Raw genomic sequence first — 1,019,041 nt, forward strand, 5'->3', positions numbered from 1 at the left:
TGATAAACGCTGTGGACTGTACGCGACGTGTGCTTGCGTCGGATAGATGTGCACACCCCACCAAAACGTGGCAAGGAGTCGGGTAGCATCGGGTAGCGTCGCATGGCGTAGCATCGGGTAAGTGTGTTCCTGGCTTTAGGCGTATGAGTGTCTCCTCATATCCCATTTGCAGATCCATTGGTGAACATCCATGGTGAAACATAAGAGGATCAAACCAATGTACCTGGTTTATAAACTTGTCATAGTTATCAAATTCATAGTTATAAGAATATTTATCTATATATTTATTTACTTCTCATCTACACGTTTTGTATGCATTTATTTAATTCTATATATAGACTACATCCCTCTGCATGTGGTTTTTTGAACATAAATTTTTTCCATAAATTATTATGGAATTTCTCTTACCTCTTTGTATATAAAAATGATTAGTTGTAAATAGTATGAAGCCGTAGTGAAACGTCACTTTCCCTTCATTCTAAAATTTATTGTCTATATTTTATTGCACTTTAATAAATAAAAATTTCTTCTATTCTATTCTGCTTACTAATAGTCGTAAAAACGTACAATTTGTACAGAATCCAGAGGAATTATGAATTTTTAAGTGGAACAACAGACACCGTACACAAAATATTTTACCCTTTGCAAATCCAGCTAAAAAATTAATATTTTTTGTTTGTAATGAAAATTTGTATTTAATGGTTTCACAGGGTGCTTAAAATGTATTCGAATTTTTTTTTCAAAAATAATTTTTTGGCCTACTTTACTGGAAATGGTGAAGGTGGGGTTGAGATAGGAAGTTAGTGTCCGAGCGGATCGAAGTCACGATAGCTCAAGTGGTAGAGCAGAGGCGTATTGAGCCGAAGGTCGTGCGTTCGAATCCCGCTCGTGATACTGACTTTTTTATCTCAACTAAAACCTTAATTAATTGAAAGATATTAATTGGTCAAGCGGACCACGAAAACTAGTGAATTTACTGGAAGTGTATTTCGCTATTTGCAACTTTTTTATATCCTAACAAATTTAATACAATCTTGCATATTACTACTTTATTCGAAGTAAAAATGAAAATATACTGATATGTATTCAACTTGAAACGCACGCATAAAAAAACATATTTTTGAGAAATTATTGACAAGAACGCTCGTACTAATTTTATTGTTAATTTTTTTTTTTAATTTTTGAACCCCCTTCATTTTGGTTAAAGAACAATGCCTTTCCTGAAATGATTTTTTGTGGTTAATTTTGTATTCATTTTATGTGATCCATGGATTTCTGTCGGCTCCTTGTATAAAATATGAATGGCTGCTTTACGTCCAAAGACTGATGAGTTCACGAGCTAAAAGCGTATACATGTGAGGGTTTCCGACTCTTTTAAAAGCCGTCGTTTTAAAATTCACTTCGGCCCCATGTGGGCGTCATCGATTCTTTCCTGCCCCCGTATTTTAGAGGGCAGAGAATAATATGGGTTTAATCCTTTTTGACCCCTATTAACGGTGGGATAGAGTGTGAGTGCCTTCTCTTCCATCAAGTCTCGTCCTAGTGTGAAAAAAAATTACGGAAAGTATTAGGTGCTTCTGATTGGAATGGGAAGTGAAGAAAGGGGAAGCCGGCGAACCCGGCTGTAAAGTCTGCTTTACGGCTCGGATTACCCCATTTATATATGCAGACAGGAGAACATAGGTTACACTGAACTATAAACAACAGGCCGCGGAGGTGACACACTCTGAATTCATTGCCTCTCAACGGGAGAAAAAATGCACAATAAATTTTCACCCAAAACGAAATAGATTGCTGAGGTGTACCAACGCGTAATAATGCTTTAAATTATGAAAACAGGGGCTTGAAATTAAACTTCCAATGGCATGAAACCCATCTTTTTTGTATGGGGTATAAATGAAATTACTGAACTTGTTTGGAGAAACTGTTCGTAATGTAAGAAGAAACGTTGGTCTGAATAATTTTCTAAATATCTGCTGGAGAACAATTAGGCCTATGTCCTTTTTTATGCATCCCATTCATGATACTGAAGCATATGAAACTATTATTATACTTAATACACATAAGCGTCCTGTACAAGATGTAGATGTAGATGTAATAGTCGGGGTGTAATATACTGCGCCCTTCAAGAGCTATTGTATCCCCTGTTCTCTGCCTAAAGCACACTTGCGAATCCTATTTCATCAAGGAACTTGATTAATGCCCGGTTTCAATGGTTGAATCTTTTCTATGGTCACATTGCACATCCCAAAGCACTTCCTCCTGCGGGCAAGTGTAGCACCGCAGTTTGTTAGTAGATGTGTATCCTCTGCCTCTTTGCAGAATCTGCATGTGTCGTCTTGCATTATTCCAATCCATTTAGCTTGCAGTGTCCTGTTAAGAATCCTATTAGGATTCGCAGTTTATTCCTGCTTCCTTTGACACATTCTGTAATTGATTTTCTTCCAAAATTTGTTAGTTGATTCTTGAATTGACTGTGTCCAATGAGTGAATTTTAGTGTTCCGTCATTTTCTTTTTGTCCTTCTGTCTGTGTTATTTGTTGATAGTGTGGGTTCCTATGCCATAGAAGGGTTCGGGGCGTACTGTACAAACTAAAGTGCATCCTTCCAAATGCCCTACCTAATCCTTTGTTCATACCTAATCAAACGATTCTTTAGAGTCTGCCAAGGACCAGCCTACTCCAACTAGTGTCCTCTGGGAGCGAGAATACCTCAGGGTAGTGTACTTGGACCGATCCTTTACCTCCTCTACACCGCAGATACTATAACTTTACTATAACTTGACCCTCCACCAACCTTGCATCCCACAATTGTTTTGGTGGAGCTTGATACAAATAGCCGAATGGAACATACACTTAATTAAAGCAAAATCACCCATGTATCATTCACTCTTCAAAGCAAAACACATCATTATTCCTCAATAATGCTCCCATCCCAAAAACAAACTGGATCCGCTATCTTGGTTTCTCTTCAAAACAAACCTGGAACCAACACGGACAACCAAACAGTAATTAAACAAACGCTCTGGCTGTAAAGACTGCAAAGACTACTGTCACTCAAATCTATCGTTTCAACACAAAACCAACTGAAAATCTACAAAACAATACTAAAACCAATCTAGACGTAAGGACCAGTCCTTCCAGTCCAAAGTCCTCCGAGCCCTAGTCAATGCTCTTTACTAAGTCTGCAACATCACCCTTCTCAATCGCCTCAAAATCCCTCTCATGCAAAAAGTAATACTCAAAACATTTTCCACCTTCCAAAATAAACTTCTTCTTTCACCCCATCAAGTTGCCCAATCCTTATCCAATAGAAACCACCTTTATAATCTTACCAGACGACTGAATAGATGGCCTCACAACCTACTAAACAAGGATTAGTCGTCGCTTATAGTTGGGAGAACAACAATGGTTGTTAACTCCCCTCACGACATGTGACCTACGTCATTTGTAAATCCAGCTCATTACATAATGTAAATAAGGTGTGACGGATTGTAATAAATATATTTTCTTAAAATTAATAGCATCCAAAGAAAAAAGATTACTGAGAATGCACTTGTGAGTTGTGTCACTAGCACATCCAAATATAAATGCTGACAGGAAGGTAGCAGGCCTATTTTTGAATATAGCCAAGGCATTTGATTTGCTAGATCACCAAAAATATTCCAATCTAAGGTATCAAGTGGATCACCAACAACTGAAGATTGTACAATCCTATTTGAAAAAAATGAAGTCAGCAAATAATAAAAATGATTAAACATAGAGTGCCTGAGGGGTCCGTACTGGGTCATATCCTTTATTTACTATACAGGGTGAATTGCTACTCGTGCTACAAACTTCTCCAGTAGATTCTTCACCCTAAAATGAACAAAAAAGTTCATATTGTCCATGGTCCGATTCTCAACCATTTCAGAGTAATTTCGCTTTTTATCGATTTTGAAAGATATCACGTCCTGGCGTCGGAAAATCGTGATATCTTTTAATCTAAACATTTCTCTTAAAATCTATAAGCACCGTTGAAATCCCCGTTAATTTTTAGAGAGAATCAAAATCATAATTCCATTGAAATTTTTTAATTTAATTTAATGCCCATTTAGTATGTAATGCTTAAGAAGTTTACAAACAGCTAGAAGGTCAAGGAAGAACGACCCAAACGTTTTGCCACCTTCATCTTCTTATTGAAAAATTAACGGGGATTTCAACGGTGCTTATAGATTTTAAGAGAAATGTTTAGATTAAAAGATATCACGATTTTCCGACGCCAGGACGTGATATCTTTCAAAATCGATAAAAAGCGAAATTACTCTGAAATGGTTGAGAATCGGACCATGGTCAATATGAACTTTTTTGTTCATTTTAGGGTCAAGAATCTACTGGTGAAGTTTGTAGCACGAGTAGCAAGTCACTCTCAAACATTAGCAATCCTTGAACCACCATTTTTTCTCTTTTTGTCATCAACATCTTGGTCTCACAACCACTAAATAAGAAAATGACGAGTGCGTTGGAAGCGTTATTAAATCAGGTAGTTTTCCTCAAATTTGCTGCCTTCTGAGACTAAAATTAGAAACTCTGGATTACTTTATACACTTTCCGATTTACACAATTTTCCACTCTTTTTGTAGTTCTGGCTGAAATAAAACACAAAAAATTAGCCCAAACATTTTGCCACCGTCATCTTCTTATTGAAAAATTAACGGGAATTTCAACGGTGCTATTAGATTTTCAGAGAAATGTTTAGATTAAAAGATATCACGATTTTCCGACGCCAGGACGTGATATCTTTCAAAATCGATAAAAAGCGAAATTACTCTGAAATGGTTGAGAATCGGACCATGGACAATATGAACTTTTTTGTTCATTTTAGGGTGAAGAATCTACTGGAGAAGTTTGTAGCACGAGTAGCAATTCACCCTGTATATCAATGGCTTGAGTAGCTTTTTGCAGATGACTTGTCACTTCCGGTGGTATGTGTATAGATGTGGAAGGATGGCGTTGGTAAAGCCTTTGATACGGTTGACCATGGAATGTTTTTAGATAAGCTTGAACTGTTTGGGTTGGGTTGCACCAAAAACACCCTGGAAAATGAATTTGCTTCAAATGCAAAGCAACTGCTCAATGAAGACATAACCTGGAGTACAAAGAAGACCCAGGAAAAGGAATTACCGCTATATACTGTCAATTGCCTTCTTCTGTTAAGAAGTATATCCATATAGTCAGTTGAACTTGAACTGAGGAACTAGTTAATGCACAACAAGCCAAAAGGCTATAGTTCTTGGGAATCCCAAACCCTAGGTTTCTGGTAATTTTCTCACCATCATCATTCAACATCTAAGAGGATTTCCTGGGGAATAGGTTCATCCAGGATCACTTGACATCACTGTGCCATCTTTGACATGTTTCTGGCATTTATTCAAGTACCTTGGCTGGATTTGATTCTACTGTTTGTTGTGGAACCTCATCAATATCTGATTTCTAGGTTATGCAATTAAGAAGAAAAAACTGCCAATATTGCCCATCCAATCAATGACTTACAGCTCAAGAGAAGAATCCATTCTATTGAATTTGAACTAAGGGAAAACAGGCTGCAGTATTTATGGAATTCCAAAACCTGAAAAGTTTTCTCAATGGAAACAGTCTTGTGTTAAAATCATTAGGACTGATCACTTAGTGTGGAATAATGTCCAGAGCCTTGTGATTCTTACTTTAGGAATTGAAAACGATTTATATCACTTTAAAGTTTATTCATTTTGTTATTATTACATTAATATTGGGAAAAAATGTGGGTTTACATACAATATTAAATTTACTGACAAATCGGTTCATTTTACATATAAACAATCATACATTATGAAGCATGCAAAGTGCTTAAAAATGTCAATACATAAGGATTGCAATATAAAATGTAAAATATAATTTATAAATTACGTTCATATAACTTAGGAATTAGACGGTTTTTCTTAATTCGTAAGTGAACAATCCAATTAATGTTCAACATTACAATGTCCTATTGCATTTTTTTTAATTACATTATCATACATTTTTAACCCTTACACAATTTCGTAACAGTAAACCCATTGAAAGAAAATCAGTTTAAATAAATTTAAATTGTTTAAGTTACAAAATGTCGAAGGTACTGTAAATTTTGAAATTTCACATTCAAAATGATTGCACAGTGTTAGTGATAAAATTTTAATAGGTTGCGATCAATTCTTCTTGGATACTGTTCGATCTTTCCAATGCCCCTTTGCCCGTTAATAGTGATGTAAGTGATTCAACTGAACTTACCTCCTCCTTTCTTGCTTGATGGTACTTCTCACTGTATTCCTGTAAAGTAAAAAAGATTTTAAAACAACTTTGTTGCTTTTATGACTTTTATATTATAGTTGGACTGGAGTGACTGAATTCTTTGGAGGTTGGAAAATTTGGTTAAACACTGCAGTTCAATTTCACCGAGATTGGTTGTAGGATAATAGTGATGTGTAAATGAAGCATTTGTTTTATACTGAAATATGCAATCTGTTGTCAAGCAGCTGTGTTTAAGTAGTCCCAAATAGTCAGTGACATTGGCAAGGAGAGGTGCAGTAGATTAGAGGAGAGGTGAAGGCTATTTGTTGAAACTTGATTTAGTTTAATTTGATCCTCTATTTTCTTAAACGTTTCTTCCAAACAGGGTAGATGGTCCTGGAGGTTTCTAGAAACCACTGGGCCTGGTTTGCTGAAAGCATAGCCATATCATTGTAAGAGGTTAGGTCGTTGGGATGATGATCGAGGGTTGTATAAAAGCGCCTGTATCAATTTCTTGTTTTTACAAAGATAAATGGGATTTGAAGGTCTGTGTGGATAGGTTGGATATGAAGTAGGGAGCTTGGAAAATGGTTTGAAGGATTTGGACTGAGCGACTGGATTATTTGGGGTTGGAATGCTTAGTTTAACTACATAGTTCTGTATAGATTGGTTTTATGTTATGATGTGTAAATGAGGCGTTTGTTTTATAGTGAAAGTTTAGATCTCTTGTCAAGTAGGCTTTTATGTAATTTACTGTTGACGAAATTGGAGAAGAACAGAGTTGTGGTAGACTGGAGGAGAGGTAAAGGCTATTTGTTTAAACTTGGTTTTGTTAAGATCGATCCTTCATTTTCTTGCAAACAATACAAATGGTCCTGGAGATTTCTGAAGGCCATTGGGTCTATATTGTCATTGGATGATGATTCAAGGTGTTATGGGAATGTCTATATTGACTTTTTTGCAGTTTCCAGGACAAATAGTATTTGATGGTATGGATAGTAAAGTTGGATTCAATGTAGGGAGCTTGGGCAATGGTTCAAAGGACTTTGGACTGGGAAGACTGAATTTTTTGGAGGTTGGAACACTTGGTTTAACCATTTAATAGTGTTTGTATTAGATTAGAGGAGAGGTAAAAGTTATTTGTAGGGACTTGGTTTTGTTGAATCTGACTCTCCATTTCTTGAACCTTTCTGCCAACAGAAGAAATAATCTTGGAGGTTTCTGAAGTCACTACGAGGTCTGGGTTTGCTGAAAGGATTGCAGTATTGTCAGTGTCAGGAGTATTGTATCGGATTGATAGGAATGTCTGCAGGTATACTGTATAGAGAAAGGGACTTATAAGATGCTGCTTTAAGGAACACTCACTTCAGCATAGAAGGATGTTCTGATTAGTACTTGATTTTAGGATGAGGTATAAGGAAATGGGAGGATGCCCTCAAGTTTTCAGCCAGGGTGTCACAGTAGTAATGCTTCCTCATATCAAAGAAGCACCTGAGACCATTCTTTCTGCTCACGAGAGGATGCAATGATATCTACCAACCTACGGCATTGTTGAATGGTAGAGTGATATTGCCTGAAGCTGAATTGATGACATTGAAAGTTTTTGAGTTTTTCAAGAATTTTGCCAAGTAGTGGCCTCAATCGAGGCAATTCCATTTGATTGGAAAGTAGGTACTTCTAAGAAGTTGTAAATGGTGGTAATGAATATTATAGTTGTTGGATGATTTCAAGAATTTCAAAACTGGGGGATTGTTTTGGAGGTGACTAATGATTAGAGGACTGAATTTGACTGCAGATGGAGTGTTGTGTTCAGTATTAAAAACAGCACAATAAAGAAGCATAAATAATAAATTCTAAAAACAAAAACATCAACTAACCTTTATTCTATTTCCCAAGAAAACAGCCCTTTCCCTTCTCTTGATCATGTACTCTGATGGAAGAAGCCACCTATGTTCCTGACATTCTTCAGCACTAGGACGCTTACTAAAAATGTACAATAAAAAAATGTTATATAGTCTTAAAAAATGTTGGTCTTATAAAAAATAAAGTCATTCACAAATTAAGAGTAACATTTGTTCCATTTATCTATATTAAACTTAGTAATTTGATCATCTATCCTCACTGGTTTGGACCAAACCAGCGTAGATAGGCAAGGCAAAATGATTGGTACCGATCAAATTACAAGTCCATCACCCCTCATATCACGACAGGTAATCTCACATTTAAACCCAGTGTTATCTGCTTTTTGGTAATGTTTCAAAGTTTTCCACTTTTTATAATTTGCAAGAATTTGGGTTTTCTATCCCCAATATAAGCTTTTTATATGAATATACTTTTGGCCTGGATGCACATTTATTATTATTATTATTTTATTTATTTGCATGACGATTTTCACATCAGCTATTTCGCATTACCAGTAAGTTTTTTATATTTTGTTTACACGTAATTTTTTTCACTCATGTCAATTAATCGAGTCAACAAATAGCAAGAAGCCTCCCGCAAATGATGATACGAGTACCCAAAATATTAGTTTCTATCATCCTTTTCCAAATAAGGTCCTTATTAATTTATGCCCTTGAGGTTCGTAAAGCACACATTCAAATATGTGGCCACTTACAACCCGTGTGCTCTCATAGGTGTGATATTTCATCACTCTTTGACCCTTCGATATGGGTCTTGGCTATAGCTGCTCTCAAGGTTACATTTTCTGCTGCCTGTACTTCTACAACTTCTCGATTTTGTATAGGCAAGAGGTGACCTACAGTGGCTTTATTTTGCATATTGATCAGCTTTCAGTGTGTGTGGGTTAAGTTAGGTTAGGTAAGGTGTCATAATTATAGAGTAAAAATTACATTAAGACTTACTTTGGAGCCCTTTTGAAAACCAACATCAAGAAGCGGGTTGCCTCCTGTGTCAATTCTTTGTAAAGGTATTCATAGCGGAATCTAACAAAGTTTATGTTTTGCTTTGTCTCGGCTGCATTTTCTCCTTGGAAAGGTGACACACCAGATAGCATTACATATGCAAGAACTCCGACTGACCATATGTCAGACTGTGGATATGCCGGTTCTTGACATAAAACTTCAGGTGCTGAAAATATTCATTGTTAAAACAATGTTCAATTATAACACATATTTGACATGTAACAAATAGACTACCGGTATAATCAAGATTTCCATGGAATTGGACAACATTTCCTAATTTGGTGACACGTTGTGCACAGCCGAAATCAACTAATTTAACTTCTAATGTTCTCGTAGATGCCATAACAATATTATCAGGTTGTAAATCCAAATGACCTACACACCTCCAATGTAGATATTGCAAGGCATCAAGTACCTAAAACATCAAATTGAATATCAGTAGATTTGTTACAATATAACTTATGCTGAAATTGGTATCACCTGAGATATTATGGTAGCGACCATTTGCTCAGTGTATTCGTGTCTACTTGAAAGGTACGTTAAAACATCAGCGCCCTGAAGTTTCTCTAGAATAAATACTGAATAGGATTCATCAACTGGCCTGTAACAAAATGCAAAATAGTTATGCAGTAATTTATACACATATTTTTTGTCATAAGACAAATAGGTTAGGTAGGAGTTTTATTAAGTAGAATTAGTGAGTTCTTATGTTAGGGAGGGTTAGAATTAGGGATAGGTTAGTGAAAAGTTAGGATATATATATTGAAGTGCAAAGCGCGAGTTTTATTTACAAAGATTTCAGTTTTTGAGTCCAGTTATAGTAATAATTTATTTAAAGTTCAAAGGACCAAACCTTAAAATTTTGGGTTCACGTTTAAATATTTTGTTTTTATTAAATACAAATTTAACAGATTTTGCTACCGATTTTGATGAAAACAAACAAAAGTCACACACACCCAGCACTGAAGAAGGCGAGAAGCCGAAACATTGAGGAATTTTCAGAATCTAACTACAATAATTTTCTATATCTACCCATGTTTATATATATATATTTTTTTTATTTTTTTTTATTTTTATTTATTTTTTTAAATGAAAATGTTCCGCAACAACTTCTCAACCAGAATGAATCAGCAAACTGCTGTGTAGAAAGATTATTCTCACCAATCATTAATAATCATTAATATTTATTGAATAAAGCAAACTAAAGGATGTATATAATTAAAAAAAAAAAAAAAAAAAAAAAAAACCGCTGTCAATATAAAGAGTACTTACGCATACGCTTCGAAAAGTGTAGCTATTCTCTCATGGCACAATGATCTGAGAACTTCAAATTCTCGTTCGACGTTTGGCTTTGAAGTAGGACTGCAATCTACCAATTTGGCGATTCTGGTCTTTTCAGTAGTTTTATCGATCGCTTTTACCACAACAGAAAACCTTCCACTGAAATAATTAATGACATTTTTAAAGTTATTAACTGTTGAAGTTGACTCAATAATTATATCGTTGTGTATAAGCTGGTGATTTGTGAATTATATATGCCATTTTTTAAGTTCAAAAATCTAATAATTATTTTATATATCTATTTTCTAGTCTACAACTATAAAAAGATGATAGTAACAAATGGATATTACTATGGTAGCTTTACGACAAAAAAAAATTACCTTGAAATTTCAGACACAAATGTATATTTCTGTGTCGGCAACTGTTTTGTCCATTGGATTGGAGAAGTCTCAACAGAATAATCGAGTTCATGCTTGGCTGGCTTTAGTTCTTCATTGATTTCTGATGCTTGCTGGCTTTTCATGGCCTTTGTTAACTTGATCGGTTCACAACCTAGGGGCAGGAATGAAATTAGGCTAAACGCCTGACTTGATCTTACAAAATACTAACCTTCTTCTAATGTCCTCATGACTTCAGATGGAATACCAAATTCACTCCAGCCGATTGAGTTTTGTGAGGCTAATCTGAATAAATAACCAGTTGCAGGTTGTAAGCCGTCAACAAGGAAGAATTCATGTTCGATTGTACAACTGACATCCTTCCAAGTGGATCCATCTGAATATTATTAAATTAAATTAAATACACTGTCAAATAAGTATTTCAACATTTATGATATGATTTGGTATATTACCAACAAGTTGTCTCTGGAGAGAATAACTAAGGATAGGAGAATTTCCATCATGTTTTGGCTGTTTCCATTTGAGTAAAATTTGACTATCAGAGACATCAGCCATCTGAGGAGAGTCTGGCGCGTCCGGAATAGTTGCATGCACAAGCCTATATAATTTCACCATATTTAAATCACATTACACTATTGTAAGTAAATTGTTTTCACCTCGTACGGCACACTGTTTGACCCATACTGTTTCTAGCTACTACTTTGTAAATTCCAGCGTCTACAGAGCTAGCTGGGAGTAACTCTAAAACAGACCGTCCTTTGTCATCCTCAGTAATCTTGATTCTATTTGAGTTTCCAAACATCATATCATTCCTAAACAAATGTCAAAAATAATCAAATTAGACTCGCATTAAAAAAATATAAAAAATAATTTAAAACGACTTACTTGAACCACTGAATTGTAGGTTTTGGGTCTCCAACAGCATAACAAGATAACTGAACTGGTTTACCTTCTTCGATTGGTGTTATTTTTGGTTTTTCCCTCATAAATGGAGCCTTTTTTTTAGAGAAAAAAAATAAGAACCTTAATGAGCTTCATTACTGGTAAAATATACCTGTCCACCCCTTGTAGCTTCAATGATTGCTTCGGCTTCAACATGTGTGTCTAAACGACTTCCCAATTCGTGTTTCAACCTCCTGACAGTATATGTATCACCATAACCATATTGGCTGATCCTGTTCTTTCTTTCATCATCGATTTCTTCATCCATTACGTCAGTAAAACGCCTTCTCTCTCGTATGACAGGCAGCTGTAAAAATATAATAGATCAAGGGTATAATAAAATATTATATATTTAACATGAAGTTGTAGTTATGGTTTTGATTCAACACTCCTTTATTTTTCTTAAATACTTCCATCAAGTTTTATTTATTTTTTTTTTAAATAGCTTTCAGACTACTTTGTCCTTCGTGGGCAAACTTAACCTGACTCCCACAGTCTCCCACAAAAGACAAAGATTATCACTATGACGAAGCATTGAAATATTGTGGATATTATACCCTCCAGTCCAAGTGGTTGTCTTCGGGGAAGGAAGATACTCCAGAACCACGATGGGCAGCAACTTTCATATACTCTCTAATACGGACTGGGAAGTCAACATCTCTCAATTGAAGCAGATACGTGTCTGGCCCATTTTGATAACTAGACAAAGATCAAAATTAATTTTGTTAGAGTTGGTCATGATGCAGAAGTGACACTACACACATAGATTTTTCCATCATATCAATCCTTTTAAGTTCAAATTAACTATTTTTAATTTCAATTTTTTTTTATTTCCCTGCTGCAGGTCTAGGAATATGACAACTGTATGCTGTTTTGTCTTGAACCCTCGATGTTTCTGTTCCATCTTTATCCTTTGTGTATTTTGAATGTGGTCTTGTTTAAATCCATACTGAATTGTAGGAATCCATTTAGGAATGGCAGAAGTTTTGTCTTCAGTTCTGGGTAATGAACAAGCAGAAAAACTGGCTTGAAAACAAATCGGAGGATCTGCAAGACTACTTATATGTCCCAAACTGCTTGTGATTGCATCAAGTCCCTATCAGACATTGGAGACAACTGTAAACCTCACCCTTTTTTAGATATCAGGACACACAGGGCAGAGGGGCAATGAGGAAGTCAATAAATTGACCAAGGAAAGTTATGTAAGGACACATATTGGCCATGAGCCATTTTGCGGTATGCCAAATTGCCAAAAACACAGATTGATTGATGGATTCTCAGTACTATTCCAGAGCAAAAGCATGTGAGAAAGTTTACAAAAGGACTATAGAAGAAACTATTGACCGGATGTGTTAGGGCTACAATAAATGGATTGCTGACAAGGCACTGGAAACTCCAGAGGCACATGCAGACTTGGAGCAGTAGAAACAAGCATGGGCAGATTTTGCCAAGGCCCTAACCATCCCTAACCAAAAAGAATAAACAGTGTTGGTGCGAAGGCCTATGCAGGCTAAGATTCCTTCTTGTAAAAGATGAAAAGCCAAGACCTGAAGTTACATACGAGAGTCCTTGGCAAAGCTTTGTGATCTGATAAAAAGCTTTAGACTTCACAAAGAGTTCTAGATAATCCTGGAGTTAAAAAAAGCAAATTAGACCAATACTGGTAATACAAAGGTCATCTCTTCGTATTATTAAACAGGATGTGTTGGACTACTGACAGTTCATTGCCAACTCCCAATGCATATGTACAGACTCGGAATAGCAGAACTATCCTGGGCAGATATTGCCAGGAAGAAGAAACAGCGAAACATGTCTTCTATTGGTACAAAGGCCTATGCAGGCTGAGATTCCTATCTTGGAAAAGCCCAGGCCTTAAGAACACACACGAGTGTCCTTAACCAAGCTTTTTGCTTTAAGCTGAAAGAAGAGCTCTAGAACAATAATGGTCATTGGTGCACAATGCCATAAAGAGGCCAACTCTTCATAGTAATAAACCAGATGTGTCAGGACTAGAATGATGGTTGGACTGCTGACTTGGCACTGCAAACTCTAGAGGTACATACAGACACAGAGCAGCAGCAACAAGCCTGTGCAGATAATGCCAGGAAGAAAAAGTCCTTGACAAAGTTTTGTGATCTGATAAAAAGTTTTAAGCTTACCAAAGCACTCTAGATAATAATGGATATTGCTTAATAGACTTTTAACATTTAACCTTGGTCACATCAGACCTGAAACATGCAAAAGGAGGAATTTAAGATTTCCACTGTATTGACATCAAGTCTCTAACCCATGAACCATTTTTCCTTGAAGTCAATATGTGTTTTCCCATCAGGTTTTTTCAAACTATACAGTTCCCCTCCAGACTCACAGATTATACTCTGATGTACGATAACAGCTCAAGATTTCTTGCATTTGTATTTTTGCACTCATAAAAGTTTCTAGCACATTATATATAAATAAAAAAGAACATGTATACGAAGAAATATGTAAAAAATACTTACTGACTTTCTGAAGATATAACACCTAGATCATAATTCATGGGCTGCTGTGATGAAAGTTTCTCAGCCCAAGTAGATTTGTTATCCGTGTCTTTTATTTCTCTTTCAGGTGACGGCATAGGAGTTGCTATATAATGTGGAGGATAAACCATCTTTGAAGGATGGGTGAAAGCACTTACCAAAGGTCTTCTGCGATACCATGTACGGCAAGATGCATTGCTGTACCAATCTCTGAAGAAAAAAAAAAGTTCAAATGAAATTCAAGAAACAATCTGTTTGGGACAGCTTACTTCCAAAGGTTGAAATAATTATGGAGCTTTTCTGTCGGTATGTTATGGAGATTTGGTGGTAAACGGTCGGCATAGTTGAGCCATGGATGCCTCAATGCTGCTTTAACGTCCAACCTTTCACTGGTATTTACAATTAAAAGCTTACTGATAAAATCTCTAGCTTCTTTTGAAAGATATGTCCAGTATTCTTCATCAAATTGCCAATAACCTTCACGCACCTTTTAACCACGGGATTATTTTATGAAGTGTTACTATTAATTCTTCACATTTCATATCTTACCTTGGTTAGTGTTTCTTTGTCATTGGTGCCTCTAAATAGTGACACTCCTGTCAGGAGCAAATACGTAATGACGCCCACACTCCACATATCAGATGAAAAGTCAACACCCTCTCCTCTGATTGTCTCCGGAGAAACAAACTCAGGCATTCCTAAATTCAATTCCAACTTTTAGAAAAAATCATCGAGTACTTTATTTCTATTATGGAAAGCCTTTATACCAAATTCCAAGGGCTGGAGTTGACCTGGGTGGATTCTTCTAGCAAGTCCGAAATCGCAGAGTTTCAAATCGTCACCTCCTGGGTGAGATACGAGAAGATCTCCAGGCTGTAAAGTTTATTATCAGATTGATACTGTACGATAAGTGTAATTAACAACTTATGAAACAATACTTACAGTAAGACCGAGATGAGCAAGATTTTGTTCGTGCATGTAGTCCAAAGCGACCAATAACTGCCTGATATAACTTGCAATTTCAGATTCTGTTGTATATGGTTGGCGAGTCATTACATCCAAAAGTTCACCTCCACTAGCTCTGATATTTTGGTTAGGAAAAGTTGTCATTCATTGCCGGAATGGCTTTTTTCTGTCTAAACCTTTTTTTAATTTCAAACTAACGCTTCTGAACTTTAAATTAACCATTTTAACATCAAATTAACTTTTTAATTTAAAATTTACCTTTTTAAACTTCAAATTAACAATTTTTAATTTCAAATTAACCTTTTTTAACTTAAATTAACTCTTTTTAATTTCAAATTAACCTAACGAGAAAAATATTACACTGTGTATCTGATAAATAAACAATCCTCGCAATTTAAGCTTGAGTTTTTACCATCAAGTTCTACTAATAGTGAACTGTATTGTAAATGCACAGATGTAGGAGTGCCTCATGGAAGTATAGTTTTTTATCAAATTAACTATTTTTAAACTCAAATTAACCTAGTTTTAATTTCTAATTAACCCTGTTTATCTGCTATCTGATGCTATGATTCTACTTCACCAACAGATACTTTCAGATCAGCACAGAGGTGCACCAATACCTATCAAAAGTATAGCTTTTTTCATCAAATAAATATTTTTTAATTTTAAGTTCACCATTATGGTTAAGGCGTTGACACTGGCAATCCATCACTATAAGGTAAATGACTTATGCAACGTAGGGCTTGACATTAAGCCTACTCACGTCAAATGAAAACTCAAAAGACGTTTAGGACTACTTAAAAAACTGCTGGATAGACCAAGTGGCTAACACCATTCTGAATTTTGGACATATGGTTGAGATTTTTCAATAAAACAATACCATTGTTCATAGCAAACAACATATGGCTGATGATACACCCTTGCCTTACTCCATAACTAATGGGGAAAAAGATATACTATCCTTTCCTTGAACCAAAGAAAAGTATTTGAACAAATTAAATGAAATTTATAAAGACAATAATAAACAAAAAAGCTACTCTGGTGAAGTAAAATTTTCTGTGAAAGGTCATTAGATTTATTTGCAAATAGTTGAGTGATTTAAAAAAGATACAACTCCATCATTAATGTCACAGTATCCAGAGTTTCAAAGGCATCATGTATTTTAATGATCTTACGACTGTTTAACATATTCATCATTTCTAATTCATTGTGCATCAGTGTTTTCAGTTCTTTCCGACCATGCATGATCTTAGCAGCATAGTTCCTTCCTGAAAGTGTGTTCAAATTCAGATGAGTCAGTAAAAAAATCTGTTGATTGATTATACCTGTTGATCGTTCAACAGCATGGTAAGTAATTCCTTGGGTTCCTCTTCCAAGTTCGTCACCCAAATCATAATAGTCGCTAATTGGTTTAGTCTTACATTTGACATTATGACCACGGCCATAATGCTGGAATGGATACTCATCTTTTTCTTCAACATGGATCATGACAGAACAGCTAACAGCTCCAGCAACATTGCTTGCAGTGATGCTGTACAGACCGGTGTCTTTCATAATAGCATCGTTTATAGTCAAACTGCAATGGTCAGGATCCATTCTATTTATCTAGAAATAGGAAAAAATTAAAATTTAAAAGCCTTTTGCACAGTATTATAAAACTGACCTTTATCCTTGAAGAGGGTGCAAGTGGCTGCCAATCCTTGAACCACTTAATGTCGGGTTGTGGAACACCGACGACTCTCGCTTCGAGTCGACCTGTATTACGGACTACAAGGATCATCTCTTCAGGACGTTTGATAAATTCAGGATATTCGGCTATTTCAAGGTGAACCTTTTGCCTCGCTTCGCCATGTTCATTTGTAGCCACAGCTTCATATGATCCAACATCTCTGTCCAACATTCTATAAATCGAATTGCAATTTTTTTTTATTTATATCTTAACAGTATATTAGTACAGTCAGTCTTAAACGACAAAATTAAAAGACAGGTATTTTATTTTTAAAAAACCAGTACGATCAAAGGAGCTAAAGTAGAATTAATTATATTGTATACATAATTTTTTCCATCAACTTATCCCTGCATAACTTCAAATTATCCTTTTTTAATTCCAAATAAACACTTTTTAATTTTACATTAACCCTTTTAACTTCAACTTAACCCTTTTTAATTTCAAATTAGTCTTTTAAATTTCAAGTTAACTTTTCTTAAAGTTCAAATTAACCTTTCTGACTTAAAATTAACCCCTTTTAAATTAAAATTAACATTTCAAAGTAATCTTAATTTGCAATTAGCCTTTTAACTTCAAATTAACCTCTTTTAATTTCAAATAATGTTTAATTTATAATTAATCTCTATTTAACTTCAATTTACCCTTTTTAATTTCAATGTACCATTTTAACTTCAAATTAACCTTTTAAAATTCAAGTTTTCTTAAAGTTCCAATTAATCTTTCTCACTTAAAATTAACCCCTTTTAAATTAAAATGAACATTTCAAAATAATCTTAATTTTTAATTACCCTTTTAACTTCAAATTAATGTCTTTTAATTTCAAATAATGTTTAATTTATAATTAACCTCTTTTTAACTCCAATTTACCCTTTTTAATTTCAATGTACCATTTTAACTTCAAATTAACCTTTTTTAATTTCAAATATACCCTTTTTAATTTCAAACTAACTTTGTTTAAAATCAAATTACCCCTTTTTAATTTCAAATTAACCTTTTCTATACAACTTTACCATAAACTTAAGAGATGGTAGAAATATAAGCATGTTAACTAAATTCGTGTTTTATGATTTTTTTATTTTTTTTATTAAAATAATTAAGCTCGTAGAAGACCAGATGAACATTAATTAAAATTAAAATTAAAAGTGGTATACATTTAAATATAAAAATAAATTATTCTTTTATTAATTCACAATTTTTCAAATATCAAAAAATTGGGCTATCAAATAATTATACTAAATTTAAAAAAAAATCATAAATATAAAGGAATTTTACTTCACCTGCTAATATTTCATACCACTGCTCATTTTTTTTATTACTTTAAAGAAACGATGAATTTTAAGTAAAATAAGTTAATTAGAAGTTAAAAATGGTTATTTGAAATTAAAAAGGGTCAATTAGACATTAAAATGGGTTAATTTAAAATTAAAATTGATTAATTTGAAGTTAAAAAGAGTTAATTGGAAATAAAAACAGGGTTATTATAGATAACAACGGGTTAAATTGACGTTTAAAATGATTAGTTTGATAGAAAACAACCAAATGGTTCAACAGTCTTATGCAACCAGTCTTCTATTTTTTATTCATATTTTTAGACATGTAATTTTCGTGTCACCATGTAAGAGGTAATGTCAAGTAAATAGTGAAAAATTATTAATTATTAATGTTGCACAAATATTAGAGAAAAATGGGATACACCTACAAAACAAATGTATATTTTGGTTTATTCAGTACATCTTGAAAGTTAATTGTTCTAATTTATGTGCTTACTTATTTATGAAAAGCGTAGCTTGTCCATTCCTGGTGTAACTGCAATCGTATCTTCCTCCCATTTCAATTAATTTATCGTTAAAATAATAAGTCATTTTTGGTTTGGGATAGCCGTATACGAACCAAAACAAATTGGAGTTGTGATTTTTGACTCCATACTGTGTATAATGCTCTTGACGCAAAAACCTTGTGAAAAATTTTTTTTACGCACATTATTTATAGGTTTAATTAATAATATAAAAGAGCATACTTAGGTGCTTGTGCATAACCGTCATGTGGTGGTCTTTCAATGTCGAAATCTTTCGGGAAGTAAGGGGAAGAATCTGGGCGGAAATCAACCCCAGGCGCCAAGTATGGAATGAATTTCGGTGGTTCAGGTTCAAGTTTTGTCCTGATAATTTGAAAAAAAAAAAATAATAATACAGAATTCACAGTTGTACGACCATTGATTTACCTGTAGGTGATTTCATAAGGTGATGGATCACTTATGCCAAATTTATTTTCAACCCGAACACGGAATTTGTAATCCCTGAATGGTTCAAGGTTTCTAATCTCACAGGCACAACTCCTAATTCCTAAAAATTAATGCGCAGCTAATTATTTTTATACTACTTTATAAGTTTTTACTTACCGGATCTTGCTGTGAACCAGTCACCATTCGGCACCTCGCACATTTCAACTTGATAAGTTACAGGTTCACGAGGACCATATGGTATTGAAGGCTTCCACGAGAGAGTCAGCCTCCTGTCTGACATTCGGCTGATAATGGGACGATCTGCCAATGGCATCGGGGCTCCAGAATGTTTAAATTTGTCAAAATCTTTGTATTGTTCACCCACAGGTCTTCTGTCACCAAGACCCATGTCTAAAAATGAATAATCCAAAACAGAATTTTATTTAAAGCTATTTTATTTTAAACAAATCAAAATTAAAATAGTAGAACTTACTATCAAAACTGAAGGATGCCTCACATTCATCTTCACCGTGATCATTGTATATTCGCACCTTGTATTTTCCAGCATCAACGTCAGGATCGACATGGGCGATGCAGAGTCTCAAAAGTCCAGTTTTTTCCCTTTCAATTGTAATTCTTTCGCTCGGGTAAAGTTTTTCGTTGTTACGGAACCACTCGACTTCCGGTTCAGGGAATCTAGTCACAATTAAAATTTGAACAATTTGAATATTATCTCAAGGCTGATTTGGGTATCAAGAAAGAGACAACATGGGAAACCTTTCAGCTTTAACCCATCCATGGGAATCAAGAAATAAAGTGAACCGAAGAAGTTACCAAGGAATTCTTGATCAAAAGTTAATGTAGAATACACATCTGAAGAGAACCTAGAGACCTGCTAAAACTCAATGCCAAAGACTTTGTGGCAGAAATTGGGAGATAAATCCTAAGATGACCTTATAGTCCTTAACATACTTGCAGAGTCACAATGAAATATATTCCCAGGTTGCCCCCCATATCTATAAAGCGTGTCCCAATAACAGAGATGGTTCAGTCTACATGTTAAATGGGACTAATAAAAAGTCTATGTCAAAGTCTGATTTTCAGTTGTATTGGAAATATTTCAATTTTTGTGTTAGTTCAAGTTTTCATGACTTTTTCCCATAAAAACCCTTGTTTCTCATAAAATATTTATCTTACTCTAAGTACGATTACATTAATAGTAAGAGCATTAAAAATGCTATAAGAATGATGTGTTCATTTTATTCTAGCCATAAGGCAACAAAGTACACAATCAGTTAGAAGTTTTACTATTTTCCCAAGTTCTTGTCAAAGTAGAAGTAAGATTTTCTTGGCCCAATAATTCCTGACAGAAATGGTTCTAACAGGAAAGTGGCCCTGCATAATAAACTTGAAAAAACAAACAAAAAACGTAATTTCTAAAAGTTCAGTTATCACCAATGTAAATGTAACATTTAATTGCTAAGATTTAGCTTAGTAGCTAGTTTAATCTTAGGTTGCTCTTGTTATAATAAAACAAACACATTTATCTTGTAGGATTTTTGTGCTTTTAACATTGGTTTAATCAAATTTACAGTTCGATTAATTGTGAGATTAATTAAATCTCGAATACAATTGAGAATTAGACTATGGAAAATCAAGGCTTTTTAGTCCCATTCGACATGTATAATAATTTACTGAAGTATTGACGTCTGGTCAAGAGACACCTTGTAGGCTAAAAGGTGTCCATTGAGGAATTGAGAATTCATCGGCTGGTTTATAATGCCACTTAATTTTGAACGAGTGAAAAATACAATACATTTATTCAGAGTGCTCACAATAAATACTGTAAGAAAATAATTTTAAATTAGTGATTAATTTGTATGTCAAATATTATTTGTGTTTAAAATAGGAGGTAGGGGGCAACGGCTCCATGGCTGCAACGGTTTAGGCGTTGACATAGCAATCTCAGTAAGGTAAAGGTCCCTGGTTCGAACCTGACATAATTACAAATGGGCTTTTTTTTTTCAAAAACACCGGCACACCGAGGGTTTATATAACCCTGGGATTAAATACTCTCATAAAAAAATAATAATAATAATAAAATAAAGGGTAAATCAAAATCTATTATGCATTTAACTCTATTTTAGTTTTACATTTTTTTTTTCAATTTCTCAAAACAGTCTAGTTCCCTCCCTTTGTTGAAACTGTTCTATTTAAATTGTCATTTGTTTCATTTAGATGGTCCTTATATTCAGAAAATTTGTTTGATTTAGACAACTGTTCTTTAACTCATGTTTTAATTTCTCCACTGCTTTGTCCTATATAATTAATATGTCACAATTAATTAAGCTTTTTAGTTGAGATAAAAATGTCAAGTCACGAGCGGGATTCGAACCCACGATCTTCGGCTAGATACGCCGCTGCTCTACCACTTGAGCTATCGTGACCTCAATCCACTTGGACACTAACTTCCCATCTCAACTGCACCTTTTGAATTTTCCTTCCTTTTTGCCATTTTTCAAATGTCGTGTAATCGGATTGGATTCTCGACGACAAATTAAATGGCCACGGAGAGCTTTAGTGAAGTATACTTCATTTTAAATCATTAAATTCACTAATTTCGTGGTCCGCTTGACCAATTAATATATTACAATTAATTAAGGTTTTTAGTTGAGATAAAAAAGTCAATGGCACGAGCGGGATTCGAACCCACGATCTTCGGCTAGATACGCCGCTGCTCTACCACTTGAGCTATCGTGACCTCGATCCACTCGGACACTAACTTCCCATCTCAACCCCATCTCAATGGTTTTTAGTCGTGCCATTGACTTTTTTATCTCGACTAAAAACCTTAATTAATTGTAACATATTAATTGGTCAAGTGGACCAAGAAATTAATGAATTTAATTAATATTTCAGTCACTACAATTAAGTTTGTAAACCCTGTTTTTTGTCAAGTTATCAACCTCTTATTTAGGGTTTGAGAAGATGTTTCTAAGTGAACACACACTTCTAAAAACTACTACAAAACCTTCATTTTTAAAAAATTTTACCTACTTTTCTGATATGGCAAGCAATGAAAATTTAATAATTCATTTTGTGGTTGGGTGGCTGAGTTTGATTGTTGCTTCTTTTAAACCTAATTTTTTATTCTTTTTACTAGCAAACTATCAATAAATATTGTTTTTAGCTAAGGGATTAATTGTTAGTATGTTTTTTAATAATTAACAGGTGTTAACGGTTTCAACAGATGGTCTATGAGCCAAATGAATCCAGCAGCTTTTTGGTTCCATTGGTGAGAAGAATCTGCTGGTATCATAGTGTCTGTGGTTGTGGGTTTTCTAAGAAGGTTCGTTTCAATTGGGTCATTTATTATTAAGAGGTAAATCAAAATCTATTATATTATTTATGCATTTAACTCCATTTTAATTTTACATTTTTTATTTCAAATTTCTCAAAACAGTCTAGTTCCCTAGACATCTTTATTTATTTCCATTGTAACATTCATACTACAGTGTAAAGAATTAATTAGTTGGAGGAATTTTTTTAGATCGTCTAGTGTTCCTGACCATATACATAAAATATCATCTACATAGCCTTTCCAAAAAAATTAATTTATCGTTTGATTTGAAAATAATTTTTTTAAAGTTATCCATCAATATTTCAGCAAAAAGGTGGACAATGATAATAATGGATAATAATAATCATTGCTTGCCATACATTGGGGAACTATAAAAAAATAGGTAAAATTCTTAACCTAGCAGGTTTTAGAGGTGCATCTTCACTTAGAAACATCCTCTCAGAACATAAAGACAAAGTTGATATGGGGTTTATCAGCTTTAATTGTAATGATTGCAATACTAAATTTATAGAAATATAAAATAGGTTGAAAGCTTGGCAACAACAGAATTTGCTTTCTTCTTCAAAACCATACCTTGGTCCAAAGTGTTCTTGAGTGAAAAAGTGGTCAATATTTCTAATACTGAAAACCGTATTTATTTAGGATAATATTTAGTTGTGTTACATTTTTCGCACGTTCAAAATTGAGCGACATAAAAAACCTCCTCATTGGAATGTTGTGTTGGCAGTGGATCAGTGGGTTCAAGCTTACAATTCATGTAACTCCTTCAACCTGATGAAGAGCATTTAATGCTTGAAATCCAGATCATTGTAATTAACAAATCTGTGAGTACAACCATCATTTATAAAATGTGAACATTGAAAAGTTGTAGAATTTGAAAACCCATTGAGAATTATTATTTAGGTTAGAATAGATTTAGAGCAATAGTTTAAAGAATCCACAAGGAAGGGTACTGCCTTCCATCAGGACAAACATCAGACCACATGTGGGTTTGAGGACAGAACAGAAATTAAATCAACAAATGGTAATATTTTACCTCCATATTCTCCTGTCATAACTTGTGATTATTTATTTTGTTGGGGGAGGGGTCAATAAAAACTTTTTGAAAGGAAAAACTTTGAACATTTCGAAAATATACAAATGGTGGTTTGAAATTTCTTGAATGAGGATAAGAACTTTTATTCTTAAGGTATTGAGATTATCCTTGAAAGATAGCAAAAGGTTATTGGAAAACAATGTGGAATATTTAAATAATGTAAATTTTTTAGAAAGAAAATTATATTCATCACCTTCGCCTCGTAAATAAAAACTTACCCTGATATACAAGCGGTAAATCTACCAGTCATACCATGGATAAGTTCTTGATCTCCAATTTTCTTCAAAAAACATGGTGCCTCTCCTTTTTCCTTTGTCAATCTGAAAATTTCATATATTTAAATTCAATTAAACTTATCACGTTACACAAAATTATTACATCTTCTCTACAGCTCTGAACTGTGCTTTGCATTCGTCTTTTCCATCTCTGTTACTTGCAATGCATGTGTAACAGCCATCGTCATTAGGACTGCAATCCTTGATGTATAAAATACAGCTATCTCCTTCTCTTTTCATACGATAACGGTTTCCGTCGACAATAGGTTTACCATTGCAGAACCAACTAATGTCTGGTTTCGGATTACCGGTTACTCGACATACAAGTTTTCCATCCAAACCAATAACCTAAGTCGAGTTTATAAAATAATTAGGAATTTAAATATGACACGTGTTCACTTACCTGATCAAGATCGTGAAGTTTTTGGACAAAAACTGGTGCATGATATACTTTCTTGACTGTTATTTTGGCAGAGGTTTCTGCTTTGCCGAGTGGATTTTCAATCTGGCATTTGTAATTGGACATATCTTCCATATCGCATGGTTCAATGTGTAAACCGACCTGCACAGACAATGAAAATCATTAATAAAATATTCTACCTAAACAAAATGTAAATGGATAAAATAAACCTTATGTCCGTCATTAGTAAATGATATCCTATGATCTGGTTTCAACTCCTTGTCTTCTTTGAACCAACGGACTTCTGGAATGGGATTACCCAAGAAAGGAGCTGTTAGAGTGACTGATGAGCCTTCCTCTGTCCAAGCGTCTCGCATGTTATAAGCGAAACATGGAGGTTCTTCAGGTTGATCACCTCTTGCATGATCTGAATATAAAACAATATAGATTTATTTTAAACAAAATAATTCCTATCTATTTTGGTTATACCTGCTACTTCCAGTTTAGCTTCAGAAGTCACTGCGCCCGATGGGTTTTTAGCCGTTACGGAATAAAGGCCGGCATCTGAGGGAGAGGCTTTGTCAATCAGAAGGCTGTATTGGCCATCCGGAAGCTTCTCAACTTTGACATGTACTCCATCGATATCTATGGGGGTATTGTTTTTACTCCTACACATGAAACAAAACGGAAGAATTTTGTTCTTAAGAAAAATACATTTATGCTTCTACTATGGACTAAAATTCACGCCTTTTTCAGTTTCCAGTTTTATAGGCATAACATTTTAAATTCTGGGAGTCTTCAGGGTACAGTTCTGAAAACCATGGGTCCAAATCTCATCCATAAGATCTATCTTTTTATCTCAAAATTTCTAGAGAGTTTTCAGAGTATAGTTCTGAAAACCATGAGTTCAAATCCCATCCATAAGATTGGTCTTTTTACCTTAAATTTGTAAAGAGTCTTTGGGGTACAGTTTTAAAGAACATGGGTTTAAATCCCATCCATGAGATTGATCTTTTTATTTCAAAATTTTGTGCAATATGTTCAGGGTACAGTTTTGAAGGTCATTTTTCTATCCCATCCATTACTACATTGAGATTTTTCCCCAAATTTCGTGAATATAAAAAAAACCTAAATTTAATCCAGAATTCTCTGGTTGATAATAATCTTAAATTGGAAATGCGTGAATACATATTTGTTTTGTTTACCCTTTCCGTATAAAATTTCAAAATATTGTTTTACTGGAATAATAATAAATAGTTACCAAATCAATTCTGGCGGTGGATTTCCTCCGACTTTAATAGAAAATTTCACCGGGAATCCTTCGACAACGGTGGTCGGAATTAGGTGGCCCTGGAATTCAGGCCTGTGCTCTCTAAGCAACACGTCAACCTTATGGGAAAAACAAGAACTAGTTAATTAAAAATTAATTTAAATTGTAATTTTAATACTCGACAAAATCAACCTCTGCCTGGCAGGAAGCATCTCCCAGCTTGTTGGAAATTTGGACGGAATAAGTTCCAGCATTTTCGCTGGCTGATTTTTCCACTGAAAGTCCTATCATTCCTCCAGGAGAGTTTATGAAATTAACCGCCCGAGATGGCCTTATTGGCAACCCATCTTTGAACCTAAATAAATACAAACAGTTACTGAATAATAAATGAATTATTTTTATGTTTAATACCATTTGATTTCGGGAAGAGGGAATCCAGAAACTTGTGCTTCGAGGAACATAGGTTCATCTTCACCTACTGAAACATTTTCCAGTTTTTTAAGAAAAACTGGTGCTCGTGGGTTTGCTAAAAATAGAAAATTATGATATGAAAAGTAATTTTTTTTTAAATCAAGTACTTACGATTAACTGCTACAGCACATATGCTAGCGTCTTCTCCTAAATTGTTCTGGACAATAATTTTATAAGCACCACAATCTCCAGGGGTTGCTGCTTCAATCCTCAATTTGACGGATCCATCAGGATTATGAGTGACTTGTATATGATCTGAAGGCTTGAGCTCTTCACCGTCCTTGAACCTAAATAGATGGTTATTATTTTCCTTTAATCATCTTGAAAGAAAAGAAATGTTATTTAGAAAATATTACCATTTGATTTTTGCTGAAGGGCTAGCTTCGATTTTGCACCTCAATTCTAACGGTTCTCCTTCTTCCACTTCGAGAGCTCTCCCAAGAGACTTGGAAAATGTTGGGGCTAGTTGGGCTAATTTGACGTTACATAAAGTGTCAGCATGACCAGCAACATTATGTGCACGTACTTTGTACTGTAAAAAAATTGAAATGTGTTATTTTAAAAGTCTTTCCTATCATTTCGGTCAGACATGTTTCTTCAGATTTGGGTCTGCTGAAAATGGCCATACCGGCAAGAATAGTAAGACCAAAATGATTAATAAAGGCCAAATTAGGTTTATCTCCCCATCACACATTGAGATATCGCACTGTATTTCACCGTTAGTAAATTTGATAAAAGAAAGTAGATTCTTTTTTATTAAGGGGAAATCTTGAGTCCTTTGGCACTTTAGGCATCTAAGATTATTGGGAAGGGTTCAGGCTGAAACTGAACTAGGGAGTAGGGATGAAGGCTTGGTGTTTAATGCATCTATGTGAGTTTAGCTATGAGTAAGAAGCATGAGGATTGGTTTGAAGGATTTTAGCCTGGAGTGACTTGATTCTTTGAAGGTTAGAATTTGGTTGAAGCCCTCAGTCTAGTTCTGACCAGATTAGTTATATAGTTTGTTGTGTAAATGAGATGTTTGTTTTGTAGTGAATGATTTGATATGTTGTCAAGCAGTCTTTTGACTGCTAGTAACCGCTATTAAGTCCCAAATAGTGGACATCATAGGCTGGGAGATGGATAGAGTAATAGTTGATGGGAGATGTGATACGGGCAATGGTTCGATGGACTTTGGACTTGTGTGACTGGATTCTTTGGCGGTTGGAATGCTTGGTTTAACTGTTTAACATAGTTTTTATTATAATAGAGGAGAGGTGAAGGTTATTTGTAGAGACTTGGTTTCGGAAATCTTCCATTTCTTGAATTTTTCTTCCAACAGAAGAAATAGTCTTGGAGTTTCTGAAGGCCACTACTAGGTCTGGGTTTGCTAGAAGGATGGCAGTTTTGCCTGTGGAACAAATATTGTATTGGGATTGATGTAATTATCTGCTGTGTATGCTGACTAAAGAAAGGGACTTAGGATGTTTTCTTGCAGAACATCTGCTTCTGCATGTATGTAGAGTACTTTACCAGGATTGATAGAAACTTTTGCAGTTGTCACCACTGAATAGAGAAAGTAACTTAAGATGCTACCTTGGGAACACGCGCTTTGGCATAGAAGAATGTTCCGATTACTTGTTTTTACGATAAGGTAATAAAGAAATGAGGTATTGAGTTTTCAGCAAGGATATCACAGTAGATCGAATCTTGCCTCATGTTTAAGAAAGTGCCCGAGTAGCATTCCTTCTCCTCAGGGAAGGATGCAATGTTGTCTACCCATATGGTACTGTTGAATGATAAGTCACCTAACTTGAAATGTCCTCAGGCTTTGAATATCACCGTTTTCACCCATACAGATTTTGCCAGAAAATATCAAAACAGCCAACTGTTAGATCAGATTATGCAGAAAATAGAAACTTACCCGTCCAGCATTTTCTTCTTTGAAATGTGGGATTGTAAGTTGGCTGGAAACATTTCCTTCACATTTTGTCTCTAACGACAACTCTTCGCTATCTTTTAAATCTTCTCCATCCTTTGACCTAAAAATAAAATTTAAATTTATCAACACGGAGAATTTTTTTTTTTGTTCCTGTCTGACTTTACCATTGAATTTCAGGGTTTGGTACACCTTGTGCGCGAACTTTCAGATCTAGCTGAGCGTATTCACGGACTTGAATATCTTCCAATCCTTTCGTAAATTCTGGTTCTTGCACTATGAAACACACACAAGTGAAAGTTGAATTAATGAAAATTAACATCAATAATTTTTCTATTACATACTGTGTATTTTCAATCTGGCATCAGCAGAGCATTCACCGACTTTGTTGACGGCTGATATTGTATACGTTCCACCATCCTCGAGCAATAAATGTTTGATGTTTAATTTGTAAACTTCATTCGTGTCATCAGTCTCGATAGAATAATGATCATCATTTTCTAACTTTTTACCATCTTTACGCCTTAAATTATTAACATAAATTAACAACTAAAGCTTGTTGTTCATGTGAATTCGTGTTTTATTACCAAACAACTGCAGCTCTAGGATTTGAGTTAAGATAAGCTGTAAATTGGGCATCTTCATACGGTATTCCCGCTATATCTTTGAATGATTTGACTTCAGGTTTGAGAATCACATCAAGGTGGGCCTGATGAAATTAAACTAATTAGAATAATAGTTTTTCCATCAAATTAAACCTTTGTGACTTCAAACTAACTTTTTTAATTTCAAATTAACCCTTTTAAACTGCAAATTAACCTTTTTTAATTTCAAATTAACCCTTTTTAACTGCAAATTAACCTTTTTTAATTTCAAATTAACCATTTTTAACTGCAAATTAACCTTTTTTAAATTTCAAATTAACCCTTTCTTTGAAGCAATAGAAAAACTTAAAAACCATATGAAAATTAATTACAATTAAAAGTAATGTAAAGGTAAATATTAAAACAAATGCTTATTCTATTATTAATATTAAGGTTTTTTTTAAATATAAATATTAGTCTCTTTTCTAAAATACCATATGAACAATAATTACAATCAAAACTAAAAATTTTACAAAATTGAATATTAAAATAAAGACACTCTCGACACGACACGCAAGAATGGCACAATTACACAGAAGACAAACACTTTGAGCCCTGAAGATGATCTCAATAAAGATTAAAACGTTGGCACGATAAAGAAAATGTTTTTCTAAAACCTACGTCACACCAGACCGCATCTCACGATTTCTAAATAAATATTAAAATAAAGATTTATTTTATATATAAAGTTTAATTTTTATATAAAAGAAGAATTGTTTATTTTCTTCAAGTTCTTAACAAAAACTCATATATACAGGGTAAATTTAACTTCTATGCCTTTTTTAAAATACTTTTTATTAACCATACTATTTAACCATGAGCATGTAATTTACTAGGTATGAATTAAACTATTAAATGATAGTATAAATTTGGTTCTTGGTTGAAAAAATTGAAGTTGATTGAAAACTTTTGTGACTCATAAGACTTGAGAAAAATTAAAAACATATGTGTCTGAGTTTTTCCTAAAAGAATCTCAATACTATATAAATAAATAATAATAAAATAAATAATAATAATAAAATACACACATATATTTTCTAAAAACTATAAAAAAGGCAATATCGATTTTAATATTATATTTGATCATTTTTAATTTTAATTGCAATTAATGTTTATGGTATTTTGTATAAGAGCATAATGTTTATATTTAAAAAAATATTGAACCAATAAAAAATAGAAGAATTTTTTTTAAAATATTTTTTATTCATTTAACTTTTAATTTGAGTTGCAATTTTCATATCATTTTAAATTTTTACTGCTTTAAAGAAAAGGGTTAGTTTAAAATTTTCAGAAACCCTTAATTTCAAGTTAAAAAAGGTTAATTTACAATAAAAAAGTTAATTTGAAGTTAAAAAAGATTAATTTGAAATTAAAAAGTTGAAGTTGAACTAAAAAAAAGGCTAATTTTCAGTGAAAAAGGGTTATTCAAATTTAGAAAGATGATTTAAACATGAGGTTATTTTGAAATTAAAAGAGGTCAATTTCAAGTTAAAAAGGCTTAAACTGTAGGGAATAAAAAGCTCTAATCTGTTAACACTTACGGATGTCTCGGCCCTTCCGCTATTGTTTTCAGCAGTAAATGACACCTGGCCAGTATTTTCATGCTTGCATGATGGATTAGTGAGTGTGTACGTACATTCTTTAAGATTGTGATGGGTTGGTTTAGTGTCACTGCTGGCGACGAAATCACTAGGTACGTCTTTTTCATTGAATTGCCTGGAAAATAGGATATTTAAATCTTCACCTTAAGACTATCAATTATAGTCTTACCATTTGATTTCAGGAATCGGATCTGCAGTTAGAACAACTTTCAGTTCAACCTTATCACCTTTGTTAACATTTGTATTGACCAGAGGAGTCGTTATTTGCGGCAGTCTAAAGTCATTTGCAGCTGGAAAATTAGAATTGTAAAAATAACATTCATAGTGTTTTTGTGTGTGATGCTTCTTACGTATTATCTTAAGCTTGGCCATGTCTGAAGCCTCTCCGAGGACATTTGACACAACGACTTTATACTCAGCCGAATCATCGAGCTGACAATTAATTATCTCCAGAGAATACACTCCGTTATCATCAAGAATTTTATACCGATCTGACTTTCCAAGCTCCTTTCCATCTTTGTACCTAAAAAATAATATAAATTAATTTTCCCCTTGGAATTAAAGAGGCTCCGCCCCCTTGTCCTCGATACACAATTAGTATTTGGACTTTAGCTCTCCTGCAAGAAAGGAATTGTTTTACTATTTGATTCTGCTCAGTTGACCCTCTATAACATTCCCTACATTTAGCTTTCTTAGCGGGCAGTTTTTATTTTTTTATTTTTTATACATACAGAACATCTAAATTTTCAAAATTTCAGAAGTTTAGGATGAAGCACGATGATTTATTCCACAAGAAGGAACCGAGTGTTTTAAAATATCATTTTTAATTTTATAAAATATAATTTATTAAAATATAAAATCTCCATTGAGTTTAATTACACTCCAAAGGAGAGTACACTCCAAATGGACACTTCATCAAAAACATGGTTACCTGTTGGCATCATGTCTGTTAATAGAAAGGTTTTTGTAAAATTTCGAGCTCAAATTACAATTGATTGGATTGAAATCATTCAAGTTTTGGATGGCACTGTAGGTCTCTTTTTGATAGTTTGACCTTGAGACAAAAGCCCATAGTGCCAAATACTTTTGGCAGTTTGTAAAAAAGCAACCTTGGGACTTATTGGACTTATTTATCTTGAAAATAGGCTGATCAAAATGACTGGTAATGAACAAATTCACATTCCTCACCCTGGTGACCCCCAATATCAATCATTCCACCTTATAAAAAAATTATTCCCATTACTTAAAGCCATAAAATAAATAACTACATTTATAATAAAAAAGTAAAGCTTTAGTAATAAATGATAAAATATTTAAAAAAATCCATGCAGTTACCATTTTGCAGTTGGATGTGGTCTACCATCAACTTCAACATTAAATTTGTGTTCCCAGCATTCAAAGACTTCCATATCTTTCATCTCTGACTTGACTACCTTCGGTGAAGCTGTAAAAATATTTAAAAAAATTATACACAATCCTTCTTATTTTTAGACTTAATCAACAAAGTTAAAAAAGGTGAAATTTATTTTTTAAGCAAGTCATTAAGAGAAACGACAAAATTGATCTGAAATGTAAACAGAATTGAAAAAAAGACCAACATTTTAAAGTGGCATGTTTTGTGTATACACAAAATAATCAATTTTTAATTTGTATGTTTAAAAAATATGTAATTTTTTGATATGTTAACCATTTATATATTTTTTAAATAATAGTAAAAAAGTTGCTGTTTATTTTATAATTTTATTAATTGAATTGGAGGTTTTTGAACATATACTGATGTAATTAACACTGAAGAGGACTCATGTCATGGGTCAAAAACGTTCCGTTAATACATAAAATTTCATGGTGCAGTATATATTCAACTACCAAAAATTCCACAAATAAAATGTTAACCATTTACTTACTACCTTTACTAGTACTAAAGAAAAAAAATTAATTAGCCTTAAATGTTTATTTACTACAATAAATTACAAAAAAATACAACATGCGATTAAAGTGAAAGCAAGCAAAGACAATAAACTTTAGAGAAGTTTGAAAAATATCAGCTTGAGTTTTATATTTGATGATTCCTGTCCATGCACATTAGGAAACTTTAGTACAGTTAAATAATTTTTCTATTTTAGCATTTGATTATTTATTAAACATGAAATAAAGTAATCTAAGAATGAAAATATACTACAACTCTAATTTCACCCATCTACACTCATCTTTTAACTTACTTCTTCATCGTTCATTAATTAAGTTATGAAACCATGAACTTTAAGTGTAAAATTCTATTATTCTAAATAAAATATAAGCACTACTAGTGTATTAATATAATTCCTAATTTGGCCAAAAGATCGGCTAAGTAGTTTTGTATCAATGACATCATATCAAAAAAAAAAAAAATTAATAATATTTGTATAACTGAAATTATAAATTATTGCAATAAAACTTATGAGCGCAGTATTAATTTATCATCTAGGACTTGATGATTTCCAAAGAAATATTATAAATCTATTTACAAGATGTATTTCATCATCTAGTCACTAATTTTCTAAGAAATTTAGGACTTTCATTGTTTTCAATCATGCAGTAAAATTTTAGGCACAGAAAATTCAACAAATAATAGCGTCTATTGGGTGACCTTACACCCATATCTTCACACAAACACATGGTACAGTAGGTACTATAAAGCACACAAAAAAAGTGCTTCTATCGCATGAAAATAATTCTCAACTTACCTAATCACATGTGAAAATATACTCTCTCTGATCCATACTACTTACAGTATAATTATTGATTAAATATACTAAATATATTAAATTAAACATAACAGAAAGTGAGTAGGAATTCCAATACATTTGTGCTTAAGGACGTCAGTATGTTTTAAATCCCCTATTCCAATTTTCACATGAAAATAGAGGTGCTTTTTAAAGATCTTTTTTATATGTCTTTTGTGTTAAATGTACCCCTAGATTTTGTACAGGTGTGATTGAGGAATATCAAGTACAACTTAGTCCTACTTTAGTAAATAGTACATATAAAAAATATATTTAAGGATGTGCATAATGTAAATGTTTAGGTTAAATGTAACAAGCATCGGAGGCTGAAATGATCTACTAGGTATTTCTCGTGTTTTCAATTAGGAATACGTTCCCATTTGATGTCTTATTAGGTTTTTATAATGTTGAAATTCAGAGTTTATATAAGTTTAAATAAGTTTAATTGTTGTTGCTAGACTTGTCAAAAGGAAAACTTTAAGGGGATGCAATTTCTTAGAGATCCTCCACACTCATGCTTATAAATCATACTTTTATTTAGGTAATAGAAATAGTAAAAATATTATTAACTCATAACTTTGCAAGGGCAACATTTTTTTTTTTTTTGGTCCTAAATGCCTTAACTCTCAATTTGGTAAATACCAACTCTGACATTTTCCCTTTCTTTCTCTATCCATTTGTCTATCTATCTCTCTAAAACCCACACACTGTCTTTCTCTCTTCCTGCTCTCCAACTCACACACACTCTCTCTCTCACCCACTCTATCTTGTTCTCTAACTCACTCACTCTTTTCAGCTCTGTCAGATCTTTCTCTCTCTTCCCCCCTCACTCTTACATTCTCTCTTTCCAGCTCCATCACTCACTCTGGAATTCCTTCTATTCTCTTCACACCTTGCCACCTCCATTCACTCAATCATTTCTCACTCTGGCATCCTCCCTCTCGCCCCCTCTCCCTTTGTGTTTCTTTCTTTCTCTCTTTCCAGCTCCGTCACTCACTCTGGCATTCCTTCTTTTTTCTTCACACCTTGCCACTCCCCACTCACTTAATCATTTCTCACTCTGGCATCCTCCCTCTCGCCCCCTCGCCCTCTTGCACACTCGCTCTGTCTCACTCTGTCTCACTCTCTCTCTCTCTCTCTCTCTCTTTCTCCCTCTCTCTCTCTCTTTTCCCTTTCCTCTCTCCTCTCTCTCTTTTTCCCTTTCTCGCTCTCTCTCTCTCTCTCTCTCTTTTTCCTTCTCTCTCTCTCTCTCTCTCCTCTCTCTCTCTCTCTCTTTTTCCTTCTCTCTCTCTTTCTTTCATTTTTTGTTTTATTGATACATAAATGTTCCACAAATTTATAAACGTACAACAAAAAGAAGAAATGTATAAAAAATTATNCTCTCTCTCTCTCTCTCTCTCTCTCATTCTTTTATTTTCATTGAGCCTTCTTCTTACAGTCCTGGAGATTATTTTTGACTCGTCTTACAAGATTTCTTATCTCATTTCCTGTAATGCTGCAGTTTCATAGGGCCTGATGATGCTGGAATCTATCATCTGTAGACCACGACCGACCCTGTCCTGGCTTTCTGGTGTGAAGCCCTGTTTCTCTGAAGCGCCGAAGAACCCTTCCTACAGTAGAATGATTTACACTCAGCCTCCTGGTGACTTCGCGCTGTCTGTATACTTCCTCTAATAATGTTACAACCCTGACACTGTCATATTTCCTCAAATGCCTGACTGGCACCATTGCAAAAGGTTTAAGAGTAAGAATAATGTCAATGAAATCAAGGAAAAAAGATTAACTGAAAGAGATCTTTAGGCATAGCAGAATGGAAGGGCATAATTCTTTGTAACATATAAACCTAATGGATGTAATTTTAAACTAAATAAATTGAGTGGTTTGTTAAATTTGTTCACAGTGTATTATTAAAGCTAGTTGCTTTTAACATATTTATTTCAGAATCATAAATTTTTTAAAAATATTGTAGGCCCTGAAAGTTATAGTCCTTACAGAAAATGAAATTGCAATAATTATAAAAATAAGAATTGTTTCTTTCATATTGCCTCAATTTTTAACAAAATCTCATTTGCACATCTATATCGAAATTAGAATAGAATTTTATGACTGCTTTGTGCGTTAGTGTGATATCAGCCTCAAGGAAAAGATGTAAAAAACCCCGCAGTCAAGTGTTAATGTATGTAAATTCATTCATATGAAGCAACTGTTCATTTAGGCATAGCAATTTGTTTATAACATTAAAAAAAAGCGTTTCATTTCATTGAAAATGTAATGTTATGATGTTATGATAACAATCGGTAGGTATATAAATTTTATATGAAGAAGTGTTTTAGTTAAATGCTTACCATCAGGTTTTTGTACATTATCTTTTTCATTTGTTTTGGATGTCTTATTTTTATTATCTGATTTTGAATCTTCTTTTAAGGAACTGTCGATATTTGTTTGATCGCTAGGTGATTTATTTGTGTCAGCAAGACTCGGGTTGTGATTTTCAGGTTGTTCCATTGTTTCAATTAGCTTGCCTGTATTTGAACTGCATTCATCTTCGAGTGCATTGATACCGTTGGTCGGAATTGGTTCTAACTCTTCACCCTTTGACCCTGAAAGTTGGCCAATATCTGTTGATTGTGCTTCATCTTTTATAAATTCATATTCAACATCTGTGTCTGATTCGGAATTTTGTTTAATTTTACCATCATGTGGTACTCTTTCTGCTATATCAAAAGACTGTTCTAATTCAGATTCAGTGTCTGATATGGGTTCTTCTTTGACGTGAGACTCGCTGAAACCGTTCTTCAGTTCAGAATCACCTGATTTCAAATCATTGATTTCATTTTGTGATTTGTTGTCAGAAAGAGACTCGAGATTTGTGCTTTCTGTTAATGATTTTGAAGGTCCTTCGACACTACAGCTATTAACATGATCTTCGATATTGTTTTGTGTAGTAGGTACATTAAGTTTACTATTACTTTTTTCTATAATGTTTGATGTGTCATTATTATCGGTGTTTTTGGGTAAAACATTTTCAAGCTTTTCCTGGCTTTCAGTTGTTTCTGTATTGAGATCTTGACATTCTAAGATGACAGGATTTTCATTTGTGCTGTCTACATCTTTCGGAATAGAAGCACAACGGCTGTGACTGGAATTTTCCTCGTCATCATCAACAGACACAATAGATATTCCACGGTTCCTTCCAACCTTTAGAGATTTATCTTCACTGTCAGAAAATTCTTCGACCAAACAGGCACTCGATTCTTGTAGGTGACATTCGCTCGACACTTCGACACATCGAAATCCGTGCTTTGTTACTGTACGAAAGCTACCGTCTTCCTCGTTCATAATAAATTCTAAAAAAATGTTTCATGTGTAATAAAAATTAGATATTGGTGTCGGTTTTATATTAATGCCATAGGGTTTCTGTTTGTAATAAAGTGGATGGAAAAGATTAAATACAAATATTTTAATTTTTAAAAGAACATTGATTGAATATAAAAGAAAATGTTTATATAGAATATTGAGTAGCATAAAGATAAACTTAAATGTCTCAAATTGCCAGTTATACTGATAAATTAACATGGAACAAAAATGTATAAAAGAAAATGCTTTGGCTTTAAAAACCAAAGATTAAATAATCAAGTGGGAAATTAAAATATATATCCAAATTAAATTTGCTGTTAAAAAAAAAATTCAATGACTATAAAGATTAAGCAAAAATCCAACTGTACTGATATACCAAAGGAATTATCTTGTGTCTTTGTATTTTAAATAAATAAAATAAAATAATTAAAATTTTTTTTCATGATGGACTAATTAATAAATGATGTCTTCTTTCTAATAAAAGATCTTCATGGCAAAATAATTTGTAAGTTGTTAGTCTAATATATAAGTAGGGCTATATTACCCTTTTACCATGATTATTATTACTATAATGAATCGGCTACAAAATTCTACTTGAATAAATTTATGCCTGGCGGTTATCAATGAATAATATATACATTTTATGCTCTTCCCTATAATGGGAAATAAATACCTTGATAATCGACGAAGGCCTCCCGCTTTTCATAGATATTTTTCAGGTTATCAGATGGCAACTGTACTCCATTTACTTGCATTGTAATCTCTTGGATTTCATCCGGCTCTTTGACGGTTTCCTTAAATCCAGCCTTTGACGACATGTCCCCTGTTGAAATTTCTAAAGGCACACAGCAAACACTCATGCCTGTCTCTTATAAACAGGATTTGCATACGATAATAAACAAACACATGCTCAAAACTTTACCATTTTAACAAATACAATATAGCATTTGTTTGTAATTATGTACTGTGTGATTTAACAGTAGTTGGTGCATGTATTTACATAACACAAGTATTTTTTTATGTATTTGTTTGTTTTATTGTTCCCTCAAACAAAGAAAAATATGTTAAAAAATAAATAAAAGTGTATATCGAATGCAAAATGTCCATATATAGCTTTTGCTCATCAAATTAACCTTTTTAGTTTTTAAATTAACCTCTTTTAATTTCAAAATAACCTTTTTTAACTTCATATGAACCTTTTTAATTTCAAATTAATCTTTTCTTTGAAGTTTAAAAAACTTAGAGATGGTATGAAATATAAAATGCTAGCCTCTCATTTGTACCTCAGGCTCAGGCTGTCAACTACAGAATATACACAAAACACATATTATACATCACCAGCCAATATAAACATAGAAGTCTGGTCACTTCACTCCCACAGAGTACTCCATATTCCTCGGCACGTGTTTAAACCCACTCCATTCTCACTAATAATTTTACTCCCCAAACGAAATATTCACCCCAGAGTACTCGATATTCCTCAGGGCAAAGACAATTTAAACAACCCCTTACTTTCATGCTGATAAATTACATTCATTCCAATAAATCAACATAAATACAACACAGATACACCACAAACACTCACAAACATCCTTAGAGCCATGAGGTACCAGAACAGCGATTTGGCCCACTGCCATTCCCCAAGACTACGCACAGATCCGATGATATGTCAAAATATTGCCTATATATGTAAAGTCTTCTACAATTGAAAATCTGGTGCTCAACCATTAATCTTTGCTTAACGATCACCTACTTAGTCACCTTCCGGCCAGAAGGTGCCTGTGGATTATTATTATATGTACCTATGTGTAGGTCCAACATTTTTTTTTTAGCAGAGCCTTTTCCCTTTTCTAGCCATTATCCAATGATCAGGGACCTACGTCTTTCTTAACCCGCCCCATTAGTTCTATTTTTATGAGCCCAGCGGTTTTTCTATCTCCTTTTACTGTATTTTTACATTTAATTTTATATAATTTTAAATTTCAAATCAAAAGAAGAATCTTTTTTTTAGTGATATTGTCACTGCGTTATTAAAAAGAATGATTTTATTTTATATATTTTTAAAATTTAATATGCAATTTATTTTCATGTGGTATTTTAGATAAGAACAAATTTTATATTTTTAATTGAATTGAACCTGAATTAAAAGAAGAATCCTTTAGTTTTTATTTAATCTTATATCATTGTAATTTTAATTGCAAATAATTTTCAGATGGCATTTTAGATAAGAACCAATTTTATATATTTTTTTTTCTTAAATGTAATTACTTTTTTCTATTGGTGGGTCTTCTAAGAGCCCAATTATGTTATATTAAAAAAAAATCAAATAAACAAGAATTTTACTTAAAATGCTTACATTTCATTCTATCATCTAAGTTTTCGAAATTCTTTAAAGAAAAAATTAATTTGAAATTAAAAAGGGGTAACTTGTAGTTAAAAAAGGTTTATTTGAAATTTAAAAAGGTTAGTTTGAAATGAAAAAGGATCAATTTGATGGGGAAAAAGCTATAAATGCGATTCTGGCTTGTCGCTTTTCACCTGAGGAAAACACTTACTTTGAACAATCACAGTATTTTTTGTGACAGCAGAACCCATTTCATTGATAGCGCGGACCTCATATTCTCCACTATCTTCAGCCTTGACTAAATTAACTGTAAGCTCGTATGTTTCAACTCTATGGCTGTCTCTTGATATTTTTATATGGGCGTCTTCCGTCAATTCTTGACCGTCTTTGTACCTAAAAAATTTAAGCAGTGTTAAAACCTTTTCATTTCTTGTGTTTATTTAGTGGGATTTATGAAACAATGTATTTCTATAGGTTTAAGCCTGATAAGGCTATACAAAGATGTCCATTTACAAAAATACATTACATAAATTAAAAATGAAAATTGGACTAAAGCAGCAATTAAAAATCTTAAGTGTTAAAATGTAAGGAAAAGAGAATATCAAAGAGAAGAAAGGAAACTAGGAACTGGCAGGACAGAATTGATGGAGGGTGGAGATCCATCATCAGGATATCTGGGAGATATGGGGCTTCCAGGACAAGCGATTATTAATTGTAAATGGTTAATTAGGTAGTAAGATATAGAGGAGAGAACTGGATCAAAACACATATCCTGGAATTTTACTATGCAGGTCGCCCCGTGAACAATGTCAATAGTTCAGGAGGCTATCCTAAATGTCAAATGGAACGTAAAAGTTTTTTTGCCAGAGAATCCAATCCGATTACACGACATTTGAAAAATGGCAAAAAGGAGGGAAAACTCATAAGGTGGGGTTGAGATAGGAAGTTGATGTCCGAGTGGATCGAGGTCACGATAGCTCAAGTGGTAGAGCAGCGGCGTATCTAGCCGAAGATCGTGGGTTCGAATCCCGCTCGTGCCATTAGCTTTTTTTCATCTCAACTAAAAACCTTAATTAATTGTAATGTATTAATTGGTCAAGCGGACCACGAAATTAGTGAATTTAAGAATTGAAAGTTATATTTACATTGGTGATAATTGACATTTGAGAAATTAAGTACATACACGTGTTTGCAGCTCATTAGTAGGGGCAACTTTTCTGTAAGAGCTGTCAGTAGTTACAGAACTACTGCTAAAATCATCCTTAAATTTTAGACAAGCACATTAAAAATAAAAAAAAACTCAAAATGTTTTCAATTGATATTGATAAAATCCTATTTACAGAAGGATTAACATTAATGGGTTAATTTGAAAAAAACAAAAATCAATTTAGTTAATTGAATAATAGAATGATGTTGCTAGTGCAAACCCACAAGTCATGCGGGTTGAGTATATATAGTCTATTCAATAAAATAATTCATTTACATTTTTTATTAATTAATAATTAATTTATTATTTAAATTACTTGTTAAAAAAAATAAAGTGTACATTACCATTTAACTGTTGGCTCTGGGGTTGCGTCTATTTCCACTTTGAGTGTAAGAGTATCACCCTCATTTACTGTCATGTCGCTTAATGGCTTTTTAAACTGTGGTTTGCCTGGAAAAAAAAAATCATTTGGATGAATTTGAAATGCGAATAATGAATTTATTACTTACACAGCACAGTAAGCTCAGCTGTTGAATCATTACATCCATATTGATTTTCAATTTTACATTTATACGATCCGTATGATTCTCTCTTAACATTTTTAAGTACAAGAGTGTAACTATCGTTGTCTTCTTTGAAACTATAATCTGAACTGTTTGATTTGATTTCTACATCATCGTGAAACCTAAAAAAAAATAAAAAATCATGAGAGTGATTAATCGATATAATTTCCCATAGTTAATTTAGATAATACCATTTGATATGTCCTTTTGGGTATGAAGCGACTTCCACAGTAAAACCAACATTCGTGTCTCCTTCTTGTGCCATCAAATGTCCCATTCCTTTGATAAAAACGGGAGCTGTTTTTACAAAAAGTTGTCCATGATCGGTGGCTGTACCGTGAACATTTGTCAACCGACAGCTGTACTCTCCAGCATCGTTTTTATTAATCGCATTGATTGTTAATGTGTATGTATCATTGTCACTGCTTGTTTTACATCTTGAATCCAAAACAACTGGTTTATTTTTGTAAAACCTACAAAGAAATAGTTATCAAGTTTTTATAAAACTGATCCGTTATGACTGTTATAACTACTATGTAAATCGGTAAGCTCAGTAATGTCACAATAAAAATTTGAGTTACCAAATACATAAGTTAGTCTGTCAGGCATGTTTAGGCTTCCCATCATCTTCTTGACCATTGCTAGACCCCCAACATCAATCATTACACCTCTCATGACCTTATATGATTCTTAACTTCACATAAATCACACGGACCAAGATTGAAGATGATGAGATTCTGAAACGCGTCTGACAGACCAACCCAGCAGGTACAAGGAGACCGAAATGATTGCTGATGACTAAACCACAGATTCAGCACCCATCAGACACAAAGTTCAATTCCACCTTTCAAGACCTCATAAAAGACACTTAATTTAACATAAATCACACAGACACAAAACTAATGTTAGTAAAATGCCGAAATGCATCTGACAGCCCAACCCAATGAGAATAGGCAAAACAAAATGTTCGGTAAGAATCTAATTACAGATCCATCCTCAAGATCAATCATTCCACCTTTCACAGCCTTATAAAAGACTCTTGATCTTACAAAAAAACACAGACCCAAAACTAAAGATGGCAAAAAGCCAAAAAGTGTCTGACAGATGAACCCAGCAGGGAGACCAAAATTATTGCTAATGACAAAACTACAGATTCAGCAGCTGTAAGACTCAAAGTTTAATCATTCCATCTTTCAAGATCTTATAAAAGATACTTGACTTCACATATATCACACAGACCCACACTGAAGATGGCGAGATGCAGAAACGCATCTGACAGACCAACCTAGCCTGATTACAACGAATAAAATGACCTAATTACAGATCCATCACCCCGCTGACTTCCCCCCACTAAAAAAACAAATAAATAAAAACACCTAAAAATGGGTAATAAATAATGATTAATATATGCTTCCAACTCCAGCATAAACTAAACTATTATTATCTTTCATCATCATCATAATAATTAAATTGTTCAATTTCAAAATTCCTCAAAATAATTTTTTTTTTAAAATATCATACCATTCAACGGACGGCATCGGTTTTCCATGAACTTTGACCAGGAATGTTAAACTATCTCCTTCTTCAGTTTCCGCATTTTTAATCAAAGTCCTTGTGAATATAGGAGCTCCTTCTACATCAACTTTACAGAACTCTGAGCACTGGCTTACTTCATTCTTGCAAATGACGGAGTATGAGCCGACATCATATAGATTGCATTTTTCAATGAGAAGTGTGTATGATGAACCTTCCTCAATCAGTTTCACATGGTCAGATTCCGACACTTCTTTTCCATCTTTGTACCTTATAAAAAAAATTTTTTTTGTTATTAAAATCATGATAAATGAAATTCTTAAATATAAGACAAACTTACCATGCAACTGTAGGCTTAGGATTACCACCAATGTTGACATTTAATCTAATCTCTTGACTGGACATGGCATGAACATCGGTCAACTTTTTCGTAAAAAAAGGCGCAGCTGGAATGTTTTAACATCAGACAAAAATTTTTTTAAAGTGTTTGAGCAAAGTTAGACATATTACAATCAGATAGAATGTTGCTCTACATTCAATTCAATATTTTAGAAAACATTGGAAATGATAGAATTTTAATGTAACAATACCATAAAATACTTGGTAATTTATAAAATTTGTTAGGCATCTATCGATGCCAAATGATGACAGATCAAATCAGCATGAACAGATAGGCAAAAATGATCGAAAATTGCCCAACTTTTCAAAAGCATAAAAAACAAGCAAAATCAATCAAGTTCTCTGATGGAAAAAACTTGGAATTCTTTTATAGTATACAATACAGCTCAAATATGGTAAATGAATATGCATGAAATGGCATAATTTAAAAAGTAGTGAAAGGTATACATTCATTAAAAAATAGGACAGCCTACGGCTATTTTGTCCTGAAGTTAAAATTTTCAAGCAAACAGTGCGATGACAAAAACGGAAAAAAAATCTATAGACCGATATCACTGCCTGTATTTTCAAAAGTTAATAAGAAAACATCAATATGCTATTTTGAAAAGAACAAATAAGCAAAGCACCAAGCCATACTAACTTTTGTCATGTACACCTTGGACTGTTTCAAAGATAACACTTGGTATATAGCTTTTTTGATTGAAAGGAAATGATCAATGTTGTACAGTTTTACAACTTTTCTTATCTTATTTGTCTAACAGGATACAATCAGTTAAATAACACCAAATTTTTTCTGGTTTTGTAAATAATAATGGGAGTTCTGCAAACATCTATATTGGATCCTTTCACAAATTAATTTAACTTTCGCATATACATTTTTGGATTTTTAAGTCTCGTTTTAAGTCCATTTTGCAATACTTTTTCAAAATAGTATCAATTAAAATTCCATGGGATATGCTGGGATTTAAACCCAGAATCATCACGAGTGTATCAAATAAAAGTAGGACAACTTAACCACTTGGCCACTGCAGCCTTCAAAGTAAAGTAATTTCGATAATTCAGGGTTTAACATCCAACTACCCTTTGGGTTAGTTTGGCACTCCTTAATATGACTCTTTTGGATATGTCATTGACACTTCCCAAAAATGCTAGCATTGTCGGCTTACACATCCAATGTAAAAGTAGTGACAATCACAACAAGAAAATATATCATAATTGCAAGTTGCTATCACTGCAAGACTTTCTTGGATGGCTAGATTTGGCTAGAAAGTGTTAAACCTAAATAAAAATAATAAACTTGTTTTACCTTTGACATTGAGTTTAACAGTATCCTCAGATTTTCCAGACAGATTGCTTGCGACGACGGTGTATTCACCCATATCTTCAAGAGTAATGTTCTTAATAACTAGAGAACTTGTTTCATCATCCTCATAAAGAACTTTATACTTTTCGCTAATTTTGATTTCCTCTCCCTCTTTGAACCTATAGAGAATATTTCATAATTTCACAATATTGGTATGACATTAATCGAAATTACCATTTAATTTCTGGTTTTGGATATCCTGTCACTTTGGTTTCTAGCATTGCAGACGAGCCAATATTTGTCTCGTATGTTGTAGTAGAAGATTTAATCTTAGCGGCTTCTGGCTCACGAGTCAACAAGTTAACATTGCCTAAAATCATTGATCAGTTTTCATCCAAACATTTCGGATTATATTCGATTTAATTAAGTTACCTTGTACTGTTAACTCAGCACTGCAAGATATTTTCCCTGTAGATGTCGACGCAACACAAGTATACAAACCGGCATCTTCTGGCTTTACATGAGTGAACACAAGAGCCAAAGAATCTTCTTCATCCTATTAAGAAGAAAGATAACAAATTTTAAATAATTTCTGTTGGTAATCAAAATAGTTTCTTAGTTATTCAGAAATCGTGAGATGTGGTCTGGTGTGATGTAGGTTTCAGAAAAACATTTTCTTTATCGTGACAACTTTTCGATCATTATTGAGATCATCTTCAGGGCCTGGGATTTACAAACATTGTTTACATTTAACAAATATGTGTAACAATGCAAAATATACATATATATATATATATTTTTAAATATTCAATCAAAGTATTTCTACTCACTCAAAATGTTTGTCTTCTGCGTAATTGTGCCATTCTTGCGTGTCGTGTTGAGAGTGCCAGTGAGATATTGCTGTTTTATGTTTATATACGTTGGATTTTGGGGAAGGAAGTCGGTATAGAAAAGACATTTTTGTATAAGGCGTCGGCTTCTTTGAGGTGAAAAGAGCCGCTGAAGGGAAACAATGTGTTGGTAATGGTTCAGCCAGATTATCCTTTCAGGATTATATAGAAAGGGATAAATAGGAAAAAGGAAAGCTAAATTGTTGGACAATTAGACTATGTGAAAAATATTTGATGTGTGGAATGTAATGTAATGATATATGTGTGTTATCTTTATTGAATTTGATTAATGATGTTGGCGTAGCTGCGACTGAATTTACATGTATCTGTTCTGTAATTGATGCTGTGTTTATCTCTGTTGATATAAACCATTTCTAAGAAATTAAGTTTATGTTTGTTTTGTTCTGTATGTAATATTTTTGGATTTTTGAAGTTGAAATTGTGTTGGAGTTCAAAATGGTGGATAGTGAGTGCTGTAGGATTTTGCTTGGGTTTTTTGCAATCATAGATATGTTGCTTTACTATAGTTTCTTAGCTGTAGCCACATCAAAAACAAAATATTAATACTAGGACAAATGTGAGAGGAATCGAGAGATCATGGGGGGTTTTCTTAGTATCGAGAAGGCTTTTGAAATGTAAAGTAAGCAACCGATACAAATATATTTAACAATTTGGAGATAATGTTCAGCATTAGCATCAAATACAGATATAGCACAAGACAATCAAAATTTTCTGAATAATATGCACTTAAGTGGAAACAGATTTCTCTTCTCTTGTGAATGGAATAGAACAAAGAATAAACCCTCAAAGAGGTAGAACGGTCTTAAGATTTCATTAAACAAATGCTTCATTTTAGGGCACTCCTGGCTTAAAATTTGATTTATTGCTTAGTATCTTCATTTAGGGGAGGAAAGTTGTCATGATAGATTTAAAATCCAATTCAGTGTAGGTTTATACCCAGACTTAGCTGGGAGTGGCTTAGGGTTGAGGACCTTGATGGGTGAGACGTCAGAGGAAGTGGATCCCTGGTTCTTCCTGACGAGGCAATGTAGGTGTTCTCAGATTGTGAGACCTCGCATTGTGAGTCATGGATGAATCAGCTGTTTAAATGATGAACTCTTCAGGAAGACTTGACAGTTGAATTCAAAATCTGGACACAGGTAACTCATGCTCTGACAGATGGATCTGGCCTCGGGTTGTGAACCTTGGATGTTGAGACCTCAGAGGGCGTGGATTCTTGGTCCTAGCTGACTAGGCAATTATTCATGGATGACATTGATCTTTGGTCCTAGTTGATGAGGTTGTAGCTGTGATAGTGTGAATCTTACGTTCAAGATGATGAGGCTTTTATGCGACCTGGAATGGTGCTGATCTGTGGTACTAGGGGAAGAAGTTGTATATTCAACCTGGGATGGTTTGGATTTCCATGGTTGGATGTCCAAACTGACAAGGCTGTTATATGACCTGGGATCGCATGAATATTTTGTTCTAGCTGACAAGACATATACATTCCACCTGGTGTTTTTTCCATGGGTTCTGAGTATTTGGTTCCAGGACCAAATACTCCTACCCCTGTACCTTCTTGTGTTCTAGATCCATCTGTGTACCAAAAATGGTGCTATTCTTAAAGGAGGTGTTTTCCTCTTGTTCCCTTTATTTTTTGGTACTAAAGTTTATTTGGAAGTTTTGATTAAATTCAAACATCCTGTTCATGTCGTCTCCTGGAGCCATGTGTATCAGATGGTCATTCATTGTATTGTTGCTATCTCTCCATTTTAGTTTTATTCCTGTTGGAGGTTTCTCTTTAGTAATACTAAATATTGTTTTCTGTGCTTTCCTCATTATCAATCCCAGCATCTTTTCCATACAAACTGTGGGACATGTTCTCATCGCTCCCGTTATACAGATGCATGCAAGTCATCCTTGGTCCTAGTTCACGAGGTTCAGCACAAAAACTGGCCAGCCCTTGCCTCATTAGCCTAGGATGAATTGGCTGTTAATGAATTAAGAACTCCTCGGGAAGAGTTATCTTCATACTCAGGTGATTGATCTCATTTTATTGAACTCTTCATCTTGCTTCCTTACTCAGGTTCTCACTGTAATTCTAACTAATGATTCCCGGTTTAAGGCCGTCTTATACCCTGGCTTGAATGTACCACTTTACACATATGAAGATGCAGCCTTGTTTTTTGTATATTTGGAAAGGAAATGGCAGGGCAGCCATGTATTGAATCAGAATAACTTAATTGACTGATTTATAAGAAAAAATCTATTATTCTTATGTTTGTAATTACCTGAAATAATACTTTGAATCTTTCCTCGGCATCGAAAGGTTTTCCATCTTTAATCCATGAAAATTCTGGCTGAATGTTCTTGTCATCGAGACTTTCAAAGATGTTCTTATCATCTACAAACAATACATTGTAATTATTTATTAAGCAAATCATTTAGTGGCTTAGATAATCTGAAATTTTAAATCAAATATGTTATACAGTAATGTCAAAATTTAGGGAAATACAACATTCAATTAGATCATAATGAATCATTTTGGCCAGCTTTTCATGGCTGTACTTCACAAAAGTTTATTTGGTTAAACAATTCGATGCTTGTTATACCAATTCTGTTTGGTCTTTTGTCTCAGTGTAGCCAAACAGATTGAAAAAAAAAAACATAAATATAAAAAAAATGTTAACATATACTTTTATATATTTATAACTACTACTACCCTGATATTAGTACAATTATTTTCATCAAAATAGAAAGTGTAGGAAAATTCATAAACAAGCATTTTTTTCTTTAATTTTCTTCTTTTGACATTCAATTAATAAAGAAGAGAAAAAATATATTAAAAATAAAACCAACAAAAAAACATCCATCCTCACATTGTTGATTTGTTGATGCTGCTTGTGACTCAAATCTGTTTCGATTTTTATTGTCTTCTATAGGTTTTTTATAAGAATATATGAATTGTATTAGACAGTAAACAAGAAAAGATGTACGGTAAAATTTAAATAAATAAAGGAGTGATAAATGTTTTAAGCTTACCTACAACACACAACAATCCTTCACAGGTCGCTTCGCCAAATCTATTGGTGGCGACGCATTTATACATTCCAGCATCAGATGTGTGAACTTCTGGGATTACCAATTCGTAATATCCAGTAGCTGCTTGTTCAGTTTTCACACACATTCTTTCATTTTTGTATGTGATCAACTTGTCATCTTTGAAACTACAAGGATAAAACATATATTTAAAAAAAGAAATATTTATTTTTAGTTTAATTCACTTACAATTCAACAGTTGGCATGGGATCACCTTTCACTTTGATCAAGAATCTTAAATAGGTGTTTTGAAGTAGTTCAGTGTCTTTAAGTCTCACTAAGAAATGGGGACCATTCTTGGCCTTTCTTTCTTCATTAGTCACTAAATAAAAAATAAAGTAATTTTGAATTAAAGTAATAATGAACAAAATGTAGATGAAATTGCAATTGAGATGTGTTTAAGTTACAAAAAATCACCTTCAATCTAATTAACTGGCAAAGTAAGCAGAAATTTTATTGAGAAATTAATGAAAATTCAGTTTACTACATGGGACTGAGCAGTAAAATAAAGAAAACCACCAGTTTTCGGCAGTTATGAAGTGTGTGGTTTCTGTTTTGTTTACTAAGAATGTCTGTCTAGAAATGGAAATATGTCCTTCATAATGCACCTGAATTTTGATAAATTTTCTCATTGTAAAAGCTTCGAACAAGCACGCAGTCAACAGACACCCTCAGTCACCCTCAGTACAAACACCACGCTGTCATGCGCTAGCTGACTGGACATAAAATTATGGTGTACGAATGTGTGGTGATTAGTGACCATTAATCGATAATTATTCATAAATCTTGAGATGCGGTCTGGTGTGATAGGTTTCAGAAAAACATTTTCTTTATCGTGCCAACGTTCTGATCCTTATTGAGATCATCTTCAGGGCTCAATAAAGATCTAAACGTTGGCACAATAAAGAAAATGTTTTTCTGAAACCTATCACACCAGACCACATCACACGATTTATGAATAATTATGGTGTACAAGCCCTTCAAAGAGTTAATCCCAAGCTCTTCCCAATTTTCCAGACTCCTGGTGTATTCTTCATAGAAAGTCGATGGTAACTTGTTAATAGGCTTATATTTCAAGAGGTTGCTGTTGAGTTCTTTTACATAGTTATCGACTTCAACTCTTATCCAGGAAAAAGGTAAACAGCAAAAATATGTCAGAGATGGATGCTGGGGTTAAGAAGTAAGTGAAGTGTTGTGGATATTAGAGTTATGTCCCTTTAACCTGAATTTATCTATCCCTTATCTAGGAAAGGAAAACAGCAATGAGGGTTGAGTCAAACTTGTTCTTTATGTTCTCTGCTAGGGAAAGGTAGATACTGAAGTTAGTGAGTCGATTATTATGTATCTATCACTATTTTAACATTTCGGCCCCTATGCACACAATTTCTGCTGTTTATTCCATTGCTCAGTCTGGTTAGAGGAATCTCTATCTGGGGAATGTTCCTGGGGTTATTGGGGAAAAAGCCCTTCCATTCACACTAATAAATTATATCACATACAAGACTTCAATTACACCATCCCACAGAATTCAGTGATCCTGGGGTTATTAGGTCTTTCCATTTACTCTAATAAATTACATTCATACACCAAATTCAGACTGTCCCAGACTACTCGATTTTGCTCGGGGCAATTAGGAAAGACTCCCCTGAATTCATGCTAATAAATTACATTCACACATCAGGCTCATTATTACTGCCCTAGAGTACTCAATATTTCTGAGGTTATCGGGAAAGGATCCCCTCCAATTACTCTGATAATTGCAAATTGACCACTTTTCCTTCAAAACAAAGCCCATGTTTTCTCACGTTCTCTCATATCTATATAGATATCCGGGTCATGCCATAAATTCATGTCAATGTTAATTGCAGACAAACTACCTGGATGGAGACCTCTCTTCCTTCATCACAAAAAAAACCCCTCATTCTTCCCATTAACATCAAATTAATCAGGTGTTGTATCTGCAGATAGATACCCACAAATAAAACAATTTTTTAGCCTCTGAACTCTTTTAATTTTTTTATGGTTGTTCATCTAAGGCAGAAACCTACTCAGGTTCAGCATACAAATAATATGATAATATATATTATATAATACAAGTAATGGCAGATATGCTTCTAAACCCTCTTTGCCAGCCCCCAGTGTACTTTAGCTTCTCATTTATATAACTCATGTAAGTTCCAACAAAATTTTCAATCCTAGATAACACCAAGAAATTTAGGCCTGATCCAACCTCCATCGGTTAAATGCTCCTGAGTTTGATCTAGCTCACCTTGATCAATGCGTTATTTTTAACTTGAATGTTAAACTTTGTTCTGTTTATTATAGACTTCCTCCACCTACCATCAGTGTTCAGTTCCAACTCAAGTCTGTCCTAGCTCCAATGAATCATCCACAAATGCGATCAGAGTGTTTGCGTGTGTAGACTGGTAGATTATTTATATTGATTATTGATAAAAATGGACTAAACAGTTAGGTTGCTTTTAAACTTACATTTGTGAACGACCAAATTAGCTGTGCATGTTGAAACTTGTCCTGATTTGGTTGTGGCGTGTGCTGTGTAGACACCAGCATCTGATTCAATCACATTTAAAATTTCCAAACGGTGAACATTTCCAACAGACATCTGCGTAACTCTGTCTGCCAAGCGGTCTGACAAAGGTCTATTGTCTTTCAACCAGACAATTGATTTTGCATCAATTTCACATTCGAATGCAGCACTGCCACCAGCTGTAATTTAAGAAAATAAGTGATCTGTATAGGTCTAGGAATAATAATAAATTGTAAAAAAAAGGTTCATTTAGGTATGAAATTTAATCAAAAGAAGCAAAGTAAAATTGAAAGTTATAAGAAAAAAGTTTGATAAATTCTATTAAAAAGCTTAATCTACTATGTATTAATACACTGAAATTGGCAGCTTAGAGTTATTGCAACATAAAATGTCTAATGCCATGCACCTAGAGAGAACAGAAAACTTGAAGTTTTTAAAATTTTTGTACCACCAACCACCAAGGTTCACTTGCAATTCGATAAAATTTTGATGGCGTAAACATTTTATTTTCAGCTTATCTGACAAATATACATATGTAAAATATACTTGGTGTATCATTTGAAAATAAAGAAATAAGCTCACGTTCAACATTAAGTCCTTCGATGGTATGAATGAAGAGAGATTGGTTAGTAATACAGCGACTTGTCATGTCTTCTTCCATTTCTTCTCGTATTACTACAGATGATGATATTACTTCTTCATGTCTGACACTTTCGGTTATACTTCCCGACCTTAATTCTGTGAAAATTAAACCTATCCTAGACTTCTCTTATAGCTGAGTGAGACAAACAGATAGAATTTAGCAGTTGGTTTTTATAATAAAAAAAAGGACAAACAAAAGATCTTTAAACCTTAAAATAGCTAAAACATGCTAAATTATTTAAATATACTTACTACATAACATTAATATGCTCTATTTTAAATTAATAACAAAAAATAAGTCCCATGTAACCAAAAAATGTAAACATTTGTTACATTTAAGTCACATGCAGGCAAACATCAAATTGACAGGAAAAAAATTTTATGCAGCCAAGAAATAACTAGGGCTATTCATTTACTTACTTCAGACTCATTTAACGTCAATAGTGTTTTTGTAAAGTAATCTTTGAACATAATTATTTAATTTAGAAATTCGATACAAATAAAATTTCAAATTTTTGGTTACAAAAGTACAAGTTTTTGAAGTGAGAAAAGAGAAAATGAATTATCAAACTAAGTCATATGATATTGCATGAATTGAATGTACATGCTTTTAGATAAGAACTAATTAAAAATTGAAAGTAGCGTGCACTAATGGTTATATCTATTTAAGAAAATTAACCTTTAAAAAATAATTAGGATAAATAAACAATTCATATCTTACAACATTGAAATGTATACAACAAAATATTGCATTGTTCACCACATTATGAGTCAGAATACATAAAATGTATATTAACCTTAGTGAATGTGTTCATGTGCTGCTGAAGAAACAGTGTCATTAAAAGTTACATAATAGAAAAAATTTAAGTTTATCTATATCTTTTTTTTTAGCATCCATACTTAAAATTGTCACATACATACTTGAATATGTTGGGTAAATATTTCTCAAATTTTGTATGATTTTGTTTAAAAATGTATGGCATGTTGGATCTGTAATAGTCTGTTACAATCGTTACCTTCAACACGTTTGGTCAAAGAAGTTCGCCTGCTTGCCAAACTCGTTGATTTATCCATGTCTTCGTCTGAAAGTTGTCCGGGCACAGTATCTAATTCGATTCCTTTCAATGGTACAATATTTTTGTTATCGTCCTCTTTGAGTCGTAAATCATCCGCAGCGTGTTCAGCTAATGTTACTAAACAAATTTTTTTAATGAATAAATGTAACAAAACATCTAACAGTTACATAATTAATTACATTCAATATAAATTGGTTGACACTCCTTTCAAAATGAGGGTACTGGATGCATATAAAGCATCACAGATTATATATTTTGTACCACAAAACCACAATAAAATGCCTACTTTTCCTAATATATTAATTAACATGGATATGTATTTGAGCTGGATAAGAAATTTCCATGAAGAAGGTGGAGTGAGTATTAGCATTAAGGTTAGATTACACTAAGAATGGTTATAGTTAAGGTAAAGATTAGGTCTAGATTAGAGACAGAGTTAGGGTTAAGAGTGGTCTGGTAAAGTAGGGTTGAGGTTAGAGTCGGGCTAAGTTAGGCTAAAAGATGAACGTGGTTAGGTATGGTTAGGGTTATGGATGAATTAACTAATTAAAGGTTAGTGAGAGAGAGTTGGTTTAGGATTTGGTTAAGGTTAAGATTACGATTAAGAATAGAGTTGGGTTAGGAAATGTTAGGGTTAGAGTCATGTTAAGTAAGTTTAGGTAGAGTAAGATTTAGGATTCTGGTTTGGTTGGTAGGGTTAGGATTAGGGACGGGTCAAGTTAGGTTATGTGAAAGTAGGGCTAGGATTAGGTTTAGGTTAAGCAGAATTAGGATAGGTGGAGTTGAGGTGAGAGTCAGGCCAAGGTAGGGTTGGAAAAGTTAGAATTATGGATGGGCCAATTTAGGTTAGTGGTCGTTAGAGTAAGGATTACTATTACGGTTAGGAATATCGTTAGTTTAGGAAATTTTAGGATTATGGGTTGGTGAGGTTTTGGTTAGGTAGGGTTAGGGTCAGAGTGAGGTTAGGGAGAATGAGGGTCAGCATTAGGATAATGGTTAGGTAAAGGAGGGATAGGTTGTGGGGGGACGGGTCAGATTTAGGGTAAGAATCAGGTTTAGGTTATGCAGGGTTAAATGGCATTTACACTGCTAAAGATGCGATGCTGAATGCAAACCAGATTCTAAAGCGATGCGATTCTATGGGACACTCAACATGACCCATAATGTCAAGAATCCATCTGTAAAATTTTCAACTGCTACAAGAAAAGAGCATTTGCTGAACGGAACAAAAACTCATCTCAGTAAGGCTCACCTGAACTGAGAGCTAAATTGGTCACAGTTTATTAAGTTCTTGGTAGTAAATGTATAGCGTTATATCTAAGAAAATAATTTTCTTTTTGATATAACTTTATATTTATTTTAACATAATCAAAATATAGATAGAATTTGAGAATTTTGAGACTGGATCATCAAATATTGTTTCAATGCCCATTATTAAGAGAAAAGATCACACAAGCTCGCCCAGATCACCAGAAACCGCGATACCTCATCTCTGCCAGTTAAGTGGGCTTTTAGGGTTGGATTAGGATTAGGTTTAGGGTTAGGTTACATATCCATGATTCAATATTTTCCCGTGAAACTTGAGTTTTGGAATATAAAACAAATTCGAACAATTTGTTGAGTTGATAATAAACTTACGTGCGTTTCGTGCGTAATGTTGTATTTCCGCAAGCCAAGGTTCTTTGGCGTTGTCTCCGTGGCTTGTTAGGGTGTAGGGTCCAACGTCGAATGACTGAGAATCGTTTTGATCTTTGACTTCAACCTCAGGTAGCTGATTACAACAATTATAGCAGTAACAATATGGCTTTCATGTTGTTTAACATTAAAAAATTGTAATTACCCTTATTATCTCCTTAAGAACAAACACATATCTACCGTCACCAATTTTCCTTACTTTGCAAACTAGAATCCTAGCTTTGAAGAGGAATAGATATCGTTCATGTGTTTTTCCGTCTTTTCCTTTCAACTTGAACCAGTTCTGAAAGAGAGTGTAAAAAGTGTCTCAAATCATATCTGATACATTTCTGACAAGATGAGATAGAGCCAGTTATTTAATGTTTTATCATTTTTAGGTAAATAATAATTTTATTGAGCTCACATGTCTTAAAAGGCGTCCAAGTTTGTGAATATCCCCGTGGTATCCTTCTATATTATTTATGTATTTCAAATCGTTTGATCGATGAGGGATACCGAGCATCAACTCCAAAGCCTTGCTTAGGTCGGTTGTGTCCTCGTTTAATTTCTCAGAATACCTGACAAGTTCCTATATGAAAAAAAGAAGAAATATTTTATTACAGGTTAGGCATTGAAGTAAAAATCTATGAGTAATGTATGTAGAAAAAATGATAAACTGGCTATAAATAATTATCAGTCAATTTAAAAGAAAATTAAGTCCGAGAGAGAGGGCTGCTCCTTATGTTGATGGTTGGTCAGACTTTTCGCTTCCTTCTAAACCTTCATGTCTTTGAGCCTGTCTCCCATGTGTATGAGTACTTTTCCAGCTGCAGCTTTAACACACTCTCTGGTGTTCCTCCTAGTTCAGGTCCCATGGATGAGAAGGCTGCTCGTTGTTTGACTAGTTTGTTAGCCTGTTTGTTTTCTTCTATACTTTCATGTTTTGGAATCCATCTCAAAGTTTTTGTCTTTTTCTTTCTCAAGTCATATTTCCAGCTCCAACTTTAACATACTCCCGATGTACTTAGTTTTAGTTCCAGTGGGCTGCCCCCTGGCTAGTTGGTCAGGTTGGCTAGTTGGTTTTCTTCTATACCTCATGTCCTGAAACGCCTATTGTTGTGTTTCCCGAGAGTGCCTAATGTATCTAAGCATTCCTTGGAGCTAAAAGCATATGTATTTATAGTTGCCTGACTGTCCAAAAGTATGTAGATCTTTGCCCTCTCATGTAGCTGCCCCTTCTTTGGCTAGTTGGTGGTGCCTGTTCATTTCCTTCTAAATCTTCATGCCCCAGAACCCACCTCATACGTGTTTGAGTTTGTATTTCTCAACCAAATCTTTTTCCAGCTACAAATTCCGTAGACTCTTCGACATATCTAGTTCAGGTTCCGCGGGTGAAAAGGCTGCCTCTCCTTCACTCTCTCTTCCTCTCCCTTACCCTCTCCCTCTCCCTCTCCCTCTCCCTCACCCTCACCCTCACCCTCTCCCTCACCCTCACCCTTTCCCTTCTCCTTTACTCTCTCTCTTCCTCCCCCTCCCCCTCCCCTCACCCTCCCCTCACCATTTCCCTCTCCTTCACTCTCTTTCTCACTCACTCTCTCTCTATCTTTTTAAATTTATTTTTTGAAGGTCTTGAAAGTATTAGCTGAAAGCTGGCCAGTACCTATTCTGACCTAGATATGACCCAATCATCATCTATGTTAACCAGATTTTACCGAGTCGTAAGTAAGAATTATAGTTGTATTTTAACTATTGCTTCAGATGGTAGTTTTTTGAAGGCTTGATATTTTAGCCTCATACCGGTTCTTTTTAACTTTTACTTTTGTGGTTTGAAGTTTTCTACAGTCGTAAAATTGTTGAACATTGTTTACCAAAGTTTAGAATTATCTAAGAAAAAATTCCGGCCACTTTTAGGGCTAAATCTCAACTGGAATATTTAAAATTGGCACATCCATCACTATGAACCTCTTTGAGAGGGGCCGTGTGCCAAAGAAAACTTGTGTTTATTATTATATCTCAGGCACGAAAATAGGCGAATAAACGGTAAAGCAGAAAACAAGACTGTTCGGTTTTGCTTTAACTGGGCTTCTAGTTGATTTCAATATTTAATTAAACCTGTCCATAAAATTTTAAGTAACAGTAACGAACTGTCTGTGGTATATTGTACGAAATATCCAGTAATGTTCATTTTTACCAATGTTTTTTACGAGCAGAATAAAAAAGTATTATATTCTTAATATGGTGGAACTATTAGCGTCGGTTTCAGCATAATTAATTAGATAATAATCCGACTAGTATAAAAAAGTTTGACATCCATGCAAGTTTTATCAAAATAATCGTGGAATCACATTGGGAAGGCTGGGCGTTGGCTCTTGAAACTCTTGACCCACTGGGTTCAAAGCCAAAATATAATCGACGCTGTTTTATCTCTTAAAGATGTGACTTGTCAAATCTTTAATCGACTTTATATAAAACCAAATTTAGCATATGGATTAGGTATTTTAAATTCATGAGATTTAGGATAACTCGATTGGCCTTTCTACATCGACGGATATGGTGAGGAAGGGAATTCGATAGGTTGGAGGCACGGATGAAAAAGAAACTGCTGAAGTAGTTGTATGCTCTGAGGTCTTAAGGGTGGTAGCGCGTTTGACGGAGGTGTACTGAGGATCTGAAAATGAGGAGAATCCTGAAATTGGTAGATATCTAATAGAGGCAGAAGCCAAACGAGACTTGTAGTAGGAAGGGTGTACAGATCACAAGGGTATCCTTCGGTAGCCGAAGATAAACTAAAATAATTCATTAGACCTTTAATCACATTATCGCAAGACAAATTAAAGAAGGGGAGAACAAGAAAGGTACCTTGGAAATTGGATTGACTGAACTGAAGGAGCTTGAAAAAGCAACGACTGGAAATTTAAGTCTCTTGAGGTCAAGATCTGATCGAACTGTGGCCTAAAAAAACTCCTCACTCGAACGGGCAACGAACTTTGTTATAACCAATCTACAAGATGAAGGACCCAAACTGGAACGTGTGTGGTGGTAATGATTGTATAAATCAAGTCTACTAAATTCTGGAAGATCTTGAGAAGCATGGAAGCTAATCGAGAGGACAGCTTTATTGGGACGGAGACTATTTGTATTCCAGCATTAGGCCATTAGTATGGCCAATGGTAGACAGAACCGAAAACTTCTCAGTATCCTATGGAGTCACCCAGGGCTGCCCATTGAGTCCACTTCAATTTGCTCTCTTTATGGGCGAGTGGATGAGGTGGAAGGTAAAATTAGAGCTGAGCGACTGTGGTAGATAATCCTCGGCAACTATAGAAAAACCTCGACACACTACCAACTAATAATTTGGAAATAAACGCTACACTCTATGACTTGTAAAGAGGATCTGAGTGGTGAGATTGGGGTATAACCACTTCAGAAAAAAAGTTAGATATTTAAGCTGATCTTCAAGCTCAGTGAGTCCCACCTAATCCGATTGCAGTCAAAATAGGATAGAACAAAAAAATAAACTAAGGAGAAAGTAACACGATGGAGGGTGAAAAGGACCAGTTTGATACATGAGAAATGGGGATTTAAGGACAATTACACAAGTGGGGCAGAAGGAAATCGAATGATTGTTAATTGTAAATTGGATGATACAAGGTAATGGAGGAACTGGATCCACTGTAGCCTGGGATGTTCATACAATTAAATTAAGCCCGTTTTGCCCAGAGTTTCATTTAGTTCAAATATTCCTGTATTGTAAGTTAGTAAAAGTAAATTTGGAAACCATCTGTACAAAAATGATGGGAATTTTTTTAAGCACTAAGAGAAGTCAATAATGTAACACCTTCAGGCTTGAACGTCTCTAGGAGTGATGGATTCTTCAGGAGGCTTATTTGGGACAGTGTGGGCAAGAGTGGGTAAAACCGAAAATTTATCAGTATCCTGTGAAGTCCCACAGCTTCACATTGAGCCCACTTCTCTTTGCTGCTTCTGTTTATAAACGACCTAGTGGTTGAGCTGGTTTGATGAAATTCAAGTCGGACGATTGTGATTGATCGTCCTCAGGTTCTACAGAAAAGCATTCAGCTTACAAAACTAGGCGAATTTCTCAAAATCAAAAATAATTATCAATGAAACAGAAGTTCCGCAGCCGGGGAACTGTGATTTAGAAATTCGGTTACCCATTGATATAGTTTCGCGATCATACTTGGGTACTTGGGTATAGAACTTAACAGCCAGACCCTTCGTCCAAACATCTGAGGATGAAGAACACAACAACGAATTTTGCCATGAATTAAGTAACAAGGTAACAAAGATATTGGACAAAATCTAAATAGGATAATTGTTTACGTGGTTTCGTGGTTAACTTCCACAGTGGAAACAAATGTTAAAAAAAGCCTCATCTATTCAATAAAGCTAGACAGAATCATGCGATATTGTTAATATTAAAAAAAAAAAATCTAATTTCTGCGTGATGTGTTTTAGGTCGTTGACACAAGTATTGTCAAATATTTTATTTATAAAACGGGGCTTTTGACCCGTTTCTCGCTGGCATCGGCCTCCCCACATGGCCACACCAGCCGTCCCTTAAGCAATTTAATTTCATCATCGAAGAGGAAGAATTGACTATCAAATGACGCACAATTAGGCCAATTTGTTTTGCAAAAATCCAGGTTTTTCTTTGATGATAGTCATCAAATAAATACTGAACGTTATATTTTACGTCTTTACTTTTTTATATAATATATAATACTTATTAATGTTTATGATCCGCAAAGGAATTTAACCCGTATGAAAATTATACTTATGAAAACACCTGTGGTTTAATAATTTGCTTCTGTTTTCCAAGAATTTTTGGAATTAGTGGAAAATTGCGATGTGTTGAATGTTATTTGTGCTCTTTAGTTTATTTTCCTCCCGGCTTGTTACTCACAGTGGTAACAACAACATTGCCAGACCACAAATCAGTTATTTAAAAATAGAGTTTAATTAAAAGAGGCGACAGTGGCGAGACCGTTCGTCCGAAGGAATCCACGGATTCGCGTAATATGCACAAACAAGTGAGATTTTCATCGTTTTTTGACAGATTTGTTTAAACTTTACTTACGTGTCGTTTTTTTGGAATTGTTTTAAGCCAAGACAGAGAGATTGATAAGAAAGAAAAACTGTTTTTAAAGGCTTGAAGACGTTTTAGTGTTTCAACATTTTTGAAGAAAAATTCAGTTTTTGACTTAAGAAGAAGCGTCATATTTTCATCGTTTTTTGACAGATTTGTTTGAACTTTACTTACGTGTCTTTTTTTTTGTTAATTGTTTTAAGCCAAGACGAGAGATCGTTAAAAAAAAAAAAAACTGTTTTTAAAGGCTTGAGGCCATTTTAGTGTTTAAACATTTTGAAAATTAGGTGATCACGGTTACATTAATTTAATTTCAGGATAATGAATGAAAAAATAAAAATAAATAAATAAACAAAAACAATAATGAAAAAACAACAACACAATGCAAATTAAGCTATTAAATATTAATTATACAAACTAAAGAAAAATTCAGTTTTTGACTTAAGAAGAAGCGTCATATTTTCATCGTTTTTTGACAGATTTGTTTGAACTTTACTTACGTGTCTTTTTTTTTTTTTTTGTTAATTGTTTTAAGCCAAGACGAGAGATCGGTAAAAAAGAAAAACTGTTTTTAAAGGCTTGAAGCCATTTTAGTGTTTAAACATTTTGAAAATTAGATGATCACGGTTACATTAATTTAATTTCCGGATAATGAATGAAAAAATGAAAAAATAAATAAATAAGCAAAAACAATAATGAAAAAAACAACAATAACAAAATGTAAATTAAGCTATTAAATATTATTCATAGAAACTAAAGAAAAATTCAGTTTTTGATTTAAGAAGGATTGTCATATTTTCATCGTTTTACGACAGATTTATTTAAACTTTACTTATGTGTTTTTTTTTTTGGAATTGTTTTAAGCCAAGACATTTAGATAGATAAGATAAGACTGGCATACTTATGCCATATAGGTTTAAACGTTTTTTTAAGAACTTAAAAAAGTACATATATGTATTACATTGTATACAAGTAGAGCTTATGCTTAAAAAATCACGAATACTCTGGCTCACAGTTTCGTCCTAATGAAAAAGCAAATTCATTTGTTACTGTCAAGCTTTCGACCTTTTAAGGTCATCATCAGTGCAAAACAATGTTAAATACGTCTACAAATTGACATAATTAAGTTTTCACAGACGATTTCAAATTTCTTTTTCAAAAGATAAACACAGGGAGACATACTCTTTATTTATCGTTACTTTAAAGAACAATTAATATTTTTCATAATAAGAAATGTATGATTTTAAATAATTTATTATATGAAAACTACACCTTTTGTGCATAGAATGAACCTGGTCTCAAGAGATTACCATCTTTAGAAGTGGGTCAAATAATTTTCTGAAGGTTCCAAGTATTTTGTTCTATCTTGCCTTGATGTATTTGCAACTAAATAGAACTTTGTTGTTTGGAGTCTTTCGACTTTTTTGTATGTTCTGTATTAAAAAAAAGCTTCCTAATTAATCCTAGTCTTGCCCTGCTGAAAGAGGAGTCGGTGGGTAATGGTTTAATTAGGTTATCTGGCTAGTAAAGGGAAAATTCGATCGAAAAAACCTTAACCTGAAAAATTGTGTATTTTTATTCTTTTCTCCAAAACCCTTCATTATACTGAAATGATTCCTTTTTCCTTTTATAGAACAACAGCAAAAAATTGAAGAGAACTATTATTATGAAGAACACTCAGGAGCGGAGAAATAAATTCTTTGGTATAAAAACTTATGTAAAAGTCTGTCACAAAAATTTAGATTGTGGCCAAAATTTGACGATCCACTATTTTTCAATACCTCAAGCTACGAAATCATACTAAACTTAGGAAAATCCAACAAAAAAAGAACGGTTGTAATATAACCAAATAGATTTCGAGAAGATGGTATTAAAAAAATGCAACCTTTTGGGCTAACTTTGGAAAAATAAATGGCATAGAATAATTTGTGAAATAAGATAAACAACAAAATATGACACTAAAGCAAAAACTTCAGGCACTCCTAAAATGAAATGTCTATAAAAATTAAAATTCATTGAGTAGAAATTGTGTTAAAAAAAAGAAAATAAGAAAAACCAGCGGTACTTCCGAAGAACTGTTGCTTCCCCCAAAAATGCTACTTACTACGGGCTTAAATATCCAAAGCCGAATCTAATTAAAGCCGGAATAAATAGATCTGACTATAAACATTTTCACCAGACTAGAAATAAGACTGGCTAAGCAAATTAACTTGATCCGAAAATTCCTTCTCTTAAAAAGGTCTAATTTTTTTTCATTTCGGTACACTTTTCTGCCAAACCCTTTATCAAATCGTAAGACTATTTTTCATTTTGTACAGCAATGATATAAAAAAAAAGGTTTAGACATTGACACGGCGCTCATCACTGTAAGGTAAAGGTTCCGGGTTCGAATCCAGCGGCCCTGCATTCGAACCCGACATACTTACAAGTGGTATTTTTTTTTCGAAAACACCGGCACTCCGAGGGTTTATATGACCTCTGCTGTTGTAAACCATAGTAAAAAAAAGAAAAGAATAATAATAATAATATGCAAACAATCGTAGCGAGAAATTATTATGAAAAACACTCAGGAGCAGAGAAATAAATTCTTTGGTATAAATAATTACGTAAAATTTGTCACAATTTCATGTGTCGCCAAAATTTAACGATTCCCTATTTTTAAAAACCTCAAGCTACCAACCATAAAAATAAGAAATATCATACAATAAAAAATCGGTTGTAATAGACTAAATAGATTTCGAGAAAACTTTATCGAAGAAATGCCAATTTTTTGGGCTCACTTTGAACAACTAAATGGCCTAGAGTGGATTGCAGTAAAATTTAAAAATTTGATGCCTAAACAAAAAGGACAGAATATTTTAAAAAAGAAGTCCTTAATAAAATTAAAACCAACTGAGTAGAAATAGAGTAAAATATTGAATAGAAAACAACACCTGCGGTTCGTCCAAAAAACTGTCATTACCCTATGAAGTACTGACTAGAGAAATTAACCATTTTAAATGTCCACTACTTTGTTTAAATTTCCTGATCCGATTAACATGAATCTAATTAACGCTAGATTAATGATAGAAGAACTGGTAAAAAAACATCTGAACAAATCTATAAGTCAACTGGTTGGAAATGAAGTCAAATTTTTATGCTTGTCCAAATCCAAAATACTTTATCATATTGAAACGATTCTTTCTTCGTTTTATAGTCCAATAATAGCCAAACGATCATTGCCAACAATACTTAAAAAACACGAAAAAGTCAAGAATTAAATAAATTAAATTAAATTGAATTAAAATCTGTAAAATTTTGTCACAATTTTAGGCTGCGGGCAAAAATTTACGAATTGCAAGTTCTAAAAACCTTTAATTTGATAATTAGTATTAAAACTAATAAAAAATAAATAAGATTGGTTGTAATGGATCGAATAGATTTTGTGAAAATGGTACAGAAAAATAGTACACTTCTGTCCCAACCACCATAGCGTAAAATCAATTTACTTAATGATTTAATTACCATACTCTGAGAAACCTTTGTTTATTTTTATTACATATACTTCCTTCAATAATATTCACTCTATTAGGCGACGATTTTTGATATTTTGCGGGAACCCAACAAAAACTGCCATATTGAACTGGGGAAAATGTTGACAATAAAGCATGTTGATCAAGCGAGCGTCTTGACAAATTGTCGACAGCTGGATTGAACCGACTGTCCAATAAATCAGTCTATAATTATAGATATTGGCAATACGCTTAGCCAGCTTTATTTCCAGTCTGTTGACTTATAGATTTGTTCAAAAGATATATCTCTTTAGTCGGACTTTCTATCAGTTAAATGGCCGTTAATTAGATTCGATTAAACGTTCTGGATTATTTAATCTGGTTGATTTCTGAGGAGCTTAAAAGGGGTAGCGACAGTTTTGTCCGGCGAAGAGGTTTTGTTTCCAATTTATTTCTTTTTAAACGCCATTTCAACTAGATGTATTTGAACTTTGATAAGAGTTTCTTTTTTCAGTAAGTTGGCACGTCCTGGTCATGCGACAAATTTTTAAATTATACCTTATTTTAGAATAATGTCTATATTAGTTTAGGCTATGTTTGTACCATTTTCTTAAAATCTATTTGTTCTTTTGAGACCGATCTTTTTATGTTTTATTTTCCCTAGTATAATACCATGTCGTAGCTAGAGGGTTTTAAAATAGCGAATCGTTAAATTTTGGCAACAACCTAAAATTGTGACAAACTTTTACAACTTTTTTTTAAAATAAAAAATAATTAATTTTTTCTCTCTTGTAAATTTTTACACTAGTTGTTTGAACATTAAAAATTTACCTATTTAAATAATCATACAAGCTCAAATCAAGAGAGGACATAAAAGTTTGCTTATGGGCATAAAAATTAGGAATTCGTAATTTTTGGCAACAATCTAAAATTGTGAAAAACTTTTACAACTTTTTTTTAAAATAAAAAATAATTAATTTCTTCTCTCTTGTAAATTTTTACACTAGTTGTTTACTGAACATTAAAAATTTATCTATTTAAATAATCATACAAGCTCAAATCAAGAGAGAGCATAAAAGTTTGCATAAGGGCATAAAAATTAGTAATCCGTAATTTTTGGCAACAACCTAAAATTGTGAAAAACTTTTACAACTTTTTTTTAAAATAGAAAATAATTAATTTCTTCTCTCTTGTAAATTTTTTACACTAATTGTTTACTAAACATTAAAAATTTACCTATTTAAATAATGATACAAACTCAAATCAAGAGAAGGCAAAAAAAGTTTCGCTATTTTACTGTACCATTTTTTCAAAATCTAAATGATCTATTACAGTCAATCTTTTTGTCTTGTTTTCCTTCAAGTAAGACTATACTTAGGAAAGGGGTTTATAAAAATTATGAATACATAATTTATGGCAAAAGCCTAAAATTGTAATAAAATTTTACACATTTTTCTTTATACAAAATAATTTATTTCTCCTCTCTTTCGTGGTTTTTTAAAAAAATTGCTGGCTACAGTTTTTAGCCTATTATTTCCCTATAGAATAAAAAAAGAATCGTTTCAATGTGATGAAGGGTTTAGGAAAATAATGTAAGGAAATAAAAATATTTTCTAATAGAGCTCGAACGTGCATATCCAGTTTTTTCCAAATCTTTTGACTAAGCTGTTATTGTGTAAATGTCTTTTATCGACCTTCTATCAATTAATCTAACGTTAATTATATTCAATTAAAGGTTCTGGAGATTTAAGCTTGTGGATTTTTTGCTTAAAGTGCTTAACGGGGATGCTTAACTGTTTTTTCGGAAGAACAGCTGGTTTTGTTTCCTATTTATTGTTTTAACCCCGTTTCTCCCCTATTGATTTTAATTTTGATAATCAATTATTTTTCAGAACAGTATGTATGTTCGATTTAAATATCAAAGTTGAAAACTTTATAAATCTATGTCATTTTTGTCCAAAGCGAGGGGAAAGTTGCCACTTTTCACGTTCGTTTCCTCAAAATCTATTTGGCCTATTGAAACCCATTTTTTGATTAGTACACTAGGATGTTGTTAGGTTTTTAAATAATCGATCGTTAATTTTTGTCAACAACCGAAAATTTTGAAAAACTGAACGCCTTTTTTCTAATAAAAAAGAAGTTGTGAAAAGAAGTGTGCTGGAAATCGAAAAAATGCAAATTCTCTTGATCAGGGATTTTCTGATCGTGCTCTAATTTGCATAACCAGCATTATTTTTAATCTTTTGACTTACAGACTTGTTCATAAAATATATCTTTATGCAAACTTTCTATTATTTAGCTGACGTTTATTAAATCAATTAAACATTCTCGATTATTTATGTTAGCTGATTTCTGTATTTATTAAGCATTAGGCACAAATGCTGGGCCAATTTTCGGTACATTGCCTCACAATCTGTTTGTCATATTGAAACCGATCTTTTTTTGATTTATTTTCCTTACACTACTAGGATTTTGTGCCCAAGGGTTTTTAAAAATCGCGAATCGTTAAATTTTGACAACAGCCTAAAATTATACAAACTTTTATATTTTTGTTTAAATTCCAAATAATTTATTTCTACGCTCCTGTCTGATTGTTTTTCAATAATTTCTCGTTAACAGTGCGTGCCTATCATCGCTCTGCAGAGAAAGAAAAATCGTTTCATTTTAATGAAGGGATTTGGAGAAAAGCGCACCCAAAGGTGAAATAATACAATTTTTCTTAAGAAGGGATGATCGAGCTCGAATTTGCATTTCCAACTTTACTTCAAAAATTTTTGTTCAAAAAATGCATGACTTTAGTCTGATATTCTATTGGTTAATCTGACTTTAATTAATCAAATTAAATGCTCTAGATATTTAAGCTAGTTGATTTCTGAAGTACTTAACGCGGTAGCCAACAAATGTTTACCAATTTTTGCTACCATTACCTCAAGATTTATTCGTCCCATTGCAACAGATCTTTTTTTGTTTTATTTTCTTTAGGATACTTCGATGTCGTGGCTTTGGGTTTTTAAAAATAGCGAATCGTTAAATTTTGGCAACAACCTAAAATTGTGACAACCTTTTAAATCTTTTTTTTAATACCAAAGAATTTATTTCTACACTCCTGGCTGATTTTTTTATACTAATTTCTAGTTAAGGTTGTGTGGCTGTTATTGCTGTACAGAATGAAAAAAAAATGATTTCAATTTAAAGAAAGGTTCTGGAGAAACGTGAACCGAAATGTGAAAGAATACAACTTTTCAGGGGACACGATTTTCTATCGGTTAAACGGACGGGAAAATTCAAATAAACTTTCTGGATATTTAAGCCGGTTGATTTCTTAAGTTCACAAAGTCAAAAAAAAAGTTTAAGTACTTGACGAGGGGGGGCGACAGTTTTTCGAACAATAAACAGGTTTTGTTTCCTATTCACTTTTTTTTAAACTCAATTGAGTTTAATTTGATGAAAAGCGATTTTCCCATCCGACCTGAACCAATTTCGGCCAATTTACGACCTAAAAACTTTTATTAACTTGTATTGTAGTAGTAAGTGGACAGGCATTTTTTTTAAACTTGAGCATGATTGTTTTTGACTCAAAATTTGTATAAAGACGAAAATGGTTACTTTAAAGTCGACGAAGTCATGTTTTGGTTTTACAATTAAAAATCTGGCTGAACGATTGGGACCTAAGCCTCGTAATCTCGCAAATTGCCGGGTGGTACAGGCGAAGGTGGGTCCGGTACACTCCTCCAAAATTTTATTCCAATTAATTAATTCTTTTTTTTACGTTGTCATTGAATTTTTATAATACACATGCTTGTAAATATTGAATATTTTTAATGATTGTTGGATAATTTTTGACATTTTTTCCTGTATGTTCTATGTTATAATTCAACATAATTTTGATAGTATTTAAATGAACAGCTGGGTGGTGCTACAATTTAAAATTTCATCTAGGTTGAGTCGGTTTGGAAAAATCTCCTGGTCCCACTTAAGATTCAGCTAATAAAAAAATATTAGTAAGTTGATTTTTTTTTTTACGAGAGTTTGCAACAGCAGAGGTCATATAAACACTCAGGGTGCCGGTGTTATTGATAAAAAGCCCATTTGTTGCTGCCCATTGCTGGATTCGAACCTGGGACCTTTACCTTACAGGGATGAGGTTGGTGGCTAGACGATATATTACACTGCGTCAGTTAAATTATCCATTAAATTGTCCTCCTCCATCTAAATCGTTAATTATACATTCATATGCTAAATTAACGTCACATTAACTGATAGAAGATCAGATTAAAGACATACATTTTGTGGACAACAATTTTCGAAATAAAGCTGGATATGGAAATTCGTGCTCGATCATCCCTCATTAAGAAACATTGCATTTTTTTCCGATTGGTACACTTTTCTCCCAAACCCTTCATTAAATTGAAACGATTTTTCTTTCAATTTTAAAGCAATAATAGGCATGCCAACAAAACCAGAAATTATTATAAACACAGTCAGGAACGGAGAAATATTTAACGATTCGCTATTTAAAAAAAAACCCTAGCCACGAAATCCTAGTATCTTAAGGAAAATAAAACAAAAACAGATCGGTTCCAATTGAACAAATAAATATTGAAGAAATGGTACCGAAAATTGGCCCAACATTTGTACCTAAGCAGGTAATTAGTTCAAAAATAGATTAACTTAAATTCCTAGAACATTTAATGGATCTAATTAATGTCAGGTAAATAATAGAACGTCTGTATAAAGATATATCCTCTAACACGTCTGTATGTGAATAGATTAAAAATACATTCATTAGAGTTCGTTGTCCGATTGACCGAATAACGTTTTTCAATTAATTAATCCTTATGTAAGGTATTGGTTGAGATAAAAAAGTCAGTGTCACGAACGGGATTCGAACCCACGACCTTCGGCTTGTTAAAAAGGAGGAAAAATTCGAAAGGTGGGGTTGAGATGGGAAGTTGTTGTCCGAGTGGATCGAAGACACGATAGCTCAAGTGGTAGAGCAGCGGCGTATTTAGCCGAAGATCGTGGGTTCAAATCCCGCTCGTGACACTGACTTTTTTATCTCAACCAAGACCTTGCATAAGGATTAAAAATAAAGCTTGTTAGCAAATTCGAGCTCGATCAGAGAATCCCTTCTCAATAACAGTTGCATTTTTTCTATTTTCAGCACTTTTCTTTTCAAAGTTCTTTATCATATTCAAACAATATTATACATTCAAACTGTACATCAATAATAGACAAGCAACCGTAACTAGAAAATATAATAACAAATACAAAAAAGTGGAGAAATAAATTATTTGCTATTACAAAAAAGGTGTAAAATTGTATCAAACCTTTAGGTTGTTGCCAAGATTTAACGATTCACTATTTTTAATAATCCAGAACCAAGACATCGTAGAATATAAGCAAAAAGTTTGGTTATAATAGGCCAAATCGATTTTGAGAAAACGGTACCGAAATGTGGCAATTTTCCCCTCTGTTTGAACAAAAAAAAAGACCTAGAATAATTGCTGAAATGGATTAAAATTTTAAATTTTCGTGCTTAACCAGAAAATACAGACTCTCCTGAAAAATAATTGGTTATCAAAATTAAAATCAATAGGGGAGAAATGGGGTTAAAAAAATAAATAGGAAACAAAACCAGCTGTTCTTCCGAAAAAAACAGTTAAACATCCCCGTTAAGCACTTCAGTAATCCACAAGCTTAAATGTCCAGAACCTTTATTTGAATCTAATTAAAGTCCGATTAATTGATATAAGGTCCGACTTATCTGAACAATAATCTATAAGTTTAAAGGTTCCTGGATATACATATTTTGACTCGATCAGAAAATAACTTTTTTTCCTCAAATTTTTCTCCAAAACTTTTCATCATATTAATTTTAAGGGTGACAATCGTAGCCAGTAGCAGAGGGATGAAAAATAAATAATTTCTTATAAAGAAAAACGTGAAAAATGTTGATACAATTTTAGGCTGTTGCCAAAAATTAATGATAATTTTTATAAGCCCCCTACGTAAGAATTAGTATTATATCAACGAACATGGAAAAAAAAAAGATTGATTATAATAGAGCGAAACGATATTGAGAACATCGTACAGAAAAATAGCAATCTTTTACGACCTGTCTTGATGATGAGCTTGTATAATTATTGAAGTATAGTAAAATTGTAATGTTTAATGGTGAAAAACTGTGCTATCCCCTTTAAAATATGATCAGATCAATCCTGACCAGTGGATTTGATTAATTATCGTTAAATTATTAGTATCATCCCTGATCGTTTTTTTAATAGGTAGTTATAATATTGAATGTGAATAATATTAAAGTTGGACAATAAAAATTTTATTTTGCCCCTTCTCCAGTATTGTACAAATGAAGAATGTAATTTAAAAAATATATGAAAAGACAAACCAAACGCCTGATATTTCCAGTCGGTTAAATTCCATGTTGAACAAAATTTCAATTCTCAGCCCTTATTTCAATTGCCAAAAGAAAATATCAAAATAGTGAAGTAATGAAATGCGGGCTTGAAGTTAAAATTGAACTTAGGATATGTGGCTATATGTATTATCACAATTTCCTTTTTACATATCAGCATATATAAGAAAAATGTGAAGAGAGATTGTAATTTTTTTTACAATCCTGCCAATTATTCGGTGGTTTGGGCGGAAAACGGCGGCTGCTATTACAAGTCCCATGACTTCCCTATGACGTCTCCGATTATTAAGTTCTATATTAAACCTATTTAATTGAGTTTTTATGAATAGTTATGTTTGTTAAATGAATAGTAGACAGTAGGAGATTGCTATTTCTGAAACCACCTACTCTCTTCTGCATACATCCCTGAAAAACGACCGGCTCTCCTAATGGGCGATGAGCCAAGTAAGTGGATACTTTATAACGTCAAATAAGCTCAAAATTAATCCATATCGATTATCGATTACCTTCTTATAACGAAATTTATATTAGAATTTTCTATTTAATGAATATGTTTTATAAATAAAAATAAAGAAATATAAATAAAAATAAAGTGTGGAATTTTAATTGGCAATGATTTATGGTCATTGGAGATTTTATTTAATTAGAAAATAACTAAATCTTTGATCAAGTTATAACAATAAAATTTTAAAGCCCAGAGCAAAACATGAAAAATGTCAAAATAAACCGAAGGAATTTTCAATAAAAAAAATAAATTGATCCGAAAGTGGGCCAACAAATCGAACAAAACCTCGATTTAAGCATAATTAAGTTTATAAAAGACTTCAAGGAGCTTACCTTAAGGAGCAACTGGTAGTCGTTAATCCGCTGGATCGGAAGCTTTAGATGTTCGCTGAGGTTCTTGTCATCGTGAAGTCTCGCGGCTAAGTCCTGGGAACAGAAAACACGGGAGTTTATTTTCGGCCAACGTTTGCCCCTACCACAAGGCGGGCGCCTTTAATTGTATCACATTAAGTATGAAATTAGCGTTGTTTTTTCTCGTTAATGTTTTGTCAATAATGACTGTTTGAATTCGTCTTTCGTCCCTGATTCCTCCGAAATGGCATCGTTTTTGGTTATCTTTACGAGCCGTAAAAGACGAGGTGAGATTTTCTTTATTTTACCAAAAAAATCTATATTCTATTTGATTTAAAATGAGAAAAAAGAAAATCATCTTTGTTTCTTAGTTTAAATAAACTGCTACCGTGCTACGTCGATCGTTCACAAATATCCTATATATTATTATGTTTTTGAAAAAAAAAACCATTTGTAAGTATGTCGGGTTCGAATGCAGGGCCGCTGGATTCGAACCCGGGACCTTTACCTTACAGTGATGAGCGCCGTGTCAACGCCTAAACCGTTGCGGCCACCGACGCCCCCATTATAACTTTTCCTAAGTGATGAAGTTGATATTCGTTTTTCACACCTCTAAAAACCCTATAATACAAATTTTTCAAAAAAGATCAAAAACTAATTTTTAACCTCAGGTTTTTTGCCTTCCATAATATGCCTCAGATTTTTTTTCAAAAATCAAAAATGGTTATAACATCGAAACAATTCGACCGATCCAATTGAAAACTTCACAGGCGCTTACAAGACTCTAAGATACAAATAGTAGCATAAATTTTATTTACGTGCTTCAATTAGAACCGGAGATAAAAATAAAACGTTTGTCCACTTCAACTTTATTTTTACCACTTATAGTGATCCTAAACCTTTTTAACATAGTCTAAAACTAAACACATTCAACTTTACGACGGTTGTAATAATATTGAATTTGGATAAAATCCAGAAGTATTGTGAATTTTTTAAATGGAACTCCGGGAAAAGAATAGGAAAAAAGCCCCAGTGGAATCCAGCCAAAAATGTATTTTTTTTAATACTAAAATTCGTGTTTAAAGGCATTAAAGGGTTCTTAAAAACTAATCCGAGTCTTTTAGAACAAAAATATTTTTATAGCTCACAGTGATGTAATTTTCTTTAGGCTTTCTAATTTTTTATATATGTAATAGCGGCTGATTCGCGATATGAGACCAAGCGACGAAGCAAAGTAGGTCAATAAATTTTACTTATAAGAAAATGTGTTGTTATTCGTTTTTCATACTCTAAAAACCCTGTGAATACAAATTTTAAAAAAGTCAAAAAATAATTTTTACCTCAAATTTTTTGCCAAAACCACAAAAATGCTGTTAACTTCAAAACGAATTCACCGATCCACGGAAACTTAACAGGCGTTTAAAACCCCTGTTACTGCTTTAAAACAAGTAAAGTACAAGTTTTATCTCCTTGATTCGATGAGAACCAGATATAAAAATCACTTTTGAGGGGTGTTTGTTGTATAATGACAAAAAAAGTCTAAACCTTTTTAACATAGCCTAAAACTAGACAGATGCAGCTTGCTGACAGTTGTAATAACAATGAATTTGGATAAAAGGCGGAAGAAATGCTGTAAATTTTAAGTGGAACACCGGGAAAAGAATAGAAAAAGGAGACCAAAGCGAACCCAGTCAATAAGAGAATCAGATTTTTTTTCTAAAATATTTGTTTGTGTCTAATTTACAAAACCACAATATCCTCTGCCTTAGAAAACAAGCCTAAAGCCGGGAACACACCCGATGCAACGCTATGCGACGCACCCGATGCTACCCGACGCAAATCCAAAGTCCAATTTTCCATAAGGTTGCATTACCCCCGTGTACATCTACCCGATGTTATACAACTCTACCCTACTCTAGGCTCTGCGATCCCTAGTGTCCAGATTTTCGTCGGGTAGCATCGAGTACAGTCGAAGACAAAAGAACCGGACACTCATTTTTTTATTCAAACTACATGTATTATTGTCGTTATATAAATTTCAACAAACTTATTTTAATAGAAACCAAATTAACCAAGATCAAAATTTCATTAGTTTTTATTTAAAAAAAAAAAATGGTTCGGTAGAAAATTGATCAAAACAGCGGAATACCAATTTTTGATATAATGTATTTAACTAACAATTTATCACACGGTTTTGCCCATAAAATTTAACTATCAATTTATTTCATGATTTTGCTCATAAAATTACACCATTTTCGTTGAGTAGCATCAGAACAGGACAATCATATTTTTTGTAGTTTATTTCAAACTGTGTATACGTAATTTTGTCGTTATATTAATTGCAACATTCTTATTTTTATATCAATAAACGAGATCAAAAATTCATTAGTTTTTATAAAAATTATTTAATTATGATGGTTAGGCATAAAATTTATCAAAACAACGGAATAACTTCATTTAAAAAAATTAAATTTAACTAACAATTTATTACATGGTTTTGCTCAAAATAATTCATTAAGAACAAAAGAGGTATTGCGATTGTGATAACGATTATTGTGATACACGCTGTGTGACTGTATGTGGCGTGTGCTTGACGTCGTATAGTTGTGCACATCTTACCACCCGTGGCAAGGCGTCGGGAAGCATCGGTTAGCGTAACATAGTGTTGCATCGGATAAGTGAGTTCCCGGCTTTACTGCTTGACGTTATTGCTAGATGCCACACTGGCACTTGACAGAATCTGACATCCGATCTCATTTTCAAATTAAAAAGTATCTTTCCCCATTCCTACTTCCTGGTTCTGAAGTCCCTTACCACGGATCGCTGGTTTGATGTGAACATGGGCACTGAATTTTCTTACATAGGGACCATCGGCGTTCGGCAAGGATGTATCCTAGGAAAACCCTCTGTAGCGCAACCTCCGCGGCCGACACATCCTAACCTTACACTCTGACTGTCACCTGCTCACTAGGGCGCATAAACAATAGGGTAACGATTTAATCGAAGCCACTACATTGGTTTCAACTTGAACACCACGGAGCCAAGACAAGGAGTCGAGCTAAGATATGGCCAACTCAGACGCCTACTTGTACCTACCTTAAGTGTACGTAACAAACTAACAATATGTACTAATCAGAGCGATTTAGACTTAAGGACCCGTGGAGTTCAAGCAAACCTTCCAACGTGCAAAGGTCCTTTGAATTAAAAGTACACGCTAGCACAAACCCTCAACGCCCCACCTTAAAAATTCTCCCCGCCGCGTAAGATGACCATGTGACCTCCTAACATAACCCTGATTCAATCAACCGACTTACGTGCATTTATTTTAATTATGATATTTATTTAAATGACCATCTGGGTTATACTGCAAAGTGGAAGCACGTTAGGATATAAAATCGAAGGCAGTCGGTGTCAAGCAAATTTTCATATGACTATTCAATGGATTTCCAGAAAGACAAGACCAAAATAAAAAAAAGAATCATATAGATTTTAGATTTAAAATAATCTGGGTAAAGACCAATATATACCTCAGAGAAAAAAGTGCGACCTGGCAGTTTCGTTAAAACTGTCCACTATAATTGGCATTTTGACAAATAATGAATGCATTACATATTTATACTGTGTGTCACTCTAAGAAACACTTACACTCATATGCACTTCATTGATACAAATCCTTTGGCCTTTGCCTCTTGAGGAGAATGTCCGACTGTACGCTGGCGAAGAACGTTGGACTGAAGGACATTGTGGATGTTTTACTTTGCTAAGTACTGCTAACGTTGTTTCTAAATTTAAAATGTATATCATGTTATGATTTTTTACTCTGTATAAAATCAACAATGAAATTGAAGAAAAAATAAGAAACGATAAAAAGTTCAGCGCCTTGAAAAGTGAACCAGTCACGCACAGGGACCAAGCGTGTTGCCTACGTACTGGCCCCTTACCGCTCATTCTTGGGCGAAACAAAATTTGTAATTTGGAAGTTTCCGGTCATTTTGGCCTATAGGCGACGACCCACTAAGATTATAAATATTTAATGCTGAGGAATCACACTTTGCAAAAAAAAAAAAACGTTTGAACCAATAAAGCCTCAATCAATGACAAGTAAATATACTATTTTAATTTTATAAAATAGTAGAAATTAATTCATTCAACTGGTAACGAAAAGACAGCATATTCGGTATCATTGACTTACTTATAATAAACTATATTTAAATTAGAATTAAAGGGGCGTCGGTGGCTGCAACGGTTTAGGCGTTGTCACGGCGCTCATCACTGTAAGGTAAAGGTCCCGGGTTCGAATCCAGCGGCCCTGCATTCGAACCCGACATACTTACAAATGGTTTTTTTTTTCAAAAACATCGNTAAACTACCTCATTCTTGACCGCTCGTCACGACTTGAACAAATTATGAAACAACAGGTCACTAATAAGGGGGCGTCGGTGGCCGCAACGGCTTAGGCGTTGACACGGCGCTCATCACTGTAAGGTAAAGGTCCCGGGTTCGAATCCAGCGGCCCTGCATTCGAACCCGACATACTTACAAATGGTTTTTTTTTTCAAAAACACCGGCACCCCGAGGGTTGATATAACCTCTGCTGTTGCGAACCATCGTAAAAGAAAGGCTTAAGTTGGATTAAGGGTTAGTCTAGTTCGCTTCGGTATTTTATTGATTTGAATATGTAATCATTGGAAACAGAATTCCCCGTTTTATCCATCCAACATATATACTAAAAATTTGCTGTGCCTAAATTTCTGGATAGCGGAGGGAGGATAGCATTCATTCCTCCTTCAACCTCTCCTAATATTTTTCTTTCTCTCTCTCTCTCTCTCGTCCTATTTGTTCATATATTCATCTTTCTATCTACCTCTCCATCAGTTTATCTATCTTATCGGTACATTTTTTTAAATAATTAATAACGTGTGTGTGGTGTTTAGTGACCGTTAGTTAATGATTATTTGGAGATCGTGACGTACATTTTAGAAAAACATTTTCTTTATCGTACCACGTTTCGAACTTTATTGAGATCATCTTCAGGGCTCAAAGTGTTTGTTTTCTGTGTAGATGTGTCATTAATGTGTGCCGTGGCACGATAAAGAAAATGTTTTTCTAAAACCTACGACACACCAGACCACATCTCACGATCTCCAAATAATCATATTTAATAATATTATCTTAGATATTCGGCCAACAAATACTAGGTTACAACAACTACTAGCACGACGGAGCAGCAGAACAGGACTCCTAGAGTAGAACTCAAAAAGGAAATTTTCAGAAAATCCACGTCGACTAATCCTCTCTTGGTATGTAACGACTTCAAATCACAATTAGGTAGTACACCTAATGTAAATTTTTAATTTTATTTTATAGTAGGTATTGTAAGATATTAGGAGTTATTCCAAATAAATGAATCCGATTATGATTGTATTTCAGTTTGTTACATATTTACGATTTTGTAAATATGTACCCATTTATGGAAAAATACATAAAAGTTCCCACAAACACACATAATAGTTTTATTTTCATTAAAACATGGTTATCGTGATATTTAAAGAAAAAACTGTTTGGTCTGTAAAGAATTATATTTTGAGGCTAGCACTATATTTTTATTATATTTTATTGTATATTAAAAAGTTTAGGAAAGAGAAATTATTCAAGATGATGAACAAGCCTAAGCAATGATGACTTCTAATTCTAATAAAATACCTATCTGACAACCCCCCCCCCCAAACAACAAAGATCCTGCGTATGCCATTGAGGTTGGTGATTTTAAATTATTGAATTAGATCACCAGACTTTTAATTAAATACTCTCTCAACAATAACAATACGATAACAAATAATTGACTAGATTGTCGACAAATGGTAAGCAGGGAAAATACTTCGAATAAGGTGAATTGTTTGCGTTTCCGAGAGATATGATGGTAGAGATCCTTCCTCGTCAGTTGCCAAACACAACTGTTATCTGTACATTCAACTAAATATTTATCTCTTTATTTATCTGTCTGTCTATCTATCTATCTATCTATCATACTATTGATATTTCCATCCAATATCTATCTATCACTTATCTATAAATTTATCTATCTATCTATAAATTCAATTGTATATTATCCGATCATTTATGTATCTATTTATTCTCTCTCTCACTCTCTTTCTGTCTCTATGTACCAGTCTGTTTACTATCTCTCTATATATCTATTTATTAATATATCTATCTATCAATAAATTCATGTATATATTGTCCATTCATTTATACATCTATTTATCCATCTAACAATCTATCATTCTTTTAATATTTCCATCCATTCAACCATCTATCTATCTAATCTTCTATTTATCTATCCTTTTATTTATTTCTCTTTCTTTAACTCTTTCTCCTTCTCTCTCTTTCTCTCTCTCTCCCATTCTCACTCTCTCTCTCTCTCTCACTCTCTCTCTCTCTCACTCTCTCACTCTCTCTCTCTCTCTCTCTATTTATCAATCAATCGATCTATCTATCTATTAAACAATCTATCATTCTATTTAATTCATATATTTCACATAATATGGGTTATAAATTAAAAGGTCGTCGANTCTCTCTCTGTCTAACTATCTATCGTTCTCTATCTATTTATCAATCAATCGATCTATCTATCTATTAAACAATCTATCATTCTATTTAATTCATATATTTCACATAATATGGGTTATAAATTAAAAGGTCGTCGAACTATATATTTAATCATATTCATTAATATATTAATACATTTATATTTACATCTATTTATATGTCTAACTCTATATACATTTACCTGTCTATTTAACTATCTATCTGACTATGAATAAATCTTCATATCTATTCATTCATCTGTCTATACAGGGTGTCCCAGTTCGTTCTGACGAAACTCAGGGTATCAATTCTACTCTTCGTTTGGAGCAAAAAATGCTCAGGAGAAAATTTTCGGAAAGTTCTCTATTTTCAAGATATTCATCAATTTAGGTTTTTTCAAATTTTCACTACCTTACCACATAAAAACGCTTACAACTTCCAAAATGTTGAGACTACAACAAATCCAATTACACCATTTGAAAGAACGCTAAATTTGCTGTAATATACTTCTATTTGCAAAAATCTGAATGACAAAATGTTAGCCAATATCAGTTGGAACATGTCAAAATTACAAAATTTAAAATTTTGGTTATGATTGCACGTTCTACTGAGGTTACAAAAAAATACCTACAACTTGTCAAATTTCACAAAAACTTCTTCATCTAATATGCTTTACGTTGATTTTTCAAGTTATTGAAAGTTATAGAAAGTTATTGAAAAACCTGGATATATCAACGTAAAGCATATTAGATGAAGAAGTTTTTGTGAAATTTGACAAGTTGTAGGTATTTTTTTTTTGTAACCTCAGTAGAACGTGCAATCATAACCAAAATTTTAAATTTTGTAATTTTGACATGTTCCAACTGATATTGGCTAACATTTTGTCATTCAGATTTTTGCAAATAGAAGTATATTACAGCAAATTTAGCGTTCTTTCAAATGGTGTAATTGGATTTGTTGTAGACTCAACATTTTGGAAGTTTTAAGCGTTTTTATGTGGTAAGGTAGTGAAAAGTTGAAAAAACTTAAATGGACGAATATCTTCAAAATAGAGAACTTTCCGAAACTTTTCTCCTGAGCATTTTTTGCTCCAAACGAAGAGTAGAATCGATTCCCTGAGTTTCGTCAGAAGGAACTGGGACACCCTGTATATATGTCTAAATACCTACTTCTATATGCATCCATCTATCTATTCATCTATATAACTATCTATTAATTCATTTATGTAGTATATCTATACATTAATCTATATTTCTATCTGTCCATTGTCTATCCATCTTTCCACCGAACTATATACACATTTTTTTATACATCTATATTCATAGTACATACATTCATCTACTTATTTATCTATCTTTATCTGCCCCATCGACCTGGGCAAATAGCATAGGCCGTAGAGTTTTCTGGATATCAGCGTACATAACAAATCTTCGGAATTCCATTATTTCGTAAAACGAATAATTTCGATTAAGTAGTTTAGAAAGAATTCGCTCACCTCAAACCAAGTTCTGATGTCTTCGTTATCTTGGAGGAAATCTTGAAATAATGGCTCATCGTGGCAATAGGCGGCGTGTTTGTCAAAATCCCGCTCCTGTAAAATGAAACAGTTCAAATTTTAAAATAATCCTCAATTAATAATCAATAGTTGAATAAGTATACAATGTAAATCTGCGCTGGGAAATAACGGAAAGTTACCCCTTTTCAACTTACCATTCGTAAAAACGTCCTTCCAAGCGCCTTTGGCTCCTGTTTTGCGTAATATTTTATGCCTTCCAATAACACCCTAAAAACAAAGAAACATTTTTAAACCAACTACTGTTATAATAAATAGATAAAATTTCGGTTAAAATGAAATGAAGGTCAAAAAGGAAGCAAAAATTCCATTTGTGCCATAAAATGTGTTCAGTTAAATGGAATAGTGATGGATTTATCAATAGTACACGAAAGGGAAAAAATTCGACCAATTATTTTTTTTTCATTTTTTCGATAAAAGAAAAGTCTGCCCTTAATTTGTCTCATTGTTTTTACCAACAAAATAGCTATGTTTTAAATTGGAAATATCGATTAGAGGTAAACACACTTAATCCTTAATCCAAAACAAGGATAAAGGATTTTTCAATGTTTACTTTTACGCAATTTAAAATGTATATTCAGTCTCATTTGAATTCTGAAGCAATAAACTATTTAGTTTTCATCATTGTTTTCTTAATTTCGATGAACTTAAAAATGCCACTTAGTACTGAGGATGTTGTGCGTGGTGTGGCACTTATTGATGAGAACGTTCCATTAGGTATGCGGCTATTGCTATCGGAGTTCCCTACGAAACACAACTAGACGCCGTTAGACGTTTTCGAGAAATTGGGTCCTACTATAGAAGGCCGGGTTCTGGACGCCCTTGGGTAACAGACCCATAGAATGATCGTTTTTTGACTTGGAGAATTTTGGGAAACCGGCAACTTACTGTTGTTCAAGCGATTCATCAGCTCCAAGAAGTTCGAGGTATCCAAATGTCTGAACGCACTGCTGGAAGAAGATTAAATCAGTATGGACTGATGTCTTTTCGACTCGTAACAGGACCAGAAGTGAACAGAGTTACACGGCTAGCATTTGCTCGAGAACATAGCCATTGGTCTTTGGACGATTGGTCTGCTGTACTTTTTACTGATGAGTGTAGATTTGCTCTACGATCTCCAGATGGGAGTGAAATAGTGTCAATCTTCTCCAGAACGCGAAATGAAAGGTACGAAGCTTGTAATTTTTCCCAGAGTCAATCTTTCCAAAGTAGTTCAGTGATGATGTGGGTAGTAATTTCAATGGAGGCTCGAACAGAGTTGGTTGTTGTTCGTGGACGGTTTTGGGCATTCACTCGCTATGTGGATGAAATTTTGGGGCATTATGCGTTGCCTATCCTCGATAACATCAGCGACAATACTATTCTAATTCGCGATAATGCCCGTCCACATAGTACAAACGTACCTTCAACATCATAACATCAAGTTCTTAGCTTGGCCAGTCCGTTCTCCAGACTTGAACCCGATCGAACATTTATGGGATAACCTCAAAAGGCTTCCATCACTTCCTGATACGCTCCACGATCTTGAAAACACTCTTCGTGAAGGATGGCTAACCTCCAGCAAAGAGACATTTCCAGACTCGTAGAAAGTATGCCGAGGCGTCTTCGAGATGTAATTAAAGGCAAGAGGAGGAAATACGCGATGTTGAAATGATATTTAAAAATCTAAAACAAAATTAAAGCAAATTTTTTCTGACCGTCTTTTTTTCATTTCTCATTTTCCTTAAGCCAGAAACACACTTACCCGATGCTACGCCATGCGACGCTACCCGACGCAAATCCAAACTCCGATTTTCCATAAGGTTGCATTACCCCCGTGCACATCTACGCTATGCTATGCCACGCTAACCTACCCGACGCTCTGCGATCCCCACTGTCCAGATTTTCGTCGGGTCGCATCGAGTACAGTCGAAGACAAAAGAACCGGACACTCATAATTTTATTCAAACTACATGTATTATTGTCGTTATATTAATTACAACATACTTATTTTAATATAAACCAAATTAAACGAGATCAAAAATTCATGAGTTTTTATAAAAATTATTTAATTAAGATGGTTAGGCAGAAAATTTATCAAAACACCGGAATAACTTTATTTAAAAAAATTAAATTTAACTAACAATTTATTTCATAGTTTTGCTCGTAAAATTACACCATTTTGGTCGGATATCATCAGAACAGGACACTCATATTTTTTGTAGTTTATTTCAAACTAAGTACATGTAATTTTGTCGTTATATTAATTACATGTTATTTTAATGTAAACCAAATTAAATAAGATCAATAATGCATAAGTTTTTATAAACAAGATGATTAGGAGTAACTTTATTTAAAGCAATTAAGTTTAACAAACAATTTATTAGATGGTTGTGCTCATAAAATTTAACTAACTATTTATTACAAGGTTTTGCTCAAAATAGTGCATTAAGAACAAAAGATGCGTTGTGATTGTGATAGTGATTATTGAGATAAACGCTGTGGACTGTACGCGGCGTGTTCTTGCGTCGGATAGATGTGCACACCCCACCAAAACGTGACAAGGCGTCGGGTAGCATCGGGTAGCGTCGCATGGCGTAGCATTGGGTAAGTGTGTTCCTGGCTTTAGGAATTTTCATTTTTTTTTTAACTTTTTTAGACAAAGGCTCAATTATTAAACGTTAAAAAATGTGAAACTTTAATTAATATATAAAAATATATACAAATCAAGTTATATTACAAGTGGGTGGATTTTTTTTGTCTCTCAGTATATACACTTATGTATACTTAAAGAAATGTTCATCAGTCAGCATAATCGAGTGGAAGAAATTCTTCATAGTCGTGACAATAAAATAAAATAAATATAAAATAGGTGATGTAGTTTTAACAGAGAATTTGTCAGTGCATAGACTATATACTAATAAATAATTACATAAATAGGCTTTCGTAGGTGTCATTTTGGTCTGAGAGTCGTAGTGATGGTAGGCTGTCTCATTAATAATTTACAAATAGAACGGGTAATCGGAAAAAGAAAGAGGGCCCCGTGAAAAATACTCCCTTTCGAGAAATGTCGTCCACCTCTGAATAAATTAGCCAAACATTGAACATTGTCCAAACTCAGTTCAACGGTCGTTTAATTATCGAACGTTAATTAAATTAAAGTTTCCGGCGGTTTTTATTTTCGGAAGGTGGTATTCAATTTCACACTTGTTTGTTCGCCGGAAGGGGAAATTTATGGATTGTTGTTCCAGGGCAGACAATTCCCTCAAAATCTGTAATTTCTCGGCCTAAAAACGATATAGTCTTACTCATTTAAATGTTGAAATATTACTTCATTAAATTGAGAATCTAATTTAAAAAATGTTTTGTTTACTGTGATCTTAATTGAACAAAGAACAATTTTCTTTTTCTTTGGAAGGGTCAACGCTTTACAACGATATCTCCATCTGAAAATAGACTCGCTCCAGCCTTCTGGTGAGCAATATCGATTGCTATTTATTGCTTTTCATGTTCTATTGAATTATTTTGATATACCAAAATAAAATGAAAACCACTGGAAAAAGGTTTTACTTCCAATTACAAATACATTGCTGTGCGTGTTTAAATGCACAATACATGGGAAATCTACAAAAATAACAATATTTACTATCTTTGCACCTGCGTATTTTCGTATTTTAAATGTGCTTTTAATCTGTAAAAATAATCTTCAATTTGAAAAGAGAAGAACATATGCTTATTTAAAGGTAGCCGATTAACTGTTTTTTTTTCGGATTTATTTTTTTAAAACACCACATCTACGCTAATTTTAATTTAGGAACGTGTTCACTTTTCAAGAGAAGCATCAAATTTATTTCTGGTTAAACATCAAATTCTAAAATTCTAACGAATTTCAGCACTTTTTAAAAATTGTAAAATTGTTCAAACACGGGTCAAAAAGTTGCTAATTTCCGGTACGTTTTTCTTAAAATCTATTTGATCAATTACAACCAATCTTTTTATTCCATTTTCTTTAATGTATTACGAATTTGTTTATAGCGTTTTTACAAAATTGATTGATTCGTTATTTTTTGGCGACAGCCTAAGTTGGAGACAGAATCTTACGCACTTTTTTGTTTAAAAATAAACCATTTTCTTCGTTTTAAAAACAATGCTCCCTCCTTGTTTGCCAGTTTTTTTTTCTTTTTTACGAGGGTTCGCAACAGCAGAGGTCATATAAACCCTCAAGGTGCCGGTGTTTTTGAAAAAAAAAGAAGCCCATTTGTAAGTATGTCGAGTTCGAATGTAGGGCCGCTGGATTCGAACCCGGGGAATTTTTTTTAATGGCTTTATGCTCTGTGCATATTAGCCAAAAACAATGTTATTATGCGTATTCGTTTTGGGGGGGAAGGGTAGCGTGAAAAAAAAGGCCAGAGGCGACGGTGGGAAATGAACCCACGACCGCGGGGTCTATGAACCGATTTTCCGATCTAGCTAGAATTTTTCCCTTTTCCGACCAGTTTTCGCCGTAAAAACCTTCCACGCCGAATCCTTTCGCAGTAGGGATAGACGAAGCTTAGTTGGGAAGGTATTTATTTTATGACACGAAATACATAAAAGACGAGAAAGAACAGCAAAGATGACAACTTCAAGGCATAGTTCATAGTTCATCAAGGCAAGTTACACCGTAACATTTAATTCACAACTTTCAAAACTTTCTTTCACGCACTTCTAAAGCTCAGATTTTTTTGGGAGAAGCTTAATTCTCTCTAAAACCCATTTTAATTTTTGGTTGATCATCAAACTTCATAAGTTTAGTATATTTGGACAAGTTGTTCAAGGAGAGGTCAAAAAGTTGCCATATTTCATTCTCAAAATTTATTTGATCTATAACTACCATATTTTTTATCCTTAGTCGTAATGGATTCGTAGCTAAGGATTTTTCCATAATAGAGATTCATTTTTTTTTTAGCAACAACCTAAAATTCTGACAAAATCTTACACCCTTTTTTTATACAAAAACATTCATATCTTCCTTCTTCCTTCTGGGTGTTTTATAATAACATTTGTCAAATAATGCTCTCTACAGTCGTTTGCCTGTTTTTTTAAATTTTTGTTTTTACGAGGTTCGCAACAGCAGAGGTCATATAAGCCCTCAGGGCGCCGGTGTTTTTGCAAAAAAAGCCCATTTGCAAGTATGTCGAGTCTGAATGCAGTGCCGCTGGATTCGAACCCGAGACCTTTACCTTACAGTGATGAGCGCTAACGCCCCTTGTTACTGTTTTACAAAAAGCAAGGGGAATTATTTCAATATTATGAACCGTTTTGGATAAAAGGGTACCGAAATGTGAAATACAACCTTCCTGGAAAAGCAATTTTCCGATCTAGCTGGAATTAAAGAAAACTGATTACATAAAAATGTAACAAGCCGATTCTTCTTCTATTAGAAAGTAGTTTTTGACACATAATAAACATAAAATACGAAAATCTTCAAACAGCGTAAGTGCGGGGTGGTGAGTTGCTAGTTCATCGAGGTACACCGGATCTCGAGGTTGATTCCCAACTTTTTACAATATAAAATATAAACTGTAAAGTAAGTGAAAATTAGGAGAATGTACTAAGATACTTTATTTTTTAGGGAAAGTCGATTTGGGTGGTCTGAAATATTGTTTGTTTTGACATTGCAGACATTAAAAACCTTTTGTTTCTGAAAAAAGGACGAAAAGGATGTTTTTCGCGAATTTAAACAAACGCAGAGAGACCGTACAATGATTAGGTTTAAATGATTTAATTCAATTATTATTTTTATTCAACGCCGTTGTAACCAGATCCAAAAATCGTCAGGCCCTCGGACATAATTAATTAGGTTTATGCAGAGTGTGATTTCTTTGAGAACTTAGTTATCTCAGTCTAAATCTGGACCCGGGCGATAATCTCCAAACGTAAAACACAACTTTCAAAATACACGAACGACTTTTGGCACATAATCAAGATTGATAGGAGAAAAGAAAAGATAATTTAATCATTCTCGAAATAGAAGTGTGGTAGGGTATTAATTAGTGATTAAACCGAATCAAACACGCTGAATTATTAAAATGTGGAATATTTTTGTGCAATGGAAGAACAATCGCGTCTGATAGAAAAACGCGAACAGAGAAAATAGTCAATTTCTGTATTATCATCATGACTTTGAAACTTTTATTAATAGTTTACAGTGTTAAATGTTGTGTTACGACCTTTTCATGCAAAGAATAAATTAAGCTCTCGTGAAATTCAGTACTTTAGAAGTGTTTCAAATATTTTTTGAAATTCGGGAATCACGTATTCCGGCATGACTATCCGTTAAACTATTTGAAGATTCTCGTATTTTATGTTTATTATGTGTCAAACACAGCTTTCTTCTAGAAGAGGGATCATTGTCATTCGATTTTTATTAAATTTAATAATCTGAGCTAGATCGGAAAATTGCTTTCCCAGGAAGGTTGCATAACTACAAACTCACTATCCGTTAAACTATTTGAAGATTCTTGTATTTTATGTTTATTATGTGCCAAAAAAAAACTTTCTTCTAGAAGAGGGATCATTTTCATTTGATTTTTTTTTATTTAATAATTTGAGCTATATCGGAAAATTGCTTTTCCAAGAAGGTTGAATCACGCCTTGGTGATCTAGCAACTTCAACTCCCTTACGCTGTTCGAAGATGCTCGTATTTTATGTACATTTTCTGTCAAAAAATATCACCCCAACTGAACTCCATAGATCACTATGGCAAGAAGAATCGACATGCTACGTTTTCATGTGATTTTTTCATATTTTAAAAATTAGATGTAGATCGGAAAATTGTTTTCCCAGGAAGGTTGCATCTTCACCTTTCACTACTCTTTTATCCAAAACTATGCATCATATGAAAACGATTTTTTTTTGTGTAAAATAATAACAGACAAACAACTTTACAGCATTATTTTGAAAAATGTTATTAAAAACATCCAGGAACCGAGATATAAATATTTTTTATTGAAAACGGGTGTAACATTTTGGCACAATTTTCGGTTGTTGCCGAAAATAATTTAATCTCTATTTTACAAATTCGTACAATAATAAGGATAATAAAATATAAAAATTTGGTTGAAATAGATTTTGCTAAAATAGTATTGAAATACTATTTTGCCTTGATGTAGCAACTCGTCCTCCGTTACTCTGTTTCAAGATGCTTGTATTTCATGTATATTTTCTGTCGAAAAATATCTTCCCAACTAATCTTCATAGATGCTTAACGCAAGAAAAATCGATGTGTTATATTTTCATGTGACTTTTAACTGCCATCTTTTACGCTGTTCTCTCTCCTCTTTTATGTGTATTTTGTGTCACAAAATATATCTTCTCTACTAAACTTCGTCTATCCCTACTGCGAGAGGATTCGGATTTTATCGAAAACTTGCCGGAAAAAGAAAACTTCAAGCTAGGTCTTAAAATAGCTTTTCTTGGAAAGTTGTACGCTAACCTTTCCGTAAACTTTTCGCCAAAACTATCAAATTGAAACAGTTGTTTTATCGCTTTGTAAAGCAATAACAGGCAAATTGCCATAGAGGGCATTAATTTTTAAAACCCTGGAAATAAATATTTTTTAGAAAAAAGTTGAACAATTTGACTCAACTTTAGGGTTTCGCCAAAAAATAATGAATAATATGATTTTTAAAACACCTTGGACAATTCGTAGTGTACATAGAGGCCAAATGTTTGTTGAAAAAGGTTTTCCAAAAAATGGCAAATTTTTTACCTTTCTTTGAACGACTATAATGATCTTGAAAAAGTGCTTAAAACCTATAGAATTTTATGCTTAAACAGAAAGTACGGCCTCTTCTGAAAAGGAAATTTGTATCCGTTAAAATAGGGTAGAAATGGACATAGAAAAAGAAAAACAAAGCGAAATAGACATCACTCATTACAATGTTACACTGATAATCTAAATTAAATCTAAACCTAACCTAACTCCTATGTTACCTAACCTGCCCATTAATTTAACTGAGCTATCCAAAACCGCCCCAGAATTATTCCCTAAACTCAAAACGTCCCTATCTCTTTCCTAAACTTTACCTAACCTCATCTAACAACCATCATAACGATATTGAACCTAACCTAACCTAACCTTACCTGAAGTAATCCCTCCTAACTTAAGTTTCCACATCATAAAACATTTTATTCAGCACAAAAGCATCCACGTTAAATTATTTGAAATGTAAAACATTCCGTTGATATGTCACTTTTCATCAATAGTTTATCAGTCATATCAATAGAAACTACAAAAGATATATGGATTAACTAATTACATAACAAACCACCAATAATCGTTAATAATATTGTACTCACCGCAGTCTGTGATAAAACGAAAGAAAGTTTAGTGATAGAGATCATAAAAAAATAAAAATTTAAAAATACATCGAGCTAACCCTAACTATTCGTAAAATGTTTACAATTTATTTAACATTCTTCCGGTTATCCAAAACCTGCGACTAAACATAAAAATACATAATTGCAAAAAATATTACATACGTGTTGTGGAAAATGGCGATTTCCCTGAAATTGCCGAAGAGTGACTCCTTCTTGTCGCTGACGAATCTCGGCACCGTGGGCCCGTCCAAGGGTCGGATGTATCTGTCCACTACCTGCATCAGGTCCCTGCAAAATTCTTCTTCTGTCTCGACCAGCTCCGATATAACGGCCCTAATGGTAGAAAACTTGATCAAATTGTGGTAATCTGCCTGTACAGGAAGTTAAGAAAACCAATTCAAGCACTAACTCTTTTCTAAATGCGATATCTTGCATTGATTCGGACATAGGCGAGACTTCATGCGGTGTCAGGAGAACCATCGGCACCAGCCCTTGCTTCTCCGGATCTTCCAATGATTGGATGCTCCATCTTGAAAAAAAAGTCAAGTCAAAAGAAAATTATTCGAGAAGAGTCTATGTGCATTCGTTCTCAGACTGAAGAAGTAAAAGCACAAAGTTTCTCTCTTACAGCACTTTGGTATGTAAGGAGGACTTGTGTGATTTGCTATGCGTCTGGGGGATTCGAATAACAGTACCCGGTATCGGTCGTAGCAGGATCGCTGTAGTCTCGTCGTTGTCTAATGTCATGTTGAACTGCAGGGTTTCCCTAAACCTGTGTATGACCTCCTCGATGGTCTGGAGGCAACGAAACGGTGGCAAAGGGTTTCGTTAATAGGCCAGAATATGTTGGCCGGCTATTCTTGACAATGCATAATGTTTCTTCTGCCAGTACCCTTATCCGGTTTGATTTTTCATGCGATAGGGTCCGGTGGATAGATTAAACGGATTCCTCGTTTTATTTTACATATCCTATAGTAATTCTGTGAATTTTTCGCATGGGTTCTCTATGAATTTCTTGCGGTGTCTCAAAGGTGATAATCTACCAGAATGGACTAGTCACTCCCCTCTCGTCGACCTATTGTCACAGACCCCCGCTAAGGATACCATGCAACGCATTTTGACTTCACCTTACATGAGGTAAAAGTTGGACTGAATGTTAGATTGTATTTTTTTTCTCTTTAAACGAGTCTGTTTTAACTATGAACCCTCGGGGCGCCGGTGTTTTTGGAAAAAAAAAACATTTGTAAGTACGTCAAGTTCGAATGCAACGTCGGTGAATTCGAACCCAGGACCATTACCTTACATGATGCGCGCCGTGTCAACGCCTCCGTTTCAGTCTACGACGCCCCTTTCCTGTCTATGTTTTATAATTTTCCACTAAAAAAACCCCTGGTAATTCACTAAGGTAAAGCTATGTGTATTTGTCCTGTGTTCTCCTCGGCTCCACGGTTTTTGAACAGTGTAACAGACAGAATTGGTCTAAGGGTTCCTTTGGTTTACTTGTTAATGTTGTATTTGGGAGTTGTTACATCAGCTGGCATACCTAATATGGCTACCATACTCCTCATCAGCTTTACCTGTTTATTAACTTGCCCTTGCTTTGTTGGTGACTTTCCTTGTAGCAGCTTAAGAGCTGTTGCTTTGACATCAAAGCTGACTGACCTTGAATAACTGTGAAACCCAAAAACCCAGGAATGCTCACTAACTACCGCCAAGGATTCCATGGAAATACAGACATATTATATGTTCACTTCAAATGAGGTAAAAGTTTGAGCAGACTACCTACCAGATTATCTGAGAGTGGACTGCAAGCTTTATTATTCTCGACTAAAAACCCATAGCGTATCTGCCTACGTTTAATTCAGTCTATGGTCTGTGCTCTTCTCGGTTTTTGTGCAGTAGTTGTACCAGGCAGATTTGATTTTAAGGTTCTTTTTAAAAGGTCTTCCTTTTCGATGAACATCGAATTTGAGAATTGGAACATCAGCGGGCTCCTATAACCCCACTCCTCCCACAGTTTTGGCTGTTTATTATCATGGCCTAGACTTGAAGGTTGTTCATGTAAGAGCAATGAGCTCTAGTTTTTCTTTGTCGTAAAGGTTGAATAATCCTTGCAAGGTTCCAGTTGGCATTGTCCTCGTGGTTTGGTATATTTTATCAGTTTAAGCGTAGGAAAAATGTCAAGAATATAATCAGTACATTATCATAGATTAATGACGTCAGAAAATTGTTTATTTATGTACCAGAATTTTACATAATTTCTCCGAGGAAAAAGGTGAAAATTGTATCCACTGTTTCTGTGTTAAAGAGCGGCCTGGTCGTGACGTTACAAGACCGATTCGTTCCGCCTACGTCAGGAATAGGCCGTATTTTTCAACTTGTCGGAATCAGAAGAGATATGTTATTTCTAAATCTGTTATTTTTTCTTTGAACAAATATTATAATTTCCATTGCATCATTCGGCTTGTTTTCTCAATGAAATTTTTTTTTTCGGATGGGAAACATTGAATTAACAAAATTTAACGCGAAAATATGATCATTTACGTAACCGATCCACGACAGTTTCGAACTTATTATCCATAATTGAAATAGAAATACGATTGCCGAATCGTTTCCTAATCTGCATGAAAGAGGATAAAAAGTGTTTTATTTTTAACCTAATCCTTGCTCAACCAAAAATAGCTTTCTAATAGCAGTTTGTCCACCCCAAACTTTCTCATCACGAAAAAGTCTATATTTTATACATTGAACAATCGGAGACGTGAACATATTTTTTCTTACAAACAATATACATTTTTATTCATCAACGACCTGTGAGACAAGAAGCAACATCACGACAAAACATCAGTAACTAATTTGTGATATATATACTTTTTTTTAAAATTACTACCTCTCAATATAATAGTAATCTTATTTTAAGAGCCACTTAGGGGATCAAAATTCTCCTACTCAAATGCAGTTTTGTTGAAAGTCATCAATATAATCATCTTGTAAAATAATGTAAAAATATAATTTATAATAAAAATTACATTATATTGCAATATGCGATTTGTCTTATTAACCTAAGCCGGCCAAGATCTAGCGTATGACTAAAACGCTTAAAAGGAAAAAGGTATTTATACTACGATGAGAATTGCTGATTAAGAACGAGGGGGGAACAACCTGGCTTCGCTGACTCGCTGTTCCTTTGGTCAGACTTTGCCATTGCGCAAAGGCAGTTTCGTGTTATTCGAAATGTACAATTTTACATTTTTCTCGTGAGTGTTTTATTTACTTGTACGTTGATCTCTATTTGATTTGAAATTGAAAAGAAGAGACTGGAGTTAACGCAGCTAACGCCTAGGTCGTTACGCCTAAGGCAGACTGTTTTTTCCAGTCGGAAATTATAGCAATGAGCGCTGGACGAGAGAAATAAAAAGAATTGGAGTTCACTCTAAGAAGACAAAACCCTATGGCAGTCAGGAAGCGCTCAAAGTTTTAATCTCATGTAACTTGAAGACAAAATTTGTCTGGAGTTGAATGGAAACCTTGAAAATGTGAAGGATTTTTAAGTAGTTCGAATTCAGGGGATTTGTTTGATATGTTGATCAGATTTGTTTAGTGGATACATTAGGTGTGAAAGATATTGGTGGAGTGTCTGCGTGTACACTGCGTTGTCTTCCTGTGCATCTGTGCACAGGCTGATTGATTTGAAATGATCTGTTGGTTTACCTAGAGAGCTTCGAGTACAGCTCCGAGTGCCATACTGCATTGAAGGATTGCTTCACATCAAGGTATACACCGGAACAAAATTTATATTGCTCAATGGCCGTAGCAATTGTGTCTACAACGCGATGGCACGCTGGTAATCAAGAATAACGCGGGGAACACGCCTACCCGATGCAACGCTTTTGTTCCACGATTAAAAGGTCCACGCCAATTAAAGTAATTTGGAACAAACTAAGGGTGATAAAAAATGTTCACACTCCTCAGCCGATGCCCCATATGTATGGTCAATGTATAGAGGATGTTTATATTGGCTCTATGTCCCCAAGGTCCATCGAACAATGAAAAAGAGATCTCCGGTAAAGAACAAACTTGTTGCGAAATGCTACATCCCTTCTCTATGGCAGAACTAAATGTTAAAAAAATTCAAATAATACATGTCCAGGGATGGATGAAATACATTATAAGATGTTAAGCAACCTGCCTCAATTCGCACAAATAATACTGTTAGAGATGTATAACAAAATATGGCGGTCATCAGAGGTCCCCGAATCGTGGAAAGAATCCCTAATAATTTTAATTAAAAAAATAGGTAAACCAGAATATTCTCCGAATTCATATCGGCCAATAGCATTGATGTCTTGCGTTGGAAAAACATTTGAACGAATGATTAAGTTAAGGTTGGAACGAAACAACGTACTTCCACAAACGCAATTCGGTTTTCGCAGAAACAGATCGGCTGTGGATGCTCAACTGATGCTGACATACAGATAGCTCTAACTCATAACAAAACGGTTCTTGCGCTGTTTTTAGATGTATGTGGAGCATATGACAACATAAACTTTCACACGCTACATCTCAAACTTAAAAAAATTAGGCCTCCCCACTGCGTTCATTGTAAATATCATGAACTTAATAACCAACAGAAAAATTTACTTTAAAATAAATAAAGGTGATAAACTTATAGGACCAAGAACCTCCTTTAAAGGACTTCCTCAGGGAGGAATTCTTAGTCCTATTCTATATGCCCTGTACGTATCAGACTTAACTACAATAATTCCCGACGGAATTAAGGCAGTACAATACGCTGATGATATGTGTATATATGTGGTAAGTGATTTCACGATCCAATGTATGAACAAACTGGTTAATTTTATCCCTGCTTTTAAGGACTGGTTGAGTAATAATGGATTAGATATATCTGAAACAAAATCATTTCTATGTCCCTTCAATAGAAGAAGAAAAGTATAGTTACCAAGCAGGGCAAAACTAGGTTCATATACACTCCCAGTGAAACTCCAGGTAAAGTTTTTAGGTTTAACGCTAGACCGCAAAATGTCTTGGACTACACATATTAAGAATACCCTAACAAAATGCGAAAAATTGTACAATGTAATTTGCAGTTTCACTGGCGCAAGATGGGGAGCTGAGCCATCGATGGGGTTACTATTTTACAAATCCTCGATTAGATCGATTTTGGATTTCGGGTCGATTTTTTACGGATAAGCGTCAGATACGGACTTTTAAAAAATTCACACCTTTAGTAATGTATTAGACGGATTCGGGGTGCGCTACCAAGCACACCTAAGGTAGTCCTTTCCGCGGAAGCGGGTGAATTAGAATACAAAAATTAGCTATAAATAAATTACTAAATTTGCAACATACTGAGAGTGCTCTTTTACCAAAAATTTCAGCATTGACGGAATTGGTTCAGACCGAGAGTTATTGGAGGAAAAATAAATCCCCTTTTGCCCGAAAAAGTGCCTTTTTGTCTGCTATTTCCGATATTTTTTCAATGTGTAAACATCTGCTCCACCCGATGTACCAACTTGACTATCAAAAAGCTACTAGTCCTCTAAGTACACTTTATTTACAAGATTATGCTGAATATCCCCCGCATATTGCAAATTTACTATTTATAGAGGAAGTGAATCAACGACTTCCCCAACAACCACTTGATTTTTACGGATGGTTCGATAATAAGTGGCAATGTCGGATGTGCCATTTACGACCCTACTAAGCAATTCTGTAAATAATCATTAAGTAACGGTCACTAAACACCACACAATTGTAATAATTTTGAACTTAAAATACCTCTCCGGATAGTAGTCTTCTAACAAAATAAGCCCATAATCGCAACTCGTAGATGGGTCATTCCAATCAGGCGCACTCCTGGGAGTCACCACTACTTTAGCAGTGCTTCCGTCTTCTAAACACACGCCAATGACTGAAGAGCACGCCGAGTCACATCCACTGATGGAACAAGCAGCCAGGGTCCACCCAACAATCATTGATCATTATTTTTGATGACAATGATGAACAATACTTAGCCTCAATATCGGCTTTTACAACCAAAACAGTAAATAAAAGAAGAATGAAAAAATGATCGAAAACAACCAAACTACAGTTTCATCACCCAATTACAAATTTTAAACTCTTAAAAACTTAACTTACTAATCCGCGATATTATTTAACAGAAAAAGAGTTTTAATTAAGTAGTGACCTAAGCAAGGTTTGTGAAGGGTGGAAGTCGGGTCTTGCCCTCCTCATGACATATAACGTATTTATTTTGATCAGAGTGGCAAGGTCTGTGTGACTCACACCCACCCCCACTCGATATTTTTAAGTTTCCTTTTCGCACGGGTCGAAAATTAAAATATCCCGCACGTTGTCTTGAAGGCGGTACTTTTCTCCGTGTCACGAAGATATTACTTAAGCAGGTTCATCCGTATTTGTGAACAGATGCAGGTTTTGTTGGGAAAATATTAGGATTTAAACGTACAAAAGCCTATGATTTGTAATCATTTTAACCCATCTTTTATCAACGTTTAACGTAAATTTATGACATTTTTTAATTATTTTAAATCATAACCACTCTGTCTGTTCAAGGAATGAACAATGTCTCCTACACTAGGATCTGGTTTATGGTTATCACTTTTGGAATCATTCCAGAAACGATAAACTATAAATATCACTAAATATTGAAGAACTACGCGAGACAATGTTGCGACCTTTTTAAAGCCACAATATTTTTTCTAAATTTATATAAGGGCCCATAGAAAGTGGAAAGTTCATTGCGTGAAAGCCCAATGCCAGCATAACGTCTTAGCAGCTCCATATATTTTTTTTTACAACAAAATTATTTTGCCATAAAACATCACACTGATAATGTGGAGAATTATTTCAAAAAACAACATTTGAACATTATTCCAAAGAAAAAGGTAAAATCCAATAGTACAGATTTTCTACTTTCAATCATAATAGACTATTTTTATAGGAAGAAAAGGTTAGACATTTTTTTTCTTAAGATTCACTCCCAGCAAATAACCAATATCTTATAATAAGTACGTTCTATTATGCTTCGACGTTCCTTGGATAAAAATACTGTCCTATATTTGCCATCAAGGGCGTATCGGCGCCATAAGAACAAACTGGCAGATGATGCAAAATAAATATGACCCTATAGGCGATAGTTATAATTGGATTCTCACAACAAATATAAATTTCCTTTCAAAAATAAATAGCAATTTTTACCCTTTACTAAATATTTATTATAAATGATCGATTTACAATTGTACACTCTAGTTTTATCAAAAATTGCTCAAAAAAAAACAAAAAAAACATTCAACCTTTTTTATCATCAGATCTACTTTTTAGTGGTTCTGTGTTTAGGGAATTCTAAAGAGGTCTGAGTGGTGAGATTTCGGTATAACCACTTCAGAAAAAATGTTAGACGTTTAAGTTGATCTTCAAGCTCAGTGAGTCCCACCTAATCCGACTGCAGTCGAAGTAGGATAGAACAAGAAAGAAAACTAACGGGAAAGTGACACGATGGAGGATGGAAAGGACCAGCTTGATATATGACAAATGGGGATTCAAGGACAAGTACACAAGTTTCTTGACGGTGGGGCAAAAGGAAATCGAATGATTGTTAATTGTAAATTGGGTGATACAAGGTAATGGAGGAACTGGATCCACTGCAGCCTAGGATGTTCATACAATTAAATCAAGCCTGTTTTGTCCTTATTTAGTTCAGTCTTCCGGGATTTTTACAATTGCGACTTGCAAGTTAGGAAAGGTAAATTTGGAGTGATCTGCATCTGTGGAGTCACACAAGGTTGTCCACAGGGTCCACCTCTCTTTGTACTGTTTTTATCTGACCTAGTGGATGAGCTGGTACGTTGAATTAAAGTCGAGCGATTGTAGCTGATGATCCTTGGCAACTATAGAAACGCATTGACACCTTTCAAAAGTAGGTGAATCCCACGGAATAAAAAAATAATGATCTGGAACTGGAACCAAACAGCATAGCCTCCAGCTTTCGTTTTCAAATTAAGCCCGCTTTTTGCGGAGGCTTATTGAATTCAAATCTTCCTGGATTTCTACAATTACAACTTGCAAGTTACGAAAGGTGAATTTGGAAGTGATCTGCGTAAAAGTGATGGAAGGATTTTTTTATAGTTAGGAAAGTCAATGTAACAGCGACGCGTGTAGAACTTACTTTTTTGGATAAGCTGGTTATCCAGCTGGAAACCAACGGCACAATTGATCCAGAAGAAGCGATTCGTTGCAGCAACTATTTTGGTTGAACAACTCGAAGCGTTCGTTGATTTACGCGATGTTACTAAGATTGAAGTTAAAGACGAGAAGCCAGAGTTCGATCCTATTTTGCTGCGTGCAGTTGACGATCTGGAATTGACTGTTCGTTCTGCTAACTGTTTAAAACCAGAAGCTAGCCCTGAAGGATCCAGAAGTACGGATTAGGGAGAGTGTGGATTTTTTTGGGACGGAGAATATTCGTATTCCTATTTTAGGTCATTAGTATGGACATGGGTATGCAGAACCCAAAAACTCTCCCAATACTTTGCAGTCCACATAGCCCACATCTCTTTGCCTTCGTTATAGCCTAGTGGATGAGCTGGAAAGTGGCATTAGATTTCAGCTGTTAAGTCTAATGACCTTCAAGAACTACAGAAAAATATTGACAACCTCGATAACTAGGTGAATCTCACAAAATAAAAAAATAATGATTTGCAAAAAATAAGTTAATCGCTTAATTTTCTACATGCTAAAATTCAAACTACCTTCTAACTAGATGGTTTCTTTTCTATATTCCAGGTACTATTGTGAATCTGTTAGTATTAAAATTGACGCGTGTATGTTAATTGTTGTATTTAGTATGTAATGTAGATGTGAGCCTGGTACCTTGATTGTGAGGATCCTTTCATGTAGTTGCGTTTCGGTTTAACCGACATCTTGTGTTTGGCCGCGCTTGTGTCCAACAACTGCTCCACGTCCATTCCGAAATCTAAATCGAGATCGAAGTCAAATCGGACTCGTCTGAAAATGCCAATATGGGACAATGTAAATACAATTCTCACGAATCGGCTCCTCATGCGGAAGCTATGCGGTTTTAATTCGCCACCCAACATAAACCAACAATCATACTCTACCTTGAAGCAATTGTAAGCCTTTCCAAACAAAATCAGCCTCTTTTTAATTTAAAAACGTTTAATATTAGATCTTATCCTGCACACACAACGCATTATTGTTGTTGTTGTAGTATTATTAACGCCCAACTAACTATGGATTAGTAGCATTTTTCTTTTCTGAACAACAGAAAAAACATTGCCACATTAAACCCAGATAATGTCTCATATCTACTAAGCAAACAATATCTATATACATTTTTACAATTAACAAAATAAGGGAACAAAGATTAAGGGAAGATCATGAGGTAATCTTTGTTCAAATTAGATTAAAGTATAAGGATAATGAGGGTAGGAATGTTATAAACATGTCCTCACCAGGAACGCACCAAATGCTATTTGTTCTCTAGAACTAAAGAAATGATGTGAATAACTCCGAAATGATGCTAGTAGACAGATGGAAGCCGATTTAGTGAGAAGGAATTTTATATGAATCTAGAACGGGTATTAAACGTTTTAAAAGGAGACTTTCAAACATTTTGGACTTCAAAGTTAAAAAGCTGATGTGTCTGTAGTTGATGTGTTTGGAAGGTTTGTGACCTTGAAGCGGGGAACACACGCCCGATGCTACCCGACGCAAATCCAAAGTCCATTTTTCCACAAGGTTGTATTACACTATTACCTCAGTGCACATCTGCCCGATGCTATGTAACGCTACCCTACTCTACGCTCTGTGATCCCCCCGTCCAGATTTTCGTCGGGTAGCATCGAGTACAATCGAAGACAAAAGAACCGGACACTCATATTTTTATTCAAACTATATCTATTATTATCGTTATATTAATTACAACACAATTATTTTAATATAAGCCAAATTAAGCGAGATCAAAAATTCACTAATTTTTATATGTGGTGATTAGTGACCGTTAATCGATATTTATTTAGAAATCGTGAGATGCGGTCTGGTGTGATGTAGGTTTCAGAAAAACATTTTCTTTGTCGTGCCAACATTTCGATCTTTATTGAGATCATCTTCAGGTAGATCCTGGGATTTACAAACATTGTTTACATATTACAATTACATTTTGGATGTGGAAAAGTGAATTTATACAATGCAAAATATATTTTATATATTCAACTAAAAAACTAATTTTTATTAAAAAAATAAAATAAAATAAAATAATTTTAATGGTTAGGTAGAAAATCGATCAAAACACCGGAATGCCATTTGTTGATATAGTGAATTTAACTAACAATTTATTTCATGGTTTTGCTCATAAAATTACACCATTTTCGTTGAGTAGCGTCAGAACAGGACAATCATATTTTTTGTAGTTTATTTCAAACTGTGTATATGTAATTTTGTTGTTATATTAATTACAAAATTATTATTTTAATATAAACCAAATTAAACGAGATAAAAAATTCATGAGTTTTTATAAAAATTATTTAATTACGATTGTTAGGCAGAAAATTTATCAAAACACCGGAATAACTTTATTTAAAAAAATTAAATTTAACAAATATTTTATTACATGGTTGTGCTCATAAAATTTAACTGACAATTTATTACATGGTTTTGCTCAAAATAATGCATTAAGAACAAAAGAGGCGTTGCGATTGTGATAATGATTATTGTGATACACGATGTGTGACTGTACGTGGCGTGCGCTTGACGTCGCATAGATGTGCACACCCTACCAAAACGTGACAAGGCGTCGGGTAGCGTCGCATAGCGTTTCATCGGGTAAGTGTGTTCCGACATTAGGAATAGAAATGACGACGGAATACTACCATAAAAGAGGAAAGTGAGTGTTCCTATGATGGCCATTATTTATGAAAAAATTTATTAGTCCATCTTTTTCAGATTCCTATTCCGATTAATTATTTTATTTTTATGATTAGAATTTTTTAGTAAGAAACAAATAAAAATTTTTCGTTCGGTACGATAGTGTGGAATAAGAGGGTATTGCAAGAAATAGTTTGCATAAGTTCTGACTTCGTACTTCACCACATATAAAAATTAGTGAATTTTTGATCTCGCTTAATTTGGCTTATATTAAAATAATTGACTTTGGTACAAATACTGCCCTGAGCATGTCCACTCTATCCACACTGAACAAATACTGCCATGGGCAATGGCACTGTACGCTCCCACATTTTTGACATTTGCTGCAGAAACAAACTTTAAGCCTTAAAGGAGACAGAAATAACTGAGCATAGCAAGGCAAAATTTATCGTATGTACAAAGCCATTCTTGAACATTGTCCATACCGATAGAATGAGTCTCTAATTAATTAAATAAATGGAAATCTTCCAAGAAGCTTGGACACATTGAACGAAAGTTTAAATGAAAAAGGAAGAAATCCTTAAGACTGATAACCCCGAGATGAGTTAACTTACGTTTGCGACCTAAGAAATTATAATATTTACGTTTGGAAAATTGTATGAATTTAGATATCCAGTGTCTAATGGCAGTTCAATCTATTCAAATGGCATTAATATTTTGAAATCAGATCCTCTTGGAAGAAGATGGCACTTACATAATAAAATCCCTAAAAATCTTGACATTGAACTTGACTATTTTTTATTGGGGCTTTCACATTATTTAATTCAAAAACTTTAAAAAAATATAAGGCAGCAAATTACCTATTTTGGATGAAGGACAGAAACCTGCCCGACAAGATATCACCAATGCCAAATCTTTTATTGCCTTTGTCTCTTTGAGCTGTGAAGCAGTTTTTCTTTTGGCCATAATAATAGTCACTTTAGACTTCGTTACATTTTAATCTCTTGACACACAAAGAGAAAACGTCGACCCTGCCCATCTGCTGTTTTTACGCGAATAATAAAAGTCGTACACCTCATAAAATGTTTTCGCCGAGATTCATTTGACGGAAGTGTGGAAATCTGGGTAACATCTCGAAATAATAATTCAGCCCATCTCTTGGCACAGGAGGATGACGGAAAAGATTTATTTATTGGCATCGACATTTTCCCTCCGTTAAAAAGTTAAATTGTACTTTCTATTAAAAGGCGGGCTATTTACGAGCTTAAGGACATTAACGAGGTGTTATAAGTCGACATTTAGCCAATGAAAAAGTGCACGGTTTTTATTTTTAAAAATAAATTTCTGTATTCGCATGTACCAGACTTATAATAAACGGGTATAGCGATTTTCCAACCCTCATCACTGAAAAAAAAAGGAAAGCTCATAATTCGGGCAAATCGGCTGTCCTCGGCAATTTCATATGATTATTTTTTCTACCTTGAATACATGCCAATCGACTAAACGAGATAATAATATGAAAATATATACAAGCAACTTCACTCCTGACAATGCCGCATGATTCACATATGTATTAAGAAAGTGCTTTCTCATTGAAATCATCAAAGTAGGAATCCAGAATAAAGTCACTTCAAGATATCATTTGTCCCCAATGGATATGGAGGTTTTCCGAATCTGAAGGAACCCAAGAAATTAAAAATATTCATATAACAAAAGGAATCCTTCCTGATTTTGTTCAAAAAGAACAATTGATTTCTCATTCTTCCTCTTTTTTTTTCTTTTTTTTTTCAGTCAATTATACAGGGTGATTCACTAATCTTATGACAAAGTACGTCAGGTGCTTCTACACCTTAAATGCAATAAAAGAGTTCGTATGAATTATGCCCGATTCTCAACCCTTTCGCAGGTATACTTCAACATTATATGTTTAAATTCACTAATTTCGTGGTCCGCTTGACCAATTAAATCATTACAATTAATTAAGGTTTTTAGTTGAGATGAAAAAATGTTAATGGCACGAGCGGGATTCGAACCCACGATCTTCGGCTAGATATGCCGCTGCTCTACCACTTGAGCTATCGTGACCTCGATCCACTCGGACACTAACTTTCCATCTCAACCCCACCTTATGAGTTTTCCCTCCTTTTTGCCATTTTTCAAATGTCGTGTAATCGGTTTGGATTCTCGACGACAATTGAAATGGCCACGGAGAGCTTTAGTGAAGTGTACTTCATTTTAATTCTTTAAATTCACAGATTTCGTGGTCCGCTTGACCAATTAAATCATTACAATTAATTAAGGTTTTTAGTTGAGATGAAAAAAATGTGAAAATGATGTCCGAGTGGATCGATCTCAAGTGGTAGAGCAGCGGCGTATCTAGCCGAAGATCGTAATCTCTGATTTTCTGTTTTGGTTGTTGGAACTTCACTATGTTTGTCTCTTTTTGTGTGTTTTATTTGATTTTTCTTTCATTTTGTAATTTTTTTAAATTAAATTCACTAGTTGTCGTGGCCCACTTGACTAATTAATATCTTTCAATTAATTAAGGTTTTTAGTTGAGTTAAAAAATCATTGTCACGAGCGGGATTCGAACCCACGACCATCGGCTAGGTACGCCGCTGCTCTACCACTTGAGCTATCGTGACTTCGATCCTCTCGGACACTAACTTCCCATCTCAACCCCACCTTTTGAATGTTTTTATTAAGTTACAGTTGGGAAATAAATTCGCCCAGGACAAAAAGTAAAATCATTAGAATAACTCCACTCTAATTTTTTTTTAAACACCGCCGCGTCACCCATTTAACATAAAATTTGTGAGATTTGGTTCGATATAATTAATGAAAAGGGTATACAAAACTTATTTCAGGAAAAAATTATTATCAAATTTGTCCAGTTCTACCGTGAATTTTAACGAGGTTGCAATTTTTTATATTTTTATTTAGCAGTTTTTGAAACATGTAGTGTTTTTTTTACCAAAAGTTAAATTGAAAGTTTTAGAAGCGGCCTTCTTGGAGGAAATTTAACGCTCTTTCCAATGCTTTTTATGGATTTCCTCAAAAATGCAAAAATGCATCATCAGTTCAAGAGCAATGAGTAGATTTAGGATGAAAACTGAAGATAGTTGAGAAAAAACAACATAAAATTTTGGATGGCTGCGAAAGGGTTATGATCGGACCATGGTTACACAATCTTTTTTGTTGCATTTGAGGAGTAGAAGCTCCTGACGAACTTTGTCGTACGAGTAGTTAAACACACTGTATATGCTCACATCTTCACATACACGTTCATGTACAGAAGCTTATGACTTCTAGCAGTAAGCCGCTTAACTTTGGTGTTTTGACAGTCGGAGTTCTCCTTCAGACCTAGGGTCCGTCCCGCCTCCGAAGTTAGGGTCCCAGGACTGTCTATTAGGTCTATTCCGTTCGACATCCTGAGATGGACGCGATTATCTTTTAAGATTAGAGCACACCTTAATTTGAACCGGTCTACGTTTATAGTCTACCCTACCTCAGTACTTGGGTCAGCTGAGAGGATCCATCAAAATTTGTCTTTTAGATGGCACAACGTGCTGAGGTCGTTGAGGTAGAAGCGATCCTCTTTAATTTCCCCTATTTATACTAGCTTATAAATACTTTCAATTACACCAACCATGTAACAAAAAAAAAGAAAATAATTCTCCATAGAATAAAATACCATTATTTTCTCCGAAAAATCGGAACAGGAGACACAAGGATCCACAGCTTACGAAAAATTCCTACTCGCTCTCTATATGGAGCCAAAGAATGGCACCCTTCAATTAAGTAGGAAATATCGGCCACTCTACCCGGTCAATTATTAGACAGGTTAGAATGATCCTTTTTTATGATTCAGATCTACCTGTTCTTGATATGTAGGAGCTTCTCTCTTATTTATTTTTAATCGTACTTTTAAGGCATGTCTGTCGGTTGAGACGTCACTCACCAGACCTATCCGGGGAACCAACAAAGTATCTCTCCAACAATAATGTGATATTTTCCAATGATTTTATTTCTTTGCAAAGCATAAAAACAAAGCTTATAATGTTAATAAAAAATATCATGGGGTTATCTTGTTTCCTATCTGAGTAGATCGTTCATTTTAATTTTAAATTAAGAAAAAGTGCCTACAAAAAAGGAGGGTTAAAATTTAATATGAGTCAGGTTTTAAAAATACGAACAACAGTAAAACAAAATCTTTTTTTTTGTCATTTAAATTTGTAGTAGATACTTACTTCGATGGGTCTTGGCTTCTGGTGTTCATCAAAACCACTTTTTCACCTCTGTGCACGCTCACCGCATCGGGTTCGTCTGCTTTGAAATCTTGCGACACGGTGAACACCTCAGCTCCACCCTGTCAACAAAAATTGACAATTAATGAACGTGGAGTTTTATTAAAAACTTAATCTCCGATGCTACCAAGCTTAAAACATGAGACCTTTTCAATTGCCAAACCAGTTGGCACTGTCTTCCTTGTTATAAATTTTCCGAAAGGAGGTCCATATTTCTTCTAGAATTTACTTTATAATAAACAAACACACACAAACAAATTTTGTAATTAATGACTTTTTAAAGAAAACCATGAAAATGGACTAAGCAACAAAATATGCAATGATAACTGGGATATTGCACAAGGAGACGATGTTACTAAAGCAACAAATTGGTCGATTCAGGTACAGGCTCTTTACTCAGCTGAGTTGAATCAGTAACTGAGAATCTTTAACATCCGGACATAGACACCCAATGCTTTCTATCTTCTGTACTAGTTGACGTTCCAGCTAAGGTCGACAGACCTCATTTAGGAGAGCCGCTTGGAGTCACTGCTTCCGTTGTTCAGATAATAGTTTTAAGATGGGACTGATGCGACCTGGGAGTCCGAAGTTCGGTACCAAAGGCATCTCATCATAGGTTATCTATTGACTCCAAAGCCGATGGTACGACTTGTCCTGGCCCATAAGGAAGATACTTTAGAGGAGTTGAGGTTCCCGTTATTCTAGCTAATAATTCACATAAACCATACAAGCACGAATCTCACATCGGGTGACATTTCTATTCGCTCTCTATACGGAGCCAAGGAAAGATAATCTTCAATTAAGTGGGACATATCGATCAATTTTTCTCAGCATACTGGAAAAATAATTGTTCCGGCCCAAAATTAAGTATCCGTGTCAATCTCACATGACCCATTCTTAAACGAATGAAAATGATCCTACATGTACGATTCAGATCCTCCGAGGAGCACCTATTGACGAAGTTCATGATACATGAGAGCTTATTCGACGATTCGGCACTAGGTTCTCCTTATTCTTGCTAATAAATACTTTCAATTACACAAACCATATAACAGTCACAAAAAACCGTATAGAGCAGAATAACTTTACTAGTCAAGTAAAATTCTTACCACTCGCTCTCTATATGGACCCATGGACGACATATACCCTCCAATCAAGTGGAAAACATTAACCAACTCTCTTTACATACTGAACACACACTGGCTTTGGCTCGAAAGTAAGTGTCTGATTGTCAACCTCACATGGCCCATTCCTAATACGTTGAAGATGTTCCCGCTTCTACGATTCACCCTGACATAAGAGGTGACTCTTAGTTTTGGTCTAAAGCTGGTGTTTGTGTCCGGCATGTAGAGAAAGGTCGCTGGATGTATTCGACTTAATTGAAGGTCATCATTTCTTGGCTTCTTATAGAGAGCGAGTAGGAATGCCACACTATATGAGAATTGTTTTTGAGCAGTGAGTATTTGGGTCACCTGTTCGGGTTTTCGTCGGAAATAAGGGTCTTCGACTCTATACGAAATCATTTTTGTGAGTCTGTTATATGATTGCACTAATTGAATGTATTGATTAGCTAGAATAAGGGGAAGCTAGATATGGGGATAATATTGAACAACCTAGAGGCAAATTTGTCATTAATCACAAAGATGTAAAGGTGTTGTCATGATGCCTACGTTGAAACGTTCCAGCTTAGTTAATGGGATGTTAGAAGGGTTGTAGTCCCACTGGTCCTTTTGACAATCCCTCCCTGGATAGTACATCAGCCTCTTCGTTACCCTTCTGCCCTATGTGCCTTAGGACCAAGGCAAGATTTTATTTTCTATTCCTACTTCACCCAGGGCGAAGTACTATACAATACGTGCTCTGATCAGCTAGTCCGTTAGAATTTATCTTTTTGTTAATAATATATTCCCAGGGACCGAAGTGGACGTTCTTTAGTATAAACAATTAATTAAGGTTTTTAGTTGAGATAAAAAAGTCAATGGCACGAGCGGGATTGGAACCCACGATCTTCGGCTTGATACGCCGCTGCTCTACCACCTGAGCTATCGTGACCTCGATTCACTCGGACACCAACTTCCTATCTCAACCCCACCTTTTGAATTTTCCCTCCTTTTTGCCATTTTTCAAAATCCTTTTTGTCGTCGAGAATCCAAACCGATTACGCGACATTTGAAAAATGGCAAAAAGGAGGGAAAACTGAAAAGGTTGGGTTGAGATAGGAAGTTGGTGTCCGAGTGGATCGAGGTCACGATAGCTCCGGTGGTAGAGCAGCGGCGTATCAAGCCGAAGATCGTGGGTTCGAATCCCGCTCGTGCCATTGACTTTTTTATCTCAACTAAAAACCTTAATTAATTGTAGTATATTAATTGGTCAAGCGGACCACGAAATTAGTGAACTTTATTATAAACTTAACCTCATTCGGTTCCAATTTTTTTCCCAATTGGAAAATTTCCCTTCAGTAATGAGTCCGAAGTAATGTCAACGTCCAGACAATCCAGTTTGGTAAAATGTGTCTAGAAAAAGTGCCAAAACAGCGTTAGTTTTATCAGTGCACCTGTTACCAGCTCAAGGGTGACGTTGAGTAAGACCTCATTTTTATGTCTTTCAAGCAAAAACAAAGTAGGTCGAAAAATACCTTGTTTTGAAGTATTGAACCAAATCAAGGTGGATTAATGGAGAGGATACATTTTCGGGCATGTGTATTTCCTGCCAATATGTTTCACGGCCGATTAAATGCTTCTTTGGACTGACTCCTGGTTATTAACGTATCCAAGGTTCGGGGTTTGTCAAAGGACGACTGACAATCTTTAGGTGTGCACATTTTGATTCTTTCCATTTCTATTTTCGAAACCCGGCGAATCTCTTCGCAATGTCTCCCTGAAATATTAAATTTTTCTGCTGTTTCAAGGGCAGGAAATACGTATATAAACAGGTTAAGGTCAAAATTAGAAAATAAACGTAACTTTCTTTATGCAAAGCGTCTTTTCTACCCAATTCGACATTTTACTAATATGTAAAAGTATACAAGATAAGAAATAAAATGAGGTGCAGTTCACGTCCAAATGTTAAATGTACTTATCTTTTCATATGTTGTAAGTTGTTATATATATTTTGTTTCTGTGTTGAATAATTAAATTACGCTTCCAACTAATTAACTTGTCAGAAAACTTACAGCACGTCATATCTTGGCACTATTAAGTGGCCAGTTTCTAGAGACTAAAAATTACTCAGAAAATATGAAAAATTCGAGGACCTGAGGCCAAAAGATTTATGTTAACTCGGCTTGTACGTCAAAAGACAAGTCATCTCCTGAGCGCGTAATACGAGGAGGCTAAAAATGGACCGTGTATGACAATGGACGCCGATCGGGTCAGTGGTTAGATGTCGATCAGACGTCTGGTCGACTGCCAAATAAGAAGCAAATTAGTGGTGACTGAATGGTTGTCTGTGGTCGAGTTCGTCCATTTTTCTTTGCCGATGTGAGAGGGAAAATTAACACAACGAGGAACAGCCAATAAACCAAATCAAACATTATTTGAATCCCGTCGCATGGTGTCCGTACTCCTTCTAAACCGCGCAAAATCCTCTGTTTTTACCCATCATGAAGGGAACATCTTTTGTGGCGGGAGTCCAGATTAAATTTAAACTTTCAAACTTTCCGCTTCGTCAAAATCTTTTGGCTTAATACGAGCCACAACAAATAAATCCACATCTTGAATGACGAAGAATAATTTTTGAAATGTTTTCCAAATGCAAAAATTCAGTAAATAAAGTCCCAAATTATATTTAAAAATTATATTACCAAAAAAAGGGAAAAAGTAACAAACAGTCAACGCCGATTCTCTTGGTACACGGACGGCTCAAAAACCAAACAGGCCTGCCATGATAAGTTAAGGTCACGTAAAGCATGGGATTGCCTGAGTTCCTTGGGAGAAGAAGGAACAAAGAACAGCTTCTTAACTGGACTCCTGGTTTCTTCGCTTTGGTGCTTTTTCTAGACACATTTTCCTAAGCTGAATCGTCTCGACATTGCCATTAATGAGTTGTCATGGGGAATTTGTCCAAATCACACATCAAAGAACATCCCTCAGTTCCTAAGGAATATATTGTTGACAAAAAGATCTATTCTAATGTACAAGCTGCACTCAAAGCACTGGCCTTAGATGTAAGAACACATATAGTATGGTACTGCATCCTGGGCGAAGTAGGAATAAAAAATAAAATCTTGCCTTGGCCCAAGGCACATAGGACAGAAGAGTAACGAAGAGGCTGATTGTCTATCCACGTAGGTCAGTACCCTTCTAATTTCCACTAAGCCGGAATGACTCAATGGAGATATGATGAAAATGTTTTTTGCTGATTCATGACAAGCTTGTCTCTAGGTTTTTTAACATTATTTCCACGTTTAGCTTCCCGTTATTCTAGCTAATAAACGCTTCCAATTAGCCAAACCATATAATAGGAACAGAAAAATCTCTGGTTCTCAGAACAGGAGACTCAGATACTCGCTGCTCAAATTCTCTTACAAGATGGCATTCCTACACGCTCTTTATATGGAACCTAGGAATGACGCCCTTCAATAGGGGAACACATCAACCTTTTTCTACATGCCGAACATACACGCGGGGTTTGGTCCAAAGGTAATAGGCAACCTCTTAGTTCAGCGTAAATCGTAGATGATATGGAGGTCTTTACCTTATTAAGAATGGGCCATGTGAAGACCCCTACTTTTGCTGCAAAGCCAGCGTGAATCCGGCATGTAGGGAAATGTCCCCACTTGATTGGAGGGTGTATGTCGTTCATGGCTGAATGTAGAGAGCGAGTAGGAATGCCACCTGATATGAGAATTTTATTTGACTACCTAGTCTTTAGGTCATCTGTTCTGATTTTTGAAGAAAATAAAGGTATTCTATTTCTATACGGTATCAGTTTTTGTGACTGTTATATGGTTTGAGCAAATGAAAGTATTTATTAGCAAGAATAGAAGAACCTAGTGCCGAATCGTCGAATAAGCTCTCATTTATAATAAACTTCGCCAATAGGTGCCTCTCGGAAGAAGTGCATTGTAGATAAGGGATCATTTCACCCAATTAAGATTAGACTTCATTTTGGGCAAAATAATTATATGTGAGAAAAATTCCTCGATATGTCCCACCAGTGTTGAAGTAGTCCCTGAGCATGGAAGAGACTATTTAAGTCCCACGTTCCGTCTTGTCTAGATGCGGAGAAGTCAGGACCTGACTATGGTATGACCCTCTGTCGCTAAAAATGCCATAAAAATTTGAGGACTATGCTGAAAAGGCGTTTTTAAAGGGAGATGACAGCGTCGGTGGGCTGGATGGACATAGAAGCACGCATTTTCAGTCGAATGACCGATCTGAATTGTAGAATATATAATATTTACATATACATAGAATACATAATATCATCCCCACTCTATTATACGAGGTTGACATACGAACACTTACTTTTCAGTCAAAACAAATACATCTGTTCTACAAGTAAAAGAAGATAAAAATATCTGTCCAGAGTATCCAGTAAGGACCTTTCAACGACAGCTATATGCAATTTTTTTAAAAATTATTATAGGACATTTGACTAGATTTACGAAGGAACATCGTTAAATTGTTGTAAATCCCTTTCATTGGGATTGGTTTTTTTTTAAAATATGAATAACTTCTAGCTAATGGAAACTATGGTGGATTTGGTGATTGAGAACACAATAAAAAATTAATAAAAAAGACAATATACTAAAAACAAATACGTTTATTAAAACGACGAAAACATAATCATATTAATCACAATCAGTTCTCACTGAAAAAAATGGTACATTTTTCCTTCTATTGTACATCAACAAAACTATACTATATTATGTACATATACGTATATACATAACAAAACCAGCGATTCTGTCGAACATATACAATTTGAACCCTTTAGTAAATTATTTATAGAGGGATTTGAAGAGAAATGCACTGTTTGCCAAACGTACAGTTGGTCCCATAAATCTAAATTAGTCAGTAATAACTAGAAAGCACACAGCCTTTATCAAACAATATGAACCTAGGAACGTTCATTTATAAATCAATATTAGGTAACAGCGGAGTAAAAAAAAATCTACAACCTGATACAACACTGATTAACTTGTTTTTTTTAAAGTCTAAGATTGATAAGCCTGAACTTTTTTTAAATAGTTCGATTATTAAAAAAATATCACAATATGTTTAAGTAAGTACAAATTCAATCAAACTGAAAGGCTAATTAGTGAGTACATCTTTTAATTCACACTTGTATAGAGAAAACCAATGAGTGGCTATTTTGGGAAGTCTCAAAGCACTGAAAACATGTTTCGGTTGAAAATAATGCAGCCCTTTTTCATCCAGGACGACGTAAGGAACAGAGCCCGTCAGTACGGAATGTGACGCTTCCCTCGGTATAATAGCTTGTATCCCGTTTTTGATGATGACGAGTATGCTGAAAACGCGTTTTGTTTTGTAAAGGAATTCTTCCATGGCTAGAGAGTTCTGGGAGAAGAAAAGTGAAGTGGGTATGGTTTTAGAAGTGACCCCTTCTTCCGGAATGACGAGAAGGGCAGCGCTCTCCTTGACGAGCTGTCGGAGTGCTGGGTCGGTTCTGGCACGGTACGGATCTGTATGTAGGTTTTTCAATGCCGCTAGCAATTCCGGCCTTCTTTCGGCCAGTTTCCTCATAACTGTCAATCGCCTGAGTATTTCCAGAGTGACCCTATCACCGGCTAATATATTGGTGCATTTCGGGTTTGACAAAATGCCAAGGAGCGTGACGGCCGTGTCGTGCATGTCGAGAGCCTTAGCGAGCCCAACTGCTTCCAGGATCAACGTTTTCAGATCGAGGTTTTCCGTGTTTTTCAAAAGATCGACTATGCTCTGTTCCGAGGATTCGCGGACGGTCGCGACGATAGCGCGATGGAGAGTTTCGACGACTTCTTTCTCGCCTTCCAATTTCCCGACCGTGTCCGAAAACCGTTGAACGATTGAATCTAGGATTTCCGGTTGGACTTCGGAAAAGTATTGGAGGGCGACGCTAACGTTGTCATCTTCCTCGTTCATCACAATGGCAAATTTGTCCAACAAATCGTCCGTTTTTACATGACAGTTCAAAACTTCCTTCATCACATTGACTTTGTTCAACTTTCTCAACGGCGATTCTGACGATGTGATGTATGAGTGTAGTTTATCAACACCGTTCAACATATTTGAGTTAAATTCTTTTTCAATTATATTCGATATGAGCTTATAAGCTTCTTCGTTGTTTTTGCAATGAACTACTCTCTCCAAGATTCCATTGAGGACTTTGATTTCTTCAGATGTTCCTATTATTTCTCCAAGCTTGCCGATTTGTACGACTGCTGCGATTATCTCGCTCAGTTTAACCGTTGTGACAGGGTCTAATTTGAATTTTTGGGCGAGAGAACACGCCGTGCTCATAGCTGGAGCGCTTTTAACGTTGACCTGGGGTATATCGACATTGACTTGTCTTCCTATAGCCATACCGGCTTCTGAAAGTTGCCTTAGCATTCTAGAATCGATGGTCATTTCTCGAGCGTCGACGGCGTTTGCCCCGGTAAGCATAGGCTGTAACAATTTCAATTCCTCTGGCGATATTTCAAATCCTTGTACTGTAAACTCGCTGTTTCCGTTTTCTCCTGAAAGATCCTGCGCGACGAAGCGCAGTCCTTCAGACGTCTCGACCACTTGGCCGGGGATGAACGTCACATGATCACCTGTTTCGATAACTCGTCCAGGGACGAATCTCGGACCTTCGATCGTTTCTACGACTTGCCCGGGAACAAATTTCGAACCGCCCTCGTCTGTGAAAATAACCTGGCCTGGGATAAATGTAGGCCCGGCTTTCGTTTCCACAATTTGACCGGGAACGAATTTCGGCCCTTCTTCCGTTTCAACTGCCTGCCCAGGGACAAATTTGGCACCTTCTGACGTGTGGATTATCTGCCCTGGGACGAACTTGGGACCTTCGGCCGTTTCTATTACCTGCCCGGGGATGAATTGCTCCCCGCGATCTGTCATGACGACTTGCCCCGGGATGAAACTGTCTTCTATCATCAACCCTGGAACGAATTTCATTTCTTCCCCTCTTATCAATTTTCCAGGAACAACTTTGCCAGCTGGTAAAGAAGTTGCAGGTCCAGGAAAAAACTCCACTCCGTGAGACGACTGGACCATGTGCCCATACACCCCTTCCGAATAAAGCCCTTTCGGTAATATGTTTGTAATAGCTGGTGATATAGGTTGAAAAGAAATTTCGGAATCGATGTAGGCCAATTCGTTCGTTTCCTTCGCTGGTGAGAATATCGTTTCTCCATCCAACGTTTGACTAGTGCCTGGAACGAATCTGTTTCCAGTAGGACCGCTTACGACTCGTCCCTGGACGAACTTATGACCCTCTGGAGTCGATATCGACATCCCGTTTATAAACTTCAAGCCGTTGTCGTTTACCGTGACGCCCGGCACAAATTCCTCTCTGTTGTTTTCATTCACGTACTGGCCTGGAATAAATGTCAACTCTTTGCTCTCAGGATCCGTTACGTATCGGCCGGGGACGAATTTGCTGCAAGAATCCACAGTCATTGTGACACCGTGTACGAACTGCCAGCCGTCCTCTGACCACATACTCTGACCAGGAATCAACGTCGTACCGTTCACGGATTCGATTGTCTGACCTGCAATAAACTGAGGCCCAGATTCAGTAGTCACTGTCTGACCCGGAATGAAACGGTCGTCTAGAATTTGTCCCGGTATAAATTTTATTCCGTCTTCGGTCAAAACAGTCTGTCCAGGTTGGAATTTGACGCCTTCGCTCGTTTGAATATGCTGTCCGGCGACGAACTTCTCTCCCGATGAAGTGAGAGTAATTTGACCTGCGATAAATTCGTTTTTCCCATCGACAGGGATCACCAATCCTGGGAGTAATTTAGGACCGTTTTCTGTGATAGTGACTATACCCGGGACGAACATTTCCCCAGATGGACTCTGCATCGTCTGTCCTGGGATGAATTGCGACCCTTTAGACGTCTCGACTGTCTGACCTACGATGAACTTAAAAGAGTTTTCTCGTTTCACTTCAATTCCCTGTGTTCCGTTTTTCTCTACAACTGTTCCTTGATCTATCAGTTCTACGAGTTCCCTCACGTCCTGAAGTTGAGGGAGGTCATCATGTGAAATTTCACAGATTGTCGTTTTTTCAAGTTTATCTGCAGACATATTCATAACGTTTTGGACAAGCGTCGAATCAACCTCTAGTTTCAACGGCTTGAAAGGTGCTACGATTTGGGCCGTTTGCAGATTAGTATATTCGTCGGAAATGTAAGGTTGCTGGATTATACCGGGCGTTGATACACTCAAGTCAACACAAGTCGGTTTAAGAGATATAGGTGCTGGCGTGGAAATCGTTTGGCCTTCGATTCCATTCGCTTCAAAATTTTTCCACTCCCATTTATCAAAAGACGGTTTTTCTACGTTATCAATGTGCGTAGGTTCTACGTTCTTCCAACTCCTCACCCCTTTGGCGGCTTTCTTGCGAGGTCTTTCTGCTTCTATCGCTTCCTGTTCGGATGCGATTTCCTTGTCTTCGAAAATTTTTCTTATGGAGTCTGTACAAGTAGGTTTTTTCTTTTTGACGACTGTCGTTATCCCTTGCCCCTCGAAAAGATCTCCGATTTCTTGAAGATCCAATGCTCGCACTTCTACGGAAATATCACCACCTTTTTTCATTTTCAAAAGTACAGTGTCGGCGTCTTTGGCGAGCATGACGTCTCGCACGTCGCCGTCACGAACGGCTTTCTCAAGCTTTGCGGAAAACACTAAACCGTATTTCCTCTCTTTCACGGCATAAACATACCGACCGTCACTTATTTCCTCTTTCTCTTCTAAAAGCTGGATCAGAGTAGGCGCGTCTTTCAGGCAGGGGAAGACATACCGGTAGCCAGCGATGAGAACGTGAGGTTTTTCCGAATGTTTCTTTTTGTTTCGAGCTTTGCTCACAAGCACTGGTATATAATGATGGCTTGGAAGGCCGTAAGCTTTTCCTGTGATGCGGCAGAAGCGTTTCGCATCCGCGGGTGAAATCGGTGGCAATAACGGAAAATAGTTGGGCTTAGGAAGACCCCTGCTTTTACCAGTTATACGACAAAACGTCGTCATTCTTCACTGTTACTATGTCACGATCGTCTCTTTGTTTTTACACTACTTATCCTGGATTCTCAGTCTATTTTTTCAATTTTCTTCGAAACGGTCGCCAGGTTTTTGTCACATATCCTCGTCTCCGAAGAGAAATATACGCCAAACAGACTTCTTCAACCGGCCACTGAACGTACTGAAAACCGATTTATCCCGAGAAACTACTTGTTCGAAGAGCGGTAGTACACTGTTCTGTTTTAGTTTTCAAGTTGGCATGAAGACAAGGCTTTCGCGCAGGCCCACTCAACCTTCTACAATGTTCCAAAGCATAGCCCCATATCATTCTAAATTTATACTGCCACGTCGTAAAAATTAATTGAATATATATATTTATCGATTGACAAAAAGTAGATTTGCAAAGTTTAAATCGTCCAGACGCGCCGAGCAGGAAAGGACGTCACCTTCTCATCCTCGATCAATCAATGTCCCAAATCGATAATTATTAATAATTTATTATTAGAACATCTTGGCTCGGACAGATTAATTATAATTACATCCATTTATCGACAATCGAAGCTCGGATTCATCTATAATTAATTAACATCAAATGTAGTAATATAAATATTGGAACGCACTATACTCATTGCCCTTGTAACTGTATTTCGACGCAAATCAAACGAACAAGCTTGATTTTGACAAAAATAACCCCATTTATTAACAAGACGTTTACATCAACAACGATTTCAAATCATTTTGGTCTGTTTAATGTCTCGGTTGGTCTGTCAGACGCGTTTCGGCTGCTCCCCATCTTCAGCATTGTATAAAAGAATCTAGGCTCCACAAAAATCACACAATACTTCAGATGAAAAGAGATAAACCAATACATGTAACATAATGCAACGCCATCCTCATATTTTGAAATAACATAGGTTAGACAAATTAAGTATGAGGTATCTACAAAGCAGTCGTTCTTCGTCTACCAACAATGGGACTGTACTTTTTCGTGTATCCAGCTTTAGAAATTTTATCCAATTTGCGTTTAAGATTTAGGGAGAGAATTGTGTGCTGAGGATCATTTATTATGTTACTGTAGAGAAACTCTCGTCGGAAGCAGTTCCGCAGTAGTGGTGACCTTTGGTGGTCATCACACTACACAACAAAAGCCTTATTAACCACCCGTTCCAACCATCAAAGAGTCTAAGCACTCCATTCCATAAACATTCAAACCATAACAAGCTTCTTATTTCGTATCCAACTTATCTATCTACGCATAACTTCAGATCCCATCTATCCTTGACACCTCAAGAAGTCAAGCTCAGTGGGCCAAGTCGGTGTGGAGTGAGCGATGAGTGTGAGTATTTGAGCGGACCCTCGTTGTCGCTTATGTTGGCTGCTTGCTCTATTAATGATGAGAACTAATCTTTGGATCTGATAAAGTCGGTTTAAATAGAGAGGTCATTGGCTGATTAAAGGAAATAGAATATAACATCAAAAATACGTTTCTAAAGTTGAAGAATTTCTAAACAATAACGATCATAAAAAAATAAAAATATATCCCACCTTAAACCAATATGCAGTTAAAAAACTAATACCAATGAACCCGAAACCCCCATTGCTAAACGGTACGGACAAAATTCAAAAGGAAAACCTATAAGACCAGTTGTGTACTTTTAATATTTCCATGCCAAAAACTCGTGATTACCATTGATAAAACAATTACAACTCACATCAATTTCAAACCTATATTCGGTATTAACAATTCTTTAGAATTGATAAACCAATTAAAGAAAATAAATATACCTTACGACTGGGTTTTGGTGTCATTTGATTTTACCAATTTATTCACAAATATCCCTGTTAAAGGATGTACAAAACTTATAAAACAAAAACTTACGTGGAATTCTATTAACGAATTAAAAAAAAGAAGATATAATACACCTCTTAAATGTATGCCTACTATCTAATTGATGTAAATTCAATAATAAATTTTATGAAACGAAAGGGGTCCCCAGTATCCCCACATTGTGCCGAAATATCATGGATAATTTTGAAACAATTCTTTTCAAATCAAACAAAAAGTTAATTATATCTGTATTGTTCTTTTTTTGGACACCAAAGTACACGATATTTTATGCAAATGGTCCGGAACAATAGAGGATCTAAAAGAATTCCTCCAACTAATTAATTCTTTACACCGTAATATAAATTTTACATTGGAAATTAATAAGAGGTTGTTTAAACTTTTTAAACTTAAAACTGTCCATATTAAGCAACCGAATAGAAATAGGCGTTTGTGGAAAAGCCACAATCACAGACACCAAGATACCAGCAGATTCTTGTCACTCATGGGCCCAAAACGCTGTAGTTTCATTTGGTGTTAGCATGTGTTAAAACTCCCTTTAACAACTGCTAACCATAAAAAAGAATAACCAGCTATTAAAACCTTAGCGAAAACCAACGGATATCATAAAATATTTATTGATGGGTTGCTTGTTAAAAGGATAAAAAAATTAACTTTAAAAGAAGCAACAATAGGACTCAGCCGCTCTACACAAAATGAATCATTAGCTTTTCGATCGTTTGCCATTCATTGGTGAACCATCAGAAAAAGTAGGAAAAATTATTCAACAAGAAGATTTTGAAGTAGCTTTTAAAGGTGAATGTTCACTTAGAATGTCTTCTCGAAACCTAAAGCGGCCCATAGACGATCAATATTATCGCACAATATTTTGGGGTTGAGCAATTTAATTGATCGTGTGTAGACGATATTGAAAGTTTGTGCAATACATTGCATGATTGACGAAAAGTTGAAAATATATTGTACAACCTGGAAAATATTGCACCGTCTGTTGGCATTATTGCGCAATATCAATCAGTTTGTGAAGTATGAATAAGTGGTACAGTTCGCACGTTTGTGGTTGCACAAAATATTGCATAAACTTCAATATCGCCTTCAAACAAAATTTTGTACAATATTATTGAACGTTAAGTGGCAACCGTCAAATTATTGTGCAATCTATATTGTACAATAATATTGACCGTCTATGGGCCGCTTAGACAACTTGGCAAAAAGCAGGGTTTACCAACTTAATTGTAATGATTGTGATATTAAGCGGCCCATAGACGATCAATATTATTGCACAATATTTTGGGTTGTGTAATTTAATTGATCGTGTGTAGACGATATTGAAAGTTTGTGCAATACATTGCATGATGGACGAAAAGTTGAAAATATATTGTACAACCGGAAAATATTGCACTGTCTGTTGGCATTATTGCGCAATATCGGTCAGTTTGTGTAGTATCAACAAGTGGAAAATATTGCACAAACTTCAATATCACCTTCAAACTGTTCAAGTTCATTGCACAAACAAAATTTTGTACAATATATTGAACGTTAAGGGGCAAGCGTCAAATTATTGTGCAATCTATATTGTACAATAATATTGACCGTCTATCGGCAGCTTTAAATATACAGAGACAAAGGGGTAGAGAAATTAAAACGAGAGTTAAAGAACACTTACCTAAATCAAACAAATTTTCGGAATTTAAGGACCATCTAAATGAAACGAAACACAATTTAAATTTAAATATAACAGTGTTAGACAGTTTCAAACTCCTTTTGTTGAACTAGATTGGGTTGAGAAATAGGAAATTAAAAAATTTAAAATAGAACATGGAGATAAATGCATTAATAATATAATAGATTTTGATTTACCTCCTATTTTAAATATGTACCTAAGTAATATTACTGTACAAATTAATTAATACCTAAATATTTTTAGTATTTAATTTTATCATTATACTTATTACTAATCTATTATTAATGTATTATTTTTTATTTTAATTTGTATTAATTAATAAAAACCTACAAATTAATCACTAATTTATAAATTTTTTTACAGTATTTATTAATTTAATATTTAGTTGTGTTATAACTCCCACGTTCAAAATTGAGCGGCATTAAAAACCAGCTTCTCACCGAGAGACGTGGTTGTAACTGAGAGTAAGAACTATCTTTTTATAAAGATTTTATTTTTTTGGATTCGCAACAGCAGAGGTCATATAAACCCTCAGGGTGCCGGTGTTTTCGAAAAAAAGCCCATTTGTAAGTATGTCGGGGCCGAAATTATATTTTTTTGTTTTAATCATACATACTAGATTGGTTGTAGACCTTGTGGTTAACCCTGGTGAAATAGAGAGGTTATTCATAAGCTGATATTTGAAAGGCAGTTTCGAAGTAATGGTGAATCTGGTGGAAACTTTCGTAAGGCCTAATAATGGAGGCTGTCCAAACCGAAGAGTGCCGTATTCCTCCCAGCACGTAAAAAAGTTCGCAGTCGCATAATCATATTGGGGTCACTATTTTAATGTGATGGTGTTGTTTTGACTCTCGTGCCGTGCGAGCCATGTTTTGTGCAGTACCGTGAGTGTTGATGAGCCTGATGAAGAACTCAATGCGAATATTGCAGTCCAGCAAACTGGGCGAGGTGTACGAGCAGTTGGGAGGACCCTGTGGCTTTTGGGTTGTATTGGTTGTTTGTTAGCATTGAGAACTCGTTGAGCCCCTGATTCATTGGCTGAAGGTTGCACGGTGGGGGCATTGTCAAATCAAGAGTCACGCCTAATGGAAATTATAGTAAGCCACATGTACATACTAGAACCTGGCCGTCTTTATTGTAGGGCCAATGCTTTCTCTGAACGTCATCCAGAATACCAAGTGGATTATATAACTTCCGTGTCAGCTCAATTTCTTGTATCATCCGGCCTGACTTGCTTCATGAAAGCCTCTTTCCTATTTCTGGTGAAGGCTTTTATGAGCATACTTAACCTTAGCTTCTATTTAGATGTAGAAGGGTTCATTGGATGTTGTTTGGAAGGCAGAAGTATGATCGAAGCAGTTTTTCTAAGCCAGTGACAGTCACCACAGAGTAACCTTTTACATATTAGTTCATTTTTCCTTAGAACAATTAATTAAGGTTTTTAGTTGAGATAAAAAAGTCAATGGGACGAGCGGGATTCGAGCCCACGATCTTCGGCTAGATACGCCGCTGCTCTACCACTTGAGCTATCGTGACCTCGATCCACTCGGACACCAACTTCCCATCTCAACCNGTGGGGTTGAGATGGGAAGTTAGTGTCCGAGGTCACGATAGCTCAAGTGGTAGAGCAGCGGCGTATCTAGCCGAAGATCGTGGGTTCGAATCCCGCTCGTCCCATTGACTTTTTTATCTCAACTAAAAACCTTTCTTCTTTAAGGGTTCTTAACACATTTTCTGATGGATCGTTTTTGGCAAATGCTAAGGTGTTTCGGGCAGCTAGTTCATTTCGGCCTGAACGCAAGGTATTTTCATCTAAACATTCACACCCACAGTCATTCTAAATATATATTCTTTCCCAAATGTAATACTACATTCGGTGAAGCACGGAGACGAATTACTCAAAATCTCCCCACATACACAAACTTTCCAACTAATCTAAATGACAGACGAAATTTTCAAATCATACATTCTAGCTAATAAATACTATCAATTACACGAAACATTTACCAGACTACGAAAGAATTATTCCCTCTATTGAAGACCCTTGTTTCTTTTAAAAAAATCAGAACATCGCACACTGAAACATGCTGTTTTGATGGTTCTCGTTGACTGGCATGCCTACTCGCTCTCTATATGGAGCCAAGGCATGAAACCCTGAAATCATGTAGGATGCAATCAAACTTTCATTGCATGCCATTCATAGGCGCGCTCTGGCTTATAAGTACCTGTCTATTCTGATTCGAGAAAGAACGATTCTCTTCTTATCTTAGGATGATCTACCCCTGATTTGGGGAATATTAAATATGAATTTATTGAGATATGTAGTGTAAAATGAAATTGATTTATTTTCAAACCCTTGAGCAATGCAAGATTGCGCGCAAAGAATTGTGGAACTAAAATTACAAAATGACCCAATCCAATCGCCCAATCGTAAAATTTAAAAAAAAACCGTTCCTAGTGTTATTTTACAAACTATCATCGGTATATGATATAAAAAATTTAAGAAAGTTTGTAAAATGCGTGTGAAGCGAAGGGCAGAAGACTATTAACTTAAATACGAGCTTGAGTTAAAGAAAAGACGCAATCCATCTGCCCAGATGACGCAGGGGGTTCACAGCGATTATGGAAACATCCTAGACTGTCTGTTGAATGAACCTAAAGTTCATTTTAGGAACGGGAAACAACCGCACGCATGCTCTAGTTTCACTTCATCCGCCAAGAAAACTAGGAAATAACTAACAAAATATCTTATTTCACTTTCGCCTTTTACAAAGTTATTTTCACTAGGGTTTAGTTTTTCAATTAAACCTGTTTGTATTTTATCAAGGCAGATTTTAGAGCTAAAGTATTAGGCAGAAAATAGTATTGATACATTTTCTAAATAAAAAATAAAAACTACAGAAATGGAGGAATACTTTCAAAATTTGATCGTCCTTGGATTCCAAACTAATGTATTCTGTCCAAATTCCTCGATTTCCTCTCATTTTTCATTACATGAACATTAAAGTATGTGTATAGGGGCTTCGGTGGCCGCAATGGTTTAGGCGTTGACACGGCGATCATAGGGATAAGTGGTGAGGTAAAAAAGTCCCGTGTTCGAATCAAGCGGCTCTGCATTGGAACCAGACATTCTTACAAATGGACTTTTTTCAAAAACACCGGGGCACATGGGTTGATATGGCCTCTACTGTTGCAAACCCTCGTTAAAAAAAGAAAAAGCAATCCGATTATTGAGAAATCGTTAAAATTTATATTTATTAGATACAGATAACCTGTACATTTGTTATAGGTGTGTTGGTTCATTTATTAATCTGTCAATAAATCAACCACAAAAATAAAATTTAAGATTAATTTAATCCATACAGTTTTATACAGAAAATCCTCCTATTCTTCCACTGTAGCCTAAAAGAATGAGAAAAGAGTGTGAATTTGAAATTGAACTGAAATTGACCCTTATTTATTTACCATGTAAGGAGGGTACCAGTTCAGGTACCAATTCTGACTACTGCTTTGAAGTTACATAAGATATGTTAATAATGTTTCTGCTGTTTTATGGCATAGTTGGCTTGTTTATGTCTCAATTTATCTTTTTTTTAAAGTAGTAATTGATTTTTTAAATTCTTGCATGCTGAGGAAAAGGTCCATTCTTGTTTTCCTGGTAGAGATGTTGAGGAAATTCTTTGATTGCTTTACACCTGGTGAATTAACCCAATAGTCTGGTCCAAATATTGTGAGGGCTGCATCTCCTTTTGATAGGTTAGCAGCCTATTGCCTTCTACCCATATCGGTCCTCATTTTGTTTTCCCATGAGTTGGAGATATGTTAAGCATTTTATCAGTTTGTTTCTTCCAAATGAGCGATTGATCTAGTAATGTAAATTTTTTTTCACCTTGTTCCTCACTGAAGATAATGCTATGCTGAAATGCGTTGTGAGTAGTTCAACAAACCCGTGAGTGAATACGGACCCAATATGTGATCCAATGCAGTTTAGCATAAGTTCACCGACTCGCAGACCAACACCCAGCATCAACTCAAAAATAATTGTTTATCTTTCAATTAATTAAGGTTTTTATTTGAGATAAAAAAAGTCAGTGTCACGAGCGGGATTCGAACCCATGACCTTCGGCTAGATACGCCGCTGCTCTACCACTTGAGCTATTGTGGCCTCGATCCACTCAGACACTAACATTCCATCTCAACCCCACCTTTTGAATTTGCCCTCCTTTTTGCCATTTTTCAAATGTCGTGTAATCTATTTGATTCTCAGCGACAAATGAAATGGCCACAGAGAGCTTTTGGCGTTGAGATGGAAAGTTAGTGTCAGAGTGGATCAAGCTCACAATAGCTCAAGTGGTAGAGAAGCGGCATATCTAGCCGAATATCGTGGGTTCAAATCCCGCTAGTGACACTGACTTTTTTATCTCAACTAAAAACCTTAATTAATAGAAAGATATTAATTGGTCATGCAGATCACGAAACCTAGTGAATATAATTGTCTATGTTAATGCTTGCTGGTTCTAAAAGTGATGAGTGAACTGGTGAATTTGAACTCTTGCGGAATAGACTATACATTTTCATGCATCTTGAGCAACTTGTAAGTCCTGGAAGTATCTATCTATCTATAGATTTCAACCTTGTTCTTTTCCTCTCATATTCTTAGTTGCCTAATTTATTTTTAATTTATTCAGTAATCAAAAATGTTTCAGATTAGCAATACCCTTCAAATATGAAAATTTGTGCAACATTCTTCAAACATTATGCAGAATAAAAAAAAAAAAAAAAAAAAAAAAACTAAAGGCTAAAATGAAAGTTTTTCAGGTAATTGGCAAGCTTTTAAACAGTTACTTGCAACACGTTCTTGATCCCTCAATCGGTTTTGGTCAGAGTGAATATTTGTATTATTTTTTATTGCCCAATAATTATAAAACAGTTTAAAAATAATGTACTTTTATTGATTGTACTCTTCCAGATTAGACTAAACATATTTAAGTTTTTATTTCAGTTAAACTTAATTAATTTTCATAAAATATTGTATTTTCAAACTTTAATCAGTTTTGTTTCACCTCATAGAAAATATTTGACTGAGTTCTGTCTGCCGATTAATTTTCAGGATAGAGGACTTGAAGGCTACTCCACCCCCAGACCCTTGCTCAAAAACACTTTAATCACACAAATTTTGGGTAATACAGTTAATCAAAATATTTATGTTTGTTAAATTAATAATTAATTATAATATTATAAAAATTAATAACAAATTAGTGAAGGTCAGGTGTGCATGTGATAGTAGTGCAAAATAATTTAAACAAACAACATGACAGATTTTGCCTTAACAAACCACTTATAAAATAATAATAATAATAATAATAATAATAATTGAAACACTGGAAAAAAAATTGGCGATAATTCAAGTAAAGCTATTAGACATATAAATTTATAGTAATGTAATTTCCTTCGATCAAAACACCAAACAAATGACTTAAAATGTATAATTTTTTTCATCATTATGTCAACATTAGGTAGCTGTATATGTAGTTTATTGTTTGACTTTTAATTAGCTTGCATTATTGGTTAATACATTTTGTTTATTATTTAAAAATTGGGCTTGTGATGAGATTGGGAATCATTTTTAAGTTAGAGCTTCAAAGAATGATGAAAATGAAAAATGAAAAATGCCCGATGAGCCTAAAACTTACAAAATGAACAAATACGACATGAACTAATTTGATAGATAAGCAACAGCATGCCTACCAGAGGGGCAAAATGCACCTGGTGAAAAACAGTCGAATAAATTCTTAAACATCAACCAGGAAAGTAAAAATGTACCTCTCTATCAGTACCACGAATTAAAAATAAATAAATAATAGACCTTGCTCGTTTGATAACCACTTTCAAAAAATGGTAAAATTGTCACAGAATCAGAAACATTATTAATATAATTTATATGGCTCAAAAACATTAGGCTGTAAATGGTACAGCCTTCTTTTCATAGAAATAAATAAGAATCCGCAATAACTCTTTTAGGTCACAGTGGATGAAGGGAAGACTATAGCAACTAGTGATCCTGGTTAAAAAAAAAAAAAAAAAAAAAACATGGATTTTCTTTTCCAACCAACCAAAATGACAAATACCTTTTTTCAGTATAAAACCATGTAAATTAAGTTTACCTTAATTTTTTCTTTTATTTATTGATCAATTAATTATTAAGAATAGAAAATCACAAAAACACACCAAACAAATGCACTTTTTTTCTTTATCTGACAAATAACAACTTTTGCATTTTTGCAATAATCGGACTACAATTTTTAAAGTACATACACATATAATGTATGCGTATTATATCTAAATATATTAAAAATGGTGAGGACATCTTAGTTTGGAGTCTTATGGCGATCAAATTTTTAATTATTTCTTCAGTTTTTCTTCTGTTCTTTTTAACATTTTGACACTATACCAATACTATTTTCTGTTTAATACTTAACTCTAAAATCTGCCTTAACAAAATACAAAGTGGATTAATTTAAAACACCAACATATACATACTCAAACTTATTGAACTGTCATGCGGAAAAATTTATATATTTTAACCGTTAAATATATGTAATGATTTTATTTTTCTTCCCTATAAATTTTGTCTGTATTTTATAACATTTCGATTGTATTTATATTGAGTTACTGATACTCACTCGTTTTGTCATCGTGATGGTGTGGCTTGAGCTTTCGTGGCCGCTGCGTGTTTCTAAATAGCTTTCTGAAACATTCACAAAACTATTTGAATAGATATTTAATAAGAGATTATTTATCAATTATTTTATAAAAAATTAAAATCTTTATAAATTTTGCAACCTTAAGTGGTTTTGTCATTTTTCAGTTTTTAAATGTTAGATTAAATTTTCATTATGTAAACTATTTTGAACGATACTGAACATTTCTGTCTGCCTCTCATCACTTTGTTTAGACATCAGATGTATTTTGTCTTTTTTCATCTTCAGATTTTCATCTGGCTTTCATCTGTTAAATCAGGTCCATTTTTATAAGGGCGTAAAAGGTAAAATGATTGATCTTGCGGTCAGAGGGGCGATGAACTGGTAATTTGGTCATTACTGATCATTTTGGTCTGCCGTTGCTGTGTTTGATGCGTTTTGGCATTTCAGAATCTTCAGTGTTGACCAGAATACTACTGACCCAAGTCTGGTTTTTATTTCAGGACAGGAAGGCCAAAAATATCAGTAACAACAAATTTATAGGTTCATCACCCCACAGGCCAAATAGAGAAATCACACAATTTTCCAGTATTAAGGTCAGATCCAACTTGGTTAGATACTTTGAGATGTAAGGTCAACCTAGGATACAACAGGTTTTAAAGGGTGCAGTAATACACACCCTGACTAATAAAATAAGGTCAACCTAGTAGTTTGGTCATCCATGATGATCTTGGCCTGTCTGCCTTTTTCACCAGTTCTGTCCCCAAGACGGATCTTAGCATTTCACCAGATCAAGCTACAGTTTGATCATTTTGCTATGAATCATTACATTAACTGGGGAAGCCATAAAGCAAATGTCATACTATTTATAAAAAGGTGTTTGCAAATTTTTGTAAAATAATATGTTGCTGAATCCGAGCAGATATTCACGTTTTTTCAGATAAATAAAATATCCCCAGTTATTCAAAACTGCATTATATATTACACATTTTACCCTAAATAAAATAAACAATGTTTTTTCATGTAAATTTTTCTTTACTAATGCTAAAACGTGTGTTTTAACCATGTTTTGTGAATTTTCTTCTTGCGGTCTTAGGGGCAGTTTCTTGTCCTAGTCAGCCTTTTCTCACTGCTTTAGTCAAAGCTTCGTTTCTGCATTTTCACCATCATCAGTAGTTTGTTTGTTATATTACACCGAAGATGGCAAAATGGAGAAAACAAGGATGGGTGGCTAGGATTACGGAAATGTCTAAACTATTCTAAGTTGGAAAAGAACACAACAGTAAAAGCCTGGAATATATCTGTTATATGTATTTCCAACTAATTTATTGTTATATAAGTTGTAGTATGTACAATATAGTTTGTAAGAGAAGTGTTAAAATTATAAGCTGGACCAAATATATGTTAAGTCACAGCATGGAATTCTACTGGAAAACTTATTACTTCTTTTTTATATTATTGAGAATAGAAAAGACAGTTTGCTAAATTGAGAATGGCGATGAAATTTTTAAATTGAAATATTGATTAAAAAAACTTTTAGCAGGCCAGGTTGGTCACAGGAAATTATTTTCATTATCAAACGAACCTGAGCATCAATAAATGATCTGTAACATTAACCTATTAATTTTATATCTGTTGATATTATTCTCCGATAATCTTGTAGGTTAGAGGGATGATGAAACATTTCATTAGGATATATTAGACTTTCATTTCAAAATGAAACTCTAGCTTGATCTTTTGAAATACTGAAGTGTGTCTGTTAATAAGTACAGCAGGCATGCCAAGATGAACTTATATATTAAAACATCTCACAATTTAGGTGTTCTATCTTCGATTGTTTAGTGAAATGATTTAATTATGCAGAAATAGTTTATTAGGAGATATATGGTGACGAACTAGCAATTTGGTCGTTACCAATCATTAAGCCTAAGACTGGTGAAAGATGGTGAAATGCCGAAAAGTGTCTGACAGGCCGACACATCGAGGATAGGCAGACTAGAACGATCATTAACAACCAAATTATAAGTTCATTGACCAACAAACCCCAAGATCAATCAATAAGAGATCAAGATTTCACAACTCAATAAAAGATACAGACTTTACATATATCACCCAGACCAAAAGGTGAAGATGGCGAGAACCTGAAAAGCGTGAGACAGACCCACACAGCGAGGCTGGGCAGATCAAAATAATTTATTTAATGAAAATTGAACTTAACAAATATATAGCTGTGAAATCAGTCTATTGGCAAGAACATTAAATAAATAGAAAATTAATACCACTATATAAGTATACAAACGTTAATAGGGTATAAACGTCAATATTAAAAAGTAAAAAAATATACTAATGATATTGTTAAGTACTTATATGTTAAATGGTGATAAACAATAAGATTGTATTAATGAATCAGCACCTCGGGACCAATAGTGGACTTGTATTCTCCATGATAGCAGTTCGGGGTTTGAATCTTTGTATAGTCCATGGTCTTTTTATTAAGAAAAAGATGGGAAAAAAAATTGTAAAGTGGTTTGACTTCTCATCCATAACACCCAATGAGTAGTTGGACATTAAGCCCTTCTTTAACATAGGAATTACTTTAATTATGGGATCACAGTGGCTGAATAGTTAGGGCGTCAGACTTGGTTGTGCCAGGCAAGCAGTTCTGGGTTCAAATTTTGAAATTTTGGCCCATGGCCAGGAGAATAATGTTAAAAAGATGGCAAAGTGGTTTGACCGAGGTCATAGTCAGTATTCCACTGAGTTTTACCTAGTTAATCTGTACTGTGTTTGCCAGTTTTGCTGCAAGTTCTTTAATCATAAGTTTTCTGTGTCTGCCACCTCTGGAGTTCATCCATGCCTTTTTTGTGGACTCATTCTGACTCATGAAGGAGTCTATGTTTGATTGTATCATCCTAATGTTGGCATTGCAGTTTAGTTGCTTATTCATTCTTTTGTGCCCTGTCACCCGAGGTATAGTCTTGTAAAAGTGACGTTTAATTTTAGTAGATATTCAGTCAGAGATATACTGGAATAGAAACGGTGAACACATGATAACACTGAGCAGTTGTTAAAAGTTAAGCAGCAAAATTTAATTTACATGTTACAAAAAGTTATGGATGGAACAACCACCGATTACACACAAATGAAATATTGCTCAAATTTTGAATGCAAGTAATCCAGGATCTTTTTGCTTTATGGATTACGAGACTTCTCCCCTGACTGAAAATGGTAAACACTGCATCTGACAGGCCAAACCAGCGAGAATATGGAGACCAAAATGATCAGTAATGGCCATATTGCTTTCTGTAAGGAAGCTAGTTTTTCTTTATATACAACATCCAAAATATCTGACGAAATGTTTCCGTTGCTAATATTTGAGAAAATGATCCAATATTCTTGCTTTTGAATTGGCTGGGGTGACATTCCTGCATATTTGGTAATCAAAAGATCATAAATTCATCAGGCTCTATGTCCTTGAAAATATCCCAAAATAATTTCTTGGATTAATTTGTTCCTTTTATAATACTTTTCATTAATTCATTGGTGGAAAATATTTTGAAGTAATTATTGCAGAACATATTTCTGAGTTATTTCTGGAACATGATGGGTTCTTTTAAATTAAACCTTGACTTATTGTAGTGAGTCATAAGAATCTATTATCCCAGCGCTGTCAGGAGACCTGGGTTAGACATTAATCTTGCCCATTCTGCCAAGTTCTGCGCTCTGGCACATTGGGCAACTCAGCCATTTCAGCCGCCAACACATGCAATTTTTTTTAAAATATTATACAGCCATAATAGTATAACTAGGTAACAAATGTACTTTTTAACAACAAAGACTATATCTTCACTGACATATCACACACAATTTTTTAAGACACCGGGGTTCCTGGGAGACAATAGAGCTCTCCATTCCACCAGATGGACATCTATCCCTTCCTTCTGAATACCCTTGTAGAAGAATTTTCTGGCTAACATATATTTGCAACAGTGAAAAATTATTTGTTAAGATCCTCCTTTACTCCGCACATCTCACAACTGGGGTGTTGTTTAAACATGCTATAATTTAAAAATACTTCACTCATACTCATTCTCTAAACATGGAACGTAAAAGACATTATATAATACTAATATAAAATGATTTTTTGAGAAAAGTAGGTCAGACATTTTCAGCCAGTCAGTATACAAAGGCATTAAGTCTTAGAACGTATAGATGAATCGGATAAAAATCTTTGAGCTACAACGCACATAAATAATTCAATAACATATAGTTTAAGGAATATTTGAAATAATTGGATTTGTTGGATTATAAGAATAAGGCTTTAAAGAGTTCATTAAGTAGCTGAAATAATGCAGTTAATCTCAAGGGTGCATCCTAAGTATAGTATTTTTGAGAATTTCTTAACACTCAAACAAACTCGCCCTGAGGGTACAACAATCATCTCTGCTAACCTCGATCCTTTCCTAGCAGTTCGTCTGAGCCCAATTTTATACCTTAGAATAATGGTACCATAAATGAAGAATAAAGATAAATGAAAACAAATCCCAATGTCCTTTACCCTCAAAGGCAAATACTCCTTTCAGTTAACTGGATCAAATTCCACTTCCTGTGGCATATTGCGCCAAATACTTGGGACTGTAAATAGACAGGTGTACATGGAGGCCACATACGCTTCTTAAAATACCTGAATTGAACTGCCGATACAAGTCAACTAAAACACTGCTAGACGTTCAAGACCACTATTACAAAAAAAAATAATTAATTGAATAAATAAAATAAATTTAAAAAAATTAAAAATGGCACAATTAATTATTCCATCTCTATTATAAAATTACAATCAAAAGTAAAAATTAATAAAATTAAAAATAAAAGATTGTACTTCTAATTGGAGATTTAAAAAAAAATAAAATGTTTCCTTCATAGACTAATTATTTTTTTATTTAAATATCGAATTAATAAAAAATTATTTGTTTTTAGAGATTTAATTTTATATAAATTTTAATTTTAATTGTAATTAATTTTCAATACAAACCAATTGTATATATTTTTGTTAAATTTTAAAAATTAAAAATTAAGTGANTTTTTTTTTTTTTTTTTTTTTTTTTTGTTTTTTTTTTTACCCGACGAGCTGACCACCCTCTATAATAAGCTGATAAGCTGTAGGCTAATTAATAAGTAATAATATTTAAAAAAAAACATCAATATGAACCAAACATTTTCAAAAAAGCTTTGTATAACAATTGTGGCCAGTAAGTAAAAACTGCTCACTAGGAGCTAAGTTAACATAAAAAAGTAAGTTCATACAACGTTCGAACCCGGGACCTTTACCGTACAGTGATGAGCGCCGTGTCACTGCCTAAACCGTTGCGGCAGGGGGCGTCGGTGGCCGCAAGGTTTAGTCGTTGACACGGCGCTCATCACTGTACGGTAAAGGTCCCGGGTTCGAATCCAGCGGCCCTGCATTAGAACCCGACATACTTACAAATGGGCTTTTTTTCAAAAACACCGGTACCCTGAGGGTTTATATAACCTCTGCTGTTACGAACCTTCGTAAAAAAAAATTTAAAAAAACCGTTGCGGCCACCGACACTCCCCCCTCAGGCCCAGTCAAACTTCAAAATTTCAAACACGACCCTATACAGTCAGGACACATCATTTTAAAGGATTTTTTACGCTGCAAACAATAGTGCAATCGGATTTTAAAATGACCAAAAATGACAAAGTTATAGCAAAAAGTTTAAAAAAGGAAAACTTATTTGTTTTCCTATTTATTAATTACATTTCATGTTCTAACTGCCCGCCTTGCATAAAGATGGAAAGATTTGCTCTTTTTAACCGCATTTCACCGGTGCTCAGAGCAATAGAGTCAGGGGAGATGGATTGACAAGCATTTTCTGTCCTTTGCCACTGTTCATCCATCAAGCTACAGGATCATTTTTTGTCGTTGTTGCAGAGGAACACCATCAGTGTTGGTAAAATCTCATTCAAAACGTCGAGGAACAGAGGAAGTTAAGGCAAAAAGAATCCGGCAGCGTAATTTCGACGAGGAGCTGATTATTTTACTGCAGGTTCGCGAAAATCCGAATTCCACTCTCCGAAATGTGTGGTGATTAGTGCCCGTCAGTCGATGATTATTCGGAAATCGTGAGATGCGGTCTGATGTGATGTTCGGAAAAACATTTTCTTTATCTTGCCAACGTTTCGATCTTTATTGAGATCAGGGCCTGGGATTTACCAACATTGTTTAAATTTGACAAATACATGTAGGATGTGGAAAAAGTGAATTTATACAATGCAAAAAAATATATTTTTTTTAAATTATATTCAATCAAAGTATTTCTACTCACTCAAAGTATTTGTTTTCTGCGTCAGTGTGCCATTCTTGCGTGTCGTGTTGAGAGTGCCAGTGAGATATTGCTGTTTTATGTTTATATACGTTGGATTTTGAAGGGGTGGGGTTCACTTTTTTCCACATCCTACATGTATTTGTTAAATTTAAACAATGTTTGTAAATCCCATGCCCTGAAGATGATCTCAATAAAGATCGAAACGTTGGCACGATAAAGAAAATGTTTTTCCGAACATCACATCAGACCGCATCTCACGATCTCCGAATAATCACTCACCGAAATGTTGGAAGGGTTTTAGATTTTTCAAAAAATAAAATTAGAGATATACTCCGGACTTACAATTTTAAACCGTATCGTTCTCATCTTGTTCAGGGTCTTCTTGCCTCTGATTATGATAGGCGTCTAACGTTCTTTGCACAAATGTAAATTTGGGCTGAAGAAAACGTTGATGATGGATTCAATTTCACCTCTAATGGCATACTACCGTTTGGATTTTGGAACGTGGGCAGAGGAAAATCCGCTAATTTAGAACTCTTGTCATCATCAGGTGGTTCATAGTATCAACGTTTGGTGTGAACTTCTCGGAAATAAATCAATTGGGCCTTATTTGTACGAAAATAATTTAAATAGTGGTCAATTCCTCAATTTTTTAAGGGAGGTTTTACCAACACTATTAGATGATGTTCCTCTGAAACAAAGAAAGATTCACCAGCTTTATGGATGCCCAGCACACAATTCTTTGCAGGTGAGACGTTATTTGAATTGTCACTTCCGGGATAGGTGGATATGACTTCATGGCCCCATCTGTTGGCCTCCTCGGTCACCCGATTTAACACCACTTGTCTATTTTCTGTGGGGCCATTTAAAAAACAATGTCTACGTCAATCATAACACACCAACCTCAGTTGAAGAACTGCGACAAAGGATAGAAAATGCTTGTCAATCCATCTCCCCTGACTCTATCGCTCTGAGCACCGATGAAGAGAGGTTAAAAAGAGTAAATCTTTGCATCTTTACGGAAGGCAAGAGGTTCGAACATGAACTGTGATTAATAAATAGCAAACCAAATAACTCATAAGGTGGGGTTGACATAGGAAGTTGATGTCCGAGTGGATCGAGGTCACGATAGCTCAAGTGGTAGAGCAGCGGCGTATCTAGCCGAAGATCGTGGGTTCGAATCCCGCTCGTGCCATTAACTTTTTTCATCTCAACTAAAAACCTTAATTAATTGTAATGTATTAATTGGTCAAGCGGACCATGAAATTATTGAATTTAAACCAAATAACTGTTTCTTTTTTAAACTTTTTGCCATAACTGTAATTTTTGACCAATTTAAAATCCGATTGCATATTGTTTGCAGCGTAAAAAATCCTTTAAAATGATGTGTCAGGATGTATAGGGTCATATTTGAAATTTTGATGTTAAACTGGGCCTAAAGTACCCTGTATAATTTTTCCCCCAAAAAAGGTAAAAAATTGAAACTCGACTAAAAAGTATGAAACATGTACTTTTTTTTGACGGCTTCATTGGTTTAAAAGAAATTCAGCCGGGCCAACTAAAAAAGGACACCCTGTATATACACATTTGTATAAATTTGAAATATTTTAATTTACGTTCTGGCCAATCCAAAAATCAATATCTGGTCTAACGCAGTCGTCTCAGTACCAAAGGGTATTTAGTACCTTATTTATTTAGTATTGTTAAACATAAAAATCAAGTTTTCAGTTTGTTATTTGTTGTTCTTTTCTTCTTCTTATGTATTTATTTTTAATAATATTTTTATTAAAATAAGTCTCATTTCGCAAATGTGAAATATTTCTACAACGAATCAGCCCAAACATCCGTTTTATTTTTATCAACGGAGTTATAAACATAGTTAAAACCTGAAGTTCAGATTTGGCTCTTGGACAAACCATGACCTCTGGCAGAGTGAACACGGCTACACACGAAACAACATCGCATTCCAAGCAATATACAAAATAAGACAGTCGTGTATTTTTTTTCTGCGTTGTTTTTTCTTTTTTAAACAAGTGATATTTGTTGAAATTGGTTGTTTCATTCAGTCTGTATTTTTAACGCTTTTATTAGCATTTTTATGCTGGCTTGCACAAAAAGGAGTAAAATGGATGAATGAACGCAAATACGATTTAATAAAACAATAATCCCGTTAGAAATTAAAGCCTAATTTAAGAGTTGGAAACAGTTAAATTATTATACCCATTCAGATAAGTTCATAACGTACATGAAAAATATAAGAGGATCTAAGATGGACCCCCGAGGAACAACAAAATTAATAATACCCACTTCAGATCTTTTGAAGTCGAAATTGACAACTTGTGAGCGATTAAAAGGATCTGATATAAAACAAAATTTACTGGTGATGGATTAAATTCCAGGCCAAGCTTGGTTATCATGTGACTACTGTTGATTAATCCAAATTCATTTGAAGAAAAAAAAAATCAAGCAATACTAACAGTAATAATAATAATACAACCATTTATGAAAATGTTCACCGTTAAAATTCTTAAAGCAGAGACCCCACTAGAGACAAACTGATCGACAAAAATGACGTAAAAGAACGTGGTTATTACTGACTTGCACAGAAAATAGGAGAGGTCCAAGATGGACTCCTGCGAAACTTTAGAATTAACAATTTCTACGTTAGATCATTTGAAATCGAAATTGACAACTTGTGAGCGGCTTCTCAATTAAGAAATAAATAATTTACCAATGATGGAGCTGCGATTAAATTCCAGACGAACCTTGATTAAATTAGCCGAGAGACGATAGCTGATTGATCCAAAATGCAATTAAAAAATCAACCAGTACTAAAACAGATATAGTAATATTATTTATCTATTTCAATTAACTTATCTTTTTATGTTAGGTTTTTGGTTGAAATGAAAAAGTTAGTGCCACGAGCGGGATTCGAACCCACGACCTTCGGTTAAATACGCCGCAGCTCTACCACTTGAGCTATCGTGACTTCGATCCACTCGGACACCAACTTCCCATTTCAACCCAATTTTTTTTCAAAATTAAAAAGGTTGTCGGTTGAGATGGGGAGTTGATGTCCGAGTGGATCGAAGTCACGATAGTTCAAGTGGAGCAGCGGCGCATTTAGCCGAAGGTCGTGGGTTCGAATCCCGCCCGTGGCAGTAACTTTTTCATTCCAACCAATACCTTACATAAAAAGATTAATTAATTGAAAGAAGTAATTTGGTCAATAGACCACTAAATATAATGGATTATTTATCTCACTGAATTTAATCAGTAATCAGTAAATATTGTTTTAATACGAAAGCCGAGAGGAAAAAGAACGAGAGCGGTTGTTGTCCAAATATTTGAAATTCCCATGAAGGACTCGTCATCGTCGGTCGGAAAAATATTGGGCAGAAGCCAGGTCAAACAAAACACCTATGCACTCCGAATAAGGACTTCCGAAAGATTTTTCGTCTACACGATTTCAATTAAAATTTGACAGAAGGTGAAAATAAAACAAGATCATAATGGTAAATCGTTTTGTTAAAAACCATCCATTTCCGCACCATTCCATGTCCACTCGACATTCACCGTCAAGGTATTTTTTCCCATGTAGATTTTTAAATTTTTATTACTGACGATGTTTATAAAGATGCTGTGTGTTTTGACATTGAAAACAACATATTTCAGGTGACAAAATATTCAAAGTTCATTCCAAGGCTTAAATTTTTCTTTCCTTAAGTTTTTATGGCTTATTTGACTTACTCTACCTAGTCCTCTAAGTATCTCGAAATCTGTGACATTCAATTTCCATTTTTGAACATTTCTACGCGCTCTCGAATGCGTACATTTCCGCCTGGAAGATTGTTGGCAAAGATCCCACCGCTTTAGATAAACGAACATCTGCTTCTATTCTTGTAACTCTACCTGAGGTTTATTTTATTACCAGCTCTCTGTCCATCTAGCTCAATTGTAATATTTACGATTTTGATTAACTCGATCCAAATACGATTTACTTCCCTAGTAAATTAGGCAGTTAAGTTGTAGCAGGGTATCCTTAGCTCCTTTTCATTTTTAAGAGAAGGATTTATTTCAGTTTTTCTTTATACTAGCTGTACGACATGCTCTAATCTCAACAGAGAAACAAAATTTAAATTAAAGAAACGAAAGAGAAATTTTGGTCGTTATCGCTCAGTTTCGTCTACTTATCCTTTGTTTAGTCTGTCAGACGCATTTCGCCTTCCCGCCATATTCAGTCTTATGTCTGGATGAATTATGCGAAGTTAAGTGCCATTTGTAACATCTTGAAATAAGAAAAAGTTTATATTGTGGTCAGCGAGGGTATGAATCTGAAGTTTGGCCGTTTCTGATCATTTGGCCTGCATTTCGCTTCAGGCTTGGGTCTGTGTGATTTATGTGTTGTCAAGTATCTTTTATAAGGCCTTGAAATGTAATAGGGCTATCCAAGACACCTTTTATTCTTTCGAAGTAGACCGGATCTCTCCACAGAACAGGGTCATCCAAAAGGCTTTGCCACCTTTGATCGCAGGTGCACCAAGTTGATCTGGTTGGATCTCCTGCAAACCCTTATTGAGTCGGTTATCGGCCCGTTCATTACCAAGCAGGACGCAATGTCCAAGAAACCGACTGGATTTTCCTTTACTGATGAGATCACTTATTAGTATTTTTACCTCATCAAAGAATCGGTGATCGCATTGCTGCCAGCTGGTAACAGCTAAAATATCAGCCGTCCAGTCCACCAGAAGCTCAATGTTATGAAGATGTACCTCTTTTCCTGCTGAAGAAGCCAAGGTCTTGATTAATTGATGGGTGTGGTAGAGGATCGAAATAACTAATAGTCTGAAGGAGCAAGACGTGGACCGTATGCTGGTTGTTGTATGAAAATCAAAATAAGTAATAATCTCAAAGAGAAAAGTCTGTACTATCGCAGGAAGTCGATCACATCTTTTCTTTCTGAAGGAGCCAAAGACTGGATTAAAGGGTCGATATGGCAGGATAATAATAAAAATTAATAATCTGAAGGAGCAAGATCTGGACCATACGTTGGTTGTAGCAGGAGGATCGAAATCGAAATCAATAGCTGAACTATAAGCTGGTTGTGGCAGTATCGATCGCATGGATATATTCTTCTTCTTTTCATTCTGTAGTGACAAAGTTCTGGCTTAAATGGTAGGTATCGCAAGACGGTCGAAATAAGTAATGGTCTGAATGAGAAAAGTCTGGACTATAAGATGGATTTCGCAGGGGGTCGGTCACATTAACACATAATTCTTATTTCCTTCTTTAGAAGCCTATGTCAGGATTAAATGGTGGATGTGGCCGGAGATTAGAAATAAGTAATAATCATAAGTCCTATTTGGTGGGTATGGCAGGAAATCGATTGCATGAATTATTGCAATCAATTGCATGGAAATGCATAATTTCATTTGTACTGAAGGCATGTCTTGGCGGAACTGAACTCCTCTGATGTTAACCAACTCTGGATATTTGTATAACTGTATATTTAAAGTTCAGAACATATTCATACGAAACTTTTCTAAGTTCCACTCCGATCGTAAATAAATCTTTATTTTATTTATCAAGAAATTCTCCAGCATTGCAACAAACCATTAATTCACTACTTTCGTGGTCCGCTTGACCAATTAATACATGACAATTAATTAAGGTTTTTAGTTGAGATGAAAAATAGTTAATGGCACGAGAGGGATTCGAACCCACGACCTTCGGCTAGATACGCCGCTGCTCTACCACCTGAGCTATCGTGACCTCGATCCACTCGGACATTAACTTCCCATCTCAACCCCACCTTATGAGGCAAAAGGAGGGAAAACTCATAAGGTGGGGTTGAGTTGGGGAGTTGATGTCCTAGGGGATCGAGGTCGCGATAGCTCAGGTGGTAGAGCAGCGGCGTATCTAGCCGAAGATCGTGGGTTCGAATCCCGCTCGTGCCATTGACTTTTTTATCTCAACTAAAAACCTTAATTAATTGTCATTGCAACAAAGGTTTACCTTAATTTCAAAAGTTTTGAATCCAAAACCGTACGACATTTGGACGCCCAAACGACGCCAACCGAGGATTATTGTAACCTGTGCAGTTAGGACATTTCTACCAGTGATTACAAAACAAACAAGTGTTCAAAAATACCAATGGAGACGTCAAATCGAACAACTTTTTCCCGAAGTTATCGCCTTTCGATTTCTAATGGCATCTAACAACTTGTGCCAAGTGGATAAAACACTGGCCAATTGGCACGGTGATCCAAGCCCATCAACCTGATTATAAACGGAAATATATTCTCATCTTAATTAATTTAATGATTTCTGGAATAGTAATTTATTTTAATAATAAAAGTCAAATTACATAAATTGGAATATATGGCAGCAGGTGTAGAAAAAAGATTAAGGAAAAAGCTAATTGTACAAACATAAGATGTAATAAAATATAAGAGGCTTCTTAAAATAACTATCTTTCTATCAAATTAAATGCATTAGTTAAAACAAAAATAAACTATAATGTTATGAGTTGGCGGATTTTCCTTCCGGGGTACCAACCAGGTCGGGCTCTGAACCCTCAATAGACAGTATATAGCAGTTGCCACCTGCCGATTTTTTATTATCTTTCATTGAATGAGTAAAAATGATAAACGAATTCGGTTACTTTCATTCCAGTCACCAGTGGAGACAATCAGGCAATAGCCAACGCGTAGGACAAGGAAGCTCTGCTTCCAATACCTGTGCTATATCCAGGCGGAATCCGATTGGTTGGAAGTGTAGGAAAAAGGTCAAATTCAAATCATATCAGAAGAGCACAGCGAGAAAAGGCAGACGCAAATGATCGGTAACGACCAAAAATAACAAGTGAGGGGTGACTGCTGGTAGTAAACTAAAGTTTCAACTAGGTTACGCACTGCTTCAAAAATAATTCCGCCTTCGAAGCAGAAGGAGCAAGTTCTGGTCTATATGGTGGTTGGTGGATATATTACACGAAAATATTACTCCTCTTTATCTTCTGAATGAGCCAAGGGCTGGATTAAATGGTAGGTGTAGCAGGAGGATCGAAATAAGTATTACTCTGAACGACCAAGGTCTGGACAATAAGATGGATGTATGAGGAGGTCGATTGCGTGAATATATTATTTTTTGTTTTTCTTCTGTAAGAGCCCAGGTCTAGATTAAATTGTGGGTGTGGCAGAAGGTTCGAAATAAGCATTAATCTGAAGGAGCAATGTCTGGATTATATAGTGGGTATGGCACGAGAATAGATAACACGAATATATTCTTCTTCTTTTCATTCTGAATGAGCCAGTTTCTAGATTAAATAGTGGGAGTGTCATGAAGATCGAAATAAGTAATAGTTTGATAGAGTAAGATATGGATTACCCATACTTTTATTCCTACCATGTACTAACGTCCTCTCCCGATGTTGAGTATGCCATACAGCTTCTCAAACCCACGAAAATAACTCGTTTTGATCGCATTGTTCCTCAAATTCTTAAAAAACAAATAAAAGCACTACTCTACTTACTTCTGTTTCCTGGAAACATATCATTCATATGGTACCAAAACCAATACATCCCCCATCCTCCTAGCGACCATTAGCTTATTACAATCTTAGGAAAGAACCTTAAGTGCTGCTTTTTAAATCCTAGACTACAGAATACGGTAACAGACCTTAAATTTTAATTACGCTACTGCAATACCACCACGATGCAACACTGTCATCACGTTATGAACCTGACCTCTTTTTCCCTCTACTGTTGAATGTGTTGTAAGGAAAGTTTCTGTTATAATGAATACACTCTAAATTTGGTGGAATTAGACAATAGTTTTTTGAATAATGAGCGAAACTCTCGGTAAAAGTATCGTCACTCTTTTCTTCATTCTGCACAACAGTCAGTGCAATGTTAGGACGTACTCGGTTGTGTTAAGAAGGATGGGATGTATCGGTAGCATAATTTTCACACACAACAAAGTAGTAATGTTTGTTTTTGGTTGGATTCATCTCTAAATTAAGCCAATCAATTTTAGAATTGTAAACAGGGTCAATAGGCTCGCTTGGTTGAAAAGTGATAGGTCGACGTGGAATTACCTGACCGTCTTCAAGGTTATTCTGAAACCTATATCTGTGCCTGCAGGTGTTTGTGTTAAACCTTAATTTTTTTTTTTGCTTTTCCTAAACTAAAAATTATTCGGATTATTAATAATACTTTACTTTGTACCTTCTATTAATCACAGAAGGTAGAAAATGAAGTTGGGAGGTTTCAAAGGACCCCAACTTGTGCAGGAAGCATATTTTGGCTTTTTAAAGAGGCACTGTGAGGGAGCAGTGTTGAGTCGGTTAAGCTCCTGATTACACAGGGCTAGAAATTCATTGGCTTCTGCTTGGAGTCGGAAGCATAGTTGAAGCAGTGGTGATACCTGGTGGAACTTTTAGATTTAGTCACTAAAGGGTGGAGACTGTCCAAACAGAAGGGCGATCGAAATGAATAGTGGCGAGTTCCCCCTCTGTCTCTAAAAATGTTCACCACTTTAGAGAGACCTGAGAAAGGCTGGTGTTGCTCTGGAACCAAGTTTACCACAGGCAGTCATCACAGGTCTCTCAGACTCATAGCTTCAAGGAAGACGCAAAATGTTCAGCTCAAGCACAAGTTGCCAGAAGTAGTTTCTGCAGTTAAATAGAGAGACCATACACGACAGTATAACATGTATTCACGGATTAGAGGACAACATCCATAAACTATAGTTTATACTGTTGTGGTGACTAAAGCATCCACTAGGCTTTACCATTACTCCAACAATCCTTTCTCGACTCCTTTTTAAAATAAGGGCTTAACCCGTTTAAATCATCTCGACGAGTTCTCATCACTAATGGAGGAAACAGCCAACACAAGTTCCTCTCATATTTCAACAACTCATGCTCAACGACCAAAATCAGCTTCGCTCATAGCATCTAGAGACCTTACTCGACACCCGCCGCAGGGTCTCAAAACAGTACACTGAACACGGTATACATAGCTCGCAGCCGTCACCCACCACGGGAGTCCAAAGCACAATAGCTCCCTAATAATACGAGCCCTTCTCAGGGCATTACGCGACCCAGGCCTCTAAATTAGTGTCCCCAATGGAGGGTGATTAGTAAAAGATTGTTACTATGAACATAACAAGCGATTTCCTTTTTTGCCCAACTATTCTACATCGGCAAATACTTTCTTAGTGATTTTTAATGATAACAAACTAAGGTTAAATGGTTTACATTAGTTAAAATCATATGGAATGAAGGAAAAATACCTTGTGTCTTGATGCGGACATGCTGCGATGAGGTTTGTGATGTCTTTATGAAGTGGCTACTCATTCTGGGAGCCTCGTGCAAACCACCATCTGGAAACAGGCAACGTGCTCAGGCAAACATCCATTTCGGCATATATCAAAACACTGGCAAGCTATCAAGCGCCAAATTAGTGAACCCCTCCCCCCAGAGGCTTGTTCTACTTCTGCGTATCTGACTGTTACAACTTTCTTTTGCGCCAAGACTCGTCAACTATACGAGATCCCGCTACACACCTGGAGAACGAGAGAAGTTTCCCCGACGAGATCTCAACAATTATTAATGGAGTACCGACAACTACAGCAAGGGCACTCGCAGTATTAGCCTCGACCTCGCCTTCTCTACACAGCCGACTTGGCTATTGGCCAACTGCTGCACTCGGCTACTGCTGCACCAGAGTCCAACAACTGCTTCAGAGTCAATCAACTCACTGTATACACGGCCCCCGACCTCAGCCAACTGCTCTCTCGATCACCGACCTCTACCAACGGCAAACACACGGTCCCGGCCGCATCCATCGGCTCTACCCTATCCAACAACACCAGCTCTTGTCAGGGCCACCAAAACTTCCACTAAACGGATTAAACAGGACCATAGAGTAGGGAAGTGGGTGGAAGCTGATGAAGAATTATTTTTGAAGTTAAATGACAGCCCTGACTTTTTTTCCGCGGTTGAGGATGGACATTTTTACTTCTACTGGCGTAAAGGATTTTGTTAGTGCAAAGGGATGTCAAGTTCTTCCAGTCCAGTAATAAGTCATGTTTGTCGGTGTGAAACATGTTGTGTGGTGAGCAGTTGTGATTTTCAATTTTTACACAAGTAAGGCGGAAGAGGATGGAAGGTCTTCTTCTATTTAAGAATACATAGTTGTTATAGTATCCTTTAGTCAGTTGGTTAAAACGTTTAATGTGTGACGAATATCTTGAGAACTGTCAAAATGATCTGGCCTATCTCTTTAAGGTTATCAGTATCAGTCTAATAAAATTGTCAGTTGGTTTTGTAGACTTGTGGATCATGCGGAATGTTGATACGACTGTGTGTATCTTGAATATGGGTTGTTATAGTATTTTTGTACAATAGGTTTTTAGCTAGTTGGTTAAAACGTCTCTTTTGGAATGGATACCTAGAGCGCTGTCAATATGATCTGGGCTATCACTTTAAGCGTATCAGTCGTCTAATTTTTTGTGTTCGATTTTGTAGACTTTCTTATAGTGCGGAGGGAGTTTTCTTGGTCGTCCAATTTTTTAGTGAAAGTGCAGTTTTTAGCGAAATATTTAAGTAGAAATTAATACCACAACACTGATAACGGCGAATACCAAGAATCGATTGAAGCCTCTGTCGCGAATAGACAATAACATTCGTACGAATTTGGGGGAAAATACCAAAGTTAATTACTGTTTTTGTTAATAAAATCTGTAACGTAAATAGGCCGTGGATTATAAAATAAAAAGGCCAGCTGAAAATTCGCCCAACTTCAGCGCGGGGTTGAAATTGGGTCACCAAAGGTTTCCGCGTTTATTCGACAATTTTCTCTTCCTTAAGTTGCGCCATATTATAAAATATATTACGCCTAAGATTAATTTATTTGGTTACAAGCACCTTGATAGATAATCCTATAGGGTTTTGGCCAATAAACATATTGATTACAAGACGTTTGGCCTAGGGCCATTCAGACCTAGTTGGAACTGTCGTTACTTTTTCCGTCCTTAATTAAATGGACTCCAAATAAAAATTACTTTTTAAAAAGAATTTTATTGTAAGAGCTACAACTGTTCAGACGGGGCTTACAGCAGAGAGTGATTAAAATTACAATAATAAACTTGTAGGAAGGGAAGGGGTTTTAGATTAGTTATCAGTAGACATAGTGTCAGCAGTGTCGGATTACTGTTTCCTTTCCTGTAACTCTTGATCCAAATATTTATGTGCAGTTTATTATAAAATTTTTGTTTGTAGGCATATTTATTTAAAACCGATTTCCCAATAGGATAAGGTAAAAAAACAGTAATGATGAAACATCCGTGCTACTTTACAGTCGGTTGTGCTTCAGGCCAAAAATATCGACAATTTTGTTAAATGTCCAAATTGTATATTTTAAATTGAGCCGGAGTGTTCCCGTAATAGATAATTCCGACTGGATTTATGTGAAAACTCGGTTTTTACCTTTACACAAGGATTAATGTTGAAAAAAATCAGACCTGAACCGGAAATACCTGCATATTATTTACTAATAATAAATAAATAATTAAACATTATTATATTATTATATATTTTATATTAGATTTAACATGAAATATTCTTGAATGCTCCGCATCAATGAATGGAGAAAGCTTTCTTTGTAGTGGATTAACGGATGTGGGGGAGGCCGTAAACTATGTAAGCGAGTCTTACGACTTTTCTCTCAACGGATTCGGTACAATTTGAGACAATATGGTATTTATAACATAAAAAACGGTACTAACAGAGGTGAAAACATAAATGTCGATCCATGGCATATAAATAGGTATCGAATTCCTTAGCGGGCGCTGCTATTAACAAGTCAGATATCCGGAACCAATAGCTCGCCAAATTTAGTTCGTAAAAAAAAAACTGGAAATTTTTCTGTTGCTTCTTGCCAAATACAGCCAGAAACGATGAAATTCTTAAACAACAAACACCAAACAATACAAAAAAAATATTAGAAATCAATCAGGAATAACGTTTCCCCCTAGTAAAAGAATCATAGAAAAATTCCTAAAATTTATCCATACGGATGCGAAAAACTAATATAATTTACAAAACAAACTAAAAACTGCAAACATTCATGTAAACAAACAAGAAAATTTTACAAAAATATACATAAAACAACTAATGTTAAGGAATAAAAAATATCTAAAAATCTCGGGTAGTTGATGTACCGTAAAGATTCTCATTCATGTATGTTAACTCACCAAATTATTGAAACTCCCACTAAAAGGATTGAAATCACTTGGGTTCTCGGGTCGAACTGGCTTCGATATAAAAACACGAGATTATCCCACCTAGAGCGCCAGTGTACCTAGAGGAACACTGCCAAGCGTTTCGTCCCAAACGTCTAAACTTATACTTTCTGAAAACGTGCTATTTAACTATTGACCAGGTTTTTTAAATAAACCCTTTCATTCAGCAATCCGTTACGGTCACACTTCAAACCCCTCTGACAGTTTTTCGATGTACGAGAAGAGAACAAACAGTAGTTTTAGTGTAGTTTTAGGAAATAAATATTCCCATGGGTTAAAAAAACAAGAACGCAGACACCTGTGAAAATACAAAGATAAATTGTCAGGACCCAATAGTCTTCTTTTTTTCTCATGTAGTATTTGTATATCTCCAAGCTTTCTAATATACCCAGACAGTCGTGCTAATATCAATTTAAAATAAAAAGATGTTTTGATTTTTTGGCTGAATTGAATGTTCACGGATTAGGTTAAATTAGGTAAAGTGAGCGCTTGGCAGGGTCATGTTGATTAGGTTAGGTTTGATTGAGTAGGGTTAGTGTTTGGGATGTATTAGGTACAAGTACGTACTCTTTTCGTTTTGCTCTTTGTGGGCTGGATGTACAATTTTTTGCACAACTATTTGCCTTTCATCCATTTTGAGTTACCATTGCATCATTGCTAAAAATGGTGTAAGGGGTGAGTCAAGATAATTGGGTAAGGTTAGGTTAGGTTGGGATGGGTTAGAGTTTGGGTATTGTTTGGTGAGTTAGGTTACATTTACATACTATTTTAGTATTTCTTGATCTAACATTGCTGTTTTTGGGCTACATACATTTTTGTGGCTGATCATTTTCAATTAGTTAGTTGGGGGACCGCGGTAGCCGAGTGGTTAGCATGAGAGACTCTCACGCCGCGGTCGTGGGTTCGATTCCCACCGTCGCCTCTGGCCCTTTTTTCACAATAACCCCCCCCCCAAATTTGAACACACATATATGAATTGTCACATGGCTAATATGCATAGTTCATAACGCAAAAAAAAAAAAAAAAATTCAATTAGTTAAATTACCAGGGAGTGCGTATGCATTTTGTTAAGGTGAGGGATAGGTAATGTCAGATTTGATTAGTTTAGGTTGGATTGAGTTAAGTGAGTTAGGTGATACATACTGTTTTAATATTTCTTGACTTAACATTGCTGGTTTTGTGGATTTACAATTTGGACTAGATGTACAAATTTTTTCATGGCAACTTGCGATTCATCGATGTTGTGTTTGTTACCATTGCATCATTATGCAAGGGTTGAGTAGGATAATTTATTTAAGGTTAGGATTATTTTTAAGGAAGATTATGCTTTTTTTCCTTATTGCTGATTCATCAGTTTTCTACTCAAGGGAGTGCACTTGCGCAACACCAACATACTATTTTGGTATTTCTTGATTTAACATTGCTCTTTTTTACATCACCATTTGCCCTTCATGTAGTTAGCGTTACCATTGAATCATTGTGGGAAGTGGAGCAAGAGTTGGGTCAGGAAAAGTTAAGGATAGGGTTAGATAAACCCCCTTAAACCTAACCATAGTTAGGTAGTGTTAGGTGGGGTTGGCTTAAGGATGGGCTAGATAGCTCATGTACATACATAGTGCTTTAGTATGTTTTGATTGAACATACCTATGTTTTTGGGCTGGATGCCCAATTCTTTTGTGTGACCATTTGCGTGTCATCAATTTTACGTTCCCAAGGAGTGGTGTAAAAGTTGGGTCATGAAAAGTTATATAAGGTTAAGTTGGGTTGGGTTAGGGTTATTTGTAAGGAAGGATTAGTTAAGGTTAGGAATGACCTAGTTTACATGTACATGCTGTTTTAAGATTTACTTATCTAACATTGCTAAGTTTTTGGGCTGGACACATTTTTTGGGCTGACCGTTTTTGCTTCATCGATTTCCTGTTATCACGGAGTATGCATGGGTTGAGTCTGGATAAGTAAGAATTTAGGTTGGTTTAGGTTAAGGTTAGGCTGGGTTGGGCAGGGTTAGTGTTATGTTTAAGGAAGTGTTAGGTAGGGTTAGGGTTAACGGTAATGTTAGGAACAGAATAATGTATTTTCATGTGCAAATGTGTTTGTAAGACAAGAGTGTCCATGGTGGAAGTACTCATAACCGTCTATCAGACTAGGTATTGTATATTGTATATATTAATATGTATTATAGTTGTATATGCATGATAAAGGTTATGGAGCAATATCCAGTACTCCACCACCAGGGTGAAAGTTTTGTAAATAAGAGGTAACATATTTAAGAATGAGTGATAGGGTGAATGTGTTTAGGTTAAACGTTGGGGGCTGAAATGACCTTGCTGTCAATAGTACCTCGAGCCTAACTTCAACATTGGTATGGTTAAGAACAAGGTTTGACCCCGGTTTACCAAAACACGGATGTAGGTGATTCTCCACACTTGCCACAAGACATCACAGTGGTTCTGCACATATAATCGTTGACACCATGTTAAAGTGACGAATATGGATTTCTCCACTTTTCAGGAGAGCCAAAAAACCGATTTACCCATAATCTAATGAAGCTAGAGATTCGTAAAAATGACATTACAGATTTCGGTCTACCGGTCACCGTATAGATTCAATATTTTACCACAAGGTGGGCCTCATAGAATGCAACGGTAAACGAACGAAAAAAAAAAAAGCGATTTTTCACATTCGTCACTTTAACATGGTGTCAACGATATGTACACAAGTGGATATTTGGGATGAATTGATTGATAAATTGCAAAAAAACCTGAATACCGCTAGGTGATGGTCTGAGGGTTGGTGAACTCATGCTGAACTTATTGAGTTTGTCTTCACAAATGCGTCACCTGCAAGTGAAGACGGACCCAATAAGTGACCCAGTGCCGGATCAGCATGAATTCCTGAAATGCTTAGTTAGATGTTTCTGTACGCTGCAGATTCAGGAAAGAAATACAATTGTTATATTAAATAATTGTTTATTGTTTGAACTGTTCTGTAGAGTAAACTTGTAAGTACAAAAGGTTTTTTTTAAATTATACATCCCAGTAAAATCAAAACATCATTCTGCACTGTATTATTCTTATTCCACTTTTAATGGTTTTCATCATTTTAAACATACATTCTGAGAAATAACTTTTATGACTAACAGCGATTTAATATTTACATAAACATAAACATTCTACAGTTTAAAATAAGTCGATCTCAGGATTTTTCTTTCTTTTTCTTTTTCGAAAACATACTTTACCACTCCTAGTTTGGGGAACCTATCATTGATGAACAATACCATGATCAGTTGATATAAAACCATTTCTATTTCACATTAGGCGGGATATTCTAAGTATTGCACAAAAAAATACATTCTGTACTTAAGTTAATAATAATATTGCTTTTCAAGAGTACATCAACAGTGAAATAACTATACACTGCTAAACAGTATTCAATTGATGATTAAAGCTTGTTGAAATTGCAAACTGGAGAAATAGTTTTTGGATTGATTCTGGTGACAAACTATTTTGACAATGGAAAAAGATTTTTTTTCAGAACAAAAACTTATTTTATACCTTTTATTTAAAAAAAACATGGTCATCCAACAGTTCTACACCAAAATTAAAACTGTAACAATATCCAATATATTAATTTTTTTGGGATTATTTTTCTTTTTATATTAAATAGATAATGATTATAATATTATTTACAAGATAAATATAAATATACTAACTGTAAAAATAAATTACTTCTTGATTTCTTCCTCCTAGATATATCTTTAAAAATAACAAATAAATAACTATGGGAAATTAAAACACATTGTGTTCCTAGATGCATAATTGTTTTTGACGTTACACTAATCTGACAGTCACATCATAAGCGACTAGACATTTAGAAAAAAATTAACAGTAAAACAAAAAGAAAATCTCTTGAGCACAAGGTGCTGTAAAAAATGATAAAACTACCCTGTAATAGCTTTTATAAATGTATGCATTATATTGCTAGGAAAATTAAAAATTAAAAAAAAAAAAATAGAAAGTAAAATTAAAAACGTTGAATCCACATAGGCCGCTAACTCTGGAAAAATTGAGTATAAAACGAGGAAGCAATTAAAAACTAGATTGTCATCATCCTGCACCTATGGAACAACATAATTCTTGTGTAAACACTTCATAGTATACTAAAGGGACATGGTAACTAAAAAACATTCAATTAATGAAGTTACACAAGATTACATGGCAAAGCTTTAATACAATCAGGATCATTTATAATCTTAACAGCTTCTAGAAAGCTAACAATTTACTATCAATATTACACATATCATGGTACAATAAATACAAATATTATATTATAAATTTTTCGAAGTTCAAGATGTAACTTCAGGGTTTTTTTTACACTTAAGATAATAAACCGCTTAAACCGTCATAAAAAAAATCTTGCCTTCATTCTTCTTGCTTTAATTCCATGCTTGTAAGTACAGTGCATTTAACTTCATAGGCAAGAAAAAAAGAATCCTTTTTTTTTAATTTCTCACTAATTTCACTTCCAAAAAAAAAATATTTACACCCGAATGTTCACTTTTAAGCCTACACTCACAGCACTGTACATTAAATTTTTATTAATTTTATAACATAAAATCTAATAAAACAACACCTTGTAGTTTATTAAAAAATATAGTACAAAAGTATAATGTTCTTATGAGTTCATTACTTAGATGTAAAAATTTTTGTTTTCTATTTATTAGCAAAAAAATCATCACAAATTAAAAATTCATATGCTGAGTTGGTGCTACATATGCAAAACATGTCTACCTCAGTCATAAATACAACGAACACTCCATAGTAGCGTTTAAACAAAGGTCATGAGTAGAATAGCAAAAAAGACATTGGCCTTGACACTACAATACACTCGACATTTGTCCGAGCTGTGACGAATAGCTTCACATTCTCTTTGAATCATTCATCCATTTAAACTTGTGTACATAACTATTTCTGGAAGTTTAGCGATAATTATAGGTAAAGATTTTTTTATAATATATTTATAATATATACAAGAAAACAATTTATAAAAATAAGCAAATTGATTGCAATGATAGTTGAATAGAACACAAGGTTGTTTTATCACAGTATTTACAGTCCTATGTTATGAATTCAAGTCGAGTCGTGATGGTGGGTACGTCGTTTTCTTTTATGTTTTTCGTCATTTCGAAACGTAACGTTTCCTGGATCATCTGCAAGCTGAGGATACCTCTGAACGCTGTGGATATCGACACCGTCATACCCTTCTACCCTCCCTCTTAGGAGCAGCTCTTCTCTCTCTTCCTCCGTCCACTCTCCCCGTCCTGAAAGTCCGGAAGAGACTAACGTCTTTTCGATCTCCCAAGCTCGTTCGACCGCCCTTTTATGAGCGTGTTTCAATAAGCGGTGGCGCTCCTGCTGTGGATCAGCTCCATAACGAATCGATACGACTGCATCTGAACTGTGCAATCTTAGCTCTTTTCCATCTACTGTTTCATGCGTTGAAACATTAAACATCCCACCGAGTCTTCTCAATTCTTCCAAATCGTCTTTCAGTTTTAGTGCATTATCCTAAAATTATAACAAACAGTTAAACACACATGGATAGACATATCATTCCAAACAAGAAATAATAAAGAATATCATTGCAAACAATAATCCTTCCTTTATGCTCAGGTGAATTTCTCTGTCAACTAAAGTTTCCTATTGTCACTGCTTTAACAGTGCTTCTAGCTTCCTAGCAGCAGCCAATGAACATGCAGTGGCCCTTAATGCAGGTGCTCAATCTGCTTAGATTAGACTCATTGATGAGATCCCAACTGTAAAGAAGCTACTAACAACAGCCAAAATTAACAGTGTCCTCTTAAGAGCTCAACTCATCATCCTTAGCTGACAGCCTAAGGCACACGTCCATCCATCTCAAACCTTGGTCAGTAAAGATTTAAGATAGGAAATTTTGTCTTTCCAGAAGATTTAACAGCAGTTATTAATAATCAAAACCAAAATGGTAAAACAAAAGAAAACCAAACAAAAATGGGCAACTCATTGTAAACAAGCATTGATAAGCATCACTAGAACTCTTAGGTCAGTTTGTCCTTTTTCTTTTGGAATACTTCCATAAAGAATAAGTGGTCACTAAGCTTCTCAACATATTGCCACACTACTTTATTAGTGCTAAGTTGTCAACTTTTGGTTGTTGATCAAGTTTCATGATCTGGTAAGTGATTCTTTGGTGTTTTTCCTAACCTACCAGTAAAAATTTAAACCAGGATAGACCCTCAGATAGAGTATCTTCCTCTACTTAATGAAATCTGCTCAATTTTTCTTTTACCAGTGAACTAATCCATTAGATATGCCTTTTCAAGTGGTAGTGTTTAGTCAGGAGACTTAGAAAGATCTATTTTGTTCCTCTGCTTTTTTTAGATGTCACTAGTCAGTTTTAGGCTATTGATTAAGTTCTATAGTCTAACTAGTGGTTCTTTCATGTATGAGGCAAAGATCTCCAGGCTCTATAATAGCCAGGTCCGTACAATCCAAAGTCTTCAATAGTACAGTAAATACTTTCTCCTTTGTGAAGGATCACACTGTCTTTAACATCCCAAGACTGTAAATTCCAATTTATCTTCTATCCTAGCAGCACTACTTCCACATGGACCAATGGTCTTGAACATTACAGAATAGAAAAGACCTCCAGGCTTTATAACATCCAGGACTGTACAATCCAAAGTCCTCCTTAGAACAGTAAATGCCGATACTCACCAGGGCTGGTTATCTGATGACGCCCAGGGATGACCATACTGATGGCCATATGATAACCATGATTCAAAGAAGTGAAACCATTTAACACATGGTGCTTGGTATAACTTTTATATACAATTTTCCAAATATAAAAATAAAAGTCTACCAATATTTTTACTTTTTAGCATACTAACCTTGACAAAATAAAACATATCTTGATCATGCTGGGTAAAATGAAGGTCTAGAAAATGTGAATGGTTAAAAACTGATGTTACGACATCTTGGACGACTGTGTTGACTCCTTCAACAACCGAAACTAAGGCTCTCCCATTGACTCTTGACAAAAGCACCCCTTCTCCAAAGACCGACCTTCGGTAGGCAACTCTAGGTAGAAGGTTTCTGGTCCTCGCTTCCATTTTCAATAAAGGCTGAGGTACAAATCCAAGTGACTTGAATTTATCAGAAACCTAGGGGGGGAAAAAGAATAAAAGTTAAAATGTTTATGATAAAGAATTTACAAAATTGATTTACCCTATCAATTATGCATTGAAGTCCGGACATAACACCGAAATCTGGTGCTAACTGAGGAGATGTGACCTTGGCAGTCGGTTGATAAACCATCTGCTTCACATAAGATGAACCAAGAATGTTTTCAATGTCATAACCATAAAGTTTAAGCCAACTTCCCAAGTCTAAAACATTATTTTTAACAATTTATTAATAAATGCATATATTAATTTATCTGTTATAAAAAGTGAAAAGGACCTGTCATGTAGTTGACAGTCTGTCGATTCAGTGGATTTATTGGGTCATTATTCTGGAATCTATATATAAATATATCGGTAGGCGATGTTAGCTGATTAGCCAGTCTTTCCCATTCTGGTGTGATCCACTGGCCGAACATCGGATCATACCAGCGTTTACGCAGGTACAAAAATCCTGTGTGAGGATCCGGGATGCCTCCTTGATAACCAACAAGCACTAAGAAATCAGGGTTGGTGTCTGAAATTAAATGTCCGAATGGAGACCGTCTGAATTCCTTTATGATGTTCCCGTTGGCATCGAAGAAAGAAAGCGGAGAACCATTTTGATCAGATGCAACATAAATCCTAAAATATAAGATTAAATGATTAAATACAGCAAATAAAATCCTTAATTATGTAATAGGTATTCTGGTCAACAATTCAACAGCGATACAGGTTAGCTCTGCACTCAAAACACTCTCACTACCCTATAACCCTCCATTCTATTGCGGCAAGCACAAAATTTATTTATGTATTTATTATTAAGTACATCATGATTAAAACACAAAAGTGCCTAAAAGAAAAAAAAAAAATAGATGCGAATGCGAGGGGTTTAGGTTAGCAGGAGAGAGTGAAGAGAAAGATCTAGTTGGCCAGATCACAGTAACAAAAAATTATATCCACCTTAGCTCGGTTGTTTCTATAGCGACAAGGATTCCTCGGTCATCATATAAATATTTAAAGGTCTGCCCATTGTGTGGGAAGTGTAAATGTGTTACGAGGTCAGGTCTCATCGGGTCTGAGTATAGAAGTTGATACGTGTTCCCTTGGGCATTATGAATAGCTATCAACCTTCCTCTATCATCGTAACGATACCATGCAGTAAAATGTTCATTTTCAGTCGCACTGCTCAATTGACCAAGCTCATTGTAACGGAGTTTGGTTTCACCCCTTCGAACCACAAATCCTCTGGCGTCGTATCCATTGAGTTCAACATCTCCGACCTTGATGAATTTAAGATTAATACTTTTGGCACTATTGTTAAGACTATTTTGTTACATACCTGGACAACGCGATCCCCACTGTCATATCCGAGCGTAAGCTTCCTGCCTTTATCCATTATACTAATGATATTACCATTTTCATCATATACAAATTTCCATTCACTTTCACCAATAACCTCCATCACATGCCCATCGGCGCTGTATGTAATACGTTCTGTAGTTGTGGCTCTATGAGTTTGTATTTTAATAGAACTAATTCTACTTCTCACGTCATAATCTAATTCCATTCTAAAAATCAGAATAAAAAAGGGTAATACAGATACTTATCGACTATAACACAAAAGTCAATTACCTGAATACATCTATACTTTTGATATTTACTAAAACAGTTTTTATTCTTGCATGAGAATCATATTCAGTAATTGTAAAGAACTGCTTTCCGGCGTCTTGTATGACGGATCTGTTGAAGCTGTTTCGATATATCCTTAAATCACTGATGCCTTCAAGTACGCCAAGATTCTGAGAGTATTTGACTCTCAGTTGTGACAATTCTTTACCGTCGATGTCGACATCAATACCAGATATACGGGCGTTTCCATCGTACTGATATCTATGTTAAAAAATGACATTTTAGTAATATAACTTGTATTAGCTGTTTAACCAAAGAAAGAGATTAAGTAATTATTCAGAAATCATGAGATGTGGTCTGGTGTGATGTAGGTTTCAGAAAAATATATATACATATTTTGCATTGTATAAATTCACTTTTCCACATCCTAAATGTATTTGTAAAATGTAAACAATGTTTGTAAATCCCAGGCCCTGAAGATGATCTCAATAAAGATCGAAACGTAAAGAAAATGTTTTTCTGAAACCTACATCACACCAGATCGCATTTCACGATTTCTGAATAATCATCGACTAACGGTCACTAATCACCACACACACAAAAAAAAATTCTGGTTGAAAAATTTTTAAGAAACAAATTTTGGGCTGCAGAAAACGAATATCTTTGTTTCTAACTAAAAACAAAATATTTTAATCTAAGTTTCTCGGTCTCAAATAGCGAATTGGCCGGGGGGAAATTTTTTTTCTCCGTTTGATTGTTGTTCCACTTAAAAATTCATAACTCCTCTGTTTTTTTGTCCAAATCCAACAGTGTTAGCAAGTTGGAAAGATATCTCTCTACTTTTAGACTATGTCAACAATTAAGTTTTATGTTTTTATAGGATCAGAGTCATTTTCAAATTATCATTTAGAGAAAAAATGTAATTTTTTTCATTTTTCCAAACGTTTCTCTTCTGAGGTTTTTGAAATTTGTTGTAAAAAAAAAAAAGAATATCAACTTTTTTCTTTAATTGAAATTATATTAACGTTTAAGAAATTTTTAACCTTTGGGGCGTCGATGGCCGCAACGATATAGGCGTTGACACGGCGCTCAACACTGTAAGGTAAAGGTACCGGGTTCGAATCCAGGGGCCCTGCATTCGAATCCAATATACTTACAAATGGGCTTTTTTTCAAAAGCATTGGCACCCCGAGGGTTCATATAACCTCGTAGTTGAAATACCCTCTTAAAAAAAAGGAAAAAAAAAATAAAAATTTAAATAGTTAAATTATTGTTTTAGACGTTGTGCTACGTCGGGCGGTCTCAAATTGTCATATAGTGTTTTTCATATATGTTTTTCTGAAACCTACATCACACCAGATCACATCTCACGATTTCTGAATAATTATCGATTAACAGTCACTAATCACCACACAAAAGAGATTAAGGATAAACCAACAGGTGGAGGAGCAACCTGACATAATTACAACGCAACCAGGCACCTAGGTAATATTTTAAAACAGAATATTTGAACTTACCTGTAGTGTGTATTATGAAGTCCTGATTTACTTCCAAACTTGAGTTTTTCATCTTTGAGAATTCCTATGTGGTATCTAAATTCATGTTTTAGTTCAAAACTGGGCTCTATAATGTCAATATTTTTAACAAGATTAGTGCTCTCTTGATATGTATAGTGAATAGACGATAACCCTGTGGACATATTAAAAAAAATTGACAATTTTTCTAAAAAAGTTGCTATTTAATTACAATACATACCTGCCAACACAGTGTCCAGTTTTCCAGATTGGTCATATACATATGCCACTCGACCAGACTGATGTGGATATAATTTGGCTAAAATTTGCCCATCATCATTGTACCTTAATTCAAACGGATGTCTGCTCATCGGCGAATAATATTGGTATTTGAAAAAACCCAGTGATGTCTGTAAAGAGAATGTATGTATGTGCCCTCTAGGAGTTGTTAATGATTGTAAAGCTCCTGCGTCATCGTATTGTAATAAATAATCACTTCCTCTTGGTGTTGTAACTTTAAGTGGCTGAAAAATAAATTTTAGTTAATACATTTACTTGGTAAAGGTGTGATTATATCATACCAAGCTGCTGAACATGTCCTTAAATGCGTAGAGTGTCGATGTGCCATCTGCATACCGTATTTCAGATAAACGTCCAGCACGATCGAACACATAACTTTCACTTAGTTCTCCCCATTTCCAAGTACTAAGCCTGCTAAATCTATCGTACTCAAGTTCAACCCCAGCAAATATTCCATTTCTTTAGTGAAAGAAAGCATAAATTAATTTCAAGACAGAAAATTAAAAAAACATAAACACAAACCTTGGTCCCCACTTAACAGGTCTTGCTGTTTTATCATATGTCACGTTAATTAACTCAACCCTTTCATCAAAGAAAACAGCGACTGTGCCAGTTCCACGATCGTATTCAAGAGTTAGTAAATTTTCACCGTTTACTCTTAGCTTGCGGCCTACTTGAATTACTCCTTTGCCTTAATAATAAACAAATAAAATAAATTAAATAATCTAAATCTCTATAGTATTTCTAACTCACCTGAAGTTCTAGTTTTAGCTCCTGGTGCTCTTCTCATGAAATATCGCCATTCAAATCTATTAGCAAGGTCACCTCCAATTTCTGTTTTTTGTTTGGCTGGGACTGGATAGCTTTCTCCTAGTACAGGGTCGATTTCCCCAAGCACTGAATAAGCCACTGTGTCTGTGCTGATTATATGACCCCAAGGCCATACAGTTGTTACGCTGCCATCACTAGATACAAACGTCTTTTTCTCTGCTTCTCCTTTAAAATCAAAAAATTAAAAATTTGATTATCTGTTTAAAACAATGAAGTCCTTTCCTGGCAGTGCATAGAATAAATTTTACCTAGTTTTGTTGATACAGAAGCACCTTTGATAATCATAGTTGTAGGCTGATAACTATCGTGAGAAACTTGTACCATAGCACCCTTCTGGCTTAAATCAAACGATAATTTGATAACTTTCCCTGTTGGCGTGACAGCCGTGGTGAGTCGGCCAAACTCGTCGTACGAATACACATAGGATCTTCCAGCTGAATCCAGTTTACTTCGCAATAATCCAGTTGGCCCGTGATAATCAAGTGTAACATTGTAATTATCTGGTGTACTTAGTTCATTAAGTAATCTCATTCTTGACATCCTCAGTCGGCATTTTTGACCTTTAGTGTTTTCTATTGAATTGACCTGTGAAACATCGAATATTGAATAATTTATCTAATAAAAAAAATTAATCTATTAAAAATTACATACTTGACTAGTATAATCGCGAAGTAAAAAGACTTTGTTTCCAGCGGTGTCGGTCACCGTGCTCAATTTTCCATTGCTTGTGTTAACATTGTATGTAAACATGTAGCTGGTTTCTCCAGTGAGTATATTTTTAGTGGCAATGTGCTGTCCGAATCTGTTGAAAACGTAAAGCTCTTGCGTTTCTGGAGAGTAAACTTCGTACTCTCGAGATGGATTCGCTTCTGGTATGCTTGCAATTACCGACCTTATCCTGAAAACAGATATCACATAAGTTAATATTATTTTCATTTTTGTGTGCGTTTGTGTGTGATAAATACCTGTAATTTGCTTGGTCAGCAATGTGAAGAATTCCATCAGGCGAGACGACCACTGATGAAATCGTATTGAATTTAGAAGTTGACGCTAAGAAATGGTCTTGTTCAAAACAGTCACAACCTCTATCTAAGCAATTACACTTTGATTCAGCACCAGCATAATGGCTTATCTTTCCATCAGTTCCTGAATAACATTATGAGCATAAATTTCAAAAACTTTCAAAGCTAATGGGGTTTTCCTACTTACCAACTACTCGAACTCTATTGATCCTCTGTGAATCACTTTCTGCAATGTAGAGATCACCTGATGGTGAAAATGCAATGCTTTGTGGCATTACAAGTGTAGCCTGAGTAGCGAGTTCAGAGTCCAAACCTCGTGCTTGGCAGTGTAAAGGTCTACCAGCTACGACTTTAACTCTTCCATCACCAGTTAACTTTAAAACCATATGATCATCAACAATATGCAAGGAATTGTCCAGAGGGTTGATAGCTAAATCAGTTGGCCATCTTAAATGAACCTAAAACAGAACATTTTTTTTAATATAAAGTTTGTAGCCTGTACAGCAATCCAATCACAATGTTGACAAAACGGCCACTACTGCACTCGGACACAGGATAAAAAGAACGAGTCAACGGTGAGACACAATAAGATGGATTATGGGAATAGAAGGTCTCGAGGCTTGCTTAAGGGAGAGAAAGGGTAGACATGGCTTGAGCAGTAGGGTTAAAATGGATTGACAGTATGAAAATTGGAAGCAGGATTGGAACAGTTCATTAACAATAGGAATGTTGAGGTTGTAGATAGTGAGGTTAGCACAGTGAGGAGCTTTGACAATTTTTCTGAGGATTTTGGACTCAGGACAGTTCTACTCTGCCTGTCTAGAGTGTGGTGTATAGTGTTATCTGAGTTTCGAAAGTCAAAATAGATTTCATTCATAAAAGTCTTTGTAGTGTCCCAAGTCTTCTGTTAAAGGGTAGAAAGTAATAGAGGCCACCACCGTTTAAGGCTGCGTGTCATGTTCTGGAGATGGGAAAGTGTGGAGAGGGCATGGTAGCAGGGTTAGAATGCCTTGAGAGGTTGCTATGGATGAGCATATGGTGGACCGAAACAGTTCAATAACAAAAGTGATGTTGAAGTTGTGGATAGTGAGGCTAGCATAGTAAGGAGCTTTGATGAGTTTTGTCAGAGGACATTGGATTGAAGGAAGTTCTACTCAATATGTCTAATATGGGCTTAGTAGAGGTCTTGGCATGGGAAAGTTTAGAAAGGACATGGGTAGTTGGGTTAGGATGGATTGAGAGGTTGCTATGGATGTTTGGGAGCTAGATCGGAGAAGTTTGTTGATGAAAGTAATGTTGAGGTTGTGGATAATGAGGTTAGTGTAGTATGGAGCTTTGATGAGTTTTGTCTGAGGACATTGGACTGAAGGAAGTTCTACTCAGTATGTCTAACATGGGCTTAGTAGAGGTCTTGGCACTTCTTGGTTCTTGGGATGGGAAAGTTTAGAAAGGACATGGGTAGTTGGGTTAGATGGATTGAGAGGTTGCTATGGATCTTTGGAAGCTGGATCGGACAAGTTTGTTGATGAAAGTAATGTTGAGGTTGTGGATAATGAGGTTATCAATATGGAGCTTTGATAAGTTTTGTCTGAGGACTTTGAACTGAAGAAAGCCTCATGCCATTACCTAAAGTAGGCTCAGAATAGAACTCAGTGATCCTCGATTCTTGGGCTGGGAAAGTATAGACAGGGTGGGTAGTAGGATTAGGATAGATTGATAGGGTGCTGTGGGATGTTTGAAAACTGAAAGTGGTTGCAGTCATTTCTTATATAGAGTTAAAACTTTGACAGTCACAACAGATTTCAGTCCTAAATGTCTTCATTTTGAAAAGGTCTTTTGCTAAATTGTTGTCTCTTAAGTCTTGTGTGGGGATTCCTTGTAAGTGTGCTGTCTAACTATAGCCCAAAGTAACTGACTTGAGTTGTAGTCTCTTTGTTGATGTAAGTGGAGAGCAAGATTTTTAAATATAAAAATACACTTTGTCCTCCACTTTTCGCATTAGGCTTTGATAAAATCAGGGTGTTCTTGGATGTTGCTTGGAGAGGATTCACATAGCAGATAGAATGGTGCCATTTGATGGTGTTGAAATGTAAAGTCAGCAGCATAAATGATTTTTTTTAACACTTACTTCTTCAACATTTAATGTTCCTTCACAAGGAATAGGCTTCCAGTGGCTTTTATGAATATGATTTCCTATAACAGTGGTTACTATTCCATCACGGTCAACCATCCTTATATTAGTGCCATCAGCAAAATACAATACATTGTCAGCTGACACTGCAACTCCTAAAAAAATTAATAATCTTGTTAAAGACACAACACAAATTAAAAAAAAAGTATGATGAATAGAAAGGATTTGCCTTTAGGGTAAGCAAGTTTAGCATCTCTGGCGAGGGCACCATCACCGCAGTGAGCTTCATCTCCTGGCAAACATCTTTCTCCAGAACCAACAGCTGTGTCCCAATTTCTTTCAGGGTCGGAAAAGTCATCAGTGTAACGAACTCGTAAAATCTGATGAGATTCTGGATCAGAGATGTATAAAGTACCATCCAATGGACTTAATGCGATGTGGTATCGATATGCAACTCTTGTAACACTACAATAATAATACAAATATTTAAAATAGGACCAATTAATTATATTTTACAAATTAAAAATAAAGCTTACTTTAATCTAACAACAGTTCGAACACTTCCATCGATCATTATCCTCCTGACAAGATTGAAGTCACCAACATAAATTGATCCATCAGGGGCCGATGCAAGAGCAACTGGCGCGAGCAGTCTTTGTTTGGTTCCAGCAGTTCCATCGCAGTCAGTACAGTCAAGAGGACGCTGGTGGCCATCACCCAACGTTGTTTTAACAACACGAGGTTTATGTTTCAAATAGATATTTGTTCCATCTCCTTTTTGAAGGATTCCTAGTATAATAAAATATATCATGATGTGCAAATATTAAAATCAGTTCATGATAAATATACAAATTTTATAGAAAAAACTTGAAATATTTGTGCATTTCCGATCATCCTGATCTGCCACTTGTAATACCTCTGAAGATAGGGAAATGACAAACGAAACCAATGAGAATAGGTAGGTCAGAATGATCATTGATGATAAAACTACAAATTTAAATCAAAGTATATCTTGTGTAAGTAGTAGAAAATATCCAACTATTTTAAGATTCCAAGTTGTCATTTCCAGTTCAAGATTAACTTTCCAAAGGCTGTGCCGGGATCTGAACCCTGAACAGCTAGCATGGCAAATACAGTCGGATGTAGCCACATTGGCCACCGCGGTACTAAAAGTAAAGTGTTTCCTGTCAAACAGGAGAGGTTGAGAGAGCCATTGGGTATTGCAGACAAAGTATAATACTTAGGAATACTTTCTCCATATTATTCATAATTAAAATTCCATAGGTTATGCTGGGATTCAAACCTAGAACTTCCAAGCATGGCAAATACAAGTCAGAAAACTTAACCACTGGGACACCGTGGTCCCTAAACTAAAATAAATCCTGTCATACGGTAGAATTTCTTGTCCAACTACCCTTGGGTGTTGTGGGCAAGGTGTCAAATGACTTGACAATATTTTCTCTATATTATTCATAATTAAAATTCCATGGGTTATGCTGGGATTCAAACCTAGAACTTCCAAGCATGGCAAATACAAGTCAGAAAACTTAACCTCTGGGACACCGTGGTCCCTAAACTAAAATAAATCCTGTCATACGGTAGAATTTCTTGTCCAACTACCCTTGGGTGTTGTAGGCAAGGTGTCAAACGACTTGACAATATTTTCTCTATATTATTCATAATTAAAATTCTATGGGTTATGCTGGGATTCAAACCTAGAACTTCCAAGCATGGCAAATACAAGTCAGACAACTTAACCTCTGGGACACCGTGGTCCCTAAACTAAAATAAATCCTGTCATACAGTTGAATTTCTCGTCCAACTACCCTTGGGTGTTGTGGGCAAGGTGTCAAACGACTTGACAATATTTTCTCTATATTATTCATAATTAAAATTCCACGGGCTATGCTGGGATTTGAACATATGACCACTAACATTTCAAATACGAGTCAGACTTCATAACCATAAATGATTTTTAGCTTAAATAAAAATAAAATGTGCAGTTACCTTCATGAAAATTATACCGATGGTGAATATCTAGATTCCATCCACCGACTTCAGAAATGCTCATATCGTGTCCACTGAGTTTTGTGGTTTGAACGTCCCACATTACATCTTTACAATCTGCATATTCATAGCCAACTTTCACCAGCGCTGTAGTCACTCCATAAACACGTTGCCTTCAAATTTGTATTTTTTTAAAATAAATACTTACAGAAACACGTGAATAATGCTTTAATTCTTATTATCTTCACCTATAAACGTTAAGCCTATTCCAAGCGTATGTAAATTTGATGACGGGATCAGCTTCAAAGGTCTTTTCGAATAGAATCCCCTCGATTGTTATACGTAAATGGATGAGTTTTAAACTTTGGGGTATTTTTTCAGGTGTAAGTTGCAGTTGGATGGTAGACAGGTAGCCCGAAGCTCTCGAGCTGTGATAAACAAGGTTCAACCCAGTTCCAGGGATTTGGAAGCTTTCTTGAACAACCTTCAAAATAACAATAAATATAAGTACAAAGTTTTAAAATTAGTATTTTTTCACATTTACCTGTGATTCGACTAGAATAGCACTTTTGTCAGGGCAGGAGCCTTGAAATCCATGCTTCCAAGTTGCTAAGACAACTGCCCTCATTGTGTCGTAATCATGAGCTCGACATGCATGAGGGCCAAGTTGTGTAGGCTTGTCTTCACCAGTCCACATAGTCACAGTATCAATTATAACAACCTTTAATAGCCATACATTAAAAATTAAACTTAACAGAAAAATAATAATGAAAATAAGGCCTACTTCATTCCAGGGTACATTAACAATATAGCTTTGAGGTCTGAAAGGGCTCCGGCCAAATTGTAACGTTACCGCTCCTCCTCCGTTAACTAACAAATCAAACCAACCATCTTCTCTTGTCAATGTGAACCCTTCTGATTTCGACGTGCTAACTCTCACACCCATCAGTCCCATGCCGATTGTAGTGACAACACGTCCTCTGACAACACCTGCACGGCTGTATTAAAAAAAATAAAAAACTGTTTTAAAATAATTTACAACCAATATTTATTGCCACATTGTAAGATCGAGTTGAATCAAATATTTGACTTTACAAGAAATCTTGGTTGAAGAGATAATAATTTAAAAAACATACTAAATTGATTAAAAACAAATCTTGCATTTCAAGAGAAGCAACATTTCATTGTTTTAGTTAATTATTATTTTTATGAATATTTGGCAAAAATATTGGGTCGTAAAATAAGTTTGTAGAGTTTTTTAATGATAAATTCAATTAAAATGTCCATTTAATTCTGAACATCTGTCCTCCCACAATTTCTCAGGTTTTTGAGCAATCACCTCTTTGATTTGTATCCTTCATAGCCTTGAATAAGTGAAAATCATAAGGGGTAATGCTTTTGTAGCACAACTCAGCGAAGCTTCAACAATTTCTGACTCGTGACACAAAATATGGAAGCGAGCGTTATCCAGGTGGAAATGGATCCTCATGCAATTAACCAATGTTTTCGGTCAATAGCTAACTTTAATCGTACTGATTGTGTGGATTCTGGAATTAACAGTTCGGTTGGCTGAAAAAAAGCTCAAAATAAATTGCCCTCTTCCAATCACCACAAATGCACATTTTCTTGGGATTTAATCTGGCTTTTGAACTACTCAGCAGTTTGCTCCGTTTTCTCTCTGAAAATTGTTGTAACAACTTTTCATCTTCAGTTAATTCTTTTAAAAATGGATTGTTTTAATTGTGTTTTAGGAGAGAATCTCAGATGGAAATGAGGTTCAATTAATTTTTCTCAGCATGTGAGGAATATTGATGGGACATATGTCATATACAGATATCTCAGCTAATTTTTCTTCTTCACTGGTGCCCAATGTCTTCTTTTCTTCCATTGGGACCTATAACCTAAAAGATGTTTTGCGATGTTGACCCTTCTTTACTTCCAAACTTTGAAAAGTGAATTACTTTAAGATAGTTAAGCACTTTCGAGGATTCTTCTTTGCTTATTTCTTTAGGAGTTACTATCACCTTTCTAAAAAGGCTCTATCAATTCATGTTTTGCAATCACAAAGGGCAAGTACTGATGCTTCTGCCTCTTCCATGATAGAGTTTGCATGTTTCTGTCTCAATTTTCCCATTTTTTTGAGATAATAATTAAATAAGCAACGGCCAAGTTTCCTTGCTGAGAGAGAAGTAAATTTTTGTCTTCCCGGTTGAAAAGTTAAGGAACTTTTTTAATTGTTTCATGCCAAGTGAATTCAACCAGAAGGCATCTATTCATTTCTGCTTGTAAAAAAATTGCGTGTGTGCCAAATTGTGGTTCCAGTCCAAAGAGAGTTAGGGTTGATCCTGTTTTTGCTAGTTTGTCAGCATATTTGTCTTCAATCTCCTGGTACTCACTCAAAGTTACTCGATTTCGTTTTCCCAGAAGCTGGAAAAGCACCAGGCATCTCCATACCTGGGCTTCTTGAATGAGGAAGAGTCTAAAGTCTTCAATATCCCAGTTTGGAATAATGACGGTGGGGGCCTAGAGGTATTGCTAGGTAAAAATTTGGGCCTATGACTCCTCAGATGTTTAAAACGCTTTTATGATATATTCACTAATTTCGTGGTCCGCTTGATCAATTTCCGCTTGAAAAATGGCAAAAAGGAGGGAAAATTCAAAAAGGTGCGGTTGAGATGGGAAGTTGGTGTCCGAGTGGATCGAGGTCACGATAGCTCAAGTGGTAGAGCAGCGGCGTATCAAGCCGAAGATCGTGGGTTCGAATCCCGCTCGTGCCATTGACTTTTGTATCTCAACTAAAAATCATAATTAATTGTAATGATTTAATTGGTCAAACAGACCACAAAATTAGTGAATTTAAAGAATTAATATGAAGTACACTTCACTAAAGCTCTCCGTGGCCATTTCAATTGTCGTCGAGAATCCAAACCGATTACACGACATTTGAAAAATGGCAAAAAGGAGGGAAAACTTATACGGTGGGGTTGAGATGGGGAGTTGATGTCTGAGTGGATCGAGGTCACAATAGCTCAAGTGATAGAGCAGCGGCGTATCTAGCCGAAGATCGTGGGTTCGCATCCCGCTCGTGTCATTAACTTTTTTTCATCTCAACTAAAAACCTTAATTAATTGTAATAATTTAATTGGTCAAGCAGACCACGAAATTAGTGAATTTATGATGTATGTTAAGTGTCTCTGTGATGTCTGGTGTAGATGAAATAGAACAAAAGCTTGAATTTGGTTATCATCGTGGTTAAAGGTTGAACAGAGCTCTTTGCATCTATCATAATCAAAATGTCCACTTAAGGACGGTGCTTACTCAAAAATGTCATCTCCATTTTTTCACCACCACATCAAAAATCTTGCTAGCAGTCTTTGCAGTAGATTTGTGGTAGAAAAAAAGAAAAAGACAAATACATTTATTCTCCATTTTAAATTAGCAAGACACCTTGGAAAAATACAAGATCTCCAATGAAACTGAAGACGTGTAAAATCGAATTGGACTTATTTTACAACCTAATACAAAGAAATATTAAAGCTTTTTTTATGCTGCTTGTTAGATCACGAGTAAAGATGATAAATACAAGGTTTGTTGAATCATACATAATACATGGTAAAAAATGGTCTTTTTTTAAGGTAACAACAAAAAAATACATAAAAAAGCATTCAATATATAAAGAAGCAAACTAAAAAGTCACGAAACACTAGGATCAAGGCAGGGTGGGATTTATGGAAACAAAAAACATGCCAAACTACAATTGTTCTCTCACATCAAAGATGTATGAGTTTTTACAAAAAAGAATATGTGTAATCATCTATAGTATTTTTTTTGTAGTTGTTACAGAATGATTACTTTCTTTAAATAAAATAACCCCAATTTCAACAGTAAATCAATTTTTGAAGTGTATCTACAATGTTTTAGATTTTTTTCAGCACCCAATTTCATGCGTTTTATATTTAAAAAGAATCATTTCATTATCTGCCAATAGGTCAATGATTCGCGAAGGAAAATAACAGCCAAATGTATTTTTCAATATGATATACATTCTAATTCAGTTGTATGAAAACAAAAAAACAATCGGTTATATAAAATACTAAAGAATTATGACACTGCAAATGACAAATACAAACCATTGAAATCGTGAGAATTTGTAACATGAAAAATTCGTTAGCTCAGTTACCTCTGGCTGTTATGTTTAATAATTTGGCAGATAACTGACAGACTCAAAAAGTATACTATTAATGCATTTAGTGAGCAACTTATGGCCTAGCTTTAATGTACCTTACCTTGCATTGAAGTGGTTCCAAAACACACTAGCAGCATTAAGAAGAGAATGCCATTACCATGTTAGCTAACTTCAAAATTATTAATCTGACAAGCTTACATGGTGTTAACAAACTGATTGTTATTATTGTAATAACAGCAGTTAATTTTAAAACACATAGTTCACTTATTTTTACCTTTTTTGAAGGCTAGGAGTTTGTTTTTATTCATTAAATTAATAGAAGTACTGTAATAGATTAAGAGACTTCAAGTTGCAAATAAGACAATTTAAAAACAAAAATGCCTTCAACAAAAGTAAAAATCTGTGGTAAAAACAAATATGAGTTAGAGAGGGAATGAGATATCACAAAGGGCACAATAAAGCAATAAGATAGAGAAAGAGCCACGATTAAAATGCTCAACAGATGACAGTGGACAGGAATAAATTATCTAGTCTAAAAGGTAATTTTCTAGGTAAAACAGTTATGAACATAACATTGCTTAACATATAAAAATTCCACTAAATTTTTGTGGAAGGGGAAGTCAACGCACCACATTTCCTAAGTCCCAGGATGCGATAGAAAACAAATATTCAACAAATCAGCAGAAATTCAGCCTTGAGAACATTTTTCCCTCTCGCATCCCGTAGCATTTTTGAATACGAGTTAATACGGTCAATGTTCTTCGTACATACCTCTCGTTAAAAGATTCTTGCCGAGCATAATTTTGCAAGCTCCCTTCCTCAATTAGAAATTTCATTCTTTCAAAAAATGACGCTGTTATTGCCGGAGGTTGTTTACGGAGTAAGATATCGATTGGTTTCGGTGCTGAAACACAGAGCTGACTGCTCCGACAGAGATGGTTAGAACAACATTCAGGGTCTTCACAATCCATAAGACCATCTAAATTAAAACAAAAATTAATGAGCAAAGGTTTTAGTTATTAAAAATATGTAAATGAAGAAAAAAACCTTTATCGTTGTCCTTTCCATCATTGCAGTTTTGTTCTAATAAAACGCTGCAGTCTCGTCCGTCCCATCCATCACTGCAACGACATTCCCAGAGGCTATCGCTATTTACGCGGCATTGGCCATGACCTGAACATCCATGCGGACAACCTTCTTGGGTGCAGTGCTTACCATTCCATCCAGTAACACAAAGGCAGGTGCCGTTTTTACATTGGCCATGCTCATTACACCTGAAAAGATTAATTTGAAATTAAAATAAATTTTGTTTTATATTACAGCTTACAACATAATTTTGAACCGGTACTTGGTCTATTGTATCTATTCGTGGGTTGATGTTACTCAACCCCATTTCAACTTTGTGTATCTTCAGAGAGTAACTAAAGTGACCGAATACAATTTTTTTAAAATAATTCTGCATACTGTACTTTACTTTTTGCAATAAACTGGACTTTACGTACAAGTTTTTTTTTTAAATTTAAAATCACAACAAAATAATACCTTTGATCACATTGTTTCATGTTGCAATATTCTCCTCCCCAACCAGACATACAGACACAAGCATCTCCCACACAATGCCCATGGGGTCCACAATCTAGATCGCACAGTTCTGTTGGTAAAAGAAAAAATATTTTATTAATGACGTGCCAAATAAAAAAAAAACAACTAAACTTAACTAATAATTTGATATACATTTATATAATAAAATTTGGAAATATATAAATTTTCTTTTTAGAAAACGGATTTAATTAGATTAGGTACGATGGCGTACCTATGAAATGCTTTCGCCTCTCACCTCTGGAGCAGTCCTCGCCTGACCACATAGGTTCACACGTGCAGGTTTGAGTTTCAACGTCAAATTGCCCGTGTCCTGAACAGTCCGGAAGACACTGCAAAGCCTCGTTATCTGTCTCGCTACAATCCGTGCCTTTCCATCCTTTTTTGCACAAACACACTCCTTCTGCGCAATAACCATGGCCCATGCATGTCGGATGAGGACAGTCGACTATTTGCAATGAAATAAAAATATTAATGGAAAATTAGGTTTAATAAAATATTATTGTGTGGCTTACCTTCTTCGCAAAATCGACCTTTGTACCCGCGGGCACAAACACATTTACCGTTAGTGCATTGTCCGTGTCCATTGCAATCAGGCACTTCACATTCGTCATGTCGTAAACTGCATTCTTTCCCTTTCCAGCCTGGATTGCATTGGCACTCGCCATTTATATACTCTCCTCGTTGGCTGCATAGCACAGGGCATACACCTTAAAAAAAATAAACATAAACATTGATAGAAAATCAGAAAATTTAATTACATAAAATTTAACATCAGACATACTTTCACTACAGTCTTCTCCACCGAAACCAGGATTGCATTGGCAATGGCCGACTAAACATTGACCTTTCCCACTACAACCGCCTGGACAGCTTTGCGTCATATCTTCTGAAACTGAAGCAACGAAAACAATTTCTTGGGGATCACCGTCATCATTATACAAAGAAAGAAACCAATGTCCTGGTTCCAAGTAATGCGTTACTTCTTTTTTAACAACAGACTGAAATTAAAATTTTCGATTAGCATAAAAACAGACTGTAAAATACAAAAATTAACACATACATGAGAAGCACGAGTACTCCGTGCCTTAAAACCGTTTAAAACTTCCAGTATATGGTATTGCGTATGCGTAGGTAAAGCATTCCTTCTTCCGTAAACTGCTATGCTGGCTCCTCTTGGTATATTATAATCAAACTTAACATACGCAGGCTCAGATTGGTAAAACTGCATATTCCAATAACCATAAGGAGGGATTTCATTTGTTAACTGCTTTCCTAATGTAATTTGTGCAAAAGTAGTTCCATCTGGAGGGAACGATCGAGCAGGAAATGTTTTCCCACCTTTGAAGAAATAAAATAACAAATTAGATTCACTTTAAACACAATTGTGTATTAATTGATTATATAATTAAAGAAAGTTAAGAAATAGAAAACCTACAATTTGCATGCAACTAAAAACTGCTACTTAAAAAAAAATCTACACCCAAAAAGATTTTATTGCTTAAAAGGCTAATGCAAAATTAATCTATAAAGGCAATCAAATTCTAAAATAAAAATTGATTTAAAGAAATCGTAGTTGTTTTACATATTATATATTTGAATAAGGTCCAAGAATGATTACTTCTTTTAATTTAATGTTAAAAACAAATATTTTTTCACAGTCAAATCAAGTGAACCATAACTTAACAAATGACTCTATAAAAATTATTTAGGTTTATTTATTCTTCCTACTAGTAGACTTATCTTATTAAATTTGTTTGTAAGTTTTATTTGATTTTTTCAAATAGCTCTCGATTAAATGTTAATGTTGAATTCACACCTTTACACTAAGCACTGATACGTCAAAGAGTCACATGGAGACTCCTAAGATGACCTTTTGGTCATGACCATATGCAAGTAACACATTGTGGCAATAATAGAAAAAAGAAAACAGATCAATAATAAACAAATAATAGAACTGTACTAATACTCCAGTTACTATAAAAAAAATTGAAGAACAGTGACCACCTACTAGATCATTAAAAAAAAAGGATCGAGTCAATTGAATTGAACTGAGGAACTGGGAAAAGTACAGGCTACAAAGCTGTAGTGCTCGGAGAATACCAAAACCTCCTTACTAGAATCCTCATCATCATCATCATCATTATCATCTATTAATTGAATGATATACTATTTAGACATGTAGATGTTTTAAATGAACATCTAATAACTTGGGCATTGTTATTTATTTTCTTTTTATAGAATAATGTTCAAAAAAATGTTCCCCATGCAAAGTTTAACATTTAAAATACATTATCCAATGCATAAATGAACCAGGTAACATTAGACATCATACTTAACAAAAGGAGAAAAAGCCAAATGCACAAATGATGCTAATTAAACTTAATTAAGCTTAAAAGATAATCTGCGAAGTAAAGCTATTTCAGTCATACAGTTGGGAATAACATCCAAATATCCTTTGGGTGTCACGACCAATATTTTTTTAGAAAATATTCTTGAAAAAAAAAGTACAAGGCTATTTATTTGAATCTAGAACCTCTAGCAAATACAAATCATACACCCTAACCTCTGCTGTCCCAAAAGGAAAGTAATTCTGCCACAAAAAAAAAAAAAGGGCTTAATGTCAAACTACCTTTGGCTGTCGTGGACAAGAGGTCAAATCGCTTTATTGTACTCTGTTCCTATTATTTACAATTAAAATTCCATGGGCTATGTTGCGATTCAAACCAGCGTGGGAAATACAAGTCAGACAACCTAACCACTGGGCCACTGCAGTCAAAGTAAATAAATTTCTGTCAAACAGAAGAGGTTAACGTCCCACCAGACTTTAGGTGTTTTGGACAAGGGGTAAAACTAGTTTAGAATATTTTCTCCATATTATTCACCATTAAAATTCCATGGGCTATGCTGGGATACAAATGAAGAACCACCAGTGTGGGTAATATAAGCTAGAATAAGCCAATAAAAGTAAAGAAATTCGAAAGAACTTAACATCCCATAGGAAAGCATTGGGTGTCGTGGACAAGCTGTCAAAATCACTTTACAATTACTACATTTTTTATACTATTCTTAATTGAAATTGTTATGTGCTGAATCCCTGCCCTCGTGTTCATTAGGTGCATAGAGTTGCAATTACTATGAAGACGTGTTCATTGCATGCAACATATTATGATTTTCATTATGTAAAGAGACCATATTTTTCTAATAAAATTGTAATAAATAGTAGCACTTAGAAACTATTTCATCTAACACTATAACATAGCAAAAGTGCATGGGTGTAAAAAAAAAAAATTAAATGCACCATACATTTCTAATACCTGTGTTTATTTGTAATGAATAATTATTAAAAAAAATGCATTTATAAATGATAACATGCCATTTTCTACCAATACAGAATGCCTAATTTCCATGCAGTCTAAAGACCCAAGTTAATAATTATTAGAATGCAATCCATTTTCGACCACACTACACCACAGAGGGATTAACGACTCTAACTTCGTTGGTAGATTTATTATAAAATGTCCTACAAATTGAGCGGTAAAATTCAACAAAAAATATTCTATACAAAATGATAATTTAAAAAATTATGTGATTTGTACAGTTTATTTTTAGTTTTACGACGGATTAAGCTTGCGATAAATCTGGCTCGAATATGATGAAAATAATGATATAAATATTAGATTATGTTTTGATTATTTTTTTATGTTTTAAAAAGACAATTGCATTAATAAACAAAAACAAAAGGAAAAAAAACTTCTCACCTTCAAGTAATAAAATGACTGGAGGTGGCGGTGTCACCTCTGGACATGATAATGAAGTGCTGACATCCTCATAATTTTCTGTAGTCGAAATGTAAGAATTTGTATCGTAAGTTGTCGCTGAATCATTTGCAAGTGAAGGAAAGATTGATTCGTTAGCTGTTGTACTTTCTTGATCTGTTGTCTGATCATATTCATAAGAAATGTCAACTTTTGGAAAACCGTCTTCAGTCGTACTTTCATAAATATTAATATCTGATGAGGATGTTAACACATTAGGATCATCTGTTGTGCTTGCAAAAGGTTCTGTAAAATATTCAGTGCTATCTTCTGCTAGACCTGAAATATTTTTGTCATTCATTCCACCGTTGTTATCTGGACAGGAACACTCACAAACTCCGCCAAGTGAATAGTACCCTTTAGTAGAGGGTATTTTTGTTGTTGGCGGATTGGAAGTAGTTGAGAGTTTATTATTTTTAACGTAAAGTTTGTTATTAAAATCGTAATGATTACCACCTGGTAAGGAAAGTGAAATGACATATAGGCTATTATTTTTAGTTTCTTCTTTGCTAAAATGCTGAGTTCCAATTGTTATATTAACAATAATTTTAGTATCGTGCTCTTCATGGTTTTTAGGATTAGAAAAGTTAATGAAAATATGTTTATTAGTCGTATTATGGGTAATATGAGAAGAGGATTCAGATTTTGGCAGATGCTCTTGCGCATTTTCGTTCACAAAATGATCGTATTTCAATTTGTCTGTTGTTTCACCTTTGTTATATACATTATAAACATATGATGGATGATTTGAAGTCTCAGGTTTTAAGAAGACTATGTCACTGTTAGATTGAAAATTAATTTCTTTCTGAACACTGATCCTTTGGTTGGAATTGAAATGTCTTGTTTTTCTTACTATTGCATTCGATGCATCACGTGCACTGTAATCTGACTGAAACTTGTCATTTTGGTATAACTCATCAGAGTTGGTAGGTGTGTGCTGTAACTGAGATTTAAAATGATCTTTTAGCGAGGTTTTGAAACTAATGGTTATAGGCTGTTTGTTTTTAACTTGGGCATCTTTAAAATTATTAGCACCAAGTGAAGAATAAGCATGGATGCTTTTCTTTGATAATTTCTCTGGATTAACCTTGGAATCTGGCCCAATAGCATTAAACAAAACTTTTTCAAATATGCCATTTTTCAAAATGTTTCGTTGGATTCCTTTCAACTGTTGTAATGTTAACTGTGGATCATCAGGTTTGAGATAAGTTTTCTTTTTTTCATCGAGAAAGCTTTCTTTTTTCATGCTCATCAGGTTGTTAGAAGAGACCAATCTGTTGTTTGTGAAACTATTCATATATCCTTTCCTTTTCGCCATGGTTGAGTATGTCTGTATTGTACTTTGTAAATTAATACTTTTATCATTTGTAACTTTTTTATCGGAATGAGGTAGGGGGGTGTTAGTGTGATTAATCTCTGTGCCTTTTGAGGGTGAAGCATGCCTTACTTCATGCAAAACACTGGGAGCATGCAAGGCTAAATCTCTACGTTGCCTTGCTTTGATTTTATATGGACCTTCCCTACCTCCAGCGGAAGCAGACGTTGATGGCTTAGCACGAGTTGTATTCCTTACAGTCCCTTCCGGCAAACTTTTAACAAGTGTCTCACTTAATTCCTCATCGTCCACCAAAACAGAGCAAGCTTTTGGGTTATATGACCAGTTCAAAATGTCAGACACTGCAAAATAAAAATATACGCATTAGAATTATCATAAAATTGAAGTAAATGTATAAATAGTTTTATTAATGCATAATATTTGGTAACAGTTTTTAAATTTATTTTTCTGGTGGTACCATCTCATGACAGCTCATCCTGGATTAGAACTTACTCTGAAAAAGTGAATCTTTAGTAGTTAGATTACACAACGATTTTGTACTGTGCCACACCAAAATTTTCATTGCTACCTAAAGCATTCATTCCTACCGATAATGTGTATGCCATAAAAAAACCTGCTCATCAACAAAGCTTCAGGACACCTTATTACCCTTAAAGTGGTGCACAACTTACATAGAAAACTTCTTGACATATAAGAATCAGTTTTCATACTACGATACCCAATTTACTGTCAAATTTCAGATACTTCCCAGTAATTGTCACCATATCCTGTAAAATCTAGTCACCACAGGAATTTTTCTTGGTTTGATTCTTTTTACAATATACACTGCCGACATTTTGATTTCTCTAAGCACACTTATCTTCACATTTGCTGACAACATAGCTGTCCTTTAACTCACAGTAAGCTCTTTCTTTCAAAACTACTCTATTAGAAGATTGGGACCGCAAAAGGAGAATGAAAGTGAATAAAAGAAATATAAATATATGTGCCCTACATTTTGACTTCATGACATACTGATATTGATTGCTTATATAGTACAATATCTGGGACTGAATATTCATCCAAGAACATGCACATTGCTTGGATGATTTTCTGGACTTAGCCCACACTTTTGAATGGATATGGCAGCTGGGTTTACTGTGAAAAACGTTCTCAGGGGCTACCTTATCCTGCAAAATCTGGAGTCCTCCAAGGGAGTATCCTTGGCCCAATCCTTTTTGCAATATACAGTTCTATCTTCACCTTTGCTAATAACACAGCTATCTTATTTTCTCACTTCAACAAAACAGTTGTAAGCTATTATTTTTAAAGCCACCCTATTAGAAGACTAATACAACAAAAGGAGAATCAAAGTAAACAAAAGAAATTATGTTTGATGGAGTTGATAAAAAGTTGATACTTTTCAGCTGGAAAGGAATCAGTCAACCTATCCAACTAGGAAGGTATCAGCCTGAATAAGCAACCAACAAAACAGTCTGCTGATAGTTGATACTTTTTAGTTGAAATGGAATCAGGCAACCGATCTGACTATTTAGTCAGGAAGGTATTACTTGAATAAGCAACCAACTAAACAGTCGGCTGAATAAAAGTTTGTAATGTGTGGTGGGTCTTAGTGCTCACTTTTACTTCTCCAATGAAACTATCAACACTGACCACCATTTCTTTCTGGAACTTGTAAGAACATGTTATAAGAAATTCCACCCTTTCTGCACATTCTTCTCATCCAACAACTTTCAATAACCCTACCTGGAATTATTTTGTGTTGGCAGAAGAGGCAATCGTGAATTTGCTGCGGATTGCTTCTCTTGCCAGGAGTCTCAAATTAAATTATCTTAATATTTATATTATCAAATTTACTTATTGCAACTAGGGCTGCAGGTGGATAAATTAAATATTATAAAACAAATTTTCTTTAAATACATACTGGCCATGTACGTTAACGCTGCTGTTAAAACAAGTGAAAGTATAATGCAAACGATAGCTGCACATTTCCATGAACACTTTGAGGTAAGACTTTTCTGAAATTGAAAACGTGGAGGTGGAAAGTGATGATTCGAGTTTGGCCTACGGATATTACTCCTCACTGGTAATACTGGAACTGGAGGCCCAAAACCGAGCGAGCATCTAGAAAAAAAAACCACATTAATAAACATAATTTAAATAAAAATAACATTGAGTTTTATCTACCTTTCGGTATTCTTTTGCATTTCAGCTTTTGACGGACTACTACAAGATGAATTGGACTTGTAATCTAATGTTCCTTTTGGTATATCTGCAACAATATCATTATACTATGAAAAAAAGACATTGGTAAAATACATAAAATTGTTAGAAAGAATGTAGTAGGATGGTGAAGGAAAGAGAGGAATTCTAAAACAACAAACCTGAAGGAATATATACACTGCCAGATGAGGAACGGACTACACAAGAAGGTTCAAAGTCAAGCTCATGGGGAGGATGGGATGCAGGAAGCCTTCCATTGTGCCTATTCATTGCTGGATTTCGAGGAGGCACATCAGGTACTGAATCAAACAAGCAACCTAGAATAAAAACAAAACAAATCTATATAAATTCCATCTATTTACGTGAGGTTCAAATTGAACTTGATAGTCTCTAAACATCCTTTGTTATATTGGTATGTTTGAAATTTGATTTTGGATCATTCATAGAGATCTTTTTTTTAGGGGGGGGGGTTGACTCATGTCAAAGAAAGGCATCAATCTTGGTATAGATTATCAATAATATCAAGCCTCATGTAAAAATAAGTCTTTTTAAGCCGATTCGGGCTTTCAGGTTTAACAAATTCAATGGGATAGATTCTTCATAAAAAGTTGCACTGGCTGCTAGAAGTCTGATGACTACAACTCCAGGGTCTTAACTCTACCTACTTCAAGTCAATAGCTGATTTAATAACTTGAAATATAGGAGGTAGGAGTGGGGAAAAAATTGCGAACATTAAAACTAAGAAAACAGAAAATTTGGACTTATGAAATATAAAAATAAAAAATCTCAATAACTCGTTCTGTTGGGGTTAACTCAAATGAACACTGAAAGATTGTGAAAGTACTGATGTTTTGACTCAATCCAATACCACATTTGGAAATATAGTGATGATTACTGCATGGTCTGTCACTGTTTTTCAAAATTTCACAAAAGACCTTTTCCACTTTACGGCATTCTGTCCAAGTTGGGTTTTTTAAGGAAAGTGTTTGGTAAGGATGAGTGAAAAGGTCAGGAAATTTAAAAATTGACAAACGACTCAAATTGACTAGATATGGCAAATTATGTTAAGAACAGAAGAGCATAATTAAGAACAACATAGAGTGCTTTTGCCTCCGGTAGACCATACATGGTTCTTGTACCTCCGACGTATTTGGTTCCAACATATATTTTGTTTTGATAGCTCCCATCTCTTAACTACTAGTTTTCCTTACTTCCAGTTTCTATCTCGTTATTTGCAGCCTTTTGCTTCCGCGAATAGCTCGCCAAACAATATTTGCAAATGACGCGTCAAGATCGCCGTTCAACTCATACTTCATCACGGCGGGTTCGGACAGAGCTCTTAACATAGGCCAGGCCTGGTTAAATTTCCATCTTTCCTTTGGTTCATTTTGCATTTAGTGCATTTTTCCTACAGCTCCTCTTGCCGGTCGCTTGGGACAATCAAAGCGGGGTATGGCGCAGTCACTCAACTTGGTGAGACTCTCTTTTAAACCATTGCCATTTTTCTTTTAAGCATTTCAATTAGTTTTTACGACCGACCAGCGCGCGTGTATAGTTTATTGTGGATAGTAAGTAAAGAACTTTTGAAATGAATGGACTGACAAGATTGGACGTGGGGGATTTGGTCAAGTTTTGTTTCAAACAGATTTTAGTTTTAAAAGTATTTATAGTTGATCAAGTCTTATGTTATGTTGTCTCTTAAGTCTTTTGAAGGGAGTGCACGACAGTCTAGTTATAGTCCTAAATATCTGACTTCAGTGAAAGTCGGTAATTCTTCGTTGTTGATGAACAGCGGAAGGACTTTTTTTCAATTTTTCAGACACTGTACGTTTTTAATCAGTCTTGTCCTTCACTGCACCAGTGTTTGATTGAACTCCAAGTCTTTTTGGGGTTTTGAAACGGCTTAGCATTAGAAGACAAATCATCCACGTAGGTGGATGGTGTAGGTCATAGGAAATTTACTAAAAATGTTACCCTGTGGGATATTGGTTTTATTGGTGTAATATCTGATTATTGACGCACACTTCAAAGCATCCGTTAAATTGGATTCAAGGTTTAAGTATCAAGAGGTGGGTAGGAAGCGTTTAAGTTTTTAAGCTTGGGTGACCCTTTCAAAAGCCTGGGCTTCCATGAATACTCTTTGTTTTCTAGTGTGGAGGCAATCGTGTCAAAAGTATTAAGATATATTTTTTCTCAAAACGTCAAGGACGATACAAAGATCGAAGGAATAAATATTCCATATGTTTTCTCCACTTCAGAAAAATACAACAACATAGAATCATATATATGTAAACTAACCCGCCCCCTTACATTAATCTAACCCTGACCGACGTAACCTAACCCTAACACTGCCTAATATGACTTAATATCTAACCGAAACACTACCTAACATAACCTAACCCTAACCTAATCTAACAAAAACCCTAACCCTGTCCAACGTAACCTAACCCGTCGCTAACCTAAACACTACTTAATATAACCTATCACTACCCCTATTAAACCTAACCTATTCTAACCAAAACAGTAACCCTGACAAACATAAACTAATTAGCCCCTAACCCTAACACTACTTAATATAACCTAACACTAACCCTACTAAACCTAATCAAATCTACCCAAAACCCTAACGGTGCCTAACGTAATCGAACACCTAATCTAACCTAACCTTAAGTCTATTTAACGTAACCGATCCTAAACTAACTTAAAGCCAGAAACACACTTACCCGATGCTACGCCATGCGACGCTACCCGATGCTACCCGACGCAAATCCAAATTCCGATTTTCCATAAGGTTGCATTACCCCCGTGCACATCTATCCGATGCTATGCCACGCTAACCTACCCGACGCTCTGCGATCCCCATTGTCCGGATTTTCGTCGGGTCGCATCGAGTACAGTCGAAGACACTCATATTTTTATTCAAACTACATGTATTATTGTCGTTATATTAATTACAAAATATTTATTTTAATATAAACCAAATTAACTGTGATTAAAAATTAATTACTTTTTATTTAAAAAATTAATTTTAATGGTTTGGTTGAAAATTAATCAAAACATCGGAATACGATTTTTTAATATAATGAATTTAACTAACAATTTATTGTACTTGCTTCCGCGGTACATATACTAAAATTGGAACAATTTATTACACGGTTTTGCTCATAACATTTAATTCATATTTTTTGTAGTTTATTTCAAACTAAGTACATGTAATTTTGTCGTTATGTTAATTACAACATGTTATTTTAATGTAAACCAAATTAAACGAGATCAAAAATGCATAAGTTTTTATAAACATTGTTTAATTATGATAGTTAGGAGTAACTGTATTTAAACTAATTAAGTTTAACAAACAATTTATTAGATGGTTGTGCTCATGAAATTTAACAAACAATTTATTACATGGCTGTACAAGGTTTTGCTCAAAATAGTGCATTAAGAACAAAAGATGCGTTGCGATTGTGATAGTGATTATTGTGATAAACGCTGTGGACTGTACGCGACGTGTACTTGCGTCGGATAGATGTGCACACCCCACCAAAACGTGGCAAGGCGTCGGGTAGTATCGGGTAGCGTCGCATGGCGTAGCATCGGGTGTGTTCCCGGCTTAACCCATGTCTACTACATGGTGATGCCAAATCCAAGTCGCATAAATGTCCACGTAAAAACATGTTGTACCAAGCGCAAAAATATATCTATGTTTTAAAAATGGTGCGTATTGAACGGTGTACACTATTCATATACTTAATAAATGACTCAAATGGTTTTTTTGCTGAATCGAATTGGTGATGAATTAGAAGTCGCACCCTTGCGGAACGGTATTCATTGCTGCCGGGAGAGCAAACGAGGAACGATCCGGGCCCTTCCTAATTCGACACGAGAGAGTTGCTATGTAAAATAGTCAATTGTGATTTATCCACACCCTTTCTTTCCATGCGTCTACAAATTTAAAACAATGCCTGTTTCTCGCGTGTCTTCATTCTCATTTAAATGGTTTATAACTTGCTTAATCTATTTAACGCATAAATTTATCGTTTAAAATGATGTTTAATTATCTCTGATCATGAAAGTTCACTTCTCCTCTTTTTATGTTTCTATCTGACGGGCCTTTTTTTTGTCTAGTTCAAAACTCAAAAGCGAAAAATCATCGTACGCCAAAATGGTGATTTGGTTTGTATAAAGTTCAAGACGTGACGTTTTGGGCAAGGACAAATAAGTTTGTCCTAGGAACGTCAAGCACAGTCGACAGCTGAGGAAACAGTATTAATGCTCACAATGATGGATGGCTAAATAAAAGAGGAGGCCATATAGAATTTCGTTTAGTGTAATATATCTGCATGTTATCGGAGAAGGGAAACCTATCCTGAGGACGAACCGGCGACAACCGTAATATCCAAAGAAACCATGGAAAGCCAAGATGCGGCAATCAGTTAGACATTATGTATCATTTATCAAGAGAATCCAACGGAGGGGGGGTGGATCCGCCCGGAGAACCCTCCGTGTTAAAATATATCCATCAGGGCCTATCCAGAAGGCGGTTTATCACCATCTTTCTAAAAACGCAAACGCCGTGCTTTTAAAAATATATATTTATATCCTTTCCGCTATTTTTAACATGATTTTTTAAATATAAACAAAGATTTCCCTACAGTTCTTTCGTCTTCCTCCTCGTCGGACGTTATAAACCTAAGAAAGTTGTACACGAAAGGACTAAACTACGAGTCAACATATATAGATGAAAATCTTACAACTTAATCAAAATACAAGTTGAAAATTACTTATACACCTTAGGTAAATACCTGAATATTCTCTGAAAGTTACCTCATAAAAGCTCACAAAGAAAATACGGCAAATGCGTTATGGGACATGCTCCTAAAAGAAACTGTTATTGATTTAACTTTTATCGAGCTTAGCTTAGGTGTCTAAAGGTAGTAGCAGACGCAAGTTTCCATAGGCTATTGGTTTATGGTTATAGGTTTAAGGAATCGTCCTCTGTATAACCTTACGTTCTGAGGATATAATGGTGTAATCTTCATCATTGACTAAAGCTCTGAAAGCTTTGTTAAGGTTTGATACTTGGCTTTTCCTTACACAGTAGAAGTAATCGCGTCCTGCACAGGCCTTCGCACCAACTGAGTACATTTTCTTCTGTTTCTTGTTCTTCCTGGCAATATCCGCACAAGATTTTTCTTCTTCGAGTTTGTCTCCGGGGTCGTCAATACTATTATCATTCGAGCCCTAACTCGTCCTAGGTTTAGCAGTTGCTCCAGATTCCAGAAACATCTGGTTCTGTCGTGATGGAATAAACGTTTATTTTTATACAGCTCTGGCCAGTTTTAGTAAATTTATTTGTGGTCCAGGAGAAATCGTTGGTTTGCTTTCATGGAAGAAATACAGTCTCATTCAACCCTAGCGAAGAGTGAGCCTAATCTTCTTCGGTTGCTAACTTTTGACGTAGGTTTTGGTCGAGATTACTTGTCGGCCCCTTTACGACTTTGCGCAAAGTCCCAATGTTTAGAAAAAATGTTGGAAAATATCATCTTTACCTACAGCTCTTCGTCAAGCTTAAAGCTGTTTACCAGATCCTTAAACTTTCTTAAGGGCTATCGTTTGTATCCTTTAGTCCTTGGTTATTCCTCTCTCAGGCTTGGATAGGCCATCGCACCAACAGAGGACATTATTTTATTGTTATTTCTTTTTCTTCCTGGCAATTTCTGTTCAAGCTTGTTTCTGCTACTCCCAGTATATATGCCTCCGGAGTCGCAGTCTTGCTACAAGTCCTCGGTTTACTAGTCGATCCCGAGCCCTTAAGGAAACATCCATTGTCTTGATGGGATATACCGTTGGCTTTTGTTTTTCCCATTTTGTACAGGTTTGTTTCTGCTGCGCCGAGTACATATGCCTTTGAAGTCTGCTATATCCAATCAGCAAACCTATTATTATTCTAGTTCTATCGCTTCCTAGGTTTAGTAGATACTCCTTAAAGAAACATCCTTTGTCGGGACGAGATGAACCACTGGTTCTTCTTTTTGCTAAAATATCTGCGCCAGCTATGTTTTGCTGGTCTGAGCTAGACATAGCGTCAGGAATCTGCAGTTCTATTATCATTCTAGTCCTAATATGTCGAAGGTTTTAGTTCTACCCTTAGTTTCTGCGATCGTTTAATGGACTTTTTGCATGCTTCTATCCTTTACCATTTAATCAAGGTTTTATTCTGACTCATTGATAGATTTAAGTTTGGGCAGATTGGATCCGCAAAAGTATCAGGACAGGTTTGGCAAATGTATCGGACTCCTCGTTGCCCCTTTGCCCCTTCATCCTGGTATCTTAACAAGAGTAATTTTGTTGCTGTACACAATGTCTGACGAGGCATTGCTTCGATCCTAAACGGATCTGGATTTTCCTACCGATGAGGCTGTTGCTTTTAGCTGTCCGACTAGATAATTTTGTGGATAACAACCAGCCTGTTTTATCTTCCTAATACGGTGTTCAAATGCCTGAAATACAGTGGCATATTGCCCAAGGCTTGAGAGAACTATAGCCCTTGGTTTATTTTAATAGATACCAGCGCCTGCCCCACAATCGGAGTCACTTTATCCCCGTCTACTCTATCGGGCATTTCGCTATGACTTTTCCTTACAAAATGTTACTTTCGCCATGGACTTCCACGTTGTGAGCATTATTTAATGTGTATTGCAATCTAGAGCTCTTGGATAAGCTTATGGCTATTTACAAGATCCCAAAGCTTTAAGGGCTACCGTGTCTAACCTTCGATCCTGTTTTTCCTACCAAAGAGTAGGAATCAGCCTACGTTGGTGTTCACACCAAGAAGCAGCTGAACGTGTCCTTCATCTTCTCCCCGACAATATCTGCACTAACGTCTTTCTGCCGCCGAGTCTATTCATATGCCAGTCACCAGTTTTATTATAAATCTAGTCTTATTTATTCACTAGTTTCACCATTGGTTTTCTTAAAAACTACTTAACCTAGGAAACAAAATTTAAACAATTTTTTTTTAGCAAAAGCTCTTCCTTTAATCATCAGGGGGGTTACGTTGACACCTTGGATATAGAGGAGCGACAGAGATAAATAGGGATAGAGTGAGGTAGAGAGATCTGTTCCTTGAGAGTCAAGTCTATGCTTCACCAATCTACTCCAGGTTGCATTGTAGTTGAAAATGGCCAGTGAATAGGTTTATGATTTTCTCACTTCCTATCCGCTGAAGTGCAAGTTGATCAGTTAAATAGTTATTAACTTTTCCTATTATTTTAGAATATGCATTTTAAGCCAGCTCATTTAAAAGGTGAATGGTTTACAAAGAAATGGAATCGAATAGCTAAGGGGGGGTTATATAATTAATTAATGGGGATAATAGAAGCTGGTTGGGGGCCGATTGTTGTAAAGGAATTTGATTTGAGCGGTAGCATTGTTGGAGGCAAACAATCTAATCAAGGCCATCCACAACCTGACTGTTGGAGAATTACATGTTTTAGATTGAATAGGGTCTCTTCCAATCCATAGATTTTACTATTCATCCTTTCCCGGGGTAAATATAAATTCCTTTTGTATGTTCTGTCTGTCCACAGAGCGATTTTAATTCCTTTTTGTATCCCCGTTATGTACTATTATAATTTAATTTACTACTGACGTAAGGAGTTGGAAAAGTTTTGAAAAAGCTCAAAAATACACATTTCACAAATGCTGAAGTTCAAAGTTGCCTGTGTTAGATAAGAAGTGTTGCGATCAAAAACTACCATAACTCATTCTATGGTATCCGAAAAATTTCTCAGGGTTCACCCCTCAAGTTAAGATGAATTTTGTAAAATTGCCCTTTGGTCGTTCTTGGAAACCCTGTCTCGCTTAGGCACATTTTCGTACTACTCTAGTCGTAATGAGCGAATCACTGATTGCCATAGCGATTGCGATTTTTCAGTCGTGGCGTTTGAAAATCGCAAGCGCAATGCCCTTATGTGGATTCAAGTGTTTTTCGTAAGGTCGTGAAAGGTGGAATGACTGTTATTTGTGTCAGTAGGGTGATGAATTTGTACTTTGGCCGTTAACCATCATTATGGTCTTTCTATCTGCTGGGTTGGTCTGTGAGACGCCACTCTCCAATGGGCACCTTCAAAATCTCACTTATCTAAGGTTTGGTGGTCTTAGTGTGGGTAGTTGTACGCATAAATGAACAACGAAAATGTTACTAAACCTTAAATGCAGATAACCAAGATAAACTGTGAAATCCGTTCAAATACTATACTCAGCGGACCACCTACCTCACACCGATTTTCTATCGATTCGATAGATTGGTTATGTTTTCAAGGTGTCCCCCTATGGGGTGAGAAACATAGCTGTCTTCTTTATTTTTTAAGCCCATTGATTTAGTTGCCTTGGTTTGGATTCGTACAACCCACGTGGGGTAGACGACGTAGATCTAAAACCTCCGTTTCAGAAGCGTTAACATAGTAATGATAGCTCCGGACCGCTCGCATAAGTTGGATGATGTTAGGCCATCGGTCATGGCTACTCTGGTCAAAGAAAATCGTTGTGGTGTGCCGCAATGCTCCCGTGGTGCAGTGGTGCAGCAGAGGGTAGTGCACAAGAGTGGACCATAGATGTAAAACCAAACCGCGTACTACAGTGGACTTCCTGCACTATAAATGTTGATAGATTGGTATCGTAAATTGGTATGATTTTTTTACCTTTACGGAACAAGTAACAACAGTATTTCTTCTGTTCCAAACCCATTGGTTTACTCGCAGTGGGTTGGATCCGTACCGGCCTAATCTAGGTAGTCTTTCGTTGTGGGTGGCTGGGCCATCAGTCATGGCTACTCTGGAACTGCGTCGCTGGTTCTTTACGGTTACGAGTGATAGAGCTAGTGAAGTCTGAGTGCGGCACTGCTCGGCAAAGACTGATGTAGAAGTCCTGCACGCACTAAGGTCCATTACAGTTAGCTTAGAAACATCTTCTAAAGATCCCCTCCCTCGGTGTGGCTTGGTTTCAGGCAAGTAGTTTTGACATCGTCCATGTTGGTCTTCGATACTGAACATGGCGAAATACCGAATCGCCTGATATTGTTAATTGGACTTTCATTTATTAAGTAACGATAAAAGAACACTTATTGTATCTTTATCTTGCGTTAAAAGTACTTTGAGACTGTAAACGAGGAGAACTTAAACAACTAGATAGCCGGGGTTCAAAAAGCTCAGGTTGTATTTCATTGTTTTTCTTAGAATGTCACTCTAGAAAATTCAGCGGGTTTTGGTGTTGTTTTAAAGGCTTAATTAAAATATTTCATGTTTGCCTAGGATTACCTCAGTTACCAAGTTGCTAACTATTAGTTCCTCATTCTCTCTAATTACTTCGTCAAATGGACGCCTGTTTAAAATGAAACTCGTAAAGAGAGCATGGACTAACGTCAATTGTGATTGACAATCGAAGGACGAGAAAAATGATTAAATTTTGAGACACTGCGTGTCAGTCACCAGGGTACATCGTAAAAGTAAATACAAGAGTTATTATGAGCGACAGTAAACCGAAACACTTCCAGTCGTTTGTCCGAAACAGCCGAAATTATTCCTCCAGGCGGTAATCCATCAAATAAAGTTCGTTTAAGAATGCCAAACTCACGCTTGTTAAGAATAAAATAAACGGAGATAAGAGTTAATGAGGAGTGTGTAGCCAGTTATAAAGGGCGAGTTTGGAAGCACGTAGGCAAGTTCCACTCGCAGAATTATTTAGGCTGAAAGTTTGAGGCATAAAGTTGTGCAAGTTATTGCAAGCGTTTCGCGCCATTACGCATTGCATTAATAGCAGAGTTGAGAGTGGATTGCCTCTCTTTGACTTAGTGTATTGTAAAGTTGCCACAATTAGAGAAGTCGGCTATTTGCTTAGCTGGAACCAATATTTGATTCCGTTATTAGGCAGTCTCTACTTATTCATTACCAAGTGACACCCATCCTCTACTAAAACTAGCTGGCGTTTAAAGGAATTTTCACATTCTTTACCTATCTAATTCATTTTAAAAAGAACACGATAAGAAAAATCTTTTTTTTTTTAATTTGCAGTACATTACAACTACCTTCAATTTGCTAATATGTAACAATGAGAGAGGAAATATATACAAAATTAAAACCAGAATAGAGAAAATACCCATTGGCAGTACTCCAATGCCGCTAAAATATTGTCTGTTTAATATTTTATTAATACTTATGTCATTATCACTTTCGTTGTCACTGCGGAGATCACGCGACCATAGCCAGTAGTCGGCGAGGGGGGTACGAGACAATTCGCTGGGATGCAATTTTAAAGATGAGCTGTTGGTGGTTGAGAGGGTTTTGTGAAACGATAGGAACATTTAAATCTGTATGTGTAATGTTCGATACATAAAATGGAGCATCGAGGATTTTTCGTAGGATTAGGCAGTTTGAATGCGGCGGATGTTGGACTATTTGGCTGAACCACACACTCCTGTCGGTAAGTCCATATCGGCTTAACTATGGTCTTGTAAAGCAGCTGAAAGTAAATCAGAACATTTGTCGAGAAGTCGTGCAAGAGCCGCATTCGTGTGTGAGGATTCCACGTCAAACTTGGTCAATGTGCAGTCCGAGGTACCGCACGTTTCTGCAGTTTGGAGGGGTCATTAAATAAGCTTGAGGGAAGATATTTTTACGGAGAGTGAAGGTAATAAGGGTAGATTTGTCTATGTTCAATTTTATACTTTATTTTCACAACACGACTCTAGTAGTGTGAGGTGTTGGTAAGGTTTTGAATGGAAATTACAGGATCGGAATTACTAGAGAGGTGGGGTTGAGATGGGGAGTTGATGTCCGAGTGGATCGAGGTCACGATAGCTCAGGTGGTAGAGCAGCGGCGTATCTAGCCGAAGGTCGTGGGTTCGAATCCCTCTCGTGCCATTAACTTTTTTTCATCTCAACTAAAAACCTTAATTAATAAAACCTTAATTAATTGTAATGATTTAATTGGTCAAGCGGACCACGAAATTAGTGAAATTACTAGAGAGTATTGATGAATCGTCTGCAAATGTGAACGTGGTGGTTTGATGATGTAATGGAATGTTAGCTGTGTACACCTGGTTTATTGTGGCCGAAAGAACACCAGTACAGACAGAGAAATATGCAGAAAGGCAATTGCCTTCAATGAATTGGAAAAACCGGTCGGCGAGGTAGGTATCTGCAGTAAGAGATAGTAGGTGGAGGGAAGGATGCCCATGAGCATGAACGTGTGCGCCCGGGTTGCAAACGTGAAAAAGCTTTGCTCATGTCATGAAAGAGCCCAACACCGTACTGCACCATTACAAGAAAGGAGGAAATAATGCCTACCACGTGATGGCACTGTTGGATAGTTGAGGACAGTTGGAAGAATTCTTTTCAAAAGTTTTTCTAAAATTTTACCCAAAATGGGTAGTAGACTTATTAGTCTATGTGAAGCAGTACAAAGTGTTGGTTTTTTTGGTTTAGGGAACATCGGATATACGAGTGCTTCCAAGGGAAGTTGAACGAAGAACAGAATTAAATAGGTATATAATGAATATGATGGCCTTTTTAGTGTCGTAAAATTTTTGGAGTTATAACGAAACTTGGAAATTTCTTTCCTAACCATCGCTAAGAAAACTCAAGCGTACATATTCGCCTTTACTAATACCCTTGTCAAAGAGTCTCTTAGGAGAAATACATTTTCTACGTTTTATGTTAATTAATTTTTTCAGTGAAAGATGGCCGTCCGGCTGAAGTTGAAGACGTCCATATTTGAAGATCTATCGCGAGATTGCAGAAAAGCTCGATGAATCGTCAGAGATGGGGAAAATTGCCCTTTTTAAGGATCAGTTAAAATCCGCTCAGTCAGTGAAATAAATCAGTTCTCACTTAAAATCGTGGACTCACCGCTCGCTTTCACCAAATTTATCTTACACATAATTCCGTAGTAAACTTGGGCGGATTTGTCGAATGAAGGTGTGTCAGCATATGGGCCAATCGTAAAGATTGATAATTACGGGGTTGTTATATGAAAGAAACGAAGAACTGTTAGACCTATTTTTATTTTGACCAATAATAAATGTAAAAAAAGGAGAAGGCTGAACAGTTCGTCATTTCAGTCAAATAACAATTAAGAGCAGAGAGCGACTGGAGCAAAAAGCGTTTTGAGAGAAGAGCGTTTGGGACGGGAGAGCAAGTGGAGCAGAGAGCCACTGGAGCGCAGATCGTTTGGAAAGGAGAGCGGCTAGAGCAGAGAGCATCTAGAGCGCAGAGGATAGTGCGGAGAGCAGAGCGGCTGGAGTGCAGAGGGTTTGGAGAGGAGGGTAGCTGGAGCGTATAGTTTGGAGAGGAGAGCGGCTGGAGTGCAGAGGGTTTGAATAAGAGAGCGGCTGGAGCGAAAAGCGTTTGGACAGGAGAGCGACTGGAGCGCAGAACGTTTGGAGAGGAGAGCGGCTAGAGTAAAGAGCAACTAGTGCGCAGAGGGTAGTGTGGAGAGCAGAGCGGCTGGAGTGCAGAGGGTTTGGAAAGGAGGGTGGCTGGAGCTTATAGAGTTTGAATAAGAGAGCGGCTGGAGTGAAGAAGGTTTGGATAAGAGAGCGGCTGGAGCAAAAAGCGTTTGGACAGGAGAGCACATGGAGAAAAGAGCGACTGGAGTGCAGAGAGTTTGGAGAGGAGGGTGGTTGGAGCGTACAGAGTTTGGAGAGGAGAGCTGCTGCAGCGAAAATCGTTTGGACCGGAGAGCCACTGGAGCGCAGGGTGATTGGAGAGGAGGGTGGCTGGAGCGTATAGAGTTTGGATAGGAGAGCGGCTGGAGTGAAAATCGTTTGGACCGGAGAGCGACTTGAGCGCAGAGCGTTTGAAGAGGAGAGCAGCTGAATTGATTGAACAGGTAAATGGGAAGCCTAACATCTTGAGCTCTCCATTACAAACTTCAATAGACTGGTATGACAATGGTAGAAACAGTCTCTAATGATCCAAACCCACCGTGTTTTTACGTACCACCACATCTACCGTACGGTCCCGGCCTTGCCCCTTCAGGTTGTTTGTTTCTTCCTTTGCAAAACTCTTTATAGTAAACGATTGTATGATAATGATATCAAATCACAACTGTCTCAGTTATTTGGCTAAAGGCCAAATAGTAAAATAAATTATTGATATCGCACCTGCTCCTTGCTCTTTGTATATCGAAAACTCTCAAACTTCCTTATTCCTTATTTTCTTTTAAAGGTACAATCAAACTCTTGAATGTGTGAAAGTTGGTTTCGTATTAAATCACTAGAGCCGAGTAATTCCAAGGTTTAAGGGAGGGGTGCAGAAGCTTAAAGGAAACGTGTGTTTGGAGCAAACGACCCCAATATATTTCCTATACAATGGCCAATGAGTTATAGATTGCCTTATAGTTTCGCTGAAAGCGCCTCGATTCAGCACGTGCGCATTCTCATGAGTAATACTTTCGGTGAACGTTTATTTCAACTTTTTGACCGCTTCAAATATGTTTACGTCGTGTTAACCAAAGTTCACCGCGACGTGAAACCGCTAGAAAATATAGAAAAATATACTAGGATGCAAAGCGTTCAAACTCTTGTACGAAGGTATCCAGAGGAAATATAATTTTTGTTTTTAAATAAGCATCAAAGTTTAGATCTTATCTATTAACCAGCAGACCACCAGACAATTAGGCGAATACGCGACGTCGTTTTTCGGTACATTACATACAAATTATCCATTTTCAAATTACTCTTATCCAGCCTTTCAAATTGGACGGATCTGGAGAAAATCGAAAAATCAAAAATGCAAATCAAATGGGTCAAACGAAACCCCCAGGCCCTAGCAGCATAGCATTTTTTTAATATTGTCATTTTTTAATTGCATTTTAAGCATATTTTTCTGCAACTGCAATCGTTATGCATATATTTCAACTTAAATTTTCTACGTCGCACGGTCACAAATTTTCTACCGTAAAATATTTCAATAAGTATCTCGAATTCGACCCGCCGGCGGAGTGACCCTTTTAGAGTTTTTGCAATGTAGGTTCAAATAGACTTTTTGAATCAAGGTTCAAAGGTTTTTTCGTTTTTCCTACATCAAAAAACCCCTGAATACATTTTTTTTGGAAAACCAATATTTTTTAAAATCAAAATTATCGCCTTACCTTAAAAAATCACGAAAATGAAGTTAACTTTTAAGGGGCGTCAAAACAAATCCGGCTCCCTAAATACATTAGGATCGGGTAAAAATACAACGTTTGAAAATTTTTATTAATTTCATGTTTATTTTTTCTCACTAATAACGGCGTGAAATTTAAACATTATTGACATAGTCTAAAAGAAGTAAAAATGCTATTCCTAACGGCTGAAATAATGTTTAATTTGGATAAAATCCTGAGGAATTATGAATTTTTACACCGGACTTGGGAAAGAAAAAATTGACCCCGGCTTATCCAGGTCCAAATATGTCTATATTTTGTTTATTAAAGGCCTTAAGGGGTGCCTAAAAAGAATCTGGATTGTTTTGTCTTTTTCAAACCAATTCTTTACTTATTTTATTGTTACACAATATTTTTCGGCAAGAGTAACCCTTTTTAACTTCAAATATGCCCCTTTTAACATCAAATTAACCCTTTTTAACGGCAAATTAAACCGTTGAAAAAAAAAAAAAACTAGGAGGCGGTATAAAACGATTCCACTAAAAATAAAATTACTACATTTGAAAAAATAATGAAATATAAAATAATTGGCCTCTTAGAATGCCATATGAAAGTTATATAAAATTGAATGTAACATTATTCTTCTTTAATTTGTTGACCTTTTTTAAAATAAATAATTGGGCTCTTATAAACCACAATTTCTCACATTTCCCAAATTAAAAGAAGAACATAATATTTAATTTTAATTATAATTAATTTTTATATACTTTTTTTAAGAGCGAAGATTTTATATTAAAAAAATTCTCAAATCTGAAAGAATTTTACTTTACATGCTTATATTTCAAACCTCTACTTTTTAATTATTAGAAAAGTTAAGTTCAAATTAAAAATAGTTAATTAAATTAAAAAGGGTTAATTGAAAAATTAAAAAGAGTTAATTTGAAAATAAAAAGGGTTAATTTGAAGTTAAAAATTATTTATTTGAAATTAAAAAATGTTCAATTTGAAATTAAAAAGGGTCAGTTTGAAATTAAAAAGTTAATTTGAAGTTAAAATAGGTTAAATTGAAATCAGTGTTAATTTAAAATTTAAAAAAGTAATTTGAAGTTAAAAAGCGTTAATTTGTCCGGCAGAAATTTATATTCGTTTTTAACACTCTAAAAAGCGATGATATAGTTGTTTGAACTTAATTTTTTCTGTCCAAAAATCACAAAAACAGCGAACACTTTGAAATGATCGATCCACGGGAAACTTTACAAGTAACACATAATTTTAATGTAAGCCACATAGTTTATGAGATGTGCAACTTCCTTCCTGTTATGTTTTTAATTTATAATTATTTCCTACATGTTTCTTGATTCGAATAATGAAAAGAAAATCTCCTCTTTTGCATGGTAATTTGTTTTGAACCTGTGATTTAAACATAATCCATTAAAAAGAATCAAATGGGCTCTTTTGATAAATACAGGGGCTTTGTAAGCTCAGAGGAAGGGAGATAAACAGAATAAATCAACTCCTTTTTATGTAATTATCAACAGTATCAGTCAATATCGAAATTTTTCTCAAAGACGAATAAAAACGCGGATCCAGTATTTATTCTTAAGAATCAAATCTGCCCGGAAATAATACACGTGATGTTAAATAAACAGTATAAAGATAACAGTATATGAGGGATTTTGTGGTTACTATTGGACCTCCTACTTAATAATCGAACTAACAATCACATTCAACATAATTATTAAATAAAACCTCTGTAACATCTATGAAAGAGTTGTCGAATGTAAATAATAAAATCGTCGACAAATTTCACATACAACAGCAAGGTAGTAAAGGGTTCAAATTGGGGTGGAAACTCTTAAATGAGTCACCGCTTATAACAGCTTATGGCAGTAAAGCAGGAAAGTAGACTACATAACATAAATTAAATATATACTAAAGATCGTACCGGCTCCCCTTTCTCTTATTACCTGAGAAAACAATGACAGGGGGCTTAGCTTTAATTAGTTTTCTGGCGAAATTGTCCTACACTAAAGCTGTATTCTTCCTACGATCCTCTTTTTTATTGAAATTGTTTTAAATTCATTACGTAATTTGTTTTTGGTGATACTAGGTCGAAAAATATTAAATTCTTTTATCTCATGTTTTAATTTATTTACTTATTTATAAAGCTTCTGAGCCCCTGTAGATCGGTAGACCGGGCCAAACGGAGCAATGAAAATATCATTTCATGTAATTGAAGTACTTCTTATTTTAATAGTCTTACTGCCTTCGTTGAGAATGTATTTAAAAGTTAATATATATCAGCGGATTTGTTCTTTTTACGTAGAACTAGAAAATTATTTGTTACGCTTATAAGCAGAAAACTAAGTAAGATAGATATGTAAAGAGCAAAAATCAAAAGATGCCGTCAGTAAAGTAAAGGAAAAAATTCGATTTTCGAAATAAAATTAAGATTCATTTTAAGTACGTTTTAAAGCTGTTGAAAGCGAATTTTTAAAGTTTAGTATAGTTAGTTATAAAAAATAGACATTTTTTGGTTGGATTCTCCGGTGGAATTTTTTCTTTCCGATGTTCGCTGATCCTATTTAAAAATTCCCAACTTTTTAAATTTTTTTTTTGACGAGGGTTAAATTATTTGTTATGCTTATTAGCAGAAAACTAAATAAGATAGATGTATAAAGAGCAAAAATCAAAAGATGCCGTCAGTAAAGTAAAGGAAAAAATTCGATTTTCGACATAAAATTCGGATTCATTTTAAGTACCTTTTAAAGCTGTTGAAAGCGAATTTTTAAAGTTTAGTATAGTTAGTTATAAAAAATACTTTTTTGGTTGGATTCTCCGGTGGCAATTTTTTCTCGCCGATGTCTGCTGATCCCGTTTAAATATTCACATTTTTTTACGAGGTTTGGCAACAGCAGAGGTCATATGAACCCTCAGGGTGCCGGTGTTTTTGAAAAAAAGACCATTTTTATGTCGGGTTCGAATGCAGGGCCGCTGGATTCGAACCCGGGACCTTTACCTTACAGTGATGAGCGACGTGTCAACGCCTAAACCGTTGCGGCCACCGACGCCCCCCACCAAAAGAAAAAAATCACAATTCCTGTGAATTTTATCCAAATCCAGCATTATTGAAACTGTTAAAAAGATGTGTCTTCTTTTAGTATACATAAAAAATATCTAGATTTTGCCATTTTTTTTTTTTTTTAGGGCCTAGGGGCCGGGAAAACATTAAGTAATTATTTTTGTAATGTTTGCTTGCCATCTTAGTACATAAAGTTCATCTAAGTCACTTCATAGCTTCCTCTGTGTAACGATGGATTTAAAAGTCATTACAATTTTGATGAGATATGTGTCCCAGCGTTTTTGCCTATGGGTATAGGAACCACTAAAAATATTTTATGTAAATTAATTACTCATTTTTTAAAATATACTTTTCCCGCCTGAGTTTGCAACAATAAGTAGGATTGTATCGAGTTAGACGATCTCAGTAACTCAGGAAAAAAAATCTTCTTTTTTTAGATAAAAGCTGTTGCAAATCATCATTAAAAAAAATTCCTTTAACTTTTCAATATGCGTTTATGATAAAGAAAAGATTTTGGATTTGGTTTAAGCACCATTCAGTAGTACGTAAGTACGAATTTTCCATGCACACAAAAATAAAACTTTTTTGGGATGTATTAAGTTTTGGAATATGACAATAATGATTTTTGATCAGTGTAAGTAATTTAAATATAAATTTTTTTTATTATGCTTTTCTGCTTTTGTTGTGCATCTTTTTAAGATTAGATTATATTATTTGATTTTTTAAACCTATGATGAGAAAATAGTAAGCAGGACCGATAAACGAGATTGGATACGTAAAAAGTTACAATAAATTGGGGGCGTAGGTGGCCGCAACAGTTTAGGCGTTGTCATGGCGCTCATCACTGTAAGGTAAAGGTTCCGGGTTCGAATCCAGCGGCCCTGCATTCGAACCCGACATAAAATTGTGCTTTTTTCAAAAAGACCGGCACCCTGAGGGTTTATAGATTTATATGAAAAAAACCAACAACAATAAATTGGGGTAAAAACGTTTTTTGGGAAAAATATATTTCTCCGCCCCTAGGATGTTTTTTGAAACATTTCTCGAGATAATGTTTCTCTATTATTGCTCTACAAGGTAAAGAAAATAATAATTTCATTATGATGATTTTTTTTTAGGAGAAAAGCGGTTTTTTTTCCAAGAGGAATTTCCCACCAATCGAGCTCGGAGGATTTGTCCTTTTGTAGGCAAAAAATAATTTACAACCTGATTCCTCTTGCAATAAGGAGTTAATATATTAGATTAAATGTAGAACTTTAAGCGCAGAATATGCATAAAGACGAGTGCTTTCAAACAGTGTAAGGGGTAGCAAGATATAGCAGAACACTTGATTCCCAACTTTCAAAAAATTAATCTGAACCACTTCTAAAGCTCGGCATTTCAATGGATTAGTTTCAGTCTGTACAGAAAGAGTTGTAGTTTAATATTTTACAAATGCACATTTTGGTAAGAAAAGTCTATTTAACAAGCTCGCGGGGCGGCGTAACAACCCTCGGATTGATCTTTTGGACAAATCATGCAGGGGGATATGAATTATTGATCTATTTGAAAGTTTTCGTAACTAAGATGAATTTTCCATTAGTGCGACCACGCAAAAGTAAGTGGAGCGAATCGATAAGTTTATACGAACGTTGTACCTCAACCGGCTAAACAATCTTCTTTAAAACCCGGGCGTATTTATATAATAGCTTCATTTTTATCTGAGTGAAAATTATTTACAGGAACGAGTTTTAAAAGGAAATTAGATGGGAGTAGGATACTTTAAGAAGAAATGGGAAATCTAATGCCATCAGACTGGGTCATGAAAATCTTAGTTCACGTTATCGCTCGTGACGGATAAAATGTCATTAAAATGTAAAATGTTCATTCATTGTCAGTCGACACCCGGATAAAACAAAACGCGATATACTTCACGTTTAGAAAGAGTTCGTGCAAATTATTTGTTAATGACGATGTGCCTGAGCATGAGTGGATACTGTTAACTCCAGTACATTAGCAAATAGAATGTTTTAAATTTAAAAAGTCGTCCAAATAAACTGTAAACGGTCGAGACCGTTTCAAACATGAGAGAGCGATAAAGTATAAAATTCCGATTGGAACGGAGCGAGAGCCGTGATGTCGATCGATCCGTTTTAGGGCCGGAGTCAGGTGAGAGGTTTGCGAGCTCGCGAGGCTGGCACATTTCTAGTGGTGCACCTGAGCTTTTGATTAGCTTTGGTTAAGAGGAGAGAAACGGTCGCCGCCAAGGCAGTGACGGCAGTGACTATTGATTGAAGTGTTGCACCACTTTAAGCGGTTAGTGAGCGCGTTTGTAATGGACGACACGTTCCAAACTTTCTAACCCGCTGCCTAAACATCCCTCTCTTGGCCATTACTTATTCACATTCCTTACTCTCACCCCCCTCCCTCGACGTTATGGAAAATCTAATTACAGAGCTATTTATTATAAATTAATTTATTTCGCACAATAACCTCGGCAACCGTTTCGCGCAACAATACTCATTAAAACAGACTTTGTGCTATTGTCAAAAACGTTTGTTTCCAGGGGTAAATAGATTCTGACGTCTCGTGTTTCTGATGCTGGCTTAACCGAGGAGAGTGTGATTTAAAGTTGTATTATGCAGGATTACGGCGTCAATTTGATGTCTTCACTACGACTTCTCAAATGTCCTTTAATCTCCTCTCATCGCCTCCGTTTTGTCTAGAATATACTATTTTACAGCAAGCAATTATTTGACATTAATAAATTTATTTATTACCCTTGGATGGGCTCATATGTAATAACCTCGAAATACAATACAATCACAAAAAAAAAAAAAAAAATAAAAAAAGACTCAAAATATTTTTCCTGGCTACTAGGGTCCATTTATAATGGACACCCTCCAAATCATCACAAAAATGGTGATAACTTTTAAACGACGGCAACGAACTACAGGAAACTATACAGAGGCTTAGAAACTTATAAACTACACGTAACAGCGCAAACATACCCTCCTTAAATAAATTGAAAGCGGAGATTAAAAAAGAAAATATTTGCGGAAGTTTTAACGATTTAATATTTATTTTTCTAAATTATATGGCCATCAGACCTAAAAAATTTGAGATAGCGTAAAGGAAGCAGGATTACCCTTTCCAACAGTTGTAATAATTAATTCTTTCTATGTAAGGTCTTGGTAGAGATAAAAACGTCAGTGTCACGAGCGGGATTCGAACCCACGACCCTCGGCTAAATACGACGCTGCTCTACCACTTGAGCTATCGTGACTTCGATCCTCTCGGACACCAACTCTCCACTAAAACGTAGATGAATTAATATTTAATAAGTAAAAGAAGTACCACTTCAGTAAACAGCTCCCCGTGGCCACTTCATAATTCGCTGAGAATCCAATCCTCATTTCACGACATTTGAAAATGGCAAAAAGAGGAAAAATTCGAACGGTTGTAGGTTGAGATGGGAAGTTGGTGTCCGAGTGGATCGAAGTTACGATTCAACGTTATTACCGTAAAAAGGTTAATCTTTTTTCTTTTCGAGTGTATCAATATTTAGCCGAAGGTCGTGGGTTCGAATCCCGCTCGTGACACTAACTTTTTTCATTTCAACCAAGGCTTTACGTAGAAAGAATAATTAATTGAAAGAAATAACTTGGTCAATTGACCGCTAAAACGTATATGAAGTTGTAATAATGTGGAATTTAAATAAAATCCAGAGGAGCTGTGAATTTATTAATTGGAACACCGGACATCGGGAAGAAAAACATTGCTCCTGGCTGATCAAGCACAAAAATGTCCACTTTTTCTTTCCTATAAAAATCCGTACTTAACTGCTTTAAAGGATGCTTAAAATGAGTTGGGATTTTTTTTTTCAAAGCAAAATTTATTTCGCCTACTATACTGAAAGCATCATCTTGTTTGTGGAACTTTTTATACATCTCATGTCATTTACTATTCTGCTTATTATTTTCTTATCTTACATATACTCTTATTATTTTCTTATTTTTATTTTATATTATTTATTAATTTTATTATTATTATTTATATTATTTATTATTTTTATATTATTATATTATTTTCTTACTTATTTTCTTATTACGCCAACAAAGGGAGAAAAAGAATATTTAAAAAAATAAGCATTTAAATTACTTTAAATATTTTTCCCGGCTTCTAGGGCCCATTGGCAAGAACACTTGCACCCGCAAGAAAAGTAACCAGCAAAAGAAAATTTTACAAGAGACAGAGATGAAATTTACTTTTTTAAAGTTATGTATTAAGTACTCGCCAGTACGGTCGTTGGTAATAAACCTGCCATGATTTGTCAATATTATTGTACGGGTTGCACTTAAGCGAAAACACAAACCATTAAAAATCCAGCTGTACTGCTACCGCTACCAAAAACTACCGTTTTTTGAGTTGTGACACTTTTCTTGCATATATTGGCTCTCAATAATTTAATTTAGTTTGTTTGCTCTAACGATAATGGTGGTGAATGAATGACTGTAAAGTTATTGATTTCTTTGTGATAGTATCAGACAACGTGCAAACCTTACAAACAAGCATAATTATCCATAAGGTTTCAAACATCAGTAATGTAATCAGAACCCCGTGGATTTTTTTTTTTTTTTGAGAGAGAGAGAAAGAGAGAGAGAGAGAGAGAGAGAGAGAGTGTGAGTGACGAGGCTTTCAAGTGTTTGCAATAATGTTAAATTTGTTTAAAATCTAGAGGAGTTACGAATGTTTTGCTTCTGAACTACCGAAGGTAGGGAAGCCTTGTTTGTTTCTATTCATATGGGAAGTCGAAAAAATTGTTGTCCTACAAAATCAAAATTTCCACTCGCATTTTACGTTTCAGATCGTTCCAAATAAATTTGATTCCGTGTCTGTCTGTGGTCAATTCCTGCGACCGGTAAAACCATGGGACCAATTTTGATGAAATTTCCAGAGATTGTGCCGGTTGCTATCTAGATGGCCCCCATGAATTTGATCCTAATCGGATCAACGGTATGTCCTACACATGTCCAAACATAAAATCCCGTACACTGCTACATCTCCTAAACCATTCCATGGATTTTTATGAAATTTGCAGGGCTTATGCGGTTGGTTTCCAGACGGTCCCCTATGAATTTCATCGCAATCGTATCAACGATATCGCCTGCTCATGCGCAAACGTAAAACGCGTGCACAGCAACATCTCCGCAACCATTTGTCTTCGGATTCTTACGAAATTGTCAGGGATTATGGGGGTAGTTTTCTAGATGATCCACCATGAATTTTATCCCAATCGGATTAACATATGCTCATGCGCATGCATTATGGTAAAATCACGTACACAACTATATCACTATCAGATTCTGATATAATTTTCAGGTATTGTACAGGTTACTTTCTAGATGATCCCATATGCATTTTATACCAATCAGATTAAAATTTGCCCACAATGTGAGGAAGCTGTATTGCCCACCCACTTGACAGACGTTTTTTTAACTGTAGCAGCAGACATGAAAGTGAAAACATTGTCCCCGGGAAACTAGCTGAAAAATGTCTATGTTTTGTTATAAAAATTCGTATGCAATCGTTTTAAAGAGTGCTTGAAAGGAATTCGAAATTTTTTCAGACTAAAATCTTTTCGACCTCATACATAATCGCCTCTTTTGAGTTTTGTAACTTCTCATGTCTAGTTTCAATAAATACGTCCCTACATTTTCTTATGCTACGTAAAAAAACAAATCGACTGATATGTTATAACTTTGAAATACACAACAAAGCCAGAAATGTGCATTAAAAATTGCTTAAAATATTATTTTCTTGGCTCTTAGCGGCCCATCAGCAAGTCGGATTCTTTTTTAAATCTGTTTTTCATCTTTAGCCTACTTTTGAAAGTATGTTCCTGTCTGAATAGGTGTCTTAAAACTAATTTAATAATTACGTTTAATTGAAAAAAAACTTGTAATTTCTTCTCAAACCGAGAGATATCTACTGAATATGAATTTTCCGAACAATCCTCTAGAATTTACTGTTGTCATAGCATATTTGAGGGGGGAATGATTATTAACAATAACCTAGGGAGAACAAAGCCATTAATGAGGAAGCGGGCCATTAATTGTGGCCACCATTGTTAACGCTGTTCCTAATTGTATCCGCTTGGACGTCTCCACTTGAATTGACTTTCCCAAAGCTTGGTTCTTGCCCAACGCCGCAAATGGACATAAAAAGCAGTTTTCCTTTCGCACCACGAACCCCTCGGTTTCACTTGCAAGCGGCTATATACCGAAACAAAGCCGTATTTTGCCAAGTTAGCATTTAACATAAAAAAGACGAACGGTTATAAAAGTTAACGAGAAATTTCCTCGTTAAACTGTATTGATTGGATTTTGGTAACATGTCGAGTTACGTAATGAGTATGGGAAATTCAATTGGCAGATTTTACCCCCCCCCCCCCAACGAGGTTTATTGGGATAATGAGTGGTGACCAGTCTTTGATGTGTTTAGCAGGACTATGTGTGATTCACTCACTCCGGTTGTCGAGGCCATCCATTACCAAGGCATACATATACATGAGTTTTCTATCATGAAAGAACGATTTTATTCTCCTTTTATTAATCCGACCTAAACTGGATCACAATTCAAACAGAATTTCCCCGACACCTTTATTACACCGCAAGTATTTTGAATAATTGTGAAGACGACGGAACGTTTGAATCCATATTAAGCTTAAGATTCTCCATGATCGATAAAATATTAACTGAAGATCAAACATAAATAATTTTAAAATATATCGGATCATAGAATCGTTCGTTAGTTATTTACAAGTCAGAAATTCCCATTGTTTAATTAACAAGCGGTATTCTTTGGAAAATCGATGAAATGTAATCTTTCTATGGGGCTCAGATTTTTTACTTAGCTTCAACCTTTAGTTTAACCTTAGTTACCTGCCCCTCTATGCAAGCATATTAAACCAAGGGGGGAATTGACCAACGTTCAAAGATAGATTTATTAGGTTCCGTGGTCCGATTGACCAAATAAATTATCTTCAATTAATTAATCTTTTAATTAAGGTTTTGGCTGAGATAAAAAAGTCAGTGTTACAAGCGGGATTCGAACCCACGACCCTAGGCTAAATACGCCGCTGCTCTACCACTTGAGCTATCGTGACTTCAATCCACTCGAACACTAACTTCCCATCTCAACCCCACCTTTTTAATTGTCCCTCCTTTTTGCCATTTTTCAAATTTCCTTTTTGAGATGAATTGAAGACGATATTCATCTAGTCACCCATAATATAATTAAGAATGAACAATTTGGCTTCCGCCCAGGCCTTAGCACCGTAGGTCAACTTGCTAGAATAGGTGATCACGTAACTGAAGGTTTCAACATTAAAAAAACACACGGGACTGGTCCTTCTTGATTTGGAGAAAGCCTTTGATACTGTATGGCATGATGGTATAATTTACAGAATGATTAAACACAACTTCCCAAAATACATTATCAAGATCGTACACAGTTACCTTCACTTGAGGTCTTTTCAAGTATCCCTTCATAATACGCTCTCCTCCCGTTTTACCATCAAATCAGGTGTGCCTCAGGGTTCAATTCAAGACCTACTCTTTTTTGCGTCTTTTTAAATGCTTTGCCTACGCCCAAATCATGCCAACTCGCTTTGTACGCCGACGACATCGCGCTTTACAGTTCATCCTGGAGGATTAGCGCGATCGTAAAAAAACATTAATAAGGAGCTGTAAAGAGTAAGTCGGTTCTGCACTAGATGGAAGCTGAAAATGAACTCTTCCAAAACCAGTTGTATGCTATTCACTAAGCGTAGGCCCCTGCTCTCCCACAACATATTACTCGAGGGAAAGTCGTTTGCGTGGTTAAGAAATATGAGATATCTAGGGATCACTCTTGATACCAAATTGAAATTTGGTGCTCACGCAAGAAATCTTGTAGGCAACGGGAAAGCGGCTACACGATCACTTTTCCCATTGCTCAGAAAGGAGTCTGGCATGAGCCAACTCAATAAACTACTAATTTATAAAGTATTTATTAAACCAATGTTGCTATATGCATGCCCAACATGGAATTTTACATGTAAAACAAATCTCAATAAACTGCAGGTAATTCAAAATAAATTTCTGCGGCTAGCCGCAGCCTCTCCCAGATATTATAGATTGACACCTACACGAGCGAACTAACATGAAATGGGTAGAGGAGGAAATTTACGATGCGGTCTGCAAATTCTTTAAGCGTATGACTGTCTCCTCAAATCCTATTTGCAGATCCATAGGTGCATATCCAACAAATGCAAATTGGTAACATAAGAGGATCAAACACAATGTACCTGACTTATAAACTTTACATAGTTATCAAATTTATAGTAATACGAATATTTATATACCTATTTATGTATTTAATTATTTATTTAATTTATTTATTCATTTCTCATCTACACTTTTTATATGCATTTAGTTAATTTATATATAGATTTCATCCCTCTGCTTGTGGTTTTTTGTTAAGATACATTTTTTTCCCACACACTTATGGAATTTCTCTTACCGATTTGTATAAAAAATGATTAGTGTAAATAGTAGGAAGACACAGTGAAATGTCACTTTCACTTATTGTATATATTGTTGTGCACATGTACAAATAAAAATGTATTCTATTTTATTCTATTCCATTCACGGCCTTATAACTGAGACTTGACTTCGCATAAAACAAACATATGAAAATGGTGAAAAGTCGAAACAGTAGACCAAATTACAGGTTTAGCACCCCGCTTACCAATCATTCAAACTTTCAAGGCCAATGGACCAGTCCTAACAGAAATAGCCCAGACCCACAACTGAAGCTGAGGAGAACCTGTTATACGTCTGACAGTCGAAAACCAGCAAAGATAGTCAGACCAAAATGATCGCTAATGATCAAATTAGAGATCCATTACCCTAAAGGCAACCCACAATAAGGAGAAACCTCACAACAACAAAAATAAAATAATTTTATTTATGTGTGGTGATTAGTGACCGTTAATCGATAATTATTCAGAAATCGTGAGAATTGTTAGAAAAATAATTCAACTAGTGACAAAAATTACTTAATTTTAAGGGAATATAAACCTCGTGAAATTGAGAAAAAGAGTTATAAAATTTTAATAAGCTTGGTCCCATGGAATTATTCGCAAAGTAATGTTGAAATTAAGAAAATAAAGCAATCTACCAATCGCATAATGTTTAGCTGTATTATCACAGCGACCATAAGATATTAATAAATAATATGTCTAGCAGCTAGTTTCTGAAAACATAAAAATAAAAATCTAAAGTAATATCGTTGAAGTGAATTTTTAAAAATCTCCTTGAATTTTATTTTAATTTTCAACAAAATAATTAATGTATAAAAAGGTAAGTCTAGTAGTAAAAAAAAAATAAAAAATAAAAAATAAAAAATAGAAAATAGAATCTTTGCAGATAAGTTAGGACGTCTCCAACGAAGCCAGGCTGTGTGGTTAAACAAAAAGTTATTAAAATCAACATTTGAGATGTATGAAAAGTAAGAAACAAGAAAAAAGCACGATAAGAAACTAAAGAATGGTAAGTAATTCTGAACATTTGTAAAAAATTATAAGTATATTAAGAAATTAGGTAAACAAAGGTATTTTCCCAGATTTTAATAAATTTTGAAAATCACACACATAAATCAATATTGCAAAAAAATTCCATACAAATGTACGTTAAATTTTACTCAAATCAATATTTGATATGTATAAAAAAAGAATCAAGTTTAAATGTTCTATAAGAAAGTAAGAAATGTAAAAGTTTGTGAAAATCTGTCAAAAAAATATTATTTACTATTTATTTAGAAATCGTGAGATGCGGTCTGGTGTGATGTAGGTTTCAGAAAAACATTTTCTTTATCGTGCCAACGTTTCGATCTTTATTGAGATCATTGAGGCTATTCTTAGCTTTCTAAATTATTTTACCTATAATTTTTCCTCAAATGTGTGGTGACTAGTGTGGGCACTCTCAACACGACACGCAAGAATGGCACAATTACACATAAGACAAACTCTTTGAGTCCTGAAGATGATCTCAATAAAGATCGAAACGTTGGCACGATAAAGAAAATGTTTTTCTGAAACCTACATACCAGACCGCACCTCACGATTTCTGAATAATTTTATTTATGTTATATTAACACAAAACTTCATTGTTTAGACTCTGTCTGTCTTTCTCAAAATTTGTTTCAAATTGTTTGCAAATGTGTTATCAGTAAAATCACTTTTAATCCATCAATTGTCAACAGAAGGTTGAGCGAGGGCTGATGACGTAGAACACGTTGATGCAAATATAAGACGAAGACGTGTTGTAGTTAGTGGATTGTACGGGCATTAACATACTGCTTATACTCCGTACACCAACCTTCTTGCCTACGTACACACAACTTTACATAAATTACATTAATTCACCGGGATTATGCTAACTTGTTCCTCAATTTGTGTATTTATTTCCACGGGTCGTTAGAAATTTACAAGTAATTACCATGTTGATAAGAGATATGGTGTAGGTACGATTTTGTGAGTTAAAAAGCCATTCATGCTGGTAAATCGGGACTGAATTTCGATCCGATTCACGACGAGAGTATTATGTGTACATAAAAGGTAAAATAGATTTTTAAGGCACTTATGTGTAGTTTGAAAGGGAGGGTGGCTAATGTAAAGGTCCGGCTTACGAGTAAAGTTAACGAAGCGAGTATATGAGGGCACATGCTTCTGTTCTCACGGCCCTCCCCAACTTCAAACAGTAAAACTTGATCGTGTGTTCCTCTTTCGTCTTGATGACCCTTACTGTGAACTAAAATTCTTCTTTCTACTTTATAATCGGGCAAAAGAATTACGACAGTCAGTTGAAATTCCGCACAAGGAGGAAAGTAAGAAGTGCATACGAAGAAGAAGGGTTCATTTTACATCTCCGCCCCCACCTGACTGAAATATATGTAAATCAAATCGTACTGGAAACTCAATTTTGTAGGACTCACTGTAGTGGCAATATTCGAGATTTGAGCGCTGGAAATTCAATAAAAGGCTTAGTTCTATGTCAATGCTTTCTAGAAACGTGATTTATTCCAAATGTTATTCAAAAATGTTCAAGTTTTTTTTATTTATTTTGAATCTTGAAAATTTGTTTAAACACTTAAATGCTTTATACAAGAGAGGTTTACGTTCATTTCAGTTGGACTGATCACCTGGCACTAGTTAAAATAGGTAGTAAGTAAAGTTTTCAATGTCGAACCTGTGTTCATCCAATGCATGTAGATTTTCTGGATGAGGGAACAAAAATTCCTGGACCAACGGTGTGGATCAACGAAAACAAACTATTCGACGAATCCCCGTTATTATGTAACCATAATTTACTGTGCCTCTCTACAGTCCACCTCTACAGTCCGGGCAATCTTTTTGGTTTGAACCGTGTCATCCCAATTGTAGATACTGAATGGATCCTGTAAATAGTTAAACGGTATAAAGAATAGAAACTATAGTTGATTTGCAGATTATCTTTTGTTGATATTCGAGGTTACGTTAGGTTTAAAACATACTAAGGCCAAACTGGATCGCCACGAGAAAACACTGTTTAATAATTTTCTAAATTATACAGCTATCAGCGTTACAACGATAACTTTATTTGCTGCAAATTCAATGATGAACCCCTTTACAGACACTAAAATTAGATTTTATTTTGTGAACATTGGCATTCGTTTGTGTTTGAAATGGATAGAACTAGTTGAAAGATTATCGAAAGAAAAACAACAAAATATTTTTGGTCAAACCGTAGGTCTTCAATTTATTGTTATTTAATAATTTTTCATGCTGGATTCAAGTTGATATAAACAGATTCTTAAAAAAAAGCCAAAGAAAAAGATTTTTTCTTTTAAGACCGTGGAGGGGTCACTGTTTATCTTTTAAGACGTCAATATTATTGTTCTTTCTATTTTTAAACTTCCGTTCATGTTAATTTGAATCCGACATGAAAAAAAATGTGTGAAACTAAATTAATTCATAATTAACAGTAAAACAAAAAACCTAAAGCTTGCCAAAAACAAGCTTTTCTTTTCCCTTGGAACATTTTGGGGTGCGGGTTTTTGAAAGAAAACCCATTTTTATTTATTTAGCCCTGCATTCGAACCCGGGACCTCTACCTTACAGTGATAAGCGCCGTGTCAACGCCTTACCGTTGCGGCCACCGACCGACGCCCCCTATGGAACATATTTAAACTAGGAGATCTCCACCAAACAAACCGCAATGTTCACTGAATAAAATGTATTTTTTTAAACAGTAAAAGTTTCTATTCCATTTGAAAAAAGTAACCTATAATTTATAAGACTATTAGGTTCATGTCAGCATATACAGATTCGCATTTTTTTTTACATTTTTTCTTTCTTTTTTTTGAGAAAAGCGGGGGGGAAATGTTTTTCGTTCACCCTGCACATGTATTTTTGTTCCATAAACACCATACACCCCCTTGTTAGATATTTTACCACTTTTATAGACCGATATGTGATTAGATCATTCGTTAATAGAAGAAAAGTCTCAATACTTTCTGTAATATTTTAAAAATATTTTTAGGAGATCAAACTGAATAAACATACATACAAAGTAGATTTGATTTCACAATTGATTTAGTGGAAAATTAAATCTATCTTTCTTAATTTCAAGGCTGGGTTTTCCTTATATCTATTTGGATTTTACTTTGTACACTTATTCCTTTTCAAAAGAGCCTGCAGTTTATTAGTCTATAACATTTGGGTGCCATTATCTAAAAATCCAATTTACTGAAAAACCAATATTAACTTCGTTTCTTGATTTAAAAAATGCAATAAATAAATAAATATATATATATATATATATATAAAACTATGTACATGACTCACATTATCACTACAACTTATCTCATTGTATACGATTCTATTTATTGTTTTCTTATCGTAAGAGAAAAAACAAATCGATTGGTACATAATAACCTTGAAATACATGGACAATGTAACCGTTGTCTAACATTTTTCTGACTGCTATAAAAAAAAACAAAAAAAAACAAAAAAAAAACATTGGGATCGATTCATACGTGTCTTTAGTTTTCCCTTAGAATTTGCACTTAGATAAGATGTCATTTAATTATTTTAACTAACTTTTTTGAAATGAAGTTTTTTCTTAAATTAGCTAGTTTAATTTGTTGACGACTAAAGATCCTTTAAAATGACTTTTCAGCTTAACAAAACCTCTCAGGAAAAGTAGAAAAACCTTCAGACAAATAACCTGTACAAATATTAAAGTCGGAAAAGAAGTTATATTCATTCTTGTTAACTCTTAACTGCTAATTTACTGGATTTAGACGTATTCATATATTTTGTCAACTTTTATTTCATGCTTCACGTTATTTAGAAGCAAATAAGCCGGATTTCATTTTACATTTTTGTAAATATTAGAAAGATTTTACATATAATTACACATTTTCCCTTAATTTACATATTTTGACCAATATTTAATAAAAAAGCAACAAAACTGTTGAAAATTTAAAACAATGAGCAAAAATGTAAGAACGTTTTAAGAGAACTAAAAATTTCAAGGCGTAAACAAAAAATTTCGAGAAAAAGAGAACGGGAATCTTCTATCATAGACAAGTGCACGTAAGGTGTTATAGAATCGCTTAGCATAATTTACAAAGTGAATATTCAGATGTGAATTCTTTGATATCAAACATAAAATTAGAGTATGGGTTTGAACGGATAACTATTCCAAATTTATCTCTTTTTCCACAACCTGTTCTAACTGGATAGGAGACGCCGTATACTACAGGGAAATTTTTTAAAAAATGAAGGACCTCGTTACATCCCAAGACTCGAAGGGCGCTGTAGCTCTAGAAAAGGCAAAATAAATTATTTGGTAAAAAGTTGAAAAGAAATTCCACTCACTCCAAATGAAATGGTAGCCTTCAATTTAATATCAGTTACGATCGGTACGAAAATATTTCAGTACCAGATAGACGTAATTTTACTATTGAAAATTTAAAAATGTACATTATTTCAAATAATTTTGAATATTAAAATTTTAAATTTTTAATTATTCACTTTTTCTAAACTTAATACAACTAAACTTGTAACTTAGCCATTAAAAAATGGGTTTTTATTTTATTAGGGCTACAAAGAGATATTTTCGTTTATGAAAATTAAAAATGTACGTTATTTCGTTAAATTAATTCGGAAATTACAGGTTTATTTTCAATTTTATTAAATTGTTTTATTTTTCCATTTTACACATTATTCAACTAATAGGTGTAAATTTATAAAATTCTCTTAAAAATAGCGTTTGAGTTGATTTGAGACGATTTTGGCTGTGTTTACCTAATCTGCACCGACTCCGTGATCGCGGTTACCACTGTTAATGACAGTTATACGTCGACCATCTAGTTGTGGTCTTGTTGCAGATACACCATGAAATGGAGCGTCTCGAGAAAACGGTGGTTGCTGCCTGGGTAAGTCACGGAATTCACAATCGCTCCTGGCAGTCCAAACGGAGCGACGCCGTTCCAAAAACCACGTCAATGGCAAAACTGAACTGGCGTGCCCGGCTGTGCCGAATATTCGACCGGTCCAAACTCCATCGCGCCACTCCAAATATCTTCGGGGCGACGGCGGCATGGCGCGTTCGTGAATGGGAAAACCTGGCGTAAACGGTGGAATATCGGACACCAACTTCTCATCTCAATCTATCTTTCGAATTTTCCCTCTTTTTGCCATTTTTTGGTGTCCGAGAGGATCGAAGTCACGATAGCTCAAGTGGTAGAGCAGCAGCGGATTTATCCGAACGAAGGTTATGGATTCAAATCCCGCACGTGGCATTAGCTTTTTCATTTCAACCAAAACCTTACAAAACAAGATTAATTAATTGAAAGAAGTAATTTGGTCAATAGAACACTAAATATAATGAATAAATAAGACGTTTCATCCATCCTTAAATAGTTCCTCCAATCAGAGGGTTCAAGGGAAACATCTTTCATCAAATTGATGTGGGTATTACGGCTTCTGTTCACGAACCACTTCTTACACCATTTCTTCTTCGGCTTTTAATATATAAACAAACACAGCGTAGCACAAGAGATCGTCATCCATTTTGAGAAAGTAATTCACTAGATGACGTTCGGAGTGACTAGCTGTAGGGCGTATATGCCCCCTCAAATTTCAGGCACTCCAAATGGACCTATACTGCTTGGCGCGGTTCCATTTGGAGCGATCATGAATGGCCACCTTAAGTCTGAAGGCTACCAGAAGTGTAGACGAGGCGGCTTAGGCTGGGTCGTCCCAACGTCTGGACCTAACTTCCTTAAGGACTTAATGTCCTTGAAGGAGAGGACATCACCAAATCACTCCCCGAGATGAAATGGTCCAAAATCTTGGGGTTTGTCAACATGTCCAAGTGGTTTATGCAGGACACGTGAGCCGACCAAGTCCCGGACCTTTTAGGGATGGGGTACGAGTCTACCCAGGCATTTAACCCCTCGGGTCTTGGTCGCCCACCCTGCATTTTATATATATATAAATATATCATTGGGGTACAAAAGTGAGTCCATCATCACAAGATATTTGACCGTTCGAACGCTGNATAACATAAAGGCACCCTTAACATTTTCAATTATCTCTCAGTCAATCCTCTATTGATTATCTTACAACAATATTTGGTCCCTTTTAAAGGATTAGAGTGAATAAAACACAAATAAAAACTCCCAATTATGTTTACAATTGGATTTTGTTAGTAGTCAATCTATTCTTCGCTGGATTTTCTGTAAAGCTTCTTTCTAAGGATACGGTTGTTTTTTAATTTTTTTAAGGTGTACCATTTTTAAGTTTCGAATGTTTTTGAGTGATGTTCTTAAATGATACAGATTCGTCTAGAGCCATAGCATTGTCGTAAGATGGACGGAGTCAAGCGTATATGATCAGGGTGTTAAAATTTTTGTCGTCAAATTTTGTTTTCGGATGAATCAAGTTTTTGTTTGGGTCTTCTGCCGAGAGAGGGTTTGGTGAAGAACAGGAGAGCGATATATCCCAGCAACATTTTCTCTACGGAGATGGATGTGGTGTTGTTATAGTTTGGGCAGGTATCTACGGAAGGTCATCGAGGGTTCCCTAACAGCTGCGCATTACGTTGTTCCTTTTATGCAACTAATTGGCGACAGTTTTATTTTTATGCATGACAATGCACAGCTCAACACAGCCCTATCGTTGATGACTATTTTTGACTTCTGGCCCTAATGTTTTGAGTGGCCAGCATATAGTCCCGACATTGTGACGAGTTGTCAAAAAGGGTAAAAAGTCGTCCAGTGATGTCATTGTATTTGCAGAAATTAAAAATGTCGCCGTTTGAGTAGTATGAAAATATTCACAGCAGTACGATCAAAACCTCAAAAAATAATTTTTCTTCGTTGTTTCAATAGAAAGATTTTTGGTAAAATTGTTTTCCTCATTTTAATTTTTTTTAAATTTAGCTATATACTATATTTTTTATTAAAAATATACAGTAAACAACAAAAAATAAAAATTATAACGATTGCAATTATTTATCAAAATGCGAGGGTGGCCACTTTTTTGCCCCTCACTTTATTTCACATAAATCCGATCCTTACTAATAACATATGCGGGTATATTGAATGTCGGGTATGATCAATTCACCGTACTCGTTGAAGTGGCCTGGTTGCATTTTCCATTATTTAAAAAAAAAAATATTTAAATTTTATATGGAATAAACATATAATATTAATCTTTTTTGAAAATGGAAACATTTCATTACATTTTTATAGTAAAATTAAAGATATGCTTCTCATTTTATATTATATAATCAGCGATCAATGGCGAGCAGATATTGCTTATGAAATAAATTCTAAACAAGAAGAACTCACTGGAACGAATTTATAGGTGGGTTATGAAAACTTGGACCCAGCCAGTTTCGGCGTGTGTAAACGGATAGTCACGAGGTCATTTGGTTTCACTCCAACGATATCCCGTCAATTTCACATTGTCTGGGTTGGTTTTCTTCTGATTTTCCTTCAGTCGGCCTTTGATTTGGAACGGTTCCAAAGAGGTTTGTTCACCGAAGCGGTCCCATTAACTAGTGTAAAAATTTCTATACAGACAAGTCGACTCCGGGGTGAATTGGCGTGAGGATGGTCGAGGGGCGAATGTGGCAGTGACCCTTGTTTATATTCGGATCCCCGCAACACCGAAAGGTTAACTTTTGTTTATTTTATTTGTTTGATCTGCCACGTCCCTCTGATTCACACTATTTGTGCAATTCAATGTACTCTCCCTTTTTTTCCTTTCTCGCCGCCCTCTTCCTTCCTCTCCCTTTCCCTATCTCACATTGTCAATTAGTTGGAATTGTTAGAAAAATAATTCAACTAGTGACAAAAATTACTTAATTTTAAAGGAATATAAACTTCGTGAAAGTGAGAAAACGAGTTATGAAATTTTAATAAGCTTGGTCCCATAGAATTATTCGGCAAAGTAATGTTGAAATTAAGAAAATAAAGCAATCTACCAATCGCATAACGTTTAGCTGTATTATCACAGCGCCAATAAGATATTAATAAATAATATGGCCAGCAGCTAGGTTCTGAAAACATAAAAATAAAAATCTAAAGTAATATCGTTGAAGTGGTTTTAAAAATCTCCTTGAATTTTATTTTAATTTTCAACAAAATAATTAATGTATAAAAAAGAAAGTCCAGTAGTCAAAAAAAAAATATATAAAAAAAATAAAAAATAGAAAAAACCTTTGCACATACGTTAGACGTCCTAACTTATCTGCAAAGATTTTTTCTATTTTTTATTTTTTTTACATATTTTTTTGACTACTGGACTTTCTTTTTTAAAAAAAAAAATCACTTCCAAATTTCTGACAGCAGATTTTGCTCACATCAATATTTGATTTGTATAAAAAAAGAAATAAGTTTAATAGTATGAAAAAAATATTGTGAAAATTTATCAAAAAAATTTATTGTTTATTATAGAACAAACAAAATTATGCGAATATTACTACATATTAACTAATTTTTCCCAGATTGATCGATATTCACATTTAAAAAATCACTTACAAATGTCTGACAATAGATTTGATTCAAATCTATATTTGGGATGTAAAAAAACGTTTAAATGTACGATAAGAAACTAAAAAAAAAGTAAAGAATTTTGATATTTGTCATAAAAAGCTGTTGTCTATTATAGGCCACTTAAAATTACATGTATATTATGAAAAGTATTTAATCAATAATATATTCCGAGATTAAACAATATTTTTAATTTTTAAAAAATCACTTGCAAATCTCTGACAGCAGATTTTGCTCACCTCAATATTTGAGTTGTATAAAAAAACAAAAAAAAAAACAAGTTTAGTAGTATAATAAAAAAATATTGTGAAAATTTATCAATAAATATTTATTGTTTATTATAGAACAAGAGAAATTATTCGAATATTACAAAATATTTATTTACTAGTTTTTTCCCAGATTGTTCAATATTCAAATTAAAAAAAACCATTTACAAATGCCTGACAATAGATTTTACTCAAATCAATATTTGGGCTGTAAAAAATGTTAATTAAAAAAATGTTTATTTAAATGTACAATAAGAAACTAAAAAATGTAAAGAATTTTGATATTTCTAAAAAAAAAAAAAAAACTGTTATGCATTATAGGCCACTTAAAATTACGTGTATATTATGAAAAAATATTTAATCAATAATATTTTCCCAGAATAAACAGTATTTTTAATTAAAAAAAAAAAAACTTATAAATGTCTGATAGTAGTTTTACTCAATAACTGATACTGACAATGACACGACATTTTAATAGAAAATGTAAAATCTTTTATATTCATTTGATAAAGTTTAAAATTGATGTCATCCCAACACTCACAAAAATATGCGGCAGAAACGTTTCCGAACGTTCAGAATTAAAATTAATTTACTCACATGGCATCCGATGGGTAAATCGAACTCGCTTTAATGTATCAATAAAATATGAGATGTTTTTAAGGCCTAAAATATTTTTAAAAAAATTATAATCGGAGTAAATAGTTAGTACGTTAAATGATTGTAACCGTTTGATAAATTATCATAACTTTTGAGTTAAGTAAATTATTTCTTAATTAAGTTATTTGTGAGACATTTTGTTTTGGCTTTCGTAAACTTTGCCACGGGATGACTAAATATTTTATAAAAATTGTAACTGCTTTTAAAAAAAAATATCACCGAAGATTTCCCAGAAGATGAAACTCGTTTTACAGAAAACAGTGAAGATAGATGGACTAAAAGGATCGAAAAACCAAAATACTCGTTTATCAACCCGCAACACGGTAAGATGAAATATCATAAAACAGAGAAAAGTTTTTAAAAAAATTGAAAAGCTTAGTGTATATATTAAAAAACAAGCGGTCCAATTTTTCTTCTTCCTTAACGTACCGTAAGGTCTAAGTGATTTCCGGTTTGAATTACAAACAAATTTATATGTAAATTAAAGTATAAGTTGTGTGAGATATATATAAAACCTAGGTTTTAAATCCGAATCTACATTAAATGAAGTTCGATTGATTAAAATGATAGACTACAAATTACCCATAGCCATTCCCCCCCACATCATTTTATCCTAACCATTTTTCGGATGAAAAGTGCATTCTTTATTTTTTATTATTATTGTGTTTTCTTGGCTGTTGTGCTATTGTACAACCAGCAGTTTTATTATTAAACCACAGCATCTTCAGCATAGAATAAGACAGGTCCCAGGTCGTTTCGAGATTTGAAATGTCTATATATATATATATATATATATTGAGACTGGTCTTACGTTATTTGATGATTTTCATATTTTATGCATATTCCGTGTCTTTTCAACTAAAACGCCTTCTATCAAATTCAAAAAGGATCAGTTTTTAACGTTTTTATTGCGTAAATATGCCGTAAACCTGAAAATTCGAGGTCGAACGAAAAATCGCTTCTGCTGAAAAAAAGTTTTACGTTTCGGTACTCTTTTTTTCCAAAGATTTTTATCCTATTGAAACGATGTATCAATTAATGATCACAATTTGTAAAAAACCGTTGCAACAAATTCTTAGTATATTAAGGCAAACAAAATGAAACAATATTAGACAATAGATCAAACGGATATTGAGAAAATAATGGTACAGCAAATTGTCAACTTTTCTGGCTATACTTCCAGAACAGCTATACTTCCAGAAAACAGATAAATGGTCGTCAAAAATTGCTCAAATACGGAAAAATTTTAATGTTTGATTTTTAATCTAAAAATAAAAACCCTCCTAAAAAATAAATGCTTACCCACAAGCAAAATTCAGGGAGTGGAGGTGGTATTAAAAAAATGAACAAAACAAGCTGATTTTCCGAAAAACCATCCCTTCCCACTAAATCTGAATCAGTATGATCTATTTTCTGAAAACAGTTATAACCTATACATATCGATACATAATTCTAAAATCTGTTTTTTCTCCTTGTTAGTGCACTGAAAAAAGTGTAAATGTTGTCACAAATTTAGTTTGTTGTCAAAAAATTAAGAAATCTCTATTTTTATAATGGAAGAATATAGAATTTGTAGTAACCCAAGAAAAAGTAAACAAAAATTATTTCTTTTCAGAGAAATGGAATTGGAAAAATGGGTCCGAAAAATGACGGTTTTTGGGCTTAGCTTTGTACACCTGAATGACCTTGAAAACGTGCTAAAAACTTTTGCAATTTTAAACTGATGCCTTAACACCAACGTGTAGACCCTTTTATAAAAGAAATGAGTTAATAAAAATATAAATAATCCACGGAGGAAAAGTGTAATTTAAAAACAATGAAGGAAAAAGTAGTTGATCGTCTGAAAAACAGCCGCTACCTTCCTATAATAAGCTATAATAAAAACTAGTTTTCAATTAACTTTATATCATACTGAATATCTGTTATATCAGTGATACAAGGATAATGATGCACCGATTTCCGGCAACTTCATCAGTGATCATGAAAGTGAAAACACTATGAGGGGCATTTCATTTCGGCTCCCCCAATGCTCTTATTTGACAATTACACCGTTTTGTCCCTGGCATGTATACATTTGAGGTAGATTCAATCGAACTGACCTGCTAAGCGGATCGGAGAGGATTGGGGCGGATGACTAATCCACTTTAAAGGATCGCCATCCCCAAAACGAGAAACTCCCTACCGTTTTTCTCAATGTACAACGGGCGTTACTAATCAAAATGTTTCAAATAGTTACAAAGTCAAATATGTATTTATTTATAACCGGATAATTTATAATTTAAACAAAAATCATCGAAGGTAACACTGATAAATATGCCAGAACAATCAAAGTGCGCAAATGTTATGATAGTGTTTAGTTGTGACCGCCTCTTCAGCTGATGGGCGAACGTGTCAGAATCAGTCCACCGTTCAAATCATGTTGACGTTTCAGCCTACGTTCTGACTTAATGCCCTTGTCCAGTACGACCGTCCACGATTACACACTACTCTCCTTTACCATTAATCGAAAGATCAATAAAAAAAATGGGGCCATTAACAGACAAAACCTGCTATTGTATTTATATCAAAATTGTTAAAAACGAACTGCTTACCGTTGTGTACGAGAAGGGTTGAGTCGCGGGCAAGGGCGAGTTCTGAATCTGTGAGCGTCGCGTCGCTCGCTTCTGATGTCGGCGTGTCAGAAAGTCCGGCAGGCTGCTGATAAGTGTGCTGATATATCCCGCTTCTTGACACAACTCCAGGAGAACTCGTCTCCTCTTCACAATCGGAGCTCACTCCGTATGAGGGGTAATAGCGACTTCCTTTCCCTGAAACAGACGAATCACAATTGATGAAACTATACCATTTAATAAGGCATCTATTTATAAACTGATAAGTCGTTGAGTAAGAAACTTGGAAATATCGACAGCTCCACATTTAACCTTCTACTTAAAATATAGTCAATTGATCTGAATTATGGAACAAGGAAAAGCATAAGCCACAAGCCTGCAGTGCTTAGGTATCACGAAAACTATTTCCTACCGTTCTCAACACCCAAACCTACGGAAATGTCTTACACAAAGTTCTATGTAGCAAACAATGTCAGTCGTAGGTATAGAAATTCCGTTAATGCAGGAGATAGATTGCTCGCCGTTGAGAGTATAAGGAGCAATGTCAGTATGAAGTATCACCCGGAAAAGTGAATAGGGAAATATTGAGATGATTACGGATGTGAGTGGGTATCAAGTAGAGGATAGGGCTTAAGAGACATTGTGTACGCCCAGAACAGGACGGCTGGGTATGTGAAAAGAAACTTACCCCGAATTAAGAGTCAACAAGGTAGGATGAAGCAATAGCCTAGGGTTTACACAGCATCCAAGAACATCAGACCCTATTAAATGTTTGCGCAACGTCAAGAAAGGGATCCGGGCAGTAAAGTTTAAGTTGCCAATGTGCGACCTAAGTACCGAACACTGTCAGTCGTGGAAAGGGAAATTCCGTGGGCGTACAGATGATATAGGATTGCTCGTCGTTGAAAGTGTATAGAGCACGGCAGGTATATATTAAGTAAAAATAGGACTTAGCAAACATGGAATATTACCAGGACAGGATGAATTGGTGAGTAGAAAGAATGTTATCTCGAAGTAAAGTTGGGCAAGGTGGTGTTAGTATGAGCAGTAGTGTTTCGGTTTATCCAAGGATGTCAGAACCGATTGAATTATGCAACGTTGACGAACATCCGAGCATGAGCCTTTTCAAAGCAGAGGTTACCTCGAATTGAGTCGTTTGCTCATGTAAGTCCTAATACACAGTTACCTAGTAGAGAAATTTTGAGGTATAGGGATAACTACGTGGGGTACACTTGCGCCCGGATGGATGGTTAGACTTTACCTGTAAAGCCCTGAAAAGAGCCAAAGCGCGGGACGCAAAGAAAGAAAGACCTCGTGGTTAAACTTTACCCAAAAGTAATGACTGGTAAGGCAGGACTTTAGAATGAAGCACTGCCTCGGGTTTTACACGACGCTCAACATTTCTGAACCATGGAGTCCTAAGCAAGAAGTGTTTATTTCTGAACTGCTGCTAGATCGAAAATAGTTTTGTTTGTAGCATAATGGAAAAAAGGAATTAGCAGCGGTACATCTGTCAAATAAAAACGCAGGTGTCCTAAGGTCAGCTCAACGAGGAGCGCGTAGAGCAAAAGGGCAAAAGCTGGCTTGATCCCGATGCTCCGTGCGCATAGGGACTGCGAAAGCACGGCCCATCGATCCTTTTGGCTTGAAGAGTTTTCAGCAAGAGGTGTCAGAAAAGTTACCACAGGGATAACTGGCTTGTGGCGGCCAAGCGTTCATAGCGACGTCGCTTGTTGATCCTTCGATGTCGGCTCTTCCTATCATTGCGAAGCAGAATTCGCCAAGCGTCGGATTGTTCACCCGCCAATTGGGATGCTGCTAGATCGAAAATAGTTTTGTTTGTAGCATAATGGAAAAAAGGAATTAGCAGTTTTACTTCGCGCTGTATTCCGATTGAAAAAGAAAAACAGTTTTTATTAATCGCCTGCGCTTTATCCATAAAGCTGTGGCCCTGGAGGGGACTTGCACTAAAAAGAAAAAAAAAATTAACGGGACAGCCGAGAAAACGGGCTGAAAATAAAACACCGTGCGTGGCTGTTTTGGAAGTCGTTAACCAGTAATTGTGATGAAAATTCAACGTAAACAAAGGGCGAGGGAGGAGAAAGTTGCGAGAGGGAGAAGTTGCTAAGATGTATCCTCGAGTACCGCAACTTGCCCCGTTTTGGGAAATTAATTAATTCTGTACTTTGGCTCCCTTTTGGCATCAGTCCTAGTGCTAACCGAGATATAGGTTTATTACGTAGTGAAAACCTATCCCCATGCAGTTACAGTCCCATATATCAAACTGGGGAATTTTCTCTATAAATTCCACGTGTTACCACTGAGAGGGTTTACCTTTTTTTACGCCCTACCCTTCGGGAAATTGTTCAATTGCAGATGTCCGTAAAAATACAGGGAAATCAATTGGTGTTTGGTCAGGCATCAGGCGATTAAAAATAAACAGCAGACCAAAAAAACCAACATGAGTTCAGAACGTCGAAAAGTAAAATTCCCGTTGTACGCATATTAAGGGCAAAGCATTTTAGGACCAAAAAATGAATTTTTTAAATTAAACTACAGCCTTTTTTTGCACAAAATAGAACTGGTTAAATGAGATTCTAAGCTTTAGAAGTGGTGGCAATAATTTTTTTCTCAACTAAAATACCGAATATCAACTGAAAAACGAATCAATTTTTACGGCATAAATTGATCGTAAATGTGAAAAATTCCAGCTCGATCGAATCCCTTGTCCAGAAAGTTCCAACTTTCGTGCTAAAATACCTTTAGCAAACCTAACCTAATAAAATGCTTCATCATATTGAAACGAAACGTTTATCGTTTAATATAAAAGGGAGGGCCAAACACTCTAGGAAGAAGTTACACAAACTATAACCTTCTCTGAGAGGTTTCGCAGAATTATGGAGGTTATAAGACCGTGTCCTTCTTGAGGGCATGTGGATATAGGATTTTTCTTCAGATTGCTTGTAATTGAATCTTCTGTCGGTGTGATAACTGGATTGTTGCGCCAAAAAAGATAAAAGTATGAATATGTCCTATATTTTGTTGCAGGTTACAAACATGTTCAATTTTTGATAAGTTCAAATTGTTCTTGGATGTTTGAATACTTCCAAAGTGGAGGAGATTGAGGGGTACATCGACTTGTGCGGTTTGGTTACAATACTGATTATGGAATATTTCCCTAGTGGAGGAAGAAGTTACACAAACTATAACCTTCTCTGAGAGGTTTCGCAGAATTATGGAGGTTATAAGACCGTGTCCTGCTTGAGGGTATGTGGATATAGGATTTTTCTTCAGATTGCTTGTAATTGAATCTTCTATCGGTGTGATAACTGGATTGTTGCGCCAAAAATATCAAAGTATGAATATGTCCTATATTTTGTTGCAGGTTACATCCACGTTCAATTTTTGATAAGCTCAAATTGTTCATGGATGTTTGAATATTTCCAAAGTGAAGGAGAGAAGGGGGACATCGACTTGCGCGGATTGGGCACAATACTGATTATGGAATATTTCCTTAGTGGAGGATCGAGAAAGGTATACGTATAGAATAGTTACAAAAACTATAACCTTCTGTGAGAGGTTTCGGAGTATTATGAAGGTTATAAAACCGTGTCCTGCTTGAGGGTTTGTGGATATAGGACTTTTTTTCAGACTGCTTGTAATTGAATCTTCTATCGGTGTGGTAACTCGATTGTTGCGTCAAAAAAGATCATAGTATGAATATGTCCTATATTTTGTTGCAGGTTACACACATGTTCATCATTTTCAACGGTTTTTTATTTTTCTATTTATAATGTTCTAGAAACGCAAAAGTCCGAAGGGAATCGAGTTTAATAATCAAGGAAAAACTAACCTTAAAATTAACCACATTTAACGTGATAATTAATGCAGCCATTAAACAACTGTAAAAAATGTGGCTATTATCTCCACAAGTCATTCCTTTCTTAATTAAGGTCGTAGGGTTGTGGTTGGACGGCATCTACTGATGAAGGCACGCTGCAGATCGCTGGCGTGTAATTATCCAGCCTACAACACTTTATTCTTACAAGAATTTTAAAAAGGAATAATCATTATTTAAATTATATTTCAATTTGTTATAACATGGGCCGAAGATTTTTTAATCTGATAATTGATACCGTCGTCTTAATAGCGTGCTGGTTTTTTTCCATATCGTTAGGCGAAAATCAGTTAGGAAAAGAAGTTTTTAGTACTTTCAAGTCAAACCGGCCGCAGAATCAATTGGCTAAACTTTAGACGAAGTCCTATCCGGCTCCACATCGGAGGAAGAGAATCTTTTCAAATCTGTCCGCATTTCCTATTCAAACTATTCCGCATACGAAAGTGAAATTCCGAGGGCTTTCTAAGCAATTTCTATTTACGAATTTTCCTTTCTCTATCTAATTGAATATCCGGTTTTATTCCATCGGTTCCCTTTTATAAATTACGTGTAAGTTAAGTACCAATGTAAAGTTTATTTTTGTCAAAAACTTTGTTAACTGAACAAAACCTACTAACCGACGGTTCGTTCCGTTGGTTTTTATTGAATTTCGATTGTTTCAGGCATAAGAGAAAAGTGCGATATTGGCTAAAAAATTCTGATTTTTTTATAGTAAGTCAAAAGATGAAGACAGCGTGAATGTGAAAAACACCACTAGAGGCTCCAATCTAGGGGATATCGAATTAGGGCTGTAAGAGGGGTGCCAGAATTGGAAATTGACATTCGGATCACGGACGTTTCAGGTGTTCTTGTTAACAACCAGGCAACCAAGAAAGGTAACGGTCGTGACACCAGTGCCTTTCCAACACATGAGATGAACAAACCAACATCAGCGGTCTCGCACGTTAGAAATCAAACCGACTTCCTCGTTAGATTACCATTTAAATTCGAATTTAATGCATGTAAAACGTTCCTTGGCTATTGTCGTATCATTAATACTTCTGAAATTGAAATTGAACAGAGGTAGCCATCAGTTCCAATAAAATTGCTTATTGTCGAGGCAACCTCTAACATTCAAGAACATCATGAGCATAACAAAATTGGTGCAAAACGTGGAAGAAATATTGCCACGTTGTACATCAAAAACAAGAACAGATGCTCAAGTCTATAGCAAGCGTGGAAGTTAAGACACAACTTAAGAAAAAAAAATGGACAACTACAATGACCTCTGGTATCACAACAGGGTTTTACCATCTACCATCTCACGTAAATTCCTATATCCACAAATCCACAGGCAAGACAGAATCATATAACTTTAACAATAATCCAAAGCCTTTCGATGAAGGTTAGTTTTTCTTATCCTATGTACCTGTCTCTATCCTCAACTAGGGAAATATTCCATACCACTAGCATGCTCAAACAAATCAAACCAGTCATATATCTTCATCCATCATGAATGAGTTAGTGACAAGGAATAGTCTGACTTATTAGTAATCTTTAAACATTCGTTGTAAATGAGAGCCTTGATACACTACTTAACTTCTTGTCCCCTATCAAACTTTTCGGGCTCTCAGAAAAGTCAAGTAAAAATTCCTAATCAAGGTACCATCTTATGACTTTCACAATACTCCAAAACTCTTCCAGAAGGTTATACTTTTTTTGAAACTAACCTATGAACCTCTCACTTACTTCTTCTTTGGAAAATATTCCACAATCATTAATATACCTAAACCGCAGAACAGTCCAGTCATATATCCTTGTATTGACCAATCCTTGGAAGTAATGCCCAAAATCTTCAAAAGACTCCCTTCAAAATATCTTATGCTCATTGATTTACATAAAATTATTCTTCCTCATAAATAGTTTCCATCCTAGTACTTTTTGACGAGGAAGGAAACAATTTTTAGGCGGGTCTGAGGAGAGTTAGTTCTATTCAAACTTAAGTAGGACTTGTTGCTTCAACCTCGCTTGAAAATTAGGTGCGGCAATGGGTTGTACAATATCTGAAGCTCGGTATCCCAAAAGAGAGCATTCTTGGTCCAATCTTATACTACTACACTATGTACACTGCTGTACCTTAACACCATTTTTACAACCTATACGGTCGATACAAATTTTATCTCCTAACTTAAATCCAACCCAAGCCAATTCTTATCTCCAGGCTATATTGAGCTCATCGTAGAATGGTGCAAAATGTAAGAAATTTGAACGAGGAGAAATACACGTAAATTTCGTTAGACTTTTGACCATCCGACCTGATCAATCGAATGAACGGACAACCAAAAACTATAACATACGCTTGGTCCACTCCTGCAGCATTTACAAAGAACGGAAATCATACATGACTGTAAAGAACGAACTAATACTATACCAAAACTTCGAAATCTTTGGATATACCGTGCCGTACCTAGCCAATGAATATCCAACTAATCAGGCAGTCCAGTCAAAAGCCTTCAGAATAATACTCCAAGCTCTTAACTACGTCTTTATTCTCTCTGTCCACAATGACCATCTTTAATGAATTGATCTTCAAGTCTCATTCCAATCTTTCAATCCAACCTAACCTCCTCAAGCCTCTACGACCTCCCACTATAAGATCAAACAATGGCTCTGACCTCTCCACGCCTTAATCTGCGATCAACAGATGCCAGCAGTTGTGATATAGATTACAAAATTGTAAAATATCAGTATAATCAAAGAAAAATATAAAGTATAGCACAAACAAAGTTGATCCAGGTTGATTTCCTTCATATTTGAATCCGAAAAAGAAGTAGACGTACAAAAAATCCGACGTGTTTTTTCTTACATTGCAGTATAGTTAAGCTGTTTTAATCAGCCTTTTAATCAGCCCTTCTCAGGGCTAGGCTCGACTAAAATTGGACTAACTGCCGACGACAACGGTCTTATTTATTATGGCGTTGTCGCTGTACATTTACGGAGGGGAAGATTTTATGGAAAGCGTTAGGATCCGAATTGTCGGCCATGTTGTTTCCGAGTGGAAACAATATTGCAATTTCATTGCAGACGCACATCTTTATGAGAAGATTATTAAATGTGAGTACGAATGTTTCAAGTTAATGAAAATTAACGGTAACCATGGTGGCCACGTCGAATTGGTCGCCGCCACACGAATCTTCAACATGCGGTTAAACATAATTCGGGATAGCAATATGCTGGCGAAATTGGGCCGATTTTTTCATTACTTTATACGGGGGATGGCTTTCTTGTCATTATGACGTGTTAGTTTTCAATGTTATTTCGAATGATAACAATCAAGTTCTAAGAGAATCGTCGAACAAACGCAAAAAGGAAAATTATATTATATGCAGAATGAAAAAAAAGACAAAGAAAGGCCCATTGTTGGGTGAGAGAAAAGGCAATATTACGATCGATGTCGAATATCTTCATGTAGAAGATATGGATGTTATGTACCCTTGGTGTCGTGCTGCATCGTTCGTTGAAGAAGTTTGTCGCCGTTGTTGCTATAAGGGTAAAATTGTTTTACCTGAACTCGATACCTATCCCGATAACTGAAAAGCTTTTTATATGGATCCAAAGAGATAAACATTTTAGGGAAAATATTCGCATTTATAATTCAAAGCTACAACAAGTTATTTGGAGATCGTGAGATGCGGTCTGGAGTGACGTAGGTTTAGAAAAACATTTTCTTTATCGTGCCAACGTTTCGATCTTTATTGAGATCATCTGTATAATACACAGAAAACAAATACTTTGAGTGAGTACAAATACTTTGATTAAGTCTACAATCTCTATCATTGTACAAATACATTTTTTCACATCTTACGTGTACTTGTATAATTTAAACAATGTTGATAAATCCCAGGCCCTGAAGATGATCTCAATAAATTTCGAAACGTTGGCACGACAAAGAAATTTTTTTTCTACAACCTACGTCACACCAGACCGCATCTCACGATTTCTAATTAATCATTAATTAACGCTGACTAAAACGACACGCTACTACAAGTCTTCTAAGTGTTAAAAACACTTCGAGTTTCGATCAAATATAAATATTGATAGAGGAACAATGATGTATCGAGCTCAGAAAGTCAAACGGAAAGTGTTTTGGAGGTTATTCAACTTATTATGAACCGTAATCCATATGTCTGAGCAATATAAAAATCTCTTCCTATGCGTAATGAGCTTGCAGCAATCATTGTCTCCAAAGAAGGAGACATAGAAAACAATGTTGACGTACGTGCTTATACAAAAATGAACATGATAGCAATTGCCAGTCTATTTCCCGCATTTGGATCCATTTCTTTTTCCTTTCCGACAGGACATAGCAAGATAGACTGTATCACGAAGCAATCTCCGATCACCAACAAAAATCTTAGCCCTGTTCAATATTACCGATACCGATTACCAATTCGTTCAAATGAATTAAATCAAATCCACTATTCTCCAAGATAGACCCAACATTTTATCACCAACGCGTATTGAATGTTAAAAGATTTTTTGAACGATGGTTTGCAACAGCAGAGGTCATATCAACCCTCGGGATGCCGGTATTTAAAAAAAAAAAGGCCGTTTGTAAGTATGTCAGTGACCTTTACCATACAGTGATGAACGCCGCGCAGTGTCAACGCCTACATCGTTGCCGCCACCGACGCCCCCCTCCCACGAAGTCATTTGTTCTATATTAACCAACTGAACATAAGCACAGGCTTAATGGATCATGTACAAAGTAGCAGGATCAATACATGGGCAAAGCTCTCATTCTTCCATCTTCGTTTCCAGGAAGTTCTCGAGCAATGCAACGGTTACCATGATGGGATGGCCATTTCCCTTAACATTGGTCGTCCTGGTTTGTTCAAAACCATGACATGCAATCCCAATTGGCCAGAAATAAAAAGATTCCTCGAGTCATTTCCCCCTAGCACATCTGCTTCAGACATTCCTACATTTGTTTGTCGTTTGTTTGGTCAAAAGCGTCTGGTGCTTTGAAAAAAATCGGAAATTGTTTTTAGAAAGGTCCGTGCTTACATATGTGCAATTGAGTTTCAAAATCGAGGATTGCCGCATATGCGTTTACGGCTGCGTCGAATGGAGAATTACTTTGTAGCGTCTGCTAGCTTTTTCGCGAAGGGATGAGAGGGCTATGAAAAAAAGAGCAGCGAAGCAGCCCGGGTGTTGGCGAGCGAAGCGCAGTGTAAGAAAAAATAAACCTTATTCTCTTTACAATTAATTAACGTTTTTAGTTGAAATGAAAAAAAGTTAATGGCACGAACGGGATTCGAACCCACGATCTTCGGCTAGATACGATGGAAAAATGGCAGAAAGGAGGGAAAACTCATATGGTGGGGTTGATATAGGAAGTTAATGTCCGAGTGGATCGAGGTCACGACAGCTCAAGTGGAAGAGCAGCGGCGTATCAAGCCGAAGATCGTGGGTTCGAATCCCGCTCGTGCCATTAACTTTTTTTCATCTCAACTAAAAACCTTAATTAATTGTCATGTATTAATTGGTCAAACGGACCACGAAATTAGTGAACTTATTCTCTTTGGGACAACAAGGCTTGGAAAATGCAGGCTTTTATCGAACCGAAAGCCCGGTGATTATTAGGCAGCAGTGGAATGTTTAATGAAAGGTGAATAGAGGCCTATATGGCTGTTGGGTAATGATTCCAGACCCAAGGAGGCTGTAGGGATATGCAGCTAGGAGGCCCTAGGGCACCAGGTTACCGTATTATCACTTCTAATAAACTATTTCATCAAAGCCTCCTGCTTTATCACATACCACGGACTTCGCCATCATTTAACATTCTCACCGACATAATAACGTTACGATTTCTAATTTAACACGTGTTTCCTTCCGAAAATTTGTAATTTTTTAGGAAGGCGATCGAACCATCAAGTCTTTTTTGAATAAGGGTTTATAATTTTATTTTATAAGTCTTTAGTCATCTCGACCTAGTAACTAACATCGGTCATATATACATTCATTCATGACAATCGAGGGAACAAACTAAAATAGACATGAAGGAATCTAATTGGTAAATTGGCAATTGAATTATACAAGTACCATTCTAGCTTTTAGAAAGATGAAACAACTTCCATTTACGTCACTCCATATTCTCGCTGAATTTAGCCTAAAAAGTCTCCACCAGGCAGATTTTTCTTGTAACGCTTAAATTATTTAGAATATACTCTAACGTCGGGAAATTTACATTTCTAGATTAGACGGGTAGGAAAAACGAAAGGCCGTTTTCTATAACAAAGCGGTTTACTCCGACTCGGCCCGAATAAAAGTGCAAACGTTTCACCACTCTGTAGGAAAGCCTTTCACGCTTTTTTAACAAAAAAAAAAATCCACAACCAATACAACAACGGTGTTAAAACGGAGTCGGGGCACAAGGGTTGTCTTAGCGTATCCTTTCAATGGGTAAAAATCCTTTTTTAACTGATCCTTTCTAAGCAACTTTTTTAATAAGGATCCATACATGAATACTTAATGACAAAATAGTTTAACTTTTATGAGTTTACGTTACGAGAGATTTTAAGCACAATTTCAGAAGGCGTTGTTTCGAATACCCTTCTACTCAAATATTTAATGATGTTGAATATTTTTGTTTATGCTATAAGTAAATATTTGCTCTGACTAATCCTTTATTTACTAGTGACCATTATTTTATTAGGTCTATCGCATATTCAATAATAAAAAAATCTTCGCGGTCTTTCCAGACATGATTGGTAGAAATGGCAATGAGCTCAACAATAACGTCTTGATTTGGGTAAAATTTTGCTTTAAAGAATTCAAATCATGACAGATTTTGAAAGAAAACAATACAAGTTAAAGTTAGCAAATATATAGAAAACCTAAGCGTAAGTAGCAAGCCAGGGGGAGTTCCATAACTGAAAGTTGTTAATTTGGTCGTTACTTCCTTGTCCGCTTGTTTTCGCTGTGTTGGCCTATCTCGTTTCACCTCCAGTACGTCCGTTTCAAATTAAAAAGGAAACAATTGAGACTTTAATCAAAATATGTGAGCAAGAAAATTAGAAGATTATAGGACAGACACTACATCAGACATGATATTGTAAATAATATAAATAAGTCTTTGAATAAACAAATATTCTCGAACAAAGGGAAAAAACCGATATAAAAAATTTACCAAAATCAGAAAACTTCGAACTTTCTGGGCAAAAATGTGCAAAAAATAACAATTATTTAGCTACAAGCACGGATAGTTAAAGTATGCGACTCACCACATAGAAAACCACAAAGAACTCACAAAAATTACAGTCCAGCTTGAATGAACTCCACGTCGGCCAAAAGGGATAAAAATGAACTAAAAAACTTTAAAATATCCCACATTCTGGCAAAAAGCAAACAAGGACAAAACGCTCAGTGTTGGCTTTTTCGCATTTTCTAATTTCACGACATTTAACATTAGTTAATCGTTTCTTTGGTTATGTACTGTTTATTCAGCTTTGTCCAGACGAATAGAACGTATAATATGAATAAAATATCGATAACTGTGGAAAATGGCAAAAACGGGCAAAACGCTCAATTTTGGCTTTTTTCGCATTTTCTTATACCAGGACATTTTACGTTTGTTAATCGTTTCTTCTTTTTATAAACTGTGTATTGAGTCCAGACCAACAGAACATATAATATGAATAAAATATCGGTAACTGTGGATAACGGCAAAACTGGTTGGCATCACCCACAAAGATAAACAATTGCACAAAATTGATCTTATGACTTCTCTTGACTTGCCACCAATTTAGGTGTTTAGGCTTATCCAAGCTTCGAAGTTAAGCGCCGAGGGCTGTTTCCAGCTAGGTCATTTCAGCCTATATCTGCAGTTTTTAAATCTAGAAAGACAAATTAATTACTCAAGTAGGGTGGTGTAGCACTCCACAAATATAATGAAGGATTATTAACCCTTATAGCAAGACGAACATTAGCAATTTGGTTAAAAGGTTAGCGGGAAATCCCGTAAGTTTAGTGATAGCGAGTTTAAATTGGCGCCAATTAAATCAGTGTTACCAATACACCATGCATATGCAGAAGCAGAGCAAGAACAACACTACACCCGCCCTAAACTTATGGGATTATCTAAGTTTAGCAAATTTGCTAGATTTGGTCTTGCTCTGAGGCAACGTTGGGCAAGAAGAAGGGTACCCACTGGGCCCTCTCCACAACACATTTACGCTAATAAATACATTTATCTCAATATAAACAAAGAAGACAGTACACAGGACAGAATTTCCTCCCCAAGAACCGAGCGTAGTCCCGAAAACCAATAGAGGCCAAAAAGAAATCATCAAACGTTTTGGTCTGCCTATGCTCTTTGCCTTCAGTGTTGATGATGACGATATGCCATAAAGAGTGAACATGGACAGACATGATCTGATAAAATACAAGGTTCAACCCAGACTATTAATCGTTTTGAAGGGAGTTATTGCATTTTAAGTTTGGATAGCAAGGTAAACAACAGATTAAATAACTATTTTACATCAAGCGACCCATCAAAATTATCTGGATTCCCAGGAGTAAGCATTTTTCCTCACCTTGCGTAAAACCGTGACATTGTACAATGTGATTATGTCTTCTGTCAATTGGTCATTTGTTTTAAAATAGGTTTCGATCGTCTCAAAACCAAATGTAACGGCGTCAGATAAAAGCTACTTTTGATTTTGTAGACTATGGGCAGACCTATCTAATATGTTCGTAGACGAAAACAGTTTATTTTGGTATATATCGATAAAATAGGACAGGAAGAGATCTCGTATTATACTCATATTCAATCAGATAGGTCATATCGGATGTCAAATCAGGTACTTTTATTGATATATATATATAATAATATAATATGGAAGGAACGAAATTCAAGAAATTCTTAAACGCGATATATTTTTATTCAGCTATTTTTTTAGAAATTATTCAAACTAGAAAATTTACCTCGGTGGGAATGAATTTTCAGGTTACGACAATGGAACCGTAGCTCGTACATTATTCCAATGTCGGCATGTTCAACACTACATACTTTTCCGTTTGGCGTTTCGGGAAAGTAAAATATACCCAAGTAAAAGCCCAACGACCCGATGAAAATAAATTACCGCCTTTCACCGCGATGACAAGTAATTAACAAAATTCAAAAAGCTATCCATCTGCTCGAGAAGGGATGGTGATCTAAATTTATCGCTCCCTAGATAAGAGAAGCCCCATAAAAATGAGTTAATATCGGGCCGAAGGGGTCCCTTGATAAAGCATCAATCCTTCGCTCGGGTTATTTAAAACAAGGAGGGCTTGCAAACCCACTATATAAAAATATAGAAGACCCTCCCCCCCTTTGTATCGTCATTCTTTGGAGAGTAGACTGTAATAATACTGCTTGGAATGGCCAACCTTCCGAACCAATTTTCTAAAGAAATTTCTCCCTTACCCTAACTTTTCCAACGGACGTGGTCAGGTCTCAGCCCTTATTGTCATTTTTCCGTATTACATTCTTTCCCTCGCCATTTGTCCAAACAGCTTTCACTACATTACACACGTCATTTCAGCAGTGCTGACAATAACTGACGATTTAAGAATCTCACTTACGGAATTTCTAAATTATTTTTATTTACATAAAGGCCCTTGAGAAAAGTTTCATTTGTTCAAAAGGGTGATTACATATGTTATGAGGGTCGTATACACCTTTTGTTATACTTATCAGCTGAATGTTCGGGGTTGAAACCCCTCGCTTGCTCGATCTCCCTCCTCCAGTATTATACGCAACATTAATTTTAAACTCACAGAACTATAATTTTACAATATTTCAAACAGAAATAATTCCGCGAAAACACAACATCACACATATATACAGACAGATCGATCACCGCAGTAGACATCCGCGTACTGACATTCACCTGACTGAAAAAAAAACCAGTCTTACATATTTTTGTAAATCAGAATCAGAAAGTTCGTAAAAGCTGAATAAAAACATTCTTCATTAAGCACCATCAGCATCATTTGGGGAGAAAGACCTAAGACTGAAGAAGAGAAGCCGAAACGCGTCTGACAGATCAACTCAGCGAGGGTAGCAGACCAAAATGATCATTAACTACCAAACTACAGATTCATCACCATTACCACCCAAGATCAATCTTTCTACCTTACTGGCTTCACGTAAATCAAGCGAACGTGCTGAAAATGGCGAGAAGGCGTAATGCACCCGAATGACCAGCACAGCGAGGATTTTATAAAGGGCTAAGTTTTAGAGTCTCAGCTAGACGATTGGGGATGGGATCAGTTCGTTGAAAAGGAATGTTCACCTCGTTGTGCACAGTTAGTTTGGTGACTTAGTAAGGAGCTATGACAATTTGTGTCAATTTGATTGGAACGATTGGACGTGGTGGATATTGGATGGCTTGGCGTATCAGTTACACACTGTCCAAAGGGGTCGGACTTTAGTTGACTTTGAGAAGGTCAAAAAGATTTCAACCCTAAAAGTGTTCATAGCTGACCAAGTCTTCTGTTAACGGTCAAAGGAGATTCAAGGCCATAGTCGTTTAAGACTTCTTCGTTTGGGAAAGTGTAGAGAGGTCAAAGGCAGTTGGGTTAAAATGTTTCATAAATGGTGGGAAAAATGAAGTTAGCAACTTAGTAAGGATCTTTCACGATTTGCTCGTCTTCTGATTGGAAACATTGGATCAGGCGGATATTGGGTGTCTTGGCAGAACCCCCAAAAATGCTCCAATAAGTAATATAGAGCTTTGACAGTTTTCCGAGGGACTTTTGATTGGAAGGATTGGAGTCGCGAGATATTCGATGGTCACAGTTGAACTCAGTATGTACAAACTGGTCAGACTAACGTTATGTATTCAGTTAGTTGAGTTTTGACGGTCAAAACGCCTTTCAATCATAAAAGTCTTTGTAGTAGTTGCAGATGTTCAAATCTTCTGTTAAGTGGTCTCTTAAGTCTTGTGTGAGGATTGAACGTTTGATATCCCTGTATAATCCGAAGTAATTAAATTGAGTGGACGTCGGTAGCTCTTGTTTATGTAAAGTGGATGGACTGTTTTTCAATGCAAACGTACACTATGATGATAAACGCAACGTTAGATGTGGGAGATTGATTGGATTGGATTCGGGTGTAAAAACCATTGTGGGACGCCGGTATTCGGCTAATATCTGAGTACTCGTTGCCACACCTCCCTCTGTAGCAGCTATCAGTTGAGTAGGATTTTAGGTTAATGTGACAAACAGTGAGTAGGAAATGTTTAAGCTTTTAAATTACGGTTAGTCTACAGAATTGAGAACAAGAGTATACATAGTTTATAGTGTGGGGCCAAGTGTGCTCCCTTGTGGGACGCCAGTTGATATTCATCTGATATCTTATCGTTGCCGCATATGTGAAGAAGTGATCAGGTACAATAAATATGATTCCAGGAAAGTAATGATTAGTATGACAAGTAGGCATCATTTAAGGTTATACAGATTGTCTCAACCTTTTGCATCAGTCTTTGTAAATTTCAAGGTTGAGGTCAGAGGTCGTTTGGTTAGGTGTTGGTAGGCAAAATTGAAATTATATTCCTCGTAGAGTATTCAGATGTCCTGCTAAGTCAGCAATATAGATGATAAACAAAATTGGACCAATTATGTTCCCTTGTGGGACGCCGTATTGGGATAATATCTGAGTATTCGTTGCCAAATTTCAATCCAAACCATCGGTCAGTTATTACCAAGATATATAAGGAGTGGGTTGTAAGCATTTAAGTTTAAAGAAGATGGTTGTGTACCATACCATATAAATCATGGAAAACGGCCGTTAAAAAGTTAACACATGTAGTAAAATAGCGCCCAATGATTCTGGAAAATCTGATGCTTTTTATCAGGAGATGGTAATTATGTAGCTGCTGATGAGAGATCGAACTCCATAGGTAAAGAAAACGGAACAAATCAAACATTGTGTGTCAAGGTGGAAGGGAAAATTGTCTAAAATTTGATAAAAAAAACGGCCTGTAAAGCTAACCAGACGGAAACGAGGAGATTTAATGGGTCGTTCCCTTTGATGAGAATCAATTTAAGTGGAACTCTGAAAGGTGAAGTAGAGTGTCGATAAAGTTGGAGTGAACCCTGATTGAATGTTTGCCTGACGTGACTTAAAGTCATAAATCCAAGTCGAAGCAGTGAACGTCCTGGTAACAGTTTTTATTCGAGGCCGACTGAATCTACAAGATGTAATTAGATGAATGGACATACGCCTTGTGTCCACACGCGACCCTTCTTTGCTCAATACAGCCTAATCAAACGCGCTATCTTAATGACTACTTTTCCTCCGAACAATCGTTTTAAATGCATCTGCGTTCCAATCACATTTAGTCGAACTTCATTACAACAACAAAGACTTGTAAGTTGAAATTAATTAAATTTTTTTAAATATCCCTTGATTGTGCCGTTGTCGGGAGATCGCCCGATTGTCTAAAGGAAGACGGCCGCACAATGCGAAACACGAATCAGTTACTTCTCCCTTCACTCCTCCGGAAAGGCATGTGTTTATCGAATGTCACGTTACGTTCAAAAACGATAAGAAACTTGCATGTTCGATGTACAACTTTACTTAAAGTTCGGCAGATAAGTTTAATAATTAATTAATTAAAAATTACTTTAGTGAATATTTAATGCATCACAGCTGGACGATAACGGAATATATATAATATAAACGCGGTGTTTATTTGTCGGTGCGATTGTTTTGTCACTTTGGCATCTCGTGTCGGACCGGTTGAACGCCATATGTCTAAATCTCTGCGTATTTAGGTTATGTGTATTTCTGCATGTTAGCGATAACATTGACAAGTTGAGCTACTAACGCGAGCCTGTGGCACGTTGGAAAATAGAACCGAACAGGCCAGAGGGTTGACGATCGAAAGCGTTGTCACGTGTCGCATTGTATATACATATACATATACGTATGCATATCATTCAATTACTCACCAGTTTTAAAAGCGCTAATCGAAAAGTTTGCCATGACTGACCATATACAGGGATAAAAACTGTATGGTTAATAAAAAAAGGAATATTATTAAAGACAATAAAAGGTACTACGGTGGCCGAGTGGTTAGGCCGACCAACTCGTATTTGCCACACGGCCCTGGGTTAACATCCCGGTATAGCCCATAGAATTTTAACTGTCGGATAATAATACGGGAAATGTACTGTGAAGTTGTTTCAGCTCTCGTTCATGTGTCAGTAATTACTTTACTTATGGGACTGCGTTGGCCGAGTGGTGAGGTCGTCCAACTAGTATTTTTCTCGATAGAGGTCCTAGGTTCAAAAAGCATCATAGCCGTAGAATTTTATTTGTGAAAAATATGAACTAAGTTAAGTAAAGTAGTTTGATCTCTCATTCAAGGCACACAAAGTGTAGTTGTCATCCTGTATCACTGGAATTCCTCAAGTTTTGAGACCTAGTTGACTAAGTGAAAAAAAACATCAGGTACTCACGATAAGCTGCACGGCTCATAAAATATTAAAAAATCAAAGCTTTGTGACCGGGTTAGCCGAGTGGTTAGGCTGTCCGATTCGTTTTGTCACCTTAGGGGTCCTGGGTTCCAATCCTGGCATAGCCCATGGAATTTTAATGAAGAATAACATGAAAAAAAGAATGTAAAGTGATTTGACACCACACAAAAGCTAAAGGTTAATTGGACGTTAAACATCCTGTGTGACGGATCTTATTTTACATTTACGATCGAGGTGGCCGAGTTGTTAGGTCACCCGACTCGTATTTGACACCCTAGCCGTCCTGGGTTCGAATCCCATTGTAGCACAATAAATTTTAATTGTAAATGTAATATGAAGAAAGTGCTGCAAAGTAGTCCTGAATGAACTGTTCAATAAAATAAAGATTGTACAATAATATTGAAAAAAATCAAAAGCTGGAGACCATGGTGGCAGAGAGGCTAGGTCGGATAGACTCATATTGGCCAAGGTAACGGTCTTATATTCGAATCCCAGCACATCTCTTGGAATTTAAGTCTGAATAATATGAACAAGTTATGTAAAGTGGTTTCACACCACGTCAGCGACACCCAAAGGGTTGATGTACGTCAAACCATCATGACCGGAATTTCTTTTGTTTTGAGAACGCGGTGGCCGACTAGTCAGGTTGTCAAACTCTTTTCACCTAGCTAGAGGTCCCCTGGGTTCGAATCCCTGTATAGCCTATGTAATTGTAATTGGGGACCCTACATGAACAAAGTGTTGTAAAGTAGTTTGACCACTCCTGTCCCCCAAACCAATCATACTAGTCATCACTATTCACACTATAAAATAGAAAAAGGAAAATTAAGTAAAATAATTTCCTGTTGTACAGGGTTTTATTCGTTGAATCAAATGAGTGTAGTGGTTATACAATTTATTTTGTAAAACCTGCTTTGAAATTTTATCTATTCTAGAAATATAAGAAATAGAATGCAGGGTCTACTGAAAATTATTTAATTATGACAAAATGGAAATAATATTTCAAAAAAATTAATTTATATGTTGAACAGTAAACGTAAAGAAGAAAAATTCGTTTTGTTAACAGGTACGATTTATATAATAATATAATTTTTTAAATAGATTTGATGTGAAATGGTAAACCAGGATATTTTCTTAATTTGCAAAAGCATCGGAGGGTATTAAAATAATTACCCCTTTCGACCTCTTAACCCCTGCATCCTTTTTCCCCTTTTCACTCTTATTTTCCTAACGTTCCTTAATCAATTTAAATAAAACAAAATTAAAGCCTAGTTTTATGTTAACAATAGCTAATAAATTATTGAGGAACGTTGCACATTACGGCATTATTATAGAAGTGGTTTTTTTTTGTGATTCTGACTGTGCAAATACATTGACAAGCAAAAAATTCCACCCACTTATAATATAACTTGATTTGTATATATTTTATACATTAATCAAAGTTTCAGGTTTTTTAACGTTTAATAATTGAGTCTTTGTCTAAAAAAGTAAAAAATGTAATTGCTAAGGAAAATAATAATAATAATAATAATAATAATAATAATAAAAAAAAAACAGACAGATAAAAATTGTTTTAATTAGATGTTTAATTAAAATTTCAATATCGCGTATTTCCTCCTCTTGCCTTAATTACATCTCGAAGACCCCTCGGCATTCTTTCTACCAGTAGGGAAATGTCTCTTTGCTGGAGGTTAGCCCATTCTTCACGAAGAGTCCTTTCTTGGATCTTGGAGTGTATCAAGAAGTGATGACCGTGCTGTTATTCGTCTGTTGAGGTTGTCCCTTAAATGTTCGAGCGGTTGAAGTCTGGAGAACGGGCTGGCCAGGCTAAGTTCCTGTTGTTATGCTGTTGAAGATACGTTTGTACTATGCGAGCGACATGCGGACGGGCATTATCGTGCATTAGAACAGGATTGTAGCTGATTTCATCGAGGATAGGCAACGCATGATGTCCCAAAATTTCATCTACACAACGAGTGGCCGCCCAAAACCATCCACGAGCAACAACCACCTCTGTGCGACTCTCCATTGAAATTATCGCCCATCCCATCACTGAACTACGTTGAAAAGGTCGGCACTGGGAAAAATTAAAGGCTTCGTACCTTTCATTTCGCCTCCTCCACACTCTTTCACGCACATCTGGAGATCGTAAAGCAAATCTACACTTATCACAAAAAGTACATAAGACCTATCGTTCAAAGACCAATGGCTGTGTTCTCGGGCAACATAGATCCATACCACTCCGTGAGTTCTGGTCAATTTTGGTCCTCTTACGGGTCGAAAAGCCATCATTCCATACTGATTTAATCTTCTTCGAGCAGTGCGTTCGGAAATTTGCACACCCCACACTTCATGGAAGTGATGAATGGTTTGAACAACAGTAAGGTGCCGGATTTGCAAAATTCTCAAAGTCAAAAACTGTCATCCTGTGGTTCTGCTACCCAAGGGCGTCCAGAACCGGGCCTTCTATGGTAGGACGTTTCTCGAAAACGTCTAACGGTGTCCCGCAGGGTTTCGTAGGGAACTCCGATGGAAATAGCCGCATACCTGATCCATCAACACCATAAGTGCCACACCACGCACAAAATCCTCAGCACTAAATGGCATTTTTAAGTTCAAAAATTAAGAAAACAAAGATGAAAACTAAACAACGCACTGTTTCAGAATCCAAATGAGACTAAATAAACAATTCAAATTCCGTAAAAAGTAAACATTGAAAAATCCTTTATCCTTGCATTGGATTAAGGATTAAGTTTGTTTACTTCTAATTGATATTCCGAATTTAAAACATAGCATAAACAAATATTTATTGGCAAAAACGAGACAAATTAAGGGCAGAATTTTCTTTTACCGAGAAAATGAAAAAAAAAAATTCAATTTGGTGGACTTTTTTGCATGTTAGTATATTTTTTTATTATTATTTATTACTACCTGTATTAGTAAAATATACATCTCGTAATTTGAGGTTATTTACATATTTAGATTTATACGCTGCATATCGTGTCTTGAGGGGAGTCGCCAACCATTGTTGGTCTCTCTGTTTCGTGCAAGTTTAGTCCTTGATGACGAGGTCCCGAGGCCATCTCCGCTTTAATCGGCGGAAAGGATTGTAGGGATGGGTTATGTTGGACATGGATTGGGATAGTGGGTTGGGATGAGTGGAGAGTTTGTCGTGGAACTGGGTGAATTTGAACGGGATTTGTTTATTTACAACGGGTATTTTGAGGTCATTGTGGAGGGTGGCGTTGAAGATATAATAAGGAGTTAACTATAATTCTAATGACTTTGGGTTGGAAGGATTGAATTCGTTGGATGTTGGTAGGTTTAGCAGTACCACACAGTTCTAGTCCGTATGACCAAATCGGTTTCAGTAGTGTTCTGTACAGTGTTTTTGTTTTTTGTCGACAGATTACATTTGCGTCTAAGTAGTTTATAGTAGTCCGAATCGTCGATTCACTTCCTGTCTTTTTATTTGGATGTGTTGTTTCCACGTCAGTCGTGAGTCAGGATACAGCCAAAGGCATCGTACGCAGTCAGCTTTGGAAATAGGGATGTTGTTGAGGTGTATTGTGCGAGGAATTTTGCTTCGGATGGCAAATGTAATATGTTAGTGTATTAACAATAAAAATAATACGGACGTATACTCAGGATTAACCGGACGTGCATCATTTAAAAACGAAAGATGTACGATAAGAGCCTTTATGTTGCATATCTAATTTCGATAAAGCGGTTTAACTGCGGACGAGAGATTTTATAATTAGTCGGGTTAAGAATGGCGCTGAGGGGATTTGGATCTGGCGAAACGAACAATGACATTGATAAGCCTTTGCGAATGCTCTTCCCCCTCAAGATTAATATCCTCTTCCCCTGAGTCTAATAATGAATGATTAATTCTTGTAAGCGGATTACCGGGTGGTTCGGGGGCGGTGATGGTGAACGCGGATCTGGAGGAGCGACGTGTGCCACCCGCCGCCGAGCAGAGCCCCTCAGGTGACACATTTTCGGAGGCGGCATCCGTAAATCGGGGGTGGCCGACGCTTAAAAAATCTGCCGTGTGCTAACGGTGGACTAAAGTGGTTTGAGGGAGGTATCGACCCGAGGGAAGACGGAATCCGACGAACCGGGCCGACCTCCGCCGATCAATACGCCCCTCAGCTGTGGACCGAATCAAAACTCAAAAACCACACGGAAAACGTGGAATTTTGGGGGAAAGGGACATGACTCGGAGCCCACCCTCGGACAATGTTGGACGTTTGACGTGATGGCGTTTGGGGCGTACCGTTCCAAACCACTCCTACACACCAAACACAACAACGACCACCAACCTGCTTCACTTCTACATCAGTGAAATGCGCGCCGACCATTGTTTGTATCACAGAACAAAAAAAAAAAAATCAAAAATTGCCCTCTACACAAAACACACAACATGTCCCTAAATACCTTGAAAACATGCAAAGCATTAAACTACAAGCTCCTAGTTATATCTGTTTTCCCATACTTTCTACATTTGAAAATAGTTTTTAAAAGCAAACAGTTCAGTTTTATTTTATTTTTATTAAACTAGAACCTCGTTTAAACAAAATAAATCAAGTCCCACGAGAAACCCGACTTTAAAAGTGGTTCAAATAATTTTTAATAAAATTATAATAAAGTTGTGTATCTTGCCTTAATGGACAAAACCTTTTCTTAATTCTGTGTCAAAAATCCTTTTTTTATTCTTTTCTGAGAAACGCAGCACATGTTTTTTTGTTGTTGTTTGTCTTTCCACGATTTGGATAAGTTTTGGAAGTTGGGACGTCCAGAACTTGGAAAAACAAACAAGAACTATTTGCAATATTCCACATAATCAAATACCTCAAAGAAGATATAAAAACTGCCTTTAAATGTAAGAACTGCAAAATCTCCATCTGTTTTCAAAATGCTTCCGTTTAATATAGTTAATCGTAATTTTTTAAGGCGTAAATTGGCCTGCAACAGGAAACATCCGATCTAGATCGGAAAATATAGCTTTTTCTGGGGGGAAAAACAACAACAAACGAACAGCTTTTTTACAAAAATACTTCATTAATCATACATTTACCCTATTCGTTTTTAATTTTGTTGAGTGATAGTAACCAAACAATTTTATTTAACAATTTAAAAAGAAAATACCTAGTAGCAGAGAAATATTTTTTGTTGTAAAATAAAAGGGCTGTAAAATGTCGTCAGAAATTTACACTTATGTCAAAAATTAGGGAATCAATATTCTTAAAAATTCTTAGCTACAAATTCCTACTTACGAAGAGAAATTAATCAAAAAAGGATGGGTTATAACAAACCAAATAAATCTAACAAAACGAAATATGGCACCTTTTTTTGCCTGTCTTTGTACAACAAAATGACTGAAAAATTATGTAAATAGCGTAAAATTATAGAGTTTGATACTTAGCCTGAAAAATAATGTGATATTGCTACAGAATTAGACCGGTCCTGTAAGATTCTGAATTTAAAAAAGGAGAATGAAATAGATTAAACGACATTTGAAAAATCGCAAAAAGGAGGGAAAATTCAAAAGGTTGGGTTGAGATGGGAAGTTAGTGGCCGAGTGGATGGAAGTCACGATAGCTCTAGTGGTAGAGTAGCGGCGAATTTAGCCGTCGTGGGTTCGAATCCCGCTCGTGACGGTGACTTTTTTATCTCAACTAAAAACCCTAATTAATTGAAAGATTTAAAAAAGGGTTGAAATAATTTTTTAAAAGTTCTAAATCAAGTGTTCTGGTTACTGAACTTATTCGGCATGCCTGACTCTCTCTCAAGACTCTTGTCTTTTATGTTGATTCTGTGGCAAAAACTACCTTATAAAATTATTATATCGTCTACCACCGCCCTACTGCAAGGAGAATCGGTGTGTGTAAGACATTTTTGTGAGGTAAATGGGCCAACAAAAGAAAAAATTCGGGTTCGATCAGAAAAGTTGTGCTTGAGCATCTTTCTGTACACTTATCTTCATAAATCTTGATCATATTAAAAAGATTTTTCTCTTCAATTTTTAGAAATATAACTGCAATCGTAGGTGACGTACAAAAACCGACATGGAAGCGAGTAAATTTTGTTGTATAACAAACCAGGTGTTGTTTTGTCTCAAATTTAGATAATTTTCATAAATTAACAATTCACCATTTTTACAAAAAAAATCTTATTACAAATTCGAAATAAGAAAAAAAATATCGGTTTTTGATAATCGTCACAGAGAAAATGGTACCAAAAATGGCGTGATCAACCTATCTTTGAACAAGCCTTACCAAAATTGACAAAATACGGTAACAAAGTTTATCCTTTACCATAAACTACTTTCGGCAAAGAAATGCGTATAAAAATGAAAACCCATCCAGTAGAAATGGAATGTTAAAACAAATAAACGTATGAAAAAACAGCCAATCGTCCGAAAAACGTTCGCTACCCTCTTCAAATTAAAACAGATAGGTCCTATTTTTTGCTGGATCAATTATGAAATAAAATAGATAAAATGAAACATAATACAGAAAATGTTGAGGCTATTCTTAGCTTGCTAAATTATAGGTGAAACTTTTTCCCCAAATGTGTGGTGACTAGTATGGACACGTTCAACACGACACGAAAGAATGGTACAATTACACAGAAGACAAACACTTTGAGCCCTGAAGATGATCTCAATAAAGATCGAAACGTTGGCACGACAAAGAAAAAGTTTTTCTGAAACCTACATCATACAAGACCGCATCTCACGATTTATGAATAATTATTTTTTCCCCAAATATATTACCTAACTTCTTTTATGCGTAAAACTAGATTTTATTTGGTGAACATCGCGATTTGTATGGTTGAAATTGGTCGGAAAATTAGTGGAGATATTCTTGTTTAAAAATTTTCCATGAGAATAAGACAAAACGAATTTTTCTTTTTGACAAACCTGAGATTCTTCATTTATTTATTAATTACGATTTGATTTCATACGTGTTTTTTTTCATATTGAATTACATTTAGAAAGAAAAGCCCGGCTTTAAAAGTGCTAGAAATAATTTTTAAGTATTATATTGTATTTTCGCTTGCAACTTAAGGCTTTCCATTAAGGTGTTCTTTCTCGTTTTTTATGAATTTTTTTGTCAAAAAACTACTGTCTCGGGTAAAGCACCGTCTATAACCTGCAAAAGGAAACAGCGTTTATTAACGTTTTTATTGCTTAAATTGTTTGGAAACTTTAAAAATCGATCGGAAAATCCCTTCTCCTTAAATGTTATCCATTTTCATTGTTCGGTACACTTTTCTCCGAAACCATTTATCAAGTCGAAAAATTCTTTATTAATTTTGTAGAGCAACAATAGGCAAACAATCGTAACCAGCAATTATTAAAATACACACGGATTTTTCGTCAATCGAACTGAACTAGGAAATAAGAAAAGTACAATAAACCACAAGGCTAGAGTGCGTGGGGAATACAAACCCCCCCATTCTTTCTTATCATCATCATCCATTCCTCAACTTCATAAACGACGTGACACCAGCCAATCTCCAGGTAGTCTACCACCATTAAAATGTCTAAATTTACTTTGTTAATTGATATAACAAGCTTTTATATTATTTTTGTTTTCTGAGTAAGCGAACCTCTTATGGATAATTTTGTCGTTTTTCGATCGCCTATCATCGCTGCCTAGATCGGTGTCGTTTCTCCATTTTACCTCTTGTTTTAATATAATTTCGTACTAATTATGTATCTTGGAACTAACGAAAGACTTAAAAAACAGAGGACTTCTAAAAGAAATCTCGTCAATCTTGTTAGCTAGGTTGTTAAACTTAATGTCGCTAAGATAAAAAAAAAAAAAAAAAAAAAAAAAAAAAAAAAAAAAAAAATGTTTGATTCGTTTAATCAGAACTTCTTCCCGGCAACAAAGAACTTATATGGCCGTGAGAATGAAAGAAAATTGGTTGGCACCTTCTTATAAAACCTCGAATCCTACCGGGATCGGATGAAATAAAAAGTCAACCTCTGCCGAATTAACTTAATACATAAAACCTCCGAGGTACTTAAGCGGTCAACGACTCGATTAAAATGCAATCCAATAATACGAATTTTCATAGGGAAAAAATTATCTAACTAAGAAATTGTGTGTGAACATAAATATCGAGCAGTATGCACGAATTGATAAATCCTTGAAAACTTGAAATTGAGTTAATGTACGTTCAACGTCCAATTAATCCTGGCATGAAGCGCCGGTCAAAAACCATTTCGGTTTATACTCAATTGAACAGGGTTAACTGGAAAATTATTTAAAATGGATTTATAGCTGTTTGCTGACGTTGGAAATACGAGAATATAGTAAAATGCGATTCCTCTCTGCTCGATAGATACGCAAATTGGCCGAATTACTTGAAAGCTTGAAGAATTAACTGAGGAAGGATTTTTTCGGCGATAAATTATAGGACACGTGTATGACGGTTCCTTCCAAGGCCCCTAGGAACCGAGAAAAAGAGACAAAAATAGTTTATGTAATTTAATTATTTATTTAAAAATATTGGTTTCTGTCTTTGTTCCGTATGTATTTCAAGGTTATATAGGATAATAAAATAATATATAGGTTCGTACCAATCGAGATCAAATATACTCTGATAGGCAAAACATTCCACCCAACTGATTTTTTTTCATTTTCTCGATAAAATAAAAATTCTGCCCTTAATTTGCCTTATTGTTTTTATCAATAAATATTTGTTTATGTTACGTTTAACTTGGGAATAGTAATTAAACGTAAACACAATTAATCTTTAATCCAAAACAAGGATAAAGGATTTTTCAATGTTTACTTTTTACGGAATTTGAAAATGTTTGTTCAGTCCCATTTGAGTTCTAAGCAATAAACTGTTTAGTTTTCATATCAGTTTTCTTAACTTTAATTTTTAAAGTTAAAAATGCGACTTAATACTGAGAATGTTGCGCGTGGTGTGGCACTTATGTTGTTTGATGGACGTTCCGTCAGGTATGCGGCTGTCGCCATCGGAGTTACCTACGAAACCATGCGGGACACCGTTAGACGTTTTCGAGAAATTAGGTCCTACCATAGAAGGCCCGGTTATAGACGCCCTTGGGTAGCAGAACCACAGAATGACCGTTTTTTGACTTTGAGAATTTTGCAAATCTGGCACCTTTGTTGTTCGAACCATTCCTCACATCCAGGAATAGTGGGAACCACCAAATTTCCGAACGCACTGCTCGAAGACGATTAAATCCGTATGGACTTATAGTTGTCCAGCTCGCAGTTGCCCGAGAACACAGCCATTGGTCTTTGCACGATTGATCTGCTGTACTTTTTACAGATGAGTGTAGATGCGTTCCCTATCCTCGATGAACTCAGCGACAATCCTGTTCTCATGCACGATCCCCCCGTCCAAATGTCCCGCCTTCAAAAACCTTCAACAGCGTAACATCAGGGTCTTAGCCTGCCCAGCCCGTTCTCCAGACTTGAACCCCATCGAACATTTATGCGATAACCTCAAAAGACGAATAAGTGCACATCCTTCATTTTCTGATACGCTCCACGATCTTGAAATGACTCTTCGTGAAGGCTAACCTCCAGCAAAGAAACATTTCCAGGCTGGAGGAAATACGCGATATTGAAATGTTAATTAAAAATCTAAAACGAAATTAAAATAAATTTTATATGTCCGTATTTTTTATTTTTTTTTTTTAAATTTCCATTTTACTTAGCAATTTACAACTTTTTGAAACTTTTTTTAGGCAAAGACTCAATTATTAAACGTTATTCAAATCAAGTTGGCGAAATGTTTTGCCTGTCATTGTATAAAGCGTTACAAAAACCAAACTACCCTTTCAGCAAAGTATAACAAAAAAAGTTTTTGATAAAAAAAACCAATCAGGATTGGCACAATTTAAAGCTCTTAAATAAGAAATTTTATTGCCATTTTTATAAACATTTTTAAGCTGGTTTCGTCGGCGGCAATTTTTTTCCTTGATATCCTGAGTACAATTTAAAAACTTATGATCTCTCTGAAATGTATCCAAATTCAACATTCTTACAACCATTAGAATTTTTTTAGACTGTGTCAATCATGTTTAGGTTTTGTCGGTAAAGGTGAGGTAAATAAGACTGTGTTCAATAACATAATTAAAATAATAAATATTGTAATTTATTTACAATACAAAAATTCGTGCTCAGGGATATTTTGGGTAGAGAAAATTAGGCTGAAATATTTTTTTTACCAATAAAGAAAGTCGATATTTGTTTTCTCCGACTCAAAAACCCGTGAATAATATTTATGTGTAAATCAGGATCTGTTAATTTCATCAATAATTTGCTCACCTTGATTTAGATAAAATATAAAGGAATAATGAATTTTTTAAGTTCAACATTGGATATCGGAAGAAGAAAATTGCACCTGATGAAACCAGCCCAAAAATGTCTATTTTTGTTTGCTATAAAAAGTCGTATTTAAGAGCTTTAAAGTGTGCTTAATACAAATTATGACGGATTCAGTCAAAAACAATTTTTTGCTTACTTATATTATTTTAATGATAATTATTTTGTGATCAAGCGAAAAAATATGCTGAAATAGTTTTTTTGTAGTTTTTTGCAAGAAACAAAGTCGAATTTGTTTTTCCATTTTTTCCTTTTGAGGAAATTTTATTATTACATTCCTTTTTTGCTATCTTTTAATCATATAAACCACATACAATATTGATACATCATTATGTTTAGTGGTATAATTGACCAAATTACTTCTTTCAATTGATTGTTCTTTTTGTGTAGGTTTTGGTTGAAATGAAAACGTCAGTGTCACGAGCGGGTTTCGAACCCACGATCCTCGGCTTATTATTGATACACTTGAAAAGAAAAAAGATTAACCATTCTAACGGTTGTAATAACGTTGAATTCAGATGAATTCCAGAGGGTTTAAGAATTTTTTAAATGAAAACCGGACATCGGAAAGAAAACAATTCCCCTGGAGGAACCAGCCAAAAATCTTTATTTTTTGTTTGTTACAAAAATTTGCATTGAAGTGCGTTAAAGTGTGATTAAAACGAATCCTAAATATTTTTATCAGAAATAATTTTTTTAACCTACTTTACTGAAAGCGATTTTTGATTTGTGTAGCTTTTCATGCATCTAACCTCATTTACTATTGTGCTTATTATTGTCTTATCCTACGTAAAAAACANTATATAAAATTGATGTACATGCACAACAAAGGCAGAAAACTAAATCAATATCAAATAATTTTTTTTCTTGGCTCCTAGGGCACATTTTCAAGAACATTCAGACACTTGCCTAGTATTTTTCGACTTAATATCAAGACAACAAGTTTATTGGCCCAAGACTTTTTAAAAAAGTTTATAATTAATCTTTTGGTTTGAAATAGTGATAAAATAAGACACGGTAAGAACACAGCAAGCTGCGAAAAACGAACAGAATTATAGAAATGCCTTTTGTCTACCGACAAGGAATAATCACCCTAGCCTGTTCAACGAGCTATGTCAGGGGTGGTGGCCATTAATCTTCCTTAAAATAAGCACACGTACGTCATTTGCTACAATTATTCGTACAAATGAATGGCGTCGATGGACCGAAATGAATGTCAAACTCAACCCTTCATTTCCTAGTTACTTAACGCTTCCAACGCCGTTTCCTCAATTTCACATGATCCCACATAAATACAATTTGATTAGCCAGTTGAATGTGTTATAATAGAGCAATTTTTATATTTTTAACAGATTCGAGAGAATTCACTTTTGTCAACATAAAGCTCAAATCTAATTAAAATAGGTTGAAAAGAAAGCGGTATTTATGAAAGTGAGTGTGGACTCCTCACTCTTTCATAATTTGATTCCGGACGTCTTGAAACGCAAATTGCCAAAGTTTAAAGGTAGGCAACGAGAAATGAACAATTTTTCGCGAAGAATTATGAACTAATAAATTAATTTTCCATCCTGGAAATAAAACTTTAAATAAGTTAAATCACAAAGGCTAACTTTTCAGTAGCATTGAAAAGATCGAGTAAAACCTTCCTTTACAAGAAAATAATTACACTTTTATTGCCTACGATAGTAAATATTTTAATTTCCTTTTTGGTTCTGTTATTGGGATAAAACTGCTTAATGAGCTTTTTAACTTTTAAAGAGCAGCAATCTTTTATCTAGGTCATCGATAAGACGTACTTAAATACAAGGTAAATTTAATTAGGCCAATATAACAGGAGATTCGGAGTTATCCGAGGACCGGAAATATTTCATATATCGCATTCATCCCGAGCTCCCCTTTCATACGAAATCCCTTAAACCCCCAGAAGTCGGAGCTAAAACAATTTCACGATCGATTCTCTTCACTGCTTCCAATCTTTCGGCTCTAATTGAAATATAATACTCCTAGAGTTTAATACCGATGCCAATTTTATTAAGGCATAATTGGATTTTGTTGTAAATGCTGCCAGGTGATTCGAGCACCGGGAGGCAATTGGTCGGGAAAGCAAGCGAACCGTTAAAAACTATTTTTACGGCTGTATATATTCAGGCATAATTAAACAGGCAAACTTCTATTGTCGGCAGGAAACAAAATATTTCCCAAACGGGCCAAATTTAGCCCATTCGTTTATGTAAATGTCCTGGAGCTTTAGGATTGCAAATTTATGCTCTATGCTGATCATATAAAAATATTCAAATATGTCAAGTCTATAAAAATACGTCACCTCCAATACTGGTATTATATAATATCTGTCATTATCGTTCGTTAAGCATAAGACTTGTTGCCAGATCAAAGATTTGTTAATGCCTACAGCGAGTGTAATTCAACCCTTGACTTTTCCTCTTTCAGCAGTAGGAATCTCAGCCTACATAAGCCATCGCACTTACAGAGGATATGTTCTATCGTTTCTTCTTCTTCCTGGCAATATCTGCACAAGCTTATTCCTGACACTAAGAGTACATATATCTCCGGAGTCGTCAGTACTATTCCGATTCGATTACTAACACGTCCTAGGTTTAGTAATTGCTCCAGAATCTTTAAAGAAATATGAGGCATTGACGTGATAGAATATTCATCCTTTATTTATATACAGCTCTGACCGTTTTCAGTCGACTTATTTGGGATAGAAGTAAAGTTTGGTTTCACGGAAGAAACTCAAAGTGTATCAGTCAACACTAGCAAATATTGAGCATAAACTTCTTCTGTTTTTTTTTTCTTTTTTTTACAATGAATACCAGGGACTGGAGGAGTTCCCTCCTGAGCACTGCAGCTGAGCTCCCTGGCTCCATATTTTGGGGGAGGGCTCGCAACACAAATGTGAACTTGAGCCCCCGTTGTACCGGTGTACTTCGATCGAAGACACCATTTTTGAAGGGGGTTGGGACCAAATTCAGGGTCGCTGAGATCCGATCCCGCCCCTTCCATTGATGAGTGCCGTGTCAATTTCCTTCAATTGCGGCCACCGGTCCCCTTAGGCGTCAGAAAAAGTACAGAGGTGACGGTGGGGATCGAACCCACGACCGCGGGATCTACTAGTCGAGAGTCTGACGCCTTAACCACTCGGCTACCGCGGCCCTCCCAAATCTTCTGATGTTAACTTTTGCAGTAGGTTTAAGTTGAGGTTACTTGTCAGCCCATTTAGGACCTTGCGCAACGTCCCAATGTCTAATGGAAAATCGACAAGCTTAAAGCTTTCTTCAGGCCCACCGTGTGTATCTTTTAGTCCGTGGCTGTTCTTTTCACAGGAAAAGGAATCTGAGCTTGGATAGGCCACCGCACCAACAGTTCCGCTGTTTCTTCGGCTTCCCTTCAATATCTGCACCACCTTGTTTAAGTCTCCAGTCAGCAGATTCGAACCCAGAACTTTACAGGGATGAGTACCCGTCTCAACATGTTCCGATGTTTCTTCTTCCAGAGAATTTGTGGGCAGGAGTACATATGATTTCGGAGTCTCAGTATCCAGCCAACCATCCTACCTTCACTTTTCGCATGTCATCGTCCTGAAATACATCCCATTAAACCTAGAACTTTACAGTTTTAACCCTCTGATCCATTTGGAAGTATAATGGACTTCATCAATTTGATATACCGCCGATCGATTCCCTAACTAAACTTTCCTTGACTAATTTATATCCTTGTTGATCCTCTGCTCTGTATTCTCTTGCATTGAAACAACGATGATTTTGTCGTTTTACCCAATGTCTGGCAGGGCATTGACGCAAACCCAAACTACTCTGAATTGTACTACATATGAAGTAGCTGCCTATGTACCGCCTTAAAATACTGCTTATATGATTCTCGTTTTACTTCTTGATTTATTTCCATAGACACCAGCTTACATGCTACACATGCTCGGCCTTGGAGCCATATATAAACAAACATTGTCAGCAACTGAAATCCTTTTCTCTGTTTGTTCTTTGGGTTTTTTTTAATTACAATGTATTATCAATTATAAATTTTTTCCTGAAGGTTTAATCGGTCGATTCTATGAAGGGAGGCGATTCGAGCCTGTCTTCGCTGCCAGTGAATTGTTAGGACTTAGGAAATAACATCCTCCTCCATCGTCTCTATATTAAGCCAAACTACCATTAAAAAATTATGAAGTTGTCCAAGTCTTTCAGAAGTTTCAGAAGTCGAGGAATGTGTGAAAAGGTTAAAAATATCCAACCATGGGTTTATTACCGACGTGATAATTGTCGTTTGAAAGCTAACTCGACAATATTCTTTAACGTATCGTGAAACTTTCAGACATCACAATGGTTCCCACTCATATACTAGGCAATCTACACAGGTAATCTACGTTACAGACCATTTTGTCGTAGCCAAGGGAAAAAATATCTCTGAACCCCCAGCGGGCTTTCAATTTGGAGTCAATCATCATTCCGCTGTTCAGCAAGACAAGAAGTCAAGGAAAAAAAGATATGTTGAAAAAGTTCGAAAAGAAGCTTGTGAAGAAATTTTACTATATTGAAAGTAGGGCATTCACATCAGTGAAGAAGATATTTCTTTATTTTTTTTATTATGGGTGTTTTTATTGTTCGAGATGCTAAGTTAACTACTATGCTGACAAGCATGTTTTCAAAAATACACCATTTTTTTAAACTATCACCCTATGTTATTCATTTGGGACTATTGCTGTATTGAATTTAACTGGACTTTTTGCATTTTTATTTCACGTTTGGTTGGGTCCCTAAACATCCCTCCTCTGATCTTTGTTTCAGCCAAATTGGCGGTATTTTTCCCTTCTCCAAAGATAAGAGAAAATCCTAATAAATGTATGTGTATACAGCCAAAGCTTGGTTTCACTATAAAAAAATAATTAATTGAAACGTTTATGCTAATGTGATGATTAATAAGGATTAATGGATCTCAGTCTATCTATAAAGTTGTGTGCATTATTGATTGGGAAAAAGGAAAGGTCTAGTTGAGAGATATTAAAGGCTCTGTTTAGTTAACATTTATAAAATACAACATTGTAAGACTTTTTTTTCTCCCGGATACAAATTTTATGAAAGCAGGCTGTCCTGGCTAGTAGTCTATAATGCAGATGTTACGAGACGGCCGGGGCATTTGTGACATCAGCAGATCCGACGGTTGCCGACAACCCCCCCCCCACCAACAAAGTTGTTACAGGAGAATTTCTCAACACGACATAATTTCACTAGGCAATGAAGGGCGACGACGGAAATATTTAAGAGCCAGTTTAATTTTCCAGGGTTTTTCATAATCGACGCGGGAGTTAAATAAGATTTATAAAAAATGGGTGAGATTTGCTTTACGATAAGTTTAACTTATTTTTTACTTGGGTCAAAAGTTAAAGGGTGACGCTAGCTGCTAAAGATGTTTTTGAATGATTGCTCCGTATATTTGGCGCTGAATCGTTGCAAATAAACCCTGCGTTTAAGTCATTATTTATACGGAGAGCGGGGGTTGAAAGAAGGGTATGCAGTTAGCAATTGAGGAGATACCATGCATTGTGTAGGTCTTAATCAATCTTAAATAGCTATTTAATTTGATACTAAGCCTTAAAATACTCTCCTTTTGTTCTAATCTAAGAGTTCTTTTACAGTGGCCCAGCTGAAGTCGCATGCGAAGGGGTTAACGTTCACTTTTCTAGTATAGTCTCAAGTGATTTTGTCTGATCTATTATGTTTTTTCTCAGTAAAATGTGCATTCGGACATTGAATTATCCGGATGGGAAAAATTCTCAAGACCTTTTTAATAATAATATCCTTTGATTGTAAAGATTAAACTATTACGGTTCAACCGAGGAGGACGAAGGAGCCCTAGGAATTTAAAGGTTGAACTGACTAAAAACATCGGCTGATGATAGGGTTTTCAATTGAAAATGTTAGCAAATACTGTGCCTATTAGATAGTCATACTCTCTGACAGTCCGGCATCACTCAAACTTCATGGGAGAAGTCAAAACGTTTCTGAATCATAGACTCCTTGGATTGTTTTGCATATAGGAAAGAGTTTCCAAGGCAAGTTTTAGTAGCTCAGGTTATAGTCCAATCTTGGAGCATGTAAGTAAAAATATCATTGACGATAGCTGGCATAAGCTGAAGACCTAATAGTTGCCTAAGTTCTCTAAAATTATTTCAGCACAAGAACCCAGGACATAAGACGGCAATCTGCGCGCCTGACAGAACAAAACAAGGAGGATAGGGTCGCAGTGTATCCGTTGCACAGCCAGTTAGTGCCCGGTGTATAAGCCTTTATGCAAGGCTTTGTAAACGAGGTCTAATGTGCTGCATAAGACAACACATAGCAATAACAGCAAAGACGAGGGATGCTGCCATTCCACTTAGCATATTCTGCCTCTCAGCTAGAACAAAGGAACTAAGCCATCCTAGGCAATGAACCGCGTCGTCAGCAAGGATCAAATTGATATTCCAGGTACAGCCTCCCTGGTGAAAGAACCAAGGATCCATGCCATCCTAGGTCGCATATACAGCCTCGCCAGCTAGGATCAAGGGTTCACTTTATTCCAGGTTGCATACACAGCCTCGCCAGCTAGGACCAAAGATCCACGCTATTCCAGGTCATACATACATGCTCGTCAGGTATGACCACAATACACATTCTCCGAGTCCCGACATCTAACGTTTTCAACCAGCATTGGAAGGTGTCTTCGAATTCGTCACGAAGCTTACTACCTTTAGCTTCGTCTGTCTATCTTACTCCTTACTAGCTTAAAAATCTCCTAACCCTAGCCTGGGATTCCGCAATTCAGCACACATATGTAATAAGCAGACCAACATGAGCTAAGAGAAGAGTTGGTACACTTCTGGCCCCGAACCCTAAGAAGGCATGTAGCTTGAAAAGTCCACATTTTGCCAATAAGAGGACGAGACCTCCGAACTCATACTGCGCTATTGTAAGAATTTATCATGTTTTTATAACTAAGGCTAAATCAGAAGCAGTCTTCTACACAAAACCCACTAGACATGCTATGGAAATTGATCAACTGTCTAAAATTGTAAAACTAATTCGTGAGCTTTAACAAAAGTTTTTATATCTATTATAAAAGCGATCAACCGCTTTTGGTCATTTTCCGCCTTCCGGGTGGGAAGCAAGTTGGCCGCAGCCCAGGAGCCTCCCAACAGCGGAAACCAGGGCCCCGGAAGCCGCATGTGCCCCCAGGACACCTTTCGTTTTAGACTTGAACAGATCGTTCAGAGGTGTGTGCATGGTGTGGGGTCGTCCACACACCTCCCCGCTTAATAGATATATTTAGATCGAGGTACCTTGAACTTTTCAAATGGCAGATGCAATATAAACGACGTTGTACTCAATTTGGAACAATAAAATTATCTAACATCATCATCTTTCACATGTCATAATCATTATGTAATTTAACCAAGGTTTCGCATTCAAAATGAACACTCGACCCATCAGCTTTTTGAAATAAGCTTTTCTTTGATGGCATATTCGCCTGATTATGTTACCGTGGTACAATTCCAAATGAAAAACCCTATTCTATTCTGAATTAACGATCATTTTCTTATATCCTAGCTGGTTTAAACCTGTCGGCAGTAATTTTATTGGTCGTATTGTTCTTATTGTGTTTAAAAATAACAGCATCGCGGATCATAGAGTGTGTTAAGTAGACACAGTGTTTGGAACTGTGCTTTAGTGAATAGGTTGAATGAATCGAATATGTATTGACATATTGCGTTTCGTAAATTTCCATTGTTGAAGGGTACGTGCTTGAATCAGCACCGGAAATGAATCGGTATTGTTTTTCCGTATTTGCTACGTAAATGTCGCACTTAAGGGTGCGTTGAAAACCATTAACGAGGCTTATATAGAAAAAATAGTAGAAAGAGTGCAAGGGAAAGAAAATAAGAAAAGGGAAGCGTTCTCAAAGCCCGGCAAAGTGAACCGACTCCCCTCGTATAGCTAGCAGAAGGGTGAAATATTCGGCAAAGCGAGAAAGCGGGCTTTCTCGCCGCATAGGATAAGTAAACTTTTCATCGTGAAAACGGCGACTTCCACTCGGGTGGGAATCACTCTTTAACCCTAGTTTCAATTTCCTCGACAATGAGGGTCGAAGACACGTGGCTTCGAGATAAGCCTCCCCCCCCCCCTTGATATCTGTCACAATATGTTCAAGGCTTAACTTGCCTCGGCAAAATAAAAAATACATACGAATGTTAATTTCCTGTAGGGGTGACGAGGTATTATGATGGTAAGCTAGCGTGCGACTCGGTCTAATCTCGGATCGCGAACGGGGGAAAGGTCGCAGCTCCAACCCTCACGCTCTACCCTGCTTGATTTTCGAGTCTAGCCATTTAACGGAACTTTACACATGACGGGAGACGAGAAGTAATCGAAACACCCGGCGAAAACTATTCCTTTTTTGATATTGTACAATAAATGATCAAAAGAATTAACTCGTTTCCCATGAAGATATCCAGGAGAAAATACGTTCTGTACACAGTCGTATTTATAAAATAAACAGCGTTGTAAAATTAAGAAGATTATTGTAACGCAGGAACAAGAGGGAGGAATTAATTAGAGAAGCGGAACACCTGAGAGACAGGGCGGAGCGGAAGGTAAAAAACTAATTCTTTCTGAATTCAATTTTCAAGTCGACCTAGGTTTTAGGTCTGTCCGTCCAGCTTAAATGCCTACCTTTTTATTTTAATTTGTAACCAATTAAAAAACATTTTGTTAAAATCATGCAATTTGGAAAAAAATCTTATGAATCATACAAATCTTACAATTAAAGTCTTGGAATCATGTAATCAGCACTCATGGAAAAATACACCCGCATCTTCAAGGCTAAACTCCATGCAGTTGAGTTCAATCTGAACAAAGGTTCAAAAACAAAAATATAGCTGTCATGTCAGATAGCCAAGCAACTATCAAAGCATTTAGTTCAAAATTTATTAGCTCAAAGATGGTGCTGAATTGCAAAACTAAAATTAAATGAATTACAATTAATTAAGGTTTTTAGTTGATATAAAAAAGTCTATGGCACGAGCGGGATTCGAACCCACGATCTTTGGCTTGATACGCCGCTGCTCTACCACTTGAGCTATCGTGACCTCGATCCACTCGGACACCAACTTCTCATCTCAACCGCACCTTTTGAATTTTTTTCGATGTTTGGTCCTTGCAAGGAATAGGGACTCCCATACCGCTGAAAGGTCCTCCTGAGCCCTTCTGTGGCATAAGGATTCACACTAGCAATGATTACCTTTGACAAAAGTACAAAATGAAAATGAAGGAAGATTATAAATCACTCACTGGATAGAAGAACCTTCTAGCAATTTTGGAAGGCACGAAACAACAGAACGCATCAATAAAGCAGGAAAAAACTCTTAATAAAAATGTTTAGAAATTACTTTATAATTTATTTTAATAATATTCTATTTTTTTTTCTTTCTGTTAGTACACCGAAAAAATGGAATAAATAAATGTCACCGAATAAACGTTTAAAATTTTGTCACACCCTTAGTTTTTGTCGGAAATTAAGGAATTAATATAAAAAAAACCTTTGCAACAAATTCCTTGCATACTAAGACAGACAAAACGAAAGAAGATTGGTTGCAATAGATCAAGAAGATTTCCAGAAAATGAAATCGCAAAATTTTAACTTTTTTGCCTATATTTGAAACACATAAATCTTGAAAATTTGCTCAATTTTGTTAAAAATTTTAAAGCTCGACGTTCAGTCTAACAGTAGAAACTCTCCTGAAAAATGAATGCGTACGGGAAAAACAAAATTTATCGAGTGGATGTGGATTAAAAAATAAAATATGAACAAAACCAGCTAATTGTCCGAAAAACGGTCGCTACCCTTTTAAACCTGCATCAGTATAACCATAAACACAAACACGCACGCACGCACGCACACACACACACACACACACACACACACACACACACACACACAATATATATATATATATATATATACAATAACGTAATTAGAAATGTGGTTTTTCTTTCTGCCAGTTCAACACGGTCATTGCTCCTGGAAGACTCATGCTATAGAAACCACCCAACGATTACACAGTTTGACGGAATTAAGTCACCTTGGATACTTTAATAGAGAGTATTTAATGTATCGGATTAGTTAATTGGCAAAGGAATATTGAATGGATGGACTGAGGTTGGGGATAAAAGGGAAAAACAGTCTCTACCCCTTGAAAACGAACTTACCCTCTACGAAACCCTCATTCATCCGATATGAACCAACGGCGTGAAGATTCGGAATTCAACAGAAATTCAATATTACCCCCTTGGATAGCCTCTCCAATCCAAAATTCTACAAAAAATCTATAAAGCCCTACGTCTCCTGAACAACCACACAGACCTCGATAATTCGTTTACGACTTGGTGAGACACGATAGCTACTTTCCTCACTAGCCCTACCTTGAAAACATCGGCAAGAGTACTATTGAATTACTATATTTGCTGTATAAATAACAAAGTAAATATCATAAGACAATTAAATCGTGAAATACATTTACTAAAAGAATATATTACATGAGAACAAGCAAAAGTTTTAATTGGACGAGACGGTTTACTCATTTGACGGCTAGTACTACTGCTGAACAAAGATAACAGCGTAAATAAACAATTGAGAAATGTTACATTGAGATCTACGAGGTGATATAACAAATAAACAAGACTTACTGGTAATAATGCTAAGAAGAGCGTCCTTGAGTGTGCATTAGACGAATGTTTTGAAATTACTAATGCTCATACCATAGCTTTGATAACAATTCAATTAAAAATGTAAAATAAGTACGATTTTATTATATCATAATCCATTAAATAATTGATCCGGATTATGCATAACGGAAGTGATTTGTAAGCAATTGATTTCGTAATAATAGGAAATTACATGAATCGCTGCATTGATTCACCCTCATTAAAAATCAATTAGGTTTTTACAAGTTTCGTGCAATTAGATTTTAATTGATTGAGTAGAATGTTAATCAATGGATGACAATAAACACAATTATAAAAGTTTAATTGACTGGTCATTAACTAATAAAATATAACCTTCTGTGCTTTTTTACCAGTGACGTTTCGATCAACACGACTTCTAGATCTTACAACTCATTATAACCTCGTTCTTGCGCCAATTTCTTCATTTTAAGTTAGCATGGAAGGTAGTATGGCAAAACTCCAGCTAGCTAAAATTCAAAGAACGTGTAGAATTGTTTATAATACAATATATAAAAATCGTACGGTATTGTCGGGGATATTCAAAGATTTAATCATATCGGTTCTCTAAATATGCTTTAAGAAAAATCGCAATCTTCACAAAAGAAGGTTCGTGCATTTATAAAAGAAAAAAAATAGGCGTTTTAGCAAACGTATTACAACTAGTACAATATTTCAAGTTTAATTGACTGCTTTTTAACTAACAAAAATAACCTCCCCTGTGGTTTTTTTCAAGTGCAGTCTAGATCGACATGCCTTCTAGAACTCACTAAACGTTATAACCTCCCGATTACCGCTATTTTTTTAATCTTGCATATGGTGTAGAATGGCAAAACTGTTGGATAAATTTCAGTGGACATGTAGGTATATTCAAATTGTCTGGTATTATCGACGATTTCCAAATGTACATTTCAATTGCCTGAATATACATTTTCCTAAATTAACAATATTCACAAAAGTTTCTTATCATATGATCGTAATTTCATATTAAGGGATTTAATGGTAAGCATTAGATTTGTGCATTATAAAAGAAAGGAAGGCCTTTTTAAAAAAACGTCGAAGGTAAAAAGTACCAATAAACCTGGGTGAAATGCTGATGAAAAATCATGGTCAAAAATTTTTTATTTTTTAACTAAAAACGGTTTTTTAATGAACCTGTATAAAAAGATTTAAAGGAAGATTACTGACAGGGGGTTTAATTTGATTTGAACAAATACCGAAATATGACAAGACCACAACTCACCTGGGTTGACACAAGTTGAACAAACAGATCACAATTAAATAAGATTGAGATATTATATTCATCTGTAAATGTAAAGCAATATAATTTGCAATCTAATATCCTTATTAGACATTCCCTGGTACTTCTGAAATATAGAGTTAAATAAGCCCTCATATTGGTTGTAGATTGGATAAATATTTTGCAAAGTGGGCAGAGTATAAAATCAACAACCAGTTGTAGTTTTATTTAATAGACAAACATGATTAAATTTAAAAGAAAAATTGACATTAATCCACCAGTATATGTTCAGTATTATAACCACAGTGCAAAGTTTATATTCGAAACTAAAGCTGATTGTTAATTTCATCATTCTTTTTCATACAAACAGCAAGTACTATTAATACAGCCAGTTCACACGGGGAAGTCATCAGGCTAAATTACTAAACACATTAACGGTAATAAATTAACGAAGACATTGAATTATATATTGCTGACTTAATTAAGCACTTTAGGAATGCAATTAAGTCTGAGTAAGTTGGAGGGAGACAAAAAGGGCCCTTTATCCCTAATATATATCATTTATATACATATTTTTTTTAAATATATATTTTCTTTTGGCATGGAGACGGGTTATTACTTGCACCGTAGATAATTGAAAATTAAATTAATAATTAACGCTTTTTTATGGGACCCAGTGAAATCCGCAAGTATTAACTTTCGCCAAAACCGAGCAAAACCAAACTATTTTGTTTTTATCATACTTTTGCAATAATTCTCATAAAATGATCACCGATGTAGGGTTATTCCTATCAATGTTGAGTTTTGAGGATTTAAAATTTGTCATGAAATCATCACAGCAGGTCAATCTAATCAGCATTTTTAAACCACAAACGTAAAAAGATGTATTTTGTAAGTTGTCGATCAATTAACTAGTTATGACCTGAGAATAAATCTGATGTTGGTAAGGTGGGTAAATGTGTTGTGACATGTAAAAGGCACTGGTGAAAATAACTGGAAGGGGTGTAATTTGTTATTGATAATGAATTAAGTTGGTGGCGGCGTGGTTTCTAAAATGTGTTGTTAGATCTAAAAAGCACAGATGATAAACACCTGGGTGGAATGGAATTTGCTATTGGCCAGTGAACTATACTGGAGGTGGTGAAATGCCTAAAATGTATTGTGAGATCTAGAAGGCCCTGGCGAAGGTTAATTTGTTATTGATCAGTGAATTCAACTGGAGATGGTGAATATGCTAAAATGTTTTATAACATCTACAAGGCACTAGTGAAAAACAACTAAGAGAAATATAATTTGTTATTGGACAATGGATTATACTGGAGGTGGTGAGGTCGTTAATATTAGCTGTGAAATCTAAAAACACTGGTGAAAAACAACTGGGAGGAATACGATTTGTTTGGCCTTATCCGTCCTGCCTCAATGGGCTGCGCGTCTGTCAAAAGCTGGGACAATCCAGCACCCAATGCATCCAGTTCCTAGACCCAAACCCATTCACTCTCTTATTCGTTCTTAAATACATTCTTTCGTATTTACATACCACTCACTCAATTAGGGTGATCGAGTACTCAATATTTTTCCATCTCCCGTTAAATATTTGTTATTGACCAGTGAATTTAACTGTTAGTAGAGAAGTTGGTAAAATGTGTAGTGACATCTAGTAAGCACTGGTAAAATGTATTGTGAGATACAGAAGGCACTGGTAAAAAACAACTAAGAAGGTTATAATTTGTTAGTGAGTTGAGCAATAATAAATGTAATAAGGAGTAGAAATAACACTGTATATTTTAATATAAAAAAATTATTTATTAAAAAAAATATATTTATTATTATATGAAGTCACTTGATTTTTCATCCTATGAGATGATTCAAAATTGTATGAAATATGTAATTAAGACTGTATAGTTATGATTTTCTTTTCAAACTATTATAATTGGTACGTAAGGCTATTATAATATGCGATGGGGTAAATGATACGTGTGCTAACGCCTTCGGGTAAAAAGATGCCCTCGCGTGCCGCTTTCGAAGATTATATCACACAGATTGATGTCGAGTGAATCCGATGGATAACTAACACGCAATTATTACCCGATCCCCCCGCACATTTTAAATCTGACTATGTAATTGCCGGTAGACACTCGGTTAAATTAACACAGTATTATGTGTTAACACGAAAAAAGTCCTGAAAATGAGATAGCGTTAAAAGATACTTTTAATTATGTTGAATGGTTTAATTGCTGTACGTGTACATTAATATTGTAAATGAACGTAATAATTAAAGTTTACAGTCGGGTTATAAATTACTATTGTTGAACCAGTGCCTGCTTGAACTAACAACGAATTATTTGAAAAATACGAAACCATGAAAATCGAACCTACCGCAGAAAACTATTCAACTTTTATCCAAGTTTAGATTTGGAGTCGTTTCAATTAAAGAAAATTATTATGCAGAAAATCCAGCAAGCTTTTAGTTACACAGGTGTAGCATTAAGAAAACGATTCTCTCTAAAAACAGTTAGGCAAAATTTAAATAATGAAATGGGTATTAACATTGTTTGAATTATCTTTTTGTTTGTGAATAAAAGGGAGGACCCCTTTGTCCAAAACCAGCGGGATTCAAATTGAAATAGTAGCTACCTAATTATTAGGAAAATACAATGGAGTAAAGGGGACGGCATAGAAGGGGATGAAACGTGAAAGAAAGGGCGGAGAGGGGCCGGTTTCTGCCTTCTAATAAAGGGCCCACTGAAAATCTACCCCATTTTCAGACACCAGTTTTGATTAAAAGGCTAGAAAAGCCGATCTGCGCTTCCGACCTATCGGACATTGATATTAATGGTTGTTAAAGCTTCTTATTGCTTGACGATATTGCTTAATCCAGCTCAACGGTCCATCGCAATTTCCTGGCTCCGACGATATTGCACCATAAATTAAAACCTTTTCGACCTTCCGCAAATAGCGTACTAATTCGTAACAAAAATATTTTGCCATAACTTTTTGAACGAATAAGGGGGGATATAAATTGATATTGACCATTGAATTCAACTGGGGGTGGTGAGGTTACTAAAATGTGTTGAGATCTAGAAAGCACTGGTTAAAACAAATCGTGATGATAGAATTTTTTATTGACCAATGAATTAAATTGGGGATGCTGACGAGCTAAATGTGTTGTGAGATCTAGAAGGCACTGTTGAAGCACAAAATGTAGCATATAATTTATTCTTGACCAGTGAATTATATTGCAGGTCGTGAGGTGGCCAAAATGTGTTGTGAGATCTAGAAGACGCCAGTGAAAAATAAATGGGAGAAATATAATTTGTTATTTACCATTAATTTCAGCTGTTGGTAGTGAAGGTTGCTAAAATGTGTTATGATATCTAGAAGGCATTGATAAAAAACCACAGTGTAGGATATAATTTGTTATTGATCAGTAATTTCAGATGTTGGTAGTGAGGTTGCTAAATTGTGTTGTGATATCTAGAAGGCATTGATAAAAAATCACAGTGTATGATATAATTTGGTATTGACCAATGAATTTAACTGGAGGTGGTGAGGTTGCCAAAATGTGTTGTGAGTTATGGAAGGATATGTATTGTTTCTGAAGAGCGAAGGGACAATTCGATCCAGAATTCAAGAGTAGGTCAAATAATAATTTAGCTTTTCTTGTGATCTTAATCTTGAGTTTTGCATGGGCTTTTATCTAAGGGTTCATTGAGACTTAATTGTCAATGAGAAATCACCGTGTTCATTAAAGTCATTGCAAGAGAAACATAACAGCCACTATGCTAAAACACACCCGTTCAACAATCATTCTAAGGCAACTATTAATTATCATGTGACACGAAACTAATTGGTGTAAAAGCGAGACAAACGTAGACTTTGCTATTTCCGATCAACCCCATTTTAAGTTATAATGGAGGTGCCTTGTTACACAGAAGAGGGGGTGTACATTTAATTAAAGGGCCCGATGCTCAATTAGTTTATCAGGAAAGTAGGTATGGAGTGATTTATTTATTAGCGGTATTCCGGAATACTCAGAGGATTAGATGTTGTAAATCCAATGACTGCGGTGCAGCGCCTGCAAACTCGATGCACCCCACAAGTTATATTTCATTGTCTCTGGGCCAACTCATCCACACTACGGCAATTCGACCCCTCCCTCCGACTCCTAAATCACCTAACTGAGTTATAGCCTACTTATATATTATATTACAGCCCTATTTCCATTACTGGTTCGATCACCGCCATATTTCCACTTGACCATCAGAATGTGGGCAATACATCAAACTTTTTTTCCTTTTTGAAATTACCAGAATTATGGGGGGGGATTTCATATCGGTAGCTATTATTAACTGCGCAGAAGTAGGTTAGCAATATCGACTTTTTTACTATTTTTTTAATTTTTTTCAGAGCGTTTGGGATTGCATTTCTCAGAAAACTGAGAAAACAACAAAATTGTCGTTGTTTAATACCAGAGCATATTGGACAGAGGAGCAATGAGGAGACCAAGGAAAGTTCGATCATCTATTGGTCCTGAAATATTTTGCGGCATACCAAAATGCCAAAAACGTAGATCCATCAGACGTAGGTAGAATATTGTCCATAGGCTATAAACAAAGATATAAGAATTAATAAGAATAAGTCTATGGTATAATTGGAAATTATGTGATACAGACATCCGGAAAAAAAAGAAAAAAAAACGACGCAGAAACTAACAGAACCAAAAGACCCGGGTTCAAATCTCAGCTGTCATGAATTCCCAAAGTACTTCATAACGGGCTTTTCTCAGATAATATTTACATAACCTGGCAGTTTTAAATGCGCAATAAGTAGTATAATTTTGGTGGGCGGTATGTTTCGGCCAATCCTTCTCTACGGATCAATTTGGTTATTTGTATGTCTTATGGCGCGATCAATTCCTTTTTTACCAATGACTTGTTCCTCTCAGTATTGGACATAGACGTATAATACAGAAGAAACGTTTAAAAAAAATAATTTCAATTACAGGAGTACGATCTTCCAAAAGAATGATTCATCATTATTTTTATTGACTTTGAGGGCAAGTGAGCAAAACATTTAAGGCGTTGGGACAAGCAATCTTCACTGGAAGGGTTACAGTTTCGATCTAATCACCCTGAATTCCAAAATAACTTTCAAATGACTCTTTAAAACACCTGGACTTGTGGGTTGATATGACGACAAATCTTCGTACCAAAAAGTTCGATTTTGATAGGTGGTGCGTTTAGGCCATGTGTTTATTATGGAAAATAGCTTTACTTCTATATGTTTATGACGTGTGCAATGTTTTCATAACTAAACAAAACTTGTTTCTTCAACTATGGAACACGAGATGTATCATACAGAAGAAACGTTTTTAAATAATAATTTCAAGTTAGCTACAAGAAATCTTCACGGGAAGGGTCATGGGTTCGAATCTCTCAAAATATGAGAAATTCACATGTCTTAAAAAAAGCACCAGCATCCGGGGGTTGAAATGGCCTATCACAAATCCTCAAAACAGTTCGATTTTGGTAGACGGTGTATTTTGGTCATTCAAATTCAAATGCTTGTATGTTTTATCACGTGGGCAATGTTCTTATTACTAACAACACGACTCGTTCTTTTGAGAAGTGGAGTATAACACAGAAAGTTCTTTTTAAAACAATAATTTTAAGTGCAGGTGTATAATTTTCCAGAAGAATGATTTATTAGTCACTTTTGCGCCCACATTAACCGCAAATACCTGTAAAAAGTTCAATTTCGGTGGGCGGTGCGTTTTCGCCGATTCTTTCTACTTAAAATATAATTCCTTGCATATTTTATCATCTCTTCAATGCTTTATTACTCAATAAAGCGACTCGTTCTTATGAAAATTGAAGAACTCTTCACTGGAAAGTTTCGGTTTAGATAATCAGCGGCCTTTCTAAACTACTTCCATTCCTAAAAAACTTCCAAATAGGTTTTAGAGAAAGAAAAAAGAACCCCGGGAATCGGTATGATCGTTTAGCTGCAAATCCTAGTAAAATAAGTTTAATTTTGGTGGGCGGTATGTTTTCGTTTATCTTTTACTAATTGAATTACTTGCTTATATTATGGCGTGATTAATAATTGTATTACTACACAACTACTTTGAACCGATTGTTTTACTAGCACAAATAGTTATTGTCATTGGTCATTGTCTTGCTTGAATTATCGCATCGATTACCAGGCATCTGATCATTATAAACTTAACAAAATTTCATCATCATGTAGAAAAATAACGGTCGTGAACCTGAAAGTTGGCCGTTAGTGCAATTTTGTTCTGCCTATCCTGCTGGGCTTGTCTGACAGGTTTTCATCATTTCCATATTCAGTGTTATGTCTAAGTGATTTGTGTGAAAGTGTCTTTTATAAGGTCATGAGGTCGGGGTTATCTTTGTATGTCCGTGTCTTTATTAAGTATTCGGTTCTTTTTCTTTTTAATACAAAGACAGACTAACCCAGACTGTGGAGTGTCAATGAGCCTTGGTATTAAAGGAAAAGCTACCTCAAGAATGGCCTGGTAAACAATCCTTTCTACAAACATGCTTGGTCAGTGCAGGCTTTCTTTCTATAAGCGAGATAGGTTATCACAGATTCGTGGTATTCAACTTATTTGGTTTCTGGTAAAATTGATCCGTCTACTTTCCACTCTCACATCTATGAAATGGCCCTTTGTTTAATATTGAACGAATGACAAAAAAAATAACAATTTACTCACAGTACTGTGGTGATGATGTCATTCTGACCCAGTGATTCTTCGTCAAAAAGTATTTTCTACCATATTATTCTTCTCTATTATAACCTATGTGAAATGTAACAGAGTACTGCTTAGTTACATTTCCATGATATATGTTCAATTTCAGAGGAACGAGTCGAGGTGGGGAGGGATAGAAATGGCAGTGTTCTATTCCACGGTCCCCAGTGCTCCCACTAATTGAGGATTAGCGCATATCCAGAGACTAGCAAAGATTTATTTATCGTTAGGTTAGGATCGCTGACCCTTCCCGGATTTAGTAGAATCCAAATGACTTTTACATAAAGACTTCATATAACATTTAATAGCAAGGGAAACGTTTGTAACAATTTTACTTTTACATCAATATTTGCTCAATTATTTTACCTTACAAAACGTCGTAGAGTATAATCGATTTACTCATCAAGGCGTCAAAGTAATAAAATGAATCGAAGGTCGTGAGAGAGGTCCGTCAACAGTTTGAATACGCCTGAACTGATTAAGTCAAACGCAATTCTTCTTTGTTAAGAGCCAGGTCTAATTTGTGTCTATTCTAATTAAAGAGAATTGACCATAATTAACCACCAATTTGACCAGATTAAACTCCTCAATCCGGAGTTACTTTCCTTAGATAAGTAAATGCGATACTTAACAGCACGAGAAGGGAAAGCCGATTATAATTGAGGCGATTTAAAAAATGAAGACGTTAACAGTTTATCTCATAATTATTATTAGAAAGGGTTTATCGGTTTAATGATAATTCAGATATCACAAGAAAAAATTATCATCGTAAAAGATGTAAAAATTTATGCCATTGGGTTTAGATTCTTTCCTAATTCCTCAGTAAAGGCATCGATAAAATGTATACATATCAATTAAACAAAAAAATTATTTTTACCTTTTCTATTTTTACTGTTTATTAATAAATAATATACTCTTATCGGAGAGTTCCTTAAAAAAATAAATAATCGACTGGTTCAATAAAACCTTGGTTTCTTGGGGAAATTCTCGTCATATTAAGGCCTTATTGGATGGAAAAAAAGGTTTACAGCCGCTGAAGCAGCTCGTGAAATTATTAAAATTGATGTGGAAAGGGTCTTTGACCAGCACATGGGGCGGAGTTGGTTTGAAAAATTGAACAGCGGGGGATACGTCTTTGGAAAGAAAGATGGGCTCGGGGCGATCTCGATGGATATTGATGAGGTTTCCCAAAGCAAGCTGTAGAAACAAATCCAGCCGCAAGAACTCCCGGACACTTTCCAAGGGAGCGTCGAAAGACACGCCTAGCTGCCGTCTACAAACTTCTAAAATGATCCAATATGAACTTACGACTCATCAAATCGATAAGAAAATTGGGCTCAGGCCGACTAACAATGAATAACGATGAAGTTTCACAGTAAACTGTAGGAACTAATCCAACCACAGGCTTTTAGCGAACAAGTAGTGGACTGTCATAAGTCATGACTCATCGCTTTCTCCACTTACATGTCGAAGATGACAAAGAGCTGTAAACTGGCCCTCTATGAACTTACGACTCATCAAAGCCATAAGAAATAATGTAATAACACTGGATAGGGTGGGCGTCGGTGGCCGCGAGGTTTCGTCTTTGACACGGCGCTCATCACTGTAAGGTAAAAGTCCCGGGTTCGAATCCAGCGGCCCTGCATTCGAACCCGACATACTTACAAATGGGCTTTTTTTCAAAAACACTGGCAACCTGCGGGTTTATATGACCTCTGCTGTTGCGAACCCTCGTCAAAAAAAAAAAAAATATAAANTGGGCTTTTTTTCAAAAACACCGGCACCCTGCGGGTTTATATGACCTCTGCTGTTGCGAACCCTCGTAAAAAAAAAAAAAAATAATAATAACACTGGATGAGGTTCCGCAGTACCCTGTAGAACCTAATCCAACCACAGGTTGGTAAGCCAAAAAGTGGTGTAGTGTCGTCCGTCAACCATTAGTCAACAATTTGTAGTGTGTTTTATTGTTGTGCTGCAATTTTGCAAGCGAAAAATAAAATAAAATTCGACTGTAATTATTCGTCAAGTATCAATAGGTCTTTAGGAGTTGAGTATTTTATTATTTACGACTTGTGGAAAGTTTTAAGTCCCTATCCTGATAGCTAAATCTTCATTAATTAATTATAAAAAAAACTTAGAATATATCTCAAAGAGACAGTAAATTTTAGAATAAAACCTTTAGTGATAAGAGAATGTTACCTGTCATGTGGTACTTCACCCATTCATTTTATATAATTTATTGATAATTGGCTAAAACTAAAAAGAAAAGAAGAAGAGCCAGATTTGTCTATCTGAGGTATAATAAGGACTCATTTTACTAAAAATTAAATTAAAATAATAAATAAAAAGGATCTTCAAAATGACGTTAATAAAGGCATTGGCATAAGGTGGGGAAAGTATGCCATCGGGTCCGTTGAGAAAAGAGAACCCGGTATTGACTTATTCAAATGAAATGTGTTTGTTGAGTCGTACACTTATAGTCTGACAGTTCGGTGGGTAACATTGACTAGGGTACAGGTGAATTCGGATGCCGAAGGGGAGAGGAAAGCAGTTTCTTCCCAAAGTCGACACATTTCCCCGGCACCCTTGAACCACAAAATACACCATTTAAATGCAGAGGACCGAGCCTTGCCATCCAGACAATAATCTTTGTTTCTCTTCTATTTAAATATCCTTTATATGTTAATCGCTTCCTATTGGAGTTACGGAGTAGAAACTCATATGCTCGACTTCCTTTATTAAACTTCTCTGGGTCAGAGAACTTCCAATTGTATTAACATAAGGATTTATACTTCAAACAATTTATTCTTTAAAAGAGCATTTTATACAGCAAATTGTGTGCTTTTATATAATTTTTTTTTTCTATGTCTTATTTCGTATTATTATTGTTTGCTCGGTACTAGTTGTTGCGAAGATACTTTTAATCAAGCAAGTATTTTGAGTAGAAAAATTATTATATTATAATACACAAGTTCCAACGTTTTTCATTTGATAAATAGGAAAAGACAAAATTAAAATGGTTTGTACCAAAAGGATAAATTATTTTATTAAGTTGTGACAAAAAATACTCGGAAATTAGACCGATATCAGCCGGCTCCCACATGGGAGCATACTTAGTCCTACCCTGTTTATCATTTGTTCAACTGACTTACACGTACATACTCTGCGAAAAGGATATTGCAATTTTGCCTCTATAGTAACACTGGAACTGGATTAACTCAGACATACTGTGTAAACTTAAACGATTCCTACTTTCCATAGTACTCATTACCTTCTCCTGGAATTCTAAAAAACAGACCACTGTTGAAATAATAACTGACTAATTGGCGTCCCACAAAGGAGTATTCTTGGTCCCATTACCACACACGAGGATGAAGTCGCAATTCCGTCCCTAACCTAAATCCTATCCAAGCAACATCCAACAATAACACCATGAACATATCGAAGAGTGGTGGAAAAAGTGAAGACAAGAATGAAAGAGGAAAAATGTACCCAGCATATAATAACAACAAAGAACTACCAACTTCCAATCAAGTCATTTAGGAACATACCTAGACAGCAAACTCACTACTTGAAGAATCTTCAAATAAGCCGCCTGAACGCTTCCTAATAATCGTAGCTTTAAAAAACGACGATTTCAAGACCTCCACATCCCATAATCCATCCACCCTATCCTAACTGCTGCCAGACCTCGCAACGCTTTCCAATCAAAAGAATCCTTTTCCAATTACTCCAGCTCCATCAATGCTTTCCTTTCTTAAGAATCTATATTGTCGCTTTAATAATCGATGACCTCAAGACCTCCACATCACATAATCCCTCGTAGGAATACTGCTGCAGGCCTCTCAATGCTTTCCCTTCTTAAGAATCGTAGCTTTAAAGAACGATGACCTCAAGACCTCCACATTCCATAATCCATCCTACCATAATAGCTCCAGCTTTGTCCACATTTTCCGAGAATCTTCCACGTCAGTTGAAAAAAAGATGGCGTCAAAACCTCGACCTCTCATAAACTACTCTAGTCCAATTACCCTAGTTTCATTATCACTTTCCCTAAGAATACTACACATAGCTTTAAAGAACGAAGGCCTCAAGACCCTCACATCTCATAAACTATTCTAGTCCAATTACTCCAGTTTCCTCACCGTTTTCCCTAGAACACTTCACATAGAGATGTAGGGTTTCAATCCTCGTAAAGGTCATTAGACAGGTGAAGAAAAAAAGACTAAATGCTGGATTTACCGAGCTTTCGGAAACTAAAGCCGGGAACACACTTACTCGATGCTACGCCATACGACGTTACCCGATGCTACTCGACGCCTTGCCACGTTTTGGCAGGGTTTGCACATCTATCCGACGCAAGCACACGTCGCGTACAGTCCACGGCGTGTGCCACAAATCAGTATCACAATCGCAACGCCCCTACTATTCTTATTGCATTATTTAGAGCAAAACCATGAAATAAATTGTTAGTTAAATTTTATGAGCACAACCATGTAATAAATTGCTAGTTAAATTTACTTGTTTTAAATAAAGATTCCGGTGTTTTAATAAATTTTCTGCCTAACCATCATAATTAAATAATTTTTATAAAAATTCATGAATTTTTTATTTCGTTTAATTTGGGTTATATTAAAATAATATATAATATAAAATAATATATAATATAATTCACTAATTTCAAATCTCAACTAAAAACCTTAATTAATTGTTATATATTAATTGGTCAAGCGGACCACGAAATTAGTGAATTTAATGATTAAAAATGAAGTATACTTCACTAAAAGCGTGGCCATTTCATTTGTCGTCGAGAATCCAATCCGATTACACGACATTTGAAAAACGGCAAAAAGGAGGGAAAATCCAAAAGGTGCGGTTGAGATAGGAAGTTGGTGTCCGAGTGAATCAAGGTCACGATAGCTCAAGTGGTAGAGCAGCGGCGTATCAAGCCGAAGATCGTGGGTTCGAATCCCGCTCGTGCCATTGACTTTTTTATCTCAACTAAAAACCTTAATTAATTGTTATATATAATTAATATATAAATGTAGTTGTAATTAGTATAACGTAGTTTGAATAAAAATATGAGGTTCTTTTGTCTTCGACTGGACTCGATGCTACCCGACGAAAATCTGGTCAGTGGGGATCGCAGAGCGTAGAGTAGGTTAGCTTCGCATAGCATCGGGCAGATGTGCACGGGGGTAATGCAAACTTATGGGAAATCGGAGTTTGGATTTGATAGGGTAGTATCGGGTAGCGTCGCATGACGCAGCGTCGGGTAAGTGTGTTCCCGGCTTTATCGTGCCATCATTAGGGCCTATTTTATTACAAATTGCCAAAAGCTCAGTGAACCCAGCATTTACTCTTCTTTTTTTCACCTGTCTAATGACCTCTACGAGGATTGGAACCCTACATAAAATATCTGCAGGTCGATCAACAAGCATCATAATATCACTTAGCTTTAATGAACGATAGCCTCAAGATCTCCCAATTCTTTAATCCATTACATTGAAATTCTTATTTCGCCAGTTTATCACATCTATGGTTCCCGGCCACATAGGGATAGCCGGGAACGAAGCAGCAGACAGGGCGGCCAAAGAAGCAGCCAGAGGACCTCACGACGCTTCCCAACAAATACGTCCAGCGGATCTCAAGTTATTAATTTCAAATACAATAAAATAATAATGGAAAAACCGCTGGGCTCGGCAAAATAGAAATAACCCTGCCAAACTGTGGCAGGTTAAGAAAGACGTCGGTCCCTGGTTCACGGAAAATGGGTCAAAAAGGGAAAAGGTCATACTGACAAGACTACGCATAGGTCATGCAAGGATTACACACGGGCACCTTCTAGCAGGAAAGCGACCGCAAATGTGCCCATTATGCAAAGATAGAGTAACAGTCGAGCACCTTTTCAATTGTAGAAGGCACGACGTTTATAGGCAATATTTTGGAATATCGTCGGACCTGTGCGTAGTCTTAGGGCACGGCAGCGGGCACAAATCGCTGTACCGGTACCTCAGGGCTATAGGGATTTTCAAATGTATATAGTTTATGTGTGTTTGTTCTGTGCTTGTGTTGTGTCTGAAGTTTTTGTGTTGTGTTTGTGTGGTGCTTATGTTAATACATTATGATGAATGTAATTTATTTGCGTGAAAGGAAGGGGTTATTTACCCCGCCCCGAGGAATATCGAGTACTCTGGGGGAGTGAATGTGACCAGACTTCTATGTTTGTGGCGATATATATGTTATGTATTGTATGTTGTGTATCTATTCTTAAATTGACAACCTGAGGTACTAACAAGAGGCTAGCTTTTTAAAATAACGACGTAATATATAAGTAAAAGCACAGAGTCAGTAACCAGATCGGGATGCTCAAATGGCTGCAGTTCAATACAAAATACGGAAAGAGAAGGAATACACGCGGAGTGCCGGCGATGACCTCAGCTGTTTGTCGGCCCATAAACCTTCTACTTTATATNATCACATCTATGCAGGTATTTGTACGAGAGAGGTATAATTATGTACATGGTAAAAAAAATTTATATATTTGACACACCGATGTATTTTATAATAATAGGATTAGGGTGTGTAACTATTAGTGTATTTTTTTTCTTCTAGGCCGAGTAAATTTCTAGAAAATCAGGGATGACATTTGTATATTGACACCCTTTTGCAGATGGCGTAAGATTTCACATTTTTTATGGGATTAATGTAGACTAGTAACAGAATATTGACAGTATTTTTGTTGCTAGAAAAATATTGACTCTATTTAAGATGGATATCCTGCATCCAAATTGTTTTATGACGTCGGGTCGGACAGTCCAGGTCAACCGGAGACGACGCCTACACGAGACCATGGGAACCGTTCTCTTTGAGTTATTAGCCAGGTAAAGTCGTAAAGCAAAATCCTGCATTGTGTGGCGCCTAGGCTTTTATCTTGATTTAAAATCAACGCAGGATATGGTACCACCTTGGAGACAGTCTGTCTTAGTTTACAACAAAACACCGGAAAATCGAAATAATGGATGTACCGGCCGTAAACTTGTATTTCGGAATTTTACAGTTTCGAGTACCGTCAATGGTTTAATTACATGTTTTACTTTTTAAGCATAAAAATGTGAGGTCAAAGCATGGTCACGTCGGAGTCACTCCCACTCAGTCTCTGGATTCTTTTTATTATATCCCGTATGTCAACCCGGACCCGCCCACGGACACTTGTTACCAACTGGTTTTGGAAATATGGGAAACGCAGGCCTTCTGCTACCCCTCATTTATTTTAGTTGATTGAGGAGTGTGCAAGGGGCCGAGGTCGGGCTAATGTGTGATATAGAAAGCGTGGAGGTACATATAATTGAATTTGCTTGTAATTTATTGCTTATTATATCGATAGCACTGGCGAGGAATTAAACCCGGTGCCAATTTTATCCGTACTTAGTTCGCTGCTACTCGTCAAATAATGCAATTTCCTCTCCATGTCACGCTGTCCTGTATTAAATTATCTTATGCCCCGCGGACCGCAATCCCGGAACTTTATAAACCAATTAACTCATAACAGATACAACGAAAAATTTGAACCGTTTACAAAAGCCCTTGTTATGAATTAAAACACCTTCATTTCTCTCCCCACGAAATTAAATTAACCAAACATAATTTTCTGGTAACTAAACACGGTTAATTAAATGAACATATAAACGGTTCCTTTACCCCTTCAGTATATAATGAGAAAATAAGTATCAACCCTTACTGTTGAGCCTTAATTAACATATACGCCCAACGAAAATGGTTATTTCTTTCCAATCGTCGATTTTTACATTTTCTATATTTACGAGGAAATATTTGCCAGGAAGAAAGCATCACAAAGATAAAATAGTACTATGAAAACCCTCGAAAATTCCAAAGGACGTCAAATTAATTGAAACCACCCTCAAATCAAACATATTTTCAGTATGATATATTCTATTATCAGCGATGACGCAATGTATAGTAATTAAAGTATACACAGACAACCTGGCGGCATTGAAGGCAACTACCTCATTGATAGTAAAGTCAGGAGTTTGGGATTGCATTACTGCCTGGCATTCCAGAAAACAACAAAATTACCTATGTTTAGAATAAAAGGGCATACTGAATAGACTGGCTATGAGAACGCCAAGGAATGTTAGATAGCAGAGCTAGGATGGTTTATGGGATGTGGAGGTCTTGAGTTCTTTAAAGCTGCGTGAAAGATTCTTAGGATCAAAGTACCAAGTATTAAAAACGTAGATCCATCAGATAATGGTTTAAGTATAAGACCTCAGTTCAACGAAAATTACAGAGATATGCGAAAATGTTCATTAAAGGGCCAATCTAGGAAGAAGATGCACTATTAAACCTGTCAGGACTAGAATGACATGAGGTTCCCGAGAACTCTTGTCAGTAGGACACTGCAGAATCCGGAAGTATACTCGGAAGGAAAAATAAATCTTCAGACATTGCCAAGAAGAAGGAGGCCATCGTAGAACCCAATAGGAAAAAAACTTAACCAAGGATGATAGAACTACAACGATAGTAGAATTGGACATAGCACACTCCATCGTGCAAAAACAGGCCTGTGCAATTATGCCAGGAAGAAAAAGAAACCTCGAAAAATACCCTGTCAACAGACTAAGGCCCAATAGGGTGAGCCTACTTCTGAGCAAAGAAAATCCAATGTCTAGGGAAGAGAAAAACTGCTTTTTTCACGGATCGGATCAAAACCGCTCACTCAGTAAATGAATCAGCACTTTGTTATGGCTCGAACTGAGGGTGGCTTGAGGGCAAATGGGGTGAAGTCACTTGTTAAGTTACAGAGTGGAGGTATAGCAGAATTCAAAATTGAGCAGCAATCTATGAGGGTTGGTGTCGGAAAGGTGGGGACATAACAACCAACGCTCTTTCACTCAGGAAAGTGAATTAACTGTTTTGATCAGCCCCTAGTATTAGGAGTGATAAAACATGACTGTCCTCTCGTAGAGATTTGTTATGAATAAAAGTTAAATTTATAGGAAATTGTGTAAATTAAAAAAAAGAGAATAATAAAAAGGTTCGGCTCCTTGTCGAATTTGAGAAAGAGAACATAAAAGACAGCGTTGTAATTTATCTGAATCCGGTATATTTGCGTGGAGGGTTACACCGATTCCTCTGGGCTGTATGGCGATGCGGCATAAATTATAAGGAAAACGGAAGGAGTGGGAATGAGGATCTCCCCTGGGTACATTTACGGTCGGGGGCGGATGAACGCAGTCGGAGGGGCTGGGGGAGTACGTAGCCGCAGAAAATGTAAATGTGGCCGCCGGTTGTCAACGGCACACCTTCCACGCATTACACTGCTTTATTTCATTCTTTCCCATCCTCATCCGGAAATGATTCCGCCCTGCCCGTGACAGAACGCTGACTTTCTAATCACGTTTCCGCCTGATGGTGACACAAAGTGCAAGGCGTCACTTAACCGGCTTGCAACACTTAATTCTACCCCGGGGAACTTTAAGGCGAGTTAAGATTCGGATCTCCCTGCTCCTTTCGCGTCACCCTCTTTTATTCTCGATGGGGGATAAACCTCGCCTAAAAGAATTTCGAGTAGGAGATTCGAAATCATTACCGCCAAGGGACGTAAGCTGTAGTGTGCAATTTATTTTTACTGGGTTTCCTTGATAAATTATACTTTACGTGTTCTCTCGGTTCATTTTATTTAAAAGTTCATGAGCATAGCGAGTCGTATCAACTGCTCGCAACATAACCCCATGATAATTTAGGACATCTCAACTGTGTAGTAAATTTGCTACAACTTAGTTAATCTCATGAGTTAGGAAAGGGGCAGTGTTTTCCCTTCAATGTTTCATCCCGTGTATTGGCAACACTGCGTTTTATTGCGCCAATCTAAAATCACCATCTTGGAATCTTCTATCTCCAACCACTGCATCTTTTATCGATTGTTATATTTGACTAACATAATTTTCTCATATACACTTTATAATTTAACCCTTCCTTGCCCAAAGTTGCTTTAGACCTATGACCACATTAACAATTGGGTTTAAGGTTAGGGCTGACGCAGTGTTCTTTCTGCTCTATTTCTGACCGTGTATTGGCATCTCTGATTTATTTGGCGCCAATCGAAAATCTCCATCTTGATATCTTCTATCTCTAACATGGTTTTTCACCACACCACATCTTATATCGATTGTCATATTTGCCGAATATAAAATTTATCCAATACAGTTTATAAATTGACTCTTTCTAGCTTAATGTTGGCTCAGAACTACAACGTTAGTAACTTTTTTAAAGGCTATTCAGCAGTGTTATTCCTGCTTTGTTTCTGCCCGTATATTGGCAACACTGATTTATTTGGCGCCAATATAAAATCTCTATCGCTAAACGACGGGATTTCCCGTTTAACAAAATTAGTAAAGATCGTTTTGCTCTAAGACAACATTAGGCCATAAAGGGTTAATGGCCTAGCGTTCGTTTTTCGAACTAAAATGGTCAATATTTTTAATTCTTATTTTTTATATATACTAAAAGCATTTTTCCACATACTGAAACTGGTCGTTGAGCTTCCAAGCTTTCGATGTGCTTAAAAGTATTTTTTGATAGATGATAATCAAATGTTCTGTTCTACCTAGTCTTGAGAACTTGACCATCACCTTACACACTTACAATGTTTTCTTTTAGGTATATTCGGATTGTCAAAAACCTTCCTTACAAACTAAACATTGTCTATCGACTCTTTACTGCTTGAAGAATTGCTGAGCTACGTTTTTATAGGTTCAAATTGGCTGAAAAAACGGAGATTGATTGATCAGGAACCGAATTGATTTTGAGAAAGTGGTGGCGAAAAATTCCAACTTTTCAACCTCATTGAACAACTAAATGACTTTTTATGGTGAATTATGGTAAAATTATAGACTTTGACGCTTTACCTCGCTTACAAATTCGTAGTTTATGAAGGGAATATAATAAAAAAAAGATTGGTTATAATAGATCAAATAAAATTTGAGAAAACCGAAAAGGACGCGGCAACGGTTTAGGCGTTGACACGGCGCCCCTGTCACTGTAAGGTAAAGATCCCGGGTTCGAATCCAGCAGCCCTGCATTCGAACCCGACATACTTAAAAATGTTTTTTTTTTTCAAAAACCCCGAGGGTTGATATAACCTCTGCTGTTGCGAACCCTCGTTAAAAAAAAGAAAAAAAAAGTGCCGAAAAGTACAACTTTCTGGCCTCTCTCTGAACAAATATCCCTGAAAAATGGCTGATTAAAGAGAAAGTACTGTCGAGAAAAAACAATACGTGGCAAAATTAAAAATCTATTGAGTAGAAGTTGAATAGAAAACTCCCGAAAAATAAAAAACCAACTGTCCGTCTGAAAAACGATCGCTACATTATAAGGGATGAACAGCAGTCAGGATATATATCGTAGTATACAAATCTTATTTTACGGCCTAAATTTATTCTCACAAGCATTATGACCGAAAAAATCTTTAAATAGTCTACTAGTCATTAAACTAGTTAACTTACTAGCCTGACATGTGCTTTTTTAACCAATGAACTAATCAAAAATACTGTTAAGTTCTAATTATTCTTAAGCTTGATTGATCTTACAACATCTACATGTCCGGTCCAGTTCTATTTAGTATTTCTGGCATGATTACAACTCCCGTATGGTGGCCTCTTCTCGTTCGTGTACGGACATTTTTGGGATGGGTACACGGCAGACATGGAATAATTGTCGAGATTCGAAAACCCCTTTGTTACATTTTAATATATTCTCCGTGGAGGGATTTAAATATCATGACAATCATGCCTGTCAGCATTCGTTGTATTTTCTTTTCTTTCGTTTCATTCATTTCCTGACAAGAGTTCAGAAAGATGTGATTACCAGTGTCTAAATACATATTATAATAACAAAATACATAATATATTTAGTTAAAATACAACATGTATTTCGAAAGAAACAAAGTTGATTTTCATTTTTAGCTTCACAGTTGTTTGATTGATATTTTCCGTGTTCATATAATATATCACTGATTTTTAGGAAAATGAGAAAAATGGCCATAACTTTGAAAATATTACATCAATCCTGAGGAAACTTTACAATATCATTGAACTATATAAACAAAAATGACCATGGACATGGTGAACATGGTTAACATATTATAAAAGTAGAACAATAAATAATTTTTAATTACAATTAATTAAGGCTTTTAGTTGAGATGAAAAAACGTTAATGGCACGAGCGAGATTCGAACCCACGATCTTCGGCTAGATACGCCGCTGTTCTACCACTTGAGCTATCGTGACCTCGATCCACTCGGACATCAACTTCCTATCTCAAAACCCACCTTATGAGTTTTCCCTCCTTTTTGCCATTTTTCATAAGGTGGGGTTGAGATAGGAAGTTGATGTCCGAGTGGATCGAGGTCACGATAGCTCAAGTGGTAGAGCAGCGGCGTATCTAGCCGAAGATCGTGGGTACGAATCCCGCTCGTGCCATTAAATTTTTTTCATCTCAACTAAAAACCTTAATTAATTGTAATGATTTAATTGGTCAAGCGGACCACGAAATTAGTGAATTTAAATAATTTTTAATAAATGTTATAAGGTTTATTTAGGTTAATTTAAAAGATAATTATTTAAGGTTAATTTCGATAAAATCCAGAGAAATTATGAAGTGTTAAGTGGAACAAAACAACGTCGAATAGAGAAAATGACGAAAAAATGCCAGTGTCTAAATACATATTAAAATTGATTCTCATTTTTAGTACCCCCCCCCCAAAAAAAAATAAAAAATCTATATTTTGAAAAAACGTTTTTACTGAAATTTTTCGTCTTGAAGAACATGCGATTTTTTAAGAACGTGGCAAAAATAGTTTTAACTTTCAAAATACTCTATCGACCCACTGGAAACTTTAGAAGGGTTGAGAGCACACTGACTTACACGTAATGAAAGTAATTTGATCTCCGTAAAAAATATTACCGGAGATGGAAAATAAAGGGTTGATTTAATCATAATTTTTATATATTATAATAACCTAAAATGTAAAAATTGAGAATACAGACTAAAAGGCGGAAGATTAAGCTCTACTACGTTTGTATTAAAAATGAGTTTGGATAAAATCAAAATTGAATTCTCAGTACTTTGAAAACATCATTCTGAGTAAAAATTAAATCACAATATAAAACAAAATAATGTAAAATTAATACACTGCTCTCAGTAAATTTAACTTGCGCTTGGGAGCAGGAGTTGTGAGCTCACAAATAGTTTTATGCATCATAAAAATAAAAGAAAAACACTTGCATAGAAGTGTTTGCTTTAGAAATAATAAATTTTTTTAACTCGGTGGCCGCAACGGTTAGGCACGGCGCTCATCCCTGCAAGGTGAAGGTCTCGGGTTCGAAGCCAGCGGCCCTGCATTCCAACCAGACATACTTACAAAAGGGCTTTGTTTTCAAAAGGGTTGATATAACCTCTGTTGTTGCGAACCCTCGTAAAAAATAGGACTTGGTTTATGCTTATAAATACGTGGACATGAATACATAAAAAATAATTGTTTCACTTTTAAATGAATTTAGAGTTGTTTTGTATTGTACATTCTATGTTTATTTAGTAATATTCTTATTATAGGATTTAGAGAAATAATTATCGGAGAAATTGAAGAATTTGTGGTACCTCCCAAACCTTGGATCTCATATGTAATCAAGGATTGTGCAAAATAAATAGATCTCATTAAATCCGGCTGAAGAATATTTCTTAAAATTCAAAATTCATAAAATAATTGTCAAACCTTTTTTATCAAAGCATCAATACTAAACTTAAACTTATTATCAAAAATTATTCCCTAAAATTTCCTTGTTTAGAAAAGGTTTTAATCAGGCAATTACCGTGAAATATATTATACAATAATGCAATACTTCCTTTTCATTTAGGTTTTTTGATTTGAGAGATTAAACGATTTTAGTTTTAAATGTGTTTAAAAGTAAGAAATTACTATCTGACAATTTTTAAAAAAATATTAGTTCTGATTGCGTTGGGTGCTTAAATGGCCTAGGTGTTGATAGCACACGGATCCAACCCGCGGAGGCAGGACGGATAAGAAGAGGTTTGTCTGACCCGAACTGCCAACGCCCGAGGAGGGTGATACACGAGGACTTCTGGTAATTTAACGTAAATTACAACAGCTGGAATTGCGGGTGGCTTGCGAGAAGTGATGGACTCAACTCTGCGTGTTCAGCATGTGTTTATGTACGTACAAACATGTGCGGATTTGAGTTTATACAATATAAATCGCAAATCTAAATTTTTAAATATTCACATCAAATTATTTATAAATAGACCTGATACACGGTCAGTATCATTAATTGTTTAAAAATTCAGCGGTTGATCCTTGACAAAAAAAAAGTTTAAAAGCCTTGTAAAATTGTTATATCGGTTAGAACTGTTATTGGCTTGTCAAGCACGGAGTTTGTGAAGCATCTGAATCAGAAGCTGAACGGAAATTAGCCATGATAAGTATGACGCACATAAAACCACGATGTTTATTTATAGCGTTAATTTCAAATAGAATTTTCTATTTAAAAATTTAAAATACATCTTTTATGGTGTAATTTTAACCTTAAGGATTTTAGGAAAATAATTATGTCCCTGTTGAAAAAAGCGTTGTGTAAATCATCAGCATGAGAGGAAGGGCTCATTGTCGTGAACGCTTTGATCCCAGCCGTCGAAAGAGCCGTCCATTGAAATATGAATAATTGTGATTGAAGAAATGGAAGATTAGAACGGGGAGAGGAAGCGAACAATCAGGGAGAGGAAGCGAGAGAGAGATAGCGCCCACTCGTGAGGATGTGATAGAAGTCGAATTGCCGCACGAGGTTTCCTGCCCGTCAATAAGACAAGCTGCGATAACGGACCATTTAATGACCTGGCGTTTTTCTCTTCCCTTAAATCTTGAAGAGACGTCTCTTTAAATTACACATGGAACAAAAGGCTCGTTAACCCCTAAGACCAACTATCAGTCATCTTCCAAACGCTTTCGAGACTTATTCCTATCAAGGCAAAGGCAAAATGTATCTTCCAATAAAACAAAAAAACTGTTTAAAAAACCAATATCAATTAGTTTTCAACACCTTTTAAGGCCCTTAAATACGAATTTATATTTTTTTAAAAAGATCATTTTTGAGCTCCATCAATCTGGGATAATTATCCGAGAAACATTATTATAAATCCATTATATTTCGTGGTCTAATTGACCAAATAACTTCTTTGAATTAATTAATCTTTACGTAAGGTATTGTTTGAAATGAAAAAGTCAGTGTCACGACCGGGATTCGAACCCATGACCTTCGGCTAAATACGCCGCTGCTCTACCACTTGAGCTATCGTGACTTCGATCCTCACGGATACCAACTCCCCATCTCAGCCTACAACCTTTCGAATTTTCCCTCCTTTTTGCCATTTTTCAAATGTCCTGTAATCAGGATTCGATTCTCGGCGACATTTGAAGTGGCCACGTGGAGCTGTTAGTGAAGCTATTCTTTGATTTACATATTAAATCCATTATACTTAGTGGTCTATTGTCCAAATTCCTACTTTCAATTAATTAATCTTTTTATGTACGGTTTTGGTGGAAATGAATGATTATTTTTTAAAAATACAATTCAAGTTTAAGACATCCCTTAAATACTAATTTTTACACTTTTTTTGAGTTCGAATAGCAAGGAAAAATTAATAGAAAAAATTTCTTAAGTAATTTAATTGTAATTTGTATAGTTTTCTGTTCAACTTCTCAAGGTTATTATATATGAGACTATTTGTTCTTCTACCTAGGACAAGAAAATAGCAAGAAAGTAGTAAATTATTAGATATAAAAAGTTACAAATTCAAAAGTCGCGCTAATTGAATTCGGTAAAAAAAAATGTTTTGGAAAAATATCATGCAAATTCGTTTTGAGCAGACTTTACGGGTTTTTAATTGAAAAAAAATGAGTTGAAATTTGAAAATTTTTTTGAGCTCGAATATCAAGGCAAAATAAGTAGAAAAATATATTAAGTAATTTAATTTCTTCTTTCTTTAATTCTCCCAAGAGTACTATATAGAAGACTATTTGTTTTTCTACCGAGGATAATAAAATATTAAGCAGGGTAGTATTAACTGAGATTAGACGCATAAAAAATTACAAAAACAAAAGACGCTTTAAGTAAAGTAAGTTATTTATTTATTTATTGTTTTTTTTTTTTTTTTGAAAAATACAATTCAAATTCGTTTAAGGCACCCTTAAAGCCCTTAAATGCGAATTTTTATACGAAAACAAAAGTAAACAGTTTTTACTTCGATAAGTCGAGGACAATTTTCTCACTTCGATGTCCGTAATTTCATTAAAAATTCGTTAGCTCTTCTGCATTTTATCCAAACTCAAGTTTAGTACCAATTATTTAAGGTTTTTAGTTGAGATAAAAAAGTCAATGGCACGAGCGGGATTCGAACCCACGATCTTCGGCTTGCTATGCCACTTGAGCTATCATGACTTCGATCCACTCGAACACCAACTTCCCATCTCAACCCCACCTTTTGAATTTTCCCTCCTTTTTGCCATTTTTCAAATGTCGTGTAATCGGATTGGATTCTCGACGACAAATGAAATGGCCTTGGAGAGCTTTAGTGAAGTGTACTTCATTTCAAATCATTAAATTCACGCATTTCGTGGAGAATTGGACAAGCGGACCACGAAATTAGTGAATTTAGTACCAAACGTTGTAAAGATTAATATTTTACATTTCTTTGATTACGTGTAAGTTATGTACGATAGCTATCGGTGAAAAAGAAGAGTAGCAATTTTTAGATTTTAGAAATTAATTTAATTTTCAAATCGATGTGCGCTGGCGAAATCACACAAAATCAAAGTATTTAATTTAAAGCAAATAAAGGAAAATTAAAAAAAAGTCCATCAATCGACTTTATCGCGCCTTTTATGATTCATAATTAAGTTAACGCTCAAAGGAATTATTTTAGCTGGAAAACAAATATGCAAACGGTTTGAATGGAGCCATCAGTGAAAAACAGACGCCGCCCAACGCTTCTGTGATGTTTCCCGTCTTCCCCCTAAGTACACTTCTTTTTTTTATTGCGTATTTGCCGAAATCACAAATAAAGCCGTACGGCTCTTTTAAACGTGCGGATCCAAATCGACAAACGATTTCCAGCAAATACTCGGAAATTGAAATCAACTAAACGCTCAGTGCTATTGTACACCGTTCACTTGGCTCACAATGATAAGGAATTTGATAAACTCGTCATATTTTCTAACCAAACGTTTTGTGTAAAATTCAAAGAAGGAAGTATATTTATCAGAAAATGCAGGACAATTTGGGAGAATGTACGATTCGAAAACAAACTTGAAAATCGACCTTGTTAAACGTTCACGAAACCCCTAATAAAGTGGATTAAAATGACCGGCTGAAACAATATAATCGATACTGAACAATAATTTATATCGTTCGTTCCCCTTTTTTTCGATGTGGAGTTATCGAATGAACCATTACAGCAACGGTTTGTAGCATTGGAAATATTAACAATTTAAGCAAGTCGGCGTCATTAATTTTCTGACATTGACAATACATAGTTGTCATAATTTAATGGAATATTTATTTACAAATCGTGAGATGCGGTCTGGTGTGATGTAGGTTTCAGAAAAACATTTTCTTTATCGTGCCAACGTTTCGATCTTTATTGAGATCATCTTCAGGGCTCGTAGTGTTTGTCTTCTGTGTAATTGTGCCATTCTTGCGTGTCGTGTCGAGAGTGCCCTCTCTAATCACCACACATTTAATGGAATCTTTGATGCTACTAGGTGTAAAAACACGTGTCAGATAGTTCTTTCCAATGGGACATAGGAAAAAGATTTAATGTTCGTGGTGATATATTGCTTCATTTGAGAGCTATTGTTTTGTTCTGTACCTATTTCTTTCACGGTTGTGTTGTACATCCCAAAATACGTCCTCGTGTGAGCAATTTGGCGCCACACGTTATTAGTAGGTGTGTTGTGTCTACTTCTTTTCAGAACCTGCAGGTGCCGTGCTGGTTTAACCAAGCTTCTTCAGGTATGCAGCCTGCAGTGTTCTGGTAAGAATCCTATCAGGATTCAAAGTTTATTCATGCTTCCTTTGATGCATACTGACGTTTCTTTACGCCCAAAATTTGCTTCAAGTTTCTTGGTTTTTTATGCCTAATGAGTGAATTCTACTGTTCCCTCATTTTCATTTTGTCGTTTTGTCTAAGATACGCATTGATAGTGTGAATCCCTATGCCACAGAAAGATTGGTATAGCTGTTGTTTTCCTTGCAAGGGCGTTTGCTCTCTTGTGCCCTTCACTCCCACATTTCCTGGGATTTTAGAGAGGTGACTTTATTTTGCATACCTAATCAATTCAGTTAAAATTTGCAATTTGGCACCATCTTTGAACTAATGATGTTTGAACAGTGCTTTGATAGCTACTTGGATATGTGACACGATAGATATATTGTTGTATTTAGACCCTTAGCTCAAATTGAACGCTAGAAGATACTATTTGAATTTTCCGTTTTGTTCTGAGTATGTGGTTCGAGGAAGGAACATTCCTGTAAACTACGCTGTTGCGTTCTAGTTTCATCAGTGTACCAGCAGATGGTACCGTTCTAAACGGAGGTTTTTTCCTTCTTTCCCATTATGTTTTGATACTTAGATTTATTTCTAACGTGGAGGGAGTTGAATGTTTGGTTGAAGCCCACATTTCAATGGCGTACGTAAAAACGAGCTTCATTATCGTATCGTGCATCAAACTGTTTATTGTGAAGCGTCAGCTTTGATCATTTGTCTAGTAGTGAGAGAGTTAGTTTGCTTTTTGATTCCGAGTAAGTCTCTTGACGACGCACAGCCCTAGTAGGACATAGTTAACTACAGGAAAATATATATTATTTTATCCATCTTTACTCCACGACGGAGATTATCAACATTTATTTTTATTCGCCCCTTTTTCGTGTGTCATTGATGGGTAATACTAATACAGGATGGGACCAAGGATATGGCCCTAAGACACACCATCCTTAAGAGGTTAGTAGTCGGAGACGAATGTTCCCTGGCTGACTTGAATGAAGCGGTTAAGGAAGTAGATGAAGCGCAAAAATGCTCTTGAGCTTCCACAGCAAATGCGGATGCCTATCAAGTGAACAAAACATTGCGTCTACAACACGGTAGTATTGCTGAATTTTGGAGTACTGTTTGCGGAAGCCAACCTGGTGAGATGGGATAACGTTTTGTTATTTTAGGATGGAAAGGATTCTTTTCAGAACGAGCTTATCGCGGATTTTTCCTAGGATAGGTAAGAAGCTTATTGGGCGATAGGATTGAGGGAGGAGGTTAGGTTTATAGGGCTTTGGGATCATCTTTATAATGGAAAAGAAATCGGGCACGTGTGTAATATTTTCAACCTAGTATCTCAAAAACACTCATTAAACAACACGAAATAATGTCTTATGACGCCTTGAAAACATAATATTTTTACTTTTAAGAAACTATCGAAGATTGACTGAATTTATCTAAAGGATATTTCCTGTTATAATACAACGTTTTCTTAAATAACCAAACAAGGAGAGACTTTATTACTCACGTTGACTGCGGGCTATTTGACGTCTAATACTTAAAACTGAGAAGTAAGAGAGAAATAAGAGCTCCGATTAAGAAAAATATTATGACTGTATTATAAAGAGTTAAGATGAAACGGTTACTATGTACACTTGCCGAGAGGAAATCTGAACAGCTGGTTAATACAATACACACTATGCCCTCGCAGACTCTCGTGGAGAGGAAAAAACAGATGGTCCAAAGTCTAACTTACAAAATGGGCTCCTTAAAAAGGGTTCAAACATATGGAAGGCGGAGACCTAATTGACTAGAAACAAGTTTTTTTTTTATATAATTATAAAAACCTACGAACACTTTTTGAACAATTTCGATAAAATCCCATCACCCATATCCAATTTTTTGTGTTGAATAGTTCTATTGAAATTGCTAGGCGAATTATGTCTTCTGTGGGTTTATGAGCAATAACCGCATAATTCCGTCCGTTACTTTTGTCTGTACTTGGACGCTTAGCACTGGGAAGAGGCCTCACCAGGTCATTAGAAGGTTAGTTATATCCGTCCTCGGCGAAGTTAAAATGCAAAGCGAGGTCCTCGTGCTCAGATAGGACGCATAAAATGTGCAATAAATAATCCATTGTTGTAGGCGTCGTTTATCAACAGGGTCTTCTGGAAATTCTTTTTTTTATTCAAGGGTAGACCCGTGTGAAATAAAAGGACTGTTGAGATTTGATAGGTTAACGGCGACCGTTTTTCTGGCCAAAGAATCCACTTTTCAAATATTTTTTTTATATTATAAATTACAACCTTTTTTTGTATAGAATGAAATTTGTCTTATAAGATTTCGAGCTTTAGAAGTGGATCAAATAATTTTTTGAAAGTTGCTATCTTGTGTTTCGCTGTACCGGCAACTCTCCGTATCTTAACTCTCTCTTCTTTCCTCTCGTTTTTTATTTATACTCTTCACAAACTGGCTTCTCAATTGAAACAACGACTCTACTGCAAGTGATCAATTTTATTTCGTTTTTACGGCGTAAATTGGACGAAAAGTTAAAATTTCGAGCTAGATCGGAAAAACATTATCTGAACAATTGTATTTTTTCACTTTTCGGTACACTTTTCTCCTAAACTCTTCATCATATTGAGCCGATCCTTTTTTCATTTTGGGAGCAATAATTAATTGTTTCGTCCAACAAAAATGGTGGTAAATTTTGTCGTAAATTCAATTTTTTTGCTAAACATACACCGACAAATTCTTAAATTGGATAAAAAATAATTCTTTCTAATAGATCAAATATCAGTTAAGAAAATGGTAACGAAAACTGGCCTCTGTATAGCCTGGAATGAATTGCTCAAATAAGTTAACTTATCTAATTTGACTCTTAACCAGAAAATACAATGTTTTTTGCACACAATTAATCTGGTCCAATAAGATTCTGAACTTGAGGAAAGGTTAAAACAATTTATTCAATTAATTAATCTTTATGTAAGGTATTGATTGAAATAAAAAAGCTAGTGTCACGAGCGGGATTCGAACCAACGACCTTCGGCTAAATACAACGCTGCTCTACCACTTGAGCTTTGCTCTAGCAGTGTCACGATAGCTCAAGTGGTAGAGCAGCGCCGTATTTAGCCGAAGGCCATGGTTCGAATCCCGCTTGTGACACTGACTTTTTTATCTCAACCAATTTATTCAATGTTGAAAATCAAGTGTTTTTGTGTATCTTGCCTGAATGGACCTGCAATTCTCCAACCCTTTCTGCTCTTCTTTCTCTTTTGTTATCTATATTCTTTGTCAACAACTACCTCTCTTGTTAAACCACGTCTCTTCTGTAAGAGGAAGCTGCGTGTACAGTTTTTATGGCGAAAATTGGCCGGAAACGAGAAAATTTTGAGCTATATCGGAAAAATGCTCCACTTGAACAGTTCTGATTTTTCAAAATTTGGGTATTCTTTTCTTCAAAATACTTAATCATAGTAAAACGATTCTTTTAATTTTATTTTATAGAGGAATAATAGTAAAACAGTTTAGCGAACAATTATTTAAAAAAAGACTACCAAGGAGTGAAAAAATAAAGGAAGGAGTTTTGTATTGATTTTATAGAGAGGAAACATTTTTAGTTCATCAGCGCACGGCGAAGCTGATGTATCAGTCTAAACTGACTTAGATATTTATGAAGATTAGAAATAACAAAGGACCCTGAGAGATTCCACAAGCACCTAAAAAAATCGGTACTTTTTCTCTAGTGCATTTCTAAGCCTGCCAGTTTAAATATTTTATGTCATTATATAAACGTTAAATTTCCTTAATTTACTATTTGTGTAATTATGAATTTATTACCACAGCTTTAACCCTTCAGATTTAATTACGTCTTTCTACCTGTTCAATTATTAAGATCATAACTTTTGAAGGGAATCGCTATGATTGATTCATTTTATTTTGATTGACATTTAAAATTAATTTTTTATTAAATCAGCTGTCACATATCAGCGATCTTCGGGCTGCTACTGTTTTATTGATAACCGGTAGATCGATTTAAAGGAAAAAACATTATAGCTATCCAGCATTAACAAAGGAAAAACAATTTTGTACAAAAAAAAATTTAACTTTAAGGAAATAAGAAATTTATTTTTTTGACAAATCGAAGGAATGAAAAAAAGTAGGATATTTCTGTAAACACCCCCATTTGGAATACAAACAACCATCCCAGTGAACCCCTCGGGGACTAGCTCCATGTCGTTCTTTCGATATTCATTATTTACTAACAAATGGATTGCATTATAAGTAAGATAATCTTTAGATAGAAAATAAAGACGTTTTATTTCTGTGATTTTGTCGGAGTAGTAATGGATTTGGAAATTGCCAAAGGGTGAAATTTTGAGGAGGCGTCGTGTACAAGACTCTGTTTGTTAATGAATAAAATAAAACATGAAAAGGAATGAAAAAATGAACAGTGTAAATTTGACACACCAATTTTAAATTTTTAAAGAAATCTCGAGACGCTTGGCGCTTCATGCATCATGGAAGATTGTGGGGAAGGGTTTCGGGTGTTGGACTTGATGTTGAGATGTGCGTTCAGGTTTTTATGATCATTTACTTCTTGCGGTTTGGGGGACGGAAAAAAGGGACTGAATGTTTGGATAGTGAGGTTCATACAGGATACATGGAGTGCGTGGTTCCAAGTAAGACTTTTGTCCATGTAACCTCCCAAATAGCGGTTGCTGAGAGAAGAAAATAGTTGTTTTAGATAAGAGAATGATAATACGGCGAAGGTTTCGTTGAGTCTGATCCTCCATTTCTTGAACCAAGAGAGAATGTTCTTAGAGGGAAGAAGGACGTTCCGAATTTTGCTTTAAACTGATTTTGATCAGAAAGGGTTTTCAGAATGAGATACGTTAATAGAACAATGCCTTTGGTTTTCCAGAGAAAGCACCAGACTAATATTGCTTACGTTTAAGAGAGGATATGGTGTATATTCCGTGTCAAAAGCTGCCTTCCTAAATAAAATACTCTCCTTATTTTTTTGGGGGGGCTACATTTGGTTAGAGAGGGCCATATATATACGTATATTGGAATAAAGGTGATATGGCTGTAAGTTATTTATTGAAATTGGGTTTCGTCGAATTTGGTCGATCTTTTTCTTGAATAACTCTTCCAAACAGAAATAAAATGAACTGAATGTTTCTGAATGCCACTATTGGGTCTTTTTTACCGTCGAGTTTTCAATTCCTGAAATCCTGTCTGTCTAAAAGCACTTGAATGTAAAAATCGAAATTTTTCTTCTCCAATCTCCGTGACGAAGCGGGAGTATCGCAAGGCAAGACTTTTGGTACCATTCTGTATTCAGTATACACTTCAGACATTCCTATCAATCTTTATATAGTTCTCTCATATTCGACACTGGCCGTCTTTTTCGCAAAAATATACAAAGGATATACGAAAGGAATGTTCTAGTGATATTTCTGGAACGATGCCCTTGGGTTTCCAGAGAACGTTCCACAAATATCGCTAGGGCATTCCTTCCGTTCAAAAGAGGATGCAATTATGTCTACTACCGGAATAGATGGGAATTATAGGTGTTTAAAGAGGTGTTGTTCGAGTATTTTGTCAAGTAATGGAATAAAACTGATAGGGGTGATAGGACGAAAAACGATGGATGTTTTTAAGGCTTGTTATTGGGTTTTATAACTGATAATTTCCACCAGATAGGGAAGTAATTTATTGTGAGGGTAACGGTAGTAAAGAAAATTATTGCTTTATTTCCGAAGATTTCCGAGGAAGTTTGTTAAAAGTAGTAAAGAAAAGCCCAACAGCACTTACAATTTACCAAATCAATTTATTTTATTTTCTAGAAAAAAAAGGGTGAAGGAAAAGAAAATTAGAGAAGGCCGTTTAGGAGTTTAAAGGGCGCTAATATACGGCAGAGGGTTTCCATCTCAGGGCTGCTCCACGTAAGCCTTTCGGAAGTCTTAAGTTACTCCGTTTTTACACCGGCTCTTTACATTCCGTTTTGTGGTTTTGTATAAGAGGCTAATAGCACTTTTTACGCACTCTTCTTCACAGCTCCTCACCACTTCAAAATGGTCGTATTTCAAACGAGAGACCTTCACTTAACGTATTTTATTGGGGGCATTTTGCTAGTATATGGCAGATTTTACAGGGAAAGATTATCATTTTTTAACCCTAATAATCTCACTACAAGTTAATTTGTTTCCTTTACATTGCCCTTCAGAATAACCCTTTTCTAGAATATAGTATTGTTGGAAAATTGGCAGGAATTCGAGGCTCCTGTGACAGTGTTACCTTTCCTGCAACATGAATCGTCCATGGTTGAACTTTCTTACCTGAAACAGAAAAAAAATCTTTGAAAACTCAACTCCATAAAGGTCGTTATTCTAATAAAGCCGAATCTTGGCACAAAACCGACAGGCTAAATATTCAAAAGCGTATGCTGAGTCATAAAAGATTAAAAAACTCAACTATGGGATGGTCTATGTTATATTCATGATTTAAGCATTGTACGAGAGGCGTTACAAATGTATAACATGGCAGATGCTCGGGGATGTGTATATAGGGGAGGGAATAGTTAGAATACCGTGTTAATATGAATGGAGTAGGACCCGTTGAAAGTGGTAATCTGCAGAAGGCCTCTTGGACCTTACTCCGACGTGATTTACAATCTTAGTTTGCTATATCTTACAAGCTTACAATTTACAATAAGATTTTTTTTTTAAATCTGCCTTCTCTGAAAACTTAAATAATACAGATTTCTTTCAGGTATACAGGAAAGACAGAAGATCTATATTTTATTTGATCGCAAAAGTGCGTACAGAAAAGTACAATTTTTTGATATATATCGAGTGTTATAATAACAAAGTAAAACATATGCTAGGGTTGCTTTTGCAAATAAACAAAAATAGTATAAAAATTAAAATCATTGGAAACAACGGCAGCAAGAAAATGAGACTTCTAATAAATGTGGAAATTTAGAAAGGGACTGGAATTTCATTATTTATGAATGATCGGTTCAATCCGTTGTGACAAATATTTAACCAAGTCGTGGACGCAGTGGTGTTTGATTTGAGGGTGTGACTGACTTTGAATTATTGAAATCTTAGAAGGTAATTATTATTTGGAGATCCTGAGATGCGGTCTGGTGTGACGTAGTTTAGAAAAACATTTTCTTTATCGTGCCAACGTTTCGATCTTTATTGAGATCATCTTCAGGGCTGAAACTATTTGTTTTCTGTGTAGATGAGAGACTGTCAACACGACACACGATAATGACACATCTACACACAAAACAAACACTTTGAGCCCTGAAGATGATCTCAGTAATGATTGAAACGTTGGCACGATAAAGAAAATGTTTTTCTAAACCTACACCACACCAGACCGTATCTCACGATCTCCAAATAATCATTAATTAACGGACACTAAACACCACACACTTAGAAAGTAAGTTTGTGAGAAAATAAGATTACTCATTCTCATTGTCCTTTTATTTTATTTTTTATTTAATTAATATTTGTCAAACGGTAAAATATAGGTTTTTACTATATACTAGGGACACTTTTGCAAGTAGAAGCGATTATTATATAAATTAAAACAACGGGAAAAAAGTAAATAATTTTTTTCTTATCATCACAATCAATTGATCAAGTCGTGATTGATGTATTGCTTGATTTTAAATCGTTTTTCTGATGTTTAAATTGAGAAAGAATGAAAAGGAGAAGATGAGTATGATGAACGTTTAACTTATTTTCTTCTTTTTTCTTGCAGGTTAAAAAAGTGTATGTTATACTAACAGTGCTATTTCAAATGTACAGGAATAATACAAAAGTTAACACATAAAAACAATTCTAGACTTTTTATTCAATGTCTACATTTAAAAACCATTGGGATTTACGTGACTTAAAGCAATATCAATTCGATTCGTTGTCACAAATATTTTACTAACGTAAGTCTCAGTCGGTCTAGTACATGATTGTAGATAGTTTAGATGATTTCCCAAAGTTCAAAATTGAAAAAGGCAGAAGAAGAGTCAGTGAGATGTATATTTACTCATTTTCTATATTCTTCTCTTTATCCCTTTTATTGCATAACGAATGATAAAAATACAATGTATATTTTGCACGTTATACTAGGGATCTGTTCCAAATATACAGGAATAATATAACAACGAAAAAATCATCGGCAAAAACTGAAGGGATATTACAAGTTTTGATGGCGAAAATGCGGAAAACCACTTGTGTTTTCCTATTTTTTTAAAGCAAAATCAAATAAATTTTTAGTCAAAAATACTTGGTCATTGTCAACGTATTTGATTTACCTCAACATAGATAAAAAACAGAAACAGAAAGAACGTGAAAGAGAGAGAGAGAGAGAGCGAGAGAGAGAGAGAGAGAGAGAGAGAGAGAGAGAGAGAGAGACAGTGAGACAGTGAGAGAGAGAGACAGAGAGTGAGAGAGAGAGAGAGTGAGAGAGAGTGAGAGAGAGTGAGAGAGAGTGAGAGAGAGAGTGAGAGAGAGTGAGAGAGAGAGAGACAGAGAGTGAGAGAGAGTGAGAGAGAGAGAGTGAGAGACTTTCATTCATTCTCTTTCTTTATCAATTTTGAACATTGGAATATCAGCCAGACTCTTTTCAAGTAGCATATTGACTATAACTTGGCCAAATAATTGTGATTATTATTATATTGAAATTGAATTGACCTTGCATAAAATTATGAACATACCAGTCGTTTTTTCAAAATCTACACCTTGACAGAAAGCTTTCTACAGCTCTCCTTTATTTTCCTCTGATTTTTCATTTTTATAATATTTCAGGATATTTGCAATAACACTAGTAGATATACTTTTTATTCTAACACCCAATGTACAGAAAAATTGTAAAATGAGGAGGATAAAGAGTAAGTGTCCCTCTTACCGACTCATCATACCGAAAATTTTATAAATTTGTGCATAACACAGTCATACAGTCTTAAATCAAGCACCACTTCGACTACGCCTTGGTGAAAAAGTTGTGATAAAGAATTTATCACGTTTCAAAATTTATAAAAATACCAGTCGTTTTCCAAATTTACACCTTAGCAAGGAAGTCCAAAGCTTCTTACGTTGCAGAATTAGTTGCCTGTTATCTTAACAATTTATACTATCCGTATATACTTGGAATAGTAAGCCTAGTAATATATATTTTGCATTCTACCGCCCAAAATAAATGACAAAAGAGAACAGTAAAGAGGAGGAAATGTCTACATCGTTCCCTCATGCTGTCTTTTTTCCCCCAATATTCAACATTGGGAAGTCAACTCCGAAATCAAGCACTACATCAACTACGCCTTGCCCAAATAGTTGGAAGAAGGATTTGACTAAATCTAGCCTAAAAAATAATGAAAATACCTGTCGTTTTCCAAACTTACACCTTAGCGCGGAAGTCCAAAGCTTTTTACATTGCTGAAGTTAATTTCCATGATATCAATATTTTATGTTATTCATGTATACAGAAAAAATCCTTCCTAGCGAAATATAATGTATTCTACCGCTCGATATACAGGAAACAATGAAAAACCAAAGACGATTAAGATAGAGAGTAAGTGAGTATAATCGTTCGTTTTGTCTCTTTTTTCTCAATTTTCAACACTGATAACTGAACTCCCAAATCAAGTACATCCTTGCCGACGACTAGGTCAAAAATTTTTCAGAAGGAATTAAATAATCGTACTTAAAAATTATGAAAATAAAACAATTTTTTACATATTTACACTGAGAAAGAAGTCTTTTTCCATTGTTGCACTTGTTTCTCGTGATTTCCAAATTTATTTGCGACGGTTTGGAGTCAAATCTCTTTGTCCTGATGCATTGTTTATGTTAAAATCAGGCGGTGTTATTTGGGTCAACATCGGTTTCCTTTTACAAACTTGAAGTCAAGCTTTGTAGTTAACGCAATTATAACTTCTGAATAACAAGAATGAAACGGTTAGGATTACCGTACGTATTTACCTTCTCCGGATTGTTCATTTTATGCAAAATAATATAACAATAACATTTTATTCGTTTATTAATTAACGTCAATTCCCTAAAGTAAAAAAAATACAATAATATTTGTCAAATAATACAATAAACCGTTTTCAATTATTATGTATTTGTCAGTACGCCCTCGCTAAAATGAAGAGAGAACAATAGTTTTTCTGAATATTAATCGTCAAAAAATATTAAAAATAGAATCACATTAATCTTAGTAATTGCTCAGGGAAATCGATTAGTTATTAATTAATGTCTGTATCTTGGGTGTTAACATACGGTATCCCTAGGCATGTACCGATCTATGTTAACAGCTCGTTTACATTTCCCGGACGCTACAAATTCATGCTCGAACTTATTTAATGTCGGGGTTCTGCTGGTTTTATCGTTATTAATAGAAAAACCGACGTTCAGAAACGAGCTGAGAATAGCACGATGTTTTTCATCCTTGAAATTTTTATTTTGAATTTTAATCAATCAACCTTTCCACCCAGTAGATTGAAATCTATTAATTTCAAATACAGTAAAAGGCGAAGGGAAAATAACCCTGCCAAACTGGGGCAGTTAAAGACGTTGGTCCGTAGTCCACGGAGAACGGATCGAAAAGGGGTAAGGCCATACTAACAAGACTGCGCATAGGTCATACAAGAATAACAACTCCAGGGCACCTTCTGGCCGGAAAGCGACCATGTAAGTGCCCGTTATGCAAGGATAATATTATGGTCTAACATTTTTTTTATTGTAGAAGGCTTGACGTTTATAGGCTTATTTTAACATATCGTCTGTTTCGGTACCTCCGGGCTATAGGAATTTTTTAATTTGTGTGTATTTAGGTTGTGTCTGTGTTGTTTTATATTAATTATAAGAATGAATGTCATTTACTAGCGTGAAAAAAGGGGTTGTTTAACCCGGCCTCGAGGAATGTCGAGTATTCTGGGGTGAATGTGTGGTCTGCTTTTATTTATTTATTTTTTTATTTTTACGAGGGTTTCAACAGCAGAGTTTATATCAACCCTCGGGGTGCCGGTGTTTTTGAAAAAAAGCCCATTTGTAAGTATGTAGGGTTCGAATGCAGGGCCGAACACTCATTAATCGATTAGTCTGTTGTATGTATCGATAGGCGGCGCGACCGTCAGTTCTTGTCTAGTCTTGTACATGTGCTCTCGCAATGAAGTTCCTTTGTTCTCAACAGTGTTTTAATAAAAACATTAAGTAATTATTTTTTTATATGTTTGCTTGCCTTCTTGGTACATGAATTTCATCTAAGTCGCTTCATAGTTTCTTCTGTAAAACGGTGGATTTAACAGTCATTAAGTTATATCAACCCTCGGGGTGCCGGTGTTTTTGAAAAAAAAGCCCATTTGTAAGTATGTCGGGTTCGAATGCAGGGCCGCTGGATTCGAACACGGGACCTTTACCTTAAATTGATGAGCGCCGTGTCAACGCCTAAACTGTTGCGGCCACCGACGCCTCTAAAAGTTAGTTATTAGCGAGAATGGAGTGAGAAAGGGTTTTTTAACCCCTCCCCGAGGAATATCGAATACTCTGGGGCAGTGAATGTGACCAGATTTCTTTGTTTGTGGTGAAGTACATATATGAATTGTATCTTTTGTGTCTTTACAGTAGTTGACAACCTGAGATACAAACGAAAGGCTAGCATTTTAGGAGAACCTAGTCTTATACATATTAAAGCAAGAGTCAGTAACCAGATCGACACGCTCAAATGGCATCAGTTTAAAACAAAATACGAAAGACCAGAAAAGGAAGGAAAGCATGTAGTCAGCCGGCGATGACCACAGCTGTTTGTCGGGCCATAAACCTCCTACTTTACATATACAAACAACTGAATTCCGCAAGTCTAAGATTTCAATATTTTAAAGTCTGCTGGAAAAATTTGTCGGTTTCTTTTCCTTTACTAGTAAATCCAAATTATATTTAGTTCGCAGAAGAAACCTGCCTTTGGACATTTAAAAATATATCACACAAACTTGTTAATACTTTTTGATGGTATCTACTATGGCCGGCTCGTGCAGTCGATGTTTGCTCAGCGATTATTAGGCCTCAAGACATAAAGGAGAGTGATTGTGAGCCGGCAGCCATTATTTGATCTAATCTAGGACGAGTTGATTAATTGAACGACAAGCGAAGGGAAGATTTTTTTTACACAGGATGTAACATCTGGAGTCCGCTCTTGTATTCCTTCTCTTTTCTTTTACAACTGAAGATACCCATCGTTCTTTATCCTTTTTTATTGATATACGATTATGATATGGCGCATCTGGCCCCACGGAGTTCTCAATTTGATCAAGACTTCTATCTTTCGGATAGCAGAATTTAGGAGTACCCAGTGAATGCAGTAAACAGGGAATTTCAACAAAACTTATTTATTAGCGGGCATAAGGTTGGACCTCACATCCGCTGGCTAGACCGGCTTAAAAAAGAATGGTCTATTTTAGATGTCAAATGTTATATTTTACCAGCCCGTCCCGTTCGTGTTTTCGATAAAATTGATTTCTGAGCACGATAACGAGCCCATTGAATTTTAACGATCCGAATTAAGAGCCCTTTCTCGAAGGGCTTTCCAGTCCTCATTTATATCTGGATCTGTTAATTGCTGATGAGTCATACTCTCGGCATATTGGACCTGGTAGTCTATAACTCATTAATGAATTTTTTTGGAGGGGGAAGAGTTCTTTATAAAACGTAATTCGAAGCCTAGTTTTAGGTGGAAGAGATATCCAGATATCTTGATAATTCCTACATTATTAACATGTTTTTAATTAATTTAATTACTATCTGTAAAAATGATATATATTATGATATGAGATGCAATTCGATGTTATCGTTTACATTTATTTTGTGTGAAGCACCCTGGCCTACTTGACAAAACGTACCTCACGCCAAATATCTCGCCCTGAAATCCTTCATATCGGATCAACAGCTTAAAGTGAGACGTTTCACAAGGAAATATCCTAGGTCCAGTCATCTACACCATGTACACTGCTGGCGTCGCACCGCAAACTTATCTACACACCCCAATCTTATCCTAGCCAAAGAAGCAAACCAACAACATCTGAACCTCATTACAGACTGGTGCACTCGGCGGCGGATCCACGAGCAAAAAGCCAACAAGTAACATTTATGTTCAAACGACAGACATGCCCACCAAATGTACTTAAACAAGGTAATACCACCAACGAACCAAATTCGTTGCCATGGGCTTTATTTAAATATAAGACTTACATGGAACGCAAATAAAAGATTAAACTGACAAGAACGAAAGTTATGGACCATTCAGACGCCTACTGGGACCAAAATCAAAACTAAGAATACAAATTAACCGCTTAAAAACGCTCATAACACCTATTTGGACTTACCACTGGGATGAACTATGGGGCTCACACCTGTCAACTCAACATCAAACGAATTCAATTCTTTCATCTAATGTTCTCCGCCGTGTCCCCAATGACCCCTTCGACGTCAATAATCAAGTAAATCAAATGATCCATAAGTAGCTTAAAATCCCACTTGTGAAGGATCTTACGCGAAAACGCTTCCTCAAGTTCCACCCTAAACTAAGCCTTCACTCTAACCCACTAGCTTAAACTCTTTCCTTAAAGTCCTACCTTTATAATCCTCTACGCCGTTTAAAACAGCGATGCCCTCGTGACCTCCTATCTTAACCTACTCAATTAAATTCACTAGTTTTCGTGGTCCGTTTGACCAATTAATCTTTCAATTAATTAAGGTTTTTAGTTGAGATAAAAAAGTCAGTGTCACGAGCGGGATTCGAACCCACGATCTTCGGCTAGATACGCCGCTGCTCTACCACTTGAGCTATCGTGAACTCTCCGAGGCAATTTCATTTGTCGCCGAGAATCGAATAGATTACACGACATTTGAAAAATGGCAAAAAGGAGGGAAAATTCGAAAGGTTGTAGGTTGAGATGGGAAGTTGGTGTCCGAGTGGATCGAATTCACGATAGCTCAAGTGGTAGAGCAGCGGCGTATCTTGCCAAAGATCGTGGATTCGAATCCCGTTCGTGACACTGACTTTTTTATCTCAACTAAAAACCTTAATTAGTTGAAACTACTCAATTAACTTCACCCCCCCCCCAATTACATAAAAGAGGCTGGTTTGTCTCTCTACTGCATCCTAGATAGATCCGTCATATTTGTATAATACTACACGATTTTCCCAATGTATATTTATTTTGTAACAATAAATTAAATTACGTAAAACACTACATCGTTGCTCTCTCAGCTTTCTGAATAGTTACGTACAATTTGTAAGGAGACCACGAGGCCATTCCCGGTTCAGTCGCCTTACTGGGCTGTAGGGGTTGATACTATTAGACGAGATTGGGGCTAATGGGGTTGGATGTGGAGTAATTTTTCTTGGAATATAGACATTTTGTCGGGAATTAAGATTTCTTACTCTTGGTTTATTTATGTCAATCAGTGAATTCCATCCCTTCCTCATTTTCAGTTTGTCTTTTTGTTTAACGTCTTCATTGGTAGTGAGAATTACTATGCGACCGAAGGGTTCAGGAGCTATAAGCGGTAAGTTCTTAGCAAGGGCGTCCGCTCTCTCGTTGCCCTACAGTCCCACATGTCTTTGGACCTAGGAATTTAGGTATAAAACTCGTAGAACTTTTCCTTTGGCAACCGTATTTGTTTGCAGAATAGTTTAAGGTGAATGTAGAAAAATATGTTTCCTCAGTTTGCCTAGAAGGTAAAGAATGAGTTTCGTTTTACTCTTCTATCAGTCATAAAACACCTTGCCATTTTGCATTAAAAGTTTGTAAAACCATTTAATAAGACACCGTGTTGATCCGAATCAAAATCGGCTCCTTTCAAAAATAGCAGGGGTAGGTTTTACGATCCTCGCAGTTTATGGATCCTTCTAACCACTGAATGGGTCTCCTACTTGTATTTGAGCGTTACTCTAATTCCTCCTTCCCTCATTACGAGTCCTTTAAAGCTGTTTTACGCTTTTTTACTTTAATTGTGTTTTCGGTATGACATGCTTTTTAGGGGAGCATTTAGGTCAACCTCCCGTTCCATTTCTCATCTTTGCAGAGAGATGCCAGTGTAATGCCACAAAATCCGGCCTTGTTTTTTGTATATTAATAGCCTTCGTCTTATTTGACAATTTCCTTCTAGTATAAACTCTTAGGGATCTAATTATGCTTTGCATCTCGGAAAATTCTTTGTTCAATATATAAATTTCATACTTTGATGAAAACCCGCTGAGATATAGCCATTAATATGATTTAGAGTCAAACAATGTAAGCAATGTTGTTACAAAGCAGGTTCGAAGGATAAAAATATCCAATTCAAACAGGGTAGTACAAACAGATAAATTTCAACAAGTAACAGTTTCAAAGCATACAAATATTTTTGCAAGCCCTCCTGGTATTTGCGTCGGACCTAAATTCGTCCCGACTATTTTCGGTTGAAAACGGATACTATTAACCGTCCAATTTGTGTTTCCTAAGTTAAGCTGTTTGATTTCATTTAAATTAAACCGTGGAATTTTGTCCAGAGTTGAAATTTACTAAGTATTTCTATATTAATCTGACTATGTGTTTAATATTATAGATGACAAAGTTTCTTTTCAGGCAGTAGATGTCTCCGTATTTGTGTTCAACCACTGTCGTAACACGGCTCAGGAAACGCCAAGGAAGTCGCACACGACATGCATTCAAAATTAAGTCTGATGAATATTTAAAACATTTCTATTTTTACTGTAGCCTGAGATCGTGTGATGTAGAATTGGATATTCATTTTTATTTGATCTTAATAAAAAAAATTAAGTAGCAAACTATTGATCAGTAAAAAAAGAAATAAGAACAGAGAAACACAAAGAATATTTTAAGTTTTTTATAATTCATTAGTTTTCGTGGTCCGCTTAACCAATCAATATCTTTCAATTAATTAAGGTTTTTAGTTGAGATAAAAAAGTCAATGTCACGAGCTGGATTCGAACACACTCGGCTAAATACGCCGCTACTCTACCACCTGAGCTATCGTGACTTCGATCCATTCGGACAACTTCCCATCTCAACCCCACCTTTTGAATTTTCCGTATAGGCGTATCTAGCCGTAGGTCGTGGGTTCAAATCCCGCTCGTGACATTAACTTGTTTTATCTTAAACCTTAATTAATTTTTTTATAATATTTATTTGAATCCTGTACATGAATTTTACACCATACAAGTAGTTCTAATGGTATAAAATCCCTGGGAAAACACTTTCGCAACGGCCAGTACTACACCCGAAGGACATTTGTTATGAGAAACCAGCTAATGCTGGTACTCCGTTTGTTATCGTGTTCAGGCGAGGAGGTCACTGGGCCATCGTCGTCTGAAGCGACCAGGGGTTTTCTTGGGATGGTTTGAAATGGCTTGACCAGTAGGGTTAGGATGGGTTGAAAGATTGGAGTGGAACTTGACGAAGCGTTACGATGAATAGTGAGATTGAAGAAATAGTACGTACTTTGAAGAATTCTGGATTCGTCGTTTGTTAGATGGCTTGGTGGTGCCCCACAATTCCGCTATGTTAGTCCAAACAGGCCGAAGTAATGTTTTGTATAGAGTTTGTCTCTTCATTACTCTTAATTTCTGTCTTATAAGTATTCGCAATTGTCCAAATCGTCTGTTTAGTTCTTATTGCTTAGTTTTGTGTGAGGATTCACGTCAGATAAGTATAGTACTAATTATTTTACTTGTGTAGCTGTTTTTAGTTCTTTATTGTTAACGTATATACGTAGGCAAGGCTGTTGGTTTAGCGTAAACGTAATTTGAGTGCATTTGTCCCCGTTCAGTTTCATTTTCTGTTGCACCAACGTTTTGCACCATTCTGCAATGAGCTCACGATGTACCTGGATATTGGAATTGGCTTGGGAAGGATTGGAGTTGGGAGATAAAATAGCTGTATCGTCCATATAGGCTGTAAGGATGGTATTAAACATATCGGCAGATCAGCAGTATAAATTTTATATAGGGTGGGACCAGGAATGCTCCCTTGTGGGAGCCGGCCTCGATCAGTCTGACTTCCGAAAACTAGTTGCCACAAATCTCTTCGGCAGCAGTCGGAATAGTTTTAAGATGATTTTTTTTATATCGACTCCATTAATTCAACAAACTTCAGGGTTCCTCCCTTCCGGTCATTTAACAAGTTCTTCGTTTAGGCCAAGCCTTCCAAAGGACGTTATCGCAACAAAAATCAACAAAAACCGTTCAATTAGCCATGGTGCAAGTTGCCCGTCTGGGATGTCGTTACCTGCTCCGACAAAGATCTTTTGTCAGGCCCATCCAGTCGAACGATTGCGAACATGACACATCTTGCTAATTCCGATTTGAAATGTGTCAGGCAACAGGTAAACTTGCCCTCGACTTGAATTCCATTTAGATAATTCATAGCCCCTCGGAGAATCTTCGGTGAATGATGGGGTGCAATTCAAGTCCTTTTTGGGGAATGGGACAATGTGACACGACCTCGTTCCCCAAATAAATATAATGTATTCTACAATACAAACAACAAAAGCGAGAGAAATATATAGCGAGAGGACGTTTACCGTTGTTACATTTAGAAATCATAATTGAATAACGTACAATTTAAATTTTAAAGAGCAACGAACCTGGGACAATTTCATATTCTTTGAGAATCATACTCCTCTATAACAAGCACCACCTCGTCTACGACTTAAGCAATTAATTGTGACAAGGGATTTGGCATTAAAAATTTTGAAAATCCTTAATTTACTTTTTGACTAGGAAGCTTCTAACATTACAGCAGTTGTTTCCCGTGATTTAAATTTTGTATACCTACCATCTGCACAAAATTAAAATCACGTGAAAAAGTGCAACAAAAAAAGCTTTGGGTTTACTATTCACGGTGATAAATTTAGAAAACTAGTGACATTTTCTTAATTTTTGTAAATAAGATCAATTAAATTTCTTGTCAGAATACTTGGCCAAGTTGCAGTCGATGTTGTATTTGATTGAAGGGCTTTTGAATGATTTTCCCAAGTTCAAATTTGGGAAAGAAAGGGTGAGTAAGTGAGAGGGGCTCCTTTTTCGTTCTTTTTTCTGCATATTGAACAGTAGAATATAAACAATGTATAAGACTATCAAAGATGATGTTGCAAATACAGGGCTAGTATGAAAAATGAAAAATCGCTGGAAACAATTCCAATTTCGAAAACCAATGCTATTTTCATCATTTTTGAAGCAAGATCAATTTAAATACTTGTCAAAATTATTTTTCAAATCGTAGTCAATGTATTACTTGATTTAGTGGAGTGTGACCGTTTTCTTACGTTCAAAATTGAGAATGAAAGAGATATAAAAAGAGAACCTTTCGACTTCCTAGTCAAGGCATAAATTAAAACCATATCACTCGAATTTTCGTCATTTTTTTAAAGCAACATCAATGAATGTTCTTGTCAAAAATACTGGATCGAGTCATAGTCGATGTGACACTTGGTTTTATAGTTCGGAACGTAATTTCCAATGTTCAAAATTAAGAAAGAAAGAGAACGAGTGAGAAAGACTCCCTCTCTCTCATCTTCTTTCTTTTCCATTTTCTTTATCTGTGTGTATATTGAACATTAGACTGGAGAAGATGCAGTACCAAATATACAAAAATATTATAAAATGAAAAATCAATGGAAATAACTGTAGCAATGCTAAAAGCTTTGGAAAAATTCTGGTATTTTCGTAGTTGTTTTGTTTTGTTGTTTCAGGAAAATAAAGTAAATGTCTTGTCAAAAATACTTGACCATGTTGTAGTCAATGTGAAACTTGATTTGGGAGAGAGTTAGAGAAAGATATTGAAATAGTGGTTAAGTGAGGTTGTATCTACTTAGTTACTCTTCATCTTTTCTTGGTCTTTCTGTGGACATTGAATAATAGAATACATAGTACGTATACAAGGGAGTAAAAAAGCATAAAAAATTAAAAATCCCTGGAAACAACTACAGCATGTTACAAGCTTTGGGCTTCCTACCCAAAGCGTAAATTTAAAAAACCACTGTTATTTTCATAATTTTTAAAAACAAGATTCATTTAAGTCTTTTTCAAAATTATTTTCCCAAGTTGCAGTCGACGGCATACTTGATTTAGTACAGCGAGATATCATTTTCAAAATTCAACATAGAGAAAGAAAAAATGAGAGAGAAACACACTTACTCTTACATTCTTTCTCTTTTTTTTTTCATTATCTGAATATTGAGCAACAGACCAAAATATGCTAGGGGCACTGTAGGATATACAGGAATAGTACAAAAATGATGAATGAAAGAAAATAACTGTACTAAGAAATAATAAATATAAATATATAATTATTGTAATTAGTGCCCACTACTATTAATATTATATTATATAAATAATAATAGTATTAATAGTAGTGGGCACTCTCAACACGACACGCAATAATGGCACACTTTTTTTTATGTGTTAACTTTTGTATTATTCCTGTATATTTGAAATAGCACTGTTAGTATAACATCCACTTTTTTAACCTGGAAGAAAAAAGAAGAAAGTAAGTTAAACGTTCATCCTACTCATCTTCTCCTTTTCATTCTTTCTCAATTTAAACATCAGAAAAACGATTTAACATCAAGCAATACATCAATCACGACTCGATCAATTGATTGTGATGATAAGAAAAATATTATTTGCTTTTTTCCCGTTGTTTTAATTTATATAATAATCGCTTCTACTTGCAAAAGTGTCCCTAGTATATAGTAAAAACCTGTATTTTACCGTTTGACAAATATTAATGAATTAAAAATTAAATAAAAAAGGCAATGAGAATGAGCAGTCTTATTTTCTCGCAAACTTACTTTCTAAGTGTGTGGTGTTTAGTGTCCGTTAATTAATGATTATTTGGAAATCGTGAGGTACGGTCTGGTGTGGTGTAGGTTTAGAAAAACATTTTCTTTATCGTGCCAACGTTTCAATCATTATTGAGCCCTGAAGATGATCTCAATAAAGATCGAAACGCAGGCACGACAAAGAAAATGTTTTTTTGAAACCTACATCACACCAGACCGCATTTCACGATTTCTGACTCATCATCTACTAACGGTCACTAATCACCACACAAATATTATTTGCATAAAAATGATGAATGCAAGAAAATAACTGTACTAAGAAATAATAAATATAAATATATAATTATTGTAATTAGTGCCCACTACTATTAATATTATATTATATAAATAATAATAGTATTAATAGTAGTGGGCACTCTCAACACGACACGCAATAATGGCACACTTTTTTTTATGTGTTAACTTTTGTATTATTCCTGTATATTTGAAATAGCACTGTTAGTATAACATCCACTTTTTTAACCTGGAAGAAAAAAGAAGAAAGTAAGTTANTTTTAATAGCAAGACCAAGTCAATTCCTTTCTCAATTAATCGACCATGTTGTGGATTCAGAACAAGAGAAAGAGATAGTGAATAATTAAGAGATCTTTATCTATCTATTTTTCGTATATTGAGCGGTAGAATTCTCAGTATTCTCGGTGCTACTTGATTTTAGCAGAGTGTGACTTTCTCATGCTGGATATTGTCATACATAATTAGCCCAGGCTTAGTTGTTGTTTATTCAGTCGATCAATCTAACTTTAGAGGGTAAATCTAACTCAACCGTGAAAGAGTGTGAAAGAAATAGTTTGTTTATTATTTGGTTGTTCTGAGTCATACCGGGCCCAGTTGCGTGCTGACGGCACAATGCCGTAGGTTTGCTTAGCTCAAACGCGTGTCTGAAAGAATCCAACTTAAATCACGTCGTGTGGGCGGGGGGTGCATGAACACGAAAATTTATTTCTACGGCTTTAAAGGGCATTTAACTTGAATAAGAAGTCGAGTTGACTGTTATAATTAAAACTGTGTATCACTTTGTTCAATTTTTGTTGGATAAATTCAAAGCTGAAAGAATAAAAGACGCAAAATAAAAAATTAAAGCGCGGTGTTTTATATTCAGCTAAACTGAAACGGGGTAAAAATACATCATTACATTTAAAATAAACAATGTATAAAAATGATAATCACTGTGAATTTTTTAATTTTTCAAAACTTCGACTTTTTGTCTTTAAGGATTATGTATATGTCATTGTTAATTTGAGGTCGATGAAGCTTAAACGGTGGCTTTAAATTCCCCTCTGTTCGAATGTCATTGGCCAGATTAACACATGCCGACGACAAATGATGAAACAGTAAAGACGATTAGCCTATTAGATCAAATTGACTATTCCATCGTTTCAGTTTCGAAAATAAAAACTGTATCTCCTGGAAAAAAAATAAATAAAAACCACCTCTTATACTTCTGTCGTACGATGAAATATTCAAAACCGGTCACACGAGAAGGGCAAAAATCGAACTATATTTGATTATGAATCCGGTACCAAACGGTACAACATTGGAAATCCCATCAATTTTTCATAAAGTGTCAATAAACCAACTAGTTACCGCTCGTATACGGCTGAACGTGTACAACGACTTTTTCGATTTATACCGCAGGTTGGGTTAAACGATTTATCGATCGATTTATGTTGACAAATAGGGGTGTTTTTAAATAAATACCCCTCCTGAGTTTTTTTTGTCTTATACCATTTGACAAACAACTGAATTTTTTTCTTTCTCGCATGCAATACAGAAAGCTTTCCTAGACCACCTTGGCATTATTGATATTACTTTCCATATAAATTGAAAACAAACGTAGTACAGGCAAATTTATGGTTGCTAAACAACTATCGGTTAATAATGTATACCTAGCTTTTTTCCGTCAAGTTAACTCTTTTAACATCAACATTTTAATTTTTAATTAACGCTTTTTAACTGCGGATTTACACTTTTTAATTGTAAAATAACGCTTTTTAACTTCAAATTGAAACTTTTTGAATTTACATTAACACTTTTTAACTTATGGTTACCCTTTTCAATTTCTAATTTAAGTTTTATTTAAAGCGTTAAAATGACATTGGATGTGGTATGAAAAAGAAAAAACCACGTAATGTAAGCTATGAAATTTCAATGCAATGAAAATTAAAAATTATATAAAAATAAGAATCAAAGATAATTACATAAAAGTAAAAAAGGTATTATATTTTTAGTTTGATATTTATATAAATATAAAATGGGCTGAACTATAGTATAATTGAGCTCTAAGAGGACCATATGAAAATTAATTACAAATAAAATTAAAAATTATATAATAATAACTATAAAATTTGATTTGAGACTGTTTTAAAGGTATAAGATATTATAAACCACATGAAAATTAAATAAAATTAAATAAATAAAATAAATATTAAATAAATAAAAAATAAACTATTCTTCTTTTAATTTGACACTTTTTATATCTTTATGGGTTCTAATGTAACACATCACGTGCAAATTAATTACAATTACAATTTAAATTTTCATATTAAATATAAGAACAAATGGTTTTTCTATTAATCTTTTTCTATTATTTCGAGATTAATGCGAGTTTCAAAAAAAATTATAGACCAAATATTTTATATTTTAAAAAAATGTCGAATTAATAGAAGATATTTGTATTTATATATTTTTTAAAATCATTTTATCTCAAATTAACAATCATTTAATTTTATATAAATTTTAATTTTAAGTGTACTTAATTTTCATGTCGTTTTCTAAGATCGCAATTATTTTATATTTTTACAACATATCGCAACTATTAAGAAATTTTTCTTTATACGCTTATATTTCATACCATCTAGTTTTCTTTTAATAAATGAAAAAGTGTTAATTTGAAAATAAAAATGGTTTATTTGAAGTCACAGAGGTTAATGTGAAATAAAAACAGGTTAATTTGAAAAAACTATCTATTTGAAATTAAAATGGGTTTATTTGAAAATAAACAGGTTGATTGCAAACTAAAAAGGATTAATTTGAAGTAAAAAACCTGTATTCGTTTTTAATACATAAAAAAACCGATCATGTAATTTTTAATTAAAATATCTTCTGTATTTTTTGTAGGTACTTGATTTTTTCCTCCAAAACTCACAAAAATGGTGATCACTTTGAATCGGTAAACTTTACAAATCACACACGATTTTAATGTAATTTGTTATGAGAAATATTGCAACTTACTAACTCCTAAGCTTTGAAATAATTGAAAAAAGGGGTAACTGAAAAAAGTGTTAATTTTAAATTAAAACGGTTATGTTAAAAATAATAATTAAAATTTTATATACATAACAGTTTCTTTTCCTTCACCCCTTTTCCTCGAAAGCAAGACAATTTTTATTCAGTTTTATCGTTTCCGATAATATAAAGATTTTGGTATGGCATACTTATATTTTTTGTTTTCAGCACTAGAAGTATCCACCACTTTTTCACTTACGAAGACTGGACCATACCTTGATCCAGAGTGTTCGTAACTTATAGTTTTTACTTTTTTTGGTGGGAGAGAGTTAAAACTATATTTCATGATTTAAAAAAAAAATGAATTCGGTTCCCCCTCCTTTTCAAAACAATCAAATGTCTAGGTTGGATTGAGTATGTTGTCATCTGACCCAAGGCTGGGAGGCCTTGTGGTGTTTTCTCATAAACAGGACCAACAAGGTTGATAGTGTTCGGCACATGTGCACACCACTTCATTAGTTAAATCGACCCAGCTCTCAAGATGTTGAAAAGCCGAAACGAGCCTGACTTAAACAGCCAAAGAAGCGGCAACACACGATCGAAAGCGACTAAAGGACAGGATAATCCTTTTCAATTAATTAATCTTTAAGTAAGGTATTGGTTGAGATAAAAAAATCAAGTCACGAGCGGGACACCAATACCTTACTTAAAGATTAATTAATTGAAAAGAATTTATTTGATCAATCCGACCACAAAACCTAATGGACCTACAGGAAAATAATAATTCATAACTACGCAGATGCTGAGCCCCACTTCAAATTTTAAATAAAGCAGTACGATTATATTTGTTCTTTGATTGTTTCGGATAATTTTCTGTCTACCCTAGCTATTTTGATCTGGCAGACCTATAAAAATAGACAGAACAAAACCACGTTAAATAACTATTTATGATAGGAAAAGGGCGAAACAAGCCTGCCTACTGAAAATGGTCGGAAGTGACCAAACTCAAGCATCAACACACCTGAGACTGTAAAACTAAATATTAATTAATTAAACTTTATGAAAGGCATTGGTCGAAAGGAAAAAGTCAGTGCAACGAGCGGGATTCGAACGCACGATCTTCAGCTAGATACGCCGCTGCTCTACCACTTGAGCTATCGTGAATTCGATCCACTCGGACATCAACTTCCATTTCAACCTAACTTTCGAATCCCCCCCTTTTTGCCATTTTCAGTGGATTGCAGTCACGATACCTCAAGTGGTTATTTAGCCGAAGGTCGTGGGTTCGAATCCCGTTCGTGACACTTACTTTTTATTTCCATCAATACCTTACATAAAGATTAATTAATTAGCAGAAATTATTGTGACACTTACTTTTTATTTCCATCAATACCTTACATAAAGATTAATTAATTAACAGAAATTATTTGGTCAATCACTAAATATAATGGATTTACTTAATATTAATATTTTAGCCGTAACTTAAGCTTAGATGTTATAATTAAAAACATAATCGGTTTGATTGTCTCTCGAACGATTCATAATGAAAATGTGCAAAACTGACGAGCTGATAATTTTGTACAATATGAAAATACAAACATACTAAAAAAATAAATTAACTGGCGAATAAAGGCGGAGAAAAAATTCAAAATACACGTTAAAACAAATAGAATAATTGAAAAGGCGGCGAATAAATTACGTTTAACTGTTTCTCTTCGACCAGCCGCGTCAAAATTCAAAATCCAGTTATAAAATGAAAGCAAATAAAATAAGCCGACGATCTTTTCCCCTCTCGTTTAAATCGAGAGGAGTTGGAACTGAGAACTAATGTACGCCGGTCCGTGACAAGGCCGGAAATGGACGCGTATGACTTTAACGTTTCATTTCCTATCTCCGACTGAGAAAGTCCACGCAGTGTGAAAATACAGTAATTTCATCGGCCGGGGATCTAAAGGTTAAGTAAATTCAACCGTGACACACGTCTTTACTCTTGTTTAATCTGAACTTTTAACCCGTTTTACTTTCTTCAAACAGCCAGGATTTAAAGCAAAAAAAAACTTTTTTAAATAATATTTTTGTTTTTTAAACGAACGTGGAGGCTATGCGGTTAGTGTGATTTGTATTTATCCACCCTAGCAGTTCCATGTTCGAATCCAGGCAAAGTAAATGGAATTTGAATAAATAATAATATGAAAAAGAAAATATTGTAAAGTGGTTCTGACTACTTTACTGCGACACTCAACGGGTAGTCGGAGGTTAAGCCCTCCTGTAGAAGAGAAATTACTTTAGTTTAACATCAGAAAGAACTTATTAAATTGTTAGTTCTTTCTGTAACATGCACATGCACAAGACCAATGAAAATAACTCAGAAAGAGCCGAAAAACTACTAGGAAAATAATTAAAAATTGTAGGAAGGGGCCAAAGAGTGGTTTGACGTTAAACCCTCCTGTACGACAGGAATTACTTTATTTTTACATTATTGTAAAAAATTAATAATACATTTTGAGTTCTTTCGATAATAATTGCAAGACCAATGAAACTGACTCAGAAATAGCCGAATACCGGCAGTGAAAAAATACATATAAAATTGAAGAAGGGTCTCCAAATGGAGGTTAGTATTTGAGTCGTCCTGTATGACAGAAATTTTGTTGTATTTCCTTTAGAAAGAACTTCACTAATAAATTTCGAGTTTTGCTATAATAGTTTGTTAGACCAATAAAAATGGCTCAGAATGAACCGAAAACCAGTTATGGATAAATTATATGAAGGGTCCAAACTGTGGTTAGTCCTTAAGTCGTCCTGTCAAATTCCTTTAGAAAGAACTTAATTACAAAATGTTAAATTTTTTCTATAATAACTGTAAGACCAGTGAAAGGAGGATGTAAGGGCCGAAAAATAAATAAAAATTTTGAGAAGTGTACAACGGGGTGGTTAGACTTAAAGCTCTTAAAGCATAAGAAATTTAATTTTCCTTATTTGCATGTGATTTCCTCACTTTCACTCGTCAATCGTTTGGATAAAAATGTACCTTGTAGCCTAATAATTGATCGATTATATAGTTTAACGGTTGACGTTTGGACGCTGGCTAACTGGCTCACTAATAATTCATCAATCGACAATTGCCACCGTTTTGGCACAGATCGAAGGTCGACGAATTCATTCTAACGATTGCGAATTATGCTGACGCCAGAGTTTTCGTAAGAAAAACTCAGCCCTAACGTCTATCAACGATTTGATGACGTTGCTCCGACGTCATAGTGGAAACTTGGGTTTCATAGGCCAGACAATACAGGGTGTTTTGGTTTTTGAAATTGGTACATTCAAATTTTTCAGTTAGATTGTATTTATAAATATACAGGACTTTCTTTAGTTTGAGGACTTCCCCATAGATAGCATGGCGAAGCCGTTTCATCTCCCATCCTCAATTATGAAAATCACATTGCCGCTGTTAGGTCTTTTAGATTTTACTTAGATTTTTCTTCTTATATTTTTTTTTAAACAGTTTCATTTATTACCTATTGGTAAAACAATACAAGAGAAAAACTAATTCCCATGTAGGGTGATCGTTTTAATAAAACAAATTCAAATTTTACGATCCAGAAAAATAAAATAATATATCACACTAATTAGGACGGGTTCTAATAACAGATATTATTGAGACAGTTGTTGATTGCCCTTTGAACTGGTACGAATATAAAGTGTCAAAACTCATCCGTTCAGATAAGATTGTAATGTCATGACTTTATGGGTTATGCGTGTTTTCCTTAGGAAATTAACACGTGTTTAATTTCGTCATCAAGGCGGTACGTCAGATACCGGGTACAAGTAAAAATCAAGTTTGAGACGTTAACTTCGCGTGTGATCGATCCAAGTTTTAAATGGGCTGTTAAAACTGTCCGGAATTTTAGTTTAGGCCGCGTGTCGATCTTAAATGAAAACGGACGGATTCGTTGAACTTGTTTGATGTCGTTTGATTGTATGAAGTTGGTATAATTTATAATTAAAGTCCGACCATACGGCTTAACGTCCAAACTATTTAATTATTGTTAAAATGTTCGGACACTTCCTGCAAGTTTTATTTACTTTTCTATTTCCGGTTTTTCGCGCTCACTGTGTCATTTTTAAATCACTTTGCAACTCGAATAAAATTTCATGGGTCTATTTAAAGCTGGTCATGGAAATACCTAACTCCAACTCTTGGGAAAACAAAGGTATCTCTGATCTGGTATCAGGACAGGAGGGTAGAGAAAGAAAATCCACTTGAACCAGAAGTACAAACTGAAGCAGGAAGTCTTGGAAAAGCCGAATGGAACAAATTGATATTGGACTGACTACTAAATCACGAGTGGACAAAATAAATAAAAAAGTTCATCAAAATTTTAACCAGAAATATCAAAAAAACTCAGTAGGCAAAACTTTACGAAATGTTGTTTAATTACTAAAAATCGAAAAAATGAGACAGAAACCTGCGTTATCATAGGACAGAACAGACATCGGAACATCGTAATTGCAAAGCATAAGACCGGAAAAGGTACAGCCTCTTCTAACGCCTAAATAAATAAGCAAAGAGGAACCCTGAAAATTCTCAACTAAGCGGATAGTACACTTTTCGTGGTTTGAGAATAAAGAAAGGTCAATTCCTCAACAGACATTTTTGGTATACCGCGAAGAAAGATATGTTGGGTGCCATGGATGAGATGTATTTTTTACATTGTTCTCGGTTAAAATTTCGTTGGGTATGACGAGATTCGAACCCAGGGCCGATAATGTGGCAATTACGAATTGGACTCCTAACCACTGGACCAGCTCGTCACAAAAATACAGCGGATCAAGTCATACGGGAGAAATAACGTCCCACTAACTGGTGGTGTAGATATGGGGTAAGAACAACATTACAATACCTTGCTAACGTGGCTGAATATATGTCGGACTCAGCCACCTTGTTCCAAAAGCAAAGTAATCCCTGTCATAGAGGAAGGCTTGACGTCCAATTACCCTTTAGGTGTCTCGAACATGAGGTCAAACGAGTTTGCAATACTTTCTCCATGTTATTCATAATTAAAATTGCATATGTTATGTAAAGATTTGCGGCAGGACCGCTAAGGTATCAAATACTAGTCGGACGACCAAAATCGGCCACTGGGGTCTGAGTACGAGGGGTCAAACAACATTACAATACTTTCTCCATACATTACAATTAAATTCCAGTTGTGGCTCAATACAAGTGAGACAACCTAACCACACAGCCTCCGTGGTTCCAAAACTAATGTAATTCCTGTCATAGAGGATGGCTCGACGTCCGAATACCCTTGGGTGTCTCGAACGGGAGGTCAAACGACTTTACAAATACTTTCTCCATGTTATTTACAATTAAAATTCAATGAGCTGTGCAAGGGTTTGACTATGGTATCAAATACGAGTCGGACATCCTAACCGCTCGGCCACCAAGTCCCACTCTGCTACCGCGAACCCCTTCAAGGCCATAAAGTTTTCCGTGAATTTATTATTTAATGACAAAGAAAAGAAAGACGAAACATAATTTTTGCGGGTGCTTTAAAGCTTAAGTTAATATCGTCAAATTATTCACCTTTTAAATTCTGGGTGGATTAAACCCAGGACTTTCTGATAAACCGAAGGGAAAAACTTGAATTAAACGGAAAGGGTGATTTTCCCCCCTTCTATTTCCCATGGATCGCCTACCAAAATATTTCTTGTACGCGAAATCCATATAGGATATAGTTAACGGGAGAAATATTGAATAATACATTCAAAGGCATTTTTATTCATCAGGGTTTGATATGAATTCACCCAGTTGAAGATATTTTTGTGTATAATACTCCGATATTTATTCGGCTTTAGTTTTTAACGGCTCGGATGCGAGTGGCATCCGTTTCACGAACACGGATAGCCCTCCCAGGTATAATTTTTTCCACAGACCCGTGTCAAGACCCTATGTGTGCCATATGGCGAACGGAGGATCCTTTTCGCTTACCTCCCCTTCGCCCTAATCCGGGGTTACGGTTCGCTTCAATGGACATTAAAATTGATAATAAACAGTTGTAGTTTACAACGTGTTAGATGTAATATTGACACGAATCTAGGCCGTACGTCAATAAACGCTGATAAAATATTTAATGTGGGTGGAAATTGTACTACTTAAACGATTTTAGTTAAACCAACACAATGTTTGCTTAATTTGACAAAACCGGGTTTCGTCCCTTTGTACTCTATTTGTATTATAGAAAAAATTCGAATGTTATTATTTAAGCTCTTTCTGAAGCAAAAGTAAAATAATTTCTTTCGTAGAGAAGAGCGCAAAGATTAACCACCCTTCGGACCCTTTTTTCAATTTTTACACAGCCGGTGGCTCTTACTGAGCCATTTTTTCTGATCTTACAATATTATTATAGAAATAACTTAAAATGTGTTAGTTATGTGCTTTTTAAAGCAAAAGTAAAGCAATTTCCGTCGTACAGGAGGGCTTAAAAACTAACAACCCCCCGTTGGACACTTCTCACAAATTTTATTTATTTTTCCAAAAGAGAGTTTGTGCCGTTTACTGTGCCATTTTCCCCGGTCTTACAATTATTATAGAAAGAAGTCAAAATATATTAGTAAAAGTTTTTTTCAGAAGTAAAAATAAAGTAAATCCTGTCATACCAGAGTGCTCAACGACTAACAACCCCCTGAAATACTTCCCACAATTTTTATTTATTTTTCCAAAACAGAGTTTGTGCCGTTTACTGTGTCTTTTTCCCTGGTCTTGCAATTATTATAGAAAGAAGTCAAAATATATTAGTAAAAGTTTTTTCTGAAGTAAAAATAAAGTAAATCCTTTCGCACTAGAGTGCTCAATGTCTAACCACCCCCGGGATACTTCCAACAATTTTTATTTATTTTTCGACTCTTTCTGAATTATTTTCACTGGTCTTACAATTAATTATTATAGAAAGAGCTTGTAATTTTATAGTTAGGTTCTTTCTAAAATAAAAGTACATTAAACCTTGTCATACAGATGTGCATCCCCTCGAACAACCCACGTTGGACACTTCCCAAAATTTGTATTTACTGTTCCAAAACCGTATTATGCCTCGTACTGAGCCATTTTCTTCAGTCTTACAATTTTCATAGAAATTATTCAAATTTTATTGGCTAAGCTTCTTCTAAAACAAAAATAAAGAAATACCTGTAAAGCAGGAGGACTTAACATCTAACCACCCCCGTTGGACACTTCTCAATATTTTTATTATTTTTTCCAAAACCACTGTATGCCACTTACTGACCCGTTTTCACTGGTCTTACAGTTATTATAGAAAGAACTCAAAATTTATGAGTAAAAGTTCATATCTGATGTAAAAGTAAAGTAATTCATGTCATACAGGAAGGCTTAACGTCTAACATTTTGTCGCGGACGAGGTGATATATTGTGACGGCCAATACTTTTTCGATTATTCTCGAATAAAATTTCACGAGCTGTGCCGGGATTCGAACGCAAGACCGGTATCGTGGAAAATACGAGTCTGACGCACTCCGTGTAGTTCATACAGGAAGTTATTATTTCGTTCTTAAGGAGTAAGTAAAAAGATAATTAATATATTTTTTGGTACTTTTTATGTTAATTTGTCAGTAAAAGACGACCGGTGTGGAAAAATAAATAAAAGCTGTGGGAAGGCGTTTTTTAAAAATAAATGTTATAAAGTATTAATGTACACATACAGAGTAAACTTAATATGTATATTTAAATTTAATAAATAGTTAGTTAATCAATAGCTTTAGTTTTGCAATGGAACATCTCGTAATTATGGGATTTCAAAAAAGTAAAAATTTAAAGGGTGAAAGGGGGTGGTTGGGTGCATTTTAAGCAGGAGGCTTCGGATATTCGGCCATGACAAACAATTTCCTGTTCGAAATCAATCGTTTTAAACTCGGATGAATCCGGATGACCCAGTTCGACTCGGATGAAACATTTTTCCCCAACTTTCAGCTCATATTGCCTAGGAAAAATCTTTAATTTTTTTCCCAGAGGGTTTTTCAATTATAAAAAAAATGGAAATTTGACAACCCGGATGGTTGAGAACGGCGAGTTTACGAAGGAAAATGTTAATGCGAAATCTTTTAAGAAGGTTTTTGTTTATTTTTAATTGTCGGAGCTTCAAGCCGGTCAGGTGATCAACAATGCCCCGGATTGACAAATACGCCATAGAAATGATCACGCGATGGAAAATCAATGTTTTTATTTTGTCAGCCTCCAATCGGCCTAAATTAATACATATCTGATATGTCATATTCTGGGCTGAGGCGATTCCATCTCGAGATGTGATGAATTAGAATTCGGTCACGTTCAACAAAGATTCGATCCGTACCTCTTATTGAACAAGGGAGAGGACTTATTAAGATTGCCCTTAGGCAATTCGCCATATCGGCGGTTTTTCCTTCCAAACAATTTTTATTTGAATTCTGCGACAAAAGGAATAAATAAGTATAAGTGATAAGTAGACGTTTTGGAGAAGAAAACTATAAGGAATGCAAAAATCTAAGGTCTGTCATCTATCGTTTTTGACTGGCTCGATTTTCAATTTAATCTTCGAAATCGTCCTCGTTTACTTAAGGCTTTTTACGAAAGTCTACGACTCTGTAAATTCATTTAAAGTCTGTTGGAAAAATTCCAGAACAGAAGAGATAAGAGTTGCCACTTTCTCGGCAAAGGCCAGGACAAGATTATCGAGATTATCTGCAGTTCGTAAATTGTGCCGTATGATAAGGATTTTCACCCTTCGAAGGACCGAGTACATAACCGTCTAATCAACAGAGATTTTCCTCTTATCAAGTATTAAATACAAAGTCCAACATGTTCAACAAGATACTGTGTTACATGTTGAAAGTGTTTACTTACTGGACTAAAATTCTTGTATTTCCAGCCACTAATGTGAAAAATGATCGTACAGTATGGTGGGGGATCTTTATCGGCAATTATTAAAGAAAAAAAGCAATAGAACTTACCATAATCAGTGCAATTAAATCCTAACATCCTTCGTTGAAGGGGAACCTTTTCGGCTACGTAATCATCGCAACCGGTAACGCACAAAACTGTATAAAATATATATCTTGGAAAATTTTCTTGTGATATAAAATTTGGGTATATATATTAAAAAAAAAAAAAAAAACACTGGCACACGAGTCGTGTTATCACTGATGAAGTCGTCCGAACTCGATTTTTCACCTAGGGGCTTCAACAGTGAAGACGGGCGCGGATAAAACTGGACGATAAACAGTCGGCGGTATTGGGTTGACTGGCGGGATTGCTCGTCGTGCTGAGGGTGCTTGGGGGTTGCTGAATGGGTGGGGGGTCGGAGGAGGGTGCAGAGCGGCGGCCGTCGGGGGGAGGCCGTGGTGTTGGTGGTGGCAAGTCGGGGGAAGGGCAAGGAGGTGGTGTAGGAGGGAGACGAGTCCAGATCCCCCTACTTCCCCGTCTTACCTGTTTTCTCACCACACGCGCGCACGCACACGTAAACACGAAAACATACGAAGAGAGAAAAAACGCGCGCGCGCAAAGATGCACGTTGTCCATTACAAGCTCGGCTGATTTCCCAACAGCGTTCACCCCTCGGCAAACACTACAAAAGAAGGAAATATTCCAACTAAAATTAGCTTGACAAGATTTTTTTTCTTCCCGATACCTACTCACGACTATACTACAGTCTCGCCGTCTGCCGTTTCTATTTTTTGACACTTTTCACGCTTTCTTTGTAGGCGTCGTTAATCGTAAAACTTGGCACACACACTCGGGAAGTCATGAAAATGCTCAACTGACAACTTGTACTATAAAACGTTTTACAAATTAATTCAGTTGAGCTATAGTTGTGCACAATATCGTTCACAAATATCATAATAGATTGTAAAAAATGTTTTTTACATATTACAAATATTATTATACTACTTATTTTTCACACAGTCACAGCTCTGACACTAATGCCAACGCTGCACCCGGAGGACACATGCCATGAGAAACCGATGCTGGAGGTGATCCACTGAGGATTAAGGGGCGAGGAGGTCTCGAAGTCCTTCGATTAAGGCGACATGGCGAGTTATCGGTATGAGAATGTGTATCAAGAGCTGAAACAATAGGGTTAAGATGGATCGAGAGGTTAGTGTGAAGCTCTTGGAATCGGGAACGGATCACTTCGCTGGCAAAAGAAATGTTGTGATTGTGGATGGTGAGATTAGCGTAGTAAAGCTTTGACGATTTGTCTGAGGACATTCGATTGGAAGGATTGGATGCGCGGTATGTTGGAGGTTTGGCATAACCCACGGTTCCACTCCGTATATCCAAAGCGGTCGCAAGTATTGTATAATTAACCTTTTTATGTGAGGTTTTGGTTGAAATGATCAATTTATGTTTTACTGGTCAATTGACCATGTTAGTTCTTTCAATTAATTATTCTTTTTATGTAAGGTCTTGGTTGAGATAAAAAAAAGTCTGCGTCAAGAGAGGGATTCGAACCCACGACCTTCGGCTAAATACGCCGCTACTCTACCACTTGAGCTATCGTGATTTCGATCCTCCCGGACACCAACTCCCCATCTAAACCTACAACCTTTCGAATTTTCCCTCCTTTTTGCCATTTTTCTGGGTTGTTGTATAATGTTAGTTTAGTGTTGACAATCAAGACAGATCTCAGTCCTAGAATAGTTGTCCAAGTCTTCTGTTAAGCTGTTGTCTTGCGTGGGGATTCGACGTCAATCTGCTGTTTAGGTATAATCGTATAACTTGAGTGGAAGTCGATATCTTTTTTTTTTAACTCAAGTTGTTCACGGATGTTGGAAGTAGCTTGGATAGGATTCGAGCTAGAGGACAAATTTGTGGTATCGTCCGCGTAGTTGGTGATGATGATATTGGGGTGTCCAGGTAAGTCAGCAGACAGTATAGATGATATAAAGGATGGGACCTATAACGAGACGACGGTCTCTATCGATCTGAAGAAAATATGTAGGAACCGTTTATAAGCCGTTGATAAGTTCAAGGTTGGATGTCGGATATCGCTTGATTAGGATTCGAGTTTGGAGCAAAATGCAAGATCTTCCTTGTAGAATGTTGGGAAATACATCTAAGCATGTAGTTTAAATGGTAAAAAAGATATGATCAAAGATGCTCCCTTGTACTGCTTGTACTGGTCTAATTTCAGTCGGTTGCTTCGTGGTATTGATATACGACGGTAAAAGCTGTACTGTACATTCCTCTACTTTTTGTACCAGCCTTTGATACATATAAAATGTTTTTTAACATGGGATGTTCCTTGGAAAAGATTCGGGTTAGAAGACAGGAATTCGGTTGAGCGGTATAAAGGGCACCAGGGTGGACCAAGAAATACTCCCTTGTGAGACACCGGATGTTAACATTTTTTTTTATATCGGAGTCCTTCCGCGCTTCACTTTGAAGACTCATTCAAGCGGTCAGTTGAATGAGGGTTCCAAAATTTTATAATAAGTTGTCGGTTGGAAGCGTTTAAGTTTGGGCTAAACCCTATCGAAAGCTACATCCAGAAACCCCAAGTAATATTCTTTGTTATCTACAATGAAAAAAAGAGTCACTGTTGAAAAGCTAGATCGTGGAATGATGAAGACAGAAGCCTAATTGTTGGAAAGGAAGGAATTTAAGTGAATCTAAAGGAAAGTTATTACTGTCATACAGGAGGGTATATTGTTCAACTACCCGTTTATTGACAAGGTTCAAGGGTTGAACAATCTTTACAATCTTTCAATTAATTAAGATTTTAATTGAGATTAAAAAGTCAGTGTCACGAGTGGGATTCGAACCCACGATCTTCGGCTAAATACGCCGCTGCTCTACCACTTGAGCTGTCGTGACCTCGGTGGTAGTTCGAAGCTTTCGACCTCGTGGGTTCGAATCCCGCTCGTAACACTGACTTTTTTATCTCAACTAAAAACCTTAATTAACTGAAAGATATTATGGTCAAGCGGACCACGAAAACTAGTGAATCTTTACAATACTTCGTTCAATTATTATTGAATAAAATTGCATGGGCTCGACGGAGATTCGAACCCAGGACCGTTAACTTCGCTGAACGCGATCGACGCCCTGACTATTCGGCCACCGCCAATCCCAGCGCAACTTATTCAGTTAGTTTTTCCCTTTTTAAGATCTTATTTGTAATTATGAACATTGTTTTATTTGTTAAAAAAAACGTAATATGAAAGTTTAACCTGCATTTATTTAAAATGTCACTACAAATCATGAAGTTCCTTCAAGTTGAAGCAGCTTGCTCTTGGTTGAGTTCAAATAAGACGCTTTTATATGAAGATAAAACTCGGGCCATTAATTTTAGCACCCGCATGGCCGAAGGGGGCTCCTCTACTCTAGATGGACATCTCACCTGCCGCTCCTATCGATGACCTGTTGACAAGACACTCTCAAACGGTTAGCTAAAAGGATCAAAAGAAACGTTAATGGCATCAATTTGCTTTCTTTTAGGATACAACGTCTTGAAAAGTCTAGAAAATGATATAGATTGCACAACAACGCATAATAAATTAATTAAGAAAGGCTAATCCATGTTGTTTTTTCTCCCAGCGAACGTGATTGGTTCTTAATAATTTTGAAATTGTTCGTGTTCTGTTTCTTATCACATTTGGTACTGCGGGTTATTCAACATCCAATAATTCTTTTTTTTTTTTGGTTAACCTCAACATCGTTTATATAGTACTGAATCATTTTGGTAATAAAACCAAAATACTGAAATCGCGTTTATAGAATGATTTCATGCCACATACCGCGTGCGCACGGAGATGATAAATGTGTTTATTCTATCATGTAAATAGCTGAGGGAGATAGCCAAGACCATTAATTGTATTAATTAACGGACTTGCCACGCGCATTTTCGATTTTAATTTGAATATTGTTTTTATTTACAGCCCAAAGGTATTGTTTGTTAAAAATAGGCTGATCATAAGACAGAAGTGACTATATTTTTGGTTCATCACCCAGCAGACAACAAGGACAAATGTCAAGATAATACAGTTACCCTGAAATCCAACCGAACTGATCTGTTCTACGATGTGAAGGTCGGAAATGAATTCTCAGAGACAAGAGTGATACCACAAGGGTGCATTCTTGGTTCTATACTATATACTGACCAACCAATCCATCCCAATACTATCAAACCTATGCCGATGAATTTTTCCCCTAGGTCCAATGGTGACTGTGCCCTATTTTTCCTTGGCGAACTTTATGATCTATTGTGGAATTGACCTACTGAATTGAATTTCCACACAACAGAAGTGCACTTTGCTTTTAATGTAGTTTAGCACTTTTCTATATTCGTTGCTAATTTATCTAGGTTTCCAGAGTGGATTTATCGTTTCTTGGTTAATGCTTTGCAGTCTTAGTCCTATGGTATTCATACTACTGACGCCAATGGTGATGATATATTATGAGACCGAAGACAGGCCACCACCAAAACCCAGGACACCTACAGCAATGGGTAGCGAAACGTGAGCGTAGAAGTCCTTCTGCTCATCTGGTCATCCGGTGCAGAAACGCTGCGCCTTCACCTCCATTGGGTGATGGGCCTTGGGTAGAAGATTTTATGAGCAGCATATGTCCTCCATCTACTTCAGTAACCACTAGATAGATCAAAGTAAAGAAGTGGAAGCTCGCGATCCCCTAGAAATTCCGTTTTCCCCAATTGAATTAAACCATGCACTCAAACAAACCAACAATTCGGCGCCGGGCTTAGACCAAATCCACACAATATTCTACAAAATATAGCAGGCAGCACCAAAATATCTAAACTAACTTTTTAACAATTTTAGTCAAACCAAGCTATTCCCAAAACATCGAATAAACTCTAATCATTCCAATCTAAAAAAGGGAACACCTCTTAAAGGCCTATAGCACTAATGTCCTGTGTCAAAAAAAAACGTACGAAAAGATAATCAAGAAAAGGGTTAATTGGCGGCTAGAACACAACAAGAAGCTAACCCTACCCAGTACGGCTTCCTCAAAGTGGCGGCATATGCAAATAGCCTGCGACATAACGCTGACTTTGACTGACAGAAAGTGCTGTCTAGGTTTGTTTTTGGATATAAAGGGTGTTTATGATGACATCGACATCTAGCGTATTATGTCTAAAATTGACACGTATTGCCCTACCAAACCTTATTATCTAAAATATTTTCTCGCTAATCTCAAATGGAGAGATATTTTTTGACATGAACGGTACTACCCACGGCCCCAGAATATCTCATAGAGGCTTGCTTCAAAGTGGAATTATGAGTCCTTTATTATTTGCTATATATGCAACCGATCTGGGTTTTTCGCTTCCGGGGACTGTCAAGTTGTTACAGTATGCAGATGATGATTACGTTTTTGTTAGCGCGTCCACTATTGCGGAATGCAAAACCGAACTGGACAGAGCAATGGGGACTCTGAGACAATAGGTGGTGACTGACAATGGAACCACGATTTCAGAGTCTAAATCACCCCTTTGACCGTTTATAAGGAAAAGACGTAACGAACTTCATGACACTGAGAATTTAGGCGGTAGTAACACGAGTCAAGTTCCTGGGGCTCCAACTAGATTCAAAACTTATGTGAAAATATATTGCCTATATCCTGGAGAAGGGGGAGAAATTAGCCAGTGTTTTGAAGTGCAGACCAATAGCAAATGGAGAGCGGATCCCGAAATCTGCCTACTTTTTTCCAAGTCTTTAGAGTAACCCAAGACTTTGGGTCGGTCTTTTAAGGTCAAGCTACGTTGAAACGTCTTGATACGTTCCTTTTTCAGACCAGTACCATTACTTACAACTGGTGCAAAACTTGTAGTGGTCAGCAGGGTGCAGTAATAGTTACTTCTAACTGAAAAAACTGCTTCCGTTTGGTGAGTCTGGTTCATCGCTCAAGTTAAAGGAGTGTGTCTGGTTCCCATGTATTTTGCCAGTATCATGAGTCGTTTCTGCTAGTAATAATGGGGTCATTCTCTGAGTGAATGGGTATCGCCTTGTATAGATTTTCCTTCACTATAAACTACAAATAACGATATTACATTTGGGCTAGGTCTGTTATTAAGTATTACAAATTTTAAAATATAGTTCATTTACATTATATCGTTCGGCAAAGTTGACTTTCGAACGTAATTTCGTAATTGAAATTTTAATACAGTTCACTGAACGGGCAGTTCAATTATCTTTATATTATAATACAGTTTATGTGGGATCAGCAAAACAAAATGATACCGGTTCGGTGCAATCGGAAATAATGTAATTGCACGGTCAGTTGGGTTTGTACAGGAGAGTCAGTAGGGAGGATTATTATAATTCCATTGTACAGACATTTAACGGATCGATTCATTGACGAATCAAAATGATTATTACAAACCGAACCATATCAATTATAAACTACTTGATCATATTGACAACAAAAAACCCTATTGGATATTAACTGAAATATTCACGATTGTCGAATTAAAATTAATCATTTTATTTGGTTGGATGTGTTCATTTTGTATATTAATTTTATTTGGACAAAAAAAAACACACTATCTTAGTAAGTGTGAATCTAATCAGGATGAAACGAATTGAAAGGAAGTATCTATCGGAGAAGAGACAGAAAAAAATCCCCGACTAGCCTTTAAAAAACGGAATTATCAATTTCCCGGAATCAAAGGAAACAGTATCTTTTTCGCTCGTATTATCGGATATGATTTCATCCTTTCAAATCTTCTGCACTCTCTGTGGCGGAACAACAAAAACTGTATTTTAAATAAATAAAGATGGAACTGTCCAAAATAAGAACAAATTTTGTGGATAATATATTAAGTTTTTTCTCCTTTTGACAATCAAATTTTATTGAAATAAATTTCCTTTTTCGTATAAATATTATTTATTATTATAAATATGCTCTTAAGCATAAAAGGACAGTCAGGCATGAGGTACTGAATGAGCCTATTTATAGCTACAAAATAGTTATTTAGAAATCGTGAGATGCGGTCTGGTGTGATGTAGGTTTCAGAAAAACATTTTCTTTATCGTGCCAACGTTTCGATCTTTATTGAGATCATCTTCAGGGCCTGGGATTTACAAACACTGTTTACATATTACAATTACATTTTGGATGTGGAAAATCGAATTTATACAATGCAAAATATATTTTATATTTTCAATCAAAGTATTTCTTCTCACCACACATTTTTACAAAATAGTCTGGAATGTCTAAATTTATTAATAGTTTAAGGAGAAAACAACAAGGTGATTTTACGTCCTGGTCATGAAGCTATTAGGGACATAAAGAGGCTGACTATCTCCCGATAGAGTGAGAATCACAACTGGGCACCGCGGAGAGTGTGCTAAAGCTGGAAGTGGAAAAATGTCATGAGAACGGAAAATTTAAGAACCTTGGAGGTGGGTTCCATGATATGAATAGGACATTAACAGGCTGGTAAACTAGCCAATGAAGGAACAGCCCTTTCTCCCATAAGATATGGACCTCATCCAGCAGCACTGGGTAGTGTGCGAAAGTTGGAGCTGGAAAAATGGTTTGAGAAAGAAAGCCTCAAGAACATTGGAGGGTTTCGGGACATGAAGGTACAGGAAACGAACAGGCTGACCAACTAGCGAAAGGAGAAGCAGATTTCTCATCTATGGGGCATGAAACCACAAGTGTCTCAACAGAAAGTTCTTCTCATGGAGCTGGAAAAATTGCTTGCAAAAGAAAAACTCAATAGCTCTATACGGTACCACGCTACAGAATTCCGTGGAAAAATCGGCAGGACTTTATTAAAACTATTTTTCCAATAACCGGAATAAACGATTCTCACTAGTTTTTAGTCATGCTAAGGGTTGATGTATGAAAGTAGCAGTAGGATAAATAAAGCATACTCTTCCTATCAACCGTGCAAACCAGAACCGACAATGACTGACATCGTATAAATAAAAACCTATTGTTTTAATCCATTCCCTTTGTTGCCACCAATAACTACGCCCTTGGGTATCATCCCATGAATCACCTACCGATCTTTCCACCAGTCTGACGCATTCGAAACACAAAGGAATAGAAATAAAATGATGATGTCTAATTAAGACCTTCTTGCAATAGTTACTGAAAGGGTTAAAAAATTATGAATAGTTATTTGTAATAACAAAACGGATAGGATGATGAAACGTTCTCACTTCCTTGACGGGATGCCTTATCTTTAGAACGTGATAACTGACATTGGCCAAAATATAAATAAATTCTATTTCAGAAACGTTCTCAAACAACAATCGGGTTTAACCTTTAAAACCTTTTCACACATTGATGAGATTCAATCATTGAAACCTTTCGTATAACTTATGGATATTCAGGTTTGTAAAGAACGGTAGTATTTGTTGAATCCGACTGAACCCGGTATTCATGTCCTCTGACATAGGCTTAAAGAATTAAAACTATTCTGCAATCACTGAAAGATGAATAAAAAAAAAGAGGTCAGGCTCGTAAATCAAAATATCATATAGTTGTAGATAAATGTTTGTCGCCGAGAATCAAATAGATTACACGACATTTGAAAAATAGCAAAAAGGAGGGAAAATCCAAAAGGTTTGGTTGAGATGAGAAGTAAGTGTCCAAGTGGATCGAGGTCAAGATAGCTCAAGTGGTAGAGCAACGGCGTATCTGGCCGAAGATCGTGGGTTCGAATCCCGCTCGTGCCATTGACTTTTTTATCTCAACTAAAAACCTTAATTAATTGTAAGATATTAATTGGTCAAGCGGACCACGAAACTAGTGAATTTAAGTTGTAGATAAAGTTAGTCCATGTTGAACCTGCACTGGTTGTAGCGCCATCTTCAGAGAGAAGTCTTCTATCTAACTTATACATAACAATCATTACCTTATTATAAGTTAAAGGATAACCTACAAGTCCCACAGGAGGGGAGGCAGACGTACTATTCTACTAAAAAAATTTATACGGCCAATCTAACCACCCTGAAACAATAACCTTCGTTTTTTGAAAACGTCATTGCAATCTCCTCAGAGCTAAAGCATTATTGTTCTTGGAAGTAGTACAAATTTTTGTCTGAGTATGGCCACGTCAGCTGTGTAACTTAAAGGACGCTCTAGTAGTCCCACAAGGGAGGAGATTTGCTTCTCTAACATACAAAATTTGTACGGCTAACTTATCCAACCTAAAACAATATCATTTGTTTGGTGTGAACGCCATTGCAGCTTGCCTTAAGCTAAAGCAGTATTGCTCTGATTGACTACTGTATAAAGCTCAATATGTAGGCCGATTATGGGACCCAGGTCAGCAGTGTAAGTTAAAGGAAATCCTAGTGGTCGCACAGGGGAGCAAATCACTCTGGAACAATAACCTTTACCTTTACTGACGATTCAGAAATACTGCCTTTTAATAAAAATTCTAGTCTTAGCAATCCGTGGCCTACAATTCATAACCCTTAATCCGTGTTTCCAGCTGAACTCTAAATACATAGTCTTGACATTTATTTTTATTTTCGTAGTTGGCATTTCGCCGTCTTTTTTCCGTTTTCTTTGTTGGTCAATGTATGGAAGGTTTTTATTGTACTGGTCGGTCGAACGTTTTTCTTTACAGCATAATCACACAGACCCAATGAAGATGGCGAAATGCCGAACGTGTGGTTCATATGTTCATATCCATACATATATAGTAAGGATAGGCAGACCAGCTCGGTAAGAATCAAATTAGTAAAGAAGAAAAGCATATAATATAAATTTGTTCAATTTTTTTACCACTATATATTTTTCAAAATTCTGGACCTTTCAATAACTGCCTTGTAAGGTTCTTACACCCCACCTCTTTTCCACATTCACTTGCAGTAGTGACAATCCGTACAGAGCTGATTGAGGCGAAGGGCTATTTATTTACGACGACGATGATTGGAAAAGCTAATGAGTATGTGACTAAGGGAGCGATCATGATTAGCAAATTGATAGCTTTGACAATGCCGAGCTCATCCCTCTTTTACCCCTGCGTTATCACGGCACCCCTCCGACCCACCCCATATCTTCTCTTTATTGTTTCCTAAATGCAAATAGGTAAGTCTTCTATCTCGGCTCCTTTCATACCAAACCGCCCCATATCTACCACACCGTCTCCGCTTCTCCTTCTGAATATATCTTTGTGCTCCTTTTTAAATTAAGCAGGGTGTTTGCTCCTCCCTTTATCGTTTTAATCTAATTTATTCAGCAATAGCAACCCTAACAATATTCGTATACACGTACAGGCAATCTTTGGACTCTCACGATTGTAGAGGCTATTCACTATTCTTCTACCGCCGGTTTGCCTTGAAAAATATCGATTGATAAAGACTTTTTGTACATAATGGATCAAGTGTATGAACAAAAAGACATGTGAAAAAAGGTTATTATGTGTTTACACTCAATTTGTCAATTTGCCCCTCGATATAATTTATAGTCTTCGGCTGTGCTTTTATTAAATTCGTTTTCGCTGTGATCATTGCCATTAGACTTAGAGCTTTTGTCAAGGGGGATGTGACACATGGAGTTAATGCAAAAGGCACCCTTCCTCTTTAATAATACCAAACCCTTAATTTCCACCCTTTCTTCATTTAGTGAACACGGTCTTAATTACAAATGGCTTCTTGCAAGAGTGAAAAACTAACTGAATAAACTACGCTCAATTAACATGGAATGATCAAGTCGGCCCTATTGATCTGAGACAGTGTCATTTATAAAGGGGTTTAGCGAGTATATTAATTTTACTACAAAATAATATGGGATATAAACAATTTATTCTAAATAAGATATTTAAATAATAGGTGTTTTTGCGAAATGATTAGTTTTATAATTTAATCCTTTTTTGATTTTGTTATTTGTGTTTTTCGGTGTAAACGTCTTACAGCGTTTGCTTTTTTTTATTTTTTTATTTATCACAATATTTGTTTTAATAAATTTCTAAATTAATATATTTTTTTCCAACCACAACAGTTCCCCTTACACAGATCTTTAGCCGTTATAATTATAATTATATCATAACGTTTCCGGGATGGACCGCTGGGCGGCGATCTGGTTTTACAGGGATTTTTTTTCCCTGAGAGGTTTTATAACAATTTTTGAAGAGAATTGTTGGCCGCTAGAACATTTTTAAACAATATAAATAGACTATTTTGACTAGTAATAAAATCATGAGCACAATGAAACAATTAAATAAAAAGATTGTTAAATAGATCTTACTAGCTTAAATAAACCCGTTAGACTATATACCTTTATAAATCTAAACAAACATTTCATATAAATTATTTAAATATATACATTATTACTTAGACTAGATATTTCATATAAGTAATTCAATTGTATACTCATATAAACATGAGAATAATGAAAACCAAATAAATAACTTAATTTACTAAAACATGCTAGCTTCAATAACCTTAACGGACTATATACATTTATAACTTTAAATATAACTTCTCAAATATATAATTTAACTATGTACATATATATATATATATATATAAAACCTAAAAAACAAGACAATTCATTTAAATAATTCGATTATACACATATACAGTTATTAATAAAATGACTATATTGACTAGGGAATTAACATAGTGATCATAAAAAATATGAATAACAAACTTAACTACTTAATACTACCAGTTTAAATACAGGATTAAACCATATACAATTATTTTTTAACTACCATTTTAAATAAATAATTTAACTATACATATACATTCATAATTTACACAATCAGTTCAAATAAACAGTTCACTAAGAATAATTAAATTTGTACATTGAAGTTCTTTATTTACATACATAAAATTAAAAGCCCTTGTGGGAATTTTTTATTATCGATGATTTTCATTTTGATTTTATGAACTGTGTTTAGTTTTTTTTTTTTCATAGACATACTTTATAAACTTTATAAACTCTTTATAATTGTGTTTGTTCTTTGTCAGTTCTACCAATTTACTTTCATCGTCTATTTTTGTTTTTATTTCCATTTCTGGTATTCTTCTTTTATGGTTATAAATTTCGCATTTCGTCACAATATTTTCAGCACTTTCTATTTCCCCACATTGGCATAAATTGGTGTTTTTTAACTTGTAATTATATAAATATTTATTAAATTCTCCATGCCCTGTTAAAAACTTGCTAGTAATATTATTTGGTTGAATAAAATTTAATTCATAATTTATAATTTAATCTATTATATTTAGTGGTCTGATTGACCAAATTACTTCTTTCAATTAATTAATCTTTTTATGTAAGTTTTTGGTCGAAATGGAAAAGTTAGTATCACGAGCGGGATTCGAACCCACGACCTTCGGCTAAATACGCCCCTGCTCTTCGTATTGAGCCGAAGGTCGTTGGTTCGAATCCCGCTCGTGACCCTAACTTTTTTATTTCAACCAAAACCCTACATAAAAAGTTTTATAATTTAAATTGGACAGTCAACCTCGCAATTATTTTCTTAGAATGTGCTGATTGAGAAGCAGGCTGCTGGTCGCGGTGTTCAGGTGGTTTTGAACCCATAGATGTTGTTAATAAGCATACCACTGATAGTTTCACTAATGCCTACCAAGGAGCATCTACCATATTTGGCAGTTTTTTATTTTGAAACAATAGTATTATGATAACTTTTTTGGAATAATCCAATAACATACTCACACATACACAACTTACCAACAGATATTTAATATGAAATTTAAAAAGAAATAGGACCGACGATAACAAGAAAACCCGGTGTAGAGGTATAACCATATACTTGTCGTTTCTCATTTTAATTAGCGTAATGCACATACAACTTTTCTAGTAGTTTAAATTTCTCAAGATGGTCGCCTATGGCCGTCTTCCAGTTTTACAAAACCCATTCACCTTAAAGCCGCCTATAATGCATTCCAATGGCATCAAATTAAAAACAGCTACCATTGCACCACTCAACACTCATACAGAGCGACAAATGTCTTTCCATAGGCAAAGTACCGAAGAAGATGCTGAAAACACTAGAAATTTGGTGACCGAAAATGGAGGGGAATGGAGTCCTGTTGGCTCAACATTAGTTATCCAGTGAGGCTTTACTTAGAATGCTTAACTGGCAAGAATCAAAAATCACCTTGGCAACTCTAGGTGTTATGTGTACTCATGGTGAATTAAACAAACCAAATTTTAAATGCAACATTTGAGTCTTTACGCAAAAACAAAATACGAGGGTAATATGATATATTGAAGAGTTAAGGATTAATCCAGAGCTAGAATGCCAGTTTATCATCTTTTTTTGTTAAGGAAGTTACCTTAGATCTAATTGCGTTCCGAGTTATAATTCAAGGCGGATGGATTAACTCCTTAATTGGGATTGCCGGAACGTCAGAAGAACCTGATCGACCGATCAAGAATTTTTTCCACCCTCAGTGGATCAAATGATACCGCAAAGTATTGCAGATTCGGATCTAAAGACGTCAGAGCTAGTGTAAATTTTTCTTTCAACTTAGTAAAAAAAAAGATAAAATCCTTATACGAAAAGTATTTGGTGTATTTTTCTTTAAGAAAGAGAACACAGAATTCATTGAATCTTTTTTCCAACCGTCTATAGTAATTTCATAACTACCTAATTTTTAATTTTTTTGTATAAATTATATCTTAAAGGAGGAGAAAGAGGTCCTTCGTCAATCCGCTTATATACTTTGCAATTTGATGAGTTTAATTAGGTTCAGAAACAGTATTCAACATCTTCCTCTTGAGAGAGCCACAATTATGATTTCAATAATAATCTTAATAAGTAAAGTAAGTATTTTCTTATTATTCAATCGGGCTGTTCATATCAATTTCGTAAAAAGCTTTTATTTTTAACGATTCTGAAAACGATTGGGTTTATATTCCCTTAGCCCTTTTCGTAAAGCAATTATTTCTCCCTTTTCAGCATTGCGATAAATTCAGCAATTAAACATTCTAATATCGGAGGTCGAAAATAATTTTATATAAGTCTTGGGATGGGTGAATACTTACAAAATGGGACGTAAAAGGAAGTTAATTGGTTACATTCGAGTTTTGTTTCCATTTTATTGTTACGACCTTAGGAAAGTTTAGCCGGAATAAACACAGCAACTTCAGCTGAAAGTTCAGTCCGAAAGACCTCTCTTCCTACCCAACGCCACTGGGGAGACATAGTTTTCTTTATCTCAGACAATATATACTTATCGATCTTTCATTAGATTTTTAATTTCCATGTTATACAAACAATAATTACTGTTGAGTATTTTCCTTTAATTAATTAATTAAACCTATCCACCCGTTATGGAAATATGGGCAAAGACAGTTGTCCCGTTTAATTACACGTCTGTATATTCAGCTGTACCACCGGTAAATAGTAAGGGACCATCAAATAATTTTTTTCCATTTTTTATTTTTAGGCGCAACAAATACAGCTTAATAATATGAACAGTGTGTGTGATTATCACCCAGTGTTGCCATCCTTGGGATATCAGACGTCCTGAAAGTTTGTAATAAGAGTAAAATGTCAATGTAAAATGTTTGTTAATGAATTAGGATGAAGAGAAAATTCAATTTTGGAAAGGTCTAGTGTAAAGTGGCTTTAGATAGGGAAAAGCAAAAATAAGGCGGTCACAAGGCCTTCCGCACCTCGCCTGAGTGAATCTATTGCTCTCTTCTATTTTGTATAACTCATGGCTTCAGGTTCTTAATCAACCTCCGTAATCTTGTCAGCTCTTCCTTAGGCAGGATCTTGTGGGTTTTCCTCTCCTAGGTGCCAGAATCTCGGCTCCATAGACCCTCACAAAAATATAGAATGTGTTCTGCGGTCTCCTCTTCCTCCTGGAGAACTCCTATCTATTCCTATCCTATCTGCACATTGGTTCTTCTGTCCGTACTCCTATCCGGTGCATGTGCCCTGTTGGGGGCCAACCAGAATCCTGGTTCTTTTGCGGTTACCTTTCAGTAATTCCTTTGTAAGTCTTACGGATGGCCCTTCTATGAATCTCTCCGAGTGCCTCATGCCTAGGGTGTTTGTTCCACCAAGATTTGGACTGGATTGTTGGATGTGTAGTTTTTGTAGCAAGACGCTGGCCACAGTAGGGTTCGGGGACTAGAAAATTCATATTGGCTCCTTTTGTGGCCAACAAGACCACTTTTCATTGCCTCTACGTCCCGAATGCCCAGGGACCCATGTCAGGGTCAGGTCATTGGTGTCACTAACGTCTGCCAGGGATTCAATACAATTCCATACGCTTTTTGCCTGTACTTCACATGAGGCTTAGGCCTTGGATGCTGACTGTCAATATGACTATCTTTCTATAATAAGTTCTTAGTCTTTTTATTGCGCAGTGTTCATTATGATTTCATGCTGAAAAACTGTAGCGAATTTACTTATATTTAAGGTCAGTTACTCACCCGGACGACTCCAGCTCCCGTGCCATTATCCGTTTATGAGCCGTCCAACCAGGATTAAGTTTAAAGAAATTAATACTATATATGCCGGGTAATATCAATAAGTCCATGAGGCTGTAAATAGTACTTTTGAGATAATTTCTGATCAACCTCGAACTTTTCCCGTTTCGAGAAATTTACGCCATAAAAACGTTGCACCATGATCCATCTTGTTGTAGAGAGAGTTGATATACGTTTTACCTTGAAAAGTTAATTTTGATGTACGATTAATACAAAATAGCCTTTGTAGTAGTACTAGTTGCAAGATTATCAAGGCAACGTACACCACAACATTTGATCGCAACGTTCAGAAAATTGTTTTAACCAATTACAAAGAACTTCACGGAACCGAAAAAACGATCGTTACTTAATGTTTACGTGGTCGAGTAGTACCATGATACGACATGATAAGTTCATGTCTTATCTTTGCATGCGATTGTATCGATTCATGTCGCTTATCAATGGACCGTCCCAGGTAGCTGAACGTCATTCAGTCGAGGGACTTTCTTATTCTTAGTGTGAAAGAAACTTAAGCAAAACATTTTCCTTCCTTCACTTTTCTTTTACCATTTGCCATCATAATCATCTGACAGGGTGGGCGCAATGAGGGATATTTGATCAAGAATATACCAAAAAACGAGACAAACAGCGTTTGGCGACTTGCAAATTCACATAGGCAAATCAAACGAAAATACTCGATTCTCAACATTCAATAAACTAATCCTTTTTAAAAAGATCGTTCCTACTCACAGTAAGTTGTTTTGCAACGATCCTGATTTCGAGCCTTTTAGCTCATATCAGGTTGAAGGACTTCTACAACCACGTCTCTCGACATGAATTGCCAAAGTGAACCCGCTGATACCTCCACCAACGCGACGTTCCAATTAGCCGCTGATTTTTTTAATAGCGCTCAATTTGGACGTGCGAAACGCGGAAATTATAACACAAATAAATATTGTACAAATAAATATTTACCAGTAAATACTTAATATTATTATTGTGAGTAGGAACTATCTTTTTAAAAAGGATTGAACATCATACTCTCTCCATCATTTATCATTTATAAAACTATTCATAAAACTATTCGAATCACTTTAAAAGCTCGGAATTTCATGGGATTGACATCATTCTGTGCAAGAAATATTTTACTTTATTATAAAAAATATAAGCTACTTTGTAAATAGTATAAATTATTGATTTATTATTTTTGTGCAAAGTATGGTGGAGTTGCAAAATTAGTGTCACATGCGGGATTCGTACTCAGGACCTTCGGATCAGTACCCAGGAGCCGGAGGTCGTGGGTTCGAGCCAAATTAACACATTTTTTTCAACTAACTACACTAATTTATCATATGTGAGCGTGAGCCAATGATAATTTGGAGATCGTGAAGTGCGGTCTGGTGTGACGTAGTTTTTCGAAAAACATTTTCTTTGTCGTGCGAACGTTTCGATCTTTATTGAGATCATCTTCAGGGATCGAAGAGTTTGTTTTCTGTGTAGATGTGCCATTATTGTGTGTCATGTTGAGAGTGCCAATTAAAGTAGGTCATTACATTGTTTAATAGAAACAAATAATGCCCATACAGTGCCTAAATACCGTTAAATACATTGCAAATTTTGTTCGAAGCTTGATATTAGATCTGGTATGTAAATAAGAAGAAAAAATAAATTAATTTAAAAAAGTAAATATCTTGTGTCTTTGTTTTTAGGTTAAACATTTAAGTTTTGAAATCCAACCATTCAATGATTTTGCGAGTGGACGGTAATTTGCTTAGGGAAAGGACTTGCTAATGAAGTTTACTCAATTCTATCTCATAATTGGTGTTCGAATGCCCTGTCCCTTTTTTCTTTGCCTTTTTTCTGTCTTTGTGTGTGTGTTGTGTGTATAATTGCCTCCAATCACTCAATATCGTCACCTCCATACTTGATATATCCTAAAAAGACTTCAAATGCTTTGATCCCCATAGTGAAAAGATCAAAGAGGGCTTTAATGATTTAATTAAAAAAAACTCGATTTAAGTCATCCCCGCGCAAATTGATATAAAATGTAAAGTCGAAATATTAAAGGGAGGAGAAATCAGTTAACTGTTGATTACAAGTCATTTCAATAGTTCAATAAAACATTGAACCGAAAAGAAAGTAGTAAAAAGAAACCCAGGGATTAAAACAAGAAGTAAGTTAAAACAGTATATACGCTCACTACTCGATTATATTCCACCTAATAATTTTATTGCGGTAATCTTAGGGACTTGAAAGCAGTTAACTCCTATTCGAGGTATGAAATCGTTGCTGGGCTATAACAAGGAGGCATCACCACTACATTTCGTATTCCGAACATGCAACGTCCTAATTATATAATAGAATGCCATTACCCCTCAATATGCTGTTTATTTTAGGTCACGTCCCAATGCCTAAGTAGATATTAATCTTGAATTTCAATTTCTCGTTTGGTTTACCTCGTTTTCTAGTTCGCCAAATCTAATTAGTGTCAAAAATTATCATCGATAATGCGACGTCTCAAAAGTTGGCCTGTAGACTTGGCAATCAAGTTGACAAGTTATGAAGTGATGCAAGAAAAAAACAGACGCTGGCCACCTTTCATTCTTTTTTAAAGATTTTAAAGGATTTTAAAATCGATCCACAACATATGGTTAACGAGTCGACAATGCATTTTTTCCTTCTCCAGGTAAGGCCGGCTAGGGCCCCTATCATCGCACCCTGAACCAACTGTTTCCAGATTACAGCACATTCAGATTATTGAAAAACAAAATTTTTAAATAAAAAATAATACAATTAAACAAATCTAACTAATACAATTTGGCCAATATCAGCGTGTAAAGTGAAATTTCTATATATTTGAGAATTTTTTAAAATATAAAATAATTGAAGACTTTTGGTGACAGAATTGTATGCGCTGGACATCGGCTTGGTGATGGCCACAATTCTGTATGCCCGAATTGGTCGCAGTAATGTCTTCCATATAAAACCAGTTGAGCATGGACGGTTGAAACAGATTTCGGGTTAAAACAACTTTCTAGTTGTCCATGTTTTCTCTTATGTTTTCATCTCCTGTCTTCTTTTTTCGTCAAATTAACATTTTGTAATTATTACAATTGTAAATTTATTACAACTAAATGTGAAAAATTGTATAAAATAAAATTAAAATAAAGGTTTCTTTTTTTAATTAGAGAAATGTGAAAAAGGTTTTGTATAAAATTGTGGTTTATAAGAGACAAGTATTTGGTAGTTAAAAATGTCCATCTATAGTCCTATTTATAGCCTTTTTTTGTCAAATTTACCCTTTTCTCGTTAAAATAAATTTTTTAAATTTGAAATTCCACCTTTAATTTTAAATAGGCCGTTTTTAACTTCAAATTAACTTTTTTTAAATTTCGGAATAACTATTTTTGATTAGTTCTTCTAGTTGTCCATGTTTTCTCTTATGTTTTCCTGTCTTCTTTTTTGGTCAAATTAACATTTTGTAATTTGTAATAAAAAAAATTCGCACCAAATTAACCCGTTCTAATTTAAAAATGAACTTTTTATTTCAAATCAACTCTTTTCAATTTCAAATTAACTATTTTTAATTACGAATTAATCCACTGAACGTGCATTAAAAAACTTAGGAGATCGAAAATACGACATGTAAAGTAAAATTCCTGCATATTTGAGATTATTTTTAATATTAAATAATTTGGTTCTTAGAAGACCATACGAAAACTAATTAACATTAAAATTAAAAGTTATACAAAATTTAGTATTAAAACAAACAATTCTTCTTTTAATTTGGGATATTTTAATATAAAATAAATCGGCCTTCAAAATTTATTACAACTAAATGTGAAAAATTGTATAAAATAAAATTAAAATAAAGGTTTCTTTTTTTAATTAGAGAAATGTGAAAAAGTTTGTAGAAAATAGTGGTTTATAAGAGAATTATTTGGTAGTTAAAAATGTCCAACTATAGTCCTATTTATAGCTTTTTTTGTCAAATTTACACTTTTCTCGTCAAAATAAATTTTTTAAATTTCAAATTCCAACTTTAATTTTAAATAGACCGTTTTTAACTTCAAATTAACTTTTTTTAAATTTCAGAATAACTTTTTGATTTCAAATTAACCTTTTCTTTAAATGATTATTCAGAAATCGTGTCATGCGGTCTGGTGTGATGTAGGTTTCAGAAAAACATTTTCTCTATCGTGCCAACGATTTTTATATNTTTTGCATTGTATAAATTCAATTTTTTCCACATCCTACATGTATTTGTTAAATTTAAACAATGGTTGTAAATCCCAGGCCCTGAAGAAACGTTGGCACGATAAAGAAAATGTTTTTCTGAAACCTACATCACACGAGACCGCATCTCACGATTTCTGAATAATCATCGAGTAACGGTCACTGATCACCACAAACTTTTCTTTAAAGCATTAAAAAAACCTATAAGATGGTATGAAATATTAGCGTGTAAAGTGAAATTTCTGTATATTTGAGAAATTTTTTAAAATATAAAATAATTAGACGGTTAGAAGTATGAAATAATTCACAATGAAAATTGAAAATTATATAAAATTAAATATTAATTTTTTTTAAATTTAAGAATTTTTAAAAATATGAAATAAATTCGTCTCTTAAAAGACGATAGACAAATTAATTATACTTGAAATTAAGAATTATGTAAAATATAATGTAATTTTAATTTTAATATATTTTTTAAATTATCTTATTTTAACCCTATTATATTTGTATTATTATAATTTTAATCACATTCACACATATCACAAATATGACTACAATTTTTTTCACACACTAACACTAATGCTACCGTTGCACCCGGAACCCCTGCAACTTTTAGAAGAACAACTTTTAGGTTTCATTGTATATAATGTTTGTGGTTTTTTTTAAAGAAATTAAACAAATCTAACTAATACAATGTTAACTGCTTTTGGGTTGAGTTGATCTATAATCGCAATCTTATAAAAATAATGCCAAATCTAACACTGATTGAAAGCAGTTAATAAAAATAACAATAGGAATTTAACAGAAAAAAGTTATTTTAACGGAGTATTTGTCGGAATATATATATATATATATATATATATATATTTTATGGCTGACTTACTTGCATATCCCCGGTAGTGAAAAGCAGATGGCCAACGGATTCCAGGCTGTAGAAAGAAAACTGTTTATTTAGGGTAAAGCAAACATTGTATAGAGGTCTTGGTCGTTCCTTGTCATTCCAGGCGTCGGTACAGATGGGAAATGCAGCAAATAAACACTTAGCTATTTATTCTATCGGCCTCAAAAGTTCATAGGGGGAAAATTCTGTCAAAATCCTTTAACTGTAATTAAATTTATTTATTTAATATATTATGATGTCATTAACGATAAAAAAATTCCATCCGGCTGGTAAGTTCAATAATACATTTTCCCCCAAAAATCGCCCCTTTTACCAGCAGAAGAATGACAGGTCTTTTTTTGATATATTCATCTGTAGCGTAGGATTTCCCTTGTGAAAAAAAATTAGCGGCAGCCGAAAAGGTAGGCGAAAGGGACATTGTCATGATGGAATATTACACCTCACCATTTAGCCTGCTCTGGGCGTTTTCCCTCAATCGTCCTTTTCGGTCAGTTATTTATTTTACGGTTTCCCAATTACAAATGTATACAATAAAAGTAAACCATTATTACTATACGTACATTTTGAACTATTTGCAATTACAAAATAAATTAAAATGAATTGAAACAATTTGAAATCTGTATTAGGACTATATAACTGATACTAATGATACAATGTTTAATAATTATAGTTATTCAGATATCGTGAGATGCGGTCGGGTGTGATGTAGGTTTCAGAAAAACATTTTCTTTATCTTGCCAACGTTTCGATCTTTATTGAGCCCTGAAGATGATCTCAATAAAGATCGAAACGTTGGCACGATAAAGAAAATGTTTTTCTGAAACCTACATCACACCAGACCGCATCTCACGATTTCTGAATAATTATCGATTAACGGTCACTAATCACCACACACAATATTTAATTTTTTAATGATAAACTTTGCTTAATTCTACTTAAACTGACATTAAATGTATCTACATTTTCGAACGACTTTTACCATATTTGTTGTTTATGGTATAAAACTGAATTTGGCATGATTAGTTCTATGGTAATCAATGCAGAACGTTATTTGACATCTGGATTGACAAAATGTTACATGAAAGTAAATTTGGTTAAGCAGTAATGGACAAACAGTTAACGAGTGTAATAATTTTATAGAACTATGCAATCAAAGAATTTTCTCCGGGGCGTCGGTGGCTGCATCTGTGTAGTCGTTGATACGGCGTTCATCACCGTAAGGTAAAAGTCCCGGGTTCGAATTCAGCGGCCCTGCATTCGAACCCTATATACTTACAAATGGGCTTTTTTTTCCCCAAAACACCGGCACCCTGAGGGTTGAAATAACCTGGTAGTTGAAATACCCTCGTAAAAAAAAATTCTTCAGAATGGACATCAAGTTAATTATTTAATTAAAATTATAGTAAGTCTAGAGTAATTAGAATTATATTGGAATATTAATAATATATAAATCATTTGATTTTATATTTAACTATATATAACTTCGAATAACAATAACAATTAAAATTTTAAAAGTCTTAAAAGAGCCCAATGAATTAATATTTAAATAGAAATCCCACACACATTTGAAATTGGAAAAGAGTAATTTGAAATTAAAAAAAGATTCATTTGAAGTTAAAACGGGTTAATTTGACGGAAAAAGCTCTATTCGCCGATGTCTTATTTTCATAGCTCTCCAACTACACATCCAATTGGTGAATCGTAGTATAAAGAAAGTTTTCGCCTTTAAAAACAAAAAACTTTATCCAGGCTTTTTCAAAAATTTTACTATACCCTCGAAAAACCACATATTAATAAACGACGCTTAAGACAGACACAGGCTAAACCTTTGTACTGGGACCCGTAGGCTTCCCTAAAACAGTTTACAGAAATAAAAATTTTAGTTTGACAAAGCCTTATTCAAAAAAGCCCAGATTCTGTTTATAAGGAAATATCAATATTAAAATCACAGGAAAAATCAGCTGTTCGTCCGAAAATTTGCAATCTGTGGATGGAAATGAAAATATTTGTGAATATTTCAAAATCGCCGATACATATTACGACCAAGGGTCGAAAGTTGGATTTCATAATGGCTCTATTAGAAATAATACTCAAAGAGTTGTTGTACAAACCCGATTTCGTAAAAAAAAGTCAATAATACACGTTTCTTCTGTATAAGGCTGTTCTGTAATAACTGATGTTCTATTTAGCTGGACATTAACGGCTAACAAGATACCTCTTTTCGTTTCGGGAGTTTTAAAACTCTTTATAAACCATTTCTACTGAAAAGTTGGCCCCCTTACGAGGCATACTAACAGTTTGGGCTCCTAACCGCATTTTACAAAATCTATATTGTGAGATAGAAATTGCTTCTACCCACTTAAGAAACATTCAGCACCTGGGTTCTGCAATCATGTACTTTAACCCATTTCACAAGATTGGGTAGGGTATAAATATAAGTGATGTTTAACTTAACGTGGATGGGGGTCTGTTTCAAATTAGCCCTCCATGGATCCAGAAGTAAACATAATCACATATAAATTTTTGATATTGATGATGTTTTTCGCCACACTGATACTATTTTTATCTAATTCTACGGTAAGTTGAAAAGATTGTGTTTTGTCGTTTCAGGTGGGATTTTTAGAAATATTGCCCAAGATGAAGGCGTTGGAAAAGTAAAACACTGAGCGGATAATATTTAATTAATTATTTTCTAGGAACGACGAGAAATTTGCAGGCGTTTTGAATTGATTCGAACCAGTGCTGTTGCCTAAAATGAGGGAGTACGGGTTTTTGAGGAGATCGTTACGGTCCTAGTGGAGCGTGGGCAGCTAATGGGATCCCCTAACCCTCTTGAATCTCCCAGCACTCCATTCCACCCTTCTTCCTCCTCCTACCACTTCCATCTTCTTCGCCTCATCTCTTCACTCCTTCTCTCCCGTGAGATCCAGTTTATGTAAATATTACAAATAACCCGGAGGAGATGGCAAGGGGGAGAGTTCCACTATCCAATTTTCCATCCCGACTCATTTGGTATATTGTTTCATTAAAATATCGACTCCAATTGGATAATAGTTTCAAGAAAAACAGCTAAGCAAAGTTTCTCTTAATACGAGAGACACGAGATGCCGGTTCAATTGAAAAGATTGGTTGTAAAGATAACATAAAACATCAGGACTTAAGATGGCCGTTGGGAAAGAAATCGGAGTTAGGGCGATTCAGTGCCCCATCCGGGATTATTTCGGCCTATACTTAATTTCAGAATAGTCTCAACTTCCAAAATTTACTATGTAATCAAGCCATATTATATAAACAAAATAAAGGTTTATTTTTCGTGGAATGTACAGAATGTGAATACAGAACAAACAAATTATGTTACTTGAGGTTATTAATCGGTGAATGATCAACTCGAGAGAGCCTTTATTTAAAGGTATTTTGGTGCTCATGAAGATACTAATTATCAGATAAGTTATTCCAGATCAATTAAACCGTTATTTGAAGGAGGATATCACTGAATGTATGTTGCTACAGTTCTTTCTCAAGGTTCATCAAGGTACCTTAGTGTTATTAAACCAAGTGTTTATTATGTTTCTATTTCCACCTTTCCCCTGGTCCTACTGGTATCCTTGACATGAGTGGCATTTCAACTGCCTTATTTCATAACCTATAAATGGGATATTTGCAAAAAGATCCAGAGACAAATGCTCGAGAATGTGCCAGGTACGGTTGTGAGTGAAAAACCTGACTAATCTGTAACAGCTGTAAACTGGACTTACATGAACCTAGGCCCCATAAAATCCGCTTAGAGGGTAGAAACATCAAGATGATTAGGAGGAAGGTACAAGGAATGAGAGGGGTTATTATATTTTTCCTAGTATGTTAGTCCACTGAATTGACTCGATCCATCATTTAGAAGCATAATGTCATTCACTGTTCATTGCGACAGATCTTTTTCAAGGGTCTCATTGTATCTTAGTGTTCATTATACATACGTTTATTACGTTTGACTACTCTAGATTTGGTCTTTTCTCCCGGGTTAGTTATGTACCTTTGGTTATATCATTGAGTGGTTGCTTCTCATTCGAAGATAACCTAAAACAGTTTATAAATGAAGCCCCACCCATAGCAAAATCAAATCCGGCCACAAGTACTCGGTTATATGCCAGGAACTGGTAGAAGATCAAAAGACATGACTAATCAATATTGACATGTCGAAGGTGCCAGCTCAAAATTGGTCTTTCATTAACTTGAACCCGATGAAAAATAGGTACAGGGTGTATTCGTGAAGAAGATAAGTAGGAGGATATTGATGAAGTTATATAGCAAGCTACAGAATCAAATCCAGCTGCATATACTCGGTTATTTGTCTGGAACAGGTAGAAAGTCAAAGGTCATGACTAATCGCTACTGACATGTCGAAGGTGACAGTTCTAAAATGGTCTTGCATGAACTAAACCCAAGAAAAACAGCGAACAGTTTTAATTATGAAGATGATGAGTAGGAGGATATTGATAATGTTCCATAGCAAGCAAAATCAAAAACAGCCACACGTACTTGGTTATACCAAGAACTGGTGTAAAGTAAAAAGAAATGACTAATAAGCTACCTACACCTACATATCGAAGGTGATAAAGAGCTGTAAACACGCTCCAGAGAATTAATTTTCAGGATAATATGATGACGATGATGACTAAGAAGATTGGTCTGGTATTGCTTCAAGAGTACAGCCATTTGGCTTATTGTACTTTTTATAGTTCATTAGTTCAATTCAATTGACCAAATCCCTCTGTTAAGTAGTAGTAGTGCATTGTTTTTTAATTATTTTTCATAGATCACTTTGGTACTATAAAAGCACCTTAGCTATGAGTTTATTATGTATGGTATCTCTCGAGTTGGTCTATTTCTCCTTTTTCCTGGGATATATCGGTACCCGAGGTTATGACATTGATCAGTAGCACTACACTACCAACATCTTGAAGGTATCAAAAATTATAACCTGTTTAAACTGCCCAAGCAATTCCGCTTAAATTAAATCAAAGGGTAGAATGATGATGATGATGTAGCTAAAAAGCAGAGATTTGGAATTCTCCAAACACTGCATCTTTGTGGCTGTTCGAACCATTGTTTAGTTAGTTTAACCTGGTTCCTTTGTTTAGTTCAAATGACTTGATTCTCCTTTCAAGTACATAAACTTCATTGACTTTAATTATTGATTTTAGTGATTGATTTTCGCCATTGCTGAAATTCTTTCACAAGTGTCATCATGTTACTCTATATTATGTCTCCATTGAGCTGCTACTTCTCTACGAAGGTAATATTGGCAGTTTCTTCCTCCACATCTCATAAATTACAAATGAGGTCGTCGTTGAGTACGACTATGTGTGGATGTTGTATAAGATGCCAGTGACCGGTATTACCTATCTTTTTTCGTGAAATGCAAAGTGTAGATGGATGTTAAGCTATTTTCTAGTGATGACAGGAATTACTTTACTTAATAAAAGATCCACTACTTAAGATGGCGAATCCCCGAAATTTAGTGTTGACGTCAATAATCGGTTTTATCCGGTCACACATTTCGAACTAAGCACATATCATAAAATGCCTTCTAATATTTGATAATAATATCTACAAACGGACTTGTAACATTGTCAAATTCGATTTTGATCAAACTGATATTCCCGTCTTCAAAGGTGGAGTTGAACAAAGGTATTATTGGAACTTTATTGAAACGATGGAGCGGTCGAAAGTTTCCGCGATGTGCCCCTTTTGAAATAGTAGTAAAGTCGATTGATTCGGACAGAAGGGAAGAACAAAAATGACTCGGCGTACTGACCGTTCTATTTCTATTAGCGTTGGGAAAATCACATCAATTGGGGCGGACAAGGGTCCTTTATCTGAGCGAATTTGTCTCCGAAGATGACTGTTTACCTTCTATCCCGTTATCATAATTGGCTTTAGATTCTTCAAGGTTTCTTCTGAGGAGCTGATTTATAATGTTGCCAACAATCTAAGATAAATTACGTCCATTCTAGTATCTAAAGAGAAATATGTGAAGGTATTTCAAATTGGATTACAGCATGTTAAAAAAGGGGGCAGCGTTCAAGTGGTGTGGTTTATCATTGAAGAATAAACGCAATCCACGATGATGATTTAACAACGTAGAACCTATAGCAAACTAATGCTATGTCCAGAATTGCAACCGGAGGACACATCAGTGAAACCAGCGAAAGCTGGCAGTCAAAATGAGGAATTGAGGAACGAGGAGGTTTCGTGTATCGTTATTTAAGGCGACGTGCCGGATTCTTGGGATGAGAAAGTGTGGTGGTTTGGAATAAGATCGCACTAAAAGGAGCGTTGATAATTTGCCTGAAGACTTTTGGTGACAAAATTGGATGCCCAAGCTTGTCGCAGTAATGTCTTCCATACAAAACTAGTTGACTATGGACGGTCACTGAGTAAAGTTTCTCTTATGAAGTACTCCTTCACTATTTGCACCGGTCTTTCTTTAGCTGAAGATGTTCTTTGATGCTGAACTTCGCTTGGATAGGATTCCGATTAGAAGACAAATTTGTGATATCATCCGCCTAGGAGATAACGATGGTATTGGGATGCAGGAGAAAGTTCTGCAGTATAAACGGTATAAAAGATAGGATCAGAAAGCTAGCTGACTTGCTGTCTGTTGCATTTTATTGTTCATGCACAGTGGGCAAGACTGCTTCTTCCAATTTAAACGTACACTGCATCCTCTTGTGCCAAAGTGCTGTGTCTTTGGTAAGCATATGGCCTGTTGGACACGAGTTGTATATCATTCGGTAATGATGGAATTTAAGGATTGCAATCAGTATGAACGGTAAACAGGATGGGACCGAGAGTGCTCCCTTGTAGGACGCCAGTACGGGTATCCAAGCAATCGCAGCCGCACCGGATTCTGATGCAGGTACCAGTTAAATAGGATAGGACCCAAGCATTATTCATTTTTCTCTAGAAAAGATGAAATGGTGTTAATATGATAGAAGTATATTTTGTAGAGTTGTTTACGGATTAAAAACCTATTCCTTTCTGAGAAAGGTTTCAACGTGTATTGGGCGTTATTAGGTCACGTCCAGACCATATATTTAAAAAACGAAAAGAAAAAAGTGTGATAACCTTTAAAAAGAGGACTGAAGTGAAATGATATCCACATTGTAATTAATACGTGATTTATAATTGTGTGGAATGCCTTTATAAGTCGCTAACTTTCTCAATCTATTTCAAAAGGTATAATAGCCGTAGTTGCCGGCACGCGATTTTAACTTCACCCCTAATTAAATCCAAATGTTTACCGATCATGAAACAGTTTTCATTGTTATATTTTTTTTTCTTCTTCGGTGAAGAGTTGGTTCTGTGGAAATGAGCCTCCACTGAATTGTCTAATAGGAAAAAAAAACACGCGAATTTGAAATGGTCCATTCCGCACAAATCGTCCAGGGGATGCAGGTCCTCGACATTTTCTTTCACGTGACTTACATTGCATTTGAAAACAAAGATATCTATCTATACTATAAAAATAATAGTATGCTATTATTATCTTATCAGTATGGCGAAGTAACATTTTTTTAGATTGGTTTAGCAAAATAAAATTGGCAGTACTTGTATTCACAAAAAGATACATTGAGGATGGCGAAATGTTGAAAGTATTCTGCGATACAAACCCAGCGAGAATAGGAAGACCCAAATGATCGATAACGACCAAATTACCGGTTCATCATTGAGTAATCTCATAGAGACTCTGTTAGTTTGGCCCTGGATAGAGCATACTTCTTATGGGCGGAAAATGTACATGGTTATCCGGCTAAAACTCATATTGTTCATTCCTACTGCCTATTCGATTCATACAAGAGGGCTTAAGTCCGACTACCCTTCCTTTTTTCAATCCAAACCGATTACACGACATTTGAAAAATAGCAAAAGGAGGGAAAACTCATAAGGTGGGGTTGAGATGGGGAGTTGATGTCCGAGTGGATCGAGATCACGATAGCTCAGGTGGTAGAGCAGCGGCGTATCTAGCCGAAGGTCGTGGGTTCGAATCCCTCTCGTGCCATTAACTTTTTTTCATCTCAACTAAAAACCTTAATCAATTGTCACGTATTAATTGGTCAAGCGGACCACGAAAATAGTGAATTAAGTCAGTATATATTTCTAGATCAAACAAATTTAAAATTTGTGTGTCCTGGCTAGCATGGACCCTTCTAAACTTTCGATCTCTTTCTCACTGTGTACCTAACGGAGCTGTGTCAGTTTCTCTCCTAAAAGAAATATGCGCAATAAAATAAAAAGTTCGACTAAAATTCTGTATTTTTGATGACACTCAGGATCAGCCTCTGCAATATTTCAATTTTTTTTTCTTCCTGTTTGTTCAGAGCTACTACACTGGAACGGCATTCGAAAGAGGGCACCTTTTATGCATAATATTAAGCTTAAGAGCCGCCCTCGATAGATTTTCTATATAGAGGATGTGCGTGTGTGCCCCGCAATGTAAATTTTGAGGTTCAAACGAATAGAATTATTGTTAGAAGAGGGATGCAATTGGGAAGTAAGTCAGAAAGGACGAAGAAATTTTGGCAATTAGTATGACAAATGAACATTGAACTAGAGGGGAGAAGAAGGCCGTCAATTGCTTTAATAGTATCCTAGGACTATTATGACTCAGCCAGACGCGTTCGGGATGGAAAGGGGGCATCTGGTCGACGGCTTTAAGCAAGGGTAACGAGCGAGAAAGGAGAAAGGGCAGAATTTGACGTAGATCGAAATATGCGTTCGTCTTGAGTGATATCCCCCGTTTAGAATAATGTCTCTAATTTATATCGAGGCCCGTACAAAGACTAATTTCTAACGGCGAGAACAATAGGGTGCTCGGCATTCATGAGACTCGTCCGATCTCAGGATGGTAATCCTTTCCGCCATTAAGCAATTCACAGAACAATCTATTTTTTCCTTTTTTTTCGCCCAGGATAAGAAAAAAGGGTGGTAGCAATTAACTGAGGGATGAAGTATCGAGGGGCGCCTACCACCTGACTACCGTACACCCCCTCCTCACCGTCCACCTCGCAGCAGACCCACCTTTAATAATTCACCTTACTTTGCCCCTAATTTCTAAAGGGTTATGTCACGCCATCTGGCTAGCAGTGAACATCGATTTTGATTTCCAGGATGGTACGGAGTCATCTTCCGACTTCTGCAACCGGCTGATAAAACTTACATCTGGACTAGCTCAGTCGATGGAAAGCTCTATTATTTACATAACCTATTACAGTTCATGGTCCGATTGACCAATTAACTTTTTTCAGTTAATTAATCTTTATGAAAGGTATTGGTGAAGATAAAAAGACAGCTTCACGAGCGGGATTCGAACCCACGATCTTTGGCTAAATACACCGCTGCTCTACCACTTAAGCTATCGTGACTTCGATCCACTCTGACAATAACTTCCCATCTCAACCTCAACTCTCGAATTTTCCCTCCTTTTTTGCCATTTTTCAAATTTCGTGTAATCTATTTGATTCTCGACAAATGAAATGGCCACGGAGAGCTTTCGTGAAGATATACTTCAGTTTAATTATTAAATCCATTAAGCCGGGTCCAGACGAGTGTAATGTAACACGTAACGTAACGCGTAATGCAAGGCGAATTCTTTGTGTGGACGCTACTACGAGCATTACATGTAATGCTCGCCCAACCTTTCGACCGGATCCATCGGGGTTTCGGTTTTTTGTGCGAACACAAAGGCGCTCGCAGTTCTCGTTTGGACGGCGTTCGTGGCAGTTGTGTAGTGTGGACGTTCATGATGTGGAGTGACGAACAGTCGCTTGAACTTATTGGTTTATACCATGTTCGTAGCAACTGAGTGGAACAGCCCCCTCTTCAAGATTCGCGTTACATGATTCGCGTTGAGTTCGTTTGCCGTCCACACTGTTCACTCTAAATTACACATAATCCACATTACACGTTACACCCGTCTGGACCCGCCTTAACAGTTCGTGGTCCGATTGACCAATTAACGTTTTTCAATTAATTAATCTTTATGAAAGGTATTGGTTGAGATAAAAAAGGAGGGAAAATTCGAAAAGGTTGGGTTGAGATGGGAAGTTGGTGTCCGAGAGGATGGAAGTCGATAGCTCAAGTGGTAGAGCAGCGGCATATTTAGCCGAAGATCGTGGGTTCGAATCCCGCTCGTAACGCTGACTTTTTTATCTGAACCAATACCTTTCATAAAGATTAATTAACTGAAAAATTATTTACGTAACTTATTGTTCCCTTTAATGTCAGACATTACTACCTTGATAATGATAACAAAGTGCTAACTTATTAAATCGACTATATTGTTTTCAAATGAAGAGTATTCAAAGAGAGAGTACATGCTGATACTTGTTCTAAACAAAATCTTAAAAGAGGTAACAAAATTTTTTTATAAGATCTGATAGACAAGCACCCATAAAAGTATTAGCATATAAAAAGGTCGCATCTAAAATAGTCAGTGAATCTATCCAAAATCTCCGAAACTTCGGCAAACATAACACTCTGCCATGTTATAAGATAATTTTATATAATTAACCAATTCTTCCCAACGTGCAAATTTGCTAAAGCTTAGGTAATCCCAATTTACGGTGTGTGCGGTGTTTTTCCTTCAATGTTTCATCCCGTGTATTGGCAACATTGATACTTTACGCCAATGTAAAATATCCTTCTCGAAATCTTGCATCTCATCACCCCACCACTGCAATTTGTATCAATTGTTGTATTTGCCAAACATAAAATTGACCATATCCATTTTATAATTTAACCCTTACATGCCCAAAGTTGTTTCCGAGCAATGCCAAATTTAGCAATTTTTTTCAAGGTTAGCAGGAAAGCCTGTGTGTTCAGAGTGGGCGCAGTGCTGTTCCTGCTCTGTTTCTGTATTCTGTATTGACAACACTAATTTATTTAACGTTAGTGAAACTCTTTAATACTAAACTGAAGAGGGGAGGAATTGCTAAAGTTTGTCTTTCTGTAAGACAACATTAGACCATAAAGGGTTAACAAGCTCATAACTTGGCAGGACTAGGTATCTATAAGCCTAGAAAGTATAATGGGGTACCAAAATCAAACTATTTATGTCCGGAATACAGACTACCCGTTCCAGTTGCTAAACTGTCTAATTTAATTGTATGTGGTCATTCTTGGTTCCATGGAAATGTAACACTAGGCCGAGATGTTATTCATTAGTGAAACTCTGGTGTAAATATACGCACTCGTCAGTCGTAACTCATTATCACTTAAGATGAGATCAAATGGTCACATACGTTTCAATCAGCGTTGCAGACTACCATGCAGAGGAAAACGGAGTCACCCAAGGGACCGGGATGACTAAATAGTGAGGGAAAGTGGAAGCTTATTAGTATTTGATTCCTCAGTTTTGTTTAGATGATTTACCTAAGCCCTATATATCAATTTCACTATGAATACTGTGGTGCTACCAATGCCATAACTTCGGGTACCGATATGATCGTGAAAAGGGGGGGGGGAATAGACCAACTCGAGAGATACCATACAACTGATAGGTTAAGAACTTATGCTACCTTAGTGATATGTGAAAAAGAATAAAAAGGCCAAAGACCGACTACTTCTTAAAAGAAGGATTGGGTCAATTGAATTTGATCTAAGGAACTAAAAAAAGTACAATAAGCCAAAGTAGGGCAAATTCCAATCGATTAACGATTAACGGTTAACAATTATTGATTAATGGTACACTGACTAACGTTTAATTTTTTAATCTAACGCATGGTAATAGATAAAACAGGTTAATCGTGAATCTGGATTAATAGTTAATCGAACTTCCGATTGATTAAATTAATTTTGAAATACTTAATTTTGATTAATGATTAGTTATTTAATTGTTCTCATTACTGCACTAGAGTCGTTATTAGATCCTTTTGTACTAAGCAATGATCTGAAAATAATATATTTTTGTATAATAATTTCCAGCTTTTAATTTAATTTGATACTTTCGATTTCTGACTGTAAATTTTCAGTATCGAATTTCACATGAAAACACTGTTCACTCCATTGCTTAAATTTGCTTTGATTGAATTAATAGCGGTTGAATGTTAACAAAAACAAAAGATTAATTTAATCAATCGCAGGCTTGATTAACGATCAACCTGGTTAATCCCAATCTAGATTAACGATTAAATTTTTAATACTTAATCACAATGAACGATTAACCTGGTTAATCGTTAATAGTTTGACGAGAAATTATTCATTAATCGTAATTTGAAATTTCAATCTATTTCGCCCAATTCTGCAATAGGCCAGCTGGCTTCAGCCTTTGAGAAAATAACCGTTTCATAGTACCCTCTTCATCATCACCGTTCTACCTTTTTAAGTTGATTTGCTTCAGCGGCTTCATACAGCTAGCTCTTCATCACCTTCCATGTATACTTGCAGCTGGATTTGATTCTTCAGCTCGCTGTGGAACGTCATCATTATGTTATTTTTAGGATATGCAAAAAGGAGGATGGAACTGCCACCCATTTTATGTTAGTATGCGAAGGAACCGCTCAATGACATAGCCAAGGGTACAATTATGGCCTTGGTAAAATGGATTATTAATTGCGGTGCGAGGTATAATAAACTCATAGTTAAAAATCCCTAAGTTACCAAAACGACCAGTGAAAAAGAATGACAGCCATGAACAGTCAATATACGTACTATTTTTTTTTTTTGCAACAGCAGAGGTCATATCAACGCTCAGGGTGCCGGTGTTTTTGAAAAAAAAGCCCATTTGTAAGTATGTCGGGTTCGAATGCAGGGCCGCTGGATTCGAACCCGGGACCTTTACCTAACAGTGATGAGCGCCGTGTCAAAGATTAAACCTTGCGGCCACCGAAGCCCCGTAATATTTATTAAAAGAAGGATTGTTTCAACTGAACTAAAGAACTAGGAAAATAACATTAAACCTGGCTAAACAGTCTAGAGTCCTTGTGCTATACCAAGCCACCCCTTTATACTATCCTCATCATCATTCTACCATTAAAGTTGATCCGCTTGGGCGGGTTCATGTTGGATCAGTTTTCCGCTCTTTGTAATCTTCGAAATGTAGGTGTAGAAAACGATTAGTCATGGGTTTTGACACGCTATTACTTCCTGGCAATTACCTAGTACTACAGCTGGGTTTGATCCTGCATCAATAACTTGTTTTTAGGTTATGAAAAAAGGAAGATGAAACTGCAACCCATATTATGTTCGAATATGAAACAACCAAATCGAGAAGTGCCTGTAATAATCTCATACCTAGGTAACCAAGAAGACCAATATAGAAGAATCAATAAACGGTCAATATACTTATTGCTTCTCAAAAGACAGTTGGGTCAATTGGTTCAGTCCAAAGGAATAGGAAAAGAACAATAAACCAAAAGACTGCAGTCTTAGAAGAATACGAAACAATGAAAGTATAGACAGGGGTAAACGATGAATCAGGAAAACGAATTTCTGGAAAACAGCCAATACCCTCTGATGATTAAAAGAAGGATTGAGTCAATTGAACTGAACTAAAAGACTTGGGAAAGAACAATAAAACAAAAACTGCGCTTGGGCAATACCAAACCACTGTTTCCTTGTAACCTCATCATCTTGTTTGTTTTCTCTGGCGTAGTTTTGCACGGCGTTTCGGTTACAAGTCCAAGATTGTATAAAAATAAAGAGTTAAATTCACATTGAATGTTGGATGCAATAATTCCTTGAATCAGATTCAACTGCGAAAACTTCAACGTAATTCAGGTGTAAAGAGTAGCTGACCCGTGACCCGTTAATCACCCAGAATTACTTATACTTGATTGCCACTAATGAAAATTTACTGATATTACCAACGATAAATTAAATGGGGTGTGGAGCTGAGGATGATCGGTAGGCTAGATGTGCAGTCACGACTGCTAGGTACACATCTGTCCTTACATATGACACAATGATGCCGATATTTCATCCGCACATTATTACACCCAACCCCTCTGGATTCGAGTTAAGGGGTTTTTCGTCTTTTTTATATCGAGCAATAAAGCAATAGATTACATAGGGGCGGCCGGACTCGCCAAGTGTAATGTAACAAATCAACATCGCCGTGAAATTCTGCAGGCCCCTCCCTTACATCCCTCCTTGTATTGTTGATCTAATAGATGCAAGATTTAATTTAAATTCTATACTCCTTAAAACCACAATCCTATTAGCTTATAATACAATGTTTTTACTGCCATTTCAAAAGCCTAGTAGCATTCATTTTAAGTACGCTTTTATGTTAATAATTAAAACGTAATTCATTATGAATTATGTTTAGATGTCGTACAATTAACTAACAGTTGACTTCCTTCCGATCCTCTTTAACTTAATTAATAATATATTATATTTTATCAATTTATTTTAATATGTTTTACCTAATTTTTAAGTGTAATTATAATGGAAAACAAGTTTTTAAAATTAACTTGTTTACTTGGGAGAGCTAAGTGCCTCGTGGATATAAAACGTATGACAATTGTAATTTTATAGCCGCCATAAATGACCTACCGGGAGGGGTTACTAGGAGCGGTTTAAATCAAGCTTACATTTTATGGTCTCACCCTATCTGGTTTATGTATTGTTAGCATGTTAAACGAGTATTGCAATATCCAGAGTTAGTGAGCTCCCTTACTCGGATCCCAAGATTAGTTTTTATAATTGACTTCGAGGAGGGGAGTTTTGTGATTATTTAAACGAGCCACTATATTTCCTTTTCAAACACTGTTATAATAATGGATTGTGGGGATAAAGTTTTACCATTCATCTCGTTGTGCACTGTAATCAAATTTTATGGGTTTATTAAAATGATAAAAATATATATTTAAATTAATTATTCTTTCTATGCAAGGTCTTGGCTGAGATAAAAAAGTCAGTGTCACGAGCGGGATTCGAACCCACGACCTTCGGGTAAATACGCCGCTGCTCTACCACTTGAGCTACAGTGACTTCGATCCTCTCGGACACTAACTCTCCATCTCAGCCTACAACCGTTCGAATTTTCTCTCTTTTTGCCATTTTCAAATGTCGAAAGTCACGATAGCTCAAATGGTAGAGTAGCGGCATATTTAGCCAACGGTCGTGGGTTCGAATCCCGCTCGTTAAACTCACTTTTTTATCTCAACCACGACCTTACATAGAAAGAATAATTAAATTCAAGACGTAACTTGGCCAATTAACACTAAAACGTAAATGGATTAATATTTAATAAGTAAAAGAACTATCACTTCACTAAACAGCTCTTCGTGGCCATTTCATTTGTCGCCGAGAATCCAGTCCGATTACACGACATTTGAAAATGGCAAAAAGGAGGGAATATTCAAAAGGTGCGGTTGAGATAGGAAGTTGATGTCCGAGTGGATCGAGGTCACGATAGTTCAAGTGGTAGAGCAGCGGCGTATTTAGCCGAAGGTCGTGGGTTCGAATCTCGCTCGTGACACTGACCTTTTTATCTCAACCGACACCTTTCATGGAAAGAATAATTAATTGTAAGAATTAACTTGGTCAATTGACCACTAAAACGTAAGTGGATTTATATATTTAAACTTAAATATTACTATTTATTTCCCAAAATTAAACACATATAAATAAATAAACCAAAATGAAATTTTCCCGAGGCATAGACAATAGACAAAAGAATACAAGAGAATAGACACAAATGACTTGGAAACTTTCAATACTGAATCAAAAGTAAAAATTTTCTTGACTTTTCAAAAAAGGCTTCAATTGTTTAAGCATTATTTAAGTTCAGTTTCATTAAAATCGCAACGTTTTCAACAAAGTTTATGTTTAAAAAAATCTTCCTGCCAAGAGTAAGCATTTATAGCTACATAATCGTAATAGAATAACATTTATTAATCAATTAAGTTGTTAATTAATACCTTGCTTACAGGTTATAGGTCAGACCAAACGCCAATTCTTAAAATTGGCTTTGTTTTCATATGAAATTTCTGGAAAAAAATCCAAATATACACTGCATAATATCTAGCTTGATAATATTGAAAAAATGCTATAATATGGATTTTACAACCACATAAAAATTGAAATTAAACAGTTAACTTGGAGTAAAAACAGTTAATTTGTTACGAGGGTTAATTTAACGGAAAAAATATACATGTATGTATATCGAACGGCAATCCAGTTTGGTCAAAAGCCACTGTTTATATATATTCGACCGTTCGACATATACATACATGTACATTTTTTCCGTTATATTAACCTTCTACACAATTTAACTGTTTTTACTCCAAATTAACTTTTTGATCTCAAATTAACCTTATTTACCTTGTACGAGTCCCTTACCAGACAGACATGGCACATTCTTAAACTTCTTGCTAAGGAACAATCATGATGTACTTCTGTTATTTTTTCGGGATGTTTCCTCTAAAGAAAGATTTTTATCTTCTGATAACACATAGCCTGTATATAACTTTTTCTGTGTAGTAATCTGTTTTAACTTCAAGTTAAAATATTTTAGGTTTAAAAATAACCCTTTTTAATTTGATATTACTTTTCTTAACTTCAAGGTAAAATATATTAATTTCAGATCTCTTTTTAATTTCAAAATTACCTTTTTCATATCAAAATAACACTTGATACTTTCCATATCAAATGAACAGTTTTGTACTTCAAATTGACATTTTTAATATCAAATTAAACCTTTTGAACATCACATTTACCCTTTGTTTTAAACTTTAAAAAACTTTTGATATGTTATGCAATATGTGCATGTTATCTTTCTTTATTTGTTTACGTAATTCTACTCGTTAATTATAATTTTGTTCAATAATTCAATTTGTGAAAATCGGTACTTAGTTTTTAGTTCTAAGATTTTTTATTTTTTAACTTAGTATTTAAATCCATTAGATTTCGAGGTCCGATTGACCAAATAACTTCTTTCAATCAATGAATTTTTATGTAAGGTTTGGTTGAGACAAAAAGTAGTAGTATTTAGTAGTATAAGTAGTTAGAATTTAAACATTTTTTAATTTCGAATGTTCCCTTTTTAATTTTAGATTAACCCTTACTTGAAAGTATTAAAATAACTTAGGTGATGGTATGAAATATAAGCCTGTGTAATAAAATTCTGATATATTTGAGAATTTTTGAAAAATATAAAATAGCATATTATATTAAATAACGCATGAAAATTAATCACCATTAAAATTAAAAGTTGTATAAAATTAAATATACAAACGAATGTTGCTACGAGATGTTTTAAAATAATAAATGATTACATTCTTCTATTAATATTTTTTTGGAAAAAAAATATATATATAGGCTGCTACGTGTGATCAGATGACAAAAATCTTTCTTTAGAGGACACGGCCCGAAAGAAAGAAGACAACAGTAGTTACATTATGTCTCTGAGCAAGAAGTTTCAGTATGTGCAAAATCTGTCCAAAATAAGAGACTCGTATAAGATAAATAAGTCTAATTTGAAGTCAAAGGGAGTTAATTTGAAATGTAAAAAAGGTTGTTTTGAAGTTAAAAGAAATTATATATCCAGGGGATAATATTGTAACCTCTGTTCATGCTAGTCAAAAGCTGACATTTTGAAGTCACCGTCATTTCTTTAATCGTTCCATTTATATACAGAATTTTGCCCAGTGCTGATTCCCTCGGAGCTGTCACGCTCAACAGCTCGCATTAGGATTAGCCCGGCTTTAGATTAGCCGGATGAAAATTGCACTCGTCAGCTTTCCTATGAATCACTCTCACAAGGGTTTCATTTAATCTTGTTAACTTATAACGTGTAGAATCTGTCTAATCCTAGGGAGTAAGAAAAGGGGGTTGGATTTTTTAATAGGGGTAAATCAGCGTCAGCAGTCAATGGTCGTTGCATCATAAAATGAAAATAGATAATTTCACGGGGGAAAAAAGGATCAGTTGATATTTACCCTCATGGCCGGAGGTTTTCCAGAAATGTTTTTGTGGCCTACCTCAAAGGTCAATCAGTGAGGAAAGGTGCGGTGTATCATGTTAAACCGTAAAGGTCAAAATTAAGAAAACCCAGGATCCTTTTATTAACGATTCTGTTTAAACAACCTACGACTTTTTTAATGGCGTGGTGGGTGGTATACGCTTTTATAATTGTTATCGTTTCTCTGTGATTCTGTTTATAAAAATCATAGTTAAATTTTTCAAATTTTAAAATTAACTCATTAAAAGTGTTAACAATAATTTTTATTAATTGATGATAAATGAGTTTGTGTAATTTCAGAGGAAGTCGAAAAGCGCCTCTGATAGATCGAAACAGCAAGAATAGGAAAAAATTAGTGAGGTACTTATTTATTTTTAAACTTCATGCCGGAGAACTGTTAAACGACTAACCAATGTAATAGTTATTGGTATCGTTTGACTCATGACTCGTGATGATCGTGAATCATTTATAGAACATTAATTCTCACAATTATCGGTTGATGTTTGATAATCGATCAATCATAACGGGTGTCGAGTAAGAGATTCTCGTTACATTGCGTCATTATTGGACGTTTACAACCGTTGAAGCCACACGTTTTGTAGTACGATTTGAAAGGGAGGAAATTGGGAATGAACGAACGTACGTTCGAACGATCCGAAAATGGAGATATTAAGGGTATTCACGATCTTTATGTTAACTCTGTTAAGTCCTGTTAGATCGAGAAAAATGATGACATAGACTTGTATGCATCGGATAGTTAACATTGCTAGATCTAACAGACCAGGACCAATGATAGATGTTAGGTCAAAAATGTAGTCACATTGGTATCCGTTAGGGCGTAGGTAACCAACATGGCAGCCATGAATTTAACAGCTGTTTTTTGTTTACACATATTTTTATTCTTAAATACACATTAATTAAATCAGACAAATACATTTCTTTTGTTAACTTCTCTTCTTCTTCAAATGCCATGTCCTCGTAGAACGTTGGCGGTCAGTAGCCTGAACTGGTTTCGATCCAAAGCTATTCTAAATAGATCAGCTGTGTTCACTGCGGACCATTTTTCCTTGAAGGATAACATGCAGCAGATGATATTTCTCATTGCGAATTATGTGTCCAAAATATTGTAATTTTCTTCCCTTTATGGTATTGAGGATTTCTTGCTTTTTATTCATGCGCTGTAATACGGCCACATTAGTGACTCTGGCTGTCCAAGGTATCATCAGAATTCGTATGGACGTCCACATTTTGAATGCTTTCAGCTTCCTGCATAATGTGTCTGTGAGGGTTCAAGTTTCAACCCCATAGAGAAGTATACTGAATACATAGGATCGAAGTATTCGAGTACGAAGCCTGATAGATAAGTCCAGGTTTGTCAAGACTTTCCTCATTTTCTGGAAGTAGTTTCTAGCTTGTTCCATTCTACAACGAATTTCGCATGCAGGATCCCAGTTACCCTTGGCATAGTTAATTTCTGACCTGTCCTTATACGCTCATCCATAGTAGATACATCCCATATCCTACAAAGTTGTAGGCTGTTGGACCTTAGGATACAAGTTAGGAATGTCGGCACGAATTGATGGGAGTCATTTGTTAGTACTTTAGAACTTCAACTTTCTAGACGTGACATTTTTGATAACGACAAACGAATTTCATTAGTTCAAACATATCCCATGCTTTGGAACAACAGAGCTCACGATTATGCGGATAAAGTTAAAAAAGAAAATTCGGGGCGAAATGTGGGTGAACCCACATCACTCTACTTTTACTTGTTTTCGTCTAATTAAATGCCAAAGAGCTACAGCTTCTAACTCGTCCATTATATGACAAAATCGAACATCTAGGTCTTTAAACCGCTTGGAAGAGGATCGAGAAGAGATGGAGAAGAATGAGAGGAGGAGGCGACTGAATCTAGTCGCTAAGAGAGTCGCCCGGATACCTTTTGTATCTCATACCGGTATTGCACACCTATCGCCTCCATGTAAACCGGGCCTTACAAATGGGCTTTTTTCAAAAACACCGGCACCCCGAGGGTTGATATGACCTCGGCTGTTGCGAACCCTCTTAAAAAAAAGTTTTTGTCTAACTCATGTTTATATCACTTTTGTATTCATCTGACATAAAATCTAAATCTTATTTCCATAGGCTCAAAGGTATATTAAGCTTTATAACGGTTGTAATAATGCTGAATTTTTATAAATACAGAGGAGTTATGAAATATTTAGTGGAATACCTGGCAATGGTGTGAAAAATTATTTACTGGTGAATCCAACCCAAAAATATCTAGTTTTATTGCTATGGCTATTCATTTTTTAATGGCTTCAAAAGGTACTTATCCAATTCAAATTGTTTTTCTCAAAAACATTTTTTTGTACACTTTACTGGAAGTGTGTTTAGGTTATTGTAACGTATTATGTACCTAATCTCATTTAACGAGCTTGCATAGAAAAAAAAATAAAGTCGACTGATATATAATTGTAATAATGCACAAAAATGGGGGTATTCACAATCTTTGTGTTAACCCTGTTAACTCTGTTAGGTCGTGTTAGATCGAGAAAAATGATGACGTAGACTTGTAAGAATCGGCTAGTTAATGTTGCTCGATCTAACAGGCCTGAGCCAATGTTAGACGTTAGGTCGAAAATGTAGTCACATTGCTATCCGTTAGGGCGTAGGTAACCAACATGGCAGCCATGAATTTAACAGCTGATTTTTGTTTAGACGTATTTTTATTCTTAAATACGCATTAATTAAATCAGACGAATACATTTTTTTTGTTAATTTCTGACTTGTCTTTATACTCTCTTTCATAATAGATACATCCCATATCCTATGAAGTTGTAGGCTGTTAGACCTTAGGATACAAGTTAGGTATGTCGGCACGAATTGAAGTGTCTGATTTATTAGTAGTTTTGGATTGCATAGACAAAATTTTGAATAAAAGAGTTGATTAATTTTTTATTAATTAACTTCTGGCATCTTACAATTTAACACAAAAGAAAACCAAAACAAACAACAACAAGCCTTCAAGGACTGTTATAGCTTTATTTTTATTCTATCAATCGCCACGCGCATTGCGAAAAAATTAACGTTTAATTCGATTCGATATTCGAGTTAACACGAGTTAACATCTTACAAACATCGTGAATACCCCTGATGATAGATTTTTGTCCTCCGGTGGACAGCGAGGTTTAAGAAAAAATATTGTTGGAGGCAATGGCTCAATTTTCTCAAAAAATAACTTTCCGTATTTGGAAAAATAGTGTCCGTGAATTCTTTAATTTTCGAGCCATCGGGATACTCAACATCTGTTCAGATACAAAATATATTTTTATTTCTCTCTTAAAACAATAGCTTTTAATGGTGTGTTTTTACAACCTCTATTGCTCACATTTCTAGAGACAAAATTTCGTATTTTGCCGGAAGTTAAAATTGACTACTAGTGATTTTCAATTAGAACTCAAGCCATCAGGGTATTCAGTAACTGTTCACTTACAAAATATATTTTACTTTGTCTCCCATTTATTGACGCTTTTTTCAACCTCAATGGTTCACTGGTCTCGACGCAAAATTTCGTATTTTTGCTTTAGTGAAAAATGGAGTCTAAGATTTTTTGATTCGAAACTCAAGCCATCACGTTATTCAACACCTAGCAATTACATGGCAGAACCATCCAATAAAATGGATGTTTAATGTTTAATGGAATATTGAAATACGATTTTCAATGTATTATAGTTTTTAGGATGGTTTCAAATCTCGAATTATTCCAGCAACGCAATCCTCAGCTCTACAAGTCTTTATTAAAAAACAAAATTTTGACTTATACAAAGATATCGAACTTGACTATTTTTTTTTAGCAATAGCTCAGTTTTTAGAGGCAAATTCCTCATCTTAAATCAAGAACAAAATCACATTTAAGAATTTTCCGATTCGCCCCTCAAGCCACGAGGCTATTCAACACCTGGTTGTTACATGGCAAAACCGTCCCATACACTGGAATATAGAGATACAAAATATATTTTAATTTGTACCTTAAAGCATTAAATTTTTTTTATCACACCAAAACATCGAAAGAATTGTACTGCCCGGTGAAATTGGACGATCTATGGAGACTTATAAATTAAAACGGTGTAGCCATATTGTTGATATTACTTTTTTTATACCGCATGGTTTGTGGGGGAGCTTATGAAGGATATGGTGGAAGGGAGAAGTTCATTAGAAAAAGAAACTTGAAAGCCCCCATGTCCCCACGCCATTGTCGCTGTGCTCTTCTATTGCTTTGTACGGTTAATTTCGACCATTTCTCATCGCGATTAGTAGATTCTGTTGTGCTTAAAGGGAAAGACGTCTCGCTTAGAAAATTAACTGGACTGGAATGAATGTCGAGGAAAGATTACGATGGTCCAGAAAGAAAGAAAGAAGAAAATCCTCTGGTTGTCCAGACGGTTCATGCTGTCATTATTTGTTCTGTCGGAATTTTCGATATATCTCATTTATCTAGGAACTAACCACAACTATATGCATGAAGAATAGAGAATATTGAAACTTTTCTCATATTTCAAGATTGATAGAGCAGTCTTTGCAAATATTAAGTTCATGTGTGACAGTTTTTTCCCATATCGGCTTAAATAAGCTTTTCAATAAGCTTAGAATGCGTAAGCCAGCGTATTATTATACCGTTAAGATAGAAAAAAAATGATATTACAATTCAGCGAGTTATGCAGGAAAATTTTCATTCTATGGTGCTTGTTATAATCGGAGAATCACTCAGACTTCCTTCAATATATTTTCAACACCGAAATGTTGATGTATAATATATTACACGGGTATGATTCTGGTTATACATTCAAATAGGAGTCAATTTGAATTATATCACCCCTTTTTGCTCGGATCTGTCGAGACGGCTTCATCTGACGGCTATGAAAATATTTTCTGGCTGGCACAGCATTTGACATCATTGTCGTGTTTTTTTCCGTTTCCATTGGGACACAAAACCCATAGGCTAAAAGAGAACGATTGCATCACCATGATCAATGATTTTTTTAAGACCTTGGTATCTTCCAAACAAGGCTATGCAGAAGACATTGTTATACTAGTCGGGGGAAAATCCGTCTCAACATTAAAGGAACACACACAAAGAGCACTAAACATCGTAGAGCTATGGTGTCCACTACGGCGATCTAAACCAAACATCTCAAAATCTAATTGCATTTACCAAGAAAAGAAACGTATAAATACAAGGCTTATGCTCCTATAGTGAAATGCTGCAGTTAAAAATGAGTTAAATACCTAGGGATAATCTTTGATAAGAAATTAACCAGGAAACCTCACATGCAGCACATCAAAACAAAAAGCAATATATCACTAATGACCACACGAAGAACTCTAAGCAAAGATTGGAGACTAAAACACAAAATGGCGCTATGGCTATATACGGCAGTAATAAAACCCAAATTATCCTATGCCTCATTAACCTGGTCAACCAAAACTTAGCAAAAAAAAGTACCCAAATATTAGGCAACCTACAAAGACTTGCAAACCTATGTATCACAGGGGTAACGAAAACGAAATTGCACTAGACACACTGGTAAACCTTTCTCCATTGGAAATATTTATAGGAGAAGCGAGAAAAAGCTCATTTAGGCTCCAGAAACAATTAAATTGGATTCGGACTAAACATACCGGCCAAACAACAATAATTAATAAAATCACACATTCTTAGAAATATCGAGTGACTAAGTGATCCCGGAAGGACTCTTTATAACATCCGACGAAGTCTCGACAGACAACAAAGGAGAAGAAGAATTCAGGAGGACATCAGGGTACAATGACATGGTACGCAGATGGCTCCAAACCAAATAACGACACCGGTTTAGGCGTTTTCCGAACAAGACCAAAACATGAGTAATAAAATTCATTATGGAAATACACTTCGATCTTTCAAGCTGAAAGTACCATTGCCATCAACACTTGTGCCATAGAAAATCTGAGAAAATGTCAAAAATAAAAAGCGGTTACACTGGCAAAAACTATTCATAAGATATTCCAGCCCAAGCAACTATTAAAGGATTAGCAATCTCCATAACCTGGAGAACCACAACAACCTGATGATCTCTTGGGTACCAGGATACAAGGAAATTTCGAGTAATGAAAAGACAGACGCACTGGCCAGAAAAGGATTTGAAAGACCAAATATAGGCCCTGAACCTATTCTTGGATAAACAGAGAATCCTCCATACGGAATGAATCCAAAAAGAGAAAAGGGGAAGTGATAAACTCTAGGAGCGCTATACGCAGTAGGCTTATATTAAAACAAAACTAACCAAAACTGGCAATTTCCTTCTACAGTTATATAGGGCTAAACTCACAGAAGGGATAGAACTATATACCGGTCATTGGCATCTGAGAAATAAATCTACAAAACTACCCAATTTGTAGTTTATGAAATGAAGAGGAAGAAAAAGGCGTCCATGTCATCTTCGATTGCGAATCAACTGCTCAATGGCGACATAACCTGGGATACAAAGAAAATCCAGGGAAGCCAGAAGGCTGCAGTGTTTGGCGAACAATGACCCTTCCACTTCCTAGTATCCATCAACATCATCATCATCCTCCTCCAAACAGCATCACATATACAATTTTCAACCGTTTTTAACAAAACTCTTGAAAAATTCTGCCTTAAAGGCTTATCTTAGTCTTTAAACTATATCAAAAAGTTTGCTTAAAGTGTGACTATTCAGAGATATTGAGGCGTAGAGCATTTAGAGAGTTTTCTCGATGATTTTAATACAAAATCACATATTAGTGCGCTTCTGAGTTTTTTAAAAACAAGATAAAATGACCGCGTTCATTTTTTCTAACTTGGTAAGAAGTTAAGAAGGTGGAAGGGCGATAAAGTCGACCGAGAGGGAGTGCGTGCGGGAATGAGATAGAGGAAGCCTTTTGAACTTCCTGTAATACTCTGGTCGTGCTTTCACTCTATCACTAATTCAGCACGAGACCCACTGGAATAATCTATTTTACTGAGGTCTTGTTTGTATTGGACATTGAGCTAGTGCTTTGAATCAAAACGTACATGTGTACAAGGCAAGCGATTGTTGAACTATTAATGGTTGACTCAAGGCAATTTAGTGAAAACGGTTTGGATGTTTTGGGGTCGAGGGCTGTTGAAACGGACTGATGTTTGACTGCTGGATAACCAGGAATTAAATCACTGTGAGTCGAGGTCTTGGTATAAGGAATGAAATGTTATCAACCAAATATAACGTGTATTAATGATATAAATTTCAGATATCGTCGAGTTTCACAGGTTTTCTTTTTGAGAAAAATCGATTTGAAGAAACACCCATAATTCGTGACATACTTTTACTAATAACATTTTGTACATGCCTCATGTGATTTTGCATATGTTCACTGTTTACCGTCCGTTCTATAACAGGAAAAACAAGATCGAGTTTTTGAACAAAGTGCTTCCATTTGAGGCATTTTCTCATTTGAAATCGAGTTTTTAAAAGTCCATTTTTTAACGTACCCACATTACCGATCAACCTGTATACAAATTTCTATATCTAACACCAACGGAAAATTTTTTGTGGCTTTTGTTACCTTTGAGAAAAAAAATAAAGCTAAAATTGTGGAACTTTTCCGGAGAGCTCTTCAAAATTTATAACTTTATTGCGAGACGTTTTTTTTCTTATTTGAAACGCATTTGGTTATCATAGAACAATTTATAGACTTCCACCCAACAGGGTGCTTTAGTCTTTATACACCTAATTTACCTTTCAAAAAATCCAATATGCAAAAATAATGTATGGTTTCACAGCTTTCTAAAAATTCGTTTTCAAAGAATTCGAATGAAGTTTGTCTATTTCTTCGAATTTGAAGTTCATTCTGGAGTTCCTCAGGGATCACACTTGGGGCCAGTTTTGTTTCTTCTGTTTATCAATAAATCTTCCTTCCATTCTTCATTGTGTAAGATCATTACTTATTGCAGAAGATCTAAAATTATTCTAATATTCCAGCCCTTAAGGTGGGTAGGGACCCGAAGCTGGCCACGAGTTACAGGCCGACCTTCCTGATAACCTGCCTGAGTAAACTCGTGGAGTTCATGATAAACGTCGTTTGACCTGGTGTCTTGAGAAAAAGGGATTTAGAGCCAGTGTCAGGCGGGATTCCGTAGGCAACGTTCTGCAGTCTATCATGCTTGCCTTCTCGAATAGGTTTCTGAATAGAGAGTACCCTCTGGCTGTGTTCTTTGAAAAAGCGTATGATACGACGTGAAGATATGCGATAGATCAGAAATGTTGCGATAGCAAATTTAGAAGCAAATTACGCCGGTTCCTTGAGACTTTCTTGAGGAACCGAAGATTCCGTGTAAAACTGAGGTCCGTGCTCTCCAGGAATTTTGTCCAAGAGATGGTGGAGTTTCTCAGGGTTCAATGAGAAGCGTTACACTTTTCTCCATTGTAGCAAACGGTGATGATGTACATCAACGACCTCTGGGTTTTCCTGTCCGGGAAAGAACTAGCGGAGGTCGGAGGGGTGATGGAATCAGCGATAAACGTTGTAGTTGCAAGAGCTGTGCAGCCAGAATCGCCTTTTCTGCGTCAAAAACCATCTGCGTTTTGCATGCTGAAGAAGGCCTTCCGTATCACTGCTAGAGTGGCGCTGCGGTAAGGTACGTAGAGTCGGTGAAGTTCCTCGGCCTCACGTTTGTTCAAAAGCTTAGATGGCAGCCATACATTGACGCCGTCGAGGTAAATGAAAGAAAGTAATTTCGCTTGGCGCTGTTACTGCCGTCCATGATAAGTTTTCCGTTGACTCTTTCGTTGTGCTTGGTGGAGAGATACCACGAGCTGGAGTTTCTCGGCAAAACCGTGGTTGGTGTCTGGGTACCCGGACACATAGATCTAGAGTGCAATGAAATGGCGGACGAGGCTCCTAAAGCCGAGACGTCCCAACCTGCGGACTTAACGACAGTGATCTGGCCCTCCGTCTCTAAGAATACAAATTAAAAAAAAAAAAAAAACATGATTAAAAGAAGGTGGTAGTATCAACGGGCCGAGTCGACAAAGAAACTCTTACCTATCAAGAAGACTGTCGATGAGTGGCCGTCAGAGGATTTGATTAGACGAAGGGACATCTTCACCCGACTGAGAATAAGCCATGCGAGGTAAATACTTATTTTTTGGCCAATGCACGCGTATGTGTCAGGCACGCGGAGAAAGGTTGTTCGATGTGCCGCAACCAATTGAAGGGTTGAAGTTCGGAAAAGATGGAATGATTGATTTCGAGGTGATTAATCTGTAGTGAAATCGTAACCGATCATTTTGATCTGATTATCCTGTCAGATACGTTATGGCATTTCGCCATATTTAGAGTTGGGTCTGTGTGATTTCTTATTAATCAAGTGTTTTTATAAGGTTACGTGTTATGTTTGTTTGTCAGTGCCTTTGGTGAATTAAATCTGATTTTTCATTGTTCCGGGCTTTGATACTTGAATTGTTATAATTACGTATTTCCAAGATTTCATATTTATTTTTCCTTTTTTGTAGGTTTTGGATTAGTTTCATGCTTGCCTGTTTTGGTGGAGATTTTCTAACAGTTGAGTTGCGCAGTTTAATTTTCCATCGTTAATTTTGTATTTATAATATTTGCATGTTTAAATAATTTTCATCATGTCTGTTCGATGTATTTGACTCGGCAATATCATGTTATGACATATATAATATTGTCATGTCGGATGGTTTTATATTGTGTTCTTGGCATAAGCAGACCAAAAAGGTCGAAATTACAGATTTTTCTTTCGAGACGAGTGTCATTTTAAGGGAAAGACAAAGGGTGGTTTGATATTGAGTTAAAAAAAATTGAAGAACGAATATCCTACACCTCTTTCTTTTCTCCTGCGATTAAATTAGGCCGGCGTAATTTGCTTACATTTGCACTTTTCGTAGAGGCCGAACGTTTTTCAGATTCTTTTCTGCCAAAGGACGAAATGATGAATATTGCGGGGGTGACGATGGATGGAAGAACTTGGGTTGGGGGCGGTAGGATGGGGTGGTTTGAGGTTGGCAGCCGTGGAGGGGGGGGTCGGATGAAATTTTTCTTTGAAAAATAAGGCGAGGGAATGGAAAGTTGATTGAGGCTTGCCTCCTTCGTTAACTCGAGTCTGATTAAGGCCTTGCGCAATTTGAATATAATCCTTCGCAATAATACACCGCGTCCAAACCAATATCCGTTCTTCAAAACCGGTATCAATTTTAATTCACCCCCCCCCTATCTTCCACTTATCGGTTAGTAGTTTATAATCTCCGATTATGGAAATCCTGGATTAAAACTTGAGCTTCCACACGCCCAAGGGAATAATGCATTAAACGTGGGGAAAGAGAGACTTCTCCCCTTCCAATCCCGTATAAAACGTATCGATGGGAAAAAAAACCATTGGGAGGGTGGAGGGCAGAATGAAGTAAAAGCCGCCCCAACTATTTTGAAGAATGCATTAATATCACATAGAATTAACGATATTGGAAGAATTTTGACTATTTAACGCTTGTACAAAATTGAATTTAATTCGAAAATTCAATTAAAAGTTATAAGGATGCAAACAGAAAAGGTTCAAACCTGTACACATTATATTCTATGTGTCTAATTATATTTAGACAATAGTTCAAATTTCTACCTTAACCTAACACAAAGAAATTAATTTCAAATGTGAAATCAATTTTATGCCACTATGAAGACACGCTAATCACTTAAGGCATCTCCAGGCATCAATTACCCTTTTTTCCTATTTAACGAGGGTATTTCAACTACGAGGTTATATGAACTCTCGGGGTGCCGATGTTTTTGAAAAAAAGCCCATTTCGTGGTCAGCTTTACCAAATAAAAAAGTTTGAAAAATGGCAAAAAGGAGGGTAATTCAAAAGGTGGGAAGTTAGTGTCCGAGTGGATCGAAGTCACGATAGCTCAAGTGTAGAGAAGCGGCGTATTTAGCCGAAGGTCGTGGGTTCGAATCCCGCCTATGACACTGACGTTTTTATCTCAACCAAAACCTTAATTAAATATTAATTAATTGAAAATAATTTATTATTAATCTTTATAAATCGCGTTAATCAATTAACTTTAAAAAAATAAGTAACAAAGAAATACCATTTATATTGTTCGTAAAATTACAATATGCAACATTAACACAATGCAAAAAATAAGTGGCTTAGAGAGGTAATAAAAGTACATTTCTCAGGCTAATGTAGCTCAAAAAGCATATATTTTTCGATTGATAAAAAATTGTTATTTAAAGGATCTGAAAGGTCGTAAAAACGATTTCGATTCGTTTTAGTTAAATATTTTGTTGATTACTTTTTCAGAAGTTTCATTTGATTTTCCTAACTTTATATGTATATATAAGCTCTATGGAATTTTACATGGCCTCCGTAAAAATATTAGTATTGAAGATTAAAAAGGAAAAAAAAGGAAAGTTGTTCATTTTGTCCTTATTTTTCTCACTTAGAACGATATAATACCGAACATTGTTTATGCTCACGAAAAGAAGAAAGACAAAGCTTTCCAACGGCTGTATTAATTTTGCATTTGGATTAAATCCAGAGGAATTATGCAATTTTTTAGTGAAACACCGGACATGAAAGAGTAAAAATAGCCTCGGCTAACCCAATTTATTTTTTATATTTTCTGTCCATTTTTAGTCTACTTTTTTGGATATTTCTTTTGATTCTTGTAACTTTTCATATATCTATCTCATTTAATACAATGATCAACACAAAAATAATGATAGCATGGAAAAGACTCCACTGATCTGCATGAACGCTTAAAAGGCTTCAAGTTTAAAAATATTACAACATATTAAATCCAATCCTGATCACAAAAATGAATTTAACTTTAAAACGACTGCACCGATTTACAAGAAACAGTACATAACCTTATACCCTCGTAAACTTCACGTAATAGCATAAACCGGCCTCCGTAAATACATTACGACCGGGGATTTATATCGATATTTTCAATTTATATCTTATGAAAAAGGTTTGGAGAGTTTTCTTGATTTGTCCTTATTTTTCTCGATTAGAATGACATATATGAACATTGTTTATACCGTCCAAAGGAAGAAAGAATAAAGGTTGGAACAGCTGTATTAATTTTGAATTTTGATGAAATCGAGAGGTGTTATGAATTTTTTAAGTGCAAATCAAAACATTTGAGAGAAAACAATTGACCCAGTATAATCGAACCTAAAATTATTATACTTTTCTATTTTTATTAAAATTTGTATTTAAGGGCTTTAAAAAACAATTACACGAAAATGAGTTGTTTTCGTCAAACATTTTTTTTTTGTCTACTTTTATAGATGGTTTTTTTGATTCTTGTCACTTTTGATATATCTATCTCATTTAATACAATAGTGATCACAAAAATAATGATAGCATTGAAATGACTCCACCGATCTCCATGAACGGTTAAAAGGCTTCGTTTAAAAATATGTTTTAAAAAAATGAAAATTATCATGATACGTTAATGCCTAAGAATTCAATTTCATTAATTAATTCACTAATTCAAAAATTACAAAAATGAATATAACTTTAAAACGACTCCACAGATTGACATGAAACTAAACAGAGCCTTAGACCCTCGTAAACATCACGTAATAGCATAAACCCAACACCCGTAAACATATTATGACCGGAGATATAAAATAAAATGTTTGTGATGTTCTTAGCGATTTCGTATTTATTTTTCTAACTTAGAATGACGTAATAACTAAATGTTATTGATATCGTTTAAGAGAACAAAGATTAGCTTTCTTAACAGCAATAAAAAGTTTGAATTTGGATGTTATTCAGAGAAGATAGGAATTTTTTAAGTGAAACATCGAATATGGGAGAGAAAAAAATTGCCCCCGGCTAATGTAGCCCAAAATTTATTAAAATTGTCTGAAGATTTATATTTAAGGAGTTTGAATTAAAACGAATCGAGTTGATTTGGTCTAAAAGAAATTTTTTGGCCTACTTTTCCAGGGCTTTTTAATGTGATTTTTAATCTTTTCGTATGTCTAATCACACTTAATACGAACCTAGTATTTATTTTCTTATCCTAAAAAAAACAAAAAACAAATTGATATACAATAACCTTGAAATACATGCATGAAAAAGGAAGAAAAGTACAATTAAAAAACTAAAAAATACTTAAAATGTTTTTTTCTTGGCGCCAAGCTCCATTGGGACGCTCTGACAAGTATCACATAGTTTTCGACTTATTATCATACAAAAAAAGTCTCATTAGAATCGGTCCTACACCTAACTTCCCTTGTCAGTTCGTTTAATTACAAAACAAATTTCCAGGAAGTTTAGGAAAAAGATTTGAACTTTTTTAAGTGAAACATCGAATGTGGGAGAGATAAAATTGCCCCCGACCAGTGGAGCCCAAATTTATTTAAATTGTCTGAAGATTTATATTTAAGGAGTTTGAATTAAAACGAATCTGAGTTGTTTTGGTCTAAAAATTTTTTTGGCCTACTTTTCTAGAAACTTCATTTGATTTTTAATCTTTTCGTATGTCTAATCTCATTTAATCCGAACCGAGTATATATTTTCTTATCTTATAAAAACAAATTTTCTGATATACGATAACCTTGAAATACAGGCATACAAATGTAGAAAAGTGCAATTAAAAAACTAAAAAAATACTAAAAATATTTTTTTCTTGGCGCCAAGCTCCATTGGGACGCTCTGACAAGTATCACATAGTTTTCGACTTATTATCATACAAAAAAAGTCTCATTAGAATCGGTTCTACACCTAACTTCTCTTCTCAGTTCGATTAATTACAAAACAAATTTTCAGGACGTTTAGGAAGGAGATATGAATTTTTTAAGTGAAATATCGAATGTGGGAGAGATAAAATTGCCCCCGGGTAGTGTAGCACAAATTTATTAAATTTGTTTGAAGATTTATATTTAAAGAGTTTGAATTAAAACGAATCTGAGTTGTTTTGGTCTATTTTTTCGCCTACTTTCTAGAAACTTCATTTGATTTTTTCGTATGTCTAATGTCATTTAATAATTAAAATATTTTTGCTTGGCACCAAGGGTCCATTGCGAAGTACGCTCTGACAAGTGTCACATAGTTTTCGACCTATATCATACAAAAAACGTCTTATTACCTCTCTTGTCAGTTCGTTTAATTACAAAAGAAATTTCCAAGATGTTTACAATACAGTTAAGACCAATAACTTCAATGATCAATGTAATTAAAAATTAAGAGTTCAGAGTTTACATGAAATCGTTGGCACGGCGACAATAGAAATGAAATATGAATATATTTAGGTATTTTTTTAAGGGAAATAATCTTTGGCCGTTCTCTTCATCCCTCATAGGAATAAATATTGAATAAAGAGGCGCAGGGGTGAATTCCAGCTATAACTGGAATTCCTGTGCAATATGTGGTCTTTCACACTGCATGGAATTAAAACGAAAATGAAAATTTAACTATTAAAGCTTGTTGCCGATTTATCGTAAATCGCCTGCCTTGGAAAACAATAATATGAATATTAAAACTGCGTAAATTATATTACTATTAATGAATTAATTTATAGGAAGGTTTAATAATGGCCTTTTGATATTAAAGAGCGACAAAATAAAAGAAACGTGTATGAAAAGTGAGAAAATATGTCCTGGAAATTGTTTTGATGAAAAAAAAGATCTGGATAGAATAAGATAATTGGAGAGTGTTTTATTCGAGCTGTGAAATTAGAGGGTCCGAGCCCTGGAAAAGGTGGATGTATAAAAGGTTATCCAACTATTTCGAAACTTCCAATTATCTCCGGGCAATTAAAGAATTGTGATCAATCGCACTGTTCAAAGGACGGGGTGGACGCCCTGGCTCAACTTTTACCTTCATTAAAACTTAAATAATAATGGAGTTAGAGTACAAAGAGAAATGATTAACACATTATAAATGAATAAACGGGCAAAAACCCTCGCCTCTGCGGCCGTATTAAAACTGTAGAGCAAATTACGAATTGTAGTCAAGAAATATTTTTGTTATTTCGAACTCTTTTCTGTCTCAATAATTAATATAATTATCAAATCAACTAAAACACAAATATTATGAACCCTGAAAAAGTTTTTTTAAATAATTAATTTCTAGCCTGTACAAATATTACACATTGGCGCTTCGGCCACCACTTGGACTTGGTTGGATCGACAGCATAATTTGTAATCTTTTTAAGCGCGATCAGACTTGTTCGTTGATAAAAGGAATGCATATATTAAGGTTAGTGACCTAGTACTCGATAATTTCCCTGAGGACCTTTGGTTGGAAGCTTATAAACCTCATTACGATGTGAAAGATAGCTGTGTATTAACAGTCAAAACACGAGTCCGAAAAAGTAAGTGGTTGTGCAAGTTTTCTATTGTCGTCTTTTAAATCGTGTGGGGTGTGTCCGCTGTCTTGTATAAATCTCACCATCTGACTTGAATGGAAGTCAGCGCTTAGTTATTGATGTAAAGTGGAGGGCAAGAGTGTTTTTGAATGTAATGTACACTGGGTACATTTTTCATTATTCTTCGTATTCCGCTTCTTGCACCCGTCGTGGACAAGTTCAAGGTATTCAATAAACAGGGTTTTGCTAGCGTATGATGGTGTTGTGTCAATGCAATAGTGACGTCATACCAAGAACGTTCCAATGTTGGAAGTCCTGATATATCGGCCAGACCACTAGTTGCCGCAAATCTCTTTAAAGCAGTGGTCAGTTAAAAGTTTTGGGTTCAAAGGATTCAAAGATGAGGTAATAAGGCGTGGGTAGGAATGGTTTAAGTTGCATGTCCAGCACTTTTGACACCGGTCGTTGAAAGGTCAAGCCGTTCTTGGTTGGTTGAGATTTATTAGGAATCGATAATTTCACCACATTCAGTCCTGAACTTAATTATTCAGAAATCGTGAGATGCGGTCTGGTGTGATGCAGGTTTCAGAAAAACATTTTCTTTATCGTGCCAACGTTTCGATCTTTATTGAGATCATCTTCAGGGCCTGGGATTTTCAAACATTGTTTACAATTAACAAATACATTTATGATGTGGAAAAGTGAATTTATACAATGCAATCTATATTTTTTATATTCAATCAAAGTATTTCTACTCATTCAAAGTGTTTGTCTTCTGTGTAATTGTGCCATTCTTGCGTGTCGTGTCGAGAGTGCCAGTGAGATTTTGCTGTTTTATGTTTATATACGTTGGATTTTGAAGGGGTGGGGAAGGAAGTCGAAACCTACATCACACCAGATCTCACGATTTCTGAATAATTATCGATTAACGGTCACCACACACCTGAACTTAATTTTTTGCACCACACTTCGATAAACTCAAAGTATTCTTGGATGTTGGCAATTGCTCGGATAGGATTCCAGTTAGAAGACAGAATTTTGTTGTTATCCAGATGGTCTTTGAATTATGATGTATAGGAAAATCAGTTGCATTAATGGTATTACGGATGAGACCAAGAACGCACCCCTACCACTGTAAGATGTCGGCTTGTATTGGTTTGAGGACTCGTTGCCACGCCTCACTCTGGGTTAGTGGTCAGAGAAATACGACTCAAGGCTAGATTCATTTAAGTTTATATATAATGCCTAGGTACCAGACCATATTTCCCCACTGAAAATGTAAATTTTGTCGATAAGCTCAAGCTGTTCTTGAAATAGTAGTCGGTAAAGTTTTAATTTGGATTAGGAACGTTTATACTGCTGACGTAAATGATTTAAAGGATGAAACCAAGAATGTACCCTTGTGGGACGCCGGCTCGTATCAGTTTAATAACTCGGTACTCTTTCCTGCACAACACTATAATGGAGATTGAGTTCAACGAGGTTCAAGAATCGGGTAATAAGACGTGGTTAAAAATCGTTTAGATTTTTAGATGTCGCCTACAATGTGAGAGAAATTTATAAAAGACGTTGTGTTTAATCTCTTAAAAGAACATTTTTCCTTCATCATTTCTATTAGTTTTCTGTCATTTTTTTAATATTCTATTTTCGTATTTAAAGAAAACAAGTATTTGAATTCAATCGTCTTAATCTAATTTAATTTATCAAAAGAATATTTAAAAAAATTAAAAAACTAACAATTAGGAAAATTACATTTATTATATTAAGGAGCATGTAGGGAAACAAAAAGGGTTGTCTTGGTACCAGACCATATGTTTTATAATCAACCTGTTCTCGTATATTGAAGAAGTACGAATAATATTCGGTAAGAAATGGAATGGGAAGGCCAGCGGTATAAATGGTATACAGAATGGGACCATGAAGGTATCCTTGTTGGACTCCAGGTTATATCGGTTTAATATCTGAGCGGTCGTTGCTGCACGTCATTCTGAGGCAGCGGTCATTTAAATAGGATTCCAGGAAAAAGATCATGTACCCTTGTGAGACGTCGATCTTCGTGAGCTGAGCTGGCTAAGTGGTGTTAAACTCTTCTCTTCCACTGGTCATCTTTAAAGAAAATCTATTTTATAATGTTCAGAACAATTTAAATTATCGTATAAACAACTTATTGTCGTGTAAATTTAAATAATATTAATAATTTTTGCTCTGGAGAGGAGAAATTGCAACAAAATATTGATCAAAATTCACAGCTTTTCCCCACTTTGTATCATTTTACTTAGTACTCATTAGTTCTAAAAACCGTGACATTTTGATTATATTTTCTATCAAAATGCAAGTGATCGAGACGACTAGATCATTAATAAACATAGAAGAGAAACAAATATGCAGTTCACTCCGGGTCAGAGGCTCTCAGCACCCCTGTGATTATTACATTTATAACTCACAATAAAAATTACAAATAACTGTTAACATAAATTACAAAACAAAACTCAAATATATCAGAAAATTTTGATAAGACTTAACATTATGCATTACAACGTAAATTTGACTAAACAAATGGGCAATGACGTCTAGGAAATTCCCCCCGGATGCTCCCTGGCTCTGCACCTCATTTCCTAGTCTTCCCCTTTTGTTCTTTCCCGGAGTTTGTGAACAATCAGTTTTATCTTTATTTATATACTTTGTTGAATTTTACAGCTTAGAAGGGACGAGAAAAAAGTGTATAAGCTTTCGTTTCAAGTTAATGAAGTTTGGGGAAAATAACGATGGTGATGTGCTACCTTAAGTTTTTTTTTGTAGTACATAATCTTAAGTAATTTTATCTAAAGACCTGGTTTAAAATATTTCGTCCAAAATAAACACTGGATATAGAGATTTAAAAAGACAACATTACAGTTGTTATTTGAAACTCTACAAATTTCAAATATAAGCGATCAGAAAGGTCATCTTCATTTATTTAACTTTACAAAACGTTTTTTAACTTATTCAGAGGAATGAAATAAAATAATAGGGCAAAAGTTTCATTTGCCTTACATCAGACATCAGCCTACCTCAGGTTAACCCACAGAATTCCTGTAAGCCATGAAAAGATTGTAGAGCGATCATTACATGAAAAGGCAGTTTTACTTTTCCAGAAAGGTTGAAGTGAAGCGGTGGAAGTTGTTCAAGTCTTACGTTCGATTTGACTTTAACGATAATTTTAATTGCTTTCCCATTAACATCCTTTAACTTTTCAAAATTCGTTTACGGGCCCTTTAGTTTTTGCTTTCAGAATTTCCTCCGTCCCAATATCCCTTAATTAATATTTTGCCGTGTTAATGGTATTTATATAACTCAGGAACAAAATGCCACATTTAAACATCGTGTGTGGGTTTACTACTGAGCTTTTGAAAGGATAACGAAAAAAAAGTCCTTCCAACCAACATCTACTTGCTAATTGTCATTCCTTTCGACATTTTGCCATCTTCAGCCCTTCCAAACATTTTATGTACAACTTGAACGTTGATCATCAACCATGATAGTAAAAGACTGCGGGGCAGCAAACAAAATTTGTCTGATTCAACTTCAACACTTTATGACATAAAAATCAATTTTGAGCAAACAACTTTGCCAATATCTTTTTGGCTTATTTAATAATTAGAAAAGGCCCAGGGGAAAAAACTTTGTAGATAAAACATTGAACCACGGATGTGTAATCTAAGCCGTCTCTAACCATAACCCTAACCCTACAATTATTTTACATTGCTTTTCAAGCTCCTGTATAAACTTAAGGACTGTAACTGTACGGGATAGCTAAAAAATCAAGCCTTAACAGGATTTCACGTGTCAGAGATCATGCGTACGATCATCACCTTTTTTTATTAGCATCCATAGTCGACCCAACCCTATTCCTAACACTAACCCTAGCTCTTAGCCCTATCCTGCCAATCTTTAACCGAAAGTTTTTAACCTAACCAAACTCTACACTTAACGCTTTACCTTTATTATAACCTTTACCTTAACCCTAAACCTTTATAACCTTACCTTTATTTCTTGGGTTTCTTTTCAGGAACTAGACAACCATCAAACTCATTTTTTTATATCGATTGCCTCCCCTAATCAGTCTACATAAAAAACAATGTGAATATTTTATACAAACTATTTATATCACATTATTTTTATTAAAAACTTTTAGGCAGTTCCAAAATGGTACGTGATCAATAAATAGCAAACCAAATGATGGTTGGTTTTTTTCAAACTCTTTGCCATAGCTTTGTCAGTTTTTGCTCAATTTAAAATTTGATTGATAAAAAAAACTCTTTAAAATAATGTGTCAGGGTATATGTAGTGTGGTATTTGAAATTTTGTAGTTGAGCTGGGCTTGAGGTACCCTGTATAATTTTTCCCCCAAAAAAGTGTAAACAATTGAAATTATCCTAAAAATTTATTTTTTATGATAGCGTTATTTATTAAAGAGAAATTCAGCCGAGCCATCTTAAAAGGACATCTCTAAAGGGCAAGTCATTATGCCGAACATGAGTTATTTATAAAGATTTTTTTGCAGGTGTATTCACCCCCTTCCCTTGAATTATAAAATATATAATATATAATAGATTACTTAATTAACGTTAAATTCATGTATTAGGGTGACTGTTGAGAGAGGGCCGACGGAGCAATATTGACCATCGGCCCTCACTTAATTGTATAGTTATATCCAGTATGTAGTAATATAGTATTATCGAGGAGTCCCCCACTGGAATGAAGGGCATACAGGAAAGAATGCGAGTGTTTAGCTTATAACTTGCATTCACTGTGGACTAAAATGACCCAGCCCTGGGATATAATATCTGTCCGGAACGGGCTTTCCACTAGGTCTAAAGTTAGTCAAAAACAGGATTTTTTTTTAAGATTTCTTCAAATGGGAGTAAGAAGGATTATTGCTTTTGTAGTCTTTGCTCTTTTTAATAATAATTAGGGAAATTATTGTATTTCGTATGAACTGCACGCTTGTATAGTGTAAGAGTTTAGCAACCTTTCTTCGGAAAAAAAATTCATTTCTTATTATATTACGCTACATCTTTTTGGACATAGAATGAATCAATTTCATGAAATTCCAAGCTTTGGAAGCTTTCAAATAATTATTGTTCTTATGTATCTTGCCTTGATGAACTTGTAACTTGCCATTGCTTGTACTCTTTAAAGACTATCGTCTTTTATTTATTTATTTTTTCTTCCCGACTTAAAAAGTAAAATTCATATTGCAAGAAGGTTCAATGGGTAATGTTTCAATGGAGTTGATTGGACGTAAACGGAAAATATTCAACATCCATCAGAAAATTGCTTTTTCCTGCTGAAAAGTTGTAATTCCGTAAATTTTTCTCCAAATTTCTGTATTGTTAGAATTGCAGCGTAGAATTATTTTAAAAAAATACTCAGCAGCGAAAAATTAAAATGTGTTAAGTTTTGTCACGTCTATAGGAAATGGCCAAAAATTAATCAATCCCTATTTTCAAAAAATGTAAGAATTTGTAACACGCGAAGAAAAAGTTGGTTAAAAATATTAATTTTAAAAGAACAAATAGATTTTGAGAAAGTGGTACCGCAAAACAGCAACTTTCCGACCTCTCTTTGAACAACTAAATAGCTTTGAAATAATTATTAATTATGCACGGTAGAACTGTATGCGATATGGCACCCTCTCGAGGCGTTGCGGACCGAGGAAGGATTTACCTTCTCGTATGCTGCGACTCTCTGAGCGCTGTTTGTGCCCTGCGAGACGGGTTCTCTGTGGACCCTCTCGTCGTGCTGTTGATGGAAAACATCGCCCAGTTGAAGCGCCTCGGAAAAACTGGATCCCCAGAAACGTCGGGTTGGAGGATAATGAACGTGCGGACGAGACGGCAAAGGCCGGGACGTCCCACCCTCCAGACCGGACCATCGCGACCAGGCCCACTGACGCCAAGCTAGCTGTAAAGAACATGATAAAAGAAAGATGGCAGCTGTCAGTGGGCCAGGTCATCCGAGAGGTTTTTGCTCGTCAAGAGCACGATTCGTAGATGGCCCCCCGAAAACTTGAGCCGGAAACAAGGAATCGTCCTTACGCGATTAAAAATAGGCCATAGTCGGTTGACCCACGGGCACCTGCTCTTGGGGCAAATCCCGCGAAGGTGCCCCTTATGCAGACAAAGGTTGCTCGATATGTCCCTCATACTGGAAATATGTCATGCCTTAGCTCCCTACAGGGAGCGTGGAGGCATGCCATCCTATCTGAAAATGGTACTCGAGCACTGCAGCGGGTTTCTGGGACCCTGATCCGCTTTTTAGGGGAAATTGGGGTTTTTTATTGTATATAATATGTCTTATGTGTTGTATGTCTATATGTTTTGTCTGAGTGCATGTATTTATTAGCGTGAATTGAGAGGGGTGAGGGTGAAATATAACGTCATCATCGCCCCTCGAACGTTGAAAGCGTATAAGTGTGTGTTCGGGGTCGATGGCGTAATATTTATAAAAATACTCCATCAACCCCAATCTAGATTAGTTTGAGTATAGGTCGGTGGAGGAATATCATTACTCCACCGACCAAACGGAATGAGTGTACTATATGGATGAATTTATGTGTATGAATGTATTTATTTGTATGAATGTGGTGTTTGAAAGGGTAAATAGAATATGGACTTAGTACTATCGATTACAATGGGTTTTTATATTATTCAGCTGATACCGTAAGATTCTTAGCTTTAGAAGGGTTGAAATAAGTTTTTGAAAGGTGCCAATCAAGTGTTCTGTTTACGTTGGCTTGATTGACCTACAACTCGCCATACTTACTTTGTTCCATCTGGTTTTTTTATTTATATTCTTTGTCACAAACTATCATCCCAACTAACAACGTCTATACTGTTTTGTTACATTTTAAATGGCCAAATTGGCGAAAAACGTGAAAATTTGAAGCAAGATCGAAATAACTCTTTTTCCTGATTTTTTTCACATTTCTATACACTTTTCTCCAAAACGGTTCATCATTTGAAGATTGTTTTATCTTTCGCGGAGAGATAATAGCCATACAATTACAGATAGACTAATGTAAAAAACACCCAAGAGTGAAGAAATAAACTGTTTTGTATTACAAAAAAAAGTTTTGTCTCAAGTTTAGAAAATTGTCCAAAATTAACTATTTTATATAAATAAAAATTAAATATAATGAATTATTGGTTAATTATAAATAGAACATGTAGATTTTTTGTATAAAAAGGGAAATAATGGAAAACATTGGATGTAATAATCCCATTTTTTTTACAAAATTGAACCCAAAAACCGCAAATTTTGGCCTCTCTTTTAAATAACTCATTGATTTCATGTTGAACCGGTACAGGTCATTTAATGGGTCTTTTAACACGGGTTTTTTAGTCTAAGTAATTCAAACGTGTTTCGGCATTGCGCCATCTTCAATGTGGAACTAGCTCACTGATGATGGCGCAAAGCCGACCGCGGTTCAACATGAGTTCACCGACTCGCAGGCCAAAACCCATCACCCAATCAATGACTTGCTGTATACAGTAAAATTTTAAAGTTTGATGCTTACTCGGAAAGTAGAGACTCTCGTGAAAAAGAAATGAGCATCAAAATTAAAATTCCATCGAGGGGAAGTGGAGTTTAAAAACAGAAAAAGGAAAATAAATATTGTTCGTTCGAAAAACGGTCTCTACCCGACTAAAAAGAGAAAAAAAAACTTTAGAAAGAACTAGATTCAAAATATATTTAAATAATGTTTTCTTTAAAGTAAACGTCCTAGACATTTTTTTGGTCACATCCGCCTACTGTGTAAGGCATTCCTGTTAGATTGTGTACTTTCAATTCTAAATTCGCTTAAATCTTCTTCAGAGGAATTAATGGGAGATAAGGTTCTTCGCTTCTTCTGATGAGGTAGGGTAAGCCCCGGTAGAGGACTTAGACTTCTAAAAGACGGTTCAATAGATAGTTATCAAGACAATTTGTCCCCACCCACCGTTCCGACACCCTTCCCCGCCCTTTTGGATTAACTCAGCTTTCATACCAACTTTTACTTCATTTCAAACAATTTTTCAATAAGGATGTACAAATAGATATAAATAGAAATGTTTTATTTTTGTCGAGACGAATGATTTAATTGCGATTAGGATGAAATATCAGTTTAATTTAAGAATCTTCTATTTGAATCCAGCAGTTAAAAATAATTGATTAATTTAAAAAAAATTTAAACAATATTGGCATAATTTTTTTTGAAAAAATATCTCATTTCTGTACATTTGTCTCCTCGTAATAACCTCAAAATCAATTTTGAAAAATGGGGCAAGCGAGCGATGGAAAGAGGGAAAAATCGAAAAATTATATATTTTTCTTTCAAAACCTAGCCCCGCCATGGTATTTCTATAGATAGAAAATGTCACTGGCGAACGACCTTTAGGACAATACCCATGTTAGGCACAACTAGGGCATACCCTAAAGAAAGTGGTGTAAGGAGTAGCTCGGGCCCCATCCAATAACTTCCAGTTCATCGCCCAAGGATTTCGGTCCCGTAATTTTTATTGGTTTTTAGTATCAATAAATTATACCGAGAGTTTTACCTTTTAACGTCTGATTTGGTGTAATCTAGTTTTGAGCTATTTTCAAATTAGTTTTATTTATTTTGTGTGGTGATTAGTGACCGTTAATCGATATTTATTTAGAAATCGTGAGATGCGGTCTGGTGTGATGTAGGTTCCAGAAAAACATTTTCTTTATCGTGCCAACGTTTCGATCTTTATTGAGATCATCTTCAGGGCTCAAAGTCTTTGTCTTCTGTGTAATTGTGCCATTCTTGCGTGTCGTGTCGAGAGTGCCCTTTTTTTGTGATGTTGAGTAAAATTGAAACTTGGGAATGTTTATAAATCCCAGGCCCTGAAGATGATCTCAATAAAGACAAGCTTGTCTGCCTATAGATTCTGCCAGTAATAAACATGTGAATTCATAATAAGCATCTGACAAGACTACTGAATACAAATTATAAATTTGATTGTGTTTAACAGAAATTTTTGAACTATTTTATCTCAATGTAATTTATTTGGAAAATTGTCTAAGAAATAAATTAATGACCGGGCAGGTAATTGCCATCTGGTGTCTTAAAATACACAAGCAACTAAGAATAATGAAAACTAAATGTGAGATGCTTAGCCTATAAAACAACTACTCGGCGAACCCAGATGGAAAATTGAACTTTTAAAATTACACTGCTCTTAAAACTCAACTTACATTAATTTATTACCTCGAAATAAAATTCTATCAAATAGGTACTTTCTAATATCTTAAATCTACCCTATCGGCGGTGGTCCACTGGTAGCATTCTTAGTCCCATTTTCTTTTCCGTATGCACTGCAAACTTTCAAATCGTTCCCAATAAAGTACTCATATATTCTGACGATACCCTCAAACTATCTTCATTCACTGGCCTCCAGAAACCTCCATATTTCCTGTTTAATCTGAGAAATAAATCAAATACGTTTAACAACCGACGCTGGAAAATTTTTCAAAATGAATGGTTAAAGAAAACTAAAAATATTATAATTAATTAAGGTTTTTTGTTGAGATAAAAAAAGTCAATGGCACGAGCGGGATTCGAACCCACGATCTTCGGCTTGATACGCCGCTGCTCTACCACTTGAGCTATCGTGACCTCGATCTACTCGGACACCAACTTCCCATCTCATCCGCACCTTTTGAATTTTCCCTCCTTTTTGCCATTTTTCAAATGTCGTGTAATCGGATTGGATTCTCGAAGACAAATGAAATGGCCACGGAGAGCTTTAATGAAGTATACTTCATTTTAAATCATTAAATTCACTAATTTCGTGGTCCGGTGCGGTTGAGATGGGAAGTTGGTGTCCGAGTGGATCGAGGTCACGATAGCTCAAGTGGTAGAGCAGCGGCGTATCAAGCCGAAGATCGTGGGTTCGAATCCCGCTCGTGCCATTGACTTTTTTATCTCAACTAAAAACCTTAATTAATTATAATATATTAATTGGTCAAGCGGACCACGAAATTAGGGAACTAAAAATATTGTGAGCGTTCGTGTTCCCTAGTCAGGAAGGCTACGTTCAGCAAGGTATCATCCTTAGTCTCATTCCCTTTTTATTATACAAGACAGTCATCCCAGTACATACCCAGGAAATACCGTCCTCCTTTCAGCCTTCAGATTCCTTCCAAAACCTTCGTATATCCTGTTTAGAAGAATGGTTCAAGAAATAGAGGATTATTTCCAGCATATACTTTTATGTCATTAGAGAACTAGTCTAACCAAGTTGAACCACGGCTTAAATAAAACGGCGCATATAATTGGCTGCTGGAAGCATTATCGAAGTAATGGAAGCGTCTAGTGGAAACTGTAATAAACGGACATTCTCTTCTCCTTGGATGAATAGTACAAGAAATAGAACATCAGAAACAACGATACGAAATCCCAGCGAATGACCTTAACCTTCCGCCCTATCACATTTCCCCTAATCTAAAAGGACCCTGATCTTCTGCTAGCAATTTATCAACATCGACAAAACACTTGCTATTACCTCCAACTCAACTTAAAATAATAGAATTGAATACTTTTTTCAACATTGACACATAGTACTATAATCTGGACAAAATAGAACTGTGATTCGACTAAAAAGTTCAATCTCAAAGAATCCCTTCAGCTTAACCTCTAGTCCAAAACCTTTCATTCCATACTGTTTCCTAGAATTTTTTAAGACGCCTAAATGGTATTTCCTCTTCGTAAAATACTTTCTTTCCCTAGGTGTTTTTAAATATAAATCGAAACCATCTGCGATCCTATCTGCAACACCGAAGCGGGTGTTCCGCTAGGCATCATTTTCAGTCCCACCCTCTATTCACAATACACTTGAGACACTCCTATCAATCCCGATACACTACTCAAATGTGCAGACGATTTTCATTTCAGCAAACTCAGAAACCAAGTCTTTACAAACCTCCAGTACCATTTGCCATTTTTGGAAGGATGGTTCAAGATCTGCATCAGACCAATGTCGTCATCTATTTGGGACCTTTCATTGACAAAAGATGAAGGTAGGAATTGAACATACGATATAATTACTAAAATGACTGCTTGAGAGCAGATCAAAACGTTTAGTACAAAACAGACGTCTCATGTAATACATCACTAGTTGTAAGACAATTCATTTAGACGAAATTGATCTGTGGGCATCGACCAAGCGTTCCAATCTCCAAACAATCCAATTATTCCAGTCCGTATGGGCGTTGACACTCATGTTGGCAGACGACACTGAGACCTCGAGCTGTCAGCCAAACGGCTATCGAGTGATTGGATTGAGTGGATTGAGATGACCCAGTTTCTTGTGCCATCTAATGACTGCTCTATTAATGGTGATAACTAATCTGATTGTTTATATTGTTTTAGTTTTTTTTTTTGCGAAAAAAGGAAAAGCGTCAGAATCATGACGGTAATTTAATGGAAACGCATCTTGTATTGCGATGGAAGAGCTCAAATTCAGCACAGCAGGGCTCTTTCCATGCTGTCACCTCGTTTACGGTTTCAATATGGTAATTGGGTTAGAAACAACCGATTGGAGATGGGAAAATTCGAAACAAGTAGTGACCAAACGTTCAGCCGGAATATTAATTTTAACGAGGCATTCATAGTTAGGACGACCCGAATCGTACTGAACGACGTGTCCCAATCACACGTATACGCTCAGCTCTTCTCCGTTTAAATTCTCTTGACGTCCCGTCCACATGTCTAATTCGTAAATTTCCGGTGTAATACGATTTATAAATCTGGGGAGTTCTAGTCATACATACTTCGACTTTAATGAAATAACAGGAATCGTTAAATTTGGGCAACCTTTTCTATGCTTTACGGAAACGTATGATGGCATTTAATTAAAATTACTGTAAAACAGCTGAAAAGTCAGGTGTTGCCAAATCAACCGATTTCACCCGCATTGAAAACTGTTTATGCTGGTAGGTTTGTGGACCAGCGAACGATTCTTTATGGATCGGATTTCCTGTTAGGATTCCTTACTGAAAAAAATACGATCCTTTTCAGAAAAGTATTTGCGACTGGGGCGATGACATTGCTCAAATAAAGTCATGTTGCTTATGGCATCGATGACAGATACCGGTTTGCACCCAAAAAAGCCCAACTTTTGGTGTGATTAGAAAGAACCGGTATAGTTTGTATTTTTTTTTCAAACCAGAAATATCGATTTCTACTGCCAACTGAATCGACTAGGCTGCCAGAGCTGTTGGAAAGGTTGCTGCGCAAATTTCAACAATTATCGAGCATTGTTGCAGAGATTTTGGCTACATCCACCTTATACGTGTGACACTGCACCTTCGGACCACTTATTCGTCTACATCTAAAATATTTTCAACCTAAATTCTACGCGATTGATGACGATTTCATAAAATACCTATTGGTCTTCTTGAAACAGTAAAATCAGCTATTTTTAGCGAAAAGGGAGTATGGACCTCAATACGGAAAATGGTTAATTTTGGCCTGAAGTATATGTTGATGCTGAATTGCAAAACTAAACTAAACAAATTGAACATGTAAAATAAAGTTTCTCTCTACTGGGTCCCAGGACATGTATGAAGAGAGGGTAATGAGAAAGTGAACGCCTTTGAAAGGCAGGGGGTTGCTACACCGTTGATATGTCCCCAAATGTGGCATAGGGATTCACACTATGCATATGTCTTAGATAGAAACACAAAAAGAAAAATGAGGAAACAATGGAATTCGCTCATTGGTCACACAACCAAGAACCATTTAACAAGTTTTGGAAGGAAAGAAGACCAGTATACATTAACGGAAACAGAAGAAACATCGAATCTTAACAGGATTATTCACTGAACACTGCAGACTAAAGGAATTTGTTGTAAGGTGTAATACAACACGCCACGTGAAGATTCTGCAAAAAAACAGAGGAGAGACCAAAACACCTTACTAACAAACTGTGGCTCCACATTTTTCCGCAGGAGGAAGTGTTTTAGGATGTATAACGCAACCGTAGAAGAAATTTACTACTGAAATCAGACCTACTAACCAAATTTCTTGATGAAACAGGACTTACCTGTGTGCCGTAGGTCCAGAACGGATGATACAATACCTCTCAAAGTGCTCAGTACATACTACTTCTAATATCCCTACGAAATTTTTATACAACCCTGTACAACTAAAAAAAAAAGTGTGGTGTTTAGTGACCGTTAGTAAATGATTAGTCGGAGATCGTGAGATGGGGTCAGGTGTGAAGTAGGTTTTAGAAAAAGATTTTCTTTATTTTTTATTTTTTTATTTTTTTGGCTGGGGCTTCCGACATCTAGGTCATTTCAGCCCCCAACTAAGTCTATATTCTATACCCGTTCAAACACTACATTCATACACTTAAATACGTCCATACAGTACACTCATTCCGTTTGGTCGGTGGAGTACTTGATATTCCTCCACTGAAATATACTTAAACTAAACTAGATTGGGGGTCGATAGGGTACTTTTATAAATATTCCGCCATCGACCCCGCACACACACTCATACGCTCTCATCGTTCGAGGGTGATGATGACGTTATATTTCCCCCTCACCCCTCGCCATTCATGCTAATAAATACATGCACTCAGACAAAACATATAGACACACAACACATAAGACATACTATATACAATAAAAAAAACAATTTCCTCTAAAAAGCGGAACAGGGGACTCTGAAACTCGCTACCGTGTTCGAGAACTCTTCTTAAGTCAGGCGGCATGCCTACATGCTCTCTGTATGGAGCCAAGGCATGACACGCCTCTATTATGTGGGACACATCGAGCAACCTTTCTCTGCATAAGGGGCACCTGCGCGGGCTTTGGCCCCAAAGCAGGTGCCCATGTGTCAACCGCGTATGGCCAATCCTCAGTCGGGTGAGGACGATCCCTCGACTCCTGCTCAGATTCTCTGAGGGCCATCTACCGGTCGTGCTCTTCACTCGCAAGAGCCTCTCCGACGACCCCGCCCACTGACGCTGCCATTTTTTTGACGTAGGTTTTAGAAAAACATTTTCTTTATTGTTCCAACGTTTCGATCTTTATTGAGATCATCTTCAGGGCTCAAAGTGTTTGTTTCCCTTGTAGATGTGTCGTGTTGTCACTCTCAAAACTTTGAGCCCTGAAAATGATCTCAATAAAGATTGAAACGTTGGCACGATAAAGAAAATGTTTTTCTAAAACCTACGTCACACCAGATCGCATCTCACGATCTCCGAATAATCATAAGAAAGAATGAAATTAAATCCGATTGATCTGGGATTACAGGTGTCTCATTCTGCTACAGTGACACAGCTTGTTGGGCGGAAATAAATTCAGTAACACAAATTGTAAAATTTATATTTTTAATCAGCATTAGAGGTGTAATCGTAAAAATTTACTATTGATTGATGATCTTTGTGCTCAGTTGGAAAAAAACTGGGACAAAAAGGGTCAAACTAATTAGAAGTAATTAATCCATCTGAACTTTATAGAAGGAGCCATCTTTGTTAAACCCCAGGGTGCGCTAGTAAATTGTCGAGCTGTTACAAAGGGTGTACTCACAGCTGGTGCATGAAATTAACTGTTGGGTCTAGCAACGAACATTCTTGTGGTCCGTAACGCCTATAACATAGTGCCCGCGAGAGCCAACCCTCAGATATTTAATATAAATCTACAAAGGGCCTTTCTGGACCGGATCCCCTTCCCGATATGACCTCAGGAAGAAATATATAAGGGCGTTTAAACTTTACAACCCACTCTATTTCGGGGTACAAACAAACGATTTCTTTGTCCGGCTATGGTCCTTCAATCGGCTGGCCACTATTCGGCTAACATGTGTCCTCGATTGCGTTCCCTTATCGAGGGAACAAAAACATTCTCAAAGTTCATTGAGCCTCTCACCGGTATTTATGGATTTAGGCTCTCGTTCATTGTGCCTTTTAATGTTTTTCCTTTTTGAAAGGGAGCTTTCAGAAGAAACGGAAAAATTGTTAAAGGTGAGTCCTTTTTGTTTTGCAAGGATCCTTAAAGACGCCAATTTTACAAGAAGCTCTAAAGATAAAAGATAAAATGTTAATAACTGGAAGAAGAATCTGATTTATTATTAATTGCTTGAAAATGTGGCTTAAGCTTTTACCAGCAAAAATTTCGTTTAAAAAACGAATGATGATTTCGTTTTTTTCTCTCTACTACAGCGCATTAGCGTGCTATTAAAATATAAATTATTTTCTTATTTTATGTTGCTAAAACGAGAGACATATTTCTAAAAAATAACGCTTTTTGCACTTAATAAAACATTTAAAAACTAAGAAAGATTTTGAATAAAAAAGTTTTAAAATTTATTTTAATATTCTTAAAAGAAAAATTAATATATGGCTTATTCGTCAACTATAAAAAACGAGCCTGGAATTTTAATAAAATAGTAATTGTTAAATACCTAAGTGAAAATATTTTGTTCACGCCTTTATTCCACCAAACTAATTTACTGCGGTGCAGCGGGTGGACAATGTGTTACCCAATGGAGAGGATTTTCCCTGTGAATTAAGTGAGTAATAATTAACTAATTAAAGCATACTGAAATTAGAATTGAATAATGTACAGATTAAAAACAATCTAGACCATTTAAATCTAGACAAAAATCACGCGTAAAGCAAAACCTTGCCGACTCTGTCAAGAAGAACAGCGACATGTGAGACCAAAGAAAAATAATGAGAAATGACAAGCTCAATTTGTTAATTAGTAGTAGGCTTTTGACATGGTTATAACTCCGTGGCATTGAATCAAGCTGGTCAACTCATGCATGCCTAAAATAACTTGAAGTATTACAGTAGATAACCTCAGTAAAAAGACATATCCGAGGTCTACCAAACAGTTCCATTTGTGGAGGGTCAATGCCAAACTAAAACAATTGGCTTATTAAGCAAAATCAACCGTTCTGAACAAACAATCCAGGTTGCTCAATAACAAAAGCCAAATAGGATTTTCAACTTCATTAAGTAAGACATCAAAAGAAGGGTCAATAATCCAGGAAATGTTTTCTCTTCTATCACCTGGGGCAATTTCATATGTCTACGGCAGAACCGGCTGATATAAATTCCAACAATTTCCTGTATCAGATATTACATATAAGCTTTATATAAATTATAGTGTATAAAGGAAAAGCTTTCCGACAAGAGTTTTTAATTAATTAACAAAACAATTTACTGTGAAATTGGAAAGTTACTCCAGGTGAATGTTCTTTATACAGAAAAGGATTATATGGCAATAACTACTATACATCAAACCCATTCAATAACATGTGACCTCATCGTAGCTCTTTCTCTCACCTCACCCCAAAGCTCTTCACCCCTAACGTCGTAAAACAAACAATACTTAGCATCCCGGTAAAGAAAAGTGCTCGTTACGACATCATAACTAGAAATATCCATAATGCTCCTCGAAAAAAATTTCTATATCATTGTGGTTTAGCGTTGTGCTTGGAATATTCACCTTGCCTTTGGTTTCTTTTTAGATATTTATTTTATTTTATGGATATTATGGTCGCCATGAAAATGTATCTAATTTCTATGATCGGCGATGGTCATCCACGTGATCCACTGAATCTCGGCCAGGTGGACTACCAGAAATGGATCTAACCGTTTTGTCGAATCCGAACATCAAATATTCAGCATTGCTGTCAATAGGTGAGTAAACAAGGTCTATCTGCTCTTTTTGAGTGTCCTCTACATCATTTTCATTGGTGTCCGGTTAGTAGGGGAGGTGAAAATTGATCTTGCATATCCCTGTGATTCACCAGAACTAGCACGTATCACCACGTAGAGTGCCAATTGAGGTATTAACCCTTAAATCGAGTTCGGCCAAAATGTCTACCAAGGAAACATAGCAACTAGTAGATGAGTGTTCAGGGTCTACCTGATTTTTTTCTTGATGACCTTGAAATGCTTTTCTTTGGCAGTCTGGGGGGTAGTCAGAGAGGTGAAAATAGCCCCTGGGCATCCCAGGTATCTACTGCATCTCATCCACGTCGAATACCATTGGAGGTACTAACTCTTTAATACTTAGTGTCCGACCAAGCTGTGTTCCAAAGAAGCACTGCTACAAGTAGATTGATTGATCACGATATTCTGCCAATCCCACTGCTAGAGTAGGGTTTTCAGGGTCTTTATGTTTTCTGTATGACCACAATATCCATTTCGATTTGTTAAAATCGCCCCTAGACATCCCATTGATTCACTGGCCACCCCAGGTCTAGTGCCATTGGACGTACTATCCCTTAAATTGAGTCCGACCAAGATGTGGGATCAGCATCGCTATTTGTATGTGAGTAATCGCGTTATTTATAATCCGGCTTTTCGCATGATCAGGGCCCATCTGCTCTTTTTTGGTGACCACGACATCCTCTTCTTTGTTAGCCCGGTTAGTCGAAAAATTCCAAGCATTAGAGACCTTCGCTATTCAAAACCTAGAATCTTATCTAAATCGATCGTTATCATTCCGAGTACAACTGTAAACACTGTACTGCAATCGGTCACACTGTACTGCTGCCTTATTTGACGTTTGGTAAACATCGGTCAAGTTCGGCACACTAGTCCTTAAAATCGGCAAAAATCTTTTTTTATATTTTATCACAACCTGAAATCTTAGTTTCATCCGATGGTGCATCACTGAACAATTCTCGTTATGTCATACCGGCACTTTATTTGATACATTTTCAGACTTACGTACTACTATATTTTGGGCTTTCAAACCAGATCTCTTAGCTGTATGTAAGAAATCATACTACCGTGAGACATCCCTATGTAAATTCCATTCCAAAATTATCTCTTACATCGAACCCTTACGAACCCTCCTGAACGTCCCAAGCGGCTGTGATCAGGTTATTAATTTACGTCGATATCCCAGGGATACCGACAAAATTTACTACCTGAGACATTAAATGGCCGAATATAGCACCACAGGGAGACGGCTGTTCGCACCTTCTAAACAACAGGTTGTAAAGTTTGCTCGTAAATATGTAAAAATATATTTAAATTGAATTACATTTGCAAGTATAAATAGGTAAAATACGGTAAAAATCGACTGGGATAAAGAGCACATTGAAAACAACCGGATCCACGTTACCATCGCTAAGATCAAAGCAGTTACATTAATAATACAATTGTGAAAGAATTACTTATACCAAGAATATATGTAAAATTATGAAAATTTTCCATGGTCTGCAGGCAGATGAACCAAGGCGTTATTCTTAATCAATTGTCCGATGGATCAGCGTATTATACAATTTGGTATGCTCCAAATGGATTCAGGACCGATAAGTGGCTTCATCAGACTTGCGCAATTTAAAGTTTTCCTCGTTGCACCTTTGCCATATGTGCTCCCGTACTCAATGAAGGGCAATTCTGATGTTTTCCAGAATATCAGAAAGGATCTTGATATAATAGTAAACAGCTCTTGACTACCGAAGAGGTAGATGACTTTAGTCCCATCTGGCTTCTCGAGTAGGTGGCTATTCTTCTTTTGGTTATATCCAGTTTTTTATTTTTATGTTTTTGGTGTTCAATAGGCACAGACTCGCCTGAAAGATACTGGCATATCCCTCAAGGTTTATATTAACGATTATTTAGAGGTCGTGAGATGCTGTCTGGTATGATGTAGGTTTAGAACAATTTTTTATTTAAAGTGCCAACCTTTCGCTCTTTATTGAGATCTTCGGGCCTGAGATTTATAAGCGTTGTTTAAATTATACAAATACATATAAGATATGACTATGAATTTATATAATGATGTACACAATTTAGAAATTTTAGGTTTAATCAAAATATTTGTACTAACAGAAAGTGTGTGTTTTCTGTGCAGATGTATCGCTGTTGTGTCTCGTGTTGAAAGTGTTAGTGAGGTATTAATTATTCCGGTCGTGGGTTCAAATCCCGTTGGTGGCTTAATTTTTAATCTCAACCAAAAACCTTAGGTAAAAAGAATAATTAAAATGGTCAATTATGACCACTAAGTAAATATAGATTGAGATATTATTGTTTTTTGTTTTCATCTTTCAATAAAGATCGAAACGTTGATATGATAAAGAAAATATTTTTCTAAACCTACACCACACCAGACCGCATCTCACGACCTCTAAATAATCATTACTTAACGGTCACTAAATATTACACACGTATACATTTATTTTGGTCCTTGATGTCCAAGGATTAGGACGAAATATCCATTGCGATACATACTCGGTCATAGAGCATCATATGTCTACCAGATATAGCTTACACTAACTTGGTTTCCTTTTGCCCAGTCTTCTCTTTGAGGTATTTTAATTTGGAATTATTCATCTATATATAATGTTGAGATCATAGCGCCTACAGATGTCTCTAGAAACTTGTCTGCCTGAAGTACCTCACAGAGATTTTTGGGAGTTGGTTATTGCCAATTCATTAGCCTGTGATTTTGGCCTATANTGCCTGGATAGACTCGTACCCCATCCCTAAATGGTCCGGGACTTGGTCGGGTTACGTGTCCTGCATAAACCTCTTGGACTTGTTCACAAACCCCAAGATTTTGGACCATTTTAGCTTGGGGAGTGATTTGGTGATGTCCTCTCCTTTAAAGATTTCAAATCTAGACCTAGCATACCTATCACACTCTGCGAGGTAGTGCCGTGCCGTTTCTTCTTTTATTTCACAGAAGCGGCAAAAGGGGTCCGGTAAAATACCCATTATGAAGAGGTGTACCGGGGGACAGATTCCATTCTTTAAGGAATTGTTTCATGCCCCAGCAATTATTACTCTATTTCGCCGTGCTTATGGAGTGGGGTACTACCGGTTGTGAATTTTGGCCTAAGCCGCTCCCTGGATTTTCATCCAAAAGTATGAAAAGGTGGTAGATTCATGAGAACCTCTAAGATAGCAGCAGTAAGGGTCGTTCTCATTGTTACAGCCATGTCTTTCTACTGAAAGGTAATCTAAATAAAATTCGTAATTTTTTTTTTAAATTCCGGTGTGGATAATGTCGGCTAGGATAGCATATATACTGGGAGTTAGGAGTACTGACAGAGAAATTCTGTAGATTTTCCCAAGAAGAGGGGCTAAGCAAAACCCACAAGCAGTGTCCTACATAAAAGAACAACTAGCCATGCTATTGGATTTGATATAATATTATAATGGTTGCTAGTGAGTTATAGCAAGGTAAAGAGGTCACAATAGGGTTTTTTAGGTCGCATACTAAATGCTCTGTCGCCATAAAAAAGAAGTTTGCTACGGACAGTTGATCTTCCACTTTTCAAAAGATTAACAGTATTGAAGTAGTTAGGCATCATTTCACATTAAAGACTTAACAGGACGAGGCCTCTGGGAATAGACCGTTTTATGATCAAAGTATGTGCAAAGAAACCTCTTGTTACTAACACGTAGGGGGTGAGAAGGGGTTAGGTGTGCATTTATGAACTGGACAGGGGCAAAAAGCCGTCCTACGCACCCTTGACGAAAACCGGCTCAAAGAACATTATTATTTCATAAGCTAAAATGAGTCCGGGTTGTGTGGTAGGTTGTATATTAATATTAGTCTTCAATGCATAACTAACGAGAATCCTGAAAGCTTTCTTTCCTTTTCTCGCCTTTCATATCCAGTAAAGCTGGGATTCTTTATTCACTCCCTTTTCCTTACCCATCAGCGGTATTTGCAGTAACAAGTTATATTGAACTGGAACTGGAAAAGTATTGTTGCTTCGGAGGAAGTCTAAAATTTCATCATGGAATACATTGTTACAGATCCGCAACATTTTACATACCATACAGAGTATATCTAAATTTGAAATTTATCTTCTCGGTTTCCATATTTGTACAGTTTTGTTAGGTTTATATTTATTTTACGCCAAAAGTCAAAAACCATTTTCTCTTTATTTATTACATCTTGATTTCTATGGGTGCAGTGTGTGTGTGAAGTCGAAAAATTGTGAAAATCTAGTGGCAAAATGGGAAAATAATAAAATATCTTCAGTCATCTAATGTCTAGAAAATAAAAATCTCAATTTTGTGAAAAAATTTAAACTTTTTGCACGATTTTATCCAAATATTTAAACAAACTCTTCACAGAATCAACTTTTCACTTTTAACAAATTTTAAACCTCTACCTTAGAGGGAGGGTGAATACAAAAGGCCCGATCGAGTGGGGAACTTCATCAAGGTTTACAAATGAGTCCAGAGAGGGAAAAGAGTAAGATAATGAATACGTGTATTTATTAGACCGGAAAAACGAAAGGGTTAATGTGTAATACAAAAAAATATTTGTTCAAACAAGAAAACAGCTTTTACAGTTATACGCAGGGGTTTCAACTTCATTGACATGAAAATTTTATTTTCGTGAACCGGTTAATAGAATGCTACATAGATTTTTGTTGAAACGGTCCATCCTACAACGAGTGAGACGCATCTCAGGAGAGGAATCCAACGAGAAAAGGCAGAACAGGACGTTCGGAGACCAAATTATTAATTCATCACCACGCTGACCCCAAGATCAATTATTCCACCTTTTACGAACTTATTAAATTTGTCCCCACTAAACAGAAATCACACAGATACAAGAATGAAGCTTGTGAAATGCCAAAACGAGCCTGACAGAACTTGTGAGTGAAGTTAGGCCAACCAAAAAATTAATGTTAACGTCAACATCATAGATTCATCAACCAGCTGAACCCTCGGTCATTTATTCCGCCTTTTGAGAACTTATTAAAGACACTTGACTTCACTTAAATCTCGCAGACTCGAGACTGAAGCCGAAACGCGACACACCAACAAAGCGAAGTTACGCAGGCCAAAATAATATATTTCGTCCAAATTACAAATTCATCACACTGCTGATCTCATGATGAATTATTCTACCTTTCGGTAACGTATAAAATACACTAGACTTCACATGAATCTGACAGACCTAAAACTGAAGGTACATACGCCACTGGCAGACGACGAAAATGAGGCTAAGCTGACCAAATTGATCGTTAACGTCCAAATTACATAGTCATCACCAGATGACCCTTCGATTAACCATTAGATTTTCAAAAACTTATAAAAGCCACTTTATTTTACATAAAAACACAGACCAAACACTGAAGATGGCTAAATACTGAAACCGGTCAGAATGACCAACACAGTTAGGCAGACCAAAATGATAGTTAACCTACACATTACAGATTCATTACTCAGGTGACCTAAGGTCAATCATTTCACCTTTTTCGAACTTATAAAACAGACTTTGCATAGACGCAAGACTGAAGATGCCTAGAAGCCATAACGCGACTGACAGACCGACAAACCGAGGATAGACCAAAATGATCATCATCACAAATGATCAGCACATCGTTAACGTTCAATTTACAGATCCATCAGCCGATTGAAACCTAGATCAATCATTCTACTTTCGAAACCTTAAAGACACCTGTTTTTACATAAAACACACAGTCTCCAGACTGAAGAAGTCCATTAGGTTCCCATATGTACACGTTAGCCCTTAATAGGACATGAGGATCTTTAACGTCCGTACCTAGCCTTTAGACCCTCCCAAACGTTGATTCTCAAGATGAGAGATGACGCACCTCCGCTCACGACTGGATGTGGTGTTACAGCCGCAAGTTTTGGTGTAGAAGTCGCACCCTGCCCCGAGGGGATTTGTGCCCCTGGATGGCCAAGTGGCCGAAATACAACAGCCTGGGTCGTCCCGCCGAGCTCCTAGATAGACAAGGCAACTCTATCTCTCAGAGTATTGGGGCTCCTCGAGCGTAAGAACTACCGGATCCGCTCCGGCCGCGGTTTTGTTTAAAGTGGAATGTCTAACCACCCCCTTAGAACATACCCCATAGCAACAGGTTCACACTAAGTTCTCGCCAGGAAACTCGCCACTAAGCCACTCCGAGTCCATTCCCATATAGCAGGGTTTCGACGTGGAACATTTTCTGCTACCCCGTAGTTCAGATGGTTATGCACCCTCCTCCGTCTATGCAGACAGGATCTGGTACCCTAATCCTCGTGTGCCTTTGATGCAGCACTCGCCATTCGCGGCCGACTCGGAGGCCGACACGAATCCAGCTTGTGTTTTATAGCGTTTGCCATGCTCTCATTGGCTACGCCATTATGTTGCGCAGGATACCCTCTTGAATCCAAGGGTTGGAAGAGGTCTCAAGGAAGTATGCCGAAAGACCTGGAGTGAGAAAGGGAAGTGACCGAGGACACGATCACCTTTTTAGATTGCACTCCCGTCTTGGCCACACTGTACCACCCATTGTCACCGTAGTCCCACATTTAATGGGCTATGGCCTCTTTGGGTGGATAATACCAAAACGCCGCTGACAGACCAACACAGCGGAGGACAAACCAAAACGATCGTTAATGTTGAAATTACACGTTCATCAACCTGTTGACCGTAAGACCCCAATATCAACCAATCATTCACAATCTTATAAAAATGGAATCGACTTAATATAAATAACATCCAACACTGAAGATGGCATGATAAGATGGCTTAATTTTTGGCCCGATTTATAGCAAGACGCACTTTGAGACTATACATCGAAAATTACAAGATGAATGATTAGTTTTTTTCGGCTCGACGTTTTCTAAGCCCGTGGGAAGAGGAACCAAAAATAGCATCATTTTCATGTCTTCCCTTGGGGGAAAGCATCATTGCACCCCCTTGGGCATTTCTCCTTATTTAACTCCCCTTCTTTGAGTTCACAATTTTATATCTCAACCACCTACTTTTATGGAGGCTTTACTGCCACTTAGGGGGAGGTTCATTCGTCTTTAATTCGCGGCATTCGGTTATTATTGCAATATAGGTTTTATTGTGTGTTTTATTGCCGGACACAACAGATACGAGGGCTTGAAGGGGGCATGTATTTTAACCGATATTAGACTTCTAACCTATCTGATCTCGGTTAAGGAAAAAATTGAGCCCCATCAAGCCATAGATCAAATCTACATTATTAACTCCATTGTTAAAACACAAAATTCCGCCATCTACATTCCTTTTTTCTACATTATTCTGAATTTATCTCTAAAATCTGACTATTTTCGGAGAATATGTAATGTTATTGTATGAAATAAGTCTTAAGTCACTTACTTTGAAACGTTGAGGTAGCGTTCACTGCATGAACTTCACAGCGTAAGCCAGGCTGAGCACTTCAGTTTTCAGGACTCGTTGACGGACGAAAAGGAATTACAAAATATGATCCGTCTCAGGAGGCAATTTCTCACAGTTGAAATCAAGAAATAAAATATATAAATTAACTATTTTTTTCTCCTCTGAAGGGTGAATTTTACCTTTACTTGTATGGATTAACTGTAGGTCGGCATTTCTTACACCAGACCACGATGTCTGTAAGATACTTCTGTAAAATAATTTTTGCGATCTTTCCTTCGGATAAGAACCTGTATCGTCTGCAATTTGTGCAATGGATAAAGACCTTACTTTTCCACTAAGGGAAATTTCAAGCGTATATTAAGACCAACAGTGGGCCTGAAGGAACAACAACAACTAGAACAGGAAGGACAATTCCTCGTGGAACTCCTAATTTTATTTATGTATAACTGAATGCTGATCTGTTTTGACTGAAATGCTGTAGAATCTCAATCAATGTATCTTTAACTTTGCCTATGACTTCAGGTTGTCATGCTTTGCCTAAAGTTCTTAGTACGATTGAAAAGACATCCTAGAATACTGAACCTTCTTTAAAAATATGAGGTGTTTAGTGACCGTTTGTCAATGATTATTTGGAGATCGTGAGATGCCGTCTGGTGTGACGTAAGTTTTAGAAAAACATTTTCTTTATCGTGCCAACGTTTCGATCTTTATTGAGATCATCTTCAGGGCTCAAAGTGTTTTTTTTCCGTGTAGATTCATTCTTGTGTGTCATGTTGAGAGTGCCATTTTTTTGTGATGTTGAGTATTTAGTTAGGTATTTTTTCATGTTGTATGTAGCGGTATTTACCAATGAAATTTTGTATTTTGGTGTAAAATTTGAAATTGGTCTTAGAGGGTGTGTTCAGGTTTATATGTTTTTATAGATCCGTATAGTTTCGGGGGCGTTGGAGAATTATTTTGAAGTGACTTGTAGGTGTATATGTCAATTTCTTTTTTTTAAATGTTTCCTGAAGGATTTTGTTTGTCTGTTTGATGAGATGGGTAGGGTCTGATTTGATTGTGCTGTATGTGTGTTTGTTTCGTTGACAGTTTTGTTAATTTTTTCCTTGTACTCTTTTTTGCTGATTGCTACTGTTTGTTTTGTTTTATCAGCAGAAAGAATGAGTATGTCAGGATTATTTTTGAGATTTTTTTGTTTTGGTGTATGTTTGTTGAGATAAGTTGTATTGATTTGTAGTGAGGTGTTGTAAGTGATTTTGTTATTGTGTTAATGCATTTTGATGGAATGTTTGGGACCAAGTGTTAGGAAGTTTAGGATTTCTGTAGGAATGTTGGTTTTTGTTAGGTTTAGAAACCAATTGTTTGTGTTAACAGGTGTTTGTTTGTTGATTAAGTTGTTCAGTTTTATAGTGTGTTTATTTTTAATTTGGTCAAAATAGAAATTGTGTGCATCTTTTTGATGTTTGAAAAAAAATTTAAAATGTCTGTAGGTATTATGTTGGCGGCAATGAGTTTTAATTGGTGTAACTCAACATCACAAAAAAAAAAAAATGGCACTCTCAACACGACAGACAAGAATGAATCTACACGGAAAACAAACACTTTGAGCCCTGAAGATGATCTCAATAAAGATTGAAACGTTGGCACGATACAGAAAATGTTTTTCTAAAACCTACGTCACACCAGACCGCATCTCACGATCTCTGAATAATCTTCTTTAAAAATTCGACGATTGTGTAGACAGAGTTGCTGCAATCTCGGCTTATTTTCGTACACATATTTTATACATGATTTAATTGCATTAGCCGTTATATCATTTCAGGGCATTCTTGCTAAAAATCGACTGCTAGCTATAATATTCTTTATAGGAGTGATTGTAAAATTGTGATATTTCTCGAAGGTTAATTTATTCATTAAAATAAATTTAAGTTTTTTCCTTCCATAAATTTTGTTCATGCCGAAAATGCAATTGTATATTTCTTTATCATTTATGATATAACAGAAACCTGGCAATGGTCGGTCATATGGTAACTCGATATTTCTCAATTTTCCTATCAAATATTCACCCCACTACTCCTAATACGCCATACAATACACCCTGCAATCCTACAATTACGCACGTTTCCAATCCTGGCGAATATTACTCAACGAACGCATAAAACCGAGGAACGGGGCGATAAGCCGGCCTCAGCACGGCCCCAGGTGGCCCGATGCACGGGCTTAATGAGATTAGCTCATTACACCTTGTTTAACTTCCAAACATAGATATTTGTATCAGGCTTTTTTTATGGTCGTTTAGTGTAATAAGCAATGTGGCCAGACAAAAGTCAAGCTTTTGACGCATACTATTCGATCAAATTTAATCGACAAAGGTTAAGTTTCACTGGTTCGCCAATCGATTTTTAACAAATTATCAGATTGATTTTATTTGCACCGTCACAGTCCTTAGGAATGTTGGGACTGAGTCGGTCTTCGAGAAAATTTGAGATCGTCTGTAAAAACTTAAATATGTCAATCTGTAGACATATTTAAAATTGTTTTGTCCTGATGATACCATAAAATAGATCGAAAGCTAGGCAGAAGCAACCGAATGATCCAGAGTGTACGTAAAAGTTACACTAACTGAGATTTTCTATCAGCCTTTCAATTTAAATAAATCAGCATAAAACCTGTCTTAATAAAAAAATCGGGAGTTCCCATGGGAGTATTCTTGGTCCACTGCTGTTTCAGTATCCTTATCCCATCTCTCAATCTACAAGAAGTTTCCGAATAACTACATGATGCAACTAATTTTAACACACTACTTTTTCAAAAATCTAAATCGTTCAATTCACTAGATTTAATGAACTGACGTTGGTTGCCTGTCAGACACGATTCTTTGGTTTTATATTCTCCGTTCAAAATTAGCTGCGTGGATTTCTACTTGAAAATATTGAATTCTAAATGAAAATACTAAGTACTTTATTCTGTAATCTAAAAGTTCCTGCCCTTCTTGAGCTCTGGTTCATCGTCTGTTCTCAATAAGCTAAAAGGTTCACTGACTGACACTCCCTATTGGCTTACCAGACGAAATAGATCAGCATCAAACCCCGGAGTTGCCCAGGGGAGCGTCCTTGGTACACCAGGAGACCACAAGTATGAATCTACTGAAAGTTAATCTGACCATGGGTTCATCATGGTTCATCAGTCTGCCATCCATTAGTTTGTAGAAGTAGTTTAAAAATCAGGGGAATCTGTATGAATATGAGACCCTTCTATCCTTTTTTCTGTACAGTACTCTGGTCAGTCCTAGTTCATAAAAGTTTTAGTGGTTGTGTTTTTTTAAGGCTCAATTGTACTTCCAGAAAACCTGCATTGATAGGTGCCATCATAGTCAGTTCAGTAAGGTTTAAAAACCTCTAAGCAGGGCAGCAGTACCTTTCCTTACAAGGCACTTCTTTAGCTGGGGGATCCTACAATGATTCCCTTTTGTGATATTTGCGTTTACATGCTCTTACGGTTGCCTGGTATCTGATATTTTTATTTTCATATCCTCTATTCAAATCGTATTGGAATGCCAACTGCGTGGAATTAGGCTTGAATATACTGCTCAACCTGCTCCATAGAGTTGGGAGTTGGTTTTGTGACCAAATACCTCGTGGGTCAGAATAGGATCAAGTGACTTTACAGTAGGCTTTCGATTACCTCAACTACAAAAGTTTGTGAACGGGAATCAGGCCTCTTCCGTCAGAAAGGGCAAGTAGATGGCTTGAACGAAAAAAAACATGTTATGGAAGCTAGTAAAAGCATAAAGTTGAACGTCGGTTATTCATCCTCTGTCGACATTTAATTGAGCTGTCCCTGTGTTTCGCGTAATGGCTCATACGCTTTCTATTAGAATCTTCACATCCTCACAGTTCAGGAGAGTACCAAGGACCTTGTAAACGTGAATTATCCTTAGTCCTTTCTAGTCTAGTCAGAAAGGACAAGAAGACGGTTTAAACGAAAAGATCAACTGATAATGCAGAATGATTGATTCAATCGCGTCTGAATTATTTAAATATAATTTTAAATTTGAACTGTACTCTTTGTTACGACCAGATGATCTCTGAACTTTGATCTATTTTATCTATCTACCTATTTATATTCTTTTTCTATGCGTCCTGGGGCAGTGCTGTATGAAGAAAAAATTATAAACCAGATTAAAAACAAAACATCATTTTGTTCTTACAACACTATAAAATCAATCAATCGAACCGACAATCCGTTTCAAAGGGCTGATGATAAATAGCAGGAACTCGTTTTCAGACAACGGAAAGCCTTGTGTCGTCTTCGTTCCGTTTCAATCTTGCGATTCCCTCTTGTTGATTTCGTTTGTGAAATGCGATTGAGGAAAAAAATTGCTCGCTCTGAATCAGATCTAAAGGTTGATACATTAAAGTCGGCTAGTCTTGTATTATTTCGCATGGGCAGTTACAATTATTTTCCTTTCAAGCAGAAACGCAATTGTCGGCTCTGATGAAATTAATTAAGGCTATAAACGGACTAGTGTTTAATTATAAACCAAGGAAGGGGTTTTTGCCGTGAGGAATTATTACAGAATTATTCATTTATTTCCAGTAGTGACGTGTGCTCTCTAGCATATTGAGAACGTTTTTCCGGCTCCGAAATGAACCAGCTTTGTCTCAACGAACAAGACCTCTTAGAAACCTTGTTAAGTAAAGGATCCTTAGTTACACACTGTACATGACTTTTACATATTACAAATATGTTCTTTGCTATAGCATATATGCACCAAGGCACAAAACTAAAACTGCCAACGAACCCAGCCAATAATAGCAATTTCTTGATAGTTTACTAGCTGACCAGTTCTCAGGGTCATCGCCAATGGAAGGCTATTAGGGTCTTAGGGTCTCCCCTTGGAGGTAGTAGAGAGGTCATGACCAATAGGGGATAAAATATTGAAGTGAAACAAGTTTCTTAACGTTGAGGTCACTATTTTGACGTTAGAAACGTAGTCAGGATAGTAGAGAATTCTTCAGTAAACCTTTGACCGGAATTCTGGTTAGTTGGACATTAGATGGATCAGTGGCATCCCACAACTCCACATCTTACGTCCAAATAAGTAATGTTTTGTATCGTGTTAGTTCGAAATTGTGGAAGTCTTGTGATTGATACGGGTACTGAGGGTTCTTCGATACAATGTCGAAATGTGTGGTGATTAGTGACCGTTAATCGATATTTATTTAGAAATCGTGAGATGCGGTCTGGTGTGATGTAGGTTTCAGAAAAACATTTTCTTTATCGTGCCAACGTTTCGATCTTTATTGAGATCATCTTCAGGGCCTGGGATTTACAAACATTGTTTATATATAACAATTACATTTTGTATGTGGAAAAATGAATTTATACAATGCAAAATATATTTTTTAGTTATTCAATCAAAGTATTTCTACTCACGCAAAGTGGTTTTCTTCTGTGTAATTGTCCCATTCTTGCGTGTCGTGTCGAGAGTGCCAGTGAGATTTTGCCATTTTGTGTTTATACATATACGTTGGATTTTGAAGGGGTGGGGTACAAAGTGAGATTTGAGAGAATAAAATGTTTATTCCTTCCCCACCCCTTCAAAACCAAACATATATAAACCCAAAACAGCAAATCTCACTAGCACTCTCGACACGACACGCAAGAATGGCACAATTACACAGAAGACAAACTCTGCGTGAGTAGAAATACTTTGATTGAATATATAAAAAATATATTTTGCATTGTATAAATTCACTTCTCCACATCCAAAATGTAATTGTTATATGTAAACGATGTTTGTAAATCCCAGGCTCTGAAGATGATCTCAATAAAGATCGAAACGTTGGCACGATAAAAAAAATGTTTTTCTGAAACCTACATCACACCAGACCGCATCTCACGATTTCTAAATAAAAAACAATGTCGAAATTTTACTAACCGTAGTGTACAACATGCACAACTTTGCACTTTTCCGCGGTTTTTGGCGGTTCATAAGCACCCAGCTGGGCAAAATTTTGCACAAATGTCACGATATGGGAAAGGTGAAGACGGCAATTAATAATTAATTTCAAAGGAACGTTATCAGACACTTTCGGGTTATTGTTCGGAATAAATGCGACTGGAAAATCGAAAGTTAAGGAAGGTTATGGCGATATCTTAACTCTAAAACTCTTACGAACCTGGCCGACTTCGATTTGAAACAAAAATGGTTTGAAGGATCAGAAGACTTGTGAATGGAAATTACCGAAAGGATGGAAAACCCCTCCCACAAAACGTAAAATATTCGCCCTCCGGGCTGTATGTAGGACCAAGAAATTTACAGGTTTGCCTTTCTTTCCTTTGTTGAGGAATTATCCACCAGGCCTGAGTTGTACGCTCTACTTGGTCGAGGATAATTAATTATTCATCAAAATTCAACCCGTTGATGATGATGATAAATGGAGACTATGAAATGGGGGATTTATGTTCCCCGAGCAGTGAAGCCTTCTGGCTTGTAGCACATTTCCTATTTTGATTGTTCAATGCATCGATCCTTATCTTAAAAAGTATTAGGTCATTGACCGGTGTTGCGCTACAATTTATTACCCTGGGTTTCCTTTCAATCCTACGTTGTCTCCGTTGAGCGGTAGCTTCGCATCCGACGACGATATAGGTGGCTGTTTCTTCCCCCTCATTGCATAACCTGCAAATGAGGTCGTCATTGAATATACCCATGTTACGTAAAATGTTTTGTGTATATTTCACCCACTATTGTCCGTAATTAAAAGAGACAGAACGAGAACGTAACTTCAGTCATACTGGAGGGCTTAATGTCCAACTGGACGCGGGTTGAGGACCACTTTACAAAACGTTTATCAAATAACTCAAATAAAATTCCAAGGGCTCTGCCTGAAATCAAACAGGACTAAGCATAAAGAACGTAATTAGTCTGAAGTGTAATAATTATGGAAGTGTTGCATGTTTTTGGAATTGCCTGATTTCATCAGTAATTTTCAGTGATGATCGATTATCATACATGTTATTTATTTGAACTGAAACTTCTAGTAATAGCCCTGGTGCAATAAAGGCCTGCTCTTCAGTCAATTTACATATTAATAACTCCTCCTAAGTTGAAAAAATATCCACCTAATGCTATAAAGCCCAAAAGTGAGCTGTAAATTGAAAGAGGGTGTCTGATAACGTGGGGTTGTATGATTAGAGTGAGAGGTGGAATATCCAATGCAACTGGGGGAAGGGGCCCGTCGGTTTCAAAATTTTATTCTTATCCTTGAATCCGATAGATTTAGAATTCAGGAAAGTATAGAAAATAGTTCACAGGATAAGAGTTTTATTGTTAAAAAAAACTTTCCATTATAGATTTCCACAGCTGAACTTGTCAAAATTGAATTTTACAACCACCGAAATTCCACGCAGAAAACATTAAAGTCAAAAAACAATTGACTACTCAGCAAAGTATTTCAACGATGTTCACTGCGGAGAGGGGTGGTTCCACTCCAAAACGCTAACAGGATCATCTTTATGACTTCGTCTTTGTAAAAGGAAAAATGAAACAGGACTTTTTGAAAAATTCAAAAGTCCTTGTAATGTCATCTATCTGTCTAACTACGTCAGCCCCTAGATAACAAAGCCTTTCTTCTGAAGATGGCAATTAGTGTTTCTATCACAGGAGAAAATTTGTTTTAATAGTATTTTTTATAATGGATTTTTTGATGGGATTTTATCACTACCCATGCTCGCTAATAGTGATGAACTACCGCTAAGTTGTTCAAAGATCGAGCGAATTCGGAAAACCAGCCACGGTGTCCCTCATCGACGCAGATAAAAAATGGACACCCTTAACAGAGGCTTTTTATTATTTAAATTGTCTGTCTCCTTGCGTTGAAAACCATGTATATCTAGACAACTAATATGGAAAAGTCCACTTTCTCGAGGCAGGAGAGGCTAACACGCCTTGCGTCCATCTGGTCCCTCGAGGCCCGGCGCCCTCCCCCACACCACGGACCACCGGGCTCGCATGACAAACCACAGAACTTTAGATTTCTACTCTACATTCCCTGATGAATTCATTTATCCCCCATATTCAATGCTCATCCCCCAGGAGATCAAGGATTATTAAGAGGCCTATCAATCCCATCCGACGAATATATACAAAAAAAAATTTCCTATTGCCCTCGAATTTTGGACATGTCTTCCGCTTTTTCTCAGGTTTAAAGTTTGAAGTTCCAAACAAATCCTGAGTATATAAGGACCCCGCAGTACGTTTCCTAAACGACTGCGAGTAATCCACTGAAACCAGGTAACCTAGGCACGAGGGAAAACCTTTACCCTGGGGATCTGTTGTGGATTTCCTGCCAGTCACTTAATCATTCCTTTTGAAACCCGTTTTCTATCTCGATTTGTCATTTTGTATTGGGAAATAACGCCGCTTAGTACAGCTTCCTTGGTATCGGCGCAATCGTTCCCTCAAATACTCAAATACAAATACCTTTCTCCTTCAATCCGCCGACCGATTTTCCGTCACTTACTAACTATTTGTATATCGATAGTATTTCGTATGGTCGCATCTCGAGTTTCTATTTGCGTTTTCAAAACGAGATAACACACTTTTAGGGTCAGTTAGGATCGTTACTTTTGAAATGTTGTCAAGTGAATGAATGATGTATTCCATAGCTTTAAACTGTCATAGATTCCGCGGTGAATATCGACGAAAACCGAGTAAAGTAAATTTTTCATGCACATTTCGTACTGCGTCATAGAGGGCTAAACCTACCTTTCCCTTCGATAAAGATCCATCAGAATAAAATGTTCTGATCAGAAGATCTGACATCTGTCTCAAGCAACCTGTCAGCTATCCAGACTAGGACTTTCAAGTAGCCCTGTGAGAGCTGACGGGCATACCATACCGTTCTGTTCCATATTTATTTGTATACCCCGAGTATATAGTTGAGACCATTGACAGAAATACAGTGACGATTGGCGGAGCTTTTTCATGATGCCAAAAGTTTCTGGCTTGATCCTGAATCACCAGGTGGACAATTTTGGGAAAGCTTACAATATCTGTGTGATGTAAGTTGATTTATCAGTTGTTAATGTTTTTATTCTTCCAGCGGTTCGCGGGGCGTTGGTTGCGGCATGGCTTCACATGGTTTATGGCTATAAAGCCAATACTAACTATTCTCACTCTTAGAGAAGGCTCGGCCGTCTCTGCGTATATGTCCTTGGTCTTCCGTACCACTATCGAAGTTAGGCCCAACGCATAACCTAAACACACTCACTCAAGCTCTAATTCTTAAATACATACGTTTCACTCAAGTAAGGTGTGGAATACTAGATATTTCTCTATCACGATTTATCACACATATAAATAATTTTACTCACAATACCTAATCGATTGTTCAATCTTTGGGGTACTTAATATTCCGCTATCGCCACTCTTGTACTGCACACACATTTGGGTACATAAATACATTCTCACTTAATAGTTAAAACATCTATCGTTATATAACAGCGGAAAGGCGTGCTCGAGTACAAATCTTTATCGGCTGGCGTTCCTACTCGCACCCTATATGGAGCAATCATTCTCTCCACATAAAGGGACTTTGGCCCAAAAGAAAGTGTTCGTGTGTCAACCGCGTATGGCCAATTCTGAGTCGGATGATCCTTCTACTGCGGTTTAGGTTCTTCGGGATATTCTTTATAGCTCGTTTAGCGTCAACGGGTCGGATCGGAAAAATAAGGTCTGGAATGTGAGTCGTCTTGGCTGCTTCGCATGGTTTTTACGTTCGTTATGTTCCAGCCCGACGTTTCCAAGTACCCAGGCAAGTATGACCAAGTGTATGTTTTGAACAAAAGCACCCCATAGCAGTTTATCAATGTGTGCTAAAACACTAAATTCGGGCGAAAATATGTGGTCAGCAATCAGACCTGTCTTTCTCTCTCTCTCTCACTCTCTCTCTCTCTCTCTCTCTCTCTCTCTCTCTCTCTCTCTCTCCCTCTGTGTGTGTGTGTGTGTGTGTGGTTTTGTTTTTAATTTGCTTCGGAAAGGGTCACCATATCGTGAGACGCCAAACCGTCAAAACTCACGATCTGAATTTGCGCGCGAAAAAAACAGTAGGACACTGGACCCACATCCAAGGGAGTGCTGGAGAGGGTGCTGCTGGTATCCTCTATACTACTGATGTTTCATCAACTCATTGTGTCCGTTCAGACAGTGAAGATAACACCGGAGGGAGAGAAAAAATGGATTAATATTCGTTTTGATTAATGAACACACATATGACTTTCCATACCAAATGAACGATTCATTTTAATCATCTGTTTGCATTAGGCCGATATTTTTCCTTTCCACCCTCGTTACTCGTCGGCGCGACAAATTCAGGATTTGATTAATCACAACGGTTGCAATAAAATTAAAAATTCCTTTTTTTGAATGTCAAATGGTAGAATAAACGATTAATGATTCTTGACCATGTTGTGCCATTTTTCGGAGCATGAGCGAGTGGCACGTCGGTGGCTGGAAAAATAATCCTCCAAAATTCTTGGTACCTGCATCCAGCCTGGAGGACAAACGTTACAGCTGGTGGGAGGTTGCTTAAAGTGAGCATGAACACAGCTGGAGAAACAGACGAACTCCAGAGTCGCCAGTTGCAAATTTATGATAAAAGAGCCCTCATCAAATCTGGCAAACTCACTGGTACAGTTAGAGAGGGAAAAACTCACGGGTCTACCGGCCACTAGAATCTGAGGAAACATCTACCTAACATGAGTATATTCAATGATGAACCGATGTGCAAATTATGCAATGAGGAGGAAGAAACAGTCACTCATATCATCGTCGGATGCGAATCGACCGTTCAATGGAGATGTAGCCTGGGCTTCAAAGAAAATCCGAGGAAAATTATATCAGTAATACTCAATGTATTTATCAAAATATTAGTTTAGGAACAAAGAAGATAACATTCAAAATTTCATATCTGAACAAATTTTTCACACTTAATAGAGAAAATTTAAGTGAACTTCTGTTTCCTTTGCTTGAACCGGTAATAAACATCATTCTCTCTAAGATTACATCTACATTTTTTTGCTCCCAAAACAATTTCCATGCTAATCTGGTAGCAATTTAAGCATTTTTCTTCCTTTTTTTAATTAAACTTTTACAAAGAATTATTCTACTTTTCGGCCTTTGGAAATGATTGGCGCATCGAAGTAAGAGATTTGAATGTTGGCTATTTTTAATTTCAGAGCGTAAAAAATATAATTTTTTTTTTTGGTATTTCTCTGGTAATCCTTTGCGTTTGCAGTGCAACTTTCCGTTGAATTGTTTAGTTATTTTTGGACAATAATAATTTTATGTTCTTCCACAAGTCTTCAGATCTTTCTAAGAATTTTGGTTTCATGTCGCAGTCGGGCAGGGTCTTAAGAGCTTAGAATTAAGAATTAAGATATCGTCGTAACCTTCGTCAACTTACAATTTTCTAGTCGTATCGCATTTATTCCGAACAAAAGCTCAAAGGTGCCATGGTTCCTTATGAACTGCCCGAAGCTTTTTAAGGAATTATCAATCTGCATAAGCCTTCTCATTAACAGACACACTGTCCCGCAGTTTCTCCTTTTTTTTCTGACAACATCTGCTCAGCCTTGTTTCTGATCTGAGGATATAGACATAACTCCGGAGTCGGCAGACCTATTACCATTCATAATACATCGCAGGGTAAATGCCGTTAGTTTCCTGGTCCTTTGATGAACAATATCACATGCCACTGTCCTGGAATTCCGTTTAAACCTATGACTTCTATTTAACCAATTATCTGATGGATTTATATGTTTTTGGCATTTTAATATGACCTAAAAGGGTTCATGGAGTGTCCTCATTTAACTGTCCTAGGCCAACATAAAGACCTCTCAGTTGACTCTTTGCCATGTGTGCTCTCGTACTCAAACAAGGGTAATTTTATTGTTTTCTCCAATGTCTAGAAAGGTCTTGATATAATGCTAAACAGCCCTGGACTTTACTACCGAATAGGCAAATTCCTTTAGTACCATCTGGCTGCCCGAGTAAAGGCTACACTTCTGTTGGAAGTACCAAGTTTTTTACGTTCTTGGCACAGTGTTCAACAGCCGCAGTCCCCGCCTTAAAGACAGGCAGAATGGTATGACTAGGGTTCCCAGCCTATAGGTGTCCAAGGCCGATTTATCAACTGGACCTTGGAAAATTAACCTAAAAAGATGTATGATTGTAGAAAGGGGGAATTTTTGCGAAGTAGATTTGTCCGCAAATCTAGAGTTCGCTCAGCAATCTGACGCCTTGGTTTAGGTTTTGTCTAGGACATAACCTGCGACATCACAGAATTCAAATGTCACGATTAAATAAATTTCCTATTAACCTAATTCCAACGACCTTCTATAAATCTCCAGACCCTATTTACAGAACGTCAAATCGCACAAGTATTAGAAAGTTTTTTACAAGTTATTCGGAGATCGTGAGATGCGGTCTGGAATGAAGTAGATTTTAGCAAAACATTTTCTTTAACAAGAACGTGCCAACGTTTCGATCTTTATTGAGATCATCTTCAGTGCTTGGGATTTATAAACAAACATTGTTTGAATTTTACAAATACATGTAGGATGTGGAAAAAAATGAATTTATACAATGCTAGAAAATTTTAGATTAAAAAAGTGAATTTATACAATGCTAGAAAGTTTTAGATTAAAACAAGGAAGAATGAATTTGAACAATGCTAGAAAATTTTAGATTAAAAAAATGAATTTATACAATACTAGAAATTTTTATTTTTATTTTTTTAAGGTTAAAAAAGAATAAATTTATACAATGCTAGAAAATTTTAGATAAAAAAACTGAAATTATACAATGCTAGAAAATTTTACAGTCAATTAAAGTACTTGTACTCGCTCAATACTTTGATTGAATCTAAATTTTTTTAGCATTGTATAAATTCATTCTTTTTTAATCTAAAAATAAATAAATAAAAATTCTACTATCGTATAAATTCATTTTTTCTTTTTTTAATCCAAAATTTTCTAGAATTGTATAAATTTATTCTTTCTTTTTTTAATCGAAAATTTTCTAACATTATATATATGTATGTATTTTTTAATCTAATTTTTTTAGCGTTGTATAAATTAATAATTTTTTACACATCCTACATTTATTTGTAAAATTCAAACAATGTTTGTTAATAAATACCAGGCCCTGAAGATGATCTCAATAAAGATCGAAACGTTGGTATGATAAAGAAAACGTTTTTCTAAACCTTCGTCACACAAGACCGAATCTCACGATCTCCGAATAATCATTGACCAACGGTCACTAAACACCACACACTTTATACAGGGTGTAAACTTACTGTCAACCTGATTTTTTAGCTTTTAAAGCATACATATCAATATCGGCCAAACGAAACTTTTAATTTTTTATTATTTATTATTTACACTGCATTGACTTTTGTTTTGTTACAACCTAGGAGGAACTTGCACTGTGTGATTTTTGCTGCGTCGCTTCCTCTCCCGTTGCATTTGGCTCAGTTACCACGTTGATTAAGTGTGAAAAAACCGGAAGGAATTTCACGCTTTAAATTAGAACTGTGGTGATAGGATACGGTCGGTAAGAAAAATTGTTAAATTGTTGATGAGATGTGGAGTTTAAAGATTCATGCCGGCGAGGAGTGGAAGTTACTAATAAGCCGGAGCCGGGCGCATGTGTTCCTAAATGTTTCATCGCATTCAGAGCCAGTGTCAACTGAATTATTTAACGAGTGCATATTCACTAGGCGGCACTGATTCTCGAGACAGGAAAGCCGCATAAGGAAAAAATGAAAACAAGGAAAAAATACGCGACGGAATCTGAATTTTTGAAACAGGATCTCCACAGCTCGAGAGACCCCGAGACTCCAGCGTGCTTGATTTTTTTAAACTTGCCCCTTGCTTTCTCCTTTTTTTTCTTTTGCGTTAAATTTCATCCATCAAAATATTCACACGCTTGGAATTTTTTTTAATAGAGACTATGTTATTACTCGGATTAAATCCAATTGAATTTACAGTGTAATGAAATTTCCTCAAAAATCCCTCGATCAAAACAAGTTCGGCATTATAAATGAAAATCATTGGGAGATTTCAGCCACCCAGTTCGAATTATATGCATGAGATGAAAATGTTAAAATAATCTTTAATGGTAGTCCAACCGAACTGACCACAGAAGTAAATTACATCAAATAATATTTTATACCTTTTTAAACAATTAAACGTAATTTTAGTCATTATGGCACATCAATAATATAATTAATTCCAAGTCCTTCCAAACCCAACCACAAAACCGTATAAATCATGATACCTGCTTTCTTAAATATTGGAATAGTTAACCATTAGACAGTTTTTAGAAATTCTTGGTTAAATTTGTTGTATCCTGATTACAAAAAAATGTAGGACAATAAATAATAAAATGTTCTTATAATAGAGCATCAATCGTAACTCACAAGGGAAGACTAAGGACATAAGAACACGGAATTGAATGACATATTTTAATATTAGCCTGAAAAATGCATGGTGGCTACAAACACTGAACAAGGACACACAAAACAAACTATTGTATAAAGAATACAAACAACAGCTTGTCTCAATACGACAGGGGCAATGCAAACCTGCCCCACTACAGCACTGGACCTTCCACCCTGACATATTTATGCACATGGTGGCTTTGGGAAGTGTCAACAGACTCCTGAGATACAAAGAAATAAAGTCTAAGGAGCAGCAACCACAAAATTTTGGAATGAATTAAAATAAATGGGATGGTTATAACTTGGCAAAATGAGAGAAAAACGCACAGACCCTTCCAAGAGGACGTAAGTATTAGAGACCGTTGGAAGAAAGGTGGCCAAAATGTTAAGAAGGAATCCTAATATGGTACACAGATGGACCAAAGATCGAGTAGGTGTAGGGGTAAAAGGGAATTACACCCTAACAAAGCCATTTGGACTAACCCCGGCAATTTTACAAGCTGAAGTCCATCCAATACAACTCTGTGCACAGGAGTTAGGAAATAAAAATATGAATGGTGCACAAGAATAAAGGCAATAAAGCTCCTTGTCTGGGACTGCCTCAACTGCTAATTGCTCTAAGAAAATACGACAAAATTACCTTAAAATGGGTTCACGGACATAAACAGGCAGACCAACTAGCCAAAAAAGGGGCAGCCCTCTCACCCCCACAACTACCAACTACTTAAGTTGGAACTGGAAAAATGGGTTGAGAAAGAAGTACTCAAATACTGGACAAAAGCACCAGGCATGAGGTAAGCTAAGAGATTTAAAAATCTCTCAAAAAGGAAGGCGAAGGAACTTTTCTCTCTCAGCAGGTATGATTTAAGAAAACATTATTTGTCTCTATACTACTCGTCCATGTCCTGTTAACTACCATATAAAAAAGATAGGCAAAGTTGAGACGGAAACATGCCGACTCTATTTGGAGGAAACACAGACATCGGTACACATCCTATGTGAATGTGAGGCATTAGCCCACTTCGGTAAAACAATTCTCAGGCAATAATAGGTCCGCGAAGAGGCACCAAGGAAAGTGTAGTCATCTAGGAAAAAGTGCACTTTCCAAGCTATGGCTATAATTTATAGGAGTTCCACAATAGATCTATTTAGGTCGAAATGAAGGAAGGGATTGTTATAATTCTAAATCACCACTCCACCAAAAGCTGAAAAATACTACAGCACTCTTTCAATAAATTAATTATACATATATATATATATTCTTCTAAAAATGATTTTCCCTTTAACCAACAGTGTTTCCTAAAACAATTAATTCAGAAAAATTTTGCCGAATTTTTGATGGAACTTTGGAATCAAATCAGCGAATAATGATTTAAAAGGCGTCCCTCATTTAGTCCCTAAAGCCCAAGGCAGGACTGATCGGAGGGGGTTTCAACCCTTTTGACCCCATAGCGGTGGAAAGTCCCTTAAGTGCAGCTTTGGGGGTATGGACTACCATCCTCTGCATTAGTTTCCCTCAGTAATAAACATTGAAAGAATGAAACAATCACACCCTTGTATAATAAGAATTTTTTTGCGATTTTTTATGATTATGACTTCACACTGATATTCAGTTTTTTTTTTTTCAGCAACAATCTGATGGTCTATAAGGATGTCTACCTAGCAGTGCTACCGCTGGTTTTCACATAAACAACTAAAAAATAAAATAAAATAATGTTTTGCGAATACATTACATACAGTAATCTTCATTTTCATTTGAGGATTCATCAAGCCCTTACGATTGTATGAAAAATGACAAAATGGTTCAGTAAAACGTTATACATTTCAAAGAGAAAAATGGATTTAATGCAGCTATTTTAAATCTGACCTGAAAATACTGGAATTCTCAGTGGCTTGTCAGAAGTTGAGCTATCCATCAATCAATCAGGTCTTATTTATCAGCATTTCCATACCTCTGTGCCGAACGTTGCATAAAATTTGCAGAATTTAATTAAAGATATCTCAAATACATTTAAAAAATTTAATGAAACGTTAAATTTCGAGGTCAGAAATTAATTTATTGGGGCGATTTTAAACGTCCAGAAAATTCTGGAATGCTCAGGGGCCTGTAAAACATTTGTACTATCCAGCAATGAATGAATACTTATTTAGCAGCATTTATTGTTTAAATCTTTGCTTAATGCCGCGAAAAATTAAATTTTTTAAAATTAAATTAAGCATATCTCACACAAATTTAATCAACATGTCAAATTTCAAAAAGAAAAATTATTTAATGGGCGGAGTTTAAACTTCTCCAGAATAGGTTGGAATGCCTAGTGGTCTGTAAAAATTTAAATTATCCAACATTCTACTTATTTATTGACATCTTTTTAGATCTCCGCTTAATGTTGCCTTGTAAAATTTAATAAAGGATATCTTAAATAAATTTAATTAACGCGTTACAATTCAAAGAGAAAAATTAATTAAGTGGCGTGATTTTAAATCTGTTCAGAAAATGCTGGATGCTCAGAGGCTTTCAGAATTGGAGCAATCTACAACAATTTTTTAGACCTCTTCCTAACGTTCCCTAAAATTTATAATACTTAATTAAAGATATTTCAAATATATTTAATACATTTAATGATGTCGTTAAATTGCGAAGTCAGAAATGAATTTAATGGCGTTATTTTAAACCAGTTCAGAAAATTATGGCCAGTCAAAATTTGGGTTCTCCAGCAATCAAACAGCACTTATTGACCAAATTTGTTTTTTAGATATCATCAAAACGTCGTCTAAAATTCGTAAAATTGAATTGAGTAAATTCAAACTTGTTTTTATCCAGGTGTAATAAACAGTATTCTGTACTGTTGCACTTCGGCAGCCATTCCATATTTTGTCAACATATCGAGAAGCGGTTTACTTATACACCAACTTACTTGGCAAGAGGAATGAACCGTGTGTTTGTCGGAGTTGGCAGACATAGTATGACTAGCCTATACCTCTCCGACCATTCTCCAACTAACTTTCCTCTTCGAATTACTTCACTGTAAATTATCCTCAAACTGTTTTCTTGCAGTTAGATTGCCTCTATTTAATCCGGATCTCACTTCTAGCACAAGTTGGTCCTTGACTCGACGTAGGCCTCTGCTCTGGGAAATTTAATCCACATGCCTGACTCATTGATGCAAGAGTTGGGTTTTAGTCCCTTTGTCATCTTGATAACCGCATTTTAAAACTCTCCATTAAAACGATCTCCTGCTTAACTGACATAAATAACAGACGTTTTTAATTGTCTATGTGTTAAATTTAATTAATTTCTTAAAAATAGAGACAGTACATAGTCGATTATGACATTCATGGGGTCGTAATTATCACGTTCTGTGGAGGCCCTATCCACGCTATTGTATTTATTTATTTTAAAAGTAGGACACACAAACCTGTATTTACAACTATTAACATATATCGTTGCGTTGATTTGAGGAAATAAACAATATTCATTTACCATTGCACTTAATTTATTACTATTCATCACATAGGACGTCGCGACATGAGGCCATTCCAGCTTACAGCGTCTAATAGAATTGTAGATTGTAGGGATGTCTGTGGGACAGGAGTTGGCGGGATAGAAGGATTTATCGGACTTGGTAAAATGTTTAAATTAGAGACATAATGAAGAAATCGGAGTAGATTCACTGAAGGACCAGGCGGATATTTTCTGAGACATTTGAAAACGTAACGTTATCCGCTTGGAAAAAAACTAACTCATGACGCCAATATGGCGTCACACGGATGAAACAACTTACTCATGACATCAATGTGACGTCATATGCACTGTCAAACTACTATCATGACTAAGATTTCATCAAAACGTTGTCCAAAATTCGTAAATCTTAATTGAGGATACCTCAAATAAATTCAATTAATTTTGTTATACTTGCAGCCAATAAAAATATGAAGGAATCAAAAAATTGAGCAAATTGGGTAAAAACAAATTATTTGTTTAATGTATCACAGACGACCCTACGGTGTTAAAGTGTCTTGAAGATAAAGTGTTAAATTTAAACAATCCACAGAATTGGTATAAAATATTTAAAATAGTGAGACGTAAGGTAGTAGAAAAAAATCAAATAATAAATTCAAACTTGTTTTTATCTAGGTGTAATGAATAGCATTCTGTACAATGCACTTCGGCAGCCATTCCATATTACATATATATATATATATATATATATATATATATTGGAGGTTAAGTTAGTTGTGGAGGGTAGTATTGGAGACATAAAAAGGATTTATCGGACTTGGTAAAATGTTTAAATTGGAGACATAATGAAGCAATCGGAGTAAATTCACTGAGGGACCAGGCGGATATTTTCTGAGACATTTGAAAACGATGTAACGATATCCGCTTGGTAAAACAACTAACTCATGACGCCAATGTGACGTCATATGCCTTGTCAAACTACTGTCATGAATCCAATACAGTGATATATGCCTCGTGAAACAAATGACTCATGAAATGATTATGACTTTATATGTTTGATGAAACAACTGACTCAAAACGCCATTATGGCCATAATGGTGTCATATATTTGGGTAAACAACCTATTTATGACACCAGCCTGGAAAGATTGTAAACAATGAATGTTACCCCAATATACGTTGTAGTAGTAAAATCTCCACTCACTTTGCCAAATAATTCTTTAACTTTCTCTATTACTTTCGGCATACGAGTCATTAACTGGTTCTTTTTTTCTCTAAAAAGTTAATGTTATATTTTTACTTGCGCGGATTCATACAGCTCCATTTATTAAACCAGACCGCGACATCTTAAAGAAACTTCTGTTAATTAATTTTCTTAGATGCAGAACATGGGAACTATCTTTGCATTGAGGGAAATTTATAAACTATACACAGAAGCGGACCAATGACGCTCCCTTGTGGAACTGCAGCTTTTATTCATTTTAGGACTTTCTAGGATTTCCTTTTAGTCTGATGCTGATATATTAAATAATAGCAATAAAGTATATATACGTACATACGACTTTTACATACCTACATTTATATACATTTATTACATACATATATATAATAGTGTTGTATATAATGGCAAAAATATTTACCGTCAAATTTAAATATGTACTCAGAGGCCATGGGCACTTCCAAAAGAATCTTTTAAACAGAAAAGTAGTTGAGAGGTTTAATTTAATTTGAACATAATATATAAAAACAACGGACAAATCAGTTAGCCAGGTAACCAAACGATCATCAAATCTACTGAATCCGTGCGACTTACAGTTTTTAGAAAAGGTGGTGCGTTAAAATAAGGTAAAAAGTCAACGCTTTTATTAAACTTGCGCGAAACAGTCGGACCTTATTCTTCAACTTTAGCCGGAGAAATGTACAGAAGATAAACGAGGCACGTGATAAGAGAGATAAACAACGGTCTCCGTATAAACTATATTTTATCCTAAATGCAATATCTCCTTGCGAGTCGGTTCATTTTCAAATAAAATTGTAACCTTTGCACAGCACCATTTCACATGGCCCGATTTAAAATATTTTTTAGAGAAGAATTTTTTTTATAAGTACGGATTAATTATCATGAACATTTGATAAATATTAAATTAAATAAAATCACAGTTTACTGTCAACGCGATATACAAAAAGTCAAGAACGAATCATGGCAAAAAAAAAAAAAATCAAATGCATGACTTATAAACTAAAACCTATCATGAGCTACAAAATAGAGATTAAATTTACGAACATACTCTTCAATGGTGGGTGGCAGAAAAATTAAAATTATAGCTAATTTAGCTTGGTTAATGCTGCTTATTTTTTTAATTATTAACATGTGACGATTCTTAGGCAGATCAAATTACTAACTAGAATAAATTCCTGTAGAAATGACTAGATGACAGTCATTGTATTGTATTATTTATTTCTGGGCCGAAATACATACAGTGGTCATCGCCAGCGCCCTGCGCTTTAAGCGAAATTTTTTTTCTTTCGCGCATCTTTGTCACTGACTCCCATATTTCGTCTTCTGTTTTCATATCTTGCTAACCTCTTGAAGGTACCTCAGGTTGTCGAATTGTTATTAAGAGAACATGAAAAACATTAACACATAACACATAAAGATTTTCTTTCATTCCTTTAATAATGACCTTGGATTCTCATAACACATCCTTAAATACGACAGCTTGTACTCTGATAATTGAAAATAATTTAAGTAAATCGATGTAGGTATGAAAGATATGATACCATTATCATCATATCTTTGAGAAAAGTAATAGTATGGGATACAAAGTCGAAAGTTTTACTCAGGTCGAAAAAGTTTGAATGTTTTTATAAATTAAATAAAATAGAAGAATATTTTACAAATTCCATAATCGCTTTGTATGTTTTTACCAGCACTAAAGTAGTATTAGGATTTAGTGAAAAAGGAATTTGTTTCATAGAAGTCCTATAACCACAATTTTAATTTTTTTTCAAAATTTAGCTGGAATAAGTGTTAAATATACTTACCACTACAAATATCAAAGTAGACTATAAACTAAGTAAAACCGAATCGGATTTTAATCGTAACAAAATGATTTATACTACAATTTATAACTAGAAACAAATAGTTGGACGTATGCCATTTGTTTCCTTCCATGTATTTTTGGACCTAGAATTGAAATAGTAATATTATTTTAATTATATGATATAAAACCCATTAAGCCGCGACGTACAACCGATGGAAGGAGGTCAGAAGAAAAAAAAATCCACAGAAATGTAGAAAAGAAATGGCACAGAGAAATAAAGGAAAAGGCAGTACAGGGGTTGCTCGAGCTTGTGTAATGTTTTAAGAAAGTAATCCCGTGTGATTTGTGGTTTGTCAGTATCGTCGTAATGAACTGGTTTTCTACGTTTGAGAAGGCCGAATTTATTTCTTTGTATGAAAAATGCAGCAGACGGCTGAAAGAGATTCGATGTAGAACCATATTATTGTACTTTTCCTATCAATAATTTAACTCATTGAATATTAATTGATAAAATTAATAATAGCATAACAAATTCCGTTTTGATGGAAGCCAATTTACGGCCGGGAATTCGCAGATAAAGGAATATTTTGCATTGGATAATCATTGTAACAATATCAAGGCATTGTACCTTTCTTCTCGTCAGCTCATAAAGTAAGGTTTTCTGTCAAGACGAAGGCCTCTAATATCTGGCTGCACCTCTTCTCATCTTCCTTTTATATTCCCAAGGGTTTGAAGATGGGAAAAGACGCCTTAGAAGATCCCCCGTAGGTCTCGATCCTTTCGGGGATTACGGATCCAGGCGATCCTTACAAAATAATGTTTAATATATACACGTTTTTCCAGTCAGTTTCAATTAATAATTGGTTTATTAGCGAGATAATGACATGCGGCATGATAATGAGATAGGGAGATGAATACGTCCTCATCGCCTTGAATAATCATTGGGAACCGTGTATTTCCATAACATCTCAATAACATAGTTTTGAAGGAGGAATTTACATATCCGGTACGTTCATTAATATCAACAACGACGACAATTTTCATGTCAGTTCAATTATTTTTATTCTTATGTTAAAAATAGGCCGATTAAACGTAGTTCTCTTTGACTTGCTATCTTCCCCGGAACGATTCACGGAAGGTTGTACTTAATGCGAATTAGCGAAGCGAAAAGTGATTTATGTCTTGAGTTCCCACTAGGGCCGGGATATAAGGGCTTGGGACACCAGTCCTATTAAAGACTTAAGCCACAGGCTGTGTGGTGCGCCAGCCTCCCTTGAAATTATTATGAGCTGTTTGAGGTAGATGCTGCCAGACCTGTTTCGCACACGGGGACTGAAATTACTTCCACGATCTTTCGGGAAACAAGGTAGGATGGAACGAAATTTGATTTTAAGATGGAACAGAATTGTATCGCATCTTTTAAGTCTTGCATTAGTAACGAACAACCCAAGAAAAAGAAAAAGAAAAAAGAAAGTGACTTCAAGTCTAAATAAGTTCAAAGTTGTATAAAAAATAATGCTTTAATAATAATATTATATACATATTTTTTTAAGAACGTCATGTATCATAAAACTTACATTCTCGTAAATCTATCGATAAGAGAGAATTTTTAACTGGAAGACGATCGTCTCCACCCTAAACACAATTCATCCCTTATTACAAGTGCAAAATTGGGTTTTCTATTTTAGTCTCTAAGATACTGCTAGGAAGAATATCAAACTAGACGAAAATACTAAAAACAACAAAATAAATAAGTGCATGTTGTGGAATGAATCTATCATCCAGGAATGAAAAGAATAACTTGACTAGGAAATACATGAAATATAAAAGAGTTAGTGACCGTTTATCTAATTGGAATATGGTCTGTTTTTTTATTATTCTGTTAAACATGTTTGCGGCACAGGATGAAACTATTCCCATGAATTTACGAACATCATAAGTTCTAGAAATATTTTTTGAAAATTGGTAAACAAATATTCTTGCCTTGTCCAACTCAATATAATGCGGTTTGAATTTTTTTCCAAAATAAACCAAATAACAAAAAATAAAATAAAAGTGGTATGTTCGGTTTTTTTTTGCTGTTGCGTAAATTGGCCGGGAAAGGGGAAAATCGGGAAAAGTTCGATCAGAAAATTCCTTCCCCTGAAAAATCTTTTCTTATTACAGATTTTCCTCATAAATGAAAGTTTAACGATATTTAACAAACCCAACACTAAGAATTTGTAGTAACTTAATGTAAATAAAATAAAAGAAGATTGATTGATATGGACTAAAGAGATTTTGAGAAAACGAACTGAAGTGTGGCGACTTTTGGATTGATTTTGGACAGCTAAATGACCGTGAAAATAGCAGAAATACGATGCAATTTTAAATTATGATGCCTAAGCACAAATAGAAAATGAAATTTCGATGAAACTTAATGTACATCGAGTAGAGGTGAAGTTTAAAACAAAAACCGGGAAAAAAAACTTTCTGTACTCCAATATTAATAGTCACTGTGGTGACCATTTTTCCGAACAAAACAATACTATTATTTTAAATATTTTTTAAATATTTTATATTAAACCACAGCATTTGGTGTAGAGAATGAACCTAATTCCATGAGACTCCGAGTTTTAGAAGTTGGGTCAGCTTTGATATAGCTATATATAGCTCGTATGCATGTATTGTGTTAAAAATTACCTTCCCGAATAATCCTACCCAATTTATACTGCAAAAAGAATTTGTGTGTAACGTTTTTTTACGGTATAGATTGGGCGGGAAAAGGAAAAATCCGAGCTCTATCGGAAAATCCGTTCTATTGAAAAGTACTATTTTTCCAACCCTTCATCATATTGAAAAGATTTTTTATCGTTTTATAGGGAAGTAAAAGAAAATATTGGCATAAATATTTAGTGTTTTGGTTTATGTTAAAAAACATTTCCATCTGGATTTTATAATTATAAAAATATACATTAATTATTTGGACGTTTCTACGTATCTATATTTTTAAAAATAAAAATACAGGTTACCAATGATATCCATATTTTACAAATTTTATTAAAAAGTTTACCTGATATTATATTAAATTTTTTTTTCAAATGCAATTTGTCGCCGAGAATCAAATAGATTACTCGACATTTGAAAATGGCAAAAAGAGGGAAAATTCAAAAGGTCGGGTCGAGATGGGAAGTTTGTGTCCGAGTGGATCAAAGTCAAGATAGCTCAAATGGTAGAGTAGCGGCGTACCTAGCCGAAGATCGTGGGTTCGAATCCCGCTCTTGGCACTGACTTTTTTATCTCAACTAAAAAACCGTAGTTAGTTAAAATATAATGTAGATAATAATAAATTATAAATTTAATAATTAAAAATATATGGTAAACTTGTTAATAAAATGGAAAATATGAATATCATTGTTATACTTGTGTTTTTATAAAAAAATATAGATGACGATGATAAGTGTAAATTCCCAAAACGACCAAATAAATGTAGATAAGTAATGCATTTACTTTCTTATTAAAAGAACTCATGGACATGTTTTCTAACAAAAACCAAAAAAATAAATAAGACAAATTAGTTTAAAAAATTCCATGTTTTAAATAAAAGACCTTCATAAAAAATCAATATTTAGGTGGTTAATTCCCTAAGAGCCTTTGTTGTACGCAATTTTCTCATTGTTTTTCCATTTTATTTTATATATCCGATAGAATGAAGGGAGGGACCATTAAACTTTACGCATTTCGGCTTATTTTGGCAAGTTTCCGATTTACGCTAGGATTCCCCACACCACCGAACCTGTTCCGACAGGAGGCCTGAGTGCAGAAACAATTGGATTCGGCTCAAAAGGTCGCAATTTGACACATAAAAACACCAAGGATATCTTTTCAGGCGTTTCTCCCTTTTAAAATGTAATTATTTCGACAGGAGTTACAGGCTTTACACCATTTATCATCTTGAAATTGCGTTTCACCTTAATTACTCTCGAGATTTGCGTCCGCCTCTTTTCTTTTTACGTCGAATCGGAAGAGTTAAACAATTATCCCACCTGAGTAATTTAAGGACTTTTATATCCAATGTAGAAATGGATTTTAATTTTTTTTTAATTTGTAAACCCTAAAATAGCATACTTTTACAGGACAGTGGGATATGGCTTGCATCTTCGGCGTCGTTTGGGCACAATAATCATTCCGGAATATAAAGAACGACTCGAGCAATCCTGGATCGATCCCAGCTGTCAAGCCGGGAAACCTCTCCAGACTCCCTCTGTCCCCTTTAAAACCATAACTAGTTAGTTAATCCAAAATCAACTGACTAAAACACATTTCCTAATTCATTTTAATACGACCGGGTTTCATCTATCAATGTATATATTATGATTTTTGATAACAGAATTAAAAATTAATTATATTTTTTGAGCTTTTTGTTTAAACAGTTACGTGCAATTATGTAAAATATATCCAAGATGATATCTCTTCCTTGTTTTAATCCTTTTCTTAAATTTTAATCCACTTTTTCTCAATGGATTTTAATTAACATTTCTTTTTAAGGTGAGCCAGCACTTTATGTGTAAGCAATAACCTAATTTAAAATATTATCATATTTCAGTCATTTTTTGAAGTCATTTGTTGGCTGAAATAGACGCCAAATAGTTGCCATATTTCAGTCAAATTCTTTCAAAATCTAGTGGAACTTTTTCAACTAATCTTTGTTTTATTTTGATTGGTAAAGTACAATGCTTACCAATGGGTTAATAAAAAGGTAATAAATAGGTTTTAAAAATAACGATTCTTTAATTTTTTGCAAAAACCTAAACTTACGCAAGATTCTCACGTCTTTATTTTATACAAACAAGCTTTATTTCGCCGCTCCGTGGTGATTTTTTTTTTAAATAAACTTACTACAACTATTTGCATGTTAGTGTTCGACAAAATGCAAAAAAGAACAGGATCAATATGACGAATATGTTTTGAGAATAATGAACCGAAAAGTTTAAAAAAAGACAACTTTGAAGAAGTGATTTTTTGATCTGATCGACCTGAATTTTTCACTTTGCGGGCCAACTTAAGCAAAAAACCGTTGCACACTTACACTTCTGGCGATATAAAAAGAGGAAGGAAGATAGTTTTTGCCACAAAACGAAAATTTTCTAAATTGTCTTTTTGGTTAAGAATCAAACTTTAAATTTGTACCGTATTTTTGCTATTTTTCAAGGTCATTTATTTGTTCAAAGTGAGGCCAAACTGCTGCCACATCTCGTTTCGTTTTCTCAAAATCTATTTATTCTTTAACAATCAATCTTCTTTTTATATACAATAAGATAACAAAATTTTTAGGGTTGGATTTGTTAAAAATCGCAAATCTTTAATTTTTGGGGACAACATAAATAATAATAATAATAAAATTTCAGGAGAAGGTATTTTCCGTCACATAATATTATATTATTATAAACTTTGTGGGGATTCCACGTCGGTCTGCTGTCTGTATATACCTAACCATGTTACATAAGCGGAAATTTGTAGGCTATTGTTGCTGATGACCATGGAGGGACGGTGTTTTCGAAGTATGTGGGCACTGTATTCCCCCCGATTATCTTCAATTTTTTTAACCACCAGCCCAAGGTGTTGTTGGATCTTGTATGTCGTTTCGTCACGAACCGGGTTAAAATACTGAATCAGAGTACTGATTTGCCGCACTTCACTCTGAAACATCTGTCAGTTAAATAAGATTCCGGGTTAAGGCAATGTAGAAACAATTATATTTAGAAAACCATTAAAAAAATTACATCCAGTGGAATTTGAGTTGATGACTATCAAGGTGTCATGCTAAACCCGCATTTGGTCACGTATCGCGTCCGTCTTTTCTCACAGGTTTGTTGAACTGCTCTACTGTGGAACTATTGACCTATCGAACCCGCGAGTGAAGGCAGAGCCAATAAGTGATCCAAAGCCAGTTCAGAATGAGTTCACCGACTCGCAGGCCAACACCCAGCATCATCTCTACCTTGGTGTGGCTAAATTTCATTCAAATTCCGTGTCTTTTCGTATGTTTTTGTAACAAGACGTTCCACGATTTCATGTTTTAGCGTTGTTTATTCTATATACTTTATCTAAGAAGGTCTAAAATGATTTGATTGAGAAATCACATATCTTTGATAAGGATTCTCAGTGAATCTAGAGAAAATGTCGAGAACGAGGGTTTAGTGTGAACATTTATAACGGTTTTTATAAAGGATTAGTCGATTTTTTGTGGCCCGGAGATAAATTTTACGAGGTACACTGCTCAATAAAAACGGCCCCCAAGTAGGCGTAAAAAGAACATTACTTGCCTTCAAGTCGCATAACTAATCTAAAAGCTTGGCGTGATCAACGTGATCCCTAATGATTCAATTTATAAAACGTTGAAACGGTTAATGGTAATTTACGCCCTCCTGTCTGAGAACCAAGTGGTTTGTAAACGCGTGTCTTTTCAGTTTAAAGCTAAACCCGGACAAAGTAGACCTTAATTTCCATTAGTAATGACATTATTCACACGTCGTCAATCTTTAATCGTCCTTTTTTATTTATATATATTTCTTACAATCTGTAACCTTATTTATATTGTGCAATTAACTGGAATTACAAATGACATAGATTATATGTTTTCAGGGGAGTTAACAACTAACGTTGTACTTCAAAATATACGCGATGGCTACTCCTTGTTTAGTAGGTCGCGAGGCCATCTCTTGTTTGGCCATCTGGTGTAATTTTAAGAGTGGTTTCTATTGGATAAGAATTAAGTAACACGATGGGGTGAGAGAAGAGTTTATGGTAGAAAGTGGAAAATGATTTTGCAATTAATTTTTGAACGAGAGGGATTTTGAGGTCATTGTGAATGGTGATGTTGGAGACGATTAAGGATCATTAACTAGCGTTCTGAGTGCTTAAAATTTTAAGGACATTCTGTGATGTTGGAGGGTTTATGGGTGCCCCACAATTCTACTCCCACCAGATTGGTTTTAGTATTGTCTCGTAGATTGTGAGTTTGTTTTCCTTTGAAACGTTCCAGTAGTCTGTGGAGTAGTAAGAAACGTTTGTTTAATTCCTGCAGGTTTAGCATCTGTGCGTTCCTGGTTAGTCTTGAATCTAGATGGAACCCAAGTTAGCGGACGTCTGTTGTAGGGTAGGAGTAATTTTGAGGAATATTGTATGACGAATTTTGTATCGGAGGTTGAATGATACATGTTTTTGCTTTCATTAAGCCTTATACTTTGATTCCTTATTCGGCTATTTCCCCGACATATGCCTAAAGTTCGTCCGAAGCAATTGTGGTATCGATATCAGGGATAGTATAGCTGTGTCGTCAGCAAAGGATGCAAGGATAGTGGAGAGTGAAGTTGCGATATCTACAGTGTAAAGAAAGTAAAGGATCGGCCCAAGTACGCTGCCCTGAGGTTCTCCTCCTTCCCAGAGGACAAAAGTCGGAGTAGGCCGATTCTTTGTGAATTATCAGAAAGGTTATGTATTTTTTTAATCATTTTAAAAAGAAATATTTTGATGACCAATGCTCAACTCCCTGCAGTAAAACATATCTAAGTAATAAAATCTTCAGATGAAGGGCAAAGGAAGAAAATCGCATTCAGAATAATGCATTAATTAATCTGTCTACTCCGTGTAAAGTGAATTGACTGTTGATTAATAGTCGTGACAAATTAGTGAATCTGATGAACCGAAATTGACGACCTAGGACTATTTGATCAATATGACGTTGAAGTTACAACTTTGTCTGTGTGCAAGGTTTAGAAAACAATCTTCCATAACATCTTTTATTGGTTTCTAATCGGTAAAATAATAAGTATAAAAATGCTGTAAGCACAACATTTATCTGAAAAACATGTGAAGTTGTTGGTGGTGAACCTCATGCAGTAAAATTAACATGACCGCTTTTTCAATTTTCTTTCACTACGTAGGACATCACGTGGTAATCGACGTTTCAGTCGACGAGGAAGTTGATCTGGGATGGTAGTGGGACTGAGCCGATGAACCAAGGCATTGGGATTGATGGAATTTTTAGTAACATGTTTTCGCTACTTCTGGAACAAAGACAATATTAAGGTCTCGTGTAAGGTGAATTTTGTCAAATAAAAAGGAGGAAACAAGTCAATTTAGCTAACAATTTGATTGACCGTGCGCTTAAATTGAGCGATAGGAAATTTCACGAAGAAAACATCCAGAAGCTGAAAAACAGGTATACTATCAATGGTTACCGCAGTACCTTGATTGGTTGTGAATTAAAAATCGTACTTGTAATAATACCGATTTGACAGTTGTTAAGGACATGGGTAATATACAATACTTGCCTCTAACCTAAATAAAAAAGGTACACGTAGAATTAAGAAAACACTAGGAGAAAAGGTTAAAATTGCATAATTATCTCAACCAAAACCTTATATAAAAAGAATAATTAGTTGAAAGAAGTAACGGTCAATTGACCACTAAAACATAAATGGATTAATATTTAATAAGTAAAAGAAGTATCACTTCACTAAGAGCTCCCGTGGCCACTTGATAAGTCGCTGACAATCGAATCCTGATTTCACGACGTTTGAAAATGGCAAAAAGAGGGAAAATTCAAACGGGTGTAGGTTGAGATGGAGAGTTGGTGTCCGAGAGGATCGAAGTCAAGATAGCTCAAGTGGTATAGGAGCGGCGTATTTAGCCGAAGGTCGTGGGTTCGAATCCTGCTCATGGCACTGACTTTTTATCTCAACCAAAACCTTACATAAAAGAATAATTAATTTAAAGAAGTAACTTGGCCAGTTGAACACTAAAAGATAAATGTATATATAAGTTTGAAAACAAAATGTATAGAAGTTTGTTCTATCGTCTTAAGAGTATAGAGCCAGTCCAGAATACATCAAACGTAATGTACTGCATGGAATTTACTGAATACCCGCTGTGTTCTATGGTCAAGCCAAGCAATATTTATCTGAAAAAAATTAGACAACATCAGTATGATTGCAACGATGTCAATACACCTGGTTGGTGGTACTGCCTTGTCCAAACATGCACAACGCCATAACGGTAAGTTTAATCTCGTTGATATAAAAATCATAGATATTGAACCAGTAATACTGGGGCGTAGGTTGCTAAAAGAAATGATATTCATTTACAAAGACGAAGGAGCATGTAATTTAAAGACCGATATAAATGGTTTGAGTTTGGTGTACAGTAGGCTACTTAGTTGTATTTGGGTATATATATGCATATAATGTATAGTTGTGTGTATATGTGTGCTGTAAAGAAATATTATTCTAATCATGCATGTTCGCCCCTCCGCAATTTATGTATATTTTCATATATTTTATGTATTTTCAAGTGTGTAAATATACACATATGTACGATATCATGTACAAAGTTCTATTATTTGTATACATGTATTACTATTGTTACTAGTTAATTGTTCAATGGTCTTCCTCTTCGGTAGGGAAATTATGGTGATCATATGGACATAACGAGGAAGTTATAATTTAGTGTAAAAAGGCCTGGCGAAATTAGAATTACATTGTATACATAATTAATTAAGGTTTTTAGTTGAGAAAAAAAGTCAATGGCACGAGCGGGATTCGAACCCACGATCTTCGGCTAGATACGCCGCTGCTCTAACACTTGAGCTATCGTGACCTCGATTCACTCGGACACCAACTTTCCATCTCAACCCCACCTTTTGAATTTTCCCGCCTTTTTGCCATTTTTCAAATGTCGTGTAATAGAAAATTCATATTTGTATATATGTTACATATTGCTATATTATGTTATGTCTTGTCTAACAATTTGTTGTGTCTGATATAGTGCCCTGAGGAAGGACTAATAAAGCAAGGCGTGGTTTAAAAACATGTTTTTTCTTGGACTATTACCCTGATCCTTTACACCTGTTATTTGTCATTGGTTGATTTTGCTTCATTCAAAAAAAGGAGAGTTAACAATTTTTTTTAGGGCTTTTGATTGGAAAATTTGGATGCGTTGGCAGTTGGAATGGTTGGTTGGCCCCCAAGTTCGATACGATAAGTCCACATAGGTTTGAGAATCATGGTGTATATCAATCTTTGGTGGTTAAGCGGAAGTTTGGATAATCTGTCGAGTTAGCAGTGGTGATAATGTTTGTAACGCCTGTTTAGTTCGTTTCGTTTTAGTCTTGTGTTTGCACTCCATGTATGTCGTTTGCCCAGGTGAAATCCTAAGTAACTTATCGTGAAAGTAATGTATTGGTTCTTTTTTGCATTTATTTAACCGATTTTTGGACAAAACGTCGAGTCAGTACAATTGGTTTTAATAGGTTCTGTACGCGCTGACTGCGGAAATGTATTGCTGAATCGTCAGCGAAAGAAGGCAGAATTGTTTTTGGAAGAACAGGAAAGTCAGCAGTATATATCGTGGAAAGGAGAGGTCTACGATTGCTCCATTTTGGGACGCCAGCTTGGATAGGATATCATTACCCATAACTTTGAAGTAACGGTCAAGCATGTAGGATTTTAGGATAAGGTAGTAGGATTGGGTAACATGCCCTTCAGCTTCTACAGTAGGCCCGGGTGCCAAACCTCATGGCTTGAGCAATGTCAAATAACAAACCCGGAAAACACTTTTTCCCCTCAAGGCTGGATGAATGAGATCCACTACGCGGTGGCATTGATGGATTGTAAGGTGTACGGACATAAATCATGGTGGAATGGTTTCTTGGGATTCAATGATAGGGTATACACCACCCTAACCGCCCATAACCATATTTGTAAGTGAGTTTTCAAACGTTCAAATTGTTCGAATAAAACGACAGTTTTATACTTATTACATTAACTTGTTTCAAAGAAGGTAAAGAAACAATAAACACGATAGGCGAAAGACCGCTTTAACGGTGGATAGGTGGAGCTGATTTTTATTAAACTAAGTGTCACAGATTACGCGTAAAGATTGCAGAACTGTGTAGCCATTTGCGACGGGATAAAGTTTCTCTTGGGGAGGGAAAAAGAAAAAGAAAATGGAAAAGAAACTGCTGAGGGCATGTGGCCCCCCCCGGGGGGGGGTATTCAGATATGAGACGCTTACTGGGAACTCAGGCAATGGCCGATAAATATTTGAGAGAGAAGCCCATCCCCCATACCAGAACCACTATTGATCTGGTAATTTTATATTTAATGTCTGCGGGAATCCGCCTAACGGATTAGCTGTCCAAGTCATTTGCATTTTACTCCCTTTACAACCCAAAAAAAGAAAGGATCCAACTATATAAATATAATTTTTTTTTTAAACGGCCTCATCCCCCAAAGCCGATCTTGGCCCGGATGGATATCCTTCAAAATATATTACGACAGTTGCTTTCCTAACGTCTCCAAATAAAAAGGCTATTAAGTATATTTGCAGAACTGTGCGACAGATTACTTCCCATTAAATTATTAGGCAGGATTTTAATATAAGTGATTTTTTTTCTAAATAAATTAACAGGGTTAGTCATTTTTCAAAGGAGTTTAAAAATATAGAGAAATCATAAACATTATATAATAATAATTGGAACGATGTATTATTAAGGATTTTTTATTACTACAACATGGGCTCACAGATTTTAATAAAACTTATTTTGGAAATATTACGTCAAAATTATTAGACACGGGTTCAAGCGTATGAGCCCCACGAGCCGGGCAAAAAAGATAATTTGCATGGTTAAAAAAATATTTTCTTATTTTGTTATGCATGTATTTTATATTCTTTAAATACCAATCGATTTTTTCGATAAAGTATATGAAAAAAATAAGGGAGATCATATTAAACCTAATAGGATGTAGCTTTTTATCATTCAATAAATCAACTTTAATCAATTTTAACTTCAAAATAACCGTTTTTAATATTAAATCTATCTTGTTTATAATTATAAATTATGATTATTTGGAGATCGTGAGGTGCGGTCTTGTGTGACGTAGTTTTAGAAAAACTTTTTCATTATCATGCTAACGTTTCGATCTTTTTTTAGATCATCTTCAAGGCCTGGGATTTATAAACATTGTTTAAATTTTACAAATACATGTAGGATGTAAAAAAAATGAATTTATACAATGCTAAAAGATTTTAGATTAAAAAAATGAATCTAAAATTTTCTGGCAATGTATAATTTTTTTAATCTAAAATTTTCTAGCATTGTATAAATTCATTTTTTTGGTCACATCCTACATGTATTAGTAAAGTTTAAACAATATTTATAAATCCCAGACGGTGGTGATGATCTCAATAAATATCGAAACGTTGGCATGATAAAGGAAATGTTTTTCTAAAACCTACGTCACTCCAGACCGCATCTCACGATCTCCAAATAATCATTGGCTAACGGTCACTAAACACCACACATTATAAATTCTATAAAATTAACGATAAACACCAATCATGGTTCAAGTTAATTCGAGATGTATGTAAAATATAAAACAATTGGTCTTTAAAATGATTGTTTTATGTTTTAGCAAATATCTAATTGACAGAATTGTTTTTATATTTAATTTTAACCTTTTTTTACTTGTGATTGTATTTTAGATAAGAAACACTTTTTTATTTTTATTATTTCTTGAATTAAAAGAAGAAAAGATTATATAATTTTGTATTTTTTAATTTTAATTTAATTTCATGCGATGTTTTATCTAAGAAGATCTAAGAATCCATTTTATTACTAAAAAATAGAATCCTTTATTTTAAATAATTTTAAATTTCAAATGTAATTAATCCTCACATGACCTAAATGCTCAATTAATAATCTCAAAAAATCATACGATACATTAAAAATAATTAATACCATCATAAATGGTTAATTTGAAATTAAAAAGCTTAATTCGAAGTTAACAAAGGTTAATTTGAAATTAGAATAGGTAAAGGTTAATTTGAAAAAAAAAAAAATAAATAAAAACCCATTACATTTCGTGGACCGATTGACCAAATAACTTCTTGGAATTTAATTAATTCAGCCTAAGGTCGTGGGTTCGAATCCCTCTCGTAACATTAGCTTTTTCATTTCAACCAATACATTACATAAAGGTTTATATATAAAAAGATAAAAAACAAAAAACGCTTCAAACAAAGAATGCCAAAGCAAAACGTTTTAAAAAAAACCATTCGGATACGTGTTTAGTACCCTTCAAAGCCCTTACGTACGAATTTTTATAGCAATCAGAAAATAAAATGTTTTGTGGCTCTTGTCTCCGGTTTCCAAGGTTCCGCTTAAAAATGCATTACTCCCCTTTTTTTCCGAATTCAACAGAACCGTAGGAAAGCTTAACATCTCTGTTTTTACAATTTTATCAAAAACCTTCAGACTTTATGTCGTATTAATTTTAAAAAAATAAGTCGACATCGACAAAAACTGCTTAAATATTTTATCTTCAATCTTCTTGTAATTTATTTAGTAAGAACAGTTTTATGTAATTTCGTGAAATTTATCTTCTAAACCCTTGAAAAGATTCCTGTTGGTCGTTGGTCATTTCGCCATTATGACCATTTGTTTCATATTCGAAAAAAAATCATCCAAGCATTTGGAAGTCGAGAAATGTAACCTTTTTTAATTTTGCAGTAAATTTGGATTCAACTTTGTTTAAAGTGCAGAAAACAAATATCAACTTTCTGGCTTGTTAAAATTTTTTTTTTAACCTACTTTACTTTGTCACTCGGTCACTACGTCAAAATTATATTTGGAAGCAAGCCATCCTACGGGTATATCAATTATTATACATAATTTATAACTAATCATAGCGTGAAAGAGAGAAATTAAGTTTCGTGCGGATTTTTATAGCGTTAATTTTGGAATAAATCCTTAGAGGATATGAATTTCTAACTTAAACACCAACCAGGAGAAAATCGATCTAGAAATAAGGAAAATCTCAAAAATATGTAATACCTATAAAAAACTGACATATTTGTAAATTTACATTTATTTAGTTTCTTAAATCGGCAATAAATGGGGGCTCTGTAAATTAATTAAAACCAGAGACATAAAATAAACCCCTCGGACGTTCTAGTTGATTTCATTCTCACTTAGAAAAACAAACAAACGAAATTTTCTAAAAATTTCGATAATCACAAAATACGTGATTACGTGGAAACAAATACCCCTGATCTCCATGAAACTTTGCATGGGTTTAGCTTGCTAAAAACAATAGGCAAAGGCAGAAATGGGGACTTATTGTTAGTCAATAAATTAACACTGGAAATTATCAAATAAAAAATTTGGGTAACTTTTTTTAATTCATCCTTTGAAAAGCGTAAAATCTAATGTACCATAAACCGACGGTGGCCGCAACGGTTTAGGCTTGACACGGCGCTCATCACTGTAAGGTAAAGGTCCCGGGTTCGAATCCAGCGGCTCTGCATTCGTACCCGAAATACTTACAAATGGGATTTTTTTCTAAAGCACCGGCACCCCGAGGGTTTATATGACCTCTGCTGTTGCAAACCCTCGTAAAAAAAAATAATAATACACGAAGAGGCAAAAAACTCCCCCCTCATTTTTTAATAAATATGTTTCGTTATGATTTTTATTTTTTATTAATTACTAGATATTTTTAAAGAATGATATGATATAGCTAAATAAAAAGTTAAACTGAGTAAAACAATTTATTTTTGTTGCTATGGAAACAATGAAGAAAATACTTAATACAGCACGGAGTATTCGTCCTCGTAGCACTCTTGCATTCGATGTGTCATCGATTTTATGAGGTTTTGAGCATAAGATTTTAGTCCAATCTTGCTCAGACCAATTGATGTGATTTCTTGCGAAACTTAACCGAGCTGTTCTGTGCCTTGTCAGAAGTTCTGGACCAGTGGCAGGCTTTCTCGCACGTAATCCAGCTTTTGAAAGTCTTCGCCTTAAAGTGCGTAAACTGACGTTAACATTTCTAACTTGTTGAAGTCGTTGGTTGATCTCAACAGCGGTGGAATGTCTACTACATTGGAAACAATAAAACGATCATCTGTATATGACACGATGGCGATCTGATCCATGCCTTCTTGAGTAACCTCCAGTCTTGAAAGAGATAGAAGACCCTTCGGACAGACGTTTTGGGAATGTTAAGCACACTGGCCACGTACACTTAACCTTCTTCCATCTCCAACAATTGGTATGATTCTAGAGGAATCTGTATCGCTTAAACCCTTCACTCAAGTAAATTTGAAACTTAGAAAAGCTACAACTTAAAAAATCAAACCACTGACCGTTAGAAAGAAGCCCTCAAAGAAGAGGTTGACTATTCAAAGATTCATTTACAAAATCCAATTGTAAACACAAGTGGGTGATTTTATCTTTATTTTATTTACCTCTAATCCTTTAAAACAGATTAAAAATTGTTGTGCGATAATCAATGGAGGATTGTTTAAGAGATAATTAAAAATATCAAGGAGGGCACTTTTTTGCCTCCCAGTATAGTTATTATAGGCTTAAATTCATCGTTATTTTTACCGTTAAAAAGGCTAATTTCTCATTTTTAGGCTATGTCAATAATGTTACGATTTTATGATTAACGATAAAAATAATAATAAAATTAACATAGCCACCTTGGCCCCCGGTATCTCAGTGGTTTCATGATAGACTCTCGGCTCATAGACCCCACTGTGGTAGCTTCCGATTCCCACCGTCCCCCTGGCCCTTTTTCACGTAACGCTCCCACCCCCCCAAAAAAAAAATCATCGCATATATACAGGGTGTATCAATTTCTATAGTCATTTAATCCGAAAACGATTAACTTGAGCAAAAAAGGGTCTTATACAAACCCCAAGTTAAATTTTTGTTAATTGTTGTTACAAAAAGCATATTCCTCTTGTCTTCCGTCGTGAATAACTCAGAAATGTTCGATCCTGTAAAAATTTTTCTTTCGATAAAAGTGCCATAAAATAAGCTCTAGAGTCGATTCTACAACAAAAATATGGGATTCTCATTAAAATATCAAAGTTAGTGTCATTTCCCAGCTAGGTGAGAAAGTTGTGTTAAATCTCTTACGACCACTGGATTCCTAGCCTGAATTAACTTTAGGTTTGTATAAGACCATTTTTTGCTAAATGTAATCGTTTTCGAAATAAAGGGGGCGAGCCATCTTGTTTTTACAAAAAGCATACCCCCCTCGCGATTCTTCCGTCTGGCATAACTCAGAAATGGTCGATCCTATCAAAATTTTCCTTTCAGCAAAAGTGGCATAAAATAAGGTCGAGAATCGAATTGTACAATAAAAATGTGGGATTCTCATTTAGAATAACAAAGTTAGTTCCATTTCTCAGCTAGCTGAGAAAGTTATGTTAAATCTGTTACCAACACGCGATTCCTAGCCATAATTAACTTGGGGTCTGTGTAAGACCATTTTTTCATTATTTTTTTGCTAAAGTTAAGTACGTTTTATATATATATATATATATATATATATAATCTCCAAGTTAATTTTGCATTTAAATATGCAAAGTTCATAAGGCCAAAGGCCATAAGATCTTTTAAAAAGATAGTTCCTACTCACAGTAAGTTGTTTTCAACATTTTTTTTAAGGACCTCTACAACCACTTAATTGTTAATTAGTCAAATCTAACTAATTCATACCTCATGTGTGATAAAAACAACTCATTTAATTTTAATAGACTTACTATGGCATAGATAATTTTGAAAAATAGTAAAAATCCGGTCACAATGTGTAAATATAATAAGTCGAATTGGACGAGGGATGTAAATAGTTGCTGTCTAGTCTGTCCAGTAACACGTGTCGGCCGGCCTTTTCCCCCTCGTTTCCGGTTACAGTTATAAATTTTTTCGAAGTGTGGGTGGGATCTTTTTCTCAATCAGTCTAGAAAATTTTTTTTTGACAGACGAAAAGAAAGACAATTTGGCTCGTTTTAAGCAACTTTTAAAACATTTAATAAGAGTTTTTGTTGCAATAAAAAATAACATATTTGGGCATGATTATCGAGGCCAACTTTTTTCAAACTGGTGTCCGGTGTTCCAATAAAAAAATCATAAATCTTCTATACTTAATCTAACTTCAACGCTATTACAACCGATAAACAGGCGACACCAAGAAGGTTATGATTTTATGTTGTTATGCATGAGAAAAGCATGAAATCGACAAAAACTCATCAAATGTCTTATTTTTATATCTTCGATTATAATTTCTGTACTAGAGATCTGATTTACGTGCGGTTTATTCGATTCTAATTCGTTATAATATTTCATCTAGACAGGTTGAGTTATTTTAAAGTAATGAAAATGTTAGAGATTTTTGTAAAAAAATATGAAGGAAAATGTAATTTTTTTCCAAAGATTTATATTCAAGTTTTTTTGGGGTGAGTAAAAAGAATGTACACTTTGTTTCTGATTAATTTTTTTAACCTGCTTTGCTATCTCGATTAGTCCCACATTTTGTATTTTTATATGTACGATACCCACACTATTTGTACAGGTGTCTAATACAATTTTGACGTAGTGATCTCACGCGGAAATTAAGTTACATATTTTCTTAATAATTTTCTTATTCTACCTTAAAAAAATAATTTTTTTGTGGCTTTTTGGTTGGGATGAAATAAAAAGATTAATTAATATGGTCAATTGTGACCACTAAAAAAATATGGATTAATATTAGATAATGCTGATTGATTTGTGTATATTTGTTTAGGAAGGAGGACGGGAAAGGAAAGTTCAGACCGTTGGTTCGAGCGGTCCCCGGTAAATTTCATCCGATTTTTTTCGAAAATCACAAAAATAATTATAACTCCGGAACCGCTTCACCGATCTACTGGATATTTTACATAATTGTAGAACCATACAGACTATATGATAGCTCAAGTGCCGCGACCGTACACAAATTAATACCGGAGTAGCAAAATAAAATGTTTAAGGCGTTTTAAAACGTTGAATTTGAATAAAATCAAGAGAAGTTATAAATTTTTAAATGAAACGAAAGGACGCCGGAGAAAAAGATATAGCCCCGATACAGCAGAAAAACGTCTATTTTTTCGTTTGTCGTAACAATTTTTTTTTTACGGGCTTCCGACATCTAGGTCATTTCAGACCCCAACTAAGTCTATATTCTATACCCTTTCAAACACTACATTCATACAAATAAATACATTCATACACATAAATTCATCCGTTTGGTCGGTGGAGTAATGATATTCCTCCACCGACCTATACTCAAACTAATCTAGAGTGGGGTTGATGGAGTACTTTTATAAATATTACACACACTCATACGCTTTCAACGTTCGAGGGGCGATGATGACGTTATATTTCACCCTCACCCCTCTCAATTCACGCTAATAAATACATGCACTCAGACAAAACATAGACATACAACACATAAGACATATCATATACAATAAAAAACCCCAATTTCCCCTAAAAAGCGGAACAGGGGACCCACAAACCCGCTGCAGTGCTCGAGTACCATTTTCAAATTGGATGGTATGCCCCATGCTCCCTGTAGGGAGCTAAGGCATGACATGTTTCCAGTATGAGGGACACATCGAGCAACCTTTGTCTGCATAAGGGGCACCTGCGCGGGATTTGCCCCAAGAGCAGGTGCCCGTGGGTCAACCGAGTATGGCCTATTTTTAATCGCATAAGTACGATTCCTTGTTTCCGGCTCAAGTTCTCGGGGGACCATCTATGAATCTTGCTCTTGACGCGCAAAAACATCTCGGACGACCCGGCCCATTGCCGCTGCCATCTTTCTTTTATCATGTTCTTTACTGCTACCTTGGCGTCAGTGGGCCTGGTTGCGATCGTCCGGTCTGGAGGGTGGGAAGTCCCGGCCTTTGCCGCCTCATCCGCACGTTCATTATCCTCCAACCCGACGTGGCCGGGGATCCATTTCTTTTTTTTAAACAAATCTGAACTAGGTTTTTCAAAAGCAAATTTTTTTGAATTACTGTGGTGTGAACAAGGAATGTGTTTATAAGGGTGACCGTAAACTGGGAGGTGGCCGACTGTCAAGTATTGAATACCCCGCCAACCCTTAATTATTTATATGTGTAAAAAGGGATGGAAGATGGCTAAATAGCTCTATGTCTAACCAAAAACCCTGGATTTTAGTAACTATCCCCGTAACGCCCAGTTGCTGCACGTTCCTGGAGAAGTAGAAGAATAAACAAAAACTTGATAAATAAATCAGCTGGAATGGTTCTTGTTCGTAGATAAAAAAGTGTTATAATAGCAAGTTTTAAGCTAGTTGTAGAGTAAAGTGCCTTTTTATGATAAGCCGTAACGAGAAATGATTATTTTTTAGTAGACTTGAAAATTTTGTTCCCTTAATGGACATGAGCTATTATTTCCTGATTTTCAGCATCGAATCAAGACTCCGTCATGTCTTAAGAGGGAATTTTAATCCACGTATAAATCGGTTTACATTAAAGTTTAGATTAAAAAAATTACCCATCTTCATAAGAAACATTGAAACTAGAAAGCATGCCAAGTTACCTGCGTGTACTTCGGAGAATATCTCAGGAACACATGCTCACCTGGAAAAAAATCGATAGTTTCAATCATCACATTATGAAAATGATATAAAATTAAAAAATGCCGAAGTTTAAAGCGATTTAAGTTTTAATGGTTTAACAGCCGGTCGAGTGTTGCGGGATTATGTGCGTGATGGAAAATATGAACGAGCCAAGTGCCTATCCATTACGTTATCCGACAGAAAATTACCCATGTTGATACTTTAAACTCTTTCAATCTGAATAAATGGATATATTTTTAAAAATACAGTCCTGAGACAGTCGAGGTTTACGTTAAAGCTTGTATTTTCCGTCGACACGTTGAGAAGTTGTTTTCTTTTTCTAATGAAAGACGAAAGTCACGCTCGGCGCATCCAACTTTAAATTAATTTCCAGTTTGAGAGGTCTCTAGGAAGTTACTGCAAAATTGAAATTTAAACTTGCCAGATTGCCTTACTAAAGCATATGGTTGGCTGGAGATGCATGTTATAAATCTGCGGTTACAGTGAGAAGTGGGTTAAGTCATAAATTTTGAAAATCGAGACTTTTTACGATCAAAAAATCAATTTTATAGTTACATAATCTTTTTACGTAAGGTATTGGCTTAAATGAAAAAGGTAGTGTCAGGAGCGGGATTAGAACTCACGACCTTCGGCTAACTTTTTCATTTCAACCAAAACCTTACGTAAAAAGATTAATTAATTGAAAGAAGTAATTTGGTCAATAGACCACTAAATATAATGGATTTGTAGTTAAAGCGGTATGATTTTTGAATTTTTTGGTGCCATTTTCAATGCTTTTTGATAACTATTTTAAAAACATTCAATTCACTACATACAACTAACCTAGCAAAAAATTAAACATTTTTTATAGCATAAACTCTCCTTTTAAAAGTTGCATTTATTACAGAATTTTCTTTTTATTTCTTCAAAACAAAATTTAACGCTATACTGTGTGTCAACTTACTATTGTCACCCTGGGCTAAGTCAAGAAACAAACCTAAAAATAGATTTAACAATTTTTAATAGATATTCAAAAAACGCACGTTAAATCAGTTACATTTTATACTGTTTTTGTGTTAACCATCAAATTCCTCATTGATGACGGCGTTATGTGAACGTAAACCAGAGAGAAAAGAGGACCACCTTTTAACTACATAAAAAATCAAAGTAACTACTTATGACGTTAGAAATTTTCTTTTGGGTCAAAGGGAAAATTCTTCATCCCCTCTTATATTTACAACAATTATAGGTCCAAATTAATGTTTTTTTATTTTATTTTAATTAAGCAATAATTGTTAAACAATTTAACTTAAAATGGATCTTGCCTTATCCATCAGAAATAAAAAGAAATATTAGTTGTGCAAAGGAAAACAGTGAAGAAATAAATAGTACGACCTTAACTATTTGGAGAGGAAGGAAAACAACTAATCTCAGACTAGGAGGGTTCCTATGATTGATCGACGAGGGTTGAAGACACATGGCCAATTGCTGAAGCCAAACACAAATATGATCAGAACTCCCACTCCGTATATCCAAAGCCACTAATTTTATTACCATTTGCACAAACACCTAGTTTCTCAAGTCATACAACAGAACTTTGTAAACAACATGTATCTGAGACGGTACACGAGATATCTTTCAAGATTGGCTTCCTTTATCAAAGTTAATACGGAATGCGCAGCTCATAGCAATCCATATTGTGTGACGACTCCTAAGAGCTATTGTTTCTCTGTAAAATATTATTGAAGCTTTATTTTCTTCTTTTCTTTACTGTATCATTCCTTGAATTCCAACTATAATTTTTCTTCTTTAAACTAACGAAAAAATCGATTGATCCAACTACAAATTATTAAAGGTTGTCAATTTAATCGTCTCACCTTTTGATTTTCTCGGCCTAAAAAACAAGTTTAATCAGTTTCTTTCATAACATAAGCTCTATGGTCGGGAACATTAGAGGCTCTCAAAGAAGTCCTCCAACTAATTAATTCTCTACACCGTAATATAAATTTTACATTGGAAATTGGCAAAGATGGTTGTTTGAACTTTTTAGACCTAAAACTGTCCATAATAAACAGTCTAATAGAAATAGACGTATATAGAAAACCCACAACTACAGACACTATGATACCAGCGGATTCTTCCCACCCATGGTCCCAAAAAGCTGCTGGTTTCATTTGGCTCATAGACCGGATGTTAAAACTTCCGCTAACACCTGATAACTATAAAAAAGAATTAAAAACTATTAAAACCTTAGCAAAAAACAACGGTATCAAGAAATATTTAATGATAGGTTGCTAGTTAAAAGAATAAAAAATTAACTTTAAACGAATCAACAATAGGACTCAGTCACCCCGCCACAAATGAATCATTAGGTTTCCGTTGTTTGCCATACATTGGTGAATTATTGGAAAAAGTTAGTAAAATTTTTAAACAAGAAGGTTGTAGAATAGCTTTTAGAAGAACGGGTTCACATCCTCTCGAAACTTAAAGACAAAGTAGACAACTTGACAAAAAGCGGGGTTTACCAACTCAATTATAATGATTGTGATATCAAATATTTAGGACAAAGCGGTAGAAAAATAAAAACAAGAGTAAAAGAACTTGCCTAAATCAAGAAAATTTTCGGAATTTAAGGACCATCTAAAAGAAACAAAACATAATTTCAATTCAAATCTGAATACAAGAGTGTTACATAGTTTCAACAAAGGAAAGAATTAGATTGGTTTGAGAAATTTGAAATTAAAACATGTAAAATTGAACATGGTGATAAATGCATAATAATATAACAGATTGTGATCTACCTCCCATTTTAAATATGTACACAAATAATATCAAACATCCAAATAATTAAACTAATTATTTTAATTGTTATTATTTTTATAGTAATTTAATAATATTAAGTATTTACTAGTATAATATTTATTTGGGTTATAATTTCCGCGTTTCGCATGTCCAAATTGAGCGCCATTAAAAAAATCAGCTGCTAATTGGAACGTCGCGTTGGCGGAGGTATCAGCTGGTTCACTTTGGCAATTCATGTCGAGAGACGTGGTTTAGAAGTCCTTCAACCTGATGATGAGCTAAAGGGCTCGAAATCCGGATCGTTGCAAAACAACTTACTGTGAGTAGGAACTATCTTTTTAAAAAGGATTGAACACCACACTCACTCCATGATTTATCATTTCTAAGCTCTTTTTTCTCAAACATCGCAACAATTTCTTTTAATTTCTATAACGTTAACAGGATAATAATTAATTAACATTAATATCCGATTGACCAAATAACCTCTTTCAGTTACTTACTTTTTATTTAAGGTATTGGTTGAGATAAAAAAGTCAGTGTCACGAGCGGGATTCGAACCCACGACCTTCGGCTAAGTACGCCGCTGCTCTACCACTTGAGCTATCGTGACTTCGATCCACTCGGACAACAACATCCCATGTCAACCCACCTTTCGAATTTTCCCTCCTTTTTGCCATTTTTCAAATGTCGTGTGGTTTATTCGAATCTCGGCGACAAATGGAATGGCCACGGGGAGCTTTAGTGAAGATACACTTCCTATTGCTTATTAAATCCATTATATTTCGTAGTCCTATTGACCAAATAACCTCTTTCAATTAATTAGTCTTTATGTAAGGTATTGATTGAGATAAATTATTAGATAATAATAATTATTAATAATAACCTAGGAAAAAGTTAAACAGTTTTATAATAACGTAAGCTCTACTTTTAAACGTTGCAACAATAGCAGTTTTTTACAATTTTTTTTAAATAGGAATTAATAAGATAAATATATGCAGGGTAACATTGTCACATCGGGATGTCTCAAAAACTACTGGCCCTAAAAAAAGGTTTAACAGTATTTGTATAGCACAAGCTCTACTTTCAAACATTATAACATTTATCTTTTATTTTTTCAAAACAAAAGTTAATCCAATAAATATGTACAGGGTGTTAAATTACTAGTGTCATACCTAAAAAAAATAAACAGGATTTTTAAATGATAAACCTTATTTAAAAAGGTTGTAATATTTTATTATTATTCTAATAATTGAAGTTTTTCCTTTTATTTCTTCAGAATAAAAGTTAATACGGTGGAAATGTCTGGTGTTTACTGATTGTTAGTCAATGATTATTAGGAGATCTTGAGCCCATTTCTGGTGCATTGCTTCAATTTGATAGCAATAAATTTCGGCATTGATTTTTTTCGCCAGGATTCAAGAAGCTGTAGTAAATGAGCCAAAATGAAGCCTACCAAAGAGTCACCATCTATTTTTTTGAAGAGTTGGGGGCTTTGGAAAATGTGATGCTGCTTCATTGCCGAGCCACCGTTCACTTTTCATCAAAAGTGACAATTCTATCCAGAAAAAGTCCGTTTCTTTCGGCAAAGAAGTGTTGCGCCAACTTGATAACGTTGTTTTCTTAGCGGTCGTATGGAGGAACCCAACTTTCCAGCTTTTTCACCTTTCCGATTGCCTTAAGGTGGTCAGCGACGGTCGATTTGCTAACTGAAAGATTCTCTTCAAGATCTCGAACAGTTGTTCTGGGATTTTCTTCGACCAAAGCTCGCAGAACGTCATCTAGGGAAGAAATCCTTCCACCACCTTCTTACTCTTCTAAGCTAAAGATAGAAATTTTTTTTAACGATCTCTGAACGGTGCTCTCGCTCACATTGCCATCGCCCCAGACTTCATTAATGTTTCGGGCCGCTTGGGCACCGTGCCGACAGTAAATGTAGTACTCAGTAATGACTGAATTATTCCCAAGTAACGAAATGCTACTGAGGTAAAAAAAAATGTTTGGATAAGGATTAAAATGTGTTGACATCCGTACAAAAGAATAATCCATCAAACGCAAACTGTTTATTATATAAGCCAAGCTTATGTTTATTATATTAAACGAAAACATCAAAATCTACATTATTTTCCAGACAACCCAATATTTATCATTTGATTCATCAATTGATGCCTAGTAAATTAATTGCTCATGGCTAACTAACCCCCCCCCGTAAGTGTAATTATTGTTGAAATGGTATTTTATATAACAATTCTATATTTATATTTTTTTAAATCTCGAATAAGTAAGGGAAGAATCAATTTTCTAATTTGACGGGAAATTAATTAGATTTTTGGTCGGGTTCGTAACAGCAGAAGTTTGGTTTTGAATACAGGGCGAATGAGGTTCGAAACGGCCACCCTAAACGCGATGAGTCGCCACTGTGAGTAGTCACCTTTTTTCCACTGTGACCTAGCAAATCTATACAAGGAATACACCCTTGATTATTTTCATACCTCAGAAAACTCTATACTTGTGTTATATTCGGATATTAATTTATATATGATAACAAGATCCAATAATCCGCTTATGGAAATCATGGAACTCAGCTCTATTAAATTTTCTTTTAGTTTCCTAAACATCTCTTGTTTTATATTTTTATTTGGAATCTTTGAAATATCTGTTAACTTTTTTGTTTTCATTTAAATTATAAATTTAATTTTGAACTACTGATTAAAAGGGTTATTGCTGGAAAATCGATGAAGGTAGTGGGTGTTTTCTTTTCTTTTTGCCATATCTCTGATCTTTTTTTATGTAAATATATATTATTAAACGTTTATATAAATTATATCGGATAAAATAATTATTAAAAATAGGTGATACACTAAAAACCTATATGTCCACATAATAAAATTTATGTGGGGTATTTTACGTTACAGTTAACCAAAACAAAATATTGACATTTATTTAATCAATAATTTTGATCTTAACGACGATTTTATCAATCGTTACAAGAACATATGAAAGGGCTACTGTTTTTATATCCCTTCGTCAACTTGAACGAGTGAAAATGTATGCAAATTCGCTCTGCGTGCATGGGGGTCATGTGTTTATGTGTTTAATGTTTGTAATATGTAAATAAATGTCCTTATTAAAGAAAGAGAGTACTGGGTAATTTAGCATTAGCTTATAACAACAATTATTTACATAGTTTCGTTGGCACAATAAAGATAAAAGCGTAGGATCGGCAAATACGATATACGCAATATGGAAATTGGGCAACATTAAATAGAACGATGACTTTATTACTGCAAGGGTGGGCGTGTTAATTACGGTAAAATGAAAACGTCTTAATTTTAACAATCTTTAAGAATTAGCACACATTTATCCATAAGATTTACTTAGTCTAATAAAAATTTAAAAGGCTCTTCGATCAAATTTATGAAACCCAGGAGAATTTTTTTTTTAACTCCAACCAATTTAAAAGGTGAGATAGTGAGGAATAACGAGTGAAAATCATTCATCATTATTTAAGAAGATTAGAAAGAAAATGCTCCTTCAGCCCTGTAGGATAAGATCACCTTCATCAGGACTTCAAAAATTTTGTATAAATAATGCTTATTCATATGTTTTATTAGCTGTTCAAATACTTCTCATGCCATCATTTATATAAATGGTATTAATTTTAAAGTAGGTTCATTTTCGGCGAGATAGAATATTTTCTGATTAATATTTATTAAAATTTAATCTCTTCTTGGTTCACTCCTGTTGACAATGTAATCACTATTGTTTGTTCCTTTGTTTGTACCAATTATATTATGATTGTCTTGGAAGAAAGGAAAAGGTTCAATTTTGTGTTGATTACATCACGGTCCTTTATTTGTTTTTCCTGTTGTGCAAACCCTCAAATCACGTGCTTCGAACAAACATAAATATATATGTGTGTTATAATTATAGTAAGTATATCGACTCTGAATCAGTACGCTGGGTTTGCCTTTTCTCGCTGGTTTACGTTCACGTAACGTCGTCTTCAATGAGGAACTCGGCGGTTGACATAAAAACAATGTCGAAGATTATTGATTAAAACTGTTATTCGGTGAGTTGGTTGGATATTGCCATTTTTCATAAAATAGCGATTACTATTTGAAATTTTTTTTTAAAATCTATTTATTAACTTTAACATTTATTGAACCATAGCTTATGCCGAAAAAATGGCTTTTTGAATTATCTTTCAAGGATGCGCAGTTTTTGAGAAAATCAAGGGTAACAAGAGTAAAGCCGAGAACACACTTACCCGATGCTACGCCATGCGACGCTACCCGATGCTACCCGACGCCTTGCCACGTTTTGGTGGGGTGTGCACATCTATCCGACGCAAGCACACGTCGCGTACAGTCCACAGCGTTTATCACAATAATCACTATCACAATCGCAACGCATCTTTTGTTCTTAATGCACTATTTTGAGCAAAACCTTGTAATAAATTGTTAGTTAAATTTTATGAGCACAACCATCTAATAAATTGTTCGTTAAACTTAATTGTTTTAAATAAAGTTACTCCTAACCATCATAATTAAACAATGATTATAAAAACTTAAGCATTTTTGATCTCGTTTAATCTGGTTTACATTAAAATAACATGTTGTAATTAATATAACGACAAAATTACATGTACTTAGTTTGAAATAAACTACAAAAAATATGAGTGTCCTGTTCTGATGCTCCCGACATTACAAAATGCTGTAATTTTACGAGCAAAACTATGAAATAAATTGTTAATTAGATTTTATGAGCAAAACCGTGTAATAAATTGTTCCAATTTTAGTATATTACGCCAAAAAATTGTTAGTTAAATTCATTATATCAAAAAATCGTATTCCGGTGTTTTGATTAATTTTCTACCAAACCATTAAAATTAATTTTTTAAATAAAAACGAATTAATTTTTAATCACAGTTAATTTGGTTTATATTAAAATAAGTATGTTGTAATTAATATAACGACAATAATACATGTAGTTTGAATAAAAATATGAGTGTCCGGTTCTTTTGTCGTCGACTGTACTCGATGCGACCCGACGATAATCTGGACAGTGGGGATCGCAGAGCGTCGGGTAGGTGTGCACGGGGGTAATGCAACCTTATGGAAAATCGGAGTTTGGATTTGCGTCGGGTAGCGTCGCATGGCGTAACATCGGGTGTGTTTCTGGCTTAAATTGACGCCCTGTTCGTATTAACGATTATTCGGAGATCGTGAGATGCGGTCAGGTGAGAAGTAAGTTTTACAAAAATATTTTATTTATCGTGCCAACGTTTCGATCTTTATTGAGATCATCTTCAGCGCTCAAAGTGCCTCTCAACACGACACACAAGAATCACACAATTACGCAAAAAACTCTTTGCCAAAAATTTTGGCTGATTTACTACAGCTTCTTGAATCCTGGAAAAAATCAATGACGAAATATATTGCTATCAAATTGAAGCAATGCACCAGAAATAGGCATTATTGAAGCCATGTTTGGTCAATCGGAAAAGGCCGATTCTGTACACGACAACGCTCCGCCCCATGGCTCACACGTGACAACAGAAAGCAGTTGGAACTTGGTTATGAGGTTGTGCCTCTCCCTCCCTATTCTCCAGACCTCTTTCTTACTAACTACCATTTTTTCAGACACCTTGACAACGATTTACAACAATTTATTGATTAAAAGTCATTACAAAAAGGCGTTTACGGTATGTTTTAACAATAAAGACTCAACATTTTATTCAGAGGGTATAGAGAGTGATGGAGAGATTTTAATTAATAAAAACAATGTTTAAAATCATTTATTTAATAGTTGTTATTTTATAGCCAGAAACTTGCATTGTTTTTCGTACAAACCAATAAATAAAACAGTTGTTGGTTGAAAAAGTTGGAAACGATTTCATTATCTCCCACCCCCCAAAAAAATCCGGAAATAGTTTTTTTTGCAAATAATTTGATCACATTCCAAACCGTTAAATTCAGGTCGAAAAACTTTGACATTGATGTACATTTGTGAGTATCTTGCTATTTGAAATAGTTAAGCACTAAAATCACATCTGTATCCTGTGGAGTATGATCTCAAAGCTTTTTGGCTCATGAAAAGCTGGACAGAAATTGATAGTTTACGTGTGCAGGTGTTTTTCCTAAAAAATACTCAAATAAAATAAATAAATAAACAAAACTCCATGTATATTTCACTTTATGCTACTAATTTTTTTAATCAATAAATAAAAGAAATATGTTTTATTCGTTGACATTTTACATAAATTTAAAATTTCATTGTACATAATATTCGTAGGTATTTTATATACGAATTCAAAATTTATTTAAATCTTGAATTAATAATAGGGGGATCAACTTTACATTTACTTCACTAATTTCGTGGTCCGCTTGACCAATTAATATATTACAATTAATTACAATTTTTTATCTCAACTAAAAACCTTAATTAATTGTATTACATTTAATTCTATATAACTTTTAATTTTCATTGTAATTAATTTTCAAATAGTTTTTTATTTTCTTTATTGTTTTAAAGATAGCTTAATTTGAAATTTAAAAGATGAATTAAGAGGTAAAAAAATTTAAATTGAAATTTTCGATTTGAAGTTAAAAAGGGCCATTTAGATGTTTTAAAAGGTGAATTTGAAGTAAAAAAGATTAATTAATATTAAAACGGTTTAAAATAAATTGATGTTATAAAGATTTAATATATGGGGAAAACTATACATGTTGCCTATGCGGATTTAATAGTGTTTTTTGGCATCTTTGATAGTTAGACCAAACCTTTTTCGTTCATGAGGAAATTATACAAAAAATCAGTTTATGTGCTTCGGGTATTTTCTGGGGACAGAATTTAAGATAAGGTGCAGTAAAAAAAACGAGATTACTCGATGTGGCGACTCGTCGATGTACTGGTGCCGGAAATTTAAAAAAATAATGTGAGGTAAAAAGGATGAATTTGCAGTTAAAAAACCATTAATTTGAAGGAAAAATTATGTAATTTGAGGTTAAAACGATTGAATTTGATGTTGAACAGTATTAAGTTGAAATTAAATAGGTTAATTTAAGGTTAAAAAGGGTTTTTCTGAAGTAACAAAAATTGATTTGAAATTAAAAAGGTTAAGTTGAATTTAAAAAATGTTAATTTTTCAATAAAGGGATATATATTGCGAATTTGGATGGTGGGTTTGATCTGATTACCTCCGCGATGCATGTAAGTTCAAATTTTTGCACGATAATTTTTTACCCAACATACATACTCTACATAAAATGTGACTGATCGCCAATTCGGTACTAGTAAATATAATAAATTTCAAGATACGGAAGTGGTAGATACTTGTTTCCTTCAAAATTATGACAGGGAAGTGAAAGACTGCCGTGCCAAAAAACAATTTTTATTTCGGGTTTTTGCAATTTATCTGCTTGTTAGTAAAAAGAAAGTAAATTATACAAAATTCGTTATTTTCTGCTCAACAAATACATACGTTTAAGAGAGTATTTGCTGGGGTATAACGGGCTTGCCGATAAATTAGTTGTAATGAATCTCTATAAGTCCATCCTTGGAATTCCTCTCTTCTCTCTCCATTTTTAAATGCGATTAAACATTTATAATGAAATTCTAATTTGTCTCGATAAAAATGAAACTAGAAAGACAAGGGTTTAGTGGCAAATTATAGCACTTCATTTGTCAAGCTAAGCCGGAATGTTCATTAAAACATAAGTCCCTTCAAGTTTCAAACGAAGGGATTACGCCATGGATGGATTGGTTCACTTAGAGTAGACAATGCTTGGCAATATTTTCAGGCTAATTCCTGAAAAGAGCGTTAGTCCAGTAATGTAGGATCACCTGACCCAGGCTCTACAACGCCACTGCCACCCTCCTGCGATAAAGAAGTAAGCCTGTATTTAAAACTACACGCCCGTCCGAACGATTTTCAAACCGCCCTTTATAAGATAAATCCCAGGCGTGTATCTAACTTAAACAAATAGCAATTTCACGCTTGTCGAAATAATTGCCCTGCAACTGAGGTGTTTCTACGATCTGCTTTAAAGTAGCATTTTTAATTGGAACGTCAAAGAATGATCCTAAGCTGTCTACTATATCTACTCAAACCCTTATATGTTTGTGAATTACGATTGCGTTCTAATTTCGTATAAAATCGTGAATATTTTAAACCTTATTTTTCGTATTTCCAAGGGCATCTGAGGCAGAGATCAATCTGGGTCTGAATGAATATCTTATCCACTGGTGATGCTATTCAATGGCATGATAATTTGAAGTTGATATTTGTTGGTAAATAACAAACACAGATAAATGCATTATTTATTCTTTATATACATTATATTGTTAGGGTTTGTGCATCAGAGGTTATGTCAACTCCCTGGGGGACAGTGTTTAAAAAAGGATAAGTACGTTGATTTTGAATTCAAGATTGCTGAGACCTGGTACCATTACAGTAAGGAGTCGTCATAGTGAATAGTCTACTTTTTCGACTGCGACTTACAAATCTATAGGTGGAGTTGACCCTGCTTTAGTTTAATATCGCTACTCCTCATCAAGACATAAACTATGCCTCTCACGCACAAGAGGTAATGAAAAACCATAATATGCTACTTCCTCTTCATCTCCCTCTCAAACCCTATCCACCTTTTGAAGTAAAATACATTCACAGATCCCAAGTAGAAAATCCCCTGGGCATGGTCTTATTACTTCCATACTTCGAAACCTACCACAAAAGGCCATAGTTTTCCTAACCACAATATATAATGCCATCCTACGAACTACTCATTATCTTTTCTTATCCTCGTTCCTAAACTTCACAAACCTCCCAACGACATATCCTCCTACAGACCTATCAGCCTTCTTCCTAAAATGTCCAAAATCTTTGACAGACTCCTTCTAAAGCGATTAATCTCCTTTCTAGATACTCATAAAATAATTCGCTCTCACCAATTCGGCTTTCGTCCACATCATTCCACCGCCCAGTTAGGTTTCAGAGTTGTCCAACAAGGTTCATAGACGTAGCACAAGCTTTGGATTGGGTCTGGGACCCTGGCATGTCTTATAAACTTAAACGTTTCCTTCCCCTCTTTATTACCTTATCCTAAAACCTTACCTAACAGACCGCTCCTTCAGAGTGAGTTGCGGCAACGGGAATCAAACCAATACAAAGCCGTTCCCCAAGCCAGCATTCTTGGTCTTACCCTAAAAACCTAAGATGTCTACTACATCTACTCAAACCCTTTTATGTTTGTGAATTACGATTGTGTTCTAATTTCGTATCAAGTCGTGAATTTTTTTAAACCTTATTTTTCATATTTCCAAGGGTATCTGAGGCCCAGATCGATCTGGGTCTGAATGAACCTCTTGTTCCACTGGTGATACCATTCGATAGCAAGATAATTTGAAGTTGAATTTTTTTGGTAAATAACAAACACACGGAAAACATAGCTAAATTCTTTATTTATTCTTTATATACATTATATTGTTAGGGTTTGTGCAGCAGAGGTTATGTCAACTCCCTGGTAGCCAGTGTTTACGCATAAGTACGTTGATTTTGAATTCAGGATTGCTGAGACCTGGTACCATTACAGTGAGAAATCGCCATAGTGAGTAGTCTCCTTTTCTCAACTGCGACCTAACAAATCTATACGTGGAGTTGACCCTGCTTTAGTTTAATATCGCTACTCCTCATCAAGACATAAACGAAGCCTCTCACGCACAAGAGGTAATGCAAAACCATAATATGCTACTTCTTCATCTCCCTCTCAAACCTTATCCACCTTTTGAAGTAAAGTACATTGACAAAGCCCAAGTAGAAAATCCCCTGGGTATGGTCTTATTACTTCCACCATACTTGGTCCATACTTCGAAACCTACCCCAAAAGGCCATAGCTTTCCTAATCACAATATATAATGCCATCCTACGAACTACTCATTATCTTTTCTTATCCTCGTCCCTAGGACTCACAAACCTGCTAACGACATATCCTCCTACAGACCCATCAGCCTTCTTCCTACAATGTCCAAAATTCTCGACAGACTCCTTCTAAAGCGATTAATCTCCATCCTAGATACTCATAAAATAATTCGCTCTCAGAAGAATTAGGCTTTTCGTCCACATCATTCTACCGCCCCGTTCGGTTTCAGAGTTATCCAACAAGGTTCCTAGCTTTGGATAGTGTCTGGCACCCTGGCTTGCTTTATCAACTTAAACGCTTCCTCCCCCTCCTTATTACCTGATGCTAAAACTCTATCTAACCGACCGCTGCTTCAGAGTGAGTTGCGGCAACGGGTTCTCGGAAATCAAATCAATACAAGACGTCACACAAGCGAGCATTGTTGGTCGTATCCTTTATATCATCTATAATGCTGACCTACCTGCACATCCCAATACCATTATCACAACCTATGCGGACGATACCGCGCTTCAGTCCTCTAACTCGAATCATACCCAAGCTAACTCCAACATCCAAGAACCCATTGAACATATCGAAAACTGGTGTAAAAATTGGAGAAGAAGACTGAATGAAGGAAAATGTATTCAGTCTTGCCCTCCACTGTACATCAACACCAAAGAGATACCGACTTCCACTCAAGCCAAATACTAAAAATACTATACCTAGACGCCGACTGATGTGGAATCCCCAACATAAGACTTAAAAGAAAACAACTTAACAGAATATTTGAACAACCACGAAAACTCCTAGGACCAAAATCCGTCTTGACCGTCAAGAAGCAACCTACGTTATATAAGATTCTACAGCGACCATTTTGGTAATTCGGTGTGGAACTGTGGGGTTCTGCCAAGCCACCCAATATCCAGTGCTTCAAATCCTTCCAATCAAAAGCCTCAGAATCATCAAAGCATCTTACTACGTCACTAACCTCACTATCTACGACGACCTCGACATTCGTTTCATCCACGACTGATACGTTATCGATTACAAAAGTTTCACGTCAACCTCTCGATCCTTCGTAACCCTATTTCTCGGGCCCTTTATACCTTACAATCCCGAGAACCGCCACGTCGCCTCAATCTTCGATGGCCTCGAGACCTCTTTACCCTTTAATCCCTCACAGTAAGTGCCAACATTGGCTGTTAGTGTTAGTGCTTTGATGGTGTGATAAGAACGTGCAGTGATCACATTTCACAAATCTGTAAGTTTTGGGATGGTGATTAGTAACTACTAATGAGTAGTTCCTCTTTTTTCTGTATATTTTGGGTTCATTTGGTTTTATTTTACGCTTTAAAATGCTATCAAATTTACTTAAGCGCAACAATTGACGCAGGTGTAAATAAATAAAGAAAAGAAAAAAAATTTGAAGTTAAAAAAGGTTAATATGAAATTACAAAATGGTTTATTTAATGTTAGAAAGGTTAATTTCAGGCTAAGAAAAGTGGTAATTTAGAGGTAAAAATGTTTAATTTAAAGTTATAAAATGTTATTTTGAAATTAAAAATGGTTAATTTGACGAAAAAAGGAGCAATATACAAGGAGAAGAAACCAGACGAAGTTCATACTGAAAGAAAGATTAATTATAACGTTTCACCATCGACCACCTTTGATGAATAAAAACAGAAAATCTAATTACTGCTCTAGTGAATTAAACACGATACATTTTCTTTATTATTAACAAAAAGAAAAATCTCAAAGTCTTTTGTAACTAACTGGTATTTGTCCTGACTTTAAGACATTATTTTTGCTAGGACGTTCACCATTTCCCACCTTAACTGGAAATTGCGTGTGGGACTTGCACACATTTGCACACGCTATTCTACTTCTGTTCGATACAACTAATTTAGATGCTTTCTAACATTCACTACCATTCACAACTTGTTCAAGACAAACTCGACCATTACGACTTTTGAACGCCTTTCGTACCTTGAACGATTCATTTGAAAATTGACTTTTATTTCTTTTTCTTTAGTTTCATTTTTTCGGTAAATATATTTACAAAAAATTGGTAATGCTCGCACGAGGTTTCCGAATTGAGTTTTATAGGTATAATTTTTGTAATTGTTTACAATTTATTGGGCTAGAAAATAAGTCAGCAGCGTTTTTCAGTAATCATTTTATCCCTGTCGTGTTATGAAGCAATATTTATTTCTTATTCATTGTTTACACACTCTGAAAATATTTGGCAAGTTTGTAATCATCAGCTTCTTTATACATCTTGCATTTTTACAAGATTTTGCTATTTTAAAATGAAGGAACGAAAATATTTTAACCATTTAATTGATTTTTGTTACTGCAAAGAACAAAACCGTAGCTCAGACTGCTAGGAAATGTTTTGATTTATGGTGACGAAGTTTTAGGAAAAGAACCGTCTATCAGTAGTGTTCTCCGTTCAGAAACTAAAAATTTGATTCTGCGAAGAGGAACACACTTTGTTCTTTCTTGAACAGTTTATTATGACTAAAGTCTTGCTTGTGTCACAAATAACCTACTGTAAACCACATTAGATATTGAAGAGGCCATATCTCCTAGGGATAGGGATAAAAGAGGCGGCCACAAGGCATACTGTACCTCGACCTGAATATATCTGTTGTGCTCATGTGGTATTTATAACACACTGGCCAACATCAGGCTATTAACCAGCTTCCACAGCTTTGTCAGCGGTTCCTTGGTGTAGGATCGTGCTTGTGGTTTTTCTTGCCTTAGTTGCAAGAACCTGCACCTACATAGAAAAACCTTCACAGAAACATAAAATGTGTTCTGCGGTCTTCTCCTCTTTCTGGCAGTATCTGCACAGTGTTTCTTCTGTCTGTACTCCTATCCGGTCCAAGTGCTTTCTTAAGTGGCAGTCCCATGTCAGGAGTCCAACCAGAATCCTGGTTCGGTTGCGGTTGCCTTCCAGTTATTCTTTTGTAAGTTTGGCGGATGGTCCTTCTATGAATCTCTTCGCGTGCCTCATACCTGTGGATTGTTCCACCGGGTTTTGGAATCATTAAGTATCCATTTTAAGATGTATCCTCTTTTGTGGCAGGCTGCTAAGCCGCAGTAGGGTTCTGGGCCCGGAGAAGCCATGTTGGCCAACATGTCATCCTATTCGTTGCCTCTATGCCCCGAATGGACCCATACCGTTAGTGTCACTGACTTCCGCCAGGGCTTCCATGCCCCAAACACACTTTGCCTTCCTCCCATATCTCACACAAGCATTTCAACGCATCTAAAAGCATCAGGATATGTTTATCGAAGCTTTTGTTTATTTGGGTTGATTGCATATTGACTGACAAGAATTTATTGGACTGCATCCCCATCTGCGATTCCATCCTCTGACGCAATATCAGCCCATTTTTAAAAGTACTGATAACTGAAGCTGAAATATTGGCTCTTTTACGACAATATTCATTACGGAAGAGTCTGAAGAAAACGCAGCGAATCACTGTTGACTTCAAAACACGGATTACATTCCAGGAAGGTAATATTCATTCGGTGAGATTGAAAGGAGGAGCTATTATGAGCTACCGTCCAGCATAACCTTTAATTGTAGTGTATAATTATGATGATGAGAGAATGCGATGATGCAGGGGTTTTGCATTCCCAAAGCACTGCACGCTTCCTTAGTTTCTTAGTTCAATTCCATTCTCGATCCTTCTCGACAGTGTCATTGCTGCAATTTTTTTACCCCTTGATATTTGTCAAAATCCAGTTGTCAGTATCATTGATGATGTTATCTCCACTAATCCGGTTTTACCCCGCTGAATGCGTTTGCCAGTTTTAATGAACGTTATTTAATAATGAGTTCACTGTGTCTCGCACTTCTGGAATTCGTCCATATCTTTTTTTTTTTTTTGGTGGACCCATTCTGAGATGGAAGGGTCTGTTTGACGTTATACCATGTAGGTTCTGGGCAAACGCTCTTGCAAATTCTACTTTCAGTAAAGTTTTTCTGTTTTCTGAATTCCTTTGTACTCTGGCACCAAAGATATCGTCAGGTTGTATTTTCCTTGGTTTTGCATTCATTAATTATTTTATATGTATACTCTTTGCGTGCTAATGTGTTTGGGTATCCACGGCTGTCTGAACCTATGAGGATTTCTTTTGTCATCGTAACCCATTTTATGATTTTTCTACGGCACAAGTATAGATAGTATTTTTCTATTCTGTACTGCACACAATCGGAGCGATATCAGCAAGCGTAAGAATGTTTTCTACAAGAATATCGGTCTTGGCAGTTGTGCACCAGCAATTGTTCGAGTTCTGCTGGCACATGCTACCCCAACTATGTAATATACTCGGCTGACCCTTTCAGATCTTCACTTATTTTTTTTGAAAAGCTGGATGGGAAAAACTTCACTTAGCTTAGGATTGTAGAAAACTAAAGAGTTCATCCCTCAAAAACCTGAGAAGATCTCGGAAGACCAAGTTCCCCAATTATGTATAAGGAAGATGGGAAAACATAGTGGACCAAATCATATCTTATTGATTACATTTGTGTATTATCACATGACATTATTCCTTGAATTTACCATCAAAAAAACACTACGGAATTATTTTACGACCTCGTTTGACGCATTATTTATTAATGAACTTTCAACGTTAAAAGGTTTTAATGGTTATTTCAATTTTAATTGCTCAATTATCTTACTTAAATAAAAATTATAAAAAGTATTAAAAAAATGCATTTTTCCATTGGAGCCGTCGGCAGTTGAACGAAGAAAACAATTACTTATTCATCGTAACTTAGCTGCGATTCATTGTTCCAATATTTACGGAGCGGAATACAAAACAGTTCAGACTGTTCTTTTAAGGCAGATCCATTATTAATGAGGATGTTATTTCAGTTTTAGATTAAGAAATGTACCCAGTCCCTGCTTACCTTTAAACGAAATCGGTATGCAAATGACATTTCAACGGAAAGTTATTTCAACTTCTTTCATCGAAAAACAAATGAAAATAATAAAGAATAATTGTTAAATTTTAAAAATACTAAAAGCCTCCCTCCAATTTATTTCAATAAACAATATAATAACTAAAAGTTATACTAGAGCACTCTAGGGGCACTCTCGACACGACACGCAAGAATGACACAATTATACAGAAGACAAACACTTTGAGCCCTTGATGATCTCGATAAAGATCGAAACGTTGGCATGATAAAGAAAATGTTTTTCTGAAACCTACATCACACCAGACCGCATCGTGCCAACGTTTCGACCTTTATTGAGATCATCTTCAGGGCATTGTGTTGTCTACATTTCAGCAAAAAAGTTCTCTGGTTTTTTGCTGAAATGCAGACAACACAAGGCCCTGAAGATGATCTCAATAAAGATCGAAACGTTGGCACGATAAAGAAAATGTTTTTCTGAAACCTACATCACACCAGACCGCATTTCACGATTTCTAAATAATTATCGATTAACGGTCACTAATCACCACACACGTTATACTAGAGGGTTAGTTGGTGGCCGCAACGTTCTAGGCGTTGAAAAGGCGCTCATCGCTGTAAGGTAAAGGTCCTGGGTTGGAATCCTGCTGCCCTGCATTTGAACCCGACATACTTACAAAAAAGCTTTTTTCAAACTGACGTCTACTAACATCTCGGGGGTTCATATGACCTCTGCTGGTGCGAACCCTTGTAAAAAAATAAAAATATAAATATTATAAAGCGTGTGGTGATTAGTGACCGTTTATCGACAATTATTTAGAAATCGTGAACTGGGGTCTGGTGTGATGTAGGTTTCAGAAAAACATTTTCTTTATCGTGCCAACGTTTCGATCTTTATTGAGATCATCTTCAGGGCCTTGTGTTGTCTGCATTTCAGCAAAAAAGTTGTGTGGTTTTTTGCTGAAATGTAGACAACACAATGCCCTGAAGATGATCTCAATAAAGGTCGAAACGTTGGCACGATAAAGAAAATGTTTTTCTGAAACCTACATCACACCAGACCGCATCTCACGATTTCTGAATAATTATATTATAAAACTTTTTTTTTACCAAAAGGCTACAGGTACAACTTAATAGAGATTTCTGTAGACTTCAACTATATAGTTGTAATATAATTTTACATTTTTGAAAATAAATTCGGAAAAATGGTAACATCTGAAAAAATAACAAACACAGCGTAAAAAATATCAAATTGCAATTTTACTCGGCGAGATTAGGAGGACTAGCTAAAATGTAGAAAATTTTGAGCAGGTTTTCCGTCAAGCTAAACGTTAAACTTTTTATGGACTACCAAAATATTTAATTTAAATTCTTATCTCTATAATAGTTTTTATTTGACATTAAATTCCTACTAGAGAAGCTATGTGTTTCTTATTCCACAGGACGAAAAACATATGTATGTACGGTTTTTTAGTGGTAAATGCGATGAAAATTTCAGGCTTAACAAATTTAACCAATAATATATGAACTATCTTTCATATCAACATTTCAACTTGCAAATCAAACAAACTAACGGACGGTTCATTATCCTAATGCATCGTCACAAGCATAGTGAACTCTCCTAGCAGTCTTATACAAAAACAAAAGGAAACATGGAGGAACTCCAGTGGTGTTCAGTAAACTCATGAAGCAAACTCTTTAGACAGGGAAAAACTCAAGGCAGTGATGAAGTAACATCATCAGTGATACCGACAATTGGTCTTAACAAAACGTCAATGGGTAAAAAATGACAGTCACCTAATACTTCTAAAAAGAAGGATCAAGAACGAAACTATACCAACGAACTGGTAAGCGTGCTTTGGGAATACAAAAGCCCTGCGTCATAGCATTCTCTCATCATCATAATTATTCACTACAATTAATGTTTTGGTTGGACGGAAGAAGCTCATAATAGAAACCCCTTTCAATCTCGCCAAATGAATATTACCTTCTTCGAATGAAATCCGTGTTTTGAAGTTTTAAACAGTGATTCCTGCGTTTTCCTCAGACTCTTCCGCAATTAATATTGATGTAAAAGATCTATTTATCAACCGTATTTATCGATATTTTTAAAACTGGTTTGACATTGCTTTGTATGAGATGTGGTAAGTGCCTCTTCAATATCTAGTATCGTTTATAGAAGGTTATTTGTGACACAAACTAGAATATAGTCATCATCACTGGTTGATGAAAGACGAAAGCGCTTTGCACCTTCCTAACATCAAATTTTCACCTTCTGAACCGAGCAAACCACTAACAGACTTCTTTTTCTTAAAACTTCATCATCATATACATTCAAATTTTTCCTAGCAGTTTTTCTTTTCAGTAATAAAAACGCATCAAATCACGAAAATGTCTTTCCTTCATTTTAAAATAGCAAAACAGCTCGTAAAAATGTTCTTGAAATAAACGAACGACTAAAAACGCCCTAACCCTTTTGAGAGCCTGTAAACAATAATTACTAAATAAACATTGCTTTGAAACACAAGAGGGATACAATCGAGTTATTGAAAAACGCTACGGACTTATTTTACAACTGAATAAAAACCGATTATTCAGTCCGACGATCAAATTTTAACCAGTCGATACTGATAAAGACACGTTTTTAGCGGAAGTAAATTCAGTATTTTATCGATGCGTGCGTATCCATACGATGGGCTATGCGATCGTGGATGTTGATGACGGAAGTCTAAATAATTCCAAATCACCTATCGCATCAGTTTAAAATCAGGGTCATCAAAGTGAGCAGATAGAAATGAAAAATGGACTAAAATCTTAAAAATAGATACCACAATTTGCACCAATACTGAAAAAAAAGTTAGCTACTTTTTTAAAGATTAAAATTACTTTTATCGCTTATTATAGGATTTTAAACCTGGCGTGGGTGGCCGCAACGGTTTAGGCGTTGACACGGCGCTCACCAATGTAAGGAAAAGGTCCCGGGTTCGAATCCAGCGGCACTGCATTCGAACCTGACATACAATTTTTTTTTCAAAAACACTGGAACCTCAAGGGTTGATATAACTTCTGCTGTTGCGAACCCTCGTAAAAAAAAAGAAAATACCTAAAATCAACTGATTTTTTAATGAACGTATTCTTGTTATTTAGTAAATTGAAAGAGTGCTTTTACTAGCGTTAAAATCTATTTTAAGCTGATAACAATCAACTTCTATACAGCTTTATCGATGATAATGATGAAGAGGAAGGTTATTCAGTATAAAATAGTTTCAAATGAAGAAAGTTTTCACAAATTACGCAATGATTTTAATGAAAGAAAATTTTTCGCTTATTACGTTTGAATAAAACAAAAGTTTGAACTTTACTGGTACCTCATGAGCTCAGTGGGTGGAACCTTATGGATTTCCTGTTGACATTTTTTATTTAACAAAAAAAGAACAAAGGAGATTTTTTTATGGGAATTATAACAGCACAGAAGTTGCCCTAAGAAAGTCATCGGGTCTGCTTTATTGGATCTAAGTAAAGCGTTGAAGCTTTATTTTCTCCTCTCACTTATGATGAACACGAAAATTGATTTTTATACAACACATGTCATATCACGGATGATAAAATCATAAGGGATAAAATGGCGTAACGGTAAGACACGATTTTATCCGAGATGATTCTATCTCGCTCCCCCCGAATAAGATATATAAATATATATTTTACAGCGTACGTTATCGTTTATTACAGTAGAGAAAAAGAGGAACGCTTTGATTGGGGAAATATTTACTACATCCGTTTTACTGCTGTCGTTATATTTTTGGCTGTGAGCAACCAATTTCTGTCTTGATTTTTTTTTATCGTTTTCCCTTATCCCAGCGCTAAACTGAATCACATTGGCATAAAATAACACAGGGAATGGCTACAAGGGAGGAGCCTGTTCTTATTTTCCCGGTCGTTTTATGACACCTGGCGCCATTAATCCAAGACCATTGCTGTAATTAAAGAAAAACCAAGCATCGAAGAAACGTCTGACGATCTATATAAAACAAGCGTTGTCTTTTTTTTTACCAAATTTTCTTTTCTTTCCTTGATTCATTTTCATTTCTCATTACGCCAAATTGCCCTACGAATTGAAGTAATTATCAACCAGTTTTTTAGCCTTTGTTGTGCTTATTTTTGAAGATGAATTTTTACGTACAATAAGCAAATAATTAGTAAGATTTTATTAAAAGAGATTACACACATGAAATGTTACAAAGACAAAAAGATGTTTCTGGGAAAATATGTAAGAAACTAGTTTGAAAAAAAACCAATTCAGCTTTATTTTGAACGCATTTTAAAGCTAATACATACCAAATTTTATGACAAATAAGAAAAAGAATTTATTTGGCTGGATTAGCGCGTGACAGTTTTCTTTTCTGTGGTTTTCCACTTAAAAATTCATAACGGTACTACAGTTTTTTTCCATATTCAACGCTATTACAATTAATTAAGGTTTTTAGTTGAGATAAAAAAGTCAATGGTACGAGCGGGATTCGAACCCACGATCTTTGGCTTAACGCCGCTGCTCTACCACTTGAGCTATCGTGACCTCGATCCACTCGGACATCAACTTCCTATCTTTTGCATTTTCCCTCCTTTTTGCCATTTTTCAACGATTTTTTTTCGAATCCCGCTCGTGCCATTGACTTTTTTATCATCTCAACTAAAAACCTTAATTAATTGTAATATATTAATTGGTCAAGCGGACCACGAAATTAGTGAATTTAGCTATTACAATTGTTAGAAAACGTAATATTTTTTATTTCAGGCCATGTCAGCCAGTCAATGTTAACATGTGATGTCCTTATGAATGTGCAAAATAAGGATAAAATAGAAAAAAATTTAACTCTCATACGTATTGTTTTTTTATCTTCGGTTGTAAATTGCAAAACAAACAGCAAATTTATTTCACTCCCTCTCTCTCGCTCTCTCACCCTCTATCTCACTCTCTCTCTCACTAAAAAAATCTTCTTTGATATGTGGTCATAAATCATATACAAATTTCAAAATCTACTACAGGTATTTTCCGTTAAATTAACTTTTTAACCGGAAACAATCGTTTTTAAAATCAAATTTTTAATTTCAAAGTAATCCTTCTTATTTCAAATTAACAAAGTTAATTTCCAAATGATCTTTTTTATCGCTTGTTTAAATCATTAAAATACAGGGTACGAACAACAAAAGCATTATGGACATGGAACGTCCGATCCGTCTGCCAGAGGTTTGGTTTATATTTATTTCGTTTACATTGGTTTACAAATATATATGCAGTTTAGAGAAGAAAGAGAGAAGAATAGAAAAGAAGAGAGAAAAGAAAAAAATGTACAAAAAATAAAATACAAACTACAAAAATACGAAGTGTACCTAAAAAAATACAAAATACAAAAAATAAATAACTAAACGAGCGAACTAGTATTAAATATGAAGTCTATATCCAAAATTTTGATGGCTTAATAACAATGAATGAATAAAACTTAAAAATTAAATGCTTGATCAATCGTATCTGTAGCTCGAAGCATGTTTAGCATACCGAATCAAGCACCGAAAATTTGTGCCAGTCAAGAACCGCAATAGCTCACTTCTTGGAAGAGCAAAACAACCAAGGTATAAATACAGGGTATGATAGGAAATATAAGCATTTAAAGTAAAACTCCTGCATATTTACGAATATCGTTTATGTATAAAATACTTGGGCTCTTATAAGATCATATGAAAATCAACAATTCAAATTTAAAAAAAAATTATTATAAAAAATAATTTATTATTCTTTCAAGTTTAGAATATAATAAAAAAAATAAAATACCACAAAAAATTAAAAATAAAAGTTACATAAAATGAAATGTAAAAACAAATTTTTCTTCAAATCATTATTCATTGTAGATTTTAAAAAAATATAAAATGATTATTTTATAGACTGATGATAGGCTAGATTATTTTATAGGCCCGAGAAGCTGAACAGGAAACGAGAAACCGTACTAACCCGATTGAGAATGGGGCATATGGGGTTGACACGAGGGCACCTGCTCCTGGGCCAAAGCCCGGCCAGTTCCCTGCCCCTTATGCAGAGTGAGATTGCTGTATGTATCCCACTTAAAAGGGGCTTGTCCCCCCAGCCCCCGTTGTAGTCTAACCTCGTTGGTTGTGAAGGGACGTTCTCCAGGGCATCGCGTTTAAGGGAGATACTAGCGGACCCGGCTACCCAACCGGGTAGGTGAACTCCCTGAAGAAAAGACCGTAGGGTGAATACATCGGGGAGTAGCAACCCTTCGGGGTGAATGTACTATAGACTAATAATCTTTTATTAAAAAAACTGGAATTAATAGACGAATCGTTTGTTTTATCTTTTAATCTTATACAACTTTTAAATTTAATTGTAATTAATTATTGTACGATCTTATAAAACCCAAAATTTTTAACATGTAATTTATTTTTACATTTATATTTTTTAATTATTAATTATTTTACAAACCAATTGTTTTATATTTAAAATAAATCTATAGAGAATAGAAGAATCATTTGTTTTTTAATTTGTTATCGTTTGTAAGTTTAATTGTAATTAATTTTATATGTCTTCTAAAACGTCAATTATTTAAACAAAAATTACAAATGCACTGGAATTTTACTTTGCATGCTTGTATTTTATATCTAATTATTTTCATCATTTAAAGAAAGGGTAAATTTTAAAGAAAAAAGGTAAAAGTAAAATTTGAACTTAAAAAAAGGTTAATTTGTAGGTAAACGAGTTAATTTTGCCGAAAAATCTATATAGCCATGTTATTCCTAATTGCGATTAAGCAAAGTAGGTTACAAAAGTTATCTAGGAAGGAACAAAGTTGATAATCCCGTTTTATAAGTTTAAAAACCCCTGTGTAATATTTTTTGTGAAAATCAAAAAATAATTTCCTTTGTCAAATCCATCCGTTTATTTTTAACCACTAAATTGCTATAACATTGAAACTGCACCCCCTATCTACTGCAAACATTATATGGATATAGAACATAATCTACACATAATAGCATAACTTTGGACTCCGTAAATTAATTAAAACTGGACACATCAAATAAAACGTTTGTGGTGTTTTTGCTGATTTTAATATTATTTTTCTCACTTTTTATGAAACAACAATTAAACAAAATGTCTATATTTATTTATTTAATAACTATATTTATTTAATAAATAGAATAATTTATTTATTATGTATTTAAATCCCAATTTTTTTGCCTATTCTACTCCAAGTCTTTTTCTGTATAGCGTATCGAAAATTTAAAAAAGAAAAAGAAAAATTTTGACCGAAACGTGTACTGAATGTATAAATGTACCTCTATATATAAAACGTAAATTATTTTTAAAAAAATTCTTGGCTTCTGGGGCCAATTAAAGTAATGCTCAAATACTTTTCTTATATTAATCGATCTAGCTTCACCACAAAACCATAAAAACTGAATTAAAATCGTTGAGCCGTTCGTAGCCTACCCGTTGGATATTGACACTTTACCTATTTTGTCCACCTTTTGTTCCATGAGTTGTGAAAATTAAAAAAAAACGTGAAAAATACTTCGTACATAAGAAGGAGTTAAATAAATAAGCATGGAAAAGTAGGGCTTTTTTCGGTAGATAGCGCAGGATTTACACACAATGAATTCAACTCCAGGGCCCCTTCTTGACGGGGTGATGAGTGATGACTGATTACCTGTTATGTCGAAGTTAAAAACAATCTTTAAGATGTAGGGAGAAAAAGAGAGAGAGAGAGAGAGAGAGAGAGAGAGAGAGAGAGATGTTTTGTGGTTGTCCAAAGAAAATATTTGCCTGCAGTTGACTGGATTTTTTTTACCTTATCCTATATGATATCCGGCCACAGTAACAGTTAACTTGATAGTAAATTGGTTGTTTCTATTGTAATTAAAACTGAGTGATCTAAAGAGTCAAAGATCGAGCTCTTTCACGCATTTCAAGCAACTTCTTGTTATAATAGGCTAGATACCCGGACTGGAGGAGAACGAACGTGCAGATCAGACGACGAAGGCCAGGACGATCGAACTGCCGTCATCCGGTGACTCCACCACCTAGTGATTCAAGAAGCTATTGTGAGTCAAGTGCACGAAATGAAAGGAAAGAACCGCGTATGTGACTAGTATGTTCCATTTAGTCGAAGCAACACATGACATGGCACTCGGGTTAGTCGTAGTTTGGAGATGGTGTTTTTGTGTCGGTTTATATTCTGTTTCGTGTCAGTATGTTTCCTACGTCGTCTACATGTACAACTATTGCCTAAAACGATAGGTCTGGTCCAGAGTAGTCGTGAGGTTGAATGGACTTTGTGGACTAGGTAGCATCTGATGACGAAGGTTTAAAATTATTGCTAAAATGGTGGTGTTGTTAATCTTGTCTCTTTTTACAGAGGTTGGCCGGTTTGTTCTTGTTCTACATGTCAAGTATCTTTAATGAAAAATGCTATGTCGAGTCATTTGTAGGAATACTATCTAGTCATCATAGCTGGAAGTTCTCTGTGAAGGACCTGAACCCTTATGTGGCATAGGAACCCACTCTATAACGAGTATCTCAGATAGAAGGACAAAAAGAAAATGAAGGAACAATGGAATTCACTCATTGGGCACAAACAATCCAAGAATTTCCTAACCAATTTTGGAAGAAAAGAAATTACCGAATGTGTCAAGGGAAGCAGGAACAAACTGCGAATCCTAATAAGATTCCTAACAGGACCCGGCAAATTAAATGGACACTTAAAGAAGTTTGGAATAATAATGCAGATTCTGCAAAGCGGCAGAAGAGACACCAACACATATACTACCAAACTGCGGAACTACTCTTGCCCGCAGGAGGAAGTGTTTTGGGATGTATAATGTGACCATAGAAGAGCTTCAACCACTGAATGCGAGCCTATTAATCAAATTTCTTGATGAAATAGGATTCACCGATGAGCTTTAGGCAGAGTACGAACGATACAATAGCTCTTAAAAGCGCAGTATGCTAAACCCTGAAAATTACATCTACATCTAGCTGGAAGTTCCAGCCATCATTTTTCATATGGTGGTTCCTCGTTATTCAAGTAACAATACGTGTGTCTGTTTTAAAACAACTAATCCTGATCAATACCAAAGAGCCCAAAAGCTTTCCCTCATTATGTTGTAGTAGTAGTAAAGTTGTCTTCTAGGAAAGAATCCTTGTTATTGAAAATGTCGGGTGTTGACTGGTAAAGTTATGCTGTATTGTTGGATCTTTTAAATTTATTTTTAGTGATTTATTGAGTCTTAGGTCTGTTTTTATTTCCTCTATGTGGCAAGCACTCCTTTTTTGGTGTGGGTAGGTTCCAGATTCTAATGTTATTTTTTTTTGTAGGTGCTATTGTACTTGCGTGTACTTGGTGCGTCGTGTGCCTGTCCAAGAACCTTCAGAAGTAAATTAAGACGGAGCCCGGAGAGTTAAAGACCATGTGCATTGCGTTTAGGTTAACATACAATTTGGTTGAATTTGTTCAGACCTTGGCCTGTTACCTGGGTAGTGATCTACATATGATGTGTGCTTCCATGATACGATGTTTGGTCACCGGAAGTATAACGAAAGCCTCTTTTTCAATATGAGTTGAATAGTTAATGAGATCCAGTGTAATTGAGGAATGTGCTTGTACATAAAGAAGTGATGAGTGCAATGTTGTTTCTTCTATGGTAAAGCAGTGCGTTCCTTAGGTTGTTTCTCACTATTGAAATAAAGAATAAAAATTTATTTTAATTTATCTTAGGATTCTAATCGATAAGGAACAAGCGTAAACGGGGGTAGAGACGCTCTATTGTCAGAAAGAAGCACGTTAGACCGTTTAGAGAAATCAACCTCAATTCGTTCACCATGGAGCTGTTGAGAACTGAAGAATCTTTATTCAGATTAAATTATATCAATAAATCTACTTTAATGATATGCATGCTAGCATCACCTTGGGGCGTCGGTTTAGGCGTTGACAAGGCGCTCATCACCGTAAGGTAAAGGTCCCGGGTTCGAATCCAGCGGCCCTACATTCGGACCCCATATACTTACAAATAGGCTATTTTTCAAAAACACCGGCACTCCGATGGTTCATATAACCGGGTAGTTGAAATAACCTCGTTAAAAAAAAGGAAGAAAAAACTAACCTCCATTAAATGCTAAATATACCATTTGTAGTATATTTAGCACCAGAAGGTAGTTTTTTTACAATGAAACGAATTTATTTAACCCCTCATTTCTATACGGTTCCTAATCTTTTTTCGTTTGTAAACGGATTTATCATCTCTAACATAATATAATTCGCACTAATCGCATTACAAAATTGTTTAACAAAAAACTGTTTTTGCAATACCATGATTGGGCTAGGTTGACTTGAAATTTTTTGAGACGCAGAACACAATAAAATAGAAAATTTAAATGACATTTGAAAAGGCTGTTCTATTAAAAGCACATAACATTTAACGCTCCAAGTCCTGATAAATCAGAAACATCATTAAAAATATGAGTATCATTTGACTTCTCGCCTGTAATATTCGTAAACATATTATAGCTGTCATTTATCTTTAGATTAAGGAACCCATTATGCAAGACGGCTTCCCTTTATCAGTCGCGACCGCAACCTCTTCATTATCCATGCTCTGTTCATATCCCTGTCGTTTATATTTAAGCTAATACATACTCGATAAATTTATGGGAAGTGCAAGGATGTGGCTTCCGTTCATTGCAATTTGGCCATTTCTTAAAAACTTTTCGAGAATCAATAATCCATTACTACCCGTGAATTTAAAATGTATTCACTTAAATGAATTGACCTTCGTACGTGCAAGAACTACAATATAACATGTTTTTTTTTTCAAGTAAACCGTTCACCTAAAGATTTTTATGCGTTTCATCCACAGCGATTTTAACGATATCACATAAACTATAATTAGGTCAAAACGTTACAGTGTTGCTATTTTACTGGCTTGGTTAGAGAGGCTTTTCTGTATGAAATGTTTTTGTGGAGTAATTAGTAAAGACAGTTTAAGCATTTCCAGTGGAACTGTACGACTAGCAAGTTTTAATGACTGGGCTTTGAACCACTAACCGGTCTCTTTTCATATGAGTTATATGGTAAACGATGTAAAACGTTTGCGAGTTGATTCAATTCCTTTTTCCATGGGCTATTTGAGTTGATTTTTTTTAATTTAATCCGTTTCATCGCCAGAATTGATTGGACTCTCGTGTGGGTTTGTTACATCGACACACCTCGTTAATGGAAATCATTGTACATCTCTCCTGGATTGAGGGAGAAAAATTTTTCACGGTTCAACCCCAAGTTTTCCTGTAGGAAGAAAATTGATCAGAATCTCAGCATCTGAAGCAATGCGATAATAAATAATTTGCTTTGTTTTTGACCTTTTGCCATTGGATTCCGGCCTTGGCAGATAGTATTATTTTCTTATTGTTCTTCTTTTTGCCGAAAACTATTGAAAACGTTGACGTTCTATATCATTGCATAAAGACGTTATCATTTCCCAGTTTCCTGGAGTAGTGTCGGAATGAATTAGGTAAAGTATTATTAGGATTAGGGATGGATGGTTTAGGTTAGGTTAAATAGGAGGGAGAGGTTATGTTACGTACGGTTACAATACGATGGGTTCGACTAGGGTTACAATTAGGAATAGGGTTACGTTATGTTATATCGCTTGAGACGGGTTAGGTTAATGATTAAAAACGGTTAGGTTAGACTTATGCTTACGGTTCGGATAAGGGTTAGGGTAGGTTAGGTTATAGTTAGGTAATGTTCTGTTAGGTTTGGGATAGGGACGTGTTAGGTTAAGTTAGAGTTATAATTAGTATTAGGACTAGCGGTAGGTTAGGTTAGACGATGTTATGATCGAGTAAGTTTCGAGGTCAGAGTCGGGTTAATCTTAGTTTTAGAGAAGGTTAAGATTTTATGTAACCGTCGGTAATTATTTCAGTTGCAATTACCGTTATAAGAGGTTAGGTTATGTTAGCATGGAGTTAGGTAACATTTTGTTACCAGGCTACTGTTTTGTTAACAGGTTAGCAACGTGTTTGATTAGGTTAGAGTAACGATTAGAAAGTATAACATCTGGGTTATTTTAAGGTTAGATTATGTTATATTCGATTTAGGTAAGGCTAGAGTAATGATTAGAGTTCAGTATAGATTATGTTATTAGGATTAGAGTAGATTATGTTACGTTCGAGTTAGGATAGGTTTGGGATTAAGGTAAGAAAAGAGTTAGGTTTAGTGTTGAGAAGTTTATGATTTGAGGTTACCGATTTGAAATGTTAGAATTAGAATTACCGTCAGAAGAGGTTAGGTTAGAGTTAGATTAGGATATTTTAGGTTACAATTAGTTTAATTAATTATAATTTTTATTTAAGATCTTGGGTGAGATGAAAAAGCTAGTGTCACGCGGGATTCGAACCCTCGCCCTTCGGCTCATTACGCCGCTGCTCTAACGACTTGGCGTGTCTCCAACTCAACCAAGCCCTAGATGAAGAGTATAATTAATTAAAATAATTAATACGGTCAATTATGACTACTAAATATATACACGGGTTAGAATGTTACTCAAGTAGATTATTGTAACGTTAGGTTAGTTTATGTTAAGTTCTAGTTCGGTTAGACTTCGTTTCAGAAATTAACATTAATAAAAATGGTGTTACAATATTTTTTCAAACTTTTTGATGGTTGATGGTTCTTGAACTCTTCTCGGAGTCAAACAAGCACCTAAATTCGTTGAATTTGGCCTCTAACTAATATTACAAATAATAAAATCCAAAAATACAAATTTGGTTTATTTTATGTCTTCTTTATAATTCAATGTTGTCGTATATTAAATAATTAAAACCATTAGGTCTTTGAGTGGTATATTGTAGCATATACAAAAGACCATAAACAATGTAAAGCCATACGTCATAAAATTACCAAGTTTAATTTAAATTTAAGCAAAATTAGTCAATTTGGTTGCAAATATGTACATGTGCCATAGAAATATGTATCAAAATCCTGGTTTGAATTTTTTGTCCTATAATCAATAGTTGGTCTTTTTTAGACAATTAAGTCATTAATGCCTCCACGTACTTGATTCACAATCGACTCACAGTAATTTCAGGGATAGTTTGAATTGAGTATTTTGATATTGTATGAGGATCCCAAACGGCCGCGTGAATCTAATCACACATCAGAAGACACATAAGTTATTTTTGATATCATGACAATCTGTATATATTTATCGGATAAACTGTTCCTAAGAAATTGAAATTAAAAAACTGTATGTATTGCAATGTTTAAAAGTTAAATTGCTTTTACAAACCTGCTAAAAAATTTGTTTAAACCAAAAGATGACACTAGTATTTTGACACTCTATAAATATATATTGCATTACTTTTTTTAGAATATCGAAATAAAAACTGTAATTTTTTTTTTAAACTTCTAACTTATGGTATAAAAAATGGTGTTGATAATGTGTTTGTTAGGTTTATTAGTTTTTGAGAAAATATTTATCTTGTGTTGACTGGATGGGCCTATGTATACATATAAAGCTTGGGTATATAAAGTGTATATAAGTGTAAGTGTACATATAAAGCTTTTTTATTTCTTAAAAAAATCATATGGCCAAGTAAAAGCTTTACAGGATAAACATTGTAGGGAATGAGACGAGATCCCAAAGCCGTTTAACATTCAACCCTCGGCTGTCCACAATGGGGGCAAAAGCTTTCACCGCTGTTTCACCGCCTGTGTCAATTTTATTCCCGAAAATAAAAAATGTTCCAAATCAGTTTTGAGGGGAAAAAATAGAATTGTAAATACGACGCCTCTTTTGTTATGTACAGTTGACAAAATAGGGGACGCTTCATCGAGGAGCGACCCGGTTTTTGGATCGCATTAACTCAACGACACTTCAGCCCAGTGCTCTGTCCGTGTTGATGAAGCCAAATGCATGACTGCTCACACAACACACTGCAAACAGTAGTGTCGAATAAAAGTGTACCGTATCAAACAGTTTGACGTACTGGCGACTCTATCTAACAAATGAATTTGCTAAAAATTAAAAAAATAAAATAAAACACAGATATACAAACAGAAATGAAATAAAATAAACGGACTAATAGATTTACTCTTCTTTTGGGAGAGCATAGCGTGCATTTATTTCTGTCTCCAACATCTGGTAGTTAGTGGATTCCCAAAGCAGCTGAAAAACTAAGACCACACTAAACGAAAAAGGGGAATAAATAGCCCTTGACGACTATAGATTTGTTCTTCAAAAATATATACTTTAATAGATAGATATTTAAAAATACGTTCAAATGTGTTAGGTGGTGTAATTATTTTGCAAACCGCGTTTTGTGTTTCAATAAAGCACAAGGGGGAAAATATAAATCTATTTTCGAACTTTCCATCCCTCTGAAAAAGTTCAAAGTCTGTGCCACTGGACTTTTTTAGGAGAGAATTCGGTCCTGGTGCCAAGCTGTTTCCAGTTGTACCGGTCAACCGTTTACATTTTTCCCCTGGATTTAATGCGTATACAATGACAAAAGCTAACCCTGTCCATGGAAGCGGCCCGTTGCTCGAAAATAAACCCAACTTACTTTTCATAATCGAATTATGATTGTTCATATAGTTGAAAAGGGCATCTCCCTTCCCTTCTCTCTCTCACTCACTCTCTCTCTCTCTCTCTTTCTCATACTCTTTCCTTCTCACACTTCTCTCTGACGCTCCCTCACTGACTGACTTAACTTTTGAACCAACCAAACTCTTTCTTCACTTTCTCGCTCTATTTGTCTCTGTCCCTATCATCTATCTTAAATAAACTCATTAGTACGGTAGATTTTGAATCCTGCAGCTTTACTCACGAGTATATTATATTGAGCATTATGTCGAATAGAAAGCTAGGTACACAGTGTTAACACTCCGAAATCATTGATTTTTATAATCTGTCATATCTCTCTCTTTTAACGACAGCGGTATTGCGAAGGGAAAGCAGAAGGTTTCACGTGAGGATTAGAGTCAGCTTGGAGGTTATAGTATGGACCTTTTCGCAGCTGGATCTTGAGATTTTATGAATGGACCATTCAGGTCATTGTTGATGGTGTGGTTGAAAATAAAGAGAAGAGCATTGATAATGGATCTAAGGATTCGTGATTGTAGTGTCTGAATTGTGCGGAGTTTAGAAGGTTTGATTAAACATCATAGTTTTATGCCACATTAGTTTCAATATTTCAGTATTGAATTATATTGGAGTATTTAGCTTAACGTTTAGGCAATGAGTGCTGTTGGCTTAATTCTATCCTTTTGGATTACGTATGAAAATTTAAGGTCAGTAGCTTGTTTAGAAACAGCCAAAGGTAGCAGATGGCGTTTTCTGTAAGAAGGGAGGTTTCGATTCCAATAAGTTGAAGGTTATGCACCGAAGCGTGAAGGCAATAATTTGGAGTTTTGTGGTGTCGAGTTTCAATAACTAGTTTTGGTAAATGGTGAGCCATGGCAGGGTCGGAGTGGGAGTAGTATCATCAGCTTCTGTTAGGATAATAGTGTCCGGATGGAAAGGGATAACAGTACGTAGTGAGTGCAGTAACTGACCTAGGACGCTGCCTTGTATAACGCCTGCGAACAAAGGAGGGAGAAGATCCGACCAATACTGTAAAGTTCCTGTCGATCGATACTTGAAGATGGTGAAGTATTCAGGGGTAGTTTCCAGAACAAACCAAACTGCCAGAACGATGAGCATTTGTGACTTGGAAGAAGAAGCTCGAGTATCATTCCTTCTTCACAAGGAGAGGTTTAGTTATCTTGGTCAGTCGCAGTTTTAGAGGTTGCCCAAGTGTATCAAAGTTTTGGTACGAAGGTAGAGTGAGGTTATTTGTGGTTCTGAGTTTGATTCGCCATTTTTTTACCATTATTGGAGGAATGCCGGCTGGAGGTTTCGCTAAGCTATGAAGGGAGTCGGAGTTGGAGGATGGAATGGCAATGCCGTCAGTGTTTGTTAGGATACTCGTATTTAAATAACAGCAGATTTATGGAGTACAATAATGGAATGAAGACGCTACCCTTAGGAACACCTACGTTCATATTGTACAAAAAACTTAGATTATCACTATTATTGTTGTCTGTTGGATAGGACGAACTTATGTATGGGGATGTGTGTAGAGATTCGGATGCGCTTGAACTTCTAGAAAGGGCGCGATGGTGTGGAATAGTGAAGCCTAAATCCAAATCGATGGTAAATGCATTAAAAATGCATTGAGGTGCATTAAAAGACATAAACATAAATAAAATATCAACAGAAAAATGCAAGGAAAGTGTTGTGACGTAGTCCGACCTTTGAAGAAGGAAATAATATCTGAAATAATTATATTAAAAAAACGTTGATAAGGATTCGTAGTAGCTATTGTTGATTTATCAACAGAATGACAAAAATATTTTTGTCTTGATAACAGGGGAAAAAATAGACGACAAAGCCCATCCTTTTACAAGTGCTTCGAGAGGCACCTGCTTTAACCGTAGTGCTTGAGTTCTCGCCTTGTTTACTCTGTGCTTATTTGGCAAAACAAGGGGAAGCACCCGATAAGTTAAAGGCCCCTCTATCGAACGATAACAAATTAACCCTCGGATTCCCGGGTCGTTTGGGCTGAGGTCTTCATCCCTTGAGGTTCTGCCCTTCATTGGTGGTTCCCCCTTTCCATTACTTATAAGCTATGACTTTTAATAAATTGTTTTCGTGATTGCTACTTTTACATTTTCTTGGCGTTCTCCACCTGTGTTAAGAATTAAATTAAAACTTCAGGCCCTGCAGATATGATGAGGAAATTTGACAATGCATATAAGTAAAATATTAAAAACCGAAAAATACTGAGATTTTAAAAGTTACAATAAACTGAAAAAATAAAAATACAAAAAACTTTTCAGCGAAAACACATCTTAGCCTGTTAAAGTGAGGACAGTGGGGAGGAAGTCGTTGCCGGAGATCAAAACCATTTATCGCCTCGGAGGTGGAAGTAATTCAATGGGAAAAAACGAGAAGGAGAAGAGAAAGAAAAAAAATTAAAAGATAAGAGCCCAAAGTTTTCATCAACTCTTTGATATAGTTGCGCGGAGTGACCGTGTTATTAAACTTCACCCCTTGATATCCCCGGGATATTATGCAAGACGTCCCAGCCACCTGCGAGTGGCATCTTGTACACTCGGCTACAACTCTCTCCCTCCACCCCTCCCTAGTTGGACTTAACTTGCTTAAATTGAATTGCTTTTTCGCCGAGCTAGATTGTCAATATTAAATCCCTTGACGTATTTATTTAAATATTAGATAGACAACCATCAAACATCACGCTATGGCCAGATCGGTAACGACCAAGCTGTTAATCAGGTTCCACAGTTTGGCGATTCAATTTAGGAAACTGCTTGACTTATTGCCTCCCCTAGCAACAAAAATCTACTCTTGGACAGCACCAGAGCAGCCCAGAATTATTTTTTTTTGCCAGGAAAAGTGACTGTTTCCGGCCAGGAGACATACCAGGATTGTAGTTTTTTTGTTTTTTTTTCAGTTACCGACCAATAATTCTGGGAATTTTGCATGCCTCATTCCTTGGGTGTCGATCCACTAGTATTTAAGCTCATTAAGAATATTTGAAATGTCCTATTTTAGCTAGAACTAATGGTGAGGACTCCGCAGGTCCCAGTGTTAATAGTCGCACCTTATTATATCTCCGAGATTTCTGAGCCGTCGATTTACCAGAATGAATTGGCGTTATGGATTCCTTTAGTCCAGTCATCCCTATGAGATTAGGAATAAATAGAATAATGACTTTGTATTTGTAAAATATAAACTTAGGAGTTGTTACACCAGTTGACCATATGATGTCATGACCAAACACGTCCTTCAGCTTTAGCTGTCTTGTATTTTGTTAAATGCTCTTGGAGTGAATTCCAAAATGTTTTACGTAATTGGATTTATTGCTTGAACTCTGGCTCCTGCTTCCGTTACCTATCTTTTTCTGACAAATTGATACAGAAGGGTTGGAGCAGGAGGTATTCTTACCTCGGTGCATTCTTGGGCAATATGTCTGATCAATACCCTAGATCCTGAACACCTGGGAATGCAGGTCCCATTCAACGGTTCCATCTTACAGACATGCATTGAGTTAAGTAGTTAGGTAGTTAAGACATGGAATTCAGCCTCAGTCAGAGAGAATGTCTGTCTCCTAGAGAGCATTCCACGTCGTTTTATTTCTTTAGTTTTGGTGTATAGTCAATTCAGACTTTTGATTTATTCCAAGGACTTTTGTTTCCTGCTCTTTTATGGGGTCTAATTTGGGAGATGAGCCATGCAATTGGAAAACCCATTTGCACCTACATCTAAAAGATCTGTTGATCTTTTCTACTCTTGTTAGAGCTACTTAGTCAACTGCAGGCTAGAATTCCGTTTCCATAGACTGACTACTGGCTTTCTTAAATAAGACATTTCTGTTTTTACTCACCCAGTAGCAGAATCCTGTAGAAAAAGTTTCTCAGTAGCAGAAAATGGGTTTAGGATGTCTTCATTTTGGCGCAAATCTGTGTAGTAGTTCTTCTGTCAGTACTATTATTCCCAGTACTATTATGTCCCTTCTCAGACTGCAGTGTCCAGTTAGGAGACTTAACATAATCCGAGTTTTTTTTTCTGCGCTAGTAATTCTTAAAGGTTTTCATGTTGTCTCATCCATAGGGTGTTGATCCACAATGATTTAGTCTTTAAGAATTTTTGATTAATTTCATACCAGGCTTCATTCTCGGCCAAACCGTTGACCTTCTAGTTCAAAGCGTCGAGAAATGCCGGAGTACTACAGCTCACTACCTCTATGGATTTAGGTGAGCTATAGGGGGTACCGCTGATGGATGCAATTTCCCTTTACTTCCATTTTCTTAGCATTTCCCTTGACCCCCCCCCCATGCTTTGGCAGAGCCTTCCTAGGTTATCGAACGTGCACCCCTCAGGCAACATGTGCAAAAAGTAAGGGGTTCCTAAGAACTCCCGGGCGGTCGATCAGTGAACCACGAGTGGGAGAGACTATGATTTGCAAGAGGGTACGGCCAACCGGAACCGGAGATCGAGTGCCGTCTTTTTCTCTCCGTGGGTGGCTGAAAGCTTTTTACCGGAAGCCACAAAACTCCTTTTATAATGGTACATGCATATATGTGCTCTTTTGGGGCACTTCTGGTCCTGGCGAATATTGCAACACCTCGCTTATGGGCGGTGACAAGTTCATTCATGTTAAATCTTCCTGGTGTCATCTTATGATGGCACTGGGCGTCTGAGGATCTTTCAGAGTGAAGAGTGAAAGATGTCCTTGACTATCAGTTAGTATGGTTTATTCCAAACCCTTTTTCCTTTGTTCCAGTTGCTCAATTGTTATAATTTTCGAATATGCTTTTTGAAAATACGCATCTTATTTGCCCAGTTTTAGATTTTGTTTTTCTCCTGCTTCTTTGCTCTCTTTGATTTTTGAGAAGTTTGTATTTCTATATTTCTGATGTTTATTACCAAATCAACCCTTTTTCTTGCTCTAGTTAGATCCTCAAGCATTTTCATTAGTTCACGATCCAAATTTATTCCTATGAGTCAGGCTCCTTTGCCCTCCTCGGTTTTTGAACCGAATTAGGGGTTCCTTTTGCCTAGTCTTTGCCTTTTTTCTCTTTAAATGTTTGTAGCCGTGGAAACTTAAGTGATGATCCGAAGCTGTTGCGTACTGCCAAAGGTTAATAAAACAAGGGAAATCTAAATGTTTTAATCTTGCTCAAAGAAAGAACACTTCAATGGCTTTACTCGGTAATCTTCAATTAAGCTGTAGTAAAAACCTGTGGCTTGCTTTGTCAGCAGTCTTTATCTTAAAAATACAAAGCTCTTATTGAAAATTTCTTTAAACTTTCTTAATGTTGTTGTTAATTCTTTAACTTGCAAATTTTTGGATTTGCCGTTAATATGTTTGTAAACATACCTTCTCCATTTTTTGAGTCATTCACGATTTCGGATTTATTCAAGTTTATGGAATTTCCTTTAAATCTGGACATAAAATATATATTTATTAAGCTTTGGCATCCTAATATTTTTTATTTTTCTTAGTTATTCTCAAACAGTGTCATCACATTTTATGTTTTGTGTACTCCGATCGAATCTTCCACAACGTCATTAACATATAAATTAAATAATAGTTGAAGTCGGTCGCAAACTTTGTTCCACCATCTCCCTATTGATTCCTAAGTGGATCTCAACTTGAATTGGGTCTTACTACGAGTTAGTCACTTAATTATGCAAACAATGTTTTATAACTGTCTAGATATGTTGGTTTGTTTGCCGAATCATAACAGTGCCACTCATTTTGAATTGACTTTTGAATTAGAGATGTATTAACCGTTACTATTTAAATAGTTGTCTTGAACTTAGTTTTTAATCTTTTTAACATCTTACAAAAATTAAAAGGACACATTTAACAGTGTACTTAATTACAGAGTCCCTTTACGCATCAGTCTATTTATGGATAGAGTTTTTTAACTCCAAAGTAACCTTTTTATTGGGTTGTCCGGAAAATAATGCAGGATTTTAAGTTTTCATTAAAAAAAATCTATATAAAATATTCTGTTTACGTTTACAGGATTACTCATTTGTATGAATGTCAACACTTATTAATCCTCTTCCAAATGATATTGTTTGTTTACCTCTGTAGCATTCCGCTACTTGGAAATAATTCAGTCATCCTTATAATGTCAAAGCGAGAATTTCGTACGATTTTCTTTTACGAGTTTAAACTCGGCCGAAGCGGAGCCCAAACGGCTAGAAACATTAACCAAGTCTGGGGCGAGGGTTGTGTTAATGAGTGCACTGTGCAAAGGTGGTTTAAAAAATTTCGGGAGGGAGATTTCAGCCTTGAAGATGAAGAAGGTCGTGGAAGGCCTTCCTCTCTTAATGATGATGTTCTGCGATCAGTGGTGGAAGAAAACCCCAAAACAACTGTTCGAGAACTTGCAGAGCAACTCAAAGTCAGTAAAACGACCGTCGCTGACCACCTCAAGGCGATTGGAAAAGTGAAAAAACTCGAAAATTGGGTTCCACACTCATTAAACGATCGCCAAAAAAATCAGCGCTTTGATGTTTGTGCATCACTTCTTTGTCGAAACAAAAATGACCCATTTCTGGCCAGAATTGTTACATGTGACGAAAAGTGGATTCTCTACGATAACACTAGACGTTCTGGACAGTGGCTCGACAAAGGAGAAGCTCCAAAGCCCCCAACTCATCAAAAAAAGGTAATGGTTACGGTATGGTGGGCTTCATTTGGTTTAATACACTACAGCTTCTTAAATCCTGGCGAAACCATCAATGCTGAATCATACTGTAACCAAATTAATACCATGCATCAGAAATTGGCAGTAATGAAGCCCTCTTTGGTCAATCGGAAAGGGCCCATTTTGTTGCATGACAACGCTCGACCACATGTGTCACGTGTAACGTCACAAAAATTATTGGAGCTTGGCTATGAAACTTTGCCTCACCCACCCTACTCTCCGGACCTCTCGCCTACTGACTACCATTTTTTTAGACACCTGGACCACTACTTACAACACATAATATTCAAAAATCAAACGGAACTGGAAAATGCATTTATTGACTTTATCAATTCTAAAAATTCTGAATTCTACTCAGACGGAATTAATAAGTTACCAACACGTTGGGAGAAATGTATTGAGAGTATGGGAAATTATTTTGATTAAAGAACATTGCTTTAAAGTAACTAGTTTCTTTTTTTTTGTTTAATACCAAAATCCTGCATTATTTTCCGGACAACCCAATATATTCAAATCAGCATTTCAAATTGCCCCTTTTTAACGGAATACTAACCTTTTTTTAATTTTAAATTAATTATTTTTTTATGTATAAAAAAGTTTAAGAGATGGTATGAAATACAAGCAACGGATATCTTAGCATTTTTTTAAGTAGAAAATAATTAGGCTCCTAAATGATCATACTAACCCTTTAAAATTAATTACAATTAATATTTCAAATTTGAAAATTAAGATGCGTAAAATTTGAAGGTTATTTTACAAATAAAAAGTTAACGTGTAGTTTAAAACAGTTAATTGGAAATTGAAAGGAGTTAATTTGATATTAAACAGGCTAAATTCAAATTAAAAACAGCATTAATGCAAAATTTAAATAATGTAAATTGTATTTTAAAATAGGTAATTTGAAATTGAAAAAGGTTAATTTGAAGTTAATAAGGGTTCGTTTGAAATTTCAAAAAAATGTTAATTTGAAGTTACAAAGGGTTATTTTATAATTTCCAAAGGTTAATTTGAAGTTAAAAAGGGTTCGTTTGAAATTTGAAAAAATGTTAATTTGAAGTTACAAAGGGTTATTTTATAATTTCCAAAGGTTTATTTGAACTTAAAAAGGGTTCGTTTGAAATTCCAAAAAATGTTAATTTGAAATTACAAAACGTTATTTTACAGTTTCCAAAGGTTAATTTGAAGTTAAAAAGGGTTCGTTTGTAATTAAAAGAAACGTCAATCTGAAGTTACAAAGAGTTATTTTATAATTTCCAAAGGTTAATTTGAAGTAAAAAGTTAATTTGCCGGAAAAAAGTCATATTACTTGTACAATTTCTTATAATCAATCATTACAAATATTCATCGGATATTAAAGCATATCTTTTAAGCGTATATTTAGATATATTCCAAGCTTCTGGCTCCATTTTTCAACTCGATCAGTATTATCAAGGATATCAATCCTCATATGTGCAGATATATGTACGAATTAGTACATTCTCACAATACTTTTGAACAATTCACTACAGTCATGTTGAGAATTTTGCATAATTTCGAGCCAATATATGCATATTTATTGAAATATGTCTGATTGTTTTGATAATGTTTATATAAAACCTTCTTTTTTTTTTCCTTGGCAGCCATCCCTCTTTAGATTGTGACCACAGGAAATGGCCCTACGATAACACTTATCGCATCCGCTTTGCTTGAAATTATCTCAAATATTGGGTTGTCCGGAAAATAATGCAGGATTTTGGTATTAAACAAAAAAAAAGAAACTAGTTACTTTAAAGCAATGTTCTTTAATCAAAATAATTNAGTAATCCTGTAAACGTAAACAGAATATTTTATATAGATTTTTTTTAATGAAAACTTAAAATCCTGCATTATTTTCCGGACAACCCAATACTAATGCAGTCTGAATTAACAAAACTATTTTTGTTAAATTGAATCATTTCTTTAATCTTATGTGTTGTTTTTATCTCGCTTGTTTCCCCTGAACCGTTCGTTATCAATGAAACGGTGCTTAGTGCCCACACTTTATGGAAACATTAAATTCACTAATTTCGTGGTCCGCTTGACCAATTAATATATTATAATTAATTAAGGTTTTTAGTGGAGATAAAAAAGTTGAAAAATGGCAAAAAGGAGGGAAAATTCAAAAGGTGCAGTTGAAATGGGAAGTTGGTGTCCGAGTGGATCGAGGTCACGATAGCTCAAGTGGGAGAGCAGCGGCGTACCAAGCCGAAGATCGTGGGTTCGAATCCCGCTCGTGCCATTGACTTTTTTTTATCTCAACTAAAAACCTTAATAATTATTTATGGAAAAAATTAATTTATTCTAAATACAATATTTACTTTTTTCTACATACGTTGTCCAACGCGTAGTCAATTTCATAATTTCAGAACAGCTGTTAACAAGAAACAAATACATTTAGAAAACACGTCCTAGACCTTTTAATAGTTTTAAATCAATTTTTTCATTAATAATGCTATCCAAATGCACAAAAAGATAAATATTTTGGTGAAAATTTTTGATGTGTCCTAAGATACTTGCTGGGGATAACCCTGCATGTGTCTTATAACTGGCTGATAGAGGAGCCACTGGTGACTTAAAAGCATCTTCGGTTTAGTATTTTTGATTAAGGTAGTAGGTGAAAAGGAGTAGTCTCTTTAACTTGCCGAATACCTTGGAGTACCGTTATCTCATCGGGTTATTTTCACATCTAGGAATGTCTGTGGTTCATAATTCGTGCAAGACAGGTCCAAGGTTCTTAATTATTACCTTGCATTTATCCGATACCCGGCCAAAAAGAAGGAACTATTGATGACTTGGAACTTAACTTTCGGCTTCTAGAATTCAAGGATCAGGTAGGATTTAAAAGGAGGTATTTTCTTACGCTTAGCTTCCATGTTCCATACCCGATGGTTTTCTACACATCTAGAATTATGAGTGGTGTATACTGTGTAGAGGATGGGTCCTAAGATACTTCCTTGTGGTGGCCATGCTTTAACCGGCTGTTAACGAGGAGCACTGCTAACTAGTTGAATGAGTAATTCCAAACTCAAACTGAATAAAATGTACAATTGAGTGGTTATGCTTAAGAATGAGTTTTCTAGGAGTGTGCCCGATATAAGCAATAGACTAATCGGACTGTAGGATGATGAAAATATCCTTAAATCGAGCTTTTTGACTTTTTGAGTGATTTTCTAAGTTGAATCTATGAGCGTACTTGTTTCAGTATTTATTATAAGACTTTGACGTCAATATTAATGATAGTCTTACTCGGGTCCGAGAATATAGCATAATTATATAGAGAATCATATAGCATACAAATAGCTTGTTTCCATGTTCATATTTGAAGATAATTTAATGAACGCTGTCTAATGAATTGTGAAGCTAATCAACATAAAAAAGGAGAAGAACTCCTTATTATAATATGTAAATATATTTTAAGTAAACCACAATAATTTGCCTTGTTTTCGTTGAATTTTAATACAATAAAACGGACATTTCATGTAAAACCATCAATAGTACATTTATATTAATATTGAGATCAAACATACTCTCATTAATAATTATTGAAGTGAATATCATTTTATAATTACAAGCATGCAATCACCCTTTTGTATAATAATGGAATATTTTTTTGAGACAAGAATTTTTCATATTATTATCAGTCTCATTAAAGCATGGCTAAAAAAGAAATCCTATTACGATAAACTTGAAATATATTCCCCAGTTTAATAAACTTTCCGCTTTTTAAGACAATGCTTTCTTTTCCGTTATATTTTCGTTTCCACTTTTGACTACCCACCCCTTTATTTTTTTGTGTATTCTTTATTCTGAAAGGGACATAATTTAAAAATGAAAAATGTTCTGCTGAAAGGGCATTATTTAACTTGTATTCCTTGAGAGAATGTTTTCATCGTTAAGAAGTTGCATTCACGCTTTATCATATTTATTGGGAGGGGTCTTTGGAGGCATTTAGAAGTTGTGGGACGAGGCACCTGGGACGGTGAATCATGCAAGTTGGTCGGCTTGCCCCTTCCGACCAACCACTTTGCCAACCCTTTAACTTCCCTTTTAAGGCTGCCCTCACAAAAACAACAAGTTTAAATGTAAACACACCATGAATGTTCCCCTCCCATTAACATCTTTATCGATAGTTGAAGCCATTTGATTGCAAAATATTGACTTCCGAACAAAAGAGAAAAAATAAAAAATAAACACCATCCTAATTTTAGGCGGTTGTGCTTTCTTTGAGAAAGGGGTGTAAGACCAAAGGCGGCATAAATTGAAAACCTCTTTTAACCAAATGTCTAAATACCTCACAAACTTATCTATTCTTAAAATTCTTTTCCAATCTAAAACAGTATTTTTTAAGTCTTAAAAAAAGTTGAGCGATACATCATTGTATATGGGATTCTGAATATATAGTTCGATCTTTAGCAATCATTTCGTTCTCCGTATCCTCGCTGTGTCAATCGCGTTTCGGTTTCTCCCCATCTTCAGTGTTGGATCTAGGTGATTTGTGTTAAGTGCCGTTTATGAAGTCGTGAAAGGTGGAATGATTGATCTTGGTCAGAGGAAGGAAGAATTTAAAATTTAGTCGATTCGGAACATTTTGTTTGGCCTGTCCTCACTTTGTTAGTTTGTCATTTCGCCATCTTCAGTTTTAGGTCTGTGTGACTTATGGTAAATCAAGTGCCTTTTGTAGGCTCACGAAAGGTGGAATGGTTGAACTTGGAATTAGCTGGGTGATGAATTTGTAATTTGGCCGTTTCCCATAATTTTGGTCAATCTGTGCTGTTTTTATTGGTTTCTCAGACGTTTACCCTTCCCGCCATCTGCACTCTTGGGTCTGTGTGATTTACGGTAAGTCAGGTATCATCACAGAGATGTAAAAAGTTGAATTGAGAATGATTGAGCATGTGGTCAGCTTTTTGATTAATTTAAAAATTGGTCATTACCGATCATTTCGTTCTTCCTATCCTCGCGGTCCTGGTCTGTCAGATGTGTTTCAGCATTTCGCCGTTTATGTGAGTTAAAAATCGTTTATAAAGTAGTAAAACGTACAATGTTTATTTAATGGTCATTGAAACTATGGGCCTAAAATTTAGCCGTTTCCGAATATTTTGTTCTGCTTAGTCTTGTTATGGTGGTTCCTCGGCATCTTCATCCTTCGGTCTTTGTGATTTAGTACAATTAAGTCTCTTTTATAAAGTCGTGAAAGATGGAATGTTTTTTCTTGTGGCAAGAGGGGTATTGATCTGAACTTCGATGTTTACTAATCATTTCGATCAGCCTATCATCACTTTGCTGGTCGTCATTCGCCTTCGGCTTCTCACCATCTACATTATTGGGACTAGGTTTTATAAGAAGTCAAGCTTATAGGAAGTTCGAACGACCAGAAAAGGTGTATAAAACGTGATCTCCCTAGAGTGGTGATGAATCTTTATTTTAATATTTTCCGGTCACGTTGGTCTGCCTATCGTCGATGTAAGATCGTTGCGACTTCTAGGCATCTTCAGTCTCGGGTCTGGGTAATTTATGTGAAGTCATCAAGTGACGTTTCACAAGGTCATGGAAGGTGGATTGCTTGATCTTGGGGTCAGCAGTGGGATGAACTTATAATTTAGTTTTTTCAATCGTTTTGGTCTTTCTATCTTCAATTTGTTGGTTTGTCCTAAGCGTTTTGGCATTTCGCCATCTTCAGTGCTCTGTGTGATTTATGCTAAGTTAACTGTCTTTGGAAAAGTTGTTAACGGAATGATGCGCCGAAAATTTGGTCGTTACCGATCATTTCGTTCTTCCTATCCTCGCGGTAATTTTGTTTTTTCAATCGTTTTGGTCTTTCTATCTTCAATTTGTTGGTTTTTCCTAAGCGTTTTGGCATTTCGCCATATTCAGTGTTGGGTTTGGGTAATTTTTGTGAAGTAAAGTGTTTTTTATAAGGTTGTCAAATGTATAATGATTGGTCTTTGTGTCCGCCGGTCGATGAACTAGGAATATGGTCGTTTTTGAACAATTTGGTTATCCAATCTTCGTTTTGTTGGTTTGTCCTAAGCGTTTTGGCATTTCGCCATCTTCAGTGCTCTGTGTGATTTATGCAGAGAGAACTTGTCTTTGGAAAAGTTGTTAACGGAATGATGGGCCGAAAATTTGGTCGTTACCGATTGTTATGTCTGGTTATCCTCGATGCGTTGATCTGTCAGACGCGTTTCAGATTCTCGCCATCTTTTCTCTTAAGTCTGAGTAATTTCTCTTACCTAAAACAGACAAAACACAAAGGTAAAATTATTTATTAAACAACGAACTTTTTTTTTACTTTTCCTAATTTAAAGCACGAGAGGACCACTAGGCACTAACTGAATTCGGAAAATATGTGATATGTTATACTTATGACTTATGAGTAATACTTCCTTAAAAATATTAGGCATGTGAGAATTAATAGGTCCTGAATACTCTGGATAGCAGTGTGGTCTCGATTAAAAATCCAATTCAGTTGTTACGGCCAAGTTTCGCTCTATTTAAAGGTCATCATCAGTCCTTGACTATATTGGGACTGGGTCAGTTTTCGAAAAAAAAATTGAAATCGTCGAAAACTTAATTACGTCAATTTGTAGACTTGCTTAAGAATGTTTTGCCCCGATGATGACCTTAAATAAGGCTATTGGCTATAACAACTGAATTTGCTTCTTCATCATGACCATACCGTGATCCGGAGTATTCGTGAGAAGAAACATGGTCGATACTTCTAACACTTGAAATAGAATAAATAGAAACAGGACGATATAAATTTAGGTTGTCTTATGTGAATATTAACCACCTAATTGATAATGTTGGAAACTTAATAAATTTGTACATAACCAGATGAGTTGGATATCTCGAGTGGAGGAGTGACAGGCATTGAAGATTTGCGAAAAGAAAAGAATTTTGCTGGTGATACGAATTTTATAACTCCTTTCTTTTATAGAATCGCCGTACTAAATCGTTCTAGGCTTTTACCGAGGGAACCGATTCTTTCCTAGATTTACTACGTTTTCAATGTAAATGGCGAGGGGTGCAGCGAGCTATGATAGGATTGAGAGCCGGGTAACATTTTAAAACTTTCGGTCCGAAACGCTTTAGGAGAAATCCGACCGGCTTATGGGCCGAGTTATTCACCGTACGAGCTGGCTTCCAAACTCGTGTAGGTTCTCCCCCATCAGGTTCAACGACAAGCCTCTTTTCTTTAAAAAAAAAAAAAAAAAAAAAAAAGTTTATTTTTTTCCACTTGACTAAAAATCTTCCACATTCGGCTAAGGGGGACCTACCACAAATAGATTTTCTTCAAATTATTAATGAAGATAGTCATTTTTATATTATCATTTAGATGTGCAAAGTAAATGAATAATGAAGTTCATTTCGGCCTATTTTCTTGTAAGACTGTGGCACAACCAACTATATAGTTTTCAATTGACAACAAATATATTTTATTAAAAAAACGCAAAAGCTTTAAGACTGATTTACCATCTAAACATTTAAGATGGTACGTTAATTTAAAATTAAATCGTGTATACAGATGAACTACTCGCACACCCGAATACCGGCATATCCACCTACGCAATAATAATTTTTTCCTTTAGCTCGAATCATATCCAAGCTACCTCCAATTTCCAAAAACACCTTGAACATATCAAAGACTGGTGTAAAAATGGAGGGCAAGATTCCATCATACTGAGTGCTAGCATTGGCTGGTTTCTCATGGCATCTGACCTCCGGGTGCAGCACTCGCATTAGTGTTAGTACTGTGACCTTTTGTAAAAAAACGTGATCACATTTGTAATATGTACAAATATGTGTAGGCTACAAGTAAATTAAATAAAAAAATATATAACTATAAAACGTAGTTATTCCGAAATCGTGAGATGCGGTCTGGTGTGATGTAGGTTTCAGAAAAACATTTTCTTTATCGTGCCAACGTTTCGATCTTTATTGACATCATCTTCAGGGCTCAAAGTGTTTGTCTTCTGTGTAATGTGCCATTCTTGCGTGTCGTGTTGAGAGTGTCGTATGAAACGATACAGGATAATTATATAATTAATAAATCGACTCGGATTAAATTTTTTTTTTAAAAATAGCATGAAAAGGAAGGAAAAGGAGTAGAAGATTCTACGATCTGCTTTAAAGTAGCATTTTTAATTGGAGCGTCAAAGAATGAACCTAAGATGTCTACTACATCTACTCAAACCCTTTTATGTTTGTGAATTCCGATTGTGTTCTAATTTCCTATCAAGTCGTGAATTTTTTTAAACCTTATTTTTCATATTTCCAAGGGCATCTGAGGCCCAGATCGATCTGGGTCTAAATGAACCTCTTGTTCCACTGGTGGTGCTATTCCATGGCATGATAATTTGAAGTTGAAATTTGTTGGTAAATAACAAACACTCGACAAACACAGATAAATGCATTATTTATTCTTTATATACATTATATTGTTAGGGTTTGTGCAGCAAAGGTTATGACAACTCCCTGGAGGCCAGTGTTTAAAAAAGGATAAGTACGTTGATTTTGAATTCAAGATTGCTGAGACCTGGTACCATTACAGTAAGGAGTCGTCATAGTGAATAGTCTACTTTTTTCGACTGCGACCTATAAATCTATAGATGGAATTGACCATGCTTTACTTTCATATCGGTACTCCTCATCAAGACATAAACATTGTCTCTCACGCACAAGAGGTAATGCAAAACCATGATATGCTACCTACTCTTCATCTCCCTCTCAAACCTTATCCATCTTTTGAAGTAAAGTACATTCAAAAATCCCAAGTAGAAAATCCCCTGGGCATGGTCTTATTACCTCATCCATACTTCGTAACCTACCACAAAAGGCCATAGTTTTCCTAACAAGCTGTGGATTGGGTCTGGGACCCTGGCATGTCTTATAAACTTAAACGCTTCCTTCCCCTCCTTATTACCATATCCTAAAACCTTACCCAACAGACCGCTGCTTCAGAGTGAGTTGCGGCAACGGGAATGAAACTAGTACAAAGCCGTCCCACGAGCCAGCATTCTTGGTCCTATCCTGTACATCATCTATACAGATGAACTATTCGCACACCCGAATACCGTCATATCCACCTACGCAATAACAATTTTTTCCTTTAGCTCGAATCATATCCAAGCTAGCGCCAATTTCCAAGAAAACCTTGGACATATCAAAGACTGGTGTAAAAATGGAGGGCAAGATTCCATCATACTGAGTGCTAGCATTGGCTGGTTTGTCATGGCATCTGACCTCCGGGTGCAGCACTCGCATTAATATTAGTACTGTGACCATGTGTAAAAACACGCACTGTGATCACATTTGTATGTACAAATATGTATAGGCTACAAGTAAATTAAATAAAAAATATATTTAAGTGTAAAACGTAGTTTCTAGATTGGAGAATTAAATAATTGATAAATCGACTCGGATTAAAAAAAGGTTTTTAAAATAGCATGAATAAGGAAGCGAAGGGAGTGGAAGAGGAAACGAGGGAAGGGTAGATAACTAAAGATAACGGTTGTGGTAGATAAAGAGATGTAACATTTATCACGAACTGTGCGGCCTTACGAGAGGCAACCACGACATTTCTTCCTCAGTGTCCACCCACTCAAGATAACTCTCTAATTTAAGGGAATTATTCTTGTCGACACAATTAATTATACAGTTCTTCGAACGGAAATTTGATCATGAATTTATTTGAATAAACAAATCAGGTGGGCCTGACATAAGAGTGGCCAAACACACATGGTAGTGAGAGTGAATTATATAGAATCCACCCTTCCCTTTCTCCTCCCGATTTCCACCCCCTGCGTTTAAATTATACGAGTTCATTTAAATTGGCCGGAGAAAAATTCCGTCTGAGGGTTTAAGTCTAAGGCCAATGCCAGGGGATTGGGCCAAGGGTTAGGGTCTAAGCCAAACTTAGTCCGAGAACTCAATCAACCCTCCTCTCTGATCTCAAAAAAAAAAAAAATCACGTTGATTACTACTCTTGAAAACTTCTTAAAATTAAATGATTTTATGTAATAATTACATTCTTGTAATAATAGTAAAAAAATCGCCAAGTTACCAGCATAGTTAACTCTTTCAAACAAATTTGTCTAATGACCATTTTCGGTCAACTTTTTTTCAAGATTTCGCCAATTAAACAAAAAACCGCATGCATAAAACTCTTAATTAATTATCATTCACAATCCAACTAATTCATGACAAAATCCATAGGAAGTGAGAAGTTTTCCCATGCGTTGGATGGTATCTGTCTGAAACTACCATCCTTTCTTTTTCCCATTTGCATTTGCAATTAGGGTTAAGACATGTCCACTAATCCTTTCTATTTTAAACGCTCTCATATTAATGCCCAAATTGTATCATTTCTTCCATGTAACCTACCAAACCTTAACCTCATGCTGCTTTTCGCAAGGGAGTTACTTGGGTTGTTACTTTTGCATATACAGGACAGACTACCCTCAACACCCTTACACCCTTCTATTTCCGTGTAAAGATGATCCTCAAGACTAACAAACCAGCTCGTAATAACTGGTACCTGACTATAGGTTGCCGCTCCTCACTACTTCAACCATTTATTGAACCACCGGTCGCTAACACACATTTCCGCTGGTAATGTTTTATCTTACCTTTCCTTGGGAAAGCACGAGAATCTATTCCTACTTGTTGGAAATCCACAGCCTTCATGAATCCTTACCACAAATTTGGCTTATGTTGATGCTACTCCACAATCCACCAAATCGTTCTGTGACAAGCGCTGCCCTCGAATGTTTGCAAGGCGTAAAATCTGGCTAAAACAACCTTCCTTTCTAGTATAAACATTCTCATACTAAATCGGTTCTTTTATCGAACCAACTTTTATCGGTTCTTCCATATAACCTACAGATCTTCGACCTCTCTGATACATTCTATTCTCTCTGGTCTTTCTCAGGGAAGGATCCTTGGTCCGTTACTTTTCAGCATATACGAACCAAACTTCGTCACTGACCATTTTGTTCTGCGAGCGCTGTGCTGGTCTGTCAGACGCATTTCGGCTTCTCGTCATCTTCAGTCTTAGGTCTGGGTTATTTTTATACAATGGGGCTTATTTATATAAACTCGTGAAAGGTAGAATGAGACAAGTGAAGATATTTATCGATCGAATCGTAAAGTGACATTAAATGTGGTCCCACTAATTTGGTGCCTAATTAAAAAAAATGTAAATCAATTATGTGCCTTTTGCCCGTTGCCCGTTTTAGTCTAATCGTGTTACCAATAAACCGATTACTTCTCTTATTATATTTTAATTATATCGCAAACCAGCTATCAAAGCGGACGTGTTAAAAACGAGAACAGTTTTTTGTCACGCATGGGCCCTTTTTATTAAAAAATCAATACGAATAAACTTAACTTTTCAATATGTCGCGATTTTCCTTGCTTTTTAAAGAGAAACATCGGGCATAGCAGTTCTAGTAATTTTCAATAGAAATTCCTTAGTGACATATTTTATATGTCGTGAATGTAATGTGCCCCTGGACAAAATTGTTGGAAAAATTGAAAGAGGCCATCATGCCAGCTACACAGAACGATCACTTCATGTGTGACCCCAGGTCCTCCTTTTACTTTATTTCCTCGCGAGGGTGGGATTTGATGAAGGAAAGGGACAGAGACAAATGATGATAGGGGACTTAGAGGACTCCTGCGCACACAATGTTCCAACGATATTATATTGTAACCGACGCTCCAAGGATAAAGAGAAAAAATAAATGGTTTGGGAAATACGGGCTTTGTTAATACCGCAGAACTCGAACAAATTCCTTTTTCGCCGGCTTAGAATACATCTGGAACGCGTTTCGTTTTTCTCTTGTCCTACCATTTTTTACTGATCTCTTTTACTTCCCGACCATAAGCTTTTCATCGGATCCTACGATATCCGGAAAATTACAAATATCCAAACGTGAAAACAACCTTCGATGATTCATATTTCAAGATTACGAAGAAAACAAAACACCATGCAAATTAGGAAAATGAAATATTGAAGCATTAAAGTATTCGATAATTCCAGGTTATTGTCCCTATCAATACGCTTTCTAAATTCTTGTCGTTCGATAATTTACGCATCACTTATGTGCCTCTGACACCTCATATTAATATTTTTTATAATATTATCAACTGAAATTTCGTGGGTTGTCCCGGGATCCGAACCCAGAACACCTAGCGTGTCAAATAAAAGACGGATGCCCTTACTAGTCGAACATCAATCTCAATTCAAAACGGTTTTTAATCTCATTACAGCAATAATTTTTTTAATTGTTTTGAGATTACAGGAAGCAATGAGGTAGGGTTCAATACAATATAATAATAATAATAATAATAATAATAATAATAAATTGCCTTTATTTATAATTTTTGACAATATGCAGTTCAATCTGGATATATATGTTTAAGCAGGCTTTTCCCATGGTCACAAGACCGTCAGGGGAGTACGCACATGTATATATAAATAGTATAAGCTATGAATGTTTTAACCAAGCAATAGAATGTAATATTAATTATCAACTTATCTTAACGCTAGTTTAATGATATAATTCATGCAAAAAATAAATAAAATGAATAGAAATAAAATAAATAAATTAAATAAATTTAAACAATAGTAACATATAACAGTTATCCATAATATAATACAATAAATACATAAATAATAAATATATGTCATTTTACATGCTATTAAAATTACTCTAATAAATTGTTCTTTAATATTAAGCTAAACAGGTGTGATGAAGATTTAATCATAATTAAATTCTTGTATTAACCTCTCTCTATACTTCCATGCCATTCTACAATACTCGACTAATTTGGTCCAGTCTTTTTCTCCTCGTAAGTATACAAGCAACTCTTCTTTAGTTAGAAAGCACTTTCCAAATATCAGCATTCTAAATTCAGAGAGAATTGAGCAGTGGGCAATGAAATGTGTAATGCTTTCCTCTTCGTTTTTATTGCATAAAGAACATAGCTTATTGATCTGGCCGAATTTGTACATATTTAGATTTAATAATTCACATCTTATTTTCATAAACCAGCTTATTTCAAGGTTGTTGTTTGTGCGCAGGTAAGCATTACAATTTAGGATGGTTTTAAATTGGGGGTGATATAAGGAATTACATGCTTTCTCTACGTACGAGTTTTTTATATTGGCTTCAACCTTTTTCATTATATCATTGATTGTTTGTTTTGAGTTGAGTAATGCTTGGATAGAAATACCATGTGCCTTTTCAATCTCGCTATATTCCCTAAAGCAGAGTAAATTTTTTTCCCATAATACTGTTGTTAGGTAGTGTGGGTATCTGTCAGGGGTCAACTTGAGGCACCTAATTATGTAACTGAGGTGTAGTTTTAATGTATATAGGAAAATAGGTGTAGTTTCTAATTCTAGGTGGAGCATAATAGTTAGGCGTGTATGAGGGTAGGTTTAGAATTCTTTTGAGGTAAGATCTTTGCACTTTTTCTATAATATCTTGGTCTTATATCCCCATACCTGGGCCCCATAACACAAGGTGGACCTGCATATAGTATTAAATACTATCATTTTAGATGTAATAGGGATTTTATTGTTTAGGACTATATTTCTCAATGAGTTTATTACAAATTTTGATTTTGCCTTTTTGTCTTCAAAATGTTTCCTTAGAGAAGACCTAGATGTCAGAATCACCCCCAGGTATTTGTAGGAATTCACTACCTCAATTTCAATACAATATCATCAATCAATACAATACCAACAATATGGTATTGGGATTGCCACCTATACATATACGCTAATGGTATCCGAAAGTACAGGCTCCTAGGACAAAATGAAATAAGGCCTGCCTGACCTAAGAGAAAGAAGAATAGTATCTTTAAACGGTGCTTCGGTTGGGCCACCGGCCGACACCCCCCTGGACCTTTCCGGCCGTACTCGTCCGCGACGATCTGGCGAACTTGCCCAAATCGTGTACGCTGCCATACCTCTACAAGGCTAAGTTCCTTGAACTTAGAAATAGATACGCCGGTTTTGGTCTGATTTTTACAGACGGGTCCAAGACCGGCGATGGTGTGGCGTGTGTCATGTATAGCGAGGGAGTGGCCCCCTCATTGCAGCGTATACACGGCAGAGCTGTATGCGATTTGGAACGCTCTCGTGGCGATGTGGACCGGGGAGGGCTCACCCATCCTCATATGTACCGACTCTCTGAGCGCTGTCTGGGCTATACGCAACAGGTTCTCTGTGGACCCTCTCGTCGTGCTCTTGTTAGAGAAATACGCGGAGCTTGAGACTCTCGGAAAAACGGTGGTAGTTGTCTGGATTCCCGGAGACGTCGGCCTGGAGGGCAACGAACGCGCGGACGAGGCGGCGAAAGCCTGTACGTCCCACCCTCCGGATCGAACCATCGCGACCAGGCCCCTTGACGCTAAACACGCAGTAAAAAATATGATAAAAGAAAGATGACAGCGTCAGTGGGCGGGGTCGTCGGAGAGGCTCTTGCGAGTCAAGAACGCGACCGGTAGATGGCCCTCACAGAACCTGAGCAGGAGACGAGAGATCGTACTCACCCGACTGAGGATTGGCCATACGCGGTTGACACATGGGCACCTGCTTTTGGGGCAAAGCCCGCGCAGGTGCCCCTTATGCAGACAAAGGTTGCTCGATGTGTCCCTCATACTGGAAACATGTCATGCCTTAGCTCCCTACAGGGAGCGTCGGGCATACCATCCAATTTGAAAATGGTACTCTAGCACTGCAGCGGGTTTGTGGGTCCCCTTCCGCTTTTTAGGGGAAATTGGGTTTTTTTATTGTATATAATATGTCTTATGTGTTGCATGTCTATATGTTTTGTCTGAGTGCATGCATTTATTAGCGTGAATTGAGAGGGGTGAGGGTGAAATATAACGTCATCATCGCCCCTCGAACGTTGAAAGCGTATGAGTGTGTGTTCGGGTCGATGGCCGAATATCTATAAAAGTACCCCATCGACCCCAATCTAGTTTAGTTTAAGTATATCTCGGTGGAGGAATATCAAGTACTCCACCGACCAAACGGAATGAGTGTACTGTATGGATGTATTTAAATGGATGAATGTATTTATTTGTATGAATGTAGTGTTTGAAGGGGTATAGAATCTAGACTTAGTTAGGGGCTGAAATGACCTAGATGTCGGAAGCCCCAGCCAAAAAAAAAAAATAATAATAATAATTAAATAAAAAATAAATAAAACAAAAAAAATTAATAAAAATAAAAAAAAATAAAACAGCAGGCATGTATTAGGGAAAAAACTTTTTTTTATTGGGAATTGCTAACTAAAAATAGCAAAACTGAACCAGAAACCAGCCAAATCATGCAGTAAGTAGTAACGTCGTAAAGGTAGAGCACTTCCTTGTGTATAGATGTAAAAAGGGTCAATTGCGGGTCAGTAGAAGAAGGCCAGTTGGATGTCACTTCGTGTGGCGTTACTAACGAAATCCAAATATAATTATAATCGATTATATTTAGTGGTCTATTGACCACATTTCTTCTTTCGATTAATTAATCATTTTATGTAAGGTTTTTGTTTGAAATGAAAAGTCCGCCACGAGCGAGATTTGATCACAAGAACTTCGCGGCTAAATAAGCCACTGCTCTACAACTTGGGCTATCTTGACTTTGAACCACTCGGACACCAACTCCCCATCTCTATCTACAACCTTTCGAATTTTCCCTCCTTTTTGCCATTTTGTCGAAGGCTTATAAAAGCTGAAATAATGTGTAGAGGTAGGTCGTTTCAAGTGTCGTATGACAGCAAGCTGGAGAGATCATGTAACAACCAAATTCATTTCACTAATATATATCAAACGTATAAATGTTGTTTTGTACAAATTCAATGCTGTTATCACAAAGGTGAATTGCTATCGAGCATGGAATGGGCACCATTGATACATTCAATTCAATGCCTTTGTAACTATGTCGCCGACGGTATTATGAATCGGTACCGTTAATTTACTATATTTATTCCTTGTTATAGTTTCTATGAGGTAAATCGAATGGGTTGTATAATGTAAAATGGCTACAAGCTAAAAAAAAAAAAAAAAAATCGTGAAATAATCCTCCTTTTATACAAACTAGTGTAAATGTAGTTCAGCAGTTATCCTAGTAATCACTTCGACGGGGCCGCGCGGATCTGAATTGCACCAAGTTAAAACAGCTGCAAATTAAGCTAATAACTAGAGGGTGGCCGTCGGCCGTACGGTCGAGGGGGAAATTAAGCCTTCTGTATTTTTTTACGAAGGGGAGCGCCCGACTGCAATGGTCATTTCCACCCCTCTCGGTTAGGCGTGGAGGACTAACTGCCCCAACTTTTTCTCGGTCACCCATTTATTTATATTTATTACTGCTCCGATCGGGTCGGAGGCGGGGAATAAATTTCAAAATAGGAACGTTATAAATATTTGTTTGTTCGATTAAAATAGAATATTTTTATACTTGGCTGGATATTGTGAAATTGAAACAAATCATATTATCCCTTTTATACAAATAATACCGCAAGATAATGTTATCAACAAACAATAAAAAACCCCTGTCACGTGTTATCTCGGCATATTGATATCCTATATCTGAATCAAATCCTAACTATACACTCAAAGAAAAGAAAAAAAGGACATTCATATTTGGTTGTTTATTTCAAACTATACGAATTTTAATCGTTATGTGTGGTGTTTAGAGACCGTTAGGCAATGATTATTCGGAGATCCTGAGATGCGGTCTGGTGTGACGTATGTTTTATAAAAACATTTTCTTTGTCGTGCCAACGTTTCGATCTTTATTTGAAATCATCTTCAGGCTCAAAAATGTTTGTTTTTTGTGTAGATGTATCATCCTTCTGTGTCGTGGCACTCTCATCACGACACACAATTATATATAGTATATAGTAAAAACCTGTATTTTACCATTTGACAAATATTAATTAAATTAAAAATAAAATAAAAATACAATGAGAATGAGTAAGTTTTATTTTCTCACAAACTTACCTTCTAAATATGTGGTGTTTAATGTCCGTTAATTAATGATTATTTGGAGATCGTGAGATGCGGTCTGGTGTGGTGTAGGTTTAGAAAAATATTTTCTTTATCGTGCCAACGTTTCGATCTTTATTGAGATCATCTTCAGAGCTGAAACTATTTGTTTTCTGTGTAGATGAGAGACTGTCAACACGACACACAATAATGACACATCTACACAGAAAACAAACACTTTGAGCCCTGAAGATGATCTCAATAAAGATCGAAACTTTAAATTCACTAATTTCGTGGTCCGCTTGACCAATTAATATATTACAATTAATTAAGGTTTTTAGTTGAGATAAAAAAGTCAATGGCACGAGCGGGATTCGAACCCACGATCGTCGGCTTGATAGGCCGCTGCTCTACCACTTGAGCTATCGTGACCTCGATCCACTCGGGCACCAACTTCCCATCTCAACCGCATCTTTTGAATTTTCCATCCTTTTTGCGATTCGAGGGTTCGAATCCCGCTCGTGCCATTGACTTTTTTATCTCAACTAAAAACCTTAATTAATTGTAATATATTAATTGGTCAAGTAAACCACGAAATGAGTGAATTTAATGATTTAAAATGAAGTATACTTCACTAAAGCTCTCCGTGGCCATTTCATTTGTCGTCGAGAATCCAATCCGATTACGCAACATTTGAAAAATGGCAAAAAGGAGAGAAAATTCAAAAGGTGCGGTTGAGATGGGAAGTTGGTGTCCGAGTGGATCAAGGTCACGATAGCTCAAGTGGTAGAGCAGCGGCGTATCAAGCCGAAGATCGTGGGTTCGAATCCCGCCATTGACCTTTTTATCTCAACTCAAAACCTTAAGGAAATATAAAAGATCGAAACGTTGGCACGATAAAGAAAATGTTTTTCTAAAACCTACGTCACACCAGACCGCATCTCACGATCTCCATTTAATCGTTATGTTAATTACACCATACTTATTTTAATGTAAATGAATTTAAACGGGAAAGAAAATCAAGATTTATAACAAAAATTATTTGATTATAATGGTTTGAAAGAAAATTTACCAAAACATCGGAAAATCATTTAGTGATACATTAAAATTGAACTAACAATTGATTACGTAGTTTTGCTCTTAATAACGCATATTACCACCTCTGGGCTTGGGGAGAGCCTTAAGTCACCTCGGTGCCGATTAAAATAAGCACCGGATTTCGTCTTGTGAAACAGAATCCCAGAACTAGAGAGGTTTAAAGCTGTTAAACTGTGTTGGAGCCGGCGAACCATGTCTAACCATAAATGTTCTATAGGATTCATTTCTTCTTTGTGGTAATCCACGTATCCTTCACGTAGTGTGTAAAAACTCGAGCAACATGGGGTCGAACATTCTCATGCGTTAACTTGAAGTTCTCCCCAATAAATGGAGCTAATGGGACCAGACGTTCCAGAAGAACTTCTCAATGTACGTGTGCAGTCAAAGATCCATGCTATATGATAATAAGTTCGGTACGTGCACGTTCATTCCAGATCATAACTGTTTTTGAAAAAGCTGTGACTCATGCAAGTCACCCGAAGCAAGGCGTGCTCCATGTCTTCTCCACACTCCCGGTCATCTGATTGCGACAAACCACACCGGCACTCATCAGTGAAGAGAACAGCCCCACAATGTTCAAGTGTCGAAACGAGATGCTGATTTGTGAATAGTTGCCTTTCCACATGGTGTCTCTCCAGTAGTAGCGATCCTGATGTGGGAAACCTTTAAAGACTAAGCTATTCTTACGAAGCCTTCTGCTGATTGTTTTAGATATCACCCTTAAATTATGAACCGTTTGGAGTTGGCTATCTATCAAATGACAGCAAGAGCAATAAAACTATCGTCCGTCGCACATCTCGATGGACAGTACCTTCACATCGGTCGAGATTTCCGGTGGCCCTAAACTGCTGTAGACCATTGCGGATGGTAGCGCGCGGCACACCTACGACTTGGGCTAAAGCATCGCCGGGCGAGATTTTGTCGACATAAAATCCTGCTTTTACGAAAAAACATGAATTATTAATTTTTTACTTAAATTTATTGTTTTATCAAAGAAAACAATTTAAAAAAGCAATTAACTCACTCAACAAGTTGGCTCTGAACTGATTTGCTTTATTTTTAATCTAAAGAGTGTAAAAGGATTATAAACACTCTATAAAGGTAAGCAATATTAATGTTGTGTTTATGTCTTAAGTCAACTATTAATCTTTATTCCTCTTTATTCCTAGTTATGATGAAAAATAAACAAATACATACAAGTGTCCGATTTTTTGTCGTTTAGTGTATATGTCGTGTACAGTTTCAAATAAAAGAAAACACCTGGCAGTTTAATTCAAAGGAGATTATTAAAAAATGGCAATGAATTCCTTGTTTCTAAAGAAATAAAAATTGTACGCTGGAAGCTATTAAAGTGTAGGTTTAAAACGTTGGAATAATCTGGTTATTTCCAGGAGTGGTTTTAAATCTATAGACTTACAGGGAGAAAATCTCGGCGATCTTGAGGGTGGTGACAGGGAGCGGAAAACCGATAAATACCAAGACTGAAAGGAAACCGTAGCGATGAAAGCCTACATTTAAAAAAAATGTTAAATCTTGTGTTCGTAAATATTAATACCATTATACTTCTTTCATGTTCAAATGGATTACGACATTACATGCCTGGTGTGTTCATAAATATTAAATTTATACATAAATCTATACTCTTCCAGTGAATAAGTAACTTTTTTTTATTGAAATACGATCCGGACTGAGACCAAAAGAGAATGAAAACACTCAGCTTCTTCATCGAGTTTCTGCAGTTGGAATATCCTCTCCGACATTAATATGAAACCATATTACTGATTAGCATAAGTTCATATATTTTTAGTATAGATTGTACTGGTCACAATTGGTTTGTTTAATAACTAACAATTTGTACAGTTCTCGGTATTTTTTTTTTCTGAAAAGTGCCACCTAGATCTACATGTCCTCAAGACCTGACAATTAGTTCAATTTGTTCTTTTTCGAACATCGCCTTCAAGAATATGAAACAATAATTACTAATTAACCTACAAGATTCTTATGATTTTGGTATATATTGTATATTGTACGTGGTATGTATTGTATTGTATATTGTATATATTGTACTGGTCACAATTGATTTGTTTAATAACTAACAATTTATACACTTCTCTGTCTTTTTCTTCCTGAAAGTGCCACCAAGATCTACATGTCAAGACCTGACAATTAGATCAAGTTTTTCTTTTTTCGAACATCCCCTTCAGCAAGAATATAAAACCATAATTACTGATTAACCTACAAGATTCTTATAATTTTGGTATAGATTATACTGGTCACAATTGATTTGCTTAATAAATAACCATTTATATTTTCCCTTTTTTGTTGTTGTGAAAAATGCCACCTAGACCGACATCATATCACTACATAGTTCAAGTTAGCCCTTTTCGAATTTGGCAACACTTCTATATTTTACATTTTTATCATATACATTTTAATCGATTTACATAAAAAAATTTCTATGATTGTGTGTGAATGTGTGGCAAATAAAGGGGGCTAAAGATTTTTTTTAAAGTAATTATTTTAGTTTTCCAAAAATTTGTAGGTTGGAAAAAATTGCCGATTATTGATCCTAAACATTTTTTCTCACATAAATTGTACATTACTTTCACGTTTTCTTTTGCTCTAACTATTCTAAAACACCTTGTTAATTAATATAAAAGTTGAGTATCAAAATGGGCTGATAAAATTTAGACAAAATTGCACTTTTTGCGTTTAAAAACTTGCTGAACGATAAAGACGTTAGTGTGATAAAGCTAATTCTTTGCAAGCAAAAGCCGCGATGGGTCCTCCAATGCCATGGAATTGAACCGGGTAAATTCCGTCCTTTGGCTAAAAAAATCAGTCCTAGAGGGAATATGGTAGATCGAAATATTTGGCTGCCTTAAAATGCATGCAAATTGGCCAGCAAAGACATAAGCTAGAAGGTACTTAAGACAAAGATATATTTCTTGCTGAAGGGTTCTGGAAATTCTGAATAAATAATAAATAAAACGAATTAGCATTATTTTTTTAACTAATGTTGATACTAGATACTTCCGAACCTGTGAACTGGTTACAATAACTTTTAAAAAATACTTCCAGTGCTAAATTTTTTGAAGCTTGTTTGTAAATGAGTAACCAGTCAAAGGTAAGAATGTTTTTAAAGAAAGTAGTTTTCTTTTGACGAGATGATTTTCTTATTACCTGAAACTGTTTTTTCCTCATAAACGGTGAATTATTTACACAATACCTTTTCCTATAAATATTCTAAAACATCCACGTTATGATTCTAAAATTTCATCATCAAAATAGGTAAGTAAAATTTGAGAGAGAATAAAAAAGAAACGATTATTTGGAGATCGTGTGATGCGGTCTGGTGTGATGTAGGTTTAGAAAAACATTTTCTTTGTAGTGCCAACGTTTCGATCTTTATTGAGATCATCTTCACGGCCTCGGATTTTAAAACATTGATTAGATTATACAAATATATGTAAGATATAAAAATGAAGTTACTCAATGATGTACACAATATAGAAATTTTAGGTTTAATCAAAGTATTTGTACTCACTCAAAGTGTGTGTTTTCTGTGTAGATGTTTCACGGTGAAAAATGTTGTGCACTATGAATTTTAGGTTTAATGAATCTTCACCGTGACATTAAACCTAACATTTTTATATTGTGGGAATCATTGTATAAATTTCAGGCCCTGAAGATGATCTTAATAAAGATCGAAACGTTGGCACGATAAAGAAAATACTTTTCTAAACCTACAACCCACAAGACCGCATCTCACTATCTCCAAATAATCATTAATTAACTGTCATTAAAAACACATAAAAAACAAAATTGCACTTTTTTCGGCAAACAGTGTGTCAAACCGTAACTCAAGTATTTTGGGCAATAAGTAACTATCAATTATCACGGTAGAAGTTCACTAGACGCTTTTAGGGCTAATTTTTTTCGTTTGCATGGAAAAGAGGAAAAAATATTCAACGCCATCCCCCCCACATTAGTTTCTTTGTCGGTTCCTTGATTGCCTTGAAATCAAACCGGGTAAATTCCGTTATGCCTTCTACCAATCAAACTTGAACGAAGAAATACTTGGCCAAGAGGCCGGCAAAAAACACGAAAATCAAGCCTTCAAGCCAAAATCAAGTCGGAAGATCACGAGAAATCTAAAGGCATATAGCACTGAAGGGTTCTGGAAAAATACTGAACAAATAATAAATAAAACAAATTAGTTATATTTTTTATTATCCTTAATAAATAAAAAAGGGTTCAAATAGAAAAATATTTTGTAGAGAAAAGAAAGGAAAAAATAATATGAAAACTAGTTTAAATGTATATTTAAAAAACCTATGTTTTTTGGATTTTTCTGTTAAAATGACTAATGGATGCAGAAAAGGATAAAGTTTTTTTGAAATGAATAATACAATCAAGTCCTTTTTAAAATGTTGGTCATCTCTGTCCTTCATTAGTATTTTCCCAGTTGTAAACGGCAAATTGACAGTAAGTGTATTACTGCATGACGTTTGTAATCTTCTTAGTTTGTAGGGGAAAACCACTGGGAGATTGACCTCTAATAATGAACTGCGGTAATAGACAATGCAACAAAGGTAATATTAAATATAGGGTAAGCTCCGGGGACACGGTCCTATTGTACATATAGCACGTTCATTGTGTGGGCTAGCATCGGTGTAAAAAGCATTAAACGCACGTCATTGTCAGGATATTACCGAAAGAACCGGCTGTCGTATTATTTACGAGGATTTCGACGAGTCACAAAGGAAATTATACCCCGTTTATGGCACCTTTTCCGCGCCGGTTGATTACTCTCAGGCCTGATTTATCAGCTTGGGAACGAAATCTGACTGTTCGGTGATTGGAAGGGAGCACGTATCTTGAAATAGGACTTGAGGGAGTTGGAGGATTCCACGCCCAGAATTAGCCTTGTCGAACCCCAACATATTTCAGCTCCTCTATACCACATACGCTTTTATTAAACTTTCACCTTAATCTTAGACCACCGGGCATTCTTCTTTGGATCGAATCATGGTTATGCCTCTTTTCACCATCTAATAAATATCGCACATTATTTTGGAAAATGCTTGTAGAAGAAGGAATCAAATTTTAGGCTTTGAAATACTTCTGTTTTATTTCTTTTTTAAAATCTATCGCTTTTTTTTCAGCTGAAAAAGATAAAAAAAAAATTAGACAAAGAATATCGTCTAAACAAGAACCAAGGAATGTATTGTCGAACATGAGAGAGAAGGCAAGGAGATGTCGTAAGATCTAGACGGCATGTCTATCTAGAGGGCATAGGTGATAAACCATTGAGAAGGCTATAAGTTTTAGTCGCCATTGCATTAAACGGGATTTGGTGAGGCAGCTGAAATGTATTGAGAGATCTAGACGGCACAGGTGAAAAACCATTGAAAAAGGCTACAATTGTTGTACAATAAATTAAACTGGAATTGTTTATTTTCAGATCTAGTCAGTATATTGATCTAGACGGCACTTTTCAAACAAAATCCGTGACTAATATGATTTTTAGACGATAATTTACTTTAAAAAAAAAAGACAGAACTTAATACAACAATTCATATCCTACAGAAAGGAATAACAACGCAATTTTTAAAGTAGCAAAGTGGAATCTTAGAAAGAACAAAACATACATTTCATTTACTTACCTCCAGGCCTTTCCGCATCGAATGATGTTTTCAAATAAAAACGGTATGAGTGCAAATATTTTATAAAAATTGTAGCAATTTGCTTTCATAACTTAGGAAGAAGCGATTATATAAGAGTATCAACATTGAGGTCAATTTCATATTCTTTTACTTTCTTATCTCCCTAAATTATTTTTGTATTTGAACTCGTTTTATATTTCCTAAGAATAATACAAAAAAATAAAAGCTATTTGTTTAATTTTATTCATTCAGTATTTTTCCAATCCCCTTCAATATTATATGGATGCCTTTTGATTTATCGTAATCCTCCTACTTGATTTTGGCTTTTGGGCTTGATTTTCGTGCTTTGTGGACACCTCTTGGCTCTGTATGTCCGTCTTTTTTAATTGATTCTAGTTTGCTAGAGAGCTTCAGAACTAAATTTACACACTTCAATTCCAAGGAAATCGAGGAACAGACAAAGAAAAATATTGTCGGGAAATATCTTTGAGCGTAGGCTTTGTAGGCATACAAGACGAAAAATGAAATGTAAAAGCTTCTACTGCTCGTCTACCGAGGTTCTATCTTAACAATTGAAAGTTATTTATTGTCCAAAATCATTGAGTAGAGATACTACCAAATAGTCAATTTTTTTGCTTTTTTGTATTTCTTTCCATGTATTTTGGTATTGTACATTTGCTCTAAGTTCGATTTTTTTGTAACTTAAGGACGGAATTTACCCACTTCAAGCACTCATCAATCGGGGATATTACAGTCGTTGAGTGTAGCTTTTGCGTGCAAAACGGGCTCTAAGAGCTTCTAGTAAAGTTCTAAGGTGACAATCGATAGTTACTTATTGTCTAACCAACCGAAGAGATCCCACGTTTCCATTGAAAAGGCAACGGTTAAGGCTCATCACGACAAGGTGAGAATTCAGGACTGCTGGATAGCTCAGGAACCCCGGGCCGACAAATTCACAAATAAGCTTTAAAAAAGGTTGGAAATGTATATATATATATATATACAGGTTGTCATTTCTAGATGTCCCGTCTGAATTTCTCTTGAACCAATGACACTTAAAAAAAATTACCCTTTTTTGTAGAAAAATTATACAGTGTACCTTTAGGCCCAGTTCAACTTCAAAATTTTCAATTATGAACCTATTAATCCTGGCGCATCATTTTAAAGGATTTTTACGCTGAAAACAATGGTGCAATCGTATTTTAAATTGGTCCAAAGGTGACGGGGTTTCATTAATTTGGTTTGCTATTTATAAATCTCATTTCATGTTCGAACTGCCTGCCATGCGTAAACATGTTGAAAGACTGTTCTTCAACTGAGGTTGCTTGGTTATATTTGGCGAAGATGCTGTTTTTTAAATGGCCCCTCAGAAAATAGTCAATCGGAGTTGAATCGAGTAACCGATGAGGAAGGTTTTCTTCAACCTCCCAAATCGACATTTGTGCGTTAGACGCCTGTCATAATCCGAGTCAAGCGATACGGCTTAAAATTGTCATTGCGGAGTATAATTTTATTTTTTGAAAAACAAAACCTTGTCAACATTTCGGACAGAGGAATTCAGATTTTTGCATCTGAATGAATACTGAATATAACGAAAAAGAACTATCATAAAATTTATTTATTTCATTAATATTTGCTCTCATAATGCGAGTTTCACAAACAATGATAGAATGTAAACAATAAAAGCAATTGATGTTTATTTTAGTGAAGAAGCAAATTTTTGTCATTAATAACGAAAGAAACGAAATGCGTTTTTTCAAACGTTTTGCCATAATATTGTCATTTTTGACCAATTTAAAATCCGATTGCGCCATTGTTTTCAGCGTAAAAAATCTTTTAAAAAGATGTGACAAGATTTATAGGGTCGTAATTGAAATTTTGAAGTTGAACTGTGCCCCATTACAATTTTTCTCCAAAAAAGCAAAAATTTGAAACTAGTCTAAAAACTATTAAATACTTTTTTTTTATAGCGTCATTAGTTCAAGAGATATTCAGCCGCGCAATCTAAAAGGACACCCTGTAAACATATATTCCCCACTTTTTTTAAAGCTCATTTGTGAATTTGTCGGCCCGGGGGTCCTGATTTATCCAGCAGTTCTGAATGAATACCGGCATCCCGAGGGTTCATAAGAATTCAAAAGGGAATTTAAAATGGAATTGAAATACGGTTCATCACGTGTTTCATGCCAAAAAGTGAAGTTTCGTCTAAATTTCATCGACTAATTTTTATAATTCCTTTTAGTGTCATTAAATAGTGGTTTAGACCAGTTAGTTATTCCTAAAAAATCGTTTATGAAAAAGTTCAAAAAATATCTGTCTATTTGTATCGATTGTCAGATTAAAACTGCGTACTTGAATATAAGTGTGATAACCAGAAGTATTTGGTATATATTCATTAATACCATAGTAAAGTTTTATTAAATTTGATTGATTGGTATTGGAGAAAAATTCTCGATTTAAATCACGGATGTGGTTCATTGCTAGATCTATTGTATATCTAGAATTAAAAATGGCAGGTCGATAACTACATCCCTATAGACTGGAGAAAAGCTGACAAATGTGGAGGGCGTTTTCCCATATTTCCCATATATACTTATATATATAAATATATAAGTTAAACGATGGATTTCTCTCTTCAAAACATATAGGCAATATATTTGCCAAGACATGCTCCACTTACGAAATTTCTAGTGCAAAAAAATAGTAGAAATTTGATTGTTTCGATAGGGAGGATGTTATAACTTGTCATTTTTGGACCACAAGCAAAAATAAAAATTCCCTACTTGTGAATAAGTTTAGCCTATCAATATGTCCGGTTATGTCACCGTTTGAACGAGTCTATTCAAATGTGCCACCGGTTAAAATGGCGTAATAAAAAAGAATATTCTTTTTCTCGATATAGAAAGTCATTATTCGTCGGAATGAAGTATTTGTGAAGCATTGTATATGAGCGCATATTTGATTTGAAGTGGTGGCCGTGTACGGCCAGTTTTAATAATGTCAGTCAATAGTCTCGTTGCAATATGTTGGTTAAATACGAAAACTAGTAATAAAATAGCATATCGGTTAAAATGAAATATCGATATGTCATTTTCAAACGCTCGAAGCGGCGAAAAATGACAGCAAAACTGTTCACGGAGTGTCGGTATCGACCGTAGAGATTTACGATCGTCCCTGTGCAAGTTTCCGCTGGTAAATTGTCCACTTTACACTTCCGACGATAGAAAACCGGTAGAAAAATGTCGCCATTGTTCAGGGAATTCGAGTGATACGATTTGAGGATTGCTGGTCGGGAGTAGACTCCAGAGCCCAACACTAGGTTACCAGTGATGAGATTTAAGGAGGACGGAGGAGGCGGCCCGTATTGATTCCTCACAGGGGGATGATTGAAAACGGGCGAGAGGGGGACGCAAGGTTTTCCCAGGGAATCCCAAGGAGATGGCGCGGAAAATATGCCCACAATTCGCACGCCAACCCCTGGAGAATTCCCATTATGGAAATGTCCTATTGGCCGACGGGCGGAATCCCCTTCCTTTGCTAATTGTACTCATTGTCGAACACTTCCTAACTCTACCTCATTGTACCTCAGCAGTCGAATCCCGCCCAATTTTCTCTCCACTACCTCTCTACAATCTGAATAGTACACTTTTCCTTTGGGTAGCTTTCACAGCTTTTCCAGTCCACGGTTTGATGTTATTACATCTCCTTACGGTATCTGGCCGTACAGTCTTGCTAGGAGGCTCCTGAAGCTTACAGATTGCGCCCTATCGACATTCCTAACGATTAATAAAAATATTTAATAACGAAGGAAAAATAAATATAAAAATTTTGCGTTACTATAAAACACGAGAGTAGTAGTTATCAACGAGCTGTAGATCAACGATGATTTTTTGACGATCAGGGATGTGATCCAATTGAACTAATAATAAAAGAATAGTGTCTAGTTAAAGAACAAAATTGGAGAACAATTGTTTACAAAATTAAAAACAAAGACCCAATCGTATAGAATTTAAACGTTTTGTATCGTGTGAGTTTCAAAGACTGTCATATTTTATGCTGTGATCAAACTAAACAATACCTCGGCGAACACATTAGGCAACACAATTATGATATGAAGGAAATTGATAGATATTTAGAAATCGTGAGATGCGGTCTGGTGTGATGTAGGTTTCAGAAAAAAAATTTCTTTATCGTGCCAACGTTTCGATCTTTATTGAGATCATCTTCAAGGACTGGGATTTACAAACATTGTTTACATATAACAATTACATTTTGGATGTGGAAAAGTGAATTTATACAATGCAAAATATATTTTTTTTTATATATTCAATCGAAGTATTTCTACTAACTCAAAGTGTTTGTCTTCTGTGTAATTGTGCCATTCTTGCACTTTTCTAAGTATTACACACAGAACAAAACAAACATAAACGTAATTTCTTAGAAATGGTTTATATCAACAGAGATAAACACAGCATTAATTACAGAACAAAACAAACCTAAACGTAATTTCTTAGAAATGGTTTATATCAACAGAGATAAACACAGTATCAATTACAGAACAGATACATGTAAACTCAGTCGCAGCTACGCCAATATCATTAATCAAATTCAATACAGATAACATACCGATATCATCACATTACATTCCACACATCAAATATTTTTCACATAATCTAATTTCCCAACAATTTAGCTTTCCTTTTCCTATTTATCCCTTTCTATATAATCCTGAAAGGATAATCTGGCCGAACCATTACCAACACATTTTTTCCCTTCGTCGGTTTTTTTCACCCCAAAGAAGCCGACGCCTTATACAAAAATGTCTTTTCTATACGACATCCTTCACCACCCCTTCAAAATCCAACGTATATAAACACAAAATAGCAAAATCTCACTGGCACTCTCGATACGACACGCAAGAATGGCAAATTACACATAAGACAAACACTTTGAGTGAGTAGAAATACTTTTATTGAATATATAAAAAAGATATATTTTGCATTGTATAAATTCACTTTTCCACATCCAAAATGTAATTGCTATATGTAAACAATGTTTGTAAATCCCAGGCCCTGAAGATGATCTCAATAAAGATCGAAACGTTGGCACGATAAAGAAAATGTTTTTCTGAAACCTACATCACACCAGACCGCATATCACGATTTCTAAATAAATATCGATTAACGGTCACTAATCACCACACATTGATAGACAGCTACATCCTTATCAAAACACACATTTGATTTTGACAATGTAAAAATCGTAGAAACTGACGGTTGTTAAAAGAAATGATACAAATATATTCCAAATGATTTGTACATATATTTACAGGAAAAATGATAACTGAAGTACTCGAACCGCTTTTGTTTATTTTGTTTGACAACGTATCCGTAAGCCTATTTTCTAAGACATATTGTTATATATACATATATTTTAAATCAAAATTATGATTAACGAATTGTATATTATCGTTCTGTCGTGTTATCAGGGTTTTCTAAAGACCGAATAAAGTCTCGAAAGCTTAGCAGAGATATAATAATAATCGTCAATTGAACCACGCCTCTGAATCTCAAAAACTCATCGTTTATTAAGAAAAATAACTATAGATTTGTAGTTACACACTGAAATATTTTAAGCTCTTTTAGCATATATTTTCATCAAGTGACTATTATTTTATGGATTTTTTGAAATTCGGAAAGTGTCTAAAATAATAATAAGACCGACAAAGACAATAAGGATCAACAGATTCACCTTTCAGGCTGCTAATACAATGATAAAAGCATTTGATGGTATTTTCGAGCATACTTATACTTGAACAATTATACTTTTGTTCTTTTCAATCCACCGTCGACATCGCCTGCCATTCATTGATAATATAATTAAAAATATCCCACCATGCTTGATAAAAACCATAAACTTTTATTTAAACAATCGTCGGTTTCTACACAGGCAACCAAAATTAACCAACCTAACAAACCCTCAGGTGCATCACAGGGCTTGATTCTTGGACCTACACTGTTCGCTTTCTTTGCTGACGATTTTGCTCTATTTCAGCCTAATATTTCCCCTAAGAAAAGGATCACCGATATTAATCAAACTTGTTAATGGAAGCCATTAATGCAAACTTTGTTTTGTTCAGAAGGTGTTGGAGGTTTTTTTTTTTGAGATTTATACAAATGGACCCTAGGACCCGAGAAAATAATTACATATTTTTTTGTTTAATGAGTTTTTCTGCCTTTGTTGTGAATGTATTTCAAGGTTATCATGTATCATTCTATTTGCACTTTGTACGTAGGATAACGAAATAATATGAAGGGCGTATTAATGTGACTAGATATATCAAAAGTAACCAAAATTGAAGGACACTTTCATTAAATTAGGTAAAAAATTGTTTTTGAAAAACCAAATTCACAGTTGTTTCAAGCACCTTGTAAAGACCTTAAATATAAAGTTTTGTGACAAGGGAAAAATAGACTTCAGCCGGATTGTGGCTTTTTTCCTCCCGTGTCCTGATGTTCCCTTCTTCATAACTCTTCTGGGTTTTATCCAAATTCAGCGTTATTAAAACGACTATAAAGCAAAATGTTTCGTCTTTCAAGGGGGTCTCGGGGTGGAAAGAAAGAATAAAAACATTTTTCCTTGGGAAAATAATATTTTAGTTCACTCTATTCCATCGCTCGGCACAAATTATGTATTTCAATGTCTACCGAGCAACTTAGCGAATTATGACAGTTCGTTTAGCAAACAACGATGTTAATATTTTCTTATGAACCCTCAAAAACAATGAAAATAGTTTAAAAAAAAATAAATTATAATTGAAAACACAAATTAGACATTTTTCAGCGGCATCAAACGGAGAAATGTTTTTTTCTGGTATCCTGTTGTTCCACTTAAAAATGTATAACTCATCTAGATGTTATCCAAACGCAATGTTGTGAGAACCTCTGGATAGCTGGTTTGTTATTCTTTAAGGCTAGTTTCAGAAATTTTAGATATTATTTAATTTTAAGTGAAAAAAATAATGATAAGTTGATTTAAACTCCGCAAAAGTTTGATGTTATTGCTTCGGTTCAAAATTATTTACTTATTATAATTATTATTAGACCCAAGTTATGGTTTATGGAGTTCTAAAGCCATGCAAATTTTCCAGCAGACTTCTCATGTAGGAAAAAATCTGAAGTAAACGGGAACATTATAGAAAAAAATGATATTCATGGTTTTTTTGGATACAGAAAACTACTATCAGTTTTGTTTCTCTTTACGAAAATATTTTAACCAACCAATTTTTCTACGTTGCTTTTTGTTTTCATTTTGTAGGACCGCTTTATTTTACATTAACAATCCACATTAAAATTCAAAAATGCTGAAGAAATGATTTTGATTAACTTACAATCTCTGGAATGAGTTGAAACAAGGGATAATCAGGTTAATAAATAGGTCCAGAGGGAAAAAAATAAAACATGTTCCCTGCAGGAAGGACAAATTTGTCGCCATCCCTGACGAAATTGACGTGAAAAAGGATTTTGTTTTTAAGCGACTTTGACAAAAAAACAAAACGGAATAAATTATTAGATGTGTAGGAACCTCTCTTTCCAGCGAGATTAACATGTAAGAATTAATTACGTATATAATTGAAATATAGAGAAAAGTGGAGAAAGGAGAGTCAGGTCTCCTATTTCATTTGGATTTTGCATAGCTGAGAGTATGTGAGAGCTTTATGTTCAATACTTAATACGGGAGGCAGAGGGCTCGTGCGGCCATTTAATTAGCTTTCAGGTGTCCAAGGGCTCAAAGGCAGGTAAGGGCTTTTATTAACAAAGTTAAAAGCATGGCTTTCGGATCAGGAGCTTTCCCTCAGCGTATCGTTAAAGATGTGCCATTTCGACTGTCATCCAGCGTTATTTAGTGAAACACTTTGAATATATTTGAAAAATATTTGTTTTTTTAGATATTACCTTAGGAATAAGGTAAAATAGTATTTTGCCGATCTTTACAACTTAATGAAAGCTAAATGTTCATAGGTACTCCTGTTCTCGTCCACCCCTTGAACAAGTTTACATTCGAGTACCCACCCTTCAAGGCAACCATCTCCTTTCCCCCCAATATACATTCATTATGGACTACACTACTGCACTAGGAGTGAACTAATACGAACCCCCATCCATTTCCCCTATTAGCAAATAGATGGTTACACTTAGAACTAAACCATCTAATATGTCAAAGCTATTTTACTTAATACATTTATGTATGTTGATTTCAAAATTGAGGGGGGATAAGGTGAAATAAATCTACATAATTCACTTAACTTTTAATGAGCCGTTATTTAGTCGAATTATGGGAAAATTATGAGCTTAATAAACAACATATTATGGGATGATAAAATGTCTTCATGTCACAAATTACCCCATAATTATTTTCATAGTTTTGTGAAACAAAAAGCTTTAACACTTACTCATTATTCTTTTCCACTCATACTTTTCTATACAATCACCAATATCACCGCATCTCTCACTGCTGCAGAGAACTGAAGCCGCTGGAAGGAAGGCAAAGGCCACACGGCCGATCCTGGATCCAGCTGATGACTGGAACTGGAACTGTCCTCACTGTCCTCGAACTGAACCTTCCTAGCTGTTCGGCCATTTTCGGATCGCTATGTCTGACAACTTTTGTGCCGTTAGTTTTAGGTGAGTTTGTCATATAGTCAATGCTATAACTGGCTAAAATGAAGTTACAAACTGTGTATCCAATGAGAAGGATTTGAACATGCGCGAATTGAACGTTGCTATGCTGGCTGGCTATACTTATATAGGATGGATATGATCGACAACCTTTGTGCCTTTACTTCTAGGTGATGGTGTTTTATGGTCAATCGGATAGCCGGTAGAGAGGAAGACAAAAGGCCTCACGGCCAATCCTGGAGCCAACTTAGAAAGGCTGGAAAGTGCACTTCCCCGAACTTAACTTTGCTATGCTGCCCTCCAGCTGAACGTTACTACTTTTGTACAGCTATTAATAGGATCGATGTGGCTGACAACCTTCGTGCCTTTATAATTAATACGAATTGTTACTACAAACAGAAAATAGCCATTTTTGGGTTGGACTGGCCTGTGCGGAATCATTTTCCGATGTCCTGTGTCCGATATAAAAATTGATAACTCCTCTGGATTTTATCCTGTGTCGAAAGAAGCTTGGTTAAAGAAGCTTTTAAATTATTAAAAGCCTTGGAAGGAAGCTTGGTTCTTCTTTGAGCTTATAATAAAACGTTTTAGTATATATATGCCATTGTAAGTGAGGAAAATAAGCACGAAAAGAAGAAAAAAACGTCAAATGTTTTGTTTTATATTGAAATTGTAACTGATTTACGAACGCCAGGTTTGTGCCATTAAGTGTATTTTATAAAGTTCCAAAGGAGAAATTTCAAAATGATCGCTAGTTTTGTGATTTTTGAAAAGAAAGTCCGATGCTTAGTAAAGGAAAAATTTTGAGAGAAAGCAATTATTTTTGATTGTACCAAAAATTTGTTTTCCTAGCGTTTTTGAGTGAACGAAAAAGAAATATCAACTTTGTTTCTTGTTTTAAAAATAATTTAACATATGTACTATGTCGCACGATCATTACATCAAAGTGCTATTTGGCAAATAACCCATAGTATGATTCCAATTACATTATTGTAGGTTTCGTTAATCTTTTCTTGCACTTCTTTTTGATGCCGAAGAAAACCCTCCGTGACCACTGACAGTCAAGGATGTCCTCGTATAATCGTTCGTAATTTTTGGTTCTTATCGAAAATGAATGAGTTTTTCCTACGAAATGACATTGTTTCACGATAGAGTTTTTGGGATGTAAAAACTAATTTTTGTTTTGATGCCCAAGAAAACCCTCCGTGACCAGTGACAGTCAAGGATGTCCTGGTATAATCATTCATAATTTTTGGTTCTTATCGAAAATGAATGAGTGTCATTGTTTCACGATAGAGTTGCCAGGATGTAAAAACTGATTATACTCAAATGTAACACTTCTGTTCTTAGAAGAAGACCGTAAAGTTTTCAAAGTACTGCCACTTTATTTACAGCTGTTGAGGACCGTTTAACATATCGCAATCCCGATCGGGCTCATAATAACCCTGTACACGGAATCATGTGAACACGGTATAAATTATAAATGTAAACGGTTCGCCGATGTTTATATGTCAGAAGTACATAAATAGATAGGAGGTTGCATGCAAGGGCTGGAAGGTGCTAGCGTGATCGGCTTACTGGCTATAAATTACAGCCGGATTTGATTCTATGATTTTAAATAATCAAAGAAATATAATCGTGTTTTTTTCACTTAGTTTCGACAGAAACTGTTGTCCATTAGGTGGACTAAATGACCATTTCGTGCTGATAGAGGTTCAACATTTACCAGTATGTTTTACTGTTACAGTTTTACAGTTGTTTACCGTTTTCAGTCACTTCTGGACTGATTCTGGAGGCATTCATTAGAAATAATAATTAATAATTTTGCACAGAAATTTTAAAATGAACTTTGTATGTGCAAATGCACATAAAGAGAAAACAAGAAGAACTAAAAACAAAACCAATTTAGCTCAAATCGTCGTTAATTTTCACCTTACGCCGAATTTAATTATTACCGATGAAAACAGGCTTCATTTCGCACAACTACGAGCAAATAGGAGGTGTTTTTTAATTGAAGATTTATGTATGTGCTATTTACTGTGAGAATTCACCATTAAGCGCGGCCAAAGCTCGCTACTTGTCGAGTGGGCCGACCGATTGTACAAACAAGGTCTGTTGAACATGGCGATGGAAATTTTTTTCACCGTTAAATTCAGCTTGTTACTTTCCAGTAACGCCTAACACATTATGAGCGCTAAAAAAATCTTTCCAACAAACTAATAATTATTTTAGTAGTATGGTCGAATTTGTGGTAGTATCTATATGTTTTATGCATGTTTTACCTGCGCATATTTCTTTGAATTCCTTAGCTAATTTGATACCTTCTCAAAAATGGAGTAGTCTTCCAACTGGACGAACACGTTGGTGTATCACGGATTTGGACCAAACAATTTTAATGACTCAAACGTGTGCGATATTTTGGAATGCAGTCATCATAAAAGGTTTGGTCCAAATCCGTGACCGACCAACCTGATCGTCCTCTTATTAGTTAGTGTGTCTTGGAAAATCAGCAAATAAATATTTATTTTGTACTATTTGTATTTTTTAAATTTTAAATCGTACAATAATTTTGTATTTGTTTATTTAATATTCGTAAAAATCATTTCATCCAGCTATAAATTTTCGGTAACTGATGAAAAGGCGATGTCAACTCTCCTAAACGCTGCATCCGTGCTTAAGCTTCGTAAATAACATCGTCTCAGTTTTTTTAATAATTCATATTAATTTTCCAATTTCAAACAGATCCAACATATATAGAAATACTAATTTTAAAGTAACATTTTTTATGGTACTAGTGTGTGAGCATTCTTGCCAACCTAATATAGCTTCTTTTTTTATACATGTTTCCTGATTTATACAAGCTCAGATCTGCACTTATCTGAACATATATACGCAAGTACAAAGTTGAGACTATCACCTTTCAATTTCAGCTTTTGAATTTTACGATAAATTACCGGCAAGCCTCAAAAATGAACGCTGTTGTAGGCAATCCGCGGACAGATCGCGGTGTTATCAGTTCAGCCTTCGAGGTTGGGCTACGCGGAGGGTAATTTCACCTCCGAACGCAATCAGTTCCTAAATTCAAACCCATTCACACTCTCACTAACGTATATATCGTGTTCCATTTCTACGCGCTCTCTATATGGAGCCAAGGAATTGCACCCATCAATTAGGTGGGGCACTACACGTCAGTCACATAAGCGGGCTTTGGCTCAAACGTAAGCGTCCTTTTGGCACCATTCATGGCCTATCCTTAATCCGATGAAGATGAACCTTTTTCTAAGAGTCAGATCCTCCCAGGCCACCTATCGACAGTGCTCTTGGTACGCGAGAGCTTCTCTGCCGATCCAGCCCAACCGACGCTGCCACTTTTATTTAATAATGTTTTTTATTGAATTTTGGGAATAAATTGCGGTGATTAAATCCTGACCATAGTCTGCCTATACGTTACCCTCTAGAACTATGTGTCCAGGTGCCCAGATAACAACCCTCCAGCTCGTGGTATCACTCAACAAGAGCACGACGAGAGGGTAGACGGTGGACCTTTCTTGAGTATGTATTGTTTATGTGATTATATATCAGTCATTATATATATTTTTTATTTAAGATAATAAAATAATATAATATGCAGGGCGTAATAAATTAGATTAGATATATAAAAAAAGATACGATGACAGTAAAGTAGGCCAAAAACAATTCTTTCTAAAATAAAACTTTAAAGTAAATCTTTAAAGCCCTTGATAAATGAATTTATTATCTAACAAAAATAGATATTTTTGGTTTAAATCGGACGGAAGAAAAACTTTTTTCTTCGACGTCCTGTTGTTCCACTTAAAAATTCATGACTATTCTGGGTCTAAATCCAACAACTTTAGAACCAATAAACAACTGGAATTCCCTCATCCAGATTATGCCAACAATCTTTAGATTTTATGTTGAAAAAAATTATGAAAATAAGTGGTGTTTAGTGACCGTTAGTTAACGATTATTCGGAGATCGTGAGATGCGGTCTGGTGTGACGTAGGTTTTAGAAAAACATTCTCTTTATCGTGCTAACGTTTCGATATTTATTGAGATCATCTTCAGAGCCTGGGATTTATAAACATTGTTTAAATTTTATAAATACATGTAGGACGTGACAAAAAGGAATTTATACAATGCTAGGAAACTTTAGATTTTAAAAAATGAATTTATACAATGCTAGAAAATTTTAACTTAAATAATTAAGTAATTCTTCTATGAAATTAGAATATATAAATTCCTTTTTTAAATCTAAAATTCTAGCATTGTATAAATTCATTTTTTCACATCAGGTAAAATTGAAACAATGGCTATAAATCCCAGGCCCTTAAGATGATCTCAATAAAGATTGAAACATTGGCACGATAAAGAAAACGTTTTTCTAAAACCTACGTCACACCAGATCGCATCTCACGATCTCCTAATAAGATCAAATGAAGATCAAGAAAATCACCTACTTTTCATTAAATACTTAGTAATTTTGATACATATTCCGATACATGCGCATCATCATGCAAGATTGATAGTAATGCAATAAAACTGTAGAATTTTATCAAACCTGGAGGAAAACCGGACAGGGAATCGGAATAGAAAAATTCGTTGCGGTGGAAGACAAAGAGGAGGAAAGTAATAAAAAGTATTATGAAATATTCGGCCGGGAGACGGAGGGTGGCTGGACCTGACAACGGCATCATTCTTCGTCGGCCTCTGATGGGCAGAATCATTTGAACGGAGTCGGAAAGAGACAAATGAAGGGGATGCGTTAGCGTGTCATAAGAACAATGGCTGTATCAATTAAGGGGAGGGCATTAGCCGATGAACGCTTATGACTCACAGAAAAAAAAATAAGGTCACAACTTTAACGAACTAAATCATTGAAATGCAAATAAAAAAGTTTGAAGAGAGTGAAAATGTGTTTCAGTATAGAGCAATCTGATGATGTTGGATGTGAGAATGAAATCAAAAAATGTTTTTCTACAGGCGTATGGATCCCAAGGGGTGGTTGAATCTAATAGAAAATAGATTTTAAAAAAGTGTAGAAACACAAGAATCTCATTGACATTCACGTCATGGCATGTCCAGCAATTAAGCGGTCATTCCCTCAGTCGTCACTTTTAATTCTTCAATACTCACTCGTCCCATTCCTAAACAGAATGTGAAGTACAAAATCCCTTTAAATCAGATTTCTATAAATTCAATTTAATAGGTATAAACTTTATTATGAAAATTTCTGAAACTATTGTGAAGTATGTAATAATTTTTGAACCTGGTACTTTATGAGAAATTCATTTACAATATTTATCAACTGAATATGTCTCCCTGTGGTACTAATTCTCCAGTGAGACTTTGTTTTTTTGGAAAATACCCAGTACGAATTGAAGAGTTCATTAAAACGGAGAGCTTTGCGCGTTAAGGGGCAGTACTATCTCGTGCCAGGACGTTCTCCTTGTTGGATAGACCTATGACGTTTTTGCCATTTTAGGGTTAGGATAGACCTGTCAGGAGTCCGACTAGAATCCCGTTCTGTTGCTTTTTCTTTTCAATTATTCGTTTGTAAGACTTGCGGATGGACTTTCTACCAGGTTTTGAACTCATTAAAGATCAATTTTTGGATGTATCCTTTTTTGTAACAAGGTTCTAAACCACAATAGGGCTCAGGCCTAGATCAGTTGCTCTGTTTTCGGTCAACGTGTCCACTTTCACATTTTCTCTGTTTCGACTCATGGCAGGGTCAGGTCATTGGTGCCATGGCTTCTGCCAGGGATTCCATACAATTTCCATAATCTTCTTGCCTTTATCCCGCATGAGGCTAAGCCGATAACACACGTACCCATGCAAAGGCATGCGACGCTTCCCGATGCTACCCGACGCAAATCCAAAGTCCATTTTTCCATAAGATTGTATTACCCCCATGCACATCTACACGATGCTATGCCACGCTAACGTACCCGACGCTCTGCGATCCCCACGGTCCAGATTTTCGTCGGGTAGCATCGAGTACAGTCGAAGACAAAAGAACCGGACATATTTTTATTCTTTATTATTATTTTATTATTTATATATTTTTATTCAAACTACATGTATTATTGTCGTTATATTAATTACAGCATACTTATTTTAATATAAACCAAATTAACCAAGATCAAAAATTCATTAGTTTTTATTTAAAAAAATAATAATTTTAATGGTTTAGTGATTAATTGATCGGAACACCAGAATACCATTTTTTGATGTAATGAATTTAACTAACAATTTATTAGACGGTGTCGCTCATAAAATTTAACTAACAATTTATTTCATGGTTTTGCTCATACAATTACACCATTTTCGTCGAGTAGCGTCAGAACAGGACACTCATATTTTTTGAAATTTATTTCAAACTATGTTTATGTAATTTTGTCGTTTTATTAATCACAACAATCTTATTTTAATATAAACCAAATTAAACGAGAACAAAAATGCATGAGTTCTTATAAAAATTATTTAATTATGATGGTTAGGCAGAAAATTGATACAAACACTGGAATAACTTTATTTAAAACAATTAAGTTGAACCAACAATTTATTACATGGTTGTGTTCATAAAATTTAACTAACAATTTATTACATGGTTTTGCTCAAAATAATACATTGAGAATAAAAGAGGCGTTGCGATTGTAATACTGATTTGTGATACACGCTGTGTGACTGTACGTGGCGCGCGCTTGACGTCGCATAGATATGCACACCCTACCAAAACAACCCTGGCAAGGCGTCGGGTAGCGTCGCATAGCGTTGCATCGGGTAAGTGTGTTCCCGGCTAGGCTAAAGTGCCGCTTGACTCAGAGAAAATGTAAAGTTTAAACTTCCTGGAAAGTTAGTCTTTTTATTTCTCTGGCCCAGTATTAAATATGACTTTAGGCTGAAAAACTGCAGTATATTTACCTAAGTTTATAGTCAGGTCAGTCTTCGGATTCACCCCGAAGACCCCAGCTCCATACCTCTATCAGTTCTCCAGTGAGACCTGTGATTTTGGAAATTGCGTTTTTGGAAATTGCGTTGTGCCCCGAATATAGAATTGAAGATTTGAGTAAAAACCAGAGCTTTACGAGGTAAGGCTTTTAGTGGGGGGGGGGGGGGCAGTACTACTTTCATGCCCGGACGCTTTCCTTCTAGGCACCTATGATGTTTCTGTTAGGTTATAGTCAAATAACATATAAATTATTTGGAGATCTTGAGATGCGTCTGGTGTGACGTAGGTTTTAGAAAAACGTAACATAAAACCTACGTCACACCAGACCTCATCTCACGATCTCCAAATAATCATTAACTAACGGTCACTAAACATCACACATAATATACAAACGTTAACATACCAATATAAACATTCCGTTCTAAAAATCGTCGGAGCAATTGGATAGTTGGCGGAAAAGCCATGACTGGCCGGTTTTTTGTGTTTGAGTGTATATGTTTGTTAATAAAAATAAAAGGATATTAGTTCATGCATGATGCAGTGTGTTTCACTTTCACATTTCATAATTTTTTTAGATAAGATAGTTTATATTTACGAAAATGATTTTTATAGTTTAACCTTGACTTTGTTTTGTTTCTGAGTGGGTGAGTACGTTAACTATTTACGAGACTTTATTGAAAGCGGCCGCTAAAGTGGAGAGGAACCGACTGAAGACCGGAACAGTTGCTTACCCGGCTTTACAAAATCCCCGTCTGCTTTTGTGACGGGTGTATTAACCGGCGACGATACTCAACGCGGAGACAATAATCCAGTCGTAATTAGAGAGTGAAACGCAGGGAGCTTAGATATAATAATAACCGGTCGGGGAATCCTGGAGAAATCGGCGTAGATCGATGAGCACATGGCGGGAGGCGTAAGGAGGCAACCGGCGTCTTTTTGAATTGTCGTCGCAACGAATTTAAGTGCAGGCTTGAAATGTTTTCACCGATCTACGAAAATGTTCCACACCCATTACGGCCCTTTTATTATGCTTTTAAACCTAATCTTATTAATTTACCGTCTCTCTTCTAGACACTTAAAAGTCCTCACATTTTTATTTTATTTTTTATTATGAAACTTTGAGTTATAAAGGCTGATAGAGGTTCAACTTTTCCACACAAATTGGAAAAGTTGTTAAATAAAATTATCGTTCACGTAATTAATAACTTGATGGCTAATTATTAATTAAGAGTTATCCAAACAAAAAATTCTCGCTGGTATATTAAGTTTTTCCAGAAAATAAATGCATAAAATCTTATGTTGGAATACGTTTGATCAAAATGTATTATGTTAGGATTATAAGGTGGTCAGATCGCGTGTTGCATCCTCCGAATTGAAACTATTGTGCTCCTCAACGGGGCAATATCTACCTTTAGGCTTTTTATTAGCCTCGACAGACTGGATTCCACAATTTTTTACTAGATTTAACTGTTATATGCCGTTGATTAGAAAACTTTCTGTTTTTAGGAATTTAGAGTAGCATATCTAATCTTATTTTGTTAGGCCTATTCGAGATCTCAACATAGACAAACTGCATTCATCAAAAAGGGACTATTGTCATCCTTCACATATGAATTATAGTTTCCTTTTCAGCTTTGTGCTTTTTATTAGCCTCAATAGACTTAATAGTAGCTCCTCAACTATATTTACTAGATTTAGCTTTTTTAAGCCGTTGAGTAGAATACTTTTCCTTTTTTAGGAATTCAGATTAGCACATGTAATCTTATGTCCCAACGAGGTAGGTCTGTTTGAGATGTCAACGAAGACTGTCAAGTGCATCTATCAAAAAGTGACTATTGTCTTCCTCCTTGTATGAATTTCAGTTTCCTTTTCAGCTTTGTGCTTTTTATTAGCCTCAACAGACTTGGAAGTAGCTCCTCAAATATATTTATTAGATTTAGCTTTTATAAGCCGTCGAGTAGAAAACTTACTCATCAATATGTATTCAGAGTAGTACATCTAATCTGTCCCATCGTGGTAGGTCTGTTTTAGATGTTAACGAAGCTGGTCAAACTACGACCACCAAAAAATGACCATTTTCGTCCTCAACGTATGAATTATAGCTTACTCTTCAGATTTATGCTTTTATTAGCTTTGATAAACTTAAAAGGAGCTCCTCATTTATAGATATATACTAGATTTAGCTTTTGTAAGCCCCTTGATTACAAAACCTTTACTTCAATATATATTCAGAGTAGTACATTTAATGCTATGTTCAATCGTGGTAGATCTGTTTTAGATATTAACGAAGGTGGAAAAACTGCGTCCATCAAAAAGTGACTATTGTCATCCTCCATGTATGAAGTTTCCTTTTCAGCTTTGTGCTTTTTATTCGTCTCGATAGACTTAATAGTAGTTCTTCAACTGTATTTACTAGATTTAGCTTTTATAAGCCGTTGAGTAGAATACTTTCCCTTTCTAGGAATTCACATTAGCACGTCTAATCTTATGTCCCATCGAGGTAGTTTGAGATGTCAACGAAGGCTGTCGAACTGCATCCATCTAAAAGTGACTATTATCTTCCTTCACGTTTGGATTATAGATTACTTTTCAACGCAGTTATTTTTTCTGGATTCAATTTTTCCTTCTCTGTGTGTCCTTCTCAGGCATATAGTCTAGGCATATGTACTTAGAATTCCTCTTCTTGGTTAACCGCACAAGCAGTTTTCTGCCGCTCCGAATATTTTTAACTAATCTGTGGGCCATGTCCTGTTGCCAGATTTGCAATAATCGTAAGTTTTGGTCAGCATTGATACAGTAGGGAGCAAGTTTAGCGAAGACTTCCTTAACGTTCCCTGACTTGGGATGTTGTTCCAACAGGTTCAACTTTTTAACAAGACCCTTAACTGCTTATTTTTATGGCATGTCGATAATATATATATATATATATATATATATATACATGCATACATAAGGTTTTTAATTTTTACGAGTGTATTTCAATTCCGACGTTATATGAACCCTCGGGGTGCCGTGTTTTTGAAATAAACGCCCATTTGTAAGTATATCGGGTCGTACCCTGGGCCTTTACCTTACAGTGATGAGCGTCAACGCCTAAACCGTTTCGGCTACCGACGACCCTACATGTCGATAATTTACAGAAGGTTTCTAAACCTACTGCGGAGTCCTTCTTTGCTATTTTATCAGGTGTTTGGCTATCTGTGGCCCTCTGTTCTTTGGGTGTCGGACAAGAGACAGTTTGTTTTCTATTTCTCTTTCATCCAGAGCAATAACACTGTCATATACTCGGCACTCTCGGCACGACACGCAAGAATGACACAATTACACAGAAGACAAACACTTTGAGCCCTGAAGATGATCTCAATAAAGATCGAAAGGTTGGCACGATAAAGAAAATGTTTTTCTGAAACCTACATCACACCAGACCGCATCTCACGATTTTTAAATAAATAACTGTCAAATACTTTACACGGCCCTACCTAAATCGAGCTTTACACGCATTTTGGCTGTATGAATAGCAATCTTTCTCTTTTAAAAACCATGTTAAATATTCCGAGAAAAATTTGCATTTTAACTCCTAATTTTAATACCAGTAGAGGCTTTACTGCCATGTTTGATTGGATATATATATAAATTTCGAGTTTTAACATTTGTACCACTGAAACATTGAAATTACTTACAGAGCCCGTTCTCCCTGGATGAAGATGTGTGACATAACTTCTGTGTGACTGTCGTTGCTCTCATTACCCTACTCACACTCAGGCATACTTTTCTTTCTGTACTACTTAGGAGTTTTTCGACGCGTGATTATGATTCAATTCTTGCCTCTTTCAACATAACCTTTTGCACCTTGCTAGGGCAATTGTGGCATTGTGTAAGGGATTCTTAGATGTTCTATTTCAAGTTTTTTGTCTTTTTTTTTTAAACTAAGAGAGTTCTATAGATTAACAGTTTAAACTTTAAAGTATTAATAAGCCTGTGATAGGGTTAACTGTTTTATTTCACATTTATATAGTTGAGATGTAAAAAATGATCGCGCTTGAAAATCGATGAAACTACAATATGTTTAAACTTGCTATGCGATAAAACAACCTAAAAAAATACGATTTATCATTGCGGAGATAATTGTTAGTTTCTATTAAATCAATAAATCCGATTTTGGAAATAGATTTCACTTGTAGTTTATTAATGAAGTGGCAAAGGGTATAATCATTTTAATCAATCATCCTCTCTTTATCACTTTAATCAAATGTTATGCTCAATGAATTAATCAATTTCGCCATGCAAATTTGAATACTAAGAGGCCGTTTTAACTTTTCTTTCATGACGGAAGACTCTAAATTAAAAAGCGTCCGAGACTTGCATGAAATCCGATGAGACGGCAAGAAAGGATTAGATTTATGTACGTTCACGTATTATAATATAAAGTAGGGGCCGAGTTGGGTAAGAGGATCGTGCAACTGTTTTGATTCGTATTGAGCCGTATTATAGAGTATATCTTGAAAAGTGGAAATCATCTATGGGGTGCGAATGACACTATCTCTACTGCAGTCACGATAGCCCTAGGGGTAGCTCTCCACTCAATGGACGCCTACCCGGATAAACCGCCAGGGAAATTATGGCAACCCCTCCTTTCAATTACAACCCTCGAAAACCTCCACCCCTGCACCGCTTTGTGATAAATTTAACAAGGAACTTCGGCTCATTTCTTTTGTTTTTAATTGTACGAAAAAGGAAATGTGGTAGTTACCAGAGTCTGATGCAATACATTCATATCGAGATGTTTACCATAAATAATAGGATAGTTAATATTTCTTAATCCGTAACCCTTGCAGTGCCAAATGTTCGATCAGCTGTTTTCCCTTTCCCTCTAACATGAAACCTAGATTATATCTTGCCACTGAGATTGCAAGATTCTAAAAAATCCTTCCCTTGGCCAACGAAAGCTATAATGGTCTGTAAACTGTGTTTTTATATATTTACAATTTCTCGTAAAATGCATTACATTGTAATTAGGAATTCATGTTAATATTCATATAGAGCAGCCCTAATTCTAATGTGACATGACTTGCGCATACTATACAGAAGCAGTTACAAATGTGTTACATGGACGATGTACACTAAATTTCACTTAGTAGTTAATGAATCTTAATATAATGTAATTAATATAATAAATAGAAAATATGCAATAAATGTAAATAAATAAAAAGTGAATATATTTGTGCAAATAAATATAAAATATAGAATAAATTTTTTTTGTAAATAATAACAATTCAGCATGAAATCGAACGATGGACTAATTTATGTTTGTCTAGCAGGCTCTAATAGTATTATTGTTTCCAGATTCGTTTTCTTTTCAGATGTCTGATGCTTCGTCGTGGCGGAATGGTGGGACGTCATGTAGAAGAAGGTTCGGGCCTGTGGATTTTGGCTCTAGCCTTTCCCAGGATGAATATACGTTGAGGTTAGATTCAGGAGGACTTCCAGCGCTGCATTGTTGGTCGTTCAAATTACATGCTAGTCTTGGAGGTGTCCTCCTTCTCTCAGCTGTAATGTCTGTCCATTAAGCCATCGGATCCGTGCCAATACTCGGTCTTACGTGCTATAATCTGGATACCAGATATAATTGGCATTATCAGGTTCATTGCGTCAACAGACCTAAGGAACCTTGTCCGCTAGTCCCTCCCGACACTTTAATTAGGCTTTTTAGGCGAGTAAGCTATGTAGCCGGTCCTTACATCAGCCTGTAAATTTTGGCTCTATCCTCTCCTCAGATGAAGAGTGTGATGGTGGTAGATCCGGGAGAATAGATTTCCGGTGTGGCCTAAATTCTGAAATGTTGGTGCAGACTAAACTACTAAAACGCGTTTTGAAGTTTACTTTTTGGACAGAACAAAAATAAACTTTTCCGCCGTTACACAGTGACGAACAGAAATCGTTCTAACTTTATTTTATTTGGTTCCCTTCTGGTAAAAGTTTCAGATCGGCGGATTTGGAAGTTCAAAGCAAAAATGAAGGGCATCACCTATGTTTAGGTCGCCATGAAGTGGAGTTTGTCACATACCAATGTAACCTTTGATCAAACTCAACAATCGCTTTTGAACTGTTTGCACTCTCTTGATTTGTGATTTATTAGCCAAGGCCTAAATTTCACATCCATACACCCCATATTGAAATGATAATTGCGAGGTAAATTTGGCGTTTTAAGTCCATAGGTAGTTTAAACTTCAAATTTAAGATATAGTACAACTGTCTAATTAGATACCGTAAGCGCTGTACAGTTTTCCCAACACCAGTTTTGCAACCTCATTCCAAACTACTTGAGTGTATCTTGTTGTAGTGCTTCTCATGGAAGTCTTATAGGTTGCGGATGGACACTAGAGTTACGGGAGTAATAATCCGGTTTGGACTATTTTGAGTTTAGTTAGATCTCTATTTCTCATTGCATTATTTCACTTCAACAACGAATGACTGCAGCCTCCATAACGCTATGTCTGGTTCGCCTCTTGACAGCGCATCGAAATGGGTTGCACTATGTTCTAATTTGAGTATCGGTGAATGTGGGTAATTCGCTGTATAAAAGATGCACAAAAGTGGACCCACACACTTCCTTGAGAATCTCCAGCGTGCATGTATGCGTTTTTTAGCGGACAAGTTGGAATCAGTTTTACAATTCCCTTCATGCAAAAATTTATTGACAAACAAGACGGACACCGCAACAAGCAACATTTGTATATCATTATATTGCAGCTTTTTTTTCTCACCATGTCCTGATTGAGCTTTTGTCCATGAGAAGCGCCATTAAATCCTGAGTAATAAATATTGTAGGGAATACAAATATTTAAGTAATCCAGCGTGACTTAGGAGGTTGGCGTTGATAAAGGTTTCTTGTGGTTGAATAAGGAAAAGATCCATGTTTTGGAGAGAGCCAACATGCCTCATTACTATTGACATCTGTTGATAAATTCGAACGTAGCTGCATACGATGACAGAGCAACATACACTTCCATCCATTTGGCCCGAGGAAATGGCCATGTCCTGAAAAACTGCAATGATGCAGTACAAAACAGTACAATACACCAGTCTATCAATAAATGAATGTATAGATAAACAGAATCAGGTGAAGGTTGAAAAATAGGCTGGAAGTTCGGTAGTTCCTGATCATTTCGGTCTATCCACCTTCGATGTTTTATCTGCCAAATGGTTTTGGCTCTGTGCTATCTTCTGGCTAAAAATTTGGCTAAAACCCTTCACTGAACATGACGAGAAGCGGAAGTGTCTGTTTGTCCATACAGCGCCGATGTTTAGATACGTTGAAACAATTTAAGGATAAAGAAGAAAGCAGTAAAACTGGTCTCGTCTACTAAAAAATGAATATATAAGTAGTTATAGATTAATTGAACATAGAAAAACAAGTTCTAAAATCAAGGTTAAAAGTTAGGCCTTTTGCCAGCATTTTGGTCAGCCAGTCATCAATGATTAACCTGCAAATAAAATGTTTTTCAAGCCTATTGAATATAGTCGGTTCTTTTCCGAGCATTTTGGTTTTACAAAGGACAATGTGACCAATCTATTAGAAACAACAATTCTAACCAAATTTTGTTCATATTATTATTCAGGCTCTACCACATCGGCAGTCAGAAAATAATCAATACGTCTAACAATAACGGATTAATATCGCGCCTATGGCTGCCGTGATATTCAGGGGCCGATCCCTCCTTCCATGATCGTAACATCACGTTCCAGGAAAAAGATTCCCCGGGGTATCCGTGACGAGCGACAATACCTTCACCGTAGGGAACGTACATAGGTTCAAGTAACTGAAAACGGTTTGAAGCCAAAGTCAAATGTTTTGATAAACCGACGGCGTTTCAAGTGATGTACATCTCCTGTCTATAAAATTTAAATAATCGATATGTTTTCTCGATATAATTTTGAATTAAGTCAACGCCAAAATAATTCTGGCCGATCTTTATAGTAATAAAAGCTGATAATCAAAAAGTCCACCTACCTTCAGATACTAGTTTACTCTACTATTCGTTTTTTGGGTAAAGTGTCCTATTTAGTCCTTGTTTTTCATGCTATTGTAAAATAATAGCAATATTTTTTTTTCATCGTCGACTCTTTCTTTAAGTGAAAACATAAGGGGGGCTCTTTGAAGCTGGTCCTGCTTGTAGGAATGAAAACTTGCTCAGTCCAAAATCGCAATGGACTACCAAATAGCCCACGACTTTACGAGAAAATTATTTAAATAAAATTTTCAATAATTTAACTTATGGGGGGTGGACTGTACGAATAGTGTATTTCTTTACATGAAATATTGCAATGGTATGTCGAAATGAATCTCATAATTTTCATAAAGTTTAAACAAATATGAAAGATTTTTTGTTACTTATGCAAAAAGCGTATAATTAGGTTAAAAAGGGTTAAATCAAGGATAAAATTAAGTTAAAGGGTTAACTGTAAATTTAAAAAGATAAATTTATGGGCTTTTTTACTTCAAATTATCACTTTTTAACTTAAATTAATAGCTTCTCATTACCACGATGCTTATCGAGTACTATGGAGTAGTGTGAGCGAAGCCTGGAGTGTGCATGTTTTTATTAGGGTGAATAAATGGACGTAAACCCTCTCACCAACATTGATAAAAAACAAAGTACCTTTGATAAAAAAAATTACAAACGTGAAATACGGTACAATTAAAAATACAAATACTCATAAAGACCAAAAAACTCCAATCAAATTTTACCCAAGGGTTATAAACTTAACAAACATAGTTCTAAATAAAGAAGAAAACAATTTATTAAATAAAGGCTTAAAATTTGTCCTAAAAACAGAATTAGATACAAAACAACTACTATCCCTTGCTTCATCGGTAGATTGTTGTAAAATAAATACATACAAATATAAAATATAAATCTGCTGAAGTAAAAATTAAACAAAAATTAAATCAAAAACAAAACTTTGTAACTCTATACGTCAAAAAACTAAATGTCTCACGTACAATTAGGTATATTGATAAAAAGTTAAAAAGTAACAACATCGTATTTTACAAGCCGATAAAGGAAAAAGATTGTTATCATTGAACAACAAATATGCTTTTTTAAAGTAGAAGAATTTATGAATAATAAATATTGATAAGAAATAAAAAAAAAGCTCCCACCTTAATATTAAAAACTAAAACTCAAACAACCATAAAAAATAATGAATTTTTATTCTCAAATGACTAATATCTCTATATGGGCCTAACTGAGGTTCCCCCTTCTTGCGGTAGATAGTAGGTATCGTTTCCATAAGCTATTCCTTGGCAGTTTGGTTCTCGCAGTTTAAAAGGACAGCCCTTTTTTCGACGTACCCATTCTTGAACTGAGATCCTTGGGAGATTTTGCAGCTCCAACCCTCAGCTAGGATGGCCCGCTGGAGGGCCCTGCTCTGATCGGATATTAACACTTTGACCGGGTATTCCTCCACCACCACGGCCAATTTTAGCGCTTTGAGGTTTAGCGCTGATTTGTTTATTACTCTCCCCACCAACTATGTTGGGGGCATGTTTGTTCCACATTGTTTCCCTTACTTTTTTGTAACGTGTCTTTTCACTTGCTGATGGGGTGCTACACAGGGTTAGTGTTAAGTTAAGTGCAGTTAAGCAAGGTCGGGTTATTATTACAGTTAGGTTTGGTAGTGTTAGGGTTAGGATTAAGTTTAGGCTAGGCTCGGTTTGGGAGAGGATTAAGGTTAGGTTTGGAAAGTTCATGATTAAGGTTTGGTTAGGTGTCCCACCTACACAATTACAACAAACCTACACTAAGTATTCTGTGCGATTCTGGTAAGTCGAATAGCGAGTACTCTGAAGGAGTGTAAATCAATTTATGAATGCAATTACTTAGTGTGATTGGAGGGGCTCATTGCCATTTACCGCAAGGAATATCGAGCATTCTAATAGAAATGATAAATGATGGAGTGATTGTGGTGTTCATTCCTTTTTAAAAAGATAGTTCCTACTCACAGTAAGTTGTTTTGCAATGATCCGGATTTCGAGCCCTTTAGCTCATCATCAGGTTGAAGGACTTCTACAACCACGTCTCTCGATATGAATTGCCAAAGTGAACCCGCTGATACCTCCGCCAACGCGACGTTCCAATTAGCAGCTGATATTTTAATGGCGCTCAATTTGAACGTGCGAAACGCGTAAATTATAGCACAAAGAAATATTATACTAATAAATACTTAATATTGTTAAATTACTATAAAAATAATAACAATTAAAATAATTAGTTTAATTATTTGGATGTTAAATATTATTTATGTACATATATAAAATGGGAGGTAGATCAAAATATGTTATATTATTAATGCATTTATCATCATGTTCAATTTTACATTTTTTAATTTCAATTTCTCAAACCAATCTAATTCTTTCCCTTTGTTGAAACTATGTAACATTCTTGTATTTAGATTTGAATTGAAATTATGTTTTGTTTCTTTTAGATGGTCCTTATTCAACATCTAAATAATTAAACTAATTATTTTAATTGTTGTCATTTGAGAATAAAAAGTCATTATTTTTTATGGCTGTTTGAATTTTAGTTTTTAATTTTAAGGTGGGATTTTTTTTTAAATTTCTTATCAATTGTTATTATTCAGAAATTCTTCTACTTCAAAAAAGCATATTTGTTGTCCAAAGATAACAATCTTTTTCCTTTATCGGCTTGTAAAATACGATGTTGTTACTCTTTAAGTTTTTATCAATATACCTAATTGTACGTGAGATATTTAGTTTTTTGACGTTTAGATCGAGCACTCTGTGGTCTGCAGCGAAGACTGTTGTATCAATGTTATTTATTAGATCCATTAGATTTCGTGGTCCGATTGACCAAATAACATCTATCAATTAATTAATTATTTGTACAACAATACCTTACATAAAGATTAATTAATTGAAAGATGTTATATGGTCAATCGGACCAAGAAATTTAATGGATTTAATAAGTAAAATGAAGTATATCTTCACTAAAGCTCTCCGTGGCCCTTTCATTTGTCGCCGAGAATCGAGTAGATTACACGACATTTGAAAAATGGCAAAAAGGAGGGAAAATGTTGGGTTGAGGTGGGAAGTTGGTGTCCGAGTGGAGCGAAGTCACGATAGCTCAAGTGGTAGAGCAGCGGCGTATTTAGCCGAAGGTCGTGAGTTCGAATCCCGCTCGTGACACTGACTTTTTTATCTCAACTATTACCTTACATAGAGATTAATTAATTGATGTTATTTAGTCAATCGGACCACGAAATCAAAGGAATTTATCAAAATATTCTCTTCAATACTGTCATAACTGGAACATTCGTGCCAGAAGCTTATCAAAGTCTAACATTGATCTGCTCTCTCTGACGCCATGACGTGACGAATGGCTAGAGAGGCTAGAGCATAGATGGTCGCGAGGCCAGGACGTCTCAACTCCTACGGGGCGTTGTATGAAGCGGTATATTAGAGTCGATAATTGTCGGATGAGGGAGTTTAGATGACGAGATAATTCGGACCGGAGTATGAAATATGGTGATTCGACTAGGTCAGTAATATAAGGAAGTCAGAGGTTTCAGCAGTATGGTGTGCTGAAGATTTTAAACTGAAGGGATACTGTTAAGTTTTGATGTTTTAACCGTCGCGTACAGTTCCCGACCGTAAATACACATAGAAGTTAGAAGACCATTAATTTCTACCAGTTTAAGTCTCCCATAGCGCATAGGGGCGTCGGTGGTCCCACGGTATATGAGTTGACACGGGGCTCATCACTGTAAGGTAACAGTCCGAATTAAGTAGCTCTGCATTCGAATCCAACATACTTCCAATGGGCATTTTTTTAAACCACCTGCACTCCGTGGGTTCACCGGACCACGAAATTAGTGAATGTAATGATTTAAAATGAAGTATACTTCACTAAAGCTCTCCGTGGCCATTTCATTTGTCGTCGAGAATCCAATCCGATTACACGACATTTGAACAATGGAAAAAAGGAGGGAAAATTCAAAAGGTGGGGTTGAGATGAGAAGTTGGTGTCCGAGTGGATCGAGGTCACGATAGCTCGAGTGGTTAGAGCAGCGGCGAATTTAGCCGAAGGTCGTGGGTTCGAATCCCGCTCGTGACACTGAATTTTTTATCTGAACCAATACCTTACATAAAGATTAATTAACTGAAAGTAATTTATTAGATTGAATGGAGGGGCTTAACCTCAAACATCCCAAGAATGTAGAGCACTCTGGGGTAGAGTTAATGCTTCCGAGACTATGATAAAAATCTGGCTCCTGTATTCTGTGTATTTATTTTCCATTATTGACGAGTCCCTGAGGTACAGAGAGGCAATAGGATAAAGAAAAGAAAGAGTGGGTTTCCGTTATATCGTACATCGTACGTTGGCTGGAGAAACGGAAGATGAATTTAGTAATTACGTTAAAATTCACCCTTTCATTAAAGCATTAAAATAAAATATTTTTTACTTGCTGTAGGTACGTCGCGTATCTAATATTTTTCGACCTGGTATCTCAAATAAAATTTGATTAAAATCGCTGATGCCCCTCATCCTTCATCCCTCTAAAATCTTACGTTAAATGTGGAATAATTTAATGGGACTTCTATATCAATTCTCTGCGTAATTTCACCTAGATTACTAAAATTAAATATGTTTTGTTGTTGAGCTCTTTTTGAAAGAAAATATTGCATATACTGAGATGTATTTTAAGAGCATTGGGTATAGAGCTTATGAGAAATTATGACCTCACCACTATAACCACCTAATAATATAGCTGAAGTGAACAACCCTTTCCTCCCCTCATCATCCTTTATTTTACAGTTGGTACAAATTGTGCTACCCCGCCTAGTCTAATAGCGTCCCTTACTGCCCATCCCATGCACATTAATTGTTCTAAATATTTGCACCTCGTCGGTTAGAGCCCTTTGTGATAAATAATCTCATTACTTCGGTCAATTTCCTCTGGGTTATTACCGACAGGATGGCTCTTTAAGTGAAACATTTACTCCTTGTTTCCCTCAAACCGACCGTATACGCATTCCGACATAAATCACCTTCATCAATAATTACTAACCGTTTATTATTATATCATCAATGTATAAATATAATATTATTCCATAAAAGTTAAACATATGCTATTTAACCAATGATCAACAGTGATTCGAATGGTTTTACCATTTGTAGAATACAATTATTTAATAACATAAATAACGTCAAGAACTAACAAATAAGAGCATAAATAAGAATCAAATTTTACATGTTCATTTTTGTAACATTCAGTAACATTTTTGTAACAGCATGTTTCTAGTTTTACTAGAAAATAAACGAAGTATTACTGTGAAATGTTTCCGATGTTTGTTTTGACTGGTCGATCGATTGGAACCACTAGAGAAATCGCGTGCTCCAGCCCAACTACTGGAATTTGGCGAAACAAGAAAATAGCCAGGTCATTGAGTCTCTGCTCGATACGAAAGACCTATTAAAGTATATTTGACCTTTAATTTACGAACCCGAGTAAAATATATATATATATATATACACTTTTGACGTTTCATGTTTGGAAAAGTTTTGGAGATAGATTCGTTTAGGTTTAGTTTCCTCACCCGATTGCATTTATTTATTTATTTGTAACCTACACATATCACAGAATATATGACAAATATCGAGTTTGGACCCAAAGTTAGCATGAGGCGAGAGTAGGAGTCTGGAAGCCATCCTTGGTAAGGGGAAAAGATGGGTTTCAGGGTGGGAAAGTGTAGAAAGAGTTTAGAGAGTAGGATCAGGATGAAACCGAAAGCTTCGTGTGGGGACGGGTTCAGACCAGTTCGTTGACTTACGTTGAGGACGTTGGAGATAGTGTGGTTACTGTCGCAGCAAGGAGCTTTTGATTGGAAGAATTGGATTCGATGGATACTAGACAACATTGCGGAACCCGACAGTTCCAACTTTTATGCCCTATGTGTTAGTTAAGTTGTAATGATTAAAAACTGATTTCGGCTCTTTTTGGATGATTAACCCGTAGTTTATGTTAAGTTGTCAATGAGAATTTGTTTGAGGACTATTGATTGGATGATTTGGTGCTCGAGGTCTTCGAAGTTGTCCAAGTCTTCTGTTATGTTGTTCTCTCTTTCTTCATGGCGTGGCGATTCATTGTCAGTCTGTACTCTAGTTACACTTCTATATATCTGACTTGAGTGGAAGTAAGTCGTCCTAGTTACTTCTAAATATCTGGCTTGAGTCTAAGTTATTCGTCCTTGTTGCTGATGTACAGTAAAGGCAAGGCTGTCTTTTTTTCAAAGTAAATATGCTTCCTCATTCAACATTCGCTATGTGTACTAATCTTTGATAAACTCAAGGTGTTCATAGGTGTAGAGATTGGTTGGATAGGAATCGGGTTAGAAGATCGCATAAGTGGTACAGATAGTGGATATATAGGAATGTCCGCAGTGTAAATTATATATATACAGGATGGGACCAACAATGCTCCCTTGTGGGACCGGCTTCTATCTCATAACTGAGTGTGTATTGCCGTAGCTCGCTCTGAAGCAATGGTCAGTTAGGGTACGAAGAGTGCCATACAATATAAAAAGCATGGTCCTATGCAGAAAACCATGGTAATACTCTTTGTTTCTTGGAGAAGAGGAAATGGAGGATACAAATTTGAAACCTTGCTGAATAGTGAAATGATTAGAACGAGAGCCGGATTAATGGGAAGGAATGATTTTATATGTATCTGGGAAAGACGTTGAACATTTTAAAACGAGTCTTTCGAGGATTTTGGACATTGTAGGAAGAAGCCTGATAGGAAAATTACATCGGGATACTGCCATAATAGAGGAATGTGAATGATACTTGGTTTCGATATATAGTGGAAATTAGCCTGCGGATTTTTTAGTTAGGAAATTGTGTATGTAATATTTAATTTTAGAAGGATAAATAGCTTTTAGGAGGTAGGTTATTAGTATAATATCAATTTTATATTGTTGTGCGCAAGGTGCATTAACGTCTTGATGAAGAGAAAATGTCGATTTTAATTCAGTTAGAAATATATTTCTCTTCTGATCCGGAATCCTTTATGATATTGAAAATTAATCAAAGGGGTGAAATTAGGTAGAACATAATGAAATTAGGGGGCAAATAATGAAGCATAGCATAGCAGCGGGGATTATTTGCAGGTGGCGGAAGATAGTAGGCATAAGTATTAAATGTTCCTGTTGTTACAATTTTTATGCGTAATTTTTATTTTCAAATCTGAACACAGTGAAGTTCTATGAAATTTAAAAAAAACATATATTTTTATTCGGATATGGTGAGATGCGGTCTGGTGTGACGTAGGTTTTAGAAAAACATTTTTTTTATCGTGCCAACGTTTTGATCTTTATTGAGATCACCTTCAGGGCCTGGGAGTTATAAACATTGTTTAAATTTTACAAATACATGTAGAATGTTAAAGAAATGAATATATAAAATGCTGGAAAATTTTACATTTAAAAAAATTATACAATCCTGGAAAATTTTAAAATCAGGCCGAACCATTACTCACGTTTTTCCCTTTGTCGGCTCCTTTCATCTCAAAGAAGCCGACTCCTCATATAAAAATGTCTTTCTATCCCGACTTCCTTCCCCACCCCTTCAAAATCCAACGTATATATACATAAAACAGAAATATCTCACTGGCACACTCAACACGACACATGACACATCTACATAAACACTTTGAGTGAGTACAAATACTTTGAGTGAATCTAAAATTTTCTAGGATTGTATAAATTCCTTTTTTTAATCTAAAATTTTCTAGTATTGTATAAATTCATTGTATTTATTTTTTATCTATAATTTCCAGCATTGTATAAATTCATTTTTTCACATTCTACATATATTTGTCAAATTTAAACAATGATTATAAATCCCAGACCCTGAAAGTGATCTCAATAAAGATCGAAACGTGGCACGATAAAGAAAATGTGTTCCTAAAACCTATGTCACACCAGACCGCATCTCACAATCTCCGTATAATCATTCACTAACGGTCACTAAACACCACAAATATATATTTTTGTATACCGAATGATTACTAAGAATTCTCCAGGCGGATACCGAGAGGGCTAACTTTTATTTAGAAAAATGCAAAATGATCCTCAGCCCAGATACGTATCTCTTCTCAGAGGGAGTTTGTAAGACAAATTTAACTAAAAGCTTTTTATAAAGGAGGCACCCTATTGGTCTGAGCCTTGCTAAGTGACAACAATGGGATCTTCGAATCAGATAAGATACGTACAATGCTGGATGAAGTGATAGAGCCGGCAGCCTCCTTTTTCGATCTTCTATTCAACACATACTCGCATCTTGTTGCTAGGGCGTGCCAAGAAGATAGGAGGGTGAGAAGGAAAACAGAAGAAAATTGGGTTATAAAATACGAAAGGATATAAACATTCGAAAATTGATGTTCATTTGGTTGAATTGAAAACTGCGTGAAAAACAGATGAATACAACAACTCAAAAATATTCATGCCGGTAAAACCACCAGACAAATTAAAAAGGAAAACGATCAAACTGGCAGACAGGAACAAACGGCCTACTGGATCAAAGACGACAGAGGCAACAACGAAACACCCCTTTTACCTACAAACGTACAAAAAGGGCCGGATGAAAAAAAATCGTATAAATACACATACATATTAAAATGACAAGATTGGCATTAGACAGCGATGAAAAATAGACAGAAATATGTCAAAGAAAAACCGTACTTCTTTCAAAAGAAAGTTCACACATATCGAAACAGAATTTTAAACAGAAAAATTTACCAAAAGTGAATTGAAAATAGGAATTTAATATCCCATGAAAAGAATAACAACACAACCTTAAATAAATTAGCGAAGTTGCATCTAACAAAGCAGAAGAGAAACCTTTTATTTGCACGAAAATTCCAGCAAGGTCGTTTCCATTTAAGGGTGATTTAATAATCTCAGACTTGAAATAATTTTTAAAAGTTATTAACGATAGCTTTCATGGCTTCAGAAAGAGGGAGTTCATAGAGTATCTACAATTTGGCCCTTTTGACATTATTTTTCCTTTTCATCTCTTCAAAATAATTCTTATCTCAAGTCTTTTTGTAAAAGAAGAAAAATGTGATCAAATACATTAAACCAATTTGTTTTATATAATATATAATATTTATTCTGATTTTTTAATAACACTCCTGAGCACCACAAATCTCTCCTGTAATCTTTCAATGTGTATTTTGCCTTTCGTACATATTTCGCTTACTTTTCGAATAAACATTCCTTCGTTTCTTTGTCGTCCAAAGATCATTTTTTTTAGGAAATTTCAGAACGGAATTTACCAGTCTGGTTTCCGAGGAAATTGAGGCTCGACAAAGAAAAATATTGCCGTCATTGAACGTAGTTATTGCGTGCAAAGGCGACAAAAATAAGACTTCTAAAAGCTTCTAATAAGGTTTTACTCTAATAATCAATAGTTACTTATTGTCTAAACCATCGAGGAAAACTGAAGTTTCACGTAAAACTTCATACTGAAGGTTTTACGGTGCATCATTTTATCGCGCATGAAATTGCACAATTCGCTAAATGTTATCCATCAATTTTAATAAAGAATTTTAAAAATTCACAAATTTTAAATTTTAAGAATATCGTGACGGAAGAATTGTAAAAATTGTGTACTATTTAGGAAAAACAATTTTTTCAAGCTAGAAAAAGTCAATTTTTTAATCTGATATGTAGTGTTTAGCGGCCGTTAGCTAATGATATTTGGAGATCATGAGATGCTGTCTGGTGTTACGGTTTTAGAAAAACTCAACACGATAAGTAAGTTGTGACACATTTACACAGAAAATAAACACTTTGAGCCATGAAGATGATCTCAATAAAGAATGAAACGTTGGCACGATAAAGAAAATGTTTTTCTAAAACCTACGTCACACCAGGCCGCATCTCTCGATCTCCAAATAATTTTTAATCTAATTTCCAATTGAAAATAAGATATGAGATTGATCTTGTCTGTAGTTTCCGTTTGCCGAAAAGTTATTATGCATGTTATAATTACAATTAGGAATAATATTTTTTTCAAATCTATTGGGATAGTATCTGTATCTGAAAAAAATCTGAGTAGTTTTATTCGGTTGTCCACATAGGAATTTAACGTTACATTTTCTCCTTGAGTGATGAACAAATAAGTAGTTTTTGTTTGTAAGTATTGTTTATGGGACATCCCTTTTTTTCATTAAATAATCGGAGGACATTTCAAAATCATTGTGTGGAAAAACTACCGTATTATATAAAAAATTAAATTCTAGAGGGTCTGTTTCTCTTTCTGCTAATGTAAGTAAAAATTGTTTAAATTTGGACTTATTTCTTTGAGCTATGGGCGCAAATTGTATCAAAAAGGATATTATTGTGTTCGGGTCATATAATTTGAAATTTGACAATTTTAGTAATTTTTCCTCTAATGTTGGGGATATAAAATTTTTTGAATGTTTCTTTCGCCATAATATTGGAGTAGTTATATATGAGTGTGATTCAGACATATTTGAGTCTTCTTCTGATTTATCTATTATCGATTTTTCTATGGTAAAATCCAGGCATTTATGTTCAGATTGTTTTAAAAAACTTTTTTTCAGTTCTGGCTTAGCAAAAGTAGAAGAAAATGGCAAATCTGCATTGGTTATATTTTTTCTGATGAAATTTTTAGTTCAACATATTTTCTTGCTACTTTATTGAGTTGTTTGGATTCTAGTTCAAATTTGCTAAGAGGTATTTTGAAATTTGCTAAAACAATATCTTCCGTTAAAGTTTTTGTTATGTCAAAGGTTTTTGGCAACAAGTAATTCCTCATAGAAGGCGTTATGTCCTCTGTCTCGGCTGTTTCTTTGACTGTTTGATCGAAGATTTTTTTTAAATTTGTTTAATATGTCCAATTCTATAGCAACTTCCGGAGCTGACAACCTAGAAAAAGTTTGTCTTTGATAGTGGTCAACTTGTTTTCCCTTATTGCAGAATGCATGAACGATCGTGCTCGTTGTCTACAGGTTTTGCTTTTTTTGTCATGCTTTTATCTTTATGTAATTCCTGTTGTTATTAAAATATTATATTAATTTCATATGTAATACACGTTATTTTAGAGCTTTTTATTAAAAATATTAGATATTATACAAAATACGCGAGAAAGACAGGAAAAAGAAGGAATACACGCGGAGGGCCGGCGATGACCTCAGCTGTTTGTCGGCCCATAAACCTTCCACTTTATATATATANTTAGATATTATGGAAATATTTATTATTCGATGTGGCTTCTTTTTTTTTTAATTTCAACAATTTTTAATCTGTGAAGTAATTATTTGCCACTAACGGGTTAGTGGTCTGCTACCATATTTATGACGCACAATGTCGTCAAAGACAATTAAGTCAATTAAGATAGATCTTTCCTCGTCCGAAGAATAGTGACAAAGGAATTAAAATAAAGACTTTGATTACAATTATGAAAAAAGGACTTTAATTAAAATAAAAAAATAATAATGAAAATGTATGATTTAAACAAATAGTTGTATAATAATAAGCAAAGGTTTGTAAAATAACAAAAAATAAATAAGGCGAGCGCTATTATTTAAAATTCACATTCAAGAACCAAGTCATATTGATCAATAAATTACAGAAATGAACTTACTAGCCATGACTTCATGTTCCCCCAGCGACACATATACTACATTTGGTTACACATATACTAGGGATAGTACGGGAATTTTTGTTTTTCTTCTTTTTTTTTCCAAAAGGGGAAATATTTATAATGCCAGAACATCAACAATGGATATGTTTCCTTAAATGGTTGAAGCGCCGACCACGTCGAGGATTGATAGGACCACTGGCAGCCTCTCTTAGATTTTTGCTGAGGTCGGAGGTTGTGTTTTGATCGAGAGAAATTTGCTTACTTGAGCCATCAACTTGGATTCATCGCTTTCTCAATTTCCAGTTTTGTCCACTTCGCATCACACTTTTTTTTCAACGCCAGTGTGCCGTTTTGTTGTTTTTATTAATGAATGTGTTTAGTTGTTTATTTCTCGTACAAAAAAGGATGTGCTGAAACACCGCAGAACCGCCTTTCCTTTTTTGTTAGTCTTTTTTAAAATTTTAATTAAAGTCTTTGTTTTGTAATTGTAATCAAAGTCTTTATTTTTAATTTCTTTGCCAATATTTTTCGGACGGGGAAAGATCCACAAAAGTAAGGCCTAATAGACTTAATTGTTTTTGACGACATGGTGCGTCATAAACCACTTAGGAGTTATTGTATAATTCGTTTGCTGGTGACCAATTGATTTAGCAGAAGGTCTTGAGGCAGCTAAAATATATGGTGAGATCTAGAGGGTATCTGCGAAAAACACCTGATTTGTCAACAATTCAAAAAAAAAAAAATTAAGATGCTCGGAATGCTAAATATTGTTTGCTAGTGACAAGTTCATTACACTAGAGATGGTGTGACAGCTAGGATGTGTCGTGAGATTTCAAAGGCACTTAGAATACAACTGAGAATGATACAATATATTTTATAGCTAGTTACCAGTGTTAAAGATGAAGTAGAGCGAAAGCTGGATTGTGTTTTGAGATGTACATGGCACAAATGTCAAATAATAAGAATGAAATTTGTTTTTTGGTGCTCAATGAATAAAACTGGATGTGGTATTTCTAGAATGTGTTGTGAGATTTAGAAGGCACAGGTTAAAAACCATTAAGAAGCCTACAAATTATTGGGAATAAGTGAATTAAGCTGGGGGGTGTTGTGGCAGCTACAATGCCTTATGAGATCTAGATGGCACTGGTGAGAAACACCTGAGATGGCTACAATTTGAAAATAACCAGTGAATTAAGCTGAAGTGGTTGTAGCAGCTAAAATGTATAGTGAGATCTAGATGGCACAGGTGAAAACCACTGAGAAGGCTACATTTAGTTCGTTAGTGATCAGTAAATAAAACTGCTTGTAGTAAGGAGATAGAATGTTCGTGAGATCTAGACGGACTTTTGAAAAAAAATTAAAAAAAACAAAAAAAAACAGACAAGATAAGTTGTTCTTAATGAACAGGAAATTACAAAAATCCAAAGAAAAGGCTACAATTTTTGTTTGATATCAGTGCTTTACATTGGAGATGGTGTGTAAGCCAGAATGCGTCGTGAAATCTGGAAGGTACCGATGAAAAATATACAAAACATACGGAAAAGCGATTATTCAGAAATCGTGAGATGCGGTCTGGTGTGATGTAGGTTTCAGAAAAACATTTTCTTTATCGTGCCAACGTTTCATTCTTTGCTGAGATCAACTTCAGGGCCTGAGATTTATATGTCAAATTCAATATCGATAACATACATATATCATCACATCACACAAAACGTATGATATTATATATAAAACATTTATCACATTCCACACACCAAACATTTTGACATAGTCTAATTTTTGAACAATTTAGCTTTCCTTTTCCTATTTATCCCCATCTATATAATCCTGAAATAATCTGGCCGAACCATTACCAACTTTTTTCCCATCGCAGGCTCTTTTCACCTCAAAGAAGCCCACTCCTTATACAAAAATGTCTTTCTATACAGACTTCCTACCCCACCCCATCAAAATCCAACGTATATAAACATAAAACAGCAATATCTCACTGGCACTCTCAACACGACACGGAAGAATGGCACAATTACACAGAAGACAAACACTTTGAGTGAGTAGAAATACTTTGATTGAATATAAAAAATATATTTTGCATTGTATAAATTCACTTTTCCACATCCTAAATGTATTTGTTAAATGTAAACAATGTTTGTAAATCCCAGGCCCTGAAGATGATCTCAATAAAGATCGAAACGTTGGCACGATAAAGAAAATGTTTTTCTGAAACCTACATCACACCAGACCGCATCTCACGATTTCTGAATAATTATCGATTAACGGTCACTAATCACCACACATGAAAATTAATATGGCACATAGCCTGATAGATAGGGCATTAAAATTAAGTGATATTTGTTTCCGTAAAGAAAAGAAATGGAAGGTAATAATGGATAATATCTATCCAAAGACGTTATTAATAATGGTTAATGAAGGAGTGTGACGACAAAACAATCTCCACTAGAGAAAAAAACTGCATTATCGAAACAAGCATATCAGTGATCTAACTTCGATTTTGACAAAGTTGAGGTTATGAATACGGAGCATAATACAGGTCGTAGGTAATAAAGGAAATTATGTACAACCATCAAGATAATCAATCATATTATCAAAAAACGAACCTTAATGATCTAAATGTAATTTATAGTGAGATTTTGGGGCTTGCCCCCTCTTAAAATTTGAACAATATACATTTGTAAAAAATATAAAATAAAAATAAAGTGAAAAATATTTAGTTTTTCATTTACTTATGTACTAAAAACAGGCTGTGAGAACATTAGACACAACATTTAAAGAAAAAAGAGGCGACTCCGTAATGGCAGTGTGTATAACGTACCATAAAGGAAAAACATTAATTATGTTCTAGTTATCGCTCATGTGATATTTATATATATGTATATAAGTATGTACATATATATGTGTGTATGTATGTGTGCATGTACGTATGTATGTATGTGTGTATATATATATATATATATACTTGTCCAACCTGTCAAAAGTATTTTTAGTATTTATTTATGATTAGATTTAAGTTACATATCTAAAATTAAAATAGTAGTGAATATGGCTGTTTTTTGTTATTTCACATATGTAAACGTTTCTAAATTTGGCTATGTACCTGTAAGATGTCAAGAATTTGTGATATGTCTATATGAATGTGAAATTTATTAAGATTGTTCTAGGTACACTCTGGAGAAGACGAAATATATTGTCGAACGCTCGGCGTGGGTACAAAAGCACTATTTATTTTTCTGATAACAACCCTAATCCACGTGATCAATCAAGTATCTCACTGGCACTCTCAACACGACACGCAAGAATGGCACAATTACGCAGAAAACAAACACTTTGAGTGAGTAGAAATACTATGATTGAATATAAAGAAATATTTTTTTTGCATCGTATAAATTCCCTTTTTTCCACATCCTACATGTTTTTGTTAAATGTAAACAATGTTTATAAATCCCAGGCCCTGAAGATGATCTCAACAAAGATCGAAACGTTGGCACGATAAAGAAAATGTTTTTCTGAAACCTACATCACACCAGACCGCATCTCACGATTTCTGAATAATTATCGACTAACGGTCACTAATCACCACACATATAGAAAAGCACAAGTTGCCTTCACGATGATAGATATTCACACGTGCTGGACAAAAAATTGAAATGGTTTTGATGTACTCATGGTGAATCCTTGTGCATTCTGTTTTTTTTAGGGCAACAATGCCTCTCAAATAAATGATAATCTCTCTCTCTCTTTCTCTCGCTCTCTATCACTCTCTCTCTTTCTCTCTCTCTCTCTCTCTCTCTCTCTCTCTCTCTCTCTCTTTCTTTCTATTTTAATATTTTTACGACATATATTTAAAAATAGCGGATTGCCACTATCATCATAAATTACTTTCCCTGAAATAGATCAAGTCGTAATTAAATTTTCCAATCTGTCGGTGCCAGTACCGACGGTATGTACATATATTGTAGGGCCGGTGTAATAAAGTGATATCAAAAATTGGTCCCATAATAAAGCTGAAGGGGTTATATTTTTTTGGAATAATGAAATTATCGTGGAGGGGTTTGTTGGGAGATAAGGCTGTAATTGAGAAGGGGTTCTCTTAACAATTTACCAAGTTTAATATCGAATTCCCTCAGCGGGCATAAATATGTAGCACGTGTCCAGTTTAATTCCAGCTAGCAGATAAAGGACGGTATAATCTCGCCTAATATAAAGATAAAGATTTTTTAATAACATTCTGGAGGAGGGAAGGGTTTAGCACAGCTGGGATCGTAATAACTCTCTCAGGAGGCCTCAATGGTCAACCCTATTCATACTGTGTTTTTAAGGGATTTAGACAGATCAAAGTGAGCATTTGTATAAAGTAATTGAATCTGAGAGGATCTAAGGGCCTACCTCTGCCCCAATTAACCCTCTCCATCCCCAACTAACCCAATTGGGGGACGCGATTGACTGAACAAACCGCCGTTCGAATCATAGGACCGTGTCACCGTTCGGGACAGGTAACATACTGGTCGATTTTATTTTTACCCCTGTTAAAAAAAAAGTAAGAGGTTCTTCGGCTGAACTGCATTTACTTTACCATGACACATGTTAATTAACGGACTAATTAGGCATCCGATATCTCAGGGAAAAATTTTGTAGAAAAACCGACATTTTACCGGAGCCGTGGAGTTTACATTCAAGGAAGCACTTCCAAAGTTAAACAACTCATTAAGATTGTGGTATACACGCTGAGCGCTTGTTAAACTTCGTCCTTGGGATATACCCCAAAATAACGTTTAATCATTTTACTTTCAATACATTTCATCCTCTTTCAAGCGTTACTTTCGCCATTAGGGGATATAATTTAATAACTTTCGCCTTTTACAAATATACGTTTTAGAAGCTGCCCTCAACAAACTCACCAATGCGTAGAAATGAAAACAATGCACTGCTCTTCAGGAAGATGGATCAATTCGCCTGAAAAGATAAACCGTACATAAATAAGTTCATTTGCATACAGCAAACCCTGTGACGTGATTTCAGGCTCGAATTTTACAAATCGTAAATGGATAATTTAAAAAAGAATAATTTAATGAATGTCAAATAAAGAATTATATGGATTACGTTTGGTCAAAAAAAGACTTCAACAACTATGAAAACTTTTAAGACGGAAATCTGTTTTGACTATCAAAACTCACAAGACATTACTGCCACTACTTTGGACCCCATCACCCAAGCAAACTTTCCATCCTTCTGAAGTTAAGTACTCCATGCACAAATCTCATGGACTTAACGTAATTATACCCACTATACAATCAAACCTACTTAGAAGTCTACAATATTTTTAAGTATAATATACATTACAGTCGTAAATACAACTAATTTTCCTCTCACAAAGATCAGTCTTTCTAATTGTTACGATCTTATACAATACACTTGACTAGCCATAAATTGCACAGACCTAACATTGAAGATGGCGAAATAAAAAACGGGCTTGACAAGCCAAATAGCGAAGAAATTCATATCAACCTAACGGTAAAATTATAGATTTCTTACCCAGCTGACCACAAGATCAATTATTCTACTTTTCATGAACATACAAAAGGCACTTGATTTTCCATAAACACAGATTTAACGCTGAAGATGAGAGAAGCATAAACGCGTCTGATATGTAAATCCAGCGAGGATAGGCGGTATAAAATTATCGATAACAACCAAACTACAGATTGATCACCCCGCTGAATATAACATCATTCAATACACCTTTCAATAGCGTAAAAAACACACTTGGCTTCACATAAAACACTCGAAAATAAAGATGGCGAGAAGCCGATACTTGTCTGATATACCAACAAAGCGATAGGCTGAAGAAATAATATATACAAGTAATTGTTATTCATATTTGTATGGTATTCAGTGACCATTAGGTAATGATTACTTGGAGATCGTGAATTGCGGTCTAGTGTGACGTACGTTTTAGAAAAACATTTTCTTTATCGTGCGAACGTTTCGATCTTTATTGAGATCATCTTCAGGGCTCAAAGTGTTTTTTTTTCTGTGTAGATGTGTCATTCTTGTGCTGCAACACGACACACAAGAATGACACACTCTCTGCACAGAAAACAAACACTTTGAGCCCTGAAGATGATCTCAATAAAGATCGAAACGTTGGCACGATAAAGAAAATATTTTTCTAAAACGTACGTCACACCAGTCCGCATCTCACGATCACCAAATAGTTATTCATATTTTTCTAAAAATCTAACAGAATTGGTGATGTGTTTGGTACTACTTAATAATAATTAACAATGGATCCAGCATTTGCCTTTTTAGGTCAATTTTCGTATGATTAGACTTCAGAATGGTGAATTATATGTTATAACTGGTTTTACTATTTTCATTGTAATTTCAGCGAGAATTAACATTAATTTTTCTTTGGATTTTTTTTGTTTTATGTTATTGTATTTTATTTTTCATACTTTTCTACCAAACTTCTGCAGAGTTATCGTGCAAATTCAACTTTGTATCTTTAGGAAAAATATATTTCTATGTGCTATAAACTGTATTGTTATTAATTTATTTATTCCATACCGCAAGCGAGTAACACTGAAAAGTAGTTGTAGGTTTATTTATGGGTCTACAAACAGTTATGGTCCTCCGCCCCGGAGAATTGCCTGTTTGATTTTGCAAACTCGCCCATTTCAACTTTCAACAGGGCAAAGTAAATTGAAACTCATTATACAATTGAGGTATAATTGGAGGAAATAAATATTTGAGTTAAACTTAGTCCTAGGCCACGTCGTGATTTAATGAGGGCATTATGCAGTTTGTGATTGGGACTTTTCATTCCAACCACGGTCCGAATGCAATTAATTTCCGCGCATCGACGCCCGCCGTTTGGTCATTTATTATGAGAATCATTAGTCTCGGTCAGCCTGCTAATAAAGCCTTTCGCTCTTAGATGTAAAATGTATAAAACATTCATGCTTATTATTTTTACATTATAAATATTCTGATTAAAATAAATAAAAAATAAAATAAAATACTGTTTTTCTGTTGCATTGTTTTTCTGTGTATTGGCGAACTTTCTGTTTGGTTGTTTGCCATCATCGCTGAAGAGGACACATCCAGGATAACCAGAGGAAACCACCGAAAAGAACCAATGAATGCTAGTTTCCATTGGTCCATTTACCTAAACAGGTAAAACAGAGAGTCGTGGTCATTTAGAATTAAAGTTTTGACAATGAATCTGAAAGGAGGAAATGGCCAGTAACCAACACAACCGGCCATTACCGAGTCAATTTCCATTACCGCCGTCCAGGGCAAATTGGAGTTTAGTGGAGGTACTTGTTTCCAGTCCTATTTAGGTACGTTTCAATTTAATTTGTAAATAAAATTTGCCATTTTTCATTATTATAGGTTAAATATAGTGAATATNATTTTTTTTTTTTTTACTTAGATATTTATTGATCCCTAAATTGTATATAATTTTTAAGAATCTTAAGCGGCATGTGAATTACGTTATGAAAATGTAAGCCGAAGAACATACCTTCAAAACAACATAACATACTTATTATGTATAACTAGCGTAAAAGTACCGCTCTCCGAAAATTACGACGAGTCAAAGGGAAGATTTCAGAAATATTATTTTTTTGTGCCAGAGGTTGTACAAAGTGTAGCAATTCTTACAATCTCATTTTTTCTTGTGTGAGGTTCAGCGACTAGAGGTCATTTCTTGACGGGTTAATTGTGCACCCTGAGGAAAAACGGAGTAAGTCAAAATTTGGCAAAACGAGTTGAGTGAAAATTCATCGTCTTTAGGTCTGACAGAATGTGTTACTAATAAAGTCAAGAAGGAAACTTTATTATCAAACAGAGAGGAGAAAAGAAAAGAGTTACTACAAATATTGTATTTGTACCAAAGGTCAAAACTTTAAAATCGCAATATTTAATAGTAGTGTTGTTTGCATAATCCAGTTTTGCCTCAGATTCAGAGTTAGACGTTTTGATCATTTCTACATCAACAATCATGAAATGACTTGTGGTTAGATGATGATACCGTTTTATATATACATAATATATATTAANAGTTTTCTTTACTAATATATATAAACTTTGCCAGTAGGTTCTATATTCAAAAAGGAACCAAAAAGTTCTAATTAAAGATGATCCTAATCTCCACAGTTTCGGAGTTATTTCACTTTTTCTGATTTTTTAAAATTTCACGACCTTGCGTCAAATAAACAACGATAACTCGAAAACTAAAAGCTTTAGGACAAATCCGTTAAGACCGTTGAAAAGTACGTTCCAAAAAAAGTGTAAAGTACGTTTCCAATAAGATGGAATCAATATTAAACTTGTTAAAGTTAGGGAAATATGCGTTTTAGTAGAGAGAAAAATCTTTTTTTTTTCAAAGTTGAAAAACTTACTAAGGTGATTCTAAAGTACTATTTCCACACCTAGAGACCAGAAAATTTCAGAAAACGTACTTCATTTAATATCTTTTTTAGCTTTTTAATGGTGCAATTGCTTTTTTAATTACTTTTTTCATAGGTGAAAAATTGATCAAGGACAAGAAAAAACCTGGTTGAAGGATTGGTAAGGTTACGTTTACAAGTTTAATATTGATCATATCTTATTGGAAAGTTCAGTTCTCGACGGATTTGTCCAAAACCTTTTAGTTTTGTAGTTATCATTTTTAGGACATTTTGGTTCCATGTTGAATGTAGAATCTACTGGCAAAGTTTGTAACACGAGTAGCCGAACACCATAACTATACATTTATTTATATGGTAAATGATATATAATACGTTGTATATAATATTTTGAAAATGACAGTTTTCATGATCCGTTGCTTTATTGCTGTATGCAAATAATGAAATTGATGTTTGCTCGGAGTTCGGCGGTAAAATACAACCTACAATGAACTTTCCATTTTAAAAATTGAATTGTATCGGTATCAGGTTTGCGTGAGTTATGAATAAAGAAACATTGATGAAAGTGGTAATACTTATCGGAGGATTCCTACTTCTACCCCCGACGCCAATCTATAATCGTACCTATTGCGGAAAGTAATCCAATTGTACTGTTTCACCCTCGAAAAATAGATAAAAAAGGAGAAATGTTTTTCACTGGGATCTTTAAGGAGGCGAATAAGGCGGTGGCTATTTATCATCTGTTCCGCCTATTTTGAAAACAATACAGACTCCCGAATGAGAGATACAATTTGAAGAGGGATTAAAAATGGGTCTAAGTTTTTGTACAAAACGAAAACAAAAGAACCCTTCCAACAATGGGCCACTGTTTCGACGAATTTATTTATCAATTTCTTGGGCTAATGGCTTTGGAACAAAAGAATTATTCCGTCCGTACTTTAATAATTATCACATTTTGTCTTTTATTTTAATTTTCCCCGAAGATTACAAAGGTATTACGATTAATAGCTTTTATTCTAACCGAAGAGTGAGAAACTGGTGGAATGAGGCTTATTATAAAATGTAAAGCAATTTTGATTTATAGCTGGATGTTGTTTTCGACGAGGGGGAGGCAAATACCCGGCACAACTTGGTAATTGAACAGTTGTCGTGTCGGACAGTCACAAGATAAGGCAGTTAAACATTAGTTCAGACCAGTGAAGTAGACAAGAGGTTAACATAAGTTTCGCCCCGATGAATTCGCCCTAACAAGAACATATTGCACGTTGAAACAACTAAACCGTGAAAATATACGTCTCTTCGCCTGTCTCCAATGTCCACAAATCACAACATATATTCAGTTTTTATAAAAACACACTTTACTTGTAATTGGGACTGTTTTTTTAAACAAAACTTTAAATTTATGACGAAGGTTTATAAATAAAGAAACTTCAAGACTAATATTATTTTATAAAACATAAAACGCTGCTGGATACATATCAAATCATATAATTAATTCAATTAATTATAATTTTAAAGGTTTTGGTTGAGATAAAAAAGTAAGTGTCACGAGCGGGAATCGAACCCACGACCTTCGGCTCAATACAGAGAGCAGCGGCGTATTGAGCCGAAGGTAGTTGGTTCGAATCCCGCTCGTGACAATAACTTTTTCATTTCAACAAAACTTTACATAAAAAGATTAATTAATTGAAAGAAGTAATTAGGTCAATCAGACCACTAAATATAATGGATTAAATTATAAAACTAATCATTTGGGAAAAAAACATCTATTATTTAAATATCTTCTTTAGAATAGATTTGTTGATATTTCATATTATTTTGTCGTAAAATTAATATACTCGTTAAACCTGTTTATAAAGGACATTGTCTCAGATCAATAGGGCCGACATGAGCATTCCATGTTAATTGAGCGTAGTTTATTCACTCAGTTTTTCACAACGTTACACAAGTTTAGAAGTAAGATTGCGAATCACCTGACAGGCAGAAAAATAAATCGTAGCGTACTATATAATCAAGACAATGAGAAAGTTATCGAAAAGAAAATCGTTGTGCTTTGCTCAATAGAAAGTATTTGTTGAAAGAAAGAAATGGAAATCTAAGGATGGTGGAAAAAACACTTAAATCAGGGTCTTCTAAGGCTTAAATGGGTGAAAAGTAGGGTAGACTTAAGTTTAATATTAAACAACTGGTACAGAGAACTGCAATCAGCCTTGTATAGGGTTCGGCACTCGAAACTTCCAACTTTAAAAACAAGTTTGTAAAATCCTTGATGGGTGATGGAGGGCGGAAGCCCGGAGGATCACGTTCAGTAGCTACCATTGGGGGAGCCTTCACCTTCTTTCTTCACGATTCTTTCAGTTTTATTTCAAGGGGGAAAGTTGTTCAACGCTCATATACTGTTCGGGGAAGTTGGACTTTTTTCCCTTGATTTTGGTAGAGTTATTTTACGCAGAGGTGGTCGTGTTTTTTTTATTATTTCACTACCGTAATTTACATTTTATTTGTTAATTTGTTGTTTATGGGCATGGGCGATCTCTTTTTAAAAACTGTCTCTACGACCTCACAGTATGTACAGTCAAAAGCATAATCCAAAATAAATCAGTAAATCTCAAGTTTTATACCATTTTTTACTATGTCTAACATCTGTTATCTACTGGTACGATTTGGTAGTGTTAAAAAGCAAATAATTAAGCTCAGAACTTTAATAAATTCGCTCATATTAAAAATTTCCTCAACTAGTGATGAAAAATCGCCAAATAAAACAACCTCGCGTAGACTCTGATTTCTAAAAATATTCTCAACATATTGTAAAAAAGAAAATTAAATAAACAGGTTGTTGATAGCGTCGTTCTACTTTCAAAAGTTGCAATAATGACAGGTTTTGTCAGTTAAAAAATATGTTAATAATATTAAAAATGGACAATTATATACACGGTGTCAACTAAGGAGTGTAAGCTGTGGATTTTTAAGAAACTCTTCTACTTGCCACAAAAAAATGAAAATTTAATAAACAGGTTTTTGGTAGCCTAATTGGATTTTCAATAGTTGCTATAATTACGGTCTTCATCAAATAAATATATTTTAACAAATTTACATCTATTTCAGGGTATAAACATATTTTGTTTTTTTACAAAACTAATCAACCTGGGAAAAAATTAAACCGGTTTTTTAATTAGCATAAGCTTTACTTTTAAACGTTGAAATAATTACAGCTTTTTCTTTCCATTTATCAAAAATGAGTAAATACCATAAATGTATACAGGGTGTCAATTTACTAGAGTCTTTCTAATTTTCGTAAAAAATTCCCCAACCTAATTGAATACGATTATTTGGATATCGTGAGATGCGGTCTGGTGTGAAGTTGGTTTTAGAAAACATTTTCTTTATCGTGCCATCGTTTCGATCTTTATTGAGATCATCTTCACGGCTCAAAGTGTTTGTTTCACTCAAAATTGTGTCATTCTTGTGTGACGTGTTGAGTGTGCCCTCCCAATGGGCACTTCAGGTAACCAATAAATCTATTTTAATGATATGCACGTTAAAATCATCTTGGAGCGTCGGTTTAGGCGTTGACAATGCGCTCATCACCGTGAGGTAAAGGTCCCGGTGTTTTTGAAAAAAAAAAAAGAAAAAAAAACTATTTCTATGTATGTCGGGTTCGAATGCAGGGCCGGTGGATTCTAACCCGACATACATACAAATAATTGTTGTTTTTTCAAAAACATCGGCACCCCGAGGGTTGATATTTCCTCTGCTGTCGCCAACCCTCTTAGCAACAAAAATTCAATGAGTACAAATACTTCGATTAATCCTAAATTTTCTAATTGTATGCATCATTGCATAAATTCATTTTCACACCTTACATATATTTGTATAAGTTTATAAATCCCATGTTCTAAACACATGAGAACATGGGATTCTATGAACAAATTCCACCACCCTGAAGATGATCTCAATAAAGATCGAAACGTTGGCACGGTAAAGACAATGTTTTTCTAAACCATTATGTTTAGTGGTTTGAGTGACCAAATTACTTCTTACAATTAATTATTATTTAGCGGGATCCCGCTCATGACACTAGCTTTTTCATTCAACCAAGACCTTACATACAAAGTTTTTCTAAACGATAATTCGGAGATCGTGAGATGCGGTCTTTTGTGTTGCAGGTTTAGACAAACATTGACATTCAAATAGAACAAACTGTATATCACCATAATGTTATAAATAGAATAAAAATAAATGAAACATTTATAAGCACATCTGATAAACTGAAAACAACAGATATGACAATTCCAATTAAAAATAGTAACAATCGATTTTTTGAAAAAGTGGGAAAGTTAAGTCGCTTTATTATTGTACACAAACCGATACAAAATGTAACAAGAAGATGGGTCATTGGTCATACGTTAAACTTTATTAATTACACAGAACCCTGCCGGTCTTGCAGGAAACAGCAGAGAAATTGGAACATATGTGAGTGCGAAAGCTCGAAAACAGTACAGCCACTACGGTCAATCCTCAACGACTTGCCATAACGCTTTAAAATTTTAAAATTGTCACAAAATATCTTTTATAATGATAATTAAATGTTAATGATAAACGATGTCGGTCGGTGGACCATGAGGGAATGGAAGTGTAGAGGCGTGAGCACTGACCTTTGAGACTTTGCCAAATTTCAATTGGGGGCGACAAATGTCCTGACAAGGGCGATTAGCGGTTATTCACTCCCCTGCCCTTTGATTTACGATCGTAGGAAATTGATATTAAATTAATTATAAATAAGCTAATTGTTTAAAAACTTTTTCAATCACCCGACTGTGTAACACGCCATGAAAAATAATAATAAAAAATTGAAAATTGGTTTCTATTTTGTTAAAGAAGCAACATTATCAAATAAAGATAGGATGATAAAAAGTCATGAAGTGAACCTTGGGAATTTGCCCAACTGATTCGCGTGCGGCTACCTTAAAGCTGTGGTTGGATAAATAGGAATACCAACCTCACACACTATAACTCGAAGTTTCCATCACATTATTCGAGCAAGATTATACAGTTACGAAATTAATTTTTACGGGATCGGATAGAAAAATATTGTTCAATGATTAAACCAATACAAAATATTTATTTTGCTAAATTGGTGGGTTAGCGCTAATTGATCTAAATATATTGCGAGATTGATGATGGAGCAACGGTTTTCATCAGATTTTTCCCGAGTGATCGGGCAAAAAAATGTCGAACTGTTAGTTTTTCCTTTTCAGGGCTCTACGTTATTAATTAATTAATACCTATTAACACAAAATGCTTGGCAGGCGTGCAGCATTTTTTGGATTTCGTCCCAGATCATTAAACAAACCTTTTTGACGAAATTGAGGAAGTCTTGCGTTTTTCCTTTTAGTCTAGGTTCTAGTAAAAGAAGAAGCAGGTATGATACAAAGTGTATCAACTTCTATAGACCACCCATTTAATTCGGAAACGATTAAGTTTAGAAAACAAATGGTCTTAAACAAACCCCAAGTTAATTTTGGCTAGAAATAGCTTGGTGGTATCTGATTTAACATAACTTTCTCATCTACCGTGGAAATGACACTAACTTTGTTATTTTAAATGAGAATCCCATATTTTTGGTACAATTCGATTCTACACCTTATTTTATGCCACTTTTACTGAAAACGTTAATAGGATCGACCATTTTGGAGTTATGCCCGACGAAAGACCCGTGAGGGGGTATGCTTATTGTATCAACAAGATGCCCCCCCTTTATTTCGAATACGATTAGAATTAGCAAATTAATTTAGGATATGAATCGTTTTAAAATAGGGTAGGGGGCTGGGTTTACGTTTAGCTCATACTAATTTTTGAAAAAAATCTGTGTGGTATTTATTGACGGTTATTAATGATTATTTGGAGATCTTATGATTCTTCCTTCTTAAAGGTGGGATTATAGGTCATCTAAAAAACCTCAACAAGTTTTTATCCACAACGTTTCGGATTTATTTTAATCCTTCCTCAGGTGAATTAACGCCTGTACACAGAACAAATATTTTTTACATTTTTATATCAACATGGAGAGAGATCATCTTCAGGACTCAAAGTGTTTGTTTTCTGTGTAGATGTGTCATTCTTGTGATCTCAATAAACATCGAAACGTTGGCACGACAAAGAAAATGTTTTTCTAAAACCTACTCACACCAGGCCGCACATCACGATCTCGAAATAAAACATAAAAGAGCTGTTTTTACAAAAAAAAGGGTTTATTTTTTATCATCATCGCGTTTATTTTTTGTTTAAAATGACTCAGCTATTTTTGTGTACTGTTGCAGATTTGACAATTTATTAAAATCTATGATTGTTCGTAGATCGTGAGAAATCCCAGGCCCTGAAGATGATCTCAATAAAGATCGAAACGTTGGCACGATAAAGAAAATGTTTTTCTAAAACCTACTCACACCAGACCGCACATCACGATCTCGAAATAAAAAATAAAAGTGCTGTTTTTACAAAAAAAGAGTTTATTTTTTATCATCATCGCGTTTATTTTTTGTTTAAAATGACTCAGCTATTTTTGTGTACTGTTGCAGATTTGACAATTTATTAAAATCTATGATTGTTCGTAGATCGTGAGAAATCCCAGGCCCTGAAGATGATCTCAATAAAGATCGAAACGTTGGCACGATAAAGAAAATGTTTTTCTAAAACCTACTCACACCAGACCGCATCTCACGATCTCCGAATAATTATTGACTAACGGTCTCTAAACACCTCACATTAAAATATATGTTTATGTATAATAAATGCTGAAACATGCTCCCTTCGTTTGATGAGAGAGCTCTGCTTGTTTCAGGAATTCTTCATTTGTTGGTTTTTCCATTATTTCGGGGCGGATTTCTCTGGATGCCACAACAACCCATTGTTCCAATACTTGGATAGTCAATACTGAAGATGGATAGAAATACACTCGATTCTTCAATGCCCTCCTCCAAAGAAAATAATCCAAGGGGGTCAAATGTGGCGACTTCGGAGACCACGAAATAGGACCTTGTGTGCCAATCTATCTCCCCGTATGATTCATGTTCAAGTAATTAATTGGTAAACGCGACTGTTCTAACCGGGGCAACCGTCTTGGTGGAACCTCATTCTTCCCCTGGTCTCAGCGGAATTCTCTCCTTGAGATCAGGGAGGGTATTTTCTATAAAAGAACGATACCGCTTCCCGTTGAGTGTTCCGCTAAAAAAAATTGACGCAGACCTTCCCCTCTGCCAAGCATCAACAAAAGCAACAAGGATATCTCTCTTCGCGGCGCTTCTATTCATTTTTGTTGCAAAGCAGAACATGAAATGAATACTCAGATATACATTATTGTGCGAGAGGATCCAAATGATTTCAAGAGGATTACCTTCCAGAACATAACAAAAACAAAAATTACAATAAGAGAAGTCATTAAAATTTGAAATTTATCTAGTCGTAGCAGTACATCGAAACATTGATTTTTTAAATACATATTTACAATTAGATAAGAAACACGAAAACAGAATGGAAGATAATACTATAACTCGGTCAAAACAAGTGATAACATATTTTTTGCTTGCAAAAGAGAAAACAATAGTTTATAACTCAAAAATGGCCGATCCTATCAAAATTTTCCTTTCAGTTAAAGTGGCGTAAAATAAGCTCTAAAATCGAACTGTACAATAAAAATATGTGATTCTCATTTTAAAAGAACCAACTTAGAGACATTTCCCAGCTAGATGAGAAAGTAATGTTAATTCTATTAACACAACGCGATTCATAGCCAAAATTAACTTCAAGTTTGTATAAGACCATTTTTTGCTGAAGTAAATCGTTTCCGACAACAATTAGAGGTGTTCAAAATTAAACAAGGCTTCAAAAAAATGTTATTGAATAAATTACTAATCAAATATAGTTTAAACTTACTAGCGCCACCTGTGGTTTTATAAAACCTTAAACAAGACAAACAGTTAAATCTGCTTTAATATAGCATAAGATCTATTTTAATGCGTTTAAAAAATTAAAATTTCTGTTAAAAACATTAGTACAATAAATATTTACAGAGTGTCAGCTTACTAGTGTAACCCCTAGTTTTCTCAAAAACTACATAACCAAGCAAAAAAAGTGTAAACAGGCTTTTTATTAGCATAAGCTCTACTTTCAAGCACCGCAATAATAAGTTTTTCTTACATTTTTTATGACAATATGGTGTTACCTTACAAATGTCCTCCTTTGATTTTCTCAAATACTTGTTGTACTTAACCTAACTTAAAAAAATAAAAAACGTCATTTTTCATAAAATCCAATGGACTTAATGTATTTGTGTATGAATGTAGGTACGCATTTAGCAAATTAGATTTTAATTTTATCAAAAAGAAAATAATTTAAAAAAACTGTAATTATTGCAATGTCTTAATTTGGAGCTTCTGCTAAAGAATATTGTTTCAATTTCGTTTTGGTCGAGTAGTTTTTGGCAAAAGTAGGGGGCTAAATAATTTTTTTACATCTTTACATGCTATAGATTTCATTAATGTGAAAATACACAAGAAAATGTGCCACATGAGCACGGTGGGTTCATTTTGACAAAGTGACTCGAAATCCAATCCAAGTGTACACACATGCCCACTTTCTTACACTTCTCAGTTTACCTCTACTTTGTCTTCTCTAGTTTTCTCATCCGGGCCAAATCTTGGATTGCTGTTAAATAACGTTTCGCAGAAAACATGTCTCATTTAGGTGTATGTTTTCCCCCCAGAAACTTTAATGTAAATTAAAGCGTTTTAATTTACTTTTCATATGTACAAATAAAACCTTTCTTGTCGTATTTAATTCACAAACCCGTTTCTAATTATATGTATGATGAAAAGATGTTCATCGCGTTATTTATATGAATATATTGAAATTATTTAGAACGAAAAAAAACAACATTTTGTGTAAAATAAACGTTACAGTATGACTTTAGTTTTCGGCTGTAAACTTATTTTTAAAAAAATATATATGGATTTATATGTATGTAATGAGTATAAAATAAAAAGTTTGAGACGTCTGTTTTGAGAATGGAAACGTTGTTTACATAAGCTGAAAAAAGAAAAATTCATCATCATTAGATGAATTTTAGAACAATTTTAATTTTTTTAGCTAGAACACCACACTTCCGCGAAAAAATGTCAGACTTTTTCCGATGCGTAAAAGTCTATACTTTTAATTCGTATTTATTGATTTTAAAAGATGATTAAAATGACGCCAAATTCTTATTTTCACCATGTTTTGGCTTTCTTTCCTTGAAGCTCCTTTTGGTTTATTTGTTTATATTTGTAACCTCATTTAAAAAAATCATGCGTATTATTTTCTTATCCTAGATACAAAACCAATAACAAGTAATATTTCATACCTTTGAATTACATGCACATCGAAAGAACGTATCGATAAAATCAGCGGAGATCCCACGTCTCTTCTTGACAGATAAACTGCCCGCAAAACATTCAGAGGAGTCAAACGAAGAAATTTAGTATCAGGTCTATTGCATGTGTCCTAACTTGTACTAATCCAGCTTAAAAATGTCTATTTTACCTATGACATAAAAATTCATATTTGAAGAGTTCTTAAAATTATTGCGATTTTTCAATTTTTTATATAGATTATAACATGCTTTACTGAAAGATAATTCCAATTTGTGGAACTTTTTATATACCCAACCTAATTTAATGCAATCGTGACTATTGTTTTCTTATCCCAGGTAATAATAAAAAAAAAATCGAGTGATATATGATAAAGTTGAAACACGTGCACAACATAGCCAGAAATGAATACTAAAAAAATATTTAATTGTTTTAAATATTTTTTTCCCAGGGATCTTAGTGCCTATTGGGAGAACATTTGAACACAATTCTAATATTTTTCGGCCTAGTATTATCAAAAAACGTTTCAATAAAATCGGTGACCTCACGTCCATAACCCCATTTGTCAGTTATACCGCCCACCAAATATTAAGATGAGCTAAAGGGAAAATTAGGCAACAAGCCTTTTTTATGTCCTGAGCATGTATTAATGGGTCAATTTTATGCTTTTTATAAAAATTCGCAACTGAAGGGTTAAAGAGGTTAAAAAAAATCGACTGGTAATTAAAAACTATGAATTTAAAGCACGACTTATTTAAATTTATTCTATTTTTTCTCGGCTCCTAGGGCCAATTGGCAAGACACATATGTAACAATTTTGACCCGTTACAGGGAAAAAAGAAAAAAAAAACAACTTCCATCCATTCGGACACCAACTTCCCACTCCAACCCCACCTTTTGAATTTTCCCTCACGATAGCTCAAGTGGTAGAGCAGTGGCGTATTTAGCCGAAGGTGTCGTGGGTTCGAATCCCGCTCGTTACACTGACTTTTTATCTTAACCAATACCTTACTTAAAGTTTAATTAATTGAAAAAAATATCAAATAGTATTATATTTTATTAATGTGAATTGACGGACAGGAGGTTTCTAGGAAGAATGTAGATACTAGGACCATAAGATAAATATCCGTTTCTGCTTGTTCCCCGGGCCGTCTTATTAGCCGGATCGTTTCATCTGATTATTCGCGGGTCGAAGAAAGAAAGCAATTTCTAAGCCTATTCTTACCAAACAGCTATAAAATGCAAAGTCGAGCTTTCATCGTCGAGCCCCTGATGGTTAATCAATAAGAACCCTTTCTAATCAGTCTTGAACGACAAATCCACCGGTGGATCAAGTCCCGACGGCGAAACAATTATTTATTAAAAATTAATTCCTAAAGATGGCTTAAAACACCATTGTTATATCATGATAAATAATTTTTTTTGTAATTGTTTCATATAAATAAATTACTGGTTTAATTATTATTTGTGATTTTTGATTTACACACCTGCCTTTTTCTTAAAGTTTCCTTCCACTTGGAAACAGATGAGCAAAAGATCCCATTTAAATTACTTTACGCACATCTCCCATCGTTATTAATCAACTGGAGAAGCTTTCGAGGACGGTTATTTGCCTACCTTTCAGCCGACATTCAGGCTTTTAACTCTCGAGAGCCCTAAATACAATCGGGCTCTACTCAATCATTTGCATCCAAGAATAAGCAAATATCATTCACCGGGACCGTTTCCATACCACGACCGGCTCTCGAAAGCCCACTGGTAATGATAATCACACTGAATTTTCATTTAGTTATGTTTATATAGAATTTCGCAACAACTGATTCATTTTTTTTTATAATGTGTATATTTATTTTGTAATCAATAATTTTAAGTAGTAGTAAATGTCACGCTCATTTAATTTTGTAATAGCACTATCGGTAGAATTGTTATTGAGTGGTACAGATTTTCTCGATTTACAACAATTATCGTAAAGTGTTAATATTAATTTACTCTGGTAAACTCCCAACTCGTATAGGACTCAACAACGAGCTTTAATAAATCCGACAAAAAAGGTCCAAATTTTACTCTAGAATTGTCACTTACCACTGATTAACAGGTGTTGACAGTTATCATTTTAGCAGTTATAAAAATAGTATTTTTATGTGATTTCTTGTTCACTATTGTTGGAAGGCAGACTAGACCAATAATACAAATATGGGAAAAACCTCCATATTTCTCCACTTATGTGTAAAACCATCGAAATAATTAGAATAACATTTTGTACTCATGTTTGAGACTATGAGGATTATTTTTCTCTAATAAGTATTTCTTTTTAAAAATAGTTTGAATTTGACAAAAAATTGAAATTGAATTTTTTCTAACTTCAAACTGTTTTTCTTAAAAGTGCAGCACTATTTTTTTTACATATCTTTTGTCAATAACTAACTCTTTTCTTTTCACAGGCGATGACAAATTATATCTTGACTGTTAGAAATAATTATTAGGAGATCGCGACATGTCTCAAATTGTACTACAAATACTTTGATTGAATCTAAAATTTTCTAGCATTGTATAAGTTCATTTTTTTATCTAAAATTTTCTAGCATTGTATAATTTTTTCAAACCTAAAATTTTCTAGCATTGTTTAAATTCATTTCATTTATTTATTTTTTTAAATCTAAAATTTTCTAGCATTGTATAAGTTCATTTTTTTATCTAAAATTTTCTAGCATTGTATAATTTTTTCAAACCTAAAATTTTCTAGCATTGTTTAAATTCATTTCATTTATTTATTTTTTTAAATCTAAAATTTCTAGCATTGTATAAATGCATTTTTTCACATCCTACATGTATTTGTACAACTTAGGCAATGTTTATAAATACCAGGCCCTGAAGATGATCACAGTAAAGGTCGAAACGTTAGCACGATAAAGAAAATGTTATTTTCTAAAATCTACGTCACACCAGACCGCATCTCACGATCTCCAAATAGTTGTTATTATTATATATTATATAAAGTTATTATGGTATTATAAAATAGTGTATTTTCTTAGATGCTTTAACGATAAATAACTATCGATTATCACGGTAGAATTTCATTAAAGGATTTTTGAGCTTAATTTTTTTCGCGTTTGGATGCACAAACTATATACAATTATATATCTTATAATATATATATACATATACATATATATATATATATGATATATCTTATTTTCGAGTCCTGAATTTCCATTAAATCGAACCGGGTTAATTACGTTCTGATGCTTTCAGAAATATCAGACTTAAAGCGAGTGAGAAATTCAGAAACTTATCCAAGCGTCTTCCTAAAAAGCAGAGTGGCAACAAAATTTGTAGTTAAAAGAAAAAATGTGAGCAAACGAGCTATACAAGAAATTCACCCTCTACTAAGCCTAAGTTATATTTATGTTTTGGCACATATTTACATCATTTTATCCAAGTACAAAAGACACTGATATGTTCAATGCCATTGATGATTCTCTCATGTTCAGGTTTCTCCCAGCATCAATATATCTTTTCTTCCCCCTCTGTTCTTTGGAGGTATGTTTTTTCCGTAAACCTCGCATGCCCTCGGATAAAGTATTGCTTCCTGCTCGATTTTCTGAAAGGAAAAGCTTTTAGAAAGTGGATGAAGGCTAAGTAGTGAAAGGAAAAAGAGGGGTCTGGAAATCCTGGTAGGGCTCAATCTGTGAAAACCTCTCGACCATCGAAGAAACCTAGTTGGTGAATATATGCAACACATGCGCCGGCGGCGTTGCAACAGAACTATCAATTTAACCCACTAGGATGTTTGAAAAGTTTCTATTTCATTCTACAAAATACGAATTTATAAGGATACATAAATTAAAAATTGCAAAACAATTACCTGTGTAACCGATATTCAAAAATTTTTTCCAGATCTTTCCTATACACTTTTTAATTTTAAATTATCCATTCTTAACTTCAAATTAACCTTTTTTAATTTCACATTAACCATTTTTACCTTTGAGTTTATGTTGTAATGTTAAAATTCCTGTACATTTGCGAGATGTGTTTCTTTAAAAATAAAATAATTTGACTCTTATCAGGCAATATGAAAATGAATTACACAAAAAATTAAAAATTATAGCTTTTGCTGTGAAATCTTTTTTCATTTCAAATGAAAACTTGTTTGCGTCAAATTAACTCGAAGTATTAATTTTTTTTTTGGCTGTATCAGGGATATTCAGCCAGATTCATAGTATTAATTAAATCTTTTTAAGTTCACACTAACCCTTTCTTTATAGCATTATTTTTTTTTTTAATATTTGGTAAGAAATGTAAGCACAAAATAAAATTACTTCATCTGAAAGAAAAAAATTAAATGTGAAATAATTAGTGTGTTGGAACACCGTATGAAAATAAATTACAATTGAAATGAAAAATTATATACATAATTTCTCACATTTGTCAAATTAAAGGAAGTTTTCTTTAGTTTTAGATTTTATTATATAAAACTTTTATTTAAATTTTGATTAATTGTCATATGGCTTTTAAGAGAAAAATTATTTTATAACAAATTAAATATACACATACCAAGTAATATACATACGTATGTATTTCATAGTATCTTCCAAGTTTTTATTGATGCATTAAAAAAAGAGTTTTAAGAAATTTGTAATTATCATAATAAGGGTTAATTTGAATTTAAAACGTTATGTGTGGTGAGTAGTGACCGTTAATCGATATTTATTTAGATGACTAGTTGTTTAGACAATTTGGCTTACGTTTTAAAGACGACATCAAATTTTTAGAAAAGAACATAAGTAATAGTGAAAACCTGTTTCTTGTGTGGAAAATAAGTTTTCCCGAAAATACTCTTAATTTTTTTTTCAACCGAGTAATGTAAGAAATCCGGATTTTGCTGCTTTCTACTCAATTTAAAGTCTTCTACAAACAATGTGTTTTTTGTGTGAATCTCACAGCAAACTACACTGAATTTAATTTATTTTTTCTAAAAGTTATCTCGATGTTTACTTACTAACGCCCCCCCCCCGAACTGGTTTTCTCAAAAACTAATCAGGGAGAAAATAACACGGGTACAATTCCAAAGGATCGCAGTCCGAATATAAATTATTACGAAAATTACCAGCCGGTCGGAAATCACGTGAATAAATAATATTTTATATGTACTAACATGTAGGATCGGTCTGTCCGGCATATAGAAACCGTCCTATTTGGATCCGGGGGCCAGATATTGCCGCATATCAGTAGAATACAAAACTATATTGATTCTATGTTGAACCTAAGATGCCCTCTGCCCTTTGTCAAGTTACACGCACTTTAAAAATCAGCTGATTCAATATTAAAAAAACAATGTGCATGAAAGTTTACACGTTCTCACAAATACATAAAGGAATTCTTGAAAAGCTTCTTTCCACTATGGTCAAGAAGCTTAACAAACCAATTGAAATGGTTTCCTCTTTCCTATAAAATTCATCGCAACAACCAACGCCAGGATCTACTTAAATGGCTATATACTTGATATTTTTAAATATAAATGCGACCTTATATAAAACATTTAACGTAATTAATTTACATGAAAAATATTTAAAATTATAAAAAAGCTTTCTTTTTTAAAATATAATTTTTTTGTGTTGGTTTGTAAATAAATGTGTGGTGTTTAGTGACCGTTAGTCAATGATCATTGGAGCTCAAAGTGTTTGTTTTCCGTGTCGATATTTCATTCCTGTATGTCGTGTTGAGAGTCTCACAAGAATGACACATCTACACGGAAAACAAACACTTTGAGCCCTGAAGAAGATCTCAATAAAGATCCAAACGTTGGCACGATAAAAAAATGTTTTCCTAAAACCTACGTCACACCAGATCGCATCAACGATCTCAAAATAATGATTTGTAAATAAATTTCGCACGAAAATTGATTAAAATCAAAATTAAAATTTGTATAAAATGATATATAAAAGCAAATAATTTTGCGAATTATCCTATTGTTTGTATTTAATTATATAGATTTTAATTGTCATTAATTGCCATCAGATCTTTTAAAAGCTCATGTACATAATATTTAAAAACATTTTCGAATAATCGCCTATTTTACCTTATATGCTTAAAAAAGTGTTAATTTAAAATTGAAAACGATTATTATGAAGTTAAAAGAGGGGTAATTAAAAATTAAAATGTCAATTGGAAGTTAAAAATTCTTAATTTGAAATTAAAAAAGGTTAATTACAAGTTAAAAATGGTTCATTTGAAATTTAAAAAGTTTAAATAAAGTTAAAAAAGGTTAATTGGACCGAAAAATACCGATAACAACGTATGTTTATGTCCGAGGTAAGTTGTGCCTTGTGTATTTTAGCATTTGAAAAAATGAATTAAAATAAACGTGAGGCATATTTTGCTTTCAGGGTAATAGTTTGTGAAAGAAAAAGTTGATTATACATCTTATCCGGATGAACATGTGCATTCCTCGGTAAGGGTTAAAACCATTAGTAAAGTGGATATTTTTACCGAAGTGAAATTTCGCTACTCGAATGAAAAAGCAGCATTTCATCATATCAAATGCAAGCTCGGCTTATAAAATTGATTATGTAAATATTACATGTACCATATTTTCAAATGGCACGTCAAAATCCACACAAGAGTGCAGCTTTGGGGAAAAATCAATTACACCACTGGTACGAGCCGTCAGCTCTGATTGATTTCCACGCATTTGGATCTTGTGTGAGTAGTAAACGGTAGGAAAATTGGCGATCTACAGTAAATCGCATGCTATACCTGTCATGATTTTCCACTTCGGGCAGAGCCTATTGAAGGGAGTCGTTTGAAGAGCCGTCACTGTCTTTTTTTCCACGGTTTTATTGGAAAACTTGTTTTACCAGTATGAAGGAGAATTCTTGCTTTCCTAGGGTCGATCCGGCGAACAATGATTCACGCCTCGGATTAATGTGCTCCGAACAGACATTTTGGACTCAGCGGACTTACCTGTGAACAACAATCATCAATTACAACAAAACACGAGGTCCAACTACGACGAAAGCTGATATCTACAGAGAAATACAGCCTTAACTTTCTTGTATACAACTTGTTTGTACAACTACTCGGAGAAATTTCAACGCGAGCATATGCTCGTAGCTATATTAATTGCCTAATTTTCAACAGGCATACAATTTACAATATTAGCTCGTCTAAAAGAACCCCAGTAATGGGTCAAGTTTAGTTATGCTTTATAAAGTTTGAACCATGTTGTGTGTCTTTTTGAACCCTCCTGTATCCCTTGAAGGGATAGAATTATTTTCTTTTTATTTATTTATTTTATCTTAGATTTTTAACGAGAGTTAGCAACAGCAGAAAATATATCAAATCTCGGAGTGCCGGGTTTTTTGAAAAAAAAAAAAAAAAAAAAAAAACATATGTAAGTATGTCGGATTCGAATGCAGGGCCGCTGGATTCGAACCCGGGACCTTTACCATACGTTGATGAGCGCAGTGACAACGCCTAAACCGTTGCGGCCACCGACGCCCTCAGGATAGAATTATTAAAGTTAGAATTAGTTTACAATTAAAATATACACTTGAAGTCACCTAAAAATATGAAGTTCGGGGACCACGGTGGTTAGGGCGTCCGACTGATATTAGTGGTCATGGGTTCGAATCCCGGCAAAGTCCCTGGCTTATTACTATATCATAAACTAAAATATGATTTTATAGTGGCTCACCTCCTCCACTGCGACAGCTAACGCGTTGATGAACGTTATATTATCCAGAACGTTTGGAATTACTTTCCTTCTGTGACCGCGGTGGATAAGTTTTAGGTCGTCTGGCTCGTAATTACATAGCTAGTTGTCCTTGGTTCGAATCTCAGTATATCCCCTTGCCTCTTTAGTAGATCATATTATTAAAAAAGTGTGCGGTGTTTAGTGACCGTTAGTTAATGTATGGTGATGGTGAGATGCGGTCTGGTGTGACATAGGTTTTAGAAAAAAATTTTCTTCATCGTGCCAACGTTTCGATCCTTATTGAGATCATCTTCAGGGCCTGGGAATTATATTATATAAACATTGTTTAAATTTTACACTTCCTAAATATTTATAAAATCCCAGACTCTGAAGATGATGTCAATAAAGATCGAAACGTTGGCACGGTAAAGAAAATGTTTACCTAAAACCTACGTCACACCAAACCGCATCTCACGATCTCTATATAATTATTAAATAAGGATTGTATAGTAGTTAGATCACAGAGACAGATAACGCGTTTTTGAACGTTAAATTATCCTACATGCCTGGAATTACTTTCCTATTGTGGCCGCGGTTGCCAAGTTGTAAGGTTGTCTTTCTCGAATTTTTATAGCTAGTGGTCTTTCGGTCGTATCATTAATGGTTTTACCGTATTATTTTATCAATATCTAATGTTTCCGTTTTTGACTTTAACAACATAATTGTAAAACACTGTAATTATTGGCATGTATGAAAGAAGAGGTTATTATAAAGAAAACTGCTTAATTTTGTTTGTATAGGTGAGTAGTTTTTGGAAAAACCAGGCGTCACATGAGTAAATTGATATTTGAGGATACATTTTTTGGCATACAGAAAAACAGAGGACCACTTAATATTAAATATGATATGTACGATTGGTCCTTTTTCTAAGAACATTGAAGGTACTTACAAACAAAAAGGACCCCATTCAGTGACTACCCCTATCTCTGAATAAGAAAGGCCGATCCAGCAATTCCTGCCAAAATATGTATCAGATTGTGACTGTATTTATATGAAAAGCCAAATAGCGGACGCAATATTGCGCCATATATCAGAACAGTGACAAGTTTAGAACCGAGTATTCCTGTTATCCCAGTCCGCTTGCGGGAAAAGGGGTAATTCTACACCTCCAGTATTTCAAATGATTGTGCGCGATATAGAACACCCCTTTGATCCCAAAAGATTAGCATCCGGAAGTTTTAGTGTAGAAACAAATTTTTTCTGATCCACATAAATGCCGTAAAAAGGCGCAGTATGACATACCGCTCATTCCCTACCCTATTCGCAGCCTTCCACCACCCTCGAACGAGTATGTTATCAAACATCGTAAACCTAAATAACGGACGGGCGAGATAGTTACAATTTTTTTTTTGTTTTTGCTTTTGGCCGAAGATAATTATACTGTTCTGAAATGGTACAGCAGCTTATCCAATAGTTCTTTACTTTCTGTTTAGCACCAGATTAACTGCACAAAGATTTATTTGTACGATTAGTTCAACAAATTCATTTTACAACTGAAACTCAAGCCTCATTGGAAGTTAAAACTCAAGCCTTTATTGTCGATTAGGGCATTCATAGGCCTTGAACGTAGCTTCAAAGCTTACCAACTTCCCAAAACGTAGGTTCTTCAAGCAATTTATAAAGAATAAGTAGCCTGAGATAAATATAGATTTAAGGACCATCACAGAAACAGAAGGCAGAATTCCTAAACCTGCAATGTCTTAGCAATAGAGTGATAGGAATGCACTGACTGGGCACTGCAGATTCCGCAATTTATTTTTATTTATATTTAACCGACTAAAAATTTCTAAGTGCTAAAATAAAAAATTTACAATCTACATAGTGACTTACATATTAGAAAACGCAAATACGTAGATTCTTTCTCCTCCTGATATTCTTGGCCGACCAGCCAAACATGATGTCATCTTTATTTTAAAAGATTTTCTTATGTTATGTTAAAGTCGAGTGAGATCGTGACGGTAAAGTATCATGGGGTTCGCATACAAATAAGTTATCAAACAACGGTCCATCACGTACATGCTCAAGGATGGCATTTTTCTTCTTCCCCTTTGTGCTAAAACCAAATCATAGCCCTGAACAATGAGGCATTGAACACTATTGATTGATAATTTGTTAAATTCGTCAGAAGCGAACCCAGCTCGTAAGCTCGGTCTTAGTTACGATGAAAATGCGAGTGTCATGAGCGGGATACGAACCCACGACCTTCGGTTCAATACGCCGCTGCTCTACCACTTGAGCTATCGTGACTTCGATCCAATTGGACATCAGCTCCTCTTCTCAACCTACAACCGAATTTTCCCTCCTTTTTGCCATTTTTCAAATGTGTAATCTGGATTCGATTCTCGGCGACTTATGAAGTGGCAACGGGGAGCTGTTTAGTGACGTGATACTTCGTTTTACTTATTAAATCCATTATCTTTAGTGGTCTATAGACTTATTCTTATGTACTTCTTTTTATGTAAGCTCTTGGTTGAAATGAAAAAGTTAGCGTCACGAGCGGGATTCGAACCCACGACCTTCGGTTCAATACGCCGCTGCCTTAACCACTTGAATTATCGTGACTTCGTTACACTCGGACACCAATTCCTCATCTCAACCTACAACCTTTCGAATTTTTCCTCTTTTTGATGAATTTTCAACTATCGTCTAATCAGGATTCGATTTTCAGCTACTTACACAGTGGTTACAGGAAGCTTATAGCGAAATAATTATTTCTGTAATTACTATATTAATCCATTTGGGAATTATCAGACATAATTGACCATATTAATTATGGCTGCTAATGCATATATGGACTATTGATTGTGTTGTTTAGCTTCACTCTCGGTTCAGATCGCGTACAGAAGAAAAAAATAAGTAAGGAGACAGAGGAAAACTGTGCAAAACTGTAATTTATCTGGGTCCCCGGGCACATATCACAGGAGGATAACAAACAAAGACTAGCCAGAGGGGGTTCTCTGCAGGAACCAGAGCCAGAAATTTTCTGATTAATTCCAAACTATGTCTGCGGTATAAACCGTGTAGAGGAAGGGTGCTAAGATTCTTCCTCGTGGTACCCCTGAATCTGCGCCGAGATGGGCCACTGAAGTCTAGATAGTATTTGTAAGATAGGTATGATTTTCGAATCATGTAGTAGGTAATAGGAGCCCGAATGCCATCGATCAAAGGCTTACTTCGCATCTAGTAATAGACCGGAATAGCACTCCTTTTACTCAAGAACGGTAGTGCTGAGCAGTGGAATTACGATGTCTAAACCCAAACTTGTAGTAAGGAATAAGGATACAGGAATAAAGGACGGGGAGAATGTGATAAGCAGGAGTTTTACAGTTTACAAGTAAGTAAATGCAATTAGTAATTAACTGAACTGTTGTTTTTGTATGAAAGATTTCGTCGATTTAATCGTAAATTATCTACTGTTTTAAGAGAAGTTCGGGGTATTGTTATTTAATGCAATCAGGCAAACTTTGCTTCCTCCTGGTGCTTACAGTCCGGTTAACGGGTGTACAGAGGCCGCATGGTCTAATTAAAAGGCACATTGGCTATTAAAAAGTTAAATGGTTCTGATGGCACAGTTCTGTCACATCTTTCTCTCACCTTCCTTTCCACCCCATTCCCATTCCCCCTCTTTACTGTTTCATTTTTATATTCCCCTTTTTCTCGTGATGAATCGTTTTTAATAGTCTCACACTCAGAAGATTCTGGAATGCTATAGGTTTTTTGAGTTTTCGGAATAAATTTAAACTTTTTACAATCTATAATCTCCTTCGTTGGTTGATTTTATCGCCTAGGAAGAAAATGGAATAGACGGTTATTTCATTCTGAAAATATCCGACTCATTTTTTTATTCATACACCTACCATCTTTGCAATTGGCTTCCAAAAAAATGATAGTTGTAGAAAACCCTTTTTAAAATCTCAGGTGATATCCTCGTAGACATTGATAATAAGAAGTGTACTATTATTGTTTTTTTTAATATATTTTTTTAACGAGGGTTCGCAACAGCAGAGGTTATATCAACCCTCGGGGTGCCGGTGTTTTTGAAAAAAAGCCCATTTGTAAGTATGTCGAGTTCGAATGCGGGGCCGCTGGATTCGAACCCGGGACCTTTACCTTACAGTGATGAGCGCCGTGTCAACGCCTAAACCGTTGCGGCCACCGACGCCCCACTATTATTGTTCCATTTGATTTTCATATGCATTTAGGTCCGTCAATTATGATTTGTTTATTTGGAAACTGACGCATCTTTTCGGTTTTCGTTCTACTGCTACTAATCTCAACTTCTCATACCTGTCTGACAGAAAGTGTTAAAGCTTTAAATTTAATCTCCCATTCTCTCTCAATTTCAACTGGTGTACCCAAGGCTTTATTCTTGGACCATTACTCTTTTCCATATTTCTAAATGATCTTCCATTAGTTCTTAATTTCTCCCAATTTCATCTATATGCTTATGGCACTCAGTTTTACAATGCCCTACTATGAAGCAACAACTATGAAGCTGTCTCTCTGCTCTACCGAACTCTTCATTCTCATAATCAATGGCCAAGAAATAACTTCTTTTAAATCCTCACTGACTACAGTACTTATTAATTTTCAATAAAACGCATTATCTTTTTTCATTTCAAATAAAACTAGGGTTTTCATTATTAAATCTCTAACAATTCCTTTATTATACTACTGTAGCGCATTTTTTCACTTTCCTTTGACTCTCAGTTTGCTCAAATTGCTTCTCACGCGATACCCTTATGATTTTAAACCAAGAAATCATATTAAGGGCTTCAGCAACCTTAACATTCTAAACACTTATACATTTACAGTTGTAATGTACACATTTACTAATTCACTAATTTCGTGGTCCGCTTGACCAATTAATATATTATAATTAATTAAGGTTTTCAGTTGAGATAAAAAAGTCAATGGCACGAGCGGGATTCGAACCCACGATCTTCGGCTAGATACGCCGCTGCTCTACCACTTGAGCTATCGTGACCTCAATCCACTCGGACATCAACTTCCTATCTCAACCCCACCTTTTGAGTTTTCCCTCCTTTTCACTAAAACTCTCCGTGGCCATTTCATTTGTCGCCGAGAATCCAATCCGATTATACGACATTTGAAAAAAGGCAAAAAGGAGGGAAAATTAAAAAGGTGGGGTTGAGATGGGAAGTTAGTGTCCGAATGGATCGAGGTCACGATAGCTCAAGTGGTAGAGCAGCGGCGTATCTAGCCGAAGATCGTGGGTTCGAATCCCGCTCGTGCCATTGACTTTTTTATCTCAACTAAAAACCTTAATTAATTTTAAAATTAAACCAAATACATGTCCTCAATTCTGTCAAATTTTTCCCACATTCCTTGTCCACCAATCTTATCCAAAGCCTTCACACTCCTCTAAAATTTTAGCCTTATCCTTCAGAATTGCAGGGGCAAGAATATGGAATGCTTCCCCGCGAAGTTCGTTCTGTTTCCTTACTGTTTTGTTTCATGTTCGTGGCATCTGAGATTTTAAAAATAACACGAATCATCCCCTTTTACCCATTATCCTTTTATTTTTCCATTTCCTTTCACCTTTTTTTTCTTTCTGCTTTCCTTTCGTAATATATTTTCACCATCAGATTATAAATAATTAACATTTTAAAGAATATACTATTGCCACTATTGTTTTGTATATTTTATTATATGTTTGATTTATTTATTTATTTTATTACGAGGGTTTGCATCAGCAAAGGCCATATCAACCCTCGGGATGTCTGTTTTAAAAAAAATTCCCGTATGTAAGTACGTCGGGTTCGAATGCAGGGCCGCAGTATTTGACCCCGTGACCTTTAACTTACAGTGATGAGCACCGTGTCAACAACGCCTCAACAGTTCGGCCACCGACCCCTCGATTTATGTTTTATTATTACGCTATTATTATAAATTTTTTATGTTTATAAAACTAAATTTATATCCAAATTATGTACATGTAACGGCTCTAAAAGCCCTATTTGAACCTAAAACAAATAAATAAATTAAACTAAATAAATAAATCAACTTGGATTTCCTGTTTGTTCAATCAATTGAAGTTCAAAGTGAAACATTTTTATGTTCATTCGTCTAATTGCTTGCAGGCTACAGTGCTTACTCAAGAGAGTTCAGTTTTAATTAATTATTTGTTTTCTTTTCAAACTGTTAGCTACGAGTTGCTGCTTATTAGTTATTAAATGTCCGGACGTGTTGTACAAACGGAAAAGTAAGTAAAATTGCAATAAAAAAAAACTTTATTAGGAACCGACATAGGGTCTTAAATAATGTTCTGAAACGCCTTGTTTGCCACTTGTAAGCTGATAAATGTTGCAGAGGGAGCGGCCACGATGGCCGGGAGCCGAAATCTACTATCGCTCGGAAGAAAATGAAGTTGCGAGGGTGGAAAGTTCTCCAAAGGTTATTATCTCTCTTTCTAACACAGAGGCAAGAAGACACACGGACACATAACACAAAAGAGAACCGAGGAGGAGACCCTCAGAAAATAACAACTCTCCTTCAATGCCGGCCGTCCAAACTACGAACAACTGTGGAGGGTTGGCGTTCTAATCCTTGGGGAGGTCCGCCCCTTTGACTCATTTCAGATAATTCCCAATAACTGGAAACAGTTAGCCATTGAATTTAAAAAAATTGTACAAGAAGAAACCACCTCCTTTTCTGGATTTAATAATTAGAAGTTCATGGAGTCAGGTGTGCTCAGTGTTTGGATATGAACCAAAACTTCTCGACGCTCTTTACATTTCTTCAATTTTCTCTAATTGGACAGATTTTTATTTAAATCTATTCATTTCAAAAACGTAATAATAATTTTATTTTTGTTATCACCTTAATTAGTTTCTGTTGGATAAAAAGGGAAAAATTAGACAGTTTTATTCTCAAATTATCTTTCATCGATAAGAAAAAGAAAATACGCCTAAACATTTTCGGAACAAAGACTTGGCTAAATTAAAGAAATAAATAGTAGAAGATGAGGTCACGCGGTGCTTAATGAGTTTTAAGTTTACCAACTGGTTCTAGTGATTACTTTAGCTGGCCTAAGAAGTTGGATTTCTTCTGGTTTTTAAGACTCGTTAACTTGCAGAACTAATTACGCCAAGAGATCGGCTCTTTAACAAAAACTTTTCCATTCACAGCAATTCCCATCCGTCGCCCGGTTTAACCGGCATTCTTTTGTAGTGATTTGATGAACTATATTTTGAACATTTGGAGATCGTGAAGTGCGGTCTGGTGTGACGTAGGTTTTAGACAAATATTTTCTTTATGGTGCCAACGTTTCGATCTTTATTGAGATCATCTTCAGGCTCAAAGTGTTTGTTTTCCGTGTAGATGTGTCATTCTTGTGTGTCGTGTTGAGCGTGCCCTTTTCTCATTGTTGGCGATGTCCTTCAGAATATTCTTTGCTTGGTGTACATATGTAGTTGACCGGTTGAAATCTGTTCATACAATCCCATGTTCTTCGTTCTTCTCGTGTGGAAATGTGTGGTGTTTAGTGACCGTTACCCAATGATTATTTGGAGATCGTGAGGTGCGGTCTGGTGTGACGTAGGTTTTAGAAAAACATTTTCTTTATCGTGTCAACGTTTCGATCTTTATTGAGATCATCTTCAGGCTCAAAGTATTTGTTTCCTTGTAGATATGTCATTCTTGTGTGTCGTGTTGAGAGAGCCCTCGGGATTTATAAACTTTGTTTCAATTATACAAATAGATGTAAGATGTGAAAATGAATTTATCCAGTGATGCAGAAAATTAGAAAATTAAGGCTTAATCAAAGTATTTGTATTCCTTGATTTTTTTTCCTACGAGGGTTAGCATTAAACTGTCCCGAGAACCTCGGGGTGCCAGTGTTTTTGAAAAAAAAAACACTTTGCAAGTATCCACCGGCCCTGCATTCAAACCCGGGACCTTACGGTGATAAGCGCAATGTAATCGCTAAACCGATGTCTAAGGTGATTTTAGCGTGCATATCATTAAAATAGATGTATTGATATATTACAAGTAATTACGGTTTTCAGTTGAGATAAAGTCAATGGCACGAGCGGGATTCGAACCCACGATCTTCGGCTTGATACGCCGCTGCTCTACCACTTGAGCTATCGTGACCTCGATCCACTCGGACATTAACTTCCCAAGTGGTAAGGAGGACTAATGAGAGGTGGTTTATGATGATTTGGGGAAGGATATTTAATTTAGTTAATTAAAAACTTCTGTTTGCTAAGGCATTCGAAAGAAATGTTAAATTTAGTCTAGTATCTAGAAAGATCTAGCATTTGAGAAAACATAACTAAAGCTACCATGATCTTTTCTAATTACCTTATCAATTATCGAGATAAGACCAACAATGCTCCCTTGTGGGAGGCCTGTTCCTGTTCTTCGAAAAAATGTTTAAAAAATCTGATACGTTGCTGGTTCGTGGAATGATAGAGATTAACGAATGATCGTTAATGTAAATGCTGGGACGAATAATTCAGTTAGCAAAGTAAATGGTATACAGTATTGGACCAAAAACGCTCCCTTGTATTGATTTTCTGTTACCCGAGAAAATGGTGTCAATAAATCTGCAACCTTGCTGATTCGTGACATGATGAGGACAAATGAAAGTTTTTCAGATAAAGATGATGTAGGGACGGATATTTAATTTAGAAATGTAAATAGTACACAGGATAGGACCAAGAATGCTCCCTTGTGGGATGTCGATACCGTCTCTCCGAGAAAACTGTATAGACAACTCTGAAATCTTGCCAGTGCAATTCTAAACGGAAAGCGATTTATTAAGAATTGAGAAGGAATGAATTTGGGTGAATCAAGCTTGAGAATTAAATGTTTTAAAAGGAGTCTTTCCAGGATTTTGGACATCGCAAAATTTGACGAGCCTTGAATTTTCAAAAACTCTTAAAAATCAGTACATAATTTATATTTAAATCTTCTGATAAACAAAAGTATTTAACAACATTGCTTTATATTTGTGGTCATGTTTCACGGTTTAGAAAATGATAAAGTCAAAATTAAATATTGTAATATCAAACAATAACGATAAATGTTTTTATTAAAAATTAACTGCTATTTTACATCAACTCTTTTACGGACGTATCACGATATTATAAGCCCTTTGTATTTTTTAAAACCGTTGGTTAGGCAAAAAAAAATGAACGAATTCCCACCGTAAATATGTGCAAGTTGTGCCACCCCTTTTTCGTCCCGCACCCTCTCGCATATTTCCTATTGGACTTTGACCTCTTGGGTAAACACAAACTTTCCCTATTCTTTTTTCAATTTCACAGAGTTCAGAGCATAAATCCTGGTCAGCGTTAGACTTTCGTGTGTCAAGGATTTTGTTTTGTCCGAAATGAAAACGTATCGGTTATTTATTCCTCCGATTCGGCTAAAAAAAACAAAGCAATCAATAGATTTTCGCTTGCATGGGTTTAATAAAAACAAGCAGATTTCAGTTAGCGAATTCAGTTAATTTTCTTGTCAGAATTTGTAGTCATTAATTTGGCAGAACGTTTTTGTTTTTTTAATGCCATACTGTTTACTAATAATATTTTCATTTCTACGACCATTTAAAAAATTTAAAGTTGTTTTTGAAATGGAAAATAGTTCAATTTTCTACGCGTAGACCACGCAGCACTGTGGAAAGACAAACGTCGGTATTTACAAGAGTTAAACGTCCAGAAAATTGCTTCCCCTTACAGACTCTTCCCTATCGATTCTTGCGATGGGAAATAACTAATTTTATGAAATTACAATGTCTCGTCACTTTTCACCACTGGACTGAAGTCTGAGGGATTATGGCTATACCAATTAAACTGATCCTTTCTTAAATCACTTTTTGGCAGTTTTCAATCAATGAGATCAACCATACGTCCACGAAACTATAATTTTCAAAATTGTAAGTAGGTTATTAGATATACTGTTAACCTTGGCCATAGTAAAGAGTATTTAATTTCCACTCGGCCTTATCCCTGATTTTAAAAAAATCGAAAAATGAATTTCAATGGATAAATTAAAATTGGTTTGTGCCTTTATTTTTCCTCCGTTTAGCATATATACCTTTAATCGTCTAAGAAACATAGTGGTAAACTCAATTCACTAGTTTTCGTGGTCCGCTTGACTAATTAATATCTTTCAAGTAATGAAGGTTTTTAGTTGAGATAAAAAATTCAATGTCACGAGCGGGATTCGAACCCACAACCTTCGACTAGATACGCCGCTACTCTACCACATGAGCTATCTTGACTTCGATCCTCTCAGACACTTGAAAAATGGCAAAAAGGAGGGAAAATTCAAAAGATAGGGTTGAGATGGCAAGTTAGGGTCCGAATTAACATTGTGCATAATAATGTCCCATAGTTTGTTCAGTAATTCCCATCCAATTATTACATAAATCAATAATTAAGCCGATTAGATTGAAAACCGTCTCAATCCATATTTTTACAAAACAATGTTTTTAGTTTTCATAAGTTCTCAATGAATTACAACAACGAGCAAAGCCGTTTTGTAAAAAACTCAATCCAGTAAAAACATGCGTCCAAACGCATGGCTTGAAGTCAATATCTAATGTTCACTGTTTAGCTCAAAACTGTCAAAAAAAAAATCTAGATCAGATTACTATTACTTAGGGCAGCTGTACATGTACAACCTTACAATAGTGGTACATCGCTGCAATATATGCCACAAAATGTAAAAAATGTATTCATTTATCAATGGACTGAACATCAGCGAAAAAAGTGAAATGAAATCTCATGTGCTACGTACAATTTTCTTGGCAATTTTGAAAAAAAAATATTCTCCTGAGGCTAATAATGTGAGAGCTATTGTGATGAATGTAGAGACCAAAATAAAAATTATGTGTTTACTAGTATGTTGAGGTTTTAGTTTCTCACTGTTGCACCGACTCAAATTATGGAAGTGGAAGTTGTTTTCATATGCTTTGGCCTCATTCTTGCCATCTGATCATGTGTTCGGAAGATTGGAAAAGAAGAACACAATCATTAAACCTGAGGAATACCTACAAAATCTTCCGAAGAAGGAGCAAAGAGTTTATTGGCTAGCAAAGTGAGGGATTTTAAAGCTTTAGTTACCGGAAATTATGTAATGCACTTAGAAAAGTTTCTTTTGAGAAAGAAAAATGGTAACCTGGAATTGAAAAGAGATTAATTTTCTTAACAACACAGACGACTTAAAAAAAAAAAACTCGTAATATTACTGAAATCGCCTAAACTAAGGTACCAATCGCAGTTCCTGCGGTTCCAGCAAACATTGTGGAGGTATACATCCCCAAAAAAAAGAAAACATGCAGAAGCGTGGAAGAAGCTCCTTAATGTGAATAAGGAAGTAATAATTAATAATAATGTGTGGTAATTAGTGACCGTTAGTTAACGATTATTTAGAGATCGTGAGATGCGGTCTGGTGTGACGTAGGTTTTAGAAAAACATTCTCTTTATCGTGCCAACGTTTCGATCTTTATTGAGATCATCTTCAGGGCTCAAAGTGTTTGTTTTCTGCGTAATTGTGTCATTCTTGTTTGTCGTGTTGAGAGTGCCTCACTAAAGTGTGTGTAAAATTTGATTAATAGTATTACACTTGACATGCAATTGATAACCGTTTTTTCACTTTTTTTCTGAAATAAAAGTTTTATTTCTACTTTACTTTTTTCTCATCCCTAAGAAATCATCAAATTGTCTGGTTTCATTGAAACTGTATTGCGAAGCAAAAAACTGACCACTCTTAATATTTTCAGTTACCCAATCTGTCATTGATTATCTTAAGCTTATTTGGTTCATTTTTAAGGATTAGAGGTAAGTAAAACACAGTTAAAATCTCCCACATGAATTTTCAATTAGATATTTTAAATAAGTCTTTGAAATCAATTTTTTCTTTGTAGAATTTTCTATAAAGCTTCTTTCTAATGTTCCGGTTGTTTGAGTTTTTTTGATGCTGTACCATTTTTAAGATTGAAATTTGTTTGAGTGATGGTTTTAAGGTCTACCGATTCGGCTAGAATCATAGCATTGTTAGAAGATGGAGGAAGTTCAGCGTAAATGTACAGGGTGTTTAACAACAACTTAACGACTGTCCGAAGGGCCTTCCAGCGGTACCAAGATACTTGAGGTTACTCAAGAAGGCATGGATCAGGTCGACATCGTGTCGCATTTCATATTATCGTTTTAATGTTTCCAGTGGTCTCCGTAATCGACGTTCTACCGCTGTTGATATCAAGCATCGAATTCAACAAGTTCTACAATCGAAGGTTTGAGAGATACCAAAAAGTAGGTCATTGGGGAGTTCTTAGCCAAGTTTTTTGTTTCCACTTTTTCGTTTCGCGTACATCAGCATCTTCAAACCGTATTGAGTCGATGTTGTCAGGATAAAGACCAAAAGTGAATACCATATTAGCAATTTGATGCGTGGGTCACGCCAAAGGAATTCCAGAGAACTAAGTTCCGTTGATGGACATAGACGGCCGAAAATGCTTCTAGAATGTTTAATGTTCCTTCGGCATGTTCTACCGGGGAAAAGCTGACAGTATTTACCACATAGGGTCCGAAAAATAGGTGTTTGGCGAGATCTTCTTACAGTAAAGCCAGGAACACACTTACCCGATGCTACGCCATGCGACGCTACCCGATGCTACCCGACTCCTTGCCACGTTTTGGTGGGGTGTGCACATCTATCCGACGCAAGTACACGTCGCGTACAGTCCACAGCGTTTATCAAAATAATCACGATCACAAATGCAACGCATCTTTTGTTCTTAATGCACTATTTTGAGCAAAACCTTGTAATAAATAGTTAGTTAAATTTTATGAGCACGACCATCTAATAAATTGTTTGTTAAACTTAATTGTTTTAAATAAAGTTACTCCTAACCATCTAATTAAACAATGTCTATAAAAACGTATGCATTTTTGATGTCGTTTAATTTGGTTTACATTAAAATAACATGTTGTAATTAATATAACGACAAAATTACATGTACTTAGTTTGAAATAAACTACAAAAAATATGAGTGTCCTGTTCTGATGCTACCCGTCATTAGAAAATGGTTAATTTTACGATCAAAACTATGAAATAAATTGTTAATTAAATTGTATGAGCAAAACCGTGTAATAAATTGTTCCAATTTTAGTATATGTACCGCCGAAGCGAGTACAATAAATTGTTAGTTAAATTCATTATATCAAAAAATCGTATTCCGGTGTTTTGATTAATTTTCTACCAAACCATTAAAATTAATTTTTTAAATAAAAACCAATTAATTTTTAATCATAGTTAATTTGGTTTATATTAAAATAAGTATGTTGCAATTAATATAACGACAATAATACATGTAGTTTGAATAAAAATATGAGTGTCCGGTTCTTTTATCTTTGACTGTCGTCAGAGCGTCGGTTAGCGTGGCATAGCATCGGGTAGATGTGCACGGGGGTAATGCAACCTTATGGAAAATCGGAGTTTGGATTTGCATCAGGTAGCATCGGTTAGCGTCGCATGGCGTAGCATCGGGTAAGTGTGTTTCTGGCTTTAGTCGAATAGATATTTTCCCTGTTTTCATATGATGTAATTTGGCGACATAGTCTGCATCTTCAAACTACTTATCTTCTAAGTTGCCAAACATTTGTCTGTATACAGGGAAGGGATTATGTAAAGATGTCTTCACCAAGGCAGCTTGTATGGTCCGTTAGAAAATTATTGTCTCTCGAACTATAGATTTTCTATGTTCTAAAACGTGGAAGGCCTCCGGGAGTTTACCTAATAAAAGATCATTCCGGAGTAATAAAAACTTCAAGACATTTTCAGTTTCCTTGCCTCTTACAAACTACATTGTTCAAGAGCCAATAACTTTGGCATGTTTATTATAGGATTGTTGGCTGTTAGCGTTATTCGTTCCTATAAAGTGACAATATGCCTAATTTTACTATTACAAATTCGAGGTAAGTTAAATTTATTTATCTCAGTTTGTAGTATTGTCTAAGGTAAAAATTTATTTGCTTGCGTATTCTTATAAATTTTAATGTTCCATTATGGTTATGCCGGAATTTGAACCCAGAACCACTTGCATGGCAAATACGACGCCATAACACTTGGCTATCGAGGTCACAAAAATAAAGTAAACCTTGTCATACAGGATTGCTTAACGTCCAACTATATCTTGGCTATCGTGAATGAATGGTTAAAACGTTTTACAATATTTGCTTCACATTACAATGAATTATAAAGCCATTTGCTGTGCTGGGATTCGAACCCAAAACCACCATCGTGGCAAATACAAGCCTTTCGCCTCGACTTCAGCCATCCTTCCGCTTTTGCTGATTATTTATTTTTCTCCTCTTTTAAGTTTGACAAAAGAACAGTTAGTATATTTAATAAGAGAATTTATATCGTAAAGCAAGCAGAGTGCATAAGATTGGTCTGTAGGCCGTCAGACCCAACTTTCCAACTTCTTAACTTTGTTATAAAATCAAACAAAATTATACTCTGTATTTTATCTTTATATTCAATACTTTACAACTTCTTCCCATGGGGTAACTTGGATAAAATTATATCTTATGTAAGAGGACAAAAACATGGGTAGAGAAAACTCATTGGCATTACACCAATACACCGAATTAACGTGCGGATTTCAGGATACCGATTAACCTAAAATATCTCACTGAAATTCACATACCATGTAAAAACAAGAAGAAAACGATCTAAACTCGGCGTGCATGTTTGTAATTTGGGGATGAACATATGCCGACTTTGTTTATCTTGTTTAGTTACGACGTTGTACTTGGGGAAAATCAGTTGGACTCGAGTCTAAATTGTACATAAGTTCTCTAATCCGATGCCTGTAAGCATTGAGTAAAGTATGATAGAAGTTGTGGGAGTTAAAGCGTGATTTTATACAATCCGCGATATTCCCGACGCACCACTGTTTCCCAAGGGTCCATTTCCGTGCAATTCGTTGGTTGTATAAAATGCTTTATTTCAAAGTTAAACGTGCTGTGCATGTTAGCTCACGTCTAATTATTTATTCATTATTTTGGGCAGTTATAAAAAGTGCATGGAAAAAAAATGTTCAGTGCACCAAGCTAAATAAGCTTGCTTTTATAAGCATTTATTTCAAATATAAGATCACCATATCCAACTAACTTCGTTTAAAATGGATTTAAACAAAAATTATCGACAAATGCATTGCGGGATCCATTTTGTTATTCTTTCGAAAGAAAATTCTTACGACGCCAACATGACACCAATATCCCGATGCAACATCTTACCTATGACGCTAACATTGCGCCAATAGCCACGTCAAACAACTGACCTATGACCGAACCATGGAATCAACAGCCTAGAGAAAAATCTGACTTTGCCCACAAGATGGCGGTAATAGCCCTGGTTAACTGGCTTATGAACGTGGTGTCAATAGCTTGGTGGAAAAACTGACTTCTTTTCTTCTGTTACATTCAACATGGAAGGCGATCGGTCCTAAATACCTGCGTCCCGACCCAGTTCGATTCGTTGGCACGAGCTGGCTCCACGTAGCGTCCGTCGTTAAGGCTGTCTTTACAATGCTTCACTAACATCAAATAACTTTTCGTAAATCAGAAAACGTTCTATTTCTCTGCTTAGGAATATAATATCCTTTGTACAAAATTAATAGCATTAAGGTAAAATGTATGCGTATAAATATACGTAATTGTGACAATTTTTTCATTTACCACTTAATTTCTATCATTTATACTTATATTTATACTGTAAAAATATTATATAGGCAATTAAAAATAATATAAAGAACTTGACAGATTAAAATAATGATTATTTATAGGACGTATTACAACTTATATTATAAAACAACCAAAAAAACAAATAACAAGGGGGCGTCGGTGGCCGCAACCAGGCGTTGACACGACGCTCATCACTATAAGATAAAGGTCCCGGGTTCGAATCCAGCGGCCCTGCATTTGAACCCGACATACATACAAATGGGCCTTTTTTTCAAAAACACCTTCACCCCGAGGGTTGTAATAACCTCTGCTGTTGCGAACTCTCGTAAAAAAATATTTAAAAAAACAATAATAGTACACTTCTTATCATCAATACACGTATAACATGTAAATAAAAAATAATATAAAAAAACATATGTTATAAAACAAACAATTTAATACCATCAGATTATAATTAATTTAAAAAGTTACATTAAAAAACGTATATAATGGAATAAATTCATTATGTACACATACATAACTAACTATATATTATTTAACAAAATTCTCAAAATTAGGAAAGTTAAAAAGGTTACATATTTTTTGATGAGTAAAATTATTAACTGAAGAAAATAATTATAAATAAGGGGGGCGTCGGTGGCCGCAAGGTTTCGTCTTTTACACGGCACTCATCACTGTAAGGTAAAGGCCCCGGGTTCGAATTCAGCAGCCCTGCATTCAAACCCGACATACTTACAAATGGGCTTTTTTTCAAAAACACCGGCACCCTGAGGGTTGATATGACCTCTGCTGTTGCGAACCCTCGTTAAAAAATATAAATAAATTATAAATTTTTATAGTTACTAATTGTATTTGTGGTAAACTCGAAAACAGTTTTTCAAACAGAATCCTGGCTTTCCTGGAAATTCTGGCAACATATTAGTTACTAATTTTATTTGTGGCAAACTCGAAAATAGTTTTTCAAACAGAATCCTGGCTTTCCTGGAAATTCTGGGTATATATTAGTTACTAATTGTATTTGTGCTAAACTCGAAAACAGTTTTTCAAGCAAAGTCCTGCGCTTCCTGGACATTCTGGGCATATATAGGATACATCTTTCCTTCTATTATTTTTTTTTGGATTCTACACATTTTTTCCGTTTTAGTCGGCTTCCACTTATTCTGGTAGATGGATATCGCTGATGGGAGTTTTTATTATATTTTCTGGTGGTGGGGGTAAAGGTTTTTTTATAATTTCAATTTGGTAACCATGCATATTCAACTTTTTTACATCAGGACACATATTGTACAAAAACCGTGAATTTATTAAAATTATGTGAAACAAATGGATTCCTAGTTTTTTATACCAGCTGATGTTCTTATGGCTGGGTGGAAAATAGGAAAGCATTTGATCCTGACGATGAACTCCCATCATGTACTTATTGTATTTATCTATTAATTTTGGTTTGAACTTTCTTTGATTCTTCCTCGTATCTAATTCAACAATTTCACCCTCCCATTCACTGGAGAAACATAAAATATCTCCTCTTTCTCGCCATTTGGTTACACACACACCTTTATTATTATAAAGTGAGATACTCTCCCCTTTTCTTAATTTTTCCCCAACTATTTCGCGAGGGTTGTCGTTACGATTTGCCCTCAGCGTTCCAGTGGAGTATACCTTTTTCTCAAGTAGTTCATTTGTACTACTGTTATAAAAATTGTTCATATACAATGTATGCCCTTTTCCTTCTTTCCCCTCCATTAATTTATGAACTACTTTCGAACAATGATGTACATCACCTACACCACGTCCGTCTAACCGCTATAAACTACTAGATTTTGTATCATTCCAAAACGCTCTGCTAAAGCGTACAACTTCATTCCGAACTTCTGCTGTTTTCCTTGCACGTATTGTTTCATAAAGAGTCGTCCTTTCCACAAAACCATACTCTCATCTAATGACAGTACTTTGTTTGGATAATATACTTCCTCCATTCTTGTATTATAATATTCGATCATAGGATTAACTTTTTAGTATATCGTTAGGGTTGTTGCTGTCTTCAAACTGCATAGCACGTAATATTAATAGAAATCTTTCTCTTGCCATAAATTTGCCAAATGACAACTTAAATAAATAATCTTTTCTGCAGCAATCGGCAAATCGGTTAATTCTGATTACACCCAATAAAAAATTATTCATAAAAATTTTTTACATTCTGATACTGTTATCATTTTAAATTTGTCTACATTTTCTATAACTTTTTTATTTGCCCTAGCGCGTAATTATCGGATTTTTTCACTATGTCCTCTAATAACTTTTCAGAGCACAAAAGTTGGAAGAAATCCAAAGGGGTTGATTAAACCCAAGTTTTCTATATTGGGTACATCGTGTGTAAATATGTGTGGTGATTAGTGACCGTTAATCGATATTTATTTAGAAATCGTGAGATGCGGTCTGGTGTGATGTAGGTTTCAGAAAAACATTTTCTTTATCGTGCCAACGTTTCGATCTTTATTGAGATCATCTTCAGGGCCTGGGATTTACAAACATTGTTTACATTTAACAAATACATTTAGGATGTGGAAAAGTGAATTTATACAATGCAAAATATATTTTTTATATTCAATCAAAGTATTTCTACTCACTCAAAGTGTTTGTCTTCTGTGTAATTGTGCCATTCTTGCGTGTCGTGTTGAGAGTGCCAGTGAGATTTTGCTGTTTTATGTTTATATACGTTGGATTTTGAAGGGGTGGGGAAGGAAGTCGGTATAGAAAAGACATTTTTGTATAAGGCGTCGGCTTCTTTGAGGTGAAAAGAGCCGACGAAGGGAAAAAATGTGTTGGTAATGGTTCGGCCAGATTATCCTTTCAGGATTATATAGAAAGGGATAAATAGGAAAAGGAAAGCTAAATTGTTGGAAAATTAGACTATGTGAAAAATATTTGATGTGTGGAATGTAATGTGATGATATATGTATGTTATCTGTATTGAATTTGATTAATGATATTGGCGTAGCTGCGACTGAGTTTACATGTATCTGTTCTGTAATTGATGCTGTGTTTATCTCTGTTGATATAAACCATTTCTAAGAAATTACGTTTATGTTTGTTTTGTTCTGTGTGTAATACTTTTGGATTTTTGAAGTCGAAATTGTGTTGGTGTTCAAGATGGTGGGCAGCGAGTGCTGTAGGATTTTGCTAATGGTTTTTGCAATCGTAGATATGTTGCTTTACTCTCTTGTCCAGGTATTGGTATGTAAGACCGATGTAAGTTGACGGACAATTTAAACACTTGATCACAACAATAATAATAAATACGGCCAAAGGTCAACAAAAATGTCTTTTCTATACCGACATCCTTCCCCACCCCTTCAAAATCCAACGTATATAAACACAAAATAGCAAAATCTCACGTCAAGTCTCACGTTGGCACGATAAAGAAAACGTTTTTCTGAAACCTACACCACACCAGACCGCATCTCACGATTTCTAAAAAAAAATTGTGTACCTCATTGTAAAATTCCTTTTCACATCTGACATGTATTTGTATAATTTAAACCATGTTTATAAATCCCAGGCCCTGAAGATGATCTAAATAAAGATCGAAACGTCGGCACGATAAAGAAAACGTTTTTCTAAACCCACACCACACCAGACCGCATCTCACGATCTCTAAATAATAACATTATTAATATTGGGAAATTCATTTCTATAATTATCTAGTCGTCGGCATACGCGTCGTCCTTGTTTATCTAGAGGCTGTTGAAAGTTACAAAGAATGTCCCTTTGAACCGATTTCCCAAAACCCCTAACATAGGAGATGATGTTTTATATCGATTTACTCCGCCTCCTATCACGTCTCCTATATCTTATTTATTGACCTAGGAAATGAGATATGTTTTATCAGAAAAAAGAAAAGAAAAAGGTATTACCTCTAAGATTAAAGCATAAATAAATAATCGCTACGAGGACACGCCATAGCCAATTTTCGTGCGTTCCTCCCTCCGGGCGTAACTTCTGATTCAGACGTCATAGTAATAAATGTACTTTTAAACAGTTTCGATTGTGAGATAGTATGTTGAAGTTTCATAGACTCAGATGATTCTCGTATGTCTATTTTTACTTATTTTGTCTATAAAACCAGTCCTGGAAATTTGTTATATCTTTTTAATTTTAACATTTCAAAGTGAGCCAAAGATTTGACACACGTTCTTGGGTTTAGTGCGCCCTATAAAGGAACATGTTCAATGAATCCAAATACTCTATTGGTATCCGTTAGAAGGAAGAAGGTAAACAATTGTAATCGTAATATTCACTAGAAATTTTTATAGCAATTTGTAAAAATTTTTACGTCCAAAAAGTTATATTTTTCATTTAACTAATATATGTATCAGAACATACATTCAGAAAATTATTATTGAAATAAAATATATAGAGGTTACAATGCTTGAAAATAAGGCTAAAAAGAATTTGGAGAGATGGGGAGTTGATGTCCGGGTGGATCGAAATCAGGATAGCTCAAGTGGTTGGAGCAGCGGCGTATTTAGCCAAAGGTCGTGGAGTTCGAGGACAAGACTGAACGAAGAAAAATGCACTCAGTGTACTTTTACGCTGAAAAAGCAGTCTTCTCATCCATTATACATCAACAACAAAGTGGTACCAGTTTCCACCTGGGACTGTATATCGACAGCAGACTGACGAGGAATCCCTAGACAAGACTTAAGGAACAGCAACTTAATACAAGGCTTGAACTACTACAAAGACTTCTAAAACCGAAATAGATTTTCACAATTAAGACAAATTTAACACTGTACAAGACTTCACCAAGACCAATATGGACATCGGGAGTGGAACTGTGGGGTACTGCCAAGCCATCCAATATCCTGCGCATCCAGTCTTTCCAAGCGAAAGGCCTTAGATAAATTGTCAAAGCACCTTATTACCCTCATTATCCACAAAGTCCTCAACATTTGTCAACGAACTAATCCGATCCAGATTCCAAAACTTCCACACCAACCTTTCGCACCATCCTACCCATACAGCTCGAGTCCTCTCCACTCATTCCCATCCAGACAACCCACCACGTCTCCTCAACCGACGATGGCTTCGGGACCTCCTTGACACCTAATCATACACACTGAGTGCCAGCAATGACTGGCTCCTCAAAGCATGTGTTCCACCGGTGCAGAGCTGGCATTACTGCTAGTGTACTGCTGTGTGATATATTAATCGTATATACTTATTTGTATAGTATACTGTCATGTATAGGTAACAGATAAATTATAAAAATATCTTTATTATTATCTTGAGCTCTTTCTTAAGTTTGAGGCTTTTTATCAGATTTCAAAGCATTAACATATAAACAGAAATTCATTTCATAAATATTGGGTTGGTGCAAAATTAATACTGGTTTTGAAAATTTGTTTTATTTTCGCAGGTGCTTGTCATGTAAACAAGGCTGAATCATAAAATCTAATTATGGATATAATAAATACTGTGACTGTTATATTTTGCACAGAATATTTTAGTTTAAATTGAATTTTATGAAAGTGAGGACCTGCGAAAATTAAAATGACCAAACTCGATTTTCGTCAAATTTATGTGTACGAATTTAAACTTGGGCGAAGTGCGGCACAAACTGCGTGGAACATCAATCCATTTTGGGGGGGAGGGAAGAATGAGTGTGTGCACGGTGCAGCAATGGTTTCAGAGATTTCGTCTTGTCGATTTCGATCTCGAAGAAAGAGAAGGTCGCGGTAGTCCCTGCCTTGTGGACGACGACGAACTCAAAATGTTGATTGAAGAAAATTCACGTAAGACAACACGAGAAATTGTGGAAGAGCTTAGTGTTGACCACGTAACCGTTGTTCGCCACCTGGCAAAAATTGGTAAAGTAAAGAAGCTCGACAATTGGATAACGCACGAACTGACCAAAGCTCAAAAAAATCGACACTTTGAAATTTGCGCATCTCTTCTGTTGCGTCACCAAAATGATCCATTTCTCGATCGAATAATCTGATGAGAAAAATGGATCCTGTACGATAACAGGAGGCGTGACGAGGATAAAGCCAGGAACACACTTACCCGATGCTACGCCATGCGACGCTACCCGATGCTACCCGACGCCTTGCCACATTTTGGTGGGGTGTGCAGATCTATCCGACGCAAGAATTCGTCGCGTATAGTCCACAGCGTTTGTCACAATAATCACGATCACAATCGCAACGCATCTTTTGTTCTTAATGCACTATTTTGAGCAAAACCTTGTAATAAATTGTTAGTTAAATTTTATGAGCACAATCATCTAATAAATTGTTTGTTAAACTTAATTGTTTTAAATAAAGTTACTCCTAACCATCATAATTAAACAATGTTTATAAAAACTTATGCATTTTTGATGTCGTTTAATTTGGTTTACATTAAAATAACATGTAATTAATGTAACGACAAAATTACATGTACTTAATTGAAATAAACTACAAAAAATATGAGTGTCCTGTTCTGATGCTACCCGATATTAATGGTGTAATTTTACGAGCAAAACTATGAAATAAGTTGTTAATTAAATTTTATGAGCAAAACCGTGTAATAAATTGATCCAATTTTAGTATATGTACCGCCGAAGCGAGTACAATAAATTGTTAGTTAAATTCATTATAGCAAAAAATCGTATTCCGGTGTTTCGATTAATTTTCTACCAAACCATTAAAATTAATTTTTTAAATAAAAACTAATTAATTTTTAATCACAGTTTATTTAGTTTATATTAAAATAAATATGTTGTAATTAATATAACGACAATAATACATGTAGTTTGAATAAAAATATGAGTGTCCGGCTCTTTTGACTTCGACTGTACTCGATGCGACCCGACGAAAATCTGGACAGTGGGGATCGCAGAGCGTCGGGTAGGTTAACGTGGCATAGCATCGGGCAGATGTGCACGGGGGTAATGCAACCTTATGGAAAATCGGAGTTTGGATTTGCGTCGGGTAGCATCGGGTAGATGTGCACGGGGGTAATGCAACCTTATGGAAAATCGGAGTTTGGATTTGCGTGGGTAGCATCGGGTAGCGTCCCATGGCGTAGAATCGGGTATGTGTGTTTCTGGCTTAAAGCGCCAAACACTTCCCGAAACCATATGGGCACCCAAAAAAGGCTATGGTAAATGTTTGGTGTAGTGTACTGCTGGGGTTGTTCCCTATATTTTCCTGATTGATCGCGAAACTATCACAGCAGAGAAAAATTGCCAAGAAATTGAGAAAATGCACCCAAAGTCTTTGTCCAACAATGGTAAACTGTAAGTGGCCGATTCTTGTTCACGATAACGCTAGGCCACATGTCGCAATGTCAACCCTGCGGAAATTTAAGGACTTAGGATATGAAAATTTACCGCACCCTCCATATTTACCCGAACTCTAGCCTACAGACTTCCACTTTTATTTATGCATTTTGATCACTTTTTGAGGCATAAAATTTTTTGAGAATACGGCGAAGCCGAAAAAGCCTTATTGCGGGTCAAAATAAAGATTTTTTTTATGTCAGTGGAATAAAAGCGCTTATTAAACACAAAGATTGTGATGGAAAATATCTCAAATAAAATTTCTTTATTTTATAAAAATAACAAATAGTTTTAACTGCTATTATTTAGCCTTTAATAACCTGCATAATTTTTACACCAACCCGATAAATTATGTGGATATTTATAGGGTTTGAAAATGATGCTGAAATGGATTTTTCCAACCCTACAACGCCTCTAGTCAGAATAAAGTTTTTATTGTTAATTCAATTTTTGACACGCTCACATTGATTATATGAATTGTATTTCAAAAATACTTTATTAATCCAGGTGGCACTGGCAATTACGTTAAGGTGAAGGTTATAAAGACGCTTCTTTATGAACTTACGTAACACAATCAATATTGTTCTGTAACCTTCATTACTATCTAGAGCACTTCGATAAATTTGAGGCTTTTTATCCGGTCGCAAAACTTTGCTTAGGGCACTCGTGTGATTTCTTCAGGTCTTGGCTTTTCCTCTCCTTGAAGTAGGAATCCCCATATCCTCGCACAAACAGAGGGCATGTTTTGCCAATTGTACTTGTCGTTGGCAGTATTAAACACATGTTTTTTCGGCTCCTCAGTGTCAAGTGAGCAATCCTATTACCGATGGTCCTTCAATTTTTACCTCTGTCAGGAGAACGAGTGTAGTCTGTACATGCCATCGCACGTACATCTGATGAGTTTCGTTATTTCAGCTTCTGCTTACAATATTTACACAGGCTGGGTTTTGCTGCTTAGTGTAAATATGCCTCCAGTGTCTGAAGTATCCCGTGCGCCGTCTTACTACCTTTCTATTCTAACATCTTAACATAGCATGTTCTATTCTAACAAGGCTTATGTTTAGTCGTTTGTTTTTAGGTTCTGTAATGGTCATGTAATGAACTTTGCCTCTCTCTGGGAATACAATCACATTTAACGGACGACCTTTTATAAATATAAAATAAAACTATAAACCAACTATATTTATATTTGATTTATGGCTGTTCATAGTTGATAATCGATGTGGAAGGCTAAATAAAAAATAGGATCAAGTTCCCAAGTCCACTATATTGCGCAGGAACCTTAGAATGAAAATTAAAATTAATTACTTCCGTTGCTTTACGTTGAATACATTCTGTCGGCTGTTAATAAAAATCAAATTTGTAAATTTAATTTACACGCACTTCGTCACGTTCCTTGCATATTTTCATTTTTGTTATAAGGCCAGGTAATAATATTGAATTTCACGGCATATTTTTTACACCCTTCTGACGCAGGCCGCCACTCTTTTTCTTGATTACGTGTCAAATCCTTCGGTATCAACCAAGAAAAGCCCTCGTTTTCCTTACTTACTTCTTGAATCCCGTCTTGCGAACAACATGTTTTCGAGCTATTTGTAAATTTTCCAATATAATTCTTTCTATAAATCGACCAAACCTGTCAGTCTTTGTTCATTCTACCGCCTCATCAGTCTCCTTCTTTTAATGATTAAAATTCTCGAGAAATTAGTATTAAAACGCCTTTACCCTATCACTGAATCCCAAGAAACTATTCAGAGTAACCATTTTGGATTTAAGTCCCTACATTCTAATCCATCAATGTCATCGCCCTGTGGACGTCATTTCCTTTTCACTTGAGCAGAAGCAGTGTTGTCCGGGTGTGTTCGTTGACACTGTTCAGTGTGACAGCAGTTGTCAGGGCATCCTACCCAGTACCTACCTACTACCTTATCTTAAAATTGTACCTGTCTGACCATTACTTCAGAGTTAGTCAGAGCACAGCCATACCATATCCATTCTATCTAAGCTCACGTTCCAGCATTCTTGGACCTACAATTTACTCGAAATATACTGCTGACATTCCAGAAACAATTTTCTTCACGTTTACCGAGCAATTCTTCCCCGCATAAAGATCCAGTCACGGCATATAAACAATTTGCATACAGACACCTTCAAAACCATTAGCAGTGCCATATGTTTGTTTCACAAATTGGGGAATTAAAATAAATGTAAGGAAGAACGAACATATTAATTTCTCACTCAGACGTATAATACTACCACCTGATAACAAAACATTAATATACACCACGGTTTTGAAACCTATGTGGACTTATGTTATCGTACTCTGAGGGTCAATACTGCATTCTGACTCCCAACGCATCCAAAGATTCTAACCAAAAGTCCTAACAAGAATGGTTAACCCTCTCATTATGCAACAAACCTCACTCTATACCGAGACCTTAATCGTATCCCCTTTGTACCAGGAATAGTGAAATGCTATTACAAAAAATTACATCAATCCTTAAACTTGTATGCCACTCTACGAAGAGAAACGAAAGAAGGTGTTGAGTGCTATTAAAAACGTAAGGGGAAAAATGGTAGGATATTCAACTATAATAAGCCCCTGTTCTAGCGAAGTTATCTCTGCAATAGAGGGCTTCTTGAATAATATAAACAAAAAGGTGTGATTATATTAAAAATGAGGGTTAACTGGCACTCTCAATACAACACACAGTAATGACACATCTACCCAGAAAAAACACTTTGAGTGATTACAAATACTTTGATTGAGTCTAAAATTTCTATCATTGTATAATTTTTTTTCATATCCTACATGTATTTGTATAATTTAAACAGTGTTTATAAATCCCAAGCCCTGAAGATGATCTCAATAAAGATCGAAACGTTGGCACGATAAAGAAAACGTTTTTCTAAACCTACGTCAAACCAGACCGCATCTCACGAGTTCCAAATAATCGTTGTAATTATTTTATTAATTTATTTATTTACTTGTTATTGTTGTTTTTTATTTGTTATTTTGAACACATTGTACATTAATATATGATGTTGCAAGTGGCTTTGGCAACCAGCTGATGAGATAGGTAGATAAGTAAGATAAGTTTAGTTTTGACGGCCTAGTCAGATTTTGGTCCTAAAAATTTTCGTATTATCCACGCCTTCTGTTGAGTTGTTGTCTCTTATGGCTTGTATGGGTATTGGATGTCAAATATTTGACTTGAATGGAAGTCGGTATCCCTATGTTGATGATGTACAATGAAGGGCAAGACTGTTTTCTTAATGTGAACGCACACTGAGTTCATTTTCCCTCAATCAGTCCACGTTTTGCACCATTATTCAACAAGCTCAAAGCGTTCTTGGATGTTGGAGGTAGCTTGTATAGGATTCAAGGTAGAGGATGAAATGGCGGTATCCTCCGCGTAGATTGTGATGAGGTGTATAGGTAGGTCAGCAGTATAAACAATATAAAGAAAGGGACCAAGAATGCTCCCTTGTGGGACGCCGGCTTGTATCTGTCTGACTTCCGAAAACTCTTTTCTGCACCTCACTCTGAAGCGTTCTGTTAGGTAGCATTTCAGAATAAGATAATAAGAAGTACTTCAACATTACTTTCGTTATCGTAAAATACTTTAACATTACTTTCCTTTAAAAATCCGATCCCGATTCCTAAAGTCTCACTTCAGCCTGTCTACGACCTTCTATTTCAAGAAAAACTGCACGTTCTAATCAGAAGACCTTATCACCCTTTCAACTATGAAGCCGCGTCTCCCTCAGATGCAGTGCCGGCCGTGGTGTTAGTGTTGTGTACAGGTAGGAAATAACAAAGAACAAATTTCCAATGTGTACAGTTTAAATCAATTATTCACCGACTAGTAATAATAATATTTTCCTGCGATATAGAGTGATAGAAAAGGTACCATGTCCGTCCTTTTCATTATATTTTTAGTAGAAGGTTTCGGCTATTCACACTCACTCATGGCGTCAAGTGAACAGACAATGAATCTAAGACCTGCCGAGTTTCAGTGTCGTTCATCTTGTTGATAGATTTATGAAAGGTTTGTTGAAAGGTTTTCTTCAAGGTACGGGTTCGCTGGGTCTCCCCTAGATAAGCTGCCAGGAATACGAATGATCCATCAGACCGTGGGCTATTGTCGTTCCGTCGATCACTCTTCTTAATCGACACAATAAGCCCAGATCAACAAGTAACTGCTAATCGACAGTCTTACAAAGATAAACCTACATCAATACCTTAACAAAGGGGATACCGTTCTATTTGGCCTCATCGAACTCTGTTCCAAGGGTTTTTTAACAATAAAACGGCCCTTAATTTATCAATTGTACTTTTAATTTATTATTTATTTACTTTAATTTTTCGAAAATAACTATATAAAATATTATTCAGAGGAAAATTTGTTCCTGGAAAGTTTGGAACCTGACATTTGATCATTCCCCAATTTATCTACAATAATTATCCGAGATATTTTGAGAGACATCCCAAGTACTGAAAAAGGCATAAAAACGAAAATAACCCTAAAGTCCAACACGATTGAAAAATTACCAATCTTTAGTTTGACCACCATACGAAGAAATATCAGGAAAATAAAGATGCAAGAACGTCCATTGTGATTTTTTAAATTTAAAATCCTGTATAAATTTTTTACGTATTTTTTTTTCTACACTGACAATGAGGTCAGCACTGCACCAAGAGGTCACATATAAGAAGAAACCAGGTAAAAATGGTACCCAATATCCATAGAGAGCTGGTGCAGGATGGTAAGGAGGGATTGATAGGGTGGAGTCAATCTTTTGGAAGCAGAATAGGATCAGTCCTGACAAAATTAAATATGAGGTCGTTATGGATAGTGAGGATATTGCCGAAATAAAATGTTTTAACCAATTTTCGGAGGACTTTTGACCGCAAGGGTTGGATACAATGTATATATAGGATTCCTCTACTCCAAAATTGGAATATGCCTAAAATTAGGTCAAAACAGATTTCGGTCCGAAATGTGGATGAATTTGTCCAAGTCTTCTCTCCAATCATGTGCGGAGATTCCAGGTCAATCTAATTTTAGGTCCTAAGTATGTGACATTGGATATCAGTAGCTTTTTTAGTGCATTGTTACAGTCCAACAAGTTAACTCTTAGCTTAATTTAATTTAATGTTTCCTTTCAGCGAAAATTTTGTATTCATTGTCTTAATTCATTAAAGAACACTTTCGTTATTTCGAATTTTTTTCATATAATTTATTTTATTGAGTTCATTATTAAAATAAGATAATAACCTTTTTCGTAATTTATGTTTTTTATTACATTGGATTTGCATTAAATAATAATTGATTTGTATGGTAAAGCCAGAGGTTACTATACATACATTGTAATTTTGCTATACATAAAAACTAGATCCAAGCTGATAAATTTTCGGCAGATTTGGCAAATTGTTGAAAAATGCTGCAGCTAAGTTTTTTGGTAGATCAATTATTCTTTTTATGTAAGCTCTAGGTTGAGATGAAAAAGTTAGTGTTTCAAGCGATATTCGAACCCACGACCTTCGGCTCAATACGCCGCTGCTCTACCCACTTGAGATAATGTGACCTCGATCCACATCGGAGGACATCAACTTCCCATCTCAAACTTTTGAATTTTCCCTCCTTTTAAATATTACTTTTTAGTTATTTATTAGCTATTCCGGTGTGTTGATAAATTTTCTTCCTATGTGTCCTGTTCTGACCTTCCTATAAAGTCTCAACGGACTATAAAGGAGAGGAAGAACACAGGAGAGCATCAGATACAATGATATGGTACACAGATGGCTCCAAACAAACGAAGGAACCGGATCAGGCGTTTTCTGTACAAGCCCAAAACATGAGCAATCAAACTCATTAGGGAAGTACATTTTGGTCTTTCAAGCGGAAATACATGCCATCAATGCTTGTGCCCTGGAAAATCTTAAACGAGGTTACACTGACAAAAAAATCCTCATAAGATGAGATAGCCAAGCAGCTATTAAAGCATTAGCATGTAAAAGAATCACAACAAAATTAGTCAGTGAATGCATCCAAAATCTCCAAAACATGGGGAAACACAACAACCTGATGATATCTTCGGTGCCAGGGCACAGGGGAATTTTTGGTAACGAGAAAGCAGACAGACTGGCCAGAGGAGTATCTGCAAAACCATACATAGGCCCTGAACCTATACTTGGGATAACAAAAACAAGTACTCCTCCATCGCAAACTGGATTCAAACAAAACAAAAGGAAGTATGGATAAACTTTAGCGGTGCTAGTTACTAAACTTATGATGAAACAACCCTCACCAAGACTGGCAAAAACACTGCTGCAATTGGAGAGGGCCAAACTCAGAGGAGTGGTAGGACTACTAACCGGTCACTGGTATCTGAGAAAACAACCATTTGCAGATTATGTAGTGAGGAGGAGGAAACAGCCACTCATATCATCTTCGAATGCGAAGCAACAGCTCAAGATAGGTTTAACCTAACGTACGGAAAAGACTTAGGGAATCGAATTGCAGCAGCAACAGTCAATGACCTGATACTTCTAAAAAGGAGGATTGAGTCTATTGACTGAACTAAGGAACTAGGAAGGTACAATAAGCCGGAAGGCTGCAGTGCTTGGGGAATACAAACCCCGCTTCCTAGTAACCTTTTCCACCATATCGTACCATACATGTTCTGACGCTTCTCGACGAAAATGGTGTAATTTTATGAGTAAAACCATGAAATAAATTGTTAGTTAAACTTTATGAGTAAAACCATGAAATAAATTGTTAGTTAAACTTTATGAGCAAAACCATGAAATAAATTGTTAGTTTAATTCATTATATCAAAAACTGGTATTGTTTTGATAAGTTTTCTAACAAACCATTAAAATTAATTTTTTAAAAATAAAAACTGACGAATTTTTGATCTCGGTTTAATTGGTATATATTAAAATAAGTATGTTGAAATTAATATAACGACAATAATACATGTAGTTTGAATAAAAATATGAGTGTCCGGTTTTTGTCTTCGACTGTACTCGATGCGACCCGACGAAAATCTGGACAGTGGTGATCGCATAGCGTCGAGAAGGGTAGCGTTGAGTGGCATCGGGCAGATGTGCACGGGGGTAATGCAACCTTATGGAAAATCGGAGTTTGGATTTCCGTTGCGTAGCATTTGGTAGCGTTACATCGAATATATGTGTTCCCAGCGTGAGGAGCTTATCCATATTCCCACTCCATTTTCGTTTCTAATTTAGGATAGCCATGTTGATAATAGTGGCCATATCGCATTGTTTCATTTTTTATAGAAAGTAAAATTAAAATAAAAATCATACGAGTTGCAAACTTTGTAAACTCAGAGTACAGTTTATCCTGTACTTAAAAAGATCAAAAGGTCTTTTTAATGCATTATGAATTACAAATGATGAAGACCAATATCTATATTTCTAAGAATGAAAATTCATTGCGAACTACTAACCAGAAATTTATCACTTAATGTGATTACCTGCTTTTAATTACATAACAGGTATCTTGTTGCTCGCTATCATTGTTGAATGTTGACTTTGACAAAGTAACACTATATTTCAGACATTGCATTCCGCCTGGAGGTTACCGACCGTTCGAATTATTCAAGACTTGATCGCATTAAACCATGTACCGTTTGTGATTCCTTAAAGATCTGTCTCAGCAAGAATTATTTATTTGTTGAGAAAAACATACAAGGTTTTGGTGGGAACCGTTGGTGTGAACGACTGGAATGTTTTAAAATAAATATACATCGAATATGACTGATAACCGATCGCTAACGATGTTTTATTTTATTTCTATTTTATGAAGACTCTCATAGAGAAGAACTTCAAGTAAGTTAAAGGGGACAGAGAAGTTTCGAAAAAATTTCGCCCCCTGAGATGTGCATAATTTACGTTTATTTTAAACATGAACCTTTTCCCCCGGACCTGTATCATAAATGAGCCGGTCCTCTTAAAGAATCGTAAGTGCTACTTGAAATACCAAGGGTTGAAAAGCACGAGGAATACCCTAAGCTTGAAGGTCTTGATGGCTACCTTTTAAAGAGCTACAGTGGCAAATACCTGGATTATGCGGTAACAAAAGTTTGCAACTGTGGGATTTGCATCTTACACAAGCGTTCCCCCAGATATTATTTTAAATAAGAATTTCCTGCATTCGCCCGCCCCTTTATTCCACTTGGCTACCGAACACAATTTACATGAAATTATTTATAATACACAACTAACAAAAATTAGCGGAATGATTTTTTACCACAAATCTTGTTATAGGAAAACGAATTAAATCTGAAAATTTTCCCCTTTTAACTGAATCCCTTAAAAAAAATCATAAGTACTTATTTGAATAAACATGGGCACACTGAAGGTGACTAACTGGCGAAACGGATCATGCAGATCAACCAAGCGAGGATAGGCAGAACTAAAATGATCGGCAACTACCAAATTAGAGGTTTCTTAACCCTCTCTAAATGAAATCTCATGAATTATTTTAATGATGTACATGTATTTTAAGGTATAATATTGGAATTTCACCTTGAAGGAACTCAAGGGTTCTCACGCTAGGGTTCATACCTCCGGGGAGTTCACCTACATCATTATGCCGCTGGGTCGCTAGTATCCCCCTTGAGCATGATGCTCAGGATATCGTCCCATCCCAACCAATGTGTTTAATCATCAGGGGTTTTCAACAGCTATGTCATTTTCTCTCCCAACGTATGAAAAACATAATCTAATCTAAAACTAAAAGGCATAGTACCATCGCGCAAATTCACAAACATGTACATTGCACTCAGTCTGGTTAGTCGGTGAGTACTGGATATTCCTCGATCGACATAACATAATAGTAATAATGCTGCTAACAAGCCCTGTCCACTCACACTAATAAATACACACACTCAGACAAAACGAAGAAAGACAAAACACATAAAAGAGATCTATTTGAAGAAACCACGTACTCCAAAAAGCGGAACAGGGGACGATTACAATCCATCAGTCGATTTATTTTATTTTTATTTATTTCTTTTCTCTTATTTTTTGGGACATAGAAAATAATATGCAGGATCTTATTAAATCAGATTAGATATCGAAAAAATAAAATAAATATTAAAAATCAAAAGGCTACCAGCAAATTAGGCCAAAAAGTAGCCTGGTCATTTCTGGAGAGTGGAGGCCGACATTGCTGCCCCGAAAGTCCTTCCAAAAATTTACTATCTTTCTTAGCCACCCATTAAAGCCCGGTCGCATGGTCACCTCTCCAAATAATACTCTGCAGTAAGGTAAGGATAACTATTGAAATACATCATTTTTTCCGAGCGATGTAGCCAAAAAAGAATTAAAATATTTTTTAGCATGAAACAATGTTGATATTCTTCTTTTGCATCCAAAAAACGATAGACAGGAATTTAAAAAAAATCCCAATTTTTTCCCTTCCAGTGATTTATTCCGTTTATTTTTATAATTTCACAAAAATATTTAAACTAACAAAATGACTTCACATATTTACAGGGAACTTTAAAATAATTCAGAACCTTATTATACTGTTACTATCAATCGATTTTCCAAATGCAGGATAAAAAAATAATATGCATAATATGTATTAAATGATATCAAATTTATAAAAAGTTCCAAAAATGAAAATACTCTTCCAGTAAAGCAGGCTAAAATTAAAAAAGTCATTTCGTAATCGTATTAAGCATCCTTAATTTTTATATACTTATATACCCTATATATATTTTGTATACTAGTAATTTTCGGGCTGGATTTGTACAAGCTCGCCATATACGAAATACTTCTTGATACATTTCTCCCTTTGACTCCTATTAATGTTTGGTGGGCGATATGTTTAAGTCACGTTTAAGCCGGGAACACATTTACCCGATGCGACGATACCCGATGCTTCCCGACGCCTTGTCACGTTTTGGTAGGGTGTGCACATCTATGCGACGTCAAGCGCACGCCACGTTCAGTCACACAGCGTGTATCACAATCGCAACGCCTCTTTTGTTCTTAATGCACTATTCTGAGCTGAATTGTTAGTTAAATTTTATGCACACAACCCTGTAATAAATTGTTAAACTTAATTGTTTCAAATAAAGTTATTCCGGTGTTTTTACACATTTTTTGCCTAACTTTCATAATTATATAATTTTGATAAAAACTCATCCATTTTTGATCTCATTTAATTTGGTTTATATTAAAATAAGAATGTTGTAATTAATATAACGTCAAAATTACATATACATAGTTTGAAGTAAACTACAAAAAATATGAGTGTCCTGTTCTGACGCTACTTGACGAAAATGGTGTAATTTTATGAGCAAAACCATGAAATAAATTGTTAGTTAAATTTTGTGAGTAAAACAGTGTAATAAATTGTTAGTTAAATTCATTATATAAAATGGTATTCCGGTTTTTTGATCAATTTTATACCAAACCATTAAAATTAATTTTTTTAATTTAATTTAAATTTTAAATTTAAAATAAAAACTAATGAACTTTTAATCTCGGTTAATTTGGTTTATATTGTTGTAATAAATATAACGACAATAATACATGTAGTTTTAATAAAAATATCTGTGTCCGGTTCTTTTGTCTTCGACTGTACTCGATGCTACCCGACGAAAATCTGGAATCGCAGAGCGTAGAGTAGGGTAGCGTTTCATCGGGTAGATGTGGCCGGGGGTAATACAATCGTATGGAAAATTGAACATTGGATTTGCGTCGGGTAGCATAGGGTAGCGTCGCATAGCGTCGCATCGAGTAAGTGGGTTCCCGGCTGTAACATCGCCTTTTAGCATAACAGGCATTAAGGAACAGTTGTTGTTTATTTGTTTTTCAACATGTGTTCTTCGGTTTATCACCTACAGTGATTTTCACTCATCCTTCTATTAGAACAATTTTTTAACATAATTCATCTGTATCAAATTGCACGTATCTTCGATGTTCCATATGTGATTAAAATTCCTAAGTCAATTAAAATACACATTCATGCTATTTAAAAGATGATATAACCTATGTTTGGCGGGTCTCAAGAGTTTTCGATACACTGCTGAGATTTAACCCCTACAACTAGGCTAAAATTATGTCAAACCTAAACCTACGGTGGGGAGCTCGGCTAGGCGATTTTCATCTTCACGTCTTCCCTTTATTCACACCCAGTAAAAATCATGCGTTCACCACCTGTACTAAGTTAACTTAAATGATTCGACAGGTCTGAGTATATTCGACATCCACACAGACCACGCGACCATACACATTTAACCACTCAAGCAACAATATACATTCACGCAATTGCGTGGCCACCTATGACTACTATACAACCAAATTGCAAATATACTGACAAAATCTTAATTCCTTTGGTGTGTTTGGCGGTACTCGATATCCCATCACAAACAAACCCAAACCTACTAAAACGATCACGCTAATAAATACATCAGAGATATTATTTCTACCTATGAAAGATTTTAATTTTCTTTTCCACATGTGTTCTTCGGTTTGTCCTGCGTAGCCTCTCACGAACTTTTTCTAGAATATTTTTCTAACATAATTCACTGGCAGGTTAAGGTTTTAAAAATAGAAAAACGAATAATAAACTACCAAAGTCGAAAATAAGTTGTACAATTCAAATTTTATTTTTTAAAATTAATTTTAACTTAATTTGTTGGTTAAAATATTTTAAATCTAGAATTTTGAACTCAACTTCAATTTAGCTAAATAGCGAGCTCTGAAGATAGACAGGGACGTGACCAGAAATGCGTAAGCAACTGAAGTTTATTGCATAAAACAAATCGGTGAATTTAATTTTAAAAAAATAACCAACAATTTAGATTTAAAATATTCACTATATTTAGACTATAAAATGATAAAAGGTCAAATAATATGTATAACCTAATTCGCTCATTCACACATAATTACTCACATTCAGCATAATTCATCCTAAAATCATAATGATGTGTTACATGTTTAAGGTGATTTGTATATTTGTATGTTTTTTACTTAGGATAAGAAAATAATATGCAGAATTATGTTAAATGATATCAGATATATAAAAATTACCAAAAACTTAGGGAAGCTATCGGTAGCAGGACAAAAACATTTTTTTAAGCCCTAAATTAACAATTTTTATACAAAAATAGTCATTTTTGAGCCTGGCAAAGCATACTGTCATAAGAACCGTTTTAAACCTGTATTAATTTTTTCTTTGAGCTTATATCAAAACTCTTTCTTCTTTAACACATTAAAAATGAAAAAATAATAATGAAATAAACAAAAATATCTCAATATTTTATTTTATATGTACATATTCAGTTTATTTACGTCGGCCAGGGCCATAATACTAACCTACACGTTTTTCGCAGTACGTGTAGGTTATAAAATTTTATAGGTCTGTAATATTTTACATCGATTGTTGGAGTTGGTTTAATGTTACAACCACATTCGTGATTTTGGAACAAAAATCTAATTCTTTTCTAAAACTAAAATTTTGAGATGGCAATTTATTTTCTTATTTTCCAAAACGTGTTGAGAAGTGTTAAGGGTGCAAAAAAAGGAACATCACTTTTGTTGCTTGCAAAAGGCACTTTTTTAACCAAGAAATATAATTAAGAATTAGTTTTTCCCACTTCTAAAACTCTTAATGCAAAGGTTTGAGAAAATGTTCAAAAATCACAAAACTAATTTGACAATAGTGATCATTTTTTCGGCTTGACCTATTTACAAGAAAGTCTACTGGAGTTTATAAGCTTAAAAAATTCTCTTAAAGGGGTAAATTTGCCGTCTCTAAATAAATCAGAACCGGAGATAAAAAAAGAAAATGTTTCAGTAGTTTTTTGTTTCCTTCCCTTTTATTTTTCCCATTTATAACGTCATAAAATTGAAACATTTCATAAACGACGACATTCAATATTTAGTTCTGAACTCGGTACACCATGTTTCATGACAGATATCCGAACATAATTAAAGACCAGGAACATAAAACAAATGTGGTAGGTTTTGTTGATTTAATTCCTAATTTCTTCATATAATCCAAAACGTTTTTGAGACAGACTAAAAGTAAAAATGTTAAACATTCTACCGGTTCTAATAACATTGAATTTAGATAGAATCCAGAGGAGTTATGAATTTTTAAGTGAAGCACAGAACAGTGGAGAAAGAAAAGAACGACCCAAGGTCGACCCGGCCAAAAAATGTTTATTTGCTCTGAAAATTCGCATTGGAATTTTCCCTCTTTTTGCCGTTTTCAACAACAACCTATTTTTTTCTTATCCTACTTCAAAACGTTCTTATTTACTGGCATTATTACGAAACCTTGTTTACATAGAATAGAACAGAAAACATTTTACTTTTTTAACAGATTTAATAAACGTGGATTTGGATACATTCCTGAGTGAATATGAATTTTTATATTCATAATTTTTAATATTTTTATATTTAATCATTTTTAAATGGAACAAAGGAGAAAAAATTTGTCCCAGCCGAATCCAACCAAAAAAGTCTAATTTTTTTATAACGGTAAAATTTGATTTTAATGGCTCGAATAGGATGCCTAAAATACCTTTAAGAAAAATAATATATTTTAGCGTAATTTCTTTTTCTTTTTAGTTTTTGGGCAAGCAATTTACATTGGTAATCGCAGCTCTCTCTCTCTATTTTACCTGTTTTCTTCTTCTATTTTCTCGTGTTTTAAACACACATTTCTTATACTGATTCTCCAGCCAAGTTATGATGTTGTATGATAAAAAGGTTACCAACCTTCTGTATTTTTTATCCTATTGCTAATCTCTCTGTACCTTAAGGTCTCGTCAATTTTTGATAAATTAACACAATACACAGAACATAGCTAAAAACACAAGATAGTCTGATTAGCATTCACATTACCCAAGAGTACTCAACATTCCTCGAGGTAATTTGAGATACGCTCCTCCATTCCTGCTAATAAATTACATTCAAACACCAAACTTAGTTCACATTACCCAATTTTTCTTCGGAATAATTTGCGACAAGCCCCGTCGTTCACACTATTAAAATAAATTCGCACATTCATTCACACTAGAACGGAATACTCGATATTCCTGGGGTAATTGTATCCCTGATAAGCGCTTACATTCACGCTAATAAATTACATTCACATTTGCTCGCACTACTCCAGATACACGATATTCCTGAAGTAATCGGGTATAAATCCTGCCATTCACCCTAATAAATTACAATCACACGCCATATTTCATTCACATTACACCAGAACCCTGGACATTCCTTGGGACAACTGGGGAGAAGCCCAAAAGGGCCAAGGTGCGGCACAATGAGAAAGTCATGTATGAGGTAATTGAGGATAAGCCGATCTATTCACGCAAATAAATGAATTCATTCCAGTAAATAACACACCACACGAAGGTACAAAGACCTATGTAAAATTAAAAATATTTATGACCCTGAGATATTGAATCAGCGCTCTGTGCCAGCTGCCGTGCTTCAAGAAGCGCGTAGGGGATATCGTTTGTCTTTCTTAGCTGACTTATTTCTTCCCAGTTTGTTATTATGTGCTATGCCGTAATAAGTTTTATTATTGGAAACGTTTTTTTTTATTTTTGTACAGTTTTATATATCTAATCTTATTTAATACAATCTTACTTATTTTTCTCTAATCCTGTGTAAAAAAACAAATCGATTCATACATATCTATACTATTGAAATATATGCACAAAAAACAACTGGAATCAATACTAAATATTATATATTTAAATTAATTAATCTTTATGTAAGATATTGGTTGAGATAAAAAAGTCAGTGTCACGAGCGGGATTCGAACCGTCGACCTTCGGCTAAATCGCCGCTGCTCTACCACTTGAACTATCTCGACTTCCATCCACTCGGACACTAACTCCCCATCTCAACCCAACCTTTCCATCCTTTTTGCCATTCTTCAATTTCACTTTTTTATCTTACCGAATACCTTACATAAAGATTAATTAGGGGGCGTGTCGGTGGCCGCAACGGTTTAGGCATCACTTTAATGTATCGTGCCAACGTTTCGATCATTATTGAGATCATCTTCAGGGCTGGGATTTATAAACATTGTTTAAATTATACAAATACATGTAGGATGTGAAAAATGAATTTTATACAATGATAGAAATTTTAGACTTATTCAAAGTATTTGTACTCACTCAAAGTGTTTGTTTTCCGTGTAAACACTTTGAGCGTGTACAAATACTTTGATTATGGTGTGTCGGTGGCCGCATGGTTTAGGCGTTGACCCGGCGCACATCACAGTAAGGTAAAGGTTCCGGGTTCGAATCCAGCGGCCCTGCATTCGAACCTGACATACTTACAAACGGGCTTTTTTTTCAAAAACACCGCCACCCTGAGGGTTTACATGACCTCTGCTGTTGCTAACCCTCGTCAACAAAAAAGAATTATTAATTGAAAGAAGATATTTGGTCAATCGGACCTCGAAATCTAATGGATTATATATTTAATTGACTTAAAACAATTTTTTACCTCGCCTCTTTTTTTTTGGGGGGGGGGGGTTATTGGCAAAAACTTCGGCCTTGTGCCTAATATTTGTCCATGTCCAAGTATCAACGGATTTAACACTTTTAATTAAAATAATACTCAAAAAAGTCCGAATATTTATCATATATTGAGAGTAAACAAATTATCCTTACTTTGGCTGTGTGGTAGAAAGAAACAAAAGGTTTCGGCCCCAAACATTGAATTCATCCTGCAAACACAAGGCAATTACTCACGGTAAATATCATATTTGGTAGTCCCCGTTGGAAATCATTAATCACAATTAAACACCCATCTCGGCGGAATCGGTATCTGGGATAAATGACATTTTCTCTGACCACGAGATCGATAAGTCACTCGCATTAGGCAATAAATAAAGGACTGCGAGAAGCCCTGTATATTTTTTCGATTCGACAATTATGATTTATTTGTACGGTGCAGGTCGATATTTTTGATTGGGCATATTGATGACGAAATTAATAAAATTTTATGTGAAATTGAAAATGAAGAAAAACGAGAGTTTAAAGCTCTGGATAGATTTTATATGTTCATACGTTTAACGTTAAACGATCCGTCGAATTCCCAACGGTTATACCATAAAAAAGTCTCATATCACTTTTATGCTTATAAATAAAACACGATAGGTTTTGAGACGTAAATATGACTACAGGCCAAAACTATTCTCGTTATTTCAAATATTCACCTCATAAAGTTTTATTATCATTACATGTATTTATTACCATTGGTCGTAGGACCTAATAGAAAAAAAACTCTCGATATGCCATCTGTAACGTATAGACTGTTTCCTTAATTTTCCTTCAACAAAACACTTTAAAATTTCTCCAAAAGAACCAACGAGGATCGTATTATTTGATATTTGATTTTGGCTTGACAGCTGTGGGCTTCCACTTTTCCTTTTATAATTTGATTCTAATTGCATGAAGAAACAAAATTACTAAACTACACAAAAACGAGATTGTAAGGTATAAATCGTGATTATATTTTTTTCCCCCAAACAAATAAACTTAGAGTAATGACATACAAACTCCTACAATAAAATCCACAGGGAATACTAATCGATGAGGATGAATTGAAATATTATTGTCTTGTTGTGTTCACATAATTCAAATTCACCGTAGGCCAGGCCGTTAAATTAATTCTGTGCAAGTTGACTCAAGGGTATGCATACAAAGCGTTTCTTTTTTTCTATTTTCTTCGTGACGATGGCTGGGATCCACCCGATCCCACAATAAAAGTGTATGGCCGTTGATTTTCAGAGATGTTTTACATTTTCGAGATCAGCTTTTCTTCAATCGATCCCTGACTAATCGATTTCCCATTTACTATAATAACTAATGATAGAAAAAACATTTGTATTAACTCCATTATATTTAGTGGTCTGATTGACCAAATTACTTCTTTCAATTAATTAATCTTTTTATGTAAGGTTTTGGGTGAAATGTTCGAATTCCGACCGTGACACTGACATTTTCAATTCAAACAAAACCTTACATAAAAACATTAATTCATTTGTATTAACATTTAATTTTAGAAAATATTTAATTATAGAAATTTTTTAATGTTAATGGTAATTATGTTTTTTGATTCTTACGACCTACGAGCACAAACATTTGATAATTTAAAAAAAAATTCCCAAATATACGGGAACTTTACATGTGTGTTGAAATATCCTAATTAATAAAATTTACTAAATAGTTTTAATGCGAGAAGAATTTGTGAAAATTGGAAAAGGATCTGTCGACTTTTTCTCACATTAATCATTTTTTACATGTATTGTTGTTTAAATTCCTTAACCAATTATTATTCTGAAACATCTAAATTATTATCGTCACTATTATAAAAATCTTTTCATTACTTCTAGAAAATAATGGAATTTTATGCGTGAAAACGTGATATTGTAATGTTTCTATGAAATCATGTGGTTTTTACGCCGGTTTAGAACTTTAGATTGTACGTAAATATTGATCATCAACTAGAAGTTTTTTGTGCATTTTTTAGCGTTTCACATTGTCGGGTCTTTGATTTCCTCGGAATCGAACCAAAGAAACCCACTCTTCAACAAATTGATCTTGAATCGATTAAAAAACTCATCAGTCAAGAGGCCAGAAAAAAAATCTACCACTTAAGCCAAAATGGAGAAGGTTATCCAGAGAAAGATGAAAATGGCCTTCAAATAGCACAGGAAAAAATTCTGAATAAATATGTAATAAATAAAATGTTAATTTATTTTATTTTTATATGCTAACATATCCAAAAAGTGTTCGAATAAAAAATGCTAGAAGAGAAAGAAAACAAAAAAGGAAATCCATTAGAGTTCGTGGTCCGATTGACCAATTAACTTCTTTCAATTAATTGATATTTATGTAAGGTATTGGTTGAAATAAAAAAGTCAGTGCACGAGTGGGATTCGAACCCACGACCCTCGGCTAAATACGCCGGTGCTCTACCACTTGAGCCATCGTGACTTAGATCCACTCGGACACTAATTTGAAAAATGGCAAAAAGGGGGGAAAATTCTAAAGGTTGGGTTGAGATGGGAAGTTAGTGTCCGAGAGGATCAAAGTCTCGATAGCTCAAGTGGTAGAGCAGCGACGTATTTAGCCGAAGGTCGTGGGTTCGAATCCCGCTCGTGACACTGGCTTTTTTATCTCAACCAATACTTACATAAAGATAAATTATGAAAATTATTGAACTGTCGATAAGAAGCTCGCTTCTCCCAACGTTACGCGGGTTTAAGCTTTTTCCCGATGTACCTATTGTTCCAATTAAGTCCAAATATTCCAATAAGCTCGAAGAGAAATTATTCAGTGAAAATTGGTGTGTGAATCAGTGAGAAATTAAATTCGTCAATCTTGTTAAATGCTGACAATTATTCTTGAATTGTTTGCTGATGAGTGAAATGGCCAAATTGGGTTTTTTTTTGCAAAAACGTTTTACATTCGGGTTGTTTGTATAATGGTGTTGACAAAGCTAACGTTAAATTCAGAGAATTCCATGGAGAACGGGGTAGAGAATCCCTCCGGCTGAAATAGAAGTCTCGAATGTCCTGTATTTACATGTTACTCTAGCGGTATTTTTTTACCATTTATTTTAAATACTTTTTACGTAATGCGGGGTGCCTTTTGGACACAAGGGTGGACGTACTTATGAACGTAGTGTCAATGCTTTGACCGGGAGATAAAAAAAAACCATTTATGCTCATGTGTATTTTTATATTTACAAGCTAAAATTAAATTAATTTAAAAAAGCAAAGTTGACACCTGTATACGTCTAATCAGCACTTATAAGATAAATATATCTATCCTTTAAAGCAATAAAATTTCGTTACCTAATAAATCAGTTTATCAAACGGAATGAGGGATGAAACCGTCGGCATAACCATACCCGCCGCTGACACCAGGGTCCCTCCCCGTTTTCATCTGTATTCAGGAAACTAATTCACATTTCTCCCTTTCGGAATCCTAAATGTAAATACGGATATTCATTTACATGAAAAATGCAACATAAGAAATTTTGCATATATTGTTCAATGCGTTTTTGTTTTCCCCTCGGAGCCGGCGTGAAAAATACAGCCTAAATATGATTATTGTTAGAATATCGAAGTTTTTCAAATCCTTTTCGACGATATTATATCAAATTCGGGAGGAAAGGAGGACTAGAACTGATTAAAATAGTTGTCATTCATGGCCGCTTCCCTGTTAAAGTCATTGTACTCTTTGATATGTCTACAATGAACTCAGATTGCGATTTGACGAGACTTTCCGAGACCATTGCCCCCGCTTTCTGCCTCATATAAAAACACACAGATAACAATATATCAGTTTGATAGATGTTGAGAGAAAAATGTGCATTTTGTTAATCACCTCAATAAATTTCAGACCAAAATTAATGTCATGACAATCGTTTTCGCGACCCAGAGCCAAGAATGGCTAACGATATATTAGTTCCAACAAATTGTTCTAAATTTCAAAAAACTAACTAGTGCCTTCAGTTATTATCAATTATTCGTACTAGTAAAAATTAACCATTTTTTTATATCACAAGCTCTACTTTTCAACGCTGCAATTATTACACCTTCATCTTTCTATTTCTTAAAAATAATTTAATAAAATAAATATACAGCGTCACAACTTGCTACTATCTTCCATGGTTTTCGTACTTTGCAAATAATTAATCATGTTTTTTTAATAGCATAAGCTCTACTTTTTCTTTTTTTACGAGGTTATATTTACTCTCGGAGTGGCGGCGTTTAATAAAAAAAGCCCATTTGTAAGTTTGACGGGTTGGAATGCGGGGCCGCAGGATTCGAACCCGGAACGATGATGAGCGCTGTGTCAATGCCTAACCCTTTGCGGTCGCCGACTCCCATGCCATGATCTCTAATTTTGAATGCTGCAATTATTACACCTCTTTCTTTCAATTTCTTAAAAATAAGTTAATAACATAAATATATTCAGGGGTACAACATGCTAGTTTCCCGGGTTTCAGTAGAAAATTACTCAGCCTGGCTAAAAATTAAACAGTATTTCTTTATAGCATAACCTCTACTTTTATAAGTTGCAATTTTACAGCTTTTTCTTTCTTAATAATTAGTTAATACGATAAAAATATACAGGGTGAGAACTTACAGGTGTCTTTCCTGGTTTTCGTAAAACATATACAACACAAACAACTTGGAAAAAAATTAAACCGGTTTATTGTTAGCCTAAGTAATTTTAAACAATGCGATAATTACAGTTTTTCTTTCAACTTCTTAAAAATTGTTTAATAAGACAAATATATACAGGGTGTCAACTTACTAGTGTGATCCCTGATTATTGTAAAAAAATTACTTAACATAGTAAACAATTAAACAGGTTTTTTACAGCATAAGGTCTACTTTTATCGCTGCAGTAATTTCAGCAAGCATTAGCATGTAAAAAGATCACATCAATATTAGTCAGTGAATGCATCCAAAATCTCCAGAACTTATATAAACACGACAACCTGGTGATCTTTGGTACAAGGACACAGAGGAATTTAGGAAGGAATGAAAAACGGACATACTAGTCAGAGGAGGACCTGCAAGACCATATACAGGGTCTGAACCTATTCTTGGGATAATAAAAACAAACACAGAATCTTTCATCACAGAATAGATCCAAAAAAGACAAAAGGAGAAATGGATAACCTCTGGATGTGTAAAACACATTAAGGTTATGTTAAAACGATCCTCAACGTGACTGGCTAGGCTCAGAGGTTTGAACAGACTCACCGGTCATTGTCATCTGAGAAAACATCTACATAACATGTCTTCAATGATGACCTCATTTGTAGGTTATGTAAGGAGGACAAAGAAATAGTCACCCATGTAATGTTCGCATGCGAAGCAACCGTTCAATGATGACAAATCTGGGAAGCAAAGAAAACCAGGGAAAGGAATTTCATAAACGACAATCAGTGACCAAGTACTCCTTAGGAAGGATCGAGCCGATTGCACTGAAATAAAGAACTAGCGAAGTACAATAAGCCAGAAGGCTGTAATGCTTAGGGAAAAATCAGACTTTCAAGTCAAAAATCCGACTATCTAGAACGACCAGTCCCTCTCTTAAAAATAATTAGTATTAATAATAACAAAATGTTAAATTTTGTAGTAATGTGTAATATTATAGTGTGGTATAAATCAAAAAATGGGAGCTAAGTCTTGTAAGTGTAGTTGAGAAAAGATGAAAGGTGACATCAAAATCCAAAGTCCACACAGGTGTTATCAGCATGGTGAAATACTCGTCTAACAGCCTATCCCCAGCAAGGAAAGGCATACCAAAATGATTAAACTCCTCGGCACGAATGTTGTATCATATCCTTCTGTTTGAAGAGATATTTTTTGTGTTCAAAATTATAATTAAAAATCCATTATATTTAGTGGTCTGATTGATCAAATTACTTCTTTCAATTAATTATTGTTTGTATGTAAGGTCTTGGTTGAAATGAAAACGTTGAGTGTCACGAGCACGATATCATTCAAAAATCGAGGGAAAGAAAAGGAGGGAAAAATCGAAAGGTTGTAGGTCGAGATGGGGAGTTGGTGTCTGAGTGGATCGATCTCATGATAGCTCAGGTGGTTAAAGCAGCGGCGTGTTGAGCCGAAGGTCGTGGGTTCGAATCCCGCTCGTGAGACTAACTTTTTCATTTCAACCAAAACTTTAAATACAAAGAATTATAAATATAGTTTTGAATATCTGTTGGGTTCAGAATTGCTTAAGAAGGGTATGATTATAATTTCCCGTGTAAGCTGTTAACGATGTTACCAAATAATCGTAATGATATTGAAATAATTTCAAATTCAATACTTTTTGGTTGTCTCGGCGAAAAACCCTAGATAAAACCTGATGTACCTCCACAGCATGAATATATGTATGGTAGAATTTACACTTAGTCAATTAGAATTCAGGAGTTTTTTTGTAAATAAAATAAACGCTGCAGTTCTAGAAGTTTGTGTCTTTTTCGTTCTATTTTTTTTCTTTCTTTAGTTGTTCATTATATCTGTGCAAACTTTAATATTGATACCGATACAACCCACCCCCGCAACTAAATGGCACTCTTCCGTCCATCTACTCGCCAATAAATTGTCCGCCGAAGCCCTGAATGATCAGAATGAAGAGATTCACGATAATTCAAACTGTCCAGTCCGATTCCGACGTAGTATGATTAATGTGATTGAGGAAGAGAATGCTTGAGGGAACGCTCGTAGACAATCATGCGGATTTATTGTGATCGGGATAAAAAAAAAAGAAAAAAAAAGTCAGCAGTCCCCGTTGATATAGAGTGGAGGGAGGTCAACATGTGTTCCGGGATTTATTCCGTCTGTTTGACTCATGGCCATGTTTCAATCAACCTTCAGGAAAAATCAAATTGCCGCTCGACCACTTTGCCTCTCTTAATTAAAAAATATTTTATAGTTGAATCTAGTTTTTCCTTGGGTTTGACCGTTGTTTTTATTAAAAGTGGTGGTTTATCACTTATATGTCATTAATAGGTGTATTTACTGTATTTAAAAATATAATTTTTTCATCAAATTAACCCTTTTATACTTCCTAGAATTTTTTTCAGGTTTAATTAACTTGTTGTAATTTCAAATTAATCCTTTTTAAACTCAAATAAACAATTTTCATTTGTAAATTAATCCCTTTTAATTGTCAATTAACTTATAATTTAAAGCATTAAAAAGAAGTTAGTACGAAATTTAAGCATACAAGTATAAAGTACAATTCCTGTATATTTGCATTTTCTTTAAACAAAGTATTTGGGCTCTTGGAATAGCCCATGAAAAGTAATTATAAATAAAATTAAAAATTATTTAAACCTAAATAATTTTTAAAGATAAAACTATATGTTATATAATAAAAAAATATTTTTTAGGTTAAAATCTTTTCTTTTAATTTGAGATTTTTTTTATAAAATATAATATGGGTTCTAATATAAAATTCCACACGGAAATTGATTATAAGTAAAATTTATATAAAATTGAATATAATAATTTTGTCCTTTCCTCACGACTTCAACAAATTATGAAACAACCCGTCCCCAATGAAGGATCCTTTTTTAATTGGAAAATTTAAAAAATGTGAAAATTGGTTATTATCTAAAATACCATCAATGCCAATCAAAAGTTCCCAATTAGATATAAAAACAAATGAGTCATATTGTAATTTGAGATTTTTTTAAATATAAAATAATTATTTTCTAGAGCAGTTATTTTTATTTTAAAAAATTTCGACTTATTTGATTAATTATTGGGCCTTATTTGTAATGTAATATCAATATATCTCAAATTAACACACGAATCTTTTTATATTTAATTTTACAATATTTTAAATTTTAATTGTAATTCATTTTCATACGGATTTCTAAAACCCCAGTTATTTTATATAAAAAAATTGCAAATACACAGCAATTTTATTTCATGATTACATTTCATACTGTCTTCTTTTCTTTATTGCTCTAACTTACGAGTTAATTTTAAAATGAATAATTTTATGAATGCTTTGAAGAAAGGGATATTTGGAAGCTTAGCTTCAAATTCGTAAAACTTAATTTTATGTTAAAATGGACGATTTTCAAATCACAAAAACAGGTTAATTTTAAGAATAACAAGGGCAAATTTGAAATTAAAACGTGTTAATTTGACGGAAAAAAATGTATTGTACGATAAAAACAAAATGGGATAAACTTATTTACTAATAATCTTTTTTAATGTCAAATTAGCATTTTCTTAAATAATTTCAACTTCATCCTTTTTAATTTCAAATTACCCCATAATTTAATGCAATAAAAAAAGAACATAGCAATATAAATATAAGCATTATAATGTAAAATTCCTGTATATTCGAGGACAAAATAATAGAGATCTTCGAAGATGCAAGATTAGATAGACATTAGATATGCAATGTAATTATAATTAAAATTAATTTTTTTAAATTAAAAATTTTCATATGGACTTCTAAAACCTCATTTTTTTGTATATTTACAAAAAATTACTAAATATGGCGGAATTTGACTTAAATTCTCAGACATGTTACAAGTTTTTTTAAACGATTTAATGAAAGGGATAATCTGAAGCATAAAAGGGTTCATTTGAAAGAAAATATTGTTAATGTAAAATTAAAAGGGGTTAGTTTGAGGGGAAAGAAGGTATGTCTTTTCACTTTGTTCTTTTTTATAATATTTATAATATTTTTTATATTATTGTATAATATTGAACAAGCATATTCAAGTCATCTTGTTTTGAAATTAGTAATTGGACTGCCAGTTCGATGTAAATAAATTTATGAATGTTCCATGTTAGCTTTGATTTATTGTTGGCTGTTGAATGAAATTTTCAAATTTATTGTTGTCATTATAAATAATATATACATTTTCGTAATACCTTTCCGAAAAACTATTTTTAACAAAGCAGTAAAAGTACGTTTACAGTTGACAACAAAACAATTAACCTATTAAAATAATTAATAAATTCAAAACGTGCCATCATTTAACGACTTGGAAATAACGAGGTTTATCTTGAACCGTGCATCATTCAGAGTGAGTCAATGTGCCGGAGAAGGGGGGCTCACTAATCACCTCAGAAGGATGGATGAGGACAATAGGGACACGAGTGGAAGTGAAGCAATGACCGGCCGCAGTTTTCTGTCGCCACCCACGACCCACACGATTAGGATAAATTATTAGGGTCGCAAAGACACAATTAGAGCTCTTGTCCTGGAGAAGAGATCCTATCCGAGGGGTTAGATTTACACCTGAGAGCTCAAGCCCACACCATCCGTCTCAGGTGGCCACAACGTAAATTCAACCTGGATCGTGAAACGGAAAACCTGGCCAAAAGGCAGTTGTTATACTATTACAGTGCGATAAAGCGTGGTTATTTATAATAACGTCTAAAATACCAACAAATCAAACGGTAGAAAAAACATTTCGTCCATGAATTGTAAAAATTAAAGAAAGCTCACGTAGGATAGGTGATTGAAGAGAATATAAATAGCTCTATCATTCATTTTCGTTTTGGTGACAAGACACCCAGGAGAGAAGAGCAACGAAAAGCCCAATAAATAGAAAAAAAGAATTTCAGCCAGTACATTATGGGAGCTGATCAATTTTGGGGAATACCAAATTGCAAAAACCCCAAATCCGTCAGTAAGTCATTAATAAGTCCTCTTGTTTAGGTGGATTAAAAAAAATTCACTCGCTGTATCTCTTGAAGTCGCCACTAAATAAAAAAAGTTAGGGTGCCAATTTAAAAAGAATACTTTAGTTTTATACCTAATTATATTTACTTGTTAATTTCAATTGTAATTAACATTCATAAGTCTTCTAATAGCCAATTTATTCTAGACAAAAAATAACAAATATAATGAAATTTTACATTACCTGCAGCAGTTCTTCGCATATGAGTTATTCGGACTTTAACCCCGAAGGGTTGTCACACCCCAGTGCGCTGACCCTAGGGTATCCACCTCAGGGGATTTCACCTACCCCGTTATGTGGCTGGGTCGCTGGTATCCCCTTTAAGCCAGATGCCCAGGAGATCATCCCTTCCCAACCAACGGGGCTATCTACAGCTAGGTCATTTCAGTCCCCAACGCGTGCATACTACCTTCTAGCCTAAAACTAACTCATTTTCGTAACACTATCGCACAAATAAATAAATTCATCCATATGAATACATTCAAACTTTGCAATCATTCTGATTAATCGGTGGAGTACTCGGTATTCTTCCATCGACCTACATATAGTATTCATAATCTCATTTAAATTAGGGTCGAAGGGGTGTTTTATAAATTTTGAGCCATCGAACTCTACACATTCTAGGAGAGGGAGGGTTGATGGTAACGCTATATTTCACCATCACCCATAACCACTAACACTTTAAATACACACACACTCAAATGAAACACATAAAATATATCTATATACAATACAAAAAAAACCACGACTTCCTAAAAGCAGAACAGGGGGCCCAGAAAATCCCTAAACTCGCTACTGGGTTCGACAACCATGCTTAAATTCGACGGCATGCCTACATTTCTCTGTAAGGAGCCAGGGCATGACAAGATTCTATTATGTGGGACACATCAAGCAACCTTCTTTGCATATGGGACACCTACATATGATCTATTCTTAATTGTGTAAGAACAATCCCTCATTTCCGGCTGAGGTTTTCGGGGTCCATGACACGGCCCCCAAGAGTCCTCGGACGGCCCCGCCCACTGACACATCTTTCTTTTTTCATCTTCTTTGACGGTAGCTTGGCTTCAGAAGTCGTGATCGCGATGGTCCAGCCGGGAGGGCTTTCGCCACCTCGTCCGCATGTTCGTTACCCTCCAGGCCGACGGGTCTGTATACGGCCCACAGAAAATCTGTCTCGTAAAGAACAAACAGCGCTCAGAAAGTCGGTTCGAACGATGAAAAGTCTGCACACGAGAGCGTGTCAAATCTCAAATATGCAATGAGGGAACAAGGACCAGAAAGTGGCCACTCCCTAATGTACACGGCACACGCCACACGATCGTCGGTCTTGCATCCGTCTGTAAATACTAGACGAAAACCTTTTCTATTTCTATGTTCAAGGAACGAGGCAAGGTAGGTATGACGGTGTACACGACTTGGCCAAGTTCGCAGATCGTCTCGGACGAGTATGGCCGGAAGGGTCCACGGGGTGTCTGTTGGTCGCCTGGCCGGAGCACCGTCCCGATCAAGCCCTCTTAGGGGATGCATCCGTATACGGCTCTGTACAGGCAGGCACTCGTGGATCGCCCTAATGAATGAATGACCCGGCCTGTCCATGAACCCGGCCGCGTAATTGAGGGTAAGTTGCTCTCTCCGAAGTATCCAGTAAATTTTAAATTAAAAAACCTTTATTTGAAGTTAATAAGTTTAAATTGGAGTAAAAAAGGGTAAATTTGCAACTAAAAAATTTCATTCGAAGTTAAAAAGGGTTCACATAAAAAATAAAGTTATTTTAAAGTTAAGAAAAGAATACAGTTTACATTAAAAAAGATCAACATGAACCTAAACATTTAGTTTGAAATTAACAAAACGTAGTAAACAAAAAATTAATTTCAAATTGACAAAAGTTTAATGTATTTCAACCTTTTATGTGAGGTTTTGGTTGAAACAAAAAAGTTAGCGAGGGGGATTCGAACCCACGACTTTCAGCGAACGCCGCTGCTCTACCACTTGAGCTATCGTGACACCAACTCCTCATCTCAACCTATAATCTTTCGAATTTTCCCTCCTTTTTGCCATTTTTCAAATGTCGTGTAATCAGGATTCGATTCTCGGCGACATATGAAGTTACCACGGGGAGCTGTTAGTGAAGTTACGCTTGTTTTACTTATTAAATCCATTATATTTAGTGGTCTGATTGACCAAATAACTTCTTGCAATTAATTAATATTTTTATAGGAGATTTTGGTAGAAATGAAAAAGTTAGCGCCACGAGCGGGATTGGTGTCCGAGTGGTCATGGGTTCGAATCCCGCTCGGGGCACTAGCTGTTTCATTTCAACCAAAAACCTTGCATAAAATGATTAATTACTTGAAAGAAGGAAATTGGTCAATAGAACATTAAATATAATGGGTTTAATTTAAAGTTAAAAACTGGTAATTTGAGTCTTACAGATTAATTTTAAAGAGTTCATTTTACATTAAAAAAAAGTTGATGTGAAGTTAAAAAATTGTAAACTTAAAGTAAAAAAGTTTAATTTTAAATTGTAATAAAAGTTTTATTTGAAGCTAAATAGATTAATTTGAAGTTAAAAAATGTAAATTTGAAGTAAAAATTAATTTGAAAGTAATAAAAGGTTAATTTGAAGGTAGAAAAATTTAACGACAGAACAAAGCTATATTTATTTTCTTTTATAGTAAATTTTTCGTAATTTGAAATGAAAAATTATTAATTTGAATTTAAAAAAAGGTAAATTTGACTTTAAAAAAGAGTTAGTTTGACAGACGGAATCTATAATTGAACTTGACTTAATGTATGGATGCTTACGAGTAAAGAACAAAGAACCGGAAGTCGCTGTTATTTTGCAAGAAGAAATTGCCGCTTGTCAACGGATCGGGCGAGGCCTGGGGCAGGTCAGATATAAATAATTGAGTCGAAGGTAAAGAAAGCGGGATTCCGCTCTAAGGCGAAGAATCCTTCTGGGCTGGACAACTTGGCCCTGCCTAAACACAATTGCAGGACGTATTGATTTTTAAACAAACACGGTCGCAAACTTCTGAATCCAATCTTAAAACAAATCACACTTTCAGACCCCTCGGCCATACTTAGGAGGTGTAATTTAAGTTTTCTCTTCTTCTACTTTGCCTGGGGAATTGTGCAAACGGTTAATGCGAGATAGGTCAGAATGTTTGTCGTTTTCTGCAACATTTTTTCAGAAATTCAATCATTTCGAAAAAATTTCCCTAGACAATAAAACGTTGATAAGTGCTCATAATAATGAGTACGAATGCGTGAAATTGCATGATTAAAGAGAGCCAACATCAATCAACCATATAATCCACCAATTTGTTACTTCATCGAAGCACATGCAAACTGGTTAATTACACGATTAACGAACTACGAATCACATTCGATTGCTATTGAAACGAATTTATTGGCTAATAGATCAACTATACAAAAGTTTATGGTTTGAAGAGAAATCGCCTCGTTCGTAGATAGGATTTTTCCAAAAAATCATCTACGTATCGTATAAACTATAAAATCTCTTTATTTCTCATATCCGTGGNCACAAGAACTGCAGAGTTTTGGCTTATTGTAGTTTTCCAAGTTCTTTAGCTCAGTTCCCAGATCTCGGTCTTCAATAAGAGTATCTTCAATGGAAAAAACATATGTTACAGTTTCTTCTTCTTCCTTACATATCCAAGAATTTCGATCATTATTGAATATACCAATGTAGAGTAGGTGTTTTATGTGATGCCAGTGACCCGTATGACTTATCACTCCCACGAGTTTTATTCAGCATAACTGTTGCAATGTTTTTTATTTCTTTATTCAGAAATATAGCAGTTACATGAGACGAGATCATTCAAATTAAAAAAATAAATAAACAAAAATAAAAAAAACGCGAAAATACATCGAGTGGAAAAGCTATCGTCACTTAACCACTCGCACTGTCTGAGCATTTTTTACTAATGAGTTTAGCATGTCTGGCACCTCTGGAGTTCGTCCACATCTTTATTTATTTATTTTGTTGACACAATATGGGAACTTGTTACCCCAAGTATAGGTTCTAAGCCTATATACAGTCTTGAAGTACCTCCTCTGGCCAGCTTGTCTGCACCCAATGTAAGTCTTGGACGCTTCACTGACAAGTTTAGATGTAAATGGTCGTTTTCTCCCTGGCTTCTTTATAATTTTATAGTTTACTCATGAAAGACATAGATCTGAAGTGTCTCATTCTCTCTCTCTCTCTCTCTCTCTCTCTCTTTCTCTTTATCTTTCTTCCTTTCTTCTCTTCTCCATTTAAATTATCATTAAGATATAAAATATCCATTCTTAGCTAAATTTCATGAATTTTCTATTTAAGTGAAACTCATTTAATTTTATTGCAGGAATGTCTATAAATCTCTGCGTCATTATTGATAACAATATTCCCTTCGTCGTCTTCGCATAAAATACCAGTTGCAATTACATTACTTCAAAATGAAACTAAATTGGAGCACGGAAAATAAATGCGCTCATTTTATTAAAGTTGAATTTTTCTCTGATAGATACCTGCTTATTTGTACGGAATGGTGCGGTCTCGCATGCGTATTCACCTGGAAAAAATATATATTGTGAAAACCAGATCAAAATAGATTGAAAAAAATGTAAACTTAGCCATATGTAATATTTAAAACGAATAAATTAAAAAAAGTTAACTCAGAATTACTGTTGTGAACAAAACGTTAGACACAATTGCATCGTAAGCCAAGTTACAAACTTGATACTCTTACAGTTAATAATATGCATGGAAGATGAATGATTGTGTTAAAGATGCCGAGATAGAGATGGAGAAAAATAGAAACGTGTGTACATTGACAAATAAATCATCCTTAATGTTATAATTATATATAAAAAGATAGAGTGATAAATAGATAGATAGACAAACAGTCAGAACAACAGAGGAATAGATAGATAGATAGATAGATAGATTGATAGATAGATAGATAGACAGATAGATAGATAGATAGATAGATAGATAGATAGATAGATAGATAGATAGATAGATAGATAAATGACTAGATAGAGAGAGAGAGAGACAGAGAGAGAAGGAGAGAAAGAAAGAGAGAGAAAGAGAGAGACAGAGAGAGAGAGGGAGAGAAAGAGAGNGAGAGAGAGAGAGAGAGAGAGAGAGAGAGAGAGAGAGAGAGAGAGAGAGAGTGAGAGAATTCAGATCTATGTCTTTCATGGGTAGACTAATCACTAAAACTTGTAATACCGGATTTTCAATTTAATAACAATTAATAAAGGACAGTTTAAAAAATATCATCCATATCAGCCCAAATATAAATATTAATTTGGACTTTCCTAGGCCTGGAGAGTCATTAGGAAATGAATTCCCTCATCAAGGTTTTTTGGAAACAATATCACGCCGTCATAATTCAATTTATTATTCGAACCGATTCTTTAGATCATGAATATTGCAGGAGGTGAAAGTTTTTCAATTCCGGCCGCCAAGAATTGAAAAATGAAAAAAAACTGATGCAATCCCGAGAGCCAATAATGCAAATAAACCGGAACGTCATTAACATTTGTATGAATTTCTTCTGAAACGAAAACCATTTACGAGGATTATGTTCTGGAATATTAAAATGTCCGGCTTACGTTCATCACGGAATAATAAACTTACTAATTGCAAAGAGAAACGGAAAACTTTGCCTTTACGTTTCTGACCGAAAATTAAGAAGAACTTTTCACACCAATTAACCGTTCCGGAATTTAATATTTTTTAGCTTCACGATGCACTTTTTATGAGTCTGATGAACCGATAGCGTCGAATGATCATTTTCACTCGGTGAATAAACTGAAAAACGACCGGAGAGAATTGTAACGTCTCTAACTTTTTCATCTCCCTAGAAGTTCCAAAAATTGCAATACTGTACACAAACACTGTTTATAATGAAATAAATCGCAAAACTTATTCCCTCATCGACTGAATATGGAAAATGATGTTTGTTTTTCTATGGGGAAGACGTGAAAACGAACGATAGTGTGGGTGGGACCAACATGTACTCGCCCAGGGCAACGGCCTCTTCCGATAATCCTCTAACCCCTCGATAACCTCTCACCTACCCTCTTCAATTCAACTAACGTGTTTATTCATCAACGCCAATCCCTGGGTGAAGCAGCGCGTAAAAAACAATCAAAGATCAATCTTTCACTTAGAGAACTTGGAATTTTATAGGACTTTAATCGGTGTGGATCTAATTTCGTGCTCGCTACTGTTAAAACAGTTAAAGCCGTTCAATTAATTATATACGACGGCTTCTTCCAGTTAAAACAACCAAAACTGACATAAAGACGGTTGAATATAAAGCATAAATACATAAAGTACAACATAAACAATTGACGCAATCAGAAAAGAAGGATAAAAACGTGCATCCTAAATAAAACTCATTTCACTCACACATTTCAGCACGATGTCTCTTAAAATTTCTTCCATGTTTTTAATATTTGAGTGTTGAATATTAAAAAAAATCAATAGTTTGCAGTTCAATACAAATGAACTTTCATTGATAATCTACACTGAGAATGAAAACTTATTAACCACACTTCCTTTTTTTCACCAGTCATTATTGCGATTAAAATATTAAATCGTAACTGAGCGGAGTTGGATTATTTTATTTCAGATTAAATCTAGCACATGTTTTTATATTATTATTGAAATAGATTTAAGTAGAGTAGGTTGCATGTCAGACTCTCGGCTGGAAGAACAAGCGGTCCTGGTTTCAATTTCCACTTTCGTCCCTGAAATTTTCCGAACGTTCCATTACGAAAACAAGACAATTATCGCATCAACAATCGCATCGAGCTAACATGCAAGTACATAAAACCAGATAATATATTATTTTTTCAGAGAAATTTATGAGAAAATAAATCGTTATTGCTTTTTTTCTGTTAAGTTAGCTTTTTCTATTACAAAATAACCTTTTTAACTTCAAATTAACCTTTTTAACATCAAAATAACCTTTTTAACTTCAAAATAATCCTATTTACCTTCAAATTGACCTTTTTAACATCAAATGATTTTTTTTATATATTAAATGAACTTTTTTAACTTCAAATTAATCTTTTTTTAAATTTCAAATGTGCCCTTATTAACCTTTGGTTTATTATTCTATTTCTTTAGTCTTCTATAATCTCTTTACATCAACTTTACCCTTTTAAACATTAAATTGTACATTTTTTAATGTAAAATTAACCCATTTTAACTTTACATTAATTATTTATTATTTTCGAAATGAACTTTTTAACTTCAAATTAACCTTTTGTTAATATGACATGAACAAAAGGTTTACTATACCGAAATGAAAGGTTTAATATACGAAACCTTTAGTTGATTTCAAATTGACATTTTGTTGATTTCAAATTAAACTTTGTTGAATACAAATTAACCTTTTTGTTTATTTCAAATTAACCTTTAGTTGATTTCAAATTAACATTTTATTGATTTCAAATTAAACTTTTGTTGATTTTAAATTAACATTTTGTTGATTTCAAATTAAACTTTTGTTGATTTTAAATAAAACTTTGTTGAGTTCATATTAACCTTTTTGTTTACTTCTAATTAACATTTTGTTGATTTCAAAATAATCTTTTGCTGATGTCAAATTAACCTTTTCTTGATTTCATATTAAACTTTGTTGACTACAAATTAACCTTTTTGTTTATTCAAATTAACCTTTTGTTAATTTCAAATTAAACTTTGTTGACTACTAGTTAACCTTTTTGTTTACTTCAAATTAACCTGTCGTTGATTTCAAATTAAATTTTTGTTGATTTAAAATTAAACTTTGTTTACTTCAAATTAACTTTTTGTTTTCTTCAAATTAACATTTTGTTGATTTGAAATTAATCTTTTGTTGATTTCAAATTAACCTTTTGTTGATTTCAAATTAAATTTTGTTGGTTTAAAATTACACTTTATTGAATTCAAATTAACCTTTTTGTTTATTTTAAATTAGCATTTTGTTGATTTCAAATTAATCTTTTGTTGATTTCAAATTAACCCTTTTTATCTTTGAATTAACCTTTTTTAAAATTCAAATTACCACTTTTTATTTTACACTCACCGTTTCTTTGAAACATTAAAAAAGTTAGAAGTGAAATATAGACATTTGAAGAAAAATTCTGTAGATTTGAGAATTTTTGTTTTAAATATAAAATAACTAGTCTTTTAGTAGAAAATAGAGGAGAAATTTAATTAGAATTCAAATTAGATGTTCCTTCCATCTCCTATGTTTTAACGGTTTAAAAAATGTTTAATTTCACCTTAGAAAGGATTCATTGGAGTTTAAAAAGGCTTAATTCGAAATTAAAAAAGGTTAATTTGATGTTAAGAAGAGTTAATTCGACGTAAAAAAGCTACCGTTAAAATATGAAGTTTTCCTTTGACCTAAGTTCTTGCCTGTGATCTATGTTTGCTATGTTCCAACTTGATTAATACTCGAGCATTAAATGACACTTTAGATCTTCTCGACGCGTGCGAGAAAGGCGAGATGTAGTACTGTTAAATCTCAGATAGATTGTAAATTTATAATCACCCATTTGTTTCCATGGCGTTTCAAGTTGCGAATTCAAGAAAAAAATTAAATTGTTTATTTTTTTATCGCAATTTATTGAGGATTGGTTCACGATAAAGACGAGAGGAGAATGTAGGGTCGTACTGTTAGTTCTGGAGGGTTGCGGGCACTTTGATGTGAAAAACCTGTGAAGAATCCCCCGTCGAAATGTTCTTCCGGTACGCCGGTTTCAATTGCTCGTAGGGGGTGACAAGCGTTGTTTACGTTGGGTGCGTCAAAGAACTCATTTTACCAGGAAAATTCTTATGTTTAACACTTTCAAACTCGAAAAATTAATTATAGTTTATTACTCAACTACAAGACCCAGTTATTAATTTCTTACTATCATGGACAAATTTAATGATCCACTCAACTTATTCAGTTTAAAATTACAGATGACAGTATGTAAACTGCAATTAACATTTCTAACTTGTTGAAATAGTTGTCGATCTCAACAGCAGTAGAATTCGAAACAATAAAACCATCATCTCACTGAGATATGACAGTATTGCGACCTGATTCATGCTTTATGGCTACATACGCAATGCTATGATTCTACCCTATTCTGCATCACTTCGAACCATCCCTCAAACAAATTTGATACATATAATGGTACATCTTCAAAAATTAAACCACCGGAACGTAAAGAAGCTTTACTGAAATTCCAACAAAGAAGAGATTGGCTATTCAAAGACTTATTTAAAAAATCCAATTGTAAACACAAGAGGGAGATTTTGTTTGTGTTTTATTTCCCTCTAATCGTTTAAAACGGACCAGATACTGTTATAAGATAATCAATGGAAGATTGTCTAAGAGATAATTAAAAATATTAAGGGGAGCCTCTTTTTTTGCCTTCTGGTGTATATATCTATCAATATATATGTCTTTTTCCCTTGTGTTTTTCTGTATCACTCACGTTATATGTATCTCTCTCCCCTTTTATATTTCAATTTATTTATTTCTCGATATATCTGCCTATTTATCAATCGATCTATATTTTCTGTCTCTCCATCACTCCCCCTCTCGCTCTTTTTCTCTCTCTCCTCTCTCACTTTCTCTTTCAGGGTTTTTCTTCCTCTCCTTCTCTCTCTTTCTTTCTCACTCCCTCCATTTCTCCTTCTCTTTCTCGTCCTTTCTCTCTCTTTCTCTTTCCCCCTCTCTCTGTATCTTCCTCTTTTCTCTTTCTCTCTTCTTACTATCTCTTCTCTCACTCCCCCCCTTTCTCCTTCTTTCTCTTGCCCTTTCTCTCTCTTTCTTTTTCTCCCGTCTCTCTGTCTCTTTCTTTTTTTCTCTCTCTTCTTACTATCTCTTCTCTCACTTTCTCTCTCTCTCTCTCTCTCTCTCTCATTTTTATTGTACATTTTACTACATAATTGAGGAACTCTAACATATAAGAAGCAGAAAGCTGTACCAACAAAAGAAAAGGCGCAAGTCAGTGTACTGAGTTTACACTCCGAAAAAATGAAACCTCCTCTAATATCCTAATAAAAAGTACTCTATATCGCAAGAACACCATACAACCCATTGTTTATCCATACACTATATACACGGTGTATAATTCAAATAAGCACGCTCTCTTCGCAATTTAAAATTCCAGTTTAATTTGTACAAAGACAATCCGTTTGAACGTCAGCTAGAAGGTATTAAATCCAGGGTTGATATAAGGGTCGAGAGAAAAATGGATAGTAGAAGCGGCACGAGGTGCGAAATCTTCTCGACTAACAGAACTTACCCTTGCCAATAAAGTACATAATTGGTCTTTCCAAAAAGAGATATTTAAAGGTGAATTATATTTATTATTACTATTAGAATTATATTTCCGAATGAGATCTGTCCAACTTTTAAACCAAAATGTATATTTGTTTCTGTGTCTATTAAAACGACCATTCCAACAACAGAAGATAGAATAGCAAAGACTATCTTATTTTTAAAAGGTGTCACGGTAGTATTAGTTAGATGCTTTCAATTAAAGAGGAGAAAGAGGTGGAGGCTGAAAAATAGCAAATGGACGAAGAGAGAAGCAGGGGAACTGTTGGTTTTGGGGTTAGTCTCACAAACAGCCATTAATAGAAGGATCGATCTCCGGAACCCGTGAAACACACTGCTTCAATCCCCCTGATAAATTGACTTTGGTTTATTTAAGCCCTTAGTAAACAGCAAGAATTCCGCTTCGAGCTATGATTCTAATAGTTAATCGAAATCGGTTTTCATTGACTAGGATGAGCGCATTGTTTTCTGCCTTTTAAACGCTATAAGTATATACACACATAACAAACTGAAAATACACCTTAATAAAACAGCCTTGAATTTGTCGGTATTGATTTGTTACATTTCTGCAATTTCTTTGGTATTTTGTTTTCGCAAATTAAATCATTTTCCTCTGTAAATCTAATCCGCTGCTCTAGAGTTACGAAGTTTGTCAAGAGTTGTAATAGTTGTTGGGTTGTTGGTTTGTGCATTACTGCAAGACCAGACGTTGTCAGTCATTAGCAGGCTTTTAAACTTTAACACGTGTTTTAATAGTAACTGTTTTATACATTAATCCAGCATAGGAGATTAATAGCATTAAGTCAGTTGGGTGGGAATATTGCAGCCATTTCGTGGATCCTCGTATAATCGACATATCTTCAAATCCGAATTTGATCAAATTTCAAGAGATCAATGATGTTTGCAAAGACATTCTGACTTATATTACATTTGCCTGATCTTTTTATCTATGCGGTTGTTCGAAGTATTTTCAGTAAGTTGAGAAAGGACGGCAGATTTTTATTAAGTTTGCATTTAATCGGGCATTAATGCTTAGCAAATTATGTGGGAAGGCGTTAATCCAGTTAAAGATTCTTTTTTGTCTTTGATAACGTTATCTCTCAGCTACACCTGTTCCAACATTATTGGAAAAGACTTGAAATATACAGATATTTCATTAACATCAAGTGAATGTTGTTATGAAAAACTTTACATCGGTTTAATCCAATATTCCAAGGTTGTTGGAAGTTGGCCTATTCTAAAATAACAATGGTATAATCAGTACAGGGCAAAACTGGGCATATCAATTTTTGGAAAAATTGTATAAGCGCATGTTATTGTGAGTTTTTAGGCCTAACAGACCGTGTACACATCATTAATTCGAGAAGTTGATAGCATGTGAATTATTGCAGTTGTCTTAGTTGGTCATTTGTAAAATACGGTTTTTAATACAAGTAGTCGTAGGATAATAGGTTCTTTAGATGTTAAAAACTTGCCATTTATTTGCATCCTGTACTCTTTGCATGGCGAAGTGTAGATATGGCTTAAGCCAGAAACACACTTACCCGATGCTACACCATGCGACGCTACCCGATGCTACCCGACGCAAATCCAAACTCCCATTTTCCATAAGGTTGCATTACCCCCGTGTACATCTGCCCGATGCCACTCAACGCTACCCTACTCGACGCTATGCGATCGCCACTGTTCAGATTTTCGTCGGGTCGCATCGAGTACAGTCGAAGACAAAAGAACCGGACACTCATATTTTTATTCAAACTACATGTAATTTTGTCGTTATATTAATTACAACATGTTATTTTAATGTAAACCAGATCAAACGAGATCAAAAATGCATAAGTTTTTATAAACATTGTTTAATTATGATGGTTAGGAGTAACTTTATTTAAAACAATTAAGTTTAACAAACAATTTCTTGGATGGTTGTGCTCATAAAATTTAACTAACAATTTATTACAAGGTTTTGCTCAAAATAGTGCATTAAGACAAAAGATGCGTTGCGATTGCGATAATGATTATTGTGACAAACGCTGTGGATTGTACGCGACGTGTTCTTGCGTCGGATAGATATGCACACCCCACCAAAGCGTGGCAAGGCGTCGGGTAGCATCGGGTAGCGTCGCATGGCGTAGCATCGGGTAAGTGTGTTTCTGGCTTTACGCAGTATGGTAAGGATGGATCGGGACGAGTCTGTCAGCTGGTAAAAAGTTATTTTGTGGTTGTTTTGGATACATAAGTTAGTCATGCTGTAAAGAATTTTGATATTTGTCTAACTTTGCTTGGAAGAATTGTAGGCGCTCGATGTGGAATGGCTTGACAGAACGCCACAGTTCCACTCAATATGTTCAAATTGCTCGCAGTATTCCTTGTGTAGAGTTAGTTGAGGTTTGATGGACAAAACATATTTCGATCCCAAAAGTCTTCCTAGTTGTCCACGTTTTCTGTCTTGTTTGAGGATTCAACGTCTGTATGTTGTCTAAGTGTATTCCCTAAGTATCTGACTTGATTGGAAGTTGTTGTTGTTGTGCAGTAGAGGGTAAGATCAATCTGCCAATAAATTTTTTGATCGTTGCCGTTTTTTGATCGGTTGACTTGGCGGAACCACATAGTTCAGCTGTGCATGTCCAAATGGTCCTAGTAATGACTTGCATAAATTTAGTTCAATTTTGATGGACAAAACAGATTTTGGTCCTAAAATTATTTCTAGTTATCCACATTTTCTTTTAAGTCTTGTTTGGGGATTACACGTCAGTCTGCTAGCTAGGAATGGCCCTAAGTATCTTGGTGTTTTTGAACTGTGGAGCTGGAGGGCAATTCTGAGAGTTCCTTGGATGGCAAGAAAATCAAATCGGTCCATACTTCACGAAAAAGGCTTAAAATAAGACTGTCACTTGAGGGAATGATATTAAAGATAAAACTGAAACACTTCGGCCACATAATGAGAATATAGATGACCGTGAAAAAGAAGGTGCTAGGTAAAGTCGAAGGCAACATGAAGAGGGACTGACCAGCGACAACATGGATGAATGATACTCTGGAGGTGACGGATTCAACATTACGGAACTAGGTGACGGCCGGATGAAATTCTGGTGTGAGCTGGTCCATGACATCACGAAAGGACAAAAGCGACTGAATGAATAAACAGCAACAGAAATGGTCAGCAGGATAGAACCAGGAATGGTTCCTTTTAAAACGCCAAATTGTATTGGTGCCTTAGTACTAATTGAGTAGTGTCTTGATGCCAGCCATACCAAAAGATTGGGCTACATCTAGAAAGCCAAGAAAAACTATTTTTTCTTTTGAACGGTTGAAATGGAGCCAATAACAATGAAACCGTGCTAGATCGAGAAATGATATGTTCAAATCACCGAATTTGGTAAGAAAGAATGATTTTATGTACATTAAACGTGTTATAAAAGACTTACGAATGGTTTGGACATCACAGAAGGAGACCGATGGGTCTATAGAAGCAATATGTGTTTGGAAGGTTGGAAAGTTTTAATACTCTAAAATCAATCTGTTTTTTAGTAGGGTGCTGACATAATCATATAATATAGTTATGTACTATTGATCTATATATTTCGCTGTATTGAGCCATTAGTATTAAAATATGAAATGCGATGTGTCATATCTGATAACGGATTCATATCAAGCATTGTCTTACTTGAACTTACTGGACCATATCGCGAAGAGCCTTACATAACTCGCCTTCATCGTTATAAACGAGACATAAACTGGAGATAGAATTGACAGAAAACCGATGGCCGAGGGCGTCGCGATCGTGTAAAAACCAATATGTAACAAGGCCTGCCTCATTAGCTATTTACGACCTAGATATCGCCCTGTTTCCGTAATAATTAGAGCCGAGGACGAAAACCGTGTATTAACTGGTAGCAACTGTAACTCTAATGAATCAATATTTCATTTCAGACAATAGAAAGTCCACCCTAACAATCGGTTGCCAATACCAATCATTTCTTACAATCAACTCTAACTCGATTAGATGGACACTCACAAACACAAAATTGCCCCGTTCATGTCTCTAGTTTAATTCCATTTGATGAGTAGTTATACATAAATGTGAGTAAAAACGGTGGCGAGATTAGAATAATCAAATATACATATAATTCATACCCAATCTTTGACTTAATTTACGAATATTTTTACTAACATACATATAGTAACAAATGACACGTTTCAATTCGTGCTGCCATACCTAACCTGTATCCTAACGTCTAACACCTACTATTTTTATATGATAGGGGTTGTAACTATTATGAATGAGACAGGTTAGAAATTAACAAAAGAAATGTATTGGTCTGATTTAATTAATGCGTATTTTAAAAAACAGCTGTTAAATTCATGGCTGCCATGTTAGTTACCTACGCCCTAACGGATAGCAAAGTGGCTACATTTTCGACCTAACACCTAACATTGGCTCTGGCCTGTCAGATCGAGCAATGTTAATTAGCCGATTCTTACAATACTCATCATTTTTCTCGATCTAACACGACCTAACAGAGTTAACAAGGTTAACACAAAGATCGTGAATACCCCTACTATCTCATCAAAAAATACAATCCCTCTCAACGATACTTCCACATTACCTACCGAACATCAACCTCACCTATACTCTCCTTTTAGGTGTACCTGGATGGAGTATACTCGCTACGTTAATTATCAGCGTTATATATCCTCAACACTGTAGTACACCTTTACTGGCGATACAGCTCTCGATCCTCCTGTTGTAGACTGATTCGAGTTTTCCATCACACAAAAAATGTTTTAACTTACTCATTAGAAATCTATGACGATATACTCTCCACAATCCACCAAAATTGTTCAGTTGAAGACACTATCGCTAATTCCTAAAACGTAAGCTGCTCTGTCAAGGAGTTTTTTTAGATGTTTCTAGCAAATAGTGGCGTATGGCACAAGGTTCTACATCTGAAACTTCTATCTATGCAAGTATCCTATCACATCTAAAAATCCAATCTATCTTAGCGTTCCTTTCATGCACCCTGAGGTGGAACAAAGGTCAACAAAAAGTAGCTACCCAAACATTAGGCAACATACAAAGACTAGCAAACCTATGTATCACAGGGGCGATGAGAACAACGCATTAGAAACCTTGCTAAACCTACCTCCACTAGAAATATTCATACAAGAAGAGGCTAGGAAAAGCTCATTTAGGCTCCAAAAACAATTAAATTGGAAAGGAACTAAACAATTCGGGCATACAACCATAATCAACAAAATTAGACACCCATTATTAGAAATGGGGACTGACTACAGGTCCCGGAAAGAATCTTCACAACTTCCTATAAAGTATCAACAGACTATAAAGGAGAGGAAGAACACAGGAGAGCATCAGATACAATGTATGGTACACAGATGGCTCCAAAACAAACGAAGGGACCGGATCGGGATTTTCTGTACAAGCCCAAAATATGAGCAATCAAACTCATTAGGGAAGTATACTTCGGTCTTTCAAGCGGAAATACATGCCATCAATGCTTGTGCCCTGGAAAATCTTAGAAGAGGTTACACTGACAAAAAAATCCTCATAAGGTCACACAGCCAAGCAGCCATTAAAGCATTAGCATGTAAAAGAATTACATCCAAACTAGTCAGTGAATGCATCCAAAATCTGGGAAAACACAACAACCTGATGATATCTTGGGTGCCAGGGCACAGGGGAATTTTGCGTAACGAGGAAGCAGACAAACTGGCCAGAGGAGGATCTGCAAGACCATACATAGACCCCGAACTTATCCTTTGGATAACAAAAACAAACATAGAATCCTCTATCTCAGAATGGATCTAAGCAAAACAAAAAGAGAAGTGGATAAACTCTAGCGGTGCTAGACATAGTAAACTTATGATCAAACAACCCTCACCAAGATTGGCAAAAACACTGCTGCAATTGGAGAGGGCAAAACTCAGACGAGTGGTGGGACTACTAACCAGTCACTGGTATCTGAGAAAACATCTACACAACATGGGTATGTACATCGATGATCCCATTTGTAGATTATGGAGTGAGGAATCAGCCACTCATATCATCTTCGAATGCGAAGCAACAGCTCAATGGAGATTTAACCTAATGTACAAAAAAGACTTAGGGAATCAAATTGCAGCTACAACGGTCAATGACCTGATACTTCTAAGAAGAAGGATTTAGTCTATTAACTGAACTAAGGAACTAGGAAGGTACAATAAGCCAGAAGGCTGCAGTGCCTGCGGAATAAAAACCCCGCTTCCTAGTACCCTTTCCACTATACCATACCATGCACCCTACCGAACCTCAACTTCTCCAAAACTATGCTCGCATTTTCAATTTCACAAGGGAGTGCTTTAGGTCTTACTTCAACACATATTCATTCAACACCCTAACACTCCAAGTTAGACACTCACCCTAGAAACGTTTTAACAAGTAGACTAAAAGTCACATCAAAACAACTAAAAGATTACTTTAAGAACGATTTCACAGAAGCATGCGTCCACTACCACCGACATACCCTCCCCAATCCACCAATTTATTCCTGTTGTAGACATTAATGAACATTCCTAGAGTGATTGCAGTTATCCGATGGAGTTTCCTCGTCCCCCAAGCGTTCGATCGTGTCAGGGTCTTCTGTTGAAACTCAAATCCTCCTCATCCTTAAATCCAACCTGTCTGATCATTTATTACATATAACCTACCCAACCTATGCTTCTCCCATTCAATTTTCTGTGGTGTTCTTCGAGGTAGCATCCTATGTCCGTTACTTTTCAGAATATACACCCCTGTCACCCCTCAACTAAAACATGCGCTTGAACCTTCGCTGATGATACAACTGTCTAGTTAAACTAAACCCTCATTTAACAGTCACATCGCCACCGGCACATCCGTAAAGGGTAAGCAGTTCTTCCCCATAGTTTTTTACAAGTTTCATAAAAGAGATATATTTTATCCTAATTACCTATCTAATAATTGCTACTATGTAGCATACCTAACCTCAGCCTATCTTACTCTATCTTTATTGGTGTTTTTTACTAGAACATCCTAGGTCAGTCATTTCAACATTTACACGGCTTCCCCTACACTCGAACACATATAACATGAATAGTACATATTTGAGAGTTTTTGAAAGGTGCTCCAGCCTGGAAGAAGGTGCAACAAAAAAAGGTCAAGAGTGTCGTGGGTTTATCGAAACCTCTCGCGATAGACGGGTGAAAACGGAAGATTGGTTGTCTACGTGATTTCACACAGTTTTCTTTTTTAGCTCTCCCTAAAATTAAAAAATAAATTGTACCTCAGCTGAGTAACATTTAGTGAGTAATTTCTTAAAAATATTTTTTTATTGTCTTTGTGATTTAATGTATATGTCTTTTGTAGTATATTTTGAATAGAAATTGATTTTTTTTCTTTTCATATACCATTTTTGAGATCCACTTACCACCTTACACACTTACTTTTACCATTTCTGACGATACAGCTCTCTGCAAAATCTCGATTCTGTCCCTTCATTTCTATGTATCTTTTTCTAACATTAACTAAAAGAAATAACAATTAGTGTCATTTTCCCTGAGACTCAAAATATGTTCTCCCGCCTAACTGATTCAAATTCAAGACCTACTCTGAAAATGGCCAAATGCCGAAACAAGTCTAACAGACTAACCGAGCGGGGAAAGGCAGACCAAATTTTCGGTAACGACCGAATTACAGATTCAACACCCGCCAGACTAGACGAAGAAATCTAACTTTATAGCATCGCTCCAGTCAAATATCCTTGGCACGATTCTTTGTTAGTAACCATACTATCTACTCAAACCTCCGAATTCCTTGGGTCACTGACCTACCCTCAGAACCAACTTCATATTATTATCGCTTTATTCCAACTCCCTCGTCCGTGACCTTTCCAAGCTCAACCCCTAACGAATCCCCCTGTGAGTATGAGACGTCAATGTCTCGTGCCCATCTGCGCACATAAAGCCGTCCTTTGGGTTCACGTCATGCAGTCAATGAGCGACTTATTTTTCTATAAAATAGGATAATCGGTTAAACAGTGTGTTTGTTTGTGAAAACAATTAGTAAAAAAAAGAAAAAAAATTGTAATTAGACAATAGAGATTGTATTACACGCTAAAGTTTCAGGAGTACACAATCTAATCTAAAGGCACAATTTACAGTACATTCCTGTATTTTACAACCGTCTCATTCTCCTTTCCCTCTTTGCCAACAGCCTTACTCTAAGTAAATACCGGAATATATGCAAATCCCAAAGCAATGGTACAACGCTTAAAATGTTAGGAGTTAAGATCCTCCTAAAACAGTAACAGGATTGTGACATAAATTCGTTCGTAACACATTCGTACATGAGACTTAATTTCGACTTATTTCAATGTGCGCTTAAAAGGACTTTACTACGCGTTTTATACTCGTTTTTATCGATGAATATCAAACCAATTTCCAATTCAGGATTGATGGTTCGTTGATCAATAAGTGGATAAACAAATGTTGAACTGATCGGTGTCTATCAGTCCAACACATTGCTACATAGTTATTCTTAGTCCGATTACGCTTAACCTCCAGTGATATATTGAGGACAATTGGACTTTGAATTGTTGTCAGGAACATCGTCCAATTTTCTGTCTTGAATATTTAAATTTAATAAATAAATTTAAATTTATTGTTATATAGAAAAACTCACATATTTTGCCCTTTTAAGATTTTTTTTTTCAATTTAAATAACATCTAAAATAAATATTTATGAATGTGTGAAATAAGGAAAGCGATAGTTACTGGCCAGCTTTAGGTTTTCAACCTCCATAGCCTTGCCAACAGCAATTAGTGTAGCACCTAGGTTTCGGCTTTCTTTTCCTAGTATAAAAAAACTACACAGACCTTCAGAAAAACACAAAACGTGTTCCGCGGTCTCTCTTCTTCCAATATCTGTTCACTTTATTCTGTTTGTACTCGTATACGGTGCTTATGATGTCTAGCAGTGTCCTGTCAGGAGTCGGACCAAGGTACTGGTTCAGTTGCGGTTTCACTCCAGTAATTCCTTTGTAAATCTTGCGGATGGCACGTGTATGAATCTTTTCGCCTCTTAACTAGGCAGTTCTTCCCAGTTTTGGACTCATTCAGGATCCATTTGGATGTGTTCTATTTTGTGGCAAGATAGGGTTCAGGGCGCAGGAGAATTCCTGGTTCTTTTTTTCCTAGGGTCAAGTCATTGGTATCACTAACTTCTGCCAGGGCTTCCATAACCATTTAGCTTTTACCTCGCATGAGTCTAAAGCCTCACTATCAGAAAATATAGCCATCTTCCTAGAAACCCGTTTTATTTTTCTTACGCAATGTTCAATTGCTATGTTTTCAGACTGGAAAACTGTACCTAAGTTTAAAGTCAGCTCGGTCTTCGTATTCATCCCGAGGACTCCAGCTCCCGTCCCATGATGAACAAAATTATTCTGGAGTAATTATTCGGAGATCGTGAGATCGGGCACTCTCAACACGACACACAAGAAAAACAAACACTTTAAGCCCTGAAGATGATCTCAATAAAGATCGAAACGTTGGCATGATAAAGAAAATGTTTTTCTAAAACCTACGTCACACCAGACAGCAACTCACGAACTTCAAATAATCATCGACTAACCGTCACTAATCACCACTCATTCTGGAGTAAGTTCTTTTGATTTGACAAAAGTTTGAAATTTATTAAAGAAACCTGACGACTTTTTCTAACTTTAAGTTTTTTCTCTCTATATTGTAACGGTGGTTTATTTTTATAACTCCTTAGCCATAATTATTCAAAAATGTATATTTAATGATTTTAAAAATTTATTATCAAATTTGTTTATTACAGTAAGACAATAGTGCACTTAAAACGTTATGAAACCGTCCTTTAAAAATTTTATTATAAAAGTAATTTTTCGTAGTTACATTGCGAGAACCACAGGTTCAGTTATCCATGTGATTTAAGAAAAATGATTTAAACTTGTTAAATATGCAATATTTAACCAATAGTTGATCAAATCAAGGCCTGATATACAAATTTTAATTAATACATTGATGATTAAATGCTAAATATGCAAATTAGTCAAAATAATCTACCATTCCAGAAACTAACCGCAACGACTGGAATGCATATTAGTTCAGTTATTAAATTTCAAACAGTAAAATGGCCGTATATAACAAACAATAAATGGAAGAATTCTTCAGCCATATTTACACAAAGGGGAGGCTATGCTAATCGGATGGCCATGACGTGTTTGGTGAAAGCTAAACAAGCACTACAATTTACCTAAGATATTTGAATGTATTAGTCATGCTGTATTAGACTGGGGGAACTCAACTCTCTAATCACATAAAGCTACCATCAGCCCTTTGTACGCCCTGAACATATCAAAGAGAAGTGCGTTTACCCTTTTCTGTAAATCATTGGTAAACTTTGCTCGGTTAACCAGATTCCAACGGTTTTAATATACCGTTACTTGACTTTAGTTTGTTGTTGAAAGTAATTAAAATGTAATGAATTACCTCAGAGATGGGCATATGGGTGTAATTAGTGTGTTATTTATGATAATAGTGGAAACGTCGTTTGTTGACAGAAAATGAAAACTTGCCTTTCAACAACTTAAGATTCCCAAAGAAATAATATGAATATATCGGGAAAAAGTTATATATGTGGCATCAGAGTTGGATGAAACCTTAGCGTGATTTTTTTTTCTAGCTGGATGTAGCTTCTCGTATCAAGGGCTTTAGGACATTTAGGTCAACATAGACGATCCGGATCGTAAAATAGACCTTTGACAAGGAATCTAAAGATTCGTGACTGTAGGGTCTATATTCAGCGAAAAGGTTTTTTTAAATCCATAGTTCTCTGCAATATTTTCATATTAGTTTCAGTATTTAGTTGTATATGAACAAAATTTGTTACCCAAGGAGACCTTTAGCTTACAGTGATGGAAGCCGTGTAAACCCCTAAACCTTTGCTGCCACCGACGCCACGGTTTTAAGTTTGATCCGCCATTTTTCTGAGGGTTTTGGTGAGATATAACGTGGTCGGAGATGTAGATAGTGTCATCAGCGTAGGCTAATGGTGTCTAGATGGGAAGGTATGTTAGCAGTTTATACTGTAGTAACGGTCCCCAAAGGAACAACCACTTACAAAAAAAAAAGATTATTCGACACAAGCAGCAAAATACCTGCCGGCCAAGAATTTGATGAGGAGAAAGTGTGGAAGGTACGATGATATCCAGTCACCATATCACAGGTAGCATACCCCCACAAAACCCTCGTGTAGTAGTACTTGTTTTCAAGGATGTATTTATAGTTTTCTAGTGGTATTTTATGTAATGAGCATGGTAGGTATAGCCCTGTCTGTTTGAAACATGTATGAACGAGGTCATTCTATTGACTAGATACAGACGAAGTTAGCGAATTATGTTTTAAGTTAAGAAGGGAGAATTATGTTAAAATAGATTGGAGGTTATGCAACGAATGGGGTTCGTATTTTGTTTTGTGGTGTTGTTTGATTCATTTTCTTGAACCATTGTTTTAGGGGAAGTGGTTTGATCGGTTCGTTCACCTACAACAACAAGTTGGAGCATGACAGTATTATACTTTAGGATAACGTTGTCGGGATAGGAAGGCATTACAAAAACCAACCAATACCTACATTGAGGAAGACCAGGTTGAACTTGAGGATAGGTACGTTTGTAGAGAATAATGTACTGTTGAGTTCACCGAGCAAACCCAGTTTCCGACTCGATCTTAAGCCTGTTCGTCATCAAGGAAAACTACTGAGTCTCATTCATTATTATTTTAAAGGGTAGCGATGTCCCGAGCCCGATGGCCGAGTTTAACCGTGGAATTTAGATGCTTCCGTCCAAACTAAAGTGTGTAGATAATGTAACTGTATCTGGAGGGTTCGGTGAGCTATAGCAACGTCGCAATTGGAGGATAGAATAGGATAATGTGAAAGGGAAAATAGGATTAAATACTGATTACAGGAACTAAACAAGGAAGCTGATGAGAGAATAGGGTCTTGAGTGTTATGAGTAGACTAAGACGCCAAATGATCAGGAACTACGTCGAGGGGCATTTGTTCTTATCACTAGAGTACGACGTTTTCCACAACACGGTGGTATTAGTTAACCGTGGAATTATCCATATTATACAGGTTATAGTGTAGATAATGTAGCAGTGTCTGGAGGTGTTATGAGCGATTGCGGGGTTGGTATTGGAGTATCTTCAGCATATGTTTGGATAACGTAGATGTAATGGGAAAGTGATATTAGCAGTACATACTAATTAAAGGAACGGTCCAATGAAGTTACCCGGAAGAACACTCTTCTCTGCCTTGTACAATGAAATGTGAGAGGATACAAACTTCAATTGCCACAAACCCAGGTGCCAGAGTTGATCGAAAGTATGTTAGGCATGAAAAAAATCCTCCGTGCAGTATTTCCTATTTATGGAGGGGGATGTGAATGTCCAAAACAAACCAGCATTGTTGAACCCTGAAATATGTCGCCTAAATCCAATTTGATATCTCTAGTGAATGTAGCTGTGTCTGGGCGGTTCGGTGATTATAATGGAGACGGAAATGTAGGATAGAATAATGTGTGTTATGATAGTAGTGTTCGAACGGGAAGGGATATCAATAGTATATACTGAGTTCGGTGACGGACCGAGAACGTTGTTGTTGACCTCCAGGAATCCGACCCTTACTCATAAGCATCAGCCAATTAGAACCTGAAGATAAGATAGTGTGGTGAAAGATGCCCTTGAGTTTCCAGTCCGAACCCAGGTTCCAGTGGATCGAAACATTACGATGAGGATTATACTTCATATATTAAAGCTCGTTAAATTTAATCGACAGTGGCCAATTTAAACATTAATATCTATATAACAGGTATAGTCGGTTTTATAAGAGCCTCATTTTTAAGGAACACAATGACAGGAGGCTTTTTCAAGCCTACAAAGGGGAAACAGAACAATTGTCGTGGCCAACCCGTATCTGGATGGCATGTTAATGCCATCTTTTTCTTACTAACATCTTGTATCTATGGAAATTAATCAACTTGCAATGGGGAAAATGTCTGTTTTACGATATATTTCATTGAGGATAAGATGGATTTGAATCTTTATAAAATAATTGAATCATCAAAATATTTACAATAGAGTCTGACAAGCATCTATCTGAATTCACCTCTAAGGTTCATCTCTAACTATCTAAATCAATAAAGAGCAGAAACGTTTTGGGGAACCTTCAAGGAGCAGTTGATGCAATATATCGGACATTAGTATGAAACCAATTCAGTAAGGAATTTATTCAAGCTGTCGTAAGATTATTTTGGGTCAGATTGTTCTTGTCTCATTAAAAACTAAGACAGCTGAAGTCATCTACAACAAGGAAAAAAGGGAGTTCACAAAGGTCTCCGAGGCGGCTGTCGAGTCACAATGTATGACTCAGAAGTAAAACTTGATTAAGGCCCCTCTGGAGTTGAAGTCGTTTCGTTCGCGGTTGACCTTTGAATTCTGCTTTGTACACAAACAATTGACATACTGGAAGGAAAATAAGACATTTTACATATAAGGGATTGAAAAACCAATGGCAAACCAAGATGAGGAAAAAACATGAGGAAATTGAATGTTATCAGTCTCGACACTATTTGACCAAAAACTACAATTATTAAATTATTTATATTCAACCCACATTATATTACAAATGTGATCACATAACTTTTTTTTCACTAGGCCACAGCATTAAAAATGGAATCAGTGCTGCACACCAATGTCATAAGAAACCAGCTAATACTGGCACCCAGTGTAACGGATTAAGAGTCAAGCAGGCCGCAAGACAATCGTCATTTTGGGCGACGCGGAGAGTTCACGGAATATGAATGTGGAGAGAGGAATCGACGGGTTGGGATGGATCGACAAGTTGGTAGGAAAATTTGGACTCGACGAAAGGAATGTTGAATCTTTGTGCATAGTGTAGTTAGTTTTGTGCAGGGACTTTTCATTGGAAGGATTGGATGCGTTGGATGATGGATGACTTGGAAGAACCCCACAGTTGCACTCCTTATGTCCAAAATGGTCGCAGTAAAGTCTTCTATAAGGTTAGTTTAGTTTTGAAGGTCAAGACAGGTTACTGTCCCAGAAGTCTTCGTAGTTGTCCAAGTCTTCTTTCAATTAGTTGTCTCATGAGTATTGTATAGGGTTTCCCCGTCGGTTCTGCTGTCTAAGTATAGTCAGAAGTATTTGACTTGAATGTAGTCAGTATATTTTTGTATATGATGCATAACTATATACCATTGAGGGCAAGTGTTTATTCAATGAGAAATGACACAGAGTACTTTTTTCATCAATCAGTCTTGTCCTCCACGTTTTGCACCATTTTTCGGTAAGTTCAAGTGAGCATGGATGTTGAAAGTACCTAGGAGAGGATTCGAGTTAGAGGAAACAATTGCGGTATCATCAGCGTAGGTTGTGATGAAGGTATTAAATTGTATAGGTAGGTCAGCAGTGTTATATAAAGCAGGTACTTTCGACCGACTTGTATCTGTTGACGGTCTGACTGACGAAAACTCGTTGCCGCACCTCACTCTGAAGCAGCGGTCGTTTACATAGGATTCTTTTACGTTTATAAAGCTTACCCAGGTGCCAAACCTTATCAAAAGCCTGTGCTACATCGACGAACGCACCCAAGTAATAGTCTTTATTCTTTTTTTCCTACTCACAGTAAGTTGTTTTCAACGATCCGGATTTCGAGCTTATAGATCATCATCAAGCTGAAGGAGTTCTACAACCATGTCCCTCGACATGAATTGGAAAGTGAACTCGCCGATCCCCCGCCAACGTGACGTTCCAATGAGAAGCTGGTTTTTAATGCCGCTCAATTTTGAACGTGCGAAAAGCGGGAAATATAACACAAAAAGTGGTGGTTCTTCTAATAGTTCCAGAACAGAAAGTTAATGGTTCCAGGTTCTTCTAATAGTCTTTATATTCTAGAACACGGGACGTAGTATCGAAAAGTTTGAACTTTAAATGCAATCCGAAATTTGTCAGTCCGAAAGCCTCTTACACTTTCGAGTCTGCCAAAGTGTATTGAGGCATATGTAAAACTTTTAAACTTGCAATTCGAACACTTGAAGGGGATGCGATACGTCTAGGAAACAGTAATTAAAATAATTCCTTTTATGCATGAGGTATGAACGTCCAACTACCCACTGAATGCAGCTGACAAGGGTTTAGAACTGCTGTACAATACTTTCTCCAAAATGATTTCCATGGGTGCAGGTATTCGCAAACCAGAACCTTTAGCTTGCGACAAATTGACAAATGAGAGTCGGACGGTCTATCCCTCTACCACCCACGGAAGGAGGATAATCCAAGGCGAATAAACAACATTGCCCGAATATTGCCATGTGGCAGTTCAGCATCCATTTTCTGCAAGAAAAAGGAATCTTGAATACGTACGATAACTCCTGTGTGTTGTCTTTCATAGGTCCACGCAGTCATATTCTGACAAAATGACAATTTTTCTAGATAATCAATAAATTGATTATATTAAATTTAAGTTGAAATTAGTCAAAACCAAGGCAAAGTTAATCGCGTTCTATTCAGGCAGATTTGTCAGGCTAATGGCGGTGGGAAGAGAGAAAACACGGCTAGTAAATCACCTGTTACGGTAGAAGTGGTTTCGTTTGGACCGTTAATGGGTTATAGAGGTTCGCTTAACCTGTAATGTCACGGCTAACTTTCTTAGTTTAAACTATTAAGTGGCATTAAATTCCTACGTAATCCATGGAATAAAAAACTTTAAATAGAAGCTTTGGAAGCGACTTTGGTGGGAGGAAAAATTCAATCTCCGATTCAAAAACAATGGTCAAATAAACGGAAATGAACAAACATTATTGTTGATCCACCGTTATTTCTAGTTTTCAAGTTGAGAAAGAATTAAATAAGAAATATTAAAAAAAACTTTATTTGGTTTGTGATAGCACTGATTTAGAAATCATGTCAAAAGGAATTTAAGTATAATGATTCACATATTCCAAGGAAAAAGCGGTCATTATCTAGGGATTTGGGTTAAACAGAAAGAAATCGGATTCATCCCGAACATGGTGGATTTTCTATATAAACTCAATCCGTGAGCTAACAAGAACCGTTTTCTTGTCCTGTGAAAATCCCTTATTTTTTATTCATCCAAATATTTCGATTGAAATGAGATATAATAGCTATGATATTTGTTCTAATTTTTACCGTTTGTATTATCAAATTACAATAAATATAAAGTTTCTGAACTATGCATCAAACATCAAACTTGCTGTGGTAGCCTACGTAAAACTTCTACATAAATAGGTCGATTGATTTTTAGACACACCTTATTTAGCTTCAATCTGGTCTTTATTCTTTTTAGTAGGAGACTGCTTGTGGTCAGTTCTATAGCAGAAACATACGCCTGGATAGACCCTCCAATAACACAAAATGTAAAAAGTAAAGTAATTTCTGTCATACAGTAGGGTTTAGCGGCCAAATATCTGTTGGGCGTCACTTCACGATACTTCTTTTAAAATATTCTCCATTAAAACGCGATGAGCTCTGCTGGGGTTCGAACTCAGGGCCGCTAGCATGACTAATACGAGTTTGACCTAACCACTCGGTCGCCGAGGTCCTCTATTGATACAAAATGTGTTCCACGATCCATTCTTAGATTTGCTAATAACCGCAGAAAAAGTCCAGTCTAGATATATCGATAAGAAGAAACAGCGGAACATGTCCCTTGTTTTTCCGAAGGCATATCCTACGAGGTTGCTTACTCCTAGTTGACGAAAAGCCATAAAAAGCATACGCATTTATGGTCTTTATACAATACATATACCGCCTGACTGTCTGAGAGTATGTAAATCTGTGCACCTATCACATTTTTCTTTACAATCTCCAGTGAGTGCACAGTGGTGTATTTCATGGACCGCAGGTTGGAAAATTAATGACTTTTACCTCTACACCTATGCCCTGTTCCATCTTCGATTCATCTGTGTACCCTATCCTATTAGGGCCCGTTCCTGAAACTTGGGGCTATCTTTTTTCCAAAAGCCTCAATTATCTAAGGACACATGGAAGGGTCTGTGAAAATTGAGTTTGTTCTCTTGCAATATTTTGTCAGGAACAAATTCTAGCCATTTCATTAATTTTGATTTTTTCCAGAATTTTGTGCTGCCTACTCCATGGCTTTATTTCCTTATATATATATATATATATATATATATATATATATATATTGCTCCACTACACCGCTGACCCATATGTTTCTGACTTACCTTTCCAAGACATTCTTGGCGCTTTGTGATATTTTCTTTATGTGCCAACCCCATGTGAACCGTTGGTGTAGGATGATTTCATGTTATTTGACTTCAGTGGAAAATGCAATTTGTACCCCGTTTAGGCTTGGATTTTAAGCGCCTCCCGTGTTATTTTTAAACACAAAAAAATTCACAATAGCCTTTCACGGAGAATATATAAAATTAATGACAAATACTGAACTTGGCCTAAGAAAAATTGCGCTTGAATGGTCAAAACAACGAGATTAGAAATACCCATCAGAAACTACCACGCTCCAAGTTCAATTCTGTGAAGTTTCAGTTTATACAGTTACGTAAAAAATATTTTAAAAAAACCAATACGATCCCAACATTGCATTCCAAGGCAACTAAAACCTACACACGAGTTCACCCATTCACTCCCGGATCAGTAAGGCATACTAATATATGTATATCCGTCCCTTAGATTTTTATGAAATACTTGATGTATTTTCTCCTCGGCCCAGAGGGTAATGACCCCAAAAGAGGGTTTTTAGGAACATTAGGGTTCAGAGATAATGTTGCATGGAAGTCGGAAAACCAAGAAAGGCGGAGGTCGTGAGAGAGCGAGGGGGAAAAAAGAAGATTGACGTAAAAGAGAATCTTTCCTTAGGGCAGATGTGTGTGACAAGAGCGGAGAGGTTCAGCATTTTATTCTTGCCAATAGGATTAGAGCTGATAACCTGGGTCACTCCCCAGTACTGATATATTACCTGAGACTTATTTACAAAGCCCAAGATGTCCTAAGCCTACTCTCATTCGAAACACAACCCGGTCCGGCAAGAATGGACATAAAATAATAAGTGGGACAAAAAAATCCAGGAGCCGACCCAGAAGACTGACGCCTGAAAAATTGATTTCATACATACGAGCACTTTGGATCTGTTTTACAACTTTTTTTTCTCAACCATTAGGTTTTAAAAAACCACAAAGAACAGATCTCATGGGGTCGTCAGACCCATTCCGAGTTCCCTTGAGGCGTTTTAAAAAATTCAGCGTGCAAAGATTTTATAAAAAACACAAGATTGTATTAATTAGAATGGAAAATAAACCCCCTTTTTCCAGTATGTACCTGAATAATAAAAAAAGTAAGGTTGCAAAATAAACCTCGGTAAGTATTAATTTAAATTTTGTTCTGTATTTTCTCACGAAGTTACTTATTGTGTATTACATGTAAAAAAGCCTGATTAAAGAGATGTGAAAATGTTTTCGTTAATAAAATTTAAACAAACATAACATGGAACGTTTCTTTGAGATCATCTCATCATATCAAATGAATTGTTAAGTTAAATTCATCATATTTAGTGGTCTATTGACCAAATTACTTCTTTCAATTAATTAATCGTCTTACGTAAGGTATTTTGGCTGAAATGAAAAAGTTACTGTCTCGAGCAGGATTCGAACTCACGACCTTCGGCTCATACGCCGCTGCTCAACCAATTGATTCATTCGGACACCAACTCCCCATCTCAACCTACAACCTTTCGACTTTTCCCTCTTTTTGGCATTTTTCAAATATCGTGTAATCAGGATTTGATTCTCGGCGAAAAATGAAGTGGCCACGGGGAGCTGTGATCGAAGTCACGATAGCTCAAGTCGTTAGTTAGAGCAGCGGAGTCGTGGGTTCGAATCCCGCTCGTGACAGTAACTTTTTCATTTCAGCCAAAAAACCTTACGTAAAACGATTAATTAATTAAGTATAAAGTTGTCAAACATCATAATTTGTGTGACAAAAGCAAACTTTTGTTAGACCAATTTAGACTTATAGAGTAGATCAAAAGTCCCTAGAAATATTGTCAAAGCAGTTTTTACGCAACTAATCTCGCTTTTCACAACGACAATCCTTTTGTCATCTATTCCGAGTCTGCTTCACAAAGCTCCACGCTATATCCATCTTACTGCCCAAGCTGTATCCATACTTTCGCTTTCCGAAAATCAGCCATATCTCCTTTAACGATGGCTTCGAGACTCATTTTGTTCAAACATAGCATTGAGAACCAGCGTTGCCTAGTTTTTTATTGCATGAGTCTTCCAGTATAGTGCTCCTCAAAGTATCCATTTGACTTAATTTTTTTAAATATTTTTTGTTCCTTTATTTTGATTTATTTAACGGATAGAAATGGACTTTTTCTATCCACACTATTCTAGGGAACATTTGAATACGTCAATAGTTTTATTAAATTATACATAGTTTCCACTTTGAATAGGTTATTTGTCATGAATTTGTTTGTTGATGAATAGACCATCCTGGATTTTTCTAATTTTTCACTTTCAATAACACATGTTGAAAACAATTTATTATACGACGCCTCATTTATATATGATCATTATCATAAGATGATTTATCATTTCGAGAAAAATAAAGTGCTCTGTCGATAGATCATGCTCATCGTAAAGAATTTGAGAGAACCTCGGTGATTGAAGCGGTTCTTTCTCATAAAACGCACCAATGAAGTTTGCCCATTTTCCCAAAAGTTAATTGCTTCCGTTGAATTTTAGATAAAAATTGCTCGAACGAAGGTCACGCTTAGACGTCTCGTGCACAGATGTGTAGGATTAAAGTTGGCAAGCGGCGGCAATTCGGGAGGTCTAGTGCACGCGAATCTCCGTCGCGCTTCGCACCTCTATGATTGTTTGGGCAACATTTTTAAAAAATTTCGGCCCGAATCGATTGCCGACCACGAAATAAAATCCTCTTCTCGTACAATTCATAAAAGGTTGTTACCATAGATTCGGCCTAAAATATTGGACAATATTTGCTAATAAATCCTACTGAACTTCTGTAGAAGTATCTGAGACTATCAACCTTAACAGTGCACACTGAAAATAGGATACAATCGAATACCATGTACACTTTAAATGTGCATGCTTTTATGAAACTTTTTTTTATCTAGTGGACATGTACTGATGATTCTTCTTATTTCTGGCAATATTTTCACAAGCGTCTTTCTACTGATCCAAGTTATAAATTATTCGGTCAAATTAACTCTTCCTAACTTGAAATTGACCTTTTTTAACCCCGGGGGATGATATGCGACTCTCATAAGTATATATANAATTCCGCCCACTTGTTATGTACCTTGATTTGTATATATTTTTATATATCGATCAAAGTTTTTTCACTTGTTTAACGTTTAAAAATTGAGCCTTTGTTTAAAACAAGGTAAAAATTTATTAAATTCATTAGAGATTGCCCGAATAATTTTTTTCAATTAATTAATCTATATGTAAGTTATTGGTTGAGATAAAAAAGTCAGTGTCACGAGCGGGATTCGAACCGACGACCCTCGGCTAAATACGCCGCTGCTCTACTACTTGAGCTATCGTGACTTCATTCCACTCGGACAACTTCCTATCCCAACCAAACCTTTCGAATTTGAATGGCAAAAAGGAGGAAAAATTTGAAAGGTTATAGGTTGAGATGAGTAGTTGGTGTCCGAGTGGAACGCAATCACGATAGCTCAAGTGATTTGAATAGCGGCGTTTTTAGCCGAGGGTCGTGGGTTCGAATCCCGCTCGTGACACTGTCTTTTTTATCTCAACAATACCTTACATATAGATTAATTAATTGTAAAAAAATATGTATAAATTCCTAAGGAAAACAATAATAATTATAATAAAAAGCCGGACCTAAAATTTGTTTTAATTAGATTTTTAATTAACATTTCAATATCGCGTATTTCCTCCTCTTTTCATAATTCCATCTCGAAAACGCCTCGGCTTTCTAGCAGTCTGGAAATGTCTTTTTGCTGGAGGCTTGCCCATTCTTCACGAAGATCGTGCAATATCGTGAACTGTATCAGGAAGTGATGGACGTGCTCTTATTCGTCTTTTGAGGTTATCCCATAAATGTTCGATGGAGTTCAAGTCTGGTGAACGGGCTGGCTAGACTACGTTCCTGTTGTTATGCCGGTGAAGATACGTTTGTACTATGCGAGCGACATGTGACGGGCATAATTGTGCATTAGAATAGGATTGCCGCTGGTTCCATCGAGGATAGGCATCGCATGATATTCCAAAATTTCATCAACATAGCTTGTGGCCGTCAAAGACCCTCCACGCACAACTAACTCTGTGCGACTGTCCATTGAAATTCTCGCCCACACCATCACTGAGCTACGTTGAAAAGGTTGGCTCTGGGAAAAATTACAAGCTTCGTACCTTTCATTTCGCCTTCTCCACACTCTTTCGAGGGATGAGTCGACACTAATTTAATCCTCTTCGAGCAGTGCGTTCAGAAATTTAGACTTTTCTGTGTTCTCTAATATGAAGTTTATTGTAGCGCAGGTTTACGAATTTCTCTGCACGGCGCGCTTCTTACATTTTGGGCAGAAGCTGTTCGTAAATAGTTCGACCAGTTCCGGAAAATCTTCCGAAATCAATATTTCTGTGATTTTTAGATACTTAGCGTTTAGTAAGATTATCAGCTTTGTACGAAATGCGATTCACTCTAAAAGTACGGGTCCAGTTTTATTTTCAAATTTTTTGCCAATTCTCATACAAAGCCGAAATTGGTAATATTATTATAATAATAATCGTACGTTTGGTCAAAGAGATCGTCTTCAGGGCTCAAAGTGTTTGTTTTCTGTGCAACTGTGCCATTCTTGCGTGTCGTGTTGAGAGTGCCAGGCCGCATCTCACGATCTCTGAATAATCATCGATTAACGGTCACTAATCACCACACAGAAATGGTTAATTTGATTAAAAAATTAATATGTAGTTATAAAGAGTTAATTTGAAATTAAAAAAGATTGTATGCAATTAAAAATGGTTAATTTTAAATTTAAAAAAGTTAATTGTAGTTAAAAAAGTTAATTTGAAGTTAGAAGGGTTACTTTAAAATTAATTAATTGGTAGTTAAAAAAGTTTAATTCAGAATAAAAAAAGTCAATTTGTAGTTAAAAATGGATAATTTGAAACTAAAAAGGATAATTTGTAATTAAAATGTGTTAACGTGAAACAAAACAGAACAATTTCTAGGTAAAATAGGTTAATATGTAGTTAAAAAGGATAGTTTGACGTTAAAAAAGATATTTTTTATTTAAGAAAGGTGAAATTGAAATTAAAAGAATTAATTTCATGTTAGAAAGAGTTAATTTGAACTAACAAAAGGTTAATTTGACGGGAAAAAGCTATTCAGTTTTATAGCTGTAAGCTTAATAAGTCTGCAGAGGTCGCTGTTCTACCATCATTTTAATCATCACACTGGCAATGTTTCTTGGTATAAAATGCTTTTGAATCAAGGAATTATACCTAACCCAAAGTCTAGTTAAGTTTGTCCATCAGCGTTTCATAAAATGATAGCAAGGATCCATAAGTGAAAGAATAAAAGACACAAAATACAGTACACACACATAAAAAAGTGAGACTTATAAACTGAACAATTTATTAAAAAATTAATCGTAAAAATGCCCCAAAAGTCAACAAAACATGGAAAACGTCAATCTCAAATCATCGATAGGACAAACCGGTTGCATTCGTGTAATACTATAAATCGCGATCGCGGTAATTGCACCCAACAGACCGACAGGGAAATAAAAGTGAGATAAAAATAACATATAATGTCATCATGGACAATGATGGAAAATCAAATTTTACAAACAGGCTAAAACCAATAATCGTCACGACTTTTCAACAATGGAAGTTTTAAATTGCATCAAGGCGTAGAAAAACGCCGGAATAGCTTTAAAATCCTAGAAATTTAAAGGAAAACAAACATGACACGAAAAAATTTATTGAGTTTGTATGAAATGTAATGTAATGTTTGTATGAAATTGTCCAGCTTCATTATGCACTATAATATTTGTTATGCGACACAAAAATATAAAAGCAACTATGTAAAATAAGAGTACAATACATGTTTTCTTATTTACCTAACTGAAACACATTTTATGCGATAAAACAATAACACCAATGTGTGGTGTTTCGTGACCGTTAGTCAATGATTATTCGGAGATCGTGTGATGCGGTCTGGTGTGACGTGGTTTTAGAAAAACATTTTCTTTATCGTGCCAACGTTTCGATCTTTAATGAGTTCATCTTCAGGGATCAAAGTGTCTGTTTTCCGTGTAGATGTGTCATTCTTGTGTGTCGTGTTGAGAGTTCTAAAACAAACACTTTGAGCGCTGAAGATGAACTCAATAATGATCATAACGTTGGCACGATAAAGGAAATGTTTTTCTAAAACCTACGGCCCAGCAGAATGCATCTCACGATCTCCGAATAACCAATAACATCCATATTAAGAATTAAACCAAATAAATGCGTGGGATCGTACTAGATCCAATGCTTTACGTGAGATAAATGAGTAACTTTATTATAATTCGTGCACTAAAAATTGCATTGGTATTAGTACGGAAGTCACCAGTTTTAATAAAATGTCCACGGGAAATGACGGCCAAGAGGATCACAGGCCATTCAAGGTACTTAGGATTGTACCTATACAACAGACTGACGTAGATTATCAAGAACAATTTAATATAAGACTTGGGCTACAACGGAGACTTTTCGGGCCGAAATCTGTTTTGATCATCAACGCCTACCTAACGCTTTAGAAGACGTTAGTTAGCACGACCACTGTGAGCATACTGAGTTAAACTGCTACCATCTAATAACCAGCGAATCCAATCATTCCAATCAAAAGTCCCTAAGAAATCTATCAAAGCTATATATTACTTCAATAAGGACAGTACCTAGTCACAAAAACAAGTCTTAAGAGACAATAAATTAACAAAAGTGTGTGGTGTTTAGTGACCGTTAGCCAATGATTATTTGGAGATTGTCAGACGTGGTATGGTGTGACGTAGGTTTTAGAAAAACATTTTCTTTATCATGCCAACGTTTCGATCTTTATTGAGATCATCTTCAGGGCTCAAAGTGTTTGTTTTCTGTGTAGATGTGTCATTCTTGTCTGTCGAGTTGCAATAAAAGTTCTAGACAAATATTCATTGCGTTTTGCTCATCATTAACATCAATATCCACATCGTCCTCAAATTCCTTTTGCCAACTGATCCTAACTTCTAAAGTACCATGCCAAGTTTAGACTGCCGAAACTCTTTCTAGACTTTTCTGTCACAAGAACCCGCCATGTTGCTTATAACGACGAGAACCCTCTCCTCCTCTTCACATCTTAAAAGAAGACACCTACGAACCGAAATATGTTTTGACCTTAAAAATAAATTTACTACAACCATTTTGGACATAATAGACTATGGATCTCTACCAAGACATTCCATCAAAAGTTCTTTGAAGAATTGTGAAAGCTCCTTACTACATACATTACTAACCTAACTAGCCACGACGTTCTCCATATTTCTTTTGCCAACTTAAATAATCCCAATTTTAAAATTTCTATACGAATCTACCAGTCTGTTATAGTTCCTACTGCCCTTCTCATCACGAGAACTCACACGTCCTCTGAAACGTCGATATCTTCCAGATCTAACGGCTTGTCCCTTACATAGCTGTGCTAGTCGTAGTGTTAGAGTTTTTAAGATAAAGTAACAATAGACGCACATTTTTATAATATATGATATGTACAATGTACATATAAATTTTAAAATAATATTAAAACATATTTTATTTTAGATCTTTCGAAAGAAAAAGAACGCAGAATCATTGATCAGTGGTCTCCATCCATAAGTATACACACTAAACTCGGAAAATACTATTTGTTTTTGATACGGCTTAAAAAAAAAAAAAAAAAAAAAAAAAAAAAACAGAATAGTCTGTTAAAATATTGTATTTGTTATTAAAATATTTCAGGGATATTAAAAGTGAAAATTTATGTTGATCTTGAGAGTACTACTGTATAATTTGTAAAGAACGCGAAGTTTGTTGTAGATTTCCCTTGTCCCGTGTAATTCAACAAAATCGTATATAAATGTAATAACAAAATTATTAAAGTTTTTTGTAATTTATGTTACGTTTAACGCAATTGTTTATCAAAAATTAAAATTCCATTAATAGATAAGACACTTAATGCTAAAGAAATTAGTCAAGTTTCTTTTATATATTAGCTATTAATAATTGTAAGAACATTGCATTTAAAACGCGTGTGAATATTTTTTTGAGGTGTTATTACATTGAAAATCATTTACGAGCAAGAGCTTGTATAAGTTCGAAAGATGCTATGCTGCGGTATTGCGCGGGAATGGTTTCGATTTTCGTGAAACTTTCCTCGGGGCCAACTGAAACTATTTGCGCTTAGATGGAGTTCTAGCCACAAAAACCTCTTATTAACAACCATCAACATCAAAAACTCAAAATTGTAAAATCCCAAAAGAATAAGTGCGTTTGTTGGAATCTTAAAAATCGATATTTTAACTATAATAACGATATCTCATACATCGATTTGATATCGGACTATCAATATTTATAAGTCGATATTTTGTCCCGAGAATCGATGTTTTCTGCATCGATATTTTGTCACCAATTTCGGTGTTTTTGCATCAGTCTTACATCACGACTGTCGATGTTTTATACATTGATATTTTGTCACGACTAACGATATGTTTTGCATCGATATTTTATCAAAAATATCAATTTTTGATAAATTGATATTTTTTCGAACGATCAAGGTTTTAGACATCGATATTTTGTCACGAACATAGATATTTGACGCATCTATGAAATAACATGATTATCGATTTTTTTCATATCGATATTTTGTCACGGCTAACGATATGTTTTGCATCGATATTTTATCAAGAATATCAATTTTTGATAAATTGATATTTTTTCGAACGATCGAGGTTTTAGACATCGATATTTTGTCACGAATATAGATGTTTAACGCATGCACGTCATATTTATTGATATGTATATGATTATCGACGTTTTAGTCAATGATATATTGTCAAGGCTATTAATATTTTATGGATCGATATTTTGTCTAGACTGTCAATATTTTGTTTATTAATGTTTTATCAAAAATATCGATATTTGATGCTGCCATGTTTTAACTCGATTATCGAGTTAAAAACCAATGTTTCATTACAGCTTTCGCAATTTTATGCATTGATATTCAGTAAAGAAAATCTGTTGTGTGAGGACGTGTATCTATATCAAACAAGCACAAATATAATATTTCTATTTACATGGTGACAACATACTACTGATTCATCTAGTATTTAAATTTAGTGGGCACACGGACCAATTAGACGTATATTGTTTCTGTTGGTAACCATCTACTCATCTACACAATTTTCGATGGATCTTTAAAATTTATGTAAAACTTTTTTTTAAAGAGAGATTTTAATCAAAAAAATTGAAATTGCTTCAAAACCCGCGTGTAAAAGGGAATGCGGCTGGGAGCGAGATAAATGGGGGGTGATACTTGCCATTTCTCCGGTGTGCGCTTTGCCACTTCCATGGAGACTAAAGGCGTTTGCTTAGGTCCACGTCTTCAAAGAGACTGGATAACCGTCTGGAGGGACCTTTTAACCGAAAGACCGGAGCACTTTTACGGAAACTGTAAAAACTAATGATACTGCCCATTTAAACTGGCTTCTTCCCTCTGCCGTTTTTCTCGAGTTTCGAAGTAAAAAATGTTTTAGACAATCGTTAAAACTTTATTAATGAAAAATGTGTAAAAGTTTGTTGATAATTTTGGCCTAGCCAAACTGTTGACCGTCAAAATTTGATTGTCAAAAACAAAGCTGCTGGATCGGTGAGATAAGAATGTTGTTATAATTTTTTGCCAGTTTCATGCGCCTCTCTTGTGCAAAGAGATGTCTTATTTCGGTACCATTTTCTCAGAATGTATTGATTAGCTCTATTACAATCAGTTTTTTGTTTGTTTTATGTTTTAGGCCTTGTCCCAGATGAGAGTCAAGAGGAGGTGTGAGTAGAGTAGGCTACAGGTTGCCTCGTCAACCGTGATAAAAGTTCATTGTATAAATGGAAAGAACCGCTCATTTTAAGGATCAGATCTAGGATCTGAACCGCTCACTCAGTGAAATCAACCAGCTTTTTTTCACAGCTCAACTCTCGCTCCCTATTATCTTACACACAATTCTTTGCGTAAATTTAGCGGATTTTTTGAATTTCGGTGCAACAATAAAAGTTTGAATTACATTGTCGTTACAGGAAAACATCTGTTCAATTTTTTGCTATTATTGCCAATATCAAATATAAATAAAAAACAAATAAAAAAAGACAGAATTAAACAAAGAAGGTTGAACAGTTCGAAACAAATTGGAGATAGCGAAAAGACAAAACGCGTCTTACACCGAACTAGCAATGACACATAATAAGCAACTTTCAAACAATTATTTCCACCACTTACGAAGCTCGGGAGCGCATAGTTCCAGTTTCATTTTCCGCACGATAGATTTAAATTAGAGAAAAAATTTAGAGACATGGCGGAAAAGCGGACGCTACTATTTTCAGATGATCATCATCTTTGATGATTTAAAGAACTTTAAATAGGTTATTGATAATTTTCATCTGCCTATTCTCGTTGGTTTGTATGATGGGCGTATTTCAGCTTGGTGTCATATTCAATTTTGAGTTTGAGCGATTTTAGCAATGAAGTATAATGAAGATGGTGAGAAGCCAAAACGCGTCTGTCACCAAACCAGCAATGACCCTGGAGCGTTAGCATTCAAATTATTTCCCAACAACATTTAAAGCTCGGAATCACATTGGATCAATTTAATTCTTGACAAGAAACTTTGTAGTTTAATGTTGAAAATAAAATTATTTAAAAATATCATTTTTGGTAAGAAGAATTGGCAATAGTTCCTTCTTTAAAAAAAAAGAAGGTAAAAATGAACCTTTTTATCCAAGTCGTAATTTTCATTCTCACCCGCAGGTTCATGAAGTGAAAAGATAAAAATAAAATTATACAATATTTTTAATAGGATGTATAATTTTTATACCAATGTGTAAAATTTAATTAGTTTATAACATCAAATTGACTGTGACTAATAAAATTCGGTTCAGTACGTAGCATGGAAAGAGTTTCTTGTTGCAATTTGATGTCAGTTTCCTGTTGGGCCCTTCTGACAAGACCGATATTAATTTGTCAGCCCCTATTTGGGGACGGTGAACAATAAAGTCCAATATGACAAGCATCTAAACACCTGAGTCTCCAACTCTCTCACACAGAAGCACTCCCTCTTTCTCTCGCTCGTAGCACGTCTTCCAACACCGAACTAATCACTATCTCTTTCATTCATTCCCGTCTAATGAAACCGTAGCTATATATATCCATGTCTCTCTGGGGCGAAATATAAAAAAGAAATTTTGAAAATAAAGAGGTGAGGAAACTCGGCCTGGGATTCCATTTTCATCCTGTACGTTTCATTTTATATAAAAGCAACGTGTAAATATTTCATTCACATTAAATTTTAACATATATGGTGTCCTTTTTAGACGGCCTGGCTGAATTTCTTTTGGATCATTAAAAAAATATCTGTTCAATATTTTTTAGTTTTGTTTCAAATTTTTACCTTTTTTTGGAGAAAAATGATACAGGGTACCTCAGGTCCAGTTCAACTTCAAAATTTCAATTACGACCCTATACATCCTGACACATCTTTTAAAAGGACTTTTTCGCCGGAAACAATCGCACAACCGAGTTTTAAATTGGTCAAAGAATTACTAAGTTATGGCAAAATTTGAAAAAACCTTATTATTATATTGTTATTTTGTAGTTATCACTTACTGTTATTTTGTAGTTAACTGTAACAATTTGCTTCTTCACTGAAGTAAACATTAATTGCCTTTATTGATTACATTCTTTCGTTGTTTGTAAAATTCGCATTATGAGAACAAATCTTAATTCCTGGAAGGAAATAAATTTTACAATAGTACATATTCGTAGGGATGAGCATCGATAAAAAAACATCGATGGTGACCATGGATTAAACATCGTAACCTCACCATCTATAGTGGTACGACCATCGAATGGTGTTTTGGGTACTCATTACTCAAACTACAAATTATTTTCATATGCATACATTATTTTTATGAGACATTTTAGAAACATAAGCTAATTTTTCAAACTTCGCCATTTCTGAACCTTGATTAGGAACTTGATTAATAAAATTTATATTTATTTTTTATAACATTTATTAGGAATAATTTTTGCATTCGGTTTCATTTATAGTTAAATTTAGATTTATCGGTCCCTTTTAAATAAAAGACGTCTAGGATATTTTGTGTGAATTTTATTAAAAAAATCTCAGTTTTTTCGATACTTTGGGAAACATCCGTAATCCAACCAAGCAACATGTCATGTCTAAAATCAACCATATCCCTAATTTATTAGGATTAATGTATCCAAATTTTACAATGAAGAACTAAACATCTTCTCCGGAACGCAATTAAAGCGACATTATCATCTAAGCGATATCTGGTTTTCGAAAACATCTGTCCACCTTTGGAAAAGAATCGTTCAGAGGGAATAGATGTATGTGCCACTAAGGCAACAAATGGAACATCTCCTGACAGGTTCTGATAGGTCACTTTCATATCAGAAGAATACGGGTCATTCCTTATTCACAAAAGTGGAAATGAGGAAAAACTGAAAAAGTTTATAAAACATCGACAGCCCACCATCGATGGACAAAAAACATCGACACAGTAAAACCGACCATCGATGGTCATCTCTACCTATTCGTCACATTCAGTATTCCAATCAAAATGAAACGAAGAGCACATTTTTCCGATCAACAGCGAGCTGCTATGTACGACAGCTTTATTGATAGCGGTCTTATTACGTCGTGAAGCCGACGTAATAATCCCAGAATGTACTCCCAGAATTTTCCTAGTCGCCTCAGAGGAAACCACAAAACCCTTATTCGTGTTCTTCGAAATATGAGGAGATACTGATCAGTTGCTGTTTCATCACCAAGAAGAGCTGAATATTTTGGAGTATGATCACTAAAATGTTAGAAGGATGTTAGGGTTTTCAAAAAATAAAATTAGAGATGTACTCCGGACTTACAATTTCAAACCGTGTCGCTTCCATCTTGTCCAGGGACTTCGGGACTCTGATTATGACAAGGTCTAAGTAACGTTACTTGCACAAATGTCGATGTGGGAGGCTGAAGAAAATAGGCTGTTCCATACATCGTATGGCCTGATGGATCCAAGTTCACCGCTAATGGCGTACTACCATTGGAACTTTCGAAGGTGGAAAGAGGAATATCCGAGAATTTTGAAAACGTGTCATCATCAGGTGGTTTAAGAGAATGTTGGTGTGGACTTGTCGGAAGAAAATTAAATGGCCCTTATTTCTTCTAAAATAATTTAAATGGTACTCAGTTCCACAATTTTTTGAGGGTTTTACCAACACTATTAGATGATGTTCCTCTCCAAGAACGACAAAGAATGATTCTGCACTTTGATCGATGCCTCCCCCCACGTAGGTGGGACGTTATTTGAATGGTAACTTTCGAGATCGGTGAAGACCTCATGGCCCGATCTGTTGGCCTCCTCGATCACCCGATTTAACTCCACTTGTCTATTTTCTGTAAGGCCATTTAAAAGAGAGTGCCCATGCCAATCATAACTCAGCAACCTCAGTTGAAAAACTGCAGCAAAGGATAGAAAATGCTGGTCAATCCATCTCCCGTGACTGTCGTTCCGAGCACCAGCAGTTAAGAGTCGTTAAAAAATATCAAATCTTTTCATCCTTAAGCAAGGCAAGCAGTTCGCACATGAAATACATGATTAGCAAATAGCAAATTTTTTTTTACTTTTTGCCATACGTTTTCATTTTGTGACCAATTTAAAATTTGATGGCACCATTGTTTTCCAGCAAAAATTCCCAAAACGCCAACACCAAAAATCCTTTAAAATGATATGTCAGAATGTATAGGGTCGTATTTGAAATTTTGGAATTAATGTGGATATGAGGTATAATACCTTGTATAATTTTTCTCTAAAAGTAGGTAAAATTTTGAAACTAGACTAAAAAATATTTAAACGTATTTTTTTTAATAGGGTCATTGGTTCAAAAGAAATTTAGCCGGACCATCTAAAAAGGAAAACATATTTAGAAAAGAAACAAATGAATATAATAATGTTCAGGTTGTAGGGGGATAAAAATTACAAAGTTGTTCAATATAAGATGCTAGACAAGAAATATAATTTTAGTAATTCATGTTTTTCAGTTGGCCCTTGTTAACCAAAATAATGATTTGATTGATACATAATTTTATGTATAGTTTTGTGAACCCACGACCTCCGGACATACCGATATCTGGCACCGGGGCTTCGAGCCGATTTCGTGGGTTCGAGACCCGCTAGCGATACCGATTTTTCATATCAACCACAATTTACATAAAAATTAATCAATTTATATAATTCCTTTTATATTCCAAAAAATAACATTGCAAAATGTTGTAGAACGAGCTGGATTTGGTAGAACAAAAAAATCAATATATAGCTGTTTAGTTGACGTCTGAAGTTGTTCTTGCCTTTTTGTACTAGTACTATTAGTTTTTTTTTTTTTTTAATGTTTAGTGATGATTCAAGATTTGCGTGGTGGTTAAGTGCACGCTCTTACAAAAATATTCAACGGGAAATGGATCTATGAATTTTTAAGAGTGAGCACCGTTTTATTTCATATTAAGATGAAAATGTTGGTGTTGAATGTACTTACGTGCTTTCACATCCGAGTTATTTCCGCTGGAAAACTTTATCTCTTTATGAACATGGTGGCGGTTATAATGAGATCGTTATATTTTGAGGGGAAAGCCACGACCCTCATCGCGTCAACGATGAAATTAAAGAATCCCGGCCTTGAATGCAACGGCATCCCAGAATCTAATGAATAATGTCCTCGAGGGGGGTTTTGATAGTAGTAACTTCGAGACCCGAGAAGGGGTCGGGTCTTTATTCCGTCAACACCGCAAATATTTCATCTAACAGCGCCCTGTAATACTTTCCTCTAATTTTATTGCTGCTTTACACAGATTAAGACAAAAAGACGGAAAAAAAATTTCATGTACTTCAAACCCAATGCAATTTGATTCACCTGAAAACGTGCGAGGGATGTGCCATTATAGAAACTGCGTTTTCTAGGGTATGTGTGGATTTCAACTGGGATGAGTTCAGAGGCCACCGAGATGAAGAGTATTGCGCGCTGTTGCGGTTTTTCCTCATGCCTTTGACATTTGACTGTTCTTTTCGACGAGTTGAAAGGGTGGCTTTCACAAGCAGCCGGGTGTCCGCTTTTACCCGCTAAACGGAGTTTTGAGTGAGTCGAGAAAGCGTACTAAGTACTATGTATTATAAGAAACTTTGCAAAAATGTAAACTTACGCTCCTCCGGCATTTCGAAAATGTACTACGAGACGAATGAGTCAAAGAACGAGAACTTGTACATCTTCGATTTAAACAGAATATGTTTTTTCCGTTCTTTTTCACTTTTAGACCACTGTATCTGCAATTACCTAAACATTAATATTCAGAGATTTTGTATATCACTCCCTCATTTTTTTTTTAGATATATCAATATTTTTCTGATACGAATTTGAATTTGGTCCGTCGAACGATGCGAGATTTTTGCCTTCATTTTTGTTACGATGTTTTCTAGAAAGTACATGCCTACATGTTCAGATTGTTTGATACGTTTATGGACTGGATAAACAATTTGTTTTACCGCTGATTTCGCTTCACCAATTACCGGTTCGTGTGTACGGGGTTGCTTGACGTAGGTTACGGAGGTTAGGGCTAATGTTAGGGTTTTGTTTAGGGACGAATGGTCTATGTTTTTGTTAGGTAGACTTATAGTTAGGGTTAATGTTAAGGTATTTGATTATGGTCCCTCTAACAATTTTTTTAGATTTCTGAGTTTTTTTATTGACTTAGGTTACGGTTAGAGAGGTTAGGGTTAAGGTTAGGAACGAGTAAGCTTAGATTTGGTTAGATAAGGTTAAATTAGGGTGAGCTTCAGACCAGTATAAGGGTTAAGTAACGGTAGGAGTAAGTGTTAGGGTAGTTTTAGTGTATGTAGTAGGGTTAGGTATTGGTTAGGTTACTGTTAGGATAATTCGGTTAGAAAGATTCAGGATTTTTGGACAACAATCTTTAAATTTTGTTCCCGGCCGCGTTTCCATTTTCTCCAGTACTTTTCTGCTACGCTCTTAAATATGGTACATTAAAAAGTAAATGAATAAATAAAACTCACGAGAAAATTGAAATGCCATAAAAAAGATATTTGCTATGATTTTTTTCACGTGGGCATTTTCGCTTCACTGATTTTGCACTACCGGAGAGTGTGCAAAGGTTTAGACGACTTAGATTAGGGTTAGTTTTGGAGGGTGTTTAATGGTTGGGTAGGTAAGGGTTAAGGTTAGCGTTAGGATTAGGGACAAGTTAGCATTGTTTTGGTTAGATGTGGGTAGAGTTAGGATTAGGTTAGGGTAAGTTTCATGTCATTGTTCGGGTTTAATTATGATTCAGGTATGTGTTAAAGTTAGAATAGTACTAGGTTAACTTCAATGTTAGAGTTAGGTTAGTTTCAATGTTAGCATTGTTTTGGTTAGGTGTGGGTAGAGTTAGGATTAGGTTAGGGTCAGTTTCATGTCATAGTTCGTGTTAAATTATGATTCAGGTATGTGTTAGGGTTAGAAAGTATTAGGTTAACTTCACTGTTAGAGTTATGTTAGTGTCAAGGTTAGGATTAGTGAAGGATTAATTTCCCAACTCGCCTAACTTATAAGATTTTCTTAGATAGGGTTAGGTTAGAATTATGTTTAGCTAGAAAATCATTTTAAAATTATGATGATTCGAACCCGCATATTTTCTTTTATTTTTTACCTATTTGCAGTTTTATTTTACATAGTTCGAAAATAAAAGACTTACACATGCGAATAATTCTGTTCCTATTTATTTTTTATAAATTTTCGTTTCCAAATCCCGCGCTCACGTGTGAGGAATCTAATTTTCGCATTAAAGTATAAACCTTTACAACAATTTATATCACTGATTTTTCATCGTTTCGTCATTTGACTTGATAAGCGAGCGAAGCGCGTGAAGAATTTAGAAAAGGAAGGGCCGATTAGGCTCTCCAGCCGACAACATTTGTCATCATCAACAGGCTCGATATAAACTCGGAGAGCTCGTTCAAAATTACGTATAATTGGGTTCAAGTGGGACTTATGGCAGACAGCTCCGCTTCCTTTACACTTTTCTTGACGCGTTTGATTTTTATCAATTTCTGATAGATATTGACAAAAGTTTCGACTCGTTTATAATTTAAACATTGATTAGAAAACAATTTTGTTAAATAAAAAGCGATTAAAGAGATGTTAGCTTTGAACTTACGAGGCCAGACCGGAAGAAAGAACCTGGCCCTTGGACCTCTTACAGGAATAGACATTGTCGTGGAATCCTTCCAAAGCTATTACAGAACTACCAATCTAAATCAAATGACACTTTTCTAGTATCAACACGTCAGCAGCCAATTTGCATCATTGTGAATAAATTTAGTTCTACGAGCACTTCTAATTTCACTTTCTCATGTTGACGTCTGAGGAAGTTAGCTTTTGATAGAATTACAAATATCGTATCAAGTGGCTATTTGACGTCGTAATATTTTTTTGTTGATATCGGATAGTCTATAGATTATTAGATCACTTTAAAATTGTAAAGATATATTTGTATTCATTTATTGATTTATTTTAATACATATATAGTTACTGCATTAAAATCTAAATTTTCCTGATCACCGCCTTTCTCGTGTTATAACTTGGGAAATTATAAAAAGAAAAACATTTTGGTTCAGGCAGTGGATTGATTTGGCGGAGAGATACTTGTGCGATTTCGATTCCAATTTAGAAAATAGGAAAATGCTCAGTTAATGGTCATCCGTCAGAAGATGGACCAATGTTATCGGGAAGAGTATGTGCGGTCGGCTAGACAATCTAACCGTTTTTTAATAAACATTTACAGTACTCCCCCAATTTATTAAACTTTTAAAAGTACTGAACTTTCAGCCATTGAGTTAAGTTGGTTTTTCAAGTTAAAATGCGAGTTGCTCTACCTGAGCCATACTCCTTGTCGAGAACGTGAGGTTTCAATCTGTGCTTTATGTAACCTCGGGGAGAGGGAGGATTCCGTCCATTTATTGGCTGTGTGTCCCATCCTCCCTGAATTTAGATTTCCCCACATGAAGCTCGGCAGAACCAGCTACTTGAATTGCTGAATGGAAAGAATTGCTTAGCACTGATCAGATACGCGCGGCAAGCTTCGTCTTATCGTTTTGAACTAATTAAGGAATTGAATCATAATTAATAGTTTTTTTTTCTGTGTTTAATTTTGTTTTCTTCATATATCCTTAAAAGTTTTCTGCCTTTTAGTTTTCAATTATATATTTGATTCTTATATTTTTGTTGGTGTAATGATGCAGCATCAACTTCCGCCAGACGGTATTTACCATGGTGTATAATGTTTATTAACTTTGTTTTGTATATATTTCTTTTTGTTGTTAAATAATTATTAATATTATTATATACATATATAGTTACTGTAAGTAAAACGAATGTAATATTTATGTAGAGCAGGGAAAAATATGACAAACATAAACACACACACTCACTTATTCACAATTGAATATTCGAAAAAAAAATCCTAAAACGTCAATTAATCAATTAATTATTCGTCAGAGAAGCATAAGCGATTGGGGCTATTTAAATGGCAAAACCGGCAACGGATTTCTAAATGGAGTTGATGAAATTGAACCTCGAATGTCACTTTGGGGGCAAAACCGGTTAATTTCCCTACTGAGTCAAGGGGCGGCCGATTTGGTTAATTGAACCGTCGCTGTATCAGCCGGCCGATCGTTACAACGTATTTTAGACTCGTCAGCTCAAAAGGCCGATGAACTATGCCTAAAAATTTAAAGGGTTTTATTTAAGCACGACTTCCTGAGTTAGACGTGAAACCAATTGTTTTGCTTGCAAAAAAAATTAAAATATAGTCCTCTTTTCCTTGAAACACCATTTTCGGACCAAAAATGCATTATTTTTTGTAGGTAATCTAAAACCTTTTGTACGAAAATGATACTGGTCCTCGTCTCCGAGCTTTAATTGTGCTTCTATTGATTTATTTAATGCTGCAAATCATGTGTCCTTGCTAGTTTGGTGTCAAGCGTGTTTTGGCTTCTCGCCATCTTCAGTATTAAGTATTGAGGAGTTTTGCAAAAATTTACCATGAAAAGTAGCTGAACCGCGTCTGGCAGATGAAACGAAAGAAAATATACAGATCGAAACGATCAGAAATCCCAATTATTGAAACTGTGGAAAACTAATGAAACTATTGAAAACTCCAAAACTAATGGCCATCCTAAGATATCGGATTCTCGCCATCGTCAGTGTTGTTTCTTTGCTAAAATCCCCCTGGCCCATGAAAAAGTCAAAACGCGTCTGATAGACCAAAAGTTTATACCAATACTTTTATAAATATTTGGGAGTTAATTATTTCTAATATGAAAAATAAACTGAATGATTAAAATGTACTGAATGTGTTAAAGCAGAGAACATGTTTTCATTTTATCTCCATTATTTCTTATATTATTTACTTCATGAGACTTTAAGCCTTACAGTGCATCAAACGGAGTTTTAAAGTTGCTAATCCACTGTCATTGCTCGTTAGGTGTGAGGCGTATTTTGGCGTATCGCCATTTTCAGTAATAAGCCTGAAGGTTTTTTTGCAGAGGCAAACAATTTAAGATGAAAAGTAGCCGAACCTCGTGTGACAGAACAAAGAAAACAAAATAGACCAAAAACGATCAGAAAGCCCAATTAATGAAACTATGTGCTCCAAAACTAATGACCATGCTAAGGAGATAGGATTCTCGCCATCGTCAGTGTTATTTCTCTGCTAAAATCGCCCAATCTCTTGACGAAAAGTCAAAACGCGTCTGATAGATCTTACAAACATTTGGGAGTTAATTATTTCTAATATGAAGAATAAACTGAACGATTAAAATGTGCTGAGTGTGTTAAGCCAGAAAGACGTTTTCACCTTATCTCCATTATTTCTTATATTATTTCAAGCCCCCTACTTTCTCTTAGTTGGTTGGAAACATAACTGGTACCTATCCAATTTTTTTATAACTAGATTAGCTTATATCCCGTTGAAGTTTGTCGACATTGAATCTTCAACCAATCCCACGGAATTAATAACGCTTGGGTGTACAGGTCATTGGCGATGGAGGAGAATCTGATTAAATTAAATAATTCCATTTGTCTTATGTCATTTCCATTGCTATTCGCTAATAACTGCGACGGTAAATGGAGCATGGACTCTTTTGTTCTTTTTCTATGGATCTCAATTAAAGCCGTTCCAGGGGGGGGGGGTCGACCTTTTTTTCTCTGCGTTAGTACTTGTCTTACTTGAAATTAAATTTATATTATGGCATTTATAATACGGCAAATTATGATTATTTAATTATTTATAACAATATATCAACAATAGAATTCTCAATTTGAAATAAATTAATCATGAAAATAGTGAGGATTGCTGATCTTATACGACGATTTTTCAATATGAAAAAAGTTTACGAGTTCCTTCTTTTTGTATTCCATATAAAAATATTATGATTAGAAACCCCAGCCGAAGCAGGAAGTGGAGATGTACAAGTAGGAAGGAGAGCAGCCCTTAAAATTCGTTCATTAGAAAGCATATGAAAAAAAATAATAGAGAGTTTGCCACTGTCAAAGCCAAACATTTTGAAGCATGAAGCGATACTAGAACTGGGCAAAGGGCGACTCAGCCCTGAATCCTTCGTGTTAGTCAAGTATCTTTACCAAGGCAAGTTCTTGTTGTTAGATCAAGGTACGCCGATTTTCGCCTGTTCTTCACAGACAGGTCTAAAACCTGCGAGGGTGGTGTGTGTGCTGCCTATGGCTAGGGTTTAGGGGCTGGGGCGCCTCTACACCAATGCTGCGGCGGTAACACCATTCCGTCGTGTGCGGAGGTGCGTCACTCTCAACTTGAAAATCAAAACGCCCGATAAGGCCGAATAGGAAAATCCATTAAAGTTCCTCTTGTCTTGTGACGAAGAGTTCTCGGGAACCTCATGCCTATGGCTAGGGTGCCCCCTTCATGGTCGTTCCCGCGTGCGATTTGGTACGCGCGTAAGGAGATTCGAGGCGATGAAGGCTCTGCCTATTTGGTGTACACCGATTTCCTCAGCACGGTAACTATTGTGCGTGACAGTCCTCCGCCGATCTGATGCTCTTGTTTGAGAAATACGTTGAACTGGAGGTTGGTTTCTGGGTACAAGAAAACAGGTCTGACTAACGAAAAGACCTACGACGCAACTGGCCGAGGTTTCCCAACACCTCGATCCTGCCCTTTGAAGCATTAAAAAGCAAGATTAAAAGAAAGTAGTAGCGACAGTGAGACCGTTTGGCAGAGCTCTCACGTATCAAGAGCACTGTCTATAGTGGCCCTTGGAGGAGTTGAATCGTAGAAGAGGTGTCATCGTCACCCGATTAAGAATAGGCCTGAGAGGTTGACACATTGACATTTACTTTTGATCCAAAGCCCGCGTATGTCCGGTATATACAGAAAGGTTGCTCGATGATTCCTACTTGGTTGAAGGATGCCATTCATTGGCGGCAGTTGGAGAGCGTGCAGGACGTTAGTGAGAGTGAATGGGAGACTGATTGCGTTGGGGGCTGAAATGTCCAAGCTGTTGGTAGCCCCGGGAGCCTAAACTCGACGGCTGAACGGCTAAGACCGTGGTCTAATCCTGGACTGCCAACACCTGGAGCGGGTGGTTCTCAACGCCTGCCTATAATTTATTGTAAATTACAAAAGTACAAGGACCTCAAGCCTGAACAAATGTGCTTGAAATAGTAGAACTTGATGAGAAACTTTCAGTCGGTAAGAACGAAGTATGTTAATATTTTTGAGAAAAAGACAACTCAAGGTGAATAACATGTTGAGCAAAAGTGAAGGCCTTTTGTACCTTACTTAAAGAGACTAAAGCCAGAGCTGAATTATATAAACGTGCAGTACAGAGATTACAGGAGTTTGACAGGCTTAAGGACCTAATAATAAAAAAGAGAGAGTACTTTTTTTAAATATTCGACCTTATCCAAACTCCTCCTAGTAATTTTCCTAAATCTCCTTCCCATTCACCTCCATCTCTTCATTTCGCAACAAATTAACCATCGCACAGCCCTTAACTGTAACTGATCGCATAACCGATATGGATGAAAGGATCGCGGATAAGGAAAAGTACAGAAACATTTGAGATGGTTTGTATCTGAGCATCTAACTAAGCTACCATCAAGCAATTATTTTATATTATTATATTCTTCGTTACTTTTTATTTTCTTTCTTAAGAAAAATACTAATTGGGGTTATATAATGTAAAGCTGCCAGTATTGGGAGATTTCTTCTCGAGGTCTGCGATTTAGCGAACCTGCAATTTGGAAGTTTACCACCATTCTGGCCTGCCTATCCTCGCATTTTTTAGTGCACTGACTATAGAACCAACTGATCGAAACCAAACAAATTGTATGCTACAATTACAGGTAAAATTTCATTGCCGAACTTAAATTTTATGACCAACAATAATCCGGATCTATAGTTTCATCGACGATAGTTCCATTTAACATTCCAGAGTTGAAGTCGATTCGTTCATGGGACGAGCCCTCAAATATTGTTTATGTTGTTTATATTATTTATATTGTTATTAAAAATTCATTAGATTTCGTGGTCGGATTGACCAAATAACATCTTTCAATTAATTAATCTTTATGTAAGGTATTGGTTGAGATAAAGTGGATCGATATCACGATAGCTCAAGTGGTAGAGCAAAGGCGTATTTATCCGAAGCTCGTGGGTTCGAATCCCACTCACGACGCTGACTTTTTTACCTCAACCAATACCTTACATAAAGATTAATTAATTGAAACTTATTAAAATATTACATAAAAGAAAAGCTCATTGGTAGGCGCAAGGTTAGTTTAGCAGCTAAGAAAAAGTGTTGAAACGTTTGATGCACGAGCTATAATTGAACAAGATTGGTTTTAAATTATGGCCGAACTGTAAGGATAATTTAACGTGTGACCTCGTTAGATCAAATAAAAAAGTCTCACTTGCGTCATGTGCGGCATAATCTGGCGAGCTAAGGTTTTTACGTACGTTTGAAAGGGCACTGATTTATAAATACTCGAAGCAAAACGCATAACAGGCGGTCTATGTTGTAAAATTAGTCGTAGACAGGCGAGGGAGAATTCCCTTTACACGAGCCAATTCTACCAATGCCTATAACGGTAAATACAAATTTGTAAATTTATTTGCATCATTGGCTTCAAAAGGAAGCCTTCGTGAACACAAATTAAAAGAAAACTTAAACAATTTAAATATGTAAAAACCTTGACGGTATTGATTGCAATATTGTAGTTGCGTTTTTCATTTATTCAAAAAATAATTATAGGCCCCTTGTGGAATAAGGGATGGAAGGGATGAACGGAAATGTAAGCCTGGTTGGTGTAAGTCATGCATATTGTGCAAGCAGGCACGAAGTCACGTCATGACACCTTCACAGCATTGATTTATTCTTGGACTTAGTTCGTTCCGAACTACAAAAGTTAAATATTCAATGTCTCGTATATCGATCAAGCTTTCCGACGTTGACACTGTCTCCGGCTATCGTCTGATTTAAATTGTAAACACAAATTGAAATAGAAAGTGAAAAGCCAATTTAAAGCAAGTTTAATTGACTTCCAGTCTGGAACTTGGGCCTCGTAGACTTTATTTCCCTTTGAAAAGTTGACGAACTTTTAGTTTGAAAACTAGGAAAAATGTTTATACTGTTTTTGTAATTATGGGTTGTATGTTTTAAAGTATAAAAGCTTTGAACATAGTATAAATATTATAACAAACTATTAAATTAATTCGTCTATTGTTTAAATTGATTGTAGAAGAAAAAAATAAATGTATGCTCATATTTTCTTATAAAACGGATATTTTATATAAAGTGACATTCTTATTCATCAGTGCGTCGTCTGTAAAGTTGAAATATTCGCATTCACGATTCGGTGTTTTGGATTTGAGGATTTATGGTTGTTGGGAGGGTCTTATAAAATTTACGGTTACGGGAGGGAATTACATCTTGTACAAAATATGTAAATCTGGTCGGGTTGTTTCTTTGGACACATAAAATGGAGCATCAAGGATTTTTTAATAGATTGGGCAGTTAGGGTGCGATTAATATTGCAATGTTTGGCAGAACGGCGTGGTGTTTAGTGAGCGTTAGCCAATGATTATTTGGAAATCGTGAGGTGCGGCCTGGTGTGATGTAGGTTTTAGAAAAACATTTTCTTTGCCATGCAAACGTTTCGATCTTTATTGAGCCCTGAAGATGATCTCAATAAAGATCGAAACGTTGGCATGATAAAGAAAATGTTTTTCTAAAACCTCCGTCACACCTGACCGCACCTCACGATCTCCAAATAATAATAAATTTGGTGGAACCGCACACTTCCAGTCCGTAAGTCCTTATCAGCTGAATTATGGTATTTTAAAGCAGCCTTTTATTTGTAACTGACAAGTTATGGCGTTTATCAAAAAGTCGAATGTGCTCTGTATCGTGTTATAAATTCTTGACGTTTCAGTCTGTGTGGGGATCCTTCTTCAAGCGTTTATCGGTGTACAAAAGATAGCGCACCTTGGCCGTCGTTGAGAGGCTATATTATTTAAGTAGACTAGAAGGAAGATCTTTTTAGGGAGAGTAAAGGTAATATGGGGGCTTTGTCTATGTTAAATTTTTTTTTTTTCCCCATACCAAGACTCAATTAATGTAAGGTTGTTGTTGTAAGGTTTCGAGTGGAAATGACAGGATCGAAGTTACTAGAGAGAATTGCTGTATCGTCTGCAAAGGTGAGGTTTGATTAATAAATGGAAGGGCCAGCTGTGTACATCTGGTATGCCAGAACGCTACTCTGAAGAATACCTGTATGTATAGGGAAATATTTTGAGAGGAAATTGCCGTCCATGACGTGAGACAACTGTGTAGGATGATATAGTAGGCCTTTGAGTATAAAAACAAACTCGACCAAAAGTATGGCTTACGACAATAAAGACCGCAGAAGAGTACTGCTCCATCTCACGAAACGAAGAGATAATGTCTACCACACGATGGAATTATTGGACAGTAGAGTGGCAGTTACGAAGACCAAAATTATGGTAGAGATTATATGTTGGGAATTTAAGATTGGAAAAGTTATTTTCAATTGGATCCAATTCTAAAATTTTGCTCAAAATGGGAAATAGACGTAATGGCCTATATGAAAAAATACTACATGTTTTTTTTTTGGTTTAGGGAACACTCGAATAGAAGAGAGATCCCAAATTATAAGAATATGGAAGTAGGTACTACGAAGAAGAATTATGTTTTGAATACGACGACATTTTTGGGGGAGGTGTTAAAAATTTTTTACAGCGATACAATTAAAACCTGGAGCATGCTTTGATTTTAGAGATTGTACGGCTGAATGAACGATCGATGGTGAAAAATGTTTAAGAGAGAGGTATAGGAATGGTGGAATGTAAATATTCGTCGATAAGAAAAAGATAAAATAAGTAGACAAAATTTGCAGTTGTTTACATAATGAGCATACTTTTACATATACTGAATGAACAAATCTTATACATGAACGTCCCGGGATGTTTACTCTTTTGGATAAGACAGGCTTTTCTGAGTTTTGAACTGAACACTTAACTTTCGACGGTGAGACGGGTGCCAACAGCACTGTCTAGCCCGCCTGGGGCTCACTTTCATTTCTGACACCGGCTCATTTCAAACAGACGTAACCAACGTTTCTTTGTCTATAAATAGGTTTAAAGACAGAATAAGCCAGAAAAGAGACCATGAGACGACTTGGCTCGACTGCTCAATTTCATTCATAATTTTATCCCGGTTACTTACGTGTTTACAAGGATATTTAAAGGATGAAATAAGATTTTCCTTTAATTTTCATTTAGCTTACCCCACTCGAGTGTTTCTGATTTTTTTTTCAACAAACAAACTAACATTTTGTTTAACTATATAGTAAGCAAATTACTTTGAAAAAAAAGTCAGAAGTCTTTGAATATCGATATTATATTCGTATCAATATTATATTTATATTCGACCTAAGACGCCAAATACCCCCAGAAATAGCGATTACTCTGGGGTAGTAGGAAAAAAGACTGACTGGCGTGAGGATGTAATTTATTAGCGTGAATGGAGGGGTTTATCCACAATTACCCCAAGGAATATCGGGAACTCTGTTAGTGTGTATTCTAACCATACTACCATGTTTTTATCTTGTTTCTGTGTGTCTTTGAATTTGTGTTATTTATTTGCGTTATTTTATGAACAAATTACGAGTCCCTGAGGTACACAGAGGCTAGCAATAAGATAAACAAAAGAGAGTTGGCTACAATTATATCATAAAACACCATGACCTGGCAGGAGAATCTGTAAAAGAAACAGGCAAGTTTAAAACGCAAGAAAGGTCTGAAAAGAAAAACAATGGTAAGGAAGGCTGGCGATGACGAATTACCAATGTAGTTTGCCAACCGTAAAATTTAAAAACAAATTATATTCCTGGATATGAAGCCGTACTGTAATAAAAATAACGGTATTAATAAGATCGCAAATCATTAATTAATGGAAGCTGCCGTGTTGAAAGTTGTTCATTGGTAAACTACCCCAACAGGGGCCGATCTTCCCTGGCAAGGCTTCCCAAGTTTGCCCGATCTGAAATCTCTTTTGAAAACTTAGACAGTGTATAAAGACCGCTTAATCGACATGCTTTATATTCCGAAGGTGTATTTTTTCCCTTTTCTTTTTTAGGACATTTTATAGGGACTTACTCGGCGCGATAAAGTTACAAACATTATCTATTTTTCAAACAAACTATGTTTCGAGCCGTCCAAACTTCGGCCCTAAAACCTTTCAGTTTTATATACGGGTACACATAGCATGTGTGATTTCTTCTGAAAACACATATATTTTTTATTGCTAGTGACACACGTAGTCAATAAATAAAACATACAAGATTAATTTTATATAGATTTGTTTAACTTGTTATCAAATGAGTAAATACGATTTGTACATTCAGACAGCGGTAATAGGTGGAAAAGTTTTACCTTGACATCCTTAAAGATTCGGACTTATTACAGATCTAATTTTTAATTTATCCTTTTTTTATGGCAAAATGCTAGCCCAGCGATGGAAATATTCATATCGTATAGTAACTACCTTTGTACTAGAGTGGATTACCTGCTGCCAACCTTGCCATCCTGTTTTTCGTGACACTTTGGCATTCTAACTATTGAGTGCCACTTAGTAGCTTGATAACTTATGGTCTTTGTACACAAAACGTCTGACCCATATGCCAACATTGGTGTGATGAAGCAGGAAGCCATCAGTAAATTTGTGGTTTATTACCCAGCTTTTGGCATAGAGCATTATGAGGTTAAATTTATTACATAAAATAACGAAAATAAATCCTATCACGGGCTAAGACTGTTTATTATGATCCATAGGCTTTGAGTTCTATTAACAGTTGGCCTCTAATTTGTTCCTAGCTTTTAACTATTTACTAATATTACCATGTTTTTTCAAGGGTGTACATGTAAGAGAACATGAACAGTTAGTCTAGCTTTTTCTTAAATTGTTACGTGCTGCGTTGGAATGTTGAAATATACTCCAAAGCTACCGACACTGACCTCATGTTTTTAGTAGCACTTAGACATAGCAACCATTGAGTGCAACTTAGTAGCATGATAGCTTGCAGGGTTTTCCCCAAATTACTTAGGTATATGGCAAATTTGAGTGGTTGAAAGCCTAGCTGTTGGCACAGAGCTTTCTGTTGTTAAATTTGATACAAGGAAAATAAATCATGTTACAGTATGTAAAGGCTTATTATGATCCACGGGCAGTAGTTCCCATGATAATAAGATGGGTTTAGCCTATCGGCCTAGGTTTAATTCCACCATAACCTTTAATTATTCATTAATAAGACCTAGTTTTGTGGATGGTTGTCCATTTAAGAGACCATGGACAGTTAATCTAGCATCTTCTTAAATACGTATGTGCAGCGTCGGAAGATTAAACTATGCTCCCAAAGTTGCCGACATTGTCCTCACGTTTCTAGTGGCACATAGACATAGTTGTCATTAAATGCCAATTAGTAGCTTGATAACTTGCAGGGTTTTGGTACATAAAACTTCTCGCCCATATTGTCACAGCTCTTCTGGATGAGGCAGGTGACCATCAGAAATTTTATGGTTTATTCCCGGCTTTTGGCAGAAGCTTTCTGAAGTTAATTAAAATTAAGGCTATTAATTAAAATAAGGACACTAAATCCCATTATAGCTTTAAAAGTGTATTATGATCCGCGGGCCTTGTGGTAGCCTTAATGGCAGTAAGATTGCGTTAGACCGTAATTCCACCTTAACTTTTAGATATTCATTACGATGACCTCGTTTTGAGGATGGTTGTTCATGTAAGAGATTATTAGCAGTTACTTTAGCTTCATAGGTTGTTCGTGAATGTGTTGGTGTTCAGTTTTACCTTCCAAAGCAAGCGACGTTGTCTTCATGATTCTAGTGACACCTAGACAAGGCAACAATGGAATGTCACACAGTAGCCTGATAGCGTGCACGGTCTTCAGACACTAAGATTCTGAGCCAAATGTCAATCTGGTCTGCCTGATGATGCAGCTGAGTACCCATAGTTATTTTACGGTTTAATCGTCAGTTTTGGAAAGTTATATCTGACAATCTGAGTATGGGTATGATCTTAGAGTGGATTCGAAGTTATAAATTACTCTGGCCGAGGTAGAGCGAGTTGTCTTTATATATATCCCTAATACCTCGACTCCTGTGCTCCCACCTGCTTTTAAGACGTCAGCACCTTCTCTGGCAATCTTGGTTTTTAGTATTATTTTGTTAAGATGTTTTCCATATGAGCCGATTGCCTAGAATGATCCCAAAATGTTTTACCTATGTGGAATATGGAATCTGTACCCCGTTTAGCCGATAACTCGATTTGAACTTTAGCATTTGATGTATGTTTCTCTAATCTGTCATATTTATCTGATAATAATCATTAAACTTTTTTGACCCTATTTTAAAGTTATGTATAACATTATTTTCTTAATATCCACAATTCGTAATTACGGAAAGAAGTAATAAAAACATTTACCTTCTTATCATTACAATTTTCAATACGTTTTCATATACATATATTGCTTTATTTACGTTCTAGATAAATTATTTTAAACAGGGGACGCCCAAAAAAGTATAATTAATTAGTCCGCTGGGAGCTTTTCTTTGTTATATCATTTTGTGCTAATTGTGCCAGCCATGACAGCTGTGATGGATTGAAATATCCAACAAAAAATAAATTGACCGATCACCCGTAATGACCACGTGTGTATTCATTTCTAAAATATATACGCAATTAAAACCGGCTGGGCTTTATAAAGATTGGGAACAAAATCGTGAAACCGCGCGCCTCCGAGTAAACGTACATTTCAAAGAAGCAGCCGGCCGAAATGATACACCGCGAAAACCACGTCGTAATTACGACTCTACTTATTGATCCTTTGTGATAAAATGAGCGAGCCTGAGAAACGGTCTTAAACCGAAACATTATCAACCGTCTAGACATGTAGGACTTTAGCAAGCATCAAACAAAACAAAAGAAAAACCCTGAGTTACCTTTATAATGTGCTGATCGGTCTTGACGCCCAGTGCTAGGCTTCTTGCCAATTGGAGAGACTATCATTTAAGGAGTATGGGACAACATCGGCGTAGAAATCGGCCACGTGAGGTTTCTCAGCAAACTGAAAACAACATGTTTTTAATCAATCAACAGTTTCAGTTATTCAGGCACAAAAGGTTTAGCATTTTAGAGACAATATTACAACCGACTCTATTGTCAAATGTTCAGTGACCGTGATGGCCGAGTGGTCAACTCGTTCGAGTCGTATTTGCCACGATAGTAATTCAGGATTCGAATCACAGCATAAACCACGGAATTCTAATTGAGAATAATATGCCAAAATGATTATAATTACTCTCATTTTCTACGCCTCGTAAGTGTCGACGACTGAGAAACCTTGATAAGCTACACAATCATGGATCTTAGAACGTTCTCAGGAGCTTTCTGGACCAGCCCCAAATACAGTTTGTGCTGCGAGCTGAGGGTATTGCATGTAGAAAGCGACTTCCCCTCGGTTACAGGGTTTTTGGCCATTTGTTAATTTCAAATTAACTCTTTGTGAACTTCTAATTATCCTTTTGCTAATTTGAGTTGACTACGAGAAGGTGCCGTTGCCCGCTCATTGCAGCGTATGGTTACCCCTCTGCTAGAAAAATATACCGAGATGACGGTGGTTGCTGTCTCGATTCCTGTACACGTCGGCCTGGATGGTAACGAACGTGCGGACGAGGTGGCGAAAACCGGGTCGTCCCACCTTCCTGACCGGACTATCGGGAAAAGGCCTTTGACGCTAAACGAGTGGTAAAGACCATGTTAAAAGAAAGGTGGTAGCGTCAGTAGGCGGGTTCGTCCGAGATGCTCTTGCGTGTCAAGAGCAAGACCTGTAGTTGCCCCCCCCCCCCAGAACCTGAGCCGGAAACGAGGAATTGTCCTTACCCGATGAGACTGTCGGGCTATGAGAATATGTCATGCGTGGTTGGCACAGAGAAGGTGGCTAGATGTATCCCACATAATAAAAGCTTGTCATGCCATCGCTATTTTTAGAAAGAGTGCAGGCATGCCGGCAAATTTAAGAATAATTTTCGGCGACTGTAGGGAGTATCTAGGTCTCTATTCCGCTTTTTGGTGGACGTCGGGTTTTTTATTGTAAATAATTATGTTTTATGTGTTTTGTTTGACTGCGCGTAGTTATTAGTGTCAGTGGTGAGGTGAGGGGGGTTGGTGAAATGTAGCGTTACCATCGCCCTTCCAGCAGTGTGTGTGTGTCTGTCTAGTAGCAGTGTGTGTAGTGGTTTTATAGGCAAAATAGTTATACAGGTACCCTATCTTTCCAAATTTAGATTATTTATATTGTGAGTAGTTTGATCGAAGAATATCGATTATTCCACCAAACAGAATGAGTGCAATGTATGATTGTATTTATATGTGTGAATGTATTTATTTGTGCGACTGTCTTATCGAATAGAGTTAGTATTAGGCTAGATTATAGTTTGCATACGTTAGGGGCTGAAATTACCTACATGTCGACAGCCCCTCTTGGAGCCTAACCCTGTTGGGATGCGACCATCTCATAGGCATCTGGCTTAAAGGGGATACTAGCGACCCCATAACGGAGTAGGTAAACTCCCATGAGGTAGAGACCGAGGGTCATCATACAGGGGACTGACAACTCATCGAGGTGAAGATCCAATTAGTATTTAATTTGAAATAAAAAAATTTTTGAAGTTTAAAAAGGTTAATTCGATACTGAAAAAAGTTTAATTTGAAATTATGAAGAGTTAATGTGAAATTAAAAGGAATTAATTTATGAAGAAGTTAAAAAGGTTTAGTTTTAAAATAAAAAAGGTTAATTTGTGGGAAAATATATACTTCGCATCCAACCTTCTGACTTAAAAGTATAAGTGTGCAATCATAGTGATCTAATTGACCATATTAATTATTCCTTTATGTAAGGTCTTAGCTGAATGAAAAAGTTAGTGTCACGAGCGGGATTCGAACCCACGACCTTAGGCTCAATACACCGTTGTTCTAACCATTTGAGCTGGTGGAATGTGGAAGTCACGATAGCTCAGAGCAGCGGCGTATTGAGCCGAAGGTCGTTGGTTCGAATCCCCCTCGTGACACTAACTTTTTCATCTCAACCAAGACCTTACATAAAAGGAATAATTAATTGAAACTATATTTAACTAAGACCAACTAATTAAACATATTTCAGTTCATCACACATACAAACAAAGACGTAAAATGGTTCGGAATTGGGCGTAGTATACATTCTCCAAGGGAGATCACCATCCGTCTTGTGAAATATTACATTTTCTCGCCTGAACCTTAAAAGGGTTAAACGGACTTAGTATGTGTCTTCGAGCATCCCATTCTCGCTCGCTTTTAAAACTTACGGCTTTCCTCTAAATCCTCTTTAAGCGAAGGTTTCGTTAAGAAATGGTGGAACCTGGCGCCTTTCCAAGTCACCTCTTTTCAGGTCTGATAATCTTACAATCTCGGGTGAGGATGCAATTTCTAATGTTCGACGGAAAACCAGGGGGTGATGTTATTTGAAAGTTTTAGTTATTTTTAAACATTTTACTAAAGTTTGAGAACCAGAAGAACTAAAATTATCCTCGTACAGTCTTTTCAAGTAAACGTAAACCAGCGAGAATGCCAGGTCCCATGGAGTACTTACTCGGTAAACTGGTTTCAATAGAGAAATCATGCCAAATCACATGGCAATAGAAGCAAAACCAAGCCGGACAATAATTGGATTTTGACAGCCGATCTATCTGAAGGCAGAAGGGTTAGGCATCCTGTTGTCTGGACGGTTGGAGCCATTGTTCCGGTGTCCGGCAGGGTTCCTGTAAACGCGGGGGGGGAGAGCAACTCAACTCAGAAATCACCGCTTTATCCGCCACTACATATTATCCTAGGCGGTAGTTCGGAGGACCAGACTCATTTTAAAACTGATTAATTAATAATAATTAATAAAATAACAATAGGTCAAATATTGGAACGCAGCCTATAAATTTAGAGTTTAATAGGGCTTGTTGGAGTGGGGGACGGTTAATATATGGGGCCTTTTGTTAGCCATAGTAGGAAGCGGGGAGCTAACGGGGGCGGCAAGAGGGCGAAGGCCGGTTCTACAAGCCGGAAAATAAATAAAGTCCGGAGTGGATTGTGTACAAGTGTAGAGTGAACTGCGTCCTGATGGATTGCACTCTGCCCTTATGCACACATATGAACGATTTTCAAAAGGGGATGTATATACGGCTACTATGATTAATTTCGACCTTTTTAAAAAGATAAAAATCCATTGCCGAGAGAAATTTTTAGAGAGGTGATTTAAACTACTACTAGCCCATACGAAAGTGACACTTGCAATGGTACACGACACTCTTGTCCATTAATAGACATTTTTGCCCACAAAAGATTCTCTCTCTTTCTGTTTCTCTCTCTCTCTCTCTCTCTCTCTCTCTCTCTCTCTCTCTCTCTCTCTCTCTTTTCCCTTTAAGAAGTTCGATATGTTGGTAGATTCCAATCTCATGTCTAAATGAATGCGTCGTTCCTACTGATGACGTTCGAAGCGCTAATGAGCAGGAGATAAAAAAGAAATGGCAACATTCATATCATTATGAAATGTCCGGAATATGGCATGGAGAGGAAGCAATTTTTGGATGAGACATACGGTATGGCAATGCTGGCCCTTCTCTTGGACGTTGTTGATTTCGTTAGAATTAAAGGTTGATGGATGCATATTTCGATTCCTACAAAATATTAAACGCCGTAAGTTGATTGAAGTCCTCTCGTAGGCTCCGCTGGCTGGCGGCACACGGAGCACATCAGGGCAAAATACCGCGTACAAGCAGATGACGTGTACTTTTTATAGGTGTATCTATCGTGTGACAACAATGTAATACTCTTTGAGAGGATAATCCCTGCGGGGACTGGAGAGGCACCGGCGACAACATCGATACAGAGAACACACTCCGAATTGAGCCTTGGCTAGGAACGCAACTTTGCATCATCGAACACCGTCTAGAAACGACCAGTGGGCCCTTCAGACTTTTAACATCTTTAAAGTCGAACTTGCAAGTTGAGCATCGCCTTGGTCGCTGTTTCAACCCAGACGTCCTGCCTGGAGTCCCTGGACGTGTTCACCTCTAGAGACCACAGCATTCACCAGTTCATCGTACACCTCAAGTTTTTCTTTTTATTATTTTTCTTATCATTTTTTAATATTATTATCATTATTTTACTTTGCCATTTAACTTCATTGTTTCTGATCTGCCTGATTGCCATTAGAGAAAACAGAATAATTTTGTTTTATTATATTCTATTTTTTTCTGTACACAATTCTTCTATTTTCCTTTAACGGTCCACACCCCCACATTCAATCCCTTCAAACATCGGAGTATTTTGGAAGGATTTTAGCTCCAGATCTTCTAGCCGGAAATCCGAATCCCNTATATACAATAAAAAACCATATTTCCCCTAAAAAGCGGAACAGGGGACTCTGAAACTCGCTACCGTGTTCGAGAACTCTTCTTAAGTCCGGCGGCATGCCTACACGCTCTCTGTATGGAGCCAAGGCATGACACGCCTCTATTATGTGGGACACATCGAGCAACCTTTCTCTCCATAAGGGGCACCTGCGCGGGCTTTGGCCCAAAAGCAGGTGCCCATGTGTCAACCGCGTATGGCCAATCCTCAGTCGGGTGAGGACGATCCCTCGTCTCCTGCTCAGATTCTCTGAGGGCCATCTACCGGTCGTGCTCTTGACTCGCAAGAACCTCTCCGACGACACCGCTCACGGACGATGCCATCTTTCTTTTATCATATTTTTAACTGCGTATTTAGCGTCAGGGGGCCTGATCGCGATGGTTCGATCCGGAGGGTGGGACGTACCGGCTTTCGCCGTCTCGTCCGCGCGTTCGTTACTCTCCAGGCCGACGTGTCCGGGAATCCAGACAACAACCACCGTTTTTCCGAGAGGCTCCAGCTCCGCGTATTTCTCTAACAAGAGCACGACAAGAGGGTCCACAGAGAACCTTTCGCGTATAGCCCAGACAGCGCTCAGAGAGTCGGTACATACGAGGAAGGCTGCGCAAAGAATTATGCTCAGTGGTAAAACAGGTGTTTTCCTCCCTGAGTGGCATTAGATTATTTTTAACAACCCTAAAGTCATCTTTAGTTGTGAAAGACGAAAGTTTAGAATCGAAAGCTTAGTCTACACTAGGGTCAAAGTTGCGCGTATTTGTTGGGAACAGCCTCGATTTATCGTTGCGCGTCTATTTGGGGGCTATCCCGCAACAATAAGTTACGTCTACATTACAGAGGCAGGTTCTAGAAAATGTCTCGGGGGCGTTTCTCTGTCATTGTTATAATTAATTTAAAATATAAATAAAAGAAATAAAAGAAGATGGTGGGTAGAAGATGTAAAGGGATTTGTCAACTTTTTAAGGGTGACACCTAAATATTTTGAAAATTTTTTGGAAATGGTTGCGCCGAAGTTGTTTAAAGAAAGTACAAAATTTAAAAATTCAATTTCCTCTACGGTGAAACTCGCAACTACACTCCGGCTGCCCGCGCAACATGCGTCTCCACTTGCAATGTTGCGCAACATTGAATTACTGAATCCCGTTTCAATGAGGCTCAAAATAGTGTTATCACGTATACTCCCAATACACTCCAGATACAACGGGACGTGTTGCGGGGCTGAATCTCGCCACTCTTGTTTCAAAGGAGGTACAGCCCACCAACAATGATGCACGACTTTGAGTACAAATGTCTACTAGGCTTAAGAGTTCGGCAACAACAGTTTTTATTGCAGATAGAAGTTGAGCATACGACATCAGTGACTCCATGCTCCGGGTCAGTATTTTAATGTTACTCTCCGAGACACTGGGGAGAAGTACGATCTCTTTTACGCGACGCGGACATTAACAAAGAAAAATATCAAAACCCAAAGCACATTCGTTTTCCATCGTAACGTACAAACAAATTTAAGCCTTTACCAACGCTATTTTATCATCATTCAGGATGTTTGTAAGATGTTAACTCGTGTTAACTCGAATAGAGAAATGTCCAGTAAGATCGTGAACGCCCCCTTCTTTTCTTAGCACGTTAAACGTTAATTTTTCCGCAATGCTGCGCGTGGCGAGTGTTAAACATGTTATAACAGTCCTTGCAGGCTTGCTGATGTTTGTTATGGTTTTCTTTTATGTTAAATTGTAGGATGCCAGAAGTATCTATTATGAACGAGAGTATAAGGACAGGTCAGAAATTAACAAAAGAAATGTATTGGTCTGATTTAATTAATGTGTATTTAAGAATAAAAATCCAGGTAAACAAAAAACAGCTGTTAAATTCATGGCTGCCATGTTGGTTACCTACGCCCTAACGGATAGCAATGTGACTACATTTTCGACCTGACATCTAACATTGGACCTGGCCTGTTAGATCGAGCAATGTTAACTAGCCGATTCATACAAGTCTACATCATCATATTTCTCAATCTAACAGGCCTTAACAGAGTTAACATGGTTAACACAAAGATCGAGAATACCCCTAATGTTTTGGAAAAACAAGATAAAAAGTCTACGAGTTGGAAGAAATTACCACGTCAGCTTTATGTTACTAATTACACCTGACGATGTTTTTATTTAACAAATTAGCCAGTTGGATGTCCTGTTTAATTTTGTGTTCCCCACCACCAAAAAACTAATTGAAAATAAGGTCTGTACCTGGGCATTTGGTTGTCGGGTTAAGACAAAGGTGTTGATCGCTGCTCTTTGATATAATTTTTTACCAACAGAACTCAAGACATGTTCAATATAAGTATTATATAATAACAACTCACAAATAGAAATTTATTACTGGGAACTGTTTCAGACTTTATCGTATATCTGGCATATCTCAAACAGCCGGCAACTCAGACATTCGCTTTCCTAGTGGAGTAATAAAAAGCCTGGATGTTTGAAACATTAAATTGTTGATCTCTTTAGTAGGCACCAACATATGTTGGTTTTATAGCCGTGACTAACATCCGAAAGAAGGAAAAAAGGAAGCGAGAGCTTTTATTCCAGAGACTCCCTTATATACGTAATCGTACAATGTAAAATTCAAGAATCCGAACAGATCCTTTATTTATTTTTTTTGTGTGAATATTCTCACGAAAAATGTTGAAAAACGCAGTTTTTCTTATGCCATTTTATAAATAAAAATACTCCCGTTTAACTACATTGATAATGAACAAAAAGTACCTCACATGAGAAATAAAGCGTGAGTATTGAATCCCTGGTCACTTTAAACCAGACATTATAATTTTTTATTATAATTATAAATAAAGGAGTAATTGATAATCCAACGATGTAAGGTTATTAATTAAAAAAGTTTAATGGATTTTGAAATCCGTTTTCAGCAATGGGCTTTCTTTCCCAGCAAAGTTAAACTTCTTCAAAAAATTGTAGTTTTAATCTGACCATTTCTGGAGAACTACTGTCGTATACTTCACTACCACAGCGATTTGAATTATTAAAATTTGTCATTAAATCATTAACGATATTTAGGATTTTAGGATTTAGGAATTTAAGATTTAGGATACAAATAAACGAATAGCAGTAATTTACCTAAATTTAAAACTAATGTTAGTTATTTTAGTTCTTTAATCTTATGAAAAAAAATTGAATTGGTTAAGAGATATAAAGAAGTTGAAACTGGCTTGTTTACATTTGTTAGACTGCAATTAGTCTTTTATGCGTACAATTATTTTCTAATTCATTAGATTTCGTGGTCCGATTGACCAAATAATATCTTGCAATTAATTAATCTTTATGTAAGGTATGGGTCGAGATAAAAAAGTCAGCGTCACGAGCGGGATTCGAACCGAAGACCTTCGGCAAAATACGCCGCTGGTCCACCACTTGAGCTATCGTGACTTCCACATTCCCTCAACTCAAGAGGCTACAGCAGCGGCGTATTTAGCCGAAGGTCGTGGGTTCGAATCCCTCTCGTGACACTGGCTTTTTTTATCTCAACCAATACCTTATATAAAAATTAATTAATTAAAAGATGTTATTTGGTCAATCGGACCACGAAATCTAATGAATTTAATAAGTTAAATGAAGTATATCTTCACTAAACTCTCCGTGGCCATTTCATTTGTAGCCGAGAATCAAATAGATACACGACATTTGAAAAACGGCAAAAAGGAGGGAAAATTTGAAAGGTTGGGTTGAGATGGGAAGTTAGAGTCCGAGAGGATCGAAGTTTCGATAGCTCAAGCGGTAGAGCAGCGGCGTATTTAGCCGAAGGTCGTGGGTTCGAATCCCGCTCGTGACACTGACTATTTTATCTAAACCAATATCTCACATATTTTTCTAATATTTTCATCTGTGAAATTTATTGTTAAGCAGTGCTAACAAATGAAAAGGACGTAATGTCATAGTAAATTGTAATTTATAACAAAAAATGAGCTGTTTAACTAATAAGGAAACCGGCGGGAACAACAACTTTCGAGGCTCTGTCGATCCGATAGTTTGTGATGCTGTCTGTTTAATTGAACCTAGTTTAAAGCGACGGGATGATTATAATTAAACACTTCAAAGGAATCTTCGGCAGTGTGTTATTGATTTATTTACGGAGTAACGTTCGGTCGTTTCCGATCATCCAGGTCTCTCTCCGTTTTATTTTACTCAGTTCAAGGTAAGCGTCTGGAAATTCCATTTGGATTTTTAGTAACCGAATTTTACAAATAGACCTCCTAACGTCCAGACCTAAATCTAGTTAAACAGACAGCCCAATATTAATACAATAAACACAAATTATTGAAAAAAGATGACCAAACATTTACTACTGGCTACACTAAAGGCACATGGGCTTTAGACAACAAAACATGGATTACAGGAAATTCTGAACAACGGGCTGTATGCAGATTGGAATAAAAAAGTCCATATAATCGATATCATAAAAACTAACAAGACTTCTCTCCTTAGAACTATTAAAGATAGTCAAATAAGAGATTCGTTTATATGATAAGTCTCACGCCATGAAACATGGGGTCACCTTTGTCCATGATACGAAAGACCACCCAGGTACAATTAACAAAGTGGCGTTAATTTATGATGACATGTTTATTTTACTGATATGAATTTTTTAATATAAAGATTGAAAAAGTAGGGGTCGTTTCATAACTACATGGCAGAACTCTTGGCACTTTAGGCAGATACCACCACTCTATCTAGGTCGTCGGGCGTGAAGGGCCATTTGATATGACGTAATTTTTTTCCTCCCATCACAATGGGGTTCGACGACATTTTTTGCTATGTACCGTCACTGTTGTTTACCTACCTTCATCGTGGGGTATGACGAGGGTAGTAACCATAAATTTTTCATATGTGACGTCACTGTTCTTTTATTATCATGGGGTTTGAAGAGTTAATGACAATCATTTTTTCATTTGTGACGTTACTGTTTTTTACGTAACACCTTGAAGAGGAAAGTGGCGATCTTTAGTTGATATGTGACAAAAATTCCAGCAGCATGGGGTTCGACGAGAGTAGTGACCAGGGTTTTTTGATATGTGACGACACTGTTGTTTCTTTCCAATAATCATGGGATTGGACGAGGGTTCTGACCAGCCTTATTTTTCATGAGACGTACTGTCATTTGCTTTCTATTTTATGTGGATTGAGGCGGGAAATGTTCATCATTTGTCGATGCATGATGTAACTGATTTATTTATTCTAACACGAGATTGCTTTGTGCTTTTCTTTACCTTAAAGCGGTTTGAGGAGTGTTGGACTACCCTTCATTTTTCAAGTGATGTCACTGAGTTTTCCTTCAAGTACCATGAGGTTTGAATAGGGTAGTGACCAACATTTTTTGATATGTGATTCACTATTGTTTTCTTTCACTATCATGGGGTTTGTCGAGGTAGTGACCCCCGTTTTTTTTTTTTAATTTTTCGTGGGCGTCACATATCTTTTCTTTAAAATTCATGGGGTTTTACGTGCGTAGTGAGCAACATTTGTTTACAAGTGAAGTCAATGATTTTTTTCTTCTACCACGAAGGGGTTTGACGAGGGTTGTTACAACTCAATTTTTCTTTGTAGCACCATTGATTTTGACGAGGGTATTGACCACATCTATTTTTTCTCTTATTTCCATTCTTCTGTAGTTTCATAGTTTATTTTCATTATATATTCCTTTTCCAGTTTCAGTCCTGCCAGATAGCTGATATTATCCACAGCGTCACACAATTAAGACCGAATTGGTTTTACTAATATCTAAGGTGAATTAGTTGACATTTCGGAAGAAAAGGCTTCTATTTCATATAAAGCGACTATACTCGTGTCACCTGGCAGCAATTCAACGCACAAACAGAGGTCGCGGCTCCGCAAGGGACCCAGTGTAACAATTTCATTGTTTATCAATTATCGGCAATTACAGGTAGGCTGAAGTGGCTGGTAAGTGATGCAACGCGGTGAAGCAATTTACTAATGGCGGATGAATATTGAATCATAGAGAAACCTTAATTGTTCCTGTAGCGCATTGATACCAAATTCCCATTCTCTCAATCCTCTTGTTACAACTTAGTCAAGATAACGATATCCACACACGGTTGATTATCTCGTTTGTGTTAAGCGACTTTGTCAAATTAACATTATTTGAGTCGTAAGGCAGAGCTAAAAGGAGAAAAAAAATTATTTTAAAACACTCAATGAATTATTGCACAAATGTTTGAAGCATTGGGCTATTTAATAGCATGAATGGCGGGTTTAAAAAAAACACTGTTATAGATTTTCATTTTCAATGTTAATCCGCAGGGTTGAATTGTTCATGTGCCAGCTAGCAGTACAATATATTAGCTTTTATTGGCCTTTCTTCCAGTCGAGCTGATAATTCTAGGAATGTGCACATACCAATGTTCTTTGTTCAACCTATCAATATAGAAGATAAATTTGTTAAATGCCAGTAAACAATTATTAACTATAAAATGTGGAGTATTTTACGTTCTAACCCAATTAAGAGAATTCGGCAACACGAAGGGTTTAAATAAGTTATTGAATTAGCCGACAAATAATTGATCAAAATCTATGTCGACAGGGAGCGATAAATAACCAGGGTTAGCTGTTACCCGTACGGAAAACATGAAACCTCCAGTGACAACTGGAGTGTTTTATTTGATTTTTGCAGTTGTTACTGATTTAGAAGTAGGGTTTTCTGCCACTCACTTTCGGATGTTTTTAATTGGTGTAAAGGATGGTAGTATGTCTGGGCTTAATTTCAATAAAAAATATCCTGCCAAGGTATCGATGTTGATCTTTCATTTCGAATTCAAATATTAAACTCCAATAAATCAAGGCATAATCTCCAACCATTATAAATTTTTCATACAAATACCTTTTGGATATTTTTTTTCACAGGACTTATTGGCTAAGATTTTAGATTTAATAATCTTACACGCGTCGTCGGCAAAGCTGGAGTCAGTTATCTCCGTTATTCCTACGTCCACGAATTCCGTAACAAAACATTTAAATTTACAATAACCATCTTCCATTTACCACCTTAAAGCAAATACAACCAAAACAACCAATACAAGAGGAAGAACTTTTAAAAGAAAAGCTTTATGTTTTTATCTTTTCAGACAAGTGTTGTTACCTGTCGATCTGAAAATGTTGATGTTATATTTAAGGTATTGGTTGAGATAAAAAAATCAGTGTCACGAGCGGGATTCGAACCCACGACCTTCGGCTAAATACGCCGCTGCTCTAGCCTCTTCAGTTGACGGAAAGTGGAAGTCACGATAGCTCAAGTGGTAGAGCAGCGGCGTATTTAGCCGAAGGTCGTGGGTTCGAATCCCGTTCGTGACACGGACTTTTTTATCTCAACCCATACCTTACATAAAGATTAATTAATTGAAAGATGTTACTGGTCAATCGGACCACGAAATTTAATGAAGTTGATTTATATTGCATAAAATATAACGAACAACTCCATAACCTTTAATGTATTTTCAAAATCACTTATTTGACGAAAAGAACTGTTGGTTGGATCCATTGGTTTAACAGACAAAATACTTAATTTAAAAAATTAGAAAATTTGTAAAGATTTCTGTTTTTATAATTACTTAAATAAAAAAGTAAGTTCTGTCATTCCAAGAATTAGAATAAATAAATAACCCAATAAATTTCTGGAACAGAATGAAACAACACGAAAAAAGTGTCATAAATCAGCAACCAACCACTGTGCTCAAATCGTTTTTGAGGCAAAACAAAAGTTTGAAATTTAAAATGCTATAATTCTTATTAAAAAAATAAATCAAATTAAATTTATTGGAATAAATACAGGTAAACATAAGTGAAAACATAGTTAATATAAAAAATGATTCACAAAAAATGAACTACAAATATAAAAATATTTTGAATCTTTATAAAACCAACATAGATACTTAGTAGAATTTTATTTAATGTGAGCATACATAATGTTATGTTTATTAATTCTATTACGTATTTGTACAAATGACTTAATATTATAATTTTAGAGTTCGTAATTTTAAATTAGATATATATTGTTTTTTATTTTTGATATTGTTGAGTATTTACTGTTTTTATTTATAATAATTCTAAGCTAAACTCTATTTATAGAATTTATTTTATATATCCAAATGTGATAAATATGTATTCATGGTTGTTAATGCTTAACTTGTTAAAATTTATTTTTCACAAAACATTTGTATATTTCATTTTACATTTATATATGATGATAAGTAATGAGACCTCCCTGTCTCCCCTCGTTTCTGTAACCTTTGTAACTTTCTTAACCGATTAAGAAAGGTTGTTCGAGAGGTGAACTAGAATGATGACAACCTGTCTGTGTACCGGATAAAAGACTCCATGTTAATTGTGTGTGTAAAAAAGAAAAAGAAATATGACTATATAATAGTATATTCAATTAAATTTGTTGAAAAAATGCGTTTTATTATTTTATAAGGGTAAGTACAAAGAGCTGGTTTTTTAAACCTATTTTTGTTCCCAACGTTAAATCAGTGGAAACTGCCTTTCTACCGTATTTCAGTAAATATTCAAGGTTAATTGGTTTTTAAAAGGATTGCTGAAAAGTTGCCATTTCCTGTACCTTTTTTTCCAAAATATATTTGGTCAATCTGTTTGTTTTATTTTTGTAAGCAAACCAAGAATCCTTGGCTAAGGGTTGTCAATAGCAATAAATCCTTAATAATTTGGAGAGTTTGTCTATTTTTGTTCTATAAAATAAAAAAATCATTTATACATGACTACAAGTTTTAGAAAAAAGTGTGTTTTTTATATGTGGTGAGATATTTGCCAATGGGTCATTTTAAGATTTTGGCGACCATCTTTCGAAAAAGCCGTTTTATTCTAAATTCGCTACTTGTTGGATTTTAATAAATTTCTTTCATCAATAACAATCTCTCTATTCTTGTGGCATTTTACATTGTTTACTTTTTTTCTATAGAAAAGTGCTCATTTCTCCGTTCTTGGTTTTTTCCTATTAAAAAATCCTCACTAATATTCCTTAACTATTATTGATTGAAGTAGTTGTTAATTCAGTTTACAGCCATCTCTAGTTCCAAGGAGGCTCAAATGTAAAGGTGAAAAGAACAATTTTTCTCTGGTTTTGGTTGTTTATCAAGTTGAGAGAAAATTATATTGTCTATAGATAAATAGACACTACTAAATAAATTAATCTTGACCTCAATATTCAGGTAATAAATAAAGCTAATCATTTCCACTAGATGTAGAAGTAACGTATTTATAAAATTTTCATAATTATCTAATTAAGTTATTAATTCAGTAGATGAAAATAGCTATGATAGATATTTATAGAAATGCGTGGTGTTTATAGGGATATTTATAGAGATTAAAAATTGAAAAACGAAATGTTTTCTGAAAGCAATATTTTATGGTTATTTGAAATCATTATGCACGTTAAGACTTCCACGACTATTGAAGAAGTTCCATCTGAACTTCGTTGACTTTTATCTTTAACCATTCTAGCAACCGTTTAATCATTTTTCATATTTTTCCACAATAATTAAATCATTCAATTGGCTTGATTATATATAAGCGCTGTTACAATGCTTTGCGTGAACATACAAGAGATGAATGAGCAAAACCACGTTTTTTAAATAAAGAAACACATTTTTTGTCATTTTCATGGCTTATAAAACATATAAAAAAGTTATTTAAACGGTTAAATAAAAATCATCCCAAAAACTGTCGTGACCATATTTGAACGGGACAACCTGGAAACTAAATCCCCACGACTTGTGTGTGTTGCAGAAGTGTAGACGCGCCGTAGGTTGACTTAGCAGCGTTGCACTAATAGTTATTTATTAATAAGTTAATTAATAAATTAGTTAAGCAAAATAAAGTTAAGAATTAATATAAAATTGCCACGTAGTCATAAATTGAACCTTTTTTGTTGGTTTCCTGTTCTGGTCTTTTCCTCTTTATTTTTTGTCTTTGCATTGGTTAACCTGTTTTTTTTATTATAATTCCAAAGTGAATTCAGAAAAAAAATTTTGTACTAAAGGTAAGTTTATGATTTAAGTATCAAAAGCAGGAGCAGGTGCAAATTTTAATTTGTCAATTATCAAGGTACAAATCATGACAAAAGTTGTAAAAAACTAGTTGTTTAAAAAACGCAAAGGACTTTCCTTTATTGAATTTTTAAATTTCATATAGCCGCCAAGGTTTACCTTGGTAAAGAAAGTTTTTCAATCCATTCGTACAGATTCTTTGCTCTACGGGGTTAGTTGGTACTTTGAACGGTTTGAGCCTCGCCATTTGTCCGACTTGGGTAGTTAGGGACAAATCCTTAAAGGTACCTGTCCGCTTAATGAGCCCACGATCTTGGAAATTTCCCCCTCACAAATATGCTTAAATTTAGTTTAACGGAAGAAGTTTCGGGATAAAGTTTAACGGACAGCTAATGACCCTTGCCTCCCAACCTGATCGCATAAAGTAAGTAGGCCTTACTTTGAACTACTCGTTAAACCTCCTCTTTATTGGGCTGTATTCTTTTTACTGCCCCTTTGTACAATTATTAGCGTATCCTGTAGGCCTATTAGGTAAAAGGACATAAGAAATTGTTTAGCATTTTTCTCCGAGCGTAAATGTAACAAACATACGAACTTCGGTTAATTTGTATTTTAGAAAATGAGCCGTGTTTTAAATAGAAATAAATATTAACAAATAATATATATAACATATTATATAAAAAGTGTGTATGCGATAGTCACAAAAGGAATTCCGAAAATATTTCTCTGGCGTAAATAAATAATCAATTTGTGTATAATGCATTATAATCTAATTAAATAATCAAATTTACTCTGAAAGAGAAAAAGAATGGCGATAAATTGACCAAAATGATAACGAAAACGCTACAGGCTAAATTAAACATTCAACATATAGAAAGTTTTTACTGTAGAGAAATAAGACTGAAATAAAAGTAGCTAGTTGGCCTATTTTTAAATATATAAATGACCTTAAAAATTGCTTAAATACGATACAGTTTGAGAGTTTGATAAATACATAAAAAAACATAAAGATTTTTGCAAAAGAAAATGCTTAGCGAAATAAAAATCCGTCGGTTGAAGTAAAAGAAATAAGGTGTTCCATGAAAATGACAAAAAAAAAATCATAAAAAAAAACGTGGCTGTATTTGTGACCAATAATAACATTATATTTATTTAGAAATCGTGAGATGCGGTCTGGTGTGATGTAGGTTTCAGAAAAACATTTTCTTTATCGTGCCAACGTTTCGATCTTTATTGAGATCATCTTCGGGGCCTGGGATTTACAAACATTGTTTACATTTAACAAATACATGTAGGATGTGAAAAAAGTGAATTTATACAATGCAAAGTATATTTTTTATATATTCAATCAAAGTATTTCTACTCACTCAAAGTGTTTGTCTTCTGTGTAATTGTGCCATTCTTGCGTGTCGTGTCGACACCACCCCTTCAAAATCCAACGTATATAAACACAAAATAGCAAAATCTCACTGGCATCTCGACACGACACGCAAGAATGGCACAATTACACAGAAGATAAACACTTTGAGTGAGTAGAAATACTTTGATTGAATATATAAAAAAATATATTTTGCATTGTATCAATTCTCTTTTCCACATCCAAAATGTAATTGTTATATGTAAACAATGTTTGTAAATCCCATGTCGATGATCTCAATAAAGATCGAAACGATGGCACGATAAAGAAAATGTTTTTCTGAAACCTACATCACACCAGATCGCATCTCAGGATTTCTAAATAAATATCGATTAACGGTCACTAATCACCACATAAATAACATTATAACAGAACTAAGAACCAGGTGAAACAATTCGTTTTAGTGGACAAATCTTAAAAATGATGAAACGGATGCAGAAAGGGTTAAAGATGAAAGTAAAAGTAGTCGATATTAACCACAGATCATTGGAGATTTTACTTATATAACATTTTCAAACACCGATGGATATTGCATTTAAGAAAATATTTGCAGTTTTATTTTTTAATGACAAATAGATATTTTTATTACCTGAATTATTGAATTAATTAGATAATTATGAGAACTTGATAATGACATTTCTGTACAATGGAAGTGATTAGCTTTATTTACTACCTGAATATTGAGGTCAAGATTAATTATTGTACTGTTTTACACTAATCAATAATGTAAATTGGGCTACAATATTCAATCAGATAGGACATTTACTAATTCGTAAACTGTTTATGAATATTTATCACTTATCGCTTAATCGGAATCATCTATGGGATTGTCCGTCACGTCTTGACATCAGGTTGTAAAGCTGATTATTCATAGTACTTTACAGTTAGAAAATGTTATTTAAAAATCTTTACGTAAGGTCTTGGTTGAGATAAAAAAGTCAGTGTCACGAGGAGGATTCGAACCCACGATCTTCGGCTAGATACGCCGCTGCTCTACCACTTGAGCGATCTTGACTTCGAACTACTCAGACATTAACTTCCCATTTCAACGCCACCTTTTGCCACTTTTTTGTCTCAACCGATACCTTACGTGTGAATTATTGATTACAATTAAAACAATTTCTTAGGTCCTTTTACCTAATCGTGAATTATTAATTAATTGAAAAAAGTTATTCGGTCAGTCGGATACGAACTCTAATCGAGTTATTTAAATAGTTACCACATTCCATTTAGCAGTGGATAATCTATAGCGACGAAATAAGTTTCTGTTGAATTGATAAACACCAAATAACTAGGAAAAGATATTTTTATCTTCCAATTATTCCTTTGAGCCACTTTTGGACTACGGATGGCCGTAAACTGTAACAACAATGTGGATGATGATTGGGGCTTCACCTGAGTTCCGACCCAACCCCTTCTACCAAGGGAAAAGGGGCTGAATCTGGGCTAAGGGCCATCAACCGGCCCGACCAACTTCACGTACAATCCCTCATTACTACCGGCTGAAATTTGTGAAGCTGTTCCCAATTTCCATTATTTCGCCTACAGACGTACCATCTACTTTCAAGTTCAAATAACCAATTAATTAAATCAATTTTCCCATTCTAACAACGCCGCTTGTTTAATCCGAGCGTTAACGACGAATTTGATTTTAAAGAATCGGTAAAATACACTAGATGTTTTGAGTAAACAGTCATGGGATTTCGTCTTATGAGGTTTTTTGGCAGTTTGGGAAAAATAAATTGAAAAATTCCATCTCTAAACGTAGTATAAACCGGTTCAAAGTTTACATTGGAAAATAAGCTCCATGGAAAAAATAGCACATCCTAGTATTTTGTCTATATATTACAATTGTGTGCTTTCATTAAGTTTTTTAAACATAAATGACCTTTTTCAGCTAAATTTTAATTGAAATATAGTAAATAATGGGGATAGTAATTAAGTTGGACAAAACGATGGCACACCTGTTGTTTGTAAGCAAAACTAATACCTATACCCAATTGTGTACCAAGTTAAGAAACTCAGCTCGTTCGTGCTATCGATTTAGACGTTTGTAATGGATCGTGCCATTGTTCGACGCTCTCTGAACGCGCAAAAGTATTAAGAATGAGAACTCATAAAATATCGAGTACAGGAAAATCCATAAAAATAGGTCGCAGTGGGAAAGTCATATCTACATTTTTAAAATCAGATTTTTAGCTAACTCATACAGAATTACTCTAGGAACTGAATCTAGGATTGGCAGAGTTGATGGTATACCAAACCGCTAAACCTGTTATACCTTAACCGATAAGGAAAATGTTTCTACTCACTGTCATAAAAACCTAAATGCAATAAATGAGGCGACATTTTAAAAATATGGAGGATAGTAAAAACCTAAAGCTAGATAGTTATCTAGAATCCATACTTGGCGAAGTGCAATAGTTCCATTATGATGGATGTAATTTGACAGGCTAGATAACGCACAACTTCGGTGAAACTCTGTTGTATTGGGTTCGTGGGATGACAAAAAAAACGTAATAGATATTACATGCCAAACAAGGATGTTTCTATTACAAAATACAAAAGGTTTAGCTATGCTGCTAAAATCATAAAACTAGATAGATGTGGAAAGTTAGAGTAAGTTCCAAAATGGACTTTGAACAGTAAAAACTTTAAGCCCTAGTTGACATTTTGATCACTTCCTGAATTATTGACGCCTCTTCACGGATAGTATGTGCTCTTGCACATCCTCCTCTTGCCTGTCTGTTGGCTTGTTCATTACTCAAAATTCCTTTGTGCTCTAGCAACCAAGATATTTTGATATTGTTATGTTTTCCAAGGTTTTGGAGATTTTGAATGCATTCACCGACTTTTTTGGAGTTTACTGATGAGAGAACAGAAAAACAACGATAACCGCAACATAATACATCCCAAACCTTAACCCTACCTAAACTAAACCTTTCTTAACCCTAAACCTATCGTTACTTAACTAAAAACGTTGTTCCATCGCAAAAACAAATCAATTTTTTTTTAATATAGAAGCAGGCAACTGACGGATAAACTGGGCTTATATTATCTGTCTACCAAGTTGGTTGATAAAGAATAGATTTTAAAATAACTTAATAAAAGTATGTAAAGTTCTTTCTGTCATCCAAGAGGGATTTACACCCAACTACCCACTTGTTGTCACGGATACGGGATGTAACCACTTTTTAATACATTTTTCATGCTATTCTTAATTAAAACGCCATAAGCTCTGCTGCATTCGAACCCAGGACCGCTAGTGTGGCAAATACGGATCAGACGCTCCAACCACTCATTCACTGCGGTCCCTCTTAAAATTTTAACTAATTTACATAGCTTTTTTTATGGCTTCAGTGTTGGTACGTAAGTAGGACAAGAAAATAAAGTAGAATAGTACAAAATATGATGGGATATTTTTGTATATTTTACCTGGTATCACAAAATAAAAAGATTGCATCAAATCAGTGATACCATATTCGGAAACTCTATTTGTTAGATGAAATTTAAAATTTTACGTATAAATAACGACAAAAATCGTGACAGGTGCATAAAAAAAATTAAACGCTATTTACAAAATGGTTTAAAACGAAACCTTTTATATTATTTTGATAGGACTATCTGAATTGTCTGAAAAGTCGTTGAATAAATTGATCGAGTGTTCAATGCCAAAATTCAAATGAGATCAAAATCGATTGGGATTATATCTACAGTCACGTGGGGCCGAAAAGGGGATTTAAATTTAATAAAGAAATCCGAACCGTAATATAGATCACCAGGAAGAGTGGGTGGGAACGGGCGAGATTCAACCGTCGCAAATACGTTTTCTGAAATTGGAACATCCCGAACGGTGACGGTCCTGATAATTCAAGGGGAAGAACATCAATCTCACAGTGCGGAAAGTTCCCCACCCTAAGTCCAGCCTTTTCCCCCGGAAATATTTATTATTTAGTGTTCTTTTTTCGTTTTTATTAGTCTTTTTCGAATGGGCAAAGGGTCGTTTTACCAAAGCAAAAATGGAAACCGTTATACCCACCCGACTATTTTATATAGAATATATATTATCAGTTATCGAAGAAGGTTGGACAAAAAGCAGGTAAATAATATTTCTTATCTTATTTGGCTTATGTAGTATGTTGTATATAGAACCAACTGGAAGCACCTTATAAATTTACATCGCATTTTGACTTGTCAATTAACTTTGTTTCTGTTTAATAAAGCCTTTCTTGATCGGTATAAATCACAGAGTACTATCAGCTTTCCAATTTCTTGGAAAATAAATTATACTATGTAACCTGGTTGGATTATTATTTTAATTTATACCCTGAATCGCATGAATAGTAATTTGTTAGTGAATAAAGTCTGGTAGCTGGTAAAGTATAAATCGTCAATTATATCAGTTCAAAACTATAAAAATATATAAGTTGTCCTCATTTATTGAACAATTTTTGTTTAAAAATCAAATCCCATTTATTTCAAAAAATGACAATGCACAAAATTAGTTTGACAGTAGAATCTACAAGTTTATTCCGAGAGTTCAGATAGAAAGATAGAATGTGACCACTATACTTGGTACAAAGTTGGACGTTTTGACGATGATTGACTTTGCAGAGTGTTGCAAAAGAGAAAAAGAATATTTATCAAAATCTTTATGTAAGGTATTGGTTGAGATAAAAAAGCAGTGTCACGAGCGGGATTCGAACCCACGACCTTCGGCTAAAGACGCCGCTGCGCTACCACCTGAGCTGGTGGAATGTAGAAGTCACGATAGCTCAAGTGGTAGAGCAGCGGCGAATTTAGCTGAAGGTCGTGGATTCGAATCCCGCTCGTGACACAGACTTTTTTTATCTTAACCAATACCTTACATAAATATTAATTAATTCAAAGATGTTATTTGATCAATCGGACCACGAAATCTAATGAATTTAATAAGTTAAATGAAGTATATGTTCACTAAAGCTCTCCGTGTCCGTTTCATTTGTCGCCGAGAATCCAACCCGATTACACGACATTTGAAAAATGGCAAAACGGAGGGAAAATTCGAATGGTTGGGTTGAGATAGGAAGTTGGTGTCCGAGTGGATCGAACTCACGATAGTTCGAGTGGTTAGAGCAGCGGCGAATTTAGCCGAAGGTCGTGGGTTCAAATCCCGCTCGTGACTAAAAATTATTTATTATTAATCTTTATAAATCGCGTTAATCAATTAACTTTAAAAAAAGTAAGTAACAAAGAAATACCGTTTATATTGTTCGTAAAATTACAATATGCAACATTAACACTATACGCAAAATAAGTAGGTTAGAGAGGTCCAAGGAAGTCCCAAGTCCGAATTAAGTGGCTCTGCATTCGAATCCAACATACTTCCAATGGGCATTTTTTTAAACCACCTGCACTCTGTGGGTTCATAGGACCTCGTAGTTGAAATACCATCATAAAAAAATACTATGTTTCGAAGCCTATCTATGTCTAGTCCCAAGTATTTGACACAATCTGCCGTACAAAGGGGAACAAGATTAGGATAAACTTGTGGGATTATTTTCCGCTTGAGAATAAATACAATATTTTTCTATATCTATAAAAGGGTGTAGTCTTGGATGGATCATCAAAGACAGAATCGCTGTTCTGTCAGCGAAGTTTGTTAAGAGAGTGAGGGGCTTACTAAAGACCGTTATTACCTATTTATCAATTTTTTTGAACAATGGCCCAAACCTGAACCAAGCTTCAAAGCTATGTTAGCATCAACTCCGACACCAATACAGGTTTCACCTAACTAAATGACGCGCACCATTGTGGACTGAAGGTCCACGGTATTTAGTATACACCACAACACAATCATTAACGACGAATCACTGTCCCCCACACTGCCCATTGCCCATCCCATACCATGGATTTTGCATACATCATGAAGCATAAAAGTCAGTGGGTCATTTTGGAGGCATAATGAATCTAGAGGTTCGATAAGGCACTGCCGTCAGATTCGACTTGTCGATTCGAAACGAGCCCAACTTGTCAAAAACTTCATGTTACCCCATGTCAGCCGGAAATTGGTACAAATGGTTGAAACACCGGTAAACATGGCCCCATACGTTAGATTCGACCAAGTACTATGTTTGTCCTCGATGTGTTCCTGATGAATGAATTGTTTCTTAGCTTTTTCTAAGTTCATTGGAATATCTCACACACAATCTATCCCTAATCAGATCTATCTCTATCAGTTGGTATTTTAGTTGAAATATGGCGAAAATATGTCATAGGCTTGGAGTAAATCATGTTTTTTTAGAAGTGCTGATTGATTGACGGTCTAACCTATGGCGTCAACCCCAGTTAATTACTGATTATTACACCTATAAAAGTTTATGTTAATTAGCTCAATCAATACTAGGATAAATTAGAAACCAGTATGGGTAAATAAAGAAATTAAAGGATTATCGTGAGAAAAAATTCAAAATCGTATAATTATTACTATTTTTGTTTAATAATACTAGACTCGCTTTTGGCAAACTGTCTGTATTGATTTTAGCTTCCGTACACCATATGCAGGAGTCAGGAAGTCGAGATTTGTTCAATGTCCGTCAACATGTCACCCGTTGAAGAAGACGTAGTGCCTTCAAGTTGAAGATTTCACCAACATCAGGCGATCCGTTTACCGAGGTATGATGCGGGTTCAAGAAGGCAATTTCGTTCCTACGGTTAACCCATCTCCGCTAATATGAGCGTATCTACGTCACATCCATTTAATATTTTCAACATGATAACACGCCTGACGAAATAGATTTTCACACGTTGTCAAGAAAATACTCAACTTCCTGCTGTATCTTGTACGAAAATTAATTTTATTTGTATGCACTGAAATGTAATTGGTTTGTTAAAGTGTACTTCATTACTGAAGAAGACGTGAGATCGAAACGTTTTTAAAAATGTAAACCAGCGACGACAGACGGTAATGTGATGAAGTGGTGAGCATTGTTTTTCTAAGAAATTTGAGTTAGTTTATACAAATAGACAAAAGAATATCGTTTTTATTAATATGCCAGTACGTTTTGTGAATAATAAATTTTCCTTTTTACTATGTTGTCCGTGAGTGATGAAAGATTTATAAAACTCGCTCCAGAGTTTTAATCTGCAAAGGGAGAAGACATCTTGTCAATTAAGCAACACGTTGTCAATTAAGCACGATTGGAAACGTGAAAATGAAAAATAATCGCGCACCAAGGGGGTTATAATATAAATAATGGATTTTTAAGCCGTTACGAATACGGGTTGAAAATACGTGCTGTGCAAGTTGGAAGGAAACCTTTTGTAAAATGCGTTCCGCTTCATCCAAAACTTAGGGCCGTAAGTAATGTGGTAATTGGGATTTTGCTTTCCACCCTTTATGTACGAGTATAGGAAGGAACAAAGGAGAGATGTGCCTTCTCATTAAACAGTTAATAGGGTAATGGTTCCCTGCCTAGTCTCCAAACCGATGCTCATCTCTTGATTAGAAAGCCAACGAGATGAAAGACCCCAATGCAACTCGTGTGATTTATTGTTTAAACATTTTACAGTTTCTAAACGTTATGAGCAACTCGTCCTAAAGACTTAATTGTACGTCTCTTTGTGATTAAACATTTTTGAGGTGCAAATTCACAAGTAGGTCAACCTACATACGAAAATGACGAAAAATATAGTGAATCCTCGCTGAAAATTAAAACTACACCTGCAATGTTGATTTGAACCCATACAATAATTAAAACACTTAACACATAATGAAAACTAATATAAAATTAATTAAGGTTTTTAGTTGAGATGAAAAAAAGTTAATGGCACGAGCGGGATTCGAACCCGTGGGGTTGAGAAAGGAAGTTGATGTACGAGTGGATCGATGTCACGATAGCTCAAGTGGTACAGCAGCGGCGTATCTAGCCGAAGATCGTGGGTTCGAATCCCGTTCGTGCCATTAACTTTTTTTCATCTCAACTAAAAACCTTAATTAATTGTAATGTATTAATTGGTCAAGCGGACTACGAAATTAGTGAATATAATATAAAATATTAAATCTTGTCAAAATAATAATATAGTCCTTGTTTTCTCAAATTTTACTCAAATTTTAAACAATTAAACCTTTTTTTAACGTAACCTTTCAACAATTGCATTAATTACAGTTCGTATCAATTTTTTACAAAGATAGAAATTTTACATGGTCATAATTTGTCAAAGGGCACTCTCCACTCATGAAGAACTTCTTCACGTATACATTGTTCACTCGATCCCTGACCTCGTCAGTGGGACACTGGATAAAGTCAGGTTTAATATATTTGTTTTCCATTAATATGCACGCATTTTAAGGGAAAAATAGAAGATATAATTTGTGCTTTTTAGTGACCGTTACTTAATGATTATTTGGAGATCGTGAGATGCGGTCTGGTGTGACGTAGGCTTTAGAAAAACATTTTAGGTCACTCTCAACACGACAGACCAGAATTACACATCTACACAGAAAACACTTTGAGCCCTGAAGATGATCTCAATAAAGTTCGAAACATTGGCACGATACAGAAGATATAATTTTAGCTCATAGCTCCGACCTTACCCAGTGTCTCACACACACACACACACACACACACACACACACACACACACACACATATATATATATATATATACATTGTTAGCTTAACCTTGACAGTAGGATACTGAGTAAATTTGGGCCAACAACGTAAAACTTTATCCATAATGGAAAACAACAAACTATATACATGATGTCAATACAGTAGTGTACCTTGTGATCTTTCCCAAAACTCTCACCTTAGAAAAAGATAAAACAAACAGCTTATTAGAAAAAATGAGAAAGGTTGGAGCTAAAGCTAAGCGGTGAAAAATCGATAAATATTTTGACCATTTCATAATTTGTTGTGTAAAGTGGGTCAAACATTCGCCGTTCCATAAAATGTAAAAATTTTTACAATACTTACGCCCACTGGAGGATAAATGTAGATAGGAGTATACAAAATTTAAACAATCGAAACAACGTAAGAACGAGTGTAATATTAAAATTTTTCTATTTTTAGTTCTCATTTATATAGCATGTATTGAGCAGACAGTAATTATAGACTGGAAAATACCCCATCTTCAAAAATATAATAGGTGGCTGTAAAAGAGCAACCTTACTTTCCATTAGTGGACCCTCAGGAAACAACCAGAACGCCTATGGGAGTCCTTGTGCTATGAGGGGGGAGGCCTAACGAGACTCCGGCGTCTTCTTCCCTCGCCCTTTCCCATTCAAACCCGTCATTCCAAGATTTCCTGCCTTTTCTTAGGTTTTCCCGCTTCATTACTCTTCTTGAAGTAAAAACGAACAGCGGAATGAATGAATTCCAATTAAATTATATATATATATATTACAAAAAATGAAGGGTAGTTTTTAAGTACAGTTTTTCAGCGTATTTGTCCAATATTTTATAGTATATTCTCATAAGAAAAGTTTGTTTTCAATCAAGAATATTGTTTTGATTTCAATAATTTTAATTATGCGCGGTGTTTGGTGACCGTTATTCAATGTCGGGGATCATGAGATGCGGTCAGGTGTGACGTAGGTTTTAGAAAAACATGCTCTTTATCGTGCCAACGTTTCGATGTTTATTGAGATCATCTTCAGGGCCTGGGATTTATAAACAAACATTGTTTGAATTTTAGAAATACTTGTAGGATGTGAGAAAAGTGAATTTATACAACGATAGAAATTTTAGACTCAATCAAAATATTTGTACTCACTCAAAATATTTGTTTTCTGTATTATTGGGTGTCGTGTTGACAGTGCCAGGGAGATATTGATGTTTTATGTTTATATACGTTGGATTTTGAAAGGGTGGGGAAGGACGTTGGAACAGAAAACATTTTTAAATGAGTAGTCGGTTTCTTTGAGGTGAAAGGAGCCGACAAAGAGGAAAAAACGGGTAATGTTCGGCCTGATTATCGTTTCAGGATTATATAGACGGGGATAATTGGGGAAAGGAAAACCAAATTGTTGAAAAATTAGAGTATGTAGAAATGTTTGATGTGAGGAATGTGATTATTATTTTATATGTTTTATTATTTATTTTGTGTGATGTATGATATATGTATGTTATCGATATTGAATATGATTAATGATATTGGCGTAACTGCGACTTAGTTTACATGTGTGTATTCTGTGATTGATGCTGTGTTTATCTCTGTTGATGTAAACCATTTCTAAAAAGTTATGTTTATTTTTATTTTGTTCTGGTAGCCAGTGTTGTAGGATTTTGCTTGGGTTTTTTGCAATCATAGATATGTTGCTTTACTCTCTTATCTCAATAAAGATTGAAACGTTAGCACGATAAAGCCTCACGATCACCGAATAATCGTTAACTAACGGTCACTAATCAACACACACGTCAATTTAAAAGTTAAAAGGTGGTTTTGAAATTAAATTTGATCAATTTGATGTTAAAAATGTTAATTTGAAAATAAAAATGGTTACTTTGAAATTAAAACCGAAAAATCTAAAAAACTAACTATGAAAACTATTGAATCTCCGAATCATCCGAAATCATCTTCAGGGCCTGGGATTTATAAACATTGTTTGAATTTTACAAATACATGTAGGATGTGGAAAAAAATTATGAATTTATACAATGCTATAAAATTTTAGATTAAAAAACAAAAATTGAATTTAAACAAAGCTAGAAAATTTTAGATTGAAAAAAGAATGAATTTATAAAACGCTAGAAAATTTTAGATTAAAAAAAATGAATTTATACAATGCTAGACATTTTTTTTAGATTCAATCAAAGTATTCGTACTCACTCAAAGTGTTTGTTTTCCGTGTAGATGTGTCATTCTTGCTTGTCGTGCTGAAAGTCTTGTGAGATATTGATGTTTTATGTTTATATATGTTGGGACATAAATAACGTATTGTCTAGCAAACAAGGAAACAATTTTCTAGCATTATATAAATTCATTTTTTTTAATCTAAAATTTTCTAACATTGTATTATTCAGTTTCTTAAAATCTAAAATTTTCTATTATTGTATAAATTCTTATTTTTCCCCCATCCTACATGTATTTGCAAAAACAATGATACAAATAATGTTTATAAATCCCAGGCCCTGAATATGATCTCAATAAAGATCGAAACTAAATTCACTAATTTCGTGGTGTTAAGGTTTTTAGTTGAGATAAAAAAGTCAATGGCACGAGCGGGATTCGAACCTACGATCTTCGGCTAGATGCGCCGCTGCTCTACCACTTGAGCTATCGTGACCTCGATCCACTCGGACACCAACTTCCCATCTCAACCCCATCTTTTGAATTTTCCCTCCTTTTTGCCATTTTTCAATGACCAAAAGGTGGGGTTGAGATGGGAAGTTGGTGTCTGAGTGGATCGAGCTACCACGATAGCTCAAGTGGTAGAGCAGCAGCGCATCTAGCCGAAGAATTTTGTTAAATGTAAACAATATTTGTAAATCCCAGGCCTTGAAGATGATCTCAATAAAGATCGAAACGTTGGCAGGATAAAGAAAATGTTTTTCTAAAACCTACGTCACACCAGACTGCATCTCACGATCTCCGAATAATAATTGTAATTATATATTTTAAAAATGAACATTGATAAGACTAGTTTTTAATTTATAAATTATAGATTAACATGTACGTGTACCTCGCTCTTTCATTCATCGGGTTTCGTCGAAGAGTAAATTCATGCGATGCTGTATTGATCCGTGTTCGTGGTTGAGTGATGTTAAGTGAGTGGCGAAATTAAACCGTCTTCCGTTGTCTACGATTTGACAGGTTGTCAACGTCTTACTCCGGAGCTTTCTACGAGTTCTTTGTGACGTGAAGACACTAGAGTGAATATACTTTCAAAAATTTATCTGCATTATTTTTGTGTGTTGTAGTATTATTAAAATATTTGGAATTACCTTCTGTAGATCAATGTTTATCGTTAATCTTCAATTTCCTCGTTATAGATCATTTTGGTCTGCCTCGCTGAATTAATCTTCAGTGTGTCTCTGCGATTCTCAGCATTATTTATTATCATTAATCCTGCATTTTTTGTAATTCTTTTGCTCAAATACAAGATATAGAATAATAGAATAATTACAAATTACTTCGCAACTTCGAAAGCAGTTTCCTTCCGAGTAGAGCTTTTAGAACAAAAATCCATTTCATTGGATGGAAAAGGATCAAGGAATTATATGACCGAACTGTGAAACTGGACGAACTTGAAACATTAGGGAAGGCGGACTTTTTCTTTTCGAACTGTTTCTACAGTTAGTTTTTACACAGTTGTTTTGGACATATTTGCTCGCTCATGGGCAAATCGTAATTACCAACAGGTACGATTTACGGACCGATGAATGATCCCTATGATTAACAAAGGGAGAGTAGGGACGTAGGCTCAATTCGTGCAGATTTATTGTTGCAATGATGTAAACTAGCCGTTTTTTATCTTATTTGAGAAATTTATATTTTATGTTCACTTCTAACAGGTAACAACAAATGCTTGTGCGGTTTTTCCGTTTTGTTGTTTTAATAGTGTCAACTCCCGTGAGCCCAGCGGATGTCAAAAAATATATGAAGAATCTTTGCTGGAAAGATTGGCAGAACCGCTGGGACAAAATGACCGACAAACTAAAAGAACTAAAACAGTCNGATCGCCAGACTTCCTACAAAAAAGCTAATTTAAAAAAAAAATTAAATAAATAAAAATAAATACATTTATAAAACGTGAGGTGGAAGAAATGTGAGGTGCCGGCAATAGCCCAGGCAGCTAGCCGGCCGAAACAAAATAGTGTCAATCAACATTTCTGTTTACATACGAAGTCACACAAGCAAAGTTAATGCATCATCCACCAGAAAAATTGTCTTGTACTGTACACTGCAAATGATAAATTAATATTTTAGTTCTCATACATTCCAAGCCCATAATTCCTGTGTGTTTATTGTAGAAATCTAAGCTCGGTGCTAGGGAGGCCGAGGCATTTAGTAAAGTTTACACTCAATTCGGGGATGAAACAAAATGTGTGCGCACTCCCAAAATTGGTTCGAAAAGTCTTTCTGGGAATGACGGGTTGAAGATGAAACACTGTCTGGTAGATGTTCTGTCTCGGATGATGACAAATTGAGGAAAGCTATAAATCTTGAGTCCAGTCATACATGTCTGGAGATTTCCAGGGTGTTCAACGTAAGCGATATCGACTTCATAGCTGAGAAATAGGTTCCTCACAAATTTATAAGCTTCAGCGTCTAGACATTTCCTATTCATTGCTTTCACGACACAAAATAGAGACTTTTTCGACTGGATTGTCACATGCGACGAATAACTGGCTGTTACTAAACGAAAAAAAAACGCGAAAACTAAATATGATACAATACAATACATTTATAAATACAAAAGATATGCTTGGGGTTTGGTGAGGTATGGCAGACATTGTGCACTACGAACTTTGCCACCTGGGCAGTCCATCCCCAAAGAACTCAAGCAAACTGTATCGAGTATTTCTTCCCCTGGCCCAGAAACAACCTGCTTTCGTGAACAGGAGGGGTAATTTTTCACCAGGACAACACGAGATCTAATACAACCGGAGATGATAATGAAACTTGGTTAGGAAGCCCTACCACACTCTCCAGACCTGATTCTACTTGGTTTTTACCTTTTCTTACCAATGGACATTCAGATGCGCAATCGGGAGTTGGAAAATCTCCAACAGCTAGAAAATGAGCTGAATTTAAATTTTAGTCCTGGGATTCAAACTTTTATAGGAAGGGCATAACTGGGCTAGTAACTCGTTCGGAGAAGGTTATATATAGGATGTAGACTATTTCCTCGAATAAAACATTTATAAACTAATTTTAATTGTGACAATTATTACATCCTCTAACTCTTTATGGCAAAATGATGCCTTAGAGTAAGACGAACATAAGGAATTTTGTAAAAAGGTTAGCGGGAAATCCAGTGACGTTAGTGATGGAGAGATTAGATTTGCGCCAAATAAATCACTGTTGCCAATACATGGACAGAAACCAAGCAGTAACAACACTCCCTCCGCCCTAACTTTATAGGATTTCCTACTAACCTTAAACAAAATTGTTTAGTTTGGATTGCTCTGAAGCAATGTTTGGCATGAAAGGGTTAAATAAGAAACTGGATGTGAAAAATTTGATATTTGGAGAATAGAACAATCGATGCAAGATGCAATTCAGAAAATTGTCTCCCCCTCCATTTCACTCACTCTTCCCAACCACTCAACCCCACCATCAACGACACGCGAAATGCAAAGTTGTTTGGCTTTCCAAAAGCTAAATCCAAAAAGCTGGGTATTCCGCTGGAAGCGAATTGAATAATGAAATTTTGAGGGAATTTGCAAAGCTCCAGGAGTTTGTAGTTATTAACAGTTACCAATCAAATATTTTCAAATAATTCCATATTTCGACATTTCTGTTTTTTTTCTGAATTTTTCGTGCAGAATTTTTTCATAATTTTGCAATGGAAATAAGTTTTCTTACAACGTTCTTTCAGGTGGCCGAAACCAGATTTGTCTACAGTCAGTAATTCTGAAGTTTATAAGCAATTTAGTGAAACTAAGTTGAAAAATAAAAAACCCAAAACCTGAAATTACTTCTTTACCATTGAGATTTGGACAGGGGTTTACGGGTTTTTTGTTGGATATGGTGAGTAGAAAAGTCTCCTGAAATGTTCTACACTTATCGTCAGTATAATTTATGTATATGCATAAATAAAGTGATATTTATATATGAACAGGAAACGCAGTTAACAATGGCACTTTTATCAATTTATTATTAAACGGATGGAATTCGAAATGCTAGGCACAGCTGGCTCTAAACTGAATTCAATTGTCCTCGTCAATCTAGTCGTCCCAATTTCAAACGCCGAAAAGGAAACCGTCCGGTTATAAAGCATGGTCGCCTATTGACTTATACGACTTCGACGAATCAAAGAACGATTTGAACGCGCCTGTATAATCTAGTCCAGAGGCCATATGGCGTATGGGTCTAGTACGGCAAATTAAAGAGTAAGATTTTGACAGCCGGGGGTCTTTTAATATGTAGGAAGCATATCATGAATATCAAAGCAACAAGCAGCCCCATCATTGCTTTTAGGCTGATAGGAATCCTTCGGCCAAGCTGAATAATATCCGAGGGAGCTAACAATTTATCAAAAGCTGATGCTTTCTTTATCGTTTCAATTCGTAATTGGCAGTTTAAAAGTTCAAAGGCAAAGCTCAGTCGAGCCGTTATGCACGCAAAGGAAGATAGCACTTTTAAATAATTACCCACTTCATCAAAAAAAAAAACTTTTTAATTTTTCAGTAAGCTTGAAAATAGTTTATTTTAAATCCCTTCCCAGAGACACGGCTTTAAAAATAACTAATTTCAAATAGTTTTTCAATTCTACAGACCGACGCAGAATCGGCCATACACGTTTTACAAATGAACACTTATTTTTGGCCCAATGCACCCATGAGTTGTCATTCCTCTGCTCCATACAGTGTACCTTGAACCGACGTCAATACTTCAGGAGGTTATCCTACATGTCATTTGGACTAAAAAGTATCAATGGACCAAAGTCTGATGCTCAACTGTATTCTAGATCTTTCACATTTCAAGTTACTTCAGCTTTCACTACTTTATTCCATACAGTCCTTCATATCACCTAAAATGATAATTCTACTGTAAATTTGATTACACCAATAGAAAGATCATTGTAGACCCAATGAGATTTTTTTTTTATTGTAACCTTAACTAAACAATACTCAGTTCAGTTCAATTTGTCACGAAACGACATCATTTTGCGTTTTCCAAGAAGACAAAAAAATTGATGAATTAATTCAATTTTTAGAAGATTATTTGTCATTTCTTATGTTCAGTTTTTATTATAAAGAGGCTTGGTTTACTTTCTATGTCTTTAATTATTTTTTAATAAAAGTTCATTTGAAAGTCAAAGAAGTTCAAAAGATCACAGTTTTAGGACTTAAACGTTAATTTTACTTTGGCGAATACTGGCCTTTGTGAAATTAAATACATGTGCTGAGAGCTCATTAGTGGAGGCAGCAATTCTGTAAGCGCCATTTCTTTCAGTATTCACAGAAGGAAAAAACCGTTTAGACAAAAACTTTGAAAACTCATAAAAGTTTATAATCCAACTGATTTTGTACTCTGTTTGCTTACAATTAAAATAAAAACAAATGAATCTCAGTGGGTTTTTAACGCTCCTTTTTTGTGGTGTATTTAAATTTACTGAAGGTTAAGTGATTTTAGGAGGTACAAGGGAGTTACAATAAAGATTGTATACATTTTTTTGAAAATGTAACTTGAAAAGCGAAATATCTCCAATAAATTTGAATATAACACTTTCTAAAATTTAGTCAAATTCAAACTCCTGAAGTATTGACTTCTTTTCACAGGACACTCTGGACAGGGAGCGAGTAGGAATGCGACCCATCATGAGAATCATACTCGAGACGGCAGCAAATCTTTTGTTCTCATCCTCCTATCTTTGAAGTAAACGAGCATTTCTGTTTATATAAATTTCGTTTGTTGCAAGTAATGATATTACTGTGTTATATTACATTAAAATACATTTTTAATATTATTCACAAAAGCTGTGGGATCTGCCGGGATTCGAACCCAGGACAACTAGCATGGTAAATACAAATCGGACGCACTTGCTATCCTGCCACCGCGGTCCCCGTTGTCTGATATACGCTTTTGGCAATTTGGTATGGTCCCGAAAAGGTTCAGGGCGGATCATCTGGTTGGAAATACCTGCACAGATTTGTTTTGCTTGTAGTTTATACATACTCCTACGGACTTTGCAGTGTCCTATTATCACTCAAGTCTTTAGAAATCCAAGGTTTAGTAGTTCTGCCGTTAATTTCTGCAATGGTCTGTTAACGAATATTTTTGCATACCCCTGGCCTAGACATTTGTTTTTAATGCTGGAATGGATCTACTTTTGCCCCCATTGGTTTGAAGTAAAATGGTTCATATCTGCCCTTTGTGTCTTGGTATCAAAACAAGAGTAATTTTGTAGTAGTCCCCGATGTCTGACCAGAACTTGATGAAATTTCAAACGGGTCCATCTCGAGGATATATGCCAAACTAAAGACTGAAAGATTCATATTACGCCTATTGTATTGTTTGTAACACCCAATTTTTTAGTTGAAGTGAATCGACTAGGCGCTCTTTAGATTAGTGTACGCTGTCTACATACCAACCTGATTTTGTGGATTTCAATCGGACAAGGCTGAAACTACGCTAACTAATGACCTTTCAATCTGAAGTAAACGTTGGAGATCGAAGAATGGTCAAAAATCCGTGCTTGTGCCAATAAATACAAGCTTAGTCTTTCACAAGTGTACAGATGAATCAGATCTCTTTTAACTAACAATAATGTCGTCTTTTAACTAGGCATTTCGAACTACCATCTAAATTTACCCGGTAATCCTCAATCTTTCATTGTGAACATGGTGGTGATGTTCTGGTTTCATTCCATTGATAATTTTGTGGATTTTTGCCGAAATATTTCTTTTCCACAGGTCCAACAGCGGAGATAAGGTGAAAGTGAAAATGTGAAAAGAGAGGCTGAATCTTGCAAGGATTCTCTTTCGAATGCGAATACTTTTTGTTACATTTATCCTCCACAAGCCATACACGAAGAGTTTTTTCGAATAGAACCCGCAATAATAAAAATATTGGGGAAACCTACGAAATGTAAGAAAATATTAATACAAAAGTCAACCAGAGACGATGGCGAAATTCGAAAAACGCTGTTTAGCTGTGATAGGCAGCCCAGAGTGAACAGAGGCGATAATGTTTTCATGAAGTTTCAACATCTCGGTGACTTCAACAAACTGTTCCACAGAATAAAAGTTTTATTTTTTGTGCTATTTTATCTAATGGCGGTTTGAACCATTATTAGAACTTTAGTTTTTTTGTATTGTTGGTTGAGCGTTAAGGAGGTTTTCTCTCTTTTTTTGTCCTTGGTACAGAAAAATGTGTTATCTGTACAAAATTCAACATAGTTCAAATTAAATTATAAAAAAGTAGAGATAGTGAATAAATAAATTAATCAACCCAAGTAATAAAGAAAATAAAGAAGAAGCCCGCGTATGTTTCCTGCATGGTTACTTGACGTGTCCCACCTGATATAGGGGTGCAATTCCTTGCGACCATGTAGAGAGACCATGAGAATGTGGGACCTGGGAAAGTGATTCTCAAGGCCTGCCGGTAAAAGTATTGCAAATTGAAAAAGCTGGAATTGTTGGTGGGCTGCAAGAAATGATAGGCACAACTCTGCACATGTGTGTATATATGTACATACGTGAGCAGATTTGAGCTTATAGAAATCCAAAAATCCATCCATTCTCCTATTAACCAGCCTCCACAGCTTTGCCAGCGGCTCCTTGGTGTAGTAACTAGCTTGTGGTTTTTTTTGTCCTAGTTGCAAGAACCTGCACCTACATAGACGTTCACAGAAACATAAAACCTGTTCTGCGGTCTCCTTAATAACTTTGTTGTTATAATAACCGACACATTTTAATGTAATACTCCGGCATGTCAAAGGATCGCAACTTAGAGCACTATTCATGATTTAGAGTTTATTTGCATATATCTGAAACTGCCGTCAGTAATGGCAATGATGTCTGTCACTTTTCAAATTCCACCTGTTTGGCTTTCGGGCAAAGTGTTATGGGTATTGGATCTTCTCGTTGCACTTTGATGCCGAGCAATGAGAACTGAATTATGACCTGTAGTGCTGATAGTTCTGGCTCTTCACTAACAAATCTGGGACGCAATGTTCAGTTCTATTGTTGCAGGTCAAAAATGTTACAGAAAATCCAAATATTGTAAATACTGAATTACCACAATTTTTATCTCCATTATAAGAGCAAAGTAGTACAAATTTTACAAATATTTTAATTTTCAATGTTAGAAGTATTAATTCACTATTTTCGTGGTCCGCTTGAACAATTAATACAAGACAATTAATTAAGGATTTTAGTTGAGATGAAGAAAAGTTAATGGCACGAGAGGGATTCGAACCCACGACCTTCGGCTAGATACGCCGCTGCTCTACCACCTGAGCTTTCGTGACCTCGATCCACTCAGACAACTCCCCATCTCAACCCCACCTTATGAGTTTTCCCTCCTTTTGCCATTTTTTAATTGTCGTGTAATCGTTTTGGATTCTCGACGACAATTGAAATGGCGACGGAGAGCTTTAGTGAAGTGNCAGGTGGTAGAGCAGCGGCGTATCTAGCCGAAGGTCGTGGGTTCGAATCCCTCTCGTGCCATTAACTTTTTTTCATCTCAACTAAAATCCTTAATTAATTGTTAGAAGTATTGACCATTTTTACACTCAAGAACACTCTGGATCAATCTTTGGCCTCGAAAAACAAAGTAAATTCAGTTGTTGCTCCCATGATTTCGACCTGTTTAAACGTCATCATTATATATTAATTATATTAATTAATATATAATGCGCCTATATTAATTTCACATTATGAAAAACGATTATTAAATCAATTATACAAAAATGTTTTTCGTAACGGATATTTATGCTGGTTTGTTGTGTTTGTATGCTGTCTGTTACTATCAGAAATAAATTAATATCCTTACAGTCATTCATTTACCACCATTATCGTTAGAGCAAACAAACTAACTTTAATTACTGAGCGCCAATATATGCAAGAAAAGTGTCATAACTCAAAGAACAGTAGACTTTTAGGCGTAGTACAGCTGGATTTTTAAAGTTTTGTGTTTTCGCTTAAGTCTTGGGCAAACAAAACACAATATTGATGGATCATTACAGTTTTTATTGCCAACAAACGTAATTGCGTGTTCTAATAGGTAAGTCAAAAAAGTAAACTTCCCTCAGTCTCTCGTAAAATTTTCTTTTGTTGAGTTGTGCCACTTTTCTTTCGGATATATCCATTAATCATTTAGCATTGATAGGCAACATCGCAATATCTTCCACGCAGAATATTTGGATGGACAAAAGTCAGTTTACATAGTAAAAAGAGCATGAGGCCAATGGTGCTCCCTTAAAGGACGCCGGCTTGTGTTGGTCTGGTTTTTATAATTATATCATTCATGACTGATAGGCAATATCACAAATAGTCATATAGCTTTAATTATTATATCACCAAACGTTAATAGGCAACATCCCAATATCTTCCTCATAGGAAATTGTGATGTACAAAAGTATGTTTACATGATAAAAAAGATAATACCAAGGTTGCTCCCTTGTTGGATGCCGGCTTAAATTTGTTTAATTTCTTATTATGAAGTTACTTGTTTTTTATATAAAGTAGAGGGCAACTAAACGGTTTTACAGAGTAAATAGTATACATTTCTTCATTCCGCCTTGTACTCCGCTTTTTATACTACTCTTTCTTAAGGCTCAAGTTTTTCTTGTATGCACACTTCCTAAGCGGTTGTTCAGCACGGTCCATATTGGTGGTAATGGCAGTGATGGTGAGCGGTATGCAGAATAGGACCAAGAATGCTCCCTTGCACTTTTTTAAATAAATTCATTAGATTAGCAGCACCATCTTGGAGAAATCACTAATAGAGATATACATTTCTTTCCGAGAACCTAAACCTACTACCCTAATAAAGTAACTATAGCTAAATCGAAAATCAGGTTGCAGTCATAGAAACCTTCAGGGTGCCTGTGTTTTTGAGACAACGAAATGCAGGGCCGCTGGATCCGAACCCGTGACCTTTACCTTACGGTGATGAACACCGTATCAACGCCTAAACCATTGCGGCCACCGATGCCCCCTTTTAGAGTTTTTTAAAGTATTGTTAGTTTGTTAGTAGTTGTTTATTTATTACCAGTGGCTAATGTTGTAGCACAAGGCAAAATTTTTGCAGGATTTTCTACCTTTGCTCTGCACATATTACATTTCAAGATTTTTATAAATCATTCATCATCACATTAAATGAGGTTATTTATAATGAAAGTATAAAAATTACAACAACGAAATAATTCTTCTTCTTTCTTCTTTCTTCATAAAGTAAAAAAAAAAATTTGGATTCGTTTTAACATTTAATTCTCAGACCATAAAAATATTGTTTTCATTGCAAAAACAAGGTTTTACTGTTCTACCAAAAGTGGTAGTAGAAGTGTTTTGGAAATTAATTTTTCCTAACGATTTCCTAACGCTAAATCATGTTCATAATTCTCGACAGAATTTTTGAGAGTTGATATAAACATCCCATGATCTTAACGAATAGAGTCGGAAGTAATCATGAATCACCTGATAGCAAGGAAATTAGTTCTCTTAATGTCTCATTTGACTTTAAACATTTACAAGGTTTCCTCCATAGCGTGCGGTTTCTTATCCTTGCCGGTGCATGCATCACTCGACCTAGTCAAAGGGGTTTAGAAGTAGCACAGATCGGCGTTGAGAGCGATAATCAGACAGAACTCTTTAGACTATCTGAAACGGCCACTCGGGTGACCTGCACGACTCTTCATTCACTTTGCAGCCATTTGTCGTGTTATTTAGAAGGCAGGGAGTTCCGCCGGCCGCAACTGACTGGCTTTCCTCGATGCTCAGTCTCAATAGGACTGATGGCGACTTTTATAAATGCGTCTTGTTTTCTCATGGACAATTGACATATTCGCGTTTTGATTAAGCTTATAGTTACGTTTGATTACAAAGAAAACCTATTTAGGTTCGGGGTCGGTACGAACGGTCTTCGGAGGTGAAAAGCAGGAGGACACGTTGGAAGGCGCTAAATGACATGAGGGCACGTAGCACTCTCCCAATCCAAGGCGAATCGTGACAAATTGCTCCCACAGCTCCCTGAATAAACTCCCGGCTCGAATCCCCCTTCTCCGTTTCGAAACCCTGAGCAACATTAAAGATACTCCGCTTGACACAGAGATTCGACGCTTTTCAGCGCTAAATCTTTTTCACCGTGAAATATGCCGGGAAATTTACTCCATAATGTAAATTGAACTGAAAATAAGCGCTCTTTGGTGTATTGACTTCCAGCAGAGTTTCCGCTTTTTGTGAAACAGGGGTGGTTTGCCAAATTAGATCATCCATTCTTCGGACTAAATAGTTTTCCACCTTTACGCTTCGACGATCTTATATCCCTGTGATGTATTCACGTGTTTACACGGCTTTAACCCTCGCCCAGCTTTATTTAATGAATTTCTTTTACAAGAAAAATAAAATCTTTGTGTGCATGTTAATGCACATGTTATTAAACGAAGAAAAAAAAATTATTTTGGATACAAAGATTTTCTTTTTCTTTTTTTTCTTAACATATTCATTTAGGCATAAACTAAATTTCATCTGCCGAATTGGCTCAAGTTATTTAGGAGACAACTACACGTTCTTTTAAAGCAAAGAAATTCTACGAACAAATGATTAAAATTTTAAGTTTTTTAAATTAAAATATGTCGCTTTTGAATTAAAAAATGAACCGTTTTAATGTTAAATTAACCTTTTTAAATTCAAATTAACCTTTTGTAAAATTTCAGATAATCGTCTTAATATTTACCTTTACCATTTTAAAGATAAATTTTATTAACCTACGGACACTTATTTTTGGACGAAAGCCCGCGTATGTGTCCGGCATGTAGAAAAATGTTGTCTGATATATCCTACCTAATTGAAGCGTGAATTCTGTGGCTCAATATAGAGAGCGTGTAGGAATTTCACCCCATATTACCATCTTGTTTGAGTACGGCTGTGAGTATCTGGGGGTCCCCTGTTCAGGTTCTTTAGAAGGAAAAGGGGTTGTTTTATTGTACATATTGCTGGTAGTTTCGTGTACCTAGCGAGTGTAGGGAAATTGTATTTATTGGCGTGAATGTGTTGGGTTAGACGGCTGATGGCAAAATATGAACTACTCCATCGACCCTCAATTAGGTTAGTTATATAAAGGTGTAAAGAGTGATGGACGAATATCGAGTATTCGACCACCCTGAGTTAATGGTGTGTAAATAAGCAAGGATATGAGAGAGTGAATGGGTTTGGTTTTAGGAAATGTTTGCGTGGAGAACTGAAATGACCTAACTATTGTAGCCCCTAGAGTCCAACCTCGGTGGCTGGATGATAAGACCGAGATCTGACCCAGGACTGCCAACGGGAGGGTGATTCTCGAGTCTTGCCGGAAATTTACTGTAAATTACAAAAGCTGGAATTGTCAGAGGACTGCGAAAGTGATACGCTCAATTCTGCACAAGTGTAAGTTTGAGCTAATTTAATTCCAAAAATCCATCCATCTTTTCTTAAATTCCAATTATTAATTTTTTGGAAGCATTAAAAAAATTATATGGTATGAAATAAAAGCATGTCAAGTAAAACTCCTGTACGTTTGCGTTTTTTAAATATAAAATAATTGTTTTCTTAAAAGAACATATAAAATTAATGATTATTTGGAGATCGTGAGATGCGGTCTGGTTTTGACGTACGTTTTAAAAAAACATTTTCTTTATCGTGCCAACGTTTCGATCTTTATTGAGATCATCTTCAGGGCTCCACGAGCTAATCGGGGACTATATTTCGTACTCTGGAGTTGCTGAATAAAACAGGGAATATTGCTGATTCCTTCAATCATCCCATCGCCATTATTAAATCGTCCTGCAGCTCTGGGCTAAAGAGTATACAACAATTTTATTGTCATTATTATTATTTTTGAAACAGCAGAGGTCATATCAACACTAGGGGTGCCGGTGTTTTTGAAAAAGCCCATTTGTAAGTATGTCGAGGCACTTTTACTTTACAGTGATGCTCTACGCGCTATGTCAACGCCTTAACCGTTGCGGCCACCGACGCTCCTATACCATTTTTTTGTTGATGTTTTACCTACCTATTTTTTATTTAGTAAATTTCTTCAGCCTTCCTTATATACAGTTTAACTATTATTGTGTGTATTTATTTTAATTCCTTAAATTCACTAATTTCGTGGTCCGCTTGACCAATTAATATATTACAATTAATTAAGGCTTTTTTTAGTTGAGATAAAAAAGTCAATGACACGAGCGGGATTCGAACCCACGATCTTCGGCTTGATATGCCGCTGCTCTACCACTTGAGCTATCGTGACCTCGATCCACTCGGACACCAACTTCCCATCTCAACCGCACCTTTTGAATTTTCCTTCCTTTTTGCCAAAAAATACTTAATTAATTGTAATTTATTTTAATTTTGACTCATTCGTTATGGGGAAATGTCTGTGGAACTGTAATATTAAATAGGTTATAACAAAAATCGAAACGCTACATGCGTTACATTGATATCATAATATTTTTCTTTGAAAAAGACAAAAGTTTCGGTATTTTGTCATACATTAAATAAAAAGGAACCCCTTGACATAAGGGTGAACCTGGCTTATGAATGGCTTGTCTCTCCTTTCATTATGGATACCCTCGTTCGCTGACCCACTTCACCCACGGTAGCAGGTAGAAAAGCAAAAACTGGGAAGGAAAGAAAGGAACTCTTGCATTATGCCCAAAAGGAAAACCCCACGATTGTTTGCCCTTTGAACTTTAATTATAAATAAATTAAAAAGGCGAATATGTACGAGAACCTAGTGCCGAAATATCTTTCGATTCTATCTTAAACAGCATAGCACTTCTTTTTAAAACGTTTGATTTTACTTTAAAAACGAAAGTAACGCGATAAGCCGAAAGCTTAAAAGATGCAAATTAAGGTATTTTGTAACTATAACACGAAAACGGAACAAAGATAAGGTTTCAATCTCATTCTTTATATTTTTTTCTTAAAGTGGCTTTTCCCCACTGAATAATACATCAGAACAATTTACACAGGCATTTGCCGTCTTTTCTGCGAGAGTGTTTATGCAATTCAATGCAAGTCATCATTTGTGTCAGAACGATTCCACCACGATTCGATCACCCAACTGAAAAGTGAATATATCATACGAGGATTTAAACGAATAACAACCATTTTTCGGACAAACAGATGGTTTTTTTAAATATATTTTTGTGTGTAAGATATACTTCTACGAGATAGCTTTTAATTTTGAAAATTTGTATTTCAAAGGATTCTGTAATGTTGGTTTATTCAACAAAATCTAAACTTCCGCCTTATTTCAGATATTTTTCAAGATTTCTACACAAGAAGTGTATAAAGAGAAATTAAAAATCCCCAATTTTCCGTATTATTTCCTCAAAATCTATACTGACTATTAGAATTAATTTTTTTTGTACTCCATAGGATACAACAAATTGTAGTCAGAGATTTTCTAGAATAGCCAATTGTTAATTTTTGGCAAGGACCTAAATTAGTGACATAATTTTACAATTTCTTCAAAAATAAAAAGTAAGTCGTTTTTAAGTGTTTATATTTTTAATACTATCACGTCAATTATTTAAGTATAATTCCCTTTATTTGGAGATCGTGAGATGCGGTTTGGCGTGACGTAGGTTTTAGAAAAACATTTTTTTTATCGTGCCAACGTTTCGATCTTTATTGAGATCATCGTCAGAATCTGGGATTTACAAAAGTTATTGAAATTATACAAATATATGTAGGATAAGAAAAAAAGTATTTATACAATGCTAGAAATTTTAGACTCAATCAAAGTATTTGTACTCACTGAAAGTGTTTGTTTTCTGTGTAGATGTGTAATTCTTGTCTGTCGTGTTGAGCGTGCCAGTGAGAGATGGATGTTTTATGTCTATATACGTTGGATTTTGAAGAAGGGGGAAGGTAGTAGCGACAGAGAAAAAATTTTATATGAGGAGTCGGCTACTTTGAGGTGAAAGGAATGGAAAAAATGGGTAATGGTTCGGCCTGATTTTTTTCAAATCCTACTTGTATTCGTATAATTTAAACAATGATTATAAATCCCAGGTCCTGAAGATGATCTCAATAAAGATCGAAACGTTGGCACGATAAAGAAAATGTTTTTCTAAACCCACGTGACACCAGACCGCATCTCACTATCCCCAAATAATCATTCACTAACGGTCACTAACCACCACACATAATTCCTTTTACAGAATTAAAATAACATCTGCTTCAATATTATGAAGGGTTTGAAAGAAAATTGTACCAAAATTAGACTCTTCAAAATAAGCTATTTTCCGATCGAAATAAAATATTTTCCTTTATCTGCTAATTCACGTAATAAAACTCCGTTTCTTCATGAATTGGGATTTTTGCCAACTGCATACAAAATGCAAAAAGAATAAAGTTATGTTATTTACATTTATTTACACGTACACAAGCATATAAACAATATTGTGTGCACATTTACATGACTGGCGTGATTGAAATCAATGGCTACCATTCAGATCAGAATTGGCCATTTTGGCGTGAAGTCAACGGCATTCCCTAGATTTGCCGAAGTTAAGCATCAGATGGTCGCGAGGACACCTGCGCTTCAGTCTTCTATGAGGGTTGGAAGGAAAGGTTGAACTGGACACGTTGCGGACAAAATGTCTCGATTCTGAAGAAGTCTATGTTGTTAGGACTTGGTGAATTCTCGAAGAATAGTGGGAAAGTCATTTTGGTAATAGGGTGGATAACTTGTGTTACATTTCTAACTTGTCCTAGCGCCAACATCTCCTCCTTGATCTTGTCGATTGCTACAGTCAGGTGTAAATGTCGTATTACAACTCGATAAGCGTTTTCTTCGTTCAGCTTGTACATTCTAACTTATGAATCTGCAACTATCAGACGTTGCTGGCTTGATAATGAGGCCAGGTATTCGTGCTTTACATGAAAAATGTCTTATCCTAACATTTGAGATAATCTGCGCATAAATAAGCATATGTTTTTGAGTAAGTGTAGGCTTGCTGGATCCTTGTGCTAACACTAAGAAATCCCCATTTCGTTCTCTACTCTGAGGTGGTTAAAAAGATTAACTAAGCACTCCAGGTGGTGCTATATGAGTTTTCTCTTGCGTGTAGTAGGAATGCTCCTTGGTATAATGCTGGGCCGCTGAGTGGGACTGTCTTGGTGGTAGAACCGCTCGAACAAGGCTGAGGACCTTCCATTTATTGTTTTTGTGAAGATTTTATAGTTATTCGGGAAGATTTAGCAATTCATTTTTTGTTGGGTTTGGGCAAATTACAGGAACTCGGTTCATCTGGAGCTTTTGGTCACAGGCGTTTGTCAGCTCGACCTTCGAAAGTACACTTCTTCTTGCACAATGGCAAGATATTAAAGAAATATGGAAACAAACTGGAAATCTTAAAGAAAAGATTTATTTTAATTCATTTTCTATTTAACTCTAAAGATGAGTCCTCGTTTAAGTAGAATCTTTGTTTTTCTTTTCTTGTAAAATAACAATAGAAAACAATTTTAAACCTTAAGAGGAAAACAATTTTGAATGAACGTTCAGACATTTCGCCCACTGTTTTAGTTTAACACGACAAGAAATATAAAGAAAGGCAATTTTTATTACGAAAAATGGTAGCCACTTTCTGAAGATGACCCTCAGCTTTGGAGAACAAAAAGTCTCTAATTGGATCTTTATCCACGATTTTGGTTAACTTACCTAATATAGAGTTGTGTCTCTGCAAAAATCGTCCATACGTCCAACACTGAAGATGGCGGGTGTTTGAAAGGCGACTATCCATATTCAAGACCTGATTTGCAACTTTCAAAAAAATGTCTTCGGAATCTCATGGGACAAATTTCACTTTATGTAAAACAAATTGTTATTTAATTTCTAAAACTGTTCATAAACCCTTGCACTTTTTGGTCTGCAAAAGGATCGCTACTCACTTATGATAAACTTCAGCTTTGAAGAGAAAACAATCGGTAATTCGGTCGTTATACATAATTTCTGTCTGCTATATCTTCGTCGGTTTAGTTATGTTCGATAACACATTCGATGTTTTACCAGTGTCAATGTTACCTCTCTGAAAATATCATTCAGATCCAATACTGAAGGTGGCGAGAATCCGCAACTCGTATGACAGCTCGGAATCTCAAAAAACCAGTTTAATTCTGTTTAAAAATGTTTATTTCAATAAAAATTAAAATAAACATTATTTTATACTCAATGAAAAGGGCAGATACTGCCTTACAATAAACAGTGTAGCTGATATTACAGACATTCTGTAACGCATCGCTTGAAGGACAACGACACTAAATCAAAAAGTATCACACATCATTTGCAACTAATTACTGCTTTTTTTCCTAGACAATGGAACCTTCTGTGTCAGTTCGAACAATACTACATCAATCTATCACAGCAGGTGTTCTTAAGACACCTTGTTTTTTCCCCCTTATACGATTTGAACATTAATAATTCCTCTAGGTCCAGCTTATGTCGATAATACTGTTCACTTGACATATTGATATAAAGATTAATACAAAAATAATAATAATTGAATTTAAGTATCTTAAAACAGAATAATATATTCACTATTAGGCGACAAATAGAACCCTACCGACTTAGCGATAACCTAAGATTACATTTATATAGAAAACTTAGTTGGAGTATTATTGGGTTGTCCGGAAAATAATGCAGGATTTTGGTATTAAACAAAAAAAAAGAAACTAGTTACTTTAAAGCAATGTTCTTTAATCAAAATAATTTCCCATACTCTCAATACATTTCTCCCAACGTGTTGGTAACTTATTAATTCCGTCTGAGTAGAATTCAGAATTNACAAACACTTTGAGCCCTGAAGATGATCTCAATAAAGATCGAAACGTTGGCACGATAAAGAAAATGTTTTTCTGAAACCTACATCACACCAGACCGCATCTCACGATTTCTGAATAATTATCGATTAACGGCCACTAATCACCACACACTTTTTTTTGTCTAGGTTGGATCTAGGACAACATATACTTTTATTGTGAGTAGGAATTATCTTTTTTTAAAAAAAAGGATTCTACTAGGACATCGCCCGGGCCAATTTGTTATATAACACAATCGCAGATGTCGTTAATTTATTCCGCGTAAGGCTTATTTCTCTTAGTAATTTCAGCCAACTCGTGAAATCTTCCTCCTAGTTATCAAAACTGGATGACAGGACGTTGGGAAATTATTTATTATTGGTACGTCTCGTCGCATCGTGAATATGTTTATGTGTCTTCATGTTAATTATATAGCCAAAATGTCAAACAGAAACACAAATAGTTTCTATGATTTTCAGCTCTTTTAGGTTATGGAGAAAATTGGGAATATTTCATTATTATTCATTTTCCCCTTTGTGAATACCAAAATCTTACGAAAAATTTGACGAAAAATATTAGTTTAATTTGTATCATCTTTCTACCTTCCATAAATTATTTTTTGTAAACTTTTGGAGATTCAGCATCATTTAGGGCATTTAACAAACCTGTTCGTTGCATAAAACCAACACCAGAAGCATTAATTGGTCGGTGTAAGGGTTAGTTCTTCATTTCTTCCAACTCGTCAACAGTTTCTTTTATTTTACCAAAAATGGATGAATAAACGTTAGTAAAAATTTTATTCTTGTAACGTTTCAAAGTGTGATCAATGTATGTAGTGATATAGTTCGTGTTTATGGGACTACATCTAATTTTATACCAAAAATTCCTACAGAAACACATGTAGGCAATTTCAAATGGCTTCAACAAATGGTTTCCAGAACTCAATATTACGCCATTACGGTATCACGCTAACAAATACATTCAATCGCAATATACACAAATAAACACAAAAAAAGGTATATATAATGTCCTATAAACAGTATAAAAGTCCTCGTTCCTCTAAAAATCGGAACCATGAAGCCAAGTACTGGATTGTAATTGGGTGACATTCCTGCATGCTATGTATATGCACAGGAATTGCACACTTAAGTTAGAAGAGTCATATCGAGCAACCGTTCTCTACAATCCGGACACATGCACTGGCTTTGGCCGAAAGGTAAGTGTCCGTGAGTCGACCTCGCATGGCTTATACTTAATCGGGTGAGGACCCTTTCATCGAAGAGGCAGGTCGTCCGAGGGCCACCTGTCGCAGTACTCTTGATACATGAGAGCTCTTCTTCCTATCCGGCCCATGTTAGAAAAAGTCGATAAAAATTATATTTTTATTTGTGTCGATGCACAATGGATGTAAATTGTGTTTCAATAAGTTTTATTGTGTCAATGAGTTAATTATATAGCCAGAATTCTGATTCAACCCTAGGAGAGAAGAAAGCTAGACTATGAGTGTTGTCCGTGCTGATCGTGCGATTTTTTCTGATCTGGGGTTAGGTGTGTCTTTATAGGCTATGTTTAAAGAAATATAACAAGTTCTTTTTACAGTTAACAAAGTCCAAGGATGTCACGGTCCAATCACTGTTGGCGACGACTTCAAAGTTTATCCAGGAATACTGCGGAGTTCTTCGATTTGGAACAAGTTCACTCAAAGTTATATAACCTCGAAATAGGACAAGTATCATTTTATGCAGAAACGTTGTTGTTCAATTTTTTACTAATTAGTATAAAATCGTGCATATTTTGGGCGGCAAAATGGTCGCTGTTATCTTAGCCGCTCCTCAGCATTGGAGAATAATTCCTAATAATATCCTAATATAATCTACTCCTAATAATAAAGGAGGGAAAACTCATAAGTTGGGGTTGAGATGGGAAGTTGGTGTCCGAGTGGATCGAGGTCACGATAGCTCAAGTGGTAGAGCAGCGGCGTATCAAGCCGAAGATCGTGGTTCGAATCCCGCTCGTGCCATTAACTTTTTTCATCTCAACTAAAACCTTAATTAATTGGAGAATAAATTTTCAACTATTGGGTCGCAATCCATCATTTTGCTTTGTCCCATCCTCGTTGGTTTGGTCTGTAAAAAATGTTTCGCTTCATACGAAACACTGATGATAGCGGGAAGCTGTATGGCGTCTGACACTAAAAGGCCATGTGAATGGATTCCCAACATTCAAAAAATTATTTGAATCATCTCATGAGACCAATGTCATTTTATGAAGGAAATGTTGTTGTTTAACTTTTCGGTAGTATTTATATCATGACTTCCATCTTTAGGCCTGTTGGCTTTAATATCTTACCCCGTGACTGATTGTTTTGATTATTTCGTTGATAGGCAGAGATTGGAAGAGGTGACACTATCTCCGATCCACGTTTTCAACCATTTCAGTGACCATATCAAGGCTATAAGCAATTTTGGTTTCCTTTCTAGGTTTTTCTGGAGATTTTAAAAATGTCTTGGCAGTTAAAATGTTACATCAATCCCTCGTGAGTAGCCATCTGGAATATGCAAGTGTCTCCTTTCCAAGTTGGTGAGCTTAAGAAAAAGTACAACGTAGTCAGTTATGGCCTTCAGATTTGGTCTTGCAGATCTGAATTACTTGTAAAGATTGAACTGGCTTCGTCTATAGTCACTTAGTTCCCGCCGTATTTCTTCTGATCTCATTTGGTGTTGGAAATGTGGAATGGGCCCTTGATATCCAAAACTTATATTTATCACTGTGTGCCTCAGCGACCACTAAGGATCCATAAATTGTTCTTTGTCTCACATTTCAGAACAGAATATAGACTAAACTCCCCTCTACCGAGGATAATGAGATTGCTGACTCATTATTCCAATGAAATAGATGTATTTCACGATTCCTTGCATTCGGTTAAAGTCAAATTAAAACGTATACCTGCCAAGAAGCCTTAAGCCGTGTGTTTTTGTTATTATTGTTTAATTACTCAATTGTTTTTGTTATTACATGCTTTTTTGATTACCCCTTTTGTAGATTCAATCTCTTGGAGTTACAAATAAATAAATACCGCGGGGTTTTTGGTTGGGACCGAAATATATCAATGAAACATCCTCAGGAATGAAATATCCTCAGGTTCAGACGAAGGAGACACAACAAAGATGACAAAATGCAGAAGCACGAAGTATCAACAATTAAAAAAAAATCGTGTACATTTGGAGATTAAAAAAAAATCCAATATAATTCTGGAAATTTTTCAATTTTATCCTTAACGGATATACTAACACTTTAGCTTTACTGCTGAATCTCGCATTGTAATAAAAATGGGATTGGGATTTTTTCGTGATGTAAATCGAATTGTTAAAATTTAACGAATGAATCATTAGTTTAAAGGGGGCTAAAAGGGTTATCTCCGAGTGCTAATGTTGGTTAATTGAATTGTGAACGTGACCGGTGTTGCCAGTTGTCGAGAATTATGTTAGTCCAGAGAGGATTTGACATTATTGGACATAGGACGGGCAAGGAATACAGTAATTAAACCATAATATTTGGTTAGGGCCAGCAGGTAGAGATGAATAGCCTACTCCCAGCTAACATCTTGAATAATTGATGTTACCGCTGCAACCACCGCAGTTCTAAATAATAAATCGCTAGCAGGCCTTCCTTCTAAAACTCTTCTAGAATTCAAGTCGTAGTTGTGTTCTCGGGTGTAAACGGAAAAGAAAACCATTAATCTGTGGTTATACAACTGGCGGGTAATACCAGCGGGCAACATCTCATATTGGAGAAATCAATAATCAATCCATCACTTTTAAATCTCTTCAACTGGACAATACGTTCACTTGAAATACGAACAGTTATAAAAAAAATCTTTATTTTATGCTGTTATATTGGTTTTAATCAATGAAGCTATCCATCATAATGTAATGTGATCTGGCAAAAAGTAGAGTCCAGACTATAGATTTTTCGATTTTTAAAAAAAAGTATAACTTAAACATTTAAAAATTAGTATATTTTGCTTCATATTTTGTATAAAGGATGTAGATGTAAGAGGCATTAGAGCCTCATGCATCTCGACCTAAGTGCACCTTCTAATTTTGTCATGGCTCCTTAGTCACCAACAGTCTGTCAATCAGATTCCATCGATTTATTAGTGGCCCTTTTGTCTATAGACTGCTTCCAGTTTTTCATCACCTAGTAGCAAAACCCCAAAAATGGTAGACAGAATGGGTAAATTTTACAGAATGTTTCTTCTGTCGGTATCAGGTTGGTTTTTACAGGCGATAGTATTCAGTTTGAAGATTTACTAAAATTAAGGTTTTTCTTCGGCCACTCTCCTGTAATTCTATAAGTTTTTCGTGTAATTTATAAATTACTTAGCTTCTCACATGAGGTGTTAATCGACCAGGATTTAGACGTACTAGGGCATACATTATTCCACACTTGGCCAATACCTACACCTGTTGTTTGCCCCAGGATTCAGGACATCATTGTCACTGAATCCGACCAAAGATACCATGAAGCCCTAGGCACTATTTGACTTTACCTTACATAGAATTAAAACATTTACAGCCATTATCCTTTAGTGCGGCTCCTTTTCTCTTCCCGATTTTTGAAAAGAAGTGTTTTATTCAATTATGCCCCTATTTTTAAATTATGGAACAAAGAGGAAGACCTATATTATTTTCGAATGCGATGCAGCCTCTCAATGGACGCATAACCAAGTCAGGAAGACCCGGGATAAACGAATGCAATAATGACATTCAATCATTACTACTTTTTAAAGAAGGGTCAAGTTAGATGTACTAAGTAAATAGGAAAAGTGAACAAGTTAGAAGCCTAATAGAAACCCCCGTCTCTTCATATTTCTTTATCGTCATCATCATCAGTAGCTTTAGTTACAGTTGATTGACGTCCTCGTGGCTCGTATCTGCTCCATAGGCATGCACACTGGCCGTTGAATGCCGCTTAGTAGCGAGATACCCCGCCGGTTCTTTGTCCATCACATCACTGATCCAACGTCAATATTGGTCCTATGATTCAGGTGTAATTTATATAATGTTTGTTGATATAACCTCGAACAAAATAAATTAACTTTTCTAAGGGCTCTTGAAATAACGTTGAATTAGAGTAAAACGAGGAATTAGGAATTTTTGGGAAGTGGAGCACAGGACACCAAGAGAAAAAAATTGGATCCGACAATTCCAGCCAAAAAATGTCTATTTGCCTCGGATTTTCTTTTCAAAAATCCCAAACAATACCTTTGAAATGTGTCCACTGACAAACAAGAAATATAATATAGTCTTAGAACATAAGAGCTACCTGTAATGGCATATATATTTGGCCTTAGTAAATAATTTACAACCAGGGACATAAAATAATACGTGATATTTTTCTTGATTTCATTCTTCTTTTTTTTCCAATTATTTTGCTTTAAAATCATAAAAACAGTTGAGAAACCCTCAAGGAAGGGACATCCAGCTATCCATCTGTTGGAATAACGCTGGATATAGATATAATCTAAAGGAGTTAGAAATTTTTTAATGGGAACTCCGTACACCAGCGTGTAAACCAATTGCCGAACCCAGCCCTAAAACGTTACTTTTTTAAACACAAATTCGTATTTATGTACAGATAAAAACGAATGTCTATTGCTTTTAGAAATACATTTTTTACGACTTTATTTGAAGCTTCATTTCTTTTTTGTAAATTTTTATGTATATAATCCAATATGATTTTTATATTTTAACCTTATTCTCGCTTAAATTGGCACAAAATCCAAAGTTTATTGGTATGTCATCAAAGGTAAGAAATTACGTTATCTTACGATTGTAACAAATTCGAATGTCGGTGAAATCCATAAGACTTATGAATTTTTATGTGGAACACCGTACATCAGCGATAAAAATTGCGAATCCAGCCCAAAAATGTCTACATTTGTTCTATAAAAATATTTAACTAAAAAGAATTAAATCTTAAAACAAATCCAAAAACGATGATTTTTTTACTTTAAGAAAAAGAATTATCCCGTTTTTGTAATTTTTATAATTTTATTATATATAATCTCATTTAATTTTATGATGAATGATTTATAAAAAAAACTTGAAATATAATATGTGCAGAGAAAAAGTAGAAAATATGCAAAAAATATTTTTTTGCCTTGGGCTACCACATTAGCCACTGGTTATAAAAAAACAACTACTAACAAACTAACAATATGTTGTGGCCAATAATATTAAAGTAATTATTTAGATGCCATGGGTTTTTTCTTTTGTTTTGTAGGCCTCTGGTCTATGATCAGACATTGTAACAGTCTCTGAACAACTTTAAAAGAGTCAAGACCGTGTTCTTTGTGCGCATGCGTGATCGAAAACCTCTTGTTTTGTGAAGTGTCAGTCCGGTGTTCAGTTTGGAGAAGCAGAAAATTACCAAACCCGTCGTGTCGTCTGCCTTATTTATTATCATAAATCCATAAGTAAATCAAATTTAGTTATAAAGAATATTGTTAAATTAGATTAAAGTGCCGGCATGTATTACTATAATTTGTAAAGACATAATAAATGTTGAATCCGGAATTTTTTTGTTCTTATTTAATTATTAAATGTATACCAGTCCTACCGCGGATACGAAATTAATTCAAGCATTTTGCAAAATTGTTCGGTCATTGTACATTTTGGTCCTCCGGGCCGGATTCAACATCGAGTCATTAAGTAACTATCTATTTAGTTAATTGTCTGTGCAAGTTGTTCATTAATATTTGTCTATCTGTTGAATTTTTTATTTGTTCTATTCACTTTTAACTGTCGTTCCAAATTTGAGGTTACCTAAACTTAATTTTAAGTCGTGTAAATCTAGTATTAGTAAAAATGGAATCTAAACGTGAAAATAGGGACATCGTGTTAGCACTAGGAGAAGAAGAAGAACACTAGAAGAATACCTAAGTCAAGACCTGAAGGAAATTAGGGATCTCGGAGACTTCTGACTATCTTGGACAATGACCAAGCACAGCTCAACATTTTTAAGGTTCAGATTGCCCGAATCGACGGCATGTGGGATAAGTTGTGCACGGTATTCCGTAATACAAAGGAATATGCCAAATTGATTAATGTAGATACCCCCTCATTAGATACAAGACAAACGACAAAAGCCTACTGGTTCGAAGCTTTGTCCTTTCAAGAGTCATTATTTCCGAAGGTCCCGCCGAATACCGTTTCTACATACAATGACGGATCACTTCATGCCAGTTCCGTGTTACAAGAAGACGGATCGGACCCATCGATAAAATTGCCAGCAATCCAGTTGCCCACTTTCGACGGAGATTTGGCAACTTGGCCGATTTTCAGAGATACCTATGCGTCAATGATTCACAAGAATAATCGTCTAAGTATCATACAAAAAGTTTTATTACTTACGGTCGTCACTGCAAGGTCCAGCAATTCAAGCAATATCTTCCATTCCCATCAGTTCAGAAAACTACCAGCAAGCCTGGAATTGTCTTCAAAAACGATTTGATAACAAACGTGTCCAAGCAACACGATACTTGGATAAGATATTTTCATTTAAACCTTTACAAAGGGCATCACTGTCTTCCTTTCAGCAACTCACGGAAGTTGTGTTCGAGAATGTAAACTCTCTGAGAAATTTACATCATGAAGACGAAGCAGGGTTTATATTGTTAGCATTCATAATGCGACTGTTAGATCCTAAAACTAGAGAATCGTTTGACAATTTAAAAACTGAAGTCAATCGATTACCAAAGTTGCAGGATTTGGTAGATTTTATTCACCATCAATGCAATCGTCTTCAAACAGAACCCTGCACAATGATCGTGCCGCAAGGAAACGCAATGAAAACAAACCCTGAAACCAAACGAATTCTTTACGCTCAAAAGCAGCCAATATCACTCTCTGAAATGTGCCCCGTTTGCAATCAACATCGTCATCCACTATATAAATGTCAACAATTCCAATCTATGGAAGTCACTCAAAGAATCAATCTAACTAAAGAATTACGCGTGTGTTATAACTGCCTTTCATTGACTCATTTTTCGAAAACATATAAATCGAAAGCATCTTGTTGTCACTGTGGACGGAAACACCATTCCCTGCTTCACTTGACAACCCCAAGTGTTACTGAACCTTCAATTATTAAAATTTCTTCCGCTCACATCCCCACATCGCCATGAACATTGAAAACATCAGAAAAGGTTGATCATCTAAATACCTCAACCTCTTTTTCCGGTAGTCATGATACAAAACTACCGTCTGCAGCGAAACAGTCAGTTCTATCGTCATCCTCACCTCAAAGTAGCAGCGTCTTATTGGGGACAGCTATGGCTCGAATGAAAGGTCTTCACGGACAATGGGAAACTATACGCCTGGTAATAGACTGTGGAGCGCCGAGATCTTCATAACGGAAGATTTTGGCTAGAAGATTGCGACTCACTTTGTCACCAAATACGCATCAACTCTGCGGGTCTGGGGAGGTCCCAAACAATAAAGGCAAGTACCAGACCAGATGCGTTTTTGCACCACACTCCTCTCCAGAACCCGAGCTGACTACCGATGCTATTGTCATTCCCCAGATAAGTTCCGCCATGCCCTTAAGCCTTCTTCCAAATCACATTAAAGAACCTTTCGATAAATTTAACTTGGCTGAGCCATCTTTCTGTACGCCTGGTGACATCGACGTCCCCTTGGGTGCTGACCTCTTCGGTGAAATCATTTTGGGCCGTAAGCAGTCAACCCCTAAGAACTACTCTCAAGCTCCTAGATACGATCTTCGGTTGGGTAGTGATGGGCCCTCTTCAACACAACATAACATCGACCACGATCGCGTTATTAGCGAATACACTTTCCGAAGATGACTTGAGAGAAGTATTGAAGAGGTTCTGGAGCGTCGAAGAGGTAACTCAACGGAAACACGTTGACCCACTGGAAATGGTATGCGAAGGGCTCTTCCAACGCACTTCCACACGGGATAGCGATGGTCGCTATATGGTACGCCTGCATTTTATTAAAAATCCTGATCCTTTTGTCAACTCAAAGTCCATAGGGTTGAAGCGATTCTATCGGTTGGAGGTCAAACTCAATCAACAAGTTATCCTGAAGGAAGAATATTCCCAATTGTGAAGGAATACTTGCAATTGGGATACATAAACCGCACTTCAGAACCAGGGCGATATTACATTCCTCATCATGGGGTCTCAAAGGATAGCTCCACGACCAAGTTGCGCATAGTTTTTGACGCATCCGCTCCGGCGTCTCAAGATGGACTGTCACTTAATTCACAACTCCACGTTGGTCCTAAACTGCAGCATGATATCACAGATATTTTATTGGCATTTCGAATACACCCATTCGCCCTGACAGCAGATGTGAAACAGATGTACTCGCAAATCCTCGTTCACCCAGATGATCGGGTCTATCAGCATTTTTTCTATAGATTTAATAAAGAGGATGCTGTTGAAGAATTTCAATTCAATCGTGTAACCTTTGGTATGTCGTGTTCACCATTCCTCGGGCTGCGAGTTATTCACCAATTGGTCAGCGATGAAGGAAAGGTATATCCTGCTGCTTCTGCTGCTTTAGATCAGGATTTATATATAGACGATGTACTTACTGGGGCAGCTACTCTCGTGGACGCCGTAACTTTACGGTATCAACTGATAGCCTTGATGTCTAAGGGATGCTTTGATTTGAGAAAGTGGAGCAGCAACTGTCAAAATCTTTTGACGGGAGTTCCAGAATCCAACCAAACCAACGTTTGTCTCTCTAATTTGGAAGATCGAGTTGTTAAAGTATTAGGAATACAATGGAACCCAACACAGGATTGTTTATCAAGAAAGAGAAAGGGAATTTGTAGCAACCAAGCGTGGCATGATGTCAACAATTGTCCAAATGTACGACCCTTTAGGTTACTTGGCTCCTGTAGTCTTCAAAGCAAAGACCTTGTTGCAAAAACTTAAGGCGAATTAAATTGGGCTGGGATCAGTCGGTTCCTATGGATATTGAACGGGAGAGGTACGCTTTATTCTCACAGCTGTCCAAACTTCAGACTGTTAAAATTCCCCGCTGCCTTTTTCCACAAATACCATGCCAAACGGATTTAATTGGTTTTGCAGACACTTCTTCCCAAGGCTACGCAGCAGTCATTTATTTACGCATAAATTTTCCATCAGGAGGTACTATTTCTCGTATCATACTTGCCAAAACCAAACTGGCACCACTTAAAACAATGTCGATTCCACGATTGCAACTGAGTGCAGCCGGTCTTCTAGTTAAATCAATCCAGTCAATAAAACCATTTTTATCCCTTATTTCTGTAGGCGAGATATACCTGATTTCATACTCCACAGCAGTATTGTCATGGCACCAACCTCCTTCCCACAAATTAAAAACGTTTGTAGCAAACCGTGTGGTAGCGATTTTAGAGCATACTGCGATTACAGACTGGTATCATGTACCTTCCGCGCATAATGCTGCGGATATTGCTTCTCGTGGAGTAGGGCCCTCAGCACTCCTCTCGACTGATGACTGGTGGTTAGGTCCAATTTGGTTAACCAAGCCAGAGATAGATTGGCCATTGAAAAGGTATTCAATACCAAACACGGATGTGCCTGAATTAAAAGTGCAATCTGCACTGTTAATAACACGTGAAGTAACCTCCTGGATATTGGATCTGGTGGATCGGTTTTCAACTTTCACAATTCTATGCCGAACTGTTGGCTTTGCACTCCGTTTTGTTAAGAATTGTAGAGTAAATACAGATGATCGGACCAAAGGCCTCCTAACTTTAAAGGAACTTGATTGGGCGACTACAGAAATAATAAAGAACATCCAACACCATTACTTTCCGGAAGGAGACAAATGTCAGCAAAATGTAATGAATTTAGCGCCCTTCAAAGATGAGTGGGGCGTCCTCAGGGTGGGCGGCCGATTAGAACATGAACCACTGTCATATAATACTCGGCAACCCATCCTACTTCCTGGTAAGACACGGTTTGTCGCGCTACTCATTGATTACTACCACATTGTACATTTACATGCAGGTCCCCAACAACTCCACTTTCCTATTGCGTCGTCATTATTGGATAACATCTGCCCGACAAATAATCCGCTCGCGTACCCACAAATGTCTTCGTTGTCATCGCTTGCGAGTGAGGAGCTATCAACCAATCATGAGCTCACTTCCCCCATCTCGTTTCACTCAAGGGCGAGCCTTTACGCGAGTCGGGGTAGATTTCGCCGGGCCGTTTATGTTAAGAGAATCCATGCGTAGGAAGGCAGCCATACATAAAGCTTATATCTGCATTTATATATGTTTGAGCACTAAAGCCGTACATGTGGAAGTAGTATCTCAGCTTACTACCGATGCCTTCCTCGCCAGGTTGGACAAATTCATATCTCGTAGAGGTTTGCCAAAAGAAATCCTATCAGATAATGGACGAAACTTCGTAGGAGCTGAAGCTCGCCTCAAAGAACTGACGCAATGGTGGAAACATAACCAGACACAAGATGGAGTCCTTACTCATCTAAATACCCGCGGTATACATTGGACTTTTATTCCCCCGCATGCTCCGCACTTTGGTGGTTTATGGGAAGCTGGTGTTAAATCATTGAAATACCATCTTCACCGATCATTAAACTCCCAGCCGCTTAGTTTTGAGGAATTAGCCACCATCTCCTCCCGGGTCGAATCCATTCTAAATTCGAGGCCACTCTATCCTATATCTTCCTCACCGGAGGGTTTGGACGTACTCACTCGAGGATATTTCATCATTTGAGTCCCTCTGGTACCGAGGTTACGGGAGGACACTACTGAGCTCACCCTCAACCGTTTATCCCGCTGGCAATTTCTTCAGAGATGCATTCAGGATATCTGGAAAAGATGGCGGCTGGATTACATAATCTCCAACAGCGGAGTAAATGGTCCCGCCAAGAGTCTAACGTTAATGAAGGAACATTAGTCCTTTTCGCGAAGACAATGTACCCCCGCTACAATGGCACATTGGACGAATACGACAATGTATGCCAGGAAAGGATGGTCAAGTCCGCGAGGTCAAGGTCCGAACCGCAGAAGGTGAATTTATTCGTCCAGTGGTTAAATTGTCGCCTTTGTTCCCAGGAGACAATGATGATGACTCTAATATTTAATAATTAAATTTGGTGGGCGGTATGTTGAGTACCAAAATGTACAGTGACCGAACAATTTTGCAAAATGCTTGCATTAATTTCGGATCCGCGGTAGGGCTGTTATACATTTAATTATTAAATAAGAACAAAAAAATTCCGGATTCAACATTTATTATGTCTTTACAAATTATAGTAATATATGCCGGCATTTTAATCTAATTTAACAATACTCTTTATAACTAAATTACGGATTTATTATCTTATAAATAATCAAGAGATTAAGTTCCAAAATACTTGGGTTGACTTCTTAGAGAATAATTTAATTACAAATCCGTAGATGCGGCAGGCGGGCAACAACAATTATAAGAAGAGCAATCTGGAGCTTATACGTGATATTTATTTAATCGAAAATTTCTAGCGTTGTATAAATTCATTTTTTCATATCCTACATGTATTTGTTGAAACGATGTTTATAAATCCTACGCTCTGAAGATGATCTCAATAAAGATCAAAACGTTGGCACGATAAAGAAAATGTTTTTCTACAACCTACGTCACACCAGACCGCATCTCACGATCTCCAAATAATCAATGACTAACGGCCACTAAACACCACACATTAGAAAGAACGCTCAGACAAGTGTATAATATTTTTTGTCCTAGTATTAATTAAATAAATTTCGTTGACAATTTAATTTAATTTTTTTATTTAGATTTATTAAATTTTCACCAACAGAATATGTGGTACCAATTTTTTTTTTCGCGTGGACTATTGATACATCTACTTTAATTCAAATGGTTATAAAATGTACAAAATTAATTTGAAATAACATGACTCCCTAAAGAATGAGCTCGTTAAAAACTAAATAAATAAACAAAACAGAGAATCACACACGACAGTGCCCTGAAAAATAATTCATCGCAGGTTATTTACCTATTTAAACATCAAACATGTACACCACTTTCGTTCCGAGTGGGAAGCGTTTTGTAAATTTTTTTCAAAACTCTTTTTTTAAGAGATAAAAATTCTATTATTTCGTGCATTTCCCTGGTCCGAGCCTGAGAGATTTAAAGCGGCGTTTGTGACAGAAGTAGGTGTTTCAACCTGTAGCAAAGTGAATTGCGTTTAGCTTTGAGGGAAGCCAGGAATCAGCTACGGGTGGGAAGTTTTTTATTTAATTTACAACACTCCCCAACTACAATTGAACAGTTTATTAGGTTGGCCACCTCGGTCCGTCTATTCCGGGATGGCACTTTCTACCAGACCTATTAACTCCCATAATGACATTTTCATTAGATCCAGTTTGTAAATTCAGTTTAATTTAACTATCAAGGGGAGGCTACGGACGTGAAATCACCTATTTCAAAGATATTTTTTCTTTGTACTAGGCTGAAAAACATCATATACTTTTAGTACCTTTCGTGAGTGATATTTATATTACACAAAAACCCTATTTCACAATGCCATTCGGTAATAAAATAATTATTTATTATTTTTGAATAGTTAGCTCGGATTTGTTTAGAGCACAAAGTCGATATTCGTTTTCTGCTCTCCACTGAATACAAATTTTAGGTAAAATAAAAAAAAAATTCATTCAAAATTTTCTCCTTCCAAATATCTGAGATTTTTTTCTAAAATCACAAAAATGTTTATAACTTTGAAGCAACTTCATTGAACTGCAGCAACTCGTACAGGGCTTTAATACCTATAATCTAAATGCATTGACAAATTTGGACTACATAAAAAAATATAAATATTGAAATTAATTTAAAAATGAGAAGTTTGACTTGATTTCATCCTACTTTTAGCCATGTAAGCTAGCATATGTTTTTTCACGTCGCCTTAAAGATGAACAATGAGGCTGTCTAACGGTGGTAGTAATGTTGAATTTAGGTGAAACGTAAAGGTGTTATGAATTATCTTAAAATTTTCGCCTGTTAAATGCCTGAATTTTTTTCTGAAATGATAAAATAAGGTGGTATTGTTGATACAACTTCATTGACCAGAAGATAATATAACAGCAATTCAACACCTTCTAATTTATACACAAACTTGATACGATAAAAATTATAAATATAAATGTGTGGTGATTAGTGACCGTTAATCGATAATTATTCAGAAATCGTGAGATGCGGTCTGGTGTGATGTAGATTTCAAAAAAAACATTTTCTTTATCGTGCCAACGTTTCGATCTTTAGTGAGATCATCTTCAGGGCCTGGGATTTACAAACATTGTTTACATTTAACAAATACATGTAGGATGTGGAAAAAAGTTAATTTATAGAATGCAAAATAAATTTTTTATATTCAATCAAAGTATTTCTACTCACTCAAAGTGTTTGTCTTCTGTGTAATTGTGCCATTCTTGAGAGTGCCAGTGAGATATTTATGCATGTTTTATGTTTATATATGTCCCCACCCAAAATCCAACGTATATAAACATAAAACAGCAAAATCTCACTGGTACTCTCAACACGACACGCAAGAATGGCCCTGAAGATGCTCTCAGTAAAGATCGAAACGTTGGCACGATAAAGAAAATGTTTTTCTGAAATCTACATCACACCAGACCGCATCTCACGATTTCTGTATAATTGTAAATATAAAATAAAATTTAGTTGATTTTATTCCTATTTTACTGACGCAAAATTGCACAAAATTCGTTCGCACAATGTTCGTTTACATAACCTCCAAGGCAAGAAAATAAAAATTATGAATCAATCAAGAAAATAACAATTTTTTTTCAACAAAATCTGTATTTATGTGATTTAAAGGGTGCATAAAATGAATGCGATTCAATATTTCCAAAAACAAATTTCTTTAGCCTACTATCCTGAAAATGTATTTTTTTTGTAACATTTTAAAACAATATATCTTATATAATTCATTTCNTTTTTCAGATCGTAGGGCCAATGGTAAGAACGGTAAAACAACAAAACATCAGCTTTTTTTTTAAATCCGCAGATAAATTTAGATAGGTTTAAAAGATAATAAAACTGCGCGTAATAACACAAACCTGTGCTCAACAAAAAATTTAGAATTAGAGATATAAAACAACATGTATAAGATGATTTTGTTGATTATACCTTTATTTTTCACACTAAAAATGCCACAGAAACATGGATCTGGCCTAAAAAATAAACAATATTAGAAACTTTTACAGTTGTTAAACCGTCGAATTTGGATATATACGGTTGGTATTTTAATTTTTTTAAATGGAACTCAGGATATCGGCTGAAAACAAAATGCCCAGGCATATCTAGCCCAAAAAATGGCTGTTTTCTGTTTCAAAAGTTCAATTTAATTGCTTTAAAGGGTACATGAAACGAATCAGAATTGTTATTTCCAAAAGCAAATTTCTTTGGCCTGCTTTCCTGGAAACGTATTTTCGTTTCTGTATATTTCAATATATTTTATATAACTTTGTGCAGTCATCCAAATAATTCTATTAACCCCAGTAAAAATACAAATATGAATCCGATCGTTTAAAAAAAGTTTGCTAATTCAGATTTTGAAAATTACAATGTTTGTATAGAATCGATTGGAAAGAAAACATTTGAAAAATTGACACCAGATTGCACGTTCATAACTCATATTTTCCAATAATATAATTAGTTATTTTACCTATCGATTTTTCAGTCAGAACGATCGGTTATTAGTCACGGCCCGTAATAAATCCAACTAATTTGTCATATTCAAAAAAGTAAAATTAACCTGAGCACCAGCCGCGAAACGACGTGTAAAGGAATGGACGACGGATGAATGAGTTAATGCTCCACAGGTTGAAATGTAAAGACCTAATAATCGATGATTTACCCGTGACAATGGAGCTGAAATCTGACGGAAGAATTAATTTGTCCCGATTACGATTTTCTGTTGCGATTGTTCTTTTGTAGAAAAGAAAAAAATGAAATGAAAATTTCAATTGATTCCGCCCTCTTATGACGTTCCTTAAGATAAATATGTCAATCGTCACAGATATATATATATATAAAATATTTAAATAAATTGTATTTTATAATAACTCCAAGATTTAAAAATTGTATAATATTATATTTTTTTCTTTATTGGCTTCTATATTAACACGGTTTTGCTATATTCAATATTTAAACTGTTTAGAACATAAATTATCAACAGTATAATCCTGAAAACTTCGTTTCCGCAATTGACATTTTAAAGGAAGAAAATTCTCTTAACGAAAATTTAATCTATTATTCTAACCCGTCCTTATGGTTGTGGAAACCCAATTTTTTATACAGTAAACTGTATAGATCATTATTTTGAATTTATTTATGGCTAAATAGGAAAATAAGGTTTACTAAGAGAAACGTGGAAATTTTCTTGTAAACACTAGGATAATATGAGGAAATTATTTGTTTTTATCTGAGTAGTTTATAGTAAAACAATGGTTAACACTAGTCAATCGACTGTGTATATTTTATTACCTTTAAAAGCACAGAAAGCTGTAATTATGGAAATATTTGAAAGAAAAGCTTAGGTTTACAAAACTGAATAAATTGTGTTTAAATTTTTGGGATAGGTTCAGCACAATTGTGAAAAGCTGGGGTTCTTTGTAAGTTGACAATCTGTGTAAATTTATGAAAGATTTTTAACAAATTGGAAAGAAGCAAGAAATTATTGTAATGTTTAAAAGCTGAGCATAAAAAACTTCTTTTTCTTTTCTTAGGCTGACAATTCTTGGATAAAACCAGGGGTGCCTCTAGTAATTTGTCATCCTGTATATTATTATCACTGTTGTACATTCCTAAATTATAAATGTGTGGTGATTAGTGACCGTTAGTCCATAATTATTCAAAAATCGTGAGATGCGGTCTGGTGTGGTGTAGGTTTCGGAAAAACATTTTCTTTATCGTGCCAATGTTTCGATCTTTATCTTCAGGGAGATCATTTTCAGGGCCTGGGATTTACAAACATTGTTTAAATTTAACAAGTAGTAACAAGTGTGTAGAAATACTTTGATTGAATATAAAAAATTTTTTTTTTGCATTGTATGAATTCATTTTTTTCCACATCCTACATTTATTTGTTAAATTTGAACATTGTTTGTAAATCCCAGGCCCTGAAGATGATCTCAATAAAGATCGAAACGATGGCACGATAAAGAAAATGTTTTCCTGAAACCTACATCACAACAGACCGCATCTCACGATTTCTGAATAACTAAATTATAAAACAGCTGGAATTATTGTAATGTTATATATTGAGTTTATCCACAAAAATCTGTTTACATTTTCTTACTAGGTTGATTAATTGTTGAGAAGGCGTAATTATTACACTAATAGAAAGTAGACTTACTCTTAAAAATCGTCACCACTGTTTATTTATTTTATTTACATTATTATTTATTTATTTGTTAGGTGACATGGACGCTTGTACGTTGACACCCAGTATATGTCAAATTTATCAAAAAATAAATAAATAAATAAATGCAAACTGTTAAACTAACCGTTAATTTAAAAAAAAACTAAGATAAGGATTATTATAATTGTAATATTAACGTTTTTACTAAATTGAAAAACCTATAATTATTACAATTTCTGAATGTAGAGCTTCTTTTATTTTTGTTAAATAACGTATATATATTCTTCTGCTAGATTTAGAAATGTTGGGAGAACCAAGTGGTGTCACGCATAAGTTATGTACTGAAATAATAAGTAACTGTAATTCCTGGCATATGGGAGAGTAAACGTCCAACTATCCTATCCGTTGCATGGCTCGGACAAGCGCTCAAACCAATAATTTTTTCAATGCTTCTTTCCTACTATTCTCAATTAATAAACCATAGGCTGTGAGGGCTTCGAACCCAAGACGGCCAGATTGGCAAATACCTACCCTAACCACGAGGCCACCACGGTCCACGACAAACCCTGTACACCCTGTATACAAATCTATTTAATTTTTTTATGAAATTGAAAAAAAATATTGTAATGTTTAAACGTTATTAGTAAATTGAGACTGAAACTGTTAAATATTTTTTACAAAGTGAGAATTTTTTTAAATGCGGGGATGACGCTGGTGAATTGACACCCTGTATATATTTATTGAATTTTTTACTAAAATGAAAACCCCGTAATTATTATAATTTGTAATATAGATTTCTTTTTAAACAACTGTTTATACATTTTTCCGCGAGATTTAGCAGTTTGTAAGAGAATCAAAGGGTATCGTGCGTAAATTGTCACCCTTACATAAATCCGTTAATTTTTTTTACGAAATTGAAAACAATGCAATGTTTAAGCCATGTTTATCCTGAAAATAGAGTTTAATTTTTTCTAAATTAAGAGGTATTTCTATAAGAGAAATCCGGGGGGGGGGACATATTCTAAAGTGACACCCTGTATACTTTATCACTTTCCTTGCTTACAATAATTGACGACTATGTGCCGATGTCGCGGATTAAATAACAAATATTTTATTTCCTTGGGATGGAAGGTATGATTCTCGGTGGTTTTCACTTATTGCATTTTCCCCCCTTTAATGTTAAATTTATGCAACAGCACATAATATAAGAGAAGAAGTTGATTCGTTTATTTACTACTAAAAGAACCTGGCACGGTTTATCGTTGAATAAACGTCTACGATTTAAGCAACGATAATTCAAATTTGCAAGATATTTGACTGAAAAGTGTCAAAACTCGGTTAAAATGATAAATTTACAAATGTTCAGGTTTTGAAGTGTACACAAAAGGTCTTCCAATAAAAATTCTATTGTTTGTTTAGAAATAAAAATTGGATCGTTGTCGTAAAAAAGTTAAATGAAAAAAAAATCCCAGCTAATTGAGCGGCGGCTAAATCACGCTACTAAGGTGTTTTCAGGCCAGATGATTAAGCATATAATATATGACATCACGCTACCTCGATGCTTTCAGTTAAACGCATTTATACAATCTGATTTTATACTCGAGAGAAACGGATAATAATCCAGGTTAAGTTTATATAGCGATGCTTGTTTGATAGGGCCGTCAAATCCGAAAGGAAGGGATATCCGGTAAAACAAGACATTAAAAGGTTGACACGTTTTGGAGAAGTTGGATAACGAAATCCAGGATAGTGGAAGACGCTAAGTTACTTTGTGTGTATTCCTCGCCTTATGTTGAGATAACGAAGGCCAACTTGGTTGTTGTTTAATTCCTCTTAAACAGTCATATCTTCTCATGCTTCCTACCTCCGCCGACCTTTGGATAGTCTAAATTTAGCTCGATTTTATATCAGCCAGAATCAACAGAACGCGTTTTCTTTTCGAAGATTCTTTCAGACGATGCCAAGCTATGCACGTGCCGTTCTGACGATAAATTTTGCACAGGGTAAACAAGCACGGAGGGAAAACAATTTATAGCTTGTCGGCCCCAGGGCAACAACCGAGTTCCAACGAGAATAAGCGGGAAAAATAAGAAAGAAAACTGCGACCGATACTGAAAATCCCAAAGTGCCAATAATACTTTCAGTATTGTTCCAGAAAATTCTTTTGATATATATTAAAGTTGAGAAGTTATTGGTGCAGCTGTTTCGTTGTTCCTTAGTTGCTTTGCAACGAAACGGCCTGATTGATTGGAAAATGGTTTGAATTATGAGGTTTGACATAGGGAATGAAATTGTCTTCGACGAGGAAAGAGTAAGGAATATTGGCTGAACATTCGCTCTGCAGGTTAGCAACGCCAAGCGGGTTGAACACGTGACACGTGTAAACTCGAGAGTGAACATCAATCATTTCCTTCCTTCGCCTCATAAAAGGCGACATATAAAAACAATTGTATAATTTATATTTGGAAAGGATGTCTCATAGGGTATTTCATATATTTTTATTTATTTTGGTATTCTAATTTGTTGAAACAATAGCCGACTTACCGGCCAGATGGAAGAGGAGATTCGGAGTATCTTAAGGAGGAACGGGTTGTCTTCTTCGACCGGTCTGATTTTGAGAACTTCGAAGAATCTCTCTTAATCAAATTTGTTTTTAACAATGAAAAACCGACAGAGAAATGATAAACTTGTAGGAAAGTCGTCAACGACAAGCGGGTCGTATCGTATATGGACAAACTTAAAAAATAGTCCGCGAAAAACTGTTTTCACGAGATAGCAACAGGGGGTACGAGGCGATTGACTCTGTCGGATTTGTGTACAGCACGAGACCCAACAGTCGACTGAAGGCATAGAGCTAGGCCGCTGATCGAACTAACGAACACAAGAGGGACGAACGGCGCCTGCGCTCACCCTTGGCTTTTCAAAACCGCTTCGTTAGAAAAAAGAAAATAGGAAAAAATTGACGGAGAATCCCAATCGGCGACATGCGCCTAGTCTTGGTGCATGTGCAACCTGCATAGGGCGGTCCGCCCTGCGCAATTCATTCCATCGTTGCATCCTTCCTCCTATAATACATATTTGTTTAGTCAACCAATTTTTTTCTCATCCCCTTCTTAACCCTGCAAAAATTATATCGTCATACACACAACCTTACAAAATCATAATTATATATTAAAAAAAACATGCAGCCGTGACACTAATAAAGATAAAAATCCTCAATTACTTCTTCGAGCTTTCGTGAACTAACGGACTATAATTAATTTCAATTAATTAATCATTAAGAAAGGTATTGGTTGAGATAGAAAAGTCAGTGTTACGAGCAGGATTCGAACCCACGACCTTCGGCTAAATACGCCGCTACTCTACCACTAGAGCTATCGTGACTTCGATCCACTCGGACACCAACTTCCCATCAAAACCCCACGTTTTGAATCTTTCTCCTTTTTGTCATTTTTCAGATCGAAGTCACGATAGCTCAAGTGCTCACCAAATCCTGCTCGTGAAACTGACTTTTTTATCTCAGCCAAAACCTTACATAAAGATTAATTAATTGAAAAGAATTTATTTGGTCGATCGGACCACGAAACCTAATAGAACTATAATTAGTGTTTTATGATTAACAAAATATAAAAACCCACATAGAAAATTTGATGGTTACATGTGATAGACGAGTATTGACAAATATTGACTGTATAGATGCAATTGAATGTGAAAATCTGTAGGTACCTCGAATTATTTATTTACACTAATAATTAATGAAAACGGCAAATGTCTGCCTAATTTCTTTGAGAGAATAAACGTGCTAGATTATCGAGATGATACTACATTGAACAAAATTCACGTAAAGACTGTACGTCTAGGTTTAAAGATGCAATTGAAAGTAAGTAAAACATGTGAGTAACATTCCAATTGTAAACGTGTTTAAACAAAAGGGGTATTCACCATCTTTGTGTTAACCCTCCTAACTCTGTTAGGTCCTGTTAGATCGAGAAAAATGATGACGTAGAGTTGTTAGAATCGGCTAGTTAACATTTCTCGATATAACAGGCCGGGGCTAATGTTAGATGTTAGGTCGAAAAAGTAGTCACTTTGCATCCGTTAGGGCGTAGGTAACCAACATGGCAGCCATGAATTTAACAGCTGTTTTTAGTTTACACGGATTTTTATTCTCAAATACGCATTAATTAAATCAGTCCAATACATTTCTTTTCTTAATTTCTGACCTGTCCTTATACTCTCATTCATAATAGATACATCCCCTATACTATAAAGTTGTAGGCTGCTAGAACTTAGGATACAAGTTAGGCATGTCGGAACGAATTTAAGCGTGTTATTTGTTAGTACTTTTCAAGTGTATAGATAGCATTTTGAATGAAAGAGTTGATTAATTTTCCTTTTTTATTAACTTCTAGCATCTTACAATTTAGCACAAAAGAAAACTAAAACAAACAACAACTAGCCTTCAAGGACTGTTATGGTTTTATTTTTGGTCTACCAATCGCCACGCGCAGCATTGCGTAAAAATTAACTTTTAACATGCTAAGGAAAGAAGGGGGCTTTCCTATCTTACTTGACATTTCTCTATTCGAGTTAACTCGAGTTAACATCTTACGACCATCGTGAATACCCCTACTAATTACATTCTTCGTGTGTCCACACCAAACATATAACTTTTAGTAACGCTTTTCCTTTCGTTTTACTGTAAATAAGAGAAAGAGTACATGAGTTGGAAGAAATGACCTATTAAGCTTTACGCCGAATGACAATTATAATAAATTAGATAGTTTATATATATGGAATATACAACGTAGATTCGTCAGATGATGGCGTATAAGTGTAAACTCGCGTTGAACCGGCACGGGGTGACTTATTGCGTCTGTCTCCACTCGCGGATTTTTGAGCCCTCTGGAATAATCTCGCTAGCTCTTCGCTGAAGATGGTGCAATGCCGAAACGCATGAGTAAATCAAAAATACGCGATTGGAGACAGACCCAGTAAGTGATCGTGCCGTTTCAACATGAGTTCACCGACTCGCAGACCTAAACCCATCATCAACTATAAACTCGTAAAATAATAAGCTGGGACCGTACAGATGCAATAGCAAGAAAGGCACCTTGGGTGCTACATAGGGCTTCTATTTTGGCTATATAATCACTGTGTAGACACATAACTTATAAAAACACTAGTTACATCCTTCATGATTTTTTATTCGTTTATAGTAAAATAAGATACATAATCCAACAGTTGGAAGAAATAAGAAAGAAAAAAGGTCTGTTGAATGTCACTAACTAGAAATGGAAACACCGGGTATCTGTTTTCTTGCAACGAATAAGGGCGCTTGATCTATTGATGATACTGAATGGAGCAAAATTTCAAATAAAATACGGTATAAACTTTTTAGATGCAATGAAAGTAGACTGTCTGTGTATTTTCATTAATATTTTTTATGCATAACATACACATATATACATGAAAACATGTTGAAACACTAGTATCATTCATGAACTATCTATAAAAACAAAATATTTTAAAAAGTTATAAAAATTGTACGAACACATTTTTATAAATTTTCATTAAAATAAGAAAAGAGTCCACTATTTGCGATAAATAAAATAAGAACAACAACAATAATAATAAATGATAGCTCCTAGTGTCTAGTTTTATCCAACGAATAAGTGTGGAAGATATGTAGATGATACCCAATAGAAAAATTTGAATGAAAATACTTATGGGCAGTACAGTAAGTAAAACATTATGTGTTTCTATTCATATTTTTACTGTATAATAAACAAGTAAATGAATACACATTATCTATAGAAACATCAATTTTACTACATGTACCGCCGAAATGAGTCTACGACATACGAGAGTGTGGCGTGCGCCGGGTATTGCGGGTACTGGTCGCTCCTACAGCACTTTAGCTTTACAGGCTGAATTGTATGCTATTTGGTAAGCGCTACGCACTTTGCTTATCTGATCTGCACCGACTCCATCATGGCCGTTACTGCTGTCCTTAGTTAAAAATCGAAGGAACTGCATCAAGCTACTCTGCATTAGCACCCTATATGACACGTGCTTTTCCTTTCCTGCTCTCTTCAGTCCGGCTTCGGGCGCTCGTCATTCGTCGTGCGAGTCTCAACACCTGACCTGATTCTCCTATTGTATGTTTTAAAGTTAATAAAATCTTTCTATAACTGGCGCTCGAACAAACAAACAGCAGAAGTTCTTAAATTATAGATGATAAATAATATAGATAAATAAATAGATATATTAGATAAATAATATAGGTAAAACTCACCTATTATTATCACGATCTTTATTTAGAAATCGTGAGATGCGGTCTGGTGTGATGTAGGTTTCAGAAAAACATTTTCTTTATCGTGCCAACGTTTCGACCATTATTGAGATCATCTTCAGGGCTCAAAGTGTTTGTCTTCTGTGTAATTGTGTCATTCTTGCGTGTCGTGTCGAGAGTGCCCTATTCTGAAACCTACATCACACCAGACCGCATCTCACGATTTCTAAATAAATATCGATTAACGGTCACTAATCACCTCACATTATCACGATCATTTGTCGCGATCTATTTCCTGCAGAAAAAATCGTTTCTGAGTTGAAGCTCTTAATCCGCTGTCAACCAGAGAAGAACACTAATTTGACATACTTTGAAACGTCAAGCTTGAGAAGGAGATCGAAATACTCCGGCCTAAGAAAGACGTACATTCCAGAGGATTTCTTCAGTCTAAAGTAGAAGGACTATTTCTACGTCAACTGAAGAAGAACCAGAAGTACCGGAACATTGACTTACTATGATACTTTCGTTTTATCTCGATCTAATTCATTTTAAAACCTCCCGTCCTTCAATTAACCGAAAAAATGCCTTTTTCTAAACCTCTACTGCATGAAATCCTAAAATTGTGCCCAAGTATGATGGAACGCCCTACAAATTACGCCATTGTACTGCAACATGTAGTACGGTAGCTGCTGCAATGAAAGAGAAAGGAATCACTGGATTCTCTTAAAAGCAGCTAAGTGGCGTTTAGAAGGACCTGCTGAAGTTGTAGCTTTTAATAATAAGTATTAATAGATTATTGATTTAATTAAACCACAAAAGAAAGTTTTTACTGATACCAGAATTAACAATGAGGGCATACCCTAGAAAACACCCATACAATTTGTCACATTCCACACATCAAACATTTCTTCTAATTCTTCAACAATTTGTTTTTCCTTTTCCTAATTGTCCCCGTCTATATAATCCCGAAAGATAATCAGGCCGAACCATTACGCTTTTGTCCCATGTCGGTTTCTTTTAGGTGGTGGATTCGGACTCCTCATATAAAAATGTCTTTCTATCCCGACTTCCTTCCCCACCCGTTAAAAATTCAACATATATAAACATAAAAGAGCAATATCTCACTGGCACTCTCAACACGACTCAACAAGAATGACACATCTACACGGAAAACAAACACTTTGAGTGAGTACGAATACTTCGATTGAATCAAAAATTTTCTAGCATTTTATAAACTCATTCCTTTTTAAATCTAACATTTTCTAGCATTGTATCAATTCATTTTTTTAATCTAAAATTATCTAGCACTGTATGAATTCTAATATTTTCTCCACATCCTACACGTATTTGTAAAATTCAAGCAATGTTTATAAATCCCAGCCTCTGGAGATGATCTCAATAAAGATCGAACCGTTGGCAAGATAAAGAAAATGTTTTTCTAAAACATCACACACTAGACCTCACGATCTCCAAATAAACCTATAGAATTTTTAATCAGGCTTGATGAAAAATGAACTACAGTAATAACGCGTTATCGATTAGATGAAATATAGGGGTAATTTTAGTCTATCTAAAAAAACAATTAAACTCAACATTCATTAGAGCACTTGTACATGGAGTACAACCTTCATTAGGTTCACACTTACAATTACTCCAAGTAAATTATTTAGATGACGCGAGAAACAAATTAATAAATGATTGCAGCAACTCTCTTACAACACCTCAAATATAACACATGCCATTAATAAAATTGATTAAAAAAAAAACCATTCTTTACCTTCACCACCTTACAAAATACCTCATTAGGAAAGCTCAACATTCGGACATACAAATTACAGTAAACCATTCCGTCAGCAAAATTTTAAAACCCAGTTTTCTAATCGAAAATGGAATTCCCAAAATACGGTTTCTATGAGAACTTTCTCATAAGAACAAATTTTAAAAACTTAAAACAAAAATTTCCTCGTATGAAGTAACTAATTTAGAAAAAATAAGAAAATCCATTGAGAACTGAATACGGGAGACAAATTAATTCATTAAAAAAAGCGGTCACTTATCATAAGGATCATTTTTTAAAGCCAAACACCCAAATCATCAAAGAACCACCCCATTTAGTTCGAACTAAAACTATAATTAAGTCACTGCCATATTTTATCGACTACAAAAATATAAAAGGGCTTATAGATGCCGGATCAAAAAAAAAAATCATATAAACCCTTCTTTACCCCCTCCTAGTTTACGAAATTTAAATAAGGGTTTTCTGTTAAAACACCGAATGGTGAAAGTCATGGTTTTTAATCCCGAAAATGTGTTCCCTTGCACATTTAAAATAAAAATTATTTATTCGATTTCTTACCTAAAAATGGCATTTTATATACGAGACATTGTGTGAAATTGAAACAAATACTATCTTCGAGAAAAAAAATATATGAAAAACGATCAGCGTGGACATACAAGACATCTACACGGAAAACAAACATTTTGAGCCCTGAAGGTGATCTCAATAAAGATCGAAACGTTGGCACGATAAAGAAAATGTTTTTCTAAAACCTACGTCACATCAGACGGCAACTCACGATCTCCGAATATTGACTAACGGTCACTAAACACCACACGTAGATGGCAATATCGACCGATAAGTGATAATTGATGCATTTCTCAGACAATGTAACGATATCGCGATTCTTATAACCATTCATTAACAAAATAAGCCAAATCACCATGTAACAATTGTTGATAATAAAATCCATAATCTATTATGTTTAGTGGTCTGATTGACCAAATTAATTCTTTCAATTAATTATTATTTGTATGTAACGTCTTGGTTGAAATGAAAACGTTAGTGCCACGAGCGGGATTCGAACCCACGACCTTCGGCTCAATACGCCGCTGCTCTAACAACTTGAGATTCACGATTTACCCCGCTCGTGACACTGACTTTTTTGGGGCGTCGGTGGCCGCAAGGTTTAGTCTTTGACACGGCATACTTACGATACAAATGGTTTTTTTTTTTTTTAAAAAAACACCGGCACCCTGAGTGTTTATATGACCTCTGCTGTTGCGAACCCTCGTAAAAAAAAATATTTCAATATAATCATAAAAACTAGCACGCACAAAAAGATTAGATGTCATTTGTGAAAAATAAATATAAATCCCTTCAAACCCTAATTGAAAACAGTTGATGAAAAACACAAACTCAATATTTTAAAGTAAAATACGATAAGAGTAAAAACTAGGAACACTCAGTCTACGGTCTGTTCAGAAACAAAATTTCAAAAGCACCAAAACCGTATCAAAAGACCGAAAAATTACTTTAACTCAATAATTCGTTTGTTTCAGGACAAAATTATTCTCCTGCATCCTCCAATCCTTGTCCAAGTCACTTCATAAAGATTAATCAACCTGAGTAAATCGCGTGGAATCACCATTATAAAAAATTAAACGATATATGTACATAAGTGCATAATGTTAATACAAAAATTTCAAAAATCGAACTGGATAATATCAAAAAATTGTCAGAAATATTTACCGACAAAAGTACAAATCGTATAAATATGTTTAAACTGCAAACAAATCAGACAGAAACAAAACTCGACCACCTATTCTTTAACAAACGAATAAATAAACTTTGGACTTATTAACGCTCTCCGGCAATGCTATTTCTCGGCTTACAGGCAACATGGGCGCTCATGACAAGGCAAAACATGACAAAATTTTGGAAAAAGTACAAGCCAATGAATATCATACAGAATATAGTAAAGAAAATCAACTGTCGGTTAATAAACACTTAATAGAAAACTTTAATAAAGATATCCACTTAATACGTTTTAATAATTTAAAGTTCCGCAATTACTTTACGAACCTAACCAAATGGTCAAACTTTTTAGAACTTAATCAGCAAGTTACATTTTTATCTCAAGTGTTATGTTGCTTTTCAATAAAGTTCAACTCATGTTTCAATAATGTTCTTAACAACGAGTCTCGAATACTGAAAGCTATTCATTCAAGTATCTTATCATCTCATAAAGAACTAGCGAACGTCATCAGCAGCTCCAACATAACATTAATTTCCAATGAGGTAGCAACATTATGGTAGCTAGGTACTGTTCAGTGTTCTACTCATAGGAAGTAAATATAACCAATTTTGTTCAAATACCTTTGCAATCCCCAAGTTGTGAGAGTGAGACATTTTCCCTTTTATCTTATCCGGCTTAGAAAAATAATGAAATGATTCCTATACATGAGTATCCCTCCTTAATCCTGAGATATAACGGATTACTCACAGGCAACTCTTTCTTAACAAATGAAATTATTATTGCAAAGATGTTACTAGAATCCAAAATAAATGTATTAGTGCATAGAAGATAAAGAACTATCCAATTGTAAAAGTTTAGTTACACATCATGTTTAACTTTTTATTAAGAACATTTCAATAATTAAACAATTTAATATGTATAATGGAAGTGATATTATTATGGAGGTTAGGCATGTAAATATCCAAAATTAACGCAATTATCAATTTTTAATAAATCAGAAATATTGTTAAATCAACCTCGACCCTAAACTTCTTAGAAAAGGTAAAGTGATGATGCCGAGAACTTCATTCACTCAAACATTATACCAATCTCTCCGTAGAACAAATTTAAAAAGAAAGCATGTACCTTTCGAGGAATTGAATGTAATCACAAATATTATAAACCAAAAACAAAGCTATAACAGTCCTTGAAGGCTTGTTGTTGTTTGTTTTGGTTTTCTTTTCTGTTAAATTGTAAGATGCCAGAAGTTAATAAAAAAGGAAAATTAATCAACTCTTTCATTCAAAATGCTATCTATGCTATTGAAAAGTACTAACAAATGACACGCTTCAATTCGTGCCGGAATATCTAACTTGTATCCTAACGTCTAACAGCCTACAACTTTATAGAATAGGGGATGTATCTATCATGTATGATTGAATAAGAACAGGTAAGAAATTACCAAAAGAAACGTATTGGTCTGATTTAATTAACGCGTATTTAAGAATAAAAATACGTGTAAACAAAAAACACGTGTTAAATTCTTGGCTGCCATGTTGGTTACTTACGTTCTAACCTAACACCTAACATTGGCTCTGGCCTGTTAGATCGAGTAATGTTAATTAGCCGATTCTAACAAGTCTACGTCATCATTTTTCTCGATCTAACAGGACCTAACAGACTTAAAAGGGTTAATATAAAGATCGTGAATACCTCTATTATTTTGTAAATGTGGTAGAATTTGTTGGGACGAATTTCCACAATAAAGAGAATCAGCGAAGGAATCGACCATTCGCCCCACAGCACTAGCTTCCCAAGCATTTCCGAAACTTCTTATTGCAAGCTGACGACAGCTTGAATCTTGGGGACGAAGGAGTTAAGAATTGAAGAACTGCGTCAAGCTGACTCTGCATTAGTACCGTGCATAAACACGTGTTTTTCGACCATCTCGCTCTTTTTATCCTCCTCAGTCTCCGATCTCTGACGATCCTCATTTGTCCGGTGAGTCTCAACACCTTCAGACTTTGTAATTCTCCTTGTACGTTTTTTTTTTTTTTTTGGTCTTTAGTATTCAGAACTTTTAACTATTGACAGGTTTTCGGTTAAATATCTCTTTACGAACTTCTTGGAGAAATACCACAAGCTGGAGCGTATCGTTGTTTTCTGCATGGCCGGACACATAATGGAGGATGACCTGCTGACCTCACCACGGCGATCCGGTCCTCTTAGGCTAAAAATCCAATAAAACATGATTGAAAGATAATGGCATCGTCGGTGGGCTGGATAGGCAGAGAGACTTACACATCAAGAGCACTAAGTCGATCGGTGTCCCTCGGAGGGTGTGACCCGTAAAGGAAAGTTCATCATCACATAGGATAGGCCATGCAAATTTGGCGATAGACACATCGACCCTTAGGTCAACTAGGCCGACGTCCGCGTACGGATCGGGCATGTAGAGAAAGGTTGATCGATGTGCCTCACCTAATTGAAGGGTGAAATTCCGTGGCTCCGTATAGAGAGCACGTAGGAATGCCACCGGTTATGAGAATCGGGCTTAAGAAAGTCAGCGAGTATGTGTGTCATATGTTCCGATTTTTGGGGAAAACAGGGTTGTTTTATTGCATATAGAAATGATAAGTTTGTGTTTCTAGCGTGGGTTGTGAGGGAACGTATTTACTGGCGTGAATGTTGATTAGTTAGTTATAGCGAAAATGGTGATGGAAGAATGTCCAGTACTAAACCCTCCTAACTGAGTGAATGGTTTGTAAATGAGTAAGAATTTATTTAAAAGCGAGTGAAAGTGTGAAGAGGTTTGGATTTAGGAACTAAATGCGTTGGAGGCTCAGTGATTCTCGAGGCCTGACGATAACCCCTGCAGTGAGGTTATTTTCTTGAAGTAATTTATATACATTTCATTATATGAATGTTTCATTCAACAAAAGCTCCGTATGTTATGGGTGAAATTCGACTTACACAAAATTTAGACATTTTCTCCTGGCGATAGACAAAATACTAATGAAATTTTTTAATTGTTATATTAAAATATATCAATTTAAAAAAATGTTTATTTTTGCTCTTGATATTGAATATAACATAAGCATCGTCTGTTCATTTCTTGGTTTATACAGGGTGAATTGCTACTCGTGCTACAAACTTCTCCAGTAGATTCTTCACCCTAAAATGAACAAAAAAGTTCATATTGTCCATGGTCCGATTCTCAACCATTTCAGAGTAATTTCGCTTTTTATCGATTTTGAAAGATATCACGTCCTGGCGTCGGAAAATCGTGATATCTTTTAATCTAAACATTTCTCTTAAAATCTATAAGCACCGTTGAAATCCCCGTTAATTTTTAGAGAGAATCAAAATCATAATTCCATTGAAATTTTTTAATTTAATTTAATGCCCATTTAGTATGTAATGCTTAAGAAGTTTACAAACAGCTAGAAGGTCAAGGAAGAAAGACCCAAACGTTTTGCCACCTTCATCTTCTTATTGAAAAATTAACGGGGATTTCAACGGTGCTTATAGATTTTAAGAGAAATGTTTAGATTAAAAGATATCACGATTTTCCGACGCCAGGACGTGATATCTTTCAAAATCGATAAAAAGCGAAATTACTCTGAAATGGTTGAGAATCGGACCATGGTCAATATGAACTTTTTTGTTCATTTTAGGGTCAAGAATCTACTGGTGAAGTTTGTAGCACGAGTAGCAAGTCACTCTCAAACATTAGCAATCCTTGAACCACCATTTTTTCTCTTTTTGTCATCAACATCTTGGTCTCACAACCACTAAATAAGAAAATGACGAGTGCGTTGGAAGCGTTATTAAATCAGGTAGTTTTCCTCAAATTTGCTGCCTTCTGAGACTAAAATTAGAAACTCTGGATTACTTTATACACTTTCCGATTTACACAATTTTCCACTCTTTTTGTAGTTCTGGCTGAAATAAAACACAAAAAATTAGCCCAAACATTTTGCCACCGTCATCTTCTTATTGAAAAATTAACGGGAATTTCAACGGTGCTATTAGATTTTCAGAGAAATGTTTAGATTAAAAGATATCACGATTTTCCGACGCCAGGACGTGATATCTTTCAAAATCGATAAAAAGCGAAATTACTCTGAAATGGTTGAGAATCGGACCATGGACAATATGAACTTTTTTGTTCATTTTAGGGTGAAGAATCTACTGGAGAAGTTTGTAGCACGAGTAGCAATTCACCCTGTATATTTATTCGTGAATTTATTATTAGTTTGAACATTAAGGTAAAATTCGAAGGATTCAATTACCGCAAAAATACTTTTATGCCAAAATTCTCTCACCCCTTATCACTTTAGAGCATATCAAAATTTTTAACGACAAAATTATACATCCATTTCAATTCGTCCATTTGAGAGGAACATTCAATTTTTTCGAAGTATAAAGACGGTGAATAACAATGACAATGCCAATCTCTTGCGATATAAGCTGCATAAACAGATAGTTGACGCTCCCTTGTTCGCAGGTCACCCTCACTTACTAAGATAATGCAATTCGTATGCGGATTCCAAACTTCACCCCCAACCACCCAGCAAATATCGATAACACTGTCAAATAAAGATTGCATTTCGATAAAAGTGCCGACAACCGGCTCATTCGGAATTTATATCCAATTTGTCTGAATTATGTATTTTCACGGTGATTTTATTGCACCCAGATGATCATTGGAGTACGGCTAACCTTCTTTATATAGAAATGAACATGATCACAAACAAACAAAAAGTGTTTATGATGAGAAGTATGAACAAACCTAGAAAATAAACTAGTAAAAAATACAAAAAAAACCTATAAACGAAGCAATCAAACAATCAGTAAAAGAAAAAACTAGTAAAAATACATAGAAAAAACTAAATTAACTAGACACCTAACAGGCAACATAATAGATAAAAACGATCGCACCACTAGTACGAACAAACAAAATCTAAAGAAAAACTACTGAAAAGATCACTAAACATGGCAAAGGCAGGTTACCTTTATCATCACAAAAACCGTCTATAATAAAAAAATAAGTTTTTGACCAGAATACCAAACAACAAAATATCAAAAACACTTTAAACAAGCACACTGGATATGTTCCGAACAAAATTCAGAAATTTAAATTAGTAAAAAATACAAAGAAAATTAATCAAATAACCAGACAGCTAGCAGCCACCATAATAGACAAAACAGACAACCAATACGAATAAGAACAAAAGTTTCTTTTTTCCTTTTTCCTAATATTTTATTGCAATCGGTAATTTCTGATTACAACATATGTTTTGCTGATACATTAGACATATTACATCTAATTGCATATTAAACGGAAGGGAGCAAATAATCAATATTATTCTCCCACTACACTTCAATAATGAACCCATTTATAACTCGCTACCTGTTCCGCAGAAATGAGGTCGCGAGGCTACTTCCTCTTGAAATTCCCTATGGAATTGTAGGGATGGGATCTGTTGGATAACGCTTCGGCAAGACTATTGTGATGATGAAAGAAATTATTGTGGAACTGAGTAAATGTTTGGGGAATCAATTGATGAGCACGGCGCGAAAATCTGGGTTCTTGGATGATACCGAGTTGTTTTATTGTATATAGCGCTGACATGTTATGTAGCCTAGTGTGTGTTGAAAGTGAATGTATTTATTAGCGTGAATGTGTAATGTAACAGGGTTGATGGAGGAATATTGATTACTCATCAATCTTCAACTATGCTAGTTATGTAATATGTGAAATGGTTGATTGAAGAATATCCATTACTCCACAACCCTAAGTGAGTGAATGGTATATAAATAAGAAAGAATGTATTTAAGAGTAAGTGAGAGTGTGAAGAATGTGAATTAAGGAACTGATTGCATTTATTCTATACCTACAGTTTCATTGGTGCGAGGCTTTAGAGAGCTAGTAGGTAGGCAAACAAAGATGGTAGTAATAGGGTTTTATTGTCTCAGCAGATAAGTGATCGAAAGCAGGAAAAGTGTTGTAGAATTTAATATGAATAATTTACATTTCTGACCAAAACCACAGTCAGGATTCACAATGAAAATTCATATAGAATTAATGCACAATACAAAAGCAACATTTCATCGACTGTGTTTTTCGATTCGTCAAACACTGGATAAACATAAGCGGGATAATAATATTCACATCTGGCCCTACAATATTTTGATACCGGAAATTTGTCCGACATTTAGGCCTCGGCGGCACGTACAGTATTCACCTCGGGGCCCTGGGGTCTGTTATGCCGGGGTATAATAAATAAGTCAAGCACAATAGAGATAACATGTCCCATACAAATTTGCTTCCTTTCGTCCATTGTTTCCACTTCCCCGATTTTTTTTCCATTTTACTCTATGAATAATTTTTAACCGGGCCGTGAAACCATCTTGAAAAACGATAATGCATCCTCACTTAAACTTACTCTCATGCAAATCGACTGGATAATTGGCCGAATAATTTATTTGCTAATAGAATGGAACGAAGTTTACAATGTCTACATATGAAGCCGAAAGTAAAATAAAGGGTGGGGGTGTCCCATGCATATTCATGGGATATTAAATCAACTTTTCCTGTGACAAACTTTCATAAATAAAGGGCAAACGGTTGAAAACAGGTTTAAACGGCCATTTTCTTTATAACCCCTCGCTGTATGTCAACCATCGGTAAGACCTGGAAATTTTCTGTCCTGTTCGGCAAATTATTCTATAAGCTGAAACATGAGCATTTAAAGGCTTTCACGTTAAAGCCAGAAACGTGATTTCCTTATGGATTTTTATCGAACATGCACACTCAGATCTATATTCTTATAAGGAGTCCATCCATTGCCGACGGCTGCTTGTACTTGGTCATATCCTTTCAGACTAAACCGGCGTCCAATTACATCCTAAGAAGAGTAACTTCGGCATTAAGGTGTGAAGTCGAACCTTCTGAAACCAAAGATACTTCGTCGTTATCACAGGGCCAGAGTAGTAAGAGCGTCTGAATCATACTTTGAATTGATTACATCTTGATAATTTAACGAGTTGAAATGTTACAAAAAAACTCCCTTGTCACCCAATGCCACTTGTTAAAAAACAGCAAAGTTGACATTTCTTAACTGGAAGCAACACACTGAACAAATTTCAATTCAAATGTTCGCTCATATGGACTGGCGTCTACGATTAATATAATTCCAGATGGATGGCAACTCCCCATCAATAAGTTTTTCGATATGAATGCTCGTCAAACACAGCTGTTACACATCTGATTTCCAACTAGGGACTATTGCAAGTCCGACCGTGGGACATCTAAGGATTTCCAACGACGTTATGAAACAATTTTTAAGGAAATATTCAATCCGTATATAGATTATTCCGTCAAATTAAACTTATTTACCTCCTAATTTACCTTACTTTAATTTAACCGTTTCTAGCATCAAATTAATGGTTTTTAATATCTAATTTCTCCTTTTTAATTTCAATCAACCTAATCATTAAAGCAATAAAAAAATATAAAAATCACCTGAAAATTAATTACAACTCAAAACAAAAGTTATATACAATTAAATGTAAAAAGAAATGATTCTTCTATTTATTCGATATTTTTAAAATATATAATAATTAGGCTAAAAAGCAATCATTTTATAAATTAAGGAAATATCTAAATAACGGAAGAATAATTTGTTTTTATGTAAAAGTAGGTTTACAACCTATTATTTGCAAGATTGGAGCATATATAGGTATGGCTTTTTTAGATAACACGCCTGAATTTCTTTTGAACTAATGATGCTAAGTGTTCAATATTTGTTAGTGTTCAGTATTATTTGTGATGATTTTGCTGTAGTTATGTTATAATTATGTTTAATCTTACATTCTGTTACATTCTGACGTTTTGGCTCAGTTGTACAATTCCATTTTGCTGTTGCATATGATGCCCCTAAAACGACAACATATTGTTCGTAGAATAATATTAATATTCTTACTAAACTTCAAAGGAGAAGATGTGCTAATACAACATACTCCAATCATGCTAACAGAATTGCCTTTCCAATTCAAATGATTTCTATTTCCAATTAAACTAGCTTTTATACTAATGATAAAGAAATCACGAGGTCAATCATTGCTGTTATGCGGACTGAATTTCGAGAATGGTTTCCTCGTGGACAATTATAAGTTGCACCCTCCGAAATGGAGGTCTTAGTTGAAATGAAAAATTTGTGTCACAGGCGGGATTCGAACCCGTGTCTGAGTGGATGGAAATCTGGATAGCTCTAGTGGTTACAGCAGCGTCAATAGACCACTAAACATAATGGATTGCAATAACATAGATACATGCAAAAAAATTGTTATTACCAATGGTTTGTTCATTTTTGGTGAAATAAGAAAAATAGTCTACGAGTAGGAAGAAACAGCTCAGTAAGCATATCGCTGAATAAATATAGGCACCAGGTTGTGGTTTTAGGTAACAAATAGAACTGCCATAGTCCGGAGATAACACTTTTTGGCAAGAATATACTACTATAAATACTAATATAATAGAATACTTCTATAAAACCATTAAAAAATTACACTATTTGTTTGGAAAAAAGGAACTGTTACTTTAAGATGACCAGAGCATTGAAGGTTCTGTAATTAGATCGTTATCGATCATTTTCGTCTGCCTATCATCGTTATTTTGGTCGGGCAGATGAGTATCCGGTTTTGCCTCAGTCTCTGTAAAAATCGTCCAGACCGAACACTGAAGATGGCGACATACCAAAACCGTCTAACACGAATCCAGCAATAACACATGATCCGAAACTTTAAAAAAAAAATTTAGTCGCTTCTAAAACTTAGAAGTTTATTGAACCAGTTTGATTCTGCATAATGATGGGTGTAGTTTAATGTAAAAAAATATAACAACTAATTTTTCAGCAATCGTGAGATGCGGTCTGGTGTGACGTAGGTTTTAGAATAACATTTTCTTTATCGTGCCAACGTTTTGATCTTTACTGAGATCATCTTCAGTGTCTGGGATTTACAAACATTGTTTAAATTTAACAAATACAATATAGGATGTGGAACAAAATGAATTTATACAATACAAAAAAAAATTATATTCAATCAAAGTATTTGTACTCACTCAAAGTGTTTGTTTTCTGTGTAATTGTGTCATTGTTGTGTGTCGTGTTGAGAGTACCAGTGATAGATTGATGTTTTATGTTTATATACGTTGGATTTTGAAGGGGTGGGGAAAGAAGTCGGGATAGAAAGACATTTTTATATGAGGACCGCATGTCACGATCTCCGAATAATCATTCAATAACGGTCACTAAACACCACACATTTAATACAATGTAATCCAAAAAAATAATATGGTACATACAATTATCTAATATGATGATTAAATACAATCATTGATATCAAACATTGTGGTCATTTAATTTATACACAGGGTGTCTGTTCAGATGGCTCGGCTAAATTGTTCTTAAACCAATGACGCTAACACAAAAACAAAAAATACTTGTTTAATATTTCTTAGTCTAGTTTCAATTTTTTACCTTTTTTGGACAAAAATTATACAGTGTACCTCAAGCGCAGTTCAACTACAAAATTTTAAATACGGCCCTATACATACTGATACATCATTGTAAAGGATTTTTTATGCTGAAAACAACACAGTGATCGGATTTCAAATGGGTCATAAAATGACAAAGTTATGGAAATTTACAATATTTCATGATTAGTAATAATAATGAATTCAAAACCTTCTGGTAATTTGATTAAAACAAATTAACGGTTAGATTTCCTAGGTGATGCCTGATGAGCTGTAAACCCGAAAAGAATTAAGTATAAAAATAATTAAATGTGTAATAATAATAAATTAAAAGTGAGGTATCGTAGGTGCCACCATGGTTTCCATTGGTGTTTTGGCTATTTACCATGTAGGCACACATATAAATCTTATTTTTATTTATTTATAATATATAAAATAATACATCCTTTACAGATAGAGTGAGTTCCGTTATTACTGAATTTGTCATGAACCAATGACGCTTTCGTTAAAACAAAAAATACGTGTTTAATATTTTTTGGACTAGGTTCAAATATTTACCTTTGTTTTGGAGAAAAATTATACAGGGTACATCAGGACCAGTTTAACACCAAAATTTCAAATACGAACCTATACTTCCTGAAACGTCATTTTAAAAGATATTGTACTCTGAAAACAATGGTGTAATGAGATTTTAAATTGGTCATAAAATGATAAAATTATGGTAAAACGTTTGAAAAAAACAAAATACAATTTGGTTTGGTATTTATTAATCAAATTTCATGGTCAAACTGTCTGCCTTCCGTCAAGATGCAAAGAAATGCTCTTTTTAACCATTCACCGATGCTGTGAGCGATAGAGTCAAGGGAGATGGATTGACAAGCAAAAACATACATATGCAGAGTTGAGTCTATCACTTCTCTCGGTCCACCAGAATACCAGTTTGCAATTTATAGTAAATTACTGGCAGGTACCGAGAATCAGCTACCGTGGTTGGGCTCGGTTAGCTGCAAATAGGTTATCGGTCATTTCATCCAACGCAATCAGTTACGATGAGAGTATCTATTGATTTGAATGTGTAAGTTTTAGTATATACAGCTGTATAACCCGGGCATTGCCCGGGAGGATAACATGAAGTTTTATTTTACACATTATTTTGAATGTACATATTGAAATTGCTTGATAAGGGTATATATAAATTAAATGAACATAATTTAAAGTTTAAACGTGTGCAAACATTATTCATACCCTCAACAACACAGCTGGATGCAAATAATCAAAATCTGAATTATACTGAAATGCAATACCATCAATTTTTACCAATTGATTTATCCAATAAATTTGCATGCGTAATCGACTATTGTCACGAAGTTTTGATCACAATAGGGCAAACATTGCCTTAACTCTCTAATTCTTAGCTTAACTTGTTTCTTTTTGTGCCTCGTGATGCGATGATTTAGTAGCATATGACATGAAATATATTTTGTTCTTTTCGTTGGGCTGTTTCTCTTCTATTTAATTTTGTCTTTTATCTGCAATTCTCTTGGTAATATTTGCGCGACGACGAATATTTTGTCGTTTTTGTGTCATTTGAAAGATCAACAAAATTCTATTCCATCAGCAATTCTACAACAGTAGTGTAAAAAAAAGAGAATGCAATATTATAATAATTTATTTTAATAATAACATAATTTTTAATACAGCAAAATCATCTCAATTAATTAGAAAACATTGAAAAACTGATTATTATGGAACTACGCAACCTCACATTTTATAATATTCAGAATGTTAAGAAACCCAATTGGGAAAACAACAGCATTACCTATCACATTTAATTTAAACTGATCGAGTTCGGTAAAACAATGTTTAATAGTATTTTACATCCTTTATAATTGCTTATGTATACATACCTGTAAAACAAAATCGCTTTTTGTAGTCTGTATCTTTATACATTATATAAATGTTCACTTCGAGCACTTTTCTCAATTCTAATGGTTTGGCTGAGTGGAACGGTCGTCGTTCAGGCCACATGCCGGTAGTTCGTTGTTCTACGTACACCACTGCTGCGTATAGTAAAGATTCACCAATGAAATTTGTATCTTCCTACCTTTATATCAGGGAAACCAATTCTGTATTTTTTGACTATAATGTGTCAGTAGTTTTGCAAATATAACCGATTCAGTAATTTTTGCGACAAAAGTGTGTTAGCGTAGTTTTTGCGTCTATTGACTGTTAACGCCTCCATATCGAAGGCCTACTAACAGCCAAGAAAACAGGTGTAAAAATGGACGCCACAAATTTCTGAAATTAATCTTTTTTTGTAAATCGAAATTGACGCCCCTTATTTTACGCCGATTTTATGATACGCAAAATACACTGGGATTGGACTTTACATTTTATAAAGCAAAGTACATAATAAATACAATTTCCTAAGTTCATTTAATACTTTAAAAAAAGGTTACATTGAAATTTAAAAAAGGTTAATTTAAAAGTTAAAAAAGGTGGTTTTGAAATTAGAGTTGATCTATTTGATGTGAAAAAAGTTAATTTGAAAATAAAAAAGATTAATTTCAAGTTAAAAGGATTAATTTGAAAATAAAAGGGGTTAATTTGAAAATTAAGAAAGGTAAATTTGAAGGTAAAAGTATTAATTCGAAACTAAGATAAAGGTTAAAGTTTAGTAAGTAAAATATTCTTCTACAGATTGATTCGACAGTTTTTTAATAGATAAAACAATTGTTCTATAAAATAATTATTTTAAAAAAAATTCTTCCTTTGCATACTTAATTTTTACATTTTAAATGTAATTAATTGTCGTATGCGCTTTTAAGATCCAATTTATTTTATATTTAAAAATGAACTCAAATACACTGGGATTCTACTTTACGCACTTATATCAATACAATTTCCTAAGATTTTTTAATACATTAAAGAAAGTGTTAAATTGAAATTTAAAAAAGGTTAATTTAAAAGTTCAAAAAGGTGCTTTTGAAATTAAAGCTGATCCGTTTGATGTTAAAAAGGTTAATTTGACTGAAAAAAACGAAACACTAAGTATAAAAACTAATGATTCTCTGAATGATGTTTCATTAATACGTTGAGATTTATTAAAGCACAAAATACTTGTTTTAATATAAAAACAAAATAGCAAATATACAGGAATTTTACTTCATTTGCTCGTATATTTTCATACCATCTCATAACTTCTTATATTGCTTAAAAGAAAAATTTAATTTGAAGGTAAAAATGGTTAATTTGAATTTAAAAAGTTTAATATGAAAACAAAGATTAATTTGGTGGAAAACTTCATATCTATTTTTGGTAAAATAAAATAAAAGAAATAAGCGTTTATGTTTAATGTCACTAAAACAATTGAGTGAAAACTGGTAGTGATGGTATTTTGCAACTACTACTAACCCGGAATCGAAATATGAACTGTAAGTTGCTTTTAAAAGTGATGGACTGTAAGTGCAACCGAGCGTTTCCATTTGTACTTGCCTATATAATTAACATGCAGCTTCTTGAAAGTTTATTGGAACGCTAATTACATTTACCTTAGAAGAAAAAAAATTAAGCCATACACCGAAAGACACTAAACAAATATGACAGCTCTTGGTGTTATGCAAACCATAGGATTGCCAGATTTGGTAGATGATACGGAATAACTCTCAACCAAAAGGTTGACGTTAAAAAAGAGTTATTTGATGTTAAAAGAGGTTAATTGGATAGGCAAAATCGAATACCCTTTTGAGATGTTCGAGACGTCTAAAAACGCACACTGCCTTTAAAAGAACGTGGTTTCCTTGTCGGCTTTATCAACCAACGTGAAATTCTGTCACGTCTAAAGACTTACCGTGGACTTACCTAATTTTGCCAAATTTAGACTTAATCCCGTTTTGACCCCCGAGGTTGCAGAACTTAATAATATTGCGTGTAAGTTGCCAGAGCTGCTCTTTATTCGTGGAAAAAAAAATAAATAAACAATATTTTTATACGAGTTTGCCCTCTAAACACAATATAATGATGCGTTTCTATGGCCACATAATTAGGGTTTCCTTCAAGGAAACGAGGAAGAAAATCTCAACCCAACCCTTACTCAAACGTGACAAACGACAAGTGCCGACATGTCGAAACTTTTCTCCAATACTTCAATGCGCAACATGATTTAACCTAGGATATATTTTCTTTGGTAGTACTTCTATTTGATCTTACTCTTCCTTTCCCTTAGACCTAGGTTAAAAAACAAAAAGTAATTAAATTTAATATTTAAACTGTTGCAAATTGAAAAAAAAATTGAAATGTTGAAAAAAAACTGAAAATGCTTTGTGAAATAAATAAGTGCATATGTTGGGATTAACAAGCAAGGGCGGATGATGTGTTATACGGCTCGTGGTAATATTTTACCCCAATAACCCCTTCTATTGTGATATTGTGATGGACAATCGGCTCGCCGTCGTAATTTATAGAACGACTGCACTGTGGTAAAGATTCACGATCTTTACCCGATATATAATATAGTAATAAACTTGCAACGCTGCCCCCAGTTGGCAATAATTGACTGTGTAATGTGCTCCTAAAACTTGAACTTCTTATTAATTATCCTTACAATTACATGTGAAATAAATGAGATTGCAAGATTTACCAATGGTTCAAATGGTTTTTTGTGTTTTGCGAATAAATTGTTTTGTTTGCATTGATAAACATGCAGCTCATTGTTTACTTGTCTTCTGTTACGAAAATTACCTTACAAACTAGAGTATCAGGGTAATTTTTTACCATTTTTTCAGATTATAAATTGCAACTTTTCGGAATTTTTGCCTCGACGAACATGTGCTCAGGAGACAACTATTTCTATGAAATGCCAAGCATGAGAATGACTTGCAACAATTTTTGAAAGTTGGTAACCTAAAAGTGGTTAGAAAATATAAATGATGGGGTGAGTGTGGAGTTCGATCCTTTTTAAAAAAGATGGTTCCTACTCACATTATGTTGTTTCGCAACAATCCGAATTTCGAGCCCTTTAGCTCATCGTCTGCAATTCATGTCGAGAGACGTGTTTGTGGAAACCCTTCAACCTGACGATGAGCTAAAAGGCTCGAAATCCGGATTGTTGCAAAACAACTTAAGTGGGTAGGAACCATCTTTTTTAAAAAGGATTAAAAGTGGTTATTCCCTTGCTACCCATTTTTAATAATCTCTTCTTTCATGTATATTTTGTGACGAAAAGTATTTTCCAGAGTAAACCATTACTAATTATTAGGAGATCGTGAGATGCAGTCTGGTGTGACGTCGGTTTTAGAAAAACATTTTCTTTATCGTGTCAACGTTTCTATCTTTATTGAGATCATCTTCAGAGCCTGGGATTTATAAACTTTGTTTAAATTATACAAATACACGAAGGATGTGAAAAAAGTGAATTTATACAATGGTAGAAATTTTAGATTAAAAAAATGAATTTATACAATGCTAGAAAATTTTAGATTTAAAAATATAATTATAATAATAATTTAAAAAATGCTAGAAAATTTTAGATTGAAAAATGAATTTATACAATGTTAGAAAAAAATTTTGTATTTGTAAGTATTCGTACTCAATCAAAGTGTTTGTTTTCTGTGTAGATGTGTCATTATTGTGTGTCGAGTTGAGACTGCTAGTGAGATATTGATGTTTTATGTTTATATACGTTGGATTTTGAAAAGGTGGGGAAGGACGTTGGGACAGAAAACATTTTTAAATGAGGAGTCGGCTTCCTTGAAGTGTAAGGGGTCGACAATGGGAAAGAATGGGTACTGGATCGGCCTGATTATCCTTTCAGGTTTATATGGACGGGGATAATTAGGGAAAGGAAAGCTTAATTGTGGAATAATTAGAAAATTTAGAAATGTTTACTGTGAAGAATGTAATGATTGTTTTATATGTTTTGCGTGATGTATGATGATATATGTATGTTATTGATATTGAATTTCATTAATTTTATTGGTGTAACTGCGACTGAGTTTGCATGTATCTGCTCTGTAATTGATGCTATGTTCATCTTTGTTGATCTAAACCATTTCTAAAAAGCTAAGTTTATTTTTGTTTTGTTCTCTGTGTAATATTTTTGAATTGTTGAAATTGTGTTGGTGTTCAAAATGGTGGGTAGCCAGTGATTTAGGACGTAAACCGTTACTGTAATTTTTGCAGAGTCACAGCACTGAAGATGGCGAGGATGCCGAAACACGACTCACAGAATAACGACACAGAGCATAAACCAACGAAGATTAACACACCAAATTGATCTTAAGAGAGATGCTATCAATTTTTCCGGCCGCAATGTGTGCAACTTGTTATATTTTTACCTCAACCAACGTATGTTCACTCACAGATTGAAACTACTTAAATAAAATATAAATTATAAAATTCCAAATATAAGAAAAAATGTGAATAATTTCTGTAATTTTTTGCAAATCAAGTGTTGTGGTGTATCCTGATTCCATGAACTTCAAACCTACCCTCGCTGCCCCCTTTTTAAAACTTTTGCCTTTTCCGTATTGTATATAATACTTCCAAACTAAAAATTCATTTAACTGATTTTTGTTCTTGTCTCAGAACACTTTTCTCCACAACCTTTCTTCATATTGAAACATTTCTTTGCTCAGTTTGTGGGATAAAAGTAGCCAAACAAACATTAGATATTTCAAAAACTAGACAGCAACGTAGACATACATATTTTTGATTAAAAAAGGTGTAAAATTTTGTCTTAGTTTAGATTGTTGCAAATACTTGAAGATTTTGTTTTTTACAAACCTCTTTGCTATGGTTTCCCTAATAATCTCAGGTAAAAAAAATTCTTCTGAATGTCCAACTAGATGTTGAGAAAAATGTACCGAAATAGAGTGAATTTTTGACGAATTAAATGAGCTCAAAAATAGCTTGCTATACAATTTTGGGTTAGATTTTTAAACAAAAAAAAATGTTTTGAAAAACTAATGCGTAATAAAATTAAAATCCATTGAGTAAAATTGATTGACAAAATTATTTACAAATAGATTGTGAAAAAAGCATTGCACAGTAAAATTAACTTTTCAAATAAAATAAAAAAATTTCTTTGTCATGGACTTCTTATACGAATGCAGAGGGTTAGGCAAAAGTCTCCTCAAGAATTGGTTCATTTTCCTTTTGTTTTTCATGAATTATGACAACAAACAACACATGAAATATTTTCATTTTTATTTTGAGCAGTTTCGTTGACCACCGCAGTCCGTCCTGAAGCAGGGCAAGTGATATTTGTTAGGTCACATTACGTTTGGCCGAGTCTCGGGTCTTGTTTGCCTTTATTGGCTTTGAAGGTAACAAAGGGCCATGTCATTTTTGAGTGTGGTATTATGTGAGCAAACGCTTCCGGCGATGCCTCGAACTCTTTAGCTTCCCTTCCAGACAAATATTGCTTTCTTTTCAATACGGATCTGTAATACTTGGTATACTTTGTATCGGTTGTTGTCTTCCGATCCAGATCATGAGATTTTCCTTTCTTTAAAATGTCACTGCCTATTATCAAGATTGATAAAAAAAATTTAACACTATTTACTATGGCTAGATTTTTTCAAAAATTTTCCTTTATCCCTAGTTTTTCACCTTTCAAATAAATTTAAAGTAAGATAGGTTGTAGCAAAAAAAGGAACATTTAGGGGAGAATAGGGTCTAATCTATAGATGACTTTGAGACACGTCTACCACGGATTATCTGTGGTCTACCTTACTCTCCGCTTGTGAGAAATTTCCATGTTTTCTACATTTAACCCACAATCTAAAAACCTACTACTTTGTACGTAAGAACCCTGATAAACAACCAGAAGCATGCATCGCTAGATAGAAACAAAAAATTTGACCATCGATTTATTAATTCTTTTTTGGTTAAATAATAAAAGAAGTCCAGGAGTTGGAAAAAAAGCGTAGTAAGCTTAATGCGGAATTTAAGAAAGGCCCAGCTAGAGGTCTCCGTATTCTGTATTCCGTAGATGGTGCTGAATCGCTCCAGTTTGGAAAAGAAAATTAAGTAAGGGCTGTACTGATGGATTTAAAAGTGAGACACCTGCAGGCGCATGTGTTTTCCATAGAATTATGCTTTACAACTAACATTTAGACATATCAAAACATATTGCGATAACTATTCTTTTTATGTAAGGTCTTAGTTGAAATGAAAAATTGGTGTCACAGGCGGGATTCGAACCCACGACCTTCGGCTCAATACGCCTCTGCTCTTAACACTTGAGCTATCGTGACTTAATTTCGAATCCCGCCAGTGACACAAATTATTCATTTCAACTAAGAACTTACATAAAAAGAATAATTAATTGAATGAAGTAATTTGGTCAATAGACCACTAAACATAATGGATTGCAATAACATAGATACATGCAAAAAAATTGTTATTACCGATGGTTTNCACATTATAAAAACTGCAATCTTTGGTCCCAAAAACGGTCTCTATTTTCTTAATATGACCCTCACCTTTGAAAAACAGAGTTTTTTTTAGTCAAATCATTGCCAATCATTTTGGTATGCCTATCCTCGATGACTTTGGTATATCAAACACGTTTGGGTTTCTTGTTATCATCATTATTGGGTGTTCATGTTGTGTTGCAAACTCAGTAGAAAAGTTTTATTCAGTAAAATCGTACAACCTTTTTTTTTTAACGGGAAAAGAGTATAATAAAAAATCCATTTAATGTTCAGTAAAACTATTTTTTCAGAAGACGGTCAGTTTTGTAAGACAATATATCAGTAATAGGGTCGTTAAAGATCATTTTGGTCTGCCTATTCTCCTCAACAGTTTGATATGTGAGACGCGTTTCCGGCGATTTTCATTGCAGAGTCGCTGTACAAATCGTTCATGCAGCATTGAAGATGGCGAGAATGCCGAAGCGAACTAATTACTATGAAATTCTCTTCTCCAAAGCTGATGATCATCTTAAGAGCGTAATGACCATTATTCCCACCAAATCATCATTTTTTTACATTTAATTATAAACCATTTAGTACAGAATGGACCCGGTTTAATGAGATTCCCAACTGTAAAAATGTTTCAAATATTATTTGACTGTTGCGGATCAAGTGTAATTACCAGTTTGGTGTCAAATGAGTTTTGGCTTGTCGCCATTTTCAGAGTTGGGATTCGATTATTGCAGCGACCCCACATTGAAGATTGAAAAAAGCCAGGCCGAACTAACGGGAATAATCAGGCCAAAATGACCAGTAACGACTTAATTACAGAAACTTTGTTTTCCAAATCTGAGGATCATCTTGGATGGTCGGGCCTGGGCAAATTTTTTTAGTAACGCCGAAGATGACAAGAAACCAAACCACGTCTCTTGATTCGTAACTTTCAAACAAATTTTTTGAAGCATTCTAATCTAATATTTCTAAATAGAAATCTTTGAACAATTTTATATTTCTATAAGTAGCAGTTCACTTAAGAAAAAAATTATATTAATTTTTCAGTCAGTTTCCAACCTCAACAAGTTCCAACACATCAAACGCTGTTGAATGTTTTAAGGAGAAAATGACACCACTTATCGACTTTATACCAAAATTCAAAGTTATATTGAATTTAAAAGGAAATTAACATATTTTGTTTCAATAAAGTGAATATTTTGGAGGCTTAACTCCGTCCTGACTGTTGGTTATTTATTACATGTACCTTCATAATAAATAACTTATACATACATCCACACTTTTAATAAAACATCTTACTAGCCATCATTAATTCATGTATGTAATTTTTTTCAGTTTCAATTTTAATTATGTGAAGCCAAGTCAGCCGACTCGAAGGGTGGGTTATGGATGATTTATCCCTCGGGTAGCCACCCCTGTCCCGATCTAGCAATGGATACTCAGCAAAAACTGGTAAGGGAGGGATACTCGCATTGATTCAGACCACATCAGACAATTACCTAGAATGAAGGCATTAGATATCCTTCTCGCTCACTCTTTCGCTCAACGATTTCTCTGTCTTTTTTTTCACATTTTCCTTTCCCTTTGCCCTATATTTTATTAATTATATGTAAGTAAGAAATCATATCAATTCTACTTAGATAAACCAATTTTAGCTTTTGCATTCAAATTAATAAAATCGCAATTAGGTAATTCCAAAATTATTAATTCAGAAAAATTATGTGTTTACACAATACAATATCATGTTTACTTAGAACCATCATATTGTATTTTGACGTTGGAAAGATTTAGATGTGGAAAAATAATTTTATAAATCTTGTAAGGCAGCAGGGAATGAAAATCAAACAGAAAACATCGCTGGACGTAAAAAGAGGCTTGCTTTAAGAACACTGAAAAATTTGCTCCAATGTTAGGAAGATAAATTTACGGTATCGTCCGCGTAAGTTGTGAGAACGATGTTGCAATACATCGGCAGGTCAGTGTAAATGTTAAATAGGATTGGACCTTGAATATCCCCTCCCGGTTCTCTGACCACTCATTGCCGGAAATAAAATTGACCGTACAAAAAAATTTGATCAGAAGATATAGAGCCCGAAATAACCTTGGAAGTGAGATGATGGGGTAAAAAGAGAAAGACATAGATGTGTGGAAAGGGCTGTATGCCTGTGAAAAAAATAAAGCAGGATGTTCTTTCTTTTAGCACCTTGCCTTTCTAGTAGAAATGATAAATGATGGAGTGAGTGTGGTGTTCAATACTTTTTAAAAAGGATAGTTCCTACTCACAGTAAGTTGTTTTGCAACGATCCGGATTTCGAGCCTTTTAGCTCATCATCAGGTTGAAGGACTTCTACAACCACGTCTCTCGACATGAATTGCCAAAGTGAACCCGCTGATACCTCCGCCAACGCGGTTCCAATTATCAGCTGATCTTCTTAATGACGCTAAATTTGAACGTGCGAAACGCGGAAATTATAACACAAATAAATATTAGAATAATAAATACTTAATATTACTATAAATTACTATAAAAATAATAACAATTAAAATAATTAGATTAATTGTTTGGATGTTTGATAGTATTTATGTACATATTCAAAATGGGAGGTAGGTTGCAAAACAATTTACTGTGAGTAGGAACTATCCTTTTTAAAAAGTATTGTTTTTTTAGCTCCATCTAGTTTAGGTTCTGGTCCCATAAGTGCTACAGGTACCATTTCTATGACTAAATGATCAGCTCTTTCCTGCTGTACCTTTATGTCACAGAACCCATGAGAAGGTTACGTTTGTGTTCTCTCCTTAGGTCATTAGGCAATTATTTCATTACAAAAAAAAAGTTGGGTTGCATTTATAACAAACAGCCTGACTATGAAAATATTTAAAACCTTGCATTTTTTCGTGTATTTGCGTTTTCGCCAAATCTTGTCCTGAGATAGAGGATATTAGGATGCCTTAATTTTTGAAAAATTTACTAATATTTTACTTGCCTACTGACGGATTTGTCCATTGCTTGATTTTTTCTTTTTGTAGCCAGTTTTACATCTTCCTTTTTAGCATATTTTCTGCGTATTGACAATTCCGGCCATACGGCAAGAGTGTTTCTCCTTTGGCGAGTTGGTCAGCTTGTCGGTTTCATTCTATACCTTTATGTACCGAACCTCTCTTCAAAGTAACTCCGTTGTGTTCTACTAGACCCATTCTGAAATTTTGGCATTCTGAGCATAGTTTGTAGCTGAAAGAATACGCAGTTACTGCTTTTATACCTGCCTGACTGTCCGTAAGCATTACGTCCATGCAGTTTGAAGGTTGAAGGCAGTGGCCAGTATAGACATTTAATTTTTCTCCAACCTTTTCTGCAGAAAGACAGAGAGAGAGAGATAGAGTGTGTGTGTGAGAGAGAGAGTGAGGGAGAGAGGGAGAGGAGATAGAGATAAAGAAAGAAAGAGAAAAAGAGAATGAAATCGGCGTACCTTCCTCTTCCTTTTAAAGAGCTTTACGAATCTCATACCTTGCCTCATACAAGCAAACGCATTTATTGATTTTATAAGTGTCTGACTATCCGAAGCCCTTTATTTTATTCTAAATCAGGTCCTGTGCACAGGGCTGAATTCAAAGCACCTTATAATAAAAAATAATTCGAAAAGACCAGAGCTAGAATGTAATATTATCATTGATCCATCAGTATATCATATTAGGGCACTTTCCTGATATTTACAGCTATAGTCCTAAATGTCTGCGGTCTATGACGACATGGAAACGAACGTCAAAATTGAAATTGATTGATAGGTAGAGTTTCTTTCATTTATCAAGTACAATAAATAATAGATTCCTTTTTATGTAAAAAAAGGCTCAATGGAATAAGTCAAACCATTGACGATGATCTTTCAATGATAGGCAATCCCACAATCATATTTTCGAAAAATGAAAACGATTTCAGAACAAATAACATTCTCCTCGGATCCACTTAGATGTTTTAACTTTTTATTATCTTTCCGATGGGCGTGAATACGCTTAATAAGCTTATGATATTTTTCTTTAATTAACCGATATAAATTTTGCTATAACAATTATTTTAATCGCAAAGGTAAGAAGAAAATAAGAAAGCAGTAACAGATGAACACAAATTTTTTTTCGGACGAAAAGTAACCTTCACACTTTCTATGTACCAACTTTTGATATATTTTACCTATATACAATTATTAGAAATCAATAAAACGTGCATCAAAATATTCAAAAATGATTTTCTTTTATTTATAAAACAATTTTTTGGTCTTGTCAATTGGTACTTTTTTTTGGGTGAAACAGGAATTATTTTTGTACCAAACAAAAAGTAGACATTTTTCTGTTCTTCCAACTTGCGTCGAAACAGGAATTTTTTCACCTAGAAACTTCATTTTGTTTCACTTCAAATAACCTCTAAATACAAAAAATTTTGTAAAATAGTTTTTATCTCAAAATAAACCTATTTCTGCTTTCGATTTTTTTAAATGATAAAAATAATTATAACTATAAAACGACTCAATATATTCATAAATTTTTTACATGAGTTTCGAATTGTACAAACTACAGGTAATGGCTTACATTTAATCTCTTTAATTAACTTGGAACATGAAATACAAAAAAAAACACTTTTGAAGGATGTTTTGCTGCATTCGTCTTTCACACTTATAATTACAAAAACTAAAAGTTTGTTGACACAATACGAACAGATAGTTTTTCAATAGTTCTAATACTCATCAATTTGCTTAAAATACAAAGGAATTATGAATTATTAATGAAAGTTGGGTAAAATAAAACACCTCTTTTTTTGAGGTTTGGAAAGGTTGAATGAAGATATTAAAAATATTTGACTCTACTGCGACTTATATACATGTAGCTCTACTGTGCATCACTTATAAATGATTGTGTTATAATCAAACCTTGCAACGTGCACTTTTTCCTATTAGTCGAAGCTTACAGCTGTGGCGCAGAACTTGCCGTAACCGGGTTGATGCTTCACATTCACGAAGGATATGTGCGGATGTCTCTGGTTCCTCCTTACAGAGTAAGCATGTTTCTGTCTCTCCTTTGCCATTATTCTTTAGATGGTAGTTATGAGGTAGTTGTGAGGGCAGTGACCCGAATATTGGCATATAATTTTCATCAAATCCTGCCTGCTGAGAAAAAGGAGCTTCGCCTTCGTTTTTGAGAGATTAATTTATAAATCTCTTAGCTTGCCTCATACCTAGTGCTTTTGTCGAGTGCTTGATGTTTTCTTTCTCAAGCCATTTTTCCAGTTCCCATTAAACCAGCCAACGGTCAGCCTGTTGATTTCCTTCTAAGCCTTCATTTCCCGGAATCACTTTAAGGTAATCATACTGGGTTTTCCTAGAGCCATTAAGTAATTTAGGTATTGCTAGACAAGTCTGGATTTGAAAGCATACGCGTTTAGTACCTTTATGGTTGCCAGGAGAATCTGTTCCCTTTTTACGTTTTTCTCTTGTCACTCCTCTGTACAGACTTGTATTGCATGAACCTCGGTTTGGAAATTTGTTGGGATTAGTCAAAGAGGCTTTGCTAGGGTGTAGTTCGGCCTTTTTTCTCCACACCTACTCCCTGTTCCATCTTCGATCCATCTCTGTACCATACTAGGGTCCGTGCAATTTTGGGTTACCTTTCTTCCAAAGGTCTCTTTTATCTATAGCCACTTGGAAAGATCTGGCAAAGCTGTTTCCTCATTTTTTCACGCACCTTTATAGCAATCTAATTTATTTTCATTCTCTCCGGAATTTTGGGTTGGCTCCTCCTTAGATCTGGCTTTATTTCCTTGTACGTCAGGAGGTATATGTAAGGGTGAAAGGTCAAGTGCTGTACGCATTGCCTCTTTATATTAAGAAAATACGCCTTGCTAATCCACAAAAATTATTTTGACCTTCTTTACTGGTAGCATGTTTTTATTAATGAAGTGTTTCATAACCTGTTTTTATGTAATCCCTCGTATTATACGTATTGTTTTCTTATCCGACGTAAAACAAAACAAATCAACCGATATGTAATAATAACCTTGAAGTACACGCATAACTAAGTTTTAAAAAATACTTCAATTAATTTTTTTCACCTCTCCTAGGGCTCTGTCCCCTTCGGACGTGGTTTTAATATTTTTCGTCATAGTATCACCAAAACAATGGTTTCTTAAAATCTGTAATTCCACGGCTATAGCCTCGGCAATCATTGGAATCATTATGATCATATGATTCACTAAATGTATAATAACAAATCAAATGTAAAACTTAACGTATTGTGCTTTGAACGAGAAAAAGCCAACAATGGCCCGCACATAAAAAATGTAATTTTTAAGGGTTAATTCTTTTGTGAGGGTGAGCACGAGTGATTGATAGTCCTTCACTACAACTATGTGTTCTCCACATTCAGCCCTAATGAAAACCTTGCTGTCAATAGGACTACAATGATTGATCTACTTTTAGGACCGGTCGTCATTCATTTCGCTACAACAATGTCATTGAGACAATCTAATGCATTTAAAGGACCAAAATAGTATTTGTTCATTTATAAGAGGCTTTTTTCGCAAAGAAATATTGTCGAAGTGTACGCATATCGTTTCGTATTTTGATTTTTACAAACTTACTATGTTGTGTGTGGTGTTTAGTGACTGTTAGTCAATGATTATTCGGAAGTCGTGTGATGCGGTCTGGTATGATGTAGGTTTTAAAACAAACTTTCTTTATCGTGCCAACGTTTCGATCTTTAGTGAGATCATCTTCAGGGCCTGGGATTTACAAACAATGTTCAAATTTAACAAATACATGTAGGATGTAAAAAAAACTGAATTTATACAAAGCAAAAAAATATATTTTTTATATTCAATCGAAGTATTTCTACTCACTTGTTACTACTTGTTAAATTTAAACAATGTTTGTAAAACCCAGGCCCTGAGGATGATCTCCCTGAAGATAAAGATCGAAACATTGGCACGATAAAGAAAATGTTTTTCCGAAACCTACACCACACCAGACCGCATCTCACAATTTCTGAATAATTATGGACTAACGGTCACTAATCACCACACATTTATAATTTAGGAATGTACAACAGTGATAATAATATACAGGATGACAAATTACTAGAGGCACCCCTGGTTTTATCCAAGAATTGTCAGCCTAAGAAAAGAAAAAGAAGTTTTTTATGCTCAGCTTTTAAACATTACAATAATTTCTTGCTTCTTTCCAATTTGTTAAAAATCTTTCATAAATTTACACAGATTGTCAACTTACAAAGAACCCCAGCTTTTCACAATTGTGCTGAACCTATCCCAAAAATTTAAACACAATTTATTCAGTTTTGTAAACCTAAGCTTTTCTTTCAAATATTTCCATAATTACAGCTTTCTGTGCTTTTAAAGGTAATAAAATATACACAGTCGATTGACTAGTGTTAACCATTGTTTTACTATAAACTACTCAGATAAAAACAAATAATTTCCTCATATTATCCTAGTGTTTACAAGAAAATTTCCACGTTTCTCTTAGTAAACCTTATTTTCCTATTTAGCCATAAATAAATTCAAAATAATGATCTATACAGTTTACTGTATAAAAAATTGGGTTTCCACAACCATAAGGACGGGTTAGAATAATAGATTAAATTTTCGTTAAGAGAATTTTCTTCCTTTAAAATGTCAATTGCGGAAACGAAGTTTTCAGGATTATACTGTTGATAATTTATGTTCTAAACAGTTTAAATATTGAATATAGCAAAACCGTGTTAATATAGAAGCCAATAAAGAAAAAAATATAATATTATACAATTTTTAAATCTTGGAGTTATTATAAAATACAATTTATTTAAATATTTTATATATATATATATCTGTGACGATTGACATATTTATCTTAAGGAACGTCATAAGAGGGCGGAATCAATTGAAATTTTCATTTCATTTTTTTCTTTTCTACAAAAGAACAATCGCAACAGAAAATCGTAATCGGGACAAATTAATTCTTCCGTCAGATTTCAGCTCCATTGTCACGGGTAAATCATCGATTATTAGGTCTTTACATTTCAACCTGTGGAGCATTAACTCATTCATCCGTCGTCCATTCCTTTACACGTCGTTTCGCGGCTGGTGCTCAGGTTAATTTTACTTTTTTGAATATGACAAATTAGNCGAAATTACTCTGAAATGGTTGAGAATCGGACCATGGACAATATGAACTTTTTTGTTCATTTTAGGGTGAAGAATCTACTGGAGAAGTTTGTAGCACGAGTAGCAATTCACCCTGTATATTGTTTAAATTTTACAAATACATGTAGGATGTGGTAAAAAATGAATTTGTACGTTGCTAGAAAATTTGAGATTAAAGAAAGAATGAATTTATACAATGCTAGAAAATTTTAGATTCAATGAAATAATTTGTACTCATTCAAAGTGTATGCTTTCCGTGTAGATGTTTGATTCTTGTGTGTCTCAACAGTGCACTCTCAACACGACAAACACTTTGAGTGAGTACAAATACTTTGATTGAATCTAAACTTTTCTAGCATTGTATAAATTTATTATTATTTTTTTTAATCTAAAATTTTTTAGCATTGTATAATTGCATTCTTTTTTAAATCTAAAATTTTCTAGTTTTGTATAAATTCATTTTTTTATCTCAAATTTTCTAGCATTCTTTTTTCATTTTTTTCCCACATGTATTTGTAAAATTAAAGCAATATTTATAAATTCCAGGCCATGAAAATGATCTCAATAAACATCAAAACGTTGGCACGTTAAAGAAAATGTTTTCTAAGGCGTCACACCAGACTGCATCTCACGACCTCCAAATAATAATTACTATGCTGTATTAAATTTTTTTAATAGTTTAAATATTATTACATTAGTGTTTTTTTAAAATTAATAGTGAAATGATGGTATGAATATGAGTTAAAAATCTTCAAGATTTCTATTCCGTTCTTCTTTTGTGGATAGTTGTAGGAAAACCGGTGGAGTTGAATTTGAGTTGAACGAAGGGGTGATGTACTTTTCCCTCGTTTGATGGTTGAGCCACCCTTGGTTCCGACAGCCGGATATGAGGGAATAGTTGGGGCCCTCCTAACACGCAATTACTACTTTCCTTATAGGCCTTTCACCGCTACACTCTATTAATCCACCACATTACCCCCCAGGCCGTTCTGACCGAGAAAATTTAAAACGCCAGCTCAGAACTACTCCGGCCAACAATGAAAGGCACGATTCCTTCCTCTTTCGGAGTTGAAAGGCCAGGAAATTATAAAATTGCCATTGACCCATTTGGCACTTTCACAGAATTGAAAAGAAATAAATGCCTTCCTTCAACGTTTTTACTTACATCCTATTGTACTGGCTGCAAGTGTAAAGAAGGGAAAAAATGTTTCCATTTATATTGCACATCATTAAAGTGAATTATAGGGAAAAATAAAATACCATTGCCAAAATTAAAAACAGAAAATCTCCTGATTTGGACCGCATAAGAGGAAGAGAAATTCTAACTCATGCATATTTACAAACTTAATAAATACCTTAATAAATAAACACCTAAACTTTAATAAATAAATAATCATGTATGGTGTTTCACGATCTGCAAATAATCAAAAATAATAATTCATTAGATTTGATGATCTTTAAATTAATTAATCGTTATGTAAGGTATTGGTTGAGATAAAAAAGTCAATGGTACGAGCGGGATTCGAACCCACGATCTTCGGCTTGATACGCCGCTGCTCCAATCCGATTACATGACATTTGAAAAATGGCAAAATGGAGGGAAAATTCAAAAGGTGCGGTTGAGATGGGAAGTTGGTGTCCGAGTAGATCGAGGCCACGATAGCTCAAGTGGTAGAGGAGCGGCGTATCTACCCGGAGATCGTGGGTTCGAATCCCGCTCGCGCTATTGACTTTTTTATCTCAACTAAAAACCTAAATTAATTGAAAGATTTTAATTGGTCAAGTGGACCACGAAAATTAGTGAATTTACTTCTTTTGGTACAGGATAAAATTATAGAAAAAAATCATCGCAAATCAGGTAGTTACAGAATCATCAAGAAACAATAAAATAGATTTCAAACTTCTGTTCGATTTTTGAGCTCTATGACCAGGTTTGGGTACAATGAGGTAGGGATCATTGTTGACTACTCCAAGGCCTTCGATGCAATAACTCATAAAAAATTATTTGATAGCCTAAAAATCATTGGATGCTCTGCTGTAACCGCGAATATCTTTCAAAGTTATCTTGAAGATAGAAAGGGCGTAGTAAAATTTGGGCAGTCTTGCAGCGAGCCTTTTTCCATTGATAGAGGGATATCTCGAGGGAATGTACTTGGGGTAATTCTTTTTTACACCTATACAAATGATTGCTACCATATGGTTGTCAGTGCTGGGCAATTTTCATTCGCTGACGACACAACATTTCAACTAATCCAAAAAATTCTTGACGATTGAAAAAGTGCATGCGGTTAATAACAACAATTATAATTCAACACACTTGCGATTAATACTTTTATTACTACCCGATTAGTAATACAAAAATGCATGTGGCTGTTCCAAATTAAATGTGATTTCAAGTACAAACTATTTTGGAATGATAATGGATGAATACTCATCTGGGAAACAACGCTATTTAAATTAAAAATGAAAATAATAAATAAATTTAAAAAATAAAACAATTTTTGAATCGTTACTTCGTTACGGAGCAGAAAGCCATGGTGTAGCGTCCAACTTTATATTTAAAAAAATAAATACTCTACAAAAAGGAACAATTAGGAATATATTTCATGACATCTATATAATGTTTTCAAAATTATTATAATGTTCAAGAGGAACTTAGATTACATGAAGTATAAGGAAAAATTAAATCTACTAGAAATACAGAATTATTTTACTTATAAAGTCCAAGTAACAAATACGATGAGAGATAGGAGAGTTGGATACCATATTTGTTTAACGACAAACTCAATCTGTATGGGTGAATTAATGCGGAATGGAAAATTTAAAATCTAAATTAAAATGCTGGCTAATAGAATACATTAATAATTTTTAAATATAATTAACTCTGTTAAAAAAGTGTGGTGTTTAGTGACCGTTAGTTAATAATTATTAGTAGATCTAGACCGCATCTCACGATCTCCAAATAATCTGTCAAAAAAATTTACAAATTAATAAAATATAAATAATACAATTTAAAAAATTAAATTAAAAAATAAGCAGCGAACATCTCTGGCATCGCCTAGAAAAAGAAACTGGGACGAACAAAGATTTTTTTTATTTTTGTCAAATTAATACTATATAATCTAATAAGGTATATTTATGTTCTGCACAACTTATAGTCAAAACTATTTACAAATTCAAAATGTAAAGAAACGAACCTATAAATTTTTAAACCTGGCTGGACATGCATCATTAAATGTAATGTATTGTTTAATAATAAAAATTCCTCGATATTCGTCTCTGGCACTACCGCATATAGATCTCTATGAAGGCAGGCAAAGGATGACAAAACGACACACATGATATAGAAGGAAACAAAAAAGCTGACCTAATCGCCGAATAAGAAAGATGCCCTTTCATCCTTGAACCGGAAACACAACTAGGAAGAAACTGTGTTAAAAAAGAAGCTGGAAAATTGCTTAAGAAAGAAAAACTCAAGCACTGGACAAAAGCATCAGGTAGGAGGCGAGCTAAAAAATTAGTAACTTTTTTCACAAAGTAAGGCAAATATACTCTCTCAACGCAATAGTTGAGGAAAACACAATGCTTTTAACATACAATAAAAACAGTATGCTTTTAGCTCCAACCTAATCTGGGAATACATAAATTTACTAATTGTTATAGTGGAGTACACAACGTTGCTTGGACAAAAGCAGCAGGAATAAGGCACACTACGAAATTTGTAAATTTCTGCAAAAGGATCTTCTCTCAAGGCAAGATGCATGGCAAATTATAGGTCTCTACACGGGTCCCTGTCCTCAAAATCGCGGATTTTTATACGATTTGGGTTCTTGGTCATAAACATATAGACACATACAGCAGGAGACAAACAAGTTGACAAATTTAGTATAGAAATGGCAGCTCTAGCACTAATGGGAACGGAACCTACACTAGTTGGAGCTACGAAAAAAAAGTGAAATCATTGAAGAAGATTGTAGGATTCCGTACCGAGCATTGTCTTCAAAATACCTATATAGGAACATCAGGCGTACTGCTTCAAACTAGGCTGAGAAAGCCTCAGTTGCCTAATGGCTATACAACTAGATGAAAAAAAAGCCACCAGACATGAGGGTACATTATAGTAAAAGCCTTTGTAGGACCTGCGCACCTAGACCAGTATTGGTCTATTAGGCATCTCCATGAGCATCTGAAATCTTTTTCAAGAACTCTCGCGTATATCCTTTTCCTCTCTTGGGATTAGGATGTTCAATCTACACCACCCTTCACACCAACAGACGACAAGATAAAACAATTATCCAAAAACCAAAATATTAAATCGAAGAATTTCTCGCATGAGAAGATTTGATGAAAAGACTACTAACTATCAAATAATGAAGAGGGGCAAAATTCAAGTGAAACAAGAGACGTCGGCACATATACATTCTGAATATGAATCACTTGGCGCATAATCGTTTTCATAACTCCAAACAATATACCACAAAACTACTCATAAAAAGAAAGTTTGACGATCAACAAAACGAGACTTAATCAGGGACATCAGGAAACGCCCCTCGACATTATAAAAGAGATTTGATTTAAAATAATCACACGGATACACTAAACCGAGTTCATGAGGACTCCAAGGAAAAATAAGCATACCAAATTCCATTAAAATATTTGATACCACGTCCGACCTCCCTTTAAAAAATTTAAAATGTAGTGTAAAACATTATTATTCAATATTTGCTTATAAATTTCTTCACGAGTAGAATTTTCCAGATTAAAATCAATACGGACGTGGAATTTCGTTAGTGCTGAAACTATGGAAAATAAATCAAAACCGTATTCGTACCTCTCAATCGATAAGAGCTCAGTAATGAAATATGCACGGTCGAAAGGGAGGTGGCACCGTGGGAGTTAAAGCTTTACCACCTGGGAATCTTTCCGAGCAGATGCAAATTACAGAGGAGTTAGGGACACTGTTTGTATGCCTACGACCCAGCATTAATTCTAAAACCAAGAAGGGTCCCTTCTGAAAATCACAACCCCTTTCCTACCTCTCGGCCAACTTTTCCCGGAGTATTTGACTATGAAAATTTCCCCTGCATTGCGAATGTGATAAACCATCGTGGAAAATATTGTAGCAGGTGGTTTTTTTATTTTTCAGCCTTTTTTAGTCTTATTCAAGAAAGAAATAGAGGAAGGACGTTAAGAATTGACATCGAAACCATTAACAAACTAAACACCTATTCCTTCTTACACCCATGATTTGTACTCACCCTCATGAAACGTAAATCTATTGTAACTCAGTTAAATTATACAATATTAGATGGAACTTATGTTAATATTTATCGGGTGGTGTTAAGTGAACATTAGTTAATGATTATTTGGAGATCGTGAGATGCGTTCTGGTGTGACATAGATTTTAGAAAAACGGATATTTTGCATATAACAATCAATTTTACAAACAACTATTGGGCATAGCCATGGGTAGTAACCTAGGCCCGATACTTGCAGATGTAATTATGACACATCTATTAACCACAGTCATACCAAAACTTCCTTTCACATTACCCTTCCTCACTAAACAAGTAGATGAGATATTGACCGCAGTTCCCACAGATCAAATTCAAACTATATTACATACATTTAATAGCCTTCACCCACGACTACAATCTACACATGAAATCGAAAACAATACCATTTTTAGATACACTGGTAATAAAACAACCAGAGGCACATTAATCACAAACTGGTATCAAAAACCAAGAAACACAGATGGCTACCTCAACTTTACATCACACCATCCTGCTCATACAATAATAAACACGGCTACATCACAGAATTATTACCCTAAGCCATGAATCATTTCACCATAAGAGCATAAAGATATACAAGCATATCCTACATAACAATCACTGCCTTAAACACATAATCAATAGAATAATCAACAAGTCATCACTGACACCATCCACTATTACTAATAATTACAATTAATTAAGGCTTTTAGTTGAGATAAAAAAGTCAATGGTACGAGCGGGATTCGAACCCACTATCTTCGGCTTGATACGCCGCTGCTCTACCACTTGAGCTATCNCGCTCGTGCCATTGACTTTTTTATCTCAACTAAAAACCTTAATTAATTGTAATATATTAATTGGTCAAGCGGACCACGAAATTAGTGAATTACTAATAATACTGTATCAAATCTATCAATACAAACAAACCAATATACATTTCCATGCCATTCATTCACGGTCTATCACATAAATTAAACACATTTCTCTGTTCTGACAACTTTGAAATAGCTCTAAAAAACTATAAAACAATTCACCCATACTATTTTCCCAAATTAAAGATCTCACAACAGGAACAAATAAGTCTGACGTAATTTACAAAATCAATTGTTTAAACTGTTCGGCAACCTAATTAACGGAATTACCTCCCAATATTTGGATAAGAGAATAAAGCAACACATTATAATTGCATAATTGCAAAAAAAAACCAAACAAAATCCTACAGCACTGGCTACCCACCACTTTGAACACCAACACAATTTCGACTCGAACAATCCAATAATATTACACACAGAACAAAACAAACATAAACGTAACTTTTTAGAGATGGTTTATATCCACAGGGATAAACACGGTATCAATTGCAGAACATACACATGTAAACTCAGTCGCAGCTACGCTAATATCATTAATCAAATTCAATATCGATAACATACAAATATCATCATCATATCACACAAAACGTATAAAACAATTATTATATTCCTCACATCAAACATTTTTACATAGTGTAATTCTTCAACAGTTTAGCTTTCCTTTCCCTAATTATCTCCGTCTATATAATCCTCAAAGGATAATCAGCCAGCTCAATTACGCATTTTTTCCCATTGTAGGCCCCTTTTACCTCAAAGAAGTGGACTCCTCATATAAAACAAGTTTTCTGTCCCAACTTCCTTCACCACCCCTTTAAAATCCAACGTATATAAACATAAAACATCAATATCTCACTGGCGCTCTCAACACGACACACAACAATGACTCATCTTCACAGAAAACAAACGCTTTGAATGAGTAGAAATACTTCGATTGCATCTAAAATTTCTAGCGTTGTATAAATTCATTTTTTTACCACATCCTAAATATATTTGTAAAATTGAAACAATGTTTATAAATCCCAGGCCCTGAAGATGATCTCAATAAATATCGAAACGTAGCACGATAAAGAAAATGTTTTTCTCAAACCTACATCACACCAGACCGCATCTCACGATCTCCAAATAATAATTAATATTTCTAAAAACCTAAATAAATAAAAACAGCCTGTTTAATTAAAAGCTCCCATGCGCAAAGGTTTATTGGTTGGAGTTACCAGCGGAATGGTCAATCCATTTTTATCCCCATTTATGTCATTTTGTGCCGAAAAAAATCATATCGATAATCCAACATTTTGTTGATTTAAAAGTAGTTTAGTTATATACTTTAGTTGTAATCAGACAAAATGGTGTGATTTTAAACTTTCACCCCCAGTCACCGAGTCATGGGTCATGAAAATAGATACGTTCACACGAGTGTGATGCGGGGGTGGAGGGTAATTGATATTCCGATGCCGGCCCCTAGGCTACCTTCCAGTTAGTTTCTCTTGAGGTTTTTGTAGGCAGTTCCCTTTTTCCGCTTCGCTCGCTCCGACTAAATGAACAAAATCACCTCCTTGGATCGAAGATGACTCGACCACCGAATGCTTTACCGCAGTTTTAAACATTTCCCTTATATACATATCACGCTTTTTTTTAAAGGTATCAAGTTAAATAATTTATAAATTTATTATTGTTAACCCTCTTCGCAAGTTAAGGCTAAACGATTCTACAAGGAAATATTATGGTAAAAGCCACCAGCTTAATTAAACTTTGTTAAATAAACTCGTATTTTTTATTTTTTAGTTGAAGCGTAAAAATGAGTTATAAACAACATTTTATAATTTTTCCTTCTTTCTTGTTATTGTTGATTTTATTTATATTTTCCACGAAAATTAATACAGCTAATTTTTGTTAATGATGATCGATATTCATGGGTAGCCTTCAAGTTTTATAAAAATGCTTTGTTATTACATATTTTTATAAAACTTGTATGTTATTATGAAAGGAAGTAAAAATCGGGCACGTTTTATCAATGCACGTTTAAAATAGGATAAAAAACCTGCACAATTTTTGACAAGGACGTAATGTGAAAGTTCTTTTACGCACGTGCGTTCTTTCCTCGCTTCTTTTGGCACTAACTAACTAACTCTTAAATACATTCTTTCGTATTTAAGTGCCCATTAACGCAGTTAAGGTAGTGAAGTTCTCGCTATCCCTCCATCACCCTCTATTACATAACCAATCGAATTGAGGGTGGATGGGTACTCAATTTTCCATCGGCCTTTTTACGCTACACATTCACGCTGATAAATAAATTTACTCTCAATATAAATAAAGGAACCCAAAACGAGATATTTATAAAGTGATAAATACTGCAAAACAGTTCTATTTCCTCTAAAGAATTGGAAAGGGGACCCCTCTAATTCCTTCTGTTATCAAACACAATTCTCATATTCGTTGCTATTGCTACACGCTCTTAGTTTGGTGCCACGTAATAGCACGGTGAGACACGTCAGACAACCTTTTATTACATGCCGTATATATATGACTTATATCCGGGCACAAAATAATGGTGCAGCCCAGAGGGCGTGACAACCTCTCTAAAGCACAAGCTGTCTTATGTCGGCCTCAGGGGCGGCAAGGGCGGCGGGTGCCTTAGCAGAGTCACACGAGGGCCAGTGCACCAGATCCTGTCTACTAAGATGGGGGAGGGTTGTATGGCCATCTGTACCACGGGGTGACTCAACGTTTCAAAAACCAGTCCAGAGTCACATTGGGATGGACTCGTGGTGGCTTGTGGTGACGCCCCTGGTGGGAACTTAGACAGAGGCTGTCTTCTATCTGGGACCTTTCGTGAAGCGTGCGTATGGCCAATGTATTACCCCCCGTTCCTCACGGGAGACGTTGCGACCGGACGACAGCATGTAAGCGTTGAGGACATCATGATCATGCTACAGTCCCTCGAATGCGTAAGTAAGCAATTGGAAAAGGGTAGTGATATCGGCGGTCTTTGACTCGAGTATGCTTTGCATTGTTGTGCGTATGACCGGCGTGGTACCCTCGGGGAAGCGAAGGATCGGACCACCTAGGCTAGACCTATGGCGTCCCTCGATTACGTGCAGCAGGTGTAGGCTGAGCTCGATAAGAGACCTTTTTACCGTAGACAGTGCTCATCTAGGTGGTGGGTAGCAATCCCACTTTAATCCGAAACCGCTGTCGGGGCGTTCCCGAAAGTTTCTACGCTAGGGGAGCCTCTACATTCAGAGAGATAGAGTCGTCTTCTCTATCTAGGGAGTACGCGAGGGGGGGGCGGGCTGATGTATTTCGGCCCGTTAGCCCCTCGCGTACGGCGTACGACCCGACGCACAATGCGGGCCCGACCACTCGGAATGGACAAGCGGAGAGCGTGGCTACTGACCCTTAGGGGCCAGGACACCACTACACCAATGCTGCGGCGGTAACACTTTTCCGTCGTATGCAGAAGTGCGTCACCTCTCATCTTGAGAATCAAAACGTCCGATAAGGCCGCATAGGCTAGGTGCGGACGTTAAAGATCCTCTTGTCTTGTTGACGATGAGTAATCGGGAACCCAATGCACCATATTCTCCTGAGTTGCTGGTGGGGGGCTGTTGCTGCAGGTCGTCTCAAAGGAAATACGATGCGAACCCAACATCCCACAAACGATTACGAATCGTGCTGCCAAAACATCTTGTACTTCATTTAGTATCTGGGGGAGGGGGCACTATGGAGAGGGTTCCGTCTTGCAGCAATGACAATAATTCTGTCCTCTCTTAGTGTTGTAATGAACTGAGATCTACTACCAGTCCTCCTATTGACACTCTCTCTCGGAATCGGGCTAAAACTCTGGAGACCACGCTTTGTGAAACTGCCTATGCGATATATTTGCCGGTAACCTTGATAACTCATTCTCACTATAATATTGAGACCTTCTGGGCCAAGATGGTTCTTCCCAGAGTTATAGAGAATACAACTGGATTAAAATAGAAAAAAAATGTGTTTTTTTATATGTTTACAAAATGAGTAATCTCATGTTTACTACTCTTAAGTAAATCCTTTATTAAAATGAGGGTTAACATTTTGGTTGTATTCGTTATTTTGTTTTATCCTACTAACAAGAATATTTCGTTTAATTTAATTAAAATTAATTGAATAAGAGTAAATTACAAGTATCGCTATTCATATTTGAGCAGTTTACGTACAAACATAACCCGCTTTTCCTTCATAATCTCCATACGCATATAAGTTTTGTCAGCAATTCATTAATGCAGTCCAATTCTAAACTAGGGCGGTTTTTAGCCGAATAATTGATGAAACAAAATATCTCCTGCTGTCAGGAAATGTCAAGCCTGTACCATAAAATAACCCAAAGGGAATTAGATACTTATATGAATGAGGATACGTCAGCTAATGCTATATTTGATACCCTAAAATAGATTTCAAAAATCAACAATTTAATAACCCACGTGATGGCACAAGCCAGATCAATTTGACTAATTACTGTATTGGTAAAGGAATGTTTGTAGATGTTGGTTTTATTTGTATGAAAATTGAAAACACCAACTCGGCAAACGGAATTTCCCATCCCCTAGTTGTATTTTTCGTTGTACCATTTTTTCTAAATAACACTTTATACGTTTAAATAAATAAAATACATTATCTTGATATTTTGTTATTATGTAAATATTTTTACCTCGGAGTTTACAATTTTAATTGTAAAAAATATTCAGCATATCGGTCTTTTCTTCTTTACAATTCGTCTGATAATCTTACAATTGGACATATAACATATGTGACGTATTTATTTAGGTCTCACAGCTACATACGTTTTTTATTTTAGTAATTTTTTTTATTACAGGTAGGAGATTTCAAATCGGTCCCTTGACGATTTTTCTTTTAGTGACATTTACATTCATGCCATTACATGTAGAGACGAATCCTCCGGGACAGGTCTGTTTTTATTTGTTCCGTTGCGGGACAGCCTGACACCCTCGAAAGTACACGGTTCTACGTGCGTACGTGTTGTCGCAAAAACGGTTTTTGGAACGATTTCATAAAACGGTTTACCTATTTTTATTTTTTTTAATAATAATTTTAACAAAAATACAATCATACATTCTTATGTTATTTCCTCCGCGCTTTAACCAAATAGGAAATCGGATATCTCTTTCCTAAAGAAATATTGAATTACGGATATATAACAACACGCCCCTAACCATTACCCAATCACTAAATTAACCCTAGCGTAACTAGAATCTAACCCTATTTACCACAACCCAATCTAACTTCGCTCGTTCATAACTACCTCTAATACTAACGTAATATAAAACCTAACTCTAACCATTACCAAACCCAAATCACTAACTCCAACTTTACCTAACCCAACCCATGCCCTAACCCTATCATACCTAACTCGTCTCTAATCCTAACCCTAACCGCAATTTACTCGCTCTAACCCAACATAACCCTATCTCTACCGAACCTAACCGTATCTAACCCTAAACTTATTCTAACCCACCTGTATCTAACTCTAATCATAATGTAACTTCTCCCTAACCCTAATCCTTACCTAACGAAATCTTACGTTCAACCCCAACATTACATAACCTAATATAACCCTTACTAAATTCTGCGCTATCCTATACCCAAAACCTGCCTAAGTACATCCTTACAATTACAATTTTAATTGTAAAACATATTCAGCACATCGGTTTTACTTCTTTACAATTCGTCTGATAATCTTATAATCCTATAACATATGTGACGTATTTGACGTATTGACGCATTTACAAATTTTGTAGCCTTATAGGCGTATTTCCTATTGGCGATATGTAATATGATAATAAAACTGCAGGCATCATAAAAAAAATACGCCAATAAACGCTTGTTGCTGAGTTGAGCTCTTGGCGGTGATCAATAAGGCGAAACTTATTAGTGACAAACCATAAACTGTCATTGTGGTATAAAACAAATAATAAACTAGATTAGCTGCCAGTGATGAAACCATTTCGTTCATTCTTGTCCGTAAAGATTCATGCTTGATTCCAAGCTAAGCACACCACCTTCAGCCAATTCTCCAGCTTAATGTCCAAATAAAGTAATTTTTGCCAAAAATTGATAGCGGATTCCTAGGATACGCATTGCTATCCTATATTGCTATATAGGTTGATACCAAACCACTCCAATTTTACCTAACCCAACTCATGCAGTAACCCTAACATATTTAACTCGTATCTAAGCTTAACCCTAACCAAACATTACCCGCACTAACTCTATCTCTAACCCAACATAACCTCTCCTTAACCTATCTCTACCAAACCTAACCGTATCTAACCCTAACCCTAATCTTACCCACCCGTATCTAAATCTAATCATTACCTAACTTGTCTTTAACCCTAAGCCTTACCTAACGAAATCTTAACCCCAACATTATATAACCTATTTTCTTTGGTGATTGATCAGCCTTCTCAGTTTAAATATTTCCACACATGTAGCTGTTCATATAGTATAACGATTTTTTCGAAATCCTGATGAAGGCGATATATTCTGCCGAAAGCTCGACAAGAAAATAAATGTTGTTTATATCTTCCTGGCCTCATCCCCAATCTGCCTTTTGGAAAGAGAATAATATAACTCTTATCTAAATTCTGCGCTATCCTATACCCGAAACCTATTTTAACTTACTCGTCCTTAACCCAAACATAACATAAACGGACGTTACCCGCAAAGCAACGCTGACCTTACATAAACCCTACCTAACCAATCTAACCCATCTAAACAGAAAATTTAACGAACTTAACTTAACCCTATCTCGAACCCTACTGAACTAATTTCACCTTAAACCTAACCATACCTACCCCAAATCGTATGTTTAAACACAACATTACCTAACTTAACCCAAACCCTAATATAGCGTCTATAACCATAACGCTATCCCATACCCGAACTCTACATAACCTTACCGGTCTCTTACCCAAAGCTTTACCTGATGAAATCCCCCTTAGAAAGGTAACCATAACCTATACAATACCTACTAATCTAACACATCCTTAGCACTATCCCAAACCGCTACATTACCGACATTAACCTAATCCTATTGCATTTAACTTCCTTAACTTAACATAAATAGCTCGTCCCAAAACCTAATTACTTAACTCAAATCATATCCCTACATTTAATCCTACCTAGCTTAACTTAAACCTACCCAAAGCTTAATCCTACCTAACCTAAACCATAACTCGACCTCTAACCCATCCAAAATCCTACCTTATGTAACCTAAACTGTCACTAACTCAGAGACATAGCTAATCCAAACAAAGCATTATAGTTATTCACTTGAACTAACCCTGACCCAAACACTTCCCTTATGTGTAATCTATACTCGTGATAATTTTCCTCCATTATCATGAGTAAAGTTTACGAATGCCTCGGTGTATCGCATGAATATACTATGCAATAACGTTGGTACGTAAAACAGCTTGATTTATGTGTTCGTCATCAACTGAAAGGAATTCCATTGATCCTACTCAAATACTAATCCTAATCAAAAGGAAAAATCCATTTTTAAAACCTATAACCTATAGCTATGATTGTTTTTAAACCAACTAAATTATAATAATTGTATTGTTGTTTTATTTCAACCAATTGCGAGGACCACACGTTATTCACATAAGCCGCGTACATAATGCCTGCTCTTGACAGATGCAGTACTGGTAAACTATATAAAATTAGTTTCTGTTTAAACAGTCCGCACATTGCAATGGCGAGGGTGTGTTGGTGTCCATAAATCATCTTGGAAAGAATTTCCGATGATGGGGCCAAACGGGGACAATGCACTAATGGACAGGCAGAGAGCAAATGGCCGCACGGAGACAAAAATTGATTTGTTCACGTTCACCCGTGTCCAATCACACGATCAACCACCCCTCGCAGAACACTCCTAGACTAAAAGAACAAGTTTACGACCGTAAAGTTTTTCGTTTGTTGAAACATATCAAGTTGTATCCATTTGATGCATTGGAACAATTGTATCGTTGCTTCAAAAGTAGAAATCCTCTGCTAAAATAGTAAGCGACGAGATTTTGAAAGATAATAAATGGTAGAAATAACTTTTAAAGTCTTCCAGTATTTCAGTGATGGAAAACACATTGTACTACATAACTAACTTTAAAACAAAAATTTCATGAAACAGGAAATGCAAATAGAGATAAACACAGTTATTTTAGTTTATCTAAATCTCGGAATCTCATTGAACCAGTGTAATTCTGTATAGGAAAATTAAAAGTTTAAGTGAACTATTAATTTTAAAAGATCATTTTTTGGTTCGAAAAACGGTCACTACATCACATTACTGAGATATATGGTTACTTAACTCCCGATCTCTGGGACAGTGACAGCACACTCGAGTCACCACCTTACAGCAAATTTGCAGAACATTTTGAGAAGTGTCAACGATATTAATAGTTCACTAGTTTTCGTGGTCCGCTTGACCAATCAATATCATTCGACTTAGGTTTTTAGTTGAGTTAAAAAAGTCAGTGTCACGAGCGGAATTCGAATCCACGACCTTCAGCTTGATACGCCGCTACTCTTCGTGGAAGTCACAATAGCTCAAGTGAGAGAGCAGCGGCGTATCAAGCCGAAGGTCGTGGGTTCGAATCCCGCTCGTGATACTGACTTTTTATCTCAACTAAAAACCTTAATTAATTGAATGATATTAATAGTATTATGGACTCCTTTAAATCGAACCCATCCATGCTTCGTCCAACATCCAAGAACACCTTGAGCTTACCGAAGACAGTTGCAAAAATGGAGGATAAGAAAGAATGGTGAAAATTGTACATAGTTATATTTCACGTTGAAAAAAAGTCCTGCCCTCTATTGTACATCAACAACAAACACCGACATCCATTCAAGCCATATAGACAAATACTAGACAAAGCAGACTGATGTAAAATCCCCACACAAGACCTAACAAACAACATCTCAACAGAAAACGTGGACAACTATGAATACTTCTTGGAACAAACTGTGCCTTGTCAGTCACGACGAGTGAAACTGTGAGGTTCTCCAAGCCATATTATATGCAGGGTATCCAATCCTTCCTAAGAAAAGTCCTCAGATAACTCTCTTTCCTGTACGGTGAATAGAAAGCTCATTGAAATGCTGAACTCACTGAAACTCACTCTGCTCTTGAATCTCTCCTTACCAAAGCTCAGAAAATGGCTACGGGAACATGTGAATTGAACATTGGACGAACGTGTTCTCTTTAAAAATGAAATCAGAGTTGGCCTCGAATCTTCAGATGGACGTATTTCATATGATGACGTTCAGGAGAGCCCTATTTTTCCTTTGATCGCATTCGATGGTCGGTCATTGATGTTCAGGGGTAGCATTTCCTTGGACCGAATTGATTGTTGTTTGAGGAAGATATCCAATTTCACGGAGCTACTTACAAAATATAATCGAAGAACAAGTAGTGCCATTTGCCACCACATCGATGAGAGATTCTTGCATACAAGTTAATGCCAGGCCCAATCGAATTGGGTTGGAATTGAGCGTTTGGTGTGGCCAGCTCGAAGTCGAGATTGGAACTCAATCGTCCGATTTTAAACATTTTAATGTACCCAACTTAAACTACGTGCAGGTCGGCGAAACAAAGGTCATTACGTACGAGATGGAAACGCCTGTTCTTGATGAATGAGAAAGCATTTCTCAGGATTTATTAGAAATATTTTCCAAGGAATGCAAAGTCGTTTAACGGAGGACCATTAACTCTTACACCGATATCCGATGCAGTGCCTACTCGCTCCCTGTAAGTGGACAAGGCTTGGCTCTCCTCAACCAAGTGTGCCGCACTGAGTAACCTACCACTACATGCGGGACAACTGCGCGAGGTAGCCCAAAAAATAGTTAAAGAGCTAGCAGTTGGAGTGTTAATCGTAACTTGTAAAAATTTATTTTGCATAAACTTTTCGAACGATCCGGTCCATTGTCACCGCCTACGTTCTTTTATTGGGTTCGTTATTGCTCGTACAGAATCACTGGGGTGATTCTGTCTAGAGAATTTTCCGCTCAACTTACCCTATGTATCGTTGTACCCGGGAATAACCACATATTGGCTTTATTTAAGTCATTTATGACTAAATTTTATTAAACAACAATTTGAGAAACTTAGTTGGGCAAAAATAAGCACTCTTTTCTCCTTTCTTTTGGACACTTACCAAATTGTTATGTCGACTATTATTGGTGGTAATGATCTGGCTAGGCATGATGGCCTTTTTTTCTACTCTTTAATACAATTTATCATATTCTAAATGAGCATTAATGTTGGGAAAAAGTAAGATACGAAGAATTCTCAAGAAGGGTGGAAAGACCCTTCCTTTTGCACATGAGTGATTGCCGAGGATAAGCCGCTAAGGAAAAAACGCATTCTTTTTAACACCCTGAATCACAAGATAGCTCAAAAATTCAACATTCCGATTCAATTTTTATTATAAAACTTTATTTTTTTAAGAACGAAAGTAAAAGGAAATAAACAATGCAGACAGCTGAATATGGTTTTGCCACATCGTGAAGTAGGCTTATTATAAACGATATTTGTTATTTGAATTGTACACCTGATTTCCAACGGGTAAAACATAGGAAGGACGGGTTTTGGGGAAAGGTTCCACCGGTTAGACGAATCACATCCGTGTATGTCCCACGTTTGCTCGTGAACATTTACAACTCCTCAGGGGCCGATCAACCGCATTTTGTTTTTACTCGGGGGAGCCTACAATCGATTAAATGAAACCGGGCGAAATGTTCAAAGATATTTCGCCATTTAAAATATTCAACATGCTCCAAGGCCCGGGAGACATACCTACTATGATATACAAAACGTTATAATTGCAAAACAACATCCTATTAGTTTGTGTGATTTTAAGATGTAAAATGTAATATTCGGGATGAGCGCCATTGATAGTCTAGTCCTAGTCCTTCAAGAAATTTGATTACTGACCGTTTTCAGTTGTTGAATCACTTCTGAGAGCAAATGTAGCACCAAAATTTGTTAGTCAATGGTTTGGTGTCTCTTTGCTTCCTCGCAGAATCTCCACGGGCAATGTTAGATTATACCAATCTTCTTCAAATGTCCATATTGTGAGTCCTAAGAAACTTGTTAAGGTACATCCGAAGTTTTACTTTTCTTCCTCACGTTGAACCCCTTCATACGACTTAAACGCACAGACGCATAAGGTTTATCATGGTAAAACGACTGCTCGACAGACGATGGATTTGGCAAACAAAAGATAACATTGCATTGCCCTGCTGGCCCTTTGGACATAAGGACTTCAACGATACGGGCCTGCAAAACGTTCACATTTAATCGAATCCAATCCCTCCAAATAAACCAATAAAATACAAAATAATAGTCAATGAACTTTTCTATGTGTACAGACACACCACCAATGCCGTCCTAAATGTTCCTCTAGTTACTCATCTAGCCCAATCCCTCTACAAAAGGTTCCATTGCAAATTATTTCATTATCTGATCTAAAATCCACGACTACGAAGTTATTTAATTAACTTCACTGGAGACTGAAGTGTCGGTGGGCCCGCCACAACCTTGCTATTTGACATTGGTCTCCTAAGATAAAGCCCAATTTAATATAATTATAAGATGGATATATATATATAAGACTCCTAACATAATATATATAAGACGTGATGCCAGGCATATATAATATANTATGGAATGATGATGACTGGTAAGGGAAGAAGGGCATTCGCCATCTTTCAACAAACAACTGATTCTTGACATTGCTATATTTGGACAACACAATTAACAATGCGTAGTATTTATCTGCTCGAACCTCGTATGCGGCTGACTCCTTCGGCCCCTTCAGGTCCGGGGGGGGAGTGTGTAGCCTCACGGAGACGTGACGTCATAGCTACTCTACTGAGCTAGCCAGCCTAGGGACAGGCCAATGCGGACTATCTTCCACGCGGCCATTCTAGGAATAGGGCGTCCTAGCCCGTGCCCCTGAAACAATATCCATGGACAGAAAATAATATTGAAATTATTATTTTCTTTTTCGATCATATCTCACTCCACACACACAAAATTTTGGGCATCACGACATGTATCATGATGTCTCACCCCACAACACAAATTTTTGGCGAATCATGATTTGATAATCATTATGTTTGACCCCACATAAATATTAAATTTCGGGGCACCATGATTTGACAATCATGATGTCTCACCCCATATACACATTTAATTCCGGGGAATCATGATTTTATATCTACTTTTTTTTTCATTTGTTATTATTTTCTTTAGTGTTAATGATTACTTGGAGATCGTGAGTTCGGTCTGGTGTAACGTAGGTTTTAGTTAGAAAAACATATTCTTTATCATGCCATCGTTTCTCTCTTTATTGAGATCATCTACACAGAAAACAAACACTTTGAGCCCTGATATCTGATCTCAATAAAGATCTAAACGTTGGCATGTTAAAGAAAATGTTTTTCTAAAACCGACGTCACACCAGATCGCACCTCACGATCTCCAAATAATCATTGTCTAACGGTCACTAAACACTACATATTTAGTTTTAATATTTCCTCTTGTTCCTCATCTGAACAACTATATTTGACAGTTATGATCCTGACCCACAAAAGTTTTCTGGTGCCGTTCTTACCCTATCATGGGTAAACTTGCAAGTCTTCTTGTTATTAATAGATATTATCTATAAATAAAGATCTTCTCTAACTTCACCAACTTCAAATAGGCGTTTATATTTCGGATCTAATTTCGTTTGATTACGTACTTATTTTTTTACGAATGTATCATCACCAACCGAAAGTCTCTTGACTTCTGCTTTGCCTTTATTAATTTATTATTAAATCTAGCAGTGATATAAGTTAGCTTCTTTAACTATGATAGAAGCAGCTATTTTTCTTAATTTCTCGCCATTCATTTCTTCGGATTCAATGACATTGTCTCTTAATTGAACCAATCCTCTTGGGTTCACGACTTTCCCAAACATTAATGCCATTGGGGAAAACTTTGTCACTAGGTTTGGTTACCATTTAGAGGAAGATGATCATCCGACAAAGCACCTTGCCAAGTACGTCGTTGTTTTTTGTTTCAACAGCCGTCCAGCTTGTTCGTCAAAGTGGACATAGTAAGGTTTGGGATGGAATAGAGTTGGAATTTTTTTTACCTTAACCCGTTTTTGACATTCTACAAGTTAAACAATTTTCTACAAATTTCCTAACGTATCCAAACAAATCCATATTTGGACATTCCTTGAAGACAATAAATTTGTAATGTTTTTCAAAAGTCTTTTCCCATCCTAAAATCATGATGGATTAATGTACGTTGTACGTTATTGACCATTTAAAAGAGCGACGTACGCGTGGTACGCATCGCGTTCGCCCGTTCCGTTGCAAAACTCGATGCAAAATTCCCGACCTCAAGTTTTTCTTAAATTTTCGTCGACAGAACCCAGTTTAATTGGATTTAAAATAGTGCTAATTTCAGCTTCTGTTTGTTGTGCGACTTTAAACCAATGTTGCGACAAATTGGCTAAGTCCACTCGGTTTCGTTCCGTACGAATATTTTCTAGATATTATTCGGAGATGGTGAGATGCGGTCTGGTGTGACGTAGTTTTAGAAAAACATTTGCTTTATCGTGCCAACGTTTCGATCTTTACTGAGCTCGTCTTCAGGGCCTGATGATCTCAATAAAGAATGAAACGTTGGCACCATAAAGAAAATGTTTTTCTAAAACCTAAGTCACACCAGACCGCATCTCACGATCTCCGAATAATCATTAACTAACGGTCACTAAACACCGCACATTTTCTAGAGAATTTAATCCTTCTATAGAGAAGATAAAGAAGGTTGAACCGTCATAGGATTATGAATCGCTGGTAATTCCGAATTGTTTTGACAAATAGAACGAGGGTATTTTCAGTTCAGAGGGTTGTGCCGACCCTTTAACAGGTATAATGTCGATGACATTTCGCTCTTCTAACTGCAAATTGTTTACAGAAAGAGGTGGCATGAAAAAAAATCAGAGTGCACCACGCGTTTCCCTTCTCGTTATTCCGTTTAAAGTCGTAAGCCTTGAACTCGGGGATTCAATTCTCCTAAAATTTTGCATTGCACCAACTCTATACGGTTTCCTCCTTGAACTATTTTATTAGGGTCTTAAAACGGAATTACGAATTCTCTTGTATTTAAGCTTACTTTCGGAATCCCCAAACATAAAAATTTTATTATATTTTGACAAAATTGAGAGGAGTGAAGGTTTAAAAAGTGGTCTAATTTCTGTGACAATAACAGGAATCACATCATTAAATTCGGACAAGAAATCAATGTTATTCTGATTTTGTACTTATGCCAACCGTGTGAATCAAAAGACATATAAATTTAAACCAAATCAATTTTTAATTCAGTGTTTGTTGAGACATGAATTTAACTAGCAATTTTTTTAAATTCGCATTTTATCTGGGCACAAAACTGCCATGAAATTCTGATCAAAAATTTCTCGTTCAATTAAAACTCTGGCACTCAAATAAATATCGGATATGGCGCGAAACAAATCTTCAAATTCAAAATCCGTTCTATTATTCTTTTACGAAACTTTTGGATCGTACAGTCAAATTTGTATTAACCTAAGCCATTTAAAATTTTCAAATTTTTCACCAGAAAATTGTTCTAACAAAATAATATCTGAAAGGGACCATTCCGCTCCTGAATAAAAAATAAATGAAAATGAATTAATTAATCTAAATTATTATTAATTTATTAATTACAATTAATTAAGGAATTGATTGAGATAAAAAAGTCAGTGTCACGAGCGGGATTCGAACCCACGATCTTCGGCTTGATACGCCGCTGCTCTACCACTTGAGCTATCGTGACCTCGATCCACTCAGATACCAACTTGGTGAAAACCATCTCAACTTACAGCCTTTCGAATTTTCCCTCATTTTTGCCATTTTTCAATTTTAATCAAATTGTTAGTTAAATTCATTATATAGAAAAATGGTATTCTGGTGTTTTGATCAATTTTCTACCAAACTATTAAAATTAATTTTAAAAAAATTAAAAACTAATGAATTTTTGATTTCGGTTAATTTGGTTTATATTAAAATAAGTATCGTGTAATTTATATAACGACAATAATACATATAATTTGAATGAAAATATGAGTGTCCAGTTCTTTTGTCTTCGACTGTACTCGATGCTACTCGACAAAAAATCTGGATTGCGTAGCGTAGAGTAGGGTAGCGTTGCGTGGCATCGGGCAGATGTGCACGGGGGTAATACAATCTTATGGAAAATTGGACATTGGATTTGCGTCGGGTAGCGTCGCATAGCGTTGCATCAGGTATGTTCCCCGCGTTAAGCCAGAAACACACTTACCCGATGCTACGCCATGCGACGCTACTCGATGCTACCCGATGCAATTCCAAACTCCGATTTTCCATAAGGTTGCATTACCCCCGTGCACATCTACCCGATGCTACCCGACGCAAATCCAAACTCCGATTTTCCATAAGGTTGCATTACCCCCGTGCGCATCTACTCGACGCTCTGCGATCCCCACTGTCCAGATTTTCGTCGGGTAGCATCGAGTACAGTCTAAGACAAAAGAACCGGAACCTCATATTTTTATTCAAACTACATATATTATTGTCGTTATATTAATTACAACATACTTATTTTATATAAACCAAATTAACTGTGATTAATAATTAATGAGTTTTTATTTAAAAAATTAATTTTAATGGTTTGGTAGAAAATTAATCAAAACACCGGAATACGATTTTTTGATATAATGAATTTAACTAACAATTTATTGTACTCGCTTCGGCGGTACATATACATTGGAACAATTTATTACACTGTTTTACTCATAAAATTTAATTAACAATTTATTTCATAGTTTTGCTTGTAAAATTACAACATTTTCGAATGTCGAGTAACATCAGAACAGGACACTCATATTTTTTGTAGTTTATTTCAAACTAAGTACATGTAATTTTGTCGTTATATTAATTACAACATGTTATTTTAATGTTAACCAAATTAAACGAGATCAAAAAACATATGTTTTTATAAACATTGTTTAATTATGATGGTTAGGAGTAACTTTATTTAAAACAATTAAGTTTAACAAACAATTTATTAGATGATTGTGCTCATAAAATTTAACTAACAATTTATTACAAGGTTTTGCTCAAATTAAGAACAAAAGATGCGTTGCGACTGTGATAGTGATTATTGTGATAAACGCTGTGGACTGTACGCGACGTGTTCTTGCGTCGGATAGATCTGCACACCCCACCAAAACGTGGCAAGGCGTCGGGTAGCATCGGGTAGCGTCGCATGGCGTAGCATCGGGTAAGTGTGTTTCTGTCTTAAGCCGTGTACTAGGTAAAATGTGAAAACAATCATTTCATTGAATCGATCTGATTGGAGATAAAGCCGATAAAACTTGTTTTAAATTTTCACTTATTACCTTATAATTAATTGCGTTTTTATTAAACGAAACAATTATTTATTCGGCCTACACTTGTTTAGCCATCATTTTAAATGTGACCTTTTTTTTTTTTTTTTACGGAAGCCTTCACGCATTTTTATCACGAAGCCGCTACAGTCGAAATTCGGGGGAATAATTCGACCCCTCGTTCCAAACGACAATCGTTAGCCTTTTATCTCTAAGAACCTGAACAAACATGTATTTAAGTGTCGTCTAATGTCAACAAATCTCCCCTTTCATGGACTTTCAGCCTTTTTGCGACGTTCTGAGAATCCCATTTCACTGTGCATCGAGTGCAGGCCGTGATAATTTTATTTTATTACACTTTTTAAAATTATTATAGCATAGTTGGCACCCTCGCCGTTTTATGACTACTATTAACACATTTAATTAATGATTGACCTCGACAAGATGTTTACTCAGTGAATCTACCATTAACTTTAAACTTAATTTTAGAAAATGGCTTAAATGAATAATTTCTTAGCAGCTCTTGCAAATTTTTATACCTTTTTAATTAATTAATTCGTCCTAGGTAAACATTCACCGTCAAGAAAGAGTACAAAGAAGAAATTTACATTTTACCTATTTAAATATTTATTAAAACCAGCGCAGAAAAAAAATTGGATCTCTTTTTCAGTCAATACTGATACTGTCGGTAATAGTTTAACATAATCGTTAATATAGGATGGTCCGTGGTAAAGAGGGTCAGGTAGATTGGGCGGACGTGAGTAGTATCCAAAAGGGCGGAATCATCCAATTCGGCATCCGTCAAGGCCCGACCTAATCCCTTGTCCTTAAAAGTTTTAATTGCCCCTGCTTTCAAGGTAAAGATGAGCCAATTCGGCATGAATCCTTCCAGGAGCCGAGTACGCCATACTTCCATACTTTACTGCCAAATTTCCAATACTTTTATAATCTAGAAGAGAATAAAATTTCAGGCCGTGGTAATCAAAACGACAGTTAGGTCTTATGAAGAACATGTAGGACGGTGCCTTCTAACCAAACTGATTGATCCACGCTATATGGTCGCGCTATAGTGATAAGAAAGTATTATAATCTCTATTTACAATATCTAATGATTTGTAATAATAATAAATTCAAAACCCTAAAACAAATTAACGGTTAGATTCCATAGGTGATGCCTGTTGAGCTCTAAACCCGAAAAACCTTAAGTATGGCCTGTACTTAACCAATTAAAAGTGAGGTATCATAGGTGCCACCATGGTGTCCATTGGTGTTTTGGCTATTTACCATGTAGGCACACAGATAAACCTTTTTTTTATTTATTTATAATACATAAAATAATATATCCTTTATAGATAGAGTGAGTTATATTATTACTGAATTTGTCTTGAACCAATGACGCTTTCGATACAACAAAAAATACGTATTTAATATTTTTTGGTCTAGTTTCAAATATTTGCCTTTTTTGCTTAAAAAAATATACGAGATATAAATAAGAGCAGAGTAGCAAATATTTGGAAAAATCGAATTTGAATAACGGTCGTGTGTTGAACACAGTGAACCTGAACGGAACTCCCTAATTCGGCATGGAATTGCGACAAATGTAAAGGAGCTAAAGGCGATCAGAAAGATGGAGGTTCCGTAAAGGGTTGTTAAACATATATTCACCCTTCCAACGAAAGTGACACCATGTAGAATTAAAATGCGAAGAAATTTAATTGAGGTACCCCATTTATAGAATATGCAGATTGTTAATGTAAGAAAACCAGGAATAAAGTTATAAAGTTATTACTTAAATATTTCACCTATTTTTTATAGATTCAAAGATGGTATAATAATAACGTTTATATTTACTTGACGGAATTTTAAATAAACTTATACTTCTCTTCATAACATTTCTGACACTCATTAACAGAAGGAAACAAACGGCTTATCTACGATACAAAGCCTGGGTCTGGGGTGGGTACAAAACAGTTAGGTTTACAACAGTGACGGCAGCTTTGAAAGGGGCTTCCCGCTGATAAGTGTTCAAACAATTGATTCCGAGTTAATTGGTGATTATATTGTTCCCTTTGGGCCGTTTCTTGATGAACGGGCTTCTTACTCCGAGCCAGGAGCCAACTTTTTCCGTTTCACAATAGGTTTTCCTTTTGATCTTTATTTTCGACTTACTCGGCGAGTGCATGTAGGAATTTATTACCGTCGCTTTCAAAATTAATGGAAAAATTATACGCATGAATCTAGTTTCAAATTTATTTAGTTCCTTTCAAATCAACATTTCACGTGCTATACAATAAAAAAATAACCACGATGATTTGTCACACACACATAGTCACATATTGCGTCAATACTGACCCTCTATATTATAATCAGTCGAGAAATCCTCAGTCAACATAACATAGGTGTATTCACGATGTTTGTAACATGTTAACTCGTGTTAACTCGAATAGAGAAATGTCCTGTAAGATCGTGAACGCCTCCTTCTTTTCTTAGCACGTTAAACGTTTATTTGAGGGGCGTCGGTGGCCGCCACGGCGTTGACACGGGGTTCATCACTTTAAGGTAAAGGTCCCGGGTTCGAATCCAGCGGCTCTGCATTCGAACACGACATACTTACAAAGGGGCTTTTTTTCAAAAAAAAAAAAGTTAAAGTGATGATGCCGAGAACTTCATTCACTCAAACATTATACCAATCTCCCCTTCGAACAAATTGATAAAGAATACATGGGGGAAACCTTTCGAGGAATTGAATGTAATCACTAAATATTATAAAACAAAAATAAAGGTATAACAGTCCTTGATGGCTTGATGTTGTTTGTTTTGGTTATCTTTTGTGTTAAATTATAAGATGCCAGAAATGAATAAAAAGGAAAATTAATCCACTCTTTCATTCAAAATGCTATATATGCACTCGAAAGTACTAACAAATAACACGCTTCAATTCGTGCCGGCATACCAAACTTGTATCCTAACGGCTTACAGCCTACAACTTTATAGGATAGAGGATGTATCTATTATGAATGAGGATGTAAGGACAGGTTAGAAATTAACAAAAGAAATGTACTGGTCTGATTTAATTAATGCATATTTAAGAATAAAAAAACGTGTAAACAAAAACAGCTGTTAAATTCGGTGCCGTGTTGGCTACCTACGCCCTAACGGATAGCAATGTGACTACATTTTCGACCTAACACCTAACATTGGCTCTGGCCCGTTAGATCGAGCAATGTTAACTAAGCCGATTCTTATAAGTTTACGTCATCATATTTCTCGATCTAACAAGATTTAACATAGTTAACACGAAGATCGTGAATACCCCTAATTTCTAATCATATTGAACAGTTTGTTCTTCAGTCTAAACGTTCTGATTTATCTGCGATAACATGAGAGAAGAAATTCCTTCTAATTATTTTCTGAACAACGCAGTTGTGCTCAAATTAGCTCAACTAAACCGGCCAATTCAAAAATACCAGATGCCTAACAGGAACTATTCAGTCCTAAATTAATTTTGTTTCGAATTTTAGTGATTCAGAATTATCTCTATAATTTAACCAAATTATAAGGTGCACAAACTATTACCAGGACATTCAATTTGTTTTCGCGTAAGTCTTACTGCGTCATTTCTTCCACGAACATAAATTGGAAAAATATGACCCCTGATTTTTTTATCTTTAACTAAATCCAAGTGCTAGAACGCTTAGAACCAGAGTTGAAATAAACATGGAACTGTTCAGGATTATGTTTGGATTTCGCCTTAGGGGGGTGTTTATACCATAGTCAATAATATTCTGCTATATAAGTACGGGAACTGGAACTAGGAGCGAAGGTCTTCCCTGCACTTTTTTTTCGCCTGTATCTGGGAAAGAGTTGTTCTTTTCGCCGCATGTGTAGCACCTCCGGGTAGAGCCTTCCTGCGGTGTCCTGGAGTCGGAGTTTTTTATTCAACGCCCAGCTGATTGAATAAAAGCAATATCGTACTTCGGAACCTGGACATGATGACGAGAACTGAAGCCTTCCTGTGGGAATTGTATTCTGGTACTGTTGATCCTTCTGGCAATTTAGACGCTATCCGAGAAACGATTTTTTGGAAACATGGTGTCCTGTCGTGTTACCGAACAGTACCACTAAACTAGAACATTCTCGCGTAAACCACTGGCTGGTGACTAATGGCTACTCTTTGTTTAGGCCCGGCTATTTGCAAACCTCCCCAGAGAGCTCTACTCGGATGGCTTTCTTCTCCGTGGTAGCTACTACTCTCTAGCTTCACTATTTTGCGTTTCTTGAGATTTTGAGGTAGTCTGTAAGTAAAGAGAAACAATTTCCAGAGGTACCTAATGCGATTACTATTTTGAGTTAAATTGTTGATTGCCTTTTTCATGGTGCCTATGTGAAAAAATCGTTTATGGAGTTTTTCATGATGTTGTCCAATAGGGAATAAATATGTGGTTTCTTGAGTCCTTGGGTTACTTTTAACTTTGGTTATTAAAACGCCCTTCGTCTTATTCTTGAATAAAATGGATTCTAACTTGTGCAAGTGTCATCGGCGTAGATGAAAAAAATATTGTGTACGTAGTGAGATTTTGCTATTTTGTGTTTATATCACTGGCACTCTCGACACGACACGCAAGAATGGCACAATTACACAGAAAACAAACACTTTGAGTGAGTAGAAATATTTTGATTGAATATATAAAAAATATATTTTGCATTGTATAAATTCACTTTTCCAAATCCAAAATGTAATTGTAATATGTAAACAATATTTGTAAATCCTAGGCCCTGAAGATGATCTCAATAAAGATCGAAACGTTGGCACGATAAAGAAAATGTTTTTCTGAAACCTACATCACACCAGACCGCATCTCACGATTTCTAAATAAATATTTTTAAATTATGTTTAAGCTTCGGACCTTGGGACCATCAGGCTACTGGCAAGTTATTCGTTCTGCCTCTTTCTTAACTGCTGCATCTACTGAAGATACGGACAGCAATGAAGTATCTTTGTATATATATCCACTTATATACATTCAAAGCCAAAATTGGATATAAAAAATTACGACTGGAAGACTATTTTTATCATTTAAAAAACTCAAACGGTACATACCGTTTCGAAAAAATGAAAAAGCCTTCGTTCTCAATTCCCGCAGGGCATGCTAATATTGAAAAAGAGAAGAAAAAAAACCTATCTTTGAAGTATTCACCCTATTGAGACGTTCCTTCTTCTATCTCATTCCTTACTATATTATGCTGTCTGAAAACTGAGGCTTTCTAACCGAATGGTTCAACTCACGACGTTATCACTTCCCCGAATTGAAGATTCAAATATATTACTTCCCTTTGGTAAACCGCCTAAGGTCTTTTGGCCGGAGAGTCGTGTTTTGCATGGATGAATATAAACGCGTAATATTTTCAAATAACATTCTTCAGATGGGGAACGCGTATTGTTTAAACAGGAAATGCAGCAGAAGTGCCTCATCCGACCGATATCTGTTTTCTATTTGCGTATAGTCTGTTTGTTATTTGTGAAGCCATAAAAAACTCACACAAAAGGCATCTTATAATAACGTCAAAACCCTCAAGGTGTATCGGAAAGTGAAACAACTAACCAAATATTTTTCTTTTTATTTACAATAATAAATAGAATCGATTTATATCGAAGTATAAACAAATTCGCGTTGATAACGATGTGCTTGATGTGGGGTGCTGGCTAAGGGTAATGACGGGGGATTTTGGGGATCGCAGGCGCCCGTTGAGGGCATCTGGGCACTGACTTAGCCCCGGGTTATTGGAAGGGACTTCGTCTAATGCCTGCAAGCAAATAGACAATGTCAATCCACAAAAACCTTTTCTTTTAGATAAGCAAAAATTTAGTCGAAGTGCAATAATTTACATAGTTGGAGTGGAGAATCATGTGATAGCACTCCTAAATTATTAAGTAATTATAATAACGGGGTTAATAATCAGATTGATAATTGTTATTGGCCCTCGATGTCTTTGAATCATTGGTGGCTGACATTCTTGCTCCATCCGTCTGATTAGTAATTTTTTTTTGCCTTATGATCTATACATATTAACCATGGTGACGAATTCTTATATGTGTGTTCATATTTGGAGGGGGGGTATCGTGAAAAAAGGGCCAGAGGCGACGGTGGGAACCCACGACCGCGGCGTCTATGAGCCTAGAGTCTCTCACGCTAACCACTCGGCTAACGCGGTCCCCCTGACTAGTAATTATTAGCCAAAATCATGGATTTATTAACTGCCTACTAACCTATAATATAATGACTTTATTTTGGATACTTTAGATAATGGATTTCATATTGACTCTTTTTATGGCGACATATATAAAGCTTTTGACCAATGATCATGCAACTTTAATTAGAAAAGTCGAGGCTTTTGGAGTGGGAAACACTCTTCTCTGTTGGCTGTCCTCTTATTCTAATGGCAGATCGTTTTCTGTATCTTGTAATGGAGCTACCTCAGAAAGAACCGAAATTGCCTCTAGTGTTCCGCAAGGCTCCAACTTTGGACCGTTGTTTTTCTTTTTTCAATGATGTTTGTCTTTCCTTTACGTTTACAAAGTTTTCGCTGTTTAGCTGATGAAAGTCAAAATTTTTAAAGCAATTTTTGGCCCAGACGCCCCACTACCATATCATAAGGAGTCTAGATTTCTTTTACAGATTGATGTTCCGCTAATTATCTTTCCTTTAACTAAGTAAACTCAAATTTATTTGTTTTTCCAAGTTATATCACAATATCAACGTTGAGAGTGTTAATGTTATGGTTGAAATAGGAGTTTAGTTCCGACTGCAAATTGCACACTCACATTGATACAGTTATGAAAAAAGCAAACCGTAAACTCGTATGTTGAGACAATGACTGCTGAATTTATTAATCCGTGCGCTATAAAGGTATTATATCAATCCTTAGTTCGATCGCATTTGGAACAAACAGATGCAGGGGCACCACAAGGAAGATTCTTAGGACGCGTCATCTACCACAGTCATTGATATTCTTCCTAAATGATGCTTACCACCTATGAGGATGGTACGGGCAACCTTTGCTCCCTTAAAGATCCTGTCATCTCAACTAAATACCTGCAAACCCGTGTATCTTCCTTTGAGCTGTGGTTCCAGCGATAGAAGGAGACAATAAACATACAAAAATGCGAACATGTCACTTTCACCATTTCGAGAATAACCATCTGCTCCAATAATATCCCTCTTCCACCAGGTAATGTAGTCCACTAATGGGGGGGGTTTTCATTGGTAATATAAATATAACATGAAATAAAAGGAAAAAAGATAAAAATATCAGTTATATATCATGGAAAATGGAAAATAACGTCCTGTATTGTCACACTGGAAAAACCATCAACGATTCAAGGAAAACCCAAGCAATAAATTATCGTAATGAAACAAAAATTACCTACATATGTTATACCAGATACGTTGCCATTTTATTGTTTGTTTTCTGACAGAAAAAACAAAGCACAATTTACAATTTATAGTCCCACGGAGAATACAAATCGTTGCATAACTGTATTAAAAAAACACTAACAACAAAAAAATTTATTTTAGTTCCTCGAATTGATCATCAAGAAAAACGATATGTTAGAGTAAGTTTTTAGGATCCCGTTTCAAGATTTATTCGGCAAATGGAAGCACTGGGTGTTATAGCGGTACTAATTTGTTTTGAGGTAGGCAGGAGGCTGACAGATAAACGGCTTGAAGTACTTCGGATCCCACGCCAACACCTACAACTAAGTTAACCACATTCGGATTTCACGGAACAATTGCTTGTTAAATGTTCATATGCTTCACCGAGCCGCCACCACACCCGTTCCACTGCACAGGTTAGTATTAATATTTGATGGGATCCCGTTGTGTCGAAGTAAAAGTGAACTAGAAACTGAACTAATCATACGGAACTTGCTATATTATATTTCTCTACCAAAGATATAATAGTTTATTCAATAAGTTAGCACTTACTCTTGCTTTTTTTTCATAAAAATAGGTTATTGTATTAAAAAAGAAGACATATCACACCCTACGAGTTTTCCTTGACAGCCAATTTTATGGTTAGGTTTTCAGGTTACGTTTGTTGTTGCATGGACATTCTGAATTGACGGTGATGTTATCTAAACCAATTCTTTTCTAAACATAAATCTTTAAGAACCTTTCTTTACTGTAAACGAATATACTACCGTTCAATACTTGATGCCGAGTTAGAAAGGTATAAAAATTAATCGAGCACTGTTATTAACCTCGCATCCATCGAATCCATTTCCTTTACTGTGGTTTTAATTATCGGGCAATTACTAAGACGAAATTTAATATCTAGGCAGCCGTATAGCTGAGGTTGTATTCCATCAGACACGGTTTCATAAACCACCATTATTTTGATTAATGTAATATTCTAAATCATTATCATAATGATCTGCATTAACCAATTAACAAGGACAAGGGGTGCACAAATAACGCTACTCGAAACAGCAATCACATTACAAGTGAAATATTATCAGCACCGTTATATTATACGTTATTGAATTTTTCCCTTTAGCGGTTCAGGGTTTGCATCACGGTACAGCACTTAGAATCTTGTTGAGGACAAATTTGAAAAGATGAAGGAAGTAGTTGGTTGTCAACACGTTTACTCAGGATGACACCAATATCCCTCTATAAATGAGTTGCATCACCAGGTAATTGATTCCAACAAGACGTCATAAATCAGCACAAGGGTATTGACACCACGTTGACAACATAAGCGAGTTATTTCACCAAGTCAGTACACCAATACGGCATCGTAAGTGAGCTTTCTTATCATATAGTTGACTCCAATATGACATTATAAGTGAGTTGCATCACCAAATGGATGATTTCATAATTTGGTTCTTTCACCAGGTAAATGAGAACAATATGACGGCATAAGTGAGTTTTTCAAAAGGTATATACAGCCAATATTATGTCTTAAATTCACTAATTTCGTGGTCCGCTTGACAAATTAATATAATACAATTAATTAAGGTTTTTAGTTGAGATAAAAAAGTCAGAGGCACGAGCGGGCCAAAAAATGGCAAAAAGGAGGGAAAATTCAAAAGGTGGGGTTGAGATGGGAAGTTAGAGGCCGAGTGGATCGAGGTCACGATAGCTCAAGTGGTAGAGCAGCGGCGTATCAAGCCGAAGATCGTGGGTTCGAATCCCGCTCGTGCCATTGACTTCTTTATCTCAACTAAAAACCTTAATTAATTGTAGTTTATTAATTGGTCAAGCGGACCACGAAATTAGTGAATTTAATGAAATTAAATGAAGTATACTTCACTAAAGCCAGGAACACACTTACCCGATGCTACGCCATGCGACGCTACCCGATGCTATCCGACGCGTTGCCACGTTTTGGTGGGGTGTGCACATCTATCCGACGCTACCACGCGTTGCGTATAGTCCGCAGCGCTTATCATAATAATCACTATCACAATCGCAACGCATCTTTTGTTCTTAATGCACTATTTTGAGCAAAACCTTGTAATAAATTGTTAGTTAAATTTTATGAGCACAACCATTTAATAAATTGTTTGTTAAACTTAATTGTTTTAAATAAAGTTACTCCTAACCATCGTAATTAAACAATGTTCATAAAAACTTATGAATTTTTGATCTCGTTTAATTTGGTTTATATTAATAATTAATGGCAAAAAGGAGAGAAAATTCAAAAGGTGCGGTTGAGATGGGAAGTTGGTGTCCGGGTGGATCAAGGTCACGATAGCTCAAGTGGTAGAGCAGCGGCGTATCTAGCCGACGATCGTGGGTTCGAATCCCGCTCGTGCCACTTACTTTTTTATCTATACTAAAAACCTTAATTAATTGTATTATATCTTAAGTGGGATTGTTTGACTATGTAAATGACGCGAATATGTCGACATAATTGAGTTGTCTCACCAGGTCAGTTACGCCAATATGGCGTCAAAAGTGAGTTTTTCAACAGGTATATGAATCCAATGTTAAGTCTTAAGTGGGATGAATCATAAGGTGGATGATTTCATATTCGAGTTGTTTCACCTGGGCAATGACGCCAATATGACGTCATAATTGAGTTGTTTCACCTGGGCAATGACGCCAATACGACGTCATATTCAGTTTTTTCACCTGGGCAATGACGCCAATATGACGTCATAATTGAGTTGTTTCACCTCGGCAATGATATGACGTCATAATTGAGTTGTTTAACCTGGGCAATGACGCCAATACGACGTCATATTCAGTTTTTTCACCTGGGCAATGACGCCAATACGACGTCATATTCAGTTTTTTCACCTGGGCTATGACGCCAGTATGACGTCATAATTGAGTTGTTTCACCTGCGCAATGACGCCAAGATGACGTCAAAATTGAGTTGTTTCACCTGGGCAATGACGCCAAAATGACATCATAATTGAGTTGTTTCACCTGCGCAATGACGCCAATATGACGTCATAATTGAGTTGTTTAACCTGGGCAATGACGCCAATACGACGTCATATTCAGTTTTTTCACCTGGGCAATGACGCCAATACGACGTCATATTCAGTTTTTTCACCTGGGTTATGACGCCAGTATGACGTCATAATTGAGTTGTTTCACCTGCGCAGTGACGCGTTGAGAGTGCACACGACACGCAAGGATGGCACAATTACACAGAAGACAAACACTTTGAGCCCTGGAGATGATCTCAATAAAAGATCGAAACGTTGGCACGATAAAGAAAATGTTTTTCTGAAACCTACATCACACCAAACCGCATCTCACGATATCTGCATAACTATCGATTAACGGTCACTAATTTCTACACACTTTTTGTGTGTCCGCAAGTGTAGCGAAATCGGTCCAGCTAGCTTAGCTCTATTTGACAGTGTGTTGATTGTGGCTTGCTAAAGTGTCCACCAAGCTTTGAAAATACTACATTTTCCCGAACAGCAGCCAATGAATGTGCAGCACCCCTATAGTTAAGCAGGATCTCAACTGGCTTACTTAAATAATTAGACAAACGATTCATCTGTATAGGGCTGTCTACTAGTCTAAACAGATGATCAAGGACAAAAAATATATACTGCACTAAATCCGACCCTATGGACTTATGGACTAGAACTCGTACATGTATCATAAAAACATTGTTTATCAGTCTCAACCTTAGGAGGATTCCGGTGAGACGGCGGGAAAACAATCGAAATATTGACAATATTAATTTTTATAAATAAATTTTTTTTAGTTATCCCGCTTGTTAATTAATATTAACATTCCTTGTACTATGGGATATTTCGAGTTGATTAATATAACTGCCGAAGCTTTGGGATCGTTCAGCTGGAGTCGATCAATATAAGCGCTGTGGCTTTGAAATCGCTGAACTTGAGTTAATTAATACAATCGTTGAGGTTTTGAGATTACTAAGAGCATGTCAGTAGGGAAAGATTCTAGCGTATTGTAGTTAAACTGAACAGTGTTTAATTGAAAATTGTTTAATTTGTTTAGTTTATAGGCTTATTCATCTGACCTATTAATTATTATTTAAGTGAACCAAATAGAGCTTAATATTTATAATATAGCCTGGAAATCTTGGTTGTACATTTTTTTGTCACGAAATTATTCTAATTCATAATCTATTTTTCTTTATAATTTACATTATCATAATGCAAGATTAGCATAATATTGATGGTATAATAAGCTTGCAGGACAATGTATATTTACAGAAGTGCCCTTGGGGCCTTATAAATTATTACGTTGCCATGCGAGACATCCTATGCCTTTACAAATAAAGACCACAAAGAATTATTTTCAACACGACAATTCAACGGTTGTTATCAATAAACATTAAAATGTTTATCTTCACACCTAAACGGATTATTTTGCCATTTTTATTTGAAAAATTAATAATAATCTTGTACAAGGGTGAAAATCGTTATTTGGATTACGTTTCAATTTTAATTACAGTATTATTATTTACCAGGACAAATGTACACTCGTTAGAGTTTAATCTTGTTTACATCCAATAATTAAACCTTATATTCCCTTAAATACTTTCAGTTAGAGAGGTCTAAACTCAGAATGGGGAAGAACTGTAGGTTACTGGCATCCGGGAAAATATCTAAATAAATTCAATGATGACCCCATTTGTAGGTTATGCTCCATATCATCTTCGAAAGCGAAGCAGCCGCTCAATAAAAACATAACCTGAGATACAAAGAAAACCAAGGGATTGGAATTCCAGCCGGCGGCCAGTGATCTTAGAAGAAGGATCGAGCCGATAGGGCTGACCTAAGCCACTAGGACAGTAGTCAGAAGGCTGCAGTGCTTGGGGAACAAAAACCTTTCTGGTATCCATCATCATCATCACCCCTAAATACTTATGAATAAAACTAATCTGTTTCTATTAAGCGGGTAGATTTATTCGGACGAGCGATTTTTTCCAATGTCTTTTTCTTGAATTAACTAATAATTGCAGATTGGTTTTAATGTTATCAAGCAACCAGTTCTAAATTATTACGGTATTCTAGGCGATTAAATCAAAGAGATGCTAAAAAGTTGCCAAATTTAGCACCACTTTCAAAAAAAGTCTATTTGGTCTGTTACAACCAAATATTTTTTCGTTTATTTCTTAAAGTACTCTACGAAATATTTTCCTGCAGGTTTTTAAAATTACCAAATTGTAATAATTTAAGGTTGTATATAAATGAAGCTTTTAGTTCCAACTGATTTACACAAATCAATTGGAACTAAAAGCGTCATTGATATCGAGTTCTACCTAAGTTCTAACCTAAGTACACCGAACCTCTAAAAAATCGTTAATTTTTGGTTAAAACCTAAATGTGACAAAATTTTTGACTTTTTATTTATACAAAAAATATATGCGCTTTCCTGGGGGTACTTTTTTTAACATTGCTCGCTAATATTTTTTTGTTGATGCTATTATTGGTTTACAAAATAAAAATATTATGTTTCAGCATAATTTTCAAGAATTTTTCATGAGAGAACGAGACTTTCACGTTGCAGGCAAATTTACGCTATAAAAATGTAACAGCTCCATTGCTCATCATGCAGTTAACAGACAGGTTTAACTGGGAAGGTAGTTTTTGGCCTAGAGTATAGATAAAATATGGGAGGGAACAGCGAAGGGGATCGCAAGTTGCAAATTCAAATCATATAAACGAAAACATTTGATTCCCAACAGTCATAAATTTAATTGTAACAATTTTATAACGTGGAATCTCATGAAACAAGTTTCATTCTTTACGGAATAGTGTGAGATAAATATTTTATAATAACCTGCTAGCAATTATACTTTTTGGTCCTTAAAACAATCGCTGTTTTCTAGGATGACCATTACTTTGGAGGTTCTGTAATTAGGTCGTTACCCATGATTTTGGCCTCCATATTCTCGTTGGATTGGTCTGTGATCAACTTTCAGCTTTTATCATTGTCAGTATTAAGTCTTTTTGAGTCGATTTTTTCAAAGATTTTACAGTGAGGGATGTATAGAAACCGGAACCTGTTTGACATCAAACTACCAATAAAACTTGATTGGCAATTATCATAAATATCTAAAGTTTGGAATTTCACGAGCCCTATTTACTATTTTACAAAAAGGACTTAAATTAATATTTCATATTAGTTATTAACAATTGACATTTTCCTCCTCAAAACAGTAGCTATTCTCTTAAGAGAAGCAGAGCTTTAGAGCTTTTGTAATTAGGTCGATAATTATCATTCTGGACTATCCATTGTTTGTTTGGGCTGTCATCACTGCCTTGACTGGTTATGTCATCGCCAAGGTTGGGTCTTTCTTACAGACACCCAACGTTGAGGATGGAGAGAAGCTGAAACCCGTTTGATACCAAAGAACCAATAAAACTGATTGGAATCTTTGATAAAGCTATTTGAACCACTTCTAAAGCATGGAATCTCAGGGGCCAATTTCATAGTTTCCAAAAAATTGTTTAAATTATTATTTCATATTATTAATTAGCAATTGAAATTTTCGTTTTCAAAACAGCCACTATTCTCTTAAGAGAAGCAGAGCTTTAGAGTTTTTGTATTTAGGTCGATAAACATCAGACAACTTGCATAAAACTATTTGAACAACTTCTAAAGCACGGTATCTCATGGGGCCAATTTCATAGTTTTTAAAAAATGACTTAAAATAATATTTCGGATTATTTATTAGCACTTGAAATTTTCGTGCTCAAAACAGTCACTATTCTCTTAACAGAAGCAGAGCTTTAGAGTTTTTGTAATTAGGTCGATAATCATCATTCTGGACTACCTATCAGTTTGTTTGGCCTGTCACCACTATCTCGACTGGTTATGCCATCGTCAGGGTTGGGTCTTTCTTACAGATTCCCAACATTGAGGATGGAGAGAAGCTGAAACCTGTTTGATACAAAAGCACCAATAAAACTGATTAGAAACATTGATAAACCTATTTGAACCACTTCTAAAACATGGTTCGTGGTGCTAATTTCATATTTTCCAAAAAAAGGACTTAAATTAATGTTTCATATTATTTATTAGGAATTGTCATTCTTTCTCAAAACAGTCAATATTTTCTAAAGATAAGCACAGCTGGTCTACCTATTATAGATGGTTTGGCCTGTCACCACTACCCTGACTGCTTTTTGTCATGGATGGCGATTACCCGAAACCAGTTTGACACCAAACCAGCAATAAAACTTGATTCACGACTCTCGTAAAATAATTCGAAGTTTTAAATCTCGTTGGATTAATTTCATTCTTTACATAAAAAGATTTTGTTTAATGAATGAAAATAGAGAATTGCACTTTTGTCGCGAAAATGATCGCTAATATGACCCTCAGTATTGGAGAAAAAGTTTTATAATTAGGTGTTATCATTGAGATTTGCACATCCTGTTTGTTTTAGTATATCAGAGGTCTTTCTGCTTCTGTATCTACATGTACCTTACACTGAAGAGTGCGAGAAGCCGTGTATGACAACAAGTTCTAACTATTTCCCAACCAAAATTTTACTCCATCTTTTCAATACAAAGCTAATCATTTCTCCGTTCTTAGGTGTTTTTTTAAACAATTATCTTTACGTATATATAAACATTATTGTTTTTTAAAATACAATACGATACTTTCAATTTTATGACCATTTTTGTAGAAAAGTACAATCTAAAAAAATACAACTTTTCAGAAAAAGCGGTTTTCAAATGGGGCGTAAAATTCAAATTTTACCCATTTCCGGACAATTTTCCTCGTAAAAAAGTTACAAATTATAGCTGTATTAAATAATGGTATTGTAGTAAAATATCTCCAAAAAAAATTCTGTACGCCTGTCACTATTGGTATATTTCAAATCTATAAAATACCAGTGACGCCCGATGAACCAAAAGGGATAAATTGAGAAGGCGAAAAAAGACGAGGGATCAGTTTTTAATTAACCGGCTCCCTGAAAGACCGTCTAAAGATGTATCCGAGTCTACCGCAGGGATTTCTACGCTCCCACGGGAACCTGGCCCACTCTGATATGCCCTAAGTCTTCCCCCGCATCGCCCCTATCTTCACCCCCTTTCTACCGTATTAACTCGAATTTGTAGCACAATTATTTACAGTGTGCTACAAATGATGATAAACTACATTTTGTTAATTATAACGGTACAACGATGACAAAATTACGAGTCTGGACAGATGAATAATTTAAATATTGAATTTAGGTCCGATGGAAGTCAAATATTTTCAAGTTTTTTGTCCAAGACATTTAACAACCGAAAATGATGTAAAAAAACTCGAATCGATTTTAAAATAGAAATATTGTTTTATTAAATATTACCGAAATAAAGGATTCTTTATACATCAAAGGAAATTGATCAAACCGATCCAAACAATGCTGAGTTTGTTTAGTTAGTATTTAAATTTTTTTTTTAAGCGCATTCAATGGCTTGTTTCTTTTCATATTTTACAGCACAAGTTTAATTTTAACGTGTGGTAATGGCTTTTTGTTTCTTTCCCAAATGAATATAAGCTAGAAACCCCTCCAATGGATTAACGGGGTTGGAGGATTTGCGAGAAAGTTTCGTTCGAGGCATCTCTGAAGACTCCGGGCTAAACTTAGTCGTGGCTCTGGGCTCGAACCACATATAATTAAACGTTCCTTAACGGATCACTGTTTCGCTTCAATGCTTTTCATTTGGCTAATTGTCAATCTTCAGCGTTGAAGTTCCAAGAGTTGAATAAAAGATTTTAATTAGTTATTATCAAGTACATCCTTTATAGTTTAAAGTAAAATTTCCTCAGATATAATAAAAATATTTCAATGGAGGTATTTAACTGTAAAACGTATATAACATTAAATATATGTAATAATATAGTACGTATTTAATAATATTATTACATCATTGTTTGATCCAAATAAACATGTTTTTCTATTCAATTTAATTGTCATAAGAAGATAAATGAGAGAGGTACAATATTATTTCCAGTACACTGACTGCTCAAAAGCATTAAAGTATACAGAAATTCACCTGGTAATTCGTGCATATGGGTCAGAAGTATAGTGCACCGAGTGTACTAGTCTATAGGTGTACATGGGTTACTTCTGGTAACATTGGGTCAAGGTCTGGAGGAATAGACTGCAATATCCTCTAAGATGTTTGTTGTTTTGTGTTTCTCTAAAAAGTTAGCTGGATGTTAGGATGAATGGTTGCTGTGTCAGTGGTGTAATCTGTATAAAGGGTTGACCTTAGGAAAATTCCTTGCAGAACGCGCTTCTAAATGTCGAAAAGTCTGAACCAATGCACACCTTGCACTAGCGATCCGAGATTAAACTTCAAGTTGATGAGGTGTGGGCAAGGATGCTTTGTAACTTCAAAGTCCAGGATACCAAAACTCTGTCAAATGCGTCAACGATTTCCTGGAAAATGGAATAATGCTTGTTTTCTTTGGTATAAGATATCGTTGGTTTCTTGTTATTTTAGTTTATTGTGCAGTGACCATGTATCTCTGCTGTATAAGGTAGCTGATGTAGTTGGATAATGGATAATGGTAAAATGATTTTTGCTTATTTACCTACCCTGCAACCGAATGGAGTTTCAACCTTCAAATCTAAAAAAAAAAAGTAGACTAGTTAAGAAGAAATAATTGTATAGAAGCAATAGAATCTGAATAGTAACGGCTGTAATTCAGTATCACCAAAAATGGTGACCTTTCAAATTTTATAAAAAGGTGTCACTCTTAAACCTATAGTTTCGATTGTATGAGGACTATATACTAAAAACTATTTCTTAGTGGTACTTAATGCAATGTAAGAAATTATTTTCTACTAAAGGAAGATTATTTGGAGATCGTGAGATGCGGTCTGGTGTGACGTAGTTTCAGAAAAACATTTTTTTGTCGTGCCAACGTTTCGATCTTTATTGAGATCATCTTCAGGGCCAAATGTTATTCTAAACATACGTCACACCAGACCGCATCTCACGATCTCCAAATAATCATTTATTGACCGTCACTAAACACCACACATTTCTACCAAAGGAAGAGTTGTCATCAATCAATTTGAAGATCGTAAAATCTTATTATCCTATGATGTTAAATCACTTTTTACATCAATTCCGTTTAATGTGATAATCTACATGTCTTGTTTCTATGATGATCTTCCAGGTGTTTTCTAATCCGTGAATTTCCCCGTAGAGCTATTGGTTGAAACCTTGATTTTCACTGGAAAACCTGGTTACTTCAGATACGATGATGTTTATTGCCAACAAATTGAAGGTGTAGCAATGGGGGGAGTTTTATCCCCCATCATTACTGAATTGATAATGTGTTATCTGTTGGGATGGGAAATAAAATTATTGACAAAATATGCAGATGATTTGCTGATGAAAATTACTAAATCTGAATTGGAAAACACCTTAAATGTATTCAACAGTTATCAGCTCTGAGCAGTACACTCATGAATTGAAGGAGGATGATAAGATACCTGATTTAGATATATTGATAATTAAGCGTCCAGATGGATTTTTAGAAACTGATTGGTACAAGCTGGAAATGGACAATGTCAGATATTTTCACTTTAAATCCATACACAACTGCTCACTAAAGTTAAGCAGTGCCAAAAACCTTACGTATAGCATTCGTAATAAGTCGTCCTGGTTTTCACCAAAAAAATAAAAAGGCAGTTTTGGATATTCCATGCCAACTATTACCACAAATCATATATATAATGATTTTTGAATTTGAATCTGAATTTCTCTTGAACCAATGACGCTAACGAAAAAACAAAAAATACCTAGTTTAGTATTTTTTGGACTAGTTAAAATGTATTGATTTTAATTAAAAAAGGTTAATTTAAAATTAAAAATAGCTGATTTGATGTATAAAACTACAACTTAATATTTAAGCGTATTTGCAAATTTAGTATTTATCAAATCTTGAAAAAAGTTTAACTCTCTCACTTGATATTTGAAAATTAACGAATAACTTTCAAACTTTAAAGTTTTTCTGTTTTTAAATTACATCGTATCTACCTGTAATCATTTTTTGTATAAACAATAAAGATATTTCGCAAATTTATTCTCAGGAAAATACACGAGGAACACCCTTCCACAGGAGTTTTTTTTGCAATCCAATGTGAGCTTTTACCTTTCCGTATATCAATATTAGCTTGCATTCTATCAAATTAGCATGTACGGAGTGAACATAAATATTTGCTCAACGCCGGTATTGTATCAAGGCTGAAAGGATGCAAATGATTGAGGGGGACCCTCTAATTAAGCCGCACAATGGAAACACTTAAACGAAACGGAGTCCAGAGTAACTTATTAAAATTTTTGTCCTGTCGATAATATTTAAAGGACAAACGAGTTCAGCCACGGCCACGTGCCGCTTATTACAACTGGATGGCTTCTTGATGGGTTAGTCATCCCACCCACTGGCAGACCTGGTATAAATTAATAAAATTCAAATAGAATCGTCAACCCTTCAAATGAAAGCCCCTCTTATGAAGTACGCTCGTAAACGAACATGAGAGAGATCGACTCTCTTCCAGAATTTAGAAATTATTTTTCTGTTCAGCACATCTCTTCTCAAAAATTGATAAATTGATCTAGATATTTCATATTTTTAACCTTCTCCCAGACCACATGTTGACGTTCAATATCAAAGCAGATGCTTCGCACGGAATTTTGCTCCTGGTTTACCGAATGATCCTTCCGAATTTACCAAGGGTCCAAATACTGCCAGCTATGAGCGGGGGTGCCACAGGGCATTGTGTTTGGACTATTCTTGTACTTCATCTACACCTCGATTTACCCAAGAAGAATAAAAGAAGAACTCGCGGATCAAGGGGTAGTGGATGTAAAAATAATAAAAAGAAAAACAGAACAAGCGATCGTTGAAACGAACTCATTTATTCTGACATAATGACTCCCCCAAAAGAAATAAAGGCGATCTACCAGAGGTTTTCAGTACGTCCGTATGTCTCGGCACCAATGCGGTGCTTTAAATGCCTTCGCTTCGGGCATACGGCAGTACGAAGTAATTCGGAAATATCGTTTTGTTCTTGTGGACTTCCTGTTCATGAAGGGCAGCCTTGCAGAGACCAACCAATCTGTGTGAATTGTAAAGGTAATCACCATGCAATGTCTAATGCCTGCCAAGTGCTGCAAGAAGAACGAAAAATACAAAGAATCAAAACTGAACAAGGAATCTCTCATGCAAAGGTAAAAATCCTTGTAACCCCCCCTATATATGTAAGCTAAATTCCTGGCCCTCAAAGAAGAATACAGTGAAGGAACCTTCATTTATACAGACGGTTCGAGTGTAAGTGAGGGGGTCGGCAGCGCAGTAAAAATACGCTAAAACAATTCCTCTCTCAAAGGCTGCAAGTATCTTTACCTCAGAGTTGAACGCCATATCATCCGCGTTGAGTGAAACTGAACACATTGGGTGCAACCAATATGTCATATGCACTGACACACTCAGTGCGGTCTTAGCCATCCGTAATATCTTCACCATGGACGCACTAATCCAGGCAATACAAGAGAATATCAGGTAAATACACGAACAAAGAAAATAGGTAGTTATTACCTGGATACCGGGCCATGTAGGCATAGAAGGTAATGAAAATGCTGATCAAGCTGCCAAACGAGCAGCGATAATGCCACATGACCAGGAAACTCCCGTAAGCCCAGCGGACGTCAAAAAATACATGAAGAATCTTTGTTGGATAGATTGGCAGAACCGCTGGGAAAAAATGACCGACAAATTAAAGAACTAAAGCAGTCGGTCAAACCGTGGGACATGGATAGTATAAGCAAAACAGAGAGAATAATATTATCCCGACTGCGAATAGGCCACACTAGACTGACGCATGGACATCTCTTGGCGAGAAAGAGTCCACGGAGATGCCCATTGTGCGGCACACAAATAACTGTTAAGCATTTACTAACCGAATGCGAACTATTGGCGCCGCACAGATCAAAGTGCGGCCTTTTTTCGAGTTTGAAAGAGGTTTCACAACACAGCAATGACAACAGCAAGAAAGTAATCGAATATCTGAAGCAAATAAATGCATATGGTCGCCTTTAATGTTTCTCCACACGTGGTTTCCTTTTCCCTTCCTGAAGTGAGTGTATCTATTGGCGAGAATGTGTGAGTGTATGGGTGAGTAGTGGTCGGAATATCGAGTACCCCACAGACCCACCAAACAAGGATAGATATCTCTTTGTGTGTTTTTGGTAGAATGAATGTATTTATTGGCTCGAAAGTGAGTGTGCATAGGTGGGTTGCAGGAATATCGAGTACTCCACAGACTCACCGTTTTAGGTTAGTATTAGGCTATAATATCTTTTAGAGTGAATGGGCGGAGGCATTGTTGTAATATTAAATGCGCCAGTGGTTCCGCATTTTTGTTATTTGTAAATACAGAATGATCGGCTACTGTTTGAATGAATGTATTTATTAGTGCGATATTAGTGTATGCATGGGTGGGTCTAGGGTGGAATATCAAGTACCCCATAAACCCACCAACATAGGTTAAAATTTTAGATTAATTGTAATTTTAATTGTACATAATGTATGGATGCATTTATTAGCGTGAATGAGGGCGGGTCTTCAGTGGAATATCGAGTACTCTGAAACCCGTATGTAGGCTAGGATTGAATGTTAGTGAATGAGATAGTTTTCAGAGCCTTTTCACCACGTGTGGGAGAGCTAAAAATATAGAAATAACGTCCCAGAACACAGCTAGAAAGATCGCCAGATTTCTTACAGAAAAGCAAAGTTAAAAAAATATAAAATAATGGATTCTTTTAATTNAAATAAAAATAAATAAATTTTTAAAACGTGAGGTGGAAGAAATGATAAATGCCTGCAATAGCCCAGGCAGCTAGCCGGCCGAAGAAAAAAATATTACACACATAAGAATATAAACTTAAACGCAACTTGTTAGAAATGGTTTACATCAGCAAGATAAACACAGCATCAATTACAGAACAGAAACATGTAAACTCAGTCGCAGCTACGCCAATATCATTAATCAAATTCCATATGATAACATACATATATCATCATCACATCATACAAAACATATAATATAACATATAAAACAATCATCACATTCCACACATTAAACATTTCTACATAGTCTAATTCTTCAACAATTTGGCTTTCGTTTCCCTAATTATCCACGTCTATATAATCCTGAAAGATTAATAAGGTCGGACCATTACCCACGATTTTTTCCATTGTCGGCTTCTTTTACCTCAAAGAAGCCGACTCCTCATACAAAAAAAATGTTATCTGTCCCAACTTCCTTCCTCGCTCCTTCAAAATCCAACGTATGTAGACATAAAACATCAATATCTCACTGGCACTCTCAACACAACAATGACTCATCTTCACAGAAAACAAACACTTTGAGTGAGTACAAATACTTTAAATGATTATAAAATATATATTTTGCATTGTATAAATTCACTTTTTTTCACATCCTACATGTATTGGTAAAATTTAAACAATGTTTATAAATCCCAGGCCCTGAAGATGATCTCATTAAACATCGAAATGTTGGCAAGATAAAGAAAATGTTTTTCTAAAACCTAAAAGTCAGACCAGACAGCATCTCACGATCTCCAAATAATCATTGACTAACGGTCACTGAACACGATATATTAAAAACCCTCTGCCTGAATCCGTTCACTTCAAAAGACGAGCTGGTCGAAGACGAAATAACGCAAAACAAAATCTCAAACCTATCAAGAAAAAAAATTTAAAACGGGCACACAGGTGACCATAGCACTCCTATGATAGTGCAACTTGGGGAAAGATCAGGCCCACGAATGAAAATATCATATTTACCTAGTTGGGAGTAAAAAGTTGTCCACTTTTCAACTTTTAGCGCTTTTAAAAGAACTACATTGAACAAGCTGAACTTGCAAGAAGTATTTAAATAGAAAAAAAGTCCATTTACATTTAAGCTTTAATCGTTAGCTTACACAATAACAAGTCAGGCCTATTGTTCATAAAGTGCATTACAATCAAAACTCAAGTTCTCCTACCCAGTCTATATTTAAGTTAGGCAGTAAGTAGCGACGGAGGAATTAATACACTCTATGAAGTTGATCCATGCGAATGTAATTAGATGTCAGAGGCAATTCCTTGTTCTAATGTTTGTGAACTTAGAATCGTGTTCTGAACTAATCTAGAATAATTTCCGAGCTTACGAATTTAAGCATGAAATACAGAATATCAGTTGGTCTCGCCCTCTGCGCATTCGATAATCAAACTGATTAGTCAGTAAATGAGACATGTGAATTTCTTTAGTCAATACTTAAGTCCGTTTAATCCTTTTGTGTTACAAATCGGTAATAAATTAAAATAAATAAAGAACCGTGGAAGTATAACGTCCAGTTGTTTTCAGGGGTTGGTGACAATCAAACTTTTACCGGTGTCACTGTTTTCCCGTTATCCGAAGATCTCGATTAATTTATACCAACCTTTTTTTCAGATTATTTATTTGAAGTCTGTACATATGTGGGTAGAAATACAACTCACAATCTGACGCAGCCACGACCTCAAATGGCTTGCCCGCATTTAAAGGAACAATTAACGTTCGGGAACTTCAGGCGGATAAGGCTTCCGGAGATGCCTGTCGACGGCATGATTCCAAATTCAGATTTGATAAGAAAATTATGAAATAAAATATCCGATAGAGCAGACTGGAAGAACGGGATAGAATATATCGCTGATTATATTTTGTAACGTTATGTAACTTCAAATTAACATTATTTCATTTCCAGTTAACCATTTGTAACATAAAAAAATCCTTTTTACTTTCACATTAGCTTTTTATAATTAAAAGTAAGACATTTTAATGTCAAATGATCCATTTTTATAATTAGTATGAATTATAAGATTGTAAAAGAAAATTTCTGTATATTTACAAATTTTTGTTAAAATATAAAATATTTTGTTTCTTAGTTGACCAAATCAAAATCAATTGCAATTAATGCGTTGTCCGGCAACTACATTTTGTCGCGTAATTAAAGAGTTCCAAAATTCACTATGTTGTTCTATTGGTACGTGGTGAGATTATAGCTACAGTAGAAATCCGTTTATCCGGACTTGAAGGGATGATTGAAAGTCAGGATAATACGAAAATTTGTGATTTTATTAGTATCTTGTCATAAAAACGGAAAAACAAACATCCGAAAGTGAACACTTTTATTGGTATATCAAGTAACATTTAAAGTAATAGATAATTTTTATTAGTTTAATTTTGTTTAAGTCCGGACACGCGTTTCTGGAAAAATGTATACGTAAAAAATACCTAATAAAAATATACGTAATAAAAAACCCATTTTCAATTAAAGCAAACATACGAACAACACGAGACAACAATTTCTAACCTTTTAGAACAGTATACACCTTTTATATATTTATTTATTTTTTGACAAAAACGTGCCTCTTCGGCCTCTTCGATCGTGTGACTAGTGGAATGGCGATTTGGTGGCCTTTACAAACTACTATACCAGACCGCATCTCACGATCTCCAAATAATTTATAAAAATATTTTAGCAAATGGGTCAGGATAATTCGGAAGTCCGGATCATCGGGGTCCGGATAAACGGGTTTCCACAGTAGTTGGTATTGTAAACGTTTAATTAAATTTATTGAATATTTATTACTGTTTTTATTAATTTAATTATTGAGTAATTATTTATTTATGCAAAATCATTATTTACAGACGCACTTATTTATGTATTTATAAATAAGTATAATACATTGTATATACAATTTTTTTATGTATTTATAATTTCGGTCTTACTTACATTCCTGGGCGTGTGGGGTTTTTAATTAAATCATTTTCCCCCACAATCTCAGATATTTTTGTTTTTTAAAAATCATGCGGTTCAAATATACTACCCTGCCAAAGAATGTTTTAGCAAACCGGTGCGCTTTCCCTGTTAAAATTATTCTGTTTTCTCAGTGATCAAATGTATAATGTAAAAATATACACAATTAAATATAAAAATAAAGTATGCTTCTTTTAATTTTGAAAAAAAATAAAATGGTCCCTTTTATAAAATAATTACCACAAGAAAATTATTTAAAACTAAAATTAAAAGTTACATAAAATCAAATATAATAATAAACGATTGTTATGGTAATTTGAGATTTAAAAAATAAAAATGGGTTCTTATCTAAAATACCCCATGACAATTAATTACAATTAAACATATATAATATAACATAACATTGAACATAAAAATAAAGGATCTACTTTTTTCGATGGGTGGCCCTTGGAAAATTTGATTCGTACAAGAATGGTGATCCTCACCCGATTAAGGATAAGCCATGCGAGGTTGACACAAGGAACTTACTTCGGGCTACAGCACGTGCATGTGTCCGGTAAACAGAGAAAGGTAGCCCCATATGTCCCACCTAACTGAAGGATGCAATTCTTTGGCTCTACACAGAGAAGAATGCCACCAGATTTGAGAATTGAGCTAGAGCATTGTAATGAGTATTTGGGTCTCCTGTTCCGATTCTTGGAGTAAACGGGGATGTTTTATTATATATAGTTGTGTGTCCCTAGCACGTGTTGGGAGTGAATGTATTTATAACCGTGAATGTGTAACGTCAGAGGGCCAATGGTGGAATACTGAGTACCCCATCCACCCTCAATCAACTTAATAACAGGTGATTATTTTGTTGTATATAGTATTTACATTTTTGTGTCCCTGCCGTGTGTTGAGAGTGGTTGTATTTACTGGCGTGAATACGTGATGTGAGAGGGTCGAAGGAGGAATTTCGAGTAGTCACAATCCAAATTGGATGAATGGTACGTAAATAGGAGAGAATCTATTTAAGAATGACTGTGAGTGTGAACGGGTTTGGGAATGCATGCGTGGGGTGTTGGATGGACCTTGATGATGACGCATCCGGAGCCCAACCCGGCGGTTGCATGGATAAAACCAAGGTCTGCCTCCGGACTGTTAACACTCGAGGTAGGTGATTCTCGAGGTTTGCCCCCAATTTATTGGAAATTGCAAATGCTGAAGTTGACGGTAGACTACGAGAAGTGTTAGGGTCAACTCTGCACATCTTTATATACGTGCAGGTGCGGATTTGAGCCTATATAAATACCAATCCTAATTCAAAAGATCGTTATTTTAATTTGGAAATTTAAAAAAATTTTCCTTTTATAAAATTGGTACCACATGAAAATCGTTTAAAATTAAAAGTTCAATAAAATCAAGAATATAAAAATAAAGGATTATTCTTTTAAGATTTAAGATTAAATTAAGATTTTTTTAATGGGATCCTAGCTAAAATTCTATATGAAAATTAATTACCGTTAAATGTTACATAAACTAAATATAAAAACAAATAAATTTTCTATTAATTCAAAAAAATTAATTGTAAAATAATTGGTTTAAAAAATAATTAATTCAATTTAAAAAAATCTGTAATTATTAGAAAAGACATTTATTTGTATATATAATTTTATATAAATTTTATTTTTATTTGCAACTAATTTCGTATGGTTTTCAAAAGACCAAATGTTTTATGTAAAAAAAATCTCAAATTAATTCTAGAATCGTTTTAATTGTAATTAATTTGTATAACTTTTTTAGGTTTTCTAAAGGAGCAATTATTTTATATTTGTGAAAAAAAATCACAAATTTACAGGAATTTTACTTTCCATGGTTAATACATTTCATGCTATCTCTACGGTTTTTTTAATACTTCCAAAAATAATTATTTTAAAATAAAAAAGTGTTATTTAAATGTAATAAGGGTTAATTTGAATTATTTTCAAATAAAAAAACAGTTATTTATATATATTACATTTAATATATTACAATTGTGTTTTCTTATATTTCGACCTCAACAGTTTAACGTATGATTTTTCCTTCTCGAAGGTGGGATAAAAGGTCACCTCAAAAAAACAACAACCAGTTTTTCTTTCAATCCACAACGTTTCGGATTTATTTTAATCCTTCCTCAGGTGAGTTAACGCAGTGATCGTCAGTCATTAATATTTTGTAACAGTTTATTTTAAAAAAGAGCCAGTGTGGTCTTTCAGACTCCAAACAAACGGTTTAAATAATTGAAAATGAAAAAAAAATAAAACGTTTGTTCGGAGTCTGAAAAACTTAAATATGTACCCAACTTTAAAATAAACTGTTACAAAACATTAATGACTGACGTCCACTGCGTTACCTGAGGAAGGATTAAAATAAATCCGAAACGTTGTGGATTGAAAGAAAAACTGGTTGTTGTTTTTTTGAGATGACCTTTTATCCCACCTTCGAGAAGGAAAAATCATAAGTTAAACTGTTGAGGTCGAAATATAAGAAAACACAATTGTAATATATTAAATGTAATATATATAAATAACTGTTTTTTTATTTGAAAATAATTCAAATTAACCCTTATTACCTTTAAATAACACTGTTGGTTGTTTTTTTGAAATGACCTATTATCCCACCTTCGGGAAGGAAAAGTCATAAGTTATTACAATTATATTATAATTATATTAAATATCTTATATTTAAATGTATGTTATGAAGTAATTTATTTACACATTAAGCAGTACTGGGCCCATTGAACACCCTTGTTTTTTCTCGACTATATCGACAAAAAGTTTGAACATTTTTGACATAGTCTGAAAGGACAAAATATTTTGTCTTTATTATTTTATCCTTATTTATTTAATGTTTTTAGTTGAGATAAAAAAAGTCAGTGTCACGATCGGGATTCGAACCCATGACCTTCGGCTTGATACGCCGCTACTCTACCACGACCTATCGTGACTTCGATCCGCTCGGGCACTATTTCCCATCTCAACCACACCTTTTGAATTTTCCCTCCTTTTTGCCATTTTTCAAGGAAGTAGTGCCCGAGCGGATCGAAGTCACGATAGCTCAAGTAGTAGAGTACCGGCGTATCATGCCGAAGGTCGTGGGTTCGAATCCGCACGTGACGCTGACTTTTTTATCTCAACTAAAAGCCTTAATTAATTGAACGATATTAAATGGTCATGCGGACCACGAAAATTAGTGAATGGCTGTGATAGAATTTTTTTCAGGACATCAACTGACATTTAAAACTTCCACGTTTAGAATGAGAAGTGAAATGAGAAGTTTGTGGGATGGGCGATCAAAGTCACGGTAGCTCAAGTGGTAGAGCAGCGGCTTATTTAGCCGAAAGTCGTGCGTTCGAATCCCGCCTGTGACACAAATTTTTCATTGCGAAAAAATTGAGCATAATTAATTGAGTATATAAGTATTTTTTCGGTAATGGTTAAACTAACAGAAATGTAAGATAAATTAAAAGAAAATCGTTTGATGTTATATTACAAGTGTAAGGATTCACTTACGGGACAAAACCTTAGATATGACTGATTGGAAAATAGGACTTTTAATTGCTCACTGTCATCCTCGATTGAGATCGATATCCAATTTCAGGACCCCGCCTGAATGGACTAAGCAGGAAATAAATATTTGATAACTTATTGGCCGACTTTTCCGTTTGAAAAGGCGCATTCACAGTGTGGACCGATGAAGAATTCACGATTTTCCGTAATTCCGTCTTAAGTAAGATAAAGTACGAGCTTGGAGGCGAAGAAGCCAGCCCGCCCTGAGTAGCATTTCCTAGCTGTTCTATTATTAATTCCTTTGACCACTAGACTGATTAGGGTAGTCATCACCGCCCCAAGTTAAACCGGGGCTCGACCTAAACCACTACTGAATTACCCACTCATTTCAGTACATCTCCATAAATCTGTTTTTACATTAAGTCGTTAAATGTAATTGAAAGATATTTATCAATGAGAGACCAAGTAATTACTCCCGGCTAAGTAAAGATTAATGGAAGAGGATTATAATTTAATATTAATGGATAAGTCACGGCCGGCCTGAGAAACATACGACAACAGGAAAATATCAGGAATATAAATTATAAAAATACATATTTATTACATATAACATATCAGAACCCAATGATATTTATGAACCCGTACATAATAATTATTTACAAAAATTTAATATAGCAATAATAAATTACCATTTTTACTGGGTGGAAGCAACATAGCAGATCTACCCGGTTTATAACAAGGTTTTTAGAAAATAGATATTTTTTTTATTCAATTAACTTGGGATATTTTTTCTCCGATGTCCAATATAATACTTAAAAAATCTCGACTCCTACGAATTTTATCCATATCTGACGTTATTAAAACTGTTTGGAAGCAAAATATTTTGTCCTTTCACAGTATGTCAAAAATGTTCAAACTTTTTGTGGATATAGTCGAGAAAAATAAAGATAAAATTTTTATTTGATATATCTAGTATTTTTATTTATGGATTCCCCATCCTGTAACAACTAATTTTATACAATTCTAATCCCTTCTATGAGGGGTTAGTACTGCAGCTACTGAACCTAGTTCCACTTAAAAATTGGCCTTTATTTACCTCGAACCTAGTTAAATGATTCATCTGGTTCAACTTTAAACAGCCGTCGATCACGGTTGTTTAAAAAACGGCGAAACTGATATCAGTTCAAAGTAAAGCGAGGTTCATTTCATAATATAACCTGTAAAAGAAGCGTTCTCCCGATTCATCTGTGAAATAATATTTGAATCAGTTTTTGTGCTCACGTTTCAATATAAATTGATCCAATTTAGATATGTGAATCATTTTTTTATACATGGTTCTACTACCTATTTTATAAACAATAAAACATTTCAAAAATTCTGCTTGACCCATGTTCAGTTTCAATTCAACTCGAAAATCGCTCGATAAAGTTCTAATAATTTTTCCATCACAATTCAAGTTGTGTTTTAACGATTCTATAAACAAACTAACATTTTAAAACTTGAAGTTAAATCCGAAGAACGGTCTACAGATAGCGCAAACGCTCTTCATTGAACTTGGTTCAAATTATGAACGAGGTTACAGTGAAGCTAGCTTGTACAGTGATTGAAGCATCGGGCACTAGCGTTAAACCAAATTGGATTTTTGAGTTAGGGGCATCTATTGTAATGCCTAGTATGTCATCTGCCTGTATCTCCTCCCTCAGTTTCCGATGTTCGTTGACATGGCCTATCCTTGAAAGTGGTTGTCCATTTATTAGCTGCGCTGGCTTCCCTTGGGTTAAAATGTGGACAGGTGGAAGTTTTAACACCACCACCAAGGCCGTAGTTGGCGTTGTTCTCATGGCCCCAGTGACACTGCACACAGCTTCTCTTTGCACGCCACTTAATAGTCAGATCGCCATAGACTGCAGACCTGGTCCACCCATTGGTCTTAAGAGACAGTTGCAGAGACATACGGTCATTTTGGGGTTTAATCTCCAGCTTTTAATACTGACTCTTCGGCACTTCCCCAGGCAATTTTGGCTCTCTGAATAGGTTTGATTAGATGTAGATTAAAGTGAGCCGCTGGTCTAGTGTGAACCCAGATATTTTGCTTACTTGGAAATTGGAATAGGGGGTCCCGTTTAGGATTGGCATTTTTATGCTTCCTATTGGCCTCTTCCTTATGAATGGTAACGTTAAGATTTTGTGGAGGTATCTATTAGATAACTCCTCCCACTTGTGTACTAGGTTGAGAGCTCGTTGTACATGTTCCATCACGATATGTTGTACTTGGCGGCCTCTTACCAATACAGCAAGTCGTTCGAATAGCCTCGACAGTAGAATCCGTCTTTTCCAGTATCTCTACGAGTTCGTCTACCAACGTTGTCCACAGTGGGGGTGAAAGAACCCACCTCCCTTGTGAGCAACTTCTGGCTGTCGTAGCTCGGGTGGTTGTGCTGCCCAAGGTGGATATCATTATCCTATTCCTTAAGCTTTCGACAACACATTGACAGACCTTTTCCGAAACTTGTTTGTAATTGCTTTATATAAAAGGCTGTAGCTGCTTTGTTGAATACTCCCTGTTATCCATAAAGAGTGTCCATTCCCCCATGAAAAGGTTAGTGTCACGAGCGAGATCGAAGTCACTATATCTCAGGTTTGAGCACCGGCATAATGAGCCGAAGGTCGTGGGTTCGAGCCCCGCTCGTGACAGTAACCAAGACTTAAGATTAAAAGTATAAATAATTGCGATGTCAGTAATATTATCGAACTGCAGTAATCAGCGTCAAAATAACTTCTGGCCTTTGCTTGTTAGCAAACCTCAGGAGTACTTTGTTGATAATAGAGAAGAAAAAATTCCATAAATTCCCCCACTTTTCCTATAAGAACGTGTCATTATAAATAGACTAAAGGAAATTCTTAATATATCGACTTAATCGGGTTAATGAAGCTTTTTCAAAATCTATTTTTTTTGCATATTTTAACAACATTCTGTAAGCAAAGTAGTTCGAAAAATTGCAAGAAATTGGAAGTGACCTCATTATCAGATTCGTGATTCTACCGTTATAAAACTCTAAGATACCGACTTTGGCGGAAATCCGTGTAAATTAATTTTTTGACCGATAATTGACCGACGATCTTCTCGCCTGACTGATATTCCTAGTTCCAAGCTCTAATCATTTTCTCAATAGTTAGGAAACTGATTTTCATGGCTTATTACTCGTTTTAAAGAAATTGTCATGTGCATTTTATAACAAATAATTTTCCTAGTATGTATATTATTATTTAGGAATCACTTATATATTTTTGTGGTGCATACGTAGTTAAAAAGCTGTGATCTTGTTTTTTTCAAATATGTTTAACATAATCCTTTTAAATTAATTTAAATCCACTCTGGATCAAGGTATGGTCCTCAAGAGGAAAGTAAATTTAATTGTTTCTGCCAAGCTTTCGACCTATTTTAAGATCATCATCAGGGCAAAATGTTCTTAAATATATTTACAGGTTGACATATTTGAGTTTTTTAATGGCGATTTTTTCCAATTTTCCAAATTTCCATTTCCTTGATGACCGACCGATGAATCCTCTTGGCCGTTTTTGAATTTTAACCAATTCAGTCAGATATTCGGATAACAACTTTTTAAAAATCGGAAAAATTTTACGGGTCAAAACATCGATAAATTTTAATTCAAACAAAAATTTATATTTAGGAATATCTAGAGGTGCTTACTCGAAAAATGTTTGGTTTTTAGAATTTCTTGTGGTTATTGATAAACTTTGATAGCTTTTGATATATAGATGGCAATCAACATAAAAAATTATGTAAAATGATATGTTGACATAGTTGATATGAGCAAGTGGAACGGCGAAATAAAAATGAGAAAATGGAAAATTTCGACTTAAAAAAATTACAATTAATTAAGGTTTTTAGTTGAGATAAAAAAGTCAGTATCACGAGCGGGATTCGAACCCACGATCTTCGGCTAGATACGCCGCTGCTCTACCACTTGAGCTATCGTGACCTCGATCCACTCGGACATCAACTCCCCATCTCAACCCCACCTTATGAGTTTTTCCTCCTTTTGTCATTTTTCAATGTCCCATTAGCTTTTTTTTCATCTCAACTAAAAACCTTAATTAATTGTAAAGTATTAATTGGTCAAGCGAACCACGAAAATAGTGAATTTAATTAATTAAAATGAAGTACACTTCACTAAAGCTCTCCGTCGCTATTTCAATTGTCGTCGAGAATCCAAACCGATTACACGACATTTGAAAAATGGCAAAAGGACGGAAAACTAATAAGGTGGGGTTGAGATGGGGAGTTGATGTCCGAGTGGATCTAGGTGGTAGAGCAGCGGCGTATCTAGCCGAAGATCGTGGGTTCGAATCCCGCTCGTGTCAATAACTTTTTTTCATCTCAATTAAAAACCTTAATTAATTGTAATGTATTAATTGGTCAAGCGAACCACGAAATTAGTGAACTTAAAAAAAATGTTGAAACTATATTCACATGAAGTGGTGAATAAGTCTCCGATATTTTTGAGTGTAGAATCACCTAAAAAATTTGGTCCAAATCCGTGACACACCAACTTGGTCGTACCATTGTAAGTATGGCATGAGAATTTCTTGACCTTTTTGTAGTAGATCTGGGTAGATTCCTTCCACTCCTGGCGCTTTATATGATACTTCTCAAGTTCCCTGCTTACACCTCTCGGTTGTACTGTGTTTTATTGTAGGCCTTTTGAATTTTAGCAACAATGAATAACTGCAATCATTAGCCTATGACAAAGATACTAAACTCAGTTCTAGCAACAAGAGGTTGAACTAGGTTCAATGAAACGGTAGTCCCCTGCATTTGGTGCAACGCTATTTTCCCTTTTTTAAGGTTGGTGCAAATTATGAACGAGGTTCCTGTTAACCTTGGTTAAAAAGTAATATTTTGGCAGTTTTATTGCTTTATATGAAAATTTATATTTTTAGCTACGTACCGCTTATAGTACAAACCATTTTTCCAACACTAGTTACATTATAAACGTAACCACGGTTAATTTGAACCTTTGAACATTGAAAACTCAACTTTAATTATTTGTAATAATTGAAAAAAAATTAATTTTAAATTGAAACTTTCTACTCGTAATATCAAGCGATATATAATGAGATACTAATTAATTATAAGGTAAAATAAACATTTTTGGCAGCACAGTGGGACAATCCTGGCATTTGTTCAAATGTACGCTCCTCATGCAGTTCCCTTAAGTAATATTTCAAATAATTCACATTTTTAATATTAAATTGTCCGTACCCCGTCTATGATTATTTATAAAATTTGAATGTAGCAGAATTTTCTTTAAAATACAAGGCGTCACTATTAACTTTATCGAAAACGCAAAGGTCCAAGAGGAATCGGTAATACTTCTTTCTCTTATGTGGTATTTTAATAATATTGAAAAATATGAATATGCAGTCAGTTCTAGATTAGCTTTATTTGATATAGATCTGGCAATCTATAGAATAGAGAGACCACAGAGAAATTTGCCTATTCAGTAAATATAAAATACCTTTTTATTCAAAAAATCACTATTGTTCAGCATTTCTGGTTTATTTTAATTTATTTAGTTTTTATTTGTACGAAGGTTTTAGTTAAAACGCGCTCAAAATTTGTACAGATGAGACGGACACATTGTTCGAAGAGTATCTCATCCAGACAAATCCTTTCGAGGTCCTTCCGTCATTAATAACCATGACAATTATCCGTTAATACAAAGTTGTAATTAATGATCTGCCGGGGGATGAAACGTTAAAACACAAGGGGGTGCAAGTTGAGAGTAAGATCTGTAATTATCATGGCGACTATACTCAGATAAGGGATGATGCATTACTCCGTTCCCAAGGGAGCAAAGTAACCCTGATGTACCAATACAATGCTCGTTAGCATTCCTCTTCGTCTTATCACTTCGATATTTGAGATAAATAACCAAGAATTCCGCCTTCTGGCATATATTGTCTTTTGACCTTATTCTCACAACTAAGGAACAAAAGAGAACACGAAAGTACAATTAATTATTATCCGATTTCTTTCCGAAGTACCTGGGGTGAATGGACATGCAATTCAATCATTTTTCATATATGTGAGTTGTTTGTTCATAACCATCTACTATGTCTATTTAAAAAAAAAGTTAAAGTTATGTTCAAATTATGTTAATTGTTTGTCTATTTCGTACTTCGCAGAGAAGTTTACCTTGTCTAAAATTTTGGGAAATCGCGGCGGTTTTTTTAAAAGCAGACGAGGATATTTCGATTTTCAATATTTGATCTTACAAGATCTGGAATGTCCTACGTATTTGTCTTTTAATTTTCTTTCTGTAGATGCATTTTCTCTGTATTTACAGTTAAGATGTATGTTCGTACAGGGTGTCGTCTAAGTTGTGTACCCAAGTTTTTCGCAAATATTAGTCAATATAAAAAAAGTTAAACCAGTTTTTATAGAGCTCTACTTTCAACTGTTGCAATAATTACAGGTTTTTCTTCCAAAACTTATTACGATAAATATACACAGGGTGTCTACTAACCAGTGTAAACCCTGTTTTTCCTAAAAACTATTCAATCTGACAAAAAATGTTTAAATAGATTTTGGTTTTTATACCATAAGATCTAATTTCAAATGTTGCAATTACTGCAGTGTGTCATCTTAATAGTGTCATGCCTTGGTTTTTCACAAACTGAATTGAACATATTTTTTTATGGGATGAGCTTTCCTACAATTAAACGCTGCAATAATTAATGCTTTTTCTTCCAATTTTTTTCGTAACTACAGAGGTTATATTAACCCTCGGGGTGCCGGTGTTTTTGAAAAAAAACCAAAGAAAACATTTGTAAGTATGTCGGGTTCAAATGTAGGGCTGCTGGATTCGAACCCGGGACCTTTACCTTACAGTAATGAGCGCCGTCAACTCCTAAACCGTTGCGGTCACCGATGCCCCTTTTAATTAAGTTATTATGATAAATATATACAGGGTGTCGACTGATTGGTTTCACCCCTGGTTTACTCAAAATATATTTAGTTTTTGTAATATACATTCTAATATCAAACTTCGAAATAATTAAAGTTTTATCCTTCAATTTCTTTTTAAAAAAGTTATAAATTAATCTATTTTTGAGAGTGTGTTAACTTGCTAGTGCTCCCCAAGGTTTTGTCAAAAAATTTTCTACATAGAAAAAAAATCAAACAGGGTTTTGTAGCATAAGCTCTAATACATCTAAACGTTGCAATAACTACGGTTTTGCTTTCGTTAAAAAAAATTATTTCGATAAATGTATTAATAGTTGTTAATTTTGTACATTTTCATTTTTTTTTCATGCCTAGCAAATTAATGAGTTAACATATTATTAATAGTCTCATATTTGTCAAATATTTAGTTGAGGTCATTTATGTGATAATAATCTCGTAAATTCACTTTCTCCGATGGTTTTGCCTGTCAAACGTTACATGAGTGTCTAACAGACCTATGAAGATGGATGGAAAAATGCCAAAATAAGACGGACAAAACTGTCAAGATTATTCAGACCGGGATAATCAAGTTCAGGTTACTGATCTTCATATACTTTTTTATTTTAATTGCATATGACGTGTTAGCTTTATGAAGAATAGTTGTCATCCTCCAGATTTTTTGATGTTCATTAAAATAATTGACTTCGTTATTTCCCGATCTCTAATGACTTTCGCACTAATTGACTTTTCTTTTGCAGCCCCGTATACCCCTGAGCACTGGGGAGAAATGAGAGAGAAATTGATTCATTCTCGGCGAAGCGTCCTCGTCGAGAGAAAAAAGGTCACCCTCTTTGTTGACGAGAATGTCGTGTTTCAGCGGATGTTCCACGGCACTAATAAGCTTCATTTTACTAATGCCCGAACCGCTATTATGCTCTATAATATTTCTTAATGGGATCTAAATTTACATAGGGATTCATCATAATGTTCCTGTCGTTATTTAGATATAAAAAGACATAGGTTTTAGGCTGCATAAACGTCCCATGACGGAAATCTATCACTGGAGATGGCGAGAAGCCAAAAAGCGTCAAACGAACTAAAACAATAATATACAGACCAAAATGATCGGAAACGACTTAACTACTCATTCCATTAGCCAGCAGACACTAAAGTAGTTTAAATTTTAATTTAAACATTAATTAGCATATCCAATTGATTGAATTATTATTATTGATAAATTAATTAAGGTTTTTAGTCTGAATTTTACGTTGAATTTTTGTAAAACTAAACCGTGGTCTATGGCTTCCTTTAAAGCCGTGTAATGACAAACATTTTATTCGACCGTTCAAGTGTGTAATTAAGTTACAGTGATTATCAATTATTATTTTTTCTAATAAAAATGGGATATCGAAGAGGAAAAGAAAACAGGATGTCCTACATCAATTTCTAAAAATATAGCCATAATCATCGTCAGAGCTTAGTTCATCGATATTTATAATATACATATTTTTTATCCACGAATAATCGCCATAAAGTAATGAGTAAGTCACAGCAAAACGGTATAAATAGTTACAATCTTGATAGCAAATATCAATTTTTTTGTTGACTTTGATCACATTGCAATGCCATCTTAAAAGAAAATTTACAGCTCTTTTGTTTTTTGTGTGATGGAAAGTTTGAGATATTTATTTAAAAAAAAAAATAGATATGTGATCAAAAATCGAAATTATAGCCAAACTATCCAGAACCAGACCATCATTTATATGGTGTTTTTTCTTCCATTTGGGGCATAGAATGTGCTATGAAGTTAATGCATTGAGTAAAGACACCCTGAATACAGGGGAGACTTCCCTCGAACACAATACTCCCTGCAACTTCCTGTCCTAGTAGTTCGATCCTTCTAAGACCACCTCTTGATCATTGAATTCCTCATGCTAATTAACTAGCTGCAAATTCCACTACAAATTATATCTTCAGTCCAACTCCGTTATCCGTGACTTTTCAACTATTACATTAAACAACTATACGTTTATTTTGGGTTGCTCGTTTGACATGTAGATTAGATCTAGGTCCATTGTCATGAATAATAATTTCACAAAATTACCTCAGGTTAACCCCGTTCCATGGTTCAGAAGGACCGGAAAACTCGTTTGAAACATTATTATTGTTATAAAAATTACTTTACAGAACTTAGAGTAAGAAGATTTTACAAGAGCAAATGTCCTTGATAACTTTCTAGGCAATTAATATGGCTTACTTTTTAAGACTGAATGTCGAACGGAGTTTGCTTTGATTCTTAATATCCTTAACAAGAAGAATTCGATAAAAAGTTACCAAAACAATTTTAAACTTAAATAATTCAGATTTATTTTTAAAAATATACTTGGACGAACTTTTTTTGTTTATTCAATAAATCCACTCAATCAAACAGAGAAACACGTGAATGAGAGAGAAGTTGTAAATAATTATCACAGGGTTTAAACTTACTGGTGTACCATTATTTGGAGATCGTGAACTGCGGGCTGGTGTGACGTAGGTTTTAGAAAAACATTTTTTTATCATGCAACGTTTCGATTTTTATTGAGATATGAATATCTCACTGGCACTTTCAATGACACATCTACACAAAAAACAAACACTTTGAGCCCTGAAGATGATCGCAATAAAGATCGAAACGTTGGCACGATAAAGAAAATGCTTTTCTAAAACCTACGTCACACCAGACTGCATCTCCAAATAATCATTAACTTACTGTCACTAAACACCACACATTACTGGTGTACCTCCTTATTTTCTCGACAACTAACTAACTTTTTTAAAAAGATAGTTCCTACTCACAGTAAGTTGTTTTGCAACAATCCGGATTTCGAGCCCTTTAGCTCATCACCAGGTTCACCCGCGGATACCGCCGCCAACGCATGTTACACTTTTAATGGCGCTGTTACATAGTTTCAACAAAGGGAATGAACTAGATTGGTTTGTGAAATTTGAAATTAAAAAATGTAAAACTGAACATGGTGAGAAATGCATTAATAACATCCCTAATTGTTTAGAGTATTTACTATTATAATATTTATTTGTGTTATAATTTCCGCGTTTCGCATGTTCAAATTGAGCGCCATTAAAAAACTATCTGCTAATTGGAACGTCGCGTTGGCGGGGGTAACAGCGGGTTCACTTTTGCAATTTATGTCGAGAGAAGTGGTTGTAGAAGTCCTTCAACCTGATGATGAGCTAAAGGGCCCGAAGTTGCCAAACAACTTACTGTGAGTAGGAACTATCTTTCTAGAAAGTATTGAACACCACACTCACTCCATCATTTATAATTTCTCCTAATCAACTTTTTTCATTTTTCTTGGCAATATTTCCACAGGTTTGCATTTGATACATTGACTCAATACATATGCCTCTAGACAGAACTGCTCTGCTCTGCTGATTGCTATTAGCTCTGCTATTACTTACTTCTACGATCCTTGGAACAAGTATTATTCGCAAACCACTTTTCTCGAATAACCTCATTGATGGATCTAGGTTTTGGGCAGTTTGGTATGACGCAAAAGGGTTGATCATTTGCCATATATACCTTGGTTCCGAAACCTAAACGGCTGTACGTCAGTTAACTGGCCATTATGTTTCTAGCCTGTCCGAGTAGATGGATTTTTTGTGTGCAATGCCTAGACTTTTGGTCTCCCTAGTGCATTGTTCAATTGTTTCAATCTAGATCTGGTAGTGATATATTAGCCGACTTATCTGAATCCCACTTTCCCCTGTTTTTTCCCATATATACCTATACACATGGTGACCCATGAATAGACGTCAATAATTTAGGAAGTTATCCTACATATCAAATTCGACTGAAGTGTCCTTATTGTCCAAAGTCTGTTTTTCAATAATATTAATTTACAATTATTGTATTCGAGATATTTCACTTTTCAAGTAAGTTCAACCTTTCACAACTTTATTTAAAAAAAAAAAGTCCCTTATATCTCATCAAATATTAAACCTTCTTTAAATTTGATTACACCATTGGAGAATGAAACCCTATGAGATTTATTTTTTAAATGATCATTTTAAGGAAAGAAAACAGAAAATCATTTAGAAGGTAAACTGTTACGAATTTCCAATGTTTTTGTATAAAATTAAAGAGTTTCTTGGTTGTGTAAATGGTGAAAGATATGGCGTTTTCAGGAAAATTACCCTTCTTTACGACCCCTGAATATTATACCAAATGTTTCTAGGTCAATTAGCCGTTATGTTAAAGTAACGTTTAATTTCAAAACATTTGATTTTTGGGTTACAAACGGTTCAAAAAGTTAATCGTTAAGGTTTTGAAACTTCTATTAAAAAGTAATACAAAGTAAACAAAAAAAGACTCTTTGGGACAAAATTAAACGTAACAAAAATACAAAAATCTAAAAAAAGTAATTTAAGTGTCAAAAATATTCACCATCTTGAAGAAGCAAACTGACATCTTTTCCTTACAGATTTTACTCCTCTCAAACGTTTTGTTTTTCTTAAAAAAATAAAGAAAATAAACAGATAATACTCTTTGGGGAAAAATTAAACTTAAGAAAAAAACAAAAAGCTTCAACAAATTAAATTAAATGTTTAAAATGTTCACTCTTGAAGAAATCAAGCCTAGCATCGTTCCCTGGGAGATTTTGGTCCTCTCAAGCTTTTTGTTTCTTGTAAAATAATATCTACTTTATACAAACATAATATTACAAATATTCAAGAAACACAAAAGCATCGTTCTAGTTGCATTTAATATTCAGAACCAACAGGAATAAATGTAAAAAAGACTAAGAATAAAGCGAAGAGCGATTTATAATAATACAAAGATTAAATCATTATTTAGTAATTATTTTAATTTCTACCAAATTCTCAGATCGTGTCGCGGATTTATATTTAACATGTTGTAATCCAGTTTTCCGAAGTTGCCGTACAGGAAATTTTGATGCCTTCAGACTGAAGCGAATTAGTCAATGTGAACAGGAAAATAACCTCAAACTGCGGACTGTGCGGAAGTGGTTCAACAACTTTGAAAGTGGCGGTACAAGCCTTGAAAGGGAACAAAGTTCAAAGGACTCAACAAATTAACCGAATTAGTTCTAGCCCAATCAACTGCGAATCGCCACTTACATGAGTGGAAACTGACATGTAGAGAAGTTCCACACGAGCTGCTGAAACCACACCAGTTTCACGCACGTCGCGTTGAAACCGGGCCGATACCACTTCAACAGAAAATAGTCGCATACACCTGCGACTCGAACACCTAAGGATTGATACCTATAACGATATATGTCGTGGGCATATTCGGTTCAACAGAGTTGATCAACTTTTTTGTTAATCCTTTCAAGTTTGAAGCCATCAAACTCTTATTGTTCAAGTCATCAAAGTTGAAACGTAACTTGAAACCTGTGAACTTCTCAGTTGATTGTTCTCTGTTCAACTATTTCCCTACACTTGTTGCGTTGTTTTGGTTCGTTCATAAAACGGTTAAAAAATAAAAGTGAGCCATAATTGGACTCGAAATGTAATGCTATTGGTACTGGAATGTTATCGCAAGTAATGACCATAATGATTGCATACGTAAGAAAAACTATTTTTAGGTTTCTTCTGTTTTTTCCAGTTTATTAAAGTCGACAAAGCAATAAATACATTATATATTATTTCCTTATTCTAGATAAAAACCAAGTCGAGTGGTGTACATTAACTTTGAAATATATGCACTATGAAGTGATAAATTCGTATTTAAAAAGTTATTATTTAACCTTTCAATTAATTAATCTGTAGGTAAGTTATTATTTGAGATAAAAAAGTCAGTGTCACGAGCGGGATTCGAACCCACGACCTTCGGCTAAATACGCAGCTGCTCTACCACTTTAGCTATCGTGACTTCGATACACTCGAACACCAACTTCCTATCTCAACCCCACCTTTTGAATTTTCCCTCCTTTTTGCCATTTTTCGAAAGGTTGTACGCGATATTGAAATGTTAATTAAACATCTAAAACAAAATTAAAACAAATTTTATCTGGCCGTATTTTTTTTAATTTCTTGTTTTATATTTTTCAGTAAATTACATTTTTTTTTCTATTTTAGACTATGTCTCAATTATTAAACGGTAAAAAACGTGAAACTTTGATTAATACATATATAAAATATATACAAATCAAGTTACAAGTGGATGAAATTTTCTGCCTGTCAGTGTGTTCAGGGTCCAAAACTCATGTATGGTTTCCAGGGATCGGTGTTGTTTCAAAATTATCAACATATTATTGTTTTCCATTAATTAATATGTATTTAAGGTATTGGCTGAGATAAAAAATCAGTGTCACGACCTTCGGCTAAATACGCTGCTGCTTTACCACTTGAGCTATCTTGACTTCGTTCGTCTCGGACACCACCTTCCCATCTCAACCCAACCTTACGAATTTTCCCTCCTTTTATGCCATTTTTCAAATGTCGTGTCATCTATTTGATTCTCCGTGACAAATGAAATGGCCAAGGAGAGGTTTAGTGAAGATATACTTCATTTATCTTATTAAATGCACTACATTTTTTGGTGCGATCGACCAAATAACATATTTCAATTAATTAATCGTTATGTAAGGTATCGGTTGAGATGTAGCTATTTATCAGCAGAATCTATTTGATTCTCGGTGTGATCTAACAGATTACAAGACATTTGAAAAAAGGCAAAAAGGAGGGAAAATTTATAAGGTGAGGTTGAGATGGGAAGTTAGTGTCTGAGTGGATCGAAGTTGCGATTGCTCAAGTGGTAGAGCATCGGCGAATTTATCCGAAGGTCGTGGGTTCGAATCCCGCTTGTGACACTGACTTTTTTTCTCTCAACCAATACCTTACAAAAAGAAAATTAGTGTTTACAATAATGAAGGCAAATTTATTTGACCATTGAAGAGGTTTTAGTAGCAGGTGTTATGCAAAGTTCAATATTGGGTATGATACGATTTTCTAACCACAGCACTGTCGATAATTAGCCCTCAGACGACCTAACTCGTACACTTACTTTTGGACCCAAGCCCGCGTATCCTGTATATAGAGAAAGGTTGCTCGATGTGTCCAATTTAAGTGAAGGGTTCCATCCTGGGCTCTATATAGAGAACGAGAAGGAATGTCATCCGATATGAGAAATGTGTACGGCAGGGAGTATCTTGATCCTCTGTTCTGATGCTGAGAGGAAACAGGACTGTGTTAATGTGATCTGTATGTAGTAATTTTTTAGATAATTCATTTTGTGTTTATATTTATTAGTGTGAATATATTTATTAGCGTGAATGTATTTGGATTCTTTGATCCGATTTTTGGATGAAACACGCTTGTTTTATTTATCTAGTAAAATATAGATATTTCTTTTACTGAGTTAGGGTTTACTGAGCGCGAAAGTATTTACTGGCGTGAATTTTTACTTTGACAGGGCCGATGGCGGATTATGAGTACCCCCATCGACGTTGCATATTGCTTTTGACTTTTGAAGAAATAATTCAAATAAAATTGTAAATTCCAACCACTAATAGATAATTCGATAGTAGTGGAATAAATTACATTATTAACACAAGTTGCCGGAGGTCACGCCATACATTTATTCAATTTTGGACTGAATTAAGTTCTTTTGCCCTTTTCAACGTCATTATCGAGATTTTGTTGTGTTTTTTAAGTCCTTATCTGACCAAGGCAACCTTAACGTCTTCGGTGGCCCAAACGGTTTAGACGCCGCTCAACAATGAAAGGTAAAGGTCGTTGGTTCGAATTCAGGGCCGCTGGATTTGAACCCTACATACTTACTATTTTGCGTTGCCGTTGGGAACCCTTGTAAAACAAAATTAATTTCAATAATTAACAAATAATACGTTCATCTGTTGGTTGTGGAGTGTCTGACTTGTTTGTTTATCCTTGATTTTGACTTCTCACCATATCCAGTGACGTTTTTTTTCTGGAGTCACTGAGGACTTTTTTATTCCACTGCGACTTAAAAGATCGATTTTGTAAATTTGACCTTTCTTTATTTCCATACACCGGAAATTAAATGTTGGATACAAAATAGTAATAGATACAAAAGCAAGCGCATAAACCATAGATTAAGACTGAAATTAGAATTTACTCTAATAAAACTTTTACGACTTACGTAGAATAAGCGCAGATTTTATAGTAAAATGAGAATAGTTTAAATTTTGGTGCACATTTCATAATATTAGAAGTATTCTTCAATAATTTCAGTATTGCACATAAATCATTTTATCGTCTACATTAAATTGATACTGTAATTTGACGCGGATTCAAAATAGGCCGGCCAGGGGTTACGAGAGTAATTAGAGAGGATAAAGTGGCCAGAGTAGTGTAACAACTTTAAACCTATTGCCTCGCTGGCTAGTAAACGTTAATTACTTTAGTTCAGCTACATTCAAGAAGAAGCAGTTGGCAAACTGGGGTTCACCCTATTAAACGATGTTTTTAAATAGGGCCGTTTGTCTTATTTAAAGAAACAGTTACTTTTCTGCCGTTATTTCTTTTAATATTGCCTTTTTGAATAGTGGTCGTAACTACCGTTGCCTGGCCTTTTCGATAATAAATCTTGTTTTATGTGTCATTAGTTACTTTGTTTAAACAAAGAAAATGGTTTTTAAGATTATATTTTCCCAAGGGAGTCCATAGAGGGGGAGTGGATAGGACATACGTCTAGTATATGGCGCGCTATTAGTTCTGGGCTTGAATCCCGGCACAACCCTTGGTATGTTAATTGAGAATTATTATAGTAAAACAGTTTGAAATCGTTCTAATATATTGCCTTGGAGTAATCATTGGCGAATCATGGGCCATGGATAACATGGAAAAAGAAAGGATCACATCGCTTGCAGCTAGGCCACGCCAGGCTGAAATCCTCGCCAATGAAATATGTCGTTTATGTGGCGCACAAGCTTAAGTAAAATATACATATGGGGTTTTACAAAACACATGGGTTATTAATTTTACCCTAACTACTTTATTGTAACTACTTTATTGTTGTTCGAAAGGTAATTGTTCTCTTAAAAGCTGATGTTGCTATCGGAATTAAGAATAAGAATTTTCAAATCCTTCAAAATGCTTGTAACAAGATAAACAAATGGAAAAAATTGAGAATCGGAATCAATCAGCATAAATCTTCTTAAATTTTACAAACAAAAAATTGTGCAATGTTCCGTCTCTCGCCATAGACCGAGCTATTATACCATACAGGGATTCAGCTAAATATCTGGAAATGACCTGAATGCCTGAGTTGGAAAGAGCATGTAAAAAAAAGGACAGAAATATGTTTAAGGTATTTAAGGTGAGGTAGGTACTATATGAATATTTTTATTCGTGAACAAGATTTACATTTTGTTTGAATACGTCACATTTTTAAGTATCTACGTTTTATTATTTTACATTGATTCAACCTCTGCGTTAAAAAATTCATTCAGAGTGTAAAACGGTTTGTTTTGTAGCCATTTACAAACTATTTTTTTAAAGACCTTGTCAAGTAATAGGGGTATTCACGATCTTCGTGTTAATCCTGTTAACTCTGTTAGGTCGTGTTAAATCGAGAAAAATGATTACGTGGACTTGTAAGAATCGGTTAGTTAACATTGCTCGATCTAACAGGCAAGAGCCAATGTTAGGTGTTAGGTCGAAAATGTAGTCACATTGCTATCCGTTAGGGCGTAGGTAACCAACATGGCAGCCATGAATTTAACAGCTGTTTTTTGTTTACACGCATTTTTATTCTTACATATGCATTAATTAAATCAGACCAATACATTTCTTTTCTTAAATTCTGACCTGTCGTTTATACTCTCATTCATAAAAGATACATCCCCCGGCCTATAAACCTGTAGGCTGTTACACCTTAAGATGCAAGTTAGGTATGGTGGCACGAATTGAAGTGTGCCATTTGTTAGTACTTTTCGAGTGCAAGATAGCATTTTGAATGAAAGAGTTGATTAATTTTCCTTTTTATTAACTTCTGGCTTTTTACAATTTAACACCAAAAAATAAAACAAATCAAACAACAAGCCTTCAAGGACTGTTATAGCTTTAGTTTTTGGTTCTACCAATCGCCACGCGCAGCATTGCGGAAAAAATAACGTTTAACATGCTAAGAAAAGAATGGGGCATTCACGATCTTACTGGATATTTTTCTATTCGAGTTAACATCTTACAAACATCGTGAATACCCATAATTTTTTTATATGGACAGGTAGTTTATTAAATAGTTTGACTCCAACAAATTCAAAACTATGACTAATTTTAGTATGCTGGTTGATAGGCGTCTCCAATTTTACTATAAAATATATTTAAAAAAGGCTAAAGCCTATGTGAACATATGGTATTTAACTATTGGGTGTTGCATACCCAGCAATATCAAAATTAAATAAACACTATAAAATAAAATCTTAGGTAAAAATGATCATCGTATGTTGGTATGTACGGATAAGGACTTGTATATGGATCTTACGATCCCTGAGGTCAGGCTAGGTACAAAGCTTTGCCTTTTAACACCAGTCTCGCCTCAGCCGGCTGGAGAATGAGGAAGCGACCAAAACTCCTACACAACTGAAACACCGTTAAAAGGTCGAAAAGAACAAAACCGTATGAACTAGTGAGATTAACTATTTTAATTATTATGTTAAATATGGTAGAGTTGAACAATTAGTAGGCGGCCCTCGAACCCACGACCTCCGGATCATTACCTCGGTGATTCGGAGTTCGTATGTTCGAGTCCCGCTCATGACACTAATTTTTCAACCCGATCGTATTTTCAATATAATTAAAGTAAATACGTTGATTCACTAATTTCGTGGTCCGCTTGACCAATCAATACATGACAATTAATTAAGGCTTGTAGTTGAGATGAAAATTGGCATTGAAAAATGAAAAAAGGAGGGAAAACTCATAAGGTGGGGTTGAGATGGGGAGTTGATGTCCGAGTGGATCAAGGTCACGATAGCTCAGGTGGTAGCTAGTATCTAGCCGAAGGTCGTGGGTTCGAATCCCTCTCGTGCCATTAACTTTTTTTTCATCTCATCTAAAAACCTTAATTAATTGTAAAGTATTAATTGGTCAAGCGGACCACGAAATTTGTGAATTTAATGAATTAAAATGAAGTACACTCCACTAAAGCTCTCCGTCGCCATTTCAGTTGTCGTCGAGAATCCAAACCGATTACACGACATTTGAAAAATGGCAAAAGGAGGGAAAACTCATAAGGTGGGGTTGAGATAGGAAGTTGATGTCCGAGTGGATCGAGGTCACGATAGCTCAGGTGGTAGAGCAGCGGCGTATCTAGCCGAAGGTCGTGGGTTCGAATCCCTCTCGTGCCATTAACTTGTTTCATCTCAACTAAAAACCTTAATTAATTGTCACGTAAATACGTTGGTTAATTTGATCAAGTAAAAAAGAACATACAATAGATTAAAATAGTTAATAATTTTGTGAATGGTCAAGTTTAAATATTATAGTACCAATGAGCTTATTAGAATATGTAAATATTATTTTAATGTGTATATAACATTGTAAAATAAATGGTTGATGTAATAAAACCAGTTTTAATTAATAAGAGTAAATATAAATAAATATTTAATATAAAATATAATAAAAAAAGAAAACGAAGGTTTTGAACTATCGTACAAAATTATTAACCCTGCTTTCAAAAATTAACCTCAGATGGGTGACATTATAGCCAGACGTTCATATAACGAGGAAATCTTGTTAAAAAAAAGGAATTTACAATAATCGTTTTTGATATTTCGTTTGTATTATTCAGTTTGTTATCAGGGGGATGTGGGTATGTCGGGCGCAGGCATGTAAGTTCTATAGGTGGTACGGCTTCGTTATCAGCTACCCTTTATTGGGAGCTTCCAGCTATCTTTGGGACTCAGGTCTATGTCGAATCCAGATGATCCTCGCTTTCACAATGACCCTTTGTCCAAACTCCCCGGGCCGTCTCGGCCAATTAGAGAGACATTTTAGCCCAGCTTCCAGTTAAAGCCACACTAACGCCGTCTTATTCACGTCGTTACTCTCTTTTAAATTATATGCGAATTTTACAACGTCGTTAATCCCCTTTGTTCCAGAAAGAGCCTAATTACATCTAGGCTGGGAATATACACGCTATCAAATCACTCAACGGCATGGCATACCCGGTTTCGCTTTCTTTCCAAGAATGTTACGTATTTAATTGTCCCGTTAAGTTTAACGTACAAAATTTGGATTTGAAATTATTGCTCTAAAAAAATGAGGAATAAAAAAACTTCAAACAAATTGAATTTATAAATTCCTCCATCTAGAATAATGAACTTTTCGTAATAATTATTTCAACAAAAATTGGGGACGAATCTTTCAACAGGAATTTATTTTATAATTGGACAACTCTTCTTATTATCAAAAGTACGTACTATAAAAAAACTAAATTATAAATAATATTTCCACAACAATAATTATGGTAAACTGTGTTTACTCAAATCACAAGCAACATAAATAACCCAAAGTACCGAAAGTTAGCTCTTTGGATATAACTTAATAATTTTATTAACAATAATAGTTATAACAGATAAAAATAGTTTAGGTTATTTAATTTTATATATTTGCAAAAGGGAAAGGGTCACTGGTCTAATAACAAAAACGTTGGTGACCAACCAATTGTATTTATTTGCGTGAATGGTTAAATGTGTGTGAACCCTGTCGAACCAGTTAGGTTGATTTGGGCTAGTGAATTGCATGACTTACTGTCTGTGAATGTATTTATTGGCGTGAATAGACGGAGGGCGTCAAGGGGAAAATCGCCTTGCCGAACTCCCAACCATAGATCGAGACTGTACATAATTTGACCGTACTTGTAAGCATGGGGTCTCATCAGTATATTGAGAACTCTTGAGACCCGCCAAACTAAAATTAGATAATGTTTTAAATAACATGAATGTGTATTTTATTTTACTCACGACAGTTTGATAACGCGTGGGAGGGTAAAAAATCGAAGATAGAGGTAATAAAAAATCCCTAGCTGCTAGAAGGCCGAAAAAATATATGAATAAAATTATAAGACTGTAATTTAAAAAAAATATAAATGAATAAATATAGCAACTTTTTTTGTATTATACACTCATACTTAATTTTATCGGAATATTTTTATTTATACCAACTATGCTAATATTTACTTTGACTGATACTTTATTTATTTAACACCTTATATCTATACCTAATATACCTAATATCAACGTAGTATATATCTGAAATCAGAGAGTCAGTAACCAGATCGAGATGCTCAAATGGCTGCAGTTTAAAAGAAAATATGCGCGAAAAAAAAGAAAAAGATTGAAAACACGCAGAGGGCCGGCGATGACCTCAGCTGTTTGTTGGCCCATAAACTTCCCACTTATATATATATTTAACACCTGAACTGGCTTTATAAGGTTCAAATTTTTACAATGAAACGACAATGTCGATCGAAAGTTTTTTTCCCAAGAAACTGCAGATAAGAAAAATCCCAAGAAAAAAATAGTATTTCAAGCGATTCACATAATTTTATGTAAATATGGTTTTCAGCCTTTGTTTTTCGTGTCTTTTAAGGATATTTTATATATTTTTTTAATCTGACACAAAAAAATAAAAAGGCAGGTACTTATTAAATGACAATAGGTATATAAAAACTTACAAATACTAAAAGTTCTTTACAGTAAAGTACGCAAAAATAAAACCTTTTTGTTAGAAAAAATAATTTGCCTTTGTTTTAACCACCTTTAAATCTCTTAATTACTACTTTTTTAGCAAACAAAAAAAAGAGACATTTTTGGGCTTGATCAGCCAGGGGCATTTCACTCGCCAAAGTTTTCTGTCCTGCTTAACAATTCATAACTCCTCTAAATTTTATTCAAGTACAGCATGTTACAAGTGTTGGAAAGCAGTTTTACTACTTTTTCCGGCTAAATAAAAAATCTATGCCATTACAAGTTAGAAAAATGATGAGGAAATCAACAAAAACACCCCAAGGGTTGATTTTATAACTCTAGTTTGATTTATATAAGTCGGCCTGGTTTTTGCCATTTAGAGTAAGTATACACTGACAGGAAAAAAATTGCACCAAACTGATTGTTTTTCATTTTCACGATAAAAGTAAATTCTGCCCTTAATTTGTCTCATTATCTTATCAACAAATACTTGTTTATGCTATGTTTTAAATTGAGTATATCAATAAGACGTAAACACAGTTAATCCAAAACAGGATAAAGGATTTTTCGTTCCATCAGGTATTGCCATCGGATTTCCCTACGAAACACTGCGAGACGCCGTTACGTTTTCGAAAAACTGGGTACTATCATAGAAGGCCCGGTTCTGGTCAGGGAAACAGAACCATAGAATGACATTTGTTGACTTTGGGAATTTTGCGAAACAGGCACCTTACTGTTGTCCAAGCTATTCATCAGCTCCAGGAAGTTCCATGTGTCCAAATTTATGAATGCACTGCTCGAAGAAGATTAAATCATTACGGACTGATGGCTTTTCGCACCGTAAGATGACCAGAATTGACCAGACGCACGGAGTTGCACGGCTCGCATTTGCTCGAGAACACAGCCATTGGTCGTTGGACGATTGGTCTGCTTTTTACATATGAGTATAGATTTGCTCTACGATCCCCAGAAGGAGATGAAAAAATGTGGAGAAAACGAAATGGAAAGTACGAAGCCTGTAATTTTTCCCAGTGCCGACCTTTTCAACGTAGTTCAGTGATGGGATGGGCTGGAGTTACAATGGGTAGTTGCACAGAGTTGGTTGTTGCTCGTGGAGGGTCGTTGACTACCACTCGCTATGAGGATGAATATTGAAACATCACGCGTTGCATATCCTTGATAAAATCAGCGACAATCCTATTCTAATGCAGGATAATGCCCGTTCACATGTCGCTCGCATAGTACAAATGTACGTTAAACAGCAGGGTCTTAGCCTGGCCAGCCAGTTCTCCAGACTTAAACCCCGTCGAACATTTTTGGGATAACATCAAAACACGAATAAGATCACGTCCATCACTTCCTGATACTCCACGATCTTGAAAGGACTCTTCGTGAAGAATGGGCTAACCTCCAGCAAAGAGACATTTCCAGACTGGTACAAGGTATGCCGAGGCGTCTTCGAGTGTAATTACGGCAACTGAAGTAAATACGCGATATTGAAATGTTCATTAAACATCTAAAACAAAATTAAAACACATTTTGTCTGTCCGTCTTTTTTTAATTTTGTTAAATATTTTTCATTTCAGTAATTTACTCTTTTTTACTTTTTTAGACTAAGTCTCAATTAAAAAACGTTAACATTGATTAATATATAAAAATATATACAAATCAAGTTATATTACAAGTGGATGGAATTTTCTGCCTGTCAGTGTGTTTAAGATCCAAAACTCCTGTATGGTATCCAGTGGATCGGTGTTGTTTCAAAATTAACAACATATTATTGTTTTCCATTAATTAATATGTATTTAAGGTATTGGTTGAGTTGAAAAAGTCAATGTCACAAGCGGGATTCGAACCCACGTCCTTCGGCTAACTACGCCGCTCCTCTACCACTTGAGCTATCGTGACTTCGATCCACACGGACACTAACTTCCCATCTCAACCTCACCTTTTGAATTTTCCCTACTTTTTGCCATTTTTCAAATGTCGTGTAATCTATTTGATTCTCGATGTGACAGATTACACGACATTTGAAAAATGGCAAAAAGGAGGGAAAATTCAAAGGATGAGGTGAGATGGGAAGTTAGTGTCCGAGTGGATCGAAGTCACGATAGCTCAAGTGGTAGAGCAACGGCGTATTTAGCCGAAGGTCGTGGGTTCGAATCCCGCTCGTGACACTGACTTTTTTTTATCTCAACTAATATGTTAAATACAGACTAATTAATTGGAAGATATTATTTGGTCAAGCGGACTACGAAAACTAGTCAATATTATTTTTTGGTGAAAAAAAATCGGAGACATTAGATGCATGTTTTTTTATCGTACTATTAATTACGACATACTTATTTCAATACAAACGAAATTAAAAGAGATCTGAAATTCATGAGTTTTAAGAAAACTTATTTATTTATGATGGTTTGAAAGACATTCTTGAAAAAACAGAAAAATCATTTAGTAATCGATTAAAATTAACTGATAAATGCGTAGTTTTGGTCTTAATGCGTACAATACATTACCTATATTATGAATTTGGCCACTTTCATAATGATTAATCTTCTGATTACTGAATATTTTTCGCCGTATTGTAAATGGGTTATTGTCAGTCTGCTCAGAGACCTGATTACATTGCGACGTTATTAAAATGGCTAAAGTGTCGTCGGGTCGGGCCTAGAAGGGAGAAGTTGTGTACAAAGTATCTTCATTTCTGAGATAGGTTCATTGAAGGAGGGGCGAGGAGGGCTTATCCGCCGGGCCAGACCTCGCATTATGCTGCCAAACCAAGATATGTTTGTCCAAGTCTGTAACATCTCCCACCGCCCTTCGAGATTACTGCCTAGGTAATTGCAAGGATATGATTGAAAGTGAGTAAACAAAGTCTCGTTTTTCTTTTTTCCCCTTTCGCCCAAGACCTCTGCCGATGGAGATATCTCTTGGAATGTTGTTCGGAGGGAGTGAGGGTGAATGAGACACAGCTTGTCATTTCTACATTTCCCGTCCACTTAAATAGAGTTTGGTGTCTTTATTAACTGATTCTAACCTCTTGACTTTTCTCATTAAGAAACGTGTATTGAAACCTCCTCGCAGATCACGGTGCTTTGTTAAGCACAACTAACAAATCGAATGTCAGTGATTAATAATCTAACATATAACAAAGAATCGAGCGTAAGCAAAAATTAATTAAAATTCCAATCTAATTTGAACTATGTAAACCGTACAAATATTTCATTCACGATGTAGTAAAAAATATTCATTATGAATTGTATATGAAAATAAAATTATCCACACGATAAGCAAAATATAATAAAATCAGGAATCCACATTTATATTTGAGCATAAATTCTAATTAAATTCACTAGATAATTTCGTGGTCCGCTTGACCAATTAATATATTACAATTAATTAAGGTTTTTAGTTGAGATAAAAAAGTCAATGGCACGAGCGGGATTCGAACCCACGATCTTNGTCACGATAGCTCAAGTGGTAGAGCAGCGGCGTATCTAGCCGAAGATCGTGGGTTCGAATCCCGCTCGTGCCATTGACTTTTTTATCTCGACTAAAAACCTTAATTAATTGTTAAATTCACTAGATTTCGTGGTCCGATTGACCAAATAACATCTTTCTATTAATTAATCGTTATGTAAGGTATTGGTTGAGATAAAAAAGTCTGCGTCAGGAGCGGGTTCGAACCCACGACCGTAGGCTAAATACGCCGCTGCTCTACCACTTGAGCTATCGCGACTTCGATCCATTCGGATACTAATTTCCCATCTCAACCAGAGCACCGGCGTATTTAGACGAATGTCGTGGGTTCGAATCTCGCTCTTGACGCTGACTTTTTTATCTCAACCAATACCTTACTTATGATTAATATTGTTTTATGTTTACAAGCACATGCAAATCATTCAAATAAATAATAGAAAATAAGTGGCCTCTGATAGATTCTTGTGACACACCAAATTTTGCAATACCTGGGCTAGAAAACTAGACACAATTTTTCTAATAAAATGTTACGATTGGCAGTATCAAATGCTTTTGATAAATTCCATATTGCCATGCTAGATTTTGTATTATTTTCAACGTTCCTAAATACATTTTGTTAACTCTTGTATTGTCTTTTGTAATGTACTGTAACTCTTGTAAGTGATTCTCCTTTTCCATAACAATACCGCAACCCAGATAAAATATTAAAATGATTTGAAAATCATTCAACCTGTTTTTGAAAGGTATTTCAAATACTTTACAAAATGTTGGGGTAAGTGTAAACGGTCTTTAATTTTTTACATTGCCTCTGCTCGTTTCTCAGTTTACATAGTTTCATGTCACTGGTAAACTTTCGTTGTGTTGAGTAAATGATAGTGGTTCAGGAATGGGTTCTTTGACATACTTAATCACATTATTACTTTTATCATAGATATCTTGAACCATCATAATCGGTTAAAGTTGTAATAATATAATAGTATTTTAAAAAATTTCTTTTTATGATCCAATTTTTTTTCTTATAGTCATATTGATGAATAACTATGAAATTTATACTGTAAGTGCAAATTACTTTTCCGAAAAGAAAGAGAAACGAATAATTTTATAAGCATTTGCTTTATAACGTTTTCTAAGTGCTAGGACTATGGTTTTACAAAATAACCATGGAAGTAAATTTTTAATATATCTATAAACATTTAGCGCTGCGAAAACACAAACATTACATTATTAAAATCTTGTTATTTCAATTAGAATTTACAAAAATTAAGACAGCAGGTATGGTCTGGTTGTGAAAGGTGTTTTATTTAATTAAAAAAAAGGGTTTGCGCTTTTTAAACAGACCTCTTTTCACTTCACTCTTTTTTTCCACAAAGTGTCCTTCATACAAGCTTTATTATTAATTTTTCGTCCAAAATAACAATGGTGGTTAAGAATATAGTACTAGAATGATGAGGGGAAATAGGTCGCACTTTCAGTAGGAAAATTTAATCGAATTTTAAAATTGAATGGTTGTTGTCAGAGTAAACTGGACTTTTGTTGGTTGTTTTACGGTAATTTTACGTTGCATTAGCATCGTAGCAAATTGAACAAACGAAGTCTACGCTACAACTAATAATTTTATGCTGCACCTCTTAGTCTTTAACGGTGTGATTGTTCAACAATACAATTGCAACAATAGCTGACTCGCTTGTTCAACGGTTCGATTCAACACAGTTTTAATTGAGACTATTGTGTTGAGTTCGACAAAAGTAAACGGTGTAAAGTGGCACAATCCGTCGATTTTCACGGCTTAGGAAACAGATTTACTGACTAAAAAGATCCAATGTCCCTTAGGAAAATACGGATCAAATAATATACGGTTGAGTCGGGGTAAAATTTAATTTTTATCTATTGATTAGCAGTAAATTTAATTCAGGAAAACCGTTAAAGTCGATTATAATTTTTTAATTTATTTTACGATCTTTTTAAAACGACCTTACTGTTTAATCTACCGGCCTAACATTTACAAATAATTATTTGGTGATCGTGAGATGCTGTCTGGTGTGACGTAGGTTTTAGAAAAACATTTTCTTTATCGTGCCAACGTGTCGATCTTTATTGAGATCATTTTCAGGGCTCCAAGTGTTTGTTTTTTGAGTAGATGTGTCATTACTGCGTGTCGTGTTGAGAGTGCCATACGACACGCAAGAATGGCACAATTACACAGATAACAAACACTTTAAGCCCTGAACGTTTCGATTTTTATTGAGATCATCTTCCGTGCATGGTATTTATAAACATTGTTTCCATTTTACAAATACTTGTACGATGTGAAAAAAATTGTTTATAAATCCCAGGCCCTGAAGATGATCTCAATAAAAATCGAAACGATAGCACTATAACAAAATATTTTTCTAAAATCTACGTCACACCAGACCGCAGCTCACGATCTCTAAATTATCAAATTATCATTAACTAACGGTCACTAAACACTACACATTTATAAATAATTATTTCTGTACTTGTCAGTACTTGACCGTTAACTTATTAAAACGTCTAAGCCTTTTTTTTCTTTTCTCTTAACGAGGGTTCGAAACAGCAGAGGTTATATCAACCCTCGGGGTGCCGGTGCTTTTGAACATTTGGAGTGAATTTCTAGCATTGTAAAATTCAATTTTTTCACATCCTATATGTATTTGTATAATTTAAACAATGTTTATAAATCCCAGGCCCTGAAGATGATCTCAATAAAGATCGAAACGTCGGCACGATAAAGAAATTGTTTTTTCTAAAACCTATCTCACACCATATCTCATCTCACAGTCTCCAAATAATCGTTAACTAACGGTCACTAAACACCACACATTTTAAAATACAATGAAATAATTATACTCTTAGTTGTTGCAATTCTTGAACATTAATTTTTTTACCGGAGTCCAATTCTAATTCAAATTCTTAACACATACCGGGCATAAAAGGTATAATAAGGGTCACAATTAAAATTAAAGCAAATATTGTATGCACCTATAACTTTCTGTCAAACAGTTACTAGCCCAGATATGCCCTTGCTATTAATGTTTGCCATTTTCCAGCTGTTGGAAATTATCGAACTCCCGTTTGCGCATATGAATGTCCATAGAAAAGAAAAGATGAAAATCAGAGGGAGAAGGTCTGGAAAGTGCGGAGGGTGGGGTAGGATTCCAAGCAAGCTTTATTATCACCTCTGGCAGTATGAGTCCTCGTGTTGTCTTGGTAAAAAATTTACACCTTTATTGTTCACGAGAACAAATTGCTTCTGAGCCTAGGTAATACACGTTGCAGTTGTTTGGACTAAAATTTGAAGGTGATAGTCTGGTCAAGTGAGAGGAGTTCGTAGTGCACAATGCCTGATGTACTCCACTAAACGGAAATCATCACCTTTTGTTGCTGAATATTTGGTTTTCGTGTCAATGGTACAGGATCATTTGGGACAGCCTATGACGACCTGCTGGTGTACAGAACTATCCTGAATCCATTTTTCGTCACATGTGACGATCCGGTCAAAAACGTCTTTACTATGTTTCGTAAAAGCAATAAACGGAAAATGTTACGGAGAAGCTTATTACCGTCGGTCATTTTTTTGGAACCTATTTGCTCAGCTTTGACGTCTTCCGTAATCGATTTAACCTAGAGCGAATAGTTTCAAGGCTTATGTTTTACACTCTGGTAAGCTTTTGACATATTTGGCTCGAATCAAGTTCATCCTCAACCTCCTCATTCCCAGAAAAAAACTTTTTGAACCACTCACTTATGGTTTCATTACGTAATGCAGTGCAAATTTTACGAGCTGCCTCAGCCAACCTAGTACCGAGCTGAAATTCATTCAATAAGCACGCATGATTGATCGATTTTGATTCCATGAGGAAGAAACTATTTTATCATTTACATTAAACTGTTCAACACACTTTTCCTTTATGAGCTGACGCAATAAAAAATTACCATAGTTGGAATTTTTAATTGTAGTTATTTAGGTTGAGTAAAACATCAAAGGGCTGAAAAAACTCATATTTACAAATATCAAGAGTAGATCCCATTGATCATACGAACATATTCGCCTGTCATTAAGGATCAAAACATTTTTCCCTGATATGCTTCGGCTGAAAACATGTCCTATGCCCCTGGATAATTTGTTTTGTTTCTCTTCAAAAATTAGAATTAAATTGGTTCCAACAAATTTGCCATTGATGTGATATTCAATTCTCTTTTCAAAACAAAAACGTTTTGTAACTCCGGGTCGATACAACGACTAAGATGGCGTTATGATGAATTAGATTATGTCATCTTTCATTGAATAAGAATATAATGTATCCATATATTGAATTTTACCTCGGTTAACTCAGTTAACTGACTTTTCTAAATCCAGTATATTTTGTGGTCCGATTGAACAAATAACTTCTTTCAATTATTTAATCTTTATTAAAGTATTGGTTTAAATGAAAAAGTTAGTGTCACGAGCGGGATTCGAACCAACGACCTTCAGCTCAATACGCCGCTGCTCTAACGACTTGTCTGTTGTAACCAAGTCACGATAGCTCAAGTGGTAGAACACCGGCGTATTGAGCCGAAGGTCGTGGGTTCGAATTCCGCTCGTGACACTAACTTTTTCATTTAAACCAATACCTTACATAAAGATGTATTTTCTAAGTTAAACTGCCTGACAATAAAACATTTATCTGTTAGAAAAAACATGATCCGCTAAATAATATACATGCTTTTCAAGAAAATCTCAATTTAAACATAAACAAATATACGTTAAGTCAGAAATACAATTTTGGGTCTTGACTCTCGAGTCTAACAAGTCACACCAGATGACCACTTCTTCATTCAGTGTTTAGGAACTAGTAATCATTTTTCCGACGAAACTACAACCTGTAACTGTAAAGAAAATAGTCGTAAAGAGATTTCGGTATTTATAATCGGTTCAAATAATTTAGTGAAAGTTGAAAATCAAGAGGTATGAACCGTTACTTACACGCTTTGAATATTCTCGTCTTTTATTTATATTATATGCCAAAAACTCCCTACTAAAAGAGAAATTGGTGTGTAAAATTTTTAAGACGTAAAATAACCGGCAACGAAAAAAATTCAATTCCGATCGTAATATCGGCTGTCCTTAAAAAAATTATTTTTTTAAATTTTGCTACGATTTTCCCAAGGAACTTTTATCATAATGAAACTATTTTTTATTTATTTTTTAAAGCAACAACAGGCAAACAATTACAATTAAGAATACATTTTCAAAAACCGGAGCATTACTATTTTTTATTTTAATTAAAAAAATAATTAAAAAATCAGTAGATATATATTTTTTAAAAGAAAAAATTATAATTTTTTATAAACTCTAGTACAAATTTGTAGTAAACTAGGAAAAATAATATTGAAAACAATCGTTCCAAGAGAAAAAAATAGATTTTGAAAATATTGTACCGAAACTTTTCATCTTTTGTGTGGTGTTTAGTGGCCGTTAGTTAATGATTATTTGAAGATCGTGAGATGTGACGTTGGTTTTAGAAAAACATTTTCTTTGTCGTGCCAACGTTTAGATCTTTATTGTGATCATCTTCAGGGCTCAAAGTATTTGTTTTCTGCGTAATTGTGTCATTCTTGTGTGTCGTGTTCAACACTTCTCTTAAAAACGGTCAATTGTATCGAAATGATACATTTTGTTTCCTTTTTTTGCAATAATAATTCCAAAACAATCAACGTAAGGTCTATTTCTTAAAAGCACACAAAAGCATAGTCGTGCGTGTTTTTATAAAAAAAAGGTATACAATTTTGTCACAAAGTTAGATTGTTGCCAAAACAACTCTTTATGTCTTAAAAACTCTAATTACAAATTCCTAGTAAAATAGAAAAAATTAAAGAAAAAAATTAATTCTAATAGAATAAACAGAGAAAAATGTACCGAAAATTACCAAATTTTTGATCTCTTCATGAACAAGAAGGTAATATTTTTATTATTTTACGATTCATTTTTCATCGAATGAATTCGTTTTAAAATATTCGTCAATTTAATACAATCTTTAATTCATTTTCTACATCGATAATTGTCAAACCATCATTGTCAGGTAGTTTTCATAAAATTGATAATTTATAATTATGATTATATATACATATTTTTTGCATAAGAAAAAGGTGTAAAATTTTATCACAAATTTAGATTGCTACCAAAAATTAAAGAATCACTATTCTTAAAAAAATTGTAATAAGCAAAAACAAATTAAATTCAAATGACAGGTCGTACTAGAATAAATAGGTTTTGAGATAATGGTTCGGAAAATAGTAATTTTTAGCTTCTCCTTGAACAACAAAGTGGTACTTTTTTATATTTTGGGACACTTTTTTCCAATGTATGGATCATATTGAAACTATTGTTTTCATTTTATAGAGCAATAATAACCAAATAATTGTAATGATCCATCTTTCATTAAAAAAATCCAGAAACGCATGTATATTTTTTTATATAAAAAGGTGTTAATTTTGTCACAAAATTAGATTGTTGCCAAAATTAATGAATTACTATTTGTAAATAAACAAGCTACGAATTTGAAGTAAACTAGGTAAATAAAACTAACTAGATTTGTTGTAATAAAACAATAAGATTTTGAGAAAATGGTGTGCTGAAAAATGCACTTTTTCGGCATTTCTTTGAACAGCTAAATAATCTTGAAAATAGACGAAATACGGTAAACATTTAAAGTTTAGTTGTCACCGGAAAGTACAGAGGATTCTAAGAGGAATTTATTATCACAATCAAAATCTATTTACCAGGAGTGCAGTTGAAAAAATTACCTTTTTAACTTATATTTAGAAGAAAATCCCTTTTTCCTTTGAAATCTTGTGTCTACCTTTTAGCCATTAAAATGCAAGTTTTGTGAGATATATATTTTGTAACCACATGTTCTCACTTTTTTCCAAAAATGCTTTTTTCTTTACGTGTAGAAATGTGTGGTGATTAGTGACCGTTAATCGATATTTATTTAGAAATCGTGAGATGCGGTCTTGGTGTGATGTAGGTTTCCTACAGCACTCGCTACCCACCATCTTGAACACCAACACAATTTCGACTTCAAAAATCCAAAAGTATTACACACAGAACAAAACAAACATAAACGTAATTTCTTAGAAATGGTTTTTTATCAACAGAGATAAACACAGCATCAATTACAGAACAGATACATGTAAACTCAGTCGCAGCTACGCCAATATCATTAATCAAATTCAATACAGATAACATACCTATATCATCACATTACATTCCACACATCAAATATTTTTCACATAGTCTAATTTCCCAACAATTTAGCTTTCCTTTTCCTATTTATCCTTTTCTATATAATCCTGAAAGTATAATCTGGCCAAACCATTACCAACACATTTTTTCCTTCGTCGGCTCTTTTCACCTCAAAGAAGCCGACGCCAAATACAAAAATGTCTTTTCTATACGACATCCCTCCCCACCCCTTCAAAATCCAACGTATATAAACACAAAATAGCAAAATCTCACTGGCACTCTCGACACGACACGCAAGAATGGCACAGAAGACAAACACTTCGAGTGAGTAGAAATACTTTGATTGAATATATAAAAAAAATATTTTGCATTGTATAAATTCACTTTTCCACATCCAAAATGTAATTGTTATATGTAAACAATGTTTGTTAATCCCAGGCCCTGAAGATGATCTCAATAAAGATCGAAACGTTGGCACGATAAAGAAAATGTTTTTCTGAAACCTACATCATACCAAGACCGCATCTTACGATTTCTAAATAAATATTTTTTCTTTACTTTCGCTGAGATTTGTTTTCATACTTTCACGTTTAATTGGTCTCTTGGGTGTTACCATGTAGATGCAAATACTGTGAGCAAGAAGCTTCCCGGTATTCTCTTCAATACCACAGACCGGCCATATCGCTTAAACTAAGTGGCCCTTCTACTCCCTGATGAATAAATAATCACGTAAACTGTCCACGCCGTCGCGGGTATATTTCACCTCGTTGCCTACAAATTATACCAACTAGTTATAAAGGTATTTATAAACAAATCACGATTTCCGATTAATTGTAATTTATGAATAATGGGTACGATTAAGAGGTTTGAACTCTGAAAGAGCAGAAAAAAGAAAATTCACTTTAAGACTGGAAGGGTAACAATGAAACATTTGGACATTGTACTTTTCTGTGGTAAGAAGTAATTTCTCCTCGTAAATGGTTCCTCATAACATGTCATACCTATATGTTTATTACCTATTCTCGGTAATGAGAACCTTCTGTGATTATCACTTCTGATTCAACCAAATTCACCCTATTTTCCGCTAGATAGAAAACAGTTCTACCCTGGAGTATACATGTTTTCAGCGTTCCATCACGACTTACACCACCTGATCTACGGATCCTCATTTTTCTACCCTCTCACGTCTCCTTGAAGCAAGTATCCTAGGTCCATTATTTTTCAAAATATATTCTTTCAACTCCCAACACATCTTTGCTGACAATACAAGTTTCGGTCCTTCTGTTGCAGTACGGTCGAACGCTTCTAGCAAACAAGAGACGTATAACCTATTTGACCAGAAGACTATTGACGAATAGATTAACATCCAATACTACGGACAATCACAGTCACTGACAACTAACGACATACCAGTCAATAATTTATCAAATTAACAGTGTTTAAGACTTCAGCGCTACATACCTAGATCCTAAACAGCTCTCAACTTGATTGTTTTTTCCAGAAAATCGACTGCCTGTGGCACCAGAAAAACTCCCTTCCTTTCTAGTACATAATAACTCCTCTTAAATCCAACCTATCTCATCGGCATCATGTTGCCTACTGAACCTTAACTTCTTCTGTATATCATTTTTGGTGTTTCTGAAGGATGAATCCTAGGTCCATTAGAATTCTACACACCCGTCAGATTTTCATCTACAACCAAGCACACGCACCCTTACGCGGACGATAGGTCTGAGGGAGAATCTGCCCACTATTGGTTTCGACCCCCCCCCCAACTGGGTAGAATAAATGACATCACTAAACAGTGAGAACAATCTCCGGCACTATCCACATATTATTTTTAACATCATCATAGATTTTTTTTAATTTTTAACATTCTTTCTCACAGCCGGGGTTATTTCTTTGTAATTTTATTTGTGAGACCTCTCATTTACTCGACCTGGTTCAGGTTTTACACCATCTCTAGCCCTAATACGATAAGAAATTTGCTACGTTGCTAATCGTTTCTGTCATCATATCACTTTACAGAATCAGCTGAGTTTGATTCCCAGCTTTGCTGTACATTTGAATTGAAACAAACACTGCACCTATCCCAATCCGACTCAGAAAATGGTAAGAAAAATGTGTAAAAACCAAAACGTTTTCTTCTCATTTTTTCATGTAGTCTCAATTTTCGTGTAGTGTGTTATAAAATGTGTGAGGCGGTTCCAGTAACTTCAAAAAGGTGGATCGGTGGGGCGAGTTGTGACGTAGTCCCAGATGTAAGCATTTTCTACTACTATCGCTGGACCGTAAGCTTTTTTTAGGTTTTCAGCAGACTCAACTATTCAATCGCGTATGGCACAGTGTTCTACGGAACTCTCTACATTTCTAGTACATACTATCGCTTTCCCTTAACATTCCCTTCCCTTTCTTAAAAAATCCCCAATAAAATTGTTAACAAGGACCACAATTTCACACTAAAACTACAAACAAAAACTTCAGGGATATAAAAAATAGCTCAACGGAGCAAATCGCAGATTATATGCTTATTTTTTAAAAAAGAAGTAACATGCATCAATTCATTAAGTCAAATCTTTATCCAACCTCTCATGTCTTTTATTTCTCGTTACCAACCCAACCGCAAACGCTATATTTTATCCGCTTTATTTTATCTAGTGTTCCTCAAGGGAGCATCCTAGGTCTTTTGCTTTTTTTCATTTATACGGCGGACATACCTCAACAGCTAACACACTCACCCTTATGCTGACGATAATGCAATCCTTCGAGACATATGCCTCAGTAATTTCAATTCAATCCCTTAAACCCTGGCCATATTACCATAAACGGATAATAAAAATAAGTGGAAATTATCACATCATCCATTTCTTTTCCTTTCTTATCTGCTCCACCAAACCCTCTTATTAAGCATTGTCTTTTTAGAGTCTTCATACAATCATAATATCCAACCTATCTGATCGTTTTTCCGTGTAATTTATCCAACCATTACCTTTCTTATATTATCCTATGTGGTGCTTCTCAACGAAGCATCCTCGGTATGTAACCCTTTAGCAGATACTCGTCAGCCCACCCCATCCTAGACCACTCACTTCTACTTTTGCTGACGTTACAGCTCTCTGCAAACCGATGTCAGAGTTACGTGGTTGAGAAAGAATCTACATCGTCACTGGATTTAAGCTCTTCTACTGGGACTGCAAATCTTCCGCACGATGAGAAATCCTTAACTAATGATACTCCCTACTCAGATCTTAGACTTTCTTATTATATTGACCTAGTTATATCCCGATAGATCCTAATTATATCATCCATTCCACTTTTACCCTACCTACCAATCCATCGAGACGTTTGAGAAGTCAAGAGGTCACACCTTCTGCGGGCATAAAGCCATCCCTCACGTCACTCCAAGAGTCTCATATTGGTCATCATTAGGTAGTTCACTCGACGAAATAGTACATATATTCATGGCTAAATAAAGCGGGGAACACACTTACCCGTGCCACTCTAGCAACGCTACCCGATGCTACCCGAAGCCTTGTCACGTTTTGTTAGGGTGTGCACATCTATGCGACGTCAAGCGCAGTCACATAGCGTGTATCACAAATCAGTATCGCAATCGAAACGCCCCTTTTGTTCTTAATACATTATTTTGAGCAAAACCACGTAATATAGATTGTTAGTTACATTTTATGAGCACAACCATGTAATAAGTTGTTTCTTAAAATTAAATGTTTTAAATAAAGTTAGTCCGGTGTTTTGATAAATTTTCTTCCTAACCATCAAATTAAAAAATTTTATAACAACTTATGAATTTTTGATCTCGTTTAATTTGGTTTACATTACAATAAGAATTTTGTAATTAATATAACATTAAAATTACAAATACTTAGTTTGAAATAAACTACAAAAAAATATGAGTGTCCTATTCTGACGCTACTCGACGAAAATTTTATGAGCAAAACCATGGAATAAATTGTTAGTTAAATTTTATAAGAAAAACCGTGTAATAAATTGTTAGTTAAATTATATAATTATATCAAAAAATGGTGTTCCTATGTTTCCACCAAACCATTAAAATTAATTTTAAAAAATACAAACCAATGAATTTTTGATCTAAGTTAATTTGGTTTATATTAAAATAAGTATGTTTAAATTAATATAACGACAATAACACATGTAGTTTAAATAAAAATATGTGAGCCGGTTCTTTTGTCTTCGACTGTACTGGATGCTACCCGACGAAAATCTGGAAGTGGGGGGATCGCAGAGCGTAGAGTAGGTTAGCGTTGCATATAGCATCAGCAGTGTGGACGGCGTAATACAATCTTATGGGAAATTGGACTTTGGATTTGCGTCGGGTAGCGTCGCATAGCGTTGGATCGGGTAAGTATTTTCCCGGCTTAACCGGCAAGAACATGATTATTTACGACCTATTAATAAATCTTAGTCAATAAATGTGCGCTTTATTTTGCCTTCTACAGTACTGACAAAGAATGCAGTTTACGCTCACATGACTTTATGGTGGATATAAAGTTCTGTGATTTATAATTAACAAATCACACTGAATTACTACTGCAATGAAAATGTTATTATAGTGGGGTGCTAAGGGATGTGTTAACCGGACGATTAAACTTTTAGAAGATTTATTAAAAAGCTTCCTTACGTTGGCAACCTAAAAGTAAAAGACTAGTGTCAAGAGTTAAAACAAATTTAATTTATCTCGTAACAAGAATGAATTAGCAATGGAGAAGAACGTTTTAGTGTGCTCGTGTTTGTTTTAAGGGTAAAGAGTGAATATGGGTCGGGGGCAAGCGTAAGGGGGATCTAGGTCAATTGGTTTGGATTGTAGCACTCTATGTGTTGCCTAAAAAGGAGAAAAGAGCTTGTTATTGTAGCCCGCCGTGGGATAAACTGTTATTGCCCAGCGAGCCACCCGCTAACGGAATGTATTCCCCTCTGAAAGCCTTTTAGACGGTTTCCAGTTTCATTGAGTCGGCAACTGAGGAAGGATCATAAAATAATTCCTCATCAACTGCCGCTGACCGCTTAACGGCTGAAGTAATACGCAACCCACATAGGTACAAGGTATCGCCTCGATTGACGGGCCACCACAAATCACAGTGAAAAATCACAAATCCTATTTTCAGCCAATTTTTCTATGTGCGGAAATGAGTATTTTGGTTTAAACTTTTACGTGTTAAAGTGTTGTACAATACATGGAATATTGTACCAATTCGCCAGTAAGGGAATGGCAGAGAGTTGAAAATCCCTAGGACCTTAGAGGAAATTGAACGGACTTTGGAGGGATGAAAAATATTCTTTAATGTAATTGAACGGTGTGAAAATGTACAAAGAAAGGCAATACAATTTTGTTTTCATAGGTCGAAGGCCGAGATTCAAGCCGTGGATAAACTAGGATGAATTTGCAAGGATTAACGAACAAAACCGACAAAGCGGTTGGCATCTTTTGATGCTAAAATTTTCAACGCCAACCTCTGAGTCGCGTGGAGTTTTATTAGTTAATTTTCGCAAAATTATAGGTTTCACGCTAATCAGAAACGAACTAAAACAATAAAAACGATTGCAAGCTATAACGACTATAAAATAAACACGACCTTCAAGGGCATAAAAAAAACAACATGCGACTCACCCCAGAGAGAACCATAACGAATACTTAAGAAGACATGCACGGTAACACGGTTTACATAAAATATGGAAAAATGAACTAACAAACACAAATTAAGTCTAAATATACGATCTGTACTACGTTCATCCGGCGCAACATGAAGTAAAAAAATGGTCTAAATTTATTTGACCTCTTATTTCTACACGGCTTCATACTTATGCGTTCTGTAAACGGATTTACTTTCACCCCGATGGGTTGTCACTCCCGATGTGCTGACCTTAGTGTCTATACATCTGGGAGATTACCCACCCCGGTATGAAGTTGTTAGTATCCTCTTAAGCCAAATGCCCAGGAGATCGTCGCTTCCCTCCCAACGGGGTTAGGCTCCGACGGGGGCTGTCGACATCTAGGAAATTTCAGCCCCCAACGTATGCAAACTGTAATCTAGCCTAATACTAACTCTATTCGATAAGACAGTCGCACAAATAAATACGTTCACACATATAAATACATTCATAAATTGCACTCATTCGGTTTCTTCGATCAAACTCACACAATATCAATAATCTAAATTAGTGTCTAGTTTATACTAGACACAAACACTGCTGGAGGGTGGATCGTAACGCTACATTTCACCATCACCCCTCACCACTTACACTAATAAATACAAACAAAACACATATAATTTAACTATATACAGTAATATACCCCACGTCGTTTAAAAAACGAAATAGGGGGCTACAGAAAACGACTGTTATACTCGAGAATCATTTTTAAATCCGGCGGCATGCCTACACGCTCTCTGTATGGAGCCAAGGTATGACACGCCTCTATTATGTGGAACACATTGAGCAAACTTTCTTCGCATAAGGGGCACCTGCGCGAGCTTTGGCCCAAAAGCACGTGCCCGTGTGCCAAGAAGCCGGTCGCGTAACCGAGGGCAAGCACTTTCTCTCTCTCTCTCTCTCTCTCTCTCTCTCTCTCTCTCTCATTCTTTCTTTCTTTCTCTCTCCCCGAATCAGGAGGCAAGCCCCGCAGCATAGACTGGCCAAGGGGCTGGTTCTGAACCCCCCCGAGATCGCTCTGAGGCCTTGATAATAGACCCGACCGAGCTTTCTCAGGCCCGGTTTTCGCACCGAGGAGTAAGCCATACATCCATAAATTATCCTCGAACAAAGCAACGAGTCAAAATTTTTTAACAGGATCTCCCTGTCCATTCCTCACTTAAAGTAACCAATAAATCTTAACAGTGAGATGGTTTTCCTGCTCTAAACCTCGACGGCTTCGACGTGGGCCTGCCATTTCAACTTCCCATTAGAAAGGAGGCCGAGGAACCACACCTTCTCACGTACCGCATAGATGAGCCTCCCAGGCAGAGTTGAGGGAGACTATGTGCCCTCCTCAGCCTGCAACGATGGACACACACCGTTTTCGACATGGAGAAAGTAAACCCGGTTTCTTCTGCTCTTGCCGCCACTACGTTTATCGCCGACTGCATCCTACCGCCGACCTCCGCCAGATCCCTACCCGAATGCTAGAAGTAGGGGTCGTCGACAAAAAGCATTCTCCTTATCTGAAGGGGACGCCGTAAGCGACACCGTTCACCACCACCACCGTCATCCCTGGTTTCCAGCCTGACTCGGTCCTGCACTTCTCCAAAAAAACTCAGGGGCAATTTGCCTCTTAGACCGAAATCGTGACATTTCCGCAGTATCTCTATGTCGTATCATACTGATGGTCATCATCAAGCAGGTTTTAACGAAATCGATAACTCGGAGCCAGACTTACCCTCTTTAAGGATAGGTACGATGAGCGCTTCTCGCCAACGATCTGGGTAAGAGTCCGAATCACATATGTTGTTGAACAAGTCCAACAAGCGCCGCTTCACACCCTGGGAAAGGTGGCGAAGCATATCATACGGGATACCGTCACACCCGGGGCTTGAATTCCGGGCGCGCCCCAACGCTTGTTGCTAATTTGGTCTAGAGAAATCGGGCTCTCTCTTCAATACTTCTCCGTAATTCATCTACACTATTTACGGGCGTTTTGTACAATTTCCTTCAGGTAGCCCCATACAATAATGTCTAACGGAGTGAGATATAGTGGTTTTTTTACACCAATCTACTTTTCTTTTTGTAGTCTCAAGGTTCTGTTACACTGCTGGAGTTCGTAACAAGTTCACTCTCCTATTTTGTAATGGGTAGCACGGAAGGAAATGGAGTTATTGCCCCAACCTGGCGAACGATAAAATAAATAATAAAATTTAAAATAAATAAATAAAACTTCTGTTCTGTATGTCTAAATTTACACATTTGAACCAGGTTGTTAACATTCCAGACTGATTTTACCGTTGAAAGGTGGACTTTTTGGAACTTCGAATACACCATAAGAAAGCTTATTATATGAAAAAGATTTGATGATTGGCAGCCCTACAAATATGTTTGTTGAAAAACAGTTATTTTTGGAAATTTATCGAAAGTTTCTCCTTTTTTTAAAATTATTCATATTGGGTTGAATTAATAAACATACATCGGCGTTTGATAAGAACAACAATAACGCCTTCTTATAAAAAATATAATGCAGAATTCAGAAAGAATGTGGAGAAAAATTGAACCAGATGGTCTATATCTTGAAAAATACCAATTTATGGCTTAAAGTGGGGATTTTTCACCAAAACACGTACAATTTTATAACATCCGATCCTATTGAGATAGAACAGTTCGTTTGGTTACATTTTATTCTATTAGCAATTTTTTCGGACTTATGCTGGACCACCCTGTATATTTACATTAAGAAAAGGCCGGAGATTTAGATTATTTGATTGTGCCCTTACGTTGATAGTTATTGTTGAAGCATTTAGGATAAACTAGTTAATTTTTTAAACTGGAAGAAACACTGGTAGACGAGTAATTACAAGCCAGTCCGAAACATAATAGTAGGCATTTAAGTTAATATGGACGTATATGGCTTGTAAGGAGCCTGGCCCTTTCATTAGGAGGGTTGAACTCTGAAATGAACATTAAAGTATTAATTGTATGGGGGATAACCAAGTGAAAAAAAATTGTTGCCTACTTTTTTTAAATTGAAGTGACGTCCGTTTTGATGATTGTATATCCAGGACTAATTAGCGTTATTTTAAATATTATTATTATAAATTTTTATGTTTAGAAGAACATACATGATGATATTTTTCTGATTTTTTCTACAAAATAATAGTAAGGACTTATAATTTTGTCTTTTGATAACGACGGAGAATGTAAATATATTATTAACACAATTACAGTACAACACACAGTAATATGATATACAACAGGGAAAAGGGACTTCATCTGAATATTCTAGTAGTATCATTTTTCCAAAGTCGGATCCAAACAAGCCGGTAGAACGAGCACTCTTGACGCAGTAATCACCAATTGTGTTGAAATGTCAATGAGGTCGGTTTTAAATACAATAAAGGAGATAAACGAATTATTTAATAATTTAGGATCATGCAAATTCCGAAAAAAAAGAAAAATATTTAATACATCAGAATGCCTCTAGATCTAAATTGAGTAAATTAATCATTATATGATTTAATCATAATTAATTCAATCATGAGGTATGACTAAACATATAATGATTAATTTACTCATGACTAATCCAATCATGATTAAACTTCAATCAAAATTCTTAATCATGATTGAATTAGTTTGATTTTGCCCAACTCTGGTGTAGACCTTAGGATACAAGTTAGGTATGTCGGCACGAATTGAAGTGTCTCATTTGTTAGTAGTTTTCGATTGCATAGACAAAATTTTGAATGAAAGAGTTGATTAATTTTCCTTTTTTATTAATTTCTGGCATCTTACAATTTACCACAAAAGAAACAACAACAAGCCTTCAAGGACTGTTATAGCTTTATTTTTGGTTGTACCAATTGCCACCCGCAGCATTGCGGAAAAATTGACGTTTAACTGCTAAGAAAAGAAGGGGGCGTTCACGATCGTAGTGGACATTTTTCTCTATTCGAGTTAACACGAGTTACCATCTTACAAAGATCGTGAATACCCCTTGTATCCCCGTTCTGTGCTTATGCAGACCGTTGAGTCGTAGTTCATTGAGGAACTTGATTAGTAGGCCCTGTATCAGTGAGTGAATTTCTTCTACGGTCATATTGTACATCCTAAAATCAGAACAATTGTCATCAAATGCCCATTCGGTCTCTAATAATATAGTGTCGTGTCAAGAACTGTATCAGGATTCGGAGTTTTTTTCCGATTTGACGCAAAAGGGTTCAAGACCTATCAGCGGTACAGCAGCGCCATTGCAATTGACGGGAAAACCGACGCCCTCCACTGCCACATGTCCTGGGGACCGCGCAGAGGGTGACTATATTTTGCATACTTAATCTGTTTAGTTTAGTTTTGCAATTCAGCACCATCATTGCGCTAACGATGTTAAGCGTTAGTGTAGCTATGACAATTAGGGATAAAAAGATTTATATTTCGATCCACTTTTCTCCTAAAGATTCATAATATTAAACGATTGATCCTACTCTACGATTGTACTATCCTCATGCCGTGTATTTTATAAAAACACCCACAAAAAGGTGTTACTTTTCCCACAAATTAACGCTTAAATTAGCTTAGCAAAAATTAACGATAGATAAAATAACAGTTTAAAATATCCTAGAACAGAATTTGTAGTATAGTGCAAAAAATAAAACAAAAATTACCTTTAATAGGCTAAACAGATTTCGCAAAAATTGTATTAAAAAATTATAACTTTTTGACATCACTTTGCACAACTTGACGTTGAGAAATTGTTTATATAATTTGCTTTTATTTAATTTACTTAATTTATTTACTACTTTTAGATTTTGATGCTTTAACGGAAATATAAACTTTTCTAACATATAAATGCCTGTCTATGAAAACAAAACTCCATGGAGTGAAATTGAGTTTAAAAAGTGAAAAAAATACAGCTGTTCGTCCAAAAAACGTTCCTACGCCGTTAAATCCTCATGGTCTGGGGAATCACGTCTCCTTTCTCTTTTAACCAGCTGCAAAAAATTCAAACTGGCGCGCTTTCCGTGTGAAGAAAGACCTAAGCTTTGCCATTTAACTTTGTTGAATCACAACTGAAATTGAAAAGCGCCCTATTGGGGCAGCCCATTTGTCCCTTGCTGCTATTAAGGAAACTATTTTGAGCGGAAGGGAAGGCAAATCGCCGCTCAAAGGCATTTCCTGGTTACCTGGCCGTCTCTTTAGAAAGTCCGACTCCATTCGCAAGACTTTGAGGGATTGAATAGTTAGTTCTAGACGGACAAACAAAGACAAAATGCTTATTCAAGGCAATTCACAAATTGGTCAAGAGTTATTTGACTTTGTACCACTCAAGATCTGCCAATCAAATATAAATACTAAGAGCTAGACTAACTATAACAATCAAGAAAATTGATACAAAAAATGATGTGATTAAATTTTTATTTACAACTTCAACGTTAAGAACAGAAAGACCAAGACAATTTCATGTGCTTAGTGCTAATTAACTTTTCTACCGATGTGACTATTTTTTCCACCGATTATAATTTGTTGACCAGATATGATTGATGCGGCATTCTCTTCTAATCCGGTTGCAAGTTAAATTCGCAATTGATGGCCGGGAGCGAAGTACAGAGCTTAACGGGTTAATCCTACACTGAATCAGAGTCAGTCGCACGCACTAAAACTTCATTTATATACAATTCATGCTGAGTGTTGGGAAGAGCGAGCATCCCGGAAACTGAAAGTAGCTTAGTACCCCAATCCAATTATTCCGTTATGTGAAACCACTAATAAATGAATTTGATTAAGGAAAGAGTCTTTCGCCATGTGGTCTCCAAGAATTGGCTATTTTTATTTTATTTTTATTATTTATGCGATATTTACATTCACGCTCTCCCATATCTTGTTTCTTACTACAACTTTACTCCCATTTTCATAAGAAACTATTTTCTCCTCTACAAGGTAATATTAAAACGTGCAGAAAGAAGATTCACTACGGAATAATTTCAATGTCGTTCTGCATTTATGTACGGGAAAGTTTTATGGAATGGTTTGGCTACAAATCTTCGGCCATGTTGTTTTCCAGTGGAAACAATTGAGGTGTTCACGATCTTTGTGTTAACCCTGTTAACTCTGTTAGGTCGTGTTAAATCGAGAAAAGTGATGACGTAGACTTGTAAGAATCGGCACGATCTTACTGGACATTTCTCTATTCGAGTTAACATTTTACAAACATCAATGGGAATACCCCTAATATTGCAATTTCATCGTCGGCTCAGATCCTTATGATAAGATCATTAAACGTGAGTATGGATATTTCAAGTTAATGAAAGTTAACCGTAACCATGGTGGCCAGGTCGAATTGGTCGCACCACACCAGTCTATAACATTTGTTTAAACGTTTTAGGGATAATAATGTAAACATTAGGGGTATTCACGATGTTTGTAAGATGTTAACTCGTGTTAACTCGAATAAAGAAATATCCAGAAAGATAGTGAACGCCAATGGGCATTTGATGACAATTGTTATGATTTTAGGATGTACAATATGACCATAGAAGTACATATACAATTCACTCACTGATACAGGGCCTACTAACAAGGTCCTCAATGAACTATGACTCAACGGTCTGCATAAGCACAGAACGGGGATACAAGGGGTATTCACGATCTTTGTAAGATGTTAACTCGTGTTAACTCGAATAGAGAAATGTCCACTACGATCATGAACGCCACCTTCTTTTCTTAGCAGTTAAATGCAAATTTTTCCGCAATGCTGCGTGTGGCGATTGGTAGAACCAAAAATAAAGCTATAACAGTCCTTAAAGGTAATTATTCAGAAATCGTGAGATGCGGTCTGGTGTGATGTAGGTTTCAGAAAAACATTTTCTTTATCGTGCCAACGTTTCGATCTTTATTGAGATCATCTTCAGGGCCTGGGATTTACAAACATTGTTTACATTTAACAAATACATTTAGGATGTGGAAAAGTGAATTTATACAATGCAAAATATATTTTTTATATTCAATCAAAGTATTTCTACTCACTCAAAGTGTTTGTCTTCTGTGTAATTGTGCCATTCTTGCGTGTCGTGTTGAGAGTGCCAGTGAGATTTTGCTGTTTTATGTTTATATACGTTGGATTTTGAAGGGGTGGGGAAGGAAGTCGGTATAGAAAAGACATTTTTGTATAAGGCGTCGGCTTCTTTGAGGTGAAAAGAGCCGACGAAGGGAAACAATGTGTTGGTAATGGTTCGGCCAGATTATCCTTTCAGGATTATATAGACAAGGATAAATAGGAAAAGGAAAGGTAAATTGTTGGGAAATTAGACTATGTGAAAAATATTTGATGTGTGGAATGTAATGTGATGATATAGGTATGTTATCTGTATTGAATTTGATAAATGATATTGGCGTAGCTGCGACTGAGTTTACATGTATCTGTTCTGTAATTGATGCTGTGTTTATCTCTGCTGATATAAACCTTTCTAAGAAATTACGTTTATGTTTGTTTTGTTCTGTGTGTAATACTTTTGGATTTCCATACAAAACTAATCACAGACATTATAAACGAAGCTGGAGACATCTCCATTCCTCTTTACAAATATCAGCATTGCCACCATAATCACTTACCCCCAGTAATATCGCGACTAATTCAACTAAAAAATAAACTTAGAAGACTACATCAAAAATCTAGGCTGATTATCTACAAAACAATCCTATCCAAGCTTCAAACCCTGATAAATAATAAAATATTTGAATGGAACAACACAAAACGTGCTAAATACCTGGGAAATATTACCCCCCATAACAATATGCTTTGGAAAATAGTCAAACGCCTCAGGCACTCAAATGATAATGTTAGTATGCCGCTGGATATAAATGGCATGAAAATGGTCATTGACGAGGAAAAGGTTGAGACTTGAGGCTATGGGAAGGCATTTTGAAGAAGCACATAGATCAACTATTAGTCAGGGATCCCAATACTTAAATAGAATAGTGGCAAGAAAAATCCGCGAATTTAAACAGACGAGTGAATTTTCCCCTCGTGACTGCCAGTTAGTGTCTCCGTCTGAAATCCGTAAAGTAATTTCCTCTAGGAAAAACAGAAAATCTCCCGGCTTTGACAGAATCGCTAACGTTATGCTGAAGAACATGCCCAAAAAAGGTCTAGTGCTACTTTCTTACCTGTTCAACGCCATGCTTCTCCTTGGATATTTTCCTGCATTTTGGAAAACGTCCAAATTAATTTTTATTAAAAAACCGGGAAAACCGCCTAAAGAACCAACAAGCTATCGTCCAATCAGCCTTCTTAGCTCTCTAAGCAAAATATTTGAAAGAATTATATTAAAAAGAATACAAAGCCACATAACAACCAAACGTATTCTAATAGAAGAACAATTCGGCTTTCGACCTGGTTTAGACACAACTTCCCTTCTAGCGAAAGTAGTTGATGAAGTAATGGCAGGATTTAATTCCAAAAAACGCACAGGTATGGTATTACTAGACCTAGCGAAGGCGTTTGACACTGTCTGGCATAACGGAATAGTCTACAGGCTGTTAGAATATAGTTTCCCAACATATGTTGTTAGGATAATGTCCTATCTAAGTGAAAGATCCTTTCGCGTTGTTCTTAACAACGCTACGTCTTCTCCTTTCAAAGTTGTTGCTGGGGTCCCTCAAGGGTCTATACTAGGGCCAACACTTTTTTCTATATTCTTAAATGCCCTCCCTACACTAAATAAATCAAACTGCAAGTTGGCCCTTTACGCTGACGACATCGTAATATATTGTTCCTCCTGGAGACAGACTGCTATAGCAAACAATTTGAACTTGGCTTTACAAAATTTAGTACGATTCTGCCACAGATGGAAGTTAATCTTTAACACTGTAAAAACAGAATCGATATTCTTTACTAGGCGGCGACCCTCTCTCGATAAACAAATCATGCTTGACGGGGTAAACATACCGTGGACCCCACAGGTAAAATACCTAGGGGTGACATTGGACCCCAAATTGAATTTCACTGAACATGTTAACTCGTTGATAAAGAGAGGCAAAATAATGATTAAGACTCTTTTCCCCCTTTTAAGTCGAGAATCATCTTTGAGCGTAGTAAATAAGTTAGCTATTTACAAAGTGATAGTGAAACCAATAATATTGTACGCTTGCCCTGCTTGGAGCTATACAAGCATGACTAACATTAAGAGGCTACAAATAATACAAAACAAGTTTTTAAGACTAGCCACCTCGTCCCCACGTTGCACAAGGCTCACAGACCTGCATGCTTTAGTTCAAATGCCATGGAGTAAGGTGGAATTAAAATTCAGGAACCAAAAACTTTTTTCTCAAAAAGCCTATAGCGAAAACTCAGTATGTGCTTCAATCGGCACATATGATTGTCTCAGATCTTGGAAGCACAGGAGAATAAAACATATTTTATCCTCCTGAATCTCAACCTTCTCACTTATTTAACTGTTACTTAATAACTTATGAAAATATTTAACCACTAACCTACTGATTTGTTGATTTATTATACTGTTAACTTGTTAATTTGTCAATTTGTTATTAATTTGTTAAACTAACTTATTTATAATTATTTAAACTAACTTATTTATTTATTTATTTTAAACTAAATATTCATGTACTATATTAGACTAACTTACTAAATTACTACATATTTTTTCTGACATTTGTTTAACTGTTATTCTTCTTAAAATTAATAATTAGTTCTTCTATTTTCTGAACAATACTGTAACGATTTGTTAACGCAAAGGATTTGCTAAAGTAAAGGTTAATGGGTTTTTCGTGAACATTTTCCCATCAATATCGACAATAATGTTTTTCAGGAGGTATGGTACACAAATGGAGATATGCTAAAGAGGACGCATAGGGCCCCGCCACTTTCCCTCAAAAACACATATGTATGCAAATTTCTTATTGTTAGAAAATATCTTGTCAAACAAATAAATAATAATAATAATATTTTTGTTTATATTCATTCAAAATATTTCTACTCACTCAAAGTGTTTGTCTTCTGTGTAATTGTGCCATTCTTGTGTGCCAATGATTTACAATGTTTTTAACTCTCAGGCCCTGAAGATGATGTCAATAAAGATCGAAACGTTGGCACGATAAAGAAAATGTTTTTCTGAAACCTATATCACACCAGACCGCATCTCACGATTTCTGAATAATTATCGACTAACGGTCACTAATCACCACACAGTCCTTAAAGGCTTATTGTTGTTTGTTTTGGTTTTCTTTTGTGGTAAATTGTAAGATGCCTGAAGTTAGTAAGAAAGGAAAATTAATCAACTCTTTCATTCAAAATGCTGTCTATGCACTCGAATTACTTACAGATGAGACGCTACAATTCGTGCCGGCATACCAAACTTGTATCTTAAGGTCTAACAGCCTACAAGTTTATAGGACAGGGGATGTATCTTTTATGAATGAGAGTATAAGGGGACAGGTCAGAAATTAACAAAAGAAATGTGTTGGTCTGACTTAATTAATGCGTATGTAAGAATAAAAATGCGTGTAAACAAAAAACATCTGTTAAATTCATGGCTGCCATGTTGTTTACCTACGCCCTAATGGATAGCAATGTGACTACATTTTCGACCTATCACCTAACATTGGTGGCCTGTTTGATCGAACCATGTTAACTAACATAACAGTTTAGCACAAATATCGTGTATACCCCTATTTCCTGCGAAACTGGGCAGAATTTTCATTACTTTATACAGGGAATGGCTTTCGTGGTCACTATGAATTGTTAGGTTTCAAAGCAATTTTCAATTAAAATTCAAGGTGGGGGGGACCGCGGTAGCCGAGTGGTTAAGGCGTCAGACTCCCGCTGTCGTGGGTTCGATCCCCACCGTCGCCTCTGGACTTTTTCTGACGCCTAAGGGGACAGGTGGCCGCAATTGAAAGAATTGACACGGCCAATTCCAATCAATGGAAGGAGCGGGATCAGATCTCAATCAGATCAGACCCTGAATTTGGTCCCAACCCCCTTTAAAAATGAGTTTCTTCGATAGAAGAACACCGGCACACCGGGGGCTCAAATTCCCACTTGCGAGCCCCCCAAAAAATTCAAGGTCAAACAGAATCGTTTAACAAACGCAAAAAAGAAAACAAAAATGTTGTGAGACAGAAGGCAATATTACGATCGATGTCGAATATCGTCATATGGAAAAATGGATGTTATATGCTCTGCATCGCTTGTTGGACAAGCGACTGTTGCTGTTGATGAAAAATGTTTTTTCTCGAGCGGGATACCTAGCCCAATGATTTAAAAAGCAAGCTTGGATCCAAAGAGATGTACAAGCATTTCAATATATGAGCGTATAATTATCTAATCGCTTTTGCGTCATTTAATTTTCAAAATACAAATATAAAAGGAATTGCGGATTCAAGGTGCAGCTAACATCAAAACTACTACAAGTTATAAGTGTTAAAAACACCACTAGTTTCGGTTAAATACTTATTTACATATCGATTATTTATACAGGGTTTTCGGCTACTCGTTTTACAAACTTTTTCAGTAGATTCTGCATTCCAAATGGAACCAAATAGTCCTAATTAACTATGGTCCCATTCTCAATAGTTTCGGAGTTATTCCTGTTTTTCTGATTTTTTTAAGATTTCACGACCTTACTTCAAATAAACAATGATAACTCCCAAACAAAAAGGTTTTAGATAAATCTGTTGATACCATTTAAAACCCCGTTAAATTTCCAATAAGATGTGATAAATACAAATCTTTCAAACGCTGATGAAATAAGCGTTTTAGTAACCCGAACTATGAAAAATAATTTTTTTTTTCAAAGTTGAAAAATATATTACGGTGATTCTAAATTACCGTTTCCAAACCTAGAGACCAGCAAATTTCAGAAAACGTTTGTCTTAAAAATCTTTTATTCCGGGGAATAATAATACAATAATCAATTAATCAAAGTTTGTAGTAAGTACCAAGTCGTGTTGGTAAATAAGTAAGCACTTGCACAATTTCCGTTTCGAATCAAAATTAAAAACTTTTAATAAATTTCCTTTTTTTTGTTTTGTTGTTTTTTTAAATCTTTCCACCTTACCTATAAGTATACGGGAGAGCGAAGCCCCGAGGCGGCCCGGGGGCCGTCGAGCAAAGTACGCAGGGGCCGAAGCCCCTTAACGGTTATAGAAAAAAAGGGGGAAATTGTGTCACATTTTTAGGATATTGCCGAAACTAAAAATATACAACAATTGGAAACTGTTTACACCTTTCGATACATGTTTTACAAAACTGGTTTTCATATTGGAACGCTTTTTTTTCATTGTTTACTAAAATAATAGCAAATAATTATAGAGAGCATTAATGAAAAAAAAGAAAAATATTTTTAAAATGAATGTAAAGGTACACAATTGTTTTTCAACTTTAAAATGTTAGCAAAACTTGATTTTTCATCATCTTTTAACCCCAAGATAGGAATTTGCGGTTTTCTTAGTAAAAACGTAATTAAACAATTGATAAGATGAAAAGTATTTTTTTACTATTCGGCACATTTTCTCCAAAACTAGTATTGGGAGAGAAATAAATATATTTGAATGAAAGAAAAGGTGTGCAGTATTGTTAAACAACTTTACAACGGCAAAAATGGACGATTCAGGTTTTTTAAACTCTTGCTAGAAATTTCAGTATACTTACAAAAAACATAAAAAATATTGGCCCTAATAGACGAAAAAGATTATGAATAAAGAGCAGCGAAACACGGCAACTTTATGGCCTTTAGTTGACTAAATAAATGAGCTTGAATAATCGATGAAATGAAAAGTTGTGTTTTTTTCTTCTTGTGTTCTTCAATTAGAACGATTATTTTTTCATTTTGTTAAAGAATAATAGCAATTAATCGTAGGGAGCACTGCTACCAAAAAATGTTGAAAGAAATGCACAATTGTGTTACAAATTTAGACAATTGCTAAAGATTAACGATTCATTATGCCAAATAATTCCTAGTTGAGGTTTAAAATATTATTAGACAAATAAATCAAAATAAAATTTATCGCCACAGATTGAATAATTTTTAAAAATATGGTATTGAAAAATGGCAACTTTTGGGACTGTCACAAAATACACGAATTTCAAAATGCGATGTATCGTTTCAATTTTTTTCAAAACCGTTCATAATATTTATACCAGTTGTTTTCCATTTTTTGTAATGATAATATGCAAACGCCTGATGAAAAAACAGATTATAACAAAATTGTACTGAAAAATAGAAAATTCAAGCTTAAACATTCCTGAAAGATAATATTAAAAATTTGATGGTAAATCAGAAATTAATGAATATCCCGAAGGGGAATGCTTATCAAAATAACAATATTCCCAGTAGTATTGGAGTAAAAAAATAATTATTAAAACAGCTAATTATTATTTAACGTTGGTCTTTAAATTTTTCAAGACTGGTTTGTTTGAAAATGCAAGATCATAATCAAGAAATAAGGCCCAGTAATGTGAAACTATTAACTTAAAAATTCAAACGAACACACACAAGAAGCATTGAAGTATTAGCAAGTTATTCGATGAAACGTAGGGTGATTTTATTTCCGCCAATAGATACAGTGTAAATATATAAAGGAAAGAAACGCTAAACGGATTTCTTTTTCCGAGCGAATAATTCCCGGAGAAGAATGACAATCAGAGCACAAACTTCCATAATGCCTTTGATGTTGGGAAGCATACTTCTGGAGCGACGGCAACGCCTCCCTACTTACACATACAAATTCGAAAAGTCTTTCTCTCGCACAAATTTAAAGGAATGAGATTTTATTTCTTATTTTGTCCACCCTTCACCGTTAAGTGCAAACCCGCGCTATGGGGTAAAAAATATTTTTTTGAAAAAGTTCCGAATTGTTGTAAACACCACCAAACACAGACCAGTATATTTTCGGTGGATGTTGTCATTGTACAAATTTTAGTATAAAAATATTCACTATTGAATACAGGAGGAAACTTTTTTATTTTATTGTTATATTTGGGCTCGATAAATACTCATTTTTTTAGAAGCGGTCAACGAATAATTAAAATTTTGTTTAGTAGTTTCATTATCCTTTATATTTGATATTTCTTTTACGTCGGCCAGTTTGTTTCATAGGATATCCGTATGTTACCTCTCCCGCTAGTCAATATTTCTTGGATGTTTTGAGTAAATCAAGACAGCTGCCTACTTTTTATATCGCTTTTTAAATCCTTTACATTTTGGTGCTGGATTAGTCGGGGGCGATTTTTCCTATAGTAAAATAGTTTGCAGTATTGAATTTAATGAGAGGAGTTTTACAAAAAATTGCAAGGAGCCAAAGGACGGTAGGATAAAAAATATTTTAGAAAAAAACGGATTCGTTTTACGCAATCTTTAAAGCCTTTAAATTCAATTTTTATGGCAATAGAAAATAAACATTTTTGGGCTTGATTTACTTGATTTATTTAATTTTTTCCTATGTGCGGTATTACACTTAAAAAAATCATAACTTCTTTAGATTTTATCCAATATCCACAATATTGGAACCAGTGGAAACTTGAATGGTTTTAATTCCTGGCTATGTCGACAATGTTTATATCCTATGTTATTTTAAGTGAGATAATTAAAAATTAAATAAACAAAAATTTCTCAAATGTATCATTTGATATATGCGGTTATAATTTATTTAACAAAACCCATCCTGTCCTCATAGGCAAACCGTTTGGATAGAGTATTTTTTGACCTAGAATAAAAAAAAAAGTTTCATTCAAATCTACGAATCCCCGACCGTGTCCTGCAATTGTGAAACTAGTTCTAGTATTGATTTCTGTAGCATCAATTCAAATGAAATAATAACATTATTAATCGAGAATTCTAAAGTTAGAAAACTAAATAAGGACAGAAAAAATTATGTTCACGTATGAGCAATTATATATGTTTAAAGCCTTGATGTAAAATTAAAAATCTACATTCCTAAAAAGTTGGCCGATACTCGACCCTTAAATTACCCAAAAGAAATGTGAAACCATTTGGCAAATAGCTCAGGCAGAATGACAAAACGGCATTCCCGAAATGTGAAATCCTTCCTTCGTCCTTTTGGATAATACAATTACTTAAAATCATAATTTTAAATGGGGAATGGAAAAGAGAGACACAGTTTGAAAAGTTTCCCCTGGAGCGCACCCTTCCCCGCGATTGTCTGAGATGCATCATCAAGAGAAAGTTGGCGGAGTAATTTCATTATCGAAAAACAAGTGATCTCCATAACTGAGTTCTCAACTCAATTACGCCGACGACGAAGGATGGTCTGGAGTACTTCGGAACCTGCTGGTGCTTCTTGATCATCAGATAGTCGATCGATACCTGAGGAAAGATTCTATTTCCATCTCGACATGAACAACGCGAATCGAAAGCATAAATATTATTAAAAAGCCGACGTAGTGCTTTAATTTCTAAAATATCCCTTACATCAGTCTTAATCAAATAGATGACACGCAACCAGTTTTAACTTCATTAAACAATTAATATAAGTAATATTTTTTTGTAAGGTTTCGGTTGAAATGAAAAAGCTAGTGCCACGAGCGGGATTCGAACACACGACCTTCGGCTAAATACGCCGTTGCTCTACCACTTGAGCTATTGTCATGATAGCTTCGAATCCCGCTCGTGTCACTAGCTTTTTCATTTCAACCAAAATCTTGCAAAAAAAGATTAACTAATTGAAAGAATTACTAAATATAACTAAATATAATGGAATTAATATAATATTATTTGGAGATCGTGAAATGCGGTCTTGTGTGACGTAGGTTAAAAAAAAACATTTTCTTTATCGTGCCAACGTTTCGATCTTCACTGAGATCATCTTCAGGGACTGAGATTTAAAAACATTCTTTAAATTACACAAATTCATGTAAGATGTGAAAATGAATCTATACAGTGCAGTATACAATATAGAAATTTTAGACTCAATCAGAGTATTTGTACTCACTCCTTAAATACATACTTGGATTGAGTCTAAAATTTCTATCATTGTATAAATTCATTTTTTCGTAATTAGTATATTTATAATTTAAACAATGTTTATAAATCCCTGGCCCTGAAGATGATCACAATAAAGATCGAAACGTTGGCACGATAAAGAAAATGTTTTTTATACATACTACGGTCACTGAACACCACACAAAATTAATATAAGTACATATATAAAACTAGGCATCAACCAACCGAATAAAAAATACTGATTACTGATTTATGTAAGTTTAGTTCTTCACATGCATTTGCATACATACACACGTGTAGTGAGTGAGCTGAGCCTATCACTTCTCGCAGTCCACCGACAATTCCAGTTTTGTCATTTTCAATAAATTTCCGGCAAGCCTCAATAATCACCTACCCCGGTGTTGCCAGTCCGGGTGAGACCTCGATCAGACCAGCCGCCGAGGTTGGGCATCTACTGGAGAGCGATCATCAATAAAGAATATATAGACCCACAAGGAAAGTGAAACTGGATTATTTAGTTTTTTACGCATTCGGGCGTGTGAAGCTACAGGAAAAATGATACAACTGTAGGTGTTTTCTTAGGTGCTAGGCAACACTCTGAATTGGCGGGAACATACTGTCACCTTTTACGAAAAGTGGCATATCTTAGTTATGTGTCGAGCTTTAAAGCATCGGTGTGAATATTTATCAAGAAATGTGGCCCATTTAGAGTTTCATAATTTTTTTCTTGGTTAGTGAAGGATTTTATGTTGTACCGTAGTCAGATTTTCATATTATAAAAACAATTGTTAAATCAATTGTACAAATATATTTTTTATAAAGTGAAATTAATATAAGCCCTGATGATGACCTTGAAATAGGTTGAAAACTTGGCAGTAGCAACTGAATTTGTTTTTTTCTTCAAGATCATACTTCTATCTTGAGTGTTCGTGAATTATTTTAGTTTCATTTCTTTTATTTTAATAATATTAATAATTAGAATATAGTTTTTATAAATTTTTGAAATGCAGTCTTTTAATCTCTCTTTCTCTCTCTCTCTCTCTCTCTCTCTCTCTCTCTCTCTCTCTCTCATTTTTTTATGAGGGTTCGCAACAGCAGAGTTCATATAAACCCTCGGGGTGCCGGTGTTTTGAAAAAAAAAGCACATTTGTAAGTATGTCGGGTTCGAATGCAGGGCCGCCGGATTCGAACCCAGGACTTCACCTTACAGTCATGAGCGCCGTGTGAACGTTGCGGCCACCGACGCCCTAAACTTTTAACTTTTCCATTATTATATAGTTTCAACGATTTTTCTAATGTTTTAATTACAACATTTTTAATACTCAATAATACCTTTATTTCAATAATTTTCTATATAATATATAATATGTATATATATGTATATAATATGTATTTTAAATAATTAATTAGCCCTGACTCCAGGAGGGTAGCACATTTGGTCAAAAATAATAAATTAATATTAATAGTATAATAGTAATTATAAATTATTCAGATATCGTGAGATGCGGTCGGGAGTGATGTAGGTTTCAGAAAAACATTTTCTTTATCGTGCCGGCACGATAAAGAAAATGTTTTTCTGAAACCTACATCACTCCCGACCGCATCTCACGATATCTGAATAATTATCGATTAACGGTCACTAATCTCTACACACAGTAATTATAAACTTGCTACATGGATATTTATGCTCGTTTGTTGGATTTAAAGGTTGCCTTTTACTAACACAAAAGCATAAATACGTTTACAGTCATTAATTGTACGCCATTACCGTTAGAGCAAACATGAATTACTGAGCCCAATGCAAGAAAAGTGTCACAACTCAAAAAGAGGAAGTTTTTTAGGGGTAGTACAGCAGGATTTTTAATGTTTTGCATTTTCGCTTAAGTCTTGGAGAAACAAAGGACGCTATTGATGGATGAGAACAGTTTTTATTGCCAACAACCTTACTGGCGTGTACTTAATACTTAAGTTAAAATAAGTAAATTTCCATTTGCCTCTCCTGCAAAATTTTATTTTGTTGAGTTGTGGTACTTTTCTTGTAGATGTGCGATATATAAAATACATTATTTTCAAGTGGAGTACTGGATATTATTTTATCACCTTATACATCTATTATAAAACTAAACGAATTAAGGGTCGATGTGATAATCGTTATACCACTATCGGCCCTCTCACGCTACATATTCAAGGCTAATAAATACATTAACTCTAAACCCACACACTAGGGAACAAGAAATTAGCAATACTTTATAAAATATAACTACCATGATTCCTCTAAGAGTCGGGACAGAATAGCCAAAAACTCGATGATTTGTTCAAGCACAATACTCATATCGGGTAGCATTCCTACGCGCTCTCTGTATGGAGCCAAGAAAGGGATGCACCCTTTAAATCACTGGGACACATCAAACAACCTTTCCCTATATTCTGGACAGATACGTTGACTTTGACTACAAATTCAAGTGTGTCAACCTCGCATGGCCTACTCCTAGCTTGGTCTTGATACATGAAAAGTTGAAAATATATAATGTATTAATTAATTTAGTTAAAAATGATTCGAACAGTAGTAAACATACAAGTTGGTTCATTTATCGATGTCATTCAACAATGTAAGCGTTTTTCTTTTGCCACTAATTCGGCTAGACTTTATATCGAGGATGTCACATTTCTTTATTTCTGAACACGGCAAAACGACTGACCATAGAAAGACCAGGGTGATCGGATATGTAAGGCTGGGATCATACTTGAACTGGTATTGTACGACTACGTGCCTGTTACTGATCAGTGACTTGATTCAAGCAAACTAGAATGCTTTGCGTACCTCATTAAAAAAACTACCGCTTTTAGCTTGGTAAAACTCTCACATTTTTAAAATATTTATTAATATTACAAATACAAAATAAAGTTCTATATTAAAGCCAACCAACATGAGGGCTTATGAGTAATACCAGCTTTATTGTCCCACTCAGAAAACATTGAAAGTAAATGACCTATAACAACCGACGTGGATGTATTGTATGAAATTCAGACTAGTTACATCGACATATTTACGCTTTTATTACATTGCTCGTACTGATAACCCCGTGCTGTTTTTGAATTTGATGAGAAATAAAAAAGAAAACTCAACGCCAGTCTGGCATAATGAAATCTTTTAGAAAAACTACCCTTTTGTAAAAGAGATAATTTTAAAAAATATTTAAGAGGAATCGTGTTAAAAACACAGGTTGAATTACCGACCAATAGAAATTATCAAGGTATTTATTTAATCAGAAGGTTTCTGCAAAATTAAAAAAAAAACCTTGATTCAAGAGGGAATTGAAAAAGGGAAAATATTCAACGAGGATTTTAATTAATATTATATCGTAATTGAAGAGGAAGAAAAGGGGGGAAATTGTTTTGGGAAGGGGACAAAAGCAATAATTCCAAAAGCATCCTGGATTATCACTCAGTTTAGATTTACATATAAATCAAGAAAGGCTACTTATGTGCTGGAATTGCTAAGCTAATCCAATATCACGTCGGTCTCGCTATAATGTAGTTATCCATCATCGGCATTTCGAGTTCGTTCCTCCCCCGCTCTAATCATTTACTACGCCCATTGAGTTCATTTCACCGAGTTATCTATCTAGGCGAGAAGCTGATTACTTTTCAATCTCTTTACGGATCATTGTGTTTTTCTTCTTTTATTTGTAGAAAAATAGAATAACGATTTGATAATAGTACTGGTATATTTGACACATAAGGTTGGATTTTTAACAGTAAAATACCGTGATAAAACGTTTCAGAAGCTTTCTGTTATTACTTTTAATAAACAAGGTAAGCCTTCAAACATGGGATCACTTGTTTTGACGAAAACAATTTGGTTGATACCACGTCGAAAAATATTAGACACGTGTCCAAACGTTTTTGCCTATGAGCCACAGGAACCTAGAAAACAAATTTTATGCAATTTGAGTACTTTATACTACGGTTTCTTACATTAGGGGTATTCACGTTGTTAAGATGTTAACTCGTGTTAACGCAAATAGAGAAATGTCCAGTAAGATCGTGAATGTCCCCTTCTTTTCTTAGCATGTTAAACGTTAATTTTTCCGCAATGCTGCGCGTGGCGATTGGTAGAACCAAAAATAAAGCTATAACAGTCCTTGAAGGTTTGTTGTTGTTTGTTTTGGGTTTGTTTTGTGTTAAATTGTTAGATGCCAGAAGTTAGTAAGAAAGGAAAATTAATCAACTCTTTTATTCAAAATTTTGTCTATGCAATCCAAAACTACTAACAAATCAGACACTTCAATTCGTGCCGACATACCTAACTTGTATCCTAAGGTCTAACAGCCTACAACTTCATAGGATATGGGATGTATCTATTATGAAAGAGAGTATAAAGACAAGTCAGAAATTAACAAAAAAAATGTATTCGTCTGATTTAATTAATGCGTATTTAAGAATAAAAATACGTCTAAACAAAAATCAGCTGTTAAATTCATGGCTGCCATGTTGGTTACCTACGCCCTAACGGATAGCAATGTGACTACATTTTCGACCTAACATCTAACATTGGCTCAGACCTGTTAGATCGAGCAATGTTAACTAGCCGGTTCTTACAAGTCTACGTCATCATTTTTCTCGATCTAACACGACCTAACAGAGTTAACAGGGTTAACACAAAGATTGTGAATACCCCCATTGTTGTGCATTATTACATTTATATATCAGTCGACTTTATTTTTTTTTCTATGCAAGCTCGTTAAATGAGATTAGGTACATAATACGTTACAATAACCTAAACACACTTCCAGTAAAGTGTACAAAAAAATGTTTTTGAGAAAAACAATTTGAATTGGATAAGTACCTTTTGAAGCCATTAAAAAAAGAATAGCCATAGCAATAGAACTATTTTTGGGTTGAATTCACCATTAAATAATTTTTCACACAATTGCCAGGTATTCCACTAAATATTTCATAACTCCTCTGTATTTATAAAAATCCAGCATTATTACAATAGCTTTGAGCCTATGGAAATAAGATTTAGATTTTATGTCAGATGAATACAAAAGTGATATAAACATGAGTTAGACAAAAAAAATTTTTTAAGAGGATTCGCAACAGCCGAGGTCATATCAACCCTCGGGATGCCGGTGTTTTTGAAAAAAGCCTATTCATAAGGCCCGGTTTACACGGAGGCGATAGGTGTGCGATACCGGTATGAAATACAAAAGGTATCCGGGCGACTCTCTTAGCGACTAGATTCAGTCGCCTCCTCATCTCATTCTTCTCCATCTCTTCTCGATCCTCTTCCAAGCGGTTTAAAGACCTAGATGTTCGATTTTGTCATATAATGGTATAATGGACGAGTTAGAAGCTGTAGCTCTTTGGCATTTAATTATACGAAAACAAGTAAAAGTAGAGTAATTTCATTCACCCACATTTCGCCCCGCATTTTCTTTTTTAACTTTATCCGCATAATCGTGAGCTCTGTTGTTCCAAAGCATGGGATATGTTTGAACTAATGAAATTCGTTTGTCGTTTTAAAAATGTCACGTCTATCTATTTTTAAAAGAAGTACATGAAAACAGGAGTCGGAAGGAGTGATCAGATCGATACAGTATGGACTGTGTTAATGGCACCATGCTGCGCACTGTCCCGTCAGTAGCGTAAATGCATAAAAAGTAACAAGCGACCCAACACCGACGAAAAGTCGGTATCTTATACTGATCGCCTCAGTGTGAACAGGGCTTAATTATGGCGGGTTCGAATGCAGAGCCGCTGGATGGAACTCCGGACTTTTACGTTAAGATGGCTCCTGACATGCGGTTTTGGCCGTTGCTGCCGAATATTTTTGTCCTTTACGCGTGGCACTGGACAAGTGCACAACGTTAACCCCCCCCCCGGAATGGGCAAGCTGGAGAAGTCAGCATGTCTGTCGGTTAGTCTGTGGATTTGTGTGCTTCTACACCGAATCTCACAGAAGAAGCAGATTTTCCGTGCGCCGAGGTGAGTCGCTCCTAACTTGAGAACCTAAACGTGTGATAAGACCTGAGGACTAGGTGCGCACGCTAAAGAACCTCATGTTAAATGACCTTACGACCCCAGTGGAACGTATGCTGCCGAATATTTGCCAAGTCTCGAGACGCTCGTCTTGGCATTCGCCAAATAGCGTGCCTATGTATGCACAGTATTTATTTGGTAGTGGTTGGGGGGGCGGTTGTATCAGCTCCTAGTTGTTGTGGAAACAGCGAATACGTACTTGCTATGTGCCGTGCTAGTAATCAACTAATCAATTGTGATGGACAACAGCGAAACTGTTATTGCAGCAGCGCTGCGGTTACTGTTTTGTGCAGTGGCTACGAACTGATTGAATCAGGATTCAATTTTTTCATTGGAAAAATCCTAAGAAAAGGTGATGGTGGATGGTATCACTAAACCTTCAACACCTACTCCGCTGTTGACGTTGTCCTTGATTTTTTAAGGCAGATTTTAAAGGATGTGATTGCCATTAGCGAATCCTTCTTTTTTTTAGATCAGTAACATAGTAATGGCGTCCGATCCTACTTTCGATACGTTTGCACACATCTAAAACGTCCTTCCGATTTTTATGATTTAAGAGAAACTTTCCAAATTATTAGTTCTGTTTCGTAAACATCGAGGAACTCCAAAATTGTTGCGTTGGGCCAATCAATAAAATAATAAAAATAAAAAACTGTTGTTATAGTGTGAATTAATACATCTATACTAGTTTGGAATCGTTTATTAATGAAAAATAAAGAGCATTAATAGAAATGTACACTTACTGTTGATTTTGATAACAGTTGACAGTTGGTTAAAGGTATGTACAGTTAGAGTTGATTCCCGAATGTGTGGATGCTTTGAGTGCGGTTACTTCACGAATATTCGTGCACTTTGAAGTCACTGATCAGTAGAAGTATTTTATTTTAATTTTTGGATTTGCACGTTTAAGCGTCTGACGAGATTGTTACCACCTGCGCCCGATTTGAGATATCAGTTGTCCAGATAAAAAAAAATATTTCTGGTTCCTATTAGAATTAACACCTTTTGTGACAAAGCCGACATGTTGCACTGAAAGTTTTTCACGAAAAATACATTAAAAACAGACCAACAAATATCGCCCCCGGCTAATCCTGTTCGAATATGTGTATTTTTTTATATTGCTGTCAAAATTCGTAAGGATTAGGTTTAGGAAAACATAGCAAGCACAGGCGGATTAGGTTGATTTGCTGCCCAGTTCCGTCAAGACAGCCAGTTGTCTTGATTTACAGAAAATAACCAAGAAAGGTTGAGACAACATACGGACATTCTTTGAAAATGAACTTGCCCATGTAAAAGAAATATGAACTAAAAGGATGATCAGGGTGATGGAAGTAAAAAGCAAAAGTCAAAAACTTTGACCACCTAAAATAGATTGTTCTTAGCCTAAATATAATATTAAAGTCTTAAATTATTTTTGATGTAATCAATGGTGAGAATTTTTATGCTAAAATTCGAACATTGAATATTGCGAGTGACAACATGCGGCCATCCACTGACGATAGACTGTCCTGGTTACAGGATACTCAATCCGAAACTCTTTTTCACAATTATTTTTGTTGGCCTACTTTACTGGAAGTGTATTTTGGCTTTTGTATATCTGATTAGGAATAACCTTCTAAAACATGCCCACCGAAGAAAAAAACCTTCTTTTTAAATTATATAATAATTAATAACTATCTAATCAATTTTGTCAGATATTTAAATAAAAAAGTATGGCCACTACCTCAAAATTTTATTGAGCAGCTAATTAGATATCGTAATTGGAAATACTTGATTTCTGAATCATTATATTTCTGTGCTGGCTGGTGGAAAACCTAAAAACGAAAAAATAATCAATCCATTATATTTAGTAGTCTATTTATTGACCACATTACTTCTTTCAATTAATTAATCTTTTGATGTAAGGTTTTAGTTGAAATGAATTAATGTCATGAGTGTCACGAAGCCGAAGGTCATGGGTTCGAATCCCGCTCGTGACACTGGCTTTTTCATTTCAACCAAAACCTTACATGAAAAGATTAAAATAATCAATGATTCACCGTATATAGCCAAATTATAATTTAAGCGGTTAATATAATAATACATTTCTAAAAAATTCTGTTGTCTAAATTTTATTTAAACCTATTTACACAAAGAACAAAAAAAGAAAAGTTTTGCTGATTGTAACAAGATCGTAATGCAATTTGGCTCTTGTCGTGGTCATCCCAAACTAGGCACGCCTTGGGAATTTCTAAAATTAGGGCTCCAGTATCTCATTACTTAACTAGCGCATTATTTTATCAGATTATCAGCGTGACAGAAATCCCATGTTGAATTCAACCTGGTTGTGAAATAACTGTTATCTTACCCCCTCAATTTTCTTGTTGCGAAATGTTTACCCTTATCGTGGAAAGTGGACGTTCGATTCTCTCTGCACGTAAATGCAAATAAACTGTGCATGCAGCAGTGAAAAATTATCCTAATAAAAGATACTATCACCGATATACATAATATCAGCTTATCATTATTATATATTTTTAAATTAAAATGCAGAGGGGAAATTTGAAAAGAAAACTCATTTCATCAAGCTTTTAAGCTACCTCCTTAAACGTGACTTTGAAACTATTATTTATAATTTAAAAGTTTATGAAATATGAACTTCTATTAAAAACGAGATTGCTTAAAATCGGTATAAGGGGTGTTTGTATTTCTTGGGGAAAGTTAGGAAAAATGTTTCAAACATAAAAAGTGACCCATGCTACATTATTTTAGAATCAATACGTTTCCATATGTTTTACATGTCAATTATATTGCGACAATACCAATGGAACATGGTGCATCCATCATTATTTGATTTATAGTGGAAAATACTCGTTGGTAAAAATTAAATTTCTTGTATGTATCAACACATAGCAAATGTTGTTATTGTTTCAATGCGTTTTACCATGTTTATTATAACACTAAAATACAAATGAAAACCGATACTCACGTTCACAGGTGCTTCACCTTCGACTGCATCTTTACAAGACATTGTTCATTTCTTTATAATTTGGAGGTATTCATCATCAACTATGTAATCTGATACACCTAATAGTTGAACAAAACTATCATCAAATAATTTCATTTATAATTAGTTTTATAATTAGTGCCATTTGGCGAAAGGCTTACTTTTTCTTCTTTCGTATCTTTTCCAACTCATGGATTTTATATGTCTCTTATTTGATCTAAATTGATAAAACAGCGTTTATAAAAATTATATTTTTGTTCAGTGCCGACGAATAATGAACATAGAGAACATTTCAATATGTTTTTCTATGTTTATTTGTCAATTATATAGCCAAAATACCTGTGGGAACACATGGTATCATCCACATGTGCTTCACTTTCAAATGGATCTGTACAGTCCATTAATTCTTTTGTTTTCCATTTTGGAGCATAATCTACAGTAATTAGCAAGTCTTTCATTGCATAAAATCACGACTAGGAATTTTCCATTTAGTTAGTGATATTCGGCATACTTTATCTCATTTAGTATTTTTTAACAACCCTTGAACTCTTTCCCTCAATTGACTAAAAATGTATGGAGAGCTTTTGTAAAAATTATATTTTTGGTTTGTGTCGATGCTGTTATTTCTTTAAAATCTTTTCTAAATGTTATTAGTTTTACATAGATTTTGAAGTGCATAATAGTTAATTATTTAGCTTGAATACCATTGGAAATACTACTGGTGTCTTTGTAATTCTATCTGTACAGTCATAATTACTTCGTTCTTATTTTGGAACTTTTTATCATCATCTAGATAATGAAACCATCCTAACCATTTTTTAAACGCAAATAGAGTATATTTGTCAAGCATACCGCTGACTGGAGTAGTTTTTATTTGAAGTTGAAAATATTGGGTTGTCCGGAAAATAATGCAGGATTTTGGTATTAAACAAAAAAAAAGAAACTAGTTACTTTAAAGCAATGTTCTTTAATCAAAATAANCATTCATACAAATGAGTAATCCTGTAAACGTAAACAGAATATTTTATATAGATTTTTTTTAATGAAAACTTAAAATCCTGCATTATTTTCCGGACAACCCGATACCATAAGTCTAAACATTAATTTAAAGACAAAGGCTCAGCTTTATCGTGAAGCAGAAAATTTAATGATAACACAGAAGATGCAGTTTGGAAAAATACGATATACTATAGTAGTAAATAAATGTGTGGTGAGTGACCGTTAGTCGATGATTATTCAGAAATCGTGAGATGCGGTGTGGTGTGATGTAGGTTTCAGAAAAACATTTTCTTTATCGTGCCAACGTTTCGATCTTTATTGAGATCATCTTTTGTTTAAATGTTTACATTTAACAAAAACATGTATGATGTGGAAAAAAGTGAATTTATACAATGGAAAAAAAATATTTTTTCATTTTTATATTCAATGAAAGTATTTCTATTCACTCAAAGTGTTTGTTTTCTGCGTAATTGTGCCATTCTTGCGTGTCGTGTTGAGAGTGCAAGTGAGATATTGCTGTTTTATGTTTATATACGTTGGATTTTGAAGGGGTGTGGAAGGAGGTCGGTATAGAAAGACATTTCTTTCAAAACGTTGGTAATGGTTCGGCCAGATTATCCTTTCAGGATTATATAGACGGGGATAAATAGGAAAAGAAAAGCTAATATTGTTCAAAAAATTAGACTATGTAAAAATCTTTGATGTGTGGAATGTGATGAATGTTTTATATGTAATATGATATGTTTTGTGTGATGTGATGATATATGTATCGATATTGAATTTGATTAATGATATTAACGTAGCTGCGGCTGAGTTTACATGTGTCTGTTCTGTAATTGATGCTGTGTTTATCTCTGTTGGTGTAAACCATTTCTAAAAAGGTACGTTTATGTTTGTTTTGTTCTGTGTTTAATATTTTTGGATTGTTGAAGTCAAAATTGTGTTGGTGTTCAAAGTGGTGGGTAGCTAGTGCTGTAGGATTTTGCTTGGGTTTTTGCAATCATAAAATTGATAAGTGTAGCTAAATAAGCTATACTTGCTATATACAAGTGGCTTAGCACTGACGGAAAACGTAAACGTCACACTTTTGCCGATAGTTTAGAGTTGAAAGAGTTGCCCCAGCTAACTCTGCACTGCGACCTTGTACAAACCCGCCGCTGATCTTAAACAGCGCGTATTTCTCCTCGTTCTTCGGACGAACGACATTTATCTGACGAATCTCTCGTCCCTTCTATCCTGTAATCTTTTTTGTATGTTTTAAAGTATATAAAGCTTTTTTTTAAAACGGTCTTTGGTGTTCCAAACTTACAACTGACCTCTCAGTCGAAAGCCCATACATCTACAAACCGACTGCAAATGGCACTCAACAGCATCCATGAATGGACAGATACTTAGAAGGATAAAATAAATTATCAATAATCCGTACATATGAATATCGCAGATCGAAAATTATTTGAAAAATTTAAGCATGACAATAGATAAAACATTAAATTGAAAAGTACATATCAAAAAGAAAAGGAAAAAATACCGTCAACAAATAAAGTGTTGCTTCGAAGGAATTCCCGGCTATCAATTCAAAATAAAATATTGATTTATGTTCAAATATAGAAACCTGTATGAATGTATGTTATACAAATATCAGGGTGCTCACAAAAGAAGCAATAAAATCAAAATACAACGATTCCCGAACAAAGTGCTATGAAATATCGTAAATGCTCCTTGGTGTGTTTGCAATAGCGACATACACAGAGATCTGAACATCCCTCGCATCGACACAGAGATCACATGGTGTGCTTATAAGCAATAACTTCGTCTTGAAAGCCACCCGACTACCAAGCTACGCAGTCAGCACAACATAAGACGTCTGAAGTGTACTATGCCATTTGATTTAATTCTGCAGAAACTAAATTAGACTAAATTAATTAAACTAAATTAATCACGTCGTTAAGTCACGAATGATGACTAAAAAATTAAACAAAATTTTTCCAACACACAGACTCTTTCCCTTTTTCACCAAAAACAGATAAAAATTCGTTGGTAAAGACGGTATTTCCGTTATATAATGTTGCACAATAAATGTTTGTTGTATAAAAAATAATTGTTTGTACTATCATTTTACAATACGTTTTATTATGTGTACATGTTTATTATAATGACAAAAAACCTATGAATGCTTACAGTTGCTTTTTCATTTGTAATTTCATTGTAATTAAATTTCATCTATAAAATCCATATTCCATATTTTCATTTTTTTTAGTTTCATTCATTTCAACTTCATGTACAAAAATCTAACATGCTTTTATACTTAGAGCTTTTGAGCATCATGTATCCAATCTAACATGCTTATTTGTAACATAAAGCTACCCATAGGATCTCCCTTAATTTATTTATAGCCGCTTTCGGCGTAAAACTTTTTCTGCCTCCTTATTTCTTCCAACTGTTGAACTCGTTCTCTTATTTGACCAAAAAAAGGATTTAAAAAAATAGTAAAAATTATATTTCTGTATAATCGTTTCATAAAATGACCACAAAGAGCTTTCACTTGCAACATTGCATGCTAAGGTTAAATGCTTACCTTTCTTCTTTTGGTTTTTTTTACTTTTGCAACCGTTGACCTCTTTCTCTTTTTTGATCAAAAATTTATAAAAACCGTTGGAAAATTATATATTTCCGTTGTGAAATAAAAAATATAGTTATTGTTTACATACGTTTTTGTGTGCATAAATGTTAATTATATAGCCGAAATAACTATGGAAACACATGATTCGATGACGAGTGCGTATTTAATTACAATACAATTATCTCTACAATCATATTTAATTTGTTTATAGTTTAAAACCTGTTGCAATCCTCTACGGAATCTAACGCGCCGATTCATTTCATAACACCACTATAAGTACCTTTCATTTATTATAAGCAACGTTTAGCGTAAGGTTTACTTTTTCTTTCTTCTTATTTTTTTCCAACCTTAGGACTCTTTTTCTAATTTGACAAAAAATAGATAAAAAATCGTTGGTATAAATTATATTTTTGGTGTGGGACGACGCATTAGGACGGCACATACTGGTTGAAATGTTTTATATTCTATCATGCTAATTTTTTTTTTTTTTTTTATATAACTTTCCTTTAAGGAAAGCTAACTTATGGCCTTACGTTAATCATATTAGCCAATGATTGTAATTATGGATAATTTTATTTAAGAAAAAACGTTCTCTTATTTTTATGTCTGTTATATTATGATTTTATTGCGGTAAATGTATTTAATTAAGGGTTCAATTATATCAGATCTGTGGGAGTNGAATTAAATTAAGTAAGGAGGACCAATCAAAAGAAGATAAATTGAGAGCTGGTTTAACATATAATGACACAAAAGATACAGGGATATTGTTAATATTAAGAGATATTGCACATATTTGGACATTACAACCAAAATTGTGCGAAATATTTATTATTCTGTAATTATAAGACTGTTTTATTAAAATGGCACATCCCCCGTAGCATCATGCTAATTATAAATCCAAAATACCCACCGAAACACATAAAGGCATTCACACGTGCTTCATTTCCAATTTTAGCAGTGAGATTATTTCTTGAAATAACTGTACTTCCAATTATTCTTCAGTGTTAGTTTTCACCTAGTTTAGTATATCAGTTTTTTCGATTATAAGCGAAAGTGGGTGGAGGGCCACCAAATAAACCAGTTTTTACGTGATGACGAAGATTTTGTTCAAATGAGACGTGGCTGTTGCACATCCCATGATTACATTGAGGTGTGATGTTGAAGTAAATCACATGTGCAAAGCAAACAAGCGAAAAAGAAGATAGTGGTTTTGTAAACAATCAATTTTTGTGCTAGCACTTGATATTTTATAGAATCAAGTGCTACCGACAGAATCCCGGATGGAGCGGCTTACTCTCAGATATGCGGCCACCCTTTGACGGACACGATCCTGAAAAACAAGCATAGCCAGGTATACGAAAAAGTTCTAACTCGGGTACGACCCCTCGACATTTGCTTCGGTGAAGCGTTAGAGATGGCCGGTTCGACACTGAGGACGGTACATGGACTGGGAAACAAGCTGACGCCTTCCGGGGTTCTTGTCCGGATTGATCGGTACTACATCGTGTACACCGCCGCACTTTTACCGAGCCGCGTTCCTAAAACTCAGATCGGGGTACGCCGGTTTTCGCCTCATCTAAACATAAGGACTGGTCTAGAACCGGCGAGGGTTAGGCCTGCGAGTAACTGAGGCGCGTTCATTTCGTGGCCCTCCAGCGGCACTGCAGCTTTACGCGGCGAAGCTGAATGCGATTTGGTACACGCTCAGGGTGATTCGAGACGATGGTGGCTCTGACCGTCTCGTCTGTCCTTCCTGAAGACGGTTTTGGCTAATCGTCACAGATTCTCGGTGGACCCTCTCGCCGTTCTCTTTTACAGAAATATGCTAAGTTGAAGAGCCCCGGATAAACTGTGGTGGTCGTCGGGGTTCTCGGACACGTTGGGCTCGACAGCAACGAACTTGCACATGAAGCGGCAAAAACTGGTACGATGGCCCACCGAGAGTCTGAACGCAAGGTAGGGATCGTGCTCACCCGTTTGAAGATAGACAATACCTGATTGACATTAGGACTCTTTCCATTTTTCACCAAAAGCTGATAAAAATCGTTGGTAAAAAATATGCTTCCGTTATGTAACGTATCGTTCGAGAAACTCTTGCTTGTCAAGAGCGCGACTGAGAGATGGCCCACCGAGAGTCTGAACGCAAGGTACGGATCATGCTCACCCGTTTGAAGATCGACAATAACTGATTGACAAGGACACTTTTTTTTGGGTGGGAGGAAACCCCGCACATCTGTCACACTGGCCGAGGAGTGCCGCGCCTTGGCTCCTTACAGGGAGTGAGCAGGCATGCCACTCTAAATAAAGACCGTCCTTGGGCATGTGGGTTCGTCCCCTCTTCAAAAATTTAACGGAAGCGGGTCCCCATCTGTAAATATTGTAAATATCATGTATAAATGTGCAGCTCTTCAGTGTTTATGTACGCATATACTTGTTTCGTATGTATATATAGTCGTTCGTTTGAATGAATTAGTATGTGAAAGGGGCGATGGCGAAATATCGAGTACAGGCCACAGAGTGCGTCGGAGGCTGCTATGACTTCATTGTCTGTCCCCTCCACTCATAAAAATAATAATAATAAAACAATAAATATTTAAATAAAAATAAAATCCTGTGTATTTCTCGGGAATTTTTTTTTTTTTTTTTTTTTTTTTTTTTTTTTTTTTTTTTTTTTTTTTTTTTTTTTTTGGCGTTATGAACTATGCATATTAGCCATGTGACAATTCGTATATGTGTGTTCAAATTTCAAAAAAAGGGCCAGGGGCAACGGTGGGAATCGAACCCACGGCCGCGGCGTGAGAGTCTCTCATGCTAACCACTCGGCTACCGCGGTCCCCATTCGGGAAATTTTAATACCTTTTTAAATAAGTTAGTATAATTTCAACGCTTACATTTAACTACAAATCATAGCTCGAAAAACCGCTTTGTACAGTTGTAATTTAGAAGAAAAAGGAATTTTTGTATTCAATAAAACGTTTTTGAAAGTGCTCCAGGCCTTGCGGCTTCGTCCTTTGAAGTGCTCCCGTAACGACAGATCTGATGTCAAAGTTATTTCGAGATATTTATATGAATTAACCACTTCGATTTTCTCTCTCTTTATACGACAATTTTTCCGTAACATTTTTCAACCGACATCTCTCCCTGCCTTTTCCTTTTGTAAGTAAAATAAAATACTTCAGATGTATTAATTGAAAAAACATTTAAAAAGTGGATGTATTTTTAAATGCTATTGCGTGTACTAGCTTTGCCTAATGAGTAAAATAACGTACAAAAGAGTTAAAAAATTTAAATTTTAAACCAACGAACTCTTTATAGAAAAAATATTTGGTTATGAAGAAATGTAAATAAATACGAAAAACAATACCTGGCTAAATAAAAAGTAAGCAAAAATTTACAGACTTCCTTCTAGACGATCGATATATAAATTGTAATAAATTGTATAAATTGTAATTGTGTTTTTAACTTTTTTTCATAAATTTTCTTCCACCACTGAACCCGATGATGTGTAGTTATTGCTTGCGGGTCCTTCGGTGAGATATGGAAGGGAGGTTTTTCGTGTAGCTCAGGTTTTTTCTCTCCAACGTTGAAACTGCCCCTGATTTCAACGGACCGCTCCATCTTTCACTAGTTGTAAATTCAGTCTTAGATCCGGACGCGCTTCATCACACATGCGGTAAATTTTTATCAGACGAGGAAGGATGGCGTGTACTGTGAACATTGCAGGCCAATTTCCGTTACCTACGAAAAAATAAAACTCCTGAAATCAGATGATGAAAACCAATATTAACGTATTATAACAATCTCATCATGGTAGAGTAGGGACAAATTTTGAAAAATAATTGTGTGGTCCTTAATTTAAAAAAATAAAGTCTACCAATAATCCACGTTACACGATTGACCAAATAACAATTTTCCTGAAATAAGTTGATTGGTAAGAAATAAATTGACTTTTCCACAATAGGAGTTTATTTTGTCAGACGCGTTTCGTCTAATATAGCCCATTAATTTCTTACCAATGAACTTATTATGGAGTTCCACAAAATTAGGATGGACACTCTCAAAACATTTTCCTGAAAGTATTTTGTTTAAGGAATGGTGATGCTTTTTAGAATGATCGAGCACAAAGTGTAAAGTTTATCCAATAAAAGAACTACGTGGGATGGTTGAAGTATGAATTGGTACCAATAGGGTAAACTAGACGAAGTACGAGATCAAAGCGTTTCTTACTGCATATAGTTGACCGTTTCAGCGCCATGGATCATTTCATTTTTTATTATCTACCCTTCTATGCTAACACTATCAAACTAATTGCAAGTCTTAACTAGGCAGAAATAGCATTCACCTTTCTTTATTTCTTTCCTGCACGGAAACGCCCATACCACAGACACTACGAGTATTCACGATCTTTGTGTTAACCCTGTTAAGTCTGTTAGGTCCTGTTAGGTCGAGAAAATGATGACGTAGATTTGTAAAAATCGGCCAGTTAACATTGCTCGATCTAACAAGCCAGAGCCAATGTTAGGTGTTAGGTCGAAAAAGTAGTCACTTTGCTATCCGTTAGGGCATAGGTAACCAACATGGCAGCCATAAATTTAACAGCTGTGTTTTGTTTACACATATTTTTATTGTTAAATATGCATTAATTAAATCCAACTAATACATTTATTTTGTTAATTTTTGACCTGTCCTTAACTTAAATACTTTGAATAAAAGAGATAATTAATTTTCCTTTTTATATTAACTTCTAGCGTCTTACAATTAAAAAATAAAAAATAAAAATAACCTTCAAGGACTTATAGCTTTATTTTTGGTTCTACCAATCGCCACGCGCAGCATTAACATCTTACAAACATCGTGAATACCCCTATTAACTAAGGGAAGTTTGAAAGGAGAAAGGATGTTGTTAAAAGCTATCGGCACTTTTAAAAGTATCAATCTGTAAATCTAAAGTTCAATTTTCAAAAGCATCGTCTACACCTATTAGACAGAAACTGCCAACTAGCTTTGAGTACCAAGCTCTACTCTGTTATTTGAACCACTAACTTCAAACCCATCCTACTAATTTTGGACTCAGTAGCATTACCAGCAAATACTACCTACAAAATTATCTTTCCTCAAAGAAACAATAGACCAAGTATCGGAAAAAGCGTGGAACCAATGAGGGATATAACACTAAAGAAACTTTCTTTTATTCTAGTAATGTTATTGTCGTGCTATAAGGGGAGGATTAACTAATCTTTGCGACCATCTCAAGACGGTCGATCGAAACTATCCTTAAATCCACTGTTCGGAAACTTCGGCTGGTTTTTTTGTCAAGGAAGAAAAACGATTATTGTTTAATCCTTTGGGCCGATTTTTTATGCTGTTAGTGTCTTACATACAATGCATTTAGGCATAAATTATTATATACAAGTTTTTCTGATCATGGTTTTACAAAAACTACTTACCTTCCGCTGTGTCTTCTTTTTCCTCGTACCTCCATAACACAATGTTCAAGGTAAAGAAAACAACAGTTTACAATTACACAGCATTTATGTTATCTTCATGGGTCATAAACACTATAAATTTTTATATTCACTGCTTTAACTCTTTTTATGGGTTATGAAATCCAAAGTTAAAAAAACATCATATTTCCTCAAACAGTGTTTTTTCCCTCTATCGCTCTATAGGTACAAATAAATTTATTCCGGTATTGGTGAGAATAGGTGAGTTAAATGGAAGGCTTCCTGCTTTAATACCCACACGTGAAGATATTCGATTTACCTTTCAGGCGGCCTTCCGGACGTGCAGGAACTCCGCCTTCCGCATGATTAATTTTCTTCAAAGGATATACGGTCGGTTGAAAATGAGAAATCGAATGAGGAAAATAATTTTCATTTTGTAATTACATAATCAATACTCTGATATTATTTGCAATATCGTTTAATATTTCTCGGTTTCCATAACGTTTCATTTACTTTGATTCTATTCAGAATGATTACACGTTTCAGCATAAACTTCCTTAGGACGTTAGGAGAGATGGTTAAAAAACGTGCGATTCAGAAGCTTTTTTTTCGCAAACCTTAATTCGGCTTAGACCAAGGAAGATTATTTCGCATTCTTATATTATATTGATGTTCGCAAACAATATTTCCCACCAATGCTCGTAATTATTATCACTCTGAATATCAATTACCTTCTTATTTTCACTTCATTCATATTTTCTTTCTCCGGTTCTGTTTCAATGTCTACCTAGGTCTGCCGTGTTCTTTTCTATTGTCTCTCTTTCTCTCTCCTTCACTCACCATCACTCAGACTTTATCCTTCATCCCCCCTCTCGTTTTCTCTCTCCATATTTATTTATCTATATTAAATATATCAGTGTATTTTTTAATGGTGTCCATCTTGATTTTGTGGAATCTCCCTAATAAGATAATGGTTTGGAAATAATTGTGGCATATTGTGGAAAAGACAACTTATTTCCTACCCATCATCAAATCAATCTTCCTTCATATATCTCTTTATCTCTCTGTGCTTACAATTCATATCTATCTTAATCTGGGTATCTATATTTTTTATTTATCTATCGATCTATTTAACTATCTTTCTTTTGCTCACACTCTCTCTCTCTATCTATCTATTTACGTATCTATCCATTTGTTTTTAAGTGCCTATTTCTTCTATCTGTCTGTCTGTCTACCTATTTATTAACCTATCAATCTATCATCTGTTTTTTTTTTGTAACGAGGATTCGCAACAGCAGAGGTTATATCAACCCGCGGGTGCCGGTGTTTTTGAAAAAAATTTGTAAGTATGTCGGGTTCGAATGCAGGACCGCTGGTTTCGAACCCGGGACCTTTACCTTACAGTGATGAGCGCCGTGTCAACGCCTAAACCGTGCGGCCACCGACGCCCCTATCATCTGTTTATCTTTGTATTTCTTTCTCTCTCTGTTAGAAATGTTTCACATATTTTCTATCACACTCTCTCTCTCTCTCTCTCTCTCTCTCTATATATATNACATTGTTGGTTTACATTTTCTTTTTATCGCTCTCACTTTGATACTCACGAGAATAAGGACGAAAACGATCGTTAACGACTACTGGCAGAGTTATATTTGATTGGCGGAGATATGATACGATTGAAGGAGAAGGTAATCCTCTGGGATCGTTTAGTCTGAATCTCCGTTTCTCGACGCATTCTTCCTGGAAAAATGGCCTCAAGCATATGTGAACACGATATCGGATAATTGATAGGAATGTCTGAACTGTAAACTGAAATGGGAATATAACCAAGGATGGTGCTTCGCAAAATAATTACTTCAATATTCTGGATTGGGAAGAAGGTTGTTCGTAAATTATCAAATGGATAGATACCATTTTTGGCTGGGGCCTTTGTCCTCTTGATTACTACTTTTCCATTTGTTATTCGTTGACCATTTCAACCATTGAAATAAGAGTCGTAAAAATATCTGAAAAAAACTTGGTAAAAAAATAAATTGAAAATAGATGAGCCGTGTTCCTCGAGGAAAATCCTATATAAATAGCGATAGTTTGGAAAGTTTATATCCCCTTTCTTCCACTGAGCTAAAGTTCTGACATGGACGCATGAAAGTAAATATTGTTTCCAAAAAGTTAAAACGAAAATAAAGCTAAACGAAAACGAAACCAAACTTCTTTATCAAAACTTAAAACGAATGTGTTTGTTTTTGCTTAAGATTTTTATGTTATGTACATTCAACAAGTTTTTGATCAACACCGTGTCCAGTGTAATTCAGTGTAATTTTCGTTGTACGATCTTTACTACACTTGAACATAATTAAGATTAGAAAAAGTCCCCTAATTATTTGTCTCACGTTGACTTCGATTCTTCAGCACTACCCGTGATTTGGTGGATTGTTTCTCCGTCCTTTCTGGTAGCTATGTTTTATTCAGAGGCGATAATCACTACATAAGGGCCTATTTTATATAAACTGTTTACATTGTTGCATCTGTCTTTTGTTGGAAGGCGGATTCACCGGGATTGCATATTTATCCTTAACAATTTGTTCAATATGGTAATGAAGAAACTTATGTATGTTACAACCAGGGTTGGGGTTCAAATGTACACTAGTCAGAAATGAGTCTTGCACTTGTTTTTTTCTATGCAATTCAGCCTGTTCCACAGGTTACTAACCAGCGATTTTACCAGCTAGAATTACACTAGAACTACTAGAATAGTACAGAATACTTTGTGTATGAGGGACATATAACCAAATCTTATTCATAAACTTAACCATAATACTGGCCAAACCGAGCCTGGCCTAACCTTAATCCTAACCCTAACCTAGATGATCAAACCATAATCATAACCCTAACGCTACCGAATTTAACTTTAATCAAACCCCTAACCCTACTTACCTAACCTATAATCATAATCCTAACCCTAAAAAGCATAACCTTAACCACAACCCTTTCATTACCTAGCCTAAAAGTTAAGTCTTTGTTCCTTCATTCTGCCCTTATTGGAGGCTCTATTAGAGATTCTTTTGTTTGGCATCACGCTCCGCCTAAAGGCTTTCCACCTCTTTCCCATCCAAGCATTCGGACGTAACCTGTCCGAGATGGAACTAGCCTAACCGTACTTAACATTGATACTAACAATAACCCTACAAAATTAGCCTTAATCATAGCCCAACTATTACCTAGCCTAACACTACTAAACCTAACCGTATTTAACCTTAATATTAACAATGACCCTAGTATATCTAACCTTAATCCTAACCCTAGTCGAACCTAACCTAATCTTAATTATAACTCTAACCCAGCTAACCTAACTTTCATCATAATCCTAACACTATCTAACGTAACCAGTAACCTAACCTCGATCCCTATCCTAATATTATCTAACCTAACCTTTGTCCTATCTAGGCTAATTTTAATTATAAATCTTACCCAGTTATTCTAACTTTAATCATAACTCTAGTCCTGCTTACCTAACCATAATCATAGACAATCTCTCCTATCGTACCAAAACTAACTATAATAATAACCTTAACCTTACCAAAATTTACCTTAATCAATTTTTTTAATAACTCACTGACTCACTGGCCAGCTTCAGGATGTTAATCAACTTTGCCAGTCCTAGTTGCAAGAACCTGCACCTACATAGACCTTCACAGAAGCATAAAATGTGTTCTACGGTCTCCTCTTCCTCCTGGCAGTATCTGCACAGTGTTTCTTCTGTATGTACTCCTATCCGGTGCATGTGCTTTCTTACGTGGCAATCCCCTATCCGGAGTCCAACCAAAATCTTGGTGCGGTTGAAGTTACTTTTTTAGTTTACTACAACGACAAGGTCGTCCGCATCGCGTAGTCAGTAGAATCCTTTTTGTTCAATCATTTGTCTACCAACGTCCACCACAGTAGAGGTGAGAGAATTCTCCTCCCTTGTGGGAATACCCTGGCTGTCTTAGCCCGGATTGTCGCACAGCCCAAGGTGGATATTATTATCCTGTTCTTTAGGCCTTCTTGCAGCCATTGGCATATCTTTTCCGGCTCCCCTGTTTTTGATTGCTCTATGTAGAGTGGCTGTGGTTGCCTTGTTAAATGCTCCTCCATATCCATAAAAAGTGTAACTATTTGCTTGTCGTTTATGGACTTGGTTTAGTTATTGTGTTTACCCTAACCCTACCTAGCCAAATCTAATATTAATGATAACCGTAACACTGCCTAGCGTAACCTAGAGAGACTCAGGGTTCAGTGATGAGAGTTACATTTTTTTGCATAGCAGTTAACGGTATCACTGACGGTATCCAATCAGCCGATTATATACGTCGACGACCCCTCCTTTTCCCCAAAGAAAGACCTAGCGGATCGAAAGCTTAGATCGGAGCCACACGTTTACGCCGTCGAAGTGAAGGCATGGAAAGTAATAACATTATTAAAGTTTATCGGTCACTTGAGGGAAACCCTCCTGAAAATATCCGTTCATAACAAGTTCATAACAAGCCTTTGTTGCGAGCTGGGAGTGCTGCAGCCCGAATTAATTAAGTTGTTGATTGGCATTGTAATTTTTAGCTATAATTACTATAAATTAAAAGTGCAAAAATAGTCATAAGAGAAAAGAATATTCATAACATTATTTATTGACATGCATTGAAGGCTATTTATTGAACATAAAAGTAAACTCATTAGAGTTCGTGGTCGGATTGACCGAATAATATTTTTCAATTAATTAACCTTTATGGAAGGTATTGTCTGAGATAAAACGTCAGTTTAACGAGCGGGATTGGAACCCACGATCCTCGAAGTCACGATAGCTCGAGTGATAGAGCAGCGGCGTATTTAGCCGAGGGCCGTGGGTTCGAATCCCGCTCGTGACACTGACTTTTTTTTCTCAACCAATACCTTCTATAAAGATTAATTAAATGATAAAAGTAAACGTTGAGACCTCCCAATTTTTTACAATTCTTCTATGACATCTCGCCTTTTCTTTGATTACAACAAGGCTTCCTGTGAAAATAGCATCATATTCTCAAATTAACAATTTTTGGTGCTTATGAAGTATTGTTAAAAATTGAGATTATGTTGTATTGTCAATTTCTCTTCTCAATTCAGATCTTTTATAAAATATTGTCAAAAAATTGAGTTTACGTTCTTTTGTCAATAGAATCCACGTGTTAAAAATGGAAAACGCTAATTTGAATGCAATCTTTTCAAACTCTTTATTGAATTAAACGGCAAACTACAAACGTCAAAAGACCAAAAATGATACATTACAGAATTTAACGGTGATAATGGAGATCCGCATGAATCGTGTCGGTCCTCAGTTAGTTTACCATGTAAATGAGCGTCTGAAGAGACAATGCATGGTAATTCGTTGGCCTTACAAGTATTGTTTGCTTCCCTTGATTAAAGTTCATTAGTGGAGACAGGAACGAGCCACAACCGACTTTTACATGTTACCGTCACTCTCGTGAATAGCGCCGAGGAAAACTTTAATAAAATTCAAAAGCATTAACTTAACGTATCACAAAACGTCCAAAAGCGAATTGCCCTTTAACGAACTAATCCCTTGAGTGTAGAACTTTTGGGTATCGATGACACATTTTACTTTACAGAAAAGTTGAAAGAGCTTGGTAAAATGTATAACTTTATCATAATATTTAAAAATATAACAATGTAGCCTATACCCTCCACATGTTATTACATAGTGAATATATCCGTACATGATTTTTTCTATCCGAGCAGTGTCACTTTGACCAGCACTGCACTCCATGGATCTCGAGGTTATCGTCGTTTAAGGAGAAAGTGTAGATAAAGGTAGTGTAGAAGGGTTAGGATGAATTAAGAGATTGCCATGGAACTTTAAGAAGGGGGAATTGCGGAGAAGTTCTGCCTTTTGCCATGCTGCTCGATCCGGCAGCTGCTGCGGTAAAAGGGGTGGCGGTCCTGCTAAAAATGTTTGACTCTCTTCTTTGTTTGAGCATATTTTATGGATGTATGACTTACTTCTCACCCCGAAAAACGCGCTTGAGAAAGCTCGATAGGCTCTATTATCTAGCACTCGCGATCTTGGGGGTGTTCAGGACAGCCCCTTGGCCTGTCTATCCTCCGATCTTCGGAGAGATCAGCTTACCCTCGGATACGCGGCCGGGTTCTTGGCCAAGCCGGGGCACCCCCTCGCTTAGACGATCCTCCAGTGCAGGTACAGAGTTTGTTGTTTAAGACAGGCTTCTCTCGTGGACGCGACGCCTCGGGATTCGCTTCGGAGAGGCTTTAGGGGAGCCGGACTGGCGCTGGGGACGAGTGCCGCGTCTACTTTGTCCGTCCATCCTTCGTCTCATATTTGCATGATATTTCAACATTTGTGTATAAGCAGAGAAAGTATATTTAATTTCAATTAAAATCTCCCAATCATTCCTCCAATTTTTTACTGGGTAAGAAAAATTGTTTCTCCGGGATTTGGACCCTCATACCAAAAAGGCCCAGATTTGCAATTTCAATAAAAAAAAAAGCACACTGGCCTTAGTTTTACTAGACATTACTAATGTTTTTCATACTGTATGGCTTAACGAAATAATATCGAAGAAAATTGACTGCATGTTCCTACATTATCAAATTAAAATTATCCTAGTTAATAAATATGAAATTTGTCGTCCACATTGGAAATGGAAACGCGTCGATTTTCAGCTCAATCTCAGGGGTACCTCACGGATCTGTACCAGGCCCCTCACTATACTTTATATATTTAAATGACTTCCCAGGTCAACTAACTTATAGCTAGCATTATTTTCTGATGATGCGGTGCTCATAACAATTTCATGGCAATTAATGCGGTGGAGAACTGTTTAAACAATGTTTTTAAGAAAATAGATTAGTTTCTTGGCAAGTGGAAGATTGATCACAAGACGGACACTATTTTATTCACGAAACGAAAGCCTTGCTAAGTATGGATATAAATTTCAGGGAGGGATGTGAGATCCCGGTCATCCTTAGTCAAATTATCTGAGTAAGCTAAACTTTACTACTCATGGAGACTTACTGAAAAACGGAAATAAGAGTAAAAATTTTGTTCCCGCTGTTGCGCAAAACATCTTTCCTCAATGAGAAAAATTCACTTCTTACTAATAAAACTGTAATAAGGCCAATACTTGCAAATGCATGTCTTGTCTGGTGTTTTACGTGCTCCACAAATGTACAAAAAACTTAAAAACAGCACAAAATAATTTTTTTTAGACTTTGTACCGATTCATCTAGGCCCATTAAAATAAACTGTTGCATCAAAAACTTACAAAAAAACTCTCAAAACGTTTATAGACAAATGTGCAACCAAATCTTTTTTCTGTTATAAAAAATAAACATACACTATTATGTAATATTGGTAACGTTGTACCACCTAGAAACTGTGATAGAAAAATTCGTGGCAAAATATTCAAGCTGATAACTTGAGGAATGTAAAATACATATTAGTTACCTAAATCATCGAACATAGGATTACATTTATTAGTTTGAGGTTTATTTCTTTATTATTATTGAATAAAGGCCAATATTACACTCAACGATATTATTATTTTTTTAAAAGCCCATTTGTAAGTATATCGTGTTCGGCAGGGCCGCTGGATTCGAACCCGGGACCTTTACCTTACAGTGATGAGCGCCGTGTGAATGCCTAAACCGTTGCGGCCACCGACGTGTTTACATTTATATTTGTTAGTTTATAAATAGTTTTGAAAAAAAAATGTGACAAAAGTAATAAAAATTAAATCACGATATAATGTGTGGTGATTAGTGACCGTTAATCGATAATTATTCAGAAATCGTGAGATGCGGTCTGGTGTGATAGGTTTCAGAAAAACATTTTCTTTATCGTGCCAACGTTTAGATCTTTATTGAGATTGTGCCATTCTTGCGTGTCGTGTTGAGAGTGACTGAATAATCACGATATAATATTTTGTATACTTAGTAAACATGTACATATATTAAGAAATAGACATATATTGTTATTAAAAACGAACCGGAGTGCTCAAAGTTACTGCGCATGGGTTTTCAATCTAACAATTACAAAATTTATGTCAAACAAAATAGTACAACTTTGTGTTTTCCGTGAAAAGATAAAATATAATCAATTTAATAAAAATTCTGTTAAAATTAATAATGTGCCCAATACTGTGCGTTCACAGAAGGAATGTTTACAGTGAGAAATGGTTTATGTAAGTGGAGTGAAAGCCAACGAGACGGTTCACGGCTTTCATGTCACGGCTGAGATTGCCTTCAGTACGAATGTCGGCGACAAATTTGTCATGCGTGAATTCTACGGACCGGGAGGACGTTAAAGGTTGTCAATATTAGGTGAAGAAATTCATTTTCATTTCCCATCCAACCGGGCCAATTTGCAATTTCTATTCTTTGGTCTCTCAGGCGTGTTTTGCCAATTTTTATTTCAATTAAGCAATTCTGTTCATTCTGTATATTTCCAGAAAAAGTAAAGTTCAGTGATAGATTGAGGTAAACTGACGTACCCATAAAATAGACTTTTGTCATATTTTTTTCTTTTATCAACACCTATAACTAATAGATCAACAATTGACCTTTTCATTGAAAACGCATATTCAAATCAAGACCCCCCCCCCGGGTAATTTATTTGAACGGAAGTCATCCATCATACCTGAAAATCGCACGATAGAATCGAAATGATGTACAATTGTTGTCTGGAGGGTTAAACTTCCGTTTCTAATGGATGTTTAATCCGTCTGATGGGAATCAACTTTAACCAATCGTCATTCGTCCATCAATCAATCGTATAAACAAGAACGTTCCTTTCCCAACAAAAAATCCAAATTTCGTAATGTTTACTTATTTCATTTAATATTAAAAAACTTTTAATTTTTGACAAGCAAATGTAAAACTTTAACGTAATTACCAAATAAAGCTCAGTAAATGATAGTTTTTGAAATTGTTTTTCTAACTTTAAGCTTGAGCTTTCTTTTCAATCTGCACGCCCAGTATTTTAAGTTCTAAATCAAGAGGAGCTAATTGGGATTCAAAGCGCTGTGGAATAGTGCCAACTTGGGCATGTACGAGAGAAATCCAATATTCCATATATTTTATCTTCTATCCAACAACGTATAATCGATCGATTCGGAATGCTCATTATAACTCAAGTCTTGAAATAAGGCTGGTTATTCAAAATAAAAATTTGTTTTTCTCAACGATTGAATACAATTTCCAAAAAGGTTTGTACATCGTAAGAAAAGATAAGGACGTATTGAAATAATTTTTAAACAGACATCACATATCAAAAATAAAAATGTCCCAATTCTACAATATTTTATCCACATAAAACTTCAGTTTTGCAGTACACAGGCAAAACTACATTTCATTTTTTCTGTCGACAAGCTGCTTAATTTTGTGATCCATTTTCTCCAACTCATATTTTTTTAATGGTCTAAAAGTTCGCTTTTCAGTTTGAGCGCCTGGTCGTTCATTTTCGATGAAACCATTGGGAATCTACTGTCATTATTACTTAGCCTTTCCACACGTTGGGAAAACGGTGTGCAACTCATGTACACACGCACGTACATACGCTGTGACCTAACCTAAGTTTGGTATCCCAGAGTACTGGATATTCCGCTGAAGAATCGCCATCATTCACACTAATATATACATTCATCCTGATTGTAATCTTTTATACATTTCTACATTGTTTGTCCCCTCTAGAATGAATGTATTTATTAGCGTGAGTGTTTGAGAGAATGGGTGGGTTGTGGAATATATAGACCATAGACCCACCAAATTAGGTTAGTTATTTTATCGTCCTGATTTAATGTATTTATTAGCGAGATTATTTGAGTGAGTTTGTTGGAGGAGGTTCGTTGCGGAATCGAGATACCCGATAAGCATTTTCTCATGGTGTCTGTCCTCCGGATGAAGCATTGCCATTAGAGTTAGTGCTGTAACCGTTTTAATAACAACCTGCATGAATTTGTTTTTTTTCATTTCAGTTAATACATTTAATTTATTCGTATTGTAAATTTCACAGTTTGAGATTATGTGGTTTAAAGTTTTTCGTTGTTGATTATTATTTATTATTTCATAATAAAACTATTATTTTTTTAAATTATCACTGGGGCTGAGTGATTTGATCGAGTTTAATTGAATAAATCATTTACTTTTATTTACTCTTGGGAAGCTGCTATTTGGAAAAAATATATTCAATATTTTACGGCTAAAAATATTCAATTTATGTGAAATCTCCTTTATTTTCTCTATTTACGAGGTTGTATGATGGCATTTCTATTGTTTATTTAATAATACAATAGGCTATTTTGTCTTATACAGGGTGCCGTTTTTAGATGTCCGGTTGAATTTCTCTTGAACCAATGACGCTATCAAGAAAACAAAAAATACTTGTTTAATATTTTGTAGCCTAGTTTCAAATTGTTACCTTTTTCTGGAGAAATATTTACAGGATATGTCAGCCCCTGTTCAACTTCAAAATTTCAAGTACGACTCCATACATCCGGTCACATCATTTTAAAGGAATTTGTACGCCGAAAACAATGTTGCAATCGGATTTTAAATTGATCAAAATATGACAAAGTTATGGCAAAAAGAAACCGACATCATAATTTCTACATGTAGCTCAACATTTTGCTGTATGTTCGCGACCGTTGGTAAAACCTCCCTCAAAAAATTGAGAAACTGGGCACCATTTAAATTATTTTCGTAGAAATACGGCCCAATTAATTTATTTCCGAGAAATCCACACGGTACGTTGATAGGTGAACTTGGATTCATCAGTTCATAGGAAGAACGTTTTCTTGACTCTCAAATGGACATTTGTGCAAGGAACTTAAGACGCCTGTCATAATCAGAGTCCCGAAGTTCCTGGACAAGGTGAGAGTGATACTGCTTAAAGTCGGGAGTACATCTTTGATTTCAATTTTTGAAAAGCCTAAAACCCTTTCAACATTTCGGAGAGGGGAATTCGGATTTTTGCGAACATACAGTAAAATATTCAGATCCTCGTTGAAATTTCAGCGCAAAATATCATATATAATATTTGCCAGGATATATAGCATCGAACTTGAAATTTTGAAGTTGAACTGGGCCTGAGGTACCCTGTATAATTTTTCTCCAAGAAAAGGTAAAAATTTGAAAGTAGACTAAAAAAAAAATTAAACTAGTATTTTTTTTTTTATAGCGTCATGGTTCAAGAGAAATTCAGCTGGACCATCTAAAATGGACACCCTGTATATTGCTTAATATAACAAAATTAATTTCTAACATTAATTTATATATTTATTAAAAAACTTCTTAATTAGCTTAATGATTAACCCTTCTAAAACCACCGTTTATGGGGCAATCTTGAGGGTTGCGGTGAAGAGCCGACTTCGGGCAAGCGGTATAATTGATATAGCAGTTTCAAAGAGGAGGTCGATAACACGAAATTTAATAATATAGGAGTTGCCGACTACGCTCGAATGCTGCCACAACTGGAGTTTTTCCAAAGTTGTGTGCAAAAATTCATATTCCATTTAGCTCGCTTGCTATTGGCCATAACTTAAATAGGTTTAAAGTGGTATATTAGGATTTAAGGTTAAAAGTTGTCTACCTCTTTACTACCTTGTTTACTGCAACGACAGTCTTGTGCAAACCCAATCATTTTAAGAGCTCTTCGTTAACCTTAAGGCTGTTTACTAAATCCTAAAACTTTGTTATTCTTCTTGGTAATATCTGCACTGTTTCTGCTGTTCCGAGTCTATACCTATCGCATATATAGACTTCAAAGGGTTTACATCCAATAAGAAGCATCATCCTTACACGATTAAGATAATAAGGCATAAGAAATTCGATGTGTTACCTAATTGACGTATATATTTCCTGATCTCTACGGAGAGCGGCGAAAAGGAAAGCTTCCCGATTGGTCAAAGTTAAGGTTAACATACGTGGCCTCTGCACAATCTTCCCCACCGCGACCAATTTGGACTATTATGCAGTCCCAAAGCTATGTCAAGGATTCCAGTATCCGATAATAGAGAACTTTGGAAGAAAGGTATCCAACATATTTACATACTCTAAGAAAAAAAGGCAGAAAGGCACTAAATGCGTACGCTTTCATCTCCAAACTTGGGGGAGTCTAAAATGCCTAATGCTTCTAGAAAAACAAAACAAAATTACTTTTTAATGAGTTCCTGGGCATGAGGATTTGGAAGTTAATGAACAGGCTGACCAATTAACCAAAATCGGGCAGCCTTCTCACCCATTGAACCAGAGGCAAAACTAGGTGGACCGGCTGCATAAGTTGACAGGTATGCGACAAACTTAGAGAGTTGTAAATCTCTGAAGGAACTCCTAGCTCTCAGCAGGCAGGATTTGTGGAAAATTGTAGGAGTCTATACCAGACTATCTTAACTCCGAGCTAAATAAGATGGACTAAGCTGAGACAGAAACATGCCGACTCTGTCAGTGGGAACCAGAGACATCTGCACAAATCCTTTGTGAATGAAAACATTAGTCCGGTTACAATCCTGCACTTCTGTAAGGCAAATATCACATCAAAATAGGTGCGCTAAAAGCCACGAACAAAGTGCTTAGTGTTTTAGGAAATATGCACTTTTCAAGGTATTGTCATATTGTACATTGTGATTGTCAATGATCCCGGTGTATCCTTCAGGCCTTGGCTTTTCTTCAAACGGGTGAAGGAATCCCCTAGGCCTAGGATAAGCTTTCGCAAAAACAGGGGACATGTTCCGCTGTTTCTTCTTCTCACCATATATGCACTGGACGGTTCCTGTTCCAAGTCTATTCAAATCTGCCTCTGGAATCTGCCGTATCCAGTTAGCATTATTATCACTTTAATCCTAACACTTCCAAGGTTTAGTATCTTTTGGCCTCCTGATTGCCCATTTGTACTGATTTCCTAGAGCCACAACCAAGGGTAATTTTGTTACCCTAATTTTGAATCAATTGGACCTTGATACAATCCAAAATGACGCTTTACTTCACTACATAATTCATATGACACATACCTCGTTATAATTGATAGGGGTTGCACAAAAGATGTATGTATATAGGTGGCAGAGAAGGAAAAAAATTTAAAATCCTTATTCAACCCCTCCAAACCTCAAAAAAGAATAAATGAATTAATCACTTCATTATCGTCTAAGTGAAGATATTAGAGACCTAGAAGTTGTATGTATTAGTAACATGATTTTCCAAAAGCGATGTACTGGTTCTGTAATACCATCTTGTTTATTTTCTAATTTTTATTATTTTCAATTATTAGTGTACAATTAAATGAGCAAGCATGACCATCCGTTGAACAGTAATAATCGCTGATTATAGTAGTAATATATTTATAAATATAAAAGTACACATATTTGCTGCGGTATGCAGTCCATAGCGATATATAGTTACCAGTTCCTTGGAGGCGGTGTGGCGGTTGGGGGACCTGCGACCCTCAAATGTGATTTTCCTTGACAATAGAATGTTTTATGCATTTGCCGAATGCACAGACCTCTTCCTGTTTGTAATTTCCTCTTCTATCCGCTCAAGCATATTCTATTCCATCAAGGAATCACCTCCGCGAGGGAATTGTATGCAAAAGCAATTTCTGAGTTTGCTACAAGCTCAACGATTGGCCCCAATGGAAACGAAAACCACATGCCGAGAAATGTGAAAACTTGTAATTGGTTGTTAACCGTGTGAGGGGGGGGAGCCTGAAAATAAATTCGAAGGATAAAACAACAATTAATTCCGTCTTACTCGACGACCCTACTGGGTTTAAAAGGCGAATTTCCATTATTACATTAATCTCTGCCCTTTTTACAACATTTTTCGTACTTAATTTTTTTTCTTCCAAAGACTGATGTATCGAAAAATAAATATATATTACTCAAATGAATTGGGTCAATGTAAAACATAAAGACTATCTCGTATATATACACCCACGGCTGTAAATCACGATACAAAATTGGGACGATTTATTTTTTGTCTGGGACTGTTTTTTAATATTTGTTTTTTAATTTAACGTCAGAGAACATTATGTTTTTACGTTATTAGAAAGTAAATATTAACAGTGCAAAATGTTCCACCAGTGGCAATAAAAGTTCAGTCAGTATTTTTTTCTGTTTCAACTCCACTTATTCTCAATATATTTTAATACTGACACGTATTTCCTTTTTAGAAGAGTTTTCACCTTCTTTTAAAATATTAAACTTAAATTTTAACGTATTGGATCAATTTTTGATTGTCATCTACATGTTCACATAAAGGGAAAATAGTTGCTGTTTTTTATGTATACATTTTTATTTTTTTTTAATTGTTCAGAAACCGTGAGATGCGGTCTGGTGTGATGTAGGTTTCAGAAAAACATTTTCTTTATCGTGCCAACTTTTCGATCTTTATTGAGATCATCTTCAGGGCTCAAAGTGTTTGTCTTCTGTGTAATTGTGCCATCCTTGCGTGTCGTGTTGAGAGTGCCACACGTTCTCTGAATAATCATTAATGAGAGAGAGAGAGAGAGCGACAAACACCGTCGCCTCAGGTTGTATTAACATTTAATGTAATGTTAATTCAAGAATAAATTTTATTATTATTACTATTACTTACATAGATGTATAATTATGTTTTAATTAAAAATTCAACTTTGTTTTATTAAAAAATTACACAATTTTTTCGCGCCAATTATATCCGGTTTTTATGTGAATTAAATAGAGCAGCGAATTTTATGCCATTATTTATCGTAATGCGAGCAAAAATAATGGTTTTTAACCTGCTTTATTTCTTTAATAAAAAGAGCTTTATTTCAATTTAAATGTGAAGGAAAGGATAGGATAGATGAAGATGGATGACCAGCACGGGCGGGATAAGCAGGCTCTTCCACCGGTCGGAGCTTTATTTCTTTAAAGTAGTTTAATAAACAAAAAACTGGATCGGATAAAATAATAGGTTAATGCAAAAAGGAAATAATTTGTATTTTTTTGTTTCTGTTTTGACATTTTTTCTAAAATTTTAATAAAAAGTTGACGGATTACGATTTCGACTGTTAATGTTAACGGGGGGGGGGCTCGAATAGTACCGATTTTCCGCTGTGGGGTCTAACAGATTGGGGATAAGCTGGTGATTGGTAGTGATTGGACCAAGCTTATCTCTGACCCCCCCCGCGGTAACCTACCCCTGAGTCCCAGTTGCAAAACTTCCTCGAGGAAGGGACAAAGGGAAGTCGAACTACTTTTCTTCCTTTTCCCTCGTGTGCAGTTCGCATAACTTCTGACTTCCTTGTTCCCATGGAACGCCAACCTCCTGTTCAACGATCGTGTATAATCAGAAACACAAGAAGAGAAAAAAAAGGCAATGATTTTCAACCGTGAAATTTGACGTGTGGTTTTTAGCTTGCGTCCTCTCCTAATTACACGGTGTAATTGAAATTTAAATTTTTTTATTTAAATCTATAAACCTAGTCTCTACTTCGCCAACCAAAAAGGTAATTATACATTTTCCTTATTTTTAATTATTCTTAGTTCAAATATACCCAGAAAAGATTTTTATGGCTCATGGGATCGGACAGTTACAGTCAAATTCTAAAAATCGTAAACATCATTGCTATCTTGTCTCCTCTGCAAGGCTTTTATTCTTTTATGTTTGAATTGAAAAATATTGAAAGCCTATGAATGCCCTTTTTGTCATAAAGGTCAATTTAAAAAATTCAGTAAAAAATATTTTAAAAAGAATTGTACAAGAAGGCAGCAAAAATTATGAGGCTTGATACAAAATCAATGGAAAACGTGAATATAACAAAGAATTCAACGGCCATTGGATAACCTAATATTAATGAAACCTTTTTGGTGATACTGGTCGAAAAATATTAAGCACGTGTCCAAAATTGTTTTCTTATTTAGCGTATGGAAAAAAAATATTTTAGCTGATTTAAGTAACTTTCTAAACAATGATTTTCTGCATGTGTTCGACAAGTATTTTATAATATTAAAATATTAAATATCGATAATGGGCGTTGGTGGCCGCAACTGTTTAGGCGTTGACACGGCGCTCATCACTGTATGGTAAAAGTCCCGGGTTCGAATCCAGCGGCCCTGCATTCGCATCGAAACAATTGGGCTCGACCCCCCATGGATATAACCTCGTAGTCGAAATAGCATTGTAAAAAAAAAATTATATCTCTAAGTCTGTCTATGTATAGACCCAAGAGATTGACATGACCTTTTCAAAAACACTGGCACCCCGAGGGTTGATATGACCTCTGCTGTTAAAATCGATAATCTTTTTTACAATAAGAAAATAATCAAACAAATAGCAATATTCAGGATCGTATTAAATGAGATTAGTTGTATGAAGAATTTCATATATGAACAATTCATTTTAAGCATATTTTTGAGCTTGAATAACCCGGCCATATAACAATAATAATAATTTTTTGTCTACTTCCAAATTGTATGTTCCAGCTAGCCATAGGTATATACTAAAAATATGTCTTTTGTACATATACAGTTTGAGTCTGAGCATCGTAGTAAGGCTAAAATATTTTTTCACCAACACATTTGAAATTCGTTTTGTTTCTTCAATCCAAAAAAACAGGATACAAGTTTGTAGGAAAATCAAAAAATATTTTTTCTACAAAATTTTCCCTTTGCAATTAGTTACTCTTCGATATTATTGGACAATCAAAATTGTCTTAACTTTGAAACGACTAAACCGATCTTCTCATATGACAAGGGTTTAGAAGCTTATAAGTTATACGTGATGACATAAACGTTACATCCACACAAAAATGACAAGCTTATAAAAAATTAAAGTTTTCACGCGTTTTTGTTGATTACATATTTATTGCTCCCGCTTGTATTTAAATAAAATCTAAACGAAAAGTAAAAAAGTCCAGTTTTGAAACCTTGAACATTGGTTGAAAATCCGTAGGCGTTATGAATTTTTAGGTGAAACAACGGGTATCCGCGAGAACTAAATTGACCATAGCGTATCCAGCAAAAAAAATTTTGTTTTCCATAAAACTTCGTATTTGCTAAAAAAGATTTGCTTTGCTTAAACTGGATTGAAGGCAGTTTAAAAAAAACTTTACTAGTAACTATTTGTCGCTTTTGAAACTTTTGATAAATAGCTTTTTACCGTCAAATTGAACAATCAGCCCTATTAATTTATAATTAACCATTTTTTATTGTAAATTAACATTTTAGGTGAAACTACTTAGGTGATCGCATGAAATAAATATGAGCATTTAAAGTAAGTTCCGGTGAAGTTGCGAAATTTATTTAAACATAAAAAAATTGGCATCTAAAAAGACCATATGGTAATTAGGTACATACAATTAAAATGAAAAACTATATAAAAATAAAGTGCATCATTTTCCCCACTTCCTGAAAATAAACAGGAAAAACAACGAAACAAAAAGGAAATAAGAAAACGTAAAAATAAATGTTTCTTTTTTTTAAGTTGAGAATTATTTAAAAATATAAAATAGTTTCTTATATAGAATACCAGATTAACATAGCATTTAAAACTAAAACCTATATAACAATTCTTCTTTTAAAAGAATTTAAAAAAATATATAAAGTGGATTCTTATTTTCTTTGGTATAAAATAGTTGGTCTATGAAATAATTATTTTATATTAAAAAATCACATATATACAGGACTTTTATTGTAAATGATTACATTTCATAAGATCCCTTAAGGTTTTTAATGTTGTAAAGAAAGGATTAATTTGAAATTAAAAAAATATAAGTCTCCATATAAAAGGTTTAAGAGGGTTAATTTGACGAAAAAAGGTACAGAATTAATTAAGAATGCAAACTTTTTTATTGGGTGTCGGTGGCTGCAACGGTTTAGGCGTTAACACGGCGCTCATCACTGTAAGGTAAAGGTCCTGGGTTCGAATCCAGCAGTCATGCATTCAAACACAACATACTTACACAACATACAAACGGGCTTTTTTTAAACAGCACCGGCAGCCTGAGGGTTTATATGACCTTTGCTGTTGCGAACCCTCGTAAAAAAACCCTATTTTATAATCTCATAATCCAAATTAAAAAAAAAAAAAACTACTTCATTTATACACTACTTATTTCAAAATTAAACAAAAATAGCCAATCGTTTTAGAAATATCGTTGTAGGTTTTTATACTTCATACTATCTCTTAGGTTTTTTATTCTTTAAAAAAGCGTTGTTTTGAAATTGTAATAGGTTGTTTTGAGTTTTGAAATAAAATTTTTAATTTATAAAAGTAAAAGTGTTAACCAAAGTACTTTCTCTTCTGAGAACAAAGAAAAGACGGAAAAAACATCTCAAAATGTGACACGTTGAAAAAACATTTTAGAGCCGTACTAAAAAATCATTATTTTTCTTCTGAATAATTGTGTCATTTTTTTATTTATTATATGTATATAGATCTTCATACATCTACACATGCGATTGGGATGAGATGGGTGAGGTTGAGGCTCGAGAAGCCTTAAACAGGAATGGGGCTGCCGGAATTGAATTGTAAATGGAAGGGGGATCCTCTCCTCGTAGATCCGCCTCACATTACTAGGCACAATAGCTGAGGGGATCCCAAAAATTAGCACCTAGTCCCTAAGGCGTCTCTCTGAGAGTCAATACTCGACCCGCCATCACAACTCCTATTCACACGTTCGCCCGCCTCTCCTCACCTCTATTCAAAAGTCTACCTTTCCGATTTAGCGGAATACCTGCTATTTTCCAGCTCGTTCGACGGGAATAATTCCACCTTGTGATAATTCAACGATTTATCGAATGTAGTAGGAAATGGGGAGGGTCCTACCAGGATGAATAGTTAAGCTAAATTATCGCATGCGTGGGCAGGTTTCAGAGTAAATTGTATCAGAGACAAGTCTCCGTAAAATCTAGGGTCGAATTAGTTCATGTTAAAAAGTAAATTTTACCTTTTCGAAAGAATTTAAAAGTACATTATTATCATCAATCTAACAAATAATTTTTGTTACAAATTAATGAGGTCTGGTTGGTTTAAAAGGGTTGTGTAACAAAATGCATAACCTATTCTAAAAGTATCGTAAATCCGTCATTTTCCGCGAAATTATTTTACTGATTGTATTGAAAATACTAAAAAAATATGATCAACAAGCCTCCCAACCACATATCCTTCTACAACCTTATCAGATTTCATACTAGGTTTTACAAAATCCTGTCTCCTTTTAAAACGTTTAATACGCATCTCACTAATTTATCTTACATTCATATCTTTCCACAATTCGGCATGGTTTCAGAGCCGTTGACGACTTCTCCTTCGTTCTGGACAACAAAAATTATTATTTGGGTGTTATGCATAGTATAAATTACAAAACGTTTTTTCACCAGTCGCAGCATTAACGCTATTGCACGCAGTGTGAGGGATTAAAGGGCAAGGAGGTCTCGAGGCCATCGTCGATTGAGACGACGTGCCAGATTCTCGTGGTGGTAATGTGTAGAGGGTCCGAGCAATAGGATTAGGAAGGATAGAGCGGTTGGCGTGAAACTTTTGGAATCGATAACGGATCAGTTCGTTGACAAAAGGAATGCCGAAGACGTGAGGTTGCTGAGTAAGATGCTTTGAATTCTGAGGACTTTTCATAGTCAGAATTGGATGAACTGGATAGCTTGTCTGAACCCATAGTTCCACTGCATATGTGCAAAGTGGCCGGGGAGGAGTCTTGTATTGTTAGTTTGGTGTTGACCGACGAGAAGTATTTCGGTCCTAGACGTCTTCGTAATTGTGCCATTGTTGTGTTAAGTTGTTTTCCCTTAGGACTTGTGGGTGGATTCTAGGTCTGGTGTCTAGGTATAATCCTAAGTATTTGGCTTGAGTTGAAGTCGGTATCTTTTTGTTGTTGATGTCCAGGGGAGAGCAAAACTGTGATTTCGATGTGAACATACCCTGAATATATTTTTCTTCATTTAATTGGTCTTGGATGTTGGAAGTAGTTCGCTGACGATGGTATTAGACGTATATCTAGGTCAGCACCTTAATTTTATAAATGGTATAAATGATGGGACCAAGAATGCTCCCTTGTAAGACGCAGGCTTTTATCTCTCTGAATTCCCAGAATGTCGCCACACCTCACTCTTAAGCACTGGTCAGTTAAAAATGATTTCAGGATAAGGTAATAAATAGTGTGTAAAAAGCGATTAAAGTAATAAAGCATGCCCTGGTGCCGTACTACAAGTTTATATACCATTATAAACATAATCGCTTCCTACAAGCCCGTGATTGCTTATTTATTTATTTATGGATCGAAATCCACTATAAAAAAGACATTTTACAATAACAAAAAATATAAATAATATATGTAAAAATACAAATAATATATATAAAAAGAATAAGGTATATACATGGTAATAATATAAATGGTAAATATAAATGATAAATATAAAAATACGATTAAAGAGTAAAAACTGAACAACAAATATGAAAGACATAATTACTAACTAAATAAGGCAGAGGAAACAAAATAAAGCTGAAAGACAATTGAAACTACAATAATTAGGTACATATTTAATGAAAATAATGCTCTTTGTAAATATATAATAAGACTAGAGTGCGAGAATTAGTTGAACCAGTAAATGAAATAAATTGTAATAATTCTGTACAGTATGAAATATAAAAGCATTCAACTAAGGTTGTAGGATAAGGTTTTTCACATTGAAGAAGTCAATGCTACTGCAGATGTTGTTACTCTTGATCATCATTCTGTGTAGAGGAGAAGAGAGCATGTAGTTAGAGCTTTGGAATTCAATATAAAATAATTTATAGGTTTTAAGAGAGTACGAAGGGACATGTAGCTGTAGTTGAGAGAGGAAATAAGGACTATCAATGAGATTGTTTAATAATTTAAATACAAAAACAATATCAAAGTAATCCCTTCTTAGTGCCAGTTCGAAAAGTTTAAATTCAGAGCGGATTCCAGGGTAGGCAGAATTCGGAGGAAGATTGAGTTTGTAGGAAAGTTTTTTTAAAAATTTGTTTTGTAGAGATTGAAGAATTTTTTGATAATTTAGATAGAATGGGTTCCAAACAGGTGTAGCATATTCTAGTATGGGTTGTACAAAAGCTTTATAAAGATGGACAAAACATAGAGGATTTTTAAATTCATAGGTGTTCCGGATGATGAAACCTAGCATTTTCGTAGGTTTATTTTTTTTTGAAGAAATATGTTCTTTAAACTTGAGCTTTTGATCAAAAAGTACACCAAGATCCTTTACGACCTCAACTCGCGTTAAGAGAGCATCATGGAGAGTATAGAGATAAATAAAAAGTTGTTTCTTATGAGAGAATGTAATTGTGTAGCATTTGGAAACATTAAGAGCAAGTTTGTTATTAGAGCACCAGGTTAGCACATTATTGATAGAATTTTTGTAATTGTAAGCGATCGGAAGGAGAAGTGATTGTGGAATAGATTTTCAGATCATCAGCAAATAATAAAAACTGAGCAGAAGGAAGAGCAAGATGGATATCATTAATAAATAAGAGAAACAAAACTGGTTTAATATGAGACCCTTGCGGGACTCCCGAGGAAGCCGCAAAGGGACATGATTTAAATTATTTTATTTTTACTATTTGTTTTCTGTCGGAGAGAAAGCTGGATAACCAATTCAAGATTTATCATGGAATCCTTTTTAAATGACTGCTGTTTCCGATTGAAGTGCGGATTGGAATACTCGGATATCAAACCAATACAACCCGGTGGCCCACAAGTGAGCATTCTTACTCCCTTGTTGTTTACTATTTATACACTATTAGATTTCGTGGTCCTATTGACCAAATAACTTCTTTCAATTAATTAATCTTTATGTAAGGTATTAGTTGAGATAAAAAAGCCAGTGTCACGAGCGGATTACGAACCCACGACCTGGCAAAATGGAGGGAAAATTCGAAAGATGGGGTGATGGGAAGTTGGTGTCCGAGTGGATCGCAGTCACGATAGCTCAAGTGGTAGAGCAGCGGTGTATTTAGCCGAAGGTCGTGGGTTGGTATCCCGCTCGTGACGCTGGTTTTTTTTAACTCAACTAATACTTCATATAAATATTAACTATTTATACTGCTTATTTACCTGTACAACTCAATACATCATTGCCACCAATTGGATGACACCTAAATTCTATCTCCTAACCGAATGCTATCCAAGTAATCAACCATTAACCCATTGATCAAATACTCGTGCAAAAAAGAGTAAACGATAAAAAAATTACGTTGCAAATACAGCCCTTTTACTGTACATCAAAAACAGCTACCGACTATTAATTAAATCAGAATAAAGAGTACTGTGCATCGATAGCAAACTGACGTGACTCAACCCCACACATGACTTAAGAAACAAGCTTAACTAAAGGCTGAGACAACTACGGAGACCTTTTAGGACGTCCACAATGACCTCAACAGCACTTTTGCCTATTAAACTTTGGGGTCTGCAGGATGGTCCTTATCTATGCTTTCCCATTCTGACAACGCCACTACGCCTTAAAGGACGATTATCTCGAAAATCCCTCGTCCGTCAATCTTTCATGTAAGTTCCTGAAAACTCGTAACGTATGACCTCCTGGTGCATTGGTGGCCATCGCCTCTTGTCAGAGGAAGACCAAATTGAAAAAATACCAATATATTTGTAATATTTCTTTTGTGGACAAATTACAGATTATATGAAAAAATAAGTTAATTTATTGTAAGTTTTTAGCTAATACTATTAACCAAAGTAGTCACTTTAATTATTATACAAAATATAGTTGTGTTGAAAAATAATTGTCACAAGCGGGCTAACCCATGACCTCTGGGTACTGCTCCGATATCTGACACTAATTTTTGAACTCAACCATACTTCTCATAATATTTAAAAAATAGAGTTTTATCAATTCAATTTTTTTCATAAATTTTGAAAGGACCTCGCTAATAACAGGAAGCCCATGTAAGAAAAGGGGGAAAGAATTAATTGAACCGTCACTAATTTGATATAATAAGGCCATTATACTGCCCGTTTCTGTATGATTCGAATAGGGCCCGATCGGCAGGGTGCCTTCGAGCATTATTTCACACCGGTGAGCTGATAGGCTTAGGCCCCCATCTATTTCATGCTCCACTCGCACACTTGGTAATCTGGAAATTTTATAGTTTATTTCAAATGCTATCAAAGTTTATCCTGGAATTAGAGATTAACGATTACGTTCTAATAATATGGATCCCTGCTCTTCCCGTAAGGGGTTAAAAATATTTTCAACGAGTATATTTGCTTTGAAACTAGAAATAATATAAACAAACCTAGTATAATTAATTTATCTAAACCTAAACAGTCTAGTATTAAATACTAGATAAGTTTGATATAAATTTAAATATACGTGGAACAAGTCTAAATCACAAATCGTACAAAATTGATCACTACCCTGAAGATGTGCGCTGGAATTTCGTTTCCTCCAGGGATAAATTTCCAAAAGATGTTACGATTACCCTTCATTAGCTTTTTTGTTAAGCAGTTTGAATGTAAATAACTTATTACGAACAGTTGTTTTCCGAATAGTATTTTTTTCATTTTTTTAAATGTGAGTGTGTGTGTGTGTGTGTGTGTGTGTGTGTGTGAGAGAGAGAGAGAGAGAGAGAGAGAGAGAGAAAGAGTGAGGAATCGATTGTGTTATGTTTTGTACATTTGTTTTAGTTGCCACTGCTGTAATACCTGGGTGTGTGCCCAAAGTTGCTTCAGAGCAATGCGAACTTTAGCAATTTTGTGTGGTGTTTAGTGACCATTAGTTAATGATTATTTGGAGATCGTGAGATGCGGTCTGGTGTGACACACGTTTGAAATGGTGGGGCATCTACACAGAAAGCAAACACTGATCTCTCGATCTCGATTTCACGATCTCCAAATAATCTTTAGCAATTTTGTTAGGCTACAGTAAATCCCATGAGTTTAGGACAGGTACATTGTTGTTCCTTCACTCTTTCTGCCTGTGTATTGGCAACACTGATTTCTTTAGAGTCTACCAAAACTCTACGTACGGAATTTCCCACTAACCGTTTAACAAAATTTCTAACGTTCTTCTTGCTCTAAGGCAACTTTAGTCCATAAAGTGTTAACAGATTTTATAGAAATATACAATCAAACACTGGGACCACATCTTCCAGAACAACTTCCTCAATGTGCAGTCAATGGGACGTTAGTGCAGTCAAATGTCAATTCGGTATGATAATGAGTTTGGTACGGACATGGACTTTGATTCCACGCCATACGATAACATACTTTCATTGAGAAGGCTGCGATTCAGACATGGTGCATGAAAGAAAGCATACTCCTCGTCTCCACACTAGGTCCCGGTCACATGCTACAAACCAAACCAGTACTCATCTGTGGTGAAAACAGCTCCCCGCTGATAGTCGCCGTTCTACTCGATGTCACTCTAGTAGCAGAGAACCTGATACGGGATGTCAATAGGCTAGGCTATTCTCACGAAGCCTTCTTCTGATGACCGTTTTAGAGCTCACTCTACATTACGGACGGTTGGAAGTTTTTATTACAGAATCCCTTTAAAAGTTGGTTCCGTTGTGGTTAGATCAAGAAAACGATCGTTTCTAGCCTTCGTGCATCGCGGAGGACCACTACTTTCCGTTGAACCTAAACCACTGCAGACCGTGGATGGTAAAGCTCGGCACACGACGGTTTAGCGCTACGTCCGTCTTTGGTGAAAACATCTGCCCGTGGAAGATCACGATTTAAAACCAAGCTTTTAAGAACAAAGAAATTAATGATTTATTTGTTACTCGAATTTATTGTTTCATCAAGAAAACAATTGAAAAATAAAATTTCCTCACTCGGCAAGTTGGCTCTGGGAAGGATGAAATCGAACTGGTTGTTCTTTATTTTTCATCTAAAGTATGTAAAAGGATTAGTAACACTCTATAAATGTTCTGTTCACGTTTTAAATCAAATATTAAACGTTATACCAAGTTATTACAGAGAATAAGCACAAAAATACAATTGTCCAGTTTTTGGTCTTTCATTAGTCAAAACAAATCCGTTATCCTTGAGTAAACCAATTATTAAAATTATTAGAAAACAATGTCAAATCGACTTGCATCTTGGTAGTGGTTTAAGGCTTTTGAGGGAATACCGTTTATATCAAAATAACGCACAAAGGTCCATTGTAAATAAATAATTGGTCATTAATCGCTTCAAACGTTTACTGTTAGGTAGACTAACTGAAAGTGGGAACAGAAAATGAGATAAAGGAAATTGAAAGGAGTTTCTTCAACTGTAAATGCGAAATTGTCGGAGCGTAAAAGGTCGTGTTACTGTATTTATTTATATTTGTCCACTCCACCGGAAAAATTATACTCACCAAGAAGAGCTTAAAGTTATTAAAGAAAGATTTGAGAGTTGCCGAACACGGAGTCGGGTTGCCATTATCTGGTCCCCCATCTGAGGGGCGTTGGGAAAATCAAAGGGGGATGGATTATCAGGAGGGATGCCATCCCCCTTCCTTTCCTATCAGCCCTTATACCTTGTTTTATAGCCCCATCAAATACCAATTAGATTTTTATTTCATCGTCATTTGCCGTTCCAAGGAGGCTACTGCTATCAGAATTCGGCTCATCTCGCGTTCCTGTCTTCTTCATACTTGTCCCTTCACTAAATCGCTCTTAGCACCTTACCTACACCTTTTAGAGATAAAAATAAAATTATACGGACTTATTTGCGCCACAATTTAATGCCGAAATTTTTTTTACGAACGCTCGGCTCGTTATTTTATGACGTTCTACACAATCTTCAATCACTTACTGAATAAATATTCCCTTTAAGAAATAGACAACGTACAAATTGTGAAAAATTTAAATGCATTTTAAATTCATTCTAAATGCTTCTTAAATGCCAAATAATGCATAATTTTCATAATGAATCAGGAATCAATAAAAGGAAAACGTTGATTTATCAACAAACATAAAAAGTTAACATATTTTAGGTGTGAATGATGGAGGTAGGGTTAGAAATGATGGTTGTACTCAGAGATTTTTTGTTTACAACGATCCAGATTTCAAGCACTAAACGCTCATCATCAGTTTGAAGGAGTTGAAAAGACGTCTCTTGACATGAATTGTAAGAGCGAACCCGCCGACCCACCACCTTCGCCACGTTCGACCATGATTCAACCACACCACGAGGTATCGAGTACTCTGGGGGATTGAAGGTAAACTTCTGTGTTTCTGGTGATGGCAATATATATATTTTTGTCTATTCTCAAGTTGACAATTGAGGTACAAACGAGAGGCTAGCATTTTAGAATATCGGCATATAAAAGGGGAGAGAGTTTAAAACAAAATGCGGGTGAAAGACCAAAAAAAAAAGAAGAAAAACACGCATAGGACCGGCGATCACCTAGCTATTCGACGGCCCATAAACCACTTTATATACATAATCTTCTAGCAACTACCATCAGACTTAACTTTTAAAGTCATGTTTACGCTTTCCATTGGTTTTGTTATCCCACAACAGCGGTCTTTACAATTATCGTTAGATTTCCTCCCGTAGTCTGCGAAAGGATGAATTTAAACAGTTTCAAAATGTGTAATTTTTCACCAGAAAAACAAAAGATACAACAAAAATTGGTGATAATTATTCAGAAATCGTGAGATGCGGTCTGGTGTGATGTAGGTTTCAGAAAAAAAAATTCTTTATTACTGTGTAGAGCATCTCTCATCACGACACGCAAGAAGGCACAACTACACAGAAGACAAACACTTTGAGCCCTGAAGATGATCTCAATAAAGATCGAAAAGTTGGCACGATAAAGAAAATGTTTTTCTGAAACCTACATCACACCAGACCGCATCTCACGATTTCTGAATAATTATCGATTAACTGTCACTAATCACTACACCTTGGTGATAATGAAGGTTAATTGGGAAGACCTTCCACACTCTGTGTACTCTCCAGACTCCATCTGTCTTTCATATTTTCTTAGCAGTGGACTATCATACGCGCATTCGGGAGTTGATAATCCCCAACTGTTAGAATATGAGCTGAGTTTATTTTTCAAGTCCGGGTACTCAAACTTGTACAACAATGGCATTACTGGTCTATTAATTCGTTGGGAGAAGATAATAGGCGCCGATCTATAGTATTCCCTCGAATAAAACATTTCTAAACTAGTTTTAATTGTGATAATTATTAAACCCTTTAAACCCGCAAGAAATTTTCTGTTATCTGGCATCATAAAAATCACACTACACAACACTGAAGATAGCATAGTGTCCAATCGTTTCTGACAGCCAAGCGAGAATCCATGGAATAATCAATGAACCCTTGCTCTCCTTGATTAATTATGTGTGTTAAGGATAAGTAATATATCCAAAACTGCTGCCGTTGTCATCATGATTTTAGAGGACTTAGCCATGCCAGTTATTAAATGCCACATAATAATTTGATCGCCTTAGCATGTAAATCATGTTCCACCCCACAACTGACTCTTGTCAACAACTGATAAAGGTGTATATTGAGTATAGTAATAGGATCATCCTAGGTTCAAAGACGTTAGGTTTTTTGTCAATGTTGACCTAATTTGTATATTAGACAATAAATTAGAAGAAGTTGCCGTACTATTTTTGAATGCAAAGCTCAATGGAGACCGAACTAACTCTAATCGCTAATCAACCGTAAACGTCCTTAACCATAACCTTGGGTACCAAGATAACTCGGGGAAAATAACTGGCTGTTATCACAATCAATGAACTATTTCTTCTGAAAAAACGGATCAAGGCAATTGAAGTGAACTCAATTGCTTTGAAACGAAAAAAAGCCGAAAGGCTTGTGCTTGTAAACCGTCGCGGTTATTGTGAATCCTACTCATCGTTTGTAATAGTAATATGTGAGAAGATGCAAAACGCAAAAGATATGTTCATAGAATTATCTTAATATCTAATTTCCAATTAATTTTTCTTTATGTAAGGTATTGGTTCAGATAAAAAAAAGTCAGTGTCACGAGCGGGATTGGAACCCACGACCTTCCGCTAAATAAGCCGCTGCTCTACCACTTGAGCTATCCGGAATGCGATCCACTCGGACTCTAACTTCCCATCTCAACCCACCTTTTGAATTTTCCCTCCTTTTTGCCATTTTTCAAATGTCGTGTAATCTATTTGATGAAAGTTGTTTTTTGGTCAATCGGACCACGAAATCTAATGGATTTAATTTATCTGTGAATTGTGCAAAATCAAAAGAACTTTCCGTCTAAAAGCATCGTTGACTTTTAACCATTAGTCTTAAGGAATATGTGCTTTGCTGTGTTAGCCTAATGTTATCATACATTCTCTTTTTTTCAAGTTTTTGGGTTTCGTATAAATATTCATAATAAACATAAAAATTTGTACTATATATTTGGCTTGTGACTAACCTTAAATTCATTCATAGTTTTCCCAAAGCTTTTATATTAGTTATATGACTGACTACGGACTATGGAAATAGCAACGGTATATATAAAAAAAAATTCTTATTGAGAAATGTGACACACGTCGACTCATCTTATCCTATCTGAATATAATGTGGGAAAAGAGTTTATAAAAAAGAAACTGGTTAGGTAGGTCTGTGTAATCCTCGAAGGGTGGTTATCCTTGCAGGGAAGTCTGTCGAATCCAAAGGGGATTTCATGGGAGGAAGAATTCCCAATTTGCAGAAATCAAGGGGGAGAGGGACCGGCTTAGGGGCTGAAAAGTGGAAAGCAATTTTCAAAGTAGTGTCTCATGTGAAAGCTAACAACAGATTTTGTGTCCCTCGCCCAATTTGGAAGTGATTTCTCCCCAATTCGTCGTCTGAGGAAGGGTGGCTGCCCAAGGGATTGACATCTACACACACAGGATACCACGCACGTCATCGACAAACACACACGCGTTCACATCCGCCCCCGCATTTCACTTCATCCCACCTTGACAATCAATTAGGTTACCGGATTTTTCGGGGGGTAAGCCGGTTACCCTCATTGTGGTAATTGTCTTATCCGACCTACTGACTTATTGATAAAATGATTATATTCGGAAGAATAAATTGGAACGGATTATGATACACAATTTGAATAATTTGGATGAATGCGAGTAGAGTTAACATATTATTACAGTTAGTTACACTGCTCGACAGTCCTTGGCTAAACAGTCAAATTTTCATCCCTGCAACTGTCATTAGTTCTCATGTCTTCAGTTCGTTCGAAGTCACCGCCTTTAGCACAACATTCTTTGAATTTAATTTCGTAACTTTGTACCTACGGAATAGAACTGCGGGGCTCAACCAAACGCTCTAATTTCAAAATAATTCAGCCACTACAGGAAAAAATTCTACATAAAATCACATCATTTATTACTTCTCGAACTTTACCCTCCTCTAAATTATTTTTGTCAAAGAACTCATCCTTTCCTGTTACATAAAATTCCATAACTCCAAAAGTATACAAACTAAACCACTTGTCCAGCAAATATGCTCTTTGCAAAATCCCGCCAGGTAAACCAGCCGTCTAAAACGACAGTGGCCAAGGGTCCTACTTAATAATAACTAGGTTAGGACGTCATCGGGCGATTTACCTTTTGCAGGCTTTACCCCATTTTATTTTATTTTTATTTTACTTTATTTTTTTATTATATATGCATGTATATGTGAATATGTATCTTATATGTATATGATTTTTTATTAATGTTAATTTGTAAATCAGTATAATATATATCATATGTTAAATTCACTAATTTCGTGGTCCGCTTGACCAATTAATACATTACAATTAATTAAGGTTTTTAGTTGAGATGAAAAAAAGTCAATGGCACGAGCGGGATTCGAACCCACGATCTTCGGCTAGATACGCCGCTGCTCTACCACTTGATCTATCGTGACCTCGATCCACTCGGACATCAACTTCCTATCTCAACCCCACCTTATGAGTTTTCCCTCCTTTTTGCCATTTTTCGAATCCCGCTCGTGCCATTAACTTTTTTTCATCTCAACTAAAAACCTTAATTAATTGTAATATATCATATGTTTGTTGCCTCTCTAAATGCAGGTACAAATATATCGAACAAAAAAAAATAACTTCAGATCATCAGCTAGCTCATCCTCACGCTCAACGATTCTTATAGTTCCCAATTTTCAAAAATATACTTATGCAACCATTTATTGTGTGCTTGATACATATCCTTTTGTGTTTCTTGGAAGTGAATATATTTATTAGAGTAAATGCGTAGAATGAGAAGATCCAAAATAACACTAGACCAAGAGATTTTAGGTTATTTGGCTTCACGCCCGTCTATTATATTTATACTTCGTTGGCATATACATAAAGATCAATGTGTCAATTTTCTTAAAGGAAGTACTTTCTTGACACTAGATAGAGTAAAAGTCCTTTAAATACCAGATGGAAACTTCAGACAGGACATAACGGCGCTTTATGCGAGATGCAAGAGGCAAACCCAAAAATCCATTAAAGAACGATCAAAAGAGAACTGCAAGCTATTTAACCTAGGACGCGCTAGGAGAACGATAGACTGAACACTGCATACTACGGAGGCATATATGCCATATGGCATAGCGGTTTGGAATTGCGAAACGTAAGGCGTAATAACAAAATCACTCATTCATCGGGTACATTGGGTGTGAGGAGATAAAAACAACTAAACCTTGGACGTGTTAGGAGTATAATAAGTAGGACTGGTGACTGAACATTGAATAATCAGGAAGCGCATTGAATCGACGTTGAAACAATGCTGTAAGATATTGCTAGGAAGAAGATAAAGATTAACATGTACTATGTTGGTGAGAAAGTCTTTTCTAGGAGATTCCAACCCCTGGAAGGGGAAAAGTTAAGACCTGAAACATACACACTTTGTTCATAGTTAAGAATTGAATGAACCGCCTCCAGCTGACTCTGCATTAGCATAAAGCCATGTTTTTCGTCCACCTCTCTTCAGCCTCCTCTCCGGGCCTGTGACCCTCGTCATTCGTCCAGCGAGTCTCAACGCCTTCAGACTTTTCTTGTAAGTTTCAAAGTAAATCATTTGTTCTGAAAATAGTCTTTAGTGTTCTCTTGTCAAAGCTTTGTGATTTGATGAAAAAACTTGATGAACAATTCTATATAAAATTGGAAATTACTCAATAAACCGGTCCACTGACGCTGCCACTTTTCCATTTCAATTTTTTTAAATTGTTTGTTTAGTATCAGGGGATCGTATTGCGATAGTTAGTTCCAGAGTGTGAACGGTCCGAGACGCTCCAAATCAGTGTATATTGGGAACAAAAACACAACGATAAGATCCAAAAGTCTTTTACGGCTCACAATGCACTCAAAGTGGTTAAAATTTGTCAACTTGCATTATGCTTATCTGAACATAATTTTTATGTAATTTATTAGGTTTGGCGTTTATTTTGAAACAAAACATGACATGTAATTTTTTTAGTTTATCAATCTTACATTCCTACCGTATATTGTTTCGTTACGAATTACATTTGCTAGTGCCCTGAATATAATCGAATTTTACTGGAAAACCGATTCCCTCCGTAGATGGATATCATAACGACTAGCTCTGACAAAGAAAAAACCCGCTTCATTGAATGACACTGATAACAAAATTGTTTTATATTATCCTAGAAAAATAGTAATTAGGGGCGTTGAAGGTGACAATGAAATCCCCTAAATAGAACTTTTAACGAGAGGGTAATTACGGCATAGTAAAGATCACAATAAATACCATACTGACCTATTCCATTTCCCCCTTAATAAGGTTGTGAATCATGGAAGACCGCAACTAATCTAGAACAACCCATCTGATCACAATTTATGTGCCACCACCTTCCTTCATCATACTTATGGCTACACGCTCCCCTTTCCAGAGCCGGGGAAATATTTTCCAACAACAATGACTTTCTAAAGACAATCAGTATGGGATTATTTTACTTGGTGTGAAACATTTCCCTGATTAGTTGACTTTTAGCTTCTAAAATATTATTTATTCCGGTGGTCAATAGTTTCAATCTCTACCTGAAACATGGTGAGATGTTGCTCAAAATTTATATGAATTTTAGTCTTCGGTTTATTCCTATAGACAACACCTCCTGGCCCGTACTTGGTCGAGCCATCTGTATACCACATATAATTCGGAATAATAAGGAATCCATTTCTCACTTTCAGCTTGCTCTATCAGGTATTTTACACTCCAGACGAATCTAAATCGCAGAAGTAGGATCATTCTTCTTCACGTACTCGTGGGCGAAAACTATGAGCATGTAGATATTGGTCACTTAATTAAAAGGTGCCTTTTTTAGGCTCCAATATACTGAGCGAATAGTGTAGTCCATCCGACATAAGAATTGCATGTGAGATTTTTGCAGAAAACTGGGCTGTGTTGACAGTTTACTATGTAAACATCTCGTTTTTTGTTTCCTTTTGCGTAAACCCATATTGAATGTATTTATTAGCGTGAATGTGTAGCTAGATGGCATATTGTGGATTATTGAGTACATTACATTGTTGTTTCTGTTTTGTGGGTAGAAACTAAGTGCTTTTTGAAAATAAACTCTAGGTCGATAGTTTTTAGGACATAATGTTTCATGCCAATGGATTATATTAATATACCTATGTAATAATAAAGGTCAATGTATCAATTTAACTAAAGGGTGTCATTTCTTCGCTTCATATAGTGCCACGTAAATTTTATGACATAAGGCTTCATCCTTTTTTATTACAGTCCCTATGACATTAGATAATTGTCGATGTGTCCTAATTAATTAAAGGGTTTGTTTTCTTGGCTCCATATAGGAAGCTAGTGGGAATACAACTACTGTGTTGTATAAAATGCTTGAAAGATATTTATTTTACAGATTCGTTTGGGTCATTTAAAAGTGAATTTATGTATTAGCGTGAATGCTTTGGGTGAGAGCGTATTAAGAGTATTTTTGGTTGTTGTTTCTGTTTTGTGCGTAGAAACTGAAAGCTTTTAGAAAATCAACTCTCGGCCAATAGTTCTTAGGTCAATAGGTTTCATAATCGTTGATTATATTCAAATTTCCATAGCATGCAGATAAATGTCTGTATGTCAAATACTTGTCAAACATTTCGCTTTTTGTTTCCTTTGGTTGTGTTGTTGAATATTGAAATTAATGTATTTATTAGCGAGAATGCGTTGGTTGAAATGGTCAATGGTTTACCCTAGGTTGTTGATTCTTTTTTTAATCTAGAAAGTGAGAGCTCTGTGAAAATCAATTCTAGGTCCATAGTTTTAGGTAATAATTTTTATTGTCCGTTTATTATATTCATAGTGCTTAGTATTTAGATTAAGAACAATTTTTTCTACATAACCAAGAGGTGAGAAAATTAATTTCCTGGCTCCATATAGAGAGGTTTGATAGTTTTGATGCCATTAGGCTTCATTTTCAAAACGCTGGACCAAGCTATGGCCTTGAAGAAGAAAAATTTAGTTGCTAACTGATTAGGTTACACTGTGACATCCTTGGCAATGTTGGGGCTGAATCGGTCTTCAACGAAATTTAAGATGGCTTGTAAAAAAAACTTAAATATGTCAATCAGTAGACATGTTTAAGGTTGTTTTGCCCTGATGATGTCCATGAAATAGGTCGAAAGCTTGGCATTAGCAACTAAATTTATTTTCTTCTTCTTCAAGGCCATACCTTCATCCAAAGAGTCCGTAAGTGAAAAAGTGGTCCATTCTAATATAGAAAATTAGGTTTCATGCCCGGCTATTATCATAGGCACAAAGTATGTTAAGATTTATAATTTTTTGTTCATTTGCGATTTTCGATTTATATTTATAAATTAAATTCTTCAACAATGAAATGACGGGGAAAACCATTCTCCATGAATTCATTTCCGAATAGAATCCACCTTCACTGTAAACGCGCCCATTGTCTAAAATCGAAATTCTCCTCAACGGTGATAACCCAGAAAAGGAGAAGCGAAGGAATCAGTGACGAGAAGGCGGCGACAATGTTTCATGTTTCACCCCCGGACGAACGGCATGGTAAAAGGTGCAGTCGAGCATTCAAACGCGCCATGGCAAGCAGAGGGTGACTGGCATTAATTAGACGCACGTGATACGCAGTCAAGGCCCGGCCTGTGATTAATTTCATCAACACCAGTCGAAACCTAACCCCGCGTTTGCCCCTTTCCATCCTTCACAAACGATGCGAAAGATTTTATTACACAGACCAACGCTCTGCACATCTGCATTTCATATTTGGCCTGATTTAAAATAGTCAACTGCCAATTGGGAAATTTCAAGAATTTCGTTTAAAATTTAAATTTATATTTCATTTATTTATTTTTAGTTATATATTGTACATCCAATGAATATATTATACCTACCATAAAAACCCCACCTCTCCATTCAATTATCTTGAATAAACTATTGCCATTAAAACTGAAAAACAAATGGCGAAGAAAATTTTGTTCTTAATAATCCAGAAGCCTTCTTTCTTCCAATTTCTCAACAATATTTAAAAAAAAAATTTTTTGAATGTGAATAAAGGGTTGATTTAATAGCAGAGTTGGTCCTACGGCACTTGTTAGTCGAAGAAATTCGTGAAATCTATGGTGCGTGAAAGACCATGGGGTAGAAGCTCAGTTTTCAAACATCCATTTGAAACTCCACTAATGAGAAAACTCTTAATAACGACATTTATTCTAAAATATATTTTATTAACTGCCTGTTTGTAATTGTTTTACTGTTTTATAGCAAGCTCGACCGAATATTTTGTAAGGTATTTTGTGTGGGAAGCTACCTTGCTAGAATAATTCGCTTTTATCCGTCTTGTATTTTGAACCCATGTTTATTTATTCATTATTGTTTAAACATTCTGAGAAGGATTAGTTTAAAAGACATTTTTATTCTTCAGTTTGGTTCGAAATCACGTATTTTTACAAGGTGTTTCGCTGTTACTTTTTACTTACACAAAAGAAAAACGGCAGCTTATGCTGGTAAGGTCACGATAGCTCAAGTGGTAGAGCAGCGGCGTATGAAGCCGAAGATCGTGGGTTCGAATCCCGCTCGTGCCATTGACTTTTTTATCTCAACTAAAAACCTTAATTAATTGTAATATATTAATTGGTCAAGCGGACCACGAAATTAGTGAATTTGCTGGTAAGAAAATTGGTTTGTGGTAAGGGGTTTGCTGTTGGATTTTTTACATTTCTGTTTGAGTGTTTGTTGATGTAGTTGAAGGGGGAGGGTATCGTGAAAAAAGGGCCACGGGCGACGGTGGGAATCGAACCCACGACCGCGGGTTCTACGAGCGTCTAACTACTCGACTACCGCAGTATAGTTAGATAACTAAATAGAAGCAAAATTAGGTGTAATAGACCGAATAGAATTTTATTACTTCAAAAATAAAGAATAACAAAGACATCCCTTACAAATTTTCTTAATCTTTTATAGCATAATGTTGTCTTAGAGCAAGTCGAAGATTAGCATTTTTGTTAAAATCTTAGCAGGAAATCCTGTGAGTTTAGTGATATAGAGTTTAAACAAAATAAATAAAATAAATCACTGTTGCCAATGCAAGGGACAGATCAACATCACTGCGCCACCGCAATCCTTCGGGGATACCCTACTAACTATAAACCAAATTGCTAAATTTGGCATTGCCCTGAAACAATTATGGGCAAGAAAGTGTTATATATTCAACTGTACACGAAACATGTTATGTTTGGCAAATATAAAAATTGATACAAAGTGCACTGGTGTGGTAGTATTGCTGGAGATAGAAGATTCTAAGATGGAGATTTTAGATTAGCGGCAAAAAAATCAGTGTTGTCCATACGCGGGATAAAATATTAAAGGAAAAACTCCGCACGTGTTCCTAACTCAAGGGGTTGGCTAATCATTAGCAATTTTGCTAAATTTTTATGTTGCTCCCAGGCAACATTGGGCAAGAAATGGGCTAACGAATTTCCCCAAGTTCAACATCCTCAATCAGTTTCCTTCTCTTGATTCTTACCCCCAAACACACCATATACACCAATTTTGTGTGCCGAATAATAGCTATAGAATACGCGACCATAGGAATAGTGTCCGATGTCCTAGACCTACCACTACAGCCCAAGCTGGTTGGGTTACTGATTAGATTTGTACATAGCTTCCGTTCCGACACACATTGCAACACAGGTCCACGGGTCAAACATTCAAGGCTGAAGAAGAAAATGTAAAAGCTCTCTGAGCAATAATTTCCGTCCAAACGTTCATTGCTATACCTGAAAATGATTGAATTGCTACAAATGCTATTGTTAATCAAACAATCATATAAAAAATATCTCAATATCCTTGTTTTAACACTAGATTTTACTAAGGTAAATTACAATATATAAACAATAGGTTTCACTTGATATTCGATGATGCTTCTTGAACGTGAAAAATCCGAGCTAAGGTTTCCCGGCTCTGGAGCCTCTTCCCTTTCAGCTTAATACGATTAAAGTGAAAATACAGCTTAATTCAGTTATAAGAGAAGGATAGATAACATCGTTATCTTTGTCGTAGGGAGCTTTAAAGCAGGGCCTTGGGCAAAAATAATATCTGAAATCAAATATCCCTTTATCTCGTTACCTTCTTCCCTTCGCTAGATTATTATTTATAGTTTTTCTTAGTTATGTTTAACCATTGAACTATAAGCTACATTGTTTCTTAAGAAAGAAGATAACAATCCTTGTTGTCTTATCTCACGAGGCACTGAGTTGAAAGTTCGGACTCAACGTTGTTTAAATTAATTTATTATAGGATTGTTCATTCGGTTATCAGTTCAAAAAATAATAACATTCGGTCAAGACTACGATGAAAAAACTGTTATTACCAAAAACCTTGACACATGGACTTCTGTACACTGCTAATTAATAAGGAATACTTTAACCGATTGAAACTCAAAGGTGAATCTGGTTGAAACCGAACGAACCGGAAATTAATTAATCTAATTATTTATAACAGTCGGATGGAAGAAGGGGACGCAGGAACACAGTGACCAACAGCTCGGGAATGATTTAAATGATAATTTCTCCTTTTCACCATAATTGACACTTATTAATGAATCTTCACTTTTGATTCTGGCATTAACATCAACCTACAATTAATTCAATGCATTTCAATTGGGGCAATGTCACTTAAGGGATTATTTTAGGAAAGTTGAGAATTAAATATTCTGGTTTGTGCCGTGATTAAATTGCAACTCGCGTCTCCCTTGCGTTGTTTAAACTGTCGTGTTTTTATATAAATACTATGTAAGCAAATAACTTCCTACTAATGATACCGTTAAATGGGAATTTTTGGAAAAGTGAGATTGAAAAATTGTATTTTGAAAATTTTGGCATATTTTTATCCAAACGTGTACCTGAAACGGTTCATGTCTCACATTTGAGACCACTAATACCCAAATGATTGTAGCTAGGAATTTTTTTTTCAAAAACTACCAAGAACCGAATAATAAATATTCAATTCACTAATTTCGTGGTCCGCTTGACCAAATAATAACTTACAAAAATGGCGAAAAGGAGGGAAAATTTAAAAGGTGTGGTTGAGGGGAGTTGGTGTCCGAGTGGATCGAGGTCACGATAGTTCAAGTGGTAGAGCAGCGGCGTATCAAGCCGAAGATCGTGGGTTCGAATCCCGCTCGTGCCATTGACTTTTTTATCTCAACTGAAAACCTTAATTAATTGTAAATAATAAATATTGTTGAATGAAAGAAAGTTGTAAAATAATGTTACAAATGTATGTATTGGTATGTTTCTATTAATTAGTGATTTTATCCTTTCTAAAAATCGGCAGTATGCTTTAAAAATAATACAAAAAATAGGAATTTGCAGTATACATGGAGAAATAAACCAAAATAAAATTGGATGCAATACACCAAATAGGTAGAAAATGGTATCGAAAATTGACATTTTTTCCTTATCTTTGACCAATAAATGATACAACAGCAGAGGTCATATGACCCTCAGGGTGCCGGTGTTTTTGAAGAAAAGCCCATTTGTAAGTATGTCTAAAATCTACGTCACACCAGACCGCAGTTCACGATCTCCAAATTATCAGTAACTAACGGTTACTAAAAACCACACGTTTATAAATAATTATTTCTGTACTCGTCAGTACTTTTCGCAACAGCAGAAGTTATATGGGGGTGCCGGTGTGACCATTTGTAAGTATGTCGGGTTCGAATCCAGCGGCCCTGCCTTCGAACCCGGTACCTTACTGTGATGAGCGCCGTACCAACGCCTAAACCGTTGCGGCCACCGACGTCTCCCTCCCACATAAATGATCTTGAAAAATATATGAAAAAAAACCAGTTGTATCTTTTTAATGTTTGATACATTTTTCTACAACACTGATCATCATATCCGAACAATTCTTTTTACAATTTGCGGATGAATAATAAGTAAGTAATAAAGGACTAAAAAAAGCACACTCAGAAATGCAGAAATATGTTTTGAATGAAAGTAATTTGTACAGTTTTGTTACAACTTTAACTTGTAACAATTCGTAATTTGGCCGTTAGGGATAATTTGGAACTATCATACAACAGGTTCATCACTCTAAGTCGCACAAAATTGAATCTCACAAAATCTTTCTCATGACGAATGAAAAGCCAAAGCAAACAGTTACGTGGAAATTATTTGCTTCAAACATTCAGAATTAGTGAACAATAGCTGAGTTATTTAAGAAAACCGTAATAAACTCATCTATATTAATAGAATAATTTATTAAATTTTGATAAAATTTTTGTTTATATTGGTATCAGTTTTCTTGTCTAAAATCTATAGATTAAAGTTATCAAGCGTTTACCCATATGGAAAGCTCTATATTGTGGCTGTCGGGAAGAAATTTCATTCCTGTTTTGCCAATGGAGATTTCGCAGCTGACAAAAGCCCTGTCGTTTAACGGGGGAAATAAAACAAATAAAGGTCTGATTGGAGGCCAAACACAATCAAATATTCTAATATGATGCCCGTACTAAACCGGTAATTTGATTCTACTAAGATTAGCATTGTTCCACATGCTATTTAGTCTTGTATTCGAGTAGATTACCATATGTTCTACATACATGTAGGTGCATTCTGTTCGGTATAACAAAGGCGATATCATTAGCAAATCAACACAAATCCGGTAATTTTGAATTACTTGCTCGTTTAAATGAGGTTTTGACACAAGGTATCAAAAACACTTCGGCATTTTTATGAGTTGTAAAATGTGAGTTTTTTTAATTCGTTTTTGCAATTATGATATTACGCCGATTCAGAATGCACATTTTTATTTCGTTCTACGTTTTGGCCAAGGTGTACCATATTCACCCATTTTCTATTTTTGCAATTATTAAATTAATTTAGTGGTCTAACTGACAATATTTATTAATTTAATTAATTATTCTTTTTATGAAAAGTCTTCGTTGAGATGAAAAAGGTAGCGACACGAGCGGGATTCGAATTCGTGGCACTAACTTTTTCATTTCAACCAATACCTTACATAAAAATTAATTAATCAAAAGAAGTTATTTGGTCAATCGGACCACGAAATATAAAGGATTTAATTATAATGAATTTGCTCAATTCGCCGCTGTTCTAACCACTTGAATTCACGATACCTTAAATGGTTAGAGCAGCGGTGTATTGAGCCTAAGGTCGTGGGTTCGAATCCCGCTCATTACACCAACTTTCTCTTCTCTACCAAAATCTTAAATAAAAATAAAAAGCAATTATTAAATTTTTAAATAATTTTTTTATAAGTGGCGTTACTGAACTTATAACTTTTAAATTCTTGATTTTCAAAGCTGGTAAGCTTTTATAAATGAAATTATATTGATAGGATATTTGTAACTTCATAATGTTTGTTAAATCCGTCAGACGTATTATTATTATTATTATTATTATTATATCCGTCAGAAATTAGATATTTTCTGACACTCCTGCCTCCTGCTCTTTCTGTAGCTGATGTTGAATGTGATCTTGTAATTATGAGATCACTCTGTGTGGTTTGCGGTGCGATGGAAAGTCAATTTCGTCTTTTAGGAATACCCGGGTCTACCTATTCTGCTGTTTTGGCCTTTGGCACCATGTCACCTATAGTGGTCGGATTTTTAATGTTGCCTGTGTATTTTTATTTTTTGGTTTTATAGACAGAGGAGAGTCGATTGCGTGCTGATCTTTGTAGGCGAATATTTTTTTAAATTTTTTTTACAATAATTTAAAGAGAGAAAACAGCGAGGACTTCGATGAACTTTAAACGCTTGTCGGTGCTATTTTGTAAATCATTGTAGCTTTGGACTACTTTTGACTGGTAGCTTTTGTATTTCTGGTTTGCTTTTCCGTATAAAAATTATACACTTCATTATGTTGCCATTTCATTTTATTCAATTAAATTTGAGTTAGGTAAGACTTAACGGCTCGAGGGTTTTCACTCCGATCGATGCAGGAGTTCATTTTGCCCCGGAAGGAAAAACAATTTTTAAACCAAAATTTGCAACAATAATAAATATTTAAACAATTATAGCCGTAGTTTAAGCCAAGCGAATCAGTTTTCTTGCAACTTAATAGTCAGTTCTTGTAGTCAGATAACTCTTCTTAGGTCTTGGCATTACTCTTTCCATTAATATGATTTAAGTCTCGTTACTATTTGTTAAGAACATTTACTATTCACCGTTTCAAGTCGCATAGGTAAACGATTTTCGCTTTAGTCTAGATTTTTTTTTGGAGCACCTGAGCGACGACAGGCTCTTGTCCTTTTCAAAACAATTCACCATTTCAGCCCCGTTGTTTGAGGGGAAAAGTTAATGCTTTTTGACTAATCCCCTTAGGCTTTTCGCCAAACTTTTTCGACGTTACACTATTTTCTGACTTCCAAATCTTCTTTAGCTCTGTCGCGGTAGGATTCTAGCTGGATAAATTTCCAACACAGAGAACGATCTTATTATGCGTCTTTTTTCTACGAAAAGCAGAAAAACATAGAGCTGTTTTTTAATATCTTGTTTCTCAGATTATCCTTGCACAATTCTATTGAAAATTGTTTTTTCTTTTTTTTTAATGGTAACTTTTTATAATTATTATTTTAATGCATTCTACACAAAATACATTTATCATTGCGATTATAATGGAAAAAAAGATCTGGCTAGAACTTGTCAAACTCAATAAGAGAGGGGAGCCGGCCATTGACGGAACCCTTAGTGTTTAAGATGGCTGGTTGATTGGTTTAGAGTTGTGTCAGGATGTCACGAGGCCGCTGTCTTTTTAGGCGGCGTGGCGGATTGTGCGGGTGGGACGTTGAAGAGAGGTCTTGAGTTAGTGGATTGGTGTGAGAGTAAAGCTTGGAGTGGAAGTTGTGGAATCGTGTTTGGATCATGTCTGTTACGAATGGAATGTCTAGGTCTTTGTGATTGGTTTAGTTAGTTACTAGGAAGGGAGCGTTAGGGATGCAACAGAAAGTTTTGGACTAAATAGGATTGTATTCTTTGGATATTGGATGGCTTGGCCGAACGCAACAGCTCAATCGGTAGGTCCAAATCGGTCTAATTAAAGTTTTATATAATTCACTAGTTTCGTGGTCCCCTTGACCAAGTAATATCTTACAATTAATTAAGGTTTTTTTGTAGTTGAGATAAAAAAGCCAATGGCACGAGCGGGATTCGAACCCACGATCTTCGGCTTCATACGCCGCTGCTCTACCACTTGAGCTATCGTGACCTCGATCCACTCGGACACCAACTTCCCATCTCAATCCCACCTTTTGAATTTTCCCTCCTTTTTGCCATTTTTGGTGTCCGAGTGGATCGAGGTCACAATAGCTCAAGTAGTAGAGCAGGGGCGTATCTAGCCAAAGATCGTGGGTTCGAATCCCGCTCGTGCCATTGACTTTTTTAACTCAACTAAAAACTTTTATTAATTATAATATATTAATTAGTCAAGCGGACCACGAAACTAGTGAATTTAATAAGTTTAAAATGAAGTATACCTTCACTAAAGCTCTCCGTGGCCGTTTCATTTGTCGCCGAGAATCAAATAGATTACCCGACATTTGAAAAATGGCAATAAGGAGGAAAAATCCAAAAGGTGGGGTTGAGATGGGAAGTTGGTGTCCCAGTGGATTGAAGTCACGATAGTTGGTAGAGCAGCGGTGTGTCTAGCGGAAGATCGTGGGTTCGAATCCCGTTCGTGCCATTGACGTTTTTATCTCAACTAAAAAAAAACCTTAATTAATTGTTATATATAATATTAATTTATTGCGTGTACTCATTGCGGATTTGGGTCATAGCAGGCGTTTGAGTAGTCCGCATCTGTCTTTAAGTTCTTTGTCTTGTTCTTTGAAATTAATATTAATCAATTTGTAATTAATTAATAATTATTGTAATTCGTAAATTTTTGACAAAATAATTCAATTATTAATAAATGTACTCCAAAATTTAGACTATTCACGTTTCACTATAAAATCACGGCATAGTCTTAGTGTAAGTAGAAAAGCGTTTAATAGAGTAAATTATAATTTTTGTCTCAATCTTCGACTTATGTGCTTGTTTTTGTGTAAGTACTATTTTGAATACAACATTTATTTTCTGGTGTACAGAAATGACTAAAAGACTAACGGCCCCAGTGTCTCCAGATAAGAATTCGACATTAGGTTTGATGAGAAGTCGAATGCAAGGATAGATAAACGAGGTAAATTCAATTATTTCATTTTTTCAATATTTCAATATTATCAGCCTATAGCAAAAGAACAAATTTTATTTAAGTTTTTACATATTATCCAAATAAAAAATTGGATAACACGAATTCAGTAAAAAGATAATATTTTACGAAGGTATTTCAACTGGGAGGTTATATGGACCCTCGAGGTGTCGATGTTTTTGAAAAAAGCTCATTTGTAAGTATAATCCTGCGGCTCTGCATTCGAACCCGGGACCTTTACTTACAGAGAAGAGCGCCGTATCAACGCCTAAACCGTTGCGGCCTTCGAAGCTCCTCTCTTAACTCCTGTGGAACGGTTTAAATTTCAAATTGATGGTGGGGATGGTGTTATGGGAATTGAATATGGGGCTTGAACTTTTGAGAAGGAGGGGTTCAAATATTTTCCATAGAATTGGTAGAAGGCGTATAGATCTGTATGAAGACGTGTCGCTGGTGGAATTCTTTAGTTTTGGAATTGGGGTTTTGAAAAAGTTTCCACTGGATGGGGAAGTATGTTGCGCGGATTATGGCATTGAAAATGGTTGTGATGTATGCTATAGCTTTTTAGTATGTTTCTAAGAATTTGGGGAGTTATGAGGTAGTGTCTTGGAAACTTTTTAGCTGGGAGGCGGAATATTTGTACTTTATGTGTGGTGAAAAAATAGTGACCGTTAATCGATATTTATTTAGAAATCGTGAGATGCGGTCTGGTGTGATGTAGGTTTCAGAAAAACATTTTCTTTATCGTGCCAACGTTTCGATCTTTATTGAGATCATCTTCAGGGCCTGGGATTTACAAACATTGTTTACATATAACAATTACATTTTAGATGTGGAAAAGTGAATTTTTACAATGCAAAATATATTTTGTATATATTCAATCAAAGTATTTCTACTCACTCAAAGTGTTTGTCTTCTGTGTAATTGTGCCATTCTTGCGTGTTGTGTCGAGAGTGCCAGTGAGAGTTTGCTATTCTGTGTTTATGTACGTTGGATTTTGAAGGGGGTGGGGAAGGATGTCGTATAGAAAAGACATTTTTGTATAAGGCGTCGGCTTCTTTGGGATGAAAAAAGCCGACGAAGGGACAAAATGTGTTGGTAATGGTTCGGCCAGATTATCCTTTCAGGATTATATAGAAAGGGATAAATAGGAAAAGGAAAGCTAAATTGTTGGGAAATTAGACTATGTGAAAAATATTTGATGTGTGGAATGTAATGTGATGATATAGGTATGTTATCTGTATTGAATTTGATAAATGATATTGGCGTAGCTGCGACTGAGTTTACATGTATCTGTTCTGTAATTGATGCTGTGTTTATCTCTGTTGATATAAACCATTTCTATGAAATTACGTTTATGTTTGTTTTGTTCTGTGTGTAATACTTTTGGATTTTTGAAGTCGAAATTGTGTTGGTATTCAAGATGGTGGGTAGCGAGTGCTGTAAGATTTTGCTTAGGTTTTTTGCAATGTAAGTTGCCGGACAGTTTATACAGTTGATCTTGTAGATTACGTCAGATTTATTTTTTATTGGTGTGGGATCTTTAATTTTGGAAAAAAGTGTTTGAATTGTTTTATAATTTTTGAAAGCTATTTTGAAGTTAAAAAAAGTTTTAAAACAATATTAAATAAATAATAATAATAAAAAAAAATATTTTGCATTGTATAAATTCACTTTTCCACATCCAAAATGTAATTGTTATATGTAAACAATATTTGTAAATCCCAGGCCCTGAAGATGATCTCAATAAAGATCGAAACGTTGGCACGATAAAGAAAATGTTTTTCTGAAACCTACTTCACAACAGACCGCATCTCACGATTTCTAAATAAATTTGTACTTTGTTTCCGAGGGATGGATGGGATTGGGAGGACTTGAAAGAGGAAGAGAAGAATTGAGGAATTCGATGATTAGCCAGAGTGCTGTGTTACATTCAGATGTGATGAACAATAATAATTTCAGAAAGTCTATGTCCACATCGAATTTACTGCAATGGGGAGTATTTCCAAATGTGCATTTCCTCATAGCTGGTTCATGGCTAAAAGTAATCATTATGATAGAAAAATGTCTGCATTATAAAAATAGTAAAATTCATGGAAAACCGCATTAAGAAAAACAAAGACTTAATACAAATATATCAAAAACAAAATTAAAAAAAGGGACATAACTGACTTTTAATCATTATCATAACAGATAGATTAACAGAAACGTTAATACCAGATCTGACATTCCGACTAGACCAGTAGTCAATTATGCAAATTATTAAAACACTGTTGATCGATGGGAGTCACGGTGCTTATAGCATAAAATGCTATTGAGGAGATAAATTTATAAAGACAGGGAAATTCATTTCAGACAACATCCTTGTTGGCAAGATCCTTCAAAGACAACGACGAGAGATCAAACTGGCAGTTCCTCAATGAAGATGGCCATACAGGAGTTTGAATATTATTGAGAACCCTCGAATATACCCAATTTGTAATTTCATGAAGAACCTGGAAACGAAATACCAATCTAATTATCTTTCTTATTTCTTCAAACACTTCAAAATAGAAAAAAAAGAACATAGTAGGGAATGATTTCTTAATTGAAATATAACGTGTTACAATTTGTTGTAAGATAAATGGTTGTGACGATATGGCAGTTTTGATGGAGTAACTGAAGTTTTACCGAAAAACAGACGACCAAATGTATCATCCTTATTATTGAGAATCTGACAGGGGTCAAGGGAAACCTTTTTGTTGCGTTTGGGTGTAGAAAGACCTACTGAAGTTTGACACATTTTCCTAAATCATCGGAATAAAGGCACAGATTTACCTACTTCTTTCTTAGGTCCTACATTTCCTGTCGTATCCAAAGTAGCCAGTTTTGTTATACGATCATTTATCAATAACTGTAATTCTGTCCGTGTAATTTTTGCCTCCCGTTTCTTGTTAATTTGTGTACCATTCACTGATTTACATACATTTTTAAACCATATGCCAACCGCAAGTCCCTAATTGTCCAATTTGTGCCCGAATGAATTTTCAAGAGTAGTGCTGTTCAAATCTGACTGTACTGAAAATCGCTAAAGCCGGATTGATTTAAATTTATCCTGTAAACAAAAAAGCCTTCGTGACAAGCGAGAACATGCAACGCCACTCAACGCGTTACGGTAACGATTTTATAACCTGAACTTCAGAAATAATACACATTGTGCAAAATGAAAAATTCTTCTAGTTAGCCATTATTAAGGGGAAAATATAGATTTTTGAATATGTCAGTCAATTTAGAATACTTTATAGAATAAGTTAACGTCTCGTTCAAATAAAACGAAAGATTGTAATATCACGCATTTGAAAAGAAATATTGTCAAGGCAGTGTTAGTTCCTTATTTAATTAGGTGACAACATTGACGTTAATTAATTAAGGTTTTTAGTTGAGATGAAAAAAAGTCAATGGTACGAGCGGGATTCGAACCCACGATCTTAGGCTAGATACGCCGCTGCTCTACCACTTGAGCTATCGTGACCTCGATCCACTCGGACATCAATTTCCTATCAACCCCACCTTATGAGTTTTCCCTCCTTTTTGCCATTTTTTTGACGTTAATAGTGGATATTTTAATTATTCTTAAAATTTAAAGTTACGTTATTAAAATCAGTATATTTTCGTTGATTCGATATTTGTTTTTTTTTTCTTTTTTGAAGGTAGTCATTTTTCTCAGTCTATAAGAAAGCATACACAAATGAATACATATCCTAATGGCGTTGAAAGTTCTCCTTCAACGGAACATCCTTGGGGCGAGGATACGTGCAAGCTATTCCGTGTTTCTTACAGAATGGGAACCGGGGCATGAAGGATGTGGATAGTGGCGCATACATTCATATTTTTCTAAATCTGTAGAGGAAAAAGAAGATGTTTGTCAGAAAAGAGGCCGCCACCTCCTTGGTTTTCCGCCCAGCCTCGCTTGCCTGAAACCGGCTCCGGTAGGCATCCGCCTCTACGTTTTTAAAAAAGTCTCAGTGCAACCATGACCCTTGTTGGTTCTTGCCTTTAAAATAGAGAAAAAGAAAAAATAATACTTACGGCCATACAAATGCCAAAATGCTTCTGACAGTACTATACAGCGAAAATCGAAGCGAATCCAGCGATAAACCAAAATGGTTGGTAACAACCAAATTACTGTTAGAAAAGCCTCGTTTTTTAATGTTTTGGTTATTTATTTTAGTATTAATGCATGTTGTTTTTTAGAATACCACTTAGTGTACCTTTTAAAATAGAACCGATAAGATTTCCCTTTGCCGTGGTTAGTTGTATTTTTAATCAGGGTACCTCCACTTTGCCTCGTTTTTCCTTCGGCCTGGAAGTTAAAAAAGAAAAGAAATGAGTGGTACGAGGCAAGGAGATAATTAAAGAGAGGGGAAGGTCACCTATTCCTCACTGAGCAAAAGTGAGAAAGAAGCTTTTTTATTCGGCTCTTACGCAACCAAGAAACTGTGAGCCAATTCGAAACTGGGATTCACAGAGTAAATGGGCAGGATTGTCCAAGAAGCACTTGCGTCTCAAGCGCGATTAAGAGATGGACCACCAAAGTTCTGATAAGGAAGGAAGGGATGCTTACCAGTTTGAGGATAGCCCCGATTGACACATGGAAATCTGGTTTTTTAGCAAACCACTCGCATTGTCCCGTTAGTAGAGAAAGATTGCTTGTGTGTAACACTTGGAGGCTAGTCTCTGTCTCAAGAAAGGGAATTAGGCGGCTGATAGGTATTCTGACGGGCCACTGTCCACTGAGAAGACACCTTTCTTCACAATGGGTATTCTACCAGATCCCTTTTGCCGTTTTTGCGAGACAAAAGAAGAAACGGCAAAGCGCTACCTCACAGAGTGTGATAGGTATTTGATTTGAAATCTTTGAAGGAGCGAACATTACCAAATCACTCTCCGAGATAAAATGGTCCGAAATCTTGGGGTTTGTGAACAAGTCCAAGAGATTTATTTATGTAGGACACGTGAGCCAACGAAGTCCCGAGACCTTTTAGGGATGGGGTACGAGCCTACCCAGGGATTTAACCTCTCAGGTCTTGGTCGCCCACCCTGCGAAATATATATAACACTTGGAGGATGAGTGCCTCGCCGTGGCCCCCTACAGGGGGCGAGTAGCCATGGTATAGTTTATATAGGTCCGGTATAGAAAGTCCTTTAGCACGAGATTTGGTTTATGGTTCCCCTGTTCCGATTTTTAAGGGAAGCAGAAGTATTTCCCGTGTGAAAATACTGTAAATATTATGTAATTACTGTATGTTTGTTGTACCTTACTGTGCGTTTATCACTGTTGTACTCACTTCTGTATTAGTCCGTTGTATGAAGTCTCAGATTGAGGAATGATACGTTAGAGCTGCTGAGGATGGGCTAATGAGCCCGAAATATACAAAATTAGGAAATATTTATGCCACACTTGGGTTTTAATTTCTCAACCAATTAAATAGATAACTTTATTCAGGTTTACTGGCATGATATTGTAACAACATGTTTTTATAGCTTGCTGTAATTGGCTTGTTGCTTTATTTGATTGTATAAGTTAATAGATTGGACAATGCCATTACAAGAAAAAACACAGTTTTTCAATGAAAAGAATCACACAGTTAAACTGAATATAACGAAACCCCTGTCTAAGACCAAGCCAGCGGTGCTAGGTGGACCAAAACGATACGGAACGACCCATATTACACTTTTCCTCTTATGAAGAGAGAATATGGCTACAGGAGAAAATTGAAAAGCAGATCTTTCTTTGGAGGAGTGTCAGATAATACGAACAAACAAGCACCCGGCTTCATTTTCTTTGAACGTCCTGTTTAAATAACCTAAATCTTTACTTATGTTTTTTCTGTGGTACACACTGACATATTGACAATTTAGAGGAAACGCTAAACATACTGGAACAAATTTTATTACAAGGAAATGTAGTGCAAAGCAGCTAAATTTTGCCCTGGTAGTTTCCAACGCTTACACAGAAATTCAATTTATATGAACAAATAAAAAATTACGCCAGAGTCCATTTGGCCACGTGGTGCATAATTTTTTTTATAGCGCGTCAAAAAATGTCATCCTATATAGGTACCTATACATTAAGACCCGTTTTTAACTCAATTATATAATTGGCTAAGGTTTAAGGCAGATGGGAAAATTTCTTTACAAAAAAATACATAATTTCAACGTACTGAATCACACAGACACACTTAAGATGCATAAACCTGTGTGAATGACCAAACCAGGTGGAGCAAGCGAGCCAAAATGATTTGGAACGGCCGTGGAATCCATGCATGTTTCTCCTAAATCCTAGTAAGTATGCACTATTTAGATTTGTTTTTAATTGTATTATATAATTGGATAGTTAAGAGAATTGTTTTACAGAAGAGAAATACAAGCATTTAAAAAGTACACACAATGTATTTGGAGACCGGCAATACCTGGACTGTCCAAAGGAGTAAATGTTAATAAAAAATTATAAGTCTTACAAATAACCGGAGGACTATAAGATTTGATTATTGTTGAATAAGAATGTAGCCGGTAATGGTCAATAGTGGAACGCATTTCATCATGTGGTACATGAATACTGTCATTTGAGTAATGCAGACAATTCGTAATGATATCATTTATTTGTGATGAAGGCTAGGGCTTGTGTGGTTGTGCAATGTCAAATTAACGTGATGGTTTCCGATGCCATCTGGCGGGGACACTGTTGGCAATGACAAATCTCCTAACGAATCAATTACCTCTCCGTCCAACATTAACATAAGAATGGAAGACGGGGTAGCTCATTTAACTCACCTTCTGTTCGGTGAAAACTTTCTGCTCTGAAGAAGGTTGATTTGCATCAAGGAATTTCATCGGATCACACTTTTAAATTACCTAAATCAAGAAAATCCTTCAAAGTATTCTTAACTCTCGTCATTAATTTTAATGCGCTGCCCCTATATCAGAATATACAATCATTGACGTCAATTTCATTGATTCGTTAATTATGATTTTCCCTTATAATTGTTTAGATTTGTTTAAAAATATCATTTACCCTTTTTTATGCAATATTTTTGAATTAATTATCAACGTAAAATTATGTGCAATTGGCCTGAATTTGGCACTTTTCACAAAAATCTTTGGTGGTTTGAAAACCAACAAAGACAGCACAAAACAATTTAAAAAACAAAACAAATATCAAAGGCATAATTAACTCTCTTTTCCTAACCTAAAAGACCCAACATTGAAGATGGCGAGAAGCCGAAACGAGCAAAAATAATATAAAACGACCAAATTACATGTTTTTCGAAACATTCGAATTTTTTTTTTNCTTGCTACCGTGACTTTTTTTTAAATTTATTTATTATTTTTTTAATTGACCTTATGATCTTGCATATTAGCCATGGTACGAATTCTTGTGTGTTCAAGTTCAAATTGGGTGTTATCGGGAAAAAAGGGCCAGATGCGACGGTGGGAATCGAACCCACGACCGCGGCGTGAGTCTCTCATGCTAACCACTCGGCTGCCGCGGTTATCGAGTGTTCAGAAATATAATAGTGGTTAAAAAAAATTCTTCAAACAGTGGTAATATTTTTTGAAATATATTAAAATTAGCTTCCATAACTTTGGAAGATGCGAATATGGGCTAATTTATTTTTGGATTTCGTAGGGTTAGTAACAACAATAAAACTAATTGGTTTTGTTTGTTGTTTGCTCATAGTTTGATAAAACCCTCCAGGGCTGTTGATGGCCCACTTTCACCTTTCTCCTTCATATCCTCCAAGCATTTATTTTGGGTCCTCAATTTGATTGCTTTCGTAGAGGTTAATTGAACAATAATAATGTTTATTATACGTTCTATTTATAATTTTTGTAAAGCTAGGGAACTTATTTCAACAAGTAAGATTCTTAGGCAAATAGGGGTAAAAATAGCAATAAACATTTTGTAGTAAGGTTCAACCATAAAAATCAATATTAACTTTTGCATAAATTTCTAATAGCCCAAGATTTCATATAGACAAAAAAAACTGTTAAACCTGAATTAGGACAATTTTGCCTTTCCTGAAAAAATCAATTTTTTTCTATTAAATTTATCCACTAATTTTGATAATAAATGTTTAGACTCAATAAATAGATAATTTTGAATAGAAATAGCTAACTTATCCACAAATAATGTGTAATTCTCTGAGAAAAATGTTTCAAGTTCAAAAAATTCTACAATTCTATTTTCTAAATCCCAAATCCTTGCCAAATCAACACCAATAATTTTAAATCAATTCTGTCAAACGCAGGTACACTTTGATTTAGATTGAATCAATAATTTTTGGGGGCGTCAGTGGCCGCAAGGTTTAGTTTTTGCCGCTCATCACTGTGAGGTAAAGGTCCCGGGTTCGAATCCAGCGGCCCTGCATTCGAATCCGACATACTTACAAATGTTTTTTTTTTTTTTTTTTTTTTTCAAAACACCGGCACCCTAAGGGATTATATGACCTCTGCTGTTGCGAACCCTCGGGAAAACAAAGTTTTAGAAAAATATTCAAAAATTTGGAAAAGCGTTTTGGGTATAAGGTCTACCAAGAGCAGAAGTCAATGGAACCGGAGGTTATCTCGCATGTCAAATTGGGCTAAAAATTCTCTATTGTGTAAAGACTGATTCTCGAATATAAGTACGATTTTCTTGGTTCTGTTAATACTGACAGATATGGCGCTTATAGAAAATTTGCCCTTAATAACTAGCATTAGAGACATGTCAGTTATCGGCATCCTTAAATTAACATTTAATTGCTAAAATATCTCAGAATTGTATTAAAATGGAAGAAATATAAAATGAGAAAAAAGACTCGTTTTTATAAAACTGAACACACGAAAAAACAGAAAGAATCAAACATTTTAATTAAATGTTCACAATATCTACCTTCTGGAAAATGCAAGCCTGACATCGTTTCTTGCAGGATCTTTGCAGGTTGTTTCAATTTTGTACCAAAGTGCCTTATTGTTTAATTTGAATTATTTTAATTTTTTTCAAATAGGATTTTAAAAATTACTGATGGCAACGGCTAATTTTCTAACCTACTTGCAACCAAAAAAATTATTTTTTTAGCAATTAGACATTTTAAATTGATGATAACTGTCCATTCAAAAGTTAAGTACTTATAGGAATGCTCATTTCTAAAGACAACTTTTCTGTATGCGTTCTGGCTTTCAAAAACTGAGAAAATTTTACTTAAACTTTAGATCAAATCTTTGAAAACTCGTAAATGTTTATCTTCAAAATGATTTTGTATTTTGTTTGTTTAAGGTTACTAAAAGGACACAAATGAACCTTATAAAATTTTCGATGTTTTTATCATTGTGAACTTTCATTTAATATGCAATTCACATTTTATGATATACGGAGGGCTTTATGGAAGATTATTGTGAAAGTTTGAAGTAACTTGAAAAGTTCCATATCTGAGTTACAATTGAGAATCGGCTTTGGATAATAAAGACTTTTCGATCAATTTGACATATCGAATAACTTCCTGAAGTATTGACGTCTGTTCACACGACACCCCGGATAAAGTTGGTCTTCTCTCCCCTTAAATCTTCATTATATAAATCTTACTTTCCAACATATTTCATTATTTTAACAAGTCGATTTGACATTCTTGGATTGAATTTACATTATTTTATCTTTGAAATTTACAAAAGATACATTAAAATCTCGTTCAGAATAATTTTGTCTGACGATATACTCTGTAGGTTGCTTCTTTTCGTTCTTGATTTGGTGACTATCACAAGATATACCCTCAAAATAAGATGAACGAGTTCTAAATGATAAATCAATCATGTCGAAATCTTAGTAATGAATTTAATCTGCGCGCTAGTCGTCAAATTAAATTAAATGGATAACTTGGAAAACCGTAGTCCAAAACCAACTTTTATTTGACGAATGTGTTAATATGATTTGGCTTAGACAAACTAAAACAACAATGGGCCCACAGCAAGCATATATCAGGAGTAAGCAAAATCAATCCACTCCAGACTGCCATCACATATCCTTAAACGACAGTTCTCGCCCTCGTAAATGCCTCCATTTTAAACCCCTAGCTTTAATATTAAAACATTTGCCAACAATTCTAATTATTATTTCTAAAGAAATATTTTTTTAGAGTTTTGCTCCAAATATTTTTGTCCATAACGAGCTGAAGTCTCTAAATGTCATGAAAATGTGTCAAGCCATTGAGTTAATTAAACTCTACTTTTGCGCGCCGATTATGCAATCAAATAAATTAAAAGTTCACTAATTTCGTAGTCCGCTTGACCAATTAATATATTACAATTAATTAAAGTTTTTAGTTGAGATAAAAAAGTCAATGGCACGAGCGGGATTCGAACCCACGATCTTCGGCTAGATACGCCGCTGCTCTACCATGGCAGCTCTAAAATGGCCAAAAAGGAGAGAAAATTCAAGAGGTGGGGTTGAGATGGGAAGTTGGTGTCCGGGTGGATCGAGGTCACGATAGCTCAAGTGGTAGAGCAGCGGCGTATCAAGCCGAAGATCGTGGGTTCGAATCCCGCTCGTGCCATTGACTTTTTTATCTCAACTAAAAACTTTAATTAATTATAATATATTAATTAGTCAAGCGGACCACGAAACTAGTGAATTTAATAAGTTTAAAATGAAGTATACCTTCACTAAAGCTCTCCGTGGCCATTTCATTTGTCGCCGAGAATCAAATAGATTACACGACATTTGAAAAATGGCAAAAAGGAGGGAAAATTCAAGAGGTGGGGTTGAGATGGGAAGTTGGTGTCCGCGTGGATCGAGGTCACGATAGCTCAAGTGGTAGAGTAGCGGCGTATTTAGCCGAAGGTCGTGGGTTCGAATCCCGCTCGTGCCATTGACTTTTTTATCTCAACTAAAAGCCTTAATTAATTGTAATATAAATTACAAGATGGAGAAATTCATCCAAGATCATTAGAGCCTTATTTGAGGGCATTCCCTGAACCGAAATGGCTTCAGTTCGAAATGATAAAGGTCTATAGGTCTGCAAGTATACCCACAATGAAAGATAATACAAAAAATACGACAAATAAAATAAAAATATAAATTGTTTAAACAAATGTCGGAAACGGTACAAACCCTATCGGTAAATCTTTCCAGCACTTTACAGATAAAATCAGCCTCGAGGGGTTAATAGATACAGGATCATCAGATAGCTGTATCAATCCCAATGTTATACCACCTAATGCGTTTTCTATCGTTTTTACGTAACGATTCGTTCATTGTTTAACACTATCTGGAAAAATCAATCTAATTTCTTTCAAATACTTTATTTTCCTCTACTCTGCCTCCTACTGTTGTACCACAACGGATTTTTGTTTAATCTGAAAAAGCCATCACAATATTTTCCATGTCATCAAATTGAATGTCAAAAAACTTGCCCGATTGAATGCCATGGAAATACATGGTTCCTGTAAATTAAAAAAAAAATTAGGAAGAGAAAGCGTGCACTGGTATTACATGTATATCAAAATATCGATGAATTAATTAACAAAATGTATTTTTTTCAAACGTAAAACTGTCTGCTTTACAAACAAACTGTCTGAAAATCGGTAACAAATTTTGAAACCGTGGTTAAATAAATTCATTTGTAACCTAATCATTTAAATTGAAATGTTGTCATATTAACTGTTGAAGCGTTAATTTTGAAACCGTATTTAGTCCCGGAAACACTCGATTTGATTAAAAGTGCGATTTTTTTCCTGGGACCACAGCCATTTACTTGAACCGTGTTAATTAGACTTACAGTAATTAACTAATTGGAGTTTAGGTCTACGCAATTTCACTATTAAACCCTCTTTTGTTGATGATCATGAAACTAATTATTGAGACTGAAAATAGTAATTGAACATACATAGAAGTAACTCAAAATTTTAATTAGTTGTGTTTAAAAACTGAATTTTTGAACAATTTGTTTGAAAATGTAACGTATTATTTTGGTTTGCCTTTTCTCTCTGAGTTGGTCTGTGGGCCCTCTTTGGCTTGAGGTTCTGTGTAATTCACGATGCTCTGAAACCCACATGTGCAAGGTTGGAAACGAGATAGAGGTGAACGTCCTTCACTACAAACTTCGGGATGGGTGCTGTCTTCAAAGATCCCACAATTATGTGGCTTACGGGGAAAGAATTTTTGTGGAGAGACCCAAAACAGAAAGTAGAGAAAGGCGTGTCTGTATGAAAAACAACGTTGTTGAAAACAAGGTCGATTAAAAAAAATTTGTTTTATTATCCACACTGAATTAAAAAATCATATATGAATGTAAAACTCTATTCAGGTATTTAAACCTTCTGTAAACAAAGTGTTTAAAAAAAGTTTCAAACTATTATTATTGTGTATTAAAAATGTAGTAATAATAACAAACACTCCGAGTGGATCGAAGTCACGATAGCTCAAGTGGTATAGCAGCGGCGATATTTAGCTGAAGGTCGTGGGTTCGAATCCCGCTGGTGACAATAACTTTTTATCTCAACTAGAACCTTAATTAAAGATTTATTAATTGGAAAGTAATAATAACGTTCATTCTGGTGGTTAAGCAGTTAAATAATCCTAGGCTAATTCACGGCGCGAAAGGTCTTCCATACCCGCAACACGCCCCAATCTTTATAAATGGTAGTTTTCTGGACTGAAATACTTCCTATTTTGTAATATTAATTTAATTTTTGTTTCAGTACTCTTCAGTCCTTTTTCGTTTTAGATGTTTCAGTGTTTTTAATAGTTTAAATAATATCTGCAAATTGTTTGTTTCTATATTCATGGGCGTTTTAGTGTAACGTGTATTATGTTAAAGTACATATGTTCATTTTTTGTCCGTTTTGTATGGCGTGTTTCATACTTGCCAGTACTATTGAGAATTTGACATTGGTTTCCTCTTAGCTGTAACGTTTCATTCTTTAATTATGTAAATGTGTTCCATTTATTGTCTGCTTTTATGGTGTTTTTTGTTCGTGTTGGCCTATTATTTGCATTTATTATTTTTTAACCGTGTTTGTTTATCAATATCAAAAATGCCCAAGGAACAAAATTAATTTTTTTAGCTCATATCATTTCTATGGTGTCTTTTATATTTAATTTTATTATTATAAATAAAATATATATGCATCATAATAACTCTCTGAAGAAAAACTCAACATCACCAAAGAGCAGCGTTGAAAGTAATCTGCTCCGATTGAAGTAACTCCTTCTATATCTATCGACCTTCTAAAAAGGTAATAAATATATAAAAAAATTATCTCATGATAAATATAAGAGGTAAAGAGCACATTATTTGCAAGGAGATTGAACAGTTTTATTATTGACTTGGTAAGAGTTTTACCTTGTTACCTCCCTTCAAAGAAAATCTTATGAGAAAGTCTAATAACAAGGCATGGCCAGTAAGTGAAACAAGGAAATAGTGAGTGAATACATCAAAGTGAACTGGAAACCTAGCAATATCTATTTCCCCCTATCGGATATTGTCATTCGCCCTTTCACCTTTGAGCTGATTCCTTTTCAATCTTCTTCAGATCATGCCCTATTATCCATTGACCAAAACTGAATATATTGTATTAGGCTAGTGATGATTTTAAAGTAAATTAAAATGAATTCCCGTTATTCAGGAGGGCTTGACGTTGGAAGTTGCGGAGATGTGGTCAAACGACTTTACAATACTTTCATATATTATTCGCAATGAAAATTTAATGGGATGTACCGAGATTCAAACCTCCGACCACCATCTTGGCGCATACCAGTCAGAATAAGACCTAAATGTATAATCATTAACACGCGATTTATGAAGATCTATAATTTTTTAAGATATTTAAACAAAATGGCGTAGAATATTACAAAATCAAGATATCTACTACAACCTAAGGGCACAGGTTTTCCCTAGTCGAAGTAATATACCCGTCACCCTTTTTGCGGTTTTCGATGAAGGGATAATATCGCTTTTCTGGGACATTGTGGCCTTTGCTCCCCCATAGCTGCGGCTTCCTTTGACACTGGTCCACATTGACCTTTGACTCGTTTGATCAACCTGGTGTCGATTTAGCATTTACCGAAGTTTCCCGACTGTAAATAAAAAGGAGGGACGTTTTTAAAACTGCTCAAACCTTATACGTTTTTTATCCACATTTGAAATCTTTTATGTTATATTTTTACAAACTTCTTATGTTCGTGTATAGTGCAAACACTACTAATTTTGGTACACTGCAAGTTTTTCACTTTTCATCAACATTAGTATCAATCCATTACAGTTCGTGGTTTGATTGACCAATTAACATTTTTCAATAAATTAATATTTATGAAAAGCATTATTCGGCTAAATACACCGCTGCTCTACCACTTGAGCTATCGTGACTTCGATTCACTCGAGCCTCACGATAGCTCAAGTGGTAGAGTAGCGGCGTATTTAGCCGAAGGTCGTCGGTTCGAATCCCGCTCGTGACACTGACTTTTTTATCTTAACCAATACCTTTCTTAAATATTAATTAATTGAAAAATTAGTAGCAATAACAAATGGAAGGAAACGTAATCTACAAGCTTCTACCTTGAAAAAAAAAATATGGCTTTCTAATAGCAGATGAAATATCTGGGCGTAATACTGTAAACTTCAGAAATGGATATGGCACTGAGACTGACACTGTAATACTGTATCAAAACGTAACAAGTGAACTATATAAGGACTAAATACATAAACGGATAGAGCTCTGCTTACACCATATAGCTCTAGTACGATGGCAAAAATAAAATAGGAATATAAGATCAAAAAGTATATTAAAACGTTCAAAAATTGGCATGCGTTAACATTACAGTGGCATGGGAATCTTGCCCTATTTCAGCGATGGAAGTAAATAATTGGTATACATAGTTCCAGATGGCAAATTAAAGTGCAAACAAAATCTTACCAACCGTCCAAACTGGTGGTTAACGACTCCAGCTATATGCATGGTACTTGGATGCCCTATGGGCAAACTTGTTTGTACCAAATTTCAGGAACAGTAGTGGCACTGGAATACTACCGCTGCATACATATATCCAGAGGGTGATATACTAAAGTGCAAAATATCTCTTACGCGACTTCAGCAATTTAGGTCACACTATGATTACGACCGTCGCATACATATATCCCCATGAATATCCCGATGACAGCATCCGACAGGGCAAATGGACTTTTTTCCAACTTCAGCAATGGATATGGCACTGGGACTGTCACCACTACAACATATACCTAGAGGGTGATACCGAAAATGCAAACACGTTGTTATCCAGTTTTAGCAAATTAAATTGCACTGGGATGCCACCACTTCATATATCGACCAGAGGATAACATATATGCTATACAAACAGGCCCGTAGGATAAAATAAATCTTGACATAAGAGAAAGGCATTACAAAATCGAAAAAGGAACAAATTATATAAAATAGATATACCAATTTGTGATGAAACTAAAGAATATTTCAACAACCTCTGTTCAAAAAAATTAAATAATAGCTGTTTAGAAGAACCAAACCTTTGAAAAACTTATAAAGAGACGTCATCATGGTGAACAGAAGAAACAAATGAAATATGGAGTAGGTCCAGTATTCAAACTCCAGAATTTTGACAAGAACAACATCTAGGCCCCGCAATATCAATTTTCAAGTTACCACCTCTTTCTTAGCATAGGCAAATGAAAGGATCAGAGCACACTGAGAAGCGACGCAGCATAGCACAGCTGACAGACGCTTCGCGCTAGCATCACATTGCTTCTGCAGTTGCATCATTTTCCCAAGACGGACGTTCTTTTCCACCTGTTTTCAAAATAAAAGAAAATATGGATGTATGGAAAATATGGAGACTGGTGGCGAGAAGAAGTAGGTGATGAAATGATTAAGCAGACGGTCATCAGATGAGGTACAGAATTATCCATATTTTCACGTGCAATAAACGTAAAAAAGCAATCAAATAAAAAAGATAACTTTTCACATTGGTTACTGTTCGAGCGCAGAGTGGAACTATGTTGCAAAATGCGCATTACAACGCTACGCATGTAATGCTGTATCATCATTCAGCTTGTTCGCGTCATGTTAAAACGTCTCAATATACTCTTGATTAATAGCTATTTTAACCAAGCAGAACAAAAGACTTTAAGCTCCTCTAATTTTATATAATGCTGACGAGGGAATGTTTGATATAACTACAACTTTGAAGAAAATGAAAGCAGAAATTGGAGAATTGATAGTAGCAGGCTGAGCATACTGGCTCAAATTTACAATATTAGTGGCAGCCACTCCAAAATGAAAATCGTGCTCATTGAAGTATGCTAAAATAATTAAACCAATGGATGGAAAAAGAAAAGACGACTGTACGAATTCACCGAGTGCAATACAACATGTAAACTACTCACTCACTCTCTCTCTCTCTCTCACTCTCTCTCTCTCCCTCTCTCTCACTCTCTCTCCCTCTCTCTCTCTCCCTCTCTCTCTATCTCTCTCTCTCAGCATTAAACAATTAAGGAAAATAATAGTAATACGTGTTATTTATTGGAACGAATGTATTTATTTGCGTGAATAGGGGCGCGCATCTCTCAAATAGCCCGTGAATATCGAGTAGTCTGGGATAGTGTGAATGTGGATGTAATTTATTTTCGTGAATGACAGGGTTTATCCTTATTAACCTCACGGAATATCGTGTAGTCTGGGGGAATGTGAATGTAATTTACTAGCGTGATGGAGGGTCTTACGAGTTACTGTTTATATCATGAGATATCGTACTTTGCTGGAGAAACAATAAAAGAAATTAGGAGGTCTAAAATGAAAGAGAGTTAAAAAAAGATAAAATATAAAAAATACACAGCTAAAGAAAATTGGGCTGGCGATGACCAATATAATTTGCCCGTCCTAAAACTTATATATATAACTTTACATTGGCCTATTTTATTATCACCAAAAAAAATGGTAAAGTTTGAGACAGAAATCCATTATGAAACAGCAGACATCGGAACATGTTGTGACTGAAAAGCAATAGCCCGGAAACGGTAAAGTCTCTTCAAAAAGGCGACCCTAATGCCTAAGTATATAAACCAAGAGGAACCTCGGAAAGTGCTAAAGTACGTTAAAGGTAGAGCACCCTATGGGGCATGGAAATAAAGGAGGGTCAACTCTACAATAAATTCTTTCTTACAGTACCAGTGACACTCCCCCCCCCCCCAAGGAAAATCATATTAAATAACTTTTTTCATCACGTGCGAATTACGATTAAAGAAATTCTAAAAATACGAATGATAGAAACCACCGAAGAGCCAACATGATTGTCTGTTCCTATTCAACGAAAAAATCCCTGTCAGTCAGAAAAAAATAGCCAGTGTTATTTTACAAAATGTCAGCAAAAAGATTTAATCCACTTATACTTATTGTTCAGTATTTGGCAAATGCAATTCAGCCAATTATTCTGAAACTGATAGAAGATGGAGTTTGTTTAGATTCGCTGGAACTCTGAAGCGTGCCCATATTGTTTTACAGACGATCAGCGAACCCCACGAGATCTCATTATTGTATTTTGACAAGGGACTTGGTTCAGTCGACAACAAAAACTTATTTAACTTTGTTTCCCGTTCTTAACTTTCTGTTAAGTAGCGAATTTCCAAAGGAAGCCAAACAAATAATTTAAAATAGGTGTAAGTACCCAACATTCAGGTGGACCCAGGAAACGAAAGTGTAGCGAATATCAATTAAACTATGCATGTTTTTATGTTTTTTGTGTTATTTATTCAGAAATCGTGAGATGCGTCTGGTGTGATGTAGGTTTCAGAAAAACAGAAACGTTGGCACGATAAAGAAAATGTTTTTTTGATAACTACATCACACCAGACCCCATCTCACGATTTCTGAATAATTATCGATTAACGGTCACATTTTTGTGTTATGTTGTTTTGAGTTTGATATTTATATAAAAAAACATTTTATAAACCTCAAAAAGCATTTTTCAATGTGAACATTATTTGTTTGTTATTTATTTAGGATATCTCACTAGTTTTGTGTATAAAAGTCATTATTCCGTTATTATTTTACTCTTTTAACTATAAAATATATTAGTTATTTTTGATCATTTTGGTCTATATATCCTTACAGATTTGATTTGTCTGACGCGGTTAGGCTTTTTGCAATCTTCACTGTTGAGTTTGTGTGAGTTCCTTTATAGTCCAGTCCCTTTTAAAGGTTCGTAAAAGACCGTAAAAGGTCATTACCTTGATCGTAATCTCGCAATAAAGTATTTTTTCATCTATAATATTTTTATCAAATCATTATTATGGCCTTACCGTGCTGATTTGGTTTGTAAGACACTTTTAAGGCTTCTAGCCATTTTCATTGCTAAGTCTATTTGATTTCTGGTCTGTTTGGTTTAATAAATTCATGAATGTTGAAGTGGGTCGGCGTTATCTCTGTTCGTCGGTCATCCGCTGTGTGAGTAAAATCTCACATTAAAATATGTTTTCAACTAAAATGCTTTTGCTGAACAGGCAGTGGGTCCCTTCTTGGGGCCCGCCTTTGCTCTCGGGTATAACTACACAAACGTTTTCAAAAGCACCTGTTCATCACTGAAGATGGCACAATGCACGTTTGAGAAGTTCTACAAACCCGCTAATGAAGAAGGACCCAATAAGTGACCTAACCATTTCCTGTATGTGTAAAACCTCAGCTCAAATGGTCTTATTAAGCCGATTTGAACAGTTGATCTGTAATCGCTGAAGGTCCAATTAATATTAACTTACAGTAAATATTGAGATTTCGTCTGGAGACCTGCGATGTGAAAATAATAAAGTAGTTTGGTTTTCTTATATTTGCTGTTTTATTTTGTCAGAAACATTTTCGTTTTTTACTGACGGATCGTGTGATTTCCGTTAAGTCAAGTCCCTTCTATTGTATTAGTTTGTGAATGGTGGAAAGAAATTATCAGTGTTATCTCGGTCTTTTGGCCATCATTTGGATGAGTAATCGAACAATTATGCATTTTCTCAAATAAAATGTTTCCCTCAAACCAATTGTAACAGTTTGTGTATAATTGGTCATCACTCTGTATAAGTGAAGGGTACTGTATGTTGTGAGATGTTTTCTTGAGTACGGCGAGGATGATTGTAAAGTAGTTTGGTCGTTTCTGATTACTCTGTTCGTCCTGTTTTTACTGTTTTAATCTGTCTGAAGCATTTTGGCATTTTGCTATATTTGGTGGTATCTACAAACCAAAGCTTACTTACTTTACAGCCTCTGTCTTAGTAGGGCCTAGTCGTCCTTAAGAATCAAAAGGTCGCCAAAATCATTCGATCCTATGCTTTTCCTTTTCATGCTTTTACTGCAAAGTTAATAAAACTAAGGAATACAATTCATCCAAGCGTTGCGCAAGTACATCGGAACTAAAGACCAAAGGCGTTTCGTATTGCGACAAGAAGTCTTGCGTCATGCGTACAAGGATCTACAGGGCAGGGGATGAACAATCAAAAATTTCGATGAGAATCAACCATGAATCAACCTTGAATCGTGCAGTATACGAAAATGCAGATACATCGTAAAATATCCATTCTGCAAAAAGAACCATTGCAGAAACTCACGTAGGAACTGATTAACCTAGGACGTGTTAAAATAATAGTTGGGCTGCTGACAAGAGCCAGCAGACTTCGGAGGCATATATAAAGAGTGAGAAGCAGATACATGCTAGAGCAGATATTGCCAGGGGCAGAAAAACCATCGAAGCACGTCCTTTGTTTTTTACGAAGGCCTATGAAATTTGGAATTCTTACTCCTGGGAGAAGAAAAACCAAGGTCTTAACAAAGTTTTGGGATGGTAAAACGCCCAACACTCTGGAAAATGAGAAAATAAACCAATATTGTTCGCGATTCGCAAGGTCGTAACATATCCTAGATCCAGGAAAAATCCACAAAGAGATACATGTCTCCTACGGCTTTATCTTAGAAAAAGATATAAAATACAACAGCAACATTATTTCATTGGCTCAAAATGGCCGATAGTTTTCGATCGCGGGTTCAAGGGAGAGTGGGTCACCGAGATTAGCCGTTAATCCCCTGCACGACAATAGCATTAGCCCAGTAAACGTAAGTACCTTGAAAGTTCTTTTATTCCATCTATCACGACAACACTATCTCAACATGATCAATAAATATTACGCTAGAAAAAACAACAGATTTAATATTTGCAGTATAGATTCGTTCTTTTTAATATATAAAAATAAATATGACCTCTTACCGCTCTTCCCAGTACAACAAATACCTTGAAACCCTTTCTACACACGACAACTCCCTTTGATCCGCTTCCAAAAAATATATATAAATATTACTCAGTTGATTTTCCCATCCATCTACCTAATGGATCCTGGGTCAGGAGCGACAAAGATAAATCAAATCTATTTGCGACCCATATAGAATCCACTCTTCATCAAGACAGAAATGTTACCCATGTTTAGCGGTTGCAATGGACCATATTAACTATTTCAATTAATTATTCTATTTATCGATCGTGGGTTCGAATCTAGCTCTTGACATTAACTTTTTCATCTCAACCGTGACCTTAGATAAAAAGAATAGTTAATGAATGAAATAAATGTTAACCTTCACGCACAACAGGTAATGCATAATCTATGTAAACCACTTCCTCTTCCCCTCTCTTTCAAACTTTTTATCGTTCTGAAGTAATGGATCAAATTAACTAATTTCCAAGTAGAAAATCCCCTGCTCATGATCTAATTATATCCTCCATACTTTGTAAGCTCACACAAAGCCAATAGTTTTCTTGACCACAATATATAATGCTTTTTACCACTCGTTTTCCTACCTTTTGGAAATATTCCGTCGTTAATCTCATTCCTGAAGCACATAAACCTCGCAACCACATATCCTCTGCTGATCCATCATCTTTCTGCCTTCAATGACCAAAATCCTTGAAAGAATCATTTTTCATTGAGGAACTTTCCCGGCTTGAAGAACGGGTAGCTGTACTTGAATTCCCCTTTGATATATTTCGTTTTACCTTGCTGATAGCCGATAGTTTGCTGGTCAATTTCCAGCCGTGCTTGGGTTTTTATTTGATGAAGACATTGCTTTTCGTCCAACGCCACAGAGGCTGGATAACAATAATAAACAATATCACTAAAGCTGATTTATTAGTGAAATTAAAAAGAAAATTAAATCAATTTTTTTTTGTTTAGGGATGGAAGCTCAAGAACATCCTACCAGCAACCTATTACCTTATCCTAAATTCCTATCTTAACGATTGTTACTTCCAAGTATCCCACAGAAATTCATTGTCTCCTATCCATCCTATTCTAGCAGGTGTCCCACAGGGCAGAGTGCTCGCTCCTTTCCTTTATTCAATTTGTACCTCCGACCTACCTACGCAACCTAACACTATCACCTTCACCTTTGCCGATGATACCGCAATCCTTTCTCCTGATAAAGATCCTGTCACAGCTTCCCGTAATCTTCAAAATCACCTAAACGTCCTAGAATGCTGGCTCCGTCAGTGGAGAATCAAGAACGAAACCAAATCAACAAACATAATATTTCCTCTAAACAAGAAAACGATCCCACCAGTATACCTCAACCCATCCCAATTGCGAACTTTGTACGATACCTCGGACTCTACCTGGACAAACGACTGACGTGGAACCCCCATACACGACTTAAGCCAGGAACACATTTACCCGATGCTACGCCGTGCGACACTACCCGACGCCTTGCCACGTTTTGGTGGGGTGTGCTCATCAATCCGACGCAAGTACACGTCGCGTACAGTCCACAGCGTTTATCACAATAATCACTATCACAATCGCAACGCATCTTTTGAGCAAAACCTTGTACAGCCATGTAATAAATTGTTTGTTAAATTTCATGAGCACAACCATCTAATAAATTGTTTGTTAAACTTAATTGTTTTAAATAAAGTTACTCCTAACCATCATAATTAAACAATGTTTATAAAAACCTTTGCATTTTTGATCTCGTTTAATTGTTTACATTAAAATAATATGTAATTAATATAACGACAAAATTACATGTACTTAGTTTGAAATAAACTACAAAAAATATGAGTGTCCTGTTCTGATGCTACCCGACATTACAAAATGGTGTAATATTACGAGCAAAACTATGAAATAAATTGTTAATAGAATTTTATGAGCAAATCGTGTAATAAATTGTTCTAATTTTAGTATATGTACCGCCGAAGCGAGTATAATAAATTGTTAGTTAAAATTCATTATATCAAAAAATCGTATTCCGCTGTTTTGATTAATTTTCTACCAAACCATTCAAATTAATTTTTTAAATAAAAACTAATTAATTTTTAATCACAGTTAATTTGGTTTATATGAAAATAAGTATGTTGTAATTAATATAACGACAATAATACATGTAGTTTGAATAAAAATATGAGTGTCCGGTTCTTTTGTCTTCGACTGTACTCGATGCGACCCGACGAAAATCTGGACAGTAGGGATCGCAGAGCGTCGGGTAGGTTAGCGTGGCATAGCATCGGGTAGATGTGCACGGGGGTAATGCAACCTTATGGAAAATCGGAGTTTTGTTTTGCGACGGGTAGCATCGGGTAGCGTAGCAGGGCGTAGCATCGGGTTAGTGTGTTTCTGGCTTTAAGCGCATAGACTGTAACATACGATTTTTCATGCTTAAAAGACTACTCAAAAGACGATCAACACTCTCACTAACAAATAAAGAAAATTTTACATTACCCTACTGGCCCCCATTTGGACATACGGACGTGAAATTTTCTGGACTCCTAAGCGTTCCAACCTCAATCGAATCCAACCCCTTCAATCTAAAATCCTCAGAACCATAGTCAACGCCCCTTTCTATGTATCCAATCACACCATCCGACCTAAATGTCCCTCTTATTGCCGAGCTAGCCCAATCCCGCTACAAAACATTCCATTCCAAACTACCCCATCATCCGAACCCTTTCGTCAAAAACCTGTCATCCACCTCATTACCTAATAATCCAAACAGAAAACTAAAGCGTCGTTGGCCCCGCGACAACCTTGACATTTGACATCCGTCTCCTAGGATGGACTACATCTCGCTCATCGTATTGATGTACTAACGGCTGCCATCACTGGATGGTAGCTGTTCAAGCTTTCATGCTACCGTTAATATGTTTATATGGAAATATTATATGTTTTACTTGTTGCGTCGAAGAATGCAGTTTTAAAAAACAAATAAAATGTTTTAAAAAATATTTAAAAAATCAATTTTGCCATTTGCTGAAGAAGAATGTACAGAAAATAGCTGAACTTAAGTTTGCTTACCTGTTAAAACATAACAGTTGGAGGAGGATTGGTCTCTGCCCTCCTTACGATCCCTTCTTCACAGGTCGCAATTTGATAATTGTTTAATTACTTGTATCCGGTCCTTGCCAAGTTGTAATAAATCACTTATTCACATAAAACACAAATAATAGGGAGTTCCAAGAGAAATCCAATCAGTTTGCCGGGTCGAATAGTGATCATAAATCAGGTGAAATACAGAGTTTTAAACAAACGTTCTCGCACGTTGTCAGAGAAGCGACTGCAATGGCAGGTAAAATTCAAAATGCAATTAGAGTACATTTGATCAACACCGACAGTAAAGTACATGATTCTTAATTGTCATCGAAAAAGCTTGATGCTGAAATTTTAACACAATGTGACATCGTGTAGCGCTGTAGAATTATCTAAGGTTAATAATGGTAATGACAACTATTCCGAGCTAGATAAGAGGAGAGGTAGTTAATTACCGATAAATAGTCCTCCGGGCTTAACCTCGGATTTGCTTGTCCCTATTTACTAATCAGATGTACATAAAGTTGCATTGTTAAATGTTGCACGCTTAAACAGAATCGACATTACAATTTTTTTCCACCGAGGTAAAAACTCTGTTTCATCTTCTATTTTAAAAATAGAGCGTTTCAAATTATTACGGAATTACCTTTCGAACATATTTACTTGTTAAAAAGAAAGTTGTTTTAATTTTTGGAAAATATGATTGTTTGCATATTTAATATACATGTCAAAAGTAATACCGAACGCTAGAAAAACTCTTCTGTGAGAAGGAAGGACATATCTAAGCCAAAAGTCTTCCAGGGTTGAAGAATATGTAGATTTGACCTGATTCTAGAAATGCCAGGGTTTTGATCGGCTGCAAACTAAGTCAAAAGTTCTTATTTGATCGCACTTCTCTTAAAAAATAATTACAAAAATTTACTTCAGAACTGACTGTTCAGAGACGAACGTGCCTTGCCATTGCTGCCCTGGAAGTCCTCCTGAATCTACCACAAATGCCTAACATCTTCCAGAGTTATGTTAGAGCCACAATTCACAGGCAGCAGAGTGAGGCTCCAATATCCTTCTAATACAAAAGAGCAATTTAAGTTTCGGAAGGTACTTCCGGCATACATGGTTATGTGGATGCCTATTGACGACCAAAATCTTCCTAACATTTATATAAATCATAAGAAAGGGATTCCAGTTAATGCCGACTATTTCTTGTACACAGATTGCACAAAATCGAATTGGGTCAGTAGGTTGAGTCAAATAAACCAACGACTCAAATTCATACAAGCCTTGGCTAAGATACCACTTCAGGAGGAGACAATGACTTTTGAACATCACGATGATTAAAATAGTATGTAGTTTATGGGTATTACCAATAAACTAATGGCTGTCTACTCGAACTACTAGGCAGCACTAAAAGCACCTAGCTCACCGTAGAAAAGACCAGAACTGTCTAGGACTGCATCAAAGCTTTGTCAGATTTTGAGGAAAACAACAGGAGAGGAGCAACGAAGAGTTCGATAAATGAACAAGGAAACTTCAATGAGAACGACTATCGGCACTTCACCCTTTTGGGGTGTAACAAATTACCATAAACGTAGATCCATCAGGCTTACGAATAAGTCCCCGAATTGTACCGGACTGATGAAGTCCTTAACTTGTTGACTCCTTAACCTGGGTCGTAGGATAAAAGGAAGACTGAATACTGAATACTTTCAAAATATGTACGGACTTGACGAAACAGAAATACGACTGGGTAAATATTCACGAACACTCAGAATCAAGGATCATATACCTCATGGGGTTTGACAATGGCTGTGACCACCCTTATTTCTGCCTTGTGAGGTCGCTCATTTTTTCCACCATCTTAAGGCTTGATGTAGGTTGGCCTTTATTTTTTCGTGTGAACTTCTGTTTTGTGTTTTTCCACCACTATGGGTTTTGATGAAGGTTGTGACCACCCTTATTTTTTCGTATGACATCACTGTATTTTTCACCAATGGGTTTTTTTCTTGTGTTGTCACCACCCTTTTGTTTAGCCATGTGAGTTCACTGATAATTTCCATCATCATGGAGTTTGATGAGGGTTGTGAATATAATTTGATGAGGGTTGTGAATATAATTATTTTTTCGTGTGACCTAATTTATTTATCCACTACCTTGAGTTCGATGAAGGTTGTGACCACCCTTTCAATTTTCTTGTGACGTTGCCGATCTTTTGCACCACCATGCGATTTGACGAGGGGTGTGACTACCCGTATTTTCTGTCATATTACGCCGTTGTCTTTGTCTTTCACCGTGGGGTTTAATGAGGGTTGTGACCAGACACTAGAGACAACGTGACATATGTATAAATTCAGAGTGGCGGAAAGCACTTCAAGCAACAGGAAAAATGCGGAAATAGACTACCCAGGAAGGTGGTTAGTTTTTGAAAAATATTTCGACCAAGAGGTTTCTCAATTGAACTATATAGACTACACAACAGAGAAATGTGTAGAGTACTTGACCCCCTGCGAAAACACAAACGTCGCGAATTAAGTAGAAAAGATCATACAATCGATTACAAAAGCAATAGGAGGCAAACTTTAAAGAATAACGAGACGCCATAACAGCTCTTAAAAGTCTGCTTAAAAAACTAAAAGAAAAGATCGACGGATTGTCAAAAACTAAATAACTCCTTAAATAAAAATATCACTGATTTTTTATAGCAATCGAAAGGGGAAAATGTATAATAAATTCCCCCAAAAAGGAAGAGTAACATTCTATACAGTAATGGAATGCCTATCTTTCAGTTAATTGAGTTTTAGATTCGTAAAATATTATAAATAGTGGCTTATGATTAATTATCAAGATAATTAACATGATACCTGATATTTTAAATTAAATATGAATATGTATTCTTGTTATTGTGTCAAATTGTTCACAAAAGTTAATAGTGCGCTATAATATAACAGATATCATTAATCTACATTAATTCATTAAAATAATATTCATTGGTTCTATAATTTAACATATATTTATCAAAATTTAAACGTTTTTATATTGTTAAATGAAACTGTTGAAGGATCGGAAAAAATAAAAATTCTCCCCGCCTCGTGCCACATGCCGCCCTAGAACTCATTTTCACTTCTTGAGGTAAATGTTTGAGAAATGGAATTGTTGCAACCCCCTTCGAGTAATTTATTTTTTTCAAAGGCGGCTAATTTTTACAAAGTAATGGAGAAAGCTACAAGAAGTTACAGCTTACTAGGAATGGAGGGGGAGTTTATATCACGATGGGAAAAGTTTCTGAAAGCTTATAAAACTTCTTTTGATTAACTAGTATGTTTATTTTTCCATTCTACTTCTGTATTTACTTTTGAAATCAAAATTTGAAAAAAAAAACCTGTCACGGTGATTGTTCCATAACAGCATTTAAATTCGTTGTCGATCGTATTAAATTTGTATAACGGAGTCAGATGTGTTAATAATTACTGAGGACATTGTTTACATTGATTTTTTAAATAAATTAAATCCGATTTTCCTCCAGGCATTAACATTGAAATTCCTTTAGGGTGGACCTGACGGAAATTAGATTAACAAGCCTTTAGAAGTGCTTTAACGAGGTTTGGGCAGCCTGTTTTGTCAAACAGCTCGAATTAGCAACTGCCTCTAAAAGAAACGAAGTCACAGATTGATGAAAAATGGAGAAAAAACTTTAAAAAGGAATGTACAATAATTGTATAAGATTTAGCCGGTACACCTGGTTTAATTCTTTTTTAAATAAATAACATAAACTGAGGTAAAAAAGTAGCCACCCTCGTTTATTTGGTAAATAATTTTAGTAAATAATTGCAATGGTTATAATTTTTATTTTTGGTTGTATACTGATATTTTTAAAGAAAATTATATAATATAGCTAAATAAAAAATTAAATTTAGTGAAAAAAGCAAAGAAGAAAATCTTTAATTCATTACGGAGTATTTCCTCTTCTTGCGTTGATCACCGCTTGCATTCGACGTCACATCGATTCTGGTGAGGTTTTAAATGTAGTGCTGTGGAATATTTACATACTCCTCTAATAGCGCCATTCTTAATTCGTAAAAATTTTCTGGCACCACTGCAATTTTTACTCTATTTGGCAACTCGCCCTCCATAGGGTTTACGTCGGAACAAGATTATGGCTATTCCAACTATTGAATTGACATGACCGGGCCCTGATCCATGCCTTCTTGAACAATCTCCAGTATGTTCACTAATTTCGTGGTCCGCTTGACCAATTAATATATTACAATTAATTAAGGTTTTTAGTTGAGATAAAAAAGTCAATGGCACGAGCGGGATTCGAACCCACGATCTTCGGCTTGATACGCCGCTGCTCTACCGCTTGAGCTATCGTGACCTCGATCCACTCGGACACTAACTTCCCATCTCAACCCCCACCTTTTGAATTTTCCCTCCTTTTTGCCATTTTTCAATTCACGATAGCTCAAGTGGTAGAGCAGCGGCGTATGAAGCCGAAGATCGTGGGTTCGAATCCCGCTCGTGCCATTGACTTTTTTATCTCAACTAAAAACCTTAATTAATTGTAATCTCCAGTATGTTGGTAGCGATGAAAGAGTCTTCGGACAGTTATTCTGGGAATGTTTAGCACCCTGGCTACATAGGTTTGTCTTCTTTCATCTTCCAACGATTCTATAAGCCGGGAACAAACTTAACCGATGCGGCGCTACCCGCTGCTACCCGACGTTTTGTCTCGTTTTGGTAGGGTGTACACATCTATTCGACGTCAAGCGCACGCTACGTACAGTCTCACAGCGTATATCACAAATCACAATTACAATCGCGACGCTTCTTTTGTTCTTAATGCATTATTTTGAGCACAACCATGTAATAAATTGTTAGTTAAATTTAATTGTTTTAAATAAAGTTATTCCGGTGTTTTGATAAATTTTCTGCCTAATTCATAATTAAATATTTTTTATAAAAACTCATGAATTTTTATATTAAAATAAGAATGTTGTAATTAATATAACGACAAAAACTGTATATACTTATTTTGAAATAAACTACAAAAAAATATGAGTGTCCTGTTCTGACGCTGATCAACGAAAATGGTGTAATTGTATGAGCAAAACCATGTAATAAATTGTTAGTTAAATTCATAATCTCAATAAATGGTATTCCGGTGTTTTGATCAATTTTCCACCAAACAATTAAAATTATTTTTTTTAAAATAAAAACTAATGAATTTTTGATCGCGTTTTATTTGGTTTATATTAAAATAAGAATGTGTGGTGTTTAAAATAAGAATGTTGTAATTAATATAACTACAAAATTACATATACTTAGTTTGAAATAAACTACAAAAAAATATGAGTGTCCTGTTCTGGCGGTACTCAACGAAAATGGTGTAATTGTATGAGCAAAACCATGTAATAAATTGTTAGTTAAATTCATTATATCAAAAAATGGTATTCCGGTGTTTTGATCAATTTTCTACCAAGCCATTAAAATCAATGTTTTAAATAAAAACTAATGAATTTTTGATCTCACTTAATTTGGTTTGTATTAAAATAAGTTCGTTGTAATTAATATAACGGCAATAATACATGTAGTTTGAATAAAAATATGAGTGTCCGTTTCTTTTGTCTTCAACTGTACTCGATGCGAAAATAATCAGTACAGAGAGGATCGCAGAGCGTCGGGTAGGTTAGCGCGGCATAGCATCGGATAGATGTGCACGGGGGTAATACAATCTTATGGAAAATTGGACTTTGGATTTGCTACGGATGCGTCGGGTGGCATCCGGTAGCGTCGCATAGCCGTGTTCCCTGCGATATGATTCTAGCTGAATCCGTATCCCTTTAAACCATCACTCAAACACATATGAAACTTAAAGATCGTACAATTTAAACAAAATCGAACCACCGCAACGTTAAAAAAGAGCTTTACAGAAACACCAAAAAAGAAGAAATTGACTAGTCAAGGATTTATTTACAAATTCAAATCAGAAACAAAAATTAGAGATTTCATTTATGTTTTATTTACGTTTAATCCTTTAAACCGGAACAAATATTGTTTGTAAGATAATCAATGGATGATTGTCTAAGAAACAATTTAAAAAAATAAGGGTGACCACTTTTTTGCCTCTCAGTGTTCAAAATGAAGTAAACAAAAATGTCGCGGACGAAACCATTTTACATTATTTTTATACTATTCGCAAATAAAAAATCATAAGATTCGCGGGGACTTGAACGCGAAGTCACAAGACCTATATTTTGGCAAAGTCGAACGGCCTTAACCATTTGGCCTCCGCGAAGGCAAAAATAAAATAAATCCTGTCATAAAGAAGGGCGTAAAATACAAAAACCTTTGGGGAACGTGGACAAAAGGCCATTGTACTATTCAGTTGTAACATATGTCTCAATGAAAAAACAATAGACTTTGAGGCTATTTGAAACCAGGACCTCTATCTTGGCCACAAGTGGAATGCCATAACGATTCGGCCTCACGGTCCCAAAAATAAAATTCATTGTATCATACAGGAAGGCTTAAAGTTCAAAAACCACTTTTTCATACTTTTGGCATACTTTCGTTAATGACAAAACCATGGCCTTTGCGAGGATTTTAACCAAGGACACGTTTCATGTAGGAGGGCTAAAGTCCAAATACCCTTCGGGTTGGGATAAAGGTCAAATTCATTTTAACTCTTTTATCATATTCTTAATGCAAAATCCATGAGCTTTGCCAGGATTCGAACCTAGGACGGCTAGACTAACAACGCTCTACTAACTTCGCTACTCCGGAACTAAACGTTAAATGAATCCTATCCTGCAGGAAGGCAACACCGGTCCATTGCCGCGGACGAAGAGTTCAACAACAATACATTGCTTGTTTTTGTACTAATCCCAATTAACAATGAAAAAACAAAGATTTTTTCGAGACTAGCACTTTTTGTTGTAAATTATTTCCAGCACGAACGAAACGTTGAGGTTTTTCATCAATGAAACAAAGTTCGAGAATGTGGTCGCCTCAGCAATTCGACATAAATGAATTGACACGGCACGTACCTCATGGTCTTCCGGAGGAAGGAAACCGCCTGCCCCTGGACGGTTTATACCGTCTCCAACTGAATGAAGAAATTTTCAAAAGGGTAAGGAATAAAGCGGAAACTGAAGGGTACATCCTGTAAATATATTTTTCCGTTTACTAATTGAAACTACTATATTATTACATTTTTGAAGGCTTAAAAGTTTCAATTTAATGTAACATGGTAATTTAATTTTCAACTTCCAGTATAGCAATACCCAAACTCCTGAAATCCGACAGAACGGAATAATCCTCAACTCAATCAAAGTTGAGATAATCGGTGGGTGAGTGATATCTTCTATTTTGTTTAACCCCTATGGGAGAACAGAAGGGGAACCTCTGACTTTATACATTGAATATAATTGGTAAATTAAGTTCTATAATTAAGGACGTTTATGACAACGCCATTGTCAATAAAACAATAATACACACAATTACAACGAAAAATCAATACTCCTCCTTTTCCGGCAAATACCCTTAAATCTATAACTATTTCGTTTAGTAAGTCCCTTAACAAAATCACATCTTTCTTATACCTATCCAGTCTACCATTCACTCACTTGATATTGTTCCTACTTAACTAATTTAGTTGAGGGTCAATGGGGTACTCAATGTTCCATAAGAAAATGTACGTTTGTAAACCTTGCATGGCCTATTCTTAATCCGGTAAGATTGACATCCTCCGAGTGCAATCTATCGACAGGGCTCTTCAGACATGTGTTTTCGGTCGATCCGGCCCACGCTGATAATTTCTTTTAATCTTCATTTTTAATGTTAATGTCCTGATTGCTGAGTTTACAACCGAAGGTTGGGTGTCCCGGCTTAGCCATCTCGTCCGTCTTTTCGTTACCCTTCTCCCAGACATTGATTGATCATATTTTGGGCGTGTAAAAAATTGAAAGAGCGTTGAGTTTGGTCAATTTATTATAAAATACAATGGATAATATATATTGGGACTCATATACTCGTTGCCGTGCTCAAACACGATTTTCTTATCGGGCGGCATTCCTACACGCTCTCTATATAGAGTTTAGGAGCTGCACCCGTCAATTAGGTCTGGCAGAAGAGCAGAGCAACAATCTATCATTCCATTAAAATAAAGTGTCAACCATGGGCCTATCCTTAATCGGGTAGGATGACCCCCTTTCTACGAGTCAGACCATCCACGGGCCATCTTTCGACATTGCTCTTGATACGTGAGTTTCTCTGATGTTCCCGCTCACCAATGCTGTCACTTCCATTTAATCGGGTTTTTTAATGTACTTTGGTTGGCACGTCCTACATTACATTTACTACCCATTATAGGTAAAGTTTAGAAAAACTCAAATTCCAATCATAACTTCTCAAAATATCAAACCTGACCTTCAATTTGCTTTTCCGCAACCGTCACTCAACAGTACCAGTTCCATCGCCTCGTTCCGTAAACTGGGGCAGTACTATTCAAATACCTTTCTTGTCTTAAGTCAAGTTTTTGATCGACTTTGAAACCCGGCATTTTCAGGGTGGCGTTCTAACCCCACACTTTACCAGCTTTTAGCTTTACATCCCATCCTCAAACCGCAAATCTAAATTTTCAAAATATCATTCCCTGGCATATCCTTATTCTCTGAAAAAGATTAACCTCAGGTCTATACTTCATTTACTTAATTTTTTTTGTTTATTTGCACATTTATATATAATATCTACAACTAATGAAAACAAATGGATGAGTGTCGCGACGATTTCTCATTTGTTTAAATATAACTGGCATACAATGACATATATTTATTAAAAGCTAGAATTGCGATCCATTAATTCCCTATTATAATTCCTAGTAAATTAAATTCCTTATAATATAAGACAGGGTCTTGAACAAAAACACAAGTCATTAGAGAGCTGATATGAGAAGCTGGGAAAGTGACACAGTCACTTAAAACTTAACCCATTCTTTGCACGCCCGACAAACTTCGTACATCTCTATCTCCGACACTCTTGCCTTTCGTACAACAATCGGTTACAACTTGAGGTGAATTACAAAGAAAAAAATTACTCCAAGACGTCGATCGCGCCTGTAATTAATAATTATTTGTAAAAGGAAAAATATTTATTTATTTACCAGTTACACATGTAGATAAAAAAATACCTTTATATTACATAGTCGTCTGTTTTAACAATAAGGAAATACCAAAACGTAAAACAATTAAAAAGCAAAAAACAAACTTTTTTTGCAGTACATTTGAATTAGTTGAAGGTGTAACCAGTTAGAATCCCAATTGCTATGAAAAATATTTTTTAATTGACTGCAATATCATTAAAATTTTAAATAGAAGAGACCCTAACTTCGACCCTTGTGGGACTCCAGAAGTAGTTCCAAAACTATGACAAGTTGATTTTAATTTTACTATGAGCAGTTGACCATCTAAGTAGGATTCAAACCAACCTAATAAGTTAATGATCAACATTGATAAAATCAATTAATTAAGGTTTTTAGTTGACATGAAAAAAAGTTAACGGCACGAGCGGGATTCGAACCCACGATCTTCGGCTAGATACGCCGCTGCTCTAACACTTGAACTATCGTGACCTCGATCCACTCGGGTACNTTGTGTACTGACAATTAAGGTTTTTAGTTGAGATAAAAAAGTCAATGGAGCGGGATTCGAACCCACGATCTTCGGCTAGATACGCCGCTGCTCTAACACTTGAACTATCGTGACCTCGATCCACTCGGGTTCGAATCCCGCTCGTGCCGTTAACTTTTTTTTCATCTCAACTAAAAACCTTAATTAATTGTAATGTATTAATTGGTCAAGTGGACCACGAAATTAGAGATTTAATTGATAAAAGCTTTTGAAAATTCAGTAAAAATACAATCCTAGTACTCCTTCTGGGAAAATCGGTAATCTACTCTTGAAATTGATGATTGCGATCAGATATGTGGTCCAAAATGAAGTAGTCATCTTTTTTGCCAAGCCATCTTTAAAAAGTTGAAACATGACGTTCCAAAATTTCATCCTCATGGCTCGTGGCCTCTGTGCGACTCTCCATTGTAATTCTCGCCCACACCATCACTTAGCTCCGTTGAAAAAATTGGCTCTGGGAAAAATTACAGGCTACGTACCTTTCATTTCGCCTTCTCCACACTCTTTCAAGACCATTTGGAGATCCCAGAGCAAATCTACTGACATCTGTAAAAAGTACAGCAGGCCAATCGTCCAAAGACCAATGACTGTGTTCTCCAGCAAATGCGAGCCGTGCAAAACTCCGTGTGTTCTGGTCAATTCTGGTCCTTTTACGGGGCTAAACGCCATCAGTCCGTAATGATTTAATCTTCTTCGAGCAATGCGTTCAGAAATTTGGACATCTCGAACTTCCTGGAGCTGATGAATCGATTGAACAACAGTAAGGTGCCGGTTTCGCAAAATTCTCAAAATCAAAAAATGGTCATTCCGTGGTTATGTTACCCTAGGGCAGTGGTCGGCATACCGCGGCTTGCGAGCCGCATGTGCCTCTTTGACTTCTTGGCTGCGGCCCTTTCACTAAATGTTTAGTGCAGACACGGAGCGAAAAGTATGACAGGTGCAAGAAATGGGATTGTCGCTATTTTTAAAGAAAAAATTAATCGCGAGATACTTACTTACCATTGTATTATTCATCAGGAAGCACTATGTGCGCAGACATTTCCTGAAGAAATTTGCTCAGCAGGTTCAAAGACCTTAGAAACAACAAAGGGACGCTAGCCTTTGTTTAAAAAGCCTCTGAATGCCACAGTAACAGAAATTAACTTTTTGCCCTTTAATATGACGTTGGCAGCTTTGAAATGCAGTTGCTGAATTTTAACAATAAAGAATTTTGGAGCTCAAAATTCGAGTTTCTTTAAACCGATCTCCATTTACAGGAGAAAAATAAATGTAAATTAAGTTTACAGCACAAACGGTCTGCTTTGCAAGATCTGGCGAGGGAAGATATGTTGATTTTTAACACGTGGATGATGATTATCAACTGAAGAAACTAGCGTTTGCTGTTTGTTCTTTCTTTATTTGGGTTTACATATTTAGCGAACAATCATTTTCAAGCATAAACTTTATCAAGAGTAGATTAAGAAATTGGCTTCTCGATGTGAACTTGGAATCGTGCCTAAAATTAAAAACAACATACAAACCTGACTTACCCCCTACTTTCCAGGGAAATGCAAGGCCATTGTTCACATTAGTGTAAAATTTGTAGTTTTTTTTAAGAATACCTTTTATATTATTTAACATGTTATATTTTAAAATAAATATTATCATTATATAAGAATGATACCAAGTTTTATTTAATGTACCGTTAGTTAAACTAAGACATATTCAGCAAAGGCAAGCTCGTGACGGTACTTTTAATTCTAATTATTTTCATTAAAATGTCTACTAAAGCAAAGGTTAAGTTTAAAAAATGGCTCTTTGAATAAACTTCAATTTTATATTGTTGATTATATTTGGATCTTTTGGATGACGAGTTTGCCGGACACTGCGGTCTAGGGCGTCAAGAACCGGGCCTCCTATTTTAGGACCCAGTTTCTCGAAAACGTTTAACGGCGTCTCGCAGAGTTTCATAGGGAACTCCGTTGACAATCCGACATATTAAAAATGGTTTTTTTCTCAAAAACACCGGCAGCCAGGGAGTTGATATGGCTTCTGTTGTGGCGAACCCAAGTAAAATGTCAAAATTTTATTTTTCCGCCTGGCAAAGAAAAACGTAAAATCCGTGCAACAATATGGATTAAAGCACAGATAGGAAGATCACAATGTTTCCTATCTCTTGGATTAATACTCCTTTTGATATTGTAATATTTGAATTTAATCACAAAAAACTTTGTTAAATATGGTAATAGAATCTCTCTTGTAAAAATAGAAAAGAAAACTGCCAAGGTAGGTGGAAGGGCGGAGGAGTAGATTAAGAAACAGTATGGTGAAAGGAAGAAAAACTTTTTGAATAAATGAATAGCAAATGGAGGAAATAGGAAAGACAGACAGCTTGGACTTTCTACACTCTTTGCAGATTATTTTTATAAATATACCTGAGGGATACACTCTCCTTTTTTATTCTGTATCTCTTATAGTAATGCAGCCTTGAAAAGAATATTACTATGTTTTTGTTATGAAAAAATTAAGTTCTTTTCGATTATGAATGGTAGAGTGGTAAGTATAACTTTATGAAATTTTACCTTAATTTAATATTTTTTCTCATTAAAGAATGAAAATTTTATAGCGTACAGATTTGGCTGAAATGGCAATCCAGTCCGAAGTATATCAAGATTGGGGTCGATTTAATAAACGAGGAGCACATGTTGGGAAGGGCCGTTTGAGTGGTAATCATTAAAGGTGAACCACCGGCTTATATATAGCACACATAGGTCATTGCGATGTAGGTGAACATTAAACAGCGGACATAGCCGGCTAAATATAGAACTAGAATATAACTCAACTTCCTATAACGACTTCCACTACGTCATCCTCCACCTATTTTTTACAGATTCCTCCTACTACCGAACTGAGTGACGCGAATTGCTTTATTCCTTTATTTTGACGGTGTTTTTTAAGCTTGTTCAGTACGTTTAAAACCAAAAATTTTCATGTGTCACGGTTATGCTTATTCTCAGAGTAATTAGGAAAATGTATCGGAACGATGTGGCCGTCCATGTGGAGTGGAAATTTTACAAAGTGTGGCACTCTCGACACGACACGCAAGAATGACACAATTACACAGAAGACAAACACTTTGAGCCCTGAAGATGATCTCAATAAAGATCGAAACGTTGGCACGATAGAGAAAATGTTTTTCTGAAACCTACATCACACCAGACCGCATCTCACGATTTCTGAATAAATATCGATTAACGGTCACTAATCACCACACATTTCAATCAATAACGTTGAACAATCAATTAAAAATACAGATAGAAAAATTCAAATTATATCACTGTATGATGTTCGTTGTTCGACCTGCAGATAATCTATATAGGGTTCGAATCTTCGTAGAGGTCATTAGAAAAAAGACTAAATGCTATGTTCACCGAGCTTTCGGCACCTTATAGTGCAATCATCAAGGCTTTCCCAAGGATGAAGAAAGCGATGAACATGGGAAACTATTGTACATGCGTTTTCGGTTTATGGTTATGTGGCTCATGGCCAGTATAATACATTTTTGACGGTACAAACAGACATCTCGCTAAAAATCCATATGACTAAAGGTCCAACTATTTTTTTTCTTCTAACTAGCAATTTCTTACAGGTACTTTTGTAATCACAGACAATATTTACAAAAATTGATTTTTTATATATTTAAAACTAAAATTACAGCTATTTACAGAAACTATGTACAAAAGATTAAATTAATGAGAAAGAGAGAGCGACGAACGCCGTCGCTTCCGGTTGGACTGCTATGATTAGTGAATGTGTAATTTTAGTTTTACATATATAAAAAAGTAATTTTTGTAAATATTCTCTATGATCACAAAAGTACCTGTAAGAAATTGCTAGTCAGAACAAAAAAATATTTGGACCTTCAGTCATATGGATTTTTAGCGATTTCGATAAATATAGATAATATTTACAAAAATTGATTTTTTATATATTTAAAACTGAAATTACACATTCACTATCGTAGCAGTCCAACCGGAGGCTACGGGGTTCGTCGCTCTCTCTCTCTCATGCTCTCTCTCTCTCTCTCTCTCTCTCTCTCTCTCTCTCTCCCTCTCTCTCTCTCTCATTAATTTTAATCTTTTGTACATAATTTGTGTAAATAGCTGTAATTTTAGTTTTAAATATATACAAACACAATTTTTGTAAATATTCTCTGTGATCACAAAAGTACCTGCAAGAAATTGCTAGTCAGAACCATAAAAAAATTGGGCCTTTAGTCATAAGGATTTTTAGCGAGATGTCTGTTTTCACTGTCCAAAATGTATTATGCTACGTGCTTCATAACCTTAAACCTAAAACGCTTGTACAATAGTTTTCCATGTTAATCGTTTTCTTCATCCTTCGGAACGCCCCGCACTATAAGGCTGAACCCAGCTTTTAGTCTTTTTTTGACCTGTCTAATGACCTCTAGGAAGATTGGAACCCTACATATATTATATCTTAAAAAATTGTAATTGGATCCCCTTATTTTCTTTTTTTTTTTTAATGATATGGAACTGTCTAATATTCTTTCAATTTCAAATCTCTTTGAACCCTAAGGATCATTAAAAAACAGTAAAAACTGACGCTAAAGGTGCTTTAATCATGCTTTTTTATGAGGAACGAAAGAATTTAAGAGCGAGTGAGAGTGATACGTTGGGATTGAAAATACCTAGCCTCTCGAGCATAACCTTGGTGCCTGGATGGTTGTGGATCTCCATTTTTGTTAATCTAGAGTTTCTCGTTAAGCTTGAGGCATTTTAACAGACCCCAAAGCATTTTCAAGGGCTCCGTGTGTATCCTTGAGGCCCTGGCTTTTCCTCTACCAGGAATAGGAATCTCAGTCTACATTGGCCTTTACGTACATACACTTGTAACAATGGTTCAGCACGTTCATTTCACCATGATCATTTGGTTGGGTGTTCAACGTCAAACTGAATCGAACTTGACGTCACCTTTAACCCTTTATTAGTGCCCAAAGCGTATTTATCCAAATTTCTCTACTGGTACCATTTACAGGTCACGGTGTCTTGTTTCTGAGGTAACAGGGTGTATTGACCATGCATCACCGTTTTCATCAATGTCCCACTGGGCGAAATCACTATTCTTCCCGACAAGACTTACTATTAACTCTGGTGTAAATGACCCCTTACTTAGCCTGTTTTCCATTTTTTTTCCTCCTTTGATGACGGGAGAAAACAGTACTCGTGATTTGCAATTATGTCATATCTTATCTAGATGATTCAGGCCTAACAGGGCCAAAGCCTTTATCTCTCCGGATTGTGAGGTATATTACAACAATTTTAAATTTATAAATCTATTAACCCTATTTCCTTTGCTTGTAGGCTTCGAGTGAAAAAAAAACTCGCGTGGAAATTAGTACATGGTATTATATTTGAAATTGCGTTTTTATTAGTAATTTATGGCGAAGGGATATGCGATGAACCCTAGGCAATGTGGGCCCAGGGAATTACCATACGTTGAATGACTAATCTCGCGTAGGGCCTTCCTTGACCATCGGCAAATAGCCGCCCTTCCGCCACTTCCTCATCCCTTTTCTATTACCTCTGCTCTGGTGAAATGGAGTGGTATGCAAATTGAATCGTAAGAGGCAGAACAAACGCTGCTGGAACCCTCGGATTACATTATACCACCTCATATCGCGGAGGTTGGGTTATCTGATACAACTTGAGACTCTTCGGTTCCTCCTGCAAATTGACTTCCTTTGTTCCTAAGGTTGAAAAATATTTTTTTGCATCCAATATTTTGCATCGATCTCCCTTTCAAATTTGTACTTGACAGCTAAGGTCATTTGTGACCATAAACTATTAAATTTCTCATTGGATGAGTACTTATAAATATTCTTATCTGATATCAACATTATGTAGTCGATGATGATTGTTTTAATTTCCGGCTAACTGTAATGACAAAATAAAAATGTTGGAGCATAAAAGTATTCTATTTAATTTGTAGTTTCAAGTCCATTTTTTTGTCCTATCATTTAATAATCTCGTCAATGGTTTTAGTGTTTAGTAGATAGTTTTATTTGCTGAATATTTCTAGTGTGAGCATTAATATTACGTGGGGCGGGTACACAGAGAAGAATTGATAGTGAAAGAAAATGGAAGTTGAGGAAGGGACGTAAACCCCAATAGGGCCCCAAGGAGACATAACTCGTCGGCAGACCTGTTTAGAACTGCTTCCCTATGAACCATGTGTCCGCGCTCAAATCTGCCTCGTCGACTTTTTAAAATTATGTACCGCCCGCCCTTCTGGGGCTGGAATTTTTATTATAATACAGATGTATTGAATGCCCCTTTCGGACGTTCCCGCATCCATAAACTAAAGAAGAGATTTTGAATATATACAACAGCTTTGACAGATCAATGGGACCAGTCTGCCAGAATTCTGCCGACCCCTCCTTCAATCCGGCTTTGAATTTTTCCTCCTTTCCGTGGCCATTTTTTATACAACACTTGGGGATTACCGTAACGCCACCCGCCGCCTTAACAAGAACGTTTGCCTCTTCCATTTGAAATTCCAATGAAGAAATTTCCAGGCCATCTACTTTGACTCGAGGCGCATTTATACGCCCTGACTGGTGACCCTCATAAACACAGTTTAAAACATATCTAAACTGATTGCAGAGATCATTCCTCAAAATGGGTGGAAAAGGTTTTTTAACATTCTGTGAGAAAATTACTTACGCTTTCCACCTCAGCTTGTTATCTAGGTGTATTCCGAGATATTTAGTTGTATAACCGTACTTTGTAATTTCATTCATGGGGACATATAATTTATTACTACTAATATCTCTATCCTATTTACGATAGCCGTTTATGGACAATCACTATTAAACAGTAAATTAAGTATTGAACATACTATGATCCTTTGAAGAATTGCAACCTTTTTTTTTTTTTTTTCAATATAATTGTCTATAACCTAAACCGATGTAGGGTTCCAATCTTCGTAGACGTCATTAGATTTCTGTTCTTTTATCACTTGCTATATCTATTCAAGTTGATTTAGAAGGTTATTCGCAGATATTTTACTAATCGACTGTATGTTAAATTAGCATCTTGGACAATTATGTTACTTTTTAATTTTTAAAATTTATATGCACTGACAAGAACGGATTGTCCTTTTTTTGGTCTATTAATTTACCTGATTGCATGCCTGACAAAAGAGTTTGAAAGAATAGTTTATGCTTGGTCGTATTAATGCCACTTATTTTCGGAAAATCACTAGTATGTAACAAATAATTTATGGGTCACATTATGATCCCTTCAGGAACTCCAACCGTTGTTTTTTCCCTATAGTTGTCTGGTTGGTTTCTAGGGATATGCTAAGATATTATTTGTATCGCCGAATGCTACAATAGCTTAGATATAGAATGAGTATGGTTCTATTTTTTAATTGTCAAATTTTTATGAAATGATTTGAGTGTTTTGCAATTTTTTTGTACAATACTGTATCTGGTTGCATACCTTTCCAAGGATTTTGATTGAATTGTCGATGATAGTTCATATTTACACACCAACTTTCGGAAAAATCACTGGATTATAGCAAATAAATTATGGGGCGCATAATAATCCCTTGGAGGAACTCCTACCTTTATTTTTTGAGTACAGCTGTTACTTCTATATCTTCCACTTATTTCTATCTTTCCTTTTCAGCTTGTATCTAGGGTTATTCTCACACATTTATTCGTATAAATGTATGGTAAAATAGCTTCATGGACGGTGGTAGAATGAATATGGCCCATTTTTTTATTTATAAAATTCATATGCCCTGATTTGTGCTGATTTACCCTTATTTTTGTCCGCTGGTTTAACTGGTTACTTGTCTTTTGAAGGAGTTTGAACGAATATTTGACGTTTGGTCATATTTACGACACCCATTTTTGGAAAATCCCTCGTATATAGCAAATGAATTGTGGGACATAGTAGGGCCCGTTGATGGCTCCTCAACTTTTTCATACTAGTTGTCTGTAACATAAACCTATTCCGTATCTTTTCATTTTTTTTCTGCGTTATTTATAGAGATTCTCAGATATTTATTTGTTCCACTGTACGGTAAATAGCTTAATGGAGCTTCATAGAATGAATACAGGACAATGTTTTATTTTTAAAATGTATATACATTCATTTGATCTCATTGTCCATTCTCTTGCTTATGGAAGCCTTTCGAAGGATTTCGGAAAAACTGATTAATACTCAGTCCTATTAATATCACCGTTGTATTATCGGCAAACGTTACAATTTTTACGCCACCAATTTTCATCAAATTACGGTTTGTAACAAATAAAGTATAGGGCATAATACGATTCCTTTGGACACTCCTACCTTCATTTCTTTATTTTATTAAATGAGGTACCCAAACTGTATAGTATACTACACCTTAAAACTAGTTCTGCACTTTTTCCCGTGCTCTTTCCATCTCACTTTAGACTCTTGAGCAATCTCGTGAATTGTGTATATCTAGCCAGATATTTAGTTGCATCGCAGTATGGATAACACCATGAATGATGATACAATAAAAATGGTTCAATTTTTTATTTGCACAAATTGTATGTACTCTTTTCTGCGGGTTCTCCATTCTTTGTCTATTGATTTATTTAGTTTAAACTTTTGAAAGGATATTAGAAGAATGGTTGCTGCAACGTCTCATGTTCGACCACGAATGCTGAAAAATTACTGCAAAATAACAAATATAAAGTAAGTTTTTTTGGTTGAGAATATAATAATATACTTAACTAAGAAACTTGTTTTGTTTGAACGTATCGTGAATGACTTTAAAAGATTGTCTTTTAAGTAAAAAATGCCATCGTTTTTCAAGCGGAAATTGTGGCTATTGAACATTGTGTTAGGGATATAAAAAGGCTGGGGATTATCAATGAAACAATAGCCATCTACTCGGACAACCAGGCGACAATGAAAGCAATTGCCGCATCCACGGTAAGGTCCGGAGTCGTTTGGGACTGCATTAGAGCCCTGGCAGACATTGGAGAAAATGGTAAAATTACCCTAATCTGGGTGCCAGGGAACATAGGACAGAGGGGCAACGAAAAGGTCGATCAATTGTCCTAGGAAAGTTCGATGAGGACACCTATTGGCCCTGTACCATTTTATGGCCTACCAAACTGCCAAAAACGCAGCTCCATTAGACAATCGATTAATAAGTCGTCCGCTCAATGGGAATATAGCCCAGGACAAATGTATGCGACAAAATTTATCAAAGGACCATAGCAGAAACTAACACAGCAGAACTACTAAATCTTGGACGTGCTAAGACTAAAATAATTGTTGGACTGCTAACTGAGCACTGCAGACTCTGGAAGCATGTGTATAGATTCGGAGTGGCAGACACACGCCAAGATGAAGAAACAGCGGAACATGTCCTGTGTTGGTGCGAAGGCCTATGTTGGCTGAGATTCCTAATCCGGGGAGATGCCTTCATCAAAGGAGGAAGAAAAAAGAAAAAAAGAACAGGTTAAGTAAGGGCCTTCATCATTTACGCCAGGGTTGATCGCAAGTCTTGTCTGGAAGAATAGTGATGTCGTCCAGTGGGACATTGATGAACACGGTGATGCATGGTCAATACACCCTGTTACCTCACAAACAAGACACCGTGACCTGTAAATGGTACCAGTAGAGAAATTTCGATAAGTACGCTTTGGACACTAACAATGGGTTAAAGATGACGTCAACTTCGATTCAGTCCACCCGTTTGACGTTGAACACCCAACCAAATGATTATTGTGAAATGAACGTATCACTGTATGTAAGTGACGCTCTATGTACGCTGAGATTTCTATTCCTGGTAGAAGAGAAGGCAGCGCCTGAAGAATACACACGGGAGCCCTTGAAAATTTTTTTGGGTCTGGTAAAAACCCTCAAACTTAACAGGAGCTCTAGGAAAACAATGGTAATGAACAATAGACCGATACTCGTGGCGGTGCACAGGTCGTAAAGAGGCCGGCTCCTACATAATCTAATCTAAGTAAAAAATGATATTTATTTACTGCTTTGGTTATTGCTTGGTGCCTTCGGTTTACTAATAAAGCCTTCATGCCTGACATAGTCAAAATTTTCAAACATCAAAACATGCCCTTGACCTCCCCACAAAATTACCATGGAAATACGTGTTACAAGTGCTTTTTTAAATCGGATATTTATGAGAATTAAATAATAATTAATAAATTGCTGATAAATAATTCCATAATAGTAATAAACTTATGGATCAAATGTAATGTTTAATTGTGTAGTTTTTCTACATGGGTGTATAAAATTATAACAATATTAATATAGTCGATATGTTCAGCCGATTAATTATAGGACATGAAAGGATATCAATGCAGGTTTCACGTAACGTGAAAGTGACGTTTATTTACCCGGTGCAACGTTTGCATTTATGAAGCGTCACCGTTTCTGCAGCTGAAGCGTGGGCTTAACCAGCTGCGGTGCCCACTAATACTGATTGGGAAAGAGGTTTCAATGGAATCCATTAGCTCTGTAATCAAGTAATACGACAGAAGTAAATACTATCGACGAAACTCTCGTCCCTTTAAACAATGATGCTCTTAAAAAGATTACCTCCCTTATCGAATAAAAAAGGGAAAAAAAGAGTGCAGCCGGGTAAAGTCAACAAAGGGTGGCCGAATGTAAGATCGCATGGCAATGCTTTATTCAAAAGTGATGGAGAAAAGCAATCCGATTAAATAACCGGCCATGTTTGATCATTTGCGTTTTGATTCATGGTCGTGAAAAATTCGTGCAGGTCATGTTTAAGAAGTTTTACAAGAATTGTTTAATTAATAATGCGTTATTATCACTGAAAAAAGACGATATAGATAGGTATTACATATTTTTTAGACCCGCATTTCACTTCAGTGTTTAAGAAAGACAGGGTTCTGCAAGGGGAAGTCTTGTTTAGACAATCTTTTTATACTCCATGAAAAAATATATTCTTGTTCGAAAAAGGTTCCTTCGAGAAAAGTTAATCCTGATAAGAATAGGCAAACAAGCTATATAATAAAAAATTTTAAAAAATCGTAAGTTAGGGCAAATTTTACGGTAAAGACAAGAGGAAAGTTTCCGGGACGATGGAGCCTTATTGGTTGAATCGCCGTTTCCGATTTTGCTTTCAATGAGAGAAAATAATAGAGATATCGATTTCCATTCAAGTCAAATCCTTAGGATTTTACCTAGCCAGCAGACTGACGTGAAATCCCCACACAAAAGTTAAGAGACAAGTTATCATAAGACTTAGACTACTAGGAAGAGTTCAAGGACCGAAATCCGTCTAGACTGTCAACACTAAACAAATACAAGACTACACTACCACCATTGCCACCTACGCGAACGCTACTGCAATTTTGCCGTATATCTAGAATCTCATCGAAGCTAATCAATGTTCATCGTTTTCTTCATCCTTGGGAAAGCCCTGATGATGGCACTATAAGTGGCCGAAAGCTCGGTGAACCCAGCTTTCAATCTTTTTTTGACCTGTATAATGACCTCTACGAAGATTGGAACCCTACATATATTATATCTTAAAAAAGTGAAATTGGATCCCTTTAATGTTTTTTTAAAAATAATATGGAACCGTCTAATATTCTTTCAGTTTCAAATCTCTTTGAACCCTGAGGATTATTAAAAAAAGAAGTAAATACTGATGCTAAAGGTGCTTTAATAAAGCTTTTTTATAACATCCAAGAATTCCTTGATCTGATTGATGACTAGACCAAGAGACTTTGACAGCTGACTGACGTGGAGACCCACACAAGACTTAAGAGACAACACTTAACAGAAGACTTGAGGAACTACAACACTTCTCTTAATCCGTATTGACCGACAACACTAAACAAACCTTATCCAAGACATTGCTGCAACCACTTTGGACATACGTAGTAAAAGTGTGGGGTTTCGCAAAGCCACCCAATATCGAGCGCATCCAATTCTTTCAATCAAAAGTCCTCAGATAAATCGTCAAAGTTCGTTACTACGTCACTAACCTCATTCACAACGACCTCACCATTCCTTTTGTCAAGATCCATTCCCGATTCCAACAGTGTCACACGTACAATCCCATCATGAGAACCCGCCATGTCGCCATATTCGACAATGGCCTCGAGACCTTGCTCTTCAAACCCGCACCCTGATTGGTTTCTCATGATATATGTCCTTCGAGTGCAGCGCTGGTCAAAGAATTATATTCTTATTATACAAAACATACGTTTCAACATTATAAGACGTTCATATTGGCTAACTTTTGAATTATTAATAACAGTGAATTATTAATGACAAAGCTTTTTAACTAATTTGTTTCTGTTTTTAAAGTTGGCCTTAGTTGACATTTTAAATATAAAATAATAAAGTTGATAAGCAAGGTGATATTAATTAAGTCTCAGTCCAAGTGCAATATATAAATAGTAACTTTTTGGTACGAAAAAGTCACAGTGGATACCTTCAGGTAGGTTTATTTAAACTTACTCCTCCATAAATAAGACAATGTTTGCAACTAGAAGGTTGTAGAAATGATTTATCGTTTATTGATTTTATTGGGGACGATAGATTTGATATGACTCTCACCATATCCTAAGCAATCATAACTTCGGATGGATTTATGACGATAGGTTTGGAACCCTCTTTTCTTTATTTTATTTTATTTTTTTGTTCAAGATTCTACAAACCAATTTTTACCCCCGGTAAAATCGTTTTGCCGTTTGTTTATTTATTTTGAACTCGTTTAAGTATACGTCCGATTTCTATTTATTTATCGGAATTCGTTTTATACTCAATTAGCCAGCCGTCGTACTTGGTTAGTTTAACGCGATAGCTTTGCTACATCGGAGACCTAAGGAAATCCACGACTGTCAACTTTGCTTTTAGTTAATCTGATTTGTCAGGCCTAATAATTAGTTGGTTAAATGGGATTGTGACTAGGACAAGTAGAAGGGCTTAGTCGAAAGGACTAATGGAAACAGATTTAACTGTGGGGCAACCGAGAAAACTCTTTCGGGTCATGGAAAGAGTCAATCCCTAACTACCATTTATCACCTCTTAGTCGCACACACAATAACTCTCCATTACGATACAAAAACAATGGGCAAAGTTGAAAAGTTGCTAACTTAAACACACCAACGCCCACACACACTCTGTTCCTTTCTTATTTACTCACTCTTTGTATATCTATCATTTGTAAGTTCTCATATTTTTAAATTAAGAAATTATCAAAGCGAAGCATTTTGATTTAATTTTTAGAAGGACGAAAACATAGGAGAAAAGAAATTAACCTGCAAATATTTTATATTTTATTACTTTTACATGTTATAAAAAAGATAATTAAATCGTTATTTTCGTCAATCACAGAATAGATGGTTTATGAATTGTTTGGTAAATTTCAAATTTCTTTTACACTGAAGGTTGTTCTCTTTTGGATTGAATGTTTGCTTTTTATCCAGTATTATTGTTGACAAGTGGGGTGGGTTAACCCCAGTAGTGTTAGCCTGCGGCTCCCAATCGTACTCCGTACTGCTGTAAACTTTGGAGATGAAACATCTCCACTTTCCAGGGAACTCCGTCTACGGATCGACTGAGGGCCTTTTGTGTTCATTGAGGTACTGAGAAAATCCGCTCCTGTCGCCGTTTAGTTTCGCTTTTATTTGACCCTTTTTCGACGATACGATGACTCACGTTAGAAAACGGGACCCTTTATTACAAACAATTGGCAAGAATGGTGCCTTAGTGCAAGATTATTCACAAACCAGCTTTTGGCATTACCTTATTACGTAAAATTGATCGAAAGACACCTTAATTATTAACTTAATCGACTTGTTGAGCACACTGCGAGCGATGCGTTGCGACTTCGCACGCTGAGATAGATATATGAAGAGAAAGTGGGAGAGAGAGAGAGAGAGGTGAAAGAAAGAGATAAAAATAAATACCTTGATAAATATGTAAAGAGAAAATGAGAGGGGAAAGTGAGAGAGAGTGAGAGAGAGACATTGATATACAAAATAACTTTGAGTAGATAAATGGGTAGACAGATAAAAACAGAGAGATAGATATTCTATTTATAGAAAGGTATACACATATACACAGAAAAATATACAGACAATGTTAGCTCTCATGGACCTTTCTTCCACTTAACGTCGGTTGTACATTTTACATTATACATACTATTTATACAAACTCTTTTAGTCTTTACAATTTATTTTACAAATAGAATACAAGAAAAAATAAAGTTTTACAGATTTTTTACTAAATATGTCACAATACAACAATTTTTGGTTTATGCATTTATAAGAAAATATGTATTTATCTATGTAAGAAATCAATGAATAACAATCAAAAGAAGAAAAAAGATAAACAATAAAAACTTTAACAAGAAGTTTTGATAGACATGATTTTAAATTAATTAACTAATTGTTTTTTAATTTTTGTTATTATTATAGTTATTTAGAGAATGCACAAACACATAATATTAATTAATTTATGATTCCATGATTTTATGGTGGTTTTATTGGGTTGTCCGGAAAATAATGCAGGATTTTGGTATTAAACAAAAAAAAAGAAACTAGTTACTTTAAAGCAATGTTCTTTAATCAAAATAATTTCCCATACTCTCATTACATTTCTCCCAACGTGTTGGTAACTTATTAATTCCGTCTGAGTAGAATTCAGAATTTTTAGAATTGATAAAGTCAATAAATGCATTTTCCAGTTCCGTTTGATTTTTGAATATTATATGTTGTAAGTAGTGGTCCAGGTGTCTAAAAAAATGGTAGTCAGTAGGCGAGAGGTCCGGAGAGTAGGGTGGGTGAGGCAAAGTTTCATAGCCAAGCTCCAATAATTTTTGTGACGTTACACGTGACACATGTGGTCGAGCGTTGTCATGCAACAAAATGGGCCCTTTCCGATTGACCAAAGAGGGCTTCATTACTGCCAATTTCTGATGCATGGTATTAATTTGGTTACAGTATGATTCAGCATTGATGGTTTCGCCAGGATTTAAGAAGCTGTAGTGTATTAAACCAAATGAAGCCCACCATACCGTAACCATTACCTTTTTTTGATGAGTTGGGGGCTTTGGAGCTTCTCCTTTGTCGAGCCACTGTCCAGAACGTTTAGTGTTATCGTAGAGAATCCACTTTTCGTCACATGTAACAATTCTGGCCAGAAATGGGTCATTTTTGTTTCGACAAAGAAGTGATGCACAAACATCAAAGCGCTGATTTTTTGGCGATCGTTTAATGAGTGTGGAACCCAATTTTCGAGTTTTTTCACTTTTCCAATCGCCTTGAGGTGGTCAGCGACGGTCGTTTTACTGACTTTGAGTTGCTCTGCAAGTTCTCGAACAGTTGTTTTGGGGTTTTCTTCCACCACTGATCGCAGAACATCATCATTAAGAGAGGAAGGCCTTCCACGACCTTCTTCATCTTCAAGGCTGTAATCTCCCTCCCGAAATTTTTTAAACCACCTTTGCACAGTGCACTCATTAACACAACCCTCGCCCCAGACTTGGTTAATGTTTCTAGCCGTTTGGGCTCCGCTTCGGCCGAGTTTAAACTCGTAAAAGAAAATCGTACGAAATTCTCGCTTTGACATTATAAGGATGACTGAATTATTTCCAAGTAGCGGAATGCTACAGAGGTAAACAAACAATATCATTTGGAAGAGGATTAATAAGTGTTGACATTCATACAAATGAGTAATCCTGTAAACGTAAACAGAAAATTTATACAGATTTTTTTAATGAAAACTTAAAATCCTGCATTATTTTCCGGACAACCCGATAATTATCTTCCATCAGATGTTATACATATTTTCTTTTGAAAGTACGAAAACTGCTCTCAGAGGAAATACTATTTGGGAATTCTTTCAATTAATTATTCTTTCCATGTAAGGTCTTGGTTGAGATAAAAAAGTCACTGTCACGAGCGGGATTCGAACTCACGACCTTCAGCTAAATACGCCGCTACTCAACCACTTGAGCTATCGTGACTTCGATCCTCTCGGACACCGACTCTCCACCTACAGCCGTTTGAACCTTCCCTCTTTTTGCCATTTTCAAATGTCGTGAATCGAATTGGATTCTCAGCGACTTATGAAATGGCCACGGGGATCTGTTTAGTGAAGTGATACTTCTTTTACTTATTAAATATTAATCGATTTACGTTTTTGTGGTCATTTGACCAAGTTACATCTTTCAATTAATTATTCAGAAATCGTGAGGTGCGGTCTGGTGTGATGTAGGTTTCAGAAAAACATTTTCTTTATCGTGCCAACATTTCGATCATTATTGAGATCATCTTCAGGGCTCAAAATGTTTGTCTTCCATCACACCAGACCGCATCTCACGATTTCTGAATAATTATCGATTAACGGTCACTAATCACCACACATTTCAATTAATTATTCTTTCCATGTAAGCTCTTGGTTGAGATAAAAGATCCCGATCGTGATACCGACCTTTTTATCTCAACCAAGACCTTACATGGAAAGAATAATTAATTGAAAGATGTAACTTGATCAATTGACCACTAAAACGTAAATGAACTATTTGGAATATTATTATACAGCTTCATGCTGGTAATTTAGAAAGAGTTGGAGTATATTTTCTTTCTATGAATTGGAATTTCGAATATATTGTTTTGTCTTAAGTTTAATGTTTTAATTTTTCTCTTATATTTACCAAATAGATAGTTCGGTTGATTAGAGTGTATAATTTTAAGCATACTTGATATTATGGTCATTTTTTGTAATTTATCATATCTTAATATATTTATTCTCTTATGTTTATCACATAGAGTACTATCATGCTTTAGTCCTAATATGTATTTTGCACATGCATTTTGTGCTGTTTGCATATCACGTATGTTTGTATCAGACAAATCAGACATTATAGGTGCACTGTATCGCAAATGAGGTATTTACTAAATTAACTATTTTCTGTATAACAAATACATTCCTATTTGATATGATTTTATTAAAGCATTACAAAATTGAATAGAATTTACTAACAACAAGTCCAGTTTGTTTTATCCAATTGAGTTTATTGTCTATTGAGATACCTAGTATCTTTAATGTATTTTCATATCTTTTTATGTCATTCTCTAATATTATTGAATGAATTTCATCTATTCCAATTTACATATAATTTGCGGATGCCCACCATTCTACTGTTACATTTACTACGATTAATCGTTAAACCATGATTTTGTGCCCATTCATTCACAGTTTGTAAATCCTGGTTAACTTTAATAATTGCTTCATTTATATTTCCAACTTTGAGCTAATGTAAGTATTAAGATCGTGAGAGAGAGAGAGAGAGAGAGAGAGAGAGAGATATATAATATTACACTATTAGTATATTTATCACAAACACGTAAGAATATAATATATTACTTAAATATATATNGAGAGAGAGAGAAAGAGAGAGAGAGAGAGGGTGAGGGAAGGAATGGGAGGGAGGGAGAGAGAGAGAGAGAGATATATAATATTACACTATTAGTATATTTATCACAAAAAAAATTTTCAACAGAATTGTAGTCCAATGGAACCCTTCATTCCAAATATGAGATAATAATACTTGTTAACGTTGAACATTTTCTCCGAGAAGAGCCTCAATTGTTGAACTATTGTTGAGATGATTCAAAGTAATGAAACCGCTCGGATATCTATAGGTGGTGGTCTAACTTTGGAAGTTAGTTAACCGTGTTATATGAAGAAGGGGAGTGAGGAAAAATACGGCTCCAGTCTCCTTAGTCAGAGGTCAAGTTAATCAATTTCACTACTTTTCCTATTAGCCAAGAGGATTAACCCGTGAAAAGCGGATGAGAAGTTAGAGATGAGAAGAGCTTGTAATCTAGTAGGGGGGGAGGAAGTCTATCCCCAATAGGGATATCTAACTACATGGGGGCTTCTCCTTTAGTTTGACGAGTTCTTCCATCTTACAGGGTCAAGATAAATATTTATCCAGCCCCTATCCTATCAGAATCTGTTCCAAACTTTTCCACTTACAATAATCAGCTGTTAAATAAATGAAACAGCTGGTCTTGTGATAGAGGAACTAAATTGTAACTACGGTTTTTAGTAGTCACTCACATCACAATCTTTATAACAAATTGCAGAAAATAAATACTCTGTAATATATTTTTTACAGTTTTATGCCAGTGTATTCTGAGTGTTAGTTGTAGAGTACTAAGTCTGTAGAAATTAAATGGAATACCATATATACAATCTGTGTCCTGGCGCCAATTTGACATCATGAGACTTTTGTATGACAGGAAGTATGACGTCAAACAGGCGTCATTAGTCAGTTGCTTCACAAGGCGTATGATGTCAAGTCGGGGAACAGGGCAAAGTGGTGCGGGTAGTTCGGTACGGTGGAGGGGGTTGGAAGGAGTAACTTAAAAGGAACTTTTTCTCAGTAACTACTGAAATATTTTCGATGAAATTTGGAACACATATTCCTCTATAACTCAAGCTTAAAGCCGGGAACACATTTAACCGATGCAACGCTATGCGACGCTACCCGGTGCTACCCAACGCAAATCCAAATTACAATTTTCCATAAGGTTGTATTACCCCCCGAGCACATCTGCCCAATGCTATGCAATGCCACCCGACTCTACATTCTGCGATCTCCACTGTCCAGCTTTTCATCGGGTAGCATCGAGTACAGCCAAAGTCAAAAGAACCAGGCACTCATATTTTATTAAATTACATGTATTATTGTCGTTATATTAATTACAAAAAACTTATTTTAATATAAACCAAATTAATCGAGATCAAAAATTCATTAGTTTTTATTTTTTAAAATAATTTTTATAGTTTGGTAGAAAATTGATTAAAACACCAAAATACCATTTTCTGAGATAGTGAATTTAACTAACAATTTACACCATTTTTGTCAAGTAACGTCAGAACAGGACATTCATATTTTTTGTAGTTTATTTCAAAGTATGTATATGTAATTCTGTCGTTCTATTAATTACAACATTCTTATTTCAATATAAACCAAATTAAACGAGTTCAAAAATTCGTGAGTTTTTAAAAAAAATTATTTAATTATGATGGTAAGGCAGAAAATTTATCAAAACACCGGAATAACTAATTCAAAACAATTAAATTTCAGTAACAATTTATTACACGGTTCTATTCATAAAATTTAACTAACAATTTATTACAAGGTTTTGCTCAAAATAGTGCATTAAGAACAAAAGAGGCGTTGCGATTGTAATTGTGATTTGTGATACACGCTGTGTGACTACGTGGCGTGCGCTTGACGTCGCATAGATGTGTACACTCTACCAAACCGTGACAAGGCGTCAGGTAGCATCGGATAGCGTACCGTTGCATCGGGTAAGTGTGCTCCCGGCTTAACACGAGCTTTTGAACACATGTTTCTAATATTACCGAATTTTTTCGTCCAAATCTAATTGTTATTTTCGAAAAAGCTCTTATAAAAGTGTTTATTTACCTTTAATATAACAGCATATAAAGGTTGACCCTCTTGCGTCAAAATATCATACTTTTCAGGGCGGCTGTTTTTCTGACGTAGTTTCCAAAAGTGACGTTTGAACGTTATTTCGCAATTCCTGTCGATTCTACCACTAAGACCTTTCGGTAAGACAACTCTTGCCTAGTTGCAAATCTCCTTGCATTGTTTTGTGACTTTAAATTTTCTCCAATTTGGTATTGTGAAAATAAGCCACGGAAAGCGGTAGTGGCCGGCGTTTATAGGAATTCTTAATTCAGTAAATTTTTCAACTAACTTCTAATGGTCCAATTTTAAAAATTCTCGATCTCGACCAGGGAAGGTAATAGTATTTTCGAAGCCAATAAAAAAATATTGTTTAGATTGACCCGTAACTCTTTGTCCGGGTCCCCATAAATCTGTTGTTTCGCAATGCATATGACGCCAAATTGTCCATTGGTTGGCCAAATGGTCCACCGTACAAAATGCCAAACTTTCAATATCTAACAAAACTTTTTGGAAACCTGTATTTAATTTTGGTCCTTTTTTAGGAAAAGATTGATCTTTAAATCAGAGTTAGAACTACTTTAGATTTGTTTTTATTTCTTGTCCCTCACCTGATATAAAATGAGTCTACGAATCATATTGAATTTTGAATTAAATTTCCTTTTTATGTGTGACTCGGTTGAATTTACACCAACATTAAATGAAAATTTATAAACCGGCGAATCCAGTCTGGGATTGCGATGAGGGTGGCAGTTAAGCCGCTTCGGTTGAACTGTTTGATTAATTAATGTGGCTGTTAGAGACGTGTAGAGGTGATTGTAATACTATCATACATAACACCTATTGACTCATCAATATCTACATTTACAGGAATACGGCTATCAGCTTTTACGTTACAATAATTGAAAAAAAAACTTTTCAATAAATCAGTCAACTCATTTCATGTCATATAAGAAAATATAATTCGAAATGACAGGAAAAATTTGGACGTTGGATAAAGTATTTCTTTATTCGATAAAAAATATATAATGTAGTATATNTTGCTAAAGAAAATATTAAAAAAACGGACAGATAAAATTTGTTTTTATTTTGTTCTAGATTTATAATTAACATTTCAATATCGCGTATTTCCTTCCCTTGCCATAATTACAACTGGAAGACGCCTCGGCATACGTTCTACCGGTCTGGAAATGTCTCTTTGCTGGAGGTTAGCCCATTCTTCACGAAGAGTCCTTTCAAGATTTTGGAGTTTATCAGGAAGCGATGGACGTGCTCTTATTCGTCTTTTGAGGTTATCGCATAAATGATCGATGGGATTCAGGTCTGGAGAACGGGCTGGCCAGGCTAAGACCTTGATGTTATGCTGTTTAAGGTACGTTTGTATTATACGGGCGACGTGTGGACGGACATTATCGTGCATTAGAATAAGATCGTCGGTGATTTCATGGAGGATAGGCAACGCATGATGTACCAAATTTCATCTAAACAGCGACCCTCCACGAACATCAACCAACTCTGTGCGACTCTCCATTGAAATTCCCGCCACACCATCACTGAACTACGTTGTAAAGGTTGGCTCTGGGAAAAATTACAGGTGTCGTAACGTTCATTTCGCCTTCTCCACACTCTTTCAAACCCATCTAGAGATCGAAGAGCAAATATACACTCATCTGTAAAAAGTACAGCACACCATGCAGTGCACACCAGCAGCTGTGTTCTCGAGTAAATGCGAGCCGTGCAACTCTTTGTGTTCTGGTCAATTCTGGTCCTCGTACTGGCGAAAAGCCATCACTCCATACTGATTTAATCTTCTTCGAGCAGTGCGTTCAGAAATTTGGATACCTCGAAAATCCTAGAGCTGATGAATCGCTTGAACAACAGTAAGGTGCCTGTTTCGCAACATTCTCAAAGCCAAAAAACGGTCATCCTGTGGTTATGCTACCCTTGGGCGTCCAGAACTGGTCCTTGTATGGAAGGACACAATTCCTAGAAATGCCTAACGGCGTCTCGCAAAGTTTCGTAGGTAACTCCGATGGCAATAGCCGTTTGGAGCGTTCATCATCCATAGGTCCCATACCACGCGCAACGTCCTCAGCATTAAGTGGCATTTATAAGTTTAAAAATTGAAATTAAGAAAACAAAAATGAAAACTAAACAGTTTATTGCTTCAGTCTTCAAATCAGACTGAATAAACATTTTAAATTCCAATTAATTAAGGTTTTTAGTTGAGATAAAAAAGTCAATGGCATGAGCGGGATTCGAACCCACGATCTTCGGCTTGATACGCCGCTGCGCTACCACCTGAGCTATCGTGACCTCGATCCACTCGGACACCAACTTCCTATCTCAACCCCACCTTTTGAATTTTCCCTCCTTTTTGCCATTTTTCAAATGTTGTGTAATAGAAAATTCAAAAGGCGGTGTTGAGATAGGAAGTTGGTGTCCGAGTGGATCGAAGTCACGATAGCTCAAGTGGTAGAGCAGCGGCGTATCAAGCCGAAGATCGTGGGTTCGAATCCCGCTCGTGCCATTGACTTTTTTTATCTCAACTAAAAACATTAATTAATTATAATATATTAATTGGTCTAGCGGACCACGAAATTAGTGAATTTTAAATTCCGTAAAAATTTGAATACTGAAAAACGCTTTTTCTTTGTTTTGGATTAAGGATTAAGTGTGTTTACGTCTAATTGATATTTCCTATTTAAAACATAGCATAAACAAATATTTATTGATAAAAAATGAGACAAAATAAGGGCAGAATTTTCTTTTATCGAGAAAATGAAAAATAATCGCTTGGGTGGAATTTTTTACCTGTTAGTGTATATATAGTCCATAATCAGAAAATATATAATCTATTTCATCTCAATATTTATATAATAATCTACACAAACAACAAGCTTGACAGCCCATAAAAAGCAAGAAATAATTTTAAAATTGTAATGATCCTAATTGATATGCAGACGGCAATGGGAGTATATTTTCTAAACCATCTCTTGAGAGTGGTGAGTTTCAGAGTCCAATTTGGGGAACTGTTATGATAATAGGTTGCGGTGGGGACAATTAGGTTTTAGAGAGAGAAAGTATATGTTAATAGTAGGTATCGTCTTGGTCGAGGAAAGTGTACGTGAGGCAGATGACAACGAACCTGGTCCGCAGCTATTTACTCAACTCTTGCTCCCTCCTTCCTGTTACTTATTGTCTACCCGGATCGCGGGAACTACACGCACGAACGCCCGCACCGGGACAAAAGCCTCCACCCCGAGCATACCAGAATTCGAGTCTATAAAAATCCGTGACTCACAAGTGATTCGTCGGTATGTTTTATTAATTCTGAAGGGAAGAAATCAAAAAAGACGGAAACAATTATTAAAAACTGGAACAAATCGAATAATTTAGAAACGTTTGTCGCAGGAATAAACGAATAATTAATTTATAAATTAAACAAGAAAACAGTAGGTGAATAATGCGTAATAGAAAACTAACTTCCATATAATTTGTAATCTGCCTTCGATTATCATTGATTATACAAATTATCAGGGATAAGGCTAATGGCAAAGAACACACTCAGTCCCACCTTCAACCTTTCCAGGACTCTATCCTTTTCATGAGAACTTAAAAGCTGAAATTAAAAATGTGAAAGTTTTATAAATACTTTATTATACACTGCTCAAAATTGAATGGTGATATTGTAAATTTTGTAGTATTTACTTGACCTAGCATTTTTACATTATTTGTATTGGAAAATGCATACAATTTATTTGAAATCATTATCCTTTTAAGAGATTTTAAAAAATAACAAAATAGATGGTATTGACTGCATAATTTTGTTAAATGGGAATTTTTTTAAACAATTAATACCATCTATATTGTCTTCTGTTAGCTAAAATCGATGTGAACCAGTTAGGCATGCTGTTATCAAGGTTGTGACTAATTTCGTAAGGAATGGTCAACTAGCTGCGTATAGTGATCGAAAAGCATTAAGTGCAACGGATCCCTAATGTGCTCAACGGGATTGAGGTCTGGTGAAAATGGGGGAAGGGGTAGATATGAAATTCCCAGGCTTTCTAAACACTAATGAACAACTCTGCTTCTATGAAGTCTGGCATTGTCATCCAGAAATCGAAAATCCATGCCAATGAGAGCAAGTTAAGAGCAGTTTTGGGCATAACGGACTGCGGTGAGGTTGCCTTCAACAATATGGGATCCAGTTCGTCCTCCCGTGTAAATCCCAGCCCAGACCATTACGCCTCCTCCAAACTGCGCTGAAGGGAGCAGGGACTGGGGCTCGGTAGACTCTTCGGGGCCTGCTATACAGACTATACACTATACAGACAGAAACACCACTCACCAGTAAGCAAAACCATTCCAATTGGTGTACACTTCTAGGAGGTCTCTGCACCATATTCTCCTGAGTTTCTGTTGGCGGGCTGTTGCTGCAGGTCGTCTAGGGACGTACGATGTGAGTCCAACTTCCAACGAATACGAATCGTTAGTGTCGATAAAAGCCTTGCCAAAACATCTTAACACTTCATTTAGGATCTGGCAGGCACTATGGAAAGGGTTCCGTCTTGCAACAATGATAATATTTCTGTCCTCCTTTTGCGTCATAGCGCGCAGAGATACATTACAAGGCCTGCTATTGGCACTTACAGTCTCTCGGAATCAGGCTAAAGCCCTGGAGACCACGCTTTCCGTGGTTAATGAGAATGTGTGGTGATTAATGACCGTTAGTCGATGATTATTCAGAAATAGTGAGATGCGGTCTGGCGGTCTGGTGTGATGTAGGTTGTAGAAAAACATTTTCTTTATCGTGCCAAAGTTGCGATCTTTATTGAGATCATCTTCAGGGCCTGGGATTTACAAACATTGTTTAAATTTAAGAAAAGCATGTAGGATGCGGAAAAAAGTGAATTTATACAATGCAAAATATATTTTATATTCAAACAAAGTATTTCTACTCACTCAAAGTGTTTGTCTTCTGTGTAATTGTGCCATTCTTGCATGTCGTGTTGAGAAATACCTTGATTGAATATAAAAAATATATTTTCCATTGTATAAATTTACTTTTTTCCACATTCTACATGTATCTGTTAAATTTAAACAATGTTTGTAAATCCCAGGCCCTGAAGAAGATCTCAATAAAGATCGAACCGTTGGCACGATTTAAAAAAAAAAATGTTATTTTATATTCAATCAAAGTGGAAATACTATTAATTATTTATAAATTCCACATTGTATACAGGCTGTCCAATTAAAAGTCGGCAATACTTCAATAGTTTATTCTACATTTCAAATGGCAGTAAGTGTTCCTATTGTTCATAATCTGATTTTCAACTACATTGGAGATATATCACTTTTCGAATTATTTCAACCGTTCACTTTTTCTCATGAGGCGCTGGTATCTGATAAAATATTAAACCTCCACACAATTTGATTTCAACAATAGAAAGACCATTAGAAATTCTCTAAGATGCATTATTTTAAAAGCACGCAAAGACCCAAAATCAATTAGAATTTCAACTTCTACGATTTTCCAAAGATCTAAACTTAAAATAATATTTTATAGCCACTGTAAATAAGGACAGATATGGCGCTAACAGAAAGATTGTTTTCACTATTGAGATTGAAATATGTGACAGCACATAAGGTCAGTTGTGACTACAGGAAAATTAACGTTTATTAAAATATATATATATATATATATATATATTTTCTCTACAAACGGTTAAAAAAAGTAGTCATTAAGATTTTAAAATTTCTGCTAAAAATAACTAATTAGGTCTTGGTACAGTGTTAGTGGTCAGTACTTTCTGCTTTTATCATAATATGTGTCATAAACAATTTAGGTTTGTTGACAGTGTCGTCTTACTGCAGTTTTATGTAGAGAGGTCAGAATTATTTAAATTAAATCGTCAAATTGATTAAAATCATTATGAAACCTTCCCTTAAATCGATTATCAGTCTGTCATCATACGTCCATTTATCTAAAAAAGATTTAAAAATGAATAAATAAAGGCGTGTCTTAATTGAAGCAACCGGGGGGCGGGAGAATGTACCAATCGGCGGGCCACATAAGTTAAATCTCCATCAAAAACATCCGGCGCGGAATATTAATTACATTGATTTATCATCTGGTAATTCGGTGCCTTCCCATTTTCGAGAAATCTATACGGGACGGCAGACTGCATCCCACGAGTTTAAATAATAGTCGTTACTGTACAAACCCGGTCGGCAGGCGATCGTTCATTTATCAATTCAGTTCTTCCCTTTTATAACGATTTCTAGTTACATATTTTTTTTAAGTTTATCCCTAGTATTAGCAAAAAAATATTCTTTATTTGCATACTCAAAAAATGGCATAAATTCAAAAATAAACGTGAGTGTGTACAATTTGCTTGGTGTCAATATGTAGTTGAAATTTGTTCATAGAATCGCATGTTCTTCGCTCTTCTCGTGTAGAAATGGGTGGTGGTTAGTTACCGTTAGCCAATGATTATTTGGAGATCGTGAGATGCGGTCTGGTGTGACGTAGGTTATAGAAAAACATTTTCTTCTTCGTGCCAAAGTTTCGAACTTTATTGAGATCATCTTCAGGGCTCAAAGTGTTTGTTTTCCGTGTAGATGTGTAATTTACATGGTGAATTAGGCCACTAAACATAAATGGATTATTAATCATAATTATGTTGACTTATCCTTGCTTTCAAATTTATTAGATTTATGTTTGAAAGATTTGCTAATTATTTATGTGTGCAAGAATGTACGTTGTAATTTTATGTAGAAATGTGTGGTGTTTCATGACCGTTAGTCAACGATTATTCGGAGATCGTGACATGCGATCTGGTGTGACGTAGGTTTGAGAAAGCCATTTTCTTCATCGTGCCAACGTTTCGATCTTTATTGAAATCATCTTCAGAGCCTGGGATTTATAAACATAGCTTAAATTTTACAAATACATGTAAGATGTGAAAAAAATGAATTTATACAATGCTAGAAAAATTTAGATTTAAAAAATTCAATTTTTTCAATTTTCAACATAATGCTAGAAAATTTTACATTAAACATGAATTTATACAACGCTAGAAAATTATTTTACATTAAAAAAATGAATTTGTACAATTCAAATCTAATCTAAATCCTAATCAAATGTAAAATTTTCTAGCATTGTATAAATTCAACTTTTTAAATCTAAAATTTTCTAGCATTGTATAAATTTATTCTTTTTTTAAATCTAAAATTTTCTAGCATTGTATAAATTCATTCTTTTTTTAAATCTAAACTTTTCTGGAACTAAACGGTAATTTTACACTGTTGGTATCTGACATTTGATAAATCATGTACGTGCATTTAAATCTGGTTAGGAGGGCCGAAGGGCAACTTTTATGTTGGCTACATATCTATTTACAGAGCAAAGAAAACATTACTTAAACTTTACCCAAAAATTTTGCAAAATCGTCAACATTTGTATTATAAAAGGAAAGAAAATTCGAAAAGTTGTAGGTTGAGATGGGGAGTTGGTGTACGAGTGGATCGAAGTCACGATAGCTCAAGTGGTAGAGCAGCGGCGTATTTAACCGAAGGTCGTGGGTTCGAATCCCGCTCGTGGCACTAGCTTTTTCATTTCAACCAAAACCTTACATAAAAAAAGTAATTTGGTTAATATACCATTAAATATATTGGATTTATAGTATAACTGATTTCGTACTTTGTTTGCTTAAGGTTACAATAAAACAAGTAATAGAATTTTGTTTATTTTATATTACATTAGTTATTTTTAATTAATTTTTCCAATTAATCTTGGCCTAATGGCCTCATTTTTTTAAACCGTTTAACCTAAAAATAAAATTTTACACAATTAAAGTTAATTTTATTATTGTGATGTCTGACCTTTGAGAAATTAAGTACAATGTGCTCACAGGTTATTAACAGGGCATGTCTGTCCCTATTTAGAGAGCCTAGAAGCGTTTATTTACACTTTACACAAAAACTTTGATAACTCATAAACGTTTGTCTTCTTAGTGATTTCATATTTTTTTCTTTAAGGTTTCAATAAAAAAACACAAATAAATCTCGTCGAGTTTTCGATGTTTTTTCTATTGACGCATTCTGCTATACAATAGGATCAACATTTCACGAGATTCGGGGGACACATGGAATAAAGTTGTGAAAAGATGAAGTACCTCGTGAAAACTGAAATATCTTGATTACAATTTAAAATCAGACACTGTAGAATATGGACTTTTAGTCCTATTTGACATTAAGGATGACCTGCTGAAGTACAGAAGTCTGTTAACGGGACGACCTGTATAAAAAAATAATAACCTGGTTTTCTACATATTTTGGGGATATCCAGCAGTGTCAAAAACATGCGGCTGCTATTTTTCTAAGGTACCAGTACCTTCATCCTCAGATTTATGCATTCTAGCGGCAATATTTTTTCCATTTTTACCACCTATCTGTCTTGAGCTTTTTCCTTTCTTTCTTCCTCCATTTCCTTATTAGTAAGTTTTATTATGAACTTTATTTCTTTATCTTTTTACACTTATTTCGGTCATATAAAAGTAAATGATAAGTTATAACGATACGCATAATTCTTCTCAGCCCGATTCCACAGTTTTTCTGTCATAAGTATGAGAAAACAAAGAAAATATATTACCGATAAAAGCTTGCGGCCGTTGATAAATGATAAAGAAGATTTGTGAAGTGATTATATAAACCGGTTTGATAGATGGCTTATAGTAGGGACCGATGGAGTCTGTTTTTCCCGTTCTGCAATGAACTGTGAGTAAACAAAAGTCGAATCTTTTTTTGGAGCTGGGATCCACCCTCAAACCGAGCTTCAGACTTTCCGCTGTTTGATCTAGAGAGGCTGAGCACATGGCGCGGATCTTGAACAAATAAATTACTCTACCCTCCGCACCAGCCCTTGATAGGTGTTTGTATTAACAAAGAAGAGTCGGTCTCTTGGGGCTTCAGTCTATTTTGCCTGATTTGCATGTGCTCGCCCGTGACATTGCCCTCTATTCATTACACTCTTGTTTCCCCAAAGACTTGAGGGACGCGCTTCCCCAATTCAAAACCAATTTATCCCCATGCATGAGCCTAAACTAGATTTCCCGAGCAATTTTCCCCTAACTTGGCATCACCGGTGGAACCGCCTTTTCTTCCTAACAATTCACTTTCACTTTTCTCTCTATCACGCTCTTTTTTTACTTTTTATCATTGACTCCATAGAGGAGGTTATTAGATTGCGACACTTGCTACTTTTAGCTAGGACATAAGCACGTCGTCTCTATTTTGATTTCATGCTCGTAGCAAGTTCAGTTTCTGTAAACATTTGTCACTGTTCACACATTCATTCTATTTTTTTTAATTATTAAACGATATATGATCTGAATGGTAGGAAAAAAATGAACGCTGTATTAAGATTTTATTTTATTTTTTATTTTGAATGAATTTTTCCTTATGTAACATTTTGAATAAAAATACCATATTTATAAATTTTATTTACACTCAATATATTTCACAATGCGGATTTTCAACGCTAAAAATTATGCATCATTTCGAATTTACATGTTTACTGAATTTTTCTGAAATAAAAATAAAATCTTTACAAAATGGTAACTCCGTTTCAACGAGATTTTACATTACTACTTCAATGGTGTAATTTTTTAGTCTTAACGTAAATGCCTATCTCAAAAAGCAGCTATTTGTATCCTAAGCTGGACTAAAAAAAGAGAAATAAAATAACGTGCATCTGTCTGTCTGTCTGTCTGTCTGTCTGTCTGTCTGTCTCTCTCTCTCTCTCTCTCTCTCTCTCTCTCTCTCTCTCTCTCTCTCTCTCTCTCGCTCTCTCCCTATCCCCTCTCACTCCCCGGGGGAGCTCAGAATATACTCATGTACTTTTGTTGTTTAAGTGGCGTCGGTGGCCGCAACAGCTCTCATCTCTGTAAGCTCAAGGTCCCGGGTTCGAATCAAGGGACCCTGCATTCAAGCCCGACATACTTACAAATGGGCTTTTTTTTAAAAACAACGGCACCCGAGGGTTTATGACCTGTGCTGTTGCGAACCCTCGTAAAAAAAAACTTTTCTTGTTTCCATAGGATTAAAGTGATCCTTAACAAGTAAAAATTACATAACGCACTCAATGTATTACTGATTCTGTTCGATTCATTTACTGCATAAATAATTGATAAATACAAAACAAATAATTTATAATTAAATACTTGGCAATTAAATGGACAATAAAATCAACAAATCTAGCGACAATATCAATAACTAACAATAACACTTAAAATCAACTTATAATTAACGTTTAAAAATAAAGAAGTTAATTAATGTATAATTGCATTATCTGTTCTGTAAATAGATGTCACATTTTTATAAAGGGTACTAAGTTTTTCTGTGGGGGCGTCGGTGGCCGCAACTGTTTGAGGCGTTGACGCGGTGCACATTGTAAGGTAAAAATTCACGGGTTTGAATCCAGCGTCCTAGCATTCAAACCTGACATACTTAAAACGGGCTTTTTTCAACAAAGTTTTTCGAATCAAAAGGATGGGTATTTAGTGACCGTGATGATTATTTAGAGATCGTGAGATGCGGTTTTTTCACCACAAGAACATAAAGATATACTAACATATCCTATACAACAATCAATACCTCAACACATAATCAACAACTAAACACTAACATCACCCACTATTACGAATAACACTACATCAATTCTATCAAACACAGACAAACCAACATACATTTCCATGCCATTCATTCACAGCCTATCACATAAATGAAACACATTTCTCTCTTCTGATAACTTTAAAATCGCCTTCAAAAACTACGAAACTATTCACACTCCAAAATTAAAGAGCCCACACCAGTAACAAATAATTCTAATGCAATTTATGAAATAAATTGTATAAATTGTCCGGCAATTTACATCGGAATTACATCCGAATATCTGGATAAGAGAGTAAAGCAACATATCTGTGTTTACCAAAAATTCAAACAAAATCTTACAGCAATGGTTACCCACCAATTTGAGCACCAGCACAACTTCAATTTTAACAATATTAAACACAGAATAAAACAAAGGTAAACGTAACTTTTTAGAAATGGTGTACATCAAGACAGATAAACACAGCATCAATCACAGAACAGACAAAGGTAAATTCAGTTGCAGCTACGCTAATATCATTAACCAAATTCAAAATCAATAACATACATATAACACACAAAACATATAATACAACATATAAACAATCATTAAACTACACACGTCAAACAATTCTTCATGGTCTGATTCTTCAACAATTTATCTTCCTTTCCCTAATAATCCCCATCTATAATAATCCTGAAAAGCTAACTAGGCCGAACGTCAGACCATTACCCCTTTTTTTCCCATTGTCCTCAAAGAAGCTGATTCCTCATTGTCTTTCTATCTCTACTTCCTTCCCCACTTCTTCAAAATCAAACAAAAAACATTAATATCTTACTAACATTCTCAACACGACACACAACAATGACACATCTGCACTGTATAATTTAAACAATGTTTACAAATCCCAGGCCCTGAAGATGTTCCCAGTAAAATCGAAACGTTGGCACGATAAAGAAAATGTTTTTCTAAACCTACACCTACATCACACGCATCTCACGATCTCTAAATAATTATGTTTTGTATTGAGTATATTTTTTCTAGTTTATCTCAACATTTACTCAATACAAAACACATAATTGTTATTTTGATAATGTATAACTATTAACAAAAGAATATAACAGTCAAAAGCCACCGCTATTTCTAACAGATATGTGTACAAAGTGTGGCTTTCTATAGTGCCACCAAAAAGAAGATATAAATACATAAGACCAGATCTTAAAAGGAAGGATCAGCAAAATCTACAGAAAATTAAAATAAATGAGACGATTGTAATGTATAACGATACTTGATGAAATTGAGAAGAAAACAAAATTTTGACAGATCATTTGTAATTTTCTATGTGCAAGCTTCGAATAAATTTATTATTTTCAAAAAAAATTTCTAATTTGTTATTTGTTCTATCAGTGATGTCAAAATTTACAAGTTTAAGTGTGTAAATAAAATCGGAATCGCAACCCAAATTAGAAAAAAATGAGTTTAGCTTTAAAAAGCGGTAGTTATTTTCTAATGAACCAAACGGTTTGTCACAATTTACAGCTTAAAACAACTAAACAACCAGTGTTGCCAACATAATAAAGGAAAAATATGTAAGGCCCAAATAAAGGTCGTGAATTAAAATGAATTGTGATTTCTAAAACGAGGCAATTAATTAACAACATTAATACTATTGTAAACGATTGCAGCGCACGGATTCCAACCTTGTTTACCACACTGCACAAGCACAGGTAATACAAGTTCAGAGTTGTACCTCCGACATCATCCTTCATTTACTACCCTCCGAAGTGTTTTGCCCCTTAGAACATTGCTTAATTACGCGGCTCTCTACTAATGAAAAAAAGGGTAAAAAGGATGACCTAATTAGGAGAAAATAATAATTTTATCGTCCCATTCCATTAACTTCGAAAAGAATTTTTTTATTATAAAACCGACGCCAGCCATTTTATTACGTTTATTAACGAAACTTATTGCGCCATTGTTAGCCACCCTTCTTTTGTAGGAAAAGGGAGATAATTAAATTAGTAATTTTTTACTCGTAACAATTTCGAATTTCTGAAATCTCTCGCGTATTACATGAACGTTTCCAGTAATAAATTTTATAAAACAAATTATATCAGGTAGAAATTGTGTATATCTATCCTATTTTTAATAAGCGTATGCAGGGTGGGTAGAAATAGATACTTGTAAAAAAATAGAGTTCCTTTGTTTGATTAAATGTATGAATTATTGTTTGATGGAGGAAAAAATTAATGCAAAGCGTTATGACAATGATAAACAGTTTTTTTTTCTTCTAACTCATGGAAATGGGGAAGTTGAGCGGTTGGCGGCATGTGGCTCTGACTTGTGTCAGAAGCAGTCGTTATTAAAACCATAATCTCGGCCTCTCAAATTCCATCAGTGTTGGCAATATCAACTTTTCAAACATATAATCTTTTCCTTTACCATCAGGAATTGAGGATAATTTTTTGGACGCCTTCAAATATACTGAATCGACGTTTTATCGGTTTTTTAACATATGTGAATATTATTTGCAATTTGGTAAATTTGATTCAACGCCGTTCTCTGTAAATCCTAATTTTTGATGCAAAAGCAAACAGGGCAGTGTCGGCTAGAGGGGTTCCGTCTGAAAGTAGGATGAAAGGGGCCTTCCTTCAATATAGTGAAGGATGGTAAATAAATATATCCCTTTTAGTAAGATCAGGCTACTTCTTTGCTTTGACTCGGGTGGATTCAAAGTTTTCTAATAGATTCCGTCAGAAGTAATTTGAGGGCAACTAACCAGTTCCTGCCCAATAACCTCATTCTCCTTTCAGAACTACCTCCCCGACCTGCTTTTCACCGTGCTTCTCCTAACAAATTCACTCTTGCGCCATCCAAACAAGATCGAGGGATACGGTTGGACACATCGCCTTTTCAGATTTTTCATCAAAGTTTTTTCAGTCCAAATTCAACATTCCATGTTTTATCTAGAGACTACTTGTAAATATTTTTTTAAGTAAATTTGTTTCGAACTGAAAATATTGTTGTACTATGTGTGTGTGATAATCAGATATTAGGTCACAGAAACAAAGAAACTCCCAACTTTATGCTAAGCTTTCGTTTAATATGTAAACATCTTAATTTTCATCTTCATACAAAAAAACATATAACCATAGTCGAATTGATAAGTTGTCAATGTCATGTTCATGAATCGAAACCCGTGCCCGATTTTGAAAACTACAAAATATTGGACAAGGAAAGAGTGTCGAGCAGAGGAAAGTTTAAAGAAAAGGTATAGATAAAATTAAACAAAAAACTGTAAAATAATAGACAAATAGACAGGATGGGTGTAGGCGATATTTATGAGAATATAATTGTTTATGAAAATACGAAGAAAAATAAACACCAGATATGATCCATGTTTACACTCTACAATCAATAATTGTTATTATCAATGTTATCGGTGTTTACTTTCTCCGCTGGAAGGGTATCATTTCCTAATTTATTATCAAGGATTTATAAAGACCTGAAAAAGAAATTGTAAACTAACTGAGTAAGTAGAGAATATTGTGAACTATGATCATATGGAAATCGTGAGATGCGGTCTGGTTACGTAGGTTTTAACATTTTCTTTATCGTGTTAACGTTTCGATCTTTATTGAGATCATCTTCAGGGCCTGGGATTTATAAGGTAAATACATTTTAATTTAATAATATAGGATGTGGAAAAAATTATTAATTTATACAATGCTAGAAAATTTTAGATTAAAAAAAATTATGAATTTATACAATGCTAGAAAATTTTAGATTTAAAAAAGAAGGACTTTATAAAATGTTAGAAAATTTTAGATCAAAACACTGAATTTATACAATGCTGGAAAATTCTAGATTAAAAAAATTATGAATTTATACAATGCTAGAAAATGTTAGATTTAAAAAAGAATGAATTTATACAATGCTAGAAAATTTTAGATTAAACAAAAATTGAAATTATACAATGCTAGAATCTTCAGGGCTCAATAAAGATCGAAACGTTGGCACGATAAAGAAAATGTTTCTCTAAAACCTACGTCACACCAAACCGCATTTCACGATTTCCAAATGATCATTAACTAACGGTCACTAAACACCACACATTTCTACTGTGAACTATCATCAATTCGACTATGGTAATATGTTTTTTTTTTCATATTAGGCTCTGAAGACGTTTACAAATTAAACGGAAAGAAAAGCTTGGCATGAAGTTGGAAGTTTCTATTTTTCGGTGACTTAATACCTGATTATTATACACACAAATCTACACAAGGTCGATCCATCTCTTAACAATATCTTATTGTTGTACTATGACATTATAACACAACTAAGCTCATTTCTCTGGGAAAAAAAATACAGCTTCTTGTATATTCAAGTTCATTTTATTGTTAAAACTATCTAAGGTCCCCGGTCTCTACTAAGAACGTACCCTCGATAAAAAAGAAAAAAAAAGAGCCTCGATATTTCGAATATGTATTATAAACGAGAGGGATTCGTCATGGTTCTAAAATAAAGTGCGCCAAGCAATAAGGATATAATATAAAAACGGTAGGGGATTGTATAAAGTAGTATAGGAAGTGAGTGAAAACTTAATCCACGGTTTGGGGGACGGGTCCGACGACAAGCCTTAGCTTTTAGGCAAAGTGAGTGTATGAGTGTATGTACACCGGTATAGCGTTGGGCCGAACCACAATGCCTTCCAACATTCATAGACCGACCCAAGGAATATACAATGATGCTTAATTTCCTACCACGTTCAATATAGCCTAATGGCCCTTCTTCAGTTACCTATAAGCTTGGAAACGAAACAATATATTAAAACAATAAAAATAATATAGGAATTCGTGCTAAATTAAAACAGTGAATTAAGTAACAAATATTCACCTATACCCTGAATTTTTGTATTAATTTTACATTAATTATTAAAGAAAGCGGTTAAATCTGTTTTTCACCCACTGGTTTGCCAAGCAAATGAAAATCAAGGATAAAGCCTATTAAAATAATTCAGTTCCTTCTCATATATTCGAGGAACATATCGGTTTTATGGGGACTTTTAATCTGTTATTCATAGTTATCGTCTCAAACATAATGAATATATGAGTTGACAGCGCATGGAGTTTCATTGTTATATACAGTCAATTCTATATCGGAATCAATTCAAAACACACTCCAGATGACGGAATGCCGCCCGACTGACCAAACCAACGAGGATAGGAATCTAATTAAGGGTCCATGGGGTATTCAGTATTACGCCATGGACCCTCTTACAAAATACTTTAATACTACTCTGTTTACTTTAATAAGTACTTTTACTCTAATACATACATTAAATTCACTAATTTCGTGGTCCGCTTGACCAATTAATACTTTACAATTAATTAAGGTTTTTAGTTGAGATGAAAAAAGTTAATGGCACGAGAGGGATTCGAACCCACGACCTTCGGCTAGATACGCCGCTGCTCTACCACCTGAGCATCGTGACCTCGATCCACTCGGACATCAACTCCCCATCTCAACCCTATGAGTTTTCCCTCCTTTTGCCATTTTTCAACTAAAAACCTTAATTAATTGTAATCTAATAAATGCATTCACTCTATACGCACACAAAAACTATCATTATTATATAAAATGAAATAACCCTGTTTCCTCGAAAAATCGGAACAGGGAACCAAGAAACACACTACTATGTTACAGCCACGGTTCTCTTATCGGGTGACATTCCCATCTACAACCTTTCTCTACATGCTGCACAAAGTAAGTGTGCGTGTGTTAACGTGGCATAGCCTATTCTAAATCGGGTGATGATGACCCTCTCTTCTACGAGTCAGATCCTTCAAATGCCACCTATCGAGAGTGCTCTTGATACGCGATAATTTCTCAGCCGACCCACCCTACCGATGCTGCAACCTTCTTTTAATTATGTTTTTTATTGTATTAAAAAAACAGAGGGTGGTTAAGTCTAGAGGATGTCCCGACTTTTAGTTAGACGTCTCGTCAGACTTTTCATTACCCTCCAGAACAACCACCTTTTTACCGAGACGCTCCATTTCGTTATATCCCTCCAACAAAAGGTTAGCTAACAAGGCGAGATCATCCCGTACGAGTAATTCCGAAGCGTATTCCCCCTTCCGGATCTGAAGTCGCTCGTGTGTTCTGTGTACTGGCAAATATGGGTCATGCTGGTGTTCCCTGCTAATTACACCCTTCAGATTTTCTCGGAGATATTCAGCTCATGTAACAGCTCAGGAACGCCCCCCCCCCGCTCGGCGGAGTATCGCCAACCCGGTCCACGTCCTCCATCACCAACACATGCGGCGGGATAAGTTCTCCTTGGGGGGATACCTCTAGGGTGTGAATAATGTTGGTGTGCTTGTGTCAGTGTATGTGGGCTCGGTTTATCCCCTTGCCCGGAAAGTACTTGGATTTCGTTGAGATAGATACTTTATTTATTTATTTCCATTTATTCCAACCAAGATATATGTCTCTAGAGATTATTGCCATTATGCCCGGGCTATTAGTGAGAATTAGTGAATGATCATAGCCACTAGCAGTGTATAGTGAAAAGATAATGGGACACGTGATGTTGCCATGCGGAACACCTGATTCAATATAATAGAAAGGGAAGAGGAATGGGAGGATGACCTTGACGTTCCGGAGGAAGCCCGGGTGGCACAATTGATGAAATGATTCCCACAGGTCTATGAAACTACCTTGCATGGTATTGGGACATCGCCTGAATAAGAATGGGATGATGTCATAACATTGGTGCTTTCAAGTACTAACCTGTTTAAGGAAAAGTTATTAAGTTAGTTTTGGTCTGGGGTTTCCTAAAACATGAAGGTAGATTTATAAAAGATATTTGTTATTTAAATAATATATTTAGAAATTGTTTATTTATCGAAGATTTGAATTTTAATAATATCCTATTTAATGAAGAGGTACTTGATCATCGTCATACCTAATCGTAGTTCTTCCTTCATAACAAAAACGTTATGTTTTGCTTGTTAGATTGTCGTCCCGGCTTATAGTGCTCTGCTTACAGTTATAAATAATAACTATGAGACAGTTAGTGATTTTTTTGGCAATTTGCATTTCCTTTTAAATTATGAGATAAATAATTGATCATTTCTCTTTTGGGTTTAATGTGTATGAATATAACATTTATATATTGTTTAGTTTTCGATTTTCATTATGCAGAATTGTGTGAAATAGGGTCTCTACGTGGGGAGTAAAATCATGGTGAAAACGGATTGAGATTATTACATGAAAATGCCGAGTTAGGCGACATTATTTCAATAAGAAGGAATGCGACCCGAAAACGCGGACGAATTGAAACTTTAATTTCGGTTTATTGCCGTAGAAAGAAGGTCTGTCAGGTATTAATAAATGAGGGTTGTGAAGCTCTAGTCCGGTGTCTGTTTGTTGAAGGGAGCTCGGAGGATATGAAAGAAACGCTGAGTGCATTGGGGCGTTATCCCGTGAAGAAGTAAACAAGAGGAGATGAAATGTCGGGAAGAAGCAATAAAACGGAGAGAATAATGTTCTCAACTGAGGCACAAACTTTCTTTACCGACCATTTGTCTAATATTATTGCAAATTCGCACGTTTATCTCCGTTCCAAACGCTTTCGGGTAAGCTAGGCCATTTCTAGGTTTTAAAATCCACTGTAAATAAAAAAGTATACTATTTTTATTCATTAAAATTATTCAATTACAAATCATCTTAGTATGAAAGTAACTTTATTTGTATGGTTCTTTGTTCACTAAGATTTCAACGATTATTCGGAGATAGTCAGATGCGTTCTGGTGTGACGTAGGCTTTAGAAAAATATTTTATTTACTGTGCCAACGTTTCGATTTTAATGAGATCTTCTTCAGGGCCTGGGATTTATGAACTTTGTTTAAATATTAGAAATACATGTAGGATGTAAAAAAATGAGTTTATTCAAGGCTAGAAAATTTTAGATAAAAAAAAATGAATTTATACAATGCAAAAATTTTTTTTTTATATTCAATCAAAGTATTTGTACTCACTCAAAGTGTTTGTTTTTTGCGTAATTATGTCATTCTCGTGCTATATATATAAACATAAAACAACAACATCTAACTGGCACCCTCAACACAACAGACAGGAATGACACAATTACACAGAAAACAAACACTTTAATTGAATATAATAAAAAAAACTTTTTCCATTGTATAATTCATTTTTTTAATGTAAAATTTTCTACCATTGCATAAATTCATTTTTTTATCTAAAATTTTCTAGCATTTAATAAATTCGTTTTTTTCACATCTTACATGTATTTGTAAAATTTAAACAATGTGTATACTTCCCAGGCCCTGAAGATGATCTCAATAAAGATCGAAACGTTGGCACGATGAAGAAAATGTTTTTCCAAACCTACGTCACACCAGATCGCATCTCTCGATTTCTGAATAATTAATTGAAAGATTTAACTTGGTCAATTGACCACAAAAACGTAAATCAATTAATATTTTATAAGTAAAAGAAGTATCACTTCACTAAACAGATCCCCGTGGCCACTTCATAAGTCGCTGAGAATCCAATCCGAGTCACGACATTTGAAAATGGCAAAAAGAGGGAAAATTCGTACGGTTGTAGGTTGAGATGGAGAGTTGGTGTCCGAGAGGATCGAAGTCACGATAGCTCAAGTGGTTAGAGCAGCGGCATATTTCGCCGAAGGTCGTGGGTTCGAAATGATGATAACGCTTGTAACTTACCATCAGACATAAACAGTTTAAGCTTAATACAGCCGGATTTTAAATGATTAAAACAGATTAAAAAATATGTAATACAAAATTTTTATTGCTTATTTATTTAATTAAATAAACTTGTTTTATTGGATTGGAGAAATCAGAGATTATAGCTTTAATTATTCATTTACTATAAATTTAAAATTATGATTTTAATGTACAAGTCCCAATAGAGTCCTATGGGTGCAGCGATGGCTGTAACCGAGTGTAAAACTGTACTGTGATCACATTTGTTGTATGAAAAGATGAGATGTAGTACGTAAATGTATAGGGGCGTCGGTGGCCGCACCGGTTTTCTCTGTGAGCTCAAGGTCCCGGGTTCGAATCCAGCGGCCCTGCATTCAAACACGACATAGTTACAAGTGGGAATTTTTCAAAAACACCGGCACTTTGAGGGTTGATATGACTTGTGCTGTTGCAAACCCTCGTAAAGAAAAAATATATGTATAGGTTACAAATAATTTTTTTGAAAATACCTGAACGTAACCTACACTAGTTCTGTTTGTTTAGCTTTATATTCTCAATTATTCTGTGATATTAGCTTGTAAACAACTGTTATTTATTTATTTAAACCATTATATTTAGATTGAATAATAAGGGATGGTAAAAAGAGGGAAAAAGTTTTATAGATTTGAGAAAATAATAATTTTTAAAGATTGACTAAGAATCTTTAAGTTAAAAAATAAGTTAATTGTTAATTTTTACTTACATATCTGAATAACCCAAAATTATATATTTTTATTTCGGTTGAAGAGCACTGAGAAAGGTGAAATAAAACACCGAACGCTTGGCATACTTTCAATACCATAATATTCATTGGACCACCTTCCCAATTCCCCCAAATAATTTTGAATTCGAGTTAATTAATTAGCGATTTATTTTATTTTTAATCATACAATTAATTAAGGTTTTTAGTTGAAATAAAAAAGTCAATGGCACGAGGGGGATTCAAACCCACGATCTTTGGCTTGATACGCCGCTGCTCTACCACTTGAGCTATCGTGATCCACTCGGACACCAACCTCCCATCTCAACCACACCTTTAGAATTTTCCCTCGTTTTTGCCATTTTTCAAATGTTTCAAATGTCGGCCACCGACGGCCATTGACTTTTTTATCTCAACTAAAAACCTTAATTAATTGTATGATATTAATTGGTCAAGCGGACCACGAAACTAGTGAATTTATTTTTAATGTTGTTTTACTAACCAATCGTATGTAATGTGGATGAAACGAATAAATTTGCCTAGGGTTGATTTTGCGACTGGGTTGCGTGGCGGGGGTTAAAACATTTTCAGAAATATTGCACCCCGTTGCAACAATAGGAAGGGTTGGAGCGGGTCACGTACGGCACCAATTTCACACTTGGCTGTGCCACCCTAATGATACTTGATTACACTCGGTCTGATTCCAACTGGTATAATTCAGGCTAAAAGTGAATTCCTCTTGATTATTCCTTGTCTCCCTCGTCGCAAGGTTAAATTATTCCCTGGAGGATTAACGAATGATTGCTTATCGATTAAAGCGAGAAAATGAAAAAAATTGGATGTTTAGCATCGGGGAATATTTATTTTCCTCCCCTGTGGCAGGCTACGAGACCCTCTTTTCGATAGACCGTTCTGAAACACGTTCCGACAACTGGGCTCGACAGGAGTAGAAAAAGTACCCGCTAATGATCATAACGAGATTCTTTAATGGTTCCTTCCGACGTAAGAAATTTGACAAATTTTAACTAATTTAACACAGTGTATTACAAATGTATGATTTCAGGAATCGATGTTCGACTTAACATCTAACACTGGCCCAACCCTGTTAGATCGAGCAAGGTTAACTAGCCGATTCTAACATGTACTTCATCGTTTGTCTCGATCTTACACGACCTAACAGAGTTAACAAAGATCGCGAATACCCCTAATATCTACCTGCTAATCAAGTCAAAATATTTGCATTTCGGTATAGCTCATGAATTTTACTGTAAAAAAATATTGAAAAAGTGTTATGAAGGTGTTTTCCCTTTGTTCAAGTTGCCCAAATTGTAATACGACTTTAAGACGTCTGGTACTCCAGTGGTCTTTCTAAATCATAACCAGGAAGTTTAATTTTTATCTCAAACGCTTATGCTGCTTTTCAACAAAGTTGACGACCTAATGACAAGTCTGGAATACTGTAAACTCAGTGTTATTCATTCCAGCATTTTATCTTATAAAGAATTAGCTATCGTCATCAGCAACTCCAGAATATCATTAATTTCAAACGAAATAGCGACATTGTGGCAGCTAAGCACAGTACATTGTTCTATGCACAGTGAGTACATCCTCCATTTTATCCGATTACCCCTGCAATCTCCTGTTTATGAAACATTTTTCCTTTTTTCTTATCCTGTCTATAAAAACAGCGAAACAATTACATGTGTATCACTACATAGTCCTGAGATAACGGATTACCAACAGGCAACTGCACTTTCATAAACGAAAAGTATTATTGTAAAAATGTTATTATAATTGAAAATGAAAGTATTATTGGAATGTTAAAAGATAAAGAATTATCCACTTGTAAATATTTACTTATAAATCATGTCAAACCTTCTATTAAATATATTCCAATAGTTAATCAGTTTGTTATGTATAATATAAGCAAAACTATTAATAATTCCATTATATTTAATGGTCTGATTGACCAAATTACTTCTTTCAATTAATTATTCTTTTTATGTAAGAATGCGTGGTTTTTTTTAATCTAAAATTTTCTAGCATTGTATTTTTTCACATCCTACATGTATTTGTAAAATTTGAACAATGTTTATAAATCCTAGGCCCTGAGCATGATCTCAATAATGATCGAAACGTTGGCGCAATAAAGAAAATGTGTGGTGATTAGTGACCGTTAATAGATATTTATTTAGAAATCGTGAGATGACACCAGACCGCATCTCACGATTTCTAAATAAATAAATAAAATGCTTTTCTAAAACCTACGTCACACCAGACCGCATCTCACGATCTCCGAATAATCATTTTTACGTAAGGTTTTTGGTTGAAATGAAAAAATTAGTGCCACCAGCAGGATTCGAACCCACGACCTTCGGCTAAGTACGCTGCTGCTTTATCACTCGAGCTATCGTGACTTCGATCCACTCGGACACTAACTTCCCATCTCAACCTATCTTTCGAATTTTACCTCTTTTTTTCCATTTGTTAAATGTCGTGTAATCTATTCGATTCTTGGCGACAAATGAAATTGCCACGGAGAGCTTTAGTGAAGATAACTGATTAAATTCATGAGAATTCCTGGACCGATTGACCAAATAACTTCTTTGTATTAATTAATCGTTTTACGTAAGTTTTTTGTTGAAATGAAAGTGGTTTTCTTTTACTTCACTTTTATTCACTGGTTACTTCTTAACGAAAAAAGGGCTGTCCTTTTTCATCGATGATATAGCAATCTAATAATTACCGTTTCGTTATCGTTTTCGCCATTTCATCGCTGTGTTTGAGTTTGAAGGGACGCACTTTTATGACCAGTATAGTTTTAGAATACATTCAGGTTCAAATGACCTTTTCGCAACCGTTCTAAATGATAGAATGCATGGAAATACTAAGAAAAAATATCTACACTGAAAAAATACCAAAGTTTTAGAATTATACGAATATCTTTCTAGCACAGTTCTAGTATCATCTTACAACAAGTAGGATAGCATAGAACTGAACTGTATAATACTATCAGACTTTGCAATAAAGTCGTTTCAAGTTTATAAAAAACCGTCGATTTACGACCTCTCTATAAGCACCGTCCTAAAATACACGTGTAGACTGTTTAACCATCGATTAATACGATTCATAAGATTAATAGCACTATTTCGCCGGCATGAACTATTTATGTGCACTTGGAAAAAAACGATATAAACAGTCCAGATGGTTTGGACGAGGAGGGCAACAGTGACTTTTAGCGGAGGGGGTTCTCCCTCGGGGTTAGTAAAGTTGAATCCTTACGAGTGGGTTTCCTGAGCCGAACTTTACTGTACCACCTTATACCCCAATAGGTGGTCCATTCCAAATAGCCTCCGTATATACGCTGGGTTCATTAGGTGGAGCGATGGAGCACATTCGAGAATTAGCTGTAGGACGTTGATCTAGCCATAACCGTAACCTTCACGTCATCCACTTAACACTACTCTGTTTGACAATACTGATTTTTTATAAACCATCCTCGTTAATTTATTTTTGTTGTTAATGTATTCGAAAGGTAATGTTTCTTTACATGTATAAATTTACAACCATACAATGATTTATGGTACTATTCTAATTTATAGATACAATGTAAATAAAACTTCTCTCACATGCTTTATAGCTTTATATATGTGTGCACGCGCTGGTCGGTCGCAATAAAAATAAAATTAAATAAAATAAAAATACAAAATAAAATAAAATACTAACTTGTTAAATGTGGCTTGATTTTCTTGACAACCAGGGAGGAGAGCCGTTTAATAGCTAGAACCTGCAATAACTCTGGCCAAAGGTAAAACAGAATCCTAGTCTATTAATTCCTTTCGGGGCTCCGTCCGAACCCTGTATGATGTGTCGCATTAAGGATGAGGGAGGAGACACTCGCGTTATTTTGAACGCGATAATTAACAAAACGAAAAAAAATGCTTCTTGAAAATAAGAGAAAAACTGAAAGAAAACTAAAAGAATATTACTCTTGGAGGCTAATTAATAGTGGACTGTATGGAAGCGAGATGGAAGCGAACAGGACTAGAGCAGGACTAGACAGCAACAGGACAGGATTGTGGGGAGGGAACAGAGCTAGGATAAATTCTAGATTAGCGGCATTTCGGAAACAAAATAAACAATTGTAATTCGTGATTTTTGGCGCGAACAATATGAATATATATACGNTATGTAAGGTATTGGTTGAGATAAAAAAGTCAGTGTCACGAGCGGGATTCGAACCCACGACCTTCGGCTAAATACGCCGCTGCTCTACCACTTGAGCTATTGTGATTTCGATACAATCGGACACCAACTACCCACTTCAACCCACTTTTCGAATTAAAAATGGCAAAAAGGAGGGAAAATTGGATAGAAATGTTAAATAGGGTGTGTGGAATTTTGAGGTTCTCCGATGATCATTTTTAAACCACGTGTCTCCAAAAGGCGATAGGTCTAAACGTACCTGTCCGACCTATCTAATAATTAGAACAAATGAACCTACTCACTTCGCATCAGCAATCAAATAGCAAATATTGGATGTACACTGATGATTTTTTTTTAAATAGATATCTCCAACAGGCGGTAGTTCTGAACAGGCACGTGTCTTGTCCGATCACTCTTTAATTTTAACAAGTCTACTTACTCACTTGGCATCAGCAAGCAAATATCAAGAAATGGATGTAATCTGATGATTGATTATTTTTAATAGATGTCTACAAAGGCGATAGGTCTGAACAAGCACGTTTCCTGTCCGATCACCCGTTAATGTCAACAGCTATGATGAACTCTACGTGACACTACAATGGCTGTAATGCGACTCTTCAAACAATTTGGGCAATTATTCTTAATTAACCCTTTGATTATATCAAATGACCATATGCACTGTTAAATAAAACCTCTTGCAGACTATACGCAAATTCAGATTATGTTTGGTTACATGAAACAGACATTTATTATAAATTGGATTTTATATAACTAAATAATTTTAGTAAAATATCTTCCTAGATTCTATCTCTTTTTGAAACGCAAATATTGTTGCACAACAGATAAATATTAACAACAAAACATAGAAGCGTTAAGGGAGGGGGTGATATAAACCAAACGAAAGATTATCTAGGAGTTTTGTTCGCAATATGGCCATTACAGCGGTACGATGGAGTCGGTAAATTTTCTACCTGGACCCTCTCGATAGGGTACCTTTAACTTCGAGCCAGAGAGATATCCGGAATCGTCAAGTCGAATAGGGAAAGTTTAAGTCCAATAAATGTCTGGGGGATGGGGGAATGATCAGGCTCGTCTGATAAATAAGAGAAACCCGTGAGGGAAGAGACTTTAAGTGTATCCGGTTAAAGGGCATCGAAAGTTATAGGTTAACTATGCTACTCCAACCAGAAATACACAGATAAGAAAAAGATATATAAAGAGTATAATAATATTTATTAGCTAAAATAACATGTAACCTGGACTAACTTTAATCCTCTCATAGACAAATAGCAGTGTCTCATATTCACCGAAGAGTCAGTCATTTCCGCTTCAAAAAATCATTTTTAAAGTATTGGTCACAATGTCAATCTCCCCTTTCCACTTAACAATCAAGCAGTTTTGATTTTCTACTAGGATGGGAATTGATAGTTGTATTAGAAAATTATTGTGCAAGTTAAATGAAGTATTGTTCACGTACAAATGGAGTGTCAAGGGCGTTATGGGTTTTTTGCTTATGTTACTTTATTATGTAGGAAATTAACATAAATCTAGTTTTCGGAATCGGGTGTGCCTTCGAAGCAAATGAAAATCAAAAAGAGTAGGACAAATTTAAAAACTCAATTCCTTCGTCAAGTTTTGAAGGAATATATAGATTTCATCAGGACTTTAAATCTGTTAATCATAGTTCACAAGGTTAACTAACTAAACTTGATAATATAGTTATACACAATCCATTCTAAATCGGAATCAACTCAAAACACACTGAACATGAAATTCCGAATCCCTTGCGACAGAACAATCCAACGAAGATAGGACCAAAATGATTGGTAACGACCAATAAAATCTCCCCTATAGAGCATCAAATTAACCTTCTTTAACTATACATTAACTTTTTTAGTATTTAAAATTAACTTTTTTTCCTCAAATTTACCTTTTTGAATTCCAAATTAATTCTTCCTTTAAAACAATAAAAAACTTAAAAGCAATAGGAATATTAATTACAAATAAAACTAAAATGTGAACTGCTAACATTATAACTGATTATTTGGAGATCGTGAGGTGTGGTTTGGTGTGACGTAGGTTTTAGAACAATATTTTCTTTATTATGCCAACGTTTCGATCTTTATTGACATCAACTTCACCATGTATTATGTGGAAAAAAGTTATGAAATTATACAATGCTAGACATTTTTAAATTAAAAAAAATGAATTTATACAATGCTAGAAATTATATTAAAAAAATGAATTTATACAATGCTAGAAATTTTATATTAAAAAATGAATCTATAGAATGCTAGAAAATTTTAGATAAAAAATTAATTTATACAATGTTAGTAAATTTTAGATTAAAAATGAATTTATACAATGCGAGAAAATTTTGGATTAAAAAAATAATTTTTACAATGCTAGAAAATTTTAGATTTAAAAAAATAATTAATTTATACAATGCTAGAACATTTTGGATTAAAAACAATATTTATACAATGCTAGAAAATTTTAAATTAAAAATAATGAATTTATACAATGCTAGAAAATTTTAGATTTAAAAAAAGAATGAATTTATACAATGCTAGAAAATTTTAGATTAAAAAAATTTAATTTATAAAATGCTGGAAAATTTTATATTAAAAAATTATGAATTTATACAATGCTAGAAATTTTAGATTTAAGAAAAGAATGAATTTATACAATGCTAGAAAATTTTGGATTAAAAAAAAATTTTATACGATGCTGGAAAACTTTAAATTAAAAATAATGAATTTATACAATGCTAGAAAATTTTAGATAAAAAATCAATTTATACAATGCTAGAAAATTTTAGATAAAAAATCAATTTATACAATGCTAGAAAATTTTAGATAAAAAATTAATTTATACAATGTTAGAAAATTTTAGATTAAAAAATGAATCTATACAATGCTAGAAAATATGGAATTAAAAAAATAATAATTTTTACAATGCTAGAAAATTTTAAATAAAAAATAGAATTTATACAATGCTAGAAAATTTTGGATTAAATAAAATTAATTTATACAATGCTAGAAAATTTTAAATTAAAAAAAGTATACAATGCTAGAAAAATTAGGGTTTAAAAAAAAATTATATAATACTAGAAAATTTTAAATTAAAAAAAAGAATTTATACAATGCCAGAAAATGTTGAATAAAAAAAAAATTATCCAATACTAGTAAATTTTAGATTCAAATGTGTCATCCTTTTGAGTCGTGTTGAGAGTGCCATTCAGATATTGCTTTTTTATGTTTATATACGCTGGATTTTGAAGGGGTGGGAAAGGCAGACGAGATAGAAAGACATTTTTATATGAGGAGTCGGCTTCTTTGAGGCGAAACGAGCCGACAATGGGAAAAAATGTGGGTAATGGTCAGGCCTGATTATCCTTTCAGGATTATATAGACGGGGATAATTAGGAAAAGGAAAGCCAAATTGTTGAAGAATTAGACTATGCAGAATGATGTGTGGAATGTGATGAATGTTTTATATGTAATATGATATGTTTTGTGTGATGTGATGATATATGTATGTTATCGATATAGAATTTGATTGATGAATTAGCGTAGCTGCGACTGAGTTTACATGTGTCCGTTCTGTAATTTAAGAGAAATTTCCGTTCCCTCGACTCTTACGATTGTCTCCGTTCTTTTTAAGTTTTATTTTTATTTTATTTCTTCATGAAACGAGTCCGTTCAAGTAGCCAATATTGGTCACAAAAAGGGGGCCGAGAAGTCTGGCTGGCAACCATCACGATTTGCAAAACACGTTGCTTCTGGCTGAGGCCCGCTCGACCTCGATGCGGAGGCCGATTCTTCCGACGAGGGCGACTCGTGACTGGTGGTAAGTATCCGTTTATCTTTGCTCTTCATTGTGACTAATTGGTTCCTTGCGAAGATTCCAAGTTATTGCTTAATTTCAACTTTTTTATTTTATTTTAATTTTAGTTGAATTAATTTACTTTCATTTCATTATCATTTTTATTTGCTTTATTTTTTTTCTTCGGCAATAGCCGAAACAATGTTTTTTGGTTTGGTTTTAATTTGGCAAATTTTAGGGTAGGCCCATGTTGGAATCCCGTCGTTTCCCATTTCAATTATTAAAATCAAAATATTTCCGATCATCGAGATTACAAAATGCTTACAGAAAATGTAGATTTTATGTTTTCACGGAAGATGACTACGGTAAACTCTAAACAGACGAATAGATAAATAGGATAGACGGAGAGACGGATAAACGGAATAGATTGATAGATGAATAGATGGAACGGCGGAAGATGGATAAAAACGAAAGTAAACGTTTGAGATAAATAGAAAGATAAATAAATATGTCGATATATTCAATATGTTGGTTAGACGATTGCAGTCGGATAGATAGCGAGATAGAGGTGAGTGTTTGTGGATCAGATAGGGTGGTGATTGAGAGACAAAGAAAGTGTGATAGAGGGCTGTTGTAGACCAGATTGTGAGAGTGAGAATGAGGGGTTGTATAGTGGTAAATAGAAAGGGAGGGTCAGGGCTGAAAGTGTCTAATTTCAATTTCAACTTAAACATTTATTTATTTGTTTTTTCATTGAAGTAAAAAAATAATAAATCTTCCAAACAATCCTCAAACCTAGAAGTTAAAGAATTCCAAATCCCTCAGAATATTTAAAAAATATACTCGTCAATCTAACCGGCCTTCTAAATATTTTTTCTATTTTGTGTAGATCGGGTAACAGATTCCGGAAAAACTGTGCAAATTTGAGGAAAGAGTGATCACTCGTCAGAGAAGAACCTCAGTCATGGTCTGCATTCATGTAAGAGAATAATGCCAATGTACTCCAGCCACTGGTTTGTTTATAAGGGAATGTGTAAGCGATAAGAAGAAAACCCTTGAATTATTCAATAAATTCGTGTGAATAAGTAAAATTCTCGGTAAAAGCGAACAGTTCGATCTTCATGTAGCAAGAAATAAGATTCTTTTAGCTGGTAGAATGCTCAAGGTAAATAATTGAATTCTGTAAGGCCCTTACTGAAAATTAATGTATTGTAGAATAAAATTTAATTAATAATCTGAATGGGTCAATATGAACATACTTTGGATCCGAATTCAAAACGTTGATATACCAAACCGAGCAAAATTGTTAATACTGAACAATTGATTTTTATCTACCTAATTTCAATAACTACAATAAATTATATTTATAAAATAATGTGTGGTGAGTAGTGACCGTTAGTCGATAATTATTCAGAAATCGTGAGATGCGGTCTGGTGTGATGCAGGTTTCAGAAAAACATTTTTTTTATCGTGCCAACGTTTCGATCTTTATTGAGATCTTCTTCAGGTCCTGGGATTTACAAATGCACATATTTTTTATATTCAATCAAAGTATTTCTCAACATGACACGCAAGAATAGCACAATTACACAGAAGACAATCACTTTGAGTGAGTAGAAATACTTTGTTTGAATATAAAATATATTTTGCATTGTATAAATTCACTTTTCCACATCCTAAATGTATTTGTTAAATGTAAACAATGTTTGTAAATCCCAGGCCCTGAAGATGATCTCAATAAAGATCGAAACGTTGACACGATTAAGAAAATGTTTTTCTGAAACCTACATTACACCAGACCGCATCTCACGATTTCTGAATAATTATAAAATAATGTTGAACTTCATGATTTTTACTCCGTCGAATAACGTCAAAAATGCATTGATTATTGGTCGTGATAGCGATAAATTGGCCCAAGATAGATTGCGCGAGGGGCAGCAGAAATTTATCCACCGGCGCAAAGGTAATTCACCGTGAAATAGCAAAAAAATGAATTACGGACAAATTAACCGTAAAAAAGGGTGCCGAGGAGTGTTCAAGTCCAGTCAGAGAATATTTTCTGAACATATATGAATAATGTAAGTAACTAAAAAATTCAACATTAGTCTTACACTAGCCGATGGCTTGTTTATTATAAGAGATAATAACGAACATTAAACTGTAGACCAATATTGGGCGTGGAGCACAAGGTCACTTGATTGTCCTCAACCTTAATTTTATATTCATACAGGGGTCGTTTTTGGATGGCCCGGCTGAACTTCTCTTGAACCAATGATCAAAATAAACAAAGATAAGTGTTTAAAATTTTTAGTCTAATTTCAGATTGTTACCTTTCTTGGAGAAAGATTTTACAGGGTACCTCAGGCCCAGTTCAACTTCATGATTTCAAATATGACCCTACACATCCGGGCACATTCTAATTCATTAAACAATGGTGCAATCTGATTTTAAATTGGCCAAAAAATGACAAAATTATGGTAAAAAGTTCGAAAAAACGGATTTTGTTTGTTTCGTTGTTAATTCCAATAATTTGCTTCTTCACAAAAGTAAACATTAATTGCCTTCATTTTTTACATTTGTCATTGTTCGGCAAGCTCACATTATGAGAGCAAATCTTAATCTTAATTAAAATTAAGAAATTAAATTAAATCTTAATTCCTGGAAGTAAATAAATTTACAATAGTGCCTATTCGTTAGATTCAAAAAGAAACGAAGGGCACATTTTCCCGATCAACAGCGAGTGATATGTACGACTCCTTTATTGATAGTGGGGGTACTGCGCGTCATAAAGTCGAGTTGTACTTCAGGAAATTTTCTGATCGCCCCAGAGTAAACCACAAAACGTTTATTCGTGTTGCTCGTAATATGAGGAGATACGGATCAGTTGCTGTTCCATCAACAAGAAACCGGCAGTGTAATTTCGACGAGGAGCTAAATATTTTACTGTATGTTCGCGAAAATCCTATTTTAAAAGATTAATTTGAAATTTAAAAAGTTTAATTTGAAGTAAAAAATATTAATTTAAAATTTAAAAACAAAAGGTTAATTTGACGGGAAATATATATTTAAATAAAGTTGTTTGTATTTGGTAACTCGCCAAGAGAATAAATAATTATGTTCATGAATTAGGGACGTCGGTGGCCGCAACAGTTTATGCGTTGACACGGCGCTCATCACTGTAAGTTAAAGGTCCCGGGTTCGAATCCAGCGGCCCTGCATTCGAACCCGACATACTTGCAAAAGGGCTTTTTTTGCAAACACGCCGGCACCCAGAGGGATGATATAGCCTCTGCCCTTGACATGTTCATGTCTATATGTTAACTTTTGTACATAAGGAGGGATACAAATTGTAATTCTTTTATTTAATTAAAGTAAATATTATTAATATATTGTATAATAATCTGTTTTCAAGTTTTTTATCTTTCAAGATACTTGCTTTTTTTGCATAAAAAAGATAGATGACTGAAAGTAGGACCACAACACACAAATCAAGAAGGCGCTCAAAATATGACACATTTGCGGCCACCTGGCGTTTGTTTATAGATGTGCCTTATTTGTTCATTTTCTCAAGAGCTTCGAACTTGACACCAACCCCTAGGCGAGTCCAACCACCCATTATTCTTAAAAAGCGGTTCTCAACTCACAGTATAAAAAAAACCTCCTTCCCTTTAACTTTTAGTTTTAGCATGTTAAGTTTACGTGGGGGACCGCGGTAGCCGAGTGGTTAGCATGAGAGACTCTCACGCCGCGGTCGCGGGTTCGATTCCCACCGTTGCCCCTGGCCCTTTTTTCCCAATAACCCCCCAAATTTGAACACACATATACGAATTTGTCACATGGCTGATATGCATAGTTCATAACGCCAAAAAAAAAAAANAAAAAAAAAAAAAAAAAAAAAAAAAAAAAAAAAAAAAAAAAAAAAAAAAAAAGTTTACGTAAATTTCTTGACTCTAATTGTATTGGCGTATTTTATGACATTTTCCTACCGAGAGTATACTTTTATATTTGGATTATTTGAACCGGTTCAGTGTAAACCCGGTGAAAAAGTAGTAATTTTTATTTTAGTTTGGATTGTGAATAAGGAAACGTGTAAGTAGGGTACTTCTATCTTCCATGGATTCTCAGTGTTACGGAAAGGAAACCCCTTCGATAAATTCGGATCCTCTCCGACTCAATACATCATTCATGTGTCTTGAGTCATCACTTACAGTTCACACGGAGATCTCGCGGAAAACCCTAAGTAATGAATTATAAATAGCCTTCTGGCACAAGGCTCGTTCCCACAGGCCCTTTTGTCTCTTAAAAGGTTTTCTTCTGTTCAGTTTTATCTCTAAAAGAAATTAACATTCTTTAAAGCCCTCCAAAGTGATTTACCAAATGCGCCTTGACAATGAAGCGTTAAATTCTCTCTACTATGATTTATTTGATGGTTCTTCGTTGATATTCCCTAGAATAGTTTATATTGTAGATTAAAACAATATAAAAACTTATAATTTTATTTATAATACAATTCAACATCAAAGGAAATAAAGTTTTTTCCATATGCTAAATATATGCATGCGCACAATATATATGTTGCTTATAAAAATTAAAAATTTATTGTTATTGTTTTATATTGAAAAGTATCATCCTTCTAAATTTAAACTTTAAACTATTATAAACTCTGTTAAAATTTTCCTTCGATTTTCGTTTATTTATCTTTTAATGATTTAACAACTCATACACTACTTAAAACGTACACAAGTTGAAAATAAAACGCGCATTAGATGAAATAGATGCTTTTTTACAATTAAATAATTGATGTAGTTCAACATCGTGTAATAAAACTTATTAATATCAAGCAAGGGTTATATTTCTGAGTGCAACGAGTTGTACGAAGCTAGACAGATACAATGCGGCGTCTGACAAGGGGGCATTCTTAGTCCTATCTTTTTAAAACATACTGCTGATCTACCTCTACTCCCTAATACCATCGTCCATAATTTTGTCCTCTAATTCCAATCCTATCCAAGCTACCTCCAAAATCAAACAACCACTTCCGCTTCTCTTGCACGGGTGCAAAAAGTGGATGACAAAACAGAATGAAAGAAAATTACTCAGTGTACGATCTAGGAAAAAAAGCCTGTGGAATCTCCACACAAGGCTGAATATACAACTTATCAGAAGACTTGGACAACTACGCCCTCTAGGACCGAAATCCGTCTTGACCAACACTAAACGAATTTTACACAAGGCTTTACTGCGACCAGTTTGGGCATACGAGATGAAAATGTGAGGTTTCGTCAAGCCATCCAACATCTTGAGCATCCAATCCTTCCAATCAAGAGCCATAAAACAATCGTTAAAACTAATTAAGTCACTAACCTCATTATGCACAACGATCTCAACATTCCTTCGTAAACCTACTGATCGCTTCCCGATTCCAAAAGTTACATACCAACATCTCAATCGATCATAACCGAGCCATGTCGCATTAATCAACGATTGCCGCGAGACCTCCTTGCCCCTTAATCCCTTACACCGAGTACTAGCATTGACTGGTTACTCATAGCAGATGTCCTCCGGGTGCAGAGCTGGATTAGAGTTAGTGCTGTGATCGTATAGAAAAAAAAAATAAAAAAAAAATTTTATATACAAATTATTAAAAAAAATTCTATACTCTTGTCTTAGCTTTACTTAAGCTTACTTAAATCAACCATAATTGGTAGAAGACGAAGTAAGTCAATTTGCATTTTTTAATTCATGAACGAGAACCCGTTGATGACCTGGAATCTACTTAACATTTTGATGAGGTCCACAAATGGTATTTCGATTAAACCAGCCTTCGAGTAATGATAAACCGATAAAACACATTCAATTAATTTTATTAATTATTATTGGTTAGCAATGTATCTGTGGAAGAGGTAAAAGGAGGTAATGATGTTTTTCGGAAAAAACCAGCTTTTATATTTGTTTAAATTCCATTTATTTTTTTTTCACAGTTAGATTTTAATTTTGATACGAATTTCAATTTTAAGAGAGTCTGTACTTTTGGAGTAAGTATAAGACAGGCTTAAAACCTTTATTTCAGCATTTTTTCAAGGCCATTCATTTTGTTCAAAGAGGGGCCAAAAGTGGCAGTTTTTAAGTAACATTTTCTCAAAAACTATTTGGTTTATTATCAATCTTATTTAATCTTATCTTTGTATTCTTCTTCTACATTCTTATTTAATCTTAGTATTCTACAAATTTTTAAATAGGGTTTATTTTAAAATATTGATCCGTCAATTCTTGGTAACAACCTAAAATTTGAAAAATGTGACAGCATTTTGTTATACAAAAGAATTTATTTCACCCCTCTCAGCTGTTTTTTAAACCCATTGATCATTCCGACTGGTTGCCTTCTGGTGCTGTACAGACTAAAAGACAAATCGTTTCAATATAATGAAAAGTTTTGGAGAAATGTTAAAACGTATTTTTTAGAAGGGATTTTCGGACGAGCTCGAATTTTTCAAGTTGCCGACGAATTTACGTCACAAAAATTTTACTGATTCCTGTAACTGTAAACAGTTGATACAAAATATTTTAGTCTTGGAAAGTAGTGTTAGTGTTGACATGTTACATATTCATCAAGAAACACAAATCATTCGATTTCCTAATTTTTTAAAAACCTTTGAACCATTTCTAAACCCTAGATTCTCATAAGATTAACTTCATTTTATGTAAAATAGATCGAAGTTTAACAATTAAATAAAAATATGCACTTTTGGATTGAGAAACGATTGTTATTCACTAAAAATTACCCTCAGTTTTGGAGAACAAGGTTTCTGAAATTGGAAAGATCCCGAACAAGTCGGTTTAGCTATCCTCTTTGGAATGGTCGTCAATTGTGTTTTGTCTTATTTCGTCTGTTGTTGAGGTTCTACAACAAGCTCTCAAACAATACTGAAGATGGCGAGAAGCTGAAACACGTCTGACACCAAACCAGCAATGATATTTGACTCGCACCATAAACGAATTATTCGAAGCAATTTTAATAATTGAAATGGCATGGGGCTAGTGTTATTTTGCGCTTAAAATTATTTAGTTTAAAAGCAGTTTCTCTTAAAGCAGAATGTCCCATTTTTCAAGTTGCGCCGCCTGGGCGTACCATTCTCAACGAGTATCCTCCCCTATGAAGTAACTTTACATCTTTCTTAGCAAAAGTTTGATTTTTGTTTTCGGACGCGGACTTGTTTCATTTTCTTAAGTGCTAGCCGATTTAACATTCGTGAACACTGAGGTGTGCTTTAAGCGTGCAATCACTGTGGATGTGTTACTCTTGTTCGCTGAAAGGTTTCATTCACCTTGATTACAAAACTTTTCTATCCTAAGCTAAGGAATCTAAGAAGTGTTTTCAAACTGAAAACAATCCACTCGGTTAATGCACATTGTTAAACAATTTGCAGTAATCAAATCATCCAAGGGTTTAAACAACAGTGTTACAGAACGACAACGACTACAGGGCTAAAAGTTGCACTTAAACTTTGAAAAGAAACTTAACATGGCTATCTCCTTCCGCTATGGAGTCGTCAGGGCTTCTTATTTATTATCCTCTTTTGCAGAATATTATTTAAGTACGGTCTGCACGAATTTATGTTTCAGATTTTTTCCGATGTTCCGATCGTCTCTTAAAAACGATAAGTAGCAAAATTAGGATTTTTTTTTATAGTTCATCAATCGATACATATATTAAAATCTTACAAACATTTATCACCATTTACAAAGAAATCTATATATTGATTTCCTCTCTTTAATATAATGATGTGATATCGTACGCATCCCGATCAAATTCTTTAACTGTTGCGTTAAAGTTGTGGAATTAGGGGGCGTCGGTGGCCGCAACGGTTTAGGCGTTGACACGGCGCTCATCACTGTAAGGTGAAAATTCCGGGTTCGAATCCAGCGGTCCTGCATTCGAACCCTACATAAACACCGGCACCCTGAGGGTTTATATGACCTCTACAGTTGCGCACCCTCGTAAAAAAAGTTGTAGACGTTCCTGCGAGATACCCAGGAAGACCTGACATTGCTTCCCGATTTACTCATCGTCAACAAGACAAGAGGATCTTTAACGTCCGCACCTGGCTCATGGCCTTATCGGACGCTTTGATTCTCAAGATGAGAGCTGACGCACTTCTGCATACGACGGAAAAGTGTTACCGCCGCAGCATTGGTGTAGTGGTGTCCCGGCCCCTAAGGGTCAGTAGCCACGCTCTCCGCTTGTCCACTCCGAATGGTCGGGCCCCATTGTGCGTCGGGTCGTACGCCGCACGCGAGGGGCTAACGGGCCGAAATACATCAGCCCGTCCCCCCCCCTCGCGTACTCCCTAGATAGAGAAGGCGACTCTCTCTCTCTGAGTGTAGAGGCTCCCCTAGCGTAGAAACTTTCGGGAACGCCCCGACAGCGGTTTCGGATTAAAAAGTGGGATTGCTACCCACCCCCTAGATGAGTACTGCCTACAGACAAAGGTCTCTTATCAAGCTCAGCCTACACCTGCTGCACGTAATCGAGGGACGCCATAGGTCTAGCCTAGGTGGTCCGATCCTTCGCTTCCCCAAGGGTACCACGCCGGTCATACGCACAACAATGCAAAGCATACTCGTCAGAAACCGCCGATACCACTACCCTTTTCCAGTCGCTTACTCACGCATTCGAGGGACTGTAGCATGATCATGACGTCCTCAACGCTTACATGCTGTCGTCCGGTCGCAACGTTTCCCGTGAGGACCGGGGATAATACATTGGCCATGCGCAAGCTTCACGAAAGGTCCCAGGTAGAAGACAGCCTCTCTCTAAGTTCCCGCCAGGGGCGTCACCACAAGCCACCACGAATCCGTTCCCAATGTGACAGAGGGCCGGATTCTGGAACATTTCTGTCACCCCGTGGTACAGATGGCCATACAACCCTCCCCCATCTATGCAGACAGGATCTGGTGCACTGGCCCTTGTGTGACTCTGCTAAGGCACCCGACGTCCCTGCCGACCCTGAGGCCGACATAAGACAGCTTGTGCTTTAGAGAGGTTGCCACGCCCTCAAGGCTACACCATTATTTTGTGCCTGGATACCCCCCTTGTAACCAAGGGTTAGGAGGGGTCACAGGATAGAATGAAGGAATTCGGACTGAGAAACAGGGCCGCGGAAGAGAACACGAGGTGAGCCGTTTCGGGGTCTCGAGTCTCAACCGCACTATACCACCCGTCGTCGCCGTGGTTCCACATAGAGTGGGCCATGACTCCCAGGGTGGGTGAAGGAAGACCTGACAGTATCGATATATTCTGTTACTTTATTACTTTTACTTTCTTATCTTAGTGTAAGTTGTAACCAAAATGAAAGTAGTTTAATGTACCGCGTATAAAGAAAATAATGAAAGAAACGTTAGCCTCTTTGATCGAAGTTATCTGATAACTGTACATTGAAGTATAGCTGAAAAGAAATTAAAAACGGAAAGGAAATAAGAGTGATGCTTCCCGCAGCGACCTTTACATTTCAAAATCACTTTACAGACGGAAAGTTTGCAGAACCGGCTAAATTAGAAGCGGCCCATTAACAAAACGTAGAAAAGAAATTTACAATTAAAATTTGTTTGTCCTCATTCAGGGGGTTGACGGGCGCTATTGTTCCAAACGTTTTCCGTCGAATACATGCCTAAGGAACATACTCACCTAAAAAAAAGCATAAAGCTCGGTGAAATGGCATAATTGTTTCCGTAAATTCGTACCATTGCGGAATTTCACAATCGCTGAAAACATAATCCCACAAGACAAAGAAGACATCATTTCAGTGTTGAAAAAAAAGATTTGTTGACTTTTAACAATCAATCAGGTCATACGAAAGAAAAGCATATCACTTATAATTTATAGCTTCTTTCTGTAAAATTAAACCATTTCAATTTCAGATTAAATTTTTTAATTTTCCATTAACGTTTCTCAATTCAAAATTAACCATTTTTTATTAGGAATTATCAATTTATAGAGAAATAAAAAAACATGATATAGTCACAAACGTTCACACTAAGTATACAAGTATTCACAATATGACACCTTAAGAATAGCACCACACTTTATACCTATGCATAATAAAAGTCAAAACGTTGGGGGAAAAAATGAAAAAGGTGTTTTTTTAAACTACAAAATTCCTGACCGCTCCTCACGACTTCAACAAAGTATGATATAGTACGAAATATAAGCTTGTAAAATAAATTTGCTGTATATTCCAGTTTATATTAAGAAATTTTTTAACTATTATGTAAGAAACGATTTTTTCATAAATAATTTTATTTAATTTTTATTTCAATTGTAATTAACAATTAACAATTAACAAAATAGAGAACATAATAAGCATGTACACGTCAGTAATTGAGAACGATCACTAAAAATGGACAGAAGCCGAAACACGTCTGACAGACCAAACTATGGATGATAGGCGGATGGAAATTATCAGTCAAAGACCAAAATGCGCAAACCTGTTCTCCAAAGATTAGGGTCTTTTTAATTTCACCAATTTCGTGGTCCGCTTGACCAATTAATACATTACAATTAATTAAGTTTTTTTTTAATTTCACCAATTTCGTGGTCCGCTTGACCAATTAATACATTACAATTAATTAAGTTTTTTTTTAATTTCACCAATTTCGTGGTCCGCTTGACCAATTAATACTTTACAATTAATTAAGGTTTTTAGTTGAGATGAAAAAAAGTTAATGGCACGAGAGGGATTCGAACCCACGACCTTCGGCTAGATACGCCGCTGCTCTACCACCTGAGCTATCCATCCACTCAGACATCAACTCCCCATCTCAACTAAAAACCTTAATTAATTGTAAAGGTCTTTTTAATTTTAAGAGAGTAACGACCTTTTTTTGGCAACAAATTATGCGTTCTTTTATATTTTTTTGTAAACTATAAATAATCTTATGCCGACCTAATTAAATAAGATATAGAGATTTAAAAGTGCTTGAAACAATTGTTTTAAAATGTTTTGAAAATTTGTCATAGCAGGTTTGGTGTCAGATTGTCTGGCCACTTTTTATAACGATCCAGCATTGAAGATGAAAAGTTCCAAAAACACGTCTAACAGACTGAGCCACAAATAGAATTGATGTTTCGTACTTTATATAGTTTTACAAACATGTAAACCAACCAAGATAGATCGACCAAAATGGCCGGTCAAGAAAAAATCGTTGTTCTCCAACAATGATAGTAATTTTACGAAAATAACGATCGTTTTTTGGAGCAAAAAATGAATTTTTTATAGGTTTTTTTAAACTACATTTTATTTGCACGTATTTGCACAAAATGAAGTTATTCCCATAAAATCTCGAACATTGAAATTGCTTCAAATATTATTTTGAAAGCTGAGATACAAGTGCAATTATTATTTTGGTATCACTAGTGGTTCAGCTTCTCGCCATGTTCAGTATTTTGTCAGAGATTTTTGTAGAGAATCAACACTACAAAAATCCGAAAACATGTCTAACAGACTAAACAAAAACATAGAATTAATATTTGTATGGTATTTTATACAGTTTTTTTCCGCCAATTTAACCATTTTAACTTCAAATTAGCGTGTTTTAAGCATCGAAAAACTTTTTTTAACTTTGACCTTGCACCCAAGTGTGTAGAGCCCCCCCTAAACCCCCACCACGTGCCAGGAGAGCCAACCCGTCGAGTAGAATATGTAAAATCAATCATATATACCTATAGAGGGGAACTCATTCACTTGTCAGGCTTATCAGAGATAATAAGTGGATAAAAATCTTACATAGCATTAAGTTGTCCAGGATAATTCCAGATCTCTCCCACAACCCGAGTACAAAGCGCCCAGTACGTCGAGACACCCCTTCAAAGGCACAAAGCAGTCCGAAACACTTTCCCAAAGCTTAGATCTTATCACAATCATAAAAAACCGTTATAATCGTTTGTACGGTTGTTCGTCTTCCATAGCCAAAATATTCTCCAAACTGAAATAATAATATCTCCTAATCGGTTTATCGTTAGTTTTATCGTATCGTTTTATTAAACGGTCAGAAATAGTTTTATTTAGTCTCATTTTAATCCTATTTAAGTAGGCGCCAAATATAGAGTGATTTGATCGGATTCTGGATATGGTAGAAAAGAAACTTTTACTTTCTATCATGCCTGAAAACCAAGAGATAAGATTTGGCTGTGGGAACAACGATTTTTAGATCGATCCGCCTGTTAATTACCATGTTCGCCATTTTTCTCTCCGTTTTGTCATTAATAATGTTTTAGCATCAGTTTTGTTAATTTGATTTCTTGAGGTGCTCCGTGGATTATAGGCACCTTTCGCAAGTAAATCAACGGTCTTGATTATTATCATCAGTACTGATCATACTGTTCATTACGATACAGATATTGTTATTTTTTAGTGAAGGTATATATTCAATCGCTTTTGTAAGAGCGTAGGTGAAGGTTTCCGCCATGAAAATTGAAACTGATTTAGGTAATGAAATCTTTTTTGAAAAATTATTTACCGGTTCGTAACAGGCACATCCTACTCTATTGTTTAACAAAGAGCCATCTGTAAAAATTAGATGGTGTCCTGGGAATAACACATTAATTTCGGCTAAAAATGATTTATGTGCTTAGTGAGTCGGATATTCAGAGTAATCCTTTAAACATCACGTCATCGGTGAACCAATAGCTTTGCAATATTCATGTTGTAATGAAGGTGAAAGCTCATTTCTATATACCAAATATATAGGTGGGGTTATGTAAAGTCATGTTATGTCTGGTCATGACTGATTCCATCCACGTAATTTGGGACAACTTCGATTTATCAGTTTTGAGACCAATAGTTGTAGGGAGGCTCAAAAGCTTCATATGAGCATCAATCGGAGTACATGGAAGTACCCCAATATTCTTCGAAAGCATTTATTAATCAAATTATTTATTTTCTTAAATTCAGTATTTGAATCATGGACAGAAAATACAGAACGAAGTCTAGTACAGATCTAACGGAACATTTATAAAACATTAACCATAAAAAAAAACTATCCTGATGTGTGAAACCCATGTCAATTTTCGGTGAATCATAAGTCCTAAAAATTTTACATTAAAGTGAACTGGAAACCTATGATCTACCGATAGACTGGCGGTTAAATCGATTTTACCAATCGATTTTTTTTAAATTTTGAATCCAAGATTTACAAACTGTTTTTTGAGAGCCACTCATTTAAAACAGGAATAATCTCTACTAATTTGGTTTCACAATTTTTTACGACTAATGGAAAAAACTTGGGATATGATATGAAAAATGAACATGTAAATTAAAAATGTTTATTCCATGTTTGGTTTTATAAAAATTTAACCATTATATAAAAGGAAGAAGTCTTTTTTTATTTAATTGTATATAATATTTAATTTTTAAGGTAATTAAATTAATTGTATAAAAGAATATTTCTTTATTTCACCAGAATCTTTCTTCTCAAAAGCTGAGTCAAGTGTTATTTCATTGTTATCAAAATTGCTTCGGATTCTCGCCATCTTCAGTATTTTGTATGAGAGATTTTTCTACAAAACCAAACCTGCAGATGCAAATTACCAAAATCATGCTTAACAGACCATGCAAAATAAATTGTAATTAATCTCACTAATTTCGTGGTCCGCTTGACCAATTAATATATTACAATTAATTAAGGTTTTTAGTTGAGATAAAAAAGTCAATGGCACGAGCGGGATTCGAACCCACGATCTTCGACTAGATACGCCGCTGCTCTACCACTTGAGCTATCGTGACCTCGATCCACTCGATCCACAACTTCACTAAATCTCTCCGTGGCCATTTCATTTGTCGTCGAGAATCCAATCCGATTACACGACATTTGAAAAATGGCAAAAAGGAGGGAAAATTCAAAAGGTGGGGTTGAGATAGGAATTTGATGTCCGAGGGGATCGAGGTTACGATAGCTCAAGTGGTAGAGCAGCGGCGTATCTAGCCGAAGATCGTGGGTTCGAATCCCGCTTGTGCCATTGACTTTTTTATCTCAATTAAAAACCTTAATTAATTGTAATTAATGTTTGTATGGTTTTTCATATAGCTTTTTCCGTCGAATTGCCCCTTTTTAACTTCAATTTAACACTTTTTAATTTCAAATGAAACCTCTTAACTTCAATTTAACGTTGTTGTTTTTTTCAAATAACCTAATCTTAACTTAAAATTAATTCTTTTTTACTTCAAATCAACTATTTTTAATACTAAATTATCGTTTAAAAACTTATCACTGAAGGTTTTAGCTTCCTTCACTTTCAAGTCAAAGGTGACTTTGGAATGCCTAACATATATCCACTTGCTGGTAAAACGAAATCAGGTAAATTTTATGTGGTGGGAAGGTACAAAACGTAGTGAAGGCAACACACTTACAAACTAGCAAAAACAGGAGTATCTTTCAAACACTTGGGACCGGACCGCAAAGAGCACGCCCCAATGGCACACTGGATAAATCCACCAGGTGATTAGGTAATTCACTAGGAAAAAGTTACAACTAATTAACTATTAATTTCACAATTAATTAAGTTAGTAGTGCAGATAGTTGAATTTACGATTGTTTCATTATTCAGCGCATGAAATAATAACAGATATCACTGTATTTATCTTGTTTGCATTTTTTTTCTTTGGACTGGCTAAGACGTCCAAAGAAGTAAAAAAAAGCTACAACTCCCTTAAATCAACTTTACGTTTATGTCACGAACTTTGTTTTGAACAAAATCCCTACTATTCGGAAAGAAATACATTTATTCGGGATATTGTTTTTCTTAAAAAAATTTATTTCCGACTAAGGACAAAGAGGTAAATAATATAAAAAGTTTCTGCTTCCGAGAAATCCTCTACAGACTAAAGGGTTAAATCAGACACTTGTCGGTGACAGGACACTTTTCCCAATTTTAAAATTGACTAGCTTTCTTTCCTTGTTTTTTCATCAACATTTGAATTGTAAAACACTTCGTCTAAAATCACGACTTACTCAATGCTGTGCCAACAAAGTGACAACAAAAAAATCCGATCAAGAACACTCGTCACACTTACAGACATACATTTTTAATAACACCTGTTCATTTTCTACCGACTAATAAAACACTTAAATCTCATGACTATTAAAAATCTGATTTAAACGTCTTTTTCAGTCGTCGTAAAATATGCTGACTGCAATTGTAAATTTGTTTGTAATTTTAAAAGAGTATTTTTTTCTAACCCTCATTATCTCACTATCTAGAGTCGTTGACGACATTTCCTTTCCACAAAAGAACAAAGGGCATTTTCTGCTTGGGTTTCTGGATGTGGCTAAGGCTATTGATAGGGTTGGCATTCAGGTTTCTTTTATTCATTTCAAAGCTTCCTATCCGCTCATCATTGCCTTATCATAGGATCGTATTTAACTGACCGCCGCTTCAGAGTGGGACGTGGCACTGAAAACTCAGATATCAATAGTAGCCGACGTCTAAAAAGGAAACATTCTTGGTACCAAATTGTACATCATTTATACTGCCGAATTTCCTTTACATCTCATCATCATCATCCCCCCAGACTTTTGTCTTCCTTCCTATCCAAAATCCCCCAAAAATCAAGATCTTGTGTTAAAAGTGGAAGACGAGGCTGAATTACGAAATATGTACATATTTATTAAATTCACTAATTTCGTGGTCCGCTTGACCAATTAATATATTACAATTAATTAAGGTTTTCATTGAGATAAAAAAATCAATGGCACGAGCCGGATTCGAACCCACGATGTTAGGCTTGATACGCCGCTGCTCTACCACTTGAGCTATCGTGACCTCGATCCACTCGGACTCTTTCCATCTCAACCCCACCGTTTGAATTTTCCCTCCTTTTTGCCATTTTTCAAATGTCGTGTAATCGGATTGGATTCTTGACAACAAATGAAATGGCCACGGAGAGCTTTAGTGAAGTATACTTCATTTTTAATCATTAAATTCACTGATTTCTTGGTCCGCTTGACCAATTAATATATTACAATTAATTGAGGTTTTTAATTGAGATGGGAAGTTGGTGTCCGAGTGGATCGAGGTCACGATAGCTCAAGTGGTAGAGCAGCGGCGTATCAAGCCGACGATCGTGGGTTCGAATCTCGCTCGTGCCATTGACTTTTTTATCTCAACTAAAAACCTTAATTAATTGTAGTACATATTTATATTGAATCTTGTCCTCAACAGCAAAAGCAACCGAATCATACAGATACTGATGGTTACACTTAGCAATCATGCTGATGTGGAATCTTCACACAATACTTAACAAAAACAACTTAACAGAAGACATAGATAACTACGAAGACTTCCATAAACTTTTTTGATCGTTCAAACTAAACTATATTTATACAAGAGGTTACTGCTGCCACTTTGAACATACGGATTGGAACTATGGGGTTATTCCAAACCAATCAATATCCAACTCATCCTACTATTCCAGTTAAAAGTACTTAGACAAATTGTCAAAGCTCCTTACTAGAAAGGACCACTCTCTTTATACACGTCAGGCCATAGGAATCTAACAAAAAAGTCGTTAAAAAAATTAATTCACTTTTTATATAAAATTTAATTGCTATTAATAAGAATGAAGTTTCCGTAAACACAAAATAGTTTTCGCTATACAAAACTGTGTTTTAAACATAACGAAAAGGCCGTCAGTGGCCGCAACGGTTTAGGTGATGACACGGCGCTCATCACTGTAAGGTAAAGGTCCTGGGTTCGAATCGAGCGACCCTGCATTCGAAACCGACATACTTACAAATGGGCTTTTTCTTCTAAAACTCCAGCACCCGAGGGTTGATATAACCTCTGCTGTTGCAAACCCTCGTTTAAAAAAATAAATAAACAAATAAAATAACATAGCGAATGTATCTATTGACCCGTCCTCCTTCGAGTATAAAATATGACCTAATAATAATGTTAGTGTAAAGTATTAATGAATTTTAAAGTAAACCCAAATTTTGGAAACCTGTGCGCTTTGAGAAGTGGGGTGAACCATAATCTATCTGAACGAATACATGCTACTTTGGAGTCTTTCACCCCCTGATATACATATCGTCTTTATCAAACATAATATTAATAATTCTTGTATTATTGAAAAACAGATTATACTGAAACTGTGTGTATTTTCAAAACGATTAATTTGGCATTGGGTGGAAACCAAATGAAAAATTCGTTATAAAATAATAACTGATTTCTTAAGAAATAAAAAAATTTGGGTGAAAAGTTTCTTAATGGGAATTATATTTTGAAGGCAGACACAGATATTAATTAAGTTGGGCAGTACTGTTTACTATTGCGTTCGACCTCACCTAAGAGCCCAGTTGTTTCAACCCCGGTCTAAATCGTGTACGCGACAAAAGGTAACCCGGAGAAGTAAAAAGGAGCAGGGATGTTAGAGGTGTGCCGTGCTCGTGGGGTGGTGTAGAACTGTGTGGGGGTTTCAGGCTACAACTCCATTGATTTCCAACGGGACAACTGCAATAAAACGGAGAGAGGGAAGGATGGAGCTCAGGCCGTAGTGGAATGCGGAGACCTTTGATCCTGACTCACCTGCCCCACCACACCTTTTATCTCCACGGTAGATGAAAAAATAGTTTAACACTCCGCCAATCCTATTCAACTCCAACACTCTTTCCTTCTGATCTTTTCTTCAGTTTCCACCGGAGATTACTCTAATTAACATAATACAGTTGACTTAAGACAAATTTTTTAAGGCGAAACAGAAGTAAACGGATATTACGTTCATTGTTTCCGCACTTATACGTACTTATGTTATACGTTATGTTATATGTATTACCATTTAAATACAAATTTAAAAAAATGAGGGTATGAAGATTATTTTATGAGGCGTTTGACACATCGGTTAAGCCGTTCACAAGGCGATAAATCACTTGAAAGTACAAATGTGTTTTTTTTAATGTTTTATTTCTGCAATTAGGCGGAAGTAATCAAAACAGAGAGATTGTTTATGTTATAAACCGGGGGTTGACCATGAAAATGTGTTGATATGAAAAAAAATCCATAAAAAACCCAAATATACTTTTCTCGACCATTCTTGCATATAAATAAATTATGACAACGGATTAGATGTTTTAATTGCAAACACTATAAAACCTGATTTTCAAAACTATAGGGTATATGAGAAACGAAACAAGTTTTGTTTATTAAAAAAAACCTTGATTTTTTTTGGTATAATTTTCATCACACAAAATTAGCATATTTATAAACTAGAAATAAAATGTGTATACTATCCCGCATGACCTATGAGTGTTGTGGAATGGTTGGTCTTATGCGCCGTTTAGGGCACACTTGTAAAGTTACACTAATATTAAATAATGAAATACCTGATAAATTAATTGTTTGTATTAACAGTACGCCAAAAGTTTTTTACTCCTTTTTTATTGCATGGATCAATGATCCAACTACAGACAAAAAACGGTAACTTTACTTATAATTTTTTAAACTTCAAATAAACTTTTTTAATTTCTAATCGACCATTTTTAACTTCCATTTAACCCTTTTTTATTTCAAATTAACCCCTTCTATAAAGAAATACCATATTTAAACTTTGGTTAAATAACTTTACTTAATAGATTTTTGCGAATAATAACTTGAGAATGGTTGCTCTATATTAAAAACGTTTTGAATCGTTGAACTCGTCTTTCAATGAATATTAATGAGATTAAAAATTAAAAGTTTACGTGTTTCGCGGTTTTTCCCAACAAACAAAATAGGGGCGGAAGTTAAATTCAGTCTTAATACTATCGTTTTGTTAAGGAAGTTTGTATCGATTAAATAAAAGAACAATTTTTTATTAAAGTGAAAACTTCTTTTTTATTTTAATATTTAAATTTATATTTTTTTATTTTAATTATAATCACTGTTCAATAGTATTTTATAAAAGATCCCAGAATTTATATTTTAAAAAATATGGAATTAAAAATAGAAGAGTTATTTGTTTTTACATTTACTTGTATATAACTTTTAATTTTAATTGTAAAAATTTTTATAAGGGTTATATATTTTTTATTTCTGTAAAGAAGGGATTAATTTGAAAAGAAAAACGGTTAAACTGAAGTTAAAAAGGGTTAATTTGAAATTTAAAAATGTTTATTTTCAGTTAAAAAGAAAACATATGTAAATTTGCCATTTTGTCTTTAGTTGAATACTGATCACTAACAAAAAGATAACAAAACCAACGACTACGTTTATTACACACAGTTAATTATTAGCGATTTGATTGTTTAATATTAGAGTAGCTTTGCTTCTAAGTGTACCCAAATTGGCGCACCAGACCAACACTTCCGCAGCATTCATAGGTCTTGCGGGTTTAATATACACGTTGCCCCGTTAAGTCCGTCCCCCTTTAATCCAAAATATTTCTATAAAGATAAAAAAAAAACATTTCTTTTTACTTCTACTTTATAAATATGTTAATTTTGTGTCATGAAAGTTATTTAAAAAACAATGTATTTTGAATAAAACTTAGTTCTGAACGTCACATTTAACAGTAGGTGGGAATCTAATACGTGGACATAAATAATTTGGCCGAAATTATTTATCGGCCGATCGAAAATGGCCGAAAAAATTATATTTGGAATTCTTTGGATGGACATTGCTTTTTCCATATTAAAACATTTTATTCCGTAAACAATTTTTCCGTTTTTGTTACTTCCAGCTAGTCGTACAAATAAAATCGAAAAATGGTTTTGTTTTATTTTCAACAAAAAACAAGAGAAAAGATATTTGGAATTATATGGATCTATCAAGTGATGTATCACCCATATTATTTAAGGTTAATTTAAATTTACAAAGGGTTATTTTGACGGAAAAAAGCTATAACAGGAGGAAATTAGCTGGTACGAAGAAAAACATCTGCTTTGAAACTCGTTTGTCTTAGCGTGTCTTTATTATCTATTATTTCAATATAATTGATACTGTTCGCACCGGGCACATTTTATTTTCTTCTTTCTTAAAAAAAGGGTATTTAAATTTTCATTATCCAACTTTGTTGTGTCGCACCTCGTCATCAAACCCGAAGGGGATTAAAGGTGCGACGAGTCTGGCGTGTCGACGTCACGCGTGTAGTACGTTACAAACCGCCGAACACGCTTGGTCGGACCTTTTCAATTCGTTTAACCTCAGTTTTGATTCCCCTCAAAGTTAACCCTCGTTTTCTCTTTTTCTACCCTCGCATACAGCAGGAGTATTCTCATTTATGTTTTATTTTTTCTTCGCTTCGCCTCCGCACTTTCTGGTAGTTTCAACAGGTTTCTCCGACGCTGAATCCGAGCTCGGTGACGCCGAAGGTGATTCCAACGACGCACCAGAAGGTATATTTCATACAGTCCACTCCCAGGTAAATTTTCTTTATTTTATTCTATTTATTTTTATTTTGTTTCGCTCGTCAAGCCTCCGTTTTATTTTGTTTTATTTCATTTTATTTTATTTTATTTTATTTTATTTTATTTTACTCGTCAAGCCTCCGTTTATTTGTTTTATTTTATTTGAGTTTTATTTTCATCAAGACCAGCCCGAACAGATACATTCTTCAATATTATAACTTTCTATTAAATTTATTTGAAGATAATATTTTAATTTCCCATTAAGATTCAGCATAAAGGGTACGAACCATTCTATCAAGAAGATAGAAGAGGGGCACTGGATAGTATGGATCCGCTCTTCCCTAATCCTTTTTGTCGAAAAAGGCCCTCACCTTTCCAGAGTTATAATGGCTTATTTTGCCCGTACCTTCGGCGATATACGCATTTCGGTTGGGAAGCTTAACATTTCATGACCAAGTTGGCCACCATTTTTTCTTCTTTTTTTAACTTTCTTGTTTGGAATATAAATCTCATAAAGCAATTTATCGACGAGTTAAATTCGAATAGATAAACAAAAATTGACGTGGAAATGCTTGGTCACTCAATGCTATTACGACTAGCTCTTGCTTTATTGCCTGTTGGGTAAACAGATTCCAGATCGTTGCCAAGCAGTATGAATAGCGTTGACATTACATTAGAATACTGTCGGATTGATAATGTATACAAACTCATCTCCTGCTTCCAATATGAATATTTAATAATATTTTACGTAAATATTTAATATTGCACACAATAAAATTCAATATTTTTAGTCCAATGTTCGATAGGTTCATATAGTTGTTCTCCTAAATATTTGTTATCTATGTCTACCACCATATAAAATAAACCCAAAATTTGAGTAATTTTCGTTTTATTTCACAACAGAAAAATTGGAGATTCTTCCAAACTGTTTTAAAATTGTTGAAAATAAAATCGCACAAGCAATAATGACAAAAAATTATTGATTTTTCAACATCGAATGTTGATTGTCTTTTATTACACATATCGATTGAGCTTTTAATCGATTTTGAAGTTCTTATATTAGTCTTAAGTTGCGTGATGCCTTGTTTCGTGTTGCATGTAGCTTATTTTAACAACGGTTCACGATAGATTATGTTATTAATAAATGTCCACTTCAACCTAATTTTCTTCAACCCTGCGATGTCGTTCTATAGTGGGTTTTGTCTAAGTGCTCTCGCTCTCCCGTTGATTAATACTTTAATAAGATCCCTTTTTCTTGTTAGGAACTCACCGTTCAATTAACGCAGTAATTGAACAATTTACTAATAATTTTTTAATGCTGGGCCGTTACCGTACCATTGATTTGGAATGTTATTATCCACTTGTGGTATTACGCGGCGTTGCCCAGGAGGATAGTAAATCGTTTTATGGTACGTTACAAGTTATTTTAAACACACACACACACACACACACACACACACACAAATATATATATATATATATATATATATAGATAGAGAGAGAGAGAGAGAGAGAGAGAGAGAGAGAGAGATACATT

The 1,019,041-nt window shown here is 35.3% G+C and overlaps 3 protein-coding genes and 6 non-coding genes across 23 annotated transcripts; 3 read left to right on the plus strand and 6 right to left on the minus strand.

The window, feature by feature from the left end:
* Nucleotides 1-5,992: 5,992 nt before the first annotated feature.
* Nucleotides 5,993-140,451, minus strand: LOC106671524 (obscurin). Of its 8 annotated transcripts, XM_014402431.2 has the most exons (75): nt 140,348-140,451; nt 137,384-137,473; nt 121,725-121,789; nt 101,268-101,386; nt 95,005-95,139; nt 86,504-86,623; nt 86,257-86,427; nt 77,888-77,960; nt 77,673-77,768; nt 69,572-69,664; nt 54,125-54,289; nt 53,867-54,004; nt 53,665-53,797; nt 51,967-52,143; nt 50,891-51,046; nt 50,251-50,487; nt 47,950-48,082; nt 47,704-47,888; nt 47,541-47,597; nt 46,953-47,065; nt 44,201-44,324; nt 44,003-44,138; nt 43,772-43,947; nt 42,407-42,512; nt 42,055-42,336; nt 40,725-41,006; nt 40,480-40,655; nt 40,315-40,420; nt 38,975-39,156; nt 37,093-37,254; nt 35,408-36,409; nt 31,636-31,744; nt 30,651-30,823; nt 30,470-30,590; nt 30,241-30,415; nt 28,643-28,764; nt 28,400-28,578; nt 28,223-28,331; nt 28,041-28,158; nt 26,494-26,669; nt 26,249-26,424; nt 26,078-26,192; nt 25,859-26,021; nt 25,658-25,785; nt 24,886-25,064; nt 24,627-24,823; nt 24,400-24,558; nt 24,100-24,344; nt 23,940-24,041; nt 19,758-19,960; nt 19,442-19,675; nt 19,265-19,385; nt 19,061-19,201; nt 18,811-18,996; nt 16,978-17,215; nt 16,640-16,919; nt 16,426-16,582; nt 15,291-15,429; nt 15,116-15,221; nt 14,898-15,046; nt 14,618-14,835; nt 14,331-14,558; nt 12,387-12,528; nt 11,942-12,136; nt 11,773-11,882; nt 11,544-11,699; nt 11,340-11,485; nt 11,099-11,263; nt 10,870-11,041; nt 10,481-10,648; nt 9,689-9,809; nt 9,443-9,623; nt 9,149-9,374; nt 8,162-8,267; nt 5,993-6,323 (listed from the first exon to the last, which is right to left on the minus strand). In XM_014402431.2, exons 2-75 carry the CDS (start codon nt 137,445-137,447, stop codon nt 6,189-6,191), a joined length of 12,333 nt encoding a protein of 4,110 aa, XP_014257917.1. In that variant the 5' UTR covers nt 137,448-137,473; nt 140,348-140,451; the 3' UTR covers nt 5,993-6,188. The 8 variants fall into 8 exon arrangements, with proteins under 8 accessions (XP_014257917.1, XP_014257927.1, XP_014257930.1 ...); XM_014402441.2 differs by lacking the exon at nt 95,005-95,139; XM_014402444.2 differs by lacking the exon at nt 53,867-54,004.
* Nucleotides 99,590-99,662, minus strand: Trnag-acc. The gene has a single exon. It is a non-coding gene; the product is annotated as a tRNA-Gly (tRNA).
* On the minus strand, nt 107,467-111,779 carry LOC106671546. Its single transcript, XM_014402460.2, has one exon. The coding sequence runs from the start codon at nt 111,521-111,523 to the stop codon at nt 107,582-107,584; it is 3,942 nt and encodes a 1,313-aa protein (XP_014257946.1). The 5' UTR covers nt 111,524-111,779; the 3' UTR covers nt 107,467-107,581.
* Nucleotides 140,452-144,091: 3,640 nt separating the features above from the next.
* Nucleotides 144,092-718,891, minus strand: LOC106673701 (teneurin-m). 8 transcript variants are annotated; one of them, XM_024226697.1, is made up of 39 exons: nt 718,618-718,889; nt 653,955-654,079; nt 209,069-209,284; nt 170,354-170,509; nt 170,157-170,241; nt 169,894-170,093; nt 168,158-168,310; nt 166,577-166,912; nt 163,879-164,156; nt 163,600-163,816; nt 163,331-163,525; nt 163,030-163,263; nt 162,759-162,867; nt 162,264-162,490; nt 161,988-162,195; nt 161,317-161,343; nt 157,815-158,028; nt 157,575-157,751; nt 157,279-157,514; nt 157,031-157,203; nt 155,560-155,812; nt 155,253-155,488; nt 155,021-155,178; nt 153,080-153,350; nt 152,836-153,016; nt 152,522-152,768; nt 152,119-152,455; nt 151,793-152,035; nt 151,562-151,730; nt 151,321-151,498; nt 150,981-151,263; nt 150,743-150,914; nt 149,229-149,486; nt 148,936-149,164; nt 148,557-148,876; nt 147,895-148,238; nt 147,661-147,821; nt 147,324-147,596; nt 144,092-145,962 (listed from the first exon to the last, which is right to left on the minus strand). In XM_024226697.1, the coding sequence occupies exons 2-39, from the start codon at nt 654,019-654,021 to the stop codon at nt 145,525-145,527; spliced, it is 8,259 nt and encodes a 2,752-aa protein (XP_024082465.1). In that variant the 5' UTR covers nt 654,022-654,079; nt 718,618-718,889; the 3' UTR covers nt 144,092-145,524. The 8 variants fall into 8 exon arrangements, with proteins under 8 accessions (XP_024082465.1, XP_024082460.1, XP_024082459.1 ...); XM_024226692.1 differs by having other exon boundaries at nt 163,054-163,263; nt 166,577-168,310; nt 718,618-718,891; XM_024226691.1 differs by having other exon boundaries at nt 166,577-168,310; nt 718,618-718,891.
* Trnas-acu lies at nt 427,841-427,913 on the minus strand. The gene has a single exon. It is a non-coding gene; the product is annotated as a tRNA-Ser (tRNA).
* Nucleotides 465,676-465,748, plus strand: Trnag-acc. Its single transcript has one exon. It is a non-coding gene; the product is annotated as a tRNA-Gly (tRNA).
* On the plus strand, nt 592,903-592,976 carry Trnan-guu. The gene has a single exon. It is a non-coding gene; the product is annotated as a tRNA-Asn (tRNA).
* Nucleotides 718,892-908,706: 189,815 nt separating the features above from the next.
* Trnah-aug lies at nt 908,707-908,779 on the plus strand. The gene has a single exon. It is a non-coding gene; the product is annotated as a tRNA-His (tRNA).
* A 6,581-nt stretch (nt 908,780-915,360) lies between these two features.
* On the minus strand, nt 915,361-915,433 carry Trnah-aug. Its single transcript has one exon. It is a non-coding gene; the product is annotated as a tRNA-His (tRNA).
* Between the last annotated feature and the right edge of the window lie 103,608 nt (nt 915,434-1,019,041).

This window comes from Cimex lectularius, unplaced genomic scaffold (assembly GCF_000648675.2).
Source record: "Cimex lectularius strain Harlan isolate CLEC.00 unplaced genomic scaffold, Clec_2.1 scaffold4, whole genome shotgun sequence".
Classification (NCBI taxonomy): Eukaryota; Metazoa; Arthropoda; class Insecta; order Hemiptera; family Cimicidae; genus Cimex; species Cimex lectularius.

Coding starts and splice junctions, on each gene's coding strand:
- LOC106671546 (XM_014402460.2), bottom strand. CDS start 111,523: ATGACGACGTTTTGTCGTATAACTGGTAAAAGCAGGGGTCTTCCTAAG.
- LOC106673701 (XM_024226691.1), bottom strand. CDS start 654,021: ATGATAGTCTCTCCAATTGGCAAGAAGCCTAGCACTGGGCGTCAAGAC. Junction 170,242..170,353: donor CAGTGTATATATTCCTTCAG/GTTTGTTGTTTT, acceptor ATATTGTTGCAG/ATATACCAAAAGGAACATTA. Junction 149,165..149,228: donor AAAAGTATAGATGTATTCAG/GTAATTGACTTT, acceptor TCTGATTTTTAG/AATGGAATTAGATTATGACG.
- LOC106671524 (XM_014402431.2), bottom strand. CDS start 137,447: ATGAGTAGCCACTTCATAAAGACATCACAAACCTCATCGCAGCATGTC. Junction 14,836..14,897: donor ACAAAGAAACACTAACCAAG/GTAAGATATGAA, acceptor CGTGGTTAAAAG/GTGCGTGAAGGTTATTGGCA. Junction 11,042..11,098: donor CATGAGGACATTAGAAGAAG/GTTAGTATTTTG, acceptor TCCTGCCCCTAG/GTTGTGAACCGATCAAGTTA.